The sequence below is a fragment of the Dryobates pubescens genome, chromosome 2 (assembly GCF_014839835.1).
Source record: "Dryobates pubescens isolate bDryPub1 chromosome 2, bDryPub1.pri, whole genome shotgun sequence".
Lineage (NCBI taxonomy): Eukaryota > Metazoa > Chordata > Aves > Piciformes > Picidae > Dryobates > Dryobates pubescens.
The window spans coordinates 56,556,418-57,702,311 of NC_071613.1; the positions used below are offsets into that span (position 1 = coordinate 56,556,418).

A 1,145,894-nucleotide genomic window follows, 5' to 3' on the forward strand; every position below is an offset into this window, starting at 1 on the left:
GCTGCCACTGTCTCCAAGGTTATGGGATAAGGGATGGGGTACTGCATGGCCAGGTATTAGGAAATGCTTCAGTGATGGCCCTGTGACCCAGTGATGAGAGACAGGAGCACACAGCTCACCTGGTTCCCACAGCACTGCTCCATTCCAAACAGCCACATGAGAACTCCATGTGAGTCTCCCCCTCTGCTCTGCTGAGACCCTACCTGAATCCTGCCTCCAGCTCTGGTGTCCCCAGATGGAGGACACAGAGCTGATGGAGTGAGGCCAGAGGAGGCCACAAAGATGATCCATGGGCTGGAGCAGCTCTGCTGTGAGCACAGCCTGAGGGAGCTGGGGCTGTGCAGCCTGGAGAAGGGAAGACTCCAGGGGGGACCTTAAGCTGCTTTCCAACAGCTGAAGGGATCCTGCAGGAAGGCTGCAGAGGGACTTCTCCTGAGGGTGTCTAGAGACAGGCCAAGGGGGAATGGTTGGAAGCTGAGGCAGAGCAGGGTTAGAGTGGAGCTGAGGAAGAAGTTGTTCAGCAGGAGGCTGCTGAGACTCTGGCCCAGGCTGCCCAGGGAGGCTGTGGCTGCCTCCTGCCTGGGGGTGTTGCAGGCCAGGCTGGATGAGGCCCTGAGCAGCTGAGTGTAGTTGAGAGGTGTCCCTGGGCATGGTGGGAGGTTGGAGCAGTTGACCTCTGAGCTCCTTTCCATCCTCAACCATTCTGTGGAAGTCCTGGCCCAAGGTGGAGTTAAGATCAAATCTGGGAATGGTCCTCTCAGGAAAGCAACATCTTTGGTGTATGATCATCTTCTCCAAGAGCTGCATAGGGCAGCCCACTGCAGACCTAGGCTTTTTATGTATTTTTATCAGCAGCTGTACAAGGAGGGACTGCAGAACCTTGCACCATGGTGCTAAACAGGCAGCACTTGCCACAGATGGGCTTCCCATACACCAGTGACAAATATTCCACCCTAAGAAACAAAGCCTCCTGAAAATACACTGGGTCAGGAAGAGGTCTGAGTTTCTGTCAGCTGCCCTTTACTTGTAACCCTGTTCAGTGAGGACAGCACCAGAGCTCCAGTTTGCAGACAGAGCTGAATCCCCCAGCCCTTGCAAAAGCAAGGAAGAGACTGACCAGAGCTAAAGCAAAAACTGCTGCTCTACAGGGATCACCTCAACAGGGAACAAAGTCAAGTCTCCCTTGCTGCTAGGAAGTTAAGCTTGAAAGTTGTACCCAAAGAGCTCCTGCTCTCCTCATATCTCTTTTCCCACCACCAAACTCATGCAAAGGTAATTCCCATTCCAGTGACAGCAATTCATAACTTCTTTGACAACATGATGGAGAAATATTTCAGTTTTTCCTCAACATGCAGAGAAGTTAAAGCATCAACATCCTGAGGTCATCTTCTACAAACTCTGGGAAAGACATGCTTGGGTGTGTGCTGAAGAAACCAGGTGGCTGGCTGGGGTGGCCTGGGTTTCTCCACACCACTCCTTTCCTCCACTGTGGAAGGAGCTGGCTGAATAAAAGCCCTGCAGCCTGTAGGAAGACTGCAGCTGATTAGTCAGCCCCACACTTAAACCTGCTAATATAAAGCCTGATTGCCATGGCAGCAGGTTAAAGTTAGAAGGAACTAGATTTGAATAATTTAAATATGCTAAAAATACCAACTTCTGGGCTTAAGTGGCTCTATTTGTCACTACAATGGCAATTGCCACCTATGTTAGAAAGTCTCCTTAGAAAACTTAGTCACTGCCTGTGCACAGAGTTCTCCAGTCTATGCATTCACACTCCAGAAGCTGTCATAGTTCCACATGCAGGCACCAAGCCCAATAGTTTTGTTCCTCCAACAGAATGAACAGATGCAGTTCAATTTCTATCACAAACCAATAACCAGATACTGGAAGCAGGTTGAATGCATTCAGTTGGATTATGTGCAGTTCAGCAATGCTGGCTTCCAGACAACCACAGAATGGCTCAGGTTGCAAGGGACCTTAGAGATCATCTCCTCCAACCTCCCCACCATGCCCAGGGACACCTCTCAACTACACTCAGCTGCTCAAGGCCTCATCCAGCCTGGCCTGCAACACCCCCAGGCAGGAGGCAGCCACAGCCTCCCTGGGCAGCCTGTGCCAGAGTCTCAGCACCCTCCTGCTGAACAACTTCTTCCTCAGCTCCACTCTAACCCTGCTCTGCCTCAGCTTCAAACCATTCCCCCTTGGCCTGTCTCTAGACCTCCTCAGGAGAAGTCTCTCTGCAGCCTTCCTGCAGGATCCCTTCAGGTCCTGGCAGGCAGCTCTGAGGTCCCCCTGGAGCCTTCTCCTCTCCAGGCTGCACAGCCCCAGCTCCCTCAGCCTGTGCTCACAGCAGAGCTGCTCCAGCCCTTGGCTCATCTTTGTGGCCTCCTCTGGACTCACTCCAGCAGAACTAGAGGCAGGATTGGAGGTGAGGTCTCAGCAGAGCAGAGCCAAGGTGCAGAACTCCCTCTCCTGCCCTGCTGCCCACACTCCTCTGGCTGCAGCCCAGGACAGGGTTTCCTTTGCCAGCAATGGGAAAGAGCTGCAGCTCAGAGTTATCAGAGTGCAAGCAGGATTTCCCTCTCTCTGTATTTAGCACAGGCAGCATTTGAGATCTTCTTAGCTTGTCGTATTCATTTCTTAATTAAAAAACTAAGAGGGAACATCAAACACCTCCCAGTTTCATCTTTCACTATGCAAATTGCAGACACAAGCCTCCCAGTAGCAGCCTGCTGAAAGCTGTGGCTGGCTGCCATGCAGGTGCAAGCAGAAAGAGAAGATAATTTGAACATGAAGTGATTGCAACTGCAAATTCACCTATCAGCAGCCCAGGTGGGAGAGTGGGCAAATGGGCATGGGATTGAAGATTTCAAAAGAGAAGAGAAAGGAATGGATTGTGTAAGAGTAGCTCTGAAGAACGAGGCTTGGGGCTGCTGAGAAGCTCCTCACCAGCCAGCAGTAGCCTCATGCAGCACAGAAAGCAGCTGTGTGCTGGGGGTGTTGCAGGCTAGGTTGGATGAGGCCTTGAGCAGCTGAGTGCAGTTGAGAGGAGTCCCTGTCCATGGTGGGGAGCTTGGAGGAGATGAGCTCTGAGGTCCTTTCCAACCTGAGCCATTCTAGGGTTCCATGATTCTCTGCTAAATTAATGTACTTAGGACTGGAGAATATTTTTCACACTCTAGGGAATGAAATAAATATTTTCTTCCCCCTCCCCCCCCCCCCCCCATTCCCAGGCCAGATTGACAGTGAAGAAAACATATTAATTTGCAATTGAGAAGTGACTTCCCCTCCCCATCCATCTGCTCCTAGTTTTTCCATAGAATCCTTTTGGGTTGGGAAAGGCCTTCAAATCATCTTATCCAGCCCCTGGTCTGATCATTTCCTGCTGGTCAGACCAAAAAGCCACAGAGAATTTACTCCAGCTCTTGCAGAGCCATTTTCTCTCAGTACCACTGAGAGTGCTGAAACAGTGGCAGAAGTTGCCCAGAAAAGTGGCAGAAGCCCCATCTCCAGAAATATTCCAGGTGAGGTTGGAAAGGGCTCTGAGCAACCTCCTGTAAAGATAGAATCACAGAATTGTTCTGGTTGGAACAGACCTCTAAAAGCCAATCATCCTCAGCCTGATACCACCATGGCCATTAAACCATGCCCTGAAATGATGTCCCTGCCTGCTGCAGGGGGATTGGACTAGATGGCCTTGCAAGGTCCCTTCCAAGGCAAACCATTCCAAGACTCCATGATTTCCTGCCTGTAGCCCAGCAGAACTGACTGTGAGCTGTTTGTACCACAACAGCTCTGGGTCCATGCCTGTGGAGGTGGCTTTGCATGAGGTGGGGACAAGTTTTTGTGCACCAAACCAGGAGGGAAATGGCTTCCACCTGCAACCCCTGCTCTTCCACAAAACCCCCAATGGAGCTTAATATGTCCAAAGGGAAAGCTGTGAACTAGTCTCCACTTCTGGCTCCAAGGTCACTCCCAAGGAGACAAGCAGCAGGCATGGCAGCGGTGCCATGCTGCCTCAAAGCATGCTGTCCTCCTCCACACCCCTTGCGCAGCTCAGTGCAAAAGAGGAGCAAAGGTGTTGTTGATTCTGCTTCTCTGGAGGGAGAGAAAGGAAGAAAGCAGCACTATGGCGTTGCTGGAGCAGCAACACTCCCAGCCAAGGGCCAGCACAGATGCAGATGTGTTCCACCTCTCCCCCAGGCCCCCCAGGGGCAGAGGAAGCCTGTTTGGGTGGGCTGACAGTAAGGACTGATTGGCTTACGATGAAACAACTGCTTTGCTTCTGCCAGGCTGCCACGGTGCAGCCACGGGCAGGAAGCAGCAGAGCTGTAGTCCTGGCAGGCCAAGGACCCTGCATGACAAAAGCAGGGCAGCTCATGCCCAGAGATGGAACAAGAAGTGCTGCATCCTCCTAGAATGATGTCGCTGCAGACAACAGGAACGGGAGGCTAATTGGCAAATAAGGCTGCGGCAAGGAGCTCCTGGGAGGCAGTGTGGAGAAAGAAGAGCCAGCAGCCAAGCTTCCAGAACAGGCTGGTTCTGATAGCTGTATGAAATGCACATGCAGGCAGCCAGAAAGGTTTTAAATTTGAGCTGCTGTTGCAGTCGTGGATTTCCAGCACTGCTTCATTTGCTCCCCCACTAGACTGCCGCTCTGAATTTCTGTTAGATTATGCTGTGCTGGGAGATCCTTCTCCTGGGATCATTAGGCACATCTCAATTTAGTTTTCCAATAACAATCTGAAAGTTACAATTTAGTGGCACAGCTGCAGTTATTGAAATAGCTCTGGGTATGCTGAGTGAGGGCTCTGAGGTGAGGAAGGAAGGGGAGAGGAACAGCTGCAGCACACAGGAGCTGCTTGGGGACAGACAGAAGAGGAATGAGAGAGACAAGGAGGCTTCACACGAGCAGAAGTGTTCAGGAGAAGGGAAGGTGATGCACATCACCTAAGACTTTAGTTCATTGTGTTCACAGAATCCTAGAATGGCTCAGGTTGAAAGGGAGCTCAGAGCTCATCTCCTCCAACCTCCCCACCATGCCCAGGGACACCTCTCAACTACACTCAGCTGCTCAGGGCCTCATCCAGCCTGGCCTGCGACACCCCCAGGCAGGAGGCAGCCACAGCCTCCCTGGGCAGCCTGTGCCAGAGCCTCAGCACCCTCCTGCTGAAGAACTTCTTCCTCAGCTCCACTCTAACCCTGCTCTTCAAACCATTCCCCCTTGGCCTGTTGCTGTCTTGTGTCAACTGTGCTTCTCATACAGCCAGTTTTGAAAAGGAAAATAATCTACAATGGTGAAGCTTTGGTTGTATGAATGGACAGGTATGGCCTAACTGGAGATGGACTTGCCCATCAAAACAGGTCTTGCAGGACACCATAGCTGCTCCCAGCTTCTACCCTTTTAGTTGGTATCCCTAGGTATTTTGGCTTTCTCTCTTCAGAGAAGCAAGACAAGGAAGGAAGGAGGATAAGAATTGCTGGCTGAAGATCTGAAGGCAGATGTAAACATTCACAGAATGATTACATTCAGCATTCCAAAGGAACAGAAAGATGGACATTGAAGGGAAAGCCAGCACATTTGTACGACTGGTAGAGGTGGTCCCCAGGGTTAAAAACCCCCAAACCAACCAAGCCCTCTAATAACACAGGCCAGATGGTGTTAAAGGACAGCTTGTTAGGGGCACAATATCAAATAACCCTGATGCAGGGACAATGGAAGCAATAAAGAGACTCAGGACCTCTTTCACAATCCAGGTAATCCAAAGCAAATTGTATTTAAAGTGGAGTTGTGCTGAAAGTGGAAATACAATTAAGGACAAGGCTAACCGAGTAGCACAAGTACATAGGGACAGGACTGAAAAGGCAGAGGCACAAAGCAAGTTAGGAGCAGCTGTTCAGAGAAATGAAACCAAGAAAAGGAGCTCCAGAAGCACATCCTCTGCAGCAAAAGACAAGAGCACCAGGTTCCCTCATTTTACTCAAACAACTACTTGGCAAATGCAGAAGAGTTCAAGCACCCAAACCCTGACCGCCTGCAGTTTTCACTAAGGTTAATTGCAGCCAGGTATTTGAACAATTAATTTTATCTGGGAGATAAAAGCAAAGGACAGGAAAATGAAAAGGACAGGTTGAAGAGTATTTAAGTTAGACAGAGTCAAGCTGTAGGGACAAATGAAACGCACTTTCAGGTACTCAAGGAATTAACTGAAGCCATCTAAGAACCATTAGCAATTGTCTTTGAGAACGCAGAGGGCAGGGAAATCCTGGGGGAGCAGGGAAGGGCAAAGAAAGGGCTGGCTCTTAGAAGAGAGAACAGGAGGAAGGTCCAAAGACTTAAAGATCAGTCGACCTTGCTTTCAGACTTGGCAATGTATTAGAACTGTGCTTAAAGTGATGAGACTCAAGTGTGAACACAGAGTGCAGGGATGTCTTGAGAATAAATTAAGCCAGGCACCAAAAAGCAGCTTTCCTGACACTGCTGAGCGCAGGGAGAGCTGCAGAGAGACTCCAGTGAGGACTTTGATGGCTAGATCAGCTCTGCTAAGCGGACTCAGGAAATGCCTCCCAAATGAAGTTACTATGAAGAGCACAGTCTAACACCAGCAAAGTGCTTACCTTTGATCAGCCAGTAAGGTGGGAAGATACTTTAAGGGACTTTCTGCAGCAGGACACTCCTGGCCCTTGTTCTCTTCTGCATTTCCACCTGGGGGCATGGAACTGACTGCAACTATTCCCAGGACTGGGAGACAAGGTGTTCTTGGACAAGAGGAGGCTGAAATGGGAGGGGGCCAGGGGGTCAGGGCGTGCACAGAAATGGAATGAAATCCAACAATGACAAGGATAGAGACTTGAATCTGGGAAAGAACAACCCCATGGACCAGGATAGGTTGGGGGCTGACTATTGGAGAGGAGTTCTGACAGAGAGGACCTGAGAGTCCTGGTGGACAGAAGGATGCCCATGAGCCAGCAATGTGCCAAGAAGGTTCTCCTGCCCCTCTGCTCTGCCCTGCTGAGGCTGCATCTGGAATATTGTTTCCAGGTCTGGGCCCCTCAGCTCAAGGACCTCAGGGAACTCCCTGGAAGAGTCCAGTGCAGAGCCACAGAGCCGCTGCAGGCAGTGGAACATCTCCCCGTGAGCACAGGCTGAGGGAGCTGAGGCTTGGAGCTTGGAAGAGCTTGAGGGCTGCCCTCATTGCTGGGGATCAAGATGTGCAGGGCTGGAGCCAGGCTCTGCTCAGGGATGTCCTAGGACAGCACAAGGGGCACTAGGGGCAAGCTGGAGCAGAGGAGGTGCCAGGGGAACTGTGAGGGTGGCAGAGCCCTGGAGCAGGATGCCCAGAGAGGTGGTGGAGTCTCTTTCTCTAGATGTGTTCTGTGTAACCTGCCCTGGGTGACCCTGCTCTGGCAGGGGGGTTGCACTCTGGAGGTGCCTTCCAACCCCTACCCTTCTGTGACTCAGTGAAGAGATGCTTTCACAGCCAGAGCTGCTTGTGTGGACCCCAAGTAGTAAGCAGATAATAGAGCAGCGTTTTGCTAGAGGACTGGGAACAGCTACTTTGAATTGGAGACATTTCTGTCCAGACTGCCCTGCATGAAATGCTGGATGTGGTTACCCTGCTCAGCAAGTTTGAGCCTACCTCCTGCTTCGGAATCTGGTGGCAGAGCCAAGCTAACAAGTGACGGTGCTGAAGACAGATATAAGGAGATGAGGATTTATCAGCTGAGATAAGGGGCTTTGGCTTCCTCATTAGTTACAGTCACTGTGGTTGAGCAACTGCATAGCCTCCTTCTCCAGACTGGAGGGGACAAAGCCAGGTACAAATTGCTGGGAATGCTGCATTTGTCATCAGCTCCAATTCACTTCCCTTGTAAGCAGAAGCAATGCAGTTGTATTTGTGCCTCACTGAAGGAAATAAAAGAAATTAACAGTCATAACAAGGCAACAGCCATGCTGCAGCAGCTGGATCCAAGTCCTGTTCTGAGAACAGCCTCCAGCACTCACCAGAGCTGCACAAGCAGTGCACCACTACCCATACAGCAAATCTCTCTGCCTGAGCATCAGCCAGCTACAAGGACAAGGTAGCCCAGGTGAGAAGCAAGCCGTGGTACCCAGGGGGAGTGCTTGTCCAGTGCAGCAATGTTGTTCTTGGTATTCCAAGCACAACTTGCTCAAAACTACAGAAATCAGAAAATATTTTCATAGAATCACTGAATGTTTGGAGTTGGTAGAGAGCTTTAAAGGTCATCCACTTCCATCTCCCTTGTAGTGGGCATCTTCAACTAGAGCAGCTTGCTCAGAGCCCTCTTCAACCTGACCTTAAATATTTCCAGAGATGGGACATCTGCCACCTCTCTGGGCAGCCTGTGGCAGTGTTTCACCAACCTCACTGTAGGAAATGTTCTCTTTTTTATTAGGTTTCCCTCACTATCCTCTCTAAAGACAGATGAAAAGTCCCTCTGCAGCCTTCAGGTACTGGCAGGCCGCTCTAAGGTCTCTCTGGAGCCTTCTCTTCTCCAGGCTGATCACCCTCAGCCTGTCTTCATAGCAGAGCTGCTCCAACCCTTGGATGCTCTTTGTGGTCCTGCTCTGGACTCTGGTCACAGTAACAGAACTAACACACACCAACCCAAACAGAGCAATAAGAAAAGAAAGCACCAAAACACCCAACAGACAAACTCTGCAGTTGGGTTTCCAACAGGAAAACAAAAATCCATGGGATTGGCCATTGGTAAAGAGAAATAAACACTGCTGAATCACAGAATCAACCAGGCTGGAAGAGACCTCAGAGATCACCAAGTCCAACCTGTTGCCTAATACCTAACACCTCCTGACGACGAAACCAGGACTCCAAGAGCCACATCCAAGCCTTTTTTGAAGGCCTCCAGGGATGGTGACTCCACCACCTCCCTGGGCAGCACATTCCAGTGGCCAATTACTCTCTCTGGGAAGAACTTTCTCCTCACCTGCAGCCTAAACCTCCCCTGGCACAGCTTGAATGACTCAGTTGTAGATATCATCTACAGGAGGTTTCCCTGTGCCTCCAGTGTTAAAACCACACTGCACAGCTCTTCCCCCTTCCAAGGGGCTCACAGGCATGCTGGTGCACAACATGGCTGGACACAGAAGGATATTAATGGGAGGATTTGCACACCCTGAGAGCAGAACTGGAGATAAACTGGAGCATGATACAGCAAATTCAAATTGTTGGTATGATAGCTGCCTACAAATCAAAGCAAACAGCTGCTGAGGTCTTTCTTGCATGTTGAGCTGAATTAGATTCACATAGAGGAACATGAAGAACAGTGGGAGAGGAGTTCTTCCTCACTCATGCTCTCCCACGTGCTTTGGCTGCAAGCCTGAGGAGCAGGAGTGAAGCAAGAGCACAATCAACTGAAATGAAAAATAAAAGGAGAATGGGTAAAATTCAGGCTGTGACTTTTCCACCTGCAGACTTCTCAGCAAGGCACTGAGGATATGAGCATGTGATGTTGGGAAAGACACCAGCAAGAGAGAAGCTGGGCTTGTCCTTCTCTGCTCTTCTGAAAGTGTTCTTTGCAAGTTCTTGGCATGCAGTTCTGGTTAGCCTCCCCAGGGCTGGTGGAATGAGGAGGACATTTAGCATGAGTCCTCTTGGGTGAGCTGAGAGGTTAAACTTTAACAAGCTGTATTTGCTGGGAGCTCACTCATAACTCTGACTCCACAGAAAGTTATTTCTGTTTGGATGTCACCAGTGCTACTCCCTGCACCAACGGTTTGGTCACTACAGGATCGTTCAGCCTTAATGAGAGCAGGCTTCTCATGTAAAACATGAGCAGAGCTCTCCCTCACTCCTTCAAAACACTGCAGCTCTCACCCAAAGCAGCCAGGCAGGTCAGCATCCTTTTTCTGTCCAAGTAATGAAGTGCCTCAAAGCCACATCCCCCAGGCACTGCGCAGGCAGACACAGGTGCAGCTGCCGCTGTGTGCTGCGGCTCCAGACTCCAGCACAGCGCTCAAAGCTGTACTTTCACCAACAGAGTCCACTCCCCATTCCCACCAACGCTTCTGGGAGCTGTGCAAGCCCATTAAGAAAGAGATGAGTATACTTCCCTCCTGAGCATTGCCTGGAATTCCAAAGCACAGAGCTACAGAGGTCTGGCAGTTCTAAGGAAGCTCTGCAAACCTCTGCTGCTGCTGGAGCTGCAGCTCCTCCTCTCACTCCAGCAGTGCTGCAGCACAGTGCTGTGCTCACCTCTGCTGCTGCCCTGGTGCAGGCAGACTCTCCATGGCAGAAGTCAAAGAAGTGCTAATGGTATTTCAAATCCATTTCTGAATCAGTCCTCTCTGCATCTCCCTCCCCATCTGTAGCTGTTTACTTGGCTGAGAAATCTGTCTGCAGTACTGCAGAAAAGCCATGGGGACGTTCATTCAAGGACCAGACAGCTTCAGCAGGTCTCCAGGTTAGAATCACAGAATCATGGAAGTCAGTAGAAAGGACCTCCAAGAACATCAAGGCCAACCATCAACCTAACACCACCATGGCCATTAAACCATGTCCCCAAGTGCCATGGCCACAATTCTTGAACACCTCCAGTGACAGTGACTCCACCACCTCCCTGGGCAGCCTGTTCCAATCCCTGACCACTCTCGCAGCAAACAAATTCTTACTGATCTCCAACCTCCCCTGGCACAATTTCAGGCCATTTCCTTTCATTCTATCACCTGATACTAGGGAGAAGAGACCAACACCAGCCTCACTCCAACCTGCTTTCAGGGAGCTGTAAAGAGAAAGTTCCCTTGGTGCTTCTTCCCAAAGTCTTTTCTTGCTTTCCACACAAACAGCAGCCCCAATGAAGAGCTCTCTGGCAAACAGGTAAACAAAGGCTATAGAGTCCTAGAATGGCTTGAGCTGGAAGGGACCTTAAAGAACATCAAGTTCCAACCCCCTGCCACGGGCAGGGACACCTCCTACTAATCCAGGTTGTTCAAAGCCTCATTCAGCCTGGTCTTAAACTCTTTCAGGGATGATGTGTCCACAGCTTCTGTGACAGCTACTTATTACCCCCATCCACTCGCCCAGGATGTGGACAGCTCTCACTAGCAGCTTTTTACAGACTCAGAGAAGTTCTTTAAAGCAATTTTTGGTGGCCTTGCTTGCCTCCAAAACTCCAGGTCTCTCATCAATGCCACGTTTTGACTCTCCTCCAACAGACTTTTCAGGTCCAGCGATGTCAAACACCTGCTGAAGCTCAGGTGTGGGCACTCAGTGGGATCAGAGATGCATCCTTCACAGGGAGTATGGGAAGATGCACCTTGAGGTTACTCTATGCAGAAGGAGCACAGGAGAACATTTAACCAATTTAGCAAAACCAGCTCCCTGTGAGTGTGCAAGGAGCTCGTTCCTACCACTGCCTTCTCCTGCACACCTTCACTGCATGAAGCACAAGCACAGATGGCAGCAGACTCGGCACTAAGCACACTGTTTTCTAAAAGCAGGTTACATGGATTTCTTGACTAGCTCTGGAGGAATTCCCAGTGCTTTCCCACCTGTCTTACATACCTGCTGCCTCACCTCTTCATGCTTTTGGTCTCTATACCTTGTAAGGGGAGGGCAAGAATTTCCACTGAGTATTGCCAGACCAATCTGCCTTGAAAACAGCTGCCTAAGGTGTTCCAAAGTGCTGAAGACAGCCTGGTGCAAATCTCCTGTTGCCCCTCGGTGAAGCTTTTCACTGCACTACAAGGAATCTCCTGGACTAAGAAGTAAACCCTAAGACATTTCTAACCCAGACTAAGTGATTTCTGTGCAACAGCTCACTGTCACTTACAGGTAACTTCTGAAATGATCCTGTTGCACTAAGCATGGTCACTTACAGGTACCAGACCATGGGATTAGAGCCACAAAGGTCAGAAAAATCCTCCAAGATCATCAAGTTCAACCATCATCACCATGGCCACTAAACCCTGTCCCCAAGTGCCATGCCCACAAGTTTCCTGAACACCCCTAGGAATGGTGACTCCACCACCTCCCTGGGCTGCCTGTTCCAGTGCCTGACCACTCCAAAGGTAAAGAAATCTTCCCTAATGTCTAATCTAAACCTCCCCTGGCACAACTTGAGGCCATTTCCCCAATCATTTCAAGCACACCAGGTGGTGCTGGTGCTCATGCAGTAACCAGAGAAGTCTGTGTCAGTCAAATGGCCCCAGGGAGCTCCTTGCTGTACAGCTGCCATAAGGATGGCTGCTGGCTGTTCCTGCCCTTTGGAAATATAGATTCTTTAGGTTCAGCTGAGGTGTCTAGAGAGGAGTGCCTCCAAATCCCTTGTTTGTTCTCCAGCATATACAAATGTCAAGGGTTAGGGCTGGGCTGGCCACTGAACGAGTGACAAACACTCCCTAAGTAACCTGCTTCCCAAAGGAGAAGAGAAAGGGAGTAAGGAGGAGAGGGACTTATGGGCTGGGAAAACAAAGCACCTTTAATGGAAATATCATCCATTAAATGAAACACATACAAGCATAAACAAACCCAACAGCAAGCCCACCCCTGATGCCAATCACATAACCATCACCATTAAGACTGAGGGCAGGTAACTGGGGAGGTCCCAGACTGGATTCAGTAGCAGGCAGGAACCAGATTCTGGAGCAGCATTCAGGAATGCACAGACTGGGATCAAAGGCAGAATTGACAGTCCTCCATGGACACCCTTCACTGAAGAAGAGGCTTGACCCTGGTGATCCCTCAGCTTTAAACTGAAGATGATGTGCACAGGTAGAATCCCTTATTGGTCCTGTCCTTTTTGCTCCTCTCTGCAGGTGCCACCTCTGGCTTACTGCACCCCAATGAGGCACACAGGATTTAGCAGTGACCTTGGCCTGCATGAGAGCAGGTGTAAGCATCCCTACACACCAACCCTTGGCAGGAGCTACAAACATCACTGTTGTCACTTGGAGAGGCAGTCACTGTCTCCAGGAATGTGCCATTAAGTGCAGAAAGTGCTGTTACTGAGAAGAGACCAAGCTGAGAAGTAAAGCCACTGAACAGAATTATCTCTCTTCTAGCTCAAGCCAGGACAACATATCAACACCTCAGCACATGCTCACAGCCACTCAGGAGTGTCAGACTTACTGTGTGCCTGCTTTACAATTGATTTTTACACCTTGGCTAATTTAAAAGCCCCAGCAGCACAGGATTTATTACACACAGCTCACCATTGATGCACTGGACACTGCATGACTCAGACACCTGAGCACATTTCTGTCCACAACTGGAAAGAAATGCAACAACTTAAGAGTCACAGAATGGCTCAGGTTGGAAGGGAGCTCAGAGCTCATCTGCTCCAACCTCCCCACCATGCCCAGGGACACCTCTCAACTACACTCAGCTGCTCAAGGCCTCATCCAACCTGGCCTGCAGCACCCCCAGGCAGGAGGCAGCCACAGCCTCCCTGGGCAGCCTGTGCCAGAGCCTCAGCAGCCTCCTGCTGAACAACTTCTTCCTCAGCTCCACTCTAACCCTGCTCTGCCTCAGCTTCAAACCATTCCCCTTTGGCCTGTCCCTAGACCCCCTCAGGAGAAGTCTCTCTGCAGCCTTCCTGCAGGATCCCTTCAGGTCCTGGCAGGCAGCTCTGAGGTCCCCCTGGAGCCTTCTCCTCTCCAGGCTGCACAGCCCCAGCTCCCTCAGCCTGTGCTCACAGCAGAGCTGCTCCAGCCCTTGGATCATCTTTGTGGCCTCCTCTGGACTCACTCCAGCAGCTCTGTGTCCTTCTGCTGGGGACACCAGAACTGGAGGCAAGATTGTCAGTGGGGTCTCAACAAAGCAGAGTCAAGCAGAATTCCCTCTCCTGCCCTGCTGGCCACAGTCCTGGGCACAATTTGCCTCCTGGGCTGCATAAAGCACATGTTTCTGCAGCATTCCTCTCCTCACTACAAATGCATCCCAACTCCACTCCTGTCAGCAGCACTGACCTGTCTGCATTGCTTCCCTACCGCTCTGAGATCACCAATGGGTGCAGCAGCAGCTGCAGGGCTGCTTCCTAATAGTTTTAGATTCCACCCTGACTTTAGGACACTATTCAGCTGCTAGAGGAAGAAGTGTTATCAGAGGTGACTGGGCACAGGAAGCTCAGCACAAGAGGGCTTCTTTTCTGCTGAAAAGAAATCTCTTCTGCAAGAGAGAAGCAGTGTGCCTGGGCTTTCAAGCTTTCTCATCAGAATTCAGCAGATCACCAACACCTCCAGGTAGAACCAACCCCACACGGGGGAGCAAGCCTTGTTGAAGAAGTGGGTGAGGCAGGTGCTTTAAACACTATGCTTAACACCCGCCTCCTTTCCCCTCCGCCGCACTCTTCCAGCACCATCCCCGCACCGCTCCTGCCCTCTGGCTGCCCTGGAGCGGCCGAGCCCGTGCCTGCAGACAGCTGTACGTGGCAGGGCACACAAGTCCCGCGTCGGATTTGCCGGCTGGCAGCATCTCACAAACGGCTTGTTGAGGGGACAGCGGGCAGGGCTGAGGGGTGATGGAGCCTGAGGGATTCCTTCACAATTATTGCAAAGGAGAAACGAAGAGCTCACAAACAAATCCTAGCGGCAAGAGCAGACTGCAAACTAGCCTGTCTGCAGCCCTGCTTGGGCTGAGCACCCAGAGCAGTCTGTACCTAACGCCAGGAGAAAGCTGGGCTCGGCTCTCCAGCCAGCGCTCTCCTGCACTGCAGGACCTCCACTTTTTGATGATTCCTTGTGCTCGAAGGATAAACTTTGTTCTCAACTATTAATCCACAGCAATAGGCTAAGCAGGTGACTCTTCTCATGGAGAACTGATTACCCAGCAAAGTTTGGAGCAGGACTGGAACAGCATGGGTATTAAATGTCTCTTTAAGCAAGGAAAAGAGTCTAGTCCTTGAAAGTGCTAATTAAATCCTGATTTTACATAAAAGGTCAGTGGCTTTGTAAAAATATTTCAGCTTCATTGAAATGCTGTTTTGGCAAAGGGTTTTGAGGATCTGGGAGGGTGTTTTTGTCAGAGGTTTAGGAAACAGAAAAGGAAAATGAGAAGGCTAGAGGTTTTCCAACCACATTTGAATCGAACCACTGAAAATCTGCCACCTTCCCTACTTTCAGGTAAAGTTTGCTCAACAAGAATTATGACACCCCTATATCCAAGCACACAGGCTGTCAAACCTGCACTCTGGCAAAGACTCCATGGAGAAACCTCCACACCACTGTTTCTAATCACTTTATTGGCTTTTGCTCTATTTGGAGGGCTCTTAATTTTATGCAATTGAATCCTACTCCCCAGCAGCTCTCAAGGCCAATGCACCTCACATTTCTGAGCTGCTCTCTCAGAACTCCACTTTTCCAGGCTAAGTCAGACACTTCTCCATCACACCTCAAGTAGTTACCTTATCTAAGTGCTGTTGCTGCCCACCAGGCTCCACTGGCAACAACCATTAGCACAGTCCAATGAAGCACTGCACTGAGCATATGGAGCTTCCCTCCTCCTTTCAGGTGCAGAAGAAAACTTAGTTTTGTGTCAGGTGTAAACCCACTCCACTTACTGGCTGAGCAAAAGGAGCTCAGGTTTTCATCCACCTCATGTCTCATCTGGCCACTTCCAGTGAAAATGAAACCAGACAGCCTTCCTGCCACCTAAGAACAAAAACAGGCTCTGCCCACGGCAGGCTTGCTTTGCCCACATGCAATTATCCAGCAGTCAGGTCAGCACACTCAACACTGCTCAATTCATAGGCTTCTCCAGTGGAGCTCAAGAGCAAGGTAGAGGAAAAAAAAAAAGGGGGAAAGTGAAAAACAAGGAAGAAAAAACTGTGGCAACTGATGCTGGATGTGATCTGGAAAATGGAGAAGACAGAAGGAGGGCTTCTGTCAAATAGTCACTCAAACAAATATAACAACTACCCCAACATGCAAGCAGCACATAAAGCAGGAGAAATATTGACAGCTTCACATTATTTAACAGAGATTCATATCACCCAAGGCAGAGGGAAGTCAGCCCATGAGGAACAGATTTCAAAGCTTTTGCTCAAAGAGGTCATAAAACAATTTTTGGTATAGAAAACATCTGCAAACATATTCATAGTGTAAAAGACAGAACCACAGAATGGCTCAGGCTGGAAGGGAGCTCAAAGCTCATCTGCTCCAACCTCCCCACCATGCCCAGGGACACCTCTCAACTACACTCAGCTGCTCAAGGCCTCATCCAACCTGGCCTGCAACACCCCCAGGCAGGAGGCAGCCACAGCCTCCCTGGGCAGCCTGGGCCAGAGTCTCAGCACCCTCCTGCTGAACAACTTCTTCCTCAGCTCCACTCTAACCCTGCTCTGCCTCAGCTTCCAACCATTCCCCCTTGGCCTGTCTCTAGACACCCTCAGCAAAAGTCTCTCTGCAGCTTTACTGCAGGACCCATTCAGGTAATGGAAGGCAGCTCTAAGATCCCCATCTGGACTCCTCTCCAGGCTGCACAGCCCCAGCTCCCTCAGCCTGTGCTCACAGCAGAGCTGCTCCAGCCCTTGGAGCACCTTTGTGGCCTCCTCTGGACTCACTTCAGCAGCTCTGTGTCCTTCTGCTGGGGACACCAGAACTGGAGGTGGGTCTCAGCAGAGCAGAGTCCAGGGGCAGAATCCCCTCTCTTGCCCTACTGCTTACAGTCCTCTGACTACAGCGCAGCACTCAGCTGCCTGCTGGGCTGCATGAGGGCACTGCTGGCTCCTGGGGAGCTTCTCATGAGAAGATGAATTTGATAAGGTAGTTTTGCAACCTAAGAGACCAAAGTTCAATGTGTTTCCTGTAGCAGAGGTGGCAGAAACCAGCTAAGTCATCCAAAATATAGCCTCATGTCTAAGAGCAGTTGGACACTGCAGATTCAGTATATGCCATTAAATTCATCATCTCAGTGGAAAGCAGCTAAGCAACTGTAACCATTAGTAACTTTGGAGGCTTACTGCACACCACAGAAACAGAAGTGTATTCTCCACCAGAGAACACAAAGGAAAGTGAACTAAAGAAATGCTTCACCCTATCAGCAGCCATAAAGAAAGCAGCCTCCAAAAGTCTCCCTGTTAAGGAGAGTGGAAGAAAAGAAGCAAGAGTAGAATATGCTGCCTGGTCATTGCAGGAAAGCAAGCAAAATAGGTTCAGTTGTGTACAGGTGCTGAAGAACGAGCAACATCCTCTGGAGGCAGCAAACAAAGCCTCCATTTATTGTTTGAGAAGCTCTGGTGTGGCCACTAATGGTAGCAGGTTAAATAGCTACGCCTAAGGACACTTCCCATGTGAATAAACTACTCCTCGAGTCAGTATCTCAGGGCACCAACAAGTCCAAGTGGTACTGAAACACACCTGAAATGAACCAAATGTAATGGCCATGGCTCATGGTTTAGTAAATGCCTGAGGTTGTGGTTTTCTGTTGTCATTGTTAAGCTTGGATGCAAGAGCAGCAATCCAAGGGCTTCATTTGGGGCCAAAGCAAACCAAGGCACCTAATGAATACTGGCAAAAGATCCTTCCCAAGCAATCCTGCAAAACCCAGCTGCACACAATCTGAGAGCATTTCTGTTCCTTGAAAACAGGATCCAGGAGTTAAGGTGTCATGAACTCTGCTATTTGTACAGAGAGGAAAAAACCCACCTCCACCCTGAAACAGTAGCTAGGGGAATAATGAGAACATGTCCACCACCATGCAGCTTCCAGGCTGGGTGCTTCAGGGAAGCAGAGACCACACAGCTTTTTAAAGCCAAACAGAGGAGCAGAGCAGATTACTTGTTTCTGCAGCTTCAGAGACACTCTGTAATAGCTGTCAGGCTAGGTGAAAATGCCTTCTGGGGATGAGAAATCACTCCTGCTCAAGTGCTTTTCCTCCTGCTCCTGCCACTCCTTGCAAGACACGTGGCCCCCTGAATGCTGCCTTTGGGGAAACACAACCCAAAGTGAACACTTTCCACATTCACTTTTCCACCTGAGCTGGCTAAGTTGTGACTAACAACCCCAGCACCACACTGCAGATCTTAAGCCATGAACAAAACAAGAACACCCTCAACTCAACCAGCCCAGCCAAGGCTTTTCACACTCCTGTATAATCACAGGATGGTAGGGGTTGGAAGGGACCTCCAGAGATCATCCAGCCCAACCCCCTGCCAAAGCAGGGGCACCCAGGACAGGACACACAGGAACACATCCAGGGGGGGTTGGAAAGGCTCCAGAGCAGGAGACTCCACAACCTCTCTGGGCAGCCTGCTCCAGGCCTCTGCCACCCTCACCATACACAAGTGTCTCCTCATGCTCAGGTGCAACCTCCTGGCTTCCAGCTTGTCCCTGTTGTTCCTTGTGCTGTCCCTGGGCACCCCCAATCAGAGCCTGGCACCTTCATCCTGACCCCCACCCCTCAGCTATTGATAGGCATTGATCAGATCCCCTCTCAGCCTTCTCTTTCCAAGAATGGTGGAGTCACCATCCCTGGAGGTGTTCATGAAACGAGTAGATGTGGCACTTTGGGACATGGTTTAGTGGCCATGGTGGTGTTGGGTCAGTGGTTGGACTTGAAGATCTTTGAGCACCTCATCATGGAAAGGCTGATCAGGCACTGGGATGTGCTGCCCAGGGAGGTGGTGCAGCCATCATCACTGGAGGTCTTTAAGAAAAGCTTGGATGTGGCACCTGGTGGCAGGGTTTAGCTGGTGTGGTGGTGTTGGGTCATAGCCTGGACTTGACGATCGCAAGGTCTTTTCCAGCCTCAACAATTCGGTGATTCTGAGGCCTTTTCCAACCCAAACAATTCCCTGAACTGTTTAATTTCTGTGCCACAGAAATTAAAGACTCATCATCCACCACATCACACTGGGACAAACAAAAAGTGCTCAAGGAAATGCAAGAAATATGAATGTTACACTCCAAGATGAATTTTCTGCAGCACTAAACAGGAATCTCACTGTTTGTCTGCTACTGCTAGGACTGCCTGAAAATCACTGCCACAATTACGCTTCAGTTCCATCAGGTATGGAGCTCGAGCACCTCAATCAGAGGCTCTTCAGTGGTGTTTCTTCAGGTCCTGCTTTGTGATGTATGACATTAGCACAGCTCTTGATGTGGAAAGAAAAACCTTTTAGCCTTTCATGTCGTTTCACACAAAAGTAGATTGTTGTGTCATGTTATAGCTTGTGGATTCTTTCATGCAGAGGTTACAAGATGTAAACATTCCCTGTGGCTAAGTGCTTGTAATTAAATACAGAGCTGAAGCAGCTAATTAAAAAGTGTTTTGACGATAGCTGCACAATACTTAATAACCTTCAGAGTGGAACAGCTGTGCAGAAAACACTACATTTGTTAACATCTCTGAGAGTGTCACGTTATTACCATGTTTACATGACTGCAAGTTGAGAGCAGGGGTAGACTGCAGCTGAGGAAGAAGTTCTGTGGCAGGAGGGTGCTGAGACTCTGGCCCAGGCTGCCCAGGGAGGCTGTGGCTGCCTCCTGCCTGGGGGCATTGAAGGCCAGGCTGGATGAGGCCCTGAGCAGCTGAGTCTAGCTGGGGGGTGTCCCTGGGCATGGTGGGAGGTTGGAGCAGATGAGCTCTGTGGTCCCTGCCAACTTGAGCTATTCCATGACTATACAAAAGTACTAAGGACCAGGGGAGACAGGCATTAACGTGGGTGAACTTTTGGGCTGACCACAGAGGGTGGGTGCCACCTAACTAGGCCCTCCCAAGACCTGGGTACAGCAAAACAGTGCTCTGCATCAGTGCATTCCGCAGCTGCAGATAGCAGTGCTGAGGCAGTGGTGTAAATGCATGTATGTGGTAACTGCCCTCATGGGAAAGGGCTTGGACATCCTGGTGGGAATGTTACAGAGCAGCAGATAGCCAGGAAAAACAATCTGTTTAACATCTCCTGCTGAGGAGCTTTCCTTTCATGATAGGAGTGTTTGGGGGCTGCTTAGAAACTCTCTCCTTTCTGCTTTATAGGAGACCTACTTCGTCCCCCCCCTTACTGCAGGGACTAGATAACTTCTAAAGGTCTCTTCCAACCCAAGGTTGTTCTAGGATGCTATGAGTTGGGATTTCTGGAGTCCAGCCTAGGGCCAGGAACTAAGAGTTAGATGCCACAACCCTATCTGCTGACCATTGTCTGCCTTGAGCTGGCTCATGTCACCCAGATTTAGCTACTTTGTACCCCACTGTTTCCTGGGCTCTGCAGCTCACCAAAGCCACAAACGACAGAAGAATAAACAACTCACTCTTCCCCACACCTCAACAGCACAATCAGTTCTCACAAGCCACAGAAGTCACAAACAGATCACTGTGAGGGACAGATTGCAAACAAATATTTCAACTTCACATGCACAATGAAAAAAACCCCAACACCCAAGAAAAAGAGGGAGAGAGGAAAATCAATAGCAATACACTTACTAATATGTGTCTTAGCCACAGGCTGCAGCACAGAATGCAATATACATAAGGTAAATATTTCCAATGCAACACGGTTCAATACCACGATAGATACACTAAAAATAAACTCTCCCCAAAGAAACAGAAAACACAATATCTGCCCTGACAACAAAAGCAGACCCTTGTAGCCTCAGCAATCGGGTATACAATGCTCCGTGCCTTCAAGGCTAACTTTGGAACAAAAAAGCTTTTTCTGAGGGGAAGAAGAAGAAATAAATAAAAAAAGAGAAAAGAAAAGAAGTTTTTCCTCCAGTGCAGCGCTGCAGATAGATCAGGCACCCCGGAGCTGCTTGCTGCAAGGTGGTGCTCAGCAGCTCATGCGTGGAGCTGGAGGGGGGCTGTGGTAGTCACAAAGCTCAGGAGCCCCCCAGAGGCGGAGGGGCTCGATCTGAACAGAGTCCCCCAGCTCCCACTCTGTGGCAAGGAGTTTTCAAAGAGCACCACTGCCTCCCTCACAGCACAATGCCTTCCAAGAGTAAACAACGCCGGTGCAAAGCAAGAATTAACACTTGAAAAAGTCGAATTTCCATTTCCAAGGACTTGGAAAGGTCCTTGTTCCTCCTGCACTTCTCACCTCTCCTCAGTGTCACCATGGGACTACTTTCATACCGCACCGCCAAGGTTTCATCTGACTGCTGCATGGCAAGAAAGCACAAATCCATCCTCGCTGTCTGGTTGGCAACCATCAGATTTTTAAAGCTATCCCCTAGTGCATGTGATTTGCAGGGGAGCATCCGAATTTGACAGCCACGACTCACAGCATGGCACATAAATTAAAAACACATCACAGGCTCCTCAAATGGAAGCTCGGAAGCACTTAGCTGGACTTGTTGCCACAGAACAAGCTCCTCGTCAAGTCTCTTCCTAGCCACAACTGATTTCTCAGCATCATTCCAGGCAACTGCAAGGGCTATGAACCAGGAGCATGAGCAAGGAAGCACTCTTTGGGGTTTACTGTGTTTGTCTGGGGGTTTGGGTTGTTTGGTTTAAATATTTATTGTCTATACCTCAAAACATTGACTTGTAGCCCAGTTAAATGCAGGAGCTCAGGCTTTGGGCTAATTGCTCCCCTTTTTTCCCTTCCATCTTGCCAGGTTATTTGCCTTAATCCTGTCACCACAGCGACTTCCACAACCTAATTATACCTTGCAGGACCAGGTGAAAAACTGAAAGAACATGGGCAAGGTATCTTAAGAGTTGTCTTAAGCCATTAATAAAGGAGAAAAATCCTTTAGGCAAACAATAGTTCAACAAAAGCAGCCAGATGAGGAATGGGCTCTCTGCTTTGCAAGACTCAGTGTTTCTGTAGCTGCAAGATTTTTGTGGCAAAAGAACATATTTTTGGATGGCAAAAGTTTCTTGAACCTTGAATGACTGAGCACCATTTTTCATTATGTTAATTTAAGCGGTAAAAGGGTTTCCTGACTGACACTAATTGATGGTCCCTCCTGGGGCTTAATTGACATGAGTTTGTCTCTATAAACCTGCACTGTTAATCAGCTCCTTACTTTGAGAAACGTTTGCAGCTGAAGTGTCAGTGGGGGTTGCAGACAGACACCATCGATTTTAAGTGAGGGTACTTTTGAGCTCTCTAGTTGTGCTATTTCATTAAGCCAATGTTTTCCTAATCTGGCTGTAAAGTAACATAGTGCCTTGCATTTGTTTACTGCTGGAGTTGTTTTTTGCTGTTGTTTTTGGTAAGCATTTCATTTAGATGCTAAGTGATTCCTTGTACCTCTTGCAAATCAGCAGGCTTAGATAACTGGTTGTTAAATACTGTTTGAAAACACGTAGAATCACAGAATTTCAGGGGTTGGAAGGGACCTCCAGAGATCATCTAGTCCAACCCCACTGCCAGAGCAGGGTCACCCAGGGCAGTCTGCACAGGAGTGCATCCAGACTGGTTTTGAAAGTCTCCAGAGAAGGAGACTCCACAACCTTTCTGGGCAGCCTGCTCCAGGGCTCAGCACCCTCACTGCAGAGAAGTTTCTCCTCATGTTGAGGTGAAGCCTTCTATGTTCAAGTTTGTATCCATTGGTCCTTTGTCTTATTACGGTGCACCAAACAGACCTTGGCCCCCTCAGCTATTGACACCCATCCCTCAGACATCAATAGACATTGATCAGACCCCCTCTCAGCCTTCTCCTCTCCAGACTAAGCAGCCCCAGGTCTCTTAGTCTCTCTTCATAGGGCAGATTTAGCTAAGGTATCAAGCCATCCTCTGCCTGGAGAGTCTTCCCTTGCTTGCTACACCCACAGTATTCCTATAGTGATATCATCTTTAGGAAAGACAAGAACAATCAAATGCACAGCAATATGGCACAGTGGGCTGCCCCACGCCATGCCTTGCTATTCAAAATGCACGGTGGGTTTGGGCTCCTCAGTCTACAAGGCTCTAGAAAATACCAATTGTACACTGAGGCATCCATTAAACCCTGAGAGACTGCTGCCAAATTTCCACCTTCCAAGAGTATCCTGAAGCATCTTAAAACTATGTTCCAAAAGTATCTTAAAATAGTAGCTGTCACCTTCAAATAATTTCAGAGCCTCCTCCATGGAGTGAGGCTACATGAGAACAGGAAGAAAATTCATGGGTAAACCTTCCTCAACTTCACATCACAGACTTTAGACTGGAGATTAGCAGGGCAGATATCCTTTCTTCCCATACAGAATCACCACTGAATATCTTCTGAAGTTCCTGTCAGACTACACAGCATTGAATTACCACAACAGCTCTGCCCCTCGGTCTAAGGTCTTTGCATTCTGCTTTAGAAGGTCCTTTGAAGAAAGCAGCACAATGCTTACTATCCACACTGGGCTGCAGCCATGGCCCTTCCACTCATCTCACCCATCAGTGCTATTTCTCATTTTCAGACATGTTACTTGCATCAGTTTCCTGGTTTATCAAAAAGCAGCCCTGCATATTCGCACTACAAGCCATCACCTGTTAATAACAATGGTAGAGTTCTTAGGAACACCTGAGACAGGGGAGAAATCTGAACCTCTGGATCTCTATCATGCACATGGAGAGGTGACCTCATAGCATTGTTTCTCAATGGAGAGCAGGCTAAGTGTCACAGTGCCACTTTGGGTTTGATTTACTGTCCTGATTATAGTCTTTGGTCACTAACATTATCAGAAAACTGGGTAAAAAGTGTTCAGGGGTAAAAAAAGGCTGACTGATGAAGCACAACCAATTACCTTACTGCTGACTGCAAGCGACAGAAAGAAGAACTGCCAGGATGCCAGTGGTGACATACAGAGGCAGAGATCCCATTCCACATGTTAAGGCTCTTCAGAATTTAATCCTCAAAAGGCTTGGGAAGATAAAACAAACCAGCTATAAATAACCTTAAGTTTCAGTTATGCAGAACTAATCCACAAGACATTTTGGGGATGGGACTTTTCCTCTTGCCCCAAGGCCACGTTGCTAGCTCTTGGGCTGGAGGTACAGCACTGCCCTGCTGCAGCTCCCACGAAAGCAATCCTGCTCTACTGATCTACGATCACCATGCTGATGTACCAAGCATTTTATTAACCCATCATGCCAGTGACACTGCTTCTCTCTATGCATCCCTCCCTAAAAGCATCAAACAGGCTGTTTATCAACTTTCACAGCCCTTAACAAAATAACATCTGCTCCAGCATCCCTCCCACCTTATCAACAGGCTCAGCCTTTCCCCATATGCTCCACAGTAAGGGCTTCCACCGCTCAGATCATTCAAACAAGCACCTTCATGCTATCCTTTACTCCTGGGAGGAACACTTTAGGAATGCCTGTAAAGGTACTTCATTATTTCCCTTCAAAGCTCCTCATAATTCATCAGCTGTGAAGCACTTTGGGAGAGTAACTAGATTTTGGAGGGAGCTTTGCTGAGTGTTTGTACAATGCTTGTTATAAGTCACAGGAGCCACAGACAAGTTGATCACAATGGTAATGTTTGGTGGGTTCACAAAAATGCTGAACCACCTCCAATTTTGTAATAGCTACCTGAGTGGGAAACATGCAGCAGTGGAGGTGGCTAAATCCATTTTTATAGACATGAATATAAATGATTGTGATAAACTCATCAGAAGCACAGCAGGTTAACTGGTACAGCACGTGGGAATATCTGATGATGGCCTAAAAGCAGCCACACAAGCGTGGCCTTCAAATTGTTAAATTATTTGGACGGGGGAAATTATGTACATAAAGATAAGCAGGGGATGCACATGGAATAATTTATTTCAGTTCAGGTCTGTGTTTCCTGAGAAGCCAAAGCTTTGAATTTCCTAGTCCTAATGGGCTGACACAACTGGAATGAGCACGCTGCAAACCTGCAGAACCATCTCTCGCATCCTTCATTTAATATCCTCTCTCTTTGAGGGCTGTATTGTTTGCCTGGTCTGATGTCAAAGGTACCACATGCTATTGGACTTGATGAGAGGGAAGGTGTTTTCCTCCCTAAATGATTCTCTGATTCTATGCTGTGAGGATATTTTCTTAACGTTACACCAAGGAAAAGAAAGATGGAAAAGATTTTAAGAGCGGCTCATGAAAACTTTCAATCAGAAACTATTCCACAAGACATAAATCACAATTGTTCAGGTACCAGCACTCAGTGCACCATGCTGTACATCTCTTAGGCAAGCAGCTAGCAAAGCTACTTCATATTTCTTCAGTTCTGCTGTATTTGCCTGCTTGACACCGTGTCCAGTGTTGTTTCTCCCTCCTCTTGCATGAAATGCAAGATATAAAATACGTAGGCACGGTTTGCAGTTGCATCAACTCAGGTTTGTGAGTGCTGGACAACACAACACTGAGAAACGCCAATTAACTGCTTTTCAGTACAAGGACAATGGTTATAAAGCAAGCTCCAGACTGGAGAGAGGAAGAGTCCTATGCCTACTCCAGCAGCTTTTAGTCAGGTAGTGAAAGCCGCCCTCACAAAGCTGAAGCCCAGGTTATCCTCACTCACAACACCCCAACACATCCTACTACTAACAAGCTACAGTTTTCCCCTCCAAAGACTTCCCAGGCTATACTCTGCTCCAGCTGCTCTCTCTGAGATGCTGTATACCAAGATAGCAGTGCTGAACACCCACTGTACTTTGCAGTAACTAAATGCATCGATAAGCTCCAGGACATGCCTCTCTAATGACAGGTCCAGCCTTACAGCTGCACCTTGGCTCTGATACCTGAGCTGAATCATTTCACCCCAAAATTCTGCAGCCTTCAGCAACTGAGAATGTGTGAGAACTGAGAACAAAGCTCTGCAGTTAACCCTGACAAATCCCTCAAAATGCTTTCTCTAAGCAGATTACAGAAATTATTTGTGGCTCTACAAGAGTGGCTACGTGGCAGCTTTACCAGTAATTAACTCAGGAACTGAAAGTGGTTTCAGAAGTCCCTTGGCAATCTCAGAGGTCAAGCACTTTCCCTACTCCCCTGCTGCATGCAGATAGCTACACACTGGTCACTGGGAGGTGCTTCTTCTGTTCCCATGTACGAGATACCAGCTCCTGAAGCACCCTTGAGAGGGATCTTTTACAAGTCCTGCAGCTACATGCTGGCCTCAGATATTTTGTTCTTTAGTATCAAAGGACCTGAACACTCCAAAATGTATTTGTTTCTACCTTGAGAAGGCTTGGATAAAGACACACCACTGCCAAAGATACAAACAAAATCAAAGGCACAGAAGGATGCAAATGAGGAGTAAAGTACCTCTCACTTCATACACTTACTCCAAGGTTAAGCATAAAAGACCTTCCTGTCCTGAATCTGGCAGCCAAGCTTTCAATGCCTATTTAATCTAAATAGAACCACAGAGTCATTTTGGTTGGAGCAGACCTTCAAGATCAAGTCCAACCTTCCAGAACTTCCAAGTCCAGCACTACACCATGTCCCTCAGTATCACTACCTACATACACATAGTTTGAATCTCCTGGGGGATGGTGACTCCATCACTTCCCTGAGCAGTCTGTTCCAGAGCCTGACAATCCACAACCAGTGATGAAATTTTCTCTGATGTTCAACTTAAACCTTCCCTGACATGACTTGAGGCCACTTCCTATTTTCCTATCACTTATTCCTTGGGAGAAAAGATCAAACCCCAGCTCACCACAACCTCCTTTCAGGTAGTAGTAGAGAGCAAGAGGTCTCCCCTCAGTCTCCTTCTTGCAGTTCTCTCAGCCACTCCCCATAAAACTTGTGCTCTGGATTACTTCACAACTTTGTTCTCTTCTTTGGACTTGGTCTAGCACCAAAACGTCCTTCTTGTAGCAAGGGGCCCAAAACTGAACCCAGTACCTGAAGTGCAGCCTCACCAGTGCCAAGTACAGGAGGACAATCAGTGTCCTGGTCCTGCTGGTTGCCCTATTGCTGATCCAAGACAGGATGCTGGTGGCCTTGCTGGCCATCTGCTGGCTTATATTTAGCTGGCTATTGATCACTGTATTTTATAAGAGCCACAAAACTCAGTCTTCATGCCCTTGTATATTCATACCATAGATGTATCATGCCTTCAAGCATGTGTCCAAGCCATCCATTCTTGACACAGAACAGACTGCTGTAGGAAATTGAGCTCAGGTTATCAAAACCAGACAAAATGGGTGGCTCAGGCTTTAAGCAAGCCTTGCAGCTCTAACATGAAATGTGTGCTTTATTAAGTCAAGGAAAGCTTGTGCATTTCCACTGGCTACCAGCCAGTGGTTATGAAGTATATGGATCTACACTGCTTTGCTAGACGTAGAAGTTTCTGCTGGAAGAGTTAGTTTATCAGCTGGCTGCTCTAATTAATTTGCTCTTGCTGCTTAGGTACTGGGGTTGTCACAACTCTGTAATTAGGTCCATGCAAACAGACTTGTTCTAAGTCAGCATTTTCCGACTCACAGAGTTGGCTTGGCAATCAAAACTTCCTCCAGATGAACACTTAACACTTACATCCAAGTTGCTAGTCAAACATTCAGGCTTGGTTCGCTGAGCACACTAGTGGCACATAATTGTAGCCTTGTGGGGGCATTTCAAGCCTATCTTGACATAATCAATAAACTATTCTCCACGGAGAACAAGTAGAATATTGAAAATAAGCAACTGTGTCACCAAGTCAGGTCTGTGCCTTTCCACTTGCTGCACCGCCTGCGCTTTTAGAAAGACTCCTGATGAAGTGACCCCTCCGAGGTCACCCCGACCTCCTGCTGGAGCTTTCCAGGAAACCAACCTCAGGGGGTTCTCAAATACATTGATCAGGAATTCTTATCTATCTTGGTCCCCTTCCTCTCTCTCCCCATGGTTTTATCTGCATTTCTACATAGGTAAAGGAATGTGCAAGACTTGAGTACATTTTGCAGAGTTTCTGCTTCAAAGGAAATCCTTTACATAAAAAAAAAATAGCCTGGAGAAGAGGAGACTCAGGGGTGACCTTATTACTCTCTACAACTACCTGAAGGGAGGTTGTAGACAGACAGATGTTGGTCTCTTCTCCCAGGCAGCCAGTACCAGAACAAGAGGACACAGTCTCAGGCTGCACCAGGGGAGGTTCAGGCTAGATGTTAGGAAGAAGTTCTATACAGAAAGAGTGATTGCCCATTGGAATGGGCTGCCTGGGGAGGTGGTGGAGTCGCCATCACTGGAGGTGTTCAGGAGGAGACTTGATGGGGTGCTTGGTGCCGTGGGTTAGTTGTTTGGGTGGTGTTGGATTGGTTGATGGGTTGGACGCGGTGATCTTGAAGGTCTCTTCCAACCTGGTTTATTCTATGTGTGTATTCTATGTAAACTGAGAGCCAACCTTCAGGGCTCAGCACTGAGCTCTCCAGCCACAATTACTGTGAAGTGTTGTGGGACAGCAGAGCATCTTCACTAAACACAGTGTGGTAGTTTTAGGCCACACAAAGCTTTCAAGCTGTCGCACTCCTCTATTGCATTGCAGCTTTTGAACATAAGGAGTTACTCTTAACCACCTCTATTTTTGCCTTTTATCTTCCACTCTTGAAAAAAGTGACAGATGCAATCAATTGTCTTTTCTGATAACATTAGGAGCTGTCTGTATAAAAAGCCAAGGAAGATTCTCACAACTTCATGTTTCTAAGAAAGGAGCCTCAAGCCTAAGAGAGTGAAGAAATAGGAGCATGCCAAATGCACCAATGAAAGAAAACAGACCAAGGAGCCAGGCTCTGTGCTGGAGGTGTCTCTTTTCAGCCAAAAGAGTTTTTGAATCCCTCAAGTTTATACCCATGTGGGGGGAATGAATTTCTGACCATGCCACTTCATGGCTCTGCACACCACTCCAACTCTCCCCAGCAGATAGGTTCAGGCTTTTCCTTACTCTAGGCGGCTGTGTAGCCTGCAAGGCCGACGAGACAAAGCAGTCCAAACCCATGCCACAAAACCCAGGCCATATTTCCTTCTATCAGTGACCTAAGCTAGCCAAGAGCAGGTACAAGAGAAGAAAATGTAAAATAGTTGGGGGAGCACAGAGGATTCCTGACCCCGTTGGGGTCAGCTCCTCAAGAAGGCACATCCTGGCAAACACAGGTGCAATCATTTTGCAAAGCAGACATGAATAAAGAAGCAATTTTTTGTTGTCAGTCAGTTGAAAACCAAGACAGGAAGACTCACCTCTTGCAACCTGCAAGGGCACATGATGGTATTTTGAAGGCAGCACTGAATAATACATGTTTGGACACTTGGCAAAACTCACCTTACAGCAGCAAGCCTTCTCATCAGCAGGCATCTCGGATATTAAACCGCCTCTTCTTTGCACTCCTGGAAAACAGATTAGCATCTTGGTCATCTACAGAATTAACCAGGTTGGAAGAGACCTTGGAGATCATCCAGTCCAACATATCACCCAACACCATCTAATCAACTAAACCATGGCACCAAGCGCCTCATCCAGGCTCTTCCTAAACACCTCCAGGGATGGTGACTCCACCACCTCCCTGGGCAGCACATTCCAGTGGCCAATCTCTCTTGCTGGGAAGGATTTCTTCCTAACACTCAGCCTGAACCTCTGCTGGCACAGCTTGAGACTCGTTCTGTCATAGGCTGCCTGGGAGAAGAGACTCCTTTATCAAAACAAACACAAAGCCAAACACCCACCCAACAAAACCAGCCTGCATGGACTTTTAATATCTGGATTAAAAACTAATCTAAAGAAACAGAGAAACTACTTCAGCAAACACATCAGGCTCATCATTGCCATAGGAGGAGACCTTGGATGCCTGGGGTTGATTACTTCTCACACAAGAGGTTCACACTGGGGAAAACTACTTTGCTTTGATATCAAGCTGCTGTTGGGCATCTCTATAACAATAGGCTGAGTCTGCAGTGCCTCCAATAAATATAATAAAAAGTAGTAATGCATTGCCAAGATAAACTATGACCTCCCAAACACAACAAGTGGGAGAAAAAAAAGCACCAGAACCTTGGAAATGGGGAAAGCAATGCAAGAAGGAAGGGTGAGGCAGGGGGGAAGCAACTCCACCTTCAGCATGTCAAAGCAATGAAAGGAAATTAGGGGAAAAAAAAGAAGGAAATCAGTGTGGATTTTAAGAATGCAAGGAGTTACTACTAGGAACACCTATGCTGGATGAAGAGAGGTAGAGTTGAAGTGGCTGCTTTTAGCCCCCCCTAAGGTGTTCTACATCTGGAAAGCTACCGAAGAGTCAGAGGAGCTGTAATTAATCAATTGTCTTTTAGTCACAAGCAGCCATTGCAGTGATGTTGCCAGAAAGAGACATAGGAGCTGCCTCTCTGCCTGAGCCTAAGCAGCCTCTTGTCCCACATTGTTTTATTGCTGTGAGTGTTTACAGAGTGAGATTTTCATGGCGCTAAGCCACAAACAGCGGAGGGAAGAGTTTCTGCCCGCTCATAAACAGTGTGCCAGAACTAAATAGGTGTCAAGGTTGCACTTCAACTGAGTGTCAATAGCTGACACTGAGTTGTGATAATAGAGGCAGAACTGCATAAAGGAACTTCTCCTCACTCTGAAATTAAATTATTTCACCTTTGTCTTATTCAAGGTTTCTTCTTTATAAAGAGGAAAGGAAAGCTTCAGACTTCTGACTCATCTGACAAGTGATGAGGAAAAGAGGAACATGTTGGACTGAGGAAAAGGTGGCTTTATAACTCTGGTTCTCTCCCCAAAATCTGTGTCATCTGGAGCAGCCTCTTTCCCCTCATGCTCTTAGGGAGCCTCACACGTCCTGGATCAAGCAGCCATTCTCCAGCTGTAAATAAAGCTTACAAACAACCCCTTCAAACTCTGCAAACGCAGTGTTTGGCTACACAAACCATTCCACAGCTTACTGCAGAGGGGGTTGGGCTAGATGACCTTTGGAGGTGTTTCCAACCCAGACCATTCCGTGATCCTGTGATCATATTTAAGCTGCAAAGATATCAAGGATAGCGTGGCAGGGAGAGTACGAGCGCTAGTGGCAGCCAGCCTAAACGAGGGCCAAACCTCTCAGAACACCAGCCCTGCTAATATTTTTAGCTTCACAGCATAAAACCTTTGTATTTTTAACAGTTGTATGTTTTATTTTTAGTAATCAGACATTGGTTCTGCCAGCCAGAGCCCCAGTGAAAAGCAACTGCCTGCAAAATAAACCAGGGGAAGCTTACAGTATTTGTATTTTTTTTCAGTGTGCCCTTGAAAAACAGAAGTCAGTAATTATCCTGGTGCTGGTTTCTGTTTTCTGTGTTGTTCAGCCTCCTGTATCTGAGCCAGGTGGCTACATGAAAGGAACAGCTTTTCAAAAGCAGTTAATACCTCACAGCTTCACTTGCTGAAGGCACCAGCATCTCTGAAGATCTGGTCTCCTGCCCCCAGCCTCGTGGGTTAGCTGTTATGGCATTTAGAAAGGCACCAATAGACATAGTGCAGTCACAAGATACCAACAGCTGCAGCAGACCTGCACTGTGCCCAGGGGCATCCTGGGGAATCCCCATGAAAGGAGGCTCCCCATCTCTTCTTCAGCCCTGCCCCAGGTGCAGTGTCACAGCTCACAAGACCCAGGCAGAGAACTTGGAAGAAATCCTGTGCCCAGCTTCCTAAGCTGCTGCAGGTCTTTCTGAGTCAGGCACCTGTAACTGAACGGACCAGCAAGAAAGAGGACCAGAAATATTCATGCTTCAATTGGCAACTTCTTGCCTGTACACTAAGAAATAAATGTGGCACTACTTAAAGGATAAAAATGCCTATTTATTACAAGTACTAATCTAGAGTCTCCAGGGGGCCTTAAAGGGGTTAAGCATTCTTCCAACACTACAAGGAAGCCAATAATTAACTTTTCTCAGCCAGTCTGTACTTTTGAGCACTGGAAAATGATGAAGCATGACTCATACACCTACCTCCACAGAGGAGACAAAGTTTATCCTTGTCGCTGTGAACCAAGTCCAAGTCCAGCCAGCCAGGCTGCAAAGGGCTGTAGGCTTCTGCTAGCCTTCAGGAAAGCACAGCCATGCATTTGGGGGGAATTAACTGCAAGACACACAGATATAAAATACAAAGGAGCCTTAAATTTGGATACTTTGTGCAACAATTCATTCAGTCAGACTGCCCAGACGACACTGCTCTGGCTACAGCAAGTTTTAGCCCAAACAAGCAGCCCTAAAGAGTTCCTCTGCTAGATAAAAATGCAAGAGAATGTGTGGGAGTACATCTTGGAAGTTGGAGAGGGGTTTTTTTTATAAAGCATCTTTAAAAGTAACATCAGCATCAGTGGGAGGCAACACAAAGCATCACTGGAGCAGTATCTGCAGAGGTTTGCTTGGGTGAATTCATTATCACTTGGCAAACTGAGCCCTTTCCTCAGGAAACTTTCTGTCCTTTGGAGGTTTTGATTTAAGCATACTTAGTTGATGCAGCTTCTTCACAAGGCTCTCTTTCTTAAAAGTACCTCTGGCAAAAAGAGGAGGATGAAGGCGCAGCATTGCCAGATACCCAAGGATGCTGCTGATGCCTGAGTGCAACAACCCACTGAGCCCCAGCTGCACCCCCAGGAGCCAAGGACAGGATGAAGGGGAACACAAGCTTGCCTGTAATGTCCTTGGGTGGACACAATTTGGAGAAGAGCCTGCCTCAAAGCACAGTCCAAACCCTCCAGGAGAGCTGCCTTGCCAGGTTCCTAAGTTAAAACAAAACCTCTGCAGCTTTTCCACAGGAACCCAGCCACACACACAAGCCTACCTGCCTCCCTCTTGGCTCCAGACCTGCTACCATTCCTTCTCTCAGCTATCCTCCCTACACCTGCTCCCTGCCTCTTAAATGCTCTTCCTTGAAATTAGACAGCTAATTCCTTCCACCTATGCTGCAGGGCAACCTGGCTCCGCCTCAAAAGGACCATCAGATGAATACCTGCTATGGTGCAAAGAGATGGTCTCTCTCTTGGGCCACCCCTGCTTCCATGTTCAGTACAGGCTGGAGGGATGAGACAGAGCAGGTGAAAGCCCTCAATGTTTTCTGTCATGAGGATCATGTAATGAATAGGGTCTTGGACCACTTCTAAGAATAAAGCTCATGGGAAAAAAACCTCTTAGCTGCATTACATGTTGTGAAAATTCTGTGGTGAATCACAGAAGAGTGATGGTTGGAAGGGGCCTCTGGAGATCATCCAGTCCAACCTCTCTGCTCAGAGCAGGCTGCACAGGATTGTATGCAGGTGGGTTTGGAATCTCTCCAGAGGAGACTCTACAACCTTTCTGGGCAGCCTGCTCCAGTGCTCTCTCACCTTCACAGGAAGTACGTTTTTCCTTCTGTGAAGGAGATGAGCTTCCCAGCTTGGACATGTATGGAGCCAGCTTAAGTGTAGAGACCCCAGCACCTCATTAGTAGAGGACACCTCCTTAGCAGTGGTGTCCATCCAGTGTACTGAGGATCCACCCAGACCACACAGCTCCTGACTTGGGCATGCAACATCTCGAGTCTGCATGTTCTGAAAACAGCCTCAGTGTTGCAGGGGAAACCACAGTGCTGCAAGAGCTGTGTTAGAGGCTCCCAATGGTGAAGGTCCTCAGGGCTGTCCGCACTGCTGTCTGTCCCAGCAGCATCTCACAGGGACCTGGAGGAGCAGCCTGCCACCTCCATGCTCATCAGGGTCAATTCTGAAGTCAGCTGCAAGTCACCAATGCTGTTAACACTGTGAAACCCTGGCAAGAGTCCTGAGCAGCTCTGGGACATGTGGGGTGCTCTGGGAAATGAAATAGGAGTCTGCTTTCCGCCAAGAGAGCAGAGTCATGGGGAGGCTCCTGGCCATCACCCCTAGTGACAGAGAGCTCAAACCTCTGCAGAGGGGCTGGGCACCCCACCAATGTAAATCCCTTCGAGTCCATTTGTGGCCACCTGGCTCTTCAGAGCAGAAATGCATTGGTTAGGTTTGACAAAAAGCAGAGGCAAGAGCAGAAAGAGTTTATGTGGCTAAACGGAGCATGAACAGCAGGAAGGTTGAACCTAAATATCAATAAAACCTATTTCCTTCCAAGAATGTATTTCTTGGCCACTGACTGACCAGTTAATCCTCTTTTTTATTCCCCTCCCTTCAGTAAAACTCCCAAGTTATTACAGGTGCTACCCAGGGACACAATCTTCACGGCTCTGCTGCAGTGTGTTTTACTGCTCCCAATAAAAGGCGGGCAAAGTTTACAGACTGAACTTGAGTTGTGCCCTTGCTGGGACCCCTGGGTTCTGCAGTTTCATCCCACAAGACAAAGATTATCCTCAGAACTATCTAAATGATAAATGAACCTCTTGCATCATTTCTCTCCCTTCTCCTTGGTTGTTGTTTTTTTTCCTTTTCAGTAATTTCTCTGTTATTTTTCTCTCTGTCTGTCCTGAGCCTTTCTATTTATCTCCTTTCCAAGTTCAGCATATGCATATAGCCCGGGATGGGCCTGCCTGCAACTGCTAATCTCACATGCTCTACGTGCTTCCCATCCTGCTGAGTGAGTGCAAGGAGAACAGAATGCATTTTTCTGAGATGTCATGCAACATAAGATATGCAAATTGTCTCTGATTGGGAAGAAGAGATTATTTTTCCTGTCAAATCCATATGCTTTACCTACGCTGCCTGCTAGAACGATGCTCAACAAACAGTCGACTTTTCAAGGCTAGGGGAGTCCAAAAATGAGCTCTGCATGTGAAATCTTCCTCTGTAAGAAGGCAAAGGAAAGCAGTGCACGGTGTGCTGTGTTATCAGGACTAAACACAGGTGACAAGAAGGATCTGAGGGAAAGGGATCGATGGAGATTGCCAAGCTTGCCTAGATGATGTTGGCTTTGTCCTTTCTTTTCATTGACCTACACGGTGGGGTAAGGGAGGAGGGGAAACGTACAGCAGCAACCCCAGCACTAAGTGGAGGGAGGAAGTGTTGTCGGGACATGGGGGCTCCGTGCAGGCTCTGTGGCATCCATAGGATTTGGCCAATCTGTTCCTGCAGGTGCCAGTTTTATGCATGATTTACCTGGCTTGATGCAGCTCCTGCTCCCGTGCCAGCCTTGCCAACACTCAGCTTGGAAAGCTGCTGCTCTGCCAGGCCTGTGTGGAGCAGCTCCTCAGCTCTCTGGTGCCCAAGAAAAGGGAGGACAAGGCCCCTGTCATTTCGGTCTGCTTTGTTTTAGGGCTTCTCCTGAACTTTCTGTTGCTGCAGGTTTCTTTTAATGTCCTGTTTGGTTGGTTGCTTGCTTGCTTGCTTTCCCTTCTCTTTTTCTTTTTCTCTCCTCTATTTTTTTCCTTTCTCTCTCATTTTTTTCTCTCTCTTATGTTTTTACTCTTTTACCTTGTTTTTTCCTCCCCCTCCAGATGGGCTTCCTCTGCTAAACAAAGGAAAAGTACTAATCAAATGAAAACAAACACCAAAGCAGTGGCTTTTTGAGCCAGATACTGGGACAGCACATACACTTGTCTTCCCTTCCTGAAGTACTGGCTATTAAAGAGGTAATATTTCCACTCTATCTCAATTGCAGGATAACAAGCCTGCCTCTGAGTGAGTGTATGCAGCTGACCTTCTGTGAGCATTTTCAATATGCTTCGAAATATCACATTATTTACCAGTTGTGAGAAAGTGTTCTTTACTCAACAGCACAAAGCAATCACAGTGGCTTTGGAGATTTCAAAGATTTCCTAAGGAGCCACCAGTGCCTGCAAGATGCTCTTGGGACCTCTGTTTTTGCAGCGTGATTGGGCGGAGGTTTATTTCTGTCATAAAAAGCATTGGGGGGGTCGGGGGGGGGGGAGAAAGAAGTAATCTTCTGCAGCTGGAGACCAAATTACAGCACTGTCTTATAATAAGCAGAGATTTTCCCCAAAGTGACACAGTGGGACATTAAAGCTTTGAATCTGATCCTACTTAAATGAAGGGGGGGGGGTGTGCAAAAATAAATCCACTGACTTTAACGGTAGAGGTTCAAACTCTGAAGGTAATTTATGAGGGCAGCTTGGTGTATGTTCATTAAGGGTCCTTTTCTCCCCTCCCCTCTGGAAATACAGGAGAAATAGGATCAAACTCTGTGCTTCCAGCTGTGTGCTGATATGGCAATGGTATCTCTGTGAGCAGCACTCCTGTAGAGGTGGTTCCTCAGATGAGCTTTACATGAACACAGAGTCACAACTAAGGATTTGTTATCGCTACTGCTGGCAACCGTCAGCACACACTAAAGAATTTACAACAGCCATGCCATCAGCAAATAAAATGCTGCACCTCAGTGCCTACATTCAGTTGGTACATCCAGGATCTAAGCATAATCAGTAACAGGAGTTACAGCTTCCTATCCAATCTACCTTTTAGCAGTACTTCCAGAAAAGAAAGAATGAAAAAGAAGTGGGGAAGCAGAGTTTCTGAGAAGGACTTTCTGGTGTCTTAAACCCTCTAAGTTCTCTTCACAGGAATAACTGTCTGCATCAGTAAATGTAATGCCACATGCAAGCTACTATGTGGTGTCTCATATTTAGGAAATTTGGCTTCTGTGACAATTTCACAGAGCTCAGTGCTTCCTGCTTTGTCACCCCACAAATACTGTGCTGGACCTGATGATCTTAAAAGGCTTTTCCAATCTAAATGGTTCTGTGTGGAACACCTAAAGCTGAGCTCACCCTGAAATAGGAATTTTACTATGATTACTTCAAGTGAGTATAGTTTAATATAATGTGATGACAAAGTGGTTGGCATCCACCTGATTTTACCCTTTTTTATCTGCACTAAACTGTGAAGTTGCTTGCAAGCCACCTGCCTCTGGGCTATACTTATTGGAGAGAAGGAATTACAGCTTCTGAGGTCCAATACTTCATTCTCATTCCAGTCAACCTGACGCCCTGAAAGGACTTGGATCTGGCTTGCAGCTTCTTTAGTCAAAGGATAGGTAATGAATCACCAGAATGAAGTTCAGCTCCTTGAATTATTTTGGAAAGCCACAACTATTTTATTGTAAGGCCTGATCCAGCAACAGCTTGTGTCCATCCTCCCATTTCACCACAACAGACTTCAGAAACCATTTAACAGCGAGCCCAGCAGTGCTATGGGAGCAAGCACACATTTGGTTGCAGTTGAGAGATGAAATGAGCTAAAACTGAGGTAATGGCTTTCCTTGAGAGATTCTTATAGAATAGGATCATCCTTAAATGACATCTGTCAAGAACAGGCCATCCAGATTTGGGACAGCTGCTCAAGTCAGCAGAGCGGCTGTGCCTGTCCCCCAGAAAGCAGAATTATGCAGGGTATAAAACTGCAACGCTGGCTAGACCAGGACAGCAGCTGATGAAGCTAACTAACCTCTTAAAAGCAGCCTCCTGAACATCCAAACGTGACAATGATTTTTGCAATCCACTCTCTTAGCAAAACCCTTGCTCTTACATTCCTGTAAGTTCACAAGTGCCACTTTCAAACAGGCAAACAAGTCCAGATTGCCCAAACCTGGGCTGAAACCATAATCTTTCCAGCAAAACCCATTAAGCTCCTAGCAAAAGCAGCTGCAGTGGCTGTTTGACTCCTGGCAATTGTTTTCTCACTCAACTTGACTTCCTGTTGTTGCCTCTATGCAGCTGTGTGCACATCACTGCCAGTCTGGTGCTGGGCTCTCAGGTTTTACTCTCTCCTGCTCACTCCTATTTTCATTCAGTGCCTTGAATCACGTTTCTGAGAGCCTGTGTTGCTCTGAGAAAGCAAGCAGGGGCTGTGGCTGCACACAAGCTAATGCTCTGTGATGCTTTGCTGCTCCCAGATGGGAGGTCTTTTCTCCTCTGCCTTTCCAGCCCCCACTGTCCTTCATCCTGCCAGCTCTGCCCTCGGGGCTTGCCTGTGAGCCCAGTCACCTGCATCACCCAGCAGGAACATATCTTTGTGCTGGTTGTGTTTTCCGCCAGCTGAATTAGCCCATGGAAGGGTCTGATGGGCAACAAAGCTGGCATAAAACACCCAGTGGAAGCGTGCAACAGGGAGCAGGGAAGGGGAAGAGTGGGGTCTCCACTTCCCAGTGGCAATAAGCTCTTATGTCAGCCCTTCACCTCGTGGAAATGCACCTGCAGGCCTCTAATTGGTACAGCAAGATCTTTCAGTCTACTTCTCTCTAAAGCAGTGTTTTGTGAGGGCTGAAAACAGCCAGCACCAGGGAGCAGGCAAAAATTGATGCGCTTAGACTGAGGCTGCCAGGAGGGAGAAGCAGCACATCCTGAGCACAGCCACACAGGGCTGCATTCAGCAAGAGCCCCCTGTTTGGGATCATTAATGTCACACACTCTTCTGCAGATACCTCAGCTGGATGCCTTGGAGAAGGCAGCAAGAGCTCCCATTATTGTTTTCGTTGAAACCACAGACTGAGGCTAGGATGACACATCTGCCTGGAGAGAGCTGTGGCCTCAGCACTCCCCAAACTGCGGAAGACACTTCCCAGGCTGGGTGCTGTTCAATCATTTTAATTACCTGCACGGCAGCAGAGAGCCTGGCCCCCGCCTGGCTGCTACAGCTCCTTCTCCCAGTTTAGTCCTGAACATGAATCTCTGCTCCAGGGGAATGATTATACAGTTTACATGAAACTCCACTGCATAAATAACTGCTCTTTGAGGCAAAGACTAAACTCCAAGGTCCACTGCTCCTTAGCATCCAAACCACAATGCTACAAAAGCTTCTTCAGTGGTTTGGTTTTTATCCTTCTCCCAGTTACTCTGATGCACTTCATGCAGAATGAGGCAGCTCCAGAAAGGGAGATGCTGGGTGCCTTCAGCTTGCATGGGCTGCAGGCTGGTGGCTGGAACACGCTACACAAAGCAGCAGTTTCAGGTCTTGCCAGGCAGAGCTGGGAATTCATCATGTTGTTTTCACCTCAGGCAAGCACTCTCCACAGTGAGCAATGAGTAAGAAGGGGTGGAATACCACCTACTCTGAAAGAAAAGAGAGCATGTAGCCTTGCTTTACAGGAAGGTCAGTTTTCCACAGGGCACTGCTGGCAGTGGAAGAGCATGATGGCAGGAGGTAAGCTACAGTTCAGCTGAGATTCAAGTGGCCAGTCCTGGTGTAAAATTACAGAATCCCAGCACGGTGGGGCTGGAAGGGACCTCTGGAGTCCAACCCTCCTGCTAAAGCAGGGCCACCCACAGCAGGTTGCCCAGGATCACAATGCCCAGGTGGGTTTGGAATCTCTCTAGAGAAGGAGACTCCACAACCTCTCCGAGCAGCTGGCTCCAGGGCCCCAGCACCCTCACAGGAAAGCTTTTCCTCATATTTAGACAGAATTTCTGTGTTCCAGTTTGCATCCATGGTCCCTTTTCCTGTCACTGGGCACCACTAGAGAGAACCTGGTCCATCCTCTTGATGCCCACCCTTTAGATACTGATAAAAGAAGGGGGAAAGGCTCTGCAGGCTGCACATTGCCAGATGCTGTTCTATGGCAAGTAACTTTCTGAAAAGGCTACAGCAATTTCTGGAAGCATTGTGTTCAGGTACCTTATTAGCAGCTCCAACATTGCTTCTTGGCTTGCTTGATGTGTTTTGAGCACAGCCACTCCAAGCTGTAAATCCCTGTGTAAGCCCCTAAAGATGAAGTGATTGCTAAGTAATTAAGAGTATAGTACACTCAGTGATACCTGATCCTCTGAGGCACTGGAAGAATAACTTTCCTACACCACATAACATCTCTTTAACTACCTCTGTGAAGATTGCAGGGGAATGAGTTGCCTTTTTTTGAGGCAGACTTTAGATTCAGTGCAAAGTGGGAGTACAACGCTCACGAGAAGCGAGGTGGCCTCAAACTCAAATAGCTGGTGCATAGATCTGTTACATCCTGTTTAAGGACATAAACAGTGTCAGTGGAACAAAAGCATGGAATCACAGAATTAGTCAGATTGGAAAAGACTCTTGAGATCATCAGGTCCAACCATTAACCCTACTCCACCAAGCCCACCACTAAACCATATTACTAAGCACCACATCTGAATGACCTTTAAACATCTCCAGGGATGGTGGCTGCAGCACCTCCTTAGGCAGCCTCTTCCAATGCTTGACCATTCTTTCTGTGAAACAATTAATCCCCATGTCTAGCCTAGATCTCCCCTAGTGCAGCTTGAAGCCATTCCCTCAAGTTCTATCCCTAATAACTGGGGAGAAAAGCCCATCACCTACCTCTCTCTACTGTCCTTTCAGGTAGTTGTAGAGGACAGTAAGTTCTCCCCTCAGCCTCCTCTTCCTCAAACTAAACAGTCCCTCAATATCTGAGGGATGGGTGCCAGGAAGGAAGGGACAGCTCTGCTCAGTTGCATCCTGTGACAGGGTTTAGATTTAACTACAGCACAGGAGTGCAGTAGCTGACCCTCTGTGAGGGTCACAGAGCCCTGGAGCAGGCTGCCCAGAGAGGTTGTGGAGTCTCCTTCTCTGGAGACGTTCAAGGCCTGCCTGGATGTGTTCCTGTGTGACCTGAGCCAGATTGTATGGTCCTGCTCTGGCAGGGGAGTTGGACTCAATGATCTCTTTGGGTCCCTTCCAACCCCTGACATCCTGTGAGCCTGTGATGAGGGAAAAGTCTGCACTGAAAGTGTGGTCAGGCATCAGAGCAGGCTACCCAGAGAGGTGGTGGGGTGGAAATAGGATATTATGGGTGGAGATAGGATATTTTGGGCTGTGGTTTAGCAGGCATGCTGGTAGTGGGTTGATGGTTGGACTTGATGATCTAAAAGGTCTTTTCCAACCTCAGTGATTGCATTGTGTTGTATGAAAGAAGAATAATCAATCAGTCAGTAAGATTGGTCTGGACTAAACAACAGGCTAACCTTCCTGAAACAGCATTACTGCAGTTTGAGATCTGACTTCTCATCAGAGCAGGGCATTCAGATCTAAGGCAGAAATTATAAGACTTAAGTAAGGGGCAGAGAAAAAAAGGAAGAAAAAATGTCTGACAACAAAATTTAAAACTCAAAGGAGAATCCAAACTCAGAATTTAAGTAGCTAAAGCCCTTAAGAGTAATCTAGAGCATTGTGTGGGGCATTACTAGGAGCTGGCTGTTGGGAAATGCTAAACACATAACTGTACTGGAAACCTCAGTCCTCACTGGAGATTAAATGCCAGGCTGAATCAGGTTGGGGAAAACAGGTATTCCCATTCCCTCCAGGCTCCACAGTCTGCAGTGTATTCCCAGGGGTTTAAAGCAAAAGCTTAAAGAGTTTAACTTTGCAAAAGTCTCCGCTTCAGCGCAAAAGCCTAGCATGAGTACTGGCACTCAGCTCCCTGCTCGGGGCACGCAGGTGAAACATGCATTTTTCACTTGCACAGCTGTGGGATCACTGTACTGCAAAGGATGCAGGAGTTCAGGAGTCACAAAGAATTAGCAAGATGGGTTATAAAACTGCAGCTGTAGCAGAGAGTCTGCCTGTAAAGGAGCAGGGAACTGTTGTTCAAGTCCACAGTTAGACTGGGAGGAAGTTTGTGCATTGCTCTTCATTACAACTGGATGCAGAAAGAAAATGAAGTTCAGGGTTGGAGCACAGGACTCAGGGTCTCCACTGAGCCTTTCTGCCTCTGAACATACTTCTCCCTAGTAAGAAATGATAGGATGAGAGGAAATGGCCTCAAGCTGCAGCAGGGGAGGTTTAGATTTGCCATTAGAAGACACTTCTTAACTGAAAGGGTCCTCTAGCACTGGAACAGGCTCCCCAAAGGTAGTTGTATCCCCATCCCTGGAGGTGTTTAAAAGACATAGGTGTGCTGAGGGACATGGTTTAGCAGCAGACTTAGTGGAGTTAGGTAATGGTTGGGCTCAATGATCTGAAAGGTCCTTTACAACCAAAATGATTCTGTGATTCTCCAGTTCTGGTCATGCATCACCTTACTAATGGTAACCTGGAATTGGAAACCTGGATTTGGACCAAGAGGGTGCTTTGGCCCAGATCAGCCTGTAGTTTCTTGTTTAGGTTGGAGTTTCAGAAATCAGGCATGCCAGAGACATAAACTTTGTCTTCTGAAATGCCTTCTACAGCCAGGGATTTGGTCCTCCCCATCCTCTGTCTAGCAATGCACACACTGGGCCCAGAAGGCAACTGAGTAGATCACAGCATGCCCAGCTTGAAAGGGTCTTGGTGGGTGGCTCGCTTGGGGTCAGAGGGTAGTGCTGCAAACTGTTTCCTGATAAGCAAAATTTATCCTCTAGCACATGAAAACCTTTTCCATTGCACTTCAGTCTATGAGGAAAGAAGGGAAAAAAAGAAGTGAGGAGTTTTGATCTGTGAATGATAAAAAGGTCTGGTGGGGGGTTTGTTGTTGTTTGGGCTGGGCTGCCTCATTTGAATATCTGGTGCTTGCTATCCTTTTTTAAAGGGAAGAGTTTCAGAACTCAGCTGTGTACCTTTGAAGGTTTGTTAGAAAACTGGAGATTGAGCTGGGAGCTTCACTCAGCTGCCCTTCAGATTCTTGAGGAAGGTTCCATCTCACACATTCCTAACGATTTGATTAGTTTCCCATTGAGTGACAGGCTAGAGATAAAACCACCTTTGAAGAACGGGAGGTTTTGCTGGCTATGAATGCAGGTCTTTTCAATATTGTGTTTTTCCTTTGGGTTCCTTAGGTAGAGTCTAGATTTCAGAGCATTTGAAGGCAAATTTCAAGTGTTAGCATGATAAGATTGAGAGAGAACAGCGATTCTGGAGGTAATTCCTCTTGTCAATGGCATGGATTTTTCCAGCAGAGAATGCAGCTCTACTGTGTGCTGCAGTCCTTGTGACAGAGCTCGAAGCTGCACAAGCCAAAGTCACTGTTTTCAACGTGGATGGTAGGGAAGCAAACCCTCCTCAGGGCAGAACACTTTCAAAATTATTATCTAATTCTGCAAAAAGTAAAAACTAATGGAAATGTAATTACATTTTCCACAGCTCCCTTTGGATCAATCTCTGATCTTGTTAGGCAAGCTGAAAAAAAATCAAGCACCTGTCTTTAATAAGGTGAAATACTTCATCAGGAACAATTCTCCTGGCTTTTTGCAATTGGCATGGAAGTTTTCTGTGCAGTGTGTTGCTTGATTTAATTTCTGGCATGATAACCTCTCTCCCTTGGTGGATTTTCAGCTGCTCGAGAAGAAGAAAAATGATGGATTTGATCTATGTGAGAAAATCTTCCTCAATGAAGCAAACTGCCAATTTCATCTGCTTCCAGCTAGAATGAATGAGCACCACAGAGATCAAAAGTAGAAACAACAACAAAAAGCTTTGGTGGTATTTAAATCTTGTGATGAGAAATAAAATACTTTAGTGGAATAGTATTAGCCTCTCAGGACAGCTTCAGCCTCAGACTGGGGAGGCCATAGAAAAATTTCAGTTAGACTGAACCTTTACACTTATTCCTCTCTATGATTGGATTCTGACATACAGACCTGTGAATTCTCCTCATTTATGGCTGAAACAGTCAAGAATCTTTTCTTAGAGCATAGAATCACAGAATCACTGAGGCTGGAAAAGACCTTAACTACAAGCCAACTCCCATGGCCACTAAACCATATCCTGAAGCACCACATCTACAGCTCCTTGAACACCTCCAGGGGCAGTGACTCCACCACCTCCCTGGGCAGCCTGTGACAACCCCTCACCACTCTCTCACTAAAGAAGTTTCTCCTCATGTCCAACCTAACCCTGCCCTGGCACAACTCAAACCCATCTCCTCTTGTCCTGTTGCTGGTTGCTTGGCAGAAGAGACCAACCCCAGCCTCACTCCAGCCTCCTTTCAGGTAGCTGTAGAGAGCAATAAGGTCTCCTCTCAGCCTTCTCTTCTCCAGACTACACAACCCCAGCTCCCTCAGCCACTCCTCCTATGATGCTCTCCAAACTCCTCCCCAGACTCATTGCTCTTCTCTGGAAGAGAAGGGTCTTTCCTATCCTGTGGTGCCCAGAACTGAATACAGCATAAGGGAACTTTAAAATCTACTCATGAGCTTGTTTTACATTGCTTGTAGTTTGTGCTCGAATCTCCTGCTCCTTCCACACATTTTCCACTGCAGATTTTAACTATGGCTTTCCTTGTTCCTCAGGGCTGCAGGTCTGGGGTAAAAAAATGTATTCTTCTTTAGTATTCAGAACAGCTGGCAAGCCTTGGTGACTCTGCAGTCATTAACAGCTATACAAAAGTTTTGTAACTTAAGAGGTATTTGCTTTTCATCTTTGTCATTGGCACAGAAGCTCTTCAGATACATGGACAAGCTCAAAAACTTCCCAGTTATCTAAGAAAATATGGAAACAAACTTTGAGCCTGCATGGCCAAAGTGGCTTAACTGGATGGAATGTTTGCTTCTTCTCCATATGGACATGGAAAAATCTGTTAAAACATTGCAAACAGCATCAAAGGAGGCAATTGAAGAGTTGCTTCTGTCCTCTAGGACATGGAACAGGAAGTTTTTCTTCTTCTGTATTCCATTCCATTCAGCAGTGAGATTGCTGCAGCTTAATTTGCCTCATTATGTATTTAGCAGAATCAGCAACCAAGTTCAGCACCTGAATGCCTGAAGAGGATCACACACGTGGGGAAGTGTATAGGAGGAGTCTGAAGTACACACTTGCAAGCTCAAAGTCTCTGTAAGCAAAAGCAGCCCTCTAAAGTCTGTCTGATCCTTGCTTATGCAGACACAGTGACCACATGAGTGAGGGAACTGCTGTTCAGGAGGGTAATTGAGCAGCTGTGGTAAGAATTGCCTGGCTCTCCTGTCTGCTCTGCTAATGAAACTTGTGTCTCGACAGCTCTGCCTCTTGTGAAGCTGAGAGACATGGCACCTCAGTAGCCTCAGTGGTTCCCTTCTGCTTCAAGAAACTTCTTGAAGGTGCTACAAAATCTGCTGCAAACAAGGAATGAGTGGACAAGAGCAGAACTTCCAACAGCAACCATCTTTCCTTCCTCCATAGTGGAAGCGATCTGAGATCTCTGTCTTCCAACAGTGATGCAAGAGCTGCCCATCCACCCACACTCATCTCCTGGCAGTGCCTGTAGTGGGTTTTGTTTTCATAGGATGGCTTGGGTTGGAAGGAACCCCAAAGATCATCCAGTTCCAGCCTCCCACCATGGGCAGGGACACTCCTGCCAGATCAGGTTGCTCAGGGCCTCATCCAACCTGGCCCTGGAGACCTCCAGGGAGGGGACACCCACAGCCTCCCTGGGCAACCTATTCCAGTGTCTAACCACCTTCACTGCAAAGAATTTCTTCCTAATATCCAGTCCAAATCCACCCTCCTCAAGCTTCAATCTATTCCCTTGTGTCCTACCACAATAAGCCCCTGCAAAAAGTCCCTCCTCAGCTTTCCTATGGGACCCCTCAAGCACTGGAAGTCTGCTCTAAGGTCTCCCTGGAATCCTGCTTTAAGATCTCCCTGGAGCCTTCTCTTCTCCAGGCTGAACAGCCCCAGCTTCTGCAGACCATCCCCATAGGAGAGGTGCTGCAGGCCTCTGATCATTACACACAGAACAATCTCTCCCATTTTACATCTGCTTCACAGATAATTTTAACCATCAGTGTTTCGCTCTTTCAAAGACAATATTTAGACATACTGTCTGTGGAAAAGAATTTCCAGACAAATACCATCAAAGACAGGCAAGAAATAATCAAGAGCAGCAGGGTGAATTTTGCTCCAAACTGATCTTTGTTCTATGCTGAATAAAACTTTAGCCAAAATCAAATGCCAAATTCATTTCTTTCTTCCTCAGCTCATTATCTGTACAACTGGAATATCAGTCTGCAGCTGATGGCTACAGTCTCTTTTCTAGACTCTTAGGACATCTTCCAATGTAAATATTACAATTGTTTGAACAGTACCAATCCATAAAAGCTGATGGAACATCTTACTGGCTACGCTGACACTGCCTCCTAATGCCCACCGCCCCTCCACTCAAGTCCTGTCCAGCATCCATGAGGTTCAACAAGAGCAAGTGCAGGGTTCTGCACCTGGGCCAGAACAATCCTCACTCTCAATACAGCCTGGGGGATGAGGTGGTAGAAAGCAGCCCTGTGGAAAAAGACTTGGGGGTGCTGATGGCTGAGAAGCTGAACATGAGCAGGCAGTGTGTGCTTGCAGCCCAGAGGCCAATCACAGCCTGGGCTGCATCCAAAGCAGCATTGCCAGCAGAGCCAGAGAGGTGATTCTGCCACTTTGCTCTGCTCTGGTGAGACCTCACCTGGAGTGCTGTGTGCAGCTCTGGAGCCCTCAGTATACGACCTGATGGAGAGGGTCCAGAGGAGGGCCATGAAGATGATCAGTGGGTTGGAGCTGCTCTGCTGTGAGCACAGGCTGAGGGAGCTGGGGGTGTTCAGCCTGGAGAAGAGAAGGCTCCAGGGGGACCTCAGAGCTGCCTGCCAGTACCTGAAGGGGGCTACAAGAAGGATGGAGAGAAACTGTTTGCCAAGGCCTGCAGGGACAGGATGAGGAATAATGGCTTCAAACTAGAGCAGAGCAGATTTAGATTGGCTGTTAGGAGCAAATTCTTCACTATGAGGGTGGTGGAACACTGGAACAGGTTGTCCAGGGAGGTGGTTGAAGTTCCTCCCCTGGTGATATTCAATGTGAGGCTGGACGAAGCCCTGGGCAACCTGATCCAGTTGGGGTTGTCCCTGCTGGCTGTGGGGAGGTTGATCTGGATGAGCTTTGGAGGTCCCTTCTGGCCTGGACCATTCTATGATTCAGCAGGATAGGCCCCACACATCAAAGGCTGAGCTCACTTTGGAAGTGTCCTGCCTCTCTCTGCACTGTGCTGAGATAAAGTCCAAAGCTGCAGGTATTTTCTGGCAAGCTTGAGGCACTTCATCTGGTGTATTTTAGAGGAACTCAAAGGGTGCATCTACTGGCATGCCCTCCTGTCTGTTCCAGATGTGCTCCTCTTGGCTGAAAGGGTGTGCATCTCTGCCAACCATACAGATGTCCTCACAAGGCAGGGCAGGTACTTCATCTTAAAGCTGTTAAAAGTCTGTGGGTTTTTAGGAGCTGCAGAGGGTACTTACTTCCCTTTGGAAACCCAGACTGCTGGTGCCCTTTCAAGATGAAGAGCACAGTTTCTACTAGGAAGCCACAAAGACTGTGCAGAGAATCTGCCAGAATTGATTATTGCATTATTGTCTGATTATTGCATTGAACAAGTGCAGCTGCTCCCCTCCACTTGCTATGTGGTAAAAGCTCCCCTGGTCTTCAGAAAGCAGGAAGGCATCTTCCCTGCTGTATCCTCAGTTTAGGAAGGACATCGAGACACCTGAAGGTGTCCAGAGAAGGGCAACAAGGCTGGGGAGAGGCCTTGAGCACAGCCCTGTGAGGAGAGGCTGAGGGAGCTGGGGTTGTTTAGCCTGGAGAAGAGGAGGCTCAGGGGTGACCTCATTGCTGTCTACAACTACCTGAAAGGTGGTTGTAGCCAGGAAGGGGTTGGTCTCTTCTCCCAGGCAACCAGCACCAGAACAAGGGGACACAGTCTCAAGCTGTGCCAGGGGAGGTTAAGACTCGAGGTGAGGAGAAAGTTCTTCACCGAGCGAGTCGTTCGTCATTGGGATGTGCTGCCCAGGGAGGTGGTGGAGTCACCGTCCCTGGAGGTGTTCAAGGGGAGATTGGACGTGGCACTTGGTGCCATGGTCTAGTCATGAGGTCTGTGGTCACAGGTTGGACTCGATGTTTGAGGTCTCTTCCAACCTTAGTGATACTGTGAGACTGTGAGACTGTGATCTTCATTTCCACTGTGGTCCTAGGCTGTTGTGTTGAGTTGGAAGCTGCTTTTTCTTTTCCTCTGTAGCACTTGCTAATTTCTCTAGGCCTGCTCTAGCTCCTCTTGTGTAACACAGCAGATGGGAGCAAGAACAGAGTGGGGCAGAATCCAGTAACATCCTTTGGATGGTTGGACTGGCAGATTGCAGGAAACTGCGTTGATGGTACCTGCCAAGTCACCAATCAGTCTGAACCAATTAATTGTCAGACTGGCACGCAACTCCACGCAGGAAGCTCCCCGTCTCGTCCCGCTTGCTCCTCTTTGTTGTTCTATTTTTATCAATTCAATGTCACACTTGTTAAAAAAAAAGAAAAAGCCAACAAAAAACCTTCCCTGTTTTGGGTAGGAAGGTTCATCTTTTTGTTTCCTGACATCTAGAGTGCCCCATGCTTCTCGTAACGCTGTAGATAATGCATCACAGTCGGGGCAGCCTGGTTTTGCTGCTGTTTAATGTTTCCTGGATAACAAATTGCTTTCAGGAAGTGAAAATATTATTCAAGGGAAGATAGGTTTTTAAGATAGCAGAAGGTAAAGCATCAGTGACAATGCTGGAGAAGGAAATATGGCTTAGTTCTTCATTAGCAACATCCTCTAGCCCCTTCACTTAACTGTTTTATTCTCTGCTTTTGCATGTGTCTTTCTCCAGCAGTGATACTGCTGCTGGCTTCGCACAAATGACCTTGTTTATGCCTTCATATTTATTCCCGGCACCGAGCTGTGACACAGAACACAAGTGGAATATGCACATTGCTAGCAGCATTTCAATTCAAAATGGGCTCTAGCAGAGGCAACTCTTTCCTTGGGGATAGTGAGGTCCAACCCCACCAACCTTATTCCTGATGGGAAAATCTTTCTGAGCCTTATTTCTTCCAGGGCAGAGAGCATGGCAGCTCCATGCTGGCAGTGGATCAAAGCAGGAGTTGCCCTGCACAGCGCTCATGGGCATACCCACCACCTAGGGAGCATTACAGCTGCTCTTTTTCTTGAGATTATTTTTTTCCCCTGGATTGCTCTTATAACTGAGAGCTCTGTCTCATCTCCCTGCCTGCCCAAATGCCTGTGAAGATGCAAGTCTCCAGCCCCAGCAGGAGCGACGTTTCACAACACAGTGGGAGCACCCCACGTCCTCATACCTGCTGTTCTCAAATCTGGGATAACATTCATTAAAGCTGCTGTGGAATGAAGAGAAGCTACCTGCCTGGCTGCACCAGCACTCCCAGATCCACCATGTCCTCACTGGCAAAATGGAGTGCTTTCATGAGTGGGTTGGGAGCTGCAGTGGGAGCTCTGTGCAAAAGAAGGGCTCTTCATGGACTCACTCAGCAAAAAAAGTTTGGCTTTCACAAGTGTAACTTTCTCTTAAGATGGTTTTTTGTCACACTGAGGAAGATATGATCACTTGTAGGAGTGGAGGCCTGGCCTGTAGAAAGCAGGTGTTCCCTTCCAGCCCCACGTTGCTATCAGCTGTCTCAAGCCATATGTGATTGTGCAGGGAAAGGTAGCCTGAGCTAGAGCGAGAGCACGTCTGGAACTGGCTGAGTTTGCCGGCAATGGAAACGAAAATGTGTCAGAAGAGAAGTGAGTGTCAAATACTGCAGCCTGTACAGCACCTAGGAGAATCTTACAACCTAAGATGGCCCCAAAGGCTCCACACTGGGTGGGCCAGATAGATCCTTTGAGTGATGAAGGACTCTGGGTTCTGCTGGGCATAGCCCATCACTATCGGTACTGGAACCCAAGACCGGCTTTGCCCTGGTGTCTCAATTTCTCTTCGTGCACGTACCATGGATAACATCTGCGCCTTACTAGAGCACATGGCATGGATTTTGTGTCAGTGTCATGTCCACTGAGGGAAGAGAAACACTGGAATTCTCAGCATCTTAAGATAAGGATGAGCATGGCACCTCCTTACACAAAGTTAACCTATCAAAAGATTCCTGAGCACGCTGGAATCAGCTGAGTGGGTCCAGACCACGCTCAGTGTTCTCTGTCCTTTGAGCATGTGACTTTAAACTAGAAGCAGAAGCCTTGCCAGGTGATGACTGAGTGGGGACCTTGGATGGCCTGTAGTCTGTCACATCCCACATCCCAGCTTCTCCTAGACTCATGTCAGAGTGGAACTGCGTTGGGGCAATAATCCTGCTGGATCTGGCAGATCCAAGTACCAGGGAGAGAGCAGGAGCAATGGTTTTAAACTGGGGCAGGCTAGATTTAGGTTAGATGTGAGGAGGAAGTTCTTCAAAATGAGGGGAATGAAATACTGGAACAGGTTGGCCGGAGATGTGGTGGAGGCCTCATCCTTAGAGACATTAAAGGTCAAACTTGATGGGGACCTGAGCAACCCAATGTAGTTGGAGATGTGCCTGTTCACTGCAGGGGGAGTGGATAAGAGGACCTTTGGTGGTCCCTTCCAGACCAATGCATTCTATGGTTCTATTGAGTGGCCACAAAGCATAACTGCACAACTGCATGTCTGCCACAGGGGTGAAATCCTTGTCTGCACACACACCTGGAGAATTCCAGTGCACAACTTCTCCCAGAGCCACACAAGTTACAGAATCACAATTGTCAGGGTTGGAAGGGACCTCGAGGATCAGCCAGTTCCAACCCCCCTGCCATGGGCAGGGACACCTCACACTACAGCAGGTTGCTCACAGCCACATCTAGCCTGGCCTTCAAAGTCTCTAGGCATGAGGCTTCCACCACCTCCCTGGGCAACCTGTGCCAGGTTCTCACCACCCTCATGGGGAACAACTTCTTCCTAACATCCAACCTGAATCTACCCATTTCTAGTTTTGTTTCATTCCCCCCAGTCCTATCACTCCCTGACACCCTAAAAAGTCCCTCCCCAGCTTTCTCGTAGCCCACTTCAGATAGTGGAAGGCCACAATTAGGTCTCCTGGGAGCCTTCTCTTCTCCAGACTGAACAGCCCCAACTCTCTCAGGCTGTCCTCATGGGAGAGGAGCTCCAGCCCTCTGTTCATCCTCGTGGCCCTTCTCTGAACTCCCATGGCCAAATAACGAACCCCATATCAAATCTTAGCCATCTTTAACACGTTTTAATCTGGCCCTTAGGGTTTCTTTGGACACTTGCCACTCTCTTCCCACATCAGTGCATTATTGAATAGTAAGTCAAACCTATTAAAAAGTTGCTTTGAGTTGGCTGAAGGGTAGAGTTTGAATGGTTGCACAAAGGATTTTTCCACTGATGAACCTGGCATACAATGTCTCTCTCCCCACACTTGTCCAATTAATTTTGTCTTTAAACTTGAAAAAAACCCCCAGCCCTGCTGTATCAGAATAGTTCCTGTTACACTTCAATGTGATTTTGATCACATTATACTGCAGAAGTAGCACTGGCCTTCCTTCAAGTCTAGGTGAGAAGCTAATTGGTTTCAAACTGTTTTAAATACGCTGAAGTTAGAGTTGTCAATTATTTTTCCTGGAACAATAATAATTCCTCAGATTGAACTTTGCTTTGTTAAAGAGCTTTAAAAGCTCAAATAATTAAATAACTGCCGCTGTTTTCCTTGTTTCCTCTGCTTTCACATCTAGAATCCTTTGGCTGCTGACCTGCAGCCCCTGTTCATTTTGATTGGATTTCTCTCTGAATGCTAAGTGCCCCCACTACTTTCAAATTAGTCTTCTGTTAATATATTTTCCACCGCTTAAAATCACCTCAGGAGCTGGTGCCGAAGGAGCCGTGGCAGCCTCATTTAATAAGCTTGCTATTCAGGCTGGCTTTTAATGCCTTTTTACTGATCTAATCAATAATTTTAAAGCAGCCTCGCGCCGTCTTCGTAGCCATCTCTCACCAAATCGATTACAAACTCTTTGTAATGGGCATTCAAGGCTAATGTGCCGTTGTGAAACTCCACTATAGAGATGCAACAGCGCCGAACGCACCGCGAATTGCCCGCAGAGTCCCACCTGAGAGTGAGTTACACAGAATTATCACCCAGCTCCCACAGAGACAAACGCTCCTGCGGGCGCTGCCTTAGAGCTGCGCTTGTCCCAGCGCTGCGCTCGGAACACACCTCCTGGTTACTCACAGATTCAGCACCCTTTTAGTCTTCTCGGGGTGACACATCTGTTGTCACAGATCACTCTGGATACACCGTTGTCTGTGAAACCAGGATCAGGATTTTGTTGGGTAAGGCCCAGCCATATGTGAAATCAGAACAAGGGTCATCAACTTCAATGCCTTTTTATCTCTTCAGATGTTGGAACAATTATCACTTGGAAAGAAAGGAGGAGCAAGCGTGAGAGTGAGCATATTCCAAGGTGCTCCAGACGTCTGTTTGTCTGGATCAGCGTGCAAGAGAGAAAGGAAAATGAAGAGATGCAACCACAAATTAGGAGCTAAGCCTCCTCAGGTGTAGATGGCAAAAGCCACTGCATGGAGTGGAGCATGTGCTGGAGAGGGGTGGGACGCTTCTGGAGCAGAGTGACTGTATTTCCTGATGGAAGAAGGAGGATTTCCTTGGCTACCCGTGGCCAGAGCCATTATTCCTGTTGTGCACTCTGTTTACAAGAGAGTTAGGGTTTAACCAAATATATCAAATAGATTTGATAGTGAACCCAGAGGAATTAGCTGCAGTTTTGAAGGGTTTTTACACAAAAAGCCAATATCCATTTTATGAGTATTAGGAATATAGGATTCACCTTGCCAGATCAGATTGATCTAGTGCAGGATCCATCTATCAACACTGTCCAATATTGATGTCTGATACTGCTCAAAGACTTCTTGGATATGTCTCTACCAACTGCTCACCCTGACCCTGAGCAGCCAGGTAACTTTTCTGCTGGTGTGCAGGGATTTATGACCCTCCTGTCTTTCTATTATCTGAGTGTAACTGCAGACATTTTATTTGGGGCACTTTTGCTTTATTTCAACTATTCTTTTTCCTAATTGCCTTTGAATCATACTGTGCTTCCCTATTATTAGCTGTAAGGCTGAGCTGGTGTCACTGCAGTTTAGAAGGTTTAACTAAAAGAATGCATTAAAAAGGATGCTTATACAGCCAGGCATACTGCCTTGAAAACCTGGAGCCAGACATCTGATCCTGCTGCCATTGGCGTCAGGGGAGGCTGCTGCTGGTGACGTACGTGGGAAGCAGAGGAGATCCTACAGGTGGGGGTTTGTGCTGGGTGCCATGAAGTCGTGATCAAAGCCCTGTAGTCTGAGGTGTGTGCAGCACTGGAGAGTGAGAGCTGAGCACCTGCTGAGCCTGTCAGTGAGCTGACACATGGTGGGCACAGATGAGGAGAGGCTTTGCAGTAGCTCCAAATATCCCTTAAGAGCTGCTTGCTTCTCCTGCCCACTTGAGTCTGGTGTGGCATGCTCATCTTCCCACCTACCTGCTAGCTAAAGGGAACTGGACCAGCAAGGGGGCCCCTGCTCTGCCCTGGGAGAAGGCTTTCTGGAGCACATGGAGGGAGAAAGGAACTTAATTTTCTTGTTTTCTGTTGACTTCATCCATGTAGAGAGGCATCTGCAGAGTATCGTGAAGGCAGGATAAATGTCATGAAAATTGACTAGATGGTCATTGTGGGGCCTTCCAACTAAAAGATACTCATTATTCCATTCCATTTCACTGTATTGCATTGCATTGCATTCCATTCATTGCATGGCATTGCATTGCATTCCATTGTATTGCAATGTATTTCATTCCATTGCATCACATTCCATTCCATTCATTGCATGGCATTGCATTGCATTCCATTGTATTGCAATGTATTTCATTCCATTGCATCACATTCCATTCTATTCCACTCTATTCCATTCCACTTCATTGTATTGCACTGCAATGCATTGCATTCCATTCCACTGTATTCTAGTCTACTCTGTTCTGTTCTCTTCTTTTATCTTCTTCTCTTCTCTTCTCTTCTCTTCTCTTCTCTTCTCTTCTCTTCTCTTCTCTTCTCTTCTCTTCTCTTCTCTTCTCTTCTCTTCTCTTCTCTTCTCTTCTCTTCTCTTCTCTTCTCTTCTCTTCTCTTCTCTTCTCTTCTCTTCTCTTCTCTTCTCTTCTCTTCTCTTCTCTTCTCTTCTCTTCTCTTCTCTTCTCTTCTCTTCTCATTCCTAAATGCCCCCAAAAGAGCCATCTGACAGAAGGCACCTGTGTGCATAAGGTACCCTGCCTTTAGGGGCTGGGAGGAAGACTGTTTTGGAATATCTCTCTTTCAGTTTGGTTGACAATGGCCTTAGTGACTTCAGAGATCAGGCTGCAAGAGCCAGAGATCAAGAGTGCATGCCACAGCAGCAGGCTTTACTTGCTCATGCTGCAGATCCCTAGCCTGGTGAGGAGAGGCCACGTGCTGAGAAGTGCAAGTAATTCACTTTCCTCAGTAGTTCAATTTTTGGCTCTTTCACTAAGATTAATTTTTCCCCAAGATTAATTCTTCCCCTTTATATTTAATAGCAGCTTTAACTAGCACAACAAAACCAGCTTGGTGAGCATCAGCAAACCAGTCTCCAATCAGGTAGCCAGCTGCTGTGGTGGGTTTACAGGAGAGACAGCTGTGCAGTGCCAACTTGTCCAAGATCACCAGCAGAGCAACAGTCCCAGTCCCAGTCCCAGTCTTAAAGCTGGTAACCCCCAAGAACTACATAAAAAGTTGAGATTTTCTCACTTCTCTTAGCACTGCTCTGAAATTACCCCTCTGCTCCTGAAAAAATGCTCTTTATTTCACTCTTGGCACAAGAAATCCCCCAGAATGCCTCACAGAGCTTGAATAGCAAAATAGCCTCCTCTTCTTTCCATGGAATCTATGAACAGGCTTTCCTCCAAGGCCCCAGCTTTGTTATCCAAAGATGCTCTGACAAATTCCAGCCCCTATCAAAGTCAGAACCTGAATAAAATTTAAACTCACCTAAGTGAAATAAAATCCCAGCTCAGTGTATCCTCAAGCTGGAACCTAGCGTTGCCTCCTTTGGATCAGAACACGAACCCACTGCTTAGTCCAAACCCACAGTGGACCTGTTCCTCAGTCAGGCATGGTTGCATTCACACGAGGAAAGCTATTTTTGTAACACTTTGGCTTTTGCTGGCAGGAGTCTTTGATGGAATCTCTACAATTGGAGGCTGAGCAGCTATCAAACATATGCTGTGAAATGCAGAGCGGAGTGTCTGACCCTCCACTCCAGCACTTCCCAGCCTCAGGCTCCACAGCATCCTTTTTCTGAGCCCTCAGGTGCCAGTTTGTGCACACAGTGCCAGCTCTTTCCTCCTGTCTGTGCCAGCCCCATTCTCATGTCTGTTCTAAATAGGGTTTTGGCAGTGCTTGAAGCATTTGGTGGAAGCGTGTGTGTGTGTTTGGCCCAGGACGCTCTCCTGCGCAGCTCCTGCAGAGGAACATGCCAGACTGATCTGAAAGTGCCTGAGAGAGGGATGGCTTATTTGCCTCCCCTGCCAGGACCTGGAATGCTCTTTAAAAGCACAGTTGCACTGGAATAACTGGAGCTACCTCAAGGACAGGTAAAGTGATGCTACCTGCCAGCACTCACAATGCTTCTCTTTGGTTTGCAGCATCACTTTGCCAGGGCAACGCAGTCTCTGCCTTTGTCACCTTTAGGATCTCTCAGGCCTCATGCCAGGGTCTCAGGGCTAGTTGGACAGAAGACACCAATCTTATCTTATGATTTTTACCATGAGAGTAGTGGAAAGCCAAACTAAGCAAAATCTTAATTTTAATATATTTGACTTGATTGGATTTAAGCTTGTACTTAAGTACTCGGACCAGGACCCCTTAAACAGCTCTGCAAATATTGATAAACTGCATGAGCTTTCCATGCAAGACCATGGAAAACACACCAACAAATCAGGGGGCTGGAGCACCTCTGCTATGAGCACAGGCTGAGAGAGCTGGGGATGTTCAGCCTGGAGAAGAGAAGGCTCCAGGGAGACCTAATAGCAGTCTGCCAGTACCTGAAGGGGGCTACAAGAAGGATGGAGAGAGACTGTTTGCAAAGGCCTGCAGGGACAGGGTGAGGAACAATGGCTTCAAACTACAGCAGAGCAGATTTAGATTAGCTGTTAGGAACAAGTTCTTTACTATGAGGGTGGTGGAACACAGGAACAGGTTGCCCAGGGAGGTGGTTGAGGCTCCATCCCTGGAGGTATTCAAGGTGAGGCTTGAGAGGGCTCTGGGCAACCTGACTGAGTTGGGGATGTCCCTGCTGACTGCAGAGGGGCTTGGTCTGGATGGCCTTTGAAGGTCCCTTCCAACCCAGACCATTCTAGAATTCTATGTTTCCATCTTCAAGCCTTTTTAAAAGGAAATGTCCTCAACAATGCAACGTTGAGCTTCCTGCATGCCCTGAAGCCAGCCCAGCATATTCTTACCGCCTTGGTTTGTGGTGTGCCTGTGCTCATCCTTGTTGTGCAAGCAGTTCTGGGCTAGACAGAAGTGTCAGCTTTGCTGGAGACACAGTGTCAATGTTTTGCACTCCTGCAGTGGTATACAAACCGAAGGGAAATGTGCTGCATCCCAGTCTGTGCTGGGTTAACAGAGAAAGCAAGTTTCCTCCTCTCTCTGGAGCAGCTCAATCTGTGGTGTGGTGCATGATTTAGCAGCATTTCTGATGTTTCCCTGATTAATTCTTAAACAGGTCTCCTAGCAACAGACGAAGGCAGACCATGAGTACTTTGCCATAGGAGAAACATCTTTGTATTTTCCTGTGGTGTCAAGTATTAGGATTCTTGCTTCCCCATTTATGAGTGTGCACAAAGGTCTCTGGCGTGCAGTCACCTCTCCACAGAGATATTCCTGAGGTAAGGCACTGGGCTGGGGAAGCTTCTGTGGGCACCATAGAAAGCAGAAAAGTAACTCAGTTCTTAAAGTTCCAGCACCTGGGTTTGACATTCACACTAATCACCTGCTTAAGATACTTCCTAAAAGCTGCCAGGGTCAATTTCAGAGATCGTTTCGGATCCATTCTGTGCCCTTCTAGGTAACTCGCAGAGGAAAAGAGTGAGAAAAGTAAGGTGAGACTCCTCTATCTTTTTGTTTTGCCGGTATTGCTGCAGACAGAGCAGCTGGAGTTGCTGAAACTATCTGCAAATGTATATCTGAGCTGATAAAAACATGTCATGGTGCAACGTGACCCTTAGGCATTACCTATATGTGAGACTGAAATCACACCCTAATAGGAGAAAAACCACCAAAGCCATAATTTCTTTCTACCTTCCAGCCTCTAAAAACCTATTCCTTTAAAAATTAGGCAGAGTGCCCACAGAATAAAGTGTCATTAGCAAAAAAGCAGCAGGCCTCCCCTGAAACACAGAGTATCAGTAGAACTGGGCTGTGAGCTGAATTAAAATCGTGCCAAAGAGACTGCAGCACTTGGGCATCCTCCTGGAAAAACAATGGTGGAGCCTCAATGGCAGATTGATCTTTGCATCCAACCTCCCAGGGGATGTGCTGGGAGGAGAAAAGGGTTTTCCTAGGGGCAAGAAGAGAAGTGGTTAACCCAGGGATGAGGTAATTGGATAGTTGTAAGCTGTTAAACCCTTAATTAAAGGACAGGACAAAGGAATCTCAGCAGACTCATGGCCAAGGGATTTGTCCTCTCCTCAGTTCTAACAAAATTGTTGTTTTGATGGATTTATTAATTGACTTCAGGATTAGATACTTTCCTTAGATGTGTCTTCATGATCTGGAAGTAAAATACACATAAGCCTAGAGGGAATACTCTTGGCAGGACCTTAGAGCTGAAAGGATCCTCAAAGGATCCTGCAGGAAGGCTGCAGAGAGACTTTTCCTGAGGGTGTCTGGAGACAGGCCAAGGGGGAATGGTTTGAAGCTGAGGCAGAGCAGGGTTAGAGTGGAGCTGAGGAAGAAGTTGTTCAGCAGGAGGGTGCTGAGACTCTGGCCCAGGCTGCCCAGGGAGGCTGTGGCTGCCTCCTGCCTGGGGGTGCTGCAGGCCAGGCTGGATGAGGCCTTTAGCAGCTGAGTGTAGTTGAGAGGTGTCCCTGGGTATAGTGGGGAGATTGGAGGAGATGAGCTCTGAGCTCCCTTCCAGCGTAAGCCTTTCTATCATTATGTGGTTCTATAACCCCAGAATACAGATTCCAAAGTGAAAAAGGAATTGGAAGTGGTAAAAAGCTGAGAAGTAAGGGTAATGACTTAGTTGAGGTGTTGGATGTCTTTAGGAAGTGAAAGCTAACAAAGCAGTTTTGTTTTCCTATCAATTATACCTGAGGAAGCAGGACTTTATCCCAGAATCACAGAACACTTTGGCTTAGAAGGGACCTCCAAAGGTCATTTAGCCCAACCCCCCTGCAGTCAGCAGCAGAAGGGACATCTCTAAATTCATTAGTTTGCTCAGAGCCTCATCCAACATGACCTGGAATGGTTCCAGGGATGGGGCACCTCTCACCCTTCTGGGCAACCTGGGCCAGTGTTTCATCACCCTTGTTGTAAGGGTGAAATCAATCCCACCTTTAGAGTGTTCATTCTCTCTCTGGGGGTGATTGCTTCTTTAAAGTCTTGCAAGACTGAGCTCTCAGCTTCCATCCCTCAGTGATTACCTCAAACCAAGTCTTTGCAAGCTAAATACAGAGTTGCTGTCATTTCTGAAGGTCCTGCAGTGGGTATTTGCAGGGAAATGGAAGTGTTTGCATTGAAAGGTGGGCTGGGCAAATGATGGGCTGGGCAAATGGACCAACAAGTGGGCTTGGGTTTCCCTGTGCCAGGGAGTAAGAGGGGATCATGAGATCTGGAAACCCTTGGCATGCACTCAGGGATGCTGCTTCATCCTGTACCCAGAGCTCAGTACTGCTTCCAGCCCAGCTTGTCCTCTGCTTAGCTGCCTCCTAGAGCAGATGTGTTCAAAAGTAGGAAGCCACAGCTCCCCTAGCTCCAGTTCTCAGCTCTCTGCATATCTGCACTGCAAGCAAGCAGCTCTCTATGCTGAGAGACAGCCTGGCAATAGAAAGCAGTGTGTATAAGACTATCCATCATCAATATGAAGCTTTACAAGTCTGTTTAATTTTGTTGTCTTTGGGAAACCAGCAGACTCAGATTCCAACTGTTCCAAATATGTCAGCATTGACTGCAGCTGCAGGGCTGGGGGAGTAAATCATAAGAGCCACCTTGATTTATACATCTGCCTGCTTCTGGGGAGCAGAGTTTGATCTCTGTCCTTTCCCCCGGGTCACTCTGGGTGCATCCCACCACAACTGCTTGATTTTTATCCTCCAGTTTCCTGTAGTTCAGAAGGCAGGGCCAGTTGCTGCAGGAGCTGCTGCTGTCAGAGCAGCTGAGCTCACCAGCACAGCCCCGGTACAGCTTCCTCATCTCACACCAGGACACCCCTCCGCAGAAGCACTGGCGGCAGCTCTGCCAGCCCAGCCTGCCTTCCAGCATGAACGGCCCACTTGTCTCACAGAAAGGTATTTCAGGAGATAAAAGATAAAGGTTTCCATAGCTTTTCAGCAGATGGCATCAATTAATCCATCTTGTAACTCAAAATGTTAATATTTTGTAAGAATGAGGGAACATTCACTTATTTTATTCCCCTTCCCACAGGCATGCAGTTAAAAAAATGTTTCCTTACTTATCTTAATTCTTATCTCCTCTTTCATAATTACCATTTCACTATGCTTGCTGCCCCTGTCAGGCTCGAGCTGTGGGTTTGGGGGTGGGGTGGGTTGGGTTTTTTTAATTTAATCAAATAATAATTAAATTCTGAGGGTAACACCTCTGGTTATCTCCTCATAATTAAACTTCACTCCTTTTTCCTTCAGAAATGTTTGAAAGGAGAAGGCAACTGCTGGTAAGAATCCGTGCCTGCCATCGGGGGGTGAGCTTGATGACTGAAGTGGCTTTGGCAGGGAATTCAGAGGAGCTATACTTCCTGCATTTAGATATACTGGCTGCTGCAAGTTTGCTTGGGCTTGGTTAGGTAGTTGGAAGAAGTCTGTGCTGGTTTTAGCTGGGACAGAGTTAATTGTCTTCCTAGTAGCTGGTACAGTGCTGGGGTTTGGATTTAGGATGAGAATAATGGTGGAAACACACTGATCTCTTCTCCCTAGTGTAGGGTGACAGCACAGGAGGAAATGAACTAAATTGTGCCAGGGGAGGTGCGGACTGGATACTTGTACTGAAAGAGTGCTCAGGCTGCCCAGGGAGGTGATGGAGCCCCCATCCCTGGAGGTGTTCAAAAAAGGTGTGGCCATGGCGCCTGGGGACACGGTTTGATGGCCATGGTGGTGCTAGGCTGATGGTTGGACAGATGCTCTTAGAGGGCTTTTCCAACTCAAGCAGTGCTATGATTCTCTGGTTTAGGCGTTGGGAAGTAGCCCTCATCCCAAGTCAAGGACTTTCAGTTTCCCATACTCTGCCACAGAGGAGGAGCACAAGAAGCGGGGAGGAAGCACGGGCAGGACAGCTGACCTGAACTAGCCTTCCATACCCTAGGACTGGCCGTGCCAGTGCATAAGCTGGGGGAGGTTAGCTGTGGGGGGCACAGGTCACTGAGTGGTGAGCAATTCCATTGTGCACCACTGTCTTTCTTGGGGTTTATTTCTCTCTCTTTTAGTTGTCTTGCTTTTCATTACAATTATTATTGTTGCTATTAGCATTATATGTTATTTTCTTACAGTCATCAAACTGTTCTCATCTCAGCCCAGGAGTTTTAGTTTCTCCTGATGCCACTGCCCATCCCACCAGGGCAGGGTGAGGAGGGAGCAAGTGGCTCTGTGGTGCCACTTAGCTACCTGCTAGGTATTAAACCATGACAAAGTCCCAAATAAATGCCAAACACAAAAGCCTGGGGGGTTGTAAGCCTTTTGTCTTAAACATTGCTCTTGCTGAGCAAGGCAGGCAGTACAAATTGTTCTCTTTTTTCACTGTCCCTCACAGGCAGACTAAATTCTGCCACTGTTCAGCGTACCTTGGACTCTTTTCCTAGAGGTGTCCAAGGAGGATCTATCGATATTTGTGTAATGGGGCATTGGATTTTCCCTGAAAACCTAGGGCAAAATCCAAATCTTACTTTGCTGCAGAGGACTGAGGTAGAGTTGGAGTGCTATTAACACAGTGAGAGCTGTGCCCAGGCTCCCATTCTGCTTAGGCACCAATCCTCCTTTGCTCGAGGCGAGGCTTGCTTGGCATCCAAGATTCACAAAGTTAAAAAACACCTGCACCATCACCTTCTCAATATTTCAGAGTTTACATTGACAAAATTGCCCTTAATATTTTATTGGGCTATCTCCTCACTAGGTGGCTTGAGGGCATTTTCCTCCAAATAAATAATGGTCAAGAAGATGTAAAATAATAGCTCTTTATTTTAGGGTTATTTACAGTCCCATGATTAAGTCATGAAACTGCAGAATATGCAAAGAGGTGATTATAACACTGTCAGTGTCAGGCAAGGTGTCTGACAGGAGTTAGCTGGGCAAGGACAGATGTGGCAGCAACTTAGTTTGAGTCCATCAGCAGTGGAAAGCAAGACCTGAAAAGTGCTGTCAGAGGTGGAGGGGGAAAACGGTCAGGATGACAGAGAAGATGATGCAAGTTTCCCCAAAGCTGCACTTCGAGCAGGGCAAGGAGAGGGCAGAGCAGCTAATAATTAGTGCAGATGTTGCAGGCAGGATGCTGTGCTTGTTCTTGGTGAGGTGGAGTAGTTCTGCAAGCCAAGCTGGCTGGTCAGTGTTGCACAGCAGCCTTCCTTACCTCACTGCACTGCAAGGCTTTCCAGCATGCTCTCAGAACCTGCTAACAGTTCAAAGTCCTCCTCCTTATGCAAACCTTGACAATTATATCACACTTTAAACTGAATTACTTTAGCTGAATCTGTGCCTTTGCAAAGGTTGTTTTCCAATTAATTAATCTGCTTCCTCCATATGTCACAATTCTCTTTTGTATCCTTCATGATCTTTCAGACAGGAGCAAAACTCATCCCAGATCCATATGTCTCGATATTTGCTGGGTTTCTGCCTTCCTACCTGCTTGTTTACATCTGAACACTAACTGAAAAGCTATTTTTAAAAACAATAGAAAGCTCTTCAGAAGGTCATCTACTCATGATATACTTAATGATGACAGTGATGTGAGAGCTGTTATCCCTGTAGGAACCGAGGGGTTCAAGAATGCTGAAGGGACTGAGCACTGCCTGGTGAGGAGAGGCTGAGAGCCCTGGGGCTGGTTAGTCTGGAGAGAAGACTGAGAGAGGATCTGATCAATATCTAGTAATATCTGAGGGGTGGGTGTCAGGAAGGCAGGGACAGGCTCTGCTCAGTTGCACCCTGTGATAGGACAAGGAGCAATGGATTTAACTACAGCACAGGAGTGCTGTAGCTGACCCTCTGTGAGGGTCACAGAGCCCTGGAGCAGGCTGCCCAGAGAGGTTGTGGAGCCTCCTTCTCTGGAGACTTTCAAGACCCATCTGGATGTGTTCCTGTGTGACCTGCACCAGATTCTATGGCGCTGCTCTGGCAGGGGGGTTGGACAGGAAGATCTCCAGAGGTCCCTTCCAACCCCTACATCCTGTGAGCCTGTGAGCATTGATCTCAGCCATGTAACAACCACCAAAGGAAGCTATTGGGTATTTGGCCTTCTAATGCATTTGCAGAGTTGGAATAACTTAAGCCCACAGATAGGCAGCAGGAACTCTGCAGATCACTGTCTGGTTAGCCACAACAACAATATTCCAGAGCAGTTAGCACCTAATCTAATTAGTTTCCTTGAGAGAAAAAAAAGAGAGAGAGCGAGCAAGAGAGCCACTATCTCTCAGGGTTTATAATGTCTAGGTTTTAATCCTATAATTAGCATTGCAGTGGCTTATCCTGGTAGAATGAGATAGTCAAAGTTATCAGCTTTGCTACCCAAATTAGAACTCTTAGTGTCTCCCAGCTCAAACTATCTCAAAATAATTGTAATCATAATTTCTGAGGAAAAGCAGAGGAATCTCACAGCAGTGTTGTGTCCCCACAGAGGGTGTTTGCTGATAAAAAAGGAACACCTCATTATTTTCCAGTGGTTCTCAGGGGTTAGGCTGGCAAGGACAATCCTCTGGCATCCTCGCATGTTTCCTGTACAAAATCACAGTAAAGTGCTCTGTGTCTTGGAGACCTCAGGGCCTCTTAATGAAGGAATTGCTGCTGCAACCCAGGAAAAGGAGAGTGCTTGAACAGCTGCTGCTCCCAGCTGCAATAGTCTCAGCCATTCCCGTTCTGGGATGGCTTGGAGGTCAGTGGAGCAGCAAAACCTTCACTAACAACAATCAAACACTAGAAAACTTTGAGTAGGTTCTCTCCACCTCTGTCCAGTCCTGGGGTTTGATATCAGAAAATGGATTATTTTCCTCTACCTGTCTTTTTCTCTATCCTGCCTTTAAGGTAAAGGGGGGAAAAAAGACCAACAATTGCCTAAACATCAACCTCTGATCTCGAGCCTTCTGGAAACTGTTCATAGTTCCAACTTTGGTAAAATAAAAGGCTGTCACCATTGATTGTTGGCTGTGATGACAGGCACAAGACAGCCAAGAGATCTTAAATATTCTGCTGATCTTGTGCCACCAATTGCCTTTATTTCTGGAGCAGCTGCTCTGGAGTGCAAAGCTGCATTTTGCTTCACCCAGATTTGTTAATACGATGATGGAAGACTGAGCATCAACTACAGCTCGAAAGACTGCAGTCTTTACGGGAAGATGGCAGGGAGAAGGGAGCTCTTGTAGGGATCAATACATGAGCTTTGGATTTTTCTGGATCTTGCTCAGTTTTTTTTCAGGTCTTGGCTAAAGAGCAGAGCTCCTTCTGCAGGGGCTGCACTGGAGAGTGGAAGGAACAGAATATGTATCAGCAACATCAGATCTGAACAGAGTTACCTATCAGCAACATCAGATCTGGAGTTCAGTTATCCTGTTAGGAATTCATTAACAAGACAAAACAACAATGTTAATTTAGTAGGTTATAACAAAATCATAAGTGCTATAAAAAAAAGAACAAAAACTTCTACTCCAAGGTGGTTTATTTGGGGTTGGGTTTTTTTCTTCTTCATTCTTATTTTCCATACTAAGGACAGAGAGTGAAAAGCGCATGGTTTTCACTTCAGATTTTACCCTGTAATTCTGAGTACACCTTAAAGCATGAAGGATGAGGCATGGAATCCTTAGAATTATCCATGCTGCAGAAATAAGGAGCTGGTACCAGCACAGTTTTGTTCACAGCTCTGCTGACAAACAAGAGCAAACAGAGAGGGAGGTGGTGAAGTGAGAAGCAAATGGTTTGTTCCCGGCGGCGAGAGCTCCGGATCTGGGGAGCAAAACTCAAAATGTGGCAATTTAAATCTCTGAAATTTCAGAGGATCAGGAACATTTCTCTGACTGTCTTATCGAGGCACAATACACCATCATCTGCCACAAAAGTGGAGCCATTTAATTTTCAGGCAGTTTGAAAATCCAAGTGAACACATCTCTCATTCAAAGTGAGTGAGACTTGGCAGGTCCTTTGCAGCCAAGAGTTAAGTCCTGGCGCGGGCTGTGAGGTTCTGGTTCATAGAGGCAGAAACTACAGAAGGGAAAGAAAAATCTTTAGCAGCATCTTTGACTGAGAAAATCAACGACTATTTCCCCTGAAAATCAGAAGGGAAATCAGAAGAGTCATTGGTGTGGGAATTTTTATCTCCAGATCAAAGAGTTCAGAGCAATACAGGCTGTTTATGTGGGGGAAAAAAAGCCAAACACCAACCCATCTTTAGCACAGAGGGAAGGGAAAAAAGCTAACAAGCGCATGGGAGTCTCTAAGAAGTCAATAAAAAATAAGTATTCATTACTAGAGAAGAAACATTTGCACAGTTCAGCAAACAGCCAGTGAGTAACAGAGGGAAAAGCAGAAAGCACAACTAAGTTAGTGTGGGATCCCAGGAAATTAGGTTAAGAGTCTCAAACTCACATCAGGCAGACTGGGTTGGTAGCTCAGTTTGGACCATTAATGTGAGTGAGATGAACAATTTCATACCACAGGATCACAGAATGCTAGGGGTTGAAAGAGGGGTCCAAGCCCCCTGACAGAGCAGGATCACCCAGGGCAGGTCACACAGGAACACATCTAAGTGGGTTTGGAAAGTCTCCAGAGAAGGAGATTCCACAACCTTTCTGGGCAGCCTGCTCCAGGGTTCTGCCACCCTCACCATACACAAGTGTCTCCTCATGCTCAAGTGCAACCTCCTGGCTTCCAGCTTGTCCCTGTTGTTCCTTGTCCTGTCACTGGACATCTCCAAACAGAGCCTGGCACCTTCACTGTGGCAGCCACCACTCAGATCCTCTCTCAGCCTTCTCCTCTCCAGACTAAATAGCCCCAGGGCTCTCAGTCTCTCTTCACAGCAGAGATGTTCAAGTCCCTCAACTATTCTCTTAGCTCTCCATTGGACTCTCTCCAGCAGATCCCTGCCTCTCTTGAACTGGGGAGCCCAGAACCGGACTCAGTATTGCAAGTGTGGTCTCACCAGAGCAGAGCAGATGGGGAGAAGAAGCTCCCTAGATGCATGGGGCACACTTCATGCACCCCAGGATTCCATTGGCCCTTTTGGCCACAAGGGCCATATGAAGCGAAAAAACCCAAACCAAACCAACAACAACAACCAAAAAAACCCCAGCAACACAGGGCTAAACTCTGCAAAAGTCTTTCGTGATCAAGTTTATGAAGTTATTCAAGCGACCAAACATGTGCAGAAGAACCACAGTGGAGCTTTGAAAAGCACCTAGGTATCACCACATACCACTGGCCCCAACTCAAGTTTTTGAAATGACCTAGGGTCAGACTTGTGGAGTCGTTCGGGAGCCTCAAATATCTACAGAAATCCTGAGGAGCCCTATCCAATGGCTTCACCAATTCACTGGCTTGGCTTCTGGTAACAGTTTCAGTGAACAGATTCCACTGGGCTTTGAGCAGAAGCTGTCAATGCCAAGAATTCCTCCATCAAATGTTCATCTTCATGACCTGGGGTGTAAGGATAACAACGTTCGGTGCTCTTTGCTGAACACCTAAATCCCAGCAGCTATTTGAAGTTATCTTTTGTGCTCTAAACTGTTCTCTATGCCTCTGTCAAGCATTGCCAGACAATTTCACTGTTATTTCTCCTGGCACAAAATTGGAGGTTTATCTTCAGATGTATCAATATGGTTTGGGTTCCATCTGCACTCGCTGAGCAAAATTAATTGGAGTCACATTTACCACCATCAACATACTGAAGGCAATAAGACTGCTAAACTGGAGCGTGGTGTTGATTGTTTGGGGGTTTTTCTGGTTTAGGTAGAGTTTAAACAAAGAATTTTCCTCTTCTCTCCTGGCTGTGGAATTATTTTGTTTGGTTGGGTTTCGGTTTTTTTTTCCCTACTGACTCTTAAACCCAAAGAAATAGAAGAAATTCAGCATAATACTCTGCTTTTTCTTTTCCCTGTTTGCCAGTTAAAACCAGAATCCACACAGTCCTTTTCATTTTCAGCCCCCCCAGAGGAGCATCACAGGCTCTTCTGTTTCTCAAAGAAAGAAGAAGGAGCATTTGGAAAAACACACAGAGAAACTGATTAAGAGAAAAATGGAGCACCGGCACTGAGTGAACATTAGTGATCCGCTCAGCCACTAAGCTGCTCTGGGTAAGATGTGCCTCCTGCTCGGCACATCGCGTGCATTCAGGATGAGAAAGGGAGTGTAAGCTGCCTGGGAACTCCTGAATGGCAGCTGAAGTGCCGTCGGCCTCCAGAGAAAGGGAGAGCGATCGCCCTCCGCTTGCTGCCAAGGCAGTCCAGCAAAGCAACGCTTTGCCCTCTCCTCTTTATGTAGATGGCAACGGCTTGCAGTTTTAATTCGTTCCTTGGTGAAGCCCCTGAGGCTGTTTTCCTGTCTGACCTCTGTTTGTTTTGTGTCCGCTGGCAAGAAGGGAAGAGGAATAAACACTGAGTAAGAAAACTTCACAACCACGCCGAGGTTTAACCTGCAGATCATCTCTACCTGGAGTGCTGCTACCTAACCCTTGATACCCTACCTCAAGTTGCACCTCTGAGGGGCTTCTCTAACCCTGACTCAAAGTCCATCTCCACCTCTCACCCTTTTAAGTAAATTTTTCAGGGTGAACTCTTAACAATTTTCTTTTGCACTTCTGTTTCCATTTCTGAACGGCTTTCAATTAGTCGAGCATGGCAAAGGGTGTCGAGGGCATCTCTCACTTCTGAAGGGAACACCAGATTTCAGCACCAGCATGTCAATGCAATTAGCCACATTCTTGGTCTGGTGCATTCCTCCCAAGCACTCCCTTTGTGTTTGCTCTCAAGGACCACGGATCTACCACAAACCTTTCAAAAGGAGCGAGTGAAAAGGTTAAAAACAGCTCTTCTGCGTTTGTGCTCAAGCGTGCTGCACCTTCTCAAACGTCCCCCTCCCCGGGCCATGCTTTTCATTCTTACTCTGCTGCTGTGGTTGCTGTGCCTTTAGACACTGTGAAGCCATGCAAGGAAACCCTCGGTAACGGTGTGCTGCAAATGCTGACTTAGTAACCAACAGGAGGAGGCTTTTGCTGCACCACCCAACAGCTCCACGCTTCCTTGCGTCTCCCAAATTGGTGCAAGACCTCTAATTTAGACAGCAGGAATGAAGAAGTTCAGTGCTCTGGGCAGGGAGGTGATAAAGGTCTACAGTGTAGAGGAGGGGAAAAGATAAGGAGCATCACTTAGGGATCCATTTTTTGATGCTATCAATCCCTTTCAGCCATCCCTTTTGACTAAAAGGTTTCTTTATGCCATCCAGGGGTTCTATTCCAAAGGCCAAAGTGACAAGAATGATACAAAACCCACAGATTAGAAAGCAATTGCTCAAGTGCTGTGTCCTCTGAGGCAGTCAAGATTGCTGCCTTATGAAGCTTTGGTCAGAGGGAACATGATAGTCCTTTCATAACTCCAGGTTGCAAGCCAACTGACTGCCACCATGCTGCTGAAATCCAGGGGCTCCTCAGGTCCCTGCTGGTGTAATCCAGCTGCCTGCATTATGCCAGCTGCACCAGTTCATGGAGTTCTCTTCAGTGGAAGAAAAGGCAAATTGCTTCTGTCTTTGCAGACTATGTTGGAGAGAGAGCCTTGACCTTCAGCCCAGCAGAGGTGGGTAACCTCCCTCCTACAGTGTGCAGAGATGTTGCTCCTTGGAGCAGTCTGACCAGCCCAGCCTCAACAACGGTTGGTTTGCATTCCTATGGGCTGCATATCTCCTGTGGCTATGCAGAGATCATGAGAAGAGACATGGGCTGTCCAGAGAACAAGGCTTTGGAGGGAAGTGGAAAACAAGGTAAAGTAGAATTGGATCCTTTCAGGAGGAGGGAAGATAAGTGTTTGCATAAAGCCTCCATATTCCCAAAGCCTGTCCTCTATGGGCCAGTATAAAACTGGATCTGGCTTCTAACTAGAGAAGGGCAGATTTAGACTGGATACCAGGAAGAAGTTCTTTACTATGAGGGTGGTGGAACACTGGAACAAGTTGCCCAGGGAGGTCGTTGAGACCTGATCTAGTTGGGGATGTCCTTGCTGCCTGTGAGGAGGTTGGATGGGGTGAGCTTTGGAGGTCCCTTCCAGACTGGACCATTCTATGATTCTATCTGGGAGTGTTACTGTTGCAAGCAAATGGGCACTTGGTTCTCTGGGTGCAGTGTTTTATCCATCTGCAGAGTCCTCCTCATTTGGGAGCACTGGACAGGACCAACTGCCTCTCTTTCAGAGGCACTGCCTGGCAACATGGGATTGCAAATGGATTTCACTGAGCTTCAGAAGGAGTTCCTGTGTTACAGGAGGACTTGGTGGCTGTGATCACTTTGAGGAATGGTTAAAGGAACCAAAGTGATTGCATTCATATGGTAAATTTAGCCAAGTGTGTCCATACCAGCACAGCTACCAGGTTTGATGGTGCTCAGGTCAGTACTTGAGCTCACTGCCTGCCTGTCCACAGTTCAAGCTCCAGAAGAGATCACAGGAACAAAGCAGACTGCATACAGGATGGGCAACCCAGAGCCCAGGGCTTTCCACAGGAAGCAGACAACTTCTAACCTATGGCTTGTGTGGAAAAAGAGGACTTTGGAGTGGATTATCAGGAGATAATTCAGCTACTCTCTAGGTTCTTGCATGAAGGGACTAGTGGCAGCTGCAAGAGTTGTCTCAGTTTGGGCTGTGCCCCCAACTCCTGATGTTTCCAGCTTGCCATGACTGACTGTGCAAGTGATGTGAGTCCAGCACAGTGCAAAGGGGAGCAGAGCTGTGTAAACCATCCCTCAGCAGCCATTTACTAGACTGGGTTGAATTGGCCCTTTGCAGTCACACCACCTACCGCTGAGGAGGGCTTAGAAAGCTGCCTGTGACACCTCTTAGTTTTCACTTGTTCTTATCTCCTTGTTTCTTTGTGACTCTGGCATCCAATCCACCATCCAAGCTGCATCTTGCTCAGAAACAGCTCAGGCCAGTCCCCTGGAAGACAGTTAAAGAACAGAGGGCCTGTGAACAGGACCAGGGGAGGTAGGAGCAGGACCTTGAAAGCTCAGTAGTATGGCAGGAGCTGCTCCCTCTGTAAGGGCAAGGGAGGTCTGAGCCCTATTCAGGGTTAAAAATTGCCATCTTGGTCAAAGACAGACAGAGTAGCTCCTGGAGAGGGATGGAAGCTGTGAATATTCTGGTGTTAAGGTGAAAATTGTGAAGTGCTCTCTTGGTAACAACTCTAAGAATTGGCTTTGGCACTTTTCCTTCTAGCTTTTGGCTTTTCTCTCCTGTTTGCATGAACTGAGCAGCACACAATCATCTTTTCTGTAAGAAAGATCCACAACATTGTGGGTCTGCCTGAAACAGAGTGAGCAATGCTTTGAATATGTTCTGCCCCAAATTTAGACCTGGAGTTCTGCTCTAAGTTTGGCCTCAAATCTCTCTTTAACTCCTTTCAGCTTAATCGGATTTCCATGAATCACAAATTCTTTCAGAATATTTTACTGCAAATCATCTACAATCCCTTGTTATTGCTGTGCTGGATTAGAGAAGGGCTTCATCTGCTGGGCCACAGGGCTCTGTGCTCACAGGAGCCTGGCTCCAGGCTGTGGGTCAGGCTGGGTGCTCTCTGCTTTGCTGGTCACCATCCCTGCATGTACAGCTTCAGTGACCTGCTTGTTTCCTTGGCAGTAATAATATGTCATAAACCCCATATCATGTTGTCCCCCAACAATATCACCAGTGGATCAAGTCTGATCTCGACTTGTTTCACCCTGCTCAAGGCCTCATCCAACCTGGCCTTCCAAACATCAGGGAGAAGGCAGCCACAGCCTCCCTGGGCAGCCTGTGCCAGAGTCTCAGCACCCTCCTGCTGAACATCTTCTTCCTCAGCTCCACTCTAACCCTGCTCTGCCTCAGCTTCAAACCATTCCCCCTTGGCCTGTCTCTAAACACCCTCAGGAAGTGTTCCTCTGCAGCCTTCCTGCAGGATCCCTTCAGGTCCTGGCAGGCAGCTCTGAGGTTCCCCTGGAGTCTTCTCCTCTCCAGGCTGAACACCCCCAGCCCCCTCAGCCTGTGCTCATAGCAGAGGTGCTTCAGCTGTTGGATCATCTTTGAGGCTCTCCTCTGGACTTGCTCCAGCAACTTAGGTCAGAGCTCTGTGTTGGCACAGCTGTGAAGAGGGGAGCAGGGTTGGTGTGGTGCCCATGTTCTTGTTCATTTTGCACCAGTGCAGCACAAATTACAGAGCCAAACTTGATGCCTTTGGTGCACCCTCACACTGAAATGATAAGAAACCAGTGTGGGATCAGTGAAGGCAATATTTAGGTATCTTTCATAGTCAGGTGTTCCTCTCCAGCTTTCAAACCCTGCTCAGGGGACTGCGTAGAAACAGCCCAAGACACACAGCCCAACATGTGCATGTCATTAAGAAGCAGTAGCAGCATGATTACACTAATAACACAGGCAGAAAGGTAACTGCTCTGCAAAGGGGGGTTGGGAAAGCAGCAAGGTGAGACAGGAGTTCTGCCTTTAGCTTGTTGAGCCTGGAGAAGAGAAGGCTCTGATGAGGAGACCTTATTGCAGTATTCCAGTACTTAAAGGTGGCCTGTAAGAAAGATGGAGTCAGACTTTTAGCAGGGCCCATTGATGAGAGGACAAGGAGTAATGGCTTTAAACTAAAAGAGGGAGACTGAGCCTAGATGGAAGAACAATTTTACAGTGGGTGTGATGAGACATTGCCCCAGGTTGCCTGCAGGGCTGCTAAATGCCCTGTTCCTGAAACTGTTCCAGGCCAGGCTGTTTGGGGCTCTGAGCAACCTGCTCTAGTGTAGACCTCCCTGCTCACTGCTTTGGACTAGATGAGCTTTAAAGTCTCCTTCCAAGCCAAAGCACTCAATGATGAGGTGGGCACAAGCCAACCTCAAAAGGTTCAACAAGACCAAGTGCAGGGTCCTGCATCTGGGTTGAGGCAATCCCAGGCACAAATCCAGGCTGGGCAGTGACTGGCTGGAAAGCAGCCCTGAGGAGAGAGACTTGGGGGTGCTGGTGGAGGAGAAGCTCAGCAGGACCTCTCAGTGTGCACTTGCAGCCCAGAAAGCCAATCAGATCCTGGGCTGCAGCAAGAGAAGTGTGGCCAGCAGGGCAAGGGAGGGGATTCTCCCCCTCTGCTCAGCTCTGCTGAGACCCCACCTGGAGTACTGCCTCCAGCTCTGGAGCCTCTATTACAAGAGGGATCTGGAGGTGCTGGAAGGTGTCCAGAGCAGGGCCACGAGGATGAGCAGAGGGCTGGAGCACCTCTCCTGTGAGGACAGACTGAAGGAGTTGGGGCTGTGCAGTCTGGAGAAGAGAAGGCTCCGAGGTGACCTCATTGTGGCCTTCCAGTATCTGAAGGGGGCTACAAGAAGGCTGGGGAGGGACTGCTCAGGATCTCAGGGAGTGATAGGACTGGGGGGAATGGAATGAAGCTGGAGGTGGGGAGATTCAGGCTGGAGGTAAGGAGGAAGTTCTTCCCCATGAGAGTGGTGAAGCCCTGCAATGGGTTGCCCAGGGAGGTGGTTGGGGCCCCGTCCCGGGAGGTGTTTAAGCCCAGTCTGGATGAGGCTCTGGCCAGGCTGATCTAGTGTGGGGTGTCCCTGCCCATGGCAGGGGGGTTGGGAACTAGGTGATCCTTGTGGTCCCTTCCAACCCTGACTGATACTATGATACTATGATTCTAGGGTTCTGTAGCTTCACAAGGACTGGGCTTTCCCTACAAATCTAACAACTGTTCCCTGCCAAGGTAACAAATGTTCAACCTAGTTTTTGTTACTTATTAGGAGCTTCAAAGGTGAAAATCAATTAGATTATTTTCCTTGTGTCATGCCTGCAAAAACCTGCAATATAAAGCTGTCCCCTAGGAAAATTCACATTTTCCTTTCTGAGCATACCATTTCTGTGGTAGCTCAGTGCATTATCTAGCACTTCCTTTTAGCAGGGAGTCATCTGCATGCAGCAGAGTGATACAGAAGGGGATTATTAAAAACATCTCACACAGTTCAATTGCACATTGTGGCTCATACTGCCCATGCATATATGTAGACACAGCCTAAGTTTTACTTCAGGAAAGAAGGAAGAAAAATAAAAGAGCAAAGGCAAAATCAGAAGTGGAAATGTGCAGTATTTGTTACACTTATCGGGGCAGAACACCTTGGAAAGGTTTCATTTGAAAGATGTTTCTGTGTGACCAGAAGCAGTTAATAGCAGTTTGCTGTTGCAGACCTGAAGCTATCTATGTATGAAAGACTGATGCTCTGGAGCCCCTGCTAGCTATTGCCGCTGTGGCCGGCGAGAGCCCAGCTGCAGCGCTGCGGAGGAAGGAGCCGCACTCCCACGGTCGGCACCGACAGAGGGGCTGTGCTGTGCATCCTCTCTGTGTTTTCACAACACTCCACTGCTGCTTAATAACAATCCATAATGGTCTAAAAATAATAAGCCTCAGTGGTCTCGAAAAGCAGCAAATGGAAATGCTGTCACATTTTATCCAGGGGGAACGGAGCCGTTTTGTTTGGCTCTGCTCCCCGAAGGCTACAGCAGATGTACAGGTGCTAGACTAGAAATTGTTATAATTACAAAACCTGCACTCAGTTCCTCGGAGAGCTTTGAAATTTTCAACATACAGTAGAAACCTGAGCTTTGAAGGGGGAAAAAAACACCCCATAAATAAATCCATATGCCTCCAGAACAACAGCATACAGGATGATTGCCTGAATTATTTACTGCAGCAAGTCGATCATTAGGAAATACAGCACCACAAATGGAAAACTCAGAAGAACCTCTGTTAAGTCTCAACAGAACTGCTGCTCCACCAAGGAGGATTCTACCTGGGGGTACTGGTTGACAGTAGCTAAACATGAGCCAGCAGTGTGCCCAGGTGGCCAGGAAGGCCAGTGGCATCCTGGCCTGCATCAGGAATAGCGTGGACAGCAGAAGCAGGGAAGTCCTTGTGCCCTGTGCTCAGCACTGGTTAGGCCACACCTTGAGTCCTGTGTCCAGTTCAAGAAAGATGTTGAGTTGCTGGCAGGTGTCCAGAGAAGGGCAACAAAGCTGGGGAGGGGTCTGGAGCACAGCCCTGTGAAGAGAGGCTGAGGGAGCTGGGGTTGATTAGCCTGGAGAAGAGGAGGCTCAGGGGAGACCTTCTTGCTCTCTACAACTAGCTGAAGGGAGGTTGTAGCCAGGTGGGGGTTGGTCTCTTCTCCCAAGCAACCAGCACCAGAGCAAGAGGACACAGTCTCAAGCTGCACCAGGGGAGGTTTGGGCTGGATGTTAGGAAGAAGTTCTTCACAGAAAGAGAGATTGGCCATTGGGATGTGCTGCCCAGGGAGGTGGTGGAGTCACCATCACTGGAAGTGTTTAAGAAGATCCTGGATGAGGCACTTGGTGCCATGGTTTAGTTGATCAGATGGTGCTGGGTGACAGGTTGGACTTGATGATCTCTGAGGTCTTTTCCAACCTGGTTAATTCTGTATTCTGTAAGATATAGATATAAATATAGAGATAGAGATATAGATATAGGTGATATAGATACAGATACAGCTATAGATATAGCTGATATAGATACATACAGCTCCAGGTTTAGGCTGTCTGCACCTATGGAGTGGTTATCTAAAAACCTATGCAGGCAGGCATCGCTCTTCTCCTCACCCTGTCTCTGCTGCCTGGGAATTGCAACTACTTGTTTGCTTTGAGGGGAAAAGTCTGTTTTGCTACCAGTAGAGGGGAATGAGTCGAATTCTGCATGTTCCCTTGCAGCTGCAAAAAGAAGTAAATGTGATGGTTCTGTATTTGGATCTTGTCTATCATTGGTGATGGCAAGAAAAGAGAAAAGATTTTCTGGAGCTTCCTTGAAGCCATAGAATGATAGGATGGCTCAGGTTAGAACGGACCTCAAACCTCATCTCCTCCAACCTCCCCACCATGCCCAGGGACACCTCTCAACTACACTCAGATGCTCAAGGCCTCATCCAACCTGGCCTTCCAAACATCAGGGAGAAGGCAGCCACAGCCTCCCTGGGCAGCCTGGGCCAGAGTCTCAGCACCCTCCTGCTGAACAACTTCTTCCTCAGCTCCAGTCTGACCCTGCTCTGCCTCAGCTTCAAACCATTCCCCCTTGGCCTGTCTCTAGACACCCTCAGGAAGTGTTCCTCTGCAGCCTTCCTGCAGGATCCCTTCAGGTCCTGGCAGGCAGCTCTGAGGTTCCCCTGGAGCCTTCTCTTCTCCAGGCTGAATATGCCCAGCTCCCTCAGCCCATCCTCATAGGAAAGGGGAACTCCAGCCCTTGGATCGTCTTTGAGGCCCTGCTCTGGACTCACTCCAACACCATGCAGTTAGTGCCATGATTTTGTTACCAGAAGGTGTTGGGTGCTGATGATCTGGAAGGTGTTTTCCAGTCTGGTTAGTTCTGTGATTCTGTGCTGTTGGCTACCACACTGTTCTCTTAAAGCCAGGAAGCCATGGGTGAATCCACTAGTTTCTTCACCAGCTCCAAAACTTACTGACAGCCCTATGAGGCTCACAACCTCTTATCAGCACTGCTGGGATACTCTCATCTTCCTTCTAAATGAAGATGTATAATTTATGGATATCTTCTGGAGACTAGAACATTTTATGTAGATCTGTCCCAATTATTTGACAATCTGCATTGTTGAAAATCCATCCCTATCATCTGAAATTCAGATGGAAATTGAAATGCACTGTACAATGGTTTCAAACTTCTCCTGGGAGTTGGGCAAAAGTGGAGTTTCCCTGTGTTCAGCATTTTAACCCTCTGCTGTGTTTCCTTCAGCCCCTTTGCTCCAGGAGAATGCAGCAGCCCCCTCAGGGATGGACGAGAAGTTTGAGGTGCTTAGAGGTGTTGGTGGCTGTTCTAGCACCAAATCATTAATGCTGTGATAAGAGCTTTAGGTCAGGCCCTGTGATGTACATCCTCTGCTTTTAATAGCTGAGTGCTCTTCTGCTCATCACTGTCACAGCTCTTGTGTACCCTTTCGTTTAGGGGACTGTGCTTTGGTAGGGAGAGTGAGGTGGAGGAAAGATGGAGTGAGTGGTTTTGAGGGGGGAGGGGGAGGGCAGAAGGGTCATGGTAACGGCTCAGAATCACAGTAGGGGTTAGATCTAGCCCATCCCTGCTGCTAACACAGGTATGGCTGGATCAGGTCACACAGGAACACATCCAGGTGGGGCTGGAAAGTCTCCAGAGCAGGAGACTCCACAGCCTCTCTGGGCAGCCTGCTCCAGGCCTCTGCCACCCTCACAGTGAAGTTTTTCTTTAAGTTCAAGTGAAACCTTCTGAGTTCTGGTTTTAGCTGTTGACCCTTCTCCTATCACTGGGCACCACTGAAAAGAGTCAGCCCCATCCTCATGACCTCCACCCTTTAGCTATTTAGATGCATTGATAAGATCCCCTCCCAGGCTGCTCTTTTACATCCTGAAGAGCCCCAGGACTCTCAGCCTCTGCTCATAAGAGAGATGCTCCAGTCCTCTCATCATCCTCGTGGCTCTCCATTGGACTGTCTGCAGCAGCTAAGCAGAACAATGCAGTGAGGCAGGGCAGCCATCATGGTGCCCTGTGAGGAGATGTGAACTCATGCACTGGTGCCTCCAAGCAGAATGGGGCAGGAGCTGTGATTCTTCTGTGCTTTTCATTTTGATCTCTGGTCTGACAGCAGATGATGCCTCATGTGCTGCTCCTCATTAGGCATGGTTTACATGTGACAGCCTCATCCCAGTCATTACTTAGCTGAGTAACAAGCAAAACTTGAGTCTCACTGAATACCCCAAGCTCTAGACTGGATTTTTGATCATTGCCCTGAAGCCCACTCTGATAAAACCCACAGGGAGATCACTCCCTGCATTGCTGCCCTCACCGCACAGCTTTGTAGACAACAAGCTCACTGGTGCTTCACTGCTCCTCCTCTGGACAAGAGGAACTCTTTTCTTGGCTGGTTTTCACACAAACCAACCCCCAAAGCAACAAATAAAGGCACTGTCATCTAGCTATTGCTGTCACTTCTGAGGGGCCTCACAGAGCAGAGCTTTCCATTCAGTGTCTGCAGCTGAGAATGAGGAACTGTTTGTTCTCTTCACCCTAAAGACATCAGCGTGTTCGGATGGACTTGAGGAGCTGAGCTCCATCAGACAGAGAAGGAATGCAATGCCAGAGCTGTTTGTGTGCATGTGAGGAGTCAGTACAGCTCTTTCTGTTATGGAAATGCACTTCTCAGTCCTCAGGATCTGTATCTCTGGCACAGAATAGCTTGAGTTTGCTAGTGTCGCCTGCTTCCTGAGGTGCCCCACTTCAGAAAACAAAGCAGGACTTCTGCAGGCAAAATGTCTGAAATGGCAAACTGGCAATCTCTCTAAGTGAGCTTTACAGCATCCTTAAATGTGCAAGAAACTGTTAGCTTGGCTGCTAAAGAGAAGCATTTAAAATGAGACTATTTAAGAACTTTTTTGCAAAACAACAACAAAGGACCAAACAACCCCAAACCCACCACCAGCAACAACAACAACAGAACCCTCAACAAAATAAAAGCCACCACAAAACAAACTGCTGGGAATAAACCTCAGGCTAGATGCTGGCACTTCCATTTCTCTCACTGAGGCTCCAATCAAGGTATTTTACTCTGTTTTGAAGGGGGCTTCTGTAGTAAACTCTCCAAATGTTGCCAAAACTAAACCCAACCCAAAGCAAACCCAAAAAACCCCAGTCAAACAAAGCCACCCAAACAAACAGGAAAGGATGCGGTGGTGGCGCTCAGCTGGCACAGCTCCTCGGTGTCTACATGTGACACGGCAACGGTTTCATCCACTGCCGCTTTAGAGTCAGCCAGAATGTGGCAGTTTGGTGTAAATCACCTGGATCCCATCCCTCTTCCTTATACTGTGTCATGTGGAAGTATGGCAAAAGAGAAGGAGAATGAAACCACGTGAATGGATGCTATGCCTGATGCTTGAAATCTCTCTGAGGCATCCAAGACATCTTGGAAAGGAAAAACTCCTGAATTAAGGGGATGATATCTCATGAAAGTTGGGGTTGCTCAGCCTGGAGAAGAGAAGGCTCCAGGGAAACCTTACAGCAGTCTTCCAGTACCTGAAGGAGGCTACAAGGGAGCTGGGGAGAGACTTTTTACAGGGGCCTGGAGTGATAGGATGAAGGGTGAGGGATTTGAGCTGGAAGAGGGAAGGTTGAGACTGGAGATGAGGAAAAGAGTCTTTACAATAAGGGTGCTGAGACTCTGGCCCAGGCTGCCCAGGGAGGCTGTGGACTCCTCCTGCCTGGGGGTGTTGCAGGCCAGGCTGGATGAGGCCTTGAGCAGCTGAATCTGGCTGAGAGGTGTCTCTGGGCATGGTGGGGAGGTTGGAGCAGATGATCTCTGAGGTGCCTTCCAGCCTGAGCCATTCTGTGATTAGAAACTGTTTAATGTAAGATTATTCTTTTATAAATCAGATTGAATAAACCCCTAGAAATTTAGAAATTCCCAGAAAAACTAGAAAATCAAGTTCTTCCACCTGTCAACATGAAATAGCCTCCAGAGCCTGCTAGGTCCAGTGCACACATTATACTTTAGTTAGTTATAGGATGCTTTCTTGAGCTACCCTTAATCTGAGGATTAAAGTGGTAGCTGATGGTTGCTGAGGGGTGCTAAGTGTATAGAAACACTTATGTGTGTGTGAGAGATATATGTGGGTGAATATAGCTTGAGCATGGGAACTCTGCTCTGAAGTGAGACTTCTTTCTCACCATCTCTCTCTCTTATGTGCAAGTAGACTCCAAAATGATGACTGCAGGGAGTTTTTCTTCCTAGGAGAAACTCCACAATCAGGGCAGGGGAAAGGAGGAGCCACACAGTGGAACGGACCCCTCAGTGAGATGATGCATTGAATGTCTCCTGATCACACTGAGATAAAACAAGCCTTCTAGAACATGAAATGAAGAGCATGTTGATCTGAAAACATTGAATAATGTTATTTAAAACTTTAAAAAATCCCTCCTGCAGCTGAGTTTGGTGACCTGAAGCTTGGAATGAGCATCTTGGCATTGAGATACATTCAATACACAAATAGAGTCATGGAATCATAGAATCGCTAGGGTTGGAAGGGACCTCATCCAGTTCCAAGCCCCCTGCCATGGGCAGGGACACCTCACACCACAGCAGGCTGCTCACAGCCACATCCAGCCTGGCTGCAAACACCTCCAGGCATGAGGCTTCCACCACCTCCCTGGGCAACCTGTGCCAGTCTCTCACCACCCTCATGGGGGAGAACTTCTTCCTAACATCCAGTCAGAATCTCCCCATTTCTAGTTTTGCTCCATTCCCCCCAGTCCTGTCATTACCTGACACCCTAAAAAGTCCCTCCCCAGCTTTCCTGTAGCTCCCTTCAGATACTGGAAGGCCACAATTAGGTCTTCTCGGAGCTTTCTCCTCTCCAGACCAAACAGCCCAAGCTCTCTCAGTCTGTCTTCACAGGAGAGGAGCTCCAGCCCTCTGCTCATCCTCATGGCTATGGATGTCTAGGTGGGACCTTGCAGAGATGCCACCACACAGGTGAGCACTGCCTTTGCCTGGGTGCTGAACCAAGTGGTACTTCATAGCCCCAGAGCTGATGGATTGAGCTGATGCACAGCTTGCCAATGGGGAGCACAGGCAGAGGGAGCTGGGGGACCACAGCAGCCACCCACCCTCCAACAGCGCCCATGGAGCACTGCACTGCTCGTGTTGCACTGCTTCTGTCACTGTCTGGAGCAGAGCTGCAGCTCATGTGGAAGGTACAGCTGCACATTTCAGTAGTCATTGAGCTGTTCAGGATAGGGGCTGCTGGGAACCCATCAGTGAGCTCATTCTGAACATGCAGTTTCTGGAAAGGTCTCGTTTTTCCTCTCAGCCCAGTGAAAAAAAGGTGAACTCAGGACTGGCTATCGACATGCCAGCAGCTACATACCAGGAACATAGCAGTGGTGCCTGACTTCATCTGTAGCAAACAGCCCATTGTAAGAGTAGGAGCAAGTGTAACATAAAGAGCCTCATTTTAAAAACAAATATATGATACTAGGGGAAATCTCATCCTTAATGAAGTCCACAAGGCCTTGCAATTAATAATCTCATTGCCATCAAGATTTCCTGCAAAGAGTTGCTAGCAACATTAACACTGAGAGTAAGGCTTGCCACAGCCCGAGGTCACGAGAACCTCAGGGCGTTTTCCAGCCCTCTTCCCTGATCACCACTTGGGCAAGGAATCATTATGCAGAGTGAAAGCTGCTGGATCGTTCTGATATCAGCGAAGCCTTCAAGTCTTTTCAGCAGATGTAAAGGGTAATCAGCATTTTACAGAAGTGCTTTTCTGAATGTCATTTTTACAGTGTTCTTGGCAGCTCTTTAGAATCCATTTCCTGTCATACACGGGGGTACAAAGAGGCAGAATTGTACAAGTGCTGCATTTCTTTCCCTTCCTTTTTTTCCTTAAGCAGGGGAAAGCTGCAGACAAGAAGCAGAGGACCAGCTCCATACCAGATGTGCAGCACTGTGGGAATTCCAGTAGCCCTGTAACCTGGCTGTGTTCTTCCCCCTAGTCTGATGGTGCCAGGCTGCCTGTCATCCCAACTTTTGTTCTGTAATTATAACATCTTTAGTCAGAAGTATCCCTGCCTCGCTCTGCTGGCTGACTGAAAACCTCAGCTCAGCAGCAGCCCTTGCCAAGCGCCTCGCGCATGCTGCGCCCAGCACCTGCAGCCTGCGGTTTACAGCAGCCTCCTCTGCTGCAGAGAGGAAATATTTGGCTTGCAATTTGGGAATCACAATGGCAAAGCAGAGTGTGGTAGTGTGCTGCTGTGCCAATGCCAGAGCAGAGCAGGGGAAGAGCTCAGCAGGAGATTGCTCAATTATTTTCTACCTACTTGTCCAGACTGCAGAGGAGCCTGTGGCCACTCACCAACTTACTGTTGCTGCTGCTCCCTTAATTAAAGTTCATCACTTCTGGTTGCTGAGGTTGTGCTGTTAATTTAGTGTTGGTAGGTCAACTGTGAGGAATGGTGTCATGGACATTTGTGGGGCCACAGTGCCAGGGCGGAAAGCGATGGGCAGCACACGGCAATGCGGAGAATCTGACACCTGTAAGGCTGTCCGACCCTAGGTAATGTACTCAGATAAACAGAAAATTGGTACTGAGGAAGGTTTAGCAATAGGAAAGGGTTGTACCTGCCTGACTGCTCCAGGTTGAAACATCCATGTTGGCCAGATCTTTCTTTATCAACTGAAGGTTGTTTGCTGGAATCAGCAAGGGGATTTTTGCTTCTCAGTCTTCCTTCTGACTGCTGCTCTGAGAGTTTCAGCTTCGTGATTTGCTTCTTAGTGAGCATCTGTACCTTGGGAAATAGGCTCTTTCCCTTTAGACTGGGGAAATCTAACCACAGGGATTTGTTTCAGATCTGAATGCACAGCAAGGTATTGTAGAGTAAGTTATATTGTAGACCACGCTTAGGAAAGACCAGAGGAGAGAGTGCCGGCCAGAGAACAAAAAGTGCAGGCAGATGATGCCCAACTTCATGATGAGCTGGCCACATCTGGAAAACATTCTGGACTAGATGACCTTTAGAGTCCCTTCCAACCCAAACCATTCTATGATTTCCCTCAGGGTGGTGAGATACTTTCCAATACACTTGGTCCCAGACTGCCATGCTTTTGTACCAGAGGGTTGCACTGGTGGTGCTGAGAGGTAAACAGTGAATGTGAGTAGGAGCCAGACAGGTGAATAAATGAGCATAAATCACCAGACAGTCATATTTAGCCTGGGAGATGTTATAATCTGTGAGGCAGAGGATATAAGGCATAGGGGTCTTGTACCAGCTGACAAACAAGACAGGCAGTGCTGTAACTAGAGCTGTGAGAAAGTTTATTCTATTTATTCTGTGCCTGTAATTTCTAGCAGATCTTAAGCAGAACAGAAGTGTCTCTTATGTTTGCTATCTGCACAGCTGTGAATTTCATCAAGCTCTGATACAGTTCTTCTGCATTTAAAGAAAGATCTTCCAAAGCAGCAAAGATCTGGGCTCTCTCAAGAAACCCAGCAAAGGCAGCTAGACGTCAGCTGCCTCCAGCTCTGCTTCATATGGCTTTGTGTGACACAGGGCAGCATGACCTTCTCCTACACACCCAAAAGGTGTTTTGTCCTCAAAGAATCTTCTGACTGTTCCTTGCCATTCCCAAAGTGCCTAAACAACGTAGTCAAGACATCCAATCTTGAAGCCAGCTTATGCAGCCCTGTTTTCTGCAGACCCACACACGCACATGAAAAGAAACAGCGTCTCAATGTCAGTAGGTTTGTGCACACCTTCAGAAGGATTGAGTCTGTCAAACACAAGTGCTTGCTTTCAGGTTTAGCTGAGTACAATCAAAACTCTTGACAGATATGGCTTTAGATTTCATTTTTTTCCCCTTGCTGTTTCTACAGTAACATTTATATAACCTGTGAGAACTGGTAATATCATTTTCCTTGTGGCATATTTACACTCCAGCAAGCTGCTCTGTCTGAAAATGCACCCAGAGTGCCTCCATTGCCACCATCCCACTGCCAACAGTCAAGAGGGAAAATACATTAAAAAAAGGGGGGGGGGCAAAGCTGTCAGCATATTTTTTCTCAACAAACTAAAGAAAAAGAGGAAGAAAAAAGAAATGATTGCCACTCTGTCAGAGATAAGGAGATGGTGGCTGCAGAATGCAAAAGAATTTAATTGACCTGTTGTTGGTTTGAAGAGATAAAAAGGACTGACTAGAGGTGCTTTAAAAAGTGCCTATATACACACAAACACACACAAGGTTAATGGAAAGCTAGAAAAGCTCAGCCACAAGAAGCTACACCACTGGGGCTGTTATCTCTTTGTGTGACCATGGGTGCATTTTAGTGGTCTCATTGCTTGTTGAGAAGGTTTTGAGTGTCTGGAAAAAGAAGTGAAAACCCTGTGAAGTAAAGCTGAAGATGGGAGAAATGAATCAGTAAGAATTAAAGGGAGGGAGGTAATCAATGAGGAAGGAGGATCTTGCTGGTAGGATGCTATCAGACTTCAAGGAGGACATAGTCTGATTGATCATATGGTAGCTCCCCAGCTCACAGGAAGTGGTTTTCTCATTGTGGTGACATGAAAGTGTCAATTGTGTCAATCTTGAAGTCAAGGCTTCAGAGTGACAGACAGTTGACACAGATGACTTCACTGGATGGAATAAAATTAACCCAAACCACTGGCAAGTATAGAATCATAGAATAGTTTGGATTGGAAGAGACCTCCAAAGCTCATCCAGTCCAACCCTCCTGCATTGAGAACCCCAGCTTCTCTCCATTAGATAATGGCAAAGAGAGAAAAGTTGAATAACAAACATGGAGTACTGATGATGGTTTGGTCTCAATAAGCAAGTCAAATACACAGAAATAAAAGCTGAGTTGTCTAGGATGATCTTACATAGCAAAGCCCAGTAGAGCTGTGGAGCAAGGTTTCTCCTTAGCAGGCTTGGTGGTATCCTTGGTGAAATGAAAGAGTAAATATGTAAAAGAAAGAGTGAAGTGATTCTGCCACTATACTCTGCTCTGGTGAGACCTCACCAGCAGTACTGTGTACAGGTGTGGAGCCCTCAGCACAGGAAGGACATGGACCTGATGGAGAGGGTCCAGAGGAGGCCACGAAAATGATCAGGGGATTGGAGCAGCTCTGCTACAAGGCCAGGCTGAGGGAGCTGGGGTTGTTCAACCTGGAGAAGAGAAGGCTCCAAGGAGACCTAATAGCAGCCTGCCAGTACCTGAAGGGGGCTGCAAGAAGGATGGAGAGAATACATAGAATACATACACAGAATAAACCAGGTTGGAAGAGACCTTCAAGATCACCGCGTCCAACCCATCAACCAATCCAACACCACCTAATCAACTAACCCACGGCACCAAGCACCCCATCAAGTCTCCTCCTGAACACCTCCAGTGATGGTGACTCCACCACCTCCCTGGGCAGCACATCCCAATGGGCAATCACTCTCTCTGTGTAGAACTTCTTCCTAACATCCAACCTAAACATCCCCTGGTGCAGCCTGAGACTGTGTCCAGACTGTTTGCTAAGGCCTGCAGGGACAGGATGAGGAACAATGGCTTCAAAATAGAGAAGAGCAGATTGAGATTGGTTGTTAGGAGCAAGTTCTTCACTATGAGGGTGGTGTAATACTGCAACAGGCTGCCCAGGGAGGTGGTTGGGGCCCCTCTGGAGATATTCAAAGTGAGGCTGGACAGGGTTCTGGGCAACCTGATCTAGTGGAGGATGCTCCTGCTGACTGCAGAGGCGGTTGGACTGGATGACCTTTGGAGGTCCCTTCCAACCCAAACCATTCTGTGATTCTATGATTCTATGATTCTAAGTCCATAAAAGAAAGAGTAAATTCATAAAAGAAAGAGTCAATATGTAAAGGAAAGAAAAGAAAGGAAATGTGCTCAGGAGTAGAAAAGTATCTGAGCTTTCCTTTTCTGCTCCAGCCACAAGAGAACCTGCAGCTGTGTGGATGTCTCCCGTGGTGGTTGCTATGGGTAGAGATCCTTTGAAATGGGCTGGAGCACTGTGAAAGCCTGGGTGAAATGCCTTTGACTCCCATCTCATCCTGTGAGTTTGCATTTCAATATTGGATCGTGTGCTGGCTCTGGCAGGGGGTCAGGACACCGCTGTCAAATTCCTATCGGTTGGGGTGGTCTCAAAAGCTCATCACTAATTATCAGCTTAGCTGTTTATTAACAACTAATCCAAGCCCTGTGTTTTCATTAGAAAATTGGATTAATCTGGTTTTCCACTCCCAGCAGCCCAGTCCACCTCCTGGATTATTCTTCACACAGGCTCTGGATTTTTAATATTGTTGGGGTTTTTTGGTTTTGTTTTTGTGGTTTTGTTTTTCTTTTCCTTTTTTTTACCAAATCCTTCACTATCCTATGGCAAATGCCCCCAAAAGACAAACCATTAGGGTCATGGACTGGGCCAGGGCAGGATATTACAGGACATAAACAGAAAGAAGCAGCTGTAAATTCCTAACCTGCTAACTGCCTTCCTACCTCCACCACTGGGGCTCTCAGGATATCTCACTGCTGCTGAGGAAATCACCTCTGACACCGAACTGGAGACAGGGCAAGTGCTGTGCTCTTCCTGCAAGGGACTAGCTCAGAGGCATTTCTTGGTTTCCCTTTCTAGCAGCTCATTCTGTCTTTTCTTCTTGCAATCAGTGTGGTGAGGAAATGAAAGAAGTGGCACCAAACCCAGTTCCCTTCCTGCTGCAATGAGGATACTGACTCCTTCCTCTCAGCGGGGTCCTACATCCCAGTTAAGGCTTAGACACTCTTTGAGCCGTCTTCTCTCTCTGTGGTTTCCTCACTCCCCTGCTCCATCCCTGTGTGTTTGCACAGGAAGTGATCCTCAGCAACAACTTAAGATGCCTTGTCCTGCAGCTGGGTTGGGGCCATCTTCAGTACTAACACAGGCTGGGTGATGAGGTGACTGAGAGCAGCTCTGTGGAGAAGGGCTTGGGGGTACTGGTGGATGAAAAGCTGGACATGAGCTGGCAATGTGCACTCACAGCCCAGAAGACCAACCTTATCCTGGGCTGCATCAAAAGAAGCATGGCCAGCAAGTCGACGGCGGGGATGCTGCCCCTCTACCTCATGCTGGTGAGATCCTACCTGCAGTGCTGGGTCCAGGTCTGGAGCTCTTGGGAGAGACGTGGACCTGTTAGAGTGGAGCTACAGGAGGGCCACAACAGTGATGAGCGGGATGGAATCCCTCTGCTGTGAAGACAGGCAGAGAGAGTTGTGGCTGTTCAGCCTGGAGAAGAGAAGGCTCTGAGGAGACCTTTCAGGACATACAGGTGGCCGATGAGAAAGTTGAGGACAATCATTTTTGACAGTCTATTGTGACAGGACAAGGGGTGATGGTTTGAAACTAAAAGAGGGGAGATTTATACTGGGCAAAAGGAAGACATTTTTACACTGAGGGTGGTGAAACTGAGGTTGGCTGTGGGCAGACCTCATAGCAGCCTTCCAGTGCCTGAAGAGGCTACAAGAAAGCTGCAGAGGGACTGTTTGCAAAGGATGAGGGGCAGTAGTTTGGAATGAGAGAAGAGCAGATTGAGATTAGATGTTAAGAACAAGTTCTGCACCATGAGGGTGGTGGAACCCTGGAACAGGTTGCCCACGGAGGTAGCTGAGGACCCAACCCTGGGAGATATTCAAGGTGAGGCTCAGCAGGGCTCTGGGCAACCTGATCTAGTTGAGGATATCCCTGCTGACTGCAGAGGGGGTTGGACTGGATGACCTTTGGAGATCCCTTCCAACCCAAACCATTCTGTGATTGTATGAAACACTAGCACAAGTTGCTCAGCAGGTGGTAGATGCCTCATCCATAAGAACATTCCAGGTCAGGTTAGACTGATCTCTGAGAAACTTAATCTAGCTGAAGGGAGGGTGGACAAGACAACCTTCAGAGGTTCCTTCCAGACCAAAGCATTCCCTGAGTCTATCATCATTTAAGAGGCCTTTTTGTAATAATATTCTCTAAGCAATGAACAGCCTGTGGGCACTGCTGGGTGACACACCAGGGCTGGCCAAGGGGCACCGCTGGAGCTGAAGGACCCACAGCCAGCCAGTGCCCTACCCAGTGTGCTGCCTGCAGCCCTGAGTCACAGCACAGCCACTCTTCAAGGCACTTCATGGAAATTACTTGGAACATTTTTTTTCCCCTTCTCTTTCTGCTTCTTCTAAGATTCAAGCTGATGTGAATTTGGAGTTCCTTTCCTGCATGAAATGTGACATCTGTTGACAGCTGGGTGATAATTCTTTGACAGGAAGGTTTGGGGGTTTTTTTGTGTGGGAGAAGAATCAGATCAGCTGGCGACAGCGAAACCCTTCAGCAATGTGCCGTGGTCTGCCTGAGGAGCTGGTGCTGGCAAAGCCCACGACAGGCAGCTCCATTTGTACTGGTCCTTTGCAACGCAGAGCTGACAGCGTGGCACCTTAGTGGCGCTGCTGTTGTGCAAGGCAAATGCACCTGGTCACCAGGTGCTTAATGCAGTGACATTTTAAAGACATTTTAAATCTGGAGTTGCCAACCCCTTTTGCTCATTCCCTTGAAGAAGAATGCTTTCCTAGCAAAACCTTGATGGCAAAATATTCTCCCTAACAAGGGCCAGAGTGAGCTGCAGTTCAGGCCCTAGACCATTCTTTTTCTTTCAAAGTTAGTGGGAGAAGGGCTGTCCAGTGGCATCGTTTCTCTCTACCTCACAAGCACATTGCAAGCACGAGGACAGGAGTGCTCCTGTCCTTCTCTGACCTTTCTGCCCACCACTAGAAGTGAAACCTTGCCCAAGAAGGTCAAGATACAGGCTTCCTATTTCACAAAAACCTTTCTTATTGAGGGATACTGGCTCTGCTCCTTCACTGCTGTAAAACACAACTCCAGTAGGATACACAGAGATGCTTTGGTGTAAAATGAGCCTAAGGAAGAGAAGAATGATCCCCCTGTCTCCAAGGAGTTCCTGGTATGAATCTTTTGCCTGTGGCAATGGTTTACTTTTGAGGTCACCTTTCTACCAAGTGTGCTTTCAACAATTCTGTGCTGTTTTCCAGCTATACATTTGCAGGAGTTCAGGAGAGTCAGAACTCTGAAAAAGCAAGTGAGACACTCACACCATCTTTGAACATCCCAGTTTAAACCTTGCTTTTTCCACCCAGGTGCATGCACACATGCACTTTTCATAGGATATATTTATCACTGCCAAGAGGTTATTCAGAATTAAACATTAGACCAGTGTCACAAGACAGAGCCTGAGCAATACAAGCCACAGTGGCACAAGGGCACTTCACAGTAGCCCACCTTTCCCTTCCACAGGGTTCCATTTCCACTGCTGGCATCGCCTAATTGCTGCCACCAGCTCCTCTTTGCTGCAGCTTTCCTTCTCCTAACAAATGTGAACAGCTCAGTGAATGTCAGACCAGCCCTGGTGGGAGGAAAACCCTCAACAGAAAGATGATGATTACAGGCTCGTTAAGCAAACCTCTAGTGAGAGTGCTGTGACCAAATGTTCAGGACTTGGAGTGTCATAAATTTGGCTAAATGGTAGAGCAGTGCTTTAAGCAGGCTCGCTCTTGTTCTGGGTCAGGGTCACTAGGGAAGGCTTCTCTGCTGCTTTAACACAGGAGGCTGAAACGGGGGTTGTATACTTTGAGGTTGCTTCATTTTTACTTTTAAAAGATGGTCTGAAGCCAAAACCCTGGATCCAAACTCAAGCCTTGAATCCAGGCTTGTGCTGTCAAATCATCCTTCTAGCAGAAAAAGAGCAGTGGAGCATGGGAAAAGTTTCTTGGGGATTTGAATTTCAAACTTTCAGCTAAAAGATCTAGACCCTTGCTTTCTGTTCCAGCAGAGATGTTCAGCCCCTGGACACAGGACAAGAATTTTGGTCTGCCTCTCTTCTTTTTGGTCTGGGCTGGGAGGGAGCATAGATGGCTTTATAAAGAAAGAGAAGCCCAGCATTTTCACAGCAGCAACTCACATTAGCCATGATCTTTATATAATTGATGGTGATGATGACTGGGGAAATTATTTCTGGGTTTTATTTTTCTTGGAGAGCTTTGTGTGTTTCATCTAAAATTGATGAGTTGCTTTGCCTTGACTTTATCACACCGTATTGAACTCTCTGGCACTGAACTGCTGCACCTGTGCCTTTGTGGGAATGAGTAATGCAACCTCCACCAAGTGTCATCTGAAGGAAATAGCAATCTGGGCAGAGAAACACAGTTATTGATGTTTGTCCTGCAGGAAGAGAAAAGGATGCTTGCTGAAGTCTCCTCTGGGTCCTCTAGTAGTGGAGCATGTTGGGCATCACTCAGAGATTTTCTTCAATCAGAATCAGAGAACTGTTTGGCCTGGAAAAGCCTTTTAAGATCATCCAGGCCAACCAGCCTCTAACTCTGCCAAGGCTGGTGCTAAACCATGGCCCTCAGCACCACATTTCTGTGACTTTTGAACACCTTCTGGGGTGGGGATCCAACCACCTCCCTAGGGAGCCTGTTCCAGTATTTGAGAAACCTTTCAGTGAAGAAGCTGCTTCTAATGTCCAACCTACACCTCCCCTGGTGCAACTTGAGGCCATTTCCTCACATCCTGTTGCTTGTTACCAGGGGGAAGAGACTGACCCCACTCTCACTTCAGCCTCCTTTCAGGGAGTTTTAGAGAGCAAGAAGACTGCCCTCAGTCTCCTCCAGACTAAACAGCCCCAGTTCCCTCACCAGACCTGTTTTGCAGACCCTTCACCAGCTTTGCCCTTCTCTGGACCCAAATGGCAATTTTTGCCTCCTGCAAGAGAGTGTAGGCAATAAAAAAAGGATTAGTCTGTGGGAACAATTCTGCTGCCTGGGATTAATGGCAGAAATAGTGCAAATGCTCTTTACAATGGTCCACAGGGTTGCTGAGGTGGGCACAAACCTATCTGAATGTTAAATTTGGTCACTTTTTCTCCTGTGTACTGCATTTTTTTTGTCAGTGGTCTGAAGAGTTACTCTTTAACTCTGGTCACCAGAGGGATAGGCAAAACAAGTAGCAATAATAGAGACATTTGTGCAATTTCAAGCACTCTAGCATTTGCTTTTTGAGTGACAAGTGGCAGGAAGCCAACTTTAAAGCTGGTGTTTGGAAAGAAGGGACGAGTTCATTGTAGTCCTGTTCAAAGCATGCCCACGGGTAAGCGAATGGAACAATTTACCACTGCTGAAAGGCTGAGAGGGGACATGAGCTCTGAATACAGCCATGGAGCTGAACACCGGGAAGGGAGAGCTGCTTAACTGAAAGATAAGATTGACACAGGAGTGAAACAAAATCAGGACAAAGTGTTGGTTGACAAATAGAACTGGAGATGGGAAGGTTTTTACCCATTAGGGGAGTAAAGGCAGGGAAACATCTTTGGCTTTAGGGTCACCTATCAGCACAATCTCAGTCCTGGAGATGACCCCACGGTATTTGCCTGAGTTCTTTCATTCCTCTCTGGGAGAAGAAATGAAAAACTGACTCACAGAAGTGCTCTGTTGACATGGTGTCAGTCCCATGAGCCTGCTGTATGCTGCAGAGGACTGGCTACAGCTCTGCACTTATCCACCTGGATTTTATCGAGAGATTTGCATGTTTGCTCCCTCTTTTTTCTCTTCCCCCCCCCATATGCAATATCTTCCAAAGATTCAATAAATTACTATTCAAAAGGCAACATTACAATTCTATTTATACTCTCAGGCTCTCCACTGAAACTCAGTACTGCAGTGTGGTTTCTGAAAAGGCAAGAATTCACATTTTTTGTGAAATATGTTAATATAGAGAGGCTTTTGAAGGAGAAGGAACTTGAAAGACTCTCTAATGCTCTGTTATTATCTAGTCCATAAAGAGCATACCACAGTAGCTTACCTTGCTGACAGTGCATAGGACTATCTATTTTATTGGGGTTTTTTACCTTAGGACATACAGGGGGGGTGAATTAAATCATCATTCACAAAATGGTTCTAAGCAAAGATCAATCTTCACCTGTGAATGTCCCTCAAGTGCAGTCATTTGTGAACAGACATGGAGCAAAATGCACTTTGACAATGTTTGGCCTTTGTGTGGAACTGTTTTCCCCTAAATAAACACTCAATAAATAGGCATTTTTGCACCTTTGCTTCTTTTTTGCTTGAAGACTTATCTTAGTTACTCTTCTTCATACCCTGTGAATCCTTACTTGACTGAAGGACCTGGGAGCTTGTGTAAATATTTCAGCTGGGGATGAGAAAGAGAGTCCAGTGTCTTGCTGCTGCATTGCTGCCCCTGCTGCAAAGCTTTCTAGGTCTGTTTCAGGGAGCACAGGAGCCCAGAGCAGGACCTGCCCCCGCAGTGGCTGCTGCTAGATTCATTAGAACTGTGCCCCTCTAGCTGCTGGGCATCTCTGGGGGCCAGAGCAATACAAGGGGGATGGACCGCAGAGAGGGGTAGTAGTCTGAGCCCTCCTACGTATTGCAACTGTATTCCCCTCTACCTCTGTCAACAAATCTCTCTTCTATGCTTTAATCACTGGGGAATTTTCTTTAATGAACCATCCTTTTAAAAAGAATTAGGCTCACACACACAATTCTATGTCTGCTGATATTAATCAGGCAAGATATTGCACATGCTCTGAGCCATGGAAACTTCTTGGTCTCCAAAGACAGCTACAGGAGCTGTAACCATTATTAAAGGGGAAAATAAATACAAAGAAAAAGAAAGAAAAGGAAAGGAAAACAAGAGTCTCAGGCTGTCAAACCTTCAGGAAGGAGGTTTATGAAGATTTCTGGAGGTGTGTGGAAGGCAGTGAGGAGCGCTGCTTCTGCAGTGTGCCCACCAGAGGAAGCCCACAGTGCACCCTGCTCCACGCCACATTCACACGGCACCGAATGGCACCCAGGGGCAGCAGCTGGCAACACAAATCCTTATTCCACTGAATTTCAGCTACTCTTCTGCTTTGTTCCAAAGGCTGCCCATGTATGTTTAGAAATCTTCTGTGCTGCCTTTACTCAGATGGCTCTAGCACAGCACAGCACAGCTCCAGGTGGATCCTCTCCGCTTTGTACTTAGCGTACAAGGCTGCCTTTAGTGCACGAGCTTTGCTCTTCAGGCAGGGGCCCAGAGTCCTCCATCCTGGGGGCAGGGGAGGTAGAGGATAAACTGGGGAATAAAAATCATCCCTTTTTTAATCCTCTTACCAGGCCTTTGTTTTAAGAAAAGTGCCCCCTGCCAGAACTGAAGGCACAAGGAACATCTCTGCTTCCTCATTTCTGTAAGAGCTGCTCTTTGAGCACTGCCTGATGCACTTCCCACACGTGGTGCTTCATAACTCACACCTCTTGAATTCTCCTCCTTTTCCTCTGGAGTGTAGTTTACTTTTCCTGCCATTGCAACATTGTTATTTAGAGAGGGAGGAGTAGTAACTGTGAGATCTGGAGGTGGGTGGGTGAGCTAAAGCATGGGAAGAGCCTGTAAGAAGGCATTTCACCAGGGCTCAGCATCAGACAGCTGTATCAGCCCTGACAAGTCAGTGGAGGCAGAGGAATGACAGCACAAATTAGGTCTAGAAATTAAAATGTAAAGAAACTCTGACTAAGCATCTTGAATGTCTTGTGAAATAAGAGGTCACTAAAAGATTGCTCTTGCTGGTGTCAACAGAATCCACCCAGAACCAAGGTGCTGTCTGGAGCTGGAACATTGATGTATCTATTCCTGCACTCCTAACGTCTCCATTTGTGCATCGCATCCCTGTCAAGCCCCGAGCACAGCATCTTTACTCATTACTTTATGCATCTGCTGTAGCCACCTAGAAGTCATAAAAGTGTCAATGCCTATTTATGGGGCAGGTGTATTTTACCAGGGCTTTTTCTTCCCTGTCTTTCAGTGGCAGCAGACTGCTACCTATTGATATTCAGCACCATTTTGTACAAATTGATGCTTACTTTGTTGTGATTTAAACATACGAGACTGTTCTATACCCTGTGGCTCCTGATAGTTACATGCAAATTTCTTTTAAAGAGATGACTAAGCCAATTTAAACTGCATGTAAAGAAAACACTGCTTGTGTGCCAAACTTCAGCCAGGGAGGATTTTAATACAGGCTTACAAAGCCCTCAGAAACAATATTTCTAATGGAAAGTTTGACAGGCCCTTCAGTACAGCGGTGAAAATAACAGCGCCGTAATGAACAAGGAATGATGATAAACAGAATGTATTAGAAAGTGGGGTCTAACAAATTCCTAGCCCTTACTTTTTGTCAGCAAGCTGGCAACAGGCAGGGAAAGACAAAACAAGCCCTAGCTTTTAAATAAGAACAGCCCCAACAGCACAGGGGCTTCTGCAAAACAGCTTAAGACAATCTCATCTCATCCTTGCTGCCTGGAGTCCCGCTCCCATTAGAAACCATCCCTCCCAAATTAACACTAAAGGCACTTAGGAGTGAAGAGGTGAAACGTGTGGCTCTGTCATTTTGGAGGCATCATTTCTTCAAGAATACATCCTTGCTACATTGCCCAGGCAGGTTGCTTAATGCCTTTTGTTTAAATATTCGACTTCAACCTGCCTGACATCTGCTGGGATCTCAACACAGCAGAGAGGAGGCAGTCTAGGAGGTTCTTAGACTGCATGGAGGACAGCTTCTTATCCCAGGTGCTGCGTGAGCCTACCAGGGGCAAGGCTTTGCTTGACCTCCTCTTCACCAACAGGGAAGGGCTGGTGGGTGATGTGGTGGTCGGAGGCTCTTTAGGGGCCAGTGACCATGAAATAATAGAATTTTCAGTATTCAGTCAAGCTAAGAGGGCCAGCAAGAAGACCTCCACTCTGGACTTCCGGAGGGCGGACTTCAGGTTGCTCAAGGAAACAATTCAGAGGGTTCCTTGGGAGAAAACCCTTAAAAATAAAGGGGTCCAGGAGGGCTGGACCTGCTTCAAGAAAGAGCTGATGAAGGCTCAGGAGCAGGCTGTGCCAATGTGCCGGAAGAGGAGCCGCCGGGGCAGACGGCCAGCCTGGCTGTGTAATGAACTTTTAATTGAACTAAGGGAAAAAAAGAGGGTGTATCATCTTTGGAAGAAAGGTGAGGCAACCCATGGAATGTTTAAAGAGGTTGCTAGGGCATGTAGGAGGAAAATTAGGGAGGCAAAAGCATATTTGGAACTTAAACTGGCCTCTGATGTGAAGGACAACAAAAAGTCCTTCTATAAATATATTAATAGCAAGAGGAAGGGCAGGGACAACCTCCACTCCTTGGTTGACATAGAAGGAAATGTTGTAACACAGGATGAGGAAAAGGCAGAGGTACTTAACACCTTCTTTACCTCAGTTTTTACTACCTGGAAAGAACGTCTACCAGACAGCTGGCCTGCAGAACTGGCAGAGGGAGCCAGGGAGCTGCATGGTTTCCCTTTGTTCCATGAGCAAGTGATAGGAGCTCTCCTCAGCAGCTTGGACCCCCACAAGTCCATGGGACCAGATGGGATCCATCCTAGGGTGCTGAGAGAGCTGGCAGATGAGCTGGCCAAACCACTCTCCATTATTTTTCATCAGTCCTGGCTCACTGGAGAGATCCCAGCTGACTGGAAGCTGGCCAACGTGGTACCCATCCACAAGAAGGGCCGGTTGGATGAGCCAGGGAATTACAGGCCTGTCAGCCTGACCTCAGTACCAGGAAAGATTATGGAGCAGGTCATCCTGAGTGCAATCACACAACACTTAGAGGATGGCCAAGGGATCAGGCCCAGCCAGCATGGGTTTAGGAAGGGCAGGTCCTGCCTGACCAACCTGATCTCCTTCTATGATCAGGTGACCCGCCTGGTGGATGTGGGGAGGCCTGTGGATGTAGTCTACCTGGACCTCAGCAAGGCCTTTGACACCGTTCCCCATAGCAAGCTCCTGGCCAAGCTGTCAGCCCATGGCTTGGATGGGACCACACTGCGATGGGTTAGGAACTGGCTGGAGGGCCGAGCCCAGAGAGTGGTAGTGAATGGTGCCACAGCCAGCTGGCAGCCAGTCACCAGTGGTGTGCCCCAGGGATCAGTGCTGGGCCCCATGCTCTTTAACATCTTTATTGATGATCTGGACGAGGGCATCGAGTCCATCATCAGTAAATTTGCTGACGACACCAAGCTGGGGGCAGGAGTTGATCTGCTGGAGGGTAGAGAGGCTCTGCAGAGGGACCTCGACAGGCTGGGCAGTTGGGCAGAGTCCAACGGCATGAGATTTAACACATCCAAGTGCCGGGTTCTGCACATTGGCCACAGCAACCCCATGCAGAGCTACAGGCTGGGGTCAGAGTGGCTGGAGAGCAGTCAGGCTGAGAGGGACCTGGGGGTGCTGGTCGACGGTAGACTGAACATGAGCCTGCAGTGTGCCCAGGCAGCTAAGAGGGCCAATGGCATCCTGGCCTGCATCAGGAACAGTGTGGCCAGCAGGAGCAGGGAGGTCATTCTGCCCCTGTACACTGCACTGGTTAGGCCGCACCTCGAGTACTGTGTCCAGTTCTGGGCCCCTCAGTTTAGGAAGGATGTTGACTTGCTGGAACGAGTCCAGAGAAGAGCAACAAAGTTGGTGAGGGGTTTGGAACATAAGCCCTACGAGGAGAGGCTGAGGGAGCTGGGGTTGCTTAGCCTGGAGAAGAGGAGACTCAGGGGTGACCTTATTACTCTCTACAACTACCTGAAGGGAGGTTGTAGACAGACAGATGTTGGTCTCTTCTCCCAGGCAAGCAGTACCAGAACAAGAGGACACAGTCTCAGGCTGCGCCAGGGGAGGTTCAGGCTGGATGTTAGAAAAAAGTTCTATACAGAAAGAGTGATTGCACATTGGAATGGGCTGCCTGGGGAGGTGGTGGAGTCGCCATCACTGGAGGTTTTTAGGAGAAGACTTGACAGGGTGCTTGGTGCCGTGGGTTAGTTGTCTGGGTGGTGTTGGATTGGTGATGGGTTGGACGCGATGATCTTGAAGGTCTCTTCCAACCTGGTTTATTCTATGTATTCTATGTATTCTATGTATTCATACGTGGGCTTTTTGAGTCTGACTCCTGTGAAGAGAAGGCAGAGCCTGCAAGCTCCTGCTGGAGCTGCTCAGAGAGGCAGCCTATGGCACAACGGGAACACAGCTGTGGGTGGATGGTCTGTGCTCTTTCCACAGGGTCCTGGTGGCTCAGAAGATGCCAGATGCCTACAGGTGTCCATACCAACAGGCTGCTCAGGAGGCTGGCCCACACCACCAAGTGCCAAGCAGAGGGACAAGCCTCTCCTCACATTTTCTAACCATGTTTCTGCATTGTCATCCTGTTGCTCTTTTCCCTACTGCCAATAAATTTGGTGGCCAAGGCAGGGCACCAGATGTGAGATGCTGCTAACTGGGCCAGCTGTGAAAGCCACTGCCTGGAGCTCCTCTGGTCCCTGGGGTCCGCCTCAGTGTCCTGGCTCAGTCACAGATGAGATTTACTGCTGCAAGAGGGGAGCATGACAGGGATGGGCTCAGAGAAATCAACTCTTTATCCATCCATTAAAGAGGAGAAATATCACCAGTGCCACAAGGTTGTTCTGAAATGAATTAGAGAAGGCCATGAGAGGTGTCCCTGCCCGTGGTGGGGAGGTTGGAGCAGATGATCTCTGAGGTCCCTTCCAACCTCAGCCATTCTAGGCTTCTATGTTTCTATGATTACAGCTTCCACAGATGGCAGCAGAGGACACGTTCCATCAGCAGTATGCTGGGGCACTGGGGAAGGATATGATCCATTGTCTAATGTGACATCAAAGTGACATCTCCATATGGAGGCAGGATGGAAACATTCCCATAGAAACAAACATGGCTCTTCATTAAAATTTATTGGCATGAATCCAGCTATTAGCCTACACAACGAGCCTGCCTGTGCCATTAGATGCTAAACACAGCATCAGTCATTCTTCCATTGGTGCAAAAAAACATCTACAGCAGAATTTACATCAAATGCAGAAGATAAGAGACAGAAGCCAGGCATTACTTGGTTTCCATATTTGATATGTCTAAAGGAATGCATTACTTAAAAATAAAATGCAAACCAAACATTTCAGGACAGAGATGCCCCACCTCTCTGCCTGGCATGTTCTGTGTAAATCAGAGCCTCCTGGCTTGCAGTCTATTCCATTTGCTGTTCAAGACAAATAGCAAGGTTAAACTACTAGAAATACACACATTTTTTCAGTTGCCTCACAACATTTCATCACTGCAAAGCCATCACCATTTGTTGGCTAACGGGAGCTGAGTTCAAGCAAAGAAATCAGTGACACCCTACAGGATTTTGAAATGATTTTTGCAAGCAATGTGGCTCCTTGCATGGACTCACTTAGGAACACAGAGAGGTCCTCCACACAGAGCTCCATTTGAGAGGCCAAGGTGTAATTTATCTGCTCTGCACAGAAGAGCTCCTGCTTTTTAAAGGTTAGTGTGAACACAGAAATTGCCTCTGCCTCTTGTGTCTCACTGAGTCTCCCTCCTTCCAGGATCTGACCCAGCAGGTGCTCCTTTCACACCCAGCAGAGTCACATAACATATGGGGACCACTTACTGTGACACCTCACCCCCTAACAGGCCCAGGATGACAAATACCTGATAGAAACTACAATAGGGAAATGACTTTATCCTGTGCATTGCCTGATTTGTCACAGTGTAAAAGACTAAACTAGGTGGCAGCTTGTTTTCTTCTGCTTCTGTCAAAGCTGGGCCTTAAGTCTCAGCTCTTGGAACACTTTGCATCCATTAAACAGTGATCAATGCAACTGCTTAATTAAATAAATCTTGGGTTTCTGCTAAGGAAGGAGCCCATTGCAGGATCTTTGTTTGCAAACTGCTGTGCACTCAGGTTCCCTGTGCAAACCAGTTTAGCAGAAAATGGGATGCACAACCTGAAGTGAGAAATTGTGTCACCCATTGTTGTTGCTTTGCAGAATAACATCCACTCCTCACCTGAAAGCAGCCTTTCCTGCATCCCAGTTTCTATACTGCCTCTCTCCAGAGTGTTGGCAATATATACAGCAACCACAGGAGCTATCTTTAATCTCTCCATTCATTTGCTCCTGAAGAATGTCCTCTTTGCACTCCCAGTTCCGTCCTTCGGATTATCTGGATTTCATGCATGCCTCATACGCTGTGGAATATCTATCTGTGCACTTCTCCTGCTGCCTGTAACTCCTCATAACCTTGGAGAGATGTTTCTAGCACTTCAAAGTGCTGCATCATCTGTCCTACCCATGGATTTAAATGAAATCTCTTGCCTTGCTATTTTTGGCCAAGATACAACAGCTCAGAGGGTGAGACACAGGGACAGTGATGCTGGGCCAAGGTCACAGGCAGGAAAACAATGAATACCCTTGACTAGAATACATAGAATACATAGAATAAACCAGGTTGGAAGAGACCTTCAAGATCATCACGTCCAACCCATCAACCAATCCAACACCGCCCAAACAACTAACCCACGGCACCAAGCACCCCATCAAGTCTTCTCCTGAACACCTCCAGTGATGGTGACTCCACCACCTCCCCAGGCAGCCCATTCCAATGTGCAATCACTCTTTCTGTATAGAACTTTTTCCTAACATCCAGCCTGAACCTCCCCTGGCGCAGCCTGAGACTGTGTCCTCTTGTTCTGGTACTGGCTGCCTGGGAGAAGAGACCAACATCCATCTGTCTACAACCTCCCTTCAGGTAGTTGTAGAGAGTAATAAGGTCACCCCTGAGTCTCCTCTTCTCCAGGCTAAGCAACCCCAGCTCCCTCAGCCTCTCCTCGTAGGGCTTATGTTCCAAACCCCTCACCAACTTTGTTGCTCTTCTCTGGACTCGTTCCAGCAAGTCAACCTCCTTCCTAAACTGAGGGGCCCAGAACTGGACACAGGACTCGAGGTGCGGCCTAACCAGTGCAGTGTACAGGGGCAGAATGACCTCCCTGCTCCTGCTGGCCACACTGTTCCTGATGCAGGCCTGATGCAGACTACTTGCACAGGAAGGCAGCCTCCTACTCTGTCCATGACACTAGGACCAGATTAGGCCAAACACCAACCTCAGCAGAGATTTTAAACCAAGCCAGATGCTAAGCAGCAAAAGCTGGACCTCCACAGGCACCTTTGCACACTAACTCACTTAGCAGCTGAGAAATGCCTCGGCCATTCGTCAGGGTGTGCCTGGCTCCAAACGGGTTCTTCTCATTTGTGTTGCTGACAGCTTCCTTTGGCATTGACCACACTACCCACACATTATGCCCCATCACTAATTTTCCCTTAGCACACAACACTTTCTGGCCTCAGATGACCTAACCTGGATGCACACTTCAATTGAAAGAAAAGCTTTAATCTCCTTGAGCACCATGGACACCATCATGATGCTATTTCAGCAGTTTCTAGCTCTCCTCTCAATAAAACCTTGCAGATATTTTCTGCTCAGCATGTCTAGGATGCATAAGCCTTCTAAATATCAAACCAGCTAGGAATTAACCAGGAATTTCAGCTTCTGTAGTACTCTCCTCTCTGGCATTACCAATAAATGCCTGCCTGGAGCAGAATGCTGCTCTTAATCCTCTGCCTTGCTCATACCACTCCTCCTGCTTCCTCTGCTGTGTCAAACACAAGCTTGCCGTTTCCTCCTCCAGAGCCATGTTGTATCCCCACCTCTGACCAGACCACGCTGCTAAGCTTCATTTTTAAAATGTTCATTTGTCAAGTTGGCATTTTCATGCTTTCTCCCATGCTATCACTCCCTCTTTGCAGAAGCTCCCCATAAACATGACTAAAAATAACTCCTCCTCCTCCAGAGTGTCCCTCAAACCCGACTTTTCTCGCAGTGACTTTGTTTTGCAGGGGCCGTGGGCACGCCGCGATGCAGCACATGCCACGTTAATCAATATTGCCTCAGTGCTTCCTCACACTCACCCATTCCTTTTTATTTACTTCTGCAGTCTTGCCTGTCTCGCTCTGAGATTAGAAAACCAGCTTTTAGTCCTGCCCGTTCACCTGATTGAGACAGCTCCCCAGCCCTGTGATGAGCCCTCCTGGGTGATACAGTGACACTGAAAATAAAGACTCATAGGCGTATAAAGATGTCTGCGCGTCGGAAGCCTTCTCCTGAGGGGGAGCAGAGTGGAAATTTACTGATGAGCATTAAATCTCAACTGTTCTTTGATGTTGAAAAGATGATGCACCCAGACTTGGATGGAGACACAGTGGTGAGCAGCATGTGGATTCTCATTAAGTACAGAGGTATGCTTTGAGCTATGGCCACGCCTCGGCTTGACTTTTTGTCCAGGAGGAAAGGCTAGAACCTGGACACTACCTCTAGGGAAATGTTCCTGTCAGCCTCCATGAGACCAGCATTTCACAGCTTGCCCCAAGCAGGGGCCAGTCTTTAGTGCTTATTTCTGGGAGCAGACAGGAAGCAAATTCTGGCAAGGTTTATTTCCCCCCTCCTCTTCAGGACAGATGTTTGTTGGTCCGGTGCTACATATAATGGATCAGATATACTTGAATATGCAGGGACAAGTAATAGAAGACTCCCCACCTTTTACCAGTCACTGTCTGCAAACATTATGATGAAAAATTGTAGCTGTTTTCCCATCTTGCCCTGCTCTTCATAATAACTAGCACAGAAGAAGTATGACAGGAGACACAAGATGCTGCATTACTTTTTACAGGCAAAACTTGACATAATTGACTAAAGCTCTCTCGAAAAGGTGCTGATAACACCTCCTTTTTTCTCTGAAGAACAAAGAAGCAATAAGGTCTGATATTTTTTAATCCCTCTTTACATGTCCAGATGATGGAATGCCAAAGAAAATCATGCAAACAAAACCTTCATCAGCCTGTCCTGGAGGCCAGCCAGAGAGTAGATAATTTGGACAAGACCGTGATGAGCCGGATGAGTGAGTGGGAATGAGGTGGTGCTTCCAGGCTTTGTAAAACTGCTGTAGACAGCCTGTCCCTTTTTAAAGTGTGCCTGAGCTTTTGTTTTGAGAGCAAAACCAAAGCCCAACACTTCACCTAGTCCATCTGAATTGGAAGCCTTGAGAAGAAGGAGGAGAGAAACCATGTCCTGCTGTAATGGTGCAATCCAGTTCAGTCATAATCATGTGGCACACGAAGTACAGCACTTAAGAATCTGCTTTTAAAGAGCTGCCAGGATGTTTAACCTCCTCTCAAAATACATGAAAGACCTCTTAAATGCATAGCCTTAGCACATTGCAAATCCATTCATTTAGCAGTTGTACCAGATATATTTCTTTGTCAGCTACCCATTTAAGAAAGGATCATCTTAAAAGGCACTGACATAAATTGTTGGGCAGGAGATCGATTAGTTTAAAAGGTTTTTCCTTTTAACAGATCAGACAGCTGTGATATCTCACCAGTTGGGATGGGGAATCTCCACTGAACAATTCCACTACAGAAGAACTTCTTTAAACTCATCGTTGTTTGAAAGGATTTCACCCAGATTCCATGATCATGACTTTCTCAAATACTCCATTTGTGTGTCCATGGAATGATAGAATGGCTCAGGTTGGAAAGGACCTCAGAGATCATCTACTCACTCTTCCCAACATGGGCAGGGACACCCCTCAACTAGATTCAGCTGCTCAAGGCCTCATCCAACCTGGCCTTCAATACCCTTAGGGAGCAGGAAGCCACAACCTTCCTGGGCAGCCTGGGCCAGAGTCTCACCACTCTCAAACTGAAGAACTTCTTCCTCAGCTCCACTCTAACCCTGCTCTGCCTCAACTTCAAACCATTCCCCCTTGGCCTGCCTCTAGACACCCTCAGCCAAAGTTCCTCTGCAGCCTTCCTGCAGGATCCCTTCAGGTACTGGAAGACAGCTCTGAGGTCCCCCTGGAGTCTTCTCTTCTCCAGGCTGAACACCCCCAGCTCTCTCAGCCTGTCCTCATAGCAGAGGTTCTCCAGCCCTTGGGTCATAATTTTAGCTTCCTCTGGACTTGCTCCAACAGCTCTGTGTCATTCTTGTGCTGGGGCACCAGAACTGTTGTATTGACTGCATGTGAGCAAGTTGCCAGGAAATTCCACTGAAACGAGCAGTGTAATTAGCTGGAAGAAAGGTTGGTGCAAAGGCAGGCATTGTTCAGCTGAGGTGTGTAAAAACAGCTTTTACAAGGTAGGTGATAAGTTATCAGCATTTGGCTGAGCACTAGGGACCACACAGGTGAGCAGCACACATCTGCTGCTCATGGCAGGGGCAGTTTGTTGGATCCCATCCTTCCCAGTGTAACCTGCTGAATGAATTCCTACAGGTGTGTAAAGGAGCAGACACAAGCTGCTGCTCCTTGCCGCTCTGCAAGGCGCACCTTCGGACACACACCTAATTGCTGTTGTTTCTTGAAATGAGTTCATAAGGAAGATGCTGAAAACAGCAATCTGGTAAATAACTTTAATTGCATTCTAAGGGCAAACTTCTGCCAATCATTATTCCCATTGGGTAACTCTTAGCTCTGCAATTAGTCTATTGATTTTGTTGAGATTGCGGTGGAGGTTCACGTTGCATTGGGTACCACACAAGGAAATGACAGAGCAGATCCTCACCCTCACACTGAAACATGGCAAGTTTCCTCTCTCCATCCTATCCTGGGCCTCCAGTTTAGTGTACAGCAGAAACTAGACAAGTTGGATGGAGTGGTGTTAAGTATCCAGGGCCACAAAGATGGTCCAAGGGCTGGAACACCTCTGACGGAGCTGGGGGTGTTCAGCCTGGAGATGAGAATGCTTCAGGGACCTTAGAGCTGCCTTCTAGTACCTGGAGGGATCCTCCAGGAAGGCTGCAGAGGGACTTTTCATGAGGGAGTCAAGAGACAGGACAAGGGGGAATAGTTTGAAGCTGAGTCAGAGCAGGGTCAGACTGAGGAAGAGCTGAGGAAGAAGTTCTGAGGAAGAAGGTGGGTGGTGAGACTCTGAGACAGACTGCCCAGCAAGGCTGTGAATGCCACTTCCTTGGAGGCCAGGCTGGATGAGGCCTTGGGCAGCTGAGTCTAGTTGAGAGGTGTCCCTGGGCATGGTGGGGAGGTTGGAGGAGATGAGCTCTGAGCTCCCTTCCAACCTGATCCATTCTGTGATCCTGTGATCTTATGATCCATGCCAGTCATTTAGTTTCTTCCTATGTGGAGAGAGCCCTGCAGCTAGAGCAAGACTCCTACTCACATCCAGAGGCCATGTTCCATTTCTCCTCTGGAAGATGAGCCTAGGATGCCCATGCAGTCATCCCACTTCATGATTACAAGCAGTGGACAAGAGAAGCAAAGCAGTGGCAGTGCTGGGTGATGTAGTTCTCTTCTGTATGAATCCCAGGAATTATTCTTCTTTCCTTGACCTGATTAAAAAAACCAACCAAGGTTTGACAGCTCCACAAACTTCAGCCTCCCTGTGAATTAAATAAACTAACTGCAGCAGAACTATGATCTCATCAGCCTCCCACACATTTACTTTTGTGTTGCACTCATTTATATCGCATGCCTAATTAATCAGGGGACCTGACAATTACAAAACTAAACTACCAACAGATTTTCTGATGTTCTTAACGCTGCGGAATAGGAATCAAAAAGGAAGGATTACGAATCACAAGCTCACTGGAAGTGGTAGAACCACAATCCCTCATATTTAGAAATCATCTTTTCAAGCCAGCCAGTGGCTTTGCAGGCTGAGTCTCACAGCACACCCAGATTTATGCCGCTGCTGAGGGGATGTTTTATTATTTATAGTTTGTTTTCTTGTAAAAGCCATAGACTGAGAGGAAAAAAACATTCCCATCTTTATTCCTTTTTTTAGCATCCTTCCATAATCTCAACAGGAACCAGAAGATGTCACATTTCAGATGAGTTTATGGAGATTCAGAAGTTTCAGAGGCAAGGATATCTCCATGTGAATGGCATTTCAAAACCAAATTCAAACATTATGCTGTAATTCCCTCTGAAGATTCTCTTCCCCATAGCCCATATTGAATAATAACCTGCAAGGACTCCATGTTTCCAAACCTAAACTCTTATTTTATCATGATCACTATTTGCAGAGACTCTGCACACCCCACATACACTGCATTGACTTTCTGATTCCCCTCAAACCTCCTTTCTCTGCTCGTGCTTAAGCTCCTTGTTGGCCGATGCAGATTCCTTCCTTGTGTTTGCTGTTTGTGTTTTGCTCATGCTTTTCTATTTCCTGGACTCTCATCACAGTCTTTCAGGAGTCAGCAAATGTCACACAATCACAGAATAGCAGGGGTTGGAAAGATCACCCAGTCCAACCCCTCTGCCAGGGCAGGGTCACCCAGGGCAGGGCACAGGAACACATCCAGGTGGGGCTGGAAAGTCTCCAGAGCAGGAGACTCCACAGCCTCTCTGGGCAGCCTGCTCCAGGCCTCTGCCACCCTCACAGGGACAAAGTTTTCCCTTCTCTTCCTGTAGCCCCTCCTCTGCTCCAGCTTGCCCCCAGTGCCCCTTGTGCTGTCCTTGGACAGCCCTGAGCAGATGCTCCAGCCCCGCACATCTTGATCCCCAGCAATGAGGGCAGCCCTCAGGCTCCTCTGCTCCAAGCTCCAAGCCCCAGCTGCCTCAGCCTGTGCTCTCAGGGAGATGTTGCACTGCCTGCAGCAGCTCTGTGGCTCTGTTCTGGACTCTCTCAAGCAGTTCCCTGAGGTCCTTCTTGAGCTGAGGGGCCCAGAACTTGACACACTATTCCAGATGTGGCCTCAGCAGGGCACTAACCACACCCCTGCATAGACCTCTTTAAGAATCAAAGGAATTTGTTATTATGTCCCTATGTTATATTCTGCTCTCCTCAACATCTAACCAGAAGCTTGAACTATAAAGGAAGTAGAAGTTCTCCAAGCACAGAACTGCTGCAAGAGCTCCTGGACCCCACAGCATACTTGCAGAAAGAGGCATTTTGTAAGATGCTGTCAAGTGCCTCCACAACTGCAAATTATCAGATTGGTATGTCAGAAATCCCAACGAGCAGACACATTTGTCCTGCTCAGGTGAGACAGTCTGGCTGCAAGAACCCAGAATGAGCAGTCAGCTCTGCTCCTTGGCAATGAGAGTGGATGAACTCAAAACCAGCCTACCCACAAACCCACCTGGCTTGTGCTGCCTTCAAAGGACACATTTTGCCTGTCCTTGCAGCTTTCCAGCTTCCTTCCTGCTGGTTTTCACTCAAATTGGTAGAAGTCTATATTCCAGTGGTGTTTCAAGTTGCTCTTGGGAGGCAGCTGAGGAGGGAAGCTTGCTGTTTCTGTCTTGCCTGCTCTCCAGGGGGTATTTTCAGGAGGCTCAGCAAAGGGTGGCTGGTCTCACACTGAGAGCCATAGGGTGTGTTCAATAAACCCCACACCTCACCTCACCCTACTGCCACACTCATGAGGACACTCTGCTCTTCGTCAGGGACATTTGTTCCACCTGTTGGCTTTTGCTGGGTGCTCTCAATTTTCTCACTGCTTTCAGAGTATTTTTACTCTACATCACTGGCTTTTGGTCATTTTTCATGTTGTTTCTGGGATGACTTTTTCTTGCTCTCCAGTAAAGCTGGAATTAAATTGTTTGAGACTAAGCAGCTGCAAACGCTGTCTCCAAATAGCTGGCATGGCACTCATTCCTTTTGCCATTTGCTGCATTGCTTTTGTCAGGCGTTGTCTATTCATTTTTTTTGCAATATACCTCAGGCTGAAGGGGGCCTGCGAGAAAGCCCTGTGAAGGGCTTTAGGGATACGATGAGAGGGAGTGGAAGTAAGCTGGGAAAGTGTAGATTTAGACTGGAGATGAGGAAGACATTCGTGACGGGGAGGGTGGGCGGCACTGGAACAGCTTGCCCAGGGAAATTGTGGATGTCCCCTGCCTGGAGGTGTTCAGGGCCAGGCTGGATGAGGCAACTAATGACGAGCAGCACTTTCCTGTACACAAACAAGGTGTTCTTGCAAAACAGAGTCATCACAGACAGTGGAATCTGAGAACACAGCATTAGAGCTGCCTTTTCAACCAGGCTAAACCTGCATTCCAGGATGGTTTTGCAAAGTGCACGCTAGTGGCATGTCGTACATCTCCCTGTCTACAAGCCACAAGCAGGTGATTGTTTCCAACCACACAGAAGGAAGAATCTTTTGAATAATCAAAGGGGATTTGTGATTACTTAGTATTTCAGAGTTGTTCCTAACCTGAGGAGAGGACTAAGAGCCTCCCAGGAAAAGGTGTCATCTTGCAATACACAGGCAAGGTGAAGATTCATCCCTGTTTTTAAATATATATAAGAACAACTGCAGATAAAGTCGGAATTGAGACATTTCAGGTATTATGCCTGAGGGCATTCAAGCTCCTAGCTGATAGGCATAACGAGAAGCTTCCCATTTAGCTATTATATTGTTGTGCTGTATGGGGTTTTTTTCCACCTTTCTCTGAAGCATCTGGTCTGGGTTATTGTCAAACCCCTACTTTGAGCATTGCTTTGGCTTAACATAATCATTTCCATGGTGCCGAAACTGGGGCATTCTAATTATCTTTCAACATTACAGTACTGTGCTACTAAACCCACTTTAATCTATAATAATAACAGGATAGAATCATAAGCCAAAAGACTGTTTACAAGTTGACACAAATGACCTAATCTTTATGAAGAGCCCTAGTGGAAAAAAAGTGTGAAAAATGCACTTCACAGAAGCATCCTTGGCAGAAGAAGTGAATTCGGTGAAAGGGTTTCATACATTTTAACGAAAGCCTGAATTGGGTGACAAAGCTCTAAGAAGTTTATCTTGTACCAGCAAAAGTGGCCAGAAAAGATCTGGGGGAATGCAGTTTTATCTGCCTCCTTAATGAGTTCAGTTTAAAATAGCAACTAGAGTAAACAGACAAGGGGCAAGGAAGTGCCTAAGCACAACAAAGTAACCTCTGCAAGATGCTTCATGGCTCGATTGCCTTGATTGTGACCTGTGATGAGAATGGGCTCCAATATTCCTCCAGCACTTGTGTAGGTCCATTAGCCAAATGCTATTCTTCATAATAAAACTATTATAAATATGTGGCCACAGAGTGCTTTGGGCCTGATTCCAGCTGGTCCCAGCTTTCAGCAAGCCATTTCAGTACAGGGAAGGAGAGATGTCTTTTCACTCTCCTTTTTTGAGCATGCCATAGCTCCACATCGGGCAGGTTTCTGCACCATCCAGAAGTTGTAAGTTAAACCTGGGAGAGGCTGTTCAATGAAGCATGAGTGCTGCTTGGCTTCAGCACAATCTGCAGGCATGATGTTAACCTCAATGCTGCTGTCTCAACAGCATTTCGTTTTCTCTGTGGAGGGAGAAGTGAGGTTTGAAACTCCATATGCAAAGAAGAAAGGCCCAGGAATATTGCAGCCTAGGAGACAAACTGAAATTGTTCTTTTATAAAGTCTTCTCAAGTATATTATTTTATTTTTAAGTAAGAGAAGTGAGGAAAAGTACTCTCATGTCACTCTAAGGCCAGCTGTGCTCCCAGCAGTGCCTAAAGCAAGCCCAGCACAGGTCACCAATACTCTGTCTCCAAGAATCGATCTTTCTTAGCCAAATGAAGGGGAGGGTGTCTCAGGCAGCATTCGTTATGGCATAAGCATAACTTAAGTGCTGGAAGGAGAATAGTTAATGTGGGTAAAGCAAAAGGCCAAGGCCACATTTGCTTGACTGCATTTCTCAGATTTATTGTTGTGCCCTGGTGCAGATTCCTTAATTTTTACTTTCTGTCAGCTTACACATCTATAAACCAGGCCTAATTTGCTTTGCTGCCTTGTGTATCTGTTCAGTCTGATTCATTCCCACTGAGTACCCAGGCTACAGAGAGATAAGTACTATTATCAGAAGCCTTTGCTGCCTGGTTGATATTGTTTTGTCACTCACTATTGAATCTTTTCTCTCTCATTTCCATAGGAGGCACATAAAGCCAAGCTGTTGAGCAAGTCTTCTCAGAAGCTGATCCGCAAGGCAGCGTGAACTTCTGCACGCAGCGAGCGGCAGCTGACCACCTCTGCTGGCCTAATGGCAGCAAGGCTGGCGGGTGTGAAAACCTTCTTCCACTTCAGAAGAAATCTGACAATCAGACCCAGGCTAAGGAAAATATTTATTTTCACATGTTAGCTGACATATGTTAACGTTCAAGCATAAGCAGAATGTAAATCGAACGGCAGACTTGCTACAGGGAAATGCATTTCTGTGGGGTTGGCTTGGTTGGTGTGTTTCTCTCTTAGAACACAAGGTACAATGTGAAATCAAGCAATTCCGGTCACATTCATCAACAGCCAGACCAGCTCAGCAACAGCCTGGAATTTCCCCACCCTGAGGGTGTCAGATGTAGTATGGAATAAGGCAGCAAAGTGCTAGCACAATGCAAAGATTCTGGACAGCGTATAGACGCCAAGCGACACATAACAAACAAATGTAAACAGACAATTAAAAACACGAGGAGATCAAAAATTAGGCATTAAAAAAGTAATAAAAATCAGAGTTGTGAAAATTAAGAGCTTCTTGGAAAGATCTCATCATCTAAATTGCTGGAAAACTCCCTAATCCTTTTTCTTGTTCACCAGCCCCTGTGTTTGTTCTCCTGCGTTTGTTCTCCCTCTCCTCCAAACACAGTGGGGGGAAAAAAGACCAAGACATGTACCAAAAAAATCACAAAACAAAGAGCACAGACTGGGGTGGGGGGGAAGAAAATAACTTAAGGACTGAAATTTATTTGATATAGTCAGAGCAAAGCACAACTTCCATGATTCAGCTCAGCAACAAAATGTAGGTATCAGGGAAGGCTTAGCCAGCTCCATCCCAGACAAAGACACTTTAGCCAGAGGTCTCAGAATAATGAGAGATTCCAAAAAAGCAATCACTGGAAGCAAACAAATATTTGAGCCTGTAGTAAAAGGGACTTTGCATACATGTGTGAGAAGAAATCCAATGAATAAACAAATTACACATAAACACTGCAAAAGCCCTCAGCTCTGCAGAAGTTCTGAAGCAATTTGCAGTTTCAAAAACATCTAGAAAGCAGCAGAGATTAAGGGCCAAGTCACAATCCCTTTTTGTTCCCTGTCCCAGTTGGAAAGAGAGCTTGGCAGTGGGGAAATCAAGGTTATGCTGGGTTAGGCACTCCAGAGGCTGCAAGTCAGCTGTCAGCTTGACCACAGGTCACCAGGGTGGCCAAACAACGCCACAAAAGCCCTACCTGCAGTGCCATTGCAGCAAGAAGTTCCTTGACACAGCCCCTCCTCTGGCCAAAGCCTTTATGGCACCAGACTTCATGCAGTGTAGACCTGGCCTTTTCTAAGCTGACTTCCAGCAAACCAAATACTGTAGCAAAAATAAATCTCTGCTGTGCTGGTGTAAAGGTCCCAACCTGCCAAGCACCAAATTCCCACCACGTGCTGGGAGGAAGAGTCAGGGGTTCAGGGAAAAGCCTGTTTTGACTGTCTGGGCCACCAGGTTAGGGGTTTCTGAGAGAGGCAGTAAGATATGAAGGAGCTAGGGAAAGAATATGTATCCACTTCAGTTCATGAGTTTGCAGTTTTTAAGTAGGATTTAAAGATTTCTCATCGATAGCATAGTTCCTAACATTGCCACTGTCTGAAGCTGTCAGCTTTGAACCTAAGCCAGGCCACATCTGCTGTCTCTTAATTAATTAAGAAGGTGAAATCAGAACATTCCAGCTCGAGTAAACCAAATTAAGGAAGAATAGAATAGAATAGAATAGAATAGAATAGAATAGAATAGAATAGAATAGAATAGAATAGAATAGAATAGAATAGAATAGAATAGAATAGACCAGGTTGGAAGAGACCTTCAAGATCATCGTGTCCAACCTATCATCCAACACCACCCAACTAACTAACCCATGGCACCAAGCACCCCATCAAGTCTCCTCCTGAACACCTCCAGTGATGGTGACTCCACCACCTCCTTGGGCAGCCCATTCCAATGGGCAATCACTCTCTCTGTGTAAAACTTCCTCCTAACCTCCAGCCTAAACCTCCCCTGGCACAGCTTGAGACTGTGTCCTCTTGTTCTGGTGCTGGTTGCCTGGGAGAAGAGACCAACCCCTGCCTGTCTACTACCCCCCTTCAGGTAGTTGTAGACAGCAATAAGGTCACCCCTGAGTCTCCTCTTCTTCAGGCTAAGCAACCCCAGCTCCCTCAGTCTCTCCTCATAGGGCTTGTGTTCCAAGAAGCTCTGTGGCAAGGCATTAGGAAGAAGTTCTTGACTATGAGGATGGTGGAACTCTGGAATAGGTTGCCTAGGGAGGTGGTGGAGATGGAAATCTTCATCCCTGGAGATTTTCAAGGTCAGGACTGAAGGGGTTCTGAACAACCTGACCCAGTTGAAGATGTCCTTGTTGACTACAGGGAGGCTGGACTAGATGAACTTTTAAGGTCAGGTCCCTTCCAACCCAACGAATGCTATGATTCTATGAAGCAAAACCCAAGAGATCTGAATGCACCCTTACCAGTTCTGAGAATCAGAGATTGTAAAGCAAAGGGTACAGTTCTCAAACACCATTTCAGTCCTACCTGGTTGAAAGGGAAACCCAATGCCTTGGGGCCCAAGTCCATTGTGGCACAGGGTACAGAGAGAAATTGTATTGATGGCCATGAGTTCAGCTCTGGTGACTCAGCCATGCTGCACCCAATGAGAAGGCCTTCAGCCCACCTGAAGACAAGGCTCAGTTCAAGAGACATTCATTTTTTTCCCCTTTAGAAACTCAAGCAAACATGATACTTGGATTGAGACACTCATCTTGAGAAAGAGCTCTTTCTTTTCAGATCTGCAGGAGTTATTTGGGCAGTGTGTACTCTCTGGTCCTTCATATTTAACGGCCACAATACTCGCATTGTACAGCTGTCATTAAACAGAACACAGACCCCCAACCTTTGAATCCCCACTAGAAGCCAGCACAAACAATTGATATGCCAATCTTGTTTCCAAGAGGAGGCTTAGGTACATCTCTTTTTTTCCTGCAGCCTCTCCTTTTAAACTGTCCAGACATGCCTTCTAACAAAATAAAAAGTGTTGTACTGGTGAAGTGCTTCCCCTAGGTTACAAATATCAGGAAGTTACTGGAAAGTTCTTTCATGCCCAGAAACTTTAAAGAGTTGCCAAAAGCAGCAATGTGTCAAATATTTTAAGCAGGTTTAGAACAGAATGCTGTACTTTGGCTTTAGCATATCACGGGTATAAAGTTAAACCGCCAGAATTAAAGCTATTCAGACTGGAAGAACCCCCAGTGCAGTTATCAGGCTCCCAGGTTAATATGCATAATGAAAGAAGTCTTATGATCAGAAGGGAACTGAGGAAAAAAGTTGGAGGAAAAACTCATTAAAGGCCTGATCCTCAGTGCTGATAAGTCATTAGCACAGGTGGGTGCTCTGCACCTTCCCAGACCAAAGCCTGAAAGCAGGAGGCGCTTCAATGCCTTTTGTAATCAGATAAGGGTGTTCTGTATTGCATTATTGTTCAGGAGCCATTTGCTTTATGCAGGGTTTTGATAGTGGGAAGTGTTATGGATTATTTTAAATAATTAGCCTTGTTTTTTAAGCCTCTTGGATTGCTTTTGTACCACTTGCAGAGGCTTTTGTCTTTTTTTAGCCTTTCTCCTCCCATCCACCTACCAAACCACTTGTAATCATTTCTCCTAAAGAACAAAGTCGCAGCATTTTCTGTTGGTATGAACAAGTGTGGCTGTCTCAGGCACCTTGAGCTCCTGTACAGGCTCCCGGTCTCACTCACTGAGCAGCAGGAGGAGCGAGATGGGCACTGACGCATGGACGTCAGACATTAGACGCTGCTCGCAGGATCTCTTTCAAATGAGGGGACAGGGAGATGGTCCCCGCGGGCCCATGCTTTAAGACAGCACTGCATATCAGCACAAGAATCGAGCAGTTAGAAGAGCCAAAATGTCACTGTGCTCTGCATATTTTATGTGGATTAATTGTATGATATTGATTTGAGTCCATTATAGCCTGCTTTGTTACTCTAATAAATTACATTGTTCTTTGAAACAATGATGGCTTAAGATTGAAATATTACATTACATTTCAAAGCTGACTGGTGTGCTTCAAACCTGATACTCACCGCTGCCTGTGGAAAAAGGAATCCTTGAAAGGTTTGAGCTCTGAATATAATCTCTAAATAAGAACCCAGAAGTTTAAAACTGCTCCCCAAGCACTGGTTAGAGTGGGAGCTGAACAGCAGAGGAAGAAGGCATTTTTCAGGCTGAGCTTTACCAACAGGACATGTAAGCAAAAGAAAATGAAGGATTTCTCCTTGAGATCTGAGTGAAAGAAGAGTTTTATCTCCTGAACCCCAAATGAATCTTTATTGCGAAAAATGATCTCCAATGCAAAGGTCTTTTCGTGTGTGTCTTAGGTTGGGCTTTGGAAGAGTTAATCATTGAGAGAAAACCAACTTTCCCAAGCCATATCTCTATTAAATATGTGATTTATTCTTAATTTTCTGCTTTATGTGGCAATGCAGGTGGAATGTGAAGCTAGAGGAATTTGCATTAAATGGCATCTAAAGAGAAATTATTTTTTATGACTGTGATTGATTTTTATTAAAACACAAGCATAAGTGAACAGTTGCAAAGTAATTACCAAGACAGGCCTGAGAAATTAATCCCTTCACAAACCCTGCTAGGCACTGTGCCTTCCACACATTCTGTGTGGCTTCTCTGGAAGCAAAAAGTTTGTTTTTAGGGGAGGAAAAAGAGGCATTGCTGGAATGGAAAACAGTGTAGGCAGGAGCGCAGAGTAGATTAAGAAGTTTAGTGACATCATATTTATTGATACCATGTGTTAAATAATGAACACGAGTGCCTTATCTCTTAAACCCTGTGGGGCTCCTCTGATGAGCAGCAGCAGAATCACTGCAGGTAGATGCATGGGGAGAGGGAAATTGCTGCATTGCTCTAATTTGCTCTGTCAGAAATTCCCACCACAGCACAGACAAGATATTCTTGCAGGGTTCAGCTCCCAAGATGGCACTCTGCAGAAGCAGGGGTTCAGTGGCAGATGTGGATGTAAGGAGAGCATCTCTCTCTCTCCAGCCCAGATAACTATTGAAGACTGCCCTTGAACATGTGGAATTTCAAAGTTCTCTTTCCTTTTGAAAAGCTCAATTTTTATCAGTAACTATAGCTCATAAGGGAGATTTAAGGGGAGTGTTAACAAGATTTACAATAAACAGGGACAAATACAGTCACAAACATGGTCACAAATTTGAACTTTAAAACAGTTCTGCAGCTCTTTAAAAATCCCAGAATGGCTCAGGCTGGAGGGGAGCTCAGAGCTCATCTCCTCCAACCTCCCCACCATGCCCAGGGACACCTCTCAACTACACTCAGCTGCTCAAGGCCTCATCCAGCCTGGCCTGCAACACCCCCAGGCAGGAGGCAGCCACAGCCTCCCTGGGCAGCCTGGGCCAGAGTCTCAGCAGCCTCCTGCTGAACAACTTCTTCCTCAGCTCCACTTTAACCCTGCTCTGCCTCAGCTTCAAATCATTCTACCTTATCCTATTAGAAGGTGGAAGTTCCGCACTTGTGTTCCAATTTGCCCCTATTTTGTACCTAGTTTGAAAATCCATCTGTAAACAACTCATGGATTAGTTGTCTTGCCTTCTGATGAGTCTGACATACACATGGGGCACCTGACAGCAGAGAAGAAACTCTGAGATGGACACAGTGGGCTGGGTGACTTGCTCCAAGTGCATCCATTTTGAACTGAAGCAGTGCTGCAGCTGATGTCCACAGTCCCTTATGGTCCCTCTCCCCAGCTAGGTCTTCAGACATCCCGAGGTTTGCTGGGCTGTGCCACTGCTGGAATTACCTCTGGGACTGACATTACAGAATTGGTCATTCATCATGTTTGACACCAGGGCTATTTCAGAAAGTACTGCTCTGGCACATTCAGGAGTAATTATATCAAAGCTGGTGCTGAGCATTGCTTCAGAGGGAGGTCATGCAGACAGGAATAATGCATCACATTTTTCCCTATTGTAATGCTACATATGTCCCATACACATCTTTTGCTCCTCACAGAATCACAGAGTGTTAGGGGTTGGAAGGGACCTCCAGAGATCATCCAGTCCAACCCCCCTGCCAGAGCAGCATCACCCAGGGCAGGTCACACAGGAACACATCCATGTGGGTTTGAATGTTCCCAGAGAAGGAGACTCCACAACCTCCCTGGGCAGACTGTCCCAGTGCTCCATCACCCTCACCATACAGAATTGTCTCCTCATGTTGAGGTGGCACCTCCTCGGTTCTATCCTGGACCTGTGGTTCCCTGTCCTGTCACTGGGCATCACTGAAAAGAGCCTGACACCTTCATCCTGACCCCCACCCCTCAGATATTGATAGACATAGATAAGATTCCCCAGGGCTCTCAGTCTTTCTTCATAGCAGGTGTTCAAGTCCCTCAATCATCCTCCTATCTCTGTTGGACTCTCTCCAGCAGGTCTCTGTCTCTCTTTCTATTGGGGAGCCCAAAACTGGACACAGTATTGCAGGTGTGGTCTCAGCAGGGCAGGAGAACCTCCCTAGCCCTGCTGGACACACTTTTCTTCAAGCACCCCAGGATACCCTCCGCCCTCTTGGCACATTGCTGTCCCCTTTTCATCTGTAACCTGGTGGTGCCATGTGCCAGGAGTGTTTGCAGGTATCAGTCAAACAGCAGAGAAAAGCAGGGAGCAATACAGAGGGAAACAAGAAGAAACAACAACAAAAAGCATTTGGAAAAGAAAGTCAAATTCTTATGCAAAGTAATGTGTGTTAAATATATTCCAAAGAATTCCTCAGAGAAGAGAATGTGACTTGCATGCATCTAAACTTATAGAACAATATGCAAGCCATCATTAGGAGCTCAAAACAACAGATTATGTTTCATTTGCAGAGGCACATTTCACAGCCACAGGAACAGACACTACACAGTGATCTGATTTACACAAAGTAGAACATGCACAAACCCAATTCCAACTCTCAACCAGGAGCATTTCAATGCAATCAAAAAGGTCTCTCTGTGTACCTTTCCTAATGGCCAAATTGTGCTTCCAGTAGGCGTCAGGCTGGCTCATAATGGCCTAATCCCACCAGTGTTACTCACCTCAGCACAGCCTGACGTCAGCCTCATGAATAATTCTCTGGGTGTTCAAATGGTGAGCCAGGACTCATCATGAGATTAGCCTGAAAAGAGTGACTTCAAAATGGGGAATTCTCACAACTGATGTCAGATGCTACAGCTTTAGGATCTCAGAGAGACCTTTCTTGAGCTTCCATATGTCAAAACTGAAAACTAGGATTCCTCCTCCCCCCCCCCCTCCCCCATTCTTTTCCCTTCTTGTTCTTTTCCCTTTTGAAAAGCTCAGTTTTCATCAGTGAATATAGCTCATAAAGGGGGATGAGGGAAGGGGAATATCAGCTGAGACAAGACTGACAGGAATCAGGCAAGAATCAGCAAGATGGAGTTTGCAAGAGATCTCTCCATTTATCGAGTGGTGTCTTGAGGAGCCTCAGACTCTTCAGTACCACACAAATAACAACAGGACAGCTTTTCAGATTAGCACCAAGTGAGCTTCCAGCTCAACAAATCACATCTGTCTACTTCTCTGTTCACAAAGATTAGTTACTTGACAACCAAACCAACAGAACCGAGGGGACTTCAGCTCTTACATGCATGCAGAACCGGTTTCAACAGAGTGTGTGTCACACAAACAGCACACCCTGAAACACAGCTCTGCTGCATGCTTTAGGTGATACAAAAATGTACTTCTAGTTGTCAGAAAAGGCATTAGGACTTTGGCCTACTGGCACTTTACTGCAAACAAAGCATCAAACAGCTCTCTAAACAGTTAAAGCTTAGCCTGGAGAAGAGGAGACTCGGGGTGACCTTATTGCTGTCTACAACTACCTGAAGGGAGGTTGTAGACAGGCAGAGGTTGGTCTCTTCTCCCAGGCAACCAGCACCAGAACAAGAGGACACAGTCTCAGGCTGTGCCAGGGGAGGTTTAGGCTGGAGGTTAGGAGGAAGTTTTACACAGAGAGAGTGATTGCCCATTGGAATGGGCTGCCTGAGGAGGTGGTGGAGTCACCATCACTGGAGGTGTTCAGGAGGAGACTTGATGGGGTGCTTGGTTGCATGGTTTAGTTGATTAGGTAGTGTTGGATGATAGGTTGGACTTGATGATCTTGACGGTCTCTTCCAACCTGTTCTATTCTATTCTATTCTATTCTACTCTACTCTACTCTACTCTATTCTATTCTACTCTATTCTATTCTAAAGACCATTCATAGAATCATAGAATTGTTAGGGTTGGAAAGGACCTCCAGGATCACCCAGTTCCAACCCCACCACCATGGGCAGGGACACCTCACAGTAGATCAGGTTGCTCAGGCAATAGCAACCCTAAAAGCACTGGTTATTATTTATATCTTCACCTCCTTTATAATGAAGATGCAAGCAAAACATGTATATAGTTTAAAAAAAATAATAATCCTAAAGCAATATCCTCCTGCATTTGTTTTGGAGGGCTGTAGATGGCATATTGAACATTTCATCAACACTGTCCTCAATTCCTTATAAGCAAAGCACTTCTAGTTAAACTGCACACAAACCCCCAAGGACAGGGCTTGCCTTCACTGCACTGCTTTCAGCTTTTGTGAAGGATTTTTTTTCCACCCCACCTAGTTAATACTGAGCAAAGCCTGCTGCAACATGAAGTGATGTTTTAACCACAGCTGAAATACTCCTTTTCTGACATGGGAGCCACACAAACCTTCCATGGAAAACACAGGGTAGCAGCTGGTAATGAGGGCGATTCTTTGTGGTAGCGACTAGCAGCTCTGAAAGAGGAGTCACAAAGGTAGAGGCCTTAATGACAGCTGCAGGCAGAACCTGAGGCAGGAAGGAAGGTAATGTCTGAGGATGAGGAAGGAGGAGATGATGCAGGAGAACAGACTAGAACCAACGCCCCTCTGACACGCATCCTGCTCTGAGATCCTGCAGACAAAAGCACAGCCACTTTTGATTACGAGCATCTATGATTCTGTGGGTTTTGTTGTAATATAGGAAAATAGCCCCAAGAATTCCACATTGAGAATATGTAGCAAGCTGTTTGAGACCCCAGTGAAACAGAGAATGATTTATTGTCTCAATTACACACTGCAGGAAGTCAGAATTAGGACTGCTCCTGGAGAAAACCACAGCTGAGACCAAACCCGCGGTCTCTGTACTGCATCTCAATCCTCAACAGAGACACAATCTCATCCTTAAATAAAGCATTTCTGCCCCATTTCTGGTGTCTGGAAGCAACCTGCCTAACTGCTTCCAACTGCCTGGAGTAGTCAGCTGAAGGTGTGCCTGCACCCATCATTCCTGTCAAGAACCTACACTGCTTTGACAACATGAAAGGGATTTTCTTTCTCTCTTTCTTAGTTAAAACATTTCGGTGCAAAATTTGGGGATAATTGCCCTCAGATAATGGAGAGCTGAAACTCAGATCTGTTCTCATGTTTGCAGACTTGACATGCACTCCTAGGCATCAGCAGGGGGATGATATCTGCTGGATACCTGCAGGGTGGCCACTCTAAAGTGTGCTGCACAATAAATGTTCAGCGTAGCAGTGATGATTCTTGGCAGGGATCAGATTTCCAGCTGAAGTTTTACATTCCAGAGCTTGTTAGAAGCATGTGAAATGAAATCAAACAGAACTGATTCAAGAGTTATGTAAAAGGCCCCCTAAATACTAAGAAACACCTTAAAATACTAAAGAAAAAGGTACTATGTAAAATTTGCATTTCAAATGAGGGTGCTGCTATGTTTGCCTGGCCTTACCTACAAGGACCACCCAAACTGCTCCCCAGATTTTCACTGTCATGAATGGAAACTGAGGAAAATGTTAACCAACACATAGCAAGACAAGGAGTCACTTTTAGCTCAATTCTGTTCCTTCCCAGTAGCTGTTCAGAAAGGCAAAGGAATGCTTTTGGAACACGAAGGATGCGATCCCCCATCGCTGACACCACAGGATTTCCTTGGAGTGAAAAATGAAAGCCCAGCAGGCAGCTGTGTGCTGGGATGCATCCAGAGGAGTGTGTCCAGCAGAGCAGCAGAGGGGATTCTGCCCCTTGACTCTGCTCTGCTGAGACCTCAGCTCCAATACTGCCTCCAGTTCTGGTGTCCCCAGCATAAGAGTCCAGAGTAGGCCACAAAGATGATCCAAGGGCTGGAGCAGCTCTGCTATGAGGACAGGCTGAGGGAGCTGGGGGTGTTCAGCCTGGAGAGGAGTCCAGATGGGGATCTTAGAGCTGCACATGAGATGTTCAGGAACATCCAGTGGGTGCAGAAAGGGCTTTTTGGTGGGATTTTGTTACAGATAGGTTTGCAGGTTCCCACATGTGCACTGAGTTCCCACAAGGCACGGGCAACCCGGCATCTGTAGCCTGGAATTACTGTTTTATCCATCATATTGTACTGACAAAACCAGAATATCATTTTGCTTGTCCTCACACTAATTGAACTGACACAGCTCTATTAAAATGCATCAATCCATTACCAGCATTCCAATGGACAGGAAATACATTTGCTTGTTTTTCTTTTAGTTTTTTTTTTCTCAAGAGACAAGAAGGGGAGAAAGAAAGATATTTTGGGGTTGGTTAAGCATCTATTCCCAGCCCATAATAAAGTTGTTATCAATCAGAAAAGCCTATTAAGCCAGAAAATGAGTACTGAAAACTTCCTGATTGAACACTTTCCACTTACATGATACTGAAAGAATGGAGTGGGAGCTGGTGGGACTGCCACTGGGTTAGTCACTGCATCACTGATACCATGGTGCAGTAATCAGCCTTTGGGACAGGACACACCAACAGCCCAGGGGCTCAGGCTGTGCTGCAGTTTGTCATGGGAAGCATCTGTGGATGAGAGGTGTCCCAAGGGCTGTTTTCTCTGCCTGTCACATTTAGACTGCTATGTGACTTATAATTGAGGTTTTTATCAACAGTTACAGAATTGTTGCTTCTGTCAGGTTCTGCCAAGCTGCTCTGTGCAGATTTGTCCTGGGCTGAGGTGGAGTCACAGAATGCCAGGTTGGAAGAGGTCCATCTTATGCTATGCAGCACCACACTACAGCTCCTCTGGAAGCCTTCCAGTTGTTCCTTGCTTCTGTCTTCAGAAGTCTATGACTGTGCACAAAGGGCCAGTTCTGTGGTCCAGCCACCTCAACGGCCCTGGGAGCAGACCAGGACCATGACAGCATGTAAGAATGGAGCTGTGTCCTTCTGCCCTTCCAAACCCTGCTCTGGTTGACTGCTAGATGCTTCAACCATAAGTTATCAGCTCCTAATTTGATGCAGCACTTCAGAGAAGTGGCTTAGGGGTGTCAGCAGAGAGGCCAAAGAGCAGATGTGCTTCTAGAAGGATAAACCTGAGGTCTTTTCACCAGACTTGGTAGAGTTAGGTAATGGTTGGACTCAATGATCTTAAAGGACTTTTCCAGCCAAAATGATTCCATGATTCTATGATTCCATTCCATGATTCCAAGTATCATCTGGTCCAACCTTTCTAGGTCACAGTAGAGTTGAAATGAGTTGGCCCAGCACCCTGCCAAGCTGAGTCTTAAAACTCAGTACAAGTGTAGGGCTCTCCACTGCTTCCCTTGAGAGATGATTCCAATGTCCAACTGTTCTTATGGGGAAACATTCTCTTCTGAAGTCCAATGGCAATCTCCCCAGCAGTAACGTGTCCCCATCACCCCTTGCCTTTTCCATGGGAATCCTCATGCAAACAGAGTCTCCATTCTCACTGTAGCCACCATTTATGTGCTGGTCCATGGTGATTTGCCATTGGAATGTGCTGCCCAGGGAGGTGATGGAGTCACCATCACTGGAAGTGTTTAAAAAGAGACTGGATGTGGCACTTGGTGCCATGGTTTAGTTGATCAGATGGTGTTGAGTGATAGGTTGGAATTGATGATCTCCAAGGTCTTTTCCAACCTGGTTTACTCTGTATTCTGTAAGTATCTAGTAAGGTCTCCCTTAAGCCTTCTCTTCTCAAGACAGAACAAATCCAGTTCTCTCAGCCTTTTCTCCATGGAAAAGTACAATATGGGTCCTGCCCTCTGAAGCAGCTGGCAGGATTGGACTGACATCTTTAAAGTCTTTGGAGGTGAGGATATAATTGTCCTGTCTATCCACAAAGATCCCCACAGTGGGGTGGTGTATACCCTGATACTGGTGTGGAATTATTCTAACAGAGACAAAGCAAGACCAACAGTCATATTCCCCTTCTTCAGAGGGCTATTTCATATCACCTCTCACCGGGATTTCATGCAGCAGATGATGCAATGAGTTACCAAGATTTCATTACCCTGAAAGAGCAATGCAATATTCCAACATGTTCCTAACAAGAAGCATAACTGTTGCCACAACTGCCAATAAGTTCATGATTCTACATATGTGGTTTGTTTAGGATGTAGCAATGACATCTGGTGTTCTGAGACTTCCAAGAAAAGGAGAGGATTTGGTGGCCAACCTGATTGGAAGGAAGCTTGAGAAATGCAGAAATTAGAGTTGGTCTGAGTGGAAGGTTACAAACCCTACCGTGCAAACTGCTGGTCTGAGGCAGTTTCACAACAGTCACAGTGAGACCCATAATATTCCAATTTACAGTGTTTATGTCCTCCATGTGTTTAATTAGGTATTTCCTCAAACCTGCCATGTGTCAAGAGGCTGAGGGGAGACCTGCTCTCTACAACTCCCTGAAAGGAGGTTGCAGCAAGGTGGGGGTTGGTCACTTCTCCCTAGTAATAAGTGACAAGATGAGAGGTAATGGCCTCAGGGGGCACCAGGGGAGGTTGAGGTTGGATATTAGAGGCACTTTCTTCACTGAAGGGGTTCTCATAAGCTGGAACATGCTCTCCAGGGAGGTGGTTGAATCCATATCCCTGAAGGTGTTTAAAAGCCCCAAAGATGTGGAGCTAAGGGACATGGTTCAGCACCAGTCTTGGTACTTAGGTAATGGTTGGACAATGGTTGGACTTGATGAACTTAAAGGTCTTTTCCAGCTGACTTTTTTTTTCTTTTATTCCATGATTCTACTGTTCAAGAACTTCACCAAGACACAGAGTAAGTCTCTACAAGAGTCCAGGGGAGAGCCACAAAGATGATCCAAGGGCTGGAGCAGCTCTGCTATGTGGACAGGCTGAGGGAGCTGGGGGTGTTCAGCCTGGAGAAGAAAAATCTCCAGGGGGACCTCAGAGCTGCTTTCCAATGGCTGAAGGGGTCCTGCAGGAAGGCTGCAGAGGGACTTCTCCTGAGGGTGTCTACAGAAAGGACAAAGGGGAATGGTTTGAAGCTGAAGCAGAGCAGGGTTAGAGTGGAGCTGAGGAAGAAGTTGTTCAGCAGAAGGGTGCTGAGACTCTGGCCCAGGCTACCCAGGGAGGCTGTGGCTGCCTCCTGCCTGGGGGTGTTGCAGGCCAGGCTGGATGAGGCCCTGAGCAGCTGAGTGTAGTTGAGAGGTGTCCCTGGGCTTGGTGGGGAGGTTGGAGCAGATGATCTGTGATTAGTGATATAGTCTAGTTGATGTGGTGGTGTTAGGTCATAGGTTGGACTTGATAATCTCAGAGGTCTATTCCAGCCTCAATAATTCTGTGGTTCTATGATCTCTGAGGTCCCTTCCAACCTAAGGCATTCTAAGATTCTGTGAGGATCCTATGAACAAATCATCTTGACAGAAACACAAAACTCATGTCTGGCTTTAAAGTTCTCAGGTATAATCTATATTCTATATAGTCCAGTCCAAAGCTCTTAAATTCTGTAGTATCCATGGTGCTACAGGTGTATTGGTACCAGATGTGAGAACACTCAGCCCACTACTTCCACAGAAGGGAGTGAAGCAGTTTAAAAAGCTGGATATAAATATATAGTCAAGCTAGTAAATATACTAATTACAGTTCATTTTGAAAGGCTCAATGCTTTCTGAAAGAGTATCCCTAGCACAGGAGCTCCTGGCAGATGGCACTCAGGAGACCAACCTTCCTGCAGCATAGTGGAGAGGGTGGTTTAGAAAGGCTCCCATTTGCTGAGGTTCTTCCAATTCCCTTTCTGGGGCTGATGGCTCTTCAGTTTTAGGAACATGCCTCTACTCAGCAGCTGTTTATTCTCTCGGCTTTCTCCCACAGCCAGTGGTAATTCTCCAAGTACACAACAAGGTTAAACAATAGCAGAGGCTCCTCTTTGGACACAGAAGAAGAGGAGGTGGACTTGGCTGTGGGAATTTTGGGATTATGGTGATTTCTGACATTTTCTGTGAAATGTTCCTAGTGATGTGAGTTTGACCCAGAAGGAGCAGTGGCTCTCTGGCAGTGGTGCCCTGCAGAGAAAGCTGTTTGCACTACCAGCACTCCTCTGCCGATGAACTGCAGGGTGGGATGTGAAAATACAGTCCAGGTTTTAACTGCAGTCTGCCTTGGATGAGGTGGCTGTGGGCTGTTGAATGCAAGCCTCATGGCTTCCTCACCTGTTTTGCTGGCCTGCCTCCTTTGCTTCACTTCTGCCTGTGTTTGGTTGCACAGAGACACATCTCATATAGCCTTATGTTGCACAGTGGCAGAAGCTGCCCAAAAAATTATCCTCCCTAGCCAAACAATTTGTGTGTGGCTAATTCTTGTTCTGAATTCTACTCTCATCAGACCCAAGGTCACTCTTTCTGTTCCTGTGAACCAATCTATGTGATGGGAACAGAAATATGTTGTGGTGGCCCAAAAGTTTAGGTTTCAATTGCAAATGTGCCAAGAGAGCACCAGCCCAGCTCTCTAATTGTTGGTAAAAGGTAGAAATCGAAACCGTTTCCCTTAAATGCCAAGTGCATGGTGTTTGGGCGTGCAAAAGCTTCCCTCTCTGGGAGTTTGGGAACCTTGTTAGCTATGCAGCCATGTGGTCCTTGATTCTAATGAGTGGGAATACATTTGCATTTACAGATCTATCAGCTTTTGCAAGCCCTGAAACAGCCCATGGTGGTTTTACACAGGGCACACCGATGGGCTGGTGGAGAACAGGACACGTTGGTCAATGCATGACATTGTAGGTACCCAGTGCTGGGAGGCTCCAGACCTCCTCACACTGTAGATCAGTACTGTAAAGAAAGCCACATTTTGAGATGCATTGCACTGATGTCATCTGTAGACTATAAGTGTTGCACACACGTGCACTGCTCATCTGCTTGGCATACCAAGGATCTTGGCAACCCTACAGCTCACACTAGTAGAGCTGGGCAGTGGCATCTCACCAAGAACCACTCATGGCAGCAGCAGAACTTGGGTCTTTAGTGTAATGAAACTGACATGGGGTTTTATTAGTTCATTAATAGCTATATATATTATTTATGCTCTGTTCATAGTGAAAAAAGATAAATAAACTTGCTTGAAGATGAGCTGAAAGAATATCTGATAGATAAGAAGGGTGCTGGAAGGACAAACAGGGAGGTGGATGGGAAGAGTGGGCATTGCCTTGAAAGAATCATTAGCAGAGAAAAGCTCAGAAGCTGAAGGGGAAGGCTTTGTGCAAGGGAGAAGGCTGAAACACCCTGCACAGGCAGCAGAGAACAGCTATGAACAGTTACAATAGCTGGTCAGCCTGAAAGAGCACAAATGAGCAGGAGCTGGTGGGAGAGGTGGGAGGAATCTGATCTAAGTGTGCCATGCACTGTGAGGATATAAAGGGGCTCCCTGTGCTCTTCCTGGGTACTTTCTGTGCGTTCTCTCCTCAGCAGACGATTCTCAACATCTCTAACCAATGACAGACCAAGCTTGCTGCATTACAGCAGGGGTAACATTTTGTTCTCTCAGATGGCAGAAACTTGACTTAATTTTTCATGATTTCAAAAACAAAACAAAAGAAAGGAAGAAACAAACAAAACCCCCAAAACCCCCACCAAAGCCAAAACCCAAGCACCCAAATCTCCAGCACAGAGCTGAACCTCTCTGAACCTGCATACATTGGAGCTGCCCTATCCTTTTGTTCTTTGGTCCCAACTGCTGCAGGGTTTATTTTGGAAGTCACAGGTTGTTAGTTAAAACAGGTTTAACTATTTCTCATCAGATTCAGCCACCTACATAAAAGTCTCCAACTGCTGAAGTTGCTCAAGGGACACTGTCAATTTTTAAACTGCAAGTCTGTTTAAGAATCTTTTACCTTCTGTTGTTAGGAGTGAGCCCTAAGGGTTATGTACTTGAAAGGCAATAAAGAGAAAATATCTCCTTTGGCAGTATTTTGGGTATCATCCATTTCAGTGGTGTTCCTCCTGCCTTGGCCATGCTGCAATGACATGCACTGATGCCTCAGCGTGGGGCTCAGGCTGCAGTGAACCACCTCTAGCTGTAAACAGATGACTTTTGTAACTGGTTGCCAGTCTTCTGTTAGGTCACATGCAGGATAAACTGCAGTGCAAACATACAATAGTGTCAGCTGAAAAGATCTGCAAGAGGCAAAGAGTCAGCCTCGGTACTGCACCCCTTGCCTGACACTGCATCCTTTGAGCTCCCACAGCTTGAACCTTGCCCTTGATCAACAATGCCCACATCTTCTGGCCCAAGAATGAATTCTTCTGAGTGCTGGGAAAGGAGACTTCAGTGGGCTTAGGGATGTGGAAGAAATAGAGCCAAGTAGGAGTGAATGGAAAAGAAAGATTTAAGGAGAGATGAGATGAAGTGAAGGGAGACTATTACCATGGAGGGGCAAGGGAGAGGTTTTGTGGACAGAGGCATGAAAGGCTGTTATTAAAGACAGGCAGGATTGTATTTCACATGCAGAAGGAGGCTTACCTGGAAGTGCCACGAGGCAGCAGCGGGTTTATGGCACTTCCAAGTTTCTAAGTGTAGATTTTACTAACTTAATAATCTTTTGAAGTTGTTGGTTTTGGTTTTGTCTACATTATAAATATTTGGATGTTTAGGAGGGTTTTTTTGTGTCAGTGTAATGTGTGATTCTGACTGACTCAGCTCTTAGTTTCCTCCTCATAGTTCAAATTAGAGAACTTAAATGGAGCTGTGCAGTATGAGTGAACTCCCTATCCTTTAACTGCAGAGGTGTAGGAGATTTTGGTAAGCAGAGCTTTCACACAGCTTTATCTCTAGTGGAATAACTGGAAAGAACCAGTGAGAAACACTCAGGAGACACTGGCGAGGGCACCCCACACCACCAATGCCTCAGGCTTTCCAGGCAAGCACAGAGAGAAGCAGCCACTGGAGAAGCCAAAAGGAACTCCCAGGATAAACTTACTCAACAGCTCATCTCCATGTTTTTGCATACTGATGCATACTGAGTGCAGAGAAAGTTTTCTTCCTGCCTTGAGAAGTAGAACTGACTCCCAGTGCATTTCAGATGTTGTGTAAACTACCTCCATAAACCCTTCCTATCCTCATGTGATCCTTTGCAGGATTCTAACTAAGCAAAACCAGCACATCTCAGCAGCTGCATTTCTGGACAGAAGTCTAAATGAGTGCACATCCTTCTGCTCCTGATCTGTAAGAGGAGGCAGGGTGTGTGTCCAGAAAAAGAAGGAAAAGGAGCGTTTGGTTACTTTCTGGGATGCTCCCTCTTGCTAAAGCTTTATAAATGTTTTGTTGTAAATTATACTAATGAAGACTAAGATCCTCTTCCACTTTTTATTTTAACTAAAGAAGATAGGAGAAAGCTAATCTTGACTTGGGTGGGCACGACATAATGGCTATTCAGAGAGACCGGAGAGAGAAGCAGACATACACATGTGTATTTATCAAGGCTCCATTCACTATTTGCTCACAGTTTGTCAGTAAGAGTGCCTGAATGAAGGCACCCATTTAAAGGGACTCCTTTTCTGAGTAGAAGTACTGTAAATACCTGCAGGGTAGGGATACCAACCACCTCCAGTTCTCTTTGAGACCACAGCAAGGGACCCTCATTCACAGAATCATCCACCCCTCAGATATTGATAGACATTGATCAGATTCTCTCAGCCTTCTCTTCTCCAGACTGAACAGCCCCAGGGCTCTCAGTCTCTCTTCATAGGGGAGATGCTCAAGTGCCCTAATCATCCTGGTGGCTCTCCCTTGGACTCTCTTCAGCAGGTCTCTGTCTCTCTTGATCTGGGGAGCCCAGAACTGAACACAGTATTGCAGGTGTGGTCTCAGCAGGCAGAGCAGCTCTCTCTATCCCAGTGTACAAGGTAGGAGATTTTTTTCTCAACATCACAATATTGTATGCAAAAGAGTTGATGTTAAAAGTGAGTTATGCATACAGAAAATGCAGGGAAGAGGAAGGCTGTGTCCATGTGAAAGAGTTTTGCTCACATTCTGGCAGAAGTAAGACTATTAACCAATTTCCTGACTCGAGCAGCTCTGCATTGGGTGCCATTCATCTCTCCAAGAGATAAAAGTGCCTTATTTAATGCCTGATCTAAAGCCCTGGGAAATTTTCCTCACTTCATCGTACTCCCATCTGCTCCGTGGAAGACATACTTGGTCAAACTGTTAACCATTAATTAAGTAAATGAAGTGCTTTGGCCCCAACTTCTTTCCAGTAAGGCCTGAGTTAGTAATAATAATGATATCAGTGTGTGACATATGTGCAGTGAAGTCAGCATTTGACATCATGCTCCTAAAGAAAATCTCAGTGAAGTATCTCCTGTTAATGATGACAAAGCTAAGAGAAGGGGTTTAAAAATCACATTTTCTTACTTAGCAGATCGGATTCTGATGATCACCAGGAGCCTGTCAGATATATGCTTGACTCTAAAACATATGTGCCCCAGAGCTGCTGGAAGGCAATCAAGAAAAATGCTTAATGCCATTTCTCCATACTATAGTTTTTTTAGGGACTCCAGTGAGAATAAGGCAAATTAATGGGGATGGGGAAAGTAAAGGAGTTATTATCACTTAAATAGTCTTAGTGCAAAGGGAAAACAGAACCAAACAGAAAAAGAGCCACAGAAGTCTCCAAGCACAAGTGGAGTGACAGACAGTTCAGATGAAAGAGAGAAAAGGAGACAGAGGAAAGGAACAAGAAAGATTCTAAATGGTCCAGAGAGGTTTGGAAAGAATCATGTTGCTTTTGCTGCTGCTACTTTCACTCAGAGGAAGATTTGTGTATTTGAAAATGAAAATAGATTAAGTTAATATGAACATTTTGCAGAATTACAGAATTGTCAGGGTTGGAAGGGACCTTAAAGATCAGCCAGTTCCAGCCCTGCTGCCAGGGGCAGGGACACCTCACACCAGAGCAGGTTGGTCACGGCCACATCCAGCCTGGCCTTACACACCTCCAGACATGAGGCTTCCACCACCTCCCTGGCCAACCTGTGCCAGTCTCTCACCATCCTCCTGGGGAAGAACTTTTTCCTAGCATCCAATCTGAATGTCCCCACTTCTAGTTTTGCTCCATTCCCCCAGTCCTATCACTACCCAACATCCTAAAAAGTCCCTCCCCAGCTTTCATTTTCCCCTGTTGCAGCTATATGATGCTAGCTGCTTTATGGGGGCAAAACCCAAACCTTCTCTGGAGGTTTGCTTAAGGGCCATTATTGTGCAGAGTAATTTATAGCTCCTGAAAACTATGCTTCAAGTTATTAATTGATTGCTAATGCTGATGCACTTGATAGGATGTCAAGCTATGTCTAAAATTTATGGAAAATACTTTTGTTTCTTCCCTCTCTCCCTACAACTACAGTCATTAAATCCAGACAGATATGCAGGGCAGGTCTATCTATCTCCTCAGGCCTCATCTGTTATAGAGCCTCCCACCAGCTAGGAGCTTTTCAGACTACACAATCAGGAGATCCTAAAATACATTACTAAAAATAAGTAAAATGTAGTATTCCAGTGCCCTCTTTCCCCCCATTACTTCTCACAAGGACATGAGAAATGTCACCAGCACCCAGCACCAGAGGAGCTATTCCAACATTTCAAATTATATCCAGTGCAATAACAGCATAATGAAAAGTCAACCAAATCAGGAGTTGTAGCCTGACTGTTTCACGTCCATTTCTCTTTTGTTTGTTGTTCTGTTGTTTGTTGGCTTTTTTTTTCCCCTCCTGGGTTTTAAGTGAAAACACAGCAACTGTGTTGAGCATTTAATTCAAAGGCCCAATGTGCCAGCAGGGATTAATGAAAGGTGCCTAAGGTGTCTGTGACAGGAATTTCCACAGTGAAAACCCCAGCAAACAGTAAAGCTTTTGATTTGCTAAACTTCCATTGACCCGTCTTCAAGCTGCTCCATTAGCCCTATGAGCAGGTTTAACCTACTGTGCTTTGAAATCAGCTGCAACATTAACTGCCATACTTCTCCTTCCTCTACGAGCTGCTCCAAGTCCCCATGGTCCTTTAAAGTGGGAGATCCAGGTGCTGAATTACCTGTGTGGGATGAAAGAGCGACAGGTCTGAAGCCTGCCATCGGCGGGGAGGCAGCGGGTACAGCACCCCTGGGATAAAGCCAGCCTGAGCAGCATCAGCGCTGCCGATGCCGCCGTGTGCTGCTGCCACAGCTCTCTGCACTGGGGTCCTGCAAGGGCCTGGTTTGTTTCGTGTGTGTGTGTGTGTGTGTGTGTGTTAGAGTGGTCTCAAAATGATCAACTGAGCAAAAAATATTTCTAAGCCCAAAAGAAACTGCCACTAGTTAATGCATATAGATTCGAGTGAGCAGCTGGGAACTTAGCTCAGGAGCAGAACATCTCAAAGTTTGCTTTCTCTCTAGCTGGCAGAGGAGGTGAAAAAATGGATTTTCAGACCTTTTAGAATAGTGTTGGTATCTAAGGCTAGGGTTGGGCTGGACACTAGATGAATGACAGATATTCTCTATTAAGCCCTCTCCCTACCCAAAGGGAAGAGAAAGGCAAAAGGGAGAGAGATTTATGGAATGGAGAAGAAAAATCAAGCTTCTGTAAGGAAAATAATAACACTGAAGTGAAGTAGATACAAATATGTATAAATCCAACACAAACCCAAGCCACTCAGCAGCAATGATTCACCATCACCACTGCTGCTGTGGGCAGGCACGGGGGAAATCCCAGACTGGACTCAGCAGCAGTCGAGAACCAGATGCAGGAACTGGATTCAGGAATGAACAGATTGGGATCAAAGGCAGAACAGACAGAGCTCTCACTGGATGATGGCCACTGAAGAAGAGGCATGGCCTTGGTGATCCCTCAGCTTTATACTGAATGTGACATCCAAGGGATGGAATCCCTTGTTGGTCAGTTCAGAGTCACCTCTCCTGTCTGCTCCTCCCCACAGGTATGGCCTTCTACTCGGCACCCCCAACAAGGCACACCATTAACAGTGACCTTTGTCTGTGTGCCTATCCTTGGTGCTAGCTATAACCATCAGTGTTATCCCTGCTGGAGGCAGGCACTGAGTGTGAGAACATGCTGTTAGCTGCAGAAAGTGACTGAGCTGAGAAGTCAAATCACTGCACAGAATTAGCTCTGTTCTAGCTCAACCCAGGACATTTGGTTCAGTTACTGAGCACTGCAGCAGCAGAGTTCCACCTGTCTTATCAAGGCAATGGTTTTAAAAAGGCTGGGCTTAGTGATCCCTGGCATGCTGAAGGGCTGGAAGAGGATGTAAGAGGCTCCCAGTACTTGTAAGAAAGTTGATGCAGAAGCATCAATGCAGAAGCATTGTTTGCTTTCAAGACCTTCAAACTACCTCTGTGTCAGTATCTTCATGAAGGAAGGTGATTTTTAATCTAGAAGGGGGCAAAGGTGCAAGCAAAATCTGTCTGTGCTTTTCCCCTTTCCTACCCAGAGGTGGGCTGGGCAGAAAATCAAAAGGAAAGAAGAGCTAAGAGGAGAACATAAGGCTTACTTTGAAGGAGATGTAGGATGAGCTGATATTTTTGTTTTGCAGATTAACTGAGAGGAAATTAAGCTCTCGAAAAGCATGAATATCACTAAGCAAACAACACAACATTTACTGAAGTCTATGCCATGAAAATATTTCTTCCAGGAACTTCTTTTTAGTGCCCCTTCTGAGACAGCAGCAGATTTGGAGTCCATATTCCCTGTTTTCAGAGGCACTTCACACTTTTACCTGCTGAAGGCCATACCATATGTGCTGTGCAGATCCCTCCACAGCAAGGCAATGCAACACAACTCCACAGGGTAAATGCTAAGGAGCTCTTGCTGCATCCCAGGAGATCTCCCAAAGGACTTTTCCAAGCTGTCCTGTGGAGACCAATTGAAGGCTTTCCAGCAGTTAAAAATGTAATGCACAACAAAAGGAGACACTTCAGGGCAGGAGGAGCCGTGTCTGAACTGTATTCTTTTGGAAGAACTGTCAATATTTTAGATGGATATTGTGAATGAAGCATTTTACCAGTTGCTGTTGCAGTGTTTTACTGTCAAAATATCTTAATCTGAACTGTCATCATATTCATTTTGTAGCTTTCAGTGCAAATAGCAAAATAGCAGCGTGTCCAAATTAGCTTCTATAATCATCAGTGGAGCAGAGGAATCCTTTGAAAGGAACCATGGATCTGGAAAAATATCCTTTTAAGATTACATTTGAAAGAAGTTCAGGATTTAGGTGATTGAATTCACATTCTGCCTTTGTAGGGAGAATTTTCAGCAAGCAGTCTCATCTTAAACACCTCTGGGTGAGGTTTTAGTAACCCATGCATGAAAAGAAGGCTGCTCCAGTGCTCAGTGCATGGGAACTGGGAGAAGAGGGTCCTCTCTGGGAGAAACTGGGGGTTAGTGTCTCTGTGCCCCTAACAGCCACACAGAAGATGACGATCTCTCAGTCGTTTGCAGAAGCACAAAGGAACTTTCTTTCCTTGCAAAACAAGGGAAATCTTGTGAAAGTCTCTATCTATGCTTCAGATTCTTGGGTACCACCTAGTGGCACCAGGCTGGCTGGTGATGGCTGTAACTGAAGTACAGGACGCGCCAGAGTTCGGGTGCTGCGGCTGTGAGAGGAAGTTTATGTCCTCAATAACAGATCTTTTCAGTTTACCTAGAAAATCACCCAAACTGTCTGCAGTAACCCCCTGAAAAGAAAACAGGGCAGCTATTCACAGGCATCATCCAGCAATATTTACCCCAACACACTCCCTCATGCCCATCGCTTGTTGCAGTGGTCTGAGTGACTTCAAGGCAGTTTGAATCAGTTTGCTACCAAGGGCATAACATCATTCCCACGGAGAATAGCTGCTAAGTAAAGAGGAGAAGCAAAGCAGGCAGACAATGCAAACTGCCTTTATTTTATAGATCCCTTTGCCAGCATCCTGAAGGAAAGGCTTATCCCTAACCTATTAAGTACAAAGCGCTTAAGGATGTAAATTTTTTATGACTTGCTAAATGTTAATGTATGACTTGTAAAATGTTAAAGTAGTAAATAGGTTCTTCGAGCTCATCCACACTAAATTTCCTTTTGCAGCCCTAAGCATTTAAGGTAGCAGTCAGAGGGTAGCAGTCAGAGGGATTTCCACAATGCTCATTGACTCTAATTTATTATTGTTAAAAAAAGAAAAATAGACCCCCCCCAAATGACATCATTAAGAGTTAATGGCAGCAGCAGAGAAAAAACAGGCCAATGTCAATGGGTAATGGGCTTCCACTAACAGGAGACTGTTGAGACATTCACTGAGAGTGAATGTTATGAAATGTGAAACACAGCATCCAACGCCACAATGTGTAATCAGAGCTGGTTCATGGCAGCTCTTCCGAGAGACTCCAGAAGACGTTCTCAAAATCTGATTAATGCTTCCACACTTGATACCTCTTGATTTATTGAGGCAATAACCAGCTGAGAAGGACTCCTCACTCAACCAATTTATTTAAAGTTTGCCATAGAAGCTCATACACACCCTGCTTCCCATCTGCTGGGATATTTCCTATCTTTAGAATAATATTCATCCAGAAATGAAAGCCACCAAGTGGAATTTGTTCTGGCTGAAAATATCAGAGGCTGATCTGGTTATTTGTTGAGAAGGGAGCAAGCCAGTTTCCAGAGAATATTGATGAATGGTCTCCAGATACACAGCAAAGAGCTAAATTCAGAGGTGTGAAATTAATGTGACTGCACCTGTGAAAACTGGCCGTGGATTTGATCCAAGATGATGTGTTATGAATATGTGGAGATAGCAAAGGTATCCAGGGCCTTGGGACACACTGGAGGAAATCATGAGGATCCTACCACTGAAAGAAAAGTGAAAATAGTTACTCTTTATCCCCCTTTGGCTTAGCTCCTTCACAGATCGCATCAGGTTGGAAGGGACCCTCAAAGGCCATCTTGTCCAACCTCCCTGCAGGGAGCAAGGCCACCCCAGCTAGATCAGGCTGCCAAGTTAGCTGGATGTTTAACACCAATTTATGACACTGCCACTCAAGGAATGTTTTCATTTCCAGAGACTGTTTAGGAATTGCTTCATGCCATCAGTACAGGTTGTGCCTGCAGGTCCCAAGCAAGTAAATATGCTAAGTATTTTCATCTGCTAGAATGAGGACCTTTCCCTTTCAATTTTTAATAACATCTTGAGATACAATCCAAACGTGATTCATTGAAATAAAAATCAGTAGGTTTAGCTGCTGCTTCTGAATCACTGAAAGGAACATTTTTGGGGGCTTTGCATCAGGGGCAGGATCCTGACCCGATTTGTGCTCCGATTTGTGCTGTGACTTACGCTGCAGCCCCCTGAAGTTAGAGGCTTTGCACATTGCGTCAATTAGCAGAGATCTGACTCCAGGGATCTTTGGTAAGTGGCATCCATTCAGCTCAGGGAAATTCTGCTCTCCTTTCAAACCCCACAAAGGTGTACACAAAACTGAGAACAAGATACAGCCCCAAGTCTCTTAGTTAAAACGTATTAAAAAGGTTCCTGAAGCCCTTTCATCCTCCTTGCCGCGCTCTGCCCTGATTCTCCCAGCCCACGGTGTCTCATTTCACACCCACCGTGCTGCTATGCTGAGAACTCAAGTCCCATTCTGCACCCCCCCGCCCCGAGAAGCATATTTCACATAGGCTGCACTTCTAGCTTGGATAAGAGCACCTGGCAGCAGCTTAAGGACAGGTGACTGTGGCTGCAACAATCTCTGTAATCAGCTCAATCCCACAGGCTGAAGCTTCCATCTGAGGAAAAGCGTTCTGCAATTGCTAATCTGTGCACTTCATTACAACTATTAATATTTGAGGACATCTGAGACCTGTTCTGCCAGACAACTCCATGAAAAATTTAGCAATATCAAGGAGCCTTGTTTCTTCTGATTTTTTTGTTTGTTTGGGGGTTTTTGGGGTGGGGTTTTGTTTGTTTGGGTTTTTTATCTTGCAGAGAAACTCCCTTTTGGCAAAAGCATCTTCTCTCTCCTGTACCACGCCATATATTTGTGGCCATTGTCTAATGTTGTGCCCTCTCTGGCTAATCAATCACTTTCCCCTTGCTCACCAGGTTGCCCATTGCTGTTTGTGCTGACAGAGGCATTGTGGCAGTACTGAAAAAGGCACCAAAGAAGGTGGGATGTCCTTTTGAACTGCACAGCACCTCGCCAGGGTGAAAGGATCAAAGAATCATACAGTTGTCAGGGTTGGAAGGGACCTTAAAGATCATCCAGTTCCACACCCCCTGCCATGGCCAGGGACACCTCACACTAAATCAGAGCCCCAGCTTTCCTGTAGGCCCCCTTCAGATACTGGAAGGCCACAATAAGGTCTCCTCAGAGCCTTCTCTTCTCTAGACTGAATAGCCCCAACTCTCTCAGTCTGTCTCCAGAGCAGACCAGCTCCAGCCCTCTGCTCCTCCTCATGGCCCTTCTCTGGACACCTTCCAGCACCTCCAGATCCTTCTTGTCCTAGGGGCTCCAGAACTGGATGCATTACTCCAGGTGGGGTCTCAGCAGAGTGGAGCAGAGGGGGAGAATCACCTCCCTCGCCCTGCTGGCCACACTTCTCTTCATGCAGCCCGGGCTCTGGTTGGCTTTCTGGGCTGCAAGTGCACACTGCTGGCTCATGCTGAGCTTCTCATCCACCAGCACCCCCAAGCCACGGGAAGCTGTACTGGGATTAGTGAGGTTTTGGTTAAAACTCATCAGTGTTGTTCCCTTGCAAGACTTTGGATCTCCTTCACCAACACCATCAGTGGGCAAAGCAATGCTCAGCTGCTGTCTACCTGCTATTGGACAAAGAATCACTCCACAGCTGTGATATGCAGTAATCTCACACAGCCTGACTCATGGTCCTGTGCCCAGTTAATGTACCTTGTGCAAACATGTCCTGCTAGAAAAGTTCACATTAAGCCGTGGGAGGTGCATTAGCATCTGGTAAGACAAGGAAGATCTTTCCAGCCGTGACTGTGGTGTATGTCATGAGATCCCATCAATGGAATTAATGGGATGCAGGAAATACTTCAGTCAGCATAATCTACAATTCACATAAAACAAGAACTAGGGGACCAGACATCAGATCTGAAATTAAAATTCAATTTACTGAAAGCCTGCAGAGAAGCAGACTTCCTGACATGTGAATGAGCACAGCAAACAGTCCTGGCGGCCTGGGCTCTTTAATGGATTGCAGACAGAGCTAATCATCGTGTGAGGTGAGTGATTTTGTGCCTCCCTTCAAAGAGCGAGGGATTCTTTTAGGTTTGCTAAGGAGAAGGTTTGTGGTAATGTTGAGAGAAGCACAGAGCTTATTACTCACATGATAAGTGATGCAAATTAATGCAAACATTTTGTGTGAGCCATAACAGAGGAAATGTTGCTTTTAAAGAATAAGATAAATTCCCTTTGAATCGCAGCTCTGCAGCTATGGTGAAGAATCCAAAGCACTTAGCGTATTGACAAACTCACAGAGGCAAGGCTTCAGAACAGTCCAAGCAGTGCTCGAGAACTACCTCCAAGCCATGAGGTTCAATCTCCAAATGGAATGGAGAATTTTGGCCCTTCCTGGAACACGCTGAACGCTTCCCACTGCCTGCCCGGGCGGGAATCAGCCTTCAGAAAGTAGTTCAGCGGGTGCAGAGATCCGCTGCAGCTCTGGCTTCCAGCAGCTGGGGTGGGAAGTAGCTGGTCCTTCTGCAAACAGCAGTTAGCAGTGAGGATTGCAAACATCTGCTCAATACTTGAGCAGTGCATCTATGAAAACTGCCTATTACATCTACAAGTATAGCAACTGCATTCATAATGAGCACTGTCACTGCACTGAGCAGCACAACAATGAACTGTGATTAACCTCTGCTTGTGAAGTGTTGCCATTAATTTTGGCATTTACTATGGAAATACTTCTGAAGTTTTACAGGAGATTTGAATAATTCTACTGATATTTTCAGGGGGCATTTTGATTACTGAGAAACCAATTATTTGAACATTTTAAAGTCATAAATATACAAGAGGCGAGGAAATGTGACAATATCTTCTTCATTAAATCAGCTTTAAGGCAGAGGACGTAGGGAATTAAAAAGCTGCTCTAGCTAAACTATTTATAACTACCTGATACTCTTCCAATCCCTTCAGTTAACATTAGGCTCTCTTGACAAAGATATAAAACACAATGCTCGCACTTCAATTCACTGGCTTCAAAAGTGGCAAGATCTCAGTGATATGCTGATCACTTTAAGGAAGGAATAAAAAATGAGTGAAGGATAATCTAATTAATTCAAGTTCAGCTATCCAATTACACAAATACTTGTTTAGTTCCAGAGAGTTTCCCAAGCCTTCCATCTGAGTTCATTTTCTGATGTGAAACTGGGCTCAGTAAAGAGTGGATTTTAGAGGCTCCCCTCTTAGCAAAATTAGACCCTTGTGAAAATTGACCAGGGGATGAATGGAGGTGTTTCTTCAGGAGTTGATCTGCTGGAGGGTAGAGAGGCTCTGCAGAGGGACCTCGACAGGCTGGGCAGATGGGCAGAGTCCAACGGCATGAGATTTAACACATCCAAGTGCCGGGTTCTGCACATTGGCCACAACCCCATGCAGAGCTACAGGCTGGGGTCAGAGTGGCTGGAGAGCAGTCAGGCTGAGAGGGACCTGGGGGTGCTGGTTGATGGTAGACTGAACATGAGCCTGCAGTGTGCCCAGGCAGCTAAGAGGGCCAATGGCATCCTGGCCTGCATCAGGAACAGTGTGGCCAGCAGGAGCAGGGAGGTCATTCTGCCCCTGTACACTGCACTGGTTAGGGCACACCTCGAGTACTGTGTCCAGTTCTGGGCCCCTCAGTTTAGGAAGGAGGTTGACTTGCTGGAATGAGTCCAGAGAAGAGCAACAAAGTTGGTGAGGGGTTTGGAACATAAGCCCTGTGAGGAGAGGCTGAGGGAGCTGGGGTTGCTTAGCCTGGAGAAGAGGAGACTCAGGGGTGACCTTATTACTCTCTACAACTACCTGAAGGGAGGTTGTAGACAGACGGATGTTGGTCTCTTCTCCCAGGCAGCCAGTACCAGAACAAGAGGACACAGTCTCAGGCTGCGCCAGGGGAGGTTCAGGCTGGATGTTAGGAAAAAGTTCTATACAGAAAGAGTGATTGCCCATTGGAATGGGCTGCCTGGGGAGGTGGTGGAGTCGCCATCACTGGAGGTTTTCAGGAGACTTGATGGGGTGCTTGGTGCTGTGGGTTAGTTGTTTAGGTGGTGTTGGATTGGTTGATGGGTTGGACGCAGTGATCTTGAAGGTCTCTTCCAACCTGGTTTATTCTATGTATTCTATGTATTCTATGTTTAAGAAAGGTCTGGGTGAGGCACTCAGTGCCACGGTCTGGTTGATTAGTTAGGGTTGGGTGATTGGTTGGACTTGACAATCTTGGAGGTCTCTTCCAAGCTGGCTGATTCTGTGCTTCTGTATCGGGGTAAAGGCTGGGGCTCACTCGGTTCCAAAAGCCTGCACTTGCAGGTGGAATTAGGGCAAGAATTCAGTTGCCTGTTAATTTGGCTCGGTGTGCATTGCTAGAAGTTTATTCCTCATTGGTGTGCTTCAGAAATAAACCCAACAACAAGCAAATGGATCTCACCTAGGCTACAGTTCAGGCAAGTTCCAAAGAAGTATTTATGACTACATACATCTTTTTTTTCAATTAAGGAAAATGCAGATTTGTTACTAGCACTTCTCATTTATTCATTCAAAGTCAAGGTCCTTTTAGCCTCATGAGTTCAAACAACGTCAGATGTTTCAGATGGGCCACCAGCCACAGTGCTGCTGAGGAGAGGAAGGAGAAAGAGCCATTCTTGACCAGGCTTTCAGAAACTCCAGCTTTCAGAGCAGTTCTGACTCTAGGTGGACAATGCAGGGCAGGTAACTCAAGACAGTAGAAACAACAGAGTGGGAGCATTGAGCTGACCCTCATAGATAAACCTCATCTGATTGTGAGGGTCAGATGAAAGTTTTAGATAAATGAAATGCTAATTCAGTGGATTAGATAGTAAAGGAAGGAGAAACTCTGGACTTTCTCCTAAAGGCCATTGGGAAACAGGAAGTGGAGCTGTGCTACGTGCTAGCAACATTGTTGAATTAATAAATCACCCTAAATTATTTACAATAGTTTTGAAATTTGAATGAAACTAAAGAAAGCTGAGAAAAATCTGTTTAAAAGTTGCTAAAAGGCCAAGTCAAAGGGCTGGAATCTTTGCAGTAGGCTGAGTGACACAAAATAAAACAAAATAACCTGGGGTTTGACTTAAGGCAAACCCTCAGCAAAAATAGCTTTACCATGAGGAACACTGAATCAGGCTGCCCAGGGAGGTGGGTGAGGCCCATCCCAGAGGCCAGGCAGGGCTCTGGGCAACCTGATCTAGTTGAGGATGTCCCTGTTTACTGAAGGGGAGGTTGGACTAGATGACCTTTGCAGGTCCCTTCCAGCCCAAACCATTCCATGATTCTATGACAGGTCAACAGGAAAAAAAAAGAAATAAAATGGTGGGGCTCTGCTAAAGAACAGTGCACAGGAGATAATTAGAAAGAATGAGACATCTTTGGAAGAAGTCAAATCCAAGTAAAGGAAATAATAAAAGCCAGTATGAGCTCTGTCAATTTAAATATTAAAACACAGAGAGGCAAACCTGAGTGCTATGAATGTCTACTGCAAGGAGCAGTGAAAGGATTTCACAGTGATGAGTAAGGGAGCAACAAAATAGCTAAAGAAATTATAGGTGCAGAAGTGTTAGGGAAAGTCACTGCTCTCTCCACGGCAGAAGAGCAAAGGGAATGCCAGGACATGCTAGAGAGGGCTCAGAAAGTGAAACAGCCAAGTCAGGCAGTGCTGTCTCCACACAGCCCCCTGGGACATGCACACCCTGAGCACTGCACAGGCACAGCAGAAAGGAAGAGCTGGAAGATGACTAGAGATTTTTATTTTCAGGGGGATGGTTTCTGTGCAGAATCACAGAATCAATCATTTCAGCTGGAAAAGGCCTCCAACAGGATCTGGCACCTGGCCTGCAAACCTCATACAACTGAGCTCTAGACCTTTGGCCTAGATCCCTCTGACAAGCCTTCCTACCTTCGAGCAGGTGAACACTCCCACTCAGTTTGGTGTCACCTGCAGACTTAGTGAGGGAGTACTCAATTCCCTCTTCCAGATCATTGATAAAGATATTATCAAGACTGGCCTCAAACCCGAGCCCTGGGAAACACTGCTTGTGACCAGCTGCCAAGTGGAGTTAACTCTGTTCACCACCACTCTTTGGTCCTGGCCATACAGACACTTTTTAACCCAGGGAAGTGCCCAGCCATCCAGTTTCTCCAGGCTACAGATATGGAGATCAGCAATACAAACTACCACTTTGGTCTGGCCAAAACATTTTACTCTGTCCTTCTGCTCTTGGCAAAGGGTGGCAGCATGTGCCCAGCCTCATTTGGAGTGTTGGCATTTTTATTTAATAACTATTTTTGTGTACTGCCAAACCATTGATAGCAGAGAAATCAGAGGCAGTAAGCAGGAATTCTGGATAGTTTATACCAGAGCTGGAGCAGAAGTCAGCCAAGGCTGCCTGATTCATGATTTGAAGAGCCCTGGCAGGTGGCCTCCGTGGTCTGAACTGAGGGGGGTTTCACACCTGCATCTCAGTAGGAAACAGTTAAGGTGTAGGCTTCTAACTTCTCTGCCTTGGTCACTTGGAGATTAGATTCCTGCAAAGTGCTTCTCATGCAAATGTACTTTCAGTCTACTTGCAATTGATTGAGTTGCAGCAGGCACATGATGCTTCTGAGTGATAGTCAGTCCTGTATCAGTTCTTCTAATGGTTTCTAGCTTGGAATGTTATAATCCATTAATTCCTGCATGCCACGTGATCTACCTTTAGGAAAGGCTGCATCTCCTCCTGAGCAGTATCTTCTTGAGGAGAGTAACCCCTTCAAAAGTCATTTGAAGTGCTCACATTCAAAGAAGATCTTCCCATGTTTATGTATATTTAAGCTACCCAGACATTATCCTTCACCGGTAGAAGAAAGCTTGGTCTAACACTGATCCCCTTGATCAGTTTCTATTTGCCAAAGTAAGAGATGTTGATACCAGGAAGATGTTTCAGGGATGCTTCATTCTGTCCTTAATTTGCAAACCAGAACAGTTGTGCCTAATGTAAATTAAATTGCAGGCTACCCTGAACAGAAGGTAAACAACTAATAGATGGAACATTTTATTCAACAGCATTTATTCACTGGAAGAATAAACTTTTGAAAGCTCACCTCTAACCTCTCCTTTGATTCCACATCCCCAGGTTCCTGTCACCATTAGTGAGAGCTACACTTGGACCGTAATTGACCCTTACACACAATATTGATGCACTCTGAGTTGTTGTCATTTCAAAGGCGTCAGAGGCAGAGCTGAACTGGAGCCTGCCAGAGGCTTCATTTGAGCAAGCACAAAAATTAGAAAAGCCCTCCCTTTCTGAACAACATTAGGTAACCGAAGGAGAAGCAGAAATGATGTCATTTAGGCAGAGGGGGCAACACTTTGCAAGCCCCAAGTTCCCTCTTTTAATGGCTTTTTAGAAGGTTTCACTTTAATTTGGTTTCCAAAAAGCAATAAAGCAGAAGTTGTTTTCACGAAGCAGACAGAAAATTGATTCCCTACATGCTGATCATTTTCCAAGGGTAGTTGCAGAATTTCTAAACTCCTGCATATTTAATAGTGGGTTTGCTTTTAGTTTAAATAAAAAAACCCCTCAGTGACTAGATTAAGGGTTATTGCTGGTGATTTACATGTTGATATTTGTTATTGTTGCTGCTACAATTATCCATTACGCTCCTCTGCTCGCATTTCAAAGTCAGACTTGCAATGGGTTTGTCCTTTTCTTACATTGATCGCTGCTTTTGCTCACCTCTAGTACAGTCCTCTATGGCTGAAAACGAGAATCTTGCATGTTGCAAGCAATTTGCTGCTTGTACTGCTCATTTCAACTTTATTTTTTCCATTATTTTGACAGGAATGCAATTTACATTTTCTTATTAATGCTGATAAGAAGCTGGACATTAGAGTTATTGGAAACACAAGTCAATTTGCTTTGCCCTTCAAACAAAATATTCCTTTGCTACAAGATTTGGCAGCTCTGCAGGAAAAGATTGATAGGTCTGAATGCTGGATTCTTTGTAACTGAAAGGTTACCAGCAAAGACTATTTATAGTAAAGCTGAGGCAGAATCGGATGCTACCTGAAGGAGAAGAAAAAGAAACTACCAACATGTGAGTGTATTTTAATTCCAAGCATTTCTGAAACAAATGGGATTGCTAACCAGTGCACTCAGTGTACAGAAGAGAGCCATCTCGAAGGAGTTACAAGGCTGAAATAGAAACCACAACTTGTAGAATCATAGAATGCCTTAGGTTGGAAGGGACTTAGAGATTATCCACTCCAGCTCTCAACTACACTCAGCTGCTCAGAGCCTCATCCAACCTGGCCCTCAACACCCCCAGGCAGGAGGCAGCCACAGCCTCCCTGGGCAGCCTGGGCCAGAGTCTCAGCACCCTCCTGCTGAACAACTTCTTCCTCAGCTCCACTCTAACCCTACTCTGCCTCAGCTTCAAACCATTCCCCCTTGGCCTGCTGCCAGACACCCTCAGGACAAGTCCCTCTGCAGCCTTCCTGCAGGATCCCTTCAGGTCCTGGCAGGCAGCTCTGAGGTCCCCCTGGAGCCTTCTCTTCTCCAGGCTGCACAGCCCCAGCTCCCTCAGCCTGTGCTCACAGCAGAGCTGCTCCAGCCCTTGGATCATCTTTGTGGCCTCCTCTGGACTCACTCCAACAGCAGTTATGTGTCCTTCTTGTGCTGGGGACACCAGAACTGGAGGCAGGATGGGAGGTGAGGTCTTCATGAGGGCAGAGTAAAGGGGCAGAATCCCCTCTCCTGCCCTGCTGGCCACACTCCTCGACGCAGTCTGAATGAGCCACGAATGAGCTCTAAGAGCAACACACAAAAGCTGTTTAAGGGACAGGGACTTTTTCATGCAGTTCAGATTATAGGATTTTTATTGCCAAGGTCACTTAATTTTATAGATAATGAAAGTGGTGCCAAGCAGATAATAGGCTGCTGTGCTCAGAATGTTTGTTTTTCAGAAAAATTTAAAGTGCAGTGGTTCCACTTCTCCTGCCAGAAAACTGGATGGTTTACTAGATACATTTTGACAGAAAAAGGCACTGCTGATTTTCCATAGGAAGGCTTTCTTCTTTGTCTGTATCTGAGGACATAACTTGAAGTGGAAGTAATAATCACTTACAGTTATTAATGATTCTTTTTGTTTAAATTGCAGCCTTCAAAAACGGTATTTTCCTGTCTGAAGAAATGCTGAGGGGGAAGAATGAAGGGAGGCATAAAAGAGAATGAAAGAAAAGTGGAACTGACCACTTGGACATGTTCCTGTGTGGCCTGCTCTAGGTGATCCTGCTCTGGCAGGGAGGTTGGACTCATTCATCTTTCAAGGTCCTTTCCAGTCCCTCACATTCTGTGATAACAACTTTTTTTCCCCCTTTGTCCTCTCCTTTTATTTTTATTCTTATAAATTCTTCCACATTAAACCTAAGTTCTTGAAATATTGGAATATTCACCCTGAAATAGATAACAGAATCATAGAATCAATCATAGAGCCATGGAATGGGCTGGGCTGGAAGGGACCTCCAAAAGTCATCTAGAACAGCCCTCTCTGCAGCCAGCAGGGACATCCTCCACTGCATCAGGCTGCCCAGAGCCCTGTCAACCCTGACCCTGAATATCTCCAGGGATGGGGCCTCAACTACCTCCCGGGGCAACCTGTTCCAGTGTTCCACTACCCTTTCAAACAACCCTCTGCTGCCTTGTTCTCTGGATGAAAACCAAACAAAACCCCCCAGCCCATTTTAGGTTGGTCACTTGTTAGGCTTTCTTTCTGCATACAGAGCTGGAGCGATACAAGCAGCAGCCCAAGCCCGTTTCCAGCAGTACCAGGCGGAGTTGCACTGCTGAGATTTTCGGCTCCACATTTAGCTGGGCTGTATGCATGAGCTGTTTTTCTCTCAGCTGGAAGCATCCTGCAGTGTAAGAGTCAGGTGTGACATCTGAATGACTCGGGCTTGCAACTTATGAGCAGGGCATTTCTAAGAGTCCAGCCCGGGCTGTACATCACCATGTGGAGAATGCCTTTATGGATAAAAAGATGCTTTTTATTTAGATGCATGCCCCTGCTGAATGACAAAAGAAAAAGAAGAGGTGGCCCAGAGTCCTTTGGTGCTTAAAATAGAGTTTGCTTCTAACTTTATAGAAAACACATCAGGGCTTGGGGATCATATGACACCACTTTGATTTATATAAACCAGCTCCACTGTTTGCCTTTGTAGGTTGCACTAGACTTCAAGGACAGTTTTCATGTAGGAATGACAGAATGGCAGGATTGAAGTAAACAGAACAGTGAAGTTTGGGTTTTTATTTTGTTCTCCTATTTAATATAATTGCAAGGTTGTTGTTTTTTTTTTCCTCAGAGTGACCCTGAGAGTCACCTCAGTGGTAATGAAATCGAGCTGCATGAACAAAGCTGTCTGATTTAAACAAAAAATTAAGGTCCTAGTTCTTCACAGCTAAGAAGCCCTTCACAGAGAGACAATTTGGTTTTAAATTGACCATCTCCAACTGAATCTATGCCTTTGTCACAAAAAGCACTACTCTTTTCTAGATTAATGGTTATAGAAGAGAGAAATATGGCTTGATCTCCCATGTGTAGTTAAGAGATGCTCTCCAGCTCCACCACACCCCCTCATCCTCTGAGCCAGGCAAGTCATGACTGGCCCTGTTCATTGATCAGTGTAGTTAAGCCCCCACCCCTGTCCATGAGACTTAAGGGAGGTGTTAGGAGGATTGGAATCTACCATGCTGAACATCCAACACCTGTAAGGAACATTAGCTGCTTTTCAGATGCCTATGTTGGGCACAATAGGATTTACCTAGTTTGCCTGCTTTCTAGTATGTGCTGCACTGGCCTAACAACGATGGGCTTAAGGTTTCTGCAGGGTGCTGGTGATGGGAAGGTGCCTGTGTTCTTCTTCACTTCTTTTTAATTCTGCCTGTTATGAAAGTATAGGGAGGCATGACCTGGGTCATTTCCTTTCTGTGGTCACAAGCTATGGGACTAAGAAAATATGCAGCTCAGTTCAGGCATGTAGTCATTGAGTTTCCATGGGATAATCCTTTGGTAATGGGAGTTGAGAATTCCCAAACAAGGAACCCTTGAGTTTACTCCAGATAAGACCTTAAATAGGAAGAAACTCGTATGCTGCGTAGGGGAGTGTGGGACTAAGAAGACATGAGAGGAGGATTTCAGTAGGGAGAGCACTTTGGTTCAATATGTGAGCTACAAAGTAAAGCTCAAAGCCACCTGATCACAAAGTCTGAGACCACATCCAGAGCAAGAGCTGGAGGGATTTCTGTGCCAAATCAAAGCCATCATCTTCCAAGGGTCTTGCTTCTGCCTGTTGTAGTTGATGGCAATGTAAAAGAATGAACTGGTTACCCTGAGTGCCTTAGCTGAGTGGAGTGGGGAGCTGGAAAGGTGATTCCTGTTTGTGTAGAGGTGAGGGCACTCTCAGCCCTCTCTTGGCATGTTTGCAGCCCTTCAATCGTTGAAGTCACTTTTCCTCGGTGCTTTCCCAGACCACCTCAGGAGATGAAAATGTTTCCACCTAGAGAAACCAACCACCTCTGAGGAACAGAGCATGTTGTCAAGGAGGTGAGTGCTGATCAGTCTATTAGATCTATAGGTTATCAGTGGTGCAGGTTGCTCATTGCACCCAGTTTCTCTAACATTGCAAAGGACGACTCTGCCTTCCCCTCCCGCTTTGTCAAAGTTGTCTCTCTACAGCACTTCTGAATCCTTCCATATCTACCCTGCCATTCTGAGATCTGAAATGCTAACAAACAGAAAGTGTGATGCTCTTCAAACTGAAGCCAAAGGATGCTTTGCTGAGACCAGAAAAATCAGCAGGAGGTGAACCTGGCCAATTATTTATAGATACTTTTTTTTTTCCTTGACTCTCTCCTAGCATTAAGTTTTCATTAAGTTTTCTTAACTGAACACAGCCAGTTTCCTTTTGGGTGACTTTTCCAAATTCTGACAGGTGGTGCTACACAGGCTGTCTCTTCAACACAACACCATACCCACCAGTTGCAGCCAGTAATGATCCTTTCTCCAATATCAATCAGAAGCATAAAGCAGAATGGATAGCTAGAAGTAGGAGTCAAGATTTTGATTGACAGTGAACAGCAAACAATATTTCCAGCTCAATAAATGTCAGTGAGCTTTTGATAAGCAAGATAAACTATAATAATCTCTAGAGTAGAATATAGAACAAGAATAGGAAAAATTTTAACATCTAAAAAAAAAAGTGGAATGTAGGTGAGAGAAGCCAACCTTGCCATTGGAAATGTTCTGCTAGTTGGGGCAAAGCGTGCTTCACAGTTCCAGATGTATCTGGATAAAGGAAAAGGAAAGAGCTTGTTTGCATTAATTCTGCAGGGCTAATGGAATGACCTAAAAGAAAGGCAGCAGCAAAAAGGGAAATAGAAAAGGTTAGTCTGGGATTCTTAAAATTTGCATTCACTTAGGAGACCCAAACTACTAAAAGAGTAAGTTTAGTCACCATATAAAACGCTTCTAATGCTATATCTGGTCTAAATGTAAGTGTAATAAAGCATGGCAGAGGAAGCCTTAGGGATCATTCTCAAAAGCCACGCAGACAAAACCAACAACAGAACAAAAGAAGCCACAGAAAACATTCCCAAACTGTACATGAAAACCCCTTCCGTGCTCATTTGGTGCAGCTGATGAAGTTTCGAGGCAGCTAGATTTGGGATCTCTGGGCATTCATTTCCATTGTGCATACATTACATAGCTCCAAAACTTGTTAGGGCTGGGTATTGTCATGTCCATAATTCTTCTTTCCTGTTGGGGCAGGGGAGAAAGGACACACAGAGCGCTGATTTCTTGTGCTCAGAGGTCATCATGTCATCTTCTCATTAATCAGAGATATGCCCAGTCTGAGGTGATTACAAACTGTGTAGCCTCTCCTTATATTTTCAGGCTCTAGAGATCTTCTGAGGGAGCTTGGCAAGTCAGCAGTCAATAGCTGGACTTAGGTAGCCCTAGGTTAATAAACAGGATATCTTTTTGCTTTCTGAAACCTGTCAGGCTGCACCATAACTCCCTTCAATAACACAGCACAAAAAATAGAACCCCTTCAACGTTTTAAAGCGATTCTAAATCTTGAACTTCTTCATGATTTCCTAATTTTACTTAGTAAACCTTTGATTTAAGCAGTGGATTCACACCTTACTCTCAGCTGAACAACCACTGATATGTTTTTCCCAATATGCCACAACAGATTGCAGACAGGAAGGCATTGGAGAATTCTCTGTACCTATGAGGAGGCAGGTGGTAAGGTGTGCTTGACTGACAACTGATTTCTGTTGTATAATAACTTGTAGAGATGCTTTGGGGGTAAGAATACATCAGCTGTTTCCTGAGAGATTCTTTTTTGCACAGTGTAAATGATACTATGATTTATCTGCCTGGTCAAAGTCTAGTGGACATAAAAATCTATAATGAAACAACATCAGGTAGGTTTCTAATAACATATTATTATGTTGGTGAATTCAGGGTTGTGATGGATCTCAACTTAAAAGGAAATTTTGTTCTGTTGATATTTCTTCTTCTGTAACAAAATGTCAATACTTAAGAAATTATGTTTTATTTGGAGAGACACATATTACAGCTCTTTAGCAAGGGAAGCTGAGACCATAGAATCATAGAATCAATCACAGAATCCTGGCACAGGTTGGAAGGGAGCTCAGAGCTCATCTCCTCCAACCTCCCCGCCATGCCCAGGGACACCTCTCAACTACACTCAGCTGCTCAAGGCCTCATCCAGCCTGGCCTGCAGCACCCCCAGGCAGGAGGCAGCCACAGCCTCCCTGGGCAGCCTGTGCCAGAGTCTCAGCACCCTCCTGCTGAAGAACTTCTTCCTCAGCTCCACTCTAACCCTGCTCTGCCTCAGCTTCAAACCATTCCCCCTTGTCCTGTCTCTAGACACCCTCAGCAAAAGTCTCTCTGCAGCCTTCTTGCAGGATCCCTCTTCTTAAAATCTCAGTGACTGAAAATGATCTTGAGCCACAGAAGTTGCTAACATGCCATAGAGTCATTTCAGCAGCTTCTCTGCAGCCTCACTTGGTGTGCTGGTTCGGTCTGAGCCTTGTTTGTTTGTAAACCCTTTGACATGTGTGAAAGGGAAGCACATTAAAGCCTTTGTCAAACAGTGGACTACAAAGGAGAAGATCTTCAACGCTGCCAAGGGTTCCCTGATTTCTAGTGCCCCGTTTTGGAAGAGATATGCACTCATCAGAGACATCTAAAACTTGTTCAGAGATGTACAAATTACTATAATCAGCCTCTACTCCTAATCAGTTTCAGTGAGTGAGTATTCAGCTAATCTAAAAATTGCTCTCAAGAGTGTTTCTAACTGCTTGTTCAAGAGGGACCCAAACTGAGTGAGCACCCTCGGGACTGCGAGTGCACTGCCTGGCTAGGGCAGCCCTTGGAGGCTTTGGCAGCACTAGAAATCAACCTGCTCTACTTCAGCCTCACTCTGCATCAAACCCCTCCACCCAGGCTCACATGAATTTACATCTGCACCAACTGCTGCACGATGGAGATCTGCTCCTGGCCACCACTGCAGGCTAATGCAGATACCACCACCAAGTGCATGCATGGATATGAGGGGGGCTGCATTTAGAGCTGGGGTTCTGAGCCAAGCACCAAGTGTGTAGCCATGGGGAGAGTAGGAAGAACTAGATGACCTTTACCTACAGCCAGGTCACAGGAGCTCTTGAGAGCCTGACAAATTTCTGATATATATATTTTTCCCCCACGTGGTGGAAATGTTTGGGGTTAAACACAGATTTTTTACTAGCCAAATTATCATATTTGGTCTCCCATCTATTTGGTGTCATTGACTTACCTCAAAATAAAACAATCTAACAATTGGGATTCAGTGTCTGGAACAAGGTTGCCTTGACTGAGAGCTGTGGAAATGGCACTGTCATTTTACCACAAAGAATGGCAACAATTTGTTCAGTGACGCTGAAAGGCCGCCCAAACTCTTTTAGCTCTCACAACACTGATGGGATCCATCTCCAAGAGAGAAAATGTAATTTTAGCTATGAAGTTCTTGCCTTGTCCCTTTCTGCAAGGCTAGCCACCAGTGATCACTCTGTGTAAGCACCTCTCCATCATAACACAGGCTGTGAACATGAGCGGAGAGCGTGGTGGGGCAGCCGAGCTGGGCTAATGACAGCCTCCCCTCAGCAGTACAGGTGACCAGATTGAGACAAGAACTCCAGTGAATTATACCTACACAGGATTGAATGTGGATATCCATTTTGGGCTGCTGTTAATATACAGAAAGGAAAGAAGAAAAAAAAAAAAAAAAGAAAAAAGAAGAAAAGAAGAGATGAAGAGACAAGTGTTGGAGAAACTAGAATTTGACTGGATTGGTTTTTTCCAAGTCAAAATTACCTAAATCTTTTCTCTTAGCTACCAGTTTGGCAGATGTCTTACATTTTAGGATATAGTCCCCTGTAAATAAAAATGCAGGGACATCTGTTGTAACACTGAACACTTCTTATCCTGTTAGCCATCCCCTCCACTATTAACTGCCTGCCCAGTTCCCTCACAAGTGTCTCATCCCCGTGCTTTTCCCCTTGCATACTGAGTGACACCCTGCACTGATCTGGCAAAACAACTCTCCTCATTTAAATCCCCTTCAAGCCTTTGCTCTGCCGTGACAACTTTGGGAAATCATCCAAAGAATGGAAACTGATTTGGATGAGGAGAAGCATGAAAAAGTCTATCTTAGAGATAAAAAGTGTATGTAAGCCCCAGGTTCCTCTGCTTTTCCAACCTTATGCTGGTAAGTCAGCAGCAGAACCACCTCATTTTCAGAAGCCAGTGAGACAGCCTGGAAGGGAGGAGCTCTCTGGCCCCATCCATTGGGAAAAGGAAAGCTCTGTGGAGAACATCTTTTGCATAGGCTCTCTGCCCAGAGCCAGCAGTTGCCACAACACACACCCGCTCCACGGTCAGACATTGCAACAGCTGCAGCTCACCGCTGAGTGTTGAGCCCCAGTGGGCACAGGGAGCTGAGTTCAACTCGTGGGCCAGCCTTTTAGCAGGAGCTATTCCCTGACTCTTGTCAGTCAAAGAGAGCAAGCCAAAAGGTTTGCCCAGCCTGAGAGCCCTGCAGGACAGTTCTACTGACAGTTCTACTGCACCCCTGAATCTCGGAGCTGAATGCAATGTGGTGCATCAGCTGGACCAGAGGAACCATTGCACAGATGCCTTTAATGCCACCACTGAATCAGTTTGCTTACATTTTAATGACTTCTAAGTAATTGTAATCCAGAGTTCTGTGGGGACAAAGGTTCATGTAAATAACATGGTGCACATAGCCTAGGGATAGGGGTGGGAAGCTTCTCCTTTTCCGGCATTTCTCACCATCTGGGGCTCTGAGCAAATAAAGCTTTGTTGTTGTACTGTGCTAATTTGGGTTACACTGAAAAACATCAAGTTATCCAGATGGAGTTGCTTTTCTTCTGCCTCCATTCCCCATCCCAGAAGATGCTGGAGGCACAGTCTTCTTAGTGGCTATACTTCAGTTCCCTTGATCATAAGCTGCTCCTCTCGCTTTGCACGGTGCTGTTCCTAACTGGACCACTCGCTGCTAATGCATTTTCTCTTTTTGATTGTTTTCTCCCACAGCCACTCAAGGAAGAGTCACATTCGAGAGGAATTGCTTCACATCTGACTTCAGAGGACCTTGGAAAGGATCCTGAATTTGAAATACATCATTCTGCCATCTTAGAAACACATTTTGGCACTCCCTGTTTGAAAATATCATAAATGGCATATATGATCTTTTATTCATAATCTGCTCTTCCAGCTGATACAGTCAGCATTAACTGTGATTTTTTTCTCCATAGCTAAATGCATTCTTTAAATGGCTTTGAGCCTCTGTAAAGCATGAATGTACCACACAATATGTTGTGACAACTGGTTAATTAGACCTGATTTCTCTTTTATTTTCTTTGGGAGTTTCTCCTTTCATGTGCATAACCTGACAATTATGTTTGCTTTCCAGTGTCAGTGATACCAAAAATGACAAAGCTGTTCACAAAAGGAGCTACCAAAAGTTGATGTGGTTGGATTTTGTTGTTAAATTATGGTTTTGAGGTTGTTTTGGCTTTGTTTGGGTTTTGTTTGTTTGTTTGGGGGTTTGTTTTGGTTTTGGTTTCTTTTCATTGGCTTAGCTATCATTGCTGATGCATTAATAGAGAAATTTGTAACCATTCATACCTAAGAAATACAACAAAACAGCTTGACTCATGCCAGCAGGGTGAGGGAGGTGATTCTGCCATTCTGCCCTGCTCTGGTGAGACACCACCTGGAGCATTGTGCCACAGCCTCTCTGGGCAGTCTCTTCCAGAGCCTCACCACCCTCTTACTAAAGAACTGCTTCCTCAGCTCCAGCCTAACCCTTCTGTGCCTCAGCTTCAAACCATTCCCCCTTGGCCTGTCTCTAGACACCCTCAGGAAAAGTCCCTCTGCAGCTTTCCTGTAGGCTCCCTTCAGCTATTTGAAGGCAGCTCTAAGGTTCCCCTGGAGTCTTCTCTTCTCCAGTCTCAGCAAGCCCAGCTGCCTCAGCCTATCCTCATAGCGGAGGTGCTCCATCCTTGTGGTCCTCCTCTGGACTCACTGCCAGCAGCTCTGTGTCCTTCTGCTGGGGACAGCAGAACTGGAGGCAGAATTCAAGGTAGGCTGACACTAAATGATTATGATAAGTTATACTTAAAATTTCAGAACCTTTGGGAAAATGATGATTTCTGACAGCAGCTGCCTACACAAATCAGGCAATTCTTCTGATCAATTCCGCTTTTAGTGCTATTGACTGCATATTCCTCTGGAATGAGAGGATCCATCTATCGATGGCCGTCATCTCTAAACCCAAGCAAATGCAATTAGTGTAAACTCACACTTCGTTGTGATGTTGGTTTTCTCTATCATCTAGAGCCTGTTATGTAACAAAGCCTACAGAGAAGGAAATTCAAGCAGGCAAACTTTCAACATACGTTATCTATATTGAACCTGTGAGTCTGCAGGTATTTAAATTCAGTAGAAAAGAATGATCCACAACATTCCAGATGGAAGAAGCTTGGACTGTGGTCATGAAAGCACCCAGACTACTTATTACCTCCTTATCCTTGTTGGTGGGAGGCACAAGGGGTGACAGCAGACGTACACCTTCTGTGTCTTCCTAAGTGCCTTTGGAAAACAGAAGTGAATTGCCCAAACTAATGAGGAATTTCCTACATTCCCAGGACTTAGATGTTTTTATAATCATCAAATCTTGAAGATCTTTGTTGGGTTTTTTCCTCGGTTTGTAGCCATACAAACTCCCATTCACACAGCTATCCAGCAAGCCTAGGAAGTAGCAGTTGCAATTTCTTGCCTTTGATGTATGGATCCCAGAAAGATCAATTATAATTTCCATTTAAAAAATAATAAAAAGATTCTGTCTTCTCCAGAGCCCAAAGTTACCAACTGCACTGAAAATTAACTCTCAAAAGTTTCTGAAATGGTGAAGAATACGACCTCACAGGCCCTTGTTTTCTGGGAGTGTTTAGCAGCCATGAGTCATTTCACCCCTGGTAAAACTGGGGCAGACACGAGCAGTCCCCTGTCTCCTGCTGTCTCCTTTGCTTCTTGAAAAAACACAGCTTGATGTGATTTCTGAGAGCATGAGTTCGAGAGGTGAGCGCTGAACTCAGGTGCTGTGCACCAGCCTGAGCTCTCGGCTGGGAGACACCGGGGCCCTCCCCCTCACATCGTGCTTTTGTGCGGTGAGTTGTATGAGTTAATCGTGTGGTGCTCTTAAACTCTTTGTCATTATGATGTTTTGTGCTGGAAAACAAGTTCAGTGAACGCACTGGTGGATCCTGGTGCCTTCATGCACCCAGCAGCAGCTCTCAGAGAGGGTTTAATGGGCTGCCCCAACCTTGCAGAGATGGGCACATGGCAGCTTCAGCTAACCCATAAAAAGTGCTGCAGAGAAGGACCTTGCAAGGACGCATACACAGAAATGTCTCCTCCTTCTCTTTTCCCAGACACAACTAAATATTCCTGCCTTGCTCAAATTACCTTGAGAGTTAGTCATTTTCTGTGGTTTGGTTTTGTACAATACCATTCTGCTGCTGCACACACATGCACAGGTCCGCTGCATGGAGGACCATTTGCTGAGAACCCCAGCAGCTAAAAAGCATTGAAGGCGCTGCTGCTGTGCACCTAATCAAAGACAGAGCCTGAGTTAGAGCAGTTTAACAGATTACCCTTATTAGCTGAGTGACTGCAGCTGACCTTGTACATAGTTTGGGCACTTTTTTACAGTGACAAGCGTAACACTTTAGCTTAAACCTTTGTGCAGGTGATTTAAGCGAGGTCTACAGCTTTATGATTGTAGCTTTGTAAGTGGCTTTCTGTGGTCTTGGTCAAATAATTTAATTTTACCCCATGATGTTTCAAATGCTTCCCTCTACAACAGGGAGATCAGTTGGGTTCCACAAAGGAGCACAAAACAATTAAAGCTGATTTGTTACCTGTTTATTTAAAATCCTAAAAGGAGATCGATATGATGATTTGTATGAGCAGATATTTGGGAATGTGAGTGAAGTGGTAATGCTCCTTCCCAGCTAATTAACACCTGCAGAACACTAAAAAAGAGCCCTTCAATTCACTGGATAGAGGAGCATTCAAGGCCTGAAACTCCCTTCAGTTCATTCAGGCAATTACTGCCAAATTTGGTTTTTTTAAAAGGGATAAAAGCTTCATCATGATGGAGTCAATGCAGTTACCAGCCAGGACAAACTGAAAACTATTCAGTAATGGTGCTTGGGGTCCAATTTGAAAAGCAGCCCAAGACAGGAAGCAATTTCCTCATCCCATAAAACATTTTCAGATTACAGAAGTCCTGTTCTGAGGGCAGGTACAACCAAGGGGTTTCAGAAGGTTTCACCAGAAAGAACGTTACAAAAACTCAGTGTTGGAGGCACTCACAAAAGTTATGCCCCAGCCAAGTTCAACTCTCTCCCTGTCTGGTTCAGGGACTTGAGTCTGGGGCTTCTTCTGGGGACCAGGACCTGCCAGCCTGCTGTGTATTCCTGTGCTATCCTTCTCTTGGCTGAGTCTACTTTTCACAGGCAAAGGAGAAGTAGAGGTATAAGGGTGAGGAAAGGAGGCTGACCAACTATTTGAGTCCAAATATGACAAGATCCACATGAACCATGGTGGGGACCATAACAAATTGTTCAGTGATGACAGCGGTTCCTCTTTGTAGAAATGCTGTTTTGGAACAGGGAAAACCAAGGAGATTCTACCCTAAGAGGCAGGCATGCTCAGATGATATTCGGGGAAGGTTGGATTCTAAGTCTCCAGTAAAGTCTCAAGTGAAAATGGAGGTAGATTTTACCTGGTGGATTCCTCTCCATATTACCAGAATTGCAATTCTCACCCTCGATTTATAAAACATTTGAGTCAAGAGGTTTCTCAAAACCACCACTTTCCCATGAAAGATCTCACTTTGCTACACACTGTGAGTCAGAATGTCCTGATTAAAGAACTCTGCTTAAAGAAAATCGAGCAAATTCCTACCTGACCATACTGCAATTTCCCCCCTCCATCAGTCGTGCTGTTAGTGGAATTGGGGGCATGCTGGAGCAGGGTATGGAGACCATCACCCACACGTAAAACAAGGCCTTTAAGTATGAAGTCTGCTATCTGCTGAGGTCATGGTGGACTGACTTGACTTATCTTCACTGCAGAGCAGCAGCAAACTATTATTTTCCCCACCTTCTGCTCAGTCAGCCATCTCAGCTCCTATTGATTTCAACACAGATTCACTTGCCTTAAGGTTTGCTTTGTGAGTTACACATTTTCCACCTGACCTATTACCAAGACACATTTTAACCCATTTTCCCCATTCCTATCCATGCATTGTAATCCAAGCAATTTTTGTTTTCCAAAGGAGTAGGGCATCAATTATAATGAAACAATCCCTCCTTCTGCGAGCTAAACTATAAACCAGACAACTTTTCAAGTGGTCATAAAGTCCCATCGGTTTCTTATTCATATCCAGCTTTTCTGTATGCTGATGAGACACAGAATGACATTAATGACCCTTGCCTTCATCACTGAGGAGCATCTTTACAGAATGGAGCAGGCTTCTCATTTTCTGCTTCTGCTTACGACCTGGCTTAAGAAATCATTCAGTGTGAGTATGGGCAAGACCTGAACAACTATACCAGTGCCTAAAGTGTGGCTTAGGTGAAACTGAGGAATCCAAGTCAAAGATTTTGCTCAAACTGTCCTTCAGGCTGCAAGGTCCTTCCCTGGGCATGTGAGGTTTGGCCTCCTCTGCTGCCCACAGCTTCCCTGCTCTGGGCAGGGTGGTGGCTACTTCAGCCATCAGGCTGCTTTGGGCTCAGCAATCAGCCTTCTCCTCCCTTAGTCTCTTGAGGAATTTGATCTAATAGCTGTTCACAGATCACAGCCAACAAACATGTGAAGAATACAGATGAAGTCACTTTATTTTTAAAACTTGGCCCAGGAGAGCATGATTGGTAGTGGTGCTTATGTGTTATATATGCTAGCTATTTCTTACAGCATTTGCCCAAGAAATGGAGTATATATATTTAATTTCACCTTCTGCCAGGGAAAGTTCAAGCCCACGTTTCCAGCCTCACAGTGCAGCTCCTTAACCATTGCACTACAAGCTACCGGTGGGTCTCTGATCTGAGGACCAGAGGTGTTTTCCAAAGACAGTTTGATCTAGCAGCTGAGAGTTTAATTGCTTCTGACTGGGAAGGGAGCTGCACTCCAGGCTTCTGCCTCTGTACAAATGATCAAACCAGCTGGCTGTTTCACAGGCACTGAGTGTGACTGCTGGCCCTTCCAAAAACAAACCATCAGCCTCAGCCAATTTGTGAAAGCATGGCTGGAGGTACCTGCCCCGGGCTGAGGGTGTGAGATGAACAATTCACCCACCACAGCTGATGCCTCTCCAGTGGATATGGGCAGACTGGGTAAGCCTTCTCTGTGCTCAGCATTTGCCACCAAAGGGCACTTTTGCTCTGACCAGATCCCTTTCCTAAATAGTCTCCTGGAGGCTTTCCACGTGGTGTATTCACCATCCCAAAGATGTTTCATATAAAAGAAGCAGCCCTCAATAAACTGCATTTGTTGAAACCCTTCTCTCTGTTGGTTTTCCCCCCTTGGTTATTTAAATAGTACATTACTATAGCAACTAGGGCCTCTCTGTCTTTAATGTATTGAACTTCATTACAGCCTATGAGGCAAGGGAAGATTATTATTTTACTTCACAAAGGTGGGAGCAAGATATAGATACTAAATGGGTGTTTACATAGCAAAGCCAATTTTGGATTTCAGGAGAGAAGATGCAGCCAGGTGAACTCTAATTTAGCAGGCACTGGTAACAACAGAAGCAGAGACACAATCTGCTGTGGACTAGTAACAAGAAGCCCCAAAATCCCAGCTCACACTGAAACCATTGCTGTCATCTGCACCCTTGCTGCGAGTTCACTAGTCAGACAGATGAACACCAGGGGAAATTTGCATTTATGAGTACCTTGCAGCCACATATTTCTTTCCCTGGGTGATCAGCGGGCTGAGTATGATGGACATGACTTTCATTAGTCACAATGCAGTATTGTGGTCCTTATATTCCTGTATGCAATAACCCAGTTCCAAACAAAGCTGAAGCATCGCTCAGCTACGAGCTGTAGCACCTGTGCCACGCTCCATCCCACACCTGGGTCAACACAGCATTGAGCAGGCAGGCACTACATCACACAGGGTTTTGTCACACACTACTATACAATTTCAGACATGTGCCTTCTTGAAGTCAACAGCATTTAACTGGGAAAGCACATGAATTGATAGCACTTTATTAGCATTGCTGGCACATCGCTCCTGTAAAGCAGAGTGGCAAAGGAGGTCACTCCCTCATGTGAAGAAATGTATTGTATTATTCCTATACTCATTTTGATCTTTAATTTATTTGCCTCACTTAAAAAGAAAAAAAAGTCCCTGACAGATCTGTTAATTCAGAACATCTAGTAACACTGGTGCTCTGAGGCTTAGCAAGGAGATGCATGCTTGAAAAGTAAGCTGTGCTTTGGAACAGAAAGGGAAATCAGATCTAACACCGGGGCATTTCTTTTCTCTTAAAACCCTGCTGAAAAGGATTCTCAAAGTTTTATCAGCAGATGCTGCTTCAAACACATTTTCAATTGTTGTTTGGCTTTGCTTATTTATTTATTTATTTATTCCTTTTCACTTTTTCATCATCTTTTCAACATCTTTTTCAATTAAGATGTTAGGAGAGCTAAGTGTAGCCTTAGGCTGAACTTAACCAGTTGTCATGGGCTAGGGCTGTGCTGGCCATTAAATGATTGACAGATGCTCTCCATTAACCCCTCTCCCTTCCCAAAGGGGAAGAGAGAGAATGAGAGCTATGTATTGGAAAAGAAAACTAAAAATACTTTAATTAAAATAATAAGAACAAAATGAATCATACACAAATCTATAGAAACCAAATATTGAACGTGACCCTCTGATGGCAATCAGTCGCCGTCACCACTGATGCTGGGGGCAGGCACTGAGCAAGTCCCAGACTTGACTCAGCAGTAGATAGGAATTGGATTCAGGAGCTGAATTCTGGAGCTGGATTCAGGAACTCATGGATTGGGATCCAGACAGAATGGTCAGAGTCTGCCTCAGGTGCTCACTGAAGAAGAGGCTTGACCCTTGCGATCCCTCAGCTTGAGCATGACATCCATGGGATGGAATCCCTTCTTGGTCAGTTTATGGTCACCTGTCCTGTCTGCTCCTCCCTGCAGCTGAGGCCTTTTTCTTTCTGCACCCTCAATATAGTACACAAGGTCTGGCAGTGAGCTTGGTCTGCAACTGAGCAAGGATAAGGAAGGGCTTGTTACTTCCATCCCCGGCAGTAACACTGAGCAGTGTCACTCCTAGACACAGACACTGTCTGTGAGAACATGCCACTAGCTGCAGGAAGTGCAGAGACTGAGCTGAGAAGTTTTAGCTCAAACCAGAACACCAAAAGTCAGCAATTATAAATTACTGCATATGATCATGGAAACTAGGACTAGCACCAGCAGAAGCAGGTCACTCCTAGCTAGCTGATAAACATGGGCTTGAGACACAGTCTGCACAAGACACCTGAAGACTCCTTAACCGACCTGAGCAAGATGCGAACAAAAATAGTGAACAGAATACTGCAAAGGCTGACTGTGCCCTGCTCCAGAATTTGCATGGAAAACTCTTCTTTGCTATGGAGGCTCAGGCTATGGTTTTTAAATGCTCTGCAGCTAGTTATGATGGCTACAAAGAAGAGCTTGAGAAACATAGCTGAAGGTAAGACACTAAAAGAACATAACACTGACTGTTCAAGTCTGAAGCAGTGCTTGTGAGAAGCAGGAATGGAGTGTTCATCTGAAAGGCTTGTTAAATCCCAGACCCTGGGGGAACAGTGGGCAGAGAATTGAATGTGTGGGGACCTAAAGAAACAGTGAATTTCAAATCAATATAAAAATATATAACACAATTGTTACTGTAACTGAATGTTGCTCCTTCTTCTCCATTCAGACTCCACTTCCCCTTTGGCCATATTCCTCTTATTATGAGCCTAAGCAGCAGAGATTTCATTAATTTCACTACCCCAGTAACTAATCTATAACCTGAACTGCTGCCACATACAAGATCAAAACTGGTGTTTGAAAATAGGGCCTTATTAACTGGGTTTATGGGGGGAAAAAACCACTATGATTTGTGCAAGGATTTCATTCAGCACTGTAAAGGAAGAAAAAAAAACCAACCCCAAACCACAAGCTAAGTAATGAGGGAGAGCCAAAGCTGATGCTAGGAGAAGCCTGGGGATGTGCCTTGCGTTGCAGCACACTGTAAGACACCGTCAGGTGCTTTCTAAGGATGCCTGAGTGTGCTTCCCAGAGAGAAACAACCTCCTGCACAGGCAGCAAGTCCTCTGCTGATGGAAGACAGGACTGAGGAGGTTGCCATGAGGTGGAGAAATGCAGGGGAGTGTTCCTGAAGCCCAGCTGGAAGGTGATAGAGATAAGCCACCTGTACTGTTTCTCCCGAGGGAAAGACTCAACACTAATGAGTTGTTATCTGCAAAGTCCTTAACGCCCTCCCAAAGCCTGGGATTAATCTTGCAGGATGTCTGGGGGGCAGCAGAAAGGATCCTTGCTTGGAGAATAGGTGACTGAGGTTGCAAAATTTGTCTCAACTTTCTTTTTGGCATTTTAAAGGGCAGAAGGTGAGGAGGACTCAATGGTATGTTTGGGGATTTTTTAACAGGATTTGGGCTTTGGCTTTTAACACATTCAGAAGTTGTCTTGAAAATATAAATGGGACAAACCCCACTCCAACCTGTTTGCCTGGTTTGAAGGGCAGTTGCTGTTGGCAGAGTGCTACAACACAAGCAGAACCTAAAGAGCCACCATCCTCCTCTCCCCTGTATTCACCTTATGACATGACCCTGCAGAGCCTGAGTGCTTGACACTCCTCTCACACCCATCTCCCTCCAGTCTGCTCTGGCCCTTTGAAACAATCCATTTACCCCTCTGCTCCCTGTCCACTATCCCCATCTTTTGTTACTTGGTATGGCTGGTGAGACACTGGCACAGGTTGCCCAGGGAGGTGGTGGAAGCCTCACCTCTGGAGGTTTTGAAGGCCAGGCTGGATGTGGCTGTGAGCAACCTGCTGTGGTGTGAGGTGTCCCTGCCCATGGCAGGGGAGTTGGAACTGGCTGAGCCTTGAGGTCCCTTCCAACCCTAACAATTCTGTGATTCTATGATTCTGTGGAGCGATGTGAACTCTCCCAGCTGCTGGCTCAAAAGCCTGAGTTTCGGGAATCATGAGAAAAGTATTTCTTTGCAAATGGAAAAAAAGTCAACTTAACCTTTCTGCTTCTTTCTTTCTTTTTTATTTTTGTTTAACCACCAAGGCTATAGATAAGAGCATGGAAATATATGGAAGTAACCAGCTCATTGGTGCTGAAAGTGTCTGCTTTGGATGGCTTTTAAAACTCCTCCTCAAACATTTCCAGGCAGGTTTTATAACAGACATTTGACTATTGAAATAATAATAAAAGTAAATACAAGGGAAGAATTTATTTTTTTTAAACCAGGTTCTTTCTCCAATCCATAACAATATTCCAGTTAATGACTGGACCTATTATATAGTTCTGTTATATGCTAATAAACTTAATATAGTCCCATTTCAAAAGTGCTTTCCAAGATAATTGTATTAATTATTCTTACTAAAGCCTTCTGATGGTGGCGTGAGGTGGACTGTGCAAGTTCAAGGTGTAGAGCTATTATAGATTCATAGATTCACAGAATGGTTTGGGTTGGAAGGGACCTTAAAGATCACCTAGTTCCAACCCCCTGCCATGGGCAGGGACACCCCCCACTAGAGCAGGTTGCCTCCCTAGCCCTTTAACACGGGGCTAGCCTCGACGCTGCCTTTTGAGCCTTGTTGCACCACAGTGTTGCTCCTGCGCCTGAGCAAACCCTCTGGCAATAAGGTTGTCAAAAGAAAGTAATGCCGTGGTGAGCTCCACATTGAGCACACTAATGGGTCTGAAAGAAATTGCAATGTGGTAAATAATCTTCTGTCTGCTATAATTAAGGATGTAGCTGAGAAGAGGAAGATTACTTATCTGCTAGCAGGAAAGGCAAAGCCCGTGAATGAAAATAAATGATGTGCAGCCCTCTCCAGCAAAGAGGGCTGCCCCTTGGCACTCCCTGCAGGGGATTTATGCCTTCCTGCAGATGTTCCTGCAGCTGCCCCTGCTCTGCTGTGCAGCGGGCAGATGCTCCACCAGCCGCTCCTGCTGGCCAGGAGTGCTGAAAGGATGACAGGAGGGTGGAGAGAGAGCCTGCAACCCAACGGCTGCCACTGCTCCTCTTCCCTCTATGGCAAGGAAAGGTAATGGCAGCATCATGGCAGCACCAGCCTCCTCATGCTGCAGCAGCAACCTGACAGCTCGTTACATGACATGAGCAAATGATTCTCCATGCAGATGTTGCAAGTACTGACATGGAGTGTCCTTGGCTGATGTGACCTGTTGTAAGCCAGTGGACAGTGTGGTGCTGTCATGCCACACTGAACCAGGGTAACTGAAAGCTGCTGAAAACTGGGAAATCTTCCAATGGTTCAACAGCAAGTGCTGTTTGATCACAGCATGAACCATCCTGCTCCTCCCTGCCTTATAGAATCACAGAATCATGAAGGTTGGAAAAGACCTTTTAAGATCATTGAGACCAACTGTGATCCAACTACATGACCACTAAACCATATCCTGAAGCACCACTCCTACAGCTTCTTGAAGACTTCCAGGAACAGAAACTCTACCACCTCCCTGGGCAGCCTGTCCCAGTGCCTCACCACTCTCTCAGCAAAGAAGTTTTTCCTGAAAACCAAACAGAAGTGTTTATAGGGTGTGCATTCCCAGATCCCTGCTTGCAGCACACATTAGCTTTGAGAGCTAAACCAGCAAATAGACAGAAACATTCCATCTGGGAATGAGTTCACAGAAGATGATTTGCAGGGATTACACCATGATGTGTTTTGGAGAGTAGTGAATGACCATCTGCACGTGTGCAAGCCAAAGAGACTGTATCAGCACAGTGCCAAGGCCAGATTCAGACAAACACTCACTGGCTATCTCCAGTGAGAGACAGTGCTAGAAAGGGAGAAGTTGGGTGGAATCATTTTCTGGAACAGAAGAGCTGAGTTCCACGAAATATGAAATAATTCATACCCACAGGGGTTCAGGGACCCTGCACAGTGTTGCTAATTAATTTGGATGCAAGAAACAAATCAAAATCCCTGCCATTACATTTTGGGAGATGACAGAATCACAGATTGGTAAGGGCTGGAAGAAACCTCTGAAGATCATCTAGCCCAGTTCCCCTGCTGGAGCAGAATCACCTAGAGTAAATCACACAGGAAAACATCCAGGAGTGTTTTGAATGCCTCCAGAGACAGACACTCTACACAGTGAGATGCTGTAATCTCACTTATGGACACTGGCATAGTCAAAACCCCAGGAATTTCCTTCTCCCTAGCACTTGCAAGAAAGACACAAAGACACCTCAGAAGGGACAACAAAGCTGCACGAGAGGTTTTGTTCTAACTGCAGTATGTGTGAGCATCTTACGGGGTCGTCACTAGTTATTTGACAGCGGATGCTCCTACTGCCTGCACAAACCTTATTCTTCAGAATCCCAGCAGTGGCTAACACTGAGTTGCACAGGTTAACAGTGTGAAGAGGTGGTGGGAGAGGAGATGTATAATTTTATGTTTTCTTACAAGTTTGGAAGGAGAGAGCTTTCCTTTTTTATGGGATGTTTCATCCCTCTTACACTAGGCAAGTTTATATGATCTCAGAGTTTACCTCCCGGTAAGTAATATACAACACTTAGTATTTTATTTACTTCTTCCTTTCCCAGCATTTCTGCACAAGTTAAACTATCTTATTATTTCCTATCTATCCACATAACCCCCCCCAAATTATCTCAAGGTTTATCTTTCTTTTTCACACTTTGCATCTCTGCTCAGTCTCTCTCTTTATTAGTGTTCCATTCCATGAAATAGCCATAATTACAGGCGGGGCCATTCCATACAGATGATTTGTTGGCACTGTAACCTCTCCAATAGCCAAAAAAAAAAATGCAGCAGAAAAATATCCTAGGTTTTGTTGTTGTTGTTGTTTTGGGTTTTTTTACCTTTCATTCTACTGTTATGGCCAGATATGGTATTATACATTCCACTACACGACTCAAAAATGAATGAAAATGGATATGTTTGCTTTTACCAGCAACTGTAATGCTTTTTAGAGACACTCCCTGGTTAAAAGGTGCAGACTTTGTGGTTCTTTTTGTTCTTTTGCAATCATAGCATCACCTAAACTGATAAGCATCCTGACTCTCACAGACCTTAGGAGTAGAAATACTGGCTCATAATCATTCTGAAAGCTCCTGGAGCAATCCAGAGGCCAAACTATATTACTCTGCATTGCTACAATATTGCTTCATGGGATAACCTGAAGAGATGTAGTAATCTGGATGGATGGGAGTTCAGATGGAGGCTTTCATTTGATCTATTTTACCCAGAAAATGCAGGTGTGTAAACTGTAAGTTGAGACTCTGAGATCTAGTCTGGGGGAAAAAAACATCCTCTTTAATTGCAAAGGATAAATTCCAGCTTGGATTTCTCCACATTGCTTTTCCTTTTCTCCTCACAGGTTTCCAGATGTCCTTTAGAGCGTCCCCCTCCTCAGTGCTTTCCAGAAGAGCAAGGCAACACTAAGCAAAACGAGGTACAAACCCTTCTGCCTCTAACTTCCCACATTAGTTTGCCCAAATTGGTCAAAATTTGGATCTCATATTTTGTTTAAGGCTGTGCCAAGAGCTTTTTCTGCAAGAGGACTCATAAGCTCTTCATATCTGTATCTCTCTCTATATGTTGTGTCAGGTCCTGCTCATGCAGAAGCTACACAAACAGCACAGAAGCTTTCCTAGGAAGGAGAAATCTTATTTTGCTGGAAACACCAAACCAGATATTTCTTTCTTTCTTTCTTTTATTTCCTGGTATTTTCCTTCTCAGCCTAATTTCTAATATTGTTTACTTTCTTGATATGACCACTGACATCGGAGGGGAAGAGATTGCTGACTGCAAATATATCTCACTTTGGCAGAGTTATCCCAGTAATTTATGCTGACTGGATGAATATCTGGATAGTTCATGCAGCAAGGGAAGGTTTCCGTTTTTTCAAAGGGGGGGGGAGGGGGGGATTGAAGGAACCCCACTCTCTACATGGTGCTGGGTGAAAATACAGAATCTCCTTGAGCAATTCAGTGAGGAAGAAATGTTGAGTTCAAGTGAAAAATGTTTCTGTTCAGTTAGTGCAGTGTAGATTTGAAATTGCTGTATTGAAGTAACTGCATTTATTTTTATGTTACCAAGGGCTAAATGCTCAGGATTTAGCCACACTGCACCAGTATGCATTTTTTCCCCCTACTCAAAAGGCAGACTCTCATAACTTACATTTTGAATGGTGAAGAAGGAGGCATTAGCTCTGTATTTGAAGTGGGAGTTTCAGCTCTGGTGTCACGCAGTTGCCAGGGAAATGTCACATATGAGCACAGGACTGCAGCCTGTCTACCTCAGGCAGGAATTACTTTCCCAGCCTGCAGTGGTTTACATGTGGTGTATTTAATTTATGAGGAGGTTTTTTTCTCTATAGATTTGGAAATATATCTATTCCATATACATCCATATATATTTTTGCAATGAGAAAAAGCAGTGCAGGCAACATGCAGCCTAAGCAGCATCCCTCTAGTAAGGCCAAGAAAGAAACTAAGACAAGTCTGAGCAGACTGAAAAAAAGCCCAACCAATCCCCCAAATCATGAGAATTTCAGTGTTGAATTAGTTAGCCTAAAGTCAGCCCAATTACTGCCTCTCCAGTGTTGAGTCTAATTCCTCGTGGATGTTTTTATTCATTTCCTTGAGCTTCCCTCAGGCTTATTTCTGAGTTTTTAAGCTAACTTTTTAGGTTTGGGGTTGTTTGTTGTTTTTTTGAAACTTCAGAATAATTGTAGTTTTTGAGTAGCAGCTATCATGGCTTCATGGGCTAAGGCCACAGCTCTCCAGCTCACACTAAATGAATGGAAAACAGAAGTCTACTAATGACTTCTTTTACAATAACTCCTAAATTATGTGAATTGTATTTTGGACTAAAAATAGAAAGGCATTTAAAATGAAAACTAAGGCAGAAATCTCTGTGTATTCAGAGAGGCTCTTAAATCAAATTGGGGGTTAGGTTTTCATTACTGTTGCTAACATTTTTGGGTTTGAAGTATGTAAAACAACCCAATATGCCAGTTCCTATCTGGTGAGGTTTGTTGGAGGTCACTGGAAATAAATTTGATGTAACTCCAAACGTCCACTGCAGTGTGAATGCAAAGTTATTGCCCTAGCTGGGGAGATTACTTGATTTGGAGTTGATCTAAAATCCGTGCAAACAGAAGGAAGTGTTAGAAGAAAATATCCTGAATTTTTTGCTTTATAGAGAGGATAAACAGGAGAGGAAAGGGGAGAGAGAGAGAAGGATGGAGCTGATGGTTGATTAAAAACCCTGTTGTCCTAACAGCCAACTTTGAAAAAGTTTAAAGAAACATAAAGCCCTCACAGAGAGAGCTTTAAAGAGAAAGGGAATAAAACCAATCATTCTAAAATTGCCAGCATATTCACTTATGGCTCTATTACTCCAGCAAGACACCCACAGCTTCCCTTCTTGCCAAATGGAGTGGTGCACATGCATCAGCAGGCTGACAAGACAAACTAACAACATTTTATGTCAGGAGCTAAATTTGACATCTCTCAGTGCAGCCTTTTATAATTCTATAAAGCTCCAGTTGTGGTTTCTCAAGCTCACCCTTACCCAGGCTGCTTCCTCCGTCTGCAGGCACTCGTCCTCTCCAGGAAAGCACTGAAAACGTGCCGGGACTGTGGGCCCCTTCGCCCTGCTTCCCAATGCAACATTGTTCTGCCAATACAATCCCATAGTTTTGGCCTTGTCCTGAAATTAAGACTTACATGAATTTAATGCTGCCATTAAAGGACAATATCTATAAGGTCCACAGAAGCAAGACCTTGCATAAATCTAATAGACATCGATAAAATTGAACTGTCGCTAATGAAGTAATAATTTGCTAACAGATCAGGCTCTCTTAATGAGCAGAAGACAAAGGTATCACTTGAATCATGGCTGCATGTGGCTATTGCAATATTATTTCACCTTATTCCTTTAAGCAAATTTGAGCTACAGGATGAGATTGCCTCCGAAATGGGGTGGAAGGAGCAGCAGCAGGGATTTTGCTGCAGCATAATCACTTACAATATATTCTTGCTGATAACTTTGGGGTGGGCTCTTTTTGTGCCGATGCACACAGTTTAAGCTCTCACCTTGAAGTTAATTTTATACTGCAGTAGGCAGAGCAACCATTATGTGGGAGCAGAATAAAATTCAGAGAAACTGGTTTCATATGCAAACACATGGGACCTCTGAGTGCTCTTGAGTGCTGCTAGATGGAAAGACCTCTTTTCCTGAGATGGTGAATGGCTCAGCAGGAGGACATTTCTCTACACCCTGTGGAAATGCAAATCCACCTCACTAAACAGCAACAAGTCACCTCAGTCTGGTCCCCGTTGAAAATGGGGAGAAGTAGCAGGTTACAAGGCTCTAGGTAATAGGAACTTGGGCTAAAGTTGACTACCTGAGAAGTATGAACGAAAAACCCCACAATGCTCCAAGCAGGGATGTGCTCTGATTTGCAACCCGAGATGCTGGTGACAGAGGTGAGTCTCGAATCTCCCTGATGTCCTGAGCTCAGCTGGCTGAGCTGAGGCTGGAAGCAGGGTACCAGTGTTGCCTGGAAGGAAGCCCAGAGGCATCTTGTAAAAGTAGCTGCTCATCACTGCCCTTCCAGGCAGTGCTTTCTCTTCTAAAAGCCAGATGGATGATGAGGCACTGCTGACCTGTACTCAAGGTAAGAGTTCTGTGAACAAAAGATCCACCCTAAGGAGATGTGGTCTTCCCCTCCCTTGTTCTTGGGGGTTCCTGGATGGAGGAACACCTTCTAAAGTCTCCTTTTTCAGTTTGCCCAAGAAGAAGAAGTTAGGAGGAACATGATTTTCTGGCTCTGCACTGGACTCTCTCAAGTTCCCTGAGGTCCTTCTTGACCTGAGGGGCACAAATAATTCTTCAAACAAATCTGCTTTCAGTTCTTCAGATAAAGCTGCTGTTGCAAATCTGCTCCTAGATAATGATGTTTACCTTGAGCACAACCCAGTTCTACATTGAGCAATTCTTGGTTCTTCAAGTCCAAAGAAAACCACCAAACCAGTTTTGACATGGACGCAGATGCACCCTAATAGTGGGGTATGGATTGAAGCCTTACTTGAAGGACTGAAGCTCTGATGGTAGAAGCTGTGAATGGGATGCTCTTGGCAGATCTGGTGGGCAGAGCAGAAACCAGTATTTATCCACAGGTGCTTCCTGACCCTTCCCTTACACATAGCTCTACATAGTTTATTGCTTTTACTGGTATGGGAGTGGAGCAATGGAGCAATACAGCACTGGGTTGCTGCCAAGCTGAGGATGCTATTAAAACTGCATTTTAAGGTTTACATTTTGAGTGCTCTTTTATGCAACTTTAGATTTTGGCTGAAATGTTGTAAAGCCAGAGAAATGTCTAAAAATAATACTTTATAATTGCAATAGATAAATTTTCCATATTGCTGCCTTTCAGCTGAGACAGGTGCATTTGCAATGGCAAACTGAAGGCCTTGGAGCTTCTGGCTACAGCAGAGATTCAAAGAGTGAGGTAAAAAAGAAGCAGACTTGCTCTTTCCTGTAAAAAAGAAGCAGCCTTGCTCTTTCCTGTAGACTGTTCATGATCACGGTCTTCACTCATGTCTACTACTAGTGGCATCTCAAGACCTGAACAAGATGTTCATCATGGCATAAATATACACAAGGCCAGACAGGAGTGAGTATAATGGCAGCAAAGCTGTTAGGGCTGCAGACCTTTTTCTCTAGGCTTGAGTAAGAGTTGATTCGAGTGAGGCATGGGGACAGGCTGCAGGAACAATGGGGGAGTATGCAAATAGGTGCTGAGGTAAGGAGACTGAAGGAAGCTGGCAGGATCCTCCCATAGCAGGGCAGGATAAACAAAGTCTCATGTGCCTGAGGTATCATCAATTGGTGCAAAGCATTTAGCAAGTGACAGGCTCAGGTCTGGAACTCAGGGTTTCCTTTTTCTCATCTTTCTCTTCATACCTTATATAAAGTGAAATTTAAAATATGGCCAAAGTAAGGGGATTATAAGTTAGCTAATAATGACTGGATCCAACCTGAGTAAGTTTTGTTTGCAAGATGCTCAAAAATAAACCAAGTAAATCTCTGAACAGAAAAGAAATTTCAGAACTGAGATCATTATTTAAGAGTCTTTGGAACTGGAGCAGAAACAACACCTCTCCTGTTTCATTTGGGTAAGGTGTGAGAGAAACTTTTACTCTTCTGGAGCCAGTTTTCTGGCATCCTTCATTTTTCAGTTTGGTAAATAAAAGCATGTAATAGATTTTTATTAGCAACAATAAGAACAAAGCCTTACCAATAGCTAAGCAATAGCTAAGGCTGAATCTTTGTAATTTAAGGGTCAGAACAGCCAAATTCCTTGCTGAACTTATCAGACATTTTAATCTTCTGTCCTAAGTCCTTCAGTATATGACCATACAGGAGTGTGCTGACTTCCTAACAAGGTCCAAGATGCAAATCTCTTTCAGTAGCCTGGATTCGATTCAGCAAAGTAAAAGCAGTAATTAAATCTATGTTTTTCTCACCATCATTAGGTGTGAAAGGAGAGAATACCAGGCAAGAATGACACCTGTATTCCATTGTATGGCATTTGCACATTCCTCTGTTGAGCAGATGATGAATAATGGCTTTTGATAAATTTCTCCAGCCCTTTTCAAGGAAAAGTTGTTGTCTTCATCAGCAGAGGCAAAAGAAATCTTTTTCTCTTTTTGCTTTCCTCAGATCTCATATTTCTGTGGTTGCTATAGAAAGCTATTACTAGAACTCATACCTAATAAGTTTTCCTCTCCATCACCAAATAACTCCCTAATACCCAGTGTTCCTGTATGTTTGGTTTAGATATTGTTCTCCAGCATCTGTCTTTTTTCCCCTAACTTGCAAAAAGGTGAAGGTTATCTTCTCCTCCAGACATCTTTGAACTTCAGCATTTCAGAATTCAATGCAATTCACAGTACCACAGTATCCAAGGTTGGAAGAGACCTCAAAGATCATCAAGTCCAACCTGTCACCACAGACCTCATGACTAAACCATGGCACCAAGTGCCACATCCAATCCCCTCTTGAACACCTCCAGGGACGGTGACTCCACCACCTCCCTGGGCAGCACATTCCGATGACGAACGACTCTCTGTGAAGAACTTTCTCCTCACCTCGAGCCTAAACTTCCCCTGGCACAGCTTGAGACTGTGTCCCCTTGTTCTGGTGCTGGTTACTATAGAGAAGAGACCAACCCCTTCCTGGCTACAACCACCTTTCAGGTAGTTGTAGAGAGCAATGAGGTCACCCCCGAGCCTCCTCTTCTCCAGGCTAAACAACCCCAGCTCCCTCAGCCTCTAATTCCTCCATTGTCAATCAAGAGTCACCAACATTTACAGTGAACCACTCATACTTGTTTTGCATTTGTTGTGAATATGGAGTTTCAGATGAGTGCTGGCTGTTCATGATTCCTGCTGTAGCTGACAAGGACCAGCTTTGGTTCCCTGACAAAAGCAGCATGCTCAGAAGGTTGAGGGAGGGCATTCTCCCCCTCTATTCCACTCTTATGAGACCCTTTCTGGAGTATCCACATCTGGAACCCTCAACACAAGAAGAACATGGAACTGTTAGAATGGGTCCAGAGGAGGGTCATGATGATAATCAGAGGGCTGTAGCACCTCTGTTGTGAGGACAGGCTGAGGAAGTTGAGGTTGACCAGCAGGAAGAAAAGGCTCCACAGAGACCTTATTGTAGTCTTTCAGTACTTGAAGGGGCTACAGGAGAGCAGGAGAAGGACATTTGACAAAGGCATGAAGTGACAGGATGAGGGGTAATGGCTTCTAATTGTAAGAAGCTAGATTTAGACACTGGGCAGAAATCCTTCACCATGAGGGTGGTGAGACATTGGATCAGGTGGTGAAGGCTTCAACACTCGGAAGTGTTCAAAGCCAGGTTGGATAGGGCTTGAGCAACATGGTCTAGTAGGAGGTCTCCCTGCCCATGGCACGGGGATTGCAACTAGATGATATTTAAGGTCACTTCCAACCCAAACCACGACTAAGACATTTTCATGTGGAATGATTTATGCAGGGTGGCAACTCTTTACATCTTTCTTCCATAGCAGCATGGCTGGTGTTAGCACTGTTGGGCCAGCCAGAGCCAGGATGGGAATGGGAACAAGAACGGCCACGGGAAGGGGGTGGGTAGGAAGAGTTTAAAACAAACAAACAAAACAAATGAATAAATACAGAGCAGAACTAGTGTTTTCAAATGAAATAGCCATGGCAGCAGCTTTGCTTCTCAAAAGCAGATGTAAGATGGGTGACAAGAAAAGGGTGAAGTCTTGAGAGCAGTTGTTGCAGAGCATGCAGCACCCATTTGTGTGGGTGACTAGGGAGAATAGTTTTGCCTAGAACAGCAGAGCCTCTCCAGCCTGACCCTGTGAAGGGATTACTCAGGAAAGCTGCTGTTCTGCCAGCGTCAGGTATGTGCAGCAGATGAGGCATAGCTTGAGGATGCATAATTTACACTATTGTCCTATGAGGGTTATGAACTCCATAATGTAAAAAGCAGTGTATGACACACATCCACTTTCCCCCCACCCCCTACTCCCTTCAGTGAAATACAGGAATGCAGATGCACTAAAAGCAGAAATGTTACCTGAAGTATGCCCCATCACAAGAGTTTTATGTATCAAGCAAACAAGCAAAAAAAGAGTCATACTTTTAATTATGTAGAGTGAAATGCAAAGGTAAACTCAAAGACTTTTTTAATCTTAATGCTTAAATGTTAAGCTTGATATAAAAGGGATGCATAAATAAATGATAAATTGTTGATTACTTTGAAAGCTTATTTGAAATTTGTGCACTGTGCTGCTGACAGTGAGTGTCCTGAATTGGCCTAAGAGATGCAACCTCATGTAGAAAACACCCTGACAGCCTGTACGCTCACCTGCCAGCCAGATGGGGGTTGGTGTGGGCTTCAAAGTACTGAAGTGATTCTGGCCACATGGAAACATAGCCCTTATGTAACCTGTTACAAGAAGTCTGTGAGATCTCTAGCACAGCAACAGTGGGGGAGAAAATAACTCCAAATTCAGACATTAAATGTGGCCTGGGCTTGAAGAACAGTGAGGAAGAAAATAACTCCACATTCAGCCATTAAATCTGGGCTGGACTTGAAGAACACAGAAAAAAACTATGACCTTGATTTTTCTGCTTTGAGAATGTCAGTGTAGCATGAAAGGATGCTTAGCAAGCTCCCCACTCCCTGCCTTCATTTCTACCAGGCACTGCATTTGTACAATGCATGCTCACACGTTACCATATGTACAGTTATCCCATGGCATCTTTGAAGGTGCTTGAAATGGGTATAGCAAGTGGCAGAGCATGGTTTAATGGTCTGACTTCAAAACTAGACCTATTTTTCATGTGTTGTGCATTCAACCACTTCAAGAAGGGAGCCACTACCCTTAAGCAGTCCTTTTCTTCAGGTTGTCATCAAGTCTTCTTCAATGTGTCCTGGTGTTCTCACTCAGGTGTTGGCATTTATAGACTCCTGGCAAGCTCACAGATTTTCTCTCTTCACCCAGAGAGATGAGCATTGTCTTCAGTAGCTGAGGCAATGCAGTTAGGTGGGCAAGCAACAGCAGGGCCCCTTTTTCTGTGGCCCATTGATGCACCAGGTGTTACTGAGAGTTAATACACCACAGAGTGGGATGTGAAGCTGGCATCTGAATCTCTGTTTGCTTTACAGCTCTCTGCTGTTTGATTAGAAAATCATGGGGGTCTTCCCTCGGGAAAGCCCACTCCCCTCCAAGGCAGTTTCTGTGCTCTGGAAGTCTACAAGAACATAGGCTTATGAAGCCCTTCTGGGGGCATACATGTTTGGTAAAGTGGAAGACTCTTCTATGCATTGCACAGACAAGCCAGAGGAACATGCTCCCATAGCCCCTTCCCTCCACAGCTCTTTCACAGAGCCATGCAGGCACTGGAACCAGCTGCTCTTTGAAAAAGCCTGGACAAAAGGAGAATATCTGATGCAGCAGTGCATGCTTTCCCCTCATTCCTCTCCTGGAGGAGCTGGTAAATGAGTGGGATAATGCCTGATCATTTTAGCACAAAGCCAGCATTCAATGGAGGGGCAGGACTTTGCCCCATAAATACCATCCCATCCTCACTCCCCCTTTAATGACCTTGTTGCTGATAGTCAGGCTCCATCTGTGCCACGGCCTTAGTGGGTTTGTGTTCCCTATCAGAGTTCTGCAAAATGAGGAAGGCAGTTTTACTTCTGCCTTGAATTGCCATCATTAAGATGCTTTTTGCATCTGATGCCTCTCTGTGTACTGAACACAGATCACGTTCCCTGGATCTTTCCCCCACTTCTTCCTGTGCCATCCACCACTCACCTCTGCTTGTGCTGGCTGCCTCCAGCACTGTGCAAGGAAGGGCAACATATGCTCCATAATCAGGAGCATCTCCCCTCCAACATTTGGGATGGATGGGTGGCCAACCACAGTATGACAGGTGACAGACAGAATGCAGCTCCTAAGGCTAGGAAAAACAAGGCATGCCAGAACCTCTGAGGTCTGCATGTGCTATTGGCAGGCTTTGGTGCTGGGCCAGACTTGCTGCCCCAGCTCCTTGGCTGCTCCATGCATTCATTCCTCTGGGGAAAAACGTGATGGGGCTGTGTCTTTAGGAAACTCAGATGAGCCCCAAAGCTGGGAGTGTCACCTTGTACTGCTCACCTTCTTGAAGAGGAGCATACATTACTTCCTGCACGGTAATGAGGGATGTGGGTCTCAGGAAGCGGAATCATGGTGCCAAATGCCAGGGCTGCCATCCCACAGCCCTGGCAAGGAGGCCAGTGTGACTCTTGAATCTGAATTTAAGGCTCTAGGCTGCCACAGTTTTGTTAAATAGATCTTACCCTCTATGTCCTGGGCCAGATCTTGCACTTTGAATATATCATTCAAGCTTGCTGACAACAGGGTTCAATGAGATGAACCTGCAGGATGAGACTCTGCCCAGTATGTAAAGTCTGAGCTCAGGCAGCAGGCTAGGCTTTAAAGGAAGGCAGTCTCATATTTATTCATGATTTAATTAAGAAAGATCAGGCCTTTTCAGTCTGAGTGAAACATGAAAATAAATACATAGATAAGGCTATCATTCCTCATATCAGCCACGTGCTTCTGAACAAAACCTGCCAGTCCCAAATATTCTGGGTGGAGTGGTTTAATCCATCACTGGGGTCAGACCCTTCTTTTCCCATACAGGGATTTAGAGTGTGGTACTGCAGGTTGGAATCTTGAACACCAAACAAAAAAACACATGAAAAGCAAAAAATCCCTCCCTGAATTTTGCTCAAGCCTTGTTTGAACACAAAGCTGCCTGTGTGCTGGGTTTTATTCATTAAAATAAAGCACACAAAATAACTCTCATCTACTATTATTAATCATAAGGATTTGCTCAGGAAAACAAATATACTTGGGCTTTCAGAGCAAATCAGTTCAGAGGAAGGGAATATTTTGGCTGCCATGGCAGCCCAGAAGAGGGTAAACCCAAAAATCTCTGCTGCTGCTACTTTGCAGCTGTCTCCGAGATGGACTGTTGGTGATGTGTGATGCTGGCTTTAAACAGTAATTGTTTAATCTGTTCTGCTCCCCTGGGCTGAGACTAAAAATGATGCCTCCAGAGCACTTTGTCTACAAGCAGGTAGAAATAATTTGATCACTTCCTTTCTGGCTGCAGAGGAGCTGGAGCTGTACAAAGTATTGGCAACAGGCTTCACAAAGGATCTAAATATCGAGCAGAAGTGACAGGTTGTTGATCGTGACGTCTAAGTGGCACAATGTCACCGAGCCACCTGCTATGAAACATACCTTCATCTCCAACAGAAAAGGGAACAGACTGCTTAAAGACTGATGTATATTCTTTTCTGGCCTTTCTTGCTGCAGGGTTAGCTCTTGGGGCTCAGGTACCCACTTTACATGACAGGCATGGATTACTCTGAAGGCCAGATGTAACTAGGGAAGCACTCTGAGCGTAGGGCTTCCTGACGTTGTTGATTGGAGTTGGTTTGTAATAGCTGATGGCTCTGTGGAGGACTTCTGCCAAGGAGAGCAGAATTAAACACAGGGGGACCTGCCGGTGCAGCTGCCTCACCAACAGTAGCCTCCTCACAAACAAAGAGCCAGCACACCTCTGCAGCTAGGCTTTTAGAGCATACCTGCACCTTGCTTGTGATAGAGAAACAACTCCTATTGTTAATGTCAGAGCAGTGGCTCTGGCAGGAAAGCACCCCGTTCAGCAAACTGCTGATGTTGCTTCGGTCACACTGTGATACAACTCCGTAAATCAGCAGCATTATGCAAGCAAGAGACTTGACCTAACAGATAGAGCAAAGACTGAAACCTCCAGCACGTAGAGTAATAGCCTGGCTTCACAGATGTCAATGGGAATTTTACTATTGACTTCCATAGGGCCAGGATCTCACCCGTATCTGCATAGATGATGGATAGCTCCCCTGCCTTTCAATATCCTCTCTGGCTAACAATAAATTATCTCTGCCAGTGATTACTTTTAAGATGTAGCTCATAAAAATGCTTGTGAAAACCAAATAGTTTTGCCTTTGGGACAGACTATATTGAAGTAAGTGTAGAATAGTTGTGAAATCTTCCCCAGATGGATTGCCATAGGGCACGGCAAGATCTGCCTGCCTTCCTTTCAAATGATCCCAGCCCCTTGTCCTGCTGCACCATTAGCCTGGTAATTTTTATGAATTTTTTTTTTTCCCAGCAAGAAGGAATTAAGCTTTCTATCAGAGCACATTTAATCTGAATATTTGTTAAGTGGTTTTGCCTCCTTTCTTGTTTATGGGTTTGCAGAGATAGTTTTGTTTACTTTGAGAGCAGATACAAATACAGTCCCTGGTGGAATCTTTTTTCCTCCTGCATACATATGGACCCTTAAGAAATAGTGCTTAGTAGAATGTGATGGGGGGAATCTGTTACTGTAGTATTTTTCTTGCATGCGCATGTACCCCTAAGAAACAGCATTTAATACAAGTTGATGGAGGAATCTGTTATTGTAATTTTGTTTTCCTCATCTTAAAGTATTGGCTGAGTGCCAGCTTCAGGATGTATGTTGCAAGAGGGAGAGAGTATTACCAATAAAAAGGCAAACAAACTCTGATTTTGAAAGCTGCAGGACTCCTTAATTCAATAATCTTCCTGTGGGTCAACACCTCTTTTGGTCAGATAAATCATTCCCATTCCTCTCTTTTACTGATGGTTGTTTTTGGTTTTTTCCTTGATGTGAGTACGCTTTTAAGATCAGATGGAGAAAGCTTCCATCAGGACCACCTCTTGTAACTTCTCCAACTGCTAGTGAATTTAGCCTGGCTGTCTTCTCTTGCTCCCTGTATTATTTCCCCACTCTTCTCCAAGCTCCTGCTTTCTTATTCAGAGGAAGGGCACCAGGTTACTGGAGTAGACAAGGTTTCTGCATGTATTAAGACAGACAAGGTGTAAACCACAATGTAAGTGATGTCTGCTCAGCTTGTATGTGATATTGCAGAAATATTCAGACTCCTTGGGGACTCCAGCAGTGACTTCCACTCTCTCCACTGAGAAAATGATAATTTACTGCAACCTTTCCTTTCTTACCTGTTAGTTATGTATCTGTGAAAGAACTCTCTCTCTCATCCTGCTGGAATTTTCTTTTAAGATTTCTTTGACAGGAATCCTTGAAAGTCCTTTGAAAATGAAGAGGCAGATGTTGAACTGTGTGCCTCTTGCATGGAGAAGAGCAGCTGAGCCCCATTTTTCTACATGTGGGGAAAAGAGCTGTCACGTTGTCATCGAGAAAGGAAAGAGCTGGAGAACAACATCCATATTCATATCCTTGTGATTAGGCCTGCCAGTAAAGCTCCAGCGTCTCAGGCGAGGCCCCTCACAGCCACAAGCACACACATGTGTTTTGATGTGATCTGCCCTCTTCTGCTACTCTTCCAGCACTGAACAAACATTTTGAAGCCCTTGAAGTTATTTTGCAGATGTAATTGGCATTGGATATCACTTAATTTCAATTGCCCCTTTATTTCTGCATGAGCTCACAGCCTGCTGCTGCTTTCTCTTTGGGCTGGCATGGAGCACACGGCCATGAAAAAGCTTCTCAGGTTATTGAAGTGAGAACCCATATGAGCCAGGATCAGCAGAAAAAGGGACAGGTTTAAAAGTCTTTGGTCTCTACTCTTCTTTTCCTGCACTACCACTGCCTGTATCCTAGGTAAACAACATGGCAGCATTTGTACTGTCCAGTGGAGGAAAGGACACATATCCTTTAGAGGAGGAAGGGAGAGAAGAGGAGGAGCAAATTAAGGTTTTGGAATAAGAATCACATTTCTCTAGAGAAATCTACCTAAAGCCCCAAGCTTTAGCTAAACCAGTAAAACTAACAGTAATGAAGACCTACCTAGCAACTTGCTTAACCTCTTCCAGACCTATTCTGTGTACACTGCAGAATCTGGCAAGAGAAGCAGGGTTCTGACCATCCCATTGAGTTTTTAACCCCAGTGCTTTCCTTTGCCCCTTCTGCCACCTTCCTTCTTGATGCTCTGTAAATGCATTCATGCTCCAAAGATAGGAAGGTATTTGATATGGAGGTGTTTGACATCCCTAAGGTCATATGTGTGGTGTTTCATTAGCTATGAAGTGCAGCGTTTACTCTGACATCATTTAGCAGATCAAAGGACAATATAGTTTAATGTCCTGCCAGAGATAAGTGGAAGGCCCTTATAAAAAGAACTTTAAAATTCCTACTTTTTAAGTAGGCATCACAATTCACTTGGTTTATTCTCTTTATCTAATAGAATATATGAATTTATATTGATTCCCTTATTTGGAGAATTATGTTGTTGGAAGTTACAATATCATTTTGCATTTTCTATCCTATAAAGCTTGAATTCTTTGTTAATTTCGTTGGAGAAGCTACTATTCTGCTTTTATAAACATTTTGTATCTATGAGGGGAGACAATTTATCAACTGAAATGGCCATGTTTAACTAAAATCTATTTAGAATTACATGAAGTTAAGCACACACAGCTCTCAAGATGAAAAATAGAATCTAAAGAGTGAGTGGCATTGTCAGCCACTGTAATTTTCCTTTGTGAGACATATCTCGGGGTGGGGTGAGCTATTTGTTTATAAGGGTTTTAGGCTCCTTCCTTCCAAGATTGGAAGTTTTTCGGTTTTCTGCCCAGTTTAAACCAAAGATTTGAGCAGCAGCCTAGAGGGGGCACTCAAGCACTACAAACAGATTCTCCTGCTCCCAAGCTGCTCAGATCGCGCTGCGCTGGAGCGGGGCACAGCCCGGGGCGCGTTTGCACGGTACCTTCTGTAAAGAGAACAAAGGAGAATAAAAGAAACGAAACCACTTCTGGGGGTTTTGTCTCAACCTCACTATTCGCCGGTGACAGGCAAAGTGAGATCAAAAAGTGTGTTTAAATGACGTTCAGCAACTGATGATGCTAGAAGTGTAAAAGCATGGTGTAGACTGTAGAGCTTGCCTGTGGATCCTTGAGTGTAAAGAGGGTGCCTTGCACAGCACGTGTCAGCGGTAGATACAATTATTATTCAGTTACTGTGGTTTTGGAACAATTTGAGAGTTCAATGACGGCCACGTCCCCTGTGGCTGATTTTAGGGAGTGAAACAATTATGCATTCAAAGCATTTTCAAGTTTTTTGGTTGTTTTGGTTGTGGGTGGGGTTTTTTTGTTAGTGTACCTTTTTTGTGGTGTTGGTTGGTTGGTTGTGACATTGGGGGGGTTTTGTTGTTGGATTTTTTGGGATTTTTTTGGTGCTGTGAAGGAAAATTTTGCCTACTCTTGCAGCCATGGCTGTTTGCCACAGTGCTCATTTGGACTGCTACCGTAAAGCCTTTATCTGATGGCAAAAACCTTGTACCAGATGTTCCTTTATTTGATCTGTTTTATGATTAATCAGATTTAGCCCCAAACCAGAATGCAACCCCTGCTATGGCACCTGACTGCCAACACATGACAATGTGTGGTGGTGGGGAAAGGCTCATTTAATCTTTAAAATGCTGCTGTGCAGGAACAATAAGTTTGCTTTCTGCTATATTCTGGAGGAAGATGCTGTAAAAGTGAGTATAAAAGCTGTCAGCAGGATCATTTTCCAAACATCTCAAACTGGTAAAGGGTACTAATCTCTCCTAAAGGAAATGTTAAAGGAACGTTGGATAGTCAACAAGCTCTCGTGCCTGGCCAGGAGGCACTGATTCTGCTGCAATGGAATAGGGATGGGATAGAGGCTGGAAGGATGTACCAAGAGCCACGAGGCTAAACTACACCTTAGCAATAAAATTTGGCTTCTCTTTTTAGGATAAAAGGGTTTGCAAAAAGGGAAGGGTTTATGCAGGCTTCTTCAGTCATACATGTGTCCATAGCTTCCAAAAAAGGGGGAGTTGTATGTGTTCATGCTGCTGATGAATCAAGCAGTGCGGAGGTATGATTGGGATTGAAAGGGAGCACTTCCCCCTAGGGAAAGCACCTAGAATACAACCTCACAACATCAGGAAATGTGAGTTGGTATCACTGATTTGCTACAAAACCACAGAGGGTCCAGGGTAGGGCCATGAAGATAATCAGAGGGTTGGAACACCTCAGCTATGAAGACAGGGAGTTCAGGTTGTTCAGCCTGGAGGAGAGAAGGCTCCACAGAGAACTTAGAGCAGCCTTCCAGGATTTGAAGGGGACATACAGCAGAGCTGGAGAGGGACTTTTCACAAAGGCATGGAGTGACAGGATGAGGGACAACGGATTCAAAGCCAGATTTAGATTGGACATTAGGAAGAAAATCTTCCCCATGAGGGTGGTGAGGCACTGGAACAGATTGTGGAGGCTCCAAGCCTGGAAGAGTTCAAAGCCAGGATGGATGGGGCTTGAACAACCTGGTTTAGTGGAAGGTATCACTGTCCATGCCAGGGGGGTAAAACTAGATGATCCCTTAGGTCCCTCCCAACCCAGTCTATGCTTCTATGATTATGATATGTTTTAGCACTTGGGGATGATACACAGCAGATAGTGGCAACTTTGCTTTTTAAATAATAAATGAATGTGCTAGAATTGATTTTATTGCCATAAAGAGATGTGATTCATGTATCTTGAGATAACCATGAGCTTCTTGCCTTCATCAGTACATAGATTGCTGTGGAACACCATCTTTTTCTGCAAGGATACTCTGCAGGATTGTAAATACATGCTTGATATAATGGGAACCTTACAGTACTTGTTAAATGGCACTACTGCAGTACTGCCAGATAAACAAAAATACTTTTTCCTTAAATATGACTTCTAGCTTCTGTGCTTCTGGCAAATATCTGCTCCTTGAGAGCAGTCACATAGGGAAAAACTAATAGAAGCTTGAGGAAACGGGTAATGACTTCTGATGAATGACATTCTGCACCATCATCATTACTATTATTATTGTTACTGTTATTGTTATTGCTGCTGTTCATAGTATCATAGTACCAGTCAGGGTTGGAAGGGACCACAAGGATCATCTAGTTCCAACCCCCCTGCCATGGGCAGGGACACCCCACACTAGATCAGGCTGGCCAGAGCCTCATCCAGCTTGGGCTTAAACACCTCCCGGGACAGCACCCCAACCACCTCCCTGGACAACCCACTCCAGGGCTTCACCACTCTCACGGTGAAGAACTTCCTCCTCACATCCAGCCTGAGTCTCCCCACCTCCAGCTTCATTCCATTGTTGTTGTTAATCACTTGCTATCACTGAGGAAGATCTTAATTTATTGTTGTGGTTATAATAATAATAAAATTCTATTTATTGGTTTTTTTAATCACTTGCTCTCACTGAGGAAGGTCCCACTAGGTTATTCCTGGTGCTGTGCTTAGGCACTAGGAGAGAGAGATGCAGCCCTACGCTTTACTTCACAACACTTACATGGATAAACTGAAAATGTCATAAATGAATTGCATTGAGATCTAATGAAAAAAGAGATGAGCTCTCTTCTCGGGCAGTTTTCCTGTGGATTTCTGAATAGGTGCTGTCTGGCTGATAAAACCATGGGATTAATCAAAAGTTACAACTGGACAGACTGGTTTCCTCTGCCATACCTTGGAAGGACTCCTGAGGTACTTCAGTGTCCAAATCTCAATCACTTCAGTAACTGGACCCTCAGGACTACTGATAAATTTATGCTTAACTTTTAAGGATGTGCTGATGAGCATCGGTGAAATGAACTCAGCATTCACTCTCTAGGAATATCATAGATTCATCTTGGTTGGAAAAGACCTTTATCAAGTCCAACCTTTATCTAACATTACAAAGTCTGTCACTAAACCATGTCCCTTAACAACACATCTCTGCATCTTTTAACTACCTCCAGGGACAGGGATTCAACCACCTCTCCGGGAAGCCTATTGCAGTGTTTGAGAACCCTTTCAGTAAACAAGTTTCTCCTAATTCCCAATCTAAACCTCCCTTGGTACACTTGAGGCCATTTCTTCTCATCCTGTTGCTAGTTACTTGGGAGAAGAGACTGACACCCATCTGAGTCCAACCTCCTTTCAGGTAGAGAGCAATGAGGTGTCGCTTCAGCCTCCCTTTCTCCAGACTAACCAACAACAACTCCCTCAGACGCTCCTCACAAAACTCGTCCTCCAAACCCTTCACCACCATTGTTGCCCTTCTCTGGACCCACTACAGCACCTCAGTATCTCTCTTACAGTGAGAGATCCAAAACTCAACACAGTCCTCATGGTGTAGCCCCACCAGTAATGAGCACAGGGGGACAATCATTTCCCTGGTCCTGCTTGTCACACTATTCCTGCATCAAGCCAGGATGATCACGTTTTACAAAGCAAAGGCAATTTTCTGATGGTGCTCAGAGCTATGGTTTCTGTTTATTTTGGGATAAACTGGAGAGAGAAGTACTTTGAACTGGTTACTGTGCTCCATGGTCTGGACACATATTTTACCATGGGAGTTTGAAACAGATTTAACCAGAAAATTTTCTCTCTTGTTTGTTTGTTGGCTTTTTTCATTAATACTTTTCATATTGCTTCTCAGCATCACCCATCAACAGTATCTTCAATTTTTTTGGACAAGGAGTTTCTTCTTCTGTTTTACATAAGAAACTTGATTTATTTGGTTATAAATTGATTTCAAAGTTTCTTTTGAAATAGGCTTTTTCTCCCTCTCTCTCTCAATATTGTCCTTTAAACAGGCTTCAAAAGGTGATGAGTTCTTTTCTGTTCTAATAACTTTTATGAGCCTATTTTTACGAGAAACAAATCTTGCAATCAGCATTAAGATCTCCCATTTATGTCTTCACTAAAGCATATCCAGTTAACTGCAAATGTCACACATCCCAAGCAGATGTCTGGGTACCATAAGCTGGTGTTGAGCTGCCTTGTCTTTAGCAGACTTGCACCAGCTCATTGCACTTCACCCAAACTGGCCCATGGCCTGCGACCAGCTCTCAAGCATTTGCAAGTAAAATGATACAACAGAAGATGGAGATTAGGAATAGATCAACATCAGCATTTCCAGGTCCAGAGCTTGTGTTTTCCTTGCCCCATTTATTGGAGAAGGTCTTCACATTGATCCATTTTCCATGTGCCTTTTAATACCTCCCAACTTCTGTATCAAAGCTATGTCAAACCATCCAGAATGCCAGGCAGCAGTTCCCACCCGTGGCACTTGGTATGCAAATACACACATTACAGCTCACGCATGAAGAACTTTTCCAGCAGCTGTTGAAGATGCACATTCAGAGTGTCTTTAATAATGAAAGCACTGTTGCACTGCAGTAATGAAAAAATTCCTTTAGGGATGTTCTCCCCAGTAGGCACAGCTTGTAATGCAAAAACCCTGAATTCAGGTTTTTTTATTCCTTTTTTTTTTTTAGCCTTTGGTCTTTCTTCTCATCTCACTCCTCACAAATGCTTTCTTACCACTTTTTGCTCCTGTGTCAGCTGCTGCCTGGCAACTTTTCTCTATCTGGTGGGACAGGGCAGGGCACCCGACTGCCTTCAGACTGGCTGCCAGCACCATTCCCTAGCAACCTGGCTGGGCACTGATGATGCTCTCCAAAGCACCACACACATCGCCAGCAACATCTGTACCTACTGCCCCATATCCACAGTATCTCTTAGCTCACCTCCTGTCACACCAGGCAGTGAGGGAATCATCAGTGTGACCTCCCCTACCTACCCCCATGCCTGCTGGAAGGCCACGGCTGACACACAATAAATAAGCAACAGCACAACCCAATTCTCAGTGATGCAATCAAGGTAGTTTCGTAGTGACTAATGTCAGAATTACCTTTGGCTGATAATTAATATTCCTGTGTTGTGTTACACCAGTGAGTACAAATGATTGGCTCTACTTTGTTTAATTTATCTCAATAAGAGATTTCATAATATTCTATAGCTTGATGAATTCATTTATTTAAGCTGTCAGTGTTAATACCTCTGATTAGGAGGAAGGAGTTACAGAGCACTGTAGGATCTCTAACAGCACCTTTAACTTTGAATCTTCTGTCCAGCAAGTTACTCTAGTCTCCTACATAATGAACATTTTCTTTTGGCTATAGCAAATAAAACCCATTTTGACAGTACCTTTTGTGTGTCTCTCCTCTGTATCCACTCTCACTTCAACAGCCCGGTGCTTCTGGTTTGGTTCTTTCCAATGGGAGCGGCTGGAGACTTCAATAAATATTTGATGACCCGATCTGGCTCCTGATCCTGTGAGCCTCCATGTTCACCCACCACGTAGAAACCTGAAAGTTGTGTGCATACAAACAACGGCAGGGAGGCTGGGAACACAGAAACTGTATCCAGCTAAAATCTTCATTTCCTTTATTTTTTCCTCAGGTCTGAGATACAGCAAAAGCATTGTTGAACAGCAGGTGATTGCCTGAAGCATTTGAATTCTAATATATGTATAGATAACCAGCTTAGATTCTGTCTCTGGTCACTTCAGCAAGCATTTGTAGGTTTATTCAGAGAAGATACACAATAAAACTTTCATAGAGCTCTTTTTGAGGTGGAAAGGAGATAGAAGAATGCCAGTTACTCCTATGCATTATTTTTCTCTCTGTTGTTGAAGCCATCTCACCCCATCATATAGAGACATCGCATCACCTCAAAGCAAGGGATGTTTAATGGAAGCGGAGCTGGGGAGAATGACTTATCAAAGGTCAGCTGGTATTTGTTCAACAGCCTATGTTTGAAATCAAAGCTTCTTAGGATGATTATCGCCTCGCAGCGCTACCTTGAAGCAAGGTACATCCTCTGTTTTCTTTTTTTTTTTTCCAGCAGCAATTCCAGAAATGATTACTTAAGGTAATTGCCTCTTTAGTCATAATTCTGCCTGCGTTCTCCGTATCGACACTTTACGTCCCGTAAACAAGGAGGCCGCCGACTTTTACTCTCCACATTACTTCCATATTTTAATAAGTTTAGGTGCACACGTGATCTGCAGCACTGAAGGCAAGATCAATTAATTCTCCAACGGCTCTCATCACGGCTAAAACGGGCAGTAAATTGCACCGTATCATTAAAGGAAATTATTCAAGGAGAGTAGCGAGGACTGTTAGTTCAATAAGCAGGGGATAAGACCGAAAAGCAGCAAATTAGGTAGAAAGCATCAGACGGCTGAAAAGAAGGGTTTTAGTTGAGGGTTTCTCGTTGTGAGAAGGCACAAAAGGGCAGCGTGCCAATTAACAGGTAACGCTCGGAGGAAAAGCACAGCCGCTCCTCACCTCGCAGACCTCGGGACTTCTGCAGAAGACGATTCGGTAAGGACGGTTCTGCATCCCGAGCACAGGCACAGCGTGTTCACTCGCAAATATGTGTGCCTCTGCACCACGTGGCAGTCCTGGCATGTGGAAAATGCCACAGATTTAAGCAGGAGTTCCTCACGACTTGGAATTCCCCAGTTTTCCTTCACACATTTTCTCATTTGGCTCCAGCATCTGCATATTTTCATGTTCGAAATGCAAAAGGTTACTCAAATAAAAATCATGGTTAATGTGGAAGAGCCGCATAGGTGGCTCTGGGGCTTTACAGGAGGACACAAAGCAATCTCATCTGTAAACGCGGTGGAATAATGTCTCAGTGTGACATTCAGCATGACTTCATTTTGGGTTATAAAAGCAACTGATGCCTAAGACCATGGACACTGCCAGATATTTTTTTTCACCTTAATTCAGATCTGCTCATTCCTGCATTAGCAAAGGTTTTCTGCACGGGGATCTATAATTCTGCTCAGTTATGGCTGTATAAATACTAATTGACTGTGGGGGAATTACACAGGCTTTGAAGACAGAAGATAAATGCAGAACTTGATCCAACTGGATTTTTCCCCTCAGCTGTAAATTATTTGCAGTAATAAAGCTACCGGTAACCTTCTGTGAGCGTTGCCAGGCCCTGACCTCACAGGAGTCCCTGGGGCTAGGACTGAGTTTGTCAGGTTTTGGGCGGCTCTATCACAGGGTCCTTCCTCCATTTCAACAGAAATACCAGAAATATCTCATATTTCTCCTCTTTTTCAGGCTTTGGGCAGCCATATCACAGGGTCCTTCCTCCATTTCGACAGAATTAATGGAGTATTCCATATTTCCCCTAAGTTGTGTATTATTCTGTCCTTCAGCACTGCCTGGTCTTTGTGCCCCTGAAAGGCTCTTGGCTGTGCTGCTTCATGTCAGAGTTGTTTAGGTTCTGGAGGGGGAATACGAACGCCAAGTTAGAAGGACTGAGGCTCTACCCTTGAAATGGAAAGGTCTCAGTGGTCAATTTCAGCACCTTGCTGTCTTAGGGGAAAACGAGTACCTGAGGATGATGTATAAGCTTTATCACCTTTCATCTGCTAAGGGGATCGGGTGTAAGAAAAGCAGAGATGTGAGCTTGTGTGTGCACTACGCGACAGCCTCGAGGTAATGCACCTATGTAGAGCGCAAAGTCTCGCAGCAGCCGCGCAAAGCGGGGAACACGCACAGGCGTGAGCTCGCTGCCTGCTCACAGGGACTTCAAGGACTGTCGCCAACTGCAGCCAAGTTTGCCAGAGCTGCTCTGGATGTCAGCTCTGTGTTTCGAGAGAGGAGAAGCCTGGAGCCTTCTCACGGCGCTTTCGTCCCTGCAGCTTAACAAGGCACGAGGGTCCGTGGGTTTCTTAATCATTTCCCCTTTCTGCTGACTCACCCAGCGTGCCACCCGAGCCTTCCTGAGCTTTATCTCTCCCAACCAAACAAAAATTACCTCAAATCTTACCAAAAAACCCCAAACTTAACTCCCTCCCCAAGGCAGCGCTAAAGGCAAAGACCGAGCAGCCGCTTCCCGCCTTCCCCTGCGCGCGCTTCGCGCCTGGCGCTCCGCGGGCGCGGGGCGTGGGCGGGGCGCGGGCGGGGAGCGGAGGCGGGGCGGGGCCGGGGGGCGGAGCGCGGCGCTGCCGGCCGCCGGCGCCCCGCGCTGCCCGCTCGCTGCGTGAGGCGATCCCAGCCGCGCTCCGCGTTGAAAAGTGACGGCGCGGCGGCGGCTCCCCGCAGAGGCTTCGCACTCGCGGCCGGCCGGCAGCCGGGCTCCTTCGCTCGCTTCTTCCTTCTAGCCTTCTGCGCATCCTTCCGCGGCGCGGTTCGCCGCGATGTCCGCGCTCCTCCTGGCCCTGGCGACGCTCTGGGGATTACCGCCCGTCGCCGCGGCGCTGGCAGCGGGAGCCGGCGGAGGTAAGGAGCGGCCGCGGGGGAACGCGGAGTCAGGGCTCGTCCCTTACACGCCGCCCGGTGAACTTTCCGCCGGTACCGGCTTCGCCCCGGGAAGTTTTACGGTGCCTTGCGCGCATCTTTACCCCTCTGTGCTGCGCTGCGCGGGGCGGGCGCGGCCGCGGAGCGCTCCGCGCAAACTTGGGTGCCGGGAGCGGCGTGTGGGGCTGCAGCGCTCGGCAGAGCGAGAGCTGGGCGAGCCCGGAGACGGCGGCAAGCAAATTAGGACGAGCGGAGGGGGTATACGGCTGTGGACCCTCAGTGATCAGTCGCGAGGGATGCGCCCCTCCGCAGTGACTCAACCTGAGGGATGTGGTGCGGGTTCAGGGATGTGGTGCGGGTTCAGGGATGTGGTGCGGGTTCAGGGATGTGCCCCGCCTCGGTGCTCTGGGTTTGGGGATGTGCCTCCTTCCCGGTGTTCCCGGTTGAACGCACTGGCTCTGAATTACGTCTGGAATCTAAGCAGGCAGGGCGGGCAGTCATTGCGGGGGTCCGGTGCTCCCTACCCGTGCCCGCTGCCTGCCAGCGCCTGAGCGGCGGCACCGGCCGCGAGCTCCCCGGCGGAGCGAGCCCCGGGGCTGCGCGGCTGCGTACCGCAGAGACGCCGAATGCCCTCCGCTTCCCCGGGGTTTCAAAAGTTCCTTCCTTCGATTTTGCCGAGTTGCCACCCGCTTAATATCTGAGCTTGTGTTTGGGCAGCGGGCAGCTGCTGAGCTCGGCAGAGCTGGTGATGGAGAAGGAGCTCAGGACCCCTCAGCTGAGGGGTGGAAAATTTCTGAAGTTGCAACTCTTTCTCTTCAGTCTCTGATCAAAGAGGGTAGCGATCCGCCTGCCGGAGTTAGTCTTAAGGCTTTTTGTCGCATTTTGTGCTGTTACCAAACCTCTCTTATTTCCCCGGGAAACGTTCGAATTGAATTTCTAAGTACGGCTGAGGTCTCCCTTCTGTTCTGCTCAGGTGCAGGAATGGCAGCGCGCTGCTCTGACTCAGGTTTTCTTACCGCTGTGAAAAACACTGCTCATCAGAAAATAGCCTTGTCGGCTTATTTGTAGCCGTTTTGCTTCAAAACTGCCTTCTCTCATGAATGAGACTGCTTCGAATGTTGTTGTACCCAGTCTGCGAGGATTTAGCTAGATGTCAGTGGGAATATAACTCTGTAAAGCATTGAATTCTCACCGTTAGTCATCCAGCTCCTCTCCATCACGTACGCACTACCTGCTAAATTGTTTACTAACTGCCTGCAACTCATTTGGGTGAGGTGCAGATGCCTCTCAATAGTCAGTCTGGGGTGTAGGTTTCTGCTTCGGTTGAACTATCAAACCTCTCCGGTCCCTTTCCTGCTTGGCTATCAGAATTACATAGGTGATTCATGCTGTAAAATTCAGAAATAACTACCTATCAGAGGGGAAAGTATTGCTGCAGCATCACAAACTTGCGTGTTTAAAACACTGCATCGTAAAGCACCAGGATATTGCAAAGAGATGAGGCTGGTGTTCAGGATAATGGCACCTGGGCAGCCAGATAGGAGAGGTTCTTGGAAAAGCTCAGTTTTATGAAGGGTCTGTATGCTTTTACCCTGATAGGTGAAGATTCGTGGCGGTGATAGTGCTTGTTTGATGGAAAATATTTCAAGAACTTTCCACGGCATTCAGCAAATGGTCAGATTGTGTTTCAGCAGCTGTAGTGTGCATCTGAATCTGATGAATAAAAATCAAACTTTCCAGCCTTTTGTGGAATTGCTCTGGAAGCTGATTTGTCACTCTGTCTTCCTTGATGGAGATAAGCAGCTGCCAATGATTCATGAGTATTAATCTCTGATGTTTAAATTTTGGTTCATTTCCCTTGTTCTTTTTTTGTTGTTTTTTTTTGCATTTCTTAGTTACCTTGCTCTGATTTTTGTGTTTCTCAAACACACACACACAAAAAAAGTGCTGTCAGGTCGTGTTAAAATCAATCCCATCTTAAAAGGCAACATCCTTGTAAATCATACCAGCCCCAAAAGTGGGATAAATCAAATTTACTTAGAATCAACTAACTCATCATATCATAATGTCATGTCTTATCAGAAGCGAGTGGAGTACAAATTAGGACTTAAAAGGCATTTTGTTTAAAAAATGTCAAGTAGTCTCAATCTAAAAGGGATTCAGGATGAGGCACCCAGGAAGAGAATTGCATTTGCACATCAGATAAACTTTATGATACACTGCAAAAATTATTGACCATACCGAGCTGATTTTCCTTTACAAGAGGAAATTCTGAGTCACTGGAGCGTGCTAAGCTTAATGTATGTGAAAGGCACTGGAATTTGGAAAGCACTGAGGCTCACTATTGGTAATAAGAGAATTGGGGAAATGTCACAGGTTGTGTTAATAGCAGTGTTGTGGTAGCCATGGTAATATCAAATATTAGAGAGGGGCTGTAGGGAGAGGTAACACCTTCTGTTAGACCAGTGGGGAAAAAAGAGGTGGGACCAGTGGATAACATCAGAGGGCAAAAAATACCCCAAAGGGGTGATGGTGGTGAACCCCACTGATGTTTGAATTATGTAAACCTTTTCTTGGGGTTTGAAATACAATGACATTCTTCCAGTCTGTCAGGTCTGTCCTCAACCAGGTTGCCATATTTGTGTGTGTGTGTATATATATAAATAAAAAATTGGAAGAGAAAATGATATGGAGATGGGGAGCTGGCAATGAGATGGAAAAAGAAAATGAGAAGAAGGGAACCCAGCCACAGGAGGGTGACAGGGTAAGGGAGAAGTCCTGCAATTGAGGGCTGTGCCTTTTAAGCCATGAAGAGTTATAATTTCTTATGCTTCAGTCAGTCTCCTCCTGAGAAAGCTCTTGGACCCAGATTCCCTTGCAGTTATCCTGTGAAGGAGTTGCAACTGTTGCAATAAACGAATTTAAGAAGCCTGAGGAAAAACCTTGCTGACAGCTTAGGAAGCTGAGAAGACTACATTTGTTACCTGCTGTCCCTAAAGATATGCAAGGCAACTTCACAAGTCCCATCTCCACCTCCTGAGTGCTTGTGTCGAGAGTGCTCTGTAGCTCTGGTGGGTGTGTTTCAGCTCTCTCTCTAGCCTTGGAGCTTCACCTTGGCTTCATGCCTAGGCTCCTATACTCCTTTTTTTTTGGTCATACTCGTTTGATTTTGGTGTCTCTACTGTTGTGGGATGGAATCCACGTGCTAACAAGTGGCATGATCACCCAGAGGTTACCCAAATTACATAGATGCCTTGGGTAACAAATGGGAGCTTGATGTGGATGACCTTCACACAGGCGTGGTGTTGTCCCTGAGATGTGGTATCAGCGAGTGCATTGCTCAGTATTCATTGACTTGCTGGGTGGTTTGGGTTTGGTGGCAGATCTCTCCTGTCTGGCTATGGACTTTCACAGGTGGCTATACTGTTTTGGATCTGTCCTTCAGGTGCTGATGTGATGAAACAGCTCATCAGCAAGGTCCTCCTGTAAATGTAGGCTTTGTATTGACTGGGAAAATACTGTCAGCCTAAAACCCCAGAGTCCACATTTTTTATTTGAATTTATTTTTTTCTTTGGTTATTTTTAAGCTGCATTAAAGAAGGAAGGACAAATGTTCATGAGCATTACTCCTCTCTGGAGTCACAAATGCTTCCAAAACTTGTCTTTCCTCCACTTAGCAGGGAATTTATTGTTTCACAGTCTCCTTTGACCATATGTAAGTGAAGGCTGGAAACAAATTACTTTGAAATGGAATATCCAGGTTTAAGGTTCAACTGGATTACTCACCCCAGTAGCAGAAACACAAACTAGATGAAACAAATCTGTCTCCTTGTGATGGCTACTGATGGCCTTCATTCCCTGGTAAGGTGTCACAGCAGGCAACAATGAAGTACCTCAGGAGGCTTTAGAACTGTTTCACTTAACGTGTTTGAGCCTGAGTTTACCAAGCATTGCTGCACTTCAGCAGGCTGAGCTCCAGCTTGGCCATCTCTTGGAAAGTATTCTTGATGAAAAACAGAACAAAACCAAACCAAAGCTGTTTCTGTGCTGTTCTACAGACAGCTGTGTTCTCATAGTTAGGTCTTGAATCTAGATATTGAATATTAGTGCCTCCCATGCAAAAGAGATGCTTCAAGTTCACAGTGACATTGCCATTTATTTATTTATTCCAAAGAACAGCATTACTTAAGCACTCTCCAACCTGTCACTGGAAAGACAAAATTACAGAGGAGGGTGAAAATAGATCGAGGAATTTGGGACAGTAGTTAGAAGGATGTGTGAGAAGAGGTAATTGAAGACCAAAATAATGGGAGAGATTCAGAAGTGCAATTTCAGTGAGTGATTTTATAGGCAATCAGTGATGTATCTGTGTCCTCAGCTGCATGCAGAAAGCCCTCACACTTCTGGAGTGTGAGGAAAACGTGCGTGTGGTTTTCTGTGAGCTGACACACACGTCCTTTCTTACCTGAGCTGTTGTTTTCAGTTCAGTGGTTTTCAAGAGCTTTTGTGTAATGAAAAGAGAACTGCTAGAAACACACAAACTGTTTAGAAGGGAAAATGCATTTTTTAAACTTCAAAACTAGGCGTTTGATGTGGAAAAAAGCCCCTATATGTAAACTTGTTTTGTAGCAAGCCTTTTACTAATTTATCACAGTTTCTGCTGATGCTCCTGCAGGTTGAGGTAGTTGTCCTCCAAAGACTTAGAGAAGAGCTCCAGCTTCACACAGTGGTTCTTTTGAAGTGTTACTTGGCTGCTGCTATGTAAATTTCAGTGTATGTCACACCTCCAAGGTTCATAGGGACCTAAGCATTTCTCCACTGAAAGCAAGTGGCAAAACTCACACTGACTTCAGTCTGCAGCTTGGAAGCTCGTGTTCCTCCTGTGCCTTGTTAGAAGCCCTTTTATCTGTTGTTTGTAGCTGAAGGAAGTAGGTTTCTTTTTATTGTATTGACTGAAGGCTGCAAGTAAGTTTAATTTGTGACTGTAGAATCAGGGCTATCTATAGAAAAGCTAGTAATTTAGACGTTGCTTTTGTTACAGTAGCATACTTGGAATCCCAGCATGGGGCTGCTTTTCCTGGGTTTTATGTGTTAATCTGTTCCTTAATAGCCTTGTTCCTTCAAATGCAATTAAACCAAATTTTACTCAGAGAACTCATTTTAATTGCATTTACCCAAAACATTCTTAATGATGAACAGCAAAGAGGAAAATACCCAGAACTTGGCAATTTTTATGCAAGTCATCCAGACTATTGAGTCTGTGTTTTGTGTGAGTTTGGGCTAAGCGTAGACATTGCAGAACTAGGTCCCAAATTTGTAAGTGCAATTAGTTCCTAATTGGATTTTTTGGATATAATTACTCAAATAATGACTGTGCACCTTCTGTCCAACCCACAAGTTTGTTTTTTTAATTAAGTTGATTTCCTCTCTCCCCCTTCCCCCCCCCCCCCCCCTTAAATTCTATTGAAAAGCTGAAAATACTTTAAGTGCAGTTATATTCCAGCTCCTGAGCCAGTTGTTGACCATGATGTGAAGAATTCCCAAGGTGAATCCAAACTGCCCAGCTCTGCAAAGCAGAATCTTCCTTTGCAGGTAGTTGGCAAAGCAAAATAACCAGGACTCATTACTGTGAAATCAGCCACCCAACCCAGCTGTGATCCTGCTGACAGAGTATCTCTGCTTTGTGTGTGTGCATGGGGAAGCTCCAGAGCCTCCAGACTGGGAAAGGGCTGTTTCCTGTGGGTGCCAGCCTGTGTGTGAGCAGGATTGGGTCTTGGTAATGGAATTCCAATAAAACTCGGTGCCTTTTAATTAGATTTAATGGGAGCTGGGAAGGATCATTAGAGAGATAAACACATGCTTTTTGCCAGTAATATGTTCACTGTATTATTAATCTGATTCAATTTGTAAGCTCCTGATAGCAGGAATGGGGCTTTTCTATGTACCTGCAAAGTGTTATATAGGTCTATTATATATCTATGTCATTGCTTCCCAAGCAGTATGTAAATGTAGAATTGGAATCAAGCTCTCTGTGTGGTGTTCATGAACCCTACAAATCTGAGGATAAAGTTGGATGCTAGGAAGAAGGTTCTATGTCTCTTCAGCACCCATGTTTTTATTGACCATTTGGTAGTAAATTGCAATGGTGTATTAATAACAAAATGCTGCAATATGTGGAGGGTACAACTAAGTAATAGGCTTTTAGGGATGATGTAATGCCAGTCTGGAAGTGAAGTACACTTGGAGATGACTATTTCTATGCAGTCAGAAATACAGTGTAATTCTCTGCGGTGGCAAAAGGGAGATTACAGTATTGCAAGTCCTAGAGAGGGCATGTTGAATCCTGAAATGCTCTCCCAACACCTGCTGGATGTTCCTGAACATCTCATGTGCTGCTTCCTGCTCAGTGATGGTGGCCTTCCAGAGGAGCCAAGCTGCTGAAACTCATCTTTCCTTCAGAATTAAGAATAGAATAGAATAAACCAGGTTGGAAGAGACCTTCAAGATCATCGTGTCCAACCCATCAACCAATCCAACACCACCCAAACAACTAACCCATGCCACCAAGCACCCCGTCAAGTCTCCTCCTGAACACCTCCAATGATGGTGACTCCGTCACCTCCCCGGGCAGCCCATTCAGTTTTCTAAATAATAACAGTACATTGTGGACTGCAGATGTGTTAGAGGTGGGAGAGGCCCCATCCCTGGATGTATTCCAGGTCAGGTTGTCTGGGGCTCTGAGCAACCTACTCTAGTTGCAGATGTTCTTGCTGACTGCTGGGGAGTTGTTCTAGGTGACCTTTAAAGGTTCCTTCCAATCCAAAGCATTCTCTGATTTTATGACAATGCTTAATCAAAATACCAGCAGTTCACCCAAGTGAAGCCCTTGCAGAGCTAGTCAATACATGTTCTTTTCTTCCACTCTCAGCAGAGTCCCTAACTGGTACCTCATGAACCTCCTTTAAGCTCCCTTCTAACCTGAAGCATTCTATGACAATTGCCTGATAGTCAGTAGGACATCACTTGAGGGGTTGGAACGAGCCTTCCAACCCAGGCCATTCTAGGTATCTGTGAATGAACTTCTGTGCATGACACTAAATGGTTTCTGCTGCAAATGCATAAGAGAAGTGCTGTAAGATAAAAGTTAAGCCTTTGGATGAAAGGAAACTGTCTAATTCCTCAAGCTTTCCACTGCCATAGCTCATTCGTATGGCCCTTGCTAAGCTTCACTGTTGTTTTTACTCAAGTGAGCACTGAAGACTTGGAGAATGGAAAGATGCAGTTTGGGTTTTTGAGTGATCTGTTGGAGTGGGGTGGACCATGCAGAAGGCAAATGCTGGTGCAGTGGTTTGCAAGTGCAGTACTTCACACAGGAGGTGGTGTGTCAAGGAGAAAGGCTGTTCTGTGGTGACGTGCCTGCACTCCCACAGAATGATGGCCATGCAACTTCCATAGAATGCTTCATGGTTTTGATTTGCCTACCTCCAAAGCAGCGAAAATATTCTTGTTAGCCATTTTAAGAAACCCCACAATTCTGATGCTGTCCAATGGTTTGGGCTGCTCCTTGTGCTGTTCTCAGAGGCTGTGATGTGCTTGGTGATCAGCACTTGGATTCCCACCTCCTTCATTATGCAGGAAAGCATTTTTCCTCAAATATGGCTCTTCTGAATAAACTTAAGGCAGTGGAAGTACCCCAGTGCTGCAATTTGTGATACATCTTTGTTCCAGTTTTAGCTTTTTGGAGAGGTGCTGTAGTATTGACCAGTCTTAAAAAATACAAGTTAAAAGAAGGTGGTGGTAATGCAAGAAGGTCATGAAAATCACTGTAGTTTTCTGGGTGACAGAGAGGCTTCTCCCAAGCACCTGCCTCTCCTTGCTTGCAAATGCAGTGAAGAGGAGAGGAGAGAGTGATGTGAGATCATAGCCAGTTGGATGCTCATTTGCATATGCAAACACGGAGTGATTTACCCCAAAGTATGTTGGTATTTGTGTAAAACTGGGAACTTAGGCAATGAAAGTGTGTCATTTGCCAGTGAGACACTCTCTTCTCTGGAGAAGAACAGCATTTATTTATGTTTTGTTGTGCTGACAAATAGATTGCAGACCTGAGTCTGCACCTCTGAAAGAAATGGATTCTTCTTCCTTCCTTGGTGGTTATAGCATCAGGCTGTGTCGAAGAGTAAGGAACTTGGCACCACATTAGTAAAATTCACTGGAAAAATCTTAGAGGACCTTTAATTAAATGATATTGACTCTCTTACCCTATGGCTTTTATACAAGGAACAGATATTGCTTACAACATTTTTATTTCAAAACTTGATTCAATTTTGCCTGAGTTCCTCACATTGAGCCACCTTTTCTATTTCCCCCATCTAATCTGAAGGTCTGTACATGACAGTTGTGATTACTGTTTCTTGGTCTGTGCAGTAAGCTGGCTGCTGGAGGATTACTGCAAAGTATTAAGGAAATGGTAAATTCATCATTTACGATTTAAAAAGAGTAAATATGTGTATATATATTATTATTATTTTGGCCCAAAAGTCTGGCTTCTCTTGAGTCTAGAACACCAAAGGAAATGCCAGACAGCTCAATGTGCCAAGATGTGTATGGTCTGCTACTTGGAAGCCACTAGGTGACTTCAAGCTAGTTGTGTGCAATGCAGACAAAGCTGCTAGTGTTGTAGATGAGCCTTTTCATCATGATAGATTTGTCTTGCTTTTGGTGATCTGGAAGGGAGGGTAAAGATGGTACTCTCTAGCACAGCATGGCAGTTCCCCACGAATCTTTTCTGACTTGCCTAGGGATGAGCATACTTCCCTTTCTTTTCAGACCTTTCTCCAGCAGTATTTCCTAAAGTGTAACTAGAGATAGATCAGATTAGGTGCTCTCCAGTGTTGGTGCTCAGGTACTGCCTGGAGGGAAATTGGACTGACTTCCAAATTAACCAGAAATGCTTGGTCTAGAAAATCAACACCAAAACCCAAACGAAAACAAAGCTTATTTTGTGTGCCTGTGTTGAAGTTGTTGTTTGAGGGATGTTTGCAGGCAGTAGGAGTTAAGCACTTGGAAATGAGCGAAGGAGGCCATGAATTCTTCTTGGGTTCCTTATTCTAAGCCAATATTCAGACTACAGAAAAAATAAATGAATGCCTCCAGCATAGGAGTGTTGTTTTACAGATGGCTTAGGCAAAACATTTGAGGTTGCAATGTTAAAACACAATCTAATGCAGTGCGAAAACTAAAGCACTGCCCCTTGCCTGCTACTCCTTGGGTTGAATTGCTTTTATGGCTTTGACTGAAACGAAGCAAGGCTACATGGGAGCAAGATGATGTTTTGCAGGCAGTGTCTAACCTGAGCTGCAGCAGTTAATGGTCCAGGGCTGCTGTAAGCCACCTCTGAGATTGTATTGCACATACATATGTATGTATAGAAATGCTTGGGTATATAGGGGAGCCACAAAAGATGTAATTGCCTAGTATGGCAAAGCTGGGATTACCAGGCCTCTTTTGAGGAGACATCATCCTATACCGTGCCCCAAGTGGCCCATTATCACATTTCTTCAAACTGGAGCAGGCTGTTCAGGTCAGTGTATCTGTACAGACCATCTGAATGAATCCTTCAGCTTGCTTTTGCTACGTTACAGTTCTTGCTCTGGCTTTCAAATGGCTGTGACTTGAGCAGAGTTGACAGGTCACAATATTACCCCTTTACTCTGTAGATTATACTCCTCTGGAGAATTGATGTCAGCTAATCTGATACTTCTGTCTCTTCAGGGATCTGCAAACTGCATCTCCAGAAATATCACAGGAGAAGGTCAGAGATGGGTTTCTGGAATTTGCCTGTTTATTTCCCCCCAGATTTCTAGGTGTGTATGGCCAGCTCTCCAGCCTCTGTCACTTCCTTTGTCCTAAGAATAGTTTCCTTTCTGTGCAGAATTTCTCTCTGTCAATACCCAATTTTGGCCCCTCTTAGAGCAGTGAGAAGTTTTGAAGCAGATGGTTGTCAACAGAAGATGACAGACTTCTGAAACACTGCTCCAATCCAAACTGTGAGGCTCAGTATTTAAAGCACCTCCGAGCGTACGAGACCTGCTTGTATTTCTAACGCCACCACTACCTTCGGCTGTGGAGTGGTGCTGGTACTCTCCATCCATTTCCACTATAACAAATTGTTTCTTTTACTGAAAGTAGCAGAACTCCCCTAACCAATTAGTGGTATTCAGTAATGGGTAAAACACCATGAATCATGTTATGATTTGATGTCAGTTGGAATCGTTAAACGCTCCTCAATGAAACTCTGCTGATTTACATTAATTGCTGGCCTGTCTTATCACAATGATAGCACAGCGTGTTGAAAGTGCCTTGCAACAAGTTGTGATACACCTAAACTCAGAGCTTTCAGTCTGTGCTCTGAAGATGACTTGCAAGACTTCAAAAGTCAAATGAACTTAGTGTGTGGCTGTGAATCGTAGGAATATGACTAAAAGCATTTTGCATAAATTAAGCACTAAAGAGCTTGTAGGTATGGCACAGCTTGGAGGCTGCTTCTGCACTGCATTGCTCACCCAGCAGCTCAAAAAAATTTAAGTGCATTGTAAAAGGCTGTTTATGTGCCTATGAAAAGCATGATGCAAATATGCAGATTTAAGAGAGTGTCTCCTACAAGTTTATATATCTTAATGAAAAATGCCAGCATGTAATAGATCAACAGCCGGCTCAGCCCCACACTAGCCAGCTTTCTTTCCAAGGATAGCACAGCATGTCCTTGGTGGTTCTAGGAGGAAATTAGCCCTGTGGAGTGCTTGCTCTTGAAGCCAGCTAATGACTCTGTCTAATTTTGGGGAGGAATTACCAGTCTGCTGAGGATGATCGTCTTAAAGTGGTCACCACTGCCTGATTGTGCATGCATCCGAATACTTTCTCTTCACTAGCTCCCTTCTGGTGTTCCAGTTGCTGTCCTGATTTATTTTGTGTGGGAAAGGTGCCCCACCTAAGTGGCAATCTTTGAATGTATTTCACGCAGTGCCCGAGCAGCTGGCTGTGGGCTTTGTTTGTAGCAGGGGCAAGCAGAGTGGTTATTGTACTTGTTTGTTTCTGATTTCACCGTGGCACCTCCAGTAGGCTCTCTCCTTGGCTTAGTGTGGTTTTTACTTCTATCAAATTTGCACAATCTCATGCCTGGGAAAATCTCTTACGACTTCAGGTGACCAGGTGCTGCAGAGCTTATCAGGGACTAACAGCTTTTGATGATACATGTGCCTGCTGAATGCTGCTTTTATTTGGGATTGCAGCCTCAGGGAGACAAACAAACCAGAAGTGGATAATGGAAATAGAGAGGCAGGGAGGGTTACTGGTTAAATTGCAGGATTATTTTATTTGGTAGGGAGCAAGAAAGGCCATGTCCAGTACAAAAACACCCCCAGCCACCTAAACAAACCTGAACAGCTTCCACAGTACTTCTGAACCAAGAAGAGCTTGTATTTCTGAATAGGTGAAGAGATAAGCAACAACATCTGGCATCTGCAAGTATTGTCTTTTGTAAGCCATGGGGAAATCAACCTTCAGCCTTTCTTTCCTGAAAATAGAGGAGCTTCCTTCCTTGAAGCACTGGCTTTTGGGAATGAAGGTATTAGTGAAGAATTCGTGGATGATCCAGATCCAATTTTTATAGAAATGAATGGTAACATGCTGTGGGACTTCAGGTCTGTATGGTTAGACTTGACATTCCCCTGCTGGAGCCTAGACTTACAGGAGTCTTTCATTTTTTCAGCTGGGAAAAAAAAACAACTGATGATATAAAGCAGCTCATCCCAATAGAAACTTGTACCACTGGAAAGAAAATATTGCCTCCAGTTCTGGTGTCCCCAGCATAAGAAGGGCACAGAGCTGTTGGAACAAGTCCAGAAGAGAGACACAAAGGTGATCCAAAGGCTGGAGCACCTCTGTTATGAGGACAGGCTGAGGGAGCTGGGGGTGTTCAGCCTGGAGAAGACTCCAGGGGGACCTCAGAGCTGCCTTCCAATAGCTGAGGGCATCTTCCAGGAGGGCTGCAGAGGGTGTTTGCTGAGGGTGTTTAGAGACAGGCCAAGGGGGAATGGTTTGAAGCTGAGGCAGAGCAGGGTTAGAGTGGAGCTGAGGAAGAAGTTGTTCAGCAGGAGGGTGCTGAGACTCTGGCACAGGCTGCCCAGGGAGGCTGTGGCTGCCTCCTGCCTGGGGGTGTTGCAGGCCAGGCTGGATGAGGCCTTGAGCAGCTGAGTGTAGTTGAGAGGTGTCCCTGGGCATGGTGGGGAGGCTGGAGCAGATGATCTCCCAGGTCCTTTCCAGCCTAAAGCATTCTAGGATTCTTTGAGGCAGGGGGGGAAAAAAAGCCAGCAGGAGCAGGGTGATATTTTAATAACACAAAGCAATCCTTCCATGCTTCGGTAATAAAGTTGCAGGGGCTGCAGTTCACTTTCTTGTCAGCATCTCTCTATTGACACCTCTCTGTCAAAAAGATGAAGTGTCAAGCCTAGCTCTGTTTTCTCTTATGTTAAATGTATTCTGCAAAGCTTTTGTGAAATGTGAAGCGTGTGGGCTTTGCAGGGAGTGTTTACGTTTGGGACCTGTGGGGGAACGGCAGTGAACTTTGTGCTGCAGCAGTCGGTGCCCTTTAAAGCAACTGCTTATATTAAAAGTAAGCACATGCATCAAAACTGTATTTTGTGGAGTAATCTCATCTCTAGAACTCATTTGGTTTGTTTTAGGAGCAGGAATGTATAATTATCAGTATATGCTGAGGTTTCAAAATTGGCCACTTTAAATGCAGAGATGGACCTGCCATTTTTTCTGTCTGGGAAAGCTGTTAGTGGTTCATACCAGGGAAAAGACAAACCCCAAACCCTGGCAGGCTAAGCCAGAGTACTTTGCAATTGTGGCCTGACACTGTCTAATAACACAGCCCAAAAGCTCATTAATATTGATCTTTTTAATTCTCTCAATAACTTGAGCATTGCTTCTAATTACAAGAGGAATAAAAAGCAGGCTAATATGTTCTTAAGTGTCAGAGTCTGATGGACCACAAAACATCCAAAAGGATATCCGTTAGAGGCAGTAAGTGGGGGGGCATGTGTGTGAATTTCATTAGCTGGTGACAATATGCATGCCCATACCTGGGGAGGAAACGCCACTTAAAACTTGTGTTGCCTGTGAGACCGGTGGGGCTCATATACCTGCCAAGGTTTGACCTTCTGCAGCTGTTGTGCAGAAGTGGCTGTGGCCAACTTGTAAAACTGTGGCCTTGAAAATGTTTAAAGGGAAGTACCTGAAGAGTTGGGTCTCAGAAAGATGGGAGCTGGGCTTTGGCTGTGCAGGTGCTGGTGATGGAGTGGGCTTGTCATCAGCAATGGGGCTAGTTCTTGGAGCAGAGACAAGTGTGCATTTACATGCTTGCTCCTTAAGAAAAAAAGCTTTTTTTTGGGTTTTAGGGCAATGTTAAGAGTTGCAGAGTGGAGAAGAAAGTGTTTCTCCTTTTTCTGTCCTGCTTTGCCCTGAGTAACCCTTTGATTGCCAGGTGATCTGATCTGAGAGCCAGAAATGCCCTCTGTGCTGGAGGTGGTGATGCTGTGCCTGCAGTGTGGGGTAAGGGATACACCTCTGTGACCTGTCTCCCTGAGCCATTTTCTAGTTTTAGAATGCCCTCTCTTCAGATCTCTTCCCCTGCCAATTCCAGGCAACCAACTTTGTGTTGGCTTTGAACCAAATAATGAGTAAAACAGGGAGGGGAAGCCTGAGCCAGATGCTGGGCATGCCAAGGGTGCCCTTGGGGATGAGGTTGCTCTTCCCATGCTCTTGTCAGGTGAGTGATGCTGAAGCTTGAGACTGCTCTTGAATTTCTGTGGCAGAGATCTGGGGAGGAGTGGCTAATGAAAGTCCAAAGAGGAGAAACTGTGTCCCAGAAGAGCAAAGGTGTTACTGAAGCAGGAAAAACCAAGGGATTTCCTTCCCTGGAAGGAAGGCTTTGCCCTCTACAGAGGAACAAAAGGAGAAGTTCCATCAATCTCCCTCTTATTAAATTGTCACAGCTAATATATTCTGCTAAAACATGTCCATCATGCTGTTTAAAACCCAAATGAGTTAAAAATCTCCTGACAATAAATGAAGATGTATTGGTTTTGGTGCCATTGGGGCTCCTAACACAGACTTGGAATGCAAATTGGAATTAGTAAAAGGGGAGGAGGAGGGGAAAAAGGTCCCGGTGCCATTTAATTAACTATCTGGCCAATATCGCTCCCTTTTTATTGAAAAATCTGTAAGTTGCTACTGGCTTGGAGCATGGTTGGGTACAACTCTGGCCAACCCTTAGCAAACAAACACATTAAAAGAGAGAAGGCCTGGTTCACTTCCACGTGTACCAGATCAAATCCTACCCCGAGCTGTCGGCATCGCTTGTTGCAACAAAGGATATGATGATTGTGTTGTGTAATTAAAAGGGAGCTATTAGGAGAAAATGAGTATTTGTTTATTTGCTAGGCATAGGAGGAGCATCTCTTGGTAAGGGCATCTGGGGGGGCTATCTAAGAGATCAGTGCAAGTGAGAGTAGTGCTTTGGTTTTACCATGGAACACAGTGATGCAAATAACCTGTTTATGCAAGGAGCCCCGCACAGGCTTTTGTTTTTTATGACTTGTTCTCTATCTTGTATTGTTGTTGTTCTCAAAGCCAGCTTTGATCAAAATACAGCAGATGCAAGTCTTAAAATGTCTGCAAGAGTTTGCATCGAGTTGAGAGCTTAATGCCTTACAAGATTTAATAAAAATCAAATAAAGCCCCAGAATGTGTTGTCTTTGTGGAGCACTGATTTAAACACACTTCCATACCAGTGTTCCAAGTCACCTTGAGGGAGAGGACAGCATGAATTGAGTCCTGACTCTCTCTGGGATGCCCCAGAGCTTTAAACTGAAGGGTTGTGTGCCTTGCTGGGAGTGGTGCCGCTCCTGACTTCTGTCCTGGGCTCAGAGCTTGTCACTCAAGGTGAAAGCATCAAATGAATAGTTCAACTTTTAGCTTAAAGAAAATGCTGCAAACAGCACTTTATGGGCACAGAATGTGTAAAGCTTAGCTGTTCTGTAGGACCTACCAAAGGGGAGAACCTCCAAACCTGCCTAGTGACACATGAATACCAGGGCAAACAGCTATGTTTTGAGGAGATGGAAAGCAGGTTTGGAAAGAGTCTAAAAGACAACTAAAACAGAAGCTAACCCCCCTGAATTAACTTTGTTGCATCTCTCCCAGCTCCTCGAGCTCTTGCAGTCCCTCTGGTCAGGCTTCCAGAGGGAGCTCTCAGGTTGAAAGGTTAGCAACTCATTTACCAAGTGTGGCAGCTTTCTGCCACACTTCTCAGCTTTAATTTAGTTATCTCTACTCCTTGAAAAACTGAAAGGCCCTTCCAAAAATGTATTGTACTTAAGTGTTACTGCTGTCAGCTAATGTTATGAAATCCTAGCTCTTCAGAAGTGAAATGCAAATATACATTAATATATGCAGCTGCTGCATAGCTACTCCGTTATAAAAGCCACTAGTGTGGTGTCAAGGCAGCTCTGCACACTGGCAGACGTTTTTCCCCCTATGGATTAAAATGTTCATTTGAATACCAGTTTTGTAGGGGCTCTGTGGGGGGAAGATGGATACTGGGGGAAGAACCTGATGGGTGGTGGAGCAGGGGAGTGAAGCAGACTCAGCTGTCGTATCGGTTGCGGGTTATGAATTCCTGGGGCAGAAGCTCAGTGTGAGTACAGGAGAAAAGTAGGGTGAGCAGATGAGATGGTGATGCCTTGTATGTAGGGCTCATAAGAGACGAGGCACCATCCTGAGCCCTGGTTAAGGGGGGGTAATGAGGAAGAAAGGAATTGCAGCGAGTGGCGAATCAGAGGCCTGAAATGCCGGTGGTGTTTCCAGGGAATGGAAGATGACGAGGGCAAAAGCCACATCCTTCACAGCCATTCGATATGGTATTCATGTTCCTGCTCCTTTGTGAATTCCTTAAATTAGCAATTTCACTTTTCTGCAAGTCTCCTGTACTTTGACTCTGCACTGAATTAAGCCCCATTATAAATGACATCTTTCCAACAGGCGGCATACAGGTTAGCGCTCCCCAGAGGGGAGCTTTAATGAGGTTATTGCTGTGACAGCTCAGCTTCAGGTGGCACGTGTGCCACTTTGAAATACCCTCTCTCCCCTCAAATACTGTAGCAACTTCTGTGAGCAGATTTTAAAACTTCCCTTTCAGGGGAATATATGGCCAGCACATTGTATTTCCACTCCAGTAATGCAGCTGAGGTTTTGACAGCCCGTGCTGTTTATTTCTGCGGTGCTAATAGCAATGCATGGCTTGACAAGCTGAAGAAACAAGATGTTAACTCTATGGTGCTTTCCAAGGATGCTCTGTGGACTGAGACAACAGATTTACAGGCAGAATAGGCACATTTAGGAAGGAGGTTGACTTGCTGGAACGAGTCCAGAGAAGAGCAACAAAGTTGGTGAGGGGTTTGGAAGATAAGCCCTACAAGGAGAGGCTGAGGGAGCTGGGGTTGCTTAGCCTGGAGAAGAGGAGACTCAGGGGAGACCTTCTTGCTCTCTACAACTACCTGAAGGGAGGTTGTAGACAGACGGATGTTGGTCTCTTCTCCCAGGCGGCCAGTACCAGAACAAGAGGACACAGTCTCAGGCTGTGCCAGGGGAGGTTCAGGCTGGATGTTAGGAAGAAGTTCTATACAGAGAGAGTGATTGCCCATTGGAATGGGCTGCCTGGGGAGGTGGTGGAGTCGCCATCACTGGAGGTGTTCAGGAGGAGACTTGATGGGGTGCTTGGTGCCGTGGGTTAGTTGCTTGGGCGGTGTTGGATTGGTTGATGGGTTGGATGCAGTGATCTTGAAGGTCTCCTCCAACCTGGTTTATTCTATGTTTCTATACACAGCAGCTTTTACAGTAGAAATGTATGGGGCCTGTGTGTCTTTAATTTGTATCAGGGAACTTCTGAATGGATGGAAATGGTTCGATGTACAGAGTGGCAACTGGCAGGAATGCAGAGGTCCCATCATGGTGAAGCTGTGTAGGTGAGTGCAACCATCTGCTGTCCTCAGCAGAAGGACACAGAGCTGTTGAAGTGAGTCCAGAGGAGACCACAAAGATGATCCAAGGGCTGGAGCACCTCTGCAATGAGGCCTGGCTGAGGGAGCTGGTGTTGTTCAGACTGGAGAAGAGAAGGATCACAGAATCACCAAGGTTGGAAGAGACCTCAAAGATCATCAAGTCCAAAGACTCCATGGGAACCTTGGAGCTGCCTGCCAGTACCTAAAGGGATCCTGAAGGAGGGCTGCAGAGGGACTTTTCCTGAGGGTGTCTGGAGACAGGCCAAGGGGGAATGCTGTGAAGCTGAGGCAGAGCAGGGTTAGAGTGGAGCTGAGGAAGAAGTTGTTCAGCAGGAGGGTGCTGAGACTCTGGCCCAGGCTGCCCAGGGAGGCTGTGGCTGCCTCCTGCCTGGGGGTGTTGCAGGCCAGGCTGGATGAGGCCCTGAGCAGCTGAGTGTAGTTGAGAGGTGTCCCTGGGCATGGTGGGGAGGTTGGAGGAGATGATCTCAGAGATCCCCCTCCAACCTGAGCCATTCTAGGATTTTGTGATTTCCATGTTCAGAGGATCTGGCTGTGGTTGATGGCTGTGCTGCATGTATTACTCTTCCTGGTACCTTCAAGATATTAAAACATGCAGTTACAGTCTTCAGAAAGACTTCCAGTGTGAGTCTAAAAGGTTCATAGAGTGTCAAAGGCCAGTGTAGAAGCCAGAAGCTTGGTGCTGCTTCTTTTGCCTGCAATGCAAAAGGTGTGAGCTGTTGTGGTCCCTGGGCAGGCACTGAAGTCATATTTGCTTTACCATTGCTGCCTGCCCAAGTCATGTTAGACTCCCTGGGTAGGAGAGAAAGAAGTCTGTCCTCTCAGACACCCATTCACCCCATCCCAACCTTTCTCTGCTGGCTCTGTTCTTGTCTGGTATGGACTTTGCACGGGTAAATGGAGGTAAGGTAGTTCCAAGCCCAAGCCTTTGAGATTCAGTATGGTTCAGACTAAGATCGATACTAGCATCTTAAAATAGCAAAACTCTGAGCCTCTGTTGTTAGTCCATGAAGCTGTTTGGCCAGCCTTTGAGAAGGGTGGGGGCAGAATAAGCAGTCAATATTGTGAATATTTCTGTTGCTGCTCATCTTGAAAATGCAGTTCTGCTGCTGCCTTAGTGTTTTCCAGTTGCTTTGCAGATGTGAATATCTCTTCATTGTTCAGTCTCTTGCTTCTGAGCTTTGGAAGTGATTTTCTTGTTTTCAGATGTAAGACTTTGACATGCAGAAGAGTCACACTGGGACTGACATGACCTAGATAAATATTGCCTTAACCAGTGGCCTGGATGAAAAGCCTTACTCCCTTTCTGGAGGTGGTCAGTTCTCTTGTCTGATAGCTGAGAATTGTTGCAGTTGCTTCTAATTAGTGCCTCTATTCACCAGTGGGTGCTCTGCCACCTCACTACCTGTTGGAAACAAACTTCATCACAGCTCATCTCAGTGAAATTAGTTCCCAAGCATCTCCCTGGATTTATCTGACCCTGGGGAAACTTTGCTTTTTTTGAAGTTAATTGGCTTAAAAGAATGCTTTGTTTGGTTTTGTTTGCTTCTCCAGGAACAGTGCACTGTAGAGGTCTGGGTTTGTTTTGTTTATTTTATTGTAAGCTAAAACACCTTGGTGCTAAGGAGAAAAAAGGCTGGCTGCATAAATCAATGCTTCATTGTGTTTGTTAGGCTATTAAGTAAGCCTCCAAATACACTAAATTGTGTTAAATGCAAAATCACTCAGTTGTATCCAAACTGGTTCAAAAGATGCTGATGAGAACATTTAAGGGTTTTGTAGCTCCTGACCATGCTGATGGCCATGAGTATGTTTGCCCCAGCTTCCTTCTGTGGCTGAACCATTTCTGTGTAACTTTAATGACCAGATGTGGGCTTACATAGCCCACACATTATTTTTTCCTATTCTGTTTGGCTTGCTTGGCCACTTGCCACAATGTTGTCCTCTTTGGAAAGAAGGTGAGATGGAGATTAGCAGGTGTGCCTTCCCCAAGCAACCCTACAACAGGAAAAGCAAAGCCAGCACCCAGGATGCACTGACAAAAGGAGACCAGATGCAGAGCGAAAGGCACATGGTGCAGGTCCTGGCTTCTCCCTGCAAAGATTGCTAGAAGAACAGAAAACACACTGTGATTTATTCTTGTGGCAGAAAAAACTGCAAATGGAACAAGAAGTACAGAAATCTCAATATGTTGTTGCTAATACAATTCAGATTTAGAACAGTGTGTCCTCCTTCACCATTATGCTCTGTTTAAACATAGCTAAATTAAAGCAGTCTATAGGCAGAGCTGCTTGAACCACAGTCAGAACTTTCACTAAATGAACATCTAATACTTAATTTAATGGTAATTATACAGCTTCTTAAGCAAAAAAAGAGTAATTCCCATGTATTCTATTTGTTCAGAAGTTATCTCCATGTATAATAACATCAAATGATTATGCTGTCTCTCAAAGTCATAAATCGTGTCATTCTTACACAGCCCGGAAAATGACTTGCACTTACAGATAGGTTTATCTGTATGTATGTGTAGAGTGGATTTAAAATTGAACAGTTCCAGATACAATTTTCCTAATATTGGCTAATCCATCTTTAATTAAAATGTTAATTGGTAATCCAGATATTACACATGGAAGAATCAGCCTGCAGTAAACTCTGTCTTGTTTGCACTGCGCAATTACATGGCTGTCGTCTTCAGAACCGCAGTGGAGTCATCTCTCATCTCTGATAACCAACTGAAAGCATCCTGTTCAGTTATTGCACTAATTGTTTACCTCCTGGAGAAGGGGATGGGAAGGTTAGTTTAATGCATCAAAGTAGGACCTGGAATCCTTACTTCAGGAGAGTTTTTGCACAGAATGGGTTCTGTCTGTGCTGAAGTTACCCCTGACGGTTCCTCGGCTAGAAAACGCTGATGAAATTGTCTGCTGTGCAGGCCAGGACAAAACTCCCTCTGTGTTGTGCCTGAGCAATGTATTTCAGAAGTCAGACTCAGTCAATCTTGTGTTCCAGGCAGGGGTTATGGAAGGTAAGGTTAGCAAGATGAAAGTTGTGCTTGTCATGTAGAAAAGTGCATTACGGCTGCTAACTCGCTTCGGAGGGCTGCGGTGATGAGGGCTCCCTTTTGCTTTTCATCCCTGGGATGCAGCCTGTGTGCAGCTCAGCTTCCTGGCTTTCCTGGTTTTGTGCTTGGTTTTGTTTGCTTGTTTGTTTGTTAATACAGTGTACAGAGTTAAGCAAGTAAGGCTATTCAGTCTGGTGAAGAGAAGGCTCCAAGGAGACCTCATTGTGGCCTTCCAGTATCTTAAGGGGGCTACAAGAAAGCTGGGGAGGGACTTTTTGGGGTGTCAGGTAATGATAGCACTGGGGGGAGTGGAGCAAAACTAGAAATGGGTAGATTCAGATTGGATGTTAGGAAGAAGTTCTTCTCCATGAGGGTGGTGAGAGCCTCATCCCTGGAGGTTTTTGCAGCCAGGCTGGATGTGGCTGTGAGCAACCTGCTGTAGTGTGAGGTGTCCCTGCATGTGGCAGGGGGGTTGGAACTGGCTGAGCCTTGAGGTCCCTCCCAAGCCTAACAGTTCCATGATTTCACAGTAAGCAAGGGTAATAACCCTGTGCTTCCTTGTGCCAAGTCAAATGTGTAACTACTGCAGCCAGGAAGTGTTGGTTGAGTTGAGGGACCTTGTTGACAGCAAATAATTACAAAACTGGTGGCTGGAACTTTTGTTATTCATGTAAGATATTAGGAAGTAATTGCTTAATGGAATGAGTTCAGGGCTTTGTATCTCTGAAATCAGTGTGTTCAACATCTTCTTGGCTTGGGCATCTCTCTTTCATCTGTCATTAATGGCATTGTTGGGGACAATACAATTTAAACAGCATGATTTTTCTTGAAGTAGTCATGTTCAGATCTCCAACTCTTCAAATGACACAAATGTGTGTTGGTTTTTTTCCCAGTCTGAGCCATATATTACGTGAGGAAAACAGAGCCTTGCCTATAGAGTGCCATCTGTTGATTTGTATTTAATTAGGAAATCGTTTTCATAAATCTTTCTCACTTACACAAAGTGTGTCCTAATAGATAAGCTCTTGAAAATAATCCTCATTCCTTTGCTGGAATCTGAAAGGAAAAAGATTCTCCACAAATACATGTGAAATATTAACTGTAACTAAATAATACTGAGCAGAACTCGTGTCTCTAGATTCCAGAAACGTTAACAATCTGTTCCTATTTGGGGTCTGTCTGAATACCATTGGGAAGGTTTGAGCTTTTGGGCTTTTGGATGTGCTTTTTTTAATTCCCCCTTTTTTTTTTTTTAACCTGTTCTTTTTTTTTTTTTTTTATCAAAGCAAGGTCACCTCTTCACCTTTCTTTTAATCTTTCCTCCCTTTCATTCCCCTTGTTCCAGTGTTCTTTCCAACTTGTGAAAGTCACTTAATCTCTGTTTGAAACTGTACCTGATTTGCTCCAGCAGCACGGCTTCTCTTAGTGAGTTCATCCACATGGATAAAGAGGAAGATGCCTTTGACATTTCTGCTGCTCCTTGGCTAAGAGCTCCAAAAGAGGTTATTTTAGGAATGGTGTGGATTTGTATGTATCTTTTTGGGCTTGGTTTACAGTCACCCTGTCTTTGAGACGTGTTTGAATATCTACTCTTGATGCATGAATAATATTGCTATTTATAACTGGGGTTTTGGGGGGTGGGGGGGAAAGATTGGCCACCACCACCAGGAGAGGCAGTCTGCCTGCATGGAAATTGCATTTCTTTCAGTTCAGAATGGATCTGAAAATAACCCAGGCTCCATCACTTTCAAGGTAAGGTGATGCTTTTGAGCTGTGTCGCTTGGCCGGGCAGAGCCTGTTCCAGAACAGCTTGTGCCAGCTGACCCATCCAGGCAAGCCTGAAGCCAGGCTCCGGGGGGAGCTCTCGTCTTTCCCTTTGCCAAGTCCTTAAATTGCCTCTAGTAATAGGTGTGAGGTGGTGCTGTCTGGTGAAAACATGCCATCCTACCACCTGGTACCCTTATTTCTGCAGCCTGCTGAAACTCAGCTTCTTTCCTGTGGTCTCCTACCGTCTGGTCTGCTTCAGGCAGCCAGGTAGCTGGGGCTTCAGCGCAAGTGCACTGCTGCCTCAAGTGTATTAGTTCCTTTTGTTCTTAGCTAGACAGAGGGGATTAAGAATGGCTTCATTTTCCCCTTGCATCGCAGGCTGGGCCTACAAAACCTAAAGGCAACTCTTGTTACAGCTCTTGTCTATTAGAGAGCAGGCTGAGTGATAAGGTTTGCGACTAACAGACGTGGAAAACCGATCTTCAGCAGCTATTCCAAAAGTCATTATGCAGTGAATAATCTTCTAAATGTGAGGGTTATAGAACACTTGCATTATCAAGAATATTTCACCTCAGTTGCCTTTGCAAGCTGATTTCCCCCCACCCCCCCCCTTTCTTTTCCTTTCTTGACCATCCAAAACTGAGTTCCTTCCCAAGCAGAGGATCAGTCAGCAAAGTGTATGGAATGCTTATGGGCTGTATGTGGAGTCAGGGGTTATCTGGTGTAGGAAGAGAGAGTGCCTTCAGAAAGAGAGCATGCAGATGAATCCAAGCTGTTCTTCAAAGGAGATCAGGACACCCACTCAAAGGAAGTGAGGAACTGACAGCCTTCCAATGCCACCTATTTACTGCTAATGATGTGGGAAGGGTGATGCAAAGGTGAACCGACTGGAAATCAGTTTGAGTAAGTGGTGTGCTTTTATTTTTGTGTGTGGTGTGGTTTGCTGTGGAGGTTCTTTTGCTGTGTTTTGGTTCAGGGTGGGGGTGTGTGTTATTTATTTATTTTTGGGGATGTGTTATTTTGTTTGTGGATTTTATTTCTTCTTGAGCTTTGCTTGTTTTGCTTTATTAAAAACTAAAAGCTGCTATGAACATGACAAAAAGGAAGAGGTCTGATGCAGCTGCTCTTAGTGGGTGAAGTGGCCAGAAGAGTTCCGAAGATTGGAAGCAAAAAAAGATTAGCAGGATAAGAGAGGTAGTTCTGGGGAAGAAGAAGATAAATGACAAGTGGGAGATGACCTTAATTTCTTGAAAATGTTTTCCTTTTCCTTCCTTGCTCTGTATAAGCAGATTTGGGTCTCTAAAGCTCTCACATTTATCTTGGAATAATCATCCCTAGAGCTTCAACCTTTTTACTAAACTACCTTTAAAAAAACCCCTCTAAATGAAAGTTTAACAATCCTTCTCCTCCAATAAAGATTGTTCAATAAAATCATAACTGTATTTCTTGGCCTGAATCCACCTATCTGATTCTGTGTAGATGCAGAGCAAAACCAGCTGAAAGTCTAGGAAGATGCCTACTCTTGGTGTGGTGGTGTTTGTTTTGGTTTGGTTTCCTTTGCTTATTTGATCTCTCTCTGTTCACACACACTTTTCCTTTATATGCTTTTGGTGCAGCAGAAGTTTCTGAGACAGTGTTGATCCTATCTTCAAAACCTCATAGACCAATATAGGTTGGGGGCTGCTCTGTTGGAGAGCAGCTCTAGGGAAAAGGACCCGGGGGTCCTGGTGAACAGCAGGATGCCCATGAGCCAGCAATGTGCCCCTGTGGACAAGGGCATCCTGGGGTGTATCAGAAGGGCTGTGGTTAGGAGGTCTAGAGAGGCTCTCCTGCCCCTCTCCTCTACCCTGCTGAGGCCGCAGCTGGAATACTGTGTGCAGTTCTGGGCCACTCAGCTCAAGAAGGACCTCAGGGAACTGCTTGAGAGAGTCCAGCACAGAGCCACAGAGCTGCTGCAGGCAGTGGAACATCCCCCTGTGAGACCAGGCTGAGGCAGCTGGGGCTTGGAGCAGAGGAGCCTGAGGGCTGCCCTCGTTGCTGGTGATCAAGATGTGCAGGGCTGGAGCCAGGCTCTGCTCAGGGCTGTCCAAGGACAGCACAAGGGGCACTGGGGGCAAGCTGGGGCAGAGGAGGTACCACAGGAACAGGAGGGAAAACTTTGTCTGTGTGAGGGTGGCAGAGGCTTGGAGCAGGCTGCCCAGAGAGGTTGTGGAGTCTCCTGCTCTGGAGACTTTCCAAACCCTCCTGGATGTGTTCCTGTGTGACCTGCCCTGGAGGATCCTGCTCTGGCAGGATCATTGGACTGGATGATCTCTGGAGGTCCCTTCCAACCCCTACCATTCTGTGATTTTTAAACTAGATGATAAAGAATCCCTTTTCAGTACATCAGCTGTAGCTTTGTGGTTGGAAGCTGTGCATGGACAAACCCCCACTGCTTATTTACTCTTGAGTTGCTCCTGGAACATCCTGCCATCGGACTAGGTTGCTGCACCTCTTCTGTCCAGCGTGGTTCTCCTTGCTCTTGGCTGTTTATTTCCCACTGTAGCCTTTAAAATCCTCCTAGCTTTGTATTTAGTATGCTGTGGCTGTCCTCATCAATTGAGGCTTTCCTTCCAAAGTGAACACAACCCTTGTTTTGCTCAGGCAGCACCGTAAGACCCAAAACTATGAGTGCAATTGTAGAAAATCATGTAGGGAAAAAAAAGTCTCCCTTAAAAAAATACATCTAATAACTGTGTTCCTATTTCTCCAGTGGTATAGCAATAATTTCTGAGTGCCTTCCCACTGTGGTGATTTCTAGTTCACTTTCAGAAATCCAGCTTATTGCAAATGCCACTGTTAATAGCCTTCTGGTGGTGCAATAAAAGATGATTCAATAGGATACCCCAGTTAGGCAGGGTACCTTGTGTGCATTGGGTTTGTGCCCAGCAGCTGCTTCTGCTGAAGTGTTACAAACAATACAGGAATTAATCAAGGTGTAACCATGGGGACAACCAAAGTGTAGCCACCATAATGTGTCCTGTAAAGACAAATGACACTGTTCATCTGCAGTTTGGGCTGATCATAGGGTAATAAGCAACCAGTTTCTTGGCTGCCTAGGCAATGCAGTGACACTGGTGTGGCTGGTGTTTCCCAGAAGAGTTCAATCACAGAAACTTTCAGATTGGAAAGGAAGCTCAGGATCACCAAGTCCAACCCAGAACCCTACTCTCCAAGGCTCACCTCTAAATCAGATCCTCAAGCACCACATCCAAACCACCTTTAAACACAGCCAGGCTTGGGGACTCCTCCACCTCCCTGGGCAGCACATTCCAATGCCTGACCACTCTTGATGGGGGGGGAAGGTTTCCTAATGTCCAGTCTAAACCTACCCAGTTGAAGGATGTGTAAGCCAGATATTTCTCGAGCTAAGGCTCCACATTCCTGAAAGATCTGTCCCTCAGTTGTGCAGTTGTTCCAAATGTCTGTCTGTAGAGCAGAAGCAGTGTGTTTCTGGGGGCAGACTGCACCCAAGCTTGTGCTTGTTTTCTGAGAGGAAGGTGCAGGGACAAACAAGTGGTCAGCTTTAAGGTGACTTCATTGGATTTTCTCCTAGCTCTTTGTAGCTTGCAAGATAATTGCCTCATTATGGGTGGTAGGTTCTGACTTTATTACATCGGTGTCCATCAGAACTGCACGCAGCTTGCAGAAAGATGTAGCCAGGCACAGCAGCCCTTTGGATGCTCAGAAATGGCCATTAGGAAGAGGGTAGCTCAGCTCTGTGGAGGTGGGCTATCTGGTGGAACAGCCTTTGGGGGCAAGGATCATTATGTTGTTATGCTAAATTAATAGTACTGTTTCAGCTAACTTGCTCCTCCAGTCAGAGCTCGTCCAGACGCCCATGGGAAGGTCTGAATGAGTTTGGTTTAATTGCATTATTTAATTTGATTGTTGAAATTGCCTTTCTGCCTTTTTTTTTATGTGCAATCATTTTTCAAGCTGAAAACACTTTCTGGTTTGGATTTGCTTGTGTGCTTGTTGTGTGTGCTCACTACTTTGGTTTGCCTCCAAAACTTCATTTAATTATTTAATTATTAAAGTTTTTTTCACCCCGTGGAAGACCAAGTGAGGATTAATGTGTTGGCAAAACCCAGCCATGACTTCAGAGAGAGCTGTGAATAATGCATGCAGGATCTTGCACTCTAATGGCAGTTAAACATTAGCCAGCTTTTTATGAAAACTGCTGCATTTGTAATTATGGCCCAGAAAAGAACAATTCAAGAGCAGAAAACTCTCAGAGCCTGAGCTGCCAGTCTCTTCTGTGTGAGTGGCAGACAGGGGCTGATTGGCTGTAAACTGAGTCTTGCACTGGTTCAAACAGCTCCATGTGCACACTGCTGGGCCTGGCTTTTGATGCTTCTGGAGAGGAGGCAAAGTTAGCTTTCAACCAGGGCTAGCCAAAAGATAAAACATAGGAGGGCATGCTGTGGGGAAGGCTTCCTGACTCCATGATTCTTTAGTCTTACAGCATCACAGGATGTTAGAGGACCTTTGGAGATTTGAGTTCAACTCCCTTGCCAGACCAGGACCACAGGATCCAGCACAGGTCACACAGGAACACATCCAGATGGGTCTTGAAAGGCTCCAGAGAAGGAGACTCCACAACTTCTCTGGGGAACCTGTTCCAGTGCTCTGTGATTCTTACAGTGAAGAAGTTTTTCCTGATGTGGAGGTGGAACCTCCTGTGCTGTAGTTTCCATCCATTGCCCCTTGTGCTATCACAGGGCACAAATGAGCAGAGGCTGTCCCTTTCCCTTCCTGACCCCCAGCCCGATGTTGATCGGATCCCCTCTGTCTTCTCTCCAGACTAACCAGTCCCAGGGCTCTCATCCTTGTAGCCCTCCCTTGGACTCTTTCCAGCAGATCTCTGTCCCTCTTAACCTGGGGAGCCCAGAACTTGATGCAATATTCCAGGTGGAGCCTCACTAGGGCAGAGTAGAGGGGCTGGAGAACCTCCCTGGATCTGCTGGACACACTCTTAATGCACCTCAGGATCCCATTGGCCTTCTTGGCCCCCAGGGCACATTGCTGTCCCATGCAGAACTTGCTGCCCACCAGCACTCCCAGGTCCTTCTCCCCAGGGCTGCTCTCCAGCAGATCACCTCCCAACCTGTCCTGCTGCAGCTGTGCAATTCTTGATGTTTTTCTATGCCAATCTGTAAACCAGCTGTATCAGATGTGGCTGTTCATTGGTTAAATGTGGCAAAGCCAGGCAGGAGTTTGGTGTGTGCACCCTGAGGGAATCCTCCTAACCATCCTCTTCAAGTCGATGGCAGCTTTATCATTGACTTAAAGATTAAAGGGTTCAGGAAGGTGAATTGACTTAAATCCAAACTGTTTAGCTCTGATTTAAACCAACAAGCAGAAAACTTTGATTTGAATAATTGATTTAATCTTACAGTGAATTTATAGTGTTGGATGTTTCTTAGAGAGAAATTACTTGCATGGTGCATCAGTTTAAGTGTGCTGATTTGTGGCCAAAGAGGAATTTAGCTCAGGTGGGTTTGGCCAAGCAGTGAAACCCTCCTCCCTTTCCCAGCTTCATGAGTCCTTTTCCTGACCAGGGCCATATTCAGCCTTAACTCTGGGTGAATTTTTAGCTGCTGTTTGAAGTGTGAAGAGTAGAGATTTAATTGTCTGTGAATGTTCAGGTCATGTCTTACCTTTTACGTGCCTTTATTTTCAGTCTGGGGATGGCTTAGCTCTCGTTCCAGGCATTTTCTTCACCATTTGGAGTGGGTTTTCAGGGACACTAGAGGGAGCACAGATTGTTTAGCTGTGTCACACCAGCTTGATCTAATCAGGCAGTGATATGTGCTACAGGGAGAGTATCTATATGCTCTTAGTGCTCAGGTTTGTATATCTCAGGCCACTTTTCAAGGGGAAAAGATGGAAAAGCTGAAGGGCAGGTTTTGAAAAGCCTTCATTAAAAACAATACTAAAGTATTTCTCATGTTTCCTTGGATGCAAGGCTAGCACCTTGCATTCTCCAGCAGAGTATGAAATGCAGAGCAGATGCAGTGGCAAGGCAAGAGATGCAGATTTCGGCTATGCAGTCAGTCCTGCTGCACTGGGTGTGAGCTGTGCCTTCTCTTCTGCTGAGCTGTTCTTCCCAGAGCATCCAGGCAGTACAGACAGCATTTGGGGCTTGTTTCTTGCTTTCTTTTTCCTGTGTGAAATTCCTACAATAAATAAATCAATAAAAGGAAATGAGAGGAAAAATAGAACAATGCTCTTCACACAGCATCTTTCCTGTATTCAGGGAATCTATTTTCTGACTAAAATGATACTGCCACGATCTAAAATATCCTTTGGGCAGGAACATGAAGCTGTCAACTCTGCACTGAATTGTACAAGATCACAGAGTCAGAGAATTGCTTAGGTTGGAAAGGACCTTAGAGATCTTCAACTCCAACCTGGTGTCCGCAGCAGGAGGAGGACACAGAGCTGTTGGAATGAGTCCAGAGTAGGGCCACAAAGACAATCCAAGGGCTGGAGCAGCTCTGCTGTGAGGAGAGGCTGAGGGAACTGGGGGTGTGCAGCCTGGAGAAGAGAAGGCTCCAGGGGAACCTTAGAGCTGCGGAGGGACTTCTGCTGAGGGCGTCTAGAGACAGGCCAAAGGGGAATGGTTTGAAGCTGAGGCAGAGCAGGGTTAGAGTGGAGCTGAGGAAGAAGTTGTTCAGCAGGAGGGTGCTGAGACTCTGGCCCAGGCTGCCCAGGGAGGCTGTGGCTGCCTCCTGCCTGGGGGTGTTGCAGGCCAGGCTGGATGAGCATATGAGTCTAGTTGAGAGGCATCCTCAGACAAAAACAATTCATAATTATTCATATTCATAATAAGGGTTGGAGCAGTTGTAGGACTCTGTGTGTTTAGACTTTCAACCAGTTCTAACTTGTGAGTTCCAGTGGCTCTAGGTTGTTTTCAGTGATGTTGCATTCCCGGGCAATGTATTGGCTGTAATGACCACCTTTCATCTCCCATGTGTGGAACTTTATTGGCTTGTGTTAAAAGCCATTGATTGTTTATATTTAATGGGTTTGGGTTTGGTTTTTTTTGCTGAAATATTTGGGCTTTGGGGTGGAGGCATTTGTCCTGGTTAGGACTGAATTTGAGTCAGCAGAGAGCTTTCAGCAGATGCCTTTCCGTTTAAGAACAAATGCAGCATTTGAAGAGCTTAGATGGACATTAACTGGCCAGCCTTCATACTTTCAAACGTGCCATTCATCCTAACACTGAAGACATTATGACACTTGGAAGTTTGCTTTCTCACCTTACCCTTTTTTCATCATATTTTCCAATGTATGTATTTGTAAATCTTTAGTGATGTGGTGCTTGCCTTACTAAACTGTGTGTGATTTTTCTCTGCCTTTCTTAACCTGGCTAATAAGAGTGGCTGAGCAATGCCTCTTTAATTTGTTACCTCTGCATTGTAATTGAAGTGAGATGTGAAAGCTACATCTTTAACCTACCATCAAACAAGAGCCTTTCAGTTTCTGCTCTGAAGCAGTGCTATCAACATCATCCCTGAGAGCAGGTAATCAGTTGCACCTATTGATTTGACATGGATTTCCATCACTTCTGCCCAGTGTGCTGTAACCCCTCCAAACCCTCTGCTAGGATACAGTTAACTGTTTTCTGTCTCCTTTTCTGCATTTGAAATGGGAGTACCTTCCTGTTTTGCATGGGGAAGGAGGACCATAGAGCTACCTTCCAGTACCTGGAGGGGATCCTATGAGAAGGTTTGGAGAGCAACTTTTGCCGAGGGTGTCTGGAGCCAGGCCAAGGGGGAATGGTTTGAAGCTGAGGCAGAGCAGGGTTAGAGTGGAGCTGAGGAAGAAGTTGTTCAGCAGGAGGCTGCTGAGACTCTGGCACAGGCTGCCCAGGGAGGCTGTGGCTGCCTCCTGCCTGGGGGTGTTGCAGGCCAGGTTGGCCTTGAGCAGCTGAGTCCATGGTGGGGAGGTTGGAGGAGATGACCTGTGAGGTCCTTTCCAACCTGAGGCATTCTAGGAATATAAATTTCTAGAGCCTTCCGGCAATGATGTTATTAGCACAGAAAATGAAGTTCACTGGTGCCACTGCTGGAAAGCTTCCTTAAGGAACTGCCACCTTGGAACCACAATCAAGACCTAATCTTGAAGCTCAAACCAATTACTACAAGATGCTTACTCCTCCTGGTGCACAGCTAGTATGCAAACTCTTTGCTGTGGTCCTTACATATATGTGTTAGACATGTGTTGAGCTGGAATTTCCCTTCCCACGTTGAAGTTCCTGGGAGAAAGTTTTGACAGAGAGAATCTATTTTGTGGGGAGTGCCTCCTTCCCTTTTGGGGGGTTTTCTTTCTTTTGTCCCACTTTTCCCCACCAGTCATCTCTCAGCAGGACAACTTGGTCTTGCTGCCTTCTCCATGACTAACTCACCAGCTCAGATTTCTGACAGGTCTCTGCCAGAGATGAAATATCTGTGGAAATTATGGATGTGAGAATTTCAGATGAGCTTTGGCTGAGTTTGTTGTCCATGTCAGCAGATGGAGCTCCAATGGACCTCGGCTCTGTTGCCAGCGCTGAAATTGCCTCCGTGTCTGGGCAGCGTGGTTGCTGTTTGACGCCTGGCAGCCTGGCCCTGGGTCCATAAATAAAATGCATTGTTTGTGTTGTTTGTGTGATGTTCTTTTCCACAATGGTCATGGCTAGCTAGAGCACAGATGGAGCAAGCAGGCTGTGGTGCAAATGGCTTCAGAAGATATTACTGCAGTAAAAGAAATATACCTGTGCTGTGGCTGCAGATTGCTGGGGCCTGTGCTGCTTTGGCCAGGCTGGGGAGGGCCGAGAAGCCCTTCTCTTGCTCCCTTCCTCCTGCTGAGTCCCCTTCCCCCTGATCAGTCTGTGCTCAGAGTATGAGGACAGTGGTCTGGGACTCAAAGATTGCCTAGAATGTGTATGATGAAGCCAACCACAATAATTCTGATACCTGTGAGTAAGATGGAATAGAATAAACCAGGTTGGAAGAGACCTTTGAGATCGAGTTCAACCTATCGCCCAACACCATCTAATCAACTCAACCATGGCACCAAGCACCCCATTAAGTCTCTTCCTAAACATCTCCAGTGATGGGGACTCCACCACCTCCCTGGGCAGCACATTCCAATGGCCAGTCTCTTTCTGTGAAGAGCTTCTTCCTAACCTCCAGCCTAAACCTTCCCTGGTGCAGCCTGAGACTGTGTCCTCTTGTTCTGGTGCTGGGTGCCTGGGAGAAGAGACCAACCCCCTCCTGGCTACAACCTCCCTTCAGGGAGTTGTAGAGAGCAAGAAGGTCTCCCCTGAGCCTCCTCTTCTCCAGGCTAAGCAACCCCAGCTCCCTCAGCCTCTCCTCACAGGGCTGTGCTCTGGACCCCTCCCCAGCTTTGTTGCCCTTCTCTGGACACCTTCCAGCATCTCAACATCTTTCCTAACCTGAGGAGCCCAGAACTGGACACAGGACTCAAGGTGTGGCCCACTGCTGAGTCCAGGGGCACAATGACCTCCCTGCTCCTGCTGGCCACACTCTTCCTGATGCAGGCCAAGATGCCCTTGGCCTTCTTGGCCACCTGGGCACACTGCAGGCTCACTGCAGGATGTGTTCAATCTCCTGCCCTTGGACTCTGCCCATCTGTCCAGCCTGGCAAGGTCCCTCTGCAGAGCCTCTCTACCCTCCAACAGATCAACTCCTGCCCCTAGCTTGCTGTCATCAGCAAATTTACTGATGATGGACTCAATGCCCTCATCCAGATCATCAATAAAGATATTGAATAGGATGGGGCCTGCACTGACCCTTGGGGGTACACCACTGGTGCCTGGCTGCCAGCTGGCTGTGGCACCATTCACCACCTCTCTGGGCTCAGCCTCCAGCCAGTTCCTAACCCAGCTCAGAGAGCTGCTGTCCAAGCCAGGGGCTGACAGCTTGGCCAGGAGCTTGCTGTGGGGGACGGTGTCAAAGGCCTTGCTGCAGTCCAGGTAAACTACATGCACAGCCTGTCCCACATCCACCAGGCAGTCACCTGGGCATGGAAGGAGATCAGGTTGGTCAGGCAGGACCTGCCCTTCCTAAACCCATGCTGGCTGGGCCTGATCCCTTGGCCATCCTGTAAGTGCTGTGTGATTGCACTCAAGATGACCTGCAATGCATGCCTTATGTTGTTTCACATACATCTGTCTCAGACTTAACTATCTTGTCCCCATTTGGCTGTCTCTAAATTCCATGCAAGTAGTTGGTTTAATATTCAGATTCTGTCATGGCTGCCTTTAATTCTTACAGATGGAAAAATATTTGTTTCAGGCACTGAAAGAGTCTAGCTACATCTAGAAGCCATCACAGAACCACAGCATGGCTCAGGCTGGAAGGGACCTCAGAGCTCATCTGCTCCAACCTCCCCACCATGCCCAGGACACCTCTCAACTACACTCAGCTGCTCAAGGCCTCATCCAGCCTGGCCTGCAACACCCCCAGGCAGGAGGCAGCCACAGCCTCCCTGGGCAGCCTGTGCCAGAGTCTCAGCAGCCTCCTGCTGAACAACTTCTTCCTCAGCTCCACTCTAACCCTGCTCTGCCTCAGCTTCAAATCTTTCCCCCTTGTCCTGTCTCTACACACCCTCAGCAAAAGTCCCTCTGCAGCCCTCCTGGAGCATCCCTTCGGCTATTGGAAGGCAGTTGCAGGGTCCCCTGTGCAGTCTACTCCAGACTCAATACCCACAGCTCCCTCAGCCTGTCCTTGCAACTGAGGTGCTTCAGCCCTTGGTTCATCTTTGTGGCCTCCTCTGGACTCACTTAATCAGCTCTGTGTCCTTCTCCTGCTGGGGACACCAGAACTGGAGGCAGTATTCCAAGTGGGGACTCAGCAGAGCAGAGTAAAAGGGCAGAATCAGTTCTAGTGGATGTTACTCAAAGTTAAGCAGAAGCAAATAGACTTAGCCATTCTACTTGGAGTTAAACATCTATCAACAAATTAATGACCTACAAACTCAAAAGCAATTCTACTTCATTTAATATTCTGCAACTGCAAACCAGTGTGTTCTATACATGAATCATTTTGTCATAAATGGACCCCTGCTTCTTACACAAGCAAATAAAACAGACATGCCACAGGATATTTTATTCATAAACCAATCTGTAAGGAATGGACATAGATTTTAATATCTCACTCTTAAATAAAATATGCTCCCCTCACTCTGCTTGTTGTACAAATTTATATAGCCCATAGGACTCAGGATGCCAGATACATAACCTCCTTTAACTCTGGCATGTTTGTTACTTCATAATTACCTCCATTTAATGAAAAGTTTCTGGGCTTAAGACAGTCCTAGAAGCAACCCAGACTTTAATTAAAAGTTTTACCTTAGTTTTCAAAAGGTCACTTTAGCCAAGGGGAGATAATGTCCTTCCATAGCAGCACGCTTTGCTTCTGCTTCTAATTGATGTTATTTGCTGGGTGCTGAAGAGTAATTCATGCTGCTGGAAAGAAGGGGAGGAGGCAGAAAAGGATTTCAGTGCTGTTGTTATGATTTATTATTATTATTATTTTCCTTAAAATAATGTTTTCCAGGATTAGAATGTTCTTTGTTTTTTTAAAACACTATTTCCCTACTGGGATAAAGAAAAAAGAATAGCAGAGAAATGTTCTTAATTGGTGGGAAAATGTGATGTTATACTAACAAAGTACAAGTGGCTGCCAGGATGTGTTTACTGATGAGGCAGCAGTGTGTGCTCTGGCCCACTGGAAAATTATATGTTGGAGCATGTTCCTCTCCTTCAGCTTCCAGCCCTGCCCTGGAGTTTCTTCTCCTGTGTCATTTTGGTAGGCAAAGCATTCTGTCTGATGTTCGCTGCTGAGGATTTGCTCCATCACTGTGAATATGTGATTAGGAAACAAGGCTGCTAGGTACCTTTAGCAACCTGCAGATCATTACAACAAAAAGGAGAAATAAAAGAAGCAGCAAAACACCAATGAATCAAACAACCACCACAAAACACAACCCAGCCAAAACAGCCCCCAAGCCCCAATGTAACACTTCACAGAGAAGATGTAAAGCAAGAGGAGAGCACTCACTCAGCATTCAAAAATCAGAAGAGCCAGCCTCTACATCCAACAGAATGTCTCTGGGAGGATGTCCCCTCTGATGCTAAACACATTTTTTTGTGGTGTTTGATCTGCTCAGAGGATAGGTGGTAGGAGGTTAATCAAATCAAGGGAAGCACAAACAACATATTGACAAAGGCAATCAAGGGAAGAGGAAGCAAAATGAGAAAAGCAAGGGGAGTAGTTTCACATCTTGGTCTTCAGGAAATCTTTCCCTAGTCGTCATCCCAGCATCTGTAAGAGTGGTCCTGCAGTCATGGTCTGGTGCCTGTTTAACTCAAGGGGAGCCAAGGCTGGAATCACAAGAACTGAAGGCAAAAGCTGGTCCTGCTGCTGCACACCTCCACGAGTCAGGTCATAGCCAACCAGAACAAAAAGAGACCTTCTGATGTTGTTTCTCCTTTGCCATACAATGCTAACTCAAAGGCACTGAGGAATATTTCAGTATCATTCAAGAAATACATGCACTTGGCTGAAGAGGGAGAGCAGGGTTGGACTTGCAGCTTAGGAAGAAGTTCTTCAGTCTGAGGGTGGTGGGACTCTGGAACAGGCTGCCCAGGGAGGTAGTTGAGATGTTCAAGGTCAGGCTTGACAAGTCTCTGAGCAACCCCATCCCATGGACAAGGGGGAATGGTTTGAAGCTGAGGCAGAGCAGGGTGAGACTGGAGCTGAGGAAGAAGTTGTTCAGCAGAGGGTGCTGAGACTCTGGCCCAGGCTGCCCAGGGAGGCTGTGGCTGCCTCCTGCCTGGGGGTGCTGCAGGCCAGGCTGGATGAGGCCTTGAGCAGCTGAGTGTAGTTGAGAGGTGTCCCTGCCATGGTGGGGAGGTTGGAGGAGATGAGCTCTGAGCTCCCTTCCAGCCTGAGCCATTCCATGAGTCTGTGATTTTATTGATTCCAACATTGCTGCATTACAAACAACCTTCTTGGTCCTAAAATGATAAAAAGGAAATTATTGTCATATTTCTCAAAGGAATTGGGTGACTACCTAGCTGTTATTTCCCCAGAGCTGTAGTCACATCTGTGGTGACAGATGTCCATGTGACTTTGTTCCATTTTCAGGAGATGAGCTTGGTGAGAAGGAGCTCAGACACCTTTTGTTAGGGCACTTAGAGCTGACGAGACAGATTTACAAATACTTGCTGTTGGCTTGCTCTGAGAAGGATCCTGCTGAGCATCAAGAATTATTGAAAAATCAATAAATTCTTAGTATGCAGAAGGTCAGATGTGTTTCTAAAATACAGAGCTGTACAATTAAGGGATTACAGCTCATATGTGCCTTGTGTAACAGAGCTCTTTACGACAGATTGTTATTCCCCTCAATCTATCAAGCAGTTAATTTTAAATCCTAAGGAAACACATATCCATATGTATGTTACTCTGGGAAGTTGTTCCATTGCTTGAGGCATAATAATGAGTGCTTTTAATGGTGTTTGTGCTTCTGTTTTCATGTCAAATGGCTTTCAGAGCCATTGTTATCTTTTCTGCTAATTACAAACTTCTCCCCTTTGCTGTACTCCATCATATGGAGTTTTACATTTCAGCTTGGGTTTTGTTGTTTGTTTCTCTTCCCTACACCCCCAAGCCAGCCTGACTGTTGCTGTATTAGCCTGGGTTACTTGATTTGCTGGCCTGGATCTGGAGCCTGGAGTCTCAGAAATCTGCTCTAAAGCTTGGCAGATGAATTCCTGCATAGGTACCAGAATGAGTAATTTGGTCCTCAAAAGTACAACATTCTCTGCACCAGGTCAGACAAGAGCTGCTCATTATTCAAGGGGGATTAGATTTAGCAGGCTGGGGGTGTTTTTGGTTTAAAAGAATCTTGGTCCAGGTTCTCATTTCTGCCAGGCCACTCTGTCTGCCTCCAAAGGTAGCTGCAGCATTGAGTGATGCTCGCTGAGGAGTTTTCAGTGTATTAGGGAGCTCCTTTCTTGCCACTGTGTACTAGAGGTCCTGCAGAGTCTGTTCTTACTCTACTTTGGGATTGTTAGCACTTTCTCTACCACTCCTCAAATTAACTTCCGAATAATCAATGTAATAATCAGTAAAAAGCTCATTGAAAACAAGTATTAATTGAGCTAAGGCCTCTCCCAGTCTCCTGCAGACAGCATCAGAGCAGAGATGGTTCATCCCAAGGCTGGCATCACCACAAGGTGGTTGATAACCTGTACCCAGAGTTATATAACATAATTAATATAAAAAATGCATTAAGCATGCATTAATCCTCCTGTATAATGTGCATGCTTGCATGAAAAATGAATGTGAGTGGTGTGAATGCTGCCTCTGAGCAATCAGGACCTGTGCAGAGAGGAGCAGTGCTTCTGTGAGGTGGTGGGAGTTGCCTTTCCCAGATCTTTGCAGAGCACAGCAGAATGAGATTAGGATTAGCTAATTGGTCATGAATTGCAGCAAGGGATGCTCCAGCTAGGAAGCACAATTCTCACCATGAAAGGATGGATGCTTAGTGGTGGTTACAGGTGCCCTGAGCTTAGAAATATTCAACAGGATTCAGCAGAAGCTGAGGTAACTCTGAATTTAGTTCTGCTTTCAGCGAGGGATTTGGACAAGGACCTTCAGAGGCTTACAGCTGTGCATGACTTCCAAAACAGAAGGATCCAGACAGTATTACAGTCTTAAAAGACTTTGAACCACTTTCCCACTGAAGTACTTGAAGATGGGAAGGTACATTTATCAGTCACTGGAAAACACAGGGGCTGCAAAAGGGTCCTTTAAAACTTACCTGAAAATTGCACCAAAGGAGTAGCCTCCAGGAGGACACAGCCCCAGAGCTGAGGGCAGACATAAATGTATCTTCAGTCAGCTTAAATCACAGTTTATTTCCAAAAAAAAGAGAAAGCTATGGTCTTTGAGCAAGCCATCAGTGTTGGACAGCAAAAATACCCAGAGGTCAGGAAGGAGCCACTGTGGAAATTTGCACAGGAACTTTTCAGAACATAAAAGCCTTTCCTGTACAGAAGCTGGGTTGCCTGGGGGAGTGTTCTAGCCAGTGCAGGAACTGCTACAAGGACATACAGAGGGTGTCATGGAATGGCTCAGGTTGGAAGGGAGCTCAGAGCTCATCTGCTCCAGCCTCCCCACCATGCCCAGGGACACCTCTCAACTACACTCAGCTGCTCAAGGCCTCATCCAGCCTGGCCTGCAGCACCCCCAGGCAGGAGGCAGCCACAGCCTCCCTGGGCAGCCTGTGCCAGAGTCTCAGCACCCTTGTAATGAAGAATTTTTTCCTCAGCTCCAGTCTCACCCTACTCTCCCTTGGCTTCAAAGCCCTTGTCCACTGGATGGGGTTGCTCAGAGACTTGTCAAGCCTAACCTTGAATACGTCAGCTACCTCCCTGGACAACCTGTTACAGTGTTCCACCACCCTCACAGTAAGTTACTTGCTCCTACCATCCAATCCAAATCTGCTCTTCAATCATTGAGGAGAAGTGTGAAGGGCAGGAGTGATGCAGCTGATACTTTAGGCATCCCCTTTCTTCTCACATTCTGCCGTAGTAATCCCAGCTCCACCACTGTGTGTTCAGGATTCCTGAACAAACAGCCTTTTTGTTCTTGAGTCTGCTTCAATGCAAGCATTTCCAGGCCTGAGCTCAGCCTTTGGAGGTTGAACATTTTGGATGAGCAGGTGAGTTTTGAGGGATGCTAGATTAATAGGAAGGAAGAATAAATGTCAACCTCAACCATAGCTGCAGCAGTTTCCATAGGAACACAGATGTGTGGCTCCTCTGCATGACATATTTAGCAGTTTGATTGCATGTTTGTTCTGACCTTACAATGGAAAAAGGCTGTTTGAGAATGCTAGCTTTTGAGGATGCTAACAAGGGATCGTTATGTTGATAGTTCCTAAAATACCCCTAAACTCCAGTTCCTAGCTGGGAAATGGCTCACAAAGGACCTGAAGCAGAAATCATCAGATGGCTGAGTTCCGCTTTACCCTCCACAAAGTACTCTGCTGGCTGGCAGAACAAAGGCAGTATGCATGGAAATGTTCTGTGCTGGCTGTCATGGTGGTCTTGGAAGGCAAAGCAGAAGTAACATTGAGCAGTAACCTTGAGCCAGTAACCTTTCATAGGTTGCCCTTATGGTAGCCCACCTGCAGTTACACAAAGCCCTTCTTGAGGTCTGCAGCCTTTCCTGCTCCTCTCTACTGTATAACTGATGACAAATAACTGATCTCCAATCTGGAGATCTTATCAATGCTTACAAATATCTACAGGGTGGGTGCCAAGAAGATTGGGCCAGACTCATTCAGTGATAGGACACAAGGGGCTCAAACTAGAACAGAGGAAGTTCCACCTAAAGGTAAGGAAAAACTTCCTTACTTTGAGAGTGACAGCCCTGGAACAGGCTGCCTGGAGATGTTGTGGAGTCTCCTTCTTTGGACAGTTTCAAAACCCACCTGTGCAGCCTCCTCTAGGTGAAGATGCTTTATCAGGGGGGACTGGACTGGGTGATCTGCAGAGGTTCCTTCCAATCCCCACTGTTCTGTGATAAATTCTTGATTAATGTGAAACCTTCCAGCGTGCAGACACTCAGCTGTTGAGGCTGAGCTTTGTAGAGCCTGTGGAATGGATTTGAATTAAACTTTCTCAGTGGGGAGAGACACTGGCACAGGTTGCCCAGGGAGGTGGTGAAGCCTTATCCCTGGAGGTTTTTATGGCCAGGCTGGATGTGGCTCTGGGCAGCCTGGTCTAGTGTGAGGTGTCCCTGCCCATGGCAGGGTGGTTGGAACTGGATGATCCTTGAGATCCCTTCCAACCCTGGCAGCTCTGTGATTCTATGGTTGTATCTGGGCCATGTTGCTGAAGCTTTCTGTGCTGACTCACTGGCTCTGCAGAGGTTTCGAATGATATTTACTTATTGAACTTTTGGGGATGTACAAACCCACAAGTTGAGCCACGGCCCCTCTCTTGTGGCACCCTGCTTCAGCAGGTGCTGGTGGCACCTCCATCACCTCAGAGGCACTGTGCCATGACTGGCTGGCTGTGAAATTCTCCTGTTTCTGTTGTAGTTCTCAGGGATGTGGCAACTGGCACATAAATTGTCCCTAGTCAATTATTTCATTAAATGAGCAGTGTGGCCTGCTAAGCAGTATTATTATTCCCATTTTACAACTGAAGAAATGAAGTTAGCAATTTTTTAGTGATACAGCTGTGAGTGTTTAGTTGCATATCTGAACTCTCAGGAGTGCCATAAATAAGAGCAGAATCTGGCATGTTTCAACTGCTCCAGTCATTGAGAGCAGACTGATAATGAAGATAAATTTGTGCACGTGTGGTACTGGTGCTGAATGTACAATCGCTGCTCATTGCCGAGGCAAGCTCTGAACTCTGCCTACTGAATGCTCCAGGAGAATTAGCAGGCCTGAAAAATGAATCCCAACAGAGGGATACACTAATGGTGCTTTGTTGTAGCCAAGTCAGGTGCTCTGACAGAGATCTCATAGAATGGCTCAGGTTGGAAAGGACCTCAGAGCTCATCTCCTCCAACCTCCCCACCATGCCCAGGGACACAGAGTCTCAGCACCCTCCTGCTGAAGAACTTCTTCCTCAGCTTCAGTCCAACCTTGCTCTGCCTCAGCCTCAAGCCATTCCCCCTTGTCCTGTCTCTAGACACCCTCAGCAAAAGTCCCTCTGCAGCCTTCCTGCAGGATCCCTTCAGCTGTTGGAAGGCAGCTCTGAGGTCCCCCTGGAGTCTTCTCTTCTCCAGGCTGCACAGCCCCAGCTCCCTCAGCCTGTGCTCACAGCAGAGTTGCTCCAGCCTTTGGATCATCTTTGTGGCTTCCTCTGGACTCTCTCCACAGCTCTGTGTCCTTTTTATGCTGGGGACACCAGAACTGGATGCAACATTTGAGCTGGGATCTCCTCTCTTTCACCTGGCATATGATATAGGATTTTTTCCTGGAGGTATGTGATTTCCCCCCTGGAGTTAAGCATGCACATGTCACTCTGCTGCTATTCTGAACTCTTCTTCCTTTTTTCCCTCCATCCCTCTTAATTGAACCAATGGTTTGTTTTGTTGCAGCTTTCTTCCCTTAGCAAGATGCAAGTTCCCTTTGAAGCAGAGGCAGTACGTGACCTGACTGGCTGCTTGTAAAGATTTCCTTACGTTCCCAGACATCTTCTTATATTCCTGACAATTTCTGAGCCTTAGCAGTGATTTCAGTTAATCAGAGTTGTCTGAATGGGGCATGAAGGACACTTAGCTCTCAGGTGAGCCTGTGACTGCTCCTGGAGGATGTGAGTTGTGAAAGGCAGGAATGGATTTCATTGCCTTGCACTTTCATGAGAAGAGGTTACCAAAGTAGTTCTGTTTTGGCTCATGAAATCACCTGGCTGTACAAAACCAGAATGGAAATTGCTGGTACAAAATGAGAGTGGGTTTGGATTTTTTTGGATGTGTCTGCTGTGCAGTGTTTTATCAGATCCAAACCTCCCCTGGGGCTTGCCAGCCTCAGGTGGGGTGGCATTGCCAAAACACTTCCCTGGGGTATGCCTGATGGATTCCTTCTCCAGCAAGAGATGGAACAACCAGAGGTGGTTGTTTAGATTCAGGTGACTATTTTCTGCTAAGCATCACATCCACATAACATGGTATGGTATTAGTATTATTCAAATACTCAAGGAGTAGAGTATTAGCACAGAGCTTTTAGGCACATGGGTGCTTCAGTGCTGTAATTAGTCTTTGTGTGACCTACCACCAGCACTGGGGCACCTGGGAGACCGCGTAGGCAAATGTAACCATTGATTCCTGGAGAGTTCCTCAGTGAGGTGCATTTGTGAGATCATGCAGGGAGCCAAGGAAATCTGTGTTCCTAATGCACTGTGCCCTGCAGAGAGCTTTCTCACAGGCACTCGGTGCAGATCTGGGCCAGGACGCTGAACTTTGGCAGTGCTCACCAGTGTGTGTCTGATCCAGCCCAGGGGAAAGAACTGGGAAGTGTTTGTGAAATACAGGAGGGGCTGGGAGAAAATGGAATCCCATCTTGTGGCAACCATACTTGGCATGGTAGTCAAACAAGTAAGGAAAGGGGGTTTGTGTCATGTGTTGCAACTAGAAAGAAGGCCAGGCGCTGCCACGTCTGCAGCCTTGTGGAATGAACAAGGAATGGGATTCTGCCCCTTGACTCTGCTCTGACCCCACCTCCAACCCTGCCTCCAGTTCTGGTGTCCCCAGCATAAAAAGGACACAGAGCTGCTGGAGAGAGTCCAGAGGAGGCCACAAAGATGCTCCAAGGGCTGGAGCAGCTCTGCTGTGAGCACAGGCTGAGGGAGCTGGGGCTGTGCAGCCTGGAGAGAAGGTTCCAGGGGGACCTCAGAGCTGCTGCCAGGACCTGAAGGGATCCTGCAGGAAGGCTGCAGAGGGACTTTTGCTGAGGGTGTCTGGAGACAGGCCAAGGGGGAATGGTTTGAAGCTGAGGCAGAGCAGGGTTAGAGTGGAGCTGAGGAAGAAGTTGTTCAGCAGGAGGCTGCTGAGACTCTGGCCCAGGCTGCCCAGGGAGGCTGTGGCTGCCTCCTGCTTGGGGTGCTGCAGGCCAGGCTGGATGAGGCCCTGAGCAGCTGAGTGTAGTTGAGAGGTGTCCCTGGGCATGGTGGGGAGGCTGAGGCAGATGAGCTCTGAGCTCCCTTCCAGCCTGAGCCATTCTGGGATTGTTGTTTTATTGTCATTACACCAGCCCCTTGAAAGCATTCCTGGAGCAGAGTGGCTGAGTGTTAGGAAGCCTTACAACTTTTCTGCAGTCACTCTGCTATGACTGTAGGATGTTTATCTCACAGTATCAAATGTTTGTTGTTTTACCTTTACATCAGACACCAATGTATTTGCTGCCTGTTAAAACAGGACATGCAAAATGGGGTATTAAAATGTGACCATTGTTTTTGATAGGGTCACAGTTGGTTACTGAAATCTATCAGTGCTTTGTGACAAGAATCAGATGCTTTGGCTTGAAGGCAGTTGTGTTGTGTGGGGCTGGTAATAATGAAAGGTCTCATTTGGCTGTTATTGCTGGGCACTGAGTAAAGGTGCAAGCTCTGACTTTCAGCTTAGCAAACAGAAGGAGGTATCTAGAGGGTGCAGGGCTTGCCCTGTGCAGCTTTGTGGGGTGAGGTGGTGGTGCTGGGGTGAATGGCCTGTGCTCTGACACTTCCAATTATGAGAGCCAAGACAATTTCTGCAGAGTGAGTCTTGCTTCTTCCTTCACTTCCCCATGTGGAAATTAGGGGTGGCTGAAGGAAGCTGTGAGGTTTCACTGATGCAGAACGAGTGCTTGTGCCCCTCAGGTGTGCAGAGGTCAGAACATCAGCAACGTTTGCCTTGTACCAGTGCTCAGCCCTCTTGAGATGCCTGACGTGAACGTGCTGATAGTCTGGTGCCCTCGGAGCGCTCTGCTGGCCGTGCTCAGAGTGGTTATGTGAATCACCATGGGGAGGATGCATTTCATCAGGGAACAGCAAACAGTTTTTTCTTACCATTTTTAGAAAGCCTTTCACAAAAGTCTTGTTCCTTTCAAGTGCCTGTACTGTGTAATCTTGGATTATTGTTCAGTATCAGATGGATCCAGGAAGGGGTGCTGGGTGATAACCAAGAGTAGCTGCACCCTCTGAACATCTGGGAGGCTTCTCTGTCTGAAATATGCCCATCCCCAGCCTGGCAGCCAGAGCCTCTGCTGGAGGAGCACAATTTCTAATGCAAAAGGAAGCAAGCTCAGAAAAAACCCAACAAAACAAACCCCACACCAGTTACCAGCTTTCTACTTTTGTCCTTGCATCGTGTTATTAGCCTAAATAAGACAGCTGTGATTAAGCCTGTGCAGATGAATGGTGGGATTTTGTTCTGTGGGTGTTTGCTTCAGCTACAGCATCTATGGTCCAAGCAAAAAGTGCTTGACAATGAAGGCATCCAGACACAGTAATGCTGTCTCCTGCATACTGAGTGCAGCGGCCAGCTTGGTTGCACCCCACTACCAAACCAGCAGTGGCTTCCAGGCAAAGCAAATGAGATGGCAACAGGCAATTTCTAACTCGGTATTTTCCACCCCTTGCTTGCATCTGGAGTTTGGTATGCTGACCAAAAGGGTCTTCCCAAGGAAGCTGAGCCTCCTCTGGACCGTGAGGCAGTAGGCAGAGCAAGGGATCACAGCTGGTTTGGAGGACATAAGACATCTTTGGATTTGCCTGGGTCACAGAGGCCCTCCTGCTTCTTCCTCAGAGCTGTGTTTGTTTCCCTGTCGAGCTTTGTGTGAGTAATGCTTGAAAGTGATCATATCTAAAGAGTAAGGGCTGTGATGTATGAAAGGCAGCATTTTACAAACTCTACATCTCCCTGTTTAATCCTAGCCTCAAAATCACAGGCCCCAATGTGTTTCTGTGCTTTGAGCTTTTTTTCTCTTTGCATACAATTATGATAAAGCAGAATTTCTTCACAAGGGCTGCTAGGAAATTCTGGAAGAGGAGGATTGCTTTACAGCTCCATCAAAGTGCTTAAAGAACATAAATTTGGCTTTCAGGGTGTTATCAATCAAGTGCTCATTTTGCAGTTGCTGCTGTCATCCAAGTCTAGATCTGAAGATGAAATCAGAAGGTCAGGATTTCACAGACGTTTCTCTCCGTGGACCTTTGTCTGTGTGTCTGGGGTTTTGATTCAAAGATAGATGGCTGGGCTTTGAAAAGTGTTTAGTACATAGCAGCTATGAGTGATCTCAAGAGGAAGATTTGTTTTGAAGCTCAAAATGGGCACAGAGCAACTGAACCCTGCTGCAGCTTTGGCCAAGTTTGTGAAGTGAAAAGGAAGGACTCTGCCCAGGTAACCTGCTGCCCTGGGCAGGTGCCTGGCTGTGAGCTAAATGTGGCCACAAGATTACCTCTGAAGGTAGTGAGACTCTGCTCTTGAGCACGTCTGAAATTACAGGCATAGAATCATTACAAGCATTTACCTGTGCTGTAGAAAGCCAAATTCACCCTCTTCAAAGGCACAGGCTAAAAAAGCCCCAAGCCTTCTTTTCCCTGACATCTCTCCAGGTGCATTGTCATGGGGCTCCACAGCCAAAGGGACTCTGTTTTAACTATTTCACTGTATTTTATTCCTTGCAGTAGCAATATTGTTTGCATTAATAGTGTGACATTATATTGGCCTGGCATAAACCGATCCCACATTTCATACAGCCCTCTAGTGCAGAGCACTGCATGTTCCTGAGGGCTTGGTTTGTACCTGTCTGAAAGGAGAGGATGTTGTGCTGCAGTATCAGCTGAGACTTGGCATTGCAGTGTCCTGGCTTCTCCTCACATGAAACACCTTTCACAAAGGGAAGCTGAGCTTTTCCTGCAGTCCCTTCCCATAGCATACAGTGTAGAACTCACTACCAGCTCTTGCACAAAGCAGCTGGCACTGAACAGAAAAGACACAAAAGATCGACCAGAATTGAAACTACCTCAAAATGAAATGAAAATCATCTCCTATCAGCAGCATCTCAGAAGTACAGCTGCCTTTGAACAATGCAAACTAGCCTCTGAATTACCTGATGGACCTGAACAGAACCACAGAGTGAATAGGGAAATATCTCACACTCAGGTCATCTTTTCTTGCCTAAGAGGAAAGGCAGCCTCAATGCTTTCTGCTATTTAATGCCTTTTAATCCCACTTTGAATGCTGCATCCAGTGCCTGAAGGGATCCTGCAGGAAGGCTGCAGAGGGACTTCTCCTGAGGGTGTCTAGAGACAGGCCAAGGGGGAATGGTTTGAAGCTGAGGCAGAGCAGGGTTAGAGTGGAGCTGAGGAAGAAGTTGTTCAGCAGGAGGCTGCTGAGACTCTGGCCCAGGCTGCCCAGGGAGGCTGTGGCTGCCTCCTGCCTGGGGGTGTTGCAGGCCAGGCTGGATGAGGCCCTGAGCAGCTGAGTGTAGTTGAGAGGTGTCCCTGGGCATGGTGGGGAGGTTGGAGCAGATGAGCTCTGAGGTCCTTTCCAACCTGAGCCACTTTAGGATTCAATGGATGCTTTCCAGGAGTTGTTCTCTAAATAATAATTCTGCACTGCAGTAAATTTTAATTTCCCATTAAGGGAGACTTGATGATGCCCCTTCAGAAGTGCTGGACGCAGGGTTCTGTCCTTCTGTATCCCAGGCTGGAAATGCAGCCAATGCTACACTTAGGAGTGAAATCAAGGTGCTGTAAGAAGAGCCACGGAACATTTTTGCTCTTGTATTTGACAACAGGAGGAATGAATTTTCTTTTCTTTGAGGTTCAGACACTACAAATCTCATCTGCTGTCTGATGTTCAATTTATTTTGTCATTTCCCAAAAGAGCTTCCTGACAGGTGAGTGCTTGGAGTGGGGCTGCTCTTCAGCCCTTTCCTGCCTGGGGGGTGGCCTTCATTTAGCAGGAGCTTAAATCTCCCAGGCAAAAGTTGTACATAAATTCACTTGAATGTGTAAATCAATGAGCTTGGAAAATGGCTGTAATCTGGGTACCTGGTATCTTTTTCAATCATTAAACCATATAATAGGCACAGAGAAATAAGAGCAAAATGAATTAGAGTGAGGAAACGAGGTGGGGTTTTTTTTTCCCAACCTCTTATTTTTAACAGGTGAATGTAATGGAAGATCAATAGTGCTGGCCAGGGTCAGCTTTCCTGTAGGGAGGTGGTAATATTTGCAGTTCTCCACAGGGCCTTGTAGAGCATCTCAGCCATGCCCATCAATAGCCTTTGATTTCAGTAATGCATCTGTTTGAAGCAGAAAATGCCAATCATGCTGTCTTGTGCACTGATGCATGAGAAAATCAATAATAATGGAATTTAGTCATCAAAGCATGTTACAAGGTGGTGTACAAACATTAATTAACCTTTAAAAAGAAGTATGGGAAAAGTAATATCATTCCTGTTTCAGAGCTTGGGCTAACTGGAGTGCAGGAAGATAAGCCTTGACTGGGTTCTTCCAGCATCACAGGGCTCCAGCTGAAGGTGGAGAAAGGGCAAGTCCTCAGATCCAAGGGTGCAGTTTTATGTGTAGGACATGGCTGGAAGACCTGAGATCCTCTTTAAGGGCCTCTCTCCTTCCCACCCACACAGCAGTGATAGTGGGGCAGCACCAGCTCTAGCTCTCTGTGCCTGATGCAAGAGCAGATCTTAGCTAGCAGGCTGTACCTGGGGCAGTGCGCTTTAAAGGAGGCTTTCCTGGTACTGAGAGGGGGTTTCAGGTAGTTCTGCACACACCCCACCAGTGTGGGGCTGTGCTGGTGAGCAGTGTGATCACCACTGTGGTCTAAATGCTGAAGGAGAAGCTCTGCATGCCCCATTGCAGTGGGTGTTTTTCGGGGGGTGGGTGTGGGGGCAAGTCCTCCTGCCTGTGGCAGCATCTCGACTCAGGCTGTGTGAAGTGTTTCCTTTTTCCCTAGTATATAAACCAATATATCCTAGTGACATATTATGGGCTCTTTCATTAGATTTAATTTCTTCTCTTGTTTATTTTATTGCACTGACTGCAGAAGAATGCCATACTGTGCTTGCCGTTGCCCTAGGGCTTGGGGGTTTTCTCCTATATAAATATTATCTTTTTGATGATTCCGAGAATTCTGAGGAAGGAAAAAAAAAATATTGATTTCTCTGTGTCAAAAGGCTCTTCTCTATCTCATAAATATTCTTTTTGTCAAGATTTAATAATGCCTTGTCCAAGCCAGTGCTTAAGTGGAATAGATTTATGTTAATACAAACTTTCTTTGGTATTAGGATGATCAATTTTTCAGTGAGGGGTGGGGAAAAAAGGAAGGTGTCGGGAGCAACAAATGATCATTGTGCTATGGCTGGCTGGTAACCTCAGGTTCAACCCAGATGATTTTGAGGAACAGATCCTTGGGTGGATGTTAGAGTGCATGCAAGGCAAGAGGCTCTTTTTGCATAGCTCCCTGTAGCAGAACTCCTCATGCTTATCGATGTCAACAGGGGTGGAATTAAAACGGCTGCACGGTGGCTTTCCACACTTGGCTTGGGTATTATCTGGGAACATGAAAATTAGAGTTGATGCTCAGGTTTAACTCTGAAAAAACCACCCAGTCCAGTGAGGTTAAAAAGCAGTGGGAGAGTTTTCCACGTTGTTCACTAGGCTTTTAGCCAGGCTGCAGCCCGACACTAAGAAGGCAGGGAGAAGCTTTCCATGGACTTGAATGGAAGTCCCTTAATGAGGCAAAATCCTCTCCTAACTAAGGGTGAGAGTAATTAGGTTTTAAAGTACTCCATGTATGAGGACAAGCAGAGTGATTGCAATGAAAATGGATACCAATGAGATGAGATACTCAATTGTACTCAATGTGATAAAAGCCAGTTTGGGACTGAGGAGATGAAGACAACTGGAGCAGTATTACTCTTCTTTTGGGCTGTTTGTGCCTGTTAAAGGAGAACAGCAGATAAGTGATGACTGCATGCAGAATGCAACTTTTATAGGGTCACCTCTGACTGAGAATGGTAAAAAACCCCAAACAACTGAGTCTGCTGCCTGCTTTCACTGACCCTGCTTTATTCCAGAGGCTTTCCCTACAGGTGATTTCTACAGATGAAGGCTGGGTTTTGTTCCTGACTTTCTAACCACGAGGAATGCAATTTAGAAGTAAATAGGTTCCTAGTTTAATGAGCTGAGCTTTGGTTTTACTTTATGCCTTTGCTGGTAGAACAACCACCACACAACAAACAAAAAAACAACAAATAAACAAAACCAAAACCCAACCCAAGACCAACTAATGAACCAAACCCCAAAACAAACCCCAAACCCCAAACCAACCAAACAAAACCCCTCAAGTATGTGAAATGGAGAATGGCAAGATGAATGTGCAGTGTATTTTTGTGGTTCTGGTGAGTTGCTCTGAACTCATGCCTCAGCCACAGATTGAGGTGGAAAGGTAAAACTCTTTGCTTTTGTGAGACCCCAGCCTCACATCCAGTTCTGGTGTCCCCAGCATAAGAAGGACACAGAGCTGTTGGAGAGAGTCAGAGGAGGCCACAGAGATGATCCAAGGGCTGGAGCAGCTCTGCTGTGAGGATAGGCTGAGGGAGCTGGGGATGGAGCTGAGGAAGAAGTTCTTCAGCAGGAGGGTGCTGAGACTCTGGCCCAGGCTGCCCAGGGAGGCTGTGGCTGCCTCCTGCCTGGGGGTGTTGCAGGCCAGGCTGGATGAGGCCTTGAGCAGCTGAGTGTAGTTGAGAGGTGTCCCTGGACATGGTGGGGAGGTTGGAAGAGATGATCTCCCTTCCAACCTGAGCCATTCTATGGTTCTGTGTATATTGATGCTTTGTATATTAATGTGACTCACAGTTTGACTTGCTGCCTAACAAAAATAAGAGGGTTCTGTTTCTTTCTGCAGCAGGGTTTCAGACCAGTGAGCCTTCTGGCAGGGTGATCAAAGTTGAGTTTCAGTGATGGCTGTGGAGATTGCCAGCCTCTATTGTATATAATTAGCATATATTCAAAATTCTTCTTGGTTATACCAGTGAGGAGCCAGAAGCTCTCTCCTGAGATCAATGCATTTTCTCTGCTATTTGCACTGCTGAAAGCGCAGTTCAGCTCGCTCTGTGTTTCTCTAATGTGTTGTACACAACTGTGAATACATGTTTGATTACAGTAGAAATGTGATTAAATTTTGGCTTTGTTTGCTTTACCTGCCTCTGCTCACTGTATCTCTGCTGAGATTTATCCCATTGTTCAAAACTCTTCAACTGCTTCAGATAGCTGCCAGAAAAATGACAACAGCAAACAACAAACAAACAAAATCCTTTCTGCCAAGACCTTGATTCTTTTAGTCCTACAAACGTGGGCTTTATCTCTGCTGCTGTGGCACATCTCTGCGTTGGGTATTTCCATTCTCTGCAACAACAGAAACAGAGGCTTGCAGTCCAACCAGAAGAAATGAATAGGTCTTTAAACATTAATTTATAGAACAGTGGTCTTTCTGTGCAGCTGCTAGGTAGAGTTTCCTGTGGTGTTCCAGCAGTGGCTAGTTGGCCAACAGGAACATTGAAAGTGATTCTGATAATCCCAGCCACCTTGTGGCCTCTCCCAAGAGGCTTTCTGTATGTACTGCTGTGCCTTATTGACCTGCAGGTGGGACTGCCATAGATCCATAGAATGGTTTGGGTTGGAAGGGACCTTCAAGATCATCCAGTTCCAATCCCCTGCCTCAGGCAGGGACACCTCCCACTAGCCCAGGTTGCTCAAGGCCTCATCCAGCCTGGCCTTAAACACCTCCAGGGAGGGGGCTTTCTCACCCTCCCTGGGCAACCTGTTCCAGTGTCTCACCACTCTCACTGTGAAGCATTTGTTCCTCATCTCCAGTAGAAATCTGCCCTCCTCAAGCTTCAATCCAGTCCCCCTTAGCCCATCACCACAAGCCCTTGCAAAAAATCCCTCCCCAACTTCCCTGTAGGTCCCCCTCAGGTACTGGAGGGCTGCTGTAAGCTGATGGGTGGAGAAAGACTGCTTCAAAGAGGACACAACTCCTAGGTGTCAGCCGAGGTTTGTCATTTATGAGTGCCTCTGCAATCCCAAACACCAATAAAATGCTAAATCAAATGTTGCCAGCATGGTTGTCCTGTTTTACAGGCGAGAGGCACGCTCCCGGGCAAATCAGCCCTGTTACTTTAATGCCTGGCAACAGAAGCCAGAGTTCTCTAGCTGCAATTTTTCCTTTCAATCCCCCCCATTTTATGAAGTAAGCCTCTGTTTATTATCACCTGCTCTCCCTGTTTGAAGCAGGGAAGTACAAGAGATCTTCTCTGAGCAAGAAGGGCAGATGTGGTCATGGAACTTGCTTCTCTGTACTGCCTTGAATTTTCATGACATGGTTTTATACTTTTTGTTGGAAACAATGTGCCAGGCACTGACTGGATCAATAAAAATTGATTTTTGAATAGTGAGTAGGAGCAAACAATGGCATAAAAGGGGAAATAATCTTCTGCTGAAAGCGATTGGGTAATACACTTCTTACCAGTAACTGATGGGCTCGTGAGATAAAAAATAAAGTGAACATTTATGACCTGGGGGGCAGGGGGAAGAATAAATAGTTTTTAATTCTCATCTGTGATATTTTTATGACTGATACAGAACAAAGTATCTCATTTTATTCCAAGCAGGGTGGTTCTGGGTTGTTGGTTGGTTTATGGTTGGTTGTTTTTGTTTGTTTGGGGTTTTTTCCATCTTTGCTGGCTTAGTCGTGAGAGAAGTGTGCTAAGTAGACCCAGAAGGGCTTTCAAAGGATGGATTGCTATTGCTTTGGGTTGTACAAAAAGGTTAATTATGGAGGTGGGGAAAATGTTGCTGCTTTAATGATAAGGGACTGCTCCAGAGAAGTGACTAACTGAGCTAGTTTTCAGGGTCATCTTAATTTTAAATGACACAACATCAGGCTCCTTGATCATCCCGAGCGTTGGAAATGAAAGGTCCGACATGCATGAGAAATACCTAATGACCAGAAAATCCAGGAGAGGTAACTGGGGAGGAGATCATCCAGAAAGTCATTCATTAAAATTTTTTTTCATCTTACCCAGGTTTTTTAGGGTTTGATTTTATTTCCCCCTGAAAACTAATTTTAGCATGTACCAAACCAAAGTTGTGGACTTTCTGCCGGAGTTTATAGACTGTTAAATAGAACAGAACTTGCGATAAATCAATCTGTAATTTACCCTCCTGCTTTTTATTCTTCTGTTCATGGGACATTATTCTGCCACTCTGCAGGATTTCAAAGGAGAATAGAACTGGAGTTTTATTGTTGACACAGTAAAGTTGACATATGATCACCATTTCTGCTTTAGTGTTGGTCCTGTAATACGAGTTTGCAACTGGGAAATACATATTTCTTCCCCCCCCCCCCCCCCCCCCCCCCAGTTTAGCACTAAGTGGCTGGAAAAGGAAAAGGTCTGTTCAAGGTTTGTGTTCAATGTTTCTTTGCAAGGAATATGAAGGCCTTTCAATTACAGCATTGATTAGGAAATGCAAGAAAGACTACCTGTCAGATTAAAGAATGGTTACTGAAGAGCATCATCCTGCAGAAGTGGTGAGACCAATGGTGGGTAAACCTTTCTAGGGGCCAGGAATTGGCCTTCTGCTCAAATCAGTGCTCTTAGGGATTCATGAATCCAGGCAAAATCGCTCCAGGCTCGTGAACCTCTAAGAAACCTGACAATAACCAGCTGTCTGCTGAGACTCCCACTGAGCTGTCCTTGAGGATCACCTCTGAGCAGCTCAAAATGCAGGTGGTTGGGTTCCAGGGCTGTTCTGCATTAGGAATGGTTAGTGCTGTGCTGCCAAGCTGGTCCTGCTAGAATTCCATAGCAGAGGGAAATCCTCTAGGGCTTAGGTACAAGTTATGTTTCAATACCTTCTGTATCTGTTACCCTATGGCTTTTGATTGCTGTCATTATTTTAAGTCATGTGAGTTATTTTTCAGGACTAAGCTAATGCAGACCAGGCTACAAGGAGTTCTGAGTTTTCACAGAATGATAGGGGGTGGAAGGAACCTCTGGAGATCGTGCAGTCCAACCTTCTTGCTGAAGTAGGGCTGTCCACAGCAGGTTGCCCAGGATTACATCCAGGAATGTATGGAATCTCTCCAGAGAAGGAGACTCCACAAGCTCTCTGGGCAGCCTGCTCCAGGGCTTCTTTTCAGATGGAACTTCCTGTGTTTTACTCTGTGCCTCTTGCCTCTTGCCCTGTCACTGGGCACCAGTGAAAAGAGACTGGCCCCATTCTCTTGGCACCCATCCTTCAGATACTGATAAGCATTGGTAAGATCCACTTTTAGTCTTCCCCAGCCTAAACAGCCCCAGCTCTCTCAGCTTTTCCTTATCAGAGAGATGCTGTAATCCCTTCCTCAGCTTTGTAGGCTCCACTGGACACTCTGCAGTAGTTCCCTGTCTCTCTTGAAGTGAGGAGGCCGGAACTGGACACAGATGTTGCCTGACTAGGGCGGAGCAGAGGGGGAGGAGAATCTTCTTCAACCTGCTGGCTGCACTCTTTTTAATGCACCCCAGGAATTAATTTGCCTTCTGGACCATGAGGGCACACTGCCGGCTCATGGCTAGCTTGCCCACAAGGACCACCAGGTCCTTAGCTGTGGAGCTGCTGTCCAGCAAGTCAAGCCCTACCCTGTACTGATGTATGTGGTTATTCCCTGATAGGTGCAAGACTCTATACTTGCCCTTGTTAGGTTTCCCTCCACCCAGGCTCCAGGTTTTTGTGTTCTATTCTGTCTTTGGATTTGCAAGAGCTGACACTGACTTCTGAAGGCAGACGTGTTTTAATCCTCCTCTACCCTATGCTGACTTGAACAAACCAGAAATCATCATCTGTCTGCCTCCTGTGCAAACAGAGTGCCTGTAGGAAATGACCAGGGAAGGGCCTGATGGGTATTCCCAAGGCCATTCAGCTGCTTTTAGTTCTTCAAAATCCAATATTCCAGTGTTTAAAAAATAATCATTTTCTAATCCTAACCTGTTGCTGCTGCAATCAATGGAAAAAATGCTTCAAGTAAGACAGGACTGTTGCTGCAGGAGAAATGAGCAGAGGTAGGTGTTTGGAAGTTATTGCAGTCATTTGTAATTCATAAAATTAATGAGGGTTGTAGAAAAGTTAATATCTGGAGATCCTTAGAACACAGGCAGTTATTAAAAACATTATTAACAGTGAGATGGAGAAGCATTTTGTTTTTCACACTCATCTGTTGCACTTTTGAAACGTGTTTGTCTTACAAACGGTGACAGCGCAGGCACGGTAGCTGGGGGAGCTCAGTGGAACTGGGCTGGGTGTGAAGCATGGGGACTCAGCAAAGCATTCCCTGGGTGAATTATTCACTCTCATGTATTAGGCTGCTCTTTGGTCCTTTATTGGTTCTTTGATGCAAGGGAAAAGGTCATGTTTGTGCAGTGTTGGGGAACAGGGCTGGCCCTCACTTAGGCTGTGTCTGTGGTAGGACTTAGCTCAGGTCCAGCGTGGCACCTGACCTGCTGCATCTTGCTGCTTCCCAGGGCAGGCACAGGCTGAGTGTTGAACTCTAGCAGGTGTCAGGAGGTTGTGCATGAAATAAATAGATGTGTTTGTGAGCTTTTGTGGCTCTGGGGTTGTGTTTTCTTGTCTTGTTGGTAAGAGTTACAATGCTTACTCCCAAAGTTGCTTAAAATGTTGGCTCCCATAGCCTACAGTGAGAGAGCAAAACTGCTGCTCCTTCCAAGAAGGCAGAGGCAGATTGCTGGGGTGATGCACTGGCAGGTGGGGTGGACTAGATGATCTCCAGAGGTCCCTTCCAACCCCTATGCCTCTATGATTCTGTGGTGTGGAGTTCAAGAAAATATTTCTGGTAGAATAATGTGGAGAAGCTGGTCAGAGAGTCTGAGGCTTCCAGTGATGAACACAGAAGCCATGGCTGCAGGAAGGGACTGGTTGGTGGATGGAGAGGGCCATTGCAAACTGAAATAGGTGGCATTGAAAATGAAGATAGACAGCTGAAAGCAAGGCAAAGACCTGGAGAAGAACAGCATTTAGTAGGAAAATGCTGTGCTGAGCACTGGGTTTAGTGACTTGTGAGGTTATGGGTTAGCCAAGAGAGTCTTGGACACTAAAAGCACAGAAAAGCAGAACTGTGGATATTGAGAGTCTGGAAAATGAATGGGATGAAAAAGACTGAGGGGGCTGCCCAGGGAGGTGGTGGAGTCACTGTCCCTGGAGGTGTTCAAGAGGGCACTGGACGTGGCACTTGGTGCCATGGTCTAGTAGTCATGAGGTCTTGGGTGACAGGTTGGACTTGCTGATCTTTGAGGTCTTTTCCAACCTTGTTGATTCTATGAGGGATTGGGAGGAAAAGTGGTTTGGTTGTGCCTGTGGTGAGCAAATGAAGTCCTGGTGAGGACTCCCCAGTGCTTGAGGGAGTGAATGTAGAATAACTGCGCTCCAAAGATCTCTTGGGCATTAGAAACTCCTGGCTCAGTCTGGGTAGACTTTCCTGCAGACAGCATCTCACTCAATGGATGAATTCTTCCCATGTAAAAAAGTAGTGTATGGTAGAGGATATAGCAGTAGTGTATAGTAGGGTATATAAAAGCTGAGTCTTAATGAAATGCCTCCCCCAGTAAATCTGAAATACAAGCACTTGGCTTTATTTATTGTGAAACATGCAGTTTTGTGATGACAGACAGCTCCATTTGCTTTTCTTTGAGGTAAATACAGCAAAATAAATATTCCTATTTACTGTAGTTATTCCTGACTAGCATATGGGAGCTTGCAGCAGCAGCAGCAGGGTATATAGATTTAAGAGTTAAGCAGGACTTCAGTGTAATTCCCGTCGAGCATTTAGCTAGGAACTTTGTGCAAGGAGAATTACTGAGCTGCTCATTTCATGACTTATTTGTTTATATGGAAATTCAATTAGCAGGGCCCCTGTGGTTTCCTTACCTTTGCTCTTCAGGGATTCTCACCAGGAAAAGTACCAACACAGCAGGCTTTTGGCACCCACAAAGTCCCACGATTGGCAGGGTGCTCCCATGGCACAGGGACGAGCCAAGGCAGTGCAGCAGGGAAGGAGCTGGGGAGTGAGACTTCAGGGCCCTTAACTGAACTCCTGAGGCTGACATTAACAAATGCCAGCCTCAGGTATTGGGGGGAGATAATATCAGTGAAGGGAGGAGCAGCATTGTTTTATTAAAGCCATTGTTGGCCCAGAAAGGCTCAGTTACAGCCTGTGCTGTATGAGCACTCGCAACTGCTTGCTCTGTTTGGACTTTTCCTCTCTTTTTCCTTATTTTGTTAGGAGCTGGATATCCTTTAGGACAGAGAGTTGTGTGGAGTCATCCTCAGCAGGGAGGAATGTGCTGGCATAGCACTGTGTACATGTGGGGATGGAGGTGGGAGGCACTGGGCACCACATCTCTCTTATCTGCTGCCAATTCAGCTGGTTCTGGGCCCTGGTGGTTCCAGGTCTGGGTCTCCTCGCAGCAGCAGCAGCCAAGAGCCAGTGCTTCCAAGCTGTTTGCAGAGTGTTTCTGTCACTGCTTTGAAGCAGGCCATGTCCCTCAGGAGTCTCTCTTGAAGCCTCCAGCATTTTTTGTGCTGGTGGCTGTGCCTAAGTCAGCCCAGATTTACAAAGAGGTCCACATATGCCTGTTACGCTGTGATGATGAAACAAGCTTTTCTTCATGGCAAGTCAAATATATTCCCACTTGTCTGCCTCCATATGGTTATTGATAGGAATCCTTCCAGTCCAGGAGAGCCCAGAGCATACAATGGGTGGTGAACCCCACACCTTTCCTCTGGCATTAGCAGTATGCACCAAGATGCACCAGAGAACAGAGCTGTGGACAGCAGCATACACTGGTAGCTGCAGAATGCCAAACTCAAAACAGATGGCAGTGCCAGCACCATGCTGCTAGTAACATCCTTTTGATGCAGCCCATGAAGGAGTGACTCAGAGGCTGGGTGCATGAAATGCAGCTCAAGCACCCATAAGAGCAGCCTTTGTCTGGAACAAGCAGCCCTCTTAGCTACATCACTCTGTTCCCAGCAGACACACAAGAATAAGGGCATGGAACTGCTGGAGCAGGTCCAGAGGAGGCTGTGAAGCTGATCAGAGAGGGCTGGAGAACCTCCCCTATGAAGACAGGCTGAGAGAATTGGGGCTGTTCACCCTGGGCATGGCTCCACAAAGACCTTCTAGCAGCATTCCATTATTTGAAGGGGACTTACAGGGTAGCTAGAGAGGGACTTTTTACAGAGGCATGGAGTGACAGGACCAGGGGGTAATGGCTTCAAGTTGTGGAGGCTCCAACCCTGGCAGTGTTCAAAGGCAGCTTGGACAGGGCCTTGAACAGCCTAGTCTAGCAGGAGGTGTCCCTGCCCGTGGAAGGGGGCTTGGAACTTGTTGCTCTTTAAGTTTGCTTCCAAGCCAACCTATTCTGTGATTTTCAGTTCCAGATTTCCTGAAACAATCACAGCCAATAATAAAGGAAGCTCTGTAACCCAAACAGTGATACCTCCTCTGCTAAATTCTGTGGGCTTTAATCATTGGTGTCATGGTGCTTCCCAAACACCAGGAGACAAAATGTTGGCAGCTCTCTTTTGCTCAGTTGGTGTCCAGATCCTAATTATATTTGTTATTGTTTGGTTTATTGTAGAAATGAAGAGAAGCCCTTCATTTGTTTTGAAGGTGGCAGCTATTGACTCTCCTTTAGATAGTTTCTGTGAAGTTTGGTGACTTAAAAGGGAGCTACAAAATAAGGAGTATTGACACCTGGTTGCAAACACCACACCTCCAAGTGAGCATCCATTTATTGAAGTAGCTGTATGCCATTTTAAAACTAAAAGTCTTCAGATGCAAAGAGGAAGGATGCAAAGAGTCATTTCACAGCTTATTAACCCGTGCTGCTCAGCAGAGGAGAGGCAGAGGAAATAGCAGATCCCCCCTGAATAGAGCTTGATCATTGTGTTGGGTGTTGATGAACTGAAACAGTGACATTCAGCAAGCAGGTTTTAATGCCTTGGTGGCAGATATGAAATGGAGAGCAAATATTCCTAGTGGACTCCACAAGCTTATCCCATCAGTGTCTCCAATTGCTTCAGTCAATCATAACCCCCCTGAGAGAGTGCCGGAGTTGGCCTTGTCTCAGGCAGGTTCATTGACTTTTATTGTGCAATGTATTTTGTCCTCTGCTGGAAGAAGACAGTGGGGCAAACACAGGCTTTGCATTCAGCCTGCTCTTAATAGCAAGGAAGGGAGTTTGTTGGAAAGGGAATGGGGACAGGCACGTGTTCTGGGTGAGAGCCTCCTGCAGAGGAGGAGCTGCTCTGGCTCTTTTAAAAGACATCATCAGCCTGAGATGCAGTTAATTCATTATGTTTTTCCAACACTTCACAGACACTTTCAGGTGTTACATCTCTGCCCCTCGTGTCAACAATGTAATTTTTTTCCTGCCTCTCTTAATTTTCACCTCTGCAGCTCCATGGGAGCCTGACACCCACAAAAAAAGCGGCCAGGGGATGACTTTATTCAGCAGTCTGCCCCTGATGGGGGCTCAGTGCACAGTGCCCATTAAAGTGAAGGGATTTCAGCACAGGAGCAGCGATCTGCTTGGACACAGCTAGGAAAACTGGAGCTTACTGATGTCTTTTCAGAACAGCAGCTGGGAAGCTGGTGACTCCCTGCAAAAGAGTGCTGCCAGCACCTCGTGGCATTTATAACCCCCACAGCAGTGCAGGGATGAAAGGCAGCCCACAACTCAAGAGTATTGGATTCCCATTCAGAGAAAGGGCTGTGATTATGGAGCACAGAGTGGCTCTAAGAAACATTCAGTTTCTCAGAAGTCCCAGAAGACTAAGTAGATGACATCACTAATTGTTGTTTAAGCAGTGGAGAGCTTGGGGCTGGCAATGGCTGCAGAAAGGTGTGTGGGGGGGGGATTTCAAAAACAGAGAACTGTTAGATGCACCTGAAGGGCTGGAGAGAAGAGTAGAGTCAGAATGGAATGGGCATTTGGGGTAAAAGAATCCTAGAAGGGCTCAGGTTGGAAGGGACCTCAGAGCTCATCTCCTCCAACCTCCCTCAGCTGCTCAAGGCCTCATCCAACCTGGCCTGCAGCACCCCCAGGCAGGAGGCAGCCACAGCCTCCCTGGGCAGCCTGTGCCAGAGTCTCAGCACCCTCCTGCTGAACAACTTCTTCCTCAGCTCTACTCTAACCCTGCTCTGCCTCAGCTTCCAACCATTCCCCCTTGGCCTGTCTCCAGACCCCCTCAGAAAAAGTCCCTCTGCAGCCTTCCTGCAGGATCCCTTCAGGTCCTGGCAGGCAGCTCTGAGGTCCCCCTGGAGTCTTCTCTTCTCCAGGCTGAGTAACTCCAGCTCCCTGAGCCTGGAAGGGAAACTGGTGGGCTAGGGGAGAGGACAGTAATTTTGAGGGAAGCATTTTTAAGTTGTGGTGGGTTGAAATTCTCCCTCCCCCAACATTACCTTTGCCAGACCAGCTCAGGTGGAAGCAAATGACAACTGCCACATAAGTGCTCTATAAGAAGATGCTCTCTTTGTGGTGTGCATTGTAGAAAAGAGAGGTTCTGCTGGTGGCTTTGTTGTCCAGTGAGAACACCCAATCCTGTGCTCCCAGCTTCCATGCCAAACAGGAGGGAGCCCTGTGAGGCCTGCTGGCAACACATTTCCATTTAATGGAAATTAAATGATGTCACATGTAAGAACTTGGGTGCAGTTGGCCAAGAAAAAGTAGAAGTAGCAAAAGATTATTTATCATTAAAGGCCATAAATCAGTTTGGTAAGATCTCTTGAGAGGGAAATAGTGCCTCAGCTGGTTGGATGTCATCCCTGGTGGGCAGGACCTGAGTAATGGCAAACTGAACCCAAGGGGGATTTGGTAAGTGGTCCCAGTTCATTAAGATATTAGCAGTTCAGCAAAAATAAGAACAACATTGAGAAATGGAATGGATGTAGATACCATTAGTGTGTTTTAATGGATTCCTTCTCTGGCCCTTTATCTCCTGGCCAGCATTGCTTTCAAATGCAACAAAAAATGGAAGAGACATGGAGTGGAAGTGGAAGAAGGACTGGCCCTCATTTAGGCTGTGTCTGTGGTAGGACTTAGCTCAGGTCCAGCGTGGCACCTGCCCTGCTGCATCTTGCTGCTTCCCAGGGCGGGCACAGGCTGAGTGTTGAACTCTGGCAGGTGTCAGGAGGTTGTGCATGAAATAAATAGATGTGTTTGTGAGCTTTTGTGGCTCTGGGGTTGTGTTTTCCTGTTTTGTTGGTAAGAGTTGCAAGACTTACTCCCCAAAATTGCTTAGAGCGTTGGCTCCCATAGCCTACAGCGAGAGCAAAACTGCTGCTCCCTCCAGGGAGTCATCCCTGAGCTCTTGGCAGAGGCAGACTGCTGGGGTGATGCGCCGGCAGGTGGGGTGGACTAGATGATCTCCAGAGGTCCCTTCCAACCCCCATGCTCCTTTGATTGTGTGAAAGTGTGGCTGTGAGCGTCTCTGGGAGAGCTGCAGTGCTGATGCTCTTGATCACCACTCACAACTCTGCACTGACACTGCAAGCACTCGCAATTAAAATCCAGGATCCAGGTGCCTGGTGGTGCCAAGGAAGAGACACAGAGAGAGATGTTCTGTCTTCAGAGTATCTGTGAACTTCAACCTGACACATCTGGCAACAGCTGCTGCTTGTCTTGTAGGAAGAAATTCTTGTTGATATTTCCTCTCTTACCTTTCAGATGCTTCTAGAGAGGCTGAAATGTGTATCTGAAAGGCAAAATATTCTGCCTGTAGCTAGTTAAAACAGGAAGCCAGGGCAGTTCCTCTGTCATCCTGCTACAGCCACAACACAAGTGTGAGCTCTGTGTGTCAGGGGTTGCTTAGGACCTCACAGGTCTGTGTGAAATTTAAACATTAACATCCCCTTAGGTGATAGGGCCCTCACAGAGCTCCAGTTGCTGAGGAAATTCCAGAGGCTGAATTAGTTTGGCACAGTGATGAACTAGATAAAAACCAAGTTGCAAAAAGAAAGGAAGGAAAAAAGCTGGGTTCTTTCTTCCTTGTATGTCCAAAGGGCTTGAAGAAAAACCTGACTCCTCACTGAACTCTCTCTCTGTGGATGCTGCTTCTTTCAGTTTGCTCCTTGCTGGTTTTATGATCAGAGCACAGCAGCTCTAGCAAAGGGCTCAGTGCACAGCAGCTCAGCTTGGAGCGGTGAACGCAGCATCTCCTGTGATCGATGCTGTCAGTGGGACAGAGCAGCACAGGCTGGTGGGGAGAGACAATGCAAACCAGCACTTACACAGCAGATGCATGTCTTGCAAACCACAGGTTGAAACCAGACTGAAGAAGTGGATCTGTCCTGATGAGCACTGGGGAGGTGCTGGTGTTGGGGCTGATCAGTGTTGTTTTCTGATGGAATCCAAGCCTAAATATAAGGATAGGTAGGCTTGGATTCCATCAGAAAACAACTAAATACTGATGAGCTCTGCTATAAATAAACACAGAGGGTGCTGAGACTCTGGCACAGGCTGCCCAGGGAGGCTGTGGCTGCCTCCTGCCTGGGGGTGCTGCAGGCCAGGTTGGATGAGGCCTTGAGCAGCTGAGTCTGGTTGAGAGGTGTCCCTGGGCATGGTGGGGAGGTTGGAGCAGATGAGCTCTGAGGTTCCTTCCAACCTGAGCCATTCTGTGAGTTGAGGTTGTCTATTTTGGAGATGAGAAGGCTCTGGGGAGACCTTATCATGGCTTTTGGGTACTTAAAGGAGACCTATAAGAAAGGTGGGGCCAATATTATAAGCAGGGCCTGTCATGATGGCTTGAAACCAAAAGATGGGAGGTCTGAGCTAGGTAGGAGGAAGACTTCCTGTTTTGACACTGAGAGTGGTGAAACACTGGAACGTGGTGCCAGAATCTCCATCCCAGGAAACATCCCAGGTCAGGCTGGACAGAGCTCTGAGCAATCTGGTCTAGTCAAAGATGTCCCTGTTCACTGCAGGGAGGCTGGACTAGATGACCTTTAAAGATCCCTTCCAACCCAGAGCATTTCAGTGATTCTGTGATGGTCTGAATGCCAAGTCTTGCAAACTCTGCTTCTCCAGCAGAGCTGAGGTAATGTTAAGCCTCCTCATCTGCGTGCTGCAGACCCTGCACTGTTAGCAGTAATAGGGTTGTTGTCCCTGCTCAGCTGGTGGTGGGCTGCTGCCGTGAGAAAGGTCTTGCACTACTCTTTCTTCTCTACTTTTGTGTCAAAGGTGATGCTCCTGAGGAAGTTTTTTGGTGGCAGTAGAAAAGTTCCCAGTGGCCTCTGATTGTCAAAGATTAGAGGTGTTGTATTAAATGGTAAATAAGAGAGGCTATGGAAGGGAAGCCATAAAGAGAGAGAGAGGTCTTGGCCAAAGCCCTGTGCTGCAGAATGTTCTATAAATTAGCATGCTAAGTTAACTCCAAACACCAGGAGGAGCAGAGAAGCTGATATTGGCCATTATGGGGCACTTAGGGTTGGGTTTTTTTACAGCAGGCTGAACTTTCTGCCAGTTAATTTTTATGTTGTTTTTAAACTTCATCATCTTTACTGCTGTTGTCCAAATGCCATTAATTTAAAGAACTGTCAATCAGAGCTGGCTATTGGTATGCAGGGCTTGGGATGTGCTGCATGGAGAGCAGGGTTCATGGGAGGCTGAAATGCTGTAGTGCATTTTGCTTCGGTACAGGCTGGAGATCAAATATGCCTATGCAGCAACACGATGAGGAATCTCACAAGGCATTTGGAGGGGTTGGAATGGTACTTTGAAGCTGGACTTCCAACATGTTGGTATTTAATACTTAACCCCATTTAAAAACCAAACCAAACACAAACCAAAGCTTTCTAAAGACTAGGTAGAAGCACCATGATGTAGTCAGCTTTTAAATTGTTGGTTTGGGTTTGGGTTTTTTGTCAGATAGAAACCACAGAAACATTCAGGTTGGAAAAAAGCCTCAGGATCACCAAGTCCAACCCAGAACCCTGCTCTACAAGGGTCAGCCTCTCTAAACCATATCCTCAAGCAGGGGATTGAGAGTTCAGAGCTGAAATGGACAAAAGAGTTTCCCAAGTGGTGCAAAAATAGCAATTGAAACACTTGTAAGGATGAGCATTGCTGCAAATAAGGAACAGCATTCTCTGTAGAGTGCCCCAAGTACTGGAGGCTGCAGAGGGACTTCTCATAAGGTTGTCTGGCAACAGAACAAGAGGGAATGGTTTGAAGCTGAGGCAGAGCAGGGTTAGAGAGGAGCTGAGGAAGAAGTTCAGCAGGAGGGTGCTGAGACTCTGGCCCAGGCTGCCCAGGGAGGCTGTGGCTGCCTCCTGCCTGGGGGTGTTGCAAGCCAGGCTGGATGAGGCCTTGAGCAGCTGAGTGTAGTTGAGAGGTGTCCCTGGGCATGGTGGGGAGTTTGGAAAAGATGAGCTCTGAGGTCCCTTCCACCCTGAGGATTCCATGAAGCAAAAGATTATTCTGTTGGTTGCAAACTTCTACTTGCTTTGTCAGTAATGTGAGAAATGGCTGAGCCCCATTGGACACAAGTTAGATCTGTTGACTTCCTGCTGTTCCATTATGGGTAGTGTCAGGTTTGTACCTAAAGCAGAGCAAGGAACAGTAATCAAAGGGAAATAGCCAGCAGAAAATCTCAATAGTGTACAAAATGTCACTTAGGAAACCCTTTGATGTCTGTGGATAGAGGGTATTAGCTTTATTTGTCAGCCCTTTCCATTTGCATTCCACTGCTCTTTGCTTCCTGAGGATTTTCCCCCCCATTTAATTAGAAAGAGAAACCAAGATACATACTTCTAACAGGCTTAGTTTGCAGTGCTGTGCCAAAGGTTCTTTGCAAGTCTTTGTAGGGAGTGTGGAAAGAGAGTTTCTCATTGTCCCTACCAAGCCCTTAACAGCAATGATCACTGCTGCCTCCCTACCACTGTCTCCATGGCCTTTGCTGTTGACCTCCATGGCCTTTGCTGTTAATCACATTTTAAAAGGACTCTTGCCTCACCTGCTTCCCCTGCCTCACCACCTCAGGAACCTGCACTTGCATAGGCAACACCACCAGTTTGGGGTGGTGTTAAGCCTGAGAGCTTCAACCTGGTGCACACCAAACATCTATATGGTAGCATCAAATTTGGGATAGAGCCCCAAGTGTTTCCATTTTTGAAGACAATTGAAGTACACTGAGGGTTTTGAGCAGCTACTGCCTTCATCAACTTTCAGGACCATGTTAAAAACCAAAAAGTCCTACCATAAGCCATTCATTTCTGTTGTACACAAAAGTCCATGGAACCACAGACCTGATTTGGTTGAAAATCCCCTCTTAAAATCATTGGTTCTAGCCCAACATGGCCACTAAACCATGTCCCAAAGTGCCGTGGCCACAGGCGTCTTCAACTCCTCCAGGGATGGGGACTCCACCACCTCCTTGGGCAGCCTGTTCCAGGGCCTGACCACTCTTGCTGCAAAGAAGTTTCTCCTCCTCTCCGATCTAACCTTCCCCTGGCACAGTTTCAGGCCATTTCCTCTCCTTCTGTCACGTCAGACTAGGGAGAAGAGACTGACCCACACCTCACTGCATCAGATAGTTGTACAGAGCAATGAGGTCTGCCCTCAGCCTCCACTTCTCCAGACTAAACAGCCTCATGTCCTTCAGCTACTCCTCACCAGCCCTGTTCTCCAGACCCTTCACCAGCTTCATTGCCCATCTCCGATCACCAGCAGCTCAATGCCTTTTGGGCTTACAAACTGCCCTTTGTGTCTGGCCTTTCTATCTCACATCATCATTTGTTTGCAGCCTGAATTCTCATTAGAAGCAGTTTGGGTTTTTTTGACACATGCTGTTAAAAGGCAATTTCTCTCCTTTTTTTGATGCAGATATGCAGTTCACATATTTCTGTGGGTTAGTTAAAAGACCATAGACTCACAGAATGGCTCAAGTTGGAAGGGACCTCAGAGGGTTTGGTGCAGATGAGGTTGCTGCTCCTGGAAAGAGCTCTAACAGGGGGCCTGGATTTTCAGATCTTCAGGTAATGGTTTAGATTTTAAAGTGCAATGTACATTTCTAGCATGAATTAATGGGTATTAATAGAATGGTTTGGGTTGGAAGGGACCTCAAAGATACCTACAACCACCCACCACGGGCAGGGACACCTCCCACTAGCCCGGCTTGCTCAAGACCTCATCCTTGAACACCTCAAGGGAGGAGGCATCCACAACCTCTCTGGGAAACCTGTTCCAGTGTCTCACCACCTGCACTGGAAAGAATTTCTTCCTAATGTCCAGTCTAAATCTGCCTTCCAGTTTCAATCCATTCCCTCTCATCCTATCACTACAAGCCCTTGTAAAGAGTCTCTTCCCACCTTTCTTGTAGGCTCCATTCAGGTACTGGAAGGCTGCTTTAATGTGTGCCCAGAGCCTTCTCTTCTCCTTCTCTTCTCTGCACTGCTGCAAGGGACTGCAAAAGCAGGTTTTATGGATACTCAGAGCAGAAGAGTTGGATTTGTTGCTGTCATACCCCTTGCAGCATGCACTGAGGCTCACATTCTAGACATCTGTCATTTGGGCTCATCCTCAGTCCTCTGCTAGCACAGCAACCTGGGGTCAGTATTTCTCCATCTAAACTTGAACACCTGCAAGCATTCACAATTCCACAAGCAAAGACAGTTCAGTTCCACAGTTGCAGGATTTCCCCCCTTGGTCCTTTTTACATCAACCCCTGTAGCTCATTGGTGTGACTGGCTGCTACCATTGGTGTCATTGAGGCTGGCAGAGGCTCACGGTGCTCCATGCTGTCCTCTTGGGTAGCCTCAGCAAGGCTTTAGGAAAGACCCTTGCATGTTGTCAACGTGCTGGCAGCTGGCAGCTGCAGAAGGAGGTTTAGAAGGCAGTTCTGCAGCCTGGAGGAGTTGTCTTGTGTTCCAGATAACAAGCTAATGTAGGCTTTTCTGAAGAACAGCTGGAGATAGGCTGCAGCAGGTAGGACAAGCAAGGCTCCAACTGCCCAGGCACAAGAAAAATAAGCAGAGCAGCTATGCTCAAACCTGGGGCTACAGTTCCAAGAAAGAGGATTACAGGGCTTGAGTTCACAGGCTGTCAAGCCACATGGGGAGAAGCAGAAATGTCAGGGGACACCCAGGTCCCATTGCAAAGAAGACACCACATAGCCTTCACCTCTGCTGGCTGAGCTGGGCTGGGTGAAGCTGTCCCATGTTGAGGCTGTATTTCAGAGGGAGGTCCTGGAATGCTTTTCCTATGAGGCAGGGTGAAAACATCCCATCCAGTTAAACACATTTCTGGATTTCAATTTGAAATGATAATTTAATTGGCTTATTTTGCATTTACAAGATGCTGTAGCACAAGGACAAGTCTGATTGGAAAGCAGCTATTTGGACTTGCTTAATATTTGTCTTCTAGAAGTTTCATTTATGTACATTTTGGAGACATGAGGCTTGTCCAGAGCTGGAACAAAAATGAGATATGAAGTATCTGTGTTGTGTGGAGTGCTCCATATCTGATTATAATTTATTCTGTGCTGAAGCCAAATGCTACCATGCTCCCTCCTAACCAAACAAATTAATGAAACACTTTCAGCATTATATATTTGTAACATGTCACTGAACCTGCTCTGTAATCTGAGTGGTTTTGATCAAGAGGAAGAGAAATCATGTCTGACTCACATCTACACTCGTTGTAGCACTTAGACTGGATTGATACTTAATTGAAAAAGCAGGAGGATAAGAAGCTGTACATCTAACAACATTTCAGAACCTTTCTGTGTTTGGAGAGAGAGAGAGAATAAATTGTGTGCTTTATCAGGCAATCAGAGAAGCATAGAATGGCTTAGGTAGATGATCTCATCTCCTCCAACCTCCCCACCATGCCCAGGGACACCTCTCAACTACACTCAGCTGCTCAAGGCCTCATCCAGCCTGGCCTTCTGAACCTCAGGGAGGAGGCAGCCACAGCCTCCCTGGGCAGCCTGGGCCAGAGTCTCAGCACCCTCCTGCTGAACAACTTCTTCCTCAGCTCCACTCTAACCCTGCTCTGCCTCAGCTTCAAACCATTCCCCCTTGGCCTGTCTCTAGACACCCTCAGCAAAAGTCCCTCTGCAGCCTTCCTGCAGGATCCCTTCAGGTCCTGGCAGGCAGCTCTGAGGTCCCCCTGGAGCCTTCTCCTCTCCAGGCTGCACAGCCCCAGCTCCCTCAGCCTGTGCTCACAGCAGAGCTGCTCCAGCCCTTGGATCATCTTTGTGGCCTCCTCTGGACTCACTCCCAAGAGGTCTATGTCCTTCTTATGATGTAGGGCTTTAATTCCTATTACTACACCATCCTTCCAACTCCTGCTGTCACCAATTAATTGTGAAGGATTCATTAACAGTGATGATCTGTCCTGACATATCTAATGTATGCACTGGACATATGAAACAGAAACAGAAATGCCTGTGCATGTATCAGAGGTGCAATTCTCCTTGTGTATATGTAAGGCCATAGAGAACCCACTCCATCTGGAACAGGATGACCTTCTGCAGTCCCAGATGAATGAGGAAATCACCTTTAGCTGCTACAAGCATACAGGTCATGTTCTTTGAGCACCCATGAAAGTCAGTGTCTGTCAGCTTGAGAAATCTGAGCTCAGTACTCCTGTTTCTCTTTCACTGTCATGGGAGGAAAGAAATCCTTCTCCTGGGGAGGACAAGATGTACTACTGGGATCATACCTTGACAAATGCCTTTCTGCTGGCCTTAATAGCTCCAGGAAGGGTCTCTCTGAGAACAAGTGGGTTCCCGTTGATCAGGGAGGTCACTGCATGGTTTGTTTGGCCTCTTTGAGCAACATGGGTGAGAACTGCCTTTTGTCATGTTGATCCTGTTCGTTCTTCTTGTGCTAAGGAGCAGCCTGAACTGTACCTGCTTTTGCTTTACTAAACTCTTCAGCTTCATAAAAACCCCCAAATACATGAAATAGCTGCTGCATATCTGGAGGGAAGAGATTTGTGCAGCGTTGCATTGCTGCACTAAGTGGAAAAAAGGCATTATTGGGAGTTGTCACCAGAGAAGGACAAAGTGCAGCCTGCCTTAGTCATCGGAGCCTCTCAGGCTGCGAGTGCCGTGCCACAGCTGAGCTGACAGGAGGCCATCCTTCACGGCAATGATCATGTCAGCCCGGCCTCCTCGCAGCTGTCACCCCATCTTTATGCATAAGGCAGAGGAAAGGAGGGCAGGAAAGAAAAGTGCAATTTGATTGAAACTTGGATTTGTGCAGACAGAAGGATCGTGGCTCAACAGATGTGAGCCTTACGTTTGCAACAGGCATGCAAATGGGAATCGGCCTCTGTTAAAGTCTGCGCAGCTGCCTCTTCGTCCTGCCGCGCCGGGCGAGGAGGCCTCTGGCTCCTCAGCCTTCCTGCAGGAAACCCCTGCTTTCTGCTGCCATCCACGCCTTGGGCACCGGCAGAACAAGCTGCTGTGCCTTTAATAAAACCCTAGCTGTGTAATAACAAACACAGCCCCTGGCCCTAACCTTCTCTGCACTGGCTTCAAAATTAGGAGAGGTATCACAGGATGTTAGGGATCGGAAGGGACCTCAGGAGACCGTCGAGTCCATACCCCTGCCAGAGCAGGACCACAGAATCCAGCACAGGTCACACAGGAACACATCCAGATGGATCTGGAAAGACTCCAGAGCAGGAGACTCCACAACCTCTCTGGGCAGCCTGCCCCAGTGCTCTCTGACCCTTACAGTGAAGAAGTTCCTCCTCATGCTGAGTGGAACCTCTGGTGCAGGAGTTTCCATCCATTACCCCTTGTCCTGTCACAGGGTGCAACTGAGCAGAGCCTGTCCCCTCCCTCTTGACGGGGAGCTTCACAAATCAAAGGAGGAGCATCTAGTAAAGCCTCGCCTGAGTAAGTCGTGTGTTGCCTGCCTGGACCTTTCAAAAGCAGAGCTTGGAGGCAGTAATGATGGGAGGAGAGCTGGTCTCTGAGGGGAAGGCTGTGCTGGAGCTGAATGTATGGCTTGCAGCAGGTCCTTGAGTAAACGAGGTGTTGAGAGGCTTGGGAATCTGAGGTCTGAGGCTTGGGAATTTTTTAGTCAGCACAGCTCAGCTAATGCAGATTTTGGGTTGTGAGTAAATAATGCAAAGCATCTATACAAATGCCTTCAATTACCATCGCTATTGCAGTTAGAAATCTCCATTGTTCTTAGGATTCACTGCATGCTGCTTTCACCCAGGCTATTTATGTAGCTTCCTAGCTTGTTAACTACACAGCTGTCTACAGAGAATAAAAACATTTCACCACTGCCTGGGAACAGAGGAAGTGACACTGGAAGGCATTGCATTTGAAGTCTGTTTTGGAAGGAGTTTTTGATGCAGCGAAATCCTGCATTGACTATACTGTCATTAAGTTATTTGAAAACATGATGATGATGGGAGAGAGAGAGAGAGAGAGAGAGAGAGAGAAAAGGGACATATGAAAATGATCTTCTGTGTAGAAAATCAGTTTGAAGGGAAGGACGTCAGATGTAATGCCTGGGATGGCCACATCAAAGAGCTTGACAGTGTGGGAGAGGAAGAGGAAACAGTATCTAGAGGAAAGGCAGAGGAAAGGAAGAACTGGAAGGGTTTTAGAAAGCACCTGGAATTCTGACTTTTTGCTTTCAGAGCAGAGTGATCAACATACTCCAGACTCCTGCATTTCACATCCTGCATTTGGTCAGTTTGGAGATTCAGTAGTGCTGAAAGCTTGCAGCAGGACCTGAAGGCTACCTGAGAGAAAGAAAGAAAACATAATTCAGTGTCCTGGACTAAACTTGATCTCATTAGCTGTAGTTATTGCAAATTAGTGGAAGCTAATTTAAGCCTTACTTACTGCAGAGGTGCTACCCTGACCTAGAGGGTCAGGAGGGAAATGTGAGCTCCTGTCTCAGCCAGCTGTGCAGCGCTTATTGCCGAGGCCCTGAAAAACCCCAGCAGCAGCACGCTTGGAACTTATATAATGTGTTCCAGTCCCAATTGCTCTATCTATCTATTAACCTATATAAGGCTATACTGGGAAAAAGAGTGCAAAGCTAAGATGCCATTTGCTATTTCAGGCTGTCCTTGAAACTTCAAATAAATCAGACAGAATAAGACTGTTCTGCTTTCCACCAGCACCGCGCGTTGTAGGGTTGCACAGGCAGCGTGCAGCAGGCTCTCACTGCAGTAGCTCAGTGTAGCTGCAATGTATTTACAGAGGTTCTTTTATTATCTTCAGATTAAAATGGAGCAGCACTGATAATGCATTTCCTTGTAACCACACTCCAGGCCATAACACATCTTTTGAAGTGTGATCAGTGCTGTATGCAAAGCTGCTTTTTTAGACAGAGAGAGGCTGAACATCTTTGACTGTGACGTGCTTTTAAAACACTGCTTCCCTTTTTCACTAGGCTTTAATAAGGGCAAGCATCACACCACAAAGTGAAAGGTCACTTATGACAAGAATGTAAATATCTGGTAAATCCCTAGCAAAGATATGCCTTGATGTTTCTTGGGGGAGTTCATTCCAGTCGAGCTTTCAGAAGGGCAGAGGATCTTCAGCTGTTTACCAACAAATAAGAGCTCTTCGTGAATTTCATACTGTGCTGAAGTCACAGGCTCATAGGATGTTAGGAGTTGGAAAGGACCTCAGAAGATCATTGAGTCCAACCCTCTGCCAGAGCAGGACCACAGAATCCAGCACAGGTCACACAGGAACACACCCAGACAGGGCTGGAAAGGCTCCAGAGAAGGAGACTCCACAACCTCTCTGGGCAGCCTGCTCCAGGGCTCTGTGACCCTCACAGTGAAGAAGTTTCTCCTCATGTTGAGGTGGAACCTCCTGTGCTGGAGTTTATATCCATTGCCCCTTGTCCTGTCCCAGGGTGCAGCTGGGCAGAACCTGTCCCCTGCCTTTTGATTCCCAGCCCTCAGATATTGATAAGCATTTATTAAACCCTCTCTTGGTTTTCCTTCCTTGCTTGCTTGCTTTGCCTGCAGAAACACACACTGTCTGGGACTGCTTTTAGATGGTCCTGTACAATCCACAGCATGGGGAGCTGGTCCAGTTAGGTGATGTGGTTTAGGGGAGAAAGTTGGGGGTTTAATTATATCCCCCCCCCCCCCCCCCCCCCGAAGGACTTAACATGAGCTTGATTTGGGAAAAAGAAAGAAAATAAAAAGGAAAGGGGAAAAAGAAAGCCAGACAATGTAGGATAACTTCAAGTGCTGCTTAAAGGCTTTGCTGGCAGAGCTGCATGCCTGTAATTGCTGCTGACAAGACTGCAGTGGCAAACTGGCCTGGCACAGGAGCAAGGGCACAGGAGCTGCACCGCATCACTGTAAAGCCCTCTGATCTCAGGTACTCAGTGGGATTCCAGGGATTAATTACATGGATTGAGAATTAATAGAACAAAACTAGCTTCAGCTGCCCTTTCCAGATTTAGGAGTCCCTGCCATTCTCTTGAAGTGCTTTCCTCAAAGGCTTGGAAATTGGTCTGAATCTGAGCTAAAGAAGGGGTGGGACTGAGGAAAGCATAACCCCAAAGTTAGAAAAGTTCTTGGCCTAACTCTGACTGTTGAAAGATTTCCTTGGTGCTTGACTTCATTCATTCCTCTGTGCTCCTGCAGAGGACTTTGAGCATATTTAACAGCATCAGCAGAGCTGAGAAGATGCAGTGAATGTTTAGGGGGGCAGGTACCTCTGGTAATTCATTCCTGCAGCAGTTATTGCTTTTCTGCATTTTTCCTTCTTCTTTTTTAGAAGCACTTCATTCCTGGTCTCTCTCTCTGTTTTTTTTCCCCTTTGTTACTACTGTTCTATTTAAATAGCAGAGGTGTTGATTTAAGGAGAAGTGAGAGGTGCTGGGAGGGGCAGGCCTCATGATTGAACTGTGGGCTCCAAATTGAAAAGACTTTTAAAAGTTGAGTGTTATTAAGAGCGCATTTAGTCAGGGCAAGTGACAAACAGTTTGCTGTAAGACACATAAATACTAGTGGGAAAGTAATTTCAGTGCATGAAAAACAATCTGCTCTTGCATATAAAGTAAATGGAAAAAAAGCAGCCCTGCACAGTGCTGCTCCTGCCATGTACCACATTCATTTACAATTCAGAATACAGAAGTAGTAACCAGGTTGGAAAAGGCCTTTGAGATCATCCAGTCTAACCTCTTACCCAACACCATCTAATCAACTAAACCATGGCACCAAGCACCCCATCCAGTCTCTCCCTAAACACCTTCAGTGATGGTGACTCCACCACCTCCCTGGGCAGCACATCCCAATGGCCAATCTCTCTTTCTGTGAAGAACTTCCTAACCTCCAGCCTAAACCTCCCCTGGCACAGCTTGAGACTGTGTCCTCTTGTTCTGGTGCTGGTTGCCTGGGAGAAGAGACCAACCCTCACCTGGCTACAACCTCCCTTCAGGTAGTTGTGGAGAATAACAGGGTCTCTCCTGAGCCTCCTCTTCTCCAGCATAGACACACTCAGCCTCTCCTCACAGGGCTGTGCTCCAGACCCCTCCCAGCTTTGTTGCCCTTCTCTGGACACCTTCCAGCATCTCAACATCTTTCCTGAACTGAGGGGCCCAGAACTGGACACAGGACTCAAGGTGTGGTCTAGCCAGTGCTGAGTACAGGGGCAGAATGACCTCCCTGCTCCTGCTGGCCACACTATTTTTCCTTCCTGCCCAGAATAGCCTCTTTGTTGTTTGCTTGTTGTTGTTTTTTAACCTACAGAATGAAGCAGGAGCAGAAGAATCTGCAGCAAGCACAGCAATATGCACAACCAGCCACAGGAGTTTCCTTTTTTCCCCCCTTCATAGTTGGTCATATTTAATAATCATAAACCACCTTGTTTCTTAAGAGCCTGACCTTCTCTGTTAGCAAAGCTTGCACCTAACAAAATCCTGCAAAGTTTCAATTTTCAAATGTCACAAAATATCAAATGGGTGCAGAAGATAAGAAGCAAGTCAATAAATGTTTGTATTCTTCTCTTGATGCTCTTTTGTGTTTCATTTTAGATGGAGGGGAAAAAACACACACACACACACATCCCCACAAAACAAAATCAACAACCCCCAAACATGAAAAATAACCCAAAGTTTAATCTGTCCTCCCAATAAAAGGAAGAAAGAGAGCAGAGCCTGGGGTAAGAGTCAGTTAAAATATTGATTACAGTGCATAGCAATTTCCTGAGAAATAAATAAATAAAGGGCAGATGCCTGCAGCCTGTTTAGGAGCAAGCATCCTCTTTCCTAGGGTGGGAAGAAGTATAATTAAAAAGCTATCAACAGTCTGGGATTGTCAAAAGTACTTTGTCACCTGAAGCACATTCCTTGTAATTATCTTTTGGGCTTTAAGCTAGATCACCATTAACCTCCAAAGAAGAAGGGTTACTATGCTTTCTGGTGTGAGAAATTGTATCATCATGTAAATTAAACCCTGTTAGGTAGTCAAATTGGATTTGAGAAACGATTGAGTATTAAACCTAGTCATGTATATTATCAACTGACACAAAGCATGAAATGCTAAGAGGGAAAGAAACAGAAAACTGGGGGCTTTTCCTGCCTTCAATGTGTCAACATCCTTGGGAGAAAAAACAGTGAGTTTATATTTATAAACTCAATATTTATGTGTAGATACATTTGGACTACGTGATTGTTATTTTCCTTTCACTTTCATGGAATCCCAGAATGGCTCAGGTTGGAATGGAGCTCAGAGCTCATCTGCTCCAACCTCCCCACCATGCCCAGGGACACCTCTCAACTACACTCAGCTGCTCAAGGCCTCATCCAACCTGGCCTGCAACACCCCCAGGCAGGAGGCAGCCACAGCCTCCCTGGGCAGCCTGTGCCAGAGTCTCAGCACCCTCCTGCTGAACAACTTCTTCCTCAGCTCCACTCTAACCCTGCTCTGCCTCAGCTTCCAACCATTCCCCCTTGGCCTGTCTCTAGACACCCTCATGCAAAGTCCCTCTGCAGCCTTCCTATAGGATCCCTTCAGGTCCTGGGAGGCAGCTGTGGTCCAGAGAACAGAAAATGATTCTGTGGTACAACAATACTCAAAATCAGACTTTGCTGTCACTTGGGGTCTCAGACCCTGACACATCCACCAGGACTAGCACTCAATTAATCCTTCTACCCATACGAATCTGGTATCCCAAATTTCCTCCTCTGGCAATAGTGCCTGGAGGAAAGGCAACTTCAATCATCTCTGCAGGTTAGTCTGCCTGGCATGGAACACATGAAAACCTTTTGACCAAATACTGAAAAATTACTAATATTCTTGCAGAACATAGCAGGTATTTAGGGAAAAAAGAAAGGAAACAATGGAATTTGGGTTGTACTGCAGTCAGCATATGCTTGAGGAATTCGTGGTCTGAGTCCAAGGAGAATAAATGCCTTTTAAGTATGGATTTCTTTCTTGTTAGCTTTCCTGGCTGTGTTTACAAAGGTGCAGTGTTTCAATAAGCAGCATAAATTAAGGGTGGTTTCACCCTGCTTGATAACAAGGCAGGACTTGGCAGCGCTAGAGGCGAGCCTGCAAAGATACCAACACAATTGCCTGCAGGGATTTTAGACAGGGCAGGGTGAGGGCAATTAGCAAGATTTCAGGGTTTCAGAATTGCTTGTGGTGGCAAACTTGTTTGTTGTCCTGTTTCATGGCATCCCCCTGTTTGCTGCCAGCTCACTGAAATACTGTAAACTCTTCCAGAAATCTCAGCCTCCTGAGAAATGTCTCCAGGTACCAAGCTTGGATGGGCTGATAAGAGCTCAACATGTCCATCCTAGGCTCACAGCATGTCGAAAGTTGGAAGTGACCTCTGGAGATCATCCAGTCCAACCCCCCTGCCAGAGCAGGACCACAGAATCTAGTGCAGTTCACACAGGAACACATCCAAACAGGGCTGGAAACTCTGCAGAGAAGGAGTCTCCACAACATCTCTGGAGAGCCTGCTCCAGTTCTTTATGACCCTTACAGCAAAGAAGCTCCTCCTCATGTTAGAATAGCATAGCATAGCATAGCATAGCATAGCATAGCATAGCATAGCATAGCATAGCATAGCATAGCATAGCATAGCATAGACCAGGTTGGAAAAGACTTTTGAGATCATTGAGTCCAACCTATCACCCAACACCATCTGATCAACTAAACCATGGCACCAAGTGCCTCATCCAGTCTCTTCTTAAACACCTCCGGTGATGGTGACTCCTTATACTGACGGTGATGCAGCACAGGAACAGACTGCCCAGAGGGATTGTGGAGTTTTCTCTGGAGTCATTCAAAGCCTGCCTGGATGCCATCCTGTGCAAACTGCTCTAGGTGAAGCTGTTGTTGTGGCAGGGGAGTAGGCTGGTTGATCTCCAGAGGTCCCTTCCAACACCTATCCTTCTGTGGCTCTGTGATCGGATCTCCCATCTCAGCACCGGGAGTGGCCGTGCTTGGCTCTGTGGCTAGCGTGATGCTCAGACCCAACGCAGTGTGCTCAACAAGCCCTTTCCAGCTGTGCTTCACAGGCTCTGGGTTGACACCAGCTGTTTAACATGTAAAATAAGATGTCCTTCCTTTGACAAAGGCGGTGAGCAGAAAGCAGAGCATGGAGCTGCAGTTAATGGTGAGGGAGAAACAGGAGTGAAGCCCAGAGCTTTGCAACTGGCTAAAGGCCCCGTTCCATCATGAAGGAGCACAGGCTGATTTGTGGCTGCTAAAGTAATTTGCCAACAATCTCCAAAGAGTTCTCAGGGATTAAGTATTATGTAATTAATTTATTATTTATTATTATTATTCATTATTTTTATTTATTGATTATATATGTCTTCATGATTATTTGGGTTTTGTTTAAAAAAAAACTATTTTGCCAAATTCTTGCCTGCTGACAATGGATTATTGTTATTATTATTATTATTATTGTTGTTGTTGTTGTTATTTTATTTGTTATTATTTATTTATTTATTCATTTTTTGTTTATTTATGAATAGAATAGAATAGAGTAGAATAGAATTAACCAGGTTGGAAAAGGCCTTTGTTTATTTATTTCTTTGTTCTATATTTATTTATTATTTTTATTTGTTGGTAAAATAAAGTAATGGCTGTGCCAAATGCCTGCCTGCTGGCAATGGGCTGTATCCAGCAGCTGCAGTCTTGCTGCTTGCAAGCTGTGGGGAGTGGGTCATGGAAGTGGTGTGCAGGATGAATGGGAACATCCTTTGGTTCCATAAGAAGCTTTTTCAGAGCCTGGGGACGGAAAGTGGAGGCAGGCTGAGATGAATTGCAAAAGGACACGATGAATTTGTAGATGAAAGGGGTTTTTAGTGTGCCATTAGCCTCTGTAACAGCCAAAAATAAAAAGGCAATCATGTATAACCTTGCCAGAAGTGTGACAAAGTGCTTGTGGTGGCAAGGGGGGGGTGTTTTGAGCAAATGCAGAATGGGTTTACAAAAACTAGGCTGTTAACTCTTCCTGGCTGCCAAGGAAGTGAGGGTTTAAAAATCCTGTCTTAAGGGGGCCTGCAGGAAAGCTGGGGAGGGACTTTGTAGGGTGTCAGGTAGTGATAGGACTGGGAAGGATGGAACAAAACTAGAAGTGAGTAAATTCAGATTGGATGTTAGGAAGAAGTTCTTCCCTGTGGGGGTGGTGAGACACTGGCACAGGTTGCCCAGGGGGGTGGTGGAAGCCTCATCCCTGGAGGTGTTTGCAGCCAGGCTGGATGTGGCTGTGAGCAGCCTGCTGTAGTGTGAGGTGTCCCTGCCCATGGCAGGGGGGTTGGAACTGGAGGTCCCTTCCAACCCTGACAAATCTATAATTCAATGAAATGATCATTTCAGAGTCACAGGGTCACAGCTCACAGGATGTTAGGGGTTGGAAGGGACCTCTGGAGATCATTCAGTCCATCCCCCCTGCCAGAGCAGGAGCATAAGATCCAGCACAGGTCACAGAGGAACACATCCGGATGGGGCTTGAAAGTCTCCAGAGAAGGAGACTCCACAACCTCTCTGGGCAGCCTGCTCCAGGCCTCTGTGACCCTCACAGTGAAGAATTTCTTCCCCAAAACCCCAACAAAAAGTGCAGAACATCTGCCAGAGCCAGTGGCAGTGCTGCTGTTGCTCTGTGGAAGCCGCCTGGCTTTTCACCACACTGCTTTGGCCTCATTTGCTCCTTTTCCTCTCTTACCTTAATGGAAGCATCAGCTGAAAAAGTCCTGAGGGGGTTGTGGACCTTTGCTGTTCATCCCATATCTTTAACAAGTTCACTTTTCCCATTTTTTTTTTAATATCTAATGTTTTTGAAACTCATTTTAAAGAAGTTCTAATTTTTGTTTTCTTTTTAAAAAATATTATTTATAAAAACTCCCTCCCCCTCTCTCCGCTTTCCTTGCCCTTTCCTCCCCCTTAGTTACTTCATCTCTTTCAGCACACCTTACCTGCAGCTCCTCCAGCATATCTTCTACTTTTGTTCTGGTGTTTTATTCTCTTTTGAGGAAAGAGAATGGCATCCTGGCCTGCACTAGGAACAGTGTGGCCAGCAGGAGCAGGGAGGTCATTGTGCCCCTGTGCTCAGCACTGGTTAGGCCACACCTTGAGTCCTGTGTCCAGTTCTGGGCCCCTCAGTTTAGGAAGATCATCGAGACACTTGAATGTGTCCAGAGAAGGGCAACAAGGCTGGGGAGAGGCCTTGAGCACAGCCCTGTGAGGAGAGGCTGAGGGAGCTGGGGTTGTTTAGCCTGGAGAAGAGGAGGCTCAGGGGTGACCTCATTGCTCTCTACAACTACCTGAAAGGTGGTTGTAGACAGGAGGGGGTCGGTCTCTTCTCTCTAGCAACCAGCACCAAAACAAGGGGACACAGTCTCAAGTGTGCCAGGGAAAGTTTAGGCTCGAGGTGAGGAGAAAGTTCTTCACTGAGCGAGTTGTTAGCCATTGGAATGGGCTGCCCAGGGAGGTGGTGGAGTCACCGTCCCTGGAGGTGTTCAAGAGGAGATTGGATGTGGCACTTGGTGCCATGGTCTAGTCATGAGGTCTGTGGTGACAGATTGGACTTGATGATCCTTGGGGTCTCTTCCAACCTTAGTGATACTGTGAGACTGTGATACTGTGATACAAGGAAGCTGTTGTGTTCAAGGCATCGCTGTCCAAGGTCATAAACTCCTCTTGAAGATTCCTGCTAACAATGACAGTGTAATTGCACCACAGCTACTAAAAAGACAAGATTGTACAACTGATAAATCATTTTCTACTCATCATCAAAAAAAACAAAAAGAAGACTCATGGGATTTCAGTAGCCTGACAATCAATAACTCTCTAATTCCTACTCAGTCACAGCTTACTGTGGTCCAGCTTCACATGGCTGCAGTAATTAATCACAGAATCACAGAATGGTTTGGCTTGGGTGGGACCTTGATGATCAGCCAGTTCCAACCCCCCTGCCAGGGGCAGGGACACCTCACACTACAGCAGGTTGCTCACAGCTACATCCAGCCTGGCTTTAAGTGCCTCCAGGGATGAGGCTTCCACCACCTCCCTGGGCAGCCTGTGCCAGTCTCTCACCACCCTCACTATAAAGAATTTCTTCCTAATCTTCAGTCTCAATCTGCTGCCCTCAAGCTTCAATCCATTCCCTCTCATCCTATCAGTACAAGCCCTTGTAAAATGTTTCTTACCAGCTTTCTTGTAGGCCTCCTTCAGTAACTGGAAGGCTGCTCTAAGGTCTCCCCAGAGCTTTCTGTTCTCCAGCCTGAGCAGCCCCAACTCTCTCAGCCTGTCCCCATAAGGGTGGTTCTCAGTTATTATCTTTGTGACCTCTGGACCTGCTCCAGCAGTTCCAGGTTCTTCTCATGCTGGGGGCACCAGAAGTGGACACAGTGTTCCAGGTGGGGCCTCAGCAGAGCAGAGGGTCAGAATCCCCTCTCTTGCCCTGCTGGTCACACTGCCTTTGCTGCAGCCCAGCACAGGGCTGCCTGCTGGGCTAAATTTCTGATTGCTGGGTAAATTGATGCTTGCCTGTGATACCACTTTAGTCTGGCACACTGTGCTTTGTACATCTATACATCTCTTTAGGTTGATCATACTAATTATGTTCTGGGATTGCCTTTCTCTTTTCTTCTTTGGTGGTGTCAGTCTGCAGAGAACAGGACTGATGAGAGACTTGCAGCTGGTGCCTGCTGTGTAGCAGAGAATCAGTTTCTCCCCATCACACCCATTTTTTGCTTCTTCCTCTGTGATCCTTCTTTGCCATTCCTGATGAATTTCTCCACTCTTCTGTGCTTTATTTCTCTCATTTTCCCTCCCTCCCTGGATAAGTGCTGCCTTCTTCAGTCTCTCACACTCTGGGCTTCTGCACCACTCCAGGCTGTGCTCAGCCCCGGGCACCATTGCTTTAATGCTGCTCTTCGCTGCAGTCCGTTCTTGCAGCCACAGCACAGATTTGTGTTTCAGCTTTGCAAGAGCTCTGATTTTCTGCTGCCTTTCCAGCTGTGGAAAATACCCCTTTTGATGAGCCAGTCTTTGTAATTAAGGACAATTAGAGCCCCATTAAGGATTCCTGCTATACAGTGGCTATCTACAGTGCGTAACCCCACAACAGGGTTGCATGGCCAGGACAAAGACCTACAACCTGATCTAACATTGAAGGCAGCCCTTGCATGGGCAGGGGGTTGGACCTCCTGAGGTCCTTCCAACCCGAATTATTGTATGGTTCCAAATGTAATCTTTTTTTATTCCTCCAAGAATTCTTTAGAGATGTGTAAGGCTCCCTGAGGCTGCTTGAAGCATCTCCTCTTCTCCCCCATCTGGATTTCTGCGCTCCATTTTGTCTCCCAAAGAATCCACACTTGAAAGCACAGCCAGGGTGTTAGGCTGCTTGCCAAAAGAGCTAAAGAAATATCAAGTTCCAATTAGCCTGAAACTTCTTGATTTTTTTTCCCCCCTCTGCTTTATGTTCTGAAAGAGGGGAAATTAATAATGGAATTGCATACAGAAGAGCAATAAACACTTGTGAATTTTACCTGCATCATTCTTGCCAGGCTCTTCTTGGCCTATTTGTTTAGGAATAAAAAAGAACACAGTGCAGTGAGGGATGGTACCATTGGCACTGTAACTTTGGAGAAGAAATGTGGAAAGGCAAAGAGTCACACTCACCCTGGCATAATTGGATCTGTTTCGGTGAAGTTGCACCAGGGACTAATTTGGCCTGAGAAGTTGGTAATCATGTACCACAGATGTTACAGTGTTTGAAGGCAATGGTCCATAATAGCAGAAGAAACAATATTGGGCCCCAAAGGACCTATCAAGTGAATGAGATGTTAGAGATGTTAGAGTGCTTGTGGGTTTTTTACACAAACACTGAATCAATATGGGTTGTGAGATCCAAGTGTGCTGAAGAAAATCGGAGACTTCACTGGATCTGAACCTCTTAGACTAAACCTCCTGATGTGTGCTGTAGAACAATGAGAGGGCACTTCAATAGCATCCCTAAACTGCCTCTACAGAAGTGGACAGTTCCTTACAAATTCAGGCCCAAATCCAGGCTGGGTGCAGAGTTGGCTGAGAGTAGCTCTGAAGAAAGAGACTTGGAGGTGTTGGTTGGTGAGCAGCTCCCCAGGAGCCAGCAGTGCCCTCATGCAGCCCAGCAGGCAGCTGAGTGCTGGGCTGCAGCCAGAGGAGTGTGGGCAGCAGGGCAGGAGAGGGGATTCTGCCCCTTGGCTCTGCTGTGCTGAGACTTCACCTCCAATCCTGCCTCTAGTTCTGGTGTCCCCAGCAGGAGAAGGACACAGAGCTGGTGGCCACAAACATGATCCAAAGGCTGGAGCACCTCTGCTGTGAGGACAGGTTGGGGGAGCTGGGGGTGTTCAGCCTGGAGAAGAGAAGGCTCTAGGGGGACCTCAGAGCTGCCTGCCAGGACCTGAAGGGATCCTGCAGGAAGGCTGCAGAGAGACTTTTCCTGGGGGTACCTAGAGACAGGCTAAGGGGGAATGGTTTGAAGCTGAGGCAGAGTAGGTTTAAGCTAGATCTCAGGAAGTTCTTCAGTACAAGGATAGTGGAAGTCTGGCCCAGGCTGCCCAGGGAGGCTGTGGCTGCCTCCTGCCTGGGGGTGTTGCAGGCCAGGTTGGATGAGGCCTTGAGCAGCTGAGTGTAGCTGAGAGGTGTCCCTGGGCATGGAGGGGAGGTTGGAGGAGGTGAGCTCTGAGCTCCCTTCCAACCTGAGCCATTCTAGGATTCTGTAACTCTGCAGCTGGCATTTCTGTTTCTTTACCAACAGTCCTAAAAATGTTGAAATATTGTCCTCAAGTATATAGCTCAAAACTTTCCATTTCCCCCCCTTAATAGAAACCCTTCATGTAAGGTTTGGAAACATTTCCCAATATTTATTGTGAGCAAATGTATGTGAAAATCTGGAGACACTGATGTACTTTGAAAGCCAGTTGCAGGGTTTATCATTTGGAGCATAGAGGTCAGAGATGTATTAGAAATAGAACAATTATGGTTTGTACTCTGTGATTAAATATCAGAAGCATTAACCAGTCCCAGCATTGCAGTCATAATATTAGAATAAAAATGACAGTTGCTGTTGTAAAAGGCTAATGAGGTGCTCTGTGTGTAAGGCTCTTCTGTAATTTAAAAGTCTGCTGCAGACCTGCACACACTCATTCATTCCTCCCACTCCAAAAGAGAAGAGGCTTCCCAGGTCTTTTGTATGCCCCAAGGTAAACATTAAGGGCCTTTGTCATAATCCAGCCAAGCTCTGGATCACTGCTGGCTCGTTCCCAGCAAACCAGCTGGTTCAAATGGGCAGCTCAGTAGTGCTGGCCTTTTGGGTTTCCTTCACCTGGCAAGTTGTAAGGGACAAAGATGATGAACCTCAGAAGAGGCTTTGGTTTCCTTACTGCTTCTAACTAAGAGTGGAAAAAGCTTCCCAGGCAGCTTCAAGTAGGCAGCAGAGTGCAGTTGCTTCTCCTGGTTGCTCAGTAGGAAGGTGCTGTCTGTTCTGAGGAGATGCCATGCATGTCCTCATTTCTTCACACTTTGGGCTTTGCTTTCTGGGTTGGTTTGGTTTTTCTCAGCGTTGCTCCTGACAGGCGACGCGAGTCTCCAATCCTGCTGCTGGTCTTGGCACCAGCTGCAGACTTCTCCATTGTTGCTGGTGTGCTGCCTGTGTGTTTTGTTTAGATTAAAAGGCAAAGAACATTCATTCAGGGCTTAGGCAGTTTAGCATAATTAATTGTACAGTACAAATAATTTAATTAAGTTTAAACATGGTGAAATTAAAGTCCTCACAGAGCAGGGACTCTGCTTTTGTACTGCCAGGCATGCACTCTTCGTCTTCACTGGAGATATTCTTTCCTCACTGTACTCAGTGCAAGAACCCCAGTGAGGGCTCCTGCACCTGTAAGAAGGGGGGTCGATGCTCTTCATGTAAGGCAAGTCTTTTGGATGGCTGCTGCAATGAAAAGGCTGAAATGTTTCATGTCTCCCCTTGGCCCTTCAGTCCCTCTCCTGGAGAGGTTGCTCTTTGCCCCCCATAGCAATGTCTCTTCTAACAGTGTGCTGCAGAAAATGGCCTGGAAGCGTCTGACAGCCCCATGGGGTCTCCAGGCGACTATGATTTCTTCATTACTCTTCCCATGATTGGATGTCAATTAGTGGCTTAAAAATAAAGTCTTCATCAAGTTACCAGTCCCTTGGGCTCACGAGTCTCCCAACACCTCAACCATTGTAGCTAATTTATTGTACAGATAAAAATGAAGTGCTGCTGTCAGGTCTCCCTGAGGAGGGGGAGCAAATGAGCTCCTGTGTGCTGTGAGGTCCTGGAGAGCAGTCCAGAGGGACCGTGGTGTGTCCTCCAAGGGGCCTGACCTTAAACCAACTGATTCCTCTCAGCTTGGTGACTGTTTTCACCTACATAGTACAAACACTTTTAGATTTGCCTAGCAATGCATATTTCTGCCTTTTTGGTCTTCAAGTGAAAGGTTAAGGTTGAAAGTATCTGCCAGCTAAGGTCTTTTCAGCTGATTTTTCCAAGGCAGAGTCCAGCTGAAAGATTTTTGTATTGACAGCTGGTGAGACGGCCATAGAAATGACATCTGCCCATTAAAAAGATTCCTCTTACTCTTCCTTGTCCTCAGGGATTTCAAGACTGCAAATCATTTTCATGAGGGATGTAACCTTAGATCAAGTTATGTGAAAATATATCACTTCCATCAAGTGAAATAATCACAGTGTGGCGCAGGAATAGTAAGGCAACTGCCTTCCTGCTTGGTGTGCAGAGGAGTTTTCTGAGCTTTTCCTCTCAGTGTCTTGGGTTGTTATTTCCTGTTGTGACACCTGTAATTGTATATAGCAATCTAGATTTTAGAGCCCTGACAAGGCTGCTCCGGGTTCCACAGCGTACAGAAATCCATCACGGCGCATGAGGTAGGGTTTAAATTGATGGTGCCACACCAAGCACTGAAATAAAAGCACCAGCAGCACTTATCCTTGTAGGCTAATAGCAGCAAATGATTTTATGAGTCATTAGTTCAGATCCTATAGTCCTACCCATTTTAAAGCATTTCCAGATTAATGCTTTTTTGCCTGTGATAGGATATTAATCGTCTGCTGAAAAGTGTGCAGCTGCCAGCGGTGCATCACAGCAGCGCTGGAGGGATGGGAGGGAGCTGGTAGTATGGCAACAACTGATTCATTGCTCTGGTTTGGTGGCTGGTGCTTTCCCAAGAGACCATCTCCCAACAGCTGCATTCACAGAGTCATAGAATGGCTCAGGTTGGAAGGGACCTCAGAGCTCATCTCCAACCTCCCCACCATAGGCAGGGACACCTCTCATGGCCTTCTTTATCTAATTCAGTTCAGAACATCCTTGTGGCACCGGTGATATTTCTCCTCTTTAATACAGATGCCACTTCTGAGCATGGATTTCCTGCTGCTGAGCAGTTGTGATACATGGGACCAACACCCCTCAGGCTTTATACCCCTGAAGTGGCATGTGAGTCACCTGCCTGAAGCAGCAATCCAGCAGGAAAATGGGGTTTCAGTTTTCAGTTCAGTTATTGCACAGGCTATGGTTGCTCCTCTCCCTCCTAACTTCCACACAGCACCAGCAGAGCTGGATTTTGCCTGTACCTGGTGGATGGGAGCTGGAGAGGGATGGGATGCAGGCGGGTGTTGCAGCAGCAAGTCCTCATGTTTTGTTCCTGTGTCCTCTCCGAAATGAAGTCATTCCCTTCTGCCCACATTCCAGACTTTCTGCATGTGCCACGACAGAGAAATGCTGAGAGCTGTTTTAGTGTCAGTGAGTACACAAGACCCCAAATTCTCTTGTGTGTGTGTGTGTGTGTGAAACATCATCTTAGAGCTCTGCTCTTAAGACTGATCTCATTACCCAAAGATGGATTTTTGGTTTGCTGTAGAGTGTCTATGTATTTAGCATGTCATTTTTCCCCAGTTCAGTGAGTGTTTTCCAGTGTGCCTCTGAAGACCGTGTGGCAAATGTCACCAGAGGTTTGCAGCACGTAGCTCTGCCCAATCCATCTATGCTATCGATGAATCCTGGTCCTGCTTGAAGTATTGAGCTGTTATTTCCTGCCTCTTCATGGCTCAAGATGCTGTGGAAAGTGCTGGCTCTGAGCACAGTTATTCACAAGTAATGTTTGTTGATCCTGCAGGATGTGTAGGGCTGTGCTCCTAAGGACAAAGGCAGCACGAGGAGGGCTTTGGGTTGGGAGGATGGAGGCTCACTGCCCAGCTTTGGAAGCTGCAGGCCCACTTCCTTCCAGAATGTCAGTTGCAAGATAAAGGGTGACAGTTTGAAAATCAATGTTTAGCACACTTGTACTTTACTTTTTCCTGCAGCTGAAGAGGGTAGCTAGGTGTCTTCCAAAACTCCTTCCAGCCTCCATCTGGAAGTTCTTTTCTTGATCACACACACAGAATCACAGAATGAACCTGGTTGGAAGAGACCTCCAAGATCATCAAGTCCAACCAACCACCCAAACCTAACTAATTAACTAGGCCATGGCACTGAGTGCCTCATCCAGGCTTTTCTTAAACACCTCCAGGGATGTCAACCCCACCACCTCCCTGGGCAGCACATTCCCATGGGCAATCTCTCTTTCTGTGAACAAAACTCAAGCTGAGCCAGGGGAGGTTTAGGCTGGATGTTAGGAAGAAGTTCTTCCCAGAGAGATTGGCCATTGGAATGTGCTGCCCAGGGAGGTGGTGGAGTCACCATCACTGGAGGTGTTTAAGAAGAGTCTGGATGAGGCACTCACTGCTATGGTTTAGTTGATTAGATGGTGTTGGGTGATAGGTTGGACTTGATGATCTCAAAGGTATTTTCCAACCTAGTTAATTCTATTCTATTCTATTTTATTCTATTCTATTCTATTCTTTTTTTTTTAAGCTCAAGCCTAAACTTCCCCCTGCACAGCTTGAGACTGTGTCCTCTTGTTCTGCTGCTGGTTGCCTGGGAGAGGAGACCAACCCCCACCTGGCTACAACCTCCCTTCCAGTAGTTGTAGACAGCAATAAGGTCTCCCCTGAGACTCCTCCAGGCTGAACAACCCCAGGTCCTTCAGCCTGTTCTCATAGGCCTGCCCCCTGGCTGTGACTCTACTGGTCAGAGCTGTGTAGGTTTATCTGCCTCCCTCTATCAGGAACAGTGACCACAGGCTGCAGAAAGGCCAAACAGCCTCCTGCACGCCTCAGGCTTTGTGTGAGCTAGTTTCAAATACAGGTAATTACACACAATGAGCAAAACTGTGCCAGTGGTTATTTTAAAGTAAATGAGTCTCAAGTCCTACCTTTTGGCTTAATAGCTGTTTAATATTAATGATGCTAAAGCAGTGAAATGGAATTGGGTAGAAAAATCAAACCTGGTGTGTCTGCTCAAAGGCAGGCAAGCAGAACAGAGAGAACTAAAGAAGGGAAGTCTCTAGGAGACCTCAGAGCTGCCTTCCAGTACCTGAAGAGATCCTGCAGGAAGGCTGCAGAGTGACTTTTGCTGAGAGTGTCTGGAGACAGGCCAAGGGGGAATGGTTTGAAGCTGAGGCAGAGCAGGGTTAGAGTGGAGCTGAGGAAGAAGTTGTTCAGCAGGAGGGTGCTGAGACTCTGGCCCAGGCTGCCCAGGGAGGCTGTGGCTGCCTCCTGCCTGGGGGTGTTGCAGGCCAGGCTGGATGAGGCCCTGAGCAGCTGAGTGTAGTTGAGAGGTGTCCCTGCCATGGTGGGGAGGATGGAGATGATCTGTGAGGTCCCTTTCAACCTGAGCCAGTCTATGATTCTATGAAGTGTTTCTCACCTCCCTAGAGAAGTCAGAGTGCCTGGCCTTTGGAGGAGCCTCTCTGCTCTCCACTGATTATGCACAGCCAAGGAACTCAGGCTCTACATCTCAACAATTCGGACACTGATGGTGTGATGTCATGTCTTTAAGAGTGGATAAACAACAACAAAACAGCAGCACAAAATCTATGGATCCTTGGCTGCTTCATTAGCTTGTTTTATTGTGCTGTTGAATCCAGGACCATCAGAGGTTAGTAACAGCAGCCTGAGGTAAGGACCTGGAGGGCTGCCACTTGAAAGAGAGGCCCTTGCTGGAACCAGAACTTCTAGGAAACTGTTGCAGTTTTGATGTTACTGCTGCATTCGATTTGCTTCTCCTTCTCCAGTGGGCAGTAAATGTTGTTGAATCTGTTTCCTTTTGTATCCCAGATGAGAGCCTGACATCCATCTGTGTAGCTTGTTTGGAGGGAAACTTCAAATCAGGACTTTGTTGGGGTGTTGGGGTTTTTTTGTTGCTGTTTGGGGTTGGTTTGTTTGTTTTTCTTTTCTCCCCTGTTGTACTCTATTCTAGAGTCTTAGGCTATGGTATCTGCTTTACAGGACTAGAAATAGTAGAAGCCTGTGCATTTTCCAGGCATCAGTAAGTCAGTCATGCAGGGTTGCCTGCAGTTTTGAGCCACAGCACAGAGAGTTGCCATCCATTCATAGATGCAAACAGCAGCTTGTGCTCTGGCCCTGTTAAGGCTTGGTTTGTAGGTGGGTAGCCAGATAATGTCATCCTCAGATCGTGGTCCCAGATGCATTGTGCAGTCCCTGCACCTCGAGCGCACAGAGGCTGGCACTGATGGCTCCTGAGCCTGCTGTGGAGCTTGCAGCAGAGTTCTCTCTGTCGGTCTGTGCCTCCTCGTGTTTCAATTAAGCTGAAGGGATAAAAGAGGGAGAAATGCAAGGGCAAGAGTTGTTGAGGATGCCTGCCTGAACCAGCAGGAGGGAGGGGCGTTGCATCCAGCACACATTTTCATGTAGGAGGCTCCTTCAGGGCAATGTGAGCCACATGGTTGCTGGAGGGCAGGAGAATGGCACAAAGCAGCACCACTCCTTTCCTCTCTAAGGGTATGCTTTGTCCCTCAGTCAAGGTGAGTCATGGTGGAATCTCTTGTAGCACAAATTAGAGTAACCCATCAACTTCACCAGCACTACCAGGATTTCCACCAGCTGAGGATCAGTCCCCAGACCCTTCCAGAGGTTAGCAAGGGTATCGCATGCCTGAGTCAGCCTTCTCCACCTAGTTGCCTTAATCAGTTTCTGGACACTGTGCTCAAACATATCATGATATTCATCAACCCCCCTTCCCAAGTAAGCAAGAAAAAATTCAGGAAGGTTTTTGTGTCGTTGCTGCTGTTGGTGGTGGAATGAGATTGATGGCTTGCACTGGAATCCTCAGGGCAGCGATGAAATGCGTCGGAAAGGAAACCGGCTTCAGCGCGGAGCTGGGCAGGAATGCTTAGAGGGGTTCTGCTGAAACCTGGGGGATTAGGGATATTGGGAAGGAGTGTGAGTGGAAACAAATGTGTAAACTTGCTATTAAGCTTTAATTTACTAAACTTGCCAAAAAAGCAAGCTGTACTTCTGCAGGGGCAGCCCTGTCGGAGTTCAGTGTTTGCAAGGAAAAAAAGGGAAAGGAAAAGCGGTGGTTGTGTACCACACAAAGGCCTTCACAAGAGGCAGTTACAGGCTTTATCAGCAAATGCAAAACATGGGGCTGCTTAGAAGCGCTCCTCGTGAACATCATGCACACAGATGCTTTTGTAGAAGGAAAATTAGTTTCCATGTAGCTAAAAATGAAAGGCACAAAGCGCAGGATCAAAGCAAATGAGCTTTCAGTTCCTGCAGAATGGTGGTGGCAGAGGAAAGGCTCAGCACTGTGATTTGGCTCCACAGATCAATGAGCAAGGGTGGGGAGAATGTGTGTGCAACCATTACACAAGGGCTCCACAGCTGGGCCACAAGTGACCGCTGCACAACTGTCCGGTTTGCCTCTTTGCAATCACTACAAGCAAGAGAACTTCTTACACACTAGGAAACAAATCTTGTCTTTGAAAGCTGGAAGGCACCGGCACTAAATCCCAGCAAACATCACTCCCCAATCTAACCTCCCACTTCCAGCTGAAAAGCAGCTTCTCACCTTGAAAACTACTTTTTGCTCTTGATCACACTCAGTCCAGCTGGCTTGTGTGGTCATCAAGGTGACACTGTCAGGGACTTCCATGTAAGAGGCCACTCAAGGCTATCAAGTCAGCTTGAGCCAGATCTGAACAATCACAGCAAATCCAGCTCCTGAGTCTTGGCTCTGAAACTTTAATCTCTGCCTCCAAGTTCATATCTGCTCTATCTTTTTCTTCTTTATGTTTTTCTCCCCCAGGAATGTATCAAGCCTCCTTTGCAATCAATTTGCCCCGACTGGCTTCTTTGGGAGGTGTGCAAATTGTCAGAAAGCTCCTAAATTCCAGTCTAAATTTATTCATGAGCAATTTACAGCCCCCCGGTCTTGGACGCGCCTCAGCCTTTAAAGTTAAATAATTCTCCTTCCTCCCTGCTGTTTACTTCCAAATGTATCTGTAAAGAATAATTGTGTCCCCTCTCAGACTTCATTCTGCTAGGCTAAACAGACCAAGCTCTTTTTAATTTCCTCCTCCTTAATCACCCTGCCAGGATTTAGCTGTGCTTTTCCAAACCCAGGCGTGCAGGGTGGCTCACAGGATTCTGCTTTGCACCCTGCCAGTGCTTCGTGTGGCTCTCTTGTCTCTGACTTCCCTGCACAAGGTAGCTGTTAGTGAATGCTACAAACAAGAGAATGTACTGGCAAGTGAATCTCTTCTGCAAGCCAGGAATTAGCCATCTGATGGGAGTTCCTGTTGCAGCCTGATGGCCTGGGTTGGACCCAGGCATTTACATCCAGCATGCAAAACCTCCCGAGAACCCTGATTTCTCAAACCAGTTTTATTGTTGTCTGTTCAAGAAAGAGAGATGCATGTTTTAGGTTGAACCAGTGCTGCTCTGAGCAGGCTTCCACTTGCTATAAACAGAATAAAAACTCAGGAGCTGTCACCCCTAATTCCATCAGCTGTGGCACTGGACAAGTCCTTCAGCAAGTCCTGATGTCCATAAGCTTCCCGTTCCAACCCCTGCCATGCTGTGCTGCTGTGACTCTGGGATGTGTTGCTCCTCTTGCAGTTTAGGCTCCTTTTGACACCTCTCCTGGTGCTTCACATTAACTGAAATACACTTTTTCACTGATTGGGGGGTTAGCCAGCATTCACTGTGGGTCTCCTTTTGACTTGTGATGTTTTTCAGCCAGAGAAGGGAGCTCAGCCTTTAGGTTGTTCCAGACAGTGTAAATATTTGTGCGCGGGTATTACAATCTCAGCTGTCAGATGCGGTGCTGAACCTCAGAAATGCAAACCCACCAGACTCTTGAATCTCCTTCTGAGATCTCATTTTGGGATCATTAGGTGACCTGCCAGCCAGCTGGGTGGCCATTCAGTGATCTTACAATTTCCCATCTGCTCCTGGAAGCCCACGCTGGTGTGGGGAGAGTCTAGAAGCAGTGTGTGGACTCCATCCTTAGCTCTGCCTGCCCTGCCCTGCCCTGCCCTGCCTCTCCATCACTGTATCTGGACATTTGGTAAATTACAGTTATCTGTCCCCTGGCAGGGACCAGGGACCTTGCTTACTGAGAATTAGAAAGAGCAGGGAATTATTACAGGCAGGCAGAGGAAGAGCCGAGCTGATAACTCCCGGTCTCTTCTGCACCTCGGTGCTCTTTGTGCCAAAGCTGAGGGTATTGTGGTGCGTGGCCCTCAGGGCAAACACGTGGCAGCTTATCAGTGCCTGCAGAGGCACACTGCAGAGCTCCAGAATTAATGACACTCCTCCAGGACACGTGGCAGGTCTATATATAAGAGTCTGCAGCTTCCAGCCCTGTGCGTTAACCCCTGGCCATGCATCTTCTCGGGGCTCCATTCTGGCTGAAGTGAGAGCTTGAATGAGTGACCTCTGGGATGAAGAGAGTGAGCTGGTGTCTCCTCGCTGGCCGATCAAGCTCCACCGTGTGGAGGTACGATTAACTGCCTGCCCCCCTGTGCTGGGCTTGGGGGCACGCTGGAGCACAGGATGGGAAGGAACCTCCTGTGGACAGCCACAAGGTCAGGCAGGGGCTGGGGATACCAGGTGGCTGAGTAAAGAGGTGGTGCAGAAACATGAGGCTATCCTGCCAAATAAATGAGATTATTCCTCTTTGCCTCTGTTAGGGATGGGCACTGAGTGAAGCTTTGCTTTGGATTGGCACTCAGCAAGGGATGTGGCTTTTCAGGAGCTGGGTGCTGTTTTGTCAGAGACATAATCTAAGCCTTTAGCACTTCATAGTGGACCCATACACCTCAACTCCTACCAAGACAGCATTGAACCCGCGAGAGGCCACAGCAGATTGTGCTCCTGGGCTGTCCTGTTGGGAGAAGAGACATTTTCAGCATTTAACCAGGTTCTCTCTCTTAATGGACAGCACCAGTGGCTAGTGGCCACCTCTGTGTCTTCTCCCATCTCTCTGCTGTCTCCAGCATCGATGAAAGGATGCTCACTAATTTCAGTAGGCTTCAGCTCTTGTCTGAAGTGATCTCAGGCTGTAATCCTTTTGTAGTAGATGCTGTGTGGAAATGGAATCCACTCTGGGTTATGAAGTTCCCCCCTTACTGACAAGGTGACCCGCCTGGTGGATGTGGGGAGGCCTGTGGATGTAGTCTACCTGGACCTCAGCAAGGCCTTTGACACCGTTCCCCATAGCAAACTCCTGGCCAAGCTGTCAGCCCATGGCTTGGATGGGAGCACACTGCGATGGGTTAGGAACTGGCTGGAGGCTGAGCCCAGAGAGTGGTAGTGAATGGTGCCACATCCAGCTGGCAGCCAGTCACCAGTGGTGTGCCCCAGGGATCAGTGCTGGGCCCCATGCTCTTTAACATCTTTATTGATGATCTGGACGAGGACATCGAGTCCATCATCAGTAAATTTGCTGATGACACCAAGCTGGGGGCAGGAGTTGATCTGCTGGAGGGTAGAGAGGCTCTGCAGAGGGACCTCGACAGGCTGGGCAGATGGGCAGAGTCCAACGGCATGAGATTGAACACATCCAAGTGCCGGGTTCTGCACATTAGCCACAGCAACCCCATGCAGAGCTACAGGCTGGGGTCAGAGTGGCTGGAGAGCAGTCAGGCTGAGAGGGACCTGGGGGTGCTGGTTGACGGTAGACTGAACATGAGCCTGCAGTGTGCCCAGGCAGCTAAGAGGGCCAATGGCATCCTGGCCTGCATCAGGAACAGTGTGGCCAGCAGGAGCAGGGAGGTCATTCTGCCCCTGTACACTGCACTGGTTAGGCCGCACCTCGAGTCCTGTGTCCAGTTCTGGGCCCCTCAGGTTAGGAAGGAGGTTGACTTGCTGGAACGAGTCCAGAGAAGAGCAACAAAGTTGGTGAGGGGTTTGGAACATAAGCCCTACGAGGAGAGGCTGAGGGAGCTGGGGTTGCTTAGCCTGGAGAAGAGGAGACTCAGGGGTGACCTTATTACTCTCTACAACTACCTGAAGGGAGGTTGTAGACAGACGGATGTTGGTCTCTTCTCCCAGGCAAGCAGTACCAGAACAAGAGGACACAGTCTCAGGCTGCGCCAGGGGAGATACAGGCTGGATGTTAGAAAAAAGTTCTATACAGAAAGAGTGATTGCCCATTGGAATGGGCTGCCTGGGGAGGTGGTGGAGTCGCCATCACTGGAGGTGTTCAGGAGAAGACTTGACGGGGTGCTTGGTGCCGTGGGTTAGTTGTTTGGGTGGTGTTGGATTGGTTGATGGGTTGGACGCGATGATCTTGAAGGTCTCTTCCAACCTGGTTTATTCTATGTATTCTATGTATTCTAAGTCACCAGCTGAACAGAAGGTGCAAGTGAAGGTGCTTCCTAAACCAGTGAAGTTCTCTTGATGAAGTTCATCCTGCAGTGCATGCCACAGGAGTGCCCAAAGCAGACATCTGAGAAGTGTGAATTTCACACAGGGCCATCAGACCAGTTTGGGCACTGCACACCTCGGTGGAATGAGTCTTGAAAAGAGCTGGTGGATTGTCAAGATTGGAAGTAGTGCTTCTGCCAGCACCCAGGTATTGACAGAGCACTTCTGTTCCATGTGCTCTTAATGATGTGCTGCTGGAGAGGCTGCAGATGTCCCTGGATGTCAGGATGTTTTTCCCACCTCTCATCAAACTGCATGCTGGACTTCTTCCCCCGTGTTTGTGAGTTTGCTGGTGCAGGGCACCTTGCTTTTCCATCATATGCTGAAAACTTGACATTTGAAGACATGAGATGTCATCCCATTTGCTAGAGATGTGGGTTAGAAGGGTGTTGAATAAATATGAGGGGGATTAGGTGGTGGTTGAGCAAAGGCAGTTAGAAAGTTCCCTGTAAGAACACGAGATGGAAATCATCTTCTTCCAAACTGGCCCTGGAGGCTACCCAGCTTGGTCCACTTGCTGGGTGAGTCTGTTCTCTGCAGTACATTTGCCACTGTGGTGTGTGCCAGAGAAGAGAAGAGCTACTGCAGGTAGAGATGGCATTTATTTAAGAGCAGTAGAATGTAGGTATCCCCCTGCAGTCCCTTGCAAAGGCAAGCTGGAATCAACTCACTGGAGCAGGCTGCCCAGGGGGTTTGTGGAGCCTCCTTCTCCGGAGATACTCAAAAGCCACCTGGATGTGTTCCTGTGTGACCTGCCCTGGGTGATCCTGCTCTGGCAGGGGGATTGGACTGGGTGATCTCTGGAGGTCCCTTCCAGCCCCTAACATTACAGAATCGTGGAATGGTCCTGGCTGGAAGGCACCTCCAAAGCTCATCCAGTCCAACCTCCCACACTCAGCAGGGACGTTCCCAACTAGATCAGGCTGCCCAGGGCCTTGAATACCTCCAGGGAAGGAGTCTCAACCACCTCCCTGGGCAACCTGTTCCAGTGTTCACCACCCTCATGGTGAAGAACTTCCTGATATCCAGTCTAAATTTGCCTTTTTCCACTTTGAAGCCATTATTCCTCATCCTGTCCCTGCAGGCATTTGCAAACAGTCTCTCTCCATCCTTCTTGTAGCCCCCTTCAGGTCCTGGCAGGCTGCTGTTAGGTCTCCCCAGACCCTTCTCTTGTCCAGGCTGAACATCCCCAGCTCCCTCAGCCTGTGCTCATAGCAGAGGTGCTTCAACCCCCTGAGCATTTTCGTGGCCCTCCTCTGGACCCTCTCCACCACATCCATGTCCTTCCTGTGTGGAGGGCTCCAGAGCTGTACACAGCCCCCCTGTGATTCTGTGATTCAACCCTGTGCAGGCACCTGCAGATGATTGTGTGATTTATACCTTTGAAGGCTCCATTGTGGAACCACAGTGGGGAGAAAAATCAACAGGAAGGGGTATATGAATTAAGTGCCACAGCCCTCAGGCTGGCAGCAGCCTTTGGGAGGGTGTTGTTTTGAAAGCCCCTATTGGCAGAGTGAGTTCTCAGCACAGCTACACTGATTACAGGGAAGCACAGCCTCCTTTGGGCACAAACTCACTGCTGTTAGATGGATTTTTAGTCAGCTCTTATGTGAGTCTCAAAGAATGACAACCAAAACACTAGAGCAGTTAGGTTTGCTTTTCTATCATCAGTGACAACCTTCCCCTGAATATTGAAGGAAGTCTGCCTTTTCCACTGAAAACCTCATGGGCAGAAGATGTCAGAAGCAGGGGCTGGTGTGTGTGGAAGAAGCTAGCCTGCCAGGGGAGGAGAGTGAGGTCACCAAATACCAACTGTTGATCTTTAAGGGATTCTTCTCCTACCTAAACACTGTCATTGCCTCTCTCTTTGCCACCAGCCCTGTGTTTAGTTCCATATCATTGCCTGCAAGGCTTACTTAAAGCAATTCCCTGCTTTTCTCTGGGCTGCTCTGTAGAGCTCCTGCCACATTAGGCTGTCACACTCGGGTCCTTTCCTCACGCTTTACAGCATCCTGAGGAGCAGCCCCACGTTAGTGTGCTGCAGATGCTGGCTGTGGCACTGCTCAGCATCATTGTGCTGTCGTGGTGTGCGGCTTTAACCTTTTGTGGTACCCATCTGCTGTGTCTGTCTCACCTTATGCTGGGCCTCTGGAATGGTTGTGGGGATTGTGCCTGGGATCGCTGTTTGTACAGCACTTAGCACACTCCAGTCCTAATCCCAAACCAGAGCTTTTAATTGCTGCTGCAGTACAAATACATTGACAAGGGCAGGCCAGCTGTTAGGAAGATGAAAGCTACCTTTTGACTGCCTTCCTCCGTGCCAATGCCCTTCACTTATGGAGAGAAACACTATTCATATGCCCTCCATTGCCCTTCCTGCTCTCCAGGGCTTCAGCTCTGTGGGCCTTTACCCCTTTCTCTCTCCCATTTAGGTTACTCACAGAATCATGAAATGGTTTGGGCTGGACCTTTAAAGGTCATCTAGTCCAACCTCCCCTCAGTGAGCAAGGACATCTCCAACTAGATCAGGTTGCTCAGAGCCCCTTCCAGCCTGACCTTGAACGCTTCCAGGGATGGGGCTCTGTAGTTTATTTCTGGTACCATATATTGTGCAATGCTCTCTCCAAAGCAGGGGGCAGAGCTTAGATGTGTGGTGGTTCACTCTCAGCTGAGGAGGCTCTTTAGATGCCACTTTGGGGTCCTTGTCCTAACTATTCCTCTTTGGCGAGCCCTGTGGAGATGTCACGGGCAGGCACAGCTGTGACAGTGGTGGGGATGGGTAAAGGATTCCTTTCCCATGTGCATCGTGAGTGCCTAGCAGCTGGCTTCCCCTGGGTTCTGAAGCACACTTTGCAGGCTACCGTGGTGTGGAAGGCTGGGTGGAATGGCTGGTGTATTAAAAACTGATAGAATTGTCCCATGTAATTTCTTTATGCTTCTTAATGAGCCTTCATCTCCTTCTGTTCGTATTAGAGGGGTAAAACAGTGGTGGAAGTTGAGATACATAGAAAAGCTTTGTCCAAAGCCAGTCTTCCATGAAATAGAATCTCAGTTTTACAGGAAAAAAAAAATAACAAGGCCCCACTAATAAATTGCATTCCAAAGTGTGGCTCCAAATAATGCATGAAGCCTGATTTACATAAAACCATGCCTGGGAGCCCTTCAGCTCTTCTTGTTCTGCAGCATGCCAGGACCTCTTCCAGAAAGATGAACAAGAAGTGTCCCCTCTTGCAGTCCTCGTGTGGGAAGCTGCTCATGTTCTTCTGTCTTCTGTTGTGATGAACTTGTTTTGCAAGCTCAGTCTGTTGGCAGGGCAGTGCAGAGGATGCTTGGGTCTGCTGGAGCCCAGGTACACAGGCACATCCTCTCAGCACTGTACTGGGGACCACACATGCAGGTCTGAGCCCTTAGAGGAAAGAACAGGAGCCTGGGGTGTTTTTTTCTCCAGAGGAATATTGTAGACAGCAGAAGTAAGTAATGATGCCAGCTGCTGCCAGTGGTGATTAAGGGCTGCAGGAGAAGACCTGTTAGGGGACTAATGGCGCTCCTCTGTGCCAGGAAGGGCTCTGCCTGCCTTCCGCCTGGCGTTTGCTCACCTGATGTGTGCCTGGGGCAGGAGCCCTGCACGCAGGATAGCTCTGGGGGATCCCAGCAGGCCTCCCAGGGGAAGCAGAGTGTCTGGTTTGAAGATGTGCAGGCAGTGCTGCTGAGGAGCAGCCTAGCACACAACGTCACCGTGTCCCACTTCCAGAGGGGCCCTTGCTGGGCTCTGTGTTGAGCAGGGTTCTGCCCTGTGGGCTCTGGGATGTGTGGATCTCACCAACGCCCCCAAATCTCTGCTCCCAGCCAAGTTTCCATCAAGTCTGTACCTGATGATGAGGCTCTTCAGATGCTTCCCTGTCTCTTCCAGGAGTTTCCCTCTCTTTCTCTCAGTTCTGCACATCCTGCAGCCCACATTTGTTGCAGAAATCAACCAACAGAAATGATTTTATTGTTTCTTCATGGTTGTACCTTCTGGGGCAAGATGCTTCCAGAAAGAGGAGGGACAGCAGCTCAAGCTGGGAAATTCAGATGAAACCTCAAATGAATTAGTATTCAGTCCTGATATCAGGGGGTTTTTAATCCTCCCTTAGCCTAACATCTCCCCAAAACAGCCTTACAGGAAAGCAGGCCAGGAAGAAAGGAGCTTATGGCAGCAACTTACAGGTTTTCTCCAAAGGTTAATGAATTGCAATTAATTGTGAAGTACTGCAGCAATGAACAGTAGCTTTGAATTTGATAAGGAACACCAAAAAAAAGGACACGACAAGAAAAAAAGCCACGAGGAAAAACCCATATGGAACAATCCTGAGCTTGCAGATGTGGGGTGGGGCTTTTCCCCCTCCTCTCTTGGTAGGTTCAGTTTGCAGACTTAACTCAGACAATTTACAAATATAATTAGAGCAGAGAATTAATTTAGGGGCTGTGCAGCGTGGTGGAAAGAACAAAATGTTTGCATTAGGAAAGCTGAGACCAACGGTTCTGTGAAGGACTCAGTGAACGAGACCAGAGCTGTGTGCTTCACCAAAAACACGGGGGGGGAGACTCAGTGAGCTTCTCCCCTCTTTGGGGGTCATTGCTGTTGAGATTAAAACAGGTAATGAATCAGTCATGGAAAGACTGGGAGACTCTTTCTTTGTCTTCAGTTGCTCTGGGAGAAGAATCTTCTCAGACAATGAGCTGGCTGGTTTGGGTGGGTCTCCAGAAGGGTGTGAGTTGTGGAGTAAGCCCTATGAGGAGAGGCTGAAGGATCTGGGATTGCTTAGCCTAGAGAAGAGGAGGCTCAGGGGAGACCTTACTGCTGTCTACAACTACCTGAAGGGAGGTTGTAGCCAGGAGGGGGTTGGTCTCTTCTCCCAGGCAACCAGCACCAGAACAAGAGGACACAGTCTCAAGCTGCACCAGGGGAAGTTTAGGCTTGAGGTGGGGGAGAAAGTTCTTCCCAGAGAGAGTTGTTAGCCATTGGAATGTGCTGCCCAGGGAGGTGGTGGAGTCACCATCCCTGGAGGTGTTCAAGAGGGGATTGGATGTGGCACTTGGTGCCATGGTTTAGTTAGTCATGAGGTGTTGGGTGGCAGGTTGGACTTGATGATCTTTGAGGTCTTTTCAAACCTTGTTGATTCTATGATTCTATGATTCTGTGATTCTCTGACAGCACTGGGAGGCACTGGGATCACTTCTTCTCTCTTCTCTGTCACTTTCTCTTTCCAATTCAGTGCTCTGAAGAGACCATCCTTAGCACGGAGGCAGCACCAAGAAACTCCAACCAAAACTGTTGTGGGCAAATGTGAGGAAGCCATTTCTAAGCTAGTGTGCAAGGGGATGGAGTCAGTAGAAGATTAAATTATTTCTTCAAGACCAAAGTCAGGCAGAGAGTGAAAACCAAACCCAGAAGCCACTCCCTTTGCATTGCTGTGCTGTTCCCTCTCTCATCTCTGCCTCTTGCCTACCATGATCGCAGTGTTTGAGCTGCTGGTTCAGCTGAAGCTCTCCTACCTGGTAGCTTGACAATCTGTGGCCAGGAGCTCTGCACCACTGGCACCCTCCTGAGGTGGTGCAGAGCCCATGGTGAGCAGGCTGTGGCACTGGTGAGTTGGAGGAATTCAGAGCACAGCCTTACCTTGGCCCGAAGACGTCTGACCATGCCCAGGAATTCATTCCTCTTGCTTTCTCGTCTGCTGCAGTAATGGGGTCAGAGCAGTGGGGAAAGCAGAAATTACTCTGAGGCTTCCTGCCTGCCCAGGAAGGCTGCTGTGTGTTTGTGCTGTGGCTCCAGCTGCCAGACTGATGTATTTATTTTACATCCCTGCCTCTGCCTGCACAGAGCAGGGTTACACAACCAGGAAAGAAGAGATCCTTAGCTAGAAAACCTAAAGCTGAAATAACAGGGTGCAGGTAGCTCAGAGAGATGTGGCTGGTGATGTTTGCTCAAAACAGACTCCTCCTGTCATAACAAAGGGTCCCCTGAGCCATCTCAAGCCTCAGTTCAAAATTTATTATACTCTTTAGCATACACAAGGTTAAGCAAATCAGCCCCACAGCCAGATGGCTGGGGAATTGTCTCATCCTGATGCTCTTTTCCCTACTGCCAATAAATTTGGTGGCCAAGGCAGGGCACCAGGTGCAAGATGCTGCCAACTGGGCCAGCTGTGAAAGCCACTGCCTGGAGCTCCTCTGGTCCCTGGGGTCTGCCTCAGTGTCCTGGCTCAGTCACAGATGAGAGTTACTGCTGCAAGAGGGGAGCATGACAGGGATGGGCTCAGAGAAATCAACTCTTTATCCATCCATTAAAGAGGAGAAATATCACCACAAGGTTGTTCTGAAATGAATTAGACAGAGAAGGCCATGAGAGGTGTCCCTGCCCATGGTGGGGAGGTTGGAGCAGGTGATCTCTGAGGTCCCTCCCAACCTCAGCCATTGTGTGATTCTGTGAAGAAGAGAAGTCCTATTTAGTGAAATCATGCCCTGCTTCCCTTCTAGACTATGTGGCACTGAGCCAGTTCAGAAACTGGTATAGAAGTTGGTGATAATAGTTCAATTTTGTGTCATTATCATGCCAGGAACATTGGAAATGAAGTATCTGGGCAGAGGGAGGAGGAGACAATGATCCTATAAATAGCAACTGTCCAGAGGAGGCAGATGGGGCAAAAGTACATTTAGGGATGAAACTGGTCCAGCCCCAGCCTGGAGTTCCTGTCCATCATCAGATGTCAGTAACGCTCACCAGCTTTGGGGATTTTGGTTGGTTTGGGTTTGGTTTTGTTTTTCCTCTCATTTTTCTCCCTGAGATAGTACTTTGCCTGCTCACTGGGGCTCTGTGACAATCCCTGGCTGTGGAATGCTCTGAAGCACAGCTTGCAAAGTGCTGAGCGTTATTAAGATGAGATGAGGAGAATCTCTTATCTCCAACATCAAATTCTTCAGGGGTGAGGAAAGAGGCAGTGATCTATTATCCATAATACTTCTCCTGAGACTAAGTTTGATCAGCCTGAGTGTGATTCAACAAAACCCTGTTCAGCTGTGGACAAATGGACATCTCTGTTGTAAGTGTGATGAAATGGAAAGCTGCACAAAGGCAGACATCGCCCGACACCGCCTTTGATCAGAATCTGTCTGAGCCTCAAAGCAGAACACAGGGATACAAACATATTTGCAGGAGTGAGCCAAAAATGACTCCTGCTGTTGTTCTACCTGCAGAAAGCCATCAGCAATGTGCACACAGTTGCTGCTGCTGCTGCTGTTGTTTCAGCCTTGTGTGGAGGTGGTGGAGTCACCATCACTGGAAGTGTTGAAGAAGAGCCTGGATGAGGCCCTTGGTGCCATGGTTTAGTTGATGAGATGGTGTTGGGTGATAGGTTGGACTCGATGATCTCAAAGGTCTTTTCCAACCTGGTGAATTCTATTCTATTCTATTCTATTCTATTCTATTCTATTCTATTCTATTCTATTCTATTCTATTCTATTCTCACTTCAGGAAGGATCTTGAGGTTCTGGAGCAGGTCCAGAGGAGAGCAAGCAGACTGGGGAGGGGCCTGAAGTGAAGGTCTGATGAGGAAAGGCTGAGGGAGCTGGGGATGTTCACCCTGGAGAAGAAGAGACTTAGAGGGGACCTTACCATGCTCTACAACTACCTAAAAGGAAGCTGTAGCCGGGTGGGGGTCAGGCTCTTCTCCCAGGCAACTTATGATAGGACGAGAGGGCATGGCCTGAAGCTGTGCCAGGGGAGGTATAGGTTGGCTATTAGGAAGCAGTTCCTCATGGAGAGGCTGATCAGGCACTGGGATGTGCTGCCCAGGGAGTGGTGGAGTCACCATCACTGGAGGCCTTAAGAAAAGCTTGGATGTGGCACTTGGTGGCAGGGTTTAGCTGGTGTGGTGGTGTTGGGTCATAGGCTGGACTTGACAATCTCAGAGGTCTTGTGCAGCCTCAGTAACTGTGTGACTCAATAATGGCAGCCAGGTGTTAGACCAGCTCTGGGTTAGTTTGAAAAATAAGGCAAGCCATGTTTCCAGGCAAAAGGAAAGGACAGGGCAGAAGCAGCTGTGGGGCAGGTGGATGTAGGCAAGTTTTAGGCAGGAGCACAGGTGAGAGTCATGGAATAGGGTCATGGCATCAAGCCCACTGAGAGCACCGATCTAGCCACCAACACAGCACCACCAACACAGCACCACCAACACAGCACCACCAACACAGCACCTCCAACCACCAACACAGCACCACCAACACAGCACCACCATGGCCAAACTACGACACCACTGATCCATGTCCCAAAGTACCACTTCTGTATAGTTTTTGAACACCTCCAGGGGTGGAGACTCCACCACTTCCCTGGGCAGATTCTCTTCACTTCTTTGAGGAAGAAGAGGAGGGGGTAACTGTGCACAAAGCCACTCTCAGCTGTCAGCAGCTGTGTCAGGAAACAGCCCGGAGCCACACTCTGGCACTCCGAGGCTGCGCTTTGCCCTTCAGCCGTTGGAGCTTTCTGGCTGTTGTTTCAAGGTCACACAGGACTGTCCCCTCTGTTGTCAATCAAATAAGCAGCATCTTGCTCACTCCTCCTCACCTTTTCTGCCTGAGAGTCCGTTCTGCAGCCCCATGCAGGGGAGGGGGGGAGATTTTGCAGCCTTAGTGCCTTTACTTAAAGGATGCCTTTGCTGAAAGGGTGCTGTGGTTCAGAAAATAAGTAAGGCTTTGAATTCTTCTGATTTGCAAGTCTCTGGCTCTCTTGCTTTCCTTTTCAGAAGAGTTGCCTTCCTGTCAAAGGCAGGGGATAAGTGCAGACTCCTAAACTCACTGCTAGTTGGTTGTTTTGAGGTGCAGCACCTTTCAGTGAGACATGACACCTGATGAATATTGCTAGGGAAATAATGACTGCCCATTGCTACAGTGCCACTTGCACTATCTGTTGGGACCAGGGGATTCATTACTTAATAAAAAGGAGCTAAGGAAGTCTGTCACAGCCATTTGCAAGGTGACCTATAAACTGTACCAGAAGCTCTCACCCTAAATAACTGTGTACTTCAACGACTGAACGTGCCGATTGGCACAGAGCTGTCAGAGCTCTTTGTGTTCCCCAAAGGACATGTTTCAGCCCAATCCCATCAAGAGTTAATTGTGACATGCTGGATCTGGGTGGTTAACAAGAGCACAACAAGTGTAATCCCCCCAGCTCTGGGTGGACATGGCATGATCTGTTGACATCATTTCCTGCTCTTGTCTGCTGTGGCCTCTACTTGGGACAGGCACAAATAATGACCAAGGGTTTGCTCTCTGTGCTCTCTTTCCAAAGGCACTTTTCCATGTCACTAATGGTGAACTCATGTCCAGGCCACTTGTGAATCTGTACTTTGCAAAGTAATGTATGTATGAAATATACCTGGGAGCCTCATGGAGTTCAGTAAGGACAAGTGCAGAGTCCTGTACATGGGGAGGAACACCACCAGGCACCAGTACAGACCAGGGATTATCCTGCTGGAAAGCAGCTCCTTGGAGTGCTGGTGGGCAGCAAGTTCTGCATGGGATAGCAATGTGCCCTTGGGGCCAAGAGAGCCAATGGCATCCTGGGGTACATGAAGGAAAGTGTGGCCAGCAGGGCTGGGGAGGTTCTCCTGCCCCTCTGCTCTGCCCTGCTGAGACCACAGCTGCAATCCTGTGTCCAGTTCTGGGCTCCCCAGGTCAAGAGAGACAGAGACCTGCTGGAGACAGTCCAATGGAGAGCCCTGAGAATGCTCAGGGGACTTGAACATCTCTGCTGTGAAGAGAGACTGAGAGCCCTGAGGCTGTTTAGTCTGGAGAGGAGAAGGCTGAGAGGGGATCTGATCAATGTCTATCAATACCTGAGGGGTGGGGGACAGCATGAAGGTGCCAGGCTCTGTTTGGTGGTGCCCAGGGACAGCACAAGGAACAACAGGGACAAGCTGGAAGCCAGGAGGTTGCACCTGAGCATGAGGAGACACTTGTGTATGGTGAGGGTGGCAGAGGCCTGGAGCAGGCTGCTCAGAGAGGTTGTGGAGTCTCCTGCTCTGGGGCCTTTCCAACCCCCCCTGGATGTGTTCCTGTGTGACCTACCCAAGGTGATCCTGCTTTGGAAGGGGCTTGGACTGGGTGATCTCCTGAGGTCCCTTCCAACCCCTACCATTCTGTGACTGTGTGAAATACAAGAGCATCTTTCTTTGTGCTTCTACCTTGAAAGGTTTCACAGTATCACAGTTTCCTCTCCTTTCAGAGCCATCCATCTCTGTGAGAGGTGACATTTTGTGTTTCCTATTTTCCTGTTCCAGGACTGTCCTAATTGTGTGCCCCAGGTTTTGCTGTGCGGCCTGTGAGCCCCTCTCTGCTCCTTAAGCAGTCCTTGCAGCAGAGCTGGGATGCTCCTTGTTATTGATGTATTGCTTTTGCAGTGTGCACTTTGGAGGTTTCAACACACTAGAAGGTAAAATTGCCTGCCCTAGAAGCTCTTAAAAGTCAGATTTTGCCAACCACAGACTTGTCAAAGGCAAGCAGAGAAGGCTAATGAAGGAAGAGTAATGGTACCTCCAATCTCACAGTGCTTTATATTAATTGCTCACAAATGCTGACTGCTGGCAACTGTTCCACAGACAAAGCATAATAGGCTTGGGAGGCCAAACTTGCATTCCTGCAGTGTAGCAGTTTTTGTAACGCAGGCCCAGCAATTGCAGAGGCCATGGAAGTGGTTCTGCCCCACGCCTGCGCTCTGGGAGGGCAGCAGGAGGAGCTGGGGAGGCGCAGCGCCTGCTCTGCCGCGGGCCCTCGCTGGGGCTGGGCAGGCTGCTGGGGCACTGCCCGCTGCTGCCTGAGCTCGGTGGCTTTGTTTGCTGCCCGTCCTCCCCTCGCGGCAGCTGCTTGTCAGAGCCGTGCAAGGACCCAGCTTTGGTCCTTGCCAGTGCCTGGCACCTGCACCTGGAGGTGCCAGATCCCCTCTCAGCACAGGGGAGCAGGGAAGAGAGTTACATTCTCTGGGAGGTTTTCCTGTTTGAAATCCCAAGCTGGCAGAGTTCAGGGGAAGGAGAGGGAGATGGACTGATGCTTCTTGTCAGGCAGATAGGCTAAGGAGAAGCAGGTCCAGCTGTTAGCAGGAATGGCTTTGGCTGTGTTGAGACTCAGACCTGAGCATTCTGTGATTTGTGCTTCTTTGCATATAAAGACTTAAAATCATTCCAATGGCTAAACCAAATGGAGCTTGCCCTGGATGTGTCTGGGGAGGCAAGAAGGGGCCTGTGAAGAGCACTCTTGTGCCACTGAAATGGAATCCTGTGCTACATTCACAGGCTCAAGATCATACAAATGGTAGATCATCTCCTGTCCCCAGCGTAGGAAGGACACACAGCTGTTGGAGCAAGTCCAGAGGAGGCCACAAAGATGATCCAAGGGCTGGAGCAGCTCTGCTGTGAGCACAGGCTGAGGGAGCTGGGGCTGTGCAGCCTGGAGAAGAGAAGGCTCCAGGGGGACCTCAGAGCTGCCTGCCAGGACCTGAAGGGATCCTGCAGGAAGGCTGCAGAGGGACTTTTGCTGAGGGTGTCTAGAGACAGGCCAAGGGGGAATGGTTTGAAGCTGAGGCAGAGCAGGGTTAGAGTGAGCTGAGGAAGAAGTTCTTCATCAGGAGGGTGCTGAGACTCTGGCCCAGGCCTTCTTTTGTGAGAGGGTTTCCAGGGTTTCAACTATTTTCATTAACCTGAGATGTTTCATAGATTCATCATTTCATGGAATGGTTTGAATTGGAAGGGACCTTAAAGATCATCAAGGTCTCACCCAGCCTGGACTTGATCACCGGCACTCTTGGGTACCTCACTGCATTCTCAGGATCAGTGGTTTGAGACTTGGAGTTAATTTTCTTGGAGGGTAATAGGAGCCCAGCAACATCAGGAGCTCTCTTGCACATCACAAAGGACAGCTCTCCTCTGGGACACCTTTTTTCCCTATGATTATTAACAGGAAGGATCTAGCAGAGAAAGTGGCAGGTAAATAGAAATCCAGGATCCTTCCCAGCTCTGAGGCACTGCAGAGCCCCAGCAGCTCCATGCTGCTGAAAGCATGCACAGACTTCATCTCGCTCTGTACTTTTGCCTTTCATCCTCTCTTGCTCTTTCCTTTTGTCCCAAAATGTCTGTTCTCCCAGCTGCAGGAACCAAGTGTGTGCACAAAGGGGAAGGTGGTGAATGGCCTGCAGTCACCAGTGGTGTTCCCCAGGGCTCGGTGCTGGGGCCAGTCCGGTTTAACATCCACATCAGTGACCTGGATGAGGGGATGGGGGCAGAGTGCATCCTTCTAGGCAGCTCTGTGGTTCTGTGCTAGGCTGGCACATTGTGTCAAGTCTCTTCTGCCTTCCTGGCTTTTCCTCTACTCAGAATGTGTCAATGTTTTGCCTGATGAGGCATATTTGGAGGAGTTTTGCATAGGAAGCCTGGGAGTTTGTAAGAGCTGCTAATGGGGAAGTTAAACCAGCTGCCATTAAGACCCGGGGGAGTGCTCTGCCTGTGAAAACACATTTCCAGCCTTTCCTTTGACTCACTGGGAAGTGTTAGGACACTCTGCATGTGTGAGTTCTAAAAGCTGAAGCTCGTAGCTGTGTGCAGCCATGGACAGGGACACTTCTCACTAGCCCAGGTTACTCAGAACCCTATCCAGCCTGGTCTTGAACATCTGCAGGGAGGGGCATCCACAACCTCTCTGGACAATCCAGTCCAGAGTCTGTTGGGGGGTTGGCTGTGGTACAGCTCAGTGAATGTTTTCCAGTTTCAAAGCCAGGCTGAAGCTGATCCCCTTTTGACAAACTCCCTCTGCTGCCAAATTGCTCTTGTGTGATGCAAGCCCCTTTAGGGAGGTGAGCAGGCTTGGAGGGTGCTTGTGCAGCATTGCCCATGCAGGCTTTCACCCAGAAAATCCCAGTGGTGCCATCAGGAGAGGTGTCTGTGCTCATCAGCTCAGGCTCATCTTTATGAACAAGCTTCACTTAGCTGCAGGCTCAAGATTCAAGGCAAATTTTCAATCAAAACACAGACCACAGTCAATTCTGTGGCCAGGTCTGGACCCTGTGCTGTGACAGAGGAGCTGTCCCTACCGGTGGCAGGCAGCATAAAAGACCTTAAAAGCATCCTTCAGACCAAGGCAGAATGAATTGTGGCTCCTGCAGAACTAACTAAAAGACAGATTGGAAGAGCCTTGTGCTTTGCACTGTGCCCTGTGTGCCCAGCCATCACCCTAACAAAACCTGGCAGTTATCCCCATCAATAACAGAAACTTGTTACAGTAATTCTTGACTTTTAAACACTGGAGTTTTGGTGCTTGGTTTTTTTTTCCCAATAAGAACTTCAGGGTTTTCCTAACAGTTGCTAGAAGCTGTCTGTGGTTATTGTTGCTTCCCCTACCAGTCCACAAGTTACCACTGAACAGCTCTCGAGTGTTCCTGGGACACTTCCTGTTATTTTACCTGAGATGTGTACTCAAAACCAAGACTAAATGTTCCTTCCTTTTGTATTCAGACAGGAACCAGGTGGGATTCCCCATTAGGCAGAAAAAAAATCATAGCTCCAGCAGAGTGATGGAGATCAGCTCATTGCACCCAGCTCCAATGTTGTCAGCTTCAATAGCTTTTCTTCTTCTGCATGAGGGAAATTAGCTTGAAGTCTGAAAAAAGTTAAGTGAAATTCCAGTTGCATAATGAAGCTAAGCTCTTCATAAAGGGCTGCTAAGAGAGGAGCAAGACTTCATAGAGGTGAGGAATGCATAGTGGGTTGGAAATGTTGTGACAGAAAGAGGGCAATGCAGATACAATAACAGAAAAACCCTTTCCATCCTATGACTGTGTGCTCCCTACGAGCAGACTGCAAGCCCTGGCCCAGTCTGTGGCACAGACCATGTCTGGCTGTCATTTGGCAGTGCTCAGGAAGATCAGCAGGGCCTGTGTGGGGAGGTTTAACTGAGGGAGTTAGTTTTTCAGAAGCTAATCCCTAGGTGCTGTTAGAAATGGTGTGCACATGCAGGCATCCAGCTGTGGCAGCCGTCACTGGAGCAGCCTCATCCAGACCCACAGTGGCAGAAGGACCTTTCCCACCAAGAAGGGCCAGTAATGTGTAACTCAAAGCATCTCCATGGCTCACCCCAAGTTCATTCACAAGTCCTGGACTCCTCCTCTGCCATATAACTTACCTGCCTCCTATATGTGCTGCAGCCTAAGCCAGCTGCAGCCTGAAACAGTCCTGAGAAGACTGAGATGAGACTTTATCAATGCCTGTAAATAGCTGAGGGGTGGGGGTCAGGGTGAAGGTGCCAGGCTCTGTTTGGTGGTGCCCAGGGACAGCACAAGGAACAACAGGGACAAGCTGGAGCCCAGGAGGTTGCACCTGAGCATGAGGAGACACTTGTGTATATGGATTGGTTGATGGGTTGGACGCAATGATCTTGAAGGTCTCTTCCAACCTGGTTTATTCTATGTATAGTGAGGGTGGCAGAGCCCTGCAGCAGGCTGCCCAGAGAGGTTGTGGAGTCTCCTGCTCTGGAGAAATTCAAACCCCCCCTGGATGTGTTCCTGTGTGCCCTGCCCTGGGTGGTGCTGCTGTGGCAGGGGGGTTGGGATGGATGACCTCTGCAGGGCCCTTCCAACCCCTACCATTCTGTGATTCTGTGAAACACTCTGCACATCTGGTTCTGGGGCAGAGTCCTGGGCATGAGGTACAATTTGCCACACTCATTTATTCTCTTCAATTTCCTAAAGCATCATCTTCTCTAAGTGGCTGTTGGGGGTTTTTCCCCTCTTGTATGAATAGGAGCTTCAAAGTCAGCAGTACAGAAAGTCACCCAAGGCTTGGTGTGTGCCATCTGCAAGCAGGAGCTCTTTCACACACACAGGATAACACATTTGATACCATTTGATAACAAATGAAAGTGTCCTTCAGAGATGGTGTTTCTTCTGCATCAAGCTCACTGCCTGGGTGATGCAGGGGATGATGTCTCAGATATATGCACAGAGAACAGCAAGAGCTTTGATGCTGAACCTGCACAGCCCACAGTGATTTTAACACTGCAAGTGAGAAGGAAGCCTGGAGAAGACTCCAGGGGGGCCTCAGAGCTGCCTTCCAGTACCTGAAGGGATCCTGCAGGAGGGCTGCAGAGGGACTTTTGCTGAGGGTGTCCAGAGACAGGCCAAGGGGGAATGGTTTGAATGGTTTGAGGCAGATCAGGGTTAGGCTGGAGATGAGGAAGTTCTTCAGTACAAGAGAGACTGTGGTTATCAAGGAATACTGTGGCTGCCTCCTGCCTGGGGGTGTTGAAGGGCAGGTTGGATGAGGCCTTGAGCAGCTGAGTGTAGCTGAGAGGTGTCCCTGGGCATGGTGGGGAGGTTGGAGGAGATGAGCTCTGAGGTTCCTTCCAGCCTGAGCCATTCTGTGGTTGTGTGGCTGTGATACTTGGGTTGTGGTGGTGGGTTTTGTGTGTCTTTTATTTCAATCTTCATTCAGGTGTCACCCATCCCCAGACTGAAAGACTGAAGAGCAGCCATGTGGATAGTCATTCCTCTTTCACTTTGTGCAAGTTCAAACAGTATTTGCTGCTTCTCTAAAACAAGGTGCTTGTAGGAAATACAAACCTCTGCTGTGTTTTCTGCAGAGCATAAAACAATCTCTGCAGCAACCTTTGTCAGTGTTAGCTGCCTGAAAGCCTGGAAACAAGGTGGTGCTGGGGCTAACAGTGCAACCTCTCTCCATTCCTCCTCTCTGAGAATGTCTTTGTATCTCTTCCTTCTGACTGCTCCCTGGCAAAGCTGCTCCCAAGATTTGCTTTTTCAGGTTAACTTTTGGTTTGTGTTAGCTGGAGGCATTTTAAGGAACAGCAGAAATGTTGAGGTAATGAAGGTTTAACCCCAACCAGACAGAGAAAACAGGAGCCAATGGCATGGGATGATACTCCTCACCCACTGAGTTCAGTCACTCTGTGTCTGAAAACCCTTTACTTAAACAGATTCACAGAATAGATCTCATTGGAAGAGACCTCAAAGATCATCCAGTCCAACTCTCCACTCAGCACTGAAGGGTTGACATTAAACCATGTCCCTAATCACACAGCACTTGAACACCCCCAGGGATGGTGACTGCAGCACTGCCCTGGCCAGTCCATTCCAATGTTTGAGAACCCTTCCAGTGCAGAAATATTTCCTAGGATCCAGCCTGAGCCTCCCCTGGTGCAGCTTGGAACCATTTCTTCTGGTCCTATCATTTGCTACCAAGGAGAAGGAGCTGGCCCCATCCTCACTCCAACCTCCCTTCAGGGTTGTGTATTGAGCTTTGTGTCCTGGCTTGGAGAACCTGTGGACTGCTCGGCTCCTGCCCCTGCTGCGTGGTGGCTGTGGTACCAAGCTCTGTATGTAGCACACAGATTGTGGCGCACACATCTGAGTACTAGAGGTCAGCACTAGTCTCAGCTGGCACTGGCACAGAGTCACTCAAGACATTCCTGAGTGCTGCTCAAACCAATTGTGAGCAGCACAATGGGTGATGTGATTATCCCCCTCTGCTCTGAGATCCCACCTGCAGTTCTGCATCCAGTTCTGGAGCACTCAACACAAGAAGGGCATGGAACTGTTACAGGTGGTCCAGAGGAGGCCATGAAGATGATCAGAGGGCTGGAGAACCTCCCTTATGGGGACAGGCTGGGAGAGTTGGGGTTGTTCAGCCTGGAGAAGAGAAGGCTACAGTGAGACCTTATAGAGGCCTTCCAGTACCTGAAGAGGACCTAGAAGAAAGTTGGGGATGGACTTTTTGCAAGGGCTCGTAGTGATAGAACAAGGGAGAATAGCTTTAAGCCATTTAGCTTTAAGCTATTCACACTGGAGATTAGGAAGAAATTCTTTACAGTGAGGGTGGTGAGATTCTGGAACAGGTTGCCCAGGGAGGCTGGGGCTGCCTGCTCCCTGGAGGTGTTCAGGGCCAGGTTGGATGAGACCTTGAGCGGCCTGGGCTGGTGGGACGTGCCCCTGCCCTTGGCAGGGGGTTGGAAATGGATGACCTTCAGGGCCCTCCCAACCCAAACCATTCTGTGATTCTGTGATTCTCAAACTAAGTGAAATCTGAGCACATGGGAGAGAAAAGCAGGCATGATACTACCAAGAGGAATGCCAAACACGAGGAGATATTTCAGGACTGCCTCACTTCAGAGCGGAAGGCGGCGCAGCCCTGCGTGACGCAGATAAGAACTGGTGCCAGTGCCGAGCCCAGCTCACAGCTTCTGACTTGTGAAAAAGTTTAGTCTAAGGGGGGGAAAGTAAAAGAAAGAAAGAGAAAGAAAAACAAAAGAAAAAGAAAAACAAAAGAAGGACAAAAAGGAAAGCAAAAAGAGCTGAAGCAATCAGTGCTGCAAAGTGCTGACTGGAAGAATAAACATTAAAGAGATAAAGCAGACCAGAAGGCAAAAGCAATCAGATTCGTAAAAAGAGAGTAGGTTCTGATTTGATCTGATGGAAATAAATGCAATAAAAGCTTTCTAACTGGAGTGGTAGAGGCTTGCACATTGGTTTATTTTTTTCCCCCTGCAGTAGGAGGAAAAATTGATGCCAGTGGTTGTTTTAATATTTTATGGAGATGCTTCAGCAAATAAATGGAAGTGTTTTTCATTTGCAGACAGAAGGTAAATGGGATAACTGAAGCTTTTGGCTAAATATATTTTTTCTATTAGATGACTTCCCCCTATGGTTGGGTGGCTTTGGCAAATGGTTTCTAGATGCCACTTCAAACACCAGGAGCCGGGCTGCGGCTTCAGGACGTGCTGTACTGGCCATGGTGGTGGTAGCTCAGTGGCTGCACTGGATGAACTTAGAGGTCTTTCCCAACCAGAGCAGTTCCATCATCTTAGTACACCCAGGGCTGAAAGTGTTAGGGGCTAGAAGTGCTCACCCGTGTTTTGCCTCAGCCAGACTGGCTCTGGAGCCATGCCACCCCCCAGCAGTGGCTCACATGAGGAGCAGTGTTGGATGGAGCAGGTGTTTTGCATTGGCTGTCCTGCAGTCACGTTGGCACCCTGGTGATTTTAGAGCCTCCCTGAGCAGAGACCATCAGTCTGACCTAATGGTCAGCGTTCAGATCCTGTCTTGGTGTTGCTAATGTAAAGCTTGTAGCATAATAGAGCTGGTAGTGAAGCTGCAGCACATGCAGACATACATGGCTTGTCCTTTGAAAGGGCAGGGAGCTAGCACAATGCATTAAAGCACTCATTTCCTTTTATCTGATGGGAGGTGGGGGACCCAACTCAACTAAAAATAGTCAGGGCATTTTGCCTGTATGATCCCTCTCCATCCTATGGATCAATATGTCCTGAGCCTGCATGCCATACATAAAGAGCTTTCATGGGTGAGATGACCTTGCAATGGACTGGATGGATCTTTAATCAACAGCCTCATGGCACAGTAATGTGAGGGGAGTGCAGGTTAACAGATTTATAAATAACTGAATTCAATTAAATTCAAACCAAGGTAAATCAAAAAACGTTTCCCTGAAACCTTGAGACCTGAGGTTTGTGGAGACATCTTAGTGCCACGGGCAAGCCCTTGTTGCTAGTAGCAGCACGTTGCCAAGACCTGGCAGCTCTTCCCGTGTGACTGGAGTGGCTTTGTGGAGGAGGGGCATGAAAATCCACCCCCCTTTCCTCACTGACCTCTGACAGGTGGGAACTGGAGGGATGAGAGCAGCAGGCAGGGATCAGGATGAAATCAGAAACCTCGGGCTGGCTGTGAAATGAGTCATCACACCAATCCCTTTGTCACTTTAATGTGCAAGGAAGGTCTGGGGAGATTCTGTCCCTAAAATGAGTGATAATCCAGGACGTTTCTTTCTTTTGGGGAAGTTGCTCTTCTTTCATCAGTAAAGTGCTGGGTGCAGTGTCCCAGCTGAGTCATCAGTGGAACGCTGAGGCTTACCTGCCTGCTTTTCTGCTTTGGCTGGGTGCTAGGGGAATTCTATTTGTTTTCAAAGCTAACAGGAGGTTATTTTATTGACACTGAGATTTGGTGACTAAAATGCAGGCTAGGCCCTAAATTAACAGCAAGAATAACCCATTCATTTTATTTATATTATTTCCTTGTCATTTTTCTTTCTTCTTAGGAAAGAAAGAATTCCCCTCAGTAACATATTTCAGGAATTCACAGGGGCTGGAAATGCTGTGTAAGAAACACAGAGGGCAGGCAGGATGGCTGTGTTTGTGGGTGGTGGGTTGAGATTTCCCCCCCAGCATTAACTTTGGCAGAGCAGCTCAGCTGGAAGCAAATGGAAGCTGTATTTACAAGCAAAACTGCAGTCTGCAATGGAATGCAGTGAACACGTATGAAATATCCAGGAGTTACAAGTAACAAACAGCACGAGAAACCCCCTGGTCACAGACCAGGAGAGCTGTCTCTCTGCCCCCCACCCCCTGTCCCAAAGGGAGAAAGGAGCAGGGAAAAAGCAAGTAGCTGTTAGACTTCACCAAAACAGTGCAGCCAAGGTCAAGCAGAAGGAGATTAGAATAGAATAGAATTAACCAGGTTGGAAAAGACCTTCGAGATCATCGAGTCCAAGTCTCCCTTCATGAAGCAAGCAGAGAAAAGACCAGAAGAAGAAAGGTTGTTTTGGTACAGGCAGTCTTACAGCAGATATTTCTCCAATGAAATGGTTTAGACTTATCTTTGGTTTTCCTTTTCACACCCAACAGTGATTTATTTACAATTTTCTACTTTTCTGCTCAAAACCTGTATCAAAATGTTAAAGGCATAGCCTAAAGCTACCACGTTGTGCATGTGTGCTATGTGTGAGGGTACCTGCAGGGAAAGAAAAGCACAAACCATAGAATCATAGAATCAGCCAGCTTGGAAGAGACCTCCAAGATCATCCAGTCCAACCCAGCCCTGTCCAACCAAGCAGACCGTGGCACTAAGTGCCTCGTCCAGGCTTTTCTTGAAGATCTCCAGGGACAGCGACTCCACTGCTCCCTGGGCAGCACACCCCAATGGCAAATCACCCTCTGTGAAGAGCTTCTTCCTAACATCCAGCCTGAACCTGCCCTGGAACAGCTTGAGCCTGTGTCCCCTCATTCTGTTGCTGGTTGCCTGGGAGAACAGACTGACCCCCACCTGGCTACAGCCTTCCTTCAGGTAGTTGTAGACAGCAGTGCATTTTTCCTTCCTCCCTGCCAGACTGCACCAAGTTAATTCCAGCCAGCAGCCAGGCATGTAAAAGGCATTTGGAGTGGGGAAAACCTGAGTGTAATAAATACAAAACCTCTGCAGCGAGGCACAGCAGGCTTGCTCTGTTCCAAATTACATCTGGAGTATGCCAGGGCTGCTTTGTGACAAACCAGAGCTGGGTGAAAGGATGAAACGCTCCACGCCTTCAGCCTGCACCAGAGTCCGCTTCCGAAGTGGTCCAAGAGTCTGCAATTAGGTTGATGCTCCAGGATCCAGCGCTGGCTTGGATGTGCTGTGCTTCCCATGCTGCCTGCGAGCCTCGGGCTCTTTGTGATCCCCAGTGCTGGAGCCAGGCTGCCTGGGGAAAGGGGCACCGGTGATTAACCCAGCCCATTAGGCCAGGCAAATTGAGTCCAGGCCGGCAGGGGCTCTGCCACACTTGGTTTGTTTAATTTCTGCCTTGATTAACATCAACTTTCATTAAAACTTCAATTTACAATTTTGGTCCCAGTCTTAAGCAAAGTTCAGGTAAAAGTTGTAAAGAATTAGAATGAGGCGAAGGCCTTCATGCTCTGATTTGATTCCTGCCGACAGGAGAGTGGAGAGGGAGAAGAACCATCCGTGGAAGCACGGCATGCCAATTGCTCAGCATGCAGCCAGTCCTGACACAAGCTGGGTGTTAATTTATTTAAAGCTCCTGATAGTGTAATGGATGCAGGATTGGCTTGGCTTTGAGGAGGAGAGTGTGCCTCTATCAGGGAGCCATAGGAGATAACTTTCACCTGCTGAGTCTGGCCTCTGCTCTTGGGGAGAAAGCCTGAGCTGCTGCTTCCCTCACCCTTTGAAAGCAGCAGCTCAGCTCCTCTGGATCAGATCCTTGTGAAACTGTGCCCTGGGAGGAAGGAGAGAAGGAAGTAAGTCCAGCAGGTGGCTGAAACCACATCCTTGCAGTGTCAGTTATGGCATGTGTTCCCCAGGGGTCAGGCCTGGGTCCAGTCCTGTTCACTGTGTTCATCCATACCCTGTATGAAGGAACACAGTGGACATTCAGCAAGTTTGCTGAGCAGATCTGGCAGAGGTGGCTGATCACTGTCAGGCTGTGCTGCCATCCAGCATGACCTGGACAGGCTGGAGAGTTGGGCAGTGGTGAACCTCATGAACTACAATGAGGGCAACTGTAGAGTCCTGCACCTGGAGGGGAATAATCTCTGCACCAGTACAGGTTAGGGGTTCAGCTTCTGGAAAGTAGCTCCACAGAGGAGGACCTGGGAGTGCTGGTGAACAAAAGATTCTCCATGAGGCAGCAATGTGCTTTCATGGCCAAGAAGGCCAATGAGATCCTGGGGTGCATTAAGAGGAGTGTGGTCAGCAGGTCTAGGGAGGTTCTCCTTCCCCTCTACACTACCCTGCTGAGGCTACACCTGGGATATTGTGTCCAGTTCTGGGTTCCCAAGTTTGAGAGGGACAGGAAACTACTGGAGAGAGTCCAGTGGAGGGCCATGAGGGTGACTGGGGCACTGAATTAACTCTCTTGTGAGGAAAGGCCGAGAGACCTGAGGCTCTTAAGCATGGAAAAGAGAAGACTGTGAGGGGATCTGATCAGTGCATCTAAATACCTAAACAGTGGAGGTCATGAGGATGGAGCTGGGCTCTTTTCAGTGGTGGCCACTGATCAGGCAGGGGACAATGGATATAAACTAGAACACAGGAGTTCACTTCAATGTAAGGAGAAACTTCTTTACTTGGAATGTGATGGAGCCCTGGAGCAGGCTGCCCAGAGAGGTTGTAGAGTCTGCTTCTCTGGAGACTCAAAACCTGCCTGGATGTGTTGCTGTGTGACCTGATGGAGGTGTTAGCAGCAGGGTCAGACTCGATGATCTCCAGAGGTGCCTTCCAAGGCCTACCATTCTCTGAGTCTGTGTCTTTATTCAGGTGAATTGCAAAGTGAGAGGAGGAAGAGCTGAGCCATTTAAATTTTATAGGCATATAAATTATAGATAGGAATCACTTGTGGAACAGGGCGAACTGCAATTGCCACCATCAGGCCCACCCTGCCAGTGGCAGCTCCTGGCAAAGTTTCTCAAGGTGGTGATCACTGTTAACAGGCACCAGGAATCATTTGATTTACATTTCAACAAAGTCCAGAGACTTCAGCTGAGCTCTGAGCCCCTGTGGAAGTCTCTGCATAAACACCTGATGAGAGACCTTCACAGTGCTGTAGAGCAGGAGGTCAGAATTGTTACTGTTCTCATTGTGGAGATTTAGAATCATAGAATCACAGAATTGGGGCTGGAAGGGGCCTCAAGAATCATCCAGTTCCAACCCCTGTGCCACGGGCAGGGACTGGACAGGACTCACACTAGATCAGCTTGCTCAGAGCCACATCCAGCCTGGCCTTAAAAACCTCCAGGGATGAAGCTTCCACCACCTCCCTGGGCAACCTGTGCCAGTGTCTCACCACCCTCATGGGGAAGAACTTCTTCCTAACATCCACTCTGAATCTAGGCACTTCTAGTTCCCCCCAGTCCTATCACTCCCTGACACTGTAAAAAGTCCCTCCCCAGCTTTCTTGTAGCTCCCTTTAGACACTGGAAGGCCACAATAAGGTCTCCTCAGAGCCTTCTCCTCTCCAGACTGAACAACCCCAACTCTCTCAGTCTGTCTCCATAGCAGAGGAGCTCCAGCCCTCTGCTAATCCTCACAGCCCTTGTCTGGACACCTTCCAGCACCTCCAGATCCTTCCTGTAATAAGGAAGGAGCGAGGGAGCAGCTTGGGAAGCAGCTGCTGGACAGTCTGAGGCAGAGCACTGCACTGCTGTGAGGAAGCAAAGCACAAACCCAGATGATGCGTGGCTGGCTGCAATTTAACTGTTGTGCTTTTTGAGCTGTGCCCTTTCTGCCTTTGCTTGTGGGAGACATTTGATGTTCCAGTTCAGCTCATGAAAGACTTCCTTCAAAATCCTTTGGCAATTTTTTGTTGTTGCTGTTTCTCCTGATGGCTGCAAAGTTTCATTTCTGTTGGTCCTGCCGTTCAAAGGCAACTTTATCTTACTTAATATGCCTGCATTATGGCTTTTGTTCTAGTGGTATCTCTGAGTTCAGTACATGAGTTTTGAAGTTTTCCACCCCCAGTCCATACAAAGAGAAGAGGAGATTAATAATAACCACGTTCAATTATGCATGCCCCAAGAGTGTGGTAACCACTTTCATGTTCACCAAGTAAAGTGGAGAAAAAAGCAATCTGTGTCTAAACAAGGGCAGCATTTTCCCGTTGCGGAGGTCACTGGGCCACGTTGTACTCATTAGATATGCAGCAACTCCAGGAAGAAGCTGAATCCTAGATAAGCAGAAGCAGAGCTCTAATGGACAGTCTGCAAGTACATCAGCTGATTGGTGAAATGTGAATGTTTTATGTATAATAGGGCTTTAAAGCTGATTATGATTAATGAAATGCAATCTACTTAGTCCTTCAGCGGTCAGCCCACAAGCATCTAACCAACTAATTAGTCTGTTTAGGTACAAAGCATTGAATCTGCCTTTTGTTTCAAAAGGGAAACAACTCAGCCCTGCTCTAGAAGGTAGGTTCAAGAAGTGAAAAAAAAGAAACTTCTCTGGTGTGAATGACCTAATTAGAGAAGTACTGTAATGGTAAAAACTTCTCCAGGCTTTGTAGTTTTGAACTTCATGACTACTTCAGTCTCAAAAGTGAACTTGCTAAGTGGAAAGAAATGGAGGCAAACAGAACCTGCACCTCTGTGTTTTGCAGATGTTTGCAGAGATCCTTCAGAGAAGTCAGGTGAGGTCACAGTTCTTGCAGACAGCTTCCTGGTCCTTAGGATGGGCAAGTCCTGAAAGTCTAAAGAGGCCTTTTCTCCTTCATTATTTGATTTCACATCCATGCCCCAGATGCTCACCAGTGTTATCAGTTCTGAGTGCTGCAAGCGATGGCCTTTGAGTCCGATTCCACGGAGGGTGTGCTGGAGAAGATGCTTCCAATGAGGGCTTGCTGAAAGCCATTGACAGATCTTAGCCATGTGGTACCACTGCTTTTTATGTTCATGATGTTCTCAGTGGGAAGCAGTAAAATGGATTTGGTGCACTTGTGTTCCAGCCTTACCATTCTGTCTAGATTTGTTTCAACTCAGCTGTCCCATCAAAACGAGTAGGTTAAGTTCCAGCATATTCCTTCCACAGGCTGCAGACTGCAAGTGATTGACACCAATGCTTGAGTCAACCACTCAGCCTGGGCTTTTATTGCTTATATGCCCTGAGTAAAAAACCAGTCCCAGGCAGAAAGGTAATAGCAACTTTCATCCTGCACCTAGAGGAGGGCCATGAAGCTGATCAGCTGCCTACAACACCTCCCCTGTGAGGACAAGCTCTGGAGAGCTGGGGTTGTTCATCCTGGACAAGAGAAGGCTCCAAGGATACCTTAGAGTGGCCTTGCAGTACTTCAAGAGGGCCTACAGGAAAGCTGGAGAGGGACTTTGGTGGGGGAAGTGGAGCGATAACATGAGGGATAACAGTATCAAACTGAGAGTGGTGAGACACTGGAACAGGTTGCCCAGAGAAGCTGTGGATGCAGTGTTCAAGCCCAAGCTGGATGGGGCTTTGAGCAACCTGCTCTAGTACAAGATGTCTCTGCCCATGGCAAGGGGCATAGAGCTGGATGATCTTTAAGGTCCCTTCCAGCCCAACCCATTCCATGATTTCTTGAAATAGGGTGACAGGAGAGCAAAGGCACTTTGTGAGGCAGTGAGATGACAGATTTGCAGGGAAAAAGGAAGGGAGAATGGCAGAAAAAGTCTTGACAAGACACATGGAGGCTTATTCCCAAGAACTCTTTAGTTTTCTGGATTCATACAGTGGTTGGACTGTTCAGTTACAAGTTGTGATGATGTCCTCTCAACTGGAGATTGTAACCAAGCCTGAGATTAGAATCATACAATCATAGATTAAACCAGGTTGGAAGAGACCTCTGAGATCATCAAGTCCAACCTAATGCCTAACACCTCCTGACAGCTAAAGATGAGGCCAGGTAGCTGTGTGTGGCTGCTGATACATGATCATTGCCCAACACCCAAACACTGCTGCACCTGGTAACACATTTCCACTTCATACACATTAGTCCAGTAAGATCCAAAGCCTGAGTGTCTGCTGAAGGCAAGTTCAGTTCTTCATCAGTGCTAGAGACTTTGTTGAGTTATTCCTCTGATTCCATTCCACATAACCTCCAGAGTAATCTGATTTTTATTTTTTCTAAGGAAAATCTATTTTCTTTGTGAATATCTCCTTTCTTTCAGATGCATTTCAGATCCATCTCTTCTCCCCTACCTTCCCATTTCCCATTAGTTCTCACAATAACATGAATTGATTGTTCTGTACTGGTAGAGCCAAGATCCCCCTGGCAGCACATCAGCTATTTCCCTTAGGAAACATGTTGCTTCTTCCTGGAAGAGAGAGAAACAGAGGGGGGCGGGTGGGGAGGAGATACTGCATTTCCATGATACATCTACAATAATCTAAACTCTCTGCTTCAGCACCTGTGTAGTCAATACACAGAGCAGTCAGAGGCAAACCTGTTGTCAGTTGTTTCAGAAATTTCCCATTACTGCACACCTTGATAATTTCTGTAGGTGAAGGAACTTCTGCAAACAGAGGTCAGCCCAAACCCCTCCCTGCAGCTTGTGCCATCACACAGACTGGATGCACAAACACCATTTAAACTGAGCTAATCCACATGTTATTAATTTGGGTGTTGCCTCAATCCTGCTTAGGATGACTTTGGTAAGGATCCTCTGGCTGCTATTTGACGTGCTTATCCTGCTCATATTTTCGTGATTATCCTCTTCTTTCTCTTTTGGCTGAGAAGGAGGATTTATTCTTCCACTAGCCTGGAACCTCCTCACCCTTTCCAATACCCTAGGGGGATCTTTCTTAAAGCAGTTACTGTTCCTCCTCTCAGCTCTAGCTGTGAAAGCTCAGCCAAAGCTGCTTAGCAAATAAGTGAGCTCACTTTAGAAGCAGGCTGCTGGACTCACCAGGCTCTTAGGTTCGAGGGTGTTTTACGGCGGTCTCCAGTTCCCTGACTTCCCCATGGCATCTGCATCATCAGGAATGGTTTGTTAGCCAGGAAGGGCCATAAGCTCTGCATCTTGCCCTTTGTTTTCTGTCAGTATATTTGTGAAGTAGTGTGTTTCTGTTTTATCTCCTGTGAGATGCTTTGTAGCACTTGCCCTGCTTCATGCCCTCTGAGCATTCAGAACACAATGACTTTACAGGCTGCCCAGGGAGGTGATTGAGGCTCGATGAGGCCCTGGGCAGCCTGATCTAATTAGGGATGTCCCTGCTGAGTGTGGGGAGGTCAGACTGGATGGCCTTTGGAGGTCCCTTCCAGCCTGGACCATTCTATGATTCTATGAGAAGATCTATAACTAAGTCCAAGAAGTAAAATGTTGCCATCTTTCTACCGTGAAGTGGCAAATCCATGGACCAGGGCAGTGCCTGAAGTCATTATTGAGGGAAAACTGCTGCTTTTATTCTGAGCTTTCTGGCACCATGACATTACAAAGCCACTGACCACTGCCCCAACAACCTACAGCATTTTGCCACTCTTTTCTGTTCAAACAGTGCCCACAGAATCATAGAATCAATAAGGTTGGAAAAGACCTCAGAAATCAAGTCCAACTGTCACCCAGCACCTCCTGACTACCAAACCATGGCTCCAAGTGCCACGTCCAATCCCCTCTTGAACACCTCCAGGGACGGTGACTCCACCACCTCCCTGGGCAGCACATTCCAACAGCTAACAACTCTCTCTGTGAAGAACTTTCTCCTCACCTCCAGCCTAAACTTCCCCTGGTGCAGTCTGAGACTGTGTCCTCTTGTTCTGGTGCTGGTTGCCTGGGAGAAGCAGGATCTTGCTCTGTATCACATAATCAGCAGCATTCAGGTTAGAAAAGACCCTCGGGATCACCAAGTCCAACCACTGACCCTACTCTGCAAGGCTCACCCCTAAACTATATCCCCAAGCACCACATCCAAACCATATTTCAACACATCCGGGACTGGTGACTCCACCACCTCCTTGGGCAGCACATTCCAGTGCCTGTAGATGCAGAAGTAAAGGAATCCCAAGAACATCCATGGAAACAAAGAACAATTAAGGTCTATGATCCTGTGATCCTGAGGTCCACATGCAAACTGAATCCCAGCCAACACAACCTCAGTGGGTGGAGAGCCCATCTGAGATGCAGGGATAAGAAAGCACTGGACCCCTCTGGATGTGTTCCTGTGCAACCTGTGCTAGATTCTATGGCCCTGCTCTGGCAGGGGGGGTGGACTGGATGATCTTCAAAGGTCTCTTCCAACCCCTAACATCCTCTGGTCCTATGATGCTAAGGTCCACATGAAAACTGAATCCCAGCCAGCACACCTCAGTGGGTGGAGAGCCCAGCAGAGACGCGGGGATGAGAAAGCACGGGAAGGCCACCGCAGGTTCCTGCTGGTGCTTCATCACTGAAATTGCTAAACACATTAGTCCCCAGGACACACTTTGATCCTAACAAATGGACAAATGCTTTTTGCTGCCACGCCACCAGCCCATTTGCAAAAGTCAGGCTGGTTGGGACATCCTGTTTAATGTCTTACTGGAACAAAGTCCTGCTGCACATTGAGCGCCGGATCGCGTGGAGAGCAGCCAGCGCCGGTAGCGCTGCTGCTGCTGCTGCTGCTGCTGCTGACAAGCTCTGCGCCTAAGTAGTTCTCTCCCTGATTTATGAGCAATGCATTATCATTGGTTGAGTGACAGAGTGAGCTGCTGGATTTGTTAATTGGGCAGTAAAAGACACTCTCGTCCCCGTGCCCTGGCGTTTTTCATTAAAAAGAGACATATCGAAGGTTTAATGAAAGGCTTAGATAAATAAATGGCTGCCCAAGTGTCGAGCCGAGCCCCCTCTGCTTGTTTCAGCAGGAAGGAGGAGCAGAGTACAGTATATGCATTAATTAGTCTGGCAAAACCTAATTAAATGGCTGTAAACTCTGTAAGGAAGTTAACCAGCCTTGTAATAAATACCAATTGATAGGTACAGGAGGTCAGCTGCTGTTAAGTAAAGAGCTAACCTGCAGAGAAACTCTTCTCTTGTTGTGGTTTTTTTTTAGCATGGAGACAATATAAATAAGTTATCCTCAGGAAAAATAGAGCTGACCTTGCAGATTGGGAGGCAGCAGATTGCAATGTTTTCACAACTTCTCCTAGTTTTTTTTATCTCCTAGCAACTGTGTGCCATTTGCATATCTTACCACATCCAACATCTTCAAGACATCTCCTGATGACTCTTGTCAGGGAAAAAAAAAGGCATTGTAGTAAAGTTCCTGCAAGACTGTTGTATTTTATAACCGTGCTTAATGTCTTGGAAGGCAGCTCTGAAGCTGCATCAAAGGTTTTGGTGTAGGAATTTGATGTTACAAGCACTTACAGTTCTTTTGTGGTGTTTAGAAAAACACTGGGGCCTGAGTTCAAGACTGGCACTGCTCCTGCTGACATCAGACTTAAATGCAGCAGTATAAACTCTGCATATCCATCCATCATCCATCCATCCATCCATCCATCTGTCTAACATATATATCTCTCATATATATATATGTATATATAAAACATAGCTATATAACATAGATGATAGATAATACACAAAGTGCATGCATAAATATATGCACCTTGTGTAAGTGAATGAATCCAGCTATGTGCATATATAGATGTATATATAAAATGCACATAAGTATTTTATGCAGTGTGCCCCTGTGGCCAAGAAGGCCAATGCCATTCTAGGCTTCATCAGAAAGGATGTGGTTAGTAGGTCCAGAGAGGTTCTCCTCCCTCTCTGCCCTGCCCTGCTGAGGCCACATCTGGAATATTGTGTCCAGTTCTGGGCCCTTCAGTTCAAGAAGGACCTCAGGGAACTGCTTGAAAGACTCCAGCACAGAGCCACAAAAATGATGAAGGCAGTGCAACATCTTCCTTATGAGGAGAAATTGAGGGAACTGAGGGCTCTGTAGCTTGGAGAGGAGGAGCCTGAGAGGTGACCTCATTCATGTTGATAAAGCTGTGCAGGGTGAGTGCCCAGAGGCTGGAGCCAGGCTCTGCTGGGGGATGCCCAATGCCAGCACAAGGGGCAGTGGGGGAAGCTGAGGCAGAAGAAGTTCCATGGAAACAGGGGAAGAAGATTTTCCCTGTGAGGGTGACGGAGCCCTGGAGCAGGCTGCCCAGGGGGGTTGTGGAGTCTCCCTCTCTGGAGATACTCAAAACCCACCTGGATGTGTTCCTGTGTAATCTGTTCTAGGTGACCCTTCTCTGGCAGGGGTGTTGGTCTGGATGAGCTTCCAAGGTCCCTTCCAGCCCCTAACATTCTGTGATTCTGTATAATTATTTTCTTCATTGAGGTTTTTCTTCACTAGTTTATCAGCAGAGTTCTACTCAATTAATTATCTTATGGCATCTGCAACAGCAGAGCTTCAATGAACACACAGAGCCCCCAGCAATGGCAAGGGATGGAGTCAGGGGCCATGGTTTGACACAGCAGGAGTGTTTCTGTCTGAAAGGTTAGGCATTAATTAGGCTGTCCTTTTTAGTTGTGTAGGAAATCTTTTGCTCTTCTATCACTAGCAGCACTAGATGGTGAAGTTTCAGATGAGTGTGCAAAGAGCTTATTCTTTTCCATGTTGATGCCAGGAAAATGCTGGATCTTGACACAGACTTCATCCAGACTGCATGAGGAGAACACAAAGTTTGTTGCTGTATTGTCTGTCCCATTTTCTCTTTCCTGTAGCTGAGAAGCAGAGGCTCTTCGACTCCTTGGGCTGCTGTGGTGGAATCAGGGCAGGACAGACCCTCTCTTGCTGTAGCATATGGAAAACCATTTGATCTCACCCGAGCCCTATCATCTGAGCCCATGAAATCGCAGGCACTCCGCTCAGATGGAGGTAAAGCTGACAAGAGCTGAACTCAGTGGCTGAGAGTCTGATTCACCCCCAGAAGGTGACATTAGGCAATTTGAAGGCCTATCTTGTGTTTGCAGATGTTTGTCTGATGACTGAGGGATGTGAACGGGAGAGTGTAGAAGACCTTTTACAAGGGCTCGTTGTGATAGGATGAGAGGGAATGGATTTAAGGTAGAGGAGGGCAGATTTAGGCTGAAGATTAGGAAAAAATTCTTCACAGTGAGGATGCTGAGACACTGGAACAGGTTGCCCAAGGGAGGTCATGGATGCCCACTCCCTGGGGGGTCTTCAAGGCCAGGTTGGATGAGGCCTTGAGCAACCTGGTCTAGTGGAAGATGTCCCTGCCCAAGGCTGGGGGGTTGGAACTAGATGATCTTTAGGGTCCTTTCCAACCCAAACCAGGCTAAGAATCTATGATTCTGTGATAGTAGCAATCACAGTATCACAGTATCACAGTATCACTAAGGTTGGAAGAGACCTCGAGGGTCATTGAGTCCAACCTGTCTCCACAGACCTCATGACTAGACCATGGCACCAAGTGCCACATCCAATCCCCTCTTGAACACACCCCAGGATGGTGACTCCTGACTCCACCAATGCTGGTGTCAGGCTTGCATCACTTGCAAAGAGCCAGGGAAACAGCTCAGGAGTTCAGCACCATGGAGCAAAACACAGGGATTTAAGCAACCATCTCTGTCTTTTCCCTGCAGTACCACTGGAAAGCTGTGCCACGACACTGGGAGTTAGCTCAGGCTGGTCCACTGGCACAGCCTATCCAACATCTCTTCTGACATGATCTGTAAGCTAAGAGTGAGGCCAGGAGCTGTGTCTGGCACCTGTCCCTGCCCTTGGGAGTTCAGCCGTGGGTGCCGAGATCGCTCGTGGGTGCCATCGTATTTTTGGTCACTGGAAGCGACAGTGTGCTCCTTTCTTTATCTCAGTCTGTAACCATCTGTAGCACCCCAGTCAGAGCAGCCTGTGTGAGCTGACACAGGCCTCATGCAAGCTGTACAAAGTGAGCAGTTCTGGAAGGGCAGAGTCTTGCCCAGGATGCCGTGAAGCGCCGTTGTTTGGCCTAGAAAGAGAATGGCTAACTGGGCTGGTTCCTCACCAGCTGCCATTGCTCAGGGATTTGAAAGATGGGGAAATGCCTGAGTTTAATCATCCCTGTGCCTGAAACAGCATAAGGAATTAGTTTCTTGAGCTATTTTTATGTTTTTTTTCTAGCTTCCAGCTAAATCATGTATTGTGGTGAATCATTAAGCACCGACGTTTATGGCTAATCCTTACAGAGCCCATGTTTAGCTGCTGTGGTGGTTTTGAAATGCAGGAGTTTATAGACTGCAAATATGCATCAGACAATGCAATTATCTCTTTTCAACATGTCTCCAAGTTTATTCTTTCTCTGGAGAGAATATATGGAGAGGCTGACCTTTATTTACGGTGTGCTTTGTACTGTACTTTGATTCCTTCTCCAGCCTCACCTTCATGGGGAGTGATTTTCCCATCATTTGGGGAGAGATGCACAATTCAATTCCTGCTACACATAAACCCCCTGTCGATGTGCTGCCTGGGCTGAAATAGCCTGCATCTGCAATAGCAAGAGCTCTGCATTCACCCCCTGTCACCAGGGAGGGGACAAATCAGTTCAAACTGATTCCTGTCAGGATAAGATTGGAGGGGCATATCTGTTTGCTAGCTACATTGCAATTGAGAGCAAGCTAGGCCTTTAAACTCGGGGGCAAGCTCTGCTGTAATTTCTTCGTACAGAAAGGCAGCTAGTCAAATCTTTTTCTTGCCAGAGACAATGGAATTGTATGCTTTGATTTATTCTGGAGCACTCCATTTGCAGTTCTGCCTGCTCCTGAGGAGTCCTGTTGGAACTGAAGGGAGCAGTGGATAACATCCCAAGGAGAGTTTTCTGCAAGGAAATGAACTGAATAAAGGAAAATCTGCCAGACAGCAATGGTTTGGTGGAACCTGGGGCTCATAGGTGTTTTAGTAACTCTTGGTGACAGTGACAAAACGCAGACAGCACCGAGGATGTAAGTTGACAAGTACGTGGGGTTAGCTCCAGGTGTGTACAGGTTCAGACCATGGAGAGATGCAGGAGCCTTATCTGGCTCTACATGAGGTCCACAGCGTGGGGACTGCCAGTGGGAAATGCCTGGCATGGCCAAAAGCTGAAGACTGGGTCTCCTGCTGAGAGCTCTTCTTTTGTGGAGCACACTGAAATGGTTAGCAAGATAAAATAGGAATGGAGAGAGGGGGAGTGGGAGTGAGGACTGGCAGTGCAGCTGGCACTTTCTTCATACCTGGGCGTGGGGAGCAAAGACAGCTGAAGCACAGCCTGGTCTGGTGCTGTCAGGGCTCACAGTGCAGCACTGGGGTCTGTCTGAGCAGGAGGAGACACTTCATTTAGTAAGAAATAGAATAATAAGGTGGTAAAAATGGGCAACACACTGGTCCTGCAGCATGGCAAGGCAGCAGTGAGGCAGGGGGCAAAGGCTGGCAGAGCCCTTGGCAGATGCAAACATCAGGGGATGCAGGGGGGTTTAAAGAATTCCTTTTGACCCAGCACACGTCAGCCAGGTATCCAGCTCCTGCTTACATTTCTCTTCTGAATCTGCCTTCCAGATGGAAGGTTAAAAGGGCCAATAAAAGGGTGCTGAAAGATCTGGCTGTGTTTTTGATTGCTCCCCTCCCAGGAAGCTCTCAGCATTACTCACAGCTCGGCTCATTCCCTTCCTTACACTCAGAAACACTCCGCAATGTTTCACTTTTTAGCAATAATGAAGAGACCCTGTGGTGGTTCAGACAGGTAGGCATTAAAATTGAGTGGTTTGGTGCAGACTGACAAATTGAAACGCTTTGGTTAAGCTTCAGCTATCTGAAAGAAAATGACTTGTTTCTGTTTGTCTTGGAAGTGATGGCAAAGATCAAACTCTGTGTAAACTTTATTTACCTGGAAACTTTCCAAGTGCTTCTTGAAGCTGAGTTTCTGAGGTTCATCTCTAGGGTTTGGTTAAGACTAATCTAAGTCTGTACATAGATACCTTTGTACCTCCTCCTCCTCTGTGCCAACACCACCACGAGGTGCTGTGTGGTAGTCAGGGAACCAAGGAACCAATCTGTCTGAAGCCAAAAAAACAAAAAAGGAAAGAAAAAGAAAGAAAAAGAAAAAGAAGAACAAAGAGAAAAAAACAGAAAAAGAAAAATAGAAAGAAAAACGAGTATTAAAAAACAAGAGAACCGTTGAGCTGGGAGAGCGGCTGGATGTGGCAGAGGGTGGGAGTGAGGCTTGCTGCAGCAGCTGCTGGGGTGCAGGGTGGCATGGGATGGAGGATAAGCCATGTCCTCAGACTGGGAATGGGATGGAGGGCACAGAAGGTGGGTGAGAAGTGCTGGCTTCTCATCTCTTGTGATGGTAAGGAGATGCCAGCTCACCTGTTGGTGCTGAGGTCTTGCTGGGCCAGTTCTCAACAAGGCAACAGCTGAGCCCAGCAAAGTGAACAAGGGGAACTGACTCGTGCCAAAGCTGAAGTCTTAATTCATTCATTTTTGAGTTGGCAGATGTAAAACTGATGCAAAAAAGGAGAATTTTGAGTGGTAAGCCTTGTCCTGCCTCATAAAGGTGATGCAAGCAATTCATTCTCAGATGCAGATGCACCAGCATCCCAGCAAGGCTGGGAGTATGTGACAGTAGGTGGTGGGTAATGGTGCTTTAAGGGAGAGAACAGAACACTTGTGAGTTTTTCACAGCTCTCCCTTTTGTTCCTTGTGGCCAGGAAAACAATGAGACCTGTAAAGCTGCCTGATGAGGCACTAGGATGGGCAGCCACACATCCCATGCCTTTTCTCCTGGGGAGGTTAAAGCATTGTGGGTAAACCTTTAAATAAACAGAAGATTTATTCACAGGGGTTGGGTGCTTTTCTCTTCCAAGCTGAAGGCATCCTCTTAACAGAAATTATCCAGCTCCCCCTTGCCCCGCAGCCTCTGAGGGTGTGTGTCCACAGGGGCGAGCGCCGGGAGCGCGGTCCCGCTGCCTTTGGATGCCTCACAAGTCTTCCTGTGTGTGCCTTAATAGCCTTCCCAGGGAACTGAAGGCTCATTTTGTGTGCCTCTGAATTGAAATCCAGGTCACAGAGATGTTAAATAGCAAATGACACATTTACTGTGCCACCCAGCTGCCCTCTGTAATGCAGCAGGAACGCTCTCTGAGCAAGGGGCAGGGTGCCAGTGTTAGCTTACATACAGGTCGGTTTGTTGTGGGTGCTACTGTTAAAAAACAAGGGGGTGGGGGAGTGGGGGGTGGGAAACAAAGAAGAAAGGGATGCTGCTCACATTTAAATAGCTGCTTATTCCCTTTGCACCTTCTCTCTTGAAGTGCTAATGCTCTTGCCTGGTTGAAAAATCGCCTAAACCATTAGTTCTTTTCAGTTCAGAACCTTTACGTTTCTGTTTATGGTAAGAAAGAACTGATCAGAGTTTTTCCAGGTCACCAGAAATCAAGCTGATGTTGTCAATATGCTCCTCTGACTCTTGTGCTCAGTTAAAAACCCAAATGACCTCTCTGGTGCGTGGGGCTGTCTCTAATGTTCTCCCTTTGCAAAGGCACTTGCTGTATTTCTCAGGGAGGAAAGCAGTTTGTCAGAGGCTGCTGCTGCATTATTGCAGCCTTATGAGCAAATAATGAAGTTGGACACCTGCATTCTGTACAAAAAGGCTTTTATCAGGCAGATGGAGAATGTGCTGCAGGGCATCAAAAAAGCTCATCACTGTAAGAGAGAAAAGATGGGGAGATGGGGGTACTCGCTACACAGATGTCCCTTCTGGAAGAGGATTGCAAGAGACAGACCCAAGCAGCAGCTAAATTGACTTTTGACCAATAGATGGAGATAAAAAGTGGTTTTCTTCGTTAGCCTCTCTGGTTCATTGCTACTGAGGAGGTCAGTTCACCTGCAGTCCCCTTGTTGGAAGCAAGTCTGTGGAAAGCCAAGTGGGTTTCTCTCTGGGTTATTATTTTTCCCAATAAATGTTATCAGATGAGGGATTTAGCTCTGCTGAGTGCTTTCTCAAGTGCCATGGATTGCTTTCCCTGAGTTCAGGATGCAGTTCTGATGCTTTAGGAAGACTGGATGGGGTGCTTGGTGCCATGGTTTAGTTGATTAGATGGTGTTGGCTGATAGGTTGGACTCGACGGTCTCAAAGGTCTCTTCCAACCTGGTTAATTCTATTCTATTCTATTCTATTCTATTCTATGGAGCAGCTTCTCAGGTCCAGGACTTCGATTTTTTACCCTCCTACAGACACTGGCTGAACTTTAAGTAGGGCAATTGCCATCTTGCTGAACATCAGGGAGTGTTATTTGCGAACCCCAGGACCCAAAGCATGTCACTCCTCAAGGCAAGGGAACCCTTCAGCCCCTGGGTCGTGCAGCCAGCCTCCAGAATGCTTTGGAGTACACCAGGGTCACCTCATCACCCACTCACTTCTTAACTTGGAGCTTAGGAGATGAATAGAAAGGCGGAATGACCTCCTATGGGCTGCTGGAGCAAACAGCTCCTGCCTCAGCTTTCATCTTGCTGTGCTCGTCCGGTTTACAGCACCACATCCCTACTATGAATTCCACAGGGGTTTGTTCCTAAATATGGAACAGCTCAGCCACCAGACCCCAGAACATCCCTCACTTTGTGGCTTAAGGGATTTCCATGGAGTGCAGGGCTGTGCTTGACAGCAGCAGCAGGAAGCTCAGCTGTGTGTGGATGTTGGGTGTGGGCACCTACCTGTGCTTAGTTGTGAGGTTTTACCAAACTCTGTGACAAGACAGGGTTGAAAGCAGAAAACCCAGCAGTATCACAGGAGAAGCCTGTGCCAGCCTGTGCTGGTGAAGTGTTCCCAAAAAACACCTGGGAGAAGTACCAGCTGTAGTCTCAGTGTAGGGAATTCACTGATTCATGGATTTCTAGAATGGTTTGGGTTGGGTAGGCCTTTCAAGCTCATCCAGTTCCAATGCCCTGCCATGGGCAGGGACACCTCCCACCAGCCCAGGCTGCTCAAGGCCTCATCCAGCCTGGCCTTGAACACCTTTCAGGGAGGAGGCATCCACAGCCTCCCTGGGCAGCCTGTCCCAGTGTCTCCCCACCCTCCCTCTAAAGACATTTTTCCTCATCTCCAGTCTCAATCTGCCCTCCTCAAGCTTCAATCTGTTCTCTCTCATCCTCTCACCACAAGCCTTTGCAGTTTTCTTTGCAAGCTCTTTTTGTTGTACACTTCCCTGCCTTAGGGGAATTTGGGCAATAATTAGGCTCCATTCAGGTTTTTCCTCTGCTAATTTCCCTGGGTTTTTAATTTAAAAGTCAGTCTTGTACTGCAGCTTCACTCTCATTGCTTTCTAGGACTGAGTTGCCTCAATGGAAGGCTAGGAGTTTCTTCTTCCAGGCTCCACGTGCATGGCTTAACCTCTGTCTCCCTTCTCATGCCCTCTAATTGACACACGTTTTTCAAACCCACACATTTATTCCTGAATCTTTATGAAGCTTTGACACTGTTGTCTTATCAATCTAATGCAGATAAATGGGTGCTAAAGACAAGAACAAAGCCAACACAACCCCCCCCAACCCCCAGTGCTATTCTGCCATCTGTTGATTATGTAGTAAATACACTGCAGTAAATCAGGAGGTGTTTCTGGTCCTTGGTCTAAGCATAATTTCAGTTTCCCTCTGATCTCTTCACATCACAAACTACTGGGGTTTGTTTATAAATGCCTTCTAATGTATTCCACTTATGGCTGGTGAATGTAAGTAACATTTTCTGGCAAAACAAACCCCCAGACCCTCCTCTTTCGAGGCCATGACACACATTATTAATTAATTAAAAAGGAAATGATGGCTTTGCAAATGCAGACATAGGTTCCCCCAGAATCACAGAATCACCAAGGCTGGAAGACACCTCAAAGATCATCAAGTCCAACCTGTCTCCACAGACCTCAGGACTAAACCATTCATAGCCCCTCTCTAATCGGTATAAATCGGTTTGTTTTATGTTTGTTAGGGAGGGGGGAAGGGAGAATGCTGCAGCACATCACAGCAGGGTCAAATTAATGAGCCCTTGAGTCACTGCTCAGTACTAAGCACCCTTTCCATGCTGCTGATTCCAGTTCTGAAGGACTTGAGTAAGACATTTGCATTAAAATACCACTTCTGACCTAGGATGGAGGCAATCTGACGTCTCTGCTCGTTCACTGTTATTTACCTTGGCAAAAAAACCCCACAACAAACCAAACCCCAAACCACAAACCAAACCACAAACCAAAAGAAAAGCCAAACAAAAAACGCCCAAACAAAACACAAACCAAAACTAAAACCCAAACCAAACAACTCAAAACAAAACCAACCAAACAAAAAGCACAAAACAAAGCCTACCCCCCCAAAAAAAAATCCTCAAACCAAACATCAACCAACCAACCAAAACCCCAACAGGCATCAGAGAAAGAAACAAACCAAACCCACAACCAACCAAACCAAACCAAACCAAACCGAAAACCAACACCAAGCTCCATGCCCTTGAAGTAATATTTGTGTTTGGAGCAAAGCCAAGCAACCTTCGAACTGCAAGTGAATCAGCTGAGTATTGGTGGTGAGTTTTGAGTCTTTCCAATGGCAGTAAAGTGCAAATCCTCAGCATCAATCTGCCTTGAACAAAGCATCAGAACACAGAAGGCAGAGTTGCGGTGTCAGTCTGATCACAAGTTGGAAAATAAATGTCTCACTTCAATCACAGATCACAGGATGTGAGGGGTTGGAAGGGACCTCCAGAGGTCACCAAGTCCAACCCCCTGCCAGAGCAGGATCATAGAATCCAGCACAGGTTGTATAGGAACACATCCAGGTGGGACTTGAAAGTCTCCAGAAAAGGAGACTCCACAACCTCCCTGGGGAGAGAAAGCAAAGCCAAAACCAATGGCTGCAAAATGGGTTCTAATCTGGCCCCCTTGAGTGAATTTGTGACAGAATCTTCGTGTCTGTGTGGTAAGTCAGTGCTGCTCCTCTTTTCTAGCTGCTCCAGGTTTCTTGGGTTTCCAGGGCTGTCTTTTTGCCCCTTTGCTCCCACTGTCTGTAGGAATTCCTGGGAAGTGGATGTGGGAAGTTCACCTCTTACTGCTCATCTTTTCATAACTCAGCAATCACCCAATGCTTTAATACAGAGCCTCAGTTTGGGAAGCTTCTGTACAGACAAGCAACAACAGTCCCCTAAACACAGTGAGGTTTTTAATTACCCACTCACTGTTGAGCTTCTCAGGCGTTGATCGTGGTGCAGCAGCAGTGGCCTTAACTCTTCTGGCCAGGTGAAGATGTAAGTTTGGGAAGATGAAGCAGTTTCGAGTGTCTGACTCTTGCCTGGGGCTGCATTCTCCTCCTTTCTCATGGCAAGGAGTTCTGATAGATTTTTCTTGTTTTCTTGGCTAGATGGCAGATTATAGACACAGAATCACAGTATGGTAGGGCTTGGAAGAGGTCTCTGGAGATCATCTAGTCCAAAACCCTTTCTAATGCAGAGCCTTGAAACCCTTATTTTTTGGCAGGCACAAATAACACTTCTCTTCTAGGTGGAAATATGAATCACAGAACCCTAGAATGGCTCAGGTGGGAAGGGACCTCAGAGCTCATCTGCTCCAACCTCCCCACCTTGCCCAGGGACATCTTTCCACTAGACTCTGCTGCTCCAGGCCTTGAACACCCCCACAGAGGAGGCATCTACAACCTTCCTGGGCAGCCTATTTCAGTGTCCCACCACCCTTATACTGAACAACTTCTTCCTAACTTCCTCTTTCTATGCATAGAGTAAAACCCTTAAGGAGATGTTAAATGTCACATAGTATTTAGTGCTGGTCCCAACTCTTCCACCAATCCATTTAACCACATGCAGGTGAAATTCTGCAGGGAGTTAAGATAGAACTGTGACTCAGAGGTAAGGTAATGAGCTTCAGAAGGGGCTGGAGAACCCCTGCCGAGTATGGAGCTGCTCATAGTTAGCCCTGAGTACAGAAGAGATTTAGTTAGGAGTAGGTTGTGCTGCAGGTGGAGAGGCTGCCCTTGAGCAGTGCAAAGTTTTGCCTTGTTTTCTGATGCATCCTGCCCTCAATTCTCCACCTGTTATCATACCAAAGTGCATTTGGCCATGAACAAGCCCAGCTCACCTGGGGATTCAATTAGGGTGGGATTTAAGGTTTCTCTGAGCCCAGTGACGAGAAGGGAGCCCTGTGCTTCACCTTGATTAAAGGGAGAAGAGGCAGGTGTACAATTACACCAGAAGTGACATTGTGATTTATGATGTCGAACCTTGCTTTCTTCTTGCAGCACCACAAAGGTCACTGCCAAAGCAAGGCTGCTGCATCAGATCCAGAGAGAAGCTGGCAGTGTGAATAAAAGCCAGGAATGTCATTTTCAGTGTTCAGTGTCCCTGCTTTTGTGGCAGGGAGCCAGACCACAGCCTTTCAGCTGCTTTTATAAGCATTGTAGGGAATGCTTTCTCCAATAGGGGCCAGGTGTGCTTCCTGGGAAGCTGGGGTCAGGGCTGGAGATGTAGTTAGGGGGATGTTAAAAAGGAAAAAAGAGACTATTTGCAGATTTATCTTGATGATATAACCTGCTCTGGGATTATTATGGCAATTATCTGGCAAAAGTGGGGAAAGAGGTTGCTTAGAAGAAGTTCCTGTGGCTCAGGTTGGTGTTGCCCTGTTAGGTCATAGAAATAATCTCAAATTCTTCCAACATGTTGTGCAGTTGGAAAGCAGGAAATAAATAAGCAGCCACCAGCCACCTGAGCTGGTAAAGTTTTAATCACAGAATTGTCAGGGTTGGAAGGGACCTCAAGGCTCAGCCAGTTCCAACCCCCTGCCATGGGCAGGGACACCTCACACCACAGCAGGTTGCTCACAGCCACATCCAGCCTGGCTGCAAACAGCTCCAGGGATGAGGCTTCCACCACCTCCTTGGGCAACCTGTGCCAGGCTCTCACCACCCTCATGGGGAACAACTTCTTCCTCACAGCCAATCTGAATCTATCCATTTTAAATCAGAATTTTTATAGACTCATGGAATCACTAAGGCTGGAAAAGACCTTTCAGATCATTGAGCCCAACTCTAACCCAACTACCCTGACTGTGTCCTGAAGCACCACATCTAGAGCTTCTTGAGTACTTCCAGGGATGGAGACTCCACCACCATCCTGGGCAGCCTGTGCCAACCCCTCACAGCTCTCTCAGTGAAGAAGTTTGTTTCTTTCCCTTATTAATTGAGAGTATAAATAAAGCAATCAGGCAGCAAACATGCAGAAGTGTGAGGGATCTGCACAGTCAGTGTGTGTTGCTGGGTTTCTACCCAAGTGATTTGCTCTGTGTTCTTAAGACAGTTAGCAGTCTGGTTTTAATAGGGTCTTAGTGACACTTTGCCAAGGATTACATAAGACTTTTGATCATGAAAGTGTTCTCTTTGATGACTTTTGCCCTCCTCCAACAGCAAGTATGATTATCCCCAATGCAAAGATGCTGCCTTCAGCCTGCAGACCAGTTCACTTCTTGCACCTCCTGTTTCTAAGCTTCCAACGTGCTTTAGAAAGCAGCACCTTTACATGTTGGACATGGGAGCCCAGCAAGCACACAGGCAAGGATCACAGATGAAGAGTGGTTTCCAGGCTGGCTGCAGTGCTCTTTGGTGCGCTTGGCAATAGTTAAGTTCCGTCGTTCCTGCAGGTTGGGTTCAGAAGCTGCACCCCAGAAAGACTGAAACTAGTCAAATAAACTGCTTGTCCTATCAAAACAAGCCATCAGCAGAGGGCTGGAAAGTCCCATTCTGGCAAGAAAACACTCCAGCTGTGTGGCTCTGGTGTGACCATGTGATGAAGAGCCCTCAGCAGAGCTGCACACTCGTTGTTAGGTGAATGTTTCTCTCGTGACCTCTGTGCAGGCAGTGTATGCTGTGAAGCCCTCTCTGGTTTGTGTGTGTGTGCATTCGTTGCTTTGCCTCTCCCAGACTCTTTTCCCAGGAGGTCTCCATTTCACTCAGGCTTAGGTGATTCAGAGAAATTAAGACAAGCTCCTCTACAGACAGTGTTATTTCAGTTACTGTGACACACTCCACTTAACCCCAGGCTGCCTGTGCTGCAGAGCTCTGTTACTCATGGTGACGAGTGCCGGTGTCCAGGACTTTAATCTGTTTGGGTTTGTAGAGGCTTGGGGTTTGGGTTTTGGCTTGTGGTGGGTTTGGGTTTTGATATTTTGTTTGTTTGTTTTGTTTTGTTGGGTTTTTTAGTGATTTAAACCACAGTACAATTGGTTCAGGAGGTTTACAAAGTCTCTTCACAAGTTTAGCTAGACTGATTTCAAATGCAAAGCCAAATCGCAGCTTGGGGTGGATAAGCCCTTGTCCTTTTCCTTTATCTTTCACATCTCCCTTCCTCTTACAATCTCTTCTGAGTATGTGCATTACATGACCTCTTTTGGTATAATTCATGTTAGAACTGCTCATGGAGCCCAGGAGGCAAACCATAGCCTGGGCTGCATCAGGAAGAGTGTGGGCAACAGGGCAAGAGAGGGGATTCTGACCCTTGACTCTGCTGAGACCTCACCTCCAATCCTGCCTCCAGTTCTGGTGTCCCCAGCACAAGAAGGATACAGAGCTGCTGGAGAGAGTCCAGAGGAGGCCACAAAGATGAGCCAAGGGCTGGAGCAGCTCTGCTGTGAGCACAGGCTGAGGGAGCTGGGGCTGTGCAGCCTGGAGAAGAGAATAATCCAGGGGGACCTCAGAGCTGCCTGCCAGGACCTGAAGGGATCCTGCAGGAAGGCTGCAGAGGGACTTCTCCTGAGGGTGTCTGAAGACAGGCCAAGGGGGAATGGTTGGAAGCTGAGGCAGAGCAGGGTTAGAGTGGAGCTGAGGAAGAAGTTGTTCAGCAGGAGGCTGCTGAGACTCTGGCCCAGGCTGCCCAGGGAGGCTGTGGCTGCCTCCTGCCTGGGGGTGCTGCAGGCCAGGCTGGATGAGGCCCTGAGCAGCTGAGTGTAGTTGAGAGGTGTCCCTGGGCATGGTGGGGAGGTTGGAGCAGATGAGCTCTGAGCTCCCTTCCAACCTGAGCCATTCTGGGATTGTATGATAGTTTATTGACAATAATTTTTGGGCTCTTGCCCCAGGAGCTGTGAGATGTGGGCAGGTTTTTGACAGAAGATAGTTGAAGCTTGCTGTTGCAAAGTTAGTGCTCATTACAGTACCTACAGATGATGGAAAATAAGCACATGCCCAGTCAGCTAAAAGCCTAGGAAACATCTCAGCCTTTGAAATGTGGAACACAGTGCTCTGAAGTTTGTTCTTGTTTTGATAACTGGGCGTAACTTGTTTGACTTCAGCAATACCACATCTGGGAAGGGGAATGGGTTGGCTCTGTAATGATATTGCTGAACAGCTCCTGTGATCTGTAGTTGGAAACTTGATAGGCAAAGTTCACATTTCTGGGGATATTTGCACACATATTTTGTCAAGTCTCAGCACAAGAAGGACGTGAACCCGTTGGAGCAAGTCCAAAGGAGGCCACAATAACAATCAGAGGGCTGGAGCACCTCCCCTAGAAGATACAAGGTGGTTCAACCTGGAGAAGGCAAGAGTCCAGGGAGACCTTTCAGTACTTACAGTGAGCTTATCAGAAAGATGGGGACAATCTTTTCAGCAGGGCCTGTTGCAGCAGGAGAAGGGTTTGTGGTTTCAAACCAGAAGAACTTAGATTTAGAGCAGATGGAAGCAAGAAAATTTTTACAGCAGCGCAGAAGTTCAGCCTGCAGCACTGCTGGGATGCCCCTGGGTTCACACTTCAGAGGGTGCCTGAAAGCTACTTCCTGGGGCTGACTTTGGTAGTGTACAGTGCGTGGGAATGGTGGAGTGAGAGCAGCATGGATTATGTAGAGGAGTGTGGGAAAGCTGCCATGAAAGGCTGACTTGATAGAATTGGTAATCCTGCATTACATTTGTTGTGTGGTGCAGGTGAATGTGGTGGCTTAGCACCCCTGAATCAGCATCCCTGCCTGCTTTGCAAGTGATGCCCCTAGCACAAATGGATGCCACGGTATTGCCCAAACCCTCCTCAGTTCAAACTCTCTTCAAGTTCATTTTGAGGGGGGAAAGAAAAGGTAGTTCAGAAAGGTTGAGTGAAAAGAGTGTGCTGTGTTCTAGAAAGATACTGCTCAAAACTTCTCAAGCAGTGAGGCAGCTGCAGGCTGTTTGGGTGGGATTCAGTGCAAGGCTAACTGAAATGTCAGTATCTGCATGCAGGCAGCGTGCCTCGCCCGCTGTGCCAGCAGCGCTCGGATCGGTGGCGCCAAGGAACCCTGGGGAGCGGCTGGGCTCCGGGTGCCCATCGCCCTGCTCTGTGGGTGCCTGAGCCTGCATCCTCTGGATCCCCAGTGGCCACAGGGATTTAGGCATCCAGCTCATACCCAGGTATGGTGGGTTGCAGTTACCCCCAGAATAAAATTTGCAGACCAGCTCAGATGGAACAAGAGGGAATGGCCTCAAGCTGCCTCTGGGGAGGTTTAGAATGGACATGAGGAAACATTTTGTCATGGCAAGAGTGGTCAGGGATTGGAATGTGCTGCCCAGGGAGGTGGTGGAGTCCCCAAGCCTGGCTGTGTTTCAGGGTGGTTTGGCTGTGGTGCTTGGGGCTATGGTTTAGGGGTGAGCCTTGTAGAGTAGGGTTCTGGGTTGGACTTGGTGATCCTGAGGCTCTTTTCCAGCCTGAATGTTTCTGTGATTCTGTGAAAGCAGCTGAAGCTCCATGTACAAACAAAACTACAATCTACAAATATGGAATGAAATGAATATGTACAAAATAGTCAATATTTACATACATTTATAACTACAAAGATCACAGGAACCCCCCTGGACAAAACCGGGGGGTTACCAACAGCTTCCTCCTCCCTGCTCCCTTCCCCCACCCTATACACAGTAAAAGGGAGAGAGAGGAAAGCAGAGAGCAGCCTGTTAGTACTGAGCCACAAGAAGAATGCATCCAAGGTCAGCAACAAGCAGCCAGTATCAGGTAGAGTGAAGAAATGAAGAAGAGAAAAAAGGTAGTTGACACAACTAACTTGATGTTAGTTATCTGACCAATGGGATTAGTTAATTATACAACACAGAATTAACCAGGTTGGAAAAGACCTTTGAGATCACTGAGTCCAAGCTCTCACTCAACACCATCTCATCAACTAAACCATGGCACCAAGTGCCTCATCCAGGCTCTTCCTAAACACCTCCAGTGATGGGGACTCCACCACCTCCCTGGGCAGCACATTCCAGTGGCCAATCTCTCTTTCTGTGAATAACTTTTTCCTAACCTCCAGCCTAAACCTCCCCTGGCACAGCTTGAGACTGTGTCCTCTTGTTCTGGTGCTGCTTGCCTGGGAGAAGAGACCAACCCCCACCTGGCTACAACCTCCTTGCAGGTAGTTGTAGAGAGCAAGAAGGTCTCCCCCGAGCCTCCTCTTCTCCAGGCTAAGCAACCCCAGCTCCCTCAGCCTCTCCTCACAGGGCTGTGCCGCAGACCCCTCCCCAGCTATGTTGCCCTTCTCTGGACACCTTCCAGCACCTCAACATCTTTCTTATCATCATTTTCCCTTTCACATCCAATGGTAATTTATTTACATTCTATCCCTTTCTGTTCAAGACCTGTGGAATTTTTTTCCTAGGCACAGCCTAAACCTACCACACCAGGCATCCACACCCACAGGCATGGGAATTTAATCCTCCCATGACCTCAGCCAGCCATGCTATTTTTGAGCTGATAGACTTCTGACTCCATCATAATGAAGTTGAGCTGGTAGAAGGTCCCACATAAATAACTTAATAATATGTCTAAATGAAATGGCTGCTATCTAACTAGTAGAAATAACAGAAGTGATTAAATTAAATTCAATATACACATTAGCCACTGAACTACTCTGCCATAAAAGAAAGAAGAGTGTGGTCTAAAGAGTTGTCTCTTTCCCTCCCACAGCTCTATAATTATATCTTCAGGGAAATGCCACAGCTCAGCATTTAACGATCTGCCATCAGAGACATTTATGAGGAGGCTTTCAGGGGAGGAGGGAGTCCTTTTGTAGGGGAAGGAGCAAAATCCCCAGCCGCCGGTCAGCCTGGCAGTCTGCTGAGAGGAGCATCGATCTGTGTGTTTTACATACCGCGCGCAGTTAATAATGCAAAGCTTTTCCCCCAAGAAAATCCACAACAAGGTCACGATCTGCCAGGAAATATTTGGAAAATAGAGCATAAATCCTGGGCAGTGTCAATCTGTCACTGCCCTGCAGCAGATTTGTGTGGTTTGAAAGAGCACGGCTGGCCGGTTTGGTGCCTCCGAATGTTTTCCGTGAGGGATGGCTTGGGCGGGGCCCTGCCTCTTTGCAACGCTAAACCCTGGGGTGCGCTGGAAAAAGAGGAAGGCGTGTGCAGGGTGGCAAAGGGGGGAATCAAGTTTTAGTGCAGGATTACAGATGGCACAGAGTAAGCAAACAGAAGAACTAGCAAAATACTTCCGCTGCTGCCAGGGTGTAAATCAAATGGAAATGTCCTTTGTAGCTGCAGCAGATACTGCTGCTGCTTTGGAGGTGACGACTGAGAGCCTGCATGAAGACTAATCTATTAAGTGCTCGGCAGGAGTAGCTTCCAACGTCAATGCCTATGTGATTTCCCAAGTGGACAAGAAGAAGTCCAGGTTGTGGCTGTCAGGTGTTTCTTGGACATTTCCAAACCTGGCTTGCATAGCTGCTCGTCTCTTCCCTCCAGTACCTGAGGAAGGATGGAGAGAGACTGTTCCCGGAGGCCTGCAGTGACAGGATGAGGGACAATGGCTTCAAACTACAGAAGGGCAGATTTTGCTTGGATGTTAGGAACAAGTTCTGCACTGTGAAGACCACAGAACACTGGAACAGGTTGCCCAGGGAGATAGTTGTGGCCCCATCCCTGGAGATATTCAGTGAGGCTCAATGAGGCCCTGGGCACCCTGACCTAGTTGGGGCTGTCCCTGCTCACTGCAGAGGGTTTTGGACCTTAGGAGGTCACTTTCAATCCAGACCATTCTATGATTCTATGATTCTCTGAGCAATTAGATGGCCCAAAGAGATTCTGAGATGCAGGGAGGGAAAAGTCAAGTACCATTAAGAATCAAAACCCCAAACTTAACCAGGTCTGTGAGAGCATTTATTTGACTGAAACACTCAATAGGACTTGAGGAAGTCTCTTTAATGAAGTTACAGGAGCTGCTAATCTAGTGAGACAGGCATTTAGAAGATGATACTGTCGGATTGCAAGGGAGGTGGCAACAGCAGCTCCTGCTTTGTCATTTCCAGTGACTGTTTATCACTTCCATTTCTCTCAGCATAGGCAGCCAAACAGATAAATCACAGTCACAGAGCAAACATCAAAGCACTCCATAGCATTATGCTGTAACCATTTTTGAGAGGTAGTTCACGAAGGGGAACCTGGCAGAGCAGTTCAGCTGTATCTGTGAGAGACAGGAAGATGCCTTTTTTCTTTTGGACATCCTCCTCTGCAGCCTGTGAACAGGAGAGCCCTCATCACTGCTGGGGTTTTACAAAGCAGGAAGTCACCAAAAAGCTGGGTTCATTTCAAGCTCCATTAGACACAGGATATACCAAAGGGAAGGAGTTGTAAATCCTGTCCTGAGACCTCTGTGCGGGTACTCAAAATGAGAAAGACTAGGTAGTAATAAACACGAAGGATGAGCAGAGGGCTGGAGCTCCTCTCCTATGGAAACAGCCTGAGAGAGTTGGGGCTGTTCAGTCTGGAGAAGAGAAGGCTCCAAGATCTTATTGTGGCCTTCCAGGATCTGAAGGGGACTACAAGAAAGCTGGGGAGGGACTTCTGAGGGTGTCAGGGAGTGATAGGACTCGGGGGAATGGAACAAAACTAGAAATGGGTAGATTGAGATTGGATGTTAGGAAGATGTTGCTCCCCATGAGGGTGGTGAGAGCCTGGCACAGGTTGCCCAGGGAGGTGGTGGAAGCCTCATCCCTGGAGGTGTTTGCAGCCAGGCTGGATGTGGCTGTGAGCAACCTGCTGTAGTGTGAGGTGTCCCTGCCCATGGCAGGGGGTTGGCACTGGCTGATCCTTGAGGTCCCTGACAATTCTGTGATTCTATGATAGATCACCTGAATCACTTTGAAATCACTTGCAGTATTTCATCTTTGGACTTTGCTTGGTTGCAGCTATTTTTTTTTTATAGAAGTGTGAAATAATTCCTCTGGGACTGTTGATTATGTAGCTGTAGTATCATCCTGGGTTATCCAGTACTAGGTCTTGAGATCAGTATTTTAATGACTTAATGAAACTGTGTATATAGCTACACACACACACATAAACTTCCTTTGCTTTCCTTTCCTTCCTAATTCTTTGTAACCATTGCAAATGCATGCATAGCACTCTGGGGTGAAGGCTCTGATTAGAGGAGGAAAATAGTGTGATTAATAAAGAGCAAAGCTGATTTTAATCCTCTCTATTATTTTTTAGCAGGATGATTAGTTTGAGTGGCAAAATTTGTTCCTCCCTCTGCACCCTGAAGGGCTTGTTGTCATGAAGAACTTTTCCCCCTAGCAAGATGTATGTTCAAGTCTCATCCGATACACTCCATGGGGATGTTGGTCACCGAATGGCTCTGGTTGGGAGGGACCTCAGAGCTCATCTCCTCCAACCTCCCCTCCATGGGCAGGGACACCTCTCAACTACACTCAGCTGCTCAAGGCCTCATCCAGCCTGGCCTGCAGCACCCCCAGGCAGGAGGCAGCCACAGCCTCCCTGGGCAGCCTGTTCCAGAGTCTCAGCACCCTCCTGCTGAAGAACTTCTTCCTAACATCCAAGGTCCCCCTGGTCTCTTCTCCAGGCTGCACAGCCCCAGCTCCCTCAGCCTGTCCTCATAGCAGAGCTGCTCCAGCCCTTGGAGCATCTTTGTGCCTTCTCTGTACTCACTCCAGCAGCAATGTGTCCTTCCTGCAAATGGAGCTTTATCACAGATTCTGGGGGTGGTGTGTTCCTGGCCATGCCTTGAGAGCCAGGTCCTGTTGAGTAGGTTGAGTGATATGTTTTACAGTTTCACATTTGCATTTAAATGATGAAGTCATTGTCAAGTTTTTGAGGAAGGAAGAATCACAGAATCATGGAATGTTAGGGGTTGGAAGGGACCTCGAGAGATCATCCAGTCCAACCCCCCTGCCAGAGCAGCTTCATAGAATCTGGAATTACAGAATGCTTTTGGAGTGAAGAGACCTGTAAAGGTCATCTAGTTCCAACCCAGCTGGACTGAGCAGGGGCATCTTCAACTAGATGAGCTTGCTCAGAGCCTCATCCAACCTGACCTGGAATTTTTCCATGGATGGAGCTTCTGCCACCTCTCTGGAGAACCTGAGCCAGTGTTTCACCTCCCTCAGTATAAAAATATTCTTCCTTATAGCTATTCTTAATCCCTCTCTCTTTGAGTTCAAAGCCTTTACCCCTTGTCCTGTCCCCAGCTTGTTTTGCATCCAGCTGAAGCATTTAGACTGGACAGTAGGAAAAAATTTCCACAGCAAGAGTGGGCAGGCATTGGAATGTGCTGCCCAGGGCGCTGGTGGAGCCACCAGCCCCAGATGTGTTTAAAGGTGTTTGGCTGTGGTGCTTGGGGCTATGGTTTAGGGGTGAGCCTTGCAGAGTAGGGTTCTGGGTGGGACTTGGTGATCCTGAGGCTCTCTTCCAGCCTGAATGGTTCTGTGGTTCTGTGACTTGAAGCGGAAGTTCAGTAATTAATGTGAGAAATACCTTAGTGACTCTAATAAGAAGTGGGAGGGGCCTGTGCTCTGCTGTATTGATTCAATTGATTCAGCAGCCAGAGTGATTGATAGGAAGGGATTCAAACCCAGCCCTGCCATTTGGGCTGCTGGTCATTAGCCACACGCTCGGGCCCTGGCAGCTCATTTGTAGGCTGGCAGTAGCTGTCGGGCATCTGAACCTTACAGCTCTAGTCTCTCACTTTAAAGCTTTCCCCCTGGGGAGCTACTGCCAGAGCTGGCAGCAGAAGGTACTGTGAAATATTAAAAGTATCCTTAGTTTGGAAAATAAGGACCCTTGAAGGGGTGGTGGTGGCACAGGACCTCGGGTCAGGTCCCCTGTGAGGGAGAGGGAGCTGGGGCTGCAGGTGCTGGCACAGATTACATAGAATTACATAGAACTACATAGAATAAACCAGGTTGGAAGAGACCTTCAAGATCATCACGTCCAACCCATCAACCAATCCAACACCACCCAAACAACTAACCCACATATAAGATAAGGCAGAAGAGACGTACAGGAGGTATTAAATTGATGTGTTTGAACCGATTTGAGTTGAATCAGGTTTAAAATGGATATATATTTGTGTGCCTGTTTGTTAGGAAGGATGGAATCAGTTCTCAAAGGCACCCCTGGGGGCTGTGCCAGCCGCCCACGTGCGGCGTTGATATGCAGTGCCAGCAGCAGGCTGCTGCTTCCCCGGGTGCTGCAGAGTGAATGTCAGCTCATTTCATCTTTGTCAGCGTGGTCCTCCCTCACTTCATCCCCTGAAAAGAAAGTTTAACAGGATGCATTTAAAGAAATGTTTCCAAGAGTGGCCCTAGCAAGTGTGCTCCCCAGTATCTCTTGGCTTCAGTTTAACCCATTCCTCTGCAGGCCAATGAGTTCAGAGTTGCCTCCAGTGCCAGTGCTGGAGCATTTCATTCTTATTGGAGCTCTTAATATGGTGATTGCTCTGTAACTCAGGAGGGAGAGAGCTCAGGGTGTGCTGGGCACTGGGTAAAACGTCATTGTTTACTAGGGGGTGGGAAATCATAGGGCTCACTGTGGTTTGAGCCAGGCCCATCCTTCTTTCTCACCCAAGTTCTGTATGTGTATGTGTGCCGGTTCATCCATCCATCCATCCATCCATCTGTCTGTCTATCTATCTATCTATCTCTCTATCCATCCATCTATCCATCATCTATCTCTGTATCTATCCATCTATCTATCTATCCATCTATCCATTCATCTATCTGTCCATCTATCCATCTATGTATCTGTGTATCTATCTATCCACCTATGTATGTATCTATGTATTTATCTATCTATCCATCTATCTAACCATCTATGTATCTCTCTGTGTATCTATCCATCTATGTATGTATGTGTGTATTTATCTGTCCATCTCTATCTATCTATCCATTCATCTCTCTATCTATTTGTCTGTCTGTCATCATTCCATAAATGTCAAGGTTGGTAAGGAAAGAAATTGATATGGTCTCATCTAAAGGACTTGAAAGTAAATGTTTTCAGATCCAAGATTAGCCTGAGCCAAGGGATTCTCAGCACTGTAGTGCTCTGATTGTTCAGCGGTCAGTGGGAGAACGTGCTGAATATCTCGGCGCGTTCACCTTTGTGGAATCCTTTGTCACTGCTCTTTGTGGGAGGACAGGAGACTTTTACAGCCAGGAAAGAGCCACTGGTGTAGTCTGTCCTACAGAAGCCTCCTCTCCCATACCAGAGATTGCTGCTTCCCAGGGAGCGGAAGGCAGCACACACTGCTGGGCTTTATTGCAAGGCAGCGCACCAGCTGAAGGAATGGATCCACTGATTCAGGACAAGTAAGCAAATTCAGCTGGCTGATGAAAGGAAGCCTAGACAACGGTGTTCAAACACTCGCTCCCATTTCCTCCCAACCCCCTCTCCCCCCAGATGTCTGGTTTCTGTTTTAAAACATAATAACATTTCATTAAGGAGCCATAGCAACCCTTCACTAATTTGTGAAGAGTACATCGTGAGCTACATTCTGTACTTATCAACATTTGAGCACTTTAGATCTTGTTTCATCTCATTAGTGGATGTTTATGGGACCTGAGGGTTTCGGCACTCTCTGACTCATTAGTCAGCCTGTGGTGGTTGGTGCAGGTTATGTACTACAAGAGATGATTTCCCCAGCCTTTAAATGCTCACACAGCCTTCAAGAGCAGTTCAGTCAGAGACGTTTTCTCACCTTAAACGGTCAGTCAGAGAGGAGTGTGCAAAGGTGGGTTGTTTCCCCTGAAAAACACCCCTCAGTGTAACACCCTGGCTGTCAAAGTCATGCTGAGCTTGGTGGCAGGCAGCTGCACCACCCAAGAGATGTCATTTCCAAGGGGTGGGTATTTAAATTGCTGGCTTTGGAAAATTCAGCCACAGGATGGCATTTGTAACAAGGAGCAGATCAGAAGAGTGTGAGGTGCAGGGAGCTTCTTGGTGCTCCCACCAGGAAGAGCAGGAACCCTGTTTGCCCACTCATTTACTGAACCAAAGCCTCTTTTCCTTTGGTTTGGTCTGGTTTTGTATTTTCCCCTCAAATACTGCAATTAACATAGATTCATGCATGATCTAATTTGTCTGAAAATAAATGTGTTCTTTCCCCCCTCTCCTAAATACATTAAGCAGTGCACCATTTAGTAAACTCTCAGCAGCATCTGTTGGAGTCAGGCAAAGAAAAAAAAGTGATGCAGAAGGAGATAGTTTGCCCAGATTCCTGGCAGGTATGGGGAAAAAATCATTCCCTGGCTGCATAGTTTAATAGGAAGCAATCCAACTGGTCTGCTTTTGGTGGTTTTGTTTCTCAGATTGCTTTTCTTCCCCATCATGATGTGGAGTTTTCTCTGCAGTGCACTAGCAAATGGGAATAAACAAATACAAGTGTGAATTAACAGTGTGATGTAAATGATGGAGCAGGAAAAGGCATTTTAGATTTGTTTGCAGTATGGAGCAAGTCAAAGCATAGGAAACTGCTTTATTAATAAGCAGTTGATAGTCATGTTAATTGGGAAATCAGAGGGGGAAAAAACTTGTGCCACTTGCCTGATAATTGCCTTATTAACACTGCCTAGGCTCTACCCATTCTTTCAGGGATTAAGGGGGAGATTCAGAAGTTGTGCTGTTGCAAAGATAGGAGGGGTTGGCTTCTTGTAGGAGGAGCTCTGGTGCTGCAACTGGGAGAAGGTAACTGGAAAGGCCCTTAAAAGCCTCTGCCCAAATGGAAGTGTGATGAAGATGGGTATCAGACCTGACCCAAACAAACATCTCTGAGCTTTACAGTTGCTGCCTGGCAAACTGTGCTCATGGAATAACAGCCCCACAAGCTGGAAACCTCCAGCCACGCTCATCCAGCACACCTCCACCCAAGCACTGCAGCACCACTTTGCTACTGATCTTTTATGCATGAGTCACTGTGCACGTTGTGGTTTTGATGGGAAGTGAAAAACCTGAGGGCTCATGGAGGGGACCTGAGCGTGAAAGACAAGAGGGAGGCCGAAGCAGGGACGGCAGCAGCACCAACGCTTTTCTTCCGTGCGGCGACGTAGCCAAACAGTTTGTAGAACAACAAAGCTATTAAGTCCCAGCACGTCGTCCTCTGAGGGCCTCGTGCTGCTGAAGTTGTCAGAGGACACAGCAGCTCGGCCACAAAAGCTGCTCAAGTGAGGCAGAGCTGTCAGGGATGCTGCAGCAGGACGTGCTGCAGCTGCGCTGTGGGGGCTCTCCTGGCGCTCAGACGCTCTCCATGGCGGTTCGTGGGCGCTGGGTGGTTTGCACGAGGGTGAGACGGCTGCGCTCAGGCTGTGTTACATCGTTTGCAGCAAGTTGTTCAGGGTGCTGCTGGGGGTGGTGATGCCAGGGCCCTGCTCACTGAACCTGGCCCTGCTCAGTACCTGTGCCTGCCCGCTGGAGTGGCTGTGCTGAAGAACCAGGCAGCACTTGAGAACATCTTCAGGCTCTAGTGCTTGTTCCGTTTTATCCTCGCTCCTTGATTTTCAGCTGCAGAAGTCCCTGCACTCTGTTCATAGAGCGGACAGCAGCACAGCTTTCCAGGCTTAGTTTTTCTTTTCATGTCACTTGAAGCAAAGTGCACCTGGACTTGTCTTGTTCTGTGTCATCCTTGCAGAGGTATTCAGGTGGTGGCATCCAGAGCAGGTTCAGTGATCCGTGAGGAACTCAAATGGAAGCTGAAGGCTCGAGTCCTCTGGCAGGGTTTGGGATAAATGTAATTTCTTATGGCCAAGATGTAGAAGCAAAGTGTCACCTTCCCGTGGTGGGCTTCCACCTGGCAGGAGGGTCAGGAGACAAACGAGGTGAGGAAATGAGGGGAAGGACTTGACAGCTCAGGGAAGGTTTTGGGCACTGCTGAATCTGTAGCCTTTTGCCTTGGGTTGCCACAGCATTTTCTGTAGCGTTTTCTGCCAGAATAGGAGAGGTCTGTCACTCTGACTTCATGGCTTGACATAAATCTTGTTTATGTGATCAGCCTTGAAGAACCAAGGGAAGGTGCTCTTCTCTGAAGCATTTAAGGGCAAAAGCATTTGCAAGAGCATGGAGGGCTTAAAGAGACTTAACATGAAATACTGTCTTAAGCTTGTCAATCTCTTGTTAAGAGTCTTTCTCCAGCCCCTCCTGACATAGTCCTGGATGTTTGTTTGGTATTTCCAGTACTCCAGGGCCACTAATAGAGTTAGTTCAGTTCTTTGGTTTCTCTAACTTCTGGAGGACCAGAGAGCATTGCTGCCCAGGAACTGCTGCTTTTAAAGTTTTGAAGACTTTTCTTTGGCCAATTCCCTGTGTGAGAGGAGTGTTTAGCCCTGGGCAGCAGCCACTGATCTCTGCTCTTTGTGTTGGTGAGTTGTGCCACCTGATAACTCCACAGGGATCTTCTCTATGCTCTGTGGTGGCTTCCTTCTCTTCAAAATACTATTTGTCTTCCCCACAGTCCTTTTCTTGTGTTTCTCTTCTTGCCCTTTGATGTGTACCCTCTGGAGTTCAGGATGGGTCTGCAGTCTTCTCCAGCAGCAAAGATGTTGCCAGATGCCTGGAGCAGGATGAGCTGCAGATCTGTTGTGCTGGTGGCTGCTGGCAAGACAAGACTACCACCTTGAGGTGTCCAGCCAGTGCTTCCCACCAAAGAGGCTGCTGCTGGACTTCTGCTAGGAAAGACTCATAAGTTCTTCAAAAATGCTAATTAGAAGTATATTTAGAGGTAAATTTCCTCAACAGGAGGATGGTTTCTTATCTAAACTCAAATTTCAATGTGCTCCTGCAGAAGCCTAACTTCTGAAGTGTGTGTCCTTGGCTGTGGCCCATCCAGTGTAGCATCATGTCTTCTGATGAGGTAGATGACTTCTGTCATTACTATGTAGTGCTGCATCTGGCCCACAGCTCAGCAGACACTGAGGAGACCTAATTGTGGCCTTCCAGTATCTGAAGGGGACTACAAGAAAGCTGGGGAGGGACTTTTTAGGGTGTCAGGGAGTGATAGGACTGGGGGGGATGGAGCAAAACTAGACATGGGTAGATTCAGATTGGATGTGAGGAAGAAGTTGTTCCCCATGAGGGTGGTGAGAGCCTGGCACAGGTTGTCCAGGGAGGTGGTGGAAGCCTCATTCCTGGAGGTGTTTGCAGCCAGGCTGGATGTGGCTGTGAGCAACCTGCTGTGGTGTGAGGTGTCCCTGCCCATGGCAGGGGGTTGGCACTGGCTGATCCTTGAGGTCTCCTCCAACCCTGGCAGTTCTGTGATTGTGTGCAGCACTTTGTTCGAGTCAGACCAGTGACAGTGTATGGCTGAACTGCTGTGGACAGAGTTCTTCGGTGAACTGGAAAATGAAGAAGGAGCTGCTTCAGCGGTCTGCTTCACAGCTCTGCTGTGACTCACTTGGAGCTGCTGGAGTCACAGGGATGTCAGACTGGGGTGGCACAGTGCTGAAACTGGTCCCTTGCCTTGCACTCAGAGATGCAGGCTCTGCATTTTTCTGTCTGCTGTATGATTTTACCACGCCAGTGCTGAGCAAGGGGAACGGGCCCAGATCTCATTTCCTGTTGTTATCAATAACAGGGACAGTTCATAACTCCCTGGGGAGCTAAATAATATTTGTGTTCGTGTTTGACTTTTATAGACATGAACAAAAAGAACTAGCAATAAGCACAGGGGAGTCTGGAGCATCCTGGTGCTCACCACCTGCAAAATCATAGAATCACAGAATCAACCAGCTTGGAAAAGACCTCAGAGATCATCAAGTCCAACCTATTACCCAATACCTAACACCTCCTGACAACTAAGCCATGGCTCCAAGTGCCACATCCAAGCCTTTTTTGAACACTTCCAGCGACGGTGACTCCACCACCTCCCTGGGCAGCGTTTTCCAGTGGCCAGTTACTCTTTCTGTGAAGAACTTTCTCCTCACCTCCAGCCTAAACTTCCCCTGCTGCAGCTTGAGACTGTGTCTGTCACTGTGACTGACTGTTCTGTCACTGCTTACCTGGGAGAAGAGACCAACCCCCACCTGGTTACAACCTCCTTTCAGGCAGTTGTGGAGAGCAGTAAGGTCTCCCCTGAGCCTCCTCTTAGTAGTAAAACCAGGTGAATATTCCACTTTAAATCCACTCTTTGCCTTGGCTCACCTGGATGGCAAAACAAAAACTCCTTCTCCTAGCTATGAGATGGATGGCAGTCTTTATGAAGATATGAGGAAAAGCAGTAATTGTTGCAGTCAGAGATGACATTTGTCATATCCCCTTTAGTGAACTCCATCTCTTTACAGGTTCAAAGTGTTGTTTGTGAAGCCCTTGATGTCTGACACATTGATTTGTCTGTGCAAAAGCAGCAATGCCTGTCATTTACCAGAGAACAAAGTTTCCCAGCAGGTGTCCAAGCTGGAGGTCGTTCTGGGCCACATGGTGAGTTTCTTTGGCTGCAACTCAGAGGATGTGAGGAGGGGGATAGAGGAGGCTGCCTTTTGGCCTCATCCTGCTTCTTCCATCCCAGGAACTGGGAACTGCTGTCAGTTTCCTGCATCTGAACAAAGCCTTAGAGAGTGCATCTGCTTTTTTCCAGCACCAGGCCCTGTAGTCCCTTACTTCTGGAGGACTTTGTTTGTAAGGAGCTGTCTCTCAGATTACAAAAGAAAAAGCTAATATCAAAGCATTGTGGGTTTGATTTAATAACCTAACTGACACATTTGCTGTTTAATATCCTATTCCACGCTGAACAAAGTCCCCAGACTCATCATGGCACTGCTTTATCTAAAGTAATAGGCAAGCACATTATTTGCTGGTTTAGAAGCCCATGAAGTAGATGTTAGCTGATTTCCAAACGCGTGTGCTCCATGCTGCCGGGCAGGGGAGTCTCTGCCTCTCCGCTGCCCTCCGACTGCAGCTCTGCACAGCGGTGTTTCTGCTGCTCAGAAAATTCCTCTCCCTGGGGAGGGTTCCTCTGGGGCTGTGCCTTGGCTCCTCTCCCCATTCAGGGCACCAGCAGAAGTCCTGCTGGGCGCTGCACGTTTTCCACGGGGCTCTGCTTTCACACCAGCTGATGAGGATGAGCTGCGCTGGCAGCGGGCTGCTCCCAGTGCTGCTGCTGCAGCAGATGCAGCCCGTTCCAGAAGGTGCTGCTGCCCCAGTGCTTGCAGCTCTTCCTGGCAGCTACACGGGGGAGCAGTGCAAGGACGTGCAGTACAGGAGCTTTCCGAGTGCCAAAACGATTCTCATCGATCTTAATTCCTATTTGTTCTCTGCTCTGACACTCAACAGGGGAGACAAGCTCCAAAGTCTGACTCGTGGCAGTGTCTTCATTAAGAAGACAAAGGAATACAAAGAACTTCGGTGCCTGGGACACTTCTTAATAGATATTTCTGAGAGCTTCCATCTCGACAGGAGCCGAAGCCTGAGCTCGCTCTCCGTGGAGCCCAGGATGACTTTTCCCATCAAACAGAGTGGCTCAGCATTGGTTGTTAATAAAGGAAGAGGGTGGTTGTCCTTAACACTAAACCATTCAGCCCAGAGCATTGTAAAAGTGGTGTTAGGCTGATTAAGAAGATCCAGGCCAAGGCTGTTTAAGTGCTTACCCTTAGAAATGAGATAGCACAGGCTGCAGGGTAAAGGCCCAGGCAGCAAGGTCAGCATGAGAGATGCTTTTTAAAACACATCTCTCTGAGCTTGTCTTGCCTGTCCATGCAGAGCACTGGAGGAGTGCATCTGTCCCAGCTCAGCTGTGAAGGCAGCAGGCAGGAGGGGAGCCCTGCCAGCATGCCATGCAGAGGAAGAGGAGGCTCAGGGGAGTCCTTACTGCTGTCTACAACTACCTGAAGGGAGGCTGCAGCCAGGGGTTGGTCTCTTCTCCCAGGCCACCAGCACCAGAACAATAGGAGACAGTACCAAGCTGTGCAGGGGGAAGTTCAGGCTTGAGCTTAGAAAGAAGTTCTTCACAGACAGAGACATTGCCCATGGGAATGTGCTGCCCAGGGAGGTGGTGGGGTCAGCGTCCCTGGAGGTGTTTAAGAAGGGACTGGATGAGGCCCTTGGTGCCATGGTCTGGTTGATTAGTTAAGGTTGGGTGATACTGGATGATCTTGGAGGTCCCTTCCAACCTGGCTGATGTGATTCTGTGAAGAGACCCAGCTCTCCTCTGCTGGGAAGTGCTCTCTGCCCTTTCAAATGGCATGTGGGGGACAGAGGTAGAACTCAGCAATTACGTAGCTGTTACACCTTACAAAGGGAGCAGACCAGGGCTGTCGCTCTGCCCTCCTGACTCAATCCTTTGTGGAACCAGTTCAGTTTTAGGCTGGAGGCTTTATTCACCCAGCCCCAAGCTCCAATTTCCATCCACTTTAGATACCAAAGCCATGTGCTGCCAGCTCCCTGATGAATCCTCCCTTCTTTAATGTATCAGTCTTGATAATTCCTCTGTGAAGTTGGGGAAAGCACAGCAATTTTAATTGTGGCATTAAAAACCACCTGGATCCTTGTACTGAAACCCAGGGGTACCTGTGAGATTTCTAAGAGATCTCATCCTGGGAAAGCTGTCAGGGAACAGAATCTGCATCCTTTTCATTACAGACCATTGCTGTAATGAGGGGAGCATCTTTTCCTCATGGGGGACAGCAGATTTCCTGTGCCATCCATTAGGGAGACAATTGCTGCTGGAAGAGGCACCACAACAGCCCTTTTTGGATGTGTGAACTCTCACAGTCACCTGCCTGAATAGCTGCTGGAGAGAGTGGTATTGATGGTTTTGCCTTTGCTGCTGGGACTTTGTTTATTGTACTGGAGAATAAATCTTATGAGGAGTGACTGAGGAAACTGGGGCTATTTAGTTTGGAAGAGAGGAAGCTGAAGGGAGACCTAATTGCTGTCTACAACTACCTGAAAGGAGGTTGTGGAGAGGTTGGTGCTGGTCTCTTCTCCCAGGTAATTAGTGACAGAACAAGAGGCAATGGCCTCAAGCTGCCACTGGGGAGGTTTAGACTGGATAGTAGGACAAAAAAAAAATCACAGCAGGAGTGGTCAGGGATTGGAATGTGCTGCCCAGGGAGGTGGTGGAGTCCCCAAGCCTGGATATGTTTAAAGGTGGTTTGGCTGTGGTGCTTGGGGCTATGGTTTAGGGGTGAAGCTTGTAGAGCAGGGTTCTGGGTTGGACCTGGTGATCCTGAAGGTCTTTTCCACCCTGAATGTTTCTGTGGTTCTGTGATTTGCCTTTCCTCATCAGTGAGCATTTTGTAGACCTGCTTCCCCAGAACAATGGCAGTGAGGGGCAGGGGGGCAGGGCCGAGCTGTGTGCTCGGGAGGAGGGGGCACAAGCTGCCAGCCACAGCTGAGGACCTGGTTGAGGCTGGGAGATCAGCTGAAAAGTTACTCAGTGCCTGCAACTGGCTGTATTTCTAGACCCACACTTAGGGACAGAGGAGGGGCAGGGGTCTGAGCAGAGCTACCTGTTATTGTTGGCCTGCACTCTGCAGCTCCAAAGCAGCACTAGAGGCCAATGGCTTTCCGGTAGGTGATTCAATGGCAACTTTCTTGTGAGCGCTGCAGCGTGGGAGCCTTTGAAAGAAGGAGGTTAAGAGACAAGTAAGTAGGACTGGAGTGCTATTATTACAGCTATTTTTCTTTGCTTCTAATACATGTCATCCTCTTTTATTAGGAGCTGACTGTTGAACCAGGAAAACTGATGCCAGGGCATAAAAATGATACATAGGTGAGGCAGTCTCATTGATAAGTGATCTGAGTGGTGCTGACCTTTCAGAGAAATTGAATAAAAATATACATGCCTGGAGACTTTCAAAAGGGAAAGATCACCTACATCCCCTCAATGTGCTCAGGGAGCACCAGTACAGCTGGCAGTGGCAAGGAAAACAAAGCTGCTGCAGTCCCCACCTCAACCTGCCAGGCACAGGCAGCAGTACTCCAGGCACTGTGTGTGGCTAAACCCCCAGCTCTCGGTGCGGGGGAGCTGGGGAGAGAGCTGAGAGCAGCAGAGGTGTCACAGCTGAGTGAACGTTCCCCAGGTCCCACTTGTAGAACTGTTACCCCCTCAGCACACTATTCAAACAGCAGTTAATTAATGTTTGCTGTTCTTTTAGATCCAGCTGTATGTTCAGGGCTGCTATGTTCACTGTGCAGTAGTGAGGTGTCACTGCAAGATCTGCTGAGAAACTGAGGAGGACAGTCAATTTTTGCTGGCAGCCTTGGGAGCTGCCAGTGATTCCCTCTAGGTGCGTGCTGGTGCTCTCCCAGGCTCACACTGGCATCTCCCCTGGCTCTCCATAGCCATAGGCACTGCCCCTTCCTGTGTCACGTATGCGATCACAGTCTTTGCTCCACACACACGCTCTCCATGGCTTGTTTCCTTCACCAGTCCGTTTAGATGCATTTGGTGTGCAACTCACCCACTTTCCTCTCCATCTCCATAAACAAGGTTTGTGCATCCTGTTCCTCTCAGCCTTCCAGGAATCTGAACAGGGAGATTTGGGCTGGCATCTTTTTGTGAGCTTCTGCTTGGTTGCAGCAAAGAGTTCCAGGGGAGAGGCATTAGCCAGCTAAAAGCAGCTTGCTCCATCTCAGTGTTCTGGTAGCTTAGGAAAGAGTTGTGTTTGGACTAGAACTGAGAGCAGTGGAGGCATCCTAGACCAGCTGGATATAGCTTGAGCAGTGGAGTTTTCAGTCCTACACATCCTGTTCTCTAATGCACCCAAAATATGTCTGCACAAGGTGAAGGCAGGTGATGAGGCTGGGCATCAGCACAAGACAGCTTCCTGAAGCTCTTTGTGTAACTGGGGCACATGCTCACATGTATGGCACAGAGGCACAGAATCACAGAATGGCTTGGGTCAGAAGGGACCTCAGAGATCATCCAGTTCCAACCCCCCTGCCATGGGAGGGACGCCTTCCACTAGCCCAGGTTGCTCAAGGCTTTGAACACCTCCAGGGAGGGGACATCCATGCCCTCCCTGGGCAGCCTGTGCCAGTGTCTCAGCACCCTCACTGTCAAGAATTTCTTCCTATTCTCCAGACTAAATCTGCCCTCCTCAAGCTTCAGTCCATTCCCCCTCTTCCTATCACTATGAGCCCTTGTCAAAAGCCCCTTCTCAGCTTTCTTGTAGGCCTCCTTCAGGTACTGGAAGGCTGCTCTATGGTCTCCCTGAAATCTTCTCTTCCCCAGGCTGAAGAGTTCCAACTCTCCCAGCCTGTCCCCACAGGGGAGGTTCCCCAGCCCTCTGATCATCTTTGTGGCCTCCTCTGGACCTGCCCCAGTAGCTCCATGTCCCTCTTATTCTGGGGTCACCCACATACACATAGATAAGCTTTCCATCAGGGAACGTGGCTCGGGATGTTGGTTACATGTGGCTGTTTAAACTTCCATTTGAAGATGAATGATTGCTTTCTGCTTGCATGTCAGCACGGGGATGCCTCTGTGTCCATTTGCAGGAGGCTTGGAGGAGCCTGTGGCTGGCTGAATTCTGGCCTGGGGCTTCCCAAGGCTTGGGAGGTGGCTGCTGGTGGAGCAGCTTTCCTCAAGAGATAGATGGAAATAAGCAAGTAATAATTAAGGAGCTCTAAATCATCCAGACATGGATTTCCTCCTTCTAATACTCAGCACCACTGGAGAACTTAAGAAGAGCTTACTTGCATTTGCCCAATTTTCCCCTTGCTCTTTTCTTCATTTCCTTTTTTACAGACATCATTCAAATAAATACTGAGAAACTGGGGACAAGGAGAGAAAGACATAGCCCCAGTGGCACCTCTGGATTTGGCAATGCTGTTGGCTGTGCATGATGCTGATAAAAAATAACCCAGCTGAAGCATTTAAAGATGGATTCTTCCTTTTTTATGCATTAGGTTGGGTTTAGCTTGCTGTTCCACATCACAGAACTGTCAGTCTTTCTTCTGTGAACCTGGCAGCTGTTGGACGTAGGGAAGTGAAGGCTGACTGTAGCAGGGGTGGTGGAAATGTTTCCTTGTGACCTTGAGCCTTTGTCCTCTGGGTGACACAGAGCAAATCTGCTGACGGCTTGGGGGTGGCCAAGGTCTTTGCCTCTGATGGGATCTGCTTGTACAAGATCCCTATTTTAGGCACCTGTCTTACTCTGAGCAAGGGGGGGGGAAAGTGGTAAGGAGGCTAAGAGGGTAAGGGGAGCATATAAAAGGTGGGGAAAGAAAGGAGAGACAAGAGGGCTGATGTCAGCTGAGGGCCACTGTAGTGTTGACTTGGCTTGTTGCAGAGGGTCTGCTGGAGCTCACATTGGAAACCTGCCTTGCTGCTTTGGCCTGCTGTGTTCAGGCCATTCTGGCATTGTCTGGGGGGAAACAAAGAAAAATACAAATAACTCCTTCAGTTCCAGATGGCTCAGGAAGAAATAAGAACATTTCCTTTTCTGCCCAAGCTCCTGGGTTGGTGAAAATTAGTTGGCAGCAGAGGTCTGGTGTCATCATAGAATTGTCAGGGTTGGAAGGGACCTCAAGAATCAGCCAGTTCCAACCCCGCTGCCATGGGCAGGGACACCTCACACTACAGCAGGTTGCTCACAGCCACATCCAGCCTGGCTGCAAACACCTCCAGGGATGAGGCTTCCCCCACCTCCCTGGGCAACCTGTGCCAGTCTCTCACCACCCTCATGAGGAAGAACTTCCTGACATCCAATCTGAATCTACCTATTTCTAGTAGGGGAGCTGTTTAGTCTTGAGGAAAGAAGACTGAGAGGGGATCTGATCAATGTCTATCAATATCTGAGGGGTGGGGGTCAGGTGGAGGAGGCCAAGCTCTTTTCAGTGGTGCACAGTGGTAAGACAAGGAAAAACAGGTTCAAGCTTCAACAGAGAAGGTTTCAGCTCAACATGAAGAGAAACTTCTTTACAGTGAGGGTGCTGAGCCCTGGAGCAGGCTGCCCAGAGAGGTTGTGGAGTCTCCTGCTCTGGAGCCTTTCCAGCCCCACCTGGATGTGTTCCTGTGTGCCCTGCCCTGGGTGACCCTGCTCTGGCAGAGGGGTTGGACTGCATGATGTCTGGAGGTCCTTTCCAAGCTCTAATGTACTGTGAGACTGTGATACTCTTTCCCATCTGGAATGGTTCTGTGATTCTCTGACTGTGCCTTCAGTTTGTGTAGAAATCTGCTTTAGCTCCTTTCCAAGAGCCACCCTGGACCCTGCTCACTCAGCAAGGAATTCAACTCCCTCGCAAAGTGCACAGCATTAGAGAGCAGCAGAGGGGTAATGGAGTCCTGTGTTGCATTGCATCATAGCTAGGAGGGAAAAAAAAGCCAAGTGAGGCCTGCTTTTCCATCCTGGTGCCTGCCTGGTAAAATCAGTCACCCCCAGCTAGCGTGGCTTCGGGTTTGGCTGGGTAACGCGGTGGCAATGCCGCCTCCTCACAGCCAGTGCAACAAATTGCTCACATTCCTTTCAGAATCCTCTGCTTTCTTTGAAGCAATTGAAAAGCTGGGGCCAGGCAAACCACCACCAGCAGCCATATTTACCCAATTTAAACTTTCCTGCAAACTTCTGCAGAGGACAAATGTATATTAAGATGACTTTTTGATGCTGCTGAAGGCGAATCTGGAGTTGCCCTTTAGGTGTTCTCTAAAGCTGAAGCTCTTTGTTCTGTGCTCTCCTGTCAGAGGTGTTTGAAGGTTAGTGAGAGGCACACCAAGGGCTGGTAATTCCTTTCTTTCCAGTTGTTTTCTCCTAATTAAACCCCAGCTCGTTATTTACTGCATGGTATTTGTTTAATTGAGCTCTGCACACCCCAAGTAACAATTTGCTTTGATTGTTTCAAGCGGCTCAGCTCGGGCTGGTTTTGATCACACACGAGAGCCAGCAGTTCACCTCTCAACACCACAGATGATTATTTGTTTCATTCCTAGTGGGATATGTGGTTTTTTTTCCTGGTGGATTAACTCTTTCAAGAGCAGCTTTGACATTTTTGTAATTACACCTCCCATGTAACCTACCACATCAGTAGGAGGAGGGAAAAAAAACCCCACCACATTTAAAAGGAGCAGGCATTAATTTTGCTCATTGAGATTGTGTTTGCTCACCAGAAGACAGCCTATTATTGCTTCTCACAAAAGCCATAATGAGAAATTTTCTGAGCTGATTGTTCAGCCCAAGCAAAGGGCAATGTGTGTTTGATTAGAGTCCACCTTCGGCCCAGGCACGGCGTTAGCAAAATTCAGTGTCTAAATCCTAGAAGGGTTAGGCAGACCCTGGGCTTTGTGTCAGAGGCATTAGAAAGGGAAAACAAGAAACCCAATGCAGGGTTAGATTGGCTGGGGAGGTTAAAGCTAAGAGAGCAATAACCCTCCCAAACCCAAGATGTATCGTGAGGATGTCATACCTTGAAAGCACTGTTCAGATCTACCCTAAACCTGCCCTCCTCAAGCTTCATTTCCTTCATCCTGTCACCACAGCCCTTGTCAGAAGTCCGTCCCCAGCTCTCCTGTGGCCCCCTTTATGTACTTGGAAGGCTGCTCTAAGGGCTCCCTGGAGCCTTTTCTTCTTCAGCCCCAACTCTCGCAGCCTGTCCCCTTAGGGGAGGTGCTGAAGCGCTGTGATCATCTTTGTGTCCCTCCTCTGGACACCCTCCAGCAGCTCCATGTCCCTCTCATGCTGGGGCAGAAAAAGAGATTTAAAAACTTATGGGACTAGATTGTCTGGAAAGGTTAAAGGTAAGTGAGAAAAAAACCTCTCAAACCCAGGAAGTTTTATTGTGAGGACTTCATACCTTGAAAGCACTGTTGATAAGACCCAGATAACATCTCTTCTTTCCTGGGGTAAATGCCATTGAGTTTTTTCCAAGTTCATTTTGTATTTACTTCTCAGAGATTATTTCCCTCCTGCATTGCTGCTTCCTCTGATTCCCCACATGCAGCATGAGGAAAATAAGAAGCAATATGAAATTTGTCAACCAACCAGGCAGGCTGATGGCCCTTGCTTGATTCCATCCATAATCTCCCTGGGCAGACATGCCATTTCACACAGCCTGATCAATAAAGCAGCAGCAGCAGGCTGGGAGCTCTGGCAGTGTGTTAATAAATCCCACTTTTCCAGCAAGCTGTATATGAACTGGTGCTGAAGTCACTGGAGATTGGTGAGCTGATCATTGGCAGGATCAGACTCCAAAGTCTAATGAAGAGGAAGAAGAAATATTCTGCTGCTCCACGTATCATTGGCACGGGAGAGGTGAGAAACTTTGCTCTGTGCTCTATGGCTTGCTACAAGGAGCAAAGTATTTCAGCACCAGCTCTGCCCATGCTAGGGACAGAATCATAGAATCACAGAGTGGCTCAGGCTGGAAGGGAGCTCAGAGCTCATCTGCTCCAACCTCCCCACCATGCCCAGGGACACCTCTCAACTACACTCAGCTGCTCAGGGCCTCATCCAGCCTGGCCTGCAACACCCCCAGGCAGGAGGCAGCCACAGCCTCCCTGGGCAGCCTGGGCCAGAGTCTCAGCAGCCTCCTGCTGAACAACTTCTTCCTCAGCTCCACTCTAACCCTGCTCTGCCTCAGCTTCAAACCATTCCCCCTTGGCCTGTCTCTAGACACCCTCAGGAGAAGTCCCTCTGCAGCCTTCCTGCAGGATCCCTTCAGGTCCTGGCAGGCAGCTCTGAGGTCCCCCTGGAGCCTTCTCCTCTCCAGGCTGCACAGCCCCAGCTCCCTCAGCCTGTGCTCACAGCAGAGCTGCTCCAGCCCTTGGATCATCTTTGTGGCCTCCTCTGGACTCTCTCCAGCAGCTCTGTGTCCTTGTTCTGCTGGGAACACCAGAACTGGAGGCAGGATTGGAGGTGAGGTCTCAGCAGAGCAGAGTCCATGCTGCCCACACTCCTCTGGCTGCAGCCCAGGAGACATTTTCCATCTGATGGTGTGAAAGTTGCAGGGAACAAGGTAAGGTGACACAGGGCAATCCCAAATGTTTGCTGCTGTTCACATTTCCTGAGAAAAGGGGCAAAACATTTCATGTTGCAGTGCACTTTGAGGACCTGCTCATCACTGTCAGCTACCTATGCATTGCCCATCAGCAGTGTCCCCAGCCTGTTGTCCTGGGCTGAGCTAGCACAGAGCAAATCCTGTGCAGTGATTTGACTTCTCAGCTCAGTCTCTTCTCAGTACCAGCACTTCCTGCAGTTAAGAGCATGTTCAAACCCTCAGTGTCTGGGGCTGTCTGCTGGTGAGAGCGCTCAGTACTTCAGGACATGGTTTAGTGGTCGTGGGAGTTGAGTTCTAACTTGACTCCATGATCTTAGAAGGTCTTTTCCAGTCTTGGTGATCCTCTGATTCTCTCAAGCTTTGGACCTATGAACTAAAAATGGCAAGTGTCAGGTTCCCTGAAACTCTCTCTGGCCTGATGACCAAAACCTGGGGAAGGGCACAAACTGTTGTGTCTCGTTGTGATTTGGTCTCCCTCTGTTACAGCATTTGCCAGAGAGTTGGCTATTTCCTTGTGCCACTGCCCCAGCTTTAGCCTCAGCCCTGTGAGCTGCTGTACTCTTTTCAGAGGTTTGTCTTTTTGCCAAGGACAAGCTGGAAGTGTTGAGTGGTTTAGCAGGTTGGTATTTGAAACTCCCCCAGCTTTTAGCTGGACACAGCAGATCAGGTAGTGCATTTTACTGTCTGGGTAGGTGTCTGCTCCTGTGCCCACTGGAGTCAAAGAACTTCTGTTGGTCTGACAGAGTTTAGTATTGGGAGGAGATTTTTCCTGGGAGGCAGATGAGTGAAAAAAACATTAGCAAGTATTTGTGCATAAACATGATTATAAATCTGAAATTCATATCCTGATGAGATTCTGCTCATATTCTGGAATATTAATTTGCAGTTCAAGGCTTCAGTGATTAATCACAGCTTCAACAAATTTGCTAGAGCACTGAAACACAGAGGGCTCTTTTGGAGGCAAAAGAACTGCTTCTACCAATTTGGGTATGTGTGGAATGGGTGCTCCTCTGGTACCTAGCCAGCACTAGGGGTGTGTGCTTCTCATTTTGCATTTGCCCTTGGTTTGAAATGTGATGGTTGGACAAGTGCAGAGTCCTGCATCTGGGAGAGAGCAACCACATGGATCAGTGTAGGCTGGGAGCTGATCTGTTGGAGAGGAGCTATGGGGAAGAGCACCTGGGGGTCCTGGTGGACAGCAGCATGCCCCTGAGCCAGTAATGTGCCCTTGTGGCCAAGAAGGCCAAGGGCAGCCTGGGGTGGATTAGAAGGGCTGTGGGGAGAAGGTCCAGAGAGGTTCTCCTCTCTCTCTGCTCTGCCCTGCTGAGGCCGCAGCTGGAATATTGTGTCCAGTTCTGGGCCCCTCAGCTCAAGAAGGACCTCAGGGAACTGCTTGAGAGAGTCCATCCCAGAGCCACAGAGCTGCTGCAGGCAGTGCAACATCTCCCTGTGAGCACAGGCTGAGGCAGCTGGGGCTGGGAGCAGAGGAGCCTGAGGGCTGCCCTCAGTGCTGGGGATCAAGATGTGCAGGGCTGGAGCCAGGCTCTGCTCAGGGCTGTCCAAGGACAGCACAAGGGGCACTGGGGGCAAGCTGGAGCAGGGGAGGTGCCACAGGAACAGGAGGGGAAACTTTTTCGCTGTGAGGGTGGCAGAGGCCTGCAGCAGGCTGCCCAGAGAGGTTGTGGAGTCTCCTGCTCTGGAGCCTTTCCAACCCCACCTGGATGTGTTCCTGTGTGATCTGCCCTGGGTGATGCTGGAGGTTGGACTGGGTGATCTCTGGAGGTCCCTCCCAGCCCCTACCTCCTGTGACTCTGTGATGTGTAAGTGAAGGCCCTGGGAATGTTTCCATGAGCTTCACTGAGCTGGGGCACAGGCACCAGAGGTCAGTGCAGGCACCAGAGGTCAGTGCAGGCACCAGAGGTCAGTGCAGGCACCAGAGGTCAGTGCAGGCACCTCCCATCCATTCACTCCGAGTATCTTATTTTCCTGAATGAAACAAAATACTAACTCTGCAGGGCAGCTGATCTCCTGCTTATTTTCCATAAATCTACATTACTGTCACACACCAGAACTGCCTCTCTGCCAGAGAACTGATTCCATTAAAAGGCTGCCAGAACAAATGTACCTGCCCTGCATCCCAGCCAGATGCATTTGGTTGCAGCAAAACACAAGAGCAGCTTTCTCAGGTGATGTTCCTCCTCTTGGAATGTCTTGCCACCATTTCTGGAGTCTGCTTGAAGAATCAACAGCTGAAGTGCCTTTTTACTGCCCTGATGGACAGTAGGTTGAGACTGCATCTTAGGAGGAACTTCAGTGTGAGGGTGCTGAGACTCTGGCCCAGGCTGCCCAGGGAGGCTGTGGCTGCCTCCTGCCTGGGGGTGTTGCAGGCCAGGCTGGATGAGGCCCTGAGCAGCTGAGTGTAGTTGAGAGGTGTCCCTGGGCATGGTGGGGAGGTTGGAGCAGATGAGCTCTGAGCTCCCTTCCAACCTGGGCCATTCTAGGGTTCAATGGACCATGGCTCATCTTTCTCTAGACAGACATCACATCATCACAGGACAGAGCCTTGCACTACAGCTGAAGATGGAGCTTGTACTTTGCCAACTTCTTCCAAAAAAGTCTAAATGTGCTGTGTCTTGGTTAGTTTAGAAGCTTTCTAGTCCTTCACAGAATCCAGAATGTTAAGGGTTGGAAGGGACCTCCAGAGATCATCGAGTCCACCCCCCCTGCCAAAACAGGATCACACAGGGTAGTCTGCACAGGAACACATCCAGCTGGGTTTGGAAAGTCTCCAGAGGCTGAGACCTCTCCGGGCAGCCTGCTGCAGGGCTCCATCACCCTCTAGATGGTATCATGGTAAAAGATTGGCACCTGTGAATGGGGAGGGTTTGTGCAGGTGCCCTGTGCTTCCAAGTGTCCATTTCTCAGCTATTTCTCCTGTCTTAGAAATAAAACTAAACCCAAATTGTGCTTGAGCACTGTGGCATGGGTGAACTGTGTTGGGAATCTGGGGCACTGCAGTTAGTTACTGACAGGAGAACAAAACTCTACTGAAGCCACACCCTTCAAATATGTTTTGGAGCAATTGCATTAATTTCCATGTCTTCCTATTTAATTGGGGGGGGGGGAATTCAGCTTTTTGCATCTTGCATCAGAACTTAGCAGGCTGATCCAGGAGCTGATTTTTTAAGTGTTACTTATTACTGCTACTTGTTAAGAAGTTGGCTTGTCCAGAGTTACTGACCTCAGCCACCTCCTTCTGTAGCCTCTTGTTTCTTATGTGCATCAGCCAAGGGTAGCAGAACTGCTGCCTGGAGTCTCACATTGAGTTTGTCACGTTGGTGTCTTCAGTAGGGCTGCTTGGTGCTTAGCTCTGTCTGGTTGCCTTGCAGCATCAAAACCATCCTCTGTCATCTGCTTTCTGCACACTAGGAGAGCTCTCACTGCTGGATGCCCTTCCTCCTTAGCTGTGTGCATGCACACACCCTGCTGACATTTCGGGGGGGCTGCTAGTGACCAGCCTCACTCAGCTCCACGTGAAGTGGAGGAGGAGGGAGCAAGCAGGGCTAAGCACTCCAAGGCCTGAAGTGTTTTTAACACCTACTTAGAATAATGCAGAGAAGGGCACGGTGCTAGTGCAGAGCAGCAGCACTGGGCAAACCCAAGGGCAGAGTGTGCTGCAGTGTCTTTGGAGGATGATCCCCTTTGCCCCTCTCCCTACAAGAAGACTGGAAAATGAGTTCTGCAGGAGCTTTGCCTCCATCTGAAATCTCCTCTCTGCTCTGGGGTTTCTGTGCCAGCGAGCTGCAACTCTGCCAACTGTTACAGAAACAAAAGCTCTTTCCAGTTCACCCAGAAATAGCCCTGCTGTCTGAATGCCTTCCTTGCCCAGCTCTCTGCTCTCTCTTTTAACAACCCCCTGCCAGTTCTGGGGGGAGCATCCTAAACCTGAGAGAGAATTTCTTCCTGCCAGTCTGGCCTCGAGCACCCTGCGGGCTGGGCTGCAGGATGCTGTGGCACAGCTTCCTTTCAAGGCACAGGGCACAGAGGCTGCTGCAGAGAGGGGTCAGAGTGCTTCATGGCAAGAGATCCAAGGGAAGTGTGGCTTCCTATGCTCTCAAAGGCAGAATCTTGCAAAGGCTATCAAGGAAACAGATATGGAATGGCTCAATTCTATTTTAATGCTGCTAGACAATAAACCACTGGGCCCCTGGCCTGATAATCACATTCCAGCCCAAAGGAGAAAGGGGAAAAATGCTTCTGCTTCTCACAAGAAAGGTTTGATTCTGCTGGTGGTACACTGGCATTCAGAAATCCTCCAAGAGCAGCCAACAGACCCCAGAGGGCAAAATGAGAGATCAGCTGTTTGGTTTCCTGATAGCTGGGTTTAAAACAGAGAGTTGAATGAGGCTTTGCACCCTGGTGCTGCACAGTGCAGTGCAGGCACAGGCTCCCCAAGGTGTCTCCTGCAACAAATGCTTTGGGTGCATTTGCATTCTGTTGTAGGCAGCACAGGCTGTCCAGGTCCTGTCTGGATGTCCTGGGTCTGGCTCAGCAAAACAAATGCAAGGTTTTATTTGGTCAGGCCCATCCAAATCCCTGCAGTGATCACTGCCAGCTACTTGATGAACAGCTACCATAATATCATTAATTGAAGAGAAAAGCAGGTGAATCACTGCAAAATATTTGCAAGTTTGAAACAACTTCCATGTTGTTGAGACACTTCACCTCCAGTCCTGCCTCCTGCCTGCTGCTGTCCCCAGCATAAACAGGACACACAGCTGTTGGAGTGAGTCCAGAGGAGGCCACAAAGATGAGCCAAGGGCTGGAGCAGCTCTGCTGTGGGCACAGGCTGAGGGAGCTGGGGCTGTGCAGCCTGCAGAGAAGGCTCCAGGGGAACCTCAGAACTGCCTGCCAGGACCTGAAGGGATCCTGCAGGAAGGCTGCAGAGGGACTTTCCATAGCAATAGGCCAAGGGGGAATGGTTGGAAGCTGAGGCAGAGCAGGGTTAGAGTGGAGCTGAGGAAGAAGTTGTTCAGCAGGAGGCTGCTGAGACTCTGGCCCAGGCTGCCCAGGGAGGCTGTGGCTGCCTCCTGCCTGGGGGTGTTGCAGGCCAGGCTGGATGAGGCCCTGAGCAGCTGAGTGTAGCTGAGAGGTGTCCCTGGGCATGGTGGGGAGGTTGGAAGGGAGCTCAGAGCCATTCTGTGATTCTATGAACTCAACATCCTCTGATCAGAAACAGAGCTTTTAGTTGATTCTTTTAATCCATTTTCAAAGCCAACTTTAACTCTTTCCCATGTAGTTTTAGCACTAAATGCCCGAGCTGCAGCAGGGTTCCACCAGGTCTGCTGAACCCCTCAGCTCCCCTCCCTCCTACACGGCTGGGAAACTCTGTGTAGGATCCTGGGAGAGCACAGAGGACACCATTCCACCTACCTGCAGCAAAAGTTCTTGATTGCTTTACAGACTTGGCTTACTTTGCACATCCTGCAAGTACATTTCAATCAAGCTTGAATTTGACTTGAAAATAAAAATATTTCATCCAAGAAATTGGATTTTTCAATTTGTTATAACTTCTAAAAAGATTCAAGCTAGTGTGGATGACCCAATATGGGATGGCTAGGATGCTTTAAAAACCATCAAAGCCATTCCTTCTTATCTTGTGAATTTGCTGGCAAGTTTGACCTCCCTTGCTGCTTTTCCTACATGCACTGCAGTGCTTGAACCACACAATTTCCACTAATCCTTTGTGGCTACAGCTCTGCTTAGCAAGTCAGGTGGCTAATGGCCTTTCAGTCTTGTCACTTTTCTTTTTATCAGCTTAATCTGGGAATTAAACACACTTAGGCTGCAGGAAAAGTGAGGGTGAAGCAGAAGCTCTTTTTTCTTAAGGAAAATCTTCATGGGTTTTATACATCTCTCACAAGCTGGTAAAAGGCTGCAGGAGATAGAGTCATAGAATCTTAGAATCCTAGGCTCAGGCTGGAAGGGAGCTCAGAGCTCATCTCCTCCAACCTCCCCACCATGCCCAGGGACACCTCTCAGCTACACTCAGCTGCTCAAGGCTTCATCCAGCCTGGCCTGCAACACCCCCAGGCAGGAGGCAGCCACAGCCTCCCTGGGCAGCCTGGGCCAGAGTCTCAGCAGCCTCCTGCTGAACAACTTCTTCCTCAGCTCCACTCTAACCCTGCTCTGCCTCAGCTTCAAACCATCCCCCCTTGGCCTGTCTCTAGACACCCTCAGGAGAAGTCCCTCTGCAGCCTTCCTGCAGGATCCCTTCAGGTCCTGGCAGGCAGCTCTGAGGTCCCCCTGGAGCCTTCTCCTCTGCAGGCTGCACAGCCCCAGCTCCCTCAGCCTGTGCTCACAGCAGAGCTGCTCCAGCCCTTGGCTCATCTTTGTGGCCTCCTCTGGGTTCATTCCAACAGCTCTGTGTCCTTCTTGTGCTGGGGCCACCAGAACTGGAGGCAGGATTGGAGGTGGGATCTCAGCAGAGCAGTGCTGCTGTCTTCATGTGTGAAATTCAGGATGTTGTAAATGATGGCTTTTAGTTTTGTAACCTTGGTGATGGTGCAAGAAAATGATTCCTGTCTGTGCTTGTTACCATTCTGGCATTTCCTAGCCTGATAAATGAAAATGAGCCTTTTAGCCACGTTCAGAGGAACCTCTGAAGAATAGATGGTCGGACTTACAAGACTCTGAATCAAGTCAGAAATGGCTGTTGTTCCACCAGCATGCAGAGAAAGGCTTTCTGAGGCTCCTAGGAAAGACTCCTACTTATTGATCAAAGCTCCAAAAACAAAGCAGAAAAATAGTCACTTTTGGGGTTTTTTTGTAGTAGTTATGAGTCTGTGTCCTCAAATTCTTCTGATGCTCCAGTTGTTGTGTAGGGCTCCAGCAGTGGTGGTGAAAGTCCCCTGCTGCTCAAGGATCTTGCTGTTCAAAGCCATCATAGAGAATAGTAAGGAGTTTGGCATCAGACATTCAGCTTAGCAGAGCCTTGATCATCTCCTCAGATACTCTTCTGTCTTTGCCTGTCACTGGCAGCAAGATACATACCGTACCAGCCCTGTTAGACAAGTCAGATGGTATCTCTATCAAAGCAAGATTATGAACTGGGAAGCTCAGAATCCTGAGCTCTGCTCTCCACACAGCATGTTAGACATAATGCAAGGGTTTGGTCTTCTGAGTAGTTTTAAGTGTTATAATTACAGCTCTGCTGAGTGCATTGTGCTTGAGGCCACAGCCCTTGAGCCATGGCACCTATGAACCTGAGGCTTGCAGAGGTTTTGACCTCATTAGCTGGGCAAAGCTGAGTGCATTGCAGTCCCAGCCACACCGTGGGGAAATCTTCATCTCATTCCAATGTAATTAAGGAAATCCAGGCCACGGTGGCTCAACATAAAGTGCTTCCTGCTCACTCAAGTAGCATTACAGGGGGCTGTTGAAGAGGTGCATTAAAGTCTCCAGGACTGTAATCTGTGGCTTTGATTGCCAAGGAAAGCACCCAGGGAGTTACTCCTGAAGGTGGCCTTTTTCCTCTTGTGCAGCTGATGCTGTCAAACAGGGGAAGCTACTCTGCTGCAGCAGCACACTTTGTGTGGCACACCTGTTTAATACCTACAATCATACAATGGTCTGGGGCGGAAGCAACCTTGAAGATCATCCAGTTCCAACCCTCCTGCCCTGGGCAGGGACACCTCACACTAGATCAGGTTGCTCAAGGCCCTGCCCAGCCTGGTTTTGGTATACATCACATCTCCTTAGCTGCCTCTCCTTGGCAGTGCAGCTGATGCTGCCAGGAAGGGCCAGGCCAGCCTTGGCTCTGCAGTGGGAACAGGCAGCTTCTGCATCCTGGCCAGGAGCAGACAAGTTGGAGGGGACAGTGCCCATCACAAGCTGCAGTTTTGTTCTCTGGATCTTTGTGCAGCAAGAGGAGAGTGAAATCTTGCCTCATTTGCACGTCTCAGAGCACAGAATTGAAATTCCCACTGGAAGGAGGTCAGGATGATGAAAGCACCATGAGAAGGGGCCTTTTCAGAAGGATGCCATTGAAAAGCTTGGGCTTTAGAAGGGAGGGAGCTGGGAAAGGGGTAGGGATTGTATCTGCTATAGGTCACTGTCTCTGTTCCTCTGTAGATCAGTAGCAGAGGCTGAACATCGCAGCTAGCTAATAGCTGAGCTGGGCAGGGGATGTGAATGTCCTGACTGTTGCGGTCTGTGTTCTGGGGTGATTATTCACAGCTCAAAAATGCCATCTCGACTCTTGAAGAACTGCTGTCCCCATTAGCACTGTAAACAAAGAGGTCAAGGACTGAGCTGGAACAAAGGCTGAGCTTTCAGGCTAGATTGAGCCTGGGAGCTCACAGGGAAGATACAGTCCCTCTGTAGTGAGATTTCCATCTTCAAGAGGCTCTTCTTAAAGGGCTGAGGTGTCCCGCTGTATTTATGCCCCGACACAAAGAGAGACATTAGAAATTAAAATCACGTGAGTTTAGAGGAGTTTGAGCTGCCCCAGAGGGAGCAAGCTAGGTAACTTTATACCTGAGACAGCCGAGTTACAGCATTATTTTGAGGGTGGCTTTCAGCCTGAGTCTTGGGAGTAACCTTTACACATTGTAAGCATATTTACATGACTAATTTCAAACATTTCCAATCCCATCCTTTCCTAATCTCACACACTTCAATGGACGTTATGCACTGGGACGTCTTTAATCCCATGCTGTCCTCCCTGCACGGGATCTCTGCTTCAGGGCCCGCTGCTTCTCTGATGGGGAGCTGACTGACACTTTTTAAAGTGAGGACATCCAGGAACCCCCTGTGCAGCTTCCAGTCTGTAAAGCTCTCTGTTATTAGAACACAAACCTAATAATCTAGGGGAAGGTAAATCTGTTTTGCTGGATGACATAAACGGCATGTTGGAATCCCAGACTACAAAACTGAGGGCAACAGCATCACTTTTATATCCGGCCCACTGACATTTACAGCCCTCCAGATTGCTCCAGCAGCACACAGTGAGCAAAAGGAATGAATAAGAGGTAACAAGCTCCCCCCTTTCTACTCCCCAGTTGCAGCCTATTACTCAAACACACAACAAACTGCTTCTCCACTGAGCTCTGGGCAAGCAAATTAAATGCTTCCCCCACCCATCCTCAAGGGTAATGTTATTTATCTCACGGGGATGCTGATGGAGACATTGAGCACCGCAAAGGATTAGCTATTAGGCCTTTGGAAAGGAGCTGAGCGCTCGGCGCGGTGGCGGCAAAGCACCCCAGCATCCTTCAGTATCCACAGAGCCAGGGAAACGCTGCCATCCTTATTGATTACCCGAGGAGAGCTAAGTGCTGGAAATGGAGTCGGTGGTGCGGCTGCCTGCAGCGAGGGGGCCGTGTTTATCTCCTGGCTGAGGAATGAAGCGGTTAAGAGAAGGTAAAAGTGTCAGCAGGACCCTGCCACTTTGCAGATGTTATACAGCGAGGCAGTCGCCGGGCCCCCCACCTTGCTGGGTAGTAAACACCGTGAGCACAATTAGCATTTTGTCTTCTCTTTTGAATGCAGCGCTGCTTTTCCCAGCTGCCTTCCCTGGGGTTTCCAGATCTGCTCGGGGAAATCCTCCTAAGTGTCTCTCTAGAGGCAAGCATATCCATGTTTTATGGGGATCCTTTCTGTGCCTGCACACTCACAGATACTTTGGGCGGTTTCAGATGAGGATTTAAATGTTTAGGATTTGCCTGGACCCCTTTGTGGATCTCGTTCAAAGCTGATGTGGTCTTGGACCAAGCCAAGGCATCATAGAATCACACAATTGTCAGGGTTGGAAGGGAGCTCAAGGCTCAGCCAGTTCCAACCCCCTGCCATGGGCAGGGACACCTCACACCACAGCAGGTTGCTCACAGCCACATCCAGCCTGGCTGCAAACACCTCCAGGGATGGGGCTAGATGTGGGACAGGGGAGAGCTTCCTGGATCACGATCTCTTTGATTAATTAATCAAGCTCCATTTTGCTGATTTGGTTTATGATGTACTTTTGTCTTTGCTGGCCTTCCTGGGAGGCTGTCCAAGAAGCTGGTGTCTTATAAAGAGCTGTCAGCTGCTTAACCTTTGCAATTCCCTGACAGAATCTATAGTAACTTACTCCTTGGCAATGTCATCTTGAAGCTTCTGAGGGTTTCTTTGAACCTCCTGATGCCTCCTTCTTTTACTCCCTGTGCCATCCAGCCCTATGTTACATATAGCATAAGCATGAGTTTTTGGTTTGTGCTTCAGGTAATTAGTAATTTATTTATTTATTAGTAATTTATGTTTATATATTATATATTTATATTATATATTATTTTATTATATATTTTCTATTATATTTATCAGTAATTTATTATTATTTATTAGTAATTTATTTGTTTATTTATTTATGTATTACTTTTAAAAGGAGCCCTACAGTGCAATGCCCACCTGAAGAGTGGGTGTGATGCCAGTGTTCTTCTGGAGTGATTCACCCATCCAGCCCTGGTGTTACATATAGCTCAAACCTGGATTTTTGTTTGTGTTTCAGGGTAATTATTTACCTATTTATTTATTGGTTTTCAAAGGGCAGCTGCAGTGCAATGCCCACCTGGAGAGTGGGTCTGATGGCAGTGTTAGTTTGGAGCGATTCAGTCTGTGTGTCTGCAATGTGACTGGAAGGTTGATAAAGTAATTACCGGTTTTATGAATCTTGGAGTTATTATTCCCTTAGTACAAGCCCTTGTAACTTGTCAGCTTCAGGGGGAACATTCATCACCTTTTTTTTCTTTCTTTTTTTTTTATGGTGCCCTGATATGAAACTGGCTTATGCAAGAAATTTCAGCTTACATGTTCTAATAACTGCTTGCAATTTGTTCTTCACATCAGCACCATTAACATGGAAATAGGATGCAGAGTTATGATGTCACAATCCAGAGCTGTTCCACTGTGTTCCACCCTGTAGTATTTGCTGCTTTTCTGGACAAAATACAAAGTATATGGAAAAATAGCCAGTGATGAACCCAATCATCATCACCATCGCCATGACTAAAGAGTCCTGGTTTGGGGTGGAACACAACTAATCAGTTCAGTGGTTTTCTCAAACAGTGATACCAGTGGTGTTCATAGTTAGCATCAAGGATTGGTCTGCAGAGCAAGGTCACTGCTAAATCTTCTGTACCAGCCTGGGGTGCAGAGTAGAAGGCCACACCTGTGGGGAGGAGCAGGACAGATGGCCCCCAACTGACCACCAAGGGGAGATTCCATTCCACATATGCCATACTCAGTATAAAGCTGAGGGACTACCAGGGGCACGTCTCTTCTCCAGTGGCCAGCATCCAAGGAGGACTCTGTCTTTTCTTTTGCTTTCCATCTCAATCCATGAGATCCTGAATTCAGTTCCAGAATCCAGCTCCTGAATCCAGTCTGTGACTTCCCCAGTGCCTGCTCCCAGCACCAGTGGTGATGGTGATAGGATTGCCACCAGGAGGGTTGGATTCATTACTGGGTTTGTATATATTTCATTTTATTGTTATGTTCATTAAAGTACTTTTAGTTTCCTTCTCCAATCTACAAGTCTCTCCCCCTTATTCCCTTTGTTAGCCCTTTGGGAAGGGAGAGGAATTAATAGAGAGCATCTATCACTTGTCTGGTGACCAGCCCAGCCCTAACCCTTGACAGGTAGAAAAGGAAAAATGAATATTGGAATAAAGAATTGGGCCTCTGGGTCTGCCACTGGCAGGTGTCCTTTTCAGACAAGTGAAATCTATCAGACATGTCCCTGGAAAGCATTCAGTTATTATAGATTGGGTTTCTGTTCCACGAGTCAGGGGATCACACTGCCACTCAGATCTGTGAGTCTGTCTGATGTGCTCTGCTGTACTGGTTTGCAATATATTCACACAGAAACGCTTTAAGTCCTAGCATTCCTGTTTGGCTGCAGCAGTGGTACTTCAAGAGGCTATTAGGATTTTCCCTGCTTGTTTGGAAGCTCTTACACTCTCCATTAGTAGGAAGTATTCAGCTCATTTAGTGCCCACCTCTAGCCAGTTTAAAGAAGTTGCAAGGATATGCACAGAATTAGTGTGTGTGAAAACCAACCAACCAACCAACCAACCACAGTCAAAAAATGCAAAAAGATACAAACTAAAACCTCCAAAACAAAACCAACACCAAACAAAAAAACCAAAAAGCAACAAACAAACAAAAATTTTTGAAAGTTAAAAAAAAAAAACCACCAAAAAGAAAACCAAAACCTACAACAACAACAAAAAAGAAATGCAACCAACCAAAAAACCCCCAAACAATTCCAACCCCCACCAGAAAACTGCAAAAGAAAGCAAGCAGTGTTCCCAGCTGCTAATTGGAGATCCTCCTCTTTGGTCTCTGTGACTCCACTGACTCAGGTGCTAAAAATGATTTACTGGAAATATCAATAGGCTGCAAGAAAAAGCTCAAAACAAGACTAGAGAAGCAGTCTGCAAGCAGAGGCTCCAGCAGCCTGCTGCTTTTACATCTTCAGGCCCATGCTGCCCCATCCTGGTGAAGTGTGACTTCCATGTGGTGCTTAAACATGGATTTCTTGGGGTAAGAAAAACAGCACTGGAAGGGGAGTGAATTAGGGAACCCCACAAAGAGGTAACCCCACAAAGAGGTAACCCCACAAGGAAGTTGAGTGAACTTTCATTTTGAACACATTTATTAATCATAGGATATTAGAATCCTTGAATGGCTCAGGCAGGAAGGGAGCTCAGAGCTCATCTGCTCCAACCTCCCCACCATGCCCAGGGACACCTCTCAACTACACTCAGCTGCTCAAGGCCTCATCCAGCCTGGCCTGCAACACCCCCAGGCAGGAGGCAGCCACAGCCTCCCTGGGCAGCCTGGGCCAGAGTCTCAGCAGCCTCCTGCTGAACAACTTCTTCCTCAGCTCCACTCTAACCCTGCTCTGCCTCAGCTTCAAACCATTCCCCCTTGGCCTGTCTCTAGACACCCTCAGCAAAAGTCCCTCTGCAGCCTTCCTGCAGGATCCCTTCAGGTCCTGGCAGGCAGCTCTGAGGCCCCCCTGAGTCTTCTGTTCTCTGGGTGGACCTTAGAGCTGCCTTCCAAGATAAGATCATTTCCTGTTCTGTTTGTTTTGCTCTTTAATAGCCCCACTGGCAGGTGAGCCAGGATGTATCTATCATTTTCTTCTAAGCTTCATCTGATGGCAGTGATTATAACTTTATAAACTCATCTCTGAATCATCCCTGTGAGACCTAGACACTAATGTGAGATTTATGAAGTATTTAAGCACTGAGATCCGGCAGCCACCCTTCTCCTCCTGAGTTTTTAGGCTAAGTGTTATCCAGACATCTAAAGATCTGCAGAAGGTCCTTGTTCTTCTGGAAAGAGATACCTGACCCAAAGGGAGTGTAAGTCTCTCCCAGCTTTGTAAAACATGTGGGCACTGGGACCATGCCAGCAGCTGGTTTATTTATCTTTTCTCTTCCTGGGAAGCCCCAAGGGTGCTGTTGACCTTGGAGTCCTAGTGGGCAGCAAGTTCTGCATGGGACAGCAATGTGCCCTTGTGGCCAAGAGAGCCAAGGGGATCCTGGGGTGCAGCAAGAAAAGTGTGGCCAGCAGGGCTGGGGAGGTTCTCCTGCCCCTCTGCTCTGCCCTGCTCAGACCACAGCTGCAATCCTGTGCCTAGTTCTGGGCTCCCCAGTTCAAGAGAAGCAGGGATGTGCTGGAGTGACTCCAATGGAGAGCTATGAGAATGCTTAGGGGACTTGAGCACCTCCCCTATGAAGAGAGACTGAGAGCCCTGGGGCTGTTTAGTCTGGAGAAGAGAAGGGGATCTGATCAATGTCTATCAATATCTGAGGGGGGTGGGGTGTCAAGTGGAGGGGACCAAGCTCTTTTCAGCCCTAATGAGAGAAGGACCAATGGATACAACCTTGAACATAGAAGATTTCACCTCAACATGAGGAGAAACTTCTTTACAGTGGGGGTGGCAGAGCCCTGGAGCAGGCTGCCCAGAGAGGTTGTGGAGTCTCCTTGCCTGGAGACTTTCCAAACCCCCCTGGATGCCTTCCTGTGCAGACTACCCTGGGGGATCCTGCTTTGGCAGGGGAGTTGGCCTGGATGATCTCTGGAGGCCCCTTCCAGCCTCTAATGTACTGTGATGTCTGGGGTGCTGGGGTGAGGCAGCAGGGTGAGGAGGCACTGGCTATGCTGAGCGGAACGCTGCAGAAAGCAGTCCCACAATCTAACCACAGTTACAGCTGCAATGGAACAAGCTGGTTAAGTTGGTTTGGGGGTGTTTGTGTGTGTGGTTTGGGGTCTTGTTGGTTTAATTTTATGTGCACTTATGGTCTTTGACACAGTATTTGAAAGCCCCCAGGTGCAGCTGCTCGACATGCTGCAGGATGTCAGATAGCAAACATTCAGCTCAGGTGTGGCTGGAGGGGAGGAGAGTGCAGCTCAGGTGTGATTAACGAGTTGCCTCCTCGTGGGACAGGCGGAATGAACTGCCCACGAGCCAGCTGTGTGCTGGCTTGCGCACAAAGCAGGGGGAGCAGCAGCATGGGGAGCAGCAGCATGGGGAGCAGCAGCATGGGGAGCAGCAGCATGGGGAGCAGCAGCATGGGGAGCAGCAGCATGGGGAGCAGCAGCATGGGGAGCAGCAGCATGGGGAGGAGGTTTTGCTCCTCTCTCCTCTGCTGAGGCCCTGCCTGCAGTACTCTGTCCACTTCTGGTGCTCTCAGCACAAGAAGGACTTGGAACTGCTGCAGTAGGTCCGGTGGAGGCCATGAAGACCATCAGAAGGATGGAAAACCTCCTCTGTGGGGACAGGCTGAGAGACTTGGAGCTGTTCAGCTTGGAGCAGAGAGGGCTCTAGGCAGACCTTAGAGCAGCCTTCCAGTGCCTGCAGGGGCCTACAAGAAAGCTGGGTGAAGAGAAAGCAGCTTCTGGGATTCAGTGTGGGAAGAAGGAGTCACCAGCAGCCCAGAGCCGTGCAGGATGAGCCGGGTGAGTAGCAGAGGAGGGTGGTGTTGAGACACCATTCACAGTCTTGGGGGGAAGGAGGGAGCTGCCTTAGCTGCTGGTGGCTTAGGGTCTGGCAGTAGAGTGCTGTGTTGGTGCCTGGAGAGGCTGGTAAGGGTCTGGGAAGGTGAAATGGGGAAGAATGCTTCCTTACAGAGGCCTGGAGGCAGTGGGCAGGTTCTGTGGAGCTAAGAAAGGTAAGGCTGGGGATGTTGTCTTTGGGGTAAGCCTCCAGCATTCACCACCTGGCACCAAAAAGCTGTGAGAGCTCTGCTGCTGAGGCTTTACTGTGCTGATAGTGCCCGTGTCACAAATGAACTTGGGCTCGTTTGCTTGAGCTTGGGTGAGGAGCAAAGGTTATCTGTAGTGTTCAGAGCAAGTAACTGGTGGTTTGGGCCTAGTGGTGGGAGAAAGTGCCCAGGAGAGATAAAATGCCTGGGGGGGGGTGAGGTGTGGTGAGGATGGAAGGAGGTAGCTCTTATGGAATGGCTGGACAAGGAAGCTTAAATGTAGAACAGAGAAACCCTTGCACTGTGTGTTATTAGTCATAGCTGAACTGAGACTGCCAAGTGCTGTACAGAAAGAGCAGCAGAGCAGCACTGGAACGAGCAGAGACACCGAAGCCTGCAAAAGGGAGCACAAAAAGCCTGCCCAGGTGTGGCTGGGGAGCCAGGCTAGAGCTGATGTTGACCTTGGTTTATGCAAAGGGCTTACAAAGCCTTGCAGAGCCCAGGAATGCTTCCTGAGAGTTCCTTTGAAGCCATCTCTTAAAGCAGGGTGGATTTTGTATGACATGGAAGTGGCCTTGAAGTTTACCTGTGTATTGCTGAGGCTCCTTGTGGATTGGAACAAACCTGCCCAGCAGAAATAGCTCTGGGAGCAGCCCGCACTGGGAGATCCCCAGGGACGCTGCCGTGCCGTGGCAGGGTGCTTGTGCCAAGCCTGGCTGTAGCCCTGCTTACAGCAGAGGAGAATCGTTTGGGTTCTTGGATATAAATGGATAGAGAAATGGGATTGACTGTCTACTTGAAAGTGATTTGTGTGTCTGGGTTGTTTCCCGAGGCTTGCTGCAGCCGCGCTGGAAAGCAGAGGTAGTGCATTTCTTCGCTCCAGGCACAGCAGCCTGTGTCCACACCCCCAGCTAATAACCATACAAATTGCCAGCAGAGATCTCCCTCACACTTCCTTTTATGTGGGAGAAAAGGGACGGGTGGAAGGCTAAGAGCTCGCTGAAATAACATCGTTTAGTCAGTCTGGAACATAGGTGGGGCCCACGGGTAAGGGTAAAGCATATTAACCCCCAAGGCCGAATATCTTGGGTGGCAGGAGGGCTGCTTTAATTTCCCTCTGCCTCCCTGCACATCCCTGCATCCCAAGTCATCCATTCCATAGTATTGTTTTCAAGGTCAAACTGAAATTTGCCTCAGCTCCTTGCTCTATTGTATTAAAATAAATGTTTCTGGCAATGTCAGCAAAGCACAGCAGTGGAATCAGCACCACGCAGCAGATCCCCCCTAATGTGAGCTGAGAAGCAGTGCTTGGTGTTGGAGCCTGACTGGCAGCTTGCAGTGCGGCTGCTGTGCGAGTCCAGATCCCAGGGATGTGTCTTGGGATGTCGTGGTGCTCCCTGGAGTCCCAGAACAATCTAAATTGCTCTTTCCTTCTACCTGTGCCGTCCAGCACTGAGCTCTGTAGGCTGGGGCCAGTCACAAATATATTTGCCCCAGGGAGAAGGTGGTTTGTACCAAGCACTTCCCTCCTTTCAGAGGAGCTGAACTGACTGATAGATCTGCATTTTGGGGTTTTTTTAACAGATGTAATGGGAGAAACCTTTCACAAAAGAGCTGAAAACTTCTGAGATGCTTCGATTTTGTGCACTATTGGCAAGGAAAAGCCTTTCAAATGTAGCCATAGCTTTAGCTGAGAGATGCAAGTTGGCCAAACTTTCACAATGTGGCTTTCAGTAAGAAAATAACAAGACACAAATAACTTACATTTCAGGGGGAAAACAAAAGGCAAAACCCCAGGAACCAGCCTGTTTCCATGTCCTTCAGTTTGAAGCAACTTGATTGTTGGTTCACTTCTGTCCTTGCTTATCTCCCACAAGTATCCTGAGTGAGGCATCCAAGCAGGCTGAGCGGGAGCATTGGGGGGGAGAAAAGGAGCTCTCCAGTTTGGGCAAAATAGTTGTTGTAGAGGCTGTGATAACCATCTCAGACATATCTGGAGATTATTGGAAGCCTCCAAGAGGCAGGCCCCTGTCTCTAATTAGCTGTTAATTAAAATCCTGATTATCTAGCCTGTATCCAGTGGCATCTACAAGCCAGATGATAAGGCGATGCATGTGTAATTCTGTTATGCCAGGAAGCCTTAAGTGGATTGCCTGCCACGGGGATTAAACTGCTGAAAACATTTGTTTAATTAATTTCCTTCAGGACAGCTATGCAGAGGCCAGGTGAGATGGCTTAAATTCCCAAGCTGACTGGACAAAATGGCCTCAAGATCCTTGGACCAACAAAGTCGTTTTAGTCCTTTGTCTCTGCTTCTCTGGGAGCTGTTTGTTTCTTGCGTGCAGCTCGTGTGTGAGCCTGGGAGGAGCCTATTAGCAACTGAGAAATACCAAGGCTTTGAAATAGGGAAGCTGTGGAGTCAGAGCCTTGGCAGCGGGGAATAATCCACACCCCCCTGTAAGCTGGACTTCGATAACATTGCTTTGAGATTTTGTTTCCCACCTCAAAACCTTTGTCCCTTGGTTGTGGAGCTAATATGAAAGCTGCTTTAGTGCACCTGGTGTCTGAGCTCTTCTCACTTCAGCAGCTGCCAGACCTGCTCATTTTCTGATCACTGGCTGGGAGGGACCCTGTTGGTGTTTGCTGCTTACAGCAGGCCTGGCCTGACTACATCACCTGGGTGTTCTGAAACGGTCGTGTCGTGCAGGTGGCTCTTCAGGATCACAAGGTAGAGGAGGCAGGTCAGCCATGTGCTGCCGCAAGGTGTGGGAGATGGTTTGCTTACAAAATCATAAGAAGGACTCAGAGTTGCTGGAGTGAGTTCAGAAGAGGCAATAAAGCTGATCCAGGGGCTGGAGCAGCTCTGCTATGAGGACAGGCTGAAGGATCTGGGGCAGAAGAAAAGGCTTCAGGGGGATCTTACAGCTGCCTTCCAGTACCTGAAGGGATCCTACAGGAATGCTGCAGTGGGTTGGAAGCTGAGGCAGAGCAGGGTTAGAGTGGAGCTGAGGAAGAAGTTCTCCAGTAGGAGGGTGGTGAGACTCTGGAACAGGCTGCCCAGGGAGCTTCTGGATGCTTCCTCCCTGGGAGTGTTGAAGGCCAGGTTGGTGAAGCCTTGAGCAGCTGAGACTAGTTGAGAGGTGTCTCTGCCAAAGTATTAAATCAGAAGCACCTGCTCCAGAAGGAGCAAAACTTCAAGCTCACCTGGGCAGCAGTTTTCATTAGCTTCGATCCTAGGCTAGTTGCTGTCAGGTGTGCATCCCTGGGAGCATGAGTCTTAGGGCTGTTCACAGTCCTGCTAAAGAGAGACCTCTTCCTTTAGCCGGGGATTTCTGTCTGCACTGCTCTGGACCTTGTGGCATCTCTGATACCATCAGAAAATGAGACTGCATAATCTTCTGGCTGTGGGCAGGGTGTTGCTGCTGGCTCAGCATGTTTTGGTTTCTGTGCAAGAGTTTGGGCAGTGCTGGGGGCATGGATCAGAAGCTAATGGACTCAACTGAGTGGGAGTGATGTGAGGAGCTGAGAAAGTGAAGATGGTGAGGGATGGACCCATTTACTCTGTTCACTGTGGTTTTCTCAGGTACCTTTACAAGACGGTGCTCTTGCACTGGTGGCTGGCAAGCATTCGTCTCATCTCGAGCAGAGCCTCTTGCTTATTTTACACAACTTCCATCAGATTAGCATAAAAGTAACAACTCTGCTGCTTTTGTGTGCAGTTTTGCTAAGGGGAAGATCCCAAACCCTTTTGAAGTCGGTGGCAAAATGCCATCCACTGGTTCAGCCCTTAAATCTTCTGTGTATCACCGAGGCTGTGCAGATAAACTCCTCCTGTGACTTGGACTAAACCTCGCTGCACACAACTTCTGCAGAGCACTGAAGCCAGGCAGAATGCAGCCCATGTACTATTTATACCTGGAAGAATTCCAATTTTCTTCAAAGCCAGATCTTCTGCAGTATCATGCAATTACTTTCACCTGTGTATATGCTTTTACTTCCAGGAGTTGACTTAAGTGTGTTGCAAAGATAGGAAGGGATTTCTACCAGGAGATAGCATGAAAGATCAAATGTTGTTTCCTGTCTTCATTTTCTTTATCTCTTCAGAGGGCTTAGAGACAGCAGCAGGTAATTTGGGGGCTGCATTTTTCCTTTCTTTTTTCAAAGAGCTTCAGCCCCCAGCTGGTGCTGTTACCCAGCCAAACCTTCAGAAAACGGTGCCTCCTCCCTCTCTGGAGAGCTGCCTCCTTTGGGACGCAGAGGAAGCTGCTCACCCTTGGTTTCTAGTTGAATAAAAACTGAAATCACCTAACAAAGGCAGAAAGGGAGTAGTATTTAGCAAACATGGAGTGTGTGTGATGAGGGAAGTTAGCCCCTCTGGTAGGGTTTTAAAACAGAAAGGGAAAGACAGTTTTGCCTGGCTTTGTCCTTGTGCAGTCGAGTGGTTAAAAGGGCTTGGGTCTGGCAAGTATGTGTGCTAGCAGCACTCGGGGGGTGGGGAGCTTAAGCCTCATTTTGGAGTTCATAAAAGTCATATCCTGAGTCCAGTCTAAGAAAACACTCCACAGGCCCTTTGGAGGCTACTCACAGATAGACTCATAGTACTGTTTAGGCCTTGACCTTTAAGGTCAAGCCCAACTGTTAAGCTGGCACTACCAAGTCTGCTGGTAAACAGTGTCCCTGAGCATTACCACACCCATGTGTCTTAAATCCCACCAGGGATGGTCCCCTAAACTTCCCTGGGCAGTCCCTTCCAGTGCTTGGCAACCCTTCCAGTGCAGAAGTTTTTCTTTGTGTCCATCCTAAGCCCTCCCTGGCACAAGTAGAGACCATTTCCTCTTGTTCTCTCACTTGCTACTTAGAAGAGACCAACACCCAGCTCCCTCCAACCCCTTTTCAGGTAGTTGTGAGCGCTCCCCTCAGCCTCTTCTTCTCCAGGCTGAACCAGTTAGCCATTAAAAGCAAGACAGGAGGTTTGTGTGGCACAAGAGTGGTGAGGGTCTGCTTGATTGTGAAGCTTGGATCTGGAGGAAAGTGAGGGTTTCTCACTCTGAATGTGTTCTCGCACTGAATTCATCACATGCTGTGTTCCTCCTCTTCACCTTCTCTCCATCTTCTCCTCCATCTTCTCTCTCAATGATACTCAAAAAAACCCCATGAACGTTTCTCACAACTGGAAGTGTTTGCTGCCACTCCAGCATGAAATGTGGGGTGGTTTCCTTCGATGGAGGACTCTGGTCCTTGCTGTGGCTCCTGGCATTTTCCTGTGTTATCAAAACTCTTGTTAAAAGTCCAGTAGGCCTCTCCAAAAATCAGTCCAGCTTTCCATAGCTCTAATTCCCCAGATTCACCTTGCAGCTTTGCCTTGGTGGTGTCCATCGCTGCCTGGTGCTGCTAAACCCGCTGCCCAGCTGCCTTCAGGGCTGAGGGACTGGCCAGAGGGTTTTGCCAGGGTGTATAGTATGGTGTCAGTTTGGTAGGGTAATAAACAGATGGAACTCTGTTTCTGTTTGAGCTTTGTTTGTGTCTTGGGTTTTCCCACGTTGCTTTGCATAGTATCTGCCCTGCAAAGCGCAGTGCAATAAAGCCATTAAATTCACTTCTATTTGCTGTGGGTATTGAATGTGTGAGTTTGAAGCTGGTGGGAGGGAGAGTGAGTGAGGCTGAGCTTGTTCTCCTCTTCTGGAAAGTCTGAGCTGTGCCATTTCAGACAGAAGGCCTAAGGAAGCAGCTAGTATTTTAATTGCCTCGTATTTCTCCAGAGGAGATTAATAGTGCTGTCAGGCCGGGAGATGACACGGAGCTGAGATATGCACAGAAAAAGGCATGGCAAGAAGGACAAAGCCTCACTGATTCACTCTGAAGGGCCAAATCCTGCTCCCTTCAGTCCATGCCTTGGGGAGGTTTGAGGCCAGCTGGTTGTGGTTGTGTTACACTGCAGCTGGACTAGATGACTGTGGTAGAATAGTTCAGTTGGAACTGAACTGAGCTGCAGTATGAATGTGTGAATATGCATAAATGTAAGAACTTGCTCACTAATTCTAGTGCAAAATTCACACCTGGTGTGGAAGCAAAACAGATTTATGCCTGGGTGGGTCCTTGGGCATGAATTGTCTACCAGGGCACTGAGGAAGGGGGGAACTGCTGCTGGAGGTGAGTAGCAGGGTGCAGGTGGGGCTGGAGCTATCTCCTGGTTTCAGTTCTAACCTGCTTCTAAGTCTGGTGCCTCTGTTTCTTACAGTGACTGATTTCCCCCTTCTAATTATTGCTCTGCTAGCATCTATCTGCATCAGTGTTGATTTTACAAGCCTGAGGAACATCACAACTAAGTGGGAAGGTGTCTGGCTCTGGCTTACATGGGTTTATTTTCCCCCTCTCATGGATAAGATTCTTCATGTTGCCTCTTCAGGGTATGCTGGGAATAACAATACACACACACAAAAATCTCATTGCAAGGGGAAAAAATATTAATGCCATCAAAATTTGCTACTTGGTGTTTGCTCCTCTGAGTGTTTTTAAGGCTGTCAGCTGGCAGGGGGGGTGCAGCCCAAACAGATGTCCCTTTTCTCCACTGGAGACCCAAAGCAGAGGGACGAGCTGGAGTTTTTCACTGCTCATATTTCTCCTGAGAGAGCAAGTGATGTGCAATTTAGTTTCTACATTACCAGAGAGAAAACAGCTGTTTCTGTGAGCTCCAGCTACAGATTTCTAGTCCTCCTCCTGCTGAGCTCTGCCTTGAAGCACCCTGCTGCCAGCGGTGCGTGTGGTACGTGCAGAGTATGGGGAGGGATGGCAGGTGGGGCTGCCCTATAGCCTCCATGCAGGGTACTAGGTTTATGTGTAAGACTAATGGAGTTGGTGAACTGAACTTACCCTGGAGAGAATGCTCATCTCCAAGTCTCTAGCAAGTATGTCTGAGAGGGCTGGGGGCTTCAATATTATGTGCAACTAATCTGCATCTCTTATTCATGGGAATGGGCAGATGTAAGACAGTCATAGAGTGGTTTGGGTTGGAGGGGACTTGAAATGTCATCTAGTTCCAAGCCCCTGCCACAGGCAGACACCTTCCAACCAGAGTGGGTTACTCAGAGCCCCATCCAACCTGGCCTTGAACACTTCCAGGGATGAGGCATCCACAGCTTCCCTGGGCAACCTGTTCCAGTGCCTCACTGCCCTCACAGTGAAGACTTTCTTCCTTGCATCTAAACTAAATCTTCCCTCTTTCACTCTAAAGCCACTATCCCTTGTCCTATTACTACATGGCCTTGTTTGGAGAATAAGGCTGATGAAGAGCAACTGAAGGAGCTGGGGATGGTTAGTGTGGAAAAGAAGAGGCTGAGGGGAGACCTCCTGGCTCTCTACAGCTACCTGAAAGGAGGTTGTGGATGTGTTTCAAGGTGGTTTGGCTGTGGTGCTTGGGGCTATGGTTGAGGGGTGAGCCTTGTAGAGTAGGGTTCTGGGTTGGACTTGGTGATCCTGAGGCTCTTTTCTAACCTGAATGGTTCTGTGGAAAGTGCACAGTACAAAGCTGTCCTGTACTTGCTCTTGGAAAGTGAAGTTGTCAAAGATCCCTTGCAAGAAGAGAGGAAACAGATATGTATAATTCTCTCTAAGGAGCCTATGTTTGTGTTCTCTTCATGGCTTTAAGAGAGGAAAGGATGAATCTACAGAATAATTGACAGAAGTATGAAGTCCTGGCTCCTGGTTTTCAGCAGTGGGAGAGATGGATGTGGTCTCAGTCTCCTGGTTTTATTTACCCTGGTGCACTCCAGTCGTGATTCGTTCTTGCTAATGAGATCAAAGCGCGGAGTTCCCCCTGCACTAACACCCTGCCTCCCAGACGTTAATCGCTCCTCCAGAATGGATGTGTGTTGGCAAAGCCACAGGGCTTCATTTTGTTTTTACAGGTGCTTAACCAACCTCTGAGCTTGCAAAAATTATTTATTTTCTTGCACTTTATGCCAAATGAATGGAGGGGAGATTACTCTCCAGCTCAGCTGACCTGAAAGCAAACGCTGGCAGGTAGCAGCTCCCGGAGAGCGTAGCCAAAGGTCAGCCCCGTGCTGGGGGTGGGAGCTAAATGTAGGACGTGCTGATAGAGATAAGGGTGGTGAACTTTCATTGTGGAGCTTAAGAAAGTGATAGGGTAGTAGTGTAATGCCCTTCTAAATGGGCCTAAATAGATTTGGCAAAGGAAAGGGGTTGGCAGATGATGGTGTGATCACTTCTGGCTTTGTGATGCCTTCTAGTTTGTCTAAATTGGTTCTTACTCTTGCCATGAATCAGAAGGTTTGACCTACAGGGCAGTTAAAGGAATTAACTTCAGCAGCCCAGGTTGTGGGCTGTGAAGATGATTAGGGGACTAGAACAGCTCATGAGGGTAGGCTGAGAAACTTGGGGCTGTTTAGCCTAGAGCAGACTGAGGGAAGAATCTCATTGGTGCTTATCAGTACTTAAAGGGTGGAGGCTAGGTGGATGAGACCAGACTCCTTGCACAGAATTACAGAACCATTCTGGAGGCAAAAGAGCCTCAGGATCACCAAGTCCAACCCAGAGCCCTGCTCTACAAGGCTCACCCCTAAACTAAATAGCCCCAGGCACCACAGCCAAACCACCTTGAAACACAGCCAGCCTTGGGGACTCCACCACCTCCCTGGGCAGCACATTCCAATCCCTGACCACTCTTGCCATGAAAAAATTCTTCCTCATGTCCAGTCTAAACCTCCCCAGTGGCAGCTTGAGGCCATTGCCTGTTGTTCTGTCACTAATTACCTGGGAGAAGAGACCAGCAGCAGCCTCTGCACAACCTCCTTTCAGGCAGTTGTAGAGAGCCAGGAGGTCTGTCCTCAGCCTCCTCCTGTTCAAATTCAAACAGCACAGTGGTGCCCAGCGACAGGACAAGGCCATGGACACAGACTTGAACACAGGAGTTCCATCTAAACATGAGGAGGAACTTTGAGGGTGGTAAAGCAGTGAAACAGGCTGCCTAGAGAGACTGAGTGTCAATCTGTGGAGTCACTCCAAATCCTTCTGGATGCCTCCCTGTGCAGCCAGTGCCCTTCCAACCCCTGGGATTCCCTGGACAACGTTGTGGTTAAACTATTAAAAAGCTAGACCAAAAGTCTGTGCTGATCCAGTTGTTCCATGATGCAAGCTGAGCTCCAGCAGATGTGGATTGCAGGTGTAGGTGATCAGCTCTTTATGACAATCCTGCTTCTCATTTTCTTCTAATTTCCTTGATTGCTTATGAGTTAATTCTGTGTGTGGTGCTAGGCTTCGGAATGCTGCTTCATCAGTTAATTAAGAGAAAAATCAACACGTTTTGAAAAGGTGGTGAAGCAGTTTGAGGCTTTGGTTTGTTTTGTTGAGCTGCAACTGCTTTATACAATTTGTTTTTCTTCTGAACTTGGAGCTCTGCAGACCTGACTCGGAATTGGTGGCTGCCTGCTGAACTGGAAGTTAACTTGGTGGAACACCTGCTAACGGCCCACTGAAGAGTGGCTTTTGTGTTTGCAGCTATCTCGGTCTGCCCTGCAGCACTGGGGTGAAGAGCAGCGGGCCCGAGCGTCGCTCCGGTTGCAGTTCACTAAGGAGTATAAATCTAATTGCACCTCTTCTTGCCAATTGATTTCATTACAGTGCTTAATGTTTTGTTGAATACTTTATAGGATAATGAATGCCATTTCCTTGCATTATACTATAAATAACTTGGCAAATTTTAATTAGGATAATGATGGTAGCTCTCTCTCCTGCTGTAATCAAGCTTTGCCTTTTGCCTCCAAGAACTTGTGTGCCTCTGCGTGGAGTCAGGCCAATTATGCTTTTCTAGAGAGCACAAGCTTCTGCTGATGGTGTGTGTGTTGATGTTGCTGATAGCCCTTCCTTTCGTGGATCTTGCCCCTGTTTAAAATGATGATTAGCTCCATTGGATGAGTTCTAATTACTTTAATATTCTCATTAGGAGAATGCAGAGGACAGAAGTTTCGTTCCTTGAAAGATGTTGAAGTTTGCTTTTTTTTGTGGCATTTGAAGGAAATCAGGCGGTTCCCAGCTCAAAAACCAGTGAGGTTAAGTGCTTCCCTGGGTTTCAGTTGCAATTTTACAGGATGTCAGCTGTTTCAGAAATTAAAAGTGCAGAAGCAGCCTGGAAGTGTTCCAATCACTGCATGGAACTGTCTGCTGGGGGGCGGGGAGCCTGATGGGCAGGCCCTTGTTTCCAGCACGACTTGGGGTTCCCAGCTCCACAGGGCAGAGAGGATGGTCTTGCCATGCCTGCAGACCCAGCTAATGCCCCTACCCTGGCTTTGGAAAGTGCTGGTCTGGGTGCCACAGTGTAGGAAAGACATTGAGGGGCTGGAGGGTGGCCAGAGAAGAGCAAGGAGGCTGGGGAAGGGTTTGGAGGGCACCATAGGAGCAGCTGAGGGAGCTGGGGTTGTTTAGTCTGGATGAGAGAAGGCTAGGAGGAGCTCTTAGTGCTCTCTATAGCTCCCTGAAAGGAAGCTGGAGTGAGGCTGGGGTTGGTCTCTTCTCCTAGGTAACCAGCAACAGGACAAGAAGAAATTGGTTTGAGTTGTGCCAGGGGAGGATTAGGTTGGATATGAGGAAAAACTTGGAGATCAACCTGAAGAGGGCAAGAGTGCTCAGGGCTTCCTCAGTGCCTTGAAAATGGTGTTTTATATCCTCAGCTAAGGCTGTCAGGAGCAGAAAGCCCTAAAGCTGTGTTGTGATTCAGGAGTGGAACATTGTCCTACAGCTGGTGATTTGTTGCCTTGTGGAACTCCTGCAAGGATGATCCAATGAGTTGCACATGAGAGAGCAGGACAGATAACCATTACTGTTGAATCCTCTGTGCCCCATGCCCATCTTGTGCTGCTGTGCCTTGAGCATGTTCTCTCTTCCAACCAACAGTTTCTGAAACACTCAAATGTTTTGTGTTGATTGGTCTAGTGGGAGGTGTCTGTGCCCATGGCAGGGGGCTTGAAGCTGCATGGTCCTTTCCAACTCAAACCATTCTATGATTCTATAAAAGACAAAAGCCTGCCTATCGAAAGATGAACTCCCTGGTGTGTATTTGGAAAGCACAATGCTTCTGCTGAGACTTTGAGTGAAGGAGAGGCCTTGGGTTTGTGAAGGGATTCCTCACAGGAGAAAGAAAACTGCTTCTTGCTCAAAAGAGCAAAATTAGAGTTAAAATCTACCTCCTACAACTTCATAAGCCACATTGTGCTGTAAATGATGACAGATCTACAAAGGCCAACCCTTCTTCTGCACAGAAATCAGAAACGTCGAGGTTCAAGTCTGCTGTTTCCTCTATTACTAGGGCCATAGCAATATATTAAGGGCTGCCTGCTTCCATGCTGAGGGGAGACCTCACTGCTCTCTACAGCTACCTAAAAGGACGTTGCAGTGAGGTGGAGATGGATCTCTACTCCCTAGTATCAGGTGATAGAAGGAGAGGAAGTGGCCTGGAATTGGGCCAGGGAAGGGTTAGGTTGGGTACTGGGGTTTGGAATAGGCTGCCCAGGGAGGTGGTGGAGTCACCATCCCTGGAGACGTTCGACAAACGTGTGGCACTTGGGAGCATGGTTTGATGGCCATGGTGGTGTTGGAGGGGATCTTATAGGTCTTTTTGAGCTGGCCCAATTCTATGCTTGTACTCTAGATGCCCATGCAAACACTGGCTTCATTGCTCAGCTCTGGAGGTTGTTCGTGTGGCTGTCGCCGCATTGCAGAAGGTTTGTTGGGCTCTGCGGCCACCACGCAGCTACCGTGCAGAGCTCTAGCTGCTGGCTGGCTGCAGTTTTGCAATCATGTCATCAAATCCAAACCTAAGCATATGGTCACTTCTGGAAAATGCAGAGCCTCAGAAAAACTGAGGAGAGCACTGATGAGCTGGGAAGATACTAAGGCCAGTGAAAAAATCCGGTGGAAATAGAGAGTTAAATGTCAATGTCTGCATTGTGCCTAGTTAATATTGCACAGGAATGCTGTCAACTTGCCATGGAGCCCAAAGGATTTATACATTCTTCTGACAGATGATCATGATTCCCATCAGTACACTTAATGCCAACATCTGTAGGGTTCCACCTAATTTGGGAAACAAATCTATTCTGTCCTCGTCTGAAAAAAGAATACTTTGTACGCCCCAGGAATTGCTTATTGCTGCAGGGTCACTGCCACGCAGTGGAGGACAGAGGGTTTGTCAGGGCTACAGCACACTAACATCTTGCTTTGCTTCTGCTTGCTCTTTCTAAATGCAAGTTGGCTGATGCCAGCTTCTGGTCTTCCTAACACAGTGAGAAAGTGCTATTGATAACAGCCCTGGGTAAGCACATGAGAGTCTGAACTTGCTCAGTAGAATGGACTGTGGAAATCTTTGGTCATTCTGTGCTTTATGGATCAGGAATGCTGGGAATGTTACACATGAGCAGCTCTGTATCGCCTTCAGAACTTTCTTGAGGCTCCACTACTTGTTCAAGAAAAGGAACAAGGACATCAGCTCAGTGCTTGTAAGTTCTCGTGATGGAGCAGGGATGTTGTTGACCAATACAAGTCACAACAAGTGGCACACAGCAGTGTGCACAGCTGGCCAAGAAGGGCACAGCATCCTGGCTTCTTTAGAAGTCTTGTGGCCAGCAGAACCAGCAGAGTGATTGTTCCATACTGTGTTCAGCCTGGGGCTGCAATGTGTCCAAAGAAGGGCAACAAAGCTGCTTAGAGGGTCTGGAGAACATGACTGGTGAGGAGCAGCTGAGAGATCTGAGGTGGTTGAGGCTGAAGGGGGACCTCATTGTTCTCCACAACTCCCTGAAAGGCAGTCGGAGCAAGATGGGAGTGAGTCCCTTCTGGCGTGTAACAAGCGATAGGGCAAGGGGGAACAGCTTCAGGCTGTGCTAGAGGAGGTGGAAGTTGGATGTTAGGAACAATGTATTGCCCAAATGGGTTGTCATGCCCTGGAGTAGGCTGCCCACTGAAGTGGTAGCATCCCCACCTCTGGAGTGCTTTAGAAACCATGAAGATGTGGTGCTGAGGGACATGGTTTAGTGGTGAGCTGGCAGTGCTGGGTTGATGGTTGCACTCAAGGATCTTAAAAGTCTCTTCCAACCAAAATGATTTTATGATTTAGTTTTTTATTTTCATTTATGCCTTTTATTGGTCATTAGAGAGAGTCTCTCACAATTCACCTGTTCTAACCTTCTCTCTATGAAATCATGGCCAGCCTAGAGACTAATGCACAAGGACACCTGAATAAACATTCCCAGTTCCTGTGTCTCTCTTGATGCCTTCCTAAGATGCTGAAGATTTTCCCTTCAGCCTTTATTTCCTTCTGCTAAATAAATAACTTTCACTTGATCTCTTCTCTTGGTGATCTTTATTCCCCAGATCATATTGTAGCAAGCTGCAATTATTAATTATTGATGTGGATGTACTGATAGTGGAGGAAAACATGACACTGGTGTTGTGCATGACTGAGCTTTGCATACCCAGATAGGGTTGCATGACACAAGTGCAGCGTTGCTACCAGCAGGAGTAGAGCACAGTGCTCTTATGTCCTTCTGGGGAGAGTTTGCCTGAAAACTCATGGGAAGTGTGTGTGTTTGGATTGGTGAGACAAGTGCATACCTGGAGGAGGAAAAGCCTGCCCCAAAATGCTGGGAAATGGTAACAGAATTTCTATTGAAATGCCTGAAAAATAACTAAAAATGCATAAAGTAGGAAATCAGAGTCACAGAATGGCTCAGGTTGGAAGAGACCTCAGAACTCATCTCCTCCAGCCTCCCCACCATGCCCAGGGACACCTCTCAACTACACTCAGCTGCTCAAGGCCTCATCCAAACTGGTCTGCAGCACCCCCAGGCAGGAGGCAGCCACAGCCTCCCTGGGCAGCCTGGGCCAGAGTCTCAGCACCCTCCTGCTGAACAACTTCTTCCTCAGCTCCACTCTAACCCTGCTCTGCCTCAGTTTCCAACCATTTCCCCCTTGGCCTGTCTCTGGACACCCTCAGCAAAAGTCTCTCTGCAGCCTCCCTGCAGGATCCCTTCAGAGCCTCATCCCTCCAGGCTGGATGAGGCTCTGGCCAGCCTGATCTAGTGTGGGGTGTCCCTGCCCATGGCAGGGGGGTTGGAACTAGATGATCTTTGTGGTCCCTTCCAACCCTGGCTGATACTATGATACTGGCAGGCAGCTCTGAGGTCCCCCTGGAGCCTTCCCACACCCCCAGCTCCCTCAGCCTGTGCTCACAGCACAGCTGCTCCAGCCCTTGGTCATCTTTGTGGCCTCCTCTGGACTCCCTGCAGCAGCTCTGTGTCCTCCTCAAGCTTGGGAAACCAGAACTGGAGGCAGTATTCAAGGTGGGGTCTCGCAGTGGTAGGCTTTTGTGGTAAGAGAAGGAAGGAATGCAGGTGGAGTCTATTCTGAGAGGTCATTGCTTTGAGAGCACTCCTGAGTGACTCTCCTACAATCTAGGTAGTTCTGCAGGTTTCTGTTACTCATCACAGTTACATAAAGGAGCTATCTAGGTTAAGTTCAGTGGTAAGCATTTTAATGTATGCAGTGCTTAAAGCAGTTCCCTTCAGGGCTCAGGGAAAAATGGGAAGTCGTCCTGAAGTGTTCTCTCTTGTGTTGCTGATGTCTGACCAAACCATGAGTAGAAAAACAACTTAGCAGGGTTTTTAGCTGCCTCGAGATGCTGGCTGGATTTCTTTCTTTTAATGAAATGTTTGCTTTTGTGTGATAAATGTACTATTATGTACTGAAATGTCAGCCTGGAGATTGTCCTGCTCCTGTGTTCTTTTGACAAGGCAAGGAAGCAGAGCTGTGTCTATCAGTGAATCTGATCAGAATAGAAATGAACTTGTAAGGCAATAAAGAGAGTCTGAAGCACTTTATTAGAAGCAGCATTGAGCTAAACAGGAGCGAGACTGCATTTGGGTTTGAATGATGAATAGAACTCCAGTTGCAAAGGTTATTTTCTCTGTCTGCTCGATGCAGACTTAGTGTAGCACTGGTGAAAGGTTCCTCTGACTCACCTGGTTCTCCTACACATGTGCAGAGGCCCAGTGTATGAAAGGTATTTCACATAAGCTGGTAACTCCTCAGGCTGATCTTGGCTTTGCCTTCAGCCTCATAGCTGTAGTGCATTGGAATTGTTTTTTAGTTTCCTCTGTTTTCATCTCGCAGAGTCACAGAGCCATTCAGGTTGCAAAAGACCCTCAGGATCTCCAAGTCCAACCCAGAATAGAATAGAACCAGGTTGGAAGAGACCTTCAAGATCATCCTACTCTACAAAGTTCTTCTTCCTCTCTGTCTTATCTCCAACGTAGTCTCATCTCACTCTGGCTTACTTAACAGTCTCGTGGCCTATTGGTCTTTCTCTTGAACCAAGCAAGACCTCTTCTCTCCCAGCAGCTTTTTTGAGGCATCATTAAGTAATGTCAGTGGGTAGAAGTGAGAAGGGGGAGGATGTCCAGTGATGAGTTTGGGCCAGTGCAGAAAACCACAAGGACCAGACAACATCTTTGTTCTCTTGTTGAAGTCAAGCACAGCAGGGGAGTGAACCCATGGAAAGGTTGGGTTGGAACCCATGAAAAGGGGGTTGGAACTGCATGATCCTTGAGGTCCCTTCCAAGCCTAACTGTTCTATGATTCTAAATGTCCACCAAAAGGGGAAAACTGTCTGGATCTAGCTCTCCACCCTGGCCCCTCAGACTGCACTGTTGTTCCCCTTTTAGCTAAAATGGATTCAGTGTGATATTTCTGATGGAATAAAGGAAAGGCAAAGTGCTGCTGGAGCTCACTCAGCTCCACTCAGTGACTGCTTAAAACACACCAGTGTTGTGGCTGGAGAGTTTGGTAGAGTCATGACCCCAATCTGATCTTCTCTGTCAAATTGTGACAATGATGTCCTTGGTCCCTTTAGCAAAGCCAGGAACAAAATGGTGTTGGACTGGAGCAGCTTGTCCTGTTTTTATTCTGACACTTACCTTGGGCTTCAAAATCTTTATAGAATGGTTGGAGTTGGAAGGGATCTTTAAAGATGATCTAGTTCCAACTCCTCTGCCATGGGCAGGGACACCTCCTGCTAGACTGGGTTGGCCAAAGCCTCATCCAGCCTGGTCTTAAGGACTACCAGGGATGAGGTCTCCACCACTTCTCTGGGCAGCCCATTCTAGTGTCTCACTGCCCTTATAGTAAGGAACTTCTTCCTAACGTCCAGTCCAAATCTACCCTGCTTTAGTTTCAAAGTGCTGCCTCTTGTTTTATCATCACATGCTCATATAAAAAATGCCTTCCTGCTTTCTTGAAGGGCAGCTCTCAGGTTTCCCTGCAGCCTCCTCTTCTGGCTGACCAGACCCAGCTCCCTCAGCCTGTCCTTACAGGAGAGCTGCTGCAGCCCTCCACCTTGTGATCAGCTGTTTGCAGTGTCCTAGTCTTTCTTTTTATTCAGAAGGTAGATCTCCAAGAGGCTTGCAAATACCTTGGTGTTTAACGCACGTCTCAAGGGATTATGAAAGCGTGAAGATAAAGGTGGTGTGAGTCCAACACTGTCTTCCCTTGTGTATTTAGGTGCTTTTATTGCCTTAGATGCTCTTCAGTATGCGTGTTTTGCACCTGGCATGCTATTTGTCTCCTCGGTGATAACGTGATTTTCTTCAAATGAAACAGGCAGTTGATTTTTCTTGTCAAATTACCCTTAAAATCCCTGGGATTTAGTTATACTACTGCTTTTTTTCCTCTGGTACTTTTATCTTCCAAGGTTTGAACACTTGTTTTTGCTTAAACTTTACATTTGTTATAGTAATCATTGCTAGGTAGCAAAAAAAAAAATACAGGAATAAGAAAGAAAGAGTTAGGTTTGTGCAGGTGCACAAAGCAGCTTTCAAAGCATCCCCTGCATGTTGCTAGGTTCTTACCTAATGCTTCCTAAACTACTTCATCATCAGTTCATTCAGCTTCACAAGACTAAACTTCATCACTTCATTTAGCTTCACAATGTGGCCTTTGGAAATCTCTCTGAAACCACTGCTGTGGGTTTTATTCTTTAATCCCTCAGCAAAAAAATTAATCTAAGGAACAGGCTGTTTAAAAATGTGTCCTTGCTAGGTGGAGCAGGGCTGGCTGGGGGGAGGCGGGGGAAGGAAATGCCCTGCATTATTAGCAGTCAATTAAAAGGTAAACGATGAAAAAGGATTCTCTTTACGGATTCCTAAGCCTCAGTTGAGGTAGATTTGGTTCAGTCACTATCAGTCTTCTATTATCTGAACTTGTCTGCTTAGAGTTTAAAGAACTCACTGCAAGATGATAATTGTTCCTGATACTAATCAGCCCACAATGGCTTAAAGAGAAACGCATTTGAATGGCTTCAAACAGTCATTGGAATAAAAGTCGAGAGCTGTGCGAGGGGAAGCTCATGCCTCTCTTGAGGTGAGACTATTAATTTCTCTGATGTGATAGATTAGGTAGATGAAAGGCGAGGCTGAGATGGCCAGAGAGGAGTTCCTTTCAGCCCTGACACGCTCTGCAGTGGAGGCCGTGCCAGTCTGACAGGACTTCAGGAGCTGGTTTAATTGCATTCCATAAGTGATGGTGTAAGAGTGGCTGTGAATCAATGAAGGAACAAGGTTTTGCCCCAGTGGAAGTAAATACACAGGTCTTTGGAGCTTGCTTAGGAATGAGCGTGTCTCTGTTCCTGGTGCCTGGGCACGCTTCAGTGAGCCATGGAGTGAGCCATAGTTATGTATTTTTCGAGTCGTGGGCTTGTCTTTGGTTTTGTTGTGTTGTTTTGGGGTTGATTGGTTTGTTTGCTTGTTTTTGGATGAAGAATAGGTGTCCCCCTTCTGCTACAAGTGTGCTTTCTGTGAAACAGCACTTTAAAACTACACAAGCATCATTACTGAAGAGGCTCAAGCAGTTTAGATCTTAATTGATACTAATAGGAGTAACCCTCGGTGACGTGAAGCTGGCAAGGCAGGAGTTGCAGCTGTTCTCAGCAGTAGTGGCAGCAACAAAGATAATTAATTGTTTGGGCTTTTTTTTTCCTTCCCCTCCCTGGGAGATATATTTAGATTGTGCAATCTAAATATTCAATTCCCTGAGCCCTAATTCAGCCTTGTATTTGTTCTGCAAATACAGTGAGTGAAACCAAAGTTAATATTTTGTGACTGTCACGCCAGAGTGGGAGCTCACTGCAGTTAATTTTAAGAACTGAAGTATTACACAAGCCTTCAAATGATGGCTTAAATGGTTGGTACTGTACATAAATTTGTTAATATAAATACTAATTTCATTTTTTATTATTATTTTTGGGATGAATAGAGCTTTGTAGGACTTGGTCTGTGAGAGCTGCTCCTGGAAGTGACTCCAGCAGTAGCGTTCACGCGGGGGGAGGTTCCTGGCAGGGTTTTAGACATAGCATTCTTCAGCAAGCCCAGCTTCATTTGCCAAGACCTCACAGTCAGCATTGTAATCCTCCTGGATTATTAAAGGATATGTCAAGGTTCAGTCTGGAAGTGTGCAAGTTCACGAGGATGTGTTAATGGTCATGTCATCTGCTAAGACCCGTCAAGGGAGACGCCTCTGCCTGGGACTGCCAGGCTTTAAATGTGTTGTGTTTTGCTCTAAAATGTTGCTCTGAGTGGTAGGAAGTTTTCGTGGGGACTTCCCCTGAAGGCAGCCCCAGATTGTGATGGCCATTGAAGTGCTTTGGGCTGTGCCTCAGCGAAGGCCTCTTGAGGCCCCTTCTTCAAAGGACTTCTATTGCACGTGGTCCTGCTCCTCCCAGCTTTAATAAACACCCGCAGGAGAGTGTACATGGGTGTGCTTTCAGCGTGTGGGCTTTAGTAGCACTCTTTTAATGGGGGCTGTAAAATCCGTGCATTTAAATGCTGTTCTGAGGGAGGCTTTCTTCCACCAGTTACTTATAGCTACAATCCGAGGTCTGCAGGTACAATTTTGTCTGTGCTGATAGCACCCACCCTGAAAACACGACATGCTTTGCTTGCTCCAGGAGTAACTTCCTCTTACAGGCTTAAAAATCTGTGGTACCTTCAAAAAACCCCGGATAGCAGCCCTGGGGTGCGATCTGCTGCTGTCTGTGGTGGGGATGGAGGCAGCAGGATGGGCCCTTGCTGAGCAAAGCAGGTGCCCTCCAGCAGCTTCCCAAACACCTCCCTCCATAGCCGGCATGGGAGGCTTTATTTCCCCCTAAACTACTACGGCACTAAAGCACCAAACTAAACATTTACCTTTGTGATGTAAATGTTTCCTAAGCTGAGCTTCTGTCGGTTCGTGCAGTTGTTTGTGCTGCCGAGAGAGAGGTACAGGCTCTGCAGCAGAAAATCTCTGATTCGTGAATGGGATGCAGCTCTCCTTTCCCTTACATCTGAAATGAAATCTAAGTTCTCCATCATGCCTTGCAAAAGTAGTAGGTGCAACGAAAAAATACATGTGCATGCCATCAGTAGTAGTAATGACTTGAATGGTTTATTCTGGTGTCTTGCCTTCTACTGCCCAGGAAAAAAGCTGCTTTGCTGGTTATTGCAAGAGTGCATCGTTGTGAGCTGTTTCCAAACCCCCTGTCTCTGGGTCTCCTCGTGGTGTTTTGGCCACTGTATGGCTGGAATACCAATTGGCTGTTCAACCAGAGTGGATTTGAGAGGCAAAACTGCCTTTGTCTGCATCCTAACATACCTGGGCTGCTTGTAATGAATCCCCAGGTGGGGGGAAGCTTAGAAATACAGTGCCATAAAGAAGAGGAGGAGAAAGACCTAAAAAGTATTGTTGTTGCTGCTGCCATAGATCAGGCCAAACCACCTTGCTCTGGAGTGTGTGCTGCATATACATATGTTTGCAAGGAGTCATAAGGACTGCATCTGCTCCAGTGATTTAACCCAGTTGCTGAGGTTCTGTAGAGCAGCTGCAAAGAATAACTAGCGCAGCACCAAAGGAACAGCCTGCTCAGTAAATCCCTGACTCAAACCCCCTTGCGAGTGGAATCGTTCTGCTGCGCGGCTCCAAAGCCGCTGCTGTCTTCTGGGGAGAGTTGCCTTAGTCGCACACTTCTGCCTCTCCTTCTTGCCTGCTGCTAGAATATAATTAAAGCTGCTAAAAATACATGCTTCCTAATATTGTTTTGTTGGGTTCCCCCCCCCCTTTGCAGGCATCTGCTGTTACTCCCCTCTTAAGGGAGGAGATGGTATAAAAATGCTTCTTAACTGTATTAAGTGGTCTGTATTACAGAGAGAGATCAGAGCTCCTTATTTATAGCCTGCTGGAAGTCACACTGCCTGGGCAAGTGGGCCCAAAGTGTGGTGGTCAGTGGAGGTAAAACCAGCTGGTGGCCAGTCACAAGTGCTGTTCCTCAGGGCTCAGTGTTGGGAACACTTCTGTTTAACCTCTTTATTGATGACCTTGATGAAGACACAGAGGGTGTCAGCAGTAAGGTCACAGATGACACCAAGTCAGGTGCAGTGTTGATCAGGGTAGGAAGGCTCTACAGAGGGACTTGGATAGATTGGATCCATGGCCAGCATTAACAGGATGAGCTTCAACAAGGCCAAGTGCCAGGTCCTGCACTTAGGTCACAACAACCCCAAGCAATGCTACCAGCTTGGGGCAGTGTGGCTGGAAAGCTGCTGGCAGAAAGGGACCAAAGGCCTCCTGGCTGGGATCAGCAATGCTGTGTCCAGCAGCAGCAGGGAGGGGATTGTCCCCTGGCACTCAGCTCTGGGGAGGCCACACCTGCAGTGCTGTGTCCAGGTTTGGGCAGCTCAATACAAGAGAGATGTGGAGGTGCTGGAGCCAGGTTGAGGATGTGGAGAGGCTGCTGCTGGTCTCTTCTCCCAGGTAATTAGTGACAGAACAACAGGCAATGGCCTCAAGCTGCCACTGGGGAGGCTTAGACTGGACATGAGGAAGAATTTTTTCATGGCAAGAGTGGTCAGGCATTGGAATGTGCTGCCCAGGGAGGTGGTGGAGGCCCCAAGCCTGGCTGTGTTTCAAGGTGGTTTGGCTGTGGTGCTTGGGGCTATGGTTTAGGGGTGAGCCTTGTAGCGCAGGGTTCTGGGTTGGACTTGGTGATCCTGAGGCTCTTTTCCAAACTGAATGGCTCTGACAGCCCCACAAAGCCTTTAAACTTCATGTATATATATATTTTCATAGGAAGCTGCTGGCTGTATCAGTGCTACAGGAACATTTTCACCCATCAGGAGAGAGGAGACTTCTGAAGTGTGAGCTACCAGTTTTATGCTAGCCTATGAGAATTCAAGTGTAGTGCTGAGCAAATTGGTAGAACAAACAGGGGCATAATTATTGTGGGTTTTACAATGCTGACATCATCCCTATTATGGTTTGATCTACAGAACACACTGTTTGTTTAATAAGTCCCAGCAGAGAGACTTCAAGCATATGTCTTCACATCACCTGGAGGGAGCTGGGAACAACTGTGGGAATACTGTCAGGCAAGTGACAGTTGACAAGGCTGCCTGTGCTTTACAGCATGGGTATGCATGCAATCACTTGGGAGCAAGCAGTAAGAAGCATTTAGAACCAAAGTAACTCAATGCAGAGGCTTTGTCCTCCTTCCTGTGGTGACTCCCAAGCATAATTTTCTTAACACAGTGTCTGCAGCTAGCAAAGCTGCTGCTGAAATCCTCAGCCCCCTTTGCTGCTGAAGGATATCTGGTGGTGGCTAACAGAGGTTAAATATTGATCGTCCTTTTGACCTGCTGAAATGATGATACCTGCAGGTTTATCTGACCTTACCACCTAACCATCTCTGTTCTGGGGGTTGGATTAAAGCTGGCCAGTTCTTTGGTTTCCTGGTTTCCTCTCCTGTCTCCTCAGCTGTCACTTGATCCCTTACTATTCCCCATGAGTGGAGAGTCTCAAAAGTTAATGTAAAGATTTAGGGGTGGGTGGGTGTGTGTGTGTGTGGATAAAGAGGAGCCTGAGTTTATTTGTGGTGGTTGTCCTCCAGTGGTTTTGTTGCAAGGTGGGAGCTTCCTCTGTGGAAGCTGTGGTGTGTCTTATTTATTCAGGTGCTCACTAACTCCTCGCTCAGCACATCAGGCTTGTGAGCCTGGTACCCCGCAGTGGAACTTTCAGAAAGTGAGGATGGCCTTGGCCACCCTTCAGTCACTGAATGCTTGAGGTAGGAAGGGACCTTTAAAGGTCATCTCATCCAACCCCAGTCCTCAGATGCCAGGAGAGTTTGAAGAAAGCAATTAGAATAAGTGAAGTTATTTCATCCTTGGTTTCCCTACAACTCCTCTCTTCAGCATGTGTGCACACCGCCACGGCAGCTCTGCCCTTGCTGCTCTCGTTGCTTTTCTAACCGACTGTCTCCATCCCCTTGAGCATCCTGTGTGGCACAAAGAACCTTAGGGGGCTGCAGGGACCTGGAAAGGCAAGAGCTGATGTAAGTCTTCCCATGGGAACAAACACTTGCCTTTGAGTCCCATGTTACCTCCACGGGGCATTGTTTCAAGTGACTGGAGGGCAATAAAGTCTACTGAATGCTCTCCACAGAGTTGCTCGATGCCCTTGTAGTAACCATTGGCTGTCTTCCCCCTTACCTGTTTTTCACATCTGTCCTTCTGTGGGGGTTTAAAAGCCATTTTCCTTCACAAATGTGAAATTGGAATGTCACCTTAAGCCAGAGGAATGATTACCTAAACTTAAGAGTTCTGCAGTGTTGGCCTGCCTGGGAGTAATTAAGTACTTCATGTATCTGATGTCCTCAAACAGATGTTCCTCTTTCAAAACCTTAAAATCCTAAAAATGTATTTATTAAAGAATGCTAAATAAATTGGAGTGATACTTACTGTGCCTTGCATGAGGAAGATGCATGCACCCAAAGAGCTCCTTCCTGCAAGAAAGCTCTTGTCAGAGGTGGGTGATTCAGTATCTGTTACTGGTCCATCCCTGAGGCCTGCAATGGTCATCTTGTCCTCTTATCAACTCTTCTCCCCAGTGTCAGAGGTTTGACTGTTCCCTCCTTGTTTCCAAGCAGCAAATGGGTGTATGTGGCTGTTAATCCTGTCTGTTGTTACTCAGGGCTCACATAACTCGCCCAAAGCTGCTCCCACTCTCCTGTGTGGAGTAATAAATCCCAGCAGGGGTAGTTTCGAAGCTCGTTTGCAGGTGGCTGGGTGACACTGTGCTGGTCTGGGTGATGCAGTGTGTGGATGTGTTGGCTATATTTCACCAGGCAGAAAGGTGCTGCAGATGTGGAGTCCATCTGCTCTTTTGGTGCGATCCTTCTTTGTGGCACTGCTGGTTTAGGTGCAGCACAACTGCTTTGTGAATGCCACTCACCATTTCCTGGCAGTAACTTTTTACTAAGTATTGCATCTCCTGCCTCTAAAGAGTACTTCTGCCTGCTCAGAGATTCACATTCAAGGCATGCAGGCAGCAGCAGCAGCTAAAAAAACCCACAGTATGTTGCTCTCTAGTGGTGTGAAAATTATTATTAACTGACTGCATTCCTAAATTATGCCTTAAATTATCAGCCTTGGATGGTGCTGCCCAAGAATGCAGAGCTGACCTGCAGAAGATCACCATTTTAATTACTTTCTCAACTGCTAAATTGCAATTAACCTTAAATTAGGTGCCCCTTTGGCGTGCCACAGACTTAATTCTTGCAGTTTCACTTTAGAGCTGCTGGTTGGAGTTATTGGAAAGCAGCAGCTCTGACTTCAGCAAGGCCCAGCAGCAATCCCAGCCACTCGTGGTGCTGGAATCAACCTTGAAATGCTTTAGATGAAAAGTTTGGCTGGTTCCATGTTACTGCAAGTTTCTAATGAATGGTTTCTGTGACAAAGAGGTTAGTTCTGTTACTGCAAGTTTCTAATGATCCTACCACATTTTTCACTTTATTTTTCTCTTCTGAGCTCTTTTTGGTGTTGAGGTTAGGCAGTAAGCAATTGGAATTCAATACTGAACCCTAGGACAGAGTCTTCCATTTAATACCTTTATCGATGATCTGGATGAGGGCATTGAGTCCATCATCAGTACCTTTGCAGATGACAGCAAGCTGGGGGCAGGAGTTCATCTGTTAGAGGGTAGGAGAGCTCTGCAGAGGGACCTTGCCAGGCTGGACAGATGGGCAGAGGCCAACATGAAGGCATTTAACAAGTCCAATTGCCAGGTTCTACACATTGGCCACAGCAACCCCAGGCAGTGCTACAGGCTGGAGACAGAGTGGCTGGAGAGCAGCCAGGTGGAAAGCGACCTGGGGGTGCTGGTCAATAGTAGGCTGAACATGAGCCTGCAATGTGCCCAGGTGGCCAAGAAGGCCAAGGGCATCCTGGCCTGTATCAGGAACAGTGTGGCCAGCAGGAGTAGGGAGGTGGTTCTGCCCTGTGCTCAGCACTGGTTAGGCCACAGCTTGAGTCCTGTGTCCAGTTCTGGGCTCCTCAGGTTAGGAAAGATGTTGAGTTGCTGGCAGGTGTCCAGAGAAGGGCAACAAAGCTGGGGAGGGGTCTGGAGCACAGCCCTGTGAGGAGAGGCTGAGGGAGCTGGGGTTGCTTAGCCTGGAGAAGAAGAGGCTCACAGGAGACCACCTTGCTGTCTACAACTACCTGAAGGGAGGTTGTAGCCAGGTGGGGGTTGGTCTCTTCTCCCAGGCACCCAGCACCAGAACAAGAGGACACAGTCTCAAGCTGTGCCAGGGGATGTTTAGGCTGAATGTTAGGAAGAAATTCTTCCCAGCAAGAGAGATTGGCCATTGGGATGTGCTGCCCAGGGAGGTGGTGGAGTCACCATCCCTGGAGGTGTTTAGGAAGAGCCTGGATGAGGCACTCAGTGCCATGGTTTAGTTGATCAGGTGGTGTTGGGTGATAGGTTGGACTTGATGATCTCAAAGGTCTTTTCCAACCTGGTTAATTCTATTCTATTCTATTTAGCTGTTTGTGTAGGCTGTGTTTAGAAAGGAGCTTTAGCCTGGTTTCTCCTAGTGCTTTCATCCTTCTAATCATTGAGTTTAGTGCAAGGATATCTGAGTCTTCAAGCCCATTTCCCTGCAGATTAATTACTCCATTATGAAATGAACATGTATTAAACATATTGCTTACGGTAGCGGATTTGGCTGTTTCCTATAAATCTCTTGCTGCACAAAAACAAAACCTTGGTATTTAAGACTTCTCTGGTCATTAAAATTGAATTATGTAAAAGGCTTTCCATCTGCTCTGGAAACCTGTTCATCATTATTTCATGTCATTTTAAGTGGGATCATTCTGAGAGATGCTCAGTGACAGCAGGCTTGTCACTTCGGGCTATGAGGGCATGCTAGGACAGGGGCTGCAGAAACGTAGTCATAGATTGGTTTGGGGTGGAAGGGACTTCCAAAGGTCATCCAGTCCAACCCCCCTGCAGCCAGCAGGGACATCCTCCACTAGATCAGGTTGCCCAGAGCCCTGTTGAGGCTGACCTTGAATATCTTCAAGGATGGGGCTTCACCCACCTCCCTGGCAATGTGTTGCAGTGTTCCACCACCCTTGTGGTAAAGAACTTGTTCCTCACATCCAGTCTAAATCTGCTCTGCTCTAATTTCCAGCCACTGCCCCTCCTCCTGTGCCTGCAGGCCTTTGCAAACAATGCCTCTGCAGCCTTCTTGTAGCCCCCTTCAGGTACTGGCAGGCTGCTATTAGGTCTCCCCAGAGCCTTCTCTTCTCCAGGCTGAACACCCCCAGCTCCCCCAGCCTGTCCTTGTAGCAACCTCCTGATAATTTTTGTGGCCCTCCTCTGGACCCACTCCATCAGGTCCATATGTTCATGTTGAGGACACCAGAGCTAGACACAGCACACCAGGTGAGGTCTGAGCACAGCCAAGTGGTAGAATTGCCTCTCTCCCTATTCTGTCCAGGCAGCTTTTGGTGCAGCCTAGGATTGTGTTCAGTGTCTTCTGATGTTTTCCTCAGGAGTTTGGCTCTCGCTCCTCCTGCCTTGCCATCTCCTGTGTCATTGTGTGCTATACCTGTGTGCAAGTCCCAAGCTCTTCCATACACCTCTCCAAGCCCCTTCCACGAGTTGCTGTGGGATAAAGACAATCTCTGCCATCCATCAAGCTTGGCCACTGTCTTTGTGACACTGATCATGAAGCAGTTAGTAGTAAATGATTGGCAATGGGACAGCATAAGGGTGTAGCTGTAAGCACAGTGCAGGGCTGGGTGAAGGCTGACAGTGACTGCTCAGCTGCCTGCCATAGCAGATCTGCTCTCTGTAAGAGCAGCTGAGGACTGGGACAGATGAGCTAAAGAGGGCAGAAATTTCACTGCAGCACTTAAGGACTGCATTGCCAGCTGTGTGCTAGATAGGCCTTTGGAAATGAGACTGTGGTTCACTTTGAAGGGGCTGAACTGGGCAACCTCATGAGGTCATTGCCAGTTCTGTGGGTTCTGAGGTTCTCTGAAGTTGCTGCTGACTGCCAGTTGTTCCTGAAGCACACAGGTGGAGGAAAAAGGAGAATGGCTCACTGAATCCATCAGAAAGAATAAACTCTCTGAGCTCTTGGGATTTTTCTGTAGCAAACCATGGAGCTGTTGGAAGATCATACAAGTTCAGGATTAAACTCTCTGCTATAATAGGGAAAATCTACTTTTTGGCAAAAGGAACAATATTTGTCTCAAGATCACAGCCAAAGCAAACAAGCAAATCATCCACTAATCATAACTTAACCTCAACATCCTCCTTCAGGGAAATAAAAGAGAAAGCACAGAAGATGGTTCAGTTCAGTCCACTCCAGACACTTGGTAGTCCATTCCATACTGCTTTGGGAGTTTGTGTCCTTTAAGGTCATTTCTAGTTATAGTTCTTTTGTTTAAATGTAGCAGCATAGAATCTTTAAGGCTGGAAAAGATCATTAAGATCATGGAGTCCAGCTGTAACCCAACTCCCATGGCCATTAAACCATGTCCTGAAGCACCACATCTACAGCTCCTTGAACAGCTCTAGGGATGGGGACTCCACCACCTCCCTGGGCAGCCTGTCCCAACCCCTCTCCACTCTCTCACTAAAGAAGTCTTTCCTCATGTCCAGCCTAACCCTGCCCTGGCACAACTCAAACCCATCTCCTCTTGTCCTGTTGCTGGTTGCCTGGCAGAAGAGACCAACCCCAACCTTGCTGCAACCTCCTTTCAGGTAGCTGTAAAGAGCAGTAAGATCTCCTCTCAGCCTTCTCTCCTCCATACTAAATAACCCCAGCTCCCTCAGCTGCTCCTTGTATGATGCCCTCCAACCCCCTCCCCAGCCTTGCTGCTCTTCTCTGGTCACCCTCCTGCACCTCAATGTTTTTCCTGTCCTGTGGCTCCCAGAACCAGCACCCTTAGATCCTTTTCCACCAGGCTGCCTTCAATCTAACAACACACCGTTGTGTTCCTGTGAGACAGTCATCTGAGTTACCTACATCTTAGCTCTATGTTCCCTTCTTGAAGTTATCTACAGTGTAAAAGAAAACTTTCCTTAAAGTTCTGACCTAGAGAGCAGATCTAGTTTATTCCCAGTGCTCCCAGTCCCTTCACATCTTGCAGCTTTTCCTTGCTTGCTTAGGCAGGGGCCGCCCTACCAAAGCTTGAGCAATTCGGAGGAGGTGGTTTTGTTGTGGCTTACAGGCTAATAAAGCTACTCAATTAAAGCAGTGACATCACAGATTACCCTCTGACAGGTGGAATTCATCTAAATTAGTTGTCTATCACTGCTTGCTAAAAATGTTATTAGGTGAAAATTCACAAGGGTAGAGCACCTGCTCAGCAGAGGACTTACCAAAGGTGTTGTGATGAGCTGTGTAATGAATGCTTTCAGCTTTCTGGAGAGGCAAAAAGAAAACAAAATTGCCTGTGCCATTTGTTTCAATACTTTGTCTGAAGGCAGGGTTTCCACCCAGCTCTAAGGGAAAAGAAGCAATTGTGCCATGAAAACATGACCATTGATTTGGGAAGCTTTACAGAGAGAAAAGCTGAGAGCATGACATCTTCACCCTGGACAATGTGGTTCTGCTTCCCCCCCGTTTGTTTTCAGGAAGGTAATGGTGAAGGACTGGTTGCTGGTGAGCTTGTTGAGACTTCAGCTCCCTTTCTGTAAAGGTCTATGTGCAGTAGGGTTGGCAGAGGATAAGATTGCTGCCAGCTTTGCCAGGGCAGGTTTAGGTTGGATGCTAGGAAAAAAAATTCTTTACTGAAAAAGAGGTGAGGGGTTGGGACAGGCTGCCCAGGGAGGTGGTGGTCCCCATCTCTGCAGGTGCTCCAGAAGCTGTAGATGTGGTGCTTCAGGATAGGGTTTAGTGGCCGTGGGGGTTGGGTTATGATTGGACTCAATGACCTCAATGGTCCTTTCCAGCCTGAATGATTGTATAGTTGTATCTCCACTATGTTAAAGGAGGCACCTGCCTATTGTGCAGTGTTTTTGCCCTTAGAGAACATCACTGCCATGTCATTCTGTGGTGTGCTGAGATATGTACTGTTGTGCAGCCCTTTGCTGATGAGGTAGGAGAGGTCTCAGGAACCTTTGGGTCCTTCTCGTTATCTGAATATTTCTTAGCCAAATTAAGGCTGAGTGATCACCTTCTGGCTCAAATCCACAGGAGGAGACTAGGGGTCAGCCCCCTTAATGGGAATGTGTTTTGGTCAAAGGAAGAGCAAAAATGAGAGGAGCAAGTCTGACCCTAGACTTAGCCCCTGCCCACCTCCCCAAACACTTCAGAGTGTGTATGGAACAGGAGAAGTTTCCAGCCCTCTTGTTAACCTGACAAAATATTGCTCAGACTGGTCCAGAATTTACTGCAGCACTGAGCAAGCCTGCAACACATGAAGAATGGTTGTGGCTGTGTAATGGAAATGAGGCATTTGAGTATGAATATTTATGGGCTAGGTTAAGGGCTGTAAAGTAGGATGCCTGGTGTCAATCAAGAGACTGCCCAGACTGTGCCTTGCTGGGGGAAAGGTGTGCACACCTGCAAAGCTTCCATGCGGCCTTCGAAGGTACACGGAATAAACTGAACCACTGCGGGGGGCTGTGTGCTTTACCTTTGGATGAAGTAATTAACTGATTAATAAGTGCTGAGTAAGTGATGATTAGTATGCCAGGAACTGACTAAACGTATTCTATATCATTGGAGGTGTTCAGGAGGAGACTTGAGGGGGTGCTTGGTGCCATGGGTTAGTTGATTAGGTGTGTTGGATTGGTTGAGGGGTTGGACACGATGATCTTGGAGGTCTCTTCCAACCTGGTTTACTATGTATTCTATGCACATGAACATCCCCACAGCTTAAGCACCTTTGTGCCACAGAAGCATAAGTCAGGATCTTGTAGATCTTGAGAGATGTTTTTAGATCACACGAATAAAAATTGACCCTCTGACTTTGGACACAGAGACTTCTCCTGAGGGCGTCTAGAGACAGGCCAAGGGGGAATGGTTTGAAGCTGAGGCAGAGCAGGGTTAGAGTGGAGCTGAGGAAGAAGTTGTTCAGCAGGAGGGTGCTGAGACTCTGGCCCAGGCTGCCCAGGGAGGCTGTGGCTGCCTCCTGCCTGGGGGTGCTGCAGGCCAGGCTGGATGAGGCCTTGAGCATCTGAGTGTAGCTGAGAGGTGTCCCTGGGCATGGTGGAGAGGTTGGAAGAGATTGTCTCCAAGTTCCTTTCCAACCTGAGCCATCCGAGGATTGTCCTGAACTGAGTAGGGCATAAAAAAAAAGTGAAAGAAAGTGTAAATGTTATCATTTTATTTATACTCTGAAGGTGAAATTCTGTTTACTGTTTTGCAAGACTCACTCCAAGGATTTTGTCTCTAGTTTAATGCAGGGAAACCATAAATGTTTTACTGTGTGCTGGGCTCTGCAAGTGGAGATTGAAGTCAAAAGGTATAAAAGCTTGGAAAAAAGTATTAAATACAAGTCTGGGAGGTCGTAAGTAGGAAGTGCTGTGCCTGCTCTTTCTTCCCAGCTCCCTTTCAGTTCCAGTAATTTGGGTTTCAGCAGATGATGAATTCTCTCATAAATTACTGCTGGAATGTACTTTTTCAACTTTGGAGTAAATTTTGCAGGGATTAATCTGCAAACCCTTCCATGTTTCAGTGAGAGATCAAAGAGCCTCCCCAATGCAAAGCCTGCTTCTGGGGGGGAGGGGGAGAGAAGTTCTGGGGTTTTTGCTTTTCTTTTAAAGCTCTTGTAATGAAGATAACTTCATTAAAAAAATCAAAGCAAAACTAATTAAGAACTGGGGAAAATGCAATTTTTTGGTTGCATAATGTCCCTGAAAGATGGCAGAAGGGGGTCATTAGCATTGGTGGAAGTTCTTGGTGATGCAGAGGGGTGAAGTCAGCAGTGGGGCTGAATACAGCTGTGCAGCTGGGGTACAGTTTCTGCCCACCCTCGTTGGCCTGCCAGGGGGAGAGACACCTTCCACTAAAGCCCCATCCAGCATGGCCTTGAGTGCTCCCAGAGGAGAGGCATCCACAGCTCCTCTGAGCACCCTGTTCCAGTGCCTCCTCACCCTCACAGCTCCTGTTTGAAAGTGTGCTGGGTGAGTTTGCCTTGGTGGTGGTTCTGAATGTCTAGTGAGAGCTTAATGAGCAGGCTCCTGCTGGAATGGATCAAGACTTTATTAGGCTGAGTTTTGATCACTTTGAGGAGTGCTGCCATATGGGAGATCTGCTTTTTTCAGGTGCTCTTAGCAGATGGAGACTGAAATGCTCTGAAGACAGCAAGCCAAGTAGCTGCCATCTAAATGGGCTGGCAGTGGGGGAACCTAGACTGTAGCAGAAGCCTGCCAGATCCATAGTGCACCCAAGCAGTGGACTTCTGAAAGTGGGGACAGTGCTGATACCTGCAGGGAAAGGCAGTTCTAGGAACCAACAGCTTCTCTGTGCCTCTGATTCCTTGACAAAGGCAGATATCAATTAGTTGCACACTGAATCATTTACTTTCTCATGATGGAGCTGAAGGAGCACTCAATTATCTAAATGTTTTCTCCTGTAGGCTCTTTTCAAGAACCCTGTTGACCTGCTTTTCATAATTGCATCCCTCACACGGGGGTGATCCAGATGCCTTTTGACCTCTAGCAGTCAATGTTACCATGAGCAGCAATCTTCATCCCTCTGCGTTTAGGAGCTCCATGCATGTTTACAGAGGCAGCTGCCTTATTGAACTGGGAGCATTCAGGCTGTAGGCAGGCACTGGCCACTGCTCTGTGTGCTGCTTGCTTTGCTTGCCCCTTTCTTCCCTTTCCCCATGTCTGTTAACAGCATCATGGCATTTTGGTTTCTCAAGCTGAGTGCAGTTGCATAACTTAGAATTGCAGTTATTTCTCTAATGGAGATTTGGAGCTTTGTCCTTATGGGGGTGGGGGTGGGGGTGGGGGGGAGGGAAGGCAAACCAAACAAAAAACCAACAACCAAAAGCCCCAAAGAACAACCAAAAAACCCCCAAACAAATAAAATCAAACACTTTTTGGCTCTGTGAACAGTGAGTTTAAAACAAAGGCACTCTCTCTTTTTTGTTTCCTTGTGAAACTTCCCTTCTAAGAGGCTTGGCCAGGTGTTTGCAGCGTAGGCTAGGAGCACTCTCCTTGGGGAGGCCAAGCTTTCATTTGCCCATAGAGAGCTGGTTTCTAACCATCTGCTCTGTGCCTCACAGCATTGCTGTGTTAAAAATGTGCACTTCTTCACCCGCCGGGAGCCGGCCGGTGCAGCAGGCACAGCATGGGAGGCAGCGGTGTGCCGAGGGGGAAGAGCTGTGTGCTTGCTTCCCAGGCCATCCGAGATGACTGGCTTTGAGGAAGTGCTTTGTAAACCAACGGCTCACTCATTAGTGCATGTTTATGGCTAGAGCATTCCGTTTGTAAGGATGGCAGCTGATAATCAAGACCATTCCTTAGGTATGCAAAAAAAGCCTCTCTGCTGTGGGGACAGCCTGAGAGAGTTGGGGCTGTTCAGTCTGGAGAAGAGAAGCCTCTGAGGAGACCTGATTGTGGCCTTCAGGATCTGAAGGGGGCTGCAAGAAAGCTGGGGAGGGACTTTTTAGGGTGTCAGGGAGTGACAGAGGATGGAGCAAATCTAGAAAGGGATAGATTGAGATTGGATGTGAGGAAAAAGTTCTTCCCTATGAGGGTGGTGAGAGCCTGGCACAGGTTGCCCAGGGAGGTGGTGGAAGCCTCATCCCTGGAGGTTTTGAAGGCCAGGCTGGATGTGGCTCTGAGCAACCTGATCCAGTGTGAGGTGTCCTTTCTCCAGGCTGAACACCCCAGCCCCCATCAGCCTATCCCCATAGCAGAGGTTCTTCAGCCCTTGGATCATCTTTGAGGCCTCCTCTGGCCTCACTCCAGCAGCTCTGTGCCATATGTTTTGCTCTGAAGCTCAGGACAGCTTTGCAAGCGTGTTCAGAAGCACATCCTGGTTGTCAGACAACCGAATGCACACATGCAGTGTTTGCAAAGCAGATGTTGTTCAGCAGGCCAGCTGAGTGGCTGTGAGGAGCAAGCCCATTGGTAGCTGACACATCAGACTGAATGCATATCCTAATGCTGCTTGAAAAGTCAAAGCACTTAATCACAAGGTGCAGCAAGGAAGGTCTTTGGAGAGAGCAGCTCAGTTCAGCAGGCACTGAAGGCAGTGGTGTGCAGGGCACCAGCTTACAGCGTGCTAGGAGTGATAAAGAAAAAGTAATAGCATCGCTTGGCTTCAATATGAACTAAACCAATGGACAGATCTACAAGAGGTTAATTCTCCCCTTGCTTACACTTGGTTGTATGTCTCTGCAGTGGTAAGGACTGCAGTGAAGCTTTTTCTCACTTGATTCAGCTTACAGAGAATCACAGAATCTTAGGGGTTGGAAGGGACCTTCAAAGCTCATCCAGCCCAACCCCACTGCCAGAGCAGGGTCATTAAGACAAGGTCACACAGGAACACATCCAGGTGGGGCTGGAAAGTCTCCAGAGCAGGAGACTCCACAACCTCTCTGGGCAGCCTGCTCCAGGCCTCTGCCACCCTCACCATACACAAGTGTCTCCTCATGCTCAGGTGCAACCTCCTGGCTTCCAGCTTGTCCCTGCTGTTCCTTGTGCTGTCCCTGGGCACCACCAAACAGAGCCTGGCACCTTCATCCTGACCCCCACCCCTCAGACACTGATAGTCATTGATCAGATCCCCTCTCAGCTTTCTCCTGTCAAAGAAATCTTTTCTCAAGAGCCCTTTTCTCAGCAATCTGCAGAGTAACCTTGTGGCAGGCACTGCTGTAATTTATGTATTGATAACGTGGCTATAATATATTGCACAGCAGCTTTGTGAGCTTTTAATTAATGCTAGAATAGTTCTACTTTCACTAATGGTGGGATAGGCTTGACTTAATTAACTCAAGATCTCAAGGACATCAGGCTTTGATGGTTGAATCCAGCAGATCATTTGGGTGTGCCAGGCTTCCAAAACTGACCCTTTTAAGGCCTTTTTTTGGGAAGGTGATCCTGTGCTGACCTACATATGAAAACACAGAATATAGTTATTGGTTTAGATAATCAATAGTATTATATGTGTGCTGTACAAAATAGGAAACAGTCTCTTATGAAGCTGAAATTGGAGATTTTTATATATATTAATGTATTTATATAAAAACAGATTTACATGAAACCTAATTTTGATGATCAAAATATGTGCATAAAGAAACAGTAAATCAGAATAAGTATACATATATATACTTTTTTTTTTTTTAAGGCTTTTGACTGCTTATGAAAATGCATCCTTGAAACAGCCATTTGGAAGTGTTTCTGGGGACAGGGCAGTGTGGTACTCTATGCTGAAATTAGGGAGTTAAAGCTTGGTGATTTCTATCCACTGAAGAAAGTTACTTATGGTGAAATAGAGGAAAGTGTCTGGAGTGGTTATGGGAGGCTCCCACTGCAGCTGATGTTCATAGAATCATAGAATGGCTCAGGTTGGAAGGGACCTCAGAGCTCACCTCCTCCAACCTCCCCACCATGCCCAGGGACACCTCTCAACTACACTCAGCTGCTCAGGGCCTCATCCAGCCTGGCCTGCAACACCCCCAGGCAGGAGGCAGCCACAGCCTCCCTGGGCAGCCTGTGCCAGAGTCTCAGCACCCTCCTGCTGAACAACTTCTGCCTCAGCTCCACTCTAACCCTGCTGTGCCTCAGCTTCAAACCATTCCCCCTTGTCCTATTGCTATGAAAAGTCCCTCTGCAGCCTTCCTGCAGGATCCCTTCAGGTCCTGGCAGGCAGCTCTGAGGTGCCCTTGGAGCCTTCTCCAGGCTGCACAGCCCCAGCTCCCTCAGCCTGTGCTCACAGCAGAGCTGCTCCAGCCCTTGGAGCATCGTTGTGACCTTCTCTGGAGTCACTCCAGCAGCTCTGTGTCCTTCTGCTGGGGACACCAGAACTGGAGGCAGGATTGGAGTTGGGGTCTCAGAAGGGGCTGAAGACTAAGTGAAGGGCATTAGTTATTAGGGCATTAGTTACTAGATCTTTACTTCCCATCGTTTCTATTGTTTGCTTTGATTTCTGCTTTCAGGACCACTTCATTTTCACTTCTCATTTTCATTGTGCCACTTCCTTTCCCCTCATTTTCACTCATCTCATTCTCACACATTCTCATTTTCAGAAGCCCATCGGTTGTGTGACCTGGGAGAGTTTCTGTGTCGTGATTTGGTGACGTGTGTCTCCCAGCACTGGCTGTGTGACGGAGAGCCTGATTGTCCTGATGATTCAGATGAGTCTTTAGAGACATGTAAGTAAAGGAGCCAGCCTCACTTTATCTTCCTTTCAGCAGTAATGTTTAGAGTTGCACTGACTTTGCAATGAAAGGAACGGATTAAATTTTGCTTTCTATTAAATCCTGACTCAATCTTCCCGTGGGTAGGAGCAGGTTCCACTCCCTGTGTAGGTGAGGGACAAACGAATTGAAGAGATGGAAGGTGTTCATGAGCGCTGTGTCCAGAGCACACATTCCCTGTGCCCTCCCTGGGCTGAGGATGAGCTGCAGAGGGCAAAGTAAGGCGCAGCAAAAATGTATTCCCCTAAATACATGGAAGGGAAATTGGGGTGGAAATGAAGAGTGCAAGATGACTTCATAGAAGTATGAAGAGCATGCAGACATCAAAGGGAGGAATGAGAGATGTCAAGTCTGTGAGCAGGGAATGCAGCAAAGAAAGGAAAATGAGGGAAAGCTTTAATAAAAGATGTTTAATTATCATAAAAGACCTTGTGTTACTCCAAGGTGGCTAAGAGCTTCTGAAGAGCAGAGCAGCAGCCTTGCTTTCTCAGAGGCCTTGTAGACTACTGATGGGGTGATATTAAATGCTAATGGTCCCTTCTTTCCTGCCTTCTGAGGAAAAGGAGGGAATTTCCTGGCTTTTATCCCCAAGGTATTCACCCAACGTAGCCACGAGCCATGCATTTTGTATCAAAGCAATCCTGACACCCAGCCAGGCTACAAATGTGGTTTGCTGCTAACAGAGGAGAAACTGTCAAACATCAGGCACTCTTTAGGAGTCTGATCTTTAAAATGAGGGACAGAGATTCAAGATGTCTGGAAATCATTTCTGTCTGGGCAAACATTGCACTGCTGATTGCAACCTTTCTACTGCAGCCTTTGTTCTCTGGAGCAGGTGGGAAAATTGCCTCTGGGTCTGTGGTGAGGGTGCTGTGATTGACCACCTCTGAGACACTTGCAGACTCCTCAGAAGCAGACTCCTGCAGTTGGAAGCCTCAGAGTGAAGGTTTCCTTGCTGCACTGGTGATTGATTACCCTCTCCTCTCACACAGTGTTTTCAAGCATAGTCTTGTCATCTGCACTTAAAAGTTTTTCTGCTAACTAACGAATCTCCTAGGAAAGGTCCCACAGTTTTTATTTTGTCTCCTGGTGTTTAGCACCTAGTTCCAGCTCCAGCTTTGCTGGATGCCTCAATATTCTCATCCCCACAAACTCTGCACGTTGCTGGTGCTGCCATATGATCTGAGGTCAGTAGCTCCTTCTACAGGTCGTGTCATATTAAGAACATAACCTGTTAGAGTTTACTGATGGCTTGAACCAGGGGGGATGGAGTGGGGGAGCAAGTGGCATTTTTCCTGACATCAGTCAGCTTAGTCCTCTTGAAACAGCTTTCCCTAGGGTAATGCCAACAGTTTCTGTAGGATGCATAAGTTCCTGTCCTAAGTCTGGAGGGGAGAAGGCTCTGAGGAGACCTTTTTGTGCCCTCCCAGTATCTGAAGGGGGCTACAAGAAAGCTGGGGAGGGAATTTTTAGGGTGTCAGGGAGTGATAGGACTGGGGGGGATGGAGCAAAACTAGAAATGGGGAGATTCAGATTGGGTGCTAGGGAGAAGCTCTTCCCCATGAGGGTAGTGAGACACTGGCACAGGTTGCCCAGGGAGGTGGTGGAAGCCTCATCCCTGGAGGTTTCTAAGGCCAGGCTGGATGTGGCTGTGAGCAACCTGAGCTGTGTGTTTCTGTGTATGAGCACAACTCTGTCTGCTAGCTCTCTGCTGATTTACATAGGAAGGGTTATTTGGTGCAGCCTGACAGCTTTGCTGCTTGTTCCTACAGCCATAAGCGCAGGGAGGTTGATCGATTTTCTGTGCATTTGTGCCTGGTAAAAGAGTTTTCTGGGTTCCAATAACGTGTAAGCATTGATCAAAGCCTTTCCTGCAAGTGGAAGTTCCTAACTTCTCTCCTGTGGAGATTTCAAGGTGCATGAGGAGAGTAGTTCTCCTGCTGCAGCTTTTCCCATGGTGGGAATGTGAAATGTGTTACTGGTCTCCTCACTCGACCATCTATTTGCAGAAAGCTTCTAGGAAGCAAATGTCTTTGCTGCTTCTCTCCTGGTGGCATTTAAACCAGGGTTAGCAAGAGAACATGGCTGTACAAAACCTCTGCTATCACTGCATCAACCACTGTCCTCAGAAACCCACATGAAATCATCCAGTGCAGTAAAGAGACCTAGGATTGGGCTGCAAGCAGCAGAAGGTGGCATTCTTGGGCAGCATTGAATTCAGCCTCTGCACCAGCAAAGGCTGGGAGAAGACTCTGCAGGCACAGATAGCTGTGGTGCAGGTATCCTGTCACTGCCTGTGTTCTGAGCTGACAGACAGCTCCCATCACCACTCTGTCACCCTTCTGCTTCCTGTCTTTCACTAAATGGTCACATAAATAGCTTGAGAACCAGAAGTGAGCTCCTTTAGCACCTACACCCATGTCCTTCTCTCTCTCTTAGCAGCTGTAATTCTTTCTGCTCTCAGTGGAGCTGCTGCTTTTTCCAGTGCCCAAGAACCAGGTTCTGTAATTAATAATTTAGTGAACAAATCTTTTCTCCCCCTCTTTTCTGTTCATGAGGGAAAAATATATATAAAAACAAACTGCATTGAAGAAATGTGTTGTTAAAACTCTTGGCCAAGGAACTGCATCCCTTTCTTGGGTGGCAAATCTCTAGGTTTTCCCTAAGATTTTTTGCAAATAGTCAAGATGCAAACATCAGCTTCCTGAAGCTAAGCAGCTGATGCCAGCTTCTTCAGCAGGCTAAACTGGGCAAGCTCACTTGGCATCAATAGAACCTGCATCAGATGTCTCAGAGGTGTGACTTTTGCAGGGAGGAGCTGGCCTGCAGGCTGATGCAAATGCTTAGAGGACTTCCTTACTGTGAATTAAAACAAAAGTTGCTAAGAATCCTGGAAATCAGTTGTGCTGTTGAAATGAGCAGAGTTCTACAAACAAAAGCCAGTGGCAGCCTTTTTATCACCTGGCATCTGTCTGTTCCCTCCTGCCTGCCTTAGGCACTCAGTAGCTGCAAACCACTCTATGGTAACTGTTTCTTGGAGGGGGTTGTGGTTCGTTTTTTTTGGGGGGGGGGTGGGTGGTTGGGGTTGGTTTGGGCTTATTTTGCCATTATTGCCACTAGTGTTGGTTATAAACTGCAAGCATTTGCTTATTTCAACTTTATAGGCACTTGAGTAGGGAAGCTCACTAATTGTCTCTCAAATACTCAGTTTATAGTTGTCAGTTTGGGGTACCAGGGTGTGCTGTGTTCTACAGTGGCACCTCTGAGTACTGTATTAATCTCTAAATGAGCCATGCAGTTGCCCAAGGGATGTCAAGGGCTTCTGAAATCTAGACATTTAACATGATATACCTGTTTTTCTCCTCCACCTCCTCCTAATAGAGTTAAGATCTAAAAGGCTTAAGATTTAGAGGGACAGGGATCTGGAGAGTGTCCAAGAAAGGGCTACAAAGATGCTGAAGGGGCTGGAGCACTGCCTGGTGAGGAGAGGCTGAGAGCCCTGGGGCTGGTTAGTCTGGAGAGGAGAAGCCTGAGAGGGTATCTAATAAATGTTTATAAGTATCTGAGAGCTGGGGGGGGCAGGAGGGAAGGGACAGGCTCTGCTCAGTTGCACCCTGTGGTAGGACAAGGGACAATGGATATAAACTCCAGCACAGGAGGTTCCACCTCAACATGAGGAGAAACTTCTTCACTGTGAGGGTGACAGAGCCCTGGGGCTGCCCAGAGAGGTTGTGGAGTCTCCTTCTCTGGAGTCTTTCCAGACCCATCTGGATGCATTCCTGTGCAACCTGCACTGGATTCTATGGTCCTGCTCTGGCAAGGAGGTTGGACTTGATTTCCTGAGGTGCCTTCCTACCCCTCACATGCTGTGGTCCTGTGCAGGCCAGTAACTCCATGCAGTTAGCGCTTCAGCACTGGTTTTGCGTGTTTGCAGCGTCAGAACTTGCCTCGTTTGCATGTTGTGGTTTGAATCTCGGTTCACAGGCTGCTCTGTCAGAATGCATTGTGCTAAGGCAAAGGGCAGGAAAGTTGCAGAAAAAGAAACTGCTGATTTCCTGTAGCATCCTTCTGGAACTGTACACATTGATTGTGTTTGGGTTTTGTAATGCTTGGTGCAGCAGCAGTTCTAGCAAGGGTTGGCTTATTGTCTCTTAGCCACGAGCAAAGGAAGATGTTGAAACACAGCCTGATATCTGCTCTGTGAAGGGAGACTCAAGGGCTGGCACAATACCCTGAGCTCTTCTCATATCATTCTGCAGCATGTTGCAGGCAGAAATGTTCTGCCCATAAGAACTGTCTGTGACCCTAGGTCTTGCTTGAATATCATGAATATTTTGGGTGGAGGGTGGAGAGAGAAAACACAGAGTCCAATAGGAGATCAGCTATGAAGACATGACAGCACTTGACACTCAGTTACTTGGGCACCATCTAAATCCTGGAAGCACTTCACTGTGCTCCACCAGATTGCAATCCTGCCTCTTGTGTTGTCCACCACTGAACTTCCTTTGTCATCCTGGCACTGTTCTTCTATCTGAGCTTTTTCTGGTGGCATTCACCTGAATGCCTGTTTGATTACGTGCCCCCCACCTGATTTATTTGTACCTGACTGCTCTGGGATTCGTTTCCAGTAACAAACCATCAAATTGAAATGCTCTTTGTCTCTGAGTAGTTTGTAGGCTTATCATAATATGTTGAAATTGTCTCTGATAATTTTTTTTCTCTGGGCTTTTGAGGCAATGTCATCTTCTGTAATCATGATTAAAGTGAAGCTGGGGGAACAAAAGAATGACAGCAATCAGAAATACCTTGTTGGGAAGTTTGAATCTCTCTCTGTTTGCTAAACTAACTTCTTTTGTTCTCTGGGTGCTATTGATGGGAGAAGAGTTTTGGAAGCTAACATTTGTTGGTTTGGTGCCTCAATAGAAGCTCCTTTACCAGCAGAGGATATGGTAGTTGGATGCTCTGTTGCGCCTGTGGTATGAAGCAATAAATACAGCATTTCCTAAAGCTCCTCATTCTTTTATGAGTAGATTGATGGAAATTCAATAGGAAACAGGTGCCCAACCCACTCTTTACTTGGGGAATCCCAGATCAATAAATAACTTGCACACATTGGGGATAAGCTGCCACAAGGCTGGTGAAGGTTAATGAAGGGAACTGGACATCAGGGGGAAAATGTGGCCTCGTGTTTCCACTCATTTGTAATCTTACTCTCTGCAGTTACTGAACAAGGACTCTGCTAAATATGAAATAGCTGCTGACACCTGAGCTTCAGCAGGATACCCAACTCTGTTCCTTGATCAGATTACACCGCTCTGAGGTCATCTCTCTGTGCTCCCTTTTCACTCTGAATCAGGATCTTTCAGACTGGAGAGGAGAAGGCTCCAAGGAGACCTTTTTGTGGCCTTCCAGTATCTGAAGGGGGCTACAAGAAAGCTGGGGAGGGACTTCTGAGGGTGTCAGGGAGTGATAGGTCTGGGGGGGATGGAGCAAAACTAGAAATGGTTAGATTCAGATTGGATGTTAGGAAGAAGTTCTTCCCCCTGAGGGTGGTGAGAGCCTGGCACAGGTTGCCCAGGGAGGTGGTGGAAGCCTCATGCCTGGAGGTGTTTGCAGCCAGGCTGGATGTGGCTGTGAGTAACCTGATCCAGTGAGGTGTCCCTGCCCATGGCAGGGGGGTTGGAACTGGATAATCCTTAAGGTCCCTTCCACTCCTGACAGTTCTGTGATGCTATGTCAGCAGCATAGAGCTTAACTTGTGAAGGTCTTGTAGGAAGTGAGCCCCAACAGAATGACAAATGTCAGCACATTTTGTGAAGTGGCCATAGTTACATAAAAGGAAGTTACATGCTTAGGGCAGCAGCACAGTGTTGCTGCTCTTCTGTGGAGTGCTTTGGACACTACTATTAATGCTGCTTTTTAACAACATTAACTTTCTTCACAACTTTCTTAGAAGCTCTTCCCAGAAAGAGTAATTGGAATGGGCTGCCCAGGGAGGGTTATGTCCCTGGAGGTGTTTGAGACTGGAGGAGGCACTTAGTGCCATGGTGTAGTTGATTAGATAGGCTGGAGTGACTGGTTGGAACTGATGATCTTGGAGGTCTCTTCCAACCTGGTTGATTGTGTAATGCATTTTTTGTGGACCTGAAAGGAACCACAGTTCCACTGAGGATCTCCTTGTGGGTTACCCTGGGGAAGCTCCTGTGCTTGGTAACCACTGGTACAGACAAGCTGTATAAAGATGTGGCTGGTGGCTTTGCCATCCTGTTCTCAGGTATTTTGTCTCTCAGATCTTCTGTGCTTGGGCCTGTTCAGATAGTTTACTGTTGTCTGCTCCTTTCCCCACGGTGAGCATCTGCATGACTGCTACCTGGGCTTCAGCTTCTGACCTCTGCTTTCTCCTTGCTCTGTGGTTTGGGGAAACTGCCTTGCTTGTCCCCTCCAGGAAAGGCCATTTTGCATGTGTGATGTGTGTGCTGATGTTCTGCTGGGTAGCCAAAGATCAGAGCAAAGGGTGTGGAAAGGATGAATGGCGCTGGTGCTCCCAGCCTCTTTCAGAAGGGTGATAGAGAAGCACCACCCTGAGACAAAATCATAGAATCATAGAGCAGCCTAGGCTGGAAGAGACCTTGGAGAGCATCTTCTCCAAGCTCCCTGCCATGGTCAGGACACCTCTCAACTAGACCAGGTTATTGAAGGCCCCAGCTGTAGGTGGTCTGTTCAGGTTGTTCCATTGTGGGGTTTGGGACTGGTGTTGGTGGGGGCCCCGTTGTCTTCCTGAGGAGGTTCCTGCTTTGGGGACATTCCTACATTTGCCATCACTAATTCTGCTCCTTTTTCCCCCCTCTGGCCTACATCATTATTGCATGCAGGGGAGCACTGCTCTTGGGCCAGGGAATAACCTTGGTGTTTTTGCATGTGGTTTCTGTCACAAGCAGTAAATGAGCAATGGCACTGAGGCCCTAGGGAGCATTTAGCAGCAATTCCTTTTTCTAGTTTCCCAGTGGATGGTAATGCTGCTTCCTAGGCATCAGCACATTGCCAAGTGCCTGGGAACTGGTGTCACCCTGCTCTGAATCAAACTGCTTTGGCCATTTTGTCTGAGGGACTTCTCCTGAGGGTGTCTGGAGACAGGCCAAGGGGGAATGGTTGGAAGCTGAGGCAGAGCAGGGTTAGAGTGGAGCTGAGGAAGAAGTTGTTCAGCAGGAGGGAGCTGAGACTCTGGCACAGGCTGCCCAGGAAGGCTGTGGATGCCTCCTGCCTGGGGGTGCTGCAGGCCAGGCTGGATGAGGCCTTGAGCAGCTGAGTGTAGTTGAGAGGTGTCCCTGGGCTTGGTGGGGAGGTTGGAGCAGATGAGCTCTGAGCTCCCTTCCATCCCAAGCCATTTCAGGACTCTTCTTATCACCATCAGCATTAAATTTCATGTTACCTTTCCCTATGGGAATTCTGTCCCCTAATTGTTTGTTTATGAATTTGGAGGTGTGGGCTGTGGTGTCAAAATCACAGGGTCTGGTGTGTGTGTGTGCAAGATGAGAAGTGCAGAGCGAGCCCCAGTGTTATCACACGAGCTCAAGATGCCTGGCAGGAGCTGCAGCCTTGGGTAGGTGTCATTTCTGCAGCTCCCTGGCTGCACATCTTCTTCTGGAATAAAATATGCCAGAAGAAGTTCAGGATTGAAGGACTTAAAGGTCATTGCATCTCTTGGTGACACAGCCATGAGAAATACTGCCTCTTCTTTTCCCTTTTTTCAGTAGTGTAAGGCTGATTATCTTGTGCATGGTTTTCCAGAATTGGTTCATAGGGAATTCAATTAAATGATTGCTGACAAAATGAGCCTCTTGTAAGGTCTGTGGAAACATGTAGGTATAATACAAAGCCAGGATAGAGCCTTTGAAGGATGATACCCAATACCTAAAGCTCTGAAACAGCTCATTTATGGATTAATTGCTTGCTAAAATTGCACTTCCTACACAGAAGCAGATCTAATGGGATATGTACTCATAAGACAAGAAAATGAAAAGATCCATCTTTAGGAAAAAAAAAAACTATAAAAGTAATTCATGCTTTGGCCAAGACTTTGTTTTCAAGTTTGTAACCCAAAGCAATTTTATTTTCATAGCTAAGCTATAAATTACATCCAAAAAAGAAAAAGTGCACACATGGTGAGGGAAGCTTTGGCACAGTGTCTCTTCCACGAGGTTCTGCTGCCTCTGAAACCCAGCTGGGTGACTTTTGTTTTTTCTTACTCAGCATTGACTTCCTTGACAGTTTGGGCCACAAGTAAGACTCCTGTGTCAGTGTTAGCCACAGAGTGGCCATGGGCTGTTGTACAGGTACAGATGAAGTCCTCTGTCGCAGCAGGGTGGTGTCTCCTGCACTGTGAACATGAGCAGCTAAACAATTGCCCTGTGCTTGAAGGAAACTGCACCGGTGAGCCCCTGGGATACACTGGGGCAGAAACTCTGTGGGGTAATAATTCCACCTTAGGCAAGTGTCAGAGGGAGAGATGAGGGTGACAGAGCCCTGGAACAGGCTGCCCAGAGAGGCTGTGGAGTCTCCTTCCCTGGAGACTTTCTAACCCTACCTGGATGTGTTCCTGTGTGACCTGCCCTGGGTGTTCCTGCTCTGGCAGGGGGTTGGGCCAGATGATCTCTGGAGGTCCCTTCCAACCTCCAGTGTGGTGTGATGCTGTGAGATGGGAGGCTGCAAGGTGTGTGTGTTGGTTTGGGTTTCTGTTTTTAGAAGCTCTTTATTTGCTCTGCACTTCATTTAGTTTGTGTACTGATTTGAACTTTTTTTCCCCTCTGGTGGCTTTGTCTCTGTTTCCATGCATGTTTATTTGTCATCCATTTAATTTGCATTGTCTTTTACAGCTTAACAATTGCATTACTTGTTTGCCTCTCTTTCCTTTCATACTTGGCTCCTTGAAAGCCTTTCAGGGCCTTCTGTACTTCAGTGTTATCCCTTTCACTCCAGCTCTGCCGTCTTGCACAGTGTTTTCAAGTGGCCCTAACCCTCACTGTTGCTTTATTCATTCTTTTCCCACTTTTCTTGCCTTTTTCCCCCCTAGTTCTGCTGATCAAACTACTAAAAGTACTCTGAAAACTACTTTTCATCTTCCTTGTTCCTTTTATTTTTCTTCTCATCGTCCTAAACAGATTCTCTTTCCTCTCTCATAGATCTCCTCCTTTTCACTGATGTCCTAATTCTTATTCCTTCTTGCTCCTTCATCTTCTTGTCTCAGTTTTCATCTTCCCCTCGAACAGCTCTTTGTCTCTTGCTGTCTTGCCATGCTGCTGGTGTTCAATAGTCAGCATCAGGAAGAGTATTTTGGGAAATGAGCCATGCTCCTTAAGGAGGCTAAATCAGCTAGATATGGAGGTGATTGTGAGAGTGCTGATTGCTAGGCTGTCATCGCACCTCCTCCCAGGACAGCTTCGCTATTTGGGAGGCACAGAAATGACCACCTCACAGCATTGGCTATTGATTAGGCATTGATAACGTTCAAAAAACATATTTAGAAGCAAGCATGAAGTGCATAGCACCATCAGGAAGCTTTTTGGCTGTGCTGGTATCAAAAGGTGATTGTTGGTAGTGCTGGGATTTCTGAATTACAGCCATCTGAGGCACGACATTTATCACCCAACGATTTTTTGATCTGAGGGGATGCTGCTTCTCTGCAGAGACTCATTACAGGTGTTGATAATTGCAATGATACACCTGGCCCAAGGATCCTGTGCTGGGAGGCTCGCAGTGAATGTAAATGGTGGGCTGGATGGCCCTCTTTGTTTGTCACTTTAGGAGTGCTAAAGCATAACACCGTTTTTCTCCTCAAAATTGCTGGTGAAAACAGCTCTCATTAGCAGGCAGATGGCTTTCTGGAAGAAAAGTACAATTGCTCCCTCTTTGAAATTAGGCCTGTGATTTAGAATAAGGATTTGGATGTGTTATTAACAACAAAATGCAGTGTGGTTTAGTCAGCAAAGAGGGCACTTTACTATGGACAAAGAAATGGAGCAAGAGAAAGACCTCTGCTCACAAAAAATAATGCAGATCTATGGCAAGTGTAGCTCTCTGCAGCCGGCAGTCTGGATTCAGCTGTGCTACACTTGAGCCTTTTAATAAAGAAGAGAAGGAAATGATGGAAAAGGTTTCATTTCAGAAAGCATCCATCAGGATTTAGTTCCTTGTGTTAACTTGCAGACACATGGATCAAATCCAGAAAGTTCGAAGGGCTGGAGCAGCTCTGCTGTGAGCACAGGCTGAGGGAGCTGGGGCTGTGCAGCCTGGAGAAGAGAAGGCTCCAGGGGGACCTCAGAGCTGCCTGCCAGGACCTGAAGGGATCCTGCAGGAAGGCTGCAGAGGGACTTTTGCTGAGGGTGTCTAGAGACAGGCCAAGGGGGAATGGTTGGAAGCTGAGGCACAGCAGGGTTAGAGTGGAGCTGAGGAAGAAGTTGTTCAGCAGGAGGGTGCTGAGACTCTGGCCCAGGCTGCCCAGGGAGGCTGTGGCTGCCTCCTGCCTGGGGGTGTTGCAGGCCAGGTTGGATGAGGCCTTGAGCAGATGAGTCCAGTTGAGAGGCATTGCTGCCCATGATTGGAGGATATGATCTATGAGGTCCCTTCCAACCCAAGGCATTCTTGGACTCTGTGTTGTAGCAGCTCTTACCTATGTCTCAGTACTTTTGGATGAAGCTTAGGAGTGCCAAATGAAACATTTTAAAGTCTGCATTGCTTACCACCTTCATCTTGCATGATTCAAAGTTGGGTCAACATCCATGTCCATCTTTTTTGCAGGACTGGGAGCTGTGCCTCAGAACTAGGTCTTAAATTGTATGTAAGGCTCGAGTGTGCCCAGTATGAAATGATTCCAGGGTAGTTGTACTCGTTAGAACAAGTGTTTGTAGGATTGGACAGAGGTTTGTGTATCTGGTTCCTCATGCAGGATGCTAAGGTAACTTTTACCATCTGGCATTCATAACCTCACTCAAGACACAGCTGCTGAGAAGGTCTGGCTGCTTGTGGTGTGTTGGCAATAACAGGGCTTCAAAGTACATGTGTGACAAGCTTATGTTTCATTATTTAAGTGTTGAAATATATCTAGCTGGAAAAATAATTGTTTGTGGGGGGTGGTTGTTGTTTGGGCTTTTTTGCTTTAATCCTATAATTAGCTCTAAATTGTTTCTTCTCTTTGCTTCCTAGCCGGTCACTGTGCTCCTGGGCTACCTGCTTTAGCAAGGGGGTTGGACTGGGTGATCTCCAGAGATCCTTTCAAACTGTTCTGTGCTGAGGCTATAGTGTGCCTCTATCTGTAGCCTGAGTATAGAGATGGCTTTCTAACTCATTCTGACTTTTTTCCCTGCTCTCCTTCTATACCTTCTTGATCTATTAGGTAATTTTAATAACTATTCAAATTTGTCTACGACAGGTTTCTAATGGCTGCTGTCTAGCTTTGCTTTGCTAGCTTCTTGTTGCCAGAGGTAATTGAGTTTACAAGTGTGTTTCATAACCTAAAGCTGGTAGTAAGCTGAAATACAAACCCCAGGTACAAATAATGAGTATTATAAATAATAGTTACCTGCTATAAATAATAGATATCTACTATGAAAAGAGAAGTTACATCCTATAGCACCTCTTCAGTACAATAATAAGGTAAATATACATTTCTGTTACTGAAATCTGTGTTTTTCACTAAAATAAACAGCCCCTTTTGTTGTCCTGCCTTTCAATGGATTTCCCCCCCGCCTTCTCACCCACTTCACTCCAGTGTGTTGCTGGTGCCCATAGCTCTGCGTTCAGCCCTTGGGAAGTCACATGGAGGAGAACATGCACTGAGCTGGGACCACAGCTGGGGCAGAGGTGTGCTGTGTCCAGCGTATCAAATTAAGAGAACCTACCTGGATGTTGGATTCTCCATGCTGACAAGGGCTTTGTTTCATTGGTTTGTAATGCCCTGCTCACAGTAAGACAATTCAGTGTCAGAGCCAGCTTGTATCCCCAGCTGGGCTTTCATCCGGTACTACGTCCTCTCTCCGAGGCACAGCACAGTCCCTTCTCTCTCTGTCTCTCTTCACCTTCCCAAAAGCTGAATTGTCACTGGTTTTGCTTTATTTCTGTGAGCTGCATGCAGATGTAAGTGTACTGAAGGCTGCTGATTTTACTCATTAAGCTCCTCTAACACCAGATCTCATTTCACTTTGGCCACAGTGGAGATGTCTCCGAGGTCAGGCAGGTCAAAGCTGCAGTTGGTGCAGGTACCTGTGTCATTGTTTTCTTTTTCCTGCTGACAATCCTGGGCATTGGAATGTGTCTGATGAAAGAGGACAGATGACCTGAAGTGTTTTTGTGCTTACAGAATTGTTTCATTTGCCTTGGCAGTGGCTTCAGCCTGGCCTTCCACCTGTAGTCACTTCTTGCCATGGTAGTGGGTCTCACACATGTCCCAGCTCTGTGACACCATAGCAAGGGGAGGAAATTACAGGAAGATCATTAAGGTGTGAAATTAATTTCTTAAAGACAAAACATCTCAAAACAGCTAAAACATTACCCCCCCAAAAAAAGCCCCCAACAAACAGTGCATTTGATCCTACTTAATTACATGCTCAGTAATTTTATACCAATGTAAAGCACATTGACGATGTACTAATCCATTTCAGATTCACTGCCACCACAGATTTCCTCCTCCTTATTTGCTTTGAATCTCATCATTATCATGCACATAAAACTAGTATTCTTAGAATTTTTATAGTAGCATTTCCATATAAAATGAGGGGAAAGCCTAATATGTGAATACTAAACAGCTCATTAACATGGCTTGTAATCTATCTGCTCACGATTCAAGCAGCTGAGGAATGCTGATAGAGAGTAGTGCTTCAGTCCCAGAGTATATCTAAGATTAGAGGAATCATGCCTTGGATAATAAATACTTCAGGGAAAACAGGGAATCTTAAATACAAATAACATCAAATAAAGAGCTTTGTATGCTTAATTAAACACATTAACACATGCAATTATTTCAGTTAAATAATTAATATGTTACTAGCACTGGCAGCAAGAACATTTTTGTGACTTAGGGAAAAAAACCCAGCAAACAACCTGAAAGGCTTTTAATTTCAGGAGAAAGAAAGAGGGAAAAAAAGAATAGGAAAGGGGGGAAAACATCTGCCTTTAAAAGACATTAAGGATGTTGTTACGTGGAACAGGCACAAAGGTTGCTAATGAACAAATTACACAGCAAGCAAAATGCGTGCAAGAAAAGCCACATCTGCCCTGTCAGGAACCTCCATCTTCAGCTTTGCTGAGTATGGGCACTGACTCCAGACAAGGCCACAGGACTGGCTTTGGAGCAGAGGGTGGGGAGACACTGGAACAGGTTGCCCAGGGAGGTTGTGGATGCCTCCTCCCTGGAGGTGTTCAAGGCCAGGCTGGATGAGGCCTTGAGCAGCCTGGGGGGTGGGAGGTCTCCCTGCCCATGGCAGGAGGGTTGGAACTGGATGACCTTGAAGGTCCCTTCCAACCCAAAGAGTTCTAGGAGTCCATGATATATTTGGCATTTGAGTTACTCTCAGATTATATTTTGGTGTAGATTTAGCTTTGTGCATTTCCCCTGTTCTGCTGGCTTTTGGTACTGACCTACACTGGAGTCTTTGTGGTACTGTTTGGTTGGAGCTGTGCCTGAACAATTCAGCTTGTGTTGTGCAGCCTCTGGGTTGTTAGCTATGAAACACAGCTGACAGCTTTATAAAGGGTATAGGTGTCATCCTTCACCTCAGACACCAAGTGATACAGAACATGATTAAGATCAAGTTACAACAGCTTTTGGTCATCTGAAAGAGTAATAAATAAATGTGCCACAAATTATCTCTACTAAAAAGGCATCTGGTATTGTTGACAGAAAATCCTAAGCAGTACTCTTCCTGCCCTTGTGCATACTGAGCCCCCTCCCAGTGCTCTCCCCCTTGATCTGTTTTTGATTTCAGATGAATGAGAGTTTCTCCTGCAGTTTTCAGCTTGGCTTATCAGGGTCAAGCCCCCAAAGCAGGGAGGGAGAATGAATTCACATGTGAGCAGGATAGAATGCATCCTTGTGCCAAGGCTCAGTACAAGAAACATTCAGAGTTGTCCTCTTCTTGCCTGTGGAGCAGTGAGCATGATCACAGAAGCAGAGAGCCGCTCGGGTTGCAAAAGGCCTCTGAGATCATGCAGTTCAAGTGATAACCCAGCACTAAGTCACCACTCAACCATGTCCCTCAGTCCCACGTCTGTGTGGATCTCTGTGGATGGGGAGTCCACCACTCCCCTGGCCAGCCTGTTCCAGGGCTTGAGAACCCTTGCAAGGAAGAAATTGTTCCTTCTATCCAAACTGCATCTCTCCTGGTGCAACTTGGGGAATTTCCTTCTTATCCCATCCCTCGCTACTTGGGAAAACTGACTGGGAGGCATCTCCCTGCAGCTGCTCTCCAGGTCGTTGCAGAGAGTAAGGTGGTCTCCCCCTCAGCATCCTTTTCTCCAGACTAAATACTCCCATGTCCCTTAGCCACTCTTCACCAGACCTGTTCTCCACACTCTTCACCTGCTTCCTTGCCCTTCTCTGGACCTGCTCCACCACCTCAGTGTTGATCTTATAGCAAGGGAGCCCCAAAAGTGAACCCAGCACCCAAGGACTGGCCTCACCAGTGCTGAGTAGAGGGGGACAGTTGCTTCTCACACTATGGCTGATCCAGGCCAGGATGCTGGTGGCCTTCTTACCCACTTGGGCACATTGCTGGCTTATGTTCAGCTGGCTATTGACTCAGTGCAATATTGATCCTGTTGCTGGGTGGGCATAGGACGTCCCTTTCATTGTTCATGGGCATTGTTTACAGTAATGATAGCGATAAGCCAGAATGTTATAAAGAAGCAATTTCACAGCACTTTTCTTTAGTCTGCTGTAGAAAAGGATGCAGGGAGATGAGACTTGGCTAATTTACTGTTTCTCTGAAGCATGGTGATATTTGGTTCAAGAATGTGTGTAGTTTTGCATCTTCTATTTACCTTTCTTTTGTATTTCCCTAGGAGTACTGGGGGGAAATGGGAAATAGATAAATGCTTGTGAATTACCTAGAGCAAGGCTAACTTTGAACTAAGCTTACAGAAAAAAAGAGGTTTTGTTTCTCTTTTTTCTTTCTTTTTTCCCCCCTGAGCTGATGATAGGTTGAAATGAGTCATATAATATTCCTTGACCTTTCCAACCTGGCCTCTTTGGTTTTTGGCTTGCTGCCGTCAGAGAGATGAGAGCACACAGCAGTTACACAGCCAGCATCTCTAATTCAGCTGCAGCTCGGTAAGGAAGGAAGCACAGCTAATGCCAGTGCAATGATCTGCTGCAGGTCCTCATTTCACAAGCCTTGGAGGTCTCTGTGGGACAAATCTCAGAATCACAGAGTGTTAGGGGTTGGAAGGGACCTCCAGAGATCACCCAGTCCAAGCCCCCTGCCAGAGCAGGGTCACCCAGGGCAGGGCACACAGAACACATCCAGGGGGGGTTGGAAAGGCTCCAGAGCAGGAGACTCCACAACCTCTCTGGGCAGCCTGCTCCAGGGCTCTGCCACCCTCACCATACACAAGTGTCTCCTCATGCTCAGGTGCAACCTCCTGGGCTCCAGCTTGTCCCTGCTGTTCCTTGTCCTGTCCCTGGGCACCACCAAAGAGAGCCTGGTGCCTTCATGCTGACCCCCACCCCTCAGCTATTGATAGACATTGATCAGATCCCCTCTCAGCCTTCTAAACATCACCTGGTTCCTCAGTCTTTTTCCACAGGAGAGATGTTTTGCTCCCCTAACCATTCTTGTGGCTCTCTTATTTGACTCTCCAGCAGGTCTCTGTCTCTCAAACGGGGAAGCCCAAAACTGGCCACAGTATTCCAGGTGTGGTCACAGCAGGGTGGAGCAGAGGGAGAGGAGACCATCCTCAGACCTATCTGAGGAGCCTTTGTACTTGCAAGGGGGAGCTGTAGATGAAGGAGTAAGAGGACCTGGTCAGTTCCCAAGTCCTTCAGCAGCACACACAGGTCAGTGCGGAGCGTGCAGCCCTGGCAGCTCCCCCCAGGTGCCAAGGGCTGCTGCCAAGCAGTGACACATGCAGGCTCCCACTCCTGATTCACCTGCTCCTGCTTCCTCTGCCAGACACTTAGTCACAGTGGTGCTGAGTGCTTGTCAGCTCCTTTCTAAAAGTCAAATGTCTCATGGCCCTGTCTGCAGTGTCCCTAGGAAAAAAAAAAAGGACTTCAGTTTTCAAAGTAATTGAAATCCTGTGCTCTAATTGGGAGCATTCCAAGCCTGGGAAGGAAGAGAAAACTGCAGTGATCCAGACAGCTCAGTTGTTTTTTCTGTGGTGAAACACAAACCCATACATCACAGCACATTTATTTTGGTTTTCCATGACTCAGCTGTATTTGTGGCCACATTTCAGTTGCCAGCAGACTTGAAATGTTGAATGCATTTAAAATCCTGCTGGATTCTCTTAAAAGAGTTTTCCTTTGCTCAGTCCAATTTTTGTCTAACAGTGAATAGCTGAACAGTTCCAAGCACAGTTTCAGTCAAGGGGGATGTTCCTTTTCTATTGTGGAGAATAATGCTGAGAGATGTATAAAATTGCAGGTGAGTAGTCATTTGTGTAGCAAAAAGCAGTGATGCAGCACCCACAGCTACCTCAAACCTTCTCTTTTACTTTTTGAACTCCAGATTTGGACTCCTTGCTTGTAGGACCCTCATGGGAAGGGGTGCATAATGTGGTGGAAAACATCAGATCTCCTAGGGCCTGGAAAATCAGTGTGAACAGCTGCTCAGAGCAAGAGATGTTGGCTTTGAGGTTGTCAAGGGTTAGGGCTGGGCTGGCCTCTAGATGAGAGGCAGGTGCTCTCTGTTAAGTCTCCTTCCCAAAGGAAAGGGGAAGAGAAAGGGAATAATGGAGGAAGAGTTTTGGATTGGAAAAGAAAGCTGAAACTGATGAAAATAGTAGTGAAATCTATACCCCAACCCCCTTTTGGTAATGACATCACCATTGTCACTGACACTAGGGACAGGCACTGGGGCTGTCCCATTCTGGACTCGGCAGCAGGTGGGAACTGAGTTTAGGAACACACAGACTGACATCAGAGGCAGAACAGAGTCCTCTTCAGGTGCCAGCCACTGAAGAAGAGGCTTGACCCTGGTGGTCCCTCAGCTTTATACTGAATATGACATACATGGGATGGACCCTTCTTGGGGGTCAGTTTAAGGTCACCTGCCCTGCTCAATCCTCCCTTCAGCCCTTTACTCTGCACCTTCAGTGTGCTACACCAGAGCTGGCAGTGACCTTGGTCTGCACAACAGTATAGCTATAGACATGGAGTACTATCAGTGCCAGCAGCAGACACAGCCTGGGAAAAGATGCCAAAATGTGTAGAAAATGCAGTTGCTGAGAAGAGTCTGAGCAGGGAAGTCAGCTCTCTGAACAGAATGGGTCCTGCTCTAGCTCAAACCAGGGCAAGGTGCTTCTCTGTGCCTCTCTGCTGGGGAGGTGGTTGGTGGCTGAGCTCTCTTTCTGTCCATGGAGGGGAGCACTATGTCAGACCTGCTGTTATTTGTAGTCAAAGGTTTCTTTATGCTCTTAGTACAGTGCAAAAGAACCTTCTCATAAATGTGTGTGCATTTTTATAGCAGTCCTCCTTTTGATGCATGTAAGGAGCTTCACACTTGGAAGGGCTTGGGTTCAGTTTAAGCCTGAAAGCAGATCTTGCACTACTCTAGCTGGACTGGGACTGAATCATCTCTCAGAAGAGCCTCTCACCATCTTGACTGAAGCTTTATGTGCATATGAACTATCTGTAGGCACTGCAGGTCAGCAGAGAAGTACTAACCTGTTAGTAGTCTAGTTACTGTAGATGCTTGTAAAGGCTGAGATCAGAGAGCTTGCCTGGGGTAAGGCTGCTTCAATGCACAGGAGTAGGCAGGACTCCTTCTCAGGCACAGGCTTATTAGTGGTGCAATCTAATGATGCTGGGATGTTGCAGGGGCTTTGTCTCATCCCAAATATATGAATCAAGTTGACAGTAAGATCTCTCTTGGGAGCTGAATCTGACAGAATAAAAGGTGTATACAAACCTCCCAACCACCATCAGGCACACAAACATCCCAAAATGATTCCTACCACCGCGTGATGGCCTTGGTAAACATGCTCCACTTTATTGTTACTTATTTATAATGACAGATTGATTTTAGCAGGATGTTTTTAGCTTGTTAAAACTGCTTCAGTTGGTCTGCAGCTAGCAGTGGTATTTGGACAGTGATCTGCTGGAGAGGCAGCGCTCTTTGGTGTAGGACTCCATGCATGGCCGTGCTGAGCTCATTAAGATATCTTAGCTTCGCAGAAGGGATCAGGAGCTGAGAGCTCTGGCAGTAAAAACAAATGCAGCATGGCATGGAAATGCCTTAACATCTCCTGGTGCACTGTGGCATTGAGTTTGCAGGGAAACAAACAAAGGAGATGTAATAAAGTGGGCTGGCACCAGCCCAGCTGCTCTCAGCAAACTGTACTGGCTTTCCCAGGGGTCAGGGTTGGGTCCATTAATGCTCCCCTAAAGGAATGGCAGTGCAGGAGCTTGGGTGTTGGCAGGAGTGAGTTAAATAAAAGTGAGGAATGCCTGCCTGCTGTGCAGGACCCCACACTGGTGGCTTGCTGAGAGATGCTTTACAGAACCAGAAGGGCAGAGGCAGCGTGGGTGAGGTTTCTGGTAGCTGCTAGAACATCCCCCAGCCACCCTCAGCACAGCCACTCACTGCTGTCACTGCAGTGCTTGCTGTGGTGCCGCTCCTGGGCACTGGTGGCTACCCAGGCAGCTGAAAGGAGCCTCTCTGCGTGTCTCTTGCTCAGTGCTGAGTATGTGGCTCACTAATACAGTGTGCAACCGTAGCCATACGTGGGCAGGTGTCTCAGAGGCCTCTGTCTCGTATTTTGCCAGACAAATGTGATGGTTTCTGGGCAAATCACGAGTGTGGCTTGAGCAAACTCGGGATTTCTCCCCAGTCCACAAGGCAGCCTCTGCAGCCACCTGCCTGTGGGCACTGCATCCTCCACAGCAGCTCTGACCACCACTGGCTTTGTCTTAGCTGGTGGGGGAAAAAATTTACATATATTAAGAGTCTGCTTCCCGCCTGGGCTTGATGAATCCCTGGTCTGAAGAGCTCAAGGGCTCCGTTCAGTGGTTTTGAAGTTTAGTTTCTAAGTTCTCTACTGATAACTGTTGGGGTTTTTTGTTGGTTTGTTGGGGCTTTGTTCTTCTTTCCTTCCTCTTTCTCCTTCCAAAGGGACCTTAGCAAGGATGGGGTCAGGTTGATTGTGAAGTGCAGCCAATCCTGCAGCATCTTGTAAATATCCAACCAGCACATTTTGGTTTTACTTTAGTGGGCTAAGGTCAAAATGGCCTTTCTATTTGGATAAGCATTCCATCTTTATTGGTATCTACCACTCAGAAGGTGAGGAAGAACTTCTTCCTAACATCCAGTCTGAATCTACCCATTTCTAGTTTGGTTCTTCTATTCCCCCCAGTCCTATCCCTCCCAGACACCCTAAAAAGTCCCTCCCCAGCTTTCTTGTAGCCCCCTTCAGATACTGGAAGGCCACAATAAGGTCTCCTCAGAGCCTTCTCTTCTGCAGACTGAACAGCCCCCACTCTCTGTCTGTCCTCATAGGAGAGAAGCTCCATCGCTCTGATCATCATCATCATCATAAGCTCTCTGCTTATGCTGTCTTTGGGATTGTTCTCTCCCTTAGTTAAATCTCTTCAGTTTCCAAGCTGTCTTTTGAGATTAAAATGATATCCCTTGGATGAGTCTGAGCAGCAGCTTTTTCATGGTGCTGACTCAGTTGGCATTATTCCCCCAGTATTCATTGTCTCTTATTTACTTTATGTGTGCATCTCTTTAGATCTCATACTCCCTCAGGGCATACAAGATCACTAATCCAAGCCCTCTGTTTTAGCTCCCTGCTTCCTCATTCCTGCAGTTTGATGTGCAGTATAAATATCATTGTTGCTGGGGCACTAATGCACAATGTAGAGCCAATAAATAGTCCATTTGCTGAAGGCTAAGAGCCCATTCATTTTGTGCTGGAATATCACCTGTTACTTCTGCAAAGAATTTATCTTCTGAGGAGGTGATTCTGCAGTCTTTGCTGTGCCAGGCAAACCCTTGCAGTGTTCAGTTCTTCCATCTCTTTTGGCAAAAGCCAGACAGCCTCAGCTCACTGCCTGATTACCAGAGTGCCTTTGAATGCCAGGGCAACCCCAGGGCAATGCTTTGAGTGCTGGAAGTCAAGGTAAAACTTGACTCCATCTCTGGAGGAATTGCTGCTAATGCTGCCTGACCTACGAGGAGAAGCTGATGGAGCTGGGGTTCTTCAGGCTGGAGAAGAGGAGGCTGAGGAGAGACCTCATTGCTCTCTACAGCTCCCTGAAGGGTGGTTGGGGTTAGGAGGGGGCAGCCTCTTCTCTGTGATGGCAAGAGACAGGAGCAGAGGAAATGGTTCCAGGCTGTGCCAGGGGAGGTTCAGGCTGGATGCTTGGAGATCCTTCTTCACAGAGAGGGTGCTCAAACATTGGGATGGTCTGCCCAGGGCAGTGCTGGAGTCTCCATCCCTGGAGGGGTTTAGCAGCCTGTGGACCTGGAGCTTAGGGACATGGTTTAGTGTTGACCCTTCAGTGCTGGGTTGAATGTTGGACTTGGATATCTATGAGATCTCTTCCAATTGGAAGTTTTCTGTGTGATTGTGACTCCCTCTCAAGTGGAGGTAGCCTTGAGAGGAAGTGGAACAGGCTACATCCTCAGGTACAAGCCTGGGGGCACACAGACTTTGCCTTGTACTCAGCATAGCTGCTTTTAATGCTGCTTTATGTCCATCCATGTGCACTGCAGTCCTTAAGTTTGGCCTTTTGGGGGCTTATCTATTGTTTAAGGGTGAATTCACTACCCAAGAGTGCAGTTCCTCGTTTCAGTCTTGCAGTGCCTTGAATCTCAGCCATCTTTCTTCTTCCTTTTTTGTACTGAGAAGCACAAAAGCAAGAGAGTTCACTGCTTGCTGGTGTTTAAGTGGATGTCAGTGGTCATTGAATTTCGTAGTTATTCTGATATCTGTCAACTGGAAACTTTTTGCTGCTTTAACAGAATTGTCAGCCCATGGTTTAAGAGACAGCACAGACTGTAGTGGGCTCGGTTTCAGCCATGTCAGTAAAACAAGGAGTCACACAGTTAGAAATATTATTCTTTAATGAAGGATCTAGAGAAAGGTGGATTAGGTGTGGCCATAGCAGTATTAGCTTTGGGCAGAAGATTGCAACCCCCTTCACACCCTTCCCACAGACCTGTCAGTTTACAGTTTCTCACATGCTGAGGCCACTTGAAAAGGTTCAGGAATTGAGAGAATAATAATTCAAAACCCCAAGCATGGCTTTTGCCCCATCTCTAATGGGGGATTTCAGCCTCACCCTGGGAGAAATGTTGTCACAGGAACAGAAACTAAGAAAGGTAAAGAAGTGTAATAAAACAACCTTTGCTTGGTTAGTGACTGCAGATCCATCCCAAAAGGGACATGGTTAAGGTAAAAAATATTTGATGTTTTATTCTTTCCAGGATTGCCTCCACTCATAGAATGGCTTAGGTTGGAAGGGACTTTAATGATCATCTACTCCAACTCCACACTGAAGGAAAACGTTGGGTTTGTAGTTTGGTTGGGTTTCTGCTTGGGTTTGTTTGTTTGTTTTTTAACAGGGAAATGTTTGGGGGGTTTGTTTGGGGGGTTTTGTTTGTTTTTCTTTTCAAACAGTAAGGTGAAACACAGAATATCATCAGCTTTTGTGGTGAGTAGTTTGAGCCTTATTGGCTCTTGATAAATATCTATGAGAGGAGATCTACATACCTGAGAATAACCTGATGTCAATTAAAATGGTGCTGCAGCCTCTTTAGAGCTCTCTCTGCTAATAGATGTCACAGAGATCTCCTTGTGGACCATTTAAACCTCTTATGATGATTGGTTAAAGATGGACATCACTATGGCTTGTCACTAGTATCAGGTGATAGGAGGAGAGGAAGTGGCCTGAGATTGGGCCAGGGCAGGTTTAGGTTGGAGATGAGGTAAACGTTCTTTATGCCAAGAGTGATCAGATCCAAAGTGAACAGTAGTGGGTTTGAATGCTCTGAATAGAATCACAGAATCATCACAGGTCCAGAGAGGTTCTCCTTCCCCTTTACTCTGCCCTGGTGAAGCTGCATCTGCAGTATTGTGTCCAGTTCCTGGCCCCTCAGTTCAAGAGGAACAGGGAGCTACTAGAGAGAGTCCAGTGCAGAGCCACAAAGATGATCAAAGGAGTGGAACATCTTCCTTCTAAAGAGAGCCTGAGGGAGCTGAGGGCTCTGTAGCTTGGAGAGGAGGAGCCTGAGGGGGGACCTCATTCATGTTGATAAAGATGTGCAGGGTGAGTGCCCAGAGGATGGAACCAGGCTCTGCTGGGTGATGCCCAGTGACAGCACAAGGGGCAGTGGGGGAAGCTGAGGCACAGGAAGTTCCATGCCACATTGAGGGCATTTTTTTTCACTCTGATGGCAATGGAAAACTGGAGCAGGCCCACCAGGGGGTTGTGGAGTCTCCATCTCTGGAGATATTCAAGACTTGTTTGGATGTGTTCCCGTGTGGTCTGCTCTAGGTGATCCTGCTCTGGCAGGGGGGTTGGACAGGATGATCTCTCAAGGTCCCTTTCCAGCCCCTGATGTTCTGTGGAACTTACACCTAGCATGGGTGCATTCAGGGGTTTAGTGGGAGGGTATTTAAACCAGAAATTGCAAAAAGGTTGAGCTCTGAAATTTGCAGTAGTGGTTAAATGACTCAAACATGCTGACTCTGCCTTAGGCAGTTGACTGGAGATACCCTTTTATCCTTACTGACAAAACACTTCTATGGGCTCCCTTTGGCTTTTTGTTGTGGTTCTGAGGTGTGGATTCCATGTTTCCATGACAAAACTGAACACTTTTGCTGCGAGCTAAGGAAATGCAGGGGAGTTTTGTCAGGCTTTGGAACAGGCTGCCCAGGGAGGTGGTGGAGTCCCCATCCCCGGAGGTGTTCAAGGAGCTGTAGAGGTGGTGCTTCAGGATATGGTTTGATGGTCATGGGAGTTGGGTTATGGTTGGACTGGATGACCTTAGAGGGCTGTCCCAACCAAACCAATCCTGTGATTCTCTATACAGACACAGAAAAACTGCCCCTTGTTGCTGTAGCTTATTCTGAGTAAGGTTCTTAATGGTACCACAAGTGAAGTATTTAGTGAGCGTTGTGGGTAGGGAAACAAAAGCTGCTTTGAATAGTGTCTTAATGTAGTTCTGGCTGAACACCAGCCTGAAAGCATGGTGTGAAACCTGAGGTGTTGCTGTAGGGGGTGGTTAGAGGAGCTGAGCTACCACTCGGGTTAAAATAGCTTCTGGGCTGGAATCAGCAAGCTATCAGCTTTGAGAGGGGCTCTGTCTCTGGGTGGCCAGTTAATTTGCAAGTAAGTCACAATCAATTATTTGAATAAATTCAGTATTTAGGGATTGCAAAGGGGAGAATAGTTGATTGCACATGCTGATAGCCTGAGTCAGCAGCAGAGCTACCCAGAGAGCACTGAACTCTATGAACCAAGGCGAGGAAACGCAGCAGTGAAAATGTGCACTTGGCAAGACGGATGAGGGCTGTTTCCATCCCCTTTGCAGGGTTGCAAGCAGAGCTACTCCTCAGGGCAAGTCTGGGCTTCTTCCTTGCAAATTCAATAACCAGAATTAGTAAAACATTTGGCCAATGCTTTTCCAGTAAGTGCTTTTATTTCACGCCTCGAGTTCAAAGTCACAAGGATGTTATAGCTTTATAAAAGGGCCTGGGAAACGAGGTGCAAAATGTTCTGAACGCTTCCAGGACAAGCACAGAGTCTGCTGAGCGGCAGAAGTCACAGGCAGAAGTAGAGTCCAGGGTGGTTTCGTGTTTGGCAGGTGTCTATCCCATCTAGATTTGTTTAGAGGTTTCCATAAACATGTTTGGTTCCTTCCTCTGGGTTTCAAAGCTGCCCTGATTCTGGGTCAGCAGTTTGTTGGATGATGGCTCTGCAGCGGCTGCCAAGTCCCTGTCACGCTGATGACAAAATGATATGATAATTAAGCCATCGATCAGATTAGGAATTCAGTCACAATTTACTGAACTTCATTCACTAATATCCCAGCCCAAAGTATTTCTTTCGTCTCCTGTAATCATTATGTCCTTCAAGATTCATGTGACAGCTTCTGGGATGCAGGGTCGTTAAAAATGACAGCTAAGAACTGCTGCTTTAATGAGATGCTTGGAAAGCAGTTGCAGTTTGCAACAGGTAGGAAGGAAATTCATCTGCCTACTAACCTGGACAACTTCTTGCTCTCTGTATCAGGCAAGAGGAATCTCAGGAAGATACTCTCAGAAGGAGAGATTGGCCATTGGGATGTGCTGCCCAGGGAGGTACCTGCACCTTGAGTCCTGTGTCCAGTTCTGGGCCCCTCAGTTTAAGAAGGACATTGAGAGACTTGAATGTGTCCAGAGAAGGGCAACAAGGCTGGGGAGAGGCCTTGAGCACAGCCCTGTGAGGAGAGGCTGAGGGAGCTGGGGTTGCTTAGCCTGGAGAAGAGAAGGATTAGGGGTGACCTCATTGCCCTCTACAACTACCCAAAAGGTGGTTGTAGCCAGGTGGGGGTTGGTCTCTTCTCCCAGGCAACCAGCACCAGAACAAGGGGACACAGTCTCAAGCTGTGCCAGGGGAGGTTTAGACTCGAGGTGAGGAAAAAGTTCTTCACTGAGCGAGTCGTTTGTCATTGGGATGTGCTGCCCAGGGAGGTGGTGGAGTCACCGTCCCTGGAGGTGTTTAGGAGGAGCCTGGATGAGGCACTTGGTGCCATGGTTTAGTTGATGGGATGGTGTTGGGTGATAGATTGGACTTGATGATCTTGAAGGTCTTTTCCAACCTGATTAATTCTGTATTCTCTCTCACCAGGAGGTGAGCTGTGTGGCACATTGTGCAAATTATACTGAAAAGGTTGAAAAAAGCTTTTTTGGGGGTGTTTCATGATGCACCATTGGTTGCCATGGAGAATGAAGGTAAAGAGTGGGTTTTGCAGCCAGGCTGGATGTGGCTCTGAGCAACCTGATCTAGTGTGAGGTGTCCCTGTCCGTGGCAGGGGGTTTGGAACTGGATGATCCTTGAGGTCCCTTCCAACCCTGACAGTTCTGTGATTCCATGATTAATGTTTATGACTTAATGATAATGGTTATTAGTGGTGCCTGCAAATGGCTAATGAGGCAGGAGACGCTCCCTTAAACTTCCCTAAGCTTTTCAGAAAGTCTTCTATTTATGAGCTGGCAGATAGGGATGCATGCATTGATTTGATTGGATTTTTCTTTCACTGATCACAGCAGCATAAAACTATTAAAAGCAACTGCTGCAATGTTTGTGGTGGCCTGCAGGCAAACTGATTGGACAAGATGTGAGGCTCATGCCATAGTGACTTGCCAGAGGAGAACGTGAAGATGAGTTCTCAGCTTGAAACCCACACAAGGAAAGGATGTGATGGTGGATTAGAGGTTAGGCATGGAAAGGGAAGAGGTGAGCAGAGCTTTGGTGGTGTCCCTTTAATCTGACTGCAGGACTCTTTGTGTTTGGCTGAGGATTAGGTATGTTAGAGCAGCGCTGTGCAGAGCGGATTGAATTGGCTCCCTGCTACAGCTGGGTATTTATCTGAGCTGCCTCTTACAAGTGACAGTAAAGGGCTTGAGCGTTCCAGACTCAGACAGCGGTGCACTTCCACCTGTGCTTCTCAGGGTGACTGAAGCTATAAAAACATATTTCAGAAAGCAAGCAAGAAGATTGTGGTAATTTATGGCATTGCTCAGTGATCATAACAACTCTGAGCTCTCTTTAAAGCCGTCTCTAAAAACCTTAGATATGTTCAATTCGAGATAAAGTTTTGCTGTTTGCTTACCTTTTCAGCTGTATTTCTCCCACTAAAGCCTCTTAGGTGTCATTTTCAGCTTTCTCCCATGAAGTGTCACAAATAAAGTTGAAGACTTAATCTGCAAATCCCTTTGTCAGGTCCTGGAATTAAAAAAGCTGAGCAGAAGGTAGTTAGTGCTGTTTATCACAGCACACTTGGCAAGCCTGGGCCGGGTTGAGTTCGGTGCATTGGCAGCGTCTTGCTCTCCATTCTTTATCTTATAGGAAAGAACAAAAACCCCAAATGCAGCATAGAGCCTTGCTGCTTTTGGAAGATACTGGAGGTTGCTGCTGCATTTTTATTTGTATAATTAATTATTAAACCCAGAAACTGTGCAGGAGAAGACAGCACGCTGTGCCTTTGCTTCTGTGTAAAAATACCTTCTGCATCTTGCTTTTGTTTAACAAGTGTAATTTTCCCTTCAAAGTGATTTGATTCCTTTCCCAACCATGTCTGTCAGGAAATGATTACATCTACCTGGTCATTTCAAGCACTTACTGAGCATGCTAAATACACTCAATAAGCATTTCATTTAGCATTAATGGGATAATTAGTGCATGTGAAATCACTGATTTATGATAAAAGACACATTTACTAGGATCTGACAGTTGTTCAATTCATTACTCATGTTAGATAGCAATTAAACTTTACAAGGTTATTTTAAATTGATCAGTACAGAGGTGGTTGTGCCTTTTTTTTCCCCCTGTAGCAGCAGTTGCTATAATACATCATCCACAGCTCCATTGCCATGTTAACCAAACATTAATTTTAACTCCTGTCTAGACATTCAGCTCCTAATTATAGCTGCTCCTTGTTTATAACACATTGTAATAGAGAAGGCAGAGTTTTGTTATCAGGCGTAATGGTTGCTTCGGCCAAGAATGGGTTGTGGACTAAATTCTGTGGTGCTTATGGGTCTCATCATTTGGAAGCAAACTGCAGACAAAAGCTGTGTGATAGGATGGGAAATGCACCAGAACTGCTGTTTCCCTGAACAGCAGCACAGGCAGACACAAAGCCTGCTGGGTTTCCTGAAAGACACTTCTAGCCCTCCCAGCTTTCATATTCCCCTCCTCTCTGGAAGAGCCCTGGGGAGTTACTGCTTCCTTCTAAAGTTCCTCTTCTGTAATGTGTGCAGCCCCTGTCTGTCCCATGGAAAGTCAGGGGAAGTGAGCACTGAGTTTGATTTCAGGAGTTAGGGGCTGTTAGGTGAGAAGCTGACCTGCGTGTCCATCACCGCCTCTGAACACCAAGCTCTCAGCCTTCCCGGAGAGAAGAGCAATACAGCACTGGGAGGGGAATATTGAGCTCAGACAAGGGAAGCACAGGAGCAGTTGTGCAGCTCGGGTGGGCCTCCTGAGATGCATCTGTAACTGCTGCCTGGAGTTTGTGTCAGGGAGCTGCCCGTGGCTGTTGAACATCTCGAAGGGAACAGGCAGCTTTGGGCTCGCAGTCACCGCCGCCCGCCCCAGCAGATTCTTGCTCTTCACCCAACGGCAACAACAGTTGGTCCCCAGCAGCTGGGGAGACAAACATGAAACTCCTTCCCTTCTGGCTTACTGCTTGCTCTTTCTTTGCTTTCATGGGCTTAGTAGCTGGTGAATTCTACTGCTGCACAGCATTTTCCTCTCTCTTTCTTGAAAAGACAGTGAAAGCAAGGTATCAAAAGAACAGGATGCTGAAGTGGAAGGATGCTTCAGAGTCTAGGAAATAGAAAAAAGAAACCTGGCTTTGGGAGAGAGTTGAAAGAGGGGGAGAAATAATAAAAAATCAGTACAGGGTTAAGCTGGGGCTGTGGATTCAGAAAACTGCCATTTCCAAGCCTTTTAAGTCTGTTTCCTCCCAAATGTGCCTTCCCTCTACCAAGATAATTGCTCTTTGTTGGGGAGAGAGAAAGCAGGATTTGCAGGATTTGGTTGAGGAACCAAAACTATTTTGTGGGGAAAAATGGTGTGGGTAACCTATAGCTAGCTGGCAGCTCTGGGATCTGAAGGAAATCACTTTTATATACAGATTTTTTTTGAAGCTGGTATTATGACTAATTAAGAGCCAGGAGGTGAGGATACACATTGCTGAAGACTTGGGGAGAATAGGAAAATAATAGCAGGTACTTAACCATAATTGGCAGGGGGTTTAACATGTGTTTTGATTTGAAAAGGGGAAAACCCCCCAACAATAAATGCTATGGGGCAATAAATTGGAGGAAGATGCTCACACATCAGCCCGAAGTACGTGGAGAACACCACTGAGGCGCAGCATGCTTGTAAGAAGTGAATCTGGTAGAGCATCTGTCTGAAAAGGAGGGCTGGGAAGGAGAGTGATTGTCATCACAAAATTTGGATGTTGAGGTCAATTCCTTTGCTCACAATGCATTCACCAAAGCATGCAGGACTTGCTCCCTGCATACAGTTCGAACTGTGCAGCTGACCTTCCATATTGCTGTGCTTTGTCATAACACTTGGGTAGAATTTCCTGGTAGTCATCACAGAACCACAGAACCATTCAGGTTGGAAAAGAGCCTCAGGATCACCAAGTCCAACCCAGAACCCTACTCTACAAGGCTCACCCCTAAACCATAGCCCCAAGCACCACAGCCAAACCACCTTGAAACACAGCCAGGCTTGGGGACTCCACCACCTCCCTGGGCAGCACATTCCAATGCCTGACCACTCTTGCCATGACAAAATGTTTCCTCATGTCCAGTCTAAACCTCCCCAGTGGCAGCTTGAGGCCATTCCCTCTTGTTCTGTCACTAATTACCTGTGAGAAGAGACCAGCAGCAACCTCTCCACAACCTCCTTTCAGGTAGTTGTAGACAGCAATGAGGTCTCCCCTCAGCCTCCTCTTTTCCAAACTAGCCATCCCCAGCTCCTTCAGTTGCTTTTCATTAGATTTATTCTCCAGTCATGATGGTACCCAAAAGATTAAAATACAAAACCAGGCCCCTAAAAGGAAAATTCTCCTTTAGCTCTGTCCACTATGCTTGCAGTGATACTTACAGTGCAAATATTAGCAAAGCTTAAGCATCTTCTTGAAGCTATGAAATACTGCATGGCTGTGCTCTAGTGTGCTGTGGTATGGCAACTTTCTTCTATGATTAGCAGTTTTGTCTTCTAAAAGTTCCCAGGATTCAAAAATCTCTCTTGTCAAAGATAAACCAGCACAATGTGAGGCAGCAGTGTGGCCAAGAAGGCCACCAGCATCCTGGCATGGTTCAGCAATGTGTGGTCAGCAGGAGAGATGTGATTGTCCCCCTGTACTCAGCACTGGTGTGACCAATCCTTGAGTGCTGTGGGTTCAGTTTTTGGCTTCCATGCTATAAGAACAACGCTGAAGTGGTGGAGCAGATCCAGAGAAAGGCAATGAAGCAGGTGCAGGGTGTGGAGAACAGGGCTGGTGAGTAGCACCTGAGGGACCTGAGGTTGTTTAGTGTGGACAAGAGGAAGCTGAGGGGAGACCTCATTACTCTCTCCACCCCCCTGCAAGGAGGTTGCAGCGAGGTGGGGGTTGGTTTCGTCTCACAAGTAACAAACGATGGGACAAGATGAAGTGGCCTCAAGGTGCACCAAGGGAGGTTTAGGTTGGGTGTTAGGAAAAATGTCTTCCTTGAAAGGATTCTCCAGCCCTGGAAGAGGCTGCCCAGGGAAGTGGTTGAATCCTCATCCCTGGAGGTGTTTAAAAGATGTGTGAACATGGTGCACCTGGCTGTACAGAAGCCTTGGGGTGGGTTAATGGTCAGACCTGACCATCTTGAAGGTCTTTTCCAGCCTGAACCATTCTATGACTGTGGAGTCAGATGGTTTCTCACAACTTTATGTATTAGAAAATTCCATCTTTTCATGCCCCTGGAAACTGGAAAGAAGTATTGTGGAGAAGAACTCTAATCTCTTGTTCTGATTTATGTAAGTTATCAAATGTATCCGTTCTTCTTAAACTTCCAATTAAATAGATTCTCATTCATTGTTAACACTGTTCCATGGAGGGGAAAAGAAGAAATGAAATCCTATGGAATAAGAATAAAGATCTTTTCTAAAAGGCAGACTCTTAGTGCTGTTAGAACTGGCAAGTTGGATTTCATACAAGAGCCAGCGAGTGAAACATCCATTTTGAAACTAAAACTCCTCAGTGGTTTTGAAATGTGCCATCAACTTCCCCATCCCTCCTGGCTTAATCTTGTCAGTCCAGAAAGAAATTACAATTAAAATGTATCACAGGAAAAGCACTTAGAGAAGTTCTGGGGCTTTTCTTTCTTCCTGATACTGTGAGGCAGCCTAAATTCTGTAACCTTGTGTAATCCTAGTGCCAGCTCTTTTATTTGGTCCTTTTGTAATATTTAATGGAGCAAAAAATGCTTCGTGTTACTGGACAGTGAAAAGTACAGAACCATTGCCACACAATGAGATAAAGCACCTCAGGAATTGGAAGGGGTTTTTTTGGCAGTTCCTGCCCTCCTCGAGCTTGTGCCTCAGTTTCTCCCTGGTCTTAACTCCAGGCTGTGATTTTTCTTGGTTCTTTTTCTCCCCAGCGCTTTTTTGTTTGTTCTTTGCCTGAAACTCCTTTCAGTTATCAGACTAGAAGTTGGTGTCGTCAGCAATATATCATAGAATCAGAGAATTGTCAGGGTTGGAAGGGACTTCAAGGATCATCCAGCTCCAACCCCCTGCCATGGGCAGGGACACCTCACACTACAGCAGGTTGCTCACAGCCACATCCAGCCTGGCTGCAAAACCCTCCAGGGATGAGGCTTCCACCACCTCCCTGGGCAACCTGTGCCAGGCTCTCACCACCCTCGTGGGGAACAACTTCTTCCTAACATCCAGTCTGAATCTACCCATTTCTAGTTTTGTTCTTCTATTCCCCCCAGTCCTATCCCTCTCTGACACCCTGAAAAGTCCCTCCCCAGCTTTCTTGTAGCTCTCTTCAGGTACTGGAAGGCCACAATAAGGTCTTCTTAGGGCTTTCTCTTCTTCATGTATGCTTCTAAAGACCAAATATTTGCGGGGATTATGCTGTAGGAGATTAAAAATCAAGCTAAACCTGATGGTCCATGTCAGCATCCTAAGCCTGTGTGCTGATCTGGGACTAGATGTTCTTAATCTAAAGCCAAAAGTAGTGAGGAGGAGGTTTGATAAACTGAAATGAAAAGCCACAGCTGGGAAATCAGATTAAAAGGGGCAGGCCTGTGCTCTTGGGTTTGTTGCACGTTTTCAGCACTGTCAGTAACTCTACACACATAGCATGTTGCCATGGAATGAAGAGCACACAGCATGCCAGTGTGGAAGGCACCTCAAGGACCCAGCCTTTCTAGGTGATGGTGTAGTTGAAATGAGCTGGCCCAGTACTCTGGGCTAGCTGAATCTTAATTCTGTCCAATGTAGGGGACTCCACTGCTTCCCTTGGGTGATGATTCCAACATCCAGCTGAAATTTTTTCTTCTGGAGTCCATGGGGAATCTCCCCAGCAGTAACTTGACCCCATCAGCCCTTGTCTTTTCCATGAAACTCCTCGTGAAAAGGGATATAAACTCCAGCACAGGAGGTTCCACCTCAACATGAGGATGAAATTCTTGACTGTAAGGTTCATGGAGCCCTGGAGCAGGCTGCCCAGAGAGGTTGTGGAGTCTCCTCTGGAGACATTCAAGCCCTGTCTGGATGTGTTCCTGTGTGACCTGTGCTGGATTCTATAGCCTTGCTCTGGCAGGAGGGTTGGACTTGACCTCTGGAGGTCCGTTCCAACTCCTAACATGCTGTGAACCTGTGGGTCTCCATCCTCCTGGTAGCCATCCTTTATGTACTGGTTCCTGGTAATAAGGCCTCCCTTAAGCCTTCTCTCTTCTCAAGGCTGCACAAAGCCAGCTCTCAGCCTTTTCTCACATGGCAGCATTCCTTCCCTTCATTGCCTGTTCTGAGCTCACATCTTTTAGCTCAAATGTCTACAGAACTTTCTAAACATAAAATACTAGGGTGCTTTTTTTGTAGCTATAGCATGTGCCTGCTCTGCTGTAGGGACTTTGCAAGAATTAGGCTCTGAGAATTGCTTGGGTTGGTTGGTTTGTTTTTTATGACTGAAGTGTTGGTAAAATGTAAAAGGATCAGAATTCTGATTTTCTGTTGCTCAAGTCATTGAAGTGAAGTAAAAAAGTGCCCCAAAGTGTGTCTTTGCCAGAGGATTCCTCCCACAGTGTTATTTAACCTTATCTGTTTGTGTGTGTCCTACTGCCACTGCCTGTGTTGGTTCTTTCTTTCTTTCTTTCCTGTTTGTACACACAGAATCTGATTAGCACATCGGTAATTTGCAACCTAAGCTCCCGTGAGGAGCTGGCTTTTTCCTGCACTCCTTAGGCAGATTTCCCTGGTGTCAGTGTTCAAAGTACAATGAAGAAACTTCCTGTTTGATAAAGGGATTCTCCTCTATCATCAAGGCACCCTCCTTTCATAGTGAAGAAATGCAAAGGCCGAGGGGGGCTGGGGTTATTTAGTCTGGAGGAGAGAAGGCTGAGGGGAAACCTCATTGCTCTCTGCAGCTACCTGAAAGGAGGCGGGAGTGAGGCTGGGGTTGGTCTCTTCTGATGTCAGGACAAGAGGAGATGGGTTTGAGTTGTGCCAGGGCAGGGTTAAGTTGGACATGAGGAAAAACTTCTTTAGTGAGAGAGTAGTGAGGGCTTGGAACAGGCTGCCCAGGGAGGTGGTGGAGTCACTGCTCCTGGAGGTGTTCTAGGAGCTGTAGATGTGGTGCTTCAGGATATGGTTTAGTGGCCATGGGAGCTTGGGTTATGGTTGGGCTCAATCTTAAAGGTCTTTTCCAACCTTAGTGATTCTATGACTCCATGAGTCTATAATGTAATTAAAAAGAAAGTTGGCACAGAAATTGCTCTCTCACAAACGGGTGTCCTGCTTTCGGAAGTAATACCAGCTTGAAACAGGAGAAGTGGTTTTGCTTTCAGCACTGGACCACGCTGGGTCCTAGGATTGAAGTGGTGTTAGAGGCTTGCCTTGTGGAGCTTTACCTTCCCAGTCTTAGCACGTTTCTCTTTCTGACATTGTGTTAATGACTTCCTTATCTCTGGCTATGAAAGGAGAGCAGTGAGCAGAGCAGTAGCTCCAGACAGATGCTGTTGGCTTTGTCTCCTGCCAGAATTATGAGTTCTTCCTCTGCTTCTAGTAGGGACTGCCTGTAAACACTTGCTCAGGTATCCAGGATTCCTTCTTGAGTTGTGTGGAGGTTAACAATTCAAACTGGCAGGCAAATGCTCTGACTATTTCATGCTTGGCGTGCCGTGCCTCAGAGTGTCATGCCCAGCACAGGCTCCTCGGTGCAGCCTGATGTGAGGAGGGAGCAGGACGTTTACGTGGCTATCTTCTTGCCGGCTCGGGCTGCCAGGCACCCGCACTCCATCCACAGTCAAGACAGATGCCAGTCGCTTCAGAAGCGTAACTCCAGGCTTTAGATCTTACACGAGCAGCTCAGCTGCCACTCAAGCTGGCAGCTTGCGGCAGGCTCTGATGCTTTGCAGGGAAGCGTGCTCTGCCTGGCGGCGTGCGTGACGGATCAGGCTGTGCGGGGAGCGCTGGTGGCAGCTGCAGATGAGGTGTTTGGCGCTCGCTGGAGCGGGACTGTGAGGGGAGCAGTCCTCATTAGCTGGATCTCCTGACCGGCTGCTTCTGGAACGTGGTTTTTGACTCGAAGGGGTTTTCGGCACTGGCCCAATGAGCACCCGGTGTGTGGAATGGAGGCGGTGCCAGCAAGCGGAGCGAGGCTGCCCGCTGCCCCTGCCCAGGGATGCTGCGAAGGGCAGCGCCGGGAGCGGGGCAGACGGGAGGGGCATGCTCAGCCTCTGCTGCGGTCACCTGGGGTGGGGGTGTGGCGTTAGCGAGCAGAGCTGTGAGTGGAAGCATCTCCATCCCACACTGGAAGTGTTTAAGAAGAGCCTGGATGAGGCACTTGGTGCCATGGGTTAGTTGGTTAGATGGTGTTGGACTCGATGATCTCGAAGGTCTTTGCCAACCTGGTTAAATCTGTATTTTGCAAAGAGCCTGCCTGACCTCTTCCACCTGCTTCAGCTCCTCACTTCACTTTCTGCTGTCCTTTTAGCCAACAACAGACTTACCATCCTTTAACTCCAGCCAAGGTTTAATCCTGCCTCCCCCTTCACCCTGCCCTGCCAGGGTAATTTGCTGTGAATTGCCCAAAGGGACATTTGAAATCCATTTTCCTGAGCACGGCTTGGGCAGCCCAGCTGGGGGCAGGGGAAGAGGAATTGTGGTGGTTTGGTGAAAACCGGTGTTTCTGGGGGTACCCAAGGAACAAAAATGTAGTTGTCAACTGCAGCTTTTAATTGTAGCATTTTCCACCCCTGGCTCTTCCATTCATGCAGTGTGTTTGCTGTCTTTAATGCAGTAACTGTGAGCCAGTTTAAACCTTCGGAAAGGAATTGAAACTACTACATGGGAAAAAAAATTATGAAGAGTCATGCCATACCTCTTCAGCCCATAGGTCTCTGTAGGAAAAGATCTTTGTTAAATTAATAGTAGTTCTATTTTATTTGCTTTTTCTTTGGTGTGCGTATGAGGGCCAGTGGAGCAGGAATGGGATTTATGGAGAAATTGCTTTTACAGAAATGCTTTCAATATTTTTTTTTCAAGTGGAATAGTGCTCAGCTATGGATTTTTCAGCCCAGGAAATGTGTGTCAGTGGGAATTGTACTGGGTTCAGAGAAAACTTACTCTTCCAGAGCTTCTCGTGTCATAGTTTAAGTGCTTTCTCTGTGGGTTGTAGTCTTTAGTGGCTTTGCTAGACTTGTGTCACTTCCAGCTGTCATTTAGTAAAAGAGAAGGGACATTGATTTTAAAACAGGAAGATCCTGCCAGGGAGCAGATCCTGCCAGGGAGCAGATCCTGTCTGCTCCAGATCAAAGCCTCATGACAGGTTGGACTTGATGATCGCTGAGGTCTCTTCCAACCTTGGTGATTCTGTGACTGCATTCAAGAGGGAAGCTTTTCCAATGCAACCTTCTGGATTGCTGTTGCCAGAAGGATGTGGAGAGGAAAACAAAAGTACTTTAAAATTGATCCTCTGGAAAAGGGCACCCAGTGATTTGCTGTAACCAGTGGGACCTGAACAGAGACAATGTTGTGTAAAAGACATTATACACTCTGCAGCAACAGGTTGCAGCAGTCCCACCCTTGTTGATTCTATGGAAATGGAAAATGCTCACCCTTGAATGTACAATGGGATGGAGACAAAGTATAGCAGGTTCCACTGCCTCTTCTTTATTAGCTGTTGCCCACAGAGGCCTGGGAAAGCTTTAGTGCTGCTTGAAAATAATGCCTGCTAAAATGCCAAGTGGAGCAGGGACAACTGTGGCAGCAGTAGGAAGGCTCAAGCTGCTTTCAGAGTTTCACAGAACCACAGAATGGTTTGGGTTGGAAGGGACCTCTACAGGTCATCCAGTCCAACCCCTTCTGCAGTCAGCAGGGACATCCTCAACTAGATCAGGTTGCCCAGAGCCCTGCTGAGCCTCACCTTGAATATCATCAGGGGTGGGCCCCAACCACCAACCTGGGCAGCCTGTCCCAGTGTTCCACCACCCTCATGGTGCAGAAGTTGTTCCTCACATCCCGTTTGGAACATGGTGTGTTAGGAGCAGCCATCCATGGTCTATCCTATCCTATCCTATCCTATCCTATCCTATCCTATCCTATCCTAATGTAAAGTACACAGAATTTGTGATCCATGGTGGGGGAGAGCTTGGGGACAGGCAGAAATCTGAAGCAGGGGGTGAGGCCTGCAGTGATTTTGTTGTTTCTGGAAATTGCTTACATGGACCCTTCTGCACTGGGAGCAGGGGAGGGACAAGGCAGGGCGCCGCGTTAGTGCCGGCGGCGTCCCAGGTTGCTCAAGCGCCTGCCCAGCTGCTGCCAGTTGGCAAACTGGACTTGTGTTCGAGCAGCAGCCAAGAGATTATGGGATGAAATTGTTTTGCAAATGGTGCCTCTCCAAGTGATTTTAATAAGCCTTGCAACATCTGGCTGTGGTTTTGGCCTCAGAGCTCATGCATTTGCATGCCCTGGTCCCTCTGGAAATGGTTACACTCTGGGAGGGTGAACAGTGGACCCTGTGTAAGCACTGCATCCATGGCTCATGTTACTGCCTCTTGCTTGTCTGTAGCAGCCCAGAAAAGATGCTTTTGAAATCACTTAGGATCATGTTAATTTTCAGAGTTTCCTGGAACTGTCTCTATTTAATTGCCTGTGGTTGTTTATTTCCAGCCCCTTCCTAAGTTTCTTGCTGTTGTTGCCACCAGTTTTATTCCAGCAGAACATGGGGCACTGAAACCTTTCCCATGCAACCTGGGATGCCAAGCACTGTGTTATAGAGATATGACCTGAACCGTGGGCCCAGAGGTGTTCATCTGGTGTACTCTGAGCTCCAAAGCTACCAGTTCTGATGGAATTGAGATGTTTCTGTCAAAAAGATTTAGGGTATACATCCTGGTTTTCATGTTGAGTTAGCAGCTAAAGCTGAGTCTATATTTATTTATTTATTACTACATTTTGGAGGCGATTTTGTTATCTGTGTCACTATTAGGGATAGCAGCTGGAAGATGAGAGCAGAAGTAGTGATAATTGCCCAAGAATCAACGGAGACAGCAAAAAAAAGGAAGCAACAGAAATGTAGAGAACTAAATCTACAGAGACCAAATAGCCTTCTTTGAGAGGCTAGGTGAGCAGCAGTGGGTTTGAGTGCTGTGAATGCAATCACTGACATTTCTGTCTAGCTCAAAACAAAAATAATTGCAGGAATGTTAAACTTTTAAGCTTGACATAGTGATTTAATGAATAAAATCTGCAGGCTCTGCCTTAGGCGGTTGGCTGGAGGTACTCATTTGTCCTTAACAACAAAATACTTCTGTATGGGCTCTCCCTTTGGCTTTTTGGTGTGGTTCTGAGCTGTTTCTGTGGGAAAAACTGAATGCTGTTGCTGACAGCTAATGAGATGCAGAGGAGTTTGGTCAGGCGTTGGAGCAGGCTGCCTAGGGAAGTAGTGGAGTCACTATTGCTGGAGGTGTTCATAACCTATGCAGGCACCCATGGGGACATGGTTTAGTGCTCATGGAGAAAGCTTTGTCATTTCTGCAGGGGAGCCAGCTCCCACCAACACCCATAGGCTGCTGTGGTGGACACAGCACCATGAGCACAGCTCTTGTGCCCCATGAATGATCTGAGCTGACAGGTCTCTGTGTGGTGATCCACTTTGTGTGGCTTTGCCAGCAGAGTCTCTGCTAGCTCAGAAACCCTGGAGGAGTATTGCACCTTTGGAAAGGGCTTGGAGAGCCTGAGTGGGTGGGAATGGTTCACCTCGGGGTAGGTGTTGAGCCCTTCTGGAGTTTTGGTTGTTTCATTTGTTTGGGGTACTTTGGTGTTGGTGGTTTTGTGGTTAATTTTGATCTGTTGTGGTATGGGGTGTTGGTGGGGGTTGGGTTTTTTGTGGGCTGGTTTGTTTGTTCATGTTTTCCTTTGGAAATGGTACTTTTCCCCATTTCGAGCTTGGATCTGAACTAAGCTTTGTTGCAACTTCTTTTTGCAGTGACAGAAAACCAGACTCACGTAAGAGACAAAGTAAAAACAGTCCCTCCTCACAGGTGGGGGGTGACTAGATGGTCTCTGGAGGTCCCTTCCAGCCCCTTCCATTCTGTTACTTCCGTGCTGTGGAGCACTAATAGACACAGCACTCCTGTTAAGTGCTTGCAGTGTCACTGCATGCAGTGTGGAATACACTTCTTGTCCAGTACTGCGTTCACTGCATTGACTGTGGGCAGCCCCTGGAAGGCTGCACTCTCTTTCCTTTTGGAGTTTGAACCCTGGAGGTGTTCTTCTCTTGAGATGTAGTGCCTGACAGCCCTGTGGTGCTGGGTCAATATGCCTCCAGCTGCACCACAAATGGTCACCAGTAATGAAGTAAGAGAATAAAGTGGGCTGGCTGAGAGAGGCAGCAAAAGCAACCAGCTCACCTGTGCAACGTGGCTTCGTTTCAGCGGCAGCCGAGCGGTCAGGGAACAACTCAGTCACAGCCAAACCTGCACTTCTAGAAGGGGAGCAAGAAATGGATTTCATAGGAATTACACTGAGGGGAAAAGAGGGAATGGTTCTGGTAATGGCCCTAGAAGTGACTAAGCACCTAATGCTTGCTTTAGGAGTAATCCTGGAATAGGTCTTTCAAAAGCACACCAGATATGGGGGATGTAAACAACGTGAAAGTAGGGCATCTGAAGAGCACTTCTTGTAATGGCACATCCTGCATCAAATGCAGCTTCTGAATGTTTGTGTCTGCTCTGCCCTGCTGAGGCCACAGCTGGAATATTGTGTCCAGTTCTGGGCCTCTCAGGTCAACAAGGACTTCAGGGAACTGCTTGAGAGAGTCCAGCACAGAGCCACAGAGCTGCTGCAGGCAGTGCAACATCTCCCTGTGAGACCAGGCTGAGGCAGCTGGGGCTGGGAGCAGAGGAGCCTGAGGGCTGCCCTCAGTGCTGGGGATCAAGATGTGCAGGGCTGGAGCCAGGCTCTGCTCAGGGCTGTCCAAGGACAGCACAAGGGGCACTGGGGGCAAGCTGGAGCAGAGGAGGTGCCAGGGGAACAGGAGGGAAAACTTTTTTGCTGTGAGGGTGCTGAGCCCTGGAGCAGGCTGCCCAGAGAGGTTGTGGAGTCTCCTGCTCTGGAGCCTTTCCAACCCCCCCTGGATGTGTTCCTGTGTGCCCTGCCCTGGGTGACTCTGCTCTAGCAGGGGGGCTGGACTGGATGAGCTTTTGAAGTCCCTTCCAACCCCTAACACTGTGTGATTCTGTGTATCAGACCAAGGAATCATCTCTAATGTATTGTGTCACCTCCCTTTCTTGTTTCTGGTGGCACACTGAGGAGTTTTTACTACATTCTGCAGATCTTTAATTTAACCCCCTGACATGAGTGCCATGGAGTTGATGGGAAGTTTGCAGCTCATAGTTCTGTGATCTTTTACTAAGTTAAATCAGAGCTCATCAAGGGCTACAGAGAGTGATGTACAATGAGTGGGTTATACAGGGTTGGGTCTCTACTGCTGCCCTCACTCGTGGCTGGAGCTGTAAGGAGGCAGCTCACAGCTCGGTGGGATTTGAGGTGTGCCCAGACAGCAGGAGCTACAATGTGTGTGCTTTGCAGCTTGCTGTCATTGAGGTCAATGGTAAAGCGTTCCATTGGACCAGGATCAATTAGTCTTCAATTAGAACATGACCTTCATGCTCCTTCTCCCCTCAGCATTTCCCTATCACTTGAGTGCTGTTTGGCACCATCCTAACTCTAGCCTGAGTCATTTGTGTTTCTATGGATCTCTGTTACTGCTTTTAAATTGAACTGAATGTCTTCATTTGCTTTATGCCTATACCAGTGTGAATCTTTTACTTAATGCAAACCATTAGATGTCTTTCTCTCCCATCCACTAGCCATTATTTTAGCTTTTCATTTGGAAGCTATAGATTTGCTTCATTAGCCTTTGGGTTTGGCTGTAGCAATACTTTAAAAACAGAAAGCAAGGGGTCGTATGAAATGTACACAGGCAGCTACCCAGCTGTTAATCACATGAAATGTATTTATTACCTTCTGAGAAAGGCAGTGCACATTTCCATAAGCTCTTTCAGGGGGCTGGTTAATTGGTGTGTGAGCTTTCCTAATGTGCCAGATCACTTCAGCCCCAGCGCCGCTCGGCAATGTAAATTTTGTGTGCTGACTTGTAATCGTTAGTGGTTATTCCCCTGATGATCTTATTAGCCTTGAGTACAAATACTTCATATATATCCCACTGAAGAGCTGCAGGGCTGGGGAACTCCTTCAGCATGCATGGGTATCCAGAGATATTTTTAGCCTTTGGTTTCCTTCACAGGAGGTAAGAGGAAGCGACGCTGGCACTACAGAGCATCGCTGCACTAATCCTGCTGTTACGTGGCTGAGAACCGTTGCATTTTATAGGGTAGGCAGCGTCTCTTCTTGGACTGATAGTGGTGGGAAATGTCAGCATTTGGGTGTACAACCTCTCTGGGAAAGCTTATTTGCTTTATGGAGGTTTTTCCCCCAAAACTGTTAGGATGAGGCCTTGAGCAGCTGAGTGTAGTTGAGAGGTATCCCTGCCCATGGTGAGGAGGTTGGAGCAGATGAGCTCTGAGCTCCCTTCCAGCCTGAGCCATTGTAGGATTCCATGAAAATTATGTTAACAAGCCCAGTAAAATATACTGTACCATTTTCTATGCCAATTCTACCCAAATGTTGTCTCTCTGAAACCTTTAGACAGCAGCATGTGCTGAGCCTTTGCAGTGCAAGGCCTGAGTGTAGTCCAAGGACACTCTTCACTGATCTGTGGTGACAGACAGCATTGGGTTGTCCGGGGAGCTGGTTGGGGCCCCATCCCTGGAGGAGTTTAAGCCCAGACTGGATGAGGCTCTGGCCAGCCTGATCTAGTGTGGGGTGTCCCTGCCCATGGCAGGGGGGTTGGAACTAGATGATCCTTGTGGTCCCTTCCAACCCTGACTGATACTATGATACTATGCTATGATTGAATAACTCTGGATTATATAAAAATCAGAATCCCAGCAAGGTGGGAGCTGGAAGGGACCTCTGGGGACCATCCAGTCCAACCCCCCTTCTAAAGCAGGGTCACCCACAGCAGGTTGCCCAGGTGGGTTTGGAGCTTCTCCAGAGAAGGTGATTCCACCTCTCTGGGCAGCCTGCTCCAGGGCTCTGTCATCCTCAAAGGGAACAAATCTTTCCTCTTGTTCAGACAGAGCCTCCTAGGTTTCGGTTTGTGCCTCCTGCCTCTTGTCCTGTCACTGGCACTGCTGAAAAGTGTCTGGCCCCATCCTCCTGACACCTGTGTTTTAGGAAGTGATGAGCATTGGTTAGATCCCCGCTCAGCCTTCTCTTCTCCAGGCTACGCAGTGTGATTTTGCTGCTGCCGCTTCAATACAGAGAGACTGCAATTTGGGAACGGAGGTGTCCAGCTGATCTTTTGGCAGCACTTTGCTCTGCTTTGCTCTGTTTGCTCTGCAGTGTTCATCACTTCTGTCTTTTTGTGTGGTCTGTATGTTGCTTTGCTTTAGAGGCTTTCAGTCCTGGTATCCCAGGGTGTGCATGGACAGGGCCTCTGTGACTTGCTGGCATCCTGAGGGTACTTACAAATGTTCCCTCACTTTGGAGTGGAGAGGAAAGGTGAACATCCTTTGGCAATTGTGTCATCTTTTTGCCTGTTCTTGGAGCTAGGGTTGTGTTGCAGGGTGCTTGTAAACTTCAGGACAGCTGCTGACTGCTTGTGGCAGCCTACACAGATGGGCTTTGGGCTCTGCTTTTGTGTTGATGACACTGGTTGTGAGTTTTTTCCCCCTTTTTTTTTGGCTTGTTTGGGGTTTTTCCTGTGGAGTGATTTGAGTGTTTGGGGGTTTTATTCTTCCCTCAGTCCCCATGTTCTAGTTCACAAGGGTAAGGTTGGCTTCAACATAACCCAAGCACAGTGGTGATGATTCCAGCCTCAGGCAAGACGATTCTGAGTTTTCATTATCAAGGTAGAGATGGTTTTGTTTTTATTGCTCTATAATGGAGCAGGAAAATCACTAAATCTGTGACCAATTTGAACTTACCTGCTTCTAATGGGAGACAGGACAGAGGGAAGGAGCTGGGACCTCAGACAAGAGAAGAGCAGCAGGGATTTTGTTAAAAGCTTTAAGTCTAAGGTCACATCAGGCAAGCTGCAGTTTCTTGAGCTGTTTGCCAACCAGTTGCTTTTTCTCAGGGGTTCTGAGGATTTCTAGACACTGAAGCCTCCCAGCACACTTCAAAGTTTGGTAAACACTTCTTATCCTCTCTTTCTTCAGCTGAGGCACTGAGCCACCAGGGGGTTATGTGGTTTCTCCAGTGAAAATGAGAACAGTGGAACATTGCCTTTCTGATTTTGAGCCCTAAATGCATGGATGGTGTCTGTGTATGTGTCTGCATGGAGTCTTTAGGTGCCCAGGTAGTCCTAAAAAGATGCATTTGTATATTATTGGTATCCAGTTGTTTTGTATGGGTAAGCTGTTGTTTGGTTTTCTTTTCCTTTTCCCTTTTCCTTTTTTAACCTACTTAAAACTTTGCCTTTTCTCTAATATTGCCAAACACAATGAAACATTTGTAGCTGTCCTAATTCTGGCTCCTAAGCCATGCTAAAAATTCCTCCTCCAATTGACGGCTTTCTTTGCCAGATTATACTATTCCCAGCTGATTAGTTATCTTAACTGCAGGGTTTGTTGGGTTTTTGTGGTGGGTTTTTTTCCCTGAGAAGTGCAATTAGCAGAATTTGTTTCAAGCTACTCCTAGCAGTTTGCTGTGGAGTGTAATCTCTTTAATGTTCTTCTGAGTGATGAGTGTTATTTATGTATTTTTTTTGGGAAAAAAATCTGTTGCTGAGAGTATCTTTTCATCCCTTTCCTTTCTTTCTTCCTCCCCCAATGCCAAGAAATAGAACTTGAAGCTGTGAGTAAATCCAGGGCTAAGAAGAGCCCTGGCATTGAACTGTGTGGGATTCTGGTTGTGCTGCACTGGGCATTGTTAAAATAAAACTGCTTGTGAAAATAACACCAGCTGCAGAGGTAGCTGGAAGGAGAAGGGGGAAAACAGGAGGATTAGGAGCTTTCATCCACAGGAAGCACGGAGATGTGCTACAAGTGGCCTCAGGCTGCACAGTTAGGTGTTGGGAAGAAGGGCTGCATGAGCTCAGCTCCAGCCCTCCTCTGTCCTCTGGCAGGTGAGATATTGAGGGAAGAGTTGAGCTTCAGACTAGGTATTAATTGGGTATTAGAAGAGATATTAGGAAGAAATTCTTTACAGTGAGGGTGGGGAGACACTGGCACAGGTTGCCCAGGAAGGCTGTGGATGTGCCTTCCCTGGAGGTGTTCAAGGCCAGGCTGAATGAAGCCCTGAGCAACCTGGTCTGGTGGGAGGTGTCCCTGCCCATGACAGGGTGTTGGATCTTTAAGGTCCCTTCCAACCCAAACCATTCTATGATTCTATTTCTGTGCCTCTGAGCAGGGTGTGGGCTGGTTTAGAAGAGGTTTCACCTCCTACTTGAAACTAGAGGGAGTCTGAAATGCAGGTCGTGCCCTTTGGCAGCAGGGCCGTTTCATTGTCATTCATTAGAAAATGCAGAGACTGCAAGCTATAAAGCAGAAAGTGGTTGGTTTATACCTCTTTATTTATCAGCACTGATTGAAAAGGCAGACAGCAATCTCCCATGCAGGTTTTATAGAACTTTATAAAGATAAAACCCCCATAATACATCCTTCACTTAGGAGTGAAGTGAAATGGCAGCTGACGTTAGCTGAATGTCTGCTGAAGTGTGATTAAATTCTGGGAGGGGAGGGGCGAGGAGGAAGAGAAGTTACTGCAAGGAGCTCTTGGAAAGCATTAGAAATCAGTGCTGAAGACTATAGATGTGTCTGGTTTCTGTCATGGACACATCAGTGTGGTGGGAGGCAAGGCAGCAGATCTAAGCAGGAGGAAGAGGATGGAAGAGTGGAGAGAGTCCCAAACCCCACACTGGCAGCTGGGTTTGTTTGTAAAGGGATTTTTGGAAGTTGAACCAAAAACTGAATCACAGAATCACTATGGTTGGTAAAGACCTTCAAGATCATCAAGTCCAACCATTATCTAACCCTACCATGGCTACTGCTATCCCACGTCCTTGAGCACTGTATCCAGATGTTTGTTAAATACATCCAGGGAGGAAGAAGTGCTATAAAACCAAACCAAACCCCAAATACTTCCACGTGCCTTAAATACATCCCAGGAGTTTGGAAATGTGAGCCATGTACTACTGTGGAGAGAAAGATCATACAGTCATAGACTCCTGAAATGGCTCAGGTTGGAAGGGACCTCAGAGATGATCTGCTCCAACCTCCCCTCCATGCCCAGGGACACCTCTCAACTACACTCAGCTGCTCAAGGCCTCATCCAGACTGCAGCACCCCCAGGCAGGAGGCAGCCACAGCCTCCCTGGGCAGCCTGTGCCAGAGTCTCAGCAGCCTCCTGCTGAACAACTTCTTCCTCAGCTCCAGATGTGGCCAGGCTTCCTGTTGCTCAAGATTAGGAAGTTCTAAACGGGCTGCTTCTGTTCGCAGTGAATTGTTCTGGCTTCGTAGTTCATTCAAGCAGTGAGGAGGCTGAGATAGTTCACAGCTTCTTTGCCCAGTGCCATTGATTACTCTTTTAGCTGCACAGAAAACCTATAGTTTTTCATTTATTTTATAAAATGAACTGATAATAAAATTAAAGGCTCTGAATCTGTTGTTCTTGTGGACTTATCTCACCAGTCTCTTCTACAAATGTTTTGACTCTAAAGCTATTGCCGTGGACATTAAACAAGAAGCTGGACTGGATATTGAATAGACTTTAGTAGAATATTAAAGGTGTAGAGTAACAGTTCTGGTGCCCCCAGCATAGGAGGGGCATGGAACTGCTGGAGCAGGTGCAGAGCAGCCTACAAAGATGATCAGAGGGTTGGAGAACCTCCCCTGTTGGTCAGGCTGAGCGAGTTGGGGATGTTCAGCCTGGAGAAGTCTCCAAGGAGACCTTAGAGCAGCCTTCCAGTATCTGAATAGGGCTACAAGAAAGCTGGGAAGGGAATTCTAACAAAGGCTTGTGCTGATAGAATAAGGGGAGATGGCTTTGAGCTGGAAGAAGAAATTCTTGGCAGTGAGGGTGGTGAGACACTGAAACAGGTTGCTCAGGGAGGTTGTTGATTCCCTCTCACTAGAGGTGTTCAAGGCCAGGTTGGATGAGGCTTTGAGCAGCCTGGGCTGGTGGGAGGTGTCCCTGCCCCTGGCAGTGGGGTTGGAACTGGGTGATCTTTAAGGTCCCTTCCAACCTAAACCAGTCCCTGAACCCATGAAAAACGTCAGTCGTGCAGATGAGGCCATTCCTGGCTGTTTCAGACTTACCCATTAGTGGAAGGCAATCCAGCTCTGCAGCCTCAGGAAGCTACTACTTGAAGCTGTGTGGTTGTGTTCATACTGAAGTCCCAGGAAATTGCAGCCACTTTCTCTCTTTGTTTCCTTCTTTTCATCTCTTTTGTTTGCATTTAGACAGAAATAAAAGACTGAAGAGGTTTACATTGGACAGAGTTTAATTTGTATTGACATTTATATCTTACCTCTGAGGGTTAGAAATAAAATGGAACCAAATCGGGTCAGGCACATACAAATGAGAAGATATTGCTTAGAGCTGCATGAGCCACAGCAACACCTAAATCCAACTTAAACAGGAGTGAGCTGAGAACTCAGCCCAGCCTGTGAGACATGGCTGCAGAAATCTGTTCTTCTGCTGCTGAGTGTTTCCTGGAGGCACAAAACTCTGGGGTGGAGGGAAAGAATTGAGGATCTTAATAATCATCTTCTTGACAGTGTTTGTGTGGGAGAAAAATACCCATTTAGCTGGTAACTGGAGGTGAAAAGAACACAGGAACTACCGGTTTGCAGCAGCAGTGCTCCAGGTGTTGGTCATCCCACAGGGTTTAGCGATCACAGGGCTTTTACATTCCAGACTGAAGCCGCCTTTGGGTGATTAGAACTTGTCTGTAGGGCAGGAGTGCCACGGCAGTGACTCGCAAGGCCAAGCACTGAATTGTTTTCCCCTTCTAAGTTCTTTTGTTTTGTAAAGCAGATACTGATCCCAGCATTCCTTCACTGTGCCCCTACAGCCCAGCAATTCGTGGTCTACATTCACTACTCTCGCAAGCTTTTTGTTATGAACTTGCTTTGTGCTGAGTACAGAAACATTTTTTCCCCACAGTGTGTGGTTACCACGGGCCAAAAGGAGGATCAGCTGAATTTTCAGCTGCAGGGAGAAGCTCCAGATCTTGGCTCTCTGTGCTAACTATACATGTCTGCCCAGTCTCTTACTCCCAAGAACTTTGTGTTCATTTCAAGTGGGATGAGGGTTATTTACACATTAATACTCACCTGGCCCTTAGTGTTAATTAACCAAAGCTGCCTCTTGCATATTCTGAGTGGGGTGCTGCTGGTGTAAGAGTTATTTTGATCAGCCAGCTATCACAGTGCTTAGTTTTGACCAGGCAGCTATCACAGCGCTGCAGCACGGAGCAGGCAAGTTGTCTTGAGCCAAAAAAAGAGCAAGACCTCAGTCAAAGGAGATATTGTTGAAACCACCCTGTACATGCTGCCAATGAAATGGATGCTCTGAACATTATCTGCTGACCCCGGTGGCTGATAGTGTTTTAAGCTCGCTAATAAAAAGCAGGTTGTGATGATAGGAGTCCTTGGCCAGTGGGGAATTGCCTGACCCTGCTCTGCCTCCATGCATCAGCTGGGAAATGCACTGCTGGACACTTCTGAAGTGAGCTGTTTCGAGAGAGGAAAGGGGTGCTTGAAGAAAACCATTTAATGACTTGGTTTGCTTTAGTAGGATACATCTTGAATCTACTGCCTTGCACTGCAGCATTAATGACTCTGTAAGAAAACAATCTCTTTTTTTTAATGAGCACTTCTATCAATATAATTGAGAGCTAATCCAAACCCACACAGCTGTGCAGTCTCCTGTGCAGCCAGGGAAACAACCTCGACGTGAAGCCTCGCCATGTGCAAGCCGTCCTCCTCTCCCTTCCCTCTCTGATGTTTGAGCAGAGTAAAATGTGGCAGTCTGACAGATACCTTGTGGGAGCACTTAGTGCTGGAAATGGACTCTCTCTGCTGCAATAGTAAATTGTGGAGTTGCTGGCACAAAACACCCCAAACAGATTTGCATTGAAATTGTAACAGAGTGAGGGGAAAAATAATGTCACAATCAGGCAAGGGAACGGCAAAGGAAATCCCAGTGTACAGCAGGGCCTCGGTTCAGTCTCTACTTAGTCAGGAAGTTAGGAACTTAGTTTTCCGTCACACCCTGCCAGGAAATAAATGCATGAAAGTGTTCCTCTGAACCTCTTCAGCCTCATGGATAAAGCCTCTCCAGTGACAGCATGGACCAGTGTGAGGGCCTCAGAGAGGTCTTGATGGCTGCCACGTCTCCCAGAGCTCTTCCTGCTGTTGTCTCTTTCTCTCCACATAGTTTAGACTCTTCCTAGTTGTTCCTTACTCATTTGAAGCTTTGTTTGTTTTCATTGTTTGTTTTTCATCCGTGCTGGTATATATATTATTATTTTTCCTCTTTCCCTTTTACTTATCCTCTGGACCTTCACACAATCTCTGTCTCTGGTTCTCTCTATTTCTTCAGCTTTTATGAGTAATCTAAGTGCAGCCTGGCTTCCTTGAGACTGTGGGTGTGTTAGTGCAGCCACAGTGATTCTTTAGAATATGGAGAAAACAGTGTTTATTTTTGTCTCTGATCCTTAGAACCGCAGTTGGTTACATCTGCTCCCAACAGCCAGTGAAGTGCTAGGCTTTTATTGGTTTTTTCCCATTGCTGTGACATGGAATGAGTGCTCAGAACACAGTGCTTGGGCAGTTGAGTCAGTGAGTGGGGGGAGGGAGGTTTGACTCTGAAGGGTGCTTCGTGAGGATGAGCCTACTGGTGAGCAGCTTCTGCGTTAGCCTGGCTTGTGCAGGCAGAGTCTGCTTTGGCAGAAGAGCTTGGCCCTCCTGCCCTTGAGGACTCAGCTCTTGCACTCCCTCAATCCATGTGTTTTCTCCCAGTCTCCTTCATTCCCTTAGACAACTTCCTAGGCAGCTTGCAATTTCTGAGTGGGCTGAATTGTGCTTTTAATATCAGGGCTTTCTTAATAGTAAGGAAATAAACCCCACAGTTAAAAGGGGACCAGCCTGTAACAGTACTTTGTGTGATTTACATGAAAGGCTTTGCTCTTAACAGCAACGTTGATTTGTATAGCTCTTAGAACAATGCAAATCACAGAATGGTCTGGGTTGGAAGGGACCTCTGGAGGTCATTCAGTCCAACCCTCTCTGCAGTCAGCAGGGACATCCTCAACTAGATCAGGCTGCCCAGGGCCCTGTGGAGCCTCACCTTGAATACCTCCAGGGAAGGAGCCTCAACCACCTCCCTGGGCAACCTGGTGCAGTGTTCCACCACCCTCATGGCAAAGAACCTGTGCCTAATAATTAAAAGCATGTCACTGAAGTGTAGAAGGATGTTTCCATTCACTTGAGAGTCAATTTAAATTACAAATGAAATAAGGAGAAAGTGCCCTAAACCCTGATGTGTGCATGTCTGTACCACAGCAAACAGATAACAATTAGCAGTAAGTGATTTGCCTCAGCCTAGCTTTGAATAGCACAGGACACAAAGCTCAGCACACAGCAAATAAGCTTAGAGTGACTGCAGAGAAGGCAGAGAAGTTAATCTTCCCTCCAGGGCAATCCTGTTCCAGGTGATATATTTACAGTGGATTTTGCCACCTTGTGCTTTTAACTCTCCCAAGCGATGGGTTTCCCCCTTGGCTTCTTTGTTTTTCTTTAGGATATTCTTTGACAAATAATCTGTTTAGCAAAGCTTAGCTATCCCTTGGAAGCTTGTGTCTTGCTCTTTCCAAATGGATCAATTAGGAGTGGTGGTCGTGGCAGGAGCATGCAGTGCTGGCTCATGATGCTGGGGAGGGGCATGGGAATTGCTGCAGCTGGAGACAGACAGCTGGCATACTCAGTGCACAGAAACTGTGGGGAAAGCCCCTGGCTGAGCCCAGCTCAGTGCAGCTGAATGGGAGGCTCCTAGAAGAGTGGTGTCTTGACAGCTGCGTGCAGATCAGATCGATACTGGCCTGACGGACGAGGGTCTAGTCAATGCTTATGAGTAGCTGAAGGGCAGGTGCCCAGAGGATGAGGCCAGGCTCTTCTCAGTGCTGCCCAGTGATAGCACAAGGGGCAATGGGCATCGACTGGAGCACAGGAAGCTCCATCTGAACATAAGGAAAAACTTCTTTCCTTTGAGGGTGACAGAGCTGCCCAGAGAGGTTGTGGAGTCTCCTGCTGTGGAGAGATTCCAAACCCCCATGGACACAGTCCTGTGCTACCTGCTTTAGGTCAGCCTCTGTTAGCAGGGGAGGGGTGGACTAGGTGTTCTGCAGAGGTCCCTTCCAGCCACCACCTTTCTGTGACCCTGTGATAGCTGAGGGGCTGTAATGTGTCAGGATGTCTCATTTGGGTTTTGTTTCATCCAATATGTACAAAGAACTGAAGTCATTTACTTATCAGAGATGCTTTAAATGTTTTTTTTTCTGTCAGCTTTGCCACTCTTAGTGCTGACATCATGGAGACCTTGTGGGGCTTCATGCAGCCTAGTTTACTGAGCAGCCTAAGTTACATTTTGTGGCAGAGAGTTTGAATGATAGGATTTGAATCTGTGAGTTATACACTTTAGCTGTTTCTGGTTCTTGGTTTTGATGATTTGGTTTGCTTCCTGAAATTAATAAACTGCCATTTGACATCATCCAGGAGGTAAATGTTTGAAGGCAGGAACTTATTCATTCTTCCCCCACCCCTACACTTTAGTTTGGCAGGAGCAGGACCACTGCAGGTCTGTATTTCTCTTCCTGATGAATATCTTTTCTGGCTGAGCTGGAAAGCTTCAGCCCAGACATCCTGCGCTGTTCTCATCACCAGTGCTTTGGGTAGGCTGGAAGAATTCAGCTCTGCTCTTGGAGCAAGGGGTTCAGCAGATCCACTCTTGTGCTCCACAGTAAGCCCAGACAAATAAGACACCCTGAGTGTGAGGCACACTGGTGTCTGTGTGTTTCTGTTAGGTAATCCAAGACAGGAATATGTGAGTCTTAACAACATGGTAACAGTGAAAACAGCCAAGAGCCTCAAAGGATTATTTTCTGCCAAGTCTGCCCTCAGAAGCAACTCATCCCATTATTTATATGCCTGATTTATTTGACAGATTTCTTTCACACTCCCTGTGGTGGTGGTGACCCTTGGCAAGCCAATTAAAATGTTGTGGGAAGCAAGAGTGTGTCCCCTTAAATTGCTGGCTGCCTCCCAGGGGGGCAGAGGCTGGGCAGTCAGCCCTGAGCTTTCCAATCAACAGCCCTCGATCGATCCACCTGGAATCAATGGGGAAGTGCTGTGCAAAAACATTAATGGCAAGGTTAGGTCTTCCCACTGAATGGTGAGAGTGGAAGAAACTTCCCAAAGGCAGAAAAGCAGAGAGTGGCTTTATACCTGCATGCATCTTAGTACAGAAGGTCTTACAAGAAGCTGACGTAGCCAACTGTGCAGCCAGGGCCAGGTCTTTTGCCAATCAGCAGGGCAGCTTTGAGCACCTTCTCAGCCCTGCAGAGGGTACCAAGGGTGTTGCTGGATGCCAGATACAGACTGCCTCGTGGAACCAGGAATTACTTGTGTGGATTTTGGTGATATTTGGCTTCCTTTCAGAACCCTGAGATGTGGCTCTAGCCTGGAAGCTGAATAAAGAGACTTAAAAAGTTAAAAGCAAAACCCTTGTGAAACTCCAGGAGCAAAGCTGGCAATGAGAAAAGTCCTGGCTCCTCTCCAGCATCTGTAGCCGTGCAGGAATCCGTGCAAACCATCCCTGACCTGAAAGTTGCAGATGTGAAAGCTTTTAATTTTGTTGAAGTGAATTGGCTGTAATTATCTTGTTGTTGATACCTAGGAGACATTGAATATTCACAGTGATTTACCATTTAATCAAGGGGAAAAACAACCCAACAACAAAAATACCCAACCTCACCAGGCAGGTTAAAATCACATGCCTGCAAAAGCAGCTCATCTTTACATCAGCAATTTGGTGTGTCAAATGGAACCCAGGAATGACAGCACTGTGTGAGGCTGTGTGTTGACAAGGCTTGTGTGCAGGTGCTTCTGAGGGCAGGAAGAGGCCAGGCAGGTTCCTTGCAAAATACAGATCTAACCAGGTTGGAAAAGATCTTCAAGGTCATCCAGTCCAACCAATCATCCAACACCATCTAATCAACTAAACCATGGCACCAAGTGCCTCATCCAGGCTCTTCCTAAACACCTCCAGGGATGGGGACTCCACCACCTCCCTGGACAGCACATTCCCATGGCCAATCTCTCTTGCTGGGAAGAACTTCTTCCTAACACCCAGCCTAAACCTCCCCTGGCACAGCTTGAGACTGTGTCCTCTTGTTCTGGTGCTGGGTGCCTGGGAGAAGAGACCAAGCCCCACCTGGCTACAACCTCCCTTCAGGTGGTTGTAGACAGCAAGAAGGTCTCCCCTGAGCCTCTTCTCCAGGCTAAGCAACCCCAGCTCCCTCAGCCTCTCCTCACAGGGCTGTGCTCCAGACCCCTCCCCAGCCTCGTTGCCCTTCTCTGGACACCTTCCAGCATCTCAACATCTTTCCTAACCTGAGGAGCCCAGAACTGGACACAGGACTCAAGGTGTGGCCTAACCAGTGCTGAGCACAGGGCACAATGACCTCCCTGCTCCTGCTGGCCATACTGTTCCTGATCCAGGCCAGGATGCCATTGGCTTTCTTGTCCACTTGCTTTGCAAGCAAGCACAAAGGCAAAAGGCACAGCTGTTCCCAGATGCCCATCATCCACAAAGATGAGTGTGAAAAATTAGTTTATGAAGAGTTGTAGCCCTTCTTAAGGCTGCTTGTTGTTGCCCAGAAAGTTTGCACCAGGCATTTGGAGGTGCTGGAGCAATGATGTTCAAAAGCCCCTTTCAGACTGATGAAGCTTATAATGAACTGGTCTGAAACCAGCATAACAAGAATGGAGTTTCCTTAAGACTAAGGTATGGGATGACCTCAAAGCAATCCAAAAGAAGACACTGAAGGCAGAATCTAAAGACAGTAAGGTTCTGCCAGCTTGTGCTGCTGATGCCTCGTTCTGGCTTCTTTACATGAACCAGAGACAGATTTGGACAAAGATCAGAACCTCAAGGTGTGCCCTGTGCAACCTGTGGTGATTGTAATGCTAAAGCCCACACCTCTAGGAGAACTGAAATGTAAATGCAGCACCAGCTTAATGTAATGGATTAGGTAGTGGCATAAGGAATTAGGTAGTTGATGGAGCATGTGCACAAAGATTTATTGTGATGTAAAGTCATATAACAAGTTAGATACAGTTCTTATCTGTGCTATGTGTTTGGGCCCCTTTGGGCTGGATTTGCAGACCCACAGTGAAGCAAGTATCATAGTGTAGTATCATAGTATCAGTCAGGGTTGGAAGGGACCACAAGGATCATCTAGCTCCAAGCCCGCTGCCATGGGCAGTATCTCCACTGTGTGTCAGTTAGCTTTGCACACAGGGAAAGGATCCCTTTTGGGGACTGCAGTGACGTTGGCAGGCAGGCATCCCACCCTTCTGCTCTTGTTTGGATGCCTTTGTTCCAAAGGAAAGGAGGCAAACACCAGTCACTGCTGTGCATGTTTGCATCAGCATGGATCATACCTCTGTGCATGGTGACACAGAGCATCTGCAGCACGTGTGGCAGCATTGTGGCCACACTGGTTTTTTACACTATAGGTTTGGTGCACATCTTGTTCTTTACATTTCTCCCTCCTTTACCAGGGGCTAGTCTAGGGCTAGTCTAGGTGTGCTCCATACTCTGCCTGGAGCTGCCCACTGGGAATAGTGTGGTGCTGGTGCTTGAAATGCTCTGGTGTTTGTGCTGTGTATATTCAGGTTATCCTTGGGGTTTCAGCTATAATTATTACACAGGGGGTGAAATTTAGCAAGGGAGGATGACTTTATCCTACTGAGCACACTTGTGTCAATATTCAGCCCGGAAGGCAAATTGTATTTGGGCTGCATAAAGAGGAGTGTGGACAGCAGGGCAAGAGAGGGGATTCTGCCCCTTGTCTCTTCTCTGCTGAGACCCTACCTCCAATCCTGCCTCCAGTTCTGGTGTCCCCAGAAGAAGGAGGACACAGAGCTGTTGGAGGGAGCCCAGAGGAAGCCACAAAGATGATCCAAGGTGATGGCTGATACCATAACGTGAACCCCTTGGAAGTTAGTGAAAGCAGATGTGCTTCAAGTTTGTCAGGTACCAAACCAGTTCTTTTTTAACTGGGTTATAGGAAAGAGGTGCCAGGTCTTTGAAGCCTGGTAAGCAAATTTAACCAGCCTGATGAGTGTAGTGAGTGCATACCATTAAGGGAAAGGTCTTCCAGAAGCAGCTCAGCACTGAAGACTTAACTGCTTGCATCATTAAAGAGCAAAGGTGTAGGCTGCTAAATCATCCTGGTGCTCCTGTAGGCACTGCTGCATAAGCTGCGGTGACTTTTGACAGCCCCCTGTCATTTCCCTCACCTTTATGTGTTGCTGGGAAGCTTTGATCTTTGTAGGGAGCTGACAAGTGATGAGCAGGTTTCTGGAGTCATGATCCATTACTGTGTGGTTTATCTTGTCAAGTGAGCAGCAGAGGAACCAAATACTCTCCTCAGCCAGGTGGATTTTGCAGGTAGGATTTGGTTACTGGAGCAAAGCTCTTCTGTGATTTATATTTCTTATTATTTGTTTTGCCTTGGCAGTTTCTTGAGTTCTTTTTCTCATTGGAGTGCTTTAAAATCAAAAGAAAGAGTCCAACCCAAGAGCAGGATGGTTTGAAATCTGATAAGGTACAGGGATGTTTCATAAGTGATGTGTGGCTGGCAGCGGTCTATGAATGCGTGTGCTCAGCTGCTGGGAGAGCTTGGAGCTTGCTGCAGGTTAGGGCATCCATTATTCGCCTCAGAACAGGTAACTGGTTAAGGTAGGACTTCAAAACTGATGTAGGGATATTGTCATTAGGGTAACTGATGTTTTCATTCACTGTCAGCCCGTGGGAGCTGCCATGTTCCATCTTCTAATACACAGAAGATTTCAGAGGCTGGCCAAGTGCTCCTTCGTCTGCAGTTTGTAAGATGCTTTCTGTTTTCTTAGGCTGGTGTTGAGAGTTTATTCAAACTCCTTAGATTTTACTGTGTAACTGAAAGTAGACTACTGTTAAAAATAAGCAATGGCAACTCTTGGGAACAGGTTTTATTGCTATTGCATGCCACTGAGTTGAGGAGGGGCAGCAGACACTAACTCACACGCAGGCAAACAGAGAGGTTCATAGTATCATAGTATCAGTCAGAGTTGGAAGGGACCACAAGGATCATCTAGTTCCAACCCCCCTGCCATGGGCAGGGACACCCCACACTAGATCAGGCTGGCCAGAGCCTCATCCAGCCTGGGCTTAAACACCTCCCGGGACGGGGCCCCGACCACCTCCCTGGGCAACCCATTCCAGGGCTTCACCACTCTCATGGGGAAGAACTTCCTCCTTACCTCCAGCCTGAATCTCCCCACCTCCAGCTTCATTCCATTCCCCCTAGTCCTATCACTACCTGAGATCCTGAGCAGTCCCTCCCCAGCCTTCTTGTAGCCCCCTTCAGATACTGGAAGGCCACAATGAGGTCACCTCGGAGCCTTCTCTTCCCCAGACTGAACAGCCCCAACTCCTTCAGTCTGTCCTCACAGGAGAGGTGCTCCAGCTCTCTGCTCATCCTCCTGGCCCTGCTCTGGACACCTTTCAGCACCTCCAGATCCCTCTTGTAATAGGGGCTCCAGAACTGGAGGCAGTACTCCAGGTGGGGTCTCAGCAGAGCTGAGCAGAGGGGGAGAATCACCTCCCTTGCCCTGCTGGCCACACTTCTCCTGCTGCAGCCCAGGTTCTGGTTGGCTTTCCGGGCTGCAAGTGCACACTGAGAGCTCCTGTTGAGCTTCTTATCCACCAGGTTCATTGAATGGAAAGCTGCTTCTCCCCCCAATAACATGCTGAAATCTCTTCTCCTGCACAGTTTTGTCTGTCCCCTTTTATGCCCTTCAAAGAGAACTATTTTGAGGCTTGAGGACTTTATTAATCAATGCAGCTCATCCAAATTCATTGAGTTACCCTGAAAAGCTCTGTCAAGACATGTGAATCCATGTGATCTCACTGGTTTCAATCAGGAAGGGAGAATCTAACTGCAAATAAAAACTGAAACTCCTGAGTCTTGCTAATTCTTCTCATAAGGATCGGGAGAGAAACCTGAATGTTCCTCTCCGTGGCCACTGGAAGCCAAAGAGGTAATGTGCTTCACAGGCAAAGGAGCAGAAGCTTTTGGTTATTTATTCTTGTTTGCTTTCACCCTTCCAGGTGTAATATTTTCCTACAGCTTAGCATATTTCTCCTTATTAAACTGCTCTTAAGAACATCCAGGCTGCTTGTACCACAGCATGGCCTTGGAAAATTCCAAGGGACATCATTAATTGGAATGCTTGGCAACAGCATTTCTCCCAACCAGGGTAAAAGTCAAGATAATCATTTTAACCTCATTTGTTTCAGCACTTTTGAGAGATGAAGCTGATTGTGAGAGCAGCTGGACCTTGAACTTCTCCCTCCTAAGACATTTTTGAGGATTTATTGTAGAAAACAAAAGGAATGGAAATATAAATCAGTTGTGTGCACAGCGGGCCTGAAAGCATTCACAGGTATCACACTTTATACCCTGGCTGCTTTCTTGGCAAGCCTATGCATCAGCCTATGCAGCTGATGCCTCCAAGCAAGCACACAGATCAAAATCAAACAACTTTGTAATCATTTGATTATTTACTGTGCCACGTGGAGGCTTCATTTAAAATGTAGGCTGCAATTAGGCTCTGTGTTTAGAGATGCTACGACGCTGCACTGACATTTCCTTGGAGGTTTGAAAATGGGTTAGTGTGGTGCTGTCCATTGTATGCCAGCATTAAATGTCTGCAAGTCCCAGGGCTCTCTATCAGTTTGACTGCTTTGGAATGACTTTCATTTTCTGAGATGCAATTAATGTTAAACTACTGATTGTCTTCTGCTGGGCTCCGAGCAGGATGTTGATGTGAGTCGGTGCGTCGCTCCTTTCATTCTTTCTGCTGTTGCTAGGCAGTAAATAAAATACAATATTCCATGGATTAAAGAGCAGTCTCCAGGAAAGAAGTTTAATCAAACTCCCCTTTTCCAGAATGTCTGGCATACTTCATCATCACCATCATAGAATCACCACAGAATGGCTCAGGCTGGAAGGGACCTTGGAGCTCATCTGCTCCAACCTCCCCACCATGCCCAGGGACACCTCTCAACTACACTCAGCTGCTCAAGGCCTCATCCAGCCTGGCCTGCAGCACCCCCAGGCAGGAGGCAGCCACAGCCTCCCTGGGCAGCCTGGGCCAGAGTCTCAGCAGCCTCCTGCTGAACAACTTCTTCCTCAGCTCCACTCTAAACCCTGCTCTGCCTCAGCTTCCAACCATTCCCCCTTGCCCTGTCTCTAGACCCCCTCAGGAAAAGTCTCTCTGCAGCCTTCCTGCAGGATCCCTTCAGGTCCTGGCAGGCAGCTGTAATTCCTCCAGTGCCAGTCCATAGGAGGTATATCATAGTCAGGCAGATTTCCCCTTCCCTCAAACACTGCTTCTCTTCCCTTTTACTGTCCACTCTGCAGTGCCACAATGGCCTGAGTTAAGATGTGGACACATTCAATAGTTTCTCCTTTTCCCCCCACCCTTCTTTTTGTTTTTATTCTTTATAGTTGATGCTGAACAAAATGGTTATCATTTTGTCCAAGGTGGAATAGTTCCTTGTCTCCAAAGCACTGCACCTGCAGGTTCACTTTATGGAAAGGCATTTTCAGAGGTGGACTGTAAAACTTAACAACTCTTTTGTTAGGTTTTTATATGGAAAACTCTTAAAAAGAAAAGGGGAAAAAAAAAAAAGTAAGTAAAGGAGCCCAAGAAGAGAGTTTGGCTTGGCTTTTTTTTTCTTCCATAGGCTTCATCCTGCCCTAAAACACTGACCTGCATTAAAATCAGAAAGATCCTCCCTTTCAGATCTTGCAGCCTGCCTCTCAACTGTTTTCTTCACAGTGTTTGGTGGCTTGCAGAAACTGGAGAGGGAGTCTTTTGAAATGTTCAAAAAGGAGAATATTAGAAGAGCACATTCCCTGCCCACAGCAGAATGGCTTCTGCATGGGAATGCTTTTGTGTGCTGCACTGAGGAATTTGCAGCGCTGAGGATTTACATCAGGTCTTCACCCCTTCACTGGCATCCACCCTGCCCGTGGTGGGGAGGTTGGAGTGGATCATCTCTGAGGTCCCTTCCAACCTGAGCCGTTCTGTGGTGATTCTATGATGATGAATTATTCCAGACATTCTGGAAGAGAGGAGTTTGGTTAAACTTCTTTCCTGCTCTTTAATCCATGGCATATTTTATTCTGTGGTTCTACATTGACTAAACAAAGGGCTGCAGGAGGTTTGTTTTGTTTCATTTTCATGTGTAAGCAATGCCAGACACGTTGAGTGATGTCTGTGAGCCATCAGCTGCTCGTACTGTGGTGATGGTGACTCAGTGAGCTCTTGAAGCTGAGCTCTTAAAAATGACCTTTAAATCAGGTAAGAGAAAAGGTGGCCCTAGGGTGACCCTGCTACCAAGGCTGTGGGACCTGAGCTGTCATAACTATATTTATAGTTATTGGTACCTGAATATAGGAAATGATTCACCTATTAAATCCATTAAGTCATTTTGCTGTGAGCTACTGGCTAGCAAGGCAGTGAAAAGTGTCTCTTCCCTTCCCTTAGTAATGCAAGTAAAAAGGAGTTTGCCAAAACCCAGTTTCTTTCTCTGTCCTTTGTCAGCATCTTTCTCTGGGCCCTTTTGGCCTTCCCAAAGTAGATCTTTCCATAGAACCCTGAGCTCCTCCAGTGGGAACTTTGTTCTCCTTTCTGGTGCTTACTGCCTTAGGTGTTTTAGGGCTTACAGCAAAATGCAGCAGAGAGAGTCTTTAGGAGCTTGGAAGTTTTGCAGACCCTCTTTTGTGTGACTGGCTTCTTGACTTTGACCGTGACTTTACCAAACGGCTTCAGAAATGATGTAAGCAAATTTTTTACCTGAGCTCACCACAGATGCTGCTGTTATTGCCTGGGAGAGAGCCATGCTATTCATGAGTACCCACCTGCCTACCTTGCAGAGCCAAACAGGACGCAGCCTTTCCTCTGCAGCTCCATAAGCTTCCTCACGAATCCACCGGACAACCCTTTCTGTTCAGAGCCAGAGACACCTCTGATTCTTCTGGGGCCTCCAATCCCCTTTTCAAAGCAAAGATTGGCCTAAATAGGGCCATTTCCACCGTATCTGCTGTTCCCAGTGCTGAACTTGTTCCTGCCTTTTCAGTAAAGCTCTGGGATGTAATGACTCAAAGTAGCTGCAGAGGAGGCTGACTGCATCCTTTCACGGAACAATGCCTCTCATCTCTGTTCATTAAAGAAAAGAGTTTGCTGAAAAGGAGGATCATAAAATAAAATGCTTATGCCTGATACCCTTTGCCAGATACCAATGAGCAAAGGAGAGCTTGCAGGAGGGGAAAAAAATGACTGGGTCTCTCAGTTGTTTCTACCTGCAGTTTGCCTTCTGGCCATGGGCAGAAGGATGCTGGTTGTTGGGTGGTTTGTGTCCTCCTGTGATGAAGTAGCTGAGAACTGCAGTTACGGACACAGTTCATGGCTAAGGCACAGTAAGGAGCTGTGGCAGAAAGGAGTGAACATCCCTCTTTAATTTCACAGGTTGGCAGATAGCACTGAGTTGGAAGGGACCATCAAGGGTCATCTTGTCCAATCTCCCTGACAATCATCAGGGACACCTCCAATTGGATCAGGTGGCCCAGGGCCACCTCAAGCCTGATCTTGAATGTCTCCAGGGATGGGGCCTTGACCACACCCCTGGGCAGCCTCTTTCAGTATTTCACCACCCTCCCTGTGCAGAGCATCCTCCTGATGGCCAACCTAACTCTGCCCTGCTCCAGCTCTGAACCATTGCCCCTTGTCTTATACCCACAGCCCCTTCTGGACAGTCCCTCCCCAGCCTGCCTGTAAGTCCCCTTCAGATGTTGAAATGCAGCTCTATGGTCTCCCTGGAGCCTTCTCTTCTCCAGGCTGAACAGCCCCAACTCTCTCAGCCTGTCCCCATAGCAGAGGTTCTCCAGTTCTCTGATCATCTTTGTGGCCTCCTCTGGACCTGCCCCATCAGGTCCATGTCTCTCTTGTGTTGGGGGCCCTAGGGCTGGATGCAGTGCTCCAGGTGAGACCTCACCAGAGCAGTGTCAGAATCAGATTTCTGCACATGCTGGCCACAAGGTTCAAACTGCTATGCCAAATGCAGGGCTGGGAAGACATCTCTGTGTGTTCAGTTTGTACCTGGGAAGCAGGTTCCTATAAACATGAGCTCTAGGTACTGTTGGTGACTAAGAGAAGGTCTTAGTTGGAGGGTGAATGTGTGAGGTGTCTTGCTGACAATGGCTGGCAAGTAGTCGAGGGCCGGAGGTGGAGGAGGGATCTGTACATTGAACTTGTTGCCAGGATGGTTCATCCTTGGGTCAAGGGCTTGCAGTTCAGCCCAGACCCATTGCAAAGCTGACTGGTCTGACTTGGCTGCAGCTTTTGCTGCCACAGCCCCATTACAGAGCACAGGATATAGAATACATAGAATAAACCAGGTTGGAAGAGACCTTCAAGATCATCGTGTCCAACCCATCAACCAATCCAACACCACCTAAACAACTAACCCATGGCACCAAGCACCCCATCAAGTCTCCTCCTGAACACCTCCAGTGATGGCGACTCCACCACCTCCCCAGGCAGCCCATTCCAATGTCAATCACTCTCTCTGTGTAGAACTTCTTCCTAACATCCAGCCTAAACCTCCCCTGGCGCAGCCTGAGACTGTGTCCTCTTGTTCTGGTGCTGGCTGCCTGGGAGAAGAGACCAACCTCTGCCTGTCTACAACCTCCCTTCAGGTAGTTGTAGAGAGCAAGAAGGTCTCCCCTGAGTCTCCTCTTCTCCAGGCTAAGCAACCCCAGCTCCCTCAGCCTCTCCTCACAGGGCTGTGTTCCAAACCCCTCACCAACTCCATTGCCCTTCTCTGGACTCGTTCCAGCAAGTCAACATGCAACATATGCAGAAGGTCTTCTCATTTGCTGCTCTGTCTGGTGAGGGGGAGTCAGGAGCGCTGCTCCATCCTTGCTGCTCCTCTCCACGTTTTGCTCTTGCCAAGCGAGTTTGCAGGGCTCCTTAAAACAGCTTGTATATGCAAATGAACAAACAAGTGAATTATCAGGAGCTCTCCATCGGCTTGGGGAGGGAAAAAAGTCAAGTGTCTTATCTCTCCTGAAGACATATGCTACAACCAGATAAGCAGTTCATCTTCCCAGGTATGTTCCATTAAGGATATTACACAATCAGCTGGGATGTGTAAGACACATTGCAACTCTAATCTCCTCAGGCAAGTGGTATTCCATTATACTTACCATTTCAAAAAGAGAAATACCCTGAGCATTTAGAGTGCTTGCGTTCTTGGCAGCCAGGCTTGATGTGTGGAGCCTGATGAAGAGCATTCCAAGCAGGAAGGCAGGGGACAGGCAGATGAAAGATTGAAAAAATAATATTGTGTAAGGCCCAAAGTGAAACTGTTCCCCAGCCCTCAAAATGCTCTCCTGACGTCTCCTCTAACGCCTGGAAATCAGGTCAGGGGTGGAGAATGGGAGAGAATTTCCATCCATCTCTCTGCCTAGGTGTGTGTAGTTGTAATGCAAGGAGACAACTGCTGAACACTTTGCTTGCAAGGGCCCTTGCTGTTTCAGAAGCGCCTTCAATGGTCTACTTTGTCTTATGTAAGTGGTTTTGTGCATTGGATACTGCTCAGACAGACCAATCTTCCTGTTACTCTTCTAAGCCAATATGAGACATGTCAGAAGCCTCTGTCACAGCCCCTGCACGCTCTCTTGAAGAGATACTTGCTCAGCCACAGAAGATGGAGGGGATCGACAGAAATTCAGCCACAGACAGGTTCTCAATTTGGTAGGAGCCTCCTGCTTCTGTTGCTTTGACTTGGAAGGCCTCTAACAATATCTTTGGAGGGTTGTGGGAACATCTCTGCTTTGTATCTGTTCCTGGAAGAACTTGCAGCAGGGCTTAGAGCTGAGGTAGTTTATCTCCTTCCCGTATCAAAGCCTATTTTTAGCTGGTTATCTTCTTCAAGCTTTACAAGTACTGGCAGAAGTTCCTCTGTCTGTTATCTGAGCTAAGCTAAATACCAGGTAGCGTGTTTCAGTCTGTGAAATGTGTCCAGCATTGAAGGGAAAAGACATTGTTTGGCTACAGCCTTTCACTGGGAAGACTCATGGAAGCAAGGAGGTGCTTCCCAAATTTCCTCCCCCGCTCCATCCCTTTCTGAAGTGACCTTCTTCACCCAAACTGCAATTGAAGCTTGTCATTGAGAGCACAGGCACTCCATTCGTGCTCCTCCCTCTGAAATACAACACTGTCTTTACTACCCATATCCATGTTTGGCCAAGGCATAAGCATCTCAGAAGTTACTCATATTTACTAGACATTTTCTTACATTTGAGCATCTCCTGTCTTTAAAGGTCCTTTGTGTTTTGCATGGAGCATGTTCCATACACCCATGCAAATAATGACACATTTTCCCTCCCCATCCTCTCCATTTTGGCCCCCAGCACTGAACAGCTGTAATCTCTGGACTCAGTAGAATGATCCAACCCTACACTTCTTCTTTCTTCTTTTCCATGTAAGTGCAGCTAAAAAGATGAGGTGAGGCTAAGCAGATTCATGCAGTCATAGAATGGACTGGAAGGGCCCTTCAAGATCATCCAGTTCCAACACCTCTGCCATGGGCAGGGACACCTCCCACCGGCCCAGATTGTTCAAGGCTTCATCCAACCTGACCTTGAACACCTCCAGGGAGGAAGCATCCACAGCCTTCCTGGGCAAGCTGTGCCAGTGTCTCACCACCCTCACTGCAAAGAGTTTCTTCCTAATCTCCAGTCTCAGTCTCCCTTCTTCCAGCCCAAAGCCATCACCCCTTGTCCTATCACTACAAGCCCTTGTATAAAGTCTCTTCCCAGTTCTCCTGTAGCTCCCTTCAGGTACTGGAAGGTTGCTCTAAGACCTCCCCTGACCCTTCTCCAGGCTGAACAGCTCCAACTCTCCCAGCCTGTCCTCATAGATAGATCCCTATGTCCCCTCCTCTAACGCCTTCCTTTTCCTCCTTTCTGGTCATCTGAGCCAAGGTAAGTGTTTGCTTCCTGGTTCAGTAGCAGAGATATGAGATCCAGGGCAGGGCAGAAGCATTGTCTTGTGTGTCATCCCAGGGAAGGCCACCTGATAGAAATGGGTTCTTCATCAAATTGATTTTCCTTGACCTGTGTGTTAGGCAGATCCTGCCTGTGCACCATATATAAACAGTTAACTGCACAAGGACTTCAGTGTCTGCAGGCACTGAGAGAGGCTGGGATCTGTGCATAGGCTCCAGAGGATGTGTTTGGCCAAGCTGAGCTTTATGTACTCTTGAAATACCTGCTCTAATCCATTTGCAGAAGCACTACACATGTTAAGGCAAGCAGAGAAGTTAGTAAAGGTATGTCCTTCCTAATGGGAAGAAATCTTGTGCTTGAGCTGGGACTGGAAGCTGACATCTGAGGGGTGACATTCCCCTCCCTGCACCTTTCAGCTGTGTTGCACTCCCTCTATGTTATTCTCAGAGCAGTTCTAGGCTGATCAAGAAGAATCTGTCTTTTCACTGTATTTCTTTTCCCCCAGCTGGAGTACAAAGCTATTTGCAAATTGAAGGGTGTTGCAGACTGACTTTGCAGGGGTTTGTTGTTGGGTTGTTTTTCCCAACACAAAACCAAAGGGAAAGCAAAGCCCTAATGTGGTGAGCGGGGCTTATTCCTTAGCAGTGCTGCCTTCTGTTTCCCAGGCCAGGCTCCCAGTGGGTCCATGCACGTCCCTCACTGGTTAACTTTGCAATGAACTGCACATCTTCAAAGAGAAATGGCTTTGCAGCAGATAAGCAGTTAAGAGAGCATTAAGAACAGCCTCTGTGGCAACACTCCCCTTCTGGTGGCCTCTTGGGAAATGCTGCCTCCTTTTGCATTGCTTCTTACCTGCATTATGCAGGCAGGAAAAGTATTTATCTGGCCTTCCCCATAGCTGCTGCAGCCTAAATCAGGCCACTCACAGCTCCTTAGGTCATGCTGCACATTTCCTCCTGAATTGCAATTTTTGGGGAAAGTTTGAGACTCCCAGAGGATCAAATTAATTGGGGAGTGAACTCTGAATCAGTTTCTTGACCTTCCTACTCCCTTAGCCTTTGTTTCTTAGGTCCTCACTGAATAAATAGTTTGCAGCTATCCAAATGTCAGGAATCTCAAATAGGCAGCTCATAAATAATTACCCTGCCCTGCCAAGAGGAGCTGCACAAGGCCTGCTTCACTCTTTAGAGCAGTGTGGGAGGCCAGGAACGCTGGGCTTCAGGTTGGGATCTCCAGTCCCTCTCTATGAAGGAGTTTTGGTGGAAGAGTCTGTGGCATTAGGCTGGAGCTGAGGAAGAAGTTCTTCAGTACTGGGGTGCTGAGACTCTGGAACAGACTGCCCAGGGAGGCTGTGGATGCTCCTCCCTGGGGGTGCTGCAGGCCAGATTGGATGATCTGGTGGGAGGTGTCCCTGCCCATGGCAGGGGGATTGCAACTGGATGATCTTTAAGGTCCTTTCCAACCCAAAGCATTCTATGAGTCCATGATATATTTGGCGTTTAAGGTTTCCTTTCTGCAAGCTTTTGGTACTGACCTAAACCAGAGCCTTGTGGTACTGTTTGGTAGGGAGAGAAATCTAGCTGAGAGGTGTCCCTGCCCATGGTGGGGAGGTTGGAGTAAATGAGCTCTGAGGTCCCTTCCAACCTGAGCCATTGGATGAACTTGCAGGGTTGCTAATGCACCTGAAGAGATTTCCTGAAGGGTACAAAATGTCTGGGCCTAATACATGTGTAACCAGAAAGACACCAGTGCTGCTTAGTGTCACCAATGTTGATTTGTTCATCACCAAATTAGTTTGTGAGTTTGAGGTGGATTCTGGTGTGCCAGACTAGTGAGGGTTGGCTTGGTTTTGTTCCTTTCATCACAGACTTTAGGAGATACCCACAGCTGCTGCTGTAGATTTACTGAGCTTTGTTATTGTTTACTGTCACTTCAGGCCTAAATCTCTGGGCTTTAAGGATCAGAGGCTAACTTGCACACTAAATACTTCCCTTTGTTTCCATACTGCCTTAGCTAAACATCATTGATGTATGCCCTCAGCCTCCCACTCAGCATTTGAAGGTGCTGGAGGAGAATGAAGCTTGTTGTGGTTTCACCAGCAGCTGCTTCCTCCAGAAACAAGGGGCTGCTGTTGATAGCTGACACCGCACTACCCTGCCAAGGAACAGAGCCTCTAGCACCTTTGTAGGTGTGAAAATGGTGATCGGTTCAAAGCTGCTGCTCTCTAACCAGTTTCTGCTGCTATTGGGATGCAGGTATTTGGCTAATTAAAGGCAATAATGTGCATGTGTTACTGCTCAGTAATTTCAAACTGAGGTGTTAGCAGAGCTGCTTCCACGATGATTGCTGCTGCCACCGTTTCCACCCCCTGAACGAAATCACCTTCCCAGGGCCTGTCTCTCATTTTCATATTAATATCTTAACAGCCTCCTGAGGTGAAGGAAGGGATATTGTAGTTTCTTGCTCTACATAACCTGACACCAACAGCTTTCTCTTTCAGCTTCTCTTGCATAAAAATCAGGTGAATCTAATCCAGAATAAATACATTTACCAGCAAAGGCAGAGATGTGAGAAGGGTAACACATGCAGAGGCATTTACTCTGCGTGGGTTTTGCATAGATGTTAGGCAAGCAGAGGCTCTTCAACTTTCTGATGAGGCTTCTCAGGTTGATGAAATATATGCTGCTTTCAGGAGTAATGAGGAACAAATTTCTCCTTCCCTCCTTTCCTCTTTCAACAGCCATTTTAATGATATACAAAATCAGCAAGCCTTTAGAATAGGCCTTCCCCCCCCCCTTCTTCTTCTTTCAGGAGAAACAGAACATCCTAACCTAAAGAATTCTGTGGGAAATATTGCCAGGGGATATCAAATTTATTCTGCATTTTAATGAAACCACAAATGACTCAATTTAAAACTGGTATACCATAAACTCTGCTTCCTTCCTACATCTGTTCACAAACACAGAAGGATGTACACCTAGGGGAAACTCGGTTCCTCTTACAGGCAGGGAGGAAGAAGCTCTAACTAGGGATGCATACATTTTTTTGCTCATTCCCTGTGGGTAAACATCACAGCAGAAAACCTGGTGAAGTTTCCTTGCTCAGACAGGGAGCTGCTTGTCAGTCCTTGCTGTTAATGAGGTGTGGGGGAGACAGGAGCGTGGGGCTCTGTCTGTCCCTGTGGCGCCGCAGCTTGCACCCCGGCAGCGGAGCGCAGCAAACCACAGCACCCAAGCGTGAGGCTGGGGAAAGTCTTCTTCACCTGGGCAGAAAGTCTCCTGGGTTCTGTAGCAAGCAGCAACTCTGTCTCTAGAGAGGTATTCAGAAGACCAAACTGAAGCAAAGTTTGCAACTGAAGGACCTGGGAGTGCTGGTGGACAACAAGTTCTGCATGGGACAGCAATGTGCCCTGGGGGCCAAGAAGGCCAAGGGGCTCCTGGGGGGCTTTCAGAGAAGTGTGTCCAGCAGAGCCAGGGAGGTTCTCTCCCCCTCTGCTCTGCCCTGGTGAGGCCACAGCTAGATTATTTCATCCAGCTCTGGACTCCCCAGTTCAAGTGGGACAGGGATCTGCTGGAGAGAGACCAAGGAAGGGCTACAAGGATGCTGAAGGGACTGCAGCACTGCCTGGTGAGGAGAGGCTGAGAGCCCTGCGACTGGTTAGTCTGGAGAGAAGACTGAGAGGGGACCTGATCAATGCCTATCAATACCTGAGGGCTGGGGGTCAGGAGGCAGGGGACAGGCTCTGCTCAGTTGCACCCTGTGAGGGGACAAGGGGCAATGGATATAAACTCCAGCACAGGAGGTTCCACCTCAACATGAAGAGGAACTTCTTCACTGTGAGGGTCACAGAGCCCTGGAGCAGGCTGCCCAGAGAGGTTGTGGAGTCTCCTTCTCTGGAGCCTTTCCAGACCCATCCAGATGTGTTTCCTGTGTGAGCTGTGCTGGATTCTCTGGTCCTGCTCTGGCAGGGGGTTGGACTCTAAGATCAACAGAGGTCCCTTCCTACTCCTAACATCCTGTGAGCCTGTGACTAGGTTTAGGAATTAGCTGTAATTGAAATGGATGTGTGGAATTCTGAGGTCACCCAAACAGGCGTGTGGAGAAGTCGGAGCTGACACATGTGGGGGGATTATAAATGAACCCTTGGGTGATGCTTGTCTTGCCTTTGTCAAAACTGGATCCCCCAGCCCTGCTGAATGGCATTGTCTGCAGAGCTGTTTGTAAAAGAGCATTTGTGCTAATTGGCATCATCAGGCATCAGTGGTTACAGCTGACATCTTGGCTGTCATCCACTAAGTCACAGAGTGATAGATGCGTGGGTGGGCTGCTCAGTTTGTCTGAGATGAGTGGGATGTGCTTGGGGGAATCCTCCTTTGCCAAAATTTGGGTCCTAAATGCATCTCTGTTCTGATAGCAATCACTGACTGCAGTCATATTTGGTGAGCAGAAGGCAGGCTTTGGCCACTGTTCATTTTTTGGTTTCTTTGTGACTCTTTCAGTTCTCTTAATCTGGCTTTTTTCTCTAAACCATCCATCCATGGGACTTCAGAGAACCTCCAATCCTGCCTCCAGTTCTGGTGTCCCCAGCAGAAGGACACAGAGCTGCTGGAGTGAGTCCAGAGGAGGCCACAAAGATGCTCCAAGGGCTGGAGCAGCTCTGCTGTGAGCACAGGCTGAGGGAGCTGGGGGTGCTCAGCCTGGAGAGGAGAAGGCTCCAGGGGGACCTCAGAGCTGCCTGCCAGGACCTGAAGGGATCCTGCAGGAAGGCTGCAGAGGGACTTCTCCTGAGGGTGTCTGGAGACAGGCCAAGGGGGAATGGTTTGAAGCTGAGGCAGAGCAGGGTTAGAGTGGAGCTGAGGAAGAAGTTGTTCAGCAGGAGGGTGCTGAGACTCTGGCCCAGGCTGCCCAGGGAGGCTGTGGCTGCCTCCTGCCTGGGGGTGCTGCAGGCCAGGCTGGATGAGGCCCTGAGCAGCTGAGTGTAGTTGAGAGGTGTCCCTGGGCATGGTGGGGAGGCTGGAGGAGATGAGCTCTGAGCTCCCTTCCAGCCTGAGCCATTCTGGGATTCTCTTCTATGGTTCTATGGTAAGTTACAGCAAGAACTGCAAGTCTTTCTTTCAGGTTAAGCAGCTGGAGCAGTGTCAGCTGCAATGGAACCCTAGGGTCATGGCCACAGCTGGTGTTGCCTGTGTTCCATGTGGAAATATGCTGTGAGAAGCGTTAGATTTATGGCCACTGATTCAAAAGTGCTCTTTATTGTATTGTTAGGGGATTTCTTGGCTTTTCCTGACTGCAGATCAGCATTGCAGGTAGTGTATGGACTTGAGGTGCTGTCACTGGTTAGGATCCCTTCCAACCCAAGCCATTCTGAGATGGCAGGACATTGCACTGCAAAGGTGCTCCGTGACCCCAGGCACAAATGAAGCACACAGTGGGCTTTACATAGCAATCTGGAGGAATTCTTCACTTGAGGAATCCATCTTGAGCAGTCCTGAGCAGTTCCCAAGCTGCTCAAAGGAGTATGACTGTCTGAAGTGCAGAAGGAAGATTCAGACTTAAGAGAATGAGGGTGGACTTGAGTGCTTGCAGCATTCAGTCTGGAAGTTTCTTGTCTCCAGATCTATGGATGGACTCGGCTGGCCCGTGGAGATGCTGCCACATTTCTTGTTGCCTTAAGTAGCAGTAGAGAGATTAAGAATCTGCCATCTGAAGTGCTGTTCCACCATCAGCACAAGATGGTCTCCAGAAGGTGTTTTCCAAACATTTCCCTGCAGTGGGGATGCTGCAGTGACAGACACTCTCCTTCAGCCCTGTACATTGTTGTTTCCTTAGCACTTCCTCGTTTCTGTACTGAGTCACTCAGAAGTGGTCACAGGATTTTAACAGCTTGTCTTCTTCTCATGTGACACTGCTGCTTGAGGTGAAAGTTGTGCTCTCCTCCATCTCTAATTAATTGTGCCAGCAGCCATAACATTTTACTTAGTGATTCACACAGCTTCTATTTGGCATGAAGTAGAAGGGAGCTAGCTCTGGGGTATGAGCCGTTCAAAGAACAGAGCCTTGTATGTAATTCCCTTTAACACCATCTTAGGACCTATTTAAAGGTTCATTCTATCTTGTTTAGTGTTTTGTAGGGACCTTGGTGGCTGCTCTGCTCACGAGCTGACAGTTCAAAGATCAGCCACGGTGGTGAACTCCTGTTTCTTCCCTGTGCACTGCACATCTCGCACCCTGCAGGCTGGCTTTGCCGCTTGGTCTGATCCCTGCTCACCGCAGCACGATGACAGGGCCTGCCAAAAGAGTTAGGAGAGAACTAAGCTTCCTCTGTAAACCAGTTGTCACTCACTGGTTCTTTTGTCTCAGCTCTGGTGCATTTGTGTGCTGCAGTGCCCCCCGTTGTGCTCAAAATGCTCACCAAGGAAAATAAACATAAGGAAGAGAAAAGCCAACCAGGCTCTGCAGAGCAGCTCCTTGCTCTCTGTCTTGTACAGGGTAGTGACTCAAAGCACAGTGTCATGGTGGATATACCTCTGCCAGGGCTTGAAGAGAAAGGAGATGTTCCAGTTACAGAGGGATAAAGACCATAGGGTTAGAGTCTGCTTTCTCTAGTGGCAGCAGTCATACTTCATGGCACAGCACCTTAAATATTGAGGGTAATTACAGTGCTTGGTATTGTGTTTTGTGATGATCTCATATCTGAGACGTCTCTATCCAAGACCAGAGTGCATTTGGTATCATACTTTCCATGGCTGCAGCCTTTAACTCATCAAGACAGCTATAGTAGATAGGGTGAAGGCTGCTTGGTTCTAGTGGTTGATTAGCCAAGGCTGGATCTGTTTCATTTAAATATAAGATGAAGCAAGGGGAAGGGGGGAAAAATAGTATTAGATGATTTGATGTAGCTTCCTTAAATCTCTGTCTTCTGCCTAACATCATGTTAGTTCACTATCCAATAGGTTCAAAAAGCAGATGGTGTTGGTTCACTGTAGCTGCTAAAACAAATCATAGAATTGGCTAGGCTGGAAAAGACCTTTAAGGTCATTGAGTCCAACCCAAGCCAACACCACCAAGTCCCCTGCTAAATCACATTTTCAAGCACCATATCTTATAAGTACTTCCAGGGAATGATGATTCAATGACTTCCCCAGGCAGCCTGTCCCAGGGCTTGACATCCCTTTCAGGGAAGAATTTTTTTCCTCATGTCCAACTTCAGCCTCCCCTGGTGCAAGCTGAGGCCATTTCCTCTCATCCTGTCACTCACTACTTGGGAGAACAGACCGAGCCCCACTGTGCTGCTACCTCCTTTTGGGAGGTGTAGAGAGTGAGAAGATCTCCTCTCAGGCTCATTTGCTCCAGGCCACACAACTCCAGTTCCCCAGGCTACAGCTGGACAGAAGTGGAATAGCAATGCAGAGATTTTTGGCATCCTTCAAAGCTGAGCTCTCATTTTTGGTTCAAGGCAGGGCAATGCAAGTGATCAGGCAAAGCCTGGGAGAGTCTGGGCTGGGAGCTGGGAAACAACTCATCCCTCCCATCCGTGCACTTCAGTAGCAACCAAAGGGAAAAATCACTCTTCAGTTCCTGTGCCACTGATGCCTATATACACCAAAAAAAGTCATTGGAGAATAGTTACAACTCACCCCTGTGGCCATTACATGGATGCTTAGCATAAGATCAAAGTGCTATCACCATGCTCCTGCTTCTGATGCCCAGCACACTATCAGGAGTGATTTGCTGTTGATGTCAGAGAGCCTCTGGGTGACAACTGCCTCTCAGAGAGCAGCCTGCACAAAATGGCCTTCAGGAGCTGTCTGATTTGCAAATGTGTCATTCTCCAGGGCTTCCTAGGCAGTAGCCTCGGATGCTAAGCACAGGTTTGTCTGCCCAGGAGTGGCTGCAGGAGGTTCTGTGCATGGAGGTAGTTTTATTCACATTTTGCAACTCACTGATATAATTCTTCAAAGCAAATGCCTCAGACCTTCTTCATGTTTAAGATCTGTTGATTTCCCAAGAAATAGAAAAAGGCACACCCCCCACAACAGCAGCACAAGCACACAAACAAACAGTGCAGAGCATCAGAGACCGGGTGGGGATGGAAGAACATACCTGGTAGACATCCTTTCCTAGAAGCATAGAATGGCCTAGGCTCCACCTGGGCTCTGCACTGCTGAAGGGAAGTAACCATTTGTGTGCTCTGTCCCCCCAGAGCAGAACATGAGCATGGTTGGAGAGTTCTCTTTCCTTGTGAGCATCACTGAAATATTTGCTGAGGATTTGTCCTGTGCCTGTCACTGTTTAAGTGGCATTCAGACTATGCCCCTCATAATATGGTGGAACTTCTGGCCACCCCTGAAGTAGTCAGGCAGTTGGACTTGGTCATCATTGTAGACTCATTCCAACTAAACTATTCACTTTGACTCTGTCATTTCTCTCTTCACACTTAAAAACCACCCCAGAAAGAAAGAAGGCCAAAGATGTCCCTGCCCAGGGAGGTGGTGGAGTCCCCATCCCTGGAGGTGTCCCAAGAGGAGATTGGATGTGGCACTTGGTGCCATGGTCTAGTCGTGAGGTCTGTCGAGACAGGTTGGACTCGATGATCCTTGGGGTCTCTTCCAACCTTAGTGAGACTGTGAGACTGGGAAATAGCTGTAGATGTTCTCCAGCATTCCATTAGAATGGTTCAGGCTGGGAACTGAATTCTCCTCTCCTAGTACTGTTTTCTTACTCCTGAAAAGAAACTCCCTGACCCCTGGAGAAGACTTGGGTTCTTGAACTTGGTTTTGATAGAAACAGAGGTAAAAACCCCAAACTGGGGTTACACTGAGCAGAGACTTCCCTTGAAGACCCTATGAGAGCTGTTTGGAGGTACTTTTCCATGGCTGGCTGTGACAGGCAGACAGGCCAAGGTTTTGCCAGCAGGATGAGCAAAGCTTGTCCACTGTTACCTTGCCCTCTGTGCCTCCTGGCAGTGTGAACAGCAGAGGTGCTCTGTGTTCTCCTACAGCTGCTTCCTGATCTGAAACTCAGAACTGTCTTTGTCTTAAAGGTGTCTTGGTTTGGCCCATTTCTGTGTCCCTGCTGTCCCCATGTCCTGCAGGTGCCTCTGGAGTGAAGCTGTGTGGTTACTCCCTTTCTATCTCTTGGAGGAAGTTTCTTAAGCGTGGCTGAATCCAAAGGATTTAAATCAGCTGAGGCCATGCTAGCTATTAAACTGCTCTGCCAAATCAGCTCCTGAGCTTTACCATCCTCACTTACTGCTTCTTGACCCTTTTAAGAACAACAGTGAAGAAGAGATTGCTCTCTGGTGCATTCTCCTCCTCCAGCTAGGAGGAACCATGGAGGCTGGGAACACCAGGATCAGTCTTGCAGCTGGATGCCAGGACATCTGTGCTGTCAGTCCTGACCCTAAGATCAGGTCTCACTTCTCCTTATTTCCTAGTGAAAGAAGTTCAGTACTGAGCTTAACACTTCTCCCCAGAGTGTCAGCTCCTATTGTTCACTGAGAGTAGCTGTTAAAATGGAAAAAATGGGCTTGTGTTATGGGGGTTTTGTTATGAAGTGATTTTACAGCTAAATGTATTTATCCTTTAGCTCAACCTTGATCTCTGGTGAAGAAAGAAAGACAAAAAAAGCAAGCAAGAAAGAATGGAGTTAAGGAATCCTTTTACTTCTAAAAGCCCTCCATGATCTGTGTCCCTGCCTAGTGCTCTTGCTCTCACAATGCAGACATACACAAATAGAGATAAAAACACATGACTCAGTCGTGCTGCAGGCAGAATCAGAGAATCCCAGAATGGCTCAGGTTGGAAGGGATCTCAGAGCTCATCCCCTCCAACCTCCCCACCATGCCCAGGGACACCTCTCAACTACACTCAGCTGCTCAGGGCCTCATCCAGCCTGGCTTGCAACACCCCCAGGCAGGAGGCAGCCACAGCCTCCCTGGGCAGCCTGGGCCAGAGTCTCAGCACCCTCCTGCTGAACAACTTCTTCCTCAGCTCCACTCTAACCCTGCTCTGCCTCAGCTTCAAACCATTCCCCCTTGGCCTGTCTCCAAACACCCTCAGCAAAAGTCCCTCTGCAGCCTTCCTGCAGGATCCCTTCAGGTCCTGGCAGGCAGCTCTGAGGTCCCCCTGGAGCCTTCTCTCCAGGCTGCACAGCCCCAGCTCCCTCAGGCTGTGCTCACAGCAGAGGTCCTCCAGTCCTAGATCATCTCCGTGGCCTCCTCTGGACTCTCTCCAGCAGCTCTGTGTCCTTCTTGTGCTGGGGACACCAGAACTGTCTCCGGAACTGGAGGCAGTCTGCAGAACTGGAGGTGAGGTCTCAGCAGGGCAGAGCCAAGGGGCAGAGCCCAGCACACAGCTGCCTGCTGTCTCCTCTTCCTCAGTCTGAAGTACCTCCCTGTGCTTTTGCTGGCTGTCAGAGCATGTTGCTGTTGTGTCCAGGGGCAGGTGACCCTTTTGTCATAAAATAATGTCATTTACTAATTTATTGAGAGGATTTTTAAAAAATCTAATTAAATTGCATGTACTTAATCCTGTGGTAGGGGCAGATTGTGTTATACTTCTCTCCAACAATTGGAAGCCAGATCAGTTTCTATTTATGCTGAGTAAAATCCCTGTGCTATGATATCCTTGAGTCTTCCAAATGACTTGATTACTTCCTCTGGAGAAAACAAAAGGAGGAAGCAGCTTAGTGTTTCTTGATTTATTTTGAGTTAAAAAGCCAACTCATTTTTAGTTAGATTCGTGTATCCCTCATGTTATGGACAAGGACATCCAGCTGCTGGAGCAGGTCCAGAGAGTCCATGAAGATGGTAACAGGGATGGAGAAGTTCCCCCATGGGGACAGGCTGAGAGAGCTGAGGCTGTTCAGCATGGAGAAGAGGAGGCTCTGGGGAGACCTTAGAGCCATCTTCCAGTACCTGGATCTGGCTAATAGAAAGCTGGGGAGGGACATTCTACAGGGGATTGTTGTGATAGGATGAGAGGGAATGGACTGAAGGTAGAAGAGGGAAGATTTAGACTGGAGATTGGAAGAAATTCTTTCCAGTGGGGGTGGTGAGACACTGGAACAGGCTGCCCAGGAACGCTGTGGATGCCTGCTCCCTGGAGATGCCAGTTTGCATGGGTCCTTGAGCAGCCTGGTCTAGTGGAAGAAGTCCCAGCCCATGGTGGAGGGATTGGAACTAGATGATCTTCAAGGTCCCTTCCAATCTAAACCATTCTATGAGTCTATGAAAACACCTGAACCCTGTGAAAATTTAAGAGGTAAGGCTAGAAAAGGAAAACCAGAGGGCTTTTATGATGTAGTAAGAGAAAGCAGCTTCAAGGTCCCTTCCAACCCAAGGCATTCTAGGCTCTCAGTCTGCCTGCAGCACTGTAGCTTAAAGCAGTCTCACATACCTACACTGGACTATTTTTCAGGCCTGTATTTGTATTCAAATGCAGTGTGTTCCATGTTGAACTGCACACATGCAGATCTCAAAGGAAGCAAAGCATCTCATTACAGCAATGCCTGAAATACTCCTGTGGTCATGTGAAGTATGATCAGCTCTGATGGTGTGCTTGGGAGTCCTTGGGGTGTAAATGAAGCGTGGGGCCAGCAGCACTGGGGGGGGACACACACTAAGGGCTGTGCAAGAGAAAACTGTTTGTTGATACATTTTACTGGTGACAAAAATACAGCATGAGGCTGTCAGGGAAGTATGAACTTGAGACAGATCATAATCAATAGGGACAAGTGTTAGTGCTGTGCTGGAGCTGGAAATGCTTGCTAGCAAAATTAACCTTTTTTTCCTAGCTGGATTTGAAAGGACAAATGAGAGAGAGGATTCTAGCTTGCAACAGAGCACACTGAGAGGTTGGCCTCTTGTCCCCTCTCTGTTCTACCTATAATTAAACTTACCTAGTGCAGCTGCTTCTCTTTTTTCACTGCAGAACTTCCTGACTAAATAGCAATTACCTTCAGAGCAGGACAGCAAGGGGTGTGCAGGGGGAGCAGGAGGGTCTGGTACTCCTTGTGTATGGATATAGACTTCTATTTTTGCCTGACAAGAAGCAGCTCTGAGGCTGAGGCAGGCAGCACTGGGGTTTGATTTTATTTTTCAAACATCCTGAGTCACTAACATTGTTCAGGCTGTGAGACTCAGTTTTCCAATGCTTTCATTTCAAGTGCCATTGCTTATCATTATGATGAAAAGGTATTGCAGCTGAGAGACAGAAGATAGAGGTCTGTGTATGTTTGCAGGCCCTCTTTCCAGTGGGTATTTTCAAACACAAGATCCTGGTGAATCTGAAGCACAGAGAGGCTGATTGATGCTGTAATTGATTTAAGGCTGATTTCTCTTACAACTGTCATTGGAAGACTGGAGGTGATAACACAGCTTTCATGATGAGTGCTGCATATGGTTTACTGATAAGGTAGTTGCAAAGGAAATACTATATTTAAAAACCTTCAGGATGGAAATGAGAGGGAGGGAACGAGAAAGCTCTGACAGCATTAACATTTCTGCTGGCTCTAAACTGTGGAGGCCTGCATCAGGGCAGAAGGGATGGATGGAAATGGAAGAAGAGGACCCAGCTCAAAACAAAAGAAGTTTGTAAACCAGCTCAAATAAGATCTGAACAGTCTGAAACAGTTCTGATCCCCCAAATGGAAGGTGGGGTAAAAGTGGCAGGTACTTGCAGAAATCATAGGATCACAGGCTGGTCTTGCTTGGAGGAGACCTTTGAGGTCCAACAATTTACCCCAGCATCTGCCAGGTCAAAAAGGCTAAAAGCCTTCTGCCCAGCTTAAGTGCTCTCTGCTTTCCCTTAGAGCCCTTTTGCAGAGTATGGTCAAGTGAGGTCCCATCCTGGATGGTTCCTCCATCCTACCCCAGTGCTTTTAGGCTTCTTTTTCATCCCAGGGAAGTGCCTATGCACAGAATGAGAGGCTGGAGCGATTGTCTCTCTCCTGAGCCACCCCTCCTGAAGTACAGCAGTACCAGGCTGGCCAAATTCCTGCCCAGGGTGAGTGACCATTGTGTGCACACAGCTTCTGTCCAAATTCATGACACTGAGCTGCTGGAGTGGTTCCAGGGAAGGGCAACAAAGCTGCTGAAGTGTCTGGAGAACAGGGCTGGTGAGGAGCACCTGAGGGAGCTGAGGTTGTTCAGCCTGGAGGAGTCTGAAGGGAAATCTTTAGCTGACACATCAGATTATGATTTTAGTGCCAAATTCATAGCAGCAAACAAGCCAGGGCCTGTATTTGTTTATTTCTCTGTGTGCTGAAGATGAATAACCTGCCCAAGATTTGTGCCCTGATTCACATATCTGTCTTAAACCCCCTGATTTTGATTGGGATCTCTCTCTCCAAAGTGCATCTGTAGTACCAGCAGGGGCTGTTCTGCCTCCCAGGTTTCGACTCTTTGTAGGTCTGCCAACACTTTGAAACCCAGATATAGAAACAGATGAGGTAAGCAAATGTTATTTATAGCATTTAATATGTCTGAGGGGGTTGATTACTTTTTTTTTCCCCCTCAGGAGGGGATATCTCCTGAATTTTCTTTGCCTGCAAAATAAAGGAGCAGTGATGATTAAGCCTATTTAATGCAAATGTAGGTAATGATCCATTAACCCATGGTACCAAAGCTATTTTCTCATTCATCATTCAATGACCTTCTAATATGGGGGAGGAAAAAAAAAGACACAACTGCAACCTATTCTCTTCAGCTAATTAACTTTCTTCTAAGGTTGTAATAAGCTTGTAGTAAAACAATCAAATTTTGAATTCTAATAAGCTCGAAGCAAAATAACCAATTCTGAATTCTAGAGCACAGGACCACAGGATGTTAGGGGTTGGAAGAGACCTCTGGAGATATTTTGGGTCCAGCCCCGCTGCCAGAGCAGGACCATGAGGAGTGAGGAGCTTTGTGTTGGGCACACAGCACCCCTCTCATTAAAAAACCCAAACCAACACCAACAAAGCAACATAAAAGCAGTGTAAAAGCAAGGTGCTTGGGTAAAGCACTTGGTTGTCAGAGTGTAAAGAGCAACAGTGAATGGCAATGAGCTGTAGGAGCGGTAGGAGAGAAGCTGTTGTAAGTGTAGCAGACAGTATTAGCAGGCAATGAAATTGGGGTCTCTGTTAAAAGCGTTTTCCCTCCCCCCGTGCCTGTCTCTGGAGTCTTGTGACTGGAAAAGGTACCTGCATCTTCTCCTTGATCCAGATGGTCCCATAGTAACAGATGCCTGCAATGGCTTAGGAAAGGTGTGACTCATGCTATCTGCTGGATATTTCCTGGCATTTTTTCCCTTGATTTGTCAAAATATTGCACAAAAGAATGTTCATTTATAGGATTACAGACTCAAACCTACATTTGGAAACGCTGTCATAAGTGCCTGCATGCAGTCTGGCTGTGTCTCCTGCCAAGGACTGCTAATGCTTAAATTAGCCACCTGATGGTCTGGAGCCTTCTTGTTCCCAAATGTCAACTGCTCATGAAGGAAACAACAGAGGGCTTTGGGTGGGTTTTTTGCCCATCAAATCAGGGAATAACATTTGGAGTGAGCTCACAAACCCCACTAATTGCTGGCTGAAACGTGCAGGTACTTTGTTTGGCATTGTTCTGTGCTCCACTGTAGGTGAAACAGCAGCACCGAGGCTGCAAGGAGGACTCTCCCAGCTGTGTGCCTTTGGAACACAAATGTGGCTTGGACAAGAAAGCAGAAAACTTGATCTCAGTCTTGTTTCTTGTTTCTGCTTCTATTTGTATGTCATGAGTAGGTCATGAATTCAAGTTCCAGCCTCTTCTTCCACATAGGCCTTACTGACATAAAAGGCATATTCATTTGTCGGTGCTTTGTCCTCCGTGGAAGTGCACTCAGTCTGCAAGATTGTTCCTGTCCTTTCTGTTTCCTTGATCTTCTCTTTGCCCTCTCCTCTCCAGCTCTGAATTCCCCCCCAAAATCCAGAACCTGTATCTGCTTGGGGCTATGGTTTAGGGGTGAGCCTTGCAGAGCAGGGCTCTGGGTTGGACTTGGGGATCCTGAGGCTCTTCTCCAGTCTGAATGTTTCTGTGATTGCTATGAAAAGTCCAAATGAATTTACTTTCTTAAATAATAATAGAAACATAGAATATAGGATATATAGAAGTATAGAATAATAATCACAGCAACAACAGTAATGGTTGTTAGTAGTAATAATGGATCATAAAGAGCTGGTTCTGTTTGGAGAAGCAGTATTTAAGACATTTCATCCTCTCAAAGCTTGTTGGCTTTTTGTCCCCTGAGTTGTCACAAAACCTCCCAGTTGTGACAAGTTTCTCACAGTACTGTTTCATTTCTGGAATCACCTCACCAAAGCCAGCCCTTTAATTTGCACTTTCAAGCAGTGTTAAACTAATCCTCTGCTGTATTCTTAGGAGCACTCTTGACTCCTGACACAAAACCACTCCTGGCAGCTCAGGTGTCCGGAGCCTGAGAGAAAAGGTGATTTGTTTACAGCTCTCTACCAGAGCGTCCTGAGAAGCAGTTCATCAGGTTAGGTAGCTGCAAACACCTGGCATTCCCCCAGCTCAGTGGCAGTTCATTTGACAGTAAGAAAATGGGGATATTTTCAAAGGAACAGAAGCTTCAGTGGACAGAGTGAGAAAACAGAGAGCCCAGATGGAATATGGTCAGCACTGATGGGTTTGTACCGAGATGATGGCAAGGTTTGCCCAGGTACATCTCCAATGGCAGAGGCTCTGGGGATGTGCTTTAAGTCTCTGCCTCCTCTTGAGCTGTCTCAGAAACAAAACAGTCAGCAGAGTCAAAACAATTGTTCTTAATATCAGTTTGTTTCGTATCTCCAACCTTTCAAATAATCAGAAACTGGGGAGAACATATGCCTGGGGGAAAAAAGAGGCTGATTCAGAGGGAAGTTGTGAGGGGACAGAGTCACTTTGAGGGTAGGGAATGGCAGCAGTGCTTTCAGCTTGCCTTGGCTCCTAACTAGTGGGATTCTGTCTCTCACAGCACCCTCTCACGAGGAAGGTTTGAAGGAAACTTCTCTCAAGCATCTACTCTCTGGAACATTTTTAGGTTGCCAAAATGTGTGGTGAAGGAGACAAATTCTCTTCCTGCATCTCTTTCTCAGAGCCCCATCCTTCTGTTTGGTTGTATTCACCAAAGGATTACCAGGATCACAGGATTCAGGGGCTGGAAGGGGCCTCCAGGGATCATCTCAGAGTCCAACCCCCCTGCCAGAGCAGGACCATAGAGTCCAGCACAGGTCACACAGGAACACATCCAGACAGGGCTGGAAAGGCTCCAGAGAAGGAGACTCCACAACCTCTCTGGGCAGCCTGCTCCAGGGCTCTGTGACCCTCACAGTGAAGAAGTTCCTCCTCATGTTGAGGTGGAACCTCCTGTGCTGGAGTTTCTATCCATTGCCCTTTGTCCACAAGGACAGAGCAGCAGAGAAGGGGAAACAGCCAAATGCCACTATTCCCAAAGCACATAACCCCCCCTGAAGCAGGCTCTGAGGGTCATTGCAATATACTGTGTGATCTGAGAAAGAAATGACTTCTCTTTCTCAAAGGGTGAGGGAGCATTTAAAGCAGTCCTTTTAGTTACCCAAGCTGAGTTTGACCACGAGAGGCCACTCTCTTTTGCAAAGGTCCAAGGAGCAGCTAGCCAATGACAGCAGCAAAGCTGGGGAGGGGTCTGGAGCACAGCCCTGGGAGGAGAGGCTGAGGGAGCTGGGGTTGCTTAGTCTGGAGAAGAGGAGGCTCAGGGGAGACCTTATTGCTCTCTCCAACTACCTCAAGGGAGGTTGTAGCCAGGTAGGGGTTGGTCTCTTCTCCCAGGCAACCAGCACCAGAACAAGAGGACACTGTCTCAAGCTGTGCTGGGGGAAGTTTAGGCTTGAGCTTAGAAAGAAGTTCATGACAGACAGAGATTGCCCATGGGAATGTGCTGCCCAGGGAGGGGCTGGGGTTGACTTCCCTGGAGGTGTTCAAGGAGAGCCTGGATGAGGCACTCAGTGCCATGGTCTGGTTGATTGGACAGGGTTGGGTGATTGGTTGGACTTGATGATCTTGGAGGTCTCTTCCTACCTGGCTGACTCTGTGAGCTTTCTGAGCAGCTAACTGTTGCATTTGTGTGTTGTGTGCCTATGGACTGATAGCACATCCTGCATTCAGCAAGAGAGGCTCTGAGAGCCAGCACTGGAAATGCAGACCAAGGAGATCTGGAATTCACAGCAGGAACATCAGAGCCTGCCTCTGGCATGCACTACTTACTTTTAATAGCCTGTGCTCTGCACATCTCATTATGCTGGCTGAAAGCAGGCAATAATGAGCCCACAAGTAACTGTTTGCCTTGGACCATTATGGGCTGTGGCCATTTCCTGACTAGGCTTGACCTGATGGACATGCTCAGACATAGATGTTATGAAGACAGGAGGGGATCAGCTCAGGGCTGGTGACAGAATCTGTTCAGCTGAAGTGAGCAGAGGACCAAATGGCTGTGTCAACACATAATCAATGTTAGAAGTCTGCAGCATATTTAATGGGTGCTTGAGCTGCTTTCCTTGAGCCATGTCATTTCCCTAAGCTTGTTAAAGTTGGAACTGGTCATAATTAACAGTAAGCTTCCAGGCTACTGTTGTAAGAGCAGAGGATATTCCTTGTAGAAGGCTGTGAGATTTTGTATGTAGAGAACACTACCTGTTCTATGTTATTAGGAGAAGCAGAGCTGACTAACAAGCTGCAGTAATGTTCACAAGAAATGTTTTATACCCTTGCTGTTTTGATAAGGATTAGAATCATAGAATCATTTCAGTTGGAAAAGCTCTCTCAGGTCATCAAGTCCAATCACCACCATGGCCATTAAACCATGGCCCACATGTGTTTTGGACACTCTGCCACCTCCCTGGGCAGCTTAATCCGATGCCTGATCCCATCTTAGTAAAGTAAGAGCTGTCAGAGTTGGGAGGGGCCTCAAGGCTCAGCCAGTTCCAACCCCCTGCCATGGGCAGGGACACCTCACACTACAGTTCCTGTGTGACCTGTGCTGGACTCTAGGGTCCTGCTCTGGCAGGGGGGTTGGACTCTAAGCTCTCCAGAGGTCTCTTCCAGCCCCTAACATCCTGTGAGCCTGTTAGATCACCTAGGAGCAGCTGGCTTGTGGGTATCATCCTGCTTGTGCTCCCAAGACATGGCTTTCACTTTGTCTAGAGCAGCTGCTGTGCTTCAGCTCTGTGAGCAAGTGGCCGTTTCATTGTGCATTAAGCATGAATAGGAGGAAGGTAGTTAACATGGGGTTTCCACAGACAATCCTGCTCTTGTCATCCTTTGTTGTGCATTATTTATGTGTGTTTGGTAGAGCACTGAGTGCTGTGGAGTAGCCTTTGGCATCTGAATGCTGCATAGAGCTCGCTAATGTGGAGAAGAATTCACACCTGTTGAAAGGGTTTGGTTTCTCGTGTGCTGCATATTCACCTCAGTGCAAACAGCTCCTCCTTGTTAGTGTGGGGGGTGAGTGAAAGGCTTGGAGGCAATGCTGAACATTCCTCTTTGCTACACTGCAGAAGGTGTCTCAGCAAATGAAGGCAGTTGTGTTGCTTTGAGAGATATATCAGTGAGGCTTCCACCCTCAGCTGGGGTTTCTTTGAGGTTTTCCAAGGCAGAGCAGCAAAACAAGCACAAGTTTTGCAGGTGCTGTGTCCTTTGTGTCAGGGGAGTGGTTTGATAGGGGTGGGTAGGAAGAAAAATGTTAGTAGCATATTCTGCTGCTGTTTCCAGTGAACTGTCTGTGGAAGAATACAGAAACCTAGACAACAATTAGCAGCAAGTGAGAATGGGATGGGATGGGATGGGATGGGATGGGATGGGATGGGATGGGATGGAATAGGATGGAATAGAATAGAATTAACCAGGTTGGAAGAGACCTTTGAGATCATCAAGTCCAAGCAATCACCCAACACCATCTAATCCACTAAACCGTGGCACCAAGCACCCCATCCAGTCTCTGAATGTGGTTGCTTTTACTGGTGAGACACAAAGAGTGCACAGAAACTGCCCCTGTGGGTATTGTGTACTTGGGTTTGCTGCTACTGCTGCTTCAGAGGTGTGGTAGAGAGGAAAAGGTAATTGGCTGGGTAGTAGAGAGTTGAATGTTGGAAGCCAGTGGTACTCCATGTTTTAAAGATCAGCTGATAAAATAATGATTTTAATTGTCACTGATACAATGTACTAGAGGGGAAAAGCAAACAGCAACAACAAAAGCCAGAACACAAACCAACCAACCAGCAACAAAACCCAGACACACACACACACACTCCCACAGCAGTTCACAGAACCCTGCAATGGCTCAGGCTGGAAGGGAGCTCAGAGCTCACCCCCTCCAGCCTCCCCACCATGTCCAGGGACACCTCTCAACTACACTCAGCTGCTCAAGGCCTCATCCAGCCTGGCCTGCAGCACCCCCAGGCAGGAGGCAGCCACAGCCTCCCTGGGCAGCCTGTGCCAGAGTCTCAGCACCCTCCTGCTGAACAACTTCTTCCTCAGCTCCACTCTAACCCTGCTCTGCCTCAGCTTCCAACCATTCCCCCTCGGCCTGTCTCCAGACACCCTCAGGAGAAGTCTCTCTGCAGCCTTCCTGCAGGATTCCTTCAGGTCCTGGCAGGCAGCTCTGAGGTCCCCCTGGAGCCTTCTCCTCTCCAGGCTGCACAGCCCCAGCTCCCTCAGCCTGTGCTCACAGCAGAGCTGCTCCAGCCCTTGGATCATCTCTGTGGCCCTCCTCCAGTTAAATACTTAGCAGTGATTTGGAGCACTCTTGTTTGTGGAAGATGTTTTACCTCTCAGAAGTGTTTTTGGAACAGAGGTTGTTACAAGAGCTATCAATAATAAAGCAGTTACACCGATTTTCTAGGCAATGTTTTTCTGGCCAGAGTAGGAGCTTCCCTCAAAGTCTAACACTTGTTTCAGCTCCTGTCTCTGTCACTGCTGTTACAGGAGGTTTGCAGAAGCTCCTGGACATTTTGCTTTGATAGTGTCCAAACTTTTCCTGGTGACACCTGCAGCATCTTGGCTTTGCTTCATAATTGCAGTTGATTTGTCTAGGTCTAGAAACTCTGCTACATCCAGATTGGAACAGCCCCTGTGTTTCAACAGGACACATGGATCCTATGCTGCAGAACAGAGTGCAGTTTAACATCCAGGAGGAGAACAAACCTGAAATGAGATTCTGTTTGCTTCAGACCTTCCAAAGCCATTCGTGTTCTGTAGGCTCCTCACATTTTATTTCATAGAGTCATTAAGGTTGGGAAAGACCTCCAAGCTCATCCAGCCCAGCTGTTAACCCCACAGTGCCAAGCCAGCCATTCCAGCACTTCCCTGGGCAGCCTGTTCCAATGCTTAACCACTCTTGCAGTGTAGAATTTTGTTCTTGATGTCCAACCTAAAACTGTCCTGCACAACTTGAGGCTGTTTCTTCTCATCCTGTTGCTTCTTACCTGGAAGAATAGAGAAGACCCACCTCGCTCCAACCTCCTCTCAGGGAGTTGCAGTGAGAGAGATCTTCCCTGACCCTCCTCTTCTCCAGACTGACCAGCCCCTGTTCCCCCAGCCAGCCTCACAAGACCCTGCACAAGAGCAACCAGCTTGGTTGCTCTTCTTTGGACATGCTCCAGCAACTGTGTCTTTCTTGGAGTGAGTCACTCCAAACTGAGCAGAACAGTTGAGTATTCCACTGCAGCCTTTAATGTTAGAGATATAAATAGATGTGTGTTTGTGTGTGGGGAAACAAGGACATGAATATAGCTATAGAAAGGGAGGTTAAGAAATGGTAGGAACAATTTCCTTCTGCATGTTTTTAATCAGTTCTTGCTGTTGCTGTCTCCTCTGAAATCATTTTTGCCAGTACCCAATGCTGTGTTCTTCAATGAATTAGCTGCATTGCCTTTTAGAAGCCTTTCCTTAACTGCTAGCTCACTGGCTAGGGTATGCCACCAAGCACTAAACAATGGCAGAAGCAGAGCCTGGGCTCTCATCAACTTCCACCCTTGCTGCAGTCAGGTTTACTTTTTCCCCTCTTTTTTCCTCTCTCAGTGACTGTGCACAGAATCCACAGAAAATGTAGCAGCAGAAACAGATGGAGTTGCCTAGTACCCAACAGCACAATAGCTGGGAACCCTCCAAGGAGGTGTGAAATAGGGATTAAAGTCTCCTCAGCTGGGGGAGGATGTGGACCGGGGTCCCCGTGGGGACTGTTTTGTCAGCAGGGTAGGTATTAGCAGGCAGTGGGGCACCTTTCCCCCCTCTCTTTATCCTGAACTAATCAGAGCTGTTCTACATGATGAGCCCAGCAAGTGGAAGAGCTTCCTGTGCTCTTGCCCCAGTGGGTCTTGACCATAAACTCGAACATTTTCAGACCCCATTTTTTGTGCCTGCTCCGTAAGTGGAGCTCTGGGTACCCGTAAGTGCTAGGAAGTTGGATGTGAGCTCTTAATGTTTATGGATTTGGATGCCTAAGGCTCCTTGAAAATGCATTCTGGAGTTTTATACCAGAAGTGTCAATTGAGAGTTGTCTCAGCAATGGCACTTCTGTTGTTTGTGTAGAACTGTTCTTTGTAATAACTACAATAACTCATCCGGGGAAGGGGCAGACGTTGAACAGAAGGATAACCTTGGGCCAATCTTTTAAAGGACTAAAAGCAATGGTCCTGCTGATTGCTGACCTGCTAGCCTGGTATTGATCCACAGCCACAGAATGCAGTGGTTAATGCAAGGCTTGCTTTACAAAGATACAAAGAAGGTAATCAGATTAATGCTTAGGAGCAGTGGCAGAGGGAAGAGAGATCCTACCAAAAGCTACCTTGATATTGGCTTTGATGAGATTAGAAGATCTACTGATAAAACAAAGATGCTGACAGAAGTCATACGGCTCAGAAAAAGCATCTGTAGCAACAGATTGCAAATAAGCAGCAGGTCTCTTCTAGAAGAGTTTTGTTTCAAACAGTTGTGGCATCACTGCATAGAAGGATCATTTTTCTGTACCATCTACCCCACACTCTCTATCCCACATACATACAAAATGAGTATTCCTAAGTGTTTCAGATTACACAGGTTTGGGGATGTAGTTGATGATGGAAAAGGACCTGAGGGTGCTGATGGATGAGAAGCTGGACAGGAGCAGGCAGTGTGAGCTTGCAGCCCAGAAGGCCAGTGGCAGCCTGGGCTGCATCCAAAGCAGCATTGCCAGCAGAGCCAGAGAGGTGATTCTGCCACTTTGCTCTGCTCAGACCTCACCTGCAGTGCTGTGTGCAGCTCTGGAGCCCTCAATACAGGAAGGACATGGACCTGATGGAGAGGCTCCGGAGGAGGCCATGAAAATGATCAGGGGTTGGAGCAGCTCTGCTGTGAGGACAGGCTGAGGGAGCTGGGGGATGTTCAGCCTGGAGAAGAGAAGGCTCTGGGGAGACCTAACAGCAGCCTGCCAGTACCTGAAGGAGGCTACAAAAAAGATGGAGAGAGACTGTTTGCAAAGGCCTTCAGGGACAAGACCAGGGGCAATGGCTTCAAACTAGAGAAGGGCAAATTTAGATTAGATGTTAGGAAGAAGTTCTTCACTATGAGGGTGGTGGAACACAGGAACAGTTTGCCCAGGGAGGTGACTGAGACTCCTTCACTGGAGATGCTCAAAGTAGAGCTCAAGGAGGCTCTGGGCAGCCTGATCCAGTTGAGGATGTCCCTGGTGACTGCAGAGGGGCTTGGACTGGATGAGCTTTGGAGGTCCCTTCCTACTCAGACCACTCTATGGTGTAACAGATCAGACTCAGAGTGGTCAGGATTCCCTGTGAGAAGCCAATGTCTTCAATGAAGTCACACTTGTAGAGAGCAAGATGCTACACACAAAGTCATTCCTCTTGCAGGCTGTTCTTTTGATGGAAATGAATTCAATATGAGTTCCTCCTGCACCAAAATCTGCCTTTTCAGCACCAAAATCAACCTTTTTTGGTTTTTACCTCAGGCTTTCTCCCCAAACCTCTAAATCTGTCCCTTCCACCCAAAAATCTTCCTTTTTACCCCAAATTAAGATTTCCACCTCAGAATTCCCCCACAGCCCTGAATCTGCTCCTGTCACCCCAATCTCCCCCAAAACTTGTTTTGTGTGGTTGGTTTGGTTTTTACATCAAAATCTCCTTTTTTGAGCCCAAACTTGCCTCTTTCCCCTCCCTGCACCCCAAAAGTCTTCCCTTTTCACCCCAAAACCCCCAGCCACCCCATGTCAAGACAGAAATGACAGCGAGAACAGGAGACAGCCAGAACAAGCCCCATGCCCAAGGTAGGTGAGACAGGTTCCTGACTCTGAGCACAATAAGGAGAGTCACAGGGAGCAGAGCAATGTGCTGTGAATGGAGAGTGCTGACAGAGCAGATGGTGGTCAAAACTGGGGCAGGGTAATGAAGTAGGACAGGGAAGGCTGGGCTTTATTCAGCCTTCCATAATGCAGGTGAAAAGAAGCCATGGCAGTAGAGCTTCCTCCAGGAAGTGGTCTACAGATACTATTTTCTTACATGAAAAAAGAGATGAAATGCTTAGGGCAGCTTTCCAGTATCTGAAAGGGGGCTGCAAGAAAGCTGGGAAGGGGCTTTTTGCAGGGGTGATAGGATGAGAGGGAATGGATTGAGGCTTGAGGAGGGCAGATTTAGACTGGAATCAAGAAGAGATTCTTTCTGTGGAGGGTGGGAAGATATTGGAACAGGCTGCCCAGGGAGGTTGTGGATGCCTCCTCCCTGGAGGTGTTCAAGGCCAGGTTGGGTGAGGCCTTGAGCAGCCTGGGCTGGTGGGAGGTGACCCTGCCCATGGCATGGGGGGTTGGAAGTAGATGATCTTGAAGGTCCCTTCCAACCCAAAGCATTCTATGAAACCCTGAATAAAAGAAATCCTGCAGTGTCTATGTTGGTTTCTCATAAACATCCCAATGGAAGTAGATTGAGAGTCCTGCAGAAAGAATAGATGAGATGGAGAATGACTCTCGGGGATGACTTCTGCTTTTCTTCTCTGCTGCTCCCTCTGTGAGCACATGAAAAATGAATAGAGTTCAGTCACTGGACTTAAATGATGTGTTATAAATCTGGGTTCAGGTTTGTAACCCCATGTGTAGTACACATCCTCAAGATAGTTCTGCCTTGATAAAGTCTTAGTTCTCTTGTTGTTCTGTGTGCATTACTTGATCAAGCCAGGTAAGTCCTCATTGTCTTGAGGGCAGGCAGCACATCAGTGAACCCCAGGCTGCAGTTGCAGGTAAGCCTGCAGAAAAAGGGGTGAAATCTTCCCAAATGCCCAAACAATTCATAGAATCACAGAATTGTTAGGGTTGGAAGAGACCTCAAGGATCAGCCAGTGCCAACCCCCCTGCCATGGCCAGGGACACCTCACACCACAGCAGGTTGCTCACAGCCACCTCCAGCCTGGCTGCAAACACCTCCAGGCAGGAGGCTTCCACCACCTCTCTGGGCAACCTGTGCCAGTGTCTCACCACCCTCATGGGGAACAACTTCTTCCTCACATCCAATCTGAATCTACCTGTTTCTAGTTTTGTTCCATCCCCCCCAGTCCTATCACTCCCTGACACCCTAAGAAGTCCCTCCCCAGCTTTCTCATAGCCCCCTTCAGGTACTGGAAAGCCACAATTAGGTCTCCTTGAGGCCTTCTCTTCTCCAGCCTGCACAACCCCAACTCCCTCAGTCTGTCCTCATAGCAGAGCAGCTCCAGCCCTTTGCTCATCCTCATGGCCCTTCTCTGGACACCTTCCAGCACCTCCAGATCCTTCCTGTGGTAGTTTTAGGCTGTACCTTTAAAATGTAAAAGTAGTCAAATGTAAATAAGCCACTCTTGGGTGTAAAACAATAATAATACTGGCATTGGAGAGAGATCTACCATAAAAATTAGTTTGGTAAACTTTCTTTGTTGCTTTTGGCTTCACTGTTCTGGGAGATACTAACCTTGTGCTGGGCTGGCTTCTGCTGGCTTCTGCTGGCTGCATTGTTGTGGCTAAGTCTAACAAAATAACTCTCTGCTCTTTCCTCTTGTCCCTTTGTGTCCAAGGGGTAGGGAGGGAGAACCCTGGGGCCAGGGGGGTTCTTGTGCTGTTTATCAACTGTAAATAGCTGTAAATAGTTGTCAATCCTGTGTGTTTGGTACATGTCCATTGCATTCCATTGCAGACTGCAGCTTTGCTTGTACACACAGCTTCCCTTTGCTCCCGGCTGGGCTGGGCTGGCAAAGTCAACGTTGGGGGCAATTTTCAACACACTGCACTTCACTTAGCAAGCATGTGGCTAGGTTTTGCAGCTCTGTGTACTTCTGTTGCATGACCTGGTGTGTGTGTGTGTGGGGGGGGGGGTATAAAGGAAGCTTTTCCTCATGCTGCCACTGGAAGCAAATCTTTCATTGGAGACAACCTTCTGAGTTTCCAAATCTGTCTTAATAGAAGCTTATGTCAAATATCCGAAACACCAAGGACCTCTCCAGAGCTGAGCCTCAGGCTCAATTAATTTCATCTCTTACTGGTATTGAACTAATATTTTGTTGAAAGGGAAAGGATGTTTCAGTTTTCCTCCAATCTTACTAAAAGAGACATTTTTAAAAGTGCAGCAGGCTCCTGCTGGTCTTGCCTGGTCCTTTCCTTGTATTAAGCTGTTTTCCCCATCCCTGTGGTGTAATTCCTCATCAGTATAGCTTAAAGATGAGCACATATTCATCCTGCCTGGGCCTGGGATCCCTGTAATCCCCTGACCCAGGCTGGCTAGCTGAACAAAAGGAAGCCTTAATTAAATGATTGCATACATCCCCTTTGGAGAGGCTGAATCAAATTCACTAGCTGTAGGACAGCCAGCTCTGAGCAGATGTGGGAAGAGCTCTGCATGCCTGAGTGAAGTGGCAAAGGAACCCCAGGTCTCAGCTCTTGACATGCAGTGCTCCCAGGGATGGTTGTTCCTGAAGGGACTGCAGCCCCTTGTTTTAGCTCATCCTAGGGAGGTTAGCTTGGATTTAATGAACTGCATTGTACTCCTGACTGCCAGTTTGGTTGGTGCAAAAGAGGGCAGCATCTAGGCAGAAGAGAAGTGGAGGAAGATCTGTTTCTGTGACGTGACAAGTGCTGGTGAAGGGCAGGCACCATGTGTAGAGCTCTGGGAAGCCAGAAGTTTCTGTAGGGATCTGTCAGTTGGATGTTTTGGGTGAAGAGGGGAAGAAGGACTCCCCAAAATGCTGTGTGAGTAAGAACTCTGCTGGAAACATCTCAGCTGAGTGGGTTTGAGTGCCCTGAATCAGGTGCAGGGAGAGATGGAGAGTAGAACCTTGAGCATGGTCTGTGATGGGCTGGATACTCCTCCTGGAGAGCAGCTTACACACAAGTGCAGCTTCTGAAACCAAGGAATATACAAGTTTAGGTTTGAAAGAAGGGATGCCAGCCTGGCAGTGCTGCCCAGCTGGTCAGGACACTTCTCCTTTTGTTCCAGTTAGCACAGCCATAGGTTTTGCAGTGCTGCATGCAGTAGAGCAGTGCCAAAGCATTGCAAGGGTGTCACTGCCTGCCTGTGTTAGAGGCTTTCTGTCTCTGACAATTGCTTGGAAGGGAACAGATTGAGCATGCTGTTGTTAACTGTGGTATCCCATGGCTTGCCCTGGGTAATTATGGAAGAGCCACCTCTTTCCTCCAGCTCAGACTCATTTGGTGTCTGAGGAGTTTATGGAAGAGCCACCTCTTCCCTCCAGCTCAGACTGAGGTTGGTGTCTGAGGGGTTTATGGAAGAGCCACCTCTTCCCTCCAGCTCAGCCTCAGGTTGGTGTCTGAGGAGTTTATGGAAGAGCCACCTCTTCCCTCCAACTCAGACTCAGGTTGGTGTCTGAGGGGTTTATGGAAGAGCCACCTCTTCCCTCCAGCTCAGCCTCATTTGGTGTCTGAGGGGTTTATGGAAGAGCCACCTCTTCCCTCCAGCTCAGACTCAGGTTGGTGTCTGAGGGGTTTATGGAAGAGCCACCTCTTTCCTCCAGCTCAGCCTCATTTGGTGTCTGAGGGGTTTATGGAAGAGCCACCTCTTCCCTCCAGCTCAGCCTCATTTGGTGTCTGAGGAGTTTATGGAAGAGCCACCTCTTCTCTCCAGCTCAGCCTCATTTGGTGTCTGAGGAGTTTATGGAAGAGCCACCTCTTCCCTCCAGCTCAGCCTCATTTGGTGTCTGAGGGGTTTATGGAAGAGCCACCTCTTCCCTCTAGCTCAGACTGAGGTTGGTGTCTGAGGGGTTTATGGAAGAGCCACCTCTTCCCTCCAGCTCAGCCTCATTTGGTGTCTGAGGAGTTTATGGAAGAGCCACCTCTTCTCTCCAGCTCAGCCTCATTTGGTGTCTGAGGGGTTTATGGAAGAGCCACCTCTTCCCTCCAGCTCAGCCTCTGGTTGGTGTCTGAGGGGTTTATGGAAGAGCCACCTCTTCCCTCTAGCTCAGCCTCATTTGGTGTCTGAGGGGTTTATGGAAGAGCCACCTCTTCCCTCCAGCTCAGCCTCATTTGGTGTCTGAGGGGTTTATGGAAGAGCCACCTCTTCCCTCCAGCTCAGCCTCATTTGGTGTCTGAGGGGTTTATGGAAGAGCCACCTCTTCCCTCTAGCTCAGACTCAGGTTGGTGTCTGAGGGGTTTATGGAAGAGCCACCTCTTCCCTCTAGCTCAGACTCATTTGGTGTCTGAGGGGTTTATGGAAGAGCCACCTCTTCCCTCTAGCTCAGCCTCAGGTTGGTGTCTGAGCCTGAACCCTCTCCCACAAAACCAGCGATGGAACACGAGAGGACCAGCAGTGTTAGATCTTATTCAGCTGCCTGACAGCTCACTTGTCTCTTACAAGGTGAGGTCTGGGAATAATTACAGAATCCCAGAGTGGTAGAGTTTGGAAGGGCTCTCTGGGGATTGCCTGGTCCAACCCCCTTGCTGAAGGAAGTTGTACAGGATCACATCCAGACAGGCCCTGAACGTCCCCAGGAAAGGAGACTCCACAACCTGTCTGGGCAGCCAGTTTCAGTGCTCCCTCAAAGAAGTTCTTCCTTACGTTTAGGTGGAACTTCCTGCCTTCTGCTTTGTGCCCATTATCCTTTGTCCTATCACTGAGGAGAGTCCAGCTCCACGCTCTTGACACCTGCCCTTCAGCTATTGATAAGATCCCCTCTCAGTCTTCTTTTGTCCAGGCAAGACAGCCCCAGGTCTCTCAGCCTCTCCTTGGAAGAGATGCTGCAGTGCCTTCAGCATCTTTGGAGCCCTGATGTTGCACAAGCTGTTGTGATAGCTCAACCAAAGCATGTTCCTCTGGTTCCCCTTTGCCCCCTTGGTGCCACTGCACAACTAGCAGAGACAATTGCTCATTGACCAATCCAATTATCTTTATGTAGCTGAACATGTTGCTAATGCTAATCAGTTAGGATCTCCCGATACTGCCAGGAGGTCTTCATTTCTCTAAGGGGCTGAAAGCATTTTAAATCTCTCTTTCTAGAAAGAGGTGAATAGTTAGCTGAAAAGAGGAGGAAAAATCCCACTTCCTCCTCTTGAGCAAGGACTTTTGTCATGGAAATGAGAGGCTAGGGAAGTATAACCTCTTGTTTTACACTGGAAAATAATGATGACGATGATGGTGGTGGTAAAGAAACCCAACGGAGTCAGCCAGACTATTTGCATGTGGTTCCTTGAGCAGCAGTGTCTCTGTGGTTTCCTTCTCTGCTGTCACTTGAAATCTGTTTGCCTGCTCAGTGAGCCATGCTGGGAGCAGATCTGTCTGCAGATGAGTCAGTTTTTCAGTCTGCAGGGTTAGTTTTGGCTCGTTCGAGCTTTCCAAGCAAGCTTGGAGTGTGCAGGTGCTGGGGTTGGCACACAGGAGGAGACCAGCCAAGCCTGGGCTGGAGAAGAAAGCTCAGGAGCAGTTATTTTAAGCTGCCCAGGGGACTGCAGTCCTGGTGCATTGTCTGCAGTCTGGAGTGTGTCTTGAGTGGGAGGAATTTAGCCATTTGCTGGGGAAGTTCTTGTTTTAGAGGAAAATGATGGCTAGCCCTGCCCCAACAGCTCAGGGAGAGTCTTTCTGTTGAGTTCAGTCCTTGACCTTTGCCATGAAGTTGTCTTTCACTTTTCACAGTAATTGTCAGGAGATTCCCAGCTCTCTGCCAGCTAATGGCTCTGCACAGATATGTTCCTGGCATCCCACTGCCAGCCTTGCACGTGGCGCTGTGGGTCCCTTCCTTGGCACACACACGCGTTTGTGAGAGTGGGGCAAGGAAAACATTCTTCTGCCACATACCTGAGACTGAGTTTAAATACCTTTGATGACAAGCTGTGAGAAGGCAAAATCAAGCAACCAGTAAAGAAATAAAAAGAGAGAGGGGAAATCATTGGCATTGGGCAATAGCTTTATAACGAATTCTTTCCTCTGCTAGGTGTGGTAAATCTTACTCATAAAGCAAGTATTAGCTAAATCAAAGTTCAGTTGGATCAGATATACCCTAATAATAAATAAGCTTCAGGACTCAGAAGCATCGTCCAGAGGCATGAGAGCAGCTAAGCTGGGGATGCCAGGAGCCTAACCAGTTCAGTGGAGTCTTTTAGGAAGTGGACATTAGGGAAACGTAAAGGAAACAGGAGGTTGTAGACAAACAGATGTTGGTCTCTTCTCCCAGGCAGCCAGTACCAGAACAAGAGGACACATACATAGAATACATAGAATAAACCAGGTTGGAAGAGACCTTCAAGATCACCACGTCCAACCCATCAACCAATCCAACACCACCCAAACAACTAACCCACGGCACCAAGCACCCCATCAGTCTCAGGCTGCGCCAGGGGAGGTTCAGGCTGGATGTTAGGAAGAAGTTCTATACAGAGAGAGTGATTGCCCATTGGAATGGGCTGCCTGGGGAGGTGGTGGAGTCGCCATCACTGGAGGTGTTCAGGAGGAGACTTGATGGGGTGCTTGGTGCCGTGGGTTAGTTGTTTGGGTGGTGTTGGATTGGTTGATGGGTTGGACGCGATGATCTTGAAGGTCTCTTCCAACCTGGTTTATTCTATGTATTCTATATGAAATGGACTGTTCTGGTGTCCCCAGCAGGAGGAGGACACAGAGCTGCTGGAGTGAGTCCAAAGAAGGCCACAAAGATGATGCAAGGGCTGGAGCAGCTCTGCTGTGAGCACAGGCTGAGGGAGCTGGGGCTGTGCAGCCTGGAGAGGAGAAGGCTCCAGGGGGACCTCAGAGCTGCCTGCCAGGACCTGAAGGGATCCTGCAGGAAGGCTGCAGAGAGACTTTTGCTGAGGGTGTCTGGAGACAGGGCAAGGGGGAATGGTTGGAAGTTGAGGCAGAGTAGGGTTAGAGTGGAGCTGAGGAAGAAGTTGTTCAGCAGGAGGGTGCTGAGACTCTGGCCCAGGCTGCCCAGGGAGGCTGTGGCTGCCTCCTGCCTGGGGGTGTTGCAGGCCAGGCTGGATGAGGCCTTGAGCAGCTGAGTGTAGTTGAGAGGTGTCCCTGGGCATGGTGGGGAGGCTGGGGCAGATGAGCTCTAAGGTCCCTTCCAAGCTGAGCCATTCTAGGATTTAAGGAGGAAAGAGAAGCATTTCTTAGGCAGAATTTGTATCTGTGCCATTACAACTGGCAGCCAGTAGCAAAGCCTGGCACTGCTTGGTTTGGGACCTGTTGACTTCCACCAAGTTCTGCTATGGTATGTTTAAACCCTGCAGGTTTACAACATTCTGTCTTTTTTGGTCTTTCTTAAATGTAGCATAAAACATTAAATTTGGGTGTTGGTTTTTTCTACTTCATCACACAGTGGCAGGATGAGTGCCAGTGTCTTCAAGCTGGAAGTGGCACTTGGAGCCGTGGTTTAGTTGTCAGGAGGTGTTGGGTAATAGGTTGGGCTCTGAGGTCTTTTCCAACCTGGTTGATTCTGTGAAGTCTCTGGATTTAGATTAGGCATTAGGCAGAAATTGTTGCTCATGTGGCTGGTGAGGCACTGGAGCAGGTTGCCCAGGGAAGGTTTGGAGGCTTCAACTCTGGTAGTGCTCAGAGCCAGGTTAAATTTGGCTTTGTGGAAGCTAGTTTAGTGGAAGGTGTCCCTGCCTGTGGCAGTGAGGCTGGATCTAGATGGCTTTAGGATCCCTTCCAACCCAAACCACTGTGTAAATCTCTGGTTCTGTGATTGTAAACACTCTGCTCTAGCTCCTGTTTCCTTATCACACTGAGGGATTCTGCTCTACTTGTGATGCATGTTCTGCTTGGTTTTGTTTGTTGGGTTTGTCTTCCTTTGTATTATTTTCCCCCTCTTTATAAACTTGTCTCCAGTTTACCTTTTTGCTTTGTTCCCCTGCTCTGTCGTGGTTCTTCTCCAAGTCCCTCCTGAGGTAAGACAGCTCACACTGTATGGAAAGTTCCAGATGTGGTGCATGGTGAAAGCACACAACGGCACAAGGATGCTGTTGGGATAGTCTTAAGGTTTTCTCTTTGCCTTTTTGAGTGCTCCTGAGCACAGAGCTGACGCTTTCAGAGGGAGCTGTCTGATGTGACACCAGATGTCTCATATGTCTGGCAGTGTATTATCTGGGAACAATTACTGTGCCAGGTAGGGTTATTTTTACTTGTGTGCATCTCATTGCCACTGAGCTGTATCTACTGTTACACCACCAGACATATCCTGCATTGTCTGTGCCCCTTCCATCAAACTCCTGCACAGACACTCAAACTTGCCACATGATATGCTTAAATGTTGAGCATCACAGATCTGAGCACTGATCCTTGAAGTAGTCTACAGCTCCTATTGGGGGAAAAATAACCATAATCATGACAAAAAATACTGTATCCTTTTCATAGAATCAGTAAGGTTGGAAAAGACCTCAGAGATCATCAACCTATTACCTAACACCTCCTGACAACTAAACCATGGCTCCAAGGGCCACATCCAATCCCTTTTTGAACACCTCCAGGGATGGTGACTCCACCACCTCCCTGGGCAGCACATTCCAATGGCCAATCTCTCTTTCTATGAACAACTTCTTCCTAACATCCAGCCTAAACCTCCCCTGGCACAGCTTGAGACTATGTCCTCTTGTTCTGGTGCTGGGTGCCTGGGAGAAGAGACCAACCCCCCACCGGGCTACAACCTCCCTTCAGGGAGTTGTAGACAGCAAGAAGGTCTCCCCTGAGTCTCCTCCAGGCTAAGCAACCCCAGCTCCCTCAGCCTCTCCTCCCAGGGCTGTGCTCCAGACCCCTCCCCAGCTTTGTTGCCCTTCTCTGGACACCTTCAAGAGTCTCAATGCCCTTAAAAAACTGAGGAGCCCAGAGCCGGACACAGGACTCAAGGTGTGGCCTAAGCAGTGCTGAGTACTTTTTATCTTTTAGGAAATCTTTAACTCACAAGATCACAGAGTCACAGAGTGAGAGGGGTTGGAAGGCACCTCCAGAGATCACCCAGTCCAACCCCCTGCCAGAGCAGGGTCACCCAGGGCAGGGCACACAGGAACACATCCAGGGGGGGTTGGAAAGTCTCCAGAGCAGGAGACTCCACAACCTCTCTGGGCAGCCTGCTCCCTGAGCAGAGCCTGGCTCCAGCCCTGCACATCTTGATCCCCAGCCATGAGGGCAGCCCTCAGGCTCCTCTGCTCCAAGCCCCAGCTCTCTCAGCCTGTGCTCACAGGGGGATGACCTTCTCTCCTATCTGCTGACAATGCAGCTATTTTAAGAGATGTAGGTAAAGGATACCATCAAAGAAAGAGATCATGTAGACATAGATCAATTATTCTTTTCCAGAAGCTTCTTGCCTATGCAATGGGCTTGTACAAACCTGAGAGCTATTTTAACTGCTCATCTTTTTTATTAACTCTCTTTTATGTCTGCTTTTGATATAATTTCCACCTGTTTTCTAAGATTAGAAGTCTTACTTCATCTCAGTTACTGCTTTATGTGGATACCGATTGCTGTACCACTACACCCAGTGCTTCAAAGGGATGTGAGTATGGTCTGTCACATGTCCCTTAGCCCTGAAAAAGGGAGAGGAATGGAGTGAAATGCTCTGTTTTCATGCAGTGCTTTGACTGTGTTTTGGGGGATGCAGTTTCTTGAGAGAGAGGGAGGAGTCTGTGTGTGTGTTTGCTTGAGCACAGAGCTGCTGGAGCACTGCTGCTGGAGAGTGCCGAAGGCAACTGACATAGCAAACCTCCGCGGTTAACGATGCTTCCTTCTGCTGCAAGGCACAGGGAGACCTTTACCTTGAGGGACTGACCCACTGAGTGAGTCTGAGTCTGGCTGTTGATGGCACAAAATGCTTCAAATGGAGACCAACAGTGTGCAATGTAGGCACAGAGACGTATTTAAGGGCAGATAAAGAGAGGGTCACCTCTGCTCTCATTTCCTCACCCTCCCTTTCTCTGTCCTCCTGTTCTCCCTCTCTCTTCTCCTTCTTTTCTCCCTCTCTCTTCTCCTTCTTTTCTCCCTCTCTCTTCTCCTTCTTTTCTCCCTCTCTCTTCTCCTTCTTTTCTCCCTCTCTCTTCTCCTTCTTTTCTCCCTCTCTCTTCTCCTCCTTTTCTCCCTCTCTCTTCTCCTCCTTTTCTCCCTCTCTCTTCTCCTTCTTTTCTCCCTCTCTCTTCTTCTTTTCTCCCTCTCTCTTCTTCTTTTCTCCCTCTCTCTTCTCCTTCTTTTCTCCCTCTCTCTTCTCCTTCTTTTCTCCCTCTCTCTTCTCCTTCTTTTCTCCCCCTCTCTCCTCCTTTTCTCCCTCTCTCTTCTCCTTCTTTTCTCCCTCTCTCTTCTCCTCCTTTTCTCCCTCTCTCTTCTCCTTCTTTTCTCCCTCTCTCTTCTCCTTCTTTTCTCCCTCTCTCTTCTCCTTCTTTTCTCCCTCTCTCTTCTCCTTCTTTTCTCCCTCTCTCTTCTCCTTCTTTTCTCCCTCTCTCTTCTCCTTCTTTTCTCCCTCTCTCTTCTCCTTCTTTTCTCCCTCTCTCTTCTCCTTCTTTTCTCCCTCTCTCTTCTCCTTCTTTTCTCCCTCTCTCTCCTCCTTCTTTTCTCCCTCTCTCTCCTCCTTCTTTTCTCCCTCTCTCTCCTCCTTTTCTCTCTCTGCAGTGACCAGGGCACTCAGTCTTTTCAAGACAGTTGTCAGTGTCTGAGCTGATACTGTGCCACTGTAATATTTTTTAATGATTGTGGTTATTTACTTCTATGAAGGGGGAAAAAATATTCCCTTATCATGTTTTTTTTCCCTCTGTATTTTTACTAAGCTCTCATTATGAAAATGACTTGCCTCTAAAGAATTGTTCTCTGTGAATTTAGCCTCCATGATTAAATTTAGCAATATAGTGAGACAGAGTTTTAACTCACTTAGAAAATCTCAATCCATCTCTAAATGAAGTTTCCATAATCAACTTAGATGGAGGGAAAGGAAATTAGGAAAATTCAATATTTAACAGTTAAAATGTGACACTGTGCAGACCCCAAGACACTAGGAAGAGGAAAGTCCTGCTAGGCTTTCCTTTAGAGACCACTTTTGGTGTCCCAGCATGAGAAGGACACAGAGGTGCTGAGAGAGTCCAGAGGAGACCACAGAGATGCTCCAAGAGCTGGAGCAGCTCTGCTGTGAGCACAGGCTGAGGGAGCTGGGGCTGTGCAGCCTGCAGAGGAGAAGGACCTCAGAGCTGCCTGCCAGGACCTGAAGGGATCCTGCAGGAAGGCTGCAGAGGGACTTTTGCTGAGGGTGTCTAGAGACAGGCCAAGGGGGAATGGTTTGGAGCTGAGGCAGAGCAGGGTTAGAGTGGAGCTGAGGCAGAAGTTGTTCAGCAGGAGGGTGCTGAGACTCTGGCACAGGCTGCCCAGGGAGGCTGTGGCTGCCTCCTGCCTGGGGGTGCTGCAGGCCAGGCTGGATGAGGCCCTGAGCAGCTGAGTGTAGTTGAGAGGTGTCCCTGGGCATGGTGGGGAGGTTGGAGCAGATGAGCTCTGAGCTCCCTTCCAGCCTGAGCCATTCTCAGAATCTATGATATTCTATAGCTAGAAGCTAATTTTCCAAGTTCTTTCTTCACCAGAGGAGTAGCAGTGTTTTACAGAGCAGCATTTGAAGCTTTCTTTACAACTGCTGGAAAACTTACTCATTTTAAGCTTAAAAAGGTGTTTTGATACATTGCTTTTCTCAGATCAGCTCTCAGATTAGTGTCCAGTGGTGATTAACTGTTACTGAAATGTGTTCTAAAAGAGCATCTCTGACAACACAAAGGTGCCTGGAAGGGTGCTGTGTGGTGCTTCAATGGCAGCACATCTTCTTGACTTGCTCCTAGGCAGATGTGAGGTGGAGGAATTAACTTCCACTCCTCTTGAGAGGATGTAATTTTTCTCTTCCCCCCTCCTCATCTTTTTTTCCCTGTGTAATTTCTGCAATAAAGCCAAAAAATGAGATTTGGTGTTAATAATATTTCTAACCCTCTTAATGATTAATATGTAGATGATGACTTCACATGGATCAGATTATTCAGTTCTTCTGGTTATCAGACTTCATAATGATTATGACCTGAAGGTTAAATGACACTTAGCCAGCACCTTGGAGGGGAGAGGAGCAGTTCAGATGTTACATACACATCATTTAGTTTGGTTTGGAAGATTACTGTTGTGAGCATGCCAGTCACAGTCAGGAACAGCAAAAGTTAGCAGTCAGTATTTTCCCCCCAGTTCACATTGTGAAGTGGAGGCAGAACCAGGCCAGCCTGGTTTTCAAGGCTGCTCCTAATCACTGGACACAAACACTGTACTAAAGAGAAGCCAAACCTCATTAAAATGGCAGAGAAACAGCAAACTCTGCACTCAGAAATGCTGTTCTGCTAACCCTGTAATTAAGTGTGGGGGAGAAGCAAGTAAATCTAAGTAACGCTTTGGGGGAGGCAGCTTTGCTGGTCAGGATGTCTCTTCAGAGGCACAGCGGTGAGGTTTGTGTGATGGAGACCAAGAAACTCAGCAGCAGAGCACATATAAATGCCACTAAGAAGTGAGGGCACCACTCAGATAAAGAAGAGTGATGTGAAGGAGCCTGAGAGCTGGCTGCAGCTTTGCTGTCCCAGTACCTGAACAGATCTTTTTCTTTCTTCCCTTTGGCTGAGGTTTCCCTGAGCCAGCCAGCCTTTAAGCAAAGAGCTGGGGTGGGAGGGATTCATATTTGACTTGGGTTTAGTTTGGGGGATTTTTTTTCAGAGCTTCATGAGTGAAAAGGATTTGAGTTAGTCAAAATAGAGGGAAAAAACCACAATGGTTTGGCAAAGTCCTTTTAGATCATTGAGTCCAACCGTTCCCTAACGCTGCCATGCTAAACCACGTCCCTCAGCCCCACACCTCTGTGTCTTGGAAACATTTCAAGGGGTGGGGATTGAACCACCTCCCTGGGGACCCTCCTCCAGGGTTTGAGAATCCTCTCAGTGAAGAAGTCTCTTCTGCTATCCCTGGTGCAACTTGAGGCCCTTTCCTCTAATCCTGTCACTTGTTACTAGGGAAAAGAGAATGATCCCCACTTCACTCCAGCCTCCTTTCAGGGAGCTGTAGGGAGCCAGAAGGTCTCCCCTCAAGCTCCTTTTTCTCCAGACTGATCAACCCCACTTCCCTCAAGCTCTCCTCGCCAGCACTGTTCTCCTGACCAGCTTCACTGCCCTTCTCTGGCCCTGCTCCAGCACTGAGTGTCCTTCTGGCAGTGAGGCCAGATGTGCCATTCACAGCATGGATGTTCCTTCCTGGAAGCAAAAATAAACCTGAATTATCATCCAGTTCTAATGACTTCTTCCAGCAGGTGTAGAGCCTTTGCATTTGGATGGACACCTTTTGAAATGCATGTATGTATTTATTATGAGGAGCAGAGTGGGGGAGGGGAAGGCTTTTGTCTCGTGGAAGAAGAGGTACAGCACTGCACAAAATAAAGGAGGATCAAGTCCTGCTGAAGGTGATTGTAGGTGTCTCCAGGCTGAGGGAAGGTTTTCTGCACTGCACAGTTAGCTGAGAAGCTCAGGCCTGGCAATTGAAAATGAGAGCAAATTAAGGCAAATTAGAAGATCATGAAGTATTTAATGCCCTATTTCCACATTATTTATTCAGGAGAAATTCCTATTAGCAGGGCATTGGACTCACAAGGCAGCTAACTGCAACCCTTGCACAGACATGCTCTGCAGACAAAGGATTTGATCTGCTGGGACTGAGATGCTTGGTGGCTGTTTGTCTCTTTCCCATTTGCTTATCACTTGTTAAAAGGGAGGGGAAATGGTTAGATGTGTCGCTGCTCGCCTCAAATGCAGAAGGTCAGGAAGGTGTCTCTAGATCTACATCCCCCTCAGAAATATTTTCCACTGCTGATCTTCAGAGCATGCAAAGAGATTGTCTCTTCTTTGTTCACTCACCTCTGAGTGCACAGCTTCTGTTTTCTGCATTTAGTTTGGTGCCTCATGGAGACAGAAGCCACAGGGAATGATTAGAATCATAGGATTGTCAGGGTTGGAAGGGACCTCAAGGATCATCCAGTCCCAGCTCCCCTGCCATGGGCAGGGACACCTCACACCACAGCAGGTTGCTCACAGCCACATCCAGCCTGGCCTTAGAAACCTCCAGGGATGAGGCTTCCACCACCTCCCTGGGCAACCTGTGCCAGGCTCTCACCACCCTCATGGGGAACAACTTCTTCCTCACATCCAATCTGAATCTCCCCACTTCTAGTTTTGTTCCATCCCCCCAGTCCTGTCACTCCCTGACACCCTAAAAAGTCCCTCTGCAGCCTTCGTCCAGGATCCCTTCAGATACTGGAAGGCCACAATTAGGTCTCCTTGGAGCCTTCTCTTCTGCAGACTGAACAACCCCAACTCTCTCAGTCTGTCCTCATAGGAGAGCAGCTCCAGCCCTGGAGCTGGGCACATTCCAGCACCTCCAGGTCCTTCTTGTCCTAAGGGCTCCAGAACTGGACACAGCACTCCAGGTGAGGTCTCAGCAGAGTGGAGTAGAGAGGGAGAACCAGCTCCCTCTCCAAAAGGACCTCTGGTGTTAGGTAACCTGTTGAGGGTTTCATTGGCAGGGAGTTGCATTCTTCCCTGGTTCCGTGGGGGTCAGGAGTCAGTCCTGCCTTGGAGCAAGACGGTTTTGTTTCCTACAAAGCTCTACTAAATAGTGTAATGCTGAAGTTAGTGCAGACTTTAATTATTCTAAAGCATCATTTGCCCCTCAGTTTCCATGGCAACTTGTCATCACCCTGGCATGGTTGGAGCTGGTGACATTTGTGAGCGTTGAAAGTCAATTTGTGCAGTGATTTGCAGTGTAGCATTTGATTTCTCAAGTGAGCCTGGGTTCTGATGGTGATGACCCAGCTGCCTTTCTCTGGAAGCTGTTCTGTGTGCCACAGGTACGGAGTGGCTGGGGAGATGAGTCAATGAGGTCACTGTATTTTAAGCATTAAGGACTGTAATTGAAATCTGTTGCTGCAGAAGGCTGCTTTCAAAAATACACTCCTTTGACTCATGGGAATATTGTTCCTTCAGGGCTTGCTCCACCCTTAAATAAAGATTGAAGTGTTGAGCTCTGAAGGAATCATGGCTTTCAACAAGGGACAATTCACTGTGCCAATAAAAAGGTTGTGTACAATTTAGCAGGAACACGGAAACAATCTTCCTGCCTCTAATTAGTTTGCTTGATATATAAGGCAATAGATTTCTCAGAAGGGTATAAATGATGCTCACACTTTTATTTTGACATAATAAGCCTTGCAAGGAATTATTGCATTGAAATGATAAATGCATGGAGTGCTTGCAGCCCTGCTCTCCACTGCTGCTGCATGTGTGTGGATGGAGGAAACTCCAGTGGATTGAACCATGAGCTATTGCTGCTCCAAACTCCATTCTATTTTAGTAGGCATCTTTAATAGATTCTGCAAGTGTGCAGCAGCAGAGCCTCTTAGGGGACACAGTCTCAGGCTGCACCAGGGGAGGTTCAGGTTGGATGTTAGAAGAAGTTCTACACAGAGAGAGTGATTTCCCATTGGAATGGGCTGCCCAGGGAGGTGGTGGAGTCACCATCACTGGAGGTTTTCAGGAGAAGACTTGATGGGGTGCTTGGTGCCGTGGGTTAGTTGTTTGGGTGGTGTTGGATTGGTTGATGGGTTGGACGTGGTGATCTTGAAGGTCTCTTCCAACCTGGTTTATTCTATGTATTCTATTCTATGTAGTCTCTTGGAGAAGAGCTAGCTCACCCCAGAAGGGTTTTGCTGCTGTGTGGAAGAGAAGTGACACACAAATGGTGTCTGGATTACAGAAGGAGGTAGCTGCAAAGCCACAAGTCACCCAAGGACGCTTTGGCCAAGACACCTCAGTCGATGCTGATAAGGCTGCAATGCCCAGCAGCCTGCTCTGAGGTAGATTTGTCTCTGACTAGCTTGCGTACAGCTTGAGCTTCATAGAGTCATGGAATAGGTTGGATTGGAAGGGACCTTAATCATCATCAAGTTCTGACCCCACTGCCACGGGCAGGGACACCTCCCACCAGCCCAGGCTGCTCAAGGCCTCATCCAGCCTGACAGCCATAGCCTCCCTGGGCAGCCTGTGCCAGTGTCTCAGCACTCTCACTGCCAGGAATTTCTTCATAGACTCCAGTCTTGCCCTCCTGAAGCTTCAATCCATTGTCCTTCATCCTGTCACTCCCAGCCCTTGACAATAGTCCCTCCCCAGCTCTCCTGGAGCCCCTTCAGTTACTGGAAGGCTGCTCTGAGGTCTCCCTGGAGCCTTCTCTTCTCCTGGCTGAACAGCCCCAGCTCTCTCAGCCTGTCCCTACAGGGGAGGTTCTGCAGCCTCTGATCATCTTCATGGCCTCCTCTGGACCTGCTCCAGCAGCTCCAGGTCTCTCTTGTGCTGGGGGCCCCCGAACTGGACACGGTGCTGCAGGTGGGGTAGTTTCTCTGTACTGACCCCCAGTCAGGGCACCATGTAACAATTAGTTTGATTTTTCAAAGCTCTGGCAGTTTCTTTTGCTTATAGGCTCCCTAGATGAGATCAAAGCTGGATATCTTGGAACAGGAACTTCATAAATGACTTTTGTTGCTTTAATACCAGCTCTTAGAGCCTAGGTGACTGGATTTGGAGAGCAAATACAGAATGAGGAAGAGGCACAAATGTGACTTAGCAGGATTTAAGATGAGATAATACAAACTAAGGAGAGGGGGGAGTGTTTCTGCTGTGCACTTCCCCTGCTGGGGTGGCCCCTGTGGAGTTACCAGTGTCTGACAGACAGTGATACCAACAGTTAGAAGGTTTTGAGTGGTCCCAGAGGTGCCTGCTCCGTGGTGTAGCTACAGGCCTTGCATTTGCAATTCCCCAGCCTTCTGCTGCAGCTGTGCTGTCCAGGGCCCTGTGGCAGCAGTTTGCTGCTGTTCTGCTGTGGCTTTGTGCAGTCTCTGGTGGCTTCTCCTGGGACGCAGCTGCTGCCTCACTCCTCCCCTCCTTTCACCCCTCTTTCCAACCCCCTATTTTTTGCCATCTGCTTTTCATTAGTGGCAAACAAAGCTTTGCAGGTAGCAGTCATTTAAATACCTGGTAAGCTGTAGGTGTGCACAAAGGTGTAGTTACTACCGACAGCACTGCAGTGGTGCCCGATCAAGCACTCTCCAGTCGACAGTAACAGCACCAGAGGTGGTAACTACTGTTTGAGCCAGGGCAGTTTGAGCCAGGGCCAGGCAGAAGTGCATCAAACTGTGGGAAGGTGAAGCAAGAAGTGCCTGCTGGCATCACTACTTGCTGCACTGCAGCAGCCTGTCTCAGTGTCCCCTCTGCAACAACACAGTGCTTAAACCTGCTCACCAGTACATTGCTACCTGGGCTCCAGAGCAGGAGTGCTGCACTTGCAACTGTGCCCAGCTCACAGGCAGGTGCTGTGTTGGGAAGGAAGAGGGTGGGAGGTGAGGCTGGAGCAGAGCAGGCTGTCAGGAACATCCATCTCCTCGTCTGCTCTGTCTGTTGTTTGCTTTCTCCTTTTCCTTCTCATTTGATGATGGAGGAATAAGAAACAGATTGGTTCCTCTGAGATCAGTTGGAACACTGATGGAGCATTAGGTTGAGATTGTGTTTTGGAGGAAATTTCCTATGGCATTGGAATGTAGCTTTCCTTTTTCATTCTGCCCTCTCCTCCACCCCCCCAGATGCCAGAAATAGCTGGCCAATGGCAATGACACAGAGACTGCTGGACTTCCACCAGCTAGCAGCTCATTTGCTTTGTTATATTTACCCATTCTGAGTCTTTCCAGCTCCTGATGGAGGTAGCAGAAGGTCGAGATTGTAAAATGCTGCCCTGAAAAGGAACTGGGCTTGAGAGGGACAAAAAGTGTGATTAAAACAGAGGAAGGTAACATCAGTGAAGCTGCTCCAGTGCCTGGCATGCTTTGTTTTAGCAAAGCTTTCAGATCATTCAGGTTCCTGCAGAAGATCTGCAGGCTGCATCTGGTGCAGTACTAAACAGTTCATCAGAACCAGCTGGGCAAAGACAGAGCCTGGAAGGCTACTGGAGACCACCTTGAAGGCAGTGTGGAAACAGCAAGAGTGGCTCAGAAATGAAGACTCAGAGCTTTCTCTGTCACCATTTTCCTCTCTTACTCTAATGTCTTGTTTGGTTGGTTGGTTGTTTCTGCAAAATGAGGACAACAGGATGGCTCTTGGGTGCACTGGTCAAGGTTCAGTCACACAGACAAGTTGCAGTAGTCCAGGAAGGTGCTGCTTGTCAATCACCAGCAAAACTAAGGCTGGAAAAGACCTTAAAGATCATCAAATCCAACCATAACCCAGCTCCCATGACCACTAAACCATGTCCTGAAGCACCACATCTACAGGATGCACCTCCAGGGATGGAGACTCCACCACCTCCCTGGGCAGCCTGTCCCAACCCCTCACCACTCTCTCACTGAAGAAGTTTTTCCTCATATCCAGCCTAACCCTGCCCTGGCACAACTCAAACCCATCTCCTCTTGTCCTGTTGCTGGTTGCCTGGGAGAAGAGACCAACCCCAGCCTCACTCCAACCTCCCTTCAGGTAGCTGTAGAGAGCAGTAAGATCTCTCCTCCAGACTAACTACCCACAGCTCTCTCAGCTGCTCCTTGTGTGATACCCTCCAAACCCCTCCCCAGCCTCATTGCTCTGCTCTGGACACCCTCCAGCACCTCAGTGTCTTTCCTGTACTGTGGCACCCAGGCCCATAGGAAAAGTCTCTCTACAGCCTTCTTGTAGGATCCCTTCAGGTCTTGGCAGGCAGCTCTGAGGTCCCCCTGGAGCCTTCTCCTCTGCAGGCTGCAGAGCCCCAGCTCCCTCAGCCTGTGCTCACAGCAGAGGTGCTGCAGGCCTTGCATCATCTCTGTGGCCTCCTGTGACATGTACACACCTTACAAATGTGTGGCAGTGGAAAGCTGTCCCTGTTCAGCACCTCTGCCTTCACACTGCCATGCTTTGGTGCTTGCTGCATGTTTGTTTTTCACTGTGAGAAGTGGCAGATGTGATTACAGGGGAAGGCACAATTACAAATTGCATGGAATTACAGCCAGACAAGTAAACAAAATAAAACTGCATTCAGCAAGCTAAGGAAGAGCTGAAAGCCTTTTAATGGAGATGCCAAAGATGAGCTTCTGCAGCTCTACAATTTGTCAGTCAAATTGTTGTTATTTAGGAGAACTTCTCCACAGAAGCTTAGAGCAGAGCAGACAATTGCCAAATCCTCTTTCTAAAGTATTCTCCACTGCTCTGATTGTTTTTTCCCTATTGTTCTTTGGCAAGATCTTACTGTTTTCAAAGTTGAGAACTTGTGTGCTTTTCTTTCTGGATTAACTTCCCCATCCTGCATTTGTCACCAAGTGAGGCATATTCTCTTCTCCTGGTGGGCAGCAAGTTCTGCATGGGACAGCAATGTGCCCTTGGGGCCAAGAGAGCCAATGGCATCCAGGGGTGCAGCAAGAAAAGTGTGGCCAGCAGGGCTGGGGAGGTTCTGCTCCCCCTCTGCTCTGCCCTGCTGAGACCACAGCTGCAATCCTGTGTCCAGTTCTGGGCTCCCCAGGTCAAGAGAGACAGAGACCTGCTGGAGAGAGTCCAAGGGAGAGCAATCAGGATGATGAAGGGACATCTCTTCTATGAAGAGAGACTGAGAGCCCTGGGGCTGTTTAGGCTGGAGAGGAGAAGGCTGAGAGGGGATCTGATCAATGTCTATCAATACCTCAGGGATGGGGGTCAGGGTGAAGGTGCCAGGCTCTGTTTGGTGGTGCCCAGGGACAGCACAAGGAACAACAGGGACAAGCTGGAAGCCAGGAGGTTGCACCTGAGCATGAGGAGACACTTGTGTATGGTGAGGGTGGCAGAGGCCTGGAGCAGGCTGCTCAGAGAGGCTGTGGAGTCTCCTGCTCTGGAGACTTTCCAACCCCCCCTGGATGTGTTCTGTGTGCCCTGCCCTGGGTGGTGCTGCTGTGGCAGGGGATTTGGACTGGATGATCTCTGCAGATCCCTTCCAAGCATCCTGTGATGCACAGCTCAGGAACTCAGTCATATTCTGAGGGTGTGATTGCAACACAACAGCTTCATGAGCTTTTCCCAGACCTTGCAGAGCAGAAGTTCATTACTGAAGTACTTTCTGCCTTCTGGATTTAAATCAATGGCAGATGTAAACAGAGCTGCAGAGATAAGGTCATGTTCTCAGACAGAGATTCTGTTCTGCAGGGATCAAATTTTGGTTGTGGCCAACTGCTGTGAATGCTTTTGTTGCCCTGTATACACTTACTGGAGATGCACTAATTAATGCTGGTTAGCACTGCAGGGCACACAGATCAAAAGCCTCTTTTCTCTTACCTTTCCTGCTGGGACATGTAGCTACCTTCCTCACAGAGCTGCTGCTGCCCTGATGGGATTGCTGAGCATAGAAGGCAAATTGTGCCCTGGGCTGCATCCAGAGTGTGGCCAGCAGGGATAGGGGACTCTGCCCCTTGGCTCTGCTCTGATGAGACTCCACCTGGAATACCATGTCCAGTTCTGGCTTCTGGTGTCCCCAGCATGAGAAGGACACAGAGCTGCTGCACTGAGTCCAGAGGAGGCTACAGAGATGATGCAAGGCCTGCAGCACCTCTGCTGTGAGCACAGGCTGAGGGAGCTGGGGCTGTGCAGCCTGGAGAGGAGAAGGCTCCAGGGGGACCTCAGAGCTGCCTGCCAGGACCTGAAGGGATCCTGCAGGAAGGCTGCAGAGGGACTTCTCCTGAGGGTGTCTGGAGACAGGGCAAGGGGGAATGGTTCGAAGCTGAGGCAGAGCAGGGTTAGAGTGGAGCTGAGGAAGAAGTTGTTCAGCAGGAGGCTGCTGAGACTCTGGCCCAGGCTGCCCAGGGAGGCTGTGGCTGCCTCCTGCCCGGGGGTATTGCAGGCCAGGCTGGATGAGGCCCTGAGCAGCTGAGTGTAGTTGAGAGGTGTCCCTGGGCATGGTGGGGAGGTTGGAGCAGATGAGCTCTGAGCTCCCTTCCCACCCAAGCCATTCTGGGATTCTTGCACAAAGGAACACGTTTCCATCTAGTGCTTTTTTGAATTGTCATTTATTAAAGGTTGGAAGTTCCTGAGGAGGTTGGATGAAAGGTGGAGCTGGCAAAGAGATTCTTCCATATCCCTTGAATAAAAAGAAGAATAATAATCCCCTGTGTGGTGTCCACCCTCTCCAGACACAGATTATCTTCAGTTATCCTGGAGTGTGTTGTGCAGCTGCATCCTCTTGTCAGGTAATCCTCCCTCTCCACAGCAGCACACTGCAGGAGTGCTGGCTGAAATATGCCTGGCAAATAATTGTTTGACCACTTCAAGCTGTTAGTCTGCGAAGTAATAAACTTTGAATAGAGTTCCAATTCCTGCATTTGTGGAAGTGGAGGGAGGATAAAGAACATCTTGGAGCTGTTGAACAATTCCTTTTGGAATCACTGGAAAGAGGCAGGGGCTTTTCTTTCTGCAAACTCAGATGGGATCCAAATGCTGTGCAGGTTGGTGTTTAAGGGGGAAAGAAAGGACAGTGAAATGAGAGGTAAATGCTGGCTTATTGCATTTACAGAAGTTCTTCCAGACAAGGCTGTTGAATTCTTTTTGGTTTATTCACCCAGATTCGTAGTGTAAAATATCATCTGTAGCAGCCAAGCCTCACATGCAAACTCCTGCCTGGCTCTGTGAAGGATTTTCCCATTTAACTCTTATTATGTTTAAGCTGATTTAAAATATTACTCAGTTAAATGCTACATCAGATGGGAACTGCATGCAGCACATTTCTCCTGTGCTTGGGTAACAAATAACCAAGCAGTTTATGTCACTATTAGATTAACAGCCTGTGTTCAAGCTGTGGAGCGTTTCACCAACTCACTGCTTTGTCAATGCAGAAGAAACCGGCAGTGGAGGTGGTCTGAGATGGAGCATCTTGGAAGGGCCTTGCAATGGGGTAGTGATAGTCTCCCTCCCCAGTTCAGGAGGGACAGGGATCTCCTTGAGAGAGTCCAGTGAGGGGCTGCAAGGATAGAGGGGAGTCTCAAGCTGTGCCAGGGGAGGTTCAGGCTGGATGTTAGGAAGAAGTTGTTCCCAGCAAGAGAGATTGGCCATTGGGATGTGCTGCCCAGGGAGGTGGTGGAGTCACCATCCCTGGAGGTGTTTAGGAAGAGACTGGATGGGGTGCTTGGTGCCATGGTTTAGTTGATTAGATGGTGTTGGGTGATAGGTTGGACTTGATGATCTCAAAGGTCTCTTCCAACCTGGTTAATTCTAATTCTAAAGGATGCTGAAGGGGCTGGAGCCTGGTGAGGAGAGGCTGAGAGCCCTGGGACTGGTTAGTGTGGAGAGAAGGTGGCTGAGAGGGGATCTGATCAATGACTATCAATAGCTGAGGGCTGGGGGTCAAGAGGCAGGGGACAGGCTCTGCTCAGTTGCACCCTGTGATAGGGCAAGGGGCAATGGATATAAACTCCAGCACAGAAGGTTCCAGCTCAACATGAGGAGGAACTTCTTCACTGTGAGGGTCACAGAGCCCTGGAGCAGGCTGCCCAGAGAGGTTGTGGAGTCTCCTTCTCTGGAGCCTTTCCAGCCCTGTCTGGGTGTGTTCCTGTGTGACCTGTGCTGGACTCTATGGTCCTGCTCTGGCAGGGGGGGTTGGACTGGATGTTCTCTGGAGGTCTCTTCCAACCCCTAGCATCCTGTGAGCCTGTGAACATGCTTGCAATATTTCCCTTGATGAGTGGGCAAGGTACTGCAGTGGCTTGGATTAAAAATGCTGTTGGAAGCTAAGAGAAAAAAAAAAGATAGAAAGCAGCCAGGAAGTATGAGGAGAAAAGCTGCTTGCTTCTATATTAAATAAGAAAGCACACAATTAATAATGGGGATAGGAAACAATAATAACTCAGATGTGACAGGAGATACCAAACCAGAAATATCTGAGAAACAAATAAGATAGTGGGTAAAGGAGCAGTAAGCAAAAGCAGCAGGAGCTAAAGACTAAAGCCAAAGTGTTCTAAGTGGCAAAGTGGAAGAAGTAGCTGAAAGCACACAGCATTTATCAGGCTGGAATGCTGGACATTTGCACCAGCACATTCTGCAGCAGGACAGAACAGTACCTTGTTTTGAAATCAGATGGAAATTAACATGCAGCATTGCCTGCCAGGGTCTTGTTTTAGGGAACTGTTTTGACAGCTACCAACATCAGAAAGACAGAAAGCCAGAAAGCCCCAACCACCCTTCCTGTCGTCAGGGCTGTGATTTGGGTTAAGGAAAGCAAGTGAGAAGTAAAGCTTCGATGAATCTTGTCTCACTCTGTACCTGGACATCCATTTCTCTGTTGCTTTCTGGGTAACCTGCGGAGCAGTTGCTTAGATTTCAGCAGGAGGAGTTGAAGTTAAGCTGCAGATGGTTACAAATCTAAAGCTCTGGGAGATTTAAATGTGTGGGGAGATTTAAAAGCAGGATTGCACTTGAAAATACCACGGAGAAGCCTGCCCTCGTTACTCTCCTTAGTGTCACATGAAACAAGTCAGCTTAACTTTGTGTGTGTGTGTGTTGGATTCTGGAGAACTTGCTGATTCCTCTGATTGGAAATGTTCAACAAACTGTCCTCAAAACCCACCCAGGTGAATCCCAACGTTGCTTCTCCCAAGCTTGCAAGTTGCCCACTTCCAAAGTAGTCTGCAGCATTTGCTCTGACTGCAAACTGTCCTGCCATGGAGAGTGTGGAGCCCAGAGTGAGTGGTGACCATAGCCTGGGAAGGTCACAGAGCTGCTGCAGGGAGTCCAGAGGAGGCCACAAAGATGCTCCGAGGGCTGGAGCAGCTCTGCTGTGAGCACAGGCTGAGGGAGCTGGGGCTGTGCAGCCTGGAGAGGACAAGGCTCCAGGGGGACCTCAGAGCTGCCTGCCAATAGCTGAGGGGATCCTCCAGGAAGGCTGCAGAGGGACTTTCATAGCAATAGGACAAGGGGGGATGGTTTGGAGCTGAGGCAGAGCAGGGTTAGAGTGGAGCTGAGCGAGAAGTTCTTCAGTAGGAGGGTGCTGAGGCTCTGGCACAGGCTGCCCAGGGAGCTTCACAGCCTCTGTGAAGTGAAGTTCATTGGTGGCTTGATTAAGAGAGACCAAAGCAGGGAAGAAATGTCACTGGAATTCCAAAGCTAATTGTACATCACCATGAGACACATCACTAGTCAAGGGGCCAGTAAGAAACCTCCTCTGGCAAGTGTCCCCCTCTCTGGAGATACTCAAGACTCGCCTGGATGCGTTCCTGTGTGATCTGGTGTAGGTGATGCTGCTCTGGCAGGGGGGTTGCACTGGATGAGCTTTCCAGGTCCCTTCCAACCCCTGCAATGCTGTGACTGTGTCAAGTGTATTGCCTGAGGAGTCGTATGAATTGGGATGTTGGCCAAATATAACACAGTTCCTGTCAGGCAAAGGCTCTGTGTCTTTTGGCTACTTTATTCATGGAAAATCCTTCCCCCCCAACCAATTGTTCCTACTTGAGAGAAGCAGCCATGTACTTTAAAGGGGCAGGTCAGCTCCACCTGCACCTCTTTCATGGCCTTGTCACTGCCTTGCTTTCTGTGAGCCTGCTCTTGATTTGTGTTGCTAGATATAAGGAAAGAAGAATTATTAACTGATGGAGCCAGGCAATCTCCATGGCATTACAGGGGTGGTGGCTGGAGTATCCTCTCAGCATCATGCTTGCAAGCCTGGAAGGAAGAGCACCAAGTGCCTTGCAGAAAAGCATAGAGAATATGAATAGCTCCACATAGAAGAAAAGGGAAAAAACCAACCCACAAATCAGAGATGAGTCTGATAACCAAACTGCTCAGCAATGTATTGTGCATGCTCTTAGTCTCTTGTGAATTATGCATGCTCCTGCATGCATCTTTTGCTTTTCCTGTGTATTTGATAACTTGAATTTAATAATTTACTGCCTGCCTTTCCATCCACTTGCCCTGGGGATCCTGAGCTGATGCTTTCCACATTAAAGCCTCCATTGGTTGTGTTCAATGGAGTTAAAGATACGTTCCAGAGAAAGGAGAAGGACATAGCAACGTGGACATTTGTTCATGGCATGCAAGGGACTGGGGTGGGAATCATCCTGAAACCTTGATCTGAAAGTTGTTTGAAGAGTTGATTTAACTCAAACTTTCACAGTTTTCCATTTGTATTTCTCACTGATTTGTGTAAATACAGGCTGTGATCTGTGTAGATGCAGGGGGGGTATTTGTGCAAATAGAGTTTTTATTGGGATAAATATGGACTTTTTATTGGTATAAACAGAGGGCTTTATTTGTATACATATAGGGTTTCATTTGTGTAAATATAGGGTTTCATTTGTGTAAATGTAGGCTTTTATTTGTGTAAATGTAGGGCTTTATTTGTAGAAATATAGGGCTTTATTTGTAGAAATATAGGCTTTGTGTAAATAGAGCTTTTATGTGTGTAAATATGGGAATTTCTGGGGAATGACAGAGTGCCATGGTACAGGAAGGTTTTATTGGAAGCAAATGGGGACTGCAAAGACCATAAAAAGGACACAGAGCAGCTAGAATGAGTCCAGAGGAGGCCACAAAGATGATCCAAGGGCTGGAGCAGCTCTGCTGTGAGCACAGGCTGAGGGAGCTGGGGCTGTGCAGCCTGCAGAGGAGAAGGCTCCAGGGGGACCTCAGAGCTGCCTGCCAGGACCTGAAGGGATCCTGCAGGAAGGCTGCAGAGAGACTTCTCCTGAGGGTGTTTAGAGACAGGCCAAGGGGGAATGGTTTGAAGCTGAGGCAGAGCAGGGTTAGAGTGGAGCTGAGGAAGAAGTTGTTAGCAGGAGGGTGCTGAGACTCTGGCCCAGGCTGCCCAGGGAGGCTGTGGCTGCCTCCTGCCTGGGGGTGTTGCAGGCCAGGCTGGATGAGGCCCTGAGCAGCTGAGTGTAGTTGAGAGGTGTCCCTGGGCATGGTGGGGAGGTTGGAGGGGATGAGCTCCGAGGTTCCTGGAGCCATTCTGTGATTCTACCATTCAAGCTGATGTTGCTCCTCAAGATGCATTCACTGAAGACAGATCAATCCCAGTGCTCTGAGTGGTTTTTTCTTCTGTCAGAGCTGCAATTACTGTTCTTCATCCTTCATTTTCTTAGTGTTTGCTATCTTCTTAAAAGGGGTTCACATGCTTTAATTTGTATCTTTTTACTGATACTTTGCTTTTCCTTGTTTTGAAGTCTTTGTCAGTGTAAGTGATGTTTTTGCTTGCTTTCTGTATGCCTCCTATAATACAGAAAGAGAAAAAAAATCAATGCTGGGTATACTTCTCTACCACCTTGTGCTCTCCCTTTCCTTTCATAACATCAGTTCTTCTGACAGAAATTCAGATAATGGAACAAATAAGTAAAATATGCCATCTGTCTACCCACCTACCTGCTGCCCAGCCATTTATCCTCCTACACAGCAGAGTGGAGCAGATGCATTCCATGACCTGAAGACCAGTATGACCTCCTGGCCTTCACTTACACCTTGTAGTTTGCAATGAGTAGCATTTGGCTTTCTCATTTCATGTGAGACAGAGAGGAGTTCTAATAGAATTAAGAAGTTGGCCTCACTAAGAATCCAGCCTTGTAGGCTCGATGCATTGGAGGTGATTTGGTCTTATTGGAAAGGTTGACTGAAATTAGCTTAATTGCATGGAGCTCTTTGGTGGCTTTTGGCTTACTTTTGTTTATCTTTCTTGTGGGTTTGGTTTGTTGATGAGGATGTAGGTCTTAGATTGCAGAGGGGTGAGTATCTGACGAGGATGTAGGTCTTAGATTGCAGAGGGGTGAGTATCTGATGAGGATGTGGGTCTTAGATTGCAGAGGGGTGAGTATCTGATGAGGATGTGGGTCTTAGATTGCAGAGGGGTGAGTATCTGATGAGGATGTGGGTCTTAGATTGCAGAGGGGTGAGTATCTGACGAGGATGTGGGTCTTAGATTGCAGAGGGGTGAGTATCTGACGAGGATGTAGGTCTTAGATTGCAGAGGGGTGAGTATCTGACGAGGATGTGGGTCTTAGATTGCAGAGGGGTGAGTATCTGACGAGGATGTAGGTCTTAGATTGCAGAGGGGTGAGTATCTGACGAGGATGTGGGTCTTAGATTGCAGAGGGGTAAGTGTTTCTGTTGCCTTTTCCTTTTCTTTTCAGGCTGTTTTTAGATGAAGCACCAAAGCAGGGTCAAAGCCTGATTGTTATGCTGGCCTGAAGAAGCAATGTCAGTGAGCTCATGTGCACTGAGGGACTTGCTCTCCTGAGATTCTATCTCTGTTCAGCAGCTGGCTGAAGCTCCACAAGAGACCGATTAGGGTTGGATCTGACACTCACTTGAATCTCTGTACATGTCAACAACTGTCCCCAGACCAAGAGTGATGGAGAGAGCTCTAGCAGTGTGGAAACAGATGTCAAGTTACTGAAGCAATTGTTGAACACAGATAAGTTTCAAATCACTTTAGGTCAAGGGAAAAAACACTCACAAGAAGGCACAGGGAGGGCTAGGTGAAAAAGTGAGATAAGAGCTGGAAAAGCAACTCAGAAACCACTCAGTCCCTTGCAAGCATCAACAGCTGTGAAGGCAGTTGGCTTTTCTATTTCATTAATGCAGCTACTTGTCACTGCAGCCTTCAAACAAGCAGTCTGGCTTCAGAAATACTCACCTGAGGGGCTGAGCCAGTGCTGTACTGCATTGCCAGCAGGAAACAAGGCGTGGGTTTGGAGGATGGCATGCTTGGCTCAGCAGGAGGCACAAGAGTCAAAGGTGATGATCCATCTCTGTGGCATGCAGTGCATGTTGCAATCCAGAGTGAACAGGGTCAAACTTTGCCATGCTCAATCACAGAATCATAGCATTGGTTGGGTTGGAAAAGCCCCCCCAAGGTCATTGAGTCCAGCTCCCCAAGTGCCATGGCCACAGGTTTCATGAACACCTGCAGGGATGGTGACTCCACCACCTCCCTGGGCAGCCTATTCCAATGCCTGACCTCTCTTGCAGCAAAGAAATTTTTCCTAATGCCCACTCTAAACCTCCCCTGGCACAGTTTCTGGCCATTGTCTCTCATTCTATAATGTGGCTTCACACAGTAGCAGCTCAGCACAGCAGCTTCCCAGATCATCTCAGGACAGGAGGAGTTGGTTAGCATTAAAAGAACATGAGAGTGCTTCACATCAGGATGCAGATGGGACTGAAAAATACCTCTTTAGTGACAGTGGCAGCTCTGCAAGCAGCAAGCCCCTTCCCTCTCAGCTTCTGGCCCTAGCCCTCTACTTTGCTCTAGTGAGATCACACCTGGAGTACTGGGTCCAGTTCTGGCCTCCCCAGTTCAAGACAGACAGGGACATCTTGTGTCCTCTCTTATTTTCATCATAAGAAACCTAGAAAAGAGAAGACTCTGAGGGGACCTCAGAGCTGCCTGCCAGGACCTGAAGGGATCCTGCAGGAAGGCTGCAGAGGGACTTCTCCTGAGGGTGTCTGGAGACAGGCCAAGGGGGAATGGTTTGAAGCTGAGGCAGAGCAGGGTTAGAGTGGAGCTGAGGAAGAAGTTGTTCAGCAGGAGGGTGCTGAGACTCTGGCCCAGGCTGCCCAGGGAGGCTGTGGCTGCCTCCTGCCTGGGGGTGCTGCAGGCCAGGCTGGATGAGGCCTTGAGCAGCTGAGTGTAGCTGAGAGGTGTCCCTGGGCATGGTGGGGAGGTTGGAGCAGATGAGCTCTGAGATCCCTTCCAACCTGAGCCATTCTATTACCAGCTCTGTGAGTGCATAGATGTGACTGTGCCTCTAACTTTCAAACCGTCTTTGCTAGGGGAAAATTCTCCTTCCATAAGCCCTGGAGGGAGATAGCACAAGAATGTATTTTTGGTTTAAATTACTTTCAAAACTTGGCAGAGAAAAAAACCAACCCCCCTCCTTTCTTTATTGAGGCAGGTTTCCAAGTTCAGTGCAGGCATCAAATCAATTTCTCCCCAGTGCAAACTGCTTTCCACGTCTCTGAATTGTAACATGTGCATGATGGGCTGGGGGTGGAGGTGTCTGTCAAGGCTGAAGTAACTCTTGCTGCATGACTTGCTCTTGGTCTAAGTGTTGCCTACCTGGTGACACTACCCACAGTTTGTGTGAGAAACAGTGGGAGGAAGCAGAAGGCTCCAAGCCCTCATGGCAGTTGCTTTCTTGGGTTCATACACATGCTGTATTAATAAATGATGTTATAGTCTGTGGGAAAGGGAAGATCTCCTGCCCAGGAAGGTAAAAATGGTTGGGTACAAGCTAGGAAAGGCTTGCTGTGTAAAACCAAAACATTCCAGAGCAAGCAAGCCAAAGCATTAATGTGGCAATAACCACCAAAGAGCTCTTCTGCATCTAGCTGTGGCATGTGTCCAGCACAAACCAGATGGTATCTGAAATGCTGAGCAGTTTAAGCTGCAGGCTGAAGAAGTCTCCACTTGCCCATTAAAAACAAAGCAAAACAAAATGATTGTAGTTACTGATCTCAATGTTGTCTAGGAGCTGCAGGAAGGGACATTCAGGGTAGAGACTCACAAACATGAGCATGGAGAGTTACAGCTTGGCCTTGAGAGTGAGGTGGTTGTGTTGGGCTCAGCCTGCTCCCTGAGAGGAGAAGGGTTTGGGGAAGATCTAGACAATGACTATTTTCCTGCTCTTCTCTTATTTTTTTTAGTGCTATTATTATGAGGTCCAACTGATATCCTTGGGAACAATGATTTGTGTGTGCTGTTCTAGGCTCAGATCAACTGGAGCTGACTTCATTCAAATCTTGATTACATTGCCTGAACTTAAATGCCCAGAGGAGATCTTATCTAACAGCTTGGAACACTCTCAGCTCCCTCAGCCTGTCCTCACAGCAGAGCTGCTCCAGCCCTTGGCTCATCTTTGTGGCCTCCTCTGGACGTGATACAACAGCTCTGTGTCCTTCATATTCCCATGTCCCCATCTTATGTCCTCTCTTATTTTTGTGTCTCCATCATAAGAAACCTTAGAAAAGAGAAGATTCTGAGGGGACCTCAGAGCTGCCTGCCAGGACCTGAAGGGATCCTGCAGGAAGGCTGCAGAGAGGCTTTTCCTGAGGGTGTCTAGAGACAGGCCAAGGGGGAATGGTTTGAAGCTGATGCAGAGCAGGGTTAGAGTGGAGCTGAGGAAGAAGTTGTTCAGCAGGAGGGTGCTGAGACTCTGGCACAGGCTGCCCAGGGAGGCTGTGGCTGCCTCCTGCCTGGGGGTGCTGCAGGGCAGGCTGGATGAGGCCTTGAGCAGCTGAGTGTAGTTGAGAGGTGTCCCTGGGCACGGTGGGGAGGTTGGAGCAGATGAGCTCTGAGCTCCCTTCCAGCCTGAGCCATTCTTTGAAATTAACTTTATGAAATTAAACAACAAAGCTGTTAAACAAAGCTTAAAGAGCAAAACCATTCTTCAGCTCTTGACAAATAGGAATAACTTTGCCTTAAACATAGTTTGACAGTTGCCCTGCTGTGTGCTGCATCTTTCTCCCTCCCTCTTAGCAGTAGTCTCCAGCTTGATCTGAATGTGTGGATCTGGGGTTTTTTGGAGGTCTCGTGGCTCAGTAAATGGAGTGGCTTGGACACTTGTCCATTCTTTTGTCTTCATTGGTCTCTGGGTTTGTATTTGAGTTTCCTAATACTGAGGTTTAGGAGCTGAAAGTGAAAGGCATGGGTTTCCTTTGTAAATGATGTCTGCAAAGCTCTGGGGTGGTGCTTGTGGGTGAACAGTAACTGCTGAAGCTGACATAGCCACATGGAGTGCAGCAGTGTTAACTCAGTGTGATAGAGAGAGCTGTGGTTTCTCGGCAGAGCAATCCAGGGGCAAGAGTGTTCATCAGAGGTGTGGAAAAGTCAAGTGCACTTGTTTCGTAGAATCATAGAATAACAGAATGGTCTGGGTTGGAAGGGGCGTCCAGAGCTCAGCCAGTCCAACCCCCTCTGCAGGCAGCAGGGACATCCCCAACTGGATCAGGCTGCCCAGAGCCCTGTCCAGCCTCACCTTGAATCAGGGATGGGCCCCAACCACCTCCCTGGGCAGCTACCCTCATGGTGCAGAACTTGTTGCTAACAGCCAGTCTAACCCTGCCCTTCTGTAGTCTCTGGCTGCTGGTGTTTCTTTGGCTGCAGCCCAGAGGCCTCAGCTCACCGAGGGGATCGTTTGCACAACACAAACTTAACAGTTGTCTTTCTATTCCATTTCTGTTTGCAAGTGAAACAAACAAGGTGTAGCAGGAGAGCTAATGAAGGATTAGCAGTAGAAAATCCAGGGAAGTTCTCAGTGTAAAACAAGGCAAATTTCAGCAGGCACAAAGCTCTGCAAACGACAGCAGGACTCCTCCAAAAGATTGCCTGCGTTTTGTGACAAAAGCCTGCTGGCTTTTATGGGGATCCCCTGGGAAATGTGCTTTTCTGCATGAGAGAACCGTGGTAAGATGTTCAGTCCCCCTGGAATTGCTGTGGTGCAGGGACTGATGATGAAAAAGATGCAAAAGTGTTCAGAAAACTGAAATCTTGGTGGTAAACAGAGTTTTAGAAGGGAGATGAAACAGGAGGGCTGCAGGAAATGGAAAAGACTGAACAGTGTGTGGCTGTCGGGCTGAGCAGACTGAGACATCCTTGTGAATGGGCTTCAAGGGGGGGAAGGATATTTAGTGAGCATTTAGTTTTCTTTCTTCAGCTGTAAAAGGAGACTAATTGTATAATTTGCAGTTGATGTCCAGAAAGGGAAGAGATTTGCTGTGAACTCCAAGTCCTGCGCTGAGCTTGGCCCTGCAGCAGTGCAATTGGCAGTTCTGCGCAGCGGGCCGAGCGTGAATTCCATCCCCCCCATGGCAGGCTGGCTCTGACCGCAGAGCTCGCTGCTCGCTCCCCAAAGCCAGGCAGAGTCACTCTGTGTGACAGGAGAGGGCCTGCTCTGTGCAGCAAGGACTCGGCAAATCATACAGCGCTCGGGAAGAAGGAGCCGAGTGAGGAACGAAACGCTCTGCCTGCCCCCAAATCCACTTGCTAAACCTCTTGCCAGCCTGGCAGAGGACGGTGCAGAACGCAGGAGCCTGATGAACTGATGGCGTGGATGTGAAATTTGAGCTCTGAATAATTCATTCAGAACAAAGGGGGTTTGGATACTGGGCGGGGGTGTCTCGGGCTGTAAGGATCTGAAAAGTGGCTGTCTGCTTTAGGCACCCAAGTCTATAGGCTGCTTTGCTCAGAAACCATGGAAATTTCTCCAGGAGCTTAGCTGGGAGCTGAAGAATTTATCATAGACCTCTGGCTGGAAATCTTTCAGGTACTAGCTGCTTGTGTCTGCACACCAGGAAACGCACCAGGGGAACAATGAGGGCTGGGGAACTTGCACAGAGCTCTGCAAATCTCCCTCTTCTCTGTCTACATAGAGAGATGCCTCCATGGCAGTGAGTAAAGTCTCTTTGGAGACATACAAATGCATTTATTGAATATATAGAGAGGCAAGGCCTCAATCTTTCAGCTCATTTCAATTAAGGGATAAGCTATTTCCTTGCTCTCAGTCAAAGCCTTTCAGCAAACCTTGTAGGTCTGTAAGAAAAAAAGAAGGTTACAGCAAATGTAGATCTTGAGGGGGTTAATTATCTTTCCTTCCTCCATTTGCTGAATGATGTTACCTGATTTATCCTCTGATCCATTCCAGTGCTTGCACTAATGCCATTCTGTGGGGTTTTATTGGATCTTTGGTACCTGTCCTCATGAGGGGTTCTGTAGCCGCTCTGTAGGCAGCGTGAGGGGGAGAACCTTTTCAGACTAACATCCTCATGAGCCGCTGCCTGGGGTCATTTGATGAAGGTGAATGGTTTATGAAAGCAGAACTCTTGTTTAGCAAAAGCAAATGGGGGAAGCACTTCTGTAACAAGCAGGTCCTTGGAATGGATGTGGATAGTGGCCCTCAGGCTGGGAGGTTTCCTTGTCGCTGTTCCTCTGATAAAAGAGAATCACCCCGGAGCAAAGCTGACGCAAAGCGGAGCTGAAGAGCAGGTTTCCAAAGGACAGATCTGAGAAGCAGGCAAAACACTTGCCAGGCAAAACGGGGCCAACAGGTTTTACATTGTGATCCCAGCTTCAATGCCTGTCTTTGAAGGTGCAAAGTAAATGCACCAGGGTAGAACCAGCCAGGGAACGGCAGCAGCAGGCAGCCAGGCAGGACTGAAGAGCCACTTGAAAGTGCTAGCTCTTTCTTGAAAATTATTATGATTTCTAATAAAACCTCAAAAAACCCCAAACACAACCAAAACCCAAAGGCCACCAGGAGGCAGAGGTAACAAAAGATGGGAGAAAGGTTCCCCAAACAGCAGATTGGTTGTTTTTTCCTTCTCTTCCCCACCATGAAAGCATCTACAGGACAAAAGCAGAGAGAAAGAGAAACATCACTCTTCAAGCATTTGTTGTAGGCAAGAGGTCTGGAGGCTGAGACCATTCATGGTGTGGGCTTCTCTTTTTTAATCATCTCCAGCATGGGGAAAGTAAAAAAAGCTGCAGTGAGAAAGAGCAAGAATGGAAGTTACATTTAAAATACTTCCCTCCAACTCCATTGTTTACTTCTCCTCTTTGTAATTGAGATGTGCAGGTCAAAGATCAGGAAGGGGAAAAGAAGACATTTCCTCCTTTCTTTAAACAACTAAACCAATTTTCAATAGCACAAGAGGGAAAGAGCTTTTTTTTTTTGAACAGCAAAATGGGGATAAAAAGGTTATCCCAGCTACTGATCTTCTTGGGCTTAGAAGGGAATCAGGAATTCTCACAGGAAATGGGCAAATCAACCTCCCCAAACTGACAGTAAAACAAACCCTCCCTTTGGGCTGCTCTTTGCAGTCAGAGAACAAATGCAGGCTTCACCAGCAGAGCTTCTGAGGCTCTTTCTGGTTTGAGCAAGAACTAAGGAGGCCAAAATGGGCATTTGGGCAGCAGAGTGGATGCTCACAGGCTGTGTACCACACATTAGGCACGCTCAAAGGGCCTACCAGCAAACGGGCAGGCCCCCAAAAGAGGGCTGTGGCAAGGTACCTACCTCCTTTTCTTTCAGCAGAACACAAAAAAGGTAGCCCAGATTCTTCAGGCTGTTAGCAGCTTCCATGCTTCTTTACCTGCAATTCCTTTTGGTTTGTTGGGTTTTTGGCTAGGAAAAAAAGAACCAATGTTCAGTTCCCTAATTGCCTTAGGGCTGTGAGAACCAATGCCCCTATAGCTGCAGCTGAAAGCCCAGCTTGGTTCTAGCTGGAGTTGATGAGCAAGGTAAACTAATTCAAGTAAGTTTAAGGTTTGCTTGTGGCACATGAGGGAAGATCTCTACCCCTTCTGGTTTCCCAGAATGTTAGGGCTTGGAAGGGACCTAGAAAGATCTTCCAGTCTAACCCCCCTGCCAGAGCAGGGTCACCTAGAGCAGGCCACACAGAATGGCATCCAGGTGGGTTTTGAATGACTCCAGAGATGGAGGCTCCACAACCCCCCTGGGCAGCCTGCTCCAGGGCTCTGTCACCCTCACAAGGAAAAAATTCTTCCTCCTGTCCACATGGCACTTCCTCTGCCTCAGCTTCCACCATTGCCTCTTGTGCTGGCATTGGGCATCCCCCAGCAGAGCCTGGCTCCAGCCTCTGGGCACTCACCCTGCACAGCTTTATCAACATGAATGAGGTCACCTCTCAGGTTCCTCCTCTCCAAGCTACAGAGTCCTCAGCTCTCTCAGTCTCTCCTCATAAGGAAGATGTTCCACTGCCTTCAGCAGTGCCTTGTAACTGCACTGGACTCTTTCACGCAGTTCCCTGAGGCCCTTCTTGAAATGAGGGGCCCAGAACTGGGCACAATATTCCAGATGTGGCCTCAGCAGGGCAGAGTAGAGGGGCAGGAGAACCTCTCTGACCTACTGACCACAGCCCTTCTAATACACCCCAGGGTGGCATTGGCCTTCTTCTTGGTCACAGGAGCACTTTGCTTTTGAACTATCTCAGCTGTTCCTCCTTGGAAGTGAAAATGGGTGTCAGGCACTGAGCTTTGTGGGCTTTTCACAGGTTGCACTGGGTTGGAAAGGACCCTCAAAGGTCATCTTGTTCAACCCCTCTGCAGTCAGCAGGGACACCTCCAACTAGACCAGGCTGCCCAAGGCCACATCAAGTCTGATCTTGAATGTCTCCAGAGACAGAGCCTCAACCACATCCCTGGGCAACCTTTTGCTGTTTCCCTATTGAATTGAGTTGCCCAGATTTCAGCTAATTTCACCCCACATGCCCTGCATGCTCTGGATCTAGAGCAAGAACTGCTGAAGATGTGGGAAGTAGTGAACGGGCAAAAAAATACACGCTTGCAAAATAGGTTTGGACACCATGGATTACTTCACTTAGGAAGGGAAAAAAAAGACACTGAGGTGTAAGAAAATGAACCTTGTATAAACTTGAGCATGCAAGAAGTAAAATAAGAGCCAAGTCTTGTGGAAGTTGCTTAAGGTTAATAGGAGGTGAGCATGGATGAAAGCTAAGCAATGCCGAGAAGAGGAACACAATTGTGTTGCTTTTTAGGTCCTAACCCAGAAACACACAGCACAAAGGCAAACCATGGAGATTAATAGGATAACATTGGCAATGCAGCAGCCTGTAAATGGAATCCTTTAAATATATGTCCTGAAAGTCCTGAGGAATGTATTCAGGTAAAAGAAGAATATTACAGTTCTTTTCTTTGAGCTGCTTTCATCAGAATAAAGTGACTTTTGTGCTTCAGCAAATGCCTGAGCAAAGCAGGTAGGTTCAGTAACCACAAAAGGAATTTCTTGCAATGATGTGTAAGTAAATGAAGCACCTCTCTATAATCTGACTGTGAAGGGTGCAGATAATTCTGACAGCGTTCAAACTTATCCAGGCATCTTCTGTAGTGATCTCATCTCTACCTTCTGTCACTATTTAGCCAAGCATTGTAGATTCCTTTTGCAAAAAGCAAGCCCACCAGTACCCAAACAGTATCTGTTATGTGGTGTCATTCCCCTGCAAAATTCCACTTTTTCATTCAGAGTGAACAATAGAAGTCCCTACTCAAAAGGTACTTAGATTGCAGCACTTGCTCTGGGCTGCAGTAAGCCTATCCATTGTACAGCCACTGCTGCTTCTCCCCCAGAATCACTGCACACTGCTGCCTGGCAGCAGCTGGCAGCCAGCTCTTCAAGCTTTGCTTTCCTTTTCTTTCTTGGTTGCTTATTTTTGTTATGTGGGAAGCAGCTGAGGGAGCTGGGGTCATTGAGTCTGGAGGAGAGAAGGCTGAGGGCAGATCTTGCTCTCTGCAAATACCTGAGAGGTTGGAGGGAGGCTGGGGTTGGTCTCTTCACCCAAGAAACCAGCAACAGGAGATGGGTTTGAGTTGTGCCAGGGGAGGGTTAGGTTGGACACGAGGAGCAACTTCTTTAGTGAGAGAGTGGTGAGGGGTTGGGACAGGCTGTCCAGGGAGGTGGTGGAGTCCTCACCTCTGGAGGTGTTCAAGGAGCTGTAGATGTGGTGCTTCAGGATATGGTTTAGTGGCCATGGGAGTTGGGTTATGGTTGGACTCCATGATCTTGGAGATCTTTTCCAGTCTTTATGATTCCATGAGAACCAATCAGTTCAATGTCACCAGTGTGTGTGAAGGGCAGGATTCTGTACCTGTATATGGAAAGCTCAGTATGGAATAGGGGTTGAAAATACCAAGCTCATACCAGCAGGTTCCTGCACAGCAAAATGCCCGAGGGCTGTACTGCTGCAGGTAAATGGCTGGGCAGGATGGTGCTGCTTTACTCAACACTTAGCAAGGCATTGCCCACGTGAAATTACAGGGCCACTTGCATGCTGTTCCTGCCCACATCTGAAAGGTTTTGTTCATAGATCTGTACAAGAAGTTCAGAGTCATTGCTGAACCCAGATCCAGTTTTGAGCAATGCTTTTCTATATTGAATTTTCCTGTGGCTGCTGAGTCACAATGCAGGGAAAGAGGTCTAGACAGAAACTCCACTTTCACTTTGAGGGGGTAGCATGTGCATGGAATATCCTATACAAACCCAGCATCCTGCACATCTTGATCCAAGCCATCTTGGCGCTTTTCTGGGGCGGCGTTTGGAAGCATCGCAGCTCTCCACCTGAAGGCAGGGCGACGGCTGCGCTCTTGGCAATTGCAGCCCAGGATGGGGGCGATTGCTCTTAACAGCTTCCAGTTAGTGCCGCTCAGCACCGTCCTGTCATTGACTGGAAACCTCTCCGCTCCTCACCCTGGTGTTGAACGGATTCAGTGCTTTCAGTGAGCTGGTTTGATGTCTCTTTAAAGCAGAGCTTCTTTTCTCTCTGCAGCACGCTGATTTTACCTAGTTAGTTTAGCACTATGAACTTCGCTAGGACAAGGAGCGATGGATGTAAGCTGCAGCACCTCAACGCAAGGGGGAACTGCTTTACTGGAAGGGTCACAGAGCACTGGAACAGGCTGCCCAGAGAGGCTGTGGAGTCTCCTTCTGTGGAGACTTTCAAGGCCTTTCTGGATGCGTTTCTCTGTGACCTGAGCTAGATTGTATGGTCCTGCTCTGGCACTCGATGATCTCTTTGGGTCCCTTCCAACCCCTGACATCCTGTGAAACCTTTCTACCAGTAGAGTGTGAGGATCAAATTGTGCTCTGTGTTTACCATTTCATACCAAAGTACATGAAACCCTCTTCTGCCACAAGCCAAACACAAGCTCCTGGGAATTCCAGCGTGCTGGGCTGTTGTTATAGTGGTACTGATTTCTGTTTCAAACAACATCATTATACGGCCTGACAGTGAAACTGACGTTTCAAAGCATTGCTTTGGAGAAGCCAGGAGCACTTGAGCTCTTTGCAGGCTTCCCTGTGCACCGGGAGCCCCCAGGAGCTGCCGACCAGGTGGCTACGGATCAGGTCTCTGCTCACTCACAGCTGAGCTGACCTAGCCTGGAGTTCAGCAAAATCTTATTTCAGAGGGAATGGAGCTGAATGAGGTGGAACTTGCCCATGAATTTCATTAGCACATATCCAGTGGTGGGGGGAAGATTGGGTCTGGAAGGATAGAGCCTGTTGGCTGCATTTACTGTGTCTGACCTGGGCTCTTGGTCTGCTTCCACCGGGCTGGCACCTGCAGCCACCTTTGGGGCTGTGAAAGAGATCCAGCCAAGGCTGACTGAGGTGAAATGCTGTCCCTTCAGAACTGCTCCAGGAGAACAGAAATGGAGAGGGATGGTTATTTTATTTGGTAGCTGGTAAACATACAAAACAAATTTTCTCTCCAAATTGTAGGAGCTGCTGCAGTTTTGTCTGGTCCCTGAGAGCTGCTCATTTAACATTGCCTACATGTAGCACAGGCTTTCCTTACCACCTGATCCCCTTTTGTGACTGTGGGTTCACCTGCATTTGTTTATAAGGAAGTAGAGATACAGTCCAGTTCTGGTCCACTTCTGGTGTCCCCAGCATGAGAAGGACACAGAACTGTTGGAGAGAGTCCAGAGGAGGCCACAGAGATGCTCCAAGGGCTGGAGCAGCTCTGCTGTGAGCACAGCCTGAGGGAGCTGGGGGTGCTCAGCCTGGAGAAGAGAAGACTCCAGGGGGACCTCAGAGCTGCCTGCCAGGACCTGAAGGGATCCTGCAGGAAGGCTGCAGAGGGACTTTTGCTGAGGGTGTCTAGAGACAGGCCAAGGGGGAATGGTTTGAAGCTGAGGCAGAGCAGGGTTAGAGTGGAGCTGAGGAAGAAGTTGTTCAGCAGGAGGCTGCTGAGACTCTGGCCCAGGCTGCCCAGGGAGGCTGTGGCTGCCTCCTGCCTGGGGGTGTTGCAGGCCAGACTGCACCAGGGGAGATTTAGGCTGGAGGTTAGGAGGAAGTTCTACACAGAGAGAGTGATTGCCCATTGGAATGTGCTGCCTGAGGAGGTGGTGGAGTTGCCATCACTGGAGGTGTTCAGGAGGAGATTTGATGGGGTGCTTGGTTGCATGGTTTAGTTGATTAGGTGGTGTTGGATTAGTTGATAGGTTGGACTCGATGATCTTGAAGGTCTCTTCCAACCTGGTTTATTCTATTCTATTCTTGAGCAGCTGAGTGTAGTTGAGAAGTGTCCCTGGGCACGGTGGGGAGGATGGAGGAGATAAGCTCTGAGCTCCCTTCCAGCCTGAGCCATTCTGTGATTCTGTGAAACTGGTGAGCTGAGATGTTGTGAGAGATGGAAATCTGTCTTTGATCTGCACTACAACATAGAATAGAATAGAATAGAATAGAATAGAATAGAATAGAATAGGTTGGAAGAGACCTTTGAGATCATCAAGTCCAACCTATCACCCAACACCATCTGATCAACTAACCCATGGCACCAAGCACCCCATCAAGTCTCTTCCTACACACCTCCAGTGATGGTGACTCCACCACCTCCCTGGGCAGCACATCCCAATGGCCAATCTCTCTTTCTATGAAGGACTTCTTCCTCACCTCCAGCCTAAACCTCCCCTGGTGCAGCTGGAGACTGTGTCCTCTTGTTCTGGTTATGTTATGTAGGTTATGTTATACATAGGTTATGTTTTCTTTGCAATGAAAGGCATTTGAGGACAGTCTGTAGCTGTTGGTCAAATACTGACTCAAAAAGAGCCCTCAGTGTCTATTCATTAGGAACCTCTGCAAGTTTCATCTATTTAGGACTATCTATACTCCAATAAACCTTTTATGGCATTCAGTTCTGTGCTTGGACCCTTTAAAATTGGCTCTCATCACTTGTGTGCGTGCCTAAGAAGAAACAAGTCTCACAAGTCGTTTTGATTAGGTGTCATTTGCATTTACCTGGCTGTGTACAAAATAGAAAGGAAGAGCTTGATGATTGCCAGCTACCTGGCACGGCTTAAACATGCATACGATGTGACTCCCAGCTGCTGCAGCCAAGCTGAGGGAAGCCTAGGAGACAATCTCTGAAATGAATAAGTGATGCAGATTTAATGACACTTTTTTTTTCATAATAGTAATCAGAAGAATAAAATGCAACCCAAACCCAACCTGAAATGGCTGGGGATATGTTGGCCCTCTGAGCTGGATTTTCCTGTGGCTGTAGAACACAGTTCTGCATTTGAATGGTAAATTTCTACCTCAAACTCATAAATAAAAACCATCAATAAAACATCACCTACTGCAAGGCCTTGATGCATTGCAAGTGAGAAGGAAGCTTCGGGTTTTAACTGCTTCAAATGGGAAGTGAGTGTTCGTGTTCTAGTCCTTTCTTGTTTCTGAGACACTGCTGTCACAAATCTTACCAAACCCTGTGAAATTTCACGTCATTTGGGACCTGAACGCCGTTCCTGGTTGGAATTTGAGCCCTGCTGATGCCAACAAGGAGTTAGGAAATTGTCTCTCAGCTGATGGACATCTCTGAGGTTGTGTGTGGTGCAGAGAGTACAGGAGAGCAGCGAGGCTGGCAGGGGTTGGTCACACGAGGAGCACCTGAGGGAGCTGGGGTTGTGTAGTCTGGAGAAGAGAAGGCTGAGGAGAGACCTCACTGCTCTGCAGCTACCTGGAAGGAGGTTGGAGTGAGGCTGGGGTTGGTCTCTTCTGCCAAGCAACCAAGCAGGGTTAGGTTGGACATGAGGAAAAACTTCTCCAGTGAGAGAGTGGTGAGGGGTTGGGACAGGCTGCCCAGGGAGGTGGTGGAGTCCCCATCCCTGGAGGTATTCAAGGAGCTGTAGATGTGGTGCTTCAGGACATGGCTTAGTGGCCATGGGGGTTAGGTTGTGCTTGGACTTGATGATCTTGAAGCTTTATTCCAGCCTTGATCATTCTATGATCCTGTGAAAAACAATCAGTTCAATGTCACCAGTGTCACCAGTGTGTGTGAAGGGCAGGACTCTGTACCTGTATATGGAAAGCTCAGTATGGAATAGGGGTTGAAAATACCAAGCTCATACCAGCAGGTTCCTGCACAGCAAAATGCCCGAGGGCTGCACTGCTGCAGGTAAGTCCTGCAGGGCAGGATGGTGCTGCTTTACTCACCACTTCAGGACGTGGGTGAGTGGTCATAGTTTGTGGGTTATGTTTGACCTTGGTGATCTTAAAGATCTTTTCCAGCCTTGGTGATCATTTGATTCTATGTGGTGTGGGTCACAGAAGGATTTCCATCAACATTTGCAGAGCTGGTTGCAGATATGACCCAGGAAACAACTCTTATTCCCTTATTTTAATGGGATTTGTGCAGGCTCCTGAAGAGCTGAGCTGGAACATGATGGTAGAGGATAGATGGAGATGGGGCAATGTGTGTGAATGTAGTCAAACATTTGTCTGATGTCTCGCAGCGCTGGCATGCTGCAGAGACTCAGATACCACATTCTGTGTGCTCTCCAACTGCTCTACTACAACATATATTGTTCTGTAGGGAACAGCTGCATGGCTTTTTCCACTGACAGACACTTTGGATATGTAAATATCTATAACATAAGTGTTGATGGGTTGTGATATTGCTGCTATGAGGCACTGCAATTCTGTAAGCAATTAACACTTCTTTTGTTCAGCTCTGTCGCTCAAGAGAGGGGATTCTGCCCCTGGACTCTGCTCTGCTCAGACCTCACCTCCAATCCTGCCCCCAGTTCTGGTGTCCCCAGCATGAGAAGGACACAGAGCTGCTGCACTGAGTCCAGAGGAGGCTACAGAGATGATGCAAGGGCTGGAGCAGCTCTGCTGTGAGCACAGGCTGAGGGAGCTGGGGCTGTGCAGCCTGCAGAGGAGAAGGCTCCAGGGGGACCTCAGAGCTGCCTGCCAGGACCTGAAGGGATCCTGCAGGAAGGCTGCAGAGGGACTTCTCCTGAGGGTGTGTAGAGACAGGCCAAGGGGGAATGGTTTGAAGCTGAGGCAGAGCAGGGTTAGAGTGGAGCTGAGGAAGAAGTTGTTCAGCAGGAGGGTGCTGAGACTCTGGCACAGGCTGCCCAGGGAGGCTGTGGCTGCCTCCTGCCTGGGGGTGCTGCAGGCCAGGCTGGATGAGGCCTTGAGCAGCTGAGTGTAGTTGAGAGGTGTCCCTGGGCATGGTGGGGAGGTTGGAAGAGATGAGCTCTGAGGTCTCTTCCATCCTAAGCCATTCTAGGATTCTGTGATTCTATATGGTGCCATGGGTTAGTTGTTTAGGTGGGATGGATTGGTTGATGGGTTGGACACGATGATCTTGAAGGTCTCTTCCGACCTGGTTTATTGTATGCTATGCTATGCTATGCTATGCTATGCTATGCTATGCTATGCTATGCTATGCTATGCTATGCTATGCTATGCTATGCTATGCTATGCTATGCTATGCTATGCTATGCTATGCTATGCTATGCTATGCTATGCTATGCTATGCTATGCTATGCTATGCTATGCTATGCTATGCTATGCTATGCTATTCTTCCCAGACTGAGACTCTGTTAGTATCCCCTCCTGTATTGACATCAAGTTATTGCAACAGCTGACACAAGACAGGCCTGAGGTGTGTGGCACTGAATGAGTAAAAGCCTGCAAATTGAAGCCAGGTTCCTTACAAGCTGATGAGGAGTGGCCATCTGCAGGAGGCAGTGTTCATTTTCTTTGTTCCAGTGGTCATAAGGTATTGCTTTAGTGTATTGCTGTACATCACCTAAAAGACCTGTTAGCAAAACTTGAGACTTCCCTGGCTCTGCAGGTCGAAAGAATAGTCATGATTCTGCTTCCTGAGAACAGAACTTTTTGTTTTCTCCCCTTCCAGAGCTAACCATGGAACTGCAGTTGGTGATGTATAGCTAGGTACAAATATCCTTCATATTCTGCTACAGCTTCCATGCAAGAGCCTAGCAAAAGTGTGGGGTAGCTGCCAAATGTGTAGGACTGGAGCACAAAACAGACTCTCTCTGCCTTCTTGTCTCCATGGGAAGGTTTACTGCACAAGTTGAAGCTGTGGTCATTGAGCAGGACTGCAAGAACACTGAACCTCGCTGATGTGTCACTGTTGTGTGGCAGGCAGGTGTGCTGGGGCAGTGACATGGTGAGAGTTGGTTTGGTGTGGTTCCTCTCAGCCACCACTGCTGCACTGAGATTTGGTGGAGGTAGGGTGGGGATTTGATTTTTAAGAAAAGCTCATTCATTTTGTGTCCTCTTGGGGTTCCTTCATTCTCCTTGCTTCCAAACGTGACATGCTGCAGCTAGATCACAGAATCAGACAATTGTTTGGGGTGGGAAAGACCCCCTCCTGGGGTGGGGACTCCACCACCTCCCTGGGCAGCCTGTTCCTATCCCTGACCGCTCTTGCAGCAAAAGGTTTTTCCCCATCTCCAAGCTGACCCTCCCCTGGCACAATTCCAGGCCATTTCCTCTCCTCCTATCACCTGAAGCTAGGGAGCTGCAACCTCCTTTCAGGGAGTTGTGGGGAGCAGTGAGGGCTGCCCTCAGATTTCTCCTCTCCAAACTGAGCACCCCCAGCTCCCTCAGCTGCTCCTCCCTAGCCCTGTTCTGCAGACCCTTCCCCAGCTTTCTTGCCCTTCTCTGGACCTGCTCCAGCCCTCAGTGTCCTTAGAGAAAGGGGCCCAAAACTGACCCCAGGATTTGAGGTGTGGGCTCAGCAGTGCTGAGTGCAGGGGCAGGATGATTTCCTGCCAAGAGGGTTTGGGTTTTGTTGTTGAGTTGTGAGAGCTAATGCCTTTTCTTCCAGCCTATTTAATTTTGTAAGGGTGCTTGTTTTCCATTTATGACAAAGGGAAAAGTTTGAGGGTGAAGTTTAGAACTAGTTAAGAAAAAAATCAGAGGTTTAAAACCTGCCCAAGACCTACTGATAATATTTTTATTCACAGCTGCAGGGTACTGTGGAATGGGGAATGGGAAAGTGAGTTGCTCTATTAACATGCTGGTAGGTTGGATGGTCTTTATTTAGGGCACTGTGTCTATGTACATCTGCATCAGGGAACCACAGAGTGGTAGGGGTTGGAAGGGATCTCTGGAGACCATCTAGTCCAAACCCCCTGCTAAAGAAGGGTCACCCAGAGATCACAGTGCCCAGGAGGGTTTGGAGCCAGGGCAGAGGAGGGCAAGGAAGCTGAGAAGGACCTGGAGAATATATCTGATGAAGAGCAACTGAAGGAGCTGGGGATGGTTAGTGTGGAAAAGAGGAGGCTGAGGGGAGACAACTGCCTGAAAGGAGGTTGTGCAGAGGTTGGTGCTGGTCTCTTCTCACAGTAGGTAGTGACAGAACAAGAGGGAATGGCCTCAAGCTCCCACTGAGGAGGTTCACACTGGACATGAGGACGAATTTATTCATGGAAAGAATGGTCAGGGATTGGAATGTGCTGCCCAGGGAGGTGGTGGAGTCCCCAAGCCTGGCTGTGTTTCAAGGTGGTTTGGCTGTGGTGCTTGGGGCTATGGTTTAGGGATGAGCCTTGTAGAGTAGGGCTCTGGGTTGGACTTGGTGATCCTGAGGCTCTTTTCCCTCCAGAATGGTTCTGTGAGCTCCAAAGGAGACTCCACAGCTTCTCTGGGCAGCTGTCACCCTCAAAGTCAAGCAGCTTTTCCTTATGTTTAGGTGGATCTTCCTGGGTTCTAGTCTGTGCCCACGACCCCCTCGCCCTGTCACTGGCCGCCCTCTGGGGAGTCCATAAAGCAAAGGTAGAGCTGGAGTCTGGGATACTGACAGCCAGAGAATGTGTGCAGAGGGGATGAGTTTGTCAGCACCTAATGGAGCAGCAGTGAGAGCAGCAGGCTTTGATTTGAGCATCAGGCACAAATTTAGATATTTACCTTAACTTCAGTGAAGTCCAGAATTCTGTAATTGGTTCCATAGAGGTGGAAATGGCTTTGAAGTGTGAGCTGTGCCAAGCAGTCTGTTGTCTGATTGCATAAAGGTGCAGGCCTGCTGCTGACAGCAGCTGAGACGTTCCCTGTGACAGCCAAGAGAAAATGCAAACCCAAATGGAAAAGTCACATTTAGACTTCCTTCTCTTGTGGTCTTTAGCCCCTTGTCAGCTCCTCTCTCCAGTACAGCTATGTAGCTGCTTTGCCCTCTCCCCTAAACTCATTAGCACTTGGATGCAGTGTGACAGTCCTTAGGCACTATGTAGTTATTAATTGATTTCTCTTCTGACACCCCTGTATGAACTCTCTGGAAAGAAGATTGGAACACTCCAGGTGACTCCACTCTCATTTTCTCTGCCCTTCTCTTTTCTTCTGCCATTTTATCTTTGCTTTTTTTCTCCCCATGTATATAGAACTAGAGAGGCTGCAGAAATATTGGTGGGTAGGGAGGTGAGGTTTGGTGTTCCCTTTGTGGCCAACTTCAACCTTGTGTTCTGACTCCAGCCCGTGTGTGCCCAGGGGGACTTGGGGATAATGATCCAAAGCTAAGCTCTTGTAGAAAGATTTCCTCTGCCTCTTTATTTTGCCTCTTCCTCAGCCCTTCTGCAATGTTCCACACTGGTTTTCTGCTTCTCTCCCGCGGTTATCAGCTCCATTACAGTAGAAAAGACAAATCCTGTGACTCTCACATGTTTACATTCGTGTAACAAAGAGGAGCAAGTGTCTGACACACAGAACACGGCGATCAGGAGCAAGATAGCCAAAGGGCAAGTGTTTGCTGGGGAGACACGTCAAGCAGAGCTGCTGCCAGAGCCCTGAGAGAGGCAGAATGCAAACACTGGTCATGTTTGCAAACAAAAAGGAGTCTTTAAACAATTAAAGTTATTGCATGACATCAGCTTTGGACTTTCTGCTGTTTGCTCTCCTCTCCTTTGCAAAGCCTGAGTATTACTAAAAGCATTGCTGAGCAGCTCCCCAGGAGCCAGCAGTGCCCTCATGCAGCCCAGCAGGCAGCTGAGTGCTGCGCTGCAGCCAGAGCAGTGTGGGCTGCAGGACAGGAGAGGGGATTCTGCCCCTTGGCTCTGCTGAGACCTCACCTCCAATCCTGCCTCCAGTTCTGGTGTCCCCATCAGGAGAAGGACACAGAGCTGCTGGAGAGAGTCCAGAGGAGGCCACAAAGATGATGCAAGGGCTGGAGCAGCTCTGCTGTGAGCACAGGCTGAGGGAGCTGGGGCTGTGCAGCCTGGAGAAGGGAAGGCTGGAGCTGAGGAAGAAGTTCTTCAGTACTTCACTACTTCTTTGATTCTCTAGGCACTGGAGTTGTGTGTGCCTTGTGGAGGCCTGTTAAGCTTTACAGGTAGGTCACCTTTAGAGCTATTTGCCACACACACAACTGGAAGCCATCCTGTGGAAGTGAAATTCAGATCTGTGTCCTTTTCCAAAAAACTGTTGTTTTTTTTAACGAGTTCTGCCTGCCTCAGTTATCTGCCAGCACCCTGAGGACAAGCTAAGATCAGTGCAAGTGCTTGACTAGATTTGCAACACTTTGGCTTGGATAAGTTTCCTCTCCCTGCAGAGAGCACAGTGAGCCTGCTCTTGAGCAGGGAGGCAGATAGCAGGGGGCTGGTTGTGCCCAGCCTGGGGGCATCAGGGAGAGGTGATGATAGCTGCCTAAGGGCTCTGAGTCACCACCCATCACCGACCTGCAAACTGCCATGACTCAAAGCCATCTTTTGATTCCCAAACTGTGCCTTGCGTTCCTGTTTGTTTCACTTCTGCTTCCTACGGTCTTCAGCTCGTCTCTTACCTTCGGTTGTAACTGATGAAGGGCTCCTCATTCCCTGGGGGCGGCAGGGCCATGTACCCAGGTGATGAGGCTGTGTGCACACTCACACCCCTGCCTGCACCGCTTTTACTCCTCCTTGTGCGGTATTACTCTGGAGACGCTGTGCTGGGTCTGTGAGGTCAGACTGCAGCTGCTGTTCTGATGCAAGCAGCACAATACTTTGCCTGCTTTCATCTTCTTTCCAGGTGCCCACATCCTGCCAGGACTGGTCATTATTCTCCTTCTTCCCTGGGCAGCTGAATGCCTGATGTAACTGGAGGTGACTTCCACCTTTCATTAGCCTGTTGCTACAGAAATTAGCAGGTGGGGGTCAGCTCTGGGAACTTCTCAAACATCTCACATAAAAATAATCAATTAGATCATCTCTTTCCCCCCCATTAATCTCCTCTTTTCCCATGGAAGCAGCCACTTCTGATGTCCACAGTTTAGCTCTGAACCCTAACTCTCTTTAAGGCACATTGTCTTCTCTTGGCAGGGTTAGAAACATTACTTGAAGGCGGTGTGATTTATAAAGATAACCACTTGTAAAATCCTGGCTGTCAGTCATGAACTGCATAATAAAATACAGTTAATAAACCACCTGTGAGGATGACTCCTCACACGTCTAACACTAGAACACCTCTGCTATGGAGACAGGCTGAGAGAGCTGGGGCTGTTCAGTCTGGAAAAGAGAAGGCTCCCAGGAGACCTAATTGTAGTCTTCCAGCATCTGACAGGGGCCACAAGAAAGCTGGGGAGGGACGTTTGAGGGTGTCAGGGAGTGATAGGACTGGGGGGGATGGAACAAAACTAGGAATGGGGAGATTCAGATTGGATGTCAGGAAGAAGTTGTTCCCCATGGGGGTGGTGAGAGACTGGCACAGGTTGCCCAGGGAGGTGGTGGAAGCCTCCTGCCTGGAGGTGTTTGCAGCCAGGCTGGATGTGGCTGTGAGCAACCTGCTGTGGTGTGAGGTGTCCCTGCCCATGGCAGGGGGTTGACACTGGCTGATCCTTGAGGTCCCTTCCCACCCTGACAGTTTTGTGATTCTATGTCATAGTCCTTTGGTTGCATGTGGCAACCTAAAACTTGTGGCCAGGAACTATGTCAGAAAACCAAACATTAAGGTTTCTTTAGTCAATTCTGCAATCTTAAACACCAAGCTCTGAGCCCCCAGTAGAAGTGGGGCCACAGCAGTGCCGTGGAGGTGAGCTAAGAGAGCAGAGCAGGGCTGGCAACCTTAGATGTGTGTTTGACAAGCCACAGGCTGGGCTGTGCCACAGGGGAGTGTTTTCATTTATCCTGTTTTATCCAGATTGATCCTGGAAGTTGGGTGGATTATTCTTCCTTAAACTTTGGGCTGTTTGGGCTTAATTACAGTCATTAATCATCTTCATTTGATAATACCTGGGAGAGGACCTGGCTAGTTGCTATATCAAGACTTCTCTAGAGGAGCGTGTGCTGCAGTCAGAACAGTGAAAGCTCTGTTATTTGCAGCCAAACGAGCAGTGTTGTCTTTGGGTCAGACTCCATCCCCTGTGTGCAGGTGCTTTGCTACCTGGAAAGATGCAAAATGCTTTCCCAGGCTTCCCACCTCTGTGTGCAGAGCAATAAGCAGTGCAATAAGATTCTGTTCAGGGTAAGTGGTCGCTGTGGAGCAGAACCCCTCCATAAAGACACTTAGGGAAGCAGGTTGGATCTGTGAGTGACTGGTGTGCAACACAAAAGGAGTTTGGAAGGCATCCTACAGTTTGGTGTGATTGTTTCTTATGGCTGAGGAGGGCCCAGCATTGGAGCTGCTAGGAGATTGCTGGTGAAGTAAATTGGCTGGGGTGGTGTAAAAGGGATGCACCACCCATGGCTGCCTGATGCCTTATTTGAAAGTCTAAGAACTTACCTGAGATGTTGAAAGGAAAAGCACCTTGTGAAAACGTAGCTGAGACAGCCCAAGGGGGAGAAAATAAGCTGGGAAGCAGGAACTTTGATGCTTTGTTTGGAGCAGCTGTCAAACAGGAGCATCTCAACATGCATTTGCAGGCAGTGAGTGTGTGCTTTGCTGTAATTTAATAACCTTTGGTGGACCTTGAATTTGCACCCTGGCGTGTCTCATTTTGTCTGGCTGTCTCTACAATGCTGGCAAAGATCTTTTACTCATTCTCTGCAGCTCCCTGGTAAACTGAGCACACAAAGTTGTGCCTTAACTTGCACTGGAGTGTTTCTAGAGGGAGGAAACAGAGCTCATCAAGTGGTGTTTGTAATTTGCTGCTTGTGATAGCACACACTGGTAGCCATCATCACCTGGTAGGCTCTCAGCTGTGCTCTCCACTTCGAGCCTGAAGTGAGGCAGGTGCAGCTGTGGTTCAGCACAGCTTCAGGGCTCATACCAGGTCAGAAGTAAGGGACTACAGCAGCTCTCTCAGGAGCAGAGTCTGAGGGGCTTGGGGCTTTTTAGCCTGGAGAAAAGAAGACTGAGGGGGGATCTCATCAGTGCTGGGTGGGTGTCAGAAGGATGGGGCCAGTCTTTTCTCAGTGGTGCCCAGGGACAGGACAAAAGGGAACAGACACAAACTTGAACATTGAAAGTTCCATCTAAAGGTGAGGAGCAACTTCTCACGGTGGAGCACAGGAGCAGGCTGCACTGAGGTGGTGGAGTCTCCATCTCTGGAGTCATTCAGAACCCACCTGGATGCCATTCTGTGTGACCTGCCCTGGGTGACCCTGCTCTGGCACTGGGGGTGGACTGGATGATCTCCAGAGGTCCCTTTCAACCCCTACCATTCTGTTACTCTGTACACAGCAAAGTGTCTCTGCTCTTTCTGGCAGCAGCCTTGAGTACTTTATCATGGTGCTTCTTTGGTGGGAAAGCAGAGACTGTCAGACTGATTCCATTGTCTCCTGCTTCCAAGTATCACAGGGACTCTCTTACCTGTTCTCAAGCCCCTCTGAAGGGCACTTTAACTGAAGGGACTGAGGCTGGATTCGCTGTGCAGCACTCTGCCATGTTTTCTCATGTGCTGGCAAAGTGCAGTGAGCCTTGGCACGCTGTGAGCAAACCAGCAATGGCCATCCCAGTCCATTCAACAGCCAAAAAGCTGGGCCTGAAATGAAATGCCTCCCTATTCTCAGCCTGCCTGCTCCTGGGGCCAGCCTGCCTGCTCCTGGGGCCAGCCTGCTGGCCTTCTGGAGGATCTGCAAAGGAAGCAGTGACCTGCTCCTCTGGGCCTTCCTGGCTATCCCAGGGCTGTGTCTAACTATGGTACCCTCACCAGGCCTGATCCTGACCCCTACCCATGGGCAGACATTGTGACCCATCCCCACAGGGATACCTAGTGTCCCAGGCTGGGTCTTCCTTAGCCACCCCCTCTTTGTGGAGGGACAGCCCTGGCTGCCAGCCCTAGGGACAGATCTCCCACAGCCCTTGGCTCACCCTTCTGCAGCTCAGCCTTTTGTTTTGTTGTTCCGTTTCTCATTAACCCTCTGAGGAGGAGAGCTGAGGGGCAGTTACACCAGGGAGACAGTTACTCTGTTTCCTGAGCTACACAGCACTGCAGGAGCAGCCCTGCTCCCACCCTCTCCACTCTCCAAGCAAGGTCCTGGTAGGAGGGTTGGAAGCACTGAGATGCTGTATGGCTGTGATTGCATCCAGGAGTTTTGACTGTTTTGGCACCAAGTGGCAAGGCTGGGAATCACTGTGCCTCTGGAAGGGAAGAAAAGACCCCATCCATCTTTCATACTCTCAGCAGTGATGCTCTGATGCAAAATACAGCCAGAGGGTTGTGAAGGAGAGCACTTTCCAATTCCTTCCCCCAGAGGTCTTGATAAGGCTGCCAGGAGTGGCTGTCTGCTAAAGGGAGAGGGAAGAGGAGTAAACAAGAGAAAAACCTCCTCATCTTTATTTGTGTTAGGCACTGTGGGGAGTGCAGCAGCTGGGGAGGGAGGATGCTGGGGTGCCAGATGTGCTGCTTCAGTGGCACCAGGACTTGACTTTGATGGAGGTGGCAGGAGCGGTGGGCAGGGAGGCCTTGGGGTGTGCTGTTTCATTCCACTGATACTGGATGAGTGAAATCTTACTTGCTGCAGGCAGAACAGGTCTCATAGAACCAGCATTACTTGTTGGACCAGAGATCATCAGCCCTTGGATCATCTTTGTGGCCCTCCTCTGGACTCCCTCCAACTGAGCGGTCAGGATGGGGTCCCAAAGGGAGCAATCCCAGGGTCCTTATCCTCTCCCTGGCATCCTGCACTGGGCAGTGTCAGCTGCAGGCTCCTGGGCTGCAGGAGCAGTTTCTCTGATCAAATGCAGCCCTAAACCCAGACCATTTCTATGTCACTTCAAAAATACCTGCAATCCTTTATACAGCACAATAATGAACCTGAGTGCTGTGCCCATTGCTCCTGGGGTGAGTCATGGTGTGACTCAGGGTATGATATTCAGCAGCCAATTCAGGATTTTATGGTGCTTTGTCACATTCACACAGCTTAATTTTAGCATCTGTGAGCCACCTGGGATTTGGCAAACAATCCTTCATGACCCATTGATTGCCTTTTAATTGCACCCATCCTTCCTTGCTGATTTGGACATCCAGTGAGGCCAAGTCCTGCATCTGGGAAAGAACAATCCCCTGGACCAGGATGGGCTGGGGGCTGCTCTGTTGGAGAAGAGCTCTGGGGAAAAGGACCTGGGGGTCCTGGTGGACAGCAGGATGCCCCTGAGCCAGCAATGTGCCCTTGTGGCCAAGAAGGCCAAGGGCAGCCTGGGGTGGATTAGAAGGGCTGTGGGGAGAAGGTCCAGAGAGGTTCTCCTCCCCCTCTGCTCTGCCCTGCTGAGGCCACAGCTGGAATATTGTGTCCAGGTCTGGGCCCCTCAGCTCAAGAAGGACCTCAGGGAACTGCTTGAGAGAGTCCAGCACAGAGCCACAGAGCTGCTGCAGGCAGTGCAACATCTCCCTGTGAGCACAGGCTGAGGCAGCTGGGGCTTGGAGCTGGGAGCAGAGGAGCCTGAGGGCTGCCCTCATTGCTGGGGATCAAGATGTGCCAGGCTGGAGCCAGGCTCTGCTCAGGGCTGTCCAAGGACAGCACAAGGGGCACTGGGGGCAAGCTGGGGCAGAGGAGGTGCCACAGGAACAGAAGGGGAAACTTTGTCCCTTTGAGGGTGGCAGAGGCCTGGAGCAGGCTGCCCAGAGAGGTTGTGGAGTCTCCTTCTCAGGAGCCCTTCCAACCCCCACTGGATGTGTTCTGTGTGCCCTGCCCTGGGTGACCCTGCTCTGGCAGGGAGGTTGGACTGAATGATCTCTGGAGGTCTTCTCCAAGCCCTACCATGCTGTGCTGCTGTGGTTGCAGCTCTCCTAAATGCAGCATTGCTGCTGCACTCCAGCTGTGAGCCAATGCACGGAGTGCTGCCCTCAGCTTCGCAGCCCAAGTGCAACGGAGAACATGCTTTGCCTTCCTGTAGATATCCAAATATGTCTAAGATTTCTTCCCCACTGTGTTTTTCAGGTCCTGAGGAAGCAGATTTCAAGTGCAGCCCAAACTATGTGGCCTGCATTGGCACAAGGAGATGCATTCACTTGTCCCAGCTCTGCAATGGTGTTTACGACTGCTCGGATGGCTCTGACGAGGGAGTGCACTGCAGGGGTGAGTGGATGTGCTGGGGACAGAAGGGCTTTCACCTGCAGTGTTCTGCTGTGGGTCTTTATTTTGGTCTCAAAATCCTAAGAAGCCCAACACTTTCTTGTCTTTAGGAGTACAGGCAAAAGTCAGTTGGCAGAGGCAAGTTTTCAGCTATGTTTTAAGTTAATTTGAGAAGGATTTTTTGTGTGGAGCAAATGCAAGCAAGAGGCTGGGATTCACTGCCTGACTTCAACAACTGCTAACTGTGTGATGGAAGTGCTTCTCCCAAAGAAGCATGAAGGAGCAAATGTCGAGCACCACGCTCTTTGCCAGAATGTTTTCCCTTGTAACTTCAATTTAAGCAAAAAAAGCCAAGTGGAGGCTGAGAAATAGATCAGGTCAGCTGTGAGCATTGTGCCAAGCCAAAAGCTTGGGGGTTGGGGGAATTTATTCTAATAACTGGCTGTTTAAAGGTGTAGTTGCCTGGCCCTGTGTGGTGGTGCCCAGGGACAGCACAAGGAACAACAGGGACAAGCTGGAAGCCAGGAGGTTGCACCTGAGCATGAGGAGACACTTGTGTATGGTGAGGGTGGCAGAGGCCTGGAGCAGGCTGCCCAGAGAGGTTGTGGAGTCTCCTGCTCTGGAGCCTTTCCAACCCCCCTGGATGTGTTCCTGTGTGCCCTGCCCTGGGTGCTGCTGCTGTGGCAGGGGGCTTGGACTGGATGAACTCTGGTGGTTCCTTCCAGCCCCTAACCCTCTGTTACTCTGGCAGTGTGAAGTCTGAAGGGCAAACTGGTGAAGGTCAGCTGTTAATGTCTCAGCTCTGCTCCTCAGAAGATGTATTAAGGTCTGCCTGGAGGATAGTTATAAGGCTGCCACATTAAGCCCCAATCTTGGATACTCGGAGTCATTATCATGTCAGTTATTCTTAATCAATAGACTCCACTGCTAGGTAAATGATTGTTGATGGTGCTCAACAGATGGTGTGTTCAAAACCAGCAACTCAAGGACAGGTCCTGGGACTTGTGCTACAGTCCAGTGTGACAATCTGGGGCAAAAGACAAAATTAATGGAAGAGTTCAGAAAGTTGAATAAGAATGTAAAACTTCACGTGGGCAGATTGCCAGGACTGTCACACTGAAATCTAAGCCTCACCAAAAAGAAGGGGTAGCTAAAATGAATCATTAATACAAGAAATCAAATACTTTTCTGGGGTGGAGGGGGGAAGGCCATCTGGAATGAATGGGTGAAGTGCTGCTGGTTTCACAAAAGGACAAGGAGTTGTTTTTACAGAAGCAGGTGAGGATGCAGGGCTGGCAGCAATGTTGGACAGGGCTCAGTTACACTGATAGGAGTCAGTTCTTCTCTTGAAGGCTCAACTGTTGTGTAGGCCTCATTCAATGAGCAATATGCAGAGGGAGATTTTGTGTCAGTGTATTGATTTGAGCAACCAAAAGACCCCAGCAGCAACAGGCCAAGGGGGAATGGTTTGAAGCTGAGGCAGAGCAGGGTTAGAGTGGAGCTGAGGAAGAAGTTGTTCAGCAGGAGGCTGCTGAGACTCTGGCCCAGGCTGCCCAGGGAGGCTGTGGCTGCCTCCTGCCTGGGGGTGTTGCAGGCCAGGCTGGATGAGGCCTTGAGCAGCTGAGTGTAGCTGAGAGGTGTCCCTGGGCATGGTGGGGAGGGTGGAGCTGATGAGATCTGAGGTCCCTTCCACCCTGAGCCATTCTGTGATTGTGCTATTAGAGGACACATTTCTGTGTGCACCACCCTTGTATCAACAAAGGCAAAGAATACAGTGAAGCATGAATGTAAATGATGATCACCTGAAAGAATAAATGCTGATCCCCTGGTCTGATGCTAGCAGCTGCCACTAATGTGTCACTGTGCTGTGTTCCTCTGTAGTAGCTACTTGGTGTGGGAGCAGCAGAGCTGTCAGTGTTCTCTGTGTGCATCAGAACTGGAGTCAAAAGCTACAGAGGGGATTAAAAACCCAAGCCAAATAGTTAGCTTTTGCTTGATGCTGGTATCACAAATGACTGCCTGTTCCTCGTGAATTAGCATTGTCCATATGGAATTTTTGATCAAGAGGACAGGAGGAGTTGTAAATATTTAATTGCAAACAGTTGACAGTGTTAAAATAGTCATTGCTAAGTGGCTCTGGCTGTGCAGACCTGGCACAGGCTGGGCACCAGGAAAATGAGTTGTGATGTGAAGCACGGGGGTGTGACCATAGCAAAGGCAATCATTGGTGTGCAGGTCACAACTTCACAGGTGTGGAAGATTCTAGTAACCCTTCAGAGCCTGTGGTGTAGAAGCATTCAGGAATAAGCTGGACAGGAGCAGGCAGTGTGAGCTTGCAGCCCAGAGGCAAATCACAACCTGGGCTTCATCCAAAGCAGCATTGCCAGCAGAGCCAGAGAGGTGATTCTGCCACTTTGCTCTGCTCAGACCTCACCTGGAGTGCTGTGTGCAGCTCTGGAGCCCTTAATGTAGGAAGGACATGGACCTGATGGAGAGGCTTCAGAGGTGGACCACGAAAATGACCACAGGTTTGGAGCAACTCTGCTATGAGGACAGGCTGAGGGAGCTGGGGGTGTTCAGCCTGGAGAAGAGAAGGCTCTGGGGAGACCTAATAGCAGCCTGCCAGGACCTGAAGGAGGCTACAAGAAGGATGGAGAGAGACTGTTTGCAAAGGCCTTCAGTGATGAAAGGAGGGACAATAGCTTCAAAGTAGAGCAGAGCAAATCTAGATTGGATGATAGGAAGAAGTTCTTCACTATGAGGGAGGTGGAAGCCCAGAGCAGGTTACCCAGGCAGGTGGCTGAGGCTCCTTCCCTGGAGATACTCAAGTTGAGGCTTGATGAGGCCCTGGGCAGCCTGATCTAGTTGGGGATGTCCCTGCTGGCTGCAGAGGGAGTTGGACTAGATTGTGGCATATTCCCACACTAGATGACCTTTGAAGGTCAGACCATTCTATAACTAGGTTTTCTTTCTCAGATTTTAAGATTCTTGTGTTGATTCCTTTTATTATGGTCTTTGGAGCTATATTCAGACCTGCACCTTTCCCTGGCCAGGTACAAATATGCTGCTCTCTGCAGTGTGGAAAGGTAATGTGTGTGAGATTGCAAGGCAAGAGCAGTAAATGCAATGACATTGCTGTCTCCTCATCTTTTATTTGAGGCACATGTGCATTTTTTGCTGGTGGATGTAATGCATAAATTCAGGAGGCGTTGTGGCACCACGGAATAGAAAGTGGTTTGTTGGTTCACATGAGGTGTTTCAGTGTCCTTCAGAGCAGAAAGGGTGCATGTTTCACTGAAACTGGATACAATTGTGCAAAGAGATCTGGGTTTGGTCACTTTGGAGTCTTTACTGGTTTGTTATTTACTAAGGAATGCTTGAGAGAGGCTGAATGAGCAAGGGATCAATGTCCTAAACCCTCCCATGAGGCATGTAGTGGCCCTGGAGCTGCCCAGCACTCTGAGATTCACCAGGCAATTTCAGCACCATCCAGTCCTGCTAAGTGTAGGAGTCAGTGCCCATCAGCTGTGCAGAGAATCACAGAATCACAGAATTAACCAGGTTGGAAAAGACCTTTGAGATCATCAAGTCCAACCTATCACCCAACACCATCTCCTCAACTAAACCATGACACTAAGTGCCTCATCCAGTCTTATTTCAAACACTTCCAGGGACAGTGACTCCACCACCTCCCTGGGCAGCCCATTCCAATGGCCAATCACTCTTTCTGTGAAGAACTTCTTCCTAAGATCAAGCCTAAACAGCTTGAGACTGTGTCCTCTCATTCTGTCACTGGTTGCCTGGGAGAAGAGACCAAAGCTTCCCTCCTACAATTCTTTTTCTGGGAGAAATCTGCCTTTGGTTGGAGACACAACAACATGCTTTCTTCCCACCAGATCCCAGGTGCACAGTCTTGTGCTGGATCTCTGGGTAAAGGTGGGCTTCACCTTGCTACAGCCTCAGCTCTAGCCACATTCAGCCTCCCTGGCAGTTCTGCTAGCTGAAGTCCAGGTCCCTGCTGTACTCACTTGGTAAAGGCTTGGTAAAGCGCAGATAAAATTTACCAGTGCCAAAACTAGACTCAAGTTTGAGTAGTTCTGGTAGAGGACAGATCTGCAGCCACTCTTAAGTTTCTTTCATAGCTCTTCAGGTTACTTTTCCAACCAGGTCTGTATTTCAGTTGCATTTTGAGCCACTTTTAAAGCTCAGACAAGTGATGAGCTGAGAAGTCTTCTGCAGCAGGGAAACCACCAAATTATTGCAAGCTGAACAATTTAGCTCTAAGTCTCTCCTTCCCATAGTTCATCCCAGTCCTGGATGAAGCTGCTGGGAGCATCCCTGATAGGCCACTGGGCCTGGGGCTGGCTGTCATCAGTTAAATATCCTATGTCTACAGCTAGCTCCAGCCACTCATTTTGTGGTCTTTGTAGGTTAAAATACCTCATTTACTGGATGTTAGGAAGAAATTCTTCATAGAGAGAGTGATTGCCCACTGGAATGTGCTGCACAGGGAGGTTGGTGGAGTCACCATCACTGGAGGTGTTTAGGAGGAGACTTGATGGGGTGCTTTGTGCTATGGTTTAGTTGATCAGATGGTGTTGGGTGATAGGTTGAACATGATGATCTTGAAGGTCTCTTCCAACCTGGTTTATTCTGTTCTGTTCTGTTCTATTCTGAAGGCTTTAGGAACAGCTTAAACAAATATCCATTATGGATTAGAGAGAGTAACCTGGCCTTGAGTACCTAAAGGATTAGGTGTAGCCTTAATTTCTAGAGAAGTACAATCACTGTGAAGCTTAGACATAATTTTTTCATCTATAGCTCTGCAGAGGTGATCTGAAAAGGTTTATAAATCAGTAGTTCATATATATAGATACGTGTAGATGGATGTGTGCATGTATATATGTGGCAAAAAAAGTGAAGGTAATATGTCAGACTTAGCTTTTGGTCTATCTCTCAGTTAGAGCAGTAGAAAACTAGAACTCTCACAGAGCATAGAAATGTCCTTTTTCACTTAACTAACTTAAGGGATGAGTTATTATTAACAGCTGCAAGGAATAGCTATGCTAAAATTCTGGATATTCCAGTCCTGAGATACTGAAAGAAGGCTGGGAAAAAAGAAATGCTACCAAAAATACTCTGCATATCTTTGGCTTGTGCCCATTTATCATCAAGTGGAACATTTGGGGAGTGATTACTGAGAGGCAAAATTGACATCGTGTTAAGAGGCTCAGGTAAGAGCCCAGTGAAAGGACTGATTACAAACTGCCAGTGTGAGCTTCCTGGTTGCACACTGCCAGTGTGTGTTTCCTGGTTGCACACTGCCAGTGTGAGTTCCAAGCTGCAGTGTATTTTGCATTGTGCTGCAGCACCCATGGCACTCCCATGGCCTGTGCTGTGTTGTGCAGTGACAGCATTACTAGTCTGCGTGTCCGCTCCTCTGGTGGGCACATCCAGTGCATTTGGATCTCATGAAGGAGCCCTCTGTCACAGCCTTGACATGGGTTATGCTCTGTCCCTCTTTGGTTTGAGGACAGAGAAGCCAAGGGTTTGAGAGGGGAAGGCAGGAGGGCCATAGGGGTTCCCTAGAAGTCTACTTCTTTGTCTTCATACTTGAGCTAAAGCACTGCAATGGGAAGAGCTGAGCAGGTTCTTGAGGACACTCTCTAGTCACTGTGACCTGTTAAATACCAATAGCACCTAGCCAGAATCCCAGCTCTGTGGCATGCAGGAGTCCCATGGCATGGCTCAGGAGGGTTTGAAGGCCAGGCTGGATGTGGCTGTGAGCAGCCTGCTCTAGTGTGAGGTGTCCCTGCCCATGGCAGGAGGTTTGGAGCTGGCTGATCCTTGAGGTCCCTTCCAACCCTGACAAGTCTATGATTCTGTGTCATGTTTAGAACAGGACCATGGTGGTTCAGAGGCCCAGTCAGTCGTGCTGGGAGATCAGTGGCTTGTGTGCAGGGCTATGCAAACCCAGGGAACACAGCTCCAGTCAGTGCTGTAGGGGGATGCCGTGGATGGGCTGGGAAAGCTTTGCTCTGCTTTCCAAGGGCTGAGGTTTGATGGTATTTCTCGTTGCCTGCTGTTGCTGTTTTGAGGCTGCCCTCTATAGAGGAAAGAAAACAAATATTGAAGCTCTTAGGATGAGCATCTCCTTTCAGTTTAACTCAACAGTTCTTATTACCTTTCTGTTGATTAGTGCATGTAGTTAGCAGATTGTTTCCCCCTGTTACAGCTAACAAAACTCTGCAGGGAATTCTCTCATGTAAGAAATGTCAAAATGCTCCTTTGTGCAGATGAATTTCAGATACTTTCATGAAGATAAATACTCTGGACATCATCTCTGTGTCAGGAGTTCCAGCTATAGATATATATATATGTCCAAAAAACCCTGACACTCATAAACTCACCTTGCCAGCAGGAATTGTAGCTGCTGCCTGGCTCCCATTAGTTCACATCCTGGAGGATATTTTACCTGCACTTTCAAGATACAGGCACTGAAGACAGGTTTTCAGGGGGGAGAGAGTAAGGCCTGACACCAAATGGCTCTGAAACATCCACGAGCCTGAGGCATCAAGGTTTATCTTCAGCTGTAGCCACCAACACTTGGGGTGCAAGGGAGAGCGTAGACACCCTGGAATCTTGTTCAGAAGGAGTCATGTTTTCCCAGTTCCCTTTTGAAGGATGTTTTGTGTTGGGTTTTGGTGGTGTTTTGTTTCTTTTCAGATGTAAAGGTCATTTGAAGTGTAGACCTGCAGTGTAACAATTCAATTCGTATTTCCTACACTAACTAGTTGCAAAATTACAGTTGGTGAGGCAAAATGCATCTGAGGCACCTGCCCATCGATACAAGACAAGACTGTTGCATTGCTGTTGCCTCTTGATCCAGTGCCATCACTTGCCTCTTCTGTGCTGAGTGCTTTAAAACGTTTGGGCAACATTTGGTGTTTGACATGAGGAAGGAAATTAAGTGAAAGGCACAGGTGCTGAAAAATGCACTTCTGGTCATCCTAAAGCTACTCTTCAAGTCAACCTAAATTTGCAGAATGGTATCAAATGGAAGATAGGAGAGGGGAAGAAGAAAGAAAAAAGCAAATGCTAAGGCTAACATCACATCACTTGTCTGCAGTGCAGTTGGCACTTTTCTGCCCCCAGGAGTCCTCAGCCAGGCTAAATTATGACACTTGGTTTCAAGTTCCTTCACTCTCTGCCTGGGAGAATTTGACTTCCCAGCTCCTTATCTTCCCTAGGTGAATAAACAAATGAGCAAATGTGCTGTGTGGGAGTTGCTTTGGCTCCTCCTGGCGTGTTTCCCTGTGGAATAAGCAGCTAAACATTTGTTTTAGCAAACAGTTGAAGGTCCAGGCTGAGCATGAGCCAGCAGTGTGCCCAGCTGGCCAAGCAGGCCAAAGGCAGCCTGGCCTGGATCAAAACCAGTGTGGCCAGCAGGAGTAGGGCAGTGATGGTGCCCCTGGACTCAGCCCTGGGGAAGCCACAGCTTGAGCACTGGGTCCAGTTCTGGGCACCACAGTACAGGAAAGACATTGAGGTGCTGGAGGGTGACCAGAGAAGAGCAATGAGGCTGGGGAGGGTTTGGAGGGCATGATATGAGGAGAGGCTGAGGGAGCTGGGGTTGTGTAGTCTGGAGAAGAGAAGGCTGAGGAGAGACCTCATTGCTCTCTGCAGCTACCTGAAAGGAGGCTGGAGTGAGGCTGGGGTTGGTCTCTTCTGCCAAGCAACCAGCAACAGGACAAGAAGAGATGGGTTTGAGTTGTGCCAGGGCAGGGTTAGGTTGGACATGAGGAGAAACTTCTTTACTGGGAGAATGATGAGAGATTGGGACAGGCTGCCCAGGGAAGTGGTGGAATCACATCCCTGGAGGGGTTCCAGAAGCTGTAGATGTGGTGCTTCAGGACATGGCTTAGTGGCCATGGGAGTTGGGTTATGGTTGGACTCCATGATCTTCAAGGTCTTTTCCAGCCTTAGTGATTCTGTGATTTTAATTCTCATGGCACAGAGTCAATTCTGACCTCACAGTGTTCCCATCTTTGAATGAGATGTGTGTTGCTGACCAGCATGGGCAAGTTCTGGGAGTTGGGGTAGGTGTAGACCCCTCTGGAGTACATCTCTGGCTGTACACAATGCTCACCTGCCTGTCCTGTCCATATGGCCTGCACTGCATCCTGCCTTTTCACACACCACAACTGAGGGCAGGAAAGGAGGAAACCAAATACCTTTTTCTTCCATGAAAGGACTTCTTTTTTCTTTACTGCATCCCACTTCTTTCATTTAACAATTTTAATTCCATGAAACTGTTTAATCCATACAAAAAGTCTGAGCCACTTTCAGATTGTGCAATATAGTTCAAACAACTAACAGCCACCATCCTTTTTTACTCTCTGGCAAACAAGTCGAGGTGTCAGCAGCAATTTTAAGTGAGATTGATAATATTCAGGGGTGTAAAGAAGTTCTCTTTGACATTTGTGAGTAATAGCTCTTGGTCTTCTACTCAGAAGCAAAACCATGCAGAGAGCATACAGAAAGTGATTTTCAGGATTCACTGTTTCCTCTCTGAAAGAGTTCAGTCTTCTTTTGTCAACAGAGGCCTGTGCTGAGATAGTGTGACTTAGTCTTCAGCTGACAGCAGTGATGCCTCTCATTTATGTATCTCACGGTGGAAAGCAGTGTGAGATGAAATGGAAAGAGTTAAAAATGGTGGGAGAAAGAAAGGAAGAAAAAGAAGTGGTGCCATGGGGAAGTACAGACAGGAAATGGCAAGGAAAAAGAATCACTGGAAGCAGTGAAGTAAGAACAGAAGCTGGGGAAATACAGGGGGCAGTCAACACCAAAGTTCACTGTAATCCTTCATAGCAGTAAAGCAGACCTGGTTGAAGTCAGTGCTCTCTGTTTGGAGCTCTGTGTGTCAGAGAGGAGGGATCTGGCCCCACTGCACTCTTGTGGAAGAGAGCAGGACTCTTACAGGAGACTGAGGATATTTCCTCTCTCGTGGAAATGTCGAAAGCAGCACTGCTGTGTGTGCAGTGGCATCAATCTGTATGGCTCAGCAGCCTCTCTTTCTGGGGCTGACTCTGCCCTTTTGTGTGGCTGGCTGTTGGCGTTGGGCCTTTAGAACATAACAGAGCTTACCAAGGGTGCTCCACACCCCACTTCTCTTACCAGCAGGATAGCACACAACATAGTGGTGCCATGGCCTAGTCATGAGGTCTGTGGACACAGGTTGGACTCGATGAGCCTTGGGGGTCTCTTCCAACCTTAGTTACACTGTGATACTGTGATAGGGAAAAGGACCTGGGACTGTTGGCCTGCTGAACATGAGCCAGCAGTGTGCTCAGGTGGCCAAGAAGGCCACCAGCATCCTGGCTTGGATCAGGAGCAGTGTGACCAGGGGACTATGGAACTGACCATGCCCCTTTTCTTGGCACTGATGAGGCTGCACCTCAAATGCTGCATTCAGTTTTGGGCCCCTCACTACAAGAAGGACATTGAGGCTCTGGAGTGTGTCCAGAGAAGGGCACACAGCTGGTGAAGGGTCTGCAGAACAGGTCTGGTGAAGAGCAGCTGAGGGAACTGGGGTTTTGCAGTCTGGAGAGGAGGAGGCTGAGGGAAGACCTCAGTCTCTACAACTCCCTGAATGGAAGTGAGGTGGGGGTTGGGCTCTTCCCCCAGGTAACAAACAACAGTTTGAGAGGAAATGGCCTCAAACTGTGCCAGGTGAGGTTAAATTGGACATTAGGAAGAGTTCCTTCACTGAAAGCATGGTTAAGCATTGGTAGGGGTTGGAAAGGCCCTCCAGGGATCACCCAGTCCAACCCCCCTGCCAGAGCAGCACCACCCAGGGCAGGGCACACAGGAACACATCCAGGTGGGGTTGGAAAGTCTCCAGAGCAGGAGACTCCAGCACCATTCTGGGCAGCCTGCTCCAGGCCTCTGCCACTCCATCACGATGTCCTCTGCTCAAAAGAAGAGTATTTTTTGTCATGCAACTGTTGTGTAAGGCTGCTGGAGAGGTACTGGCTGCTCTCTGAGAGTCTCTTGTTAACTGTGGGCTGTGCTAGGAAATCAAACTCTCTGAAGCTACACTTGGAATCTTTCTGAAATATTATTTGTCTGGCCAGTCATTCTTTCCATCCATTTGCATGCAGCAAGGTATTAAAAGTGCTGCTTGGGAGAGAAGATCTCTTAAACCTGGGATGGATTAATGGAACAGTGAAGCAGTGTCTGCTTTCCCATTTGCTCAAAGCAAGTGAGGACCACTACAATAAAAAAATATTAAAAAAGAGGAGGAATTAGCAGCAGAGCAGGTTATGATTCCAAAAATAGGTTTCTCTGATGCACAGTGACACTTCCCTGGCCCTGTCCTGGTGCAGCTTGGTTTCCACACTCATGTGAGGTTCCACAAGAGCTGATGTGGTGTTCCCAGAGCCAGGGCAGCCAGAGGGAAATGCCTCTGTTCAAAGAAAAGATTAATTCCCAGCAACTGAAGCCCCAAACACCTCTCTTCCCTCTGCTACAGAAGGTCAAAATCCTCCCTCGTCCAAGTCTCTGAATGGCCTCACAGCCTTCAGGTGTCTCAGCCAAGCCTCCCCATTTGGTAGTGTCAGCAAACTTGCTGAGCAGACACTTTGTCTGTCCGTCTGTCCCCCCATCAGTGCCACTGATGAGGATGTTGAACAGGACCAGACTCAGCACTGATCCCTGGGGGATTCTGCTGGTTACAGCTCTGCAGCTGGACTTGGCAGCTGGCTGACCAAGGAGTGGAAAGGGCTTGTTGGTTTGCATTAGCATGAGCTACACTCATCTCCAAGTGAAGTCATGTGAATGAAATGCAGTCCCTGGTAAGGGACACATCTGCAGGCCCTTGCTTCTGGCTTCAGCTGGGAAAGTGCTTCCCACATCTTTCTTTTCCCCTCATGAAGGCACAGCTGTGCAGCTAGGAACTTGTCAAAGAGGGAGATGTGGAGTTCTAGACTGCAGAAAGAATGTGTCTGCCTTCAGAAGGAGTTCTTGCAGGCAGCTACATCTGAGGGAGATTCCTTGTGGCCTCTTGGGGGCATTTGTCGTGGTGGAACCCTGGAACAAAGCTCTTAGCTTAGTAAATCCTTGCATCTTCTAGACTGGTTGCAACTCCATTCTGAGGGTGAGCAGGTCACTGACTCCATATAACCTGAAAGCTTTGAGTTCAACAGAAGTTGCTGAGGGCTTCCTTGCAGGTTCTCTTGGTTGGTTGCTGGGGATGGTTTTTTATCATGTCTTGTTCCTTGCCACAGGTTTTGCTGCTTTTGGATCACTACTGCTGCCTGCTGTGGGACTTGTTTGGGGGGCTAAAGAGCAGTTTTAGCCAAGCTCATTCTCTCCCAGCTTGTACACATGCCAACTGGAGTTCTCTCCTCCTCATACCCTACCCATGGAGAGGGAGAAGGGAGAGCAGGCAGCCACAGACCTACTACCTTCCCCTACTAACCTAAGCCACTCTATCACCCCATGGGTTTTTCCATTTGATTTCTTTCTTACCTCAACCCATCTGTGCTATTTTTAAAGCACTGTGTGTCACCAGCTGCAGTGCAATTTGCTTTTAGAGTATAGTGCTAGAATTTCTCGAGTCTCCTCAGAGAGTCATCTGAAGATGGATGTTTTCAAGGCAAAAAGAAACAAAAGAGAGAGAGAGAGACATAATCCAAACACTGCAGGAAAAAGCTTTTTTATTTAGTCTTTGGAGGTTAATTGGAATTCATCATTTCAATTCATATTTCTTGTCCAAAAGGAGTTGATTGAAAATATTCACATAATAACAATAGAAAATAAATTCATTTTTGTTTAAAGTGTTAAAATTTGAAGGTATTTGGTAACATGAAGAAACTCAAGAGATGTATTGGTGTGCTGGAAAGACACAGAAAGCTCTAATTAGTCTGTATGAAATGGACTCCTTGGCACATGAGGCAATTGCCTCTCATCCTAGCAGCCATCTTTGCTGTCATTTGTTATTTTCCTTCCTTTCCCCCCCCTCCATAGCTGGTTTGTCAAGGAGTAGAAGTTTTCTATCACAGAGAAAAACCTGTCTTGATACAGGGAACCTGATCTGTGTCTTGAGCCCCTTGGTACCAAGGCACTAATTATTACCATCCAATAATTCTAACTAGTCACACCAGAGACAGCTCTGACACACACCAAAAACCCTGGGTGGATCAGAAGGGCTGTGGGGAGGGAGTCCAGAGAGGTTCTGCTGCCCCTCTGCTCTGCCCTGCTGAGGCCACAGCTGGAATATTGTGTCCAGTTCTGGGCCCCTCAGCTCAAGAAGGACCTCAGGGAACTGCTTGAGAGAGTCCAGCACAGAGCCACAGAGCTGCTGCAGGCAGTGCAACATCTCCCTGTGAGCACAGCTGAGGGAGCTGGGGCTTGGAGCAGAGGAGCCTGAGGGCTGCCCTCAGTGCTGGGGATCAAGATGTGCAGGGCTGGAGCCAGGCTCTGCTCAGGGCTGTCCAAGGACAGCACAAGGGGCACTGTGGGCAAGCTGAAGCAGAGGAGGAGACACAGGAACAGAAGGGAGAACTTTGATCAGTGTGAGGGTGGCAGAGGCCTGGAGCAGGCTGCCCAGAGAGGTTGTGGAGTCTCCTGCTCTGGAGCCTTTCCAACCCCCCCTGGATGTGTTCCTGTATTATCCTGCTGTGGCAGGGAGGTTGGACTTGATGATCTCTGGAGGTTCCTTCCAAGCCCTAGAATTCTGTGCCTCTGTGCTGTGTAAGGGTACAGGGGAAAGGCAGTTGGTTATGAGATGGAGTCAGGGGTAGTTCCAAATGCAATCAATGGGACTGCTCTGCTCACAGCACTCAACAGGCTCTCCTCATGAGAAATTGTGCTAACAGGAGCTGACAAAATGTTGCCTGCTGTGCCTCAATTGGAAAACAGAAGAGTTTCTGTGAGATTTGATTGATTGGCAAACTGGGAGAAAGTTTGAGGGGTAAAACATGAAATACAGCCCAGACTCCAGACAAGTTGCCAGCAGTTCTTACTTAGCACTTAAGCCAGAGGAATCACAAGTGAAGGGATCATGTAAATGTTTGCTTTTTCTCCTTGGCTGAACACTTCATGCAATAAGAATCAGGGGCTACTTGGCTTTTAAGTTCCCATGATCTCTTTGTGGATTGAGAAGTTCAGCAGATGTTTCCCTGGTAGAGCCAAATGCTTTGTGGATTTGCATGGCTGAAGGCCTGCAGGCTGTTTGCAGGGCTGGTGTGTGCTCTTTCTCGTCCATTCACCATCCAACAGACACCAAAAGTGGCTGCTCTCATTGGAGCCGTGAAGTTCACTTCAACAGGGAGATGTCAGCAAGGAAAGGAAAGTGGCTTTCATCTTTTCATAGCAGCACAAACCCAGCCTGGTGTCGATAGGTGCCAGGAAAAGGTTGCACTCATTCTGTGTGGCTTTAAAGCAGCGATAGCTTTAGTGGAGAGCACTGCATCTGCACTGGTGGCTCATGGCAGGCAGCAATTACCATGTGGCTTACAGAGAGAAAATGATGAAGTTCCTAGGCACAGGAGTTAGGTATTTTAATCATTGACAGGAACACTTAAATCTATTTATCATGTTGTTGCTTGACTAATGTTCCATTGTTGGGCTGGATTTGCCAATGCATTCATTTGTTGCTTGTTGTTTTGTCACTGAATTATAATTTCATTATTCTCTGACCTTGTTTGTCCTTTGCTGACTCAATAGCAAGGTAAGGGTGGATGAAACCCTTTGGATAAAATAAAGACCAAGCCAAGCTTTTGTTTTTCAGTGAAACTGCAGGACAGTATAAATCTTTGTTGAGTTCAGCTGATTTTCTGTGGTGGTTGCAGCCATGCCCTCTGGCACAGCACCAAACACAGTGATGCAGTCCAACCTGGACAGCTACCCAAGCAGGCCAAAACAAAGGGGAGCCAGACATCTGCTCTGTGAGACCCCACCAGTGCTGCTGTCCCCAGCATGAGGACACAGAGCTGCTGGAGAGAGTCCAGAGGAGGCCACAAAGATGCTCCAAGGGCTGGAGCAGCTCTGCTGTGAGCACAGGCTGAGGGAGCTGGGGGTGCTCAGCCTGGAGAGGAGAAGGCTCCAGGGGGACCTCAGAGCTGTCTGCCAGGACCTGAAGGGATCCTGCAGGAAGGCTGAAGAGGGACTTTTGCTGAGGGTGTCTAGAGGCAGGCCAAGGGGGAATGGTTGGAAGCTGAGGCAGAGCAGGGTTAGAGTGGAGCTGAGGAAGAAGTTCTTCATCAGGAGGGTGCTGAGCCTCTGGCCCAGGCTGCCCAGGGAGGCTGTGGCTGCCTCCTGCCTGGGGGTGCTGCAGGCCAGGCTGGATGAGGCCCTGAGCAGCTGAGTGTAGCTGAGAGGTGTCCCTGGGCATGGTGAGGAGGTTGGAGCAGATGAGCTCTGAGCTCCCTTCAGCCAGCCTGAGCCATTGTGTGATTCTGACACTCAGAAGCCAGCTATGTTTCCTCTCTCTGAATGTCCTCACGTTTCTGTTATTGCTCCAGCAGTTATTTACAGCAGAATTAGTTGGCTTTTATTCAACTGCAAAATATCTGCAGCACCTTTCTTCCTGTGATGTGGTGCTCTGGACAGAAGGTGCAGGAGTGCTTCCCTTTTAGAGTCTGCCATGCACTCAGAAGCGAATCCAGCAGAGTAGTTCCTCAAGTGGGGCAGGGAATGTTTTGATGGCCTAGTTTCCAGCAGATAGGGAAAAGCTGATGCAAGGTTTTTGAAAACAAGAATTTGCTCTGCTCCAAAGTGTTTGGATTCTAATCTTCCTCTGAGTTCAAGGTTACTCTGGTGCACTGATATAATTTTCACTCACTCTTCCTATGTTACACCAACGTGGAGCCAGGAGTACTGCACAGACACCCTCAGATGGCTTCATCTCGAGCTGCAAATTCAGTTTACTCAGCATTCATATCTCAGTTTCTGCATCCAACCCCAGACCAAGTTAATCAATCTTTCTCCCCATAACTAATATTGTGATTGTGATAAGTAATGAGATAATGGATCTAGCATTTGTGTGACAAACTCTTCTTTGGGATCATCAGAAAAAACCCAGAGAGATCAGGAAACATTTCACTTCCAAGGGATTTTGTGTCATTGAAACTGGAATCCCATGAGGGCTGCGGAGAGGAGAGACTGCCCTGCCCTGCTCTGACAGCCTCCCAGATAACACATGCTGGGGATGAAGGAATTCCCCAGCTCACCAGGGTGAATATCTGTTTGCAGCCGTGGCTTCTCCCTGGTTGGTATCCTCTACTGCAGCAGGCACGTGAATGAATGCTTCTGTCTGCCAGCTCTGTCTGGCCTTCAAGGCTCGAGAGGAGGAGTCCACCCTCAACAGAAACAGCAGCTTTGTGCTTTTCTTAGGCTGTGTGCTGGTCTGCTCACTAACGATCAGGGCATGAACTCCTGCCTTCAGATCTGCAGCTCCTCACCTTACATTTGGATTCAGCTTCAAGCCAGTCCTGGAGGATGGTTGGTATTGTTGCTAGTTAACTGCCTTCCCCATCTGTGCATCAGCTGGGGGGATATCCTCCCAAATGAGAACAAACCTGGCAGCTCCTGGCAAGTTTCAAGCAGCTGTGTCCTATATAGGTAGAGTTTTGTGCGTGCTGCTGCTGAGAGGTCTGCAGACTATACCACCTCTGAGACTGTTGCCTTGCTCAGGGTGGATTGGGAATGTGGTGTGGTGAAGAGGAAATTAACAGCACAATGAAAGAAGAATGTTTGCTTTTAACAGCTCTTCTTTTATCTTCTTTTCAGAGCTTGTTTGTGCTTTATCTCCTCCATGTTATGGCAGAAGTTATGAATGTTGATGAGCCAATGCAGATCCTTAAGTACTCAGTCTAGCAACCCTTTTCCTATTCATCTGGTGGAAGATTGAGCTAGATTCAGCCCATTTTACACACTGTATTTCCTCAGACCTACAGAGTGGGGTTCTTGTGGCACAGAGAGGAATGTGTCTGGAACAGGATCACGTGTGTTCCACTTTTAGCCCATGTGTAACCTGCACCCATGTCCCTGGCTGTAGAATGGACACCAGAACTCGTGTGTCCCTGCATGGTGATGGGCTGAAGGTACAAATGCAGTACACTGGGCAGGTGGGTAAAAGCTGGTGGAGAATGGTTGTGGCAAAAGCCTCAGCAGTAACTGGGTGGTGGCCTGGCACTGCTCCTCCTGCCTCACAAGTGCTGCAGATATGTTGGAACCAGCACTAGACCTCCATGTCTCCAGTTAGCAAAACCCTTGGTTCCTGTGGTGTTTTATTCCAAAGTCCAGGCATGCAGTGTTCGTTATCCTGACTATGTTCTGTGAGGTCTGTATGGACTTAGCTTTCATTAGATGCTGTGTTTTATTTGATCCTGAGTTATCACCGTGAGAGCAACTAGGGCTGCTCTGACAAATTCCCTGCCTTCCACCCCAGATGTGGATGCATTTCAGTTTGAGGATGGCTCTCAGATAGCTTGCAATTACTTTCTGATCCTTTTGCCTGGGAGATTATTACTCTTCAGCACTGACCTGAATGTTTTTCTTACGTGTTAACACCGGTGCTTGGCACCTAGAAGCAAAATCGCGGGACAGAAGCATAACCAAGGAGCTGTGCTGGGAAGTGGTTATAAGAAACTGTTGTGCAATCCAAATGTCCTGCTCATCGTTCTGATCTTTAGGAGGGTGATACATTGCTCCTGTGCCAAGCTGCAGGGTTTGAAAGCTGCTCTTCTCCTCTTCACACATAGAAAGGAGAAGGCTTAGCATGCAGGTCTGTGTTTCATGGCCTCTCAGCAGCAGTCTCTTCAGTCCTCAGGCTTTCTTCCCCAAACACCATTTGATCTGCAGCGTGCAAATCACTTCCATAACGTTGGCTTTGTTTGTTTTCTGACTCAGCCTAATGAACAGGATTGTTCTCACCCAAATGAATGGCACATCAGAAGCAGTGCAACAGAGGTGTGCAGTGTTCCAGTGGAAAGGAGCTGGTATCAGCAAAAGCCCAACCGTGCATGGTCAGGAGGCAGTAAATGAAAGCAGGCTGGTTTTACACCACTTCTAAACAAAACTCTTATTCATTACTGCCCTCTCTGTGCTTTTGTCCTTTCTTCTGTGTTCTCCTCCTCCTTGGTATTGGCTTCTGGAAGAATAATCATCTTCTGCAGAAGAAGGGTTTGCAGTTTGTGATCAGAGTTCACACGCTCCCCGAAGAGCCCTGCGCCCTCCTCGCGTTCTGCCACCCTGGCCTAGAGGTGGAAGCAGACTTGCTTCATCCTGCACCTCATTGAGCTGAGTAATGAAGGTAGTGGAGAGCAGCCAAGGCATCCCAAAGCAGCCTCCATCCACTCTGCTGACTGATTTCCTGGTGCTTGTATATTCCTTTTTAAACCCCAGTCAGAAATAATCAGGTGTACTGTTGTAAATACCAGCGTGCTCTTGCTGTGGAGAGCTTGTGCTGGAAAATCTTTATTTCATGGAGGCTAAATTGCACTGAATATCCAGAGGTAGTCACTACCTGCTTCCACTGTTCCTGCTGGGGCTTTTTTATGAATTTCAAGGAAGCAATTCACAGTGCTTGAGTCACCAAAATTTAAGGTTACATGACAGCCTGTAAAAGCATTTCAGGCTCCCAGAGACTCTCCTGCGCTGTAAGAAAAGGAGTTAAACAGCTCATCATCGATTCCTAGAACTGTGGGCCTCAAGGATCAGGCAGTTCCAACCCCCCTGCCATGGCCAGGGACACCTCACACTACAGCAGGTTACTCACAGCCACATCCAGCCTGGGATGAGGCTTCCACCACCTCCCTGGGCAACCTGTGCCAGGCTCTCACCACCCTCATGGGGAAGAACTTCTTCCTAACACCCAATCTGAATCTCCCCATTTCTAGCTTTGCTCCACTCCCCCCCACTCCCTCCCTGACACCTTCAAAAGTCCCTCCCCAGCTTTCTTGTAGCCCCCTGCAGATACTGGAAGGCCACAATAAGATCTCCTCAGAACCTTCTCTTCTCCAGACTGAACAGCTCCAACTCTCTCAGCCTGTCTCCACAGGAGAGGAGCTACAGCCCTCTGCTCATGCTCTGGACATGTTCCAGCACCTCCAGATCCTTCCTGTAATAGGGGCTCCAGAACTGGACACAGAGCTCCAGGTGGGGTCTCAGCAGAGGGAGGAGAATCGCCTCCCTCACCCTGCTGGCTATGCTTCTCCTGATGCAGCCCAGGATGCTGGTTCTGTCAAGCTCCCTTCCTGTCTACTTGCCAGCAGGGATTCCCAGTACCCTCTTTGCCCCTCAAAGGCCAACAGAGCTGTGTGTTTGGCTTGGGTGCAGTGCAGGCAGTGGCTGGCAGTCCTGGGCAGGAGCATTAACCTTGGGAGTGACCCCTCCAGCACGAAGGGCAGAACTAATGGGGAGTGTGCTGCTCTAATATTCCATACTGCACAGAATTAGAATCTATTTTAATCATCTTCCATTTTTCTTGTGTCCTCCCCAACACTTACTCATATCAGATGAACTTTCTTGAAGGATGAGCTGTAGGGGCTTTTCTGGTATGAATTCTAACAGTTTTGTCTACAAAGCTGAAACTTTAAGGGCTACAAGGCTGAGGAGGGGTCTGGAGCACAGCCCTGTGAGGAGAGGCTGAGGGAGCTGGGGTTGCTTAGCCTGGAGAAGAGGAGGCTCAGGGGAGACCTCATTGCTGTCTACAGCTACCTGAAGGGGGGTTGTAGCCAGGTGGAGGCTGGTCTCTTCTCTCAGGCAAGCAGTGACAGAAGGAGAGGACACAGTCTCAAGCTGCACCAGGGGAGGTTTAGGCTGATGTGAGGATGAAATTCTTCCTAGAGAGATTGGCCATGGGAATGTGCTGCCCAGGGAGGTGGTGGAGTCACCCTCCCTGGATGTGTTTAAGAGAACACTGGATGGGGTGCTTGGTGCCATGGTTGAGTTGATCAGATGGTGCTGGGTGGACTTGATGATCTCCGAGGTCTTTTCCAACCTGGTTGATTCTGTGGTCCTGTAACTCTATAAAGAACATTTGAACTATTTCACTGCTGTTTTCCCTCCTGCATGGAGAGAGCTGCAGTCTGCTCCTCCTATCACAGAGTCATATCCTAGAATGGCCCAGGTTGGAAGGGACCTCAGCAATCATTTACTCCAACCTCCCTGCGTGGGCAGGGACGCCTCTCAGCTAGACTCAGCTGCCCCAGGCCTCCTGCCAAGGGAAGCTCATGGGGCAAAGGCACCATGCAGAGTCCTCTCTGGAGGATGCCTGGCTTCTTGCACTCGATTAGGGTGCATATGCTGGCTTCATTCTCCTAAAAGGTTTATTTCAGTTCAAGACCTACAGCCTCAAACAGAAAATGATTCCAGGTCTTACTTTCACACTTCCAGGCAATGTCTACTGTGTGTCCAGCACTTCTGATTTGAAGCTTCTCAGCCATCCTGCCCAGCCTTGGGGAGTACTCTGCTGCTTCACAGTGAAACATGCAAGGCAGTATTGTTATGTTTTAAGTTTCCCAGTTGGTTACAAAGCACATTTGTGTATTAAATCACAACCGAGCACCAGTCTGTCTCCCAGCCATGTGCTTGCTCTGTGCTCTCTTGCCATGTTGTGCAGTGCCTGGCTCTGGATAGATAATGTATGTCCCTATGTAGAAGTGCATATGATAACCTCTGAACACAGGTGGCTGTAAGTGGGTGTTGTGGTTGTTTTCACAGCACTCCCTAGCACCACTTAGGCATCTAGATTGCCCTGAAATAGATGACTGCTTTCCTGCTAACTCAAATGCAAATTCTTTATAGCCAGTTAAATCCAAGTCCTCATAAGAGACTCCTGATATTCCTCTCAATCTCCTTCAACCATTGCACTCCAAAGTGGAGTCCATTGATGCATACTCTCATTTACTCCTGACTGCATCTTAGATAAACATCTGCCCTGTCTTCTTTATCTCTAACCTCACCTTCATTGCAGTTCAAGGCACTTAAAGTATATCTCAGTCCTGGAGTCACTCTGACTCTATATGATCACAGCCACCTTTATATTAGTCACTATCCTGCTGCTACGTTTCCTTTAATATCAGCTTCACCTCCTGGAATAATTCCAGTTTCTAATTTTTCCTCTTGTGTTCTGACCCCCTCCTGCAGTGTTCTAAACCCCTGAGTGCTTCTTTTGCCCTCTCCCAGGTGTGCAGGAGGATGGGATCAGTTCCTTTATGCAGTGTAGCACCTGCACCTTCCTACCTGGCTGGTGAGTGCCATTACAAGTGCTTCACCCCTCACTGTTTGCAGTGGCTCCCTTTGCTGTGTGTCTTACAAAGGATGTCCCTGGCAGTGTGCTCAAGCTAGTGCTGAAATGGCAGCAGTTGTCATGTTTTCAAGGGAATGTCTCAGCTGAAATAGCTGCAGACCTCTGTCCTTCACTTTCTCCCTTTTGAAGTGGATCATCCTCTTCTCTCACCACATTTCAAGCTGTCCTGACTCTTTCCTGGTAAGTTTTAGTGTTTCAGAGCTCAGAAGCTTCTAAACTGCCTTTAGCTTAGTCTACATACATGTCTTGAGTTTAATCCACAGATTCATCTTTCCCCATTGTTTATCTTCAGAGTCTTCCTTCTTCTTGGATCATTCCCAGTGGTTTCTCAATAGTTGCCACTGAAACCACAAGAATTATTCCTATAAACTGCCCTTTTAGTTTGTAAGCCTTTTGCCTTTGCCTGCTCTTCTGCCTGCTCTAAAATTGCCACTGATTGTAAACAGGCTTCCAGGGGTACCTGAGACTTCCCAAGTGTCAAGGTGACATTGAGAGTCTTCTACCTCCTGTCTTTCCTCCAGGTCCCACCCAATGCTCATTCTAGACACAGGCAGAGTAATTATTGCAGCCAATTTAAGCTTAAAATGCATCTGCATTTAGTCTGAAAGGAGACAAGTTCCAGAGCAGGGAAGGAATTAAGATAATTGTATTTGTTGACTTATTGTAGTCTGGAGATACCAGCAGTGCAAAAGGTCAGGCTGAGGTTCTGATGGTGCTCCTGGAGACTTCAGAAAGGTTTCTGCTTTGTGTTAGAATGGTCTCAAGACTCAGAGTTGCCCTCAGGAAACAAAAGAATGATTCTCCAAAAGACCCAAAAGCTTGACTTAATCATTCTCCCAGGTTCTGGTGTCCCCAGCATGAGGAGGACACTGAGCTATAGGAGTTAATCCAGAGGAGGCCACAAAGATGATCCAAGGGCTGGAGCAGCTCTGCTGTGAGCACAGGCTGAGGGAGCTGGGGCTGTGCAGCCTGGAGAGGAGAAGGCTCCAGGGGGACCTCAGAGCTGCCTGCCAGGACCTGAAGGCATCCTGCAGGAAGGCTGCAGAGAGACTTTTGCTGAGGGTGTCTAGAGACAGGCCAAGGGGGGATGGTTTGAAGCTGAGGCAGAGCAGGGTTAGAGTGGAGCTGAGGAAGAAGTTGTTCAGCAGGAGGGTGCTGAGACTCTGGCCCAGGCTGCCCAGGGAGGCTGTGGCTGCCTCCTTGGGGGCATTCAAGGCCAAGTTGTATGATGCCTTGAGCAGCTGAGTGTAGTTGAGAGGTGTCCCTGGGCATGGTGGGGAGGTTGGAGCAGATGAGCTCTGAGCTCTCTTCCAAGCTGAGCCATTCTGTGATCCCAGTCAGACCACACTTTGAGAAGAGCTAGAAGGGTGTCAGACAATATTGTGATTATGGTGCTGGAAAAGTAGTTTATTTGCAGACTTTTGTTTCAGTTGGTGCCAGTGAAATTAATCACTGGGTTAATTGTCAATGCAGTTTGGCTGCCTGGCCCAGACCATGCTGCAGTACATTTTTATCATCACACTTTATCCATGCTGACAGGTTTATCCTCTTGGAGGCTGGAGCTTCACAAATGCTGTATCATTTATTATTTATGCTAACATGTTAAGTGAGTAGAAAATCCACTAAATATAAAAGCATGGCCTAACATCCCTCAGAGCACTGCCTGCCTGGGTGACCAGCCAGTGAGCTTTTTCTGCATCCTTTCAGGCCCACTTAGGCAACTTGTCTCCATAAATCTCTTCAGCATTGAGCCAGGTGATAAAATTGATGCCAGACATGACTATGCTGTTCATCACTGTACGTGTGAGTTTGTACACAAGCCCACTCCTCCCACTGCTAGGAGGTCTAAGTAGACAAATGTGAGAGATATATCCTGTGAAAGACTGCTGATCAATATATCTTCCAGTGCTTGGAAAATAAAGACTTCAGGTTAACAAATTGATGGAACTCTGCTGGTCTCTGGGAGGAAGAAACCCACACTGTGGAGCAGGCTGTGAATGTTGAGCGAGTGCAGAGTACCAGGGAGAGATTGTCAGGAAGTATCAATTAATGTAATTGCTAAGGAGTTTCTGTCCAGCTGTGCTCTCCTGCTATTGCAAAAGAGTCCCTGAACACTCCAGAAAACAGACAAATAAACCAAACCCAAACCAAACTAAAACACACCCCCCGCAAAACCACCCCAAAGCAAGCAAACAAAAAGCACAATTGGAAGGAAATGTTGACTGGGGAGTGGGGAGACTCTTCCCACCTCCCTTTTCCAAGGCAAATGATCCTTTTCCCCTGCTTGACAAGTGGTACTGAGCATCAACCTGCTGTGGCTTGCTTCCAAAAGCAACCAGAGCCCAGACCTTCGTGCTCGGTGTATAATGAGTGTATTTTGCACCACATATGTTGATCTCCAAAAGAAGGAAGCCAGAAGGAGCCCACCTGGGCAGGGGCCTGTCACTGGAGAACCCAAAGCAGGCACTCCTTCTTCCTTATTGATTCTAGGCAGAGAAATCAAGATGGACAGAAAAGTTTCTAATTCATTGGCAGAGCTGTTCCTCAAAGACTCTCTCTCCAAAGAGCCACACCATAGCCTTTTCTTGTAGGGCTAAAGCCTTGCTCATCTCACCGAAATAAATCTTGATCAGCTCGATCTTGGCATGTTTAACAGTGCCATCTGGTGACCTTTGCCTTAACAACAGCAGTGCCTTTCCGAGCAGCCTTCCTCAGCATCTCCGAGGGCTGCACAGCACCAGCTGAAACCCTGCCTGGGGAAACACCGAGACATTTGTTAGCTCTATTTGTCTCCCTTCACTCTGCAGCTTCCAAACCTGAGAGAAGCTGATCCATAAACTCAGGTTTTCCTCTTAATCATGCCGCTGAAGGGATATCTGTGTAATATTTCCTAGCTCTAATGCTAGCTGTAGGAAGGCAGATGTGGTTATTGCTGGTGACCACACAGCAGCACAATTTAGAGTCCCTGATTGAAAGATTCCCCCGAGCTATGCATGGGCAGGATTGCAGCAGTGCCTAAAGACAAATCACTTCAGTCCCTGGTGAGGGCCCATAGCTAACAGTGACAGGTCCTCTTCTCATCCAAATTGCTGATTGTAAAAGTCTTAACTTTTCAGTGCCGTCTTTCCCCAGTGAGAAGAGTGATGTAAGGCACTGGTGAGACTGCACCTCTAGTACTGCGTCTAGTTTGGGCATAGGAAGGACTCTAAGGTCCTGCAGAAGGGAAACCAAGCTGGTGAGGGGTTAGGAGAGCAGGTTATATGAGGGGTGACTGAGGGAGCTGGGGTCGTTTACCCTGAGGGGAGACCTCATTGCTCTCTACCACCGGCAGAAAGGTGAGAATGAGGCTGGTGCTGGCCTCTTCTCCCAAGTAACTAATGACAGGGCAAGATGAAGGATTAAGGGAGTGGAACATCTCCCTGTGAGGACAGGCTGGGGGAGCAGGGGCTCTTGAGCTTGGAGCAGAGCAGCCTGTGGAGTGCCCTCAGTGCTGGGGATAAGGATGTGCAGGGTGAGTGCTGAGGGGATGGAGCCAGGCTCTGCTGGGTGATGCCCAGTGCCAGCACAAGAGGCAGTGGTGGAGGCTGAGGCATAGGAAGTTCCATGGAAGCAGGAGGAAGAATGTTTTCCCTGTGAGGGTGACAGGACACTGGATGGAGCAGGCTGCCCAGGGAGGTTGTGGAGCCTCCTTCTCTGGAGATACCCAAAACCCACCCGGATGCATTCCTGTGTGAGCAGCCCTAGGTGACGCTGCTCTGGCAGGGGTGCTGGACTGGAGGCTCTCTGGAGGTCCCTTCCACCCCCTACCATCCTGGGATTCTGTGATCTCTTCCATTTCTTCTTTCAGTTGGCTCATCCCTATGTAATTATTGCCTGTGCTGCTCGCTCCAGCCGTCAGTTCTCTGTCACACCTCACTCAGAGCTCACCTCTGACATTTCCTTCCCTTTCTGCATTTCAGATGTGATGTGTTCAGTTGGGGCCTGGAGCTGGTGGGAGTGTGTTTGTTTGCATGCTGTGCTTGGCTGCTGCCTTGCAAAACAACTCGGTGTGTGAAAACATTCTGTTGCTGCACGTGAAGAGAGAGGCTGCATCGTACTGGCTCATGCAGGGGTCTCAAACGTTGCAGGGGATACAGCTGCTGTGTTGGCCTGAAGTTCAGAACATAGGGGGGTTTGGTTTGGGTTGGTTTGGTTTACTTTCTTCTGGCACCCAAAGGCTGGGGACAGACTAGGAGCTGGCAAATGTTTCTGCTGTGTTTCTAGTCGAAATGTCATCTTTTCTGAACAATGTGGAAGTGCTGGTGAAGCTTAGTCATGTTTTCAGAGCATGCTCTGCAGAGATGCACAACATTTTGGGGCAAGGGCTGGTGCATGAAGAAAAGTGTGTCCAGCAGATCCAGGGAGGTCCTCCTGCCCCTGTACTCTGCCCTGCTGAGACCACACCTGCAATGCTGTCTCTAGGTTTGGGCTCGCCAGATCAAGAGAGGCAGGGATCTGCTGGAGGGAGTCCTGCAGAGAGCTACAAGAATGGATGTGGGACTTGAACACCTCTGCTATGAAGAAAGGCTGAGAGCCCTGGGGCTGTGCAGTCTGGAGAGGAGAAGGCTGAGAGAGGATCTGATCAATGTCTATCAGTGTCTGAGGGGTGGGGGTCAGGATGAAGGTGCCAGGCTCTGTTTGGTGGTGCCCAAGGACAGCACAAGGAACAACAGGGACAAGCTGGAAGCCAGGAGGTTGCACCTGAGCATGAGGAGACACTTGTGTATGGTGAGGGTAGCAGAGGCCTGGAGCAGGCTGCCCAGAGAGGTTGTGGAGTCTCCTGCTCTGGAGCCTTTCCAACCCCCCCTGGATGTGCTCCTGTGTGCCCTGCCCTGGGTGGTGCTGCTCTGGCAGGGGGTTGGACTGGGTGATCTCTGGAGGTCCCTTCCACCCCCTGACACTGTGATTTTACCAGGAAGCAAGAGAGGCTGTTTCAGGCTCCATCTGCTTGGGTCAAGATGAACTTTCTGTTAGTGCAGTTTGCTCGACCATCAAGCTGCGAAGTCTTTTATGTGGGCAGCTCTCAACCCCTGTTGACACTGGTGGCTGATTAAATCATTGAGGTGTGCTCCAGTGCAAAAGTGGAGCCTGCTGTGCTTCTGGAGGGCCACCTCAGCTCTAGAACAGTTATCTTTTTACCTTTTTGTTAGAGTATTTATTAAACTTGTTAAAGTGGAACATCCTAACCAAGTTTGCTCCTTGGAAGACATCATTTTGAGTCAATGCAGTCCTTGTCAACCCAGCAAACTGGGTATCAAAGGGACTTGTTGGGGACTGGCAGACAGCTTCTTCCTGTCTGTTTTGACAATAAATGTCTGAGGGTCAGCCCAGGTTTTATCAGCAAACTTTATTTAGCATCCCACAGCAGAAATTTGCTTTGTAAAACTGGGGAGAGATCAATGAGGAAGAGCAAGAGGTATTGGACAGGGATGATGCAGTTAGCAATAATGGAGCAAGCTAAGACTTCATCCTCAAAAATGGTTGTGCTGGGATATTCTAGGGATGTATCATAGCATGAGGGGAGTGGATAGAGATGGTTGTTCAGTGTCTCTTCCATAACACAGATTACAGGATGTGGATGGGGACTGGTGTGCAGTATCCCTTCTGTGGCACAGATTACAGGATAGGGATGGGGATTGGTGTGCAGTATCCCTTCTGTGGCACAGATTACAGGATAGGGATGGGGATTGGTGTGCAGTATCCCTTCTGTGGCACAGATTACAGGATAGGGATGGGGATTGGTGTGCAGTATCCCTTCTGTGGCACAGATTACAGGATAGGGATGGGGATTGGTGTGCAGTATCCCTTCTGTGGCACAGATTACAGGATAGGGATGGGGATTGGTGTGCAGTATCCCTTCTGTGGCACAGATTACAGGATAGGGATGGGGATTGGTGTGCAGTATCCCTTCTGTAGCACAGATTACAGGATAGGGATGGGGATTGGTGTGCAGTATCCCTTCTGTGGCACAGATTACAGGATAGGGATGGGGATTGGTGTGCAGTATCCCTTCTGTGGCACAGATTACAGGATGGGGATGGGGATTGGTGTGCAGTATCCCTTCTGTGGCACAGATTACAGGATAGGGATGGGGATTGGTGTGCAGTATCCCTTCTGTGGCACAGATTACAGGATGGGGATGGGGATTGGTGTGCAGTATCCCTTCTGTGGCACAGATTACAGGATAGGGATGGGGATTGGTGTGCAGTATCCCTTCTGTGGCACAGATTACAGGATAGGGATGGGGATTGGTGTGCAGTATCCCTTCTGTGGCACAGATTACAGGATGGGGATGGGGATTGGTGTGCAGTATCCCTTCTGTGGCACAGATTACAGGATAGGGATGGGGATTGGTGTGCAGTATCCCTTCTGTAGCACAGATTACAGGATGTGGATGGGGATTGGTGTGCAGTATCCCTTCTGTGGCACAGATTACAGGATAGGGATGGGGATTGGTGTGCAGTATCCCTTCTGTGGCACAGATCACAGGATAGGGATGGGGATTGGTGTTCAGTATCCCTTCTGTGGCACAGATTACAGGGCATCAGGCAAACCCAAGGAGTGGCAGCTTCCAGAGCCATCAGTAGAAGGTGTTCCACAGGTTGGATAAGAAGCCCATGCAATGCTTCACCAAAGAACACAAGTTTGCATGGGTGTGGGGGCAAAGGGGAAGAATGAGTGTAAGAAAAATCCACTGAGGGCTAATGGATATATAGCAAATACATCTTTAGTCACTGGAGTTAACAGAGTCTGAAGGACTGCTGAGGGGGAAGTGTGGCATGCATGCTCTGTTCTTACTCTTCTGTGGGCATCAAATGTGGTCATTGTTAGCAGCTGAGCTGCTTCCACCATTGGGCAAATGCCTTCTTAATTCTCAACTAGAAAATAAGCAGGGGAAAGTAGTTCTGCCAACAAGAAGTAAATCAGTACTTGAGAATAAACATTTCTGCCTGACCTAAACATTGTTTTTCATTCTTGGTTCTCAGTTTGCTCAGGAGATTTGGTGAATGGAATAAAATTCACATGGTATGGTTACAGTTGCTGCATGTGAGCTTGCATACAGTCTAATTAGTCCCTCATGCAGATGTGCAGTCCTCAATAAATAAGACACTAGTGGCTGGTCCCAGTGTGTACACAGGTGGCCAAGAAGGCCACCAGCAGCCTGGCCTGGGTCAGCGATGGTGTGGAGGAGCAGGGCAGGGATTGTGCCCAGAAGGAGCAGAGCAGGGATTGTGCTCCTGCACTCAGCACTGGTGAGGCCACACCTTGAGTGCTGGGCTCAGTTTTGGGCCCCTCCCTTCAAAAAGGACATTGAGGGGCATCCAAAGAAGGGCAATGAAGCTGCTGAAGGGTCTGGAGAACACGGCTGGTAAGGAGCAGCTGAGGGACTTGGGGTTGTTTAGTGTGGGGAAGAGGAGGCTGAGGGGAGACCTCATTGCTCTCTACAGCTCCCTGAAACAAGTTGGGGTTGGTCTCTTATAGAGAGAGAGATTGCCCATTGGAATGGGCTGCCCAGGGAGGTGGTGGAGTCACCATCACTGGAGGTGTTTAGGAAGAGACTGGATGGGGTGCTTGGTGCCATGGGTTAGTTGATTAGATGGTGTTGGGTGATAGGTCGGACTCGATGATCTTGAAGATCTCTTCCAACCTGATCTAGTCTAGTCTAGTCTAGTCTATCCTCCCCTCCCCTCCCCTCCCCTCCCCTCCCCTCCCCTCCCCTCCCCTCCCCTCCCCTCCCCTCCCCTCCCCTCCCCTCCCCTCCCCTCCCCTAGAAGAAGAGGAAGTGGCCTGAAATTGTGCTGGGGAGGGAAAGGAGGAAACATTTCTTTGCTGCAGGAGTGGTCAGGGACTGGAACAGGCTGCCCAGGGAGGTGGTGGAGTCCCCATGTCTGGAGGTGTTAACAATAACTACCTAGACGTGGCACTTGGGGACGTGGTTTAATGGCCAGGGTGGTGTTAGGGTCAAGGTTGGACTCAATGATCTCAGGGGGCTGATGCTATTGAACACAACAGAGATACCTAATTGAATATCCATTTCCTGTTGAGAGTGGCCAGCTCCAGGCCTCGTTCCAGGCCCTCTATTTCAGTTTGGATTCTCCTTTTTTGCTGTTTTGGGGTTGGTTTTGGGTTTTGTTTTTTCTTCTTCTGTTGTTTTGTTTGTTTGTCTGTTGGGGTTTTTTTGGTGGTTGTGTCTTGGGGGGTTTTGTTTGTTTTTGCTTGGCTTTTTGTTTTGTTTTGGTTGGTGTGTTTGCTTTTCTGTTAGCATCCTTATTTCGTCCTCGGATTACCGATAAACCTCATTTCTTAGGAAGAAAGGGAGTGTGTGCCACTGTGTATCATCCCTGAAGCTCAAAGTGAGAAGATCTCTCACCTTTGCAGCACAGAGTTTGATAGATACCAGCAGGAGCAATTACCTGCGTCCCAGCGGAGCCTGCAGCCTGCGCTAGCACTGATACCTTGTTTAGTACACAGGTCATGAATGCTCTAATGACCACGATTGGTGTTGCCATTTAGAGCCCAGGAGAGCACGCCGGGGCCCCCCTGGCTTCTATAAGCCTAAGTGACACAAACAATCAGGGCTAAATCACAGGATGTATGAAGCTGCTTTTATCATGTCAGCACAACTAGCAGCCCAACAATTACATGTGGGTAAGCCTCTCCCTTACAGACACAGTGCTGGCACTGCAAAGCTCAGCTGTAAAGAAGCCTAGCAGGCACAGCACGGCGTTCTCCAGCTCCTCTGGAAGGAAGGGGGGGATTTAAACAAAAAGGACAAAAAACCCCCAGTAAACCAGAAATAATGAAAAGAAAAGAAAATGGCATTTAAAAAATAAATAAATGACATTCAATAGAATAAAATAAAATTAATTAAAATAGACTAAATAAAAGAAAAAGAAGAAAATAGAATAAATAGAATTGAAGAAGAAGAAAATAGGAGAAATAGAATAAAGACAATAAAATAGAATTTAAATAAAATAGAATAAAAGAAAAAGAAGAAAATAGAATAAATAGAATTAAAAAAAGAAGAAAATAAGATAAATAGAATAACTAAAATAGAATAACTAAAATAGAATAAAATAAAATAAAAAGAAGAAAATAGAATAAATAGAATTTAAAAAGGAAGAAAATAAGATAAATAGAATAGATAATAGAATAGAATAAATAAAATAAAATAGAATAAATAAAAAATAAAATAGAATAAATAAAATAGAATAAAATGAATAAAAGAAAACAGAATAAAATAAAAAGAAGAAAATAGAATAAATAAAATTAAAAAGGAAGAAAATAAGAAATAGAATAAATAAAATAAAATAGAATAAATAAAATAAAATAGAATTAAAATAAAATAGAATGAAATAAAAAGAAAATAGAATAAATAGAATTAAAAAAGAAGAAAATAAGATAAATAGAATAAATAAAATAAAATAGAATAAAGACAATAAAATAGAATTAAAATAAAATAGAATAAAAGAAAAAGAAGAAAATAGAATAAATAGAATTTAAAAAGAAGAAAATAAGATAAATAGAATAAATAAAATAAAATAGAATGAAAATAAAATAGAATAAAATAAAAAGAAGAAAATAGAATAAATAAAATAGAATAAAATAAATAAAATAAAATAAATAAAATTAAATAGAATAAATAAAATAGAATAAAATAAATAAAATAAAATAAATAAAATTAAATAGAATAAATAAAATAGAATAAAATAAATAAATCAAATAGAATAAATAAAATAGAATAAAATAAATAAAATCAAATAGACTAGAATACATAAAATGAAATAGAATCAAGAGAAATAATCACAGACTCACAGAATAGTAGGGGTTGGAAGGGGCCTCTGGAGATCATCTACTCCAAGCCCCCAGCTAAAGCAGGTTCTTCTAGATCAGGTAGCACAGGAATGTGTCCAGGTGGGGTTTAAAATCCTCCAGAGAAGAGAATGATTTAAATAAATAGAATAAAATAAAAAAGAAACAAAATCCACATCTATTAAAAAACCCCAACCCTCAACCAACCACCACCACCAAACAGGAAAATGCTCTTCATGTTGATCACCCTTTCTTTCAGATGGGATGCTGAGCAGTGGTGCCTGTGCTGGGCCAGCTGAGCAGTGATTTGAATGCTGGTGCTGCTTTAGGTGGTGGACACAGTCTCAGGCTGCACCCGGGGAGGTTTAGGTTGGATGTGAGGAAGAAGTTCTACACAGAGAGAGTGATTGCCCATTGGAATGTGCTGCCTGGGGAGGTGGTGGAGTCACCATCACTGGAGGTGTGCATGAGGAGACTTGATGGGGTGCTTGGTGCCGTGGGTTAGTTGTTTAGGTGGTGTTGGATTGGTTGAGGGGTTGGATGTGATGATCCTGGAGGTCTCTTCCAACCTGGTTTATTCTATGTATTCTATGTCACTCTGCTGCCAGGTGGAGGACAGGCTCCTTTTGCGCGTTGCCATGTGGCCTCCAGAACGAAGCTCCATGTGGAAATGTGCTTTAGAACCAGCAGAGGTAGCCTCATGCCTAGGTGGCTATGTCCAGTCCCACCGGGGCAGCAGCACAGCTCTTGCTGGTTGTCTCATCCTTGTAGTTTTGGTACGGTTTGGAACTGGATTCTAGCTGGGGACAGAATTTTCCAGAGGGCTCAGGCAGCCCAAGGGGGGTGGACTCCTTGAAGTTCATATTGCAATATAAGATAAATCTCTCTCACCCAATTGCTCTGAAGAATATGCTTATCTTATGCAGAACAAGCTGCTCTCTCTCCCTGCTAGGCCTTCAGGGCTTTGCTATCCTCCCTCTGACCTTGTGTCTCCTGTGCTTTGACTTGTGTGAGGTGCAGAGGTGTTGCAGCCCCTGTTCTGCAAACAGGAGCTGGGATGCATGCAGAGTGCATGGGGCTGTGGAATACTTTCTGGCTGACCACCTGCATGCTGCATGGAGCAAAGCAATCACACTCCATGTGTGCCAAGAGCAACATCCTGACGTGCTGGCACCCTTGGATTGGAACATGCTGCACCAGCCACCTCCCTGACACACTGGCACCTCTTGTGGGGAAAAGGTTTTAGCTCCTATGTCTGGTTGGGTTTTGTTGGTTGAGTGATTGATAACAAGGAGTGTAGAAACAGCCACTCTGAGCAACAGAACAGATCTGGGGGGTTAGGGCTGCTAGGGACTTCTGTTAGTTAGCTACTTCTTCTGGCTAGGGCTTCAGTGTAGGGATGCTGCTTGGGACATCTGCTAGCTGCTTCATCTGTTAGGGGCTTCCAGGACTTCTGCTGTTAATGGCCCACTCTAAGACTCTGTAACACTGTGGATTCTACAATGCAGTGGCAAAGGACTTCTGAGAGGACTTCTGCTCTCTGCATTTGTGGAATGCCATTGCTGGAGCAGTAATGGGGCTTGGGCATTCGTCACCCAACAGCCCCTGGGTCGGGGGGATTGCCACACCGGGGTGGAGAGGGAGCGTGTGTGGTTGTGCAGCCTTCTGGGCCCCTTTGTCCCCAGGACCCAGCTCAGACTATCCAAATCCTCTGGAAAATTCTGTTGTGCCCTGTGACAGGTTTGTTCCCATCAGGGAGGCTCCTAGCTGTGTATCCACCAGGGCAGCAGCTTGCTGCACTGATTGGTGCCTTGCTCTCGTTGCTGTCTCCTGCAATTACAGTGCAATTTGCAGAATTAGTGCTGCTCTCCATAGTTGTTTTAAATCTTCTCATTATAATATTGTTGTGTATTGTATCACAAACTGCAGCACTGGGACCATCATTTTAGCAATTATGGATTCTCCCTTTTCATTCAGTCAAGCAGGAGCCCATCTTTGCTTTAATTACTGAGTGGATTACATGGGGCTGCTGTGAGCAAGTGAGAAATCAGCACGTGTGCAAGAGGGCTGTGAGCTGGGCCTCAGAAGATGTGTTTTCTGGGCAGTAACTTTTGTCTGAGTGTTCCTGCCTAAGCTGAGCTTTGCAAAGCTTTGATACAGTAAAATGCAAACACTAATTGCTGAATGTATGAAGGGTAGAAGCAGGAGGGGCTCTGGTGGATGATGGTATTGGTGACAGATGGGTCTTCCGAGGAGAGGCAGCCACTTGAAGGGCCGTCTTCAGGCAGTGCAGTGTTCTTCTCTGCAGTGTGATGCTGATGTTTGCTAATGGCATTAAGCAGTTGGGAGAAGCCAGCTCAGAGGAAAAGATAATGCTCCAAATTGCACAGTCAGAGTCAGGGAAAACACAGAGATGTAATCAAGAGACAGAAGGAAATGAATCCCGGAGACAAAACAATGCTCAAGCTCTAGCAAGGGTGGAAAGGCATCCTGTAAATATTTGTCTCCTCTAGCATCACAGTTGTGAGCCTGAGTGATTTCTGACTCCTCTTGGCTTCCCCATGCCCCTTTGGACACCTAACAATCCTAGATATGGAAAAAGTTACTGAGGCAGGGAGGCCAAAGGCTGAGGCCTTGCAACTGCTTCTGCAGCTCTGAGAGCTTTGCTCTGAAAAGGATCTTTGGAGCCCAGAACGTTGACTCCTTTGCTCTTTTGAGCTGCTGCTGAAGTGTAGCAGCCGCAGCTCGAGTATCAGCCTGAGACAAGTGTCAAGGCCAGCAGAGGTATCAGCCACACTGATGAGAATGACACTGGAGGACCTGAGTCATCAGTGCTAAGACCAAATAAAAGTACACACTCTGTGACAAAAAGCTTATCCTAGGCTCCATCAACGGAATTGTGGGCAGCAGGGCAGGAGAGGGGATTCTGCCCCTGGACTCTGCTCTGCTGAGACCTCACCTCCAATCCTGCCTCCAGTTCTGGTGTCCCCAGCAGAATCATAGAATCAACCAGGTTGGAAAAGACCTCAGAGATCATCAAGTCCAACCTATTACCTACTACCTAACACCTCATAACAACTAAACCATGGCTCCAAGTGCCACATCCAAGCCTCTTTTGAACCCCTCCATGGATGGTGACTCCACCACCTCCCTGGGCAGCACATTCCAGTGGCCAATTACTCTTTCTGGGAAGAACTTTCTCCTCACCTCCAGCCTAAACCTCCCCTGGCACAGCTTGAGACTGTGTCCTCTTGTTCTGGTGCTGGTTGCCTGGGAGAAAAGACCAACCTCCACCTGGCTACAACCTCCCTTCAGGTAGTTGTAGAGAGCAATAAGGTCTCCCCTGAGCCTCCTCTTCTCCAGGCTAAGCAACCCCATCTCCCTCAGCCTCTCCTCACAGGGCAGTGTTTCAGACCACTGACCAGCCTCGTTGCCCTTCTCTGGACACATTTGAGTGTCTCAGTGCCACAGAAGAAGGACAGAGCTGCTGGAGAGAGTCCAGAGGAGGCCTCCACCCATGGAAATACAAAGCATGTAGGATGGAGGAAGCCACACCTGAGTATGTCACAGCACCAGCACACTTAGGCGGGAGCAAGCTTTCCTGGGTGTCTTTCCCCCACGTGTTGCTTGGCGTGTTGGTTTCATTTTTGCTTGATTGGGGTGGGTTGGTTGGTTTGCTTGGTTGGGCTTTGTTGGTTGGTTTGGTCGGTTCTGGTTGTGTTTGAATACAAAAGATGTGAAATGTTTTTCCCCTCTGTTTTCCCTGGAAGCACTTAACACAAATATTGGTCTGGTGTGACTGCACCTCTCACGTTTCATCCTTCCATCCATTTTTTGTTGTCACAGCCCCTGATGCACATGCATCGTGGAACACACCCGTGATAGATGCTCTCCTTCATCTGCTCTGCCACATACATCACTTCAGATACTCTTGTAATACTTTAAAGGATTGACAGAACCAGTTCAGCCAGAGCTGGTTTGCTTTTCTCTTGCTGGGATGATTCAGTGGAAAGAAAATGCGGAAAGGTTCTTGGCAGGTCATAATTTTATGGTTCTTATGAGAAGGAAAAGGTGTAAATAATCAGTGACCCTGCAGGTAATTGACCTTGGCACTCAGATCATTGTGCACAGATCTCTCTCAATAGAAGCAATTCAGCAAGACGTGTGCCTAGTGCTGAACAGAGAAACTGCGCTTAACCCAAAGCTTCTCGTGGCAAACAACACCAGAATGAAGTGTGTTGCATTGTGGAGAGCATTGTAGGGCCGAGCTGAGCAGTACATAGAGCCAGCCTGAAGACGTCTGAGAGACCCTGTGAACAGCCAGCCAGAGCTTGGAGCAGACATGAAGAAGAAAGCTGCAGACAGCTCCTCTCCACAGCTCTGAATGCAGAAGTTTTCCAGGCTAATGATTTGCCCTTTCTGTAGTGTGGGAGGATCACATCACTTTTCAGGAGTGCAGAATGAGATGAAATGTGATCTCCTTTGCTAAGCAGCAGTCAGGCAGCAGAAGTCTCCCGAGAGCATTGCCCTATCAAGTACATGGGCAGGGGCAGCTCAGCTTGGGGTGGAGATGTGGATACGGCTCAGCAGTTTCTTTCCTTTGTGCCAATGGAATGTGCAATGTCCAAGCTTAATGCTTTCCAAAGTGCAGGGTCCTGCCTCTGGGTCAGGCCAGTCCCAGGCACAAATCCAGCCTGGGTGCAGACTGGGTTGAGAGCAGCTCTGAAGTAAGTCTTGGCAGTGTTGATGGATGAGCAGCTCCCCAGGAGCCAGCAGTGCCCTCATGCAGCCCAGCAGGCAGCTGAGTGCTGGGCAGCAGCCAGAGCAGTGTGGGCAGCAGGGCAAGAGAGGGGATCCTTACCCTGGACTCTGCTCTGCTGAGACCTCACCTCCAATCCTGCCTCCAGTTCTGGTGTCCCCAGCAGGAGAAGGACACAGAGCTGCTGGAGAGAGTCCAGAGGAGGCCACAAAGATGCTCCAAGGGCTGGAGCAGCTCTGCTGTGAGCACAGGCTGAGGGAGCTGGGGCTGTGCAGCCTGGAGAGGAGAAGGCTCCAGGGGGACCTCAGAGCTGCCTGCCAGGACCTGAAGGGATCCTGCAGGAAGGCTGCAGAGGGACTTTTGCTAAGGGTGTCTAGAGACAGGCCAAGGGGGAATGGTTTGAAGCTGAGGCAGAGCAGGGTTAGAGTGGAGCTGAGGAAGAAGTTGTTCAGGAGGAGGGTGCTGAGACTCTGGCCCAGGCTGCCCAGGGAGGCTGTGGCTGCCTCCTGCCTGGGGGTGCTGCAGGCCAGGCTGGATGAGGCCTTGAGCAGCTGAGTGTAGTTGAGAGGTGTCCCTGGGCATGGTGGGGAGGTTGGAGGAGATGAGCTCTGAGCTCCCTTCCAACCTGAGCCATTCTGGGATTCTGTGATACTTACAAGTTTTCTACTTCAGGCTTGCACCAGTGTTGCCTTCTTTACCAGTTCTTGGCAGTTAAAGCTTCACCACTGGGATGTGCTGCCCAGGGAGGTGGTGGAGTCCCCATCCCTGGAGGTGTTCAAGAGGGGATTGGATGTGGCACTTGGTGCCATGGTCTAGTCATGAGGTCTGTGGTGACAGCTTGGACTCGATGATCTTTGAGGTCTCTTCCAACCTTGGTGACTCTGTGACTCTGTGATTCAGCAGACAATGGCAGGCTTGGCCTTTCTCCTCCCCATCCAGAAGAACTTTAGCAGCCAGTATTCCCCCAGGCTGGCTCAGCTGCTCAGATCTGGTAACTGTTCAGTTTCAGCAACTCTCTACTATTCCTGTAGATAATTGCATTATTACTTTGCAATAAGCAAAGCAGAAGAGAGGTCCAGAGGTGAGCAGCCCTTCCAGACTGCTGCCTCCAAGTTGTGTTGCCTCTTTTCCTTGCAACAAGCCAGTGACTTCCAGCTGCTGTTTGCCTTGTGTTTGGTGCTTGCTCTGCAGTAGAAGTGGATTTCTTAACAGCTCTGCTGCATTGGATTTTGTGGCTGTTCTCTTGCCCATTTTTTCACTCAGGACATAGTTGAATTGTCCCTACAGCTCCAAGAAACTGGGTGCAGCAAAGGGATTAGTCACACTCCTGGTAGTATTATTGATCCGAAGCTGCTGTACCTGATACAACCATCAGTTCCAGGTGCTCGCTGGCCCCTGGTTGTCAGTGCCTGGGAAGATAAAGCAGAGGAAATATGGCTCTGCAGAAGGCTTGCTGGTGCTGTATTCCCCTAAGTGTTTGCTGCTGGCAGTTTGCAGCCACAGGACACTGAGCTGATGGATTTTGTGACAGAGCCAATATGGTATTGTGTACATCTCTCTGGGAGACTTGCCTCTGTTCTTGCCCTACTTTGTGTTTCTCTTATTACACAAACCCATCATGTTTGTTCAGGAATGTCATGGAGCAGATGAGAACCCTCTGCTCCATGAACATCTTAGACATCAGGATGTATGGGCACTCCTGCAAACAGCTTGCTTTCCCTGCCTGGGAGATGCTTCCTCTCCTGCTTATCACTGCAAGTTCCATGACAGATTCCATAGGAGCTCTAGACGTGGTCCTTTCTGGCTTGTCCCACAAGTAATTAATGTTGACCCAGAAGTAATTAATCTATCATGGCCAGAAGGCAAGGCTAAGAGCCTCTCTCAGCTTGGACAGAGTTCCTTCTTTGTGCCTCCTTTTCCTTTTCAGCTGTGCTCCTGACAGATGCCAGGAGCAAAACCTTGTACAAAGAGCAGCCTCTGAACTGGGGCAGCCAAGCCACACACGAGAGAGAAGTTCTTTAGCACCACTGGTGGGCTGCTGGCAGTCAGAGCTGAGCTATAGTTTCTGCCAGTGTTCCAAATATTACCAACTAAGCACTCTGCAGCTTTTCCAGTCCTCTCTCAGGTGCTTCAGTCTTTGCTGAGCTTCTTTTCTATTAAGCAATTGCAGCTTTCCTTCAACTTCTCTCCCCCTTCACCATGAAAAATACTTTTGTCAGCAGTAATTGCGTTGCTAAGTCACTTCTCCCTGATTTGTCCTACCCTGGTGAGACAAATGGCAGTCTGGTTGTTCCTTTAACAGATGGTTGAGCTCCAAAAGCAAGACATCTCTCAGCTGTTTTCATGAAACCTTTCAGACATTCCTTTAACCCATTTGTATCTGTCCTGTCCCTGTTTAAAACCCACGCTGTCCATTTGCTGAGACTGCAGCGGGCTGTGACACCACCTGCACTGTTTGGGCAAGCATGGATCACCAGGAAGACCAACTTCTAGCTGCTTCTCCTTGGGAGCTGTTTGCAAGATGCAGATTGCTCCTTTGCTTTAAGCAGTTAACCACACTCAGGATCTTGGAGTTTGTTTCGGGTCGGGGGAACAAAGGAAGCTGTAGGTGATGTTTAACTTCAGTAGTTGTTGAGGGACGTTTCAGGCTGTCAGGGAGTGATAGGACTGAGGGGCATGGAGCAAAACTAGAGATGGGTAGGTTCAGATTGGCTGTTAGGAAGAAGTTGTTCCCCATGAGGGTGGTGAGAGACTGGCACAGGTTGCCCAGGGAGGTGGTGGAAGCCTCATCCCTGGAGGTGTTTGCAGCCAGGCTGGATGTGGCTGTGAGCAACCTGATACAGTGTGAGGTGTCCCTGCCCATGGCAGGGGGTTGGGACTGGCTGAGCCTTGAGGTCCCTTCCAACCCTGCCAGCTCTGTGATTCTGTGAGTCAAATTTTTAATTTAATTTAATTTAATTTTTACCTGGTTTAACTTTAAACCAGTCTGCTGTAGTCACCAAGAATGTCCAGAGCTCAGGAACTGCACCACAGATGATGTCTCCTGATCACCAGAACAAGAGGACACAGTCTCAGGCTGCGCCAGGGGAGGTTTAGGCTGGATGTCAGGAAGAAGTTCTACACAGAGAGAGTGATTGCCCATTGGGATGGGTTGGATGCCATGATCTTGAAGGTCTCTTCCAACCTGGTCTGGTCTATTCTATTCTATTCTATTCTATTCTAACTCAGGCCTTCAGCCCTGGGAGCTTTCCTTCTTAGTTTTTTTTATAATGATTTAAGGTCAGAGCTTCCAGAACCTCTTAGGCTCTGCCCCAGGCTTATTTGCAGCTCCCCCCCCCCCCCGCCTCCCCCTTTTTTCTCTCCCCGCTTCACTTCTCTTTCTGCTGCTCTCTGATTAATAGAAGAGGAGTCACAGAATAACGCTCAGTGCAGCCTCCTGCTCCCAGCTGCCCTGTGCACATCCTGTGGAGCTGCAGAGTGCCACTTGCCAGCGGTTTAAGGAAATTGTTTCAGCTACCTGGTTGCACAAAGGAGCTTAACGACTGCTTCCCAGTATCTTTAATGAGTTCACCCAGACAGCTAATTCTAAGACCTATCATGCACTCAAGAAGCAGAACATAGCAAGCTTATAATCAAGGCAGCTGGCTTTTGGCTTGTTGCTTGCTTAACTCCACTATAAATAGGCTGCAGACAAAGAATTGTTCAAAGAAATGAAAATGAGGGAATGCTTTAAAGCAAGAGGTGGTTATTTTGGGATGTTGAGCAGCCAAAAGAATGCTTGAGCTTCATTTCTTAATGTGTTGTATTTACCAGAGATTTTTGACCCCTGTCTGATTTTGGCCATTGGAAGAGGTGAAAAAGCTTCTCTTTAAAATAGAATCATAGAACTGTCAGGGTTGGAAGGGACCTCAAGGATCAGCCAGTTCCAATCCCCTGCCATGGCCAGGGACACCTCACACCACAGCAGGTTGCTCACAGCCACATCCAGCCTGGCTGCAAACACCTCCAGGGATGAGGCTTCCACCACCAACCTGTGCCAGTCTCTCACCACCCTCATGGGGAACAACTTCTTCCTAACATCCAATCTGAATCTACCCATTTCTAGTTTTGCTCCATCCCCCTCAGTCCTATCCCTCCCTGACACCCTAAAAAGTCCCTCCCCAGCTTTCTTGTAGCCCCCTTTAGATCCTGGAAGGCCACAATTAGGTCTCCTGGGAGCCTTCTCCTCTCCAGCCTGCACAACCCCAACTCCCAGTCTGTCTCCATAGCAGAGCAGCTCCAGCCCTCTGCTCATCCTCGATGCCCTTCTCTGGACACCTTCCAGCACCTCCAGATCCTTCCTGGCACAGAGGCTCCAGAGCTGGCTCCAGAGCTCCAGCTGTGGTCTCAGCAGAGTGGAGCAGAGGGGCAGAATCCCCTCCCTGCCCTGCTGGCTCTGCTTCTCTTGCTGCAGCCCAGGCTCTGCTTGGCTCTCTGGGCTGCAAGTGCTCACTGTTGGCTCCTGCTGAGCTTCTCCTCCCCCCAGCACCCCCAGGTCCTTACACATGTTGCTGAGGCTCCCTTTCTTCCACACAGTTTATTGTCCAGAAGGATTTCACTGTGTTTTAATTTGATTTTAGTATATTTACTTTTTACTTCTTGGTATTTTTCCCCTATGAAAACAAAAAAGGTCTGCCCTGAGACCTCAGACTGTGGGCTCTGTGGGTGATATTTGTCCTAATTCTTTTGATGAGAGAAGAGTTTTGGACACTCTCAGTTACCTGGGAATGGTCATGCCCTGTTCTGTTAGGAGAGAAAGAGATATTTTTAATAGTATTAGGAAGAGTTTGCTGTTGTGGCTTTTGTAACGATAGTTTGGAAAGAAGGAGTCTCCAGGCAGCTATTTGTTTTTACTGCTGCAGTTGTGGTGTTTTAATAATTAAATGCAGAGTTAATTAAGCATGGGTTAAGTCCTTCCATCCATAGTTGCTGCTTTCCAAGTTGAAAGCTCTCTGAATTTATATGCACAGCTATTTTCAAGCCTATGGATGCCTGCACAGCCATAGCTTTATTTCCCTCCTGTTTCCTTTACTTTCTGTAAAGACTTGTGAAGAGTAATAGAAACAGGAAGAGTGATGTCTGAAACAGAGGCACATGTTTTATTCATGGGCAGAGCTGCTTAGGTCCTGGAACTAAACCATCAAGTGTTCCATACATCGCTATCAGAGGATGCTTGCTTTCACTCCTTATCTTCTTCCTTTCTTCACATAGTTCCTTGTTCCTCCTCCCTACCAATCTCAGCTCTGTTGAGATTTTGCCCCTGTTTTCCCCCCTTTCATCCAGACTCCAGATCTGAGGCTGGTGTTTGACTCTCTTGCCCCTGAGGCTGGAAGAGTACCAGCAGAGAGGCAGCCCTTAGCAAATGCAGCGATACATCTGGTTCATATCTTACTCTCCAATGGCATTGCAGAGAGATTGCAAACCTCTGCAACACAGAATTTGAGGAGCCCAGCTGAACTGAACAGCTTGGTAGGTTCAAAGCATCTGTGGGCTTAGGGATATGGATGCTTGGAGAAACTTGGTTTTAAACATAATATTGCAAAGGAAAGGGAAAAAAACCCCACAACACAGAACTTGCTTTGGATGCAGAAATTTGATATTCACATGAGGAAATAATTACAGTTCTTGCAGCTACCCAAATGCATGGCAGAAGCATAGTGTGTGATCTGTGGATTCAGACAATTATCTCAGCCTGGGAGTGCTGAATAACAAAGGCCCCCCGAGAAACCCCAACACAACCAGAAACCAGAGAGCTATTTACAGAAGCAGTTCAAAGGGTGTTTCCAAAGGCAGGGCTAGAAGTGTTTGCAAAGAAAGTCACTCTTGCCAGGGAACACTGGATCTTACATCATCGAGCAAATCCCTTAATTATTTATCCATCTCTGCTTGGGAGTTCAAGGGAGTGTAATTGGTTGGTCCCTAATGAGATGCGTTGAAGATTCACTTTTTTCCCTGTTGGGTTGATAAAAATCAAATGAGAAGGAGCTCTGAGCCTGTCTGTCAGCGGTGTGCATGCAGACAGGCTCATCTCAGCTGTGCGAGGTCTGCGAGGGCAGCGGGAGAGGCAGAGGAGGCTGGGAGCAGGAGGAGGTGGGAAGTCAGAGGTGGTATTCTTGTCGTTCCCGGGTTGGATAGAAATGCAAATTGGATGCTCAGTGGCTGAATTAATGGCTGGCCTCCAAACAGGCGAAGTGGCACTGTGTGCCAGTGCTCCAAAGGATCAGAGAGAGACACCCACACACCTAGACACAGTCCTTGGTGAAACTGGCAACACAAAAGTGCATCTCCACGGGAAAATGAAATGCAGCCTGAGATGGGAGCTGCAATCCAAAGTCCTGCAGAGGAATTTGGTGTTGATTTAGGGCACAAGTGGTGCTCCTCAGGGCTCAGTGTTGGGACCACTTCTGTTTAACCTCTTTATTGATGACCTTGTTGAAGACACAGAGGGTGTCAGCAGTAAGGTCACAGATGACACCAAGTCAGGTGCAGTGTTGATCAGGGTAGGAAGGCTCTACAGAGGGACTTGGATAGATTGGATCCATGGCCAGCATTAACAGGATGAGCTTCAACAAGGCCAAGTGCCAGGTCCTGCACTTAGGTCACAACAACCCCAAGCAATGCTACCAGCTTGGGGCAGTGTGGCTGGAAAGCTGCTGGCAGAAAGGGACCTGGGGATGCTGATGGACAAGCAGCTGAAGAGGAGCCAGCAGTGTGGCCAGGGGGCCAAGACAGCCAAAGGCATCCTGGCTGGGATCAGCAATCAGAGGAGGGCAAGGAAGCTGTGAAGGGCCTAGAGAATAAATCTGATTAAGAGACTGAAGGAGCTGGGGATGGTTACCTTGGAAAAGAGGAGGCTGAGAGGAGACCTCCTGGCTGTCTACAACTACCTGAAAGGAGGTTGTGGAAAGTTTGGTGCTGGTCCCTTCTCACAGGTAGTGACAGAACAAGAGGGAATGGTCTCAAGCTGCCACTGGGGAGGTTTAAACTGGACATTGGGAAACATTTTTTCATGGCAAGAGAGGTCAGGGATTGGAATGTGCTGCCCAGGGAGGTGGTGCCCTGGCTGTGTGTCAAGGTGGTTTGGCTGTGGTGCTTGGGGCAATGGATTAGGGGTGAGCCTTGCAGAGTAGGGTTCTGGGTTGGACTTGGTGGTCCTGAGGCTCTTTTCCAGCCTGAATGGCTCTGTGATTCTGTGGTACTTGTCCTCAGGTTGCTGTGCTTTCAGCCAGTGCAAGTTATCTGCATGCTGTGCTGTAGGGGGAAAAAAAGAACCAATAAGGACTGGAAATGTCTCAGACAAATTTGCTTATTTTGGCATTTCAGTGATCTTCATTGTAATACAACAGTTGTGGTTTAATGCCTTGTAAAAACCTACACTGACAGCTTTTAAGGGCTTTGGAAGAGCTGCCAGATGTAAGAAATCAAAGGCCTCCCATGGCACAGTCAAGAATCAGACTATTGACTGTGGAAGGGTTCTGCCCCGAGTCTGTGTCTGCCACACCTGGTGAGCAGCAGAGGAGGAGAGCTCTGGCAGAGAGCTGAACAAAGCCAGGCTGCAGGAGCACAGCCAGCCAAACACCTGAGTGTGCAGAGCTGCTCTCCTCACGAACCTGCTCGCTGTACTTCATGCCATTTTCACCAGGCACCTGGAAGCTTTGAGCAGCAAGCAGTGAGGACCTCCACTGTTTCCAGGAAATGCCTTGGAGGTGGCTGTGGAAAGGCTTAGTTTTGCATTGAAAGTAAAAGTGACACAGAGAAGGCTTTGACACCTGGAGTGGGAATGAACTTCATTCAAGAGCCACAGCATCAAAACAGGAGACAAAAGATACACACATTTTAGTATAAATGATGGTGATTTCTCCCAATGGGAATGAATAGGTTTGACCCAAAGTCAGCCTTACTAAAGTATTTGTTATTTTTCCTTTGATAAATGTATTAGAAGATAATTGTCACTGTGAAGGCTCTACTCTAATTAGTGTCAAAGCCAAGTAAATGAAAGCTTAAACTTAACTGACAGGAGTGAGATTTATTTAGTTTGCTGTGACCTTAAATTAAAGCTGTGGTAGCTGCATGGCCTTGTAGGAGCATCTGCTCCATCTGAGAGAGATCAGAGTCTACACCACACTTTCCTTTTAACAAATACATAGAAACCAGAAACAAAATAATTGGGCATCTCTGTGTGGAGCACTGGGCACTGCAGTTTATTCTGCAGCACAAAGAATTGGCTACCAAAGCTAAGAATAGAGAGAGCAAATGATCATGTTTCATGCCACAGCTTCCCCTTTGCTCTGCTCTGCTGAGACCTCACCTCCAATCCTGCCTCCACTTCTGGTGTCCCCAGCAGGAGAAGGACACAGAGCTGCTGGAGAGAGTCCAGAGGAGGCCACAAAGATGCTCCCAGGGCTGGAGCAGCTCTGCTGTGAGCACAGGCTGAGGGAGCTGGGGGTGTGCAGCCTGGAGGAGAGAAGACTCCAGGGGGACCTCAGAGCTGCCAGGACCTGAAGGGATCCTGCAGGAAGGCTGCAGAGGGACTTTTGCTGAGGGTGTCTAGAGACAGGCCAAGGGGGAATGGTTGGAAGCTGAGGCAGAGCAGGGTTAGAGTGGAGCTGAGGAAGAAGTTGTTCAGCAGGAGGGTGCTGAGACTCTGGCCCAGGCTGCCCAGGGAGGCTGTGGCTGCCTCCTGCCTGGGGGTGTTGAGGGCCAGGTTGGATGAGCAGCTGAGTGTAGTTGAGAGGTGTCCCTGGGCATGGTGGGGAGGAGATGAGCTCTGAGGTCCCTTCCAGTCTGAGCCATTCTAGGCTTCTAAACCAAGCTCTTTTTTCTTCTGTGTTTGCTGAATATAAAAACTGCTAGCAGTGCCTTCTGCTTTGTGCACTTTGGTTAAGCCTCTGCTAGGAAAATTGGTTATAGCTAGGAATTTGTTAACATGTTCGGTTATCTTCTGGATACTTATCCAAGGGATCCAAATCCCAGTGCAGGTCAGGTTGGTGCAGTGGGAGTTATTGTGGCACTTCATGTGTCACAGCAGCTTCTCCTACAGTTGTCTGCCACTGCATTATTTCTTGTAGCATCAAAACTGATGGAAATTGAGACTTCAGAAGCTTTTAGGGAGAAACATGTGGCAATTTCCCCAAGCACTGCAAGCGAGGAGTGTGTGAAATCCTGCACAATAGCAGTTGTAACTTTGCTGAAAGCAACTGAAAGGGCAAAGGGGAACTTGGTGAATTTTAAGGGTGTGCTGTCAAGGCCTTTCAAAGGAGCTGTGATGGAGTAAGGCTGTCTGGATGAAATGATCTTAAATAAGAAAGGGGAATAGTTAGAACATAGCAGTTTCTCTACTGGCAAAGTCAGCAGAGCTCTACCTTTTTTCCCCTTACATTCAAGAGAAATCCCTTCCTTCTACCAACCAGTGCACAGAAAAATACCCCTCCAGTCTTTCCATCTTTAACTGCTAGCAGCCTAATGAGACTGGGATGGAGGACCCCTCTTGTTCAGAATTTCCTTTCATTGCTGTAAAACTTTCACCTGCCTGTGATAACTTGGTGTGGGGCTTTTTCCTTGCAAGATGACTGTGCAGTTTTGACAGCCAGTCTGTAAGATACCGGCTTCTAAATGAGCAGTGAAGGTGCTCAGCTCTGTCTGATTTTACCCACTGACTGCAACCTTCTCTTCCTTTCTTAGAACCAACCACACACTGATATCTTCATTCCCTCCTTCCCTTTGGCAGTAAGGCATTTCCATCAGCTGCTTTACAGGCTCCTAATGGGAGAGTCAAACTCATTCCCCTCCAACCATGGGATTTGGGAAATATTGCTCAGGAGTTCATCCAGTAAAAGTTCATCCACGTGAAAAATGAGTCGTGGCCTTGCTCTGTGTCAGCTATAGGTGACACTTAATGCCTGCATTGTGTAACTGAGAGCTGCAGGTGGGAACATTATTTCCTCCCCCCTCTCACCCCCAATTAAAGGTTCAGATAGCAGGCTTTCAGCTTCAGGAGACACCGGGCTACTGCCCATCTGTCAAGGGAGACACTTGTTTCAACTGAAAATGTGTAAGATCTGAGCAAGCAGATCATAATTACCCAAACGGCTTCCCTTTCCATCAGCCACTCCTTTGATCAGCTGGCCCCTGCAGGCTTGGGTGATCAGTGCCTCTCTCCCTGCAGCGGCCTTTCCACTGCAGTGCAGACCAGCCCAAAGACCCTGCCTTGATCTCCTTCAGGTACAACCCTTCCTGCCCGGTTGGGTGCAGGGGAGATCTCTTCCAGCTTCTTGATTGCTAACTTTGTTTGCTAATGTTGCTAAATATACGCTCCTACGTCAGCTCCAGCACTCTGATTGCTAAACTCCAACAAAACAAAACGCTTATTATCTCATTCCTTCATTAACTCACCAACGGACCTAAGCAGCACCTTGGCTGCTTTTCTCTTCCTCGCTTTTCTGTCAGCCTTTTTAGGCAGTTTGCATGGCTAAGGTGCAAGCCTGAACCTCAGCTGGGACCAGCTTTGGGCCTTCATGGAGTGTCCACATGGCATCTCTTGGGAATAAAATTCACTCCTCCTTAATTAGAGCCTGGCACAGGTTGCCCAGGGAGGTGGTGGAAGCCTCATCCCTGGAGGCTTTTAAGGCCAGGCTGGATGTAGCTGTGAGCAACCTGCTGTAGTGTGAGGTGTCCCTGTCCAAGGCAGGAGGGTTGGAACTGGATGATCCTTGAGGTCCCTTCCAGCCCTAACAATTCTGAGATTCTCTGATTCTGTGAGTAATTCACTTTGGCAGGGTTGTGCTGATCTGTGTTCTGATGCCTGCTATGCAGTCAGGCTGAAGTCTGTAATCAGAGGAAGGTTTCTGATGGGATGTAGCTGCTCAGGAAATAGCAGAAGCAGGTGTAAGTGGGGGAGGGACATCTGGCTGGACAGCACCGGCAGCAGGATGCTTAGTTGCAGAGAGTTTGTGATGCTGCTGGTACAGCTGGTTACCCTGGGAGGTTTAAACCATCGTGAAAATACAGTTCAGAGAGACAAACTGGCCTGAATGCTGCCTTGTGTACTTCAGAGAAGCAGTGTCATGGCATGGTAGGGGTGGGAAGGGACCTCCAGAGACCATCCAGTCCAAGCCCCCTGCCAGAGCAGGGTCACCCAGGGCAGGGCACAGAGGAACACATCCAGACAGGTCTTGAAAGTTTCCAAAGAAGGAGACTTCACAACCTCTCTGGGGGGCTAATTCCCTGTATTTAAGACTCTGAGTTAATTAAAAGTTAATTGTCAGATAGGAAGCCAGTGCAGAGTCACAGCACCTAAAGTTGTATCTTCATTGCTTAAGGCCCCAGGGTGGCACAACTGTGAATCCAGAACTGTTGGAACTGGACTAACTCCAGGGTGCTGGTGCCCTGGGGCAGGCTGCCCAGAAAGGTTGTGGAGTCTCCTGCTCTGGAGACTTTCCAGCCCCCGCTGGATGTGCTCCTGTGTGCCCTGCCCTGGACGCTCCTGCTTTGGAAGGGGCTTGGACTGGCTGATCTCTGGAGGTCCCTTCCCACCCCTGCCATCCTGTGATTCTGGGTCAATAAACAGAGTTGTAAGTGGTGAGGTGAGAGGACGATCCTGTTGCTTGCTGCAGGTATGAGATCTCTTTCCCCAGTGTGACGTTGGATGCCCAGCATCGACAGGAACTTGCCAGCTCTGGGGGGGTTGTGCTGCATTGTGGCAAGTCCCACGGGGATGAAAGGTGCTGTCACTTCTGGACGGCAATGCTGGCGTGAGATGGCCACCAGGACAGGCTTTATATATTAGCAGGGCTAAGTTTAGGAGGTGAGGGTGCTCTGTCTTCATACATCAGTGCTCTAACAAGACCTCCCCAGACGACACAACGCCGTTCCTAGCTCGCTATAAATCATTCTGAGCAGCACGGTAAGTCCTCGTGGGGCGTCCCGATGGGTGTCAGATCTCAGCAGAATACTTCATGCATCTGGGAGGGAAAGGCTTGACTGCCACAGTTCCTTCTGTCTGCTCATGGGCAGTGATAAACGAAGTGCAATATTGCTTCTGACCAGCTTATGTTACACAGAATCCATCTACTAGGGCTCAGCTTAAAGGCTGAGCATTTGCATTTTAATTGTAAACAATATTTGTGCTTTGTAGTCAGTTCTAAGCCTTTTCCCTCTTTCTTTTTTTTCCACTGGAAAATATATTGATAATAATCTGTCAACATAATTACCTTTTCATTTTTCCTTTCTTATAATTGGGGTTTGGATTTGCAGAACAGAGCATAAGAGAGAGAGAAGAATTAGCAGTCCTAAACAGAGAAAACCAGGAGCATTTACTGCGGAGGTGTTGTTGAAGGGAAGCTGGGCTATCAGAAACAAGCAGAGATTATAACTCTTCAACAAAGGAGAATCTATGATAGAATTCTGAACAGCTGAACAAGAGGATTTTGACATAATTCCCACTGATTGTCCAGATAGTGAGGCTCTTCTTACGAGGAGAGACTGAGGGAGCTGAGGGCTCTTTAACTGGGCGAGGAGGAGCCTGAGAGGTGACCTCGTTCATGCTGATAAAGCTGTGCAGGGTGAGTGCCCAGAGGCTGGAGCCAGGCTCTGCTGGGGGATGCCCAATGCCAGCACAAGGGGCAGTGGTGGAAGCTGAGGCAGAGGAAGTTCCATGTGAACAGGAGGAAAAGTTTTTTCACTGTGAGGGTGATGGATCCCTGGAGCAGGCTGCCCAGGGTGGGTGTGGAGTCTCCCTCTCTAGAGATCCTCAAGACTCTCCTGGCTGTGTTCCTGTGTAATCTGCACTAGGTGACCTTGCTGTGGCAGGGGGTCAAACTGGATGAGCTTTCGAGGTCCCTTCCAGCCCCTATCATTCTGTGATTGTGTGATTCTTACCCTTTCATTTTCCAGCACTTGACAAATATTGTCTGAGCTTCCCCACACGCTGCTGCGAGGCAATAGCTCCCGTGAGCAGGTAGTGCAGGACTGCAGTTAAACCTCTGACACTCCTGAGCTCATCCTGGACGTGGGAAGCAGACTTCCTCCTTCCCAGCTGGTGCCTTTCCACAGGAGCACACTGCCATTACCCTTCCACCAAGTTTTCCTCACCTGTGCAGTGGGTTCAGTTTGATTTGCAGTTAATCTTTCTGCTCTGCTTCCCGCGCTGGCCGTAGGCACAGAGAGCTCCTCCGGGCAGTCCTGCGAGCTCTGGAGGCTTCTGCAGGCTGGCAGTGGTAATGGAAACACAACAAACTGTCAGCCTTTAATAGCCCCAGCTCTATTGCTGCGGTGGCAGCAGAGCCTGCTCATCAGAGCAGCTGATCTTTGTAAACTCCTAGTTAATTCTGAGGGATGTGTGCTGGCAGGTGGAATGTGCTTAATGGATTTTTAAAGCTCCTTAGATTTTTATCGTGCTGCAAGAGCCTACAAGCAGAGGCATATAGATCCCTGAACAAAGAGACATCAAATACACACTTGCCTTCTGGTGGAGAAGAGAAATAACTGATTCCAAGCCCCTCAGGCCGAAAGAAATGGCATTCCCTTTAACACCTCAAGATGTTTGTAAAAGCAGTTGGAAATCAGCTGCAGGCTATTCAAGAAGCTCGATGCCCAGCAAAGGCCTGGAGGTGATTGTAGACTGCTGTTAGAAAAAGACACTGGAGGTACCATGTTGGTCCTGCCTTTGATGTTACCAAGTGAGATGACAGAAACAAGAGTAAGGTGGAGGGGAGGAAGCAGGAAAAATGGATGCCTGCGCTCCGCAGTGCATAGGAAAACACTTGGGAGAGGTGTTGGAGGAGCATATGGGGAAATCCAGAGAGAGGGATCTAAGGTATGAATCAAAGCACTGCAGGAGGATTGGAGGGATTAAAGGCAGGAGTCAGGGAGGAGAGCTGCTGCTCCTCAGTTCTCAGAGAAAGGCAAAAGTGCAGCAGCCTCCTGGAAAGAGAGAAATGCAGGGTTCAGCTACTGGAAACAGTACAAAGATGTAGGAAAGCAGTGAGTCAGAAAGTGAAAAGTTCCTTATTCACCAAGGACCAAGAGAAGAAAGTTGTTACATAAGCACCAATTTTATTGCAACATTATCTCCCACCTTGATCCATCCCACCCAAAGATGCCAGCTTGCTGCAGTCTGCCCTGAACCCCCCAAGTGTCCCTTTCCCCTTCCTCTTCTAACCCAGGCTGTCCTTCCAGCCCTACCTCTGCTGCCACCCTTCCCACCACAGCCTGCATCTCCCTGTACCTGCTCTCCAGCTCCCTGCCTGCCCCTCTGCAGTGCTCCACAAGCCCCCAGGCTGTGCCCTTGCTGCCCACCCCGCCCCGGGGCTGTCCCTCCTCAGTGCTGTGCCCGTGTCCTCTGCCAAGGCAAGCTCCTCGCTGGGACAAACTGGGAGGGGAGTTTTGCACGGCTTCCCTGCTAGTGGGGGCAGGGCAAGAGGTTTCTCACCTGCCAAGCCACTGATTTTCACAACTCTTGTCAGAATCCAGTGTGTTTAAAACTCCCAACCTTCACTTTGGTTGGAACAGGCCAGCAGCTTCCGGGGATGGAAACTGCCTGTTGGAGTGGAAAACCGTTTGAGCAGCGTAGCCAAGTCTCAAGGAGGAGAGCTCTTTTCATTTGTGTTATTTCTTTAGCCTCATTCTTAAATTCTTCATGCTAGTTGAGTGCCTCCCTGCACAGCCAGCCTGCCCCTTCCAGCTTGAATTCCCACTCTGAATTATACATGAGCCCAGGCGGTCCTCCGACGGCTTCGCTGTGCAAAGATCTCACGGCAAGTCCCAGCCTTCCTCTTGCATATCTTTGTGCCTGGCTTCTGATTCTGGAGATCAGGAGACACACACCATCTGCTCTGATAGCTCTGTTGTTCGAGGTGACAGGAGCTTCTCCCTGGACTCGGAGGCTGCAGGTTGATGTGGACGCATCAATGCAGACCTAGCTGACTCTGCATCCAAGCGAGACCAGTGCGAGAGGCGCTCTTGTATGTACAGCCCTGGGCAGGTAAATGTGTGGATGAATAGAGATTAGTTCAGGGCCCAGCTGAACGATGCAGCTGCAGCAGATGAGCAAATGGAAGCCTGCAAAGGCTCTCTGTCTGTTGACAGTTTGTTTTTAAGCCCCCCCCTGCGTTCCCCCAGTGCAGTTTAGTTGCACTTGCTGCACCTGCTAGCAGACACAGAGGAGCTGGATGCCAGTTGTGTTGCTGCTCCTCCTTCTCAGCACCACACATAATTATCTGCGTGGCTCCCACATCCTTTGTCAGTCCTGCTGCTGCTTTCTCCTACGTGCCAGTGCCACCTGGTCCCACGATGAGGTGACAGACAGTAACAGCCTGCCTGGCAGGGAAGGCAGATAGAAGGTGAACGTGCAAAAAATACCCCCGAAAAGCATGGGGGAAGAGAGCTGTGGCTACATTTACAGCCTTAGGGAGTTTATTCACATTGCAGCCCAAAGGCTAATAGGCCTACTTCTCTCCTCTGTCACTACTCATTCCTCACACCGTTGCTTCCCTGTCTTTCCAGCCTGCTAAGAGAGGCAGGGAGCAAGGTCACCGTTTCCTTGGCCAGGAGAAAAGCTGATGAGAGGAGCTTCTGGCTGGCTCTCGCCTGCAGACAGAAGCCTCTAAATCTGCAATGCATGCACTTCCCCTAGGGGAGGGGAACTGAGCCACTGGTTTGCATTTGCAGACTATAATCCGAGGCTTTAGCGAGATAAAGCCGATGTGACGATTCCAGAGCCCTGCGTTGCACAAAGGAGCCTCAAGTCTGTGTTGGGATCTACGTGTAAATGGCATTAAGTACTCAGCTGCTGCTGCCTCCCTCTTCCCTGTCAGAAGCACAAGGCAAGAAGGAGAAGGTGTGGAGTGCTGCTGCTTTATCTCAGAAAACATTTGAAACCTTATTACTTTAAGTAGTCATTCTCATTGGGCTGGTACAGGGAATGGAGGGGGCTGGGGCTGCCTGCTGAGGGCCTCCTTCTCTTGGCTGTAGGTGCTGATACTGTGCTCTTTATTTGGTTTGTGCTAGGAGAAAATAACCTCCAGCTCCCAGAGCAAGTCTCAATTGCAAACGTGCAGAAGAAAGATGTTAAACTCTGGGTAATTGTTGCCCTGGCTCGCCAGAGACGCTCAGAGCAGTCGTGGCTTTGGCCAAGGTTTTGGTTGCTGCTTCTTGTCAGTGCTTAGGACCAGAGCTGAGCAGGAAACCTGAGGCTTACTGTGACTTTGCTCTTTGGAGTCCTGGGCTGTTTGTATTTCAGGTGTCCCTAGGAGCTCTTCTGTTACGTTACCAAAACAGTCCCAGCAAAGAGTACAGCTGAAAGGCACACTGGTTGGAAATGCAGGGAAGTGGGTTTCTCCTTTCACTGAAGTCAGCACCCTGGAAGAATAAGCAGTGGAAGAGGCTTCCTGCTCACCTTTCTGGCCCTGCAGCTCATACTGCTTTCTGGCATTGCTACACAAGATGCTTTTCCTTCTTAAGGATCAAGCTGTGGTGCCCTTCTTAATTGCGACCCACAGCCACTTTGTTGGGGCTTTTATTCAGCCTATCTAAGGACAAGATTAATTACTGTCCTCTAAAGAGATAAACAAGGAAAGCAGTTTAAAAATACAACCCATGTAACTATGATAATCATTTTTGTTTGGCTGTAATCCTTAGCACTGTGACTTTCCACCAGCAAAGTCTGCAGTGAGATTGGGATCCTGCAGGAAGGCTGCAGAGAGACTTCTCCTGAGGCTGTCTGAGACAGGCCAAGGGGGAATGGTTTGAAGCTGAGGCAGAGCAGGGTTAGAGTGGAGCTGAGGAAGAAGTTGTTCAGCAGGAGGCTGCTGAGACTCTGGCACAGGCTGCCCAGGGAGGCTGTGGCTGCCTCCTGCCTGGGGGTGTTGAAGGCCAGGCTGGATGAGGCCTTGAGCAGCTGAGTGTAGTTGAGAGGTGTCCCTGGGCATGGTGGGGAGGTTGGAGATGAGCTCTGAGCTCCCTTCCAACCTGTGGATCTATGCAGTGAGTTAGATCTGTGTTACTTCCTGGATTATCAGCAAAACCAGTGTTGGGTTATGCCCAGTGAGCTCTGCATGCAGCTGTGGCAGAGTGTCAGAACCCAAAGTTAGGATGGTTTTGGCTGGGTGATTTTTGCAGGGGTGTTGGCAGCACGGGTCAGGATGCTGCGCTTCTCAGAACAGAGACTGCAGCCTGCTGATGACTTCTTCAGACCATCAATAAAATGCTGCACTTTCTCTCTGCTTTTCTGCCACACAAATCTAAGTTATCTTGCTCTTTATAAGCCACCTGGGAGAATTGCTTTTAGATGAAAGAATTAAAATACACCTTGTTTGTTAAGGTTTATAAGCCACAGTGCTCTTGTTAGAAGCTGTGCTGCCATGTAATGTGCAGCCCTGTGCAGAAAGAGCTCTCTTGTCAAATCAGGCTGTGAACATGCACAGAGAGCAGGACTAGGGATGGTTGGGACTGGGAATGGTTTGGCATTCACCACTCATTCTGTTGTTCTGGTGGACTACAGGATGCCCCTGAGCCAGCAATGTGCCCTTGTGGCCAAGAAGGCCAAGTGCATCATGAGGTGAATCAAAAGGGATGTGGTGAATAGGTCCAGAGAGCTTCTTCTGCCCCTCTGCTCTGCCCTGCTGAGGCCACAGCTGGAATATTGTGTCCAGTTCTGGGTCCCCTCAGCTCAAGAAGGACCTCAGGGAACTGCTTGAGAGAGTCCAGCACAGAGCCACAGAGCTGCTGCAGGCAGTGCAACATCTCCCTGTGAGCACAGGCTGAGGCAGCTGGGGCTTGGAGCAGAGGAGCCTGAGGGCTGCCCTCATTGCTGGGGATCAAGATGTGCAGGGCTGGAGCCAGGCTCTGCTCAGGGCTGTCCAAGGACAGCACAAGGGGCACTGGGGGCAAGCTGGAGCAGAGGAGGTGCCAGGGGAACAGGAGGGAAAACTTTTGCTGTGAGGGTGTGAGCCCTGGAGCAGGCTGCCCAGAGAGGTTGTGGAGTCTCCTGCTCTGGAGCCTTTCCAACCCCCCCTGGATGTGTTCCTGTGTGACCTGCCCTGGGTGATCCTGCTCTGGGAGTGGGGTTGGACTGGGTGATCTCTGGAGGTCCCTTCCAACGTTCTGTGATTTGTGGTAGGTTTGAGGGCACATGGAGGGCTCACAGGCACTAATTTGGCCTATGAGAGCAAACTGCTGCAGAGTCACTGCTGTCATGCAGAAGCTGTCACATTTGAAGCTCATTCCTCCAGTTACAAAGGGAAGATATGTTTGGTGATACAGCTAGAGAAGCCTTCCAGGCTCAGGACTCTGAAAACTCCTATGCAAATACTCAGTGATAGTAGGGATTGGTTGGGTTGTTCCCCCCCCCAATAATGAATCCTCCTGAGGAGTAGCTGCATTTTGTCAGCTGACTGTTTCAGAGGCAGTGTAATGCCATGCTCACACATTGCCAGGCCCCTTTTTTGCTGAATGAAGTATTGCTCTGGTTTTCTTCCTTTTTCCCCTTGTAAGCTGCTCTGGTTGGCTTCCTTTTATCTAGTTACATCTGTTAGTTTATAAAAATAAGCCTTTTCTCCCCCCAAGAATCAAGCTGAATTTCTTCCAAGCCTTCTATTCTCAAGTGCAACTTCAGAAGTGCAGACACAATAGCCCTTAATGCTTGGCCTTTATTGGCTGACTCAGTAGCTTTGTGTCCTGGGACTGGCAAGGTGAAGCTAAGGGGAGGGATTGCCAGGCAAAGGGAGACACTTCTTTTGTTTTGGTTTTTATTTCTACCCCCAAAAGAAGTTCTCTGCAAAGGTCCATTGGCTGGGGGTCTTGGAGCAGGTAGGAGCCAGTGCTTGGGAACAGCACTGGAAATGGGGTTGGTGGAGAGAGCTCTGTTGTGGGGAGCTTGGCATCCTCTAGAGTGATATTGCACCTGGATCTCTCTTTTCTGCCTACATGCATGGATTTATTTCTTCCCTTTCAAAACATTTGGTACTTTTCCTTCCATAGCAGCACGGCCACGGTCTTGGCTTTTAGCTCCTGGTAATACAATCAGTGATGGGGCTGAGGGAGCTGGGGGTGTGCAGCCTGGAGAAGAGAAGGCCCTGGGGAGACCTAGTAGCAGCCTGCCAGTACCTGAAGGGGGTACAAGAAGGATGGGGAGAGACTGTTTGCAAAGGCCTGCAGGGACAGGATGAGGGGCAGAGGGGGGTTGAAATGAGAGCAGAGCAGATTGAGATTGGATGTGAGGAACAAGTTCTGCACCATGAGGCTGCTGGAACACTGCAGCAGGTTGCCCAAGGAGGTAGTTGAGGCTCCATCCCTGGAGACACTCAAGGTCAGGCTGGACAGGGCTCTGGGTGACCTGATCTAGTGGAGGATGTCCCTGCTGAGTGCAGAGGGGGTTGGACTGGATGACTTTGGGAGATCCCTTTCAACCCAACCTATTCTATGATTCATTATAACAAGAGCAAGCCTTGAAGAACTTCTTAAGCTTATTCACAACTGAGGATTGCACAACCTCCATCAGAGGTCACGTGGCAAGACATGAGACCACTCAACCTGGTAGATGGAGTTTGATCAGCAAGATCAAGCCTCATCCCTGAGGACAGGGGGGATTTGTGCAAGGCCCCTGAGGGGCTGGGAGCAGCCAGAGTGAAAATCCTTCTCCATTTGCCTTGTCTTTCCTTGGGGTGAGCTGTACAGGAGTGGATTTTAGCAGCCCTATGGCTACCATAACTTATTGCTGCTGCCTAATGCAGGCTCTGGCACGGGGTGGACCTGCCTCCTCCTGATAAAGTAAGCAATAACTGAGAGCTGTTGTGACAAATATTTTGCTATGTGCCTTGAGATCCCTTATCAATAATGGAAGGCTTCCTGCAACCAGCTGTAGTTCATCATGTGAAAAACACACACTTTATTAATTGTAATTAATACATTTAGCACATTTCTCCTGAAAGCTGTACATTTCAGCCTATTTGGTGGCACACAGCTGAGGTGTATGACAGATAGCAGAATAAATTCACTGGGGTTAGACTGCAAGAGAGCCTCTAGGAAGGAGTGGTGGTTATTAGCAGTGACCTGGATTCTGTTATGATTTCTACAAGCAAAAGCTGAATGCTCCATGGAGACCTTATTGTGACCTTCCAGTCTCTGAAGGGGGCTACTAGAAAGCTGGGGAGGGACTTTTGAGGGTGTCAGGGAGGGATAGGACTGGGGGGGGAATGGAACAAAACTAGAAATGGGTAGATTCAGATTGGATGTTAGGAAGAAGTTGTTCCCCATGAGGGTGGTGAGAGCCTGGCACAGGTTGCCCAGAGAGGTGGTGGAAGCCTCATCCCTGGAGGTGTTTGCAGCCAGGCTGGATGTGGCTGTGAGCAACCTGCTGTAGTGTGAGGTGTCCCTGCCCATGGCAGGGGGTTGGAACTGGCTGAGCCTTGAGGTCCCTTCCAGCCCTGCCAGCATTGTGGTTCCCTGACTCTAATAAATCAGGAACTGCCCTGCTGCTTGCACGAGAGCTCCACACAGTCCTGCAACGCTTGCCTGGGACATCCTGGGTGCCTTCCAGCCCTGACAATTCTGTGATTCTAACTAACAAACAGTGATGTGCTGAGAGATGCCAAGGTGTCCACATCAGCTCCCCTGCTCAACAAGAACATTTGCTGAGTGCTGTTGATGTAAAACAGTCTACAGTGAGGTCAGCAAAATTCATCCTGCAGATCCAAGTCTTATTAACACAACATTCTGAAGCGTTCCAGTTTTATTATAGGTTGTCAAACCCATTTCTTCTCTGACTTCAGATAAAGCAGTTTATTGAATTAAATGGTCCAAGGCAGTTGGGAAACCATCACTTTGCTTTGAGCTGCTGGGAGACTTTGAATCTTTTTATTTTGCTCCTATTTTTTTTAATTCAAATTGCACAGCACATATCTGTCCCTGGAAATACAAAGATAAATCAAAGGACAAAATGTTCCAGAGGAAAATTCAGGCTTCCACTCATCCTGCATCTTGCTTTGCTTTTTTTCTTCAGCTGCTGTCAAATATGTCAACCACTCACGTGAGTAATGTCATCCTGTGTCTGGAATGTGCTGGTGCTTGGACATATGTGCAGCAGCAGTGGGACTCCTACCACTACCCTGCACCCTACAGTTTGTTGTCTCTTCCTGGTCTTTCTTGTTTGTCCCCAGCATATGAACAACACAGAGCTGCTGGAGTGAGCCCAGAGGAGGCCACAAAGATGAGCCAAGGGCTGGAGCAGCTCTGCTGTGAGCACAGGCTGAGGGAGCTGGGGCTGTGCAGCCTGGAGAGGAGAAGGCTCCAGGGGGACCTCAGAGCTGCTGCCAGGACCTGAAGGGATCCTGCAGGAAGGCTGAAGAGAGACTTCTGAGGAGGTCTAGAGACAGGCCAAGGGGGAATGGTTTGAAGCTGAGGCAGAGCAGGGTTAGAGTGGAGCTGGGGAAGAAGTTGTTCAGCAGGAGGCTGCTGAGCCTCTGGCCCAGGCTGCCCAGGGAGGCTGTGGCTGCCTCCTGCCTGGGGGTGCTGCAGGCCAGGCTGGATGAGGCCTTGAGCAGCTGAGTGTAGTTGAGAGGTGTCCCTGGGCATGGTGGGGAGGTTGGAGGAGATGAGCTCTGAGCTCCCTTTGGACCCAAGACATTCCATAGTGCTGATGATGATGGGCTGATGCTGATACTGAAAAAGCAACAAGCTTTGAAAGAGTAAATGTTTTCTTTTCACCTAATAGAAACTAAATGCAATCAGAGCTACGAAAGTGACAGCAGAAGGAGAGATGTTGTGCCAGTTACAGCAGTGGAGGTATGGAACCTCTTCAGTGAATTCTTGAGTGCACAGGAATTCTCAGATCAGAAAGGAAAAGTACAATTCAGGCACCTGTGCATGCACCCTAAGGACAAACCACAGACTGGGTGCAATTCCCTAATCATATGGTCATGGGACTTTGGAATGGCTCAGGCTGGAAGGGAGCTCAGAGCTCATCTCCTCCAACCTCCTCACCAACCATAGGCAGGGGCACCTCTCAACTACACTCAGCTGCTCAAGGCCTCATCCGGCCTGGCCTGCAGCACAAAGGAAAAATCCCTCAGGAACAGCCTTTGGAGGGCAAATTCACCAAGTGTATTGATTTTAGTTTGATCAAGCCAAAGAGCCTCTGCCATTAACTGCTAGTGCAAGCAGTGCATTGTTTTCTCTCACGCCTTATGTAGGGTGAGGAAACTCTGAGTTCCTGCTGTACATTGGCACAGATCTGCCAGGTTTTTCATCTGCCATGCTCTGTATGTTGATGTCAGAGATTTCTCATAGCTACCTTGCCACAGTAAAGCAGAACTTTGATCTCTGCAGGTTCAGAAAGGTTTGGCTCTTTTGAGGTAGCCTTTCATATTCCAAATGAGTTCCAAAGGTGTCTGTTTAGCCTGAGCAGTAGGTCCTGTGCTTTGAAACTCCAGGTGTATCCCAAGCAAATGGCTGTATGTTAATGTTGGCATTCCATCAGCTGAAGCTTGATGGAATCTTGCACTGCCAAACCAAAAGTGGAGAATTAATATGCAGGGAAGTTGCAGGTTTAATTAGCCAGCTTTATCGATGAGGCACGCTCAGTAGGACTCCAGCAGCAATCTGGGTTTAGTAGATCTGCCACAGGGTTGGACAAAATGCAGAGTTAGTGTTCAGTTAGAAATGGAATTGGTCAAATATTGGCCTTTTGGTTTGGTTTGGTTTGGTTTTCCCCACCCAGTGATCTACCAGAACCAGTACAGAGGTAAATCTTTATTCACTGGGACACCCCAAGTGGTAATGACCAGTGCTGAACAAGGAGGGTGTGAGTGATCCTGTAGTTCTCCCTCCTAACTGCTACTGAAGATAAACCAATCTCTGGGGCTTGATGGAAGGGTGAAGAATTTCTTACTCTTCTCTCCTGGGCAGCGTGCTCCAGAGCAATCTATTCCTCATTTAGAAATCACTCTTAACAATTACTGTGAGCTACTCACAGAGTTATTTATCAATCCAAGACAGGAGAGATGAAATATTTATGTTACAGCTTCTGGTCATCTCTTTTTGCTCTTTTTTCTGGAGATAAGGATTGCTCCCTGAGGCACAATTTGGATGAACCTTCCACCATTTCCCTTTGCAAATGAAGCAACCATGAGTGCTGTATTGAAGAAGTCACTTTGCCTGTAGCTTGTAAAACATGGGCAGGAAGTTTAGCAGCTGGAAAGGGGAACCTGCTGCAGTGGCTTCACTGTCGAGCCTGATTTCTTCAGCCTGCTGCTTATTGTGAGTCAGAGGAAGAAAAGCTGAGAGGATGATCTGTCAATGTCCATGGACTTCAGCCAAGCTGATGTTTGGTTGGGGATTTTATTATCCTTTCTTTAAATATAAAAGAAGAGCTTGCTAAGGAGTCATTAGAGGGGTGTCTTCCAGTACAAGGAAGTGCAATTGAAGTGCAGTAGCCAGAGCAGTGATGAGGACTCTTTTGTTTGTGTTATGCTTTCATTTTATGTCACAGTGGCTGTTGGCTTGTTTGGTTGTTCTCTGGCTGGGAAGAAAGCAGAGAAGGAAGATTTGCACTTTGCCTCCTTTCCTAATAGGTTTCCCTCTGGTTGTCTTTCTTCCTGTTTTTACTCATTCATTTTTAGTCCTAACTAAGACTTTGGCCAAAGTTTCTGGGCTCCAAACATAAATCTAGAAAGGAGCTTTTAATGTAATTTACTCTAACAAAAAATGTATGTTATGAGAAGGGGATAAGAAATGATGTTTTCTCACTGAGTGTAAGCACTAATTAAGCCTGCAGCAGACATCTAGGCAAGTGGAAGGGCAATTTTAAGTGCAGATTACGTCTGTGCAGTACTGTCAAGCATGAACCAAAAGCATTCTGAGAGCAACTTTCTTTATCACCCACTGGAATATTCACATTTCATTGCTGTCAGCTTTGTTAACTAACAGCTTACATTTTGGCAGATCCAATATGCATCATCAGAAAGGACCAACTTAGAATCACAGAACCATAGAATGGCTCAGGGTGGAAGGGAGCTCAGAGCTCACCCCCTCCAACCTCCCCACCATGCCCAGGGACACCTCTCAACTACACTCAGCTGCTCAAGGCCTCATCCAACCTGGCCTGCAACACCCCCAGGCAGGAGGCAGCCACAGCCTCCCTGGGCAGCCTGGGCCAGAGTCTCAGCAGCCTCCTGCTGAACAACTTCTTCCTCAGCTCCACTCTTACCCTGCTGTGCCTCAGCTTCCAACCATTCCCCCTTGGCCTGTCTCTGGACACCCTCAGGAAAAGTCTCTCTGCAGCCTTCCTGCAGGATCCCTTCAGGTCCTGGCAGGCAGCTCTGAGGTCCCCCTGGAGCCTTCTCCTCTGCAGGCTGCACAGCCCCAGCTCCCTCAGCCTGTGCTCACAGCAGAGCTGCTCCAGCCCTTGGAGCATCTCTGTGGCCTCCTCTGGAGGTGAGGTGTGAGCAGAGCAGAGTCAAGGGGCAGAATGCCCTGCCTCTGGATGCAGCCCTGGGTCTGATGATGGGTTTGCTCTGAAATCCAAGTGTGTAAAAGTGAGATCTGTTTCGATGTGAGATCTGCCCCCTGCCTGCATTCAATGCAGCCACATCAAAATGCCTGCTGCTTTTTTTAATAGAGGCTCATCTCTGCTGTTTTGTTCAGTGTGAGCCAGCAAGGGAAATGGATCTGTTCATGCATCACCAAGAAAGCAGAGAAATTACAGTGATAGGGAATTCTGCCCTCACTCACTGACAAAACATAATCATTTGTATAATAAGGTTATGTTTGTGCTGAGTAGCCACAGGGTAGCACACAGTGCATGCTTAGAAGTAGTTACTCTGCAGATTTAATTTGGGAAGGTGGTCACTGGTGCCCAGGTATGAACTACAGGCTAGGGAGCTGGAGGAGCTGAGTTACAATGTCCTTTGGTAGGGAAGTTTATTCTCTGCTTGGGTGGTTCCTACACTAAACCACCACAGTCAAGAGATCTTCATGCAGTGACCTTCAAGGTCATGACCAGAATGTTTCACATTTTTAGCAGTTATTGAATCTCAAAGCAGAATACCATCCCATAACCACCACCCACAAAAAGGAGCCTTATGAGAAGATATTTCTTCTAGTGGCATTAGCAGGGGGAAAAAACATTGCCCCAAGGGAAAAAACATCTAAGCTAAATATTTTGTAGTACAAAGAATTGTAAGGTGCTGCAGTAGTGCTGTAGGGAATGGGGGCTGTGGAGCTCAGAAACAACTGGAAGACAGAGCTGTGCAATACAGCTATCAAATGGAAGAGGACAGGCTGAGGGGGCTGGGGCTGTCCAGCCTGGAGAGGAGAAGGCTCCAGGGGGACCTCAGAGCTGCCTGCCAGGACCTGAAGGGATCCTGCAGGAAGGCTGCAGAGGGACTTTTGCTGAGGGTGTCTAGAGACAGGCCAAGGGGGAAGGGTTTGAAGCTGAGGCAGAGCAGGGTTAGAGCGGAGCTGAGGAAGAAGTTGTTCAGCAGGAGGATGCTGAGACTCTGGCACAGGCTGCCCAGGGAGGCTGTGGCTGCCTCCTGCCTGGGGGTGTTGCAGGCCAGGCTGGATGAGGCCTTGAGCAGCTGAGTGTAGTGGAGAGGTGTCCCTGGGCATGGTGGGGAGGTTGGAGGAGATGAGCTCTGAGCTCCCTTCCAACCTGAGACACCCTATGGTTCTCTGAATTTAGTGATTTATCCTTTTTGGTTTGGAGTCCACTGGCAAATTGCAGCCTGTATAGGATGCAGCCTGTGTAGGTAAAATCAGATCTCAGCACCCATCTTATCCTGCCTGCACTTCAAATGCTGCCTCCCCTGCCTTAGCTTTGAAGCACCTTGTCATTACTGAGTCTTTTCTGTTAATTACATAATTTACAAGCAATATAGGTCTAGGAAGGGTCTACTCCCCCTCTGCCCTGCTGAGACCACAACTACAATACTATGTCCAGTTCTGAGCTCCCCATTTCAAGAGGGACAGGGATCTGCTGGAGAGAGTCCAACACAGAGCTGTGAGGATGGCTGAGGGACTTGAACATCTCTGCTATGAAGAAAGGCTGAGAGCCCTGGGGCTGTGTAGTCTGGAGAGGAGAAGGCTGAGAGAGGATCTGATCAATGCCTATCAATAGCTGAGGGGTGGGGGTCAGGATGAAGGTGCCAGGCTCTGTTTGGTGGTGCCCAGGGACAGCACAAGGAACAACAGGGACAAGCTGGAGCCCAGGAGGTTGCACCTGAGCATGAGGAGACACTTGTGTATGGTGAGGGTGGCAGAGGCCTGGAGCAGGCTGCCCAGAGAGGTTGTGGAGTCTCCTGCTCTGGAGCCTTTCCAACCCCCCCTGGATGTGTTCTGTGTGTCCTGCCCTGGGTGGTGCTGCTCTGGCAGGGGGTTGGACTGGGTGATCTCTGGAGGTCCCTTCCACCCCCTACCATCCTGTGACTGTGTGAGAAACAAGACACAGACTATCAACTGATTCTTTGTTCCATGTGGATGATCTTGTCCTGTTTTCATTCTCCTCTCATGTTCTGGATTGTTTCACCATCAGCCTTGGAGGGAACTGTTTTCCTTCTTCCCTGCATGAAACCGTACATTTTTAACAAGTTAGGAATAACAGATGTGGTCAGCACAGGGCTGCCTGCTGCTCTCTGGGTAGGGCAGGCACTTTCATTTGTTCCAGGACTTCAGTGTATGGAGTATGAAATACAAATGTTCATATTCAGAGCAATTTTGCTCTGCCTAAAAGGCCTCTAATCAACACTCAGCAAGTTGTTAGCAAAACAGGGCACGAGCCCAGGCTGCAGCTAATGGCATTAATGAAGAGACAACAAAATGCACAGACAAATGGAAAGGTGGAGTGAGATCCTGAGAACAGTAGCTAGGCAGGCAGAGACTTGGCATTCAGCATGCCTGAAATACACAGGGAAAAAACCCAGGAACAGCTTGCAACGAGGAGCAGAACAGTTCCCATCAAGATGAGTGACAGTCATCACCAAGGTGCAGGAGACAGCCACTCTGCAGGAGCTGTGGGGCTCAGTTCCATTTGCATTGAGCATCTTCTGTGGCTTTGCAGGTGGGCTCAGCACCACTCCCTGTCTGTGCCAATTTGCTGCTCTCTGAAGGTTTTTTCCTTTAGCACAGCTCTCAGAGGAACAAAGCTGCCCTACAGAGCATTTCTGCTGTCCCAGACCTGAAAATCCCCAGAATGGAGATTTCTGTGAGGATTCTTTATGTTCTTTGTGACGTGCTCGTGTTGGAAGGAGCAGGGGGCAGCTGTCAGGACCCCACAGCCATGGCATGTACAGAAAAAGTGGCCTTTGCCAGCTCTATTCTTACCTGACTGTTCACGCTGTCCTTGCTCTCCTCTAAATCTCTTTCCCTCCCAGTTCTAGCAGACTCTACCTGTCCAGCCTCTCATTTTTTTATGGTTGGGACAATATTCCAGCTGACAGCAGCTGCTAGATAGAGGATGCCATCTCTCCATTCCAGACATGGAGGGTAGGGTGTTCTGACAGAGGACAAAACCCACCTTCGTCTTTGTCTCATCATGCAGCATTGAGAGGGTAGCTCTTTTGTCAAACACATGAGCTGTCTGCCCCATGAAGCAGCTTCCACTGCAGAGCCTTCCCAAGCCCTGCTGTTCACAGAACCACAGAACCATTCAGGCTGGGAAAGAGCCTCAGGATCACCAAGTCCAACCCAGAACCCCACTCTGCAAGGCTCACCCCTAAACCATAGCCCCAAGCACCACAGCCAAACCACCTTGAAACACAGCCAGGCTTGGGGACTCCACCACCTCCCTGGGCAGCACATTCCAATGCCTGACCACTCTTGCCATGAAAAAATGCTTTCTCATGTCCAGTCTAAGCCTCCCCAGTGGCAGCTTGAGGCCATTGCCTCTTGTTCTGTCACTAATGACCTGGGAGGAGAGACCAGCAGCAGCCTCTGCACAACCTCAACCTCCTTTCAGGTAGCTGTAGAGAGCCAGGAGGTTGTGGACTCCACGAAAAGCTCAGGGTGCTGCATGCTTCCTCCCAAAGGGGAGCTGCTGCCTTTCTGCACTTCTGATTTAAATTCCTTGGATTAAAAATTCAGTTGTATTGAAGTGGGTTTATACCAGCAGTAAACACTTGATTGAGTGATAGATTAGCATGGTGAGTGGCTGAAGAGTCACTGAAAGAGGATTTTTCACACCAGAACTCAAGCTGTGTGCTAGATCTCCCCAGAGAACAGTCTCTGTCTTCACTCCTATCCCTGTGCCAGCACCACTGTGCTATCTTCAGCCACACTTAGTGTTCTGTAGTGCTGGGTAGCTGCTGTAATGTGATCTTAGGCAGATCTCAATCAATGGTGGTTAAGCAAGCAAAGGACAGGCTCAAGAAAGCCTTGGAAGATGGCAAGGCATGCAGGATGGTGAGCACATGAAGCAGCCAGCATGTGTGTGCAGGCTGTTACGGTCTGGCAGCGGTCTCGGTTTCACAGATGCACAGATTGCATTGGGCTGGAAGGACCCTCAGAGGCTATCTTGTCCAATCCCTGCACTCAGCAGGGACCTCTCCAACTAGATCAGGCTGCCAGGGCCCCATCAAGTCTGATCTGGAATGTCTTCAGGGATGGGCCCTCAACCACATTCCCAGGCAGCCCATTCCAGTGTTTTCCAAGTCTCATCAGTGCTGATGTCCATCCTCAATCTGCCCTGCTCCAGTTCCAAACCACTGCCCCCCATCTTTTCACTACAAGCCCTTCTAAACAGTTACCCCCAGACTTTGAATAGATCCCCTCCAGATACTGAAACCACAGTATCACAGAAATGCAACTGAAAGGTCTCCCTAGAGCCTTCTCTTCTGCAGGCTACAAGGACGATTGCAGGACTTGAACATCTATGGAGTAAGACTGAGAGCCCTGGGGCTGTTCAGGCTGGAGAGGAGAAGGCTGAGAGGGGATCTGATCAATGTCTATCAATACCTGAGGGGTGGGGGTCAGGATGAAGGTGCCAGGCTCTGTTTGGTGGTGCCCAGGGACAGCACAAGGAACAACAGGGACAAGCTGGAAGCCAGGAGGTTGCACCTGAGCATGAGGAGACACTTGTGCATGGTGAGGGTGGCAGAGCCCTGGAGCAGGCTGCCCAGAGAGGTTGTGGAGTCTCCTGCTCTGGAGCCTTTCCAACCCCCCCTGGATGTGTTCCTGTGTGCCCTGCCCTGGGTGCCCTGCTCTGGCAGGGGGTTGGACTGGGTGATCTCTGGAGGTCCCTTCCAAGCCCTGCCATCCTGTGATTCTGTGGTTCAGAGATGCAGCAGTGACTCCCATGAGCTGCAGGACTCTCTCAGTCAGCAGGGTAATTCAGTGATCTGAGGGGTGCTGCTCATGTGGCTGCCCTGGAGACTTGAGAGTACCTTTCAGAAGGCTCACCTTCCACTTAGAAGCAAAGATGTTGAAACAGATGAAAACTGGGTTGGAGTGGGGGAAAAAACAAAAGGGCAAGAAAAGAGGATTCTATGGATTGGTGCCCATAAGAGTTTATCCTGAGAAAACAAAGGATGTTCCAGGAAAGGGCATGCATAGCTGGGAGCAGAACATCACTCATCATGCTAGAAGAACAGCAGAGCACGAACCTGCTCTCTCCTGTGTTTTTCTGTTCTGAGGCCTTCACTCAGGTAGCCTCCAGGCCTTCCCAGCTCTTGTGCTAAGATCTTTCCGTGCCTGCTTCTTATCCCTGCTTGCTTTTCTTTTCATGGATACCCACTCAGTCTCTCATTCTACTCTCAGATCTCATTTTCCCATTTCTTGGCCCCATCAGTGGCTTTGGTTGGTGTAATAATTTGTGGAATTCTTTACCACTGTAATTACTTTAAATTCAGCTCCAATCCTGAAGGGATCCTGCAGGAAGGCTGCAGAGGGACTTGTCCTGAGGGTGTCTAGAGACAGGCCAAGGGGGAATGGTTTGAAGCTGAGGCAGAGCAGGGTTAGAGTGGAGCTGAGGAAGAAGTTGTTCAGCAGGAGGGTGATGAGACTCTGGCCCAGGCTGCCCAGGGAGGCTGTGGCTGCCTCCTGCCTGGGGGTGCTGCAGGCCAGGCTGGATGAGGCCCTGAGCAGCTGAGTGTAGTTGAGAGGTGTCCCTGGGCATGGTGGGGAGGCTGGAGGAGATGAGCTCTGAGCTCCCTTCCAGCCTGAGCCATACTGGGATCCTATGGAACTTGTGGAAGAGCAGAACAAGGAAGATGATATTCAGAGCTAGAAAAGGATGTCAGAGAGGGAAGGGAGTGGGAGCTGTATTGGCAAGAGATAGAGACTGAGAGTTCTGAGACAGAACTTTCCTTGGTGACATTGACAACACTGCTAGGGAGTGATTCTCTGTATTGATTCTGAGCTCAGTGTGGAAATGATTATTGTGTTTGTGCACCGGCTACTAAACTTGCTAAGCTGTTTTATCAGCATCTGTTAGTGTTAATATTCTGAACCACAGCCTTTGGCCACTCCAGTCCCATGCAGAGGAAGGAATTCTAATCCCCCCTTGTACCTGATTTGAGTTGATTAACACATTTCCTTTCTGACTGGCAGGTTCCATTCATTAACCCCAGACTCTGTCAGTGCCCTTCCTTGGAAGGGTCAAGGAGGAGTACCCCAAATGAAGCCCTGGCTGTCTTTTTGCCTTTTTTTCCCCTTTCCCCCCCTTACTATTTAAAATAATGATTGAGTTCTCTCACTCACATCTGCTGCAATACTTTGGTGTTTCATTACAAACAGGTTTAAGCAGATCAAAATACAGGGCTGTTAATACTCACTGCAGAATTAGGAATGGAGGCCAGTTTGAGAAGGGCCCAGGGACATCCACAGATACTTGTTTCCTGCAGCAGAGCTTCTGAGTTCATCTCCCTGTGAGCACAGGCTGAGGGAGCTGGGGCTGGGAGCAGAGGAGCCTGAGGGCTGCCCTCAGTGCTGGGGATCAAGATGTGCAGGGCTGGAGCCAGGCTCTGCTCAGGGCTGGCCAAGGACAGCACAAGGGGCACTGGGGGCAAGCTGGGGCAGAGGAGGTGCCACAGGAACAGAAGGGAAAACTTCGTCAGTGTGAGGGTGGCAGAGGCCTGGAGCAGGCTGCCCAGAGAGGCTGTGGAGTCTCCTGCTCTGGAGACTTTCCAACCCCCCCTGGATGTGTTCCTGTGTGCCCTGCCCTGGCTGACCCTGCTCTGGGAGTGGGGTTGGACTGGGTGATCTCTGGAGGTCCCTTCCAACCCCCAACCCTCTGTGATTCTTTTGCACAATGAAACCGATACAGCCACGAGGAGCTCCTGCAGCATTACTTTGCCATTTTTTGCAGCCTTCTGTATTCAAGAGCTGGGGGGGAGGAAAAGGGGAGAAGGAGCAAAAATCCTCCAACTTCTAAATTCTCTAAATGAGTTCTGCCTCCCTTTCTTTGAAAGGAAATGGAAAGCTTGTACTGGGGAGAGCTCAGCTGGGGCTGTTACCTGAGAGTGATTAGGAGATGTTTCCTGCCCACTCTTTTCTCAGCCAGGGAACACTTCTCTCATTCAGAAAAATGAAACAAATGAAAAAATAGTGGGGGAAAAAAAGGAGGAAAAAAATAAAGAAAGAAAAGGAGCTGGGACAAAGCCATTGTTGCTGACCAGCATTTTGCAATCAGGTCATCGTCTCTCCTTGTAAAAATCTAAAGAGCTCTGCAGCTGCTGCCAGTTGTTCTCCTTAAAGGGCTTCTTGAATGTTATTTCATTAGAAGAGAAGGCAAACCTAAACCTGTCTAGGGAGGCAGGCAGTCTGGTGAGAGATGGGAGAGCACAGAAATACTTCAGCTTCTGATTTTTCAGCTCTAATTGTCATCTTACCAGCTCTCTTCATTTGGGTATTTTGGTGTTCTGCTATTTTTTACCCTCAGTTTGCAGTTGTTTTTCCACAGCTTTTTATCAGTATCCTCCTTTCCCCTTTGCTGTCTCCATCTTGGAAGAAAGCATTTCAGTAATTTCATGTGAACTGGAGTTACATCAGTTAAATACAGAATTAAATGAGAGAAGCTTGTGACAGGCACTGGCTTATCTCTGCAGACAGCAGGTGTCCAGGCCATTGCAGGCAATGCAACCACAAGTGAGGGGATTGCTACAGGTCTGTGAGAGTCAGACAATTAAATGTGGATTTATTGCCTTTTATTTTCATTATTATTATCTTCTTTTTCTGTTTTCAATCATATTTTAGATATAAATGGTCGTAATTTTGTAGGCTGTGTGGTTCAGTAGTCCATTGCATTAGCTCACAGACCTGCCTGCGACAGCAGTGCTTGGAAAGCTGTGCCTCATGTCTTACTCTTTCGATGACAACAGAGATACTGAGCTCAGTGTAGCCTCCTTGGGTTCATTGGCTTGGTGCATGCTGTTTCAGAGTCACAGGGTGGAAGGGGTTGGAAGGCACCTCCAGAGATCACCCAGTTCAGCCCCCTGGCAGAGCAGGGCACCCAGGGCAGGGCACACAGAACACATCCAGGGGGGGTTGGAAAGTCTCCAGAGCAGGAGACTCCACAACCTCTCTGGGCAGCCTGCTCCAGGCCTCTGCCACCCTCACAGGGACAAAGTTTTCCCTCCTGTTCCCCTGGCACCTCCTCTGCTCCAGCTTGCCCCCAGTGCCCCTTGTGCTGTCCTTGGACAGCCCTGAGCAGAGCCTGGCTCCAGCCCTGCACATCTTGATCCCCAGCAATGAGGGCAGCCCTCAGGCTCCTCTGCTCCCAGCCCCAGCTGCCTCAGCCTGTGCTCACAGGGAGATGTTGCACTGCCTGCAGCAGCTCTGTGGCTCTGTGCTGGACTCTCTCAAGCAGTTCCCTGAGGTCCTTCTTGAGCTGAGGGGCCCAGACCTGGACACAATATTCCAGCTGTGGCCTCAACAGAGCAGAGGGGCAGAAGAAGCTCTCTGGACCTATTCACCACATCCCTTTTGATCCACCCCAGGCTGCCCTTGGCCTTCTTGGCCACGAGGGCACATTGCTGGCTCAGGGGCATCCTGTATTCCACCAGGACCCCCAGGTGCTTTTCCCCAGAGCTCCTCTCCAACAGATCAGCTCCTAGCCAGTACTGGTCCATGTGGTTGCTCTCTCCCAGATGCAAGGCCCTACACTCTAGCCTTTTGGGTAGTGTTGCTTGCTGTGTCTGAGTTGCCTGTCAGTGGCTGTTTGTGGCAGCCCTGCCGTGTCGCTGGCACTGGGAGGAGGTTTTCCTGGGAGCTGTTTTATCCAGAAAGTTGAGAGCAAGTTCCCTGAATTGTGTCTTTTTCCAGAAGCATTTTCAAGAGCAACTATAGTTTTTTCATGTGTAGGAGATGAAATACTGAGCAGAGAGCCATCTGACATGGGGAAGCTCTGATTGCCATGTTGGAACCGAGGGGTGATGCGGGGCTGGAAGCGGCACAGGTCGCGCGGCTCTGCCTGCCTCTCGCTGCCATGTCTCGGGGTGCTGCTGGAATGTGGTGACACCTTGCTCTGAAAGCTGCTTTAAGTCATCCCCTCTCACACTGCCAGGGCTGTGGGGAACTGTGATACACTGCAGCTACCTGGGTGGAGCAGGGGAGCCTGCCTTTGGCTTTTGGCTGCGCTGCGTTACGGACGCGTTCTGCTAACGGCGAAGGCAACCTGCGTGCTCCCCGCTCCCCAAACAATCTTCCTCCTCCTGGCTTTACCGACCTGCCTCACTGCTACGTAGGCTTGATGACCTTCTTGTGCTGCCTTCTGGATGTTTGACAAGGCAGATCCGAGTTCCTCAGGCCGCCTGAACTGCGGAGGAGCAGCCGCAGCAAAAGAACAACGGAACGCAGCGGTTATCGTCCTCATTAGCGGCAACGAGGGGCTCTGAGCGCAGCCTTGGTTCTCGCCTGGGTTTAATGGCCCAGCTTTCTCTGGCTCTTTGATTTTGTATGGAGGAAGCGTGAAGCCAGAGAACTTTCCTAGCCTGGAGGGCTGCAGGTACACATTTCTCATCCTCAAGGTGTAGCTCTCTTTGTTCCCAAGCGCAGACCATTGTCAATAATAGAGAAAAAATCAAGTGTTTGATGGGAGGTTTTCATCAGGAACCTCTGAATTTGAAATATTCAGGTCAGGGAAAGCACACTGTGATAGTCAGCATTCGGTCTGAACTGCTGAATGTTGGAAGGGTCTTGGGAGGTACTGCTTGAAAGGAAGTAAATCTCTGATCTGAATGGTCTGTCAATGTATTAAAACCCGGGCTGGAGCAATAAAGGCACTTCAGAGAGCACGATGCCTTGTCAAAAGTCAGTAAAAATAATGCTGGCCCCTTGAGAGTTCTCCCTGCCAGGGCTTGGAAAGAGTTTTGGAGGTAGTTGTGGGCAGCCTGGTGGGCAGCCAGGGGCTGCAGAACAATTGGGTCTGCCTGGTTGACACGTTGCTGGATTTTGCTGGGATCAGTTTAATTGGGAGTCTTGTTGGTAGTCTTGCATCAGAGCCTAATCCCTGGTTTGCTCTCGTTTGTGTTGGAACAAAGATCCTGGGGCTGCCTTTCAAAGGTGAAGTCTCAATTCTGACAGCTCTGCTTGACACTGTTCCTCATTCTCTCAAGGGAAATCAACTTTCTTCCCCACTTTATCCTTGTTCCCAGGAGCCAATATTATCATAATAATTAGCAATCTGTCTAAATATAGGGGAGAGAAGCCTGGAGGCCAAGCAAAGTCTCTTTCCCTGTCCACTGAGGACAGGATAGCAGAGCAACCATTGCTAGTGAGGCTGTGAAGCCCACAGTGGCAGCTGCTGTGCCTCTGTAGCTGTGGTGCAACTTCCTGTCCTTATCAGAGACAAGGAGAGCTCTGCTGAGAGAGAACAGCTACAGGAATGTGCACCAAAAATGGTGGGAGCACAAATCTTACCTGTCCTTTGCCTCTTCTTCAGGAAGCTGATGAAGGGGAAGCAGTAGTCTGCTCCTCTGTGTATGTTTTGGGACAGGCAGTAACTAACAGCATCACTTCCCCAGGGATATTAAACCCATCAGCTGTTGCAATCTGCCCCCAGAGTGAGCAGACCTGGTTTTGATATCCTCTCATATTAGCAATGTATGAAAGAATGGATTCACTGGCTCCATCAGAGGGGAGCTTCTGCCTTCACCACTGCACTGCTTCAATCCTCTCAGAGCAATCCAACCACTGAGTACACTGCTGGTGGCCCCAGCACAAGAAGGACACAGAGCTGCTGGAGAGAGTCCAGAGGACAGAGATGATCCAGGGGCTGGAGCAGCTCTGCTGTGAGCACAGGCTGAGGGAGCTGGGGCTGTGCAGCCTGGAGAGGAGAAGGCTCCAGGGGGACCTCAGAGCTGCCTGCCAGGACCTGAAGGGATCCTGCAAGAAGGCTGCAGAGGGATTTTTGCTGAGGGTGTCTGGAGACAGGCCAAGGGGGAATGGTTTGGAGCTGAGGCAGAGCAGGGTTAGAGTGGAGCTGAGGAAGAAGTTGTTCAGCAGGAGGCTGCTGAGACTCTGGCCCAGGCTGCCCAGGGAGGCTGTGGCTGCCTCCTGCCTGGGGGTGTTGAGGGCCAGGTTGGATGAGCAGCTGAGTGTAGTGGAGAGGTGTCCCTGGGCATGGTGGGGAGGTTGGAGATGAGCTCTGAGCTCCCTTCCAGCCTGAGCCATTCTAGAACTTGGTTATCTCTAATTTTTGTTGACTTTAACATCAGAGTCTGGAGATTGTGTATGAATCCTGTTTCAATCTTAGGGTGTGAATTTATTTCATTATCCATTGCCACAGGAAGCCATTGTTACCTTCACTAAACTTAAATCCTCCTCCAGGCTGCTTTTGGAAATGCAGATTTTCCTTGGTTGTACTAGAAGCTGTTGGAAAACTGTGTTTCCTTCCTCACCAAAAGAGAAGGGAGTGGGATCTGCTGATACTGCTTAATTGAAAGCAACTCCTTTCTTGTTAATTTGACAATTCTGGGTTGTTGTGGGTTTTTAGACAGTGGCAGTGGAGGTGAAATGAGTCTGAATCATTCTAATAAAGCTGTGGAAATCTTTCCCATACCAATAGCTAACATCCTGCAGCTCATCTGCATCCTCTAGCTGCATCACCTACTGCAGTGAGAAGCAGAGCAAATGGGAGTGAGATAAAACACAAAGAAGCTGCAGCTGGCAATATCCCCTAAGGTTCCCCACAGCAACCTTTGTGTCACCTGGATTGCAGTTATTATTATTTTCCATACAAATTGACTGTTTCACTGACAGCCAGAAATGATCCCCCCCCAACTCTGAATCAGGTCTGAGCCTCAGCTGTTCTGGCTAAGAAATGGACTAATCAGTGCAGAAACATTTATGGCAAGGCAGGACAAGAGGGAACAGCCTCAAGTTATTCCAGGGGAGGTTTGGGTTGGACATTAGGACAAATTTCTGCCCTCAAAGGGTTGTCAAGCCCTGGCACAGGCTGCCCAGGGAAGTGGTGGTGTCTCCATCCCTGGAGGTGCTTAAGAGCTGTGTAAATGTAGCACTTAGGTCCATGGGTTTGTGGTGGGCTTGGCTGTGGGAGGTTAATGGTTGGACTCCATGATCTAAAAGGTCTTTTCCTACCCAAACACTCCTGTGGGTCCCTGTGGTCTCTGTACTGAAAAGCCTGTTTGCAGGACATACTGCAATAAAGCCTTGCTGTGGGCTTGAGACTCTTCAAATGTGTGTTAGGTGGCTTCCTATTACCTCATTAATGTGCTGATTTCAGGGCCAGAAGAAGGTGCCAGCTTCAGGGAGCTGTCCCTCCCATGTTTCTGTGGGCAGGTTTTGGTGCTGTGATGAGCTGCTGTGCTGAGCTGCTGTGCTCTGCCAGCTGCAGGAGCCAGGTCAGAGATGGGCATTGCCTGTGCTGAACCAGGCAGCCCTGGCTGAGCACTGCCAGCCTCCAGGCAGTTTTCAGAAGGGTTTGTTCTCATCTGCTTTCTCTGTCTGCTCTGCTTCTGCTGGTGCATGAGTGGTTTGGGGGAAGGCAGGCAGCTGGAGAGAAACCATTTCTACACTGCTCCTAAAGGTGTGTGTGCACAAGGACAGTGTGGGCAGATCTATAGGTGCATGCAGGTGGAAGCCTGTGCAGCAGAGGTGCCAGCACCTCCTCCTTGGCTGCCTCATGTGAAGCTGTGCAGGAGGTGGCCATGTGATGGCTTCCTTCTGAAATGACAGCTTTGGGCTGGAAGATTTTCTGCTTTTGCCTTCTCATTTCCTTTTTGTTTGGCATGCAGAGTAGCAGTGTGGTGGTGCAGCACTGATCTCTTGCTCTCTGAGTCACAGACTCATTGGGGGGGATCAGAGGCACTGTTTGGTAGCTGTGTTTCACATTCCCATGACAGGAAGATTTTTTGGGGGGGTGTGAGTTGGTTTTTTTAATCAAACCCCATGCACAACTTCTGGTTGCTGTGCTGGAGGAGTTAGAGCAGCCAACATCTGTGTGAGGTCATGGCTTCAGAAAGGGAATCATAGAATCACAGAATGCCTCAGGTTGGAAGGGGCCTCAGTGCTCATCTCCCTCCATGCCCAGGGACACCTCTCAACTACACTCAGCTGCTCAAGGCTTCATCCAGCCTGGCCCTCAACACCCCCAGGCAGGAGGCAGCCACAGCCTCCCTGGGCAGCCTGGGCCAGAGTCTCAGCACCCTCCTGCTGAACAACTTCTTCCTCAGCTCCACTCTAACCCTGCTCTGCCTCAGCTTCAAACCATTCCCCCTTGGCCTGTCTCTAGACACCCTCAGCAAAAGTCCCTCTGCAGCCTTCCTGCAGGATCCCTTCAGGTCCTGGCAGGCAGCTCTGAGTTCCCCATGGAGCCTTCTCCTCTGCAGGCTGCACAGCCCCAGCTCCCTCAGCCTGTGCTCACAGCAGAGCTGCTCCAGCCCTTGGATCATCTTTGTGGCCTTCTGGGCTCTCTCCAGCAGCTCTGTGTCCTTCTTATGATCAGGTAGGAAAAGGCATACCTGAAATAGAAGTGCAGATTGCAGCAGCACTGTGAACATGTCTCATATCCTCATGCAGCTCCTGCTGCAACTTGTGACATCTCTCAGAGAAGTGTCACCTCTAGGAGGCTATTTCTGGCAGTGATGTTTCAGCATGGGTTTTAAGGGTAACAGTGGGGATTGGCTGTATTCTCAAGAGATCACCTTCACATTCCCTCCAATATTCCTCCCTGTATTAAAGAGGTGAGCAGGGGATAGTGCTGCCTAGCTGTGCACATTTGTTTTGTTCTCTCTCATAAACCCAGTTTCAGTAAAAACTTTGTCAATACTATGTAGGATTTCCCAGCAAGATTCAAGGCCATTTGAGCCAGCAGTGCCCAGGTGGCCAAGAAAGCCAAAGGCCTCCTGGCTGGGATCAGCAATGCTGTGTCCAGCAGCAGCAGGGAGGTGACTGTCCCCTGGTGCTCAGCTCTGGGGAGGACACACCTCCAGTGCTGTGTCCAGGTTTGGGCAGCTCAATACAAGAGAGATGTGGAGGTGCTGGAGCCAGGGCAGAGGAGGGCAAGGAAGCTGTGAAAGGTCTGGAGAATAACTCTGATGAAGAGCAACTGAAGGAGCTGGGGATGGTTAGTGTGAAATAGAGGAGGCTGAGGGGAGACCTTATTGCTGTCTACAGCTACCTGAAGGGAGGTTGTGGAGAGGTTGGTGCTGGTCTCTGATCCCAGGTCATTAGTGACAGAACAAGAGGGAATGGCCTCAAGCTGCCTCGGGGGAGGTTTAGACTGGACATGAGGAAGCATTTTTCCAGGGCAAGAGTGGTCAGGCATTGGAATGTGCTGCCCAGGGAGGTGGTGGAGGCCCCAAGCCTGGCTGTGTTTCAAGGTGGTTTGGCTGTGGTGCTTGGGGCTATGGGTGAGGGGTGAGCCTTGTAGAGTAGGGTTCTGGGTTGGACTTGGTGATCCTGAGGCTCTTTTCCAGCCTGAATGGTTCTGTGGTTCTGTTTCTTTGGATAAACAGCAGTTGGCACAGCTCTCAAATACACCTCTAGGCTCTGGAACTCTTGCAGAAGAGCAAAAGAGAGGTGCACAACAGAGGTGCACAGCCTGTGCTGGATAAAAAGCTTTTGATGTAAGCCTTTATACTTGAGGAGTTCCTCTTTCTTCAGCCTTGGATAGGCAGAAGAGGAGATGCCTGTGAAACTTGACTGACTCTCAGTTCTTCTGCTCTCTTCAGACTATGTGGAGCTGTCCCATGTGTTAGGAACCTGCCGGTTCCTGGGGGCTTGCTGTGCTGGAGCTGTGTGAGGGAGCTCTGCACACCCTGCTGGCAGAGGCTGTGGCATGTTGATGACCTGGAGAGGAGGCAGTGGCTGCAGAGAGGCTGCTAAATTATGGAAGCAATTTCTATCTCCCAGTTCTTTGCTTCCTATAAACTTGGAGGACATCTGAGGGAAATGTATTGGTGTGCTGGGTTGGCTAAGCGGCTCCCTGAGTTACTTCCAGCCCTTCATTTCTGGGCTGCTCACAGCTTGCTTGTGCTGGCCTGCACCCTTTCTGGCCATGCCAGCAGGCAGGCTGATCTCCAGCTCATTTTGCAGCCAGGTCTAGGAGGCTGCAGAGACAATAAACCATCTTCTGCCTTTGCTCAGGCTGAATCCGTTCTGAGGATGCCTCACAGAGCTCTGCTTCTGTCACTGCAGTGCTCTCTGTGCACAGCCTCCAGTCATGGAGCAGAAGAAAAAAGGTGGAGAGGCAGAAAGAATTTTAACAACAGGAGGCAAATCCTGTGAGTTTCTGCTTTGCTGCTCCCTTGCTATGTTCCCTGTCAGAGTTTGACTTCATAAATAACTCCTTCCATCTATATTTAGAATGGGAAGTACTTTAGCAAGAAATAAGACTCAGCACAACCAAATCTATTTAAATGCAGCATAATTGAAATGTCAACAGAGTCATGAAATGCCTGAAGGTGTTCCTGGGGAGCAGGCTGGGTGTGACAGAGAGGGGATGAATGCTGTGGTACAGGAGCAGCCTTTGTGCACCCCTCAGATCTAATCTGCTGCTCACCTCACTGAATGGACGGTTGCAAGTGCTTGCCTGAAACCTGGCTGCCACTGTGCTGCCTGCTCGTCCCTTCTTCAGGGAAGCTGACAGTTCAGAGAAGGTTGTGATCCTGCAGGAGAGATGGGATTGGCAGCTCTCTGCTCACAAGCAGGGAGCCTTTCCTGCAGGCACTCCTGGGACTGGCTTGGAGCTCCTGCCCCGCATGGCAGCGCAGCTCTTACCTGCCCAGTGCTAGCAGGCACGCTTCACTTGGGAAATGGGTTGGGAACCTCCTCTGTCTCAAAGTGAGAGCTGGTTCCTCATTCAGCTGCTGATGGAGTGGCTTGGCAGAAGACAGAATCACAGAATCAGCCAGCTTGGAAGAGACCTCCAAGATCATAAAGTCCAACCAATCACCCAACCCTGTCCAATCAACCAGACCATGGCACTGAGTGCCTCATTCAGGCTCTCCTTGAACACCTCCAGGGAAGTCAACCCCAGCCCCTCCCTGGGCAGCACATTCCCATGGGCAATCTCTGTCTGTCATGAACTTCTTTCTAAGCTCAAGCCTAAACTTCCTCCAGCACAGCTTGAGACAGTGTCCTCTTGTTCTGGTGCTGGTTGCCTGGGAGAAGAGACCAACCCCTACCTGGCTACAACCTCCCTTCAGGGAGTTGTAGACAGCAATAAGGTCTCTCCTGAGCCTCCTCTTCTCCAGGCTAAGCACCTGTTTTACACAGGCTGCTGCCCTCACCTTTTGGGAAGGGCCAGTAGTGCACTGAGAACAGAGAGCAGAAAGGACCAAAAGTCCTCCTTCCATCTTCCAGAGCTTGGAAAATGAAACACTTTTCTGGTACTCTTTTCTTGGGGAATTCCTCTGCTTGGTGACTGCTGGAGAGCAGCCCTGTGGAGAAGGATCTGGGAGTGCTGGTGGACAACAAGTTCTGCATGGGACAGCAATGTGCCCTGGGGGCCAAGAAGGCCAAGGGGCTCCTGGGCTGCATTCAGAGGAGAGTGTCCAGCAGAGCCAGGGAGGTTCTCTCCCCCTCTGCTCTGCCCTGGTGAGGCCACACCTGGATTATTGCATCCAGCTCTGGGCTGCCCAGTTCAAGTGGGACAGGGGTCTGATGGAAAGACTCCAAGGGAGGGCTGTAAGGATGCTGAAGGGACTGGAGACTGCCTGGTGAGGAGAGGCTGAGAGCCCTGGGGGTGCTTATTCTGGAGAGAAGACTGAGAGGGGATCTGATAATGACTATCAATAGCTGAGGGCTGGGGGTCAGGAGGCAGGGGACAGGCTCTGCTCAGATGCACCCTGTGACAGGACAAGGGGCAATGGATAGAAACTCCAGCACAGGAGGTTCCACCTCAACATGAGGAGGAACTTCTGCACTGTGAGGCTCACAGAGCCCTGGAGCAGGCTGCCCAGAGAGGTTGTGGAGTCTCCTTCTCTGGAGCCTTTCCAGCCTTGTCTGGATGTGTTCCTGTGTGACCTGTGCTGGATCCTCTGGTCCTGCTCTGGCAGGGGTTGGACTGGATGATCTCCAGAGGTCCCTTCCAAGCCCTAACCCCCTGTGATAGCATGCCCCTTGGAGCATGCTGCCCTGCTAGCCTCCCAGTGCAGATAAAGCCTCCGTGATGAATGGCAGTCAGAAGTTCCAGTGTCCCTTCGCTGTCCCCCTCCAGTGTCCTGGCTGGTGCTGCCCCAGCAGGCTGTGGCAGGGCCCTGTGGTGATTCTGGTGCTACCCAGTTTCCTTGGTGTGTCTGGACAGCACTCTGGCTCTCAGGCTGCCTGTGTGCCGTGGCAGCTGCTGGGCAGAGCAGTCTGAGCCATCTGACTCCTGCTCCCGCAGGCCACGCAGGGCAGTTTTGAAGAGGTGAAGCTGAGCTGGATCTTTATCAGCAAACTGTGATTCCAGGAGGAAAATGAACTTGACAAGTGTTTTAACAGCCTGAATGTTTATGTATGCCTCTGGTTAATGCCTGGAGTCAGTATCTGTTAGGGCTGATTGATACCAACCTGTGCCTTTCATCAAGGTCAAATCAGTTTGTGGGCATTTGCCTTTGCTCCCCGTGCTGCTGGTGCCCAGGCTCCCTGTCAGCCTCCACCGAAGCTGTGCAGGCATTTTCTCATCTAAGGGATGATTATCTCCAGCATGAGCTGCCCTGTGAGCACTGCCTCATTTGAATGTGGCTTCTTGTAAAGGATGCCTCAGATTGGATTCCAATTTACTCAGGTGATGAATTACCTGACTTGACCTAATTCATTCATTTTAATGGTAGTTGAAGCCTGTATTTCATTCAGGGCTCCTCTGATAGACTTCTCTTATAGACATCTTTATTCTCATGTCCATTCATCCATTCATTACTGAATACTAATGATACTGACATCACTGCAAGTGGTTGTGACTGCTGGGATGTTGTCTGCTTGTTTGGGTTGTGCTCTGGCTGAGGCTTTCAGTGGACCCTCCAGGTTACTTCAGGCTGCCTTGGCATTCAGTAGTAAGGCTGGGAAAGGAGCTCTGGGAGTGCCTGTTGGGATGTATGGATGCAGTTAAGGCTGTTCAAGTGTTCACATAGTTAAACTGTGCTCAAACTGCTGTTTTCATATAGTGCAGCCACACCATATGTTGCACCACAGCTCTTAAGTTGCACTGTGCAGTACAGTGCAGGAGTGAGGAACTGGCACCATTTGGTAGCTCAGGTCATTGCAGCATGGCTTTATAGAGATATATATGGAGGACTTTTTCCCTCCTATTTTATGTGTGATTTATGTATTAAGTATTAAAGTATTTAATTCAAGAGACACAGGGATCTGCTGGGGGCAGTCCACTGGACAGCTAAGAGGAGGGTGAAGGGACTGGAACACCTCTGCTATGAAGAGAGACTGAGAGCCCTGGGGCTGTTTGGTCAGGAGAGGGGAAGGCTGAGAGGGGATCAGATCAATGCCTATCAATAGTTGAGGGCTGGGGGTCAGGATGAAGGCACCAGGCTCTGTTTGGGGGTGCCCAGGGACAGCACAAGGAACAACAGGGACAAGCTGGAGCCCAGGAGGTTGCACCTGAGCATGAGGAGACACTTGTGTATGGTGAGGGTGGCAGAGGCCTGGAGCAGGCTGCCCAGAGAGGTTGTGGAGTCTCCTGCTCTGGAGCCTTTCCAACCCCCCCTGGATGTGTTCTGTGTGCCCTGCCCTGGGTGACCCTGCTCTGGCATTTTGAAGAACTTCTTCCTCAGCTCCACTCTAACCCTGCTCTGCCTCAGCTTCCAACCATTCCCCCTTGGCCTGTCTCTAGACACCCTCAGCAAAAGTCCCTCTGCAGCCTTCCTGCAGGATCCCTTCATGTCCTGGCAGGCAGCTCTGAGGTCCCCCTGGAGCCTTCTCCTGTGCAGGCTGCACAGCCCCAGCTCCCTCAGCCTGTGCTCACAGCAGAGCTGCTCCTGCACTGCCAAGCTGCCTTGTGAGGGGGCGCTGTCCATAGCTGCTGGAGGGGGGCCTGCAGCAGGGACAGCTGGGGGTAAGAGCAGTGACTAAAGCATGAACCGGGAGCCACTCCAGGGCTCCTGTGTGTTCAGTAGCTTCCATTAGCTGTGTTCAGACAGCGGTGAGGAGCTTTCAGTAAGGAATTGTCTATGCTGGCTTGCCCTGCAGCCTCATTAACAGAAGCAGGGAAGGGGAAGTGCTGCAGAATGATACAGTTTTCTCTTCTGAAACCTCTCGTTTGCCAGGTGGTAGTGGAGTTCTTTTCCACTCTAAGTATTGCAGATAATTGTTTTTTTTCAGTTGGAGCAGCAGTGTCTGTTGGAGGCAGCTGGAAAGAGGTCTTCTGTTTCTGCTGCCCTTTGTTCTCTCTGCTGGGCTGGGGGCAGTTCAACAGGTTGGAGGAACAGAAAATGCTGCTTTTTGGAGAGTAATGGAGTGTGTTCAGCACACAGAACCCTTGGCTGTGCTCTGGAGGGAGAGAATATCATAGAATCACAGGATCATGGAATGGTCCAGGCCAGAAGGGAGCTCCAGAGCTCATCAAGACTGACCTCCCCATACTCAGCAGGGGCATCCTCAGCTAGATCAGGCTGCCAGGAGCCCTCCTGAGCCTCACTTTGAATATCTCCAGGGAAGGAGCCTCAACCACCTCCCTGGGAAACCTGTTCCAGTGTTCCAGCACCCTCATAGTGAAGAACATCTACTCTCAATCTTCCCTTCTCCAGTTTGAAGCCATTGTCCCTCGTCCTGTCCCTGCAGGCCTTTGCAAACAGTCTCTCCCCATCCTTCTTGTAGCCCCTTCAGGTCCTGCCAGGCTGCTGTTAGGTCTCCCCAGAGCCTTCTCCTCTCCAGGCTGAACACCCCCAGCTCCCTCAGCCTGCCCTCAGAGGCTGGGGAAAATGAGCAGCACTCAGCAGAAAGCAAAACTTGGAGGGTATGAAGAAGAGGTGAAGGTTGGTTTATGCAAGGACAGGCCCCAGAAGCTTGGGTGGCAAGTTAAAAAACCTCCCCCCAACAGGTAGCTCAGAATTGCTTCAACCCAAAGGCCACTGAAAACTGCTGAGGCTGCAGCAGAGCCTGTCTGAAGAAGCACTTTGTTTCAGCAGGCTTTAGTTCTTGTCTGTGGAGGGGGGGGCAATCAATCACTTAAATTCAGATTTAGATGCACAAATTCAATCTTTTCCTGGGAGCAGGAAGCATGCAAGATGAGCTGTGTAATATTTGCATTGCCATCCAATGTTGCATCATCTATTACAGCATGGGAAAATGGGAACAGAATCAAGCCAGAGCAAGTCAGCTGCCATTGTGTCTTCAGCAGCAGCCATGGGCAGATGAAGGAAAATTTGACCTTAGCTAAAAGAAACTGTGAGCAAAGGAATCCAGGAGATACAAGAGTGCAGCAGGAATAATGAGTTGAAGGAGCAGAGCTGAAGCTCAAGCTGCTTAGGAGTTGAATCTTCTACTCAGAAGCAATACTACAGAGTTAGGTTGCTTAGAACTGATAAATACCACTGTAGCCAGGGGACCTTGGGGAGGGGAGGCTTATTTCCTAGCAAAGAAGGGAAGCACAGAGGTGCTGCTGCTAGGACATCCCCTTCAGTTACCTGGCAGCAATGATGACCTCACCTGGAATGCTGCCTCTACTTCTGGTGTCCCCAGCAGAAGGAGGACACAGAGCTGCTGGAGAGAGTCCAGAGGAGGCCACAAAGATGATCCAAGGGCTGCAGCAGCTCTGCTGTGAGCACAGGCTGAGGGAGCTGGGGCTGTGCAGCCTGCGGAGGAGAAGGCTCCAGGGGGACCTCAGAGCTGCCTGCCAGGACCTGAAGGGATCCTGCAGGAAGGCTGCAAAGAGACTTTTGCTGAGGGTGTCTAGAGACAGGCCAAGGGGGAATGGTTTGAAGCTGAGGCAGAGCAGGGTTAGAGTGGAGCTGAGGAAGAAGTTGTTCAGCAGGAGGCTGCTGAGACTCTGGCCCAGGCTGCCCAGGGAGGCTGTGGCTGCCTCCTGCCTGGGGGTGCTGCAGGCCAGGCTGGATGAGGCCTTGAGCAGCTGAGTGTAGTTGAGAGGTGTCCCTGGGCATGGAGGGCAGGTCGGAGGAGATGAGCTCTGAGCTCCCTTCCTGCCTGAGCTGTGATTATTAGATACCATCAATTTGAACAGTTCCTGGAGAGACTCAATCTAGCCCAGGGCTTTGGAACAAGGGAAAGAAAGGAAGAAAGAGACTGTGTTGTGCTGCTAGGCTTTACAAAATGCAGCAAGGATGTTTCTGGTTTGGAGTGGAATGATTATATCCTGGCTGACAGGAAAAGTGAGGGTGAGCTGCACAGACTGCTCTGTGGCTGCTGCTGCAAATGCTTTTCCAATTGAATTTTCAATTCCTCTTTTCTTCATGAAAAAGAAAAACTTCCCCTGCAAGTGCTGTAAATCATCCCCTCTTTAATTGCCTTTTTATTTTCCCAGTAATCATCTATTCTGCTTTTCTCCTGTGCAGATTCCCCTGAAATTCATGCACTTAATGGCTTTTATTACAAGTCAGTACATAAATGAAGGCCTTTTTTGGTTGCTGTTCTCACTGCTCCAGTCTCATCTTTAGCTCTGGCTGTACCCAAGCTTTTCCTCTGGGCTTGGCAACAGCATTCCCCTTGCAGCTCATGGCATAGCCAGGTGGCTGGCTGGCTGGGCCCAAAGAGTTGTGATGAAGGCATTCCAATCCAGGTTCTGGGGGCTGGGGCTGTTCAATACCTTTATTAGTGATTGGGATGAGGGGATCGAGGGCACCAGCAGGAGGCTTGCAAGGGACACTGCACTGAGTGGCAGTGTTGGTCTGCTCAGGTGTAGGAAGGCTCTGTAGGGAGGTCTGGACAGGTTCAATTGATGGGATGAGCTCAACAGCATGGAATGAGGCTTAGCAGGTACCAGGTCCTGCTCTTTGCTCATGACAGGCTTGGGGCAGAGCAGTGGAAAGCAGCACAGGGGGAAGGGATCTGGGGGTGCTGGTGGATGGATGAACATGAGCCAGCAGTGTGCCCAGCTGGCCACAAATGCCACCAGCATCCTGGCCTGGATCAAAACCAGTGTGGCCAGCAGGAGTAGGGCAGTGATGGTGCCCCTGGACTTGGCCCTGGGGAAGCCACAGCTTGAGCACTGGGTCCAGTTCTGGGCACCACAGTACAGGAAAGACATTGAGGTGCTGGAGGGGGTCCAGAGAAGGGCAAGAAGGCTGGGGAGGGGTTTGGAGGGCATCATATGAGGAGAGGCTGAGGGAGCTGGGGTTGTGTAGTCTGGAGAAGAGAAGGCTGAGGAGAGACCTCATTGCTCTCTGCAGCTACCTGGAAGGAGGTTGGAGTGAGGCTGGGGTTGGTCTCTTCTGCCAAGCAACCAGCAACAGGACAAGAGGAGATGGGTTTGAGTTGTGCCAGGGCAGGGTTAGGTTGGACATGAGGAGAAACTTCTTTAGTGAGATAGTGGTGAGGGCTTGGAACAGGCTGCCCAGGGAGGTGGTGGAGTCACATGCCTGGAGGTGTTCTAGGAGCTGTAGATGTGGTGCTTCAGGACATGCTTTAGTGGTCATGGGAGCTGGGTTATGGTTGGACTCCATGATCTTCAAGGTTTTTTGCAGTCTCAGTGATTCTAATTCAGAGCCAGTGTCCAGTCAGTTCTGTGCCACTTCCCATGAGTGTGTGAGGACTTAACTACCTCTACTCTGGCACCAGTGTGATGTCTCAGGCCCAGGCCCAGTGGTAATGGTGCAAATGTGCTGCAGGCAAGGTGCTTGTAGCTGATTTTGTTTTAGTGTGACTCTTCCAGGAAAAAGGGGATTGTAACTGGGAACTTCTTGTACCTGCTCTTCAAACTCCTCCCATGGTCACCTTTTCCAGCAAGGATGGGGGTATTTATCCCTGTGGGGAAGAGGTCCCTTTGAAGTCCCAGCATCCTCTAAGAAATCCCTCTACTAAGTCAAGCAGAAAGGACAGCTAATCCCAGCTAAAGATGTTCCACAGTAGCAAAAGGCTTCCTGCCTTCTAACAGCTCTTCCCCTCACAGGTTTTTGTTACTCTTAACAGTGCTCAAAGCTGCTATAGGTTTCTTGGGCTCACCAGCAAACAAACATGGTTCAGGACAAAGGTCTCCCTCCTTGTTCTTCAGCCTGGTGAAGACTGCAAGCAAATGAATTAATGGTGAGACTTCTTTGTGCCCAATTGCCAGAGCATCTCTGCTGAGGGAAAACTCTTCAGATGACACACAGCATTTACAGCATGCTGAGAGCAGCCTCCTGTGAGAAGCACTGGCAGACAAGCAAATGAGTCTGGGCTTCATTTTTCCAATTGATAAGGTCTTTGTCTTCTGGTCTGCAACTTCTGATGATGCTTCTGGACAGGAGAACCTGGAAACCTAGGTCTCCAGAAAACGCTGTGCACTGTGCATCTACTGTGTGGGATTCTGTGTTGCATCTGTGCAATCGAATTGGCCTGTATGCAGAATGAACAGAAACAGAATCACAGAGTATGAAGGGTTGGAAGGGACCTCCAGAGGTCATCCAGCCCAACCCCCCTGCCACAGCAGCACCACCCAGGGCAGGGCACACAGAACACATCCAGGGGGGGTTGGAAAGGCTCCAGAGCAGGAGACTCCACAACTTCTCTGGGCAGCCTGCTCCAGGCCTCTGCCACCCTCACCATGCACAAGTGTCTCCTCATGCTCAGGTGCAACCTCCTGGCTTCCAGCTTGTCCCTGCTGTTCCTTGTCCTGTCCCTGGGCACCACCAAACAGAGCCTGGCACCTTCATCCTGACCCCCAGCCCTCAGGTATTGATAGACATTGATCAGATCCCCTCTCAGTCTTCTCCTCTCCAGCCTATACAGCCCCAGGGCTCTCAGTCTCTCTTCATAGCAGATGCTCAAGTCCCCTAAGCATCCTCCTGGCTCTCCCTTGGACTCTCTCCAGCAGGTCTCAGTCTCTCTTGACCTGGGGAGCCCAGAACTGGACAGAGCACACCAGGTGTGGTCTCAGCAGGGCACAGGGGCAGGACAACCTCCCCAGCCCTGCTGGCCACACTTTTCTTGCTGCACCCCAGGATGCCATTGGCTGTCTTGGCCACAAGGGCACTGTGCTGTCCCATGCAGAACTTGCTGCCCACCAGCACTCCAAGGTCTTTCTCCATGGAGCTGCTTTCCAGCAGGGCAGCCTCTGGCCTTGGTGGTGCCTGGTGGTGTTCCTCCCCAGATGCAGGACTTGTGCTACTTGAACTGCATGAGGGTGCCCATTGCCCTGCTCTGCAGCCTCTCCAAATCTCATTGGAATCCAATTAACCATTTTCTGACCATGTTTGTGCCTAACCAATTCATTACAGGGATTTGCTAAGAGCTCCGAGCTCTAGATGCACCTTGCCCTTTCAGGCACCAACAGACATAGCAGTGTTGCAATAGTGTTAATGCTGTGCTGAGTCATCCTGAGTCATCTGCTCTTGCAGAAGTTCATTCCTGTGAGTGCAGGATGGGAAAAACCACAAAAGACAAGAAAGCCAAAGCACTGCAGATGGCAACTGATGTGAAGCATTTTCTGGGGTAGCTTCCTGACTTGGGTGTAGGTGGCTCTGCTTACTGAGTCCTACAGAGCTGGACCATAACACTCCTTTAAAGAGGCACTAATCAGGTTCTGTGCCAAACTTGGAATGAGCCAAGAGTCCCATCCATCTCCTGTGTTCCTACAGTTCCTGCAGTTGTGTGAAGCTACACTGACAGATCCTAGACCGTGGGGTGTCTTGTGGAGAGAATATATCAGCCCAGAGTCTGAGGGAAGCAGCCACCCCCACCTGACCTGCAGGAGGTTCACTGTCTGAAGCCAAGCTCTTGGCACAGCTGAGCTGTTCTCTGCAAAGCTCAGAAGCTTGAGAAAGGGGAAGTGAAGCAAACAGAAGCAGATGCTTTTTGCCTCTCCAGGGGAGAGCCAGGTTAGCTTTTAATGTGCCAGGATGTCCCAGGCAAGCGTTGCAGGACTGTGTGGAGCCCTCGTGCAAGCAGCAGGGCAGTTCCTGATTTATTAGAGTCAGGGAACCACAGAGCTGGCAGGGCTGGAAGGGACCTCAAGGCTCAGCCAGTTCCAACCCCCTGCCATGGGCAGGGACACCTCACACTACAGCAGGTTGCTCACAGCCACATCCAGCCTGGCTGCAAACACCTCCAGGGATGAGGCTTCCACCACCTCCCTGGGCAACCTGTGCCAGGCTCTCACCACCCTCATGGGGAACAACTTCTTCCTAATGTCTAATCTAAATCTGCTCTCCTCTAGCTTGGATCCCTTTCCCCCAGTCCTATCACTCCCTGGCACCCTAAGAAGTCCCTCCACAGCTTTCTTGTAGCCCCCTTCAGGGGGGAAGGCCACAATTAGGTCTGCTCTGAACCTTCTCTCCAGCCTGCACAACCCCAACTCCCTCAGTCTGTCCTCATAGCAAAGCAGCTCCAGCCCTCTGCTCATCCTCTTGGCCCTTCCCTGGACACCTTCCAGCACCTCCAGATCCTTCCTGGAGCAGAGGCTCCAGCACTGGGCACAGAGCTCCAGTATCCTCAGCAGCTAGCAGCAGGGCTGATCTTTGCAGTGCAGCTCAACCTCTAAAGCACAGCTCCTGAGTCACTTGTTCTTGGTGGTGTCCTTTGCAGCTTTGCCTCTGGTAATCTCAGGCCCTGGCATGCTGGAATTGGCATTGAGAATGTTTCCATCATCTTTTATTAACTTATTTATCAGCCTTTGCTGCTTGCACCCTGGAGAATGGGGCTGAAGGGGCAGGGTATGAGGATGGCATTTATTTACAGCAGCCCTGCTAATAAAACCTGTCAGTGTAATCTCCTGTGAAAAACTGTTTTCCTCCCCTGTACTTGCAAAGGTGCAGACAGCTACACAAACCCACCACCATTACCTACCCACAAACCTACCTGTGGCTGAGCAGCTTCAGCACTGGAGTCTGCTGCTCACCAGCTGTTTGATTTGTAGGGCAGGCTGAGGGAAGGGTTTTGTTCAGCCTCCAAAGGCTTGAGGTGTTTGGAAAAAAGTCCCAAAGCTGTAGCTGGGGAGCTCACAGTGACAGAAATACATAAAGCCTCCAAGGAGACCTCATTGTGGCCTTCCAGTCTCTGAAGGGGGCTACAGGAAAGCTGGGGAGGGACTTGTTAGGGTGTCAGGGAGGGATAGGACTGGGGGGGATGGAGCAAAACTAGAAGTGAGTAGATTGAGATTGGATGTTAGGAGGAAGTTGTTCCCCATGAGGGTGGTGAGAGCCTGGCACAGGTTGCCCAGGGAGGTGGTGGAAGCCTCATCCCTGGAGGTGTTTGCAGCCAGGCTGGATGTGGCTGTGAGCAACCTGCTGTGGTGTGAGGTGTCCCTGGCCATGGCAGGGGGGTTGGAACTGGCTGAGCCTTGAGGTCCCTTCCAACCCTGACAATTGTGATTGTCCTGTGGAAAGCAGTAAAAGTTAAGTTCTCCTCTGCATTCTCTGTGCATGTGTGGGCAAGAGTGGTGCAGCAGAGCAGCTGCTCTGTGCAGATCCCTGGGTCACAACTGAGCGAATCCATGAAGGAGAAAGCAATTCTGGTGCTCTCCAACTCAGCACCACTGAGTCAGTTACACACTGCCAAGGGCTACAGGCTCATTAGCTGGGCAAAATATGAGATAAGCAATGAGGGAAGATGAGTGATGGTCAGATGGCAGCAGTGGTCCCATGCTGTAGAGGTACAGCAGATGATGTTTGCAGCTGGTGCTAGAAGGACGCTGGGCTGTTGCAGGCGAGTTAGCACTGAGCCCTGCTAGCTGGGTGAGGTGATGACAAACCACCAGACATGCAGTGGTGCATCTCCTGCCAGGCACCAGGAGGTCTGAGTCACTGTGATTTGCCAGCTTTGGGGTTTGAAGTCTGTTTCTCCCAGCTTCTCTGAGTGTCTGCTGTTCTGCACATGGGTGAGGCAAGGCTCAGAGAAGGCAGCTGTTAGGAAAACCACTTCCAGCTTTGAGAGCTGCCACTTGTGAGTCTTTCACACAGAATCAACCAGGCTGGAAGAGACCTCCAAGATCATCAAGTCCAACCAATCACCCAACCCTATCTGATCAACCAGACCATGGCACTGCGTGCCTCATCCAGGCTCTTCCTAAACACCTCTGGGGATGTCAACCCCAGCCCCTCCCTGGGCAGCACATTCCCATGGGCAATCTCTCTGGGAAGAACCTCTTGCTCAGACCAAGCCTTTCAGAGAGCAGCAGCAGTGTGCAGCTCTGAATGAACCCTGCAGCTCCACAAACCAGCCTGCAGCCCAGCCCTGCTCGCTGCAGAGACAAATGTAAGCCTTCAGCCTCTGTCGCTGGCACAAGCTAGAGACGCAGCCCTCCTTCCAGCCCCTGCCACAGGCCAGCAGCAGCAGTGTCAGTCTCCCAGGACAAAACACCAGTGCCACAAGAATGCTGTTTCCCCAGCAGAGTTCCTCCTTGCCCCCAGCTCCTTATGAGGTTTTAGCTCAAATCCCTTTCTCTTCCCCATCGCTGGGCTTCTTCCTACACGCAGAGAGGTTGTTGCTGATCCTGGGGATCCAGAGTGCGTCAGTCCCTTGCTGTAATCGATGCCAAGTCCCTGGCTGGGTTTGCAGGCACTGCCTCCTGAGCCTGAGGTTTCTGCCTGGCAATTTTTGGGGGATTTTATCTGTCAAGTGAAGTTGTATTCATGAAGAGAAGCAATTTCTGAGGGACGACTTCCATGAAGAGGCATGAAATTGGAGGCTGGGAGAAGCTATTATAGGTGCCTTTTATGATTTCAGAATGATTTAATTATGTTTTTCCACAGAGCTGAAAGCTGAACAAAGTAAATAAAGATGCTGGCTTCTCATGGTCCCCCCCAGGATCAGGAAAAGAAAAAGAATAAACTCGTGGCCTCCCTGCAAGGTTGTAAAGCTCTTGCATCCTTCCCAGCATAACTGCACCATGATAGTGGTGTCCAGGGGAGAGTCACAAAGATGCTCCAAGGGCTGGAGCAGCTCTGCTGTGAGGATAGGCTGAGGGAGCTGGGGGTGTGCAGCCTGGAGAAGACTCTTCCCTTGGGGTGGTCAAGGCCAGGTGGGATGAGGCCTTGAGCCTGTTCCACCACCATGAAGAACTTCTTCCTCAGCTCCAGTCTAACCCTGCTCTGCCTCAGCTTCATGTCCTGGCAGGCAGCTCTGAGGTCCCCCTGGAGCCTTGTCCTCTCCAGGCTGCACAGCCCCAGCTCCCTCAGCCTGTGCTCACAGCAGAGCTGCTCCAGCCCTTGGAGCATTCTTGTGGCCTCCTCTGGACTCTCTCCAGCAGCTCTGTGTCCTTCTCCTGCTGGGGACACCAGAACTGGAGGCAGGATTGGAGGTGAGGTCTCAGCAGAGCAGAGTCCAGGGGCAGAATCCCCTCTCCTGCCCTGCTGCCCACACTGCTCTGGCTGCAGCCCAGCTCTCAGCTGCCTGCTGGGCTGCATGAGGGCACTGCTGGCTCCTGGGGAGCTTCTCCTGGATCAGTGCAGGTGTTGATGTTTGTGTGCCTGTCAGGCATGAAATGTCACTCCCTTTTCCCATTCATTGGGTGCCTACAGCCTGCATTGCCTGTTCCCTAGTGTGAGACACTGTTGTTTTGGTGAATTAAGATACAAGAGGTGGTTCTATTTCTTGCCTGAGCAGATAGCTGACTAGTGCAAAAGTCTCAGAGGTGATATGCTGGATGCTTTGCCTGGAGAGATAGAGATTTACTGTGCAAGGATGAACAGCCTCTTGTGTCCTGACAGCCCTGTGCAGCTGTCAGTGCTGAAGGAAAGTTAGAGGTTAGAAGAGACATGGGAGAGGGAGGCATCACACCTTCCACAGGCAGCAATCGCTGCCTGGTCTGCTTTCCCACCACCATCTTGCCTGGAGAAGGGAGAGGAGGAGAAAGCTCTTCCCCAGCTCTTCACTTTGATTCTATTCTTTTCCTCTTGCCACCTCCCCTCTGCAGGTGGCATTGAACTGTGTCCCCTCCACTGCTGCTGGCTGGAATGGTGGTAGCAGGGCTGTGTAAGGAAGGGGCAGTCTGCAGGGCACAGATTCCTCGAGGTTAGCAGGGCCCTCTGGCCAGAGCTGATGGTCTGCTCAAAGCAGGCTCACCTAGATCAGACTGCCTAGCACCATGCCCAGGTGGCTTTTGGGTCTCCAAGCACAGAGGCGCCACAGCACCTCTGGGCAGCCTGCAGTGCTCAGCCACCTGCACCATGAAAAAGGCTTTCTTATGCTCAGGTGGAGTTGAGGAGATGGTGCTGGGTGAGAGGCTGGACTCAATGATCCCAAAGGTCTCTTCCAACCTGGTTAATTCAGTTCTATTCTAAATCCCAGGAGGGTGTTTTGGTGGGAGGGGAATGGGATTCCTTCCTCTGGAACTGGAATAGCAAAGGGAAGGGACAGCCCAGGGGAGAGGACCTGCCTCAGCAGGGACAATCTCCAAACCATATTTAGATTCCAGAACTCCCCTTGAGAGGCTTCCTCACATCCTGTGATCCCTGCAGCATTACTGCACTCTTTTCCTTTTCCTTTTTTTGGGTTTTACTTCTTCTTTTTCTTTCCCACACCAGAGCCTGCCATTGGGTCACAGGTTTTTCACTCCAATCATTCCTCAGGCCCTGAAGTGCAACTCCAAGGCTGGAGAGCTGTGAGCGAGCTCTGTAAATGCATTTTGTACAACTACATCCAGACCCCTCTAAAGCCCAGGTGGTGTGCTCTTGCTGACAGCCAGGCCCCCCTGTGGGTCAGCCACTCTGCCACTGTTTGTCACCACTGAGTGAGGAGCTTCAATAGTCTCTGCTTTTGGTTCCCAGATATTGATGAGCACGTGCAGCATCGGGCTCCGTAGCTCGTCAGACACGCTTCATTTAATGGTCACACAGTCACAGGGTGGGAGGGGTTGGAAGGCACCTCCAGAGATCACCCAGTCCAACCCCCCTGCCAGAGCAGCAGCACCCAGGGCAGGGCACAGGAACACATCCAGGGGGGGTTGGAAAGGCTCCAGAGCAGGAGACTCCACAGCCTCTCTGGGCAGCCTGCTCCAGGCCTCTGCCACCCTCACACTGACAAAGTTTTCTCTTCTGTTCCTGTGGCTCCTCCTCTGCTCCAGCTTGCCCCCAGTGCCCCTTGTGCTGTCCCTGGACAGCCCTGAGCAGAGCCTGGCTCCAGCCCTGCACATCTTGATCCCCAGCACTGAGGGCAGCCCTCAGGCTCCTCTGCTCCCAGCCCCAGCTGCCTCAGCCTGTGCTCACAGGGAGATGTTGCACTGCCTGCAGCAGCTCTGTGGCTCTGTGCTGGACTCTCTCAAGCAGTTCCCTGAGGTCCTTGAGCTGAGGGGCCCAGAACTGGACACAATATTCCAGCTGTGGCCTCAGCAGGGCAGAGCAGAGGGGCAGGAGAATCACCCTTGACCTATTCCCTACATTCCTTCTAATCTACCCCAGGCTTCCATTGGCCTCCTTGGCTACAGGGGTGAATGTTGATCATCTGTAACTCACTGCCCTTGCTTCAGCATCTCTTCAGTGCTGTGAAAATGCCTCCAGCTCTGAAGTGGTTTTTGTACACCTAAATAAATGTACATTCTTCTCACATGAAGGTGATCCTTGCAAATTTGCATCTGAGATACAAGCTGAGAAATGACTCTCTCCTCTTTAGTCATGAAATCAGCTACCCAGTTTAAATAGTCCCATCTGAACTCCTCCTTAGCTTATGCTCCTGAGTGGCAGCCAAGGTACAGCTAAACTGCAAAAGGTCAAAATAATGAGCCATTGGCACTGGTGGAGCGAGGATTCTACTACATGCTGCTACCTGCTGATCTCATCTGCTGAAGTGTTTTGTGATGCTGTGGTGGAAGAACACCACATAAAACAAATTGTTTTGAAGCTCAGCCAAATGTTGTAGGTCAAGATTTAGGCAGGCAGGCAGTTCAACAGCACATCCTTGAAAAAGAAAGGTGTTCCTGAGCTTGGTAGGTAGGGGTGAGGGTTGGAAGGGACCTCCAGAGATCATCCAGTCCAACCCTCCTGCCAGAGCAAGGTCCGCCAGGGTAGGTCACACAGGAACACATCCAGGGGCTTGGAAAGTCTCCAGAGGAGACTCCACAACCTCTGGGCAGCCTGCTCCAGGCCTCCAGCAGCCTCTCCCCCAAGAAGTTTCTCCTCATATTGAGGTGGAGCCTCTTGTGCTCCCGTTTGTACCCACTGCCCCTTGTCCTGTCACAGGACTCCACTGAAAGGAGGCTGACCTCTTCTTGACAGCTCCCCTTTAGATACTTGCAGACACTTGCTTCTGTAAGCTTTGGGCTTTCGGGGTTTTTCCCTGCAATATTTCTTTTTCTGTCTGAGTTTGTGTTGGAGATGAAAGCATTAAAGAGAGGGAGGAAAAGAGATTTTTAAAAGAAGGGAAAAGTCTGTCTTTTCCCAAGAACGCCTGGTAATGCCCAGGCTCTGCCCTTGCTCAGCAAGGTGCTCCCTTCTCACTGAGCACTAACCACACCTAGGCACTGCTGCTCTGGAGCAGCCTGCCAAGCCTCTTGAGCAGCCTGTGCAATCTCCTTGCAGTCAGAAACTGCACTGTCCCCTGCAATGGCTGCTTGAAATCATCCACTCAGCTCCCCAGCAGCTGATTGCCAACACACAGGCAGACATGTCCAGAGACCCCACAGAGGGTTGAGACACAGCAGGGAGAATTCTGGCACAGGCTGCCATGGGAGGCTGTGGCTGCCTCCTGCCTGGGGGTGCTGCAGGCCAGGCTGGATGAGGCCTTGAGCAGCTGAGTCTGGCTGAGAGGTGTCCCTGGGCATGGTGGGGAGGTTGGAGGGGATGAGCTCTGAGCTCCCTTCCAACCTGAGCCATGCTGTGATTCCATGAAGTACACAACCACATGCCACCATGCTCAGAAGTGCTTACCTAGAGCAGCCTCCTTCCCTTTCTCAAGTGGAAGACCCCTCTGGAGTACTGTTTTCAGTACTCTGGGACACCCAAGCATGAGAAAAGCATGGACATAAGAAAGTCCAGAGGAGGCCATGAGGATGATCAAGGGGTTCTAGCACCTTACCTATGGGGACAGGCTGAAGGAGCTGGGGGTGTTCAGCCTGGAGAAGAGAAGGCTCCAGAGGAACCTCAGAGCTGCCTGCCAGTACTTGAGTGGGGCTACAGGGACTTGTAGTCAGGGAGGGTAGTGATAGAATGACACTTTTAGACCAAAAGGTCAGGTGTAGGTGAGGTGTAAGGAAGAAGTTCTTCAGTTTGAGTGTGTAGAGGCACTGGAATGGGTTCCCAGGGAGGTTATGGGTGCCCCATCCCTGGGAGGTGTTTAAGACCAGGTTGGATGAGGCCTTGAGCAGCCTGGTCTAGTGGAAGGTGTCCCTGCCCATGGCAGGGGGGTTGGAACTGGATGGTCTTTATACAAAGCATTCTGTGATTCAATGATTCTACCTTCACCTAAGCCCTTGCCTAAGGGCAAACAGGAATCCTTTCTCCAGCCCAAGGTGTCCTTTCCCTTCTCTGCCCCTGACTTGAGGATAATGGGGCACATCTGCCATGTCCTGCTTGAAGTTTGGCTCCTTCTGCTTCTCTGCTGGCCTCTGACTGAGCTCACCCCTAGCAGGACTCTGTGGTTATGAATCTGATCTCTGATTCCCATCTCTTTGTCTATCTGCCACAAGAGAGAGCTGTGCTCTGGGGTGTGACAAAGTTCATTACATTTTTGGCTTTTACATATATATTTATTTAATGCTATCATAGTCAAAACTAATCATAATAACAATAAAAGGCCAGCAAATGTAAGCTAAAAAGATGCTGCAATACTTCAACCCAGCAATTGAATTCTATCAATCAAGCTGCCCTGTTCTGCTGGAGCAGCAAACCAGAGAGCTTTATGTTGTGCCCATAACGTCGGCAATAACAAACCAGCAGAGAGCACAGGGGAGATTGCATTAAAGAGGCTAATCTGTAAAGGAGTTGTGCCTCAAGAACTCAGCAAATGAAGTAGAAAAGAGCAAAGGCAGCTTGCAGCACGTGTGTGATAAGGGCAGTCCAGACAGCAGCGTGTGGATACTGGATCCCAAAAGCTGAATGAGCGGCGGCCTGATACCATCAGGTTAAACCAGGCAACACGAAGGAAGCTGCTGCCTGTTTAAGAGCAGGAAGAGTATCTGTGGAGTGCAAGTAGAAGTTGAGTAACAAGCTCTCCAAAGTTTGACTCTGGGCATGTTCCAGTGTCAACAAAAAGAGAAGAACTGAATGAGTTGGATAATGAACAAGTGAAGTTTCAGCAGAAGGGAAGCTGCTGCTGGAGGAATACGTGTCCAGCAGGAGCAGGCAGGTGACTGTCCCCTGGCACTCAGCTCTGGTGAGTCACACCCTGAGTATTTACTGATTTATTGGCAGTGAGGAAGGAAATGAATGGCATGGAACCAGCTCCTTAGCAAGTCTGTGGCTTGCCCAGCTTTGTGTTGCTACAGCAGCAGCAGCAGGGAGGTGACTGTCCCCTGGTGCTCAGCTCTGGGGAGGCCACACCTGCAGTGCTGTGTCCAGGTTTGGGCAGCTCAGTACAGGAGAGATGTGGAGGTGCTGGAGCCAGGGCAGAGGAGGGCAAGGAAGCTGTGAAAGGTCTGGAGAATAACTCTGATGAAGAGCAACTGAAGGAGCTGGGGATGGTTAGTATGAAACAGAGGAGGCTGAGGGGAGACCTTATTGCTGTCTACAGCTACCTGAGGGGAGGTTGTGGAGAGCTTGGTGCTGGTCTCTTCTCACAGGTAATTAGTGACAGAACAAGAGGGAATGGCCTCAAGCTGCCACTGGGGAGGTTTAGACTGGACATGAGGAAGCATTTTTTCAGGGCAAGAGTGGTCAGGGATTGGAATGTGCTGTCCAGGGAGTCCCCAAGCCTGGCTGTGTTTCAAGGTGGTTTGGCTGTGGTGCTTGCGGCTATGGTTTAGGGGTGAGCCTTGTAGAGCAGGGTTCTGGGTTGGGCTTGGTGATCCTGAGGCTCTTTTCCAACCTGAATGGTTCTGTGGTTCTGTAATCTAGTAGTCAAAAGGATCTCCTGGGCCATGAATGGAGTTTTTGGTGTTTCAGGGGCCCTTCCATATGCTGTGTTCTATGAAGCTACCATGTCAAAAGCATTGATTTATTTTTCTCTTCCTGCTGTTCCCATTCAAAGAGGAGTTCCAGATCCAGACTACAGTAATAGCTAAGAACCTTCTCATTTTCAGCCAAAATTTATTATTGGGAATTTATTCTGCCTTAAATTGGCACTTTCCCCACTGCTGATCCTCTGATTCATTTATGGACAGCACTCATAATTCCTCTTGATTTTAATCTCCTGCCACTAATCAAGAGGAAACCTTGCAGCATCCCCTCAGATTGCAGCTCTCTGCTTCCCTCCTAATCCCTGAGGCCCTTCTCTGGTCCTGCTTAAATCTGAGTTTATCTCCCAGATATCCACAGCTCAACAGCTGCCTCCTGGAAGCAAAGAGTGTGAGCATCCCAGGCCCTGATGTCAACACTTCCTCTATGGGAAAATGCTCATCCCAATGTTCTCAGTGATGCATTTCCCTTTGCCCCACGCAACATTGCTCTGGTAGCTCAGAGTCACCCTCTGGTGAGCAATTTGACAAGCAGCCTTTGTTGTTTCCAATTGTGAAGTCCCAATCTGACAGCAGCTCCACTGTTATCCCCCAGGCAAATTATCTTGCATTTCAAACTAGTAAACTTCAGCCAATTTCTTTATTCCAGCTCTGTTTCCCTGATGGTTATCAACATTATGGAATCATAATGCATTTTAGTTTGCAGAGCACTGTGAAGGTGTCCACACATCCTGCACACAGCATCACCACAGCAAGAGTGGTGCAGCAGATTAGAGATGTGGTGATGAAACTCATCACACAGCTGTGCTTAGAATCATACAATCAATAAGGATGGAAAAGGCCTCAGAGATCATCAAGTCCAACCTGTCACCCAACACCTCCTGACTAAACCATGGCACCAAGTGCCACATCCAGTCCCCTCTTGAACACTTCCAGGGTCAGTGACTCCACCACCTCCCTGGGCAGCACATCCCAATGGCCAACACCTCTTTCTGTGAAGAACTTGCTCCTCACCTCCAGCCTAAACCTCCCCTGGCACAGCTTGAGACTGTGTCCTCTTGTTCTGGTGCTGGGTGCCTGGGAGAAGAGACCAACCCCCACCTGGCTACAGCCTCCCTTCTGATAATTGTAGAGAGCGATAAGGTCTCCCCTGAGCCTCCTCTTCTCCAGGCTGAAACAGAGGAAACATAAGTGGGGACCCACTAGAGCCAAAAGACTTCATTGGCTCCAAGGGGCTCAAAGAAAAGCACCAGAAAGCATTTTGCTGGGTGTGAATCTCCTCCTCCTTCGTCCCCTCGGGAAAGGAAAGCTGACTGAGGGCTCCTTGTAAACCCACGCCGGGGCCTGACAATCCCCAGGAGCCCAAGAAGTTTGCAGGGTTAAGGAAGTGCAGTCTGAACTTCTTTTCTGCTTGCAGAACCAGCCAAAGCATCTCAGCTGGAGAACCTGGTCTGAAGCTATTGTGAAGCTCATGGCAGCGCAGGAGGAACTGGCAGGAAGGGTAGGGGGGATCAATTGGTTAATCCTTTCATTCAGAAGCCATTCCAGAGAAGCTAGGTTCCTTGTGCCGTTCATCTTGGATGGACTATGATAAGCAGCATGTTTCCTTCAACACAGAAGGAATAAATGAGGCCAGGATTTCCTTGCTATGCCCAGGAGGCTTACAGCCCCTCCAAGTCTTTGTCAAAGGTGTATGACTGTAGGGGAGGTGAGGTCAGCAGCAGCACTGCCTGCCTGCTCTCCTATGGGAGTTGCAGGCCGTGTGAAAGTCAGGGAGCGTGAGGTTGGCACTGCCCTGTCTCTGAGGCAGCAGGGTGGCTTGTGTGGGGAAGCTGGAGCACAACTTTAGAGAGGTTTGTTCATGGGGAGTTAGGAAACTAAAAAATGCTGCCCTTCATGTCTCCTGTGGGACAAAAACCCACTGAACAGATGACCTGAATCAGAGCTGGATGAATTGTCAGTGCTCCCTGGGCTTGCAGAAAATAGATCATCCTAACGGCACTCACACCTGCTGCTGCTCCCCTAGGCTTCTGCAGGTCTCATGCCTTGCTTTGCAGCTTCAGGTCTTGAATTGTGGGGCCCTTGTGAGTTATAAGGCTCTGTCTCTTGGCTTTCCCTCAGTGCAGCCTCTTCCTTTAAGTCTTGCAGCAGCTTTGACAAATTCAGAGGTTCCTGCAGCTGTGACAAAAGTGGAGTGTTCAGTGATGCTCATCCTTCACTACCTGTGTACTTGGTAAACTGATTCACTTCAGAAAGAGAGACCAAAGTGGGTGCAGGGCTTTGCTCTGATCTGAAATCAAGGTAGGAAGGGAGAAGATGTGAGAGTCCCTGGCTTTTATCTCATTGAATTTCCTATCTGGGGCATACAAATACCAATGTTCACTGCTCCATGATTTTGCTTTGCCCCCTCACATCTTCCCAAGCCTAAGCAAACCAGGGATGTATACTGTGGGAAAGGGAAACAGAAAACACTTCTGGTTTACTGTTCATTTTCCTGTTTATTAAGGGCCTCAGGCCTTAATAACATGGCTCACCATTGGTCAGCACTGAGATACCTGGACTAGGTGGTCATGGCAGATCCCCTCCAACTGAACTATTCCCCTTCCCCTTCCCCTTCCCCTTCCCCTTCCCCTTCCCCTTCCCCTGCCCCTTCCCCCTCCCCCTCTCCTCCCCCTCCTCTTCCCACTTGCTTACCCTTGTCATTCTTGTTCTATTTGCTGCCCTTGTAGCTGTGGATTCCCCTGGCAGGTTCAGCAGGTCAGCAGCAGAGCAATACATGCTCCCACTGAGACAGCTGTGAAAGCAGACACATCAGAGCTGTAATAATCTGCTGGATAGTTCAGTGGGAGGAACATGCAAGTTTGCTGGTAGAAACATTTGGTGGTCAGCAGTGCTTCTGAAGTGGGTTTGTGGGGAAGTGGTGTGTGTTAGGAATTCCCTGCTGGCTGCCATTGCCCTCCAGGTGAACACAGTTTTAGTGTAAAACATGGGAGGCTTCTTTTTCCAGCTGGCTAACCTGGGAGCAGACACTTCATTAGTGGAGGATGCCCCTGCTGACTGCAGGGCAGTTGGACTGGGTGACCTGGACAGAGGCAGGCAGTGTGAGCCTGCAGCCCAGAGGCCAGTCACAGCCTGGGCTGCATCCAAAGCAGCATTGCCAGCAGAGCCAGAGAGGTGATTCTGCCACTTTGCTCTGCTCAGACCTCACCTGCAGTGCTGTGTGCAGCTCTGGAGCCCTCAATACAGGAAGGACATGGACCTGATGGAGAGGCTCCAGAGGAGGCCATGAAAATGATCAGGGGTTGGAGCAGCTCTGCTGTGAGGACAGGCTGAGGGAGCTGGGGGTGTGCAGCCTGGAGAAGAGAAGGCTCCAGGGAGACCTAACAGCAGCCTGCCAGTACCTGAAGGGGGCTACAAGAAGGATGGGGAGAGACAGTTCACAAAGGCCTGCAGGGACAGGACAAAGGGCAATGGCTTCAAACTAGAGCAGAGCAGATTTAGATTGGATGGTAGGAAGAAGTTCTTCAGTATGAGGGTGGTGGAACACTGGAACAGGTTGGGGCTCCATCCCTGGAGATATTCAAGGTGAGGCTGGACAGGGCCCTGGGCAGCCTGATCTAGTTGAGGATGTCCCTGCTGAGCATGGGGAGGTCAGACTGGATGAGCTTTGGAGGTCCCTCCCAGCCTGGCCCATGCTATTGTTGTATGACCTTTGGAGGTCCTTCCAAGCCAGAGCACTCTGTGAGGGTGTGATTCTATGATGTTTCTCAGTGGTTTGAGTTGTAACTGCCTGAAATGATTATTGGCAGCAGATGACGAAAGAGGGCTTTGGAGAAAACAAATCTGAGATGACTTCATGAACTGATCAATAGGATCAGACAGGACTCACAGGAAAGTGAGGGTAAGGACTTGCATCAGAGCAGGAAGTGTGTGTAGAATCCCTCCATAGAGATGTCCTTTCCAGAAGCGTGGCAGATGGGAAGAGGGCACCAACAAAGCCCAGGGAGACAGCATGAGCAATAAATCAGGGCAGGAAGGCTGAAGGTTGAGATGTGTGACAGGAATGGGCAGCAATGGTCTATCCATTGCACTTACTGAATGGAAGGGAAATGCAACTCTCCTCTCCTTAAAGGCCACCCCACAGTGCTGGGACAGTCTGAAATCAATGCAGTGCAGCAGGGTTGGGTGGAAAGGCTCAGCAGATAGACTGCTTTTATGAAGTGACCATTAATGAATCTCATTTCCCAATGCATTGCTGCTGTTCCCCTGCCCAATTTCCTGGCTGCATGCGGGTCCCACTCCTCTGGTGTAAGGCTGCTGGCTGGCTGCATCCATTATGGGAGGAGTGCAAACAAGCCAAGTCCTTTTGTGAGTCAAAGAGCTGTCAGCCAGGGGAAGCTCCTGGCTCCATAGCATCAGGCAAATATTTGAGGAAGGAAATGATAGGTTGTAAAGGCTGGCTGATCCATGTTTGCTTATAAAATGAAATGTATGTGTCAGTTTAGTCCAGATAGGAATCTAACCCAAACAGATCCCACCTAATCAGCCTTGGCTGCAGCTCCACAGCTCGGCCTGCAGCTCCCATTTCACCTTACCTGCAGGGACGTCTCCCGGCTGCGTGCTGCCCGGGGCTTTGGGTGCAGCAGATTTGAGGCCTGGACTAGGAACAAGAAAAGCAGCAAAACAAGCTACAGCCAAATGATTTGAGTCTCTTCCTGCCCACAGGGGTGCAAAAGTCAGAGAAATGAGCCACAAAGCGCAGGGAAATGGGCAGATTTAGAATGAGGGTGGTTTATCAGCCTCTCCTCAGCCTGTAGATTGTGGGGATTACAGAGTGCTGGGGAATGCCCTGAGCCAACTGTGTGAAACCTCTTTGGGTTTAGAACAGATTCATAACAGAGAGCAGTGAGTCTGGGTGCCAGCCACATCCACTTCTCTCTCAAAACTTCATCTTTATTTGGTATCCAGCAGATGTTCCAGAATCCAAGCCCCAGGGCTAAGATGCTGATGCAGACTCTCCTTCCTATCCATATTCATTCTACCCCAAAGCAGAACTTGATGAATTATGATCAGATGGATTAAAACTGCCCACAGAGTAAACTACAGATTCCTGCTTTTCATTAGGAGTTACCCAGTCACTTAAAGCCAGCCCTGTGCCAGAACTCTCTGTCCACTGCAGGTCATTTTCTGATCCATCTGCATATAGATTTGAAAAATATCTTCAGATCAACACCTGAAACTGCTTTCCTCAACCCTTTCATTACATTCCCAGAGGAAAAAAAATGTTATTGCTTATTAAAATACCCTGCTTTTGATTAGCAAAATTACTGATGCACCTCACACAGCCTGGGGCTGGGAAGTATTGGAGTTTGGGCCAGCAGTGCCCTCATGCAGCCCAGCAGGCAGCTGAGTGCTGGGCTGCAGCCAGAGCAGTGTGGGCAGCAGGGCAGGAGAGGGGATTCTGCCCCTGGACTCTGCTCTGCTGAGACCTCACCTCCAATCCTGCCTCCAGATCTGGTGTCCCCAGCAGAAGGAGGACACAGAGCTGCTGGAGAGAGTCCAGAGGAGGCCACAGAGATGATCCAAGGGCTGGAGCAGCTCTGCTGTGAGCACAGGCTGAGGGAGCTGGGGCTGTGCAGCCTGCAGAGGAGAAGGCTCCAGGGGGACCTCAGAGCTGCCTGCCAGGACCTGAAGGGATCCTGCAGGAAGGCTGCAGAGGGACTTTTGCTGAGGGTGTCTAGAGACAGGCCAAGAGGGAATGGTTTGAAGCTGAGGCAGAGCAGGGTTAGAGTGGAGCTGAGGAAGAAGTTGTTCAGCAGGAGGGTGCTGAGACTCTGGCACAGGCTGCCCAGGGAGGCTGTGGCTGCCTCCTGCCTGGGGGTGTTGCAGGCCAGGCTGGATGAGGCCTTGAGCAGCTGAGTGTAGTTGAGAGGTGTCTCTGGGCATGGTGGGGAGGTTGGAGGAGATGAGCTCTGAGCTCCCTTCCAGCCTGAGCCATTCTACAATACTTTTCCCCTGCTGTTTCATGCTGAAAACCATTCCAGTGTTTATTTCCACAACATTTCCTCTGGTTGTTAGCATGGTGCTTGATGCTGCTGGTGTACATTTAAGCAATAGATTCTGTGAAGCAGTGATGGCATCGACTCTCCCCACTGTTCATCCAGCATGATGTGTCCAACATTAAAGGATGGAGGCAGAATCCATTCACAATGATTGCTCTGAAGGTTATTTGTATATCAGTAAAGCAAAAGAAGCTGTAAAAAGATAGAAAACCAATCAATATGAGGAATAGGAAAGACACAGATGTTGGAACCCTTTCCTCTAGCCTTGGCTGGTTCTTACAACTCCCCTCTAACTCACTGGGCTTTGGGGTTTGGTTTGGTTTTTCCCAACCATTGCGTTGAGTGAAAGCGAGTGATGTGCAAAAATGGTTATCTGAGCAGGGCAATGGTCTGCCTGGATAATAACCTGGGGAGCAACTTCTGATGGAAATGCACTGCTGATTTCTGCTGGGGAGCTTGCTGGAGTGCATCTTCCACAGCAAGCATTTTGCAGGGTGTGCTGAGTGTTCCCAAAGCGGCTAACAGGAGTGGTGGTGCAGTTCCCTCCCTCAGACTCACACTTATAAGACCTAGAACAGTTTCTAACGTTTGCTGTTCAGCAATCATCACACTGTTTAGTGACCTCTTGCTCTAATCCTTTCCAGAACTGCTGCCCAAATGCCAGCAGCTGAAGTGCCAGCACAGATGTGCCATCACCAGGAACGGCACCAGGTGCTACTGCGGCGAGGGCCACGAGACCGGCAGCGATGGAAGGAGCTGCTCAGGTAAAGGGGAGATCTGCTGCAGCATGAGCGCTCAGACAGCCCGCTGCTGCTGCCCCCAGGGCAGCTGGAAGCAGCTAGGCAGTAGTGGGCTGCCACACCATGACAATGAAGCTCCTTGAGAGTAGCTTATGGGTGCTGGTTGCTAAGAAGCTCCTCAGGAGCCAGCAGTGCCCTCATGCAGCCCGGCAGGCAGCTGAGTGCTCTGCTGAGACCCCACTGCCAATCCTGCCTCCAGTTCTGACATCCCCAGCAGGAGAAGGACACAGAGCTGCTGCAGAGAGTCCAGAGGAGGCCACAAAGATGATCCAAGGGCTGGAGCAGCTCTGCTGTGAGCACAGGCTGAGGGAGCTGGGGTTGCTCAGCCTGGAGAAGAGAAGGCTCCAGGGGGACCTCAGAGCTGCCAGGACCTGAAAGGATCCTGCAGGAAGGCTGCAGAGGGACTTTTCATAGCAATAGGACAAGGGTTTGAAGCTGAGGCAGAGCAGGGTTAGAGTGGAGCTGAGGAAGAAGTTGTTCAGCAGGAGGGTGCTGAGACTCTGGCCCAGGCTGCCCAGGGAGGCTGTGGCTGCCTCCTGCCTGGGGGTGCTGCAGGCCAGGCTGGATGAGGCCTTGAGCAGCTGAGTGTAGTTGAGAGGAGTCCCTGGACATGGTGGAGAGGTTGGAGCAGATGAGCTCTGAGGTTATTTTTCAACCTGAGCCATTCTTTTTATGGTCATCAAAGATCTTCCTCAGACAATGAGCATGGGCTTGAGGGGCAAGCAAGGGGAAGGAGTCCTTCAGCAGTGTGAGAGGCAAGGTCTCCCTGCTGCCCCTTTTCTGTGCTCCTGTGCAGTAGCTGTGCTGAAGTGAGGGAGAGGAATGCATCCTGAGGCAGACTGGAGGAGCTGAGGAGTGTTTCCCCTCCCTTTGGCAAGCTTGCAGCTCAGTTGTGCAAGGCATGCTTCAGACCTGACTGCCAGGAGAGTGTATAACTTGCACTGCCTCACCTCGTGCCCGTGAAGTCACACCTAGATTAGAATGTGGTAACTGAGGACTCCCAGCTGATGGAAGTGAGCTGGGGATGTGGTTTCAGTGTGCTCAATTGCAGAGTGAAATGGCTCTTCTTTTCCATTTTTGAAGTCTATCACTTCTTAATTCCCCACCCAGGTGCTTGTTCCTTGCTTGATTTTTTTCCTCCTGTTATAGCCACGTTGGCCTTGTGTTGCCTGCTGTTATGTGCTCACTCCCAATCACTCCTCTCTCTCTAACAGTGCCCAGCCAGGCTCTTCATAAATGTAATTGATTATAATTTCTATTTTTGCTCTCCTCTTGTCATGTTTTGTGATTGCAAATATATCTGAGGAAATAAGTTCAAGAGCTGCTGTTCGAAATGGCAATTTGTTACCTAAACCCTCAACCACTGCTGAGTAGCACCTCTTGATTGGATGGTATTGTGCCTACACAACCTAGCTGAGAAAATTGCTCTTTCTGGGAGTTTTTGTAGAGAAATCTCTAGTTTTTGGCTGCAGTGGATGATAGTTTAATGTAGAAGTTGTGACAGCTCATTTAAGCAGCTATAAGGGGCTGCCAGCACAAATAGTTTGAAAGGAATAATCAATTATTTCCTCTCTTGGAATGTTCCTTCATCAGCTCTGATAACTGGTGGTCTCTGCTGCTAACAAGAAGCAAAACATCTCCTTAACAAGGGGTAGGTGATGGATACTACTTGGCAAAACAAAACTTCTCTCTTTCAGAACTAATATCTATTAAACTTAAAATCCCCTAGCTTCTGCTTGCTATGTTGGAGGAACTTTAACAGCCAACATCTGTGGTAAGGTCATGGCTTGAGAGAGGGAATCATAGAATCCTAGAATGGCTCAGGTTGGAAGGGAGCTCAGAGCTCATCTCCTCCAACCTCCCCACCATGCCCAGGGACACCTCTCAGCCACACTCAGCTGCTCAGGGCCTCATCCAGCCTGGCCTGCAGCACCCCCAGGCAGGAGGCAGCCACAGCCTCCCTGGGCAGCCTGGGCCAGAGTCTCATCACCCTCCTGCTGAACAACTTCTTCCTCAGCTCCACTCTAACCCTGCTCTGCCTCAGCTTCAAACCATTCCCCCTTGGCCTGTCTCTAGACACCCTCAGGAGAAGTCTCTCTGCAGCCTTCCTGCAGGATCCCTTTGGGTACTGGTGTCAGGTAATGACAGGACTAGGAGGGATGGAGCCAAACTAGAAGTGGGTAGATTCAGGTTGGATGTTAGGAAGAAGTTGTTCCCCATGAGGGTGGTGAGAGCCTGGCACAGGTTGCCCAGGGAGGTGGTGGAAGCCTCATCCCTGGAGGGTTTGAAGGCCAGGCTGGATGTGGCTGTGAGCAACCTGCTGTGGTGTGAGGTGTCCCTGGACATGGCAGGGGGTTGGAACTGGCTGATCCTTGAGGTCCCTTCCAACCCTGACAATTCAATGATTGGAAGACAGAAAGCACCACAATGCTTTGATGGCTTTAGTTCTCTCAGAATTCTGGTTTGTGTATTGATTTTGATTTGATTTTTCCCTAACCCATCAATAAATCCTCATTCCTGCCCCTCCAGATGTCAATGAATGCGAGACATACGGAAGCTGTAGCCAGCTGTGTGCAAACACAGAGGGATCCTACAGGTGCAGCTGTGTGGAGGGTTATGTGCTGCAGCCTGATAACAAGTCCTGCAAGGCCAAAATTGGTAAGTTTAAACATCTTTGTGTGAAAAGCTGGTTTGGTTTTGGTCCTGTCTAGAGGCTCAATATGAACTGATGGAGAAGACCACCGAAGAGACAGACTTGCTTACTAGAGCCAGCCTGGAAAAACATGTTACAGGTTATGACAGTGCTCCAAGGGAAACAGCAGCAGTTATCATCTGGTTATTATTAATTAATGGAGATACTCAATTCAGCCAAAATTAGAACAGTTCCCAGCTTCCCTCTTCATAACTGCATCAAGTATTTACCTTAAACAAACAAAACAGGCTGTTTATTCTGGGAGGACAACTGAGGTAGTGGGGAGACAGAGGAAATGATCATGAGGTAATTGTACCCTTAGGATAAAAAAAGGCATGAGGCTGTTTTGTCCTTGCAGCATCCCCAGAGGTGAATTTCATGCCATACATATTCACACTGAGGCTTCCTGGTGCTTAGTGCATCTTTGCATTAATGATGCTGAACAGGGTATTGGAGGAAATCAGTGAATTGTGTGGAATGAAGCCATCTTGTGCAGTGTTTTCTTACTCAGCTTATTGAGTTAACAATGTTTTAATGGTAAAAAACCAAACAAAAGCTCCTCCAGCAATTTTTCAGTATCACAGAATGCTGCAGGTTGCAAGGGACCTCCAGAGGTCATCCAGCCCAACCCCCCAGCCAGAGCAGGGTCACCCAGGGCAGTCTGCACAGGAATGCAGCCAGGTGGGTCTTGAAAGATGCCGGAGCAGGAGACTCCACAACCTCTCTGGGCAGCCCCAGGGCTCAGCACCCTCACTGTAAAGAAGTTTCTCCTCATGTTGAGCTGAAACCTTCTCTGTTCAAGTTTGCATCCATTGTTCCTTGGCTTATTGCTGTGCATCACCAAGAAGAGCTTGGCCCCCTCCTCTTGACCCCCACCCCTCAGGTATTGATAGACACTGATCAGGTCTCCTCTCAGCCTTCCCTTCTCCCGACCAAACAGCCCCAGGGCTCAGTCTCTCTTCATAAGGGGAGTGCTCAAGTCCTGTAGTCATCCTTGTGGCTCTCCATTGGACTCTCTCTAGCAGATCCCTATGCACAGTGAGTCAACACCCAAGGATGAAGCTGTGCTTGTTAGCTATTTTTCCTCTCTTATTTTGCCATCAGGAAATAGGAAGGTCTGCTAGGATGGGGTCTTTTGAGGCTTCCTCATGTAAAGAGCCTTGCTGAATCTGTTCTGACTGGGACTCCAGTAAGAGTTGCAGCTTTTTTGCTGCCTCTACCAACTTTTGTATTGACCCACACAAGGCAGCTGAATAATTCTTCACCAGTCCACAGCCAGGAACTGAGAGAGAAGAAAGTTCACACAAAGAGAAAATACTTTAATATTAATCTCACTCCACCACATGAGAATCAAGAACTCAGCTCTGGGCTGGACAGTGCTTATGGTGCCTGTACTGGGCTGAAGGTCAGCTGCTGAGTTTCCCTTCTTAGATCTAGCAGACTGTAACAACTGGTAGTTGGCAGTGTCCTACTGGTCTTGATGACATGGATGGGTTTAACAGGGCAGACCTGTTCCTCTGGAGCAGCAGAGAACAGCTCTTCTCTCTTCTCTGTTAAACTCTACCAGGGACCTCAGAGCTGTCTGCCAGGACCTGAAGGGATCCTGCAGGAAGGCTGCAGAGGGACTTTTCCTGAGGATGTCTAGAGACAGGCCAAGGGGGAATGGTTTGGAGCTGAGGCAGAGCAGGGTTAGAGTGGAGCTGAGGAAGAAGTTGTTCAGCAGGAGGGTGCTGAGACTCTGGCCCAGGCTGCCCAGGGAGGCTGTGGCTGCCTCCTGCCTGGGGGTGCTGCAGGCCAGGCTGGATGAGGCCCTGAGCAGCTGAGTGTAGTTGAGAGGTGTCCCTGGGCATGGTGGAGAGGTTGGAGATGAGCTCTGAGCTCCCTTCCAACCCTGAGGCATTCTAGGATCCTGTGACATCTTTTATGATGAAAATGAAGCAAAATAGAGTTTTACTGAGCCAAGTTTTAGACCTCCTTTGTTTAGCAAGTTTGTGTGCCAATATTGCAGGAGTTGCTGAAATTTCAGGGCACAGAATGACAGAAGTGGAAGTCTTTAGCTGAGCTAAAGAAGCAAATCTCTCATCTTTCCTCCTGAAGTTCCTGGTATGGCTTGTATCTCCACAGCCTGTCTGGAGAGAAATGGCACGTGCTAAGAGACGTTTGTCATGTAGCTAAAGCAGGTAATGATGACACCAAGAAGCCTTTCCTGATGGTTAGCAAACATTCATCACTCTGCAGCCGGTTTCACGGAGCGGTTTTCTTGCAGGGCCTCACAGGAGTGAGGAGTGAGGCTTTAGCAGCGAAGCAGCCAGGTTTGGGGTGCATTGGGGATGAACATGGAGAATCACTTTCAAAACCACAGCTGGACTGCATTTTGCTAAACACTGCTGACTGTTTTTCAGGCACTTGTGCTACACAGGGATTGGTAAGAGCAAAGTCCCTCTCATTTCCCAGGCATGCCTCAGCAGAGGGGCTTTGAAGCTGCTTGTGAACAGTGGATTCTGAGGTTTACCTTTTTCACATGGTTGTAGAGAGGCAAATGAAAGAAATGCTCTTCTTCCAGAGGAGAAGCTGGGCTGTTGGCAGAGCAAGATGCCTGAGTTCCTGATTTGTTGTGACATCACTTATTGATCTGTATCGTGGAGGAGATCAGGGAGGGGGGGAAATGCAAGGCTTTCATCTTTTCCACTACTCTTTCTTAAACATGATTCAAAGGAAGATGTAGTCAAGAGGCATGAATCATAAAACTTGCCTGGCTTAGAGAGCTACTCACTTCCTATCTTGCCTAGAAAATGAGAAAATAAATACATAGAGAAAGAAAAATTAAGGAAGGAAGGAAGCAAAGTTGTTGAAGAGTCACAGGTGAAGTCCAGTCCTTGGGAAAGCTGCTCTCACCTCACTGGGACTCAGCCCAGAGCTCTCCACTAAACTTCTGAGAGTTGTGGTTTCTGTTCTTGAGCAGTTTTGGGGAGGGAGGGAGGAGACAGAGTTCTTTTATCTCCTTATTTCTTCTCTTGCATTATTCACTGGGACTCATCCTGGAGCTGTCCACTGAATTTCTAAGCTTTGTGGTTTCTGTTCTGGAGCAGTTTTGGGGAGGGAGAAGACAGAGTTCTTTTTTCTCCTTATTCCCTCTCTTGCATGATTTAATACAGTAAGATGCTTTAGGTATTTGTGCTTTGAATATATTTTGTATCATTTTAGCATTCAAACATGTTTTTGTCATAAGTAATGATGAAACCAGCCTTTCCCTGAGCAGCAGCTGAAAGGAGCAGGCTACCTACCCTGCTGTGAAAAAAACAAAACCTGATTAACTGATTCAATCCTTTGAATTATTTCATGTATGGGCTGCTGGAGAAATATAATTTCAAGCTCAGTAATCTAGTTTTTGGATAAGTTCTGCCAGCAAGCAGATGTATTCTTAATGTTTGATAGTGCCTGCTGAGCAGAACCTCTTAGCAGTGCCATGAGTCCTTACAGTGCCTTTGTCTGCGGCCAAGTTTGATTATAGCTCTTGCTCAGGAGGTTTGATGCTAATTCCTTTGCACAATTCCCTTATGTCTTAGACATTAATACTAAAATCACAGAGTCACAGAACCATTCAGGTTGGAAAAGACCCTCAGGATCACCAAGTCCCACCATTAACCCTACTCTACAAGGCTCACCCCTCAACCATAGCCCCAAGCACCACAGCCAAACCACCTTGAAACACACCCAGGCTTGGGGACTCCCTGGGCAGCACATTCCAATCCCTGATCACTCTTGCCATGAAAAAATGCTTCCTAATGTCCAGTCTAAACCTCCCCAGTGGCAGCTTGAGGCCATTCCCTCTTGTTCTGCCACTACCTGGGAGAAGAGACCAGCAGCAGCCTCTCCACAACCTCCTTTCAGGTAGTTGTAGACAGCAATGAGGTCTCCCCTCAGCCTCCTCTGTTTCATATTAACCATCCCCAGCTCCTTCAGATTTATTCTCCAGGCCCTTCACAGCTTCCTTGCCCTTGCCCTGGCTCCAGCACCTCCACATCTCTCTTGTATTGAGCTGCCCAAAACTGGGCACAGCCCTTAAGGTGTGGCCTGCCCAGAGCTGAGTGCCAGGGGACAATCCCCTCCCTGCTCCTGCTGGACACAGCATTGCTGATCCCAGCCAGGAGGCCTTTGGCTTTCTTGGCCACCTGGGCCCACTGCTGGCTCCTCTTCAGCTGCTTGCCCATTAGAACCAAATGCAACCTTTCTCCAGGGTCTAGTGAGGCACCAAATCTTTGTTGATGTTTTCAGTCAGTTCATCCCAGTACAAGAAAGGATGTTGTTCTCTGTTGCAAACTCTTGACAAAAGAACAACCCTGCTGGCTTTGTACCTGCAAACAGCTCCTCAAAGTTCCCTTGAAGGCTTCAGGAGTGCCTATATCTTACTTATGACGAAGTATGAGAGCAAAAATACTGGCAAAGGTTTTTTCACACAGCTGCTGCTTGGGAAAGGAGTGATTGGAGCCACAATTAAGCACTGATTTTTTTTTTAGCAGCCTCCACACCTTGGTTTTTTGCCTTGTTTTACAGACTCTAGTATGAAAAGTGCCTTACCGATCCATGTCTGCTCATCACATGATGGAATGAGGGGCAGTGGTTTGAAATGAGAGCAGGGCAGATTTAGGTTGGATGTTAGCAACAAGTTCTGCACCATGAGGGTGCTGGAACACTGGAACAGGTTGCCCAGGGAAGTGGTTGGGGCCCATCCCTGGGGATATTCAAGGTGAGGCTCAACAGGGCTCTGGGCCTGACTGCAGTGGGGATTGGACTGGATGAGCTTTGGAGGTGCCTTCCAACCCAAACCATTCTGTGATTCTCTGAGTGTGTGATCAGTTCTGCAGAGTTTCCAGGCCCTCATGCTTCAGAGAGGCCAGCAGTCTGGCTAGGGATCATTTGCATAAGTTGCATTTAATTTTGTGACTTCAGACATGAGAAATGTTGCAATAATGATAGTTGGAATTAACCAGAAGCTGTGGGGCTAGGGTAATTAATTTTGTGTAATGATGTGAACCATTAGAGCAGCAGGATAAAACAGGGCAGTAATTTGGAATAGATGGTAGGTATGAAAATAAAACCAAACCCAATCTGTTATGTCTCTTAAAGCATGCAGGTGAGAACACTGGAGGCTACATTATATACAAACAGGTAAATCTGCTCTGCAGAGTCTCTTAACCTCTAAAATTCCCTTCCCTTTGTTTTCAGAGCCTGCTGATGCACCTCCCCTTCTGCTGGTTGCAAGCTCTGAAACCCTTGAGGTTTTATATCTCAATGGAAGCAAAGCATCTGCCCGAGCCCCTGTGAAAGGATCTGCAGTTTTGACTCTGGACTATAGCTACAAGCAGGACACAGTTTGTTGGGTTGAATCAAGGGATCTTTCCAGCCAGCTGAAGTGCACCAGGATAACAAAAGCTGGGAAGTTAACAGAGGAGTGGATCATAAGCATTGCTCAGCATCTTCACAGTAAGTATGTGACAGTCCTTCAGCAAAACAGCAGAGCCTGCCTGGCAAAGCATTGGAGGAGCCTTCAGAGGGGTGTTGGGGATTGGGTGTTGCAAACAGTCTTAAGGCACTGAACATTGCAGCACTGTGCTGCTGCTCCTCACTGCCCTGTGTAGTCAGCATGAGCTGCAGTGTTTGATTCTGTGCAAAGCTGTTCCAGGATGTGAGTTTTCAGGGAGTAAAGAGAATGTGTGGAAGCAGCAGTGCAGGAGAAGAAATGGAAGGAGTTTCCTTTTCTCAGGCAAGGCAGAGCTGCTTGAAGCTTGCACAGGATTCTTTGCTCCTGGGCCAGCATTAATAATGGATTAAAGAGGCACATTCTTAGCTTATCTGCTGCCAGATATCACAGGTATGTTAGTTGTGGGAAACCACAGCTTGTTTCCTGGCTCACTGGCAATAAATTGCTGCCCTTGCTTGCAATTAGGGATGATTTTCTTTAAACAGACCTCGGCTCATCACACTGCTTTGAGCCCAAAGCTTCCATTACTCCTCACCAGCATTGCAGTTTGTGGAACACTGTGATCTGCTGAGAGAAATGTTCATCCATTTACACACTCCCATGGGAACAGAGTGCCAAACAGCACACAGTCCAACTAAACAGAACAAAAGCCATTTTCCTCCTTTCTCAGAGGAGCTGTCCACAGATCAGCTTAGAAACCACAGCACAGTGCAGTGATGGTCTTAATAAAAGGCTACTAGAGGCTCAAGACTGGAACCCAAGGCTGAACATAAGATTGTGGAGAATCCCTGTAAGGGGTCACATAGACCAGCTCTGTGCAGAACTCAAACTCTCTGACCAGCAACATTCAGCTCACAGATCTCTTTGTACCTCTGAGAAGTGCATGTCCAAAGGCTGTCTCCCTCAGAGGCTCTCCTGGCAGCTGTTGTCAGATCTGATCATTGCTGCAGAGGCAGGAGGCCTTCTTTGGCCTCTTCTCCTCGTTACATGTGTGCTAGAACAGGAAAGGCATTTAAAAATAAAAGGGTAGGGTTTGGAGCTGGGTTTGGATTTTGTTCACCACTCACTGTGACTATTCTGCCTTCACAGGACTCTTCCCATCACTCTGGGGGATTTTTTTTAGACTCCTTCCTATTTGGTTTGGTTTGGTTTATTTTTATTTAATGTATTTATTTTCTTTTTAACCCCCTGCCTTGTAGAAGATTTTCACACTTCAGCTATACCTGAGAGCCCTACAGCCTTGGGGGTAGCATTTGACTGTGTTTGTTTAAGTCCCCCTGTGACTCCTCATTCCCCTTTCCTTTCAGTAAGACCAATCAATTTAACACAGCCCTTAGCCAGGTTTGCTTTGTGCTGAGCTGTGGGTGTGTCTGTTCTGTCACTCCTCTCCATCATCAGAGTGGACCTGAGCACTGTGGGTTGGAGTTCTCCACTGGTTCCTCTCTGTGTTCCTCTCCCTCTCTTCCCTGCCTGTGCAGGGAGCTGCTAATCTCTGTGCTGCTCAGCTCTGCATTAGTGCCTCTGCTTGCAGAATTAAGTCTGTGTGATGGGTTTGAAATGAATACAGGGCCTGGAATTAATGAGCTAATCATTTTTCACAGTGCTGCTACACATCAGCCTGTGGGCTCTGAGAGCTTTCTGAACCTTCACTGGAATTGTTTGGTCATCTTTGAATGAAGAATTGACATTCCCATGGGCATGGAGCAACTGCAGGCTGCTTCCAGCTCCCTGTTTAATTTGGTTTGGGAAATGGTGCCTGGAGACTTAGAGGAACATTGCTTGGGGTCAGGCTGGAGCTCTGAGTGGCAGCTGAGCGGATTCAGGTGTGGTGGTGTTCTTCCCAGGCACACACATCCACAGATGCTCTTTGGTTACTGCAGGGGAGCAGCAGCAGTCACCATGGTCCTCTCTGAAGAAGGGCCTGGGAGCAGGTCCTGGTATTCAGGAGCCAGGAGTGTTCCCTGGAGGTCAAGCAAGCCAATGGTACCCTGGGGTGCACTAAGAAGAGTGTGGCCAGTGGCTCAAGGGAGGTTCACCTGCTCCTCTGCTCTGCCCTAGGGAAGCCAAATCTGAGTCCTGTGTCTGTTTCTGGAATCCCCAGTTCAAGAGACACAGGAAACTACTGGAGAGAGTCCAGAACTACTGGAGCATGTCTGTTACAAGGAAAGGCTGACAGATTTGGGGCTGGTTAGCCTGGAGAAGATCAGAGAGTGGATCTTATCAATGCTTATCAATACCTAAAGGGTGAGTGTCAAGAGGAAGGGGTTAGATTCTCTTCAGTCGTGCCCAGTGGCAGGACAAGGGGCACCAGGCACAGACTGGAACATAGGAGTTCTATCTGAACATGAGGACAAAACTTCTTTCCCCTGATGGTGACAGAGCACTGGCCCAGTCTGTCTAGAGAGGTTGCACAGTTTCCTGCTCTAGAGAGACTTCAAACCCTCCTGGAGCCTGCTTTAGCAGAAGGGTTGGACCTGATGGTCACCAGAGGTTCCTTCCACCCCCTACCATTCTGTGGTTCTGTGAGTCTCAGAGGGACAAGTAGCATGAAAGCTGCTTTTGTGCTGCCGCTGCTCCCAGCCCTGCAGCACACAGCCTCCACAGAGCGGGCATCTGAGACGGCACAGCCAGCACGTGCTCCTCACAGGGTCAATAAGGACTCCTCTGTGGCAGATTTGTTGGTTGTTTTTCTTCCCCCAGTACTCAGAGCAGAAATTAGTCCCCTGATGAATATCTTCTCTTCCAGACATGTACCTGGAGCTATGCCTGCAGGGCCACGGCAGTAGCCTGCTCCCCCTGTGCCTGTTTTATCTGCCTGCACACACGCCTGGCCCTGCTGTGGCTAATGCACAACTGAGTTTGTATTTTAAGTTCTTCCTTCCCTCTACCTTCTGTTGCCCATCAGGTGATTCTCCATGTTCTCTCCTCCCTGTAGCACTCCATCTGATAAGACAAATTAATTCATGTTAACTTTTTTGTCATGCTCTCAGCCTGAGCACTCCCAGCTGGAATTGCATTCTGTGGCAGCTCCAGCCAAAGGCAGGATTGTGCACAGGGAGTTCTGCAGCTAACAGTGGAAGGTCTGTCCTTCATGGGAAGCTCTTCTCTTCAGGGTGTGTGGAAATAGGAAGAGGATGTTCCTAAAAGCATGGAAGGGGCAGGTGTGTGTGTCTGTGGAATGTATGTTTATATAGTATCCTGACCTTCCAGTCTCTTCTCTTAGTGGAAGGAAACATAGAATCACAGAATTGTCAGGGTTGGAAGGGACCTCAAGGATCAGCCAGTTCCAAGCCCCCTGCCATGGCCAGGGACACCTCACACTACAGCAGGTTGCTCACAGCCACATCCAGCCTGGCCTTCAAAACCTCCAGGGATAAGGCTTCCACCACCTCCCTCAGCTTCAAACCATTCCCCCTTGGCCTGTCTCCAGACACCCTCAGCAAAAGTCTCTCTGCAGCCTTCCTGCAGGATCCCTTCAGGTCCTGGCAGGCAGCTCTGAGGTCCCCCTGGAGCCTTCTCTTCTCCAGGCTGAGCACCCCCAGCTCCCTCAGCCTGTGCTCACAGCAGAGCTGCTCCTTGGATCATCTTTGTGGCCTCCTCTGGACTCACTTCAGCAGCTCTTTGTTCTGCTGGGGACACCAGAACTGGAGGCAGGATTGGAGGTGAGGTCTGAGCAGACAGAGTCCAGGGGCAGAATCCCCAACAGCTCTGTCCATTTCAGTGATGTTTGTTACAAGCATGAGGCTTTGGCTGCACTCTTAGGTACTGTCTTTGAAGGCAATAAAATACCTGGTTCATATTTTAACATCACACCCCATCAGCTAATTATAGACTCATGAACTTTGTTTCATTTTCTGCTGCTGCTTAATTGCTTTGTTTATAAATTTCCCACTTCTAGTGCTATAGCTAATGGCTTCCTTAAGTGGAGACATATCTTTGTACATTCATGACACATATGATGCTAATCAAATTTACTTCAGTTAGACTAATTGACATCAAATGCTTCCAGATATTAATTTATTAATGGAAATACTTCATTAAGACTGCATGGGGGAAAAAGAAAAGCACCAAAACCCGACCACAGAACACCAAAACCAGCCAGTGGAGTCAAGTGAAGAAGCCAAGAAATACTTCCTTTTGCATAGTGCACTTTGGATCATGCCATTCAGATTAGTCCTCTGCCTCCTGAAGGCTTGTCTCACAGAATCACAGAATTGTCAGGGTTGGAAGGGAGCTCAAGGCTCAGCCAGCTCCAACCCCCTGCCATGGGCAGGGACACCTCACACTACAGCAGGTTGCTCACAGCCACAGCAATGCAAGTTGCACCAATGCAGCAAACCAATACAGCCACTAAAAAGCAAAGCCTGTGGCTTCTTCCAGAGTGTGTTTTTCTTCTTCTCTTTGTGTGAGGAGACAGAAGAAAAGCTACAAAGCCCAAATGTTGGGGGTTTATTTTATGTACACCCAGCATTGTAACTGGTAACACATTTTGGTGTCAAAACTGAGACACTTGAGCAGAGTCCAAGCCAGAAAGATTTTACCAGGAGCTAAAAGCATAGCAGCAGGAAGCAAAGAACATCTGCTCCCCTATCTCATGCAGTGAGAAGAGCAGGAGCAGAACTGCTCAAGGTACTGCCAGTTGCTGTCCAGCTGCTGGCCTCTAGTAGCTGTTGTGGTTTGCAGCTCCTACTTGGATGGACAGCTACAGGGAAAAAGGTGAATAAAGATCATGTTTCTCATTAATGAATATGAGAATGCATTAAGGCAAGAGGAAATGGCCTCAAGGTGCACCAGGGGAGGCTTAGATTGAAACCAAGCACTGACAGAAAGGGTGGTCAGGCCTGGAGCAGGCTACCCAGGGACGTGGAGATTCCCCAGCCCTGCAGGGACTGAAGAGATGTGTCATGCAGCACCTAGGGACAGGCTTTCGTGGAGGGCTTGGCAGTGTTAGCTTAGTGGCTGCATCTGGTGATCTGAAAGGTCTTTTCCAACCTAAACAGCTCTGTGGTTCTGGTAAATCTGAAATCAGAAGCTAGGTATCTGGTGAAATAAACAAGCAGCTGCAGCATCCTGGTCCCTGCTCTTTAGGGACTCCTATCAGCTGCACCAGGCTGTGCTCTGGGCCAGTCTGCTCTCTGTGCTCACTGCAGCCTGGGTCCTGTGCTGCAGGCTGTGATGGAGACACCCCAGAGACTTTGTGCACTCAGGAAAAACTGAAGGGCTTGCTCTTTGTGCAGCATTTCACCAGGAGCTCTTAGAGGAAGAGGAGCTCCAGGTTTGCAAAACTTTTAACTGTAATTATTATTTACAGTGTGCTGGACATGGCCAAAGATCATCCAGTCCAACCCCCCTGTCCCGGGCAGGAGACTCCACAACCTCTCTGGGCAGCCTGCTCCAGGCCTCTGCCACCCTCACAGCGAAAAAGTTTCCCCTCCTGTTCCTGTGGCTCCTCCTCTGCTCCAGCTTGCCCCCAGTGCCCCTTGTGCTGTCCTTGGATATCCCTGAGCAGAGCCTGGCTCCAGCCCTGCACATCTTCATCCCCAGCACTGAGGGCAGCCCTCAGGCTCCTCTGCTCCAAGCTCCAAGCCCCAGCTGCCTCAGCCTGTGCTCACAGGGAGATGTTGCACTGCCTGCAGCAGCTCTGTGTCTCTGTGCTGGACTCTCTCAAGCAGTTCCCTGAGGTCCTTCTTGAGCTGAGGGGCCCAGAACTGGACACAATATTCCAGCTGTGGCCTCAGCAGGGCAGAGCAGAGGGGCAGGAGAAGCTCTCTGGACCTACAGTAAGTAACCAAATGAAATGAGGAGAGAATATGGCAAGGCTTGGTCTGTCTGGGTGAAGCTGCAAGAGCCCTGCCTTTTATTAATGTGCCCCCAACCAGCTGCAGCTTGATGTGTTGGGTTAGGCAGTCCCCATGACAGCTCTCGAGCTGCTGATAAAGTCTGGCTGGTCTGCATGTGTAATTGTGTAAAATCTCTGTCACACTACATGAGCAAAAATAATGAGCTGGGTGAGGAGCCTGTGGGGCTGCCTGCAACCACTCACACAGCCAGGCACTTTTCATTTGTTTGGCATTTGGGGGCTTTCTTGTGTGTCTGTTGTTGCTGTTTTACTGAAGGGCCTGATTCCAGCTTTTAGTATGGAGGAGGCACAAATCCATGCAGAGTTGGCTGAGAGTAGCTCTGAAGAAAGAGACTTGGGAGTGCTGTTTGCTGAGCAGCTCCCCAGGAGCCAGCAGTGCCCTCATGCAGCCCAGCAGGGAGCTGAGAGCTGGGCTGCAGCCAGAGCAGTGTGGGCAGCAGGGCAGGAGAGGGGATTCTGCCCCTGGACTCTGCTCTGCTGAGACCTCACCTCCAATCTTGCCTCCAGATCTGGTGTCCCCTGCAGGAGAAGGACACAGAGCTGCTGGAGAGAGTCCAGAGGAGGCCACAAAGATGAACCAAGGGCTGGAGCAGCTCTGCTGTGAGCACAGGCTGAGGGAGCTGGGGCTGTGCAGCCTGCAGAGGAGAAGGCTCCAGGGGGACCTCAGAGCTGCCTGCCAGGACCTGAAGGGATCCTGCAGGAAGGCTGCAGAGGGACTTCTCCTGAGGGTGTTTAGAGACAGGCCAAGGGGGAATGGTTGGAAGCTGAGGCAGAGCAGGGTTAGAGTGGAGCTGAGGAAGAAGTTGTTCAGCAGGAGGCTGCTGAGACTCTGGCCCAGGCTGCCCAGGGAGGCTGTGGCTGCCTCCTGCCTGGGGGTGCTGCAGGCCAGGTTGGATGAGGCCTTGAGCAGCTGAGTGTAGTTGAGAGGTGTCCCTGGGCTTGGTGGGGAGGTTGGAGCAGATGAGCTCTGAGCTCCCTTCCAGCCTGAGCCACTCTGTGATTCTATGATTCTGTGATGTGTTCATATGAAGTGTGATAAGCACAATGTGTTTATAATATCAGCACTGTTTCTCTCCTCGTTGTGAATATTGAAGATTAGCATTTCCCTTCACAGAGTCTTTGAAGGGTGGTTTGGGTAGTCTGAGACTTTGTTCAGCTAAGTGGCTGTAAAATTCAGATTCATTTTGAAGAGTCACAACCACTGCATTGGCTTCAGAGAGAAACCTCCTTGGCAAATGGGGACTGAAGCAAGATGCAGTAGTGGGGAAACACCTTTCCTAACAGTCTGTGAATGCACCCTAATCCACATCCCATCTCTGCTAACAGAATTGCTCTCAGTCTGAGTTGTGTGGGTCCTTCCCTTTGCAAGCATGTGCTGGGACAGACAATTGTTCCTGCAGGAAGCAGATTACAAGAGAAAGGAATGTGAAGATAGCTGCAGTGAAATGAACTGAAAGCCACATCTCTGTGAAGTGTCTGGTTATCTGGGGGGCACTGTGCAAGGCAGAGCTGGTGCTGGCTGGCAGGGTGCTGGGTTGCTGGTGAGGGTCCCACCTGGAGCTGCGCTCCTGCTCTGCTCTGGGACACAGCAGACGTGGACACCACGCATCCTGCTGCTTGTGAGATCAGCCAGCACGGAGTAAGATGAGGTTAGGGTAGGCAGAGACTTTACCAGAAGGAAGAGAAGAGCATGCACAGCTACTGCAGGTAGTGGAACATCTCCCTGCTGAGGTAAGGCTGAGGAGCTGGGCCTCCTTAGCTTGGAGGAGACTGAGGGGTGACCTCATTCATGTTTGTGAAGGTGTGAAGGGTGAGTGTTGTGAGGACAGAGCCAGGCTGTGATAGGACAAGGGGCAATGGGGGTGAGCTGGGGAGGAGGGGGGTTCCACGGGAACATAAGGAAGAACTTTTTCACTATGAGGGTGGCAGAGCCCTGGAGCAGGCTGCCCAGAGAGGTTGAGGAGTCTGCTCCTCTGGAGACATTCCATACCCACCTGAATGTGTTCCTGTGTGACCTATTCCAGGTGATCCTGCTCTGGCAGGGGGGCTGGACTAGGTGGTCTTTCACGGTCCCTTCCAGCCCTTAACGTTGTGTGATGCTGTGACACCTTGAGGAGGGGCCCTGGAGGCCGATGCAGTGTATGTTTGTGTCTCCTCTGTATTTCTCTGCAGCTGCTGGAGTCAATTCTTTGTGCTGTTTGCATGGAAGGAGGAGTGACTGGGGAAGAAAGGCAGTGTGCAGGGAGACAGGAGACCACTGTTTTCCCAGGACTTACAGGCTGACATTTATCAAGTGATCTTGTCTTTCCCCTCTAGAGGTAGCATGAGAAAATCCACCTCTCCATGTGGCATAGGGATACAGTGAGGCTTAGAAACCAAAATGCTAGAATGCTGGGGCAGAGTTAGAATGCATGAGGTAGAATTAGCACAAAGCAGACAGAACTTTGGTGGCTGAGAAGAAGGGAGGATTTGGCCTCAGATCTTTCTGAAGTGGCTGCTTTTGGAAGGGGGCTGGAGGCTTCCTGAAAGGAAGGTTCAAGTTCTGCAAATACAGTCACACAGTGGCTCAGGCAGGAGGGGACCTCAGAGACTGTATATTGCTAACAGTGACTACAGTGGGCTTAATATGAAGTCAGCCTCCTGAGAGATGGCCTTCGCTTTAGCTGCAACGAACTGCAGCAGGCTCCAGGCGCCACGAGTCAGCCTTGTCCGGTAAGCAAACAGCAGCCAGGCTGCCTTAGCAGGAGTGTGGTCAGGAGGTCAAGGGAGGTTCTCCTGCCCCTCTGCTCTGTACTCATGAGGCCTCATCTGCAGTCATGTGCCCAGTTCTGGCCTCCCCAGACCAAGAAGCACAAAGAACTACAGGAGAGTGTCCTGCACAGGGCCACTAAGATGCTGAGGGACTGGAACAGCTCTCACCTGAGGAGAGGCTGAAGAGCTGGGGCTGATTAGCCTGGAGAGGAGGAGGCTGAGAGGGGATCTGATCAATGCTTGTAAATATCTAAGGGGGGGTGTCAGGAAGGTGGGGCCAGACTCTTCTCAGTGGCCCCCAGAGACAGGAGAAGTAATTGGCACAAACTTGAACACAGGAAGTTCCATCTAACAGGAGAAGGAACTTCTTTGCTTTGAGGGTGGCAGAGCATTGGGCCAGACTGCTCAGAGAGGTGGTAGAGTCTCCACCTCTGGAGATTTCCAAGGCCTCCCTGGGTGTGTTCCTGTGTGATCTTCTTTGGGTGATGGTCTTCAGAGGTCCCTTCCAACCTGTACCATTCTGTGTATCTACACAAACTGTGCAGTAGGAGTTTCCTTTGTTCCCTAACCCTGTCTTTAGTAGCTGGCTGAGGGAATTTATTCCTACATTATGCCCCTAAGAGTGTTCCTTAAATCACCATTGCCTACCTCTGGTATGAAGCTGTTCAAACTTTCCCTGGAAGCCCTTTCCCTTAAGCCCTTTTGTGTTGCAAAATAACTGCAGTGATGTCTTTAAACTCGCAGTCGCCTGCTGCTTCGGGCTTTTACGGGAGGATGCTCCAGTGACCTGGCTGTGGTGTGCCCATGGTTTGTGCTGCTGGTAACAGCTGCAGCAGGCAGTGCAGGGCAGGTGGAAGGCTGCACCCTCCTGCCTTTGATGGGAGGGGGCTAAAGGGGGCAAGTGTTACAGCCTGGAGTGGCCAGCTCCTCCTCCCCACAGCAGCTCCCTTGGTCGGCGTGCCTGATGGGTGCCTGTTGAGGCTGAAGGATGCTTTAATTTGAACGGTGGATGGCTTAACTGCTTTGAAGTAAGTAACTGGGTTTGATTTACACTCTCAGCAGATTTATAAGAGGCTTTTGAAAGTGTGGTTAAAAAAAAATAAAAGAGAGCCTGTGATAGCTGTGTACCTCTATAAATCTGTCTTTGCTGGCCAGCATGCACACGGGCTGCTGGGACCCCAGTGCCCCTTCAGTCACTGGGCAAGGTGCGTGAGGCTCAGCAATGCAGAGATTTCACAGGTGCTTCCCAGTGAGTCTTCCTTGTCTCTGTCATGAGATCAATGTCACAAAACTCAGTCCCTGTAAAGAGACTTGGCAGCCAGGATTAAAAGACAGGCCATTCCCAGGGCACTGATTCCATTGCTTCACACTTTCACCTTGCTGGTTTAGTCTGGTGGCATCACAGCCAACTCCGACTCCAGACCCAGTAACAGGAGCAAGTTCTGTACCATGAGGGTAGTGCAACACTGGCCCAGGCTGCCCAGGGAGGCTGTGGCTGCCTCCTGCCTGGGGGTGCTGCAGGCCAGGCTGGATGAGGCCGTGAGCAGCTGAGTGTAGCTGAGAGGTGTCCCTGGGCATGGAGGGGAGGTTGGAGCAGATGAGCTCTGAGCTCCCTTCCAACCCGAGCCATTCTGTGACTCCATGACGATTCAAAGGCATTGGATCCATGAGGATGAGTCATTTGGAAAAGACAGATGGATATATTTTTCATGTGATTTTTCACTTTTTAACATGTGCAGTAATCACTCAGGACATGGCTGTTGGAAGTTTAGACACCAGGGTGTCTGACTTAGCCCACAGTGACAGTTTTAATACAACTCATGCTTTGTTAATGGCATTGCAGCAAATTGCTGTCAGTAGAAGGGGCACAGAAAAATCTCTGCCAGCCTAACGTTCCAGAGCCTGAGTGGCAGTGTCAGGCTGTCTGGGCTGCTAATTGGGAGCACTGCTCTCGGAAGAGAGGCCCAGCAGAGGCAGTGCTCCTGCAGGGTTTCACAGCCTGTCCTTTAAGGGTGTTTTTAGCTGCTGTTTACCTGCTCCCACCATTGCTGGCTATTCAGAGTTAAAAAAGGGCTTCTCCTGGCATTCCAAACTTGTCTCTTGACTCAGGGGGCGGCAAAAAGCCTGGCTCCAAGTTGCTTGCAGTTGTTCTTTGGACTGGAATCTGTTTGTTGTTTGGTAAATACATAATTGTGTCTGTCTTTGGTTGGGTTTTGTTGTTCTGAACACACAGTAAATGAAAGCAAGTCTGGAGAGGCCTGGCACTTTCACCTTTGTCTGCCTTACACAGTTCACCAATCTCAGCCTCCAGCCAGAGAGTTACAGTGGCTTTCCAGGCCTGGAAAAGTAAACTACATGAGTGGGGGGAAAAGATTGAGAGAGCACAGGGAAAGGCAAAATGTCTCAAGTACATTGTGCCATTTTGTCCTTACTTTTCTGCCATCTCATTTCCCTTGGGTTTACTTTACAGAGTTTATTACTTTGGTTTTTGTATCACTTGATTTTAGTTTTTCTTCACCTTTACCTTATTTTTATATTTATCTTAATAATCTTAATCTTTATATTTGCATACAGATTATATAAAGATAATACATATAAAATATGTCTAGAAATATGAAGTTTATATAAAGATAATCTTTATGTGTAGAAAGATTATATTTTATAAATATACTCTTTATAAATGACATGGATTTACAAATGTATAGATGATAATGAATCTATCTATACACAGCTACATTATATCTATCTGTAATGATAGATATCTTTATAGATCTCTAAAGATAGCTATACCTAGCTTTGGATCTTTATCTTGATCTATTTATGTTGGTATTTCTATTTATGTTCATAGTTATATTTAGGCTGAGATTTATATTTAGACTTAGATTTATATTTGGACATAGGTTTATATTCACCTTAGTTTCTGTCTCACCTCTCCTGACTCAGCAGGAGGCAGGAGATGCTTCCCCAGCCGAAATGCAGTGAAGCAAACTCTTGTTCCAGGCCGGTGTATGAGAGTGAGCCCCGGAGGCAAGCAGTTACTGCCATAAGAGGCTGTAGGTGAAGCAGGTCTGACCATGCCTAGGAGATCTGCAGCTCTGTTGTCCTGGCCTTTGGGGCCAGGAGGACCAGAAGGTGACTCTCTGTGGCACAAGGCACTTGAGCAGTCCACCCTCGCACTCCTGCATTGCGCTACCATGGGGGACTACACTGACACCTTCCATGTGTGAGGATGCTCATTACAGAGATGCTGAGCTCCTAAAAGTTTCAGTACAAGGATCCTCTCTTGCCTCTCCAGAGCATTGGCTCCCCTAGCATATGGCCAAGCAGTCCCCAGAACTGCCCTGCTTGTGGAACGAATTAAACAAGTGACTGTTGGCAGACCTGAGTACTTGTGACAGTGCTCAGCTGCTCACTGCAAAGGGGAAGGGTTCCTGTGCAAGAAACACTTTGGGTTTGGTGCTGCAGGAGTGGCAAAGGCTTTGCTTCCCTCCCTGCAGCTGTGTTCATGGGCAGTCAGGCCACCAGCCCACCCATGCTCTTTTACTGAAGATACGACCACCACTTTTGAAGCCACTTCCCCTCCTCTCATCCCCCCAGTGCCAAGGGTTAGCTCTGGGCTGGCCCCTAAATGCCTGGCAGATGCTCTCAGTTAACACCTCTCCCTTCCCAAAGGAACAGGAAAGGGATGAGGGAAAGAGACTTAGAGATTGGAAAACGAAACCAGCCTTAATTAAAATATTGACAATAAAACTGAGTGTGTGCAAAAAGCAATATCAAACCCAGTGCCCTGGAGACAGTGACATCACCATCACCACTGATGCTGCGCCAGGCACCTGGGGAAGCCCCAGGCTGGACTCAGCGGCAGACAGGAGCTGGATTCAGGAGCTGAATCCAGGGGCACATGGATCAGAACCAAAGGCAGAACAGAGTCCTCCTTTGAAGGGAGGGTTTGACCCGGGGGATCCCTCAGCTTTATACTGAATATGATGTCCAAGACATGGGATCCCTTGGGGGTCAGTTGTGGGTCCTCTGTCTTGTCTGCTCTTCCCTGCAGGTGCAGCCTGTTACTTTCTGCACCCCACAAGGTTTAGCAGTGACCTTGGTCTGCACAGGAGCAGGTATCAGCAGGGCCTTTCTGCACTCTAAGCTTTGGCAGCAAGTAAAAACATCAATTGTTAGCACTCCTAGAAGCAGACACAGTGCCCTTAGCTTCAGAAAGTGAAAATAAAACCACTGAATAGACTTAGTTCTGTTCTAACCCAAACCAGGATATCCAAGCAAGCCCAGGCTACAGCATGCAATTCCTGTCTGGATGATTGGATGCTGCAGTCATTCAGAGGAGATGTGTGTGTCTTGTGGAAGGAAAATAGCACTTTGCTCATTCTTTTGGGGTGGTTTTATTAAGCTTGCTGAATGCATCAAATAAGGCTTCCTTTAAAAGCAGCTTTGGCAGAAGGAAAACAAGTATTGGTAACAGAAATGAAGATTACTGCTAAAGCATTTCCAAATCTATGCATTGTGTGCAAGTAAGAAATCAGAGCTGAGTGGATGTGTGCATGCAGATATGTGTAAATAGAGATAGAGAGATCTAAATATAGAGAGATATAAACATAAGTATAAACATCACTAGATCTATAGAAATCTTTGTATAATGACATGCTTTCCTATAGATGCATTTCTGTACAGATTTATTTATATAAAAAGATGGAAAACCAAAGCCAAAGGGAACAAAATGACTCAAGATTCTAATTCCCCAGAGTGACTGCCAGGGAAATTGTTGCACCTTGAGTCGACTTCCAGGCAGTCCTCACTGCAGCCACCTTCGGAGCGAGGAAATCTGTAAGGACCTGAGGCAGTAATTGCTAAGTACTTTCCCTTAAAATAGAAAGAGATTGTCTACCTCCTTCATTATTAATCAGAGCCATATGGAGACTGCAATGAGCATTCTCAATCCTCATTTTATTTCATCCAAAGTGAAACTCTGTGAAGAGCACAATGATTTTAGAGGGCAGTAGGTGTGCTGAGTCCAGCAGTGCCCTCATGCAGCCCAGCAGGCAGCTCGGTGCTGAGCTGCAGCCAGAGTGTGGGCAGCAGGGCAAGAGAGGGGATTCTGCCCCTTGGCTCTGCTCAGCTGAGACCTCATGACAACCCTGCCTCCAGTTCTGGTGTCTCCAGCATGAGAAGGACACAGGACACTGCTGGAGAGAGTCCAGAGGAGGCCACAAAGATGATGCAAGGGCTGGAGCAGCTCTGCTGTGAGCACAGGCTGAGGGAGCTGGGGCTGTGCAGCCTGGAGAGGAGAAGACTCCAGGGGGACCTCAGAGCTGCCTGCCAGGACCTGAAGGGATCCTGCAGGAAGGCTGCAGAGGGACTTTTGCTGAGGGTGGCTAGAGACAGGCCAAGGGGGAATGGTTTGAAGCTGAGGCAGAGCAGGGTTAGAGTGGAGCTGAGGAAGAAGTTGTTCAGCAGGAGGATGCTGAGACTCTGGCACAGGCTGCCCAGGGAAGCAGAGATGAGCTCTGAGGTCCCTTGTGCCCTGAGCCATTCTGGGATTCTGTGATCAGTAGTATAAATACAGAAACTTGGTGCAGCTTTTGCCTCTCTTCTGCTAGCTGAAGCCTTCTTGTGCAAGCCTTGATGTGAAATGGCAAGAAAAATGCCTAGAGAACTAAAGAAAAATAGGTGTGAAAATTACAGTGAAAGGAGACAGCCATTCCACATGGCTCCTTCATAAACTCAATTCTGGCCAGAAGATGTGTTTGCAGCCCCCTTTGAAGATTTAGCCACTCTCATATGCATTTGCTGCTTCCTCTGAAGGTATAATGATAGTGCTGTGCTTAAGAAAATAGGAAAAGTCTGCTTGCAGCCACATTTGTGCTGGTGCCCATGGCCCACAGAATGCCATTAGCCAGGGTGGAATTTAGACTGGATGATGTCTTAACTATTCTTTATGAAGTCCTTAAGAGGAAATGCTAGTTTTTAAAAAGCAATAAAGGGAGGATGATCACATTTGGCAGAAATGCTCCAAGGAATCTGTGATTAAAATAGGAAAAAGAAAGAAACAATAATGCATAGGAGGTTGCTCAGAATCAATGTCTGTCTTCAGGGGGAGACAGTTCTTTCTCAGAGCCTTTCTGAAACTGTCTGAATGAGAGAAAAAGAAGAGATTAATTACTTTGAAGATGTGAATGGCCTGGACATCTGTGCATATTGGGCTTTACTATATCAGTCCAGAAATAGGCATGAAATGAATTCAGCAACTGCTCGAGCACAAGCAGTTTTATATATATATGTGTATAGAGAGAGGGATAGATATAGAAACTCCCCAGTGCAGCCCACCCCTTATCTGTGTGGCATACAGTGCCACTGACTGGTGTGATAAGTGGAGAGCCATTCTGAGCAGCTCAGTGCATGGCTGCCAGCAAAACCACAGAGATTCAAAGTTTAATTCATAAAAAGCTGCTATCTGCAAGCTGAGTGGATTGGTTTTGTCATTCATAGGATATATATGGAAATGGAATCTAACTCTGTGGAGGGGAGGGCTGGGGCAGCTCTTCATCAACTTCTTTTGTGAGGCAGGGAATAGGTTGGACTTGATGATCTCTGAGGTCTTTTCCAAGCTGGTTGATTCTGTGATCCTGGAGAGAGCCCCAGTGTAGGCTGCAAAGATGGTGAGGAGAACGAAGCATCTCCTGAGAAACCTGGCACTGATTAGCCTGGAGAAGAGGAGGAGGAGGAGGAGATCCTATCAATACTTACCAATACATCATGTGCAGGAGGCAAGAGGATGGGGTCAGAGTCTTTTCAGTGGTGCCCAGTGACAGGAAGGGGGGCAGTGTGCTCAGACTGCAGCACAGGAAGCTCCATCTGAACGTGAGGAAAAGCTTCTGGATTTTGAGGGTGACAAAGCATTGGAACAAGCTGCCCAGAGGGGTTTTGGAGTCTCCTCTAGAGACAGTCAAATTCTGCCTGGACATGGGTGGTTGTAGCCAGGTGGGGGTTGGTCTCTTCTCCCAGGCAGCCAGCACCAGAACAAGAGGACACAGCCTCAAGCTGCACCAGGGGAGGCTTAGGCTGGAGGTGAGGAGAAAGTTCTTCACAGAGAGAGTTGTTAGCCATTGGGATGTGCTGCCCAGGGAGGTGGTGGAGTCACCGTCCCTGGAGGTGTTCAAGAGGGGATTGGTTGTGGCACTTGGTGCCATGGTCTAGTAGCCATGAGGTGTTGGGTGACAGGTTGGACTTGATCATCTTTGAGGTCTCTTCCAACCTTATTGACTCTATGGTTCTATGACTGTGTGCAGTCTCCTCTGGGTGGAACCGCTTTAGCAGGGAGGTTGGACTAGAAGATCTCCAGATGTCCCTTCCAGCCCCTACCATTAGTGATCCTGGCTGTGTCCAGTTCACTGCAGAGCACATGGTACAAAGACAACAAAGCTCAGTGCAGATCAGCACAAGGTGCTTGTAGCTGCTAAATGCAAATGCTCTCGTGCATTGACTGCCCAGGGGAGTTACCAGATCACACTGCTTCACAAGGTCTGAGAGAAGCCTTCTCTGCATAATGTGAGGTCTCTTCTCCACTTCATGCAGTAGACCTCAGAATCATTGAATGGTTTGGGTTGGAAGGGACCTTAAAGATCCTCTAGTTCCAGCCCTTGTGCCATGGGCAAGGATACTTTCCACTAAAGATGTCCATGTGTCCTATGGAAGCTCAGGTGGAATTGGATGGGTCAACAGACTCACTATAGGCTGGAAGAGGATTTCCCATGTCCAAGGGAGACATTGTCACACAAACTGATAAGTCCTCCATCAGAGTTACTACAAGCCTAGAGAACTGCCTGAGAGATGGGGACACAGGATAGATCTAGGCTCACCTTGCTTCGTTTCAGAATCCCATATGGACCTACACATGAGCTGGAGGGATCCCAGCTCCTCTTCCAGCCTTTGAACTCCAGTGGTGAAGAGCATAGAATGATTTTGGTTGGAAGAGGCCTTAAAGATCAAAAAGACCAACCCTTGACCCAGCACTCCCAGCACTGATCTCTGAAGCAAAATGTGAATTCAGGTGTCCCTTTTACTGGAAGCTCTGTGCTGAAGTCTTTAAGCATAGCATGCACTGCAATGAAGGGCCTTGCAAGGAATGCCTTTGCAATCAGCCTAAGGCTCTCCCCCAGCCTTTGCTGCTGGTGCTCCATGCCCTTCCTAAAGACAGCCTGCTGGGGAAGGCAAAGCAGGTAGAGAGTTTCTAGGAGCTTTCTAAAGTCTTTGACATGAAGGTTATGGTGTGAAATTGCTTCTGGATGTCTCACTCTCCTGCACTGCTGAGCAGCCTGAGTTTTAGCTCTTTGTTGCGGATGGTTAACCCTAAGATGACTCAGGGAGGAAGAATTATTTCACTGTGAGGCTGCCCTGGGGGGGGTTGTGGAGTCTCCCTCTCTGGAGATATTCAAGACCTGCCTGGGACAGTGTCTGTGTGACCTGGTATAGGTGGCCCTGCTCTGGCCAGGGAGTTGGACTGGATGCTCTCTTGAGGTCCCTTCCAGCCCCTGGTGTGCAGTGATTCTCTGATTTTCAATTAATTCTCCCAGTTTTCCATAGAAGCCCCTGGTTAATGCCATGCCTTGTGATGTGTTGAAGAAAAACTAAGGGAAGAATAGACTCAGCATTTGATGAGTGTGAATATTGTTAGGTTAACAGATCTAGTAATCTGAGTGTGCCATGTCTGCCAGGTACATGCACATGTATGTGGAGAGAGGGACTGTCCAAACACAGTCAGAAGAGTCACAGAAACACAGAATGGCTCAGGTTGGAAGGGAGCTCAGAGCTCATCTGCTCCAACCTCCCCACCATGCCCAGGGACACCTCTCAACTACACTCAGCTGCTCAGGGCCTCATCCAACCTGGCCTGCAGCACCCCCAGGCAGGAGGCAGCCACAGCCTCCCTGGGCAGCCTGGGCCAGAGTCTCAGCACCCTCCTGCTGAACAACTTCTTCCTCAGCTCCACTCTAACCCTGCTCTGCCTCAGCTTCAAACCATTCCCCCTTGGCCTGTCTCCAGACACCCTCAGCAAAAGTCTCTCTGCAGCCTTCCTGCAGGATCCCTTCAGGTCCTGGCAGGCAGCTCTGAGGTCCCCCTGGAGCCTTCTCCTCTCCAGGCTGCACAGCCCCAGCTCCCTCAGCCTGTGCTCACAGCAGAGCTGCTCCAGCCCTTGGATCATCTCTGTGGCCTCCTCTGGACTCTCTCCAGCAGCTCTGTGTCCTCATGCTGGGGACACCAGAACTGGAGGCAGGGTTGTCATGAGGTCTCAGCAGGGCAGAGTCAAGGGTCAGGATCCCCTCTCTTGCCCTGCTGCCCACACTCCTCTGGCTGCAGCTCAGCACCGAGCTGCCTGCTGGGCTGCATGAGGGCACTGCTGGCTCCTGGGGAGCTTCTCATCAACCAACATCCCCAAGCCTCTTTCTCCAGTGCAGCTTTCAGCCCACTCTGCACCCAGTCTGGGTTTGTGCCTGCTCCTCCAGCAGCAAGCTTTATCTTGCTCCTTTCCCTCTGCTTCCAAAGTACAGCAACCTTCCTGAGCTCTCATTGGAGGAATTAAGTTGCCAGCTTTATTCCTACCAACATTCAAAGCTGCTTTCCTTTTGTCACTTCCTTTCCTTGGTGAATAACTGGGTTCAGAGCCGCTTCTGTCACACGGGAGCCCCTCTGCACTTTTCAGGTCCCATTGCAGCAGTGAGCCATAAACCTTTATTTCCATAAACCCAGCTCCTATGAATGGAAGGCAGAGACTGGAAATACTTAAACCATTCCTGATTTCCAGAGCAACAGAGGGTTTGAGGGTTTGTTTTTTAATGTTTTAAAGACATATTTTCATTAGACAAGGGAAAAAACTCCACCCCTTGCCTCCCTCTTGCCTGCAGTGTGTTAGTGTCTCATAGTGCACCTGGCACTGTCCTCCTCTGGAGCCTGGATCCTGGACTGAATGGAGCATTTCTGTGTTCTGCCTCAGCATATCTTTGCAGTGGGAGCCATTAGAAGGGAAGAGGCATAACACTTGCCTGGAATTAAAGGGAAAATGAAGAGTGGAAGGGGACAGATCTGAGGCAGAGGAGGCAGCAGAGACCTGTTTCATGCAATGGAGAGATGGGATAGAGCTGGTAGCTACTCCTGCTGTTTTATTGGGTAAATCTGGTGAAGGCAACAGGCACAGGCTCACGAGAGCCTCATGAGCCTCTGTGCCTGTTTAAGTGTTTAGCAAAGGCATGACTCATAAGCCCTCTGTTATTGTCAAGAATTAAGGACTACCATTTTAAGCCTGAATCAAGAGTGACAGGACTGAGGAGAATGGAGCCAAACTAGAAATGGGGAGATTCAGATTGGCTGTCAGGAAGAAGTTGTTCCCCATGAGGGTGGTGAGAGACTGGCACAGGCTGCCCAGGGAGGTGGTGGAAGCCTCATCCCTGGAGGTTTCTAAGGCCAGGCTGGATGTGGCTGTGAGCAACCTGCTGTGGTGTGAGGTGTCCCTGCCCATGGCAGGGGGTTGGAACTGGCTGAGCCTTGAGGTCCCTTCCAGCCCTGACAGTTCTGTGGTTCTACCTCTGCTTCCCATTGTGCAGTGCAGTGCATGTGTGGGGGCACCAACAGGTTCCTGGAGTGCAGAACCCTCGAAATGCAGCTTCTGAAGGATGGGAGAAATACTGAAAACTGAAAGTAACCAAACCCCCACAAAATCTGGGAAATTCTGTTTTCTTGCATCTGGCTTCTCCCATCATGAAATAATTGCAACTTCTGCTAGCAGCTTTTTGAAACCACTGTGCAACAAATGTATGTACTGGGACATGAAATGAAGCCATTATTATCTGACACTGGGAGGATTTGGCAGGAAATGTTATTACAGTGATTAAGGGATTCTTCATTCACAAATAGCTATCATAGGAGGTAGCAGTTTCAGTGCAGGGCTGTCAGCAAGAATGGGGAGTAAAACATCTAAGTTACAGGAGACTGATAGAGTCATAGAATGGTTTGGGTTGGAACATCATCATCCAGTTCCAACCCCCCTGCCATGGGCAGGGACACCTCCCACCAGCCCAGGTGGCTCAAGGCTTCATCCAACCTGGACTGGAACACCTCCAGGGAGGAGGCAGCCACAATCTCCCTGGGCAACCTGTTCCAGTGTCTCTCCACCCTCACTCTAAAGAAGTTCCTTCTGCTAACCTTCTGCTAACGTGCCTCTTACATCCTTCCTCCTCATCCCTGCACCAGGAGACTGAAGAGGCAGAAGTGTCTGGTGCTCCTAGAACTTTCTAGGGATTCACTGAAACTAGGGGAGAAATTTGGAGCCACAGCTCTCCTTTTGCTTCCAGCTGTCTTGGGCTAGCTCATCCTCAGAGCCTGTCCTGGTGAAAGCTTCTCTGCAGCTGACAGAGAGAGAAGTGTAGTGGGGAGAATCTCCCCAGAAGAAATTGAAACCGAGTTTGTTTTTCCCCTGCATAAAAGCCTCCTGATGGGCAGGGCTGGTTAAAGCAGATGAGGAGCTCTCCAGCTGCTGGGACTAGTGTGGCTCTCTCCAGCCTTACACCCGAGCATGCTGAAACACCTACTGCTGACATAACTGTGGCCCTGAGCACAGGGAGGAAGTCCTCTTGGCAACACAATTGCATTGTCTCTCCTCTGCTTCTTTTTCCTCCTCTTCACACTTTTGCTTACTGTAACAGGAGGAACATGTATGGACAGATAGCTGACTTCTAAGAACAAAGCAGGCTTTAGGAGACAGGGACAAAAAGTGGTTCCAGGATGCCACAAGAACAAGAAGGAACCATTTCAAACCTCTTGTCTTAGGTAGTTGTGAAGTTTTTCCTCCCTTAGTGTCCTGGGAAGGAGAACTCCCTGTGTCACTCCTAAGAAATCAAAGGATCACAGAACGGTAGAGGTTGGAAGGGACCTCCAGAGATCACCCAGTCCAACCCTCCTGCCAGAACAGCATCACCGAGGGCAGGGCACACAGAACACATCCAGGGGGGGTTGGAAAGTCTCCAGAGCAGGAGACTCCACAACCTCTCTGGGCAGCCTGCTCCAGGCCTCTGCCACCCTCACACTGACAAAGTTTTCCCTCCTGTTCCCCTGGCATCTCCTCTGCTCCAGCTTGCCCCCAGTGCCCCTTGTGCTGTCCCTGGACAGCCCTGAGCAGAGCCTGGCTCCAGCCCTGCACATCTTGATCCCCAGCAATGAGGGCAGCCCTCAGGCTCCTCTGCTCCCAGCCCCAGCTGCCTCAGCCTGTGCTCACAGGGAGATGTTGCACTGCCTGCAGCAGCTCTGTGGCTCTGTGCTGGACTCTCTCAAGCAGTTCCCTGAGGTCCTTCTTGAGCTGAGGGGCCCAGAACTGGACACAATATTCCAGCTGTGGCCTCAGCAGGGCAGAGCAGAGGGGCAGGAGAATCACCCTTGACCTATTCCCTACATTCCTTCTAATCTACCCCACACAAGCAGTCCTTTTAATGCCACTCGTGGCAGTTGAGTCAGGTATTTGACAGCATCCAGATTGCTCAGAACCACCAGCAAGGAAGAAATTAGACTGCAGATGAATGCACGCACCCAGATGGCTGCTATTGCTTGCAATATTTACACACAGGGTTGCTTTTCATTTTCATTTCTGTGAAGTATTTATTATCTGGTTTGAGTCCCCTTTAAAGATAACAACTACACTCTCACAAGGTTTCTCAGCGTGGCATCCCCACAGCAAAGCCAGCTCGGGTTGTTTGAGCGTGCAGAGCAGAGCAGCTGCCCGGTGGAGCAGCCAGCAGCGCAGTTCTCGGTGCTACAGAGGCACTGCTGAGCTCTCTCCTTCCTTTCCTTTCCTTTGGCAGATGTACAGCAGATGGCAATCGACTGGATCTCTGGGAACTTCTACTTCGTGGATCATGTCAGTGGCAGGATCTTCGTCTGCAACCAGAATGGGTCAGTGTGCATCACCCTCATCGAGCTGGATCTCACTCACCCCAAGGCCATAGCTGTCGATCCCACAGCAGGGTAAGATTATTTCAGCTGCTTTAGCATTTACCTGCTCCACCATTTACCTGCTCCACCATTCACCTGCACCAGCATTTACCTGCTCCACCATTTACCTGCTCCACCATTTACCTGCACCAGCATTTGTCTGGGATCCTGGGGGCCATTCAGAGGAGTGTGGCCAGCAGAGCCAGGGAGGTTCTCCTCCCCCTCTACTCTGCCCTAATGAGACCTCACCTGGAATATTGCATCCAGTTCTGGGCTCCCCAGTTCAGGAGGAATAGAGATCTGCTGGAGAGAGTCCAACAGAGAGCTACCAGGATGCTGTAGGGACTGGAGCACTGCCTGGTAAGAAGAGAGACTGAGAGCCCTGGGAGTGGTTAGTCTGGAGAGAAGACTGAGAGGGGATCTGATCAGTGACTATCAATAGCTGAGGGCTGGGGGTCAAGAGGGAGGGGACAGGCTCTGCTCAGTTGCACCCTGTGATAGGGCAAGGGGCAATGGATATAAAATACAGCACAGGAGGTTCTACTTCCAACATGAGGAGGAACTTCTTCACTGTGAGGGTCACAGAGCCCTGGGGCAGGCTGCCCAGAGAGGTTGTGGAGTCTCCTCTGGAGCCTTTCCAGCCCTGTCTGGATGTGTTCCTGTGTGACCTGTGCTGGATTCTATGGTCCTGCTCTGGCAGGGGGGTTGGACTCAAAGGTCTCCTGAGGTCCTTTCCAACCCCTAACATCCTGTGAGCCTCTGATCTGTTGCATTCAGGTGCTTTAAAACCTGCTTTTTCATTGCTTTGGTGAGTTGCTTGCATTGGTGCTATAACCAAATGGTAACATGTACCAAAGAGTTCACTCTTTGAGAGAAGTGGGGCTGGAAAGCTGCCCAGAAGGAAAGGATCTGAGGATGCCATTCAGTAACCATGTGGGGATGAGCCAGCAGTGTGCTCAGGTAGCCAAGCAAGCAAACAGCATCCTGGCCTGTGCCAGGACTAGTGTGGCCAGAAGGACAAGGGAAGCGACTGCCCCCCTGTACTCAGCACTAGTGAGCCTGCACCTTGAGCACTGTGTTCAGTTTGGGGGACCTCTCTACAAGACAGACGTTGATGTGGGGCCAGAGAAGGGCAACCAAGCTGGTGAAGGGCCTGGAGAACTGGGCTGGTGAGGAGTGGCTGCAGGTTGCTTAGTCTGGAGAAAGAGGGTGTCCCTGAAAGGAGGTTGTAGCCAGGATGAGGGCCAGTCTCCTCCCCCTAGTAACAAGTGATAGGATGAGAGGAAATGGTCTCAAGTTGCACCAGGGGAGGCTGAGGCTTTTAGAAGGAACTGACAGGGTTCTAACACTGGCCCAGTCTCCCCAGGGAGGTGGTTGGATCCCCATCCCTGGAGGTGTTGAAAAGGCACAGAGGTGTGGTGCTGAGGGCCGTGGTTTAGCACCAGCCTTGGTGGAGTTAGAGAGTGGTTGGCCCCAATGAGCTGAGTTCCATGACCTGTGATTCCAAGTGTACTACTTGCAACACGTGCCTGGTAATTTCTCAGTGTGGAACTGAAATAATAAGAATAATAAAGACCCCTCCTTGCCATCAGATTTTCTTCCCCCTTTGCCTATCTGCCAGTTGTGTTTCTGCTACAGTAGGGGCGAGAAGAACTTCTGGAGGTTTTGCTATCCTGTATCCCTTCCATCTCAGGAGTACTGGAAATGGCTTTACCAAGTTTAATTACATTTTGAAAGTGGAAGTATTTCTTCTCTGCTGTAGAGGGTCAGCTGTAATGGTACAATTGCACCGTGTCTGCCTTGCCTCTTCCACAGATAGATTCAGCACCACTTGGGAATAAAGCCTTGCTTAAAATGCAGGGGACTAAAAATCCTCCACTCGGTAAGAGCCACCAGCTGGGAAAGGTTTTCAAGCAAATGGTGAGGTAAAAGCATAACTAAATAAGAATAGGACTAGGATCAAGTGAATGCAAAAGCTACACTTTGTGGAGGGTTTGGGAGCAGGGATCTGGTCTGGGTTTTATCAGCGTGTGAGTAGTTGAGGCTGCGCTGCCTGGTGGAATGTGTCCTAAAGTGCCATAAGCCCCTGCTCAATAAATACAACAATATTTACTGTAGAACAGCTTGTCACCCATATGTGGACTTTTGTCACTCTTTATTTAAAGCCTGCTGGAGTATTAAGATGCATTGCCACAATGGCTTGGATCCTGACAAGAACAGCTTGCCTGCAAAGTTTACAAAGAAGTTTGGTAATGTCATCCTTGAGTAGAGCTGTATTTCTATCTGCAGCAGATGGTAAGCTTGACTTGATCTGACTGCAGAGCTGTTTTAAAAGACAAATAAAAATCCCTGTTTAAATTGATTTTTCTGCAAGTTCTGATCTGACAGAACTCAAAGCTTTCAGCTTTGCCAACAGCAGCCTTTTCCCCCTGTATATTCTTTGCTGGCTTTACTAGATGAGTCCTAAACCTTGTCATTAGCTAATCTTACCTGTCAGGGATGTAGGGAATGATCCAACCCTTTGATTCTGTGAGGAGGGGTGGAATGGACAAAAGAGAGGCTATTTAGCCTTCATTTGTTGTCTGCTGCCTACAAGCCGTTCTTACTTAGACAGTTGCCTCTTTTAGTGCCTTCTATAAGAGCAGTAGTGTCTGGTGTAGGGCAGAGGTGAGTGCTGGCCTACAGCAGAGTCCAGGGCTGACTGTGGCCCTCCCCAGGGTGATTCTTCAAAGAGCAGTTCCAGTTTGGTTCATGATGGAAACACTGGGCTGAAAATCTGCATCTCAGCACTTGGTTGTTTACTTGTTTCTATTGGCAGTTTCTTAATTATCTGACACATGTTGTTCTGTTAATCAGATATCTACAACACATTCTAATTGATAAGCCCCACTTTGCACATTAGTTCAACTTGTTTGTGACTAGGCTTTGGTGCAGAATGCAAACAGATCATCAGAAAGCATTCTGGCTGCTGAAAAAAATGGTTTGTTTCATGGAATCAGAGAATGGCTCAGGCTGGAAGGGAGCTGGGAGCTCAGAGCTCATCTCCTCCACCCTCCCCACCCTGCCCAAGGACACCTCTCAATTAGACTCAGCTGCTCAAGGCTCACCCAGCCTGCCCTGCAACACCCCAGGCAGGAGGCAGCCACAGCCTCCCTGGGCAGCCTGTGCCAGAGGCTCAGCACCCTCCTGCTGAACAACTTCTTCCTCAGCTCCAAGCCCTTCCCCCTCAGGAAAAGTCCCTCTGCAGCCTTCCTGCAGGATCCCTTCAGGTATAGTTTCTGCTTTGTTTTTGGTCTTTCTTGCCTTCCCTGTACACTTTCCTGTGGCAGTAGTTGTGATGTATTTCTGTTTCAAAGCATTAGCATTGCTGTCTAGGGAACTTGGTGGTTTTATTTTGTCTTGTTTAAAGAAGCCCAGGCACATCCATCCCAACAAGCTGTCCCAAGCTGAGCCCTGAATGAGCGTGGTGCATAAAGTGTGTGTGCAGTAGCTGCTGGAGGCAGTCATGTTTATACACTGTGAGCACAGGATTCTAATTCACTTCTCTGGGGTACTTTCTGTGCTTAAACATGGAAGCTAGGCTGTTCTGGGGCTGGGGGTGGGTATCTCCTGTAAGAATTACATATCAAGGGATCCAGTGTAGTTACAGTGTAGGATATTGGCTCCTGTACCATGTGTTGCTATCATGCTATCTTCCTCTTCAAGCTGAAGGTACACTTGAACAGAGACCATTTCCTCTGCTCTTCAGAGCTTGAACAGAAGCCTTTATGTCTTTATGCTCCTCTTGCATGGCCACACCTGTGCTGTTATGTGCATTTAGTTGTTTCATGAAGCAGAAATTCTCCACTTAGCGATAAAACAACCAAAGCCCAGGTGGAAAATGTCCTCATTCTGCATGCTTCCCTTTGCTGCACTCAAGAATATGTTTGGGGTCTGCTTATTTTCACATCTCTGTGCATGCAAGGCTTTGTTGGATGTGTGGGGGTGATGGGTTGGTAAGCTGTTGCATGAGCTCCCAGTGGCATTGAGCTGCTAAGCTTGGTTCATGCCATACAGTGGATGAAGGAACTTCTGTTACTCTGCTAAAGCTGAACTTTCAATTGAGAGGAGAAAGGTTCTGCTTTGCAACAAGCTCTTGGACAAGCAAGTGGGACATCTTTCTAAGCATATGGCTTTGCTTTAGGAGCTCAGCTCTTTAGTCAATCTAATCTGATTACCTTTTGGGGTTATTCCAGGCTATGTCTAATGGATCCCACCTGAAGAATTCCTTCCCCACCTCACCCCAACCAACCAATGCCTAATCTACCCAGTTAGAGGGGTTTGGTGCTAATGCTCAGCGGTTACCTGGTTTGCGTTAAGAGTAGCACAGGGTAAGTCTCAGACCTGTGTTAGGGAGGCCCCACGAAGGGCCCCTGGCTGTTGTGCCTCTCTGCTCATGGTGATTAGTTGAGGGTCCTGACTTGTCAGTGAAGAAAAGGCTGGCAGCAGGAAGGGGGAGGGGGATAAATTGTTTTGCAAGAATGCATTGTCTGTCAGATGCCTTTGACGCGAGATGTTTGCCTCCATAAGCCTGCAGTCCAGAGTGTGGCACACTTGAGTGTGGGTCTGCTTCCCTTCAGCGGTCACCAAACAGCAGCTCTCACCTGTACCAGCCCTTGAAAGCAGCCTTAACTGGGTGGTGGTGCTGGTCACTGCCACATGAAACAAAGGTGAGCCCAGCTGCAATGGTTGTATCCAGCTAAGGGCTTCGGTGGAGGTCCTCTGTACTCTTGGGGAATGGACTCCAGCTAGTTTGGCAAGCAGTGTGCATATTCATGAGGCTTTGATCCCCACAGGTGTGTGAGACAGGGAGGGTAACACCCTGGAAACCCACAGGAGGATGGGCTTAGGCTCTCTCCCAGCTTTGCTGCAAGCCAGCTAAATGCCTGTAGACAAAGCATTATCATCATTTTACTGCCTTTGTATCCCCTTGTATGTAACAGAGAGCATAAAATCTCTGTTATCTGATACTGGGATGCATTCAGGACCCTTAGGAATTCATCTTGTAGAACTGCACTGCTAACTGTGTGCATCTACATATTTATACTGTAAAGATGGGGACTTAATTACCTCCAGCCTTCAAGGTAAATTACTGCTTCCACTGCACCACAGTGACAACAGAGAGTGTGTGGCTGTGTTTTAGGAGGAAAAATGCATTAGAGCAGGGAGATGCTGCAGTTCCTTCCCAACAGGAGCACTTGAAATGCTTGGTCCTGATCATGCTGTTGAAACATTGACCATACCTGGACTAATATGTGAGCCTGCAGTGTGTCCAGGGGGCCAAGAAAGCCATCAGCATCCTGGTCTGGATCACAATAGCTGACCAGCAGGAGCTGGGAAGTGATCCTGCCCTGTACTCAGCACTGGGGAGGCCACACCTTGAATCCTGGGTTCAGTTTTGGGCTCCTCACAACAAGAAGGACATTGAGCTGCTGGGGCAGGTCCAGAGCAGGGCAATGACACTGGGGAAGGGTCTGAAGGACAAGTCTTAGGAGGAGCATCCGAGGGAGCTGGGGTTGCCTAGTCTGGAGAAGAGGAGGCATTTAGAGGTTGCTTTGTTCTCCCAAGTAACAAGACAGGAGAAAATGGCCTCATGCTTTGCCAGGGGAGCTTTAGATTAGATGTTAGGAATTGTTATTTTTTCCCTCTCTGCAAGGGTTTTCAAGGCCTGGAACAGGCTGCCCAGGGCAGTGGTGGCATGAGCATCCCTGGCAGCACTGTGGAGATGGGACACTTAGGGACATGGCTTAGTGGTGGCCTTGGCTGTGCTGTGTGGTTGGATTCAATGATCTTAAAGGCCTTCTCCAGCCTCAATGGGTCTGTGATTCCATGGTTCTGGTATAAATAGCATATTGTCTTAATTTCTCCTCACACCTATGCTCCATATTTTGGGGAGTGCCAGGAAACAGGAATGTCATGAGGAGAAGACAGAGCTGTTGGCCCAGGGCTGCTCCTTGTTCTAGAACTGTGCAACTTGCAAGGGGCATCTGGTGCTGTTTGTGATGCCACTCATCATTTTCTCCTGCATTTTGTAGGCTTGTGGAGAAAGATGAATTTCAGGGAGAGTGTTTGAAATGCAGAGGGCATTGATCTAGCACCCAGCTACAGAACTGTTCCAAACATGAGGAGGTGTGTGGATAAAGGGCAGGCAGGGCGAGATTACAAAGAGGATGTGCAGAGTGGGGCTGGCGTGTGGGAGGATGCGTGGAGCAGAGTGTGCAGAAGCACTGGGAGCGAAGAGAGGGGTTAGATGCTTCCACATCAATCACTTTAAAGGCAAAGCAGGCTGGAGGGGGAGGAGGAGGGAGAGAAGAGTTGGAGAGGATGCCCAATTAGAGGCTGAAGTCACTGAAACCTGTAACTAGCACTGAACAGTTGTATTAGTAACAATGGGGAGAAAAGCCTTAGGACTAAAGAGCTTTGTAAAAGGAGCAGCTCAGACTGCAGCACTGAGCCTCATGGAAATATTGGGATAAAGCTTTTAAGCGGCTTTGCCTTCTGATCTCTTGTAGGAATAAGAAAGAAACCTACAAGCTCTGCTTATTTCTTGCACAGCACGTTAGGAAATGGACACGGGGAGAGGTTGTGGTGGGGTGATGTCAGAAGAGCAGCTTCCCTTCCTGTAGGATGGTGGTGTGTGCTCTTCCCTGGGAATGGGAAAAAGCTGGGGGGGAGGGGGGTGAACAAACAGCTGCAAAAAAACAACCAAAAACCATAAATTACAGCATCACAAAATGTTAGGGATTGGAGGGGACCCCCAGAGATCATCCAGCCCAAACCCCCTGCCACAGCAAGGACACCCAAGCCAGGGCACACAGGAACACATCCAGGAGGGGTTGGAAAGTCTCCAAAGCAGGAGACTCCACAGCCTCTCTGGGCAGCCTGCTCCAGCTATTCCATTGGACTGTCTCCAGCAGGTCTCTGTCTCTTTTGACCTGGGGAGCCCAGAACTGGACACAGGATTGCAGCTGTGGTCTGAACAGGGCAGAGCAGAGGGGCAGGAGAACCTCCCCAGCCCTGCTGGCCACACTTTTCTTGCTGCACCCCAGGATCCCTTTGGCTCTCTTAGCCACCAGGGCACTTTGCTGTCCCATGCAGCACTTGCTGCCCACCAGCACTCCAAGGTCTTTCTCCATGAGCTGCTTTCCAGCAGGGCAGCCCCTGGCCTGTACTGGTGCCTGGTGGTGTTCCTCCCCAGATGAAGGGCTCTGCACTTGTCCTCCTTGGACTTCCCGAGGATGCCCTTCACCCAGCTCTGCAGCCTGTTGCATTTTAAGTCTGTAACAGCAATGAGCTGACACCTTTCAATCCACAAAGCTGCCCAAGGCAAGCAAGGGAAGAATTAAACAGCTTCAGTTTCCCCCTTCCTCATCTCAGAAATTTGTTCTGAAGGAAGAAAAGTATCAAATATGATTTCATTAACTTCCTCTTCCAGTCTAAGCACTCTAAGCACAGGTTTTTCTGGGGCTAAAATGGAAGCAGCAGTATGAATATCCTAATAAAAGTACATCCTGATGGTTTTGAGACACAGCAGGGAGCTTTGCCTTAGTCTAACAGTCCAGGAAAGGGGATGAAGCCAGGGGTAAGATGACCTCTTGAACTGCAGCCAGCTGCAAGAGGGCAGAGCTGGGCAGCAGCCTTGAAATGGTGTGTTGGAGAGCAGAGCTGGAAAGCTCTTCATAATCCCTTCTTTCTGCCTTAGGAAGTTTTCATTTCCACTGCTAAGTTCCTTGTGCTACTGCTATGATTCTAGGAGGCATGAGAAGAAGAAGCTGGAAGTTGGTCTTGTGAGCCCTGTTGGCACCCAGAGCAATTGGCTGCTGTTGCCAGTACTCTCACTCAAGCTGTGCTTGGTTTTCCTGCTGGGGTGTTCCATCCTCTGCACAAAGTGAAATGTCATCTGAGGCTCACACTAGGAGAGGCAAGGGACAGGGAAGCTTTTACACATCCCTGAAAGAAAGGTTTGCCTTGCTGGAGAGCTAGCACAGGGCCTGGGCTATGGAAAAGCCGTCCCAGAGGATGGATGGCAACCCTGGAGAGGTCTAAGAGGTTTTCATTTTCCTTTTCCTTATTTCTGCTGGGTAAAGATAGAAATAAAATGAGGTTTGTGCTAACAATTCAAGCTGCTAGGCAGCATGGGGAGCCTTGTAAACCAGAAACAGCTATCCTGCTGGGGGGGATCTTAGTAAAAAGCCAGGAAGACCTTTTGCTTGAGTAAAGTCTTTGATGAAGCCTGAGGCCAGCTCTGAAATCTTGTACTGCAGAGCTCATCATAGTCAGAAAAGAGGAGGTGGGCTGGTGAAGTGGGCAGAGACCTTGCTGAACCTACTTTCCTGAAAGTAATTTCATTTTCCTTCTTGCCTTCTCTTCTTTGAATGCTCAATTATAAGTGCATCACCATAGACACTTGGCTTGGGTTAAGGTAAAGGTAGGGGTCACTAAACACTCTTGCAGGGTACAATGGGCTTCTGGGCAGCACCAGAGGCTTTTGGGCATCCCCAGGGATCTCCCTCTCCATTCAGAGAGATCCAGTGCTGCGCTGGCAGCTGGCAAGCAGGAGAGCTGGCAGCTGGGCTGCTGGGTGGCACTGGTGGCACGCTGGCTTGTAGCCACAGACTGGGCTGTGCTCGTCAGGATTTGGCACCTTAGTGAGAGCAGGGAAGGTCTCTCAGGCTGTGATTCTGTGAGCTTTAAACCCTTACCTGGCTGGGTGGTGGTTGGGTTGGGTGTTCAATGTTTGTTTTCTATGGTTTGAAAAGTTTCTTCTGCTTAGCTGGTGAAGGGAAGGGCTCCTTGTGCCCAGGCTGTGCAGGGGCACATCCTCCTGCTTCACACCTGCTCTTAGACAGGACATGGAGGTGGTGTGATGCCCAGGGGCTTGCTCTAGTAGGCAGAGAAAGAAGTTCTTTGGCCTGGCCTGGCAGAATGCCCTGGCAGTGCAATAAATGGCAATTGGATGTTGAGTGATCTCTTGAACAAGGAGAGAAAGTCAAGGCGTTTACCAGCGAGGAGGTGCAGTTTCTTACAGGGGAGGAAGAGGGCAGGAGCTCAAAAGGCAGGGGAGGTCAAAGCAGTCTGTATCCTTCTTTATTTGTTTCACTGTTGTTTGGGCAGGGGACTCTTTCAGGACAAAAATAAACCATTTGCACTTATTGTCTGCTGCTGTTTCTATTCCCTTTTTACTCCCTTGTCTCTAAGCTTTTATAGCAGCCACAAGGCTTGGGGGAGAGCTGAGTCTTAAAACCTTCTCTCTTCCTCCTCCTTCTTTTTTTTCCTTTCCCTCTCAGATTAGTCACCAGTTTCTGCTGATCAAAGGGGAATGTTAGAATCATTAAAGCTCACTTTTCAGCAGCAAAATCATTAGTATTTTAATAACATGCCATTATTAAAAGAGCTCAGTTCCTTTTCCTGTCACAGGCAGTTTCAAAGAGCTGTAAGATGCATGTAAGACACACAAACTGCTGGAAAGTTTTAAAGGTGACCTGGAAAAGAATGTTCTTTAAAAAACCAAATCCCACAGAACTTTGCAGCAACCAATGATAATAGGAAAGGTTTCATCAAGAATTCAGATTTTGTTCCTGGAATATGTCATCAGGGAATCCCAGAATGGCTCAGGGTGGAAGGGAGCTCAGAGCTCATCTGCTCCAACCTCCCCACCATGCCCAGGGACACCTCTCAGCCAGACTCAGCTGCTCAAGGCCTCATCCAGCCTGGTCTGCAGCACCCCAGGCAGGAGGCAGCCACAGCCTCCCTGGGCAGCCTGTGCCAGAGTCTCAGCACCCTCCTGCTGGAGAACAGCTCCACTCTAACCCTGCTCTGCCTCAGCTTCAAACCATTCCCCCTTGGCCTGTCTCCAGACACCCTCAGGAGAAGTCCCTCTGCAGCCTTCCTGCAGGATCCCTTCAGGTCCTGGCTGGCAGTGCTGAGGTGCCCCTGGAGCCTTCTCTGTCCTCACAGCAGAGCTGCTCCAGGCCTTGGATCACGTTTGTGGCTTCCTGGGCTCTTTCCAGCCCAGGAGAGCCTCTCTCCAGCCTGTGTCCTCCTTCTGCTGGGGAGAGCAGAACCTGAGGCAGGATTGGAGGTGAAGTCTCTGCAGAGCAGAGTCAAGGGGCAGAATCCCCTCTCCTGTCCAAAGAGGTTGTGGAGTCTCCTCTGGTGACTTTCCAAACCCACCTGGATGTGTTCCTGTGAGCTGCTCTTTGTGAGCCGGCTTTGGCAGGGGCAGGTCTGGATGATCTTTTGAGGTCCCTTATAACCTGTAACATTCTTTGCTTCTGTGGTTCTCTGGTTCTGTAACTCTGTACTGAGGGAGGCTGATACAAGGTTAGACTATTCCTGCCAGGCAGCCACAGTCCTCAGTGTGCCTAATGCAAAGGTTACAGCTTGTGCACGGATCATATCCTAACATCTCCTCGGCGTTGTCAATGTTCCCTTTATCTATCAAAGTATTTTCTTTCCTTTGCAAGGAGAATCCCAAACAGCTTTCCATTTAACCAGTGCTTCAGAGAAGACACTCATGGATTTTCTCACCCTTCCCTTTTCCAGATGAGGCTACCACAGTCCCTGCAACTTTTGCACAGGTTTTTACATCTTCTAGTTGCTGTTGTCCCCACATTACCTCTGGCTTTTCCATGTCTTCCACCAAAAGGGGTCACATCTCAGCTGAGCTCCAGCCAGGGCTCTTCACACTGCTGAGCAGACAATGAGAGCCCTGACATGCAAGAAAACAAACCCTGAGGAAAAGAACATTTGGAAAAGTCCACATGAAAAGCTCAGGCTCTGTGTAAGGAGCCCCAGAGAGAAGAGCAGCTTCTGTCAGGGTGATGTCCTCATGCTGCAGATGGATTGACTGAATGGACTACATCAATTGTGCAGGTTTGGGTGGTTCTTGTTAATCCAGGAGAAGGTGTTCTGCTTTTTTGTGTGAGTATAGGTGGTGATTTATTGGCAGTGAGGAAGGAAATGAATGGCATGGAACCAGCTCCTTAGCAAGTCTGTGGCTTGCCCAGCTTTGTGTTGCTACAGCAGCAGGAGCAGGGAGGGGATTGTCCCCTGGTGCTCAGCTCTGGGGAGGCCACACCTGCAGTGCTGTGTCCAGGTTTGGGCAGCTCAGTACAGGAGAGATGTGGAGGTGCTGGAGCCAGGGCAGAGGAGGGCAAGGAAGCTGTGAAGGGCCTGGAGAATAACTCTGATGAAGAGCAACGAAGGAGCTGGGGATGGTTAGTGTGAAATAGAGGAGGCTGAGGGGAGACCTCATTGCTCTCTACAACTACCTGAAAGGAGGTTGTGCAGAGGTTGGTGCTGGTCTCTTCTCCCAGGTAAATAGTGACAGAACAATGAGGGATAGAATGGCCTCAAGCTGCCACTGGGTGTTTCAGATGGTGGTTTGGATGTTGTGCTTGGGGCTATGGTTTAGAGGTAACCTTTGTAGAGTAGGGCTCTGAGTTGGACTTGTGCAATCCTGAGGGTCTTTCCCAGCCTGAATGGTTCTGTGGTTTCTGTGAATACAAGACTGGTGTAAAAACAAGACAAGAAAAGTGTGCCCATCACTTGGGAAGGGAAAACAAATCAAAAGCAGCTTTAGAACATTCTGTAGTGCCAGTATTAAACATAAAAGCTTTGGGGATTGATTTAATTTTGTTTATTTTATAGAAGACACTGTAAAGCCTCTCTGTACACAAACTCATGCAGCACTAAGTCCACAATGATCCAAGTGCAGCTTAAAAGATGAGTCCTAAACAGGTGTTTATAAAGCTATTTGTCTGTGCTTCCCCTCATGCAGTGCTCTAATTTGTATCAGAACTTGTCTTCAGCATAAGTGACCTTACAGAAGCTGCTTAGATAATAAGACAATCAGGTAATAAAAACCCCCTCTATAGAAGGAGAATTGAGATGGACGTGAACATAATGCACCTGCATTACAGAGCCTTAAACTCCCCTTTATATTCTCCTCCTGAAACAAAGTGGCCTCAATTCACTCCAGCTTAATTGCTTTCATCTTGAAGAAAACCACCAAGAGGGTGAGTTAAATCATGTAGCTTTTGTCTGGACATCTCAGTTATTAAAAAACCAGCACTTGGAGACTTCCACAGCAGGCAGAGCAACGTGCCCGTTCCCCACCTCCCTCCCAAAGAACAGCAGAGTCACAGTAATTTCAGTCAGAGATGAGCATTTTGATCAGAAGCTTAATTAGCTAAGGACTGAAGGACAGGGATCTGAGGAGAGGCAGGAGCAGCCAGGCTAATTCACAGAGACAGTCTGAAAAGTGGGAGGCCACGTGTCCTACCAGCTGGGAATTGCCCCAAGCCGTCACACCCCCGAGGGTGCTGCTGCTGTGGATGTGCTCAGCCCGGTTTGCAGAGACTGTTCAAGTGGTTAGGAACAAAAAGCACTGAGGCCACCCTGTAAAAAGCAGGTTTGGGTGGTGATGTTGAAGTCAGATGGCAGCTGGGTTCTGCAGGGGAGCAGAGGAGCACCTGAGCCCACTCAGAGAGGTGGGGGTGCACGCCAGGTCCTCTGCACGCAGCAGCTGCAAGGCACCTCTTGATCAGCTTCACTGACTCAGAAGCTCTGTGAACTTCTCCTTTTTTTTTGTCAAACTGCAGCTATTTTATTATTTTTTAAATTTCAGCCTCAGTTTTGTATTCTCACTGAATTTTTGTTGCCACTACTCAAATATTGTTCCTACACATAGCAACATGCTATGGAACGTGTCCAGAGAAGGGCCACGAGCAGGAGCAGAGGGCTGGAGCTGCTCTCTTATGAGGACAGGCTGAGGGAGTTGGGGCTGTTCAGTCTGGAGAAGAGAAGGCTCCAAGGAGACCTAACTGTGGCCTTCCAGTGTCTGCAGGGGACCACAAGAAAGCTGGGGAGGGACTTTTCAGAGTGTCAGGGAGTGATAGCACTGTGGGGAACGGAGCAAAACTAGAAGAGGATAGATTCAGATTAGATGTTAGGAAGAGGTTCTTCACCTTGAGGAGGTGAGACTCTGGAGCAGGTTGCCCAGGGAGGTGGTGGAATGGATGTTTTGAAGGCCAGGCTGGAGGTGGCTGTGAGCAACCTGCTGTAGTGTGAGGTGTCCCTGCCCATGGCAGGGGGGCTGGAACTGGATGAGCCTTGAGGTCCCTTCCAACCCTGACAGTTCTGTGATTCTGTGAATCCATCACTGTGCACATGGTGAGTAAGAAAAGGGCTAATTAAGGCTGATGCTGCAATGAGGGTTTCCTTAGTGTTGTACTTGTTAGCTTCTCCTTCTCCAGTCAGTGCTACTGGTAATTAGCTAACACCACTGCTCACAGCATCACTCAGCTGTTCCAGTAGCACTGCACTGCACAGCATTGCTGTTAGTACTTGGGGTTTGGGTGTTTTGTTCTGTGAACAAAAGCTCTTCTGGGCACTGAGTGCAGCCCATCCCCAAGTACATAGACAAGATGGGAGACTAGTTGTTTCATTAATAATTAATTTCAGTAATATTTGATTAATAGAAGGGGATGCTCAGTAACAGATGCACTCACATAATCATTTGTGAGCATGCTTGTAGCAAACCTCTTCAATCTTACTCAGTTTTTATTATGTGGATGATAGCAGGAGGCACTTGGATCCAAATCTATAACCTGCTGCTGTTCATCAGTCCCCATTTAACCCAGCTGTGTGATGTGGGTGATCTCTTCATTCTTGTCACTGACTGTGAATACTTTTCAGCTGTGTTAGCTGATGTGTTCATCTAGAAGCACAGAGTGAGAGGGGTTGGAAGGGACCTCCAGAGATCATCCAGTCCAACCCCGCACCCAGGGCAGGGCACAGGAACACATCCAGGGGGGGTTGGAAAGGCTCCAGAGCAGGAGACTCCACAGCCTCTCTGGGCAGCCTGCTCCAGGGCTCAGCACCCTCACAGGGACAAAGGTTTCCCCTTCTGTTCCTGTGGCACCTCCCCTGCTCCAGCTTGCCCCCAGTGCCCCTTGTGCTGTCCTTGGACAGCCCTGAGCAGAGCCTGGCTCCAGCCCTGCACATCTTGATCCCCAGCACTGAGGGCAGCCCTCAGGCTCCTCTGCTCCAAGCCCCAGCTGCCTCAGCCTGTGCTCACAGGGAGATGTTGCACTGCCTGCAGCAGCTCTGTGGCTCTGGGATGGACTCTCTCAAGCAGTTCCCTGAGGTCCTTCTTGAGCTGAGGGGACCCAGAACTGGACACAATATTCCAGCTGTGGCCTCAACAGAGCAGAGGGGCAGAAGAAGCTCTCTGGACCTATTCACCACAGCCCTTTTGATCCACCCCATGATGCCCTTGGCCTTCTTGGCCACAAGGGCACATTGCTGGCTCAGGGGCATCCTGCTGTCCACCAGGACCCCCAGGTGCTCTTCCCCAGAGCTCTTCTCCAACAGATCAGCTCCCAGCCTACACTGGTCCATGTGGTTGCTCTCTCCCAGATGCAGGACTCTGCACTTGTCCTTGTTGGATTTCAGCAGGGTGTGTCTGTCTGCAAGCTTATGATGTCAGGGAAGGAGATACTAGGAGAACAAATGTAAACAGGTGTGTGTATTGAGGCTTCATGTGGCTGAGATTGCTTCCTCACTTGAAGGGTTGGGAGCTACTTTATCAACAAGAAGCAAATCCTCTTGTTTAGGGTTGTGCTTGTGTGTGTTTGGGGGTTTTGTTGCCGTTGTTTTGGTGGGGTTGGTTTGGTTGTGTTTGTTTCTCTTCTTTGTTGTCGTTGGTTGGGTTTTGTTTTGAAGAGGTGGTCGATTTCCTCCATGTGGAACTGAAAACTGGGTGTGAAGGGATTTTGGTACCAAAATCAAAGATGGGGGAGGGAAGATCTATGAAAGTTGCTGTCCAGGAGCAGCATCCTTGTCCTGTAAGAAATGCCTTGGTTTTAGCAGAGCCTGGAACTGGACTGCGTGTTTAGAAGTCACATTTAGTGTTGCCTCCATAAAGCAGTGTGAGCAGCTTTCTGCTGCTGTGGTTCAGAAGGCTAATTCCTGCTGTGGGTAGAAGGTTGTGGACAGGGTGAGTGATGAGCAGCTTTTGTTCAGCACCAAGTCCTTCCAGCCTCCTGATGAACTGTCTCTCCCTCCTGTTTGATTACCTACTTATTAAGTAAGTTGTTAAAGAACCTTCAGCTGTCATAATACGCAGCTCTGGCAACCTTGTGTTGGAAGGAGAATAAATCTCTGCTTCAGCACATGGGGAAAGTGCAGCAGCAGAAGTGAGAGGTGGGGAGCACTGCTGCCTGTTGTTCTCAAAGCAAAGCTGCCCAGCTGCTAGAGCTTTTCTTTCATTCTCCTTTTTCCCCCCACTTCAGATGACCCTGAGCCGGGGAATGTATTTTCAGAGCTAACACCACACACACACACACACCCCCTGCACAGACATGTTGGCCCAGGGTTGCAGCTGGCCTCAGGCTTAGTATTTGTAAGCTACCAAATGTGTAAGTTTGGACAGTGTCCACCTGGCAGTTGAAAACACATTTACCTTGAATCAGTTGGTAATTAGCTGACTGAAGATGCAAACCTTGAGCATGGACAAGCCTACAAGAAGGGCATGAAGAAAGAAACTGGTCCCAGTGACTCTGCTTCAGCTTGGTCATTTTTATTACACAGAATCATAGAATGTTAGGGGTTGGAAGGGACCTCCAGAGATCATCCAACCCCCCTGCCAGAGCAGGAGCACCCAGGGCAGGGCACACAGGAGCATATCCAGCGGGGGTTGGAGAGTCTCCACAACCTCTCTGGGCAGCTTGCTCCAGGGCTCTGGCACCCTCACTGTAGGAATTGACAGCAAAACTACAAACCCCAAACAGAAACACTCAGGGACTGGCATTCAACAGATATTAAATGAGAATATTCTGTTAATTGTAGGGGATTTGAAAGGCACTGTCCTTGACTCCCTGCTGAAAAACAGCCATCTGCATTCTTAGTGTTTTGTGGGCTTTACACTTACAGACTCCTTCAGACACCACCTCTTGGCTGGTCATTCAATCCTGGAATGGCTCAGGTTGGAAGGGAGCTCAGAGCTCATCTGCTCCAACCTCCCCACCATGCCCAGGGACACCTCTCAACTACACTCAGCTGACCAAGGCCTCATCCAGCCTGGCCTGCAGCACCCCCAGGCAGGAGGCAGCCACAGCCTCCCTGGGCAGCCTGTGCCAGAGTCTCAGCAGCCTCCTGCTGAACAACTTCTTCCTCAGCTCCACTCTAACCCTGCTCTGCCTCAGCTTCCAACCATTCCCCCTTGGTCTGAGGGTGTCTAGAGTCAGGACAAGTCCCTCTGCAGCCTTCCTGCAGGATCCCTTCAGGTCCTGGCAGGCAGCTCTGAGGGCCCCTCCAGAGTCATCTCTTCTGCAGGCTGATGTTACCCCACAGAATGACAATATCTGGCACTTTCTGCTGGCACAGCTCATTTGTCTGAGCATAAGGAGAGGAGAATAAGCAAATTGCTTTTGCAGCAGGGATTACACAGAGAATCAGACCCTTTAACAAAACTATTTGAGTTGGAAGAGAATTGAGCTGGCTGCACCAAGCCAAGAGCTCGTTGCTATTCCTCCGTGCTGCAGTTGCTTTCTGCTGATGTGCAGTGTTACATCTTCTGGAAGTTCAGGGATCTGTTGGTTGGCTTTTCATGCCCAGGCTCCCTGCTAAAGCATTGTTTAGTTATTTGTCGTGGAGACAGGGTTCTGAAGATGGTGATATTTTAGTGTCTTACCATACTTCAGTGTGTGCAGCTCACATTTCAGAGCCTGATGTATATTCTCACATTTGCAGGAGTGAATCCTGACTATTGGCACTTAAATGCATGTTCAAACATCCAATATGCTGGCAGCTTTATTCTGAGAGGTTTGAGTGCCTGCAGGTCATACCCAGTGCAGTTAGCAGCTGAGATTGCTCAGAGCTGTTGAGGTTTGACTGCCTAGGTACTAAATGTGTGTCTGTGTGCTCGACACATAAAACACATGGGCACAGGAATTCATTTCTCTTATGCCCACAGTCACTCTCAGGCTTCATGGAGCCTTCCCCATCTGTCATCTCCATTTGACAGGAAGGACATGAATGAGACAGGGGTGGTGGGAAGAGTAAATGTGTGTTTGCTTGGGAAAGAGAGAAACCTGAGTTCTGCTTAGGATTTCCTCTGAGCTGTTAGGGGAGGATTCCTGCCTATTGCTGCTGAGTTATGTTAGCCCAATGTTCTGCAAGGCACTGCTGCTTATGTAGGTTTAACAAGGCCAAGTGCCAGCTCCTGCACTTTGGTCACAACAACCCCAACAAAGCTACAGGCTTGGGGCAGAGCAGTAGAAAGCAGCACAGTGGAAAGGGATCTGGGGGTGCTGGTGGGTGGCTGAACATGAGCCAGCAGTGTGCCCAGCTGGCCAAGCAGGCCAAAGGCATCCTGGCCTGCATCAGGAACAGTGTGGCCAGCAGGAGCAGGGAGGTCATTCTGCCCCTGTACACTGCACTGGTTAGGCCGCACCTCGAGTCCTGTGTCCAGTTCTGGGCCCCTCAGTTTAGGAAGGAGGTTGACTTGCTGGAACGAGTCCAGAGAAGAGCAACAAGGTTGGTGAGGGGTTTGGAGCACAAGCCCTATGAGGAGAGGCTGAGGGAGCTGGGGTTGCTTAGCCTGGAGAAGAGGAGACTCAGGGGTGACCTTATTACTCTCTACAACTACCTGAAGGGAGGTTGTAGACAGACGGATGTTGGTCTCTTCTCCCAGGCAGCCAGTACCAGAACAAAAGGACACAGTCTCAGGCTGCGCCAGGGGAGGTTTAGGTTGGATGTTAGGAAGAAGTTCTATACAGCAAGAGTGATTGCACATTGGAATGGGCTGCCTGGGGAGGTGGTGGAGTCACCATCACTGGAGGTTTTCAGGAGGAGACTTGACGGGGTGCTTGGTGCCGTGGGTTAGTTGTTTAGGTGGTGTTGGATTGGTTGATGGGTTGGACGCGGTGATCTTGAAGGTCTCTTCCAACCTGGTTTATTCTATGTATTCTAAGGCAGCCTGGCCTGGATCAAAACCAGTGTGGCCAGCAGGAGTAGGGCAGTGATGGTACCCCTGCATTCAGCCCTGGGGAAGCCACAGCTTGAGCACTGGGTCCAGTTCTGGATGCCACAGTACTGGAAAGATATTGAGGTGCTGGAGGGTGACCAGAGAAGGGCAAGTAGGCTGGGGAGGGGTTTGGAGGATGTCATATGAGGAGAGGCTGTGGGAGCTGGGGTTGTGTAGTCTGGAGGAGAGAAAGCTGAGAGGAGATCTCACTGCTCTCTGCAGCTACCTGGAAGGAGGTTGGAGTGAGGCTGGGGTTGGTCTCTTCTGCCAAGCAACCAGCAACAGGACAAGAGGAGATGGGTTTGAGTTGTGCCAGGGGAGGGTTAGGTTGGACATGAGGAGAAACTTCTTTAGTGAGAGAGTGGTGAGGGGTTGGGACAGGCTGCCCAGGGAGGTGGTGGAGTCCCCACCTCTGGAGGTGTTCAAGGAGCTGTAGATGTGGTGCTTCAGGACATGCTTTAGTGGTCATGGGAGCTGGGTTATGGTTGGACTCCATGATCTTTAAGGTCTTTTCCAGCCTTAGTGATTTTGTGATGTGAACAGCCAGCCTGAGCCACCTGTGTCCTTAGTATGCAGAATTTGTGACTGTTCATCTGTCTGTGATTTGGAGTCAAGTCTAGGAAAGACAAAGCCTCAGTGTCCAAGGCAAAGTCAGGCTGTGCACTGTCAGGCTCTGCATCTCTGAAGCTGAGCAGTCATGAGTAGTGGGGAGCTTCTACACTCTGGGTTTAAGTTTGTGAAGAAGACTTCATTAACATGTGGGCAGCAGTGGGAGACTGGTGTGAGCACTGGGGAAGGGCCTGTTGAGGAATGAGCAGCTCTCTGTTCTGAGCAGGGTTTAAGCAAGATGCATTTCTCTGGGAGGATAGGAGGCATCACGTACTGTGAGAGAGCAGCAGGCACTCCTCAGGGCATCAGGCAGGGGGCTCTGCAATAATAACAAGCTTGGATGTAACCAAAGAATTTTAATTGCTGATGCCATGGGACAGTTTAAGGCAGCACAGGAATCCTAATGCTGGTCAGCCTCTCACTGGCTGGACTGGTGCTTGTAACCTTTTTGCTGCAAGCTTTTCTCTTGGTCTGGCTTATCTCCCAGGGTGCAGATAAGTGACATCATCCCACACCCAGCTCTGCCTTTCCCTGCTTACATGGAAAACAGGAGTAGAGATTAGAGTTAGAGGTTGAGGGGTCACCTGTTTTATCACCTTGTTTGAAGGCAGAACAAACTAGCCTGCAGTGTTCCTCAAGGAGATTTTGCTTCCCAGCCTCATAATATTCAGAGAAGAGATTCCAGGAAGGAATTTGTCCCTTGCCTTACATCTAAAGGTTATGCCTCTAAATATGCTTTGAGCTGACACAGAGAAGAGTTTATTTTCCTCCTCATGAAGTCACTCTTTGGATAATTCAGGACTAAGAAAGGTTCTTTTAATCTAGACTAAGAAACCTCCGTGCCTGCAATGTTTTCCCATCTATTGCCCAGCACCTCCTTCATACAGACTTGAGATTTTGTGGCTGTGCTTTGTGTAGTTTCATTTGGCCTCTGTTTTCCTAAGAAGCTAAAGGAAGTGGGGATGTTTGCTTCCTGGTGTAAACAGCTCAGTATGACACCTCTCTTTGTCTGCAGTTCTTCCTTAGAGCTGTGATGTGACTGATTTGTGGTTAGACTCTGGTGTAGGTGTCCTCCTGGATTAAAGAGATTTAGTCATTTGCATTTCCCTCTTCCAGTTGCACTTCTCTGCTCTTGTTCTTTCTGCACCCTTCTGGCTGTCAATCCCTCAGCTGAAGGGAAGTCAACAGACAGCAGTTTTGTGTTGCCACACTAAGCCAGCCCTGTAAAACAACCCAAGCTAAACTAAAAGCAGTTTTAAAACAGTGCTTGGGCGCAGTCACAGCGGGAAGTGAGCTGGCAGAACAGAGTGGGTCAGCATCTGCCAGAGGAGATGCAACGCACCCAGCGTGAGCGTGAGACCAACGCAAGCTGGATCTGCTGCTGTCGAGAGAAGCTTGTCAGGACTGGGAGCTTTGTGTTTGCTCTGAGATCATTCCACTCCTTATAGCTGTTACAGAAGACCTCTTGCTGAGCAGGGTGCTCCCTATCCTGTAACTGTGTCAGTGATCCAGTAATCACTGACAGGCATGGGGTGGTTCTGCACGGGGCTGAGCCTTTGGGTTGGGTCAGGTTCTGCTGAAAGCAAGCTGAACACGCAGCTTGTCCTGTGCCTCCTTCACCCAGCTGCATCCTGCTCCCCTTGGAGCAGTCTGATGTCTGATTCTGCCCCCCAGCATTGTTTGCCTCCCTTACTTGCTGCTGTGGGTTTGCCAAAGCAAGATGTGTCCTGCATTCTCTTACCTGTTGCCGTGGGTTTGGTTTTGTTCTGCTTTGGGCCCAGCAGAACTTCAGAAAATTATTTTTACATTCTTTCCATTTCCACTTTTTTTTAAGTGCCATTGGAAGGCAGAAAGAGGCACAGCTGCCAGTGTAGGGAGTGTGAACTCCTGCTTGTCATCACCTTAATGTTACACTCCTAGAGGAAAGTGAGGCTGGCAGCAGTTCCTCTCCGCGCCGCAGCGTGTGAGCTGACTTTCAGCCCTTCTAGAAAAAGGAAGAAAGGAAACACAGAGAGGTGCCATGCAGAAAGTTTTTGGTGGGATGTAGCAGTGTGAATCTCCACACAGAAACCAAAAGGCTTGAGGAGGGTACTCCAGTATCTCATCTACAGTACCCCTCGGAGATGTGGCTGTATCGTGTTTCCCTGCTGCCAGTGAGGAGTGGGAAGCATTACCTGACTAAATGCTGCTGACAGCTTTCAGAAGCATTAGCTTCAGAAATGCTTCCATTCAGTCTGTAGCTGGTTAACCAAGCCTGTGTCTGTCTGTCCACACAAGCTGTAGAGTTCTGCAGCGAACATCTCATTGTCGCTGCCATCCTTGCCCAGTGCCACGGTGCGAGTGGCAACGCATCCATGAGTGACGCTGTGCTGGCTGACTGCACAACTTGCACCAGATGGGGCCTGGGTGCCTCCTGTGCCCCACAGCACTTTCTCTTCTCTGTCCCATGGTGCTTTTGCTTCATGCAGGATCGTTTGGGGGTTTTATTGTCCAAAGACAACTTGCTCTATCATGCTGAAGGCAGCAGCCCTGACTGGTGGAGGTGGCAGTGCAGCAGACATGTTAATATCAGGTGCTGGAGCCAGGGCAGAGGAGGGCAAGGAAGCTGGGAAGGGCCTGCAGAATAAATCTGATGAAGAGAGACTGAAGGAGCTGGGGATGGTTAGTGTGAAATACAGGAGGCTGAGGGGAGACCTCATTGCTGTCTACAGCTACCAGAAAGGAGGTTGTGGAGAGGCTGCTGCTGGTCTCTTCACCCAGGTAAATAGTGACAGAACAATGAGGGATAGAATGGCCTAAAGCTGCCACTGGGGAGGTTTAGACTGGACAGTAGCAAGAGTGGTCAGGGATTGGAATGTGCTGCCCAGGGAGGTGGTGGAGTCCCCAAGCCTGGATGTGTTTAAAGGCGGTTTGGATGTGGTGCTTGAGGATATGGGTTAGGGATGAGCCTTACATAGTCAGGTTAATGGTTTGACTTGGTGATCCTGAGGCTCTTTTCCAGCCTGAATGGTTCTGTGATCTGACTGTGAAGAGTTTCTTGCAGGACAGCAAGAGTAGAATTGAAACCAGCACCAACAAAGTGACTGCAGGCAGTCATGGGCAAGCTCTAGTCATTGCCTACAACATACTGCTCTTAAATGTGGTCTTCATTTCCTTTCTAAGCTATGCACAATTCTCAGCATCACTTTAGATAAGGAGTGAATCCAGATTGTGAGATTCAGATTCATACAGGCTCTTTAGCCCTAGCAAACTCCTTAGTTAATAGGGTTGCAGGGGAGTGTAAGACTTGAAATCAGGGGCTGAAGTCCCACAGCTGTATTCACAGAATCACAGAACGTTAGGGGTTGGAAGGGACCTCCAAAGACCACTGAGTCTAATTCCCCTGCCAGAGCAGGACCACCTAGAGCAGGTCACACAGGAACACATCCAGGTAGGATTCTAAGTCCCTGACAAGACACTGACCTTCTAGGGCAAGCAGAGCTCTGGATTCCACAGAGTCTAGGTGCACTCAGCAGAAGCCAGGTGAAACTGGGGTTTCAATCAGCTGCCAGTTTCTTTCCCTCTGGGGGAGTGCAATACTGCTGTGTACATGGACATGTCCTTTTGCCTCAGGTGGCTCCAACGTCAGCTGCTTAAACAAAACAAGTGCACACAAGTCTGGGCATTGGCATTCAAGCCAAGGTATGGACAAAGGGACCTGTGGAGCGGCCTGTCATGCACAATAAGCTGCAGACAGCAAAGCAGAGAAACAGCTGCAGTCCAAATCTCCAGAAGCTTCTGCTATCAGCTCCTGCAACCAGTTGAGAACACTGCAGAATAAATGTTCCTGGGTTTTAACGCTCCGAGGAGCACAACTAAACAAATACAGCATGGATTATCCTCCAGTCTGTTCCATGGCAAATGTTATCTTGCAGCAAAATAAATGTGTTTGGGTATCCTAGAGAGAAAGATTGGAATCCCAGGCAGAAATACAAACCTACTTGTTTATAGTGCACATCTGCAGGTGTTCAACATCTGTCCCCTGAAGATAATGACATCAACGCACAGCAAACAAGGTGTAAATCCCTGGCAGCTAACATACCCTGCATCACATTGGGGTGGGAAAAAGTCTGAGATCAGGTTACTGGAGCTGGACCACAGATGTATGAGTATAAAACTGTGGTGCAGTCACTGTATGAGAGCACAGATCCTGTCTGGAGCAGAGAAGACTGAGAGGGGATTTAATCAATGTCTATCAATATCTGAGGGCTGGGGGTCAGGAGGCAGGGGACAGGCTCTGCTCATCTGCACACTGTGCAGGACAAGGGGCAATGGATAGAAACTCCAGCACAGGAGGTTCCACCTCAACATGAGAAGGAACTTCCTTGTGAGGGTCACAGAGCCCTGGAGCAGGCTGCCCAGAGAGGCAGTGGAGTCTCTTTCTCTGGAGCCTTTCCAGCCCCGTCTGGATGTGTTCCTGTGTGACCTGTGCTGGACTCTATGGTCCTGCTCTGGCAGGGGGTTGGACTTGAAGATCTCCTGAGGTCCCTTCCTACCCCTAACATCCTGTGATCCTATAAAATGGTGCAATCACTGTATGAAGGTGTAAATCCATGGTGGGATCAGTAGATGAGGATATTCTGAGTTTATTCTGAGTCAGTGCCTGAGTTGTGGGGTTTGTGTTTGTTGCACTGGCTTTGAACTAGAGATCTGCAGGAACTTTTGGATTGCATCTGAGGGTTTGAAAATGGTGAGTCAGAAAATCAAGCTCATCTCCAGACTGTTGTACCATGCCTGGATGAGATTCACTGAGACAGGTGCCATAGAGGTCCATTCTCTTAATGAGAGAAGAAGCAAAGCTGCACTTTCCAAGTACCACTGTAGCAGTGCTGCTATTAGTATGCTTGATGAAAGCACTGCCCTCACACAGTTCTCCTTGTATTAGATCTCATTTCACTCATGCCCATGCCTAGAACAGTATGCATCTTGATTGCAGTTTGTGTAGCTCCTTTCTGTTGATCATTTAAATGCACCTTTAATGCTCAGCTGAATAAGTACAATGCAGATTGCCACTTAATTTATTAAATGCCAAACCCTCTCTTGCTGCAATCCAAAGAAGCTATCTCTTTCTGGGCTGCCTTAGCTCCACATTCACACATCTTGGGGCTTAATGATGGGCTCTCTGTTCCATCTTGTTATTACTTTGCAGAGGTGTTTCAGGGGAAAAGAGATTATAATAAAGATGTGAGCTCCACAATTACAGAGCCTGCTCTGTGTTCCAGTTAAAAATGGATGGTTTTTAGTGTCTAGGCAATTGCTTCTCAGGTTTTGAAGCATCACTTTGGAACGCTCCAGCCCCTTTCTGTTCTGTGTTTGAGGCAGGAAAGTACAGGGTAGTGCTCGAAACCAACAACATCAGGTGGCGGAGAGGCGATAAAAAATAACCTGCAGTAGAAATAGTTTGAGATCAGATGAGGAGGCTGAAGTGGAAATGCAGGGGAAGCAAATTGGCTGGAATGAGGCAAAAGTGTGTGGGAAAGTTGTGGAGCAACTGCTTTGGAGAGGAAAATGAGACCAGTCAAGGGAAAGAAGGAAGAAAGCGCAGAAAGCTCGGGATGAAGAGCAGCACTGGCTGCGGCGGGAGGTGGCGGGGTAGGCACTGAGGAGGGAGGTGATCCCAGCCATTCGTAAGGACTCATGCACTTGGTGGATTGTTCCCAGGGGTCGTGGTGGTTTACAGTTTTGAAGAGGAGCTGGCCACAGCTCAAAGGCAGACTGTCTGCTGTGGAGCATCCTGCTCTCAGCATGGCCAGGCAGCCACCTCCCAGGGTGTGCAATTTCACCGCTCTGTGCTCGCTTTCCGTGGCTTTCACTCGTTACTGGTGAAGTGCCACTGTAAAATCAGATAATGAAGTCTTACAGGCCTCTTAGAATGGAAAAAATATGACAGCTAGTAATAACTAGGGGCACCTGGGCTGTATTTTCTCCTCAGCATGTGGTGGGTTTGAGAGCTCGTGTTAACAGTTTGCCAGGGATGAGGAAGGTAATTTAGCCACTTTCTATCTGCAGGAAGAGAGCATGGCAGACAGAGAAGCTGTGACAGCAGCTTTCACCTGTTTATGAAGTTGTAGCTTCTGTCTTGCTGTCATGTAAGTAATTACATGCAGTTGTAAAATGTGCAGTCTTCCAGGCAGCTGGAGAGCAGCTCTGCTCCTGTGTAAGTGACATGTTTACTCAGTGTCTTACTTCCTGGGCACGAGCCCACAGCTACTTTGTGTGCTCGTGTCTACCCCCACACCCGAAGGAGAGCCATGGGAATGTTTCTGTGGTGGGGAAATACCTTCTCCCATGCTGCAACACAAATCTCCTTTGGTTGAGCTACCTATGAATGCAAGCAACCAGCTTCTGTTTAGGTAGAGAGGAACCAAGAGCCACGAGTGGGGCACTTCATGTAAACCACAACTGAAACAATAAATGAACTGTCGAAGCTTCAGTATTCCCTTACCCTTGGATGGGACTCAATCTCTCCTGAGGAGCCAAAGCCTAGCTTTTGCACCTCTGGTGTCCTGCCAGTCCTTTTATTTTGCTGCTGGGAAACATCAGAGAAGCAGAGCTCCTGGTCTGCATTTGGAAATGCACAGGTGTTGGGATGAAGCTTTTGCCACTGCAGTCTGCTGTAGATTGCAACCAGTGGTAGGATAGCCTCAAGGTGAAGATTGCAGAGACTTCCTTTTCCAAGTAAAGAACTTCTGGGGTTTGGAGGTGGTGCTGCATTTCAGGATGGTGAGGAATGACCTTCACTGTCACTGCCAAATGTCTCGGGAAGGATGCTTCTATTTGGGCCGGGAAAGACTGGGGAGCAAAGGAGGTGTACAAAACACTTCTCCTCAGTCACTGCTTGGCTGCAGCCCAGATGAATCAAACGAGAGCTGCTCCAGCCCTTTTGCTAGCTATAAAATGCTTTCCCTCACTCCTGGGGTTGGTACCATCATGGCCTAGATTTTTCTGTGTGTAGGAAGCTGCAGGCAGGGCAGTGCCAGCTCCTGTGAATTATGGACGGGAAGGAAAGGTAAATTAGTGCTTACGGTGTTCAGCAGCCCCTTCAGCCCGGGCACTACTGGCACTTAGTCTGGCTCTAATGGCTTTATGTATACATCACAGGACCCAGCCTGATCGTTTCCATATTTTGTTTGCCTCTCATCTGAAAGTAAATAGTAGCATTTTAAACCCAGCCCCATCAAGTGCAATCTATTGAAGTGCTAAACAGCCCAGTGCTGTGGGTGTAAGAGCTAACCCTCAAGCTCCAAGGGATATTGATGGCCCTTATTTTCTGCTTCCTCCATTTCCCTAATCTAATTGTCAGGCAAACTGTACTACAAATCTCAGATTCTCTGTAGGATTAGGTGTTCTTGGCAGCTGCCTTGACAGGAATTATGCTATAAAAGCAGAGAAAAAAAAGGGAGATGCTAAAGTTTTATCTGGGAGTTGGCTCTTACTAACCATTCTGATTTCCTGCAGATACACAGTTTTGTCTTGTCTCTGGCTATGAATTCTTTCCCTGGGCAGGCAGCCTCCTGAAACATTAGATATAACACCATTGCTTCATTCACTTAGAGCAAAAAGCAGGCTTAAAGGAACCTGAAACCCCCTTGCTGCACTGCTGCTGGGTCTAGATGTGGCTTCAAGGGTTTCCCCAGTTCGGGTTTATTGGAGTTTTTTTCACTCCTCTCTTCTGTTTCTAACAGGAATCTCCCAGATAAGATCCATAAAGCAAAGGTCAGACTGCAGTTCTGTTGGTACCAGGGATGTTGTGCAGAGCACTTGTCAGAGGTCATTGGCTGACTATGTAGGTGCAGTGTTCTGTCTCAGATGCCTCTTTGCATGCATGCTAGAGGTTGAAGATTGAACTCTTCTCTAACTGTACCTCACATCATAAGATTGGTGACATTAACCTTTCACTGTGTCGTTTTCCTTTTCATGTTGTGCTTCAAGCCAGTGCTCCCCACACTCAGTACTGCTGAACAATGCATTATCAGATAAAAACACTTCTTTTCCAGCAGTGCATTTATAGCTGCAGTTGTAGAATCATTGAATGGCTTAGGTTGGAAGGGGCCTTAGACATCATCTATGTCTCTGTGGGCAGGGACACTTCTCAACTAGACTCAGCTGCTCAAGGCCTCATCCAGCCTGGCCTTGAACACCCCCAGGGAGGAAGCATCCACAGCCTCCCTGGGCAGCCCATTCCAGAGTCCCACTTAAGAGCTTCTTCCTAAGATCCAGTCTGACCCTGCTCTCCCTCAGGTTGAAACCATTACAACCATTCCCTCAGCCATGAGATATTGAAGAAACAGAAATGTAGCAGCTCTGTGACAGAGATGAAGAAATGTTCCTAATCACTAGATGCATTTTGAAAGTGATTCATTCTTTTTAATGCAGTGAATTTATCTGTGTGCCCTGTGAGTTCTCTTCAAGAACATGCCCTTACTCTGACTCAGGCTGCGCCAGGGGAGGTTCAGGCTGGATGTCAGGAAGAAGTTCTATACAGAGAGAGTGATTGCCCACTGGAATGGGCTGCCTGGGGAGGTGGTGGAGTCACCATCACTGGAGGTGTTCAGGAGAAGACTTGATGGGGTGCTTGGTGCCGTGGGTTAGTTGTTTGGGTGGTGTTGGATTGGTTGATGGGTTGGACACGATGATCTTGAAGGTCTCTTCCAACCTGGTTTATTCTATGTATATTCTATGCCTTGAATGGCAATCCCCAAATCTCAAAACCAAGCTCAACCTATTGAGTGATTTTCTCTCCCAAACGGAGGCAGCTGAGCCTGCTCAGCCCTCGTGGCTGCCAGTCAGTGGGGCAGTGCTTCAGAGCAGTGGAGTGACTCACTGCAGGAAGGACAAGCATCCAGCTAAGGATCTGAGCAGCTCAGTGTTAGAATTGAGAGGAAAATGTAGATAAAATTAATAATTAAAAAATAGATGGATAGAGAGGTTTGGGAAGGGGCAGGGCTTCTGGGCCAAAGGAAAAGTAGTGAGAGTCATTTTTCACTGTGAGTAGATATAAAGAACCTAAAGAAACTCCAGGGTTTTGAAAAGAAGCCTCAGGTAGGTGGTGCAGTTTGGGTCTTTTACTTCAATGCACAAGTGCTCAATACCTGTGGGGAAGCTGGGGTATGCCTGAAATGTTTCTTGGAGCTGGGGATGTAAAGATTGGCTGGAGAGGAGAAGCCACAGTGTATGTGTGTGTGTGTGTGATCAAGTGCTTGTCCTTGAAAGCTGCACTCTGAGTCCAGTGTGCAGAGAGCAACTGGAGCTCAGCACAGATGAGCCTAAGGACCTGTGAGCATAAGGCAGCTTGGCTGCAAAGTCTCAGTGCCTTGAAGTGAGTCCTCTGCACAGGAACCGTGTCCAGGAAGTTTGCCAGAGAAACTGGAGAGCCTGAAGAACTTTTGTGCACTGTCCTGATGAAATTAATCATCTCCTGTTAATTACAGTAGCTGTTGTTGCAGTCATGCAAGATTGCCTATGGCAGAGGCCTAAGACCTTCACCCAAAACCTGGAGAAGGCCTTGCTGAGACTTGGGCCAAGTGATGAGTTGGTTTGCAGTGGGGTGCTCTGGAGAAGGCAGAGCTGGCCACTCACTTCTTCTTTGTGTATTTGTGGCGTGTCACAGCCACGTAGAGTCCTTCTCCTCCTCCTCCTCCTCTGCTGTAGCAGCACATCAAATTAATTTTGCCTGTGCCAAATGATACAATTTTGAGGGTTTTGTACTCAATAGATGTATAAATTATTTTGCATCAATGCAGGGCTTGGGAAATGAAAGCAAATATTTGCTATAGCCAGCAAACAAGGTAATAGCAATACATCTCTGTCACTTGGTGATGTATTTCAGCTCCAGGCATGCTGCCTGGCTGGTGTTTAATAAAGACTCAACTATAAACAGATGGATAAAGCACAGGTGGAAGAGATTAAAAAGAGTGTTTTTTCCCCCCTGTTGTACCACTGGTTAATGGGGTGAGCTCACTGCTCTCTCCCTCAGCCTCACCACCTCTAGAAATACCTTTGCTGAGTGCTTTGAGAAAGGATGAGAATTAATGAGTATTTGTTCTGAATGACTGATTAGTGACAGTATTTTTATTAGGGAAACTTGAAAAGAGGCTTAGTAAATATCATCCTTTTCAGTCCTTTTTCCCTGTAGTTTTCTTAGCTTTCTTGGTTCACTGCCTTCATTATGTGACATTAGAGAAAGCATTCAGAGAGCACTGCTGATAAAACACATGTGGATCCTGCTCCTGTGCTTCCGTTGCTCTACTTCACACAGATTGCATTCCCATCACATCTGAAAGGAAGATTAATGGTGTCCAGTGATCTCTTATCAGCACTGAACAGCTTTTATATCCAATGATTATTGTTTGTTGTCTCTAAACAGTTCTCATCAATATGTGATGGTGCTGTGCACTTCACAAACTCTGGAGTGCTGTTTCCAACAGCTGCTCTGTCCCTGAGTGTGGGGACAGCTGGATGTCCTGACCACCTCAAGGAAACACAGAATGAGTCTAACAGCTCACCTGTGTCCTGCTGGAGCTTAATGGAATGAGGTTTAACAAGGCCAAGTGCCAGGTCCTGTGCTTTGGTCGCAACACCCCCAACAAAGCTACAGGCATGGGGCAGAGCAGTGGAAAGGGATCTGGGGGTGCTGGTGGATGGCTGAACACGAGCCAACAGGCTCGTGGCTGAGTGAGCTGGGGTTATGTAGTCTGGAGAAGGCTGAGAGGAGACCTCATTGCACTCTGCAGCTACCTGAAAGGAGGCTGGAGTGAGGCTGGGGTTGGTCTCTTCTGCCAAGCAACCAGCACCAGGACAAGAGGAGATGGGTTTGAGTTGTGCCAGGGCAGGGTTAGGCTGGACATGAGGAAAGACTTCTTTAGTGAGAGAGTGGTGAGGGGTTGGGACAGGCTGCCCAGGGAGGTGGTGGAGTCCCCACCCCTGGAGGTGTTCAGGAAGCTGTAGATGTGGTGCTTCAGGACATGGCTTAGTTGTGATTGGATTGAATCTTCTTGGAGGTCTGCTCCAGCCTTAGTGTTTCTCTGCTTGCTCTAGTTTAGGCTGTGCATAAGCAGTGACTCAAGGGGAGCATTTCAAAACACAGGGCAATTTGGTTTGTGGGTTCTATCAGCATCAGTAGGTTGCCCTTTGTTTGTTTTCTCCCTGTGTTTAAAGTCTGGTGAAAATGTTTCTGTCCTGCAAAAGAATATTTTTTTGATGTTTTTTTTTGTTCCATGTTGAGATGAAACTATGAATTGTTAAAGTTACTGTGAAAGAGGAAACATCTTGGGGACACCGTGCCACAGGAGGTCCTTGTGTGTTGTCTTGGGCTTCCAGGTTCAGGTATCTTGAGTCCTCCAGTATACCCCACAAGTGTTTAGCCACTGGATATTCCCTCACTGAAGCTCTTTATCACTGTATAAATAAATAGCACTCATCAGATTAGAGCTGAGCAGTTGTAGCTGTTGTGCATGATCTTGCTGCCCTCTGTGTGCTTGCTTCGAGGGAAAAGTGATAGAACAAGAGCAAAAGGCCTCAGGTTGCGCCGAGGGAAGCTTGGGCTGGATATTGGGAAGAATTTTGTCACTGGAAAGGGTGGCACTGGAATGGCAGCCCCAGGGAGGTGGTGGAGTCCCCATCCCTGGAGGTACTTAAGAGTCCTGTCAGTGCAGTTCTTGGATTTATGGTTTAGTCAAGGCCTTGTCAGTGTTAGCCTGGTGATTGGACTTAATGATCTTCAAGGTCTTGTCCAGCCTAGGCAATGCTGTGCTAGAAAGCAGCTTTGGCATTGTCTTTAGCTCTGTAACTGTTCCACAGCTGGTGCAATGAGTGCTGCCTTTTCCAAGACACATTTAATACTGTGATGCTCAGAGAGCAATTTATTGCCTGTTTACAGCCCTCTGGTCCCTGCAGGTTAGGTGTTCCAGCCTGGACTTTGAGTGGCAGAGTTTCAAGAGCACGTCATGAACACACCCTGACATATTTAATTGAGTTCAACACATAGGACAGCCTCAATTACTAGTTTTAATTAAAAAGAAGAAAAAAATCCAAAGGCAAACCCACCTAAGAGAGAGGAGGTAGTTTAGCAATGTAATTGGATGGTGCTCCCGAGAACCCCGGTCCAAAGTGCTTCGCTCCCTCCAGACCCCCTCACAACTCCTCTTGTCAGTTTGACTTCCCAGGGATGCAGACTGGATTTCAGAGATGTTTAGAGATGGGGGAAAGGCAATCAGGATTTTCAAGAAAGCATCTGTGCAGCTAATTGCCAGGGGGTGATCCTTGCTGCCACCCCAGGGCTCAGGGGCACTGGGGCACCGCGCGGTCTGCTGTGCGGATTGTCACCGCTGCTCGCGCTGTGCTTTGCCAAGGAAGCACATCCCTTGCCAGCTACCACCAAGGAGGCTCTCTCAAGCAGCCTCTGCTTGTTGAACACAGCAACACCCTTAAAGAATATAAAGTAGCTTCTTCATTGATCTTCTCTTCTCCTCTATTTGGAATAAAAAAATGAAGGGACCAGGAGCACAATATGGTAAGAAAGGAGATCTTATGTCCAGTTCTGAGGCACTCAGGTCAAGAAAGAACCTCAGGGATGTGTTTCAGAAAGTCCATCCCAGAGCCACAGAGCTGCTGCAGGCAGTGCAACATCTCCCTGTGAGCACAGGCTGAGGCAGCTGGGGCTTGGAGCAGAGGAGCCTGAGGGCTGCCCTCAGTGCTGGGGATCAAGATGTGCAGGGCTGGAGCCAGGCTCTGCTCAGGGCTGTCCAAGGACAGCACAAGGGGCACTGGGGGCAAGCTGGAACAGAGGAGGTGCCAGGGGAACAGGAGCTAAAACTTTGTCCCTGTGAGGATGGCAGAGGCCTGGAGCAGGCTGCCCAGAGAGGCTGTGGAGTCTCCTGCTCTGGAGACTTTCCAACCCCCCCTGGATGTGTCCTGTGTGCCCTGCCCTGGGTGCTGCTGCTCTGGCAGGGGGTTGGACTGGATGATCTCTGGAGGTGCCTTCCAACCCCTGTGAAATTCCTGCTCTGCAGCAGATCCTGCCTTGTATGTCCCAACCCAGGATATCTTCCACCTTGTCGTAGAGAGCAGCAAGGAACTTGAGGGATTCAAATGTTGCTGGAGACTGCAGGATTATTCACTGGGGTTATGTCAGAAGAGGACAATTAAACTGAAACCAAGTGGGAATGGGAAGCCTGGAGTTAATCTGTGCTCCCTTCACCTCAGGCTGATGAGAGTAAATTAACTGCTATTGTATGTAATATGCAAAGTAGATATTCATTATGTTCCTGACAGCAAATACAATAATGGCTAAATAGAACAGAAACAGGCTTGAAATACATTGTTAATTATACCTGTAGAGTATTGATTTCATTTTGTAATGCAGCACAGAAATAACCAGGGCCCTGCCACCCCATCCCCTCCAAGAGCCACCAGGCTGTTTCCTGAGCTACTCTCCACTGATGTCAGTGTGTGTCAGTTTGGGCTCCAAATAAGCAAGTTAAACCTTTCTGGCACACCAGGAAATGCTTTCAGAGCTGAAGGATTGCCTGCCAAAAAGGGAACCCTCACCCCAAGCTCTGTGAGTTGCTTTGACAGAAGACATCTCCATGGCAGGGAGGTTGGAAGTAGATGATCCTTGAGGTCCCTTCCAACCCTGACAATTCTATGGCTTTATGGTCAACCTTGATCCCTGAGCTGGGATAGAAGCAGAGGTGTTCAGCCCCTTTCCTGCTGTCACCACAGCCTGTGTGATGCCCTGTGCTCTGCTTTAGTAGTGGGGTTTAGACTGCTTCTTCCCTGCCTAGCATTGAATAGTTAATGAGTCGATTAATAGACCTAATTAGTTAATTAGCTTTCCAATGCAGCTGTTTGCATTGCTGTGTGCCTGGTGGCTTGGAGACTGAGGGGGAGCAACACGACTCAGAGCAGAGTAAGAGTTGACTTAGTGACCAGTTATGCAGATTGGGCTCAGATGCCTGTAAGACTGGGTGAGGAGCACATAAATATATCAAAATCCCATTTTTCATGTGGTTTTAATGACATGAGCCAGAAATGTCACTTCTTTGAGGGTGAAAATTGCCTTGGAAATGGTATTAAGGTCTGTGAGGTAGGCCGGAGAGCTGAGCTATCAACGCATCGGCTCACGCTGCCATAATCTAATTGCTCTGCAGCCATAATCACATCACTTTGCTTAGCATAATCCTGCACTTGGCCAGGAAAGCAGCTTCATTTTCTTTTGCTGCAATTCCTTCCTCATTTTTTTCCAGTTTAGCCATTTCTTCCAGCGCTGCACAGGGTGGATAGGTGTTTGAGGAATTACTGGGGCAGTGGTGTGTGCAGGTGCCGTTGGGGTGTGCTGGTCCCTCCAGTCCCTCTGAAGCTGATTCCCCTTCCTCCTCGCTCTTCTTGGGGCTCACTGCTGCCAATCCATCTCTACACTTTCAGTGTTTCAGAGGAGTAATTGGGAAGTGGATTTGTGCACTTACTAAGAAGCTGCTTGTGAATTGTCTGACCTGAGTTGGTCATGGAAGAGCTGGGTCACTGCAGATTGCACACAGTGAAACGTGGGGGGAGGTGGCACCGCCTGCCCCTATCCTCAGGACCATGCGCAGCAGATGGAAGCTTCCTTCTATATCTTATTTGTTTGATGGAGGGTCTGCCCCAAAAATTAGTTGGATGAAGCTATAAGCAGCTGAGTCTAGTTGGGAGGTGTCCCTGCCCATGGCAGGGAGGTTGGAGGAGATGAGCTCTGAGGTCCCTTCCAACCTGAGCCGTGCTGTGGTTCCTTGGGACGGGTTTCCTTCGGTCCACCAGCTTTTCTGGGCATGGGCAGATGCCAGGCCTGTGAGTGAAGCAGGACAGGAGGAAGAAGCAAGTAGTGAGGTGTCCTTCTGTTTTGTTAATTCAGCAGTGATTTGCAACTTTCTGGAGTTCTTTCTGTGCTGGATGTGCTGTTGGCATTGTGCTTTTATCCCCAGAGGAGAGGCAGGTGTGGGGCAGGAGAGCTGAAGGTGTCTGCCAGATGTAGACAGACACAGACCCACACCTGCCTGGTGTTTCCATGAAATAGGTTGGGGTTTGTTCTTCTTGTCAGGTAACTTGATGAAATTCCCCCATGGCTGGTGGTTGTGTGGGGCTGGTGGAGGACAGAGGGAGGGCTGGGGTTTTCTGGCTGTTATTTCAGCTGAAACCCTTCAGCCACTTCTGCAAACACAGATAGTTCATAATCTTGTACTGATAAATTTTAACAACACCTTGAGAGAGAGAAGAAAAATGTTTAGAGCAGAAGTGGAGGCTGTGCCTCTGCATCAGCTGACAGCCTCTTTAATCCCACCCTTCCCAGGCTGCTTCCTGCAGCCTCTTCTTTAATCCATTATTTATGTTCAAAATGCTGTAATAAGCACAGCAAGGGGATTCCAGAGATGCCTTTTCCACCAGGTGCTTTGTCATGCCAGCACAGGGGCTCTCTGCTGAAATGAGCCAAGCTTCATGTGGAGATGATCCTGTGAAGAGAGGTGGAATGGTTCCACTCCAGTGAAAGGGGAAATTTCAAGCCAATAACTCCCTTGGAAAAAATGCAGTAAAATGATATATAAGCAAATGTTCAGGTGCCAGCTCTGCCAGGCACTCCTGGCCATTAGCAGCTCCCAAAAAGGTCTCAAACCACACTGATTAATTCAGAGTGCCTGCAGTTTCTCAAGCCAAACTAAGAGCTAAGGTGGGATTTGTGAAGCCTGGGGAAGGTGAGAGAGCACAGGTTCAGGAATTTGCCTGTGAATAGTTACGTGCCTAAAAGCTGCCAGTTCTGCTTTGCTTGCAGTGGAGAGCCACAAGTTGTTCCTCATGAAGACATCTTAGGTCATATGGCTTTGATTTAAAGAGATTTTGTACAGATCCTTTTGGGGAGAGTGCTGACTCTCCAGATTTGAAGGCTAAGCTGTGAGCAGTGTTACAGCTGGCTGTAAAGCTATGACACCGACCTGGGAGCAGCGGCTGACACCCCCCAGGCTGTGCTGCCACTCAGCCACACCTGGAGGGGCTGCAGAGTTGGGTGGGGAGGAATTGAGTGAAACCCAACAAGGACAAGAGTCCTGCATCTGGGATAGAACAACTCCATAGACCAGTAGAGGTTGGAGGCTGATCTGTTGGAGAGAAGTACAGGGGAAAAGGACCTGGGGGTCCAGGAGACTGAAGGATAGCCATGAACCATCAACATGCAAGAAGGCCAAGGGCATCCTGGGGTGGATCAAAAGGGATGTGGTGAGAGCTTCTCCTCCCCTCTGCTCTGCCCTGCTGAGGCCACAGCTGGAATATTGTGTCCAGGTCTGGGCCCCTCAGCTCAAGAAGGACCTCAGGGAACTGCTTGAGAGAGTCCAGCACAGAGCCACAGAGCTGCTGCAGGCAGTGCAACATCTCCCTGTGAGCACAGGCTGAGGCAGCTGGGGCTTGGAGCTGGGAGCAGAGGAGCCTGAGGGCTGCCCTCAGTGCTGGGGATCAAGATGTGCAGGGCTGGAGCCAGGTTCTGTTCAGGGATGTCCAAGGACAGCACAAGGGGCACTGGGGGCAAGCTGGAGCAGAGGAGGAGCCACAGGAACAGGAGGGAAACCTTTGTCCCTGTGAGGGTGGCAGAGGCCTGGAGCAGGCTGCCCAGAGAGGTTGTGGAGTCTCCTGCTCTGGAGACTTTCCAACCCCCCCGGATGTGTTCTGTGTGACCTGCCCTGGGTGATGCTGCTCTGGGGGTGGTGCTGGACTGGATATCTCTGGAAGTGTCTAACATTCTGATTTGCAAATGTTTTTGAGTAAATGGGAGCTGGGAAGGTCTGCTGAAGGATGTCAAATGGTTCAAGTGTGTTGTTATGAGCAGCAACAATTCTCTCAGCTCTCACACTGCCCCAAGAACGCCGTTTGATTGCCCACATGCAACAGCAAAGGTATTACAGCATGGAATGAAAATTGAAGCTGCCTCTCGGGTTCTGTGCCTGTGGTTTGTAGATATTGGATTCTAATCAGTATTGTGGTATGAAAAATCAGATTTTGTTTTCTTCCAGAGGAGAAATTGCCTGATTAAGCTTCTCCCATTTGGAGTTGATTATCTGAGTGAATGCAATGTAACGCTGCCTCGTTGGCATTAATAGCAGTGCAGTGATAAGGTGTCATTTTGGATAAGGATTTAATACCCACTTAGCATATTTTACTTTCCAATAGTATTTATTTATGTGTTTTCATTCTTCCTATGAAGTAATAACAACTCTGCAGGGCCAGAAGCCATTCTACTGTTTCAGCACTGAAACAGGCACCAGAACCCTGGCATTTTCAACTGCTTGAGTGAAATATGAGCTGTCTGGTCTTGTCTGCCAAAGAGGTTGCCCAGGGAGGTGGTTGAGGCCCCATCCCTGGACATACTCAAGGTGTCAGGGCTCTGGGCAACCTGATCTAGTTGAGGATGTCCCTTCTGACTGCAGGGGCTTGACTGGATGACCTTTGGAGGTCCCTTCCAACCCAGACCATTCTGTGCTTGCTCACACATTATGAATGAAAAGCAGTTTCCTTTGTATGCCCCAGTCATGTAGGGGGTCCTTAGGGAATCAGCCTGTCCTGGAGTCATTCAATAACTTGTATCAGTATATGGATTTACTTGGAGAATAAATCTGATGAGGAGCATCTGAAGGAGCTGGGGATGGTGAGATGGAAAGAGGAAGCTGAGGGGAGACCTCATTGCTCTCTACAACTACCTGAAAGGAGGCTGTGGAGAGGCTGCTGCTGGTCTCTTCTCCCAGGTAATTAGTGACAGAACAAGAGGGAATGGCCTCAAGCTGCCACTGGGGAGGTTTAGACTGGACATGAGGAAACATTTTACATGGCAAGAGTGGTCAGGGATTGGAATGTGCTGCTCCAGCTAAGGCTCTGTAGTGGGCAGATGCTGGGCTCTGCAGAGCTGCATAAAGATGTGCTGTTAACAGGCCTTGTGCAGGCCAGCAGTGTCCAAACCAATCTCTGCAGCAGAAGATATGTGATCAGAAAGTCAGGAAGTAGGGCAGGTTCTGAGATCAGTTCAGAATTGATTACCTTACAAAAAACATTAAAGGAAGGAGATTTCTAAGCAGGAATGTGGAAGTGCTGGAGGAGAGTCTTCTTGTATTTCATTTTGCTCAGCTGTTATATTTTGAGGAGGCAGTTTGTTATGGTTGTTCTTGGTGAGCCCCATGTGCCTCATCCTTGCTGTTCACAACTGGAATCATCAATTAGAGCAGAGTAATTCCCAGTCCTGCAAGGTTTGCTGCTTTATCTCAACATACAGCTTTCCTTTGGGATAAAGATCAGCCCTGTCTGGTGCTGTCTCTTTTACTGTTCTATATGAGACTAAACATCCTCATGGACAGCTGAACCCAGCTGAAGGCTCCATTGTGTGGGCAATGACTGCTTGTGTAGATCAATTAAGCCTCATTCCTGGAGGATTTTAAGGCCAGGCTGGATGTGGCTCTGAGCAGCCTGCTCTGGTGTGAGGTGTCCCTGCCCATGGCAGGGGGGTTGGCACTGGATGGTCCTTGAGGTCCCTTCCAACCCTGACAATTCTGTGATAAATTAGAAAAGTATTTGCTCTCCTGGGCAGCAGGGCAAGAGAGGGGATCCTGACCCTGGACTCTGCTGCTGAGACCTCACCTCCAATCCTGCCTCCAGTTCTGGTGTCCCTAGCAGGACACAGAGCTGCTGAAGTGAGTCCAGAGGAGGCCACAAAGATGATCCAAGGGCTGGAGCAGCTCTGCTGTGAGCACAGGCTGAGGGAGCTGGGAGTGTGCAGCCTGGAGAAGAGAAGGCTCCAGGGGAACCTTACCCAGGGAGGCTGTGGCTGCCTCCCCACTGGGGGTGTCTAAGGCCAGGTTGGATGAGGCTTTGAGCAGCTGAGTGTAGTTGAGAGGTGTCCCTGGGCATGGTGGGGAGGTTGGAGCAGATGAGCTCTGAGCTCCCTTTCACCCTGACTGACTTGTTGGTATCAGTAGCACCTGCAAAGACTACTTTAAAGTATGTTTTTCTATATGAAAGAAGTGTGTATGCACATGGAATGTGTCAGGTGTGGTGGTTGTCAGTTCCTCTACAGCACAGCCTGTGTCTTCTTCTAAGACCATCTTTGATCTCACTGATATTTAATGACTTTAAATCTATGTGAGAACAGTGGTATTGCTCAGTGTGCTAGCACAGTGCCTTACCATAGCATCCTGGATGTGACTTTGGCTCTTAACCATAGCAAAACGAACTGCTGAGAGGAGCAAGAGAGAAGAGGAGAGGTACACAGTGGTAGGTGCCCCAGCAAACCTTCCACCAGTCTGCAAGGTGTTGACTTTCAGACCTGGAAATGTCATTGCATTTAACAGCCACTGATAAACTGCTCTGCCATGGAGTTGGTGGAGCAGGGGCTCCCCATCCTTGCTGTTGCCTGCTAATTCATCAAGGCTTTAAATCCTCAGTTTTCAGAGGTGGGGTGTGAAGCTTTTGGGATCTGAAGAGTTCACTCTACACCTAATCCCAGCTTTCAGCTCTGCCTGTGATGTGGAGCCCTGAGCTTCCTCAAGCGTTCAAAGTGTGGATTTTTGGTTAATTTAGTATAATCCTATATAATGATGATTATTGCAGCCTTGTGTGGAGGAGATGGATGAGGCAGGTTCTCAAATGTCAGCTGTTACTGACATTTAATCTGCTATAGGTCATCAAATACCAAGCTGGAAGAGCTGTTTTATTTTTCACGCTAATAACGCATTTGAAACAAATTACTGTTGTAAAACTGCTGTCACTTTTCCTTCTCTGTGACTAAATGCAAACAAGTTAGTGAACCAAAACCACACCTTGTGAAGCCAAAGTTATTTTCCACCACCTGTGCTCTGGTGGCTGTAGGGGATGTAGAAGCCAGTATTTAAAACCCCTGAGAAGCTGGGCAGGCTCCTGGTGCGTTTCACGGTGCCAAGCAGTCCTCAGAACTAGCTCTGCTCCGACTGAGCTGAAAGGGCCCTGCCTCAAGTGCTGGGAAAGAGGAGCTGCCGGGGAATGCAGATTGTGGTTAGGAAATCAAACACCCACCCACCCCCCAGGTCTTGCCAGTCATGTTTAACAAGCAGGGGACTGCTGGTGCTGTCCTGATTTGCTGCATAGCTAACTTAGCTCTGGCACGAAAATCAAACCTAGCAAGGTCCTGAGTGTTTCCTGCCAGCCTGAGCTTCACCAGGCTGCATTTCCAGCTTCCACACTCCTTCACCTGGGTTTTACTCCTTTTCTTCTCTTTTATTCTTTTTCCCTCCTCTTTTCTATTCTCTTTTTCCCTCTCCTTTTGCTCTTCCTCCCCTCCTCTCTGCTTTCTCTCCTCTTCCTCCCCTCCTCTCTGCTTTCTCTCCTCTTCCTCCCCTCCTCTCTGATTTCTCTCCTCTTCCTCCCCTCCTCTCTGCTTTCTCTTTGCACTACAAATACCAAGCAATTCATGAACACTTCTCCCCCTCCTCTCAAAACCAAAACATAACCCCCAAAACCAGCAAACACACCAACCCCCCCACACCACCACTACCAAAACCCCCCCACCCCCCCAAACAAACCCCAAAACTAACCCCAGTACTCCATCTGTTGCAAAAGTCATTCTTAGAATTCCCTCTTTTCAAGTCCAGGCAGATGTGGTTTGTTGGGTGGGGGAACAGCAGAGTGCTTGTGACAATAGTGTGTGGAAAATGAACCTGTGTCAGGGCAAGTGCTGTCTTTATTTTCTCTGTGGAAGAGCTTCAGCACAATACTAATTAAAGCTTTGAAAATAGCTCTTTACCTGAACTGCAGTCCAGAGCAGAATGCACAAATATGATCAATGGTCAAGAGGCAGCATTTTGCTGTTCCAGAAAGACTTCAAAGCAGAATAATCATCATGAAAAGATCCCATTAAAAATACATCTCTCTGCTTGAGTTTGAAGGATGGCAAAGTTTGCAGCCCCAGAGTTCCCAGTGAAGTAAGAGTGGTTTAATTTTCTGTGGCAAGATTATTTCACTGAATCTTGTGTGTTTGATAAAATATGCAGCAGTGGAAATTAGCCAGCTAATCCTCAGAATTACTCAAAATAACCCACCAGCTACATTCATCACCACGTGCTCTGCAGACTCAGCTCCTGCTCTCACACAGGCTCGAATCCGTGTGTGCACGACGTGGAGGCAAAGGCTCATTCATGTAACTAGAGAAGAGTCTCTTAGTGGAACAGTTTGGGGTTTCACAGAGTGTTAGGAGTTGGAAGGGACCTCCAGAGATCATACAGTCCCACCCCGCTGCCAGAGCAGCACCACCCAGGGCAGGGCACACAGGAACACATCCAGAGGGGGTTGGAAAGTCTCTAGAGCAGGAGACTCCACAGCCTCTCTGGGCAGCCTGCTGCAGCAGGACAGAGCAGAGGGGCTTGAGAAGCTCTCTGGACCCACTCACTACAGCCCTGCTAATCCACCCCAGACTGCCCTTGGCCTTCTTGGCCACAAGGGCACATTGGTGGCTCATGGGCATCCTGGTGTCCATCAGGACTCCTCAGTTCCTTTTCTGTGGAGCTGCTCCCACTCAGCAGAGCAGCCCCAGCCTCTCCTGGCTCATGGGGTTGCTCTTTCCCAGGTGCAGCACTTGCTTGTATACACAATATTTAAAATATGATGGTGACACTTGAGTCCTCCTTGGCTCTGATGATCAGAGTTGTTTTGAGTGACCAAACCATGGTCTGTGACAGTCTGAGTGTCTTTGAAACTTGCATTTTCTCAGTGGGTCAGCAGAGCAGCTTGGCACAGCTGGTTTGTGATGCACTGGGAATGATCAATATGTCTTCATCCTCAGTTCCTCTGATGAGCTTGGAGTAACTCCTGGGGAAGTACCTGGTCTGAACAAGCTCCACCTCCTCATTTCTGCCTCTGATTTATGTCTGAGGCTGTAACTTTTCAGATGAATGGCAATGACTTGACAGTTTAAATATGAATGTTTAGGCCTCTTAATGAATCCTTCTCCAATGTGTCTTGCAGTGAAAGCTGACAGTTATTAAGACTTTGCATTTATTGATGGAAAAAATCCCAAGAGTGACCCAAAAGGTAAACCCTGATTGACTTCTTACACATTTCGTAGGGGGAGTAAAGTTCCCAAACTGAGACAAGAGCCTTTTGTTCAGAAGGAAGGGAAATACAATGGAAATGAGTCATTTTTTGTGCAGCAGTGGTGCAAAGTAATGACACAGCATTAATTGAAAGGGTATTGCATGGCACTGAAACAGAAATTGGATTAAGCAGGTATTCATGTGATGTATGCTGAGATGCAGGTTTTCAGGAGTGTTTCTTAACTGTTCTCTTGGTGATGGGCAAAAAACCCCTCAAACTATGATGAGGAGAATGATTTAAGGGAAATATGGCTTTGCATTTTTATCCTCTGGCAAAGCCTCTGACCTGAATTTTGATGGATGTGGGAATTTGATTTGTTGCTGCTATACTCAGCAGGAGGGTGCTGAGACTCTGGCCCAGGCTGCCCAGGGAGGCTGTGGCTGCCTCCTGCCTGGGGGTGTTGCAGGCCAGGCTGGAGGAGAGTCTTGTTGTACTTCATTTTGCTCAGCTGTTACATTTTGAGGAGATAGTTTGTTATGGTTGTTCTTGGTGAGCCCCATGTGCCTCATCCTTGCTGTTCACAATTGGAGTCATCAATTAGAGCAGAGTCATTCCCAGTCCTGCAAGGTTTGCTGCTTCATCCCAGAGGAAAGCTGTGTGTTGAGAGAAAGATCAGCCCTGTCTGGTGCTGTCTCTTTTTCTGTTCTGTATGGGACTAAACATCCTCATGGACAGCTGAACCCAGCTGAAGGCTCCATTGTGTGGGCAATGACTGCTTGTGTAGATCAAATAGAAAATGTATTTGCTCTCTTGTGCAGCCCAGCAGGCAGCTGTGTGCTGGGCTGCAGCCAGAGGAGTGTGGGCAGTGGGGCAAGAGAGGAGATTCTACCCCTTGGCTCTGCCCTGCTGAGACCTCACCTCAAATCCTGCCTCCGGTTCTGGTTTCCCCAACAGAAGGAGGACACAGAGCTGCTGCACTGAGTCCAGAGGAAGCCACAAAGATGACCAAGGGCTGGAGCAGCTCTGCTGTGAGCACAGGCTGAGGGAGCCGGGGCTGTGCAGCCTGGAGAGGAGAAGGCTCCAGGGGGACCTCAGAGCTGCCTGCCAGGACCTGAAGGGATCCTGCAGGAAAGCTGCAGAGGGACTTTTGCTGAGGGTGTCTAGAGACAGGCCAAGGGGGAATGGTTTGAATCTGGGGCAGAGCAGGGTTAGACTGTAAAGAATCCAACTTGAACAATTCGATGCAGAGGTGTGTTTTGATAGCCTAAAACAATAGCAGAGTGATAACAACCTAACAGCTCCCAGTCCTGAATTACCACATTCCATTCACTTCACAACGTCTCTCCAAATGCATATTTCTCTGTCTGCAAGGAAATTATGTTGGCAGGGGGTCCTGCTGATGGTGAACCAATTTAGCTTTATCCTCTCATATTCTATAGATGGGGGGGGAGGAGGAAGGAAGAGAAGAAAAAACTCAATCCAGTTGCATGATTTTTTGCCTTTCCCCCCATGCTGTTCTGCTCTGTTCAGTCAGAAATCCATAGGTTATGGCTTCAGCAGGGAAGCAGATCTACTCTTCTTTTAATGCATCCCCAAACTCAGGGCTGCTCAGGCTTGGCTGCTCAGGCTGCCATCCCTGTGCCTATAAATAAGCCAGCCCTGGCTTGAACTGGTGATTTCCATAGAGAGAGAGAAAGTTATTCCATTACAAATGTCCCCCTCAAGGCTTTTGGGTTGAGCTGTGGCTGCTGTTGCCTGTGTTGTGCAACAGCAGCTGGAGCTTGGCTCGGGGTGGCCTTAACTGGGTTTTACTTTTATCTGCAGCTCAGCTCTGTGCTGCTTCCTGCCTGCACTAAATCTGCAGCCCTCTGAGAAGAAGCCATTCTTGGTTTGCTCTTATGCAATCGTGGCTGGGGTTCCAAAACACCAGGAACATTTGGAACATGTGTCCTGCCTTACACTGCAGACATCACAGAGGAGCTGGAGCAGAATTTCACTACTATGTGGCACACAAACTAAAATCATCCACCCTACTGTAGCACCTTCCAAGGCTACAGAAATTAAGGCATCTTGCTGCAGACCCTGCTAGTTTCCACCCCCCCAAAACCAGCATGAATTTATAAGGGTAAATTATCATAGAATCACAGAATTGTCAGGGCTGGGAGGGACCTCAAGGCTCAGCCAGTTCCAGCCCCACTGCCATGGGCAGGGACACCTCACACTACAGCAGGCTGCTCACAGCCACATCCAGCCTGGCCTTCAAATCCTCCAGGGATTATCCTTGAGGTAAAGGATGCTTCATGGTGGTAGGAAGGTGGTGGTGCTGCATCCAAATGCCCAAATCCATTTTTTTTTTTCCCCTCTACATTTCTGTCCTGAAGAAAATATTGCCCCAAACCTGGGAATTGCTTTAGCTGTGGGTGTCTGTCCAAGGAGCCTCCTTCAGCAACCCAAGATTTGCCTGGCAGCCCTAGGGCCATGGCTCATTAACTACCAAAAATGGGGCCAAACCTGAGTGTGGCTGACTTATTTTGATGTAGATGCAGGTTAAAATGAAAACCACTGAACCCAGTAATCAACTGGAGCATCAGCAGAGGGGAAAATATTCCTGGACCAAGCTGTAAAGCCTCCCATTAACTAATTATTATGTAAATTAAATCACATTCATTGTGATTAAGTGCAGGAGAAATCAGATCCCTCCTGTGACTAAAGTAGATCACCTGATGCCTTCTGCTTGGGTTTAGAAGAGGAGAATCCAACAGACTTTTGTAGCAGTCCTTTCAATTGGGTGTTTTGATCCCCTCCTCTGAGGAGCATTCCCTGTTTGATACAGCCCCAATGGCTGTAGTTACCTTCCAGTGCATCTTTGTGTTTCCAGTGTGTCCTGCAGTATACCTGGCTGGTGCCACTCACTGCCAAGGGTCTTCTCATTGGGTTTTAAACTGATTAGGTTGCACCTCACTTCTGTTACACTAATTCCCTCTTCTGAATTAGTGAAGGGTCTCTGGTTTGTCACTCCCCCCCCAGAGCAGCAAAATATATGCAGTGTTGCCTTGGTAATGATCCTTCCAGTGTACTTTCTGCCAATAAATACTGTTCTTTCTACTCTTAGCTCCTGTTGAGATGTGCTATCAACTACTCTACCTCAAGCTGCATAGGTCAGGTCCACCTTTGTCTGCACAGCCTTCTTTCTGTGTGTACTGTGATTCACCTCCAGCAATACTGCAGTGCAGTTGGCTTTGCTCTGTGAACTGCCAAGCTCTCTGTCATCCTTCCCCTCAAAATGTGCCCCAGGAAATGCCACCCTTCTTGAGATCAAGCTGTAAATATATCAGAGGCACATCCCTTCTGGTTCTTCAGCTGAGGTAGAAGGTACTGCCCTTTAAATGTGCATTTGTAACCTTTGGCCTCTACCTACCCAAGTAGTTCTTATGGTAACACAGAATCACAGAAACATTCAGGCTGGAAAAGAGCCTCAGGATCACCAAGTCCAACCTAGAACCCTGCTCTCCAGGGTTCACCTCTAAACCATATCCCCAAGCACCACATCCAGGGCTGACCTCTAAACCATATCCCCAAGCACCACATCCAAACCACCTTGAAACACATCCAGGGTTGCTGACACATCTTTATCTCTGATAAGAAAAGGCCAGAGGAAGAGAGAAACAAATGGAGAGGCAAAAGTTGCTATTTTCCCTGGCATTGCCATTTGATTGCTGTGTGGCAGCTGGCACAGGCTGGGTCATGTTGTCAGCAGGGTTAACATAAGAGCTTTAGGGAATTCTACAGGATGCTGAATATTCCATTCTGCAGAAGAGGAAGGGGATGGAATTTGGATCCATCTGTGAATGCTGTGGTACCTGAGTCCATTTCACCTCCACTCTTGCATTTGTTCTTCAACTACACCACACCATCAGATGTGTGATGGTTTATGTTCTCTACCTCTGTCCTGTTTGGACATGCTTGAAACTCTGGTTTGCTTCTCAGAAGGGACTGAGGTTACTGTGCAATAAGACATTGTTCTTCTGTAGGCCCCCTGAAGGAGCACTTGAGGTTTAAAAGCCAGCCTGGGAATTAAAGGAGCAATAAGAAGCGGGAATAGGCTGGCTTGTGAGTTACACAGGGGGCAGTTTGGAGTCTGAGGCCTGGCAGATGAACAGATGAGCTTCTAGACATGGTAACAAATGTCTCTCTCTTTCTCAAAGGAAAATGAGAGACTGGAGAAGGAAATAAATGCTAAATAATCCAGACATGTGAATACACTTAACTGCATGTGTCAGGGAAAAACTGGGAACTTCTTCATGGTACCTTCTGATACAGCTCCACACATGAGAGGTGTTTGGGGTTTCTGCCCAAGAGTTGCAGAGATGTGAAATTTTGCCATTGTGCTCTGCAATATTTGGCATCTTACATGCATCAGAAAGAGATTTCCATCATCCAAATGTAGCCTTGCATGGAAAAGAGATTCCTGACTCAGCTAACTGAATAAGTGAGTTAGGAATGCAGTGCCTGAGAGCTTGGGAAACCAAAGGGAATGGCAAGAGAGAAGTTGCTGAACAAAACCAATGATGATAAGGGAGGCAAATAATGTTTGGCAGCTGCACTAAGGCAGTGACCGTTGGGGTCTGAAAGGAGGTTTCCATTGAGGACAGAGGTCTTTGGCAGGAGAAGGCTGTTTTGAAGGCCCTCCTTAGGTGTTCTCAAAGCCTGGTAATGAGGGAAAGATGAATTTGTGACCACTGGTATGAGGACAGGGCCCGGGAGGTTCACTCTCACTGTTGTCTCATGGTGGAGCTCTCCTGGCATTGATTTTATTTGGCAGTGTGAATTTCCTGTGGGGTTTTGGGTTTGGTTTGTTTGTTTTCAGGCAGTGGGTTTGTGAAGGAGGGTATCCTGGTACAGAGATTTTTGTTGCTCAGGTGGGGAGGGAACATTCTTTGTGGTGTCCTAGATGGAAACAAACTCTTGTTGGAAAATCTCCAGCCATAACTCTGTCAGGCTGAAGCTGTTAGGAAATGCCTTGTATGGCCCAGGCTGGAGAGAGCTGGCTAAAGCCTGGGAAATGGGCAGAAGGGGAGGATGTGTGTGATAGCTGCTGAGAGGCTGACTGCAGATCAGCAGTGTAATAGAGCTGTGAAAATAGCAAAGGTCATCCAGTGATGGCTGAATCTCCAGCTGATGCAGGGAAGCTGCAGGACCATTGAACTCCTCTCTGGAGCAGAGCATCCACTGCTGACCATCCTTCTTCCATAACATGACCTAAACTTGGAGTCACTGCACAGAAGGGCAGCAGCAAGACCCTGTCTTTTGAGTTGGCTAAGGCTGACTTTTGTGCTTGTCCCTAGCTGCTAGAGAGTGAAAGGATTGTCATCTAGGATTGCCATCTAGAAATACCCTGAGAGGGGAAGGCAGGTGGAAAGAACTGTTTAAGCCAAGTAAATGTGCTGCAGAACTCGGCAGGTGTCATTCAGCCTACAAGGTATCATTAGTTCATGGAATGGTTTAGGTTGGAAGGAGCCTAAAGATCATCCAGTTCCAACCCCCTGCCATGGGCCAGGAACACCTCCCACTAGCCCAGGATTGCTCAAGGCCTCATCCAACCTGGCCTTGAACACCTCCAAGGAGGGGCCACCCATGACCTTCTTGAGCAACCTGTTCCAGTGTCTCCCCACCCTCACTGTGAAGCATTTCTTTCTGATTTTCAGTCTCAATCTGCCTTCCTCAAGCTTAAAGCCATTTCCCCTCCTCCTGTCACTACAAGCCCTAACTATCAGCTGTAGGAACACCAATGAAACCATTCTGGAAGAGCTTCTGGATGCAACATTGGATCAAACCAACAAAGAACTTCTGTGAGTTGAAGAAGTTTGAAAACAAAGTAGTAGAGGATGCTTGCAATGGACCTGGCAAAGAAGGTGGTGCTGTTTGTTCTTGATCAGCAGTGGGAACTCATGGGCTGTGTATGGTTTGAGAGAGCTAGGAGAATGCTCACAATCTCTGTGTGTCCTTATAGGTTGCAAAAGGGAGCAGGCTTAATAAAATTCTTTAGTGACAGAGTTTTTACTAATCTATGGCAGCCTCAGTGTTCATCCTCTTGGACTCTAAGAGAATAGAATTAACCAGGTTGGAAGAGACCTTTGAGATCAAGTCCAACCTCTCACCCAACACCATCTAATCAGCTAAACCATGGCACCAAGTGCTTCATCCAGGCTCTTCCTAAACACCTCCAGGGATGGTGACTCCACCACCTCCCTGGGCAGCACATCCCAATGGCCAATCTCTCTTTCTGGGAAGAATTTTGTCCTAACATCCAGCCCAAACCTCCCCTGGTGCAGCTTGAGACTGTGTCCTCTTGTTCTTAAATGAGCAAAGGTCTCTCCCTGTCCCTGCCAGGGCTGGTCCCTTGAGGTCAGTGCTGCACACAGTGCTTGGCTGTACAGGGACCTGTGTGTGGTCAGTATCCCTGCTGAGATTGCTCTGTGGAATGGTAAAAGTTTTCCCCACCCTCTGCTGAGAGGGCTGGGCAAATCTAGTACTGTTGCTGAGCACAAAAGTCAGTCCTGAGCTGAAACAAATACAGCTGCAGTGTATCCTTGAGAGCTGCCCAGGCAAAGCAAAGCCAGCGCAGTGGTGGGTCAGCTTCAGGTGGTGGGAGTGCAGTTCTGATTCAAACCTCCTTCTAAGAGCTCTGCATTAGTATTTCAATAGAGAATTGCATTTGGAGATTACATGGGACAGCAGTTCATTTTCTTCATCTAATTTCCACAGCACTTTGATCATACAGGAGCAGTTAGGCAAACTCCTTTCTTGTTCTGTCTTTTGCCTCTCCAGTAGGAGATAGTTTTCTTCTTGCCAGGCTGCAGGAGAAGAGTAATGATTTTTGAAATGAAAAGAATGTCACTTCCAAATGATGTTAATGTAAACCAAATGCTTAGACAACAAAGAAATGACCTCCACAGCCCTGCAAGCTGAAGAAGCAGCTTCAATTAGACACACTTTTCTCTGTCTATTTGTTATTGACATAGAAGCCTTTTATTCCTTGCCTAATCTGAAGAGAGACTGTAGTTGTAAAAGACAAATAAGTGTTATTTCTACCTTCTGTCTCGCTCTGTGTTGTGCCATCAGCCAGGATTGGTAATGCTACTGTAAGAACACTGAGCACTAAGCAATCAAATAGAGTCAGTTTGAAGTCAAGCTTTAGGTCTTTGTAGCCAGGGAATGTATTTATTTACGTGTGTATGTGCCTGATCATAGAATCACAGAGGGTTAGGGGTTGGAAGGGACCTCCAGAGATATCCAGCCCAATCCTCCTGCCAGAGCAGCACCACCCAGGGCAGGGCACCCAGGAACACATCCAGGTGGGGTTGGAAAGTCTCCAGAGCAGGAGACTCCACAACCTCTCTGGGCAGCCTGCTCCAGGCCTCTGCCACCCTCACAGCAAAGATGTTTCTCCTCACGTTGAGGTGGAGCTTGTGTTCCAGTCGGAATGCATCTCCCCTTGTCCTACCCCAGGACACCACTGAGAAGAGCCTGGCCCCTTCTTTTTGTCATGCAACCTTCAGATATTTATAAGGATGAGTAAGACCCCCTTCCAGTCCTCTGCTGTCTGAAACAGCAAACCCATTGGGTGGCATGACTGCAAAATGAGCTTTCTTGCCTTGCTGGATCTTGCCATGAAATCCCCAGCAGCACAGGCTGAGCAGAGTGCCTGTAACACTCCGGGAGTGCAGTGCAGTAGGTGCTGACCTTGTGCTGCAGACGAGCTCCACACAGCATTTCTCTGTGTGTGCGCATAGATAAACACACTTCGGGGCTGTTTTCCTTCCTAACTAAACATTTGCTTTGCAGACATCATTGTGATGGTGCACATCAGCTGTGCTATGCACACTGAGCTTTGGATGAACCTGAATGTTAAGTGTGTGAGGTTTAAAATGCTCTTACAGTAGAGCTGAAACACAGAATTACAATGAAGGACAGGAGAAGAATTCAAATGATTTGGGTGAATAGAAATCCCTGTCAGGAGTGGAATTGTCCCTCAGGAACGTTGCAGGTAAAGTTTACTCTGCCTTAAGGCCTGGTGATGGACTGCATGACCTTTCAGATTCTTTTCTAGCCCTGTTTTATGATCCTGTGATCAATTTATTTTGGCGTTTGACAGCTGCTGTGCATATGATGATGGAGATAATTCTACTGCCTTTAACACTGGCAAGGATTATGTGTTTTTTCTTCTTAATTTCAGTGTTCTACACATGGGGGAAAATCCCCATGCTTTACATGTCTGCTCATGCTTTACATTTCAAAAGTATTCTAATTTGAGTACTAATAAAGGCTGCAGCCAGAGGAGAGCAGTGTGGGCAGCGGGGCAAGAGAGGGGGCTCTCACCCTGGACTCTGCTCTGCTCAGACCTCACCTCAAATCCTGCCTCCAGGTCTGGTGTCCCCAGCAGGAGAAGGACACAGAGCTGCTGCAGGGAGTCCAGAGGAGGCCACAAAGATGATCCAAGGGCTGGAGCAGCTCTGCTGTGAGCACAGGCTGAGGGAGCTGGGGCTGTGCAGCCTGGAGAGGAGAAGGCTCCAGGGGGACCTCAGAGCTGCCTGCCAGGACCTGAAGGGATCCTGCAGGAAGGCTGCAGAGAGACTTTTGCTGAGGGTGTCTAGAGACAGGGCAAGGGGGAATGGTTGGAAGCTGAGGCACAGCAGGGTTAGAGTGGAGCTGAGGAAGAAGTTGTTCAGCAGGAGGCTGCTGGGACTCTGGCCCAGGCTGCCCAGGGAGGCTGTGGCTGCCTCCTGCCTGGGGGTGCTGCAGGCCAGGCTGGATGAGGCCTTGAGCAGCTGAGTGTAGTTGAGAGGTGTCCCTGGGCATGGTGGGGAGGTTGGAGCAGATGAGCTCTGAGCTCCCTTCCAGCCTGAGCCATTCTGGGATGTTTTAATAATAACAAAGGATATGCCTCTCAGTGGCAGTTTAGCAAACATCCTTTCCAGCCTCACACATAGACTGCTGAAGGTGTATGAGGCTGCAAGGCTGTAAATGACTGCTCTTCAATTCAAAAACCTCTCCAGGTTTATCTGCTGTCCAATGCTCTCCCCATTAGTGATGACAACCAGGAGGTAATTCACTTCCTATGGAAAATGAAATCCTGATCCTCAATGTAGTTTTAGCAACCTTCACTCTGGACTCAGATTATTCTTCATAGCATGTTAAAGTCATGGCAAGGTGGTCTGCATCCTGCAAGTGTAATTTGGTCTCACAAATAGGTATCTTCATTAAAATATTGTCAGGTTAAGCAAAATTGATTCTTGTGCACTAAAGCCATGTTAATCAAGTGTTGGGTTAGGAAGCTTTAGTAGCAGTTGGCATACTTTGATGGTTTTCCATGGCTCCTGGGGGGAATGACTCACTGGGCTTGTGCACACATGTTGAAGCCTGCACAGCCTTCCAAGCTGCTTCCAAATGTACTACAGACAGTCACATGTAATCACAGAAGGGTGGGGGTGGGAAGGGACCTCCAGAGATCATCCAGTCCAACCCCCCTGCCAGAGCAGCACCACCCAGGGCAGGGCACACAGAACACATCCAGGTGGGGTTGGAAAGGCTCCAGAGCAGGAGACTCCACAACCTCTCTGGGCAGCCTGCTCCAGGCCTCTGCCACCCTCACCATACACAAGTGTCTCCTCATGCTCAGGTGCAACCTCCTGGGCTCCAGCTTGTCCCTGTTGTTCCTTGTGCTGTCCCTGGGCACCACCAAACAGAGCCTGGCACCTTCATCCTGACCCCCACCCCTGAGGTATTGATAGGCACTGATCAGATCCCCTCTCAGCCTTCTGTTCTTTCGAAATGTTTTCCAAACCCTGAGAGTGTGGCTTGCTGTGTTTGTTACCCCCAGATGCAGTGGATCATCCCCCAGAGCAGGCAGGGGCTCTCTGGGTTTGCCACTCTGTGCTGTTGGGAGCTGGCTTGCCATTTTGAGTGAATAATGGGTAAAGAGAAATTGGAGCTGTGGTCTCTGTCCCTACACACACCATCCATTCCCAGGACAAGTATTACTTGGTGTACCTGTGGTGTGGGGAAGTAAGTTTAGAACTTGTGTGTTCCACATGAAAGGAAATTCTGTCTGCCTGTGAGTGTGTTGAGGACAGGGTGGCTTTGGGGGGGCATTCATAGAATCACAGAATCAGTAAGGTTGGAAAAGACCTCAAAAGATCATCAAGTACAATGTGTCACCCAACACCTCATGACTACTAAACTATGGCTTCAAGTGCCACGTCCAGTCCCTTTTTGAACACCTCCAGGGACAGTGACTCCACCTGGGCAGCCCATTCCAATGGCCAACAACTCTTTCTGTGTTATCTCACACAGCTTGTTATTGCAGGGGGGACTGAGAGACGGGCCTGCTGCCAGGACAAAGAGCACAAACCCGCTGTGCACAGAGCCACCAGCAGCTTTGCTCTCTGCTCTCACCCTCTGGAACTCACAACATCTTCCTTTCTTCCCACAGGAAGCTGTTCTTCACAGACTATGGGAGTGCTGCCAAGGTGGAGAGGTGTGACATGGATGGGATGAACAGGACCTGGGTGGTAGACTCCAACATCGAGCAGCCGACAGCTCTGGCACTAGACCTCATCAATAAGTGTGTGTACTGGGTGGACACCTATCTGGAGAGCCTGGAAGTTGTTGACTACCAAGGGAGAAAGAGGCACACAGTCCTGAAGGGCAGACAGGTGGGTATTTACTTGCAAACCAGTGAAAAAATCATGATGTCAATAAACAAACTTGCCTAATGCTACCAGTGTGGTGGGTTGAAATGCCCCTGCCCAGCACAGAATTGCCAGAGCAGCTCAGTGGGGGAGCAAATGGAGCTCTATTTACAAGCAAAACTACCACCTAGAAATAAGGAATGCAATGAATATGTACAAAATATACAGTATTTACATATATACACAATATACATGCAACACAGGAACCCCCCTGGGCAAACCCAGGGGCTTACTAATAGCTTCCCCCTCCCTGCCCCTTTCCCCCTGTACACGGGACAAGAGAAGGAGCAGAGAGTTGCTGTTAGCATTTAACCATAACAAAGACCACAGCAAAGCCATCAGCAGCCAGAGCTAGTATCTGCTGGAGCAAAGGGAAAGAGGGAGGGTTAGTGTGCACAACCAAGTCTGTTACATACCTGTCCAGTGGATTATCTACACCTTATCATTATTTCCCTTTTTACACCCAGTGGTGAGTTGTTTACATTCTGCCCCAGGGGCTTTTTTGGTTTGCTTTTTAGTTGAAAAGCGCTAGAAGCTAAAAGGTCCATCTGCATATTTTGCTGTCTTTGCAATTGAGTGTGCTTTGCAACCTGCAGACCAGGTTCCACCCCCCGTCTGCTTGACAGCACACCACCTGAGGCACACTCCCCATTCTGAAAGACTTTGTGGTGGGTTGAAATTGTCCCCCTACACAACATGGCCAGACTAGCTCAGATGGGAGCAAACGAAGCTCTATTTACAAGCAAAGCTACAACCCAAATATGGAATGCAATGAACATGTACAAAACAGAGCAATACAGAGCAATGGACAGATACTGGGGGGTAAATTATTAATGGCAAGATGTCCTTGCCAGCTCAGGAATGTGAAAGAAAGAGAACAGCAGAATCTAGTCACCTGTTCAGACCAATCTAGGGTCCCATCAACCTGTGTTGCTGGCAGTGATGCTTTGTCCAGCTGATCCAGGTGCTGAGAGTCGTAAATGCAACTGCTGGGACAGTGTGAGGTTTGAGCAGGAGTTGGTCAGTTAGAGTTGCTTCAGCTTGGAGGCAGCAGAGAAGGGAAGGTTTTCCTGGCACTCGTGAGGGTTGTGCACCTAACAAAGGCCACACCTGGTAGCTCCTTGGACAGACAGAGCTGGTGCAGCTGCCATGTTTCCATCCCTAGCTGCCTGAGGTGAAAACAGAGTGTGTAAAGATGAGCAGGCAGAGCAAACCTTTCACCTGTTGTGCTCCCATGCTGTGCCTGCTTCTAGCTGATCACCACTCGCTGCCACACAGCTGGCTGGCATGACTGCCACCTAAACATAGGCAGAAAACCTGACTGTGGGTCCCCTGCCTAGCCAGCCAACACCCCTGCTGTCCAGTTTGACCCAGCTCTTCGGGAACAGCAGCCCTGGGGACTAGCAGGGTGGGGTGTTGTTGGCTCAGGTAATGTTCCAGGATGGGTACTTGAGAAAAGACATCAGCTGTCAGAAGCAGCCAACAAACAGCTTGGCAGGCCGGGCAGGGAGCTGCACCGCTGTCACGGAGACGTGCTGCTCCTTTCTCTCTCCCAAATGGAGATGCAAAGGGGGACTCTCTTTATTTAGTGATTTATCTCCCCCTGCCCATTTCATTTGCAATTGTATTATTATTATCATTTAAGTTCTATAGATATATCCAGTTTTGTTGTAAAATTTTCAGTTGTTTCAAACACGTTGTGGGGCTTAGTTTGTTTGTTTAGTTTTAAAAGGCTTCTTCATTTTATTGATTTCTATTTATTGATTGATTAATTGTAAAAGGCTTCTTCATTTTATTGATTTCTATATTTTATTTAATTAATTTTTAAAGGCTTCTTGATTTTATTTCTAATTTTTTATTATTTAATTGTAAAAGGCTTCTTAATTTTATTGATTTCTATTTTATATCTTATTTAATTGTAAAAGGCTTCTTAATTTTATTGATTTCTATTTTATATCTTATTTATTTAATTGTAAAAGGCTTCTTAATTTTATTGATTTCTATTTTATATCTTATTTATTTATTTAATTGTAAAAGGCTTCTTAATTTTATTGATTTCTATTTTATATCTTATTTATTTATTTAATTGTAAAAGGCTTCTTAATTTTATTGATTTCTCTTTTCTGTTTTCTTTTCCTCCTTGCTATAACTTGGTCAAATTCCTGTTGGGTGTTCATCAAGCATCTCCACTGACCTAACAGGGTTGGGTGGGGTTTTTTAATGCATTTATTAATTTCATTTTATTTGTTTTAGTATTACATTTAATTTATCTTCTTCTAAAACTTTTACTTCATTATCTTTTGTTATTCTTCTTGTGTTTTCAAGTTGGTTTGGTTGGTTTGCTGTATTGCCACATTTAACTTTTTGTTGTTGCTGTGGTTGTTATCTGTTCAAACTGCTTTGGTTTATTTTCTTTTCAGCCTTTCGTTTTTGTCAGTGTTATTCTTGTCATTCTTTTTATCATCTTTTCCAGTTGGCTTTTGTTTGTTTCTTAGCTTTTCTTTTTATTGTTATTTTCAATTTATTTTCTTTCCTTTTAAATTTTTTTACTGTCATTATTGCTGTTCCTTTTGTCAGCTTTTCAAATTAGTTTGGGTTTAACTTTTGATCTCACTTTTGCCAATGTTGTTGTCATATGTTCAAGTCTGGGTTATTTTATTGTTGTTTGGTTTTTTAATTGCTATTGTTATAGTTTCCAAAATTGTTTGTTGATTCTGTTTGTTATTTTAGCTTAGTTTTGGTTAGTTTATATCTTATTTTATTTGTGGGGAAGGGCAAGGGGGTTGGTCTCTGCTCCCAGGCAAGCAGTGACGGGAGGAGAGGAGGCAGCCAGGGGAGGTTCAGGCTGGATGTTAGGAAGAAATTCTTCCCAGACAGAAAGATTGGCCCTTGGGATGTGCTGCCCAGGGAGGTGGTGGAGTCACCACCCCTGGAGGTGTTTAGGAAGTGACTGGATGAGGCCCTTGGTGCCGTGGTTTAGTTGATCAGATGGTGCTGGGTGAGAGGTTGGACTCAATGATCTCAAAGGTCTTTTCCAACCAGATTAATTCTATACTCTGAAATATCTGATGCCTGGCAGGGGGGTTCTAATTGTTTGGATTCTTGTTTTTGGTTGATGTCTGTCTGCATTTGTAAGTATTGGAGCTCAGTCAGTCCTCTGTGGTGAGCAATGTATTGATGAAGCCTGTGGAGATCTGAACATCTGCCAGCAAATTTGCTCACATTTGTTCAGCTTTCAGACTCGCCAGTGAGAGGCTTTTGCATTGTCGAGATCCATAAACCCAGCACAGCCTCTAGCTTGTGGAATGCTCTGTGCTTGAGCTGTTTACCTAGAGCTGGCTCAGTGTTTTCAGCAGCGTGCTCAGGCACAGCGCGGAGTTCTTACCCCTTGGGAACTCACTTGTTGAGCACCGAGCAGCACTGTGTCACCACAGCCAGCTTCAGAGGCAGCACCATGAGGAAACACAGCTCATGGCTTATTCATTTATTTACTGAAGCAGTTTTTCAGGGGTACATCCCCCACAGAGTTGCATTAGAACATAAGAAAGAAAAATAAGAATTCAGTACCCTCCTGGGAGCCCCGTTCCATGCCCTCCTGGGAGCCCCTGGGAGCCCTGTTCATGGGGCTTTGCATATCGATATTTATTACATTAATTTTTCACATCATTCCTGTATATTGACAATGTAGCTATTCTTAGTTAATATCAATTAGTACTAAAATAAGTATGCAGGATTTGATTTATTTATTTTTATTGATGTCAAAGAGAAGCTGGGGAATTCAGGGGATGAATTCATTTTGGTTTGTAGAAAGCTCTTCCAAAAAGTGACTTTAAGGAGCATGAACTATACTTGTAGCATTATGATTTACAAACCTTTATCAGCACACTCAGTAATCCTTTTAGCATGCAATGAACTCTCAGCGATGTTGGATGTTTACAAATCATAGATATGCTTCAAATAGTCTGCTAAAAATATGTGGTTTTTCTCTCTTTTTGTTTCTTTTTTTGTCCCCAGGTTAGGCATCTTTGTGGCTTGGCAGTATTTGAAAGCTATTTCTATACATTTGATTCAGATAACCTCAGCCTTTTGCAAATCAACAGATACAATGGCACAGATGTTCAGGCTCTTGCCAGACTTGACAATGCTAAAGAGATCCGTGCCTACCAGAAGAGAACTCAAACAGCAGGTAAGGTCACATTTCCTCTTCTTAGGAGATGCAAAACCAGAGATCAGGTGGATGTGTGTTTAAAAAGGTTCTCTCAGGGGGGGCCAAAAAGTACGTGTATAGGAAGGTGCAGTGAAAATTTGTCCCTGTGGCAAGAATCTCTGCTGCTCCTTCTATGTATATGTATGTATTCTATTCTATGTATTCCTTCATCTGCACAGCTTTCTTAGTGCTTGCTGCTGGTTTGCCTGCACCTCTGAGTTCTTCCTGCAGCTGGTCCCTGAGCATGCAGCACCCGAGAGCCCTGGTCTGCAAGCTTTTGGGCTCCATGCACTCAAAGCTTGCAGAGGAGCAGGTTTAGATTGGATGCTAGGAACAAGTTCTTTACTGTGAGGGTGGTGGAGGACTGGAACAGGTTGCCCAGGGAGGTGGTTGAGGGCCCTTCCCCCTAGAGATCTGAGGAACTTCAATGTTGTTAGATGTCTGCTGCCATCCATCCATGAGTCTGCTAATTTAACACCATGCATTTGAAAGTATGAAATCAAGGGCAAGGAATTCTTTGGTTTCCTCAGCTGGATTTACATCCCAGCTGTACACATGTGGAGAGATGCTGCAAGGCTTGTTCTGTTCTGCGCTTTCTGGCCCAGAAAGCTGCTGTCAAATGAGGAAAAGGTGGGCTGCACTGCCATGAGATTCACTCAAACACCCAGCCTACCAACTGAGTGAACCAAAGCAGCAAAGAGTAAAGGGGGAAAGCATCAGCTGCCCTGGGACTGCTGCCCAGCACGTGCTGTGAAAAAGCTTGTCCAAAAGGGGCTGATGGCACACAACAGTCAGAACATCTCAGTAGTCCCAAGGCAGCCCTTTGGCTTGCTTGTCTGGTTTGGGTATCAGCCTAACAAAGCCACTTCCTCTGTAGCTATATTCTGAGGAGAGATTTATGGTGACACCAATTCCTCTTTATCTCCCCTCTCTGAACGTTCTGCATGCTGGTGCATGTCATCCTCCTGCTCTCCACGGCTCCGCCTGCCGCTGTCCTTCTCTCGCCGCAGTCAGAAGCCACGCCTGCGAAGTGGACCCCTACGGGATGCCAGGGGGATGCTCACACATCTGCCTGCTCAGCAGCAGCTACAAGGCACGGACCTGCCGCTGCAGGACTGGCTTCATCCTGGGGAGCGACGGCCGGTCGTGCAAAAGTACGTGACCGGAGTCGGGTCATGCCAAGGTCCATTGTTTCAGTCGGAGGCTGCCAGCAGCCAGCGTGCCAGGCCGGAGCGCCGGCTGGACGTAACTTGTGGGCACATGACGACAGAGAGGCTGCTCTGGGGGACAGCTTGACTGTGACCTGTGCCTGATGCTTCGTTCATGTACTCCTTCCCTTCCCTTCAAATGGCATTGCTCTGATCCTGCAGTTCCTAGAGGTGACCAATTAACCCAGGGAGGCTGTCTAAAGAATTGCAATAACTTATTGCAAGTTCCGAGCTAACTGCTGTGACGCTTCCGTCATGCACTGCGCATTCCCCCAGTGCACAGGTGCTGAAGTGCTGTTAAACAGCTTCTCACATCCTGTTGCCACCCAGTTTCTTCTCACTCAGAAGCAGACCACTCATGTGAGTAAGGCAAGCAAGGGTTTTCTCTCAGTATTTAATGTAAGCAAATTTGAGTTGTATAACTGTGGTTACAGCCATGAGAAGGGATGCATAAGCTCCTGCTCACCTACAGCCACCAGGACAGTCCTGAACGTTTTGAGGAGCATCTGTGTCTGTCTGCCTGCTTGATCAAATGACACTGGGTTCAGATGAAAGGCATGCAATGAGATACTTTGAGGGATGCTGGCAGATGGATATGATTGCCCGACGTCAAACCTCATCCTGTTTTCCCTCACAATTCCAACAAAGCCCTGGGAGGAATTAGTATACATATTAGGAGCTCTATTGCACCTCCAATCCTGCCTCCAGTTCTGGTGTCCCCAGCATGAGAAGCACACAGAGCTGCTAGAGTGAGCCCAGAGGAGGCCACAAAGATGATCCAAGGGCTGGAGCAGCTCTGCTGTGAGCACAGGCTGAGGGAGCTGGGGCTGTGCAGCCTGGAGAGGAGAAGGCTCCAGGGGAACCTCAGAGCTGCCTGCCAGGACCTGAAGGGATCCTGCAGGAAGGCTGCAGAGAGACTTTTGCTGAGGGTGTCTAGAGACAGGCCAAGGGGGAATGGTTTGCAGCCAAGGCAGAGCAGGGTTAGAGTGGAGCTGAGGAAGAAGTTGTTCAGCAGGAGGGTGCTGAGACTCTGGCCCAGGCTGCCCAGGGAGGCTGTGGCTGCCTCCTGCCTGGGGGTGTTGCAGGCCAGGCTGGATGAGGCCTTGAGCAGCTGAGTGTAGTTGAGAGGTGTCCCTGGGCATGGTGGAGAGGTTGGAGGAGATGAGCTCTGAGCTCCCTTCCAACATAAGCCATTCTATGATTTATAAGTATCTTTAAGGCACAAAAGATTGCCTTGCTCAGCTCCACTTTGATTTGTAATTAACCTGCTTGATTAAAGTAGGAAAGTCCCCCTGGAACAGGAGACACTGCTGCCCAGCTCAGCAGTGTGTGTTCATTTGTTGCATCCCTTCCCATTTGAAAGGAATGTGCTGTCATCTTTTGTTCCTGTCTTGTTTGTTTCTGAGGAGCTTCAGGTGTGAAAGCAAGCAGTGGTTTGTGTTTGTGCTCTGATTAGATTTAATCATTGCTTCGGTCATGGTCTGCTGGATCCTAACAAATTGTAACATGAAATGACTCCAAAGCTAGATCTGTTCACTTGGCAGTGGGTGCAAAGTTATTCTGTCATCTAGCAGAGCTTTTCTGTATGAGCTTTCATAGGAAGAACCAAACAATGAGATGTGAGCAGCTGACTGAAATCATTTGTGTTTTAATCCAGGTAATATAATGAGCTGGATTTCCTCATTTTAGATACCCTCAGCATATATGAGAAAGCAATTTGTTGTATTGAGGAAGCCTCCTGCACCCCCACTAATTGTGCCAGCTAACTAAAGAGCGATGTTCTGCGCTGCAGAGCAGAGGAGGCAGCCTCAGCTGTTCATGTCTGCAACTTCTCTCTTGCAGGGCCGAAGAATGAATTGTTTCTCTTTTACGGGAAGGGGCGCCCGGGAATCATCCGGGGAATGGATCTCAACACCAAAGTGTCTGATGAGTACATGATCCCCATTGAAAACCTGGTCAACCCTCGTGCCCTGGACTTCCATGCTGAGAGCAGTTACATCTACTTTGCTGATACTACCAGCTTCCTGATTGGGAGACAGAAAATTGATGGCACGGAGCGAGAAACGATCCTCAAGGACGGTAGGTGATGCTGAGCGAGAGTGCCAGTCGGGACCTCTCACTGAGGAGTGATCACCTCTGCAGATCACTTCAAGCTTTATTTGAAGCTCCCATGGAAAGCAGACCCAAACTGGTCCTTGAGCAGAGATGGAGAAACCTCTTTCTTCTATCACAACTTTCTGTTTATTCCTCCTGACTGCAAAGTTTGGTGAAGTTCCTCACTGGGTCTGTCTAAGCTTATGCCCAGCAGTGAGTGACTCCTACACCTCTGCTGGATTCTTTCAGTAGTTAGCTACAATGGAGCCAGAATACAGAATCTTGTAATCATTTGCTAAGCCATCCCATACCCTGTGGGCTCCTTCACTCCAACTGTATCTCAGCCTGGATTCTTGAGCTTACTGCAGTAGTTTGGCAGAGCACTTGTAATCTCATCAGGAAAAAAACATTCTTTTTTCTGATGCTTTTTCAGTTGTGTGTGTGGGAACAGCAGGAAAAGCCTACAGATGTTTCAGAACCTTAATTAAGATGTTTGTCCCCTTTATTGTAGCAGTGAGAGAAAATGCCAGGAGTTCTCTGACTTCCAACCTCTCCCCCCATGCTTCACAGGATCTCCCTGCTCTGGAGTCATATTTCATCACAGGAAAAGCTGTTAAAGTGATGAAACTTTCACAGTCACAGAATGTTAGTGGGGGGGAAGGGACCTCCAGAGATCATCCAGCCCAACCCCCCTGCCACAGCAGCACCACCCAGGGCAGGGCACACAGAACACATCCAGGGGGGGTTCGAAAGTCTCCAGAGCAGGAGACTCCACAACCTCTCTGGGCAGCCTGCTCCAGGCCTCTGCCACCCTCACCATACACAAGTGTCTCCTCATGCTCAGGTGCAACCTCCTGGCTTCCAGCTTGTCCCTGCTGTTCCTTGTGCTGTCCCTGGGCACCACCAAACAGAGCCTGGCACCTTCATCCTGACCCCCATCCCTGAGGTATTGATAGGCATTGATCAGATCCCCTCTCAGCCTTCTCCTCTCCAGCCTGAACAGCCCCAGGGCTCTCAGTGTTTCTTCATAGCAGAGATGTTCCAGTCCCCCAGTCCTCCTCATAGCTCTGTGTTGGACTCTCTCCAGCAGGTCTCTGTCTCTCTTGAACTGGGGAGCACAAAGCCTGTCAGTCTGCATTTCTTTGTCTTTTCAGGGCCCTTCCCATGAAAGGCTGCAGCAGCAGAAGGTAGCTTTTGTTAGCACTCAAGGAAACAAGCAGGATGAATACTCATCGTGGTCTTCAGAGAGCTGATTGTCTTTGCTTGTAAACCGAAGCTCAAGGCAGTGACTAAAATGCCGTTGTTTAAGCACAAGGATTTTCATTGCCTGTCACTCTTAACCCATGTTTTAATCCACCCACATCAGAGATGTTCTCTCCTGCCTGCAGAGACATGGTGCTCTTTTGGTGTAAGGTGTCTCTACAGACCTCAGTCAGCACTAACTGCAAGGAGTAGGTGGTTCTTTCCCCTGTGTTGGTGATTGCTTAGGAAAAGGCAGCATCTGAGTAAGCAAAGAGTACTCAGCTGTTGGTCTGGTACTTCCTCATTTAATTGTGAGTATGGAAATGAAGAGCATGTAGTACAGAGCCTCCAGTGCTGACCTCCTCTCACTAAACACCGTGCATTTCCTTTTACAACAGGGCAATGAAAAGGTGGAGGAAGGGAGGGAGTAGGCAGTGTGGAGATTTGAACTCTGTGAAGGTACACTGAGGAGCATCCTGGCTGAAAGGTGTTCAGACCAGTTGGGGCTGGCCTAAGTGAGCCTGCAAACACTAACAAGCTTTAGATACCAAACCAGCAGATTGAGAAACTCTTCAAAATAAATGTGAGGTGGGATAGCAAAAATACCAAAGCAATCTCACAAGAATTACCTCATGGTGTAGTATTTGTTGGGGAAGATTTGGTCCTGATGCTTCTAAAGACAAAACAAAAGGCATTGTCTCTCTTCTCCTTCTTCCCCAGGATCTTGCATCAATAGTTAGAACTTGATGTAGTTTCACAACTTAAAAAAATTGCTTGAAGGAGACTTGTTAATATTTTTTCTCCTGGTTTGCAAAACTGATGTGGCCACCAGCCATCCCACCCCAGCTTTTATTGCTGTCAGCCCTCCAGCTCAGCAGGGACAGATGAAATTGTTCCTTGGTGGAAGGCTACCAGAGACAATCAGGGGTGTCAGGAGGTGCTTTGATAGCTGCTCTGAGCAGCAGGCTGTGAAGGAGCTCTGTCTGTCATAGGTGTCACTTCTCAGATTAGAACTTGTCATTTTTTGTGCCTCTCAGGTCTTGCAAGAAGAGATGTGCTAGCTCAGACAACTCAGGGCCTTGCACCTGAGAGCCTACAAGCTGCTGACTGGGAGCTGAGGAGGCTGAGCACCTAGCACCGCTGCACTTGGATTTCCCATGCAATTTCAGCTGGGGTTTCTTATTCTTCACCTGACAAACCAGTCTGCTGTCTCGCTGATAAGGCCTGGGCAGCCCACACTGTGGCCTAGCCTGGAGCTGGCAGCACAGCTGCAGGAACAGAGCGCTGTCACCACCAGCAGCAGTTGCTGCAGTTGAAGTTTAAATCTTAGAATGGACATCAGGTTTTTAAATAACAAACAGAACAAGCCAGGCACTTTCCAAAGGATCTAAACATTGCTCAGTTGAAGTGAACTAAACTCCAGCTCGGGCTGGGGGGGTGGTTTTCACTGTCCCCTTTCTGTTGTTTGGGGATGCTGGCAGCCATAAAGTGGTCCATTATTTCCTTGTAAATAATAGCAAGGATGTTCAAGGCTTCCCATTTTGCTTAAGCAAGGTCCAAGTAAGTCTGCAAGGAGTTTTGCTGCTTGAGATACAGAAGAGTTATTTTCTTTCACTTTTTTTTCTGTGTTCTAACCTAATGTTAGGTGAATTTGAACATCTCTGCTATGAAGAAAGGCTGAGAGCCCTGGGGCTGTTTGGTCTGGAGAGGAGAAGGCTGAGAGGGGATCTGATCAATGCCTATCAATACCTCAGGGGTGGGGGTCAGGATGAAGGTGCCAGGCTCTGTTTGGTGGTGCCCAGGGACAGCACAAGGAACAGCAGGGACAAGCTGGAAGCCAGGAGGTTGCACCTGAGCATGAGGAGACACTTGTGTATGGTGAGGGTGGCAGAGGCCTGGAGCAGGCTGCCCAGAGAGGTTGTGGAGTCTCCTGCTCTGGAGACTTTCCAACCCCCCCTGGATGTGTTCCTGTGTGCCCTGCCCTGGGTGGTGTTGCTGTGGCAGGGGGCTTGGGCTGGATGATCTCTGGAGGTCCTTTCCCACCCCTACCATTCTGTGGTGCACCTCATCTTTGTATTGCTTTGTGAAGGGCTTCCCTACAGAAAGCCTGGCCTACTGTAAGCCTGATCAGTTTTATTTAACCAGCATGGCCATTATTTTTGTCTTTGTTTACTTCAGGATGTGAAGGCCACCTAAAATGGAAGAACATATTTAAAGCTCTTAGATGGTTAAATAAAAGAGAACCTCAAACCCTAACTTCACAAAGAGAACATAAGCTGTGTCTATGGAATTGTGCTGTAGACTTCTGTTGTATTAAGACTTTCTGATACATTTAATATCTGATTGCCATTAGGTTTTGGTGGTTTGTTCTGTGTGGGTTTTTTTAATCCTAGAGATTGTATATGTCTGGAAATAAAGGTGCTCCAGAATGACCACAGGAGGCACAGTGAATAGCTGCTCTGTGGGACTGAGCAGACTTGGAGCAATGTTCTTGTTTAGTATTTATAAGCAATATGCTTATGAATTTTAGCTGTATCATCTAATACTTGGCTTTGCTTTTGATGCTAATCCAGTCCAGATTTGGACACTTATTTTGTCTCCCAAAGAAACTAAAATACCCCAAAACCTTTTCACTGATCTTAGCAGGATAAGAGCTGTGTTTAACCCAAAGTGTCTAGGTTAGACAGGATGACAATAAAATGGGGTTTGAACAAATCACTCCTTGTGCTCAGGGTTGATTTCAGCCTTGTCAGTGTTTTCTTGAGCTGAGACAAATCTGCTGAAAGCCCTCTGAGCCCTGGAGGACTTCTCATTCACTCCTGAAGCTTGTCTGTCTTCTCTTCAGCAGCCTTTTCTCAGCCTGGGGCTCCCAGGTCCATGGCGAGATGGTCTCTGCTCTTCCCTACCAGGCTTTCCACTTCTTTCTTCTCTACTTGATCCCTGTGTGACCAAATGGCACCTTCCACATCCACAGAGTTCCAGCTGCCCCTCACAGTGCCCTTTTAAAAGACTGCAGCAAAGGCACTGAGAGACACCACAAATGAAACTGACAGTGCCCCTCTGCCTGGGAAACCGGGCTGAGCTGCTGGAGCCGCTCTCCTTCTGACTGCTCTGCACTCCTTTAGCTACATGACTCCTGTCAGGCCTGGTGGTGGTTGCTGGGTTGCATGTGTCATCAGACTGTTGTTTCATAGCCTTCATCCCCAGATGAATTTTGGCACCGTTGCTGCCTTCAGGCCTTTTAGGTCACAAGGGAAAATGGTTGCTCAGAAGTGCAGTGAAGTTTGTGTGTCTCAGAAAAAGGGGTGCTGAAGTTGAACACATCCTGGGGAAGCCCTCAGCATATCCTGCTTGCTCTCTTTCCATTACTTGCCCGTGTTGTGTGCCACAGGGTGAGGTGGCATCTCCACATTTGTGACTGACTTAGTGAATTTAAGTCTATTTTCTTATGCTAAGAGGGTTTTGTTGATACTTTGGTGGCTTCCTTGGTCTCTCTGTAATAACTTTTGGACCTTCAGTATGGTTTCAAGTTCGTTAGAGGTCTGTGTAGGCTGGGAGAGAATAACTGGAAGTTCTCCATATCTCATTCCATGCACTTGGACTTTGAGCCCTTTCTGAAAGAAAAGGGGAAGGGTGTGATGGAAGAGAAGAAATGGAAAGCCTTTTGGAGAACTTGTGCTTTGAGTTGAGGAGCTGGCATCATGTATGAGGGGAGAGATCTCAGTGTTTACAGGGTGCTGGGTAAGCTTGGAGGAAAACTTGTTGCTTGGGGAATCATTGTGCTGTTTCTCAGGTGGAGAAACCTCTGTGCTCTATGCCATGAACATTGTTGACTCCTTTTGCTTGTGGATGGAGCCCTGCCAATGTCACACTCAGGAGCCCACTGGCACTCCCAGGGGTACTGTTGCTCTTAGCTTGTGTGTTGCTTGCTGTGTGAATATTCTACTCACATGCTTAGCTGTGGAGAACAACTCAGGCTGCTGTGATGTTCTTGCTCATGTGTTTTGTAGACAAAGGGGCAATGGAACAAGCATAAACTGAATGCTCAATTTGCTTCCTTTTTTATAAGAATGAAACTTATGATTTGAGTTCCATATCATCTGTGATCCTGTGAGTAAAAGCAAGACAATGTAGAGTACTGGAGCTGATCCTGGAGGCTGTTATCTTTCTTTAGGGCTAAAATTAAGCAGGGTTTTATTAATTAGCAATTTGCCTATGCAAAAATTTGCCAGCTGCAGTGAACATGTGGAAGCCTATGGTTTAATGCACAAGCTTTGTGGGCAGCCTTTGTCTGTTGTAGTGTGTTTATAGCAGAGACCGATTCTGACACACAGCAAACACAGTTCAGATTCAAGGAAATAATCTCATGCAGCTATCTGGACCATATATTGGGGTTTGTTTCTGCTAATCATGGAATCATAGAATTGTTTGAGTTGTAAAAGATCTTTGAGAGCATCAAGGCCAACTCTCAGCCTAACACCACCATGGCTGTCAAACCATGTCCCAGAGTTTCACGGCTGTTGTCGTCCCCAGGGCTGGTGTCTGCACCACCTCCCTGGGCAGCCTCTTCCAATGCCTGAGTGGACAATGTGAGAACATCAACATGCAAGGTTATTGTCTTACTCCTGTCTTCTTTCACTCAACAGATCTTGACAATGTGGAAGGCATAGCAGTGGACTGGATTGGAAATAATCTTTATTGGACGAACGACGGCCACAGGAAGACGATTGCTGTAGCCAGGCTGGAAAAAGCTGCTCAGAGCAGAAAAACTCTCTTGGAGGGAGACATGTCCCACCCTAGAGGAATTGTTGTTGATCCTGTCAATGGGTATGAAGTAGACTCACTTGTGTGTGTGTGCATGATTGTGCTGTAGCATAACCATGGGGTGGAGTTTTGCTTGGGATGGGGTTAGTAGAGTCCTGTAGTAGTCTGCGGTTCTCCAGTAGCAGTGCAGCTGTCCTCACTTCTTGCCTGGAGCCCTGGGAGGAATGTGCATGCCCAGACTCTTTGGAGCTTGTGTTCATCTGAATGACTTTCACTTTCTTCTCAAACAGGTCCATCAGACCTGTATGTATTTTTAATGCTAAGTGATCTTTATCATGCTCTTTGTAAGTCTTAATTTCTGGAGGCAATGATACCCGCATCCCTGTCCGCACTGGTTTACAAAGCTAAATGAGACAGGTACTTTTTGTGACTCACTGGCTTAATTGATTGTGAAAGGCTTCATAACAAAAAGAACATTCTATTAGTGGAGTATAGCTTGGGTTTACCCTAAAATTTCACTGCTGCATCTCTTCAGGGAGTTGTCACTGGAGATTGATGAAGGCAGGCAGGTAATTCTAGTGTGGCTGGATTGATGGCTGCTTTCCTACTCCTGGAATGTATTTACACTATCAATTCTGCACTTTTGAGCTTGTCCTTTGAGGAATGGAAGTGACTGTAGGAAAGGCTGGAATTAATTAATGTCAGATAGTAGGGATGTAAAATCAAGACTAAAATCATAGCCATGCCCTACAATCCCTTCACTTGAATTTTCCAGCTCGGTAAATGACTGGCAGAGGAAAGAGTGTATGAAGATATATTGTCTGAAAAGGCCTCCTGCATAAACCACTTGTCTGATAAAATAGCATGGTTGTGATTCTCATGGAAGTTTTTCCTGAGGGACAGCACTTATTGTGCCATCCTAATTATGGTTAGAAAACGACAGCCTTGATCTAAGTGATGTGGAAGCACCAACTGATTTGGGGAGGCAATTAAAGCAGATCAATGTAAGTGTCTGTTACTGCTGCCATGTTTTAGGTCATGACATGGTAACCAGAGTAAGTGCAGACAAAACAAAACTTAATGGAGAAAAGCCCTGTTGAGGAGTCATGGAAAGATCTGCCAAACATTTTGACTTCCAGTAAAATAAATACCCTGCTGACCTGCATCTCTGCCTGAGCTGCAGGGCACAGGCAGGTAGTGCAACTCCGTGATGAAACCTGGGGCTGTTGGAGTCAAGCCTGCCATGAAGGCTTTAAGCCCCAAGAAGCAGAAGTTGCTTGGTGTTCTTAGCAAATATGCACCAAACCATGGCAGGAACCCAACCCAGCCTTCTGGTGGCTGGCTTGGAACAGACAAGAAAGAAACAACAACAGCAGCAACAAGAAATCCCCAAGCAAGCAAGCAACCCAGTGCATTGCCATGGCCAGAAACATCTGTCACAAGGATTATTTTTTACACATTTCTTTCCCAATTTCTTGTGTAAAAAACCCCAGACTGGGCAAATTTATTTTTACACATTAAAGTGTAGTTGAATACAATTTTACTGAGTATATGTCATAGAATCACAGAAGGGCTTAGGTTGGAAGGGACCTTAGAGTCTGCTCCAGCGTCCCTGCCACGGGCAGCAAAGCTGTTACTTTTTTCACTTCACTGTTTCATTCCTTTGTAAATTTAGAATTAAAAGTCCAGGACTTTGTTCTTCACAGTACAGAGAGAAGGTCTGTACAATGAAGGTCAGTACAGTACACAGCACAGACACAGGACCAGAAGTGGGTTAGGGTCATAAGAAGTTATTTCAGAGAAGCAGAACTGGTGAAATCAAAGGTGAGGCAGATAAACACTAGTTAAGTGGTGACAGCTTTAACAGGTAGCATCCAATTTAGATCAGTGTGTTGGCTTTCCTCTCTTTGTGGGAATTGAAATCCCAGCTTTGACCTGAAAATTGCCTACTGTCGATGTTTTCAGCATACTGATGTCATTATGTCATGATCTGAGGTGCTGCTTATTTGCTTCATAAAATGGCTCAGGTTGGAAGGGAGCTCAGAGCTCATCTCCTCCAGCCTCCCCACCATGCCCAGGGACACCTCTCAACTACACTCAGCTGCTCAAGGCCTCATCCAGCCTGGCCTGCAACACCCCCAGGCAGGAGGCAGCCACAGCCTCCCTGGGCAGCCTGGGCCAGAGTCTCAGCACCCTCTGCTGAACAACTTCTTCCTCAGCTCCACTCTAACCCTGCTCTGCCTCAGCTTCAAACCATTCCCCTTTGTCCTATTGCTGGATACCCTTATGAAAAGTCTTTCTCCAGCCTTCCTGTAGGATCCTTTCAGTCATTGAAGGCAGCTCTGAGGTCTCCTTGGAGCCTTCTGGTTACATTTGAGCAGCACCTAGTAGCCAGGGGAAGCAAACAGTTGTAGAAATAGCAGTGGAAAGAACCATGCAGACGTTAGAATCACTGGCTTGTGCCTATCCTGTGTGATAAAACAGTGACAGTGTGATTCACATGATTAAGACGGTACCTGAATGCTGCCTTTGTCTCATGTCATAGCTGGATGTATTGGACAGACTGGGAAGAAGATGAAATAGATGACAGTGTGGGGAGAATTGAGAAGGCATGGATGGATGGCTACAGCCGGCAGATCTTCGTGACATCAAAGATGCTGTGGCCAAACGGTTTAACTCTGGACTCTCAGGCCGACGTGCTGTACTGGTGTGATGCCTATTATGATCACATTGAAAGGATATTCCTGAATGGAACTGACAGAAAGGTAAGGGAGGGTTTCACTGTGTTATGGTAAAAATCCTTCTCCAGCTGTCGAAAGCCTGCGCAGCCCTGCCGTGTGGGCCCGCTGAAACAAGCAGCCGGCTGCGGGAGGCTGGGATCTGGCCTCCGGTGGCCGTCTTGACACACACAGGCTGATCCAGCTGGGGGGGTTCATTATTCTTCTTCATTTTGAACTCTGCTGTTTTATTTCTCATGTGACAATAAGTTAGGTTCTGATTGAGCCACAAAGAGCTTTTCAGTAGGAGAAAACAAACCACCTTGTGGCTTCTGCCGGAGAGAGGCTTTTGTTTAACTTCAGTGGATCAGCTGCTTTTGATGAATCTCTGTGCCCTGCTTGAGCTTTTGTGGTCATATGCAGTGTTGAGTGAAAAGTGGAGAGGCATTGGTTTAGTTGTTACTAATGGCTGTACTGCCTCCCTTGTGGAATCATAGAATTGTTCTGCTTGGAAAAGACCTCCCAAGATCCTAATATCCAATTTAAACCTCCCCTGGCACAACTCGGGGCTGTTTCATTCTATTAATTCTTCCCTGGGTTAAGAGACCTACACCCCACCCACCTCACCCCAGCCTCCTTTCAGGGAGCTGTAGAGAGTAATGAGCTCTCCCCTTGACCTCCTTTTCTCCACGCTGCACAACCCCACTTCCCTCAGCCACTCTTCAGAAGAATTGTTCTCCAGACCCTACACCAGCATCATTGCCCTTTCCTTGACCTGCTCCATCCCCTCAATGTCTGCCTTGCACTGAGAGGCCCCCAGCTGAACCCAGTATAGGAGGTGCAGCCTTACCATGTTGAATACAGGTGGACAATTACCTCTGTAGTCCTGCTGGCCACACTGTTCTGATCCAGGCCAGGATGCTGTTGGCCTTCTTGGCCACCTGCATACACTTCTGGCTCACGTTCAGCTGGCTGTTGACCAGCACCACCAGGTCTTTTTCTGCTGGGCAGCTTTCCAGCCACTCTGCCCCAAGCCTGTAGTGCTGCATGAGTAGCTGTGACCCAAGTGCACTTGTTCTTGTTGAACCTCATCCCATTGCCCTCAGCCTGTGGATCCAGCCTGGTCAAGCAAGGAACCCAGCCAGCAGAGGATGCCTGGAACTTAGTCATTACAAAGTGCAGCTGTTATGATAAACTGCAAAGGCTCTCAAAAGTAGCTGAGTTAATTCTGCAGTTTGTCTTTTTAATTACTAATTACTGCTGTTTACAGGATGGGAAGTTTAGGCTTGTTAAAGGTGGTTTTGTGTTCTGTATGGACTGAAAACCTTTCAAACTGGTCCTCTCTATCAGACAGCTCTTGTTAGTGGCAGTTGCTGTTCCACTGAGGGACTCCTGAGACTGGAGGTACAGCACATATCACAGCTCTAGCACATATTTGTGGCCAATAAAATGAACACAAGGTTTGGAGGGTGTTTGTAGCTTCATGTATGAGTTAATAAACCAGAAGTAGAAGGAGCATGGATGAGAGATTGTCTTATTTGGGGAACATTCTGTAGCAGCTTTTTGTTCAGAGCTTCTTGATGGGTTTCTGGTTCTCTGTTGGGTTGGGGAGGATTGGGGAGGGTTGGGGGTTAGGGAGGGCTGGGGGTTGGGGGTTTGCTGGTTGGGGTTTTTGCCTAGGGGGATTTTTTTGTTATTGGTTTGGGATTATTTTCTTGTTTGTTTGTTTGCTTCAAGTTATCACAAACTGGAAAGGGAGGTCACAGAAATAAAGGAGCAATCTCTGTGTGTACTTCACACTTCAACAAACCCAAGCAACTCATACATACTATTCTTAACTTCAAAGGAAGCAGATCTCTGATTTCCTGAACAGATATAAATGAAGAAGCTTGCTTCCTTGCTAGGGAAGGAGGTAGATGTTTACTCAGCTTCATGACTGCATGGTTGCCTACTTTCCTCCAGATTTTGGAAGTCAGCTGTTGATGCTGGTGCACACAATGGCCTTGCACCCTTGATGTCTCCTGATTTTGTTGCATTAAGTCCTGATATTTGGGTGCAGCACTTGCCTCAATTTTCGTTTCCCATTTTATTTTCTCTGCTAAGAAAATGTAACCATGGTTTCGACCTTGCTAATGCTCCCCTGTCACTCATTAACTGCAGGTGGTCTACAGTGGGAAAGATTTGAATCACCCCTTTGGACTATCACATCATGGGAATTACATTTACTGGACAGACTACATGAATGGGTCCATTTTCCAGCTGGATCTGGTGACAAGGAATGTGACACTGTTAAGGAGTGAGAGACCACCTTTGTTTGGCCTCCAGATTTATGATCCACGTAAACAGCAAGGTATTTATCACCTGAGAATTCTCCAAAGAGCTCTTCTGAAAGGGTCTCTTCCCTTGCTGTGTCTCCAAGTGTTTTGAGGGGACTAGATGACCAGCAATGGGATATGAACAGGTCTCATGGCATGAGGAAGATGCTTTCCAGTGTTTCAGTCCATTGTTGTTGCAGTTGATTATCTCACCCTTACTGAAATTGCTGAGGGCTGGAGCTCCTCTCCTATGGAAACAAACTGAGAGAGCTGGGACTGTTCAGTCTGGAGAAGAGAAGGCTCCAAGGAGACCTTATTGTGGCCTTCCAGTGTCTGAAGGGGGCTACAAGAAAGCTGGGGAGGGACTTCTGAGGGTGTCAGGGAGAGATAGGACTGGGGGAAATGGAGCCAAACTAGAAATGGGTAGATTCAGACTGAGTGTGAGGAAGAAGTTGTTCCCCATGAGGGTGGTGAGAGACTGGCACAGGCTGCCCAGGGAGGTGGTGGAAGCCTCATCCCTGGAGGTGTTTGCAGCCAGGCTGGATGTGGCTGTGAGCAACCTGCTGCAGTGTGAGGTGTCCCTGGCCATGGCAGGGGGGTTGGAACTGGCTGATGCTTGAGGTCCCTGCCAGCCCTGGCAATTCTGTGATTCTGTGCTAGGAGTACAGCAGCCTGAAATTCTCTCTGTTTACACTGCCTTCAGTGCCGTTTTTCTCGCTTGTCAAAGGGATAGTGTGGAGGTACAGAACAGATAACACACACACTGCCTAATAGACTTAAAACATATTATTGCATTTACCTTTTTTTAAATAAGGTCATAGATCCTGCCTGTCCTTTTCCGTTTGCAATTTTCTCCCCCATCTTTGTCTACATCAGCACTTCAGGACTTAATCTCCTGAACGTATGCAGTGCTCTTACACACAACCCAAGTGACCTTTGAGAGCAGTGAAAAAATCCATAGTTTTTGCTGCTTACATCAGTAGAGAAATGAGATAAAGGCCATGGGCTTGCTCAGAAGGTGTTTAGAAAAGGCAATTGCTGCTATTCAGATAAACTTACAAATGTATTTCTCTGCAGAAAAGTTTGAAGCACGTTGCCTGCCTGCAGCGTTCAGCTGAGTAGCTGCATGTCTGCTCCCTTGAATGGAAAGGTTCTGGTTAGTGCCTGCCACTGGACATCAGCCTCAGCATCAGCAGTTAGTACAAATGCAATACTGCTTAAAAGGTGACCAGATTAAATAGTAATATCAGGAGATCACATTGATCTCTACAGATCATCATCTGGGCTTGTTCATGTTGGAATGGGCTGCTCCAGGAGGTGGTGGAGTCACCCTCCCTGGAAGTGTTTAAAACAAGACTGGATGAGGCACCTGGTGCCATGGTTTAGTTGATTAGGTGGTGTTGGGTGATAGGTTGGACTTGATGATCTCAAAGGTCTTTTCCAACCAGGTTAATTCTGTGTTCTGTGTCCTAGAGAAGAGAAGACTCCAGGGGGACCTTAGACCTGCCTTCAAATACCTGAAGGGGTCCTTCAGGAAGGCTGCAGAGAGACTTTTCCTGAGGGTGTCTAGAGACAGGCCAAGGGGGAATGGTTTGAAGCTGAGGCAGAGCAGGGTTAGAGTGGAGCTGAGGAAGAAGTTGTTCAGCAGGAGGGTGCTCCACCGCCTCCCTGGGCAGCACATTCCAATCTCTCTTTCTGTAAAGTCTTCCCTTTCCTGCTGTTTTCTTATGTCCAGCTCCTTTAGGGAAATCCTTGGGACTAATACGTGGTTATGGAGTGCTGAGGTCCAAACAACCAACTTGTGATTTGCTTTATGAGTATGGAGGCAGTGCTGAAAGCTTCTTCTTTCTGTTATTCTAACCCTAAGCTTTCACTTCAGTCTGAACCAGAGCACATGTAGTACTGTGCTATGTCAAGGTCATTGCAGCAGTGAGTCTTTTATGCCGGATGGTTTTCAGGGGGTGTTTGACTCCCAAAGTCATGCAAAACCATGGTGTGTTTGGGATTTACTTCTTCTTTTTCAGTTGGTTTTAAGTTGGGTGTGTTGTGGGGTTTTTAACAGCAAAATTTGCCCCTAATCTCTCCTCAGGTTGGTGAAATTTCAGAATGCTTTCAGCTGTGTCTAAGGGGGGATGTGGTGATTGCTTTAAAACCTTGCTACTTCCACTGCTTTGCTCAGTGCTCAGAAAGCATCTTTGCCTGCAGAGAACAGGGAAATTTATAGCTGAATGCAGTAGCTATTAGCTTCCAAAGAAGCTAACACCAGAGGCAGAGGACTAAAGTATTGCCTCTTAGACATTTTTAGCTGAATGAGCTTAAATCTTGAGGAAGGGACTTTGGCTCATTAATGCCTTCTTCGAAACTGCAACTGGAGTTTTGTGATGGAGCTGCAGCTTTTAGGCTCTTCCCTTTCCCTCGTGCTCAGCGAGGTGGATCTTGCATTTTCCCCAAAGGGGGCACAAGCATTTCCTTTAAACAAAGTCAAGCTGCAGTTTTGTCTCCTTTGTTTTTTATTCTGTGTGTGTGTTTGTGTCTGGCTGCTGAAAGAGCAAGAGCCAGGCTGAATCATGGGGTGCAGAGAAAGCCTTTAGTAGTTCATTTTATGGTGTGAGTTATTTTATAGCTTCTGCCTGCATGCCTTACAAAATTTGTCTCTGGCATTTTGAGGTTGCTGGTTTGGTGCTGCTGTTTCTGTCACTGTCTACACAAGCAGAAACCATTCCCATTCACTGTGACCTAGCTGAATTGAGAGTGGCAGTTTTCTTTGGAGGTCCTTTACAGCATGCTCATCTGTGCCAATCCTTCTTTGCTTAGTAGCAACATGAAGCTCTCTAGGTGCCTCCTTAAGAGGAGGTGTTTGTCACAGTCTCTGGATCTCATCAGGCAGGGTCCTTTTCTTGCTTCTGGAGATTAGAGGTCATCTTACTTCCTTTGGCTTGGTCTTTGGATCTCTCCACACTGAGAATACCTTAGAAAATGGGGAGTTGGAGAGAAGCAAAGTAGTCATAGGAGGTGGATTTACAGTCAGCATATGAACCTGTCAAGGCCTGCAGGTGTTTCCATGGCTATGAAAGGGCCAAGTGCTAGTCATATCCAAGGGAGAAGTTCTTCAGCAGGAGGCTGCTGAGACTCTGGCCCAGGCTGCCCAGGGAGGCTGTGGCTGCCTCCTGCCTGGGGGTGCTGCAGGCCAGGCTGGATGAGGCCTTGAGCAGCTGAGTGTAGTTGAGAGGCGTCCCTGTGATTCTCTGGATTCTTGTGTGAGTCCATTGGCAGCACATAAAATAACCTCTTTTGAAATCAGCTTGGTTTTTAACTCCTCAGATTGTAAGGAAGAGCTGCTTGAGCCCCAGGCTGCCTCTCTTCACATGTGTACTCTGATCCTAAAAGCAGCCTTCCACAGCTTCAACAGCACTTGAGGTTAGGTCTGTGGGAAGGTGCAAACATAAACGAATGCTCAAGAAAACAGCAATGCAATTGCTAAGCAGCAAGGAGGGCTTCAGGGTGGCCTTTAAATGAGAAGATTAAACAAATGTATATGGCTGTATGGTTGCTGTCTGGTTGCTTTGTTTGTCTGAGGATGATGACTGAGATGAGAGTGCTTCTCAGCCCGCTGGCATAATTTTATAGCAATTTAAAGTGGAACCAGCCTAATCTGATCACACACAAGTGGCAGGGCAGCAGCTGATTTGAAAGCTGGAAAACAAAATAATACTACTAGTAATGTAACTTTGGAAATGATAATGAAATGTTGGAATATTTTAAGAACACCCATACAAAGTAGCTGTGATGAGCACTAGGTAAGGAAGTTTTAGTTCATAACTACTTGTTAACTGAATGAGTTCCACAGCTTAGTGAAGAGTTTGGCCATGGTACTCTGCTCCAGGAGGCATTTTAGCCTAGCAGTCTCTTCAGCAAGACTGGGGCTTTGCACCTTCAGGCTGGCATGGCTGTAAAGCTCACTTTAGAAACCTTTCTAGTCTAGGATCTTATGCTTTACCTCTTGGCACCTGCATTTCCCTTGTCATCATCCTCTCTTTTATCACTTCCTTAGCATCTAACCCACCATGCTCTACTTTGTCATGCCAATTAGGAGGTCAAGTAGGAACGTTTCATCTTCAAGCCAGACCAGCTGACTTTGATCTAGTGCTCTGGTTTGGATTTTATTTATTTTAAGCATGCATTTGGCTTCAGAATCATCATGGGTTTTCAAAGTGTTGTCTATATTTGTCTTCAACAGTCTTTTCATTCCATAGCCTCATTTTCTGGCAGTGATCTGACAATCTCCTGCGTGTTGCCTAATTAAATCACTGCCAGTTTCCTAGCCTCGTGCTCTGTAACTTTGGATTCCCTTTTGAAGGTTATATTTTTGGGTTGTTCATTTTGACAGCTCCTGATACCTTCTGATGGCACTGGTGTTCTCTGATGTGCATAATGGGTGGCCCTGGAAAGGTGGAGAGAGTTTGAGGGCTACTTTTTCTGAGGTGGTATAGCTGAGTGTTCCCAAGGCTTAGATGCAAACACCTCTCTTACTCTTTTGATGTTCTGTGGATGTTATTTGGGTGTTGGTGAGCACAGATGCAAAAAAAGGAGCTGTTTGGGGATTTTTTTTTACTTTTTGTAGACTATTTTAAGTCAGAGTCTGAAACATGAACTCATCATCCAGTAGAGTGTTTTAAGTGGCCAGTCTCAGTTGGGACTACTCTAATTGTGATCCAGCCCTCACACTTTGTAGAGACTTCCAGTTTGCCCTGTTAGTTTGCCCTGTTAGTTTGCCCTGTTTATGCAGCTGTGTTCCTGCCATCTGCCTCACACCCTGCCCCATGCAAGTACAAGTACCAGCAGCTTCCCATGGCTGCCTGTATTGATTACTTAACACACAATTCTTTGACTTCTTAGTGAGGGCTTAATGCACTGTGGGTACATTTTCTTGTACAAAGCAGTGGGTCAGGGCTAGATAATTCACAATCTGTCCTGTGAAACTGAGCTGTATCTTAAAATCTGAGAATCATCAGAACTTTGGTTATTTGCTGGTTATCTGATACTCATGTGATGGTTTGAAAATGTTTCCCTGTGGATACAGATGTGGCTCTGCCAGAACAGTTTAATGCCTGTGTTTACAGCTGCCTCTAGGACAACTTCATCTTTTATGTTTTCTACAAGAAAAGGAAAGTGGCAGGGCTTGAGGAGAGGGAATTGTGGGGAGGCTGCTTAATCCAGAAGCTCAATGAATGTTCTGTACACCTAGAAAGGAGGAGTTGGGGAAGGAACATCCGCTTTTCACTAGCACAGAAAGATGATGAAATAGTTTCCATGTGACATTTCAGCAGATGTGAAGTTTTGTGCTCTCCTGATCCTAGTCAGTTACCATTGATTCCATAAAGCTGAGCAGCACAACATCACAACTGGCCTTCCACTGGGCAGCACATAAAGGGACAGAAGCTGTGAATTGGCTCCAGGCTTTGGCTGTGACCTGGCTTGAGGTGGAGAGCATCAGATATAACTTGGGATTCTGAGCATCCAGGTAGATTTTCCCTCTTCCAGCCTCAAAACTTGCAGTCTTTAGGCATCAGCACTTAAAAATTAATTGCACTTTGATCCTGAGAAGTGACTGTCTGCAGTGCATCCCTAAGCAAATATGACCAGGGTTAGCAAAACAAACTCTAACATTTCCTTCAGCGGGCTTCAGTTTGAAGTCTGCTTGCCTAAGGAATGGGGGAGAGAGGTGCAGCAGTCCCTGGTAGAAGATCAAAGCACCTGACAGCTGTCAGTATCTTCATGTGAGCAGCAGACAGCTGAAAGCAGACAGCTTTCAGGGAGAAATAAAAGCCATGGAAAGAAGGGAGGGAAACAGCAGATGTGCTCAGAAGAGAGTAGAGGAATATCTGCTTTGTGTTCTGTCCGCCATAGATCTCGTTGTCCTTTTAATGGCCACTTCCTTTCTCTTTTTCCCTTGCTCTGCATTTGCAGTCACGTCGTTTGAACGCACGCAGATGCCGACGCGCCAGGACGTTCCCTTCTGTACTGTTTAGTTTCTCCTGTGTGTAGCTGTGTCACAATAAATGTCTTCTTGTATCACCCTCATGAAAAAATAACAAATCAAGGATGTAGAATATTGTGATCTGATGGCAGCGTTGTTGTGGGGTTTATTCTTGCAGGTTATTGCAACTTGTAACTGAAATTGTTTAACTACTGTCACCTGTGGTAACCACACTCTGAGAACAATGTGTCCCTGCAATGAGAGGGGAAAGTAATGGTAAAAAGCAATTGTGTGCTGATGTACTGGAAAAGTACTGCTCTAGTTGTGGCTGTCAGTTTGAAAGTAGCCTCTTTGATTGTTTTCTATTTCATTTTCCCAGGTGATAATGCCTGTCGTGTCAACAACGGAGGCTGCAGCACGCTTTGTTTAGCCATTCCTGGAGGCAGAGTTTGTGCCTGTGCTGATAACCAGCTTCTGGAGGAAAACAGAACAACCTGCACGAGTAAGAGCTGAGGGGAATGAACACCTGAGCTGCTGCTGCTGCTGCTGGTTGAGGGATTGGATCAAATCTGCAAATGAAACAAGACACTGAACTCTGCTACTGGCTTCTTTTTGTGTGTGCTGCTATAAGACACAAAAAAATAGGCCTTAAATAAAGGTTCCAAGTGAAGCCAGTGCAGTAAATAGGATAAAGATGTTTCCATGAGTACAATGTGTGTGTATATATATAAAGTATATATATCTACATTAATGGAATAGAATATAGATATAGATAGAATATCTATAGAATATCTATTCTATCTATCTAGATAGAATATAATATATAGAGAGATATATAGATATAGCTATATAGAGATAGATTATTTATATAGATAGAATATAATATAGAGATATATACATATAGTTCTATTAATGTATAGAAACATATATACTTGTGTATATATATACTTTTGTATATATACTTAATGTATTCATTGATACACACAAGTGTGTATATATATAAGTATATGTATATACATACAAGTATCTATATAAAAGTATACATATACATAAGTGTATATATACACACATAAATATATGTAAATATATATAGTATATATATAGTAGTATATATATACACAATATGTATACCTTATGTATTTGAATACTTAATATATTAAGTATTATATATATATTTAATATTGGATGAAAAAAAGGTATTGGAAAGTCAGAATATGAAAAAGCATTTAGAGATCTCATGGACCTTAAACCCCAAACCATCCAAATACCAGGAATGCCAGCCATGATTTTCTGCAACTATTATATTAAACCCACATGGGCTGGTTTCAGCTTATCTCAGTACATGAAGGGGGCCTACAGGGACTTTTGATAAGGGCTTGTTGTGATAGGATAAGGTGCAATGGCTCTGAGCTGAGTGAGGGGAAATTGAGTCTGGAGACCTAGGAGGGTGGTGAGACACTGGCACAGGTTGCCCAGGGAGGCTGTGGATGTTCTCTCCCTGGAGGTGTTCAAGGCCAGGCTGGATGAGGCCTTGAGCAACCTGGGCTGGTTGGAGGTGTCCCTGCCCATGGCAGGGGGCTGGAACTGAATGATCTTAAGGTCCCTTCCAACCCAACCCATTCTCTAACTCTATAGTATGGACTAAGCATCTTAAACTGAAGATAGCTGGGAAATGTTCTTGCTGAAGCTGCCCATGGAACGTATCCAGCAGATAGATTTTTCTACCAAGTAGCTCCTCACACACATAGTGCTATTCTTTTGCTAAGTACTATTATTTTTTTGCATCTCTTCCTTAAAACACCAACTGAAAAGTGGTGTTAATAATGAAATGGGTGACTGTAATAATTATGATTTTAAAAGCTCCAGTAGCACAGGTGCTTTGCAGATGTTTAGCCCTTGTCTTTGTAGCTTAGCCAAAATCATCTTCTTTTTCTGTTTTCTCTGTTTGCCTTTTTGTTTTCAATCTCATTGCTCTGTTTCCTGGACTGCTACGTGTGAGACTTTACAGAGGTCTCCAGCAGAAAGCCTACAAAGACAAGCAGAGCATAAGGATTAATTCATAGCATGCTGACCACTATTGAGCCTGCAGTTACCTCCTGTGTGCCCCAAGGGCATGGGTGGCAGAGCCATCCCTGTTGCGACAGGGAAGTGTTTCACTTTTTAGCAGGTGCAGTTCTCCCTGGTAAGATGGAGTGTAAGCAGCAGGAAGAAAGGTTAGACACTTCCAGATCTGAACTGAGCAGGTTTCCAGCTCTTCCCCAGCACACTTCATTGCCCAGCTCCTCCCAAGGGCTGTGCCGATCCTCCCAGGGTCATGTCAGGTATCTGCATGTGAAGCACCCTGAGCCTCATGCCGGGAGCTGTACCTGTCTGGTTTATCAATAAGCTGGTAGCTTGCTGCTTCCCTCTGCCTCAGCAGAATTTGATCCTCTCTTAGCCGAGTCTGTGCCACTGTGTAATGCAGGGCTTGGAGCTGTTGCTGGGATACAAGAATCAGCTTCTCAGTAATCATTTCCTAGCCCTTTAACATGCATCAGAATTCCCTCTGTGTCGGTAAGGATATTTCCTGTTCACCTTTGACTGGTGGCAACATTCTAACCTGGTGTTTTTCACACTCTCATCTAAGCACCAATATGGAAAACAAAACAGTGTGAGTGCTCTTCTGAGTCCTTCCCTTTCTTACCAAGGTATTTATTTCTTCACCCATACACTCAGCTCTGCTTGCTGCTGCGGGCTCCAGCTGGAATCACCTCACACGTGAGGCCACACCTCGAGTGCTGTGTCCAGGTTTGGGCAGCTCAATACAAGAGAGATGTGGAGGTGCTGGAGCCAGGGCAGAGGAGGGCAAGGAAGCTGTGAAAGGTCTGGAGAACAAATCTGATGAGGAGCAACTGAAGGAGCTGGGGGTGGTTAGTGTGGATAAGAGGAGGCTGAGAGGAGACCTCATTGCTCTCTACACCTACCTGAAAGGAGGTTGTGGAGAGGTTGCTGCTGGTCTCTTCTCCCATGTAATTAGTGACAGAACAAGAGGGAATGGCCTCAAGCTGCCACTCAGAAGGTTTAGACTGGACATGAAGGAAGCATTTTTTCAGGGCAAGAGTGGTCAGGGAGGTGTTGGAGTCCCCAAGCCTGGCTGTGTTTCAAGGTGGTTTGGCTGTGGTGCTTGGGGCTATGGGTGAGGGGTGAGCCTTGTAGAGCAGGGTTCTGGGTTGGACTTGGTGATCCTGAGGCTCTTTTCCAACCTGAATGGTTCTGTGTGGTTCTACACCAGTGTTCTGGAGAGCATTGATGAGAATGGAGGTTTCTTTTCATGCAGAGGTAGTTTTGCTGTCTGTATGTCTCAGGCTGACAGAGATGTGCTTGTTGGGTGTTTTCTCCTAGTTCAACCCGGAGAGGTGGTGCCCCAGCTGTGCAAGGCTGAGCAGTTCCAGTGCCACAACAAGCGCTGCATCCAGGCTCGCTGGCGCTGCGACGGGGACGACGACTGCCTGGATGGCAGCGACGAGCGGGCTGAGATCTGCGGTACGTGTGCCCTGCCCTTGCTGCTCACAGCCCCTTGCTCGGTGGGAGAAGTGGTGTGCTGGGTTGACAGTTCAACCCCCCAACACAAAATCACCAGACCAGCTCAGTTACATGAAGCTGTATTTGCAAGCACAGCTCCAGTCTGAAATATGGAAGCAGTGAGTATGTACAAAACACACAATATTGGTCTGTATGTACAATTTATAAACAAGACAAGGACCCCCCTGGGCAAACCAGGGGGCTACCAACAGCTTCCCCCTCCCTGCTCCCTTCTCTCTCCCCTGTACACAGGAAGAAAGGAGAAAAAGCAGAGGGTGAGGGTGACGGAGCCCTGGAGCAGGCTGCCCAGAGAGGTTGTGGAGTCTCCTGCTCTGGAGACTTTCCAACCCCCCCTGGATGTGTTCCCATGTGGACTACCCTAAGTGAACCTGCTCTGGCAGGGGGATTAGACTGGGTGGTCTCTTGAGGTCCCTTCTAATGTGCTGTGATACCCAGCCACAGCAAAGCAATGCAGCCAATGCCAGCAAAGCCAGCAGAAGCCAGAAGCTCGTACTGCTGGAGTGAAGGAGTTTGGGTACAACACTCACTCGTATGTCAGCTATCTGATCATTTAGACCTTATCCTTCTTTTCCTTTTTGCCCCCAGTGGTGATTTATTTACATTCTACTACTTCTAATTCAAGATCTGTGGAAAATTTTCAAGGCACAGCCTAAAACTACCACAAGTGGGGAGGAGAATAGCTCTGAGGGCAGTGGAACAAAAGCAATCATCCTTAAATCATTACTTTTCTTGCATATCATAGCAGTAGCTCTTTCCAAGGGCGCTCCTGCAGTCATTCATACTGCAGTACCAGAGCAGTCACCTTTGGTTTCCACACAGTCGTTTCTGATTCTTTAAGTGTTGGTATTTGTCACTTTGTTTCCCACTGTTGCACCTGTTTACATGGGTCACTGGGTAATTCAGGTTGGAGCTGGCCTCGGAATACCACCGCTAGCCCAACCTTCACCAAGCCAAGGCCAGCTTCAGCTCAGCCTCTAGCAAAGTGATGGAGCAATCAGTCCTGGAAACCATTTCCAAAGACATGAAGGACAGGGAAGTGATTGAGAGTGCTCAGCATGGGTTTGTGAAGGGGAAGTCACGCTCAGGCAGCCTCAAAGCCTTGCTCAGCTCAGCTAACAATGACAGGGAGAAGGAAAATCTTTCGGGAGGGTTGGCTTGAATCTCGTTTACGTGAGGGTAGCATAGCCCAACTCATTGATCAAGGCTGGGAATCCTCTGGGGATTTATACAGATAAAAAATGGAACTTAATGTGGTCCCAGAGCTCTGAGAGATAGTTTGTTGATCAGTGTGGTGACATTAATCTCTGTTCCCCCACTGCCAGAGTAACTTCAGTAGCTCTTCTGTGGTCTGAAATAATTCAATTGTAGAACAGAATGCACCCACACCTTAGTACACATACAGCAACCAAAACACAGCTAGCATGCAGAACACAGTCCATGTCTAGTAATGAAGTCAGATTTAAAACACAAAAGCCTACAGTTTTAAGCTGTGTTCCCTAGGTAATAACAGTTTGGTGCTCCAGTCACACTGCCAAGTAAACCCCGGCAGCATTATCAGACCTGGAACACTTTTCTGCTCAGATTGCTCATCTTTGCTTCCAGTGTTCTTGCACCCTCCACACACAGCACTCAGGAAGGGTTCATGTGCTCTTGATATCACACTCACTCTCAGTTGTCTTCAATGGAAAGGTCAAAGATAAAAACTACTGAAATGTCAAGGATAAGCCTCAAGACATCTTTCCATTTGAAATACTGCTCGTTTCCAGATGTATGCTAAACTTTCAAACTCTGCATGGAGGAGTAGGTGGAAAAGAGATTCAGATTATTTTTAACACAGCATTTCAAACTCTGCATGGTTTACTGCCCTGCTGTAGATCAAGATTTGCAAGGTCTGTTAAGTACAAGACCTTGGAGTGCTGGTGGGCAGCAAGTTCTGCATGGGACAGCAAAGTGCCCTTGGGGCCAAGAGAGCCAAAGGGATCCTGGGGTGCAGCAAGAAAAGTGTGGCCAGCAGGGCTAGGGAGGTTCTGCTCCCCCTCTGCTCTGCCCTGCTGAGACCACAGCTGCAATCCTGTGTCCAGTTCTGGGCTCCTCAAGTCAAGAGAGACAGAGACCTGCTGGAGACAGTCCAATGGAATAGCTGCAAGGTTGACCAGGGGACTTGAACATCTCTGCTGTGAAGAAACACTGAGAGCCCTGGGGCTGTTCAGGCTGGAGAGGAGAAGGCTGAGAGGGGATCTGATCAATGCCTATCAATAGCTGAGGGGTGGGGGTCAGGATGAAGGTGCCAGGCTCTGTTTGGTGGTGCCCAGGGACAGCACAAGGAACAGCAGGGACAAGCTGGACCCCAGGAGGTTGCACCTGAGCATGAGGAGACACTTGTGTATGGTGAGGGTGGCAGAGGCCTGGAGCAGGCTGCCCAGAGAGGTTGTGGAGTCTCCTGCTCTGGAGACTTTCCAACCCCCCCTGGATGTGTTCCTGTGTGCCCTGCCCTGGGTGCTGCTACTGTGGCAGGGGGGTTGGGCTGGATGACCTCTGGAGGTTCTTTCCAACCCCTACCATTCTGTGATGCCATGGTGGTTAGTAGCATAAAAGCAGCAGCAGCAGCAGCACATACACACAGCCCAGCTGCAAGAGCAGGCCAATGGTATTTACAACATCCTCTGCATTCAGCCTTCATCCCTTCCACATTCAGGAGGTCTCTTGTTCACTCTTGAATCCCAGGCTGGGTTTTTTTGGTCAGTTTTACACTGTTGCATATTTCACTTCCTGACACCTACAATTTCATGGTAAGTAAAGCAGAGATCTGGCTGTGGCCACCGACAGTGCAGTGCATCACGTTGGAAGTGTTTTATAACCTGCCCAAGCCCCTGCTCACTGCAGTGTGATGTTTTGAATATGCACTTAGCAGCTTGGACCTGCTCATGTAGTGGTTAGCAGAAGGGGGTCTCCATTTCCACCCTGGTGCGACAGGAGGGTCTTTGCTCTCCCTTGTTAAGTTCATGAGTGAGGTATTGCAGGGCATTGTAAGTGTGGCTGCTTTGCTGAACGATTTCTGCATCACAATGGCAGTGTCTGCAGGATCACCGTGTGAGCTGCATCAGCAGGGAATGCCACTCCAGGTATTCCTTTCAGCTTGTTTTCTGGAGAACAAGCCTTTTATTTGTTTCTCTAATTGTTTTTCTCTCCCCAGTCAATCACAGCTGTCCTGATGACCAGTTCAAGTGCCAGAATAATCGCTGCATTCCCAAGAGGTGGCTTTGTGATGGAACCAACGACTGTGGCAGCAATGAAGACGAATCAAACAAAACCTGTGCAGGTAAAAATCTAACTTGACTGTGCACAAGTTCTGTAGACAGTTCAGGACTGCTGGGAACAGAACCAGTCTGCTACTAGTAACCTGATTGTTCCAGGTTTTGCTGCCACTGAGGCTGAGATACAAATTGTATTTTCCTTAGTCCCTCCACCTGAGTGTACTCTCCAAAGTACTTCAGCACTTAATCTGCCCATATGGCTTAACTGCCAAAGCACTGCTTAGGTACAGACTTGTGGTGTGTTGAAAATTGCCCCCAACATTGACTTTGCCAGCCCAGCCCAGCTGGGAGCAAAGGGAAGCTGTGTGTACAAGCAAAGCTGCAGTCTGCAATGGAATGCAATGGACATGTACCAAACACACAGGATTGACAACTATTTACAGCTATTTACAGTTGATAAACAGCACAAGAACCCCCCCAGCCAAAAACCTGGGGAGCTGCTAATAGCTTCCCACTCCCTGCCCTGCTCCTTACCCCCCTGGACACAAGAGGACAAGAGAAAAGAGCAGAGAGGGTTTTGTTAGACTTAGCCAAACCAGTGCAGCCAAGGTCAGCAGAAGCCAGCAGAAGCACAAAGTTGGTGTTTCCCAGAGTGAAGCACCCAAAAGAGAGAAAGATTACCCAGGTAATGCTTATGGTGGATGTGGAAACATTTTAAAGGTACAGCCTGAAACTGCCTCAAGACCCAACCCTGCTCAGTCGTCTTTAGCCGTGGGGATGTTGTTTGTTCCAGGCTGTGATGAAAGCCACCTCACTAGCAAGCTTTCTTTTATGCTGGCAGTCATAATTAGTTGTTCAGTTTCCCCTTGGTACCTGGAAAATGTTTTCATTTGTAGTTATTAATTGTGGAGAGGACTTTAAAGGAAATACCAAGATGAGGATTGTTTACTGACTCACTGCAGGAACTCCTGGAGCTGCCCTTTGCTTGTGTGGAAGTGATGCTTGGTGCTTGTCAGCTGAGTACACTAAACAGCCATTAAGTGCCTGCTTTACAAAATAGAAGGCATCAGGAAGCTGATGACTCTCCCCAGCTGAAATGCAGTGACAGGCAGCATGCATAGTGTATGAAAATATTCCCTGAACTCATTGTCCTTGATTGAAATTTCCATATGGATAATAACTGGATCTGGCTGCTACTTGTGGATTTGGCTACAGTCACTCCAGCACAAGTGCAAACCTGTGGCATCCCTGTCACCTCTGCCATGTTATTGTGGACTGCAGCACATCTTGATCTCCAAGTGTTTGCTTGCAGCATGACTCTGATTTGAAGACCTTTTAATTTTTAGGGGGTTGAATTCTGTCTTTCTTTTTCCTTTTGTCCCTACAGTGGCAAACACAACTCATGTTTAACAAACCCTAAACTCTCTGATCTATTTTGAACTTACATTCTGCTATTATGTTTTGGGCTATTGCTATGAGGAAAAAGGAAAGTGGCAGTTGAGAATATCAGATGCAGAAGGGTTCTGTGGGTTAGTGAGGTTTCTGATGGAACAGATCACAGGATGTTAGGGGTAGGAAGGGACCTCTGGAGATCAACGAGTCCAACCCCCTGCCAGAGCAAGGCCACAGGATCCAGCACAGGTCACACAGGAACACATCCAGACAGGGCTGGAAAGGCTCCAGAGAAGGAGACTCCACAACCTCTCTGGGCAGCCTGCTCCAGGGCTCTGTGACCCTCACAGTGCAGAAGTTCCTCCTCATGTTGAGTTGGAACCTCCTGTGCTGGAGTTTATATCCATTGCCCCTTGTCCTGTCACAGGGTGCAGATGAGCAGAGCCTGTCCCCTGCCTCCTGACCCCCAGCCCTCAGATATTGATGGGCATTGATTAAATCCCCTCCCAGTCTTGTCTTCTCCAGAGCTCAGTTAAGGGTTTGCAGACTGTGCAATCCATGCAGGTGGACTTTAAAGGTTGAACTTGGAACCAAAATCTGCATTGCTGTCACTGGGGTCATAGTGCTGGTCTCCTCTTTTGAGTAAACAAAATGGTTAGGTAACCTCAGCTTTAGGTGGAGGATTCTTATTGCACTGTTACTGTCCATCAGCTTTCCAAGCAGACTGCAGAGCATGGTTTCTCTTGGTGAGCTGTTGTTCTTCAGGACAGGCATTGTGCATCCTGCAGTGGCACGTTTGCAAAGGCAGAGGTTCTCAGGGCAGTGAGCCCAGGCACATCACACCCCTGCCAGGCTGCCATTTCCCGTGCAAATCTGGATTCCACCACATCATTCTCTTTGCTGTGAAGTGCAAGCTGGTAATGCTCCAGCTGTAAGTGAGACAGCTCCATGCCTTGATGTTTGTTTACTTAGACTCCAGGCCTCATGTTGTTTCTGCCAAGCAATGCCCTTCTACCACCTGCTTTGCATAACTGCAAATAAAACTTCCTTTTCTCCTGTGTTGAGCACTGAAAGCTCTGCATTGAAAGGCTGAGCACAGGCTTCACTTTGCTCTGAAATCAAAGGAGTGATCCTTAGTCAGGTCAGGTACAAGGTGCAGCAGGCCAGGAGATGGTGCCTTCAAGACCTGCAGCTACTGGATACAGCCCTGCACCAGGAGACCTGACAGCTGTAGTGCATTTCCCTGGCACTGTGGGATGTCTTCTCTCGACAGCAAGAACGTGTCAGGCTGAGCAGTTCTCCTGCGGCAACGGGCGCTGCATTCCGGCCTCCTGGCTGTGCGACAGGGAGGATGACTGTGGAGATCAGACTGATGAAATGACATCCTGTGGTAAGCACATTTCTTCTGGGGGGAGGGGGGAACCACAGCAATCCTTCTATCAAAAGTGAAGTACACAAGGATCTCCTCCACAGGAAAGAAAAGCAGTGATGGAGCCTTTCCTGGGAACTGTTAAGTATTGCTTCTGAAATGTCTTCGATGGATAAATCAGCCCAGAGCTTGGGCTGAGCTTTCTGGCACGGAGTTTCTAACTGTGGCACCTGATAGCCAGCTCAGACAGCTTACAAGTTTTTTCTAATTGACATCATTGAATGGTTTAGGTTGGAAGGGACCTGGAAGCTCATCCACTTCCAACCCCCTGCCATGGGCAGGGACGCCTCCCACCAGCCCAGGTTGCTCAAGGTCTCATCCAGCCTGGCCTTGAACACCTCCAGGGAGGAGGCATCCACGACCCTCCTGGGCAACCTGTGCCAATGTCTCACCTCCCTCACTGGAAAGAATTTCTTCCTAATTTCCAGTCTCAATCTGCCCTTCTCAAGCTTCAATCCATTCCCTCTCATCCTGTCACTGCAAGCCCTTGTCAAAAGTCCCTTCCTGGCTTCCTTGTAGCCCCTTGAGGTACTGGAAGGTTGATCTAAGGTCTCTCTGGAGCCTTGTTATCTCCAAGCTGAACACCCTCAGCTCTCTCAGCCTCTCCCCACAGCAGAGGTGTTCTAGCCCACTGATCATCTTTGTGGCCTCCAACAATTTGATGTCCTTCCCATTATCAAACACCATCACTCTCCAAAACTGGCCTCTGTCTCATCTCTTTTGGTTTAAGTCTGAGCAGGAGGCTATTTTGATGCTTTATTCTGCAGGGTAAATGACTCTTTCTTGGTTATATCTTGAGAGAGCATCAGCAGCTCTGCTAACTGCTGCTTCACTGAGATAACTGAAAGGAGAGCCATACTCTCATCAGCTTCTTCCAGACAGTTAAGGTTTTCATAAGCCACATTGCTGCCTTCATCTGTCTGGCAGGTCCCAGGTAACTGCTGGGAGTTTGAGAGCGGCAGGGTCGATGAACTGTTGGTAATGTTGCATCAGGGCCTTCCCTCTTTCCAGGGTAGCAGTTGTGGTATCATTTGACTCACTACAATGAATTAGTCAGGGTGCCACAATATGATGAGGTACAGTTCTGAAATGGCTTAGTGTTTTCAAGAAGGAATGTGGGCTGATTATGTATGGGCATCAGTCATGTAAGCAAACAAACCAACCCAAAGTCTGCTTGGTAGGATGCTTACTCTTTTGTTTCTCTCTGAACTGATTTAGATCTTGATCCATTTTTGCAAATACCTCTTCTTGCTTAAGCAAAGAAGAACCTCTTCAGAGGAGTAAACACGTGGGCAATGTGGTTTGTGCCAGACCTCAAGGTGGAATTGATTGTGCATATTAGCATGAATGGTGGCAGTGAGAGCCCTGAACTGATGGGAATGCAGGACCATGTTATATGGCACAGAATCATGCATTTCAGTGCTGCCTGCAGAGGAGAGGTAGGGGTTGGACTTGTGCCTACAGCTAAGAGCTTTTGTTTCCTGTCCTTAGGGCATCTCACCTTTTCTTCTCTCCAGGTTAAGTATCTGCCAGGTGCAAATGTTTGGTGCACTGCACTTGTGTAATCTATGCACATAGGACGGTGGGAGGCTACTGCTACAGAGGACCTTGCATTAAATGGTTTTCTTTTTGAACACTTTGACAGAATTCCCAACGTGTGAGCCTCTGACTCAATTTATATGCACGAACGGGAGGTGCATTAGCAGCAAGTGGCTCTGTGACTCAGGCAAGTATCAAACCTTCTCTGTCGGAAGCAAATACACTGGGAAGCACACCGGCATTGCTTTGCTACTCAGCCTTTCCTTCTGAGCCTGCTGCTGCCACCTTGGCTTCCTAATGGCCAGAGAGCAAATACAGCATGCTCTAATTACTGTCCTGATCTAGGAACCAGCACAGGATGATCAGGAGCAGGTCACACAGAATACATCCAGGTGGGGTTGGAAAGGCTCCAGAGCAGGAGACTCCACAGCCTCTCTGGGCAGCCTGCTCCAGGGCTCAGCACCCTCACAGGGAAAAAGGTTTCCCTCCTGTTCCTGTGGCACCTCCTCTGCTCCAGCTTGCCCCCAGTGCCCCTTGTGCTGTCCTTGGACAGCCCTGAGCAGAGCCTGGCTCCAGCCCTGCACATCTTGATCCCCAGCACTGAGGGCAGCCCTCAGGCTCCTCTGCTCCCAGCCCCAGCTGCCTCAGCCTGTGCTCACAGGGAGATGTTGCACTGCCTGCAGCAGCTCTGTGGCTCTGTGCTGGACTCTCTCAAGCAGTTCCCTGAGGTCCTTCTTGAGCTGAGGGGCCCAGACCTGGACACAATATTCCAGCTGTGGCCTCAGCAGGGCAGAGCAGAGGGGCAGGAGAACCTCTCTGGACCTATTCACCATAGCCCTTCTGATCCACCCCAGTCTGCCCGTGGCCTTCTTGGCCACAAGAGCACATTGCTGGCTCAGAGGCATCACCAGGACCCCCAGGTCCTTTTCCCCAGAGCTGCTCTGACAGATCAGCCCCCACCTGTACTGGTCTCTGGGGTTATTCTTTCCCAAATTCAAGACTTAAGCAAGAGTGAGTAAGTGTAAGGGGGAAGACTGTCCCAAATTACACAGAGTCACAGAATGTTAGGGGCTGGAAGGGACCTCCAGAGCTCATCCAGTCCAGCTCCCTGCCAGAGCAGCACCACCCAGGGCAGGGCACCCAGGAATGCATTCAGGAGGGGAGAGTTCTCCTGGTAAATCAGAGTTACCAAGTTGGTGTCATGAAAATATGTCGTCACCACATGCCTGTGGGCAATAAACACAGCATCTCACTGACTGCCTTTTGGTTTGCCTATTGGAAATGACATTTTTCTCTCCATATCTTCTGTTGGAACTTACCCATTTGCAGTCATTTTCCCAATTGCTCTCTGCAGATGATGACTGTGGTGATGGCAGTGATGAGCTGGGCTGCATTCACTCCTGTTCTGCTGATCAGTTCAGGTGTTCCAACGGCAGATGTATCCCAGGCCACTGGGCCTGTGATGGTGACAATGACTGTGGAGATTTCAGTGATGAAACCAAAACAAACTGCAGCAAGGAAGGTCAGTTGGGCTGGCTTGGGTTGATTTGTCCTTTTTGGTTATTTGGTTTATCCCTTCTCACCACTCAACTACTTAAAAACCCAAAGAGCACTTTGTTATAGCATGGAGGATCTGATCTCAGTCCATGGAGTAAGAGAAATGCTTTGGACCTTAGCAATGTCTGGGAGGGAAAATGTGTCGTGTGATATGATGATACAGGAGTGTGTCTGAGAAGAATGATGCAGTTGGCAGGAGAATGGGTGTAAAACTGAGAACTTCTGTAGTGAATTAAGATGAAAGTGATGTTTGTCCTGTTGCAGAGATGCATCCTGCCTACAGAAAGAGGCAGTCAGCAGCTTTTCTTAAGTTACCTTTTAGTCATAGAATCACAGAATGGCTCAGGTTAGAGAGGGAGCTCAGAGCTCATCTGCTCCAACCTCCCCACCATGCCCAGGGACACCTCTCAGCTACACTCAGCTGCTCAGGGCCTCATCCAACCTGGCCTGAAACACCCCCAGGCAGGAGGCAGCCACAGCCTCCCTGGGCAGCCTGGGCCAGAGTCTCAGCACCCTCCTGCTGAACAACTTCCTCAGCTCCTGTCCAGCCCTGCTTTGCCTCAGCTTCCAACCATTCCCCCTTGGCCTGTCTCTAGACACCCTCAGGAGAAGTCTCTCTGCAGCCTTCCTGCAGGACCCCTTCAGGTCCTGGCAGGCAGCTCTGAGGTCCCTCTGAAGCCTTCTCTTCTCTAGCTCCCCCTCCCCAGCTCCCTCAGCCTGTGCTCACAGCAGAGCTGCTCCAGCCCCGTGGTGTTCCAGTCCTGTATCTGCTGTGTCCTGCTACATGATGCACACTTCCCAGCAATTTCTCTTTGCTGTCTATCTAGCAGAATGTTCATTTGTGGGATCTTTGTTTTCTTTTGTTTGTGGTGGTGTTCTTTTTTCCTGCAATAAACTACCTATTGGCAGTGCCACAAGGCTTTATTCAGACAATGCTTTCTTTGGTGCAAGCTGGCACACATAAGTTGCTCATCACATCAAAGTACATTTTATTGTATGTCATGCAGTACTGGGAATACTCTCTGAGGTAACAGGCTGGGGAAAGGAGGGAGAGGAGAAAGTATAACAGGCTGACATCTAGAAAATGCTCAGCATTCAGGATGTGATTAATAATCAGAATGACAGACTTCCTGTGCTTTGAGACATTCAAGACCCATTCCATAGCTGCACTGAGCTCAAGTTCATTGCTGTGAAATCTCTGAGACCTTTCATGCCTTTTTTTTTTTTTTTTTTTTTCTTTCTTTCTTTTTTTCTCTTTCCTAGTGGGTGCTGTGGTAAGGGACAATCATGGTAGTAACTCGTAGCAAAAACTCCCTAAAAAAGTCTGTGTCGACCCAGACTGAGGAAGAACACAAGCAGGTAGCTGTCCAGGTATCTGGCTGTAGAGAGTGCTGGAGCCTGGCTCTTGAGATGCAGAGTAGTAGGGGTAACTCTTGCATAAGGTGTGAGCAGATTGACTACCTACTTAATCTGGTGGCCAGACTGAAGGATGAGGTTGCTAGTCTTAAAAGTGTAAGGGAATGTAGGGAAGAGAAGAACATGAAGAGGAAAGAGATAAACCAGAGGGGGAAAGATATGAACGTGAGTAAGCAGGCTCTGCAGGCTCCCACAGCAGAGGCTGGTTACCCAAAAAGCAGAGGGGAATGGACACAGGTTCCTCTCAAAAGGCACAAGGTTAAGCCTCCTTGCCTTCCCACACCTTCCCCGCTGCTCTTGAAAAACAGGTATGGGGCACTGGAGATCGAGGGTGAGGTGGTCCTGTTACCAGAGGACACACCATCTGGGGTTCTCCCTGAGGCTAAAGAGCCTAAGGGTAAACAACCTAAGGTTAAACAGCCTAAGGCAAAACAGCCTAAGGTTAAACAACCCTCCCCTGGCATCAGGACCTGCTCCCTCAAGAAAAAGAGGAGGGTAATTGTTATTGGTGACTCACTTCTGAGGGGAATGGAGGGCCCCATTTGTCGGCCAGACCCATCTCATAGGGAACTCTGTTGTCTCCCTGGAGCCCAAATTAATGATGTTACCAGAAGGCTACCCAGGCTGGTACAGCCTTCTGACTATTATCCCTTACTACTTATGCAGGTAGGGAATGATGATGTTGTAGTCAGAACTCCCAGGGCTATCAAAAATGATTTCAGGGCCTTGGGAGATCTGGTTGAGGGGACAGGTGCTCAAATAATTTTTTCCTCAATACCCTTAGTTGCAGGAGGGAATACCACAAGGAACAGGACAGCAGCCATAATCAACAAGTGGCTTAGAGGCTGGTGCAGACAAAAGAATTTTGGGTTTTTTGATCTTGGTAAAATTTCTACTGCACCAGGCCACCTGGCAACAGATGGAGTACATCTGTCCCAAAGAAGGGGAAAGGTCACAGTATATGAGAATGGCCTGTCCCCCAAAGGTAAAAAGATTCTGGGGAGGGAACTGGCAGCTCTCATCGACAGGGCTTTAAACTAGTTTTGAAGGGGGGAGGGGCTGAAACTAGTCCCCTCAGGCAAGAGTCTGGGGGCAGTAAGCTAGGGTCAGAGGCCAAACCAGCAGCCCAGCTGAGGTGCATGTACACTAATGCACGAAGCATGGGAAACAAACAAGAGGAGCTGGAAGCCTTGTTGCAGCAGGAAAGTTATGACGTAGTTGCCATCACGGAGACGTGGTGGGATAGCTCACATGACTGGAGTGCTGCAATTGATGGCTACAGGCTTTTCAGGAGAGATAGACAAGGAAGAAGGGGTGGAGGGGTGGCCATGTACATCAGGGAGGCACTAGATGCCATTGAGCTAGAGATTAGGGACAATCAGGTTGAATGCTTGTGGGCAAGAATTAGAGGGAAGACCGGTAGGGCAGACATCCTGGTTGGAGTCTGTTATAGACCACCCAACCAAGAGGATGATGTCGACGAAGCATTCTATAGACAGCTTAAGGCTGTCTCAAGATCTCCTGACCTTGTCCTCATGGGCGACTTCAACCTGCCTGACATCTGCTGGGATCTCAACACAGCAGAGAGGAGGCAGTCTAGGAGGTTCTTAGACTGCATAGAGGACAGCTTCTTATCCCAGGTGCTGCGTGAGCCTACCAGGGGCAAGGCTATGCTTGACCTCCTCTTCACCAACAGGGAAGGGCTGGTGGGTGATGTGGTGGTCGGAGGCTGTTTAGGGGCCAGTGACCATGAAATAATAGAATTTTCAGTATTCAGTCAAGCTAAGAGGGCCAGCAAGAAGACCTCCACTCTGGACTGCCGGAGGGCGGACTTCAGGTTGCTCAAGGAAATAATTCAGAGGGTTCCTTGGGAGAAAGCCCTAAAAAATAAAGGGGTCCAGGAGGGCTGGACCTGCTTCAAGAAAGAGCTGATGAAGGCTCAGGAGCAGGCTGTGCCAATGTGCCGGAAGAGGAGCCGCCGGGGCAGACGGCCAGCCTGGCTGTGTAATGAACTTTTAATTGAACTAAGGGAAAAAAAGAGGGTGTATCATCTGTGGAAGAAAGGTGAGGCAACCCATGGAATGTTTAAAGAGGTTGCTAGGGCATGTAGGAGGAAAATTAGGGAGGCAAAAGCATATTTGGAACTTAAACTGGCCTCTGATGTGAAGGACAACAAAAAGTCCTTCTATAAATATATTAATAGCAAGAGGAAGGGCAGGGACAACCTCCACTCCTTGGTTGACATGGAAGGAAATGTTGTAACACAGGATGAGGAAAAGGCAGAGGTACTTAACACCTTCTTTACCTCAGTTTTTACTAGCTGGAAAGAACGTCTACCAGACAGCTGGCCTGCAGAACTGGCAGAGGGAGCCAGGGAGCTGCATGGTTTCCCTGTGTTCCATGAGCAAGTGATAGGAGCTCTCCTCAGCAGCTTGGACCCCCACAAGTCCATGGGACCAGATGGGATCCATCCTAGGGTGCTGAGAGAGCTGGCAGATGAGCTGGCCAAGCCACTCTCCATTATTTTTCATCAGTCCTGGCTCACTGGAGAGATCCCAGCTGACTGGAAGCTGGCCAACGTGGTACCCATCCACAAGAAGGGCTGGTTGGATGAGCCAGGGAATTACAGGCCTGTCAGCCTGACCTCAGTGCCAGGAAAGATTATGGAGCAGGTCATCCTGAGTGCAATCACGCAACACTTAGAGGATGGCCAAGGGATCAGGCCCAGCCAGCATGGGTTTAGGAAGGGCAGGTCCTGCCTGACCAACCTGATCTCCTTCTATGATCAGGTGACCCGCCTGGTGGATGTGGGGAGGCCTGTGGATGTAGTCTACCTGGACCTCAGCAAGGCCTTTGACACCGTTCCCCATAGCAAACTCCTGGCCAAGCTGTCAGCCCATGGCTTGGATGGGAGCACACTGCGATGGGTTAGGAACTGGCTGGAGGCTGAGCCCAGAGAGTGGTGGTGAATGGTGCCACAGCCAGCTGGCATCCAGGCACCAGTGGTGTGCCCCAGGGATCAGTGCTGGGCCCCTTGCTCTTTAACATCTTTATTGATGATCTGGACGAGGGCATCGAGTCCATCATCAGTAAATTTGCTGATGACACCAAGCTGGGGGCAGGAGTTGATCTGCTGGAGGGTAGAGAGGCTCTGCAGAGGGACCTCGACAGGCTGGGTAGATGGGCAGAGTCCAGGGGCATGAGATTGAACACATCCAAGTGCCGGGTTCTGCACATTGGCCACAGCAACCCCATGCAGAGCTACAGGCTGGGGTCAGAGTGGCTGGAGAGCAGTCAGGCTGAGAGGGACCTGGGGGTGCTGGTCGACGGTAGACTGAACATGAGCCTGCAGTGTGCCCAGGCAGCTAAGAGGGCCAATGGCATCCTGGCCTGCATCAGGAACAGTGTGGCCAGCAGGAGCAGGGAGGTCATTCTGCCCCTGTACACTGCACTGGTTAGGCCGCACCTCGAGTATTGTGTCCAGTTCTGGGCCCCTCAGTTTAGGAAGGAGGTTGACTTGCTGGAACGAGTCCAGAGAAGAGCAACAAAGTTGGTGAGGGGTTTGGAACATAAGCCCTACGAGGAGAGGCTGAGGGAGCTGGGGTTGCTTAGCCTGGAGAAGAGGAGACTCAGGGGTGACCTTATTACTCTCTACAACTACCTGAAGGGAGGTTGTAGACAGACGGATGTTGGTCTCTTCTCCCAGGCAAGCAGTACCAGAACAAGAGGACACAGTCTCAGGCTGCGCCAGGGGAGGTTCAGGCTGGATGTTAGAAAAAAGTTCTATACAGAAAGAGTGATTGCCCATTGGAATGGGCTGCCTGGGGAGGTGGTGGAGTCACCATCACTGGAGGTTTTTAGGAGAAGACTTGACGGGGTACTTGGTGCTGTGGGTTAGTTGCTTGGGCGGAGTTGGATTGGTTGATGGGTTGGACGCGATGATCTTGAAGGTCTCTTCCAACCTGGTTTATTCTATGTATATGTATGTATTCTATGTATAACTAGGAGAGAGACCTTATCTGGCGGGGTGAGGGAATGAAGGAGGAGGGAATGGGTCTATGGAGTGAGAGTTGGGGCTTAGAAAGCACCAGGAAAACCTCATCAGTCCTGAAGCTTCATCAGTCTTGGTCCTCCTTGAACATCCAAATCCATTGTTCTCTGGCTACTGTGCAAATATATTTACCTCAAATTAATACTAATTGCTGAGTGTTAATTTGACCTAGCTACTGTTAGTGAAACTGGCAGAACAATCTGCATGACTAGATGTCTAAATCAGTGGTTAGAATCTATTTAGACTGAGCCCAGGTCATAGAAGTAAATGAGGAGTGGAAAAGATGGTGTCACCTAGAATCACAGGATCATAGAATTGTCACAGGGGTTGGAAGGGACCTCAAGGCTCAGCCAGTTCCAAGCCCCCTGCCAAGGCCAGGGACACCTCACACTACAGCAGGTTGCTTACAGCCACCTCCAGCCTGGCCTTCAAACCCTCCAGGGATGAGGCTTCCACCACCTCCCTGGGCAACCTGTGCCAGTCTCTCACCACCCTGATGGGGAACAACTTCTTCCTAGCATCCAGTCTGAATCTCCCCATGTCTACTTTTGCTCCATCCCCCCAGTCCTGTCACTTGACCTCTAACCAAGTCACTAAGAGTCCAAAGAAGAAAAATAAAGGGGGGGGAGGTGGAGAAAAAAGGCACAAACATAAATGAGCAAACAACCCCCCAGCCAAACTAAATAAACCCCAACAATGCAAAACCAGCTCACTGTCCTGAATACTTCCCACTGCATGACTCTGATAAGACAACAGGATGTGTTGCCCAGGGAGGTGGTGGAAGCCTCATCCCTGGAGGTTTTGAAGGCCAGGCTGGATGTGGCTGTGAGCAACCTGATGCAGTGTGAGGTGTCCCTGGCCATGGCAGGGGGGTTGGAACTGGCTGAGCCTTGAGGTCCCTTCCAACCCTGACAAGTCTATAGAATAAAATAGAATTAACCAGGTTGGGAAAGACCTTTGAGATCATCAAGTCCAACCTATCATCCAACACCATTAATCAACTAAACCAATGGCACTGAGTGCCTCATCCAGTCCCCTTTTAAACACCTCCAGGGATGGTGACTCCACCACCTCCCTGGGCAGCACATCCCAAAGGCCAGTCTCTCTGGGAAGAATTTCTTCCGGACATCCATCCTGTACCTCCCCTGGCACAGCTTGAGACTGTGTCCTCTTGTTCTGGTGCTGGTTGCCTGGGAGAAGAGACCAACCACCTCCTGGCTACAACCTCCCTATAATTTTCCCTTGTGGTGGAGGTGGAAGTGAAGGGAGGGAGCAGGACAAGAGGTTGTGTAGAGCTTGTGCTGAGTTAGGAGGTGGGAGCGATTAGTGAGAGTTACACCTGGGGACTGGGATTCTGGCTCTGGCTAGGAAGGAGGATTCCACATCATTGTAAGTGTGGCATGCAAAAAACTCCCGTGAGCAGAGTGTCCAATGTAAGAACTCTTGTTTTCCTAAGAAACTCCTGCTCCTGGGAGATGCAGTGGGAAGGAATTTCAGTGCAGCCCCGACGGGAGCTGCGTGCCGGAGCTGTGGCGCTGCGATGGGGAGAAGGACTGCGAGGATGGCAGCGACGAGAGAGGCTGCAACGGAACCATCCGCCTGTGCGATGGCAAAACCAAGTTCTCCTGCAGGAGCACAGGTATGGCCTTGCTCTCCTCGCTCTGTCTGTGTGTGGTGTGAGCCCGTACCTGCTACTTGAGTACTGCCTTCCGTGTTTGATGACCCTGAGGCGGTGTCACTGTGCTCCCAGCACGAAGAGAACTTAATGCACTGCCCCTATGCTGTCTGCTGATTTACAGTGTAAAATGGATGGGATTGCAGGTTGCTTTCACAGATCCACACTTCACACTGGGTTGGAAAGGATCCTCAAAGGTCATCTTGTCCAACAGCAGGGACACCTCCAACTAGAGCAGGCTCCCCAGGGAGTCTGTTCCTAAACGGCTCCAAGGATGGGACCTTCATTAGCACTGCAACTCTTCTTTATGGTGTCAAACCAAATACTTAAATACAGCCTCTAACAGTACATCACATTCCAAGTATGTTCTCCTGGTTTCCATCTTTGACCCTAGAAGCAAGTTGATTAAGAGGATGTGTAAGATTTTGAGGAATTGGGAAGCACAGCACTGGGAATTCGAGGCACAGTGTTGGGAGAAAAATGTGTTCTTCTGGGGATGTTTAACATCACGTTTTACTAAGTGTACTTCATTAAGAAGTATAAAAAGAATGTGCCAGTCTGAGGCTGTGTTTGGCAAAACAAAGCTTAGATGGAACAACTTCTCGAGGGACAGTCCAGCTGAGGAAGAACTCAGAGCCTGCTGGCATGGAATTAACCTTCTTACAGCTTCTTTCGAAGCTTAATGTGACACTGGGAGAAAAACAACTTTCAACAGAAGATTTCATTCAGGGTATAAGAAGTAGTAATGTTGATGCCATTAGGCAAATATAATTGTACAGGAAAGAGGACCCTATTCTAATCACAAAATCACAGAATGGCTCAGCTTGAAAGGGAGCTCAGAGCTCATCTGCCCCAGCCTCCCCACCATGCCCAGGGACACCTCTCAACTACACTCAGCTGCTCAAGGCCTCATCCAGCCTGGCCTGCAACACCCCCAGGCAGGAGGCAGCCACAGCCTCCCTGGGCAGCCTGGGCCAGAGTCTCAGCACCCTCCTGCTGAACAACTTCTTCCTCAGCTCCATTCTAACCCTGCTCTGCCTCAGCTTCCAACCATTCCCCCTTGGCCTGTCTCTAGACACTCTCAGCAAAAGTCCCTCTGCAGCCTTCCTGCAGGATCCCCTCAGCTATTGGCAGGGTCATACTTAGCTGTGTTTGCAATCCAGTGCAAACACTGCGGCAGTGTCTCAGGAGGAAGGATGAAGTGGAACTTCTCTGGCTGCCACATATAACACAGCCAAACAATTATTTTCATCCAAAATGTGCTAAATTGGAGGCTGCTCAGCTCTGATGCAGAGGGAAATGCAATCCTGCTTGTTGGTTGAGGGGAAACATCACTTTATGGATCAGTTGTGACAGTTTGATCCATAGTTGTTGTATTTCCCTGGGTTTGTCTGGAAGGAGCAAAGCTGCTCTGCTGGAGGAGGGATGTTGGTAATGCCTTGGAGCAGAAAGCAGAAAAGCACTGCTTTGTTTAGCTGTTTGTCAGTGGAATTCCATGAGGACCAGGGAGCAGCAGTGGGTTCATGGAAATAGTGTCTGAGCTGACTCTTCCAGGTTTCAGAATCGATGTCATCTTCTCTCTGGATTGTTCTAGGTGACTAGCACTGTCTGGCTTCCACAGGTATGAGAAGTGTTCAGGAAAGAGGAGAATTGGCTCATTTCTCCTGACAGATTGCCAGCTGCTGGCATCTGATTTCCTAATGCAAAGCCGATGGGTCTGGGCAGGAGCATGTGCATGGGGGCAGCTGTCCCAGGCACTCCTCTCTGAGGGAGGTGACAGTTGGTGAGAACAGGAACGGTGCAACCTTCCTGCCCCCTCCCCTGCTTGCTTCTGTTTTGCTTAATGGCTGGAAACAGTAGCTGCAGGCCCTTCCCTTGCTGCAGCGTGTGTTGGCTCTGGTTGAGCTGTCACAATGCCGCAGGCACGAGTGTCGTGGTACAATTACAGCACTTGTCAGCCCTCAGCCAAGCCTGATTGCTCTTGCTTAGAGTGATGGTGGCCACAAGAATCCATCATGGCTAGCCTCTCTCCTGATGCACACCCCAGGATACCCAGCAGACAACATTCTCTACCTTTCAGTGAATTGCCTCTAAGAGCAGAACATTTTTCCCTAGTAAGTCATCTGGCTCTTTGCTGCAAGATGAGTTGATTGTCTTCATCTTTTCACTGACAATTCTATTGAATATTGAAAGAGCAAAGCCTAATGTCTCCTTAACAACATTTTTTGTTGCTGGAGGAACTCCTGTTGTTGTTGTTATTACTATTATTACATGATGATTATGATTTAATCATTCCTTGCCCTCACATACCTTCTATTTCCATGTTATCTTTCTAAGCCTTTAGGAGAGTCCTTGCTCTCACTGGAACAACCTGTGCAGCTCTTGAGCTGTGCTGTCCAGACTCAGACAAAGAGCTGCAGGGCACTTGAGTTAACAGGATTTCAGGATGACATTTCTAATTTGGTTTTCAGGAACATCACACCGTTGTTTGTGCTGAGGGGATGAGAAATGTGCTCAGGTTTGCACAGCAGGAGGGTGTGAGTTGCAGTGACTACCTGGTTGAGGTGGACTACTGTTAGGCTACATCCAGCTACTTATTTTCTGCTTCAAAATTGCATTAGGCTTTTTTTTTAATTAGACTAGACTGATAAGATCCAACTTCATGTTTTATATGCAGAATGGTAGGGGTTGAAGGGACCTCCAGAGATCACCCAGTCCAACCCCCCTGCCACAGCAGCACCACCCAGGGCAGGGCACACAGGAACACATCCAGGGGGGGTTGGAAAGTCTCCAGAGCAGGAGACTCCACAACCTCTCTGGGCAGCCTGCTCCAGGCCTCTGCCACCCTCACCATACACAAGTGTCTCCTCATGCTCAGGTGCAACCTCCTGGCTACCAGCTTGTCCCTGTTGTTCCTTGTGCTGTCCCTGGGCACCACCAAACAGAGCCTGGCACCTTCATCCTGACCCCCACCCCTCAGGTATTGATAGGCATTGATCAGATCCCCTCTCAGCCTTCTCCTCTCCAGACTAAACAGCCCCAGGGCTCTCAGTATCTCTTCATAGCAGATGTTCAAGTCCCCTAAGCATCCTCATAGCTCTCCCTTGGACTGTCTCCAGCAGGTCTCTGTCTCTCTTGAACTGGGAAGCCCAGAACTGGACACAGGATTTCAGGTGTGATCTCAGCAGGGCAGAGTAGAGGGGGAGCAGAACCTCCCTAGCCCTGCTGGCCACACTTTTCTTGCTGCACCCCAGGATCCCTTTGGCTCTCTTGGCCCCAAGGGCACTGTGCTGCCCCATGCAGAACTTGCTGCCCACCAGCACTCCAAGGTCTTTCTCCATGGAGCTTCTTTCCAGCAGGGCAGCCCCTGGCCTGTACTGGTGCCTGGTGGTGTTCCTCCCCAGATGCAGGACCCTGCACTTGTCCTTATTGATCTGCATGAGGTTCACCTTTACCCAGCTCTCCTTGGATGGCAGCACTGTTTCTGCCCTCCCAAAGCTGTTTTAGGCATGTACTTCAATTCAGTTATATGTACTACAGAAATCTGCCTGTTTTACCCCATTCCCCACTCTGCAGCTAGTAGTACTGCTCCAAGTGCAGAGTCTTTGCAATCTGACTTGAAAAGTTCCCCAATTTCTGTAATGATCCTAAAATAAAGTTGTTCTGGAAGGCAAATGCAGAAGAGCTGTGCCTAGCCCAGTTTAGCCAGCAGCAGCTCAGACCTGCAATGCCTATTTGTCGTGCTCAATGCACTTGATATTTATTTTAGGGAGCAGTTAAGTTTTGGATCTTAACCATTTTTAGTGCTGCCCTGTGGGCTCTTACTTTATCTTTCCTTGTTCTCACATGTTAATAATATACCAGAGGAAGGGGGAGAAGATAAGGGAAGAGCTAGGGTTTTGTTGGAGTGGATAAAAAGGAATGTGCATAGAGGAGAAATGAAGTCAAGGTGGCACCTTGGTGAGAGGCAAATAACAGCAGCAGGACTGTCTGGGTGAGGGGTCTAAGAGACAAGATGCAAGTATGGGAGACGCAAAGAGCAGAGAGAAGCTGACAATGAAGAAGCTGGGAAGCATGGGGCTTTGAAAAAGAAGATGAGGAAATTGCTAGGGCAGCCTTACAGATTCCATGAGGGCTGCTGAGGAGAGGTTTGCTGAGGAGAGATGGCACAGGAGCAGCTTTGAAAGGTGAAGGAAAATTAGTGAGAATGGGAGGCATGGAGGAGTTCAGAGGGGGAGTGGAAAGGGTATTTACTGGTCATGAGCTTAGGTTTACCAGGCTTACTCCCACTCATTCCTTGCCTGCTCTGTCTTCTCTCTCACTTTCAGATCTTCAGAGCTGCACATCCTATGCAACCACCATCACAATCTTCTTCTGCTCAGAGTGATGGCTCAGAAGGATGACATTTCTGATTCAGTTGGCCTTAAAAAAATCACTAAACCCAAGCACCCCAGCAAGTAAACTAGAAACCTCTGCTGCTCCCCTGCTGGGCTGATGCTGGGTTCATGGTGCCACTCCTCCCTGTGCTAACCTCTTCTTTAGGCCCTGAAATTTCCCTTGTGTTTCCTGCTGCAAAACAAACATCTCCTTTCGACTAGGGGTTTCTAAATACCAGAGGACACCACATTCTTGAAACAGTGCACTTAGTCTGAGTCCCAGATGTGTGCTCCACAGGACAAGCAGGATCATGAACCATCCCAGCTCTACTTGTATGTGTCAGCATAGAGCATTCCTTCCCCTTGAGGGAGTCCATGCCACAGATGAGCAAAACAGTACACTTTTAGGCACTAAGAATTAACTGGTAGGGGAAACTGGGTGCAACTAACACTTCACCAGAGTAGTTTTCCTGCAGTTGAAAGGATAGTCAGTCAATGCAGTTCTTGTGCTCAGGATCCCCCAAAAGACTGAACAGTAGGTAGCAAGTGCAGCAAAATTAACTTTCTAATAATTCTAGGAACAAAATACCTTGGGGAAGCATTTGGCTCAGGTTTTCCCATGCACTTGTTGCATCAGCATCACTGCTGAAGCACTGGCTCAGTGTTGGCCACACATTCCTGCTGTGCTGCACACCAGAGCTGTGGAAAGGAACAGATACATCCACTGAGGCTATTAATTTGTGATGGAGTTCTGCTAAAGCGCTGGCGAGCCAGAACTGTGAGCTTCAGCAAGGGGTCATAAACCAAAGCCACTTCAGTGAACTCTAAGTAATGGTTTGAAGGTGGTCATAAGGCTTCATTAAATCCATCTTGCTAGAATCTTTGCAAAGATGAATTCCTTGCAAGTGTATTCTACTTCAGAACATCTCAGCGCTCGCACTGTGAGAGAGGGATCTTCTGTTGTCACACAACTCTTCATCAAGGCAGGAGAAGGGCAGGGAGGCTGATTTGCTCTGTGAACATTTGTGTGTAACAAGATTGCAAAACAGATCAGGGGCTCTACAGGAAGCAACACCAATTGACTTTGGGATCTGGTTAGTTTGCTTGGTACCTTCCCTTAGCTTTCATTCCACCGCTGCTTTGCAGTGATAACTTCAAGATAATAATGCATATGGTGTGCCTATTTGTCAGTTCTCAAGCATAAACTTACTACTTGCTAGCTACAATCAGTGGGGTTAGTCAGACCTTTTGGTAACACCTTGGACTGAATAGAACTGACAGCTACTTTGCTCTCCAATTAAGAAAGAGACAGCAGGTAGGACCGTGGATCAAGGAAGTTGATCTTGCAGAGTGCTTCTGCCTAAAAAAGGCTTTGGTAAAGAAAATCTTTCACTCATCACAGAATGACTCAGGTTGGCAGGGACCTCAGAACTCATCTCCTCCAACCTCCCCACTCTCCCCACCCAGGGTAGGTCACACAGGAATGCATCCAGGAGGGTTTGGAAAGTGTCCAGAGCAGGAGACTCCACAACCTCTCTGGGCAGCCTGCTCCAGGGCTCTGTCTCTATCACTGTAAAGAAGTTTCTGCTCATGTTGAGGTGAAATCTTCTATGTTCAAGCTCAAACCTGTTGTTCCTTGTCTTATTACTGTGCACCACTGAAAAGACCTTGGCCCCCTCCACTTGACACCCACCCCTCAGCTATTGATAGGCATTGATCAGATGCTCTCTGTCTTCTCTTCTCCAGACTAAACAGCCCCAGGGTTCTCAGTCTCTCTATGGGGGAGATGCTCACATCCCTTAATCATCCTCATGGCTCTCCATTGGATTCTCTCCAGCAGGTCTCTGTCTCTCTTGAACTGGGGAGCCCCAGACTGGTGTCCTTGCTGGACAGACTTTTGTTCCTCAAACCCATCCTAATAGGAAGTGAGTTAGTGAAGCACTGCTCCTATGGAAAGCTGTTGGAGACAAAGAGGGGGACACAAGGAAAAGCAGAAGTTACAAAGAAATGAAAGCACTGTTTGTCTGATTTGGTATGTCTAAGAGACTGAGGATGTCTCCTGCCTGTGTGCAGCTCTGCTCAGCAGAGAAATCATTAGGATTGATGGTGTTTGGAAAATGAGGCTGCCAGCACTGCTGGGGATGATGCTTCGGCGTATAAATGCAAGCCGGTTTCGTTCTGCTCTCCTGAGAGGGAAGTGCTATTCATAGGAAAGCATAATGCAGTAATAAATAAATAAATAAAAGCTGTGTGATGTTACTGAAGGATTCTGCCTCAAGTTTGCTGCAGTCTGATTTGCTGTGTTTGTTGTCTCTTTTCTCCAAGGGAGATGCATTAGCAGAGCGTGGCTATGTGATGGCGATATTGATTGTGAGGATCAGTCTGATGAGGATAATTGCGAGGGCTATATGTGTGGACCACCAAAATACCCTTGTGCTAATGATACCTCCATCTGCCTACAGCCTGAGAAGCTCTGCAATGGGAGAAGAGATTGTCCTGATGGATCTGATGAAGGCGATCTTTGTGGTACTTCTTTCAGACACATTTTCCTGGTTACTGTCTGTCACCATTCCTCCTGCTGAAAATCCCCAACCCAAACACTTCCCATGCTGCTCTTACTCCAGTTTGACCACAGCAGCCTCTGGGAGGATTTTTGCTTGAAATGATACTGGGTGCTGGCTTACTTTAAATAACATTGGGTGCTTGAAGTATTAGTTTGCTTCAAATGAGGGAAAATGTAGGGGGGTTTAGGTAACTCTTTCATTTCCTAACCCCTTAAAGTACTCCTGGAGGAAAACAATTTTGAAAGCTCTGGTATTATATGGAAGTATTGAAGGTAATTTGTCATTTTCTCCAGCTGCCAAAAGATTGAGTTGATAGAATCCTGTTAGTAGCTGTGTAAGAGGTCCTGAGGGAATGATAAACTCCTGGAATGGCTCAGGTTGGAAGGGACTTCAGAGCTCATCTGGGCAGGGACACCTCTCAACTACACTCAGCTGCTCAAAACCTCATCTAGCCTGGCCTGGGACACCCCTAGGCAGGAGGCAGCCACAGCCTCCCTGGGCAGCCTGTGCCAGAGTCTCCTCCTACTGAAGAATTTCTTCCTCAGATCCAGTCCAACCTTACTCTCCCTCAGCTTCAAACCATTCCCCCTTGCCCTGTCTCCAGACACCCTCAGGAGAAGTCCCTCTGCAGCCTTCCTGCAGGATCCCTTCAGGTCCTGGCAGGCAGCTCTGAGGTCCCCCTGGAGCCTTCTCCTCTGCAGGCTGCACAGCCCCAGCTCCCTCAGCCTGTCCTCACAGCAGAGCTGCTCCAGCCCTTGGAGCATCTTTGTGGCCTCCTCTGGACTCTCTCCAGCAGCTCTGTGTCCTTCTCCTGCTGGGGACACCAGAACTGGAGGCAGGATTGGAGGTGAGGTCTCAGCAGAGCAGACTCCAGGAGCAGAATCCCCTCTCTTGCCCTGCTGCCCACACTTTTCAGGCTGCCAACACTCAGCTGCCTGCTGGGCTGCATGAGGGCACTGCTGGCTCCTGGGGAGCTTCTCATCAACCAGCACCCCCAAGTCTCTTTCTCCAGAGCTACTTCCATGTCTCCTTGGTGGTGAATGGATTTCATGGCACGTCAGACAATGTGGGTTATCTGGGCACAATTGTATTCAGTAAAAAGGTACAAGTGTAATTGTGTACATGTGGCAGAAGTCTAGATGATAGACTAATTGAATTGTTATCAACATGCAAAGATAAAAGAACAGGTGCTGAAAGAATCTACAGCACTGTGGCAGTGGTGTTGTCCTGTGGTGATGGTGTAGGGATAAGAAGTGAAACACTGCAGGAAAATGAAGGTAATTCTGTAATCCTTTGGTATGGTACCAACAATTAGCCTTTCTGCACTGACCTTGCTTTGCACAGTGTCTTACCATCTCCAGCACTCTCTCACAAATCCCTTGGGGATGGAACTGGAATCTGTCCTTACTAGAAGGCCCTGCACTGGGCTAAGCAAAGCTGCTTGGCACGGGAGGCACAGCTTACTGGCTGGGCAGCAGCTGCTGCAGGAAATGGCAGAGAGATCTTTGCCCCATCCTGCTCCACTGCTCTGCAAGCTGTGTGCTCTGAGAGGGGAGCTTGAGTTCTCTGTGTCTAGATTATGGTGTAAAGCTAAATCCTCTCTCATTTTTATTCCTTCTGTGCTACTGCTGTGGTTGCACAATTATGTTGCTCCTGGTAGTATAGCCCTTTATGACTCCTGCATCCTGTTGGATGCTGCAGAGGGCCAAGCTGGTTTTTTTCATGGCAGTTACAACTAGCAGTGACAATTAGCAGCCCATGAGTACTTCAGCAGTTGTTAGCTGTTTAGTTCTAAAACATAAAGGGGAGGGGGAATTTGGGATGTCTGGCAGCACACTGACATGTCAGGCACATTGAAGAGCTTGACATTCTTTGGCCATGGGGAAAAACTGCCCCAGAAGCCCCAAACTTGGGGTTAGAAGTTAGGGTGCTCAGTTGGGTCTTGGTTTTTCTTTACATGGGAAGAAATAATTCTTCTGTAGAAAGCTCTTGTGGTTCATAGAGTTCATCTCAAGTGTGCAAGGCTTTCAGAGGCTTGTTAGAATGAAACCAAAGAACTAACAGACACAAGCAATACAAGTGAAGCCTGGCTTCCAGTGTGGCAACAGATCAGTTTGGCGCTCCCCTTGATGCCCTCGGCTGGGCTATGAGGTGTAAGCAGTTCTGTGCTTCCCTTCTCCAGAGGTCACAGGGTTTCTGGCAGACATGAGTGTCACACTTTTCCTTCAGATGCTCTAAAGGTTCCACCAGTCACCCTCAGACGTTCAGCAGAGCTTGGCAACTCACCAGCTGCCTGCAGAATGTAATGTGGGAGCACTGCCACACAGAATGGAGAAGTGGCATTCTCTAGTAGCTGTTAGTGGAGAGCAAGGGGAAAGAGCTCCTGAGCTCTTCCAAATCTTATTTGGGTTTGTTTCTTTGACAAGTCCTTGAGACATAGATACACAGGACTGGGAATGGGAGCCGTGCCCCTGCAAGCTCAGGTGGCTGGAAGCAAAGGAAATCATTGGGAAGGCTTAATTCTTTCGGTCACTGTTGAAGGTGGGTGACCTCTAATGGTCTTTGGACTGAGCCTGAATGGGCACTCTTTAATTCTTTCATGAGTGAAATCATGCTAATGAGAGCCTGTAAGAGTGGGGCTGCATCGTACATCTGCGTGTCTGCAGTGCTATAATCCTGAAAGGCTGCCAGGAAGCTACTGGGTTGCTGAATACTTCGAAATGAGGTAATTTGAAATAGAACTATGACAATAAATTAAAAAGCTGTTTAATAACTGTAAAATTCAATTTGCACTTCTGAGGGACCTTTTGTGTGTTTCATTTGACCGAAGAGACTTGAAGAACATGCAGTGAACTGACAGCCCCTGTGGCTCTCAGCGTTTGGGTTTGGTTTTCTTTGGTGTTCTTTCAGATGAATGTTCCCTCAACAACGGTGGATGTAGCCATCAATGTTCTGTGGTTCCTGGAGGAAGAATTGTGTGCTCCTGCCCTGCAGGATTCAGTCTTGGAGCAGACAACAAAACCTGTGAGGTTATGGATTATTGCAGCAAGCACCTGAAGTGTAGCCAAGTCTGTGAGCAGCATAAAAGCACCGTCAAGTGCTCGTGCTACGAGGGCTGGAGGCTCGGCAAGGATGGCGAGAGCTGCATCAGTACTGGTGAGCTGAACTTCAGTGTTCTCAGCCTTCCAGATGGTAACAGCTGTTATGTTCCCTTCCAGAGAGGTTATTTCCTTTCTTGATAGTCAGAAATACAGGCTGACCTTACCCACAGGTGGAGTTCTTCAGACGTGCTGTTAACGCTGTCCCTGTCTTGGGGCTGGTGAAGGAGCATTGTAGTATTGCTGTGGTGCTGACAAGAGTTCCTACCAATAACAGCACAGCTCCTCTGACATCTGGTACAGATACTCATGTGTGTTTTACAGGCATGGGGCAGTACATGAGTGTGTGTATGTACAGGGAATATGGAGAGTTCACAGAACCACAGGATGGCAGGGGTTGGAAGGGACCTCCAGAGATCATCCAGTCCAGCACCACTCCCAGAGCAGGATGACCCAGGGCAGGGCACACAGGAACACATCCAGGTGGGGCTGGAAAGTCTCCAGAGGAGGAGACTCCACAACCTCTCTGGGCAGCCTGCTCCAGGCCTCCAGTACTCTCCTTGTGTTGAGGTGGAAGCTCCTGGGTTCCAGCTTGTCCCTGTTGTTCCTTGTCCTGTTCCTGGGCACCACCAAACAGAGCCTGGCACCTTCATCCTGGCCCCCACCCCTCAGGTATTGATAGACATTGATCAGATCCCCTCTCAGTCATCTGTTCCCTAGACTAAGCAGCCCCAGGGCTCTCCATCTCTCTTCCTAAGAGATGTTCCAGTCCCTTTGTCATCCCCATAGCTCTCCCCTGGACTCTCTCCAGCAGCTCCCTGTCTCTCTTGAATTAGGGATGCCAATATTTTGAAGCAGTGGGTCAGTCTGTGACATCATGCTAATGATCTGCATTACCTGAGGGTTCAGCAGTTTAATTCTGATTGCACACACACATCAAACAACAGCTGTTAGCAGCTGCTGTCTGTTGGCACTCACAACTGAACCTATTTTTTCACCTATGGCATTGTGGTGCTTGTTTTCTGACCTCAGTAAGCCTCACTAATCAAGAATCAAACCTCACTGTCCCAGCTGATAGGGACTGGAGCATGAGTGAAAAATTGTTAGGTATCTTCTTCAGGTGCAGAGCTGTATGTAGAATACAAACATGTCTGTGCAATGTACACTGTTAGACATCTTCACCCCCAGCTAGGGAGGTAAAAGTAGCATTGGGTTTGCTGTCTAGCTGTTTCAACTTAGGAGTCTTTGATACTTGTCTTTATTATCTGTATTCTTTGATATTATCACTTTAGAGGAGAAATGTCTCCCCAAATGACTCTAATTTATTGAATAATTAAAAATTGAATAGATACCAAGATTAAGGGCTGGAGCACCTCTGCTGTGAGCACAGGCTGAGGGAGCTGGGGCTGTGCAGCCTGGAGAGGAGAAGGCTCCAGGGGGACCTCAGAGCTGCTGCCAGGACCTGAAGGGATCCTGCAGGAAGGCTGCAGAGAGACTTTTGCTGAGGGTGTCTAGAGACAGGGCAAGGGGGAATGGTTTGAAGCTGAGGCAGAGCAGGGTTAGAGTGGAGCTGAGGAAGAAGTTGTTCAGCAGGAGGGTGCTGAGACTCTGGCCCAGGCTGCCCAGGGAGGCTGTGGCTGCCTCCTGCCTGGGGGTGTTGCAGACCAGGCTGGATGAGGCCTTGAGCAGCTGAGTGTAGCTGAGAGGTGTCCCTGGGCATGGTGGGGAGGTTGGAGGAGATGAGCTCTGAGGTCCCTTCCAACCTGAGCCATTCTGTGATGAAGGTATTCTTCATTCATTCCAGATACTCAGTGTTTCCTCAGATGGTTCACATGAATAAATTCTCCATCAGTAGGCTTGCCATAAAAGCCCCAGTTTGCTATTGCTGCTCACCTGAAATAACCCAGCAGTTAGCAGCCTAATTAATGATCCTTTTTTTGTTGTTTCTTCAGAGAAAGCAAATTGCAATATTTCCACATTGCAATGTTTGAGCTAATTGTTCATTTTAGAACTTCCTCAGAGTAGTAATAAAGGCCTTAATTTACTTATGGCCAAAATATCTTATTGCATGTAATAACCCCAACATTTCTCATTACAAACCCATGAATCATTAACATTTAGGTTGATATCATGGGTGTCCTCTGAAGGAGCTCGTGGGAGATGCTCAGGCATTGCACATCTTGCCTTGGAGCTATTGTTTTTCATTATTAGCTGTTGTTGTTCATCAAGAATGTGGTTTGCATTCATCAGACTGCAATAACTGTTGCTACAATCTCTAGAATCATCTCTCACCATTGCTTTGTGTTCCTCTAATTGTTATGACCCTATTTGAATGGTTACTGCTATGGCCTGGATCAGAGCTACGTTGTTCAGACAGTACTGGGTTGTGCTGGTAAGGGATGCTGAAACCATGCCTCAGTGGCATGGTGCTGTGGTTCTGTCTCTGAACTGCATCGTTGTTATAAACTGGTGTTTTATGGCACTGCTTCAGTCTGACTCTCAGTGGCTTTTGATCCATCACATTTCCCAGAAGCACAGAAACATTCAGGTTGGAAAAGGCCCTCGGGATCACCAAGTCCAATTGATAACCCTGCTCAAGCTTCACCCCTAAACCATGTCCCCAGGCACCACATCCAAACCACCTTCAAACACATCCAGGCTTGGTGACTCCACCAGCTCCCTGGGCAGCACATTGCAATTTGTTTTATTGTGGACATTCCCAAGAATTCTGTGTTCTGACTGGGTTACAGAAATGGGAGAATTAAAGCCCTTGTAAGACAAGATTAGGACCTGGATGGAGGAAAGCTTCAAATGTGTTCTAAATTCAAGCACACAGAAATGACCAACCACTATGTGGGAGCTGAGAGACATAAATAGCACAACAAAATACACTGAAAAGCAAGAGAAGCCAGGTGAGGGTTTCTCAGTTTTTCTTAAGGCCTTGAGATATTTCTGCTTAACCTTTACTGCTGGTGCTGAGAATCTGAACTTGTGACCTGATTTGTACAGATGTTCTCAACAAAATTAAAATGGAATGTATTTTCTGAGCCCCACCAGGCCTGCTGATTGAAAGGAAAACCATAGAATGGCTCAGGTTGGAAGAGACCTCAGAGCTCCTCCAACCTCCCCACCATGCCCAGGGACACCTCTCAACTACACTCAGCTGCTCAGGGCCTCATCCAGCCTGGTCTTCAACATCACCAGGCAGGAGACAGCCACAGCCTCCCTGGGCAGCCTGTGCCACAGGCTCAGCACCCTCCTGCTGAACAACTTCTTCCTCAGCTCCACTCTAACCCTGCTCTGCCTCAGCTTCCATCCATTCCCCCTTGGCCTGTCTCTAGACACCCTCAGCAAAAGTCCCTCTGCAGCCTTCCTGCAGGATCCCTTCAGGTCCTGGCAGGCAGCTCTAAGGTCCCCCTGGAGTCTTCACTTCTCTAGCTCCCCATCCCCAGCTCCCTCAGCCTGTGCTCACAGCAGAGGTGCTGCAACCTTGGATCATCTTTGTGGCCTCCTCTGGACTCTTGCCAGCAGCTCTGTGTCCTCTTCTTGCTGGGGCCAGCAGCACTGGAGGCAGTAATCAATACTATCCTAAGCTGCAAGAAAAACATTGAACATGCCATCTTTTATAGTAGCTAATCACTGTAGGAACTGATAAGTTTGTTGAATTTGAATGACACCTTAGGTAGCAGGAGAGGTCTCTGGTCCTTGTTGTTGAGTGTGAGCATTGTTGTAGTGAAGGGAGCCCAATGTTGGTCTCATTTGTCAATGTGCTAGCCTCAAAAGGTCCATTTTCTTTCTGTCTCCGTGCTTGAGATCTTACATGCACATCAGCAGAGTTCAAAGCAATGTTGGGAAGATAAACAGCCCCCCAAATACCAAACTACTTCAGTAACACCACTTGGTGTACGGTTATTCTTGGAATAGCCTCAGTGATTTAGAAAGCCCTGAGCCCGGCGTAGGTGTGCATTGTGTTAGAGCAGTAACTCATCATCTCCTCTCCAGCAGCAAAAAAATTGCTCAGAGGAAAATTATTACCTTGCTTTTAGCTAAGTTATTTTTGCTATCCAAAATAGCACTTTTTTTTGGTATGCAATCAAGCCTTTCAGCAATGATGTGTAAAGTTGGCATGCAGCACTTCCCTTTTCCAAAGCATTTGCTGCAGTGTCCAGCAGAAGGCTAATGGGGGTTGGAGTGCTGGGAGTGCAGTAATGGATGGGAGTTTTGATCCTGAGGGCATCTCAGAATCAAACAGGGTGTTTGTCAGAGGAGCCTAATGAATTGCCAGAGAGATGGAATGAGTTATGGAATAAGAAGGACATAGAAATGAATTGCCTGAACTGAGCAATGCTTTCCTTTTTCAATGTCACTTTCAGTGTCTTTGTTAATGTCTTTCTCTTAGCTTCCCCTGCCTCCCCTTATTTCTGCTTATGTTCTCTTCATTCCTTGAGGGGTTTAGGAGGTGGTGTTATTTTTCTCTTTGAGTTCCTTGACTTTCCACATCTCCTGTTTCCATCTAGTGTGATTTTTGCTGTTCTGGCACCTGTCCTGCTGCCCTGGCAGCTTCTCAAAGACCAAACGTTTTGCCCCTGCTTCACTGTGCATTGATTGGACTCAAAGTGTGCTCCAGAGCTCCGTTATACAGATAGGAAGTTAATACAAATTACCTCTCTTTTCATGCTCTCTCTTTGCTAATTTGTCTTAGAGCACATTTCAGAGTAAGTTGTGCTGATTTATTGCACTTGACTTCTTTTTAGGTGATAATAAGCACCGAAAAATAATGCAGGGGGAAAAAACCCAAACGAGCCAAAACAACAACCCTGCTGTTGAAAGAGATTTCAATTCCATACTTATGTTCAGCCTTTAAGAATTTGGTGTAATAATAGATGGATTCTGAAACACTTAGCTTAGCATGAACCTGGATTCATATCCTTGCATTGATTTGGAAAGGTGTTGCAGTTTAGAACGATATTTTAGTTGTAAAAAGAATTTTCCAGAGGATTCAGACAGTCTGAGAGGGAGGGAGGGAGGGAGGAAAGAGGAGGAAAGCCTCAGCATATGACCTGAGAATTTACAATGTCTGAAGTGGATTTACTTTGCCTTACATATATTTGCCTACACATTTCTCACTGTTGGTTTCTATTGATAAATGTTGTACCTTGAAGCTCTAAAAGATCCAAGAGGACACAGTCTCAAGCTGAGCCAGGTGAGGTTCAGGCTGGGTGCTAGGAAGAAATTCTTCCCAGACAGAGACTGGCCATTGGAATGTGCTGCCCAGGGAGGTGGTGGAGTCACCATCCCTGGAGGAGCCTGGATGAGGCACTTGGTGCCATGGTTTAGTTGATTAGATGGTGCTGGGTGAGAGCTTGGACTCGATGGTCTTGAAGGTCCTTTCCAGCCTGGTTAAATCTGTATTCTGTATCCCATTGAACTTTTCTCCTCTTTGTCATAGAATTGTCAGGACCTCAAGGATCAGCCAGTGCCAACCCCTGTCCCATGGCCAGGGACACCTCACACTACAGCAGGTTGCTCACAGCCACCTCCAGCCTGGCTGCAAACACCTCCAGGGATGAGGCTTCCACCACCTCCCTGGGCAACCTGTGCCAGTCTCTTACCACCCTCATGGGGAGCAACTTCTTCCTCACATCCAGTCAGAATCCATTCCCCCCAGACCTATCACTCCCTGACACCCTCAGAAGTCCCTCCCCAGCTTTCTTGCAGCCCTCTTCAGATACAGGAAAACCACAATTAGGTCTCCTTGGAGCCTTCTCTTCTCCAGCCTGAACATCTTGATCATTTGCAGAGTAGATTATGCAGCTTGAGTTAGACTTCTGCTTCGAATGAAAATCCCCATCCAACATAGCACAGATTTATTAGGTGTCTTTTTTTGCCATTGTGGTATTAATTACTGGCAAACATAAAAGAAGCTGCTGGTGATGTCCATCATGTGTGTTCTTATGCATCAGAGTGGCCCAAAATCCCCCTAGCCTGTGATCTCCTGCATAATAGCTGCCAATTTGCTGGGAGCTGGGAAGTGCCATGAAAGTGTTCCTGAGGTTGAGCTAAGTGATGCTTCTGAAGCAGCTGCTAATGTCGCTGATCCTGCTCTTCATTATGTTATCTAACTTCTGCAGAGCTTTGAAGAATTGCCTTTACAGAGTCATTCATTGCTTTAACAAATAGGAGGATCGTTTGGAGAGTCCAAGCCACGTTCTGAACGAGCACTTCAAGAGCAGAAAGAGCTCTGCTGAGGCACCTGATTAACTTAGAACATCACAGATCATTTCCTCTGTGTGCAGTGGTTAGCAAGAGAAGAACATGAAATTGATCTTTTAGAAAAGAAGTCCATAAGCATCCTCTGCTTGGTGATAACTTGTGGAACTTTGTGGCTGTTGTAGAAGAGCAGTGAAATGCTGCCTGCTGCTCGAAATTGCCAAGCAAACAAGAAAGGAATTGGGGGTTCTGTAAACTGGAGGCTTGATTGGAGGCAGAACAAACAAGCTGAAGAACTCCTTTGACTCAGCAAGAGATTGGTGTGGAAACCTGTCTATAATCGAGTGAAAGACACTCTGAATTCATTGAGTGGTTTAAAGAACCAGATGTTTGTCTTGTTTTATGAACACAGCTCTTGATTATAAAATACATACATTAAAAATCCTGATTGCAGATACATAACAACTATGACATCAGAGGCAGTTTTCTATCGTGCCTGCCTGTGCAGAGCACTTTTGCAGTTCTTGTAGATCATGGAATGAGATCATTGTTAGGGTTGGAGAAGTCCTCGAGGCCGTTGAGTCCAATCCTCACCCTAACACCACCATGGCCACTACTCCATGGCCCCAAGTGCCATGGCCACAGGTTTCTGGAACACCTGCAGGGATGGTGACTGCCCCGCTGTCCCGGGCAGCCTGTTCCAACCCCTGACCACTCTTGCAGGAAAGCAGTTTTCCCATGTGCCCAACCTAACCCTGCCCTGGCACAATTCAGGCCATTTCCTCTCCTTCTATCAACCTGATCCTAGGAAGAAGAGCCCAGCCCCCACTCCACTGCAGCTTCCTTGCAGGGAGCTGTAGAGAGCAATGAGGTCTCCCTTCAGCCTCCTCCAGACTAAGCAACCCCACTTCCCTCAACTGCTCTTCCCCAGCCCCGTTCTCCAGACCCTTCACCAGCTTCATTGCCCTTCTCTGGACGTGCTCCAGGACCTTGATGTCTTTCTTGGAGTAAAATGCCCAAAGCCAAACCCAGTGGTCAAGGTGTGGCCTCACCAGTGCTGAATGCAGGAGCACAATGACTTCTCTGCTGGCCACACTGTTCCTGATCCAGGCCAGGCTGCTGGTGGCCTCCTTGGCCACCTGAGCAAATACATAATATGGTACAAGCCCAGAGGAGCAAATAACCCACCATGAATTGCCTGCCAAAGGAATTCCTTTGGTGGTGGTCAGGTTTGTGAGGGGATGTATCAATGAGCTCAGAAAATGCTCATGTCCTTACTTGGTACTCTGGGATGGGGTTTGTTCTGAAGCACTTCAGTTGGGAACAGAAGGTAAACGCTAGATGTTCCAGAGGTGCTCTCTCTGTATGGGGTCTCACTGACTGGATTCCCTGCAACTTGTGAGGAAACACTTTTAGTTTTGAAAGCATGCTTTTTCAGAGCTCTGCTGGTGGGCTTTTGGAGGAGGGCTGCAAACCACTTCAACAGTTGAGGCTGATCTTCCTCAATTTCATGCTTAGTATCTCCAGTTGTGATCAAAGATAATGCCGGAAGGGAGAAGTCTGTGGGGCTGCAAATGTGTTTGAAGGTCTCCTTATCAGAAGATGAATTGTTTCAATCATCTTTCTCCTGATAAAGTGCCCTGTTGTTCTTGTTCCCCTTGTCTCTTGTGCCAGTCTGTAGCAGTGCCTCCCTCGTGCTTCTCTTGCAATGTGTTGTGGTTTTTCTGCTTCCAGATCCCTTTGAGGCTTTCATCATTTTTTCTATTCGACACGAGATCAGAAAAATTGATCTTCACAAGCGTGACTACAGCCTCTTGGTTCCTGGCTTAAGGAACACAATAGCACTGGATTTTCACTTTGGACAGAGTTTGCTTTACTGGACAGATGTGGTAGAGGACAAAATTTACAGAGGCAAGCTCTCTGACACCGGAGGTATGAATTCAATCTTTCCTTTCTTAACAGTGAGAACAGCTGCAGAGTGTTGGAGCTCAGGAGCTCCAGCTAAGCTGCCTTCACAGAGATGAGTTTAGGATGATACTCTGCCTTTAGAAAGGGAGGTATCTAGACTGTGCATGATAAAGAACTAGAAATAGAGTTCTTGTCATGAAAGATTGCTTTTACAATAGGCTGGAGGGAGCAGGAAATGGCAGATGCCAAGGGCTGATATTTCTTCCTGGTCCAGTGAGTGCCAGAGCAGGGTCACCCAGGGTACTCCACACAGGAACACATCCAGCTGGGTTTGGAAAGTCTCCGGAGGAGACTCCACAACCTGTCTGGGCAGCCTGCTCCAGGGCTCTGCCACCCTCACTGTTGAGGTAAAACCTTCTATGTTCAGGTTTGTACCCGCTGTTCCCTTATTACTGTGCACCACCAAGAAGAGCTTGGCCCCCTCCACTTGACACCCACCCCTCAGGTATTAATAGACAGTGGTGAGATCCCCTCTCAGTCTTCTCAAGACTGATCAGCCCCAGGGCTCTCATCTCTCTCTTTCATAGGGGAGATGCTCAAGCCCTCTAAGCATCCTCCTGGCTCTTCCTTGGACTCTCTCCAGCAGGTCTCTGTCTCTCTTGAACTGGGGAGCCCAGAACTGGACACAGCACACCAGGTGTGGTCTGAGCAGGGCAGAGCAGAGGGGCAGGAGAACCTCCCCAGCCCTGCTGGCCACACTTTTCTTGCTGCACCCCAGGGACCCCATTGGCTCTCTTGGCCCCAAGGGCACTGTGCAGTCCCATGCAGAACTTGCTGCCCACCAGCACTCCAAGGACTTTCTCCATGGAGCTGCCTTCCATCAGGGCAGCCTCTAACCTGTCCTGGTGCCTGTTATTCTTCCCCAGACACAGGACCCTGCACTTGTCCTTACTGATCTTCATGAGGTTTGCCTGCAGCCAGCTCTCAGCCTGTCCAGATCCTATTGGATGTCTGCACAGCCTGACAGGTGTCAGCCATCCCCCAGTTTTATATCATCATATGATGGTCTGTGCCCCTGTTCACTCTGTCAGACTCTGTATTAATTATTTAAGACTCTGTTTTGCTTTCCTTTTTGCTTTTTGTTTTTCTTCCAGGTGTCAGTGCCATAGAAGTGGTAGTGCAGCATGGCCTGGCCACACCTGAAGGCCTCACTGTGGACTGGATAGCAGGAAACATATACTGGATAGACAGCAATTTGGACCAGATTGAAGTGGCAAAACTAGATGGCACTTTGAGAACAACGTTGATAGCAGGAGCTATGGAGCACCCAAGGGCTATTGCTTTGGATCCCAGATATGGGTAATGATAAAATGATTACCAGTTTGTGGTGCAAAGGATTTTAAGCTTGAATTCACTTTTTTTTGCTGTGAGTTATAGTTCCTAACTTGTCATTAATAGGCAATCAAAGTATATTTTGGTCCCAGTCCATTATTAGTGTGTTTTGCCTCAGTGGAGTGGGTCAAGAAAAGGTAATTTGGGAGATACAGCAAATTATTTGTTAGCAAATTGCTTCCCTTGGTTTGTTGTGGTTTCAGTTCATTTTTTGCTGTGGGTGTTAGCAATTGGAGGCTTAAATCTAACCTTCCCATGTGGAGGATGGACAGGTTTGGTTACTGCTGGGATGATTCATAGAATCACCAAGATTGGAAGAGACCACAAAGATCATCGAGTCCAACCTGTCACTACAGACCCCATGACTAGACCATGGCACCAAGTGCCACATCCAGTCCCCTCTTGAACACCTCCAGGGATGGGGACTCCACCATCTCCCTGGGCAGCACATTCCAACACCCAACAACTCTCTCTGCAAAGAACTTTCTCCTCACCTCGAGCCTAAACTTCCCCTGGCACAACTGAGGGGAAGTTTAATCTCACTTAGAGATTGTTTGTTGGGAACATAGAACGTGGCTTAGACTAAAACACTTTTCATGGTTGGTTCTTCCCCTTTCAAGTGGAGCTAAAGCTTTTCAAGTGCTGTCAGTGTATTTTTTTTCCTACCTGTTCCTGAGGGATGCTCTGTAAACTGGAATATTATGAGTCCTAAGTGTAGCAGGTTCAGCCTGCTATCATAAACATGTATTTTATCCAATGCCTGCCATCATGTAACAAAAAGTCATAATTGGGTGCTCCAAAAAAAAAGCAGTTTAAATGAAACTGTTGTTTGACTTTGTTGTTATATTGGCGCAATAAAACCTGTTTTCCCTCAGTGTCCTTTTAGCAATCATCAAACATCTTTGACAGCTCCAGGATTTTTAATCTTCCCAGGAAAAAAGAGAATTAAACCCCCAAACAACAACAAAACCAAAACAACAACAACAACACAATGACTCAAACTAACAAAAACAACCAACAGAACAACACAAGCAAACAAAACCCAACCAACCCACCCCAAACCAAGCAATTAAGAGGAAGAGGTTGCCCAGGGCAGTGGTGACTTGGCAGTGCAGGGATGATGGTTGGACTACATCTCAGAAGTCTTTTCCAGCCTAGACAATTCTGTGGCTTTACCATTTTTGACCCTTCTCCCTTGTTATGGAGATGTAGCATGACTTGTGTTCCTGGGCACCAAATGGAAAGGAACCTTGTTGGACTGAAGCTGTCTGATACTACTTGTAAAGAACATGATTACAGTCTGAGTCTCTGCAGTTAACTCTTTATAACTGCTTAAAAGATTTCCTGTCAAAGGTGTTCTTTTCCTTGAGCAAGTAAAGAGAAGTTTGTTTGTTGTTGTGAACTTCAGTTAAAGACAGTTAGGGCATAACTGCTGCTGCTACTTAACAAGAAACCTCTTTGGCTCTCCATGAGAGGAGATGGTACAGAACAGAGAGCGAGCAGCCCCCACACCACTTCTGGGCAGGTGTTTTAGCAAGACTGCTCTGTTCAAAATTTGCTAGGGACATAACCAAATTCTAGAGGTCTGCCTTGGAACACTTCCCAGTGAATGGAAATCTCTAGTTTAGCCTGGTGCCAATCCCAGCTGCTCTCCTTTTCTCCCCTCCCCATCCTCCTCACCTGTGAATTGCTTTCAAAGGCTCTCATTTTAATTACATGTTTTTCATGAGCTGTGTTTCTAATTCTAGAAGGGGGCAAGCCAGGCTGGTACTTGTATGAAGGGACATGAAAGAGGCAACAGCACTAACTTTATAGCTCTTTAAAAGCTTGGTGAGTTTCATGGCTGCTCTAACACTGCTGATGAAATATTACCTCTATGCTACTCTGCTACTCCAAAGGGTTTCTGCAGCTGCCCAAAGTAATCAGTGTTTGTTCCATTCATTTAAAACATGTGGATCTTTGAACTTTCCCCCCAGCTATTGTCTTACTGAACCATTTCAGATTGTTCTAAGTTCTTTAATATTTTCTTATGCCTTTCTTTTCCTTTTCCCTTCCCTCTCACCAGAATCCTCTTTTGGACAGACTGGGATGCAAACTTTCCTCGCATCGAATCTGCTTCCATGAGTGGAGCAGAGAGAAAGATCATCTACAAAGATATGGACACTGGAGCCTGGCCTAATGGCCTTACTGTCGATCACTTTGAGAAAAGAATAGTCTGGACAGATGCCAGGTGAAGTGCTAAGAGGTTCTCATGATCTGTGTGTAGATCCTTACCCTGCACACAGGAGTGTGAGCGTCGTGCAGTGCTGGGCATTGTGTGCCTCCAGTCTGGTGTGGGCAGGATGGACATTTCTTTAATGACAGTGCTGTCATATGTCACTTCCTCATGGGCTGTACCAGCAGACTTTACTGGCCCTGACCAGGCTTCTCAGGCATCTCATGGTGCCTGAGACACCCTGGCCATGGTCCCAAGAGCTTGGCCCCTGCCTCAGCGAGGCACCACTGCTTGGGAATGGCCCTGTTGGTCCAGATACCAATATGCAGAGTGACTTCCTGGCCTGACCCTATCTTGTCACTACAAACCTCTCTGCTGGCTTGGACTCTTGCTTGAACCTGCCTGCCAGCACTGTGGCCTGCTCTTCTCTGCTGTGGTGAGGGCAGTGGAATGTGTCCCTAGACGGTGAAGCTTCTGCCTCTGCCAGCTGTAGTATCACCCCTGGCTCCCTCTGCCTTAGAGAGCAGTTGCCTGCTTGTCTTCCCTGACACTTGTTAATGAACCCAAGCTGTTGCCCTCTTTTTGCCATAACTTCATCTGAATGGAAACTCTTTTCCTTGCTGTGTTCTCCTAGCATGGAGGTAAATTTGATCTTGAAAACAGCATGCAAGCAAACCTGTGCTTCCTGTCCTTAGTTAATTGCATTCACCCCAACAGCTGATCTCCAGAGCTGGTGACTGAGCTGTACACATCCTCTGGTGTTACCAGGATGTGAGAGTGAAGTGCTTTCGAGACATTCTGCAGCAATGCCATGTGGTTTTCATGCAACCTTAGCTGTGGGGCTGTCTCGTAGGTCGGATGCCATTTACTCTGCACTGTATGACGGAACCAGCATGATAGAAATCATCCGGGGCCACGAGTACCTTTCTCATCCCTTTGCCGTCTCCTTGTATGGGAGTGAAGTCTATTGGACAGACTGGAGGACCAACACGCTTGCAAAAGCCAATAAGTGGACTGGCCAAAATGTCAGTGTGATACAAAAGACAAGTGCTCAGCCTTTTGACCTTCAGATCTATCATCCCAGTCGTCAGCCACAAGGTGACTATGGAATTGTAGTTGTTACAGGGGTAGGGGGCAAGGGGGGTGGGAGTATTCTTTTTCTATGCAAGTATCTTTACATGAATTTGCCTTAAGTGACAATTTTTAAACGCTGCATTTAGCACCTCTAGTGCTCCTTGGGTGGTGGTAGAAGCTGGATTCCAACCAGCAGCTTCCTGGGATGAGTGGCTGTGAACATTGCCCACCTGGACTCTTGTTGATGTGTTCCAAGCACAGTGCAGACCACCTGTACTGAAAAGGCTTCCAAGTTACTTATGATGGGGCCCAGAGTGACTAGTCTGATAGTGCTAAACACACACCAGTGTTAGCTGTCTTTCTTTTGCTCTTCTCCAGAGGATGGTTATCTTTTCCTGGGAAATGATCTCTGGATACAGTCCTTAGCTGTGCAGATTCACTTCCTGCTGTAATTTGCCTTCATTTACTCCTTCACTTGCCTGTCTCTATTTGCTTCTCCGTCTTCTTGTTCTGCATAACAGATGCCACCACTGCCTTTCCACCTGTACAGCCCCAGCTGGGTGTTGTCCGTCAGCTGATACTTCCCCAAAGCACATCCTCCTCACTTAACAGCTTATGTCTTCAAATGACATCTTCCATTTCAACTGAACAGAGTATGTCTTACATGGGAGAAGGAGCTCATCCTGCTGGAGGCAGGGGTCTGGAGTTTAAAAACTCCAGAAGCAGCAGACCTTGTGTTTGTGTGTGGCTAACAAGCTCAAGTGAAAGGAAGTTCCCAGGATGTGCATTAAATAAATAACAGGAAATTCTTTAAATGATTTCTCAAGTCATTGCTTTCCCTTTTTCACCTCTGTGTGCATTGCCATCTTTTTATCACTTTATAGAGCATAACATTTTTTTACACCTGAGCACTGCTGCACACTCCTGCCTAGTGCCTAGGCTCTGTCAGCAGGTCCAACAGGAGTTGTGTATTTAGTACTCTTCAGCTGCTTGACAATGAGAACTGTCCAGATGCTATCTGTCTGATAAATAGATAAATCTTCTGTTTAATTCCTAATGAAAAATGCAGGACTCAGCAAGGACACAGCTCCCTGAGGCAGATTTGCCATTTCTCTGGCATAGGTAAAAGCCTTAATGAATTTCTTACAATCCCAGCTGAAGCATCAAAAGATTTTCTCTCTGAATCTTTCAGCCAGATGTTAAATATGTAGTGGAGAAAGTTTTCACTGATTTTAGTGCTCATACCTGTGAAGATTCATCGGGCCCAAGAAGGAAATCACAGAGCAGGCCATTAGCTACACATTTATGATCTTTCTAGGGTATAATTGTACCTCTGCCTTCCCTGGAGCTCCAGGATTACAAATGCAGAGGTTTCATTTAACTGGAGTAAAATTGTTTTCCACACTAAATTTTCTGGCTTCAATGATGGCAATACAGAGACTCTACCTAAGTGTGTTGCTGATTACATGAGCAATAATTAAATCCAAATTAATTATAGAGAAGAGTGACACATTTGCCTAGAATCCCAGAATGGCTCAGGCTGGAAGGGAGCTCAGAGCTCATCTGCTCCAACCTCCCCACCATGCCCAGGGACACCTCTCAGCCAGACTCAGCTGCTCAAGGCCTCATCCAGCCTGGCCTGCAACACCCCCAGGCAGGAGGCAGCCACAGCCTCCCTGGGCAGCCTGGGCCAGTCTCAGCACCCTCCTGCTGAACAACTTCTTCCTCAGCTCCACTCTAACCCTGCTCTGCCTCAGCTTCAAACCATTCCCCCTTGGCCTGTCTCTAGACACCCTCAGGAGAAGTCCCTCTGCAGCCTTCCTGCAGGATCCCTTCAGGTTGTGGCAGGCAGCTCTGAGGTCCCCCTGGAGCCTTCTCTTCTCCAGGCTGAGATTTTGCTGTGATTTCCTCCTGACACCTACCTGTTGGTAGCACTATCAGTTACTTCTCCAAATGTGCCTTCCCTCAGACACCCATTTCCTCCTCCTGCTGACCAGCTGAAGAGAGGTGAACTGAAGGTCCTTAGTGCAGTGCTGACACTTGGCAGTGTTGTCCTTCTTCCTAACAGTTATGGCCACTTCTGCCATCAGAAAAAGACTTCTTTAGTGGGCTTTAGAGTTTCTCCTTCTCTGACTTTTCAGGTGTTGAGACTTTGAAAGTTCCTGTAGCCCTGGCTTGGGAATCATAGATGTTGATGGAAATCATTGGCAAGTTTTGTTGCATGGCTGTTTGCTGAATCAGATGCTGGACTTCATTCTATGTGAAGTGAGGAGGACAAGGTGGTTATCTGAAGTAGCAATGAAAGGCTATGGTAGGATGAGGAGTACAACAACGTGGTCCCAATGAAACTTCTGCAGTGACTTTGTTGGAAGGATACTTGGAGATTTCTTTGTGTTGATAAAACTAGAGCTACACTGATGTTTGGAATAAAGTTACAAGCAAAGTATAGGACAGGAAGCTGTTGATATGGTATTACAGGCTCTCGGGAGATTAGAGGTTGGAAGGGACCTCTGGAGATCATCCAGTCCAACCTCCCTGAGAAGGAGACTCCACAGCCTCTCTGGGAGCCTGTTCCAGGGCTTTGTGACCCTCACAGTGCAGAAGTTCCTCCTCATGTTGAGGTGGAACCTCCTGTGCTGGAGTTTATATCCATTGCCCCTTGTCCTGTCACAGGGTCCAACTGAGCACAGCCTGTGCCCTCTCTCTTGACCCCCCAGCCCTCAGCTATTGATAGACATTGATCAGATCCCCTCTCAGTCTTCTCTCCAGACTAACCCAGCCCCAGGGCTCTCAGCCTCTCCTCCCCAGGCAGTGCTCAGTCCCTTCAGCATCCTTGTAGCCCTCCCTTGGACTCTCTCCTGCAGATCCCTGTCCCTCCTGAACTGGGGAGCCCAGAACAGGATATGCAATATTCCAGGTGTGGTCTCAGCAGGGCAGAGTGTTGCTGAGCATTTCCAAACCTCTTCCTGGAGAACAGGGCTCAGAACTTCTCCACAGGAGCTGGAATGCCAGCTTGCTCAGGACAGGCCTTCTGATGTGAGCATGGTGCATGGATGTGCAGGTGTAGGCAGAACTTAGCCATGATGGGCACCATGCAAGTACAAGAGGCAGACTCTGCCTAGCTAAAATGTGATGCCACGAAGGGACAGATTCAAGATGAATGTAGTGTGGAGGATAAGTAGGTCCTTAGTGAATGCATATTCAAAGGAGGCAGGGGAAACTGTTCATTTGTCAGCTGGTGCTAGAATGTCTGAGTGAGTATTTTAAAGGTTGCTGGCCAACCCCTCCACCCCCCCTCCATTTTGTTTGAATAATGTGAGAGAGAGCAGTCAAGCAGCAGAGTGATGACAGTGATACATGGGCATCAGTGCACAGGGCTGCAAGGGAGGTGGATTGACAAGTAATCAGCACTGGAAATCAATTGAATCATGCAAAAGGCTGGCCAGTTGGTGAAAATGCCACTTCTGTGAGTGGCTGTGATCAAAAGGAAAAGATATTGGTGGAAATGATTAGGACAAGAATAAAGAACCACAGAGAGGGCAATGTGATGCTGTGTAAATCCCTGTCACTGCCATGGCTTGAATGCTGTGTGCAGATCACAGAACAGATAGCCAGGGAAGCTGACAGGCTGATCAAGAGTGTGGAAAAGGGTTTTGTATGAGGGCAGTTGAGCTGCTGCTGCTTGAAATACAGCTTATAGGCAGGCTGCTGTGTGATGGCAGGCTGTGAAATCAGGAGTGGCAGGGAGAAGGTGAGCAGGGAATGGCTGTGAAGTTATTCCCAGGAGAACTAGGAGGAAGTGCTAGAGCTAGCAGAGGGAACTAAGAGCCAGGTTTTGGAGAGTGACAGCAGTAGCCTGGCTGTTTGCCTGCAAGAGAACTAGGTGCTGTTGGAAAGTCAAGAGGGAGCTTAGCTCTTCCTGGGTGCCAGCAGGGTGACAATCTGGAGGGACATGTGTATATCTCTAGCTATACATGCACACAGCTGTGCTAGAGATCAGTCATCTGTAGGTCATGGTAGCTTACTGCTCCACATGTGCATGCACGTGCAGACAGCTGTGTCTGCCTTGCAGCACCACCAGTTTGGTATCCCAGGATCTCTGAGAGGAATTGTGACATGGACAGGTGGCAGCTAAGTTGTGCTCTCTCCTCTTGGGTGATGCTTACAGCACACTTTCAACCACAGCTAAACTGAAAGGCCTTTTGGTTTTGTTTTCGTCTCTATGCTCTTCTGCCTGAATTCCATGCTCAGCAGCTTTGGTGCAGAAGAACACAGTGCACTACTTGCACAGAGAGACAAGATGAGGATTATTATTCCCAAGCCCTAAATAGATCCTTGTGAGAGGCAGTTGTGTGGGTAAAAAGAGGCTGAAGTTCCACTGAAATTGCTGCTTTGCATTGGCAAATAAAGGGAGCAGTGTTTTGTAAAACACAGGACCGAGTCCTAAGTCTCACTGCAGCACTCTCAGCAATGCCATAAATGCAAGAGGTTCATCTCCTGAGATCTCTTAAGACCTAAATGATTCTCTGATCTCCTTCAGAACGTTGTCCAAGCCCTAAATGAAGCTTCATTTTTGATGTGTGGTTCATAGGGCTGGATGGCATATTTACTGTTATTAATAGCCTATTAATTATTCATGTTTGTCTTGAAGGAGGCCTGGATCCTTCTTCATTTCAGTCTCTTTTCCTCTGCTTCACATCTGTTATCGTGCATGGGAAACTGTGGACTTGTTAAACACCCAGAGCCAAGAAAAGGGGTGGGGTAAAATAAACATTTTTCTGCTGTAATTTTTGGGAAAGAGAGGAGGAAATAAGGATAAGAATAAGGATAAGAGGGTATTTAGCATTGCCCAATAGCAAAGAAGATACTAAGTCATCAACCATGAGTAATTATTTTTAAGCTTATTGCTCCAGCTGACTTCCTGTGGGAGGTTTAATGGAGCTGACAGAGAGGGCATGGAAGGCTTCTCTTGTATAAGCCTTGGGGCAGCAGGAGAAACTGCAAAGGCTGTGGGAGTGCTGAGTGGCACCCAGGACTGCCAGCCTTTGAAAGGGCACATGGGGAGAGGGCTTCAGCTTCTGTTTGGTTTGGGGCAGAATGCTGGAAGATGCTGAATTTCACTGACCTTCATTCTTCCTGCAGACAAGTTGGGAGCTAAAGGGTTGAGGAGCTGAGGGATGATACTAAGGAAGCACACATGGCTGAGAAAGAAATGATTCAGTGGAGCAAAGCTTTGAGTCTTTGAGTTTTAGTGCCTGAGTCTGAGCTAAATTTATTTCTCAAGGAAATGAATCCATCAGCTTTCCCTACTTATCTAATTACTCCCATTACAGCCGAGCACAGCGTTGGAGGAATATATTCTGAGCTAATTGGGTTTGTTAATTATAAGGTTGTCTCTCCAGGTTAGTCATTCCCATTGCCTTCCTCATCACTGTTGTGTTTCTAAAGGGTTGTGTGGTTTATTTTTCTCTTAGCAAAGGGAAGAATCAGCATTCATTTATGCTTCAAGAGTCTCTTCAGGAGTGCTCTGGAGCTGTGTGCCATAGTCAATGAAGATCATCCCAGGTTCTGGAAGGCAAAGGTGTCCTCTACACTCAGCCTTCTTTCTGCTCATGAGAGCTGTTTCTACACATCCTATTCAGCCAGTGAGCTGTGGGAAGTGACTTGAGAACAGCTGCACTTAGGAGAGGTTTGACTTTCAGAACAGTACAAATACTTTGGCTTGCTTTTTCAGATAAGCTCTGCATGGTAGCTTTGCAGCTACCGTGCTGGGAGACAGATCAAAGTGGCAGGGAGCACTGGATTCACCACAAACTGTTGCATCATCCAAGCTTTGCTGCTTCAGGAAAAAAATATGTATATAAAAATTGGGTGCTCAGATCCTCAGCTTATGAACTCTTCCCATTCCCTCACGTGTTGTGGTCAGGAGTCTACAATTCTCTGCATGTAAATGCTGTAAATCACAGTCACAGGGTGGCACACAGGACACATCCAGGTGGGGCTGGAAAGGCTCCAGAGCAGGAGACTCCACAGCCTCTCTGGGCAGCCTGCTCCAGGCCTCTGCCACCCTCACAGGGACAAAGTTTTCCCTCCTGTTCCTGTGGCACCTCCTCTGCTCCAGCTTGCCCCCAGTGCCCCTTGTGCTGTCCTTGGACAGCCCTGAGCAGAGCCTGGCTCCAGCCCTGCACATCTTGATCCCCAGCACTGAGGGCAGCCCTCAGGCTCCTCTGCTCCCAGCCCCAGCTGCCTCAGCCTGTGCTCACAGGGAGATGTTGCACTGCCTGCAGCAGCTCTGTGGCTCTGTGCTGGACTCTCTCAAGCAGTTCCCTGAGGTCCTTCTTGAGCTGAGGGGCCCAGAACTGGACACAATATTCCAGCTGTGGCCTCAGCAGGGCAGAGCAGAGGGGCAGGAGAACCTCTCTGGACCTACTCACCACAGCCCTTCTGATCCACCCCAGGCTGCCCTTGGCCTTCTTGGCCACAAGGGCACATTGCTGGCTCAGGGGCATCCTGCTGTCCACCAGGACCCCCAGGTGCTCTTCCCCAGAGCTCCTCTCCAACAGATCAGCTCCCAGCCTGTCCTGGTCCTTGGAGTTGTTCTTTCCCAGATGCAGACTCTTCCTACTCTTGTTCTTGTTGGATTTCATTCAGTTTCTCCTTTCCCAATCCTGTTCAGGTCTGGCTGCATGGCAGCACAGCCTGAGGGGGCATCAGCCACTCCTCCCAGTTTGGTGTCATCAGCACTGGCTGACAGTGCCCTCTGTGCTCTGATCTGCAAACAGGCTGCAAAATCCTCGCTAGGAGAATGTAACCAGTGGCTTCATAAAGCTGCAGTGAGCATTTTTGTGGCTGTTCTAGCCAAACCCACCCCAGCATTTCAGAAGAAAGCCTGCTTGGGCCAGAGCTGGATGGTACCTGGGGGAAGGTGCTTAGTCCAGCGAGGTTGGGTTTGTATCCAGCAGACCTGCCACCCCTTTCCCACCAAGGCAGCCTAGAGCAAACCCTGGTTTCAAAAGGTGTTTGTTATATTTTGCTCATTCCACGGTTCACTTCCAGCTCCCAACCCCTGTGCTGCCAACGAGGGCAGAGGGCCCTGTTCCCACATGTGTCTGATCAGTCACAACAGAAGTGCTGCCTGTGCCTGTCCACATCTGATGAAACTATCTCCAGACAAGAAAACCTGCTTTGGTAAGTTCCCCCCCAAACCACCCCACCTCCTGACAGCTGTGTTTGGGTTAGAATTTCGAACTGGAGCAATTAAAGCACAGCCTCCTAAAGCCAATCCCTGCCCTTCCTTTCCATTTTTCTATCTTAAAGGGCCAGCTCCTCTTCGAGGCTTGCTAAATGCTGCTGATATCTGAGGGGTGTGGAGCATTGACATTTACTACCACAGCTGGTTTTCCTCTTGCTTCTGTGCATGGTGTGTTAGCAAGGAAAAATCTCTTTGGAAAACAGAGAGGTTTATACTGTAAAGAGCATCATCAGAAAGTGATGAGTCAGGGAAGCTGAATAACAAAAGGCTGCTTAATAGCTTAAATCTCTACCTGCTCCTCTGGAGCTGCCTTGGTTTCATTTGCTGCAAGGATTAAGGAAAGGAAAAGTAAACATTAGACATGCAGCCTTGCAGGGGAGTCCTACAAACCTTTACAATAAACACTTAAGCTACAGAAGCCTCCAAATGTCAAATAATTGTGTCTGGTATCTGTAAATCCTTGCACCACATTGCTCTGTTCAGTGCTGATTAATAACACTGGGCAAATACAAACATTTTGTCCTATGAAGGAGACAGCCAGGGAAAAGAGTTACCTTCACTGTTCCTTCACAGGCATTTGCTCCACTCATGTTGACTTTGGGGATAAAAAGAGTTCTAGTTTGGCTTTAATGTGTGGCCACTGTTCATTTAGGGATGTCTAAATTACAGTGATCAAGGAGTTTCTCTGCCTTTCCCTGCTCACAGGGACATCATGAAAGCCCTTGTGAGTTTTAGTGGTGGAAAATCTGCCCTGTTACAGAGATACTCTTCCCCTGGGACCACAGAATCACTGAATGGGAGGGGTTGGAAGGCACCTCCAGAGATCACCCAGTCCAACCCCCCTGCCAGAGCAGGGCACCCAGGGCAGGGCACAGGAACACATCCAGGGGGGGTTGGAAAGGCTCCAGAGCAGGAGACTCCACAACCTCTCTGGGCAGCCTGCTCCAGGCCTCTGCCACCCTCACAGGGACAAAGTTTTCCCTTCTGTTCCCCTGGCACCTCCTCCTGTCAGTGCCTGTTGGGAGGTAAAGCTGAAACAGCATCTTTTGGATTGGGACACATGGGATAAATTTGAGAAACTTACCACTTGGTCAGTTTTGCTTAGCCATTCCCAAGGCCATGGTGAGTTGGTGGTGTGGCAGCATGATGGCCAGCATCCGGAATGAAGGTGTTTTCATACAATCAATAAGGTTGGAAGAGACCTCAAGGATCATCAAGTCCAACCTGTTACCCAACACCTCCTGACAACTAAACCATGGCACCAAGTGCCACATCCAATCCTCTCTTGAACACCTCCAGGGATGGGGACTCCACCACCTCCCTGGGCAGCACATTCCAATGGAGAATGACTCTGTGAAGAACTTTCTCCTCATCTGCAGCCTAAACCTCCCCTGGCACAGCTTGAGACTGTGTCCTCTTGTTCTGGTGCTGGCTGCCTGGGAGAAGAGACCAACCCCCACCTGGCTGCAACCTCCCTTCAGGGAGTTGTAGAGAGCAAGAAGGTCTCCCCTGAGCCTCCTCTTCTCCAGGCTAAGCAACCCCAGCTCCCTCAGCCTCTCCTCGCAGGGCTGTGCTCGAGGCCTCTCCCCAGCCTCGTTGCCCTTCTCTGGGCACCTCCCAGAGTCTCAGTGTCCTTCCCAAATTGAACGGGCCAGAGCCCTGTGGTGCAGAGTGGCCTTGACTGCCTTGCCTCCTGGTAGCTGTGTTCTGGAGAGGCTGAGGAGTGCCATTTTCCCTGGTTTTGGACAGAAAGGAAGAAATTCCTGCTTTATGCCCGGCGCTCCGAGATCAGAGGAGTGGACATAGAGAACCCCTACTTCAACTTCATCACAGCCTTCACCGTCCCCGACATCGACGAGGTGACCGTCATAGACTTTGACGCCGCAGAGGAGCGCTTGTACTGGACTGATGTCAAAACACAGACCATCAAGAGGGCCTTCATCAATGGGACTGGCCTGGAGACCATCATTTCGAGAGGTAAGCAGTGTAACATTGAAGGAAAAATAATCCATCGTGGGGAAGGGTGTCCTGAGCATGATAAAACATGGGTGTGAAGTTCTTCTCACAGAATCACACAATTACTGAGGCTGCAAAAGACCTCTGGCATCAATCCAGCCTAGGACCCAACACCACCACACCAGCTAAACCCTGCCACCAAGTGCCACATCCAAGCTTTTCTGAAGGCCTCCAGTGATGCTGGCTCCACCTGGGCAGCACATCCCAGTGCCTGATCAGCCTTTCCATGAGGAACTGCTTCCTAATAGCCAACCTATACCTCCCCTGGCACAGCTTCAGGCCATGCCCTCATGTCCTGTCACAAGTTGCCTGGGAGAAGAGCCTGACCCCCACCCGGCTACAGCTTCCTTTTAGGTAGTTGTAGAGCATGGTGAGGTCCCCTCTAAGTTTCCTCTTCTCCAGGGTGAACCCCCCCCAGCTCCCTCAGCCTTTCCTCATCAGACCTTCCCTCCAGCCCCCTCCCCAGTCTTGTCACTCTCCTCTGCTATCTCAGAGACAACTTTACTAACAACTGGAGATGTTCTCAGACCCAGCAACAGGAACAATGCTTAGAGTGAGTTTTAGAGCTCTTCCTTACACCATGAATTGAGCTACCAGGGAGAGAAAGAGTAGTTGCTGGGTTTTTTAATGGTAGCAGAAAAAGCCCATAGTTTAGTGTATAAACTGTGCAGGGAAAACTCAGAACACTTGTCAAGCAACTTCACAAACCTATCCTGTGTGAGTGTTCACTTGTCAGCATTCCTCCATGCTCTTTGTGTTGTGGCAGAGTTTTGTTGGGGCTTTGTTGTTGTTTGGGTTTTTTCGGTGCTAGGTGGAACTTCTATACAACATTTACAACACTCTGATTCTCTGCCCCATCAAAAGATTCCAAAGTCCACTGCCTGTGTGTGAATGTTCTCATTTGCTAGCAGCTGTATTTTTATACCGTTTCATGGGCAGCTTTGTAAGCACATCCTCGTGGGATTCTGGTTGGATGAAGTCTTATGCCAGTGTCACAAAGATGCCAAAGTCAAGCTTTAACCTTTTCAAGAGTATGAAATGATTACTGGCTAGTTCCTCCAACCAAAACAACCCAAAAAGGCAGGGGATCAGTTCAAAATGGGTCAAGACTATGCATTCAGTAACTCCTGCTGCATCCTCGAAGCTGGCAGACTTCCTGGTGCAAGCCAGTTCCAGCCACATCCACGGCAGTTTGTCAATGACAATAACTCTGTCAGTGGAAGCTGTATAGAGATAGAGTGCAAACTATCAACTGGAATGAAATCATTGATCACCCTTGGCCTGTTTCCTCATCTACAGAGATGGCCAATGTGAGCCATTGCTCTGCCAAGGCAGAGTGGCATCTTGCTATCCAGCTACTGATTTCATTTCCAGCATTTGAAGCAAATCTTGAGAAGTGCTAACGTTGTTTTCATCAATGGCTTGCAAGGATGGCTGTCACGTGCAAAGACGCTTGTCAAGCTGCCACATTAATCCCATCTTACAGTTTTTCTACCTCTGGCTTTGTGGGTTAACCACAGAAGGTAGCTGAGCCCCACAGAGCCACTCACTCCTCAGAGTGGGATGGGGGAGAGAATTGGAAGAGTAAACGTGAGAAAGCCCATGGCTGAGATCCAGGCAGCTCAGCAGGAGCAGCAAAAGCTGCATGCACAAGCAATTGACTCACTGATTCCCTCTGGCTGACAGATGCTCAGCCAGTTCCTGGAAAGCAGAGGACTGAGCTAGAGTCTTCAAAGCCTTCAGACAGAAACCCAAACAACTTCTTCAGTGACAAAGCTTCTTGGCTAGCTATCCACTACATAAACTGTGCTGTAGAGCAGTGATTTTAATTCAGACATTCTGTGTGAGCCTTCCTGCTTCTAGAGTCTAGAGCTGTGAAATTTCAGCAGACTTCTCTTTCGGAAAGCCACCGAACGTTCAGTAGACAAAGGCAGCCCAACAAAGAAGGCTGAAGCTTGCTTTTACATCCTGAGTAGCGCTGATGTGTGTTCAGTGGGGTTGTTGAACTTCCAGTGGAGGCAGGCTCCTTCTACGTCCTCATCCCTTTGAAAAAACCCCACAAGGAGCAGCACTTTGTAACAGCTCCCTGAGCAATCAATGCCTTTGTAAGCGGCAAAATGCTCTGCGTGTCAGCTCCTGCCGGAGGATTGCACCCAGAGCCATCCAGAAATAACATCCCCGCTACGACTGCTTTCCCTTTCTGCAGATACTCAGAGCATCAGAGGCCTTGCAGTGGACTGGATCTCCCGAAACCTCTACTGGATTAGCTCGGAATTCGATGAAACCCAAATTAATGTGGCACATTTGGACGGTTCCTTGAAAACCTCCATCATCCACGGCATCGATAAGCCCCAGTGTCTGGCAGTCCACCCCGTGAAAGGGTAAGGTACCACCCACAGCAAAGCTCAGCAGAACATTTCTTCTTTGCTCACATTAAGAGATTTCAGACTTCAAGTAAATGCATGCTCTGGGAGCACTGCTTCCCTGCCAGGGCTCCCCGTTGATTAAATCGTATCAGCAGTACTTGCAGGCTCTGCCTGCCTCTAAACATGGGAATGTTTCCACTGCTGAGGTGTTAAAGATGCTGTGTGCACAAAGCAACGTGGTAAACGTGTTCATTTTCTTCTTCAGTAAGCTCTACTGGACAGATGGTAACACAATTAACATGGCAAACATGGATGGCAGCAACAGCAAAATTCTCTTTCAGAACCAGAAAGATCCTGTCGGTAAATACCTGTTTCATTTTTCCTCCTCTACTTCCTGCCACACATAGGCCAGGAAGGCAGTCAGTGAGTGGAATTCCACTGGAGTGCATTCTTAGGGATTCAGGATTACCTCTGTACTTTCTGAGGGAGATCATTTGGTCACTGAACGTATTGTCAGCCGAGCAGCTGTTTGTTGTAAAGCTCTGACCCCATGCACCTGCTGGGTTGTTTACAAGGGCATGGCTCTTGGGAGCTGCTGGAGCGTTGTGCTCTCAGGAGCTTTGAGGCAGTGTGCATTAACGTGCTTGGCTCACTGCCTCCGCTATAGCCAAAGCACTCCAGGTTTAGTGGGGAGGAGGGTGTTGTCTGGGGGTTTGTTGTGGTTGGTTTTGTGTGTTTGGGTCGTTTGTATATATTTTTTTAACTAGAGCTCACTCCTTTCTTCTGAACAAAGCATTTTGCTGATGATTATGGTGCAGCCCTATCTGCTGCTTTACCTGTCTCATTTTCCAGGGTGATTCTACTTCAATAGCCTTTGTAATGGAGTTTATTTTTCTTTTGAATAGGAAACATAATCTCCAAACACAATTGTTGTAGTTGTTCTGGAGACTGGCCCTTGAGATGTTTATCTGCAATGTATTTTGTTTGTTTCAAAGACGTTCTCTCTTAGGTCTGGAAGTGCATTCGGCAGAGAAACAAACCTAAGACTTCTCTAATATTATTTTTTCACCTGTGGCCAGCCATAGACAGTTAAAACAGAAACTTTGGGTTCCCCTTTCCCACCTTAGTGATTCAAAGTCCAAATACTGTCTCTGTGCTGTTCTTTTCCCTGAACTTCAGGAATGAAGCAAATTGAAATACCAAACGTGATGATCTGTTAGTGGAAGATCTCATTGCCTGTATGGCTTTAGGATTGGGATCTCTGTGTGTGAACTGGCAGAAGAGCTGCCAGTGGTGTTCTTTCTAAATACTAGAATGTTTAAGGAAATGTGAGTGAGGGAAGGGGGAAATAGAATAGAATAGAATTAACCAGGTTGGAAGAGACCTTTGAGATCATCTAGTCCAACCTCTCACCCAACACCATCTAATCAACTAAACCATGGCACCAAATGCCTCATCCAGGCTCTTCCTAAACACCTCCAGGGATGGGGACTCCACCACCTCCCTGGGCAGCACATCCCAATGGCCAATCTCTCTTGCTGGGAAGAACTTCTTCCCAACATCCAGCCTAAACCTCCCCTGACACAGCTTGAGACTGTGTCCTCTTGTTCTGGTGCTGGTTGCCTGGGAGAAGAGACCAACCCCCACCTGGCTGCAACCTCCCTTCAGGGAGTTGGAAAGAGCAAGAAGGTCTCCCCTGAGCCTCCTCTTCTGCAGGCTAAGCAACCCCAGCTCCCTCAGCCTCTCCTCACAGGGCTGTGCTCCAGACCCCTCCCAGCTTTGTTGCCCTTCTCTGGACACCTTCCAGCATCTCAACATCTTTCCTAACCTGAGGGGCCCAGAACTGGACACAGGACTCAAGGTGTGGCCTAATCAGTGCAGTGTACAGGGGCAGAATGACTTCCCTGCCACTGCTGGCCACACTGTTCCTGATGCAGACCAGGATGCCCTTGGCCTTCTTGGCCACCTGGGCACACTGCAGGCTCATGTTCAGCCAGCTGTCTACCAGTACCCCCAGGTCCCTTTGTGCCTGGCTGCTCTCCAGCCACTCTGAGCCCAGCCTGTAGCACTGCCTGGGGTTGTTGTGGCCAAATGCATGTGGAAGCAGTGATGGCCTGGTCAGGGGACTAGTTTTTTGGTCTTTGTTTTATTTTAAACCACAGCAGAGTCCTTGGAGGCCAGGATTTTACAATCCATGTGTTCAGGGTGACTTTGGCAGCTGGAACATAAGTCACCCACACTAGAATGTGTTGTGAGTATCTGTGATGCTCATGGCCAGTAAGTAAACTATTTTCATTGGTAACCACAGGACAATTCCTGGCAAAAACAAAATGCACACTCACTGACAGCAGTGAGTGCACCAAGGTGGAATAATACAGCAGGGGAATGTTTTGGGAGGACAAGTGTGGTAGGCTTGAGTAGAAGGAAATGGGAATGTGATTCCCGTGGCTGGCTGCTGTGTAATTGGAATACCCTTGTGTAGAAACCCCACTTTGGTATCTGAAGAAGCAGAGAAGCTGACAAGATAACACTGTAATTGCTCTGTAGACTGCATTCATAGCAGCCCCATGGATCTGCCATGGTGAAACCAGGGAGCTGGCTGGTGGCAGCCAGAACTACAGATGCTCATCTCACCGTCAGGAAACCTTTATGCTTGCATAGCACCTTTGTAACCCAAGGCTTTGAACAGCTCCAGGGATTAACTCGTAGCATAGTCCCTCCACACTCCCAGGAAAGATTCCTGTGCTAGGTTGAGGCCTTGAGCAGCTGAGTCTAGTTGAGAGGTGTCCTTGCCCATGGTTGGGAGATTGGAGCAGGTGAGCTCTGAGGTCCCTTCCAGCCTGAGCCATTCTAGATTCTAGGCAAATGTGCCACACTTCTCTGTAATTAATTTGGATTTAATTATTGCTCATGTTATCAGCAACACACTTAGGTAGAGCCTCTGTATTGCCATCATTGAAGCCAGAAAATCTGGAGTGGAAAATAATTTTACTCCAGTGAAATGAAACCCCTGCATTTGTAACCCTGGAGCTCCAGAGAAGGAAGAGGTTCTGTGACTGACCTATGGTATGAAATGCAGTCAGTTTTGGCATCTTTCTGCTGCAGACCTAACATCAGAGATGTCCTAGTGCCAAAGCAAATCAGCATGGCAGGTGGTGTCACCATGTCAAGTGTATTTCACTGTGGAAAATCTGCTACACTTACTTGAACATGTTTAGAGGATCATGGAAGTCTCAATTGTATTCCTAGGTCTTTGCTCTTACTTGCAGAAAGTCAGAGGCTTTATTCATTTAGCAGCTTGTTCTGCAGGTGTTTTTCTTTCTATGGCCTTCTTGCCTCTAGCTTCAAGGAACCGATGGTGGCATCGGCTCCCTGTGAAACGAAATCCGCACTATGAAATCATGGCAAATCGCTCTTAGGTTTGGCATTTCTGCATGCTGAGCATGTAGGGAGAGAACAGACTTTTCATCCCTCTGAACCACAACTATTGGCCTGTTTTCTAAGCCTATCCATTTGTGATTTTTAGAACAGAAATGATAGCTTCTAGTTTGCATTTACTAGTGGTTAATGACCTCACTTAGGGCCTCAATTCGTTTAAGCAGTTGCTCGTTGTCAGCTAATGCTCTTTCATTGCTCTGTTACTGACTGATTCCTGTAGATGCTGTAGAGAAATAAAAGGCAGAGATCTTTTAAAAGGCCTGGATTATTTTTTCCAGTATAAATGGCTGAGTTTGTTTAGTTTTCTTGACTGTATTATTTTTTTTAAGTGTGAGTGGAGAGCTGTGTGCTTTTTTGTGCTTGAATAGACTTCTGTTACACAAAGAGCTTAGGACGAAATGCACAGTATCCATTCCAGCCACAGTTAACAATGGTATCCATTCATTACAGGGTTATCAATAGATTATGGGGAGAACAAGCTTTACTGGATCAGTTCAGGAAATGGAACCATAAACAGATGCAGCTTGGATGGTGCTAACCTTGAAATAATAGAATCCATGAAAGAAGACTTTACCAAGGCCACAGCTTTAACCATCATGGGTAAGTCCAGTGGTAATTCATTTTTTAACTGATTGGAAGATAATTAGTAATGATCTATTGTGGTAGTTTGAGGCTGGGGTGCCTTTAAGAAACCAGAAAGTTGAAGACTTCCAGAGGCCAGAGAAGTCCAGGAGGTGGACTAGGAAGGTGTATTTCATTCCCATGAGTCCTGCATCCATATAAACCTGGCTGCAGAATGAGGTTTTTCCCTCCCTCTCTTCTCCCAGGAGCATGCACAGGCTCTCTTATCTCTTGTGGAGGAGGCCTGATGCTGGCCTTGGCAATGCTGCCAGTTAGGCCTGGAGCAGCCTCACTGGGGCCTGGAGCAGCCTCACTGGGGCCCGGAGCTGCCAAGCCAAATTTTAGCTGTGTCACAATGGTTTCGTATCAGAGATTGGGGGGGGAGGGGGCACATGAAGTCTTGGGTTTGTTGGCCTGGTTTAAAGGGAGGGTTGTGTGAAGCTTTGGCTTAATGAGCTTCTGTGTTAAACCCAGACTATGGATTTTGTGTATTTTATATGCTTTGTCCTGTTTTATGTAGTTATGAATAGCATTTCAGTGTCCATTGAAACTTCCCAGTCCTACCCAATCCTTTGTGTTTTGCCCCTTGTGGAAGAGGTAACAGAGCACTCTGGCTGGCTCTAAACTAAGACACCTATCAAAACCATGGAGAAGCTGTTGGTGGCTTGATGTAAATCATACCTACAGTGCAGTCACTAAGGAGGCTGTTTGGCTTGTGAGTGATTGGCTTTGATGTTTCATCGAAGAGGGCTCACAGTCTGTATTAAATGTATTCTAAATACAGCCTTGCATATGTATGTGTATGCACAGGATGAAGGCAACAGCCTGATGGCTTCTATTTGCTATAGCTCCTTGTAAAGCACATTGGAAGGAGGGCTCTATGCTTTTTGTTACAGATAATTATCTGTGACTTGGTTGGTTGGTTTTTTCCTGCTGCTTACTTCTCTCTGCTGTCTTATTTTGGAGTATCTCTAGTTTGTTGCTTTGTGAAGTTTGTTGCTTTGGCTTGCACTTTGTGAAGACTTCTTTGGGTTATGAGTTCCTGATGGGTGCTTGGATAAGTTGATTATTGGGATCTGCAGATGTATGCTACATAATCTCTGTGCTGAATTGGTTAGAAAAGTTGTGTTTGTTGTGCTTTGCACGTTGAAGCACACACTGAGGTGTCCCTGCCCATGGCAGGGGGGTTGGAACTAGATGATCCTTGAGGTCCCTTCCAACCCTGACAAATCTGTGATATTTAGAATGCTCACAAGCATCTCAGTCATTAAAAATAACGAACCCAGAGAATGGTAGCATGAGGGAAAATGCCTAAAACTTCCCAGCAGTCATTAAGATCCAGACTGCTGAGCACTGTGGGAATGTTACCTTCAGTTGTTGCATATGCATCTCCTGGCTTTTGCTGGAAATAGGAGCAGTGTGTTCAGAAATGGCAGTGTGACTCAGATTCTAACATTTATATTATTCTAGAGATAATTTTGGAGCTTTCTGCATTCCCACCCAATGCTTTGCTGGCCTCTGTTTGGCTTCAGTTACAAACTATTTCTGTTTATCTTGGAAACTAAAAAAAAAGTAATCAAGCTCAGTTGCTAAGTAGGCTTTTGTTGGGCTAGTTGACTCCTCACTGCCAGGCTTGTATCAAGTACTTAGTTTGATTATATGATTAATCCAAGATCCAGATGTCCATCAGGATGTTGTGCTTGTGGGAGTGACACTAGCTTAACTCCAGAGGCTTGCTGCACGTGGGGTAAATGGAGTCATTAAGCAGTAAGCTGCTAAAACAGTTTCATATTCCGCCAGGGCTGAGCTCTAAATGCTGCCAAAATGTGTTGGAGAGGGAATGCTTTTATACATGACCTCAAACAGGAGGGAGTTTTGCGTTAGGAGTCCCGAGCGCTAGTACAGACAAGTTGTCTGTTGTTGATTTGATTAGGAATAGAACCAGAGTGGGCAGGATGACCTTTAGGGGACTCTTGGAGGTCTTTGATATGAGGTGTTGTAAAGAGTATTTATTCCTGCTCTCACTGAGGTGTCTGTGGTGTCAGGCCTTCACCTGTGATTCACAGCAATGATGACCCATTGGGGACGGTGAGTAAAGAGTTGATAGCCATCGTTTCAAGAAGATTGTTTCAGGCTTGTTTGTGTGGGAGTGGCTCCACTTCTGCAGGTGTGGGGACTCTAACATTCACATCTAACATTCCTGGGATGCTGTATTTTCATGGGTGATGACAATTCTTCCTATTCAGAATTAGTGACCAAACCTTGCCACGTGTCTGGGTTTCCCTGCTTCTTTTGCTCTGGGGTTAATTCATTGTTTTGGAGCCATGGTTGGGATAGGCTGAGAGATACCATTGCAGTATGGTTCCATACCGGAATCCTTTGGAGAGCAAACAAATACAGGTTAGTAAACAGCACTGTAGTGCTGACAGGAAAACATGAAAAGCTTCTGTATCCCTTTCTCCAGGATTCTTTTACACAGATACTGCAGCAACATAAATGCTGTCTGGTTTCCTGCAGTGCTGGTGGCTTCGCATCAGCTTCTTGTAGTCAGGCTTCTGTGCCTGTGACATGGGTCAGAGCAGACAACTCAGCGTGACAGGGAGCAAGATAAGAGAGCTTTAGTTGATAACTGAGCATAACTAACAGTGTCTAAATAAAGAGGAATGTTTAATTACTTCCCCTGTGAGACTGTACCTTGATGGTGCATGAAAACTGAGTGCCCCTGTTGATCTGGTTGCCTGCAGGTTTAGCAGGAAGCTTTACCAGGTGACTCGCAGCAATTGTGACCTTTTTTTGTGCCACTTTGGATCGGTTTCATGGCTTTTCTTGACTGCTTGTATCTAAAGGCACAGTAAACACATACAGAACAGCATGAGCTGGGGTGCTGCATTTTGCAGAGGAAACCAACATCAGCTGACACATCCAGTAGTTTTTGCTATATATTGTTATGCTGCAAAAGATTTTTTTGATCTCTAAAAAAGGAATGACTGACAAAGGCTTGGCCCAAGACTGACTGACTTCTTGCTTTGGTCATTGCTGGGCTGCTCTGCTCTGTGGTATCTTGCTCTTTGTTAATTTCTACATGACTGAAGGAATGAGAAGCTGTTTGCCGTTCTGTGGCCACCTACTGTTACGTGAACTCAAGAAATACTCTTGATGAAGGCAGTGAAGTTTTGGGTTGCTTTTTGCTGTAGCTTCATGGAGTAGCTCAGGGCTTGAGCGGGCAGTGATGGATGGCACTCCCCTTTAGTCCTAGTCCTCAATCTCCTCATTGTTTGTGCTTCCTTGCTTTCAATCCCTCTGCTGTAGTGGTGCAGGTTAGCTGTTGTAAACTGCTTGCAAGTGACTGTTTCAGATCTTTACTGATGTTTAGTCCTTCCCAGGCTCTGTTTAACATTTTCCTGCTGTTACATCCCTTTAGTGGGAGCACACAGAAGCTAACAAGACATGAAAAAGCAATGTTAACAAACAAGTTGAGACCAAAGTGACTCTCAGGTTACTCCTGAAGGAAATGGAAACAACTTACATAACTCACATCTTTCATTGATTGGTTTTCTGCTCAGTAGTGTCACTCATCCTCCTCCTTGCATATGCTCAGCTCCAAAACTCCTTCTTTTGTTGTTGTTGGTTGGTTTTGTGCGTGTTTTTGCTGCATCTTTTTGAGCATCAAATATATGGGATGAAAATTAACTTTCATTTGAAGGTAAAGCATGGGAATAGACACTGAATTACCTTCTTTCCATGCCCTTAAGCATGCAGAAAATGTCTCTTTGCTGTTGCTGCTCTGTGTGACAAAGGTGTTGCCTTCAATTCAGGATGAAGTCACATTAGCTTTTCTGCTCTCCCCACTTCTTTTTCTGGTAGCCATTGGCTGTGTGAGATGTCAGCCACTTGCAGTTGATCTCCCCCTCAGAAATGCCTGTGAATGCTTTGCTGAGCACCTCCCACTGCTTTTTGTATTACAGAATCACAGAATTGTCAGGGTTGGAAGGGACCTCAAGGCTCAGCCAGTTCCAACCCCCTGCCATGGGCAGGGACACCTCACACTACAGCAGGTTGCTCACAGCCACATCCAGCCTGGCCTTCAAAACCTCCAGGGATGAGGCTTCCACCACCTCCCTGGGCAACCTGTGCCAGGCTCTCACCACCCTCATGAGGAAGAACTTCCTAACATCCAATCTGAATCTACCCACTTCTAGTTTTATTCTATTGCCCCCAGTCCTGTCATTGCCTCACACCCTAAAAAGTCCCTCCCCAGCTTTTGCACTTGGTCAACAGGAATTTTCTTCTACTACTCCCTTAAGTGCTTTGTTCAAAAACCTCTGAATTTGCTTCTGGTTACCCTGGGCCCCAGCTAAGTTTCAGCTTTGGAAAGTCAAGGTGTTCCCTGGGAGAGAATCTCTGAATTTCTCCTACAATACAGCAGTAGTTTCTGATTTAGATTTGAGTCCAACCTATCCTATCCAGGCTCTGATTTCAGCAGTTTTCCTGGTAGCCAGTGCCTGAGTGTGATCCAATAGCACAGATGTATTTGACATTCAGCACCAGGTCTCATCTCCTGCCTTCCAAGCTCCTTAATGAAAATGGCTCCTTGAGTATAGCTGAAACTGGTTGGAAGCTTGCCTTTGTGGTGAAAATTGTGTTGTGTTTCTGGATTGGTGAGCAGGCTCGTTATCTTCCAAGATCTGAATTGCAAAGGAGCTTGCAGCTCTAGCTGATGTATTCCTCAAGTGGTCTTTTCTCTCTTGAATGATATATTGCTCTGAATCATAAACGGAGCATTGCTGGAAGAGTATTGATTAGTTACTGTAAGTTTGCAGCTGAGGAGAAAAAGGTATTGCTGGCTTCTGGCAGGAGTTTTGCTGGAGGTGTTTGCATGCCTTGTGTCAGCTGCTCACAGCAATACAGTTTAAAGAATCCCAAAGTTCAGCTCAATTCACTACAGAACAGGAATATGATGCAGATTGTGTGGCAAGGAGAGAATTGCTTGTGCATTGGGGAGTTTTTTTTCCCCAATGCTTGTAGTAGAAACCTTCATGGAAACATTCCACAGTGCACCTCCAGAGATCATCCAGTCCTACAACCCTGCCACAGCAGGATCACCTAGGGCAGGTCACACAGGAACACATCCAGGTGGGCTTTGAAAGCCTCCGTCCTTAGAGGTCCCTTCCAGCCCCTACCATTCTGCAAATCTATGCAGTGGTCTTTTTGCAGTTATTGTTTTATACCAGTATAAAACAGTGACTGCATGTGGTGCTGTTCCTGTTGAAATTCACAGGATTGTCAGGGTGGGAAGGGACCTCAAGGATCAGCCAGTTCCAACTCCCCTGCCATGGGCAGGGACACCTCACACTACAGCAGGTTGCTCACAGCCACATCCAGCCTGGCCTTCAAAGCCTCCAGGCATGAGGCTTCCACCACCTCCCTGGGCAGCCTGTGCCAGGCTCTCACCACCCTCATGGGGAAGAACTTCCTAACATCCAGTCTGAATCTTCCCTTCTCTAGCTTGGATCTGTCAATCTACCCACTTCTAGTTTTGTTCCATCCCCCCCAGCCCTATCACTCCCTGACATCCTAAAAAGTCCCTCCCCAGCTTTCTTGTAGCCCCCTTCAGATACTGGAAGGCCACAATTAGGTCTCCTCAGAGCCTTCTCATCTCCAGACTGAACAACCCCAACTCTCTCAGCCTGTCCTCATAGGAGAGCAGCTCCAGCCCTTAGACCATCCTTGTGGCCCCTCTGTGGAGCTGTGTAAAGAAATCTCACTCAGCAATGCAACAAAGCCAGACCTCGATGACAGCTTTTCAGTGGGAGCACAGGTATTAGAACAAGGCCTTTTTGGACACAACTTCTCTGTCCTCCAGCCATCAAGGCATGTTAACAAGCAGTCAAATCAGAGAGCAACTATTACAGCGCTGCTTTTTCGAGAGGAAGCGTGCACTCCTCCTCCCGAAAGGCACTCATGCTGCCCCTCACCCTCCTCACGGAGGGAACTGATCTGCTGCTTAGCTGATTGTTGGTTTAAGTACAGTCTCAAAACCAGATACACTTCAGGAACTGAGCTTTGTCTGTGCTGGATGCAATCGTGAAGGGAAAGGGGCTGCTTAGATCAGGAAACTTCAAATACTTACACCTTAATTTTCCAAGTCATCAGTCTTCTAATTGCTGTAGCTCCATTCATTCCATTAGCATTAATAGAAGGAATATATCTAGGCAATTTGCCCACTTCTAAGTACAGTACATAGTTGTCTTCCATAAATACTCAAACCACCATTAATGAAAACTAATGGCCCATCAAGATTTGCATTCTGAGCCCTGCCTGAATTCTCCAAAGGCCTGTCCACAATGCTGGGGTAGCAGTTTCTGGCCTTTGCAATAGCTGCTGCCCAATATGTTGCTGCACTTAACGCTAATTGCCCAGCCACGTGGATAAATACAACAATTTTAATGTATATTATAAGCCAGTTCCAGCAGCAGGATTGTAATTAGTGATGGAGCAGCACTCTTGTTAGCATAATCAAGGAAATAAATCATTTCACTTCAGTTTGCTGTTTCAAGGTTTCAGGGAGAGTTGTTTCTTCCCTGGGCTGTGGAAGCAAGTTGTCTTTGTGCTGCAGTCGAGTGCTTTTCTAAAGTCAACTAGTGTGTCTTTCAATGACTGTAGAAATTAATTCATCCCAATAGTAGGAGTCACAGCTGAGCTGTCTGGAGGGAGCATCTATTTGTCACATAGAGATGAGCAGCCCAAAAATTCCGAGCAGTTATGGCAAAAAATGGCTGAACTGTCAGGATTTGCATGAGCTTCACCTTGCTTACGTCTCCAGGATGTCCTTCCTGGCTCACTGGAGAGGTCCCAGAGGACCGGAAGCTGGCCAGCGTGGTGCCCATCCACAAGCAGGGCCGGTTGGAATTCCAGGCCTGTCAGCCTGACCTCAGTGCCAGGCAAGATCATGGAGCAGGTCATCTTGAGTGCAGTCACACAGCACTTACAGGATGGCCAAGGGATCAGGCCCAGCCAGCATGGGTTTAGGAAGGGCAGGTCCTGCCTGACCAACCTGATCTCCTTCTATGATCAGGTGACCCATCTGGTGGATGTGGGGAGGCCTGTGGATGTAGTCTGCCTGGACCTCAGCAAGGCCTTTGACACCGTCCCCCACAGCAAACTCCTGGCCAAGCTGTCAGCCCATGGCTTGGATGGGAGCACACTGCGATGGGTTAGGAACTGGCTGGAGGCTGAGCCCAGAGAGTGGTAGTGAATGGTGCCACATCCAGCTGGCAGCCAGTCACCAGTGGTGTGCCCCAGGGATCAGTGCTGGGCCCCATGCTCTTTAACATCTTTATTGATGATCTGGACGAGGGCATCGAGTCCATCATCAGTAAATTTGCTGACGACACCAAGCTGGGGGCAGGAGTTGATCTGCTGGAGGGTAGAGAGGCTTTGCAGAGGGACCTCGACAGGCTGGGCAGATGGGCAGAGTCCAACGGCATGAGATTGAACACATCCAAGTGCCGGGTTCTGCACATTGGCCACAGCAACCCCATGCAGAGCTACAGGCTGGGGTCAGAGTGGCTGGAGAGCAGTCAGGCTGAGAGGGACCTGGGGGTGCTGGTTGACGGTAGACTGAACATGAGCCTGCATTGTGCCCAGGCAGCTAAGAGGGCCAGTGGCATCCTGGCCTGCATCAGGAACAGTGTGGCCAGCAGGAGCAGGGAGGTCATTCTGCCCCTGTACACTGCACTGGTTAGGGCACACCTCGAGTACTGTGTCCAGTTCTGGGCCCCTCAGTTTAGGAAGGAGGTTGACTTGCTGGAACGAGTCCAGAGAAGGGCAACAAGGTTGGTGAGGGGTTTGGAACACAGCCCTGTGAGGAGAGGCTGAGGGAGCTGGGGTTGCTTAGCCTGGAGAGACTCAGGGGTGATCTTCTTGCTCTCTACAACTACCTGAAGGGAGGTTGTAGACAGACGGATGTTGGTCTCTTCTCCCAGGCAGCCAGTACCAGAACAAGAGGACACAGTCTCAGGCTGTGCCAGGGGAGGTTCAGGCTAGATGTTAGGAAGAAGTTCTATACAGAGAAAGTGATTGACATTGGAATGGGCTGCCTGGGGAGGTGGTGGAGTCGCCATCACTGAAGGTTTTCAGGAGGAGACTTGATGGGGTGCTTGGTGCCGTGGGTTAGTTGTTTGGGTGGTGTTGGATTGGTTGATGGGTTGGATGCGATGATCTTGGAGGTCTCTTCCAACCTGGTCTGGTCTATTCTATTCTATTCTATTCTATTCTATTCTATTCTATTCTATTCTTCTCATTCAGCTCCCATACTGTATCCTCTCTCTAAAACTTCTTGTGCACCACAGGAAGCCTCCATGTGAAAGATTCACAGAACCACAGAAAAATTCAGGCTGGAAAAGAGCCTCAGGATCACCAAGTCCAACCCAGAACCCTGCTCTACAAGGCTCACCCCTAAACCATAGCCCCAAGCACCACAGCCAAACCACCCTGAAACACAGCCAGGCTTGGGGACTCCACCACCTCCCTGGGCAGCACATTCCAATCCCTGACCACTCTTGCCATGAAAAAATGTTTCCTACTGTGGATGACCTTTGGAGGTCCCTTCCAACCCAACCCATTTTAGGGTTCCCTGATTAAAATGTTGGCATGTTCAGTTTGCTGAAGGGCTGATAGCAGAGGGGACTTGCTTTGCATTTGTTTTGATTCAAATTTATTAGCTCAGAGAAGAGACCAGAGATGGACCAATGAAACCTTGCTTCTTTTCCTTGAAAGCTACTACAAGAAGTGCATTTTGGCTGATGGAATTTTACTGGCAAAATAGCTGAATTGTTTTCTATAGTAGAGGACTCTGGGGAAGATACAGCTGGAGGGTCCTCAGCATCACATTAAATCAACTTCATAAAACTCCATAACTTCTTTTCTGAAATGGTGAATTACAAAGGGGCAGCCACCCAGTAAGGTGAGTGGCTTGACCAAGTCAAGAGGAACTGATCATCTACAGTGAGCTGGAAGGAGGTCATTGTCCTGTCTCAATCTTGTAAAGGGAGTAAGGTCAGACAGGGTGTATGGCATTCAGAGAAACTGAGAAACACACAGTGGGGTTCACCGTGGACTGTGGAACTTCTCAAGCCATCCTAGCCCCCTCTCTGTGTATTCCAGAGACAGGGACAACTCATTTGTTAAGGCTTTGAATCAGAAGCTTGGCTCTGGTGTCTGTGCCAGTGTTTGGCCATTGGTTCACTGAAGTTTGAGTTTGCTATCCAAGTTGTTCACAATGATACTGTGTGGAGCCTGCTTTTCATGTCCTCATGGTGTCTTAGTTATTGATTGCTGTTTGTTTTGTGGTGGAGAATGGGGTTTAACATTAACAGCAGGGTTTGTTCACTTGCTAGAATGAACTTCTTCCCCAGAGCAATGCCAGTAGAATTTCCATCTGTAAGTAGGCTTTTTAATTCAGGAGTTTGTATGGAAGTAGCCTCCAGTCAGCAGCTGCTGCAGCCCAAGTGATTCTCAAGTTGTGAAGCACGGCAGATGTGATCTAAGGGAGAGCAGTCCTCGGTGCACCTGGGTAGTGCCCAGTCCCTGACAGTGTGGCCAGCATGAGTTCCTCTGCCATACTGTAGAGTGTTTGCCACTGTCAGCCCAGCACCTTCATAGGAACACCACCAGCACACAGCTGCTGTAGAAAGGAGTGCTAGGATCTTGATAGAGCTACTGCAAAGCTCATACCTGTGGCCCTTCACATGTGTGTGGGTACAAAGACATGCCAATAGCGAAGGGCATTTACGGCACTCTTCTGCCTTCCCTTTGTTTTAACCCAGTCTGTCTTCCAGGCCTTAGCACCAGGGAATAAAAATTGTGTATGAGGGCTGCTGGGGAGGTTTTCAGCAGTGTCTGTGTTCTTTTCTCCTGTTTGCATCTTTTCCTCCTGCTGTGTTTCCTGATGGTTCTTTCATTGTTCTTAGTTGTTTTCTTTTCGCTGTGTGGTTGCCATGAATTATTTTCTAGCTCATTTGTGCAACATCAAGTGATGGAACCTGAAATGTTCCAAACTCAGTAGGGAGACCGGTTTGAGGAAAAGTGGAAAAGGTTATTGCCTTAAAGAGGTTATAAACCATTGACACAGAGCCATCTGACTGGCTAAATAGAAGGCTATCCAACTCCTTAGCTGAGGAAGCTTTTAGAGTGGTTGCAGGCAGTGATGAGAATGGCAGACTGCTGAGCTGGGCAAGTGTTGTGTGTTTCTGAGCAGAAGTTGGGCAATCCTGAGTGAGGACACTTAAATTATGTTAATGGGGCTGCAAATGGAACATTTTCCTGAAGTGATGTGAGTGAAATGAAGTAGAGAATCTTTATCTCCTAGATACCTCTCAGTTTCATGGCATCTTTTAGATTGCTGGCCTCATACACTGTTGCTCAACTTCTGAACATTATCTTTGTTTTAATACCAACCTTTATATCTTAATTTCTTTCTTAATGACAAACTGTATTCCACAGGTCCCACTGCAGCCACAGCAAGATCATCCAACTTAGTGCTTCTAGCTTCAGCTCACCAAACACCCCGTCTGAATTTAAGTGAAATCTTTCTCTAAAGCCACCTGAAATCCAGGCCTTGCAAAAGATGCTGTAAAAATACTTGGGTTTGGTGGAGGAAACCTAAACCATATCATTTAGGTGGCTGGAAAGATTTTATGTGATATTAGAAAGAAATTCTTGACAGGGTGGTGAGACACTGGAATAGGTTGCCCAGGGATGATGTGGATGCCTCTTCCTTGGAGCTGTTCAAGGCCAGGCTGAATGAGGCCTTGAGCAACCTGGGCTGGGGCAGGAGGTTGGAGCTGGATGATCTAGAAGGTCCCTTCCACCCCAAACCATGCTATGACTCTATGTTGAATGTAGGGCAGCTGCACTTCTCTGTCATGAATCTTTGCCGTGTCCTTTGTGCTGTGATTCAGATATGCTGCTTGTGCTGACGGACAAGGCTGGCTTGAAGCTCTCTGCCAGTATGTGCTTAGCATGTCTCATTTTTCATGTTCTTTTAAAATCTTGAGTGAATGAGGATGAAGAAGTTGATGTCAATGTAAATTGGCAGCTTAAATAAATTCTTCAAGGTGGTAAGACTGTTTTACTGTCATTATCACAGAACTGTCAGGGTTGGAAGGGACTCAAGGATCAGCCAGCTCCAACCCCCTGCCATGGCCAGGGACACCTCACACCACAGCAGGTTGCTCACAGCCACATCCAGCCTGGCCTTCAAACCCTCCAGGGATGAGGCTTCCACCACCTCCCTGGGCAAACTGTGCCAGTCTCTCACCACCCTCATGGGGAACAACTTCTTCCCAACATCCAATCTGAATCTACCCATTTCTAGTTCTGCTCCATTCCTCCCACTCCTGTAATCCTTCTTCATTTGAAAAGCCTGGAACCAGCTTTCTTGTGATCTCTAGGTACATGGTGACTGGCTCCAGCACAGTCTGAAAGCAAACCCTGTGGCACGCCTCTGTGTGATCTGAAATTGGCCATACTGCAATTCTGCCCCTCAGAAATGCATGGAAGCCTCTCACTGAAAGTGGGAAAAGTGAATTTACAAATCCCAAATGTCTGTTTTAAAACAAATGAACAGCTTTGTTCTTTGAGCAGTTTTAACAGACTCATTCTGGTTGGAACCTCTCTCTAAGACCATCCAGTCCAACCATTCTCTAACTCTGCCAAGGCTGGTGCTAAGCCATGGGCCTCAGCACCACATCTCTGTGTCTTTTAAGCACCTCCAGGGATGGGGATTCAAGCCCCTCTCTGGGGAGACTGTGCCAGTGGAGAAGTTTCTTCTACCATCCAACCTAAACCTCCTCTGGTGCAACTTGAGGCTACTTCTTCTCCTCTCACTTGTTTCTAGGGGGGAAGAGACTGATTCCCACCTCTCTGCAACCTCCTTTCAGGGAGCTGTGGACAGCAAGAGCATCTTCCCTCAGCCCTCCTTTCCCCAGACTAAACAACTCCAGTTCCCTCACCCTCTCCTCACTGGACCTATTCTCCAGACCCCTCAGCAGCTTATTGCCCTTTTCTGGAGCTACTCCAGCATCTCAGTTCTTTCTTGTAGCGAGGGCCTAAGAACTGAGCACAGTACTCAAGGTGTGGCCTCCCCAGTGCTGAGTTCAGGGGGACAATCATTGCCATGGGCCTGCTGCCCACACCTTTTCTGGTCCAGGCCAGGATGCTGTTGACCTTCTTCGCCACCTGGGCACACTGCTGGCTTGTGTTCAGCTGGCTGTTGAGGCACCCTCAGGTCTTTCACTACTGGGCAGCATTCCAGCCACTCTTCCCCACCAGAGTTAACTCTCTGGTATAAGTTCATTCCAGGTTCCTGTGTAGTTCTAACAACCGTGTACCTCAACAGCAGTGAAAAAAAGAGTTTCAAACTGGCCTAAGAATTAACCTCCGATGTTTTTTCTCACCTTAGGTTTCAAACAATTTGAGAGTGACCTTCTTAATCCTTAAAACTTGAACATTTTACAGATAAAAAGCTTTGGTGGGCAGACCAGAACTCAGCCCAGATTGGTACCTGCAACAAAAAGGATGGAAGAAACCCAACTGTGCTGCGCAACAAGACCTCAGGAGTTGTCCATATGAAGGTCTATGACAAAGCAGCACAGCAAGGTATGGCACCTTTGGAGCACCTTCACCCAGCTCTTAGACTGCACAGGATCTTTCCCTGTGCTGTATTCCAAAAGTGGGTGGAAGAGAAGAGTAATTCACCACTACAAGTCTATAAAACAGTTTATTATTGAAACAGTTGCTGAATGGACTAAGATTATTGATTAGCCTAAAATGAAATTGTTCAGTTGATCAGACAGCTTCTGGAGGCTGCACTGCAGCAAGGTTTGGAGTTCTTCTGGACAATCAAGGTTTAAGATTTCCAGTCAACAAGAGGCAGTGACTGTGTGAACCTCGTCTCAGGTTGCTGCAATGTAAAGTGAGTGAAGTTTGATGAGATAATGCATCAGAATTCTTCATTAGCTGCTGGGTTTAAGACAGTTTAATCCATCTAGATTGACAGACGTGGCAACAGGATGAAGCAAAGGTCAGCCAGCAGACAAATGGGGGAATATTGCTGATGCTGCCAGAGCTTTGTTGGCAAAGTGGGAGCCAAGACAGTATGCAGAAGTGTACTTTGGGGTCATGCACACCCGCTGAAGAATTTGGAGAGCAGTATTTGGTAGAATCTGGCAGTAATAACTTGACATCATCCTACAGTTGCAGTCACCAGAGTTGCAGTGTTCAAATGTCATTTCCTCTTCTCTCTTCTCCCATCACTTTCCTAGGCAGCAATTCCTGCCAGTTAAACAATGGGGGATGCTCCCAGCTTTGTTTGCCAACATCAGAGAGCACCAGGACTTGTGTGTGCACGGTGGGCTACAACCTGCAGAAGAACCGCATGGCATGCAAAGGTAGAGCAGCTTTCAGGGCTCCTTCACAGGCACTTCCATGCTGCAGTGACTTACATCAGATTTAGTTAGCAACCTCAAGCTGAAGGAATACATGCTTTATGTAATTAATATACTTGATTGAATCAAGATAGAGAATAGACAGCCTTGAAATTTAGCTCTTGATTTGCCTTTAGTTCTGCATAGACTCTTGGGGGAACTCTGAGGAGTATCTGTACATGTTGATTTTAAATCCAGGCAGAACAGCAGAGCATCTGAGCCTTCCTTAGCAGCAATTCATATGTGTTGTGTACCTTACCCTGAAATGAAATGATAGGTCACAATACCTAAAAGGTAGAGGATCTGATCCTATCTTACTGCCTTTAAGAGCAAGCAAGGCCTGGGTTTTGTTCAGGTTTATTTCAACCTTTTGTCTGTTTGAGCACAAAAAGTTGGAAGCATAGCTTACATCCAAAGCCTCATTTCTTGCCAGAATAATTAAAACAACTTTATGGTCAAGGTGCCTTAGAGTTCTGTAAATTGAACTATGTCACAGGTCTGTCAGTTCCTCCACTCTTGTTAACTGGCAAGGTCTCCACTTTCCTCTCATGGACTGTTTTATCTTTCCTGTAGGTATTGAATCATTTCTTATGTATTCTGTTCATGAGGAAATCAGAGGAATCCCTCTTGATCCAAATGATAAAATGGATGCTTTAATGCCTATATCTGGAACTTCATTTGCTGTGGGGATAGACTTCCATGCAGGTAAATACTATGAATTGTCTATCATGTGTAGGGTAAATCTAGTGATGGATAAACATAGTGTGTCTAGAGACAAGACAAGGGGGAATGGTTTGAAGCTGGGGGAGAGCAGGGTTAGAGTGGAGCTGGGGAAGAAGTTGTTCAGCAGGAGGCTGCTGAGACTCTGGCCCAGGCTGCCCAGGGAGGCTGTGGCTGCCTCCTGCCTGGGGGTGCTGCAGGCCAGGCTGGATGAAGCCTTGAGCAGCTGAGTGTAGTTGAGAGGTGTCCCTGGGCATGGTGGGGAGGCTGGAGCAGATGAGCTCTGAGGTCCCTTCCACCCTGAGCCATTCTATGAATATATACACACACATATACTCTCTCTGTGTCTCTTATGGAATTACAATTGGATATATAAAGTATGAAAAAATAAAGAATGAAGAAATATTATTTATCTGTGGGCATTGTCTTCCCTAGCATAAACAGCTGCCTCAGGAGATGCCCTGCTGCTGCTTTTGAAACCAGCATGTGGGTTGCAGTGGATCTGTGCTGTTAACTCAGCTCTCTCAATGGAAATGCAGTGAATTCTGCTTGTCCTATCTCTTAATCAAGAGTCCTTCTTGGCAGCAGAGCAGAGTGCTTTAGCATTGCTTGCCTGGCAAGTGTAAATGGTCAGTGGAGATAGGTTCATGCTCTAAGACCAGGTACTGGCCCTTCTCTTCCATCTTCTGGACAGGCGGCCGCAGCAGAATGGCAGCTGAAACGACTTACAACACTAAGAGATTCTTAGTGCAAGCTTCTCAGGGTACTTAAAGTTGAGGATGGATTGTGGATAGGATAATTTTTTTATTCATCAGCCTGTTCCTCTTAAATGCCATACTTTTAAGCTTGTTTCTACTTACTTCTCTCTTCTCTTTTTTTTTCAATACTGCCCAAATTCAGTCTGTGGTTAGTGAAGGGAAAGCTTCTCCAGGCAGCTCCACACTGTAGTTTTTCACACTCCTAAATGCTTTAGAGTGGTGACCAATAAAATAATCTGATTTTCACACAATTATCTTGTCAGCCAGATAAAAACCCAAATAGACCAAGACAACAAAAACCCCACAGGAAACCCCACAAGATATTTATTGTGATTTGGAACAGGGGTGGTAGCTTCCATCCCTTGTCATGGCCTCGTGGCCCTATTTGGTTGTCATAAACTTACAGTTGTGATTTAATTATTGAAACAATATTCTTAAAGGATAAAAATAAGATTAATTTAAAATGATAGTTTTGGTAACATCCTTCTGTTAGGTCTGAGACACAGGAATAAATTTATGGGCAATGAAGCTGGGGAGGGGTCTGGAGCACAGCCCTGTGAGGAGAGGCTGAGGGAGCTGGGGTTGCTTAGTCTGGAGAAGAGGAGGCTCAGGGGAGACCTTATTGCTGCCTACAACTACCTGAAGGGAGGTTGTAGCCAGGTAGGGATTGGTCTCTTCTCCCAGGCACCCAGCACCAGAACAAGAGGACACATTCTCAAGCTGTGCCAGGGGAGGTCTAGGCTCAAGGTGAGGAGAAAGTTCTTCCCAGAAAGAATAATTGGCCCCTGGAATGTGCTGCCCAGGGAGGTGGTGGAGTCCCCATCCCTGGAGGTGTTCAAAAAAGGCTTGGATGTGGCACTTGGTGCCATAGTTTAGTTGTCATGAGGTGTTGGGTGACAGGTTGGACTTGATGATCTCTGAAGTCTTTTCCAACCTGGTTGGTTGTGTGATTTCTATGAAATTACTGTTCATTGATATTAGGTTCTATTAATTAAGTTATATTTATTAAGTTGTATAAAATTATCACAGAAGCACAGGATGGGAGGGGTCGGAAGGGACCGCCAGGGATCAGTAAATCCAACCCCTCCACCAGAGCAGTATCACCCAGGACAGGTGATCTACTGATGTAGGTGTCTGGAGTAATTAATCTAAGAGTGACTGGCCTGTGTTTGCCAGGAAATGACACGATCTACTGGACAGACATGGGCCTCAACAGAATCAGCAGGTCTAAGCGTGACCAGACGTGGAAAGAAGACATCGTTACGAATGGCCTGGGCAGGGTTGAAGGCATTGCTGTGGACTGGATCGCAGGTAGGTCTGAGCCTGCTTCAGCAGGGGGCTCAGCTTCTCACAGTGCACTGCTGCATCTGCAGCTCAGCACTGCAGAGCTTGGCTTACTTTCAGCTCTAACGTTTGTATTCCAAGTGTCCAGACATCATTTTTTGAAGATACAACCACTGGGGTATTTTGTGTGGGTTGGGTGGGGTTTGTGTGGGTGGGTTGGTTGGGTGGGTTTTTGGGTGGGTTGGTTGGGTTTTTGTGTGGGTTGGGTGGGGTTTGTGTGGGTGGGTTGGTTGGTTGGTTGTTTTTTGTGTGGGTTGGTTGGGTTTTTGGTTGGTTTGTTTGGTCTTGTTTTCAGTTTTACTACAGACTGCCAAAATGATTTCATTATCTTGAGCACTGTTTCTTAGATGGACAGTCTCCACAGTGAGAGCCATGGCCATGGGTCCTACTTCAAAATGGAAGGCTGAATAGGACTTGAACATAAGCTTGGACATAGAATAAGCTTGAACATAGAAGGTTTCACCTCAATATGAGGAGAAACTTCTTTACAGAGAGGGTGCTGGAGCCCTGGAACAGGCTGCCCAGAGAGGTGGTGTAGTCTCCTGCTCTGAACACACTCAAAAGCCACCTGGATGCATTCCTGTGCAGACTACCCTGGGCGATCCTGATTTGGTAGGGGGCTTGGACTGGATGATCTCTGGAGGTCCCTTCCAACCTCTAATGTACTCTGATACAGTTCCTTTCTGGTCTTAATTTGAGGTGGTGGAGCCACCATCACTGTAGGTGTTTAGGAAGAGACTGGATGGGGCACTCAGTGCCATGGTTTAGTTGATTAGATGGTGTTGGGTGACAGGTTGGACTGGATGATCTTGAAGGTCTTTTCCAACCCGGTTAACTCTATTCTATTCTACACAGGATTTACACACTTTTTAAGGGGTCTTTTCCAGTAACTTCAATGTGTTTTTCCTAGGTAACATCTATTGGACAGACCATGGCTTCAACCTGATTGAAGTTGCCAGGCTGAACGGCTCCTTCCGCTATGTGGTTATATCCCAGGGCTTGGACCAGCCAAGATCTATCGCAGTACACCCAGAGAAAGGGTAACGTGGCCATGGCTCGTACCTTGCATGCTGGCACTGAAGCTCTTAGATAAGGGAGTCAAGGCCTTCATTCTAACAGAGGAGCATTTAATAAAATCCCAGAGGGCTGTATTGGAAACTGCTGCACTGGAGCTAAGCAGAGGTGGAAGGAAGTGCACTTCACATGCTGACGGTTGTGATCTCTGTGTCCATGGCAAACTGTACTTGGCCAAGGAGTCTTCATTTTCTAAGACAATCATTTCAGACAAGTTCAGGTATTGCTTGGAAGCAGGCTGAAATCCATTCTTCAGTTTCCAGGAAGTCACATTAGGGCCACAGAGATGATCCAAGGGCTGGAGCAGCTCTGCTGTGAGCTCAGGCTGAGGGAGCTGGGGGTGTTCAGCCTGGAGAGGAGAAGACTCCAGGGGGGGACCTTAGAGCTGCCTGCCAGGACCTGAAGGGATCCTGCAGGAAGGCTGCAGAGGGACTTTTGCTGAGGTTGTCTAGAGACAGGCCAAGGGGGAATGATTGGAAGCTGAGGCAGAGCAGGGTTAGAGTGGAGCTGAGGAAGAAGTTGTTCAGCAGGAGGGTGCTGAGACTCTGGCCCAGGCTGCCCAGGGAGGCTGTGGCTGCCTCCTGCCTGGGGTTGTTGCAGGCCAGGCTGGATGAGGCCCTGAGCAGCTGAGTGTAGTTGAGAGGTGTCCCTGGGCATGGTGGGGAGGTTGGAGCAGATGAGCACTGAGGTCTATGCATCTCTATTCATCCAACACTTTGTTGAGAGCAGGGACTACACTGCAGCATTGATGGAAATAGAGCACATTCTGTCTCCTTCCAGCTCCAAACCTGTTAGCACAGGTACAGCTAAAATAATAGCAGTAGATCCTGCAAAGAATCTCCATCTCTTTTCCTTAGCAATACCAAAGGTACTTCCTGAGGATAAGGCACATGAAGCATGGCCTTAGTGGAGAAGTGGTGAACAATGTGTATCAAAACCTGAAATACCTGAGCAACTCCCTGCCCTACAGCCAGAGGTGACACTGGAGCTCATTTTCCCCAGGCTCTATCGAGTCAGCTTCTCAGGAAAGCAGCCTCTGTGCTCAGAGGAGTTTGCAGCCACAGTAACGAAGGATTCTGACTTCTCTGCTGAGGCCAGGTCGATTCAAAATGCCACTTGGATCTCTGCCATGATTTCTGCTATGAGAATGGAGACAGAAGCATCTGGGTGTTTTACAGACTAGAGCACTGCAACTTTAGTGTTTCTATGAATGGAGGTGAAAGCAGGAAGTGGCTTTATTTCCAGCACAGTGCAATAGCTGATGCCACAAGTCCTGGCAGTTCACACAGCACCACTGGCTGCTTGGCAGGATCTGGTAGCAACCCTAGTGCTTTAGGGTTTGTGCTGTGCTTCAGAGGAGGATCTTCTCCAGATCCTAGTCAGAATCTGGCTGCATTGATCAGTAGATTCTTTTGTCTTTAATGTACCAGAATGGCTGCACTCTTCTGTTACAGAAAAAAGTAAACATGACAATTTGGGAGCAAAACTGTTTCAAAGGAACCTGATCAAATCCTTCAGCCCAGAAGGGCTCACAGAGCTGCTTCAAAACAGCAGTTAAGTTTCCAACATCATTTTCTTCACCATGCATGCAGGTTGTTTGCTGCATTCATGTACAGGCAGCCAGAAAAGCCCCTGTGAAGCCAGAGGCCAAAGTGCAGTGGAGGATACTGAGATGTGGAAAGAGTATGAATTCTGTCACTAACCCCACCGTGTTTGACTGGACATGCCAAACGAGTGGGCAGCTCTTCTGCAGCCTTTGGAGAGGCAAGATGGAGCACAGCATTTACCAAGGGCTGCAGGGAGGAGCAAATGGCAAGCCCTGGGCAGAGCAGTACTTCATGCTGCTGTTGAACAGCTGCACTTTTTTTTTCACTATTATTAAAGTGTGGGTATATTTATTTTTTTATTTTTCACAATTTTATGGGGCCTCCAAGAAAGCTGGGGAGGGACTTTGGAGGGTGCCGGGGCGTGATGCTCTGCTATGGAGACAGACTGAGAGAGTTGGGGTTGTTCAGTCTGGAGATGAGAAGGCTCTGAGGAGACCTTCTTGTGGCCTTCCAGGATCTGCAGGGGGCTACAAGAAAGCTGGGGAGGGACTACTTAGGGTGCCAGGGAGTGATAGGACTAGGGGGGATGGAGCAAAACTAGAAATGGGTAGATTGAGATTGAATGTCAGGAAGAAGTTGTTCCCCATGAGGGTGGTGAGAGCCTGGCACAGGTTGCCCAGGGAGGTGGTGGAAGCCTCATCCCTGGAGGTGTTGAAGGCCAGGCTGGATGTGGCTGTGAGCAACCTGCTGTAGTGTGAGGTGTCCCTGCCCATGGCAAGGGGTTGGAACTGGCTGAGCCTTGAGGTCCCCTCCAACCCTGACAATTCTGTGATTCTATGATTTTAATGAGATTATTTTCACACAGTGCTTTCTGCCTCAACAGGTCACAGTTTTGTTTTACCAAGATTTGAAGTGTGCAATAATTAGCCAGCAATAGGAACAAGATGCTTTTGGAAAGAGAGAGCTTCTGCTTTTAATGGACATGTAGAGAGGCCACTGAACCGTCTTCTAAGCTCTTAGAAAACTGTAAGGCCACCAAAAAGCAGATAATAAAATAGGGATTAAAAGTAATTTGGAGGAGTTTAAATTATGGCACTTGAAACAAAGAGTGAAGAAGAGAAATGTTGCCTGTAGAAATGCATTCAGTCACGAAACGTTGCTTCGATGCCTTGACCTTGTTGAGTCTTAGAGTTAGGTTTTGGAGGTCTTTAGAATACTGAAAGCGTAAGAGGCCCACAGGTTAGTAACTGCTGTCCATGGTTGGTAGAACAGAGGATCTCCTGTGAAGGCAGGTAAGCTTATCTCTCCTTTTTAATGCTGAGCCACCAAATGCTATCTTGAGCTGTCTCCAGTCAAGGTTTTTCAGGGGAAGAGCAGCAACAGTGGCTCAAGAAGCAGAGCTCTGCCTTCCTGTGGGAAGGCGAAGGCCTTTTCACCCTCTCTGTTATTGTCAGCTCTCTTTCCTTTTACTGAAGCAAAATTTCCAGCAGTATTCTGCCCTCCCCTTGCCCTGACTTCATTTTTCTTGAAGCTTGAGTTGACAGCTGTAAGAATAGAGAGGAAAATAGCAGTTATTGGATCTCACTGAACCTGCCCAAGACAGAAGCAGGCAGTGTTCTGTGGCTGGCACAATCCTTGTGGCCACAAAGGAAGAAGTGAAGGCTGTGCAGTCCTGCAGAGGAGTGTCCTTGTCCCTTCTCAGGGGTGCTGACTCACACAACAGGCACTTGGATGGCTTTTTTTATTTTCCCCCTTTGAATCATAATTTGCTGATCAAGCTCAGAATTTTGGCTGGAATACAGAGCTCAGCTCATGCTGAAATATTCTTAGCCTTTGAAGATGCCTCCTGCAAAAACACGTTGGGAATTGAATCCCTGTTTAGGGTTTGGGGCTAGTTTTAAACTCTGGTATTGATTTCTTTGTCTTCTTTTTACATTATTATTTTTCCCCAAAGAAGTTTTTGTGAAGGTTCTAAACCAGCACCAAATTTCTGCCAATCCCATCTCCATCTCAGTTCTGTCACTTCTATATGGCACAGCTGGGCAGAAGTTGAGTCCCAGGGGTTCCTGTGTTGGTGGCACATGGCCTCCAGGGCCAGGCAGCAAACATTGCAGATGGTACTTCCCAGAGCTTCAGAGAAGCCACGGCAAGACCAGGTCTTTACATCCTACTTATTAACTTCTCCAAGTTTAAATCTCAATCTATTAATATGATCATGAATGCTCTAAGAGAGCATTGAGTAACCTGCATAAGACTGTTGGCTGCTACTCAAGATTTTACCTGGAGAATTCCAGGTTCATTTAACCTACTAATTATGGGGGTTTATTTTGTATTTTTTCCTCATAATAACAAGTCTAAGGAAGGAGCAGGGAATGTTTCTTTCCATTGTACTGAATCCCTGCTTCTCTGTAGCCAACATCCACTTGATATCCTGTGTTAAGAAAGCTCCTCTGACTTGATGCCTGAAAGCAAGCTGAGCTCTGGTGAGAAGTGCTGTTCATGATCTGGTTAAAGCTGCCTTAACCTGTGGTTGTTGAGATCCAGCTGGTCAATGATGTCTGCCCTAACGTTTCTGAAATGTAGCTTTAAGTTAGCTAATGTAGCAGTTAAGCTTCCTGATGCAGTATGGTTTAGAGTTAATATTCACACTACAGCTTATGTCAAGGAGCACCAGAACCAGTTTGGTTTTGTCATAGGCAGAAAGCCCCACAGTAAGGACCTGAGGAAGGTGGGCATTGGTTCAGATGCTCAATACAGTGAGCCTAGGATAGGATCCATACTTGTTCTCTGTCCCATTTTCATCCCTCTTTTTTCCATGTATCTGCAGTCATGCAATCAAATATAACTGTTTAACCTCAGGTTGGTGTCGTGACATCACCAGGCTCAGGGGCAGTAAAGCACAGAAGGCTTTTGTCAGACCAACACATTGCAGGCAGAGAAATGTTGGAGAGTGCTTTGCCACATTCTGTGCACCTTGTGTGCTAAATGATGGTTTGCTCTGCTCTGAGGAATACTTGCTATGGAAATGGTTCTCTTCAGGTGATTCCTCGTTTGCTTGACCTCAATTATAACAACTCAGGAGAGATTTCTTGCCCAGGCTACTGTCAGTGAAGGAAGTGCTCAGTGTACATTAACTGGCTTCGTTTTGCTCTATCTGAAGCAACAGATTGTGAAGTAGGAAGGTCCAAGGCATAAGTTTCATCTAGTATCTTACTCTTGAAACAGTGATGTTACTGTGCCATTAAGTATGCAGCAATAAGAAATTGAGATAAGTAAGATGCAGATTCTCCCTAGGAGCATTAGGGAAGAGTAGGAAATACATTTCCTTCCTACATAAACTCCCTTTGCTCTACCATTTCCACCCCACTGCTTCCTACAGAGAACATTTTGAAGTCAGATGTACATTTCTTATCACATTTGTTAGTAATTCAGTCTGAGAGCTTCTGTTCTTCTGTTACAGTTCCTTGGTTTTGTTGTGGTTTGGTGGTGTTTTGTTTGGTTTTTCTGGGGGGGAGTGTTTGGGGTTTGTTTTGGTTTGTGTTTGCTGGAGGGGGTTTGATTGTTTTGTTTTTCCCATTTGCTTTCAGTTTTCTAAGCACAAAGCTGGATTCTTTCAGGGATGGAACTGCACACTGATGGAATGCAGTTTCAATAATTGATTCCTGTGTACCACTTATCAACAAAGTGTCCTATGAAACAAGTGTTCTGATCTAGTTCATCTGGTGAGCTTGTTTAGACACAAGACCCTTACCATCATTTCTCAACACCTGTTTCGTGGCAAGGCTTGAAGCAGGGCCTGGTGTGTTTGCAACTCTTATTTTGGTGCTAATTTTTAATTGGCAGTTTCTCCCACACTTTAGGTATTTGTTTTGGACAGAGTGGGGCCAGACTCCTTGCATAGGCAAGGCACACCTAGATGGATCTGAGAAGGTGGTGCTTGTGAGCCTGGGGATCGCGTGGCCTAACGGCATTTCCATTGACTACGAGGTTGGTTCCACTGCCTTCCAGCATGCGTCCAACTGTAGAGCCCTTGTTGTGTGTATCATTAAAGCCAGCTTGCCTCCCACCCTGATGTCATCTTAATAACTCTTAATTAAATACCTGATGAGACTGTTGATGTTTCCTTTAAAATTAATCTTTAGGAAAATAAATTGTATTGGTGTGATGCTCGTACCGACAAGATAGAGAGGATTGACCTTGAGAGTGGAGGGCACCGGGAGATTGTGCTGTCAGGGAGCAATGTGGATATGTTTTCAGTGGCGGTCTTTGGAGCTTACATCTACTGGTCTGACAGGTAATTTATTTTTCATAAGCATTGGAGCCTCAGAATGTTATTGCAGTGCCAGGAGCCTCACCTCTGTAGGATGAGCCACTCCTTAGCAAGGTCGCAGAAGGGATCGCAGAGGGCCCTGCCGCCTGCCAGGGAAGGGCACTTCTGGTGCCGAGAGCCGAAGCGAAGCCGTGTCCTAGATGAGAACAGGTTCCTTCACCTTCTGCTAGGTGCCCTTCAGTCATTTGTCTGGTGTGAATTAGTTGAGGATTGTTGATGAGACATCTTCAACTTTTTTGGCAGAGCACATGCAAATGGCTCTATTAGAAGAGGCCACAAGAATGAGGCCACGGATGCTGTGACCATGAGGACTGGCCTTGGAATAAACCTGAAGGAAGTGAAAGTCTTTAATAGAGCACGAGAGAAAGGTTGGCTGTTCTTAAGGATGCTATTAATTGTTTTAATATCACCTGCTGCTTTTTATGTATACTAAAGCATACCCAAAGTTAAGTAATCACTGATTTTAGCTCTGCTTTCTACCCTTTTTGTTTTCTCGTTATTATTTTCTAATGATAAAATTAATCTACTAAAGGAAACACACAGTACAGATTCTGCTGAACTTCCTGAGTGTTTTGGGGAGAAAATCTAACCCCAAAACACTTCCTGTCATCCCAGGTTTGGTGGGTTTCCTTTAGGTTTGCATTTTGGTTTGTTGGTTGTCTGCTTTTTCTATTGAAAAAAGGGCAAAGCCTCAGTCCTAGGAATGAGAAGGGCCTTGAGCTCTGCTTTAAAGAGCAGCAATCTCAGGCAGCCTCAGAATCCCACTGCAAACCAGAACAGTTTTTGTTTCACAGCTAGAAGTTCTCAAGCACTGTCTCTGAAACATGTCATTTCCTGGAATTACTTGGGTTTGAGTCCAGCTCTTTTTGTGTGTGTGGGAGGAGACCTTGTAAATAATCAGATTTTGTTGATGTTCAATTTGTGTAGTGAACTCCAGACACTCCCTGTGATTTATGGCACTGATGATTGCATTTTACCCTCCACTTCCTGACTCAGAGCAGTCTTGCTTTTAGCTGTCCTTTTTCCTCCTAAATGTCTGGGTTTGAAGAGATCCTTCAGTGGGCACAGGTCATTAGAAGTCCACTGAAAATGAGCATTTTCTCAGAGCAAACTGCTAGCAGGCCATCCAGGCAACATTTTCCATACATGTATTAAAAAGGAAAAAAGAGAGCAAGAAAAAAAGTGACTATAATGCAAGATAAACTTTTTGATAGTAAGATGCCTCTGGTGCTGGCAGTGCTCAAAAGTTGCTCTAATCAGATCACTGTGGACACAGAGATCCTGTTTCTTTCCTTTAGATCTCTCCTGACTCAACTGCATTGAGCATGACATGCACAGTGACTCTGCACTGTGAAAGAAAACAGGCTGAGCAATCCATAAGAAACAAATGGTTTCTCTGATTTATGTTTTTTTCCCTGAGGGACTTTGAAATGTTTATAACTCTCTTTTAATTAATTTGCAGATAGACTCATACCCATTCCATGAAGAGTTTCTGCAGGGAATTTACTTCTGGAGGCATCATATTCTGTGCTTGAAAAGAAATTACACACAAAAATTCATCATTTCTTTTAACTAGGCTAGAAACAGTTGAGGTCTGCTTGCTTGGAAGGGCTTGAGATGGACTGAGAGTTGGGGTTGTGCAGTCTGGAGAGGAGAAGGCTCCCAGGAGACCTAATTGTGGCCTTCCAGTATCTGAAGGGGGCTACAAGAAAGCTGGGGAGGGACTTTCCAGGGTGTCAGGGAGTGATAGGACTGGGGGGAATGGAGCTAAACTAGAAGTGGGTAGATTCAGATTGGATGTGAGGAAGAAGTTGTTCCCCATGAGGGTGGTGAGAGCCTGGCACAGGTTGCCCAGGGAGGTGGTGGCAGCCTCATCCCTGGAGGTTTTGAAGGCCAGGCTGGATGTGGCTGTGAGCAACCTGCTGTAGTGTGAGGTGTCCCTGCCCATGGCAGGGGGTTGGCACTGGCTGAGCCTTGAGGTCCCTTCCAACCCTGACAATTCTCTGATTCATCATCTAGAATTAGGAAAGTAGAGGAATGGGAGAAAGCCTTGATCCTTTACATGGCATGGCTTTTCCTGGCAGCTGGGCTTGGTCAGAAACAGAAGATGTGGTTGCTGAGGCTAGAATTCTTTTGCTGTTGGATTGAAACATGTAAGTGAATGGGTTGGAACAGGCTTTTCAAATGTTACTAGGGTCCAAATGGTTAATGTCTTTGGGAGGGGATGGCAGTGAGCCAGAAGGACGAAAGGGAGAGATTAAAGTGGAAAGAGTTTTTTGAATGGCTTTGTTTATCACACCTGTTATTTCTTTATTTATGTGTTTTTAAGTTGATTGAACTGCAATAGTTAACATTGTTTCAAAATCCACAAGTACAGCTAGCTAGCTTCCTGCCCTGTTACTGAAACCAAAATGCCCAACCCAGCAAAACCAAATCAAACAACCGAGGAAATAACCAAAACTACAAACCCAGACAACATACACAATAACCCCAGCAAGAACCCAGCAGCCTGTGCTGCTGTGATTAATGTTTGGGTTCCTTTTCTTTTCCTTTTTGAATTTGTTTTGGTCCCCCAGGCACCTGTTTGACCCTTCCTGCTGAGCTGGTCCTGCGGGGCTGCTCACAAGCAGACAGCCCAGGGAGGCTGTGGATGCCTTCTCCCTGGGGGGGTTCAAGCCAGATTGGATCAGGCCTTGAGCAGCTGAGTGTAGTTGAGAGGTGTCCCTGGGCACAGTGATGAGCTCTTAGCTCCCTTCCAGCCTGATCCACTCTAGGATCCTATGTGTGCAGGGGCATGCCCTAACTACACTGGGTTTAGAATTGGCCATTTGAAAAGCTCTTTACAGCTGGTGAAGTGTGGAAGCATTGAAGCTTTCCAGGAGAGATTTTAGGCACTCAAGGATCTTTTCTCATATATTTTCCATCTCAACCTCTCGTCTTTCCCAACAGATATTAACTTTTCTAGCCCAATAAAGCTTTCAAAGAATCCTGAAAGCAAACCATAGGTGAAAGTGCATGCAGCTGAATCTCCAAAGGATTTTGGATAACTCTACAGGAGCAGATCTCCTGTGGGCTTTGCCTACAAACACAGGATTCCACGTCTCTGCTTTTCAGAGTTGGCTTTCACCTCATTTTTCATTATTTTTCTTACAAGTAGCTTCAGCTTGAAGTGTAGCAGTTAGCAAACACAATCATCAGACACCACATATTCCCTGACAATGAGTCTGGATTTCTCTGTGACAACATCCTATTGAAGGTGTCTCCTTCCCCTTCACTGTGGAAAACTTCCAGAAATGGGAAAAGGAAGAGCTGAGCTCTTGTATGGGAAGAGCTGTCAGGAACAGAACCTGAGTGATCAAAACTTCACTGCAACAGTGCTTCATCCATAGTCCAGCAAAGACAGAGGAAAACAGCTCCTAATTCTTCTCAATTATTGTCATTTTAAATCTTGCTTGAGGCAAGCCACTGAAGTTACCAAGCTGGCACTGCTTTCTTAATGCTATGCATTTGCCAGGGAGGGAGTTTCTGAAGTCAGGTTTTAAAGGGAACTAGAAGAAAAGGGGAGGAAATGTCTTTCTGAAAGCCAGGGAGCTGATTGAGACAGTTTTGTGCCTGTCAGGATGTGTGTTCTCCTTCTGGTGAGGATTGTCTAAAAGCAGCACTGTGTTCTGCTGGGGCCTGGGTTTGAGCTTTGCCAGTAACAGGTGTGAAATAAATAAATAACTAACAGCTTTCAGGGCACTTGGAAAAGTCTCCAAGTCTTCAGCTGGGTATCAAAGCATACCCCACGTTACAATCATTCCCTGTAACAGAATCTGCTCTCTTGTGAATTGGGAAGGACGTTCCTGATGTTTTCTCCATAGCTGTATTCTTTAATGCTGGCTTTAGGCTGTGGTTAAGTTTGTATTCATTACTCTTTGGGCCTTTAGTTCAGTTGTGAATGTTGCAGAATCAGCTTTAAGAGAAGGATCCCTAAAGTAGACATGATTGCACTTGGCTAGCTTAAGTGAAAACTGAGCATGGTACAAGATGGATTCTTTTCTTTTGATGATGTTTTTTTCCCCCAGGGACTAACATTTGTGCCAAGAACAACGGGGGATGCCATCAGCTGTGCCTGTACCGGGGAGCTGCCCGGAGAAGCTGCGCTTGCGCCCACGGCTACCTTGCAGAGGATGGCATTGCTTGCCTGAGACATGAAGGCTACCTGCTCTACTCAGGAAGGACCATATTAAAAAGCATCCACCTTTCAGATGAAACCAACTTAAACTCCCCAGTGAGGCCCTATGAAAACCCAGAGTACTTCAAAAACGTGATCGCTCTCGCCTTTGACTACAGCCTGCGCGGCAGAGGCACGAACCGCATCTTCTTCAGCGACGCCCACTTTGGCAACATCCAGGTCATCAAGGACAACTGGACTGGCAGGCAGGTCCTGATTGAAAGTAAGTCCAATGATTCACTGAAGTACACATCTCATGTCAATAAAGCAAAAAGGTGACACTGACTTGATTTGATAGGATCATGGAATGGCTGAGGCTGGGAGAGACCACAGAGAACATAGAACGGTCCAGGCTGGAAGGGACCTCCCACGCTCGACCAGTCTGACCTCCCAGCAGTCAGCAGGGTTATCCCCAACTAGGTCAGGTTGCCCAGGGCCCTGCTGAGCCTCAGCTTGAATATCTCCAGGGATGGGCCCCCAACCACCTCCCTGGGCAGCCTGTTCCAGTGTTCCAGCAGCCTCATAGTGAAGAACTTGTTCCTAGCATTCAATCTACATCTGCTCTGCTCTAGTTTGAAGCTATTGCCCCTGGTCCTGTCCCTGCAGGCCTTTGCAAACAGTCTCTCTCCATCCTTCTCATAGGCCCCTTCAGGTACTGGCAGGCTGCTGTTAGGTCTCCCCAGAGCCTTCTCTTCTCCAGGCTGAACACCCCCAGCTCCCTCAGCCTGTGCTCATAGCAGAGCAGCTCCAACCCCCTAATCATTTTCATGGCCTCCTCTGGAGCCTCTCCATCAGGTCCATGTCCTTCCTATCTTGAGGGCTCCAGACCCGCACGCAGTGTTCCAGTTGAGGTCTCACCAGAGCAGAGCAAGTGGCAGAATTACCTCTCTGGCTCTGCTGGCAACACTGCTTTGGATGCAGCCCAGGATGTGATTCAAGTGCAGTCAGTTAGCAGATGCATTATTTATTGTGTTTGTTCTCTTCCTTATCATTTTTGAGTACTGCCTGGGGTTTGTTTTGGTGGGTTTTATGGTTGGTTTTTGTTGTTGGGGTTTTTATTCCCTTCAGTTCCTTTCAGTAACTGTGTTCCGAAGTGTCTCAAGTGTTGCATGGCTTTGCCTCTTCTGTTGTGGATAGTTCTCATTTGAATCTCTTATGTCATAAGCTTTGTGCCTGTGACATTTATTCATGGTTGGGTTAAACAGTGTAACAGCAAGACCAAAGCAAGTGATTAGTAAAAGTGGATGTGGAACAAATCACCCAGATAATGGATATGATTGTAGAAGAGAAAGAAGTAAACAGCTGACAAAACATTATTCTACAGCCAGTATTGGTTAATTACAGCATCATCAACCCTTGCACTGTGCTTCTAGGGAGGTATTGGTGGTCATGAGAAGTGTTGAGAGTAACAATTGAAGAGCATTGTGCAAATATGATGCAAGGCCTCTGTGGTTTGGTTGGTTTGTTTGTTTTCTTAGAGTTTTTGTGTGTGCATATGTTGGAGGAATTAATGCTGTCTGTATTAAGAGATGGTAAAGAGAAAGTAAGCAAAGCTCTCATTACTCCCAGGAAGGCATCCAGAGCTGAAGTGAGAGAGAGGCACCTTGAGAGAGACACCAGCAGCTCTCAGAAATAAGTGATGGTGACAGACAAGCACTGTTTTAACTCTGGTGTTACAGAAAGGGGTTTAAAGTATGATGTGAAAAGCCACTGGAAATGTTTACATGTAAAACAGCCAAAGAGGAGGAAGAAATTGCTGCTGAATTGTTTGGTTTTCTCAAAGAACACTAAAGTATTTCTCATGACCTCATAAGAGGTTCTGGTACAAGAGCTGAAGCTATTCCACGAAGCACAGCTGAGAATTGTAGCTTTGAGAGCTTGTCACAAAGTGTTCCCACTTGTTATCTTAATATGGCCAATTTCATTTTTCATTAGCAGAGTCAGCACTCTGAGTAATTGAATGTCAGAGGAAATGTTGTACCCTTGCAAAAATTGACTCTGTGTGCTTGGGAGGTATTTTCAAGCTGTGCTGGTTGGGTTCAGGTTTTCTTCCCTTGTAAATGAGAAGGGATCTCACATCCCAGGACACTTGAGTTTCTTGTTCTCCTGAATGTTTTTGAAACACTTTTCCACAGAATCATACAATCCTAGCATGGCTCAGGCTGGGAGGGACCTCAGAGCTCATCTCCTCCAACCTCCCCACCATGCCCATGTGGTGACAGTTGGACTCGATGATCTTTGAGGTCTCTTCCAACCTTGGTGATACTGTGATGCCCAGGGACACCTCTCAGCTACACTCAGCTGCTCAGGGCCTCATCCAGCCTGGCCTGCAACACCCCCAGGGAGAAGGCAGCCACAGCCTCCCTGGGCAGCCTGTGCCAGAGTCTCAGCAGCCTCCTGCTGAACAACTTCTTCCTCAGCTCCACTCTAACCCTGCTCTGCCTCAGCTTCAAACCATTCCCCCTAGGCCTGTCTCTAGACACCCTCAGCAAAAGTCCCTCTGCAGCCTTCCTGCAGGATCCCTTCAGGACCTGGCAGGCAGCTCTGAGGTCCCCCTGGAGCCTTCTCTTCTCCAGGCTGCACAGCCCCAGCTCCCTCAGCCTGTGCTCACAGCAGAGCTGCTCCAGCCCTTGGTCATCTTTGTGGCCTCCTCTGGACTCTCTCCCACAGCTCTGTGTCCTTCTTGTGCTGGGGATGGGGACACCATCATAAGAATCTGTTAGCTGATGGATTTCTACCTCACTGAAATCACATTTGCCACTCAAATCAATACATTTGTGAACTTTCCTACTCAGTAGAAACAGTTAAGCTCTGTAGAGAGTCCTCTGTTAAACAGGTTTCTAGCTCACTAAAACCAGATTTACAACTCGTGAGCAACCTATTACCTAACGTGTTCTTAGCTCACCCAGAGCAGATTTACTACCCAGCAACAACCCATTATCAGCCATGTTTCCAGTTCACTGAGGACAGATTTACAGCCCCAACACAAGCTATTATCTAACAGAGTTCCAACTCACTGAATATTGATTTAGAATTCATAAACAACCCATTATCTGACAAATTTTCACCTCACTGAACAGATTTGCAACTCATAAACAACCCATTAGCCAACGCATTTGTGGCTCAGGCAAAGTAGATTTACAGCCTATAAACAACTTTATCTAACTTGTTCCACTTCACTAAAAGCAGATTCAAAACACACCAAGAACCTAGCACCTGCTAGGGTTCTGTCTTCAGCAGCAAGAAGCAATAACAACAGAGCCGGTGCAGGATGTGCACATGATGGAAAGCGATGGTGTCCCTGGACTCGGCCCTGGGGAGGCCACAGCTTGGTTCTGGGCACCACAGTACAGGAAAGGCATTGAGGTGCTGGAGGCTGACCAGAGAAGAGCAACGAGGCTGGGAAGTAACCCTGGGAAATAAAAGTTTTGTAAGCATGTTAGCAACTTGCAGCCAAGATAATCAATGGTTTGTAAGCATTTGCCAGTTTAAAGAAGTCTTATCACTCACCTACTCATTGCCAGCTTAAAACCCAGGAAGAAAGGGAATAGCAGCTCACTGCCTAGTGAGGTTTGAATTCATTTAATCCCAGTCTGAATCACAGCTCCTGTAAAACATTTTCCCATCTGTTCCTCTGGGCACCACAGTACAGGAAAGACATTGAGGTGCTGGAGGGTGTCCAGAGAAGAGCAATGAGATTGGAGAGGGGTTTGGAGGGCATCACAGGAGGAGAGGCTGAGGGAGCTGGGATTGGGTAGACTGGAGTAGAGAAGGATGAGGAGAGACCTCATTGAGTGAGTTTGGACATGAGGAAAGATTTCTTTATTGAGAGAGTGGTGAGGGGTTGGCACAGGCTGCCCAGGGGGGCGGTGGAGTTCCCATCCCTGGAGGTGTTCAAGGAGCTGTAGATGTGGTGCTTCAGGACATGGTGTAGTGGCCATGGGAGCTGGGTTGTGGTTGGACTCCATGATCTTAGAAGTCTTTTCCACCCTTAGAGGTTCCATGATTCTCTGACTCTGTAGCATGCCATACCCTGACACCTGCAGCTTTTGTGCAGAATAGGCTTGTGGAGTCCGTTGGGACTTGCTGTTCCTTTCTTTTGTTGGCAATTCTATAGATTAATCTTTCTTGATTGCCAGATCTAAGAAATGTATTTTGCCTTTACTGTGATTTCCCACAAATCTGCTTTTGGGTGTTGCATTATCTCACCACTCAGCCTTGCACCTGGTTCTATTGCCACAGCAGCACCTCCACTTTCATGCAGTCTACAGACATGTTGTAAGTTAAGTTGAGCACAGCCCTATGAGGAGAGGCTGAGGGGGCTGGGGTTGTTTAGCCTGGAGAAGAGAAGGCTCAGGGGTGACCTCATTGCTCTCTACACCTACCTGAAAGGGGGTTGTAGCCAGGAAGGGGTTGGTCTCTTCTCCTAGGCAACCAGCACCAGAACAAGGGGACACAGTCTCAAGCTGTGCCAGGGGAGGTTTAGACACGAGGTGAGGAGAAAGTTCTTCACCAAGAGAGTCGTTCGTCATTGGAATGTGCTGCCCAGGGAGGTGGTGGAGTCGCCGTCCCTGGAGGTGTTCAAGAGGGGATTGGATGTGGCACTTGGTGCCATGGTTTAGTCATGGGGTCTGTGGTGACAGGTTGGACTCGATGATCCTTGGGGTCTCTTCCCACCTTGGTGATACTGTGATGCTGTGAACTTATGGATGCAGCAGTACCTGTGGTAACGCTGTTGTGTCGTGGCTCCCATCCCTGCCACCTGCTTAGCTCTCAGCCTCTCCTGCCAATCTGTTAGAAGATTTTTATATATATATATAGTTTTAGGTTTTTTCCTTTCTTGAAGTGCACACTTTGAGAAGTGTTTGACCCTGAGGGGATGAGCAGATATTTGCTGGGGGGTCCCACCCACCCACTGACTGCTTTACAACCTTCTGCTTATTAGCTGTAAAGAGCAGTCATGCAGTTCACTTTGCACAGGCTAGAGAGCTTCTGCTTCTAACCTGTAAGCTCAGCTAGCTACAGTGCATCTGCTCTGTATCCTGGGGTGGTGGAACAGCTTGGTGCAACCTGCTAAGGCAAATGGTTTCATTGCCAGGGATCGTCCTTTGAAATGAAGCACAGTCAGAGGGATTATAGCTGGAACGTGCCCTTGTGGCTAAGAGAGCCAATGGCATCCTGGGGTGCAGCAAGAAAAGTGTGGCCAGCAGGGCTAGGGAGGTTCTCCTGACCCCCTGCTCTGCCCTGCTGAGACCACACCTCCAATACTGTGTCCAGTTCTGGGCTCCCCAGTTCAAGAGAGACAGAGACCTGCTGGAGAGAGTCCAATGGAGGCTATGAGGATGATGAAGGGACTTGAACATCTCTGCTGTGAAGAAAGACTGAGAGCCCTGGAGGTGTTTAGGCTGGAGAGGAGAAGGGTGAGAGGGGATCTGATCAATGTCTATCAATACCTGAGGGGTGGGGGTCAGGATGAAGGTGCCAGGCTCTGTTTGGTGGTGCCCAGGGACAGCACAAGGAACAACAGGGACAAGCTGGAAGCCAGGAGGTTGCACCTGAGCATGAGGAGACACTTGTGTATGGTGAGGGTGGCAGAGGCCTGGAGCAGGCTGCCCAGAGAGGTTGTGGAGTCTCCTGCTCTGGAGACTTTCCAAACCCCCTGGGATGTGTTCCTGTGTGTCCTGCCCTGGGTGACCCTGCTCTGGCAGGGGGTGCTGGACTGGGTGATCTCTGGAGCTTTCTTCCTACCTGTAACATTCTGTGATTCACAAAGTAGATTCTTGGTTTTGATGGAACCAACAACTAATGGGAGCCATAATGAACTAAAATCGTGAAGACTGAACCTTTTCTTTGCTGTTACACATAAGAAAGTTACCCCTGTGGACTGCCCCCTGAAGCCAAAAATACATTTTATTGGGCCAGAGGAGTGTCTCTTTTCCCTCTTCCTTCCCTGGTGAACATGGCACTGGGTGTCAGCAGCTCTGAAAAAAATCTAGAAGTGCTATCAGCTGAGAACTGAGAGAAGACCATCTGAAACCATGGCTCTGGTGAACCATCTGCGTGAGGTCTTCCTTCTCAGTGAAAACGAGTATGGCTTGAGGCAGCTGATGACCTTCGCTGGTAACTAACTTGCAGTGTGAGACAAGAAGCTGCCTCATGGCATGTCTGGAGGCTGCTTTTGGTTAATTCTAAGGTTTAAACCTCTTTGTTCATACAAGGAAGGTTTATTGCTAACAGTTCAGTCTCCTGGCTTTTAATCATAGGTGGAAGTTTGAGGTGATGTCTTCATTAACCACAGCCTGCCTCAGTGTATGTGTGAAAAACCTGCAGTGTCCAAGTACATTTGGTGTAGCAGTACAACTCTGCAAAGACCAGCAAGGGAGAACTTAGAAACTAAATAAGAAGAGGGAAAAAAAGAGAGAAGAAAGCTAAAAGAAAGCAAATCATAGAATCACAGAATTAGGGGTTGGAAGGGACCTCCAGAGACCATCCAGCCCAACCCCCCTGCCACAGCAGCAGCACCCAGGGCAGGGCACACAGAACACATCCAGGGGGTTTGGAAAGGCTCCAGAGCAGGAGACTCCACAACCTCTCTGGGCAGCCTGCTCCAGGCCTCTGCCACCCTCACCATGCACAAGTGTCTCCTCATGCTCAGGTGCAACCTCCTGGGCTCCAGCTTGTCCCTGTTGTTCCTTGTGCTGTCCCTGGGCACCACCAAACAGAGCCTGGCACCTTCATCCTGACCCCCATCCCTGAGGTATTGATAGACATTGATCAGATCCCCTCTCAGCCTTCTCCTCTCCAGCCTAAACAGCCCCAGGGCTCTCAGTCTCTCTTCTTAGCAGATATGTTTCAGTCCCCCACCATCCTCCTGGCTCTCCCTTGGACTCTTTCCAGCAGGGCCATGTCTCTGTTGAACTGGGGATCCCGGTTCAAGTACAGTATTGTACACAGCATTGCAGGTGTGGTCTCAGCAGGGCAGAGTAGAGGGGAAAGAGCAAAAAGCATGAAGCTGAGAGAGTCTCCCTGAGCTGGGTACCTTTTTGCCTGTGTAAACAGTGGCTCTGAGACATTTTGCCAGCAGAAGATCCTCCAGAGCACAAAAGGCAGTGAAAAATGCTCCTGTTTTGAACTTCAGGCACTTGTGGCCAGAGAAGGCAAAAGTCTCTTTACTGCTAACATCATGTCAGGTTCTGTGATGTACTGGAAAGCTTTTTACAGGGTGAATCTTTCAGAGGTGTTCCAATGTGTGCTACTGGCTTTTTTTTTTGAGCTAAATGGGTCCAATTTAACTGTCAACAAGGCATTTATGTTCCCATTTCTCTCACAGAGCGTTAAACTTGGTACATTGTGGGAGATCCCTCTAGGTTGGGAGCTTTCTTCTCCAGGAAAGAAGTTTTCAATCTGTTAAAAATAAATGCTCAAATGTTGGTGCTTTTTGTTCCATGGCTTAAATCATTCCAGTTGGGTATGTTTGGGTAAGGGGGCAGTGATTTCCTCTTTTCAGAAGAGGCAATGTGAGAGGCCATTGTGAAATCCAGGACATTTAAGCAGCAAACCCTTCAATTTATTATTACAGCTGCAGCCTTGTTAATGAAAAGCAGAAGTGTCTGGTTCATGACTGGATCTTGTGGCGGTTTGTTAGGGTTAGTTGGTGAAATTCATGAGCTGTAGCCGTAGGTGTATGGCATTACTTATCTTTCCATTGTTTTGCTCTGGAGCTCTGCATTTCTGCACTTGGCTTGCTTTGTTTGGCTGTGGCTGGTTGGCAGCTCTGAAATGTGTTCCTGATGGGAGCTGACATACCCTGATCTGGTTCAAGATGGACTGAGCATTCCCAGCCTCAGCATTCAGGAGAGGGGTTTCTGCTGCTGAAAACTGAGATTCCTCACAGAGATTCAATAGTTTGTGATTGCTTCAGCTTTCTACATTGCCCTCAAATTTTTATTGATGTAAACATTTGCTGATGCAAATTCATACAGCAGCAGCTGTGGCTTAGTTCACCATAAGCTTATTTGGTGAATTGGGTGAACCTCTCTTGACATTTATCCCTTCCTCTCTATTATTCTAAAGAGTGATGTGATCCAGCAAATACTATTAGGCTCTTCTCCCATTAATGCTTGTTTCAAACTCTACAGTGTGTGGGTTTATTTCAACAGTGGCAAAGAGAAAGTGTTATTAGATGCATCTGTTAGAAGGTTTATTAGTCTCAGGGTAGTCCCTTTGGTGGCATTGATTTAAAGGTGTTGAGGCTGAGTTGTTTGTTTCTTTCCAACAATTCTTAAACCAAGGACCAGCTCCTGCACTTTCCCAACCCCTAACTTCTGCTGATCAGTCAGCCTGGAGAAGTGGCAGCTCTGGGCAGGCCTCACAGCAGCCTGCCAGCACAAGAAGGGGCTACAAGAAGGCTGCAGAGGGACTGTTTGCAAAGGCCTGCAGGTACAGGACCAGGGGCAATGGTTTGAAATGAGAGCAGAGCAGATTGAGAGGAACAAGTTCTGCACCAGGAGGGTGGTGGAACACTGCAACAGGTGGCCCAGGGAGGGAGTTGGAGCCATATCCCCTGGGGATATTCAAGGTCAGGCTTGACAAGGCTCTGAGCAACCTGATCCAGTGGAGGATGTCCCTGATTACTGCAGTGGGGGTTGGACTGAGTGACCATTGGAGGATGCTTCCAGCCCAAACCATTCTATGAGTAGATATTTTTTTAAGAGCCTAGACATAATGCATAAAAAGATAATGTGGGCTCTTATAATTAGGCAAAAAATCCTCTATCATAATGGTGAAGTTTCTTTAAAGCCTAATAAAATAATTCCATCTTTATCTGTTAGCTTTCCCTTTCTGCTTTTAAAGCCTCTTTTATGTGGATACTTTATTTCTAAGTTATGATATGGTAACAGTGGTTAACTGGGAGTCATCTCTTGAGCCGTACTGGGAGGCTTACAGTTTGCAGTGTGGATTGCTGAGATCCCCATATTTCCTTAAGAATATGATGTACCATTATTGCTTTGCCACAGCATTCCCCACTCACCCTAAGACACTCCCTAAACCTAGTGTAAGAGTAAGTTATATTCAGGATAATAAAGGGCAGAACATTGCAGATTTGCATCCTGTTGATGTGGGTTTCTGCACTGAGCTTTCAGGGAGCAGCCATGGAGGAGGGATATTCACTGGCAGGGAAAAAGGTAATTGGAGGTAAATGGAGATTTCCTCATAAAAAGCTGTTGGTTATTTCCCTCCCCCCACCTGTGATAAAAGGGCTAAATCATTCTCTAAATAAAGATATTATGTTCCAAAGGAATAGAAGTGGAGCACTAATAGACAGAAAAGCAGAAACACTGCATTTAGCAGCATAACCCAGACTTGTTTTTTAGAAGCTGATGATCAGGGCAAGGGATGATGGAGCTGTCTGCTGTGTCCTGACTAAGAGCTTGGTTGAAGTGCTGTCAGCTACTGTCTGTCCAAAAGAGAAACCCACATCCATGCCTGTGTAAGCAGAGCTTGCTGTATTTCAAGGCATGGAATCACAGAAGCACAGAATCATGGAATCATTAGGGTTGGAAGAGACCTTTCAGATCATTGAGTCCAACTGCAGCCCACCCACCATGACCACTACACCATGTCCTGAGGCTCCACAGAATGCAGTCACTTGACAAGGGGAAAGGACACAAATGGAACACAGGAAATCCCACCTCAGCATCAGGAGAAGATCCTTTCCTGTGAAGGTGACAGGGCACTGGAGCAGGCTGCCCAGAGAGGTCCTGGAGTCTTCTTCTGTGGACTTTCCAAAACATTCCTGCGTGCTCCTGATTCAGGAGAACTTTCTTTAGCAGGAGCGTTGGACTAGCTGATCTCCAGGCGTCCCTTCCAACCCCTGCCAGTCTGTGACTATAAATATCCTGCCACTTAGGCATCTGCCTGTCTTTCACACTGTACTTCACAGGAGCAGTAATTACATCCCACACTTGATGTGTCGTCTTTGACATGGACTACAGCAAGGTCACAAATGCAGAAAGATCTTTTATTCCTGAATGTCTTAGAAGTGTTTCTTGAGCAGCTACTTGGTTTTCATTTTCATTTGTACATAGCCTGAGTCTTATTTGTCTTCAGGAATACACCACGCAGTTTTGTAGATGTATTCTACTTTCTTAAAGACAAACAAAAGAGGAAGTGTTTTGTTGTTGTTCTCGTTTGCTTGGTGTTGGTTTGTGAAGGCATAATGAGGTTGCTTCCTTGCTTATAGTGTCTTTATTTAAGGTAGTTGTTGCCTTGAAGAACTCAAACCCTTTCTTTATAGTCTCTTGTTGCATTTAATACTCTTTAAGGTGTCAGAGGATGGTTTTATAGTTTACAGAGGCTGAAATATGATAGAGATGCTTGCTGACTTCTGGTAGAATTTTAGCAGACTTTAAATGTGCTCTGAAATACAATCAGGTTTTGGGGCTAACTGGGACAATGAAACAACTGGTTGTCCCAGATCTTGGAACATTGGATATTCAGGCTTCTTGTTGCAATGGAATATACAGTGGCCTTGTTTCACCTGTGACTAGCAGAAGCAGTTACATTAAATCACACTCAAATCATAGAATCACAGAATGGCTCAGGTTAGGGAGGGACCTCAGAGCTCATCTGCTCCAACCTCCCCACCATGCCCAGGGACACCTCTCAACTACACTCAGCTGCTCAAGGCCTCATCCTACCTGGCCTGAAACACCCCCAGGCAGGAGGCAGCCACAGCCTCCCTGGGCAACCTGTGCCAGAGTCTCAGCACCCTCCTGCTGAACAACTTCTTCCTCAGCTCCAGTCTAATTTTTGAGATAAATGGAACTCTTCTTGCTTATTTTTTCCATTGCAGCTTATTATTGTCTTAGAATTTGTGTTTAGCAAAAAGCTTCTTTCTTTACAGTACTTGAAGAGCAAGGCAGAGGGGTAAAGAACTAATTCAAGTTTGAATGGTGCAGTCAGTTAGCTGTGTGAACATAAAGCCTTTTTTTCAGGGGCTTTATTGCTTTTGAGGCACTCTTTTCACCTCAGATCAAATGGTGACCACCTGTTATCTATCACCATACTCTTAGATGCACAGATTGGCAGGGAGCAGTGTCACCTCCTGGGTGTAACAGCTGAGGGTCTGTATCCTGACAGGTAAATTGTGAAAGCCACTTCAGAGAACGGATAAAGATCGAGCAGGTCTTTAACATGAAGTAGTGAACATTAAAGCCTTCTCCAAAGTGCTGGTATCAAAGTGCTGTTTATGCTCAGTTTTATTGCTGGGCTGGCTTTTCAGTGTTGCAAACACTACGATGTTGACGGTCGTTCTTCCTTTACAACTTAAAGAAAAGGAGATGCTAAAAATAGGAAAGGAAAAGGAAAAGGAAGTTGAAGTGGTGCTACTGAGAGTGTTTGGACTGCAAACTTTCTGTAGACTTTCAAAGACGCTAAGAAACAGTAACCTGGGAAAGTGAGACACGGCAGCTACCTTACCCAGGTCAGCGGCAACAGCTGTCGGGTCACTGCAGCTCGATGTCCTCCCGTGCTTTCGTTTCCTCTTTGCGACGATGAGGGAGCCCTGGTCCGAGTTCTTCGGTTATTGATTTGTTACTTGTCTGTTCCCTGGGAAAGGCAGATGAAGATCAGGGTGGCAGTATTTATGGGCTGCATCTCGTCTGCGGGATGCAATCCATCTTCGTTAGGTCCGGTAAAAGTGATGGATAACGTTTGGCAGCGCGATGATGCGATCGCTCTACCGGCGCCGCCGTAAATCATAAGCTGCTGCATTCTCTTGTGTAGATATTTAATCAGCTCCACACCCCATTACTGATTTAATTCAGAATGTCAGTGGCAGGTGAATAATGTGAGTATTTGTATATTAATATCATATTGTATTAATGTTCCTTTCATTTAAGTATTCTATTCATGTGAAAATCACAAACTGTTGCTTCATGGCTAGAATAAATTTAATCAGTGCTGTAGGCATCTGATGCCATCAGTGTTTTAATTCAATATGTCAGGGAAACAAATGTGTTTCTTTTCATTTCCACTTTCTCTATGCTTTACTAATTCGGAATATTATAGGATGCTCTGAAAATATGAAGCTGGGAGTAAACAAATTGCCAATTTTCCTCCTGTCAGTAGATCTTGGGACCGAATCCCTCCGTTGCAGCGCTGGAGAGGATGAGTCCATGTTTCAGCTATGTTTTAAGGTAGCTAAATAGCTAGTGAGAAACTAACCTTAAAAAACAAAAATGCACTGGAGTGTTTCTCAAGGAAGTAGGGAATCTACAATAACAACTGCTAGTGCTGTAACACCAGAGGTCTTTGGAATCCTCTCCAGGCTCCTGCCGCTGGCTTTTTAGGGAGCCACCTGGAAGTGGCTACAGGGCCATTTCTAGAACTATCTCTGTCCTCAGCTGGCTCCTATTTGTCCTTGAGAAATGATTCTGTACAAAGGAACAAAACAATGTTGCATGAGCAGTGGTAGTATGCTGAAGACCTGCCTGCACTGTGGAGAAGCTACTTTAGCCAGCTCATATGACATAATAAATATGATGATGACCATCATCACTAACCCTGGCCCTGGCCAGCCTGATCTAGTGTGAGGTGTCCCTGCCCATGGCAGGGGGGTTGGAACTAGATGATCCTTGTGGTCCCTCCCAACCCTGACTGATTCAATGATTCTATGATAATAATAGTAGTAGTAATAATAAAGTTATTGCCATTGAAGGAATGGAAATCTTGGATCCCTTTAGCACCTACTCTCTAAATCTTATGCCCTGGACTTCAAAACAAACTTTGAAACAAACCTGCAGACTTCTAGAAATATTAAGTAGTTCTCTTCTCAAAGGTTGTTTCCAACCAAAACAATTCTATGATTCTCTGATCCTACCTTTTGTTTCATCTGGCAGCTTCTGAAACAAGAAGATAAAACCTTTCCTCTACCTCACCATGTTTCTGATGCTTCAAATTAAAGTCTCTGAATAAAGCCACTAAATGTGGCATTCAAAGAGAGAGCCCGTGGAACCCATCCATCTTTCCAAAGTGCTCTCCACATGGCCTTCTTTGCAGGGCTCAGAAGGAGCTTTTGTAGTTTTCAACTTAACTTCAGGGCCATTTTTAACGTTAAATTCACTTTAACATCCCTTTATTTACTTGTAAGTGTGCTATAGATTCCTTCCCCCCCCTCAATAAATTGTCCTTCATGAACTGGGGAAAAAAAACCCTTCTACACATTTGCCTCCCTTTCAGGAGTATCCTCTAATTTATTGTTCTCTCTTCCTTCTGTAAGACAAGTCACTGAGGCTTCTTTACAGACATGCCATGAAAACATACACATATCTGCAAAGGGATGCACAATTATTTGCCTTGATTTGTTTGCCTCGTGCTTTTGCTTTAGTGTTAGCACTTTCAGCTGCACCAAACTCATTTGGAGACCTTTTGCTCTGTGTGTAGGAACTGCACGGCACAGTCTGCACCTTCCAGCAGGCTGAGTGTAAGTGGTAATAAGCGGTGTTAATCCTGATTGTATTTCTAGCTTTGTGCCTTCTGCAGCTCATTAATAAGCTGCATGAACCTTCTGGCCTAAAATTAGTTGTTTCTAACAAAATAAGTGAAGTAATCAACGTGCAATTCTCTGGTAACTCAGAAATAATGGTAGGAAATAATTACTCCTATTGCTCACCCTCTGTCGCTTTTGTATATTGGCAGCAGATGCAATTTATCTTTCTTGGACATTAAATATATGCTTTAGCTGCTTATTAATGTTTGCTTCTCTTTCTAGCTCACCATTTCTTTTTTTTCATGTGGAGTGGAAGACTGTGGTATTGTGGCTTATTAAAATGATGTGGTGATGAGGAGACCTTCAGAGCTGGCCTCTTTTTCACTGTTCTTCAGGTGTTTAAAAAACAAATCCTTCACAGTTAATAACAGCAGGGCACTTTGATCCTTATTAATGTATCTGTGGTAGGAAACACAGTGAAAGGTAATGCTAAATAATAGAAGTAATTAGTGAAAACATGCCCAAGACCTGACTTAAAGCGTGTTTGAAGTCATGAATAATTACTGCTGTCTGGATTAAACACTTATGATTCCTAATGTATTATCTGGGGAGACTGCTGTAAAAAAATATTAATGTAATGAGTGTCAGAATTGACAAATATAGTCCAGGCTTTATTAATAATCTTAGCCTCCATATTTGTTTGGGGCTTTTTTAATTTAAATTGATGAATAGATAATAAGTTTGATTCCAAGGAACAGGTGGGGTGATAAGACTTGGCAGTCAAGAGGCTCTCAGAGCTGAACTCTAATTCTTGCAGGATCAGCTTCTGGCAAGCATAGAATGGTTTGGGTTGGAAGGCACCTCCAAAGGTCATCCAGTCCAAAGCCCTGCAGTCAGCAGGGACGTCCTTCAGCAGAGCAGGCTGCTCACAGCCTTGTGCAGCCTCACCTTGAATATCTCCAGGGATGGAGCCTCAACTGCCTCCCTGGGCACCCTGTGGCAGTGCTCCACCACCCTCACAGAAAAACCTATTAGGAGGAGTTTTATACACTCTGTCTGTAACCATGTCTTCCAGATGTTGGGTCAGTGGAGGGACTTGCTTATCACAGAGCTTGGGACACTCTTTATTGGACCAGCTCAACCACATCCTCAATCATGAGGCACACTGTTGACCAGAGACGTCGAGGAGCTTTCAACCGGGAATCGGTGATAACAATGTCTGAAGATGACCACCCACACGTGCTGGCTCTAGATGAATGCCAAAAGTATGTATGGTGTCTTCCTCACCAGATTTACTCTAGATGAATGCCAAAAGTATGTATGGTGTCTTCCTCACCAGATTTACTCTAGATGAATGCCAAAAGTATGTGTGGTATCTTCCTCACCAGACTTACTCTAGATGAATGCCAAAAGTATGTGTGGTATCTTCCTCACCAGATTTACTCTAGATGAATGCCAAAAGTATGTATGGTGTCTTCCTCACCAGATTTACTCTAGATGAATGCCAAAAGTATGTGTGGTGTCTTCCTCACCAGATTTACTCTAGATGAATGCCAAAAGTATGTATGGTGTCTTCCTCACCAGATTTACTCTAGATGAATGCCAAAAGTATGTGTGGTATCTTCCTCACCAGATTTACTCTAGATGAATGCCAAAAGTATGTATGGTGTCTTCCTCACCAGATTTACTCTAGATGAATGTCAAAAGTATGTGTGGTATCTTCCTCACCAGATTTACTCCAGATGAATGCCAAAAGTATGTGTGGTATCTTCCTCACCAGACTTACTCTAGATGAATGCCCAAAGTATGCATTATGTCTTCCTTACGGGGTTTTAGTTGGGTGCCAAGTGCTGCTGTGAGCAGCACCACTTTGTTTCAGAGTCACCAATGCTGATGAACCCCATGGAGGTTAAGCAGATGCCTTTGTTCAGGATGCAAATGTTTGGGGTTTTTTTGTTCTTTAAAGTTCTGTTCAGCAATTGCAGAGTAAAGAGCCAACATTTGATGCTTTTATATTTCAGATCAAATAACCACTGCATTATCATTGAATGCAAGACAATTCCAGCTGGCTTTAAGAAAAGTGAGCTCAATGAGAATTACCAAGAGCCATCCTTTATGGCTTTCTTTTCTCAGGCATTTTGCACACTGATTACATCAAAAACCAAACCCATTTTCAGCATCTACCAGAAAGGAAACTGAGTTTCTTGTGGGGCAAATGGCTATTGTATAAAATCATACAACTACTACATCCAGGAATGAAGCCTAATTTACTTCTCTTCCTGCCACTCTCAAGGGGACTCTTTCCTAGTAAGATAAGAGGAAGGATCCTGTTTTTACTTCAGCATCTTGCTAGTGAGTGTCTGACAAATCTGAGTTACCTGAATCTTTTCTGCTAAGCCTGGAAGAAAGGCAACCTGCTTTTTCTGCATGTTGTGACTGCTCCCGCTTTGGGGACACAAGGCCACGTTTCTGCCTCATTGAGTTCTGTTTTCAGCTTGTGCTAGCTGAACATACGACGGGGCATGGGCAGCCTAGGAGATTATTGCCATGGGTGGCTTCACTTAGAGTTTGTGCAGTCTTGTAAAATCAGATTTATCTAGATACCATCAATAAACCAACTGAAAACTGGTGGAGATTGCAGAGAGAGGATGGGCAGGTTCTGCTCAGGGTGTCTTTACACACTGATTACCTCCACAGCTCATCCCACAACGTTTCATCTACTGTTGTAGCAGTTGCAAGGGGCTGATTGCCCCTCCTGTAGAGCATGTTAAAATCACTTGATTCCCCATCATCAGCCTTCTGCTTGCCAGCCCTTTGGTCTGTGTCAGAGCTCTAATGTGGGCAACGCTGCAGATGAATTTCCCTGTTAGAAATTACCAACATACACATTAGGAGAATTAAGTTGCTATCATTACACAGCTCTCTGTAATGGGGCATTAGTGCAGAGACACGAGCAGAGCTGAACAGACCTGTGCTCCCGTGCAAATTAATGAACTAGGAAACTGCTATAATGGATAGGCTGTTGGCTGTAACACTTTCTTCTTCGCCCCTGATCATCACAGTCACTTCCAGGTGCCCTTTGTGGCTGGCTGTTCATTTCCTGTCGCCCATTTCACAGAGAATTGAATTACAAGATGTATCTTAGGGGTTTGTTTGTTGTTTTGATTTTAATGCAGCTTAATGTTTTGGACTAACTGGAACGAGCAGCTTCCAAGCATCATGAGGTCGACCCTGTCAGGCCAAAACGCACAAGTGGTCATCAGCACAGACATCCTGACGCCCAGCGGGCTGACCATCGACCACCGGGCCGAGAAGCTTTACTTCTCTGACGGCAGCCTGGGCAAGATAGAGCGGAGCGAATACGACGGATCGCAGAGATACGTGAGTAAAGCGCGGCTCCCGGCCGCGCTCCCGGGCAGCCTGCAGCCCTTGGGGAGAGCGTGGCACTGAGCTCCCTGAGCTTCTCCCAGTGTTAGCTGCATCTTAGAGTCACAGCTGAAAAGGCTCCTGAGCTGCGAGGAATGCTCTGTCTGCTCGGCACACTCGGGTCTTGGGTGACCTTGTGGAGATGAAGACGCTTAGCACAAAAGCTCTTTGCATGAGTATTGGCCTGAGGCATCATTGTCCTAGATGAGCTCTATCAGCTTGGAAAAAAAAGTGTAGCACTAACTTCAGTGGCAGAGGTAGAGAAATGTTCTGCTTTCCAGAGGAGGCTTCTCGTTTTCCTCCTGGTGCCAATTTTCTCTGAATGCATTAGAATGCATTTGGTGTAATTGGCAGGCCAGGCTGGGCACTCACAGCTCTCACCCACTGGACATTGAAACTTCCACTTTTCTTGCTATATTGTCTCTTGGGTTAGCTTTCTGTCATTTTCACTTTTCATCCCCATTACAGTAGACACTGCTCATGAAAGCAGCCCAGTACACTCTTCTGAAGGCTTTTGGGGAGCCCCACAAAGCAATTCTACTATCAGCTGTCCTACCCCAGCACTTGTTTGGGGAGAATCATAGAATCACAGAATCAACCAGGTTGGAAGAGACCTCAGAGATCATCAAGTCCAACCTATTACCTGATGCCTCCTGACAACTAAACCATGGCTCCAAGTGCCACATCCAAGCCTTTTGTGAACACCTTCAGGGACAGTGACTCCACCACCTCCCTGGGCAGCACATTCCAATGGCCAGTTACTCTTTCTTGGAGGAACTTTCTCCTCACCTCCAGCCTAAACCTCCCCTGGTGCAGCTTGAGACTGTGTCCTCTTCTTCTGGTGCTGGGTGCCTGGGAGAAGAGACCAGCCCCCACCTGGCTACAACCTCCTTTCAGGTAGCTGCAGAGACCAATGAGGTCTCCTCTCAGCCTTCCCTTCTCCAGACTACAAAACCCCAGCTCCCTCAGCTGTTCCTCATATGATGCCCATCATAAGTGATGTGCCCATGCCCTTGGACTCTGTCCAGCCTGGCAAGGTCCCTCTGCAGAGCTCTCCCACCCTCTAACAGATCAACTCCTGCCCCCAGCTTGGTGTCATCTGCAAATTTACTGATGATGGACTCAATCCCCTCATCCAGATCATCAGTGAAGATACTGAACAGGATGGGGCCCAGCACTGATACCTGGGGCACACCACTGGTGCCTGGCTGCCAGCTGGATGTGGCACCATTCACCACCACTCTCTGGGCTCAGCCTCCAGCCAGTTCCTAACCCATCCCAGTGTGCTCCCATCCAAGCCAGGGGCTGACAGCTTGACCAGGAGTTTGCTGTGGGGGACGGTGTCAAAGGCCTTGCTGAGGTCCAGGCAGACTACATCCACAGCCTGCCCCACATCCACCAGGCAGTCACCTGGGCATGGAAGGAGATCAGGTTGGTCAGGCAGGACCTGCCCTTCCTGAATCTGACTCCATTGTTGATAACACTGATTTGAGTTCTTACATGCTATGAATTTTCATAGTCACAGAATGGCTCAGGTTGGAAGGGAGCTCAGAGCTCATCTCCTCCAACCTCCCCACCATGCCCAGGGACACCTCTCAACTACACTCAGCTGCTCAAGGCCTCATCCAGCCTGGCCTGCAGCACCCCCAGGCAGGAGGCAGCCACAGCCTCCCTGGGCAGCCTGTGCCAGAGTCTCAGCAGCCTCCTGCTGAACAACTTCTTCCTCAGCTCCACTCTAACCCTGCTCTGCCTCAGCTTCAAACCATTCCCCCTTGGCCTGTCTCTAGACACCCTCAGGAGAAGTCTCTCTGCAGCCTTCCTGCAGGATCCCTTCAGGTCCTGGCAGGCAGCTCTAAGGTCCTCCTTGAGCCTCCTCTTCTCCAGGCTGAACACCCCCAGCTCCTGTGTGCTTTCTGGGTTCTGGAGGCACTTTTCCTGCGTTAGGCAGATGTGTGTTGTCATTCCAAAAAGCAACCACCAGGCTGTTTCGTTCAAATCTGCACTGCACTGAACTGCCCTCACCAGCAGCCCTTCGGCAGCAGTGCTCATCACAAAGCAGATTCATTCTTACTGAGACCAGAATCCAGACAGCAGCCTGTGTTACTCATCTAGGGAAAGGAATATTTGCTGGGCAGTTGTTTTTCTGCACACACTTGAAGGGATCTCTGCTTTCACTGAGGGGTTTTCAGCAGGGTCCTCCCATCACCCAACCCCTGAAAATAAGCAGATCACAGTTTTCCTCCTCACCATCTCTACTTCACTGCTCTCTGCTTGTTGGCTCAACAGAGGCAGAAGTTGTATCCTGGAAGACAAAATGCTAAAGATGATGTAATGAACTTCCTCCCACTCTGCAGCTTCTTTCTTCGTTCTACTTACTACAATAATCTTGCACAGTGAATGTGTAGAAAAGAATCCAGCAGTATGGAATTGACTGTTGGAATGGATTGTGAGAGTCGATTGATTTTCTGTTAAGGTGATGTTTTCATAGTAGTATTTGCTTGCTTCAAGGAGCCTTTAAAGTTTGGAAGACATTTTTTTTGCTACTTTTCATCCTTTTGATTGCTTAGAAGGGTGTGGGGCTGTGTGTGTGTGTGAGCTTTTCTCATCCTACTCTTCCAAATCCTCCTGTTTAACAAGCAGAAGTGGCAATTATCTTCCTCAATAATCCCTTGCCCTTTTTCATGCTTTTTTTTTTTCTGTCCTGCCCTTAGTTGGATTTAATATTGTGGCCACAGCTGCTTTCAGCTGTTAAGTGCTTTAATTATGATGTCTTGTTCATGAAAACAGAAACTGAGCCAACAGCAAAGCAAGCTGATTTTCTGCTTTGGACTTATTTTCCCAATAACTCAGGAGCTATTTTAATTTGATTCCCTTTCTTCCTCAGTGTTGAGCATTCTGTAGAATTTGACCTCTCAAGAACCTAGAAGTAGAGTTGAATTTCCTGCAAATGGGAGTCAGGTTATTTCCTGACATCCAGGTTGGAACACTTTGGTCCCAGCTATGTTTTTGAGGGCCTGCAGGTGTGATTGTTACAATCAGTATGGGTTTAGAGGTGTGTCCAGCAGTTCTCACCTTTCTGTAAGCACAGCCTTCCTGTCATTCTGATGCTGGCTTTCTAGAGTAGATCTTTCCCTTCTGTTACAGTTCTATAGCCAAGCAATTATGCAAATTCCAAAGTTCAACTTCTATCATCTTCAGTAACATTTTGTCAGGTCTGTTCTTCGAGCTACTACATGCAGAAATCATAGACTCCTACAATGGCTCAGGTTGGAAGGGAGCTCAGAGCTCATCTCCTCCAACCTCCCCACCATGCCCAGGGACACCTCTCAGCTACACTCAGCTGCTCAAGGCCTCATCCAGCCTGGCCTGCAACACCCCCAGGCAGGAGGCAGCCACAGCCTCCCTGGGCAGCCTGTGCCAGAGTCTCAGCACCCTCCTGCTTGAACAACTTCTTCCTCAGCTCCACTCTAACCCTGCTGTGCCTCAGCTTCCATCCATTCCCTCTTGCCCTGTTGCAAGAAAGGTTTGGCTGAGCATTTGTGAAGAAATTTCCTTTAAAATGGCCATCTGCAGTTTGGGACAGCAGTTTTGGACAGTTTGTGGAAGGTACTCTGATGACATCAACATGACCTTGAGAAGCAGCCAGATAGCTGATGAAGGCAGGCCAGAAGAGAGAGAAATGCTGCAAAACATTAACCATTAGAAATGGTGAATGTCCAACCCCATTCCAATCAGGATGTGCTAAAATGTCTCAGGAAAGATTCTGTGCATGAGAAGTTACCAAAGATGCAGGTCCTGAACGTGGTTGCAAGCTGAAGGATGACCTTGCTCTGTTAGCTATAGACTACTAATAATGTGATGTCAATGCTAAGCCAAAGGATAACAATGTCTAGAGGAAGGCAGATATTTTAATAAGCTTGGGTGGTTGTCTAGAGAAAAACAAGATAAAAGTGAGCCTACTCTCCGTAGGGGAATTCTTTCTGCTGCTTCCCTGTGGTTCTGTTAATGCCCACTGGAAGCAATGACAGCAGAGAGCCAGGAACTGCTGGTGATGTCGTTAGCACAGCAGCCACAGTTTGCTACCAGCACATTGGAGTTCCTCCTGGCTTGCCTCCCTCATTCTGTCTGATAGGAGAGTTCCTTGTTAGGTTCCAGGCTTTTTAATCAAGTCATTCCTTCTGTGTTTGCAGTGCAGCTGGAATGCTGTGGATGCTGGTGGCAGGGAAGGGGACTGGAAGTGAAGCTGTGGTGGTTTATTTGCCTGTTCCCTGCCCAGCAACATAAACATTAGTTGTCTCAGGGAAGTGCTCTTCTTAATCCTTCTCTCTTGCAAATCTGATCAAGAAGAGTCTGCTTCTCAAGCTTCCACATGTCCATGCTCCCCTTTAACATTTGCCTGAAGGAGTCCAGAGCCAATCTGAAGAGTGAAATGTCCTCCCTGCCTGATGAATGGTTGTTCTGGGGAGTTTGCTCATTGACACTGACGAGTTGCTTTGAGAAGCTGTGTGAAGTAATGCTAAGATCGAACCTAATGAGAGCAATTGCCTAACCAAAGGCACTAAAATCCTCTAATCCATGTCAGCTAAGTAGCTGGTTGAGCCATCCACCACTTAGTTTGGGGCTGTTTTCTGCTCTGTCTTCATGTCCAATTGGGTAGCCTGGCAGAAATCAACTGCAAGAAGGCATTAATGAAAAGATAAACATCACCTCCAAGGCTGTGGAGAGGAAGGTTATTTATAGTACCTCAGCACACCACAAGATTCTGGGAGATGGAAATAAATGTAACATTAGATGAAGTTTGCTGTTTATGCTGATGAAAGTAAATATTGTATCATTAATATGCAGGCAGTTGCACAGAACTTAATGCAGCTGTAATTCACAGAGGTGTGCAACTTACACTGGAATGGCATCAGAAAGTACAGGCCTGGGATAAACAGTTGCTTAACATTCAGCTGGACTGCACACCTCAGTAGCAGATGGAGCACTGTGGGTTTGGCTTTCAGGGTCTTAAGTGTTCATTTCTACCACGGAGAAACAAAAATTAATTGCTGAAGAGGAAGCACTTCTGATTTTGCTAGATTGCACTTGGGCAATTCAGAGAATAACTAAGGCTGGAAACGACCTTGAGGGTCACAGAGTCCAACCATAGTGTCCAACCATAACCCACCTACCATGGCCACTAAGCCATGTCCTGAAGCACCACATCTACAGCTCCTTGAACACCTCCAGGGATGGGGACTCCTCCACCTCCCTGGGCAGCCTGTTCCAAGCCCTCACCACTCTCTCACTGAAGAAGTTTCTCCTCATGTCCAACCTAACCCTGCCCTTGCACAACTCAAACCCATCTCCTCTTGTCCTGTTGCTGGTTGCCTGACAGAAGAGACCAACCCCAGCCTCACTCCAACCTCCTTTCAGGTAGCTGCAGAGGGCAATGAGGTCTCTCCTCAGCCTTCTCTTCTCCAGACTACACAACCCCAGCTCCCTCAGCCTCTCCTCATATCATGCCCTCCAAACCCCTCCCCAGCATCACTGCTGTTCTCTGGTCTTCCTCCAGCACCTCAATGTCTTTCCTGGACTGGGATGCCCAGAACTGAAACTGGACCCAGTGCTCAAGCTGTGGCTTCCCCAGGGCCAAGTCCAGGGGCACCATCACTGCCCTACTCCTGCTGGGCATGTTGCAACTGTTCTTGTAACTGCTATCTCTCCACTGCATCCTTTGATACCTAACTGCAATTCAAGTTATTGTGAAGATATTTTTGCGGGATACAACAAAGGAAAAGAAAATCCCTGCTCTGGGGATGTGCCAGTGGTGAGATGTGGTCTCTCTTCAGTTCAACCAACAACAAGTATTGATTATTCTTGGTAGGGTATAGCTGTGACTGGCACTGTTCTTCCACAAACTCCACCATGAATTTAGCCTGGGAATTCTGATTTCCTTTTGGAATCAAGTATGAGGAATTAGTGAGCTCACAAGTGTTCTCTTCAGGCCCAAATGCTATTACCATCCCCTTCCACCTTACCCTTTGCAATTGTTTGGGTGTTTTTCTGCTTAACATAAGACTTCTGTTCTAATAGCATCGCAGTGCTGGAAGGGCAGCCTTTCCATCCTCCAAATCAAGGCTGACAGATTTGTTTATCTGGGAAGGAATAGGAGTTTAGTTCTTTATTGAAGTAACAAGAAAAACAAATAAACAAACCCCCCTAAGGAGTCTCATCTAAATGTATCCTTTTTTTTCCAGGTGGCTAAATCAAATACCTGGACGCTGTGACTGACTCTTCTTTCTTTCCTCCCTGCCTGTGTAACTGCTTTCCCTGGGTCACAGTCTCTCAGTAATTTTTCCATAGATTCCTTGCCTCTAATCCTTCGAAAACAGTGTTCAGAATTGAGTAATAAATGCAGCCTCCTGCTTTATGTCTCCTGTTTGAAGGGCTAAAATGCATTAGCTCATTTTGATTAAGCTGATGCTCTGTGTGAGCCAGGCTGGGCTTTCTGATACTCATCTAGAATTGATTTTTAGATTATTAATATTACTTTGTACTTGTGTGAGGATTTTATTATGCAATAGACTTCAAATTGTCATTAATTTGAACCTTCGAAAGTGTACTTTCCTGTATTAGATTTGTCATTCTGTTATAGAGCTCTAAGTAGATTTGGGTCTCTTTAGAGGAGTAGAGAGCCCTTAAAAAACTTTTAAAAGCTTTATTAGATGGCACAGGCCATTTATTAAGCATTTTGAAAGAGAAGTATTAGCAATAAACCATTCATTAGAGTTAAAATATTTAAAAGGCACTCATATTTTAAGCTGACACCTTAACTTTATGCACTCCTCTTTAAAACCACATCTTTCTGTAAAAGCTAAACACTGTCACAGTGAGGATTGTTATGGGGAGCATTCAGACTGACACTCCAGGAACAGCTGTGTAGAAATCATTCAGGTCATAGTCTCCTGGCACAAACTCTTGTCTGCCTGACTGGCATCTCCCTCTCTTCAGTCGTGTTTGTCTGGAGAAACTGCTGCATGTGCCTCACATCTGCAATCCTGGAATGGCTCAGGCTGGAAGGGACCTCAGAGCTCATCTGCTCCAACCTCCCCACCATGCCCAGGACACCTCTCAACTACACTCAGCTGCTCAAGGCCTCATTCAGCCTGGCCTGCAGCACCCCCAGGCAGGAGGCAGCCACAGCCTCGCTGGGCAGCCTGGGCCAGAGTCTCAGCACCCTCCTGCTGAACAACTTCTTCCTCAGCTTCAAACCATTCCCCCTTGGCCTGTCTCTAGACACCCTCAGGAGAAGTCTCTCTGCAGCCTTCCTGGAGAATCCTTTCAGGGGATCTCTGCTCAGCCTTCTCTTCTCCAGACTACCCAACCCCAGCTCCCTCAGCTGCTCCTCCTGTGATGCCCTCCAAACCCCTCCCCAGACTCACTGCACTTCTCTGGGCACCCTCCAGCACCTCAATGTCTTTCCTGTACTGTGGTGCCCAGATGAACAGATGAGAAAATGTTTTACAGGAGCTGTGATTCAGACTGGGACTAAATGAATTCAAACCTCACTAGGCAGTGAGCTGCTATTCCTTTTCTTCCTGGGTTTTAAGCTGGTAATAAGTAGATAAGCAAGAAGACTTCTTTAGACTGGCAAATGCTTACAAACCATTGATTATCTTGGCTGCAAGTTGCTAACATGCTTACAAAACATTTATTATCCTGGGTTCAAGTTTCTAATCTGATGAACACTTCCGTTCTGGAAGGTTCTTCCCCCTTTGATTCCTAAGGGCTCAGAAGTGTGAGGCTTTTAGCCATGCTCTTGTTCTCTTTCCTGGTGGGGGATTTTTGTTGTTGTTGTTTTGGGTTGTTTTTTTACAGGCAGGTTTAGATAAACTCTGATTGTTGAATTAAGGACCAGATGCCTGGAATCTGACCCTTGGAGCCTTGTAGCATCCCGTGCATACATTTGAAGTGCTGTCATCTCATTTGCCAGGACAGAAGAGTTAAATGTTTCGTCTAAGCCTCTCCAGGGACGTGAGGCAGTGTGCACTTCTAAACCCACTTGTTTGGTGACAGCTTTCCTTCTGATGTTTCTCTTCTGTGTGTATCTGGTCTAGGTGATTGTCAAATCTGGACCAGGCACCTTTCTCAGCCTGGCTGTGTATGATGAGTACATCTTCTGGTCAGATGGGGTGAGGAGAGCTATCCTGCGTTCCAGTAAATACACAGGAGGAGACACCAAAGTCCTTCGGTCTGACATCCCACACCAGCCCATGGGCATTATTGCTGTTGCCAATGACACTAACAGTTGTAAGTTACACTATTTTGTTGCTTCCAGCATCACTCACTTCAAGAGCTTTTCTTAATTCTTAACCAAGTTAAACCATTTCATAAATTCTTGTGGTTGTAGGAATGGTTGGAGATGGAACGTAACCTCTTCAGTGAGTGGATATCTATCACTGGTGCCCCTGTGCTGCTGGGGCCATCATGTTCATTTGATAGCAATTAAACCACCCCCTGTCCCAGACCAGCAGCTTTGCCTGTTGGGGGCCTCTGCAATGATTGTCTTCAAGGTTCCTCTGTTTGTTTATCTTTAGCATGCCAGCATCTGAGGCGTGCTGTCATTTCCATGTGACTGATGAAGCTTGAATCAGTTGCCCATGAATCTAAGCTAGGGTGCTCTTTACTCTCTCCATGCCAGTGCCCACTGAAACACATTTAATGAAAGAGAGTTCATCTTTTGTCATTTATTTTCCAGGTGAGTTATCTCCCTGTGCACAAATGAACGGAGGCTGTCATGATTTATGCCTTCTGACTCCTGACGGCCGCGTGAACTGCTCCTGCAGAGGGGACAGAGTCCTGATAGATGATAACAGATGTGTGAGTAAGTAATACTACCTGACACAATGCTTCTCCGTGCTGGGATGCAGTTGGCTCTCATAAGCAAAGGCAGCTGGCCCAAGCCATTAGTTTTGTTGCTTCTGTTTCCTGGGAAAACAGATCTGACGACTGGGCACATACCAGGCTTTGAACTTCCTTATGTCCTTCAGGGCTTTCGGGGACTTCAAAGGCATTTAAATGTTTCCTTAAGTTCCACTTCGGATAGTAGGTTCTCTGCCCTGCTGAGGCCACATCTGAAATACTGTGTCCCATTCTGGGCCCCTCAGCTCAAGAAGGACCTCAGGGAACTGCTTGAGAGAGTCCAGCACAGAGGCACAGAGGTGCTGCGGGCAGTGGAAGATCTCTCACAACAGGGCACATAGAGCTGATCTAGAGGCAGTCTGGAGTAGTGGAGTACAGCTGACTTGTATGACATTTACAGCTCTTACTCAAAAACTACTTTGTCTAGCTGTGTAGCTGAGATGCAGTGAATTTTGCAGGGGATTTGCAGTAGCAGAATCTGATCCCTAATGATTCAAAGATATTAAGTAAGACTCTACTGCTTTCCACAGCTTTTTTTTCCACTGGAGTCCAAAGCTTCTGCTTCCTGTAGATGGACTATGACCACCAGGCTTGTGTAATCAGCTTATTCCACCCTCCTACACTCTCACATTTCATTGATTTTGAACTTTCAAGATACTCCTCTGAGCTAGAAAATGTCCTTGAGTTCCATTACCTACCAGACTGGACTGCACTTGGGCCTTTGGGCCAGGCCTATCTCTTGCTCAGCTGCCATTCTCTCATCCCTTTACCCATGAGATAGAACACAGTAAGGTACCTGCTGCCACCTTCCCTGAATCTGGAAAGATCCTCATGTTTGGGATTTTTACTTCCTTAGAGCAGGGCAGAAACCTCATTGACTGATAAAGAAGATAAGATCAGATTGTAGCAGGTTTAAAGTTTTTGAAGGCTTGGTTGAGATATTTATGTCATAAACATTTCAGTTTCCTAGATCGGTTAGGAGAAGAGCAAATACAAAGGAGTTGGAATTCTTAATGCCTGGAGCAGCAAGGAGACAAATCTTTCTCTGAGCCTTATTTCACTTTCATTAAATGTAGTGGATGTTGTTATTTCATGGAATGATTTAAACTCATTCCATGAATTCAATTCAATTCAACCCCTGCTTTGTTTGGAGGTGGGAGAGAAAAATGGCTGCTGGCATCCCAAAAAACTAAAGAAGGCCCCAACCCAGATGGAAAACAACTGCTCTTGTGATAGTGAGATACAGCTTCCTTAATCATAGTTGTGATATTTGCATATCTATCATAAGTGCTGCCAAGATAAAAGGATATGTGTCCTGATCCATCAGGCCTGTCTAGGACAATATTGGAGCTGTTGCTGAAGCTGACCTTTCAATGAAGTACTTTCCCTCACTTGTTTCTTTGCCTTGCCAAGACAGTGATCAGCAGCAGAAGTGAAAGAGGCTCAGCAGCTGAGTTCTTCAGCAGATAAATTCACTGGTCCAATATTTTATCATACAAAATTCCACAGCATTCATCTTTCCCAAAGTCATTGCCCCTCTTACCATTGCTATTAGGTAAAGCTGTGTTCAAATCTTCATCTAGAGCATGATGCAAGACTCCATCTTCTGAGTGAGGATGTGGAACGTCTGCAGGCAATGTTGATCTGGGGTCTTAGTTGAAACAGAAGGAAGTTTGCATATGAAACATTGAGCTCGGCTGGCACAGGGAGGGTGAGAACAAGACAGGCTCTAGTTTAGCTGCAAGACCAGAAGCTTCTTCGTGGCAGAGTTGGAGAGGATGCTCAATAGCATTAAAAGTTAGCAATTCCAGCTGAGAAGAGGAATTAGCTGTCCTTCTGAAGGGTCATCAGGCTGTGCCACTCACTGACAACCAAGATCCTTGAGAAAAAGCTTCAATCAAATTCAGAAGGGGGTTGAATTATTGTGTGGGTAATCAGGCTGCCCAGGCTGCTTATTTCTCATCACAGAAGTGGTCTCACAAGGCACTGAATTGCTTTGTTTGTGTAAGCTGGGGCTTGAGGCTGCCTCTGTAGCACTGCCAGCCAGCCTTTGGCTGGGGGCACACGGTGTTTTACATAGATACATTTCTGGTTTTTACTTTCAACTCATCTTTCTCTAAGGGCTGCAGGCTGAGATGCTGAACAAGATGAACTGCAAATGTAATTCAGATGACTTCTCCTATGAGCTAGGTTCTTACAATGCTAAAAAAATGGGGGGGGGAGGGGAAGAGAGAAAAATGATTGCTGCAATAAACTTGATTCCAATTTGAAGTGCTGTATAAATCATATTCAAGGTCAGCTCTCACCTTCTCCAGTCTCACTGTATTCTCTTTTAGCACTTCTTTTGTATTTTGCTGCATGTTTGAGTCAGATCAAGAAATGGTTTCAATTTATGGTGGCCTAACTTTTGCATTCATAGATGCACAGAGTGGTTTGGGGTGGGAGGGACCTTTGAGATCATCCAGTTCCAACCCCCTGCTATGGGCAGGGACACCTCCCACCAGCCCAGGTTGCTCAAGGCCTCATCCAACCTGGCCTTGAACACCTCCAGGGAAGGGGCATCCACAGCCTCCCTGGGCAACCTGTGCCAGTGTCTCTCCACCCTCACTGCAAAGAGTTTCTTCCTGATCTCCAGTCTAAATCTGCCTCCCTCAAGCTTAAAGCCATTGTCTCTTGTCTTATCAATACAAGCCACTGCAAAATCTTTCTCCAGCTTTCTTGTAGGCCCCCTTTAGGTAGTGGAAGGCTGCTCTAAGGTCTCCCTAGAGCCTTCCTTTCTCCAGCATTTAAAACCAGCCTTTGTTTCTTCCTGAATCTGTACTGTAATGACAAGGGAAACAAGAAAAGAACCCACAGTAATTAGGCCTCATTTCCCAGCTGTTCCTCTTGGGTTGTCCTGTCCCCTTCTCTCTCTCAAGTTTTATCTTTTATTTAGAACCATAGACATGAAGCAAATATATTTGCTGTCATGAAGTTTGTGACCAAATGATTCTGTGTCAGTTTTGCAGTGTTTGGTTGCTTGCTTGTTTGGGTTTCAGTTTCCAACTGAACTAATCGATAAATCTATATGCAAGAGACAGCAGAAGGAAAAACTGTGAGTGGACGTTTGTTCTCCTCTAAATTAATAGACGAGACATCCACTGTGAGAAACCAGAGCCACAAAATAATTACAGGTCTACCAATTATTTTTGGTGAGTAATGAAATAAGTACATCAGGTTTCCATCCCTGGGTGTCAGGCTGTGTCTTTACCAGTTGGTGCTGGTGCCTGTGCACACACTGTGCAGCCAGGCAGCTTTCCTACTGTCCACTCTGAACCTCCCCAGGGGCAGCTTGGGGCCATTCCCTCTTCTTCTGTCACTAATTACCTGGGAGAAGAGACCAGCACCAACCTCTCCACAACCTCCTTTCAGGCAGTTGCAGACAGCAATGAGGTCCCCCCTCAGCCTCCTCTTTTCTAAACTGAGCAGCCCCAGCTCCCTCCTCCTTGGTTGAAGAAGGTTTTTTTAAACAGTAAGAGAAGATTCTGGGGGGACCTTAGAGCTGAAGGGATCCTGCAGGAAGGCTGCAGAGGGACTTCTCCTGAGGGTGTCTGGAGACAGGCCAAGGGGGAATGGTTGGAAGCTGAGGCAGAGCAGGGTTAGAGTGGAGCTGAGGAAGAAGTTGTTCAGCAGGAGGGTGCTGAGACTCTGGCCCAGGCTGCCCAGGGAGGCTGTGGCTGCCTCCTGCCTGGGGGTGTTGCAGGCCAGGCTGGATGAGGCCTTGAGCAGCTGAGTGTAGTTGAGAGGTGTCCCTGGGCATGGTGGGGAGGCTGGAGCAGATGAGCTCTGAGCTCCCCTCCAGCCTGAGCCATTCCAGGATTCGATGAAGAAATGGTTGCATACAAGGTGGGGGCTGTGGAGATTGACAGTGTGGGGACAGGACAGCTGAGCACAGGAGCTACAAAGCCATCATCTTGTCAAACTCCCTGCCCTTAGCCCAGTCTTTAGGTTGCTTTGCTACATGATCCAGTGTGGACATTTGGCTGCGTGTTTGTCTTTTACTGAGTCTCCCTTGCCATGCGATTCACCCCAGCAGGAAATTGCTGACAGTTGTTTGCTGTTTAGGGATCTGTCCCCACTGCTGCAGGCCACCCCTGTAAATGCTTTTAAGCTTTGATGCCATGGTGCTGGGCTGTATTTGCTTATTTATTTATTTAGTGTTTGTTCTTCATTTTCCCAGACCTGTGCAGGAGATACTGCAAATGCAGCCAGCATCTTTCTCATTTTCACTTGCTGTAAAAGCTATTAAAAATTGCATGTCAATGTCTCTTGTTTGTAGCTAAAAACTCCACTTGCAACATCTACTCTGAGTTTGAGTGTGGCAATGGTGAGTGCATTGACTACCAGCTGACCTGTGATGGCATTGCTCATTGTAAGGACAAGTCTGATGAGAAGCTGTTCTACTGTGGTAAGTGTTTCTAGAGGCTTCACCTTCACATCTTTCTTTGGGTCCTGCATGCTCATATTGCTTCCCCATGTTGGTGGCTTCCCTGCTTGTCCGTACCAACTGCTCACAAAGCTGCTCAAGAAGAGGATGCCAGCTTGCACTCAGAACAAACCTTGACACAGTGTGTACAGAGCTGCTCGTACCTGAAGAGGTTTTCCTTGCAAACTTCCTGTTTCAGCTGACACATTTGCTGAAAGCATCTCAAATCTCATTTTCTGTCTCTGAAACAAAAGGAAACAGACATCCAGATGCTTACCCAGAGATGAAAACTGGAGCATTTTCAGGTTTAATGTAGCTGATGTAGCTTCCCATATTTGATAAGATTTTCTTTGGTTATGACTGTTCAGGTCCAAAATATCAGCATTCTGCACACCAATCCATCTGCAGCTTGCAACAAATCAGACTCGAGGGTGTCTGCTTGTTACTTTCATGGTTTTCCCCAATGGATTCTAGCCCTACCTGGGGTTTTTTTGCACTGATAAGCTCTACATGAATCACTACCAGGTTTTCCATGGTTTGCCTGCTGCAGTTTCTAGAGCACTGCTGTTGAAATCATTGAGTCACCCTAGTGAATTCCTGTGTCCTGCACAGTGTCATGGTTCAAAGACAGAGCTTTAGCCTAGTTCCTAAGTGGGGATTCCCCACAGACTTAGAGTATCAAAGGTAAATAAACTCCCATTGGACAGAGAACAGTAACAACTGACAGGTATGTATCATGCCCTTCCTTCACTGAATAGCTCATTCTTGGTTGCACACAGAGTTCTTTCTTCGTCTGTCACTTCTGCTTGCAACTTCTCTGTCTGTGACCTTGCTGGGATCATCTGTTCTGACTGGGAAGGGAGGGATGGGAGGGTGTTGCTAATGGACTGCCCAAGGGGGAACTTCTGATTGCTGAGTTGTAAATGTATGTCAATCCATTTTACACATAGTCATTGCATTTTGTACTTCTAGAGTTTAGCTTCCCTTTTGTAAATATACCTTTCATTTTGCTTCTGAGTTCTGAGTTTGTTGGGTGGTGGTGGTTGGTTGGGTTTTTGGGGGGGGAGGGTGGAATTTACTCTGGGGGTAATTTCACAGGCTCACAGGATGTTAGGGGTTGGAAGGAACCTCTGGAGATTTTCCAGTCCAAGCTCCCTGCCAGAGCAGGACCAGAGAATCCAGCACAGGTCACACAGGAACACATCCAGATGGGTCTGGAAAGGCTCCAGAGAAGGAGACTCCACAACCTCTCTGGGCAGCCTGCTCCAGGGCTCTGTGAGCCTCACAGTGAAGAAGTTCCTCCCCATGTTGAGGTGGAACTTCCTGTGCTGGAGTTTATATCCATTGCCTCTTGTCCTGTCCCAGGGTGCAACTGAGCAGAGCCTGTCCCCTGCCTCTTGACCCCCAGCCCTCAGATACTGATAAACCTTTATTTCCAGTTAGCTGGGGGTTAACCTCAAGCCCACCACCCAGGGGAAGCCCCCTTGGCTGTGTGTCTCTCTCTTGTCCTGTTCATCTGTGGCACAGCCTCGACTCCTCTTCTGTTCCCCATGGGAACAATTCCAACCCACCCAGCATGTTTATGCCTGCCAGCACTATGGTTTTGGGCAACATCTCTGCTTTAATTCCTGCAGTTCGCTTCTAACACTTTAATAGCCGAGGCTGGTCCTGAAAACAAAAAAAGAAACAGAATAATCTTCTTCTTTTTTATTCCTTTAAAATAAATGAGCATGGACAATCTGAGAGCAGCAGCTGATACTATGCCATTTCTTCTTCTTCTTCTTTCATCTTCAATTTATGGCCCGTTAGCTTTCAGCCTTCTGTGTGATAACTGCTTTGATCATGTCATGTAAAACTAACAGTAACCTTCCATCAGCCCATCTACATGGTGATGACTAAGGAGGTTGGGTTATTGCAATCTGTGAGAAGATAACACAGCAGACAAGGAAATAAGAATCTGTAATACACAAAACACTGCTTGCTGCTCGGTGGGAAAGGCCCTTGAAGTACAAGCAGCTGCTTCAAAGCATGGAAAGGCAAATGACTGATGTCTGTGAATTCCCCCTTAGGTTCCCTTACTGAGTGTTGATAGATGTGTGTGTGCACAGTGATTAGGCATAGGAAGGGCTTAAATGTGAGAACAAAACAAAAGCACACACACAAGTCAAGCACAGCACCAGGAAAGCCACTCAGCTCGGGTTTCATGTGCATTAATTGCCATTCCTTTTAGTCGTTTCTTTCAATCACACTTAACAAGAGAAACACTGAGGTTCCATGCAGTTTCTTTAGGACAGGAGGGTGGCTTGAAGAAACAGAGAGAAAGTCATCTGGGAACAAATAAGAAAGTTGTAGCTGGTGAAGAGTCACAAAATCCTTTGTGCTGTCCTTGCAGGCCAGTTTCCTTCTGTCAGTAGCCTGAGGTTTACTGAGCTGCTAAAAGTCTTTTCTACTGCATTCCACATATTGAAAACAGTACAAATGCAGGATCCAGCACCTGCCTGTCCATGGAGCTGCTGCCTAATTTTGTGAAGGATGTTACATTAACTGCTGTGTGCTGCCTGACATACAACAACCACAATGAGCTGTTGGAAAAGGAGGAGGAGCTGGGGTTGTGTCATACACAGAATGTTGGTTCCTCCATCTGATCAAGTACAAGATGCTGGACTCAATAGCATTGATTAACTAACCCAGTGAACAGGACTGATTTGTTCTAGTGTCCTGACTTCTGCAATTCATCAGTCATAAAATCATAGAATGGTCTGGGTTGGAAGGGACCTCCAAAGGTCATCTGGTTCTAACCCTCCTGCAGTCACTAGAGCAGGTTGCAGAGGGACTTCTCCTGAGGGTGTCTAGAGACAGGCCAAGGGGGAATGGTTGGAAGCTGAGCCAGAGCAGGGTTAGAGTGGAGCTGAGGAAGAAGTTGTTCAGCAGGAGGCTGCTGAGACTCTGGCACAGGCTGCCCAGGGAGGCTGTGGCTGCCTCCTGCCTGGGGGTGCTGCAGGCCAGGCTGGATGAGGCCCTGAGCAGCTGAGTGTAGTTGAGAGGTGTCCCTGGGCATGGTGGGGAGGTTGGAGCAGATGATCTGAGGCCCCTTCCAGCCTAAGGCATGCTGTGATTCTATGATAGTGAGAACTAGGAATTAGCCTTTCCTTTTTAATGTCTTTTGTCTGTCTTTTGTTCTTTCTCTTCGTGCTTGTTTGTTTTCATCCTTGATCTGTCTGTCAGTCCAGCTTCTTCTGCCAGACAATAAATGAAGTTTTTCCTGTAGCTCTGAAGGCATTTCCATTTAAAAGGTTTTTCTGGAGCATCTGCCTGGTGTCAATGTAAGGTGGTTGTGCTTCTCTCTCAAGGAGCAGGGGGAAAGGATGACCTTGTGCTTAACTCTGCAGAAAACAGAGGCTGCCGGAAGGGCTTCAAGCCCTGCTCCAATCGCCGCTGTGTGTCCAGCAGCAGAGTCTGTGACGGTGCCAATGACTGTGGTGACAACTCTGATGAATTTGACTGCAAAGGTAAGGGACAGTTGCCTCCTGGGTGATTTCAGAATATCTCTGTGTGAATCCTCTGTGTGTAAATAGAAGTAGCTAGCAAATGCATCAAACTTTGTCAGGATGATTTGGTTTTGCTAGAACCGAATGCCAAGCAGGTTCACACTGATGCTTTTTGGAAAACATAGTTTGGGAGTGAGCTGAAGCCTGATTTTGGGTTACACCTGCAGTGCCCAGTGGTTTTGGCTATGGTAAATAGAAATGCAAATAGCTGTGGCAAACACATCATAGAATTGTTAAGGCTGGATGGGACTGCAAGGCTCAGCCAGTTCCAACCCCCCTGCCATAGCCAGGGACACCTCACACCGCAGCAGGTTGCTCACAGCCACATCCAGCCTGGCTGCAAACACCTCCAGGGATGAGGCTTCCACCACCTCCCTGGGCAACCTGTGCAGGTCTCTCACCACCCTCATGGGGAACAACAACTTAACATCCAATCTGAATCTACCCATTTCTAGTTTTGCTCCATCCCCCCCCAGTCCTATCACTCCCTGTCAGCCTAAAAAGTCCTTCCCCAGCTTTCTTGTAGCCCCCTTCAGACACTGGAAGGCCACAAGAAGGTCTCCTCAGAGCCTTCTCCTCTCCAGACTGAATACAGTAGCTGTTCGCTTTTTTTGTCTGAAGTATTAAGTGCGAAAGTACCTTCACTGCAGACAAAAGGTTGGCAATGGGTGATTTCTCCTCTGCATCTGCTGCTAATTTCTCCTTTGAAGCAGCTACTGTTCTATTTCTTTGCTTCTCAGATGCATGGCAGTGCCTGTGTCCCTTGCAAAACTTCCTGGAATCGTTTGCCTTTTTATATCAGAATCGGGTTTGTGTCTTAAACCATGAATATTTATATCCTTGCAGCAGGCAGTGAATAAATACTAGCCAGCAGACAACACAAATCCTTAGTTGTAATTCAGGGAGACTGGAGGGGAAATTATTCCACAGTGTGCAGCTAAAACATATGTAGCTGTAGTAAGGAGCATTTTCAGTTGTTTTGAAAGCACTGCATAGTTTTTAATCATTTAGCTGAATGTGAGTGGAGAGAAAAGCATCCAGGCAAAAACTCCAACCTGGTATTATATGAAAGAAATCAAAGAGATTCATGGATGGTCCTGAAAATGCTGCTTCCTCCCTCGTGTGGAAATGATCTCTAATTGAATTGACTCATCCAGAGGGAGACTTTTAGGCTCAACAGACAAATTCGAACATTAGAAACTTGTGTTGTTTGAGTTTATTATGCCTTGTATTTCTGCTGAACGGTTAGCTATGGAGTGTGTTCTGTGTGCTCTGAATGCCTCACTCTAAAAGGTAGGAGTTTTAAACATGAAATAGATGTAATATGCATCCAGAGTGTGTTTTTAGTACCCTGATTTACATCTTTTCTCCCCATATATTATAGATTCAACGTGTGCCTCGACGGAATTCCGCTGCGCAGATGGGATGTGCGTCGGAAAATCAGCTCGGTGCAACCAGATCATTGATTGTGCAGATGCTTCAGATGAAAAGAACTGCAGTAAGCTGGTGGTTGTACCTCATCATGGCATCTGTTCCATGATTGTTCCTCCCCATACAGCAGTTATTTCCTAGCCATTACTAGCTGGATACCAGCAGCTGCCTGCTCTGAGCAAGCTCAGGCTAAACCTGCAAGTTAAAGCATAGGGCTCTGGGTGTGTGCTAGGTGTCAACTACTCATTCGCTGTCTCTTCCCAGATAACACAAACTGTGCTTACTTCTACAAGCTTGGGATCAAGTCTTCAGGATTCATTAGCTGCAACTCAACCTCCCTTTGCATACTGCCAGAGTGGTTGTGTGATGGATCTAATGACTGTGGTGACTACACAGATGAGCTGAGATGCCCAGGTAACTGCCAAGGAGTGGGAAATCACTGGCCCTTTGGAAAAGCAGATTCCTCTATTCCTGGTCCTTTTGTTTGTTTGTTTTTGCTATTTTGCATTGCAAAATGTTTATTCAGTCAATATTGTTTTATTTAGCACAGAGTGCTGAATGCTGTTGTTTTCACCAGCCTCTCTTTTGTGTTTCATTAAATTATGTAAATGATTACAATTACTATTACCGGCAGAAAGGGCTCTGTTAGCTAGCCAGCCCAGCTTTCTCCTGCCTCCAGGTTAGGGCTGCCATGAAGTGTTTGTGTTTAAGCAAAACATTAGTCATTAGTACAGTACATTAACCCTTACTTTGGCCTTCTCTCATGGCAAATACATTGCAATTTGTTTTCCTGTTTGCTTTGGTAATTGACTCATGCCAGACTCTAATTGTCCTGTGACTAACACCTGCCTCTGTCCTCTAAGAATTAGTGTTTAGTAACAATTAACATTTGCTAATAATTAACTGTTGCTAATTTGTAAAAATCAGCCTCTTAACTTTGTGGTTAAATGCCCTGCAGTTTTTGCCTAGAGCTTTTTGCTTAGAGGTGATCTCCAAGGTCATTTTCTGGTTCCCTGAGCTGGCTATTCTGGAGTTCTGTGTGGTGATCCCTCTGTGTCACCAGAAGCTTCTCTCAGCATTCTCCTGGATTTTGTGTCGACTTCATTGATTAAAATAGTGCCAGCACCCAAAAGGAACCTTTCACTTCAGCACCTTTAACCCAAAGCTAAGAACTTTCCTCCTTCCTTTAAGACAGATGCATGTTAAATGACAGTTTCTGTTCTAATCTCCATGTTCTCCAGCTCATCTGGTAATTCCTTAGACTTTCCTGTCCACAACCCTTCACTGAGCTCCCAGGAGCTTAGCTTTCATTTCCTCTGTCTGTAGGGGCTTTATTCCACACCAAAGGAGATTCTGAGGGCAGTGTGCTCTAGCCTCAGTAAACTAATGTTGCAGAAGTAAACTAATGTTGCATTTTATGCTAGTGCTCATTTATTTGTGCTGCTTTGTTCTATGTGTGCCAGAAAGTTCCATCATTTTAATGTGTGACTAATTGCCTGGATCCTTCCTCCCTTTGCTCAGAAGCAATTCCATTCCAGTCCAGCCTACGTGTGATTTCCTTTGCCATTTCATTCAGAACTGACCAGCTTTGGCACATTAAGTTTCTGAGTGTTGTTTCTGTTCTGAATATGAGCTCTCCTGTTAGCAGGCTTTGTTCAGTGCCATTGTTCTTACAGAAAATTAAGGCAAGAATTCATTTAGCAGTGGCTGTACTTAATCTTTAATAGCCACCCAGCCATCACAGATGTCCCATCTCTCTCTTTCTTCTTCTTTTTCTATTCACAGAGCTGTAGAAGCCATAAATATGATAATTGTAACGTGCTTTTTGAGAGACAGGCAGTGGGGGAGGGGAACCTAAACCAGGGTCACTAATCCTAAAGCACTGAGGGAGTAAGAGAAATCTTGGCAGAGAGCTTCAGTCATCTCCAGTGCTTGGAGCTAAGATGAATCCCTTGGGTTATCCCAGGCAAAGAGTGCGCTTGTGATTTTGTAAAGAGCCTGTGCCGCTCCTTAGCCTCGTCCTTGTGCTGCCATCATGAAACTAAATGCATGCTATGCTTGCCTCCCTCCCTCCCCTCTGCTGTCTGAGCATTCACAAAAGTGAACTCCTGGCTGGCTTTCACGCTCAACAAAGGAAAGAGGCAAGGAGGAACTTCTTAGTTTGTGGTCGAGGCTAAACCTCTGGCTCCAACCTCAGTGGTGTAGCTCCAGTTAGTCAGTGCATGCATCAGGTTTGTAGCTCATCTCAGTGAGTGTGACACAAACACTGCCACAATTAAGTGATCTTGTAGAGGATGGCAGCCAAAGCAGAAAGGCAAATTTGTCAGCTGATGTGCCCCAGCCAGCAGTGCTGACCTGTCAAGTGAACAACTTTCCTCTCTAGCCTCTGTGAGTTCAGTCTGAAGCGGTGCTCTGATTCACGAATGAAGCATTGCAGCTCCCCAAACTACCTGGGAGTCACTCTTCTCCAATTTGCATGAGCACAATTAAATATGTAGCTCTTCTTTTTAATTATTTTTTCCCCCATTTTGAGACATAAACACTTTGTTGTCCATTAGTGCTCAGAACCCTAGCAGAAATGTATTAGGCTCCTAATCATAGTAGTAGAGACCATTTTACATTACATTCTTTATTTTATCACAGTTCAAAACAAACCCACATGTGAAGAAAATTATTTTGGTTGTCCTAGTGGAAGATGTATTCTGACCACCTGGCTTTGTGATGGGCAGAAAGACTGTGAGGATGGAGTGGATGAGCTGCACTGTGGTGAGCATCTTCTCTTGTTTGTGTTTCTCTAATCACTGATCACTTTGCAAACAGACAGAGCTGTGCACTGAGAGCTCAGAGGCTGAATCTAGAGCCATACAAAAAGGTCACTAATCCTATATTTTCAGATTCATCTCTCTAATACTTCATGCTGCCAATATCATAACCCCTATTTCATGACAGAATGAAAGCTCTGCCAAAATTCTGTTCTAAACATATAGAAGGAGAAGAAGAATTGATTGGGTTGGAAGGGACCATAAAGCTCATCCAGTTCCAACTCCCTGCAGTGGGCAGGGATACCTCCCCATAGACCATGGTGCACAGGGCCTCATCCAGCCTGACTTCTCTGTTGCTTTAATGTTTAACATTTCATTAATCCTTCACATTTCCCCATGAAGTCAGTTGTATAGACATCACCAGATCACAGCAGTATCTTGACCCCAAAAGAAGTAACCAAAATGCACCTTTATGAGGACACAGTCTCAAGCTGTGACAGGGGAGGTTTAGGCTCAAGGTGAGGAGAAAGTTCTTCACAAAGAGAGTTGTTAGCCACTGGAATGGGCTGCCCAGGGAGGTGGTGGAGTCACCATCCCTGGAGGTGTTCAAGAGGGGATTGGATGTGGCACTTGGTGCCATGGTTTAGTTGTCAGGAGGTGTTGGGTGACAGGTTGGACTTGATGATCTTTGAGGTCTTTTCCAACCTTACTGATTCTATGATCTAAGCCAGGTGTAATTCTTTGCAGTAACAACAAAAGTAATGTGAATAAAGTACAATATGAAGTGAGAACCAGGTTACAGGCCTGTTCTCACTCAGATCTTGTAAGGTTCCTAAACTCCACCTGAGGAGCAATCAGATGGTTTGGCTCACAGTGAGAGTTGGCCTTTTAACTTCCAGTTGCTCTGTATTAGCTGAATGGATTAGTTCTGTAATGAAACTGTAGGAAGAGAGCAAAAAGCAGCAGCAAGTTTTCCTGTTGCCTATGGTAATAAACCCTGACATTTGTGTATTCTTGTGGTGGTTTTTGCTCCTCACTACAAGGGCCTGACAGTTATGCACTTCACAGTCCAGCTTCTACTAATATGATTTCCTATTTGCTTTGCAGTTTACATTTTATAGATACATCTTATAACTTCAAAATTAGGAGCTGCTGTGCACTGTGGCAATCAGAAGGTTTTGTGCTGACCACATCCATTGAGGTTACCCTTCCAGAGTTTATTACACTGGGTTTAAGCACTGCAATATGAAGAAGGAGGCTGTACTGGCAAATGTGGACTGCCATCTCTGCCCTCCTACCAAAATAAAGCAGTTCAATGGTGTTCTAATATATTAGAAGGTGTTACATTGCAATATAACATAGATCATAGGATAATATAATGTGCAATACACAAAGCACACTTCTGTTTCTAAAGTGTGTGTCCTTATCTCACTAGCAAAGTGTCTTAAACATTGAGCTGCAAGTGGTTTGAATGTTTTACCATCCCTCCGTTGAATGATCTTCATCAATGCCTTGGTGAATGCAAGCTCTTAGACAAACTGGTAACCTGCTGAGGACCCAGATTAGGATTATGAAACCTCTTTTAAGGCACTGAAATTGGGAGGGCAGTAAGGAGCAGTGTGGAGGTTGCCAGAAGCACTGTTGTGACCCTAACAAATGCAGTGGCTGCTGTCATTCCTAGATTCCTCTTGCTCCTGGAATCAATTTGCTTGCTCTGCAAACAAGTGCATCTCTAAGCAATGGACTTGTGATGGTGAGGATGACTGTGGAGATGGCTTAGATGAGAGTGATGCTGTCTGTGGTAAGTAGAACCATTCCAGTTCTGTATTGTGTCAGTTCCATACTGAAAATGTGGTCTCTGTCAGAGTGGGACCAAATGATCCAAGCAGGTGGTAGAAAGGGAAAAACCAGAGCTCTAAGGATAGGATATCAGAGAATAGCCTCCCCCAGACAGATACCTTTTTTATGGTGGCTTTGTGATCTGTTTGTAGTCTGACACTGGGGATGTGAATGCTGTACCAGCATGAGCAAAAGGAGAACCAAACTCTTCTCCAGTTCTCATCCTGGAGTTAAAATCCCTGTACCACCTTTTGTGGTTTATCTTTCAGTGTTAGATGTAGTACTGTGTTAGGTGTTTGATGATCCAAGGGCTGGAGCACCTCTGCTGTGAGGACAGACTGACAGAGCTGGAGGTGTTAAGCCTGGAGAAGGCTCCAGGGGGACCTCAGAGCTGTCTTCCTTGAAGGGATGCTACAGGAAGGCTGCAGAGGATGTCTAGAGACAGTGCAAGGGGGAATGGTTTGAAGCTGAGGCAGAGCAGGGTTAGAGTGGAGCTGAGGAAGAAGTTGTTCAGCAGGAGGGTGCTGAGACTCTGGCCCAGGCTGCCCAGGGAGGCTGTGGCTGCCTCCTGCCTGGGGGTGTTGCAGGCCAGGCTGGATGAGGCCCTGAGCAGCTGAGTGTAGTTGAGAGGTGTCCCTGGGCATGGTGGGGAGGTTGGAGGAGATGAACTGTGAGGTCCTTTGAGCCAACCTGAGCCATTCTAGGCTTCTATGAATAGAAGAAACTGCAGACTGTCCGAATTTGCCTGTGGAGCAGTGCTGGGCAGCACATTCAGCATACTGTGCAGAGCAAAATCTCCCTGTTTGGTATTAAAATACCCCTCCCCTTCTTCAGTCATTACCCATTGCCTGAAGAAAAGATACAGATCAAGTGAGAAGATGTTCAAGCCTCACATGCCATGTTTTTTCAGGTTCAGTGACCTGTGCAGCAGACACTTTCAGCTGCTTGGGCTCCCACGCCTGTGTCCCCCAGCACTGGCTGTGTGATGGTGAAAGAGACTGCCCCGACGGGAGCGACGAGCTGGCGACGGCAGGCTGTGGTACGTTTGGGTCTTGACCATGCCTGGAGCTGCTTGCTTGGTGCTGCTGCTTCACCACTGCCAGATGCTGTTTGTGTGGGTGGTGCCATGCCTGCCACGTGTGTGTCTGTGGTGCCATCTTTACCCTGTCAGGATTGTAAGCAAAGTTGATGGACCCCACGTGAGCATGCACAGGAGCATCCTTCTGTGTTTCAGTCACCTGAGAGCTCCAGCTTTGGTTGAGGCATCCTGAGGCAGAGCAGCTGAGGGTCAGTGTGTGTGTGCCATGTCCCAGACATGGTACAGCATGGGCTCTAATGCAGTGAGCAGGTTATTGCCAGTGCTGCTGTGTGGCAGGGAGCCTGTGCCTCAATGCAGTTCTGTCTGCAGTGTGTTCTGGCTAACTGTTCACAGCTTGCCATCTCTCCCCTACAAACTCTTGCTCCCAGTCTTCTCAGATCCATTTCCACCAGGAGTGTCAGGGGTTCAGTAGCAGTTTCCCTGGGGGTTGGTTTATTATTGTGTATGAAATGGCATAGGTCAAAAATACTGCAGTGTGTCCTGTCCACTCAGGGCATGTTCTGTCACTTGCCATTGCTAGACTGAGTCATAGTCATGGATTTTACAGAGCTGCTGTCCAGGAGCAGACTAACATAGGAAGGACATCTGCACTTCACAAGTGTTCCTTTACTCAGAGTCAGACTTTAGGTGAGTTGTAGACAGCATCAACTCCTGAAGCCCTTCTGTCTTGCACTGGTTTAGTTATCCTTACTTCTGTAGCTGTTTCTGTGGTGATCAGCAGCTTTCCCTGCTCTGGAGTCGTGTGGTGCTCTTTGCATGACTCAGAAGTTACAATATTCCCATTGGTTCCACTCAGACCGCTTCTGATTTCACCTTTCTGCCAGCACCTGGCTGCATTTCTTCCTGTTCTCAGCTCCATGTGGTTTTACCTCCTGTCTTTCCCTCAGCTCCCAATAACACCTGTGATGAGAACACGTTCATGTGCCACAACAAAGTCTGCATTCCCAAGCAGTTTGTCTGTGACCACGACGATGACTGTGGAGATGGATCAGATGAATCCCTGGAATGTGGCAAGTACAACAAAGATAGAGGAAACAGAAACCTTGCACACTGTTAGCTGTGAGGCCTTTGGCAAGGCCTGCTGGTTCAAGTCAGCAGTGAAAAAGAAGGCTCTTTGCTTCCTAAAAATTCATTTCATATTAACTTTTAAATGATGTATTAATGAACACATCTTGGCATTGACTTAGGGCTGGAGCTACAGTGACCAATGGTTTGCTGGAGTTGTGACTCACAGTTGATTGCAAAGAACATTTAAAAATGTACAGCCTAGAAGTTCTTATTCATTATGGAAATCTTTTCATATATTTCTTTGTCTCTGTGTCTAGACACATTTCTTTGTATCTCCTGCTGAAGCATCTCTCTAATGGTTATCACTGCAGTTAAATTATATCCACTAAAGCCATATGTGAATGTTTAATTTTCACCATTCATATGAATTTAGGGTTTCTTTTATTCTGTGAATGTCTGTACAGTGGATCTAGGTTATACTCAGAAATATTCAGCCCTATATTCATCTTCTCATCCTCCCCATCGTGCCCAGGGACACCTCTCAACTACACTCAGCTGCTCAAGGCCTCATCCAGCCTGGCCTGCAGCACCCCCAGGCAGGAGGCAGCCACAGCCTCCCTGGGCAGCCTGGGCCAGAGTCTCAGCACCCTCCTGCTGAACAACTTCTTCCTCAGCTCCACTCTAACCCTGCTCTGCCTCAGCTTCAAACCATTCCCTCTAGACACCCTCAGGAGAAGTCCCTCTGCAGCCTTCCTGCAGGATCCCTTCAGGTCCTGGCAGGCAGCTCTGAGGTCCCCCTGGAGCCTTCTCCTCTCCAGGCTGCACAGCCCCAGCTCCCTCAGCCTGTGCTCACAGCAGAGCTGCTCCAGCCCTTGCATCATCTTTGTGAGCTGAGCTCACTCCAGCAGCTCTGTGTCCTTCTCCTGCTGGGGACACCAGAACTGGAGGCAGGATTGGAGATGAGGTCTCAGCAGAGTCCAGGGGCAGAATCCCCTCTCCTGCCCTGCTGCCCACACTCCTCTGGCCACAGCCCAGCACTCAGCTGCCTGCTGGGCTGCATGAGGGCACTGCTGGCTCCTGGGGAGCTCCTCATCAACCAACACCTCTAGTCTCTTTCTTTGGAGCTACTCTCAACCCACTATGCAGGAAGCTTTGTATCTCTTCATGGGGCAAGAGGTTCAGTTGCTGACCTTGCCTGGGGTGTGCACACTTTGCTGTCAGGAGCCTGAAGCCAAGCACGGGGTCATCAGTTGTTGTGTCTGCAGGGTATCGCCACTGTCGTCCCGGGGAGTTCACCTGTGCTGATGGCAGATGCCTGCTGAATTCCCAGTGGCAGTGTGATGGTGACTTTGACTGCCCAGACCATTCTGATGAGGCACCAATAAACACCAAGTGCAGGAGTTCAGGTTGGTGTTTAATGTTTTCAGTGGCATGTGTGACCTTCCTCTGGGCAGAGAAAAGGTTTAGGGTTGTAGGGAGGCAGGTGTATAACTTCCTAGCTTAAATCTCCAGGGCTCTCATGGGGACATTCCTTGTGTCTTGCAAGGAGAATGTGTTGTCATCCTGAGCAGTCATAACCTCAGTTCACCAAGTTCAAGCCACCACTTCCTAGGGCAGAAGGTAGCTGTAGAAATAGATTTTGTGCAGTGGGTTCTCAACTGTATGGGAAGACATCTGTAGGAAGAACTAAACAGGTGAACTATTCACAACCAGCTTCCAGGGAGCGATAGCCTCTCGGACACTGCAAGGTAAAAAGTGTTCCAACACTGCCGCTAAGAAGTGACTGTTCCCTTGTACACGGGTCTCTCCTCTCACGTGCAGAGGTTGCCAGCCTGTCCACGAGCAAATCCATTCCAAGGCACTAACAGACCTGTGTTCTGCTCTTTGTTTTCCAGAGCAGTCGTGTAACAGCTCTTTTTTCATGTGCAAGAATGGCAAGTGCATTCCGCAGCGGGAGGTCTGTGACGGCAAAGAGGACTGCAGCGATGGCTCTGATGAGAAAAGCTGCCACGTTAACGAGTGCCTCAGTAAGAAAGTCAGTGGCTGTTCTCAGGACTGTCAGGATCTTCCTGTTGGATACAAGGTGAATCATTACATGTGTGTCAGAATTGTGAAGTCTTAGTTCTTTCCTAACTACTCTGTGACTAAAATAATAACCCTGTGTGCTGCACGTCCTTGTTCTGTTGGAACTCGCCTACCACAGTAGGAACATTAAACCTTTTATTCTCAGTAAGCCCAAGAGCCCTGCTGTATCAAAGCCCTGCTGCAGCACAGTACAGGCCCTATGGAAAAGAACACAGGATGCTTTAAATGCAGTGAATCATGCTGCTGGATACAGAACACCCAGCACCCCTAAGGCCTGTTCTGCAGGGCTGATCTCAATTCCATCATCCCCCAGCCTGGACTGTTATCTAGGATTGCCTGACCTAGGTGCAGGTCCGTGTCCTTGTCAGGGAGGCATTGACTAGAGAGCTGAAGACTGCAGTTGGAGACTAAGTGAAGTAGAGCCAGAGCCTTGCTGCAGCAGCATCGCTGTGGAGAAAGCATGCCACATCTCTGCAGAGAGTAGGGAAGGGAATCCAGCAGGGAATGTGGTTTTCCACTGATGAAGCAGCGCCCCTGTTTCTAAAGCTCTCAACCCAGCTGTGTTTTGCACCATTCATGTTGCATGTGATGAGCTTGCTGTGGTGATCAGCAGGCCCCGATAAAATGGGCTTCAAGAATCCTCACTGCTATTTATTATGCAGGACTCTGGATGTTAGCAGTGCTGCATCAAAACTCAGTGACAATTGTACAGTTACCACAAAGCAAATGTGTAAGGGGAGACAAAGCACTCCCAGGGGGCTTGGCCATTACTGTTTTCCTGGCAAAGTCCTTTCCATGTTTTTGAGGAGCTGTGTTAATTTGTCTTCAGTTAAAGAAGGGGAAGAGAACTACTCATTCCTACAGGGTGGTTTGGGAGGGAGTGGTTCTTAGAACCACAGCAGGAATTCCTGAACCCCAGCACTGGGGAGTGTGCCTGTAAGCAGTGCAGGCAGCAACGTAATTGAGATGTCGCTGGGAGAGCTGAGACCACAGAACCAAGGTTGTGATGCTAAATTATGGGAAGAAAGTACCTCAGATAACAAACAGAATCAATGACTAATGCAAAATGAATGCCTTTGGCTTTCTTTCCCAGTGCAAATGCTGGCCTGGATTCCTGCTGAAGGATGATGGCAAAACCTGTGTGGATATTGATGAGTGTTCCTCTGGCTTTCCCTGTAGCCAGCAGTGCATCAATACATATGGAACCTATAAATGCCTGTGTGCAGATGGCTATGAGATACAACCTGATAACCCCAATGGCTGCAAATCCCTTTCAGGTACCACTTCTCTCTTTCCCCCCCCCGCCCCTTTTTAATTTTTTTCCAATCCACAGCACTATCCAAACCAATTTGTGCAACTCCTTAGCCCTTTGGTGCAATACAAACAGTGCTCTGTGAAGCACACCACTCCTTCAGCAAGCAAGAGCAATGTGATGCCTAAGCATAATGAGAAGTTCTGGTTTTATCATTAGCTATTTCACTCAAATAACTTGTAGTGAATAGCTGCAGTGGGTTATGAAAGACTGAATTAGTAACTTGATTAGAAAAACTATTAGGGGAGTTGGAAATAAATCAGTGAATCCTACTTCTGAGTCACATGATGGCAGGATGTTTATGGTAGGTGTCTTAAGAGCCTTCTGCCGGTTTCTCTCATCAGCTTCAGGACATTAGAATGCATCTCAAGCTTCCTGGTATGAAAAGGAAGAAATAAAAGGAATTGCCAAGTCTGTTATCCCCTTCAGTATTGCACAGAATGCAGAGTGAAGCTGGTGGTTGTTTCCTCACCCCTCTGCCTCTGCCACTGGAGTCATTTATTTGTGCTTCAGAGAGTGGCATTCGCTAGAGCAGTGAGAGGAAGAGCAAACTGCCAACAGGCAAGAAACAACCCCCACTCTCTTTCTGAATGGCAGGAAGGCTGGAAGCTCTGCCTACCTCATCTTGCTGCCTCAGAGGCTTCCCTGAGTAATCAGAGGAAACACAGGAGAGGGCAGAAATGCAGTACCTGGTTTTCGCTCTCCTCCTGTTTTGTGCCCTGCAAGGCACTCCTGTGCTTAGAAGCCACAGATCACTCAAGGAGCTGGAGCCCCACAGAGCACAGTTTAATTGAGCTGTAATGTGGCAGACGTTAAAAGCCATCAGGACAAAGCTCTTCATGCTCTTGTGCTGCAAGGAGGTGCCAAGGTGAACGGTTGTCCCCGTGCTGATGTTTTTGCATGAATTGCCTTGGCCCCTTCACAACAGAGCTGAGCATAGCAGCCATGCTCCAGGAACCACCACGGTGGTGCTGAGGAGGATGCCTTGGGTCGTTTAAGAACCTGAAGGGGGCTACAAGAAAGCTGGGAAGGGACTTTTGACAGTAGTGATAGGGTGAGAGGGAATGGATTGAAGTTTGAGAAGGGCAGATTGAGACTGGAGATTAGGAAACCTTCCAATACCTACAGGAGGCCTACAGAAAAGCTGGAGAAAGAGATTTTGCAGTGGCTTGTGTTGACAGGACAAGAGGCAATGGCTTTCAGCTTGAGGAAGGCAGATTTAGACTGGAGATCAGGAAGAAACTCTTTGCAGTGAGGGTGGAGAGACACTGGAACAGGTTGCCCAGGGAGGCTGTGGATGCCCCTTCCCTGGAGGTGCTCAAGGCCAGGCTGGATGAGGCCTTGAGCAGCCTGGTTGGAATTGGATGATCTTCAAGGTCCCTTCCAACCCAACCTATTCTGTGAGTCTAGGAACAGCTGAGCATCGAATGCAAGCAAGGAGGTCCAGTGTCTTCAGTACGAGAGCAGAGTAGGCTGGCAGCACATCTGCACTCCAGGGCATGCAATGAGCAGTAGCTACAAACCTTTGGCATATTTTGCATTATTATTAGGGGGGGGGGGGGTTTTCTTAGTAAAAATAAAGCATATTTAGTTTTTTCCTCTGTCAGTGTCAGAGATGTGTCCAAGCCATGGCATGAATGGCTATCAGGAGGAGCATTTTCTGATAGACTAGGCTAGAGAAAAGCCAGCTCTGGCTTGAGTTGAGAATCAGAGGTTGCAGGTTTGTCCAGACAGCTGAGGTTTTTATGCCTGCCCTATTCAGAGCGCTACAGTCTCAAGAAACAATGGCCAAAACTTGCTTGGCTTGCAGCTGGTACAGATAACAGTGATGGTTTGAAAGGGAATGTTGAAATGCAAGCTAGTGGGATGGAAGAGATTTCAGCTTCAACCTCTGGCATTAGATCAGGACAAAATGCAGCATGGGGCCCATAATACAAAGGCAATAAATAAGCAATGAATGCCATGGAAAGATTTTACTAATTGATTGCTTTGGTCATGGTTTGGTTTTTCTTTTTGTATACTGCATCATTGATCTCTCTTGGAACATTTGACTGTTTTACAATATTCCTTTCCCCATGCCATTGGTCAGAGCATGTAACATTTATTCCCCCCCCTGCCATCTGTACCCCAGCATTGTGTTCCTGGTTTTTCCATAACTTACCGGAAACGCTAGTCTAATGTGTTCTTTCTCCCGGGGTTTAGATGAGGAACCTTTCTTAATTCTGGCTGATCATCATGAAATAAGAAAAATTAGCACTGATGGATCCAACTACACTTTGTTGAAACAGGTATAACCACCACCACCACCACCACCACCGCAGCACCGTGCTCGCAGCTCCACTCTTTGGGTCCTTCCTAGAGGCATCGTCCCACAATTGGCCTGGGCTGCGCCACGCAACCCCCGCGGTACCGCCAGGGTTCCACTGGTGTTTTAAATTGACTCCCTGCTCTGAACTCGACATGCTTCCAGCTCAGGCAGTTGTTTCATCAGTCCTTCTGATGTACCAAACCCAAATCATCTTGTGTTTGGGATCCTCTTCCATCACAAGATACTCTGGGGCCCCCTCTTTGGCCATGCATTCTATTTGGGCTGCTTGCTGTCCTAACCCAGACCTGTCTCTTTGTTTTGATTTAGGCAGACAATCCCCAGATTTGCAGCATGACCCTACATGAACTTAGATCTTGGGCTGTGTCTGTGTTTATTTTTTAAGTAATGACTCTAAATTATGATCTCCCAAAACCTTAGGTGAAAAGAAAAAGCTGCAAAACTTAGACCTTCCCCCAGAGAATCGATACAGAGCTGTCACCCATAGCAGTTTCTGCTCTGCTTCTATGCTTCACCTAAGTGTAGTTACTTACCATAGGTTAGAGCTCCAAATCCTGGTTTAATGAAACCATCTATTTCCTGGAGTACTAATGAATCAATTGCAGCAGGACTAGAAGGTCACACCTTTCCAGCCAGTATCAGGAGGCTTTGTGTGACTTCTTGTGTCAGCAAGCTGTGCAGCTTATTGTCCCAAGAGAGGTGCTGAGATCTCCACAGCAGTAATTACAGAGTTAACCATCTTGCATTCAGCATTGACTTTATTTAAGCACAGCAAGCATTGTGTTGGAGTCTGTTTGTTCTGGAATCCTTCTGAGTGCCCTCTCATTTACATCTCGCTGCCTCTCTCCTCTTTTGCTGGTATAGCTGTTAATGGCAGCCTGTGGAAAGAGGGGAGCAACAGTAAATTCTCTTCATGGTTGGTGCTGACAGATTATCTCAGAGCTTCCTCAGCCTCCCGTTTAAGGGCCTCCTTTTCAGGGCATTAGAGCCCAGGTAGCTGCAGCCATTGAAGAGAATCTGTGCTCTCCATACCATATTAATTCACCAGGCTAATGAACACCTCTGCTGTAGAGCCTCCTGGCCTGTGAGCCTACAAATAGAGCATGTTGCAAAGCAGCCAGACTCTCAAATGCCAGGAGCAGCTATACCAGCAGAGCAGGCAGGCTGGCTTCCTCACCAGGACATGCTTTTGTGCTTCTCATGCTCCCATGGATTGGCTCTGTCTCAGACACCTCTCAGATGGAGGCAAATACCAGAGCAAAGCCACCCTTCTCTGTGTATTTGATCTGTGCTTTGCCATTCTAACAGCTCTTCATAGGAACTCAGAGCAAAGCAGCTGGAAGTAGGAGCTCATTCAGTCTTTGAGCTGTTCTGTGCCAGCTTTTCCCTCCTTTTTTTCCCTTTCCCCCCCCAAATACACAAGCTCAGCTGTTGGAGGTGTCTCTCACGTTCTTTGCCTTCCATTGCCTTCACTTGTTGCCATCAAATCCTTAGAGTTTCCATAGACAGCAAAGAGAGAGACACACACTGTTCCTCCTCACTTTTGGGGGATATTTGCCTCCCTTTTTAAAGTGGGACACCGAGGCAGAGCAAACCACGGCCTAGGGCGCTGTGTGTAACAGGAACAAGCCCAGGGCTGTAAGATGAGAGACTAATGCAGCTAACGACCTTTGAGCTCTTCCCAGCTCCCTCCAAAAGTACCTTGCACATAAAGGGACAAAGAATTATGCTGGCAGGGCTTAAAAGTGACACAGAGAAATGTTGTCTGGAGCTCTGCTGCAGATGTGCAGAAGTAATTTTACCTGCAGTGGATGTTCTGATAAATATTGGAACTAAACTTCCCCCAAATAAAACACTTGGAAGCAAAGCCCTGCAGGGAGCCAATTCTCTTTATTACTCTGGGTACTTAAACTTTTACAGTGTGGCAGAATATGGAGATACAAAGCTATGTTTTGACAAATTACTGACCTTGTCTAGAATGCTCTACGTTGTGGGAGTCTCTTTGGTACTCCTTCACTTGTCTCCTCTGTTAAGAGTTTGGAGCAGGGAGTTCTCAGTTAGTGCCTTTCTACTAACAGCAGCAAGAGGCAGGGAAAGTGTTTTGTGGCAGAGGGATGAGTGACAGAGCTTTGTCAACTCCCTGTGGGCATGGCTGTGTGGAAAGGAGAGCAGTCCTCCAGCACCATATTGTTGCAGGCTTTCTTGCAGGATGGTTTGTGCAGCCTTTCCCCTGCGTGCTGATCAGAAGACAGAGCAGCAGCTGGCAGAGGAGCCCTGTTAGCACATTCTGTACCATTACATATTGTTGTTCCTAGGTGTTTGCTTTAGGCTTGGCCACTCCAGCACACCTCCTCTCCAGCCATGAATTACATTAATGAGGGAGGGTGCAGACCTACCTGAGAGTGGAGTGTCATTGGGCTGATCAGGGAACTGGTTAACCGATCTCATGGGTTTCAAAGGAGTGCAGACTGCATCCATTCCTTTTACCAGTGCTGCTCCATCTTGGATGACAACATCCTTGTATATTAGGAGTAGTTCTGCTACCTCTTAGAGTGTTAGGAAGGTTTTGGGCAAGGCTTTGCTGTTCTCAGAGAAGGAAATAGGAGCCATCAGCTGAATGCAAGGCCTCTCACCCTGCCATGTGGGATGAAAAGCCATTAGTGTGTGGCTGCTCTTCACAACCCCCAGCAGTACCCCAGACTGGCTTAGTGATTGGAGCCATAGGAGACTCCCAGATGCCTGCTGGGTACCCAGCTTTCCCACTGTGTGCAGACAACCTCTGTGTACACAGTTCCCACAGTGTAGAATCACAGGATGGTTTGGGTTGGAAGGGACCTTTAAAGCTCCTCTAGTCCAACCCTCCTTCAGTGAGCAGGGACAACTTCCAGCCTCTCAAACCTCAAACCCTGCTTATTCAGGAATTAAAATGAATGCATTGCTGACCACCACAGCTTAGAATTCCTGTTTAATTTATATCTGTAGTGAAGTGCTTTCATTAATTAAATGTTCTGCTATTCCTGAGGTTTCTGTTCTAAAAGGGATGTGATCTCAGTGACCAAAGTAATGCCAAAGGTAGCAACCGACAGAGAAGTTGAGCCAAAAGCTAAAGCACTTAGTGCTGCAGTTCATTTTAAGACAAAGGCAGAAGCTCTCCATTTGGTTTCATACATCATCTGCATGTGTGAAGCGAGAGCGTTCTCTGTCACCATATTTATTTCTGTTACAATTCTTACCTCCTTCTGCCTGTGTGCAAGTAATGCATCAAGAAATGATGGAAGCACTTCGACAATATGCAGTCAGTAAAACAGAGCATTAGGAACGAACATTACCTGCAGTGCACTTTGCATTCTGAATGCTCTCTCCAGCAGCCTGAGTACAAATGCCTCAATAAAGTGACTGGTCTCCCCCCCTCCCCTCCCTGTTTCTAGGGTCTGAACAATGTGATTGCAATAGACTTTGATTACAGAGAAGAATTCATCTACTGGATCGACTCCAGCAGACCCAATGGCAGTCGCATCAACAGAATGTGCTTGAATGGAAGTGATGTCAAGGTAATGCATGGCAAAGTCATGGGATGGCTTGGGTTGGAAGGGACCTTCAAGATCATCCAGTGCCAACCCCCCTGCCATGGGCAGGGACACTTCTCAACTAGATTTGGCTTCTCAAGGTCTCCTCCAACCTGGCCTTGAACCCCCTACCAGGGAGAGGGTAAGTGCAACCTCCCTGGGCAACCTGTTCCAGGGTCTCACCACCCTCACTGTAAAGAATTTCTTCCTAATCTCCAGTCTAAATTTCCCCTCCTCTATCTTCAATCCATTCCTGTCATAGCAAACCCTTGTCAAAAGTCCCTCCCCATCTTGCCTGTAGCCTTCTTCAAGTGCAGGAAGGCAGCTCTAAGGTCTCCTTTGAGCCTTCTCTTCTCCAGGCTGAATAGTCACAGCTCTCTCAACCTGTTCCCCCTAGGGGAGGTTCTGCAGCCCTCTGGTCATCTTCATGGCCTCCTCTGGACCTGCTCCATCAGCTCCATGGCCTTCTTGTGCTGAGGGCACCAGAGCTGGATGCAGTACTCCAGGTGAGGTCAGAGCAGTGTGCTACATGGCACACTCTCGGAGCACACCAACTTCACCTTGTTGAGGGCTGAGGTTTGAACCTGACTGGCATCAGTGAACCTTGTTTACATCCTTCACACAGAAATAATTGCTCATGGAACTGAAAACAGAAGAGTTGGTGAGCAGAAGTTAATGGCTCTCTGCTTCACTGGAGCACAGCTCAAGTCTGGTATGGCCTCAAAAGTTTCCTCAGGTCCCTGGGAAGAGTTTATTATTATTTTTTCTGGAAAAAGCAAAACAAAACCAGGAAGCAGGGAAGGATGGGGATCAAAATCCCTCCAGTCCTCAAATCATCATTACTGCATTTAAACATTTCCCAAGCAGGCAGTCAGCTGCTTCTCCACTGGGGGTCAATCTGTGTTTTGTTGCTTCATGAACGTGCTCAGCACTGGGGATGACCCCAGACTTCTCCTTTCTATTCTGAACTGTTGCAAGACTTTTCCCAGCCAAAAGAGTTGTAATTGCCAGGTGGAAGAGCACAAAGCAGCTCCTCTTTTTAGTTCCTTATGCAATAATTGTTTGATCTTTAAGGAAAGGTTTGAGAAATTTGACCAAATGTTTTCAACTGCATATCTGTCAGGATGGGTGCCTGGCTGGCATTTCCTGCTTGTCCTCCTTGCTACTTTGCAGCTTAAGGAGTGGGCTGACAACGGAGATTTGACTCAAATCGGGTGCCAGACTCAAAGGGTTTTGAAAAGAAGCAGATAAATGTTCATAAGAATGTTTGGATTTTTCACTGAAAAATTCATCCCAGGTGGGAGGAGCACACCTGGGAGCTAAAGCTGTGCAAAAGCAGTGCTCAGGCCTGGCTCTGCCTGATGTGCTCTCAGTGCCACACAATAACCTCCTGTCTTTAACAGGCTGCCCCTGCACAGGTTTAATAACTGGTGCTACACAGAATTATTTTGCCAGCAAACCTGTTTCAATATTTCTTCTTTCTCTTTTTTCTTTTCCTTGAATGAGAGCTTTTGTGGCTGACAGCCTTTCCCCTTGAAGCATTAATTCAGTTTTATTTCCTTGCTGCTTGTTGTTTTGCTGTTGGTGGTAAGTAAATATCCTGTTAGTCTGAATGATGGAGTTTGATAGATTGCCTAGCATTTCCCTGTCAGCAATACCATCTCCAGCTTGCTTCTTCTGGCATCTCATTTTTCCTCTGCCTCTGATCATGGAGGGGATATTTCCACCATTTGAAGGCAATAACTTTTTCACAGGAGTGTGCTGAACACATTAACAGTGTTTTATGCACAGCATTGTAGAGGCAAGTGGAAGCTGTTGCTGGAAAACGCTGCGCTAAGCTGGATCCTCTGCATTAAATGTCTCGCTGGAGACCCCAGTGGCTGGAAGAAGCTTAAAGTGGCTCTCCAAAGGAAAAGTCATCAGGAAAGAGAGACTAATTGCTTTGGTTGATGCTTCTAGATAGTGATGCTAAAGACTGCAGTGCATAAATACCCTGTTTGCAGAGTTGTCTGCTTACACAGGGGATCATAGAATGACAGGTTTGTCAGGGTTGGAAGGGACCTCAAGGCTCAGCCAGCTCCAACCCCCCAGCCATGGGCAGGGACACCTCACACTACAGCAGGTTGCTCACAGCCACATCCAGCCTGGCCTTCAAACCCTCCAGGCATGAGGCTTTCACCACCTTCCTGGACAACCTGTGCCAGTGTCTCACCACCCTCATGGGGAAGAATTTCTTCCTAACATCCAATCTCAATCTACCAGTTTCTAGTTTTGATCCATTTCCTGTCACTCCCTGACTCCCTCAAAAGTCCCTCCCCAGCTTTCTTGTAGCCCCCTTCAGATACAGGAAAGCCATAATGAGGTCTGCTTGGAGCCTTTTCTTCTCCAGCCTGAACAGCCCCAACTCTCTCACAGCTGCACCTTGCTAAGAGAGTGACACTGGTGTTGCTAAGGTGTTAGAAAATAAACCAGTTCAGTGAGATGCAAAGATTGGTGCATGCCTGGATTGAATGTTATAAAGATTTTATATGGTGCTAAATAAGATAATGAGCTGAAAGGCTGCTTCTACATAGTCATAACTATAAAATTGATTTAAAGTATCTAGCAGTATCCCTGCAAAGGCTTTTCAGTATCTTCCAGTGGTAAATCAAATTAAAACCAACACATTCAGCTTACATGTAGAGCTGATTATGTGTCAGTTCATCCTCTGGTGCACATGCTTGCAGGGGTGAGGATGACAGTAAATCAGAGGGCACACTGCAGTAACAAACCTGTTAATGCCACTTAAGAAATCCCAAGCATTTTCAAGTGTTGCATTCTATGGGCTTTTTTCCCTGAAGTTTGGGGTGCACAGACCCTAATCAGGCCTAGGATGTCATTGTGGACCTTATCAAGAGTAGAACTTTTATGTCTAGAATAAGTTGGACTCTAATGATTGGGAGTCTTCAAATGTCACTCAACAGCTAACACCAAGGACTGCCAGCCCAGGAAGTGCACTCATGATGGGATTGTTAATCACTTGGATCTCAGTTGGTCAAGTCTCAGAACTACTCAACTCATCCAGAGCCCTGAGAATCACACAGCCCTGTCAGTAGACACCAAATTGCTTCTGTCTCTTATTCCCTTGGGAGTTTAACTAATTGGTAGCAAGTTCTTCTTTCATCTGCCCCACCAGTGCTGGGAACAGGAGCACAGAATTCACCTTCCAACTGGGTCATCCTTTGCTGTCTGCCTGAGCTGAGTTCTGCTGTGGTCTGTCTGCCATGATGACATATGGCACTGCTGTGACAGTGAAATGAAATACCTGCCAGTGGAGAGTGCTGAGAGAAAGAGTGAGCTAATAAGCAGATGTGTTTGAGAGCATGCTATGGGGAGAGAAGCCTCATCTGCATTTGGTTCTGGGAAAAATAAACAGAACAGGGAAGGGAAGAACAGAATGCAAAGCAAAACAAACCCAAGCAAAGGAAACCAAGCAAGCAGATACTCCAACAACACCCCCCCCCCCCCCAAAACTCAATCCAAACCAGCAAACAAACCCCACACCAAGCAAAACCAGCAAACCAACCAGCCAGCCAAAACCAACCACAAGAACAAAAGGGGAGCTGGGAACTTCAGAGGGAAAATGAAAGACACAAAGTCCTTAGCAGTGAGTGCATCGTGCAGGGAAGTTGGCAGTGTGGTTATCTGCTGCACCAGGACAGTCTCCATTCTCCCTGACTGTAAGGACAGTGTCAGAGCATCTCATGGAGGGGCTGCAGCACTTCAGAAGGGCCAGCACTTGGCAGGGAATAATCCAATGTTTCATGTTGTACCTCTCCTATGTCCCAACTCTATCTTGTCTAACAGTAGCACCCCTGAGTAGCTGTTCCTTACCCAGCATGCAGCTGAATAATTTGTGGCACTTCTGCTCCCCTAGGTAGTGCACAACACAGCGGTTCCCAGCGCCCTGGCTGTCGACTGGGTTGGGAAGAACCTCTACTGGTCGGACTCTGAGAAGAGAATGATTGAGGTGTCTAAACTCAATGGCTTATACCCCACCGTGCTTGTCAGCAAAAGAGTGAAGTTCCCTAGGGACCTGTCCTTAGATCCTCAAGCTGGGTATGGAGCAGCTGTTTTGCAGTAACTGATGTCTAACCTTTTCTATTGAAACATTTTGTGTTAAAACAGAAGAGAGGTGTGGTGGGTTGAAATTACCCCCCCCACTCACTGGAGAGCATTGCCCCCCAAGACTGAGGGAGCTGGGGGTGTTCAGCCTGGAGAAGAGAAGGCTCGGGGGACACTCTAGAGTTGTCTTCCAATACCCAAAAGGATCCTACAGGAAGGCTGCAGAGGAACTTCTCCAGGCTGAACTCCCCCAGCTCCCTCAGCCTGTCCTCACAGCAGAGCTTCTGCAGCCCCTGGATCATCTTTGTGGCCTCCTCTGGACTCACTCCAGCAGCTCTGTGTCCTTCTCCTGCTGGGGACACCAGAACTGGAGGCAGGATTGGAGGTGAGGTGTCAGCAGGGCAGAGTCAAGGGTCAGGATCCCCTCTCCTGCCCTGCTGCCCACACTGCTCTGGCTGCTGCCCAGCACTCAGCTGCCTGCTGGGCTGCATGAGGGCACTGCTGGCTCCTAGGGAGCTGCTCAGCAATCAGTGCCCTCAAGTGTCTTTCTTTAGGGCTACTAATCTGGAAAGATCTGTCCTGAGGTTGTAAGTCATGACATGCAGCAGCAGCAGCAGCAACCTGCCTGCCTGGACCCAAAAGAGGAGATTCTCTTTTTCAAAAATCCCCACACCGTGCTGTGTGTTTTGGCTAAGTACCATCTTGAGAAGGGAAATTGCTGCTCAGCTTTCCAGCACTTCCTCAGCACTTTACACATTTTTAAGCCCTCTGTGTGAGAAACTGTTCTAATGTTTTGAAACCAGCACTTAAGTGAAGTGATGCAATTTGTGTTGCATTGCTGTTACCGACACAAGAAGACTTTGCAATGTGTGTGATGTATGCAGTACAATGGCTGCCAGAAGCTTAGCACTGATGCCATTTATGCAGGATGAGAGATCCATGTAGTGCAGCCTGGAAAGTGCTTCAGGGAGAATCACAGAATTGTTAGGGTTGGAAGGGACCTAAAGGCTCAGCCAGTTCCAACCCCCTGCCATGGGCAGGGACACCTCACACTACAGCAGGTTGCTCACAGCCACATCCAGCCTGGCCTTAAAACCCTCCAGGGATGAGGCTTCCACCACCTCCCTGGGCAACCTGTGCCAGGCTCTCACCATCCTAACTTCCTAACATCCAGTCTGAATCTACCCATTTCTAGTTTTGATCCATTCCCCCCAGTCCTGTCACTCCCTGACACCCTAAAATAGGATCCATGAGTTCCAATCTGGACAGTGCTTCAGAGCCTAAGTTACCAAGACTATGCAAGTTGAATCCAAGTTTTACCAGCCCGTGATTAACTGGATGAAAGCACAGCTAACATGAGGGCTCTCCTGTTCAGACCCTCAGCCTTTAGGACACTGATTTACAAACAGGTCTAGAAAAGTCAGAAAATCCACCTGCAGACCAGAAACATTGCAGAGTAATTGCTGGTTAGTCCTTGAGCTCAGCTGAAGAGCTGCTGTGTTGCTCCTGTTCCTGCATCCCTAACCAGAGCAGCTGTTGTGTTTTGTTTTCCAGCTACTTGTACTGGATTGATTGCTGTGAGTATCCTCACATTGGCCGTGCTGGCATGGATGGCTCCAGCCAAACAGTTGTCATAGAAACACAGCTATCCAGACCCATGGCTCTTACCATAGATTATGTCAACCACAGACTCTACTGGGCTGATGAAAACCACATTGAGTTTTCTGACATGGATGGATCTCACAGGCATAAAGGTTGGTCACCAGCATTTCTTTTTGAAGCTAGCTTTTGGATCCTGTTCCATGGAAGGGGCTTTGCATTTTCTGTGCAGGCAGGTAAAACCCTCCCAGGTTTTGCAGTGTTTCTTGATACATTTTTCCTTTTGTCAGTGTTTTAAGCATTGCTTTATGTATTCCTTCTCTCCTTGAATCAGAATTGCTGCATTTAAACAATGTGCAAAGCATCCTCTTCAGTGTCTTGTCTGTTCTGGTTGTATCTGTATTTTGCTGCTTTATTGGAAGGCTTTCAGGGCAGGAAATGACCCCAGACTTTGTCTTTCTAATCTGAGCTATCTCAAGGACAAGAAAGACTTTTTCCTCTCTCCTTAATTACATTATGATAGTTTTACTTTTAAGGAAAAGCCTCAGAAACTGTGTTATGAATGCTTTTAAAACATGCAGTAATACCTGACCCTGGGGAACATGTCAGAGGAGCACAGAGACTGAAGGAACAGGCTCAGCAATCAGAAGCTGTCCTGTCAATTCTGCACCCCAGTGTAGATTTACAACAGGTTCTCAACTGAGTTGCAAAGCCAGAGAAGCCTGGCTGTGAAAAGTGGGAGGGGTCTGTCCTGTGTGCCATGTGCCAGAGTGGCACCAAGAGCAGGCTTTGTGCAGGCTGAGAAAGCCTGCAAATGCTCAACAGGCTGCTCCACAGAAGTCAGTAAGGAGACTGGTGGAGGAGAGGAGCCAGCAGTGTGCACTGGCAGCCCAGAGAGCCAAGCAGAGCCTGGGCTGCAGCAAGAGAAGTGTGGCCAGCAGGGCCGGGGAGGGGTCTCTGGTGAGACCCCAGCTGGAGCTCTGTGTCCAGTTCTGGAGCCCCTAGTACAGGAAAGATCTGGAGGTGCTGGAAGGTGTCCAGAGAAGGACCACAAGGATGAGCAGAGGGCTGGAGCTGCTCTGCTATGAGGACAGACTGAGGGAGTTGGGGTTGTGCAGTCTGAAGAAGAGAAGGCTCTGAGGAGACCTAATTGTGGCCTTCCAGTATCTGAAGGGGGCTACAAGAAAGCTGGGGAGGGACTTTTCAGGGTGTCAGGGAGTGATAGGACTGGGGGGAATGGATCATAAGCAGAAATGTCTAGATTCAGATTGGATGTCAGGAAGAAGTTCCCCATGAGGGTGGTGAGACACTGGCACAGGTTGCCCAAGTGGAAGCCTCATCCCTGGAGGTTTTTGCAGCCTGAGTAGGCTTGGAACTGGATGATCCTTGAGGTCCCTTCCAGTCCTGACAATTTAATTTGGGGCTTTCCTAATAGACAGACAAATTAATAACTTCTGAATTTCAGCTGTCATGAGGTAATCTTTAGCCCTGTGTTCTCCTCCTCACCTGATACATCATTAAAGAGCTCCTAACTTTTATCTATAAAGCCTTTTAAAACCAGTGTAAGACTATGAGGAACAGCTCTCACGTTCCAAAGGGTGCAATTAAAGATCTTCAAGTACACTAATGAATCGGTATTGGTGTGCTAGGGTGAGGGTGAACTGCTGCTACGGTGGTAAAACTCCATACATTTGGGATTTCTTTGTTTAGGCTTTTACCTCCTAGGAGGTACCTGCAGGGCTTTTGTCCAACACGTGACACAAGTGCTTTGGTTTCAGATTGAGGCCTTGCTGGGGAATTAAACAAGATAAAAAGCTCCCTAGCCCTTCTTTTCATGATTATTAAGTTCTAAGCAGATAATGAACCAGTCAGTGGCAGTGTTTGGGGATGGTAGATTGCAGAGTGCAGCAGTAGCTCTGAGCTGTGAGCATTCCATTCATCTCAGCATCAACTCCTGTGGTTTTCATAAGGAGCCACAGGGCAGTCCTCACCTGCTCCCCTGAGCAGTGCCAGGCATAAACCCCTGAGTGCCAGCTGGCTTCCTAGGGACAGGTTCTTCTGAGAGGGGAAGCAAAGCTCCCTACTCCTCTTGGTATTATTCCCTGTGCTGCAAAGGGTGCCTTGAGCATTGCCCTGCATGGAGATCACTTTGTCTTTAATCAGAAACCTTTCCCTGCCTCCTCCCTTTCTCCTGGAACAAATCACCACAGAAATTGTGCATGCCTTGACGCTTCAGCACCAGACAGGAAGCATTTCTGGAAGAGGACATTTAACCTTTGCTGATTCATTGTCTCAATCAGGGACATTTGGGGTGGTCCTGTGGTTGGGGTGTGGGGGAGATGAGTGATCCCTTCTGGCTTTGTGGTACGGTAAACTGCTCCACGCTGATAGGCACTCAGATGAGAAAGATCAGTTTTATATCTTGTGGTAACTGTTTCCTGTATCGTTCACATGGATTTCATGGTCCATTTTCCTTTGCCATTTTGAGATGTAAGGGATGGTTGACTTTTATTCTTTGTGTTTTCAAGTGGAGAAGCAGAAAGGCACGGATATGATGACCATAAAATACATACTCAGGGAGCAGAGAAGAGAGTCTAAATGGGAATCCTGTGAATAATGCAATCTGAAGTGCTGGTTAGCTTCGGCTAAGTGAGGTTTTCACCTGCTTCCCTGGCCTTTGAGGATAAGGCTAACTGGCTGAGAGGGTTGTTTGTTTTTTCTGAGAACAAGCTTTTGTCTGTTTTAAATGGCCTGCTGCAAAATGTATGAGAAAATGCCACAGAGATTTCCCAAGACCCAGCCAATGTGTGCCTTGTCAGACTGGGTGGATCTCGCATCAGAAAGCTCTTACTGTGTGAGAGAGGCTGCAGTGCTCTGTGCTCTGCGCTGGGGACTTCTTGAAGGCAAACAGAAACAGCTTGGGCTAATCCTTGCCGTGCTGTATGTCACACCAAGGAGTGCTCGTTCCACACCGTGGGGAGTTCATGGATTTTTCAACATTTAGACCTTAGTGTCAAGATTTTTTGCAGCAACAGGAAGTTGTTAGGTGTGTTTTTCCTTTCTTGATGTCTTAATCTTAAAGATATTTCAGGAGAAGGCAACATCTGCTGCGCTTCTCTTGTAAAGCTCCTCTGCACGCCAACAGAGGAATGGGCTGCTGCAACTGGCAAGGGAGTCATAGAATCAGCCCGGTTGGAAAAGACCTCAGAGAGCATCAAGTCCAACCTGGCACCCAACACCTCATGACTACTAGACCACAGCACCAAGTGCCACATCCAGTCCCCTCTTGAACACCTCCAGGGATGGGGACTCCACCACCTCCCTGGGCAGCACATTCCAATGTCTGACAACACTCTCTGTAAAGAACTTTCTCCTCACCTCCAGCCTAAACCTCCCCTGGCACAGCTTGAGACTGTGTCCTCTTGTTCTGGTGCTGGTTGCATGGGAGAAGAGACCAACCCCCACCTGGCTACAACCTCCCTTCAGGTAGTTGCAGAGAGCAAGAAGGTCTCCCCTGAGCCTCCTCTTCTCCAGGCTAAGCAACCCCAGCTCCCTCAGCCTCTCCTCACAGGGCTGTGCTCCAGACCTCTCCCCAGCCTCATTGCCCTTCTCTGGACACGTTCAGGAGTCTCAATGTCCTTCCTAAATTGAGGGGCCCAGAACTGGACACGAGTCCTGGTGAGAACTTGGAGAACATTCTAACCAGGCCAGAAATGTCACAGTATCTGGGGGCTCTTCGTGGCACCAGAGGCAGCAGTGACCTTGCTGATCGATTTGAAGTTGTGCTGCTTGATTCTGTAAACTGTGGCGCTTAGAGAGTTTAGCACTGCAGCGTTCACAGGTGTTATGCAGAGTCAGTGCCTGAGCAGGCATTGAAGCACTAATCTGGCTGAGCACTAAGCTGGTTTACTTTGAGCTTTGGGGTGGGGTGTGGAAACAACCCACAAACATTTAAGAATGTGTCAGACATTTAAACAGCTGCTTTTGGATCCTACTGGCCAGAGGAGATGCGAGCTTCACAGTTCCCTGGGTATCTAATTGCCTCATGCAGGTTTTCCATTCCCTCAGAGCCCTTAAAACCCAGAGGTGCCAACCATTTCCCATCACACTCTCTGAAGATGGGAATTGCAGTGCAATGAAACTATAACAGGAGAATGTTTTAGCCCAGCCCAGGAAGTCCAGCAGATTCTCTGCTGAGATTAGTCCTCACCTCTGCTGAGTTCCTTGATGTTTTATTCTCCGTTTTGGAGAGCCATGGAACTGAAGTGCTGAACCTTAACTGAATTAATGACTTGTAAACGAATTTTTCTCTCTGTTAGCTGCATGACAGCTGAACTTTTTATAGCAGCTCAGTGTGAAAAAAGCCTTGTATTCAGAGCTAGCTTCTGCAGGAGTGTTTACAAACCTCAAAGCTGGTGTAGCTACCTGTAAGTTTTAAAGCACAAAGTGTGAACTTTGTGGAGATTATAACCTTTTAATTTTTTTCCTCATTTTTAACTCCTGTCACTTCAAAAATTGCTAATTGTAAAAGATTTGTAGGTAGAAAATAAATATCATAGACTCACAGAATGGCTTAGGTTAGAGAGGGAGCTCAGAGCTCATCTGCCTCAACCACCATGCCCAGGGACACCTCTCAGCTACACTCAGCTGCTCAAGACCTCATCCAGCCTGGCCTGCAACACCCCCAGGCAGGAGGCATCCACAGCCTCCCTGGGCAGCCTGTGCCAGAGTCTCAGCACCCTCCTGCTGAACAACTTCTTCCTCAGCTCCACTCTAACCCTGCTCTGCCTCAGCTTCCAACCATTCCCCCTTGCCCTGTCTCCAGACACCCTCAGGAGAAGTCCCTCTGCAGTCTTCTTGCAGGATCCCTTCCTAGTTATTTTTGCTTGTTTTGAGATATGGATGGGATGAAGCTCTTACTTAACCCAATTCTTTAAGCTTCACAGAGGCCATAGGGTGACATGGTTATGAGAAACCTTAAAAGTAAAAACTCTATTACATCCATAGCTAATACTATTAAGTAATTAATACTTAGTGAGTGCAACTCTTCTGGCTCTGTGTTGAAATGTGACTGTAAATTCTCAGTGAATTTGCTGGTGGAGACCTGACCCTTATGTCTGTGCAATGTAATTCCTGTGTCTAACACAATCTATTACTTTCCTACTAATGGATTGTCAAGTGGACACCTTGATTAAGTGTTTTCAAATAGGTGAGGAAGGAGAAGCAGAGCTACTTATCAGCTATGACTAACCTGGCTGTGCTTTGGCAGTCCAGTTTCACTGCCTGCCAAAGAGAGCAGAGCTGTTAGTCTTGCTGTCCTGTTTGGAACTGGGGTTCACGCCATGCTGTATGCTGTGAGGTTAGTGATTAGCACTGCAGTCTGTAAGCAATGTGTCATTTATGAAGAGGGAGAGCAGTAATGCAGCTAGAGTGCTCATGGAGGTAAAGGAAAGACTGTCCCCAGCTCACAAAGGACACAGAGCTGCTGGAGAGAGTCCAGAGAGGCTGGAGCCCCTCTGCTGTGAGCACAGGCTGAGGGAGATATGGGTGTTCAGCCTGGAGAAGGGAAGGCTCTAGGGAGACCTCAGAGCTGCCTGCCCAGGACCTGAAGGGATCCAGCAGGAAGGCTGCAGAGGGACTTTTGCTGAGGGTGTCTAGAGACAGGCCAAGGGGGAATGGTTGGAAGCTGAGGCAGAGCAGGGTTAGACTGATGCTGAGTAAGAAGTGCTTTAGTAGGAAGGTGGTGGCACAGGCTGCCCAGGGAGGTTATGAAAGGTATGAATTGTTCCAGCTGGAATTTGAGGTTTGCCAACTCTCTTTAGGCACATTCCGGGTAAGAAGATGAAGCTCTTTTCATCTAAGAGAACAAGGTAAAGGTGTTAAGGATATGCTGGATAAACAAAAGGCAGGCTCTGCTCTGCCTTTTCAGCTCTGTTACTCAACAACAAAAGGTTATCATTTACAGACAGACCACTGTGGCCAGCCCTTCTCCTGTGACATTTCTGATTACAGCCATATCTGTTATAAGAAAAAGGAAGCAGAGTTCAGTTTGTGCTTACCAAGAACAAACAGTTCAAGATTGAAGAGTAGGCAGTAGGATAAAGAGTGCTCCAAGTCTTGCTCTCTCTTTTGTCCTTCCATCCCTTATCAGATCAGGTTGGTTCATAATTTTGCAGTATTGTTACACTGGCACCACCTTGGGCTTTGTGATTGCCAGGCTGGCTGTGCTAGGGACGAGCAATAACCTCCTCTTGCTGCTGTGTTTCTTTTAATGCCAAATTGCTTTTCCTCCCCTCTCTCTTGCTGAAATCACACACTGTTATTAGTTGTCTTAAAGGCTGTGCACCTGGAAGTGTCTGCCTCATGTTTTGGATGTTTTCTAACAGCTTTTAGTCCCCTCAAGCAGCAAAGGAATATTGTCCCTCTGCAAAGAGCAGGTGAAGTTAGATTTCTGTTACGTACTACCTGAAGGATTAGCTACTTGAAGGCATTGCTGTAGAACCTGGAGGTGATTATTCCTAGCTGAATTTCTTTCATTTCCTGAACACTGATTGGGCCAACTAATTTTAAGCAAGCAGATCTCATGCCCCATCCATCTTTATCATCAGTGGTAATAAAGAACCCTCTAGGCCTGACACATTGTCATGACAGTTATTCTCAAGGCATTATGGAGCAGTTGTATCTGTCAGCCCATGCAGTATGGAATATTTTAACTGGCAGTCTTCCAAGAGTGAACATTAATCTTAGCATCTCTTCTTGCAGTTCCTAATCAAGATATTCCAGGAGTGATTGCACTAACATTGTTTGAAGACTACATCTACTGGACAGATGGGAAAACCAAGTCGCTCAGCCGTGCCCACAAAACCTCTGGATCAGACAGGCTCTCGCTGATTAACTCCTGGCATGCAATAACAGACATCCAGGTGTATCATTCTTACAGGCAACCCGAAGGTAATTATCCTCTGCATGCTTTCCTTACAGCTCATTGATGTCTTTCACTTAGTAGCCAGTTGCTGAGTAATTGGGAGCTTGCCTGTCTGCAGTGATCTATTTTTGTTCCTGTTTTGTTCCAAATCGTGGACATTTTCAAATTAGCATTTTGAGACACCAATCTGTGCTTCTTTTGAGACACAAATCTGTGGTTCCTGTTGGAAGTAAATCTGGTATTAAATAAATGTGCTGTGTCTTCTTCAGTGAGGAGATGCCAGTTCTGCTGCTCACAGACCCTGGAGGTGCAGAACTGCTCAAGCTGTGTTGCAGCACAGGTTTCTCCTTATCTGGGATGTTAAGGAAACCTTTAGCATTGTTTGAAAGGTACAAGTATTAATAATACAGAATGCTGGTGGTTAGAAACTGGTTTGGCTGAGGGGGTGTCAGACAATGCAGGGCTCATGATGGTGTCTGCTCCTCCTGATGTCCCTGTCTTTGGATTGCTACTGATAACAATTTGGCTCTTGACTGGGATAAGCTAATTATATATTTAAAAAAGCCCCAAACCCCAGGACCCCCAAACCAAACCCTGGTGCTTTGTTGCTTCCTCTTTGCTTCAGTGTGGAATCTCCATGCACAGTAATAGCTTTTGTTTGGTTGGTTTGCACCCAGCAGAGAATAGCTTAAAGGCAAGAGGGAGAAGTTTGCTCTCCTGGGTTCTCCATTTGAGGCGTTGTGTTGTAAACGTGGTTGTGTGCAAGATGTTTCTCTTGCTCTGTGAAGCAGACACCCTGCAATAACAGCACTGGTACGCTTCTCTTTCTCTGCCCACAGTGTCCAAACACCTGTGCACACTCAACAACGGTGGGTGCAGCCACCTGTGCCTCCTGGCCCCTGACAGGAGGTACTCTTGCGCCTGCCCCACCAACTTCTACCTGGCAGCGGATAACAAGACCTGCTTGTCAAACTGCACTGCCAGCCAGGTGAGTGCAGCTGGGGGGACTTGTCTTTGTTCCCACTTTCTCTCAAGTGATGAATGTTGCTGCCCATGGAATGTGGAGCCTGCAGACCAGGGAACTCGTGGGTGCATGGGCAGCATGTAATCGTTCAGGCTGTCAGTTGCAAATAAGCTTGCAAATGCCTTTCTTCCCCGAGATGGCAGAACTTGTTCCCTTTTAAATGTGGCTGTTCCTGCCAGGCACCAGAACAAATGCAACTGCTAAAGCCAGAAAAATGGCTTGGGAAAAAACCCACATTTGTATAGAAAATGAAGCATAAATATACAAAGTTTATGTGACAAGCTGCAAAGTGAATCTAACAGTGACTTGGGAGGACTCATGCATGAGCAGCTTTATGTTAATACAAGGAAACGAGCTCAGGCCAGTCAGCTGGGGAGGTAAACAGCAGGGCTTCATTAAAACAATTCAGAGGCTGAAATGGAGATGCTAAAATATGCAATGAACTAACAATTACATCAATTAAAACACTGAATTCTGCATGGGAGGTGGATTCTTTAGTATCTGAAATAACTACTCAGTGAATTATTCATTTATTTTCTCTTAAAAAATAAAGTAGATCAAGTAGAGCAAACTGATTTCCTGTAACAACTTTGATAAACATCTTCGGACTGTTCTACCCAGGCAAGGGATTGCCTGATTGAATATTACATATGGCCTTAACATCTTCCTAGTAGTCCAGTAGTATGCTGCTGACCTCTTCCAGTGTTCTGCATCATGATGCATCTTGTCTGTGCCCATTAGGAAAGGGTTTTAAATGTTTGGAACAGTGCTCATCTCATTAACTAATGTACAGCATGGATAAGATCCCTTCTCAGTCTGCTCCTCAGGCTAAAGAGCCCCAGGTCTCTCAGCCTCTCCTCATAAGAGAGATACTCCAATCCCCTCATCATCTTCATGGCCCTCTGTTGGACTGTCTCCTAGTCCCTTTCACTCTTGAGCTGGGGAGCCCAGAACTGGACACAGTACTTCAAGTGTGGCCTCACCAGGGCATAGTGGAGGGGGAAGAAGGAAACTTTCTCAACCGGCTGGACACACGTTTCAATGCACCCCAGAATACCATTGGCCTTCGGGGCTATGGGGGCACATTGCTGGCTCAATGTGAGGAAGGCTATGCTAGCAAATAGACAATACTACCCATGAGGATAGGCTGACTTTGTTTGTAGCCTACATTTGGAGACCTTCTGCTGAGCTTCTCCAAGTTGCAGACCACTGTTCAGAGTTTGGAAGAGTTTGCCTTTCAAAGGTGACCTGCTGCACAGCACGTCCCTACACGTGGCAGAAGAATGAGGCAGCTCCAGCTGTAAGTCCTGCTACAGAAATGACCATGAAATGCTAAACTTCCTTGGCAGGGCAGAGAGAGCTGAGGCAATGCCCCAAGTGTAACACAGCTTTTAAATACAGCTTGGCTGAACAATCAATGAGGGTAAGAAAGGGGAGCAACGAGCAAGCTATTTGTTACGCCCAGGCACAGGAAAGAGCACGTCTTGCATTTCTGAAGCTCTCTGTTTCACTCCTTCCCCTGCTCATACAAACCCCAGGCAGGAAGCACAGCACAAATCTCTCTAGATGTTTCTTCCTAGCATCAGCCACACAATGACCTCCGAGTTTAGGCCTAGCCCTGGAAGTCTGCATGAGGAAATGTCTTGGGTTTGTTTTGTTTGCGTTTCTCTTGCAGCCATCGCGGAGGCGTGGTTGCCTGAGCTGAGAGGAGAGGCACTGCCAAGCTCCCACAAAGGGCTCTTCTATTTTTTGCACAAGTGTTTTATCCTTTGGAAAGGTTGGCAGGCCCGACTCCTGCTTCTCGCATTTAATTCAGGCGGTCTAAACAATCCTGTGTACAAGCACAACAACATTAGGGCTCTTCTGTAGCCGTGGGTGTTCTGATTCGGCTGAGAAATGAGATTAAGTCTACTTCAGCAGTCCACAACGACTCTTTAAGAACTGAAGTGCTGCTTCTGAGTAATATCTTGAAGAATCAAATCATAGAATGCAGCAAAAAGCAGTGAGTGGTTCATGTCAGGGCACTAAGTCACCGCAGCAACGTCAAAGATTTGTATGGGTGGAAGCCTCAGCGCAAAGCATCACCGAACAAACGACAACAACAGAGAATATTTAAACCCTAACTTTTGTAAAACTAAGAGCCAGAGTTGCCCAACAGAAGGATGGCTTGGGCAGGGAATCTCATTTTGCATGAACTGCACTACTTGTGTTTAAAAATGACTCAAAATTCCTATCAAAGCCTGGTTTGTTTTGGTTTGTTCTCCCACCTTCCCCTCCCGCCACAGTTCCGCTGCAAAACCGACAAATGCATCCCCTTCTGGTGGAAGTGTGACACGGTGGATGACTGCGGAGATGGCTCTGATGAGCCTGAGGAGTGCCGTAAGTGCCGCCTGCCTTTGGCGTCCGGGTTTGGCCAGAGGGCCCAGATCAGTTCTAGTGCTCTACGAGCGTCAGGGAGGGGAACGTTTGAGCGCCTCTGTTTGCAGCGCTGTGTTCTGCTCTCTGTGACAAAGGCTGCAGGCTCTTCTTAAGGATTCTCATTAGCTCATGGCTACCAGGGGCCTTTGAAGGTCTCTGGGAAATGATGGTTTGCATGCTTCAAACCTTTGCTTCACCCCAGTTACAGCTTTGCTAAGGTTTTTAATTTGAAAGCACCGTTCTGAGGGTGCTGGGGGTTACATATGAATGCAAACTTAGGCTGGGTTTAGTTGGTTTGTGTCTGTATAGAACAGAAATCACAGAGCAGGGCAGGGTGCTGGGGGTTACATATGAATGCAAACTTAGGCTGGGTTTAGTTGGTTTGTGTCTGTATAGAACAGAAATCACAGGGCAGGGCAGGGTGCTGGGGGTTACATATGAATGCAAACTTAGGCTGGGTTTAGTTGGTTTGTGTCTGTATAGAACAGAAATCACAGAGCAGGGCAGGGTGCTGGGGGTTACATATGAATGCAAACTTAGGCTGGGTTTAGTTGGTTTGTGTTTATCACTGGGCAGCCTGTGGCAGTGTTGTGACATTTGAAGTAAAGAAGTTTCCCCTCGTGTTCAGCTGGAACTTCCTGTGTTGGTCCAGTTGGTGTCTTTTTGGTAGTGCCCACTAACAGGAGTCTGGTCCCATCCTCTTCACATCCCCCCTGCAGATATTTCCAAGCCTTGATGAGATCCTCCCTGTGGAACTCTGACTTCCTCTGTGACTGTTTCACTGCAGTCCTGTTCAGCTGCACGTTATTGTTGCTGTTTAGTGCAGTGTTCTCCACAGGACTCCTGCTAAGATTCTGTGGCTTTCCACACTATTTTGTGTCAGTATTTTTGTTGTATCAATATTTTCACGTTGCAGTTTTACAGATGTTGGGAAAGGGAAGTTTGCAGAGCTAACCTTCACCCCTCCAGTACGAACAGTTGTGTGCAATGCAGGATTCTCACACCCCCTGTGAAACCTTGACACGCTCTCCTGAAGGTGGTGGAGATGCAGCATCTTGCATGGATTCACAGAATGGTTTGGGTTGGAAGGGACCTTAAAGATCATCCAGTTCCAACCCCAGGCCATGGGCAGGGAGAGCTCCCATAGTCCATACAGCAGGGACCAGTAACAGTCCCCTGCCAAGTTGCAGCTGAGTGGAAGTTAGTTGTGATGATGCTTGCAGCATCTGCAGGGATGGTTGCTGTCTCTCTGTTAGGGAAGCACCTTTCTGACTGCACTCATCAACAGGAAGGTCTCTGGGTGAGGCTGTTTGAAGTCTCAGTCACTATTTCAATATTATTATAGTGCTCTAGATAGAGAGTCTTGTACTCTCCCCTTGAGCTTAAATGCACCACGTGCTCTGCTATGTGTTCTGCAGCCTGACAGTTCAGTAACAGTTAATTTGATGATTTTTTTCATGTTAAGATCTCTCATCCATGTTTTTATAGCTTTGTAATTAGTTCTTTTTCTGCTGCAGGGGCTTTTGAAGCGAGCTTTGACATATGTGATCATCCCACATGAGATAACATTTTAAGCTGCACTATGTTTGCATCAAACACTACCTCAGAGGAGTGTAACTGAACAGTCCCTCAAATGGCAGTGGCTGTGAGGGAACAATGTTAGACTTGTCATGGGAAATAAAATTAGAATAGTCAATGTCTTCAGTGCAGAACTCAGCTGCCTGGATCCTAACCAGCAAGTCTCTGTTCAGCTAGTAGTAAGCATCAACCTGCAGAGGGATGCACTCTGTGTCGTTAGTGAAGTAGAGCTGCAGCGATGTGAGCTGTGGAATTAATTTGCTCTGGTATGTGCACATCTTAGTCACTGATACCTGCTCTGATTGGGGTTAGAGAGGCAAACTGGAAGCTTCCTAAGCTCTTTTGATTAGTCCATAGAGGAAGAACAACACCTTAACCATTCCCCTGATAGCCTTCATCAGAAGTGTTCTTTCCTCTCAGCTGAATTCAGATGTCAACCAGGACGCTTTCAGTGTGGAACTGGACTTTGTGCTCTGCCAGCCTTTATCTGTGATGGAGAAAACGACTGTGGGGACAATTCTGATGAACTGAACTGTGGTAGGTTGTAATGGAGACTGGGGCCTTCAGGCACGTGGTGACACTGAGCTCAGTGCCAGGCTTCATTCTGTTGAGAACCTACATCTTTGTTCCTGTATTTTTAAACCTTCTCCTCTTTCACCTTGTTAACTTTGCTGCTTTTGGTCCTTTTAACTTACAGACACACACGTGTGCCTGTCAGGGCAGTTCAAGTGCACAAAGAACCAGAAGTGTATCCCAATCAACCTGAGGTGCAATGGGCAGGATGACTGTGGGGATGAAGAAGATGAAAGAGACTGCCGTAAGTTATGCTGAGAGTCTTTCCTCTGCCGCTCTGCTCTGCTCAGACCTCACCTGCAGTGCTGTGTGCAGCTCTGGAGCCCTCAATACAGGAAGGACATGGACCTGATGGAGAGGCTCCAGAGGAGGCCAGGGACTCAGAGCACCTCTACTACAGGGACAGGCTGAGGGAGCTGGGAATGTTCAGCCTGGAGAAGAGAAGGCTCCAGGGAGATCTAATAGCAGCCTGCCAGGACCTGAAGGGGCTACAAGAAGGATGCAGAGAGACTGTTTGCAAAGGCCTACAGGGACAGGACCAGGGGCAATGGCTTTAAGTTGGATAAGAGCAGATTTAGATTGGATGGGAGGAAGAAGCTCTTTACTATGAGGGTGGTGGAACACTGGAACAGGTTGCCCAGGTGGGTGGTTGTCGCCCCATCCCTGGAGATATTCAAGGTGAGGCTCAACAGGGCTCTGGGCAGCCTGATCCACTTGGAGATGTCCCTGCTGAGTGTGGGGAGGTCAGACTGGATGAGCTTTGGAGGTCCCTTCTGGCCTGGACCATTCTATGATTTTTGCTCTGGTGACTGTAGCTGCTTTTAACTGAAGTAAAATACATAAAGTGCCTCTGTAAGGTAATTTGAGGCGCATGCAAACCAGCTAGTCTGGGGGACTGCTTGCTGTACAGTGCTGCCTATACCAGAGAACAAACTGAAGGGACATCTATTGGCTTCAATTTTTACACTTGCTGCAAAGGAGGGAGCTGTGTAAACAATTCCCAGCAGTTAATTGGGTTTCTGACTTGGGCTAAAACATCCATTTTACTCTGAACCACTTCCAAAATGACTCCTCTTCTTGAGGTTCTCATCTGCCATGCCCTGCAGCAACACATTTCAATAGCAAAAAGAGATGTTTCTGTGTCTTTTATGGGAAACTGTGTCAATCTATATCTCTTTCTACATCCTTTGATGGAGTTTTCTACCTTTCCTTTTCCCTTTCCTCTGGGGACTTTTTGGTTACTTTACCTTCTTAACTTCATTTCCATTTACTCCATTTTTAACACATCTTACTTTTCGTGCATTCCTTTTCACTCCATATTTTCAGAGAAAAGTAGAGGAATATTTCCAGATTTAGCATGGAAATGTGTTGAATAGTTCATGTCTTTCAGCATTTTGTACTTAAAACGGTGGGGTTGCCTTCAGAAACTTCCCTGTCCTTCACTCAGTTCAGTATTCAGTCTCCTGCTGCTCTGAGGTGCTGATTCCTGTTTTCTGCATTAGCTTTCTAAAGGTTTGTTTATCCCAGAATGGCTCAGGCTGGAAGGGAGCTCAGAGCTCATCTCCTCCAAACTCCCCACCAAGCCCAGGGACACCTCTCAACTACACTCAGCTGCTCAAGGCCTCATCCAGCCTGGCCTGCAGCACCCCCAGGCAGGAGCAGCCACAGCCTCCCTGGGCAGCCTGGGCCAGAGTCTCAGCAGCCTCCTGCTGAACAACTTCTTCCACAGCTCCACTCTAACCCTGCTCTGCCTCAGCTTCCAACCATTCCCCCTTGGCCTGTCTCTAGACACCCTCTGGAGAAGTCCCTCTGCAGCCTTCCTGGAGGCTCCTTCCAGGCACTGGAAGGCAGGCATTGCATTTCTGCAAAGACCATGGAGAGCATGGCCTGCTCCGAGGAGGAGCTCGCTAAGGATGCAAAGGCTTTGTTGATGGTCCTGTTTGATGGCCGTCTTCAAAAGAGCTCAGCTGAGCTGTGTTGGTTTGTGTGGGACCTGGCTTTAGAAGCTGATTAAGTAGGGTCAGCTCAGCTCCTGTGGAAGAGGGGAGGGAGTGATCTTTTCCTTACAAAGATCCACACATGCTATATGAAGATTCCCCAAACCTTGAGCTGAAAAACTAAAGCAGCAGTCTGTAGCCTGTGGGAGAGATAGGGTCAGGATCAGCAGTGATGGGTTTGAAAACTTCCTAGGGGATGGTGGGGCTAGGGCAGTGTGCTGCACCATAACCCAGGCTGTTGGGTTGTCTGCAGCTCAGCCACCCACCCACCTGCAGAAGCAGTGGGGACTGGGGAGGTTAATCACACACATTGGTTCTTTCTCTCATGCCTCACCCAGCACTGCTTAGCTTCTCTGAGCTGAAAGCTACATCTGCCAGGTTCTATTTTAATAAAACCCTACTTGTGGCTTGCAAAAGCTCTCCTGTTGCCTTTGGGGAGATGACAAAAGGAGAAGGGTTTGAGTAAGTCTACCACACAGCTCGTGTTGAATTGAGCTCCTGTCAGAAGACAGAGAACAGATGAGTCCATTGCACTCCTGCTTTACTGGACTGAGGTTCATGAGGTCCAGAAGTGCTTTGGGTTTGGTTGGTTGGTTGGGTTTTGGTTGGTTGGTTGGTTTTGGGGTTTTTGTTTGTTTGGGGTTTTGGTTGGTTGGTTTTGCTTTTGCTTTTGTTTGTTTTCTGTATCAAGTGACCTTGGAAAAGTCACATTTCATACTCAAGGCTTTCCATGAGAGGAGATAATTACACTGGGCTTCTTCTGAAGCACTTTGAAGCCTCCTGCTGAGGTGTCCTAGCTCAGTGCCAGTGTCACCTTCTGTAAGGGTAGTTAACAGCATAACCAGGACAAACTGCTTTTAGTTCCAGCACTGTGCATTTATAGATGGGAAGGTGACCCTGAAAGGAAGAAGGCACCAACTTGGAGCAAGCCTCGACTTTTGCATTGTGCCAAAGCCAAGGAGCAGCAAGGATGGTATCAAGAATCAAATTGCTTTTCCACAGGGATAGGAGAGTTTGTTAAAAATCTTGTGGAGTTCCCTAGGTGAAAGTGGGACACTCATTCCTGGGGGAAAACATTGCTGGATAGCTGATCACACTGATTTCCACTTACATCACTCCAGGTTAGAGCAGTTTGGGGGTTCTCATACATATGCTCATCTCAAAGAAGATAGACACCCTTGAGAAGAGTCCCTCTGCAGCCTTCCTGCAGGCTCCCCTCAGGTCCTGGCAGGCAGCTCTGAGGTCCCCCTGGAGCCTTCTCCTCTCCAGGCTGCACAGCCCCAGCTCCCTCAGCCTGTGCTCACAGCAGAGCTGCTCCAGCCCCTGGATCATTTTGTTAGAGCTGTTGCCTCAGTGCTGCCAGAGACAGCCAATTCCTGAAGGTGGAATTCTTAATATATCTTTTTTAATCCAAACCTTGAATATTGAATCCAATCTTGAATATTAGCTAAAATGAATGGTTTTAATTTGGAATTCTTTTCTCCCCAGCTGAAAACAGTTGTTCTCCAGACCATTTCCAGTGCAAAACAACAAAGCACTGCATTTCTAAGCTGTGGGTATGTGATGAGGACCCAGACTGTGCTGATGGATCAGATGAAGCTAACTGTGGTGAGTTTTCCAGTGGTTCTGAAGGTGTTCTGCAGGGTGACATAGGTGAAAAAGCAGCCAAAGGAAATAATCCTCCCACTTGATGTCCCCTTTCAATGCCTGATAAGAAAACTGTGTCTGGCTCACAGAGCTGCTGGTGGATGCTGATCTTTGTACGAACAGTCCATAGACTTCAGGTTCTGCCAGTGGGTGTTTGGCAGCAGCTGTAAATGAGTGTTTTACTTGGCATGCAATGCCATTCTCTCACGATGTTATCCCCCCCTGACAATTCATCCTGCATCCTTTGGTGCTGCTGCAGTTTATAACTGGTGGAAAGTGTCACCACTTTGCAGCTCATCCTTGTTAAAGGTGGTTGTGCAGGAGGGGCCAGAGCAGCTTCCAACTTGCCATGACCACGTTTTGCTTCTGCCTTTTGTTAACTTTCCCATCAAGTTTGTGAGCACACCTCCTTGGCTATGAATGAACAAACAGGCTCTTGAAGGATGTGGCATGTGAAACAAATGATTGTTGAAGCTGACATTCCAAACATTTTGGCTCCTTCAGTGTAGCCAGCAATTCTGGCATGCCACTGCTCACAGCTTGCTTTCCTACTTTGTCTCTTTGCACACAGTGATCTAAATGATATTTCTCTTAATGGCAGACAAAAAGACTTGTGGGCCTCACGAGTTCCAGTGCAAGAACAACAACTGCATTCCAGACCACTGGAGATGTGACAGCCAGAACGACTGTGGGGATAATTCTGACGAAGAAAACTGTAGTAAGTCACTTTGCCTAAGCACGTGTAAGGAGTGAAGTCACTTCAGCAGCACATGAGAAGACTCTTTTGAGTTTGATACATGGACCTGTATGTTTTAGTACCACCCCTCTGATCCCTTGAAAATCACCTGGCCAGAACTGCAAATTCCCTGTGCTGAAGCACTCCAATTATATTCCTTCTGACAGGGAGCTGTGATCAGCTAGGCAGAAATGCCTGGCCTGGGACTTCTCAGACATCTGCTGAATTCCAACTAAATAGTCCAACTAGTTTTACCTCTGTCAGTGTGTTACATCTGATCTTCAGTTGAGATCAGTGACCAAGTGATAAGCATTGGTTCACCCTGAACCTTGGTCAAACACAACCTGCCCATTTGCCTGGTTTGGCACCTGAGAGGTCCTTTTCTGTGGTACTCAGTCACACACAAGATGTTCTTCACTGCACCTCTATGAGCCAAGCTCTGCCTGTGAGGAGCCTGAATGCCTAGCACCATTCTCAGTGAGCTCATTTAGATCTGGGTGCTGGGAAGACATGACAAATTCTTTGTGGTTTTCTCTGGTAATCATTGTCTTTATAAAACAATTCAAGAGGGAAGATCCACAGGGAGCTCTGAAGTGCCTTCTCTTCAGCAAACACTTTCTGTTCCTTCTTTCTTTTGTGCTTAGAAATCCAAGCAGTTCATGGCTTGTTGTGTAGCTAATCTTGAATGCATATTCCTGATTGCATGTCTCAAATGTGTGTTTAGTATATTGAAGGTAATGACCTCAGACATGAGATCTGTACAGAATAGAATAGAATTAACCAGATTGGAAGAGGCCTTCAAGATCATCGATTCCAACCTATCACCCAACACCATCTGATCAACTAAACCATGGCACCAAGTGCATCATCCAGTCTCTTCCTAAACACCTCCAGTGATGGTGACTCCACCACCCTGGGCAGCACATTCCAATGGCCAATCTTTCTTTCTATGAAGAACTTCTTCCTCACCTCCAGCCTAAACCTCCCCTGGCACAGCTTGAGACTGTGTCCTCTTGTTCTGGTGCTGGGTGCCTGGGAAAAGAGACCAACCCCCACCTGGCTACCACCTTCCTTCAGGCAGTTATTGAGAGCAATAAGGTCTCCCCTGAGCCTTCTCCAGCCACTCCTCCCAGGCCTGTGCTCCAGACCCCTCCCCAGCTTTGTTGCTCTTCTCTGGACACCTTCCAGCACCTCAACATCTTTCCTAACCTGAGGAGCCCAGAACTGGATACAGGACTCAAGGTGTGGCCTAAGCAGTGCTGAGCACAGAATGACTTCCCTGCTCCTGCTGGCCACACTCTTCTTGATACAGGCCAGGATGCCATTGGCCTTCTTGGCCACCTGGGCACACTGCAGGCTCATGTTCAGCCTACTCTCAACCAGTCCCCCCAGGTCCCTTTCTGCCTGGCTGCTCTCCAGCCACTCTGTCCCCAGCCTGTAGGTACAGGATGTCTGAAGAGTAGCTCATTGTTCTTCAAAGGTTAAGTGGATTTGGCTGTCTTTTAATTGCTCTCTACATCTGAATATGTTAGGAGTTTCTGCAAGCAATACTGCTGTGGTTCTCATGTGCCAGGGTCTCATCTGGAGGGGAAATGTCATGTGGCCAGAGCCACTCACAGCTAATTGTTGTTATAGCTTGGGGTGGGGGCTGACACACAAAAGCTTTGCTTGGGAAGTGATTCTTAGGTCAGAGGGATTTCCTCATTTTTCCTTATGTTATAGACACCATTAAATTATTTTATGATCATAAAAACCTAGAATGGCTCAGGTTGGAGGGGACCTCAGAGCTCATCTGCTCCACAACCTCCCCACCATGCCCAGGGACACCTCTCAACTACACTTAGCTGCTCTCACAGCTTCATCCAGCCTGGCCTGCAACACCCTCAGGCAGGAGGCAGCCACAGCCTCCCTGGGCAGCTTGTGCCAGAGTCTCTCCACCCTTGTGCTGCAAAACTTCTTCCTCAGCTCCAGTCTAACTTCCTTAAAAATTTGTGCTGTTTGCAGTAGAAGTTCCAGGCATCTGTGTCTGTTCATGCCCTCTATTGAGTGCCCTCTTCATGAGGACTTCAGACCTCCCTGGGTTTTGCTTCTTCCCAGGGAGCAGAGCAACCTACCCACTCGTCACCAAACACCCACTTACCTCCCAACCTTTCCTGTCACCTCTCCATCTGTAAGCTCCTTAGATTCTTTTTATCTAACATTTTCCTTCTGTTTCCCTAAAATTACCTGAAAAATCCATTCTTAGTCTTGCTTCCTTTGTTCCTTTGCTGCTGTTTCCCCCATAAATGTGTCAGCAGTGGGTTTTTTATGGTGCTCATTGCAACTCGCTGGATTCTCCTCCTGGCACCTGCAGCAGTCGTGTCATTCTGTGAGTCTCTGGGTTGTGGTCATGCTTCCTCCCAGACTTGGTTTCTGGAAGAAGGAATTTCCTTGCAAATTCAAGCCTTGCCTCTGAGGCATTCCATTTTCCATCTCAGCCCTGTGGCCCTGAGTGCTGAGACAGGCCAAGCTGACTCTTGGCACATGTCAAAAGGTGTCTGATAAATGGTTTGCTGTTGCCTTATGGCATGTCAAAGAAAGGCTGGTTCTAATTACCTGGATATTGACAGCTGCTAAGGGAATTCCTGCTCTGTGGTAAAGGTCTCCCCAAACTGGCACTGTACAGGGATCAAAATACATCAAATTTACAGTCAGCATCACCTCATTTGCCAAAGACATTTGATAGAACTGTGGAAGTATTTTCATTGCTGTCTTAGTGTCTGCAAAAGAAACTTAGATATAAAACATAGTGACACAAAATCTGACAGAAAGAAACCCTGGTGGCTTGCAAGTCACTGGGCTTGACTTGGCTCTACTCTTTCATCCAGAGGAGTGTGGGCAGCAGGGCAGGAGAGGGGATTCTGCCCCTTGGCTCTGCTGAGACCTCACCTCCAATCCTGCCTCCAGCTCTGTTGTCCCCATCAGGAGAAGGACACAGAGCTGCTGGAGTGAGCTCAGAGGAGGCCACAAAGATGATCCAAGGGCTGGAGCAGCTCTGCTGTGAGCACAGGCTGAGGGAGCTGGGGGTGTCCAGCCTGGAGAGGAGAAGGCTCCAGGGGGACCTCGGAGCTGCCTGCCAGGACCTGAAGGGATCCTGCAGGAAGGCTGCAGAGGGACTTTTGCTGAGGGTGTCTAGAGACAGGCCAAGGGGGAATGGTTTGAAGCTGAGGCAGAGCAGGGTTAGAGTGGAGCTGAGGAAGAAGTTGTTCAGCAGGAGGGTGCTGAGACTCTGGCCCAGGCTGCCCAGGGAGGCTGTGGCTGCCTCCTGCCTGGGGATGCTGCAGGCCAGGTTGGATGAGGCCTTGAGCAGCTGAGTGTAGCTGAGAGGTGTCCTTGGGCATGGTTGGAGGAGATGAGCTCTGAGCTCCCTTCCATTCTGAGCCATTCTAGGATTCATTGACTGATAGGAGGGGTCTGTGTTACACATGCTGTGTGGAGTTGCTAATAAACCTAGGGTTGTTTCTTTTCTTTATTCAGAGCCTCAAACATGCACTTTGAAAGACTTTCTTTGTGCAAATGGAGACTGTGTTTCAGCAAGATTCTGGTGTGATGGAGACTATGACTGTGCAGATGGCTCAGATGAGGTAAGCTTCTTCCAGGAAATGGATTGCTTTAGTCAATTAGCAGGCTGCTGCTGCTGGGAATGGATCCCCACACAGGACTCTCTTGTTAGGCAGCAATTGGACTTCTGCACTTGAATCCCTGTATGCAAACATCCTTACCAAATTCAGTCAAAGCCTACTGAAATAATGAACAGCAAAAGAAAACCAACTCATGTTTCACAACAGTTTCTATCTTCTTGTCCCAGTGGGGATCTGGACCTCTTCCCATCTTGGAAATGTGTTGTATCCTGCTTGGGGCTCTTTCTTCACACAGCAGTGATTTGGTTTCATTTGTGGGGTTTGGGGATGTCTGAGAAAACAAAGCAGGCTGTTGGGTAGCACAACATCACTGGATAGTGCTTTGTGGTTGTACTGTTTTTTCCTGTCCCTTTTCTCCCTTCTCCTTTCCTGCTAGTGCTGGAGCTCAGGTGCTTCCCACCCACTTAGAGAGTGCAATCCACCCTTCATGAACCATAGCTCCAAATAGATTTCATTCCACAAGGCATTCCTGTGTTCCATGGGGTGCAGCAGTGCAGGCCATGGCTTCTGTGATGAGCTGTGTGGTTACCTGCACTGATTGTAAGCCCTTGGTCTCTTCCCTGCCTTGTTTTGTCGTACCAGAGGTATTGTGAAACAGGCTGCTCCAGAGACCAGTTCCAGTGCTCCAATGGGCAGTGCATATCAGCCAAGTGGAAATGTGATGGTCATGAAGACTGCAAGCTTGGGGATGACGAGAGGAATTGTGAGCCAGGTACTGCCTTAAACCATTAGTTTTAGATAAAACTAATTAATATGTATTGATTTTTAGCTGTAATAATGTGCACTTCCTAAAATTAGCTTAAATGGGCTAATTTAGCTTGAACAAGCTGATTTAGCAGAGGGAAGCTGATGTGGGACACAGCCCTTTGGGTTTGCCCTGCCTTTCCTTGCAGTTTACAAACGTTTGGAATCGCTCTAGCCAGCTACACACGCAGGTTTGCTCCCCACCCTCACCAGATGGAAAACCACAGCACTGTGAACAGCTGCTTTAGAAGCTCTCCTTTCCTTAATGCTCAGCTCTGTGTCTGTCCCCAGCATCCCCCACCTGCTCCTCACGTGAGTACGTGTGTGCCGCCGGAGGCTGCGTCTCGGCGTCCCTGCGCTGCAATGGCGAGTTCGACTGTGCCGATGGATCTGATGAGGTACCTGGCTGCTCCTGCCCTGCCCTGCTGCCTGACACCGACTTGGCTAACACTTCAGCTCTCACAGCAGCCCTCTGGAGAAGGACCTGGGAGTGCTGGTGGATAACAAGTTCAACATGGGGCAGCAATGTGCCCTGGGGGCCAAGAAGGCCAAGGGGATGCTGGGGTGCATTCAGAGGAGTGTGGCCAGCAGATCCAGGAGGTTCTCCTCTCCCTCTACTCTGTCCTGGTGAGGCCACACCTGGAACATTGCATCCAGTTCTTGGCTCAGGACAAGGAGCAATGGCTTCAAACTAGAGAGGAGCAGACTCAGACTGGATGCTGGAACAACTTCTGCACCATGAGGGTGGTAGAACACTGGAACAGGTTGCCCAGGGAGGTGGTTGGGGCCCATCCCTGGAGATATTCCAGGTGAGGCTGGACAGGGCTCTGGGCAACCTGATCCAGTTGAGGATGTCCCTGCTGAGTGCAGAGGGGGTTGGACTGGATGAGCTTTGGAGGTGTCTTCCAACCCAGACTATTCTGTGATTCTCTGAACGCCCCTAACATGTGGTTACAATTTCACTTGGACTTCAGCAGCTGTTCAAGTTGCACTTTGTGACTCAAGGACAACTGTGCTCTACTAAATACACAGGGCCCTGAAAAACAGTGCTGGGAAACGTTGTGTTAGGTGTGTCTTAACACGTGGTGGTAGTTGCCATTCCTGAATCCTTGTTGCCCCTCTGTGTTGCCACAGCTGGACTGTGTAACAGAGTGCAGGGAGGATCAGTTTGGATGCAAGAACAAGGCCCACTGCATCCCCGTCAGGTGGCTCTGCGACGGCATCCATGACTGCGTGGATGGCAGCGATGAAGATAACTGTGACCAAGGCAAGAGACACTTTTCTCCTAGGGCCTTGCTTTGTTAGGCTTGTATTAACACCCCTCAGAGGCTAGTGGTGCCCTGGCTGTGCTGAGTAATGAAATGGAAGCTCTGTGATCTCTCTTGACAGAGACAGCTTAGCAGCTTCCCCAGCGATCTGCAGGGCGAAGCAAAGCTTGCATGGTGCATGACTCAGAGCTCATTGTTCCTTGGGGTGGGTTCCTTCCCCAAAGACCAAAAGGTTGTGTTCTTCCTGGCAGCACATTCTGCCTTAGCAGGCAAGCTGGCTACAAGTCCAGTTAATTTACAGCCTTGCAGCAGCAATAAACTGCAAAGCCATGCAGTGTGGTGGAACGTTGCTGAAGAAGTCATCTGCAGAGCCCAGCTTGCTGTTTATTTCTGTGGAGGGGAAAGGGTGCAGCTAAGCAGGACCCAGCAAACCACATCTGGCATCCTGGCTCTGCTTGGAGAGCCCAGCTCTGCACACCAGGCGGGTCACATGAAGCTAAACACTGCTTTCGGACTGGCACGATGACGGTTCGGCTTCCAAATAGAGGCCTGAGCAATAGCTCTGCTGGCTGAGCTCTCAGGGCTGCTGCTGGAAGGGGAGGTGCTGGGGGGGTCTGGGCTGGCGTTTCAGGGGGGTGGATTTTGGTTGGGGGGTTCGTTTGTTTTGCTTGGGGTTTCTGGGGTGGTTTTCATTTGTGCTTCTTTTGGTTGGGGTTTTTTGATGTGTTGATTGGGGTCCTTTGGGGGGGTTGTTTGGGGGGGGGCTGGGTTCTTTGTTTTGTTTTGATTTGGGTTTTTTGGGGTTTTGTTTTTGTTTTGATTTGGGTTCATTTTGGGGTTTTGTTTTGATTTGGGTTTTTGGTTTTGTTTTTTTTTATTTGGGTTCTTTTTGAGTTTTTTTGGTTTTGATTTGGTTTTGGGGTTATTTTTCTGGTTTTGATTTGGGTTCTTTTGGGTTGGTTTTTGGATTTGGGTTCTTTTTGATTTTTGGGGGGTTTGATTTGGTTTTGGGGTGATTTTTCTGGTTTTGATTTGGGTTCTTTTGGGTTGGTTTTTTTTTGTTTTGATTTGGGTTCTTTCTGATTTTTTTGGAGTTTGATTTGGTTTTGGGGTGATTTTTCTGGTTTTGATTTGGGTTCTTTTTGTTTTGTTTTGATTTGGGTTCTTTTTGTTTTGGGTTCTTTTGGGTTTGGATTTTTTTATTGGGGTTTTTTTGTTTGTTTTTTCATTTTGGTTGCTTGTTTGGTTGGGATTTTGGGGTGGTTTTTTGTTTGTTTTGGTTGGGAGGTTTTGTGTGGTTTTTTGTTTTGGATTTTGTTGTTGGTTGGTCGGTTGATTTTGGTGGGGGGGTTTGGGGTTTTGTTTGCTTTCTGGGTGTTTGGTTCGGTTTTGTTGCCTGAGCCTTGCTCCAGCTGCCAGGCACTAGCAGTGTCAGCTGCCAGGCACTGGCAGTGTGGCTGCAGGAAAGTGTTAGCAAGGGTAGCACTTCAGCAATGGTGACAAACACAGAGCTTCTCATTCAGATTACAGAATGTCTTATCAAAAGCAAACTTTTACTCAGCATCTTGTCAGCCTCTTGTTTTATTCCCAGGTTTTTCTTTTCTTTGAAGTGAGCATGTCTTTTTCTTAGTCATCTACAATCACCATATCTGTGTCACTTCAAAAGCATATTGCAGTACAGTAATAAGTACTAATCATCAGGCATGAAGCAAACAATTGCAGAGGAAAATATCCTTCCCTTAATTTGTTGTTAGTCTGTTAACACTTAACACTACTGGGAGGAAAAAAGAACTTATGTGGGATGGTTAAGTTTGAAAGAGAAACCAGAACATGAAGAAAATGAGGGGTCTGGGTGGAAGGGATGTTGTAGAGGGGTCTGGGTGGGAGGGAGGTTGTAGAGGGGTCTGGGTGGGAGGGAGGTTGTAGAGGAGATTGGGTGGGAGGGAGGTTGTAGAGGGGTCTGGGTGGGAGGGAGGTTGTAGAGGCGATTGGGTGGGAGGGAGGTTGTAGAGGGGTCTGGATGGAAAGAATGTTGTAGAGGGATCTGGATGGGAGGGAGGTTGTAGAGGGGCCTGGATGCAAGAGGGACAGAAATGCTGTTTGGAAGTGTTTGTTGAATTGTTTTAAGCAGACAGATAACCAAGTTCCAAAACACTTCTAGTCCATTCTAAACTCGATTTTGCAGCATGGAGCCTATCTCTTTAAAAGCCAATGAAGTGTAAGCAGTCAGATGTGGATTTTATCTGAGGCCCACATTATTCTTTGGATGTCATAAGGGAGCTGCTGTGAACTGCAAATTGCTTCTAATGCAATGAGCAGCACTTTGCCTAGTTGGTTATGTCTATAATACTTTGTATTTATGTCACAATTAGGATTTTTTTGTATGGGAATTTGTTCTGTAAAAGAATTCTGACAGGCAGAGCAATGCCATGAAACCAGTGCCAGTTTATCTGACTGATCACTCATTTCTTCATCTTTGGAAATGCAGCTAACACAAATGGAGTTTCATTCTGCAGCATTCTAAACCAATCTCCATCATATTTATCTGCAGCCCACTGTGCAGAGCTCTTTTCAATCTCATTATCCAACTAGAGTGATGGTTATGTTATGATTACACACACAATTATTTATATTCATGCCTTTCAGCCTGAAGAATGCTTCAGCTGTATAGATTTTTCCCTGGGACAGTGATTAGAAGGGCTGTTTCTGTTGGCACTCAGACGTGAGCTTTGCAACAGGAGTGAATGATGTTAGCTCCCATGGGGGGAGAGCTCCCAACTCCCTCACTCTCTGGGGGGAGTTCATGCAAATCAGTTTTCTGGGGGGAAAAAAAAGTAGTAAAATTAAACTCATTCTGAACCCTTTACTAGCAGCATAAACCCTTCTGTGGACTTCAGTGGGCTGTGAACAGGGCACTGAAGCCTGATCTGTCAGGGTGGGAGCAAGGCGCTGGGGTAAGCCACAGTGCCAGTTTTGGTGGTGGTGCGTACAATTTCAGGTTCCCCTCTGCAGGTACATAGTTTTACTTCTTTATAGCCTACTCCTCTCAGGAAACCAGAAAAAATGTGTTCTAGAGAAAAATCATTGCCAGAAATGTCCTTCACAGCACTCCTGAGGTGGTCTAGAGACAGGCCAAGGGGGAATGGTTGGAAGCGAGGCAGAGCAGGGTTAGAGTGGAGCTGAGGAAGAAGTTCTTCAGCAGGAGGGTGCTGAGCCTGTGGCACAGGCTGCCCAGGGAGGCTGTGGCTGTCTCCTGCCTGGTGATGTTGAAGACCAGGCTGGATGAGCCCTGAGCATCTGAGTGTAGTTGAGAGGTGTCCCTGGGCATGGTGGGGAGATTGGAGGAGTTAAGCTCTGAGCTCCCTTCCAGCCTGAGCCATCCTGGGATTCTGTGACTATTGATTGTCATAAAACATAGGCAGAACGTTGAAACAAAATTCTTTCTGCTACACACATTAAAACTAAATCCAGTTTGAAACAGCTTTTACAACTTGAGCAGTCCAGCTTACACCATTTCCTCTCCATCTCTGTTCCATTTTGTTAGATGAGTAATCAGTACTGAAGTTGCATGAAAGATTTTATTCTGGCTGCATTCTGTGTTCATGAAATATCCTAGTGAGACCTTTCAGAAGCTCCAGAAAAGAGAAGTCTGTCAGAGGCCACCTATCTGCTCTGTGCCTGGGTGGCTGAGTCTTCCTCAGTTACAGAGTTTGTAGCTGCTGGGGATGAGACAAGCCTGGCCAAGCCTATTACTCCTCAGGAGAAGGTGGTGGTGCTACCTTATGCCTAAGACACTGCAGTCACTTTTTCTCTTCTGAATACAATGTGTGGCTCAGAAAGAGAGAGTGGGAGCAGGTGGAGGATAAGACATTTATGGGGGAAAATAACTGGCCTGAAGTGGCCTTTCACAAGGTTGTCTGTGTTTCTCTTCTGCTTTGCACTGTTCCCTGATGGCACAAGTTACTGGTGGGCCCAGACAGGTCCTTTCTGGAAGGCAGCATCCCCCAGGGAAGTTACAAACAGCTGAAGCACCTCCTGGCCAAGTGCAAGCAGAACGTGCTGTGTTGTAAGGGTCTTTGGCAGCTCCCCTCTCAAGTCAGGCCAAAGGGTTATTCCTGGCTAAGCCATGGAAAGAAAGTGGCAGAAGTGTATGGTCAAGGAAGAGATCCATTGTTTCTGTTTGCTCTCCACCCTTGAACTGGGATTTGTTCACTGAGCTCTGCCACGAGTGCTGTTCTCTGCAGATAGCTTGTGGTGAGTGCTTGCGCTCCTCTGATCAGACACTGATACTCTTTTGTCTTTCTGTTTCCCTCTGGGCTTTCTCTGTCTTCCTTTTGTCCTCCCAGGGGGAAATATCTGTAGAGCTGATGAATTTCTGTGCAACAACTCTCTCTGCAAGCTGCATTTTTGGGTGTGTGATGGCGAGGATGACTGCGGAGATAACTCTGACGAAGTCGCCGAGATGTGTGGTAGGGCCTTACGTTTTTCATTGCTCTCCTTGTGGCACAGCAAGAGATGCTTGTAACATAAATAGAGAAGGACGTGTGCCTCCCAGTCGTCTTTGCCTTATGGAAGCTCAGTGCAAAATGTGGGATGTGCTTTCTGGTATTGCTATTTGAGTAACTTCAGAGAAGAGATTTGTGAGAAGTTCATCTTTTTCATAGGGAACTCACAGATGGGGAAAGGTCACTTCTCCAGTGGAGGACTGATCACCATTAAATAGCCTACTTTATTTGGTTTATGTCTGTCTCATTCATTTCTGTCTGGAGAAGAGGAGGCTGAGGGAGACCTCACTGCTCTCTTCAACTCCCTTGAAGGAGGTTGGGGTGAGGTGGGGGTTGGTCTCTTCTCCTTGGTATCAGGTGATGGGACGAGAGGATCTGGTCTGATTGGATATAAGGAAAAGCTTCTTTCCTGCAATAATGGTCAGGGGTTGGAACAGGCTGCCCAGGGAGGTGGAGGAGTCACCACCCCTGGAGGTGTTCAAGACACCTGTGGCCATGGCACCTGGGGACATGGTTTAGTGGTCATGGTGGTGTTGGGTCTTGTGTTGGACTTGGTGGTCTCGAAGGCCTTTTCCAACCCAATCAGTTCTATGATTTTCTGATCCCAAACTGAAGTGCAATTGCCCTTGTGCCACCCAATAGTCTCCTTCCTGACTGAAGAACTTGTACAGCAGGCGTTGTTGAAGGCCGGCTCTGGTCCTTACCAGCACTTCAAACCAAACGCCATTCATGTGCCAGGTGCAAACGTGTGCCCCTGCCTGCTTATTGCTTGGAGAAGGAGGCCTTCAAGAAGGTCCAGGCTGGGTAACAGCTGATTCTTTTTTCCCCCATGCAGTCAAGTTCCCATGCCCTCCAACCAGGCCATACAGGTGCAGGAACAACAGGGTCTGTCTGCGCCCCGAGCAGATGTGCAATGAGGTCGATGACTGTGGGGATAACTCGGACGAGGATCACTGCGGTAGGTGCCATTACCTCATTACCTTTCAGGGCATTCAGGTCAGAGAAAACAGCTCAAAAGCAAACTTTGTTACAGAGATCTGCTTGTCCTTCAGTCAAGCTTAGCTGGAGGTTAGTAGGTCAGAGTGGGACACCGAAAGAAATTCAGCTTGAAGTAATTTTCCAGTCGCTTAATGCTTCGTGGTCATTCCCATCTGCATGTGTCTACATTATCTGAGACTCTTAAATGCTGATTTCTGCTTCTCTTATTAATTTGTAATTATCTAGATAAAATCACATCTAAAGCAAGACCATGTAAAAAAGATGAGTTTGCTTGCACTGATAAGAAGTGCATCCCCATGGAGCTCCAGTGCGATTGGTTTGACGACTGCGGAGACGGTTCGGATGAGCAAGACTGCAAAATAAGTGAGTATGGCTGCTTTTGGTGGCTGTGGCAAGAGAGAAATCATTAGCTGAGGCTTTCAGCCATGCAAAACCTACTCAGCAGCACAGAAGTCAGAACCTTTTTATTTTTTTTAGTTGAAAAAATGATTTAATTTTATTTGATGTGCCACAAGAGGAGGACTACCCTCACAGCGGCTCAAACTGTGGCAGGTTTCAGAGTGACTCTGGAGCTTGGGGTGCAGTTTACTGTTGGTTACATTTGATTCCATGTCTGCAATATTGAATTGTTGAAGAGCAGTGAAGTGTTGGTGAGACACTGGCACAGATTGCCCAGGGAGACGGTGGAAGCCAGGCTGGAGGTGGCTGTGAGCAACCTGCTGTAGTGTGAGGTGTCCCTGGCCATGGCAGCGGGGTTGGGACTGGATGATCCTTGAGGTCTCTTCCAAGCCTGACAATTGTGTGATTCTATGAGGTGTCTCAATGAACTGCTGTCAATATCTAGGTAGATTATGTCATAGAATTGTCTAAGATTCACTTCTTTAACAGAAAGAGAAATGTCTTCTTGGTTGTTTTTACTTTAGATCTCATTTTTAGCAGTTGAGACAAAGCTGTCAGTGTGAGATTTCTGAGGCATTTGCCTTGTGTTTAGGTGTCACAGAGTATACCTGTGAGGATACCATTAATCCCTGTGGAGATGATGCCTTCTGTAACCAAACCAACAGTTCCCTGCTGTGTCGCTGCAAACCTGGCTTTCAGAGAAACAGGAGGAACAGGCAATGTGAAGGTACAGATCCGCTCCAGCATCCCTTCCTGTAAGGCACTTCAAGTCAGCTGCGTGGTCAGGTCCTTTGCTGGAGAAGTAGAAACCCATCCCAGAGTCCTCTCTGCAGAGTGGAAACTGTTTCATAGCAAGAAAACAATCTGAAGGGATTTATAGGATGTAGGTTTATGCATTTTACCTGGAGAGGTTATCAAGAATTAACAGTGGTGGTGAATGTGGAAAGGTTCAAGTCAGACCACTAAATAATTTTATGATTTAAGGAGTAAGGAGTTAAGGATGATTTAAGGAGTATGATTTAAGATGAGATTTATGGTCTAGTAGATTATTTAACTGAGTGTTTGGTATTGGGGTTTAAAGCAGGGATCCTACAGGAAGGCTGCAGAGGCACTTGTCCTGAGAGTGTCTACAGACAGGAGGACAAGGTTTGCAGCTGAGGCAGAGCAGGGTTAGAGTGGAGCTGAGAAGAAGTTCTTCAGCAGGAGGGTGCTGAGACTTTGGCACAGGCTGCCCAGGGAGGCTGTGGCTGCCTCCTGCCTGGGCGTGTTGAGGGCCAGGTTGAGCAGCTGTGTCTAGTTAAGAGGTGTCCCTGGGCATGGTGGTTGGAGGAGCTGAGCTCTGAGGTTCCCTCCATTCTGAGCCAGGATTCTGTGGTTCTCCATTTAAATTTTAGTTTAAATTGGTATACAAGAATAATTTGAGAGACATAAAATAATGAAGCTGCATAGAATTAAACTGAAATGGAAATAAAGAGATTGAAAGTAAAATTCCTTATGAAATGCAGTCTGAACATATCTAATGCTGTGCTGTCAGAGAAGATGACCCAGTTGTTATCATGGAAGAGCTGAGCAGAAAGCACAAATCCAGCTCCCCACAGAATGGGCTGGAAAGTCATTTTCTTACTGGTGGGCAGTAACTTAGCAGGAAGGGGTGGAGATAGCTTCAGTGGGACCAGCACAGGGAGCCCACTCCTGCATAGCCAAACTGCAGGGTTTGGCTCTTTGCAGAAAGCTAAACACAGGAGCTTTGTGTGGAGTACTGACTGTGGCAGATGCAGGGTGAAGATGATTGTAGCAGACATCTCAATTCTCAAAGTTGATTTCAGTCTCTGATGATAATAGGTTGACATGGCAAGGATGGAGAAATAAAAGTCTTTCTGAGCTATGTTGATTGCAGCAGCAATAACCTCAGTGACAACTGCAGAAGGCTGCTGCTGGCTGCTGCGAGACATGCCAGCGATTACAAGTTACTTTTCATCTGTTTGGTTCTGTGATTCTTCAAACAGTGTTTTTAACTCCAGGTGGCTAAAGTGCAATTCTCTTCCTTATAGATATCAATGAGTGCATGGTGTTTGGTGTCTGCTCCCAACACTGCAACAATATTAAGGGCTCCTACAAGTGTGCGTGCGAGAAAAATTATAAGGAGTGGAATAACAGTTGCATAGCAAAAGGTAAGGCTGGAAAAATCAAAGCAGGGAGACAGCACTCAATAATCTGTTTTGTGCAGGGCTGGGAACACGGAGGTGTTGCATCTGGAGTTTATTTTGAGATCAATAATTCATGAACTGTGCACAGGAGTCGTTCTCGAGAACACTCAGCTTTACCTTGCCTCTCAGTGCGGAGTGAATGCTGATCGCTTATCCTCTTCCTCAGAGAAGGAGGAGTTGTCTGTATTGCTCAGTGTGCTAGTGCAGCCTTCAACAATCAAAATAAGGATTAAGATAAAGATTGTATCAGCTAAGCATCAAAAAGCTACTTGAGTGAAAGCCACTAATTTTGCAGCAGTTGACATTTCCCTTATTTTTGTGTCGTTACAATAATCCCTAGGCTCTGAAGATCAAGTTCTCTATGTTGCTAATGACACTGACATCCTGGGTTTTGCATATCCATTCAACTACAGTGATGTGCATCAGCAGATCTCACATCTTGAGCACAACTCAAGGATCACTGGGATGGATGCTTATTTTCAAGGAGACATGATTGTCTGGAGCACTCAGTTCAACCCGGGAGGGATTTTCTACCGAAAACTCCACGACAGAGAGAGGAGGCACAGCAGCAGTGGCTTGATAGTAAGTGACCAGCCTCGGAGGTTTCGTTGCCCAGATTGCTCTAGATGTGTTTTTCTCTTCTGATTGTCTGTCTGAGAATGGTATAGCTAGAGGTGTTGTGGGTGGAATTCCCTGGGAGCAGCTGAGTCCCTGCCCATGGTGGGGAGGTTGGAGGAGATGATCTCTGAGGTCCCTTCCAACCTGAGCCATCCCATGATTAAACTGTTCAGAGTATTTTCCCATCGTTATTCCACAAAGCCTCCAATATCGTTGCCTTGTGTGTAACTGATCAGTGGCTTCATTGCTTTCAGAGTATCTCTGCAACATCATCACTTGAATTTGGATGTGAAAAGCTTGAGAATTCCTTACTGTTTAATCCAAGGTTTTTTAATGGCTAAGTTTTCAAAGGTTGCATTAGAACTTTTCTGTCTAGACTTTGATGTGCAAATCAGGACACTAAACCTGAACAAAGTCACCTGCATTTTCAGGTAATTACATTAATGCAAAAATCCATCTCCACTGAAATTGCTCCATGGAATTAGCATATCAAGAGCCTCCCTCAGAGAATAGCTTTAAGTATCTCTTGTTATTATTTTTTTCTGTGAGAAGGGGTTTAAGCTTGGCACAAATTGAAGCATTAAAGGAAATAGTAAATATCAACTCTTCAGAGTTTATTGACAGGTGCAGGTAAAGATTGCATTCCGTGGGAGGTAGGCTGGTCTGAGTGAATTGGTGCTCACTGGTGCAGCAGCTGTTCAGTGGCACGGCCCTTGGAGACAGAGACCTCGGTTCTCTGAGGCTGGTGTTCAGCACAGACTGACCTGCCACTTCCAGCTGAGGTGCTGGAGGAAGGCACAAAGGTGAACAGAATAAAATAATTGCACCTCATAACAGGGAGAGAAAACACAGGTTTTGAAATGTACCCAGTCAGGGTATGAGCAGCCTGCTCCTGTCCCACTGGTGCAGGGGCTTAACAAGGAGCCTTAACCACCCTGCTGATACACCCACAGAGGTGCTGCCAGTGCTTGCCCCAGAGCCCAGTGAACATCAGGGCACCTGGGAATGGAAGCAATTTCCAGGCTGTTTTGTCTAAGCAGCATTGATTTCTGGTTCTGTCCAGAAGCTAGAGCTCTGTGTGGAGGTAGTTTCTGTGCTTAGGAGACCTTCTCTTTCTGGAATCAGCTGGTTGGGGGGTTAGGTGTAAGAGGAATGATACTTTGGGGAACCTTTGCACCTACAGTGCTGCTCAGCTGCCCAGGAGCACTCTCTGCTTTGCACAGCAGAAGTCTACAAGTTTTCCAGTGTTGTTTTCCCTTTATTTTTACTGTTCTAACAGGGTCTGGTTAGCTAACGTGCTGGTTTTGCTGAGGAGGTTTAAAGCCACCCAAAATCATTGCTTTGTTCCCTTCCACAGCAATGGCCCATTGCAAACACCTGTAAACAGAGCAGCCATTGCTTCACTTGTGCTTTTGATAGAAATTAGATGTTCTGTAGCCTGCCTGTCTTACAGTGCTGAGCAGTGCAAGGTGGTGGGTGCCTGCTGCAGCTGTAACCTATTTTCTCCAGGCAAATTCAACATTAGGGGTTGACTATTTGTCTGTAATCTGCTGCTAGATCAAATGGCTTCTACATCCAAACTGGGGCTCCCTTGTTCTCTATGTGTTGTTCGTTTCCTATTGATTTATTGATTATTTGTTTGTTTGCCTTATTATTTACCTTTAAAGAGGGTTTCACTCCAGGCAGCAGTGCTGATCAAAAGTTGTCAAGCTGACCTGGTCTGTGGTTGTGCAGAGTGGCTTCAAACCACCATCTTCCTGATGAGATCTTACATGTTCCATGGAACATCCAAGGGGGCTGAAGTGACTGCAGGAAATGGGGAATGTGATTCTGTTCCTATTATTTTCATCCTGATTCTGTATGCAGAATTAACATAATCCAAAGAAGCTATTAGGTAAAAGCTCATTTGCACTAAGCAGTTTTTCCCAGGCAGCATGAGAAGATGCAGAAGGCATCAGAAATAAGATGGAGCTAAGCTGAAACTTCGTGAACACAGCTGAGAATGACTCAGTCAGGGCAGCAGCTACTGCTTTTTACTCTCTTATTTTAACCTCTTATACCAGAAGCCTGCCTTCCATTTCTCCTGGTTCTCTCCTCATCCATTCAGTGTTTCAGATGCACCCCAGCATCCCTGGACATTCACTTCTTCTGTACAGCTGAGAATAATCAGAAAGGATCACCGTTGATGAAACCCCCAGCCTTGTTTCAGAGTGGTTCTAGGATGTCTTACCTGTTTCTACCACCCTCTTTTTGGGGACCATCTCTCACCTGCATGGTAACTCCCCCATGTGCTTGCCAGGTTCCCAAAGAATCAGCCTTCCTCTAAAAGGTGGTGCTTGTCCACTCCCAAGTCAAGCAAGGGACTGTGCTGTCCACAAGTGTTGGTCCTTCAAAAAGAGTGGCTGGTCCCAGCCTTGTGGGCTGCTGCTCTTGACCCTAAGTGGGGATGTCCAGGTACAAGGTGCTTGGCACAGGTGCCTTGAGTACTCCCAAAGTCCAGAGGAGTCTGGGTTGGGCAGACAGCAATGCTTATCTGCAGGTGCCTTTTGTGTGTCCTGTCCCTGGCAGGAGTGCTGCTTGGATAATGTAGCAAAGGCAAGAAGAGGTTGGTGCACCCCAATGCCACCTTCTGTGGCATCTGCTGCCAGGCTCCTCATTTCAGAGCAGAGGATGATGGCATTTGTTTTGGTTTGACTTCTAACAAATGCCTGTGAGCCTGCTGTTAGAGAAACATTGTTTTGTAAATGGAGGGATGGCTTTGCTGCTTTAGCAGAGGGAAAGTCAGGCTTCTGTACATCATAGAACATGCATTCTGTGGCAGTTTGGGCTGAATTAAAGGTTTCTGAGCAAGGAACTAGCTAAATTTGCCCTTGCAGTCCAATTATTTCACCTAGAGAATGAAGTGACCTTTATGTTATGATGAGAATAGGCTGTGGATGTCTTGTGGCATTAGGGAGCTCTGGCACCTGAGGAAAACAAGTTATTTTAAGATTTTCTTTGCTGACTTTTAGTTCAGTGGCATTCCCTGTCAGGGAACAGGCATCATTGGCCATGAGGTGACCTGATGCCCTTACAGGTAGAGGCAAACAGCTGCCTGTGTATTTAGCTCATCTGCCTCTTGAAGTTTTTATCATAAGCTGCATTCCCAGTGGAAACAGGCATAGAGTCACACCAGCATTGTGGTTGGAAGAGGCCTTGAAGGTCATTGAGTCCAACCACAGCACTGGGCATTGGTAAGCCATGTCCCTCAGCACCACCTCTCCACAGCTTTCAAACCCCTCCAGAGATGGGGACTCCACCACTGCCATGGGCAGCCTGGGCAGTCTGGTAGGGACCTCCAGAGGTAATCCGGTCCAACCCCCTCTGCAGCAAGCAGGGGCATCCTCAACTAGGTCCCTCAGCTGCTCCTTACCAGCCCTGTTCTCCAGACCCCTCCCAGCTTCTTTGCCCATCTCTGGACATGCTCCAGACACTCAATGTCCTTCTTGGAGTGAGGGACCCTAAACTGTGCCCAGGATTCCAGGTGTGGCCTCACCAGTGCCCAGCCCAGGGTAGTCATATCTGACACATTTTACTCCTCTCCATGAGAGCTCTAGTGAAGAGTAGAGAAACTCATTCATGTCTATCCCCTATTTGCAGTATGAACTTTGTTTAGGACAGTGCCTTAGGCCTCAATGTAACTGTGAAATCATAACAGAATGAAAAATGTTGAAGTTATTATCAGTCAAACCTCTCTGGCCTCTCATGCAGCCCAGCAGGCAGCTGAGTGCTGGGCTGCAGCCAGAGCAGTGTGGGCAGCAGGGCAAGAGAGGGGATCTTGACCCTGGACTCTGCTGAGACCTCACCTCCAATCCTGCCTTCAGTTCTGGTGTCCCCAGCATGAGGACACAGAGCTGCTGGAGAGAGTCCAGAGGAGGCCACAAAGATGAACCAAGGGCTGGAGCAGCTCTGCTGTGAGCACAGGCTGAGGGAGCTGGGGCTGTGCAGCCTGCAGAGGAGAAGGCTCCAGGAGGACCTCAGAGCTGCCTGCCAGGACCTGAAGGGATCCTGCAGGAAGGCTGCAGAGAGACTTTTGCTGAGGGTGTCTAGAGACAGGCCAAGGGGGAATGGTTGGAAGCTGAGGCAGAGCAGGGTTAGAGTGGAGCTGAGGAAGAAGTTGTTCAGCAGGAGGGTGCTGAGACTCTGGCCCAGGCTGCCCAGGGAGGCTGTGGCTGCCTCCTGCCTGGGGGTGCTGCAGGCCAGGCTGGATGAGGCCCTGAGCAGCTGAGTGTAGTTGAGAGGTGTCCCTGGGCATGGTGGGGAGGTTGGAGCTGAGCTCTGAGGTCCCTTCCAGCCTGAGCCATTCTGGGATTCCATGGTTCTGGGGTTGCACAGGTGAAGCTGAATACTGCACTAGCTCTGCCTTTAATTCTGTTGGGACCCAGGGACAGTTAACAGCAAGGGAAGAGAAAGAGTTTAATGTTTTCTTCCAGCTGCATACCAGCAGAGGTAATTTTGTGGTGATTTCTGGGTGCTGTGACTTTATTTAACCCTGGCAGGCTGCTCAGCAGCCATCCCTCATAATGGTCTCATTTTCAGTGAGGTCTTTGTGCTGGATCATGCTGCATGGAGCTTAATGGCTGTATAACCTTAATCCTTCCTTCTTTCCTTCTGAATCAAAGTAGGTAACATTTTTCTGCTCCAGTATCAATGGTTGAAGTGGTTCATCCTCAGTGCCTTTTTCTTAGTGTAGGTACCTTTAGACTGGAGAAAACATCTGTGAGCCATTGCCTTGTTCTCCTGCCCTGAGCAGTGATGTAACTTTGTCACCAGGCAATAGGAGTGTCACTTAATTCTTGTACAGCCTATCTCCTGCAGGTGGAATTTGTGTCCTCCCAGTGCAGTGTGTTGAGCTAGCTCACTGTGTTAAAAGTCAAAGTTACTGAACTGGGAAAAGTCAGATAAATCTGTGGCTGTGCAGCTGCTGTGAAAGGTCACTTCTGTGAATCTGACTTCAACATCTGTTCCTTGCAGTGTCCAGAATTCAAAAGGCCTCGGGGCATTGCTGTTGACTGGGTTGCTGGGAATGTTTACTGGACTGATCACTCCAGAATGCACTGGTTCAGCTACTACACAACCCACTGGACTAGCCTGAGATACTCCATCAATGTAGGACAACTGAATGGGCCCAACTGCACGAGACTCCTCACCAGCATAGCAGGAGAGCCATATGCCATAGCTGTAAACCCCAGGAAGGGGTATGTATGCCTCAGCCTTGCTCACTCTCAGTCAAACTGAACTGCAGAGTGAGAGAAAAAAAATGATGCCCACAGATCCCTGCACTTTCCCAAGTCATTTCCTTAACATTCCTGCTCAAAAGAGAAGACTGAGAAGGGATTTAATAAATGTCCATCAATGTCTGAGGGCTGGGGGTCAGGAGGGAGGGGACAGGCTCTGCTCAGCTGCACCCTGGGATAGGACAAGGAGCTGCAGCACAGGAGGTCCTCAACATGAGGAGGAACTTCTTCACTGTGAGGCTCACAGAGCCCTGGAGCAGGCTGCCCAGAGAGGTTGTGGAGTCTCCTTCTCTGGAGCCTTTCCAGCCCTGTCTGGATGTGTTCCTGTGTGACCTGTGCTGGACTCTATGGTCCTGCTCTGGCAGGGGTTTGGACTGGATGATCTCCAGAGGTCCCTTCCAGCCCCTGACATCCTATGAGCCTGTGAATTTAGTAAACCAGGGTCACTTCTCTCCTATCTTTCAAGCAGGCTGAAAGGCTCAGGATGATTTCATATTGAGGTTGTGTGCAGGCCTCTAACTTGTCTGTTGTGTTGGCCACTTGTAGGATGATGTACTGGACGGTCATTGGGGATCGCTCTCACATAGAGGAGTCCTCCATGGATGGCACTCTGCGAAGGATTTTGGTGCAGAAGAATTTGCAAAGGCCTACAGGTATGCAGCTGATCCTGACTGAGAGGCACTTGCTAGCTCACTGTGGGTTTATTGGCTGAATTCCAGTCTCAGCTTTTTGAGACCTGTATGCTGGGTATTCCTACTCAGTTACTAATCAAATTCTTGCTCTGTTTTCAAATGATGCAAAAGTTTAAGTCCTGCTAAGATGTACCAAAGGTTGATGTGAGGATTTTCCAGAGCAATAGCCAAGGACTCTCTATGTAATCAGTTAAAGCATGATTTGTTCAGTGACACTTCAAAGCTTCAGGTGAACAAAGCTTCAAGCAAGATCAGTGAAGGGAACACCACTTAGTGCTGAGACACAGTTCTCAGAATGCCTATGAAACCTCCCAGCCTGCTCTAGCTGCTGCCCAGATACACTGCAAAATAGTCTAAACCAAGCTCAGAGGATGCAAAGGAGCACCAGCCTCATTATCTCAGCATTTTACAGAACTGTGTTGAAGCTTGAGAGTGATGTTGAGATCTTCTGAACTGCCCCTCACATTCCACTGGCAGGGTACAAGTGATGTTTATTGCAAAGGGCCTGGTAAATCCAGAAGGAAATGTGTGTGTCTCTATCAAATAACAGCATCCTGTCTTCAAACCACAAATGATTTGTTCCTGACCTATTTTCTCGTGCAACATTTGATGTTTCTCCAGGCTTACAATGACAATTGGTTGTTACTGCATTGCAAATGATGGGTTGCCTGACTGTGGTATGCAGCCCTCTTGCAGCACTGCTCTCTTTCAACAGGATACCCTCTGAATACCCAAGTATTCAGAAGCTGCCACTGTCACAGCAAGGAGAAGTCATTTCTCAACAGAGTCCCAGGCTAAGACTGGCTGGTGGTGGTATGCAGATTGCACCCATCCCTTAAGGAAACCTTGTGATTGGCATGGGTTGAAATCACACAGGTGATGAGGAAAGCTTTGAGGAGAGGAAGGTTTTGCTCCTTAGGTCAGTAAAAAGCACAATAGAGAAGATAAAAGACACGTAGCCTAAAGTAGATTCTGTAAGAGCCTGCTGATCAGGCTGGCAAGCAGCAGAGCTTCAAGCTGACCTCAGTGCTTGCTGTACTTCCTACATAAAACACTCTGAGCAGATCAGAAATACAAAGCTGTGGATGTAGTTCTAATTGCTGGAATTGTGCTCCTTTGGTTCTTACCTTGGGGCTGCTTGCTGGGGTTGTGTCCCGCAGAGCCAATCACCACTTCCTCGGTCATTAAAGGGCATTTAGCACCACATCATCACCATCTTTGGGTTTTTCCTCTTTGGGAGGGGGGAGCATCAGCCCTGGATTAGTGAATTGCTTTAATGGTGTAGGTAGCGGTGGTGTCAGACATCTGAAACCGCAGCTCTTTCCTTCTGCCCTGAGAGAAGGTAGAGCTGCTACAGCTCTTCTTCACAACCTTCTCCTTGATAGACTTTATAGCAAAAAAACCCCAAAACCCACCCTCATCTAACCATGTAGCCAGGCCTCTGTTTCCTTGCAAGGTGAATGGAGTGAAATGAAGACAATGAGTGGAATTACCAAACCCGAGCAGACTTTGCAAAGAGGGAATTTCACCGATGCCTTGCCACAGTATTTCACTTTCTGTCTGAAAACACTTCTCCCTGAACACCTACAGCCTGAAAACCCTTCTGTGGCATCCTCCTGGGGCTTTCTTCCTTTACTTCCCGGTAGGAAGTAGACCTTTCTGATGGCTCTTCATTTTTTCCCCCACATATTTCATGCCTATCCATGTCTCTTGAGAAGAGAAAGCTGAGAGGGGATCTGATCAATGTCTATCAATATCTGAGGGGTGGGGTGCAAGTGGAGGGGGCCAAGCTCTTTTCAGTGGAGCACAGTAATAAGACAAGGAAAAATGGAGACAAACCTGAACAGAGAAGGTTTTACCTCAACATGAGGAGAACCTTATTTACAGTGACGGTGCCAGAGCCCTGGAGCAGGCTGCCCAGAGAGGTCGTGGGGTCTCCTGCTCTGGAGCCTTTCCAACCCCACCTGGATGTGCTCCTGGGTGACCCTGCTCTGGCAGTGGGGGGTTGGGATGGAAGATCTCTGGAGGTCCCTTCCAACCTCTACCTATCTGTGATTTTGTGAGTGCAAGGAAGGAGCCCAAGCCCTTAACAGTTCCTGCAGAATTAGACTTTACTGCTCTAAACCTATGTGTTCAACTGCTCTTAACTATCTAAGCCTTTCTTATTTCAGGTAGCTGAGAATGGGACTCTGGGCTTCAGGGCTTGACTTCCCAGGGTGTACATAAACATGACTGTCTCAGGGGTGCTGTGTGGGTGAAACACAACTAAGCACTCTCCTACATTGTGGTGTCTCTGCTAATGACAGAGACATTTGTTACTGATATTGAAATGTTCTTATTAAAAGGCAAAGAATAATTGAAAGCTGGACCGTGGGGGCTGCTTCTGAACTAGCCCCCTTGTAGGCACACACAGAGCTGACACTGGCATTACCTGTCACCACAAGTTATTCTCTTTCTCTCTGTGCCTGACTCCCACTGAGGTTTCCTGGGTCTGTTTTTGCTTGGGGTTTTTGTTTGTTTGGAAGGGCTTTGGTGGTTGGTTTTGTTTATTTCTTTGTTTTTTTGGGTTTGAGTTGCAAACACTTCACAGGTCTCTGCAGCTGACTTCCTCCACCTCCCCTCATCTATCTGTGGCTGATTTATTGTTAACTTAGGAGGAGCATTTTTACTATTCTTTTGAAGTGTTTTTCTTCTGATTTACCTACTTACATAAATAGGAAAACAATCAAACACAGCCCCCTCGTGCTTTTCCCCATCCTTATTAAAAAGACATCGCTACTTCAAAAGCTCAGAGTTAAATTAGAGTTTTTCAGACTGAAGTTTTTGACATGCCCTAAAATGGCACATTAATGGCTTGATCATGGACTGCTTGGTGGAGCCATTTCACAGAACCACACAATGGCAGGGGATGCAAGGGACCTCCAGAGGTCATCCAGCCCAACCCCCCTGCCAGAGCAGCACCACCCAGGGCAGGGCACACAGGAACACATCCAGGGGGGGTTGGAAAGGCTCCAGAGCAGGAGACTCCACAACCTCTCTGGGCAGCCTGCTCCAGGCCTCTGCCACCCTCACCATGCACAAGTGTCTCCTCATGCTCAGGTGCAACCTCCTGGGCTCCAGCTTGTCCCTGTTGTTCCTTGTGCTGTCCCTGGGCACCCCCAAACAGAGCCTGGCACCTTCACCCTGACCCCCACCCCTCAGGTATTGATAAGCATTGATCAGATCCCCTCTCAGCCTTCTCCTCTCCAGCCTATACAGCCCCAGGGCTCTCAGTCTCTCTTCACAGCAGAGATGTTCAAATGCTCCAACCATCCTCGTGGCTCTCCCTTGGACTCTCTCCAGCAGGTCTCCGTCTCTCTTGAACTGGGGAGCCCAGAACCGGACACAGGATTGCAGCTGTGGTCTCAGGAGGGCTGAGCAGGGGGTCAGGAGAACCTCCCCAGCCCTGCTGGCCACACTTTTCTTGCTGCAGCCCAGGATCTCTTTGGCTGTCTTGGCCATCAGGGCACATTGCAGTCCCATGCAGAACTTGCTCCCTGGAGCTGCTTTCCAGCAGGACCACCCCTGGCCTGTGCTGGTGCCTGGTGATGTTCCTCTCCAGACAAAGGATTCTGCACTTCTTGAACTTTGTGAGGTTCCCCTTCACCCAGCTCCTGCTGGATGTCAGCAGAGCCTGGTGGGCTGTCAGCCACCCCCCAGTTTAGTTGCTGCCTAGAGGCTGGGTAGCCACACTGGTATCTGTATTCTGCTCTCAGGTGTGCTCTCAGTCACCCACTCCTGTGCTCTCCTTTCCCGTGGATGTGAACACCTTCAGCTGCCAACACTGCCGTGCAAGTCTTGCAGCACTGATGCAATTACAGCCTTCTGATCTCTAGTCTTGTGGGAATTACTGCATGGGAAGGACTGGAGATAACACAAAGAAGACAATGAAATATTGGTGGAAAACAGGGGGGCTGGAGGAAATCTGAACATCTGCTTTTGCCCTGCGGTCACTGGTGCTGCTGCTTAGAGAGCTACTGACATGATGGAGATCTTTTGGTGGTAGAGCAAGTTACAGCATTAGAGTCTGTGTTTAATTCCCACCTGGGATATATCCCTGCCTGCTGAGGGTAGTGGGTTTGAAAAGGTACCTACCTTGGAAGTGTAAGCAAAGGAAGAAGGAAGCCAGGGTTGCCTCCAGGGGAGGTTTAAGCAGCAGGTGTTACATTTTGTTCTCCTTACTCCCCCATCCTGGTTTGTTTCTTTCCCTGTCACCATGTTTTGTGTTCACAGGAGTGTGAAGGGGATACAAAGGGCCAGTTGCACAAAAGCATGAACATTTGTGTCTCAGGTGTTAGGCAGCTGTTGGACCTTGTCTGTTGTGTGCAGGTCTGGTGGTGGATCAGTTCAGCCAGCGTCTCTTCTGGGCGGACTTTGAGCTGTCCATCATCGGCAGCGTTCTCTTCGACGGCTCCGACTCCGTCGTCTCCGTCAGCACCAAGCAAGGTATGGGGAGCTCATTCCCATTGCAGCTCATCTGCCTGAAGTTCCACTCTTCAGAGGAGCTCTGCAAGCAAAAAGCTGTGGTTGTTAAATAGCAGGCCTTGCTTTTGTTAGAAGAGACTTCAGGCGTTATCTATGTGAGTAGAAGGACACAGAGCTGCTTGGAGTGGGTCTAGAGGAGCCACAAAGGTGATCCAAGGGCTGGAGCAGCTCTGCTATGAGGACAGGCTGAAGGGGCTGGGGGTGTAGAACCTGGAGAAGAGAAGACTCCAGAGGACCTTAGAGCTGCCTTCCAATAGCTGAAGGGATCCTCCTGCCTGGGGGTGCTGCAGGCCAGGTTGGATGAGGCCTTCAGCAGCTGAGTCTAGCTGAGAGGTGTCCCTGGGCAAGGTGGGGTGGTTGGAAGAGATGAGCTCTGAGGTCCCTGCCACCCTGAGCCATTCTGGGATATGAAAGATAAGGTAATTTTAGCTTTAATGTAATCTGATGAAATTGCTTCAGCTGGCATTTCAGATATGTTAAGGAGGAGCTGAAGAAATGTTCTGGCAGAATGGTTTCTTTTCTGACCAGCATAGTAATCTCTTCCTTCCTTGCTGCCTGCTTCCAGTTGAAGTGTTGTCCCTAAGCCTCTTCCCATTAAGCAGTTATTAGTGTAGGATTTCCCTGCTTTTTGATAATCAGCCAGTTTCTGAGGCTGAATTGTGTGGAAAGCTAACACAGAGCTGGAGATGTTGGTTGCATGTAGAAGGCTGTTTTTCAGAAGGCAGCCTTTGTGGGTGCAGAACATGTCTGAATCCTGATGTCTTTAGGTGGGAATAGCAAGACCAGAGGTGGAGTAGTTGTTAGTTTATTATGTGACAATGAGCAGATATAGTGCTCAGATTTTTCACTTTTTTTCCTGCAGGTTTGCTGCATCCACACAGAATTGACATTTTTGAGGATTACATCTATGGAGCAGGTCCTAAAAATGGAGCCTTTAAAGTGCACAAATTCGGCAGGAGCCTGGTGGAATACCTGAGCGTGGATGTTGCTAAAGCAAAGAGTGCCTTGGTTGTGCACCGCTACAAACAAATGGACTGTGAGTAAGCATAATTACCTGCAGCTCAATGCTGAGCAGGCTCACCTGGGGGAGGCAAAGTAAAAGCAAGTTGTACCAATACAAAATAGAGCTTGATTGGGCAAACTGCAGAGAGATTGCCTTATTTCTGTCCATCAGCTTGACTCAGAGGGCTTGATGCCTTTTTCTCTCATTTGAAAGAGCGTTGGACAAATGTTTGCCTTGTGTGCCTGCATCGTAAATGAGAGGTACAGTAACGAGGAGATTGCTGAATGCAGATAGCTCTGTCCACAGCCAGGTGAGGTTTCTGACTGCACATTGCCTACACTTCTTGTTTGTTATTGGAATCAATTCTGTCTTGGTACGAGTCTTGCACTGCCGTTTGAGCGTGTTCCCCGGCGTCAGGCTGTTGACATCCTGGGAGTGAATCAGGATTTCTCTGTCTGGTTCTTTTGTTGTTTTAGGGGGGGGTTGGTTCTTTTTTTCCCTAGTGTTTTCACACAGTGTAATTCAAACCACAAACCACTAACCCACAATGGTTTTAATATTTTGTCTTTTTTAACAGTGCCTAACCCATGCTTGGAGCTGACCTGCGAGTTCATTTGCCTACTCAATCCTTCCGGTGCAACGTGTGCTTGTCCAGAAGGAAAATCGTTAGTGAATGGAACATGCATTGATCAGAGCCTCTTAGGTAGGTACTGAAAACTGCATGAGAACCAGAAAAGAAAGAGCTGCTCAGCTGTGGGCCTTGCAAGGAGCTGGGCAGTCTGTGAGCCAGGAGCTTAGTGAAGTGAGTTGAGATGTGTATCACTGATTTGAAATGGAAACAAGATGTGAAGAAATTAAATCCTTGGTTGATTAAAAACTGTTTACATGCATAAAAAAATGAGAAATGATCTTCCAGCTGAACTGATTACCAGAGGATACTTCAAAGTGAATGGCTGTGTATATTGACCAAAGGAGGTTTGCAAGGCTCTGAAGCTTTTTGGGTTCCAAATTAAACAGAGGAAATAAGGGAATAACCTTAAAGGCCATCAAGAAACACCTTTGCTTAGGCTACAGCAGGAGGGCTGTAAGAGCAACAGAGCAGAGAGTAATGACTTTGAAGTAACAAGCAAAAAACACAACAAGAAGAAAAGCAACTGGAATCTATTTATCTAGGATTACATCTTTCAGTGACATCTCCAATGGCTGATGCCTAGCAGCAGAGACCAGACTTCGTGCTAAAAGAGCTACTTAGTGCTTGCTCTCTTTTAGAGGAGAAAAGGATCTTTGCCTTAGAAGATTATTAACCATTCCCACTCTGAGACCACAGCTGAAGGTGGTCAGGCTGCTGGAATGAAGCCTTAGCCAGCCTGGGTTTTAAGAGTTTCTAGAAAGCACAGAGCAGGGTTTCTCCTGTGTGTGAGAAGCAGGAATTTCCTAGGATGGTTTTCTAGTGTTTCATTCCAGGCTCAGAAGTGGAAGTGATGCACAATTTGGTGAGAGCCTCAGTACTTCAGAAGCTGAATTTAGCAACTGAATGAATTTAGCTGTAAAGTCATGAGGCAAACCTCACCTGTTTATGCTGCCTAGTCTTTAAATACTGAGTTAACCTGGCTGTGTTTTAGTTTGCAATGTGGTATTAGGTGCACCATGGTGTGTATTACAGTGTGGTATTAAGCTAGCTGTCTGGCAGCCTTTCTTTTTCACTGTCAAGAAATTGAAGATGAAGTTAGAGAGGTAAACAGTAAGGGCAGCAGAAACCACGAATGAGTTTGTGAGGCAGGAGTGCTTTGTACTCACCACTCTTGTGGTTCCAACTTCTATATGTGGTACACTGTGCTGTGGCAAAACTACAGGACATGGAGCACTTCCTACCCTGGGCTGAGCACCTACCCATACCATAGTTACGTAGCTATCGAGTGGTTTCCACTGCTCAGACAGAAGGGATGTGACTGAAGCAGGTGCAACAGAAAGCATTGGTGTGCTGCCCACGGTTTGTAACTCCTGAGACCAGTCAGTCCTTGTCTTCAGAGAGCATCCTCCTGCTCCTCCCAGGGTCAGCTCTTTGTTCACCTGAGGCTAAGGGGATACTTGTCAGATTTTCTGCTCTCACAGCATCAGCTGAAAATCGTTCCAAATGGCCTGTAGTTACTACTTAGGTGGTGAAGAAAGGGCTGATGAAAGAATGGTTCTCACTGGTGCCTCGTAGTGATTTGAAGCCATCATTTCAGTCATGCTGCAGTTTTCCTAGTGGGGCCAGGGATGATGCCATGTTAGAGTTTTCAGGAAGAGATTTTTTTATTAGAGACAGGCCTGAAGAGGCTTTTGAATTATTTCCCTGCTGGCTGTAAACTGGAATCGATAGGCAGAGGATGCCTGGGCAAGGGGAGCTGTTCTATAGACTGAATCCTCAGTGGCTTTCTGTAAGACTGAGGCCAGATTGCTTCAGACAGCTGCTTCACCAGCACCTCATCACAGCTGATGAGAAGCAGCTTTTGGGTGTGATTTGGCTTTTGCAAGCTGAATTTATTACAACATCCAAGTGCTGTAATAAACTCAAGCTTGTACCCCTTGCTCTTTGTCCTGTCCCTGGGCACCACCAAACAGAGCCTGGCACCTTCATCCTGACCCCCACCCCTCAGCTATTGATAGGCATTGATCAGATCCCCTCTCAGCCTTCTCCTCTCCAGCCTAAACAGCCCCAGGGCTCTCAGTCTCTCTTCATAGCAGGGATGTTCAAGTCCCTTCATTATCTTCATAGCTCTTTCCAGCAGTTCTCTGTCTCTCCTGAATTGGGGACCCCAAAACTGGACACAATATTCTAGGTGAGGTCCTGTCAGGGCAGAGGGGCAGAAGAACCTCCTTTGATGCTATGTTTTTCTCTTTAATTCCCAATCTGTATTAATTTCCTCTTATCCCCCTCCCCTCCCCCCAATTTTCTATCTTCTGTGGATTTGTTCTAAGAGGAATTTACCATGTTTTTGGTGTGCTGTGAATAGGGGTCACAGAAGTGAACACTTGTCTGTACTTCAGTGTTATTTAGTCAGTTTTACCAAGTTCTGCTCTATAAACTCATGACTAATGATAAGTAAAACAGATAAGATAAGCAAAACAAAAATAGCCCTTCTCTTCAATAGGCTATGCTACATTAGCCATTTGAACACCTTCTGTAATGAGTAACTGAAGAATGGGTCATGGGCCATCAAAGGACTTAATGAACCCCTCCAATAAATAAAACACTGAGGCATCCTCAAACTCCCAACTACAAAGCAGCTTTGTTACACCAGATGTATACAGCCAGGGTGGGTACCAAAAATTAAGTGCAGCTGGGATTCCATATTTCTATTGCAAACCACCTGAAAGAATGATGTGCCACAGGAGAACTTCTAGATTTGTGTCTAGTTTCAGCTTAATCTTTCTTCCAGTACCTGAAGGGATCCTGCAGGAAGGCTGCAGAGAGACTTCTCCTGAGGGTGTCCAGAGACAGGCCAAGGGGGAATGGTTTGAAGCTGAGGCAGAGCAGGGTTAGAGTGGAGCTGAGGAAGAAGTTGTTCAGCAGGAGGGTGCTGAGACTCTGGCACAGGCTGCCCAGGGAGGCTGTGGCTGCCTCCTGCCTGGGGGTGTTGCAGGCCAGGCTGGATGAGGCCTTGAGCAGCTGAGTGTAGTTGAGAGGTGTCCCTGGGCATGGTGGGGAAGCTGGAGATGAGCTCTGAGCTCCTTTCCAGCCTGAGCCATTCTGGCATTCTGTGGTCAGATCCCAGAAGCTTTGTAGGTAGGTTTGATCCCATGTTACCTGTCTGCATCATCTCAGCACTGCCTGTGATTGAAGGCAGCCAGAGCATGCCAAGGACAGGGGTATGCAGGCAGGAAAGAGGCACTTGGGTGCATCCAAAGAGAAGTGTGCTGCATATTCAGTTACACTGCTGGGCTCTGCAGAGTCCTTGCTGGAGGGAACTACCCAGCTTGAGGATATCCAGCCTTCCTAAATGCTGCACTTCAAATGCAATGTGTTTCTCTGAGCATCCACAAACAAAGGGTTTGGTGTGCCTGCCTTAGTGTTAGACCTCAACAAATACAGGACTAGTGAGAGTCAGTAGAGTCAGCCTTCGTCAGTAGACAGCTAACTAGACCAGATTAATTCAGCAGAACATCTGCAGCTGGTGGCTGTTACTGAAGAGTTCTCTGTGTCTGTGGGATCCCTCTTGTTAAGAGCCATGCAGGCTCAAATGCTGCAGTAGTTAGGAAGCAGTCTGGCTCCACAGGACTTGTTTTGCTGTGTGAGAGAGGAAAGCTCTTCTTGCTGAAAGCACATTTTGGGATGGAAAGGAGCATGTCTGGTTCTTTAGGATTCTCTGGATGTTTGAGCATTCTGTGCCTGTTAGTCTATAATTAAGTTCTTGTTGATGTCATGGGAGGGTTTTTGTTTTGCTGGTTTCTGCTGGGTGGTTTTTTCCCTGCATTTCACTGTGCTGCTTCTGCAGATAGGCTGAGCTAAGGTAATCGTGCATGGTGTTATGAGATTAATCAGATTATTGGTAAGGTAATCATGCATTGTGATTATGATATCTTATGTTAAATTCTTACGTCTTTATCTCAGGGCTGAGTTTCGTGTGTTACTTTTCCTCTCCCTTTTGTGTTGGGGGAGCAGGCAGGGCAGCCCTTGTGCTAAACCCTTACGATATCCTCTTCACCTAAATGAAGAGAGATTTGTCTTTCAAAGTGTTTCCAAGGCATAACTCTCATTGCAAACCAGCTTTATAGAAAGATTGAATCTGCCCTAATCAGAATTTGTGTCACCTCATAGCTGACCTCTAAGGCGGTGGCACTGCAGCCACAGCTCTTGGTGAATGAAGAACAGCAAACAGCAGCTCAGTGATGCACAGACTCAGCAGATGAGGAATTGAATGAATCAGAAAATATGGTTCAGGAGCAAAAAGCCAGCATGCAAATGTCAATTGCTGAGGAGGAGTGAAAGGCTAAATGGTTTCCTTTTAAGGATTTTGGGTAGGGCTTAGTTCAGAAAGGTGTTAATGGAGAGAGTGGAGAGGGGTCCAAACAAATCCAGTAAGAAAAGGCTGAGGTCACCACAAAAGGACTGGGAAGACTTTTGGGATTCCCCACATGAAACCAACTTCCCCCCTCTCCCCCTCCCCCCTTTTCTTGACCTAACTAGGAACGATAGTTTCAAACAAGGATCCCTAGTGTAGTGACTAACCTGCTTCTTAAGGCAGTTAGCATTCCCATGGCATCCCCTGGATGAAGTGCCATGCACAGCACCCAGCTGGTTGGGCTGCACGCTCCCAGCCCTGCTGCCCAGGCTAGAGCAGACCCCACTGCCTGCCCAGCTCTTTGCAGCCTTGCCAGTGCTTCTGGTCTCCTCAGAGTGTATTTTTTTAGAGCAACAAGGACATAAAGTGTCAGTTCACTTTCTCCATCTTGAAGAGTGATCTATTTTGTGCCCTCTGCCTTGGTGGAGAGGTGCAGCTGTGTTTAAGGTGCAAGGTTCTGTTTGGCTGCTTGTGAAATGGGGTTGCTGAAAACATCTCTGTCTCTTGCTGCAGATGAGACTTGTAAACTAAGCTGTGAAAATGGAGGGAAGTGCATCATCAACGAGAAGGGGGATCCCCGCTGTCACTGCTGGCCCAGCTACTCGGGGGAGAGGTGTGAGACCAACCACTGCTACAACTACTGCCAGAACGGAGGGACCTGCGGAGCCTCTCTGCTCGGTGAGTGCTTCTCAGCAGCCCTCTCCTGCCTGCATTCATGCAAATGCTTCAATCTGTCCCTTCTTTCTGGTGTTTTTGCCATGGTGTAACTTACTCTCTCTGCCTGTGCTGAGTGGTGTGCAAATCATACTTTATTATCAGCTGTGGCTTCCCTTCAGGTGCCTGCTGGTTTGGCAGAACCAACCTGCACTCCAGCAAAAGGAGCATAGAACCATGGAATTGTCAGGGTTGGAAGGGACCTCAAGGATCAGCCAGTCCCAACCCCTTGCCATGGCCAGGGACACCTCATACTACAGCAGGTTGCTTACAGCCACATCCAGCCTGGCCTTAAAAACCAGCTGGGATGAGGCTTCCACCACCTCCCTGGGCAACCTGTGCCAGTCTCTCACCACCCTCATGGGGAACAACTTCTTCCTCACATCCAGTCTGAATCTACCCACTTCTATATTTTTTCCAGTCCCCCTAGACCCTATAAAGTCCCTCACCAGCTTTCTTGCAGGCTGGTGGAAGCAAGTGGTCAGTTCCAGGGACACAAATGTTGAGGTGCAGAAATGTGACTGCGATTGTAAAGTGTGAGGTCCAGTCACATCTGGACCAACCACATGCATCTTGCTCTCTCTTTGCCTCACTTCTCCCTCCAGGTTTCTTGCATGTGCACAGAGAAGTATTTCCTTAAATTGCAGAGTTGTGAGGCCTCAATTTTCTACCTTCCTGTCTTGGTTTAGAGCCATGAGCTACTCCAGACCAGAGGACAGAAAGTATTCTACTCCTTTTTTGGGGAGTAGAACTAAAAAGGCTGCACATCTCAGCTGGAAGTTTAAATGGGAATTCTATTTACAGATGTGCACACAGAAGGCATCCAGGTAGAATGAACATTCTCAAACTAGGATGAGTCTACCAGCCCCAAACCTTCCAGAACCTTCCACCCCTACCGTGGGATGGCCAGGACTGTCCCTTAGGACTCTGTCTTTTTGGAGGACTTTGTCTTTGTGGTCTTCTTAAAGGTACCTGAACCTCAAGTTACCACACTTTGTCTTACTGAAAGTCAAAACCTGAGCATTTTACTCCTCTAATTCCCAGGAAGATTTGGTTGGTCAGAACTCAGATGCCTTGTTTTCCTGAAGGAATTTGAAATTACTTCTGTTATCTTTAGGGAGGTTTTCCTAACTGTCAAAAAGTGGGTGTTTGACAGGGGATCTCTGTCCTTGGCATGCAGGCTGTTGCAGCTTGCATAATGCAGTTAGTGTTTGGGCTAGAAGGTGTGCTAAGAAGTACTCTAAAATGTTATTAATTTGGGGAGAAAGAAGTTGAATTCTCTCTTCTGCTTTAAGGAATACTTAAATACTTGATGGAAAGTAGAACAGCTGGGGAAGAATTTGCTGTCTAGTCTCTTCTTCTCAGAAGCCTGCCAGCTGCTAAAGATGGTGGGAGTAATATTCTCCTGTGTGATGAAGTCACCAATACCCTGATCTGTGAAGGAATCAAAGTAGAGGCATCTGACTTGTGAACAGGAGCTTGTCACTGCTTAGTGCAGAGGGAGCTCCCTGTAATGCAGAATTAGATGTCATAGGCTCTGTGACAAAGGGGGCTTAGATCTCAATTTTCTTGAGCTCTCCTTACTTATTAACTCCAGCTTATGTAGTTTAGTAACCCAGCTTCACTGCCTGTGCTGGCTCCTCTGGAGCCTCTTCTGTTTACTGAGAGGTGATGGCAACCACCTCAGTGACTGCAAGTCTGAGTGTGCCAAGCAGAGGACAGTTTGGCTCCGGCTGCTCGAGGGTTGATGATGCTGTTCATAGTTAACATCACTAATAGTGACTAAGTATGAGAAAATGAGAATTACTTGTGCCTGAAGTTGATTAATTATACTTGAAACTGCTCCTAGCAGCTGGTGGAACTGCTGACACAAATGATAAGCAGAGATTTTTATCAATGCAGCGAGATCAATACGTGTTTAGTGAGGACAGGCAAGTGAATGAAAGTAAGTCATGGCTGATTTAAATGATGTGCAAATCTTCCTTGTCATCTGAAGAGAGGATGTTTACTCCCACATCTCTGCATGCCTGGCATTTAACAAGCACTTTGGTGGGGCTAGAAGCCTTTGCAGAACTGGTTACTGGAGCTCCTAGAACTCAGCTCAGTGTCCAGAGCTCTATTTAGTCCTTTGCTTTTGGCAGTAGCCATAGGGCTCTCTTGCCTCCAGCAGCTCCTGTTGTCCTTACCAGCAGCTGATGCTTGCTGTCCTTGCACATCCATGCTGTCACCTGGGGTTAGGTTGGGTTTGGCGTTTGTGGTTTGGTTTGTATTTGTGTTTTGGTGTGTTTTTCCCTGCTAAAGGCAGCTTTTGCACTCTCCTAGCCTTGCTGAAGTAGTTAGTGTGGTAGGCTTGGTCACCAGTGAGTAGAGCAGAGAGATCCAAGTAGATTCTACAGTGTGCTAAATTGTGAATCATGGCCCCAGCTGCTACAGAGGGCCTGGAGATGCAGGTGTGAGCCTTGTTTCTGCTCAAGCTCCAACAGCATAATGTGCCTGTGCCAAAAAGGTTATCAGGAGAGCCAGCATGGAAGTCACCACAGTCCCCATCTCTCTCTACAAATACCTGATTGCTGAGAATCTGAATCTTTAATGGCAGCTAGAGGTCACCATACGTGGCCAAAATGTGCCAGGGCTGGGGCTGCTGACTCTCCCTGGGCATACCTGCTGGGAGGACTATCCTGCTGCACTGTGCTCACCTGCCTGGATTGCTCACACTTTGAATAATATCTTTCAGTTTAACCTGATTTCTTGTCTGCCATTTCCAATTCATGAGAGCAGCCACACCTTGGAGGCCCTGCCAGAACTTCCATGTGCTGGAGATGTGTTAAAAAAGGCTATTCATCTTTCTACATCCAAGTGACTCCATCCAGCATGCCAGATAAGACTTCCAAATGATCCATTTCTCATCTGCCTTGCATGCCTAGCCCCTGGACCCTGTAAATATTCTATTAAGAAGAAATCTCTCTCTCTTATCAGGCTGTATTTCTTGACTTCATCAGGCCATAAATCCTGTGCTACTGAAACAAAGCAGCACATCAGTGAGATGTCCTCTTATCCTGCTCCAAGCTAACCCATGATATACAAAGGCCATTGTGTATTTCAGGGAAGGAAGCTAAGCAGGACACCCCAAAAGCATCAAATAGTGTAATTGCATCAGCAAAGCTCAGTTCCTCAGCTGTTTCTGCAGCCAGCATCTCCTCTTTCCAGTCACATACACCACTGTGCAGAGCTCCTCACCCAGCTGCAGGGCTGCAGGCGCTTCCCAGCTGGAAGTGAGGGTGTGAAAGCCAGACCAGAGCACTCCTTTCCTTCCTGTGCTCTCAGCCTTCAAGGCAGAGTTGCCTGGGAGGTTGCCCTGCTTTGTCAGGTTCGTCTGGGAGCTGTTGGTGTCCGTGGTACTTGAGCTTGCATGCTGCTCCATGTGGGAGTGAAAAGGTGCCCTGGTACCAGCATTTATGTTTTTCCTTAGTGATTTTAGAGCTTAAGCATTGTGTCTGGAGTTAGACTGTCACATCCTGCCACTTAGATCTGTCCACCAGCAACAGGTAACTTGCATTTGATATTTTTGCATAGAGAATTCTTTCCTCTTTCTGGAAAGTATAAAATTACTCTGTGAAAGTAAATTCAGTTCAAGGTCATCCTAATTTCTTCTCCTGTCTGTGCACAGCACCTCCCGTACAGCAGTCTCTCAAAGAGCAGCAGTTACAGCTTGGAATCCTTACACACCTGGCTGATCAAACTGACACAACTGAGCTGCAGAGAGTTTCCCAATTTTCTCCTTAAAAAAAAGAATAATATTTTGACTGAAGGTGCTGCACATTTTCCTCTGAAGCTGCAGAAGCCATGCACCTGTGAGAGTGCCAATCCAAATCCTGTCTGCAAAATAGAAGTGACTCATGATCATTCCAGCTTGCTTGACTCTCTTTCTCAGAAGCTCTGATTGCCCCTATCAGTGCTCATCTCTTCCCCACCTCAGCCAGCTCTGGTGCAGTGCTCTGAGTGCCATTCTGCACCCACACGCTTTCAAAGCTTAGGGACTGCCAGCAAATTTAGCCCCACAAGGAGATGAGCCTCTGCTGAGTCCCTGCTGCTAGGGGCCTTCCCTTGGAGGCAGGAAATTTCCATACTGTTGGCTTCTAGCTCAAAAAACAAGGAAGAGAGGTCCTGAAAACAAACCTTTTGTCATGTTCTGCTACCAATAAAGTGATTCACAAATTGCATTGGGCTGGAAGGGACCTTCAAGAGTCATCTTGTCCAACCCCCTGCACTCAGCAGGGACATCTCCAACTAGATCAGGCTGCCCAGGGCCACATCCAGTCTGATCTTGAATGTGTCCAGGGATGGAGCCTCAACCACCTCCCTGGGCAGCCTGTTCCAGTGTCTCCCTACCCCACCCTCCTGATGTCCAACCTAACTCTGCCCTGCTCCAATCCATTGCCCCTTGTCCTATACCCACAGCCCCTTCTGCACAGTCCCTCCCCAGCCTGCCTGTAGGTCCCCTTCAGATGTTGAAATGCAGCTCTAAGGTCTCCCTGGAGCCTTCTCTTCTCCAGGCTGAACAGCCCCAACTCTCTCAGCCTGTCCCCATAGCAGAGGTTCTCCAGCCCTTTGATCCTTTGATTTAAGCCCTACGAGGAGAGGCTGAGGGAGCTGGGGTTGCTTAGCCTGGAGAAGAGGAGACTCAGGGGTGACCTTATTACTCTCTACAACTACCTGAAGGGAGGTTGTAGACAGACGGATGTTGGTCTCTTCTCCCAGGCGGCCAGTACCAGAACAAGAGGACACAGTCTCAGGCTGTGCCAGGGGAGGTTCAGGCTGGATGTTAGGAAGAAGTTCTATACAGAGAGAGTGATTGCCCATTGGAATGGGCTGCCTGGGGAGGTGGTGGAGTTGCCATCACTGGAGGTGTTCAGGAGAAGACTTGACGGGGTGCTTGGTGCCGTGGGTTAGTTGTTTGGGTGGTGTTGGATTGGTTGATGGGTTGGACGCCATGATCTTGAAGGTCTCTTCCAACCTGGTTTATTCTATGTATTCTGTGTATCCCTGTAATGCAGAATTAGATGTCATAGTCTCTGTGACAAAGGGGGCTCAGCTCTCAACTTTGCTTTGGATGTAGCCCAGGCTGCCCCTGGCCTTCTGTGCTGCCTGTGCCCGTTGCTGGCTCATGTCCAGCTTCTCCTCCACCAGCACCCCCAAGTCCTTCCCTGCAGGGCTGCTCTAATGTCCCCATCCCCCAGGCTGGGTTGCTCTGGAGGGGTGCCCTGCATGATGCAGCATATGAAACCCTGTCCTGGTGAACGTGTGTGTCCCAGTGAGTGTGCAAATCCTGTTCTCCTTCTCCCCTCCCCCCCCAGCTTACAACAGTGATGTGATATCTAATTAAGTAAATTGCAGAGTATTACTCAATTTTTAAAACATGACTGTGCTAAATCTTTGCTGAATGTGTTAAGTTGTGGAACCTCATTATCTGCACACAAATGTTAATTTGTTGAACAAATCCCACTGGCAATTCAGGGATTATTCACTGTTGGTTTACTTACTGCTAAGCCTTTTGGCAAATTCCTGTGTGAACATTATATAGCTGGAGACTGGGGCAGCTTTAATTAAAATTTATAAGTTTATGACAGTTGTATGGAGCTACAATAGTAGAGGAAAGAAAATGTCATCAGTTAATTAAAAGTACACATCTGAGATGTGTAATTAAAAGTTGGGGTATAATAAGGAACACTTTCTAGTAGGCCAAACGAATGGGAATTTGGAAACGTTGGCTGTTGCCTTAAAAATGCACTGCCTTTCTCCTTGCACTTCAGAGCAAGGATGTTGGAGCTGCAATTGCCAAATGTCTTGGGCACATTGGCTGCAGCTAACAGAAACCAGATAAATATTTGTGCTGTGCTGACTGCACAGGCTGTGTCTGACTGTGCAGTGTTGTGGGGTTTGTGTCAACAAGAGGCAAAACATGATCAGTTTCTTGCTGTTGTCTTTCACTAAATTCAAATTGATTTAATAGGCTCAGGAAATAGTTACACATAAAGAAAATGTTGTTGTGTGTTCTGTTTTGTAAGCTGAACAAGTTGGTTTGGGATGTGGGGGTGCATGCTGAAAAGACTGGCTGTGGAGGATCTGATCACTGTCGCATCAGTCTCAGTAGTCTTAAGGGTGATGCTGCATCAGCCTGTCACCAGGACGAGCACTGTGGGAAGGGGTGAGGAGTCAAAGCAGTCTGGTCTGGCCTGTAGCTGATCTAAGGGTCCCAACAGAATCATAGAAAGGGTTGGGTTTGAAGGGACCTCCAAAGGCCATCCAGTCAACCCCCCTCAGCAGGGGCATCATCCACTGGATCAAGTTGCTCACAGCCTTGCCCAGCCAGACCTGGCATATCTCCAGGGATGGAGCCTCAACCACCTCCCTGGGCAACCTGTTGCAGTGTTCCAGCAGCCTCCTGCTGCAGAACTTGTTCCTCACATCCAATCTCAATCTGCTCTGCTCTCATTTCAAACCACTGCTCCTTGTCCTGTCCCTGCAGGCCTTTGGGAACAGTCCCTCTGCAGCCTTCTTGTAGCCCCTTCAGGTACTGGCAGGCTGTTCTTAGGTCTCCCTGGTGCATTCTCTTCTCCAGGCTGAACACCTCCAGCTCCCTCAGCCTGTCCCCATAGCAGGGCTGCTGCAATCCCCTGGTCATCTTTGTGGCCCTCCTCTGCTCCATCAAGTTCATGTCCTTCCTGTGCTGAGGGCTCCAGAGCTGGACACAACCACAACCAGCCTTGATAAGAGCAGCCTTTGCGACTCCCCTGTGGTGTTTTGAGCTTGTTCCATTCTCCTTCCTTTCCCAGCACACAGAGTGTCTGTCTGTGAGCCTGAGCCCCTTCAGCTCACCTGCTAATTATGACCAGTAATAGAGCTGCTCTCCCCTGCTGCGGGTTCAGGCAAGCTCGTTATGGGCATCAGTCTCCCAGAACTGAATTCTTGTGCTTCTCCCAGGCTGCTGCTAGAAGCACTCCTGACAAGGTAATGCAGCAGGCTGGTGCAGTGCCACCTTGCTTTCTCTCGTAGCGATAGGAAGCGAGGTGTGCAGATTCAATCTACATACTGCTCCAGGAAACCCAAACCCACCCACCGCTGGTATGGAAATGATCATCCTTTGCACTCCAGCATAAGTCATCTGTGTCTTGGCACCAGAGTTCTTCTGGATTCTCTCGTTCTTCAACTTTCAGAAAGTTTCCCCCCAAGTTCAAAATCCCCTCTGTGGTCCTCCCAAACACCTAAGCCTGCTCTGCTGCTTAGGCAATGGCATCGATCAGAGTTCATCTCCTGGGTGTCCTGTTCCTTACCAACAGCACGTAAATAGCAGCTGGAGAGAGACGATTCCGTTCCCCAGGTACATCACCTGGATTGCTTCAGTGCAACCAAATATGTGTTACCTATTTTGGAAGGTGGTTAAAAAGCTATTTGCTATGAGTTTCATATATATATACACATATCTGGCCTGCATCAGGAACAGTGTGGCCAGCAGGAGCAGGGAGGTCATTGTGCCCCTGTACTCTGCATTGGTTAGGCCACACCTTGAGTCCTGTGTCCAGTTCTGGGCCCCTCAGTTTAAGAAGGACATTGAGAGACTTGAAGGTGTCCAGAGAAGGGCAACAGGGCTGGGGAGAGGCCTTGAGCACAGCCCTGTGAGGAGAGGCTGAGGGAGCTGGGGTTGTTTAGCCTGGAGAAGAGGAGGCTCAGGGGTGACCTCATTGCCCTCTACAACTACCTGAAAGGTGGTTGTAGACAGGAGGGGGTTGGTCTCTTCTCCCAGGCAACCAGCACCAGAACAAGAGGACACAGTCTCAAGCTGTGCCAGGGGAGGTTTAGACTCGAGGTGAGGAGAAAGTTCTTCACCTAGAGAGTCATTGGTCATTGGAATGTGCTGCCCAGGGAGGTGGTGGAGTCACCATCCCTGGAGGTGTTCAAGAGGAGATTGGATGTGGGACTTGGTGCCATGGTCTAGTCATGAGGTCTGTGGAGACAGGTTGGACTCGATGATCCTCGAGGTCTCTTCCAACGTTGGTGATGCTGTGATATTATGTGTGTATACATGTGCTTCTCCCAGGCTGCTGCTGTAAGTACTCCAGACATGGTAATGCAGCAGGCTGGTGCAGTGCCACCTTGCTTTCTCTAGTAGTGATAGTAGTGAGAGATATATATATATAAATCAAAATTTCCTTTTGCAAATGAAATGATCTACATCAAATTAAAGTAGGAGTAACTGCAGCCTCCAAAATCCAAACCTAACTGAACACTGTAGAACTGTGATGCTGTTATCACCTTCTTCGTAAGAGGGAAGCAAAGTGAATTTCATCTTCATGTCACAAACTTCAGCTATCTTTTCCTGTCCTACTGCCAAAAGGGACTTCCTGTGTGCTAGGCTCACCGTCAAGCACTCTGCTTTTATTGCAGAAACTCTGTGCAGAACACTGGGAAAAAACAGGGGAGAATTTTCTGGGTTTGTCAGCTCTGCAATTAAGACCAAAATGTGTAACTTTAGGTTGGTTTGGTTTAATTTATTTACTTTTAATTTATTGAATTTGGATTTAATTTAATTCATATTTTTATCTCTTTTTTTTTTTTAATTTTATTTTAATTGTGTTTTATTTTAGTATTTTACTTTTACTTTGTTTTGGTTTACTTTGTTTTGGTTTACTTTGTTTTGGTTTACTTTGTTTTGTTTTCTTCTGAAGAGAGGCTACACAGAGTCTTCACAAGGTAGCTGCTTTCAGGCACTTCCTTCCTAAGAGAATTGTCATTATTTCTTTTCATTTTCTTTGTTTTTACTGTGTCTTACCAGGCACTTTTAAAATGAATTCTCTGCAGCTCATGTCTTCAGACTTGTTATTCAGAATTGCTGTAAATACAGAATGCTCTCATCAGTGCAGGGGAATGCATGAATTGATTCCCACCCACAGAAACACACAGTGTGTAAGAAGAAGCTCAAAGGTAGTAGAGAGGAGAGTGCCAGCAGGTTCCGTGTGAAGCATGGGAGAGGAGGGGCTGCTGCTTGCTCTCTAGGTGTTACTGCTGTGGCTTGGAAATTGGAGCATTTACAGATGAGATGCTGACAGTGTGCTGCCACCTTGCCCTCCTGGACACTCTGACAACATTTTTCAGCACAGGTAATTGAAACAGGAAGTCTGAGGTGATGATGTTAGGGGAGAGAGGAAACAGGAGGACAGATGGAAGCTTGGATGCTCATCTGTTAGAGGCAGAAGAAAACAAGGCAGACTTCTCAGACAGTAAATCCAGTTAAGGATTGCACTGAATCATGGAATCCCAGAATGGCTCAGGCTGGAAGGGAGCTCAGAGCTCATCTCCTCCAACCTCCCCACCATGCCCAGGGACACCTCTCAGCTACACTCAGCTGCTCAAGGCCTCATCCAGCCTGGCCTGCAGCACCCCCAGGCAGGAGGCAGCCACAAAACAGCTCAAAACACAAATTGGTTGTGTTTTCTCTCAGACAAGGCTTTTTGCTCACCTCTGCATGAAGTGCACCCAAAGCTGGTTAGCTGCCATTTCAGAAGTTTAGCACTCCCCAGACCGCTTTCTTTGTGGCTATTTCTTGTGTCCTGTCACGTGTTAACATTGCTGTGGTGGTGAGGGGCAGGAGCTAAGGCACACTTCTATTTCTGTGCCTGACCAGTCTGAGTGCTGAAGTTGTCTGTGTGTGAGGCTACCCTGCAGTGGCTGCTGGTGACATATGTGACATCTTGGTTAATGGGGTTATTTCCCTCGCAGACATCAATCCCCGTTCTGGGGTTGCGATACCAAGCCTTAGGGCATTGTTTGCCATGGTTTAATAAACTGTTCTTGGAACCCTCTGGTATCAGAAATAATTTATGAGAATAAGATAGATGCCAATGTCATTATTAGTAGTGGTTTAGGTGCCAGCAGTCTGTGTATAAATAGGCAGTGAACTATTAACAGTAGTAAAAGTCAGGTTAAATTGAGTGGCAAAGCCGGGGTTTGGGCTCTGGCACGTTAAATTTTCATAGAGCTGTCAGCACTTGGGCATATTTATCACCCTGCATTAGGAAAGAATAGAATAATCCTCTCCACAAACAGGCAAATATCAGTGGGCCATCACTTTAACAAATAGGGGAGCATTAATAATAAAAACTGCTCTCAGACCTCCAGATCTACACTCTCTCACGATTCTGTTTTACCCCTTCTGACAGAAAGTCTGATTGAGATGACAGATGATGTGAAGCCCCTGGCTTGGGGGCAGACATTCCAATGCACAGGGCAAAACAAAAAGACTCTCTGCTACCATCCCAGTTCAGCATCTTTGATTGAATGCCTGAATCACAGGGGACAGATATGAATAACCAGGCTGATGCATATTGAACTAGTTGGAGCTATTTTTAGGTCAATGGGTTTGTTCCTGCTGTACTCATTAGAGGAAGAGACTAACTGATCTGATGGCCTTTAGGATGATTTGCAAAACACTGTGAATTAGCATAGCTGAGAATAGTAACTAGAGAAAAGAAAAGAATTGTGTGGAGGGTTTCATGTGAGAAGAGCAGGAAGGAAGTGAAGGAAAAGAATTAACAAATCATTCTGCATGGCAAAAAACCAGAGTGCTTCAATTGCAGTGAAAAGTTCTTCAGTGAAGATGATATTAAATAAATGGCACAAAGTATTAAAACAAAAGAAATGGAATTGTGGGGCTTGTGGCATGTTTAATTTAATCTACATTAATGACACATCAAGCTAAGGGGAGAAGAAACCAAAATAAAGGTAGGAGGAGGTGCACGTGTTTCATCTGTGGTAAAAGCTGTCAGGAGGCAGCTGTGAAGGCAGTTGTGGATACCTACAGCAGACGTGACATTAAACTGAGGAAACACTGAATGAGGCAAAGGGTAGCAAGGAAGGGACCTAGCCACAATGCACCAGGGATTCAGGCAGTGGTAAGGATCTCCAGGATGAAAATGAGAGAGAATTGCTATGGAAAACTAAGCCTGGAATGTTATTTCATTAGACTACTTAGGATTTGGGCTCTTCTGTACGTTTTAAACCAAGTCAGGCTCAAGTCAAGCATAGCTTCTCCCCTGTGCTCACCCCTCCATGAAGTAGGAATGCCCGTATGTAAGAAGGTTGTTTCTGCCTGGTGGTGTTGTGTGATGTTTTGCCAGTGTAAACACAGGGGTAGCCGGGGTCTCTCGTCATTAAGGGATTCCCTGCCTGTCTCTGATCTCTCTCAGAGTCCATGATCCTATCAGGATATTGATAGGGCTGCCAACAAGTAAATCTGATAGGCTGCTTTTCCTGTTCAAGCCTCTGGTGCCAGCCCAAAGGGTTTCTGCCTCACACACAGGGTGCCTGATGTAGTTCTCTTGCTGATCTGATTGACCTCAGCACTTGGGAAGCACGTAGCCCATCCTGTCCCTGGCAAAGAGCAGCTACCAAGGAAACGTGCATTACTTTTGCAGCAGCCAGTTAGCTGCCTGCCTTGCCCAGATTTGCTCTGATGTGCCCCCACTGAAGAGCAGAGATGTTTGGTGCTCCCATCTCTGTTATCAGGCTTTTACCATTTCTGTAAATCACTTGTGTTACCATTTGGGTTTTCTGCAGTCCCCATACAAGGCTTTCCTGTTCTGCCTGACACCTCTTTGCTGTTTGACTGCTGCCAGCCCCTGCACGATCCTTCCTTCAGCAGAGCATCATTTCTGTGGCTTCCCTCAAAGGGATGAGCCTTTGCCTGTCAGCTGTCCCTCATGCTGCAGTTAAGCTCTTGAATGTAGCTGCCAGCAGCTTGGGTTCTTCATCATTCAAATGAGGACCATCCTGTCTATCCCTTTATTTCAGAAGTGTCCTCAGGTCCTGGTTAGCCTCTTCCCTTACTGGGGAACCAGGAGGAAGAGAAGTGTTAAACTTGGTCTGTTTCCTTAAAGAAAACCCTAGAAGATGAACGAAAACAAAGGAAGAAACCCTGTTCTGTAAGAGATAAGCAAGAAAGTGGCTGGATTATTAGGAAATGAGAAAGGGGATGATGGTGTGTTGGACACATCAGGTCATTTAATTGAGAAGAAGATTGCAAATGAGATAGAAACTGAAAAATCGGGAGATGGAAAAGCATTTATGGGATCTAGAAGTTTGTTTTAAAGGAGATAAGCCTTAATAAAAAAGTCAGAGAAAGGTGGAAGAGTTTAATAAAGCAGTCAAATTGTAACAGAGCTATAAATCCTTCAGACATGAGGGTTAGATAAGGAAAGAAATTGGGGAAATTAAAATAGTGAAGAATCGTAGAAGGGAAACACAGCAGGGGTTAGGCTCTGGTTTAAAACCCTGTGAGAAGAGGCTGTGGAGTAGGAGTTTGTTTTGTGCTGATGTTCATCCCCCAGGGTTCACTGCTTTCCAGGCACTGAATACTGACCTTGCAGGCATCTCTGGGCCCATGCAAGGCAGCAACTTTTACTGTATGATAATGTGAGTGGTAGGATGAGGCACACACAGATACCTGGGGGTTGGCAAAAACTGCAGTTTGAAGCTGGCTGTTGGTGCCTTGGTAAATATCTCTGTCTTGATGTCATTATATGGAAAGGTTTGTGGGTGGGAGAGTAGTGGAGGTCATTCTGAGGAGGCATCGGTGCTGGTTGTACCAGTGTTTGTCTTCTGCAGCTGGAGGGACCCAGCCTGGCAGGATGATCTGAAGAACTTAGTCATGTCTTAAATCCTTACTTAAGGCCATCTTTTAAAATAAGTCCCAGGTAAAGAGCCAAGGACCACACATGCACCAGTGTTAAATGCAGAGATGCAGGGATGGTTTGCTCATATCTACAGTGACTCCAAGCAACGTTTGCAAAGGCACCTTTGGTCCATGATTAGAGCAATCTAGTTGGGCTGATGTGTTAAAGCCTGCTACTGTGGGGTTGTTCAGCCTGAAGAAGAGTTGGCTCTGGGGAGACCTCAGAGCTGCCTGCCAGGACCTGAAGGGATCCTGCAGGAAGGCTGCAGAGAGACTTTTGCTGAGGGTGTCCAGAGACAGGCCAAGGGGGAATGGTTTGAAGCTGAGGCAGAGCAGGGTTAGAGTGGAGCTGAGGAAGAAGTTGTTCAGCAGGAGGGTGCTGAGACTCTGGCCCAGGCTGCCCAGGGAGGCTGTGGCTGCCTCCTGCCTGGGGGTGTTGCAGGCCAGGCTGGATGAGGCCTTGAGCAGCTGAGTGTAGTTGAGAGGTGTCCCTGGGCATGGTGGGGAGGTTGGAGCAGATGAGCTCTGAGCTCCCTTCCAGCCTGAGCCATTCTGGGATTCTATTCTATGCTTCTCTGATATGCCTATCTTTAAAGTGCTGATCATTGTTTTGATGTTCTTTTACTCCTCTCACAAAGCAACTTTCTTTGTTGGGAACAGGGAGACCTACCTGCAACTGTGCGCTGGGCTTCACGGGGCCCAACTGCAACCAGACCGTCTGCCACCGCTTCTGCCAGCACGGAGGCTCCTGCAGCGTCACCGCCGGCAACCAGCCCCTCTGCAGCTGCCTGCCTGAGTACACAGGGGACAGGTGCCAGTTCTGTAAGTAACCTCCACCACCTGGTAGCTCTGGATTTGTAACAGGAGCTCTCCAGAACGGCAGTTCAGCAGTTAGAGTTGGGTGGCTTTGCTTTGTTGGTTGGTTTTATCCTATCATGCATTTGTAAACTTAGCTCCAGAAAGATTCCTGCTGCTGTGGGAAACTCAGCTGATGTGCTCAAGTGAGCTTTGAAAGTAGTTCTGCACTACCTGTCTAAGAAAGAGCTTCTTTAGGAAGGATTTGTTTCTTCTTTTGATGGGTGAATTTGTGCAGTGAGGCCATGCAGGACAGCTGCCTTTGTGAGGAGAAATCAGATCATTGTGTTACTACTCCTCCAGCTTCTGCTGGTGGAATGCCTGAGCACAGTGAATTGATGTTAAAGAATTTCTCTGCTGTCCCTTGTCACTGCAGACCAACACACCTCCAGCTGCTGCTTTGGCTTTGGGGTGTGTTTCTAGCCCCGGTAAGGAGGATACTGACAACGCCTTTGAGTTTCATGCCTCTGCTTTCCTTCACCCTGTTCAGTCTCAGATCACCTCGAGTTTGGTTTCTGCCTCCTCCTGGTGTTGAAAATCAGGGATTCTAGGCATTACTCATGTTGAATTCTCAGGACTTAGATTCTATGCTCTGGATCTGAAGGTCTCCCTAGCTTTTCATTCCTCTGGCTCACGATTCCCACCCCTCTGGGACGCTGTTCTCCGAAGGCTTCCGTGTCTTTGGGGAAGCTTCTCTCCCTTTCTGGAACATTCTGTAATATTTGATTTCTTTTACAGTTTAGGAGGGAAAGAAGATTATCAACCAACAGGCCTTCTGTTCCTACCACATTTATCTTCTTTCCTCTCTGTGTTTTCCCTTCGCGTGAGTCACTGTTAGCTGTTTTCAGGCCCTCAGACACTTGACCATAATCTTCCATTCCTCCTTTGGGTCACTCATTTCAAAATCACACTTTATCTTCCCCCTGTCTCTTCCACATCATGCCTCAGGAGCAGCCCTAACCTAAACCTGATTGTTTTCCTGAGATTGGAATGTCTGTTCTTTTCTAAAATGCCCTTTATTTCCCCCTGCTTTGCTTTGACTGTGTCAGGCTGGGAGAGAAGGCTGTCAGAGCGCTTTTTAGAGGAGACAGCCGTCGTGTTTTGTGCATCATCCATTCAGTGAATTTGCTGAAGGAGGCTAAATTTAAATGGAGTGGAAGGGAAATCAGCTTTTGTAAAAGTCTGGTTTGGAATTATCTGCAAGATACAACAAGTATTTAATTTTAGTGCAAGGTCTGTCAAGCAAGGGAAGGATGAGCGTGTGTCTGCAGTGGCATTTGTACCGCAGGAAACTGAAGGCATTTCCAGTTGGGAGGCTGGGAAACAAATGGAAACCTTTGAATGGCAAACCAGCAGTAATTGTGATTCTCTCCCACTCGGTGTTAAGCGAGCTGCACGGAGCCACAAATAACTATCTGCAAACAGCACTGGGGATTTGGAAACAGCACAGTGCATAAATCATGCACAGAGTAAGAAAAAAATATTTACTTGAGGCTTTCCCAAAACCAAACAAATTGTTTCTAGTTGAATGCTTCTGCAAACAGACACACAAACACCACAACAAGAAAGGGGGCTGGGGGGGAAAGAGTCAATTTCAGTGTAAGTGTAGGGGTACCCTTCAAACAGTGCTTAGGATCAGATTTGCCTTGTCTGCTGACACTTGGGGAGAATGGAATGGAATGGAGTGGAATGGAATAGACCAGACTAGGTTGGAAAAGACCTCAGAGATCATTGAGTCCAACCTATCACCCAACACCATCTGATCAACTAAAGCATGGCACCAAGCACCCCATCCAGTCTCTTCCTAAACACCTCCACTGATGGTGACTCCACCTCCCTGGGCAGCACATCCTGATGGCCAATCTCTCTTGCTGGGAAGAATTTCTTCCTAACATCCAGCCTGAACCTCCCCTGGCACAGCTTGAGACTGTGTCCTCTTGTTCTGGTGCTGGTTGCCTGGGAGAAGAGATCAACCCCCACCTGGCTACAACCTCCCTGCAGGGAGTTGTAGAGAGCAAGAAGGTCTCCCCTGAGCCTCCTCTTCTCCAGGCTAAGCAACCCCAGCTCCCTCAGCCTCTCCTCACAGGGCTGTGCTCCAGACCCCTCCCCAGCTTTGTTGCCCTGATACAGAGACCTGAACACATTATAATATTCAAAGTACAATTGAGCTTTTGTTTATTTAAACTTTAGCATATTTAGGAAAAAAGAGAGTCTTGCAATCTTTTACAGATTTGCCTTTTCATTTGTCCCCTCCCCCTCCTCCTTTCTTTTTCTTTCTGGCCAATACCAGTTCAGTGCAATTGTACAGGCTTGCAGTTAGTAAGCTGCATAGGAACTGGCTTCTCTGGCTGTTACCTTTATTAATCACCCTGACACTGTGTGCATGTTGGAATATCTCACTCCAGCAGTACTCCAAGGCTTGGATGCCTCTAAGAGGTCTCTTGCAGAGTCTTTCTGAGATGTGATTGAAACTAGTTCATATGCAGAGGAGGCTCCATGAATGTGCACAGGTATTTCACTCCTGCTCCCAAGCTGAAAATATTATTAGTGGGTTTTTATGGCGGGGAGAAGAATTGCCAGGCAGTACTGGCAGATTGCAAAGCCCTTCTTTCCCCCATACTTATCGTCTCCAATTACCCAGCGCAGAGTTTCTCCTGTGATTAGTTCGCATAAGGGCTAATAACCCAGACGTGTGCTCCGTGTCAAGGCGCTGGCGCTGCTGAAATAAATGCAGCGGAATGAATTTGCATAGAGTTCTGCTAACATGGTGCATGCTACTCCATACAGATGAATCTGGAGCCTAAGGCCCTCGCTGGAATTCCTGCAGTCAGCCACACAGCCTCGTCAAAGTTCATTTCTTGTGTCATTTAAGGCCCAAACTGCCTGAAAAACAGGAACCGTTCTTGCAGTTGCAATCACTCAGAGTGGATGCAGAGATGTCCCAAGCTGCTGCTTGCCCTGGAACTGAAGTTCCTTTCTTTAGCAGAGAAAAACAAAAACCAAAAAAGGGCAAAACAATGATTGGTTTTGGGGCCATTTCAGTCCAAAGGCAGCAAAGGGATTTTAGGCACAGCAGAGGACTGCAGGTGTTTGTGACTGCAATCAGTACTGGACCCCAGGAGCTGGTTTAGAGCAGGAAATTCCTGTTGGTAGGTTTTGGGGGTTGTTTCTCTGTCTTTGTTTTTGTCCTGCTGTAGCTGGAAACCCTTCCCCCTGGCAGTGCTCTTTTCATAAGTGTGTCTCCATATCATCTGTTAACCTGCTGGCTTGTGTTCAAAAACCAGACCCCTGCTGCGGGTTACCATTCCGTGCCGTGAACTGGGGAACGGCAAACGGTAGCTCTAAATCACAGCATGGTAGGTAGGGCTTGGAAGGGACCTCCAGAGGTCTTCCAGCCCAACCCCCCTGCCCGTGCAGCGTCCCCCAGGGCAGGGCACACAGGAACACATCCAGGTGGGTCTTGAAAGTCTCCAGAGAAGGAGACTCCACAACCTCTCTGGGCAGCCTGCTCCTTTGCTTCCTCACCATAAAGCAGTGTCTCCTGGTGTTGAGGTGGAACCTCTCAGAGTGCTTATGCAGAGACAGGCACAAACTCTCGTTTGTGTTTCCCACTTTAAGAAACACCCTCACAATCATCCATCCTGAATGCACTCAGTAGAAGACATCAGTTTGTGTAGGCTCCAATCTGCTGCTTGCAATGTGCCTTCAGTCAAAGAGCAGCTGGAGAGCTTGCACTTCCTGACTGAGGGCTGAGATCAACATTTCATGGAATGATAGCATGGTTCATCACCCTCTCTCTCTGGACAGGCTGAGAGAGTTGGGATTGTTCACTTGGAGAAGAGAAGGCTCAGGGGAGTCCTTATAGCAGCCTCCCAGTACTTAAAGGGGACCTTTAAGAAAGATGGGGAGGGACTTTTTATCCTAGAGTCTAGTGACAGGATGAAGAGCAATGGCTGAAAGCTGAAGGGGGGCAGATTCAGATTAGACAGAAGAAATTCCTTAGTGTGAGGATAGGGAGACACTGGGGCAGGTTGCCCAGAGAAGGTGTGGAGGCCACATCCCTGTGAGCATTCAAGGCCAGGTTGGCTGAAGCTTTGAGCAGTTTGGCAAGTCATAGAACAAATTGGTTCTACCCTACCTGTGGCTTCAGCTGACTCACTCTTAACCACATCCTCAGCTTCAAAAGGGCTTTAATTTTGTTTTATCCTTTTTTTTGGTCAGAAGGGACCAAGGGACTAAGGTAGTACAGATGCATGGTTCATAGAATCATAGAATTGTCAGGGTTAGAAGGGACCTCAAGGATCATCCAGTTCCAAGCCCCCTGCCATGGCCAGGGACACCTCACACTACAGCAGGTTGCTCACAGCCACCTCCAGCCTGGCCTTCAAAACCTTCATGGATGAGGCTTCCACCACCTCCCTGGGCAACCTGTGCCAGTGTCTCACCAGCCTCATGGGGAAGAACTTCTTCCCAACATCAGAATTGATACTCCTTCTATGGTGATTACTTCATCTGTGCATCACAGGAGCACCTCTTAAAGCTCAATGCAGCATGTTCACTACACAGAGCTGGGAAAGAGGGAAACAGAGATTTTAACTATTTGTCTCCATGAAGGAGCTGAAATGATGGCTTCTAAAAGCAGCAAGTGGAACCTGTCACTGCCACAGGAATAATAACGGTGCCAAATGTTGCAATACCAGCATACCACAGCTCTGGAGGCTGCTTCAGCCAGGTTCCTTGGGGCTTTTAAAGGAACATGGCACACATGGGACAGCTGCTGGCACTTTGAAAGGGTTAAAGCATTCACTACTCAAAAACCTGAATCCTGTTTGCATTTCAGCAGCTAAATAAGGTAATGGAGTCCTGCCCAGTCCATAAAGATAAGCATGTGTGTAGTTTTTGTGGAACTCATGGATTATGCTTTTATATATTATTATTAGAACTTCATGAAATTTTAATCTGTGGATAAATGAAAATAAAACTTAATTATTTCAAAGCACTGCTTCCATTTCAGTTGAGCATAATGCTGGTAATGGTAATGTGGATGTAGCCAAGGATTTTTACTCAGCCAGTGTCTCATTAAATACATTAACATTGCTCTGCTTTTCTCATCAGCAGTCTCTATATTATGTGGGATGATGCCATAAATGGGTGACATCTAGAAGGAGAAAGAAAATAACTCAATCTCTGATGAGTTTGTCCTTCTATTTCCCTTCTCAAGCCTTCATTGCTGATATATCCTGTAGCAGTTTGTGGGGTGCTGATTCTTGTAGTTGCTAGTGAGCCACCAGGTCACAAGCCCTGTGAGGAGCAGCTGAGGGAGCTGGGGTTGCTTAGCCTGGAGAAGAGGAGGCTCAGGGGAGACCTTCTTGCTCTCTCCAACTCCCTGAAGGGAGGTTGTAGCCAGGTGGGGGTTGGTCTCCCAGCACCAGAACAAGAGGACACCGTCTCAAGCTGCGCCAGGGGAGGTTCAGGCTGAATGTCACAAAGACATTGAGAGATTGACTGTTGGAATGTGCTGCCCAGGGAGGTAGAGGTGTTTAGGAAGAGCCTGGATGAGGCACTTGGTGCCATGGTTTAGTTGATGGGATGGTGTTGGGTGAGAGGTTGGACTGGATGATCTTTTCCAACCTGGTTAATTCCGTGGTTCTGTGATTTGTTGTGTAATTATTGTACCTTGCAAGGAGCAGCAAAGGTGTGGGTTTTGCCCTGTGGTGCTCCCCAGCATGCAGCAGTGATCAGCTGTGGTGTCTCTTGCAGACATCTGCCACCATTACTGCGTGAACTCCGAGTCCTGCACCATCTCCGAGGACGGCAGCGTGGAGTGTGTGTGCCCAGGGCGCTTCGAAGGGCCCAAGTGCGAAGTGGACAGGTGTGCCAGGTGCCACGGGGGACACTGCATCATAAACCAGGACAGCAGTGACATTGTGTGCAAGTAAGTGTGCCCGTGCCTTCAAACCCCACTGAGTTAGCCTTTGCAGCTCACCAGCTTGGGCTAGGCTCTCAGCAGCTCCCAGCACAACAGTTCCTGTGTGGCTCCTTCCCGTGCAACACCCTCTGGCTCCTGCCTTTGCAAACCAGCTTTTGGAGCACTCTTCCCTGAGTGCCCTCAGTGTCTAATGGAGCAGGAGACCGAATGGGCCTTCCCTCTGGAAAACTGGACTGTTTGCTGGGGCTGCCAGTTGAGCTTTGACACACTGTTGAAGTCTGTTCATTCCTGTGGCAGTTCCAGAGACAGTGTGTGCTGATGAGGGCATGTGCTTGGAACCTAGTGCTGAGTGGCTTTTGTGTCACTCGAGGCTGTTGTCACTGCATGTGCTGTGGAACCTAGTGCTGAGTGACTCTTGTGTCACTGGAGGCTCTTGTCACTGAAAGGAAGATTAAAACCAGTTTGTGCAATGAGCTCACTGCCTGTGCTGGCTTCTCAAAGGTGAAGCCTGGAATTCTTGCCATCAGTGGGGCTTGCACATCTCATACGCTCGGTATTTTAGTATGCAGGTGGAGAAAGCCTTGGGTTGGAAGGGACCTTTAAAGGTCATCCAGTCCAATGCCCCTGCATTCAGCAGGGACTTCCTCCACTAGATCAGGTTGCTCAGAGCCTCATCAAGCTTCACCTTGAATGTCTCACATGGCCTCCACCATGTCCCTGGGCAGCCTGTTCCAGTTTTCCAGCACCCTCAGAAAGAGAGACCTCACTACATACAGATAACTATAAGGGACTTCACCAGATTTCCTCCAGTGCCCATTGTAATTTGTCCCTCTCTAACCATGACAGTTGCACTAATGGAAAGATTGCCTCCACCTGCCAGCTGTGTGATGGCTACTGCTACAATGGTGGCACTTGTCAGCTGGACCCAGAGACAAACACACCTGTCTGTCTGTGAGTATCCTGCTCTGTGCCCATCACTGCAGTCTCTGTGTGGCAACATGTGAGGACGGTATTCTGCATGTGTCTGTACTTCTGAGGTCTCTAAGATGTAAAATGTGCTGGTTGCAGTGCTTCTTGCCAGCTTTTTCTCTGACCTGACCCTCAGTCTGCCCTGCTGCACTGTGTGTATTGGAAGATAAAGCTAAGGTGTAGATTGTGAATGCACAGAGGATAAAAAGATACTCCTTTTGAGGCTCCTAATAATTTCAGGCCAGATCCAAAGCCTGTCTACACACTTGTTGAGGAGTGGAATCCAGAGGTACAGGATGCTTGATCTCCCCTGCTTCTCGAAGGTGGACCAAGTCTTTTCCTCTCTAAAGATGGTCAGAGGTGGGAGTGGTGCACTCCTCCTGATGGCTAGAGAGCAGGAAGGATAATGTCAGTGCTGATTTCCTTTATGGGTCTGAGGATATGCTCATGTCTATCTCCCAGCTGCCCTGACCTTCACACTGCCCACAAGAGCTTGGCTGTTTTCTGGAGGGACTGTGCACTCCCTCCTGCACCGTGGTCAAGGATGCTTTTGTTAAGGTCAGACACCAAAGGAAATGTGATTCTGTGGTCTAGATGAAGTAGTGTCTGAAGAGGTAGAAAAGCCTACATGCTAGACCTTGCTTGAGAGCTATGGTGGACCTTTTTTCAGCTGCTAAGTACACAATGCAGAAATAGTCACTGTAGCAAGAAAGGAACTTCTTCCCTGCTCTCAGTTCTCCTGAGCTACCTAGGCACACTCCTAGGGGTTTTTTGTTTTGCCTAAGAAACAGTTTGATCTTTTCTGCACTGCTGAAAACCTTCATTGTGGAATAGTCTTCCACTCCTCAGAACATCCTGGAGGTCAGAGCATCCTCTGGGAACAGAGGAGGTGTTTGAACAGTGAATTGGACTCAAGTGTCTCATTTCCAAGGTGATAGAAGGAGGTTGTTGTCCAAAGGGATGTGGCATTACAGCTTTGTCAATACAAACACAGCCATCCCTTCATTCTGCTGATGTGTGTGAGGCAGATGATATTAAAAGAGTGCCTGTTGTGTTCAGACTCAGGAGGGAGTCACACAGAGAAATGCTAGAGTCTGGCCACTGTTAGAGGAACTGATCCTCCCTGGGAGCTCGAGCACCCCTGGCTGTGCAAAGGGGCAAAGCTGTGGCTGCTGGAAAGAATTTGACAGTAAATGTCTGCAGCTTTGGGGTCGGAGCCTGTGGAATGCAGTTCTGCATGGCAGTCCTGACAGTGCTCTCTCTCAAGATTGTTCTGCTCCAGCCCTTCTCACTTGTTACATGTTCTTAAATGTTGTTAGCTGCTGACTGAAGAAGCCTAGTCTCAGCAAACGGGGAACCTCACAGCTGTAGTACGTAAGCCCCAAATGTGCTGATTAAGTCTGGTGATTCATTTGCTTAAATTACCTAAATTGGTTGTTTTGGAAGCCTGTGATTCTTCCTTTCCTTTTCCTTACAAAAATTGGCTCATTCTTTTCCAGATGCACAGAGAGCACCACAGCATCTCAAGGGAAGCCGGTTCCATGCTGAGTTTGTGTATGGATGTAGAAGGCAGGAATGCTCGAGCACGCCCCGGCACTGCTAGCAATGCTAGCAAAACAGTCAGGAACAGCTTGAAGGCCATTGGCCTCTGGATCAATCAGTGCCAATGTGTAGCAGATCTGCCAATAAGGCTGTGTGCAGAGCATCAGATTCCTGAACCCATCCCTTAGTGAGGCCTGTTGCTTTAGAAGTGCTGGATCGATTGTTTGACTTTGGCACAGCCGGCTTGGAGCCCCCACGGGAGCAGAGTGCAGGGGCTGTTGTCTGTGGGTGCGTGCCTGTGGAGCTGTGTGTGTCCTGCCATCATTCTGTATAATGCATTTAAAGTCTGTCCAGCACCAGGTAGAATATTTATCTAGGTCTATTTTACTGAAATTCTGCAGATGCTCTGTGGGGTTTAAAAGTCAGCGCTGTGACCAGAAAGTGAACCCTTGTGATTACTACTGTCAGAATGAGGGACTTTGCGCTTTAACTGCCTTTAATGAACCGAGATGCAAGTAGGTTTAACCTTCCACTTAATGCTGCACATCCCGTGACATCATTTCAGGCCACAGCTCATTGGCTCCACTCATGCACATTCACATGCATCCCACAGGCTCAGGCTGGGGGCTCCTTGCTCTGGCACACACTTACCCTCTGGGAGCGGCACTGATGAGGATATTTAAACACACTTCTGGAGTGTCCATGTCGTTAGAGGGAGAAATCAAGAGCTTTATTTTCAGTGAGTCAGTTGAAAATGCTGAAGCTGCCACTTGGCTTTTTATTGTTCCTGTTTGGACAGATTTTAGCAAGCTAATCCTACACAGCATAAGGTTCAGCAGAGTGGCATCGCACACATTCTGCAGCCCAGAACTGAGCTTCTGCTTCTTATCTATACAGGGAAAGGAACAGAAAAGCTATTTAGGGACCACTTCAGGAACTGAACTTGTATTCCTAAACCTCATTGCTAACTTTATTGCAATAATGCTGTGAAACAGAGACTGTTAAAGAAACCTGTGTGAGCTGCATCATAACATTGACTTCTCCCTTGACAAGCAAACCAAAGAGGGAAAGTATAAACTGGGTACATTTGAATGCTGTATTTCTCTGAAGCATTTAAGGTCTATTTCTTAAAGACACAATTTTAATCCTCATCAGGAAAGGAAGCAGCTTTAGTCTCTGAAAATGCTGTGAGGCAGACACAGCCAGAGAACTGAAATCCCAGCGAGAGCAGCAGAGCTTTACTCAACAGCTGTGCTGCAAAATCAGAACTGGAATCACAAGGCAAAGCCCTAGGCTTGGGGTGAAGTGTGGAACTCCAACAGCTTGGATCCCATGTCATCTCAGTGCATGGTTTCTGAGCACACAAACTGCTGTGGGGCTGTGCTGTGGTTGGCTGGTGGGTAGCAATGGCAGTGCCCAGGCACGGTGAGCAATCTGCCACTTGTTGAAGGAACGTGATCACAATTGCTCTGTCAGTGCTCTCCAGCAATGGAGCTCCCTGCTTTGAGCACTCCTAAATCCCTTGGAAAGGAGATCAGTCATCTAACCACCACTTCTTAGACTTTGGAGAAGGTCTTTGTGATCAGCATCTGTGTGGGATGTGGCTGCTGGAAACCATGTGTGTATCTGTGTGCCACGCAGAGCTCACTTCCTCGCGGTCAGAGGGCAGATAGAAGCAGTGCTCCTCTTGTTTCTTCAGAATGGCTGCTGGGCTGGCATGGCCACCTCCACTTGTGTCTGGCAAATGACATTGCCTCTGTCTCCTGAATGGTTTCCTTTGGCTTCCTTTGTCCTTTTTGTTTGTTTGTTTGTTTTAATGAAGAAATGTAACTCCTGAAGTCTCCGTCCTCCTTGCCACCCTCGGTTCAATCTCTGGTTGCTCCCAATATCTTTGGGGTTTTGGCACCAATTTAATTCTTCACTGGAACTTGTTTATAGTTTTATCAAGCTGACACTGACAAGTAGGAGACCTGAGGAAGGAATGAAGTACTCCTGTGCTTCATGAGAGCCACTGTGCCAGGGAGCAGGAGTCTCAGAGGTGTTCTGTCCATTGCTAGGGACGATGGTTTATCCCTCTAAGCCGCACGTCTGGCCATGCTTTGACATCTGTCTGATCACTGAGGGATGCTCAGCTGAGGGCTAACCAGACTCCAATGCACAGGTGGGTGATCCTTAGGACAAGTAGCAAGGGCTGGGTTTATGGGCATTCAGCAAGAGCTCCTCTCTCTCTCATAGCCAGATCAGCTGGGAATGCAGAACTTACACATAATCAAGCCTTTATTATCATTCAGTGAAGACAAGAGAGAATAAGATTTCTCTGTTCTGTAGGGCAACACTAACCCCATAATTATACAGAGGAGCTTGAAGCCTGGGAGAGCAGACTCTCCTCTTACCAACTGCTGCTGGCAGGGTGTGTTTGGATTTTGTTTTCCTATCTCCAGTTCTTTTTAGAAATGAATGCAGTATCAGTTCCACAAACAGTTGTGTGCTTCACCTAACCAGCTTAAGAATGAGTTAAGGTTTCACTAGGACTGCGTATGAGCTACTGGAAAAGGAACATTTGGTGAAGCTGGGTCTCCAGTTGCAGTGAAATGGGCCCCTCAGGTCAGGAAGGACAGGGAACTGCTTGAGAGAGTCCAGCACAGAGCCACAGAGCTGCTGCAGGCAGTGCAACATCTCCCTGTGAGCACAGGCTGAGGCAGCTGGGGCTGGGAGCAGAGGAGCCTGAGGGCTGCCCTCAGTGCTGGGAATCCAGATGTGCAGGGCTGGAGCCAGGCTCTGCTCAGGGCTGTCCAAGGACAGCACAAGGGGCGCTGGGGGCAAGCTGGGGCAGGGGAGGTGCCATGGGAACAGGAGGGAAAACATTTTCCCTGTGAGGGTGCTGAGCCCTGGAGCAGGCTGCCCAGAGAGGTTGTGGAGTCTCCTGCTCTGGAGACTTTCCAACCCCCGCTGGATGTGTTCCTGTGCCCTGCCCTGGGTGCGGGGTTGGACTGGATGATCTCTGGAGGTCCCTTCCAACCCCAAACACTGTGTGATTTTGTTATTCTGTGAATGCTCAGTCAGGCTCTAAAGGGTGCAGGATGTACTGTGGTGTCTCATTGGGTACAAGGTCCTACACTGTCAAGTCTGTTACCTCTTAGCATTGTTCTTAGCAATGCAAAGAGCATTTTCCCCCTCTGCCTTTATTGTCCTTGCTCAATAACAAAGGTTGTGAGAGAATTTTATATCAGAGGTCCTGACCCTTTCTGCAAAACTTATCACTGGGGGTGTCTTTTAAAAAAGCATTCCCTCATGCAGTTACTCTCTTTAGTACTCACACGCTGAGGTCTTTAAGGATATCCTTAGTGCTGCTCACTAACAGGCTGGGTTGGTGGCATTTGTGATGTGACAGCTTTGGGCACCTCAGTGCAAGAAGGAAGTTGAGGAGCTGGAGTGGGTGCAAAGAAGAGCAACTGAGCTGGTGAGGTGCCTGGAGAATGAGTCTGATGAAGAATAGCTGAGGGAGCTGGGGCTGTTTAGTTTGAGGAAGAGGAGGCTGTGGGAAGACTTTATCTCCCTCTACCACTGCCTGAAAGGACCATAGACAGAGGTAGGTGGTGGGCTCTTCTCACAGGCTCGTAGTGATAGAACAACAGGGAATGGCCTCAAGCTGCACCAGGGGATGTTTAGGCTACAGACTGGGGAAAATTCTTTCCTGCAAGAGTGGTTGAGGCCCTGGAACAGGCTGCCCAGGGAGGTGCTGGGGTCACCATCCCTGGAGATGTTTAAAGGTGGTTTGGATACGGTGCTTAGCAATATGGTTTAGTGGTGAACTTGGTAAAGTAGGGTTAGTGGTTGGACCTGATGATCTCAAGAGTCTTTTCCAGCCAGAATGATTCTATGGCATAGAAGCACATGAGCTGTGTCTGGATGGCTCCAGTACTTCACAGATCCACTGAAAACAGAATGAAGAGGAGATCAGATTCAGGTGGGAAATAACCAAGACCTCCCTTTCCCATTTATTTCACAAACACTCAGCTCTTCCTAACTGTCAGTTCTTTCAGCTGTCAGTGCTTTATGTCAGTCTGTCTTCTGGGTTAGTGATTATCAAGGTGTGGGGGGAGATTTTTATGGTACCAATGAAGGCAGAATAAGTCAGAACTTTCAGCTACCCAGGCCAGCTGTTGGTTGCAAGGAAGGCAGTGCTCTGCCAGCTTCTGTAGTACAGAATATTTCCCTCTCTCAGCTCTGTGTCTTTCACACCTTCAGTGTGGCTATAGCTTGCTCTAACTCCATCATTTTATTTGTATTACTATCATTTGTCTGGCAGGAGCTGCCATCTGTGACTGTTATTATCATCTGCAAATAAATGTCATCAAATCACACCCCCCCATGCTGGGCATTAGAGAAATACAATGAAAGAGAACTTCTGGTGGATGTTTACAGTCAAAACAGGTAGAAGATATAAATTGTATTGACCATCTTCTGCAGCCAACTAAATGTAAAGGGATGGTCTTGGGCAATGCTTCGTGACTGTGGCTGAGGACTTAAAGGTGAAATAAGGAAGATTACATTATCCTGGCTGATTAAAAGGAGAGTAATTTATTCCTCCTTAGGTTGCTTGTTGCACAGAGGTGAGTGCAGTTCTGTGTGTCTATAGTCCAGAGCCTCTGCTTCCCAAGTGTCAGCAGAAACAGAGAGGAATCCAGAGGATAATACAGAGCATTGAATTAGTTGCCTGTGGCTAGATGTGTTGGCTCTTCAGAGAGCTCCAGGTTGTAGTTGGTGCATTTCTACGTTAGAATGAAGATCATTTCTGCTATAATGAAGTAAAAGTCATCAGGGATGGTTTAATTGCTTGCAGTGAGTAGATGCATGACTTTGAGAGCAAATTAGATGGAGAAGTCAGTGGTCTTTCAGATTAATTAAAAGGCACATGTGGCACAGGCGCTTGAATGAAAGCAGAACTGCAAAGTGAAGGGTGGAAGGAGACTGAGTAGGTTAAAGACAGGAGTGAACAAAAGGGGAGAGAGCATCTCTTCCAAGCCATAACAAGAAGCTGTCAGTAGGTGCAAGTTCCTAAGTAAATGTAAAGCTCCTAACTGGAGCTGGCCAGCCTCTTCAGAACAAAGGTTAAGGCACAGCCACAGTGCACTTGTGGGCAGGAAAGAGACTGCCCTGTGCAGTCCCCTGGCTGGTAGCTTCTGAAGGCTGAGCAGAAGGCAGCATAGAACCATTGCAGTGCTGAGAAGGTGAAGAGAAGGAGGCAGCTGTAGCCATGGCAGGCAGTGTAGGAGAGCACAGAATCTGATCCAGCATCTTGCATTAAACATTCTCCATGTGACTTCCTGGGCTATGTGTAGTGAGCTCCCCAATTACCATTCCAACAGGAGTTTCACAGGACTGTGCTAGCTCTCTGAGAACTTGCTTTGCCAAGTTAAATCCCTGTGATAGAAATGTCTTGAACATAATCAGCATGGCTCAACTTTATATTGTAGCTCTTCCACTCCGTTTGTGCCACAAACTGCTATTAGTTCAGAAACTAAATGCAAATAGATGTCTGAAGAATGGTAGTGAAAGGAAGGAATGAGAAGAGGCTGGAAAAAGAGGAGTTTGTGTATTTTCAATGCATTTACCATTGTTTGGCTCACACTTGCATGGTAGCTGCTGCTGCACATCGCTGCTTGCTTTGCCTCTCCAAGGAGAGAAGAGAGAGTTTGGCATGTGCCCATTGATCATGCTTCTACCCAGGCAGTCTCTGCTTTTCCTTGTTGCTCAGTGCAGTGTCAGCTGCAGTAGTAGTCATCTGGACATGCTTAATCTTTATATATTTACTCTATGTGAGGACTGATACTTGGACAGCACAGGTACTGTGCACGCACTGCTAAGAGCATGGAGGTTGGTGACCCTCAGCTGCTGCCCTGGGGTGATGGGGGCTGAGTTGCAGCTGCAGCTCTCTCTTTGGCAGTGAACACCGTGCAGCAACTGTGAATGATGATTTGCATACAAGAACGCCATGGGCAAGTTAAAACTCTCATTTAAAGTCACATTTGATTTCTTCTTCTATGTTGTTACTAAATGTAAGCTTCTTCAGCTTCTTCAAAAGCAGTTTTCTGTTGTTCTGCCTGCTTTGGGGTTATACAATTGTCCTGTGCTTGCTTTCTTGAATTGCAGGCTAATCTGCCTTTCATTTTCAACTGACATCATAGACTTTCTATCCCTTAGCTTCTGCATCGAATTCCTTCACCTGGTTTTCCTCACAAAGGTACCAAGTGATGCTCATCAGACAAAGCCACTCAGATGTTTTCTTCATGCACAAAATCATTTTTGAAACGTTAGTTGAAAATAATTAAACCCCAGAGTCAAGGAGGAGGTACCAGACGTGCTGGTGATCAAAGCTGGGGTGGGGGCTTTGCTCTTCTGTTGTTATCAAAGTTGTTTGTGTCTTTGAGCTTTGTCTGGGGGCATAATTCTGTGCTATCAGCCCCCCGTATGGCAAAAGCACGGCTCCAACAGTGCTGCTGCATTACTGTAAGGGAGAGCTTAGTGACTGGGGTTAGTGCAAGGGCTTTGTCACCTTGTGTCATCCCACAGAGACTGAGGGAAAGGGAGGATTATTCTGACTCCTCTCTTTCAATGCAGTTTAACCCAGATAGTAAATAATGATAATCCAGGTGCTCTCTTGTCTTCCAACCAGTTTTAGCAGTAATGATGAGATGTGCTCCAGTGGCATTTTAACAGAAGTGTTACACAAACTCCTGAGGCTGGAAGCTTTCGTTAGGAAATTCGACTGTGTCCTGACTGGAAAGAGAAGCAAAGTCAGCCAACTGCTTTGTGTTATGAAGAAATACCATTTTTAGGCAGGAAACGCCACAGGACCTCCGGAGATCATTGAGTCCGACCCCTGTCCGAGCCATTTGTCCATTCCCCTTCCACCTGCAATTCGTAGTAACTGTTCCCAAATCCTGATACACTTCCAGGCTAATCCTCCAGCACTGCTTTCTGTCAGTGTTTGATCCACACTGGCAGACTGAACTGGAGAGCAGTTGTCTGCTCAAGCACTTTCAAGTGTATATTATCTGTGCTATGTTGTATTATTATGACAATGCCTTTGGCATAAGAAAAAGAGGGTGGAGGGGAGGAGAGGGGGGAAGAGGAAAAAAATAACCTAAAATGGCACAGTGCCACCAAATTATCTTTTTTATTAGTTTTGTCTATTTGTTCAGACATTTTACAGTCAAATGGTTCCTTGTGGTCAAGTGCCCATGTAATTGAGTTTAGAGTGCTTCAGTGCACTGACCTGTAAGGGTTGCACAAAGCCAGAGAAGAGACATTTCCTCTCATTAATAGAGTCTGTGGCAACTGCATGGCCAGTTTCTGAACTGTAAATATCTTCATTCTGACTCTTTCTCATTACAAGGGGGACATCTTCATAAGCTCAGGTGAACAGTTGACATCATCTCTCCTCTGTAACCCTGCTTCCTTGAAATCAGGCATTCCCCTCACGCAGGCAGTGTGTGCCTCAGAATGCATTTCCTGAGCAGCCATCTCTCTGTGAACACAGGACTGTGTGAGAGAGCTGCAGCATGCTTTTATTAATGGCCTTACCAGCAGCCCAGCTGCAGCCTTGGTTTATTGCATTCTCTCTCTGGGTTTGCATTAACATTCTCTTTGATCTGCTCATCAGTCCTGTTGGAAGACACAGGCCTGCACCCTAAGATGTTCACCATAGTGCCTTGCACCGCTCACCTGTTTCTCTGCCAAGCTCCCATCTCCCTCCATCTGTATCTGTTGATGTGTAGCTCAGAGTATCCACTAGCCCTGTCATTTCCTCGTGGTTCTTGATAACGTCTTCAGCAGAACCAGGGGGCTTTCTGTAGTTCTGTTTCCTTAGTGTCTTTTTGTTTGCTGTGCTGCAAATGTCCTCTCCCTGACTCCCAACAGCTGTTGGCAGTGCTGCAGAGCAGCTCCTGGTGTCGGTGGTTTGGGAAGGTACAAGGGGCTGTGTATCAAACTCCACCAAAAGTCACTCCCTGTGCTAGGTACTGAGCAGGCTGAGCTTAAATGAGCTCATCTCAGAAAATGTTGTGATTCAAAACAGTTTCTGTCTTTGCTATTTGGAGCAAAGTGAGGCTGGTCAAGATCTGCTCATTTGCCATGTTCCTGTGTCCCAGCCCCCTCCTCGCTCCCCTGCCTGCTCATGGCTAACCTTCTGTGTCAAATTCCCTTGCAGGCAGCATACCTTTCCCCTGGGCTTCTTTCCTTTCTCTCCTCTGCCTGCCCAAGACAAGTCTTTACTAGCTTGCTGGACCATAAAAGGACAATCATTTTACCCCTGAGTATAGAAGGCAATCACTGCCATCCTGCCAGCTTCAGTCCCATCCAATTTATTGGAGCCAGCAAGCACTGGGGGAAATCTGACACTGAAGTGCCAAGGAGCTGTTGTGTTTTTATGAGATTTTTCTCAGATACCTCAGAAGGGTTTCAGTGCTGCTGACTTTTACAATGCCCAGATAGGTAAAGAAAGGCAAATATCCTTACCTTGGGTTGTTGCTCTGTTTACTACATATACGCTGAAGGATTTCTCTCCCCACCAGCCGGTGTGGTGTCCTATCTGCTCGAGGGGTTTGAAGAGCATCATTGTACATTACACACCATTTTCTCACAAGCCCATCCGTGCATGCTCCACAGGATTCTTTTGCTGGTCTCACTATCTTATATCCTGTAGCTCTTTCAAGACAGATTTATGGTAATGATTCCCTTGTACAGCAGAAGCATTTGAAACTTTGCATATGACCGTTTTAGCACAAAGTTAGGATAACCTCTAACTCTCCAAGACATCTTTCCCTTCCACTAATGGAGTACTAAATGCAGACTGCCTCTTGTAACAAGCTGTAATCACCTGAGCTGAACCCCCTAACAGCAGTGATGCAGAACTTGCAGTAAGAAGCAGGAAGGCTTTCCCTCCTGCTTGTCACTTGCCAACAGTTTGGATCCCAGCAGGATCATCCAAGGGTACAGATTGGTGGTGGTACGCTACAGCAATAGAGACACTTATTTTGCAGCCATGTGTTGAACAGGGACCTGATGAAAAACAAAGTTCCCTGACCAGTATGTTATTGAATTGGGCTGTCAGTGCAAGCATCTGAGGTTGGTGTAAGTGCTAGAAAGGGATTTGTAAAGAAAGAATTCAGATGCATGATTTGAAAGATTAAAATCCTCTGCTCCAAGTGAGCTGAGTGCTGCAGTGGTGGTGAGCAAGTGGAAATGTCTCTTGGTTTCAGTTTTTAAATGTAGCACTGCAAGCCAGACTTTGTGTAGTTGATTAGTAACTGGGGGGCTCCTTTGCAGTGAGGACATTTATCTGTGCCTACCTTATCTCAGCCAACAGAATTATTCCAGCAAACAAGAACTACTGGCTAAATTCTAATGCAGTCTGTCTGTTGTGTGGGCAATTTTGAATCAACTCTCAGGTGATAAACATGTTTTTAAAGACCATCTTTGATAAGCATCTTTGTAAAGACCATCTGTGCCTTACCTCTGTAGGGTTGGAGTTAAGCACCTTCATAAGATAAGATATCAAACATGGGATTTTGATAAGATATCAAAACATGGAATCAGTTCCCTCCAAAATTCCAACCTTGGTGTGAAACCCAGAGGAGAAATTTCACTGAGTGTTGGATTGTGCTGGGATAGGTTTAGGAGCAGAGAGAGAAACTGTCTCTGCACTGATCTGCCAAGACAAAAGAGTCCAAAGCCATCATCAGCAAAGGCATCTAGGGCTCTCCTGTAAGGATTCCCTTGTTTTCCTGGAATATTTTGTACCTTCTCAAACTCTGTGTTCTAGACCAATGTCAGTCCTTAAGCATGTCCACTTCTGAACTCTGTGGTTTGTTAAATCCTTACAAGGGCAGCAGCTCACAGCAGCTCTTGGAACTGTGTGCCAGGAGTGCTCTGTTGCACTTGCTTAGGAATAACCCAGGTTGAAATTCATCAATAATTCAAAAGTACTTAGGAAAAGTGCAATTCATTGCACGATATGCAGCAGAGGGAGATGGAAAGTGGAGACTTCCTGCTGCTTCCACAAGGGGAGTCTGAGGTTGTGTAGTAAAGTTAATCATATTTACAGCAGGATGGATAAGCAATTGAATCTCCTTCAGGGATTTGTTTCCATTTTTGATGGGTTTGCTGAGCCTGCATCGCTCCTTTTGTTTGCTTGCATGCATGGAGAGCATTCTGAATCCTACCAGAGGAAACATTTGCACATGGAGACTCACATGAGGAGGTTAGAGCAGAATAACTGTGCACTGCCCCAGGCACCTGGCTCCCTAAACAAGTGTTCTGACCACCTACAGCCTTCAGAGCCCTCTGGAGCCAGGAGACACTCCTGTCCCTGCAGGACAGCTCTTTGTGCTTTGACTCTTACACACACATGCACAGGCTTCTGCAAGTACATCTGTAGTGCAGAACTTACAGAGATAAAGCCATCAAACTGCAGAATTCTGAGGAAAAGTTGAAGTCTCAAAGCAAAGGAGAAGTTCAGTTAATTTATGAGTATCAGTCTAAATTGTTCAAGTCAGTTATTACAGCCAAGCCTGAAAGAGAGGTTCTGTAGTAAACTTTGCATTATCCAGAGCAAAGGGGACAGAAAAGCTGTGGGAGGAGATGACTGGGATGGATGCAGCAGGCTACTGGGTGCATGGAGTAGTTAATGTCCAGTCAGATATGCTCTGTGCAAAATGAACCTGGCTCTTGGAGCTTCTAGATAAAGCCCTCAATGAATGTGGTACAAGTGAAATCCCTTAGCAAATCAGTCCTGCTAGGCTACATTGGCTGTGGATCCAGCCCCAGTGTTCATTACTGCATTGTGGGTGGCAGGTGGTTTCACAGCACATCAATATCCTGCTGATCATGCCTGCTGTTCTGCTACACCAGTGTTAGCAAAGGACTCTGGAGTGAGGGTTGCAGTGGTAGTAACAGAAACTGAGGTTGCAAGGCTGCAGTTTAAAGCTAAAGCTGTACTCAGAGTGTTGTACTCAGAGTGCTGTACTCAGAGTGCTGTCAGTGCCACGGCAGTCTGCTGCTGTCTCCTTCCATGAAGCTTGTGGTTTAGTTTGTAGAGTCACTGTTGTCATTCATGTAGCTCTTGAGAAGGTGCTGGTGGTCTCTTTGCTGGGTTGGTGTGTTAATAGCTGACATCTATTAACTCTACCATCTTCATTGGATCCTTTTAGATGTTCAGCCAACTGGTCAGGCACACAGTGTGAGAGGCCAGCTCCCAAAAGCAGCAAGTCTGACAATATCAGCACAAGTAAGTACCTCAGATAACTGCCAGCCCCTGTCAAATCTGCCTCAGCTCAGAAATTTTCACCTGGTGATGGTTTAGAATGTGTATGTGTGTCATGAACTGTCCTGGCTGTCTATGGAGATGTTTGTTTGTTTAAATAAGAAGGGGGGAAACAAGAAATGTAGCTCTCTGTCCTTTCTGACTGATGTTTTATGAGGTGGTTTGGATGCAAGCCACATGAATGAGGCTCTCACTGCCTCAGGACTAGGCTGCACTTTTCTTGAAGCAGTTGTATCAAGTGGCCAGCACTTGGCAATATCTCTGCTCTGCAGAGAACTAGTAGGAGACCTCTGAACAGTAAAGTCCTACTGAAAGCATCAAAAATAGAGTTGTAAGTAGTTCATAACTTTAGCACTGGCTGTCTGCAGTGGCTTGGGTTGTGGCTTGCCGAGAGTGAGAACAGCTCCTGTTGTAGTTTCCAAGCACACATGTAACCATAGAAGTATGCCATTGCTACACCATTGGAGGTTTAAGTTGGCCAGAGCTCCCTGTGGTGCATCAGGTGTGCTGGTGGTGCCCTGCTCTGTCTCTTGCTCAGTTAACCCAACCAGAGCACTAAAATGAGTCACCCCCTGGCCAGGTCAGCCTGATGATGCCCAGATGAATTCCTCCTGGCCATCCAGTCCAGTGAAACTACGCTTGCAAGCTGGAAATAGGCAAAAGAGCAACCGGGACTGCTCAGTATTTCACACTGAGCAGATATCTGCTGGGGTCTGGGTAAATGGATGTCCATGGGGCTTGCTGCTAGAGCCCAGGCTGCACTGTGATCACCCAACAGTAATTCATGCCTGCTGGGCTGCTTTCCAGGGGAGGGGAGGAGGGGGTCTTCACAGAATGGCTCAGGTTAGAAAGGACCTCAGAGCTCATCGACCCCAACCTCCCCACCATGAGCAGGGACACTTGAGCAGCTAGGCTCAGCTGCTCAAGGCCTCACCCAACCTGGCCTTGAACATCCCCAGGCAGGAGGCAGCCACAGCCTCCCTGGGCAGCCTGTGCCAGAGTCTCAGCACATTCTTGAACGTTTACCTCCCCAGACGAAAGGAGCTTGGGGTTTTGGTTGGTTGGTTGGGTTTTCCCTATTTTCACTTTTCTTTTTCTCTTTTTTCCCCAAGAGGGCAGGGCTTTATGCAGTTGTTTATCAAGTGCCATCTCCAAACCACATTGTTGTAGCACCCTTTACATGCTGAGGCTTCTTAAACTGCAGCAAACTCAGGGTGCTTCACGGTTTTATTCAGCTGTGCTTAATTTCAGGCCTCTGACAGCCTGACTTGCTTTCCAGTAAGCCTCCAGGCAGAATTCAAGGCTCTTCCTTCAGTTCTTTATTTAGACTGTATTTAATGTAGGACAGAAATTGCCACCAGCTTACTTCTTTTAACAAATCAGGAAACGTAGCAGCAACAAAGCAAGCAGCAACAGTTTATTTCCACCGGTTCAGGAGTGTGACCTAAAGGGAATGCTTGTCCTTCCACACTGCTGGAGTCCTGTTGTTTATAAAGGCCACCCTATTATAACAGAGGAGTTTGCTGCTTGTATTTCTTTATTGCCAGATGCTTCCATCAAAGTGGGAAATTCTTAGAGGGGGACAGTTGCTGACCCTGTTTTTGCAGGCAGTGTCCTTTCAGTGATCTGCCAAAATAATGGTGAGGCCGTTTTCCTCCTCTCTGCTCCCTCCTCTGCAGCGTGCTCTGTGCACGGTTTTTCTGCTACATTAAGCATTATTGTAGTTCCCTTCATTGCCTGTATCAACATTACAAAATTATTGGCTCTCAAGTGCCATGCAGTAAAATGCAGGAATACACCAACCAGCTAGAGATGAACATTGCTTACTGCCTCTCCTTTGCCCACAAGTGAAGGTAACAAATGCACACTGATGCTGGGAATGGAACTCTGCTGAACATCTTCAATTAAGAGTTGTGTGATTTAAAGAAACTGCTGAAGATGAATGGCTGTGGCCACTCCATTCCAAATTGTCCAGCAGCTCCAGACACCTTCATATGCTGCAAAGGAGAGCAGGGAATTAGCCCAAGGAAGATTGGGATCCAAAAAAAGGAATCTCTGGGTTTGTTCATAAAAGTACTTTTTGGTACACCTTGATTTTTATTACATTGAGACTCTGGCACAGGCTGCCCAGGGAGGCTGTGGCTGCCTTCTCCCTGGGGATGTTGAAGGCCAGGTTGGATGAGGCCTTGAGCAGATGAGGGGGGAAGGGGCTGAAACCAGTCCCCCCAGACAGGAGTCTGAGGGTGAAAGCAGCAGCCCAGCTGCAGTGCCTGTACACTAATGCACGAAGCATGGGTAACAAACAAGAGGAGCTGGAAGCCTTGCTGCAGCAGGAGAGTTATGATGTAGTTGCCATCACTGAGATGTGGTGGGATGACTCACATGACTGCAATTGACAGCTACAGGCTCTTCAGGAGAGACAGGCAAGGAAGAAGGGGTGGAGGGGTGGCCCTGCACATCAGGGAGGCACTAGATGCCATTGAGCTGGAGATCAGGGACGATCAGGTTGAGTGCCTGTGGGTGAGAATTAGAGGGAAGACCGGCAGGGCAGACATCCTGGTTGGAGTCTGGAAGGTGTCCAGAGAAGGGCAACAAAGCTGGGGAGGGGTTTGGAGCACAGCCCTGTGAGGAGAGGCTGAGGGAGCTGGGGTTGCTTAGCCTGGAGAAGAGGAGGCTCAGGGCAGACCTTATTGCTGTCTATAGCTACCTTAAGGGAGGCTGTAGACAGGCAGAGGTTGGTCTCTTCTCCCAGGCAACCAGCACCAGAACAAGAGGACACAGTCTCAAGCTGTGCCAGGGGAGGTTTGGGCTGGATGTTAGGAGGAAGTTCTTCATAGAAAGAGAGATTTACCATTGGGATGTGCTGCCCGGGGAGGTGGTGGAGTCCCCATCCCTGGAGGTGTTTAGGAAGAGCCTGGGTGAGGCACTTGGTGCCATGGTTTAGTTGATTAGATGGTGTTGGGTGAGAGGTTGGACATGATGATCTCAAAGGTCTTTTCCAGCCTGGTTAATGCTATTCTATTTGAATTTTTCGAGTAGTTGAGAGGTGTCCCTGGGCATGGTGAGGAGGTTGGAGCAGATGAACTCCGAGGTCCCTTCCAGCCTGAGCCATTCCAGGGCTCTATGATGATTCTATGAACACTAAAATCTTGGCTCAGTGAAAGCCACCACATGAAATTGCCTTTGTTGGGGAGAGGAATTATTGTTTTTAAATTAATTTCACTGCTTTGTAACTGTGCAGAAATTGTTAGCTGTAGCTTGTGAGCATTCATTGATGTTTCCTCTTTCTGCTGTAGGAAGCATTGCAATCATTGTTCCTCTTGTTTTGCTGGTGACTTTGATCACTACTCTGGTAATTGGACTATTTCTCTGCAAGAGGAAACGCAGGTGAGTCATTTTATGTTGATGTATGAAGTAAAAGAGTAAATATTTTACCTGCATGCATCTTCTGGATATACAAAATTCACTTTATCCATGTTGGCCAGGTAGTAAAAACTGAAAACAAACCCCCCCGAAACCAAAACATAACAAACGTGTTTCTGGATGCTGTGAGTTAGTTATGGTTTGGTTCTTGCTGGAGCAATCATGTCTGGTTTCTATGCTTATATTGCTTGTAATCCAGATGTGGTAGATAAGAAAAGGGAGTGTTTTGCTTATCAAGTTTGCTCCATCTTGCCAAGTCTGTAGACTTGCTCTCAATTTCATCCAGAGGCTTAGTGAAACCAGCATTAATTATCTCCTTGGAAGTATGTGATTGGTGTAATTACTGTTGTTCACTTCTGCAAATACTCTCAGGCAGAGCCTGTGCAGCATTCCCAGTTTCTGGTTCCAGTTCATTTACTTTGATTAGTTCCCTTGCATTTTGTATGCTTACAGTGAACATCCAAGCAAACTCTGCTGTAGAGTCCCAAGCCTTGTAATTGTCACTCTCCTTCTGCAACATCTTGCATAGGAAAGCCCATTTCCAGCACTGGATCTCATTCACCTGGACTTCAGCTGCAGTAGAGCTGATAACTGAACTTAGGGAGTGTAGCAGATGTTTTGACTTTGGCCATGCTGCATGGCAGGGGAAGCAAGACTGTTTGTATTGCATGCAGACACCTGAGAGAGCTGCTGACTTAGCTGTGTTCTGAGAACGTGATGTTAGTGGGGATGCAGATTTAACAAGGAAGGATTCGTAGTAATAAGCACCTGGCCAGCCAGGGAAGACCTGGAGTAGCAATCAGAGAGCAAACCCCTTGCTTCAGGCCTGCTGGGTGCTCTTGGGTGCCCTGCCTTCCTTTCTCTTGAGCAGCTGCTTTCCCTTCTCTGAAACCATGGCCATGTCTTATTTCGTAGTCATTTAGAGCTGTGATCGACTGCTTCAGCAAATGTGACCATTTGTGAGACTATTTCAGTCCTCCAGGCTAAAAGACTCTCATGAGTTACTATCATCTAGCATCAGACATGGCATCTCCCTGGCAATGCTGCTGCTAATTAGCAGGCATTAATTTTTAAATGCTCTTTGAAAAGCCAACAGGATAAATACATTCCCTGGCCATAATGGAGCCAGCCAGGCTCCACCAATGTCATTGCATGCTGCTGGATCTAAACCCAGGTTTAGTCATCGCCAAATGCTGAGCAGCAAGTGGCAGTTCTGTAACTGGGTTCAATTATTGAGAACAGTTTGCTAAATAATAGATCTTCACTAGGGGAACAGAGCTAACCCCAGCAAAGAACTATCGACTTTCCTTGTGTTTTCAGCCACTTTCATCTGTTCAGAGGCTGAGCATCAAACTAGGTTAAGTGTTCAACACTTCTGCTCCCCAGAGAAAGGCTTATTTTGGTGGGAACTGGATGATCCTTGAGGTCCCTTCCAACCCTGACAATTCTATGATTCTATTTTGGGAAATGTTCTTTCTGTGCCATCTCTGGAAAACACAGATCCTTCACTGTATTGGATCTCAGACACTGACTGCATCTTTCTCAACCAAACAAGGGGGACTCAGCTAATATCATCCTGACTGTGACCTCCCTGCTCTTCTCTTGTAGTTCCAGGGAACATACTGCACTGGGAGAAATTACCCCCTGGAGGTTATTTCAGTCGCTCAAGCTAAGATCACCTCCTTAGCTGAAAGAATTGAACTCGGCCACTAAAACTTTGCTCCATGGCTTATCTTTGCTGATATTTAACTCAAGGTTAAAAATAAGACACTCTCTTTTATTGAGGTTGGACAAAACTCGAGTTGAACTTCAGCTTTCCAGTAAGCACTGGCAGGGAGCACAAAGTGGAGCCATGAGAAGTTCATCCATTTTTAATGCAGGGTAATGAAAGCGTTTGCTCCTCCTCGGATTACAACCAACCTGGGACAAGTAATTGCAGAGGGAGCGAGGGAAGCTGGCTGAAGCCTGCTCCATCTGCAGTACTGCAGGGAACCTGCAGGGAGCTTGCAAGGCTCTCCTTGGGAAGTGAAGGAAATCTGGGCATAAGAGGAGGAAGTCAGGTCAGAGACAATGGGTGAAAACTTGGGGTGAACTCACACCTCCCCAGCCAAAGTGAGCAAAACAAGAAGCTGCAGCTTCCAGCTTGTGTGAGGTCTGCACAGAGCCTGAGACTGCTGCTGCTTGCAAAGGGGAGAGTTTTCCAACTGTCTCTGCAGGAAGCACTTCTTCATCCTGTCAGTCTGAACGATTAAAGAGACAGCAAGTGTAATTTGTACTAGTTTAGGATGAATCATCCACGAAATGACTTGGAGAATGACTCACTTCTTTTCTTTGTGTGTATGCATGACAGGACAAAAACTATCAGAAGACAGCCCATGATCAATGGAGGGATCAATGTAGAAATTGGCAATCCATCATACAACATGTATGAGGTGGGCCACGATCACACTGAAGGTGGTCTCTTAGCCTCAGACTTTGCAGTGAATGCAGAGAAGGTAATATTTTCTTTTTCTACTTGCAAATCCACTGCTTCTGTTCTACAAAGAGTTTGGCTTTAACTGTAATTAATAGAAACATTAGAAAATGATCTTTAGATGTAGTTATTAATCTAGAGGCAAATTAGGTTTCATTAGAGTAAATGCCATGCAGATATTAACAGCTGGTTGGCTGTCTGATGCTTGCTGATGCATGTTTGGGATGTTTTCCCTAGTGCTTGTATTTTGCCACAGTAGAGTTAGAACTAAAGTACAAAATGAGGGTTTTGTCATAGACACATCAGCCCTAAGCTGCCAGATTGCAGGCTCCCTTTGCAGTCTGGCTGCAAAGAGTGAATGGGGATCTGAGCGCGCACAGTCTGCCATCTGAGGCATGGCAGAGCGCGTCCATAAATATGAGGCTGACTTATTTCAGAGATGAGCACTTCCCAAGGCATCAAGAATCCAGCAGGCTGGCTGGGGAGATAGATGAAATGTTTACAGGAGGCTGGGAGGTGTTATCATTTCCTTGTGAAAGATGCTGTCAGTCCCACAGCAGCTCTCTCCATGACTGAGCTCCTTGAGTGATGTGAGATGGGCTGAAGGGGCAGTGCTGTGGTATCTTTGCTAGAGCTCTGTAATCAGGCAGACACCAAAGGGTAGCCATCCTTCTGTGGTGGCTCTGACAGAGCAGTCACTGGATTGCTGTTAGCTCTGGGAGCAGCAGCTCTGAATTGTACAGTCAGGGTGCTGAGTCCCAGAGGGAAGCTGGAAGTGGAGGTACCTGCTGGAGGAGGAGTAGCAGCCAGTGCTTACTGCTCAAACCCTTGAGAGGAAATGGTTTTAAATGCTGAATGTTGTTCTCTTACTGAAGGCAAGAACTTTTCATGCTGAAGCATACCTGTAAGGAGGATTGCTTTAACTGTAGGTGACTCTCAAATGATGTTTTTAATCAGTGCACTGTCTGGTGGTGTTGCTAAGTGTGCATGGAAATGCTCGGGTAGCACAGAAACTAAACATTTCTGTTTACACAGGCCAGATACATAGGGGGAGGGCCCACTGCCTTCAAGCTTCCCCACACAGCTCCATCAATCTACCTAAACTCTGACTTGAAAGGACCACTATCAACAGGGGTGAGAAATGATGACCCAAATCCATCTCATTCCACCGCAGCCCCGTGCCAAAGCCAGTCTGTGTGTCGGGTTTGAATAGAGGCAGTTTCTCTCTGGGTTTAATTTTGTTGTTCTTCTTTCCACGGAAAGAGGAATGGCAGCAAGGAATGCATTTTCTGTTTGAAATGGAGGGTTCCCCTCTGCATACAGAATCTCACCTGTGCCTGTCGATGCACCAAGATCTACAACTGCAAGTATGCCTTTGCAAAGGAATGCAAAAGCAGTGAGCAATGGGAATGCTTTTTTTTAGCCAAACACCCTCGGCCAGGCATCTTGATGGCTCTTACATTTATCTCTGATTACACACACTTAGTGATGGCTATCAGACTGAAAGAAGTTCCCAAAGACACCTCCTTTTATTGCAGAGGAATGTGATGCACTCCAAAATGAATAGTTTCCTTCAATACAGGCAAGGCATTTCTTTGATTGGTCAGCTCCTCATAAATGTTTCTCATAGAGCAGTTACCTCTAAAGCATCAGATTGTGACAGCAATTTAGCCTGACATTCACAACCCCTGAAATGTAAAGCATTTAAAAGGAGCATCCATGTGACATTCATTTCCATGTGCCTCAGTATATATTCATCTGTTGTGCCATTTGCATCCTTGCATGGTTTGTAGTCTGTTCTATTTGGAGCTTTAAGGATTTGTACAGGGTGCAGGATGTCTGGTGGAGCACAGAGCCATGGCTGGTGGAAGCTGGAGAGCCCTTCTCTAACATCAGCTCTGTAGTCAAAGTCCCTCCAGTTACTCTCTGTCCCTCACTGTGCTGCTTTATGCTATCAGTGCACACTGAGGCAGAGCCTACTATTATGTCATTTGAATAACTCCATCAGACACTGTTTAGAGGCCAAGTGTCTCTCTTCTGTTATCATCTTTAATAATAACTGTCAATGAAATAAACCCCCCCTGCCAATTGACACCAACCTTATTTCCCTCAGTTTCTGATTATAATCATTACAACAAATGTAAAGATCCCTCATTCCATGGGGGGCAGGCAGGTAGGGCTGAGAGAAGTGCTGCAGCAGTTGATTGCCTGTTCTGCTGACAGAGAGGAGTAGCTTCTTCCTTCTCTTCTCTTTTAAACAAATGTGACTCACCTCTTTCTGGCTCCCTCCCAGGGAAGTGTGGGACACCAGCTGAGCACTGTGTCACCTGGAATGGATGGAGCAGGGAGCACTTTGACTGACTAGCTGAGGCACTGCTGTCACTAGCCAGCCTAAGGGCTCAGAAACAGTCTGGGTCAACAGGGAGAGGAAGAGCTCAGAAAGTTTCTAGGAAGAGCTAAGATTTTAGACATCTTCCATTCCCTGTTAGCCAAGGTGTCCCCAGGATATCTGCAAGTCAAGAAAGCTTCTGGTGTGGCTATCTGAAAGGTTAGCCACTTACTGTGTCCAGCAGATGAATTATTTTAGCTTTTTTGGGGTAGTTTATTGGTGCTCCGCTCAGTATTTGTGCAAGCAGAGCTGTGCTGTTGAATAGTTGTGAGAAAGAGGAAGATTTGGCCATGGGGGCCTCTTTTTAGTTGTTGTAGGTAAAAAGTTGAACATCTGGTTGGAGAGCAAAGGTCTCCTAGGAGACAGCAAAGGCACAGTAGGAAGGAATTAGTGGAGGTGTTTCCATGATAAACCTTGGGTAGTGCTTCCTGCCTAGCAGGGCAAGAGCAGAGCGAGTTCTGAACCCTCTTGTGCACACACATCCTCCTGTGCTGTCAGGCTCAGACTTGTGATCTGCTGAAGTGCTTTGCAGAATTCAAACCTGCCTTGTCCTCTAGTCAAGTCCCACTCATTTCCAGAGAGCTTGTGTTCTCATTCCAGTCCAAGCCACCAAAACTGTAGACAGAAACGTTACTCCCCGGCCTGTCCCTACCATGACATCTTGGCAGTTGTGATGGTTTATTATGCAAGTGTAACTGACATGCCAAAGGTCTTGAATTGTTGGTCAAACCCTGTTGTGTACTTGGGCCACAGAACTCGCAAGCATGGTCAGCTATTGATGGGATGCTGATGGCTTAGAACAGGTAATCCACGGAAACTGCCACTGGCAGTTTTCTCCTCCCCTGGCCTCACAGTGCACCTTCTCTATTAGCTCCTCCATACCTGCTCTGCAAGCCTGCAGTGTAACGAGGCAGGCAAGTGAGCTCCAGAGGCATTTTCCGAGGTTTGGGGTTGCACTGGGGTTGTGGTTCGTGCCACGGCACCGCTGCATGCGTCACCCCCGCGTTTGCCGTAACAGCATGCCTCATCGCGAGCTTCACCTCGAGCTACATCATTAACTCATCGGGTTGCAGCAGCCCAGGGACCTCTTCAGTGTGTCCAGCTCTGGCTTACGAGTCCCTGTCCTTGCCGTACCCCAGCCGTTTCCATCGCCGTGAGCTCCGCTCTCGGCCGGGCCCGGGGCTCTGACGGCCGCCTCCTCTCTCCGCAGCCCACGAATTACGCCAACCCCGTGTACGCCAAGCTCTACGTGGACGGGCAGCACTGTCGGAACTCCTTAGCGAGCGTCGACGAAAGAAGAGAACTCCTTCCAAAGAAAATAGATCTTGGCATACGGGAGACTGTGGCATAGCCTGCTGGTACCTTTTCTACTCTGTATAAATGTATAAAATACGAGGATTACTTTTCTATGTACCAACAGTATTCTAATTGTTTCGGCATCAGCATTACCTCTGGGTTCCGTTCGGTCGGTTGTTTTCTGGGTTTTTCTTTTGCTGATGACTTTTGACTGACCATTTGTAAGGTATTTTTATGAAGAAAAAAAAAAAAACAGAAAAAAAACCCCAACCCACCAACCAAGACAGAAGAACCACCTGCACTACAGTACAACTCACCACAGCGCTGCTGGGAGAAGACACCTCTGCACCGGTGAACATGGCCAACGGCGGATTCGTTTGTAGCGTGACCATGAGCAATCTGTTTTCCATGGACTCCTTTTGGTTCTGCTCAATGGCTGAGGATGGTAGCTGCACTTTTCCCCTGATGTAGTCTGGAAGCTGTCGTACAGTGTGTCCCTTTGTTTATTTTGAGTGGTGAAAGAATGACTGAATGGTCTGCTCTCTTCTTTGTGCCCAGTACGGTTTCTCTTCAGATCCTGGCAAAGCTCGGTAACTCTTCTCAGACAAAGCAGAGCTGGCTTTGGAATTGGCTTTAGGTTGCCAAGAGGTAAACAAGACTATAGAAAGAGACCTCTAATGATCTGCATGGGCACGATGATTCTGTTTCAGCATCCCCGTGACTGTAGATGAAATACTAAACATATATACCCTGTAAACAACTCTGTATTTATTCAAACCTTCTAGAACGTAGTGACGATCCAGCTTGGAAACTGAACCCTTTCTTGCTGTGGGACAAAGCCTTGTGACCGCCTACAGCCCTGCAGGACAGTAGCCTCCCTAGAGCACAAGAGCGCATCGCCTACACGTGCATTACATGCTTAGTCACCTCCTCACAGGCATTCTGTGCAGATTAATGATTCCCCTAGCAGTAGGGGAAACCCAACCCCCAGACCCTGAGCGCACCCCCAGACGATCCCAGCATTCGGCTTGACAGCCCCCGAGCAGTCCTGCCTGCTCCAAGGTGGTAAAGGACACAAAACACAGCAGTCTCTTTCTGTGAGGACAGTCTGATACCACAGAGGTAGAACAGACCCCAGCTGCTGGTTAGTGGAGCCTTGCCTAAGCCTCAGTTTCTGTAGTCTGTGTTGAATGTCCCAGTCCAATTATCGCAAGCGAGAAGCATCAGTACCGGTTTCCAGCGCTGGCTGTGACCTGGGCTGCTCTCTGTTGTTGCTCAGAGGCAAAACCTGGCTCACCTCTTTTGATTTGGATGGAAGTAGAGGGTAGGATCTCTTTCAGGTCTGAACTGGATCGAAATGTTTTCTACATAACTCTAAAGGCACAAAAGACTTCTTCCCACATCTCCTGTGGAGGACCCTTCCTTGCCCTGCTAGCCATGACTGACTTTTAGCTCTCATAATCTATTAACCTAGCAGATTCGACATGTTTGTGGTTGCTCTTTATTCCCTTTGTACAAGCATTACAAAGATAACTTCTGCTGTTTTATAAGAGGTTTTTGTTGTACTATTGTGCATGCATACTACCTATTTCTAAACTTTGCCATACTGGGGCCTTTCTAAACCTCCTGATTTCTGTAACCCTAGTGCAATTTGGGCTTGGACAATGTTATGCATATCATAAACCTTTTCAGGTTCTGGTTTCAGTACATTTTTTTAAATTGAACAGTATTTTTTTCCTTTTTTGGGTTACAATAGTCATTTTGCCTATGTTTCTACAATGAAGTGTTAAATACTTTATAAAAAAACAATAATCATCATATTGTTGCCTGATTTATTTAAATGAAAACCTCCATACTTCACTCCTCAGTGTCTTGGACTAATTTCTGAATTCAGCTTAGCCCATGCAGGTTGAGGACGAGCAAACCGAAGGGCAGGACATTCACTTGGTGCAATCCCTCCTCTTAATGCCAGTTTGGGCTTTTTTACGGCCTCTGTGCTAGGGCCTCTGCAGCTCTGCAGCTGTTTGGACGGTGCAGGTGCATGGCTGCATGTCCTGTCCAAAGAGCCAGAGAGCAGTTGCATTCCCTGCTCTACCAAAGAGTTTCCTGCCACACAGCTACACCTGCACGGGTCCTGCCTGTATTCCGGTGACATCTGCAGGGCTGGCCCTGGCCCTCAGGCTCTGCACTGTTGCATCTGTAGTGAGGCCTAAGCAGGTGGGCTTTGCAGAAACTTCACTGTCTGTTTGCTGGCAGAGAATTTCACTTCTCCAATGCTCAGGTGGAGCTGAAGTGTAACTGCTGGGTGTCCAAGTAACGTGAGTTTGAAATCTGAGCTCCTACCTGGACCTCCTGAAATTGCCTATGGTGATGTCTCCTCTTTCCTTGCTGGACTTGCTGGAGCGTGTCCAGAAAAGGGCAACAAGGTTGGTGAGGGGCTTGGAGCACAAGCCCTATGAGGAGAGACTGAGGTTGCTTAGCCTGGAGAAGAGGAGACTCAGGGGTGACCTTATTGCTCTCTACAACTACCTGAAGGGGGGTTGTAGTGAGGCGGAGGTTGGTCTCTTCTCCCAGGCAACCAGTACCAGAACAAGAGGACACAGTCTCAGGCTGCGTCAGGGCAGGTTTAGGCTGGAGGTTAGGAGGAAGTTTTACACAGAGAGAGTGATTGCCCACTGGAATGGGCTGCCTGAGGAGGTGGTGGGGTCGCCGTCGCTGGGGGTGTTCAGGGAGAGGCTTAACAGGATGCTTGGTTGTATGGTTTAGTTGATTGGGTGGTGTCGGGTGATAGGTTGGACACGATGATCTCGAAGGTCTCTTCCAACCTGGTTAATTCTATTCTATTCTATTCCTTTGAGCGGGACGTGTTTACCTTGCACTTCCTGCAGTGTAAATGCCTTTACCACAATGGAATCTGCTTATTTGCTGCAGAAATCCACAGCTGATGTCAGTGGAGCCATTAGATACTGGGCGTTACAGCAGCATCTGCTCTGAAGTTTAGAGGCAGAATTTTGATGGAGACACTGAGCTGTGCCACTGCTGTGCTGTAAAGATCTGTGGCTTACTCTTTGGTTTCATAATCCCCAGTGGGGTCTGTTTGGGTTTTGCTTTACCAAGGCTCTCCACATGAACTGTTTCTCACAGTCCTCTAACAGCCCCAGCACCCCCAGGCTCTGTAACGGTGCCAAATCACAGCAGGAGCTGGAGGGTGAAAGGCTGATCAGTAACCTGTGTGTGCATCCTCAGGAGCTCAGGGAAGTGATTCTGGGCAGGAACTTCCTACATTTCCAAAGCCTTCTTGCTGTTATTAATGCCACAGATCCGTCTGTGCTTTAAGCTGACCTGATCCTGGAGGACAGGAGCCCGGCTGGATGTGCCTGTAGCAGTGCTGAACACATCTGTCTCTTCAGGGGGTAGGTGCAAGGCTCTGTCTCGTGTCTCTCCTGAAGACACTAATGACCTTCCCTGTGGCTTGCTGGGACTGTGCTGCCTCACTGCCTTCACAGGGGAACATTTTTCTTCCCTGGTACTAATAATTTTTCTTAGCAATGTGAAGCAGGTTGTGGGTTCCATAACTACCAGGTACTTAAATTACTCAGGGCAATGGAAACTCTGATAGATCCAAGCACTGTGCAGTTCCTGCTTGCTCTTCAGCTAAGGAATGCCTCCAGGTTCCTGGGTGACCAGGATGCAGCTCTGGGTCTGCTCTTTGCTGTTGTTACCCACAGCTGTACTCAACAGAACAAAAATAACCCTGAAAGCTTAAAGGGTATGGTGATGTGCTCCACACCAACCAGCTTCTGAAATTCTTTGCTGAATGGAGAAGCTCCACACACACAAAAGTGCTAAGGGAAAAAAGCATTTGTGCCAAACTTTGTGGAATTGTGTCTAATGGATCTGTGTTTTCCCCCAGAGAGGTTCTGGTAGTCAGTATAGCTGCAACTAGAGTGCAGTGCAGTCCCTGCCTTGGGAGAGGTCTCTTGCTCTCTGCAAGGGCTGGCATAAACTCTAAATTAAGACACCAGACGTTCAAAATGACAAACTGAGATGGATGCAGCTCTTGCTGCTTGGCTTAGGCATTCAGCACAGCCAAGGCTGCCAAGGTGAGTGCAGCCCTGTTGACAGGCACACAGGGAAGCACATCTGAGAGTATTTATTTTGATGTGCATTTGTAAATTGCTCTTGCATTTCCAAGGCAGGCGTGGGGCTTGCTGTGTGCAGAAGGCAGCTCTGCAGTGCAGGGCAACTGAAACTGCTGCCTGGGTTCATTGTCTGCAGTCAGATTGTGGAGAAGGTCCTAATATAACAGCAATTATTTTATTGTCAAGTTCTATCATCCCAGCGCAAGAAAGACACAGAGTTGTTGGAGCAAGTCCAGAGGAGGCCACAAAGATGATCCAAGGGCTGGAGCAGCTCTGCTGTGGGCACAGGCTGAGGGAGCTGGGGCTGTGCAGCCTAGAGGAGAAAAGGCTCTGGAGGGACCTCAGAGCTGCCTGCCAGGACCTGAAGGGATCCTGCAGGAAGGCTGCAGAGAGACTTTTGCTGAGGGTGTCTGGAGACAGGCCAAGGGGGAATGGTTTGAAGCTGAGGCAGAGCAGGGTTAGAGTAGAGCTGAAGAAGAAGTTGTTCAGCAGGAGGGTGCTGAGACTCTGGCCCAGGCTGCCCAGGGAGGCTGTGGCTGCCTCCTGCCTGGGGGTGCTGCAGGCCAGGCTGGATGAGGCCTTGAGCAGCTGAGTGTAGTTGAGAGGTGTCCCTGGGCATGGTAGGGAGGTTGGAGATGAGCTCTGAGCTCCCTTCCAGCCTGAGCCATTCTATAGTTCTGTGACCCTGGCTCTCAAATGTCACACTCTCCATTTCCATGTGCCTGAAACACAGATCTGATGAAAATCAGGTTTCTCATTTAATGTCTACATTGCAAGATGACAATAAGGAGCAAAGAAGCATAAAGCATCTTCTTGCTTCCCTGTGCCAGCTGCACCTCACTTAGTGCATGCTGTGACTCTCCTGACCTCTGACAGTGGTCTTCAAGGTAGGTCTTGAATAGAGGGAGCTGTCTGCTGGCCTCAAGAGGACCTTGAGAAAGTGTTTCCAGGGAAGAAGGGAAGGATCCTATGAGCTCCATTGCTGCTGCTAAATCTAATAATGATGCTCTTCGTTTTATTTTGTGTTGGGCTGTGGTATCAGAACTGCTCTTCAGCAGAAACTCCTTTTCAAGGTGAGTAGGAAGGAAGATCTGAAGGTGGCATGGGAACTGAAGGGATGTACTAATTCAGGGTTACTGATCAATTCTTTTAAAGTGAGTGTTCAACCCAGGGCAGGGTGGGAGGGGGAACAGAAAGGGTCATGCAAGCTGCTCACTGAGTTTGTCTGGTCTTACATAAGCAGGTTTGAATGCTACAAGAGCTGGCACCTGAAAGGGAAAAGATTTCAAGAAGCAAGCTGTGCAGGCAAGCAGCTTCTGACTTGTGGTTCCCGTTGGCAAGGCAGAAGCACCAATCTCGTGCCACCTCAGGAGGTGTTTGGTGATTCATCACAGAGAAACAGCTGCAGATTGTGACAGCAGCTGCTCCACAGAGCGGTGCTCAGCCACCTGAATAGCTCAGGAGCTTGAGAAGGAGCAGCCCTGGAGCCCTGGGGAATGGGGTTCCACCTGCATGGACCTGCCTGGGTGTGCTGATGTTTGAGTCTGGGGGCTCTTTGTGTGTGCACCACGCACTGAGCTCTGCACAGCCAGGTCAGCCCGGGAGCCTCAGCGACCTTGCTGTGGCCACGGAGCTGGAGGCGATGCCGAGATACACTCATCAATGGAACTGAAACGTTGAGAGGTTTGACACCCCCATATGGTTTCAGGGTATCCCACTCTAAGGGTGGGAGAGTCCTGGGCTGTTAGAAAGGGAAGGACTTGGGAAGTGCACCTGGCTGGTGTGTGTGAGAGCAGGCACCCCTGGCTAGGGAAGCTGTAGCAGTAGCAGTGGGCATGGCAGGGGAAGGTTTGTGTCTTCTGTCCCAGTCCTCATGCCCTGCTGCTGCATGCTCTCTTGCACTCCCTACAACTCTTTGGGGTTCAGAAAGCACAGCCAAGCTGGCTGGGAGGTCACTGCCAGCTCAGAGCTGGTTTCCTGGCTAACTGACTGTGCCTGGGCTGTGAGTCAGACTCAAGCAGGATGTGTTTGATCCTCTGATGGCTGCAGCAGCTGCCCAGCGCTCCTTCGTGCTTCTAACAGGTCGTACTCCAACCAAGAGGCTGCTCTTCCCCTTCCTTTTGGTGAGTAGCCTGCACCTTTCCCTGAGGAATGGGCACACACATGGATGAACTTTCCCCTGGGGCACACCTGGGTGTGTTTCACAGCCCCATCCTTCTGTCCTTCTCCCCCAAGAAACTTGGTGATTTCACCTGGGAGGAAAAGAAGTGAAGGTTTGATCCCCTTTGCTTTCCACCACCTCTGAGGTACAGTGAAGCTGAGCTGTGTCCTTGTGGGTTCTGTGCCTGGAGGGTTTGCTCCCCAGGTGTACCTGCAGGCAAAACACCTTCAGGAAGGACAGTGCCAGGTAAGTGACCTTCCTTTCCAGCAGGAAGTTGTGGTGGTGTTGAGCTGGAAGGAGTCGCACACTGTTCCTGGCTGCAGCAGGGCTCTGAATGGGTTTCTGTCAGTGTGTCTGAGGGGGTTTAATGGAGGGAGAGTCCCCTGAGCTGCTGTGGTGCTCGCTGTGCTCTGGTGTCTGACAGCAGCCTGCTGCTAGCTGGGCTGGGCTGTCCTCTAAGGCTGCCTGGTGGCCTCACCTGGTTGTAGGTGTCCCTTTTACTGGCTTAGAGGCTTCTCAGGGGCTCTCAGGAGTCCTGGGTTTCAAGCAGGAGCTGCCAGTGTTGGCAAGTGTGAGCCACAGCAAGCAGACCTCTGATGGAACTGCACACTGCTGCTGGGAGTTCACCATGCAAACAAGTAAATAAGCCCAAGATGATCTGCTGGCTCTGCAGCCCAGACCTTGTCCAGAGCTTTGGTCTGGGTGTGTAGAGCTGTTGTGCCTGCCCCTTGGGCTCCCACAGTGTAGCTGACACCTTTGGCCAGAAGTTGCTGCTGTACAGTTGGCAAACCTCATCTCTTGTGGGAGCTTGCTCCCAGAACCTCTGGGAGGTTGCTAAATGGTCTGGAAGCCTTGAGAAAGGTTGGAGGGAAGAGCTCAGTATCGGTTTGGGATCTGCTGGATAGAAGTTCTGCACATTTGGTGAGACGTGAAAATGACTCTCTTGTAAATCAGGAACCTCAAACATACAGCAGTGAGTCCTGACATGCATGAGTCCTGTGCCAGGTGAGCTGGTAGAGGTCCAGAGCCAGTTTTCTTCTGAAGAGGAGCAGGAGGCAATGCTGGAGCAGCTGCTTCTCATGGCTAGAGCAGGGCAGCAGCCAGGTGGTTCTAAGGTGGCCACTGAATTCTCCACTGCCCAGAGCCCCTTTGGCACAATGGCAGAAGGTATGAAATGCAGTGCAGCACTGCTGTGCTGGCTGCAGGGTCACAATATTCCAGTTACAGATCCCTGACACTCATTTGAACTTCTGTGATGTAGTGAGAGTACACCAGGACTCTGTGTGGCATCCTCAGAGCTGCTGTGCAGTGAAGGCCACGCTGCTTGTGAGCCCCACCAGGCTGGTGTGCAGCCCCAGCTTCCCCAGGCTGCAGATCCTGTGGTCTTTTGGTGGCCTCTCAAGTGGCTGTGGTGGTTCAGACATCCCTGCCTGCCCCGTGGGGGCTCCTAGTTCACTCAGCAGCCTGAGCACAGGTCTGGCACGAGAAGGCTCTGTCTGTGTGCTCCCGAGGGGGGTTGTCCATTGCCCTGGTGTGTCCTGTCTGACACCTCTCAGGTGAGGAGCCTTTGGTGCAGATGTCTGATGACTTTCTGCACAGATTCAACTGCTTTAATAACCTCCACATTCCTGAGGTCCTAGCAGCAGGCATTGGATGTAGATTGTGCTGCAGCTGTGGCTTTAATTCACTTGTTCAAGTTGGTTTCCTGTGTGGCAGAGTCAGATCCCACCCCACCCTCATTCTTAGAGAACACAACTGGGCTAAAGCTGCTGCCATGGCTAGGCTGAGATTGCTGCTCCCTGGAGCACCCAGGCTGTGCCAGGCAGCGCTGGGCTGTCCCTTGTGCTGCTCGGATTAAAACTGCTGCAGCTCTCGCTGAGAGGAACTAAAACATCTTTATAAATATTTAAAGAGATGCTGCTCAGTGAACTGTGCAAGCCAGGAGGCTGACCTCACACAGGTAATTAATTATCACAATCAGAGGGACTCCAGCCAAAGTCCCCTCTCCAGCAGGTCACAGCTAATTAGCATTGGTGTCTCGTCAAGGTCCCTTGACTTCCCGTCGTGACTCGAAGTGCAAGGGCAGTGGGACACTGGGTGCAGCAGCTGGAAGGAAGCCCCCAGCACTCTGGCTACAGCTCAGCAGCAATGCCAAGCCCTGGAGGACTGTGCAAGGAATGTGGCTCACAGGTGGCTGGGACCCACTGTGCTGTGTGGAGAACCGAGGGAGGCACCAGCTCCACCACCAAGGGGTTTGGTCCTCCTGCTGCAGACAGCACAGCACTGAGCTTCTCATTGCCAAAACTGAGGCAGTGGTTTCCCATAAGCCTGATCAAGATACTGTCTGCCCCAGTTTGAAGAGCACCAGCCAGACCTTGTGGCTGCTCACCACAAACTGATAACATCAAAGGGCTGCACAGCATCACTGAGGAGTCCAAGTTAGTCACATCCCCATGGGCAGCAGTGCCCTTTGGGAAGCTCTCCCAACACTGAACCAAACAACCTTTAGCCCTGTGAGGAGAGGCTGAGGGAGCTGGGGTTGCTTAGCCTGGAGAAGAGGAGGCTCAGGGGAGACCTTCTTGCTCTCTATGACTCCCTGAAGGGAGGTTGTAGCCAGGTGGGGGTTGGTCTCTTCTCCCAGGCAACCAGCACCAGAACAAGAGGACACAGTCTCAAGCTGCGCCAGGGGAGGTTTAGGCTGGAGGTGAGGAGAAAGTTCTGCCCAGAGAGAGTAACTGGCTATTGGAATGTGCTACCCAGGGAGGTGGTGGAGTCACTGTCCCTGGGGGTGTTCAAAAGAGGCTTGGATGTGGCACTTGGAGCCATGGCTTAGTTAGTCATGAGGTGTTGGGTGACAGGTTGGACTTGATGACCTCTGAGGGCTTTTCCAACCTGGTTGATTGTGTGATTCTATGATAACCTTACACTGCTTTAAAGGGGCCACAAGCAGCAGGGTGAGATCCTTCCTCTCATACCTCCAGGAGCTCCTGTGCCTACTGCTAGAAGCATTTGAATATGGAAATAGCAGAGTGCAGTATTTGAAACCAGCTTTGGAATGCTTTCTTCTCATAGAATCAATAAGGTTGGAAAAGACCTCAGAGATCATCAAGCCCAACCTATAAACCTTCTGATAGCTTATCCAACAGAGGCTTTATTTTTGAAATGTTTTGAAATGAGTGTTTCAATGAAGGAACAAGAGCATGGGGCTGAGCAGGCACAGTGACAGTAAAGGCAGTGGTAAAGCATTGCCCACCATGACAATGGAAAGGAAAGGCAGCAATGATGTCCTCTGCCCAAGCAGCCATAGCCAAGAGATGCAGCCTGAGGCCTGCCACACTTTGCTCTCTGACATCCTGGTTCCCTGGACATCCTTATTGCCAGCACAACTGTCACAGCTCACCACAGGGACAAACACTGAGGTGCCTCACCCCACACTCACTGCCTCCCATCAGCCAGGAACCAGCAACAACCTGGGAACAGCAAAGCTCCGCTCAAGAGTGCCAGTTTGGGCAGCCTGAGGTGAGAAGGGAAGCTCACTAAGAGCAGACTTTGCACTGAGATTTGCTGGGTGCCTCTCCAAAGAGGAGGCTGTGGGAAGCATCACCCTTCTCTGGGACAAGCAGCAGTTAATTAGTCCATCAGGAAAGGAGATGGCTCTTTACCTAATGAAGAAACGGGGAGATTCAGATTGGATGTCAGGAAGAAGTTGTTCCCCACGAGGGTGGTGAGAGCCTGGCACAGGTTGCCCAGGGAGGTGGTGGAAGCCTCATCCCTGGAGGTTTTGAAGGCCAGGCTGGATGTGGCTGTGAGCAACCTGACACAGTGTGAGGTGTCCCTGCCCATGGCAGGGAGTTGGAGCTGGCTGAGCCTTGAGGTCCCTTCCAACCCTGACAATTCTGTGATTCTATAAGCAACAGTTTGGTCTGGGAGGAAGTGCAATGCTGAGCTGCTTAGAGAAGAGCACAACCTGCACAGCTCAGAACTGCAAGCTTCAGAGAGCCAGAGCAGACCAGGGCCCAGCCTTGGGGCACTTGCAAAATGCACATGGCTGTGTGAGCAAGTGGTGTGCTCTGAGAAGGGAATGGTTCCAGAGGTGCCTGTTCAGGTGTTTGCAGGAGGATGGAGACCTCAGGAAGTGCATGGAAGGCTCCCTGCTCATCACCTGAGTTCAAACAAGAGGAGGAAGAATGAGGCCATCATTTGAGGGGGTCTGCACTGGCAACTCTCTGGTCTCCATGGGATGTGGATGTTAGGAAGAAAAGCTTCTGTTTAGATTTTCCCTTACCTGTATGGAGCTTTGCAGGAGGTCAAGCAAGGTAGAACAACCAGGCACTTGACACATGCTGGTCTGGCAAAGCTGAGAATCAGACCACCAGTGCTGCTCAACGCTTGCCGTAGCTTCACAGCACACCCTTGGGAGGCTCCACAGAGCTCCTGAGTGAGCCTCCACTGACCGTGCAAAAGCCCTGCAGAGAGGCTCAATGCAGACATCAGGGGAGGATGAAGTCTCCTTGCCTCCATTGGCAGCTGAGGTCTCTCTAGCAGGCTGAACAATACTGGGGACCACACCTGAAGCCTAAAGACCTCCAGGGCCTCCTGTTGCAGTGATTTTGTGCTGTCACTTCCTGTGCTATCAGCATCACAGATAGCAGTGGTGTGCCACCAAGCAGGGCTGAGTCCAGTGTCAGGTGTCCAGGGCTCTGTTGCTTGCAGATGCCCAGCACCACCTTCATTTGGGTGTTGTGTCCAGGTTTGGGCACCTCAATGCAAGAGAGATGTGGAGGTGCTGGAGCCAGGGCAGAGGAGGGCAAGGAAGCTGTGAAGGACCTGGAGAACAAATCTGATGAAGAGCAACTGAAGGAGCTGGGGATGGTTAGTGTGGATAAGAGGAGGTTGAGGGGAGACCTCATTGCTGTCTACACCTACCTGAAAGGAGGTTGTGGAGAGGTTGGTGCTGGTCTCTGATCCCAGGTCATTAGTGACAGAACAAGAGGGAATGGCCTCAAGCTGCCTCTGGGGAGGTTTAGACTGGACATGAGGAAACATTTTACATGGCAAGAGTGGTCAGGGATTGGAATGTGCTGCCCAGGGAGGTGGTGGAGTCCCCAAGCCTGGCTGTGTTTCAAGGTGATTTGGCTGTGGTGCTTGGGGATATGGGTGAGGGGTGAGCCTTGTAGAGTAGGGTTCTGGGTTGGACTTGGTGATCCTGAGGCTCCTTCCCAGCCTGAATGGCTCTGTAAGGTTCCAGTGCAGCAAAGGGAAGCAGTTGCACCCCGGTGTCTGGCTCTCTCCAGATCAGTTTGGGCTAGCTGGGTGTTCTCTTGCAAGCTGCTTGGACTCTTCAAGCAAGGACAGGAGGCTGGCCAGTAAACCCCAGCAGGGCTTTACAGATGGTGCAATGCCAGTGCTTTCTGAAGTCCCTATGTGTCTGTATTTCACACAGTGTTTATCCAAAGGCTGTCAGACTCAGGCACCAGCCCATTCTGAAATTGTTTTCAGCCCTTCTATGTTCTTATTCCAGAGTACTCAGATGCATTTCTGTTTCTTTAATGGTTTTCTGTAGGGTTTTGTGGGGTCTGGGGTTTGTTTTTCCTCTCTCCTCTGTATGAGGCAGTTCACCAGCAGGCTGAAAAAAGCAGTCAGGGGAATTGAGTGGATTTCCATGGATACAGAGAATAAGAGATGGGGTTCTCTGTGCAGGGCTGGTCCTTTTATTTGTACTTACTGTATTGTGAGAGTTTAAATTACAACTTCAAAACTTGTGATGTTTTTTCCTCGCAGGATCCGGATGGCAGAGAAGTAGATTGATCCTCATTGTGGGTGAGAGAAGCCCTGCAGACAGCACTGAAGGAGGAAAATACTTAATTAAGAATAACAAATATGGTGTCACAGGGCCTGACAGGACCTCGAGCAGCCTCCAGGCCCTCAGCTCTAGCTGAGCCCATCCTCTCCAGGCATTTCTCCAGCAGGTTGGAGGAGGCACAGCAATGCCCTTGGGCAGCTGGCTCCAGCTTGTGCTGCCCTTTCTTGCTTTGCTTGGTTTGTCATCCTGTATTTGTCTCAGTTTTCACTGTCACAGTTTAAAGCTGCTTGTCCTGCCCATCATGGCCAACCATACTTGTTTCCTACAGACTTTCAGGCAGCAAAGAGTTGGAATGAAGCAGAGAGGATGACCCCTTTGTGGCCTGCACACCTCAGTCCTCTCCCCTGTCTGCTGCGCATGGAGGAACCTGCTGGAGCAGAAGCTCCAGCCATGACTCCAACTGTGTCATCTTGGCCTCCTTCACTGCAGCTCTGGACCATGCTTGGCTGCCTGAAGATGTCTGTGAGTGACATGGGACTTGTAGGGCCATTTTCCTTCCTCTTCCCTTCTTCCTGCAGTCCAAATGGGCGCAGAACTCTAAGCTTTCACTTCTTTGCTCATGTATCTTGTCCTGTAAATGGACAATACTTTGACCCCTTGCTGATGCTAGGCACAGGCTGTATGAAACTGGTCCTGAAGTGGCGCTGCAAGCAAATATTGCAGCAGAAAAGCCAAGGCCCTGTTGCCCAGCAGACAGAGGCAGGGGATCATGTCCCTGCAAAGCTCTGGGCACCAGAGAGCCACACAGACAGAACCTAAAGCACCTGGTACAGCCAGGGTACCCAAATTCACTACAGCTGCCCTTACAAACCTTGCACAACTTGGCCCTACAAAGCACTGCTCATCAGTTCTGCCAGAGAAACCTCTGAGCCTCCTTAGCCTGAAGGGAGGTCTCTGCTGTCTCCCCTGCCCTGTCCTGCCCTCTTTGGCAGCAGCAGGGCAGGAATTTAAGTGGTTGAGAACTTGCTGAGGGGTGCAAAGCCCACACCTGCCAAACCTCAGCAGCCTTCCTTTCCATGGCTTTACCTCGGTAACAGGCTGCCCCTAGCTGGCACAGCACTGCCCAAGTGTGCTCTAAATGCAGAGCCACAGGTAGGTGTGTGATTGTCTGGTGGTACTCACAGCATCAGCAAGAAGTGCTCCCTTGGTAGGTCCTAGGATGAGTGAGGCCATTGCCAGCTTGGCACTCGTGGCTGCCTGGCAGGAGCTGAGGAAGGTGTCTGGGGAGCAGCATTCTGGGGCTGCTGGTAGCAGAGAATCAGCAGATACTGCAGGAGCTGTGCTTGGGGATGCTCTCTCTGCCTTTAGGCTGAGTACAAGGAAGATGTTTTATCACACAGGGCAGTGAAACACTGGCACAGGTTGCCCAGAGGAGTGGGAGATGCCCTGTCCCTGGAAACATTCCAGGTCAGGCTGTCTGGGGCTCTGAGCAGCCTGATCTGGCTGAAGATGTCCTTGCTCACTGCAGAGGGGTTGGACTGGATGACCTGTGGAGGTCTCTTCCAACCTAAACCCTTCTGTGTTCTATATTCAGGAGCTGGTTGCACAGTGGTAACCTTCAGGAACAACCCAAACCCAACACACAGAACAAGCCTTTGCCATTTCTTTTCCTTTTAATTCCTCCCAATAAAAGAGTAGGATCTGTGCTGCTCTTCCTCAGCTGGGGATGGCTGCACCTTCCAGTGGGTTCAGAGACTCAGGCTGCAGGGCAGCTGGAAGAAAGACCTCTTTGCTTGAACAGGCAAGGGCTTTTCTCTGGGATGTGGCCTCCAGTAGCTGATTTCTCCATGTGTTTCCAAGGCAGGTGTCTGGGGGGTTGTTAGGGTTTGGGGTTTGTTCCCCACTGCCACCCCCCCTCCCCTCTGCTTTTAACCACACTCACACCCTGCCAAAAAGAGGGTTTGAGAGATGAGAACAGAAGGTGAGAAGAGTGACTGAGGGTGTGCAGAACAGCCCCAGGGGTGCCCTAACCACACATTGCCTTTGGCAGTGGGAGAAAATCCCCCTCTGCAAGTGGCAGGGCTGTACAAAGCCTCAGGTGTGCTCTGTGCAATCCTCTCTCTCTCTTGCTGCTCAGAGGTGCCCTTAACTTGCACTCCAGTTCCCCCCTCTCCCTCTTCACCCTCGCCAGCACTCTCGCTGTCTCCTGGCCCCGCGGCACTGCCCTTCTGCCTCGTTTTCTCCTGATGGCTCTGGCTCCTGCCTGCGCTTTGGGCTGGCCTCCTCCGGGGAGCAGACACACAGAGCAGGGCTGGTTGGCTTCCCTCCTGCTGCCTCCCTGTTTCCTGCAGAGGTACAGAAGTGCTTCCAGGCAATCAGGAGCTCGTGGTAGCCTTTGGAGAGGAGGAGCTCCCCAAAAGGTGCCTCTGTGAGGAACAGGTATGGAACTGGGAGTTCATGGCAATAAAGGCATTGTAGTTTTCCTTGCTAGCACTTCACAGGAATTGTTCCTTCCCATTGAAAATGCTGCCTGGGACCCAACCTGCAGCAGCCTTGCAAAGCAAAGTGCTCCATGATCCTACCTCTTCTCCTGTCGTTTCCATCTGGAAGGCTTTAAAGCCTCCTCCATCCCCACTCAGCATGCCAGGCTGGGGCAGGCTGGGCAGTGATCACCAGGGAGCTGGAGCTGTGTGACTGGGTGCTGCTCATGGGGCTGCTTAGCTTCCCACCTGAGCAGCCCTGGGCTCTTGTGTGAGTACTGCCCGTGCCAGCGTGCTGACCCTCAGCTCCCCAGCAACGTGCAGGGCTCTCAGCTGTGGGGCGGTTGTACCACTGACACGTGGGGATGGCTTCCACAGCCCCGGGGCCTGGGCGAGAGGCAGAGTTTCTGCTGCTCCCAGGCTGGTCTCACACAAGTAATTCCTTACCAGGGAATGGCTGTGTGCATAACCTGCTCCAGGTGAGTGCCCTGGGGTCCAGGGGTGCCAGGAAGGGAGCAGCTGTGGTGGTACAAGTAACAGCACCCAGTGCTGGGGACAAAGCTCTTTGTGCTGCTTCCCCTGGGCGACGGCAAAGGAAAAGGCTGCCCGTGGGGCTTTGCTCTAAAGCACTGCCAGTCTGCACTTTGTATCTAATCTGCTTAACTATTTTATCAACATGCTCTGAGCTCATTAAATCACTTGCTTTATGCTCTAGAATTTAAAGTCCTGTCTCTGGGTGTTTTGTGTGTGTGAGCTTGCAGTTCACCACCCAGCCTGCGTGAGAATGTGCAGCAGAAATTAAGCCCTGCTCAAAATTCTCTGTAGCAAACCTGCTCCTTAGTGATAGATGATTTTATTTCACTTTTTTTTTAGGTTCACTGTGCAGTCAGGGCACATGAGGCTGGCTGTTGGGCTTTTTCCCCCCTGAAACAAGCTTACTGCTGAAGGTAGCATTGCAGTTCACACCAAAGCATAAATCTGCAGCCTGAAACTCCTGTGAGAACACAGCAGATTGCTACTGAGAGTACTCAGGTGAGGAAAAAACCAAAAGCATTGAAAAATTAGGTGTTTTCCAGCACTTGCAGAGCCCTGCTGCTGCCCCATGGTTTGCTGATGCATTCATGAATCTTCTTTCCTTCCATTTTTCAGCACCCATAATAACAATAATGTCACTGTAATGAAGGTGGTCTGGGCACTGCTGATGGGCATCTGGGTGTGAAATGATACTTACAGGCCAAAGGCCAAGAAGAGAGCAGGTCTTCCATCAGGCTGAGAGCAGGTCTTCTATCACCCTGTCAGAGTGCCACCACCCCCTCCACAGAGCCCAGAGAAAATCTTGTTTCTCCCATGTACACCTTGGGGCTCTCTGAGACTGAGTGCTGCAAGGAGCACCTTGGCCATTTGCTGGCTCCATGGGCTCCTTTGTGCACTGATGGAGCTTTCAGCTGTCCCACGATGGACAGCAGCCAAAGGGGGGAGGCTGGCAGTATCCCACTCCCTGGAGCACAGGCTGCACTCCCAGCCACGCACCAAAATGTCACAGAAGAGGCTTTCCAAGTGTCTCACCCAGCCTCTGTGTTCCCCTTGGCTTCATTCCCAGTGGGCTTGCTCACAAGGGTATTTTAGCCACCTAAGTGTATCAGGGTAGTTTCTGCTCTGAACTGGATGCTTAGATGTAAGCAAGGCTGCAATATATGGCCTACATCTGCTGGGAGAAGGAACAGTCTGGTTCTGGGGAGGCAGCTGAGCCGAGTTCCATCACGGACTGTGGGGTGCATGGCTCCAAATTCAATTCTCTTCATCATAACTCGTTATGACAAGTGAAGTGCAGCCTCATTACCAAGCCTCATTCTAGGCTGCTGCTTTCCTCTGCTACTTGCAAGTTCAGGACAGGTGTAGCAGGCAGCCCTGCTCTGTTCCTGAGCCCAGACAGCTTGGGCCCTGAGCTGAAAGCTGCACTAGGTCATTAAAACTGTGCTGCTTCCTTGCCACCCATCCTGCCCGTCGCTCCTCCTGGCACAGCCAGAGGCACTTGATCCTGCTTCAGCAACCCAGTGACGTTTTCTCTACATCATCCAGGAGGGGCAACCAGCTTTGGCAATGAGCCCCTGTATCCAGCAACTTCTCTTGCCTCTGCTGGCATTCTCTGTGCTGTATGCACCTTGTGCTGTATGCACCTTGTGCTGTGTCCTGGGCTGATCCCCAGCAGTGTGGGCAGCAGGGGCAGGGAGGGGATCCTGCTGAGCTCCCCCTGCAGTGCTGGGGCCAGCTCTGGAGTCCTCAACACAGACAGGGACCAGTTGGAGTGGGGCCAGAGGAGGCCACAGCAGGGATGGGAGGGCTGCAAGCAGCAGATCTCTCCCAAGGGCCTTGGTGCTCTGCATTCCTCCCTCCTGCTGGGGTGTCCTGCTGGGGTGTCCTGCTGGCTTGCTTCATCACACAGGATGTCACTTCTCTGGCTCCCCAGCTTGCTTTAGCCAACTGCTTACCCACCACCACAGCATCTTATATTCCTCTTTATAAATGTCAGCTTAGGGCTTTCTAATTTTACTGTTGTGGATCCTCAGAGAGTTTTTGGAAGGGGAGAGGATATATTTCTCTCTTGCTCTAGCCAGAAGCTGCTGGATAATTGGAGGTGACATATCTGTGCTGTTCTCTCTCCCAGCCTGGTCCTCTCTGAGGAGCCCCTAAAACACCATTGCTCTTCCCAGCCCACAGCACAGTCCCCTGTGGGGCTCCAGTCCCACCCCCAGGCAGAGCAGGGCCACTGATGTATCTGCTAACAAAGGTGCTGCCCAAGCCTGTGTTTCTTTATCTTCCCCTTCCTGCTAGGTTTCAGACACTGGCTGTTTGTTTGCAGCTAACACAGCCTGGCTGGTTATAGGTCAAGCAAGGTGGCCAATTTCTTCTTCACAACTCCTCTTTAAATATTTAAGAGCACTTAGATCCTAGCCTGGTGCTTTCCTGTACATGCACTAGAACTCTTGTCTACATCTTGTCTTCTGTAGCTCAGGGGCCCAAACCTCTCCTTCCACCCCACCACTTGCCTGGGAAGGTGCTCAGGTAATGGGCTGAGCTCAGCAGCAAACAAAGCACACTCTGTGTGCCCCAGACTGCTGCAGATTCTGGGGGGTTGTTTAGAGAGGAGGCTACAGAAGTCCTCCAGGGCTTTCCTCTTGTTGTGGATTGATGGTTTAGGCTGAGCCCACGCACACACAGCCTCACAGAATTGTCAGGGTTGGAAGGGACCTCAAGGCTCAGCCAGTGCCAGTCCCCTGCCATGGGCAGGGACACCTCACACCACAGCAGGTCGCTCACAGCCACCTCCAGCCTGGCCTTCAAACCCTCCAGGGATGAGGCTTCCACCACCTCCCTGGGCAGCCTGTGCCAGTCTCTCACCACCCCCATGGGGAACAACTTCTTCCTCACAGCCAATCTGAATCTCCCCATTTCTAGTTTTGCTCCACACATCTGCTGATGTCCTCCAGGGCTTTCCTCTCACTTTGGATTCCTGGTTTAGAGCTTCAAGCTAGGCTGACATTGTCTAAAGGGAGGATTGGAAATGATCAGAGTAGGTTTGCCCTCAGAGGACAGAGGGAGGCCCCTCTGGTGGGTTGTAAGGAGAACAGTGTGCAGAACTGGTCAGTGCTACATGCCCTGATCCCTGGCACTGCTGGAACTGTGCTTGAAGTTTTCCCACAATCCTTAAGCTCTTTGGGAAGCTGTTATGAGATTCCTCTTTCTGTGTAATGATACTTGCTGATGAAGCTGATTTGCTTGAGTTGTCTTGAGTTGTCATCTAACTGCTTTCAGAGTGTCATGCATTTGTCTTTAGAGCTGAATTGTTGCTGTTTCCCAGGCCCTTGGGGCATGCTCCACTTGAGTATTCCTCTGCTGTCTGCTGTGACCTTATCTGCCATGGCTCACAGTGGGAACAACACGCACCCCCACCCCCCCAAAACCCCTTCAGTCTTTCTTTTTGTCTTCATTACTCTAGAGGTGACCAAAGCCACACAGCTGGCAGCTGCTTGTGCTGAGGAGCCATAGCAGCAGGCTGCCCCGAAGAGCTCACCTAGAAAAATGGCCCAGAGGCTGTCAAAATGGTTCATTTAGTGAGGAGATGAACTGCTGGTGGGAAAAAGCTTGCCACTGAATGGTTGCCTGCAAAATCCTAACAGCAGGCTTTGGCCCAGGGGGACACATCCTAGAGCCAGGATCAGGCACATTTTGAGGCAGGCCATTAATGCCAAGGGGAGGGGAGGGATGATGCATTTTATAGCCTTTCTGGAACAAGAAAAGCTGTGATTCCCTAGCCTGGGTGCAGGCTGCCAGGAAGAAAAGAGAAAGGATTTCTCCTCTCCTGTGTGTTGGTGGAGGATGTCTGTCCCCTCTTCCACTGAGAGCAGAGCAACCTTTTGGGCAGCAGTCATCACACCCTGGCAGAGGTGCAGCTGGCACTGCTGCCCACCACCATGCCACCCAGGCTTGGCTGGACAGGGTGCAGCAAGGGAAGGGAACAGCTCTCAGCACTGTCCTCTCTCTCCCTGCTGAAACCCTTCAGGTCTGTGAGCTCTGCCTCCCTCACCAGCATTCCTCACCTCTGCTTCCCCCAGGCTCACCCTTCCCTGATGCCATCAATAATGTCCTCCTTCTTCCACACACTTCAGTTTCTCATTTCTTCTGCTCCATGCCAGGTATTTCATCAGCACTTGCTCCCTGTTCACCCCCCTACCCCTCCAGCTTCCTGCTCTGGCTCCAGCACAGCACTAAGCCAGACAACCAGTAGCTCCCCACCACACTCCCAAATGCCTGAAGGGGTCTAGGTAGCACAGCCCTACAGGATGGCTCTTCCCTGCCTTCACCTGCTCCCTCCAGCCCTCCCTTGCAGCCTCCATGAGGACTGCACAGGGGCAAAACTTCAGCAAAGAATGGGGAGCCTCCTCCTCCAGCCATGCCAGCCCCCTTCACTCTTTCACCCTGCTCTCCACCTAGCAGCAGGAAGCTTGAAGGACAAAAGTCTCCACAAGAGAAAAGGAGGAAGGCAGAGTTTTGCTGTTCATCCCTCCATCAGTTGGAGAGAGAGAGGGAGTGACTCTTCTTGCAGCTAAAGGTGGGGGGAAAGCATGGATTCTTTTGTCCTCTATGGCAGCTGCCCGAGAAGGGGTCTGTCACACAGCCCTGCCAGCAGCCCGCACTGCCTGCAGGCTGTGTTGCTCTCAAAGCTGCACGGTTGTCGCCTGTGTGATGCTTCAAAGCTACCTGTGCCTCCCTGCCTGGACTTTAGCCCTGGTTCCCATCTGCCCCTCCTAGCCCGGGGGCAGAGCCGGCTGCGGGGCCAGAGCCCGCTGCTGTTCCGCCGCTTGCCGGTGAGCTGTGCATGGCCTCTTGGTGCACAAGGCAGGGTGTTGAGCAGCTCTGAGCAAAGCAGAGGCTGAGAACTCCCTTTGATCCAATCCCTCGCCAAAAGTACAACAGTCCCTGCCTGCATGCATGAAGCTCGCTCTGATCCTGCAGGGGGCTGCAGCCCAGCCCCATCCTGCCTCTTGCAGCAGGGCTGGAGACAGGCGCTGCTCACCCTGCTCACCTGCCCAAGCCCTGGCAGGGCAGGAGCACACCAAGCTGTGCAGGGGGTTAGTGATTTATCAAGGCTGGTGGATGGAGTCCAAAGCCCTCAGGAAGCCATTGGCTGCTGCCTGGGTCAGAGTCTGCTCCTCCACCTCCAGCAGCTGCTGCAAGGCTGTCCCAGGGCCTCTGCCCAGCCTCTGCCCGCTGCTGCCACCACACTGCCTATTACCCCACTGGGTAATTGATTGGTTTTCCTTCCTGCAGCAGCCCAGCTGGAGACATAAGATAATATCCCAAATGATTAAGCACTGATCAGAGCACAGCTCCTGCTGCAAGACCTCTCCCAGGGGAGGGCTGTGGATGGGAGAGCCGAGTGTCAGAAGCTGAGAGCCCAGGCGGAGGGCCGCAGAGCTACAGCAGGCATTACAGGACAATGAGCCACTGGCTTCTGGCTATTTCATGAGGCACTTGGCAGTGTGGTGTTTGGAGGTTTGATGGGCAGATGCCTTGCAGGGAGGCACAGGGCGGTTTGCAAAGCTGCTGTAACTGAAATGGGGCTTTCATGAAGCCTCTGTGACACAGGATCACACTCAGAGACTCTCCTTCCCAGGGCTCCCTCACTGACGCTGGGTTGCACTGAACCTGTTTACACAGCCAGAGGAAACACTGCATCCTGCCTGGCTTCAGTTCAGTCTCTCCCCAGAGACTCCAGGTGGCACAGCAGCAGCCCCTCTGCCCACAGCTCTGCCAGCACTCACCCCTCCAGTGAGATGATGCTTTGTGCTCTCATTGCCCTTCTTTCTCCCATCTGCCTACCAAAACAGGAACTTCACAGTGGCTTTTTCTCCCTTCCTCTCCCCAGCAGATCAGCTGTACCTATGTCTTTGTTGGTGATGTGGACAGAGGCACTGAAGCACCCTCAGCAGGTTTGCTGGCAGCACCAAGCTGTGTGGTGCTGCTGACAGGCTGGAAGGAAGGGATCCTGGAAGGAAGGGACCTGGACAGGCTGCAGAGCTGGGCCCATGACAGCCTCATGAGGTTCAACAAGACCAAGGGCAAGGTCCAGCAGCTGGGCTGGGGGCAGTACCAAGCACTGATACAGGCTGGGCAGGGGACTGGCTTGAGAGCAGCCCTGGAGAAAAGGCCTTGGGGGTGCTGGGGGAGGAGAAGCTCAACAAGAGCCAGCAGGGAGCACTTGCAGCCCAGAGAGCCAAGCAGAGCCTGGGCTGCAGCAGAAGTGTGGCCAGCAGGGCAGGGAGGGGATTCTGCCCCTCTGCTCCACTCTGCTGAGAGCACAGCTGGAGCTCTGGGGCCAGTTCTGGAGCCTCTGTGCCAGGAAGGATCTGGAGGGGCTGGAGGGTGTCCAGAGAAGGGCCACAAGGAGGAGCAGAGGGCTGGAGCTGCTCTGCTATGAGGACAGACTGAGGGAGTTTGGGTTATTCAGTCTGGAGAGGAGAAGGTTCCCAGGAGACCTTCTGGTGGCTTTCCAGTATCTGAAGGGGGCTACAAGAGGGGAGGGACTTCTTAGGGTGTCAGGGAGTGATAGGACTGGGGGGGATGGAGCACAACTAGAAATGGGTAGATGCAGATTGGATGTCAGGAAGAAGTTGTTCCCCATGAGGGTGGTGAGAGCCTGGCACAGGTTGCCCAGGGAGGTGGTGGAAGCCTCCTGCCTGGAGGTGTTTGCAGCCAGGCTGGATGTGGCTGTGAGCAACCTGCTGTGGTGTGAGGTGTCCCTGCCCATGGCAGGGGGTTGGAACTGGCTGAGCCTTGAGCTCCCTTCCAACCCTGACAATTCTGTGATGCTATGTGCCAGGAGCTGTCCTGCCCTGCTGAAAAGGGGTGGGGTTTGGTGGCTGGCTTCACTGGGATCAGGATCAGTCTGCAAGGTATCTGCTGTGGACACAGTCTGTAGCTGGAGCACACAGAGCCATGGCTCAGCTCACTCCAGAGGAGCTGTGCTGCTTAATCTGAGCAGCTGTCCCTGCAGAAGTGTGGTGTTAGGGCAGAAGTCTTTGGGAATTCAAGCAGCATCTCTTGCCCTGGGCTGCTCAGGGGGGTTGTAGAGCACCCAGCTTGCTTTAACTGTGTGTGAAAATGCCATTCTGTGTCTGTGTGACACTGGGTTGTGTCCTGCTGGAAAGTGGCAGCAAAGAACAGAAATGGTGTGGGGGAATTGGTGCTCTAGGGAGAGCTCCTCAGGTGGCAAGCTCATGGGTGTTTGTTCTCAACTCACTGTATCTTCAAAGCCTGAATTTCAACCTAGTGCCCTCCCTGCCCACCAGAAGCTGCTTCTCCCCCTCTCCTCCTGTCTGTGTGCATGGCAGTGTCTGAGGCAGGGACCACTCAAGATTTGGGAGGGTAAATATTACACAGTTTGGTTGCAAAGCCTGATGGAGGCTCTGGTGACAGCAGCTGACCTCTTCTGTCCACAGACTTCTGGCCCAAAGGAGGCAACTGTGCTGCGTGGCAGTGAGGAGAGAGGAGGAAGCGATTCTCCTGGACCACACAAAGAGAAGGTGAGGTCTGCTCTGCACAGGTTACTGCTGGGAGGAGTGGGAACAGAAGGGGGGAGTGGGAGGAGAGGGTTCTAAAGCTGAGCCACAGCTTTCACTAAATGCAAGTTGTGGCACAATGCCCAGGTAGGTGCTCAAGTATGAGCTTGAGGGGTTTATGCTCCTTACTCTGCTGGGACATCTCTCACTGCCCTGTGCACTACCCAGGGCTCCAGGTCTGCCCACACCTGTCTCTGCCTCCCAGGGCAGATGTGATGTGAGCCCAGCCAGCTCCCTCCGAGGTGGGGCTGCCCCTCCTTGTCGTGGCTGTGGGCTGCAAGAGTGCTTGACATTCCCATGCATCCTATACATACATTAAACCCAAGCCTTCTGGGAAGCCCAGCTCTGTCTGGTTACCATCTGAACATATATTTCAGAAAAAGAAAATCAAACCAACTGAAGCAGAGCAGCAGAAAAGGGAATTCTGAGCCTCTCCTCCCTCCCCTGCCACGCACCAGCAGGTCCACGCAGGCCTGTGGGTTTGCTTTGCTTCCAAGCTGCAGCACACTGTGCTGTCCTTTCACATCCCTGGACAGGTTTATTTGCTCACATCCTCTGAGGCCAGGCTGCTGGCTCCCCAGGCTTTACTGCAGGACTGCAGCTTCCCTCCTGGAATTAGAGGCTCCCCATGTGCAATTTCTCCCTTTGTGGTCCCTCTCCCTCACCACACAGCACGTGGGGCAGGTGGCTGCAGGGTGCCAGCCCTTGTGCTGCCTCCATGAGCATGGCTCCACTGGCTCTGATCCCTCCTTGATCAGCCTCCAAATCAAAGAGAAAACACCAATCACAGCTGCAGCCTGGCAGAGTAAGCAGGGGGCAACACAAGCCAAGCACAGCCCAGAAGGTGCTGGAGTCAGAAGGCAGAGGAGAGGAAACTGAGGTTTGGAGAAAGCCAAAACCAACATGCATCCAAAAAACAAAAAAAGGCAGGAGAAAGTGGTGGAAAAGGGCAAAAAGGGCAGAGGAAAATCCATACAATGGACCAGAGAAGGTGAGTTTAGAAGTTGTGGTGTCCCAGCTGCCATGAGAGCAGGCAGAGGCAGGCTGGGCTGAGCAGGAAAGCCCAGGTGGGGCGAGCTGGCAGCAGACAGCTCCCCAGAGCGAGCTGGCTCCGTGCAGTTTGCATTACAAATGACTAACAGCAGAGGAGTAAATTACCCAGGCAGGACTGCATCACATCCCCTGGCATGTGTCCAGCCCCAGCAGTGCAGGGGAGCCCTGTGCTGGTAAAGCACCCCTGACGTGGGGCTGTGCCAGCACGGCCACCCTGCCAGCCAAGCAGCAGGGCAAGCTGCTCTCCTCTCTCTGGGATCATGTCCTGCAGGAGGAAGAATAATCTGAATGGCTAATGGGGGCAGGTGGAGGAGCAGAGGCTGGAGATTGTGCTGGTGTCCAGGTGGTTTGTGTGTGTGCAGACACAGCTGTGCAAATACCTGTGTGTCAACAACCACATGGCAGCCGTGGGCCAGCACTGGGACTGAGAGGGTTAAAGGTGAGGACAGAGCTCTCAGCTACAAATACTCGTGTCTGTTTAGAATAGCATAGCATAGCATAGCATAGCATAGACCAGACCAGCTTGGAAGAGACCTTTGAGATCATCCAGTCCAACCTCTCACCCAACACCATCTCATCAACTCAGCCATGGCACCAGGCACCCCATCCAGGCTCTTCCTAAACACCTTCAGTGATGAGGACTCCACCACCTTCCTGGGCAGCACATTCCAAGGGCCAATCTCTCTCTCTCTATGAAGAATTTCTTCCTACCATCCAGCCTAAACCTCCCCTGGTACAGCTTGAGACTGTGTCCTCTTGTTCTGGTGCTGGTTGCCTGGGAGAAGAGATCAACCCCCACCTGGCTGCAACCTCCCTTCAGGTGGTTTCTTCAGCTTCACCTGATTCCTGTTCAGGAGGAGATGGCAGCCCCATAAAAGGCTTCTCCTGCAGGTATTTATGAGGTCCCCAGTGGTCTTCAACACACTGCTCTGGATGCTGTGGCTGCCTGATGCTCTCCTGGAAGCCAGGTAAAGCTTTGGGGTCACCTTCTGGGAACTGAAGATTGGCTACATTGGCTACATAAAGTGTTTTGTCTGGGTTAGACCCCCCTCCCCCATGGTGTTCTGGCACCTCATTCTTAGGAGCCTCAGCACATCCAGAGGGGCTGAGCCACAGATGTGTTGTCCAGCACCACAAAGGAAGCTGCCATGGCATCAGAAACACTCACTGGCAAGCAGAGCAGCTTCCTGCCCCACGGGCAGCTGCTCCAGGGGGGTTCCACTGCTTTTGGTGACCTGCTCCAGTTACAGCTTGATGTCCCAGCACCTGAGGGCAGATGTGTGGCTGGCAATGGGAGCCCAGCCTGTGGGTCAGCAGGGATGCAGGATCAGAGCAGTGCATCTCCTGGGGGAAACCTGGCATCTCTTCCTTGGGAAGCTGCGATGGGACCAAGAGCCACAGAACAAAACCAGAAGCAGCAGCAAACAATTTAGGCAATAGTATTTCACAAGTGGATTAATTAGCTGGTGGCATTGTGGCTGATAGGAAATATCTGGCTGCTTAGTTCTGGCAGGAGTGAAAGTGAATGTAGACACTAATAAATAGTGAGGGATTTCTGCCAAAGCTTGGCTGGTAATTGTAGATTCTCTGATAGGCTTGTTCAGAGGGAAGCTGTAATAGATGAGCTGCTCCTCTCTTACTTAAACACGCTGCACAAAGCACTCATTATGCTTTGCCTCTGTTTATAAAGACAACGAAATGCAAGAGCTGACCAAAATATTTTCTTTCCCTCCTGATTACCTTTGCCAAAATGATTTCTTTTCCCAGTGCTTGTCCCTGCTTTGTTTCTGGCTACCTCTGAAGCTTTCACAGCTTCCCAGAGCTGTGCCCAAAAGAATATTGAGCGTGGAGATAAACACTAAATGTTTCATGGTATAATTAAATCTTATTAATGCCATTGTCTCCACAGCTCCTAGCAAAGATTCACAAGGAGCCTTTCCCTTTGCATTAGAAGTTAGAGCTTCTTGTGTATCTCCATACCAGTTTGGAACCCCATCCTCAGCTGGGGGAAGCGTCAGGAATGGTCCTGTGATTCGAGGCTGACTCCAAGTTGCTTTGCTCGGTTTTCTTTTAGCCCAGTCAGTGCCATTTGCCCTGGGTTTGGTAATTAAGGTCCAAAGATGAGTGTTTTCTGTAGCAGTTGTGGCTGCAGGCTTTGGCATTTGATCTTCCCTGCGCTCAGCACTCGCTCTGTTGCTTCCTTTCTTGAGCAGAGTTCTGTGAGGGTTGGATCCTTCACTTCTTGCATTGCTCTGCTATGTGCAAGGCACCTGCAGAGCTGCTTTGGATTTTTAACTGTAAAACAAATCTCTCTGCACAACCAACAGCAGTTCAGAGCCTGAGCAGTTCCACACCCTTCCAGGTCACTGCTCACTGGCAGCAGCGATGGAACTGGGTGACAGCAGTGTGCGGAATAGAATAGAATGAACCAGGTTGGAAAAGACCTTTGAGATCAGCAGCACATAGCTGCCATCCACCACACTGCATTGCTTCCCCCACCAGCCCTTGGAAAACCTCCTTCTCTGCCTCCCCAGATGCCCCTTCTGCTGCAGTCAGAATCAGTATTTCAGTGCCTGCCTGAGGACTGATGTTGCTCTAGGTACAGAGACTGCATGCTCACCACTTTGCTTAGCCTGGAGGAGGCTCAGGGGGGTCCTTATTGCTCTCCACAACTACCTGAAGGGAGGTTATAGTCAGTGGGGGCTGGTCTCTTCTCCCTGGCAACCAGCACCAGAATAAGAGGACACAGTCTCAAGCTGTGTCAGGGGAAGTTTAGGCTGGAGGTGAGGAGAAAGCTCTTCCCAGCAAGAGAGATTGGCCATTGGGATGTGCTGCCCAGGGAGGTGGTGGAGTCCCCCTCCCTGGAGGTGTTTCGGAAGAGCCTGGATGTGGCACTTGGAGCCATGGCTTAGTTGACCAGATGGTGTTGGGTGATAGGTTGGACTCGATGGTCTCTGAGGTCTTTTCCTACCTGGTTCATTCTATTCTATTCTATTCTCACCATTCCTTGTCTTACACTTCAGGTTGTTGGATTGAAACCCTCTCCCACAAAACTGCCTTCAAGCAGCATCAGAACACATCTCAGCCTTGCTCTAATTCCCCAGAGCTTTTCTAATGAAATAGAAATCCTTATGAAGTTGTCCTGAATCCATCAAATATTCATCTGAATGGTTCTGTTTGTTGGCCTGCCCACATTAGCATGCTGCTCCCTTAGAATTGGTGGAGCCATCCATCTGCCTGGTGGCTCCACATCTGAGCAGGCCTCCTCTCAGCTGCTGCTGCCATTAAAATCAGCTTTTTCACTTGAACCTGCTTTGATTTAGGCCACTGCTAGCCTAGAAAGGAGCTCATTTAATGATGCCTTTTCACCTCTTAGGTTAAGTCTGAATGCATCATTAAGAGAAAGCTGTTGACTAATTTGGAGGGAGTTTAGAGAGAAGCTATGAAAGTGGTTAGTGGGTTGGCAAAGCCAGCACAGCGTGGAAAGACAAAGTGAGGGGCTGCACTGGCTGGGAAATAATGAGCAGAGGGTTTTTCTTAAGCATATCAAGGTGGAGAGTGGAAGAATTCACTCTGTTAACACCATAATGGTTAACTGGGGTGTTTATGGAGGCCAGCTGGGGGTGGTGAGGACACCCCAGTGCCAGGACACAGACAGAAGGATCTCAGGGGGCTCTTTCCCAGTGCAGGAGTGTGTGGTTAAGAGTCAAGCAAGGGAAGATGCCACCAAAAAGCATGAATGTAAGGAGAGAATCACAATTCATTTGTGGCAGCATTTTTCCTGGCAGGACATACACTGAGCTGTGGAAGTCTCCTTTCTGAGCTGCTGGGGGGAAGGGGGTTAGCATGCATGGGTTTGGAAATCACAGAACAGTGAAAGGACATAGAGCAATTCGGTATTTCCAGGGGGTTTTGGCCCACATCCCCACAGTGGGGCAGCTCTAATAGCAACTTCCACCAGCTGACTCCAGCGTTACTCCATCAGAGGCACTCTGGGTGCTCTGCAGCAGCATCCACTTGCCATTTGTTGCCTCTTCTGATTTGAGTCCCAGCTGTGCAAGTCAGGGACTCTGAATTTGCAGCTTCAGTATCACTGCAGCCTGATGCACGACCTGACCTAACCTCACACATCCTGCAGGCTTCAGGTTGCATCTGCTTTGCTGCTTCTGGCCCTCATCCTCACAGAGAGCAGCTTGCCATGCAGGACCACAATTCTGTGGCAGAATCCCAGCCAGCAGCTATTTGCACAGTCACAAAACGCTGTTGAATTTGTGGCTAGGCTGCAAGAACACTGGCTGATGGAGTTCAAAAAGGAAATGAGGTCGAGAAGGATTCAAATGAAGTATCTTCAGAGGTAACTCCTTTGTGTTCCAAAATGCAGTTCTAAAGTGGCCTGAGGAAACCCAGGGCTTGTGGTCAGCAGCACAGGCAGTGTCTGTGCTCAGGTTTGTGGACAGGTTTAACTTAGAATCTTAACTGTCATTTTCACACACAGTTAAAGCAAGCTGGGTGCTCTACAACCCCCCTGAGCAGCCCAGGGCAAGAGATGCTGCTTGAATTCCCAAAGACTTCTGCCCTAACACCACACTTCTGCAGGGACAGCTGCTCAGATTAAGCAGCACAGCTCCTCTGGAGTGAGCTGAGCCATGGCTCTGTGTGCTCCAGCTACAGACTGTGTCCACAGCAGATACCTTGCAGACTGATCCTGATCCCAGTGAAGCCAGCCACCAAACCCCACCCCTTTTCAGCAGGGCAGGACAGCTCCTGGCACATAGCATCACAGAATTGTCAGGGTTGGAAGGGACCTCAAGGATCAGCCAGTTCCAACCCCCTGCCATGGGCAGGGACACCTCACACTATGTCAGGTTGCTCACAGCCACCTCCAGCCTGGCCTTCAAAACCTCCAGGGATGAGGCTTCCACCACCTCCCTGGGCAACCTGTGCCAGGCTCTCACCACCCTCATGGGGAACAACTTCTTCCTGACATCCAATCTGCACCTACCCACTTCTAGTTTTGCTCCCTTCCCCCCAGTCCTATCACTCCCTGACACACTGAAAAGTCCCTCCCCAGCTTTCTTGTAGCCCCCTGCAGATTCTGGAAGGCCAAAGAAGAAACTCCCTGGAGGAAGAGGAAAACCACTGCCAAGGTAAACATTTTATAACCACACCAGAAATCTCAAACAAGCTTAGGAAATGTTCCTGAGTTTGCCTACACCTTGCAACATGCTTGAAGAGGAAATGTGAGCTGACTGCCTCCAGGAGCCAGTGATTAGGAGCTGAATGAGACCCAAAGCCTGCATATTTCAGCAATCTGTCTCTGTCACTGGTGAGGTGCCTGGGAAAGAACAACCAACCAAACAAAAAAACAACTAATGAGGCTTTTTGCATCAACTCAGGATACAAAGACAAAGCCCCCCAATTTATCCCACTAACGTGTGAAACATAGATGGTTACACTTCCTTCCAGCTAATGATGTCTCTGGGTACCTTGGATGTCCATAGGATTCTCTGCTCCCTTAGAAGCTTCTGGTCCTGTGGCAAATTTAATCTCTAAGTGAGGAAATAATGTAGGGACCACTCCTGCAAAGAGATGAAGCTGTTCTGTGCCCCCAGGTAGGGATGTCACTTTAACTGCTGATCACTGGCTTCTAGCTAAGTTTCTGTGGAAGCTTGCACAGCTCAGACCAACAGGCAAAACTACTCATCTCTATTAAACAGAAAGGTAATCTAAGCCCCCCCAAGCTGGGGAAAGGAAGAAACTTTGCTGTGCTGTGCTTACAGCCTCGGGAGATTAGACACCTCTGCCTCTCTGCCTCATGGGAAGGAGCAGAGGAGGTCAGGGGTGGCTTGCTGCCCTGGCTACTTGACTGATCAGCAGAGTAACTGATAGCAGTCACTCATAGCAGCTGCTCCTGCAATACCAGCTGCCATGCTGAGTGTTTGGCTGTGGCTTTCCATCACTAACACATCATGTGAGAGAGGAAAGAAGCTGTTGAGCCTGGCTGGCTCACAACACATCCCAAGCCCAAACCAGGCACCTTCATTCAGTGATGTTCCAGGCAGTCCTAAAGTAGCTTTGTCCAGTGGTTGTCTGTGTGTCTTTCTGTGGCTTACTGCTTTTGTTCTGCAGCACTGACTGCTGTGTTCCCAAGGAGCGTGTCCATGGTGCAGCGTGGTTTGCAGCAGGTCCATAGCATACACCACCCCCCACGGGTACTGCAAGTGACAGCTGATCCAAAGGCCAAAGCCTCCCTTATTGAACTGCAGAAAGGAGCAGATACTTTCAAGGGAGTTCTGTGTGCAGGGCAGGGAGCATAATGCACCAGCCTCTCCTTCAAGCTGGACTGACTGCGCTGCGAGAAGGCAACCCCAGGGCTGCTCCTTGTGCTTGGAGAAAGTGGTGAAGCATGAGTTTAGCTCGAGGGAAATGCTGATGCAGAGGATGCTCCAGGAGAAAAATGATGGGTGGGAAAGGAAATTTATCTTGATCCTCCACCACAAGAGCTGCAATGGGAAAAAAACCCCGGGACACCTCCCACCGGCCTGGGCTTGAACACCTCCAGGGAGGGGACATCCATGACCTCCCTGGGCAACCTGTGCCGGTGTCCCCCACCCTCACTGTGTGACTCCCTGGAGTCTTCAGGCTGAACAGCCCCAACTCTCCCAGCCTGGGGAGGTTCTCCAGCCTTTGATCATCTTCATGGCATCCTCTGTACCCTCTCCAGCAGCTCCATGTCCCTCTTATGCTGGGGCCCCAGAACTGGAGGTAGTGCTGCAGGTGAGATCTCAGCAGAGCAGAGGGGCAGAATCCCCTCCATGCCCTGCTGCTCTCCCTGCTCTGGATGCAGTCCAGGATACAACTGACCTTCTGGGCTGCAAGAGCACATTGCCAGCTCCCACTGAGATTTTCATCAGCTGATCCTCATCTTCATTTGCCTTTCAGATAGCCCCAGCAATGGGCAATTTCACAGCCCCAATTAGCAACTTCTCTTTCTGTAGCAGAGCTTTTAAACTTGACAGTGGTGGCTGGGAGGCATTGCAGCTTCCCTGAGTGCTTCAGAAGTGAGACCAGAGGAGCACAGCTTCATTTCATCCTTGCACCCTGCCAGGACAGGAGATCACCTCTCAGTGACACCTCTCCAGGTATCTAACAGCAATGATGCAGTTCCTGAAAAGAAAAGAGGGAGAACAACCTCATTTGGCTGAAGGCAGGCAGGGATTTAGATGAGGTCTTCTTGCTGGGAACTGCCTGTGCTTTATTCCAGAGCTCTGCTTGGATTAACCCACGTGCCTGAGAAACAGGGAGAGCTGGGAGGAGCGGAGTGCTGCCACACTCAGCTCTCATTGTTAGAATGCTCTTGTGCCATTAAAAACAAAGATTCCATGAGCAGGCCTCTTTTGTCTCGTTCCAGGGAAGAGAGTTTTCTTTAGGCACTCCAGCATTAAAGCACTGCTGATATAAACGTCTAAGTCAGATGGGCTTAGCATCTGTTTTCCAAGGGCTACCATATGATTTAGCAACAGAATGGTCACAATTGCAGATGAAATACTCACAAGATGGACAGGCAAAATTGCTTCTACCATGCCTTCCACTGAAGTGGTGATAACTTGGAGGAAGAACTCCTGACCCCCAGGACCTTGTGTCACAGAAACCTTCTGCCCCAAGTGCTGCTGCTCCCAAAGTGACTTCTCTGAAGGGTTAAGGACTCACAACTTGGAGTCACCATCCCTGGAGGTATCTAAAGCGGTGTAGATGTGGTGCTCAGAAGCATGGTTGGGTGGTGACCCGGCAGTGCTGAGCTAAGTGTTGGTGTTGATGGCTTCAGAGCTGTGTTCCAGTGCTGTGGCTCCATGCAGTCTCAGGTAGGCAGCACTCGGAGCTGCTCATGTTGGTAATAAGGATATTGTGACTTTGGCAAATGTGACCCAAGCTCTCAATGAGCCCTGCTGCTGTGTGAAACTGCACACAGCTCACACTGGGCTTCAAAGCTCTGCAGTGCAGGGGGAGCCTCACAAGCTCTCTGTCCATTGATGGTAATTGCAATTTGCCATCAGCTGCTGTGCCTCTGTTATTTTTCCTTGTTGGTGTGGGAGATAACAAACGTGTGAATGACATTCCAGCCTGGTAATTGGGTCGTTTGTAGTTCCTTGTTAGCTCTTGCTGGATGAGGGCTGTGGTGCTGATTTTACACAAGGATCAAGCACCTCATTAAAAGCCCAGGGCTGCGAGCGCGCCTGCGCTGCCCGGCTGCGAGGGGAGTGCTGCCGTGCAAGGCAGGACAGGAGGGGACTGTGTGCTTCCCATGCTCATCACAAGATGCCACTTTGGACAGCTAAGCCCATCCCTTCATCCTTTTCCATACTGACCTCTCCTTTAGGGAGGCTTCCTGCATTCAGATGGTGTTGAGCCTTCTTGTCCTAGCTCTGTTTGTGCAGGAGCTGAGCCCAGGTGCCCAGCTCATCAGCTTACCAGCCCTGCTCCTGGCTCTGTTCTGGGGACAAGGCTGGTGCAAGGAGCCAGGAGACGTCAGCTCCTCCTCTGTGCAAAGCCCTGGCTGCATCTAGCTCACACTGGGTCTGCATAGTGACAGGCAGATTGCGCAGTGTGTCCTCTTTCTTGGTTTTGGCTCTTTTTTCGTTGTCTCCTATGGTATGATTTATTCCTTTTTGTGTCACCCAGGTGGCTAAGCCTGCACAGGCAACAGCAGTCCTGTTTTCCTCCCCATTTGGGGGGGTCAATTTTCCTCCCAAAGGCTGCAAAGAACCTCTGGATGCCACTTTAGAGCGAGGTTTGTGGTGTTTGTTCGTGGCAGTGCCAGAGATTGTGAGGGTTAGAGGATTCCCTGGCATAGGTGGTGTGAATTCATTGTAAGTGGTTGCAGGAGGAAGACCAACTGCTCTCAGTAGAAGGAAAAACCAAAAATAGAGAACAAACCCACAACTATTTTCAGGCACAAAACTTGTACCAGGGGCACAGAGCTGTTGCTCTTCCTGCTATGTCTGCTGGGTCAATAAAAGGTATTGCCTCTCCCCCTGGAAACTGGGTTTCTCTTACATCGTGAGGCCACCCCAGCTATCACAGTGCTACTGGCACGACATTAGCAGGCAAACGCTGGCAGTGTCTGTTCAGCTGCAAGCCATTCCCTGCTGCCACCAGGGAATATGAGGTTTTCACTTGGCTAGATAAAAGTGAGGTGCTCGAGTGACCAGCACAGCTTTTGCAGGGAAAGGGATCTGCCCACGAGTGCCCACTGGGGTCTGCAGCACAGCTCTCTGCTTGGCCTGGGCTGTGTTGTGTCACTGTGGCTCTGTCAGGAGCAAAGTGTGAGGAATTCAGTGAAGGTGGCAGGGAAAGCCTGTCCAGACTCGAGATTGTCACTTAGCAAGAAGCTATGAGAGATGCAGGTTGCATTTAGCACTCTGCTAGCAGCGACTTGGAACCCTCTTCATTATTCAATTGGTGGTGTTCACAGCGCTCAGGAGTGAGTGCAGGGTGTGCCTCTAATGGCTTTGGGAATCAGAAAGATAGGGAAGTGCCTGAAGAGCTTCCCAGCCATGCTGCCACCGTCCATCTGCATGGCGTTTTGGCCTCAGACTAGAAGATTCCTTCACAGTGAATAGGATGCTTAAAGGGGAGGCTTCAATTGCATCTCTTATTGATTATTAATGAAATCACAGTGCTCTCAGTCAGTGAAAGCTGCAGCCCTACCATCAGGCTGGGCAGTGCTAATTGCTTCTCCTCAATCACAGCTCTGCTAGGAGAGGCAGATTTTTCTGCAGTATCTGGTGATTTGGGAAAATTGTGCAATAATTGTTGCCTGATCTGCAGGGAATATAGAGAAGTGCTTCAGACTTTTTAGGAGAATCAAGCTTATGTCACGTGTCTCAAACTGCCAGGCACTGGGCAGCAGGAGGAGCTGAAAAACTCTGATAGGCAAGGACAAAATATGTGACTGCACTGAAGGGGCTTAGTAAAAGCACAATACAGAGAGCTCAGGAGCTAAGAAAGCAGAGGGCAAGTGACTATGAAGAGATCCTACCTGTGCTTTTAGGGTTTTCAAAGAGCAGTGGTGAGCCAAACAGCAAACACATTTGCCACTTGAAACGTGAAGGCAGACTGACAGGAGAAACACATGGCTGGTTGTGAGGGCACAGCGGGGCACAGCCGCTGCAGCTCTCCTCTCCTGTGCCCAGAGCTGGAGAACACCAAAGCATCTTGTGTGCGATGGCTGCCTAACAACGCTGTGATTCCATCTGGCGTGCGGTGGGTGCCCCGCTGCCTGCCCTGTCACCTGCCCAGCCGCGCCCGGGCACTGGCGTGCAGTGGGTGCCCCGCTGCCTGCCCTGTCACCTGCCCAGCCGCGCCCGGGCACCGGCGTGCGGTGGGTGCCCCGCTGCCCGCCCAGCCGTGCCCGGGCACCGGCGTGCGGTGGGTGCCCCGCTGCCTGCCCAGCCGAGCCCGGGCACTGGCGTGCGGTGGGTGCCCCGCTGCCTGCCCAGCCGCGCCCGGGCCCTGGCGTGGGGTGGGTGCCCCGCTGCCTGCCCAGCCGCGCCCGGGCCCTGGCGTGCGGTGGGTGCCCCGCTGCCTGCCCAGCCGAGCCCGGGCCCTGGCGTGCGGTGGGTGCCCCGCTGCCTGCCCAGCCGTGCCCGGGCCCTGGCGTGCGGTGGGTGCCCCGCTGCCCGCCCAGCCGTGCCTGGGCCCTGGCGTGCGGTGGGTGCCCCGCTGCCTGCCCAGCCGAGCCCGGGCACTGGCGTGCGGTGGGTGCCCCGCTGCCTGCCCAGCCGCGCCCGGGCACTGGCGTGCGGTGGGTGCCCCGCTGCCTGCCCAGCCGCGCCCGGGCCCTGGCGTGCGGTGGGTGCCCCGCTGCCTGCCCAGCCGCGCCCGGGCCCTGGCGTGCGGTGGGTGCCCCGCTGCCTGCCCAGCCGCGCCCGGGCACTGGCGTGCGGTGGGTGCCCCGCTGCCTGCCCAGCCGCGCCCGGGCACTGGCGTGCGGTGGGTGCCCCGCTGCCTGCCCAGCCGTGCCCGGGCCCTGGCGTGCGGTGGGTGCCCCGCTGCCTGCCCAGCCGCGCCCGGGCCCTGGCGTGCGGTGGGTGCCCCGCTGCCTGCCCAGCCGCGCCCGGGCCCTGGCGTGCGGTGGGTGCCCCGCTGCCTGCCCAGCCGAGCCCGGGCCCTGGCGTGGGGTGGGTGCCCCGCTGCCTGGCCAGCCGTGCCCGGGCCCTGGCGTGGGGTGGGTGCCCCGCTGCCCGCCCAGCCGTGCCCGGGCCCTGGCGTGCGGTGGGTGCCCCGCTGCCTGCCCAGCCGTGCCCGGGCCCTGGCGTGGGGTGGGTGCCCCGCTGCCTGCCCAGCCGCGCCCGGGCCCTGGCGTGGGGTGGGTGCCCCGCTGCCCGCCCAGCCGTGCCCGGGCCCTGGCGTGGGGTGGGTGCCCCGCTGCCCGCCCAGCCGTGCCCGGGCACTGGCGTGCGGTGGGTGCCCCGCTGCCTGCCCAGCCGCGCCCGGGCACTGGCGTGCGGTGGGTGCCCCGCTGCCTGCCCAGCCGTGCCCAGGCCCTGGCGTGCGGTGGGTGCCCCGCTGCCTGCCCAGCCGTGCCCAGGCCCTGGCGTGCGGTGGGTGCCCCGCTGCCTGCCCAGCCATGCCCGGGCACCGGCGTGCGGTGGGTGCCCCGCTGCCTGCCCAGCCGCGCCCGGGCCCTGGCGTGCGGTGGGTGCCCCGCTGCCTGCCCAGCCGTGCCCGGGCCCTGGCGTGGGGTGGGTGTCCCGCTGCCTGCCCAGCCGCGCCCGGGCCCTGGCGTGCGGTGGGTGCCCCGCTGCCTGCCCAGCCGCGCCCGGGCCCTGGCGTGCGGAGGGTGCCCCGCTGCCTGCCCAGCTTTGCCCGGGCCCTGGCGTGCGGTGGGTGCCCCGCTGCCTGCCCATTTCAGTGACTCATGTTCAGGTGCAGATTGCCTGCACTGAGTTTCTCCACTGCCACACCCCGAGCAGCATTTTCCATCCTAGACTGGGAGAAGCTCCTGTCTTGCGCCAGGCTCAGCGTGTCACCGTATCTGTTGGCTCATCCCATGGGCATGCAAAGCAGATGTGCAGGACACAAAGGCCACGCTCCCAGCTAAGCCAAATCTCCCTGTGCAGGCCAGCACTGAAGGCCTGAGCTGTTTGCAGTGCTCTCTAAGCTTTCTGAAATGTCACCCCAGCCTTTCTGTTCCTTTGCCCAGCTGCTGAAGGCAGTGAAGCCATTGCATCGGTGCACTGTGGAAGTAACGTGGCAGCTCTCATCCTCATGCTTAATTCACCCTAAGTCCAGGAGTGCTGCTTCAGCCACACGTTGTTCCTTGCTCTGTCTTCCCATGAGCCATCTCTTCCTGTCAATATTTGCTTGCAAAAGAAAAGGAAAAACAGAACTGAAGTGGCCACACCATCAGTTGCCACCTCCTCTGTAGGAATCTTAGTGCAGAGCTTTTGACAGAGGTGACTTTCCTGCTGGGTTTGTGCTCCACCGTGTGTGTGGCCACAGACACACAAGGCTAAGAGGTCTTATGCCCCAGAGTGCCTTGTCCTGATGTTTCAAAGAAAGCTGAAGCTGGGAGAGAAAAATGTCCTGCAGAGCTACAGGAGGTACCCTTGACAGAGAAAACCATTTTAGAAGGGATGGAAGCTGATTATTCAACTAAATCCTGTGGGATCCAAGGAAGTAATGAAAATGATTATTCAAGAGTTATTGGAGGAAATGTCTTGGAACAGCCAAGGAGGTGAAAATGTAACCTTTTCTTATTAGAAATGTTTCTTACCATTTCTCAGGATTCCCTGCCCCCTGCACAATCCCAACTCAAGTGGACGGGAGCGCTCCCACAGAGGCTGATGGTATTGCCTTACATCACCTCCAATTAAAAGCGTTTCAATGGGGCTCTTTGGCAGCGCTTTGGTGCACTTGGCCTCCCCTCACACAGCAGAGGGGGGTGGGCAAAGCTGTGGCCCAGCAGCTCTGCTGGGGCTGGGAGGGTCTGCCTGCACCTGACTGTTCACAGGGGCTTGTGCTCTCCTGGCACCACCACCTCTCACACAGCGTGGTGCTCTGCCAGGCACTAGCTGATAAAAGCCCTCATTCCCTTCCTCCTATCCTATCCATGCCAGCAGGATCAGGTCATGAGCAGATAATGTGCTGCAACTCATGTGGCTGAGTTATGATTATTGGTGAGCTTGAGGGCTGCCTTGCCCTCTCTCTGGGCAGGAAGTACTGAATATTGGAGAAGTTTCCATTCTCTTTGAGTCATGCAGGACTGTTTGTTAGTTTGTTTGCTTTTCTGAGACACCTTTAAGTTTCTCAGGGCTTGAAAAAGAGCTGAAGCTCTGTTTCAGGTCAGTTCATTCTTCTCTGAACAGAGACAGCCTTCCAGCTTTAAGCATGGCTTCTCCACGTCAGTTCTCACAGGGGCTTTGCCTGGAGTGATCCCCAAAGCAGGGATTGTCTCTTTCTAAGCATCTCTGCAAGGATATTTCTTTCTGGTTTTGGCAAGGAAATGGCTCGAGAATTGCCAGGTAATGACAGCCTAAAGAGCATTAATGGGTTTGAGCTGTTTGATTTAGGGGTCAGTTTTTGAAGGGAGATCAAAAGTGACACAAAAATACCATTTCCAGAGCTAGCATCTAGGAATGGGGTTTGACCTGGAGTGCAGCAAGCCACCAAACATCTGGCAATAGCCACAGCAGCAGAGCATGCCACTGGGGGCTGGTAGGGAACGTGTGCCAGGCTTCACCTTTAAGCAGGCAGATAGAATAAGTGGGCTGAGCAGTGAGAAACTTCCTCTACAGAACGTTTCTCAGCAGTAAATGTTCATAGCATTGGAGGGATTAAGAGTTTAGAAGACTTACAAAAATGATTAATTTTACTAACAGGTTTTCAAGCCCACACAAAAGCTTCTAGAAATGAGAACTTTCCCTGCAAGTGGGGATGAGGAAAGAGCCATGGCTGAGCCAGCTTGGGGGGGTTGCTGTTGGAGCAGAAAGGGCATCTTGAGCCCCCTGCCACAGGCTGCTGCTGGCCATGCTGTGGCAAGTTAGAAGGCACTGAGATAAGACCAAGGTAGCTGAGGAGGTCCATCATAGGTGCAGCATAGGCAAGGCCCCCAGGCTTGGGTTTGTCATGGTGCACCATGGAAAGTCATTAAAAGTCCCAGACTGATGAAGGGTAACTGCCCAAGCCAGGCTTGGCAGTTTCCCCATCCTTCCTGTCCTCACAGTATCACAAAGGTTGGAAGAGACCTCAAAGATCATTAAGTCCAACCTGTCACCACAGACCTCATGACTAGACCATGGCACCAAGTGCCACATCAAATCCCCTCTTGAACACCTCCAGGGACGGTGACTCCACCACCTCCCTGGGCAGCACATTCCAATGACAAACAACTCACTCGGTGAAGAACTTTCTCCTCACCTCGAGTCTAAACCTCCCCTGGCACAGCTTGAGACTATGTCCTCTTGTTCTGGTGCTGGCTGCTAGAGAGAAGAGACCAACCCCTTCCTGGCCACATCCACCTTTCAGGTAGTTGTAGAGAGCAATGAGGTCTCCCCTGAGCCTCCTCCTCTCCAGGCTAAACAACCCCAGCTCCCTAAGCCTCTCCTCACAGGGCTGTGCTCAAGGCCTCTCACCTTGCTTCAATGCTCTCCAAAGAGGGCTTTCACTCACATCACTTCCCATTTTTAGGGAGAATTGGGTTTATTGTTCTGTAGTTACTTCTTCAGAGCATGGAGAGCAACTGAAAACTCCCACAGCAGTGTCCTGCTGCTCCACTGCTGGCTCAGCTCATCCTGCTCTGCTGATGTATTGCCATATGCTGACAAGGCTGTGGCAGAACTTGACAAGGTCCCTAGACCACCAGCACTCAGGCATTGCATCCAGAGGGGTCTGATGACTTTCTTGGTCCCCAGGCTGCAAGGACTGGGAGCAAAAATCTGCCCTTGAATAAAGTGAAGAGCAGCTCACACTTAATTTCTCTGGAACTGGAAGAGAGAGCTGTGTGCCAGTCAGGATCTGTCTGGATCCCACACTGTTTAGGAGTTAATGCTTATGAAAAGAAGATTGAAGGAAATGGGCCTTGACATTTTGGAGAACATAGATTTCCATTAGTTCAGGCTTGAAAGTATAGAGGGCAAGTAGAAAGCATGGGCAAGGACATTCAGGGCAGGAGGACATCACAGACTGACAGGAACAGCAGGGCTATTGCCAGCAAGACACGGGGTAGAAGGGCTTCCAGGCAGTCTCAGGTAACTCACAAACCTTTGCACCTCTGTGATACCAGATCTGCCTGGCAGCCCAAACCTTGGCCTGGCTTCAGAGAGCTTTCCAAGACTGAAGAGCACTAAATTATGTGTAAGCCATGCTCAGAAATTCATGCAGGTCTCCTGCAGCTGTGCTTTGAAAGAAGCAGACAGATGTTTCCAGTATCTGTCTGTTTCCAGTGTCTGGTCCCTCTTCCTGTCATTAGTATTGGATGGGTCTAGACACCTTCTTAGCAGCTTTTGGTCACTTTCTATCCCAAGTGTCCCAGTGCACTTCTGGTAGCCTTCCAGGGAAAAGGGGAGAGAAAGCAGAAGGAAGTGTAGGTGCTTAAAGCCCCTCTGACTACAGGCTCTGAGGTAAAGAGCTTTATCTTCACATTTCTGGTCTTTGCAGGCCACCTTGAGCTCTGTCTGGAAAACCCTGAGCCTTTCCAGAAAGTGGAGTCATCCTCTGCATAGCAACAGTTGAAGCTGGATGGCTTTGCTGGCTTTGCAAAGTGTTCTGCACCTTGGAGCTCAGTGAGCTGCTGTCAAATGCAGTAGGCCGACAGCATCACACTGCAACATTTGCTTTGCATGTGTAATGGATAGCCTGCTTCTTTCAATGGCATTTTTACAAGGATATGGGGAGGCAAATAGACCTCTAGATAATCACAATCTCCTCATCTGCATGCTAAAGATTGCTATCATTTAATTAAGGTTTCTTTTGCTACAACAAAACAAGATTTTCCAACTGATAAAACCCAAATATTCCCAAGCAGTCCCAAGGTGTTGCAACATCTTCCAGCAGCAGTCTTCAAATTCCAGTAGCTGCTGCAGTCTGTGCTGGTTGTGGCTGGGGTAGAGTTCATTTTCTCCCCAGGAGCTGGTCCAGGGCTGTGTTTTGGGTTTGTGCTGCAGATGGTGTGGGTGCCACAGGGTTGTTTCACTTCCCACTGAGCAGAGCTTATACAGAGCCAAGGACTTTGCTGCTCCTCATCCCACCCCATCAGCAAGGAGACTGGGGTGCAGAAGCAGCTGGAGAAGACCCAGCTGGACTCCAGCTGGCCAAAGGTATCTCCATACCATATGAGATCATGCTCACCACACAAGTGAGGCACGGAGGAAGGGAAGGCACTTGGTCACGGTCAGGCGTGAGGGGGCCCTGCTTTCCTGGGGCTGGCTGAACACCTGCCTGCTGGAGGGAAGTGGAGAATGCATTCCTTGGTTTGCTCTGCTCCTCTGTGTGGTTTCTGCATTTCTATTAGCAGCCTTTACCTCACCCCATGAATTTTCTCACTTTCATCCTGACTCTGTCCCACAGCTTGCCATAGGGCAGTGAGCGAGAGGCTGTGTGGTGCTCAGCTAACACCTGGGATGAAAGCATGACTCAGTCAAGGGTCCTGCAGGTGCCTGAGTCATATTGTGATCTCCCAAGGACTAAGTTATTCAGCTTTCCAACTCTGCTACACATCTCTCTCAGAAACAAATCCTTCAGGTTCCCTTGAAAATCTCAGGCCTTAAAACCTTGAAGGAGTTTTTGTCAGCACAAAGTTAATGTTTCATCCTTTCTAGGTTATTAAGTTTTAGTCTTACACCACCAGTAAGAGCAGTGCTAGGTACACAGAGAGGGCAATTGAGTGTCTCAAAAGGTTAACTGTCTTCTGGTGGAAAATGAGCACAATTACTCACCAAAAAGCAAATGCCTGAAAACCTCACCTGAGGTTTGGAACGCAGCTGCAGTGGAAGCTGCTCAGCTGAGGAGGGGTGGAAGTTATAGACAGAAATAAAAAGTATCTCAAGAAAGGAAAGATTAAAGTGATGGATGGGAGTGCTCCACAGCCAACAGAGCTGATTTTGGCTTTAGGAACAGAATACATTTGCTCTCCTTTCTGAACCTGCTTGCCTTGAAGTTGTCTTCATTTGTTCACCTGCATGGTGGAAGGTAGGGGACACAGCCCCAGCCCTGTGTGCAGTGTCACGAGCAGAGATCCTTTGCCAAATGGAACAGAGCACTGGATGCTGCTCTTTGGGAGCCAGGCCTGGCTCTCTTAAAACCACTGAAGCTTTGCTCTCTTCTTCCATGAGAGCAGTGTCAGGCTGTAGCTACAGGGGACTGTGTGGGAGTAGGAGATGCAGAAGCTGCCAGCTGCAGCTCTGGAGCTGGGAACATTGGCACGATGCAGCTAGCACTGCAGAGCCACAGCCACGCTCCACCATCACCACAAGCACTGGAGTGGTTTTAAACCCATGAAAAATAAATGTAAATGGAGGAAAACCAGCAGTGCCCTGATAAGAAAGTTGGATTGTTTGGGGCCTTTTTCTCTCTTTCACCTCTCTCTTGCTGTTCCAGAGCAGTTCAGCACTCCAGCCTGCTCTAACAGGCCAGCCCAACCACCCCTGAAGTGCTGATGATGTTAAAAGTGGATGAGTTTTCCGGCTTTCTGGAGTGATCCAGCAAGGGGAGGATGAGGAGGAAAGTCTGGACAGCATAAAATAGCAACAAGATGGAAAACCAGCATCATTTGGACAGCATGAAGTGATTAATCCAACCTACTATGGTAAGTCTTGCAGAATTTACAAGATATGATTTTTTAACCATTTGGTTTAAAATCCACACTTAGGTTGGCTGTTAGGAAGCAACTCCTCATGGAAAGGGGAATTTAGACACTGGAATGGGCTGCCCAGGGAGGTGGTGGAGTTGCCCTCCCTGGAGGTGTTTAAGGCAAGATTGGATGTGGCACTTAGTGCCGTGGTCTGGTCAGTGTGGTGGTGTTAGGTCATAGGCTGGCCTTGATGAGCTCAGAGGTCTATTCCAGCCTCAATAATTCTGTGATTTTGTGATTCTGTGGTCATTCTCTTGATTGGAAGAGAAGTAAGCCCTTGAACAAAACAATGCTTGTCTTTCTCATGTGCTGAAATGAACTAGTTAAAAAAAACCAGTCCACTAGATTAATAAATAAGCAACTAAAGAAGCCTCAGCTAAGTGAAGCTGACTAAAGATCACAAAGGACTTTTCTACCCCAGCCTCTGTGACTCTGTGCCCCTAAACCTCCCCAGACCCCATAAAGGAAAGTCTACTTTCCCCCCTTTCTTTTCCTTGCACTCTTGTTTCCTTTAGGCAGTTCTCATGTTCTATCTGGGGGGGCATTGTTAGGGTTTCTCCTACAGCATTCTGCTTTTATTGCTTAAAACCAAAGAGAGTGGAGAAAATAATGCAGGAGCACAAACCCCATGAGGAGAGGCTGAGGGAGCTGGGGGTGTTTAGCCTGGAGAAGAGGAGGCTCAGGGGAGACCTTACTGCTCTCTACAGCTACCTGAAGGGAGGTTGTAGCCAGGTGGGGGTTGGTCTCTTCTCCCAGGCAAGCAGCACCAGAACAAGAGGCCACAGTCTCAAGCTGTGCCAGGGGAGGTTTAGGCTGGAGGTGAGGAGAAAGCTCTTCCCAGAAAGAGAGATTGGCCATTGGAATGTGCTGCCCAGGGAGGTGGTGGAGTCACCGTCACTGGAGGTGTTTAGCAAGAGACTGGATGAGGCAGTTGGTGCCATGGTTTAGATGGTGTTGGGTGATAGGTTGGACTTGATGATCTCAAAGGTCTTTTCCAACCTGGTTAATTCTATTCTATTCTATTCTATTCTATTCTATCTCTGAGGTGTTTTCCAAGCTGGTTGATTCTGTGATTCGGTGAATGTCTTCCTGTGTTTTTGCCAGATGAAGGCAAAAGGTGACCCAAGAATATCTCTAAGTCACAGTGGTTACTGGCCCTGCTCAGCAGCAACACTTTCTTGGGATGCAACTGAGCACCCTCCCGTGTGACCTGCAGTGTGCTGAGCACTTGCAGACGCAGCTGATGGCAACAGGAGGGGTGCAGAGCACATTCCTGTTGTCACCTAGAGCTGAGCACTCCAGAAAATTCAGATCCCACAGGTATCAGAGTGAACATCCAGAATTAGCAACCTTCAGCGTCCTGCAATGAAAGGAGGAGGTTGCCATCCTGACACCGTAGTGCTGATGTGAGGATCCAGTGGTGGCTCCACATAGAGCTGGGTGAATAATGAACACGGTTTGAAAGTCAGGAAGGAGTTTAGCAGGGCTGTCCTCAGCAGTGTTTAAGCAGTGCTGGCAAATGGGATACAGCCACACAATTAACAGTGGGCCTGGGATAAAATATTGACTAGCTGTGCTCATTACAGGAGCCCTGCCTGAGCTGTGCAGTGAGTGAGTCATGGGACCTGGAGAAATCACAGCATTCACAGGGAAATTACAGATTGCATTGATACAGTGCACCAGAGAGCCCCAAAGGAAGGTTGCCCAGACAACCTCACTTATGAGTGCTTGAGTCTGCCATATTAATGACAAATGTTAATAAATTAGTGACAGTCATATTTTGTGTGTTGGGTAGAAGAAGTGACAGAGAGCTCCTCTGCCCTTCCTGGCAGGTGTGGCTGGCAAGGCATAGACACAGTTTGATATGTGGCCTTCCAGTATCTGAAGGGGGCTACAAGAAAGCTGGGGAGGGACTTTGGAGGGTGTCAGGGAGTGACAGGACTGGGGGGGAATGGAACAAAACTAGAAGTGGGTAGATTGAGATTGGATGTGAGGAAGAAGTTCTTCCCCACGAGGGTGGTGAGAGACTGGCACAGGTTGCCCAGGGAGGTGGTGGAAGCCTCATCCCTGGAGGGTTTTAAGGCCAGGCTGGATGTGGCTGTGAGCAACCTGACATGGGGGTTTGGAACTGGATGATGCTTAAGGTGCCTTCCAACCTTAACAGTTCTATGATTCTATGGTAGCTAAGACAGACACAAGCAGCATTGACCCAGGCTTTCCTGGGCCCCTGCACTGCAGAAAACAAGCTGAGGGTTTCAGACCAGAGGAGGTTTCCAAAGAGGGAGGTGAGAAATCCAGATAAATGGAGAGTCTGGGAAAAAACCGAAGATGTTGATAGCAGATAAACCCACCCTGCTCTCAGAGCATCGTGCTGTGCTCTTGCTCCTCAGGGGCTGTCACACAGCCCCTCTAGAAGCTACTGCCCCTGCTTGCCTTGCTTTTGGCAGCAATGGCTTATAGAGAGCCAAGGAAACACCAACACCATTAAAAGACAGAAGATCAGGTCAGGATGCTGAAGGGCAGTAGGATAGGTGCCTTCATCTGACAAAAGTGGGCATCTGTCTGTGGCTTAGTGTCCAGAAATGCATCTTGCAGGCCTAGACCACTTCCATAGCCTGAAACCTATGCAGAGCAGTTTTGCTCACGTTCCCCATAAAGGCAACAGACAGCTGTGAGTGTCATGGTGACCAGGAGCTGATGCTCCACAGGCCAGAGCACTGTGTTGCTTGCAAAGCTGCCTGTGCTGCCAGAGAGGACAGGTGGTGCCAGCAGTGGGGACAGCCTGCTCTGTGGCAGCCTGTTGTGCTCCAAGGGATGGGGAGCTGCTCAGTCAGCTGGCTTGCAAGAAAGGAAAAGGGCCTGGGACTGCTTGAAAGCTGGGTTTTCCAGAGAGCAGCAAATCATAGAGGGCATCTAGAGCAACCCTGCTGCAGTGCACAGGGACACCTTCAGCGAGCCTGTCAACAGACACCTAGTACTCCACTGGCAGCAGATCGAGCTTGCTGGGCTTTCTCCAGTAGATGGGAAATACACTTCAAAGGCTGCACTGCAAGAGGCATTCAGACTCAAGTCTGAGTTTCTGGTGCTGTTTTGTTAAGCAGCAATTGACTGCTGGTACAATACCCAGCGTTTTTTTCTGACTGTAATGGATCTCACTCGTTTAGGCACAAATCGGGGCAGTGAGCTGTGGTACAGACCTGCCAGCTGCACTTCCCTTCCTTTGAGACATGCACAGCCTGGTGCCCACCAGAGCCAGCAGGGAGGATGATCTGGGTGAGCAAAAACTGCAGCTGACTGGGAGCTGTGCCTTTAGATCCTCTGGGGTTTCATGACAAAAAACAGCCGTGATGACTCTTTGCTTTCTTTTTCCTTTCTATTTTTGATTGATCTTAAGTGACCCACAGCGTCTCAGCGGCAGGGCAGGCTTTTTGCCGGAGCTCTTCTGAGCATACCTCATGTTGTTGTTCCCTAAACTCGTTAACAGCTCCATCTGCTAGGCAATCTTCACTCTCAAACATCAGAAGATAGTCACAAGTAGTAAAAGGTCACTTAGGCCTTGCAGCTTTGTTCTCTGTGTCTCTGAGAGCTTTGCACCCAGCCACTTTGCAGCCTGTCTGGTCTCTCGGGCAATATATTTTAATAAGCCTCTAATGCAGAACTTAATTATCTGAATCTGAAAACCCAAGCTCCTAAAGCATCCTTTCCTTCCTCTTCTTCAGAGAGACTCAAAGTACAGAGAAGTACATAATTTCCTTAATTGCAGTTTGTTTTCTTTCAGCCCTTAGCTGAACTTTAGTGATGTGTTCAGCAGGCAGTTTTCTTCCAGTCTACGTGCCTGGTGTTAATTACTGCTGGGCGCTTGCTGCCTGCTCAGCGCTGCACGCCGGGGGCTGTGCTGCTGGGGTGCGCACAGGGAAGCCTCCGAACAGAGAACTCTGCAGGACTAGGCTACAAAGTCACCCACGGAAGGTTCTGGCTTGCAGGCAGTGCCTAAGGGAGGTTGCAGCCAGGTGAGGTTGGTCTCTTCTCCCAGGAAAGCAGCACTAGAACGAGAGGACGCAGTCTGAAGCTGCGCAGGGGGAAGTTTAGACTTGAGCTTAGCAAGAAGTTCTTCACAGACAGAGAGATTGCCCTTGGAATGTGCTGCCCAAGGAGGGGGTGGAGGTGAGGAGAAAGTTCTTCACAGACAGAGTCATTCTCCATTGGAATGTGCTGCCCAGGGAGGTGGTGGAGTCACCGTCCCTGGAGGTGTTCAAGAGGGGACTGGACATGGCACTTGGTACCATGGTCTAGTCGTGAGGTCTGTGGTGACAGGTTGGACTTGATGATCCTTGGGGTCTCTTCCAACCTTGGTGATACTGTGATTCTGTGACATCCCCGGAGCCTGGATGAGGCACTCAGTGCCATGGTCTGGTTGATTAGTTAGGGTTGGGTGATTGGTTGGACTTGATGACCTTGGAGGTCCCTCCAACCTGGTTGATTCTGTGATTCTGTAAGGAAAGGAGCACAGCTGCAGCTTGGCACTTCTGCTCCCACCCTTGCAGCTTAGTGGGGGCTGGACTGAAAATCCTGCCTTTTTCTTCCCTGTATTAGTTTCACTGCTTTTGAATCTTTGAATGGTTTTAGCATCTGTAGCACCCTGCAATAATCAGTTCCACAGTTTGTGAATGTGTGAAACAAACGCTGCCCTTTGCCTGCTCTTCAACTGCATGAATTAATTTAGTGCACCCTCCCCAGCTCTTCTGTGGTGAGAAGCAGCAAATTATCACCCCCTATTAACTTGCACTACGTTGCTCATAACTTCCTCCTGTGGCATCCCACCTCAGCCATCTCTTTCCCAAGCACATTACCTACCAACCTATTTAATCATCTGTCCCCACATGGAGCCTGCTCCCTGTATCTCCTAGTCTTTACCTCTCTTCTCTACCCCTTCCCTAGCACTGCAATGTATCTCACATTAAATCACTGCCTACTTGGTTTCTAGTCTGAGTAGTATCAGTTGGATTGCATAAAGTCATCTCTGTGTAATACATGTAAGAAAAACTGTTCTGAAATCATGCTTTGATGTAACTTCAGATATAACTTTAGGCTGGAGATCAAACTGAAGCACTAAATAGGGTCCCAGTGTGAATATATACATCTCCCTGCAGCAGCACTTAGCTTCCTTTTAGAGGAGACAGTCCCACAATTCCCATTTCAAATAAATGTGAGACAGGCAAGGTGTGAGCAAAACCAGAGCAGGGCCCTTGAGTCCCGTGTTTGTTCCCTTTCTCTGAGAAAACACAGTCCTGCCCCTTCCTCACTGCTTCTCGTGACGGGGTGGGCAGCAGGCAACCTCAGACCTGCCGCAGCAGGAGCAAGGTACAGGGCTGTGCATGGAGCAGGGAGGGAAGGGAATCCTGAGTTGCTTTTACAGAAACCAGTTTTTGAGGAAGGCTTCTGAGGATTTGTGCTAATTATACCTGAAACATTTGCTTACACTTAAAGACCGTTCCCAGCCTGATCTCATAAACCAGCCACCCCTCAGCACCCAGGGTTGAATCTAGAGTGAGTTACCCCTCTTATGCAGCCCACTGGGAAGAGGCTCTCAAGCTGTTCCTGCTGTGCAGCTGCAGCTGGGGGAGCACTGCCCGAGGAGTGCTGCCCACAGGCACAGGTGGTGCCTCTGCAGAGCAGACTTAGAAGGCTGCTGGATTTTGTTAGGGCGTGAGGACAAAGGCTCAGCCCCACCTGCACTCGAAGGACACCACAGGACAATGGCACAAGACATAGGGTGAGATGCTGAGGGGTGGAAGCAAAGCTGGGGAAATCGTAAGTCAGAGCTGGCTCTGGAAACCATCTGTGGAGTGGCTGCTGGCAGGATAGGAGTCCACACTGGACACATGGAAGGTCCTGAGGTCTGAAGGCTGGCTGGGAAGGCTGCTGGTGTGTGTCTGTGTGCCAGGCAGTGTGGACAGGGCCACCTGGGGCTAGCTGCCAGGTGCTCTGTGCGTCCGAGCCTGGCTGGTGGAGGGGTCCACATCAGCTGTCTGTGTGTACTTCCCACAAGTGGATCTTCAGCCAGATCAGAGAGGGAGACAGGATGAGGCCATCTGTGCTCAGATGTCTGTGTGTGCTGTGTACCTGCCTGCTGGGGACACCAGGCTCAGCCTGGCTGCTGCCTGCCTGCTGGGGACACCAGGCTCAGCCTGGCTGCTGCCTGCAGCTCCAGCAGCCTCACCTCCAGCGGGCTGGGCTCTGCTGGGCAGGGAAACTTGCAAGGCTTTTAAAGGTGCTTGTAAACAGGAAATAGCTACTGGTAAGCAGAAAGTTGCTAATGGTAAACAGGAAATAGCTAATGGTAAACAGAAACTCGCTGACAGCCCAGTGAGAGTCCCTTCCTTCTTTGTGTGTATTGTCTTCTTAGCTGCTGGAATATGTTAATGCAGGGTCCTCAAGAGAGGACTGGTGGCTCAGGGCCTCAAGTTTCTGGTAGATTTATCCAGGACTAAAGAAAATTCAGTCCTTTCCTGAAGATGAATTAGAAATTAGGTCAGGCCTACTGAATTTGTCCAGTTTTGATAGAGCTGTCTGATGCATCAGTTGGCCCAGATTAAAAAGTTGGTTGAAAACTGCAAGTATTTTAGTTCAGTTTAGTTTGCTTTGGTTTATTTTCTTTCACTTTCTTTTACTTTTAATTAATTTAAGAACTGCAGAGGGGTTTTGGCTCTGTTTCTTATAGCCTACAGCTGGCCATTCAGCTGCACAGTTATCTCCCTTAACCTCTGCACCTAGTCGAGGATGCCCCTTGCTTGCTGCAGAGAGGGTTGGACTGGATGACCTTTGGAGGTCCCTTCCAACCCAGAGCGTTCTGTGGTTCTGTGCTGCCAGCTTTAGGGGAAGGCTCAGGCTTGCTGTGATCATGTCAGAGATGTGAAACATCAATGACAGGCTGCATGCTCCCTTTATATTTTACCAGATGAGGATCCTACAACCAAGTGCTCATTACCATCCTGCCTCCACAGTTTTGCTGCCTCAGAGGTGGTTAAACACTATGTTGTATTTTCTCATGGATAACACCAGGGAACTATACAGCATTGGTCCTTCCCTTCAAGATCCACCTCATGGTCATAGTGGATCGTGAAGGTCTGGCTGGGTAGGACCTCAGCCACCAGTGCTGTTAGCTCTCTGGTGAGAAAAGGACTCTGCACACGTAAATGCCAAAGGAGATGCATTCCAGGTCACCTCAGAAAGTGCAGGTGGAGTGACCAAGGCAGCTGGGACTCAGTGGCGTCTCTTCTGATCTGTGTAGGTCCTTTTCCCCTCTTGCTGCCAGCCAGTGTGCAAGCAGTGACCACGCATTTTGTACCGATTAGCCTGAGCTTTGAAAGATTAGCTTGCTTTGAGGAGTAACAGGCGATGCAATTAGGAAGAGAAGACCATATGTTGGAGGGACCTTAGCTGGATAATGAGAACCGGGAGAGATGAAAAGCCTGTTCCAAAAGTCTCAGTGAAGTGATAGATTTAGCAAACAGAAGCTGTCAAATCTCAGCTGACTAGACAGAAGGGCTGCCGCACGCAGTTATTACTGCAGAGGATATCCAGAGCATGATGAGTGAATGGCAGATCGCCTCACCAAGCAAAGACAAATAAGTTAACAAAGACAAAGTCATTGAGAGTCGTCTTGAACTGCAAACAGCATTGTCATGGGCACCAATTGTCTTCACCCACAGTATCCAAAGTTACAAATGACGCATTTAACGAGACAGACGACCTGCAAGGTGGTGGCAGCTCTGTAAGTTCTCGCTGGGAGGAGGGAAGTGCAAGTCTGCGAGAGCAGCTGCAGCCCCCACCAAGAGTGGTGCGTTACAGCATTAACCTGGGGAGCTTACCGAAGGTTATCAAAGCACTTTAAAGAGACCTTTCCCCTTCCCTGCCTGCTTGCACTGTTTCTCCTGTGATGCTTTCATTCCTCTTAGGCACACAGCAGACAGGATTTTTTTTCTAATCTTTGCCTAATTAAAAACCAAAAAAAATCTCTCTAATAAAATAATGACTGCTACTTGGGGCCATCAGCTCTCCCAGCTCGTCATTAATCCCTGCAAAACGAGCCAGCCTTGATTGTTATTACTAAAATGTATTGCTAATGTCATGTGGAGCTTCCTAGAAACAGATTTCTTGGATAGATCCTGCTCCTCCCGGTCCACCCAAGAAGCTGTGCTTGAATTTATCCACCTGCAAATTAAAATGTGACTGCAATAAAGAGATTGAGCTTGACACTCAGAAAAGTAAAGTAGTGAAAGACAGCAATGGAAGTGACTAATTTTAGCATCGAGGTTGAGGGCTATTGTGGAAGAGAAGTGTTGGGTAGATGTTATAGAAGGTTGGCTGCATCCACCCAGAGTCCCTTCTAGCCTCAAAGGAAAGGGAAAAAAGGTTGGAGAGGGACCTGAGGGCATCAATTGACAGTCACTGAACATGAGCCAGCAGCCCAGGGTGGGCAGCAGGGACAGCAGGTGACCATCCCCCTGCGTTCAGCACTGGGGAGGCCACACCTTGAGTGCTTTGTTCAGCCCTGAGCACTCACTGCAGGAAGGACACTGAGGGGCTGGAGCCTGAGCAGAGCAGGCCAGCAAGGTGGAGAAGGGCCTGGAGCCCCTGGGCTAGAAGTAGGGGCTGAGGGAGCTGGGGGTGTTCAGGCTGGAGAAGAGGAGGCTGAGGGAGACCTCATTGCTCTCTACAGCTCCCTGCAACGAGGTTGGAGCGAGGAGGGGACAGCCTCTGCTCCTTGGTGGCAAGAGACAGGAGCAGAGGAAATAGTACCAAGCTGCCCCAGGGGAGGCTCAGGCTGGATCTCAGGAAATGTTTCTGCACTGGAAGGGATCTCAGACATTGGAATGGTCTGCCCAGGGCAGTGCTGGAGTCACCATCCCTGGGGGTGGTCAAGCAGTATGTGGACCTGGCCCTTAGGGACATGGCTTAGTGTTGACCCTTAAGTGCTGGGCCAAAGGCTGGAGTGGATGATCTTGGAGGTCTCTTCCAACCAGATGTATTCTGTGATGCTACAAATGACAGAAAAGATGCAGCAAGCTGTGATGTGGAAATGTTTTGCTTCAGTCTTCTGAGTAATTAGAAGATGCAGCTGTTGTCTCAGAGCTTTATTTTGTCAAGCTGGTAAAAGGTGTGGAGAAATCAGGGCTGAACAGATGGGCTGTGAAATTGATAATGGATGTATTGTCCCTGTGGTGGACTCTTGTGCCCTTTCTTCCATGATTGCCACCTCCTAAACATACCTGACAGCAGTGACCCTGAACTTGGCCTCTGGTTTGCAGCTGGAAGTGCTGTTTTAAGAACAGACTTCACAGCTTGGTAGAATTCCTGAGCTTGCTGTCACCCATGGTTATGTCCTCAGTGCCTCCACCAGCCCTCAGTTCTTAGATAGAAAAAACCACAACAAACCACTTAAAACTCTTTGATCTCTGGACAGTGATTTTCAATGCATGATGTACTCACAGAATTAACCAGGCTGGAAAAGACCTTCGAGATCATCAAGTCCAAGGTGTAGCTGTAGTGTCCCTCTGTCCTTCTTGTACTGGCACTTGGGTACTGGGAGGCTCTGCCTACCCCAGCCCCCCAGGTACAATGCTGAGGTTTCAGGGGGAGCACAGCTGCCAGTGTTGGGCCAGCAATGTGACACAGCTGCCCTGCAGGACTCCCCAGCCTCTGGCATTGCCCAGGGTACCCAGTGTAAAGGTATGTCCTGCCCTGCTTAGCTTCTGGAGTTGCCCTTTTATGTCAGCAGCATGTTTCTAGCAGCCTGGTTGCCTCATAAACAACGAGGTCCAAGGATTCCCAGAAATCTGGGGCTTGCTGTAGCCTTGATGCATTTCCTGTACTGTAGTTCTTCTATCATTTTTCCCCTCTGCAAAGTGATAGATCTTGGGTTATCATGATACATATTTGATGTTGTTTGTGACTGGGTTGATGCCCCAGTGTGTGTGATGGAGCTGATGCCTCCCCTGCACTCTGCCTCGGGCAAACAGCAAGGATGCCAAGTTACCAAATGATGAATGTAAAGTGTCAGCCAGGAAAAGCTTCGTGTTGCAGCAGGAAGGCTGTGAGTGGGAGATCACATCACAGCTACCTTGGGTGGTGTGGTGATTAGCAACGGGGGCTAAGGAAAATACCCACTGCTGTGCTAAAGCCCAGCTCCCTCTGAGCTGCCATCTACAAACAATACACAAATTAGCCTTGCTCTGCCGTCTGGAATCTGTCTTTCCTGAATGTTTCCCAGCAGTGACTTCAGGAAGCGTTGCTCTCAGTGCATGCCTCACCCGGCAGCATGGCAGCTCAGCAGGGAGGGCACCGTGACCAGCCACGCTCCCTTGGTGGCAAATTCCCACTTCACCCCGGTTTTTGTGAGCCCTGATGCAAACTTCTGACACAAAATACGCTGAAGCTGAAGGAAACTCTTCTATGGGCTTCACTTCACCTTGTCCCTGACCCTAGCAGGGAAAAAAGGAAGTTGGCCATTGAGGAAGGCTGTGTTTAGTTGGTGCTTTAGAGCATGCTCCATTACATTACATTTATTTGCTTTGAATATCAAGTTATGAAGTGGTAAGTCACATCATCTGCCAGGCCCCAAGGCAAGGAAACACCTCAGAGATCTCTGGGTTCGAGGGACAGAGTGGTTGCTGTGTGCTCCAGGCTGCTGCCGTCCCCAGCACCCAGCCCGGGAGCCAGCCGGGAGAGCTCCGCGGCGCAGCCCCCCTGGTAATTAGCTGGCGCCGGGGTGTCGTTTCCTGCCTTCCTGGCACGCACGGAGTGATTTCTGCCTTGTTGACGACTGCAAACATTGTTCTAAGTGCTATTTTATGATCCCTGTAGGAATAACAATGTAAACAGCGTAATTATGTTCACCTTTGAGGCATATCTCGAAACTTTGTTCTTCCAGAAGAGTGATAACAGGAACGAGCGCTGCTGACAAGGTAAACAGAGACACCACGACCTGCTAGTTAGAGACAGCTGATGCTGGAGGCAGCTGCGCATCCAGCACCACAACACAGTGCTGGGTATTTGCTTTGTGCATAAATGTATTGCTACACGGGGGAATATTAAAAGTAATACATTCTGAGACCTTTCTTCTGCTGAAGGAAGCCTGAAGACTTCCACTGAGTATCTCCTCTCCCTGTAGGTGGGTGGTGTGGGTACCATAGGTTGCAGGCATATTTGAGTCTGCTTCTGCCCACACCTCTAGAGCACTGGCAGCGTTCCTCCAGGGTAGTTCTGCACTTGGAAGGCACACACTAGCTTCAAATTTCAGCTTTCAGTCTACACAGAGTATAGCAAAGCAGCCTGCTTCAGACTCTTAGGTTGTTAGCTCCTCACACTGAGGAAACCTCTGGAATATTTCCTATCCCTTGGGCTCCTCGGAGTAACACAAGTAAATCCTCTTTCACACCTGCAGGTATTCTCCAGGGGGTTTGGTACTTAAGATCAACATCTGGGTATAGTTAGGGCTTACAGAGCATCATTCAACGGATTTCTTTGCATTGAGATCCCATAAAAGAGCTGGGGAGAGGGAAAGAAAGATGTCTACACACAGTTCTGAGGAACTTTTTGTGGTGGGTTGAAATTACCCCCCGACTAATTTGAGAGAATTAAGCCCCAAAATAAAATTGCCAAACTTTGCTCAGTTTGGGATGGAAGCAAATGAAGCTCTATTTACAAGCAAATTGAACTCTAGAAATACGCAATGCCAAGCAGGTGTACAAAATGCACACCATTTGTACAAGAGATACCTAGTTACCATTTATAAACAGCACAGGAACTCCTCAGAACCCCCTTGGATGGATCCAGGGGGGCTGCTCACCTCCTCCCCCACTCCCTCCCTCCTTCCCACTGCTCACAGCAGTCAAAACAGAGATACCTCAGAAAAGCCACAGGAGAGAGAGAGAGAGGAAAGCTGCAAGCAGAAGTGACAGGAGAAGAGAGAGAAGCGTTTCTGCCTCTGCTCTGTATGCCATTAGCAGCCCAAGGAATTCTGCACACCTGAGCATTGTTTCCCTTTTGCACCCAGGGCTAATTTATTTCGCTTTCAGCCTTTGCAGCCAGGATCTAGGGTAGAGTTCCCCCTTCAAACTGTAACACTTTTCCACTGCTCTCTGGTTTCTAGACCAAGACTGAACATTTTCCAAGCTGTGGCTCTTGCATCCTTGCATGGAACTTTTACTCCACTGCTCACAGCTCCTGCACAGCTCAGAGCTCAGCAGAAGAGCAGAGACCATACTGCAAAAGCAAGCTCTTGCCTCCAGCTCCAGCCTCCTGCTGTCCCTTTCTTCTCTGGCTTCCTGGAGGAGGAGGAGGAACATCTGGCTTCCTTTCTACACGTGAGTCTGTTCCACTCTGCAAACATCAATACTTTGAACAATAAATGGGGGTGGACTGGTTGCTCAGCTCATCAGATACCTTGCATCAAGGTATCATCCTGGTTTGGGGAGGAATCCTAGCACCTCCATGAGCCTTTGCTGTTCTGTTCATTGCACTTGGGTGTTGTGCCGCTGCTGACAGGCCTGGGGACACGTGCTGGATGCCATTCATGGCGCAGTGGTTTCACAGCGCTGAGCACACAGCTGCACCTGCTTATCTGCAGATGCTCCAGCTGAAGGGTGTCCTTCCTGCACAACTTCTGGATTTTGGCTTATTCATAAATTACATTCACAGGCTTAGAATAAACATCTTCAGCTTCCCACTGAAGAGAGAATTATTCTCACCTTTTAAATGCTGCTTAATTTTTTTCCTGCAGATTAGTCCTGGTTATAAGGTATCACAAAGCAATAAAGGTACATTTTCCACCCAGCTGCATTTGGGGACGGCAAATACCTAACACTAACAATAACAACAATTCTTGGCATTGCTATAGCAACTTTCATCCAAAGATCTCCAAATGCTTTCCAATAAGTAATTAATTAGGGCTCACAGCACCCTGGAGAGTTAATTACAAATTATCAAGCATAATCTCAAACTGCTCCCGTTGAAACTATTCTTGTACTCTTTCCAGAGGAAAACAAAATAGGCTGGCTATAATGCTGTGACCTTTCTCACCCCAGCTCCGTTTTGGAAACCTAATTAGATGAGAATGTGAATGTATCCAGGTTTAGGGAAACCTAATATAATTAGAGCCTGACCACAAAACTCATTAGCAGCTCCAGCTCCTTCCGTGGGCCGCTGCCTTTTTAATCTAGCTCTGCTTAACAAAGCAACCACAGAGGAAAAACTGCTAAGAGTTCTGGTGGGCTTCCAAAGAGATCTCAGGGTGTGGATGTCCATCTGTTCTGCCACAGGGGTGTTTAGTTTGGAAGATGTTTGATCCAGGCTTTAGCTGTGACGCAGCAAGAAGGGGAGGACAGGTCTGCGCTGCCTGCAGACTGAGCCTTCCTCCTGGGACACACAAGCTCTGCTAATCCGAGCAGCGGGGTCTGGGCTTGCAAAGGTGCCTGGCAGAGCGTGCCTTGAGCCAGGGAGGAGTGCAGGAGAGCAGCAGCATTCATCTCACCTCTGCAGAGGGGCCCAGGCTTATCTCAAACACAGACACGGAGCAGGGTGCTCTAAACTAGCCTCAAGATCGCTCTTAGGGGATGAGCGGAGGCAGAGAAAAGGAAGGGAAAGACTGAAGTCCAAAACAATACCCCAACCCCCAGAGCAGCATAACTGAAACTTCCTGCACTTCCACAGGCACTGCAGTGGAAGACAAGATACAGCTGCTGCCCAGCAGAGACCTGAGGATTTAATTTTGTCTTCATCTCATAAAACCATAGGAGGAACTAAACCCCTTTTGCTTATACTGGCTTATGTCTTTTGTTCTGACATAGTTATTGGCTTGCTTTTGAGACAAGATTAAACTAAGAGTCATCTGAGGGCAGAGATTTCTCCCTTTTCCCATCATTATTTTATTGTTAAATTAAAAATAAAACCCAAAAGAAAATAGCAAAGCTCTTGTTTGCAGGGATAGAGAGTGTGGGAAATTTCCCACAATCAGGATCAGTAGTTTTGCAGAGAAAATAGGGCACAGACTCCTGTTTGTAGCAGGTAGGCACAAAAAGCACACAGGCATGTCAGAACTCACTCTGCTTCATGCCTGAAATTAACAGTGAGGAAAGAAAACCTGCTCCTGGGGAAGCTAACTGAAAGTTCTCCTTCCTCTGCTGTGTGACCAGGCTGAGGGAGCTGGGGCTGTGCAGCCTGCAGAAGAGAAGGCTCCAGGGGGACCTCAGAGCTGCTGCCAGGACCTGAAGGGATCCTGCAGGAAGGCTGCAGAGGGACTTCTGCTGAGGGTGTCTAGAGACAGGCCAAGGGGGAATGGTTGGAAGCTGAGGCAGAGCAGGGTTAGAGTGGAGCTGAGGAAAAAGTTGTTCAGCAGGAGGGTGCTGAGACTCTGGCACAGGCTGCCCAGGGAGGCTGTGGCTGCCTCCTGCCTGGGGGTGTTGAAGGCCAGGCTGGATCAGTGTAGTTGAGAGGTGTCCCTGGGCATGGTGGGGAGGGTGGAGGAGATGAGCTCTGAGCTCCCTTCCAGCCTGAGCTGCTCTGTGATTCTGTGGTTCCATGGTGACTCTGTTTGGTGTAAGAGGTGAGACACCTGTGTGTTAAGCAGTAAGTATTTAAACACACATATGATGTATCAGAGCTGCACAAAGTGCAGGAGGTGCTTTCTGCTCTTTCAAAGTGTTAGGAGGAAAATGAAAGTTGTGTGAAATTTCAAAAGGTGCCAGAGGGATTTACCCTCCAGTAAATTTGCAGGCAAATAAAAATAAACTTTGGGAAAATAATGGAGAGCTCTGAATTGTAAATGTGTGTTTACAGCAGGGTTTGGGCCCCAGCTCCATCCCAGCAGAAAGCAGAGCTAATTCTCTCAAAGCATTGTTTTATTACGTATCCAACGAGCTGCTTATGGTTTATTTTCATATCTGTGCATGCAGCCCCAGCCAAGTCAACAGCTTCAGCCAGGTGTGAAAGATAATTTGATCCCAGAAGTGATTCCAAAGTGTAGTAGCAATGAATGTTATTTGTCTCTGCAGTTCTTTAAGTGTAACCAAACTAATGAGAAAGGATGCGGAGCCTGAATTCAGTTTGATTAAAGCTCTAGACACTGATTGAGCCCAGAAGATAATTTAGAGGCACACACGGAGATGCTTAGCACTGGTGAAGGCATAATGAGAAGGAGAAGAAAGCCCTAGGAAAAAGCTGAACTGATATAATTACATCAGGGAAGGGGCTTGTGGGTGCCCATATGCAAATCAGCATATTAACTGCTCAGGCTTTCTGGTTTTCAAACAAAAGAAGATGTATGGAAAGAAAGAGGAGTTTGTAATTGCACTGTGGGACAGAATTGAACTGAAGAATCTTCTCACAAACACTTACAGGAAACCATGGCTCCTGAGCAGCTCTTCCTAGCAGAGATCCCTCCCTGCCCAGGAAAGGAGTGCTTGACTGGCAGCCTTTCCAATCGAAGCATTGAGTGGACAAAATCCATCTGCCCTGCTGGAGGTACAAGTCAGCGGAAGCTGTGCAGGGGGAACGAGGGTGATTTTCTCCTCAGGCCTGGGAGGCAGCAGTGCTGTGGTTATTTGCAATGGATCAAGCCAATTAGAGCCTCTTGAACAAAGCTTTCTCTGCTTTCTGTTTACCATCACTTCCAAAAGGAGCAGTGATATTTTTCTGCATCAGAGATGGTCCAAGGCTCGATATTTAGGGGAAGCTTAGATGATGAATTCTCCTTTAATGTTAGCCTTGAAAAGAATGCTAATGTGGGTCAATACAGAGCTAATCTTTTGCCAGCAAAGCTCTTAATTTCTTTATAGAACTTAGCCATTCTCCTTCCTTTTCCTGGAAGTTATCAGATAAAAAGGGGCAATTATTAATAATGCAAGATAGAGCTTGCAGGAGGCAAAATAATCTGCTGTGGGAGCTGAACAGGGAAGCTAACACCTCATGTGTCCACCCTCATGAGACCTGCTGAAACTAAGACATTACACAGCCTATCAAGAGGGAATTAAACCCATAGTCACCAAGTAGCACTGCTGGTTCCTTATTAAATGCTACAGCAGCAGCAAGTTCTGTGAAGCCATTTTGGCTCTAGCATCATCACAGGAACTGTGTCTCCATCTCTCTTCTAGGTGCTCCTGAAATAAATGGCCACACCTTGTTCACTGGCCAAGGGGAAGGCAGAGGGCTCGGGGAAGGTGCCCAAGGTGGGAACAAGAAAGCACAGAGGGGACTGTGGGCTGGCTGGAAGAAGAGCATCCATCCACAAAGGAGGGTGGTGAGTACAGGACCATGAGGCACAGAATAAAGCAATATCTGAATGACTTGGGGAAAACTGAGCCCCAGTGACCCTGAGTGATAAAGGGGTAAAAGTCAGTGACGTGTTGCAGCTTGGGTCACGGTAATGTTGGATGCTTTAATAATTCATCAATGAGAAGTTTCTGTGGACTACTCAATGGCAGTTTCTTTCCAAACCTTTCTCTCTCTCTCCCCACCCCCACCCCCCTGCACTCTTCTTTGGAAGGGGTGAGGGGCATCAAGGTAGGCCAAGGAAGCTTCTGCAGGCACGCTGTGACTGCTAGGGTGCTCAGGTACCCTGTGAATGTTAAGACTTCCCTGGATCCTCATGTGAACACCAAATCACGTGTAGCCAGCTTGTGGTAAAGTTCTACTGAAAAATAATGAAATGAGCTTAAAAATGTGACCCAGAGAGCACAGACTATGCCTTAGTTATAAATGGAGAAAAATGGAATGGTAGTAGCTGTAGCAGGGGGAAAAACAACAAAAAGATGTTTTATATGTGTAAGAACCACAGTAGAGTCTTCCCTTGAGCATGACCATGACCAGGCAGAGGCAGAAGTCTGCAGCTAAGAGCAGAGTTTATCCCCACTGGAGCGGAGGGAGAGCAGAAGGGATTTCTTTCTTTCCCTCTGCTTTCTGTGGGGATGGGAATGCTGGGGATTGCTGAGCATGCAGGGCTTGGCAGTGGTAACTGAAACCTGAATAGTGTCAAATGTTGCTCTTTTTTTTCTCCTGGTAAGTCTTGCCTGAAATATTTCAGATGGTCAGAGATAAATGCTGTTAATGTAATTATCCAAGAAGAAAGGCAATCAGCTGTTTCCATGCAATCTGATAACAAACTACAAGCTGTGAGAAAGCTGCTTGCATAGCAATGAGAAAGATGCACAATAAGCACCGAGTGTGATTAATTATCTGAGTACATTTGTATCTAATTTAGTATCAAAGAGTGACAGGCTCAGAACGTTTGGTCTGCCTGGAGACCAGGACAGAACTATGAATGAAAGAGACTCGAGCCTGTGCTGGCAAATGCTGCACTTAATGCACTCAGTTTAGAATGCAAAGCCTTGGGGGTAATTAGTATGCACAGTGCTGATGGCAGGCTGCGTGTGACTCCCATCATTGCTAATGGTGAACATGTGCTTAACGCCCTCAGCTCTCTACCAAAACTTTATGGAAACGGTTTCCAAAGATGTCCAAAACGCTGCAAAGCCTGGAGTAAAACAGCTAAATTAGCTAATGCCAGCAAGAACAGCCAGGGCACGAAGCCTCACTGATGAGGGGATGCTGCTCACAGTCATCGTCTTGGGGAATACTTACTGCTCTGCAGAACTCAGGCAGCAGGCACTGCTCTACACAGAGCTGCTCATAGCTTCCTGCAAGCCAGCCTTCCACAGCCATGGAGCTGCTGAGGGAGCAGAGCTCAGCCATCTCTCAGAGCAGTTGGACAGGGATGCAATTTTGCTAGTCTAAACTCAGGCAATCAGAGGTTAAAATTGATCATCCTGTGATTTCTGCTTGGTGCTCTGGGCAAATCTTTGTAAAACCGAAGGCATATTGTTGAGGAAGGGCAAAGCTGAAACAGGAGAGAGCTCAGAGTGAACATGCTGAGATCGGGGCGGGGAGCAGATGGAAGGTTTGCAGTAATGCCTGTGATGAGAGATGTTCTGTAGCTATGCATGGGAGTTGGACTAGATGGCCTTTAAAGGTCCCTGCCCACCCGAAGCATTCTGTGGCTCTGTGCTGGTTCTGTGACTGCCTGCTGGTTTGCTTGGCTTTGCAGCAATCTGCTCTCAGATCTTTGAAAACAGCAATGATGGTTGACACTGCCTACAGTTACCTTAGGAGACCCCAGGCTGCTTCCCTGTCCTGGAAAGGGGTCACTCCTTCAGCCCACAGCTTTGCAAGCAGGAGCTCAGTCAGTGGACATCTCGCAGCAACTTGGCATGGTAACCATGGTGCACCCGAGGGCAGTCGCAGCCCTTGTTCTGTGTCTTTGGAAACAAAACCCCACAGAAACTGTTTATTAGGTTTTACTGAAAGGAGCAAGCAGCAGAAAGGGTAAGAGAGGAATTATGTAACCAGGGTGGCTTTCATAATGGGGCATTCAATACTTGGAGGAAGGGTTAAAAATTCCTCCCTGCTGTTCCTATTTATTTGCCCAGAGCTCTACTATTTCAGAGTTAGTCCCTGTGATCAATACCAGCCTGAAGACCTGCAGTGTAAATCCAGATTATTGCTGCTCAAAGTCTTGTTAAACGCTCGGTGATCTCTGGCTCTTCCTCAGCTCGCAAGTCAGGCTTTGCAGAAGCTGGGGTGGAAAGGGGAGCGATACATGCAGGGAATGGCTGGGTCCCTGCATGCTGCTGAGCAGAGGGAGCAATGGAAAACACAGAGGTATGTGTATGAGGGTAATGAATGTGGGGGACAGAGGTAGTTGCACGAGGAAGGGTTTAGCAAAGGCATAAAGGTGGGGTGCACATCTTCACAGGGGAAACAGGCAGAGGAGCTGTGCACAGTTCACATGCCTGTGCACAACTGCTTGCTAGCTCTTTGTACAGGTGTGTGCCAGAGCGAAACAGCAGGTTTGTGAATTCTCTCAGCTGAGGCTGCGGGGAGCAGCCTGCCTGCTCGCCTCACCTGAGATCGGCTCCAGGCTGCCTGAAGCAGAGAGCATGAGCACAAAAACCCATTTCAAGTCACAAAGCTGAAGTTTGTTCTAACTGCTGAAACACAGCTAGTTGAGGACACAGCAGTCTCTGCATGTGCAAGAGAAAGGAAATCGTTTGGAGCAAAGATAAAGCTCTGCAAGGTGCTTAACAGCTATTGGTTATCATTAGAGGAGATGTGGATCTAGAAATGTGAATGCCGCCAGGAAACCACCATCTGAAGCCTCCACACACAGGCCAGCCTCAGAAAGGAAAACTTTACCAACAGTACAAAGAGACTTTACAACTCAGATGAGTTTCAGCATAATAAAAAGAAAAGGCGGGGGGGAGGGGGGGAAGTGTTTAATGTTGAACAGTGAAGATTCAGCCAATGCTCCTGCAGCCCTTCTGTGCACCTAGCTTCCTGGGCACGGGTTGTTAGATTGGTTAAGGTGGTCAACAGGCACTGCAAATGCATTTGTTTTAGCTTCAGTGTTGCATTGTACATCAGAAATGGCTGAGTGAACCTATCTAAGGCACTCAGCAGTGTGAAGGGCAACCCTAGAATTCAAGCAGATGTGTTTCTAACAGTGGTTGGTGTGTTAGGAGCATCCTGTGCCCGAAATGTTGTGCATACTGTCTTTGAGACATTCACACATTGCTAGATTCCATCCCTAGTCCTCCTGTGCTTATGAAATTACAGAAAGGTTACAGTAAGCATAACAATGCAGCCTGGAGTCCCCTTTCAGATCTGCACAGCAGATAACCCTTTGGGAGAGTCCAGCACTGTCCAATGTTCAGGTCTCTCCCTGCAAGCGGTAGGATCGCAGCTGAAAGGAGGAGCTGGAGCGCCGGCACGTTTGGCTGAGTGCTGTTGATATGGAGATGGCAGATTTGCTTGTTCCCACATGCTCTCAGTGAAGTCAGATAAGACAGAATTTAGTGTGCTCAGGCCAGTTCATGAGACCTGGGCAGAGCAGCTTCTGGCAGAGCATTTCATTAGGTCAGGACGTCTTTAGAAGTGGTGTGGGAACCGTATCTGTAGTGAGAAATGATTTGTTGGCTAGCGGTTCCCACGGTCAAACTCTGTCTTTCAGCTGCTTGTAACTCTTCTGTCATGGGAGGGCTGCAAAATTTAAGCCACATAGCTTTGGCTTTCATCTCCAGCTACCCCTGCAAGATCCTTCTATCAGCAGCCCTGTAGCTGAGATGCCTTCTGATGACTTTGTAACAGAAACTTCCCCCAAGGGCAGCTTTGCAAGGCTTTGTGCCCCCCAGCTTGGCACAGAGTTGTAGCAGAGCTTTGCATTTGTCATGCATGGTCCTTGTTGCCAATGCTCCTGCTGATGGGTGACAGCCTTCTCATGGTGGGTGACCAGCTGCTGAAGCAGTCCTATCTTTCTGTGGTTTGGGGGCTCTGTCACAACAAGCTGACCACAGAGGCTGTTTCCACTTTGCTGGTGCTAGAGGCAGGTAAGGGGTAAGAAAACTTAGCTGACTTAAGTGATGAAGGGTGAGCACCGAGATGAATGAGAAGGAGGGGCACCAAAGGAGGTCATAGGAAGTGGGGTGGGATATGAGGTGAAAGTAGAAATAAGAAAGATGAGATTAGGAGCCATAAAGAAGAAAGGACAGGAGTGAGTAGGATGGAAAAGGGAGGACCTGAATCAATGCAAGGACAGCAGATAGGAGAAACAGCAGCAAGCAGAAGGAGCTGGGGAAAGGGAGCTGAGAAGGGAAAGGGAGCTGAAAATGAGAAGGAAGTTAGATCTATGTAAGGACATGAGCCAGATGATCCCTGAGCTCCCCAGCTCAGTCACCTTTGGCCAATGGATCCTCTCCTGCCTGGTGCTCGGCTAGGTTGGGCACTTCCACTATGATGTCCCTCTCTACCTAGATACTGTGTACAGCCAGGCAGTGCCCTGCAGAGCAAGGCAGAGAGAACACTGCAGTTCATAACTCCTTTAGTGTCTGACAGTCACTCTAAACATGCCCTTGAGACACACAAACATACTTCTGAAGAAGGTCAGTCACACAGTGTCCCTCTCAGATGTGTCCCAGAGGCTGGATGCCTGCTTTTATGTGTCTGTGCTAGAGGGGAATCTGGGTAATGCAGCTCTGGAGTACATGGGTCAGAAAAAGGTCTGAGACGGTGAGGCATTGGTGGGGAAGAAGGCTGGGATGAAGCAAAGGACCCACCAGCTGTGGGGCAACAAGAGCTGTTTGCCTTCTGGCTGTCGGCAGGGGAAGGAGGGCTGTGGGGGAAGGGGTAGTGCTGGAGGGTCCTCCCTTTCCCATTCCCTTCTTGGCAGAGACTTGGAAATGCTGAAATCACCCAAACCCCCAGGCTGCACGGTGGGCAGTGTGGAACCACCAGCTGGGAGGGCTTGTGCCTGTCACTGGGGGTGTCCACGCTTCTGTGCTACTGAGCAGAGGTCTCCTTGTCTGCACAGAGCGTGGTGGCTTGCATGGGTTTACTTCACCATAACAGCTCCAGCTGCTCTGCCTGCACTTTGCATTTCCTGAAATGAAACTTTTGTCTCAGCAGCCCCTGGTATTCCAGGCTGGGAGGAGAAGCACTGAAAAATTAACTGCAGAGCGTTTCAGCGCTGCCCACAGATCTGCTTAGCTCTAAGTGATACAATTCTTGAATTAGCTACTGTCTGCTTTCAGTAGTTTTCCATTAGCAGAGGTCAGGCACCAGAGGAAATCGGTTTTTAAGGCAGAAAGGAATATTAAATGACACAGCTGATAAGGATGAACAGCAGTGCAGAAGATGTATTGAGCAATGTGTTAGGCTGATAAATGATAACATTTATTTGCAATCTGAGGCTGTGACCCGCGCGCCACTCATTAGCTCGGCCCGCGCGCAGCCCGTCGGCGAAGGCATTGTTTGGCTGCTGCTATTGGAAGAAGAGTCTCTTTGAATTGATTGGGAATCAGCTGGATTGCGGGGAATGTTGCATGTTCTGGCTTTAATTGTATCCTCTTGTTCCCTCCTGAATGTCAGGGATGTTGCAGTCTGTTCTTTGAGCGGGGCAGTGTCTGGGGTCTCGCTAAGAGGCTGCAGTGAGCGCATCAGTCCACGCACAGAGGGGTGGCAACAAAGCCAGAAGTCTGTTACCCAGAGGGTTTCTTAGGAGTGCACTGGGAGTGGAATGAGGAAGCAGCTGCCTCCGGGACAAGCTGCCCTCCTCCTGTTGGTGAAGCAAAAAGCCAGGTTCATGGATTTATGAGCTTCTCGCCTGTGCCCATCACCAGTGCCAGGTGATTCACATCCAGGCTTGATGGGGCTTTGAGCAACCTGATCTAGCTGGGGATGCCCCTGCTGACTGCAGGGGGGTGGAACAGGTGACCTTTAAAGGTCCCTTCCAACCCAATGCATTCTATGACTCTGTGAGGACACTGTCTGTGGCTCTCTCTCTTCTGGCCCCCCAGCATTAGAGCATAGGGGTGTGGAGAATTGAGAGGGGGCTGTTGTGTGTGTGGCCTGTTGCAAAAGCCCAGTGCATGGCAGGCAGGAGCAGTTTGCCACAGGTATTGCTATTCTAAAAAAATAAATAGCAAATGGCTCAATTGTTTGAGGAGGCTCCACAGAGCATAAAGAACCTAGGATGGCTCCTGGGAGTTCAGCTTTGTGCAGAGGGCTTTTGTGCAATGGTTAGGCAAGAGCCTTGAAAGGTGTTTTAAGGAGAAGTTCTGGCCTATGGAAATCAGGAAGCTGTTTGCTCCCACACAGATATTGATGTGGAGCTCTGGAGAGCATAAGGCTTGCATGTTATTGAAGGGTCCCAGTGCAACCTTTTCAAACCCATTTAGCTGCTTTCTGAAGGCTGGAAATGAGTTGTGTTTCTGTGCTTTGTTAGCCCTTGCCAAAGTGCAAACACTGGAAGATCAAACCTGAAATGAAACCTGAGAAAAAAGTATGCCTGGACAGATTAGAACTCTGTCAGCCTTGCACCCCTCTTGTAGCAGCAGGGGACACATCAGCGCCTCGCCCATACCTGGCAGTTGTGAGCTCCCAGAGCCATGGAGCCGGCTACAGAGCAGTGCTGTAGCACTGGGCTGCAAAAGGCAGCTGCTCAGAGCCATGAGGGCTTTCCATACATGCTGAGATAAATCCTGGCAGTGAGGCTGGTGCCCAAGTTTTGCTCAGGCAAAGGAAACAGAGTCCAAACACATCGTCTCAGGCAATCTGGCCAGCACTGCCATCTCCAGGGTGTCCTGCTTACATCACATCTCTCACTATGTGGACTCCTGGAGCAGAGATGGATAAGGCTTGAAGTCTACTTCTGCCCTAGCTCTTACCTTCAGTGTGGGAGGTCTGTATTAAAAGCACAGCCCAAGATGATACCTAAGTGATGCCTTATTAATTGGCATAGAAATGTGCTTCACCCAGGTTTAAATTCCCTGGAACAGGGTGGTGTTTTGTTGGGGGGTTTTCTCTGCTCTTTTAAGCAAGCACATCACGCAGACAAACCTTTGGAGCAGAAAATGTTGTATGGCTTGGAATGAAAACATAAACTGCTTATAGCTGCAGAGCTGCTCCTTGCACCTCCATCATGGCATTATCCCTTTTGTTGTTCACACATTATCAAGTAAGTGTGCATGGCAAAACTGCTAATGAACAGCCTTTGGGTGCAATTTCAGGGACAGATCTTAAGCATGCTTTGGAAGGTGTGAGAAGTGTAGCTGTGTGCTCCTCCATCAGCCAGACTTGAGCAAATCAAGCCAAGGGCAGCATTTTTTTTCCTGGTAACTCTCACCTTTGGCTAGTTCCAGTCTGCCCATATGAAAAAATTGCTTGTGGTGTGTTACCTATTCCCTGGTCCTTTTCTGCTGAGAACGTGCCCCCATTGCTATGGAAACACTCAAGGAGGACACGCAGCAGCCAAGCAAAGCCCCTGCAGCTCACACATGGAATTACAGCTAGGAACAAATAGCTTAAAGAACCACCCAGTGCATGTGCGTGGTGCCAGCCTTGCAGCAAAGGGCAGCAGTGCAGACATCAGCACACTGGCTTGCACTGGCATGACCTTGTCCTCAGTGCAGCTGCCGCGCGTCCTAGCTGCTAAGCATCAGCTCCCACACTGTTAGGTGTCTGACAATTCCTATTTCATAGAATCATAGAATCAACCAGGTTAGAAAAGACCTCAGAGACCATCAAGTCCAACCTCTCACCTAACACCTCCTGACAACTAAACCATGGCTCCAAGTGCCACATCCAATCCCTTTTTGAACCCCTCCAGGGATGGTGACTTCACCACCTCCCTGGGCAGCACATTCCAACGGCCAATCTCACTTTCTGGGAAGAACTTTCTCCTCAGCTCCAGCCTAAACCTCCCCAGCACAGCTTGAGCCTGTGTCCTCTTGTTCTGGTGCTGGTTGCCTGGGAGAAGAGACCAAGCCCCCACCTGGCTATAACCTCCTTTCATCTGCCTCTATGTTCTCATTTATGCAGCTGCAGTAATACCCTCCCCTCAGTTAGCTCTTTCCTCCACAGTCAGCAGAACAAATCGTTACTTTTCCTTGGTACAAGTCAGGAGACCATAGACTCTGCTGAACAATTCATGCAACATTTCCTCTGGGTCCTCTGCTTGTGCTTCCCACAGAACTCAGGGACATTGCTAAACACTGAGAGGAGGGCATTTAGTTACTAGCCCACAGCTAATGCTGGAAGATCTGGTCATTATCTACTGCTGCAGCACCAGCCATGGGGGCAGCTTCACAGTCTCAGCTAGGTCTGTAACAAAAGATGCATTTCTAAGGGTGCAACAGCATGTTCCAGGCCAGCCCCTGGGCTGTTTTGCTGAGAAGTTACTCTGTTTCCTACCAAAACTCTATGATCTGCATGGTTGGGCGACAGGTTGGACTTTTCCAGCCTGGTTAGTTCTGCGATTCTGGCTGAGGCTGTTTGTAATAAGGGAGCAGGAATAGCTTGAACCTTTACCCTTCCCTCTCTCTGGTGGCTTGCATGCTGGTGAAGATAAACATCAGCCAGAATAGCCAACAGGTTAGCAGCTGCTGCTTCTGGCTGGTTGGAGAATGTTGTTGTTGTTGTTATTTACCATCATTATTATTATTGGTGTTATTGCTATTCTTAATTATTGTTGGTGTTGTGGTGATGGTGTTATCATTACTATTATTATCATCATCATTGTTATTATCTCCTATGAGGACAGACTGAGAGAGTTGGGGTTGTGCAGTCTGGAGAGGAGAAGGCTCCCAGGAGATCTAATTGTGGCCTTCCAGTGTCTGAAGGGGGCTACAAGAAAGCTGGGGAGGGACTTTTTAGGGTGTCAGGGAGTGATAGGACTGGGGGGAATGGATCCAAGCTAGAGGAGAGTAGATTTAGATTAGACATTAGGAAGAAGTTCTTCCCCATGAGGGTGGTGAGACACTGGCACAGGTTGCCCAGGGAGGTGGTGGAAGCCTCATCCCTGGAGGTTTTGAAGGCCAGGCTGGATGTGGCTGTGAGCAACCTGATGCAGTGTGAGGGGTCCCTGGCCATGGCAGGGGGTTGGAACTGGCTGAGCCTTGATGTCCTTTCCAACCCTAACAATTCTATGAACCCTAACAAAGTCTATGATTGTTATTGTTGTTTTATTATAATTATGGTATTATTTACTTGGATGATGATGATGATGATGATGATATTTCACTTGGCTTTTTGGGTATCAATCCCAAGTGTCAGCTTCTGTGACACCCAGACATTTCTAAGCAGGTTTTTCTGCTTAAGGAAGGTGGGAGCACTGTAGCTAAGCTCAGCTCCCTGTATTTTAGGAAGCAGCTACTAACTCAAAAGCTCAAAGACTGAGAAGCCTCCTAACCTCTCTGACCCTTCCATTGGTTTGAGGGTAGCCCAGGAAAGGGAAGGAGTTAAAGCTGTGCCACTGCTGAGAAAAAGACTCCAAAAGTGTAGCATATTTAGCCTGGAAGCAAAAGCAGACTGGATGATGATCTCATTATGGTGTCTAAATATATAAAAAGATTACAGAGGAAGCTGGTCATGACCTACCTGGCTGGAGGCTGTGAAAATTAAGGGAAGATATATTGACCATGACGGGCAGGGAAACCTGCGCAGGAATGAAATGGAGAAAGCCTTCAGCATGCACTTGGAGCTGTGCTGCAGCACAAAGTCTCCAAACAGAAAATGTATCTGAGGGAATTTTACACACCACCTAAGCTGCAGGGGAGGAGTGGAGGTGTGCATGTGGGCAGGGGGAACTTAGGACTGCTTCTAAAACATGGAGTGCTCAGGACTGCGTCTGAAAGTTTATTGATAGTCTAAGCATTGCAGCAACTGTGGAGGCTGCCCAGGGAGGTGGTGGGGTTCACATCCCTGGAGGTGTTTAAGAAGAGCCTGGATCAGGCACTTAGAGCCATGGTCTGGTTGATTAGATAGGGTTGGGATCAGTTGGACTTGATGAGCTTGGAGGTCTCTTCCAGCCTGGCTGATTGTGTGACTGTGTTTGTGTTCTCATCTGTTGGGGGCTGACAGAGGAAGATGGTTTGAAATACACAATCCCTAGAAAAATGGGAAATGAGTAGGATGTTGGGAAGAGACTTGAGAAAGCTTGCAGCCCAGCTCAGGGTTGTGCTGATGTAGCCCACACCCACCCCTGCTAAGGAGTCTGCTCTGTGTGTAGTGTAGGTACTCAGTGTGTAACACCAAAGCTTCCTGAAACTTCTCCCCAAACTTGCAGCTGGCACAGAATGGTGCCAAAGGCTGCCCACGGATCTTTTGGTAGATGGGCTGCTGGTTAAAGCCAAACCAAGCCAACTGTCTTCTTAGCTAGTGAGGGGGGAAAAAGGGAATATCCCTAGATATGATTCTCATATTGGTGAGGAATGGAATAAGCAGGGCAAAAAGCTTCAGCACCTCAACAGCAGGAAGCAGAGAGCGGGGGGGGGATGCACTCGGGGCTTTTTATTCAGTGTGGAAAACAAAAAGTAAGTTATCAAGTAAGGTCATAAAAGGCAATGGCATAAAGGAATTTAAGAGACAGCTAGACACTTTTATGGGGAGAAGGGACTGAAGAATGCAGAGCCAGTGACAAATCAGGGAGATGGGGCTGAGATAAAATTAACGAGGACAGGCTTGCTCGTGGCCAGAGGCACTCTGCTGTCCAGCAGTACCTTATGTCCTCTGTCATCACATTCTAATCTGAGGCTGGCATCTGAAGGTAGCATGAAATCTTTTGCACCTCTCAGTATATTAAGGAGGAAAAAGTGCTGCCAGAGTTCTCTCCCCCAGGGAAAAACATCCTGTTGCTTATTCATTTTTCAGCACCTGCACGTAGCTGCAGCAGGTACTGGAAGGTCTCCATCTCGGGCAGTACAGGGGTGCCCTGCCTGTATGGTCCCTTACTTGCTTCAATGCTCTCCAAAGAGGGCTTTCACTCACATCACTTCCCATTTTTAGGGAGAATTGGGTTTATTGTTCTGTAGTTACTTCTTCAGAGCATGGAGAGCAACTGAAAACTCCCACAGCAGTGTCCTGCTGCTCCACTGCTGGCTCAGCTCATCCTGCTCTGCTGATGTATTGCCATATGCTGACAAGGCTGTGGCAGAACTTGACAAGGTCCCTAGACCACCAGCACTCGGGCATTGCATCCAGAGGGGGTCTGATGACTTTCTTGGTCCCCAGGCTGCAAGGACCGGGAGCAAAAATCTGCCCTTGAATAAAGTGAAGAGCAGCTCACACTTAATTTCTCTGGAACTGGAAGAGAGAGCTGTGTGCCAGTCAGGATCTGTCTGGATCCCACACTGTTTAGGAGTTAATGCTTATGAAAAGAAGATTGAAGGAAATGGGCCTTGACATTTTGGAGAACATAGATTTCCATTAGTTCAGGCTTGAAAGTATAGAGGGCAAGTAGAAAGCATGGGCAAGGACATTCAGGGCAGGAGGACATCACAGACTGACAGGAACAGCAGGGCTATTGCCAGCAAGACACGGGGTAGAAGGGCTTCCAGGCAGTCTCAGGTAACTCACAAACCTTTGCACCTCTATGATACCAGATCTGCCTGGCAGCCCAAACCTTGCCCTGGCTTCAGAGAGCTTTCCAAGACTGAAGAGCACTAAATAATGTGTAAGCCATGCTCAGAAATTCATGCAGGTCTCCTGCAGCTGTGCTTTGAAAGAAGTATTTTTCTGTTTCCAGTGTCTGGTCTCAGCTGCTGCTTTGCAGAAAGGGCATGAGGATGACTCCAGCTCTCCCGGGATGGCCACAGGTGTGAAGATGACTCCAGCTCTCCTGGGATGGCCACGCTGAGAGGTGCAGGTAGCAACAGACACAAGGTGCCTCTGAACGAGGCACTGAGCCCAGGCTGGGGTGGTGGTGAGCTCTGCAGTGCATGATGTGACAGACCCAGCTATGAAACATTCCCATCATGCTGGCAGGATGCAGTGAAGCTCCACTGCTGGCAGAATCTTCCTCCTCCCTTCTAACAGCTTGCTCTTGTTCCTACCCATTAAATTCACCCCACAGCACACATGTGTTTTCTCCTGTCCAGTCCTCTTTGTGGGTCTCTGCAGGAACACAACCCTGAGACCTTTTTGCAGGGAAGCTGAAGAGATGGTGGTGGTGTGTGGCATTCCCTGCTGTGGCTGGGGCTCACTGTCACCCACTGCTTAATTGAAGCCACTCTAATGAAGGCTAAACACCAACAATGCTAATCTGGGAGAAATGCCTGGTGTGCTTGGAATCCCACTGAACACACCGGCGAGACCAGAGTGCATTTTCCGTCCTTATTAGCTCTTTCCACCACAAGCTGAATATCAAGATCTTAAATCCATCAGCAGCCCAGCAGGCAGCACACCTTTATAAAGAACTTTGTGCTTGAAACTAGAGTGCAAAGGGCTGTTAGGAGCCACCGGGGGCTGGGCAGCCCTGCAGGCTCGGTGTGCTGAGCTAATGCACAGGAGGAGGAGGTGGAAGATCCTGGACTTAGTTGCTTTTTTAAACAGCCCCTCTGCTTCCCGAGCCTCTGTGCTGATGGACAGAAAGCTGAGGTCAACTCTTTTGTCTTGATGAGTTAGTGGAGAAATATGTAACGGGGGGCTTATAGACCCCACTTAGCTGTACTAACAGCATCAAATGGCTGTGCAGTGTGGCTCAGGAGCAGCCGTCAGGGCCATTGCTCTGCAGCCTAATTCTGTTTGTTTAAATAGAGATCTCCTGAGGTCACATTATTCCAGTGTCAGTTTGAAAAGCTGGGCTGCTGAAAACAGAAAGCTAGAGGCAGAAAGTAGGTCTTGGAGCATATCCAAGCTGTATCATATCCACTCTTCAGCATGGGCAGGTGGGGCTGGGGACCTTGCCAGGGCTTTATGAGCTCCATCGGCGAGGCCACAGCAGTGCTGCCTGCTGTTCTGTGAGGCAGCTGCAGAATGAAACCACCAGCTCCACCTTACCGTGAGGGCCCTGGCAGGAAAGGGATGTGATGGCTGAGGGGAAGCTGCCCACTTCTCTCTTCTTTCCTGATGATCAGAGAATCTCTGCAGTGAAGGCAGGCAGGCAGGAAGCTTTGCTGAGTTGCTTCCCAAAGTCAGCACGTTGAGCTGCTCGTGCAAACAGTGCTGAAGACTGAACCCATCAAGAGTAGAACAGAGACTATTTCCAGTTGGAAGGGGCCCACAAGGACCAACTAGTACAACAGAAGGGAAAAGTACAAATACTTCTTTCAAAGAGTAGATTTCATGTAGTTGCATCCTAGTTTTTCTCTAAGCGTCTGGAATTGGGGATCCAAAACTACACAGTGAGGAGACATCCTCAGTTGTTAGGGTCCTCAACCATGTAATTACAGAGATAGTCCCTTGGAAAGAAGGGGAAGGCATAAAAAGAAGTCCACACTACAGCACAGGTTTCTCACCTGGGACTTTGGAAATGTGTCACCAACCACTTGCATCTCACTTGAAAGCACTGAATGAAGAGAGGCATTTATGTGCTTGCTTTTGAAGGAGTGAAGGCTGCCTTAGGAACAGCATCCTTGGCTAACTGGAACAGAGCTTGTAGAAGAGAGGTAGTTTTGCACTTTTTTATGAGTAGGCTGAGGCTAGAGCAGTAGACCCCCTCAGCCAGGGGCAGGAGCAAACTCCTGTGTCAATCTCAGCAATTGCTTGGGTCACCATCCCTCCTTCCAGCTGTGTTCCACAGCTCAGAAATAACATCGGGTTCATTAGTCCAGGAAAACTGAACATCCATCCCCAAAAGCAAGGCCAGCTGCAAGGGAATAAGGAGGAAGCAGGAGAAGGACTTTGTACACAAAGAAAGGGCTAGTATTGGCACACTCATTTTAAAGTGAGTAGATAAAAATGTTGTTGATAACAATAGAAAACCTGCTCAAAAATGCCTTAAGCACCCATTTGCAGCCCCCACTGGCTGGAGCCCCGCTCGGTGCACTGCAAAACCCTGCAGGAAACACTTTAGGCCAATATATGCAAAAAGCACTGAGAGGAGGAGACCCAAATGGTAAATTCTGTAGCTATTGTCTGCAATAACAAACTTCAGGTGGAGAGCTGCAAACCCAGAGGGTCTTCAATGAACTGTCAGGATCCAAATGAAATGCTCAGTTCAGAAAATGTTTCTTTCCAGCCTGGGAATAATATTAGCCAGCTATGGCTCTCCTTCTGAGGGTGAAGCTGGCGGGGGGGGGGGGCGAAACCCAACCAACCAAAGTCTTCTTAGGACCAGTTGGAAGCATTTTAATGTGTGGATTATTGCCTTGAGTAAAATTCTTTAGCTATTGCATTTTGTTCTCCAGGTTCCAAATTCCTTCCCTCTGCACTCAGCGCATGAGGGTGGTGCGGACGATTGATGGTCCTCGAGGCTGCATCCAGGGCAGGGCTGACCCCTGTGAACAGTTATCTGAGCAGGGAAGGAGGCATTGCCCAACAAACTGCATGAGCAGGATGTGGCCAAGATCTGCTCTCAGTCAAACGGGTCCTGAAGTCAAAGGTAGCACTGTGGCTCTGTCTGCAAGCACACTTTGGTCTCAGATCTTCATTCCACGTGAGTTCCACCAGGATATTGAATAGTTAAGGTCTCTGAACACATTGAAAATAATCCTCTTTTGCTCTGTGTGATGAAGGGAATAGATGGAATTGCTTTCCCAGACCTTCTGAGAGAATGGAAGTGATGTGTTAAAGATTTAACAGCTTTTATTTCTCTTTTCAGATCTTAACCCAGTATCAAATATTAAAGCACTAATATATTTAAGGCAACCAGAAGCTGCTGTTAAAATTAATTTCCTTTCTTCCTGAGAAGCATTGTCAGCTTCTGTTGGAAAGAGTGTGAGCAATCCTTCAAAAGAGAAGCAGAGCAAATGTGTGTACGTGTCTGAGGGCCTTTGTTCTGCCTCCCCCTGCTCTCAGCTGCAAAGGTGAGGTTTTGTGCCACACACCCAGGGAAAGGCAGCATCTGACACCAGCACGTTGTGCCTCACCACTCACAGCAAGGGGGAGAATGCATTTCAAATATGAACAACCCAGAGCCTGCAAGGCACATGGCCTCTGCCTCTGCTGGGAAACAGGTGGAGGAGTAAAACCTGAGCAGCCCTGAGCCCACTGAAGTGTCACCAGACCTCCACATTCCTAAGCAGGAGTGGAATTTCAGCAGAGGTAACTTAGAGTTTTAAAGTGAGCACAAACTCTGCAATGGGCTGGGAAATGAAGGGAGAGAAAGCTGGCACCAAAATCTTTAAACAACTGTTTCACTTCTATTTCAAACACACTGTTTAAGCTCCAGGCTTGTATCAGTCACCTGGAAGAGCAAGCACTGGCTCCACGAAGCGGTGCTAGTCCACGTCTGTGTCTTCATTATCCTCCCAGACATGCCAAATGGGTTGTGTTTTCTTGCTAGCTGCAAACAAGGCAGAATGAGTCTTGCCAAGTACCTCAAATAGCTTTTGTCTCATTCTCACTTCAATACTGTAAAAAGCCATTTGTTTGTCTTTTCACTTGGGTTGTGGATGACTCCAGGAAAGCCTAAGCATGCATTTTAGAAACTCTCTGGGAGCTGCCAAGGATGAAAAGAACTTTGCAGCTGCATTGGTTACCTCAGAAACTCCCATGTAAGACATGGATGTGAACATGGATGGAAAAGGAAAAGGGAAATCACATAGGTGGTCAACAGGTGTATTTTTAACAGCTCTTTTTCCATGCTGCTCTTCTCATCACAGGAAGGGACACTGCCTTTGGCACACAGCTCACCATCCCATGGGAGAAAAGGGCTGAAGCAGCCTGAGCTCTACACATCTGTTCAGGCTCCAAGGGGCAACACATCCCTCTCTGAAATATGGCTTGGAGAAATCCCTTGGGTGCTGTCAACACCACAAAGCCAGTGTGTGAGGTGCTGGGTCCTGGCTTGGAGAGGCCCCACTCCTGCAGCCTTACCCTCCTCAGTACACATGAGCACCCAGCAGGATGGAGGAGGAGAGCAGCAGCTTCACCCCTTTGGGGTAAGTAATCTTCAGTTCAGCTGCTCTACACTGGTGCTGAGCCACAAGGAGGTACTGCTGTGGGGCAGTTGCTCTGGCTGGGGGGGTTTGTATTTCCAGGAGTGAAAAAATAAATCCCAGAGAATGGGGTTTTCATTTTTGTTTGCAGTACGTGAAGGGGCTTAAAATTATCATCATCATCATCATCATCATCATCATCATCATCATTATTATTATTATTATTTCCTCATGTGCTTGTTCATTCAGAGTAGACATCTGGTGCTTTTGCAACTTGATGAGCATGCCAAAAACACAGTCATGACAAAAAAAAACCCTCTGAACAAAAGCTTCCTCAAGGCCACAGCTGGAAGCAGAATGATGTCTGACATAGGAGTGACTTCACCATATCCCCTGTTTTCATTTACCCCTTGGTGTGCTGCGGGAGAAGGCTGCCACGAGGTAAACTCATCCAGCAAAAAACAACGGAGCTGCAAGGTATTGGTTAAGGTCTTGTTTTTTTCCCTCTCTCTTGTTAAACTTCATCAAGGATTCATTTAAAATACCAATGTTTTTCAGTCTATTATCTGCAGTTAAAAGCAGCATATGGCGCTTGGCGACAGAGGATAATTAGATTTCTCGTCTGCCTTCGGTACTGCAGGTCGTTAATGCACTTTAATGGGGTTTACAAACAGAACAGGCAGAATAAATGATAGAATAGATCAAGAGGTTGGAAATGATGAGTCTGGCTTTTCTGGGTTTGTTGCTTGGAAGATCTCTGCTGTCCTGTGGTCCCTCTACTGCAGCATCCTTTGCTCCTCTAGGCATCGCTTGATGGTGTAGCCAGGTGGGGGTCAGTCTCTTCTCCTAGGCAACCGGTGACAGAACAAGAAGACACAGCCTCAAGCTGTGCCAGGGGAAGTTTGGGCTGGGTGAGAGATTGGCCATTGGAATGTGCTGCCCAGGGAGGTGGTGGAGTCACCATCACTGGAGGTGTTCAGGAAGAGCCTGGATGAGGCACTTGGTTTAGTTGATAAGATGGTGGTGGGTGATAGGGTGCCCTTGATGATCTTGAACCTGGTTAATTCTGTATTCTGTATTCAGAGGGAAGTGCAATAATGCAGGTGGTGATGGGCAGCCAAGTCAGAAAGGTGTTTTCCTCCTAAACACTGCAGTTAACTGCCCTGAACTGGAGCACCAGGCCTCACAGCCCCTTCATTATGTACTTATGCACACCACCCATCCATCCCAGTGGCCAGCCATTCACCTGAATCCTCCTAAAGCCCTGCTTTGTGCAATATCTGACAACCAGGAGTTCAACAGGTGCTAGGAATGGTCTCAAAACCAGTCCTTTGAGCAGCCTAACTTCCATTTGCATTTTTCATGCTTACCAGCCTAGCCCTGCTACTGAATAGCAAGTTTAAGTCTTAGGAATCTTAAATAGAATAGAATAGAACTGAATTAACCAGGTTGGAAGAGACCTTTGAGATCATCGAGTTCGACCTCTCACCCAACACCATCTATCAACTAAACCATGGCACCAGGCGCCCCATAATAATCTTCCCTATTGCCATGCAGCTGCACACAAACATTGGACATTTTGGAGTAGCCCTTTCCAACTCCTAGAAGGAGATAGTGAGAGAAACAGCTTTAAGGCAAGAGATGAAACCACTGCTGTATCTGCTAGGCTCACCTCCATCTGCATCTGGGGTGTGAGGCAGCAGAGTGAAGTGCTCAGTGTGCTGTGCCTCAAGCCTCGTGATTGCTTTTGGACATTAGATGTTTATCTGAACAAGGACAAATGACAGTAAATGGGTGTCTTGGGGGTGGGTTTTGGCTTCCAGTAAAACATCTCATTCGCTCCAAGATGGAAAATTAGTCAGGTAGAGGAGGTGGTGATGAAGGCATCATTCGGACAGCTGCTGCAATGTACAGTGTTCAAGTGCTTGCTGCCTGGCAGCTGCTCTGAGGGGCTGCAACTGCAGCCTCTTCCCACAGAAGATGAAGCACTGAGGTTACTGAATGGGACTCTGCAGTGAGCTGCTGGATAAATTGCTGTCCATCTTCAGATAAGTGAATCCAGATTGGACAGGTGCAGAGAAGATGAGGAAGAGCTTATTTACAAACCCAGCCTTTTTTCTGCTGGAACATTGACTGGGGCAGATAGGACTGCCCTTGATAACTTCATTTGCTGAGGTTGCTGGTGGTATGGCCTCCTCACATGGGCCAGACCCCAGCACACGTGGGTCAGAGGGGAAAGGTTTGCACTCAGGAGGAACAGCTTTCATTTCCTAGTCTAATGACTGTGGAAGACAACACTGCTCTGTGTCACGTGTACTGCTCAGGTGGGAGAGGCAGACAAGCTTCAGTCTCTCTGAAGGAAGGGAAAAATATCATCCTGCCTGTGTAAGGGCTTCCCTTAATGCAGCCTGGCAGCAGCCTGAATTGATTTAATCATTCAAACAGGGTTGTATCATTTCCCTTTGTCCTTGCCCAATTTCCTTTGCTGCAAAGGCTTTTTGCATGCCATGGCTATTTTTGCACTGGCATGCTTTGCAAAGACAGTTTGCTTTATCCCTTAAAATCCAATTCTTAGACAGAGCATTAGACCTCTGGCCTCCTTGCCTAAGAGGACATAGGCAAAGTAATCTTTTATCCTTATGTGGTGATTTGGAATATTAAAAAGACATTGGCTATAAAGTTTTATGTGCCCTCTTATTTTTTTATGCAGCCCCACAGCTGATAAATTTCCATTGCAGCATATTCTGGGTTATTTGATATTATTATCCCCTTTTCACTCACTGAGGTTTATATAAATGCTTGCTACAGGGTCTTTGATTTTTAGTCACTAACGAATCCCAAGGTCCAGCTGTGAGGCAGGACAAGTAAACAGCCACTTCTGAGCGCTGCACCTGCAGCACTCCATCCCTCCCTTGGAGAATACAGCACAACTTCAGGGCTGTCTGTGACCCATCTGGTGCACCTAGTTTTCTTCATTTAGGGTGGAAAGTAGCAAGATTGATCTAAGAAACTTCAGAAACTGGTAAAGTGAGAAGTAAACTGAGAAGCAACTAAGAATAACAACACAGCAGCTCAGTTTTAAACTAGCACAAGCCTCAGCAGAAGAATTAGCCACGTTCAGTGAGTCCTGAGCCATGGACTTAAGAGCTCTGCAGAACAGATGTGGAGATACATCTATTCAATGTTTGTTCTCCTAGATAGCAGCATTATCAACAGGCAAGATTTTAATGTCCCAATGTCCACACAAGTGCTTGCACTGATTCCCTAAGTCCTTCCCAGCCCTTGGCCCTGCAGCAGAAGGGGAGATACGGGCACGAGGAAGGTGACTGCCCAGGCTCCTGCAGAGCACAGCCCTCACCTTCCCCCTCAGAAAACAAAGAAGAAACCAGAAGTTGGCAGGGGAAAAATATCCAGGGCTTAAAATGGCTGCTGCTGAAACCTGGCAACAAGGATCTTTCAAAACTTGATTTTAAAAGCAGGAGAAAAGCAGTGCAGCCATCTCTTGCCAGCTCAGCAGCATGGGAGGCCAGATTTGTTTAAGCTGAGGAATGGGCATGTTTGCCTTCCACTCTTTGGAAACAGGTGACAGATATTGTGCCAGAAATAATTTACTGACACAATTATTGTTCCATCCAGTCAATGTTTGACCTAGACCCAGGGCTAAATGTGTTTACTCTCCTAACATAATCTCAGGCCATTTTTTCCCCCAAAGGTGAGGAAGTTTACAATGAGAAAAAGAATGAATGTGCACAGGCACACACAAAGTTTACAAGTTGGGGCCAATCCAAAGCTAAAAATATTTGAAGCCCTGTGCAAGCACAAGCACACACCTACTGGAGAGGCAGAGCCTGTTTGCACAGCCAAAACCTGCTGTCCTAGCAGTCTAGCCTAGAAAAAGCCTCCCTGCTGCTTCGGCTCCCTTCCAGCGGAGAGGGCACACACAGAGGTGCTGTGACTGTCAGCACAGAGCCAGACCTTGGACAGCAATTAGCATGCAGAAGAGAGACTGAGAGTGTTCTTCTACACTGTCTTTGCAACTTGGGGAAGAGAGGTGTGTGGATCTGTAGGGAAGCACAGGCTGATGGTGCATTTGACCAAACTGCAAAGGCAGTTTCAGTGCCAGGTCCTTAACAACCTCGCGAACGACTTCTGCTTTTGCCTCCTTTTACAAGTTGAGCATCTTCTTTCTCAGCCTCTCCTCCTTTAGTTTCCTGTCTGTCCACTTCTTCCTACATATTCAAACTCTGACCATCTTTCATGCCCCCATCTAGAAGAGGTGCAGTTCAAGAGTGTCTGGAGTCCTTCCAAAGCGAGCAGCCGTTCTGAACCACGCATGCTCTCCAGGGGCAGGGACAGCATCATCCTGGACACAGCTTGTACTTGAGTGAGTGGTGATGACTCTCCTCAGCGTATGTCATGTGTGAGTCCACTTTGTATCAAAAATCTCAGGTGGGACTTGCAGCTCTTTTGCACTGATTCTTGGTTTTGTTACACTATGTGACCCAAACATCCTGGTTCTCCAGTTCTGGGTTCTACCAGTACCCTTGTTCTCTCCTCCATTTCCTCCCTCTCCTGTGTATCAGCAAGGATTGAGTTCAGTAACCTCTCAGAAAACAATCTTTCTGCTGAAAACAGATAGCCATTGGACACCTCTCTTACATCAGAGATTACCTACAGCAGGTTTTAATGCAATTGTTGGGGCCCCTGTAAAGAATCTTTCTTCCTGTAACAGAAGTCATAGCTTCAGTTCAGTCAGACCGAAGTTCACTTCAGCTGTTTGTCCATGCCTGCTTATTTCTGCCCAGCAGTGCACCTGAGAAACCTGCAGGAGTGTGCTGAGTGGCTGGGCTGGGTGCAGACTCTGAGTGCTCCTCTGGTTACTCCGAGGCATGCTGGCATCAGCAGACCCGTGGTCAGAAACACATTGTGCATTATGGCTCAGCCTCCTGACTGCTGCTCCATGCGAAGACATTAAAGCAGAAAGAATAAAGATTCCCAGCTGAGCCACTCATTTATATTGCTCTGAACAAGTGAGTTGAAAATGGGCACTGCTTTTGCACGTGGAAACTGCTTACTTTCATTGTGCACAGTCCAGTCTCAGCTATGCAAGGTGTCCTGTACAATCCAGACATGTCCACCCTCACTGAAACTCTTGCAGTGAAATGGAAATGGGTGTCAGGGAGTGATAGGACTGAGGGGAATGGGTAGATTCAGATTGGATGTCAGGAAGAAGTTCTTCCTCATGAGGGTGGTGAGAGACTGGCACAGGCTGCCCAGGGAGGTGGTGGAAGCCTCCACCCTGGAGGTGTTTGCAGCCAGGCTGTCTGTGGCTGTGAGCAACCTGCTGTAGTGTGAGGTGTCCCTGGCCATGGCAGGGGATTGGAACCGGATGATCCTTGAGGTCCCTCGCAGCCCTGACAGTTCTGTGATTCTATGGAATGAAAACAAATTTCAAATGTTAGAGTTTTGTTTCGAGGCAGTCAGGAAAACACAAATCCTTAGTCCTGAAAGGGAAATCAAAACTTGCTAGGTTTTCTGTCAAGATGTGATGGAAGATGCAATGAAGTCTCCGCTGTAGCAGTTTATCTCGTGTCGGGAGGAAACAACTTTCCTGGGAGGAAGCTCTGTGCCAAGCCTGAAACAGGAACAAACTCCAGATGGAGCTAAGCAAAACAAGTGGCAAAATCACCACTTTGCAAGGGAAAAATGAGCAGTTTCAGCCTGCTTATCTCCAACACAAATGCAGGCTAACATGGAAACTGTGTGGCTTACTGCAGTGATCTGAAGCCTGTACAGAGCAGGGGGACAGCTCCGTGCAGCCGGTGAGGTCCCTGGTAATGGTTGGAGGAGAGATACGAAGGTGTGTAGAAGTCTATGTAATCCTTTATAAGCCTTTCACAACAAGGGATGTATGACACCAAGGAATCTTAACCACTTCAGATTTGGCTTGTCCTGTCTGAAGTGGTCAGTGCTGGGGATGGGCTGGCTTGCTGTGGCAGTTATCCAGAAAGAGCCCTTGCTGGCACCATGGCATTGCTCTGGGTGCAGTACTGGACTCTGCCAGAGCCTGGGTAGCGTTTAGTGATCCTATGAAACAAATCTATGGACCCCTTTGAAAATGTGACTGCCAAGGTGTGACCGTTTGACGCTGTGCCTTTAAGAAAGGGGCACACTGGTTAAATGTTTGTAAAATATTTTGGTATTCTAAACAAATTTCATTGGCCAAGTTGAGGTGGGAGGTGAGATTGGACCCAGGGGAGCTGGGAACTTTCTCTCTGTCTTCCTTCCTTCGCTGTCCCTTTCGGCTGGATTCTGCTTCTGGGATTCTGGCCAACTAAGGTAAGAACTAACTCCCTGTGCATAGGCCTCTGTCTGCTGTACTAACTCCCCTTTCTTCTCGTCTTCTACCTCTTTGGGGGAGAAGGGAGGTAGAGGGGTGAAGGGGGCACAGGGGGAAGCCCCCTCTGTGGGGGGGTCTGGTTTCTGGTTGAGTTCATTTGCTGTATATTCCTGTATAGATTGTAAAATACCTGTATTTGTTGTGTTACATAGAATCTGTTTCCTTGTACAATATACTCTCATTTCTCCAACTGGGTTTAGCCATGGTCTCTTTCTCAGTGGGGGAGGGAAAGCAGAGCCTTTCCTTTCAAACCACCACACTCTTTTTTTTATTTAACTTTAGCTGAAAGAGTTTAATTTCAGACTGTTGTACAGCTGCAACGCGCCCAAAGGAAGAATCCCTGAGGAATCTACAGTGCACAAACCCTAAGAACCCTGAGACAAGGGCAGCCAGCTGACTTTGCAGTGGGAAGATCTGAGTAGCAAAGCCCAGCCTGGCTCAGAAGAGCAATTACCTTTCATTGACAAAAGCACTTAAGAGAAGCTCAATCATAAATCCTAGCTGTAGTCATTGATAGTGAGCCCAGATTTAAAGCTTGACTTCTTTGTTGTCAGGGTGAATAATCTGAGGTCCTGAGTTCATGGCAGCAGCCTGAGCTGGACCATCTTGATGTGGCTGAGAACTGAACACTGATTTAAGACCAGAAGGTAAGGATGGAGAGTGTTTTGTGGGTTCCAGCTGCAGGCTCCCAAACACGAGAGCTGTGGGGCAGGGAAACCTTCAGCAAACACAGAACAGTTGGAGATGCACTCAAACAGCAGGGTGCAGAGATGGTTTTGAGACCTGGATGGAACAGAGACTTTTCTTCTACTAGCCAGCAGTGTGCCCAGGTGGCCAAGAAGGCCAATGGCATCCTGGCCTGTATCAGGAACAGTGTGGCCAGCAGGAGCAGGGAGCTCATCCTGCCCTGTGCTCAGCACTGGTTAGTCCACACCTTGAGTCCTGTGTCCAGTTCTGGGCCCCTCAATTCAAGAAAGATGTTGAGATGCTGGAAAGTGTCCCGAGAAGGGCAACAAAGCTGGGGAGGGGTCTGGAGCACAGCCCTGTGAGGAGAGGCTGAGGGAGCTGGGGTTGCTTAGCCTGGAGAAGAGGAGGCTCAGGGGAGACCTTCTTGCTGTCTACAGCTCCCTGAAGGGAGGTTGTAGCCAGGTGGGGGTTGGTCTCTTCTCCCAGGCAACCAGCACCAGAGCAAGAGGACACAGTCTCAAGCTGTGCTAAGGGAGGTTTAGGCTGGATGTTAGGATGAAATTCTTTCCAGACAGAGAGATTGGCCATTGGGATGTGCTGCCCAGGGAGGTGGTGGAGTCACCATCACTGGAGGTATTTAGGAAGAGACTGGATAAGGCACTTGGTGCCATGGTTTCACTGATTAGATGGTGTTGGGTGATAGGTTGGACTGGATGATCTCAAAAGTCTTTTCCAACCTGGTCTATGCTATGCTATGCTATGCCATGCCATGCCATGCCATGCCATGCCATGCCATGCCATGCCATGCCATGCCATGCTATGCTATGCTATGCTATTCTAAAATGTCTGCTGTTAAACAGGGAAGAAAAGAGAGGATCCAGAGTGAAGCGGGGCAGGTTGTGTCTGTGCCAAAGTGGGATCAAAGGAAGCAGTATGGTGCCCTGGAAAGCTTTCAGCCTGGCACTTGAATAAAGTGGAGATTCTGCAAATTGCTTCTTGGGAAACAATTAAATGTGCAGAATTTTTGCTCTGTCTCCTATGTGACCCAAGAATGCAGGTCTCCACTTCTTATTCCAGAGTGAATCCTGTTATATGGCTGCCTCTTGAATTGTTCCAAGGATTCAGGCTTGCTTCTTAAAATCTGCCCAACTCCTAGCTTAACAGTTTTGTCCTTGGATGGGAATGTTTCATGTCCTGTGGAATGTGGCTTAGGACTTTACTCCTTCCTTTGTCGACATCAATGGCCCTGGTCCCTGGCCAAAGTCAGTGTCCTGTCTTACTGGCAGGGACCACTAAAAGAATCTTAGGCTGATCAAGAGGATTGACCATGAAAGGCTTTTGCATCTCCAGCAGTGTTTTTATTCCCCAGACTGGGATACTTTGGAGATCCTGAGAACAGTTATTGGCTGCTGCTGCCTGTGTAACACCTGTGGTGTGAGAAAGTGATAGCTCCAGAGCTCTGCTTTGCGAACAGCAGCTGATGGACAGCTCCGAGAACAGAGCCAGAAGTGTCTTCATCACTTCCATGAAAAAATAACCCGAAGACTTCTCAGGTAACAAGAAGAGAACATTTTCAGAGTGCTACTTTTATCACCAAGTGCCTGATTTCATTCCAGGAGGGGATTTGGACTACAGCAGAGCTATGTTGAGTTGTTGCTATGTCGAGAGTTGTTTAGGTGGGTTGGATTGGTTGATGGGTTGGACATGATGATCTTGAAGGTCTCTTCCAATCTATTCTATTCTATTCTATTCTATTCTATTCTATTCTATTCTATTCTATTCTATTCACTGCAGAAGCTGACAATGTAGTGGGGAACAGAAAAGCAGGAACTGACATGGACTTCTGCCACGGACTTCTGCCACTATTCCTAGGGATTTAGTTGGTTTAGTTGATTAGATGGTGTTGGATGATAGGTTGGACATGATGATCTCGAAGGTCTTTTCCAACCTGGTCTGGTCTGGTCTGGTCTGGTCTGGTCTGGTCTGGTCTCTTCTCTTCTCTTCTCTTCTCTTCTCTTCTCTTCTCTTCTCTTCTCTTCTCTTCTCTTCTCTTCTCTTCTTCTCAGTGGAAAAATACACACTGGCTCAGCTTGAGGATTTCTGCACAGGCATTCCTGCTCTGGCTGCTTTGGGCAAGCAGCAATTCTGCCTGCACATCAGCCTGAAAGGAAGGTGAGCACCCAGGTTTCTCAGTGAACACTTTGAAACCACCCCACATTTCTGCCCACTAAGGTTTGGGTCCACTATTTGTTTTGTTTGTAGGACAAAGGCAATTTGCTGTTTACTGTGAATGTCTCTTCTGACAAAGGCAATTTGCTGTTTACTGTGACTGTTTTTTCTGCCAAGCAGATTCAGATCGCTCTGCCTCAAACTGTCATTTAAACGAAGATTCAGTCATTGCAGTGTCCATATTCTGGGTATAATCAGCCATTAAGCAAATGAAGAACAGGCAAAGCTGGAAAGACACAGTGAGTTCTTTCTCTGGCAATCCAACTCGACCAAAAAGGTCAGTTTGTATTAGTTTTTTCCCCCAAGAATGACAAGCTGTATTTGTGGTTCCATGGCAGGAGCGGCATGATTAATAGAAATGCATTTTGATATCAGTATTCTGACATTGTCAGGCTGCAATGAGAGAGGTTTTGTAATATTTATGAGTCTGTGGCTGTACAGCCCAGCACTTCCTGTTGATTAATTGTGTTAGACAGTGATGTGAGCAGAGGTGAGAAAGCTGCTGCCAAGAAAAACACAAGACAGCAATGAGGAATACAGAAATAATAGCTATCTAAGGAGGCACTGATGCACTAACCATCGTGCAGGTGCCAATAGATGTGCTACCACTGATGCCAATTGCAACGAGGAAGCAGCAGCAAAGGCAGCATGGCTTCAGCTATTGGGGTAGGTGAGGAAGTGAAGATACTGTGTTGGTTACAGGCACTGAGGTCAAAAACTTTACCTGTAAAAATAGTACAAAGTTCACCTAACAAGTGTGAAACTCAGCTAGATTTAAGCTTTCAAAGGATGGAATAGAATAGAATAGAATAGAATAGAATAGAATAGAATAGAATAGAGCAGGTTGGAAGAGACCTTCAAGATCATCGAGTCCAACCTATCATCCAACACCACCCAACCAACTAAACCATGCAACCAAGCACCCTATCAAGTCTCCTCCTGAACACCTCCAGTGATGATGACTCCACCACCTCCCCGGGCAGCCCATTCCAGTGGGCAGTCACTCTCTCTGTGTAGAATTTCTTGGTAACCTCCAGCCTAAACTTCCCCTGACACAACCTGAGACTGTGTCCTCTTGTTCTGGTGCTGGTTGCCTGGGAGAAGAGACCAACCTCTGCCTGTCTACAACCTCCCTTCAGGTAGTTGTAGAGAGCAAGAAGGTCTCCCCTGAGTCTCCTCTTCTCCAGGCTAAGCAACCCCAGCTCCCTCAGCCTAAACCTCCCCTGGCACAGCTTCAGACTGTGTCCTCTTGTTCTGGTGCTGGTTGCCTGGGAGAAGAGACCAGCCCCCACCTGGCTACAACCTCCCTTCAGGTAGTTGTAGAGAGCAATAAGGACGTGCCCTTCCAGTCTCAAATTAAATAAGCATGCAGTGGTAGGCTCCTTTCAGGAGAGTATTTCATCCTGCAGTTGAACCCAGTTAGGTTTGAAACCCTCTCCAAGCCAAGTTAACAGCAGGACAGAGCCTGAAACATTCAGTGAAGCTACTGGGCTGCTACAGACTAATTGTTTTAATTAAATTGTTCAAATGAAATTGATTTAAATTTACTGCTGTGCTTTGTCAATGTGCTCCAAGGGCTTTTGACCATCTTAAGGCCAAATCCTGTCTTCAGACAAAGGTGTACTGAATCAAATTGTTCTTCTGAAGGCTCCTCGTGTTGCTGAAGAGGTAATGCCAGCTGCTGCCTTAATTGATTGTTTAACTCACAGCAGCACCTGCATTACCCACACGCACTCACAGCTGCCTTAGCAGGGATGGGGCAAGGAATCTGCCCATGCAGAAGGTAAGAATTCTGGGTAGAGATCTAAAACTGTTCCTTAATTAGATGCTTGCTATAGATCGACTCTCATGCAGTCTACCACTGGCATAATTTTGTCTAGAAACAGCAAAAAGCAGTTAGAGCTTGGTGAGGGTTCAGGCACGTGGGCCCCCCTCAGAGCGGAGAGACAGCCCCTGCTCTGGGACCAAGGCCACGGTGGAACACCTAACAGCCAGCTGAGGGTGTGCTGGGGCCATGAGATTATACAATGGAAGATCCCTCTGTGAGGCATTTAAAAAGAAACTTTAAATAGGAGGGGGAAAAAGAGAGAGAGAGAAGGGAAATTTGAATAATAGACAGCCCCTGGGAGAGCAGCAGGAGAAGGAGGAAACTCTAGGTCAAGTGAGGGAGCAGATCCTTGCATAGCAGAGGAGAAAGGGGGCAGATGAAACACTGCTAGGGTCAGAGGTCTGTGTGTAAAAGTAATGGGGAAAATCAAGAAATACCTGCAGGGTTTTATTACTAAATCCAGATCAATGTCTTGGTTACCTCAGCTGAAGCAAGGAGTGACTAATGAAGAGCTGAAGCCAGAGGGCTGCTGCTTTCACAGTGCTGTGTCCATCCGCAGCCATTTCTTTTAGAGGAGTTCCTTTGTTTGTAAAAGTCTGCTTTAAGCGTTCATCAGTGCAGAGGGTTCCCACCGTGGCTCCTAGGAAAGATGTTCTTACAGCAGGCTCTGCAACAGCCTGTGTTGCATCCTGATTTCCAAGGATGGGGGAACAGCAGTGAGTGTCCAGCAAGGAAACCTGGCTCGGAGCAAAGGGGAGCTGCTCACACGCTTCGTGTGAAAACATTCACAGGTCGTGTCACAGACACAGATGGTGCAATTTAGTCATTGTCAGAGTCCTAGCAGTGCAATTTAGATGCAAAATGGTCAGAAGGGTTTCTTCTGGGCAGGACAGGAGGGGGAAGAGTCTCACAAGCTCCCTGCTAATGCTCGGTCCATTGTTGTTATTATCAGCATTGCTGGTGTTATTAAACAGAGCCTCAAACTGCATCAAATCCCCCAACAATAAATGACACTTTTGGTATATCACCTGTTTAATACTGCAGTAATTGCTTGTGATTAGATAGAGCTAATAAAAAGACTTCTTGCCAACATGATCTTTTTAATTAAGTATTTCATAGCTTCCAGTAAAAGTAAAATATGCTCTGAGTTAGTGCTGTGCTCGCCTGGGACACCAGCCCTGGTGCTCTCACCTCCCTGCTCCTCTCAAAAGTTAGCTTCTCCTTTTGCTCCTCACAAGAGCAAAAGCCTGCTGATGAGGAGCAGCTGAAGGAACTGGGGTTCTTTGCTCTGGAGGAACAGAGACAGACAGGAGACCTCGCTGCTCTCCACAGCTGCCTGAGAGGAGGCTGCAGTGAGCTGGGTGTTGGGCTCTGCTCCCTAGCATCCAGCAATAGCAGGAGAGGAAATGGCCTGGAATTGTGCCAGGGGAGGGTTAGGTTGGAAATTAGGGAAAAGATCTTTGCTGCAAGAGTGGTCAGGGACTGGAACAGGCTGCCCAGGGAGGCGGTGGAGTCCCCACGCCTGGAGGTGTGGCCATGGCAGCTGGGGCCATGGTTTAGTGGCCATGGCTGTGTTGGGTTGATGGTTGGACTGGATGAGCTTGAAGGCCTTTGGCAACCAAAACAATTTTCTGATTCTGTGATGCTGCTCTCTTCATCTCATCCTCCTGACTTCCTTTTGCTTCAGATGCAGTTGTTCAGATTCTGGTACTTTGCATGTTCCTCTTCCTGTTCCTTCTGAGGGCATTCCCAAAGGAGCTTAGGATTCAGCCAAGTGACTTGCACCAATTCCATGAGCCGTAGCTTCAGATTTCCTTTCCTTCCAAATTCTTCAGGACATGAGCTCGAGAGCTTGAAGGCTTTTGACAAGCCCAGGCTTTCTCCACTTCTGAATGACATCCCACAGTTGCTGACACTCGTGTTCAGTGCCAAAAGGATTGACAAAAACTGGTTTACAGGGTGAGGACATAAACCCAACACTCCTGCCCAGCCTCAACAGTTCTCTGCTACACGTGAGCTCTTGCAGGAAGTGTCAGAGTCTGCTTATCAAATCCTTATTTTCATTGTTCACCTCAAAGCAGACCTTGAGATCAGACCTATCACAGGCTCACAGGATGTTAGGGGTTGGAAGGGACCTCTGGAGACCAGCCCCCCTGCCAGAGCATGGCCATATACCCAATCTCTATTTGAACAAGGTTTTATTTAGTGACCTTCCTAACATTTATGAGGAGAATTTCCAGGAGTGGTTCCCAGTTCTGCTTCATTGCCATTCTGTCAGATGTGTTCCCTCACTCTCTATCTGCACTCACTGATGATGGCTTTCAGGGCCTCAGCAATCCAAACCTTTCTGCTGCTGTAATTTGGAGCCTCCTGTTTCCTAGCAGAGCTCAGCCTAATCCAGAGAGCTGATTGTGCCTACACCAAAACCAGCTGTAACTGTTAGAACCTGACCTGTATCTCCAACACACTTTAAGTGTTACTTCCTTGTATGTCTTCGTGTCTCCCAGAGCTGGGATCTGAACTTTTTAGTCTGGAGAAGAGAAGACTGAGAAAGGACTTAATCAATGTCTATCAATATCTGAAGGCTGGGGTCAAGAGGCAGGGGACAGGCTCTACTCATCTGCACCCTGTGATAGGACAAGAGGCAATGGATATAAACTCCAGCACAGGAGGTTCCACCTCAACATGGGGAGGAACTTCTTCACTGTGAGGCTCACAGAGGCCTGGAGCAGGCTGCCCAGAGAGGTTGTGGAGTCTCCTTCTCTGGAGCCTTTCCAGACCCATCCAGATGTGTTCCTGTGTGACCTGTGCTGGATTCTCTGGTCCTGCTCTGGCAGGGGGGTTGGACTGGAAGCTCTCCAGAGGTCCCTTTCAGCCCTTGACATCCTGTGAGCCTGTGAACTGTGGTTTATTTGTTTTAAGGAAGAGGACTGGGGACAGCAGCCTGACAGGATCCAACTGCAGACTGAATGTGCCCCAGATGTCAGCAGCTGCCCAGCTGCATCCCCAGAGCACCTGCTCTAAGCAGTTACTGGAATTCAGCTGTAGCTTGGGTGCTTGATCAGACTTTACAGAGGCTCAGGGGTGGCAAAGGATCTGCAGCTTGAGCTCCAGCCCATTTCTTATATTTAGATTGTGATGATGTCTCCAAGCTAAGACAAAAGAAAGGAGCAAATCTTTCCCCATCTGTAGCAGCAGGAAGAAAAGCTTTCAAGTCCACACACATCTCCTCAAAATGGCTTTTTTCCCCCCACAGTTCTGAGGCCACAGCTTTGAGTCCCTCAAATGATTCCTACCAAAGCTGTGTTGACACAGAAAGCTGAGCAGACCCTGTTTGCAGAAGGGCACAAACAGTCTTAAAAGAGATGCTCAGTTAGTTACTGCAGGGCTGCTCCCCACACCTTTCCAGTAGGGTTTCAGCCTGGTGCTGGCCAGCAGGGAGTCCCTCAGGGATATTTGTAGATGAGATGGGAGCACAGAGGGGGGAATACGTACCAGAAAGCCTGGTGCAATTAGAGCATTGATTATTTTTAGCTGCAGACTGATAGTAAATATGACTTTTGTGGGATTGCTGCTGGCAAGCACACTGACTATAGAAATGCAAAGTTGTGGCATTTCCATTTCATTTCTTGCCTCATTAATTTCATTAACTTACAAATAGATGAATACATAAAATTAAAAAGTAATTTCCTTTTAATATTTTTAAACTCCTCTCCCCAAGCATTCAACCCCCTTAATCTGCTCTTTTAAGGTCTCCACCTAATTGCCTCCACAGAGGCATAATGGAGCTTTTTTGTGAATCGGCTGGCAGGGTGATTGATTAGGAGGAGGCTGATCAGAGGCTGCCATTCACAAGATGAATGCGGTTGTTCCGCGGGGTCTGTTTGCAGCCCGGGGCACTGCGCTGGCCTGGCACCATCTGCGGTGCTCTGTGGGAGGGGTGTGAAGGTGTGGATCGGTGTGAGGAAACCAAAGGCAGCCAGGGAGGAAAGGCTATTTCTTCTTCTTTTTTTCCCCCTTTCCTTTCTTCCCCTTCTACAAGGACAAATAGCCTGGGAATTACAGTGTTTCCCATTTAATAGAGGTAGCCTTCACTTTGATGGTTTTCACCACAGTGACAAATGGCAGCCAAAAAGAAAGGGAGAGAATGTAATCAATCTTTATACCTTTAAAAAGGGTTGAAACTAAGATGAAAACTAAACCATCTCAGAAGAAGCAGGAAAAAAAAAAAAAAAAGAGAAAAAGGAAAACCCAAACCAGTAAATAGTTTGAAACAAACAATTATCTGGAAGATAAAGAAAGTTCAGGAGATGATTTGGGGCCAAGGGCTGGGTCCTGGAGGAGGAGGCCAAAACTGCTCTTCTGTTTTTCTTGCCTGTATGGGACTTCAGTTTCCATGGCCACAGCACTGTGACATGTGTGTCCAGAAAGGAGAATATTCCCCCAAAAGGCCACAGAGTGAATCCTAAAGCAGAAAATGGGGAAGGGAAGGATTGAAAAGCAAAAATTGAACTGTTCCAAGAGTTCCCAGGTATGGATGGCTGTAACATAGCAACAGTGCTGAAGGCTGCAGGTGCAGCTCAGGCTAGAAAGCATCCAGCTATTGAACATGTATTAAATGCTCACATTTTCATTGCTCATTAGCATCATGTTAATATGTATTAATATTCCTACAAAGGGCACAAAGTATAAAGGATCAGCTGGTGATACTTGAGGGAGGTGGCACAGGTGCTAGAAGAAGCTGCTAGAACACATCAAGCACAGAGATCTGTCCTGTCTGTAGGAATCTGTTCTGAAAGCTCATAAGGATAAGCAAGAGATGAGAAGAGGGAGCCCTGGACGTTTTCCTGAGGTCAGTGGCGATGGGCTCCTGGGAGGAGGAGGTCAGGCTCTGCTGGGAATGCTTTGGATGGCAGATGTGCAAAGGAGATCTTGGTGCTCCTCAAATGAATGAGCTGAGAAGCGAGGCTGTCAGAGTCAGCAACTGGTCCCTTGCTTGTTCTGCTGGCAAATGACCCTCAGACTCTCCTGGGCCCCAGCTGGCTTTGCAGACCTCATCTTAAGGCATTTTGTCATCAGGATTGGGTTTGATGCCAGCAGAAAATGCCAGTTGGATGTTCTGTGAGTGGCACAGCTGAGGGTAGAAATAATGTTATTGGCATGCCTGGTATTGGCAACCAGTCCTGCACGGGGCTGGAGCTGTACAGAAATCCCCAGTCCTCCTTTGTCAATCAGGTATTGATTGGGTCTGGGCTCAATGTGTGCTTTAGGCTAAGGCACCGTGATGAAGAGTCCTGACAGGATTTCCCAGGGAGAAGGCTTTAGATTTAGCTGAACTGCGCTGTTTTCATAACTTTAATGAAGACACTCAGGTGCATATTTTTCATGTGTGCCTGGCAGCAGTCTGGTGAGACTCTCATTAAAATCAGCTGGTCAGGAATTTCAGGCCCTGGTGCTCCAAAATGGTCATTTTCAAGCAAGAAATAAGTTTTTTCTTTAGCAGCATACAAGCCCTCCAAATATCACCTGAGTAGTTGCTGTGTGTGACCCCAGGCTTCCATGCCAGTCTTTACAGAGGTGAGCCTTACATAAGGATTTTTGATCCTTTTGGTTGGTGTTTTTTTACTGTAAGTGCAGAGGACAAGCTGGAACTGCACCCTGTGGCTAGCCACTCACACACAAAGCTCTGCCAGCTGAAGCAGACCTTGCTTGTGAGGCACAGGCTTGCAGCACACAGGCACTAGCTGCTGCCTTTGGTTCTTCCACAGCCAAGGTTTTCTGCACACTGAGACAACTGCTGGTTGTTTAAAGCTCACTTCTCATAACAAGCTCATCATACAATTCTTAGTCATGCCCCAAGCTGCTGTCATGTTGATATCATTGAATCCTTGTCTAACCTATGCTGCAGCTTCCCCATATGGGCCTGTCTTGGTCTGAGGGACCAAGCCTGAGCTGGCTCCTTTGTTTCTGACTTTGCTTTTGGACAGGCATAAATCCAGGCTGGGTGCAGTGTGTTGAGAGTAGCCCTGAAGAAAGAGCCTTGGATGTCAGTGCCCTCATGCAGCACAGCAGGCAGCTGTGTGCTGGGCTGCAGCCAGAGGAGTGTTCAAGGTGTTCAAGAGGAGATTTGATGTGGCACTTGGTGCCATGGTTTAGTCATGAGGTCTGTGGTGACAGCTTGGACTCGATGATCTTTGAGGTCTCTTCCAACCTTTGTGATTCTGTGAGTGTGGGCAGCAGGGCAAGAGAGGGGATTCTGCCCCTTGACTCTGCTGAGACCCCAGCTCCAATCCTGCCTCCAGTTCTGGTATCCCCAGCATGAGAAGGACACAGAGCTGCTGGAGTGAGTCCAGAGGAGGCCACAAAGATGATCCAAGGGCTGGAGCAGCTCTGCTGTGAGCACAGGCTGAGGGAGCTGGGGCTGTGCAGCCTGGAGAAGAGAGACTCTGGCCCAGGCTGCCCAGGGAGGCTGTGGCTGCCTCCTGCCTGGGGGTGTTCAAGGCCAGGCTGGATGAGGCCTTGAGCAGCTGAGTGTAGTTGAGAGGTGTCCCTGGGCATGGTGGGGAGGTTGGAGGAGATGAATCTGAGGTCCCTTCCAGCCTGAGCCATTCCAGGAGTCTAGGCTTCTGTGACTTGTCTTGGGTAAACTTAAACAAACCTTCAGCAGCATTTTCAGGAGAGCTGTGCACTCTCTGCTATTTCTGTCAGTGCCTTCATTGCTGTGCTTTTGCAGATGGTTGAAATACGACAAGATTTGGCAGCAGATTTGTCCTTCTGCTGCACTGAAGTGCCCTATGAAAGGGAAGTTCTCTCTGTTCTCCCTTTGGGGGGGTGTGAGCTGCTGTTGTTTCAGCTCCTGATAGCCAGTTTTCTCTCTCTGAGATGCTGAAATCTATTAGTGTCTTACTACTCTCACTAATTTCCAAATACAGTTCCACCTCTGTCAACTCTTTTTGTGTGTGTCCTTCTCTCCAGCTTCCTTCCCTTCACTTCAAGCTCTACACTTGTCTGAAGCAGACTCCAGAAACTCTTCCTGCTCCCCTGCTTCTGACTTCTCTTTGCTCTTCCTCTGCTCTTGTCCAGACTGCTCAAAGCAAGATAAAAATCAAGAGCTGCTGATGTTGATGTTTCTTCTACTGCTCCCTTCCCCAGCAGATCATTCACAAGTTGCTTCCCACAAGGATTATTTTGTACTTGCCAGTCCCTGAGCAGAGGGTAGGGTTGTCAGTAACCATGAGCCAAATGTCAAGGCACCATCCCCTTGAAACAGAGTGGAGACACTGTCAAGAATTTGGCTTGCTCCTTGGCTTGGAGAAGTCAGGACTTTGAGTGGAGAAAATACAAGGAGAGAGCAATGCCTAAAGCAAAATTTAAAGGATGGATGATTCCTCCTCTGGGCCTTGATCCACTTGGAGTGGTCAAGGTCACACAGGCAGACAGCAAACAAGAGAGACAAAAATTGTCTGCAAGAGACAACAAAAAATTCAGTTTGCTGAGGACATCTTTGTCAGCATCGAGACTCCCAGACCAAAGCTGGAGTTGAGTGAAGGTCAGGGAGAACAGAGTGAGAAGGTGCCAGCAGAGCTGGGAAGTGCTGACAAGGCACCTGACAGGCTCAGCAAAGCCCACAACTGCCTCCCCAGTGAAGTTCAATTAAAAAGTCTGGTGTTCCCATTATCACTTAATGATTCCTCCAAAAGCAGAGCCAGAGTTTATTCTGGAGGTTAATTGTTCCTGGATATTTTAAAGGGACAGAGGGGCATTTTCCTCTCTCTCATTTGGGAACTGACCTGTTAAGGAGAGTGAAGCAAGCAGTGGTGCAAGAGTTGGTGAGAACCACTGAAGCCACAGAAGGAAGCCCAGATGTCAGATGCCATGGTGCTCTTGCATGAAACCCAGCCTAGCAGCAAATCAAATGAATTTCTGTGCTGGAAGGAACTTGCCAGGGAGTGCTCTGCACTCACTCCTGAATCCTAACTGAGACTCGGTGTGAGGAGGTGGTGCTGCTGTTCTGGCAAGCAAATGAGCAAATGCATCCATCAGGGCTCAGCACGCAGAGTGCTGCCCAGAAAGCTTGGTTCTGCTCCCTCATGCTTGTGTCTGCTTCTGAGCACGCTGGGGTTTGTCACCTATCCAACAAGCCAGGCACAGACCCTCCACATTCACACACTCACAGGATGGGAGGGGTTGGAAGGGACCTTGAAAGAGCACCCAGTCCAACCTCCCTGCCAGAGCAGGGTCACCCAGGGCAGGGCATGCAGGAATGCATCCAGGTGGGATTTAATGTCTCCAGAGAAGACGACTTTTAGCATTAACACCTCCTGATAATGGACAAGTTAATAGCTTTTAAACATGGTGAATAAATGGAGGAATAGATGATGGAATGAGGGGGAAAGATGTTTAACATCAGGAAGAGATTGTTAAGCACAGATCCCTTCCTCAGCTTCACTTCATGCATGTCTTGCAGGACTGTTCATCAGTTTACTAACATCTGACATCTGAAGTTGATTCTCTCTCATTCCTCCCCCAGACAGTTTGTCAGGCACTGGAACAGGCTGCCCAGGGAGGTGGAGCAGCCAGATAGGAGTCCCCACCCCTGGAGGTGTTCAGGAGATGTGTGGCCGTGGCACTTGGGGGTTAACGGCCATGGTGGTGGTGGGTTGATGGTTGGACTGGAGGGGCTTAGAGGGCTTTCCCAACCACAATGGTTCTGTGATCCTGTGGCTCTATAACTAAGTGGCAGCATTCATAAACATCATAAAAGGCAGACTGTAGGACTCCTCAAGAGGATGCTTTCAGCAAAAATCTCCCCTATACCAGCACTCACTCCAGTGCTTTTTGAAGTTGTCTAGAAATCACTCACTCAAAAATTAAGTTAAGAGAAAGGGAAAGATCATGCTTGTGAGGAGAAGACAGCAGGGAAGAGAGACAAGGAAAGAAAAGAAGACATAAAGGAGGAAAAAGAAATAAAGGAAAAAGAAAGATGAATTAAACCAAGAAAGGTTATTGCAGAGCTGTAGTTGCTGTGCCATGTGTAAGGGCTTTGGGGTTTGATTAGGTTTGATGCCCAATGCCAGCACAAGGGGCACTGGGTGGAGGCTGAGGCATAGGAAGTTCCATGGAAACATGAGGAACAATCATTGCCCTGTGAGGGTGACAAAACATTAGATCAGGCTGCTCAGGGGGTTGTGGAGTCTCCCTCTCTGGAAATATTCAAGCCCTGCCTGGATGAGTTTCTGGGTGACCTGCTCTGGGTTGGACTGGGTGATCTCTGGAGGTCCCTTCTGTCCTCTGGCATTCTGTGATTTGAATGGAAACTGTAAGGCAGTTACTGCTGAGAGCAGGACTCCGAGTTCCTCCTCTTCTCTGAATCCTCTGAGCTCTTGCTTATGTAAAAGCTGTTACCCCAGTGCTCTGGCAAGGTTTGGTCTCCTTATTGCATTGCTCCATTTTCCTTTTGCTGCCCTTGGGTATTCTCTACAATGCCTGCCCTCTGCTGAGAAAAAAATGCTCTTGCAGAGACTGTTCCTCAGTTCCTTTTCAGCATCCCCTTCCTAAGTGGCAGTGTGGTTTGGTTTGCCTGCCTGGTTCTTTTCACTGCCTGCCTGCTTTTGTTTCTTAAGCAGATTTCTTACACCAGCACAGTGCCCCTTAGGTCCACACTCACTTCACTCACCCCAATCTGGCCAAAGGGGAAGGCTGCATCTGATTCCTGGATACTACAGATGCAGAATTGAATAATAATGATGTTTAGTTCAGAAATATCAATTTTTGTGTCCTTAGCTAGGGATCTGATGCTGATCATTTACAAGGATGTTACTAAAGTAAACTCCACTGCTGTTGCTCTTTTGGAAATGCCAAACTGCTCAGTCAGGACAGTACCTGGGGGTCACACAGCTGGCAAGGTCCCTCTGCTCTGGGCTGGAAGAGACCCTCAAAGCTCATCTTGTCCAACCCCCTGCAGGCAGCAGGGACACCTCCAACTAGAGCAGGCTGCCCAGGTCCACAGCAAGTCTCCAGGTCCAGGGCCTCAACCCCACCCCGGGGCGGATTTGCCCAGTATGGATATCCAGAGGGGTGTGTGTGGGGGTGATACTGGATAAATCTGCCCAGAAGTGGGGTTGAGGGTTATGTTTTGTAAGACAGCAGAGGAAGGAAAATCAGAGGAGCAGCTCAGGGCACTGAAACTTGTGCCTTTCGTCTCCTCCTGCTCCCCAAAGTGTGTCAGGCACAAGGCTGTTCAGTTAGACAAGTTCTTCTGATGACAGAGCCTTAAAGGCCTTCACTTAAGGAAACCTTTTTATTGAGGGAGAAGAGCCTCATGATGGTGCTTGTTTTTACTGCAGCTCTCAACAGTGCAAGAGTTATGGCCTCCATCTAAGCAGCAGTAATGTGCAGAGGCACTATCAGGCTGCTAGGCTGAGCATCATTACTTACCCTGGACTTTTTCAGTGCGAAATTGAGGGCTGAGGTCTCCAGACAGCCCTCTCAGTGGCCCAAGCACTTGGGTTTAGAGTCATCCATAAATTTTGTTTATGTTTACCCAATAGGAGCTTAGTCAGTGAGTGCTGCAAAGCAGCTTTTACTTAACCACAAATGGGAATTAATTAGTTTATCCAATGTAAGTAAAGGGAAGTCTGAGCCAGGATGCTCTCACGGTCACTGTAACTCACAGCCTCTGCGCTCCATGTGCCTAAAATGCCTTTTAAGGGTAACTGCCAAATCACCTTGTTCCTTTTGCTTGTTAGCCAGCTTGTCCAAACCCCTCACTTCCAGCCTCACCTGTGCTACCTCTGACAGCCACCTCAATGGTTGATTCCCCACTGCAACATATTCCTCTGAGGAGCACACGATCACAGCATCACAGAACGTTAGAGGTTGGAAGGGACCTCCAGAGATCATCCAGTTCAGCCCCCCTGCCAGAGCAGGAGCACACAGGAACACATCCAGGTGGATGTGGAAAGTCTCCAGAGCAGGGGCCTCCACCACCTGTCTGGGCAGCCTGCTGCACCATTTGCTGCTCGTTGATGAATGCTCATTTCTGCCAGAGCTGCTTTGTGGCGCTTCGGCACCAGCTGCAGGTCTGCCCTCCCAGCCTCCTCTGCAGCACCTCAGCTGGTGTGCTCATCAGTCTGCCAGTCCTGCACTGAAAGAAACTACTGAAATATCCTACTTCATTTCATGGCATCTGGTAGCTGGAGTGCAGAAACCACTATGAGCACCAGGGATCAGTGGGACTGCTGGCATGGACAAGGTGTTCAGCGCTTGGCCTGGTTTTGCATCGGTGTTGACCAGCCAGAGCGGAAATGATCACAGCAGCCTGCCTTGAGGGAAGCAGAGAGAGTGGTGCAGGCTGTGCAACCTCCTTGACTCTTAAACTGACCCATTCTCTCTTTTGTTTTATCCTTAGCTTGGTTTGGTGTTGAAATCAGTGAGATGCTCCTACTGTAAGGGGAAGGAGGAGTTCACCTGGCTACTAGAGCACATGAAAACGATGTGTCCCATAGTTTGTCGTCAAATGTGATGCTCCTCCTCCTGAAACAGGCACTGTCTGCCTGCAGTGATCACCACTACTAGGCCAGCTGGGTACCAGAGCACTCACCTCAACATAAGGAGAAACTTCTTTACAGTGAGGGTGGCAGAGCCCTGGAGCAGGCTGCCCAGGGAGGTTGTGGAGTCTCCTGCTCTGGGGTCTTTCTCCAGCTGTGTTCCTGTGCAGATCCTAGGGGATCCTGCTCTGGCTGAGGGGTTGGACTGGATGATCTCTGGAGGGCCCTTCCAGCCCCTAATGTGCTGTGATTCTGTGACTTCAGGTGATGACTACATGGGGACACTACAGAGTTTTGCTCTGATTTTCTCTTATGTGTGCTACTTTAATAGAGGCAAGAGGTAGACATATGAGAGAAACACTGCTCTGAAGTATCCCAAGCTCAACCTCATCTAATTCCACTTATAAATAGCCTGTTAGTTAATATTTTCCTGAAGCTCTAACACTTAGGATCCCATTCTTTAAAACGGATTTCTCTGAGTGGGACATTTGGCCTTTCCCAAGAAGAAACAAGAAAATCTTGAAAATGCCACTTGAGGCTGAAAAAAGAAGATGGAGAAAACCAAGTAACAATAAAATGATGTATTATTATGTTTTTGCTGCTGAAGCTCACAAAGACAGAACACAAAGGTTAGCACTGCTGCCATAGAGTCCCTGTCCTTCAGTGAGCCTCCTCAGGGCCCTCCTAGCCACGAGGAGGAGGAGGAGAGGGTGGAAAGAGGCAGCCTGTGAAAGCCAGCTGCACTTTTAGAGCAGCAGGGTGTTCACAGGGTGCTCGGGTGCAGGCCTAAGGACAGACAGAAATGCTTTTCTCTGCCCTTTCAGGTGGAGCAGATGCAGCAGATGGGAGAACTTTGCCCTGCAGGAAGAGGCAGTGACTCAGCATCCTGACTTATTTATAGTCCACACCTTGTCAAAAGCAGGGCTGGGAGAGAAACCAGAGGCTGAGCAAGGTTGGTGGAGCAGGACTTGATTCCCCAGTTCAGGAGCAGACACGTTCCCTGCACGTCCCAAGCTCTTTAGCATCAGCAACTTCTGCCAATCCAGCGGAAGGTGCAGGTGGGTACTGGGTGTTCTGAGCCTCCCTGGGTGCAGTCAGTGCTGTGCAAGTCCCTTGACATGTTTGCCTTCCTGTTCTATTTCTGCCTGCTTTTTATTCCTCTATTGATTGTAATGGACTTCAATTAAGGTCTCTTGTCTGTGAATCTTTAGAGCTTTATTTACCCACAGCACAGACTCCTAGATCACTGATCTCATTTTTCTCTCCCCTCAGCCTCCACAAAGCACCATTTTTTACAGCCTCTCTTGCTTTAATTGGCTAAATTTAGGAATGTTTAGATACCTTTCAAACCATCTGCACTTTTACTGCTGGTTAATGACGTTGTCTTTGTGGCTATATTGTGATAATTGACAGCTCCATCTCACTGCCTGGCATCCAGCTTTGGTGTTCCAAGGGCTCAGAATTGGTTAAAGCTGTGGTTTAGTCACAAAGTAAATTCATGTACCATTCCATCATTAGCTACAGCAAATAGCAAGAGAGTTTTAGAGAGGGAGAGCATTATTCCCTATTCATAAATTTAAATCACTTCCTCATCCTCACTTTTCATGCTTACAGGAATGCAGCCTGAATTCTAAGTTCAGCAGCTCTGACTGCTGAAGTGTGAAGTGCCAGCTCCTCCCCTCATCTTCCCAAGCACTGCACATCTCCAGTACCCACTGCCGATGAGAGCTGGCATCAATTATGTACAAATAAACCCCTGCAGACCCACTGCACAGATGCAAGAGCAATCACAGTTAGAGTCAGGAACCAGAAAGTCTTCAGGAGTGGACATTTTAATTCAGATTTATGCTAATTGGCCAGGCTCTCACTGTCATTCCAATCAGATGTGTACACTTGAGGGCTGGATTTGTCCTTAGAGGCTCTGAAAGCAGGTCTCAGGGGGAAGAAATCAGTGAAGCAGGTTTTGGTTATAGTCTGAGATTACCTTTGTGCATATATACGTCAGGCTCATACTAGGAGAAAGTGATGTGCAGGCAAGCCACAGTCAGTCCTCCTGAGAACTTTAACCCTTGCACCACAGTTTAGTCCTCAGAGAAATGCTCTGTCCTGGAGATGCCTTGCAAGGCAGAGGATAAAGTGAAAGAACAAGTTCTCAGCTCCTTGACCACTCCTCTCCAAAGACCTCCCTTAGGAGAACAAAGAGCAGAAACTCTGCTTTGCCTTCCCTCAGACAGCAAAGTCACTTTAAGCATTATGATAGCATAATTGCCTGGTGGCTCCTGCCACAACCTGACTAACCAGTGCTGCTTTTCACCAAACTGAGGGTGAGAACTCCAATACTGTAACCCAAGTCCTGCTCAGTAGGTAAAACCTGCTACTCTCTGGCCTGCTCATCCTCTTCATTACACCCCAGTGACTGAAGGGGTTGGACAGACACAGAGAATTTCTGTCCTCACAGCAGTGAATTTCCTTTGGGCAAATTTACAACATAGAGAAATGCCTCAAATAAATTTTAGCCATGTGCTCCTCAGTTTGGAAAGCCACCCAGCAAAAACCTCGTTAAAACACAGGGTCACCTTGTGGATGAACTTCAGCTCCCTTACTCTGTCCCTATCTAGTGCCTGGGAGAAGCTTTCACCTGAGGCTCAGGTATGCTGTAAAAGATCTTAAAGGAAAGGAAACTACTCTAGGACAGTGTTACCTGTTTCTTAGCCCATGCCACTCAGTGTTGGCACTCCTGGAAAGGAAGTTAGGAGTGAGACTGCCTTTGGCCCTGACCTTACATCATTAATTATGCTGACTCCTCCTCTGCTCTGCACAGGGTGAAGCAGGGCTGGCACACCAGCTAAGCAAGGGACACCTCTGGACTCGATCCATCAACATAGGCTGGACACCAGCCCCAGCTCCTGTGCCTTCCAGAGAGGTTAGCTTCTTGCTGGAAGCTCCCTCTGGAAGCTTTCCGAGGCAGCCTCCTTCAGCATCCTCTCTTCTCTTCCAGCAAGGCGAAGGTAGCTTTAAGCCACACAGCCTTTTAGCAGCATAATGCATTTCCAGGAGCAGTGCCCCACATCTTTATTCATGATGTGAGTGATGATCCAAGTGGTAATAATGAAACAGGGTCATGAAGGTTCTCCATTGTGAACTAGTGTTAATCTAATTTCCTACAGGATGTTTATCTAAGTCAGAGAAAAAAGCAAGCAGTTGAAAATACTTTGGCTAGTCCCTGATGAAAAGCAGCCTGGGAAATGCTAAGGATAGCTGGAGAATGCTAAATTGCATTTCCTCAGCTCTGCTGAGAAGGCCAAGCTGATTCTGGCAGGATTGTGCCAGGCTCTGTCCATGCAAATTGGCTTCTCATTTTTATGAACATTAAGAATCAGCAACATACATAGAAACTCCAAAAAACAAAGTCCAGCAATGAGCATTTAGGGACTTTGATCCACACTGCAGTTTTACCATGCTGCAACTTGTGCCTAAAGGTTGCCAATTCTATGGAGCTGTTTAAAACTCAACACCAAACCGTAGCATCACTCCAGCTCTGCATGTCCAAGAACATCCCGTGCTGATTTCTAAGCACAACCATTCCCAGCACACAAAAAGGCATTCACCACTTCCCCACTGACAAACACACTGCCAGGTTGGAGGCAGAGCAGTTTGTTGTGCAGCTCTGGGTTTGTCTGAGTGCAGTTGCTGTGCCTGGGATGTGCCTGGGCTGTGCCCGGGCTGTGCCCAGCCTGGCTTGCAGGCTTTGGACCCTTTCAGAGGTGGGGAGCACAGCACTGCACTGGTGCCACTTCCATGCAGGTAGACCTGAGTCTTCCAAAGAGAAGTCATCCATACACTTCTCATTCCTGTTCCCAGCAATTTCCCTGTTGAGACTGCTCACCCTCTTGGGATGTAATTCCTAATTAAATTCATTTAAGATTTTCAATGGCAATGGTAGAGCAGACACCTGCTGGGTTTGCTTCCCTGATCCTGCACACCCTCACGGCGTCTGGGGTCAGCTGGCTGTCCCCACTCATGGTTGTAGGCCTGGCAGATGTGTTTTTGATACCCCTCTCTTTCCCATGTGCCGTTTTCCAAGGACAGGCTGACAGGAAGGATGTTTTGCTGTCCCACTGGCAGGACTGCTGTGTTTGGTGCAGCCCCAGCTGGCACTGGCAGGCCTGCAGGGCTGTGCTGGCAAGGCAGGATGGTCCCTTCAGGTCTGCTTTGTGCCTGGGCAAAGGCTTTTTTTGCCACTCTTAGAGGTAAAGAGCAGTGGTGAGCCTCTCCCACTGCCAGTCTTTGCTGTAGCAGCAGAGGAGTGGCTGGAGAGGCTCTGGGAACCAGAGCTTCCATTTGAGAAGCAATTCCCTAAATCACAGCATGGGGATGTCTGACATGATGTGCAAAATGGCTTGGGTGAATTAGCAAATCTGTCAGGCAAGGAATTTAACTAGCATTGCACTTCACACTTAATGAATAGTCCCTGTGTCCAGAGCAGCAGGTAATTTATAGCCTAACATTTGCTTTTGATCTGCCGTTTGCTCTTTCTCTTTAGAATTAAATCACTTCAAAATGCACCAGGGAAGGAGGCAAAGGGAAGAAGCCTTTTTAGGTTTAATTAGAACGTGCTAAATGGTAATAAAGTAATGTGAATGCAGTGGAGACCTCTTAAATCCCTAACAGTAAATCCATTGCTGCAACAGGTCCATCCTTCAGCTGGTGCTCATTTGAGAGGGTTTCACCTGGAGTGTAGCAGCGCCATGACTGATGCTAATGGAGTCATCTGTTGAAGGGATCCAATAAAGCTTCTGTTGAGCAGTGTGATGTGCCTTGGAATGCTGCTGAGCTCGGTTTTGTCCTGACATGTGGAACGCTTGGCTGAAGGATTTGGTGATACAGTACCTTTAAAGACCTGCACTCAGCTGGTGTCCTGTATCTTGATCAGCTTGTCAGTGATTAGCCAAGAGGATTCTCCAAGTACAAATGATTGGACAGGCTCTTAAAAATGAGGATTTCACTCACTGGGGAAGGAACTGTAATGTGTGTGGCAGCAGCAGCACAATCACATTCTTGTGTATGCAGGTGTTCAGGGATCAGCTAAAACAACACCAAAGGATGCTTTAGAGCCACAAACGTGGAACAGGGAAGAGAGAACTTCTGACATGTAAGCACAGCATCAAAGTGAGGATTTCTTCCTTAGTAGTTAAGGACAATACACAAAAGCTTAGATGCTTTTCTGTGAAGCCTTTCCCCACCACCATGTGTGTAGAGAGCTTGGTTCTGCTAGGGTCTGACTGTAAGCTGCTTTCACCTGAAGCAATTATCCCTGGCTTGTGCTCTCAGCAGACTCTTCACCCAGCCCTCTCTGGTCCCAAGAAGCAGGGAAGGGCCCTGGCAGCACAAGGCACTCTGCACCGCTTGCTCCTCTGGCCCAGGGGCTGCCCGCAGGGTCTGGACACGGCCCAGATTCATATGGGAAGGTTATTTGCAGGTCAGCAGGAGGCTTGGGTTTGGAAGCACTGCTAATTTGTGTCAGACAGGATGGCTGCTCAGGTTGCCATGGGGCTGTGCTCCTAACCCAGCTATCTTCTCTGCTTCTTTTTGAAGCACTTGGTCGTGGTCCAGGGCCTCCAGCAGCTCTCCCCTGCCCAGACTCAAGGTTGCACGGGCTGCATCTCATGGGTTCAGTTAACCATTCCTGCTCCCTGTTTCTCTTGCTTCCCTCTTGTCAGAAGGGGAATTTCTGACTTCATGGTTTGTGAAAAGGAAGGGAATGGCTGCTTGCAGGGATCCCTGGTCCATGAGGACAGGGCTTGCAGGCACTCACAGGATGCACGTGTGGACATATGGTGGAGCTCTTCTACTCAGTGTCTTGATTTATTCATGGGTGGTGCACTTTGTTCTGTTATTTTTAAGTGAAATGTTTTGAGAGCTGCTGCTGCTGCTCCTGCTTTGGTAGACACAAGCATGACTGCACACACTAAGGTTCTGTACCGCCAGCATCTCGCTTTAATCTTAAATGACAGCTACAGCTGTTGGAACTTTGTTCCTCTCTCCTGTTTAATACCAAACAAACCAAGCCCCTGTCAGGATGAAGGAGCCCATTTAATGACAGTCTTGGTAGCTGCACATAGACAGCTCTGGAGATGCTCTTCCCAGGCTGCAAGCTGCTCAACACTGGTTTTGCTCTCCAAGCAGAAGTTCTAGGTGACTCCAGAACTTTTCAACCAGCAGCCCCTGGGGCTAAAGGCAGAACTTGCTTTAGCTGTTCTGGATTTTGCAGGCTGGGCTTTGGACCTTGTCATGCTGGGGTTAAACTCAGTGGGCACACACAGAGGTTTAGGCAGTGCCTGTCACGAGTTAATAGCAGTAGCTTCTTCAGTCGACATCGTTCTGATTTGCCTTCTGCCAAGGCCAGCTTTTGGCTCACTGTTGTAATTACTCACCTGAGTTTTGTCTTGATACCTCCCTGGTAATCAGCAGATCATGGGCCATGGTACCATAGATGTTACAGACAGTGCAGGTAAAGGTCATTGGTACAATTAATTATGTACTTAGTACTTTCTGTTAAGGATGTGGCACTGTTCCCAGGGTTAGAAAGCATAAAAAAGCTACCTGAAGCTTTTTGTGCTTTGAGGTCAGTCCTTGAGCATTACTGTGACAGGTAAAACATCTCAGAGAAAGCAGAAAGCAGTGCTGGAAAGCAGGCTGGGTGCTAGCTCAGGCTGCTCCGACAAGGCAGTGCTGAACGCAGGTGGGATACAAACCCACTCTGGGTGGGCAGCTTCCCACTAGCCCTGCTGAAAGCTGAAAGAAGAGAAGTTAGTGGTCAGCTCTGATGGCCCACTAGCCTGGGGGACTAACCAATGCTTGCTGCACCTCCTTCAGCTCCCATGATGAAAACTGATGTAGCTTGGCATGTGGTTTCTGCAAGGTACAGCTCCATATCTCTGTCATGGCACTCTTGTGAGCTCTTAGTTTAGTCTACTGGAGGCTGCAAGAGAAGCTTCTTGTCCAATTATTGCAGATTCTTCTAAGTTTATTTGTGTTGACACATCCATTTTTAATATGACACTCTTGATCAAATAACCAAATGTTGCCCAGTGCTTGCATTAGGCAGCAGAGAAGCCAAGGCTGCCCAATACCTGAGTGCAAACATCTCAACCAACCAAGTGGAATTAGGGATCAATAAAATGAAGCTTTAGCTCAAATTTTCCTGTTTTGATCTGACTACAAATGTTCCCTAAAGTCACTTAGACCTGCTGTGATTGTTCTTTTCTGGACTCTGGTGGCCATTTGCTTTCCTGCAGACAGCCCAGAATCATTACAGATTCACTTCCAGGTATCTATTCCCCCCTGCCCCAGCTACTGCCATGGATCTAAAAAGCTTTAGCAAGGACACTTCTACTGTCTTTGAGGCACCCTCCCTGCTGTAGGTCTGCCTGGGAACTCCAGGTTCTCACCCTGCACACCAGGAGCTGGCCACCAGGCAGCATCTCAGGGTTGGCCCCAAGTGCCTGCCCACAGCTCAGAGACATCTCCTGAAGCCATGGAGTTCTATTCCTGCCTCTTGTACCTCTTCTGTGGTTTTTTTTTTCTCTAATTCCAGAATATTTTCAGCTGATACAGTAACAATCAAAATGTTATTGCAATTAACTGCATTATACTAAATGTAGGCTGAGTTTTCAGCCAGAATTTTAATCTTTGTAAGCTGTTGCAGGTCATCAGCTCTAGATGAGGAACATTTTGCTTCTCTTAAGCTTCTGCTCTTAAGATTCAGCTAAGTGTCATTAAACCCAGGCCATCAAGGAAACCAGAACAGCTCCACAGATGCAATTCACATCCTTATTTAACCATCAGCTATTATAACTCTAACTGCATACCTTCATTAGCCTCTCTTTTCCCATTTGAGACTAATATGGAACCTAGGCAGTCACAGTGAGTACCCAGCATTGTCCAGCAGTAAGGCTAAGCCACTACAACACTTTCAATACAATCTGGTTGTAGTTTCTCCTAATCTGCTGAGCTGCATTTTGGCAAGTCTCCCCAGCCACACTGCAAAAGTGGTGCAGAGTGCAGGTGGCACCAGGGAGCATAACACCAAGGGATGTACCACAACCAAGGTACAAAGCTGTGAGTAGCAGATTTGATCACAGCACTAGGGGGACTTTTCTCAGTTTCTCTCTAGAGCTTAAGTAAAGCTTGTCTTTAAGCCTAGGCAGGTGTTGAACACAGGGAGACAGTCAGGGTCAGCAGAGTATTCTCTCTTGGAGTCCTGCACATGCAGATGCACCCAGGTGTTGCCCCTGCCTTGGTTCTCCTCAGCGTTGAGGAGACAGAGCGAGCGAAGCAAAGCTGGCCTTGCACTGCTGCTGCCCTTGAATGCTGAGCTGGGGGAGCAGGGAACAGCTTCTTTCCAACTCATTTCACAGGTCTCAACTGACCACACCATGCAGAGACAAGGAAACCCACAGCAGGAGAGATGGAGGGGCTTGGCTTGTTCCTGGTGAAGAGAATGCTGCCCTGGACGTGGAGAGAGAGAAGACATGGGGGGAAAGTCCAGATAACTGTTTAAACTGACCAAACAGAGTGCCAGGTCTTTCATCAAAGACATTGCACACAGAGGTGCATGTGTTTAGGTAGGTGGAAGCTGTTTTATCTGTCCACCTACTTCACAATGCTCTGCCATTAATCCAGGGCAGTGAAGGGGGTGGCACCCTTTAATGAAAGTGCCAGCGTGGGATCCTTGAAGGCAAGAGAAGCAAACAGCCTGTTTTCAAAAGATGGTTTGGACAAGCAGCTGACCAGATGGAGGAGTGAGAGGCACTCCACTGCTGGCAGGCACCCAAAGCTTCTTGAACCTCATGTACTCTGCCCTAATAAATATGTCATTTGAATAGCAGCCATGGTAATGTAGTGATAACAGCAGGAGAATAACTCTCCTTATAATTGTGTGAGACGTCCAGATATATTCCCCTGTCTCCCTGACTAATGCTTCCAACATGACTTGTTAGCTTCTGCAATGATCAAGCAGCTATTAGAGATAAAACTGTGTTAACCTTTGCAAAAATTAGAGGAGCATGACTGGAACTGGAACTACAATGGCTTCCCGGAGACCAAAGCAAAAGGGTGAGAGATCACCCTGCTGAGACATCAGTAATGGATGCATTATTTATTTAGTATGTCTGAAATGCATATGAAAGATGTGGCCCCATGCAAATGTCTCCTGCTCAGGGGGGAACTGCTCTAACCAGCCTAAGCAGGTAAGTACAAAGATCTTAGAGCTGTGTTCATGAGAGGGTAAATCCTCTCTGCCTGGTTTCCCTCCCTGACAAGGTCTAGCAGGCTAAGCACATCACAAAACAAGAACTCTTGAAACTCCTAAATCAAACACATTTTCCATGGAATGGCTCAGGCTGGAAGGGAGCTCAGAGCTCATCTCCTCCACCCTCCCCACCATGCCCAGGGACACCTCTCAACTACACTCAGCTGCTCAGGGCTCATCCAGCCTGGCCTGCAACACCCCCAGGCAGGAGGCAGCCACAGCCTCCCTGGGCAGCCTGGGCCAGAGTCTCAGCACCCTCCTGCTGAACAACTTCTTCCTCAGCTCCACTCTAACCCTGCTCTGCCTCAGCTTCCATCCATTCCCCCTCGGCCTGTCTCTAGACACCCTCAGCAAAAGTCCCTCTGCAGCCTTCCTGCAGGATCCCTTCAGGTCCTGGCAGGCAGCTCTGAGGTCCCCCTGGAGCCTTCTCTTCTGCTGGCTGAACACCCCTAGCTCCCTCAGCCTGTGCTCACAGCAGAGCTGCTCCAGCCCTTTCTTAGTTTTGAGTTAATTTTGAGTTCAAATTATACTCAAACCCATCTTAATGCTAAGGAACTTCTCAACACCAAGCCACTCACCAGGGTCTGTTGACATTTGTATTTTCAAGTCAGAGATCCATGAATGGGGCACTGGCTTGGCATTGCAGGCTCTCAGCAATGACAGCAGGGGGGCTTATGCCATCCCAGAGAGGTGCAGGGTGTTCTGGAAGTGGCTTGTCTGCTGTTGAAGGTAAGTAAAATGTCATCCCTGACATGCATAAGCTGTAATAAGGGACAGGCCTTTGTTTACTGATAAGTATAATCTGTAGGCTACAAGTGACAAACAAGCAGTAAATCCCAACCAGAAATAAGGATGAGTGACAGGCCAGAAAGGCACCGACTCAGCCCACAGCCAAAACCTTCCTGGATTTGTTGTCTTAAATAAACCTTCTGCTGCGGTTATCAGAGCTGCCCATGGAATAAAGCTCATCATGAGCACAGATAATGGCAGGGTGAAAACTGCAGAAATGCAGACTGCATTCCCTGGCAGGTGGAGCCTTGTATGAACCTGGCATCTCGGTGGTGTTCCTGAGGGTTTGATATCGCCCAGTAGTTCTTTGTCTTCCCTCAAGGACAGGTGAAAAGGTCATCCAAACGAGCAGTTCCAGGGTCACTGTGTCCCTCTCTCAAGTCAGGTGAACCAACACTGGGAACCATCCCTCTTGGGAAGCTGACTCTGCTGCCTGCTTTGGTAGAACAAAATGGGGAAGGCAAAATCTGTAAGGAATTCCATGAAGGGCTGATCTGCTCTGCCTGGAGCTGCTGCTCCCTCAGCACAGCTGAAATACAGTCCAGGAGCAATCCAGGCAACGAAAGAGAGAGGCAGGCATGATGAAGAGCACCTGACCCAGAGGCAGAAGAGAGAATTCTCCCTGAGCATCGGTGTTGGTGGCAATTTCCAAGATCAGAACTTATCTGAGATGGGCAGCTCAGCATTTGCTGACCTCCTCGCCCTGGTGTCTGCCAGCAAAGAACAATCAGCCCCAGAAGTGACAGAAAGTGCAGGCAGCATCCAAGAAGGACTGCATCTCATGGGGGCTACCCTAGTGCCATGCAGCAGGCAGTGGCAGTGCAGCTAATGTCTCACCATTTCATAGCTGTTTATTCTTTTTTTTTTCCTCACTAGGAAACTTAAAACCAGAAGAAGCCTAAACAGGTTGGCTCTAGAGGTCTAACTCAGCAGGTTTAGACGGGACATCAGGGAAAAAAATTCCCAGCAAGAGTGCTCAGGGATTGGAATGTGCTGCCCAGGGAGGTAGTGGAGTCCCCAAGCCTGGATGTGTTTCAAGCTGGTTTGGATGTGGTGCTTGGGGCTATGGTTTAGGGGTGAGCCTTGCAGAGTAGGGTTCTGGGTTGGACTTGGTGATCCTGAGGCTCTTTTCCAACCTGAATGGCTCTGTGGTTCTGTGATTCTGTAATACAGACCAATGCTCTCTGCCCAGAGCAGGACCTGGTCCTTCTCTTCCCCCACTTGCTGCATGTAGCTGAGAGGGAAGATCACAGAGGGGTGCATGAAGCCTCACCAGCACACAGCCCATGCACAAAGAGATTTAATGCCAGGAAGAGACAGAAAGATAAAGTAATCTGGAAAAGAAACCCGAATGTAATAATAAAACTCCCTTGAGAGCTCAGAGGAGGATCAGAGCAGCTCTTCTCAGCAGGGCATCTGGTTCCACCTCTAATCTGAGCAGAGCTGTGAGGAGTTGGTGCAGAGCCCAGGAAATTCCGACCTCATTTCCAGCGCCCTGTTTCAGCTGAGGGCTAAACCATTGCAGGCAGAAAATTTCTACTGAAGTGGGACAAAAATGGAGCACTGTAATCCTTGTATGCAAATGAGCAGAGAATAAGAGGGCAATACTGAAGCTATCAACTAGAAAATGACTTTGGTACTGCAGCATATCTTTCTTTTCTCTTTTTCAAACATAAACTTTGTGAAGTCAGAGATATTAAGAAAAAAAAAACACCCTAATTCCTTAAATCCCTCTGGTAATAAAGCAATGGAATTAAAATCCAGGCAAAATTAAATTTCAGAAGATTAATGCTCCTTTTTATATTTTGATGACAACTCTAAGCATAATGTAATTTGGTGAATTTGCAGCTTTAAACTGCGAGCTGCCACCCCGCAACGGCGCAGTCGAAGCCGCACAGCAAATAAGGGCTTCTCGGGCTCCTGTCCCCACAGATGAATTCCGCAGTGGTAATGAAAAGGCTTTGAACTTCTTAACTACCATTTAAAATAATACAGAAACAAGCAAGCCATTGATAATTGAAGCCCTGTTGGACTTGAAAGAGCTGCAGCAACGCAGCGATAATAGTCGCGCATCATCAAAGCGTGCGTCCCGGGCGCTTACACACCAAGGCTGCAGGATTCCTCTCCAGGAGGATTTTGTGGCTTTAGCTGCATGGTGTTTTGCCTCTGTCCTCTGAGAAATAAGCAGTTTAGTGGCAGTAACCTTGTTAAGCCTTTTGAAAATTCATGGAATAGCCTACAAGATCTCAGGAGGCTGGAAGGAAACGCAAATCCCGGTGGTCCGGCTGGACTGTGATGTCCTGGAGCACACAGGGGGTAGCTGGAGGGCTCCTCCACAGCAGTGAGGAACATTTTGCATTGTTTGGTTTGTTCCCTGTGTGTGCCTCACCACCACCCAAAGCACGTGCACACACCACACTGCATGAGCAAGACAGCTACGGAAGGAGCATGGGAACAAATCAGAAGACAGCTGTAAGAGAAGGTGCGAGGTAGGGGAGGTGCTCCGACGCTTTAAGCGACTTCCACGGGAAGTCAAGTGGCAAGAGATGGCTCCTGCTGCTTTCCTCAGCGCCGGGGTTTCACGGAACTGTGGGGGTTTTCACAGCAAGATGAAGTTGTACCCAGGCTGAGTGAAAGAGCTGCACTGAGCAGGATGTCCCCTCCTGTTTTCACACTCAGAAATGATCTGTTTGCCCGAGCTGAGATATTCCCTTTGCACTCCCCCTTGAAAGCGCCAGGGGGAATGGACACTTTAGCTCCTAATTCCTTTAAACATTCTAATTATGCTTCCAAAGGGACCTTAATGATCAGATCTCCCCATTGCTCAAGTCAGAATCCTTCTGCTATTGTTAGATAAAACACAAAGGAGAAAGACTGGCTGACTTCTTTCTCTTTTTGTTTTGCAGAAGGATTCAGCCTATCTGCAGAACATGGTGCTGAAAGGACATTTTCAATCTATTTTCCTCAATGGTGGTTTTTGATTTCATAAATCAGTCCTCACAAAGCACAAATGTGCATAATAATCCACTGGTATGAATAAGCAGTCCAAACAACTAGGAGGGAACAGTGTCTTGTGGTTGCCATAGAAGTGACACAGCCTAAGAGGTTCCAGCAAACTCTTCAGAGCATTTCACAGTTTCAGGCACTGTTTGCACCAAAATTACAGCCAGGCCTCCACTGACTTTGCAGAAGCAGCTCTGGCCCCGTGCCTGCTGCAGAGTGGCTGTGACAAGGAGATGGGAGGACACCAAGACAGCACGAGCCAGTGAGGGCAGGGAGGAGAAAGAGTCTTGGCTCCTAACACTTGCTTTGGATTAAGTCCATGGAGTCTTGCGAGCAGAAGGAGGATTCTGCCTCATCTTGCACAGAGAGATAACAGTTTGGAAAAGGAGAGCCTTGAGCAACAGCTTCAACATCTCCAGTCCCCAGGAGTCACATCAAGGGCAGGGATCTGCTGAGGGACAACATAGAGCACTCTGGCCTCACCCAAGAGCTCAGGTCTCAGCTGTGGGACAATGTAGAAGAGTTTGTCCTCATCCAAGAGCTGAGGTCTCAGCTGTGGGACAATGTAGAAGAGTTTGTCCTCACCCAAGAGCTCAGGTCTCAGCTGTGGGACAATGTAGAAGAGTTTGTCCTCATCCAAGAGCTCAGGTCTCAGCTGGGGGACAATGTAGAAGAGTTTGTCCTCACCCAAGAGCTCAGGTCTCAGCTGGGGGACAATGTAGAAGAGTTTGTCCTCACCCAAGAGCTCAGGTCTCAGCTGGGGGACAATGCAGAAGAGTTTGTCCTCACCCAAGAGCTCAGGTCTCAGCTGTGGGACAATGTAGAAGAGTTTGTCCTCACCCAAGAGCTCAGGTCTCAGCTGTGGGACAATGCAGAAGAGTTTGTCCTCACCCAAGAGCTCAGGTCTCAGCTGGGGGACAATGTAGAAGAGTTTGTCCTCACCCAAGAGCTGAGGTCTCAGCACTACTGGGGCTTGCTCATGCCTGAGCTGGTTTCCCTTTGTGTTGGCAATTGTCTTGCAGACAACCTTGGCTCGTTGTTGTCCCGGTCTCACTCATCACCACTGAGCTCCTTGCTGGCCCTATCAAGAAGCAGCAATGCAGTGCCCACCACTGCCAGCCCTATGGGAATCTTTAGAACTGCAGCATCAAAGCAGCCATTGAAGACTGAAGGTTGAGGAGCCTGTGGGAATCTGAAGGTGTTCTACTTGAAGTCAACAGGGAAGGTAATGTAAAGAGGTGGAAAGAAAAGCACAAGCTGGTTCATCTGAGAGCATGTAGCAATTCCAGCTTGTATTTATGTATGAACCCGTAACATTTCTATGGAAGGAATTAAATGTATAAAATGACTTATAGGGGGATTTAAAAGGCTGGCAATATTTTAGTTCCATACATCTTGATGAACAGAGTTATAAATCTCTGTAACCTAAATTGCTTAGCCAACTTGTGCAGCAGCAGCATCAACAGAGCAGGCAATTATCTGTAATCAACTTCTTCTCTGATATTGTGGCATTTACCCTTTTGTAAAGCTACACATCACAGTTTGTCTTCTGCTGTGTTAGGAAATCAGATTTGATTTGTGAGGCTCACATCCTTCCTGCACTTGTGCAAGAGCTGTCATCTTCCTGAGGGGACGACCCAGTCAACACATCTTCATCACATAATGAGGCACTATAGCCTGGAAATTAATTTCTATCTATATAAATGGTGTTTTCCCCCTCATACACCACAGATGTCCCAAAACTCAAGGAAAAGAGAAAAGAAAGAAAGAAAGACTGCCTTTTAAAATGTGTGCCTCTTGGAATAGCTGAGAACTCAGCTCTCATTCCAGCCAGTGCTGACATTTTCAGTGATAATTTGAGCAGTGCTTCCTGGGGTTCAGGCATTGCCTTTCACACTCAACAGAAGCAGTTGATGCTTTTTGTGGCAGCCATCTAAAAAAAATCAGTTTGAATTAATGTCAGCTGTGCTGGAGGAGAGCTCCACAAGGATGGGGATGAGGGCTTTCTGAAAAGCAGTCTTCACAGAGTCACAGAATGGGAGGGGTTGGAAGGGACCTCGAAAGCTCATCCTGCCCAACCACCCTGCCAGAGCAGGAGCACCCAGGGCAGGTCACACAGCAACACATCCAGGTGGGTCTTGAATATCACCAGAGAAGAAGACTCCACAACCCCCCTGGGCAGCCTGCTCCACTGTTCTGTCACACTCAGAGTGAAAAATCTTTTCCTCACGTCCACATGGCACTTCCTCTGCCTCAGCTTCCACCACTGCCCCTTGTGCTGGCATTGGGCATCCCCCAGCAGAGCCTGGCTCCAGCCTCTGGGCACTCACCCTGCACAGCTTTATCAGCATGAACGAGGTCACCTCTCAGGCCCCTCCTCTCCAAGCTACAGAGCCCTCAGCTGCCTCAGGCTCTCCTCACCTTGGCCTTCAATCTGCAGCCTGGAATAGAAGCAAAGTGCTACCCTTAGCTTGGAGCAATGCCTGGGATGAGGAATCGGGTCTGTGGAGCACAGAGCAAAACTCAGAGTAGAGGTGATCCAAGAGTGTAATGAGATCAGTGCTCAGCTCATTTGAAGAGCAAAGACACTAAGATGAATTGCAAGAGGTGAGAGTGTACTGCTTGTATACTGTGATAGCAAACAGCCCCCCAGGTCTGCTTTGAGTAAAGCAAAGGACAAGCCACGGAGAGTTCTCTCAGCAGAGAGAGAACTGTGCTGGCACTGTGAGATGTTTTCAGAAGAGAGGGCCTTCATAAGTGGGATGGAGATGTGCCAGCACTGCAGGACAAGCCATGAGGTGTACTGCCTCGGTCCTTCACCTCTGGCTACAGCCAGAGACAGAGCTCCAGCTCAGCACACCTCTGTCCTGCCATGCTGGTGCATGCAGTGGTGCTTCTGCAGAGTGTTTGCTCACTGCCTTGTTCCACAGCCTCCACTCCGTGTTAAGCTTCATGCAAACTGCTCAGATTTTGGGGTCCAGGCAGACAGTTTTGCCTTGGGTCACTTGAGCTTTGAGTCAGCTGCTTCGTGGACACACACCAAGCTGCTGCTGGCAGGGATGGTATCAGAGACAGACCCTGTAGCCTGAAAGGCAGCTGGCAAATGAGGATGCCTGATATGTTATCAGTAGCTGTAGACAGCTTTTAATCTCTGTGGGCCTTCAGCAGCTCAGACAGGTACACCCTGACTGCAGCCCACACAGTGCCTCACCTCAGCAGGAAATCAGTGCTGGCTGTTGGCATGAAGATGCTGGCACAAGCCTGTGTGTAACCCCCTGTGTGCCAGGTAAATCAGAACAAATCAGATGTCCATTCAGCACAGCGTGGCACTTGGCAAGCAGGGAAACCAAGAGGATAGCCCCAGCGCTGCAAACACTCAGGGCAGCTGGCACCCTCAGCAGGCTGTGCACCCTGAGCCAGGCAGGCTGGACACCGCTCTGAGCTCCTTTGCAGCTGAACCTCACACGGCAGCTGGTTACACCTAGTGCCATCTTCTTGTGCTGCACAGCAAGACACAGGCTGCACAACCTGCCCTGCAGCAGGCTGGGTTTCCCAGCAGCCTTGGGCTCTCTCCTTTGCCTGCCTCACCCTGGTCCCTCAGCACCCCGGTTCATGTCTGCGGTGAAGGAAGCAAGCCAGGCTGTCTCTAGGTGGTACTCACAGAGCAGAAGAGATCCTGTGGTTCACTGTGCTCCCTTCTGCCTGCTCCCCACGTCCAGGAACCCCAGAGCCCTGCTATGTGTCCCACCTTCCCTGAAAGCAGAAGGATCAGCCAGGCCCTTCAGCCCAATTCGCTTTTATCCTCCTAATTAAAGAGAAGAGCGTGTGATTTTCATTGCAAACATGTTCCACGCCTACTTGCCTTTAGGTTTAATCTTTCAAATCCTACTGTTAGCAGCAAGGGCCAGATTCAAATATCAAGCTGATCTCTTTAAAAACAACCTGCTTCTGGCTTCAGCATCCTCTGAGAATTCCTGGCATCAATTGTATTTTGCTAAGCCCTCCTCACAAACACTGGAATGATTGCACTGGTCTGGGAGTGGCTGCACAAGGAAGGTAAAGCTTCTTACCTCCATGCCCTCTGGTTCACCACCTGCAAAGGCTGATCCAGCCTAGCTTCAAATGTACCTGGAACATCAGGAGTGTCCTGATGGGTAGCTTCAGTGGTTTCCATCCCCAGATGGGGCTTTCCCGAGTCCCTGTCCCTGGTGTGATGCTGTAGGTGATGTGACAGCTGCTGAATTACCAAATGCATTAAGCTAATCCAATGTTGGCCTCTTCTGAAGGGAAGGGATGTGAAGTATTTCACTGGAGGTGTGTTTTTGATTAGCTGAGCAGGTGATGGCTATCTCATACAATCAGCTAAATTTCAGCAATAAAATCCTGGCCTGAGTCTGTGAAAGGGACTGGAGATTAAAAAAACCCAAACCCAGCAGTGAATTAGGCAGCAATGTCCTGTCTAAGACAATTCCTGGTTTGACAGGGGAAGAGCAATTCCTCCAAACAGTTGCTCCATCAACTCTCAGAGCTGATCTTCACAGAGGCCCCAGGGAAACAGATCCCAAAGACAAGCCAGGCACTAAAAGCTTAGAAGTAGGCTGGTGGATATGAATCTGTGAAGCTCTGGTCTTACAACATGTCACAGTTTCTCTCTCACTCACTCCACAGCTCTGAGCACATTCAGATTTCACCCAAATTAAGGTCCCTGTCCCCTCTCAACAGCCCTCACTGTGCTGAGGTGCCAGCTGCCTTCTCTGCCACTAAGTGATTTACACAGTCAGATTGAATTATGAACCCTTGGGGCTGACCTACATGAGGCTGAATTTTGTTCTTGTCAGACTGGCAAAAGGGCCCTGGCTTGGAAGGCTACCTGGTGTCCAATTACATTAGTTGGTTTAATAAGGGACATTCCATTTTCCTTATGGAAGTTATTTCTCTTAAGCAACAAATTGACTCACAGAAGCATTGCCACTCTTCCATTAACTCAGTTCCTCCAGACCAAGTGAATAGTACCTGGAAAAGTACCACTTTGGATATTACTTCTTCCTTAGCTGAGCTGCATCCCTGCTTTGTTGGATATTACTTTCCCTTCTTCTTCTTTGGCTAAACTGCATCCTTGCTTTGTTCCCAGGGTATATAACAGTATCAGAGTTTGGGTGCAAGCAGCCTGACTGGTCTTGTAGTCCATGTGCTGAGCTTGGCCCTCTCCCGAGGCTCCTTAATCCAGCTCTAATGATGTGAGTCACATTCAGCGGTGAAGTTGGTGAGATCTCAACAGTGTTGGCTCATCTTCTCTACCCCCTCTTTCAGAAGGGTTTTACAATGCATCTCAGTGAGATGTAGGCTTTTACTGCTTCCCATCAAAGCTGCCTCCCACCAACAGCGAGGGGACAAGAGCAGAGAGAGAGTTCCAGCATGTAAAATAGCAGAAGCTCTCTTTGCTCCACTCAGTCTACTCCACACTTACTTCTTTTAGGAAGGCAAGTGCTGCCATTTCACTGCAAATGCTCTGTATAGAAAGGAAATGTACATTAAACCATCTCTGTGACCATGGCTGACTTCCACTCTCCAAATACCTGGGAGCAGATAGCTCCTTTGCCTGCCAGAGCCTGAGGATTGCTGGGCTATGCAGATGAAACAGCTCCTTCCCTTCACCGGGATATGAAAGCAGAGAGCTCCCTACCCTCTGCAGCTTCAGGCCAAGGGGCTCCAACACATGCAGAGCAAACTGGAAGATGTGTGATTAGGTAACTTCCAAACTTCAGAAAGGTTTTCATTTCAGATTCTGGCTTCCTGCCATGCAGAAATGCTGCTGGAAGCAGACTCCATGGCAATGCATGAAGGACTCCAGAGGAGCGAGAGCTGCAGAAGCTGCTTTCCAGCTGCTGGCAGCCGAGCAGGGCTGATGCTACTGTTTCAGAGTGCCCTTGCTCAAGAGCTGAGTGCTCTGTGTGTTCAATGAAGAAGTGTCCTTTGAAGGTGCAAATGAAATAGCTCATTGGAGGCTGACAGCTTAACCCCCAGATTTAATAATTCAGCTCGTTTCTCAGCACACAGGGCAAGAATGGGAGGAAGTCCAAGCTGGACCGTGTTGTCCAAAGGACAGCCTCAACCACTGACTACTGGGAGGAAGCTTTAGGTTGTGTCTCTTTCTGACTCTTCTTGAGTAAATATTTTAACAGAACCTACTGCATTTCAACACCACCACCAACAACAACAACTAACCTGATGTAAACACTCCCAGTATTTTAGTTTTCCCAGGTAGAAAGGGCTGGTGGAGCCACGCACACAGCCTTGAAAGCCACAAATGCCATTCAGACCTGAGCTCTGAAATTAAACAAGACCCTAAGCATGACATGAAGGGAAGCTACAGAGCCCTTCAGGGAAGGAATAAAGGGAATTTTGATCACATTAGGGATTCAAAATGAATGTGAAATCATGGAAGTCTTAGCATTGTTCTTGAACTTTCCCAGAGCAGAGGTCTTCCTCGGATGAATGTTACAAGGAGGGAAGAAGAAGGAGTTAGACTAAAGCAGGATTGACATGCATGATGAATTACAGTTCATTAATCCAATTAATGAGTAATTCCAGAAGCTCTAATCCCAGATAAAGCTCTTTATCATAGCTCTGTTGGCTAGTGCAGCACTAACTAGGAGCCTGTCAGCAAATCCATTGTAAACCTCTATTATATAAAGCCTGCCATGCACTGCCGTGGCTCTGCTGGCAATATTTTGTCCAAAAAAGAAGCAACAGCAAAGCAGAGAAGGGAATCTTCTCTGCCCTTGTGTGAGTGGCTCCACACTGCCAAAGAACCCAAGGCACCTTTAGAGAGCCACAGGCCAGCTGAATGGCCCTTGGAATATTTGTAAGCGCTCCTGGTTTGGGTGCCAAGTGTCTCTTCCCTTTTTTTGATGTCATCTGTATGAATCATTTCTCCATCATTCCATCCTGCTGGCTGGTGGCAGCCAATGAGGTATGCCAAGCTGGGGTTTGAAAGAATTTCTGCTCCAGGTTTACTCTATTTAATTTTTGGTAGCACTGCCTACAAGTGTGAGGCGCTCTGAACACTTGGGAAACACAATCCCTCCTCTGCAAATCTCACAGGCAAAGAGGGATAAGGAAAGGAAAGGAAACAAAGAGAGGGAATAATATGAATTTCCATACTGTTTGCCTTCATTCACTGCAGCCAGCACAGCAGAATAGAGCTTGTAACAGGCAGCTAAGTATCTGAACTTCTAGACTGAGCCTAAGAAGGTCAAACCACCTAAACATGAGGAGAAACTTCTTCACTTAAATGTCACAGAGCCCTGGAGCAGGCTGCCCAGAGAGATTGTGGAGTCTCCTTCTCTGGAGCCTTTCCAGACCCATCTGGATGTGTTCCTGTGTGACCTGTGCTGGATCCTGCTCTGGCAGGGGGGTTGGACTGGATGATCTCCAGAGGTCCCTTCCAATCCCTAGCATCCTGTGAGCCTGTGAAACCATCAATTAAAATCTACTGAGCAGGAAGGACAGCGTTCCAGGACTTCTCAGGCTAGCAGGCAGACCCTGCTCTCAAGAAGCCAGTTGGATTTCCCACCTAATATCCCAACCACGGTTCTCCTCTTTCACCCAGCAGCTGTGCAGGAGCCGCCAGGAGGGGACTAGCAACAGTCAGCTCTTTGCTGAGACCTTCCCGAGAGCTGGACACTGCTGCACAATGCTTTTGATCTGGCTGCTCAACACTGTGCCCGTGAGTTAACCTGTTTTAATAGTGGAGAAGGCTTGCAGTGTCATGGGAGGCTGTGCCCTGTGCTCAAGGGCTGGTCCCAACTTCTCGGAGCAGCCATGTCAAAATGCCTCCTGCCTTCTCAGCCAGTAGAGGCCAAGAGCCTGCTGAGATGGCTGATAAGCAAAGGATGCTGCCAAGGTGCCTGCTGTGGGATGATGACAGCACACACCCAGTTACACACTGTGATTGAGCCATATTTCTTAATCAATGAGTTTGAAGCCTTCTGGAACAGCATTGCACAACAACCTTCCATTTTGAAAGACCAAAATAAAGATGATTAGTGACACACAGGAAAAAAGAGTCAGAATCTCATGCTTGTCAGAGCTAGTCTTAACTAGCCTATAGAGTCTGTAGCAGTGCTCCTAAACTGGAAGAAACTTCAATCACTCCAGCACAGAGAAAGCTGCTGGGTGGAAACAGGAAACCACAGGGATTATCAAAGCAGGAACAGAACTGTCTGCAAAGGACTTTCACCAAGCAAAAGCAGCATCACCGTGTGAAATCAAACACTAAGTGTTGGTGCACCTGTTGGCAGACCTTCAGGGTTTGGGAGCCTGAAAACACAGTGGGAAAGTGGGGCAGCAATGTGCCAAGAGAGCCAGTGGGATCCTGGGGTGCATTAGGAGGAGAGTGTCCAGCAGATCCAGGGAGGTTCTCTCCCTCTACTCTGCCCTGCTGAGACCTCACCTGGAATATTGCATCCAGCTCTGGGATCCCCAGCTCAAGAGGGGCAGGGATCTGCTGGAGAGAGTCCAAGGGAGGGCTACAAGGATGCTGAAGGGACTGGAGACTGCCTGGGGAGGAAAGGCTGAGAGCCCTGGGGATGGTTAGACCAGAGAGGAGAAGATGAGATGGGATTTAATAAAGGTCTATCAATATCTCAGGGCTAGGGGTCAAGAGGGAGGGGACAGGCTCTGCTCAGTTGCACCCTGTGCAATGGATATAAACTACAGCACAGGATGTTCCACCTCAACATGAGCAGGAACTTCACTGTGAGGGTCACAGAGCCCTGGGGCAGGCTGCCCAGAGAGGTTGTGGAGTCTCCTCTGGAGACTTTCCAGCCCTGTCTGGATGTGTTTCTGTGTGACCTGTGCTGCCTGCTCTGGCAGGGGGGTGGGTTGGACTCAAAGATCTCCACAGGTCTCTTCCAACCCCTAAGACCCTGTGATCCTGTGAACTTTGATGAAGACTGGGTGTACTTCAGGCACATTGCTGCAGCTGACAGGGTTTTGCTGATGTGTTTGAGTTGAGATCACGGGAAAATGTGCTGTTGAAAATGGCCTCTCATACTACCACTGCTGTAGAGACCTCTTGGGTAACCTCCTAACATTTTGTTCTGGATCATCCAATGAGAGTAGCACATCCTTAAGCAAACACAAGAGCCTGTAGAATGGCCAAGGACTCCATCCAGATGTCCTGGCCCTGCTGTGTGAGTGCAGTGGTGACTGAGCAATGCCTGTGCAGGAGACAGAAGCATGTGAAACAATACTTGGCTAATGAGGACAATAACTCCTCTGGTTGTTTTCACAACACCCATGGCTGCGAGCCCTGGGAAGCACCAGCTGGGTCATGTTGAAAATTGTTCAGCAGATTAAAAAACAAATTAAAATGAAAGTGGTTGTGAACTTCAGGGCCACTCGCTGCAGCGCTGCTGGCTGCGAGCTGCTGCTAATGGTGCTCTCAGCAGATCCTCACTGTGTTTACTCAGGGGCACTTCAGCTCTCCAAAGGCCACATCTGCCAGGGTACTTGGTTTGCAAAACCCACAGGCTGAGCTGTGAACTGAGGCACTGGTGGCTGCTCAACCTGCTGGGAAGGGAGGAGGGAGAGGAGAGTCTCATCTCTGCAAATGCTTGAGGAAAGGCAGATGTTCCCTGGCAGCACTCCTGTGCAGCAAGAGCTGCTGCTGGGGCTGCGTGTTTGGTGGGGCTCAGCTTTGGGGCCTGGGCCACTTCTGCTGCCGTCAGAAGCTTTCACACCTCTAGCTCACGGCCTCCCAGTGCAGCAGCAGCATTAGCAGCTGCAGGGACACAAGAGGAGCTACAGAACATCTGGCGGGTCACAGAAACTGCAGGGCTTTTATCTCGAGTGATGTAAGAGCAGTGAGCAGCTGCAGTGCTTTCCACACCTTGAGAGAGAGCAGGGAGGTGAGAGACAGTAAATGTGTGCACTTAGAGGGGAAGGAATTGAAACTAAACTGGGTAAAAGCAAAAGATTAAGACAGACACGGGGAGAAGGAAAGCCATCAAAACTAAGCAGGCTCCCTAATGTGGGGAGGAAGAGAGTGTGCTGGAGTCATCCAAATGCTTTTAAAGCTCAGTAGACAGCTCAGGGTCTTGCCTTCTGCTTTGGAAACTTCAGTGGTAAAAGCTACAAACAATTAATCTGGAAGAAGCAAACCAAACCCACTCTGTTCTGACCTTCTCATATTCTACTGCTCATGAACCTCCTTAAAAAGTGTCTTCTGCAGCTGAGGACCTGGCCACATGTGCACTGGTTTGTAGATGGGAAATTAAAGATGAGAAAGCCCCAATCAAGGAAGGCAGCTCGAAATTTGCATTCAGAGCACTTCATGAGTAGCAGGCAATTGCCTCAGCACCTTTGCTTTCTGTCCCCAGTCTGGCTGAAAAATGTGAGCTCACAGCATCCTTGCAAGATTGGTGTTATTAACCCATCTGTCATAGCAGCAAACAGAGACACGGGGGAGGTCACGATGGTGCAAGCGGCAGAGCTAGAAATAGACCTTCACCCTTGGTCTGATGGTGTGAGTGGCAGAGCTAGAAACAGACCTCCTGTGTAATTATAAGGCAAGGCACAGGGCAACAGATGCTTCATCATCAGGATTTCATGAGGATTTTACTTTGGGTTTGGATATTAGGGAAAAATTGAGTGGTCAGGCATTGGCCCAGGCTGCCCAGGGAGGTGGTGGAGTCCCCATCCCTGGAGGTGCCCAGGAAAGGTGTAGATGTGGAAGTTCAGCACATGGCTTAATGTGCCAGGGTGATTGGACTTGATGGTCTTACAGGCTCTTTACAGCTTTAATGATTCTATGGTTCTAAGCCTCCATGACAGAAACAGAGCAAAAGGTCACTATCTCCAGTCCCACAAAGCCTCCAGCTGTTCACAGAAGGGATTTTTCTCATGCTGATAACATCAAGACTTCTCCTTTCTGACACCCTGCTTTTGGCTGGGTGTTTCCCCCATCACTGACTCTCCACTGCAGCAGGACAGGAATCTGTGCTCTTAGAGCCAAACTCAGGTGATTTTCAGGGAAGATTAAGGTGAGCAGTGGGAGGACAGAGGTGTGCTCTGGTGGTATGTCTCAGTATCAGCTGTCAGCTTACAAAGCATTATGTGAGGTTCGTGCCCAGCTCTCACTGTTTGCACCGCTGGCAGGTTGTATGATTTCTCTTTATTGCCTTTCAGCTTTTTCCCTTAAAAACAAACAAACAATCCCCTGTTCCCTGTAGAAGGACAGGTGGTGCTCACTACATCCAATAACAAGCCAAGAAGGAATCCATTCTGGGGCCCTGTGATGCTGACCCTAGCAGCAGTACTTCTACAAGCAGGCATGCAGTCAGCTGCTGCTCCTAAACCATTAGATATTTGCTCTGGGTAATTAATCATATTGTAGTTTTGATTTTGTGCCTGAAGGCAGCTCACTTTGTGCCCAGGCAAAAGCCAGAGGAGTCACAGAATCACAGAACATTAGCAGTTGGAAGGGACCTCCAGAGATCATCCAGTCCAACCCCCCCAGCCAGAGCAGAGGCCCCCAGGGTAGTCTGCACAAGAATGCATCCAGGTGGGTTTTGAATGTGTCCAGAGCAGGAGACTCCACAACCTCTCTGGGCAGCCCCAGGGCTCTGGCACCCTCACTGCAAAGAAGTTTCTCCTCATGTTGAGGAGAAGATGAGCTGATTTGCATTCCCCATCATAGGGAAGCACACACCTTTTTTCCTCCCCACCAATGCAGGGGACAGCTTCTAAGGAATAGTTGGCTGGATGGCCCTGTACAAATGCTTGATGAGTCTCTTCTAATGAGAGGCTTTAAATAGTTAAACACAATAGATTGGGATTTTTTCAGTCATTAGTTTCCAATCTATGGCACCTCCTTTTTTTCCTGAGTGCCATGGTGATGTGAGCTCCCTGTTAAAGACTAAGGATGGAATAATTAAAGCTGGCTAAGTGACCTTGAAAGCCTTTCTGTCTTTCTGAGAGTCAGGAGGGGCTGTGCACACTAATTAGTGTTTTCCAAATTCTACTCTTAATATTTACCAAAGCAGCAAAGCTTTTCCTCAGGCAGCCAAGGGCAGGCCTGTCTAGCCCATGGCTGCTGACATACTTGCTTTCATCAGGATTTTCTTGATACATAATTTAATTTGGAGGGGGGGAAAAAGTAATTTAGTATCTTGTTAAAGAAAAGTCTCTTCAGAATATTTGATTATTACATCTTCATTTGCAAACCTGCCTGTGAATAACAGGCTTGCTTGCTAGCATGGTGGGGAGCTGCTTCCTGACGATGGTAGAAACGTGAGATAAAGGACACAACAATGTGATTTGTTAGAAGGGACATCAGCTCCAAGGTTTCAAGCAGTCATGTTCATAACCCAGCCCTAGTTTTAGTCTGACTTGAAGAAAAGTGTCTTTGTTTTCATTCTGTTTAATAAAGAGGATGCCCTGCAAAGCAGAGCTTGGCTAAGCTTTAAATGTATTCATTTCTGGTTAATAAGAGTGAAGTGTCTGGCAAACAGCAATACACAGCACAGAGAATTTAACAGCAGTCTCTCTTTCGTTGCTGAGTTATTTCAGCAGCCTAATAGTGAGGAACACAGGAGATTAGAGTAGACAAAGGCACTGGGGAAGCAAAAGGCAAAACAGTTTTGAGCTAGCAGGAAAGGGATCAGGATGTTTCCCATCCTTGTTAGTGTTCTTGTGCTAGGACAGTAATGTAAGGTAATCCAAGTGCAGAGGAGACCTCTCACTGAACTTCTCCTACCACATTTTCCCTACCTGTCACAGGCCTTTTAATATTATTTGATGAGGTTAGGTGATGGCATGGTTAGACTTGTGGGAATTACAGATGGAGATTTTCAACCAGGCACTTTGATACCTTTGTTCTTAACCTTGGAGAGGGTTAATCATACTCGGTCTGTTGACTCTGAAGACAAATGCCCTTGTCAGAAGATGTCTAACTGCCACCCAACCCCCATGTGCTTGCAGAGTTTGAAATCTGCACCTGTATCAGCAAAGGTAGCTCAAGCCCAGACTCTCCATGCACAGCCAGCTTGTGATTCTCTGGCAGGGTTTGTGTGCTTGCCCCTTCTGGGGGCTTCAGCGCTGTTTGGGTGAGGGGGACTGACTCAGTTCCACCAGATGAAACAGCAATTCCAGCCGTGAAGAGCTTTGGAAAGGTAACTGTTTTCCTATCCAGCTGACTCCAAGTTCTCACTCATATGGGGTCACAAACCTTGAAGAGCCACTGATTGCACTCCAGGAGAGGCTAAGCAAGGAACAATGGTTATTTGCTTCCAGCACACAGATGATGCTGGGCAGCACTTGCTAAATGTCACTTGGTCCATAAGCAGAGGAGGGCTGCAACGCACAGCAAGGGTTGGTAACGCATTCAGGACAGATAAAGCCTGTGTGTAAGTTTACTTCAGCTGGGGACACTACTTTCTGCTGCTTCCCTTGATCATCAGTGACTGCCAGCCTATTCACTACATTTGAATTCAGGCTATGCTAGAAGCACAACACAGTAACCACACATACACACCAATCATAGAATGATCTGGTTGGAAGGGACCTCAAAGATCATCCAGTTCCAAACCCCCTGCCATGGGCAGGGACACCTCCCACCAGCCCAGGCTGCTCAAGGCCTCATCCAAGCTTCCCTGGAACACCTCCAGGGAGAAGCATCCCCAAGCTCCCTGGGCAGCCTGCTCCAGTGACCCCCCAGCCTCACCCTAAAGAATACAGCTTACTACAGGCACACTGTCGAGACAAACTGCTCTCACAGCTCTAAAAAGACTCAGCAACCCAAGATCACAGAGCCACAGAGACATTCAGGTTGGAAAAGACCCTCAGGATCCCCAAGTAAAGATGAAGAGTAATAGGTAACATTGTGTGAGTCTTCAGTAAATGTTCCTGGAGCGCCAATGACTGTATTGAACCCTACATTTTTTTACATGGCCAGAGTTCCAGCACAGAGCTGGTCCAGAGAGCAGTGAAAGGCAGGTGACATTTCCTCATCTCATTACCTAAGGCAGCTCATAGTTTGTGAAGATTTTAACTGAGCAGCAGTCAGATGATGATCTTGCTTAACTCTGTGAACATAAGGAGCAGTTACACTGGGACTGCATGGCAACAGGCATGTAAAGCCAAGCACAGGCGGTTGCTTACCCTTTCATGTGCATAAATTAAGGATCACCAGCTTGTGTGGGGGCTGGTTCTCAGAATGCCAGCAGGAAATGAAGGCACTCATCTTTATTTTAAACAGCAGTGGATCACAAGGGCACTGCCTCCCCAGCACAGGAGCACCAGTTAAGTCATGCCTTGCAACTGCTTTTTTTTTGGTGTCACAAACATGCACATTGTTCTGGTGCCTTCACACAGTGTGTTAGCTACTGCCAGGCCCTCTGAGCTGTTCCTTTGCTGCTCCTGAGCTTCTAAAATAAATATTGATATGGTTATGAATGGAGTAGCTACATTCAGGCTTTGAATCAGATCATATTGATCTGTTAAGGGTTGGTTTCAGAGCTAATGTTTTCCTCCCGCTGCACTTGTGATAGCTGAAAGAGTTTCCACAAAAAGGAAGAACAAATGCTCCCAGGCTGCTACTCAGCTCAGGAACAGTTGTCTGATACAGCAAAGTTTATTAAAAGTCAGCTAGCCTCTTAGATTGAAAATGTATTTCATGATGTCTACAATTGCTTTTAGAAAGGTGTTCCACTCTGTCACACTCACATGAGCTGCAGATTGCGGATCAGAGGCAGCTAGAGAAGACCTGTAAGACAGACCCAGACTTGCACACCTAGCAGAGTTCACAGGCAAATGCAAATCAGAGTGAGCTCTTGAGGATTTCCAAGTCCCCAAGACAGCCTCTGAAATAGCCTAATGAAGCATTGAAGGCCCAGGTGTTGCCCATGCTCAGAGATTATGCCACCATATCTAAGCTGATCTTATACCACTAAGCAGGTAGGACCACAGGAGTCTAGAAAGGAACATCTGGAGGTCATCTACTCCAGCCTGCTTGAAGCAGGATGATCACCAAGACCAGATCAGTCAGCACCAAGACTTGGAAATGCTCTGGAAGAGGAGCTGCAGCTCACCTCTCTGCAGAGGCAGGTGAGACTGTTGGGCAGCCACAGCTCTGTGTTCAGTCTGGCAGGGACACGAGGATAACCAGAAATGCGTTCCAGAGCACTCCTGGGCTTCCTCAGGGGAGGCAGACAGAGCTTGTCACCAGAGACCATCAGCCACATTCATGCAAGAACATGCATGAAGTGCTCCAGATCTGCCAAGGAAATGTAGAAATGGAGGGATGGATTTAATGCCTGCTTCAGGCTGAACACATTTACACCTCCCTAGTCAGGACCTTGCAGCAGAGCCTCAGTTACCTGCCCAGTGTAGTACCTGTGCCCTACCAGGAATGGCTCTGTCCCCTCCTGGTGGGGCTGTGCAGCCACCACAGAACCAATGGCAGCAAGAATACAGACAGGAGGGAAAAAGCGCAACAGGTTTCGAGGCCCCCTGCTCTGTTGTGTCCCAGCTGCCAGCCAAAGCATCTTGCAATGCACTACCTGCAGGCTTTGCCTCAATCGTGCCTTTTGCCCACCAACCACCTCCACTAGAATGAACAGAGAGTGTAAAGGGAATGCCTTAGATTAATCAGCAACTGAGTGTGGGCTGCACTTTTGTCAGCTGTGGATTCTAGGCAGGTCTCCTCAGTGCATTACACAGGCACAATCTGCAAGCTTGCACTTGCAGATCTCACAGACTCCTGTTGCTCTGTGTGTGCATGGAAGCTTTGCCTGCACCACACACAGCACTGAGCACAGCTGCTGTGACAGATTGTGGTTTTGTAGTTCACCTTCCTACAAAGCACCTTCCTAAGCAGTGCCCAGCCCCCACCCTGGCTCTCAATTTCCAGTTGGCTTGAATGAAGCCAAAGGAGGTGGAGCAACCGGTCCAGAAGGCCACAGACACCCCAAGGCTCAGGTGGCTATCAGGGCTCGCTGCATCCATTGCACCACACAATCTCCTTGCATCACACAGCTTCCCACAGGGAAGAAGCTGACAATCAGACTGTCTGCTGGAATTCCTTCCAGTTTTCATGCAGAAATCTTCTAGGTTGAGGCTTTAATAGAAGCTATGCCACAGAAGTACAACAACCAACCTGATCTAGGTGGGGATGCTAACTGCAGCAGGGGTTGGACTACATGACCTTTTGATTCATAGAATCACAGAACTGTTTGGGTTGAAAAGGACTGCTAAGACCCTCGAGTCCAACCATCAGTCTAAGACCCCCATGGCCATTAAACCATGTCCCAAAGTGCCATGTCCACACGTTTCTGTGATTTTAATATATAAAGCAATCTAAAAAGGCTGATCCTTATCAGAGCTTGCTTGTTCTATTTGCCTTGCAGTCTTCCTGCTGTGAATTTGTTAAATTGAGTTCTGGACTTTGGTGGAGCACTGCAGAAGAGACTTGGAAAGCACAGTGACAAAAGAGCTGGAGGGCTGGAGTGTGCTCCCACAGCAGCAGCAAAAAAATGGACTTCAGAGAGCACAAGGTGAGGTCAGGAATGACCTCACACAGTAACACACCACTGGTTGCAGCAATCCTTCCGAGTGGCTTTGAAAGCCATTTTTTGAGGAAGACAAATTATCCTGGGTCTGCCATCAAGCTGAGGTCAGTCAGAGCCAGTACAAGCCAGGTCTGACATGGGGAGCATCGAAATGTTTTGTAGGCTGATCACATTTTTCAAGAGCAAGTGTTGAGACCCTTTGAAAATGAATTGCAAATAAGGAGCTTACATAAATTAAGATCTGGAGCTTACTGGTACCCCAGGAACTTTTAATTACAGCATAGCAAATGTGTTGTTGCTCTTCTCAGACAGGTGAGCTATCAGAGATGGCTGCTATCTGCCACAGGTCTCCTTTGGTGATGTGCTGGGGTTTCTGAGGCCCAGCCATGCAGTGATGTGAGTGACCTGCAAGTATTAGAGATCCTGTTCTGTGCTGTCATGGAGTAACAAGGGGGAGGGAACTCAGGGATCATCTGATCCAACCTTTCTTGGCAAAAGCATGGGCTAGACAAGAGAGCCCAGCACCATGTCCAGCTGGATCTTACACATGCCCAGTGTAGGGGAATCCATCCCTGCCCTGGCTCTAGAGATTATTCCAAAGGCTGATTGTTCTCATCAGGAAGACAATTTGTCTTGTCCCCAACAGTAACTCGTAGCCATCACCCCTCAGCCTTTCTGAGTGGCTCCCTGTAAGAAGAGAGTTTCCATCGTCTCTGTAGCCACCCATTAAATACTGGAGCATGATGATAACATGCCCCCCAAGCTTCTTTCTGAGGTCTGAGCAAGCCCAGTTCTCTCAGCCTTTCCTCCTACAGCAGCTTCCAAGTCCTTCTACCATCTTTGAGGCCCTTCTCTGGATCCTCTCCAGCCTGTCTACAACTTTTTTTGTATAGCAGGGGCCAAAACTGGCCACAATACTCCAAGTGTGGCCTGACAAATGCTGAGTAAGGGGATAATGACTTCTTTACTTCTGCTGGTGATGCCCTTGTTGATGTAACCCAGCACCTGGTTGGCTTTCCTTGCTCCTGTTATCTCCCTGGTCACTCATGCTGAGCTTGCTGCCCACCAGGACTTCTAAGTTCATTTCCACAGGGTTGCTCCCCAGCTGGGCAGATCCCAGCTTGTGCTGAACTCCTGGATGGTATTTTCCCAGGTGAAAGACCTTAGACTTGTTCTTGCTGGACTTCATAAGGTTCTTGTTAGTGCACTCTTCCAGCCCATCCAGGGCTTCCTGCAGGGTGGCTCCCCCTCCTTTCCAAGCTGTGTCCCCCTTACCCTGACAGAGCAACTCTGATATGGGAGCCCAGAGAAGTGATTCCTTGTTCATTCCCTGAGGCTCTAGGGTGAAATGACTGAGAGGTTAAATCCCAGCCTGAGCTGCAAGTCAAGTGAAATGAGGGGAAATGTTGCTTTGATGAGTCAGATTTAAGAATGTTGCTGTAATGAAGGATAATTATGAAGATAGAAATTAAAGACAGAATTATGATAATTGAAAACTGTTGTGGCAGACATGAAAAGACCCTGGAGTTCTGGGGCTGTTAAACATTGCCATTAAACCCCTGGCAATTAGAAATACTTGACAGAGGATGGGTGAGCATTTAGTAGAACAAAACCTTAACTATTACTTTCTGATAACCCTGTTAAATTGCACACTGCATTACATACTGAAGTCTTCTGGGCTTGATGGCAAAGCTGCTTTCCAGCACCTAACTCTTACACCTATTTCTAAAGCAGTAAGATGGAACGGGGGAAGAAAAAGGAAACCCAAATCAACCTAAAAAGCCCCAAACCCAACAGTAGAAAGCCTCTTGCTCACTGCTGCAAGCAAGCACGGGCTGGAGACTTGTCAGCAGGTGTGGGGATGTGGTTCTCAGCCTCTTCTCAGCACTGCTGAGCCCACACCTCGAGTATCACATTCAGTTTGCTCCCCTCACTACAAGAAGGACATCAAGGTGCTGGGGTGTGTCCAAAGAAGAGTGACCAAGCTGGTGCAGGGCCTTGGACACAAGTCCTGTAAGGAATGGCTGAGGGCACTGGGGTTGTTTAGTCTTGATAAGAGGAAGGTGAGGCTCCCCTCATCATTCTCTAGAACTACCTCAAAGGAGGTTGGACCCAGCCAGGGGCTGGTCTCTTCTCACAGGCAACAAGGGTCAGGACAAGAGGAAAAAGCCTCAAGCTGTGCCAAGGGAGGAAAAATTTCTTCCTAGAAAGGGTTCTTAGGCATTGGAAGAGGCTGCCCAGGGAGGTGGTGGAGTCCCCATCCCTGGAGGGATTTAAAAGACATGTGGACATGGCAGTGTTTTAGTGGGACCCTTCTAGCAGCAGTGGTGGGACGGTGAGCACTGGGGGAGTGGTTGGAACTGATGATCACACAGGTCTCTCCCAACCTCAACACTTCAATGATACTAAAGGAATTGCCAGGAAAGTGAGCTTGTGGTCCTGTTCTTTGCACTGTGTGGGTGCAACTTCCCAGCTCCTGGATAGCCAGCTGAAGTTCCTTTCAGGCTGTATGCTGAGCACTAATTCCACTCTCAGCACTGAAGTTTGGGGTGGTTGCCTCTGGGCAGTGGAACTGTTTGTGTTTGCTGCTTTGAGAGAGCTCCTTTGTTTCTTTGCCCTTGGGTTATACAAGAAGCTGCTTTCTGAGCATCCACGTGGAAATCAAGTGCAGCAAAAGGTCACTGAAAAGCCCAGGAACAGGCATGGTCCAAAGGCTATTTTTATCCAGGTAATGGGGTAAGACTTGTTTAGTTCATGAATTGCTTGGGACAACTGGAAAAGGAATCTGAGTCCTGGAACACAAGGAAGAAGGAGATAGAATATTCCTAACACAGCCACTTCGGTGGAATTTACCAACTGACCAGCAAGTAGCTCCCATCCTTTTAGGGTCCGCGTGGGCTCTGCCCCTGTAAACACATGGGCCTGGCAGCCCTGCTGAAGAGGTCACTGTGCCCATGGCAACTGGCTGCACTCTGCATTGCTGCAGCTCCTCAGCTCCCAGCCTGGCACTGCTGGGGACAACGAGCAGCTGTGCATGACTGATCCTGTTTATGTCACCACTATTTTAACTCCACATTACAAACCTTGTTTCCCCTGCAAGGAGCATCTGCTCTCTGAGTGACATGTTTTTAATGTGCTGATTTATCATTGTCAGATACAGGAGGTTTAGTGCTGCAATCTGAGTACTGTATTTAAGGCCTTTTTGTGATTACAGATGTTTTACATATAAATTGCCTTATATTACAAAACCCCCACACATTCTGTACTCCTAAAGCAGTCTCAGCCTCGTGTGTTTCACATTTTCATACCTCACTGTGCAGGGCTAAGTGGCTGTGAATGGGAGAGCTGCAAGCCAGGCTGCAGCTCTGCATTAATGCTCTCTGCAGCTACCTGGAAGGAGGTTCTAGGGAGGTGGGTCTTGGTCTGCTCTCCAAAGTTACAAATGATAGGACAAGAGGAAACAGCTTCAAGCTGAGTCGGAAGAGATTTAGATGATCTCTGAGGTCTTTTCCAACCTTATTGATTCTATGATTAGGAAAAATTTCTTCACTGGCAGGGTTGCCAATCTTTGGAACACACTGCCTAGGGCAGCAGTGGTCTCCCCATCCCTGGAGGACTTTAAAAGATGTGTAGAGGTGGCATTTAGGGACGTGGCTTAGCAGTGACCTGGCAGTTCTGGGTTAATGGCTGGTTTTGATCTTAAACATCTCCTAAAATTGACCTTAAACAGCCCAAACAATTCTATGGTTCCAGCAGCAGCAGCTGCCCCTCCATCATGCATGGGCTGTGAAGGTTGAGGAAACTCTGCAGACAGGAGTTTGGGTCCTGCTCACAGCCTTCAGCTGTACCTGCATTGTGGCTGCCCCAAAACTGGGATTTCTGGGAGCTCCCACTAGGGCCAGACGTGCCACAAGCTGCAAATGCACCACCACCTCCATGCAGCCTGGCTGGAGGGATCTAATGCAACAACAGGCAAAGCACTCTGACTTGGAGCCATCACTGGGAAAGGGCAGGAATGGGAATAAAGGCCTCTGGGACCTCTGTGAGGAAATGCAGCTGGAGCAGCATTCATCCCTGAAAGCTATCACATCCTAAAGGACCATGAATAGAATAGACCAGACCAGACCAGGTTGGAAAAGACCTTTGAGATCATCGAGACCAACCTATCACCCAACACCATCTAATCAACTAAACCATGGCACCAAGTGCCTCATCCAGACTCTTCCTAAACACCTCCAGTGATGGTGACTCCACCACCTCCCTGGGCAGCACATCCCAATGGCCATGAGAGGAGCCTGGGTCCTGCTTTTGGCTCTGCTCAGAGTAAACAGCACAGTGGTGGACAAGCTTGTAGCCACCTAGCAAAAATCATCTTCTCTTGGAGGCATCAGCTGCTGCTGGCAGTCTGTGACACAGAGAAGCTGCTGGTCTGCAGTACAAACAGCCTGGCATGCAGTGCACCTCTGTGGTGCCCAGGAGAAGCAAGATGCAGCAGCAGCAGCACCAGAGCAGCCAGCTGGAGGGTGACCAGTTTGGCCATACCTCCCACCAGCATCCAGCCACGCATCTGCCTGGGCTGGTGGCCATTATGGATGTGAAAGGTGCAGCATGGCCAAAAGCAAAGCAGTGCTAGCAAAAGTGCTAGCTGACACAGACAGATGTTGAACTGCAGGGCACTCATGGCAAAAGTTGCTTGGACTCCCAGGTCTTGCCAAGGCTGCTGCCTTTAGCAAGAGACAAGCCTGCTCCTAGTTCATAGTGGCAGGTAATACAACCAGCTATTACTTCTTACCATTACACTGTGGAAACTAAGACCCAAACAAGTACTTCAGACTTCTGTTCTTGCTGGCAGCACAGAGGTTCCTGGCATCATGTTTCAGACTGAAGTTCATATAAAGTATTCATGAAGACACACAGCAGCTAACTAAATACACAGAGCAGCTCAAAAAGCAGGCACTGGAACGTGTCACACCTCAGGTACCAGCTGGTCACCTTGTGTCAGGCTGGGGCTGATGGAACATCATCAGCTGAGAGATGCAGTTTCTCAGACTGCCTTTGGGTGATCTTTCCCAGCTGGTGGCTGAGCATGACCCTCTGCAACAGCTACTACAGTTTATAAAGTAAGCAAAAAGATGAAGTACAACTTGATTTACTGCTTGCAGAGAGAGGTTCCACCCCACCCCCCACCCCCAAAATGATATTTGTCCCCTCTAGCTCCCATGCAAAGTGGGAAACATCATCATATGCAATGGGATTGACTATTTCTTAGTGGGATCTTACTCCATGAGAGCCAAACAGCCAGGACCTGAGCTACTGCATTTCAAGATGCAGCCAATAGCTTGAGAAAGAAAAGGACACAATACAGGCTGCAAAACAGAGACCCAGGGAAGTCAGCAAATCTAATGAGGCATCTGCTCAGGTGGGACAGGAATCAGGGAGGAGTAAAAACACTGCAAGAGCTGAAAAGGAAAGGACCAGGGTATTGCTGGCAAAGAGCAGGAGTGATTATGTTACCCCATGTAAGCTTCAGAGAAAAGTGGAAGCCCCTGGAGGTAATGGCACTGCCAGAGCAGGGCTGGAGCACAGACTGGTTTTTCTGTCAAAGAGATCCTTCAAAGAAATATTTCTTCCTGCTTCTGAGAAGGAGCCCTTGCTCCTGTCATCAGCCTTTTCATCCAGACAATTGTTTGGATGCTATAAACAATATCATCTCTATCAGCACCACACATTTTGTGAGAAGGAATAGCAGGGTGCCACAGGAAACAACCTCTAAGAGCAGTTCTAGCAGCTGCGAGACCCTAAAGCGGCTTCGGCCGTCGCTGCTCGGGGCAGCCTGGCTGCTTCCCAGGGAGCGCAGAGCAGAGCCGCTGAAGTAACAGCACAGTAGCTGCGATAACAACGGCGGAGCAGCTGAAATAACAACGGCAGAGCAGCTGAAATAGCACCACCACCATCTACTGGGCAGCTGCTCCACACAGCCAGCAGCGAGGTCCTGCCCACCCCAGCGCCAGCACGGCTGCCAGCCACGGCTCCTCTGGTACCTACCAGCAGATCCCCCACCCGGAAACTCGTCATGGGTTTTGATACTGACCGATGCTTTGCCAGGCTGCTTGCTGTCTCAGACAAAGCCAAGCAGGTCCAGAATTAAAAATGCCTGCCTTGCATGGCTGTGCAGGGGGGGAAGTGGGGAGCATTTCTCACAGCCTCCGTGCCCAGCAGCTGTGCCCTGGGAAAGATGCAGCAAGTGGTTCCCACCAGAACTGGCATCGTGTGCTGCTGCAGATCTGTTGCTGGGTCAGGTGCAGGTGCACACATCAAGCCTGCAAAGCAGAAACCCAGAAACAGCAAGGTCCACTGGCAAGCTGAGATGCTGCCATGGCCAGATGTGGAGACAGCATGTGACAAAGACCAGGGAATTACTCTTGCAGCAGTGCTGCAGGGTTCCTTGCTGGTGGCTGCATGAGGCTCTCTGCAGCCTCCTCCCCACCTCATCTCTGACAGAAATTTCAGCAGCAGTTGTGGTGCCCTGCACCAACCGAGCTGAAAAGCCACAAGCCCATCAGCTCAGCTAACCTGGTTAAGGCACATCATGTCCTACAGCCTGAGGCACGAAGGAGGACGAGGTGGCTGGCACCAGCCGAGAGTTCCTGCCTTGCCCTCCCCCACCAAGCATTCAGGCTGGCTACAGGCTGGGTGAGCAGAGAGCAGCTTCCACGGGAGGGTGAAACACGCAGCCCTCAATGCGGGGAGACAACCTGTGCCCTGAGCTGAGGAACAGCTTTGCTCCAAACCCACTGAGACTTCCTCCTTCTGCAGAGGGAGAGCTGCTGGAGGGTGAAGAAATGTCCAGAGGAGACGCAGTCTGCTACCTGAGCTGCAAAGCTTTGCCTGGAGGCAGGGTAGAGCCAGCCACCAGGAACTGCTGCCGGGTGGGAACGGTGAGGCTGGATGCGAGCTTGGCCGCTGGGTTGTGCAGAGACCTGCAGGAGAGTTGCTGATGTAAGGCTAGGAGTCGGGGCAGGCTCAGGCCGGGTCCTGCAGCAGGGTTGGGCACAGGTACGGCTGCAGCATCCCTGCTGGGGCACTGGCCAGGGCTCTCTCCTCTGAGGATCAGTGCAACCACAGCTGAAAAGACTCCCTGGGGGGTTGGCTTTTCTCCTCTTTCTGGGTGGCTTTTAGACTCGTTTCTGCCTACTATTAAGTGTATACTTTCACAGCTGCATGGTGGTAAGTCCCTAGTCTCACACTTACTTTTGCTCTCAGAAAAATAATACCTTTTTTTAATTATTATTCCTCATCTATTTATTCATTATATTTACATATAAATGAAAATTAATAGCCCCAGATAGCCAAAGTGCATCTTCTCCACCCGCAGCAGCAGCAGCCCCTGCACGTTCATGATGATGAAATGCTATCGGTGTCTGTCACACCTGGATGAAGCCATACCAGGAGCTGATTGTCTGCCTTATGCAGGGAGAGCCTGGAGACAATTTCAATGCATTTTTTAAACCTGTTACCTATCCCCAAGCCATCCCCTGGTTCATGCCAAGGTATCTGCTCTCCCTGAGATGTATCTGCCTCAGCACAGCTGCTAATGCCATGCAGATAATGTACTCAGCAAGCCTGCAAGAAATGTCCAAGTTCAGCAGAACTGTGTAGGAATTCTCTTCACCAGGGCAGCTGAGAGCAATCACCTTACTTAACATCACAATGTCAGGTGAGAGATTATTGTCACACAGCCAAAGTATTTGTCAGATGATGCAGGAAGAGCGTGTTTCCAGATCAATGCTGAGATGCTCACTCCTGGACATCTGGGATGCTGAAAGTATCTTTGATTTGAGTGACCTTCAAGCTGTCATGACTCTGCATGGTCTGTACGTTAAGTGAAGGAAGAGATGGCTTCTGCTGCTGACACTCTTCAAAGAACCCCACTTGGAGGAGGAGGCAGACATGTTTGAGTGCATTTGGACCTGGGAGTGCTGCTGGGCAGCAAGTTGTCCATGGGACAGCAACATGCCCTTGCAGCCAAGAAGGCCAATGGGATCCTGGGGTGCATTATGAGGAGTGTGTCCAGAAGGTTGAGAGAGGCTCTCCTCCCCCTATACTCTGCCCTGGTGAGACCACACCTGGTCTCTCCCATTCAAGAGGGACAGGGATCTGCTGGAGAGAGTCCAAGGGAGGGCTACCAGGATGCTGAAGGGACTGGAGCACTGTCTGGTGAGGAGAGGCTGAGAGACCAGGGGGTGGTTAGTCTGGAGAGGAGAAGGCTGAGCGGGAGCTGATCAATGTCTATCAATATCTGAGAGGTGGGGGTTAGGAAGGAAGGGACAGGGACAGCCTCTACTCACTTGTGCCCTAGGGCAGGACAAGGGACAATAGATGGAAACTACAGCACAGCAAGTTCCACCAAAACATGAGGAAGAACTTCTTCACTGTGAAGCTCACAGAGCCCTGGAGCAGGCTGCCCAGAGAGGTTGTGGAGTCTCCTTCTCTGGAGCCTTTCCAGCTCTGTCTGGATGTGTTCCTGTGTGACCTGTGCTGGATCCTATGGTCCTGGCAGGGGGGTTGAACTCGATGGTCTCCAGAGGTCCTGTCCAGCCCCTAACAACCTGTGATCCTGTGACTAATCACAGCTGTGTCATCTTACATGGCTCTGTGTGCTTTGTAATTGTTTTGGGGGGATTTTTTTCCCCCAATACAAAGTTCCAGACTTTCTTTTTTCCTTCTCTCCTCACCCCCCACCTTTTTTTTTCTTTTTTTCTTTTCATATTTTCCTTCTGCAGTATTTCTGATGTGAGGAATGCTGCTTATTCTGAAGTGCCAATTTAGCTCTGCCATCCCCTGTACATCATCAAGGCAGGCTTTGGTTAACCCAGGGAACACAAACACTAATCAAGCTACTGGTGCAGCAAATTATTTTCTTTTGTGTGGGGATCAAGTAATTCAGTGCTTACTTCAGAAAAGACAATGCAACCTATACTGTCAGTCCATTAGCAGCAACAACAAATCTTTTCTGGCTCTAGAGGAAGAATTAATTATTGACATGTTGCTCATTAACTTTTTACCTGCTGTTAACAGTAGGCTTTATAAAGAAGTCCTTTCTGTCACTGATCAAAGTTTTCACCAAGCCCAGTTCCAAGCAGTGTATTTAGACTTGTTTAGTTACTTGCAGCCTATCACAAAGTGACATTTGCAGTTTGAAGGTGTTGCTGAAACCCTACAGGTATTCCAGACACTCCTGGTGGGTCCTTTTGAGCAGCCAGAGCCTTTACTCCCTGCCCTGGATGCGCTGGTGGGTCTGGTGCTAGCGTCTCAGCCAGCACTGATGTCCTGTCCTCACCTCACAAATGAGCAAACCTGATGACAAAGGTTGGGAGCTCTCTGCACACTCACCCATGGAGCTGAGGGTCAGGCATTTCTCTGGAGCTGTCCCTCTGCCTCCATCACATCCTGGGAGCACTGCGAGTGGGGCTTAGGGCGACGGAACGTGCATCCACACTGCCATTTTCAGACAAAATCCCAACTCCCGGCTCAACTCAGTCTCAGTTTTTGGGAAGAAAGTCTCAGAGCAACTAGTGATGGAATTTAGAATTCACAAGAAATTCCACCAAAAAAATAGGCAAACTTTGACTGGTTTTGTTACCATTTTGTGTCACATCTTACAGCTTCAAGAAAGGCAGAACATACCCGAAGGCATTTCCATTGGTTGCTCGGTTTGCTGAACTGCCTGGAGAGGCGTGTCTCCGTGAGCCTGTGAAACTGAGGCTCTTACTGATCAGCTCATCTTTCACACAACTTAAATAATGTTTTTAAAGGCTAGGGAAAGGTAACACCACAGGAATTAGATCCTTCTGTTTAGTGAGTCATGCTACAAAAGCCGCCGTGGCTTCCCACAATGCCTCTTGGGCTCTCTTTGCATCGCTGATGTCCCTTATTACTCGCTTGCTCATCCCCAGCACCTAGTGTGCAGCTCTCTGGGGCCAGGGTGCTCATCTGGGGATAGCAATATGGCTTTTATCCTCAGGCTGGGAATATGCTTAATGCAACAGCTCCTGCACCATGAAAGAGCCAATCTCTGTTCTGTGACCCACTCCAGACTTGAGAGACTGACTTGTGATGTGCCAAGGCAGACTGTTGCTCGTCATGTCAAGCGCTGCCCAGCGCCAGCTGCTTCTGAGGAAAGTTCAGCAAACTTGGTAATGAGCACTGGGGGAATAGCAGAAGTTTCCTCTTCAGCTGAGGAGTAGTTGGCTTATGCCTTAAATATTTTATGTCCCTTACACAATCAAAACTGCTGTAAGAGGCCTGCGCAGGCTCTCGGTTTCCACGCAGGTATTTAGCCTACATTTAAACACAGGTAGTAAATTCAGTGCTGTGTAATGCTATTGAATATCACAGATTCAAGATTGATTACCAAAGGAAATTGTGCTGGAACAATTTATTGGAAACATAACAAAGCCTGTGGCTCAGTGATGGATGACTTTGTTCTCTAGTCTTAGACCTATTATTTGGCAAAGCATTTGTTACACTTGGCTCCCGGCCGAGCAGCAAGGTAAGATGACATATTCTGGAACAAATTAAAGAATGGACCATTTGAAAGACATTACAGAGCCTACAAAACAATAAAGCACATTTAGATGGAGTTAGAAAATCAGCTACCTGCATAACTTAGCCAGTGGCACTTAGTCATCATTTAGCCATTGATATTTTTCAGTTCTGCTAACTGTGTAGCAAAGCGAATCGTAAGCTCCACGTCCCTCGGTGCTACTCATTGAGTTAACTCTGCAGTGAGATGCCATTACCTGCAGTGATTACAGCTGCACAGCACGGAAGTGGAAAGCAAATCTGGCAAAGGGGCAAGCTCCTGCTTCATTTTGTTTATAGCTGAAGAGGAGAAGTGTGCTGTACCCTAATCTGCTTCTGCTTGGTCCAGAGCTGTACACAACTCAACGTGTGCTGGGCAGGAAAAAAGAGATTTCCCCCTCCCTGTGCAATTTTCTAGCAGCTTACTTAGCTTCACCAAGTCTGCTCAGCTCCACAGGAAAAGGGTTTGGCCCAAATTTCCTCAAAGCATTTTTAATGCTGAAAAGAGACCTCCTAATAAATAATAATAGACTGATAATAATATCGATTAATGTATGATGATAATATAGGCAAATGCCAAATACTAGAGAGAAGTGCTTATTATGAGTGGGGCACTAGTCAGAGCAAGTCTGGCTGATTTCCATCCTGAACCGACTCTTGAAAGTTGCTCTGGCATCAGACTGAGACTGAAGGGGCTTGGGCAGCCCCATCAGAGCAGAGGATGAGCAGCAGAGCCAGTCAGGATGAAACAACAACAGCCATCACCTTTTCTGAACAGCTACCAGAGAAATAGCTGCTTTAATGGGCTTTCAACCATTAAAGGTAGAATTAGAGGCTGAGTGAGAGAATTCAATTAACAGGCAGTCAGCTGTGCAAAACCTATCATGTGACACTGATGCTCTCAAATCCAAACAGGTAAATGTGATTAAAGTCCCTAATAAAGCACAAATGTTTTCCTTGGGTTTGCATAAACAGGCAGCCTGATGCGTGTGTGAGATTTGCTGGCACAGACTAATTTCAGGTACCTGCACTGCATCAGTTTTGCAGCCAAGGTGAAAAATAAAGCTGGGAAATGAAGCATTTCCCCTGCTGTGTTCTGTATTGTTTCCTTGACCCTTCCAAAGCAATGACTGAGGAACTGCTGGGTGGTTAACAACAAAATTCACATTCCCAGTAAAATTGGGAGGATAAAAAAGTGTCTGTGGAAGGCAGCTACAGGAATAACTGACTGCAGGCCAGATCTGAGTTCTATGAATATTAGAAGCCAAGGGCTGCTGTGAAAGTGAAGTGCCCCTTAAAAATGTGGGTGATAACAGGTAATCCAAGATGAGGCCATAAAAATGCCCATGCTTGTTGAAATGGATGACAGCAGGAAAGCTGGACCAGAAGAAAGGAAGCATTGGGAAAACAGCCTGAGAGAGATCTATGCATGGTGCGAGACAGCAACACAATTATTGAAGAGCAGCCCGTTATCCACTGCCCAGAAAGCCAAACAGGTTTCTGAAGCAGAGTTATGATTCCAATTTACGGGATGTTTGGGGTGAATGCTTGCCTTAGTGAAAGAGCCCTGCCCCAAACAGGAGCTATTCCAGAAACCTCCCCTGCCTCTGAAATGTTGCAGGTCTACAACAATAAATATTCTCCTCTTAGTGTGCTATTACAAGGTGCTCAGAGGTAGCTGGGTCAGATGAAGTCTCTTCACAGGAGATGAATTTAAGAGACAACTGTTTTGGATAAGAGCTGGATGCATGTGTCTGCAGTGCTTCTGTTTAACACCTGCCTCCCCCTCCACACACTTCCTGCAGCAAAAGTCACTCACAAATCGATTTTTATCCACCTGGAAAGATGAAAACCTGCAATTTGCAAACTGCCTGGTTGAGAATACTGCATGGAGGAAGCCTTGTGGAAAATAAGTTATTGGGCTAGCTACAAATTGACCTTTAGCTCCTGTAAGGTCCTTTTCAGCTTGTCCTGTGGGGTGATGTGTGTAAATCAGACTAACTCCACTGAAGGCAATGGAGAGAGGATCCAGCCCTGGGTTCCTGACATTTCTTTACTTTCAGTCACTATCAAGGTGGGATTGTGCCAGTGGCCACTTAGAAGCTTGTGACAATATTAGCAGCAAAAATGGTGAGATTTCTAACACAGAGACTCTCTAGGAGCCAAAGGAGAGTCCTCCACCCATGGCAGGAAGCAGCAGCTCCTCTTGCACCTTCCAAGTATCCCCCACTTGTGATACTTTCCTACTAGGAAAAGTTTCACAGAGAAAAGAGAAGCTCGTGAGATGTGCCAATGTATTCTGGCAAATCCCAGGAGGAAGAAGCTCTAGGACAAAGTAAAATAAATAAATCAGAGCAGGGAGCAGCAGGTCCCTGTGGGTGAGAGTGGAGGTGCCACGGCTGATTTATAGGTCTGGGAAATATTTGCAGTGCCCATATTCTGCTTGTTCTGGGGATAAAGAGAGGATTTCATTCACTGGTGCTATCAATCTGTTACCTTTCAAGGCAGTAAATTCACTAAAAGAAGGCAATTCAGCTTCCTGGAGCTGTTGGTGTAATACATCATTTATCACTTACTGTATGTAAGTACCAATAGCACAAACATTTAAAATCATCAACAGAACTATAAAGAGATGAAAGCAAAACGCCTCAGAATAAATCTCTGCCTTTCCCAGAGCAGCCTAATCTGTGATAAGGTTATGGAGTGAAACATCTGTTACTGGGAGCAGCAAATAAAACTCTTACTTGTTCCCTTGCAAATGTTTTAACAACATTGTTAAAGCTCATCCCCTGTGTGTGTGGTACGGATGGCAGGGAGGAGAGGGGAGGTTAAAAGCAGGCTGCTATGCCTCAGTTTCCTCCACAGTGATGCAGTGAGGTTTCCCCAGGGGATTTATTAGAGACTATGGGGAGCGTCCTGTGGAGGCTCTAACTGTCCCTGTTGAATCTGCTGAGCTGCCTGCCTCTTAAAGCTAGTCCCCAGAGTTAATCTGCTAGTGATCAGCATGCTCATTCATGCCCAGGTTAACCTAGCACCTCTGCAAAGGAACAGTGTTTGGAAGATTTTTATTGCTGAAGTCACAGAACCACAGAGCCAGTCAGGTTGGAATAGAGCCTCAGGATCACCGAGTCCAACCCAGAACCCTACTCTGCAAGGCTCACCCCTAAACCATAGCCCCAAGCACCACAGCCAAACCACCTTGAAACACAGCCAGGCTTGGGGACTCCCTGGGCAGCACACTCCAATGCCTGACTGAACAATGCCTAAGTGAACATAGAGAAGCAACTGAACCAAAGCAGAGGAGGGCTCTACACAGCAGCACTCCTCCACCTCTGCCACGTGCTTGCATTCATCCCCTGCTTGGCCATACTTTACATTTTGATCCAATTCCTGTTGTATTTTCAGTGCAGCTGTGATGGGGAGGAGGGGGAATATTTACTCCTAGTACCCCTTGCTTGTTCAGCACTCCAAAAGCCTTGAAGAAGCAACACCTGCGCTGAAGAAGTAGAAGCAACCACCAGGCCTGCTTGAGAGGACCCCTGCCAAGGCCACTTGCCACCAGAGCTTTCTTGGAACACAGCCTCTGCTTACCAGACTCTTCCAGGAAGAATGCACTGATTGGAAGGCACCTCTAGAGGTCACCTAGCTCAACATCCTGCAGCAACCAGAGACATCCCCAACTAGATCAGGTTGCTCAGACACTCATCAAGCGTGATCTTCCACTACCTCCCTAGCCACCTGTTCCAGTGTTCCACCACCCTCATGGTAAAGAACTTTATCCTAATGTCCAACCTCATTCTACCCTGCTGTGGCTTACAACCATTGTCCCTTGTCCTATTGCTACAAGCTCTTGCAAGCAGCCCCTCCCCAGCTTTCTTGTAGAGCCCCTTCAGGTCCTGAAAGGCTGCTCTGAGATCTCCTTGCAGCCTTCTCTTCTCCAGACTGAGCAACCCCAATTCTTTCAGCCTGTCTGCATAGCAGAGGTGCTGCAGCCCTCTGGTCATTTTGTGTCCCTCCCCTGGACCCACTCCACCAGGTCCATGTCCTTCCTGTGTTGGCAACACCAGGACTGGATGCAGTGCTCCAGGTGCTCAAATTGTGACAGTAAAGATGGCAAAGAAGGATGGGAGGGCGGATGGCAGATCTATGGACCGTCAGTGTTAACTCCAGCTGTGTGCTCCTCGAACCCAAGCCAAACTCCCACCTTCAGCTGTTAGATCTGATGCTTCTACTCTTATTATTATTCCTGTCTGGAAGATCTGTGGGTGGGGAAGGGGGGATTGGCCCTGTACTGGTGGCCCTGTATGATTTTGAATGAAGCTGGAGGTGGGGAGATTCAGGCTGGAGGTGAGGAGGAAGTTCTTCACCATGAGAGTGGTGAAGCCCTGGAGTGGGTTGTCCAGGGAGGTGGTTGGGGCCCAGTCCCTGGAGGTGTTTAAGCCCAGGCTGGATGAGGTTCTGGCCAGGCTGATCCAGTGTGGGGTGTCCCTGCCCATGGCAGGGGGGTTGGAACTAGATGATCCTTGTGGTCCCTTCCAACCCTGACTGATACTATGGTACTATGAAAAGAAAAGTTTCAGAGAACATCTGAATGGAATGGCTCAAGGCAGGAGCAAGACGCTGCCACTTGGTGCCTTCCCAGAGCTCACGCTGATGGAAGCCTCCTGGGAGAGACCTTTCTGCTGCCAGCTCAGAGGAAACAGTTCCCTAAATGGAAGCTTCACTCACTGGGAAAATTCAGCCTGCCATTTTTCTGAGCAATAGTGATTTTCCTGTTGGTGTTACCTGTCCAGAATCAAGGCTATGGGCAGCCCTTTCTCTTACTCTTTCTTTTCACTACCCAGTCAAAATAAGTAAAGACTTAGAGAGAAGAGGCAAAGGAAAAGGGCATTTCCTTTACCCTCTTATACCTTGTGTCATTGGATCAATCCACCAACATGAAAGGGTCTTCAGGACTCCACACTGAGAGTGGTGTAATACTTCCTAAGAATAATCGAAGTTCAGGTGAGTTTGGCTGGGTTTTAGTGAATTCCTTTTGGCTGAGTTGCACAATAAATGATGCTTGCAGAAGCTGGAGTGGCTCTGGTAGAAGGTAGGATCATGACTAATTCAGGCACCAGGGCACCTCACCCTGAGCTGCGGGTGCACCACACTGGATCAGGGAGCACCTCCAACTCTGGTGCACTCCAAAGGGCAGCAGAGTTGCAAGGAACTGATTTAAGCCCTCTGATAGGTTCATTGATGCTGTCTCAGGGCCCAGGCACTCATGCTCTGTAACACCTTCAAAACACCTGCGGATAACAAATAGGTTTGTTCACTTTATCTCTGCTTTGGTTTGCTCTCCCATAGTTTGACTCGCTGGCTAATGAGCAGTGATGCACTGAAAGCCACCAGAGTCCTCCCACAGGGGAGCTAGAAGCTGAAAGATAAACACAGCAATGGCTGAAGGTACAAATCAAATCACTCCCTGTTCTCCCAGGGCTGGGCAAAGGGAGATTTTCTTCTGTGTACTGAATTATGACCCTAAAAATCACAACTAGTCCTCATTTAAATGAAGAGCTTGGTCCTGGCAATGACACATCCTGCTTCTCACGGTGCTGCTTGCTGAAGGACCAGGGAGGCTGCGTTCTGTACACGAGAACACAAACCAGGGGAAAGCACAAGCTCCAATCTCTCTGTGACCATGGTTTACGCCCCCAAACTAGGCAGAAACTGAGATGAAGCTCTCACCCACCTGTGCAGGCAGGAAATATGAGTGGTGAGAGGAGGAGGAGTTGCCTGGGTTAATGAGATGTGTGGATGCTCTACTTTGGCTATAATAAGTGTGCATGGTACTGCTCCAAAATACATGGACAGAGAGGACTAAACGGAGCAGGAGCCAGGAACAGAGAGTGAGGATCCCAAGCCTGAGCCCTGTCAGGAAAACCTTTGTGCCACGATGTGCCCCTGCTCGGCAGCTACAGAAGGGATTGTGAGCGTCAGCAAGCCCACACCAATGGAGAAGAGATGGCCCTGGGAGCACAGTGAGCTTATTCCCTGTCCCTGGCAAGTGTTCTCCATCAGATAAAACAAGCAAACAAAAGCGCACCGAGGAGGGGGGTGGTGCCTGCAAGTGTCCACATTCAGACTCACCACAGACATCTGTACCGCTTAGTGAAGCGATCTTTGCTCTCTGCAGGACTCGCTCCTGCTGGGCAGTGTGTGCACAGGTAGGGTCATGCTCTCTTTGTCACCCATGAATAAAAACATCTCTTCTATGCCTGGACAGCCACCCCAGGGGACAGCCTCACGGTAAGGGTATTCCTCCCAGGAAGCAGAAGGAAATAAACCTGGACTCATTGTAGAGCAGTTCCTAATGAGTGTCTGGCTCAAGTGCCAAACCAAAGTGCTAGCCACACTCTTCTTGAGCAGCCACACGAGTTTTGAGATGAAGAACATGCTATGGCCCTCTCTCTTTCCTGTGGTGTTCCTTCCTTCTCCTTCCTGAGGGCACTCAGGCAGGCAGACACTTGGATATGAACTTCAGAAGAAACCAGAGAGATGGAATTCATCCCCCAAAGCTTTCCTGTGCCCCAGGATTTCTGCATGCAACTCTTAAACCTCCTACACCAGCTCAGGAGCCTGAGCATTGCACTCTTCAAATGAAGTGTCAAAAAGTCACATCTCTGGGGGTCTCCAAGGTATCTGCATGTGTATCATAGTGTCATCTAGCACTCAGTCCCATCCTGAGGTTTGGTTCTGTGTATGAACTAAAAACCAAAGGGTTTTGTTCTTAATACTCCTCCCACAGGCTTCCTCCTGCTTCTGCTGACCTCCCCTTGTCCTCTCTGCCCCGAGCCAGCACAGCTTCTCCCATCTGCCCCCAGCATCACAGCATCACCTTGGTGAGTGGGATGCTTCAGGAGAGGACTGTTTCTTTCTTATAAAGTGAAGAGATTTGAATCCCTAACGTGCATATCCATCAAACAATTTCTGACCAAGTCTGAAATGCTGCTGCCAGCCTCCAGCTGTGACTTCTGGCTTGGTTTAATTCCTCATCCCCAGCCCTACCACTGAAAATTAATTCAATACAAGATGGGCTGGGGTCAGGCCTTCAGTGCTGTCTCTGCACAGACAGTGGAGCTAATTGTTTCATGTGCTCACCACCCACACTTGACTGCACCATCTTTCTGGGGAGCTTCGGTTTCTCCTCTTCCCGAGGTTGGTGGTGTGGAAACAGTGCCAGCACTTCCCGGTATTTTTATGCAGGTTCTCCATGGTTTTAGTTTCCCATGGTGTTGCAGATTAATCTTTTGGGGGAGGCAGAAGGTGCTGTCAGTATTTTTCTGACATCAGTAAAATCTTTTCTTGGGTTGGGAGAATGAGAAATGAGAAATACTTGCACTTCACTGTCTGACCTGGAGCTGTTTGTCCTTCTGAAACCAAGGCAGCTATATCCAACCCCAGGCAAAGTGCTTGCTTGAGACAATAAGAAGCTTTATATCATCTTTACCAAGAGCAATCACCTTCAAAGGCTCCTCTTGATTAAAACCTCCTTAGGAAGACAACAGCTAGTGGGATAAGTAAGTCTACAAACCCATCTCTCATCTCCTGCTGCCCTCAATGTCTTCTATTTCTGTGTTTTTCCCTGGTTACTTTTGCTTTCAGTGTCCAAAAGACCCAAAAGCTGAATGGTTCATGAAAAGCTCTCCTGCTTTGTTGTAAATTGATTTTAGCTGCCAATATTTTGGTAAGGATAAGTCTCAACCCACATCAGATTTCAGTCTTTTCACGTTAAACATTAGGCAACACCTTTCAGGCCAAACTTGCACTCTGTCAGAGTGTAGAAGTGCCACAGATAAATACCAGCATTAGCTGCAAAAGCCATTGCAGAGGCAGAAGCTATGCCCTGTTTCACAGCAGCTGGAATGCTGACATTTGCCATACCTTCGTGCCCAACAAATGGACAAGGATCCCTTAAAAAATCACAAACACTGGGCTTGGAGCCTTGAAGGAACATAACCTGAAGTGAGTAAATGCAATGGAAGGATTCAGAAAGACTCCCAAAGGGCCACAAGTTAGGCCTGAGACACAGGCATGGCTAATCCAATGGACTATTAAAAGCAGTGGGTTTGCAACATCAAACCCCAAACTCCACATCCAGAAAAATGCCTTAGAAGTTTATCCTTGTGCAGCCCACATTTCTGTCAAGGAATCTGGTGATAAAGCCCCTCAAGGGACGCAGCTAAGTCAGATGAACAATATTTGAAACTACCTGGCTGTGCTGCAAAGTATTTTTAATGACTTTGTTTGTGCTTTTAGATTAAATTCTCCTCACAGCGATTTGCACGGAGCGCCTTGCAGTGATCAGGTAATTCACAGTGCCTTCACTTCAACAAGCAGGCACAGAATACCCAACCTGACAAGTCAAAGAAAGGAAGTGCTGGCATGTATGGGAAACACCGAGGAGCGGGCGGGGACGCCCGGCTGTCTAAACAAAGCATCAGAGCCGAGCAAGTGACTGCATAGCAAAGCGCCCGTGCCGCACACTTGCACCGGCAGGCGCTGAGCAGGGCTCACACCGACCCGAAGCAGCACACGGGACCCACATGGAAGCAGCAGGCTGCTCTCCAGTGAGACTAAACTTCCCAAAACGGGAGCACAGAAACACAGAATTAACCTGGTTGGAAAAGACCTTCGAGATCATCAAGTCCAACCTATGACCCAACACCACCTAATCAACTAAACCATGGCACCAAGTGCCTCATCCAGTCTGTTTTTAAACACTTCCAGGGAGGGTGACTCCACCACCTCCCCGGGCAGCCCACGGTGTGATTGGATTCTTTCACTGCTGCTTGCTTCTGTTCTCGGTTGCTGTCATTACTGCTGCTGAGGCGACCTCCTGAAACAGGCAACTCATTTTCTGGGGTGGGTTGCTGCTGCACTTCATTTCACAGTATCACAGTATAACCAAGGTTGGAAGAGACCCCAAGGATCATCAAGTCCAACCTGTCCCAACAGACCTCACGACTAGACCATGGCACCAAGTGCCATGTCCAATCTCCCCTTGAACACCTAACACATTTCAGTAGCAAAGGACAGCAATCCAAGACATAAACCTCCAGCCCTGCTGCTTGCACCACAAAAATCACTTCTCCAACAGTCTCCCATGCAAGTAACTTACAGGAACCGGAACTGAAAATAAACTCTTTGCAGTCTTCAACGCATTTCAAAACCCTCTCCTACGAACACGATGTCAGGTGTAGCTGCGATCATCTGCAGTTTTGTTGTCTGCTCTAGAACCCCCAGGCGCAAGCACCGTCGGTTCGCAGCCCTCCGCTCCCCGGCTCCCCTCCCGCCCCGCCGCGGTGGGCTGCGCTGCGCTGCTCTGCCCTCCGCGTGTGCGCCGGTACCCTACGGGGGTGTGAATCGGAGCAGCTGCAGGGACACATTCTCTGGGTTGGGCTGTTTGCCTGGGTGGGGGAGTGTGGTTTGTGTGTAGCTGGAGGGCTTCCCTCTTGGAGATTCTGGGATTAAGGACACATTAAGCCCTCTCCGAGTGAGTGGTTTGGAAAAGGGGGGGGCGCGGAGAGAAGCGGAACTGAAGCAGGCAGGCTGGTGGCGTTCCCTGCAAAGTTTCGTACTTCAGAAGTTAACTTCTAAGCAAGTGCAGGGGCACGGGTAAAACCTGTCTGGACGACATGCAGCAGCCCTTTCCTTTCCAGCAGCGTCCCCAGCTTGCTGCCTACCTCTGTTGGATTCCCTTGTTGGCCGTTAGCACTGAGTCAGCTCCTTTAGGTAAGGATTCTGTACTTCTAATTATTCGGTAGTCATTTGGGGATAGACTTCACTTGTATTGCAGACTGCGATAGTCCTGTTGACACTGGCTTTGGATGTGGGTCAGAGGGATAAAGGGCTGTTATTAGAAAGAGTCTCCAAAATAGAATGGAAGTAAGAATAAAATCAACAGCTCCTAGGGTAATGAAGGAGGTCACGGTGATAATCGAGCTTGCTTACAGTACATAATGCTGATCGGCCGTTTCAATAGCGGTATTACAAACCTGTGTTTTCCCCTACTTCTTACTAGGAAAAAGAAAATAATCCAGTGATTTAAAGAATATTCATATCATTTTCCCCATAAATGGAATATATGAAATGAGCCATAAAAGAAGAAAAAGCTTTGAAATAAGAATCTATTCCTCCAAGGACAGATAGATCAGAGCAGCGTTATGGATTGGCTAATTACACATGCAGTAATACACAGCTGCACAGTCCCCGGCAGTAAAAAGTTCCCGAGCAATTTTTCTGCTAGGGTACAGCTCCAGCACGGAGTTCAGAGAGAACATAGATTTTCCATAGGTAGCTTGTTTATACAGCTTTATTAATCTGCTGCGGGGATCCGGCGAAAACCCGGCTCGACATCATTCACCCCGTAAAAACGGAGTTCATAAAGGCCCTGAGGAAAGCCGAGCGAGCCCCCTCCGTGGGAATGTGTCGCAAGATTTTACACACTTTAATTGCGGCGGAGTTTCAATCAGTCTTTAAAAGTGAGCGGCGGGCAGCACTCATTAGGGATGTGAAGATAAAGCAGTTTAAAGCACTCTTCATTTTAATATCAAAGAGTCACCAGAAAGGTTTGTAGGACTAAACGGGAGGCAAATGACCTTATCGCCTTTGTCTTCAAACAATGCCTTTAATTTCTGAAAGCTTTTGAAGGGGTGCCAGTTTTACGGAGTGTGTAGCAGCCACATCTGATAGAACAAGCTTTTCATCAAGGGGAAACGACCTTTTAACTCCCGGTAACTAAGAGACTGTATTTTCCACCCTGCTTTTGTAACTGAAGGTAATATGCATGGACATAGTTATTACGCTGGGAGCGCAAGACAAGAGCTAAGCAGCAGCTCGCTGTCTCCGAGACGACGCAGAAGGGTCTATAAGGATTGTTGGCTTTTCAGCGTGAACTTGGTGTAAATCAAACTGCTCACAAAAAGTTCACGTTCCAGCAGATCGCCCCGTGGCATAATGAGGACGTTAACAGGACCATATGCTGTTTACTTTTTGTGCTCTTAACAAACCAGCTAAGCCCAGAAGCTGGCTGTGAATAAGGAACGTCTGACCAAACAGCTTTCTGCAGATGCCTTGTTAAAAAGGAAAGGCTGAAAAGGTCCTTTAAAGACCAAGGAAGAACTTTATCAGCTTCGGAAGGTAATGAACCATAGACTCACAGAATTGTCAGGGTTGGAAGGCACCTCAATCCCTCAAGGATCATCCAGTTCCAACCCCCTGCCATGGGCAGGGACACCTCACACCACAGCAGGTTGCTCACAGCCACAGACAGTCTGGCCTTCAAAACCTCCAGCCATGAGGCTTCCACCACCTCCCTGGGCAACCTGTGCCAGGCTCTCACCACCCTCATGGGGAAGAACTTCTTTCTGACACCCAGTCTGAATCTCCCCATTTCTAGTTTTGCTCCATTCCCCCTAGCTCCCAGTGGCTTGAGGATACTCTCACTGTTTGGGGTTCTTGCATCATTTCCTGTGGATAAGGAACATGAAAGGGTTGTCTAGAACATCCTTAGCTGCTCTCTGCTAGAAGATGAAGTAAAGCATCAGGGAGAAAAGCAATGCAGTGAATCACAGATGTGGGAGGGCTGACACAACCCAGAGCTTGTCAGGCTTCTCTCAGATGAAATTCTGTAAATAAGCCAATGGAAAGAAAAAGACAATGGATTTCTTGTAGAGCTATCTTAGACACAAGTGTTTATCTTAAAATAGAGAGATACCATCAAGATGGAATTGCTCCCCAGCCCCTCTGGAGTCTTCTCATAACATACAATTGGAAAAGCTTTTAATTTGGGTAGGAGCTTTCTGCAGAGCCTCTCTCAAAGCTCATGAAACCCTCTGGAGCTTCACTGCAAGGTGTTACATATAGTGAAACCAGAGGCAATTAATTGTTTGCAAGCTCGTTCCTATGGATTTTCCTCTACTCTGAGACACATAAGAAAGAATTCAAGTGTGTCTTGAGAAGGAGAAAGAGTTGAAGATAGAGGATGGTGTCAGGGGGAAGGCCAGGTGTCTACAGCCAGCAGAAGACAGTCCAGTCTCGAAGGATCCAAGTGGTCTTAGTTCATAGACCCAGAGAATAGAATGCACAGGACCTTTAAGTGTCACCTAGCCCAACCCCTCTGCAGTAGGCAGGGACATCCCCAGCTAAATATGCTGCTCAGTGCCCCATCAAGTCTGACTCTGTCTCTAGGGATGGGGTCTCCACCACCTCCCTGGGCAAACTGTTCCAGCACCCTCACAGTAAAGAACTGCTTCCTAATGTCCGACCTAAATCTACCCTTCTCTAGTTTAAAACCAGTGCCCCTGGTGCTAGTGCTACCTGCCCTTGGAAAGCCCCTCCCCAGTTTGATTTAAGAAAGCAAATGAGAAGGGTCTAGCACAGCAAACATTCCTCAGCATGCCTTGCAGTTTCATAAACCCTGGTCTGGCTTCCAGCAGAAGAATGCCATGAAAATCAGAGTGTGTAATCTGCTGTGTGTGCAACCCATGATCTCGCTGGGAGCTTCAGCTGTAGAACCTGAGTGCCACAGGCTCCCCATGCTTTAAGCAAAAATCTGCTGGAGCTGAGGATCTGCTTCCCCATGAGTATTTCTAAAGGAATCATTCAGTGTTCAGAACCTTTTCCATGTACCTGCTGTAGATGACAATCCCTCTCATCCCTTGGTCACACCTCTGAAGTTCCCAGCAACCCCCTCAGAACCCCAGAGCTTCTGCAGCCCTCTGAATCCCTGAGCACAAGAGTGGTGTGGGCATCTCCAGGGAAGCCCCAAGTCATCTGGACAGGAAACAGCTTGCAAGGATCGGGCTCTCAGGCCATGGTTTGGCCAGGGACAGTCTTGTGGCTTCAGAAGTTGCACTGTGATCATTCTGGCTGCATGTCTTCACTCTCTGCAGAGCACAACAGACATTCACAGCACCCTGCACACAGACAATAGCCTGCTGGATGCTTTCCTACAGAGGTAAACCCAAGACTCCCCGGCCATGGCAGTAGCAGTAACAACTCCCAAGGGAGCAGCCTTCACAGCATCTTCCTCTCCCAGGATTATTTTCTAATTATCAAAAGCTGTGCACAGGTTACTATCTTATTTTCCTCTTGTTTCAGTTGTGGTCAGCATCAAGGGAGCCCCTTGGCCTCACTGCCTGGAATGAAGCCAGTTCCTATTGTTTGAACTGAGAGTGAGACCTGATCTGATCCCGGAGCTGGGCTTGTACAACCATTTGTCTGCTGATAACTTTTCTCTTCTGCTCCTTTTATCTGCAAGCCAAGAGGCCTTATGCTTCCAGCAGGAAGAGCTCATTCATAAGGAAGGCGAAATCAGGTGGCTGTCGCAGTCTGGGGGTGAAGGGACATCTTTAGCCTTACACTGAAAGTGTTTGTGGCTTCCCTGAGCAGCATCACTATGTCACTGCTAGATTTGGGGACTTTGAAATTCAGTAGGGAAATAATTTTTAGCTCATAGAATCGTTATGTTGGAAAAGACCTCTAAAATCATCAGGTCCAGCCACCAACCCAACACAACCATGCCCACTAAACTGTGTCCCAAAGTGCCACATCTACACCTGTTTTGAATGCCCCTGGGGATGGAGACTCCACCACTTCTTTCCCTGGGCAGCCTGTTGCCATGCTCAACACCTTTGCCTTTTAATCTTCTGATGAAAATTAATGTCTGTTTTGAGAGCTCTACAGCCCTACAAAACAGGTCTGGCATGTGAGGGCTGCCTTTCTGCTGCACCTCTCATGGATTTATTGGTTTCCCACTGACATGCCAAATGTTTGCCCTTCTTAACAGCTATTTATTACCCTGTGCCATGCTAAAATTGAGGGAGTGAGAATCATTAGACACTGTTCATAAAATTATAGGAAAGTCATGGCCAAAGTGCCTGCTTTAATAGTCCAGTTCCTCAAAGTTGTTTTGTCTCCAAATGCCAAACCCATGGACACATCTAACTTCCTGTGCAATCAATAGGAGCTGCAAGCAGTCAAGACAAATCAGTGTTTGCTCCTAAACTGACAAGACAGATTGCTGCAGAGAGGAAGCACCATCATTCTGCTCTGCAGATGGGATGGAGATGTGGAGTGGCTCAAGGTCACACAGGAAATCCTTTGGTGGAGCCAAGATCTGCAGTGATGCCTCATGAGTCACAAGCCAGCCCCATTAACCACCACACAAGCTGGGACTGAAGCAAACCCATACAGCAAATAGGAGTGCAAGAAAAGTGCTGAAACTCCCTCCACCCTCCTTGTAAACTCCAAAATCAAATGGCTGCATGCACAAACTAAGAGGACACAAAGCACTGCCAGGGGGCCTTACTTAAAGTAGTCCAGATGACCAATACTTGGAATTTCCCCCAGATCCCCTTTGAATTCAGTCAGGAAAGGGTCTGTTCACTTCCAAAACTCTCTGCTTTATCATACAAACACAGAACAGAAGGAAAAAGTCCTTTCTGCATGAGCTTGGTTAATGACAGGCTTTATTTCTGTTTGTTCCTACTCCTTCCCAGCATAATAAAACATTTCTAACTGACTTCTGACAGCACTTTCCTTGCTGTGTGTGTGTGTACATCATTTTATTTGTGATCTGGGGAGCTGCTGCTTCCAGTGGCTGAGAACACTGTGCAAAGGGCCAGGTGGTTTATTTTTCCCTGAGTTTGTGGTGTACCTCTTTGAATAAGCTGGGCAAAGTTCTCAAGGGTGCCAGATTAGTGCTTTGTCTGCTATTCTGTTGCCTACAGCCTTGTTTGTAGGTGTAGCTTTGTTCTGGCTTTTTGGTTGCTTTCTTCCTGGGTGAAACATTTTCCTTGCAGAGTCACAGTGCCAGAGTGTCACAGTGGAAGGTGGAGGTTTACTGTCGGGTGCTGCTGCTGCTCAGTGCGCTACAAAGAGGGGTGTTGCCTTGGCAGCACAAGTGACGCCACATTTCGTCTGATGAATGGGGTTTAAGTGTCCTTCAAGGATGTGTATGTGACCTTTGGTTATGACTCCAGGGGCTACACCCCAGGTAGGGATTATTTATGGTGAAATCTGGGACAAAAAGTGGATTAGTGGGGAAAAAGTTTCCCCCCTGCCTTTGAAAGAGCAGCAGAGCCGTGTGTTAGCTCATGCAGTGGTGTGCACAGCCCTTCTGGGGAGAGCTGTGTGCGTGGAGCTCTTGGGAGAGCCCCTCAGTGATTGCCTGCACTCCTTACTTCTTCCTGATACAAATTAGTTTGATTGCTCTGACGTCTATCACTCTGATTGCTGTGTTGTACTGCATGGCATCCACAGGGAGCTGAAAGGGAATATTCTACATATTGAAAGGAAAAAAGCCACAATTGATTGCCTAATGTAGCTGAGGGATTGTGGCAGCCTGCCCTGCTCCTTTTGCTGGCTTTATATTAATTGATCGATTGAGACCAAGTTTATCTGATTCCCCTCTTCTGTTCACAAAGCAGCTTGCCCAGGCTGCATAGCAATTTATCTGCACACCACAATGTCATGCATCTCCTGCAGGAGCTGGAGCATTTCACCACTCAGCTGTCCCTGGACAGCTTTGTCTGTCAACAGTTTCAGTAAATGATCCCTCAGGCAGTATCTTGCTAATGCCTCATCAGCTCAGCAGCTCTGGCACTTTCCACCAGACCCCTTACACCAACAAGGCAAAGCAGAGCATTCCCCACGCTGGACCTGCACTCTTACTTCCTCTTCGTGGTTTGATTTTGTACTAAATGGCTGACCAGGTTATGGTTGATTTGTCTCAGAAGGCAGAAAGTCTACAGAAAAAAAAGCATCTAGAAGATGATGGAGAGAGGAAGATTCTCAGAAGTCCCTGCATTAGTAGCTCTGTAATGAGTTTAATGGTAAATGTGAAGCATGCCCTAAGATGTGAGCTGGGTCATTCCCCTGCAGAGAGGAGCCTGTCTCATGCCAGCTCTTGCTTGCTCCTCTCTTCAAAACTGTAGCTTGCTGTTTGTCTGCTTTGCAAACCTCTCTCTCATTGGTTTTCTACAGACCAAGCTGAAGAGCAAAAGGAGGAGAAGCACAGTCAGGAGTTAATGTAATAGATAAGCTAACATTTTGTTATTTATAACTTAATAATTAAAAGTGTATTTGGCCTTGGCATTAGCAGCCCTCTCTGCATTAGTCAGATGCTGTTTGTTGATCTGGCCCAGCTACCAGAGCTGGCAGGCTCACAAGCATCTTCCAGAGATGATTTTTAATAGTCTTCTTTGTCCCTTTCCTCCAATTATTTACTTTATAATCATCTATGAGTGTGCTATAAAATTAGTTGACTGTGACTCAGCCTCCCTCAATAACCCAGCACAGATACTTTGATTCACCCAGGCTACCTCATCATCAGCTCTGCTCTTTTCTTAATGGGCTAGAGGAGAAGGGGAAAAAAAGAGAAAATTCCCAGAGCCATTTGCTCTGTTCTTTTATTAGATGTCAAGATTAGAGCTAGCAACAGAGGCATAAACAGGGTGAAATCTAATTAATTCCTTGTTTCTCTTTAGCAAGAAATACAAGGGAAATGAAGAGGAGGCTATTTCCTACCCCAGTGTACTTGCAACTCATTCTTCAAGTGCTAAAATTTGGACATGTCATTTTCTGAAGGTGTAGAAAGCAGAATAAAATTCAGGGTAAGAGGAAGCTGCCTTTCTGCCTTAGCTAGTCTCTATCCACTCCAGAAGCTGTTTTGCTCCCACAGTCTTGTAAGTATCAATGGGACTCAGCTCTCCACACCCCAAACATTCATCAACACTGGGACACTCTTCTTTCCTCCTATAATATCCTTTAACATTGCCACTTTTGATTGCTGAACACAGGAATCCTCCACTTTCAAATCACTTGCACTCCTCTGCCTAGACTTAGTTGTTTCAGCTGATGGTGTAAAAGAAACTCCTACTAGTCCACCACCAAAGGTTGCACTGGGGAGGCTGGGGTCGCTTGCAGCATTCCCAGTCTGGATCAAAGATCATTTTGTTCATCCTCCCCTCCCCACCCGGGGAGTTCCTGTGCAGGAGGCAGGACTTGCTTGTGCCCGGGCAGCCTGCACCTGCAGGGAGTTCTGCCCTGCAGCACACTGCATGGGAGCGAGGGCTTGGTGCACCATTAGGATAACAGAGAGGCTAAGATCTTGTGGAAGCACTCAGGCTCAGATGTGGAGGGTTGAGGTTTGACTTAATCCCTGTCCCTGGTGTGTGCTTGTGTGAGGGCATTAGGCTTAGGGTGCTGGTGTAGCACAGGATAGCAGGATTTGAGTTGCAGGCTATCATCCCAGCACACACTCTGCATCTCCCAGAGGAACTGTGCAACTCTTTTCTCCTCTTGACATGGTTGCTGCCTTGCAATACAGATAGCTTTGACATAAATCATGTCCACTACGCACCCCAATTCCTTCACTTCTTCATATTTTCCCAATAACTGCTGTCTTAGCCATGAAAATCATCCCCAGGTATTCCTGCTGCCTCACATTGCCTTTCTTGTTCTGTTTGCTGTTCCCTGCACTCTTTGCATGCGTGTGCAGATGCTGCCTCTCATTAATAGACTCCTGACAATATTTTTTCATCTGTTGTTTCAAAACAGCTTCATCTTCTGTCTCAGGTCTGAGCTTGAAGATTGCCCCCTGAGAATGTCAAGCACCCCAAGTGCTGGTGGGATGTGAGGGACCTGGTGACCTGTGCCTGATCAGCTCCACACAGGTCCCAAGAATCACACCACAGAAGCACTCACAAGGTCAAACCCCAGTGCTGCAGAGAGTTTCTTTACATCTCAGAAAGGTTGCTGGCTGAGACACTAAAACAAATTGCATGTACAATGATTAGCTGCAGGGGGGAAAGCTGTGTCCCAAAGTCTGGATTTTCTGTGGTGCTATTGGATTCTATTTGTTTAAGATCATGGAAGCAGACAACTTCATTCTGGCTTCTTTTCTTCAGGTTTGATGAGAAGCCATTCCCTGGTGGTGAAGGCTTTCCAAAGGACCCTTTGGTGAGGTTCTCAGATTTAAAACCTGGCAGTTGGTCGGCACAAGGGAATGAGATGTGCCTCTGACAACCTTAACTTACTACTGAAGTTGTTTGCAAAGGAGCTAAAGTGAACAGAAAACTAAACCACCACAGTCCTGACAGAGGTGGCAGAGGACACCTCTGTACACAAGCAGAGAAACCCCCACTTTGGCCATCACTGGTAGCAGAGCTTCATGCAATTATGGCTACAATTAGCAGTGCAGAAATGCTGTGAGAAAGATGCCGATGGTGACAAAAAAATAAACAAACGCACCCAGTACGGGGGGGTTCTGCCTCCAGATCCCACCAAGGGCTCTCTGCCGTCACAGCCCAGCTCTGCACTGTGATTATCCGCACAGGAGTTTCCAGCCCCGGAGGTAGGCCAGCTCAGGTTGAGTAACTGCTGTTGATGGGCGCAGGAAGGCTTTTCCCTCCCCGATTGCTTTAACAATTGAAAACAATTAGAAATTTACTCCCCTGCTGAGACAGAACCGGGAAAACCCCCAAGTGCTAACGGAGAGGCTGAGGTTCTGTTAAGCGCTCCTGACAGGGAAGATGTGGTGTTGCGGGACACGGGAGCTGGATCAATCTCTTCTGTCACAGACAAGTGCCCTCAGAATTGCTCTATCGATTACGCCGCAGAGAATATCTTCAGATCTCTCATTTGAACTGCTTCACTTTCTATTAGTAATTAAACACATCTCGGAGTAAGGGCTGCGCTGTCACCCTCCCATCTGGGCACCTACTCTGGAGGTGTAAACAGCTGTGATGGACAGGGCTGCATTCACTCCATGGCACAATGTACATCTGCTGCTTATGAACAGTCAAACTACAGCAGTTCCAGTACAGTTAGCCAGGCAGATGGACTCATCCTTCAGCTGATCAATACATGGTCAAAACCAGACACTGGAGTGCATCAGCATCCCCATGCCTCCCTTCCAGAGAGGGAACATCCAAGAAATAGCACAGACCTGCCGAGAACTTGCCCATTTTTAGGAGGAGCTCCATACAATACATAGAATAAACCAGGTTGGAAGAGACCTTCAAGATCACCACGTCCAACCCATCAACCAATCCAACACCACCCAAACAACTAACCCACGGCACCAAGCACCCCATCAAGTCTCCTCCTAAAAACCTCCAGTGATGGCGACTCCACCACCTCCCCAGGCAGCCCACTCCAATGTGCAATCACTCTTGCTGTATAGAACTTTTTCCTAACATCCAGCCTGAACCTCCCCTGGCACAGCCTGAGACTGTGTCCTCTTGTTCTGGTACTGGCTGCCTGGGAGAAGAGACCAACATCCGTCTGTCTACAACCTCCCTTCAGGTAGTTGTAGAGAGTAATAAGGTCACCCCTGAGTCTCCTCTTCTCCAGGCTAAGCAACCCCAGCTCCCTCAGCCTCTCCTCGTAGGGCTTGTGTTCCAAACCCCTCACCAACTTTGTTGCCCTTCTCTGGACTCGTTCCAGCAAGTCAACCTCCTTCCTCCACTGACAGCACACAAAATCACCAATGCTTAACCGCTGAGCAGCTCTGCCCTCGGCATACGTTTTGTAGAAGAACGAGCAAGGCAAATAACAGGGGCAGTGGATTTCAATATTAGTGATGACATTTGTTTGTGAGTCCCCAGCGAGGCAGAAAGGAGAGATTTATGTTCATTTGTGCTTCTGAGGCAATGCTCTAACACTGATTTTCAACTCTTTGTTTTAATCTAAGTCCCTTCCCTGCACACAGAAAGCCACAGAGCTGTGCCCTCTATGGCTTGAGGCTTAAGAGAAGGCATAAGGGAAGTGGCTATGTTGCACAAAGCAAGCAAGATCAAGTGAACTTCACTGTTGCTTTGAAAAGCAATAAATAAATAAATAACTCTACTGGAGGCAAAGGACCCTCTGATTTGGGAGGCTCTGATGAGGGCCCTGGAGCTGAGGGCAGCAGGTGCCCACTGGCACACAGCTAGACAGGCATCTGTTTGAATGAATGCTGTAGGAGGGGGGTGGGAGCTGTTGCACTGTTACCTGAACTGAAACCTGATGTCTTAAAAGCCCTCATAACTTAAACAATACTGCAGCCTATGAAGTATGCCTGGAAGCCCCTGTTTCTCTAATAGCAGAGGACATGAGCAAGGGGCTGGCCAGGCAGTCCCCCTGCTACACCCAGTGCAGGCAGCAGGGTCAGAGAAAGTCTGCTCTGCATCTTGCTCCATACCCATATCTAGTAACATCAAGGCCATGAGGTTATTCCTGCTGCTTAAAGCCACCTTCATGTCCTGAGGCACTCTAGTACTGAAGTGTGCTCTTTAGCTGCTGCCATGGTTTTCCACTCTGGCAGAAGTTACTGTTCCATATAGTTTGATTGTAAGAGTGCATGCTGGCATCCATGTGGGGAAGAGGCACTACATGAAAGCAAAACCAGTGCCAGGGACAGTTATATTTCCTGGGCTCTTTCATTAGCTATAAAATACATACATTCAAGAAGAGAGGGGGAGGCAGTGTCAGCTTCAGCCAGCCTGAAGGGGGACAAGACAAAGCATGGCAGAATATGTATGAATGTGCACTGGCAGGAGTCTGAGCTGTGCAGCTTGCCTGGGGCAGGCAGATCTCTGCTCCCACTGCTGCAAGACACTGGCTAATCCTGGAACAGGCACAGAGATTCGTGTTCTGGTTAAGGAGGGGAGGCTTGCCCTGCTCTCGGGTCATGGTGCAAGTGAAGCTGACCCCTGGCTGGATGCTCACAGGGAAACCTTGCCCCTGCTCAGCACCACAATGAACAGAGGAGCAATAAACCAGTGCTCAGCCAAATTCTTCCTCCAGACCCCACTGAGCTCCACCCATGCTATCCTTGGTCCTTTCTCCCAAAGGACACCCGAGTTTGCTCCCTCCGCCCCGAGCGAGCTGTCCTTCCACGCACCTTGGCTAAACCTCTCCTCACCTCAGGCAAGAGCTGTCACAAGCTTTGCAGGCACAGAGCAAGCTCTGGACAAACCATACTCTACATTGCTGCAAATCTGAACTTAAACATCCTGCAGAGGAGGTTTGTTTCCCCCCTCACCAAACCCAAAGCCTTACTGCTTTAAGCCCAGGTGAGAAATTAAAATTCATACCGCTGCATGAGCCACTACTCCAACACAGGTTACTAAACCATAAAAGCAAGCATCTCATTTCAGCTGGGAGTCAAATTTCCACTCGGTGTCTTTTTGGTATCAGCATGCAATTATGTCAGCAACAAATTCCACACCAGCCTTTTTTCCACCCCCTCTTTCGCACGTGGGCCTTCTCTAATGGCATTTTCATTAGCAGGAGATACCTGTTTGCCTGGGAGAGAAATGATTTGTCTTGCTTTTTGAAAACTAAATTATCCCCTGCAAAAGATTAGCTGAAAACCACTGGGTGAAACTCTGAGCCTTCCAGATTAAATGCAAAGTTTTGCCTCTTCCTGGTGACCTCTATGATGTGTTCTGTGAGAGTGTTCACGCCGACCCAGCAAGCTGTTTATTTCTGAAGCTCTGATAAGGAATCTGGAAGATTTTATCAGCGTGATTTTGCCACCAGCCTGTAATGCAGGGAACGAGAAAATAAAGGTCCAGAAAAATCTATCAGCATGTGAGTGCTGATCTGAACCCCAAGTGAAGCTGTGAAGGAAGAAGCATGCTGGTTGTAACAGGCAGAGGAGCGTTTGTAGGGCAACCTACACTGGCCTCTGGGGTTTAACACCACCTCCAGCATCAGAGCTTTGCATTTATCTGCCTGTCTTTTGTCCTTTGTGCTCTCACTTCTGCTAGCCACAGAAATTCCTGTCCTCTTCTCTTAGGGCTCTCAGTGAGGTGAAACAGTGAAGCAAACCAGAACTGGGCTGCAAAACTAGAGAAAAAGCAGCCACTACAGTGGGATTTCATTTTCACTACCACTGATATGTAGCAGACTGCTCCAAAACCTACTTCAGAGCCTCTGTGATGGTTCATCAGAAAGAGGCCTCTCTGCTGTTTGCCCAAGCATTCTGCTCTGTGACTGAGAGGTGCAGCTTGTTGAACATGCAGCTCCATCCTGGGAGAGTGCTGCTGGCTCTGCATACACTGCTGTGCTGTGAGGAGGTGCTGGGTTGAGCAGAGCAAGCCTCCAGCCAGCACTGCCACTCTACACCGTGTCTCATACCAACAAGAGGCATTTGTCCACTGGTTCATTCCTCTTGAGTTAACAGTTGTACAGTGAGCTTCAGCAAGATGTGCTCATGCTGTTGTGCCATCCATCACCCCCCCCCAGGTCTGTTTTCCTCCCTCCGTGCCCAAAGCCCAGCTTGTCCCAACCTCTGCTGTTTCCAGCCTCCAACCCCTGCTTGGCCTTTCCCTGGACAGCAGCTGGAGATTAGACATTTTGCCTCCTCCAGCAGCCTTCCTCCAGGGGGAAGAGGTAGAAAAGCAGCCCTTGGTTCATCACCAATAGTAACCACAAGGCAGAACTTCACATTTTTAGCAGTCCTTTTGCACATCTCAGTATCCTGCTCAACCAAGTGAGTTTTGGCTTGACAACAAATCAGATGGAAGAGTTTGAGTTCTTAAGCAGGGATCTCACCTTAAGGACCCTGTAAGAACATCCTAAATCCAGGGCCGTTGGTCCTGTGCAGCTCTCTTGCTTTTCACTGCCTAGTCACAGGGAGAGCAGAGTCTGGCTCAATCCTGCATCATAACAGCTGTCCTCAAACCCCTTTTCATTATAAAAACACGAGGCCAGCCTGTTGCATAGTTTTTTTTGCCCCATTGCTTTGGCCAAATCAAACTGCTGAACAAAAATAACATTCAGCATCTGAGTGTTTCAATTGCTGACGTGAGCAGAGGCAAGAACACGTCCCTTCTGTTTTTACAGCAGCAAGATTTATCACAGCTTTCTAAATTCTGGAGTGATTAAGTCAGATTAAAGACATAACTAAAGCAAGAGTTTGATTCCTGGCTCCTGAAGCTTTATGAACATGTTTTGATTTTTGGAATGTAATATTTCCTCTCCATCACACAAATATTGCTCTCCTTTCACAACTGGTCACAATGCACTCAATGTAATCTGCAGAGGAGAAATACAAGCAGCAGTTGGCTCAATAGAGAAATTGATAATGTAGCTACCCAAGGGAGGGGAAGAAAAGGCTTCTTCTCCTGGGAAGTCTCTCCTGGCTTGTTACAGTTTTCACCCAGCAAAGCCATCCATCACACCTGAGCCTCACACACGTTGCTGAAACCCCCAGCTAGCACAAGTCAGTTTTTAATGATGATCTTTTTCTAAACCCTACCACTTGTGTCCAGGCTTGGTAAAGCACTCTAACAGCAGCTCAGCAGCAGCACAACTTGTGTAACTCCCCAGGGACAGCCCAGCCACACACCTGGCTGGATTTCCCAGCAGTAACCCCCTGCCTGACACCATGGCACAGCAGAGATGGCCTCAGCACCAATGAGCAGGGGCAAATCACAGCTTTGGAGACAAGTGGGGGTTTAAGCTTTTATCTAGAATGCCTTTGGTGTTCAGAAGGCTGCTGCCTTCTCCCACTCAGAGCCAAAAGAAAAGGGGGCTGTCAGCTCAAAGTGAAAACAAAAGGTTATGGTCTACAGTGCCATGCAGGCAGCAAAGAATGACTCTGAGAGGCTGAGCCTCACCACCAGCCTGCCTGTGCACTCCTGCCCACCCTGTGCCTACAGAACACCACAAATCCTGCTGTTGGCAGCAGCAGAAGTCTGCCCAGAAGGACTGAGAACAAGTTTGCCCTTTGGTAGCAGCAGCAGCAGCAGCAGCCTTGTGCTGGCTTCACAGAAGTGCAGAATTAACCAGGCTGGAAAAGACCTCCTGGATCATTGAGTGTTAGGGTTGGGTGGTTGGTTCGTTGGTCTTTTGTTTTGTTGTTGTTTGTGCTTTGTTCTTTCCCCCTTATCGTTCTGCAAAATGACTGAACACCATCAGGCATCATCACTGCTCTTAAATGCTGTATTTCAAATGATGGCTGCACATTCCCCTTTCTAGCATCTTTACTGAGCTCCTGACAGAGACCCAGCACAGCCCACGCTGTGAGCCAGCCCTCTGTGAGAGCTGAATGAAGCCAGGCTGTAGCCAGGGGAGTGCTTATGGTACTGGAATGATGCAGGCAGAGCTTCTCACACCAGCACATGGGTCTGGGTGACACTTCCCAGGGCACAGGAGGAGGCACCTTTGTCAGCTCAGTGGAGAAAGGTTGGAGATGGTTGAAGTGACACAGCAAGAGGAAGCTGATATGATTAAGTTACATGGCCAGCTGCCCATGTATGGCACAGTCATGGAGGGGAAAGCAGAGGGCAAGCCAAAATTAAGTGGAAAGGAGACAAAAGGCTACAGAGGCCAATGAGGGGGTTTGTACAGCAGGTGGAGTGCAACATCTTCATGCCCCTCATGTAGCTATTTCCTGCCAGTCCTGCTGCAAGTGCTGCACTAACTGCTGGAGTGGAGAGTCTGCTCAGCCAGCATGCATGGACAGAGCCATGCTTAATTAATTCCACAGTCATGGGCAGAGAGGCCAGATGGCAGCCTGGGAGTGCAATCCCCAGCAGCCAGATTGGACAACAGGAAAAACAGCACAAGATAGTTGAAAGCAAACTGGGGTCAGCCTTCCACCTGCTCTGGTGATGGCTCACACCTCTTCAGCAGGAAAGAGGGTCTTCATTTTGCTACAGAGCACCAGGCCAGAACCTCATCACAGTGATCACTACAAAGTCAGCACAGCCTGCTTCAATTGTTCCCTCTGGGCAGAGCAATGCTTGATACCAGTCAACAAACAGCTGGTCACAAGAGCCATAGGGCACCCAGGGCATCAGCCCCACAGTGCTCTCCCAGGAAGAAATGAGCCAGAAAAGGTCATCACAAGCAGTTTGGGTCACATCATGTCAGGCTGTCACTTGATAGTTGGTGGTCTCAAGCAGGCATGTTGGGGCAACAAAAGGCTGCAAAGATCACTGTTTCAGCATCCTGAAGAATACCATCTCAGCTTTTCATGGCTCACCTCAGAATAACTTCCATGGACAGCTCACATCACTGTGTACACTCACAGAGAGCTGTGCAATCACAGCCACTATCTCCAGATGCTTCCAGAAGAGAGCAATGCTGCCTGGCACAGTCCTGCAGACACTGTAGAAGAGGCTGATGGAAATCCCTGTCCCAGGAGGCATTTGAGACTCATGGATGTGGTGTTAAGGGACACAGTTTAGCACCAGACCTGGTAGTTAGCTAATGGTTGGACTTGAGGATCTTAAAGGTGTTTTCCAACCCAAACAATTCTGTGACATCCCTATAAATGTATTTAATCCCCAAGAGCCTACTCTCTCTCTGCACCAGAGAAGAGCAACACAGTGCTGGTTACAGACCCAGGCAGAAGTGCAGCATCTAGCTCCTGAGGTGAGAAAGCACTCAGTGCCTTGAAGGAGCTGACTGAACCCCAGACAAATGTTACACCTTCCATCCACTGAAAGCAAGCTGTGATGGGGAGTGCTCACAAACCAGGCAACCCCAGGGCTGAGGCTGGTTGTGCTGCCTTAACTCTCTCCTTGTGCTGGCAACTTGGAATCCAGTCTGTGTGCCATGGCCACACTGACCTCCTGCAGGACTGGCCCCACTCACCCCCTCCTCTGCAGGACTGGCCCTTCAGTGCCCAGGGCAGATGGCACCCACTGCCCAGCAGTGAGCCAGGGTGCCTCCCCTCTGTGAGCACAGGGCTTTAACGTGTGTCACAAGTGCCATTCAGCTCCTGACAGGCTGCTTCCTTCTTCATTAGAGCAGCTTGGTGCTTAATGCACTGTCATTAACTGACTTCCACAGCCTTTGTGGGTTGAAGGACAAGTATTATTGATGCTACCAAGGCAAGGGAAAGCAGTGCAGGTCCATTAGCAGGGAAGGAGAGCAGGTCAAATGACAGAGGCAGTACAGACACAGTCAGTGTCTCTGTTGCTTTAGTTTCTCAAGGTTTAATTCCAAGCAGATATTTAGCACAGCTGATTTCAAGATGGTAACAGGAAAATATGGGAGAAAAAGAAGAGAGGCAGCTAAAAGTGGCTTTATGCAGGGTGTCAGTAACTGCAGAGGCCACCTTCAGTAGTGGCCAAACAATTATCTGGATCATTAAAAACTATCTTCAAAAGCTTAGGAGGAAACTGAGCTCCAGAGAAGGACAAAGAAGCACAAACTCAACGCTTACCCAAAAGTGAAGAGTTTGAGACCCTACCAACCAGCCAGACCTAGCCCCAGTGCTGCTTCCTAAGGGCTTGCAACTGGCAGAGTTATTAGGAAAAATTAGCAAGAATAAAAGTCATTACTTAGGGTAGTGCACATAAAGCACAGCAACTCGTTAGACCTGTGGCACTTGGACTGGAGAAGCACAGCTGGAGCACCGTGCCTGGTTTTGATCATCATCCTCACATACAGCTGGACAAATTAGAGGCAGTTCAAAAAGAGAGCAGCACAGCTAATGAGGGCCCTGGAAATGTGACCTGCAAGGAAAGTTAAAAGAAAGAGGCCTGGCTCAGAGAAGAGAGCACAGAAAGGGGTGGCCTCAAGTCTCCTAACATGGGGAGCAGAGAAGGCAGCAGTTGGTTGTTCCTTCTGTCTGTGGATGGCAGAGGAAGAACAGCCTGACCTCAGCACAGGTGAAGGCTGGATGGCTTCTGACCATAAGAGGGTCAAGTGGTGGGACACCTGGTCTAGGGACATGGGTGCCCACAGAATTCCCTTCTCCTGGAGCTGAGAAGGGGATAGGCAAAGCCCATGGCTGGGTGGCTTAGCAATATTAAATCCTGCCTCAGGAAAGGGAAAAGATGAAGGGAACAGGCTGGTATGGATGATTAAGGACAAATTGCACCATGTGAGCTGATCTCCCTCTCTGGCAGTGCTACTGGGCTTGAGAGTAAAATGCAAACACAAGCTGTGGTATCTCCTGACTTCCCCAGCACCTCCAGACCAACAAATGAATGATTTCAGGAGAAGGAAATGGGGCCACGACTGTCCCATCTGCTGAGGTGTCTGATCTCTGAACCCAGAGCTGCCCAAAGGGGAGTAAGGCACAGGGCTGCTCTGCCCTGACAAACAGAGACTTTCATTTCCCCATCCTTTCACACAGGAAGGAAACAAAATCCCTTTGAAGTGTTCAGCAAAAAACACTTAGAAAAAGTGTGTGTGGGAATCTCCTTCCCTTCTCCCCCACACCAACACCCTAATAGCTATCAGCCCAGGAGATACAAGCATTAATTTGGGCAGTTTTGCTTGGGCAGCCCCAGGGCAGAGCCCTAGGCCCTCATTTTACAGTTTCCCATGTGCTTTGGTAACTCCAAAGCACAGAGCTTCCTCTTCCTTTTCACTGCCCCAGCAGCTCTGGCCCCAGATAAGTAAATACAGCAATCCCAGAGTGAAGCCTTCAGTGGAAAGCCAGTTCTGTGAAGGGCTCAGCTGTGGCCAGTCAGCATCTTCCAACAGAGGAATCTGTCATCACCCTGAGCTCCCACAGCAAGGCTTGGGCAGCATCTGAGCTTTAAGTGCCTCCTCTTTCTGCATATCAGGGTCATCAGTCAGGAGGAGCAGGGAAGCACAGACCACCTGTGGCATGGCTGCAGGGCCTGTCCTGGTGTGACACAGGCTCCCCTGGCAGCCAGCTCCATCAGCTCCTCGGGGCAGCACTCTGAGTCACATTTCCTCCTCCCACAGATCAATAGGAGCTAACCATTTTTTAACCACTGCCATCCATTTCAATCATATTCTTCACCTCAGTCTCCTCCTGCTGGGCACTTGGGAGTGTATTTGACAGTAGGATGTGTCAGGAGAGCAACTGCATCAGGGCACAACATCCTTTCCCTTGCCACCGACACTTGTTTGCCTGAGGAACCTGTGCAGCACCAACCCACTCCTGCGTGGCTGGAGGTGACCCCTCTGAAGCACCAGCACACCCCAGGCACCTCTCAGGCATGCCAAAAACTTTATCACTCCACACCTCTGCGTGGCCAGAGATCACACCAAGTAGTTTGATCTTGCTGCCCAACCTTACACTGACTTTTTCCCCCTTCTCTTTTCTCCTTTGTAACATTTGGATTATTTCGATAAAATCTTAATGGGCAAAGCTGCTGCTCTGCTGCCTTCTCCCTGCAAGTGCCTGCACTCATTTCCCTCCAATCATCTCACAGAGAGCTTATACTTTGCACTTTTATCAGCCAACAGCCAGCCTGGATCTCACATCTGGTGTCTCACTCTATCCACTTTATAGTTATTCCAAGCACTCAGGGGCAAGTTGTTAGCAAACAAGTGTGCAGAACCCATGCCAAGCTTTCAAACAGTCTGGGCTGTGAACAAGGCTCTCCCTGCTTCTGAGCAACAGGGGACAGCTCAGGAGCTTCTCCTCAGAGGGGCCCTGCAGATAGTCTCCTGGGGCAGCACCTGGGGCCCTGAGCAAAAGCATTTGCCAAGTTTTTAGGGAATTTGTGAGAGCTGCTCAGAAAGATAAGCTCTGCACTGAGCTAGTGCAGTCTGAGAGCACAGCCCAAGCAGTGGTAACTCCTCCAGAGCTCACACACCTCCTCCCCTTGTGGAAGAGGGACTGTGCAGCATCTGTGGTGTGCTTTATTGAATGGGGGTGGGTTGCATGACCTTCCTCAGCCCCTTCCTGCCCTGTTTGCTTTCACCTTCTATTGCACTGCCCAAAAGTCCCCTAGCTGCTTGCTCCTGGCTCAGGCCCGTCCTTGGGACAGCAGGGACAGGCAGCCTGGTTTTCTCACTGTATCTTTCCCTTCCTTAGCAAGGCTTTGTTTTGTAGACAGGAATTACACACCCCCATCAGTGTAAGAGGGTCTTACAGAGCTGTAGTTAACTTTGCATGGGCCAGAAGAAATGATTAATTGGTTTGTTTATTCTCTTTAATCTTCATGTTGTTTTCTAACAGCTCCAGCTCTGCTTGACCTGGCAGAAAATAAAACCAGCAGCTCTTCTTTTAGCTCTCATACATATAGACACACACCCCCCTGCCTTGAAAAGGATGAAGAGCAGATAGAATGGAATGGAATAAACCAGGTTGGAAGAGACTTCAAGATCATCACATCCAACCCCTCAACCAATCCAACACCACCTAAACGACTAACCCATGGCACCAAGCACCCCATCAAGTCTCCTCCTGAACACCTCCAGTGATGGCAACTCCAGATTGTGCCCCCATCTCCACACACATCTGTAAACACACCAATGATCACACCTTGGTGCTTTAGATTCTAGAACCTCTCATGGGAAAGGAGACTTAGCCTAATGACTACTTGCAGAGCCTTTTGCCAAGAGCTGGGCTGCCATCTCTCCTGAAATCACAGCCAGAATGACCTGCTGCTGGGAGAAACCTTTGACATTTTGGTGATACAACACCACTGGACATTGTTATTGCAAATGGCATTTCCTCTACAGAAAAATCTGCATCCTTCCTGTCATGCACCCATAAGCCCATGGACTCAGAGGTTTGCCTCAAGAGAGAAAAGGTCATTTTTACTACCTTAGAAGAGGATTCTAACTGATGGAACACACTCCAAGAATAGGTCTGACATGAAAATATGAAAGCTGCAATCCTGTGATCAGAGTGATAATGGGTTTGGTCCCTGATTAAAGAGAAATGCTCAGCTTTGATGCACTCTCTGCAGTCCAGGAGTCATCATGAACAAACAAATGCCAAGAAATGACTTTGAGAGAAACACAGAAAGGGTCTGGTTCAGATGCCCACTTCCAGCCAGACCTGCACTGTATTATCCATCTCACTAATGGCAGGGCAGACTTGCTGGCAACATGAACAGATCAGCACCATGGGCAAGCAGCATTGCAGCCTCCAAGGGTGCAAAACCCTAGGCAGGACAGTTGTCTCCCAGCACAAATGAAGACTGTGTCCTGCTGATGGTGGGAAAAAAGTACTGGAGGTGCCATGTCTGCAGAGTCTTGGGCTGCACAGCTTGGGAAGTCATTCATTTAGGTGGCTGATGGCTATAGAGCAGGACATAAATCAGCCTTAGACAGCCTTGCTTCAGGGAGAGGACAGGGAAATGCCTCTATTACAGAAGGACCATCAAGAGACCTCAGCAGCCTCCCCCCTCCTGTTCCCATGCAGATGCTGCAGCAATAGTTGAGAGATAAGAAGGGTTCTTCTGAAAAGCAGTGGGCAGAGCCTCTTTCCAGCACTGCTCATGCCCAAATGCCTCTGTGCTCCTGATGGTGAGTGCCATGCCAGGGCACACTTCACTCTCTGTATTTATTCTGTGTGCATGCCCTGCTTCCCTGACTCCAGAGCAATAGGAGCTGTGCAGCCTCCAGCTTGTAACGTGGGGGGGGGTTGCAAGAGACCTGCATTTGAGACCTGGCCACCCTGCAGCCTGAATAAAAGGTAGGGTTCATCAAACAGTGCAGCTCATGGTGATGAAAGAATAGAATAGAATTAACCAGGTTGGAAGAGACCTTCGAGATCATCATGTCCAACCTATCATCCGACACCACCCAATCAACTAAACCATACAACCAAGCATCCTGTCAAGCCTCGCCCTGAACACCCCCAGCAACGGCGACCCCACCACCTCCTCAGGCAGCCCATTCCAGTGGGCAATCACTCTCTCTGTGTAAAACTTCCTCCTAACCTCCAGCCTAAACCTACCCTGATGCAGCAGTCAGGGAAAACAAAAGCACAGAGAGCAAACCCAATGATCCAGGAGCACGTTCCAAGGGAACAGAGGTTGGGTTCAGATGGCACTGGGGACACTTTTCTCTCCATCAGCAAAATCTGCCAGCTTATCATCTTGAACAGGACAAGCAGCTGGGCCTAGAGGAAAAGAGACTTTTTCCAGACATGCAATATTTCCCTCTGACATGTTTACAAATAAAAGGACTCCACAGCTTCCATTTCCAGGGTCTGTAATTTCAGGCCAAAGAGGAGTTTAGCCTGGCTTTCGGGCACAAAGCCTTTCCTCCTGAGTGTAGAGATTCTGTTTCTCTTGGGGGGGAGAGAGAAAGGCAGGTTCCATTTCAGACTGAAATAAGACACTTTCCTCACTGGGCTGGTGATGGCAGCTCCTCTACCCACGGAATTTTCCATGTGCTGGTAACATCTGCTCAAGAGTTGCCTGTCTCAGACTTCACTAGAGCACAACAGGAGAGCTGGGTCTTTCTGTGCCTCCTACACACAAGCTTTTCCTTTCTGCTTTGCTCTGGGTGCTGCCTGTACTTCTGTTACTGTAGCAGGAAAATGTGGAACATCAGCATCTCCTAATCCTTTTATACCTCAAGTCTTCACATGTTTGGCCAACTCTGCTTTTCATTGTGCCTGCTGCTGGAATAGCCTCAAAATTCCAGATACAGCAAAATAACCCCAAGTGTAGCCTGGCCCTGTGGTGCTGCTGGAAGGCTCTTTTAGAGTGAGGATAATCCAGTGGTTTAAGTGTTTGCTGCATCCCTAGGAGCAAACTTTTATCCCAGTTTGCAGGGATTTAGCCCTTCAGTAGTTAATATTGAGCCATGCTGTTGCATCTACATGCTCTGGAAGGAGTCCTGTGTCCAGTTCTGGGCCCCTCAGGTTAGGAAAGATGCTGAGATGCTCAAAGGTGTCCAGAGAAGGGCAACGAGGCTGGGAAGGGGTCTGGGTCACAGCCCTGTGAGGAGAGGCTGAGGGAGCTGGGGTTGCTTAGCCTGGAGAAGAGGAGGCTCAGGGGTGACCTTATTGCTCTCTACAACTACCTGAAGGAAGGTGGTAGCCAGGTGGGGGTTGGTCTCTTCTCCCAGGCAACCAGCACCAGAACAAGAGGACACAGTCTCAGGCTGTGCCAGGGGAGGTTTGGGCTGGATGTTAGGAAGAAGTTCTTCCCAGCAAGAGAGATTGGCCCTTGGGATGTGCTGCCCAGGGAGGTGGTGGAGTCCCCATCCCTGGAGGTGTTTAGGAAGAGACTGGATGGGGTGCTTGGTGCCATGCTTTAGTTGATTAGATGGTGTTGGGTGATAGGTTGGTCTCAATGATCTCAAAGGTCTCTTCCAACCTGGTTAATTCTATTCTATTCAATAGAAAGGATGAAACCAAACTTGTCTTTAGCCTACAGTTTCACAGAGGCATGTCAGAGAAGGACTGAGAGTCTAAACAGAGAGCTAGCAAAGATCTTCACAGCAAATGTGGACCCTGGCTTTCCTTTCACCCCACTTTTGAAGGGAAGATGTAGGATGAAAGAGAATTGCAGTTCCTGCCAGAGAGGGTAAGTAGGATCTAGGTAAGTAAATGGTGGGGGCTGAAGTGAAGGAGGACAAAAATAGCTGCTTCTCACTCCTGCAATCCCAGAATGAGTCCCTTGGGCAGGCCTGAACACTGGGTCTGGTGGTGCTCAAATCAGACACAGCTCTGCCTGCAGTGGGCTTTGAATGAGACTTTGTGCTGCATGCTTCTGAGGCTGAACAGCTGAGTTTTGAACTGCTGAGACTGACACAGGCCAAGCATCAGCAGCTGCAGAATTGGTCCAGCAAAAGCAGAAGAGACCCCAAAACCAAAATGCAATTCCACAGCAGCTTTTCCAAAATCAGAATTGGGACTCAGATGTGTAGAGCTGTTCTTTGAGAGGCACAATGGTGCTGGGTTTGGCCACCTTTTTCCTCTGAACTGGATTCATAGCAGCTGTGAATTCAAGCAGCTTGAATGACAGGGGGTGAGAGTGAGTCAAGTAAGGACAGTTACTGATACTGCAGTGCCAGGCAGCTGTGCCACCTCTGAAACAAGTGAATGCACTCAGCCAGAGCAGCTCAGCCCAGAGAGCCCACAAGGAGCAATTTTCCTTGCAGCACAGCATGCAGACCAGAAGGCAGGAGGCACCACAACCAGCAAGCTGACAGGGAGATGCCTACACTCCCAGAGTCAGCCTGGAGCAGGCAGCAGCAGATAAACTCTGGCTTTCTGGGACTTTGCATCCATCTCATCCACTTCAGAAGCTTCATGTGTGAACCCCCCTCTGACAGCTAAGTGCTCCTCTCAGACTCTATTGACCAGGAAAAGAAAAGGCAATTTCCATCTCTTTATAGGCCATAAGCAGAGGTTGGGGCAAAGAAACTGGTATCAAACTCCTGCTCTCTGGAGACACTCCAGCACCTCAGTATCACAGTATCACTAAGGTTGGAAGAGACCTCGAGGATCATCGAGTCCAACCCATCTCCACAGACCTCATGACACAGTAGAGAGCAGCCCCAATGTCCTTCTTGGATTGAGGGGCCCAAAACCGACCCCAGTACTTGAGGTGGAGGCTCAGCTGTGCAGCTGCGCTTGTGCAGGGTCTTAGCAGATGCCAGACCGACCTACCTATGCAAACCCTCTGTTCTCCAGATCACCCCAAAGCCCCACAGCTCAGAGACAACCAAAGCCTGGCATCCAGCAGGTGTCAAATGATCAAGTTCTACAAGTTTCCAAAGCAGCTCACAATGCCTGCAGATCACAGAACAGAGTAGCAGCAAATGATGAATTGATTGCCTGCTGTCCCTTTGGGTACTAATTTGTGTTATGGCTTTCCAGTCTGAAATTGCTTGAGCAGATTTTTGCTGTTTGCTGCTGGTGGTTTTCTTTTAGCTCCAGTTGCAGATGAAGTGACTGTGGTAAACTGAATGCATCAAGTGTAATGAAGAATTGATCACTTGCTCTGTTGTAGGGCTTTTCTGAACACTGCTTGCTGGCTTGTCTTCCTAAGATGAAAATTGCAGTGATTAGCCAGTTACCAGTGAGAATCCCAGACCTGAGCCTGCTGGTGAGAGCAGAAAGGGGGAAGAAACCTTGAAATGGTGCTTGCCTTCTGCCCATGGATGGTGATATGCAGACAACTTGAAATAGTGCTTGCCCACCTCCTTCTGCCTATGGATGGTGTTATGCAGACAGCCTTGCCTGCTGAAGTATTCCCTAGCAGAAGAATTAAGATCTGGCTGCTTCCTCCACCAGCCATGCTGCACTTTAAGCCTTCTCTTTCAATGGAAGGTGTAACTCAGCTGTGCAAGCCCAGAAGTCTGCTCTCACTGTTATCAGGCAAGGAGGAGAGAGAGGGGCAGAACTAAAGGCTGAGCATGGAAATGGCTCCATGAAAATAAAACACACCAGGATTCATCTTCTCTGGTGAGGAGAAACTGTGCTGTGTTATCAGTGTCTAAGAACCTGGCAACCACACTCCTTCTCCTTGAAGGAGGAAACACCAGTGCCATACCTCCTGTAAAAAGCACCAGCACAGGGCTGACTGTGATGGAGGAAATTCCCATCCCACCCCAGCTCATCCCTGCACAGGCAGCTCCTCACCCAGCCTGACCAGCCATCGAGGGACAGGGCTTATGTCCTGGCTCAGGTGCAAACCTGCCCAGCACATTGGGAGTCACTTCTAAGTGAGCATCAATGTTACCACACACACAAACCCAGACTGTGATCCAAGTTAGTTCAGTGTAAATGAGAGAGAGAGTGAAAAAAAACCAAGAAAAAAGAATTAGGAGAAGTCAGTTGGTTTCCCTTCTGCACAGCTGAACCTCTGCCTCTCCTGTGCACCACATGGGGCAAGGATTGCCTTGTGGTTCTTCCTGGGCCTCCCTAAAGCCCTCACTGCACGGCCAGGGGAAGGCACTTTGTGTTACACACAGGACTATGGAAATGGTTTCTTCCTTATGGTGGTAATTACATCCTAAAAGATTGTGCAGGTAACAGCTGCCAGTGCAGTGAAGACTCAGCTGGTATCAGCTGCACCAGGTGCCCTTTCACCTCAAAAAGCAGCTTACAGCTGAAGTCCTCATAAACCCAGCAAGATCTCAGGAGCTATGAACACTTCTACTACTGCTGGTAGTGTAGAGCAGGGATCTGTGGAACAACAAATGCAGATGGTTTTGAACAACAGAGAAAATGAGTACCTGCCAGAGCAGGGAATGGGGACTAAGCCCCCTCAATAAAACAGCAAAGCAAGTATCTGAAGGTCTGCATGTGTGGGAATGGCCTGGGCAGGCAGCAGCAGACCTCAGTCAAGTGCTAGACAAACCAGGCAGCATTTCCCACAACCAGAGCTAGGAGATCCCCCTGGAACCCCTGGCTGCAGCCTTGGCCATCCCTCTGCAGGAGCGAGGCTCTGATGCACTTCCATTCTGCAGATAATGATGGCTGTATGCACAGAAGCCATGCCCTTCAGATGCTGAAGAAACAAGCACTGAGGCTTGCTGATAAACTTGGTTTCTAGAAATCTATTAGGCTTAACGTGGCACTTCCCTGGTTGGAGGTACACAGCTTTATCTTAGCACACAGGCTCCTGAATATTTCTACCTTGTGACCTTTTAATATTTCCAAGCCCTCCCTAGTGCTGTGATGCATGAGAAGGGTCTCAGAATCCACAGCAAGAGCTGCTGTGTGCTTGAGCCTCCTCTGCATCAACTCTCTCCAGGCTTTGAAGAGCAGGCAACCAAGAAGAGGATGAAGGACAAGGTCAAGAGAGATCTGAATTGTGGTAGGAAGGTGAGGAGATCCTTGCAGGTTTGTGCCTCAGCTGGGAAGGGGAGCAAGGGGAGCACATCCGTGTGCCTTGCTGCAGGACATGAACAAATAAAGCCTTACTCCCAGAGCAAACCAAACCATTCTCCCTGTCAAAAGCCCAAGAGAAGAGCCCCCTGCAGCTGTGAGGAGTGTGCAGCTGCTGAGAGTCCACGGTGCCGCTGAATGGAACCAGCAGTCGTGGTGGATAACAGCAGAACAACAGCAAGAGAAACTGCCTGGTCACCCTGCATTCATTAGCAGCTAAATCACACCCAGCAGCACCCAGCTGCCCTCAGCCAGAGCCCCTTATCTTCCCACTACTCTCAGCCTGGATGCACTGCCAATGTCAGTGGTGGCTCCCCAGTGCTACATCAGCCACAGACAGAACAAATTGAAGGCAGGGGGGGAATGTGGCCAAAATTCAGCACTTGCCATGGGAGCAGTCAGGGAAAACGTGTGGCTGGCAAATTGTAATGAGCTTGCATTGCAGTTGAGGCATGGAAGCAGCTCCAGCTCTCCAAGGGGTAAGCCATGGAAATCAAATTTCCATCTGAATAGAGCCCAGTGGGTTCCCAAATCAAAACATGGGAGTTCATTTTTGCTGCTGCTAGTCAGGAAAGCTGCATTTGCAAGTGTGTGTTCAGCTGAGATTAGCAGGCAAGAAGGAACCTCTGCATTGTTTCATTCTGAGGGATGAGAGCAAAACAGACCAATCAATAACAATAATTATAATTTCCTTCTTTATTGACTGCTCAGAAGTCCTTAAAGGCATCATCATTAAGAGATAACTTGAGGAAATTTATGACATTTTTAATTCTCTTCTGACAGCAATAGCAAGGGACCTCTCTATTCAGCTGCTCAGACTGCCTGGCTCTAAGGATGAGCCAGAATTAGTGAGGAGGAGACTTGATAGAATTTGCCTTGCCTGCCACGTTCAATAGATGAAGCCACAGTCTGCAAAGCAGAGGAATTAAACTTCACCTGTCCTGGCCAGCTGCCTGTTGCTTTTTACCCAGGCAATTGTCTGTCACCCCTCTTGTGCCCACCACGTCGTTTGGGAGCAATCATCACACTGAGGAGTGATGCCAAACAGCAAGGTCCTGCAGACCAAAATGTTTTAGAGGACAACACTTTTGCTGGAACTGCTTGGCTCATCCAGGTCAGTTGGCCACACATGAATTGTTGTCCCTGAAAATAAATACTCAATTCCTTCATCCTCTCTATTTATGTAGCATTGAAAAGCAAAACAAGAAACCACCAAGAAACAAACGAAAAACCCCTGCCACATAAAAAACCCAAACACATCACACACCCCAAACAAAACCCAACCACCTTGCAGCACACCTGCTGTGACTGCGCCAAACTCCACATTAAACTGCTCACAAGTTCCTCATGAAGTTCAATAACAGCAGGCACCAGGACAGGTGAGAGGCTGCCCTGCTGGAAAGCAGCTGCATGGAGAAAGACCTTGGAGTACTGGTGGGCAGCAAGTTCTGCATGGGACGGCAAAGTGCCCTTGGGGCCAAGAGAGCCAATGGCACCCTGGGGTGCAGCAAGAAAAGTGTGGCCAGCAGGGCTGGGGAGGTTCTCCTGCCCCTCTGCTCTGCCCTGCTGAGACCACACCTGGTGTGCTGTGTCCAGTTCTGGGCTCCCCAGGTCAAGAGAGACAGAGACCTGCTGGAGAGAGTCCAAAGAAGATCCAGGAGGATGCTTAGGGGACTTGAGCATCTCCCCTATGGAGAGAGACTGAGGGCCCTGGGGCTGTTTAGTTCAGAGAGAAGGCGGCTGAAAGGGATCTGATCAATGTCTATCAATCCTGAGGAGTGGGTCTCAGGTGGAGGGGGGCAAGCTCTTGGTGGTGCACAGTGATAAAACAAAGAACAATGGATACAAACTGGAACATAGTAGGTTTCTCCTCAACAGGAAGAGAAACTTTGGTGTGAGGGTGCTGAGCCCTGGAGCAGGCTGCCCAGAGAGGTTGTGGAGTCTCCTGCTCTGGAGCCTTTCCAACCCCACCTGGATGTGTTCCTGTGTGCCCTGCCCTGGGTGACCCTGTTCTGGCAGGGGGCTTGGGCTGGATGATCTCTGGAGGTCCTTTCCAACCTCTATTGTACTGTGACACTGCTCATGCCTCTCAAAGGAATCCCTTATTGTCACCTCTTCTGACCCTGTGCATAATGTGCCTGCCTCCATCTATGTCCTCTGGTGCAGGCTGTATCCAGTGCATTATTCTGCAAGGCATTCAGGGGGAACACAGACTGGAATAAAAGTTTCATATAATCAATTCCTCCTTTCTAAAGCCACAGTTAAAAATAGGAATGCAAGCTGAGATAAAGGATCCTGGCATGAATAAATAATTGTTTTCTCTGGAACTGAAGGCTGGCCCTTGGTTGGTCAATAGCTTATTGCTTTGCTTCATAGAGCAGCATGATAAGTCACCTTGTTCCCAGGCAATAGAGCCTGGATGCATCACACAGATGATGTCCTGAGACTGTAGAAGGATGAGGTTTCAGCTGTACCTTCCCTCAGGGCCTTGTGCTATCACGTTTGTGCAGAAAGCCACAGTCCCCTGAGAACCAAGGGCTGAAGGCACCAGTCCCGCCCGTGGGGAGCAGTTCCCAGTGCCTGTCAGTTCCATACACCAAAGGTGCAAACCATCAGGAGCAGCACACAGAGCCCCCAGGGGACTGAGGGGAGCTGGGGAGGGGTGTGTGTGTCCCTGCAGGCTACACTGGGTTTCCAAACATAGCAGAGCCCTGGAGCTGAACAACCTGAAGCCTGTGTGGAAAGCAGGGTGCCTGCTCTGCAAGGCACTCGTGGAAGTGTGCAGGTGCGTGCTGAGCTCCCTGGGGCAGAAGGGGACACCTTGTTTCCAAGCAGTGCACATCTAAGGGCAAGGGTTAGGCAGCAGATGCCTGGGAAACCATGCTCCTGCTTCACCTGGCTGCCCTTGTCCTGGGTTCTGTCTGTAACTCAGCACAGAGAGTATGGAAGTGTCTTATTCTTCCCGGGGAGGGCTCAGCCCCTTCCTGGGGCAGATGTGCTGTAATTATTCTCATTCACACAATGCTTCCCCCCCTCTCCATCAGTTCTGTCTATGAGCACATTATGACTTGCTAGAGACCTGGCCATTGAGTGGATGGTGTTTACACAGGGTGCTGCTTCCTGATCACTTCACTTCAGTAGGAGGCTCTGCTGGTTCTGAATTACCTGAGAACAGCTTTATTTAGGAGCTACCACGGCCTGGGTTTTTATGCCATGATTATGTTTTTACCTACCAGACAAGCACACATGGCTCAAGAGCTTTTATGTCATCATCACTTTCACAACAAATCTCTGCCTCTGGATATTTTCAGGAATTAAATTTGTCATCAGCCTGCAGAATAATTGCTTTAAGATCTTGGCAAATATTGGTCAAGCACAGCAGCAGCTTTAATCTGCAGTGACCTGTCAGATGCTCCTTAGCTAGAAAAGCCTTCACAGGTCTCTGTTCACCTGGAACTTGCATCCACCAAACACAAGTTTAAATATTGTCAGACCAGAGCCCTCTACTGTTGTTGTGAACACATCCATGAAGAGCTTGGAAAGAATTTCCCTTTCCCTGCATCTGCCTTCCTTTTCTGCTTCACCTCTTTCAAGACCTGGTAGATCAAAATACAGGGAAGTGAATGGCACTGACCCACTGAAAGCTTTCACTTGAGCTGTGCTACATCAATGCCAGTGCTGGTGATTAAAAGGTTTCCTTCTCTCTCTGAACCACAAAAGCAATGACCCCATCCTTTATCTGCAGCTCATCTGGAGTCATGGCTTCACTAGTCTGGGCACTGCAGCCTGCCTTTGCCAAAGGAAAATCTTCCATCTATCACCCATGAAGAGAAATTGAAAGACTCTGGAAAATGATACAATCGCAAAGTTTGGGTTGGAAGTGACCTTTAAAGGTCATCTAAGTCCAGCCCCCCTGCAGCCAGCAGGGACATCTAACTGCATCAGGCTCTCAGAGCCCCATGCACTCTGACCTGGAATACTTGCAGGGATGAGGCATCTCCCACCTCACTGGGCAACCTGGGCCAGAGTTTCACCACCCTCAGTGTCAAGCATGTCTTTCCAACATGTAGTCTAAGTAATGTTTTGTTCTGCCCCAGGCTGTAAGAAACGAAGAGTGGAAATCCAGGAATCTGCCAGCAAGGAACTTCAGGAAATCACTGTCTGGCATCCAAGTGTCAGCACCAGCCACGTCCTCATGCTTCATCACAGCTACATGGATCCCAAACACATAGCTTCAAATGCCACACTTTGAAGCCCCCCAGCAGCACCTCTGAGCAGGGCAGAGTGACAGCTGGTGTGCAGCCCCAGTGCCCCAGCCCAGGGGTGTGCTGTGGCTCTGAGGAAAAGCTCCAGCCAGGTGTCCATAGTGTGGGGACAACAAAGAAATCTGCATCTGGCCACAGCACACTTGCAGCTCATCACCCAGCAGTGCTGCTGGCTGGTACTCCCTGAATCAGTCCCTGGGTTTTCATTCACTCTCCACACACCAATTATTTTGAGACCCACCAGCTCTTCCCCAGAGCTTCAGAATGCCCTTTAGATATATTGTGTGCCTGGCTCTGCTTTGCCCAGAGCAAACACACACCTCAGGCTTGGGGACTATATTTCTTACAGGGTTTTCTGGCTGCCATCACCTATTGATATTATTTGATTTGCAGCTGCTATTGAAGGCAAACAAACAAAATCTCACAGCTGCTTAAGCCTTCCCCCACATAAGCTGCTGATATTTACCCGGAGCAGGGGCGACAGGCAGAGCTCCATCACACCTGCTCTCACCTGCCTTGAGAAAGAAAAGCAAAGCTATGGCAAATCATCTCCTTCCCTGTCCTCAGCCTGCCACTCCAGTTTTCCTGGCATCCCTCCCTGCCTTGTCTGACTCTTCCCCTCGTGGCTGTCCTGGGACAGATGGACCCTTAGCAAACGCCTGGTGGTCCCCACCCCACAGCAGCATCTTTTCTACCAGCGCCAAGGCCCAAGATGTGCACAACTCAGCTGCCTGCAGACCCTCCAGCTAACAGCCTGCTTGAAATAAACTCCAGCCAGAGGGTATTTAAGGTGTTAGATGTGTGGGGCCATGCTGAGAGCATTCCCAGCGTGATGCCCTAGAAGCACCTCCCCAGACTGCTGCTTGGCTAGTCCCTGGCATAGCCCAGGGGAGCTTCCCTGCCACCTGATACCATTTTGAGCAATCCACCAAGAATGGGCTCCTGACCTGCACATCTTCCTGCAGCCATGGGCACACTGACCACAGAATCTCCTGCTTGGAAAAGACATTAACATTGTGGAGTCCAACATAACCTAACATCCTTCTGCACACAGCTGTTAATCCCTAAGCTTCTCATCCAAACATCCTTTCAGCACCCCCAGGAACTGTGTCTCCACCCCTGGGCAGCCTGTTCTGCTGCCCCAGGACCTTTGCAGTGAAGACATTTTCCCAAATCTCCATCCTAAACCTTTCCTGGTGCAACCTGAGGCCATCTCCTCTCGTCCATCACTTGTTATCTGGGAGAAAAGGCTGGCCCCCACCCTGCTCCAACCTCCTTTCGGGTAGTTTCC

The 1,145,894-nt window shown here is 48.0% G+C and overlaps 1 protein-coding gene across 1 annotated transcript; it reads left to right on the forward strand.

Moving 5' to 3' along the window:
* Positions 1 to 326,631: 326,631 nt before the first annotated feature.
* On the forward strand, positions 326,632 to 968,787 carry LRP1B (LDL receptor related protein 1B). Its single transcript, XM_054173601.1, has 93 exons — positions 326,632 to 326,730; positions 330,487 to 330,889; positions 389,212 to 389,337; positions 527,106 to 527,243; positions 627,430 to 627,549; positions 630,115 to 630,243; positions 635,504 to 635,761; positions 657,228 to 657,390; positions 708,633 to 708,855; positions 712,906 to 713,077; positions 714,109 to 714,252; positions 716,149 to 716,385; positions 722,289 to 722,469; positions 724,952 to 725,171; positions 727,284 to 727,473; positions 733,795 to 733,917; positions 736,797 to 736,937; positions 740,191 to 740,316; positions 742,917 to 743,033; positions 744,718 to 744,798; positions 745,966 to 746,133; positions 753,092 to 753,274; positions 760,012 to 760,212; positions 763,161 to 763,406; positions 771,293 to 771,490; positions 772,621 to 772,825; positions 774,924 to 775,088; positions 775,927 to 776,171; positions 783,204 to 783,335; positions 785,149 to 785,376; positions 787,622 to 787,796; positions 788,047 to 788,141; positions 791,670 to 791,819; positions 804,360 to 804,500; positions 805,166 to 805,291; positions 805,901 to 806,032; positions 807,982 to 808,116; positions 809,060 to 809,189; positions 814,631 to 814,757; positions 814,913 to 815,064; positions 815,344 to 815,468; positions 819,168 to 819,539; positions 833,884 to 834,073; positions 835,985 to 836,189; positions 844,334 to 844,526; positions 844,975 to 845,100; positions 849,457 to 849,585; positions 852,993 to 853,112; positions 854,536 to 854,649; positions 854,847 to 854,996; positions 857,226 to 857,348; positions 859,026 to 859,145; positions 860,094 to 860,222; positions 861,170 to 861,292; positions 862,556 to 862,696; positions 863,186 to 863,373; positions 864,469 to 864,652; positions 866,890 to 866,975; positions 870,442 to 870,564; positions 874,496 to 874,677; positions 876,238 to 876,437; positions 883,045 to 883,233; positions 884,047 to 884,195; positions 886,517 to 886,610; positions 888,648 to 888,764; positions 888,925 to 889,044; positions 892,286 to 892,405; positions 893,046 to 893,162; positions 896,697 to 896,803; positions 897,443 to 897,572; positions 897,896 to 898,002; positions 898,739 to 898,871; positions 903,219 to 903,341; positions 904,213 to 904,335; positions 904,602 to 904,739; positions 905,368 to 905,502; positions 906,827 to 906,946; positions 907,323 to 907,564; positions 912,614 to 912,837; positions 913,423 to 913,529; positions 917,937 to 918,053; positions 918,955 to 919,128; positions 919,673 to 919,798; positions 924,654 to 924,818; positions 938,239 to 938,400; positions 944,194 to 944,368; positions 945,209 to 945,313; positions 947,275 to 947,388; positions 958,087 to 958,163; positions 961,496 to 961,586; positions 963,973 to 964,117; positions 965,131 to 965,229; positions 967,695 to 968,787. The coding sequence occupies exons 1-93, from the start codon at positions 326,632 to 326,634 to the stop codon at positions 967,833 to 967,835; spliced, it is 14,334 nt and encodes a 4,777-aa protein (XP_054029576.1). The 3' UTR covers positions 967,836 to 968,787.
* Positions 968,788 to 1,145,894: the final 177,107 nt, after the last annotated feature.

Coding starts and splice junctions, on each gene's coding strand:
- LRP1B (XM_054173601.1), top strand. CDS start 326,632: ATGCTGCAGCAGGACGTGCTGCAGCTGCGCTGTGGGGGCTCTCCTGGC. Junction 527,244..627,429: donor CGAGGGAGTGCACTGCAGGG/GTGAGTGGATGT, acceptor AATCCTTTCCAG/AACTGCTGCCCAAATGCCAG. Junction 860,223..861,169: donor GCTGGCGACGGCAGGCTGTG/GTACGTTTGGGT, acceptor TCTTTCCCTCAG/CTCCCAATAACACCTGTGAT.